At 36.3% G+C, this 1,085,738-nt stretch overlaps 6 protein-coding genes, 1 long non-coding RNA gene and 7 pseudogenes across 11 annotated transcripts; 11 read left to right on the top strand and 3 right to left on the bottom strand.

Annotated features, from left to right (window-relative positions):
• The first annotated feature begins 42,635 nt into the window (after positions 1-42,635).
• On the top strand, positions 42,636-43,695 carry LOC150022132 (mitochondrial import receptor subunit TOM34 pseudogene; annotated as a pseudogene).
• A 120,619-nt stretch (positions 43,696-164,314) lies between these two features.
• KCNH7 (potassium voltage-gated channel subfamily H member 7) lies at positions 164,315-681,078 on the top strand. 3 transcript variants are annotated; one of them, XM_090267686.1, is made up of 17 exons: positions 164,315-164,540; positions 166,178-166,408; positions 502,644-502,799; positions 522,613-523,041; positions 527,340-527,360; positions 527,770-527,793; positions 535,573-535,787; positions 588,324-588,749; positions 600,823-601,222; positions 619,291-619,490; positions 639,825-640,077; positions 642,973-643,178; positions 646,585-646,684; positions 666,596-666,859; positions 671,084-671,252; positions 678,902-679,094; positions 680,727-681,078. In XM_090267686.1, the coding sequence occupies exons 1-17, from the start codon at positions 164,465-164,467 to the stop codon at positions 680,991-680,993; spliced, it is 3,630 nt and encodes a 1,209-aa protein (XP_090123812.1). In that variant the 5' UTR covers positions 164,315-164,464; the 3' UTR covers positions 680,994-681,078. The 3 variants fall into 3 exon arrangements, with proteins under 3 accessions (XP_090123812.1, XP_090123828.1, XP_090123820.1); XM_090267702.1 differs by lacking the exon at positions 527,770-527,793 and having other exon boundaries at positions 666,608-666,859; XM_090267694.1 differs by lacking the exons at positions 527,340-527,360; positions 527,770-527,793.
• On the top strand, positions 255,072-256,198 carry LOC150022131 (glyceraldehyde-3-phosphate dehydrogenase pseudogene; annotated as a pseudogene).
• Positions 335,867-336,656, top strand: LOC150022130 (acrosomal protein SP-10-like; annotated as a pseudogene).
• On the bottom strand, positions 397,823-484,514 carry LOC150022129 (targeting protein for Xklp2 pseudogene; annotated as a pseudogene).
• A 7,994-nt stretch (positions 681,079-689,072) lies between the features above and the next one.
• On the bottom strand, positions 689,073-706,071 carry GCA (grancalcin). Of its 2 annotated transcripts, none has more exons than XM_090280351.1 (8): positions 705,931-706,071; positions 701,883-702,056; positions 698,944-699,013; positions 695,279-695,322; positions 694,841-694,988; positions 691,724-691,837; positions 691,410-691,468; positions 689,073-690,552 (listed from the first exon to the last, which is right to left on the bottom strand). In XM_090280351.1, exons 1-8 carry the CDS (start codon positions 705,955-705,957, stop codon positions 690,526-690,528), a joined length of 663 nt encoding a protein of 220 aa, XP_090136477.1. In that variant the 5' UTR covers positions 705,958-706,071; the 3' UTR covers positions 689,073-690,525. The 2 variants fall into 2 exon arrangements, with proteins under 2 accessions (XP_090136477.1, XP_090136471.1); XM_090280345.1 differs by having other exon boundaries at positions 689,073-690,543; positions 705,931-706,013.
• Positions 706,072-729,199: 23,128 nt separating this feature from the next.
• IFIH1 (interferon induced with helicase C domain 1) lies at positions 729,200-779,958 on the top strand. Its single transcript, XM_090280341.1, has 16 exons — positions 729,200-729,958; positions 735,929-736,097; positions 740,457-740,603; positions 754,324-754,428; positions 759,580-759,800; positions 765,155-765,365; positions 766,231-766,448; positions 767,582-767,698; positions 769,500-769,623; positions 770,146-770,409; positions 770,770-771,026; positions 773,362-773,511; positions 774,999-775,160; positions 778,659-778,849; positions 779,257-779,350; positions 779,449-779,958. Exons 1-16 carry the CDS (start codon positions 729,506-729,508, stop codon positions 779,626-779,628), a joined length of 3,063 nt encoding a protein of 1,020 aa, XP_090136467.1. The 5' UTR covers positions 729,200-729,505; the 3' UTR covers positions 779,629-779,958.
• Positions 779,959-783,575: 3,617 nt separating this feature from the next.
• On the bottom strand, positions 783,576-784,521 carry LOC150022125 (non-selective voltage-gated ion channel VDAC3 pseudogene; annotated as a pseudogene).
• Positions 784,522-791,541: 7,020 nt separating this feature from the next.
• Positions 791,542-793,326, top strand: LOC150022124 (glucose-6-phosphate isomerase pseudogene; annotated as a pseudogene).
• Positions 793,327-802,819: 9,493 nt separating this feature from the next.
• LOC150022123 (uncharacterized) lies at positions 802,820-815,527 on the top strand. Its single transcript, XR_016509197.1, has 3 exons — positions 802,820-802,922; positions 803,251-803,335; positions 815,435-815,527. It is a non-coding gene; the product is annotated as an uncharacterized LOC150022123 (long non-coding RNA).
• A 7,659-nt stretch (positions 815,528-823,186) lies between these two features.
• Positions 823,187-872,943, top strand: FAP (fibroblast activation protein alpha). Its single transcript, XM_090287626.1, has 21 exons — positions 823,187-823,305; positions 823,724-823,796; positions 824,474-824,594; positions 825,464-825,618; positions 827,615-827,718; positions 829,528-829,663; positions 833,402-833,446; positions 839,395-839,499; positions 839,598-839,668; positions 841,722-841,775; positions 843,485-843,609; positions 849,764-849,811; positions 855,061-855,159; positions 855,503-855,572; positions 856,310-856,504; positions 860,984-861,038; positions 868,859-868,958; positions 870,000-870,064; positions 870,537-870,609; positions 870,872-870,945; positions 872,561-872,943. The coding sequence occupies exons 1-21, from the start codon at positions 823,187-823,189 to the stop codon at positions 872,660-872,662; spliced, it is 1,989 nt and encodes a 662-aa protein (XP_090143752.1). The 3' UTR covers positions 872,663-872,943.
• Positions 872,944-895,390: 22,447 nt separating this feature from the next.
• Positions 895,391-904,416, top strand: GCG (glucagon). 2 transcript variants are annotated; one of them, XM_090267655.1, is made up of 6 exons: positions 895,391-895,459; positions 898,367-898,467; positions 899,906-900,067; positions 901,712-901,849; positions 903,147-903,290; positions 903,946-904,416. In XM_090267655.1, exons 2-6 carry the CDS (start codon positions 898,376-898,378, stop codon positions 903,950-903,952), a joined length of 543 nt encoding a protein of 180 aa, XP_090123781.1. In that variant the 5' UTR covers positions 895,391-895,459; positions 898,367-898,375; the 3' UTR covers positions 903,953-904,416. The 2 variants fall into 2 exon arrangements, with proteins under 2 accessions (XP_090123781.1, XP_090123788.1); XM_090267662.1 differs by lacking the exon at positions 903,946-904,416 and having other exon boundaries at positions 903,147-903,294.
• Positions 904,417-909,847: 5,431 nt separating this feature from the next.
• Positions 909,848-910,327, top strand: LOC150022120 (ATP synthase F(0) complex subunit C2, mitochondrial pseudogene; annotated as a pseudogene).
• Positions 910,328-996,435: 86,108 nt separating this feature from the next.
• DPP4 (dipeptidyl peptidase 4) lies at positions 996,436-1,082,060 on the top strand. Its single transcript, XM_090280333.1, has 26 exons — positions 996,436-996,595; positions 997,112-997,199; positions 1,020,101-1,020,196; positions 1,020,621-1,020,712; positions 1,021,967-1,022,047; positions 1,027,187-1,027,239; positions 1,027,354-1,027,426; positions 1,028,241-1,028,361; positions 1,035,857-1,036,017; positions 1,037,451-1,037,554; positions 1,046,814-1,046,949; positions 1,049,104-1,049,148; positions 1,051,243-1,051,350; positions 1,051,602-1,051,669; positions 1,052,602-1,052,655; positions 1,053,009-1,053,130; positions 1,054,890-1,054,937; positions 1,057,195-1,057,293; positions 1,059,491-1,059,560; positions 1,062,009-1,062,203; positions 1,065,044-1,065,098; positions 1,065,682-1,065,781; positions 1,068,479-1,068,543; positions 1,078,434-1,078,506; positions 1,078,770-1,078,843; positions 1,080,993-1,082,060. The coding sequence occupies exons 1-26, from the start codon at positions 996,590-996,592 to the stop codon at positions 1,081,092-1,081,094; spliced, it is 2,289 nt and encodes a 762-aa protein (XP_090136459.1). The 5' UTR covers positions 996,436-996,589; the 3' UTR covers positions 1,081,095-1,082,060.
• The last annotated feature ends 3,678 nt before the right edge of the window (positions 1,082,061-1,085,738 follow it).

Below are 1,085,738 nucleotides of genomic sequence, written 5' to 3'. Positions count from 1 at the left end.
AGTATATAAAAACAAAGAAAGTCAAATAAGTATAAAATTTGGCTTTATAGTCCCATGTTAAAATCTGATTTTTAGACTGTCTCACATCGGGTTTGCCAATTCTAATGCTACTTGGAACAATTTCAGTTACTATATCTAAGACTTCAAAGGAGAAATAATTATTATCAAAATTTTTTATCAGATCCTGTGAAAAATATAATTTTGTTTCTTAAGACGAATAGAATTATTTTACCAGTAAAATAATGCAAACCAGTGAGCATTGTGTGTAGCTACATTTGCTAAACATATAACAAGAATGTGTTTAGGGGATATTCATGAGGAATAATTGGTGTCCGCAGATATTGTTTTTCTGTTCTTTGTCTAAATATTCCTGCAAAATACTCACAAAAAGATCTAACTGTCAGAGAGTAGAGTATGCGGCTATTTTACCTTTACTGGGGAGGCTCAGTTTCAGAAAATTGAGTTTGTTCTCTTGTGATTTCAGGGCAAATTTCTTTTGCTTTCATATATAATTTCAGGAATCAAAGTCAATTTCTCCTTATAGCTATATGTATAAAATTTGTTCAAGCAAAATGAATTAAATAGAAATCCAATTATTTTCAAAGAATGAAATAAAAGTCATCTCAGCCTAAACACTGAATTGTACAACAATACAAAACCTGTGGCCTACCTTTTCTATTATTTAAGCTTGCTCTTTTATTCTTAAGCTTTCCTAGTCTTATAATGCTTGCAAATGAATGGAAAGGCTGCTTCTAGGGGGATTAAAGAGTAATTTTCTTGAAAAATACTTGTACACAAATAAGCACTTCTTTTAAATATAAACATTAAGCATTATGTGCACAATTATGTTTCATTAACCTAAGCTTATACTCTACTAGCTAAATCTGTATTAAGATTTTATTTTTCATTTCAACTTTATTTACCAAGTATGCCAGAGATATCAGGCAATTCAAGTCTAAAACATAGGTTGTCTATAAGAAAATAATTAATGTTAATAAATTGGTCATACACAGAATTTCGTTTGTATTTTTTTCTTTTTTATTTGTATACATATTTTTATACCATTTTTTTTTCCTACAATTCAGTTAAAATACTAACACTAACTCGAAATAGTACTGGCTAAGGACTTTTTAGTATTGACCAATTTAATCAAATAGTTTGACATTATCTCTATATGGCTCCATATAGCATTTCTCTCTGTTAAAATTGAGAATGAGTGCTCATTATTATTTATTTTACATACAATATGTATATGTCTGTGTATATTTCTCTTATTTCTGGATAATATGCTTCCTTCTCTCCTCTCCCCAACCCCCACCCTCAGTCTGTCATTTCAATTTCACAAGTATTTATTTTGCTAGTGACCTTCTTTCTAATTCATCATACTCTTTGGGTAGGTGTCCATCATTTGCCCTTTTGCTAAGTATGAATCTTCTTTCAAATTCCATTTACTGTCAAATATTTCCCCCCAGAATGTCAATCAGGCAGAGCATATTGGACTTCTTGGTTTTCTTTTGCACCTACTGGTTAGAGAAGCAAAGAAAGGAGGCATACATTAGGTAAAGAAAAGAGTGTATATTAAACTATGGACTCTTTGGGGGAAATAGTTATGTCAGGTACTCATTTTTCTTAATATGGATTGTGCTAATTGATGCCTCTGCTAAAGTTTATACAAATTTTAGTAATTTGTATCTTGTTGAATTTGTTATGCAGTATATTAGACACAGAGGATTGTAGTTATGTTTTGGCTCATCTCCTGCTATATATATAAGTGATCTGTTTTGCATTTACAGTAGTTTAACACATATTTTACAAAAAATATTTAAAATACATTTGTTATTTATATAATAGCAATTGCATTAATAAATTAGGCAACAGTAAATTTTGATTGAATATTTCTTAGATATATTACTTATTCCTGCCAAGTCTGTTCCATAATATTTTTTCAATTTTGAGTTGCATTTATATAATATAATTGCATATTTTCATACAAATGCTGCATACAATATAGCGTTGTGTTAGCTGTAGCTTCCTCAGATGTAGGGAGTAAAGTTTATTCAATTCATACTTAATGAACAACCACACGTGCATGTCATTTATTGTACAATATTTGCCAAAGTGCTGCTTGTCTGAGCTAGCAAAATATTCATCATCTTGTTCAAACCTTCTAAATTTTTTGAAACATTTAAGAGTCTATATGTTAGAGGCAATGTCAACAATGGTTCAATTTTTTAAAACTCATCCTACTAGATGTTTGGCATTATGTATACCCTAGATTGCAATTAGATTGCATCTCTTGATTATGGGCCAAATTGATTACATCAGCATTTTTTCTCTACTGTCTTATATTAAATAGGATCTTAATGGCCTGTTCTGAATCAAGAAGACAGAGTAATAGATTAATGGTCACAGGCCTAGGAGTGGCAGCTCTTTTGTTGTACATTTTCCAACATTGGTGTAGACCAAAGCACTATGAATTTACATAATTTGCTCACTCTTCTAAGAATATGAGGCTATGAGCACATAACTGTAATTACAACTTAATTATTCTCACATTGTATAATCATCTTACTAAGGAGAGACTGAAACATCCAGGTAGATAAATAAAGTAGAAGTTCTTAGTGTGTAAGGCCAAGTATCGACTAGCGAATGCAAATCCATTTATATAAATGTAATTATATAATACATATCCTTTACTGTCTGGTTTCTCACTTAGTATACTGTGTTTAAGGTTCATCCATGTTGTAGCATGTATAAACACTACTTCTTATGGCCAAATAATATTTCATCGTATGCATATAACACATTTGCTTATTCACTAATAAACTGATAAACAGTTGGGTTTCTACCTTCTGAGTATTATGAGTAATTATGTTATCATTCATATATAAGTTTTTGTGTGGATTGTATTTTCAATACTCTTGGGTATACACCTAGAAGTGGAATTTCTAGTCATTTGGTAACTCTCTTATCTAACTCTCTGAGGAAATATTAAACTTTCTTCAGAGTCATTTGCACCATTTTTCATTCCCACCATCATTGTATACAGTTCCAATTTCTCTATATCCTTATTTGGACTTGTTATTATCTGTGTTTTTGATTTAAAAATGTATTATATCTTTTTACCTATTAAATTATTTCATTAAAATCTTTACACACATATATTTTGTAATTATTAAAACTTAACATCTGAAACTAATATAATATTGTGTGTCAACTGTAATTTAAAAACCTTTTTTAAAATGTCTACCACAATGTGTTTAAACATGGCTTCTCTTAATGCTTATATTTTTGTGTATTTGAAATAGTCAATATAATAATGCATGGAGCTTATTTTTTAAAATTTTTTGAATTTTTTTCTGTTACATATTTTCTACTTTAATACCTATTTATAATTACACAAAAAGAAAAGAAAAATCTTAAGCATGTGACAAAATATGACCTTTTAAAATTATATTTTATTTATTATGCTATTATTGTTTTCCCAATTTTTCTCCCCCACCTCCACCCATCATTCCCCACTCCCTTAGGCAATCCCCACACCATTTTTCATGTCCATGTATCATATGTATAAGTTCCTTGGTTATTTCATTTCTTATACTGTACTTTACATCCCCATGCGTATTCTGTAACTACCTATTTGTACTTCTTAATTCCCTCACCTCCTCATCCATTTTCCCACACTTGCCTCCCATCTGGCAACCATCAAAACATTATTTGTATCCACAATTCTCTCTCTGTTCTTCTTGTGTACTTAGTTTTTTTTTTAAATATATTCATTTGTTGATAGGTATGTATTTATTGCCATTTTATTATTCATAGTTTTGATCTCTTTCTTAAATAATACTCCTTAACATTTCATATAATAATGGTTTGGTGAAAATCATGTTTTTTAGTTTTTTCTCATTTGAGAAGTTCTTTATCTGTCCTTTGATTCAAAATGGTATCTTTTCTGAGTAGAGCAATCTTAACTGTAGTTCTATTTTTCATGACTTTTGATATTTCTTGCCAATCCTTTCTAGCCTGCAAAGTTTCTTTTGAGAAATCAGCTGACCGTTTTTGAGAACTCCCCTGTAGGTAACTAACTTTTTCTCTTGCTGCTTTTAAGATTCTCTCTTTATCTTTAACCTTTGGCATTTTAATTATAATGTGTATTGGAGGGGGCCTCTTTGCATCCACCCTGTCCCTGCACAGCTTATCCTCCACAGAAGGCAGAGGTTGGTGGTAAGTGGTCACAGCCAGTCCTTGTAGCTGGCTGGCCTGGATAAATCCCTCCCATTGACCTGCCAATAGCAATCAAGGCTCAACTATAAGAGGAGGGTGTACTCAGCCCACATAAGGGATGCACGGAGGCTCTGCCACTGGACTCTACAGGACACTTACTATATTAGGCCACACTACTAAGATAGGGAGTCACAGAAGCTCTACTTAATGCATAGAAGCAAACACAGAGAGGCTGCCAAAATGAGGAGACAAAGAAAGATGGCTAAAATGGAAGAATAGATAAAAACTCCAGAAAAAAAAACTAAACAAAATGGAGATAAGCAATCTACCAGATGCGGAGTTCAAAACACTGGTTATAGGGATGCTCATGGAACTTAGTGAGGATCTCAACAGCATTTTTAAAAATCCAGTCAGAAATGAAGGATACACTAATTGAGATAAAGAATAATTTACAGGGAATGAAGCCAATTTACAGTATATGAAGCCAAAAATCAAATTAATAATTTGGAATATAAGAAAGCAAAAAACAACCAATCAGAAAAACAACAAGAAGAAAAATAAAAAAAACAAGGATGGTGTAAGCAGCCTCTGGACAACTTCAAGTGTTCCAATATTAGCATCATAGGGGTCCAGAAGGAGAAGAGAATGAGCAAGAAATTGGAAATCTATTTGAAAGTATAATAAAAGAAAACTTCCCTAATTTAGTGAAGGAAATAAAATACAAATCCAGGAAGCATAGAGAGTCCCAAACAAGGTGTTTGCATTTTAAATTATCTTTTAAAGATAAATTCTTAGGCATTTGACTGATTAGAAGTATATGAACATTATAAGTGTTCCTTATAGATGTTGCAAGCAGTTTTGAGATTAACAAAGATGAGATTAATGTTCTCCTCATCAGTACACAAGAAGAACATGCATCTTTGGATTCCTCATCAATGCTGAGTAATAAGTTTATTGGAAGGATAAAAGGTAAATTTTTATTACTTTAGAAGTCGAAAGTTCTTTTCAGCATCTACTGGCCATTCGCATTTTCTTTCCTGTGAATCATTTTTCTTATGAACATTTCCTTTTCCCCTATGCTTATTTGTAAATCTGTATTTGTTGTAATCAGTCTGTATGGCCTCTTTGAATATTATATGATATAAACCTTTGGCATATTGATTGAAAACATTCACCTCTGTTTTACTTTTATTTTGTTTATAATGTACATTATAAAGATATATATGAATTTTAATTGAGTAAAGTTTATTAGTCTTTGGATATTTTTTCCATTGATTAAAAACTAGAAAGTCTTTCCACCACCAGAGATCACTTAAATATCCATGAATATTTTATTTTTCACCTCGTTATTTTCTTTTTACACTTGTCTTTACTGCACAAATGTTTTGTTTTGATGTATGTGTACAAATTTGTTCAGAATCCTTAATAACTCTCTATTCACAGGTGAGGAACAGTCTTCTAAAAGTTGACCTGAAACTATGTCATTTTTCTTAGGACTTGCTAACACTAGTAACATCCTGTTGGTTTTAGACCAAGTTTTCAATTTTGGGGTTATCTCTGTAACTCTTGACTGTGAATTTGGTTACTAAAATTTTTCTTTAAAACCTGCCTCCACACCCCTCTTGTGACATATCTTCAATTGCAAATCAACTCTCTGGCCCACAAAAGTTTATTTATTAATTGAACTTATTTTTCTAGATGTCCAATTTACCAAACATTTTCTCATTTGATATGTGGTTGTATGACTCTGTGTGTGTTTGTGTGTGTGTGAGAGAGAGAGAGAGAGAGAGAGCTTGTATAACCTATGTTGTCTTTACTTAAATGCTTTTCAGTTCTTAATCAGTATCACATTTCTGATTATTATAACTTTCTAATGTGTTTTAATTCAGCTAGTGTCTCTATGTCACATATTTTAGAAAGTTATTAGTGACAGTTTATTTTTCTTTAATATTTTGACTTAACTTTTTAATTCTTTCATAATTATCCTTTTGTCTTTATATTTGGGGGAAATTTCTTGAGATTTTAAATTTCTTTAGTAATTTGATATTCTGCAGCATTCACTGTCCAATTATTTATTTATTTATTTATTTATTTATTTATTTATTTATTTAGCAGCAAAGCGAGGCATTTATTCCCAAGTCTGCAGTCATGGGCACTGTCAGCCAGGAGCATGTGCGTGCGAAGTAGGCAAAGAAAACTGGTTTTATTGTCCCTATTATTTTCAATGTTATCTTTTCAATTCTCTTAAAGTTCTTCATAAAGAACTCCCCATTGTTATACTTTTATACTACTTGTAAAATTCAAATAAGCAAAGTATTTTCTGAACTTTATTAAGAACACAAATTATATGTTTATATAGATAACTTTTAGTAAAAATAAATATCTATGTCTTTGAAGAGGTCACCTTCTTTTGAACTAATATCCTTTGAAAGTCCTGATAGGTTTGTTTTGTTTTGTTCTGTCAGTAGAAAGTTTTTAATTGCTCAATATTGGCTGGTCATCAGACAGAATAAGACAAAGGTCAGTGAGGGTCCCTGACTATATGCAGAGAAAAAATATTGAAGTTCTGTTAGTGATTACACAAAGAAAATCAAAAATCAAGTGGTAATTTGAGTATGGATAATTTTCTAAAAATACTTTAATAATGATATTGACTGAGCAAAGAAAAAAATGCCCTACAGAATCGGTTTAATTTCATATATTGAATACTTTGGTGTAAAACATATGATGAATATGACTATTTTGCACTGGTCAGTGGATTTCTAGCTCTAAGATTGCCTTGAATTTTACTATTTTATTAATGTTTCTTTTCTTACTTTTCTGAATAGGACTTAAGGAAAAACACACAAAAGTGCAATTCTGAATTGTTCAGAATAGGCAATCCATAGAGAAAGAAGGTAAAATAGTGGTGGCCATAGGATGGAGAAGTAACATCTTAATAATATGGAATTTTGGGGGGAGGGGCTGATCAAAATGTTTTGAGACTCAGGAGTGTTGAATATTAACAGCATTTTGAATGTACAAAATGTAACAAACTTATACACCTTAAAATGGTTAGTTTTTATGCTATGCGTATTTTAACACACACACACACACACACAAATTATCCTATAATAATAAAGATTTCTTTCTCTTAAGTAACAGCCTTTATTATGCCATATAATAGGATGCTTCTTTCTCTGATGAACAAGAACAAGACAAAAGCACAGTAAAACGCTGAAGCTTGTGCAAGGTGAGGCATTTATGAATAGCATATTGTTCTCATATGAGTAAGGTACCTTGTATTCTAGAGCTATTCACCTCCAGGAAATGCGATACAAATTGTGGAGCAGAAGCACAATACTTTTAAGAAAAGTACCTGACTGAGAAACAGAAGTATAGGAAATGCAGCAGTACCATCTCCCTAGCATATATTTCCTTTTAAATAGAAATACAAACTGGAAGTTACAAAATAGCCACTGGTATGTAGAGTACAGCATAAGGAATATAGTCAGTAATAATGGAAAAACACTGTATGGTGGCAGGTGGGTACTAGACTTATGGGGGGGGTGAGTTTGTAAGGTATATAAATGCCTAACCACTATGATGTAAAGTTGAAACTAATATAATATGAATGTCAACTGTAATTGAAAAATAAAGAAAAAAATAGTTGAGTCTCTGCCTGCTAGTGGAATAGGTTTCTACATTGGCCAGTTTGGAAGAAGTTCTGCTATCAAGGAAGAAATCCCTTCTCCATTGTCCTTCCTGTCCACACAGAGACAGAGCCTTTCTGTATCTACACTGCTTTAGTAGTTCACTTCCTATTGGTGCTAAGTTAGTGGCCTTAGAATTGAATATTCACTGGTTTTTGCCTAGTCAGTAAGTGCATTTCTATCAACAGAGCCCTCTCAAAAACTTAACAGTCTTCTATAATACTTATTTTTGGGGCTAATAACTATAACTTAGATCTTGACTACACTGAACTCCATGTTCTTTCTACATCTAATTATAGTTTAATAGGGTCTGCCTTTAGTCCAGTAAATAATAATGACTTATCAGATTTTATTTTTTTAAATTGTTTTTATTTATTGATTTGAGAGAGAGAGAGGAAGGGAGAGACAGGGAGAGAAATATTGATTTGCTGTTTCCACTTACTTATGCATTTATTGGTTGATTCTTGTATGTGCCCTGACCAGGATCAAACCTGCAACCTTGACACATCTGTACAATTCTCTAGCCAACTGAGCTACCTGGCCAGGGCTCCATTTAAATTTAATGAAGTTTGTCCATTCTGCCTGGTGGAAAATGCCTAATGAGAGAACCCTACTATAGGTGTGGATCTCACTCTCAACAATTATATTTTCTGCAAAATTATTTATTTCCTTATTCTCTGAAGGAAATAGCTTTAGCTCAAGGACACATAAATTGGTCTTATAAACCCTGAGAAGCAACATATAAAGGGACTCAGTCTACTTAGAAGGCTTAATAAAGACAGAAAGCATTTTTCTTCTCCAGGCTGCATTTTCTTCCCTTTCTCCTTTCAGCTCAACCTTCCTTAAGCTAAATTTCTTTCTGTTGTAATCTCCTGCTGAAAGCCACAGGATGAAACCAACACACACATACACATTTTGAATTTTTAAACATATATTTTTCTAATTCTTTATCTCTCTGGTCAGAGGCGTGTTATGCTAGAAATAAAGCAGAAGTGCTGGCAGGGGTGTATGGAGATCGACAATGACTATTGATTAAAACAGTCAGCAATAGCTGCTAGATTCAGGGCTTAATACATGTTTATTGAATTATTTTGCTTGAGTTCATAATTGTTTCTGATATCTGAATATTAAGAGTATTTTATTATTTTAGAAATCTTTATCTGTTTTTTCTCTGATGCTAAATGCCCTTGATTTAGTATGCTCAAGCTGCCATACAAAATACCACAGATCAAGTGGCTTAAAAGCAGAAATGTATCTTCTCACGGTTCTGGGGGGTAGCCATGTTGAGGTGCCAGGAGTGCTGGTTGTGGATGAGAACTCTCTTCCTGACTTGCAGACTGCTGCCTTCTTGCTGTGTCCTCACAAGTTCCTACCTTTGTGCATGAAGGGAAGTAAGCTCTCTGGTGTCTCTTCTTTCCCTTTCTTCTAAGAACATCAATCCTATTGAATTAAGGCCCACCTAATAACTACATTTGACCCTGGCTGGTTTGGCTCAGTGGATTGAGCGTCGGCCTGCGAGCTAAGTGTCGCTGGTTCGATCTTCCAGTCAGGGCACATCAGAGAAGGAAAACTCTGACTCCAAAAAACCTCCGCTGCCTTGCGGCATACCTCTTCAGGGGAAAGGCTAAGGGAGTAAACCCCGACAGAAAATCCGGAGCCGGAGTCCCTAAGGCGGTTTGACGTTGTAGTCAACACCGGCAACTCCTGCGGCGCACCTGAAGCCAAGCTGTATTGACTCCGTCTTTCCCTTGGACCCTTCAGCTGCGAAGAGAAGGGGGGTCTGCTGCATGGGCAACAGCAGACCCTCCATATCACCCTGCCCAGGCTCTGTAGCTTCATCGCAAGATGTCGATTCAACACGGGAGGAGACAGATACCGTGTCACTCCCGAGTCGGACTGCACAGCCATTCTCGGCGGTGCAGATAGACTCTTAAGAAGCTACACCATCGTCTCTCGAGATGGACGGCTGCCGACGACGAATAACTACATTTAACCTTAATTGTCTCCTAAAGGCCCTATTTCCAAATACATTTACAGTGCTTATTAGGGCTTCAACATATGAATTTTTGAGGGATAAAATTTCATCATAACAAGCCCATTTTTTAAAGCAAAAATTTAGCAATAAGTAAGTCTCTTTTAGAACATCTGTTGTTCTCACTGTGAAAAGCACAGTACAACCAATAAGTCAGAGGTAATTCTCACTACTATTGATTAGATGGAAAATCTTCCATGTTGAAGCAAAGAAATTTATTAGATTGAGAAAAATTAATATATAATATATTTAGTGTGAGGACTGGAATAATATGAGCATGTGATTATTGTGCTTGGAAATAAATGTTGAATTGGTAAAAGTATGAGATGTCCAGCCATTGTTAATATAATGAGTGGTTTGTGCAACATCGATGTAACCTGGCCACCAATGAGAGTGGACTGGCATGTGCATGCGTAAACAAGGACAACTTCACTGTACCAGTCAGTGGGGGTGGTAGATGCCATTGAGTAAGCATGTGTACTGTGTGGCTGTCACATTCAAAATGACTGAGTGAGTAGAGCAATGAATTTGTATCAGATTTTGTTTTATACTTGAACATTCCTCCACAGAAACTATTTGAATGATTCAGAAGGCTGCAGCTATGGGCAACTTGTGATTGGCAGCTCCATCACAACAGCGCACTTGCTCATGCATCATATCTCCTGCAGAATTTTTCATGAAACATCAGGTTACCCAGGTGACTCAGCTCCTCTACAGTCCAGATTTGGTGCCCTGCATCTTCTTCCTTTTATAAAACTAAACTCATAATTGAAAGGAAAGAGATTTTAGACTGTTGATGAGATTCAGGAAAATATGATGGGGCAGTTGATGACAGTGAGGAAAGCTGTGTGAGGTCCCAGGGTGCCTACTTTGAAGGGGACTGAGGTGTCATTGTCCTATATACACTGTTTCTTGTATCTTCTCCAATAAGTGCCTCTATTTTTCATATTACATGGCTAAATACCATCTGGAAAGACCTTATATAATATGCAAAGTTGATAATCTGAATAAAAGAGGTCTTAGACGATAGATGAAATCACAAGAGAAATTAGAAAGAAACTGTGAAGATTCTTCATTCTTATAACTATGAAAATGAAGCATTCTGGGTATTATTATATTAATTAGAATGTATTATTAAGTGGGCTAATTATTTCAATTAAGAATGGACCATACTTGCTTCATTACTGATTTCCTCAGTTAGTGGACCCCTTTGTCAAGAAGGTAAGTGATCTGTTACAAGTACCTAATGCATTCTAGGCACTGAGGAGACAGCAGTAAATTAGAAAAACAAGTGAAGTAGAGACAGGTGATGCTGCATTTTGTACCACCTTAGCCTCTAGCAATAGAAGACAGTTCTGCGGCTGACAGTTTTCCTACTCAAGTACATTTACTCTTCAGTCTAAATGTTAGGCTTTCTCCAGAACTCAGGAAATTGTTCATCACTCAAAATGGGCAGCCTAGAAGAACTGGGAACTGAGTATTATCAAGAGAAATTCCCTGAATGGGAAAATTCTGATATATAAATTCTGCTATAATGCTTGTTTAGAAAATATGTACAGTATTTGTTCCAATGCTATAGGAATGATTTAAGCAAAAACCATATTTATGTTGACTTATGCATTATATCTTCCATGTGGAACATTAAGTTAGGGATTGGCAAACTCTGGCTCATTGTCTATTTTTGTAAATAAGATGTTTTATTGGAGCACCACAGATACTCATTTTTTTCACACCTCCTTTCTATGATTGTGCCAGGGGTCTGTGTGTCCCACAAAACATTTATTATTTATCCTGTAAGAAAAAGTATAATTCCTGATGTAAGTAAATAGAGAAAACAGCATGCAGCTGACCACACATGAAAATTTTTTTAAAAATGCACACATGCACACACCTGGAACATCTACTAGTGACCTTAGGACTACATATTTTATGAGCCACCCTCAGTCAGACCTATTGTTACAACTTGCCATCAGATTTTACATAATTCTTCTCCCACAAGTTTGCAATAGCTCATAGACTGGAACCTTCCAGCATTCCCTTCCAAAAGCAAACACCAGGTCTTCTTTAAAGTGCCATATTTATTGTAGATTTTATGTATTTCTAAACCAATGAATATGTGTAAAACCTTGCTACCATTTTTAAGGATTTTATTTTTATGTTTGTATGACAAATGTAGTTTTTGATTAGTATGGTCTTCATTTTTGTTTACAATCCCTGTGGTCCTTATCATATCAGAACTGACTGTACTTTCTACACTCTGTTTCTTAGGAGTTCCCCAGAAGAATAAGCTCTGATTGGCCTTTAGTTACTTCTGCATTAATAGGTGTGTTAGTTGACTTTTCTCTCTTTCCAGTCTCACTTATCCCAATCCCTTCTTTCTGCTTCTTTGAATCACTTTTCACATAAACTGCTGCACTCAAGTCTTTGTCTCAGGCTCTAGTTTGAGGGAGAACAAATTAAGACAACAGGTTCCTGTCCTCATGAACATTTATCCTAATTTGAGAGAGAAACTAATGAGGTAAACAAATGAACAAATGACAAGCAAGCAAGATAAATACAGATTGTGATAAGTTTTATGTAGGGTGATGACAGAGAAAAAAACTGGGGGAAAGCACTTTAGAGGAAATTCAGGAAAGGCCTTTCTAAGGAAATGACATTTGAATTAAGATATAAAAGATGAAAATTAGCCAACTGGGCTAAAAAGGATAATGATATTATAATGAGAAACACTAGAGGCAACTCATTACATGGAAATGTACTGGAGTGGTACATAATGATGTTTTAGCAATAGTTGAGCAGGTGTTGGGCTCTGCAGTGCTCATCATTCCTCCTACTGGTATGGCAACAATTGTACAAGTACATCTTAATTAAGCCACTCCTCTATGGAAGGGACCACAGCCTGGAAAATTGAAGTTCACACGTAAGCATATAACCAATGTACATGGTGGAAACTGCAGCAATTCACTGCCTGAATTTTTCTCCCTGCCCTTTACTCCTGTGAAAGTAGGGCTTTCAGAACAAGACAAAAACCAACAAGTAGGATAAGAGATCAACAACCATGGCATAAAAAATAATATGTGGTACAGATAAAACATCTAAAATGACCCTGGGAATCCTCAAGTCCCCAGTAGTAGGCTTAGGGAATAGTGGTGATAATGGCTTTGATATTGACATTGGCAGTTGTGATAGATAACAGTGATGATCATGTACTATTTGATTATCAACCTTCAGTGCAGAAGAAAAAAATCACCCATTAGGGTTGCCAATTTGAAAGATACACAATGTTTGAAAATTACTGGCTTAAAACTTGTTTTCTTATCAACAAGATGGCAACAGATGGAAGAAAGGATGGGACAAGAAAAATGACATTGCTGAGTATCCACATGCCATCACTCTTTGGCACATTATATTTGTTATCTTTTTCATCTTCACAATAAAAACTAATTCTGGGAAAGTTTCTTTATTTTTCCCAAGTTCTCAGAGCTCATTCAAACCAAAGTGTATCTGCTTCATGCTAACAGAGAAAAAAATAAGTTACTAATATTGGCTGAATAGGCATGAGTAGTTTTACAGAAAAGAACAAATGTAGGAAAAAATTAGTGCTAGCTTTGAGTTACGACTGTATTTAGAAAAGTTTGGAAAGGAGAGAAGATGAGAAAAGCTGCAGTGTGATGTGGGGTCTCCTCACTCATTTGTACTGTATTTAGCAGTCAAATTGTGCTTATCTGTCATCACTTCTACTAAGATCAGCAGTATTAGGCTTGCTGTCAGTAGTTAAACATTTGAGCTGATTTTGAAGAATTGTATGAACACAGTAGGGAAGACAAACTGATATAATTGTTTTGCTAAATGATGATTAACCTCAGTGTAATGACAGGTGTTTGCATTTGTATAATGAGAAAGAGGTCCAGAACCTCAGTTGGAAGATATCCTATACTAAAATTTGAGAAGTGAGAACTGTCAGTTAACCAAGTTCCATACCATAAAGCAGGTGATTTGAATTTTTTAATTTTAAAATAACATTAAGATGCAATGTCATTAAATGTCATTAACTTCCTCTCCTCTCAGGGAGAATACACTTATGGGCCAATGGGAATTACTTAATATGGAAGAGTATGGAACTAAAGGAAAACCCACCACTAGCAGCTGACTCCTCCCTCATCCTCCACTTCTATTTCTTCCCTTTAACATTTTAAAAAATTGTATCTCCATAAATTTCTAATATATAAATTTAGTTTTTCTCATATTTATCTCTATTCTCTTTTTAAAATCCTTCTCTCATTTATATTATACTATAGTCTTTTGCTGTACATTTTGTTCAGTCTTAAAGTTAGCAATTTTCTATGATAACAGTCATTCTTTGTAAATAAATGCTGTTTGAAATTTTTATGTTCTACTTAAAAGATGAAATCCTCTTACTGACAGAATGTCCTGTTGGTCGAATAGGTTCATCAAAACTTTAACAACTTTGGGAAAATTGCTAAATTGCTACATACACACACTGTACTATATTATTTTTCCATAACTTTTTCATCAGTTGAAAAAAGAAGTAATGCTGCTAATCTTTATTTGAGTCATGTACTTACAGAAAATAAGTGACAGTTAAGAAATCATCTCACCATTTTGTTTTCTGATGTCTCCTTACCATTTTATATTTCAAGAAACAGCTAACTTAATCACAAAGGGCCTGCCCTCTCTTGCATATTTCAAAAAAGACTCACTTCCACCTCAACATATACTCAGTAATTCAGATTAGACCCATTTCTGTTCTTCTTCATGACCCCCCCTAAGACTTACTAATAAATTTGTTGTTTACCTGCCTCTATAGCACCATTCTTCAATAATGAACACTCTCACTATTGCAATAGCCTTAATAGAATAATCTCCTTAATTGTCCTGTCCCTTTTGTCTTTCACAGAAGGTTGGAAGAGCCACTTAAATTTATTCTCAAAAAAGTTTTTCATCATACCCATTCTTATTTGTCCATTGGGTAGCCAAACGACTAAGGAAAAGCTTAGCTCATGGCAACTAACTGGTTCTATTCACAAACACTTGGCACTAGCATGGCTATCTAAAATAGAGAAGACCAAGAGTCATACCAAGTGATATGACTTGAGTATCTGAGGATGACCTTCCAATCCAAAGTATGTTATTCCTACATTACTTGTATGCACTCACAAACCTATTAAAACATGCAAAGGTTTTAATTCAGTGCATGGCACATAGTAAATGCTATTAGTATCTTTACCTATTATTTTTAAGCAAGTACTCATAGCTCTTCTATTAAATTAAACTTTCATTTCTCTGGCTTGGAAGGCTTTCCATAGCTGAGATGTTTGCTAGTAAATGCAAATCCTCTTGGAATGGGTGCCATATGAACCTATAATTGGAAAAGCTCTAGATTAATATGAGTTGTAACCACAGATAAGCCAAAGCATTCTTTGTAGTAATTGGTGGCCAAGAAAGGAGAAGGCACAACAATCTATTTATAATTTGGCCTTATACTGCTCACTCAAGGTCATGGCTACATCCTAGAATTTCATGTTAATATTAACAGAATCACAAATTAATACTTTATATTCAGATGTGCACAGAAAATATACCTTGCTTTTTTCTTATAACTTATTTATCCTTGCTTAAAAGCTTCTCACTACCCCATTACATACATATTTATTCCCCTGATTTTTTTTCATATATATATTTTTTCCTATGTGCACCCATTTCAGAAAAAAACTAACTAAATGTAGTTTAGTCTAATAAACTCAATAGGATCTGATATTTTAGTTTCTGTCTCTTTCAGGTTAGAATAAATCTTGAAGATACTTTCCTCTTCCTTGCCACTCTTCTGTTGAAAAGATTTTTGATACAATGAAAGCTAAGGCTTATGTGACATTGTATCTGAGGGAAGTAGGGAATGAAGAGTGGGCCTTTCAGCCACATAGTAATTTGGAATGCTGTGCTATGGCTAGTCTGGGCTACTCTTTGAACTAGTAATTGCTAAGACAAGATTGGTCCCATTCAGCCATTAAAACCATCTTTTCAGTACGATTTGTTCTTGGTCAGAAAGTCTTCGTACAGAGTAGCTCCTTTGTCCTGATAACAGACTCCTGCAGATTCACTATACTTCTCAGTTTCTCTGTGGCTCATCAAGCAAGACAAACAGAATGCCCGGACACCCTATGCTTCATAAAGGGTTTGGGAATCAAAAGCATTTCAAAAGATTTGTCTAGGTACTTTCTCCTGCCTGTGCTATACAATAATCCCATATCATGATAGGTGTGTGACTGTGTTGAGCTACACATAGAGGTCTGTGGCCTTCCCAAGAAAGTATACCACTAACTGGTATACTCCACTCCCCAAGCCATTTCGGGGTGTTCTTCCCACTCCATTTTTTCACATTGTTCCTTTCTCACAGTAAAAGATGGAAAGCAAGAACACACGTGTGAGATTGTTCTCCCTCTCCATGTGTCTGTCTGCTCCTTGTTACTGTATCCTGAGCATAATGGATGAATGCTCTTTATTATTTACTATCCCATTCAAGGCAGAGACCACCTAACATCCCCTCCATATCCCACTTTCTACTAGAACAGTGGATCTTAAGGACTTCGGGAGACCCTGTTGGCTAGGAAAAACAGTCATCTCCATGACAACAAGCAAGAAGAAAAGCCAGAGAGATTCCAATGAACTACACCATATTCTTGGTATTTAACATGACTCTCTGCAGTAGAGGAAACCCCAAAAATAATTGTGATCTAATTCCCCAGGAGGTTAACTGGATGAGGACTCTTCTTTGACCTCCATTGAATTTAATTAGATTTGAAAAAAATAAAGAAATGAGGCTTCTCTTGCAAACCTTAATTTGTGTTCAACTTACAACTGTTCCTCTCCACTTTAAGTTCAGAATTTCTGGTGAATTTGCTTAACATTTGCAAGGGCTAATAATAAGATTTTAGAAATTGATAGTTTTAGTTTAAAATAGATATCTTCCTCCTCTAAGCACAATTTTCATAGATTTAAGTCATGCAGGCTTTGCATAGGCTGAACAGTTATTTATTGCTCTAAAGGAAATCAAAATTTTGCAATTCAGTATACTCAAATATCCTTGAGTTTCCCCATCATCATATGGTATGACAAGTATATCATATTTGCTATACCTATATTTCTAACAGTTGCGGCTTTTAAGAATTTGAGTACTTTAGAAACAAGACCTACTCAACCGACACATTAATTCTTTATGCTGTGCAAAATACCTAAATCAATAAACATTTTAGAAGAATAAAACAATCAATACTACCCAAACTGCAATGAGTAGAATATGTCTTTGTGCTTCATGTGAGTACTGAAGATCTGTGAGGAGACCCATAATTGGATTGATTTAGTTTTTGGCTTTATGATACATCTTGATTGACCATGCTGTATTACCAATGTTCCCCTCTGTAGCAAACCTATGCATTCAGAATCAGAACCCCATTTTCAGTTGTGTGTGTTTAGTGTATAACACCTGAGGTATATCTGGGGTCATCTGCTAATGGATATGAGGAAGTGACTATAAGAACAAAATGTTAAAGGTGATCTGTAGAGTGATAATTTATATGTATAATTTAACAGGGTCATTGTCACAGAGAACTATAGCATTTTACCTAACCATGAAAAAAAGGAAGAATATAAGAACTAATGAGTTCTAATTCCTCAGCAGCATACCCTCCATCAACCTCTATTGAATTCAAGTAAATTAAAATAAATAAGAGAAATTTTCTGTGAACCAAACTCAGAATTCTAATGTAAATATATTGTAACTGGATAAAGGAGTACAGATATATTTCCATTAGGTATTCACCCTCAATATATATTTCACCAAACATTAACATGTGTTTATATTTTTAAAAAAAGATTTATTATCAGTTGTTTGTTTGGGAAGCTAGTCATTCCCACTTTCCCAAGTCAGGGTTTGCTGCAAAAGTGTCCTTTTCAGTTATAATTAGGTGCCGAGCTGCACCTTAGCAGATCAACTGGGTTTCACATGTATTCTTTATCACCTGCTATGAACTTAATTGCCTCCTCTCAAATTTATATGTTGAAGTTTAATTATCCCCAAGGTGACTGTCTTTGGAGATAGGACTTTTAGGAGCTAATTAAGGTTAAATGAGGTCATAAGGGTGGGATCCTAACCCAACACCATTGGTAGTCTTACAATAGGGTGAAGGGAGAGATATTTTTCTCCATGCACATGCTTTATGGAAAAGACATGTGAATACACAGTGAGATGGCAGCTGTCTGCAGGCTGGGAAAGACCTCACCAGAAATCAACCATACTGTCACTTTGTCTGATCTCAGACTTTCAGCCTCCAGAACCATGAGAAAGAAATGTGTTGCTTGAGACTTTCAGTCCATGGTATCTTGTTAAGGCAGGCTGAACTGAGTAATAAAGCACCCTTTTGTAAAACCGTCATGTCCTCTTACTAATCAAGGTCAATTACCCCTGCTAATATGATGATGACTCTTCTTGCCAGGTGGCCCCTAGTCACAAGGAGTACAAAGAGCCCTGGTGGCAGCTGTAGCTTGTAGCTCAATATGTCTCTCACTGTGTACTAAGAGCACACTCTTGTGACATTATGTCCTCTAACCCTAAAGAAACAAGTGTTGCAGGGATAAAAAACATAATTTCCGAAGTTGATGACTTGGAGTGACAGACAGTAAGTCGAGCCATTTCTTTTAGCACCTTTCAGTTCTCAGATCCATGCATTCTTTTTATTGGGAATGCAATGTCATATACAGTTTTCTGATTTATTACATATACTGAGTCCTGAATTTAGAACATATATTGACTCTTGAATGATGATACACTTCCTTGCACATTATTTCTTCCAACCTGGCACTTTAGCATAATGCTCAGTTGGCATCTCTCCATTAAAGGAGACCAGCTGCTTTGGATGTTATAGTATGTGATAAAATCAATGGTTCCCATTTTTGCAAATCCTTTGCTGTAAAATGGGTCCTTTGATTTGACGCTAGAGTGTGTTGAATTTAATACCTAAGGATTGAGCATTTCCTGAAGCCATGGATAATGGTTCTCTCTGAGGTTCTGAAGGTAAGGAACACAAATCCACACCTAGAAGTATTAATCTCTGTGAGGATAAAACACTTGCACCTCTAGGACAGAAGGCACAGTATAGTTAACTTTTCATTAAGTTGCCAATTGGTCTCCTTGAGGAACTGTGTCATGTTAGTGGCAGTGTTGGTGTTTGTTGCTAACATGTTGGATATTCTGGAGAAGCAGTAGCTAGGTTGGCCTTGGCAAGTGGGCCTGTGAGTAACTTCTATCTATGTCAAAAATGGTAACTCTATTCATATGCACCACTTCTGAGGTGACCAATGATGAGAACTGGCTAACTTTGGTTAGGTAATTTTGTCTTTATGGTTGATCACAGAGCCCCTAGCATCTTTAATGCAGTGGTGGGTCTCTGAATTTTTCGGTTTCCAGAGGGCTTCATCCCCACTCTCTCGGTGCATGTGTTTTACTTAGGCTGTACTAACCTCTTCATACTCATCCTGCCTGCTCATTCTGCTGCCATCAAAGAAACAATCACTGTCATGTTCTGCAGAGTATCCAGAAGGTCCAGGTCTCTTAAGACTATCTTATGAAAGAAAACAGAATACTTCATAAAACACTGGGTCAAAAATATAAATGAATATTTTTCCATTCCATGTGAATTTAAATTACTTCTGATCCTATTTTCTAACAGCAGACTTGACACATATGAAAGATGAAAAGAAAAAGGATTGGATAGAGAGAACTTTAGACTGAAGTGCAATGGAAAATTTAGCCTAAGATGATTAGGAATACTCATAAAACATTTCCCTAGAAGAATTTACCATCAGACAGAAATGGCCTGCCTTTAATGATCCCACCATGTCACCCGTTGCTGGCATCTGCCTGGGGGGAAGCATGGCCTTGGTGTGGCTGGTATGGAGGAACAAAGATGCTCTGGAAACTCAGTCAACTATGTTGTCTGCCACCAAATTTTTTGAAGGAATTTCCAAACAGAGCAAACCCATGCTTGCCACAAGCAGAAAAACTGTCTGTTATCACTCATCTCACCATAAAGACCTTGAAATTTAAATTGGTTTTACTTTCACAGCATAAGACAGCCCCTCCAAGGGAAACAGACAAACAAATCAACTACTTCTCATAGGTACTCATTCTGACCTCACCAAATAAATGTTGAACAAATACATGAAGAATGCCACTTTGAAGGCATAGTAAATTATTATTCTTCCCAGGGTGTTTTTAGTCTAACTCTGTGTATATTTATCTCCTCTTACCCCTTTTGGGTCTGTTTCTCCATATCCCATGCTTGCTTTTGTGCTCATGTATCCTAACTATTAGAGTAGATCAAATTTTAAGTAACTGCATGCAGAAATTTGATAATTTTCTTTTTTCAGTTATTAACACATCTTCCAACCATCAGTTATAGGCTTGCATCTGATATCCAACAGTTTTTTAATTTAAAAAAAAAAACTACTTTTTTTAGTATGCAGGCTGACAAAATAACTATCCAACTAGAGATAGGTAGATTTGGCAGAAATAGAACAGTTTTGTGCTTCAAAGCAAGACATGTCACTAAATGATTGGGTGTGCTTTCTCTCCTTAATGTATATGTTTTCCTACATCAAAAATATGTGCAAGCATTTCAATTTTACTCTTGGAAGTTTTATGAAAAATATTACCTTGTAAAAAAACAAGATATATTTGTTCTGTTATTTTTTCAATGTGAATACATTAGATTGAAATGGCCTGTTAGGTACAGAATGCAAATCCTTAAACTTGTGGCAGTGCACCTTGATGGAACAGATTCTATATAGTTGTTTTTTTATTAAGAATTCTTTTTCACTTTGTTTAAATTAGTTCTCATATGTATTGGCTTTAAACTAATCTCAGAATCTATCTATAGGATTCTTTACTGTTTATTGTTCCCTCTCTATATAGTATAGTTTCATCAATCTGTTAAAATCCCAGTTTATCTTTTGCTGTATTTTTTTTTCTTGAGATAAATTTTCTCCTCTTTCTATTAGAGTAAAAAGCATCAAAATAGATACTTCATTTAAAATATTTAGGTAGCAATACATATCAAGTTTTCTTCATTGTTATACATATTGAATTAGTAATTATATAAATACATATATAATATTTATTATTATCTATACACATATGTGTAATATAGTATTTTTAATATACCTTGCTCTGAGTATCTTTTTAATAATTTAAAATATCTTGTTTGGCAGTGAAAGATATACTCTCTTAAGAAAGCACTTTGACTCCTTAAATCTCAAAGTATTATTCAATTTAAATTTGAGTAACATAGCTACAAGCTAATTACTATATTATGTGCTGAATGGAAAGATTTTCCTTATTTAAAACTGAGAACAAATATATCTCTTGAGAAAAATTTTGCCTGTAAATAAAAATCACTTCTTTTTCCATTTAGTTTTCATCCCAGTTCATTCTAGGTTTTCCCTCTACCATTCAATTTGTGACCTTTGTTAAGGCCACAAATGTTTCCCAAGTTTAATAGAAAGGTATCATCTTTTATTTCACTCAATGGACTTAGGTGGTCATAGTTGAATCTTTTGTGAATCATTTTTCTGCCTTGGCTTTCATGGTTTCTAATTTAACTGTTTGTTTCATTTTTCTCTTTTTTTGTTCTTTCTGGCTGCTATAACTAGATCTCCATTTTTGGCTCAAAACACGTTGCAATATTCTGTGAGACCTAATTTGGTCTTTCCTACCTTGCCAAATATAATAGCCAGCTATTGCTACATAACAAACAGGTACAAAAATCTCAGTGACATAAAATATTAAATATTTGTTTCTTACATGTCTGTGGGTTGACTGGAGTTGCTCTGCTGATCTTACTTGGGCTTGTTCATGCATTCATAGTTGGGTAGTTGGATGGACTCAGTAGACTCAGCTGGGCAACTTTGATTCAAACTATAGGTTGTTCAATCAGGCAGGTTGCTCTGCTTTATGTGTCTCATCATTCTAGGCTAGTGGACTGGACAGAGCATGTTCTTCTCATGGATATGGCAGAGGTGACAAGTGGGAAGCCAGAGCATTCAGTGTTTGTAAGGACTAGATTCAGAAGTGCTATGCTATCAATTCCACTAGTATTCCATTAGTCAAAGAAAACTACATAACTGAGGCCAAAGTCAAAAAGTTTTGGGATACACTCTGCCTTAATGCAAGGAAATGAATCATTACATGGCAAAGAATGTAGATGGCAATAGGATGAGGAATTGGAATCATTAATTCAATCCATCACACTGACTGAACTTACTCATCATATCGATCTTCTTCAATTCTGCAAACAGATTACATTTTTTCCTATATCATCAGTATCTTTGCATACAATGTTCTCATTTTCTGGAAGATTCTTTCTTTGGATATTTGCCTAACTGTCCCTTATTCAAGATCATCTCAGAAGTATCTTTTCTGACTATTATGAAACAGATGCAATCTCCTTTCACTTTTTCATCGTACCCTTTGGTTTCTTCACACCAATGTATCATATTCCATATTTTATTTGTTTATTGGAATTTTTTTCATTTAGAATTCAAACTTAATAAAAGCAAAGAGCATATTTCTCTTGTTGAGTATTATTCCTCAGCACCTCTTGAATATGGTGTTTAATCAATTAATATTTGTTAAATGAATAAAATGAAAAAATATGATTGGACTATTTGTTTTTTATTTTAAAACTCTAGAAAAGCAGTACAATCAAAAGTATTATAGCTAGTTTCTTATGCCTTAGAAATTTCTTTGTTGTGGTTGAAAGTGATGAGTGAGAACATTACTGTGATGGTCTAGATGAGGTGGTGGCTTGGAATATACTGGAGAAAGAAAGAAAGAAAGAAAGAAAGAAAGAAAGAAAGAAAGAAAGAAAGAAAGAAAGAAAGAAAGAAAGAAAGAAAGAAAGAAAGATTGATTGATTTTGGAGGAAGGTGGTGAGTTCCATCTTGGAAATTTGGAATTTAAGAGTTTCATAAAATATCGAAGTGGAGATATCTAGTAGGCCATTGGTAATGTAAGCTGGAGGAAGAAATTTGTTAATTGTTAATAGCAATTGTAGCCATTGAAATAGATAGCATTGACTCTAGGAAAAAAGTAAAGAGCAATAATGAAAGATGTCCTAGAACTTTGCCCTAAGTAGTGTCAACATTTAAAGCTTAGCTAGAAATGAAATAAGAAGTGAAAATAATAATGCATAATTAGAAAAGTAAGAAGAATGCTATGCCATCACAAACCACAATGGAGGACAATGTTTTCCAAAAGAGAAAATAGTAAACTAAGTCAATTGGTGTTGAGAGATTAAAGAAGATGTGGAAAGAATAGTATCTATTGGAGATGAACATGTAGAATACTTAGTTTACATTTTCAAAAACTGTCCTGAGGAGCTCTGTAAAAACCAGAATGGTGTAAACTGGACACTAATATAAATATAGTCAGCAGGATAAGTCTTTCCAAGAAGGGGAAATATAAAATTATGATATCTGCCATGTGTCTTATATCACCTCTGAAATATCTTTTTTTCCCCTTTTACTACATAAAGCAGTCAAATATCTATATATGAATAAATAGCCTTGTGTTTAAGTCTTAGCCCCACCAATTACTACTTATTTTATTTAACCTCTAAGCTTCATATAAAAAATGAGAATAATAATACCTAATTAACCAATATTTATGTGTCAATAAAATATTTAATGAGAATATGACTATCATAGATGGGATACTTCATAAAATTTTGTTTTGAAAAGGGCAAACTTTACAAATGCTATAGAAACAAAGCGTACTTTGTCAAACTGAGGGTCTTTTATTTTTAATATTAATTTCTTTTGTCATCTTTAACTTTGGTACTTTGCTTGCATACATTGTTTTGATCTTCTGTGATAGTATTTTATTTTCTCTTTTTTCCCCTTTCTTTATTACTATTTATTCTATCAAGGTTTGAAAACTCTTTTTGCTTAGTCTTCTGACTTTCTGATTTTCTGAACTTCTTTCCCTGGTCCACTCCAGCACCCAATACTTGAAAAAAAAAATCCTTACATCATAGTTACAATTATACAATGATGTACATGACTCAAACTACAATTCTTTCCCTGAAACCAAATCTCTATGGGCAAGTATTTATTTCTATAATTTGTTACTTACCTTTTAGGGGAAATATTAATACTGGAAACTAAACAAAATAATTTAGTAGCTTACTCTTAGATAGTATCATTCTATGCTAGACACAAAAATCTGTGTTAAGTACTGTCATATATAACACTATTTTTCTTATAATAATCCTATGAGGTATGTATAGGTATTATATTCATTTTGTGGATAAGGAAACTAAGGCACAAGAGGTTGAAGAACTTGTTCTATATACACAGTTACTAAATGGGGAAATACTCTGCTGGTCCATAGACTCTTACTGCTATTCCAAAATCCAGAAGTTCCAAAAGCAATACATTTTCGTAACTCATTTTCCTGCAGTAGACATTGACCTTAGCACATGACATAGTGCAGAAACTTCAGATTGTAGTGATACAAAGGGAAAACTTTTATCTGGGCAGAGTCAAGCATGTTTTCAGGCAGCAGGAAAGATGCTCATGGGAAAAAAAAGAAAATATACTATTTTGATACATATTTAACTATATATTTTTCTACTTGTCACTGTGCTAGGTTCTGAGTATACCATAATGAACTGGACATCGTTTCTGGACTTATGGAGCCCCTATTCTGTAGAGGAGAGATCCTTGAGAAACAAGATTTCAGAGGAGGCAGGAAGCGATGGGACCCAAGCAAAGCACAGTCCACTGATGGCAGTATCGGCACCACCTGGGAGCCTGATATAAGTGCAGATTCTCAGGCCCTCCCTCAGGCCAACTGCATCAGCGTCTCTGCTGGGGAGGCCTTGGAACCTGTGTATTAATATGCTCTTTACCTGATTCCTATGTACATGAAAATGAGAATCACTGGTCTAGAGCACAACTAGTGGGATCAGCCTTGTTAAGAAACCAATGGGGAACTCTATTGAAGTTGTGGGCTATGGCGAAATGAGACAAGGTAGATTAATTACACCAGAAGACATCCACTTTTCAATGAAGTGGGAGTAAGGTCACCTGCTGAGTATATGCACAGACTTTTGGTCCCTGGCAGTTATTATATCCCACACTCTGTCCTTACATAATATATTTTCACTGCAGCCAACATCTCCCAATTATAAGCACCTTTGTATCTCCTAGTCTTTCTCATTTATCTGAAGTGTTTTCCTGCTCCTCTAAATTTATTAAGGTTGCCCCTTCCTACATGGCCACCTTGAGTCAGTGCAGCCTTCGCATAGAAGTGCCTTTCTTGCTGCAGTCTGTAGTAGTATGGGTATACTATAGCTTCGGTTCTGGAACTAGGTGGTTGGATTTATATCAGCTCCACAACCTGACATGTGAGTTTGGGGCAGGCTACTTACCTCTTCTGAACTTCAGTTTCTTCAGCATAAACTGGACATGATAATAGTATCACCTTGTAGGTATACTTAGCCCATTATACGCAATCCTTAAATGTTAGCATTTATGGTTTATTGCCTACTCCATATTTGTCCACAACATATGCTACCTATATAGTTATGTTCTATATATTTATGTGTATATGCACAAATGTGTATATATTCACACGCATATATATCAGGTCATATGTATATACATGACTATGGGTCTTTTTACTTGATAGCAAGGGGTAAATCTTGATTGCTGATGTAATACTTCATTTTACACTCTCTGTTCTGAGCCCTGGGCCAGACCATTCCTCTTAATGTATCCTACATAGGATCTCAAAAACTGTGTTTTATGTTATTGCCCTGGTGGGTTCATTATTAACCTCAGAGGAGAACAAATGCTGCGATGAGAACACCGAGCCTAGAGTTTGAACAGTTTTATTTCAGGCATTTTCAAGTCAGCACTACTGGTGTTTTGAGCTGGATAACTGTAGTGGAGGCTGCTCCTGTGTATTGCAAGATGTTAGTAGTATCACTGGCCTCTACATACCAGCTGGCAGTTGTGTCATCCCAGTTGTGAAAATAAAAAAAATGTCTATAGACATTACCAGTTGCTCCTGGAGGACAAAACTGTCCCTAGCTGAGAACCTCTGCTTATCTGTAGACATCTGAGCTCTGTCATGTATGAGCTACATGTAACCTTGGGCAGGTCGCTCCACTAATTTAAGCCTTAGATACCTCATCTGCAAAATGTATATGAGTAGACACTGCAGAGGAGTGTGATAAATATGAAAAGTGATGCTGCATTGCATTGCTTCATGCAGTGCCTCACACAGAATATCAGTAATAAAATTTTTTAATCTAATTTTCAAAAGTCTCTATTGTTTAACCAGGCAGAGAAAGAGGATGAAATGGGATAATTTTCCACTCAATTTGACTCATCTTTGTTGCAAGTTGAAATTAGCACTGCTTTAAGTAACTTTCTTGCACCACCTGTCTTTCTGGCAACCCAGACTTAAAAGGAGACAAGTCAGAAGTGATACAGGAAAAAAAAATGACAACCAAAACACCTAAGTAAGATTCTGTACTTAGAGTGAATTCTTTGTCTTCAGAAAATACAACACATTTCCTGGATGACTTCACAGGGTTCAGATACCTAAACCAAACTTGAGGGACACTATAATTGATATGTGAAAAATAATATTCCTCATTTGTATGAATAGTAGAATATTAAATATTCCCTTTAGAGTTTAGCAGATTAATGAAACCACTCTCCATGTAGAGTAAAATTATTCTTAAGAAATTTTTTTAATTAATTAATTAATGTTTTAACAAGGTTACCTTATTTTATTTTAATTTTATTTTATTTGTCTGTTTTTAGAGAGAGGGGAAAGGAGAAAGAGAGGAAGTGAAACATCACTGTGCGGTTGCCTCTCATGCGCCTCCAACAGGGGACCTGACGTTCAACCTAGTCATGTGCCCTGACTGGGAATCGAACCACGACACTTGGCTTGCAGGCCGACGCTCAATCCACTGAGCCACAGCAGCCAGGGCGCTTAAGAAATTTTTTGATTCAGCAAACTTTATCTTCTTATGGTATTGAAACTATAAATAAAATATTGTAATTAATTAAATTATCGTGAATGCCTTAGCATGTAAAGTCAAAATTAAATATGTCAAAAGACACAGATACAGATATTTTCTCAAAGGATGTGGCAGCTGTTAGACATAATAAAAAACTTGATTGTTCAACAATGTTGCTGCAGAATTAAGTTATTCTGTTTAACTTGAATGTATTTCTCTTCATGGAGTTTTCAAAAATTTGTAAATTTTTGTAAAAGTATAGTTTTATATTTTTCTATCTTAATAAGCAAAACAACTTGATATTTTCCTTAACAATATATGTTCTTGAAATGCTTCAGTTGTTTTCATTCTTATGAAAAATGAGTAATGAATAGGTAGGAAACACTGCATTGAAATATTCAGAAAACTTTTTATTAACATTAAGTTCCAGAGACACACTGTTTTTCTTATATTCATCTGTGTTTGATAGAAGGGAAGCACAAAAATACCTTGATAACTTAGAGTTTATTGTAGCATATTGATTTATCAGAAAGTAAAATTTAAATCACTGGGGTTCTTAGTGCGGTCATATATCTCTGAGCTGATATCAAAATATTTGTCTGCTTAGTTCAGTTAGCCTTAAATTCCCAAGAACTTCTTGTTATAACATAAAATATATCTTTCCATTCTTCCTAACTCCCTTCCTTTCTCCCTTCTTTCCTCTCTACTCCTCTCTCTTTCTCTTCCTCCACCCCATTCTCCTTTTTCCCCTGTACCCTTTTTTCTTTCTCTCTTCCTTTAATTCTTTCCAGATTCAACATATTTTAATTGATTATATAAACCTGTTTCAGATGCTAAATTTGATCACTTTTGATAGAGTGAGTTAGCCACAGATTTACATACCACTAGTAAGTAATTTATGTTCACACTAAAAATAGTATCTTTGACACTACATGTATTATAAACACTAAATATCATGGACACGAAAGGTGTATTTTATAGTTACTAGATATCTAGTCACTATTATCATTCACTTTAGAATTAGACTCAATCATAAACTGACACACAATATAATTTGAAACTATTTTATTTTATTCATTTATTTCCCCCAGCTGCCCTTCTTGACTTCAAAAGAATTAAAAGGAGAGAAAGAAAATAATCTCATTATTGTTTATAAATGAACAATATGTTAATTATGTGCTATGTTGTCATTGTCACCCTGTCCTTACACACACACACACATCACATATTGACAGATACATACAAATAAACACATAATCCTCCACCTCACCCATATACTGGTTTATTATATAAGGATTTGTTAAAATAAGTTATTGCTCAGAAGGAAAGCTTGACTCAGTAAAGGAAAAACAAGTTTTTTGTGACTCAAAAAGAGTTTCCAACCTGTGATTTAATTAATTATTTGCAATTAATGTTCTCTCTGATTCCAACTACTCATTAATTTAATTAATAGTCAACTTATAATTATTTCTCTAATATTGCTCTGGGACAAGAATTTCTTTGACCTTTTGTATGAGAAGCAGAAGGTGAAGTGTTTTGCTTGACTTTCCATTTTTATCTTTAATTAAAAAAAAGACTTGCTCAGATTGTATATCAGAGACAATAAAGAGAGCAAGAATAATCTTATGACCTTGGCCTTTCCTATAACTGTTTCATAATATAAATAAATTCAGGTCCGAAGATGGCGACAGAGTAGGTAACAGTGTTGTCTGCTTGCTCCCATCGCAGAAATGCTTGGAGTACAAACATGGAGACAAGTGAGTGCGGATTTCAGATAGCGCGAGCAGGGAAGGGAGTGTGGGAGCGGAGTGGAAAAGGGCAGAAGGCTCACCCACACTCTCAAGGGGAGTCGCTGGGCCCCCCAGCCCAGCACTGCTGCTGCACTGCACCCCAGAGGGGTAGCTGCAGACCAGCTCATTGGCTGAGATCTGCTTGGAAACTGCCGCTTGCCATAGGCGCTGGGACCTGCGGAGTCCTGGAGGGAGACAATAAGTTTTTCTTGAAACAGCCAGAGGTGTGGGAGGACAGTGAGCAGCCTGGACTATGGGAAGCTATATGAACTGAGTCTAGGTGGGAACTGCCTGGGCTGGCAAATCTGGGCTGGCAACCCTGCGCCCCAGGCACCACTAAACAAAAAGGAGCAAAACTAAGCTGGGGACAGGGGCCCATATGGGAGAGCTGCAGCAGGAACACACACTCAATGGGGACTCCAGGCAGGAAAGCAGTGCTCACAGGCAAACAGTGAGACGCTGCCAGCCAGGGACTGATGCAGCCCTGTGCTGCGGCTTGGAGCACAGAGACTTCTTGGGAGGAGGAGCAAAGACAGGACCCAAGGCCGGGTGGGGAATAGGGACATATGCACTGGCTTGCCAGTAGAACAACGTTGCTAAAGAAGCCTGAGGATTGCTGGAGGTTGCCGCAAGACAAGTAGGGAGAGACCCAACCCAGTGCAGCTCACAGCAGAGAGCTGCAGCAGGCCCACGAGTGAGAGAAAAGCAGCCACAAAAACCAGCCAGATTTCATAGCCAGCCAGCTAGAAAAGATTTGAAACTCATGGAATTTTGACAAGGTGTGGATCCAGAAAAACAAGACTGCGCACAAAGGTTGAACTGAGTAAAAACCCTTTCTTTTTTTTCTTTATTTTCTTCCCCTTTTTTTCCCTCTTCCCTATTGTTTTCTACCCTTTTTTTTTCTCGTCCTTTTAATTTTATTTTATTCTTCCTTTAAAAAAAACTCTTTATTTAATCTGTTTCCTACCTTCTCTCCCTCCTATCCTTCTTCTTTAATTTTTGTTTGTTTATTTGTCTGTTTTGTTTAGCCTCCCTTTCAAACTAAACATATAACATATAACTGCTGTTTAAACCTAATACTATACACTTCCACTTTCTCCCTTTACTCTACATTTTCCCTTCTCTTTTTAAAATTACAATGTAAATATTACTTACTGTCTTGTGTAGTCTTGACCCTACTGGCTACTATTATTATTCTATCATCTTTCCTGTCAAAAAAGTCATCTTTCTTTCATTTAAAACAACTCTTATCTATTTCTCCTATAGTATAATAATCTTAACCTATCTACATTTATATTAATACTGGCTCATTTGCTGGTGATAGTGGGATTCTGGGTGGGGGATATTTTTGAGGATGTGGGTTTCTTGCCTGGGTTGTGTGTTTATGTTTTAACAGCATTTCCACAAAAGAACTCAAGACAAGGTGGGCAGAGTGACCCTCAATCAACTAGCTAGGGAGAAAGATCCAATAAAGAGTAACTGAAATACAACCAGACAGCATAAACAAATGGCATAAAGGGCATCCCAAGAGCGTCAGGCTCAGGAGATCAAAGAGACTGCACCACTGAATCCTCTAGGTCTCCTATACAGAATCTCATACCACAAAGGCAGGAAATCAAAGCGGACCAATCTACTAAACAAAAACAAACAAGAAGACTGCAATATGGGGAGATACAGAAACAACCTCCCAATGAAAGGATAAGAGGAATCCCCAAAAGAGAGATAGATGCAATAGACATAAGCCAACTATCAGACATGGAATTCAAAAGAATGGTGATAAAGAAGCTCTATGTATTTGACAACCTCAAACAAAACAATGACAAACTCCAGGGAAATTACAAGGAACTCCAAGGAAACGACAAAGAATTGCAGAGAAGCTACAAGGAACTTACAGAGAATTACACTGGCATAAAAAAAGAACATAGAAACTATTAATAAGAACCAGGAAGAAATGAAGAATACAATTTCTGAACTGAAGAACTCAGTAGAATCAATCAAAAGCAGGCTAAACAAAGCAGAGGATCGGAACAGTGAGTTAGAGGACAATATAGAAAAAAACTCCCAGACAATACAACAAAATGAAAAGATTTTAAAAGAATGAAGAGGGTTTAAGAGAACTGCAGAAAAACATGAGACTAAACAACATTAGAATCATAGGGATACAAGAAGGAGAAGAGGAGGAGCAAGGGATAGAAAAGCTGATAGGAAAAGTAACGACAGAAAATTTTCCTACCCGATGAGAGAAAAAGTCATGCAAGTCCAGGAAGCACAGAGGGTACCAATGAAGATGAACCCAAAAAGGCCCACTCCAAAGCACATCATAATTAAAATGGCAACATTCAAAGACAAAGTGAGAATCCTAAAGGCAGCAAGAGAAAAAGAGCAAATAACATACAAGGGAGCTTTGATAAGGCTATCAACCAGTTTCTCAATGGAAACAATACAAGCCAGAAGGGAATGGTCAAAAATATTTCAAGCAATGAAAAACAAAGGCCTACATCCAAGAATACTCTACCCAGCAAGGCTCTCATTTAAAACAGAAGGTGAAATAGGAGTTTCTCAGACAAAGGAAGACTAAAAGAATACATCTCCACCAAACCAGCATTGCATGAGATGCTAAAGGGAATGCTTTAAGAAAAAGAAGAAAAAAAGAGAGGGAGAGGAATAGAGGTACAGAAGGAAATGAATAAATACCTGTCAAAAATAAACTTAAATGTAAATGGGTTAAATGCTCCAATTAAAGACATAGGGTAGTGGAATGGATATGAAAACATGACCCACATATGCTGTCTACAAGAAACACACCTAAAACAGAGGATTTACACAGACTGAAAGTGAAGGGATGGAAAAAATACTTCAAGCAAAAAGACATGAAAAAAAAAAGCTGGAGTAGTAATACTTATATCAGACAAAACAGATTTCACAGCAAGGGGCATAAAAAGAGACAAAGAAGGACATTTCATAATACTTAAGAAAACAACTCATCAAGAAGATGTAACTCTGGTAAACATATATGCACCCAATATAGGAGCACCCAAATATATAAGGAAAATACCAGAAGACTACAAGAAGGATATATCAATGGCAACACACTCACAGTATGGAACTTTAACACCCTATTATCAACAATAGACAAATTTTTGAAGCCAAGAAACACCAAGGATATTGAGGTATTGAACAACACACTAAACCAAATGGACTTAACTGATATATATAGAACTTTTCACCCCAAAGAATAAAAATATATATTCTTTTCAAATGCACATGGGATATTATCAAAGACAGACCACATGATAGGACACACAAAAAAAGCCTCAACAAATTCAAAAAATTGAAATTATATCAAGCATCTTTTCTGACCACAATGCCTTGAAACAAGAAATCAACCTCAAGGGAAAAAAATCAAAGCCATCCAAATTCATGGAGAATGAATAACATGGTATTAAATATAAATGGGTTAACAATGGCATCAAGGAAGAAATCAAGAAGTTTCTGGGAACTAATGATAATGAACACAAAACAGCCCAAAACCTATGGGACACAGCAAAAGCAGTCCTAAGAGGGAAGTTCATAGCAGTACAGGCATTATCTAAAAAGGATTGAAGAATCACAAATAAAAAATGTAACCCTAAAGCTACAAGAACTAGAACAACAACAACAAACAAAGCCCAGGGTGAGTAGAAGGAAGAAAATCATCAAGATTAGAGCAGAATTAAATGACATAGAGACCAAACAAACAAGTCAAGAGATCAACAAAAGTAGAAGCTGGTTCTTCAAAAAAAATAAACAAAATCGATAAACCTTTAGCCAGGCTCAACAAGAAAAAAGGGAGAAGTCCCAAATAAACAAAATTAGAAACAAAAGAGGAGAAATTATGATTAATATCACAGAAATACAAAGGATTGTAAGAAATTACTACAAATAGCTGTATGGCAAGAAATTTGACAACCTAGAAGAAATGGACAAATTTCTAGAAATGTATAATCTTCCAAAACTGCATCAAGAAGAAGTAGAAAGCCTGAACAGACCAATAACAAAGAAGGAAATTGAAACAGTAATCAAAACATTTAGGGAAGAACTAACTCCTACCCTTCTCAAACTATTCCAAAAAATCCAAGAAGAGGGGAAAATCCCAAACTCTTTCTATGAAGTCAGTATTATCCTAATTCCAAAACAAGGTCAAGACACAACAAAGAAAGAAAACTACATGCCAATATCATTGATGAACATAGATGCTTAAATCCTCAACAAAATATTGGCAAACAGGATCCAGCAACACATTAAAAAGATCATACACCACTATCAAGTGGGATTCATCCCAGGGATGCAAGGATGGTTTAATTTTCACAAATAAATAAATATAATACACCACCTAAACAAAATGAAAGACAAAAATTGCATGATCATATCAATAGATGCAGAAAAAGCACTTGATAAAGTACAACACCCATTTATGATGAAAACACTCACCAAAATGGAATAAAGGAAGTATACCTTAACATAATTAAGGCTATATATGAGAAACCTGAAGCCAACATCATACTCAATGGACAATAACTGAAAACATTCCCCCTGAAATCAGGAACTAGACAAGGACGCCCACTCTCTCCACTCCTATTCAACATAGTGTTGGAAGTTCTAGCCCCAGCAATTAGACAAGAAGAAGAAATAAAAGTCAGCCATATTGGGAGAGAGGAAGTAAAACTGTCATTATCTGCAGACGACATGATAGTATACATAGAAAACCCTATAGAATCCACTAAAAAACTACTCAACATAACAAGCAAATTTGGCAAAATAGCAGGCTACAAAGTAAATATACAGAAATCTAAGGCATTTCTGTACACCAACAATAAAATATCAGAGATAGAAACTAAAAAATAAATTCCATTTACTATAACAAGAAAAATAAAGTACCTAGAAATAAACTTAACCAAAGAGATAAAAGACCTATACTCAGAAAACTATGTAACGCTGAAGAAAAAAATTAAGGAAGATACAAATAAATGGAAGTAAATACTATGTTCATGAATGGAAAGAATCAACATCATTAAAATGTCCATACTACCCAAAGCAATTTACAGATTCAATGCAATCCCTATTAAAATACCAATGACATATTCACAGACCTAGAACAAATATTTCAAAAATTTATATGGAACCAAAAAAGACCCTGCATAGCCAAAGCAATCTTGAGCGAGAAGAACACAGCAGGAGGAATCACAATACCAGACATCAAACTACATTATAAAGCCACTGTGATCAAAACAGTCTGGTATTGGCATAAAAACAGACCTCTAGATCAATGGAACAGAATAGAGTACCCATAAATAAACGCAGGACTATATGATCAATTAATATTTGACAAAGAGGGAAGGAGCATAAAATGGAATGAGAAGAGCCTCTTCAACAAATGGTGCTGGGAGAACTGGTCAGGGACGAGCAAAATAATAAAACTAGACCACCAACTTACACCACACACCATAAGAAAGTCAAGATGGATCAAAGACTTAAATGTAAGCCATGACACCATAAAAGTCCTAGAGGAAAAGATAGGCAGGAAAATTTCAGATATCCCACGTAGCAATATTTTCATCAATACATCTCCTAAAGCAAGGAAAATAAAGGAAAAAAATAAACAAATGGGACTACATCAGCAAAAGAAAACATTAGCAAGATGAAAAGGAAACCAACCATATGGGAAAACATATTTGCCAATAATACCTCAGACAAGGGATTGATCTCCAAAATATATAAAAAACTTACACATCTCAACACCAAGAAGACAGACAACCCAATTAAAAATTGGGCAAAGGACCTGAACAAACACTTCTCCAAGGAGGACATACCAAAGGTCCATAGACACATGAAAAAATGCTCAACATCACTAACCATCAGAGAGATGCAAATAAAAACCACAATGAGATACCACTTTATACCTATCAGAATGGCCATCATTAACAAATCAACAAACAAGTGCTGGCGAGGATGTGGAGAAACGGGAACCCTACTGAACTGTTGGTGGGAATGCAGACTGGTGCGGCCACTATGGAAAACAGTATGGAATTACCTCAAAAATCTTAAAATGGAACTGCCTTTTGAACCAGAGATTCCACTGCTAGGATTATACCCAAAAAATCCTGAAACCCCAATTCAAAAGTACTTATGCACCCCTATGTTCATAGCAGTGCTGTTTACAAAAGCTAAGTGCTGGAAACAACCTAAGTTCCCATCTGTAGATGAGTGGATTAAAAAACTGGTACATTTACACAGTGGAATACTGTGCAGCAGAAAGAAAGAAGGAACTCCTGCCATTTGCGACAACATGAATGGAACTAGAGAGAATTATGCTTAGTGAAATAAACCAGGCAATGAAAGAAAAATACCATATGATATCACCTAATACAGGAGACTAAGGAACAACACAAATAAATGAACTAAATTGAACAAGGAACAGAATAAGTTATCAGGGGGGAGGGGGAAGGGAGAGAAGGGGGATAAGTAAGGGAAGGGTTTAGTCAAGGAACATGTATAAATGACTCACGGACATGGACAATGGGGTGGGATATGACTGTGGGAGAAGGGGTGGGAGCGGTGGAGGGTAACAATGGGGGAAAAATGGGACAACTGTAAATGAAAATAAGAAAAGTAAAAATAAAAAAATAAATTCAATTTGCTATTATTTAATTAGGATTATTATAATATTTTTTAAGGCCTACTTCAACTATTTCATACACACACCACATTTTGTATATCTTTCCAAGCAACACAGACAGGCAATTTTAATACTATTTTTAAATTTTAAATTATCTGTCTCTCTATCCTCTACATTATCCTATGTCCGCATCTTTTTTCCCCACCATTACTTGCCTCTGGGGGGGTCAGTGTTTCCAGATTATGGTATGTGTGTATATGTATGAGTGTGTATATATTCCTTTTTGTTTATCATGATGTACTGTATCCTAGATTCTTTTTTTGAATAGTGTGCTTTATAAATTATTGTTAATGTTCTCATTAAAGTTCTTTACAAATAGCGCTGGCTGATGTGGCTCAGTGGATTGAGGACAGGCCTGAGAAACAAAGGGTTGCTGGTTCGATTCCCAGTCAGGGCACATGTCTGGATTGTGGGCCAGGTCTCCAGATGGCGGCACATGAGAGACAATCACACATTGATGTTTCTCTCCCTCCCTTTCTCTCTCTATAAAAATAAATAAACAATAAAGAAAAAACATTTTTTTACAAATAGAATGCAGTATCCAAACACATCTTACCTGCCTTAGACAGGCAGATAGGGAGGCTAATTATTTATCTTGGCATTTTTAATCTCCCTCAAGTAAAAATAAAGGAGGTGTGAGTTTAGAAAACACAAAGTGAATATAAAATGCTCACTATTTTAAGACATATGTAAGCAAATTGACTCAATTCAAGAATAGCTATGGAAAGATGCCTGACTTGGGGTGGTGAATACATAATAAAATATAGAAGTGATATAGTGTAAAATTGTACAGCAGAAACCTATATAATTTTATTAAATAATGTCACCCTGGTAAATTTAATAAGAATTAAAGAATAGCTATGAGATTCAAAAATTATTGTGCTGGGAAAGCAGAACAAGCATGATCATGCATAACAACTTTTAAAAAGCTGCTTCATCTACATTAGCTATTGTCTCTTTGTGCTAGACATAAACTTAGATAATTTGAAATGGGAGCCAGAAGCCTCTAACTTGGTCTTAAAAAATGGGAAAAACAAAAGTAACTATAACGAAGGTTAAAATCCTTTTTTCCCTTTTATTTCACTTGGTGGGACTAAATTAGGAGATTTTTATATCTTACTGAACAAATTCTAAATTCAATGGAAAATCACTTAATCTAACTTATTGTGTATATCTAAAAGCAAAGCTGTAACATTTATGAGCTACGTTTTTAAAAATTTATTTTTTTTCTTTTACAGTTGTCTCACTTTTTCCCCAATTGCTGCCCCCCGACAGCCCACCCGTTCTCCCATAGTCAATCCCCACACCATTGTCCTTTTGAAGGAATGGTGGTGGCTGTCTCCAGCTGGACTTTGGTTATAGAAACCATGCATTAGACTTCAGATAAGTGTGTCTGGCATCTAAATTTCTTTGAGTCATATCATTGTGTTAGTAGTGATGTGGGCTCTCAGTTCTTGACTTTGTGCAGGGAAGATTTCACAACACAAATCCAGGTGACTTTGAATGTATTTATTAAAGCTGCAGACAGTGAAACAAAGAAAGGGCTTAATATAGAAGAGACAAGGTCATTATAGCAAGAGAATTGAGGCCAGGCACAACTACCTCATCCCTTTGGAAATGTGCCTTGGTGTGGCTGCCTTGGCCCTTTAAAAGAAAAGTCACAGAGACAGAAAAAGTGAGCCAGGTGGGCTATATGGACTCAGAAAACAATTTATAGAGGCAAAAGAAGAGCCCTTGGAGACAGGTTTGGGGACTTAGTTCAAAATAAACTGCTTCCTTGGTTGCAAGTCTCCTGGGAAACTTTAGAGCTTAGAAGAAAACAAAAGCAAAGATACATGTCTGAGGAAAAGCAGTGTGAAATGTACAGGCATGAGAGAGAGAGAGAGCACTCATCATGAGTCCTTTGCCTTAAGAGTTTTTATCTGTTTTCTAAAGACAGGAATTTTAGGGATCTCAATAGAATATTTGTCAGCTTTCCAGCTATGTTATTTCAAGGTCATGGACTCTACTGATTGGTCAGCACTAAGGTAGGGGGTCATGGGCCATTGCATCTGGTTGTGATGCCAGCCATGATTTTATTGCTTTCCTGGGCCTGGAGCTGAAACACAACTGAGACCTAGATGTTATCTCTAGATTGACCCAAACTCCATCTCTGTGGTCAACAGACTCGAGGTTTTGTTCCTAAGATTATTTGATGCTGATCAGAACTTCATTGTCTTAATGCTTAAGGGCATGGTTGTGCAAGGGAGAAGGAGGCAGGTGAGTCAGGGTGCTGGATGGGGCCAGTTTGAATTAGCAATCTGTTTCCCTATTCCACTTGCCAAGGAATTTTCCTAGCTTATTATCCTGTCTCAATTTCAGAGAAATGTGTGTTCACTGTGATATTAACATGCCAGGGGTTTCTGTACGCATAAGCCTCACTTAATCCTCTCTGCAGCGCTGCCTCCTGAGACTCAACAGTTTGGCTGAACTAAATGGCTGGGTTGGTGAAGAATGGGGTGATCTGTGGGCTTCACTTTAAAACTGATTTCTCTTTTCTATCCTAATGGCTTGGACAGAAAGGGCCCAGAGGTCTGAGAGGGGGGAAACATAAACCATTTCCCTCAGCCCAAACTAAATATAATGGGCAAAAGGGTTTTGGACAGGCGAGATGTGCCTAGCACACCTTCCTCCAAAGAAGCCCTTTTCTTTTTTTTTTTTTCTCCTAATGTGGAACATTGAAAAATTAATCCCTGCCTTTTGTCATCTAGTAGTTATGGATTGAATGATGTCTTTTAACCCTTTTTGCCAAATCTGTTGCCCCCAGAACACAACAAGGACACCAGCCTGCTAAACCAAGCACGCCGTTGTCCGGAGACAGCCAACTGACCCGGAGTCTGCATGATCCTTCCCCATGTGGGAAGGCCACCCTCCCCTCCACACCCCCACTATTATTAAGGATTTCTGGACCCAAGGGTAGGTAGGACGACGACCATGTCCAGCTTGAAGCAGCTAGAGGAGCTTGAGACCTTCGCCCATTGTCCTTTACAAGATTACAAAGGGTCTTAATACCTGAGAGGGAGGGATAGTTATTTTTTACGAACCATGGGTATGGACTTGGGGGGGGGGGATTGCTGGGGGAGGGAGATACTGGGTGGAGGGGAGTAAAGGGGAGAAAATTGGAACTATTGTAACAATATAATCAATAAAGAAAAGCTGGGGGAAAAAAAAAAGAAAAAAAAATATGCCAGGGGTTTTAGTAGTCCTAAGAAGGATTTAGTTTTAGTAATATAGCTGATATTTTAATAAACTGTAATGTCCTTTGAAATGTCTGGAAAACGTGCTGGCTATATATGAAAATATTTATATTTAGCATTTGTTTTTGTTCTTAATGCCATCAATATGAAAGATTTATACTGCTGATCTGCTAAATCTTGCCTAATTTTATTACTGGTTCAAAGTCCTTATGCCCAATGTTTCCAATGGCCAAAATTCAAAACATCAGAGTTTGGAGTAAGGAAAAGTTTATTAATTGAGAAGGCACCAACCAAGAAGATGAGAGATGTAATATTCATATCCATTTTAAGAAAGTATAGAGTACAGACTTATCCTATGTCAAGGGAAGGGAAAATGGCAGGAACTGTTTTTGTAAAAATTCAAGTGTCAAGCAGAATTCCTCTAATTATTAGCATGTCTAAAGCAGGAGCTATTAGCCTGAAGGACATGGGAACAATGCAGACTTGAATAAGGTGGAGTTAGAGAAACCTAGTATTTCACTGTTAAAATCTTTCAGTAAAACATAAATGTCATCAGCATTAGGATTCTTCAGTCCCTCAAGATAGAAATCAAGAGGAAATCCCAGAGAAATTTTCATCATTTTGTATTAAGCTTAGTCTTGAGCACAAGGGAAGCTGGAGGGCTGACTCTGCCTGGCTTGCTTTTTATAAACTGGGCACGAGACAGGCTTGTGCAAAATGAATACATTTATGAAAAAGACAGGCTTGTGAAAGTTTCAGGAATAGAATTTTCCCTCTCAGGGTGGGGTTATTTTCTCCTTTTATTGGGTTACTTGGCAACTGTCTCTGTGCCTGAGCTGTGGGACAAGATGGCAATGTTGCTCATTACTGCCACTCCAAGATCATATAGGGGTCAAACCTTGATCTCTACACATGCAGAGGCACTCCTTAGGAAGTAAGCATTTCAAAAGGATATAAATTCAACTACTTCTGCCTTCTTAGAAGAGAGTAGAAGGGGGGTGACATTCTTGTGGTTTGGCATTCCTTCTGGCCATCTGACATCCTTGGGGTCCTGGGACAGGAGTCCTGGGCCCAGGGTCCTAGGCTCACACTCTTGTGCTATCTCACAAATACACACCCTAAGAGTAATGTTAGGGGACACCCTCATCTGGGAATATCTGGCATTGATAAAGGCTTTTCAAGGTAGTTTTCTAGAAATCTTTATTTTTTGCTCGTACCTGGTTTACTTTTGAATGACTTTAATTCAAGAAAGAAAATGAAAAACTGGCCACCAAAGGTGTCACAATTTACTCTCTAGAAATAAAACTAATATGCTATCTCATTTCAAGGAATATAAAGTAATACTCTTACAGGATGGAAAAGGGGGTCCTCAAAATTCCCCACAGCCTATGGTTTGGGGGACGGGACTCAGTGGAGCAGAGCCATTTTTTCTAAGAGATGCCTTCCCATATCTATGAAGGGTAGCTAGTGTCTTAAATGACGTTGGTCCTTCCAAGGCACCAAAGAGATGGGAAGGGTTTTGACCATAGAATGGAGACAGAAGAGCTTATGGGGCCTATATAAGGTTCTGCTAATGGCCAGAACTGGTTACCATGCCCACTGAGTCACAGGCCTCAGTCAAGGATTTAAAAATAAGGTGGGATCTGCTAAGAAAAGGAGAAAACCATGTGGTTTGGAAGAAGGTAGAGAGAGAAAGCCATGTAGTTTGAAAGGAGGTAAAGGGAGGGCCATGAGGTCTGAAAGAAGGAAGGAGCAGCTCTGCAATTTGTAGGAATGGTCCAGCCATGTGACCTGGGCTAGTGGGCAGCTGGCACACTGCTGCTTTAATTTTGCCGACTTCAGTGAACTCCAGGCCGCCAAGGACTCCACCTTGCAGACCTGGGCTTTTGTATTTTTGAAACTCGGGACATGTGGAAAGGACTCTGTTAAAACTTGGACTTCACCATGATCCAGTGCAACGTGGCACATGTTTTCCTGGAGGCTGATGACATTGTACTCCAGATCCTGAAGGAGAGAGCTAACAGATAAGGAATGGGGAACTTCTAGGCATGCTTTTAGCTTATAGCTTTTTGGGAAGCAAGGGGCATGCTGGGTCCCATGGGAGAACAGGGCTCTGAGCAGGAGTGCTCGTTGTACTCCCCCAGGTTGGAATATTGTAAATAAAGACCTATTTTCCTCAGCCCTAATTGTTGGGTCTTACACTAAGGCCCCACATGAAAGAACCCCCTTTTGCTTTGTAACAGTACTTCTATTCTTGAACCTGAGTACTTCTAAGCCTGACAAGTATGAACAAGGTAATGATGTTTTAGTTGCAGTCTTGAGATAGGCTGTGTGAAGTAAAAGAGAAGTAAGGAAATACTATATTGCAATGAAGCAACTCATTCATTATTTTTGTTTGCTGTTTAGTTCAAATTTAAATATTTTATTTTGGTTAATTAAATTAATGGATTGGTCAAAGAGGATTTTTCCCACCACTGAATCAACTGGTTTCAATTGATGTGATTAATTACATGTGAATGTTAGATATAGTAGTCCTATGTATACATAGACTACCTTATCTTCCTTTTAAGTCTGAATAATTTATTCTTTAAGAATTGATATATCGAGACAGGAAGATGGCAGAGGAGTGAGGGGAGGCTGTGCTTTCTGGCTCCCGAGACCTGTCTGTAGTTTGGACTAATTGCAGACAGAACTTCTCAGTGAGCAGCTGGACATTGGCAGGAGTCGAGCCTTGGCACTGCTGGATTAGAGAAAACCATCTGGGAATGACCTGTTTGGTGAGGATAGTGGAGAAAAAAGGGACAAGACGGGATTTCTGACTGGGGTAGCTCCCCGAGCTGTGGTTGGAAGTACACAAAGGCTTTTTGGAGACCACAGGTTTCCCCAGAGAGGAATCAGGAGGAGAGCACATCTCTGCCCGCTGGCAGAGACAGGACTCGACCAGGTGGCATTGGCGCTGAAAGACAAGAAACAGCATACTGCTGTGCATGTGAGAATGTGATTTTCTTTTATATTTTTCTCTTGTATACCGCAGAGAGGGGAGGAAAGTTTGGGGGTGAAAGTACATTCTTGAGGAGCGCAGGCACAGAAGTGCGCTCGCCCACTCGTCAACCCTCCCGTTGGGTCACACGGGTGTGCATAGGGAAGTACCCTCATTCACTGGCCCAGGTGCGCAGGGCCGCGCGTCTAGGTGACCCTCGGACACACCCCAACAGACATAAGATCAGTGCCTCAATGGGTGCAGGGAGGACCCGCTGGACATGCAAAAGACCGTGCGCAGACACCCCTGGCCAGCTCCAGTGGGCGCCAGGCTGGAGCGCAGACCACTTGCTCAGGCTCTGCTCATGCCCACCCAGGCGGGTGCGGGAACTGCGGACAACTGCGGCTCAGGAACAGTGGGCCACAGTGACTCACAAAGTTCACTTCCACTGTGCACAAGTGTAAGGAACAGGAACCTCTGGCCCTCTTCATTAGACCAGCTGTGGATGCAGAAAAAGAAGACACACAAAGGCTGAACTGAGTAAAAACATTCCTTTTATATATTTTTTAAATTTTTATTTCTATTTTAGTTTTTTATTTGTATTTTATTTTATTTTAATTTTTTAACTTCTTATTTTTAATTTTAAATTTAATTTTAATTTTTACTTTTTTAATAAATTTTTTTCCTTAAAAAACTATATCTTTAGCTCCTCCACCCCCTGCGTCCCCCCACTCCAGGCCTGGTTAGCAGTCGGACCAAGTTCTCCCCACCTCGGCTTTCCACCTGGACTCTATTTCGCAAGACTCGGCTTCCGGAACGAACGTAGCCACCGTTTGCTGGCCAGACACTAGGATGGCTCCCAAACTCTCCGAATCTGTGGAGGGGCTCTGCGCCAGACGGCAACCAGAGCTTTCACAACAGCCAGTTTGGCAAGGCTGGCACGTTCTATAGCCACGCGCTGCAGCTGATGCTGGAGCGAGGTGCTTTGGACCCTAAAGAAGAGTGTTCTCTACTCCAACCGAGCAGCATGCCACCTGAAGGATGGGAACTGCAGGGACTGCATCAAAGATTGCACTTCAGCACCGTCCTTAGTTCCCTTCAGCATAAAGCCCTTTCTGCGGTGAGCATCGGTCTATGAGGCTCTGGAGAAGTACACCCTGGCCTATGTTGACTATAAGACTGTGCTGCAGATTGATGACACCGTGCTGTCAGCCTTGGAAGGTGTCAACGTAATGACCAGAGCGCTCATGGACTCACTCGGGTCCGAGTGGTGCCTGAAGCTGCCCTCTATCCCTGTGGTGCCTGCTTCAGCTCAGAAGAGGTGGGATTCCGAAAATCACAAAGGGAGGAATAAAAACAAATCTAAAGAAACCACAACTGCCAAGAGCAGAGTGCCTTCCTCTGTGGATGTGGAGAGAACCTGAGTTCTGAAGGAAGAAGGCAATGAGCTAGTAAAGAAGGGAAACCATAAGAAAGCTATTGAGAAATACAGTGAAAGCCTCGCGTTTAGCAACCTGGAATCCTCCACGTACAGCAACAGAGTGCTCTGCCATTTGGTCCTGAAACAGTACAAGGAAGCAGTGAAGGACTTGCACAGAAGCCCTCAAGCTGGATGGAAAGAACGTGAAAGCATTTTACAGATGGGTCCAAGCCTACAAGGCTCTCAAGGACTATAAAGCCAGCTTCGCAGACATCAACAGCCTCCTGAAAATCGAGCCCAGGAATGGCCCTGCACAGAAGCTGCAGCAGGAAGTCAACCAGAACTTAAACTAAAACCCCAAAAGGGCAGCAGGAAACCTCTGCCAGACGATCTTCCTCTGTGCCTACTCCTGGGACCCAGCATGCCCCAGTGAGCACTATCCTCTGTCCATCAAAGAGGTAATGGCCTCCCATTCCTTAAGAGGCTTTGTTCAAATGAAGCTTATTGTAGCCGAAAACCAGACCATGTTTTGCTGGAAAGGTCCCCTGCTATGCTGAAGCCCTGTTCTCCATTCTCCCTGCCTTGGACAGTTAGCGGATCCCACAGACAGGTCCCTAGCAAAGCTCTGGGTTCTGTCCCTGCCCCAAGCATGTCCCAGGTTGAAAAAAAAGAAGAAAAGAAAAAGCTGTATCTTTAATTTGTTTCATACAATCTCTCCTTCTCGTCCTTCCTTTTTAATTGTTGTTTGTTTGTTTGTGTGTCTAGTTTAGGCTCCCTTTCACACTAAATAAATAGAATATAACTACTATATAAATCTAATATTATACAACCCCACTTTATTACTATATTCTGGATTCTTCTCTCCTTTTCTTCTATCATTATTAACATACAATATAAATATTACCTACTGTCTTGCATAGTCTCAACTATTATTAATCTATCATCCCCTTTCTCAAAAATCATATTTTTCCTCCTTAAAAACAACTCATCTATTCTTCCTATAGTATAAAATCTCTAATCTCTCAACATTTATATTAATACTGGCTCATTGGCTGACAATAGCGGGATAGATGGTGGGGGATATTTTTGAGGGTGTGAATCTCCTGCCTGGGCTGTGTGTTTATGTTTTTAACAGCATCTCCACAAAAGAACTCAAGACAAAGTGGATAGAATGACTCTCAATCAACTAGCCAGAGGGAAGATCCTACCAAAGAGCATCTGAAATATAACCAGACAGCATAAATAAACGACATAAAGGGTACCCCAAGAACATCAGGCTCAAGAGATCAAAGAGACTGCACCACTGAAAGCCCCAGATCGCCTATAAAGAATCTCATACCACAAAGGTGGGAAATCAAAGCAGGCAGACAAATCCAAAAAACAAAAACAAGAAGAATCCAACATGGTAAGACGCAGAAACAACCTCTCAATGAAAAGAAAAGAGGAATCCCCAGAAAGAAAGGTAGATGGAATAGACATAGCCCAAACGTCAGACACAGAATTTAAAACAATGGTGGTGAAGAAGCTCAATAAACTCAACAACCTCAAAAACAACTATGACAACTTCCAAGGAAGTTACCAACAGTTCCAAAAAAATTACAGGGAACTTGCAGAGAACTACACCAGCATAAGAAAGGACATAGAAACTATTAACAAGAACCAGAAAGAAATGAAGAATACAATCTCTGAATTGAAAAACACAGTAGAATCAATCAAAAGCAGACTGAACAAAGCAGAGGATCAGATCAGTGAGCTAGAGGATAATGTAGAAAAAATTCCCAAACAGTACAGCAAAATGAAAAAAGATTGAAAAAGTACAAAGAAGATGTAAGGGAATTACAGGACAGCACAAGGAAAAACAACATAAGAGTCATTGGAATTAAAGAGGGAGAAGAGGAACAAGGAGTAGAAAAAATGATAGGAGAAATAATGACAAAAAATTTTCCCAACCTGATGAGAGAAAAAGCTATGCAAGTTCAGGAAGCACAGAGAGTTCCAATGAAGAGGAACCAAAAAAAAAAAAAAAAAAAAAGCCCACTCCAAGGCATTTCATAATTAAAATGGCAACATTCAAAGACAAAGAGAGAATCCTGAAAGTAGCAAGAGAAAAACAGCAAATAACATACGAAGGAGCTCTGATAAGGCTATCAACCGATTTCTCAACAGAAACACTACAAGTCAGGAGGGAATGGTCAAAAATATTTCAAGCAATGAAAAACAAAGGCCTACAACCAAGAATATTCTACCCAGCAAGGCTCTCATTCAAAATGGAAGGTGAAATAAGGAGTTTCTCAGACAGAAAAAGACTAAAAGAATACATCTCCAGCAAACCAGCATTGCAAGAGATGCTAAAGGGAATGTTCTAAGAAAAAAGAAGAGAAAAAAAAAGGGGGGGAGAGGAAGAGAGGTACAAAGGAAAATGAATAAATACATGTCAATAATAACCTTAAATGTAAATGGAATAAATGCTCCAATTAAAAGATATAGGGTAACGGAATGGATAAGAAAATAGGACCCACGTATTTGCTGTCTACAAGAAACACACCTCAAAACAAAAGATTTACATAGAATGAAAGTAAAGGGATATAAAAAAGTATTCCAAGCAAACGGACATGAAAAAAAAGCTGGCGTGGCAGTCCTCATATCAGACAAAATGGATTTCAAAGCAAGGGCAATAAAAAGAGACAAAGAAGGATATTTTATAATACTTAAAGAAACAAACCATCAAGAAGATATAACACTGATAAACATATATGCACCCAACATAGGAGTAGCCAAATACATAAAGAAAATACTAGAAGACCACAAGAAGGATATTAACAGCAACACACTCATAGTAGGGGACCTTAACACTCCACTATCAACAATAGACAGATCTTTGAAGCAAAGAAACACCAAGGATATACAGGCATTGAACAACACAGTAAACCACATGGACTTAACTGATATATATATAGAACTTTTCACCCCAAAGAAGCACAATATACATTTTTTTGAATTGCACATTGGACATTTTCAAAGATAGACCACATGATAGGACACAAAACAAGCCTCAACAAATTCAAGAAAATTGAAATCATATCAAACATCTTTTCAGACCACAATGCCTTGAAACTAAAAATCAACCTCAGAGAAAAAAAATCAAAGACATCCAACCTCATGGAGAATGAATAACATGCTATTAAATAATGAATGGGTTAACAATGACATCAAAGAATAAATCAAGAAATTTCTAGAAACTAATGACAATGAACACACAACAGTCCAAAACCTATGGGACACAGCAAAAGCAGTCCTAAGAGGGAAGTTCATAGCAATACAGGCATATCTGAAAAGGATAGAAAAATCTCAAATAAAAAATCTAACCCTAAAGCTACAAGAACTAGAACAACAACAACAAATAAAGCCTAGGGCAAGAAAAAGGAAGGAAATCATCAAGATCAGAGCAGAATTAAATGACATAGAGACTAAACTAACAATTCAAATAATAAAACTAGGAGCTGGTTCTTCAAAAAAATTAAAAAAAAAAATCGACAAGCCTCTAACCAGGATCATCAAGAAAAAAAGAGAGCAGACCCAAATAAACAAAATCAGAAGTGAAAGAGAAGAAATCATGACTGATACCACAGAAATACAAAGGATTGTAAGAAATTACTACAAACAGCTGTATGGCAAGAAATTTCACAACCTAGAAGAAATGGACAAATTTCTAGAAACAGGTAACCTTCCAAAACTGCATCAAGAAGTAGAAAGTCTCAACAGACCAATAACAAAGAAGGAAATTGAAACAGTAATCCAAAATATCCTGGCACACAAAAGCCCTGGACCGGATGGCTTCACAGGCAAATTTTACAAAACATTTAGGGAAGAACTAACTCCTACCCTCCTCAAACTATTCTAAAAAATCCAAGAAGAGATAAAAGTCCCAAACTCTTTCTATGAAGCCAGCATTACCCTAATTCCAAAACCAGGTCAAGACACAACAAAGAAAGAAAACTACAGGCCAATATCATTGATGAACATAGATGCTTAAATCCTCAACAAAATATTTGCAAACAGGATCCAGCAATACATCAAAAAGATCATACACCACGATCAAGTGGGATTCATCCCAGGGATGCAAGGATAGCTTAATATTTGCAAATCAATAAACATAACACACCACCTAAAGAAAATGAAAAACAAAAATCACATGATCATATCAATAGATGCAGAAAAAGCATTTGATAAAGTACAACACCCATTTATGATGAAAACATTCAGCAAAATTGGAATAGAGGGAGCATACCTTAACATAATTAAGGCAATATATGAGAAACCTGAAGCCAACATCATACTCAATGGACAAAAACTGAAAGCATTCTCCCTGAAATCAGGAACAAGACAAGGCTGTCCACTATCTCCACTCCTATTCAACATAGTGTTGGAAGTCCTAGTCACAGCAATCAGACAAGAAAAAGAAATAAAAGGCATCCAAATTGAGAAAGAAGAAGTAAAACTATCATTATTTGCAGATGACATGATAGTATATCTAGAAAACCCTATAAACTCCACTAAAAGACTTCTCGATATGATAAGTGAATTTGGCAAAATAGCAGGGTACAAAATAAATATACAGAAATATAAGGCATTTCTGTACCCCAACAATAAAATATCAGAAACAAAGACAGATAAAAAAATACCATTTACTATAGCAACAAGAAAAATAAAGTACCTGGGAATAAACTTAATCAAAGGGATAAAAGACCTGTACTCTGAAAATGATGAAACACTGCAGAAATAAATTAAGGAAGATACAAATGAATGGAAGTAAATACTATGTTCATGGATAGGAAGAATCAACATCATCAAAATGGGCATACTACTCAAAGCAATTTACAGATTCAATGCAATCTCTATTAAAATACCAATGACATATTTCACAGACCTAGAACAAATACTCCAAAAATTCATATGGAACCAAAAAAGACCTTGAATAGCCAAAGCAATCTTGAGCGAGAAGAACACAGCAGGAGGAATCACAATATCAGACATCAAACAATACTACAAAGCCACTGTGATCAAAACAGTCTGGTACTGACATAAGAACAGACATATAGATCAGTGGAACAGAATAAAGAGTCCAGAAATAAACCCAGGCCTCTATGGTCAACTAATATTTGATAAAGGAGGAAGGAACATAAAATGGAGTGAGAAGAGCCTCTTTAACAAATGGTGCTGGGAGAACTGGACAGGGATGTGCAAAAAATTAAACTAGACCACCAACTTACACCACACACAAGAATAAATTCAAGATGGACCAAAGACTGAAATGTAAGCCGTGACACCATAAATGTCCTAGAGGTAAACATAGGCAGGAACATTTCAGATATCCCACATAACAATATCTTCACGGATACATCTCCTAAGGCAAGAGAAATAAAGGAAAAAATAAACAAATGGGACTACATCAAACTAAAGAGTTTCTGCTCAGCAAAATAAAACATCACCAAGATGAAAAGGAAACCAACCATATGGGAAAACATATTTGCCAATGACTTCATAGACAGAGGACAGATCTCCAAAATATATAAAGAGCTTATATGACTCAACATCAAGAAAACAAACAACCCAATTAAAAAATGGGCAAAGGACCTGAACAAACACTTCTCTGAAGAGGACATACAGAAGGTCCATAGACACATGAAAAAATGCTCAACATCATTAGCCATCAGGGAGATGCAAATAAAAACCACAATGAGATACCATTTTACACCAGTCAGAATGGCCATCATCAACAAATCAACAAACAACAAGTGCTGGCGAGGATGTGGAGAAACGGGAACCCTACTGCACTGTTGGTGGGAATGCAGACTGGTGCAGCCACTATCAAAAACAGTATGGAATTACCTCAAAAAACTAAAAAGGAACTGTCTTTTGAACAAGCAATTCCACTGCTAGGACTATACCCGAAAAATCCTAAAACACTAATTTGAAAGAACTTATGCACTCCTATGTTCATAGCAGCACTGTTTGCAATAGCTAAGTGCTGGAAACAGCCTAAGTGCCCACCTGTAGATGAGTGGATCAAAAAGCTGTGGTACATTTACAAAATGGAATACTATGTAGCAGAGAGAAAGAAGGAACTCCTGCCATTTGCAACAACATGGATGGAACTCGAGAGAATTATGCTTAGTGAAATAAGCCAGGCAAAAAAAGAAAAATACTATATGATATCACCTAATACAGAAAACTAAAGAACAACACAAACAAAAGAACTAAATAGAACAAAGAGTAGAATAGCAGTCAATAGGGGTGAGGGGGGAGGGAGAGAATGGGGATAAGTAAGGGAAGGGTTTAGTCAAGGAATGTGTATTAATGACTCATAGACATGGACAATGGGGAAAAATATGATTGTGGGAGAAGGAGTGGGCTGGGTTGGGGAGAGCAATGGGTGGTAAATGAGACAACTGTAATTGAAAAACCAAAAAATTAAGTTAAATTTAAAAAAAAGAATTGATATATCTATGTAATTATACTTGTTTGTCATATTTTTGATATTTCAGATGGTATTTTGTATTTAAAAGTAAAAGATTTTAATCTAGACACTATTTTTTAAAAAATTTTATTGTTGAATATTTAATCTTCACTTAGAAATTATTTCATGAAAAAGAATGAGTATAATATACTCTACCCTCTGGAGAAATTATCTCAATGCCTCTTCTGTTATTACCTAATCTGGAGTAGAAGAGTTAAATTATTTGCTCAAGATAATAATAAGCCATCAATTTAGTCTGGATTATATCTGAAAATTCTTACTATATATATATATATATACACATATATATATACAAACACACACATACTGTGTCAAGTAGTTAAAATATATTCAATGTCATATTTGAAAAACTTGGTTTTCCATAAATTAAAAACCAAACTCAAAAAAGGCAAGGAATGCCAAACCTGAAATGTAGCCATGACCAAGGATAATTACATTCCTATTATCAAGATAAATTATAATTTACTAGATGGATTTGTTAATTAAAATAAATATTTGTTATCTGTTTATGGAGCATATTTCTATGCATTCAAAGTAGGGGAATAAGAAGAAGGATCAAACCTAGTCTTAACTATTATATAAATTTACCAATAAACTGTAAAATTCTAAAAGTTCATAAATTTTGAAAGTCTAGTATATTATTTATATCTTTAAAGCAATATTTACAGTTGACTTTTTTTTTTTTTTAAATAAAGTGCTCTACAGTTGACTTTTCATCAAATTCTGAATGTTCTCTCTTCTAAGGTCCTGGAGACCTTCAGTGTAATTCTTTTCTGTAAGCAGATATTTTGAGGGTTAAATGCCTGCCTTAAATTATCCAAATCTGCTGCGATGCTATCTTGTATCTGTGCAGAGAGAAAAAGTACCCACTCTGGGCAGTTAGTTAGGAAAAGGCTCTCTCTTTTAGCAGATGTACCCCCATGGGCACATTGCTTGGTGAGCTGGGCACTGGCTGAATTTGAGTCTCCAAACACAACCTCAGCTGGTGCCCTTGTGTGCAGTGTCTGGTATTCATGGTGGTCTTGAGTTTGCCCTGTTCTACGTGATCTATATCTACATTCTCAGTTAAAAAAAAAAATCATCCCCTTCAGTTTAATAATTGTGTCCTTTCATAAGAGACACTTGTTGACCAATGGATTCCTTGCCCTTTAGTTTTAAATTTTTGTAGCCAAGATTCCAGCTTTAAACATCCTTGAACTTATCAAGAAAATAGTAGCCAAAAGACAAAGCTAAAATTACTAAGATATAACTTTGCAAAATGTGGTAAGAGAATAAAAAGGCAGAAATCATTAATAAGAACAAACAACTGAAACTTTTCCATGTTTTAGCTTAAATTCAATTCCATGATGACACTCATGAAATATTTATATTTCAATGTCCCCAAAGTAGTTTAATCTGATCTGCCAAGTCACAGCAATAGCAGAATACTATGTCCCAGTGTCAGGCAATGTGCTGAACTCAGCAGGACTGGTCCAGACTCCATAGTTAAAAATACATGTCCAAAAGGTTTTTGTGGAAAAGCTGTAACTAAGCATCTCCTTCAACACTCATCCATAGAGCTCCCTTAGAAATGTTAAAGAATTTTCTGTTTAGGTCTATGTATTTGTTACTTCTTAATTGATAATGTGAGTAGAACAGCCAATATTTGCAGAATTGCTACACACATATATACATGAGGTATTAACCAATTGTCAACAATTGCAAAGGACTATTTACAATTAAATAGAAAAGTTGTTTCAAAAATCTAAATGTCATTAATACCTAGCAATGAGAAGAGTTTGCTAAAATGATTGCATGATAATATGAATCAATCTTAATTCATTTATCAATTACTCAGAATAACACCATGATAAATAATTATCACCTAAACACGACTGGCTGTACCATTTCCTTTCAAGTGATATTTATGACATCTTATCAGCATACACAACTTAAAAGCTTACACGTGTTTTTCTCATCTGTGTAATCTAATCAAAGGTGCAAAACCTGGATCTATGCCAGTACAAACCTTTCTCTTTACACGATCATAGCCTGCATGGTCCATCTGGAGTTGCTGGTCTGCTTGATGTCACATGACAGATCCTACCAGCATGGAAGATGAAAGGCTGCTCAGGCCACGTGCCTGGGGATGACTGTTTTCTTTGTGATGAACCACAGAGTCACAGCTTGTTAAATAAGCCTGGGATAGTGATAAAAGACAAAGCCATCAGTTTGTAGCAGGCTATGGCCTATCTGCCCATGACAAACCATGCTATCTCTCCTCACACATGCTGACATCTCATAAAGCATTCCCTCAAGTGGTGGCTAGAAATAGTCTCTGAAGACAGCCCCAAAAAAGAAGAATAGCTTGCTGCTTATCTTTGAGCAAATGAATGGAAAAAAACCTGAGTTCTCTTAGTCTCACAGATAAAGGTAGCTTTACACTTAGAACATTTTGTATGGTGAGCCTATTTCACATAATAAAAATCTTGACCACTGACATAAAGATGACTATGAGGTCCCTGTTTTCAAGGACATGCTCACTTTGAAACTTTCTATTATTGTTCCATGAGTACAGAGGCTCACTTTACAAGACTGCTTCTGTTTATTCGGAAGCTATATATCATATAATAATAACAAACAATGGTAAGAGAATAGTAATAAGGGCTATTACCTAGTTCATGCTGACATTGTGCCAGGCATAGTGCTAATTACACAATACACATTTCAACAAATCCTTATCACCTAAATATGGCTTAATGTACCATTTTCTTTCAAGTAATAGTATCATTATACCTATTTAATAAATGAGGAAACTGGGACCCAGAGAAATAATTTGCGCAGGTTACTCAATGGATAAATCAAAGATTAGAATATGAGATTCCTGACTTACCATTTCCACTCTACCTGAATAATAACAAATATGGTGGGACACATTATAAAAGTGGATAAATTTTTAAAATGTGAGGTCTATGGTCTTGTATCTCTATTTTGAGCTCTCTTCAAAATTCAACAATGATTTAGATCAACTCTAGGAGTTGAAGTTGTTAGATTCAGTTATTACAGTATGACAGAGAATGATATTCTCCCACCTGCATGATTATTTACAAAAAGAAAGTGGTTTTTAAACACTCAACAACTCCTTTCCTTTGCATCTTTTTTTCTTTCTCCCATTTTCCTAGTTCCTTTATAGCCTTTTTATCTTTCACTCATCTGATTCATTTATAACTGAGACTACTCATGGTGCTTTTGAAATTTGGTTCCCTTTCTTCCTAATCAGCCATTTCTCTCTCTCTTTCTCTCTCTCTCTCTCTCTCTCTCTCTCTCTCTCTCTCTCTCTCTCTCTCTCTCACACACACACATTCACACACATGCTGGTCTTTCCAAAAAAAATTATTGAGAAGATAATGGGTCAAACACTATTGATATATATGTATATGGCAATATCAATATCAGAACTTTGCAGAGTCCTGGACAACTAGAAGTTACTCAGTTAATGATTATCACATTGAAAGGCTTTTCCTAGCTAATGGTTTTAAAGATCAAAGAAGAGACAGAATCCTTAATGTTAAGAAATAATACTTGACATATACAAATTCTGAATAAGCTTCTCAGTAGCAATAAAAGCATGCTTTGAAAAAAATGACTTTTTCTATTCTACTAAAGTTAAAAAAAAATCCTTTCAACCAAATGATTCTTACTTTTATGAGGGGACTGGCTAACTACATTATAATTTTGGTTTTGATGGCCACTATCGTCGTCGGCAGCCGTCCGTCTCGAGAGACGATGGTGTAGCTTCTTAAGAGTCTATCTGCACCGCTGAGAATGGTTGTGCAGTCCGACTCGGGAGTGACACGGTATCTGTCTCCTCCCGTGTTGAATCGACATCTTGCGATGACGCTGGAGTGTCCTCTCCAGTGAAGCTGAAGCTACAGAGCCTGGGCAGGGTGATATGGAGGGTCTGCTGTTGCCCATGCAGGAGACCCCCCCCTCTCTTCGCAGCTGAAGTGTCCAAGGGAAAGACGGAGTCAATACAGCTTGGCTTCAGGTGCGCCACTATAATTCTAAGTATTTATCATAAGCTTTTAATAGACTTTTCAGACATATTAGGATGCAAAGATTAGTACCAAAACATACCATTTTAATTATAAAGTTTCAAGATGGAATTGAACTTTTAAGTTTAGTTAACTAATTGATTTAACAGATTCTCAACTCTGTATACTTAGATCAACTAAATTATATTTTTATGAGTCATATCTATAAATTATTGATTAAGGTAAGACTTAAGGTGAGAAGGCATCACAGGTCATTCTGATGTGCATTCAGAGTAAGCCAGTAATTTAGTTTAACCACAGAATGGTTCTAGAATATGTTCTGTAACAGCTCTTCCCAAGTCCATACAACCTGCTTCTTTAACTTCTTCAAATGACAGAGCACTGTCAGTGCCCATAATCACTCTCATGAACTGAAAGACATGAAGTTGCTTGCAAAATATTTATGGCCAGAGAATAGCAATTTATCTGATTAGAACACACAAAACAGGGTTCTTAGATCTCAAAATTATTGTATCTTACAAATTTACTTCAAAATTTAAAAAGCACTTATATTTTTAAGCACATTGTCTTTCCTACTGAAAGTTTTGTGTCCTTCATGAGAAAAGTGGGAAAATAAATTGAAAAACAGTTAAGGAGAGGCGAGGGGAAGATTCTCAGGACACAGCAACAGAAAGTGAATGAGAGATTTATCTAGAAAAAATATTTCCTATTATAGTATTATGGAAGTTTGGCCATATTTTTTGCTTAATTTGTAGATGCCAACTTCAAGTCACAGAAGAAAAAAACTAGAAATCAGATCGTATGTCCACGCATGCATGTGTTGTTTTATTACTTAAGCATATTGCCAGGCATGATAGGAGAATACCCAAACTAACTCTCAAGTGATGTTGACTAATATTTATTGAACATTTATTATATGAAAAACACTGCTAGAATACAAGCTTAAAGAAATGCAGTATGGACTGGCCAGCATATGGAGGACCTGAAAAAATTAGGCAGGCTTGTTGGGGTGGATCAGTTACATTTGAAATAGACCAAAAGTAGCCTGTAGATGGAGACAGAGGTAGAAAACCATCATTGTCTGAGGGGAACAGTGAGAGCAATGAATGATGATTCTGAGTCAGATATGAGATTGGCCTCCTGTCACAGAAGAATAAGATTATTAGAAAATACTTGCCCAATTAAGAAAATAAACTTCCTAATGACTTAATAGTATTGAACTAATGATTTGGGCTTCTGTCTTTTCCCAGGGTAAGAACCATATTGCAACCCCCAAATTGGGGCTTAAATAAAGGGTGGGAGGATAATATTGCACATGGAGGGCATGCAAATTTAAACTATTTAGTTAAAGTTTACAGGGACAGGGACCAAGAAGATCAGCACAGACACTGTGTTAAGTATAATCAAGGGTAATTGAGATTAAGGTATTATCTTCCGTTCAACAGACAAATTTATATGATAAGAAACAATAAAATAAAGTTCAAATATAATAGAAGAGGGGTCATGAAATTATAGAAGAAGTGCACAGTGATGAGTTGTTCAGAGAATAATGGTTCTAAGTGTCTCAAAGAGGTACAGATCTCTTCAATTTCAAGGGCTAAGGAAATCTGAAGGATTTGTCACTGGGCAAAAGTAGAAGGTAAAACATCAGGGAAGAAGCAATCTGCCATTAAATGCTTAGAGGCCAGATCTTAAGACAGTTTTATTAAATAATTTATTTGATAAGAGTGGAATTTTTGGCAGGCATAGATAGCTATAGGTATGCAAATACATGCTGAATAATTTGTGGGGTCCTATGGAAGGTTTTTACAGAAGGGAGTTATTTGTGAGCAAAATAGTGTGAGAGATTGAACTTGATTGTTCATGTAGAATGACTTAAAGGAAAGGGAAACTGGAGGGCTGAGGCTCAGTTGGGAAATTATCACAATAGAGCAGACAAAAGGCAGTGAGGATGTGAATTTGATTATGGCAGTGAAATAAAAAGAAAATGTCTGCTGCAGGAGGGATTCTAAAGCAAAGATTGAGACGATGTGGCAACAGCTTCTTACTTACGTTAGTGTTTTTATCATTTAACTGTAATCAGAAGTCTCAAATGAGTTTTTTTGCTGAAACATTAGCTCAGTTGAAATGTGTGACAGTTTACCACATCAAAGTTCACAGAAGTCAAACCTGAAAAACTTTCTTATTTGGACGTAATTATTCAAACACCATCTGGAAACAGCATTTTACTTAGAGTCTGCCTACCAAATTTAGCCAGCCCCCTCAATTAGACCTTTTCATCTGTGGAACTTATCCAAGTCAACAATGTTTCTTGGCCTCTGATGTCCTTTCCAAATCATATCTGACAAGGAGAGAACCCTCTGTACTGAGGATAGAAAATAACATTAAATTCGAAAGCAATATGGGTTCATTATCATTTAAAAGGATTTTGAAAACACAGAGGTTATGAATTTGACCATATAAAAGCTCCATTTAGTTTGTTGGTGCTTTAGGTGATGGAGTACAGAGAGGTCAACCTTGTAAGTTGCAAAACAACAACAACAACAAAAACAAAACAAAAAACTTCAAAAGCACTTTAAACATAAAAATTGAAAAAAACACCATATTACACCTGGCTTTTTCAAATAATATCTTCCCAAGTAAATTCTGTTGCTAGATGATAAGTGAATAATCAAAACCATATTACCTACAATGCATGAACTTTGAAAAGTCTGCCGCTTAAATGTTTCCTAAACATCTAGTTATGTGATGTAGGTATTTAATTGTGTTCTCTTTGCCTTGCATTATTTGAAAAGCCCCAGGTAAACAGGGTGATACAATTCACTCTCTTATTTGTCACAGAACCATGACATCTTTAATTTGAATAAGACTTTGAAATTATAAAACCAACCTCCCACTCAAGATAGAAATACCTTCTCTAATAAGGATATCCTTGACAGAAATTATCACCAGGATGTTTAAATGCTTTGCAAGCATTTTATTCTATAGCTGCTATTACAAAAAAAAAAATCTTTTTTCTATATACTTATCCAAGGCATTTATAAAATCGTTGAAAAAGCAAAGCCAAATACTAACTCTGCGGTACTTGAAATCTATTAGAAATATCACCATTACTTGTATTTTTGTATTTGACCTCATCTAACCATCTTGCTCACAATGATAGAAGAGATTGTAAGATCTGAGTTATTAGATACTTTTGAAGCAAAACATTTCTAAGGAGAAAAGTCCAGGCACTCTATCTAGGTCAATCTCACCTGCCAGAGGAAATCAATTAATAGGGCCTGGCTTGCTCTTTGTGAATCCATGATGCCTCCTAGTCACCACCGCTTTATTTTTCAAGTGCTGAAAAGTGATCTATTTAACAATTTATTTTTGACTTATTCCAGGGAATAATAACAAATTCACCAGAATACATATTTATGGTATAATTTATCGATCCATTCATTTTTGACAAATATTAATTAAGCACTTACCTTGTACCAGGTATGGGTCGATGTTCTAGTGATGTGATGGTGAATGTATTTTCTACATTCTAGGAGCTTATGGTCTAACGGGGAAATACAAAAGAAAATTGACAGTTTAAACACACTGTTATAAGAGATAAGAAAGAAGAAGTAAAAGAACTTCTGACAGCACTTTAGAGAGATATTTGTTGAGGTTAAGTAAGGTTTTAAAGAGAAGTTTAGATCTTAGCTGAGACATAATATGTAGAAGTTAAGTAAAAGCAAGGATAATAAGTGTGGGAATCGGCATTTTTATATATATCCCAATGATAAATTTTCATCTCAGTGAAAGCCACAGTATGTAGAGAACAAAATATAGGGTGAGACTGGGGAAAAGGCAATAGTGAGGCTATAGCAAAAAATAAGACTAAAGAAGACAGTACTAAGAACGACCCTAATATATAGATATATAATAATGTATCTTTGAGTGCCTGTTTAAAAGAGATACTAAGATGTAGCAACCACAAAGTTAGAAGGAAAACCAGGAAAAAGTGGTGACATGAATGCCAAAAAAGAAAGATCATTATTTCAGGCAGGAAGTCAATTATACCAGGTATATTTTAAGAAATCAAGTAAGAAAACTGGGAAGTATTTATTGGATCCAACAAGAAATAGGATTAGGATCTTGGTAATTCTGATGTAAATAATATCAATGCAGTTGGATATGCTAAATCCAAATTGTTATAGATTGAGGAGTGATTGCAAAGAGAAATGGTGGATATAAGTATAGAAAACCTATGGACAACAGTATGGAAATTGACTGTGGGAGTGGGGGTGTGAAATGGGCAGGGGAGGGCAAAGGGGGGAAATTGGGACAACTGTAATAGAATACCAATAAAAATTTTAAGAAAAAGAACCCTATGGATTGCTTCACTGTGGAAGGCAATGAAGATAATTCAGTAGCTAGAAAAAAATCTCTAGGAAGATTTTTTAAAAAAAAGAATGGAGATATAGAGTTAAACAATGTTTAAATCCAGTAGGTATAAAAAAGGAAAAATAATTTATACAACTGATGAGTCTTGAAAGAATAAGGTCAAATGGACAACAGCATCATAAACAAGAGAAAATATACTGTTTTTATTTTAAAGAAAAAGGGGGGAAAAGATGAATGTATATGCAAGAAAGTTTCTAAGTTTGATCATAGCTATGGGAAGCCAAGAAAATGCTTATTGTAGGTTTTTTACTTTTTCTATGGGACCAATAGCTTAGAAGGACACAGATGTTTAAGTCAAAAGTTTAAAAGAGTCAAGAAGGCCTTGAAATGAAGAGGGGTGAGGTTGGAATGGCTTGCTTTGCTGTACATTGGGGATCTAAAGAAGTGTCAAACAATTGAGACATAATAAATATATTACCTGGGACTTCCGGCCAAGATGGAGGCTTAGACGGACACGCTAAGTCTCCCTCTACAACTAGAGAGGAATACAACTACTTCAAAACAAAGGATAACTAGAAATTCCAGAAAATAAAACTACACGGAAGCCCAACATATGAAGTTATAAACCAGCGGTGCCATTTGGGCAGGTAAGAGTTAAAGAGGGCAGTGCTGTTTGCGGTCGCACCTGAGACAGCGGCGGGCGGGCGATGAAAAATCCCGGCAGCAGTCAAGCCCCTGGCAGTGCGCGACCCCAGCGCTGGGGAGAGCGGCCACCGCATCGCCTTGAACAGTGAGGCCCAGGGGGGCGGGAGGACGGATCCCGGTCTCCTAGCTGAATAACTGTGTGAATCCATCTTGGACCCCCGCCCCCAAAGAAAGCACCACAGGGCTGCGAAATAGGTCGCAGACAGGCGCCGGTCGCTGATTTGTGATGCGTACGCAGGCACTGCCCCCTATAGCCAGCCCAAGAAAACAAAACGCATCTGTCAAAATGAGGCAGACAACTATAGAAATACCGGTGACACAACTCACCAGGCAACAGATAGAGAACCTGACAGATGAACAGATAAGAAACCTGTCAGAGGCTCAGTTCTGGGCCATTGTTATCAGGTGGCTTACAGAATTCACAAAAGAGCAGGAAAAAGATAAGAAAGAAGTGAAAAACATTCATAACGAAAGGAACAAAACTGCATACGAGACAGATGGTGAGGAACAAAAATCCAGAGTTCATTTCAACAAACTGGAATATGGAGAAGGAACAAGCAGTCAACCAATGCAGCGAGAGGAAATGGGAAGCAACAATGAGAGGATCAGAAACCTCTGGGACAGCTATAAAAGGCCCAACATAAGAATCATTGGTTTGCCAGAGAGTGAGGAAGATGAACTAGAACTTGAAAAATTGAGTGAAAATATAATAAAGGAGAACTTCCCAGACTTGGGGAAGGGAATAGACCTGCAGGTCCAGGAAGCAAGGAGAGTTCCCAAGAGACTGGACCCAGGGAGAACCACTCCAAGACACATTATAATCAAAATGTCAAAAATTAAAGATAAAGAGAGAATCTTAAAAGCAGCAAGAGAGAAGAAAGGAATTATGTACAAAGGGGTCCCAATTAGACTATCAGCTGACTTCTCAAGGGAGACCCTACAAGCAAGAAGGGACTGGCAAGAAATATTCAAAGTAATGAAAATCCAAAACCTACAACCACGAATACTCTATCCAGCGAAATTGTCATTCAGAATAGAAGGACAGAGAAAGTGTTTCCAGGACAAAATAAAACTGAAAGAGTTCATTAGATCCAAACCACTGTTATATGAGATGTTAAAGGGACTGGTTTAAAAAACAGAAGCTAGGGAGATGAAACAAAGGCAAACTAAACAGGCAATGAGAGTGGAAAAGGAACTGTGGGTACGGGAAGCATATTGGGGGGAGGTCAACAGGGAGGGGGAGTGGGGAGAGGGAGGGAGATGATATAGGAATTGGGGATCATGGTAGGAGGGAATGGAATAGACGGAGAGAGGTTGGGAGGAACTGTATGCACAACTAATGGACATAATCTAAAAGGGGGGGACAACTGGAGGGAGGGGGGCCACCGGGTGGAGGGGAGCAGAGGGAAGGGAAATTGGCACAAATGTAATATTTTAATCAATAAAACACATTAAATCTGAAAATAAATAAATATATTACCTGGCGGAATTGGGGACCAATTTGGGGATGATAACCACAAAGTTATAATTCATACAGGTTTGTGAAATTTATCCATCAACAACTCTAGACAGATTATAGATAGTGTAAAAAATAAGAACTACATGAAAATGTCCAGGAAACATTGGCTAAAGGAAAGTGAGGGTGAAGGTTAAGATCAAAACATTAAGAGACTGGGCAATTGGATGTGTTTTCTTGGGGAGGCACATATCGTTGAGGATAATGGGAAGATTAGAGTGCAAAAAACACAGCCAGGCATTAAAATCTCTAGTGAATGAGGAATATATATACAGTATATATAGAGTAGGGTTGTGTATGACAACAATTAGGAGTGCTGGAGGCTGAAATATTGTCATTTGATATTATTCAACTCAAAAGAGAAATTGTTACAAGGAAATAAAGAAAAAATTGCTCATAATCAGCCCTGGAAATTATGGTAGGAGTAAGCATTAGGATGTGTAAATGTGGGGAAAATAGCAGCCTTCTTCTCATGGGTCTGCTGAAAGGCAGCATTGGATAATTACATTTAACCCTATGTCAAATATTACAGGAGTTGCAACGCCAATCCATGGTACCTCTGTGACTAGGCAAGATGAATAGAAAATAATTTGCAAGGTCTCTATGATGTCCAGGATCTGTGTAGTTGTAATCATTAAACCATTCTAGCTACTGCTTAACTGCCCCTAGCAGGTTTTGTTCTATCCAAGATTAAAGAATGTTCTTGTTTACATAAAGGACAAGTCAGATTAGAAAAGTGTGATACTGAGACATGATTCTTCCTCAGTACTGGTTCCAATATAATAGCATGCTCCATGCCCACTCAACAAGGCTCTGTCAAAACTCAAAATTAACAACCACTTTTTGTGATTGTTTACTATGTGCAGTCAGTTGATATGCATTCACCAGTCCTATGTGGTGTCAATACTCATACTAAAATGTTACAATGAAAGCAAAACTTAGAGAAAGTAGGCAAATCGGTCAAGTTCACAGAGTTAACTGGCTTCAAAACTCTTGCTCTTCGCTGACCATGAACCAATTTTCCTTTGAACCTGGTTCCCCCTGTTCTCTTATTATCTGCCTAGTAACTTCATCCTTTGCTGGCAATTTAGGATTGATTGTCCATTCTGTCCATATTTGAATAATCCCCTTTGATCTTAATGTGCTATATATATAACCTACTTTTCTTTCTATAGATTTTCTTCTCAATTTATTTTTCAGCCTGCTCATTCTTTAACTGTCCACTCAATATCTTCACTCTTATATGTCTCCACATCTGGCTCCTGGCTTTTCCTTTGATTGCCCTAGTTGTAATATCTATCAAGTTCCTTGAACCTTGCTATCAACTATTATACTAGTACTAAGTGTAATAATATGGAGTGGAAATGTATGTTAACCTCACTGCTCTCCAAGGAAGCTAAAAACCTAGCAGAAGGCCAAGTATAATAAATCTTCTCAAAGGCTCTCTGATCTGAAAGTTTGTAAGAAGACAACTGGACTTAAAAAAAAAAAATAGAATGGTAAAATGCACTAATTGTCATTTAAGTATCTTTAAACACTAAAAAATTTATGATTCCATGATCTAAACATAGGACAAATACAATCTTGTTCTGAAAGCTGCTCCAGATATTTGTTAACATATTAAATTCTAATATCTTATACTGTATAACTGGAAATAAAGTGTCTTGGGAATATGGGACCAGAGAATCTATAGCTATTTGAAGTTGATTTATTTTCAAACCTGCAGAGTTTGATAGCCAAGTTATTACAGATGGAATGTATAACAAAATTTTTTTGTACATGAAGTAAACATTTATATGCCCATAGGAAACAAAATATTGCCACACCCCAAAGTGACAACTTAAACTTTTTAATTTTTCTTTCATTCATTTATCTTATACATATTTTTAAGTAATTGCTGTTGGCAAGAATGGTGAGAGAGTGCAAAAGAGTCTCACAATAATGCAACTATAAAGGTGATTTTATTTCACATAAAGGACATTACGTATGAACATGAATAACTACAATTTGTGAAAAATATAAAGACTTTAGGACTATAAACACAAATTTAGCTATAACATTTAATGCCAATGTGGGGATTATAATAACTATTCTCAACTTTTCATATACTGATGAATATAAGGAACTGACAGCAATTCTCCTGAGGTGACAGGCTAGATAGGAAAAGTTAGAGAAAAAAGAATATGTACCAGAATTTCTGGGGTCAAGGCGTGTCTGATTCTTTTGTTTTTTTAGTTTTTTAATTACAGTTGTCTCATTTTTCCCCCATTTCCCTCCCCCACCCAGCCCACCCCTTCTCCCACAATCATATCCCTCCCCGTTGTCCATGTCCATGAGTCATTTATACACATTTTTTGACTAGACCCTTCCCTTACTTATCCCCCTTCACTCCCCACCCCACCCCTATTGATTGCTATTCTACTCTTTGTTCTATCTAGTTCTTTTGTTTGTGTTGTTCTTTAGTTTCCCATATTAGATGATATCATATGGCATTTTTCTTTCTTTGCCTGGCTTATTTCACTAAGCATAATTCTCTCGAGTTCTATCCATGTTGTTGCAAATGGCAGGAGTTCCTTCTTTCTCTCTGCTGCATAGTATTCCATTGTGTAAATGTACCACAGCTTTTTGATCCAGTCATCTACAGATAGGCACTTAGGCTGTTTCCAGCACTTAGCTATTGCAAACAGTGCTGCTATGAACATAGGAGTGCATAAGTTCTTTCAAATTAGTGTTTTAGGATTTTTCGGGTATAGTCCTAGCAGTGGAATTGCTTGTTCAAAAGACAGTTCCTTTTTAATCTTTTGAGGTAATTCCATACTGTTCTCCATAGTGGCTGCACCAGTCTGCATTCCCACCAACAGTGCAGTAGGGTTCCTGTTTCTCCACATCCTCGCCAGCACTTGTTGTTTGTTGATTTGTTGATGATGGCCATTCTGACTGGTGTAAAATGGTATCTCATTGTGGTTTTTATTTGCATCTCCCTGATGGCTAATGATGTTGAGCATTTTTTCATGTGTCTATGGACCTTCTGTATGTCCTCTTCAGAGAAGTGTTTGTTCAGGTCCTTTGCCCATTTTTTAATTGGGTTGTTTGTTCTCTTGATGTTGAGTCATATAAACTCTTTATATATTTTGGAGATCTGTCCTCTGTCTATGAAGTCATTGGCAAATATGTTTTCCCATATGGTTGGTTTCCTTTTCATCTTGGTGATGTTTTATTTTGCTGAGCAGAAACTCTTTAGTTTGATGTAGTCCCATTTGTTTATTTTTTCCTTTATTTCTCTTGCCTTAGGAGATGTATTCGTGAAGATATTATGTGGGATATCTGAAATGTTCCTGCCTATGTTTTCCTCTAGGACTTTTATGGTGTCACGGCTTACATTTAAGTCTTTGATCCATCCTGAGTTTATTCTCATGTGTGGTGTAAGTTGGTGGTCTAGTTTCACTTTTTTGCACATCCCTGTCCAGTTCTCCCAGCATCATTTGTTAAAGAGGCTCTTCTCACTCCATTTTATGTTCCTTCCTCCTTTATCAAATATTAGTTGACCATAGAGGCCTGGGTTTATTTCTGGACTCTCTATTCTGTTCCACTGATCTATATGTCTGTTCTTATGCCAGTACCAGACTCTTTTGATCACAGTGGCTTTGTAGTATTGTTTGATATTTGGTGTTGTGATTCCTCCTGCTGTGTTCTTCTGTCTCAAGATTGTTTTGGCTATTTGGGGTCTTTTTTGGTTCTATATGAATTTTTGGAGTATTTGTTCTAGGTCTGTGAAATATGTCATTGGTATTTTAATAGGGATTGCATTGAATCTGTAAATTGCTTTGGGTAGTATGGCCATTTTGATGATGTTGATTCTTCCCATCCAAGAACATGGTATTTGCTTCCATTTATTTGTATCTTCCTTAATTTCTTTCTTCAATGTTACGTAATTTTCAGAGTACAGGTCTTTTGTCTCTTTAGTTAAGTTTACTCCTAGGTACTTTATTTTTCTCATTGCTATAGTAAATGGTATTTTTTTATCTGTCTTTGTTTCTGATATTTTATTGTTGGTGTACAGAAATGTCTTAGATTTCTGTATATTTATTTTGTACTCTGCTATTTTGCCAAATTCACTTATTATATCGAGAAGTCTTTTAGTTGAGTTTATAGGGTTTTCTAGGTATACTATCATGTCATCTGCATATAATGATAGTTTTACTTCTTCTTTCCCATGATTCCTTTTGAAGCTTCCAGTGGATTAGTTTATAGAACCCACACATACAAGCATAAATGCATATCACTTGAGAATTTCTGGATTATATAAAAACAGGCTATCTTCAGGTACTTTTTTGTTTATGGCTTGGGGAGAGTAGCTTGTGACTGAGAGATTATTGTTAGGTTTTGTAGGTTAACAAAATTTAGAGATTAATGTTATTATTTCTTTACTGAGTTCCCAAACTCAAACTAGAAAATATATTTACTTAAAAATATATATAATGGTTATTTTAATAACAAAATAATTTGTTATTGTTGCAAATATTTTTTAAAATATGGGTTGGATTCTTGGTAGAATATGGGAAATGTCTTGAATTCAGGTTATAAATTTACAATAAGTTTATATAAATATAAACTAAAGAAAAATTAAGAACAGAAAATTAGACCAAACTGGATGAATATTTAAATTTTTATGGGTAGAGAACAGAACCTTTATTAGGATTGTCATGGGTTTAATGAGAGAAAGGTTTGTCTACCACATGTAGGCAGTGGGACTAGATTTATTAGTTCATCTTAACCAAATTGAAGAAGAAGATGCTGCTGAAACACTCAACTTAAGCAGAGGCAGATTTAACAGCAGGCACACCAGGCATGTGCCCTGGGCCTGGACTTCTGAAGAGCCCCACAAAATCCCAAATTTACACTTTTTTCTAATGACACCGAGTTTGGTTTCATTACTACGCTGTATAAAATATGGTTAACATTTATTTTTATTTCCCTTGCCTCTCTCTCTTTTTTTAAGGAGCCCAATGTTTTCTTTTGTGCCCGGGGCCTCAACCGACCTTAATCCACCTCTGCTTAAGAGGAACAGTATCTAAGGAAGATAATGGTGCAGCATGACCTGAAGGAGAGTGAGGTAGGGGAGAGGTTTAGCCTTGGAGTGTCAATTATTTATTTAACAAGAGTCCTGTGTTGTAGAAAGATGTTTATCATTCATTGATAGGCATATTGCAAACACAAGTATATAGAGTTAAATGGCCAAGGATTTTTATAATTTTTATGGCTGTATGTGAGGGTAAAGAAAATGTGCAGAGAGATGAGATTCTCAGTGTCCATCCACCACTACATGACAAGACAAAGCAAAAACACTGTCACCAATACAATAATCAGCTAATAAAACATGATCCTCCCTGCACACATACTTTTCCATCTCTTTTTCTTCCCTCTGTTTTCTTTCTTTTGTTTTAATCATTTGCTTAGTCCAATGCTATCAGTCATATTCACCAGATCCACAAAAATCTATTGAGTTTATGGCATATAGTTTATGACAAAAGACAAGAACAAAAGAAAAGTCAAGTTCAAAAAAATACATATATACATAAAAATAATATGGTAGAAATAAAATTTAGATGATGAATTATAAAATGAAAAATATTAAAATAAGTCAGACAGTGAAAATTAGGAAACCATATGATTCCACTCATGTGTGAGATATAAAACTGCAAGCAACAAATAAACAAGAAACAAGCAAAAGCTTATAGACACAGACAGCAGTATCATGGTTACCAGAGGGAAAAAGGGTTGGGGATAGTAATGGCTAAATGGTGTCAAATATATGGTGACTGAGCAAAACTTAACTCTGGGTGGTAGGCACAGAATGCAATATACAGATGGTAAGTTACAGAATTATACACTTGAAACCTATATAATCTTATTAACCAATGTCACCCAATATAATCAAAAATAAAAATGTTTCAACAAAAAATTAAATTAAAATAAAATGAAAATTCCATTTACAACCCAACCACATTGGGAAATAAATGTGAATCCTATAGATTTTTAGTAAAAGAAAACAAATTTTACTATGGCATGAAAATAAAATTTGAATTCATGGAGGTTATTGGACAAATGTTATTTAATTGAAATTTTCAAAATGTTAATACTATAAACTTTGATCTATAAATTAAATAAATTATTAAATTCCAATAAAAATGTTAGTTGTGGAATTGTTTGATATCTAAATGAAAAATTTTGTCTTCCTATTTTTCCTATTTTAAAAATATTTCTAGTATATTTTTATCTGAAAATTACATTAAGTGATTTTTAGAATTATTTCATCAAATTATAAAGCAAATAATTATTTACTTGTTAGAAAATTATGCAAATGATATAAAATTAAATGCAAAGAAAATAAAATAAAAATGATTAATGAATATTTATAAGGTAAATATGTAACTTTTGTATATAAAATACCAATAAAATACATAACATTGTTTTAATCTTCAGATTGACACTTTAAAACATTACAGTACTCTGTATTAGTGAAGATGTGAGGAAATGGGTATTTTGAATGCAGTGACCTGCCCTCTCCCCCTGTGCATCAGCAATTCAATTTTCAGGAATTTTTCTGAAGAAAATAAAAGTATGAAAAAATAAGACATTTATTTACAAATATATTCTTTGGAATACAATACTTCATAGAGATTAGGTCACCAATCAACATTTTAATTGATTAATGTGACCCAGAGCAAGTTACTTAACTACCCACGTGTCTGTTTCTTCATCTTTGAAAAGGGATGGAAATTCCTATCACTCAAAATTGTTGTGAGAACAACTAAGACAATGCATGTAAAGCACATAGCTTATTCTGCACATGGAAAGTAGTTCTTGATAAGGTTGGTTATAAGAAAGTGATATATAAATACATATTCTATTTTTACATATATGAAGATTAAACATTTCTTTGCATATATGTCTACAGACTATGTCAACAGAATAGTTTTATTTTTCTATTCAAATGTAGCTTTTAAAAATTATAAATTGTTTACTTTTTTCTACTTAAACAGGACTGCTGGAAAAGTAGTTGTTTCAGTACATATATCTTTTGCTGTGTAGTAGGAAATGTCTTAAATGGTAGTTTGAGGAGAAATAAAATATTAAATATTTAATTTTCCGGGTAGCCTTCCAACTATCCCTTCACACACACACAGATGCACATGCACGTGCACACAAACACTAACACATACATTGTGCTTAGAGACCCAGTAATATTTAGTCTTATGATCCACAATTTAAAGTTTACTATTTCATAAGCTCCCACCAACTCATCAAATGTACCCTTGCAATTGCATTTATGTGTAACAAACACATTGAATGCATGCCCTGCCACCACTTTGGAGCAGAAAAATATAGACTATGACTGAAGACTTACTGCCTCAAGAATAGGTGTGTTGTTGTTGACTTTTCTGTTCCATTTCTCAGTGTTCTTGGCAGATCTGTTTGCCTAATATAGCAGGCTGGGACTGTGTGATTGTTTATACACAAACCTCATTTTAGTCTTACAAACTACACTGATACTGAAGTCACATATAGCAGTGACATGTTAATTACACCATTCTCAAGAGTGTCAGAAGTCAGGGTAATGTGGGAGGAGGGCTACTTGAAGGAGAACTCTATTTAAACTTCTAACAACATCCCAAAGTAGGTTGAATATGTCTGTTATCACTACCCAAAGAAGGTATCAATGTCCCTATAAACTCCATGCTTTCAACATCTTTCTGCAGCTTGGTTTATTATAATCTGGAGATGATGCTACCTAGGTACAAGCACTGTATCTCCTTTATATTTGCTTCAAATAAAAAAATAATCTTTTAAGAGAAAATAGAAAAAAAAGTAATTTTTAGTTAACACAAAATGTTCTCAAATCTCTTGCTAGCCAACCTAGACTATTTCATAACACATTCATTAGATTTAAAATTCCTAAAGCTGGGCCCTCAGGCCACCTTATCCTGAATTAATAAATTTTTCCTGATTAATATAGTCTTCTTCAGATTGACATGTAAGCAAGTTGGTGCTCTATTTCTTATGTGGAGATGGAATTTGGGGGATGGGGGTTCCCTTAGCTAGAAAGCCAGACACAGTAGCCAGAAGTTCTTGTCTTGCCTTTCATTGCCCAGGTTACATTGAAAACATTCTTGGCTATTGGAACACCAGAACCTAAGATTCATGACATGACAATATTGGTGAGGAAAGACACAACAGGATATACCAGAATAGTACATTTTTGTAACCCTTGGGTCCTGTGGAGTGGTGAGAAATGAAAGTCATTTTGCATTTTAATGTCATTTCTCCTGAAAGGAGTGCATGCTGTCCCAGCATTAAGCACCAGAATTAGAGGTCTCTTCAGTGATCCCTGGGAGATCATATGCTTCATTTAGAAAGATAAAATAAGACACTGGAATTTTTTTTTAGCATTTCAGATTTGGAAAATGAACTGCCATGCTTTATGTAAGATGTTTCTCCCTGTAATTCTGGGGTCTGTTTACTCAGTAAAGACTAATTAGTGACAGAAAAATGAGCCTGTGAAAAGGGCTGTAGCAAAGCTAAAATTCTCTAAGTTCTAAACTGAGGTTATATAACAACTGAGTAATAAGAAGCAACTTGTTTATAGGACAGACATCCACATTTAAGAATGTGAGGTAGACTGCCCCTTTAATTGCAATAGATGTGGATCTACCTTGAAGATAATCATGATCTACAATGATTAGTTCTCCCCTCTAACATCATTTATGTTGGGATTTGAAACATTTTGCACACATTTTGGACAGCACATGTCTTTGTAATCATTAACATAAATTTTCATATCTTGAATTTAAGAGAGGAAGATCAAGAAATGTGATGGGTAGCAGAAAATGACTGGATAAGATATAAAATAGTTGACTAGTTTGTTTCCTTAGTGAATAATTCACTGATGACTACATTTTTAAGTTATTCAAATAAATAGTAAAATCTAAGTCCTTTATACTACTATTGTTTATATTATTATATCATTTTTATACATGGGTAGCTAATTTAGAAGATCAACTGATCTAGCCTTCTAATATGACATTTGAGGAAATTAAGTGAAATAATTTTCACAACCATATATCCAGAATCAGATCAGGAATGGATTCCATAGATATTCTTCTGCTACAAAAGATGTTCAAGAAGCTAGATCAGGACTTAAGAGCCTTACGTGAAATTTTACTAAATATATAAATACACACACAAGCATGGTAAGCAAAATAATAGTCCCCTGAAGATGTCTCCACCTTTATCTTTGGAACTTTCGAACTCGTGTATATACAAGGTAGGGCAAAAGTAGTTCATGTGGAAAATAATACAGTAATTGTGTACACACAATTGTAAACCTACTTTTGCTTTAATCTGTATCACCTTACATTTTGAAGATCTGATTAAGGTTAAGGACCTTGAGATAGAGAGATCATCATGGATTATTCAATCTAATCATTTGACTCCTTAAAAGTCGGGAGAGGCAAGGAACTGGAGTGTCCTTTAGAGTCTCCAGAAGGAAGTAATTGCTCTTTTGAAACCTTGATTTTAGCTCAATGACACTCAAATCTAACTTCTGATCTACAGAACTGCAGAGTAATAAATTTGTGTTGTTTTAAGCTATTAAGTTTGGTCACATTAGCAATAGATAAATAATTCTATAGATGTACTAAAAAGTACACTAATTGTAGGTATACTGGTCAATAATTTATAACAAACTGCTCACATGTAAAATTACCAATCAGATCAAGAAACAAAATACTATAGTACTACAAAAATCCCCTTCATGCCCCATTTTACACTACCCTGTTAACCAGGGTAACCACTGACCTAACTTCTGACAGCATAGATTAGAAATGCTTGTTTTTGAACTTGAAATGTATAAAATCAGGTTCTATGTATTATGTTTGTCTCCATCTTTCTAAATTGACATTATATTTCTTAGAGTCATACATTATTCTTACTGCTATTGTTTGTTCATTCTCATTGCTTCCTAAAGTTTTATTATATGAACATATTGCAATTGATTTATCACTTTAACTTTTGGGCATTCAATTAATTTTTGGTTTGGATCTGTTACAAATCATACTGGCTTAAGCATTCATGTACTTGTCCTTAGTGAATTTATATCCATATTTCTGTTATGTCTATACCTAGGAATGGAATTGTTGAGTCATGGGGTGTGTGTACACTTAACATAAGTGCATGCTTTCAGTTTTTCAAATTCTCCCACCAGCAATGTATAAGTCCTAGTATGGACATCTCCAATACCAGGGACATGGCCCACAACTCAGGCATGTGCCCTGACTGGGAATTGAATTGCTGATCTTTCAGTTTGCTGGTCAGTGCTCAATCCACCGAGCCATGCCAGCCAGGGCAGTATTTTAGTCTTTTTTATTTTATCTTTTCTGTGTGTAGTGATATTACATTGTGGTTTTAATTAGTATATTCTCATTATTAGGACTGAGTTGACTAATTTTTTTAAATGAATAGATGTGGAATTACTTTTCTGCTTCTATTGAGATGAACATATTATTTTTTCTTAGGATTTTAGTAATGTAGTGAATAACACTGATGAATTTCCAAATGTAAAAATATACACTTGATTTGCTGTAATAAAGTTATTTAATCAGAAAAAAAATTTTAATACAACTGAGTTCCATTTTCTAGTAGTTTATTTAGGATATTTGAGCTAGATTGGTTGAGTAATTAGCTAAAACCTTTCCTTTCTTTTAATATCTTTGTAAATTTTATTTTCAAGGTTATGGTAAGCTCCTGTTTATCTATTTTCTGGAGATTTTGTGTAATATTCGTATTTGGAAGGATTCATAAGTCAATGTATCATGGCTTTAAATTTTTATTGTGGGAAGATTTTTAAAATTTAATTAATTTCTTCAAAAGATTAAAGACTATTTAGATTTTAAATTTCTTCTTCAATCTGTTTGGCAGGTTGGGTTTTCAAAGAATTTTTCCATCTCATTTACACTGTCAAATTTATTAGCTGAAGTTTTACAAATTTAGTAGTTAAATTTTTAATATTTAACATTATACTGATGCCTTCTATTATATTCCTAATACAGGTAATTTGTACTATTTCTTTTTGTTTTAATTGGTTTTGCTATGGCTTTACCAATTTGATTAAAAGTTAAATAAAAATAACATTTCAATGATTTTCTCCCTATTATGATAAATTTATATTTTATTGATTTTTTTTGAATATTATCCTTATTTGTTTCCTTCTTTATTCTTGAGAATTGGTTTGCTGTTCCCTTTTTTTGTGACTTTTTGAGATAAATTCTTAGTTGATTTTTTAGTATTACTACTTTTTTACCATATGCACTTATGTATGTACATTTTCCTTTAAGATCTATCTGGCAACATTTGATATGTCATGTTTTCATTATTATTTAGTTTAAAACATTACAAATTTCCATTATGATTTCTTCTTTAACACATGGGTTACTTAGAATTCCCAAGCATATGGAGATATTATAGTTTTCTTTTGATTTTTCAGTCTACTAGGATGAGAGAAATACTCTAAATGATTTCAGGACTTTTAGAATTTTAAGGATTTTTTACAATGGCTTAACACATGACCAATTTAGTGAATGTTTGCATGTAGTTCAAAAAATGTAAATGATGACATTATTGGGTGCAGTGTTCTGTATATGGTCAATTTTGCTGCTCAGATCTTGTATGCCTGTACTGTTCTTTTTATCAATTATAGAGATGAATTGGTTAATTCTTCCTCTATAATTGTGAAATTTTTATCTGCTTTGATCTCTTATTTTCTACTTTATACAGGTGGGGCAAAATTAGGTTTACAGTTGTTCATATGGAAAATAATACAATTAATAAGTAATAATATATGGATAAATTCTGTGTTTTACATTCTCACAACTCTAACCCTAATTTACCCCACGCTGTATATATTAGATTTGTGTTATTTATTGCATATATAGTGAGAATTGTGATATATTCCTGACTAATTTACCTCTGTGATTTTTAATAGTCTCTCTATTATTAGTAGTGTTTTTTGCCTTATAGACTACATTCTCTATTAGTATGAATACACTGGTGTTCTTTTCATTAGTATTTTTTATGATTTGTCAATTACTCTCATTATTTTCAACATGTCTGTGTGCTTATATTCAAAATGATTTTTTTAGCTGAAGAGTTATTCTTTATTTAAATCTAACAAGCATAGTGTTTTAATCATAATATTTAAAACATTTACCTTTAATATAATTACAGATATAGTTAAATTTAAATCTATCAGTTGTCTCTCTGTTCCTTGTCTCCTTTATTCCTTTGTTTCTTAAGTTTTCTTCTGTATAAGCACAATAATTTTATTATTCCATTTTCTCTATGACCCTGTGAATTATACATTCTTTTATTACTCTTTTAGTGCTTACTGATTAAAAATTTATTCTTGACTTATTACCATCTAATACAAGTTATTAATAACTTTGCTTCACTGTAATGCCAGTGTATTGGAACACTTTACATTCAAGAATCCACATCTTATTTTTGCATTATCGTTGTAATGCATTTAAGTCTATATTTATGTTGTAAATTTCTTGTCATTAAATTATTGTTTTATAGAATCAATATGTATTTACCATTTCCAGTGATTGTTACTCTTTTATGCATTCTGCTTCTCTGACTGGAATTATTTCACTTTGTCTTAAGAACTTTTTTTATATGGTCTAGTGTTTGTTGATAATATGCTCTTAGTTTTTGTTTGCTGAGAACAGTTTAATTTCTTGTTTGTTTTTGAAAATATTATTAATAAGTACAGTATTATGGATTAACAATTATTTTAATACTTTAAACATATCAACCCAGTACTTTCTAACTTCTTTTGTTTCCAATGAGAAGTCATCCGTTAGCCTTATATTTGTTCCTTTGAAAGTGTCTTTTTAATTGTTTGTCCTCTGTCTGACTTTATTCTTGTCTGTGGTGATGTGTGGATTAACTATAATGCTCCAAGTTATTTTTTTAATCTTGCTTGTGGTTTGCTGAGCTTGTTTTACATATATGTTGATGATGTTCATCTTTTTAAAAAAATTCTCAACTCTCATTTCTTTATAAAATTATCTCCCTCTTTTCTTTCATTTACATGTTGTTAGAGTTCTTGACAGAGTTTCTCATATCTGTTATGATTTTTATCTGTTGCTATTATGTGGTCTAAAGATTGGATAGTTCCTACTGACCTGTCTTCAATTTTATTTAAATTTCTGTGAAAACCATCCACTTTTTATTAATTTAAATTATTTTTTTCTACAATATTCATTTTGTTCTTATAGTATATTAAACTTCCTCATGCTACTGTTTTTTCCCATTTATTCTCTAACTTCTTAAATATACTCATCACAGATATATTTATTTTTTATTTTTTAATCCTCACCCTAGGGTTTTTTTTTAATTGATTTCAGAGAGAGATAAGGGAAAGAGAAAATTAGAAAGACATCAATGTGAGAAACACCAATCAATTGCTTCCCATATGCATCCTAAAGAGGGATTGAACCCTCAACCTAGGTATGTGCCCTGACCGGGAATTGAACCCACAACATTTTGGTGCATGGGACAATGTTCCAACCAACTGAGCCACCTGGCCAGGGCTTGTCACAGATATTCTTAAGTCATTGGCTTCTGATCCCAATATCAGGATCTCCTGAAAGTCTGATTCTATTGTCTGTTTATCCTTTTGGTTTATGATCATATGGTCTTATCTCTTGGTATATTCAGCACTTTTTGATATAATAATGAACACTACACATAAAAAAAAAAACTATAAAGGTTCTGATTAGAAATGCCATTTTTTCACCAAAACAGTGCTAGGAAATAAAAGAGAGTAATAATCAATTTAATCACATCAGAAATGGAGTCAGGTCAAAATTACATTTGATTTTGGTCAAGATTCAATCTCTACTTTGTCTTTATTTCTAAGGTATTTCATTAAGGGCTTTTAATTGAGGACCTGGGAAGCATTTTTATTCTTACCTGTGGTAGATTGTTGGAATTTCTACTCTACTTTTAAGAAATTTTCAATTTAGTCTTGTTCTGTGCAACTTTCACATGGAAATTATTTTATGAGGAAGTCTGACCGTATGCTTGACTACCAAAATTCTTACTATTTCTTAATTTCTCAAAAGCTCTTTGCTGGGCCAAGCCTGGATTTTCTACCTCTAGCTGTGTTCAGGATAAGAAAATATCCCCCCAAAGTAAAACTAATGGTAAATTCTCAGTGTCGCTTTACCATTCTCTCAAGTGCTTTTAAAAATTGTTTATTATTCTTTCTTTTAGCATAGAGGCTTCAGCAAAATTTCAGTATTTGGTTAAAAAGGCAGTGAAATTTTCAGCATGGTCCTTTAACCACCCTTTCCATCTATGAATTATTTTATGTATTTATGAGAAAAATTGGCCATGTGTTTGGGGGAATTTAAGTCTCCAGTCCTGGATGACAGCTAAAACCTCTGTTGACTTTTTTGCCTCCATCTCATTATATTTGTTATTATTCTCCCTAAAGGAAATACAGATCTTCAGGAACTAGATTACACTCTAAAATGTAACATGCTGTTAGGGAAAATACAGCTGAAAAGTCTGAGCTCACCTCTAAATATTATTCTGAGTTTTCCTCTAAAGATGTAGTCCCTTTAATCTTCTTTCTATCCACTGATCTCTGATGCTTTAAAAAGAAAAAGATTTTTTTATTATTTATTTGGTTTTCCTAGGTGTTCCCATTGGGAATGTTAGTCTCTTGCAAATTAATTCATCTTACATGAAAGTGAAAATCTCCACAGATAATGTTTCATTTTGATTTGAATGTCAGCAAGGGGACGGGGTCAATATTCTCATTTCCAGAGATTTTACAAGTCCCTATTGTCTAAAATACACAGCCTGATATATTGGAGAGAGTATGTTTGTAACCACTAGACTAAAAGAAACTATAATTGTTTATCTGTCTTCCCAATTCTTACCAACTTTAAAAGGTTCAGTTCAACCAAATGCCTCTGGGACACCTTGCCTGATTGGCAAGAGGTATTTAGTTTCATTAAATTCCTTAACACTACTGTCCTTTGCTTTTATTTTATTAAACAATAAATATTTGTAAAGAGTTCATGTGTTCTAAAATAAAAGAAAATTTCTATTATCTGAAATACTTTAGATATGGGTAGAGAGCTACTCTAATCTCATTCTTATAATTGAAAACTTGTTTTAAAACTTTTATATTTATAGATTGCATGGAAAACACACTAAACTTTTTGAAAGAAGTAGCTTTTAGGCTACTTTGGGCAATATTATTTTATAGGTCTCCCGTTTGTATAGAGCAAGAGCAGAGCTGACATTTTAGACACCTTTTACCATCTATCATGGAGTTACTGTCAGCCATGACCATTATGTTAAGTGCTATGTCAGCACTGAGGTAGTGGGGTGTAAGAGAACACCATTAAGAGGGGCCCATAAGGCCCAAAACCACAAATTAGGCACTTGGATAAGAACTCCACCTGGACACTGCTATGACAGATGGCCACCCATTGTGGGCTACGAGAACTCAGCTCTCCTCTCCCCTAACATTTAAACTTGGCTACACCATGGTCACACTTAGAGTCCTGACAGATTTCCACTTCACTGACACATGCCAACACTGTAGTTACCTAGATTGAGACTGACCTAGGCCTCTTCACCTGTGAATGCCACCAATGACTGGGGCCTCCCACTGGGCACTCACTCTGCTCAATTCTATCCTCTAAGCTCCCCTTCTTTGTGTGTAAACTGCCAGTGCCTCTATTGGCACATAGGGGATATCTCCTTTAATAAATCTGGCATTGTGGAAAGACACAAATGTGTGTGAGTGCTTTCTTCGAAGATGACCCCTTACTCACACCAGTCTTTTCCTATTTTTATAAACTGAAGACATAATGAAAATAAAAGTGTACAAATAAATCAGTTGCCCCTAATAGCAACATCAAATTTATCCCACTTAATATGACTGTTAAGTTGTTCAGTTGAATATTCTGTTTCTGGTTAGACTTAAAATCCCTCAAGCTTCAGAGTTGGATGAAAAACTTGACTATACTACTAATGAGTTTTATGTTCCCATTTTAGGTAACATTATCTCTCTGGGTCCCAAAGGCAATCAGCTAGTGCCTAAAGCATACAATTTAGGTATGCAGTTGTTAATAAATGTTAATAAAATGATAACTCATTTTGAAAAATAGCTTACAGCAGTATTGATGATATTCCAGCAGTGGTATTTGAAAATCCAACCACAATACCTTGATATTAAATTCTGTGTATTCCACAGTGTACATTTATCAATATACTACCACATGATTTATTTATTTGACTCACCTGATGTCCTCCAGCATTGATCTAAAAGCTGTCTTTTAACTCTGTAATGAAAACTCCAGAGTTTAAAATCCTGATCAAATGTCATCACTACATCAAATCAGAAATATAGCCCATGGAATTAAGGCAGGAGAAACTCTTTGGGGTTTGCATCATAAAATCTTGCCAAGAGCTAATATTAGGAACAGGGAGAAAACAATTTGATTTGCCAGGAGACTTGCTGTCATTCTCCACTCAATCAGCATAGAGTGAGTTTATCTTTCAGAACCATGTACTCCAAATATGAAAAAAAAAATTGCTGTTAATATATTGAGTAAAAGAGCGTGTTTAACCAGGATGTACTTGCAAGTGCACTTATGATGAAAAGAAAGAATACTTAAAAATAAATTCCTGTTCAACATGAAGTTAATTTAAAATTGGAAACATCCTTGGGGTAATAGGTTGTTCCATTATCCAATGTTAAATATTTAGAAAAGATTTAGGCTGAATTGGAAGAATAAAATTACCATTTCTAACATGATAGGATCTGAGGCATGAGAGTGACATTTTAATAAACAAATAATAATAATTTCCAAGGAGATGTTTGAGTATTTCTGGTCAAATTCTTCTTGGAGGACATATTATAAGCAAAAGTCAGCATCCTATGAACGCTCTGGCAATATACGGCAGGGCTGGTAATGGTATTGGAGTGCCGTACTTTGCTTTTTAAAGGTAGCAATATACTTAGTTTCTATATCCTTCAACTCAAATAAAAATCTCATCATATGTATTTAATAATTAAAGGTCGCAAATAAAGTCAGTCCTGCTATTTATATTAATTTACATGTCTGCATAACATAAACACTTTTATTAAGCATCTAAAGTATCAAATATAAAAACAAGTAAGATTTCACAGACTAAGAAACAGAATTATTGAGGCTGATAACAGCCTTGGTTTCCATGCCCTCCCCCCCTGCCCCCACCCGCCTGCAGCTGTCTGGGAGTTTCCTGTGGTAGTGGGGTACATCAAGCTGAGCCCCATTTAGCCTTGATCAGCCCATCAGACTCACAGCTGCAAGATAAACAAACTGAAACCAATAGTACCTTTTTTCTTCCTGCTATAAAGCAAGGCCCTTCCCCCTTAGGAGTTCAGAGTCGGAGTCATTTGCAGCACAGCTTTCCCCCAACTTGCTAATTCCCTCAATAAATTTTTTTTTCTGCTCGCTGCATCTTGATGGTTTTCTGAGCGACTCCATTCTTACAGCTGACCCAAGAAAAATCAGAATGTAGATCTAAAAAATATTCACAAAATTGACAGGTTACCTTCTAGCAATGTAACATAAACTCTGTTTAATTAATTCCTAAGATGTTATATTATTTTCATCAAGATTAAAAAATACAGTTTAGGAATCTTAAACTATATTTTATTTATTAATGTTATGTTTGGAATTACAATTCAGGTAACCATATAAATCAGGCTTAAACCAGAGAAGAAGAATCAGTAAGAGACATGATTAAGAGATTTATTCTAAAGAACTTGCTTACAGCATTTTGGGGGCTAGCTACATATGTCTGAAATTTGTAGGGCAGGCCATCAGGAAGAAAAAGCTGGAACTCTCAGGTAGAGTGTGAAGCTACTGTCTACAGAATTCTTCCTTTCAGCTGATTGAATTGTGTCCACCCTAATTATCTAAAGTAATCTTTTTAGTTAAAGTAAACTGTTTATAAATTTCAAACTCATCTACAAAATACTTCTCTGTGACACTTAGTAAGGTGTTGAAAGAATAACAGGGGACTAGCCAAACCAACACATTGAAAAAATGACTGAAGTGATATATGGAAGTTGCAACTTTAAATATTGGTTGATTTCCCCAAATCTCAATAAGTATTAAAGAGTACTCATTTGCAACTCAAATCATTCTCACTTTAGGAAAATTATAGAAATATGGTATATATTATATATCGTATCTTGTCTTTTTTGGGGGGGGGTTTCCATGGGAATCAAATTAACGGAAGCTGAAATCTTTCTAACTATACATTTTTGTTTCAGTTTTTACAGATATAATGTTGCAAAGGAGGTATTTCTGGATAAAGAGTTTCCTATAACACAATGCCATAGAATATACATTTTCACTATTCCACTCCTTAAGAAAATTTAAAAATTAAAAACATAATTTTATAGACACACTAAATATACTTGTCAATAATGGATAGTATTAACATTGATACATTGATTCACTAATAAAATAGAAAATTTATTTTCATAATTCTTAATATTATAGAAATCTTGACCCACAGGAAAATAGAGATTTTGATTATGGAGGAAGATAGACCATTGGATGTTTACAACATTTTAGACTGAGCACATATTTTATTCTTTTCTTTTGGCTTTGTGATTGGCATTGTTTAAAATTATGCAGTTTGTCCTCGCTTACAGCTTAATAAGAAATGTAAATAAAATATATATATTTTGTTTTTAAACAAGTAAAATTTTCATTGTCTTCTAAAATTTTATCAGATTTAACACATGTATAAATTCATATAATCACTACTACAATCAAGATGCATAGTAGTAATGCATAGTAGTTCTATTATTCCCAAAACTCTCTTGGACTACCATTTGTAATCAGACCTCCTCCCCATGATTAATTCCAGGCAACTGGGGATTTTTTTTTAATCCCTATTCATGATGGGGCAAGAGAATGTTTACAGTTGTTTATATGGAAAATAATATAATAATAAAAAAAATAATAGAAGAATAAACTGTGTTTCTTATACCCACAACTGTAAACCTAATTTTGCTCTACCCTGTAGTTTTGTTTTTTTTTTCTCAAAATTTTATGTTAATGAACCTTTTGAAAATGTCTTCTTTCACTCAGCATTGTGCTTCTGACACATATCCATGTTAGTATGTATCAATAGTTTGTTCTTTTATATTACTGAGAGTATTTAATTATGCGGATGTATAACAATTTATTTATCCATTTACCCAAGAAAAGACATTTGGATTGCTTAGAGGTTTCAGCAATTATAAGCAAAGATGCTATAAACACTTGTGTGCATCCAGTTGGTGAACATATGTTCAAATTTTTATATAATAAATACCTAGAAGTTGAATTGCTGTATCATATATTAAGTTATGTTTAACTTCATAAAAACCTACTAAACTATTTTTCAGAGAGATTGTACCATTTTGTGTTCTGATTGGCAGTGCATGAGAATTTCTGTTGCTTCACATCTTTGTTGATCCTTGGTATTTGTTAGGTTTCCCTTTTGTTATTGTTGTTTGTGTTGGCACTTTTATGGCTTTGATATTTCATTGTAGCTTTGATTTGCATTTTCTGAATGGCTAATAATGTTATTTTCATAAGCTTATATGTTCCTTGGTGGGAAAGAATACTTTGCTTATTTTTAAATTCTATTAGTTGTTTTATTGTGCCTGAATTTTGAGAGTTTTTAAATTTATTCTGGACAAAAGTTCTTTGCTGGGCATAGAATGAAAAAAATATATTTTTCTAGTTTTTGACTTGTCTTTTCATTCTTATTAATGGCTTCTTTCCCATGGCAAAAGTGTAATATTAATGATATTCTATTTATCATTTTTTCTTTTATAACTCATGCTCTTGATATGATATCTAAGAAATATTTGCTTTACTCAAAGTCACAAAAATTTTCTTCTGCTTTATTTTTATAAATTTTATTGTTTTATATTTTATAATTAATATTTTGTTTTGAGTAAAATGTTTAATAAGTTGTAATCTTGACTTCTGTTCAACATGGAGGAGTAGACAGACATGCTGCATCTCCCTCCACAACTAAGAAGGAATACAGCTACTGCAAAACTAGAAACAACCAGAAGTCCCAGAAAATCAAACTGCATGGAAGTCCAACAAACAAAGTTATAAAGAAGAAATACTCATCCAGACAGGTAGGAGATGTGGAGCCAGGGCAAAGAGGACCGGTGGGGTGGTGGCAGCAGCAGCAGCAGCAGCAGGCCTGTGGAAAGCACAGTTATACATTTTAAAATGACAGGAGGGACACCTGTGGAGTTCTCTCACCACCAAACCAGACCTTGAAGCTCAGGATCCCAGCACCAGGGAAAATCAAGCCTCATTGCTTCTGACTGTGCAAACCAGTGGGGGTTGGAGCAGAGGCAGAAACTGTCAGTCTCTCAGGAGAGTCCATTTGTTTAAAGGGCCCCCACAGTCCTAGAACATCCGCAGACCCATCCACTCTGAGAATGACAGCCAGGGCAACAGCTAGTGAGGTGCCAGTCTGATAAAGAAGTGAGAGAAGTGCCTGGAAAATGGGTGAGTGCTTAGCAAGCAGCATTGTTCCCTCTCAGACCCCTCCCCTACATACAGTGCCACAATGTGATAAAACTGGTCGCTCTGTACCAACAAATCCCTAAGACTCTGCCCCTTACAACATAACAAGAGTGACAGCTCCACTTAAGACACAGAGGCAAACAAACATGTGAGCCTGTCAAGATGAGGAGACAGAGAAGTATGGCCAAAAAGAGGGAAAGGATCAAGGTTCCAGTGGGAGAACTAAGTGACAAGAGATAGCCAACCCAACAGATGAGGAGATAGCCAACCTAACAGACACAGAATTCCAAACACTGTTGCTAAATATGTTCACAGGCTTGAGTATGGCAAACACATAAGAGAAGTGAAGGCTATGCTAAGTGAAACAAAGGAAAATCCACACAAAACCAATGTTGAAGGGAAGAAAACCAGAAATCAATGATTTGAAATATAAAAAAGAAAAAAAACAGTCAACCAGTACAGAATGAGAAAACAAGAATTGAAAAAAAATGAGGAAAGGCTTGAGAACCTCTCAGACAACTTTAAACCTGCCAACATCCAAATCATAGGGACGCCAGAAGGAGAAGAGGAAGAGCAAAAAATTGAAAACTTATGTGAAAAAATAATGGAGGAAAATTTCCCAAATTTTGCAGAGGAGATAGACATACAAGTCCAGGAAGCATGGAGAGTCCCAGGTCAGCTGGACCCAGAGGGGACCACATAAAGACATATCATGATTAAAATAATAAAGGTGAAAGATAAAGAGAGAATCCTAAAAGCAGCAAGAGAGAAGCAGATAGTTGCCTACAAAGGGGTACCTATAAGACTATCAGCCGATTTCTCAAAAGATACTTTGCAGGCCAGAAGATACTGGGGAGCTGTATTCAATGTGATGAAAAGCAAGGGCCTACAACCAAGATTACTCTATCCAGCAAAGCTATCATTTAGAATGGAAGGGCAGATGAAGTGCTTCCCAAACAAGGTAAAGCTGAAAGAGTTTATCATCACCAAGCCATTATTATATGAAATGTCAAAGGATCTTACTTAAGAAAAAGTTCAAAACTATGAACACTAAAATGACAACAAACTCACAATTATCAACAATGGAATCTAAAAAATAAAAACAAAATCTAAGTAAGAAAACCAGAATAGGAACAGAATTATAATATGGGGATCATTTAGAGGGTTATCAGCTGGGAGGGGGAAGGGGGAGGTGTGGGGAAATGGTTCAGGGATTAAGAAGCACAATTGGTTTGTACAGAATAGATAGGGGAAAGTTAAGAATAATATAGGAAAGGGTGAAGCCAAAGAACTTATATGCACAACCCATGGAGATGAACTAAGGGGGGTGGGATTTCTGGAGGGAAGGGGGGTACTGGGCAGAGGGGAGCAAAGGGGAAAAAATTGGAACTACTGTAACAACATAATCAATAAAATATACTTAAAAAAATAAGATGTAACCTTAGGCTTCATTTTTTTTTAATGTGTAGATGTCAAATTGTTTCAACATTATTTTTTTAACAGATTATATTTGCTCTATTGAATGCCTGTGTGCCTTTGTCAAAATTGATTGGTCATATTTCTTTGTTTCTTTTCTGGAATCTTTATACGCTTTCTCGGATTTATGTATGTCCCTTCCCTATATCTTGATAACTATAGTTTTATTATGAGTCTTAAAGTAGTGTGATTCCTTTGAATTTATTATTTTTTTTCCAAAACTGTTTTCATTATCTAGATACTTTTACATTTTATATACATTTTAGAATCTGTTTATCTCTATCTATAAATTAATATTACTCCAATTTTTAGAGGACTATAAATTAATTTGAGGAGAGTTAACATTTTAAATATATTGAGTTTTCCAGTCTATACCTTATTTATGTCTTCTTTGAATTCTTTAATCAGTATTTTAAAATTTTTAGAATACACATTTTGTTTTTAAAGATTTATATATAAAAACTTTTTGAGTAATTGTAAATATTTTAAAATAATTTTCTAAATCTCTGTTGCTAGAAAATAGAAATATGATGGAATTTTGTATGCTGAGCCCATATGACTCGAGAAGCTTACCTATTAGTTCAAGGTTTTTTGTTTGTTTTCTAAATCTCTTCAGATAGTTCACATAGATAATCATCATCTGCAAATAGAGACAGTTTAATTTTTTTCCAATGAATAGATTTTATTTATTTTTTCCTGTCTTATTACAAAGTCCAGGACATCCAGTAAAATATTGACTGGGAGTATTTAGAGGATACATCATTGACTTATTCCTGATCTTATGGTAAAAGCAGTAAATCTCTCCCTATTAATCCTGATGTTATCTGTGGGTTTTTTGTGTAGATTATCAGTTAAAACATGTCCATTGCTATTTTTAGTTGGCTGTGAGTTTTAACCATGAATAAAGTTTCAATTTTGTCAAAAATTTTTTGCATCATCTACATTTTATTCCCTAATCTTTAATTAATATTTGAACATTAAAGCAGCTTTATGTTCCTAAGAAAACTCCAGTGTATGTGGTGTACATTTTTTTCTCTCTACCACCTTGTAAATGTTCACTTCGTAGCATCCCAGCTTTTCTGCCTGCTGGCTAGAAAACCAGGGTTTTATTTTTTTCCACTCTCTTGCATACTTCCAATGATTGTGACTATCTTTGAGAACAAGAGATGACAGAATGGGGAGAGGAAAACAGCAATAAAAATTCTTTTCACACTATGGTACTACAGCTCCTTTGGAGAGAAATAACGGTTTATGTTTTTTGGTGCTTGTCTAATTATTGATTTCATTGCTGCCCCCACTGCCATGGAAATGCCTGTGGCTGGAACAGGGGGAAGAAAAGATGAAACAAAAATATAAGGAATTTTCTTTACCCTCTCTAACCCTTGGGGTCTTTCTCTCTCACTCACCAGACTAGAAACAGAAGGTTTGGCACTTTTTCTATCTGCACATACTGGGCAAGTTACAGGGTTCAAGTGTCATTTGAGTCCAGCCAGGGAAGCACCAGAATAAAAATGAAATGGGCTCCCTTCAGTTTGTGGTTCTTCAAATTCTGGTTTTCTTCTCCATTCCACCTGTTCCTACTATTTTCAGAGTCCTAAGAGGGCTTCTGTGTTCATTTTATCCAAAGATTTTAGTTACATTTAGTAGGAGAGACAGAGAGAATTACTGTTATTCCATCTACCCAGGACCAGAATTGACACAGGTTTTCTTAGGTAAATATTGTATATAAAATACCCTTTACGACCCTGAATAGAATATATCTACTGTTAATACTTTAATTTAAAATCCATTTTGGTCTTACAAAATTAAATGGTGATTCCTCTTTATAGGCAAACTATACAAATTTTTAACTTCCAAAATTGAATCCTCAGAAATTACAGTAGAAAATAATGCATAACATAGACTTTTAAATAAAGAATCAAACAGAACTTTAGATTATGGGTATAACAAAAATTTAACTACTTTATTATAGTTTAGGAGTTTGCATATAATTGCATTTCTCTGAATTCTCAATAATAAGAAGCACTTATTACTAGAAATGGCTTTATGAGTATGTCATCAGATGTAGCTTATTGTGCAGCCTTGCATTACTATTATCTACTCTTGGTTAGCATAACTTATTCTTAGCAGCATTGGAACTTTTCTATTGTTGTTATCTAAGTGCTTTGTATGTGGTGATGGTGAAAAGAAGCAATATGTTTGGAATGTGAACAAACATGCAGATGTGAGTTTTTCCCCTTGAAAGGAGTTATCTTCATCTGGCACATTTTACCTAAAAATATTAGATGTTTGTTGTGACTATTCTGTTGCCAAACCCTGAGAAAAGAGCAAAAGAAGATAGGTATCTATAAATTTGAGGACCTCTAGGTTCACGAGAATGAGAAACTATCTGAAGTATTATTTGGCATGCCAGTGCCTAAGTTGTCCAGAATCTAAAAAATGCCCAAGAGCAGGATCTCCTGAACTGGGAAGCACAGGGCTGGGTAATGAGTGTGGGATAAAAAAGCCAAGCACCTGGGTACCAGACTTGGTTTTACTCTACAGAAATGTCTTACCTTTTTATTATGTGTTAGAGCTTTCTACCACTTGAATCCCTATTGTCTCATCTGCTCTGCATACCCTGCTTTTGGCCAAAAAGAACTCATATCACTTTCTAGGGATGAGGAACAAAGGCTCAAAGTTGTTAAGCAAGACCTTCTACTCTCTCTAACTCTGTGATTCTTTCCACCTGAATGCCACTAGTCAACCATCATATTAGAAGACTCAGTTTCTTGATCTGAAAAATTAGAGATTTTCACTCAATTTTTTCCTACGGTCTTTTCCACTTTGCTCCAGTCACAGCTACACATTTTAATACATTTTAGATACCTAACAACTTTAATTAGTTATTTTATAAATGACTTCTTAGGAAAATGTATTATTTTCTACAATCCTCAATCTATAAAATAGCCTCATTCTCTTGCTAAAATATCAAGCATTCCTTCTAAACACACTTTAGTACCTAAGTATGTCAGCATATACTGTATATGATGGCAGATAACCTTAGTATAATTAATAGTATCTGATTTCTCATTATGTTTACTAAATCATTTGAGAATTATGATCTTTTTTCCAATCCCTCAATCAAATTCTCTCAATTTAATGTTTCATTAATATAAAGACCCAATAGAAGGGCAAAGGTTATGAATAGACAATTCATTGAAGAGAAAATATAATTAAACAAGATAGATGGTAAATAGTATCACCAATAGCCAAGTAAATGCAAATGTAAATAAGACACAATTTTTCACTTATCACTGTGGAAAAATATTAAATATTAATAACATACCATGATGGTAGGCTATATGAACATGGAAAACCTCAAATACTGCATTACATGAGTTAATATTTATTAAGCCTGTTGTAGAGTGTCTACTGCAAGTGTAAATTGCTTCAAACCTTTTAGAAAGTTATCTAGAAATATCTGTAAACATTAAAAATGCACTTAACCTTTGAGTGAGCAATGTTCCTTCTGGCAAGTATGTTACAGACACAAGACTAGCAGCATTTAAAAATATATGTAGAAGAATATTTATTTCAACAAAAATAATGAAAATAAACTGAATTCATGAGCATGGGAATATTGAATAATTTTATCAGAGTCCCAAGACAACAGATAGGTAATGATATTTCCGGAGAGTTTATTCACAAGGGAGTATTTCTAAAAAGTATGATTAGTATGCAGGGAATCTATAAGAGATATTTCAGGAACACAAATTTAGTAGGAGTGGAGCTGTTGGCCTCCATAGGCCAAAGGAGAGGACTCTATGACCAAGGTTCAGAAGGGGAAAATAGTAGAGGAGACCTCCTTCATAGGAGAAGTGGTCTTCATTGAGAGAAACAGCCAGACTGAGGAGAACTTGCATGAAGTGAGTCCTCATCCTTTTTTCTTTAATTTTTTGCCAGGGCTTTCTATTTTCAACATAATCAGAACCAGAGGGCGAGGGAACCCATGGAGTTTGCCTCACAGAGCGCAGGGTAGAAATGGAAGGAAAGAGGACCTGGGAGGTCCAGCAGAAGATATCTGACACTATATGTCCCATGGACACTATGAAATATTGCACAGCTATAGAAAAGATGTGAACTGATATGAATGATCCATATCATGAATATATGTATCCATATATGAAACATATGTAGCAAACATTGGGAGCGTAAAGTTTTGAATATGATCCAACTTTTAAAACAATAATTATGTGTATATTTATGTATGTGTGAAATGGTATGAACATATGTGTGAAATAGCTTTTTATTTTAGTGCTCCTACAAAGTCCTTTGCAATAATTAAGATGATAAGATGTCATAAAGATTGTGATAGTGTTAAATGCATTTTGTGTGTTTATAGCAGGTAGTCAGTAATATAGATTGACTGGTGGACATGGTTGAAATAAAGATTGTTTATAATTGCATAAAATAAATGTGTAATATGAGTAGACAAAAGTGTGCAGATAAATTAACTACCAGAAAGAGAAAGCGTCAATTTTATGTTTTTCTCAAATCCACATGGCTGGAATTTAAATGGAGCAAAGCTTACTGGGATCTGACCTACTTTTGAGTCAAGGAAACATAATGGTTATTAGTAGGAAACTCTAATGTGAGGCCCTTAGCTCAGCAGCAACTTATCTCAAAGTCAAAAGTTACCCTAAAGTCTGGAACATTTAGTAGATGTTAAACTGGTAAAAAACATGATTTCTCCTGCTCAGTTGGTAATTTGTCTTGTTTATTAAAGGATTTTATATAAACATCTTCTCCCCCATTTTTAGTTACCTGTGCTTATATTTTCCACTTTTAAAATATTTTCAAATGTCATTGACTTTCAAATATTACCTATAGACCTTGTTGTTTTAAAAACACATGCTTGCACAGCTGTTTCATCAACCTTACCTGGGATCATTTTCAAAATTCCAGGGCAAGACAGGAGTCCCACAACCAAATTTCCAGAACACAGACAGTCTCACAGTCTCACTGAGTCAATATGACACACAAACAGCCACATTTGGTCCTTGGGTCTACATGACACCCAATGACTGATGTTCTTGTCCTCTCTCTCCCCTGTCTCTGAAAGACATACGGATGCTCTGACATTATGGGCAAAGAGTCTATTGAAAAGAGTCTTAAGAGAGCCATGTAAGTGTGAACTGTGTAGGAAGAAACATAAGTTGCATTTGGACCTCTTTTCAGTCATGGCTGCACATGTGGAGAGCATTTTTCATCATTAATGTTGACCTCAGATGTGAAAGGCAGCAATTATAGAGCTGCTTTTTAGATGGAAAAAAATCATGTGTGGCAAGAAATTTGTTAAGAGTGTATTAAAATACAACTCTTACATTAGCACGTAGAAGAGCCTTGAGATTAGGACATTTTGTTAGTACTTAAGCAACAGGCTTGTGTACATTAGCCTAAGGAGCAATTCTATTGGTAATTAATTCTCATTACCTAAAATAAATAATCTACCCGGTTGAAATTATACCGTTGACATTGTAAAATTATAACTCTAACAAAATAACTCATTATTATTGAAATCTGAATGTTGTTTGTAATCATAAATTCCATATAGCAAGCTACACAACAGTAATATTGAAAAAGCTAACCTAATAATCACTTACTCTGCCTACATGATTTATCTTGGTAAGTGAGTATCTGAAAGTAGCAGTAAAGATATAGAGGTTCATAAAAATGTCTGGAAGCTTTCACAACAGAAAACACACAGGCGATTATTACTGAAAAACGCATAAAGTTTGAGAATCTTAACACCTTCTGTCTTCTCATACCTCTAACCCCCACTATTTTTGCATATAAAAGACTTCTGTGTTTGTTCAAAGTAAAGCAGAAAGCAAAACACTAGCAAAACATAGCAATAAAAAGTTAAGTGAACAAATAACCCGTAGGGTAAATCAAAGACTATAACTATTTTGTAATATTGCAGAAAGCAGAACACATTGCCACCAAATGATATGGCAAACTTCTTGTAAAATACAGATCAAAAGCAGAATTATAGGTTAATACTGCAGGTAAGGTGCTGGCAGTGTTGTCTTTACCTGAATAAGAATTTTTCAAATGGCTTCAAAGACCTAGTTGCACTCAGGCCATTTTCTTCTTTACTCTGACAGTGTTAATCATAAAGAGACTGTACCAGGCTACAGGGTTAACAGTATAATGTCACAGTATGTTCGCAGATTGGAGCCTACTGAAAATATTGAACTATTGCTAAATTTTTAATAAGCCCATAACTGAACAATGGCCTACAGGTAAAAATGTCAGTTATTGTTTCTGCAGCCTCTCACCACCACTGATTTTTCCTCATTGTTACTTGCCCTCTCCCTGCTCTCCCCCATGCTGTGACACCTAAGGAAAATCTAAAAATTTGCTATCCATTAGGCGGCCTGTGGATTCAGAAGTAGGGGAATATATGAAGAGGCAAGAAAACAAAACAAAACAAAAGATAATGTAGGGGAAGTAGAGTTGCATACTCCAGGACTAGGCTGATCTCCTACTTGGTGACCCATGCCCAAAACTAACTTCATTGTACTAGCCGAAGTTTTCACCCAGCTTCACTCACAAAGGTCAAAAATCAAAGGTCTCTTGTTGAGTTTCAAAAATTAGCAGAAAGTGTTAATATCTGTTGAATCACTGCTAAGTAACAAGCATTTTTATAGACACTTTATTTTCACAATCACCCTGTGAGCTATGATACTATTGATCAAGTTTAAGATATGAGGGAGCAAAAGCTCAGAAAAAGGTCGAGTAACTTTCTGAGACACGAGTGATGAAACCAAAATTCAAAAACAGGTGTCCAGACCCAGAGAGTGTCTCTGCTGCTGCTTCTGCCACTCCCTATTGCCTTCAGCGTTGTTATCAGCACTTCATAGTATATGTGATTTAACTCAGTCCGGTCCAATCATTCATCCAGGGCTCAACAAGATCTTGTTCAGCTCTCTATGAACTACTATGCTATTTCCTGAAAATTTGAAAGATCAGGTGCACTCGAAATTTGAGTTGAGGTGGGGTGGGTCATGTGACTGCATGTTGATTATTCAACACAAGCATAGGTAGGCAGTGCCTGGGGAGGGCTCCTAGGGACTCTGTGGACTGAAAGGAAAGAACTAGATAACAGAAAGTCAAAAGGTACTATTGACTAGTTGTACCTCTCTTTGCAGTATCGCTAGATTTGATAGCTTTTAAATGTGTCAGAATGTCTAGATTAAATTATATTTTCCAGAATACCCTACATGTTTCTGATTAGGGTGGGTAATAAAAAGTATTTTCATGAGAGACTTGGAAAGCAAGGTTGAAGCAGCAGCGGTTTTGTTACGCTCAGGTCAAGGCAGGTGCTCTGGCACATTGTCACTTGTTGTGGCTCACTTACTCCTGCCTCATTTTCCCCTGACCCTCCTTTAGCTTCTCTGACACGTGGGCCACGGGAGTATTTAGCTCCATGGCAAACAGTACCAGCTTTTTCTGCAGAACCCTCACTTCATCAAGGTTGGAGGCAATTCCATTTTGCTCATGCTCACAGGTGCCAGCTTATCTTTGTGCTCGACAGTTTATACACCTCTTCTTTGCCAACTGTCTGTGTCTTGTGCATTTCAAGCCCCAACAGCTGAAACACAGGATGTAGCCTTACTGTGACTGTTCAACCAGCTTCCATATTGTGTGACATTAAATTCTTATATCAGAGCTGTTTCTCTGATTGAACCCTGACTAATATATTAGGAAAGGAGCAATCTAAATGGTTTCCCTCCCTACTTCTAGATCACATGACCTAATTGTATCTAATACTCTTTGAACCTCAAAAATTTATGTGCCTTCAGGGTCACACACATTTTTTTCTTCTTAGTATATGCTATAGACTGAATGTTTGTGTTCCCCTATAATTCTATGTTGAAACCTACCATATTTTTCACACTATAAGATACACCTGACCATAAGACGCACCTAGGTTTAGAGGAGGAAAACAAAAAATATTCTGAATCCAAATGGTGTACTAAAATATTTAATAAAATAGAATAATATTTCAACCATGTAAAATGAACAGCAGTCAACAGCAGTATTAAGAACCATCATCACTGTTATTAACAAATGAGGAGAGACTTTAAGGTTCAAGTACTCTTCAAGTTTTCTGGGAACCCCAGGTCAAGTAATACACATCATGGTCTGTGATGCAATATTTGCTCCATAAGACTCACAAACATTTCCCCCCACTTTGAGGGGGGCGGAGTACATCCTATGGAACGAAAAATATTTTGGTAATTGTCAATGTTATGGTATTAGGAAGTGGAGCCTTTGGAAAGTGGTTAGGTCATGAGGGCTGAGCCCTGATGAGAGATATGTAGTGCCCTTATAAAAGTGACTCCAGAGCATTCCTCTATGCCTTCCACCATGTGAGATCATAGCAAGAAGATGGATGTTTATGAACTAGAGAAGTGTGCCCTCACCAGACACTGAATCTTCCAATACCCTGGTTTTAGACTTCCCAACCTCCTGAACTGTGAGAAATAAATATTTGTTTTTTATTAGACTATGGTATTTCATAATAGTAGCCCAAATAGACTAAGACAGTACATGTGGCCTGTTGCAATTTCATACAGTCCATGTTTTCAACTACTCATTCTAAGTTCCTTAAGCTAACCACTACCACCCTGTATTGGTAGGACAAATATCTCTTCTACATCAGACTTGTGTATCTAGTTGCCTACTGAACAGAGCCACCTAGATGTACTACATAAAGACTAAAATTTATTATTGCTCACTCCACCTTCTGAAAAAACAAATGTAGTAACAAATAGGCAAACACCCATAATTTTTTCCCAGTGTTTTTTTATCCCTTTAACTATTGGAACAACCATTGATCCATTGTTCAAGCTGTAATGCTACTTTTCTTTCATTCATTGCTATTCTCTTACTCTTCACATCTAATCACTCAGTCATAAATTTTCAAAACATCAGATCCATTCACTTCTCTTCATACACACAACCACTATTCCAGCTCTAGCCACCCATATTCCAAGAGATGGCCATTGTTAATGAATGTTTATATTGTAAAACTTATGCAATATATACATCTGTTATATATACATTCTATATTACATGTATTGGTAATATGTACATTATATATATTTATATGAGATCATGTTACACATTCTTTTCTGAAACTTGTTTTTTTACTTAATATTTTGCAACTAGGCTTTTTCACTATTGTCAAGCATTATGTGTTATGGGTGTACTGCTGTTTATTTGCATTATATAAATAATAGAGACACATGGTCAGGAATGCATGTAGAAAGATTTGAAATATGGAAAAAAATGGTCCTTACCCCAAGAGCTCATTTCTATTTTGTTATTGCAATCATTGTTAAAAGTTTATTATATCCATCACACTTAGTTTAATATTACAACTTTAAATCGTGAATGTGTGTGTGTGTGTGTATGTATATATGTATATATACAGAAGGAAAACTCTGACTCCAAAAAACCTCCGCTGCCTTGCGGCATACCTCTTCAGGGGAAAGGCTAAGGGAGTAAACCCCGACAAAAAATCTGGAGCCGGAGTCCCTAAGGCGGTTTGACGTTGTAGTCAACACCGGCAACTCCTGCGGCGCACCTGAAGCCAAGCTGTATTGACTCCGTCTTTCCCTTGGACCCTTCAGCTGCGAAGAGGGGGGGGGGGTCTGCTGCATGGGCAACAGCAGACCCTCCATATCACCCTGCCCAGGCTCTGTAGCTTCAGCTTCACTGGAGAGGACACTCCAGCGTCATCGCAAGATGTCGATTCAACACGGGAGGAGACAGATACCATGTCACTCCCGAGTCGGACTGCACAGCCATTCTCGGTGGTGCAGATAGACTCTTAAGAAGCTACACCATCGTCTCTCGAGACGGACGGCTGCCGACGATGTATGTTTCTATTTGCCAGTATATTATATATAGTTTGCATGGACATAAAAAGCAAAATTCAACTTAGTAAATTTGAAAATCTAATTGATCTTATTAAGCAATTTATGATCAGTGTAGCATACCATCTAGCAACTAGAAGTGTGCTCTGAGGGATGTACAAATGGAAGGTTATTATGGGAAGAAGGATGGTACAAGGAAGCTATTGGAAGAAGAAAAGTAAGGGTTATTTTTTGAGCAGGATTTTTTTTTTTTTTTTCCTGTGGGGGATGGAGAGAATCTATACTGGTGCTTGACCAGAAAATTCTGGGCTGGTTGATTAGGATTACATTTCTGGGAGAGATTGAAACCGCGATTAAGTAAGGTATTAAATTTAGGTTTGCTATCATGATTTTTAGCAAGAGTGATGTCATTTTGGTCCTGTGATTACATATATGTATATGTGTGGGTTTTGTGTGTGTGTATACATATATCTATAAATACATAGGAATATATATCGTCGGCAGCCGTCCGTCTTGAGAGACGATGGTGTAGCTTCTTAAGAGTCTATCGGCACCGCCGAGAATGGCTGTGCAGTCCGACTGGGGAGTGACATGGTATCTGTCTCCTCCCGTGTTGAATCGACATCTTACGATGATGCTGAAGCTACAGAGCCTGGGCGGGGTAATATGGAGGGTCTGCTGTTGCCCATACAGCAGACCCCCCCTCTCTTCGCAGCTGAAGGGTCCAAGGGAAAGACGGAGTCGATACAGCTTGGGTTCAGGTGCGCCGCAGGAGTTGCCGGTGTTGACTACAACGTCAAACCACCTTAGGGACTCTGGCTCCGGATTTTCTGTCGGGGTTTACTCCCTTAGCCTTTCCCCTGAAGAGGTATGCCGCAAGGCAGTGGAGGTTTTTTGGAGTCAGAGTTTTCCTTCTCTGATGTACCCTGACTGGAAGATCGAACCAGCGACACTTAGCTCGCAGGCCGACGCTCAATCCACTGAGCTAAACCAGCCAGGGCATAGGAATATATATATATATATATGTATATATATAAAGATACCAGTGATTCCTAACCAGGGGTAATTCTCCCCAATCTCACACTGGCTTGGGATGTTGCTAAATATCCTATAATGCACATGATAAGTCTTTACAACAAAGAATTATCTAACCCAAAATGTCAATAGTGCCAAGATTGAGAAACTGAAGTATACACATATGTATGTGTGTGAATATATAAAATAACATATCGTCGGCAGCCATCTGTCTCGAGAGACGATGGTGTAGCTTCTTAAGAGTCTATCTGCACCGCCGAGAATGGTTGTGCAGTCCAACTCGGGAGTGACACGGTATCTGTCTCCTCCCGCGTTGAATCGACATCTTGCGATGACGCTGGAGTGTCCTCTCCAGTGAAGCTGAAGCTACAGAGCCTGGGCAGGGTGATATGGAGGGTCTGCTGTTGCCCATGCAGCAGACCCCCCCTCTCTTCGCAGCTGAAGGGTCCAAGGGAAAGACGGAGTCAATACAGCTTGGCTTCAGGTGCGCCGCAGGAGTTGCCGGTGTTGACTACAACGTCGAACCGCCTTAGGGACTCCGGCTCCGGATTTTCTGTCGGGGTTTACTCCCTTAGCCTTTCCCCTGAAGAGGTATGCCGCAAGGCAGCGGAGGTTTTTTGGAGTCAGAGTTTTCCTTCTCTGATGTGCCCTGACTGGAAGATCGAACCAGCGACACTTAGCTCGCAGGCCGACGCTCAATCCACTGAGCCAAACCAGCCAGGTAAAAAATAACATATCTATACATATATATTTTACATGTATACATATATATGTGTGTATCTGTGTATAATCTATGAGAAATTTTCTCAGTTCCTGCATGTCCTCTAATTCTTATTTTCTTTTTGCACTTGACTAAGAATTTGGCTAGAGATAGAACCATAGGCTAAGTATTTAAAAATGCTACTCTGCTATCTTCTATTATTCGTGGTTGCTAATGAAAAGTCTTATGTAAATATGTTTTTATTCTTGATAAGTTTTTTACTCTTCCTTTTCCTTTCTCTTGAATCTTTCAGGATCTATCTAGCTATGGGTTCTTTTGCAATTTTTTTCATTAATTCTATGGGTTCTTTCAACATACATATTTTTCCATTTAGAAAACTTCTTTAATTTAGATTACTTATTTGGTCTTTGGCCATGGTTTTGTTTTTTATTAATGAGAATATCCATCATTTTGTTTTCAAAAATCATATTATAATTTTCAAGAACTTTTAATTGTCTCTGATTTTATTTTAAAGAAAGAAAATGTAACATCATTCTTATGATACTTTTAAAATGCAGTGCTATTTGAAAAATTCTCTGAAGATATTAATTACATACTTTAATTATTTTTCCTTTAATGATTTGTTTTGTAGGCATTATTATTATTGTTGTCACTCATGTTAATTGTCCTCAACTCTCTGCTTAATCTTGATTGCTCATTCATAATTAATTGAATGACTAGGTTGATTAATATAGGCAGGGAGCCTGGAGACCTATGCAATTGCCAAAAGGAGAACTGGACTCTGGAGATGAAGCAGTGTAAGTTATTTCCCTCAAGGGCAGATTGGATGTTCTGTTTTCCTACCTTTTCCATTCTGGCAGTGGGGACTTGGCCAAAGCTCCAGTGTACCTCCCTTGGAGGACCTTAAACCTTCCCCAGACAGATTACAGACTTTCTCTAATTGTGCCACATTCTTGCCCTGAGGGAAAAATCCTTTCCTGTAAGTCATTACATTTTCTTGTGCAAGATAGGAAGGGGTTACTCTCAACCATTTTGCAATCAATTATTTAATGACTTTTTCTGATGATCCCAAGGCCCCCTTCTACTCTTTGAATTTGTTGGCTATTATTTGGCACTCATTCAGGAATCATTTGGAAAAATTGTTCACAAGTGTCTTGGGCCCGTGTTTCCAAGGCCTCTTTGGATATTTGTGCAAGTTACACACTGCACACATATGAAGTGTGACCCCTAGAGTTGTGCAGTGCACAGCATGGAAACTACATTTCTGGTGTTTCATCTGCTCTAGTCTCCCTGCTAGTTCTTTGCTAGCTCCCAAAATGTCTCTGAAGTCTTAATCTCTGTGGTTTTCCAGTGATATCTCATTCTTTTATTTTAAATATTTCAATATGATCTTGAAAAAAACAACAAGTATTATTGAATCAGAAATCACACACTATATTTATTTATATTATTTTGCTTGGCTATTATCTATAATTAGTCTCTTAAATATTATCACTCTAAAACCCATAAATGGAAAGAAATAATCAAGTACCTCAAAAATTAATGCATGAATTTTTATATTTTATTTATGAAAAACTATGACCCAGAATAACACAGAAATCACTGAGAAATTTTTGGAAACCATGACTTTATCAGTCTCTGATACTTTAAACATAGAAACATGTTAAATACATATATATAAGTTATTTTAAAATAAATGATAATATTTATGTTTAGAAGTTTCCTCTGCTTAAAAATCTAAAAATTTTAGGCAAGAAAATAAGTCAAAGCAAAAGCTAGAGTCTAGAAACTTCTAGTTTAAGAAGATAACAAAGATAGAAAGAAAACAATAAAAGACTGACTATTAACTTTCTCTTTCTTCCATATTCCAAGCGATGGAAAACGCTCAATTGTGACTTTTGTTGAATATTTATCAACCAAGGATAAGCAATGTGTTACAGCTTGAGTTTCTTGAGAAGCAGACTCTGGGATGGAGATAAGCCTGAAGGATATTTATTAGAGAGTGTTCTTAAGGTCAACACCTGTGGAAGACAGAGAAAGGAAGCAAGAAACCATAGCTGGAATAGAATTTAGCCCCAACCAAGACTTCAGCCCAGTTCCTGGGGAGCTCCGGAACTCACCTGGTATTTCAGAGATGTCTCAAATTAAGATAAAGGAGCTCGGCCTTTATATCCCATATTGATTAGCCACTGGATGTAAACACAGCTAGAAAGAGCTGTGACTTGACTAAGGTAGCTTCTTTATACTAAGGATAGCTGAAAAAAAGTTGATTGTTGATGGCCATCTTCAGACATTACATGCAACATCCAGGAAAAGAGTAAGTCTTTTATTCTTGAAAGGAGATCAAGCATTACATCATGCATCAACCACAGTCCATCATTTCTACCACTTGCACTCACTTCTTAGTTTCTAGGAGCATCTTTCCTCTCTTGCTGGAAGGGGGTCTTAGAAGAATGAGATTGGTGGAAAACTAACCCCAGCTACTAACCCCAGGTTCCAACAGCATACCAGGAGGTGTTTCTCAAAGCCTATGCATCCCCACTACAAATACGGTGGCCCTGCTCCAGCACCCTACAGGTCTGCATGAGATTCTCCCAGTAGGACTCGCTCTAAAGTCCATATGCTGTCCTTTCCTGCCACTGGTATCTCTAATACCAAAGGGTCTTTTGAGTCATATGACCACAACCCAAGAAACAGAGATGCTTGCACTGAAGCCTGGATTGCCACAGCCCTTTCCTGCTCTGGGGTTCACACATAGTTGCCAGCTTTTTAGGTCACTAAGTATATTCCCAGGAGTGAGATATGCTGCCTCTGGGACTACCAGCACCTGGTTCATTCTTCATGGTAAGAGGCACAGGAAGCAATAATTTCTTTATTTTGGAGAGAATGTCCTAGCATACTGAAAATCTAACATGTTTATTATCCTGGTGGGCCCCTGAGTCATCAGAGGATTTATTGCACAGTCTCTGGAATACATATGGCTTCCCAAGACTGCCATCATGCTAGCCACTCTCACTCACTCAGTCCAGTTAGAATAATGTCACTTATATAATAGTGGATACATCTGATGTTCCATGAAATATTCTGACAGCCTTGATTTCTTCTAACTATGTTATGACAGAGGACAGAGTAACTTCCATAGCCCTAGAGCAAAACTATAAATATATTCTGTTGTCTGTTCCTTTCTTCTGACAATGTTACAAAAGAAAACATTCACTGGATTAAATTAATGACCATTCACCAAGTTCCTGAGGTCATGCTAATCCATGCTAGCAAATATACTACATCTGGCACCACAGCAATAATTAAGGCTACTGTTTTCTTGAGTTTACAATAATCCATTTCATCTTCCAATATTTGCTGGGTTGTCTTCTTTTTGTTTTTGTTTTTTGTTGCTGTTCTAGTGATTTTTTTAAAACAAGGCTGGTATATTAAACAGATATGATGATGACTATCATCCCTCCATCTTTAGAAATTTAAAGCTGATGTTTATTTCTGCTATTTCCCTGCAATGGAACACTATGTTTTATGAATTGTCCTAGCAAGAAATTTATGTAGAGTGGTTTCTAAGATTTCCACTTGGCCTTAAGAATTGCTTTGCCACAGGCCAAGGATCCAATGAATGAGATAGTGCCAAGTAGCAATATAACCATTGTACATTTGGGAATCTTAGAAATGACCATTGGGTGAGTCAGCAAGTCTGGTGGACCCACTGTAAATTATGCATAGGCCAGGACCTCATTTATTATCTATCCTTACGTGATCTCACTATTACGGGGAGGCATGATATATTTTAGGTTTCAGGGTATCATATTATCTCTGACCTGTGTTCAATAGTTCTTGAAATGATTAGGTATTTTGTTTTGTCCTCTTAGAAAAAAACTTAGGAATCATTGCTATGTATAATTGCTATGGCTTTGGAGGTTTCTTTTCAGATCTTTTCCAGTCCATGGATTTAGATCTAAACTCTGACTCTGAAATGGAAACTGGAGAAGACATGGTGACATTTTGTCAATAAATTTGCCCTTACTGTCAGCTTACTGATTTTTCATCATTGCTTTTATAGCTTGAGAATATACTTTTTTGGCTACCTAGCTATTATTCCCCTTGGGATGTTGCATTCTGTTAACTGCTTATAAAACTCTGAAATTGGGTTTCCTTGGTCATCTGATATGAATACAAACTCAGTGTTCATTATGGCAAATGCACCATCTGCCTTCTGATGGTTAAGCATTGCCGCCTAGACTCTCTTGAGTTGAGTACTATCCTCCTCATTGTTGTTAGTGATCTCATCTGGCTTACAGAGGAGAGCAATGGATGAATTGCTCAGTGATGCTGGGGGAAGTCTCACTAGCATAATCATTATTGTCTTGGTAAATGGTATATCCCACTGGCTCTCCCATGGAACAGAATGGCCCAATGGAATTTATAACCATATATAATATATCACCACTAACATGCCATATCTCTGACTCTTTCATCTCTTCTCATAGTATGTGTTATGGCAACTTTGACATTATCATCCCACTATGTAAGTGGCATGTTAGTAATCACCATCTCAGCTGTGTGGTCACATCATTTCCATTTCCTAGGTCCTTGCCAGGGTCATACATCCTATATTTTTGAAGAGTACTACCCACATTTATTTACCCTCCACTTTGGTCCAGCAACCTCAGAATCCAGTCCCAAAGATGCTTTCCCACCTCATGCTGGTACATGTTAGCCTATCAGATGAGCACTCCTAAGCACTTCTGATTTGGCACTGCCTGAATTGAATTGATTTTTGCTCTAATAAACACATAAAATCTTTAACATGCTGCAATTTATCCTTAACACCTCAGTGAATTTATAATCTTACTAGGAAAATAAAAAAGACAAATAAAAAATCTGTAAACTGTAAATGAGTGTGTTATTATGATTCAAATAAATGAACCACTAAGAACTGTTAGGTGGTGTTTTCAAAAGTGAATCACACCTCCACTAGAGTCTGAATCAACAGCAATTTTGGCTAAAGTGCAGAGTCTATGGACCAGCCTACTTCAGGTTTACTGAATTAGAATATCTATAATAGAGCATTTGAATGTGCATTTTACAAATATTGCAAGTGATATTGATGAACAGTTATGTTTGAGAGGATCTTGTGAAAAATGACACCTCAGCAGGGGTTGAAATAATTGTCTGTTGGCAGAATGTAATAAAGACCCAAGGAGCTAGGAGTCTTGAGAAGAATCATAAAAATGAATGGAATTTAAATCAATGAAGAAGGGAGAATGTATTTCTGTATTCTAGAGATGAGTAAATGAGCAAGAAATATTTAAGAGATATTGAATAGATCAGACAGACTATAATAATGTACAAATTGGAGAATAATAGAAAGTTGAGTATGCATCAGATGGTGGAAAGCTTGGAATGCCAGACTTGGAAATTTTAACTTGATTCTAAATCAATAAAGAATATTAACTTATGCCAAGGGAGAATATTGATGGAAGCAAAGTTTTGAGAACATTAACATGGCTGTGGTGCATAGGTCTTCCTGAAATGAAGAGACACTGTAAATAAGATCTCACTTAGAGATAACTGTAATATTGAAGGTATGGTGTCGACAGCCTAGATTAGGGAGTGAAAGTAGAAAAGGTAGATGAGTGTAAGAGAGATTATAGAAAGAATACTTCATGCATGTTTTGATTCACTTTCTTTTCTTATGAAAGCTGACAGTTACTTATTATCCTGAAGTATTCAGAAAAGCTTAAATAAGAAATACTTAACTTTACACGTGGTAATGCATAACATGCGCTTGTTTGTGCTATTAACTGACATGGGACTGAACCTCAGTGAATGCCAGCTTCAATACTGATTATTCATATGTGACACAAATGTGTGCTGTCATGAAAGGGTAATTGATTAGAGTCAGAAGTTCAAGTACTGGCATGGTCGTGCTTTTTGCTAGGTTTTGCTGTTCTATCTAGGGTATACAGAGAGCTATACAAGATGGCTCTAAGGTCCTTTAAATTCTGAAATTCTATGACTTAAAGAAATAATAATTAAATAGATGTTATAATAGATATCCTACATATGAATGTGCATCTTTTACCATAAAAATAGTAGCAAGTTCTTTAGTCTTTTAGATAGAGATAATTTCCTTCTTCCCATACAAAGTTGTTTTATTTTATTTCTCCATTGTGATGTTTGTGGTATACTATGTGGCATTTGAGTTTTAAGGAAAGAATCTCATTTAAACTTTAAAAAGGAACCAAGTTTTACACTGGCCGGTGTGGCTCAGTCAGTTGGCGTATTGTTCTGTAAACCAAATGGCCATGGGTTCAATTCTCTGTCAGGGCACATGGCTAGGTTGTGAACTGGGTCATCAGTTGGGGCACATGCAAGAGGCAAGTGAGTGATGTTTCTCTCTCACATCTATGTTTCTCTCTCTGTTTCTCTTTGGCGGGGTAGGGAGACAGCATGATATGACAAATATTGGAAACAGGCATCTTCCATTTGCCTACATTTGTAGAAATGATTATGGAAATTATTTTTAAAGTTCTGTTTCTAAGAAAAAAGACACAGAAGTATGAAGAAATTTACTGATGAACTTACAGAGTTGAAAAAGTGTGGAATACCCATCTTTGCATGCTGAGTTTAATGACCAAGAAATATGACTGTCAAGTGTCTTTTAAATCCTCTCTGAAGAGACTTATAAACTGTTTTGGGTCAAACTTTTCCCATTGAAAATATTATACTGCACATAAAAGTGTAAGTATTTTTAAACTTGGGAAAAAATACTTTATTTTTGTTTTAAAAGAAATACAATTTGCTTTCCTTAATATAATCTCTCCATCAAAACAAAGAGTATAGATTAGGGAGGATTGTGCCTTATAATTTACCTTTAGGCAAGCATTTCTCATCATCAAGATCATTTTCCTTTACTAATGTTTGTAGGGTGTCTGCACTGAAAAAACAACTTTAAAGTAAACTGGGTTTATTTAGTAGTAGGTATAACTATGAAAAGCTTTGGTGTCAACAAAACTTTATTTAAAAATAATTTATTTTTAAACTAAAAGATACTCTTCTTGGTTTTAAAAAATGAACAGATTAAAATTGTGATTCAGATATTTTCCAGTTTATTATTTTTATGGAAATATTCATTCTGTGAATAATTTGAATAGAACATTTCTTAAGTATATTAAAAAGATTCAATTACCCAAAATGTATTTTATCTTTGTTTTTTTTTATTTTTTTAAAGTATAGTTTATTGATTATATTGTTACAATAGCTCCAATTTTTTCCCCTTTTTCTCCCCTCCGCCCAGCACCCCTCTTCCCCAACAATCCCCTCCCCAAGTCCATGCACATGGGTCGTACATACAAGCTCTCCTGCCTCACCCTTTCATATATTCTTCTTCATCTTTTTTTTAAAATTAATTAATTAGTTAAATATTTTAACAATAAAAAATAACAATCCCTCCCTCTCAGACTTAAGACCCTTTACAATATTATAAAGGACAATGAACGAAGGTCTCGAGCTCCTCTAGCTGCTTCAAGCTGAACATGGTCATCGTCCTACCTACCCTTGGGTCAAGAAATCCTAATGGGGGTGTGGAGGGGATGGTGGCCTTCCCACAAGGGGAAGGATCGTGCAGACTCCAGGTTGGTTGGCTCTCTCTGGACAATGGCATGCTTGGTTTAACAGGCTGGCATCCTTGTTGTATTCTGGGGGCAACAGGGTTAAAGGACATCATTCAATCTGTAACCACTAGATGACAAAAGACAGGTATTAATTTTTCAATGTCCCATATTAGGGAAAATAAGGGCTTCTTTGGAGGAAGGTATGCCAGGTACATCTCACCTGTCCAAAACCCTTTTGCCCATTATACTTAGTTTGGACTGAGGGAAATATTTTAGGTTTCCCCCCTCTCAGGCCTCTGGGGTCTTTCTGTCCAAGCCATTAGGATAGAAAAGAGAAACCAGTTTTAAAGTGAAGCCCACAGACCACCCCATTCTTCACCAACCCAGCCACTTACTTCAGCCAAACCATTGAATCTCAGGAGGCAGCAATGCAGACAGGACTAAGTGAGGCCTATACGTGCAGACAATCACTCAGGTAATGAGATGGTAGGCTTATGCCCTTTGAAAACAGAAAACACATGTTAATTTATGTAACATAACCCACATACAAGTCTCTAAATCTGTAGGACTGTCTTATTGGAAAGACATCCAGTTGCAAGGCATTCGACATTCTTCTTGCCTGTAAATTAAACATCTTTGATAATGCCACAGACATAATTTAACTTTCAAATGAAAGAAACTTTAAAGATGGTTAGCTGCACTACTTTATAGTCTACCACTGGGCATTGTGATCTTCCTTGAATCGTGATTTTTCTCCCTAAGATTACCCTCCTTGTCATTAAAGGGACTGCATTAAGTTCATTTTTAATTTATCCTGTTCATTTGTATAAACACAACAAGAGCAGCAAATGATCACTTATGATCTTTAGTCCTGCTTTGCTGGAACTTATGCAAGGAACATTTAGGGTGACCTTCAGTCTGCCCTTCAGGGCACAGAAGCTGAGCCACATACCTGGCATTCAGCCTTGCCTGTAAACACCTGTCTTTTCCAGGTCCTTCTGGTTTTCCATTGTGACTTAAGGTCCCTTCTAGCCATCTTTCAGGAAAACAACCTTCATTCCTTCCCTGGAAAGATTGCTATGGACCGCTCATCCATCCAAGGTACCAGGCCTTTTATCTCGTGGACTTTTATTACCTTTGAAAGTCAGTCCCAGTTGCTCAGGGCTTTTTGGTAACCACCAGAGCCCAAGCATGTCTCCTTTAGGCATGACATTCCATTCAAAGTCTTAGTTAAAAAAAAAAAAAAAAAAAAAAAACCTCTATTAACAACTGGTCTTATTAGTTTTATGCAAAGAAACTTAGGTCATTACTTACTTCTTTAGAATGCCAAATTCTGGAGGGATCAGATAGGGAGAAAATATATAGTGTGAAGGAAAATCCTTGTCCTTCTAATATTCATTGAACTTGCATTTCCATTCTTTATATTTTTTATTTTTCCCCCCACTAAAAAATTTTCTGTTTGTTTCTCCATTACAGTTGTCTCACTTTTTTCCCCCTCTTGCTTCCCTGCACACTGCCCCCCCTTCTTCCACATTCAGTCTCCACCCAGTTGTCCATGTCCATGGGTCATTTATACATGTTCTTTGACTAGACCCTTCCCCTTCTTACCACTTCTCTCCCTCCCATCTCCCCCTTTGTTACTGTTAGTTTATTCCTTGTTTACATACCTCTGGTTCAATTTTGCTCATTTGTTTGTGTTGTTCATTAGTTTCCTGTTACAGGTGATAGCATAAGGTAATTTTCTTTTGTTGCCTGGCTTGTTTCGCTAAGCATAATTCTTCTAGTTACAATCATGTTGTTGCAAATGGTAGAAGTTCCTTCTTTCCTTCAGTACTTATTCATTGTCATTTCCCCCCTTTGTACTCATGTTCCTCTCTGTCTCTCTATGTTTCTTCATCTTCTTAAAGCAGACCCTTTAGCAACTCTTGCAAGGCTGGTTTGGTGGAGATGTATTCTTTTAGCCTTCTTTTGTCTAGGAAACTCCTTATTTCACCTTCCATTTTGAATGAGAGCCTTGCTGGGTAGAGTATTCTTGGTTGTAGGCCTTTGTTTTTCATTACTTGAAATATATTTTGCCATTCCCTTCTGGCATGTAGAGTTTCTGCTGAGAAATCTGATGATAGCCTTATTGGAGCTCCCTTGTATGTTATTAGTTGTTTCTCTCTTGCTGCTTTTAGGATTCTCTCTTTGTCTTTGAATGTTGCCATTTTAATTATGATGTGTCTTGAAGTGGGCCTGTTGGGGTTCCTCTTCATTGGGACCCTCTGTGCTTCCTGGACTTGCATGATTCTTTCTCTCTTCATGTTAGGGAAGTTTTCTGTCATTAGTTTTTCAAAGCGGTTTTCTATCCCTTGCTCTTCTTCTTCTCCTTCTGGAATTCCTATGATACGGATATTATTACGTTTCATGTTGTCCTGCAGCTGTCTTAGAGCCTCTTCAGTCTTGTTCAGTCTTTTTTCGTTTCGTTGCACTGTCTGTGAGTTTTTGTCTACATTGTCCTCCAGCTCGCTGATCCGATCTTCTGCTTCCTCTAGCCTGTTTTTAATTCCTTCTACTGTGTTCTTCAATTCAGAGATCGTATTCTTCATTTCCTCCTGGCTCTTATTGATAGCTTCCATGTCCTTTTTGATGCTGGTATAATTCTCAGTAACTTCCTTATAGTTCTTCTGGAGTTCACTGTAGTTTTTCTGGAGTTCTTTGTAGTTTCCGCTGAGCTCATTGAGCTTCTCCATAATCCATGTTTTGAATTCCATATCTGATAGTTTGCTCCCCTCTATTTCATTTAGCACTCTTTCTGGGGACTCTACCTTTCCTTTCAATGGGGGGTTGTTTCTCTGTCTCCCCATTTTTGTGACTCCTATTGTTTGTTGGTGCTTCTTAGAATGATCTGCACTTCCTGGACCTGCCCCTGGTGGCGTCAGATCCTGTACCAGGCTGGGCCTAGGCAGCCTGTTGGAGACTTCCGGGGATCTACTGCCTTTGTCTGACTCCTTTAGTTGTTAATCTATTCAATCTGTGATTAGCCGTCAGGCTTAAGGACCGTGGGTGTGGCAGCTTAATTCCTGTAGGCAGGGCCTTTGCTTCCCCTCAGGCTGATGCCACTTGGCCGGGAATGGTCTGCCTGCAGTGTGGGGATGAGTCAGCACTGGGACCCGGCCGGCAGCTTCCCCAGTTCTCCCCTCAAAGCCACCACACCAAACTCTCCCCAAGCATTTCCTGTCCTCTCTGTCTTCCCTCTGCTTGTGCCCAGGGTAAGTGGGGGCAGAATATTTTCATATGTGATCTGCTTAAGAGCTCTTTTTCTCCAGCTGTTTCTCTATGGCTAGCAAGAAACCCTGTGGCTTTTCGTTTTTCTCAGCTGGATACTCTTTTACTTTCCACTCTGTTGCTGTAGGCTGGGAAGCTCAGCTGGGGGTTTAGACCCTGCCCTTCTCAGGGGGAACCCCCGGCTGCTGAGCTGTTTCTCAGTCCCTTCAGCTGCCACCCGTGTGAGCCCAGTCAGCCCTTCCGCGTCTCCGCACTCCCTACAGGTCACGTTGTGATGTAGTGGCCTTTTCTGTCTCTCCGTGGTTATAAGGCTTCTCTCCAGCTGGTGTTTGGTTGGTTATTCCAGATGATTTCTCCAAAATTAAGTTGTAAATCCAGACTAGTTCTGGGAGGAAGTTAGTGTAGCTTCCACTTACTCCTCTGCCATCTTGTTTCTTCTCTTATCTTTGTTTTTAATGTTCACATTTATTAAGTACATATGTACCTGTATATTGAGCCCTATGTGTTGAATCTTGGATTTTGAATTAGCTGCTTGGAATTTATCAAAGAAGTTGATTAGCCCTGATCTTAGATGCCAGTGTATGATATAAGCCCTAACCAGAATAAAAAGTGTGCATATAGCTTTTTTAGTTTATGTATTGTTTTAATAATAAAATGCCATTTACCTTATTTCAAATCAGTTTTAAGGTTCTTAGAATAAATGTTCTTCCTTTTTATGTATTTTTTTCAGACCTTCTTTTCACACTGAAGTGCCTGAATGATATAACTTTATGGTGTAATCAATATGAACTATGAAAAAATATACAGGGTATGTAATTTTGTCATCACGGTTGTCTTTTGAACTCACTCTAATTGGAACAATTGGCAGAGAGGGAGGGGAGGGAAGTTCCTGGTTTGTTACGTAGTCACAGATGGTCATTGTCTGGGAGGCACTATTGGCACAGAGAACTGCAAAGAGACCAGAGAGCCATTTCAGGGGAACCAGGAATAGGAGGCAGGATTTAGGTGAGAAGCCCTTCATTGAAGGTGTCTTGAAGGTATCATAAGGACCTTGTCACTGGGAGACTTAGGTTTTTCAGACATTGAAATTTTTAGATTTCCCAAACTCTTCCCTCTAGACCCACTTTGGACAAATTACTCCCCACTAATATTCTTTTTAAAAGAGCAAGGTAAAATGGTATAAGATAAATTTTAATGACAAGTCAGATAGGCTTTGAATTTAGAAGGCATGTGTCAGAACTAAATATTCTAATTAACCTCATACTTACTAAAAGCAACTCCTAAAAAGGACAGTGAAAGATGTCAGGATTTGTAGAGTGATTTCACACTTTACACCATGCTTGCTTATTTTTCCAGCATTGTTCATTCCAAAAAGAATATTTGACAAGGTAGAGGAAGGGAGCTATCCTTATTCTATATTTTTCATTATTAATTCATGCCAAGAAACCATGGAAAAATGACAGCAAAGAGCAGAAAATATGGGTCAGACATAAATGTATGATGATAAATACATGAACATTAATTATGGCATTCTGAATAGATACTGGGAAAAGATTGCTGAATTATCAACTTGCTTTTGCTGAAGCTGTAGTTTATGTCAGTTTGAGAGCCTGGTTTTATAAATAATGTGCTGCAAATTGAGAGTGTTATACTATTGCGTTTTTATACTATTGTATTGACTTAATTAGAGAAATCAGCCCATTGATAGATAAAATTAATAGAAAAATAAATATGCACAGCCACTTACTACATAACACAGGTTACTTTTATTTTCTTAGATTCCAACCCAGGTGTCTTGACTACACAATGAAAAGCACATTTCTTGAATTGATTTTGTTGAATTTAACTGTTTAATTCAAAAGTTCTCCCAGTTTAGGGAACAAGTGCCATATTACTATGCACAAATTCTACTTAACAAAGGATCTTGAGGCATGACTAGGGGATTATCTTCAAACCTTTAAAAGTGGAACTTGGGTTCCATGTTCTAATGGCTTAAGCAGGCATAACAAAATATATTTCCTGTATGAATACAAAATCTGTTTGGTCCAGCCCCTTGTTTCTGATGAGATATAAGATTCTGTTGCATGTGAGATCTGTAGTCAACAAATTGCTATTCTTAACTAGCTTGAGGATTAACTATGCAGAGTGCTGTCTGGGCAGCCCGTAACTCCTCTGACACCAGCAAATCTCCAAAACTCTGTTAGGCAAGGAAAGGGTGCATTCCTGCAATACACTGCTGGGAAAAAAAGTCCAAATACATGACCAGCTGATGTTAGCCTGGTAGTGATGTATTTTCATAGGAGCACTACATATTTATCTATTACTACCCTTATATCTATGACTTTTTAAATTCCATATTCAAATATTAACCTCATTTAAATGAGTCTAAAGATACAGCAAAGAAACAAAGGTCAGGAGGCCAACTAGTCAAAATACATAACTATCTAAATCTGGTTTGTAAGAAAAGTTTATGCCCTGGCTGGTGTAGTTCAGTGAACTGAACACTGTCCTGTGAACCAAAGGGTCACCGGTTTGATTCCTAGTCAGGGCACATGCCTGGGTTACAGGCCAGGTCCCCAGTTTGGGGGTGCACCAGAAGCAAGCACACATTAATGTTTCTCTCCCTCTCTCCCCAGTCCACATTATCCATTTTGAAGTCTTTTGTTTGTTTTATTAAAGTCCTTCTTTATAGGAATCATGTCTTACATTAACCTATTGCTTAAATTAGTTTCACAATTACCCTATGAGAAGAAGGAAGGCTTAAGTTGGAACTTGGGTATAATTTTGAAGAAGTCAAATTTACCAGCAGGACTTTCCTCCTTTCTATCAGTATTCTTCCTAATTATCTGGAACACACTCCACAGATTCTATTTACTGAATCCTTCAAGATCCTCATGAGCCACCAAATCTAAGTTTAAGCCCTCATAAAATCTTCTTTTATTTCTCTAACCCAAACCCTTGCCTTTTAACTGAGATTCCCATCAGAATAAAATTTCCAAGAGAACAGGAACTTAGTATGTCTTACGTACAGTACGTTTTGTTTTCATTCTGGTGTCTATATCAGTACATTTTTTTGATAAGTAATGTATTCACTGCAACTGATTTGAGTTTGTCATTAGAATGTTATTTAACTCCTTTCTAGCAACATCTCAAATTTGAGGACACATATAAATATAAATAAAGACAACTTAATTTCTTAAGGTGTTAAAAAATTAGTCATGACACTTGTTAAAGAGAGCAAGGAAAGCTTTATTTAAGAAACTATTGCAATGGGTAAAGGGAGACTTGCAGTGGGAGAAAGAGTGGACTCAACTCCAAATACAACAGAGCAAGTTGGAATTTATAGCCAAGTAGCTGGGTGGGGATTGATAGATAGGAAATTATTAAGAGAAACCCTAAAGAGTAACAAGGGATTCTAGCTAAACTGACCTAACACCATTTTTGCTGGCGACAGGCCTGATGATCAGATATCACTGGGGGATGGTAGAAGGTAAGACATCTTATTAGATATTGAAGATGATAAGATAATCGAGGATGAGGGAATTCTAGCTAAAGTGACTTAGCAGGATTAATGCTAAAATTGGACAATGCAGAAATGAACATAGAAGGAAGTTCAAAGGTAGAAGCCTAGGTGAAAAGGAGCAAAAAGGAGCTCAAAGGAGCCTGAGTAGAGTTTGGTAAAGGAGAGAATCGGCCAAAGGTCATTTATGGACAAAAGACAGTTAAGGCAATGCCTGAATTCCACACTGAGAATTAAAGTAGCATTTATATGTGTGCTTGACTTTTTGCCAAACTGTTTCATGTTTTGATGGCATTTATTATCAACAGACTAGAACTTGGGTTTGAGTTTTCATATTTTTACTTATCTAGAACTAACGATACAGAGACATCTGATCAGATCACTGGAGAGAAGCAGAGAGAGATCGTAGGAGGACAGGACTGGGTGAGAATCTGAATGCCTCCAGAGTACATGGAAATAAAAAGAGGGCTGGTTCTCTGGCTCCTGAGCTCTCTGGCTCATGGGCAGGCTCTCTCTGGTCCTCTGGCTCTTCTTGCTCAAGGATGCTTGGGTGGTCATGCTTAGCTGCCTGCATTTCCCAACAGATGGTATTTTGGATAGGAAGGAAGTCTAGGTACAGCCTAGGATCAGACTGGCCTGGCAGAGGGTGGCAGGTTTATTTTTGGGGTGATCTACAGGGGATGAGCTTTGAGGCTGAAGCCTGCCATTTTTCCAAAGTTGTGTGACTTTTGTATCTTAAGTTGTTTTAGTTTATAAGCTAACTTAATAGAAATAAGATAACTAAAAACTAACAAGGGGAATAATAGGAGAACCAAAGTGTTTGAGTTTAGCCTTAACTGATAGGCTTAAGTGACTGCTTTTGAATAAAGACTCCTCTCCTTCAACGCCAAACCTTTGTCTCTGGAATTTTGCCTAGAGGGTGGTGGTGAACAGGAGAACCACAACTTGCTCTTTGGTAACACTATGTATTTATATGCTTCTATTAAGAGACTGACCATCTTACTATTTATTAAGCTTTTCAAATAGCAGGATTAAAACATAAAATATCTACAGAGCCTTTAACAGTTAAAGTATTTCACGCACAACTAAAAGTCCAGAATTTGGTTCTGAGAGGGTCTTCAAGAATTCAGCAGTTTTTGCCTCCTGTTTGTAGTCTATTAAATGCCTAACCCAACCAACATGAATAATTTGGGGTGTAATTTCAAAATATTACTATAATATAACTGTGCCCCTGTATGTGTTTAAATATTGGTAAAATTGGGGGAGGGAAGTTCCTAAACAATAGTTTTACTATTAGTTCTACATGTAAAGTCTCTTTAGTCCTTCCCCTTATACTTTGATTATGTACTAAACATTTATTTCTTCATTGTGTGGTAGATAGTAAGTCTAAGGACTTAAAAATTAGTTCAAAATTAATAGTATCAGCAAAGTGCTTCCTGGTTTTTCTTGCCATTTAATATATGCAAGCTTCAGGAGAGTTGGTGAGCTGTTAAATGTAGGAAAGAGAAGCTGTAGGATGAGGAGGAAAGAATATTAGTTTGTTAGGGTTGCCATAATGAAGGACCACAAACTGGGTCGCTTAAAACAATGGGAGTTGATTCTTTCACAGTGCTAGAAACTAGAAGTCTAAAATGAAGGTGTCAGTAGGTCATGCTCCCTCTGAAACGCTGGCTAGAAGCCTTCCTTGCTTCTTCCTAGGTGGCAGCCACTGATCTTTAGCTTTCCTTAGCCTGCAGCTGCATCACTTTGTCTCTGTATGACATTCATCAATGAGTCTCTGTCCAGATTGTCCCCTCATATAATAACACCAGTCATATCAGATTTGGGCCCATCTTAACTTGATTATGTATATCTGCAAGTGAAGGCACATTCTGAGATACTGGGATTTAGGACTACAACATATCTTATTGAGGTACATCATTCAATCTGTATCAAAGAGTTCAAGATAACAGTAAGATATCAATTTTGGACTACTGGCATGCTTGTAAGGTGGAAGACTGAGACTAAAGGAAGAAGGTGGGTTGGAATGAGAGAACGTTGAATAAATAAACAGTTTATGGGTGGCATTTTCAGCAATATTAATTGTGTTTACTTAAGGAAACCACACAGATTGTCAGTTTCCTGTGGATCACAGTATTTCTTTGAGCAAGAAGAGATGGAAAAAGTATCCAAGCAATAGTAGCCAGAATCTTGGAAGAAAAATGAGGAACATTAGAGGAAAATAAAATTTTAAAAAGGACAGTGATCAATAGTGTTGTTTATTCCACCTAGGAAAAAAAATTATACTCAAAACAGTTTTGTTCTGAATACATAATAGATCACAAATGATATAAATTTTAATGAAAAGAAGAATAAAAATGAAATGATACTTCATATAACCTGAAGCCATATGCAGATATTAAATCAATATTGAGCTGAATAAATTTCTAATCTTATCATCACCATGCTTGTTCCCTTGATTGTTCAATAGAAGGTAGTCAGCATACACATAATGAGGTCAGTTGTGTTTGTGTATGCTTGAGAATGTGTGGGTTGCTGTGTGATAACTCAGAAATAACGTGGCCAAGCCTGGACACAGACAAACTGGGACTCTGCCTCAACTTTCTCTGTGGCCCTGGTCTGCACCAAGTGCTTGCAGATCATGTCAGAATAACAGAGACCAGAGTAATTACATTTGTTAGGTGAGTTGGTCTTGTAATTATAATTGAAGATGCTAACTAGTCTTACAATTACAATCATGTCCTAAAAACTTCTGAGCATTGATTTTTTAATGAATGACATTTGGAAGGCCAAAGTCATAATATATTAAGAACAAAGGGCATTCAGTAATCTTCCCGTCACCCATGCCACTTTACAAATTAAATATGGACATTTTTGCCTATCATCCTAAATGATTAATAAAGAAGATTTTGCAATTCATTGTGTGACTTCTCATTTTTATTGAGGTGGTGGAGTGTGGAGGAATGACCACTGGACTGGAAGTTAGCATTTCTGGGTTACAATTCTGGCCCTGCCAGTAACGTGCTACATAAATACAAGCTGGTCCCTTACCTCCATGAGCCCTAGTTTCCTCATTTATAAAAAAGAGCATGCATTCAAATAAAAAGTCAAGGATACAAACCTATAAGAAGCAAAATTATTTTTATGCTGAGATAAAATCAATTTTCATGGTATTAACGGAAATAATGTTAACCATTATGCTAAGTATGGACCGATTATTCCCAGAGAGATTTGATACACCTTTACACTTACATAAGCTGTTACAGCAATTTTGGGACTACTTCAGTCAGGCAAGAAGTTAAAAGTAATATTTTGCATTGACTTAGTGACTTTTAAACGAGAGAGCTTAAAATCACTTTCAAAATTTAATAGGAAGTTATGACCAGGGAAGCTGATTTTTAAATGGTTTGGCAATAAAGGCATTATATCTTTCTGTCACAGTAAGCAAATTAAAAATATGAAATTTTCAGTTCTGTTTGGGGTAGTATGCGTTTTAAAAAATGCAAAAACCATGCTGTTTAATAGAGTCTCAGCTGTACCAGCTAAAGAGAATTAAAAGTGTCTGAATAGAGAAGGGAATAACAGGCTAGTAAATTTTATAGTATATCCCATCAAGAGCTTGTTTCCACCAAAGCGATCATGGAGTTTTGAACAGTGACAAATACTTAAATCCATGCATTCATTTATACAACCAAAACTATGTATAGAGGTCTTCTCTATGCATTGTGTTGTTTTGGGTCCTGAGGATAAGGAAATGAAGAAGCAGAAAACATCTCTGCCCTCCTAAAGATTACATTCCAGTGAGATAACAATAAATCAGCAAAGAAATGATACAAGATCTTTCAGAGAATGAAATAAGCTTTAAAAGAAATATATTGCACAGGTGTAGCAGAGCGTGACTGCTGATGCAGATGAGATGATTTCATAATGGACGTAACTTTTTGCTGAAACCTACATACTGGCAATAAACCAGTATGATAGGCAAACTAGTGGCAGGTGCCAATGGCCCTTTCTCCACAACCTCTAAATAATGTTACTATACATAGTAAAAGGACTTTGCAGGTGTGATTAAATGTAAGGACTTTGAGATGGGAATATTATCCTGAATATTTGGATGGGCTCAGTTTTATCATATAAATTCTTAAAAACACAAGAGAAAATTTAGGAGGTAGAGAGGGATAGGATTCAAGAGATTTATTGGCTCTGATAGAGAGCTTGGGTTTATTCTAAATGAAATTCAAAATCACCAGAAAGCTTTAAATTAGAGTATGACATGCTATAATTTATTTAAAAATATATATTGGGTTGGCAAAAAACTTTGTGTGGTTTTTCAATAAAATAAAAGACACATTTTTTATTTTCACTAATAACTTTATTGATTTGGATATTTTGAGTATGTTGGTTATCACCTGCATGATAGAATATTGATTGTTTTCAATTAATGTCTTGATATGATCGCTATCAACTTCAAATGGCCTACCCAATCATGGAGCATCCTCCAGAGAGAAATCTCTAACATGAAACCTCATAAACCACTTCTGACACAGCACCTTCTTCATACATGATACAAATCATTTTTGTGTTTTGGCTGTGTTTTTATCTTTCTTGAAATAATAAAGCATAATGTGCTGAAAATGTCACATAGTCCCCTTCCATCTACAATATTTAAATGGCTACACAAAAATTCACCAATTTTGGTGTTTTTCTTAAATGATTGCTTATATGACAGCTGTCACAATGTAATCTAACAGAATTGTTTCAAATGAAGTTAAAGACAAATAAGTGCTATTAGAGCCATCTTACAGAAAAAAGCAAATGAACTTTTTGGCCAATCCAATATATATTAGTCTGGCTGCTATGTGGTAAGTGGATTTTAGGAGGCAAGAGCAGAAATGCCAAAGACCACTAAGAAATAAATCAATATTCTGGGTAAGACAATGGTGAATTGGGAAATGACAATAGATACAGATAACAGAGGAGGATTTAGGATATTTTTGGACATAGGATCAGCAGCATGAGGTAGTGGTTTGGGAAGAAAAAAATTCAAAAATAAATAATGTTTTTATTTTAAAGAGTTGGCTAGTTAGCAGAGCTATTTTTTTAATATGAAGGAAACTGGAGAGGAAAATATAGTCTCCACAGACTATTGATAATAATCAATCACAAAGATAGAATCTGAAACATAAATTGATCAAAAGCAATATGGGAATATTTGATTTCACATTTATTTTTCAGTATAAGTGGGAGTCTCTCCTATCATTTTCTTCAGCATCTTGATGAAATTTTAGAACATTTATTCAAGTGTGAGTTCCACATAACACAACTGAATTCCTTTAGGCATTCCTGAAAATATGGCAGCCAGAGACCATAGGCAGTTCGTATGCTGTGGGTACTACTTACTTCCAGAATCTGTGGAACTTATTTTACTTAGGGATGTGGCATACTAGCAGGTTTCTTTTTCCCTTGAAATTTTAAAATGCTACTATTAGGATGAAACTGAACCAAAAAGACAGATTTTAAAAGTAGTTGTCAACAAAGCTCTATGAGAGAAACTGGAAGTAATAGCTAGAATAATAATTATAATTTATTCAGCTCTTATTAGGCACTGAGCATTACTTTTTATCTGATGTGCATATTACCTTTAAGTCATTTGCTATATTTAACACTGGTCTTCAAGGAGATGAAGTAACTTCAGATCACGGAACTAGCAAGAGTGGTACTGTCATCAAACACAGCTTGTTAGTCTTCATATTTTACATTTTGAACCCCCACAACAAATATTTTTCTTCCCTGGTATCTCCTTTATAACTATATAAAAGTCCAAAATTTTGTGTAACAGATATTTATATATTTACACACAAAAATATACACACACACACACACAAAAAAAAAAACCCTTAATTAGTTATCACTAATGCCCTGATGTTGTAGTTGAGACTTGATTGCTCTTTGGAGGGATTGACCCTCAGGTTGTAAGGACTGACTGGGACTACAGTTGAACATTGCCAGAGTGCAAAAAGCTTTATGTGGTCATAAAATAGTTCAAATAACCTTGAAATTTGAAGGAATGCATTATTTTACTTGTGTTGTCTCTAATCTTTTATCATATAGATACTTGAAAAAATAATCACAACAAAATGAGCTGTGAAGCTATATACTGACCACAAAAACATTAGTATTATTTTAAGGTGGTTTATTTAAATATATGGATGTGGTAAATTTTTCTCCCCTAATTATGATTTTAAAATATGCTTCTATAGCATAGTTATTTTAAAATTCAGTGGAAATTATACATGCACATGTGCACAGTCCTCTAATAATTTCAGAGTGAGCAGAAAAGCCCTGAAGTTTATCCTTGGACTCTGGGTTAAAAATCTACATTAAAGTTAACACAACATGGAAATGAAAGAGCTGCTGTTCACGATATAAAGTTCTCTACGTACATCCTAACAGAAGCCAAGTGCTGTACCATAGAAATTAGGGAGAATAGTTTACCTCTAAAGACATATTTGGTTTTCTATTAGAATAACATATTACTTTTACAAAAGAATTTTGTAAAATTTCTTCAAATAGAAATGGAGGGGGAATTCCAGTTTTTCACCTTGTGCCAGGAAGACCAGTTACTATTAGTCAAACACATTTGTTGCAAGAAAAACACTATTATAATTTGCATTTCCAGTGATTGGAATGTTGATTCATTTGTTATATCTATATCATCAGTTTAGATGTGCTGGGGAATAATTAGTGATCAAAACTAGATAGTTTTCTACCTGTGGAGTCTTGACTGTAGGGATATAGATATTATCAAAGCACATTAAAATAATAATTGGTTTGAAAGAGCATGATGCCGTGAAGAAAACATAAAATGGAAAATTTTTTACCTAATCTAACAAAGTAGAAAAGTCTTCCTTTTAAACAGAAAACTAGTGACTGAGTATAGACATGAAAAAAAAATTCTATAAGTAAAGGAGCGAGGAAACATTTTGCCAAAAGCAAATTCTGAATTTGTGAATGTTCCATGTCTGGGAAAAATATGGAATAAAGTTCTTTCACATATTATTCTTACATCTTTCTATAGATAGAGAAGCAGAAAAGGACAATGAATAAACCACATTTTATTACTGTGTCTGTAGGTTGACTCTTGTTCTTGTTTACTTGGGGAAGTCATGGCTACAATCAGGATATGTTATAAATAGTGTCCTCTTGATTCTCAGAAGTGTCCATGTTTAGACAAGGAATGGTATGGACATATACATCTGTTCTTCTGAGTATCTGGGAATCTCCACAACTTGAATCTTTGATCTTTAAAGCTCTTTTTAGCTATGAGTACTGTTGTGATACTTTTGATAGCCATTAATTTCTGGCCATTTTTCTTTCCTTTTAACTTCAAAAGTAGTCTATTATTTCATACTGTATATCAAATAATTGCTAATATGTTGATTCACAATATTTCTACTGTTGCAAATAGAATTAAACTATACTGTTAGGTTTCTACATGTGTTCATGAATGCATTTATGCATACATCATTGTATGGAAAATCAATTAATTGATATTTCTTATATTATCTGAGCATCATTCTTATATTAATAACCTAGCCCTTAATAATTATTTCAGTGGCATCCTCGGTCTTTTTTTTCTTTTTCTTTTTTTGCCATTTTACACTAAAATGTGAAAAATTACATAAATTATATGGTAACCTTATATGTTTTCTCACTGCCACCTGGTGGCAAAGGTATAGAAAAGGCAGCAAAACAAAGATGGATGACAGACTAGGTGAGTCATTTCCCCTAGCATAAAAATTAGATGTTCTCAGATTTGGCTCTTTCAATAAACTGTACACAGAGCCCCAAGAAACAATAAGAAATGAAATTTTCAATGATTAAACAATGTTTCTTTATTGAAGAAAATATAAAAATAATATGTTAAAAGATCTATTTTAATTATTGAAGAATAAACTTGAAATGTTTTTAAAAGTTATTTTTTAATTTAAAGGATAAACTAAAAAGTTTTTATTTCATGTAGTTTCATTCTTTGTAGAAAAAGAAAATTAATAATCTTAATGTTTGAAAATATGCAGTAATAAGTACTTATTTGATATCAAATAGATAGTCCATTACCTCTCTTTGTGGCTTAAGTCAATTTCAAACTAAATCCCCAAGACTAAAATCACCACTTTTAGCTTTAGTGTCTGGTTTTCATTACTAGCTACTCTGTTTTTATTATTATTTTTTAATAGTCCATTGTTATTATATTTATCCCATTAACATTTATTCCCCTATACCCTCTTCTACCTCCATCAAGCCCACTCCTCCCCAAATCACCAATTGTTGTCTGTGTCCATGAATTCTTTTTCTTTTTTGTTCTGTCTCTACGCCCTTAAATCCCCCCAGAGCTGTCAGCCTGATCTCTATTTAGAGTCTGTCTCTACTTTGCTTGTTAGTTTAGTTTGTTTATTAGATCCCACATATGAGGAAAATCGTATGGTCCTTATCTTCCTCTGACTTGTTTATTTCAATTAGCACAATGTTCTCCAGGTCCATTCATCCTGTTGCAAAGGGTAAAATTTTCTTCTTTTTTACAGTTGAGTAGTATTCCATTGTTTAAACGTACAAAAGTTGTTTTATGCACTCATCTACTGATGGACACTAGGGCTGCTTCCAAATCTTGGTGATTGTAAATAACACTGCAATAAACATAGGGATGCATATTTTCCATTGAATTAGTGTTTTGAGATTCTTTGGGTAAATTTCCAGAAGTGGGATTGCTGGATCATCATGCAGTTCCATTTTTAATTTTTTGAGGTAACTCCATAATGGTTTCCGCAGTGGCTGCACCAATTTGTATCCCCACCAACAATGCACAAGGGTTCCCTTTTCTCCACATCCTAGCCAGTACTTGTTGTTTGTTCATTTATTGATGACAGACATTTCAGAAAGGTGTGCAGTGATGTATTTCATGGAACTAAAACAAATATTCCATAAATTTATATGGAACCACAGAAGACCCCAAATATCAACAACAATCTTGAGAAAGAAGAACAAAGTTGGAGGAATCATGCTACCTAATATCAAACTGTACTATAAGGCCACAGTAATCAAAACAGCATGTTACTGACATAAAAAGACATGTAAATCAATTGAACAGAATAGAGTGGCCAGAAATAAATCCACACCTGTATAGTCAATTAATATTTGATAGAGAAGGCAAAAGCATACAATGAGCTTAAGATAGTTTATTCAATAAATGAGGCTGGGAAAATTGGACAGATACTAGACCACCTTCTTACACCACATGCAAGAATAAACTCAAAATAGATTAAAGATGTAAATGTTAGACTTGAAACCATAAAAATCCCAGAAGAAAAGATAGGCAGTAGATTCTTGGACATTGTTCACAGCAACACTTTTTCTGATATATGTCCTTAGGCAAGGGAAACAAAAGAAAAAATAAACAAATGGGACCACATCAAACTAAAAACTTTTTGCGCAGCAAAGAAAACTATCAACAAAACTAAAAGGCAGCCCACTGACTAGAGAACATATTCTCTGATACATCTGATAAGGGTTTAATATCCTGAATTTATAAAGAACTTATAAAACTCAATACCCAAAAGACAAACAATCTAATTAAAAAATGGGCAAAGGACCTGAATAAACACTTCTCAAAAAAGGACATACAGATGTGGAAAGATGTTCAATGTCACTGATCCTCAGAGAAATGCAAATTAAAACCACAATGAGATATCACCTATTTAAAAAAAAAATTATTTATTTTTAGAGAGAGGTAAGGGAGAGAGAAAGAGAGGGAGAGAAACATCAATGTGTGGTTGCCTCTTGTGCACCGCAAACTACAAACCTGGCCCACAACCCAGGCATGTGCCCTGACTGGGAATCAAAGCAGCAACCCTTTGGGTTCACAGGCCAGTGCTCTATCTGCTGAGCCACACCAGTCAGGGCAAGATATAACCTATTATTATTATTCTTTACATCATAATAAAGCCAGGTGATGACTGTTTTATTTTTTCAGTATCTAGCAATTTTATTATATGCTCTGAAAAAATATGTATTTAAAGAATTAATAATCTCTTGCTGTTCATTTTTTTCTAATTTATTATGCTTTCAGTGAATAAATCTCATGAAATATATGGGTTGACTTTTGTGATCAACTTTTTCTATTTGAGGACTTTTGCAGTTCAGGTTTCTACATTTGTCACAATTGTATGTATATGTCTATGTGATATGTATGTACTATTTGAGTTAATTATATATACTATAATTTATTTTTGTTTTGGAATTCAGTCCACGTGTGTACATACAGGGTGAGGCAAAAGTAGGTTTACAGTTGTGAGTATGCACGTTCATTTTTGTATTATTATTTATTAATTATTGTATTTTCCATATAAACAACTGTAAACCTACTTTTCCCCTGCCCTGTATTTAGTAATGAATTAGTGCTTATATTTTTTCCCAGCTTGATTGAGATATAGTTTACATACAATATTGTGTAAATTTAAGGTGTATAATGTGATGATTTAAAACACAAATTGCAAAATGTTTACCACAATGAGGTTAGTTAAGAGATTTTTAACCTCACACTATTACCATTTCTTTTGTTGTTATGATGAAAATGTTAAAACTCTACTTTCATAACAACTTTCTTTACCAATTTTCTTTAAATGTACTACCTCTGGTTCTCAAAAAAAAATTACTTGCGAGGGAAAGAGGGAGGAAATAAAACTGATTATTCTTATTTCTCCAATAAGGAGATAGGAACATAAATTGATAGTGAAGAATTGTTAAACTAGGAATTCTGGTTCCAACTCCAGAACTGTTTCAATACGTCACAAGAAATGGTGGGGCAATTTCCTTTCTTTTTGAATATCCACTGAAATTTAATATCACTAAGGCAATTTAGCATGCTCCAAAGGACACCTGCAGGGTCAATGAGTAGTCCTTGAGTTTTACAGAGGTGTATGGCATGGTCTCAGCTAAAAAATTAGAATTATAACAGATTTTTTTCCAATTTCATTAAGAGGATTAGAGTCAATTTATGCAAAGCTCTGAGCACAATGCCATGCAGATAGTAGGTGTTACAAATAGCTATTATTAAGAAAACATGAAATTTACAAGCTTCTTGTGGATCATCAGACTAGTACAGAAGACTGGTTCATTAAGATAAACTGAACTGACAATAGATTACCTGATATGTACTGGCAAACATTACTCCTGAATTCCCAAGTTACCCCATCCCCTGTTTGGTGCCTAGCAACAACTTTATCACTGCCATATTAGCACTGATTGGAAAGAATATGTGTTATTAATGTTTGCAAATATAGTTCCCTTATCTAGAACCAAACATAGTTACAGTTAGCTTGGTTCTAGCCAACCAGTACATAAGGGCATCTCTTATTAGTAATACTGTGCAAGAGATGTTTAATAAAACAAGCAAACAAATAAAACTCGGACCTGTATGAAACTCAACATATCCAGCTAATATAGGAAAGAATGAATTATGCAATACAACAAACAAAAGCACAGCTCTATAATTATGTAATCATTCCTGTATATAGTATTTTGTATGCATAGATGTGTGTGTGTTTTAATGAAACAAAGCTAGGTCCTGATCATACAAGTAAAACCAAACAATATAACACATATTCCTTTTAGGCAAGAAAAGCAAGTAAGTTTTGGCTAAGACTCAGGACTATGAAGACACTGCCAGGTGCCAAGAGACTCTAACCAATCAGTATCTAAGAAAAGAATTTTAGAGAGAGAGCAATAAATGTCCTGGAGAGAAAAACAGAAAGTGTCACCTAGTAACCACTTTACAGTAGCAGCTGAGGCCAAAACATTCTCAGGATAACACTGCCGATACAAACAACATAGAAAAGTGACATGTGGAAAAAAAATTATGCTGGGGGCTAATGTTCTTTTAGAAGAAGATATTCAGAGTAAAAAGAGAGTATTTATGTAATAGATATTAGAGAATTTGATTAAGTGAGTAAAATTACTTTTGAAAGTTCACAAAATTATTACTGTCATGAAAATAAACTTCATATTTCTAATTACTGAAATGGGGCCTATTTTAATTAGTTTATTTATAACTGTTATAAACAGATGTAATTGTCATTAAGTAAATATACAATATAAAAATTACAAAACGAAATTTGAAGATATGTAACTATTTTCTTTGTAAAATAAATCAATAAATCATTGACCTTTTTTTTTTTACAAAGTAAGTTCCACTTGTGCATTTAAGTTAAATTTTCAAAAGATGTCTATTTACAAACAATTGTGGATATGGCATATAGTCAAAGGTCTACCATAGTCTCAGGTATGAGAAATATAATAAAATAATACTGAACACTCAGATTGTGGTTTATGTATCACAGAAATTCAAGTGTTGTAATAGATGGTCTACACGTTAGCCAAGGAAATTGACTTACTAAAAAGAGAATCGAATATATCTCCAGGATGATAGCAAAGTGAAAAAAGTGAAAAGATCCAGGCTTTAAGAACCTGAGTCACCAAATGTTGCATTGTTGAACTATGATTCTTCTCTGATTTCACAATACAGAGCCAGGAGTACTCAGTTCTTACTCAAAATTGATCTTCAGAGAAAAATAAACTATCAGAAGATTGAATAGAGATATCTAAGTCTAGTTAAAGTGAACAAAAAACTGTCTGGCTTTAATGAATGGCTGATTTTTTTTAACAAGAAAGCATGTGGGTGTGGGTGTTGGGGAGTATGTGTATTTCTCCAACTACTGTGGTATTCTACTCTGGCTTTACATTATATCACCCAGATCACTTGGGAAGCTTTTTTAAAAAAAGATGTTTGTGCCTCACTGTAAAGTAATTAAACTGAATCTCTGGAGGTGGAACCTGAGCATTTTTAAAAGGTTCTCCAGGTGACAATACGATATAGCTGTGGTAAACAATGACCAAAATCAAGAATAATGAACACCAATTCAGTCTACATGTGCCAGACACCATGTTAGATGATTGACTCACATATTCTCATTAACCCTCACAACAATGCAATGGGGTTAATGTGTTTTTATTCCCATTGTCAAATGAGAAAAATAATGCTATTTAGAGAGGCTAAGTAACTTGCTAAAGTATGAAGTTTGGAAAGAAGAAAAATAAGGATTAACTGATTTTAGAAATTTATAATCTACTTCTGTTATGAAATCTACAAATTCATTCAATTATCATGTTTTGGGTGCCTATTATGAATTAGAATTTGTAGACCGATAAATAGGATATGACCCATCTCCTTGAGGCATTCATACCTAAAATATTCCTAGTTTTTATGCCTAAAATGTAGTTGTGGCCACTGGTATCTCTATGCCTCTTGGGTATGTTTTTTACATCTCTCTCTAGCTGCTCTTCAGATAGGAATTTTACAGCAGCTGCACAAAGGTATTTTAAGCTGGTACATGTGCAGGATTCTTGACTTGGACTTTGTAATTCTAAAGCTGTAAGTTGTTGGCTGGCTAATACTTAATACAAAGTTGATTTTTAATGAATTAAATTGCCCTTCCAAAGAGTTATATTTGGCACTTGTCTCAGTTGAACGTATTTGCTAACATTTATATCCACACTACCTAACACAGTTTCTACCCAGTACGTAATTGATATTAAATAATTTATTTAATTGAAGTAAACCAAATTGAATTAGAACAACACCTCAAGATGCCAATCTGAGTTACTCAAAGATTCATAGGCTTAGGTTTCTATTCCTAGACTTCTGTTAATGGTACTAGACTACTAGATGAGGGCATGCTGATGAGAAAAAGCCTTATTCAGATAAATGAGGAATCTGTTTTGTGTCTTTTGCTGGGATCCATTTATTCATGTGATTTGATCCAAATTTATGTATGTACTGGGTTGGGAAGTTTATAAAAGTGTCATGTACGCTACTGAGTCTTTTATTAAATATTAAACATATATGAATGGAATTAAACATTAAACTTTCCATAAAATTAAAACAAGCCAAGTCATTACTTGGTAGCCAAGGTTTTATACTTTATATATACAATTACAGGAAGACCTTGGACAATGAAAGCTTTTATCTTCAGTATAGAAAAAGTTGTAGTAGACTCTGATGTAAAAATACAAATGTTTCTCTACATAAATGAGTGTTAACTTTGGGGATTTAAATGCTGAATTTTCAGTTCTTTTAAGAGCTATCAATGAGGCAGTCTCTCCAACAACTCAAAAACTGAAAGATAATAATATCTCCTTCATGAGCCAATTGTTTTCCCTAAATTCCAGGTCAGGGAAATGAAACTTAACCTTTTATATTTGCATAGAAATGACTGTTTCAGGGTTTTACATAGAAATGTGTGAGTGAAGGAAGAAACATCAATCCACACTCTTACTTGTGCAGACCTTATTTGAGCAGTTAACATCACCAGTGCAAAGCTGTCAGAACTCTTAGATCCGATAGCAAGGACTGGCCACAAGCCCTAACAAGCAATGAACCAACCAGCATATTCAATTAACCAACCAGCACATTCAATTTTAATTAAGTCCCCATGCCAGGCAAGAAGGCTCTGTAGAAAAGCAGACTTTGTGGGTACCACGTGTTTGTGGAGTTGCTCTCTATCCATGGAACCCTTTAAAATAATTGCAGCTGGTGTGGACATTTAGCTGACTAATTAAAAGAATTTTATCATTTGACTCCTGCCCAACATTTGACATAACAACAAAATGATCTTTGAATTATGTACACCTTTGTGGCTGTTTGTTCTCCTGGGAGGTAAGGCTTTCATCCAGAATTGCTGTCTTTCCTGAATTCAGGCCAGCTCTTCCTCTTTTAGTTTCCTGTCACAAGTAATAAATGGAAAATAAACCATTCCATTCTTCTTGCAAAAACACCAAGGACTCCGAGGTAATGTTTCTATCTCAACTGCAAAGAGGGGGAGGAGGCCAATTCTAGCTGTCGAAAGCAAGCTGGACTCTGTCTTTGCAGGTAATAAGATCTGCCTGACACTCACCATCTGCACCTTCATAGGACCAGTTGCTATCAAATTACATTTCCCATAAAGAAATTAAAGAAAAATCGAATCACACAGCATGTGTAGATCCATCTCCTCTGGTGTTATTTACATTTGCCTTTGCCACAGTGACTATTAGGAGATAGGATACTTGTGACCTGCTCTACTACTAAATTATGGCCTTATGCCAGTAACTCCACCTTCACATATTATGTTAACATTTTCTCAGATATCTCAGGAACAGGGGCCCATAGGTTCAGTGAGCCATTTCTCCTCATTCTGAATACAGAAGAAAAGTGCTAAAAAATAATAAATAAAGTGAAAGGAAGGAAGAAGGAAGTAAGGAAAAACAAAGAAGGAAAGAAAGAGAAAGAAAGAAAGAAAGAAAGAAAGAAAGAAAGAAAGAAAGAAAGAAAGAAAAAGTAAAAAAAAAGATGAACAAAAGAAAAGAAAATACATGCAAGTTAGGAGCCCTGTCACAAATATTTATTTCTCTTCTGAGCCAAAAGGTGCTATGGATAAAGAATGGAACTGGGAAGAAATAAGTTTTCTTAATAGTCCTGAAAAATTCAGAAAATAATTTATTTGTTATAAGGCTGTTGTTTATAGTACAATAAGAAGAGGAGGGAGAGAAAGTGCTTAAATTGGGAAGATGCATAATATCTGGTCAGATTTTTTTTCACTGTCACTGTTCATCTGCTTTACTGATCTTCAACCTCTCCCAGAACATTGTCTCTTTGCCCTAGGTATACTTATATGTTATAATTCCTTCCACCTTAAAAAAAAAAAAAAAAAAAGTTATCATCAGGTCACCTCAAGCCCTTGTTCTGCTATCATATTTTATCTCTCCTTACTGGCATCATTATGGTTTTGAAAACCTCCATTTGCTCACTTCCTGTCAGTATCTCAGTTCACTACTTTTCCCACTTATCTGCAGGATTCCATGAAACTGGAATATCCCTGGTTCATTACACACTTTAGCCATCATGCTCTAGCTCTCTAGCCCCACTAGCATTTTACTACTCCTTTCTTTTCTAAATTCCAGCCATATTTACTGCTTCATTAAAATTAGTTCCTGATTTTCCTTCAAACTCAGTGGTTTCCTCTTCTTACTGCATAAAGTCCATCCTCTTTTCTCATTCCCAATGTTGTGACCTTAATGCAGGACCTTATCAATGTTTATCTATGTTATTTCAAAGTTCTTCTAATCAGTATTCTTCCTCTTGTTTCCTGAACTTCAAATCCATCTTTCTCATTGCTGCCTCTTGTATAGTTTTGTTAACAACACTCATTTCTTCCTCCTTTCTTATTAAAATCCTACAATGGCCATTAGAATAAAATCTAAACTTCTTATTATGTGCTGAATATATCCTGGTGATTGTTCCCTAGCTTCACCTAGCACTCATCTACAGACACAAAGCCATAGCAGAATATTTGAAAGCTACCTGACTGCTTCATTATCCTCATCATAACTTAAATATTTGATTTCCCTTTTTAGTAAGACCCTAATTTCACTTTTAACCTGGCTATCTTTTACCCATATGTCATGACAAATTGCAAATCTTATCTCCCTGGGGAATAAACCTAGACACCATATGCAGACATGACTCCTTTTCATTGCTTTCATAGCACCCTTTGTAGGCCTCTATAGTCACTTATTACACCGCTTTTCAATGGTCTAAATCCTGCCACTGGACTTATCATCTTTTAGTAATGAACTGCATTTTTAATAATATATTTCTAGTATTTAAAACAAGGCCCAATGTTAGTCACGCAATGCTTAGAAGAATGCAAGAAAATAAAAGAGAAAGAAAGGGAAGCAAAGGACAGGAAGAAAGAAAGGAATAAATAAATAAAAAGAAAGACAGGCCTTAGCCAGGTAGTTCAGTTGGTTAGAGTATTGTCCTGACACACCAAGGTTGTGGGTTCAATTCTTGGGTAGGGTACATGCAAGAATTGACAAATGAATTCTAAATGAGTGGAACAACAAATCAATGCTTCCCTCCCTCTTTAAAATACATAAGCATATTTTTTTAAAGGAAGGAGGAAGGAAGGGAGATATGTGTTATTGTACCAGCCCAACATCCATCCACCCATCCTTTTGGTAGTTATTTTCTTAAGAACCACCCTCTCCTATTCTGCATCTATGTGATTCAGGTGGAGTTAATTCCACACTTGGCTTCAAGTGTGAACATATGGATTTTGAAAATATAAGTATTAACTTTGCCTGTGACTTCTAAATGTAGAAGCTTTAAAAATTGAAATATTTAAAAAATAAAAATGATTTGGTGTATGTTTTCCAAAAATATGTCCGATTGGAAGTGAAATTGTATACTCCTTTAATATACATAACAACAAAGCTAAGGTGTCTACTAAATATCCAGCAGGTGTTCTATCCCCGAAGTCTAATCTATGAATGAGCTCATTACCTTCAATGATGCATAAAGTCATTCATCCATACAAATGAGTCCTTGGATGCAAGTTTACATACTGTTTGTAAAAACTTACTTGCTATTTTGCCTAGAACATATTTATGCATATCTTATATAAAACTACTCTTTTGTTGTTCATGGCAGAATAGCTATTTTTGATTTATTATTTCCTTTCAATCAGTCATAAAATCCTTTCTCTAAAATGTTCCAGAAATTTCATATTTCCTTGCCATATCCACAGTTTTGATTTCCACCATCACCTTTTTTAGTCTTCTGTGGAATCAACTCACAGAGAAAAGCAAGGCATACTCCAACTCTTCATACTCTAAAGAGACTATGGCACCTTGACAAAGCCAAAACTATATCCAGTTCACAGATGTATTCTTCAAAGGCTGAATTCTAACAATTTGAGGATGTAACAAAAAAAGGTAAATTTCTAGGTTTTCTTGAAAAATAATTTTCAACAAATCTAAACCCAAGTTCATACATGGTAACTGTTGTGGGGTGAATTTTACCCTCCCCACCTCAAAAAAAAAATACATTGAATTTGTTAGGTATTTAAAAATGCAACCTTCTTTGGAAGTAAAGACTGCTAATGTAATCAAGTTATGATGAGGTAATGCTGGATGATGATAGTAGTTTAATCCAGTGACTGCTATCCCTTTAAGAAGAGGGAAACCTGGACACAGAAACACAGAAACAGAGAGAAGAGCACCATATAAACACACGCAGACACAGGGAGAATGCCATCATGGCAGAGATTGAAGGGATGCCTCTACAAATAAAGAACTCCCAAGATAGCTGACCAAACAGAGGCAAGAAGAGATAGCATGGCCTTGCCAACACCTTTATTTAGAACTTCTAACCTCCAGAACTCTGATACAACAAATTTGTATTGTTTTACGCCACACAGTTTGTGGTACTTTGTTCTGCAGCTCAAGGATCCTAATATAGCAAAACTGGGCTAGAAACAAAGGCTGCCCCTTCAGATGGGGCTTGTAATATTTAGGGCCAGGAGTTAAGGATAGTCCCTGCCACTCACTGTGGTTTCTGGGTCACCAAGGTTAAGTGTCCATTGCCATTTGTCATCTCACACTCAGTTGATTTCGCTTATTCACATTAAACATGTGGTCCCTTTAAGGCTTTCAGTCTGTGCCAGTTTACTAGTTGAATATTAATGCATTCATTTTTATTTCAAGTTGTATGTTTTCTTTAATATAACTCAACAATATCATTTAGTTGCTTTTTCTGCTGCTGTGTTACTGGGTAGATGTTAACATTTTGGATATTAACTTCATCTTGAGAAAAAAGAGAGAAATATCTAATTTCTTCACCTAGATACTAATATTATGTGCTGGATAATTTTTTGTTTCAGTGGTAGACTTGTGCCTTTTAAGAAAATTATTAGAATCTCAAGCCTCTACTCACCAGATGCAGGAAGCACCCCCATGGTTGTGACAACCAAAAATGACTCCAGACTTTGTCAAATATCATGGGGGAATGGGGAGTGGGAGAGGAACAACAAAATCTCCTTCACTGAGAACCATTGTCTTAGGTTATCTTTCCTACTGTCTCACAAAAATAAACACAGTAGCATACTATGATAAATGTTCCGACATAGTGTCTCAGAAAATAATTTACATGGCTTAATGATGCCAGCATACTTTTGTCTTATCACCTTCTATCTGTTACAATTATTTGCTTTCCAGTATCCCTTTGTGTATGCCATCTTAATAACAAGAACACATATTTATTTGGACACACTGCCATGCATTTTCATGAGCATATGTTTGTGATATAGGCTTTCCTATAAGTCAGCTAGGCTATCTGCCTGCAGAGCAGCCTGGCACAAAGGAATAGACAAGAGTCACACATAGTAACTATGCTATTCACTCAGCTTTTATTGAATGCAGGTTCACTCAAAGTAGAACATCAACATGCATTAATATCCTACTCACACTCTAACATTCTAATAGAAATACAATACACACACAGCAGTCAATGGGGGATAACAAACCTGATTCCCAGTGCCTGTCTGCAGGTCTGGGAGACAATACACTGAGCAGAGGAGTTGTCAGCATCTTGCAAGGAAGGATCTCTGGAGTCAGGTGGGCAGCAGGGCAGGTGAAGTCCTCAGTACAGCAGGGCAGAGCCTCCAGCAACTGATGCCAAAAGAGATCAGCAGGGCATGGAGCATCACTCTGGTGTGTGGAGCTTGGCTGTCTCAGTAGTTGTCTGGAACCTGCCTCAGTTCTCCACCCTTCTGGGTCTTTTTTATAAATGCCTTGGCACCCGGATGCCAAGTGTGGAATTTCCCCAGGAGCCTATCCATGGGTGGTACTGCTCTGCAGACATGGCTATTCTGATCACATGTGCAGATATCTTAGGTGTGTCTCCTTGTCAGATGTGTCTGTCTTCTCTGACTTAGGTAGTTTCTCTCTTGAACCAAAGTGTCATGGCTGACTGACAGCCATTTTGGTTGATATGAGTGACTCCACTTTGTTTTATATACTTTATGCTACCTTGGTCAGACCAATGTCATTTTATTAGTCATGCTCTGCACATGCATATATAAAATTTCCTCCCAAGCTGATGGTAGCAAGTGAAAAATACATAAATAGTCATCAAACATGTAGAAATGCCACTAAAAAGGATGATTCTTGTTCAGTTCTTTTTGCTTCCTGCTAACTGGGCTTGAGTATAATGGTTGAAACTCTGGCAGCCATTCTGGGGCTGATAAGTCTGGAATCCTGAAACAGAGAAGTTGTCACATAATTTCAGGACTTCTCCCAGTGTGACTTCAATATAGGAGAGAAAAATCAAATTTTATCTCATTGAAAACCACTCTTATTTCAGGTTTTCTGTGCTATGAAATGCAGTCTACTTCTAGTTAGTACACAGTCCATTCTAATTCTAAGAGTCTTTCATTAAGATTTTTTAATGATAATTTGCACTGTTTTAATATTTACTTACACATAACTCTCTTTAAAGTTCTAAATTTGTCAGTTATATGGCAATAATAATGTATACTTCATTAGAGTGTGTTTCAAATTAGTAATAGTGTTTCAGATCAGAGACATTAAAGCCCCTAATACAATGTCTGTGTGATGAATATGTTACTATAATCATGAGGACAATTATAACCACTGGATTATTATTAGATTTGAAGGTGTCATCATTTACCATTCATATTATCTGAGGAAATTATTGTAATGGTCTTGAAAGCATCTTCTTTGCAAGGGTAGGATACCTGGCTGAGTAAAATTTGCATATTTGACTTAACTATTTTCTTATGAGTCATACTAATTACAACATTGGACACACAAGTTAATGTTTTTTTAAATGTCTCATTTGTCAACAAAATATCATTATTTACTCTAAACCACTAGATCTATAAGTTTTAACATGACACTGTTGATGCCAGATTTCAGATCTAGTCATTTGGAGCTCTCCAGTTGATCAAAATTCACAGCAAAGTCTAAGAACCATTGCTTTATTCTTTAAACAATAGTCAAGACAGGGACTTTCCCTGCTGTTTGCTACCATTGTCTGAAACCAGAATCATGGCACCTGGAAAAGATGAACAAAAATGGTAGCTCCCAAGATTGCCAGGGTGCTAACAATCACAATATTTTCCTTTTGTTTTTTCATCATATTTTTCTCATCTGATATTCTAATCTCTTCATTAATAATTAGCAAGTCTAAAACAGGAGAAGACTTTTTCTATTTAATTTTTTAAACTGTATAAGAACACTCAGACTAACAGTTGAAAAGAGGAGACCATCAGAGTGGCTTAATATCAGAATTGATCCCTCTGGTATTTTTAGCCACAATTGCCTTGACTCCCAACCCACTGTTTTTCTAATCTCTAGCATTGGTCTTTGTAAATTACTGCTTTTGAACCTTGGAAACTACCTTTTAACAAGTTACAAGAAGTAAAACCATACAAAATGAGGGTATGGTATTCTAACTTTTTAAAACCACATGACATTTCTTAGTATTAATTTTTTATGAGAAATTTGTTTATCAAACCATTGCTCTGCCATCTCCTCCCAAACTCAACTTGCTAAAAAAATTGCAGCTTGTAACAAGTAAAAGTCCAAATCTTATGTCTGGAGGTTGGTTTTTAAAAACATAGGGAGCAAAATTATTGCTTGCCCTAAGTGCATACTATGATGTAGAATTTCAAAGCTAACATTGTTTATGCCTAGTTGCTGATGTCAAACAGGTTTTGAAGTGGTTGGGCTTTAATAATAGAATATAGAATTTGAAAATTGAACATAAACATTTTTATTTGAAAAGGTCAAGGTTGGTATTCTTTTGACTTGGTTGCAAATCCATTTTTACCCTTTTTTAGAGAAAACTCTCATAGAAGGTACATTAAGCAATGTTGTTTATAATAGAGAAGTATTCATATTAGCACCCTCACAGTTCAAGAAAGTAGAATATTGTCGACACCTATGTCCTGTCACTTCTCAATCCCAACATTTCTTTCCTGCAAAAAGTAATCACTGTCCTGAATATTATAGTAAATATTTCTTCACTTTTCATACAACTCCTGTGGACATTCTTGTATGTGTGTTTTAGAGCAACAGAGGTTAGTGTGACGAGAAGGTTGACATGTGAAGCTATGGAGATGACTAATAGATGGATAGCTAACAAGAATATTGCTTAATTTATACAAGGATGAATGTCCAGGAGACTGATTAGCTCTGTCACATACCGATAAGAAGTCACAATTCCTTACCCAATTTCTTCACTGGAACTAGTTTGCAAAATCCAAATTCATTCACTGACAGATGGAAAGGCTAGGTCCTCATGATGTGGGGCACAGTAACACCATAGAAAATGTTTAGTGATGATTCTCTGAGTTCTTTTTCAAAGCACTAGATAAAAATTTACTCAGGTTGCTATTCATTGGAAAATGAGGCATGCTCAAACATGTGGAGGGCTTTGGGACACAGGTTAGAAGTTGCCATTGATACTCAGGGGCCTGAAGCATCATAATGCCCTGCTGATTAGGGTACAGATTTATGTAGAAGTAGGTAATAAATATTGTCCTTACCCAAACCCAACTCATAGTCCTGACTGTAGTGCATCTACAGACAGAATCGTATCAGTATAGCAATTACTTCTTTGAGTATGATTGTAAGACACATCACATGTTGACAAAACCATGACATTGTTTACTAATCTTGTGGGGTAAGAACTATTGTAAGTGGGGATTTAAAGTGGAAGATACTAAAACTGCAACACCTTTCTCTGCTAAAATAATAAATAAAAACAATATTCCAGAGAGAATGACAAAAATCAGTGTGAGCTTTAAAGATCTAAAGTATGCAAGGGTAACATTCCCATAATATACTCATTCAATGTACCAGTATGACTCCTAGAGAAAGCAGACAGATCCTTAAATGTGGAAGAGGGTGGCAGAACCACCAGAGAGGAGGCATCATGAGGAGGAATCTGCTTGACTGTAATGACTTTGAAGATACTGACTGAAAAATCATGAGCCAAGGAATGCAGGTGGCCTTGAGAAGCTGGAAAGGCAAAGAAATGGATTCCTCTTTAAATCCTTGCAAAGAAAACTAGTCCTGCCAACACCTTGATTTTAACCTAGTGATTTACTCATTGTCTCATGTAAAATAATTGTGTACTTAAATGTCTTTCTAAATTTTGCTTCTGTTGGTCCTTTGGCCAGGTACTTGACAGTTCTCTCTGTCCAAATTATGCCCTTTCTTCAAACGTAATGCAAGTCCATCCTCCTCCAAAAAAGCCTTTCCTGGTCACTTTAGTCGTTACCAAATTTCTCCTTCTCAATTATCCTGTGATAATATAGTTTATATTGCATACTCTAATGCATTAATATATCTTTGTATTATATACTCTTGATGAATATTTGGTAACATTGTTACCTCAAGCAGGTTTCAAGCTATATCACTGAGTCTCAACCAAAATCAACTGGAACACCCAAAATAAGATAATTTAAGAAGAATTTATTTACTTAGGAACTATTTACTGTGTATAGGCAAGGCATAAGGAACTGTGGAATAACCTGTAGATAGTATCAGTAACTTAATACCATCTCTAGGCAAGAAGACATATGCTCTCTGTATTAGGCACTAGAATGCAGAAGGAGAAACAGAAACTTATAGTCAGCTGCCTTGAGAAAAGCGGAGAGAGCCAGTCAACATTTCAAGGGAACTTATAAGAAAATACATATATTGGTCTCACTTTGGTTGGTGCTCTCATGAAAAAGCTCAATCAGAATCATAAGACAAAAGAGTACTATTAGTGTTGCCCATGTACAATAATTCCAGACTCCCAGGGCAAAGAACAGGGTGGAAAATATTGGAGAATGGATTAGGGGAGGCAAACTGAACAAGGGCTTTAGTATCATTCAAAACATTCATAGGTCCTTGCAGGAAAAAATATATACTTTGCAAGAACTTGTTTTTAAAAAAATTTTATTGCATTTTTTTACATTACCTTTTAGTACCTTTATACCCCTTCCCCCCCAGCAATCAGCACACTGTTGTCCACGTCCATGAGGCCTTTTCCCTTTATGCTCAATCCCTCCACCCCTTAATCTCCCCCACAATGAGCTGTCATCCTGTTCTCCATCTGTGAATCTGTCCCTGTTTTCATTGTTAGTTCAGTTTGTTCATTAGATTCCACACATGAGTGAAATCATGTGGTATTTGTCTTACTCTGTCTGGCTTACTTCACTTAGCATAATGTTCTTCAGGTCCATCCATATTGTTGCAAAGGGTAAACTTTTCTTCGTTTTTATGGCTGAGTAGCATTCCATTGTGTAAATGTCCCATAGCTGTTTTATCCACTTGATGGACACTTGGACTGCTTCCATGTCTTGGTGATTGAAAATAATGCTGCAGTGAACACAGAGGTGCTTATGTTCTTTCAAATTAGTGCTTTGGGATTTTTGGATATATTCCCAAAGTGGTATCACTGGGTCAAAAGAAAGATCCATCTTTTAATTTTTTTTTTTTTTTTTAGGTATCTTTATAATGTTTTCCACAGTGGCTGCACCAATCTGCATTCCCATCAACAATGCAACTTTTCTAAGTTCATTTATCAATTCTAGTAGTTTCTTCGTGGAATCTTTGGGGTTTTCTATGTACAGTATCACGTCATATACAAATAGAGACAGTTTTACTAGTTGCATTCCAATTTGGATATATTTTATTTCTTCTTCTTGTTTGATTGCTGTGGCTAGGACTTCCAGTACTATGTTGAAGAGGAGAGATGAAAGCTGATATCTCGGTCTTGTTTCCCATCTGAGGGGTATATTTGTAGTTTTTGCCCATTGAGTAAGATGCTGGCAGTAGTTTTGTCGTATGTGGCCTTTATTATGTTTAGGTTTGTTCCTCTATTCCCACTTTGCTGAGAATTTTTATTATAAATAAGTTCTGGATTTTATCAGATGCTTTTTCTACATCTACTGATATGATCATGTGGTTTTTATCCTTCATTTTGTTTATGTGGTGAATCACATGTATTGATTGATTTTTGTATGTTGTACCAACCTTGCATTTCCATAATAAATCCCAATTGGTCTTGGTGTATGATCTTTTTGATGCATTGCTGTATTTGGATAGTTAATATTTTGTTAAGGATTTTAGCATCTATGTTCCATCAGCATTATTGGCCTATAATTTTCTTTCTTTGTAGTATCTCTTCTGGTTTTGGAATTCAGGTAATTCTGGCCTTGGACATTGAGTTTAAGAACCTTCCCTCCTCTTGAATTTTATAAAATAATTTAAGAATGAGAGCTGTTATTTCTTCTCACAATATTTGGTAAAATTCCCTGGAGAAGCCATCTGGTCCAGGGCTTTTGTTGGTTGGGAGTTTTTTAATTACTGCCTCAATTTCACTTGTAATATGTCTATTCATATTCTCTGATTCTTCCTGATTTAGTTTTGGAAGATTGTATGTTTCAAATAATTTATCCATTTCATCCAGATTGTCCAGTTTGTTGGCATATAGTTGTTCATAACATTTTATTAAATTTCTTTGTATATCTTGGGAGTCAGTTTTTATTTCTCCTCTTTTTTTTAATTTTTGATTTATTTATTGTTTTTATATTACAGTTGTTCTACTTTTTCCCCAATTGCTCCCCAACCACCACTCAGCCCACCACTTCTCCCACAGTGAATCCCCATCTTGTTTTATTTTTTATTTTATTTATTTGAGTCCTTTCTCTTTTATTCTTGATGAGTTTGGTTAAAGGTTGGTCGATCTTATCATCTTTTATAGAACCACCTCTTGGGGTCATTGATCTTTTGTATCATTTTTTTTAGACTTTATTTCATTTATATCTGCTCTGATCTTTATTATTTCTTTCTTTCCACTTATTGACTTTGTTTGTTGTTCTTTTTCAAGTTCCTTTCTATGTGAAGTTAGATTGTTTGTTGACCTTTTTCTTTTTCTTTTTTATTTTTTTGAGATTGGCCCATAATGCTATGAATTTTCCTCTTAGGATTGCTTTCTCATGACCTATAGAGTCAGACTGTTGTATCCTCATTTTCATTTGTTTCATGGTATCTTTAGATTTCCTCCTCGATCTCATTGTTGACCCAGTCATTGTTTAATAACATGTTATTTAGCTTCCATGTCTTTGCATGTTTTTCAAAGTTTATCCTGTGGTTAAATTCCAGTTTCATAGTATTGTGATCAGAGAAGATGCTTAACATGATTTCAATCTTCTTAAGTCTATTTAAACTTGTTTTGTGTCCTAACACGTGGTATATCCTAGAAAAGGTTTCATGTGCACTTGAAAAATATGTATATTCTGCTGCTTTGGAGTGAAATGTTTTGAAGATATCAATTAAATCTATATGGTCTAGTATGCCATTTAAGGCATTGTCTCCTTGTTGATTTTCTTCCTGGAAAATCTATGCATTCAAGTCAATGAATGTGTATTAGAATCCTAAAATATAACTGCATTTCTGTTGCTCTCTCCTTTTATATCCATCAAAATTTGCTGTACATATTTAGGTGCTCATGTGTTGGGTGGATAAATGTTTATTGTTGGATCGTTCCCTTTGTCATTATGTAGTTTTTTTGTTTGCTTGTTTGTTTGTTAGTTTGTCTGTCTCTTACTATAGCCTTGATTTTAAAGTCTGTTTTGGTGGATATAAGTACTGTTACCCCAGCTTTTTTGTTGTTGTTATTTCCATTTGCATGAAATATATTTTTCCAACCTTTATTTTTAGTTTGTGTGTAGTTTTGATCTCAGGTGGGTCTCTTGGAGGCAGCTTATATGTAGGTCTTGTTTTCTTTTCCATTCAGCTACCTTATTTTTTATTTTTCTTGTTGGAGAATTTAAGCCATTTATGCTTAAGGTGATATGCATGTAGTGCCTTTTCACTGTTAGACTATTTGTCTTTGTTTTTATTTCTTTCTCTTTTTCTTTCTCTTCTTATTAAAGTGAGCTCTTCAACACTTTTTGCAGTATTTGTTTGGTATTAACAAACTCCTTTAGCTTTTTCTTGTCTAGGAAGGGTCTTATTTCTCCTTTGACTTTAAATGATAGCTTTGCTGTGTAAAGTAGCCTTGGTTGTAGGTCCTTGCTTTATCACCTTGAATATTTCATGCTACTCCCTTCTGGCCTGAAGTGTTTCTGGTGAGTAAACAGATGACAATCTAGTTGGTGCTCCCTTGTAGGTAACTACCTGCTTTTCTCTTGTGGTTTTTAGGATTCTCTCCTTGTTTTTAGGTCTTATCATTTTAATTATGATGTGTCTCAGTGTAGGCTTCTTTGAGTTCAACTTGTTTGGGACTCTCTGAGCTTTCTGGACTTGAATGTCTTTTTCTTAATCATATTGGGGAAGTTTTCAGTTATTATTTCTCAAATAGATTCTCAATCCCTTGCTTACTCTCTTCCCCTGGTATTTTCATGATGTGGCTGTTGTTCTGCTCATTGTGTCCAAAATTTTTCTTAAGTTCTTCTCATTTTTTTAAAATTATTTTTTTCTATTTGTTGCTCTGCCTGGGTATTTTCTTCTACATTGTCTTCAAATTCATTTATTCAATCATCTGCTTCATTTAATCTACTGTTTACTCCTTCCAGTGGATTATTTATTTCAGATAGTGCATTCTTTATTTATGACTGGTCATTTTTTTAAGGTTTCTATGTCTTTTTTTTTTATGTTTTTGGGTATCCTTATAATTATTTCTCTAAATGCTCTATCTGATAAATTGCTTGTCTCCATCTCATCTATTTCTTCTTCTAGAGAATTCTCTTGTTCTTTCATTTGGGGTCTGTTCCTTTGTTTTTCTATTTTGGCTGCTTCATTGTATTTTCTGCCTTAGCTGTTAACTAATGAGTCATTAAACTGATAAGTTAAACTAATCATGCTATAATCAGCATCCTGGCTTGAGATTCACAGGGTTGTGTAGAGTAATTCCTGCAAGCAGGGCTCTTGCTTCCCATCAAGTTGATGCCACTTGGAGGGGATTGCTCTGCCTGAGAAAGATGGCACCTGCAGTATTGGGAATTATTGAGCACAGGGATCCTGGTAGCTGTTTCTTTAGTTCTCTCCCAGAGTCATCAACTCCAGACATTCCTCAAGCACTCTTGTCCAGTCTGCCCTCCCTCTGCCAGAGGCCAGGGTAAGTGGCTACAAACAAAATTTTGTGTATTGGCCCTTTAAGAAGCTCTCAGTCTCCAGCCTCCTCTCCCTGGCAGACAGAAACCCTGCTGCTTTCCATAGCTGGATATTATCTGGGTTCCTTTCTGACACTGGTGCTAGAGGCTAGTGAACCCTGCTTGGGGTTTAGATCCCACACTTCTCAGGGGGAACCCTCTGGCTGCTGAAATATCCCTCCAGATCTTCATCTGACACTAATGGGAGCCCAGCAAGATCTCTTGCATTTCTGCACTGCCTACCAGTCACATAGTGCTGAAGCAGCTACTTCTGTCTGTCCATGGTTATAACGCTTCTCTTCAGATAGTGTTCAGTTGGTTATTCAGGGTGCTTTCTCTACAATTTTGTTGTAATTCCAGATTGGTCCTGGGAGGATGTTAATGTAGCTTCCACTTATTCCTCCACTATCTTGGATCTCAGAACTTGTTAACTGTATTTAGTTTAATACAAGAAATAGAAGCTATGTGATGATATTATCTGATTAAGGAAATATTTATTAAATATATACCATGTGATAGGCACTCTTCTTCAAATCTTGAGGACATAGTGGTAAATATAATAGAAAGAGAAAAAACTGCTTCATGGAGATTTCACATGTCTTATACCAAGTGTATATGACAGAGCTGTAAAATACTTTGTTATATGTCAAAGATGTACTCAAAAAGATTTCAAATAGCATAGCCAAAACCTTCATCTAAATACTTTATTGATTTATAAAAGGTCGCCCATGAGGCAACACAGTAGATAAATTTCTTCAAAATAAAATTATATGTAAAAATTTAAAATTTTTAATGTTAAAATTTATAGTAAATTATTTTAAAATTTATTTTCTTGGTATAAATCCTTATTGTGTTTGCTTAATACTAGATGAACATAAGCAGATTTGCTCTGCGGATTAGAGCCCTCAACTCTACAACTCAAGAGAGTGTGATTATACTTTGATACAAATGAATTCCATAGATGCAGAGTGCTTGTACTTAAACTCCAGTAAGCCTCCAGCTTTGTTTAGCCCATGCCCTATCATTTTGATGAAGATCTTTTTGCTGGAAAGATTAGGTATTAACTTCCTCAGTTTTAATGTTCAACATAGTGTCTTTAGGTGGTTCTGTGATAGACCAATGGCTCCCACTAGAGTTGTAAAGTTTTTCAAATGTTAATATCAAAGTTGCATTAATTTAGTTACCATTTCAAAGCATTAATTTTGGATGCTCTTGAGAATATCTGTTAGTGCCTTTTATCAAGTCTGATTAACTCTCCACTTCCCTGTAAATTTCTCTAAGCACTCTGTATCAAGATGTTCAAAGTTGGTAAATATTCATTGATCAAAATGTCCAGCCCTGAACTAGTATAAATGATCCATAGACATGGACAATGGGGTGGGTGTTGACTGTGAGAGAAGGGGTGGGCTGGGGTTGGGGGACAGCAATGGAGAAAAAAGTGGGACAACTATAATAGAAAAACAATAAATAAAAAAATACTAAAGTTAATACGGTACTAAAAAATAAAAATATAATAAAAACAAACAAACAAAAAATATTTGGAATAACAACAAAAAGAAAATATATCCAGCCTTGGTCGGGTGACTCAGTTAGTTCAAGCATCATCCCATATGCCAAAATGTTACAGAACCCCTGGACTGCTCCAATTGAAAACAAACCCACGGGGTCTTTAGTTAGGGGTCCAATTGCCCGCCGCCAAAATTACAACTCTGAATATTATATTTGAGTGGAAAGAAAAATTGTTTATTTAACAGTTACACATATCCTTGTCTCCCCTCTACCAAACCTAACCAGTTTTAGGGGGGGTCAGAAACACCATTTCCCTACTTCCTAGGCACAGTTCAGCTTTACCAGCAGCTGCCAATCACTCAATCTGATTGGCGAGGTCCTTTTTCTGCTGTGGTGCCCTCCAGCTCTCAATGCAGGACCACCTGGATTCTCAGCCTCCTTGCGAACTATCTTCTTTCTGTAAACCGCGTGGATCTCCTCTTCTTCTCCAGAGCACCTCTGCAAACACTCACCAGCGAGGGAGACAGCCCCAGAGCGTGACCCCCCTAAAGTGTTAGCAGCTGCCTATATATCCCTGACTGCGTCCTCTGACGCAGTGGGTGTTGCCAATAGTTCTGACCATTGGCAGAACCCCACGTAGGCTCTGTGTGCTTTCCATACCATCACCTGGTTCAAGACTCCTCCCATCCACCTGAGGCTTTGGATGCATTAAAGCAATTTACATAATGAAAGACACCGGCCATCAGCCTCAGGCATGTGGAGGCATTCTGAAAGCTGCTTCCTTCTCCTCATCCCCCAGCCACAAACTCTGGGGATTTTTGGACTCCCCTGTTTCTGTAACAAAAAGGTCATGGGTTTGATTCCCAGTCAGGACACATACTACGTACCTAGGTTGTAGGTTTGATCCCCTGTCAGATTGTGTACAAGAGGCAATCAATTGATATCTTTCTCTCTCTTTCTCCCTTCCTCTCTCTCTAAATTCAATAAACATACCCTTGAGTGAGGATTGAAAAAAATGTCCAACATTCAGAACTAACAGGCTTTAAAGATTTAGAATAAATCTTTATGAACAAGATCTTAGGCACAGACATTCATTAGCAATTATTTTCAGATAGTCAGCCTAATTATTATTGCACACTAACTAAAAGCACTATTTAGGTACTGTGAGGTAGGGGGGAGATATATTGGGAATAGAAAATGTTCTTAAGAACTTTCTAACATAGTTCTAGAGGAAACATTTGAGGGAAAGAACTTTAACTCAAGGCAAAATGAACTTCTTACATTCCTATATATTGGAATTTTAGAACACATCAACCGTACATAAACAAGAAATGCTTCAAAAGAAATACAAACATTTGAACTGATCCTTGCAGGATGAGGTTTTGTGTGTTTGTTTGCACTTGTCTAAGATAGTATAGAATATAACACTTCAGGAAAATGGCAGAATGAAAAAGCAGGTATTAGGAGATATGGGAGCCTTTGGTCATTCAAATTTTTTGCTCAGATAAATAAATCTGATTTTTTCTATTAGGAATAGACTGTTAGCAAAATTACCAACACCACTTTCTTCCCACTGCATCTGGAGGTATTCATATTACTTGCATTCAGAATAATTATGTTTGGTTCCTTCTTCTTAAAAGAAGATAATAGATTACAAAATCAATGGTTTGAAATAATTTAATGCAATTGATAAAGAACCTGATGAAATATGAAATGGTAGCTACTTAATCAATTATAAAAACCTTCCCTCTCTGTACTCAACAATTTTTTTTTTAATCGTTTAAGGACATTTCCCCATCCTCAGAGCAGAATTTCCCTGTCCTTATTTTGTGTTTTTATAGCCATTTGTATATGTTTTTGAGACAAATAAAATTTTCATAGCTTAATTTCAGAATTTACACCCAATCAATAGAGGTTTGCCTTAAAATATTATCCATCAAACAATAAAAATTACATAACAGGTCACTCTTGTCACTTTTCCTCATGAATACACAAAATTATAAAGCTAACTTTGTTGCTAAATCATAGGAACTACATTAAGTTAAATAATTGGAGTATTTGTTCCTCCATTCATTCAGATGTTTGTAAACTGTAAAAGTGTATTACTGCATTTATTTACATGTAGTAAATATTTTAACACCAATATTTTTTTTAACCCTCACCTAATACAATATGTTGATTGATTTTAGAGATGGGGGAGAGAGAAGGGGAGAGAGAGAGAGAGAGAGAGAAAGGGAGAGAGACATTCATGTGAGAGAGAAATATCAGTCAATTGCCTCCCTTAGGGACCTGACCCAGGGATCAGCAACCTAGGTATGTGCCCTGACCAAGGATTAAACCTGCAAACTTTTGGTGTACTGGTTGATGCTCCAACCAACTGTGCCACCCAGTCAGGGCTCCATTACTTTGTTTTTAATATAGGTTTTCTCAAACACTTCAGAAAATATAAATAATAAATTATTATAAATTTTATTTATATTTTGAAATACACTGATGCACATCAAATGTACTAAGTACCAGAATGTCTCACATGTATAACTTCTGTACATTTAGAAGCTACTCTTCCTCAGGTAATGTAAATGTAGTTATGAGGTAGTTGGGGGTCCTGACTCATTCTACTAAATAAATTATAAAAACAAAGAGTAGAAACAGAGGAAACTATTTGCTAGAACGCATAGTTTTGTAAAAAATATAATTGAAATTAATTCATTTATTCTCTCCCAAAAACTCACTGTAGGGATTTGCAAATGTGTTGTGTGTATATATATATATATATATATATATATATATATACACATATATACATATACATATATATATACATATACATATATATATATATTGAATTTGTATTCACTGCTAAAGTAATGACTTTTAAGCTTATAAGAGGTTAACAACCACATGGATTTATGCAAACTTACAAATAGTCAGAACATTTATTTTAGCAGACATATTATATTCTCCATTTCCCAAGTTATAGTTATGTTTTCTGATTAGAAAATCATGGATGATATACAAATTGCATTCACTTGTAGCATGACCAACAAAGCAGCAAAAATACTGCCCATATTAATTGAATCAACCTGTGGTTGACTCTTGAATGACTAGTTTTGACATTGAGTTTGGTGAGAGTTGTAGGACATCATTATACTACCCTCATATAATAGACAGAATGAGAGAAAGCAAAACTTTGGAAATCATAATTTAGGTAAGAGTAGTTTGTGTGTGTTTGGGAGTCTGTTAATATTATTTGAGCCCTAAGGTAACAAGATTTGTGGAACATTTAAAAGATATAATTTTTTTTCAAATAACTTTCTATTCCATCCCTTAAATTTTTCACTTAGCAATTTTTTTAACTTAAATATTGGAAACCTAAATGCTTCTGAAATATATTGGGTCACTAAACATCTCATAAAAAATGTGTTCGTCAGAGTATTTTCTTTTGGAGATTGTGTGAGGTACAGTATAGAATAAAGGTGTTGTGTATTACCCAAGCATATTTTCTTGGGTTTTTGTACTTAACAGAAAAGAATAAGTTACAGATATCAAACAAATTTATTAAAGACTATAGTCATAGTACATTGTACATTTGAGGGTGGCTATGACGCATAATTCTGCTCAAGAAGTCAGAAGGGATAGTTTGCTATGTGCAATTTATGGAACAATGAAGTTGTTTTTAAATTAAAAAGATAAAGGCTGATTCACTGGTATACTCTTTTCTGCCCTTTTGACCTCTTTTTTTATCTTGCCATAACTCATTTTTTTATGGAATACTGATTAGAACCCTTTTGCAACTATGATGAAACAAACATGAGAAAAATAGTAAAGCATAAGATGGGATAACTCTGTGCTTCTAATGGCACGTGCTTGAGCTATCCAGTCCAGGGCTCCCTAACAAGGACTTTTTATGCATTAGATTAATGGATTTCTAACTGAGTTAGGCACATAGGTATGGAGTTTTCTGCTGTTTGCAGCCAAGTGCAATTCTAACAAATCCACTTTCAATCATACTATGTAGACAACTGCCTCCTCCATCACTTACTCATTTTGTCGCAATGCCAAAGCCAGTGAGATAACCCAAAGTTCTTCAGCAGAATGCCAAAGTCACATTGCTTAATGCTGACACTAATCCTGGAAAGTCTTTGTAAAGGTGAAGGATTCCGGAACCATCATGAATGGTTTTTATGGAAACTTATTCAACATAGAAAATGTCACATAGAAACAAAATGATGCCCATGGCGTTTTTTACATACTATTTAAATAATCATTTAGAGCAAAAAATTCTCATCTGTATAATGTCTTTTCTCTCCTGATTTTATTTTTAGCATGTTTTATAATGTAGTATCTACCAGGATAAGGTAGAAGAAACCTTATTTTGGCTCACTATGGGGCATGAAACAGAACTAAAAAGAATTGGAAAAGAAATTTTTTGACCTGAATTAATTCTTTAGATTATGGTTGAGAGCATAATAAAAAATGACAGTGAAAAATGAGCTGCCAGAAAAATGATCTACTATTATTTGCTACTGTGTGACATTATTCCAGAAGGTAATAATTCAGATAAAAATGGTAAGAAATTAATTTTTCTTAAATATAGTAGGAAGAAAGTATGTGGTAGATGAGCATTATTTCCAATGCTTAGTTCTACCCAGGGATAACAATATTAATGAATAATTTGATGGAACCAGATTTTTGTTATTTTGATGAACTCCCTGTATAAAATATACTAACAGTATCCAGCAAAATGAATTAATTCCAAAGGCTTAAAATTAAATATTATGTGATACAGATTTGTAATTATATATTTTTCCAAAAACAGACAGAATATTCAGACATGACAAATTAGAGAAAGAGAAATGGAAATTTGTTTGAAAAGATTAAATATGTCCACATTGGGTAAAAGCATCTTAAAGAATTTCAAGGACTGGAGTGCTGTAAAACATTGTGAAAATGTGCCTGAATGCTCAGTATGGGTTAGACATACAGTGTTGTTTAAAAAGAAACATTCAAACTAGTTATCAAATTTAGAAATTTAACAGAGTTGAAAGAAAGAGTCTGTTTTAACAGTTAGTAAGGGCATAAAATTCATGTATTAGTTGCATGGCTGGGAAATGAACTGAGCTGAATGCATTTTGTGATCTAAAGCAAATCTCTTGATCTTGATTTCCTTACCTGTAAGACAGCTGAGAAAGACGGCAGTCCCTCTGCCTTTACCTACCTCACTCCAAGGGCAAGTAGTTCCCTACAAAGTCAGTGCATAGAAGGTTAAAAAGGAGAGGGCACTAAAAACAAACATTTATGCACATGCAATTGTATGTGTAAGCCCTAGATTTTGCTGTTATATTTATTGACAACCACTTGAAACTATGATTATCTTTGATTTATATTCAAGCACAGCTATTTAATTACAAATATGTATCTTCATTTAGCAGTTTGAAGGTAGGATTAATTTTCTGTTGCCAAAAAGTATTTTAGTATACTTATGAATCTCCTCATTCTTCTTTATAAGGTTATTAAAATAGGTGCCAGATTGTAGTAAATTATTTCTAGACACCTTTATAGTACCAAGCATATGATGTAACTTTAAATCAACCTGAATGAAACATGTCTTAATTAGAAATAGAATCTTATTGATAATTGAAAATAAGTTAGTTCTTTCATTCACGTGGGGTGGGACTATTGGTAGGAATTTTTGGTGATGCAACTTAAAATGGTCACTAAATATTATTGCAGGGATGGCCATCTTTCAGAAAAGTTATGGTAAGCTCATGATTACCACCATCTTTTCCTTCTTTCTTCTTTCTTTCCTTCCTTCTTTCTCTCCACTATTCCTTCTTTTTTTGCTACTTCTTCTTTCCTTTCACCATCATTTACTTTTCCTTTCTCCCTATTTCTTTCTCTTTGTCTTTGTTTCTACCTCTCTTCCTCCTTTCCTTCCTGTTTTCTTCTTTTCTCCTTCCTATCTCACTTTCCTCTTTCTTATCTGTCCTGACTTAATTTCAGCCATTCATCTTGCTTGCTCCTCTTTTTTCCTTTCATGCATACTGCCTCCCTTCATCCATACGTTTATTATGTATGTTTTTCTTTATTCTTCCTTAAAACAAATATTTGTTGGACACTTAATATGTGCCAGATGGCATGCTCAATATCAAGGTTCCTGAAATAAATAACATATTATCTCCAAGGAGGAAAGATAAATTTCAAACTTAGCAAGATGATATAGAAGACTATGGGAAAAAAAGTATAAGTTAGAAAAATGAGTTTTTTCCACAAAGTTTATTTCTATTCTCACTCCCTACTTTCAGAGATACTTGTAGATACTTAATGTAGCTAATAAACACCACCCCTAACAATGACGCACTGTTACATGTTATCACAACTATTATATTAAGAATAGCTCGCTCTCTCTCTCTCTCTCTCTCTCTCTGGAGATATCAGTTGTTTATTTCAATAGCCCATCATAATATCATAAGAAAATTTATTCTGAAGAGACCTTGGATTAGTCAAGCACCAGAGGTCACCTACCTGGGATTCTCAAACCTTGCACATTGCTAAAAAAAAGCCTGTCTGCACAACTGGGTCTTGGTTCAGCTGCTGGAAATGATATCTGAGTCCTTGGAATAATCTGCCTGAGTGCTTTTTTGTTTGTTTTTTTTTGCCTCAGGCCTTGGACCATGCTGTATCTGTTTGATACCTACGGGAGCGGGAGGAACCTGAGACTAAGTAGCTGAGTCGAGTGACTTAACACTGCATGCCTCTGTGACTGATCTTTAAGAAAAATCTTGGATACTAAGTCTCAGGTGAACTTGCCTGGTTGTTGACACCTCATATGTGGTCACATATTGTTTCTGATAAAATGAAGCCTATCTCCATGTCCACTGGGAGGGGACATTTGTACATTTGCACCTGGTTCTCCTGGAATTCACCCATTACCTCTTCTCTTTGTTGATGTTAATTTGTATCCTTTTACTGTAATAAACTATAAAAATAAGTATAAAAACTTTTAGACTCTTGTGAGTCCTTCTAGTGAGTCATGTAGTCTAAGAAAAGCCTTAAGGACCCTTAACACAACTAGAGATACCTGCCTCCTTCACTTTACTTTCTACAGACCATACCTTGTGTTAGAGTTACGCAATATAGTACCACTGGGAGGAAATGGGTACAGGTGTACACGATCGCTATGTTTTGTTTCTTATGACCACATGTGAATTCTCATGTACAATGATCTTGAAACTTTTTTAAAACAACTCTTTGAACTGTGCCCTTACTAAGAGTACATTTTATTTTGTGATTTAAACCTCAAAAAGTTTTATTTTTTAAATTTCTATATTCTGACACAAATATTCTGGGAAATAGGACAATATGGCCCTAACATCAGTAGGAGCTTAAGACTAAACAAAGTTCTAAATAGCCTTATTACAAGATCCTGGTCCTTGCCCTTCATATATAGCCAGAAGCATTTATGCATTGCCTTGATGCTGGTTTTATTACTAAATTATCTTTTTGTACTTTTCCAGTAGGATTAATGTTTTTCCAAGAGGCTATTCATTCCTTCTCACAAATAGGCTTTTGAATGGCAGCCCCATCATTTTGCCAGAAGAATTGAGACACATTGTAAAACCAGTTAGAAGCTGAAATCCCACTTCAAAACAAAGACATATTTAGTAACCCTAGCAAGTCAATTCAAAACATATTTATTGAGTGCTGATTTAATGCTAATGTTGTATCAGGAATTGCAGAAGTTATCAAATTACTATAAAACAGGATCCATACCTTTATGGGCATTATAGCGGCTCTGCTACTTGCTAGCTATGCAAGCTTGGTTAAGTTTCTTAACCAGTTTGAACTTCTGTATTCTCAACTATTCCATAATGAAAATAAGAGTATTTCTCTTATAAGAATTAGATTAGTTTCAAAGTATTATATAACAATGAAAAGAAGTGCTTTGATGGGTGTCATGGTTTTCAGAAGAGGAGAGAAAAACAATGATTAGAGTAGTCATGTAATTATAAAGATGATGGGACTTAAGTAACCTGTGGAGAAAATAGGTGAGAAACTGTAAAACACTAATAAAAAGGAGGTGATATTTGGCATGGATCGATAAAGTGATAATGGGAGATGAGAAAGGAGAGATGGGTACAATTATGCAGAGCTTTGCCTAATAAATAGAACATATTTTTATCCAAAAGTGATACAAGACTATTAAATATGTCTACTATGGACATAATAAAAGGTTAATGTTTCAAAGAATATAAACGTGATATTAATCAGTTGGATGGTTTACAGCTACAATAGACTGAAAAATAGAAACAATTTAGGAGACTTTTGATGATTCAGAAATGAAGTAACAGAAGTCTGAAATCCTAGGACTTCCATCCAAGATAGAGATCTAGACAGACACGCTGCATCTCCCTCCACAACTAAGAAGAAATACAACTGCCTCAAAACTAGTAACAAACAGGAGTTCCAGAAAATCAAGCTGCATGGAAGTCCAACAAATGGAACTATAGAAAAGAAATATTCATCCAGACAGGTAGGAGGGGCAGAGCCGGGGTGAAGAGGACACAGTGCAGTGGTGGCAGCAGTGGCAGCAGCAGGCCCATGGAAAGCACAGTCACACATTTTAAAGTATGGAGAAACACCTGGGGAGAACTCCCAGCACCAGACCAGAGTGCACAGTTCACGGTCCCAGCACTGGGGAAAAAAAAGCCTCATTGTTTTTCACTGTGCAGACCAGTAGGGGTTGGGGCACAGGAAGAAATTGCTGGTCTTTCAGCAGAGTCTGCTTGTTTAAAGGGCCCCCATGGTCCTAGAATACCCACAGACCCACCTACTCTTGGAACGACAGCCAGGGCAACAACTAGAGAAGCACCAGTCCCATACAGAAGTTGGAGAAGTGCCTGAAAAAGGGTGAATACTGAGCCAGTGGCACTGTTCCCTCTTGGACCCGTCCCCCACCACACAGCACCACAACGTGGTGAAACAGGTTGCCCTCTACTGATGAATACCTAAGAATCCAACCCTTACAACATAACAGGAGCGACAGCTCTATCTAAGACACAGAGGCAAACAAACACAGGAGCCTGTTAGAATGAGGAGACAGAGAAGTATGGCCCAAAAGAGGGAAAGGATCAAAGTTTCAGTGGAAGAACTAAATGATGAGGAGATACCCAACCTAGCAAATGAGGAGATAGCCAACATAAGAGATGAAGAACTCAAAATATTAGTGATAAAGATGCTCACAGGGGAGAATCTAAAATGACAGAGGAGTAAGTGGAAGTTACACTAACATCCTCCCAGGACGAGTCTGGATTTACAACTTAATTTTGGAGAAATGATCTGGAATAACAAACCAAACACTAGCTAGAGAGAAGTCTTATAACCATAGAGAGACAGAAAAGGCCGCTACATCACAACATGACCAGTAGGGAGTGCAGAGATGCGGAAGGGCTGGCTGGGCTCCCATGGGTGGCAGCTGAAGGGACTGAGAAACAGCTCAGCAGCCAGGGATTCCCCATGAGAAAGGCAGGGTCTAAACCCCCAGCTGGGCTTCCCAGCCTACAGCAATAGAGTGGAAAGTAAAATAGTATCCAGCTGTGAAAAGTGAAAAGCCACAGGGTTTCTTGCTAGCCATAGAGAAACAGCTGGAGAAAAAGAGCTCTTAAGCGGATCACATATGAAAATATTTTGGCCCCCACTTACCTTGAGCTTGAGCAGAGGGAAGGCAGAGAGGACTGGATACACTTAGGGAGAGTTTGGTGTGATGGCTTTGAGGGGAGAACTGGGGAAGCAGCCAGCAAGGTCCCAGTGCTGACTCATCCCCAGTGCTGCAGGCAGACCCCCCCCCTCAAGTGGCATCAGCCTGAGGGGAAGCAAAAGCCCTGCCTACAGTAATTAAGTTACCAGACCCATGGTCCTTCAGCCTGATGGCTAATCACAGATTGAATAGATTAACAACTAGAGGAGACAGACAAAGGCAGTAGATCCCTGGAAGTCACCAACAGGCTGCCTAGGCCCAACCTGGTACAGGATCTGACACCACCAGGGGCAGATCCAGGAAGTGTAGATCATTCTAAGAAGCAGCAACAAACAATAGGAATCACAAAAATGGGGAGACAGAGAAACAAACCCCCATCGAAAGGAAAGGTAGAATCCCCAGAAAGAGTGCTAAATGAAATAGAGGGGAGCAAACTATTAGATATGGAATTCAAAACATGGATTATGAAGAAGCTCAATGAGCTCAGCGGAAACTACAAAGAACTCCAGGGAAACTACAAGGAACTCCAGAAAAACTACGAGGAACTTACTGAGAATTACACCAGCATGAAAAAGGACATAGAAGCTATCAATAAGAGCCAGGAGGAAATGAAGAATATGATCTCTGAATTGAAGAACACAATAGAAGGAATTAAAAGCAGGCTAGAGGAAGCAGAAGATTAACAAAGATTGGCATCTGACTGTGTGAGAACTAGAAGCTGATATGGGGATTCCAAAAACTACTGTATCCAAAATTTTGACAAAAGATCTTGGCATGAAATATATTGTAGCAAAATTCATTCCACTGCTTTTGCTACCAGAGCAGAAGGAACATCGTGCTGCAGTTGCTAATGATTTGATTCAAACCAATGAACAAAGCTTCCTCAAGAAGGTCATAACCAGAGATGAATCATGGGTCTGTGGCTATGGTCTGGAAGCGAAGGCCCTGTCATCCCAATGGAAGTACCCTGGTTCTCCACACCTGCAGAAGGCATGGCAAAGTCACAGCAAGGTCAAGACCATGTTACCTGTGTTGTATGATTGGAGAAATGTTGTCCACCATGAGTACACCCCTCTAGGTCAAACAATTAATAAGGAGTACTACCTCAATATTCTTCATTATTTGAAAGATTCAATATGATGAAAAGGGTAGCAGTTATAGGCAACTGATGACTGGCAACATTCTCATGACAACAGATACACTCGTGCATCATATCTCATGCAGAATTTTTTGTGAAATGTCAAATAACTCAGGTGACTAAGCCCCACTATGGCCATGATTTGGTACCCTGCAGCTTCTGGTTTTTCCCAAAGTTAAAATCACCTTTAAAAGTGAAGAAATTTCAGACAATCAATGAGATTCAGGATAATACAATGAAGTAGCTGATGGCAATTGAAAGAACTGTGTGAGATCCCAAGGTGCCTACTCTGAAGAAAGACTGAGGTGTCATTGTCCTATGCACAATGTTTCTTGTATTTTATATCTTCATCAATAAATGTCTCTATTTTTTCATATTACATGGCTGGATACTTTATGGACAGACCTTGCATACACATAAATGAAACTATGTATATGGAAATTTATTTTTCATAAACCTAATAGTAGCTGCACACACACACACACAAAAACTGAATCACATAGCTTAAAGAAGAGAAAACGGAGGAAATAAATATGGACTATCACCAAGAAAAATAATAGACAGAAACATAAAAAGAAAAGGACCAATGGAGGCACAGAATGACCAGAAAACAAAATACAAAATGGCTATAGAATATCCTCATACAAAATTTATTGCCATAAATGTAAATAGACTGAATTCATCAATAAATAAGCACAGAGTAGCAGTTGGATAAAAAAAAAAAAATTTTTTTTTAAAGACACAAAAAACATATGTTGTCCTCAAGAGACACTTCTAAACTGCAAATACGAAGTTAGAATCAAAGTAATAGGATATAAAATGCTTCTCAAAAAAAAATAACATCCAAGGAAAAGCAAGTAGCCATACTTATGTATGAGAAAATAGATTTCGAGATAACAAAGATAACAAGAGACAAAGATGGATATTTTACAATGATAAAGGGGACACTACATCAAGAAGACATAATACTTCTTAATATATATGTAACTAATTAGGGAACACCATAATATATAATGCAACTACTAACAAAACTAAAGGGAGAAACATAATTATAGTTGAGGACCTTAATACTCCACTGACAGTTCTAGATAGATCATCCAAACAGAAAATCAATAAAGAAGTATTGGCCTTAAATGATACATTAGGCCAAATGGACGTAACTGAAATTTATAGAGCATTTCATCTCAGAACATCAGATTGTACATTCTTCTCCAGTGCACATGAGACCATATGAAACAAGCTTCAACAAATTCAAAAAGATTGAAATTACATCAAGCTTATCTCTGACTACAGTGCTTTGAAATTAGAAATCAAGTGCAAAAATACTACAGAGCTACAACAACCACAATATGGTATTGGCAGAAAAACAGACACATAGGCCAATGGAATAGAATTGAGAAGTCAGGAATAAAAGCACATGTATATGAGTAAATAATTTTTGACAAAGGAGCTAAAAACACACAATTGAGTAAAGAAAGCTTTTTAAATAAATGGCGGTGAGAAAACGTGAAAGCCATATATAAAAGAATGAAACTAGATTACAGTTTATCTCCATGTACAAAAATTAATTCAAAATAGATCAAAAACCTAAATATAATATCTGAAACAATAAATTACAAAGAAGAGAACATAGGTACTGAACTTATGGACCTTAAACATAGAGAACATTTTATGAATTTGACCCTAAGATCAAGGGAAGTAAGACAAAATGAAATGAATGAGGTTATATCAAACTATAAAGTTTCCACACAGCAGAAGAAACAGACAGCAAAACAAAAAGCAGCCATCTGAAATGGAGATGATATTTTCAAATGGCTCCAGCAGGAGGTTACTATGTAAAATATATAAAGAACAAATACAACTTAACACCAAACAAGCAGTCAAATTAAAAAATTGGCAGAGGACCTGAACAGACATACAAACAGCCAACAACTGTATGAAAATATGTTCAACTTCTCAAGCTATTAGGTAAACACAAATCAAAACTACAATGGAATGCTACCTCTTATTTGTTAGAATGTCTATTGTCAACAAGACAGGTAACAACAAGTGTTAGAGAGGTTGTGGGAGAAAAGGAACCCTCATTCACTGCTGGTGGGAATGAAAACTGGTACAGACAATGTGGAATTCAGCATGGAGGTTCCTCAAAAAATTAAAAATAGAATTACTATATGACCCAGCAGTCACTCTTCTAGTTATCTATGTGAAAACTTAAAAACATTTATTCACAAAGATATATGCACTCCTATGTTCACTGCAGCATTATTCATGATGGCCAAGACATGGCTGGATAAATATGTGGAACATATATACCATGGAATACTGCTCAGCCATAAGAAAAGATGAAATACTGCTCCTTGCAACGATATGGATGGACCTTGAGAATATCATGCTAAGCAAAACAGGCCAGTAAGAAAAAGCTAAGAATCAAATGATTTTACTCATATGTGGGATATAAAACTGAAGCTCATGAACACAGAAAACAGTATGGTGGTCACCAGAGAGAAGAAGATGGGGGGTAATAAATGAAAAAGAGGACCAAATATATGGTAATGAAAGATGATCTGCCTTGGGTGCTTGGCACACAGTACAATATGCAGAGAAAAAACAAGATGGCAGAAGAGTAAGTGGAAGATACACTAACCTCCTCCCAGAACTAGTCTGGATTTACAACTTAATTTTGGATAAATCATCTGGAATAACAAACCGAACACTAGCTGGAGAGAAGTCTTATAACCACGAAGAGACAGAAAAGGCTGCTACATCACAACGTGACCAGTAGGGAGTGCAGAGATGCAGAAGGGCTGGCTGGGCTCACACAGGTGGCAGCTGAAGGGACTGAGAAACAGCTCAGCACCTGGGGGTTCCCCCTGAGAAGGGCAGGGTCTAAATACCCAGCTGCGCTTCCCAGCCTACAGCAACAGAGTGGAAAGTAAAATAGTATCCAGCTGTGAAAAGTGAAAAGCCACAGGGTTTCTTGCTAGCCATAGAGAAACAGCTGGAGAAAAAGAGCTCTTAAGCGGATCACATATGAAAATATTTTGACTCCCACTTACCTTGAGCTCGAGCAGAGGGAAGGCAGAGAGGACTGGATACACTTGGGGAGAGTTTGGTGTGATGGCTTTGAGGGGAGAACTGGGGAAGCAGCCAGCAAGGTCCCAGTGCTGACTCATCCCCAGTGCTGCAGGCAGACCCCCGCCCCCAAGTGGCATCAGCCTGAGGGGAAGCAAAAGCCCTGCCTACAGTAATTAAGTTACCAGACCCACGGTCCTTCAGCCTGATGGCTAATCACAGATTGAATAGATTAACAACTAGAGGAGACAGACAAAGGCAGTAGATCCCTGGAAGTCTCCAACAGGCTGCCTAGGCCCAGCCTGGTACAGGATCTGACACCACCAGGGGCAGATTCAGGAAGTACAGATCATTCTAAGAAGCAGCAACAAACAATAGGAGTCACAAAAATGGGGAGACAGAGAAACAAACCCCCATCGAAAGGAAAGGTAGAATCCCCAGAAAGAGTGCTAAATGAAATAGAGGGGAGCAAACTATTAGATATGGAATTCAAAACATGGATTATGAAGAAGCTCAATGAGCTCAGCGGAAACTACAAAGAACTCCAGGGAAACTACAAGGAACTCCAGAAAAACTACGAGGAACTTACTGAGAATTACACCAGCATGAAAAAGGACATAGAAGCTATCAATAAGAGCCAGGAGGAAATGAAGAATATGATCTCTGAATTGAAGAACACAATAGAAGGAATTAAAAGCAGGCTAGAGGAAGCAGAAGATCGGGTCAGCAAGCTGGAAGACAATGTAGACAAAAACTCCCAGACAGTGCAACAAAATGAGAAAAGACTGAACAAGACTGAAGAGGCTCTAAGACAGCTGCAGGACAACATGAAACGTAATAATATCCGTATCATAGGAATTCCAGAAGGAGAAGAAGAGCAAGTGATAGAAAACCTCTTTGAAAAACTAATGACAGAAAACTTCCCTAACATGAGGAGAGAAAGAGTCACGCAAGTCCAGGAAGCACAGAGGGTCCCAATGAAGAGGAACCCCAACAGGCCCACTTCAAGACACATCATAATTAAAATGGCAACACTGAAAGACAAAGAGAGAATCCTGAAAACGGCAAGAGAGAAACAATTAATTACATACAAGGGAGCTCCAATAACACTATCATCAGATTTCTCAGCAGAAACACTACAAGCCAGAAGGGAATGGCAAAAAAAATATTCCAAGCAATGAAAAGCAAAGGCCTACAACCAAGAATACTCTACCCAGCAAGGCTCTCATTCAAAATAGAAGGTGAAATAAGGAGTTTCCAAGACAAAAGAAGGCTACAAGAATACATCTCCACCAAACCAGCATTGCAAGAGATGCTAAAGGGTCTGCTTTAAGAAGATGAAGAAACATAGAGAGACAGAGAGGAATATGAGTACAAAGAGGGAAAATGACAATTAATAAGTACTGAAAGAAAGAAGGAACTTCTACCATTTGCAACAACATGGATGGAACTAGAGAGAATTATCCTTAACGAAATAAGCCAGACAACGAAAGAAAAATACCTTATGCTATCACTTATTACAGGAAACTAATGAACAACACAAACAAATGAGCAAAACTGAACCAGAGGTATGTAAACAAGGAATAAACTAACAGTAACAAAGGGGGATATGGGAGGGAGAGAAGGGGGTAAGAAGAGGATGGGTCTAGTCAAAGAACATGTATAAATGACCCATGGACATGGACAACTGGGTGGAGACTGAATGTGGGAGAAGGGAGGGCAGGATGCAGGGAAGCAAGAGGGAAAAAGTGGGACAACTGTAACAAAAAAAGAAACAAAATTTTTTTAGTGGGAGAAAAAATGAAAATATAAAGAATGGAAATGCAAGTTCAGTGAATATTAGAAGGACAAGGATTTTCCTTCACACTGTATATTTTTCTCCCTTTCTGATTCCTCCAGCATTTGGAATTCTAAATAAGTAAGTAATGACATAAGTTTCTTTGTATAGAACTAATAAGGCCAGTTGCTAATAGAGGTTTTCTTGACTAAGACTTTGACTGGAATGTCATGCCTAAAGGAGAAATGCTTGGGCTCTGGTTGTTACCAAAAAGCCCTGAGGAACTGGGATTGACTTTCAAAGCCCACAAGATAAAAGGCCTGGTACCTTGGTTGGATGTGCGGTCCATGGCAATCCTTCCAGGGAAGGAATGAAGGTTGTTTTCCTAAAAGATGGCTAGAAGGAACCTTAAGGCACAATGGAAAACCAGAAGGACTTGGAAAAGACAGGTGTCTACAGGCAAGGCTGAATGCCAGATATGTGGTTCCGCTTCTGTGCCCTGAAGGGCAGACTGAAGGTCACCCTAAATGTTTCTTGCGTAAGTTCCAGTAAAGCAGAACTAAAGATCACAAGTGATCATTTGCTGCTCTTGTTGTGTTTATGCAAATGAACAGGATAAATTAAAAATGAACTTAATGCAGTCCCTTTAATGACAAGGAGGGTAATCTTAGGGAGAAAAATCATGATTCAAGGAAGATCACAATGCCCAGTGGTAGACTATAAAGTAGTGCAGCTAACCATCTTTAAAGTTTCTTTCATTTGAAAGTTAAATTATGTCTGTGGCATTATCAAAGATGTTTAATTTACAGGCAAGAAGAATGTCAAATGCCTTGCAACTGGATGTCTTTCCAATAAGACAGTCCTACAGATTTAGAGACTTGTATGTGGGTTATGTTACATAAATTAACATGTGTTTTCTGTTTTCAAAGGGCATAAGCCTACGATCTCATTACCTGAATGATTGTCTGTACGTATAGGCCTCACTTAATCCTGTCTGCATTGCTGCCTCCTGAGACTCAATGGTTTGGCTGAACTTAGTGGCTGGGTTGGTGAAGAATGGGGTGGTCTGTGGGCTTCACTTTAAAACTGGTTTCTCTTTTCTGTCCTAATGGCTTGGACAGAAAGACCCCAGAGGTCTGAGAGGGGGGAAACCTAAAATATTTCCCACAGCCAAAACTAAGTATAATGGGCAAAAGGGTTTTGGACAGGTGAGATGTACCTGGCACACCTTCCTCCAGAGAAGCCCTTCTTTTCCCTAATTGGGACATTGAAAAATTAATACCTGTCTTTTGTCACCTAGTGGTTATGGATTGAATGATGTCTTTTAACCCTTTTGCCAAATCTGTTGCCTCCAGAATACAACAAAGATGCCAGCTTATTAAATCAAGCATGCCATTATCCAGGGACAGCCAACCGACCTGGAGTTTGCATGATCCTTCCCCATGTGAGAAGGCCATCCCCACCTCTGCACCCCCACTCTTATTAGGGATTTCTGGACCCAAGGGTAGGTAGGGCAATGACCATGTCCAGCTTGAAGCAGCTAGAGGAGCTCAAGACCTTCGCCCATTGTCCTTTATAAGATTATAAAGGGTCTTAAATCTGAAAGGTAGGGATTGTTATTTTTATTGTTAAATTAATTAATTAATTATTTTTTTTTAAAAAGAAGAAGAAGAATATATGAAAGGGTGAGGCAGGAGAGCTTATATGTACAACCCATGGGCATGGACTTGGGGAGGGGGGATTGTTGGGGGAGGGGGAGTGCTGGGCGGGGGGAGCAAAGGGGAAAAAATTGGAACTATTGTAACAATATAATCAATAAAATATACTTATTAAAAAAATAAAAATAAAAAATACAGTATGCAAATCATGTATTGTAGGGATGTACACTTGAAACCTATATGAATCTATTACTCAATGTCACCCCAATAAATTCAATTTAAAAATTTTTGAACTATAATAATAGACATTGATTTCTCCTTTCCTTCTACAAAACGTTTTTATTTAAAAATTTGCAATAACAATTTTAATGAGATATAATTCACATGCCATAAGATTCATTTTTAAGTTTATAAATTAGTGTGTTTTATTAGTATATTCACAGGGTTATTTAACCACCACCACAATCTAATTTTAGTACATTTTTATCACTCTAAAAATATACCTTATACCTATAAGATAGTACCCCCCATTTCTCCTCCCATTTTCTTCTGCAACCACTAATCTATTTCATGACTCTAGGGATTAACCTCCCCTAGAAATAGAATCCTGCAATTTGTGACTTTGTGTATGTGGTTTCTTGCACTCGACATAATAGATGCAATGGCAATCAGGTTGTAACATATGAAAGTATTTCACTCTTCTTTTATGGCCTAATAGTATCCATTGTATGAGTATATCACTCATCTTAGTTATTGATTTTATATAGCAAAACTCATTATAAGTGCATACATACTGAAGGTATTACATTCCGTTGATGAATTAAGTTTCTATCTTTATCAAATTCCTTCACTATCCTTAGTAATAGATCTTGCTCTGAAATTCACTTTACTATTAGTATAGTAATTTTCAGCTTTTAATATAGAGTCTGTATGCTAAATCTGTTTCCATTCTTGGATTTTAAACCTCTTTACATCTTTATATTTAAAGTGTAGTTTTTGTAGACAGCAATAGTTAGTCTTCCTTTCAGGTTGACAAACTCTTCCTTTTAAGTTGGATATTTAGATTAGATTTAATATAATGGTATGGTATACCTGTGTTAAATATATTGCATAGCTATTTTTATCTGATCTATTCTTAATTTATTTTTTCCTCTCTTTTTGCATTAGTTTGGAATATTTGTTATGATTCTATTTATCTCTGCTCTTGGTCAATTAGCTATATATATTTAATATATTTTTAGTGGATGTTCTAGGGTATATATGTGTATATATAGAGAGACTTTAGCTTATTACAGTCTAAGTTCAAATAATATACTGTCTCACAAGTATTATAGAAACTTATAGCAGCATACTTTCATTTCTTCCCTCTTGTCTTTTGTTTGGTTGCTGTAATATTTACTTTGATATTGTTGTAAACCCCACAATTGATTGTTATTAGTTTTACTTTAAATATTCAAGTACTTTTTTTTTTAGTTTAAAAATTGTGGAGAAAGTCTAGTATTTTTCTTACAGATTTACCATTTCTTGTGATTTTTATTACATTGTGTCGATTCAAGTTTGCTTCTGATTTTTCTACTTCTGAAAGTTTTTCTTTAACAGTACTTATCTTACTACATGTCTGCTAGTAATGAATTCTCTTGTTTCTGCTTGTCTGAAAATGATTTTATTTTGCCTTAATTTATTATAGATAATTTTTATTAGATAGCAAATTTATGGTCAGCTTTTTGTTTTATTTTTGTAGTTGCTGGGTTATTTTTTTTTTTTTTTTAAGTTTTGATAGGTGTTGCTACACTATATATTTTAAAATTCTGGTAAAAATTCTCCTTTATATGAAATTTGACATTTTTCCTATAATTTGTTTTTAAGACTTAAAAATATCTCTATCACACATTATCAATTTGATTGCAATGTGTGTCTTGGTGTGTTTTTTTCTATCTTCTTGCTTGTTGAACTTTCTATATCTCTGGGTTGAAACAATTTAAAAACCAGATTTAGAAAATACGTAGTTTTTTTTTTCCAAACAATTTTCTTGTTCTGACTTCTCTCAGCCTGACTGTAATTTTAGTCAGTTGACATTGTCCCAGAGTTAACAAATGCTGTGTATTTCTTAACCCATTTTTTTTTCTCTGTGTTTCGTTTGGAGATCTTTTATTGCTATGTCTTCCATTTCACTGATATTTTGGGTAATGTTCGATTCCGCCTAATTTCATACACTGCATTTTTTCATTTTTAACATTACATTTACATATCTACAGTTTGATTTGGAACTTTGCTATACCCTCCATTTCTGTCTTTATCAGGCTCATGTTTTCCTTTACTCTTTTGGATGTGGTAGTATATTTATAATAATTGTGTAATGTCATTTTTTGCTAATTTAATCATCTGTATCCTTTCTGCTTTTTTGTATTGATTGATTTTTCTCTGACTTTTTTGCATACCTGTAATGTTTCGCTGGCTGTTAGTCATTAATTTTGTGTCTTATGTGATGGATTTTATTGTATTCCTTTATATATAGATGCTTTTGTTCTGGGAAATAGCATGTCATTATAATCCTTTTGAGATTTGCTTCTGAGCTTTGTTGATCCTGCTCTGCTTAAGGTCTAATTTTGCCCCTCTGTTAATGCAATAACTTTCTGAAGTGCCTAAACAATATTCTATGCATTAGAAAAAATTTCACCTTAGGTGGTCTCATAGTAATTATTTCCAGTCCTGTGTAAGCTTTGGTAATTGTTCTATCAAATAATTTTCTTATTTTTCCCCTCTGGTCTTAGGTATTTTCCTCACACACTTGTGCAAAACAGCACTCAAAGACTTGGTTGACACCCATGAAGCTACCTGAACCTCTCTTTTGTGCAGCTCCCTCTTCTCCATGATTCTGCTCCATAAATTCAAGCTGTCTTAATTTCCCTAAACTCCAAACTTTATCTTCTCAATTCAGCCCATGGAGGTCTGTTTTTTTTCCCACTCTGTGCACCTTGGTTTGAAAATTCTATTTAGCTGGGATGCTGGGACAATCATAGAGCTCACCTTGTCTTTGTCTCCCTCACCCCCACCCAAGAAACAGGGTCTTCTACTTTTTCTTGTTCATGTCTGAAAACGGGTGCTTTCCATATTTTGCCAAATTATATAGTTGTTTAAAGTGAGACATTAAATTTTGATTCTATTGCTCCATCATGAACAGATAGAAAAGCTCAAATGACAGCATCAAATTCTTTGCTTAGAAAAAAGATAGTTCCTAGTGTATAGATTTGCTTAAGTATTATAGAATGTCTATAGCAGAATAAATCTGTCCAAAGATATAATGACAATTTTCAAAATAACTGAAGTAAATTTCTTCAAGAAAAGAAGCAATGCAATATAGTGTAATTCTAAGAAGAAGAAAAAAGTTCCATATTGCAAAGGCCAATCAAGTTAATGACTACAAAAAATACTTCATCTGAATAATAAAAAAGAATGCATTTGTCAGCTAAGGAAAAATTTTAAGGTCTACTGATGTAAAAGAAAATGTATACACTATCTTAGTCTTCTAAAAATCTATGAAGTGTACCAGCTGGCTCATTTTTGGACACCTGTGCTAAATTACTTAGAAATTAAGTAAAGAAGTAAGCTTCTAAAACAATCCTACCAATGCACCATATCACATCTTCTTCACCTAGAATATATATGTATTTCTAATTTTAATAGATTTTATAAATGATAAGTAATCAGGTCCTTAGCTATTCTTTATTTCAATCACTGATGAACATATTAACAATACACATATAAAGAGATTATTTTCTGCAGGAAAAGGTGACATGTTATAGGGAAGTATTCAAAAACATATTATTCTTCACAGAAAAAAACATCACTCTTAATTAAGATTCACATGTTATCAAGGAGGTGAGCCAAATATTAACCATTTGGGTAAAAACTGACATAGAATATATTATCACAAAAGTATCTGAAAGCCAGTGAATAATAGCCATTTGGATTAAAACTAACATATAAAGTATGTTGTCAGAAAGCACCTAAATTTTTTGAAGAAATATTAGTTTTATAATGAGACATGCTTATGTTAATACTTTAGTAACAGAAACTGGTATTAGTCCAAATCACTCAGACTAATGAACATGACTATGATTCACCTATTCCATTCTATATCTTACTTTTTATGCCCCAAACACACATGCTACCAGCACAATCTTAATCTAAATTAGTTAGGTCCTGTATATGAATGTTATTATTAATCTACTAACTTTCAAAGTATAGTGCTTAGATTATAGGACAGCTGTTATTTAAATGTTCATGACCAGCCAGAATTTGTGTTAAGCATTTTATATTCATTTTCCTAGTTATTTTTTACACAAACCTGAAAGTTGGGGATAGCTATACTGATATTTTTTAAAAAAGCTATGAACAAGAGAGCTTAACTGTTTTCATTAGTTTCTACAATAAATGTCTATTTCAGGTTAGAACCCAATTTTTTTCTGCCTGTACAGAAATATTGTTGTTGTAATAGATGACCTCAAATTTTCTGCCTCTTCTGATACTCTAGAGCTATATATGATAATACAAGCCAGACCTGGCTAGTGGCTCAGTTCGTTGGAGTGTCATTCCATATACCATATGTTGTGGATCCAATACTCGGTCAGGGCACATACCAAGGTTGCCAATTTGATCCGTGGTCCCGGCATGTACAGAAAGCAACTTATCAATGTCTCTCTCTGTGTCTCTCTCTCTGTCTCTGTCTCTCTCTTTGTCTCTCTCTCTCTGTCTCTCTTTTCTCTCTCAAATGAACAAATATATCTTTGAGTGAGGATAAGAAAAAGGAAATATAAGCTAAAAATTGTCTAACATATAGCTGTAAAATCAGATTCTTCTTAGGTTGAGTGTGACCCAGTTACTAAGATAATACCCAGGATCCCTTTAGAAGGACTCATTAAAATAATCTATTTAATGCTGCATTGTGGTCATTTGATCATTAAACTAATTTTTCAAAATTGAGAAAACTTCACATTCATTAATTGATTTATATTACAAAAAATGTTAAACAAATTGCAATGCTTACTTGATCTCAAAAAGTTTTCATTCCTTTTCAATATAAGAATGCCACTTAAATAGCCCATAACAGTTGCTACTATTTCTTTAAAGATGCAAGCATTAATATGTAATATTTAAATAATTCCTAATGTAGAGTTCTTGAGTAGGCCTCCATTAATTCTGTGAGCTCGTATATAAAATTTTGTGTATATGAAATTTATGGAATACTTACTATGTGGTAGGCATTATTAAATAGTTTTTAAAATACCATAAATTCTAAACTATTAATTTTAAAGTAACAGGTACAATTAAGTAATTTTAGGGATGTACCTGAATCTATTCTGTATCTTCATCATAAGTAGATTGTGTTTAGTAACAAACTAACTATCAAACAAACATTTGATAGATTTCAACAGTTGAACTTCTGTGCTTTATTCAATATTTGGAATTCTAAAAATACCAAAATACTAAAAACATATGATATCTGGCCTCAATACAAAATGTAAAGGTTTCTTTTGTAGAGAAGAAGGGTAATCTTTTAGCCAGCAAGCAGCCATGATGACCATCCTCTGGTTTTATTCTATTATTGGCTAAATATAGATTGATGTACTTGTCTCCACTGTACCAATGTATAATGGATGAACATGATTACTGATGTAATTTAGAAACAGGAAGCCTTTAATCTTCTACTCAGATCAATCAATTACAATACATAGGTTATAGACTGTCCTAGGATCTTACACCAAAACCTAAATAGAACTAAGCTTAGCACTAAATGAGGTTGGTGAAAATGTGAAGTCCACAGAGATTGCTCATATGAACCCAGACAAAGGAACTTTAACCACCATGTAGTTAATTTCCCAGGACAAACAAACAGAGACTACTCGAAAGGTTGTAGAGAAAGAAAGAATATTTCAGGGAGTAAAATGCCACTTTTCCTTTTGAATAAACCACTTTTCTACCCTTTAAGTGAAATTCATGGGTTTTCAAACTCAATAATCTATGAAAGTTAATATCAGACTCACAACTACCCTTTGCATGTCAATAAATCTTGTTATATGGCAGATAAATGTTGTATTTCAAACAGCATTTGAAAATGCCTATTTCTTTAAAAACAATATTCATTCACCCAACTTACACATGATTTGATAAAAACTATATTTCATGTGACTTTGACATAACTTAATGTTGTATTTTTTAGTGAACATGAAAGCTTAATTACAGTTTATACAGTATGTTGTTTGTTCACTTTTCTCTGGAGTCTTGATGAATTTTGGGATTGATGTATTTGAGCTTGGATTTGCTTAAGAAGCAAAATAGAAAAGAAAGATACTTTAGAAATTGGATGAAAATAGCCCTCTGTGTTTCTGTGGGTATCCATTGAAGACAGGTAGTGTTTGTAAATATATCGGGGCCACTTTCTTGATTTTGCAGTTCTATTGTCTCCTGCTATCCTAGTCAGAGAGCAGTTGCTAACCGCAGAGTCAAGAGTCAGCACCATGGATAGCTTCCTTCACATATTTATTACCTGGGAGAACTGTGTTGTTTCACAAGCCCAGCTGCAGCTAGAACAGAATGACAGTATGATGTACTTACGTATACCAAAAAAGGGGAGTAAATAAAGCCATATATTGGAGAAGCGTGTTTTTTTAAAAAAAAATATTCGAGAGAGGGATCTGGACAGGTTTAGGAAAGCTAAAGCTACTATAAGAGCCCGAGGGTTGTCATATATTGCTTATGTTTAAGTAAAGCTAATTAACTGGAAAAGTCAACATTCCCAGGCAATGTCTCACCTACCCCATTCATTTTCATTACTCTTATATCAAAGAGTAAGAATTGATTAAGTGTTTTGGTTTGGGGTTTTTCCCATCGGCTTGTATTTTCTGGAATATAAAATAAAAGCCATTATATTTCTTTCCTCGTTATTTATTACAGTCTACATGATTCACCTTCCTAACATCGTCCTCCTTCTCGGATCTTCTCGGTTCCATCCTTTTTTTTTTTTTTTTTTAACTTCAGATTCGAGGTTGAAACTGGGAAAATACGGATATGACTGAATCAAGGCACCTAAAACCCCAAAACTTTATCATTTAACTACATGGTTTATAGGGGGTTCTGAACCCTTTATCGTCAGTTAGAAACGAGGTTTTTCCGTGTTCTAATTCTGTAGGCTGTAGTGGTGGTAATATCCATTAGGGAAAGGGGCGTGGAGAGGCTGAATATTAGGTTAAAAGAGGGAATAACACAAATGAAGCCAAAAGAAGCAGAAAAACTAGAAAAACAACTTAGAAAACACCCTCTCTTTGTATGGCTTGTTATATTTGATTTGCTAACTTTCCAGAAGAACTATTTGGGCAGAAGTATGTGTACTTATACGAGATTCCCGCGTTGGCGTGCTCTGAAAAGCAAAAAGGAAGCGGACTCGATTCTGCCCATCCTAAACCAGATGATTCCTTAGAAATGGTGGAAGAGAGCAGAATAGCGTGCCTATGTGTTCGGGAGATGAGTGGCATGGGAGGTCACACTAAGACTGGTAACTCTTAGCCCCACCCACCTTTTGTTCTTTCCCCCTAGCGCCCAGCCTCGCCCATTGCAAACTCTCTTTGATTTGTACCAGTTTCACTCACAGTCTTTGGCCTTATCTTTCTTGCCGCCTCCAGCACCTGGAGACACAGTCATCCCCCAACCTTGCACCTCCTTAGGGGTTCAAGCAGTGAAACTGGGCATGCCCAGCGGCAGAGCCAGCAACCTTTAGTCTTTAGGAGTCGCGGTCCAGCACCAGGCAGGGACCGGAGTACCAATTCAGCACCAATTCAGCCGGGAATCAGCGCCCAGCTCCACCCAGCCCGGGAATCCCAGTGCACCTTGAGGCTAAATCTGCACCTTTAAGTGGATCATCCTCAGTCCTCAACCTCCTGAAAGCCACCAGAGTTTAGAGATAGTCCTCAATGAGGAACTGTTTTCCCACCTGTCTTTGAAGCTAAGGGTGTTTTAACTATTACAGCAGCGTGAGGACCTCAGGGATGGAACCCTTGACCGGAGGCCTTAGAGATCACCTTCGCAGAGTAGCTGTTTGTCACTAGAGTTTTGAAGATTTCTTGTCTGGCTTTCGCTAAAGCACGCTTGAGTAATCCAAGCTGTGGCGGCGCCCAAACTCGAGGGATAAAGGAAGCAAGCAAGCAAACAAGCGCGCACTCTCGTGCGCGCCTGTGTGTGTGTGTGTGTGTGTGTGTGTGTGTGTGTGTGTGTGTGTATGCGCGCGTGTGTAAGGAAGAGGGCGGGGATAGAAACGTCAAGCCCTCCCTCCCCCCAGCCTCCTTCTTCTCTTTCTCCACTCCTGCAACAGCCACACAAGTCTTCCATCCCTCCCCTCGGTCATTCGTAGAGCTCTGGGAAACCGCCTGCCAGGTTAAGCCCATTTGCAGTGGGAAATTGGCGCTGTTTGGGGGCAGAGAAACAGATCGATTGCCCTTGTGACTCTCCACCCCCCTCCCCCTACCCCACTGCTCCCTCCTCCTTCCCTCGCCACCTCCCTTCACCCCGCCTCCTTTTCTCTCCCCACCCCCAAACCCTCTCACCCGCGGCAGTCCGGGAGGTGAGGGGAATGGATTGGACTCCGGTGGGGAAAGCGGGTGTCTAGAAGTGGTGCTAATGGGAAGAGATTTCTGGTTTCAAAAGAGGATGCTCTGCCACAAAGAGCAGCTCGCACGCTGGCCTGGGCTCTAGCAGAGGAGCGATCCCGGGAGAAGTCCGGAGCTCGCGGGGAGCGCTCTTCCGAACACCGGGGTCAACATGCCTGTCCGCAGGGGGCATGTGGCACCACAAAACACATTTCTGGGGACGATCATACGGAAATTCGAAGGGCAAAGTAAGTTCATTTGTTCTCTCTCCCTCGCTTTCGGCTTTGATAGTGCACTTGGCGTCCGCCACTGACAAGCGGAGACGGCAACTCCGGGCTCTGGCAAGTAAGAGGCTGTGAAACAGAGCCAGGAGATTCTAATGGCAGCGGGAGTGTTCTCCCTCTTATATTAATTTTGATTTACATTTTAGATTTTGGTCTCCATTATAGGAGGCAACTTGACTCTTCTCTCCCACTGCTACCTTAACTGCCCTAATGTCCTACTCTTCTACTATCTTAACAGGAACGTACTAGTATAACATGGGTTTATATTTTGAGACTGTTTTATTACAGAGTTTTTCAAAGTCAGGAGCAGGGCAGAGAATACTATTGAAACTAGAGAATGTAAATGGTAACAGCGATGGAAATGGCTATGCAAACTATATATCATCTTGGTTAAATAGCAAGGCTTTGTCATGACAGGGATGCTTGCTTGCTGCTAGTTCATAGAAGCTAAACTTTGCATTAAGTCAATGCAAATTTATCTCATGCAGGATAATTTGGAAAAAAGTATTGATTCGTCCTGGTTCCCAGTGTAAATTGTTATTCAAAAGAATATTTTTGTCCCTTTATTATCCCCTTCAATTTCTATCTAGAAATTAAAAATTGAACTACACTAAGTAAATCCCACAAAGATTGAATGCAGAAAAAGTCAACATTCTCATGTGAACTAACTATAAGAAATAACTGTTATATAAATATGTTAATTTTAAATCCTATGTTTGTTCATTGATATATGACATTTAAAAAATCACATTAACATATTTATGTTGTATATTTTGAAGTTATTTTAGCACTGTCTTTAATTACATGAACTTTTGGATAAAATAAACTTGTACATTCTGCTTTATACTCTATCTGGAAATGGTAAATATAATTGGTGATCAAAACTTAGTAAACCCTTTGTATCAAAATACCTGCAACTACACAAAAATTCAAGGTTCTCCCCAAGTAGAAGTGGAAAGGTGTTAACATGATATTTACTGTGTATGTGGATGTGTGTGTAAACATTTTTATCTTCTGGAAACTATATATTATGAAATTTGAACATTTCCATTACTGAACTATTAATTAATGTGGAATACTTTCATTGGTAATAGTTTTATTATTTTTAATACGATGCAATGTAGTATACCTTAGAGAGATAGAGAAAAGCTAAATCTAATAATAATAACTACTTTAAGAAAGTTCTAGTCTAGAGATTAAGATAGAAGTGAGAAATTCGACAGACACAGAATGTTTCACCATTTTGGCTTTGAAAATATTTATCTTACAATTAGATGGTATTCTGGAAATATCGATGGGGCAGCTGATTGAGTGTGCATTAGAACCCCAGGGAGTCAGAGGATTTGAGAACTAGGTTATTTGGGAAATTACATTCTCAAAATTTGAAGAATAGTTCCTTAATACATTTTTGTTAAAACTACTTATGACCAATAATCTCACATTTAGGGTTGTTGTTTTTTTCTCCTTCCTAAAAGTGTGGGCAGTTAGCAATTTGAGAAGTAACTGCATTTCAGATCTCCTGTTATACAACAAATTGTTTCAATGTTTATAAGAAACTTGTCATTGTTTTTAAAAGATATCTTACTATCTTCTTATTACAGATAAAAAATTTATTATTGCAAATGCCAGAGTACAGAACTGTGCCATCATCTACTGCAACGATGGGTTCTGTGAGATGACTGGCTTCTCCAGGCCAGATGTCATGCAAAAGCCATGCACATGTGACTTCCTCCATGGGCCGGAGACCAAGAGGCATGATATTGCCCAAATTGCCCAGGCCTTGCTGGGGTCAGAGGAGAGAAAAGTGGAGGTGACCTACTATCACAAAAATGGTAAAGTTTACCTATTTAAGATTTCTTGTAATTTATTTCATTGAAATGAAATTTTGAGAACTGATTACTGAAAGTTCATGTGCAGAGAAACCCCAGATATTTAGGTGTAGATATATGCTTTGCTTATAGTATTTTAGAATTCAAAAAACATGGATATTCTCATTAGTGGACTAGTAAGAACAATTTCTTCTTTGAGTAAGTATCCTCCATACTTTTCAAAAGTGCAGTAAGTTAATGACACTGAGAACAAAATGCCACAAATATTACTCCCTCCCCTTTCTAAGGAATGATAAAAGGGCCAATAATTTACTGGTTTTATTGCTATACATCTAATGAGAGAAAAATACAGAGTATTATATTGTTGCTTTAACTCAAAATACTTTACAAAGCCAAGTCTGTTGAAAAGTATATCTGAAACTAAAAATATTATGTTTCTTGGCTCTTTAGCATTATTTGATAGGCAAAATCTCTTTTCTCTTTTGCTTCTTTTTAAACAAGATTAAGAATAATATATGAGAACTTCTAAAATTGTTCTAGTAAACCTATGTATATTCAAATAATAAAGGCTGTTCATATGTTCAAGAGTTGTCTTAGAAAACCAAATGGAGAAAGAGAACTATGATACTGTGGAGCTGTTAGTACTTTTTTTTCAGCTTCAGCAAAACTGGCATCCTGAACTTAAGGTCAAACGTCAACTTCAAGGGAACTCCTCCTTTCAGACTTGCTATGGGACCATAAATATGTTAGACCTATAAAAGTTATCAAAAATATACATTTAATGGACATGTATTCATTAAATGTACAATATGTATATAAACCCACATGTAATAAATATTCAGATATACCCACTTTAAAGTATATACATTTCTAAATGTGTACACTTAATTATATTTGACAACTTGGGTGTAAAGATGAATGGATTAAAATGTATATTATAGTTATTTTGTAGATATTGCACTATCATTTACTTCATTTCATTGATAGAAATTAGTGAAGCAAAAGGATATATAGTCAGCTTTCTAGGTAACTTAAGTTTTGAAACTGAATACATGAGTATGTGTTATAGCCTACAGCATAAATTACTTGTCATTGAACAAATTCTAGCAGGGGAAAAGTTTAATTCTTCTTCCCTTTATCTCATAATTAAGTATTTCATGATAGAAAATGTGTAATTCTTAATTACTGGATTTTCCTTAACATCAGTTTGAGTCAGTATGCATAATAAAGTATGATTGGACAAACAGGTTTGTGTAATTTTGGATTAATCTGAAATGAAAGCAATTATATGATTATTAACCTACATAGAGACTGGTTTTAAAGTTCTTCTCACTTTTCTCCCACTTTTCAATAAGTAGTGTTGGCAAACTAGAAATAGCCTAATTCCCCTGTTGTCTTGAAAATACTTCTTAGACTGAGGCTTTACCCAAATGCAACTCATCTTGTGTGTGTGTGTGTGTGTGTGTGTGTGTGTGTGTGTGTGTGTGTGTGTCTGATGTCAACAATTTGACTTCTGGCATAATTTAAATGTCTGACATTTTTTTATCTGAATATTCATCATGATGTTGACATTATATTGCGGTTACTACAGGTCATATTGGCTCACATTTGGTCATTATATTTTCTGGGCTATTTCAGAATTTTTTCAACTTAGAGAAATTAAGTATAAAATTAATCTGGACTGCCAGATTACTTAGATACTAGCTATATTTTTCATATAGTGTTTTCAAATAGAAATGATTCTTTATTAAGTGGAATAGTGATTTTTGAAACCTAGTTTAACTTGAATAATGTGAATGTAAAATAATATCAGAATACTTTAAAAAAAAGAATTTGTCACAAACTTCAATGTAAAAATTTCTGCAGTAAAGATATTGGTATTTGTTTAATACAAATCTTCTTATTTCAGTGATTTCCCTGGTTACACAAATTAATACTTCTCTGTTTTGCACAAAAAAAGTTTATTTGGAAATTTGTTTAGTATATAAATAATCAACCTTTGGTGATGATTTTGATCCTGTTGGCTTTGCTTTCAGGTATGACTCAGTCTGCAAGGACTTGGGTAACTTTAAAGTTAATGACAAATACTGCCTAGTTTGCTTTCATGGATCTGGGAAACATGAGGAGATGGGTCAAGAGTTTTCTTTATTTCCAAAGAAAAAGATAAATTTGAATAACCTTTAGATTGTAAAGACACAACCAGACTTATTGGCTCTGAATGTAATCAACTTGTGTTTTTGCTACTAGTTCATATGCTTTGAATAGACTCTTTGGGGTTTATTGGTTTTATTCACATGGTATCTTCAAAATCAGTCAGAGCTTGTGGAAGTCTTGCCTCTTAAAGACCTGTCAAACATTCCAGATTTATAAAAGCATAAAGGGATAAAATCACCCACACTTTCATTGATTTGTTTCCTGAAGTTTCCTTAATTCTTTATTATTAAGCTCATTTTCTTTTGAGAGGTTCTTGGTGTCTGAAGAGTATGTACAGAAAATGCTTTCTTATTCTTTATTTAGCATTTCATAGGAATATAAATAGTGATGTAGTATGCAAAATGAGCAAATTAACAAAAAGTTAAAATATTCCCTTTCCAGTTTTTTCATTCACTCATATTGGAGTAGCAAAAATATGAGCATGACATTATTTCTGAAAACCTGTTTTTCAAATTGGCCAGAGGGTTTATAAGCAGTTGAAAGCCTGTGATCTATACAATGAGTTCACATTGATGCAGTACATAGTGAGCTGCATGATTACCATTGTGAAGCAACACTTTCTACCATGCTAGATTATGTGATTTCACTCCGTACAGTAGGACTTGATGTTTACCAGAATATAAATTTTTAAAAACCTATGTATTTGTGTTAGGAATATTTGACAGCCCTTCTTTTGAAGATCTGTTTCATAGTTTAAATCATTATTGCATAAATCATTCTTGGCAGCTGTGAAATATTGCTTGAGGTAATAAAGATATAAATCTTTTGACATAAAACTCTAATTATACAAAACTATAATTATGCTGAGGCTTATATAAAAATGGTTAAGTATTTTAGTAGCATAATATATTCATTTTAAAACACTTTTTTAGGAATAGTGTTTGAGAAATGGCAAACAGTTACTAACTAGCTTATAGTTTAGAGAGGAAGCTAATTATTTAAAAAAACAGAAGAAATAATTTAGGCATCCCTTACTTTATTGCTCATCTAGTTTGGTGTGTGTCATGGGTTAGAGCTAGCTAGTTTAAGTGATAAACCACTTCAGCAGTATTTAGATATGTTATTTTTACCTTAAATTATTTCGCAGCTTTAAACATTTGAAAAAATAAAGTAAATTTCTGCAAGAGAAATAAAGGTCTTAACTCAGAAAAACGGGACTTGAAATGCATTATTTTTAAAGAACTGAGCATTCCCATATTTTGTCATTATGCTTTTAGACATAGTACAATGGCAATTTTGTTAACAAATCAGAAATATCCCTATCTTTGTGCTGCTTTTAAAAAACCAAAGGATGAAAAGGGGCTAAGGGAAGTCCTTTTCTGGTCCAGACAGGGACCAGATGCAGACAGAGTGCCCGTTATGATGGAATCAGTACAAAGTTCCAGACCCAGCACTGGATTCAACTAAAGTAAAAAGAGGTGAATCTACCACCTCTAAGAGTTATTTGGAAAGGCCTTAAAGAAAGTGTCGTGTTGCTGTGAGTGAAGGTGAAGATGCATACTGGGGGTCACCTTTCCCTAAGGTCGTGTTTTAGGCACTGGAGGCACAACAGGAGATGCAAAGGAGGATACAAAGTGATGATCTCTGCTGTTAGGATACTTGAATCATAGAATGACTCGTGTTCATTTCTATCTTCTCCCAAAATGTTTTTATGAAATTGTTTTTAAAGAAAAAAATCTATATACAATAAAGTTTTTTTTTTAATCTCCCCCCAAAAAAGTTCTATTTGTAAGGAGAGAAAAAATAATTACGAAGTATTTGGCAACTTCCAATGAAGTTACAACAGCTTGGAGTGTTAAAACCTGGGGTTAACAGTTCAGCTTAACAGTTCAGAGTCAAAAATCAAGACATACCAACCACAGGGGAGAAGAAGGAAGGCACATGTAGACTATGAATGAAGAAACTTTTATATAAATGGAAAACAGAATTAAGGGTTAAATACCACTCTTCCTCTATTATTCCACCCTAATATAAACTTGTTTATACTTCCGGTCTCCTTTTGTCATTTATATGTAATAATAACTTACTAAAGAGACAATGTAGTTTGCTTAAAATGTTAATAGCTCCAAAATAAATCTTATAATAGCTTTACATGTTATATGACATGTAAAATATTCAGCTGTCCTAATTCTGAAATTGTAGTAGAGATACAGATGGTGAATTTTAGAAAAGAATAGGAATATGTTTTGTATGTAAGTAATTGAAACAATTAGAAAGATTTCCAGGGAATATCTTGCCTAGAGTTTGTTCATTTTAACTTTCATTTTATATATTTTCATGTTCCATTTAATAGAATATTACTGTGATACTACTATTAAAATACGTTTCTATTACATACCTAAACTTTATATCTTATAAACATAAGCTATTATATAGAATTTAAATTTGATCAACTGTATTTGTTGATAAAATCGGAATTCTCAAGAATCATTCCTCCTCAAAACTTGACAAGTGTATTTCACTATTGTCCCAAGTGAAAACAAATGTTCTAAGACTGGGTGGGCTGTGTTCATCAGTCCCTTTCACCACTCACCAGCACCATATCTCTAAGCAACGTTGGTGCTAAGAAGCCCTATTGTCTTCCAACTTGAGAAATAACTGCTCAGTTATTTTCATGCCTGAAGGGCTTGAGAACAAGGGTCAGCTTAAGGTTATGTGCATAGGCCTAGATTTATAGGGAAAAACTGGTTTCTCTGGCTTCTATTGGCTTCCAATGTTGTTTTTATTTTTATTTACTTATTTTATTTATCCTATAAATAATCACTAAATCAGTTACTGTCCATTGGCAGCCAAGAGAGTCCTAAGATAAATGAGACAGGGAAGTAATAGTTTGAGCATAAAATGTTAAGACAGAAACACTCATCTGGCCTAAACGTGAGCCCTCAGGGTCATTTTTTAATTTTATTTTCTCTGTCTCTTTCCTAAACCTAACTGATCAGAAATTCTTTTCAGTCTTTATATCTGAAATCTTTTCCAATGCTACCCCAACTTCTTCAGCTCTGCCAAGTATATTAGTTGAAGCTCTGTTAATCCTTATTCTGGAGTACTGAGTATCAAAGTTTCCCTCCCTCTCCAATCCATTTTTCACAATGCCATAAGAGAACTATTTATGAAACAAGAATTACATACCATGATGACTTATTGGAACAAGGCATCAGTGTAAATGAATTTCAGGTATTAAATAATGGGCACAACAATACCATATGGTATATACTCTTATTTTTCCTTATTATATGAGAACACTGAGACTCAGAGAGATTGAATAATTTCCAGGTTACACACAGATCATAAAGTGTTGAAGCCCGAGCCTTTAACAACTTTGCCATATTTGCTGCTCAATGTACTTATGTCTTAGCATGGCTTAACAATCTATCTTAATTCATTAAAACTCTCAGAATAATGTTTTAAATTAGTAGGATATTTGGTGGCATTAAGAGTTTAATTTACTTGGATTTTAAGTAGGGTATGTTTAGAGGAACAAGCTATATTCCTAGCTCAGGCAATAACTACGTGAACTTGACTAAGTTTACCTTTCTGGTGCCTCAATTTTCTTTTCTGATCAGTATTTGGAGAATAATATCCACTTTGTTAGGCTGAGTGAACATGTATACAATAAACTACATAGCATTTTTTCTGGTTGCTATCTCATAAAATATGTCCAAAAAATATCTATTAGTTGATTATCTTTTCAACTCCATTTCTCCTAAAAATCTTATGTTCCAATAATACCTGACTGCTCAGAATTTCTCAAATAAGCCAAGCACTTTTATGTCACCAAGTCTTTGTTTACTCTTCAGAAGTTTTCCTTGATCTATAATAAACAGTACAAAGAGTCTCTGAATAGATTACATTTTCCTCAGCTTCTGACCCTAAAGAACCATTATCTTCCTTCCAAAAACTGATAAAGAGACTTCTGTATGAAGTACTTCCTGATGCCCCCATTGCCTGCTCCAGAACATTAATTAGCTTAGCTCTGTGTCTCTTTAATACTTGGTTGTCAACTCTAGTGTAGCACCTGGAGTGTACTCCATATCATTACATACTATTGTAGTTAATGTCATCTGTTATTTTTTTTTCTCATTCAGAAAAAAAGTACCAAGCTTTTAAATTTTTATATCCAGAACATGTGGAAGAGAATCTGGTATAAAGTATATGCCCAATTAGAACTCACACAAAGAATAAGAAGAGGATGAGAAATGATGTCATAGAGTTCAAAAAACAAGAGACATGTTGAGATCAGGAAAGCCTGAGGAAAGTGAGTTGCAGGAAAAGTGATGTTTCGATTTTTATGACTTTCTTTAGAACACTTCTAAAATGTTAAGAATAATTTCACCCTTAATTTTCATTAATGTATATATTCCTTTGCTTAATAAGCTAAGGCATTAACTTATCTTCATAGCTTATAACTATGCAAACAGCTAGAAAAACATTTAATGAAGAATTAAGGAGCAGTTATTAACCAGAAATTATTAACCAGTTACCTAAGTGTCACTCACTTGCCACCAAATCAGAATGACTCTCACTAGTGTCTCCAATGGTCTCTATGTAATAGCCATACTCAAAGCTTTCATCTGTTCTTTTTTGAATTAATTCATTGCTGTTTGACACTCTCCTTACTACACAAGTTACATAGTATTGACATTCTATATCTAGTACAGGATTTTATCCCTCAGTGTTTTCTTGAAAATTTTTAATTGACAATGAAGCTGGTTTCAGGGTCAATCAATAATGAGAGTGTTGAATCTAAAATTATTATTGTCAAATGAATGTTTTCTTTCTATATACTGTGTTGCTGCATTTAGCAAAAGTATTGCATTACCAAGAGACAATAGAATCAGACAGCAATAGGACATTAATCACCATAAAGTAAATTTGTCCTGTTACTGAACAATTAGGAAGGTCAAATTGCCACTTGTCATAGGTAGGTTATGAGAAAATTGAGTACCAGGCTCCTATTGTTATGATTGAACATTTTCTATCTTCCTCTTCTTCCTTTAATTCACATGAAGTATCTAATTAAGACTATCAAAATACTCTTTCTGTGGACAGCTCAAATCATGTCTGAGGCAACTCGTGTGCCTTTTTCTCATTTAAAGTAGCTTTGCACCTTCACAAATTCTCCTGTTTTGTGACTGTCTCACACTGCCTTTTACTTGGAAAATGGGTAAAACAGGCTTGGCTGGTGCTTAGTGGGTAAGAATTGGAGAGAAAGAGAGAAGACTGTAGGTGCATTTATGCCTTTAGTTGGACGAGTTTGTAAAATGATCTCAAACTAGATTGCGTTAGGTAGGGCTTGGCAAGGTTGCTCTAGCCACACTGCTTTTGTTCACCTGCTTTTTCCTCTGAGTGACCAGTTAGAAGACATGTCACAGCAGGTGGAATCTCGCTATTCTTGGTTTTATTGATTCCTTTCCTGTTTTTTCTTCTTTCCTAAGACTCATCAGGAGTGTTTCTATTTGTTGTTTTTTTGATAGGCTATTAGTTCTTACATGTTGTTTGAAATATTGGTTTTGAAAAATACATAATATCTGAATTGGTTTAAGACAACCAAGAATGGCTGTGGCTTCTCATACTATTGACCTCTATGTTCAAAACACCCTTCTTAATTCTGTTCAGTAAAATCTTTATTAATGACCTATGATGATGGGCATGATGACAAAAATTAAAGTATAAAATTAATGGTGGTTTTATAACCAATTTCTCAAATATCAAGTAAAAAATATATAGGACAAACTAAATAACCTTTTTCTATGTTAAAAAGAAATAAATATTTGTTTATTTTAGAAAGAAACAAATATTGAAGTCACATTCCTAAGGTCTTTGAATGTACTCATTAAAAACACATCAAAGTAAGAAACAGTGTTAGAGATATGCAACATTGTATATTATGTGAATAATTTTTAATCAAGTTCCATTTACTTCTTTTAGCAACATTAAAATTTCTTTTAATGTTGCTAAAAATTTCTACATATACCATTTATTTTCCTTAATAGTGTTAACCAGTTGATCTTTAGCAATACATTAATTTAGGACTTCAATACACATAGGTGTATTAATTGGCATGGTTATATTTGATAGATCATAGCCCTCTACCCAGTTTAGATCTTCTCCCAAATGTTAACTAAGTTAAAATTCTGTGACTGGCTCTTTATATATTACTTTATCAGATTTTTATGACAGCTTTGGGAGTATATATTATCCACTTTACAAATTAAATTGAAGTTCCCAGAAGTTAAGTAAAGTACTAATGATCACAGAGCAAGGTAGAGATAAGGTTTAAAATCTAGACTTGCCTATGCTTACAGACTTTATTGCCCCCAAATTATACACTTTTTAAACCTCATCTTAACCCATCCTATATGTCCTAATTCTAGTTATTAATCATAGATTTACTGATTACCTGATGCATGAAGGTGATTAATTCACACCAAAGGGTAAATGAAGTGAGCTTTATCTAAGGTATTTTGTATTTTAAACAGAACTGTGTCATTCAAAATGAATCTCTACCTTGCACGATATGTGATTTCAGTAGAATGAGTATAGCTAGCATGTGCTTGTAGTCTTTGCAGAATTACTAATGGCATTCTTTTTTACTCTTACAAGTGTCCCCATTTGGGACTGTAAATTATATGGCCAGTTTATAGTTGGGGGGTATTTTTAGTGAAGGGCCTCTCGGTTGCTCTTTGCGTAGTCATTATCCAGGAAGTCCAGAAGAAAATTCATGTAGTAGTGTGATTCAGTAGCAGTTCTATTGTGTTCTTATCCTCTCCTCTTCCCCAAAATTAGCTTTATTTCCTGGGAAAATGATATGAGTTGACCAAATTCACCGCTAGTATTTAAAAGGGAAATCATGAATTCATTGGTGAGATGAGTCTCTGGTTTATTTAAAACACCTGCAATTCTCTCCATCTTGGGCCACGTGTCAGACTCAGCTCTTGCTGCATACCCTGCGATCCATAGCTCTGAGCTCCTCCACTTGGCCGCCATCCTCCGCTTTGCATGGCCTTCTCTGAATCCCTCGGGAGAACTTATTCACATTTCCTAACATTTTCCCTTGTTTTTATTAGAACACTTATGAAATTATCTTGTAATAACTTGTCTCTATGTCTATTTCTTAAAGTCTTTGAAGGGACTTATTAAAGCATTTATATATATAAAAGAGAGGAAATGTAGAGGGTAAAAAATAAATTTAAAAGAATCCAAGAATATACCTGTTTCCCGATGAGAATGTCAGATGGGAGGTTCTAGAGAGTTTCATCCATTCATTCATTTGATTTCCTGTGCCAGTAATTTTGCTATATGTGAGAATTGTAAAATTAACAACTTACATTGTTTATTAATATAATAATTTGATAACTTGCTGTAATTCATTCTTATAATAACTTGTGGCTCTTTCTAAACAGACACAACAACTAATCACTCTTAATCAGTTAGACTAGGAGTGAGGTGATTGTTCAGGGTGTCCCAGAATGATCCTTAATGCCAAAACAGTCAGCTGATTCTGATGGAGCATCCACAGGTCAATAAAATAAATAGTATGTCTACATGTTCTTACAATAATGTATGCAAGTTTGCAATTGCATCCCTCCCTGAAAATCCTTAGCTGAATACACATGATAAAATAGTTATAAAACCTTGTAATTATTCTGATGTCTTTTTCTGCTATATCCACACGCTAAAAACAACCTCATACTTACTACACTGGTTTCTCAATACATTTCATTCTTTTTCCCAAACCCAGAGTCATGGGTTGAGATTGTAAAGTCTGGATGGTATCAGCAGACACTTCATCAGTCACATCCTGATATAGGATTTCACCACCCCCAAAAGGACTTCATATCTTTACTCTCTCTCCTAGTGATTTTAACTCCACTGTCAATAAATTAGAAAATACAAAGAACAAAATTTTTAAAAATCTGTAATCTTAAGCCTAAGAGGTAGTCACTTTTAAAATGATAGCATATATTCTGTCTATAATTTTTATACACAAATACACATACACGCACACTTATATTTTACAATATCAGAATTGCCCTAACTCTATTAAACTGTAGCCTATTTTTCTCTCTGAGAAATTTATCGTGGTTTAATGATTATATAATATTTAACACATAGGAAACCTGAAACTTATTTTAATATTTACCAAGGGTTGCATTAAAGGACATAGATCTTATTATTAAATACTTTGTTTTTTCAACTTCTCACAATTGTGATAACATACAAAGAGCCTGTACACCCATCTTGCACACCTGGACTAATTTATTTTCTTAGTTTATAGCTAGAAGTATAACTGCTGGGTAAAACAATATGTATATCTTAAAAACCTTTGGTACCTGTTGTAAAATAAAAGTCCAAAAGAGAATGCACTAAATTATATATTTACTGTGTACAGTAAAACTTGGCTTTCCTTTTAATTTTTCTTGACCCTATTAAGACAGTCTTTTTGTCTGATTCATGAGTTTAACACAATCTTTACTGAAAACACATATAGGAAACATATGGGGCAATTAATTTTTTTATTTAAAGAAAATAGTGCTTTGAATTGCCAAAACTAGGGAATGATGGGAATCTCTCAAATAGTTGATTGTCTGCACAGGATGCCCCAGCCCGCATCAGGGTCGTTCTTCCAAAAACTGCTCTTTACACCGACATTTTCATTTCAGTAATTTGCTGGTAGTTTTTTAAGCCTCAGATTCAGAAACTAGTACCAATTTTTGACTTCTTAGCAGCATTATGTGAACTATTTCTTCTTTCTATTTAGAATTAGTTGGATCTTGTTATAGTATTTCTTTTTATCTCTGTAGACTATAATGAAAATCCTGATTCATGAAGAGGGTTTTTATTTGGTAGTTTGCATCTGAATATATATGCACTCACATAAATATATTTAAAATTGTATTGTTTTGCTTAGATTCAAAGTGACGGGCTTGAAAGGTAATAAACTCATAATAAATAAACATTCACCTAGGAGACCGTCTAACAAAAATGAAATGTACTTATAAAGAATAAATGGCACCAAATGCTCAAAATTACAGAATAATTTTGAGAAAAGGTGTAAGTGGCAGGAACTCATCATAGTATTAGATAAACCACTAACTGTATCCTAATATAATACTTCTGAAATGACAGCAGGGAAGGATCATTTCTTCCTAGGCTACCTTACTTAACCAAGACATGCAGAACACAAGTAATCTGATATTTCTAGCTGTGATTCAATTCTCCGGTGTTCCCTCCAGGTGTTCTTTATAATGAATGTCACCTAAGCAAGGCTCAGTAGGATTTATGAATTCCCAAATTGCTGTTCTCAGAATCTGTTCCCCAAATGAAGGACTACACAAAAAAATGCCTCTAATGATGTGCAGCCTCAACTGTCCTATTAATCGACTTCTATTCAGTTCTTACTCCAAAACTGCAGAACTTGTTTTTCTGCAGTTCATGTTTCTAGAGAGAGCAGAAAGTATTCTACTGAAATTTCATACCCACCAACATTTATTATTTTAAATATATTCACAACAATGTGATTACAGTGTGAGTTATACAATATTCTGTTTTAATTATTGACTCCCTAGAGGATTCCAATAACTTTGATGAGAAATTTTCTTTTGGAGAATACTTCATTTAAAAGAGTTTTCTTAGTCTCTTTTTATTCATCTAAACTTTTTGAAAATGTGAGTGGCGCTAATTATGTTCTCTAAATCTTTACCAAGTAAGAATTTTATAATATCATTCTTAATTTTTTTTCAATAATAGAAAATAAAGCTAAATGTCTGGTTGAGCTATACAGCTTAGCTACAGAAATGAAAATTAATCTCAAGTGTAGAAGTACAGGCAAGAGTATTTTTATGCAAACTACTTATATGGCATTTGAAAAATTATTAACATTAATTTTTTTAGAAGAGAAGGCTTACACATTTTAATTAGAATACTTGAGGTTTCAGAGCTTGAAAATTAAAGTATAACTTCTTACCTGCATGTTGGAATACATGGAAAAGACTAACAAAACAAATCCCAAGCATTTTATTTTCATTCCGTCAGAAGTGATATGTGCTATCTTCAGTTAAAGACCCCAAGAACCATGGAATAAAAAACCAGAAAACTATTTACAAGTAATGACGTTATAGTATAACCAGTTAGGACCTCCTTGCTATCAATCTAATTGTTGCAGAATTGGAATAACCCCTCTCCATCCCCACACCTAATTTAAGCACAACTAACATGAAACATGAAACCCTGGAAAGGTGTTCTTTCTGTTTATTTTATTTACATTTTAAAATTGGCATTTTGTTAAAGAGTTTAAAGACTGAACTGGTTGAATTATCTCTCTCTGACAATTTATATGTTGTTCTATAACTGAGATGAATTAAATACAAAGTGTGGTTTGAGCACTTTAAATAGTATTGTTAATAACTATCACTTATTGAACACGTAAAATATGCTAGTACTCTTCTAAAATCTCACTTTTCCCAACCTCACACCATCCTATGAAGTAGGTAGTTATTTGACTGTTTTCCACTTTTCACATTGAAAAGATGAAGTCAATAAACTTTCTGCAGGCTCCCCAAGGACAGTAATATAAGCAAAGCTCTGATTTAAGTGTAGCTTGTCTGCTCTGAGAGCCCACGTTGTCAGAACCCTGCTGTACCACCTCGGCACATGTCCTGTGCATGTAGTGACCTTGACACACACAGTGAACATACATGTATAGCCAAGTCCCATCTTGGCAGAAAGCTGTGAATAGATTTTGGATTTTAGGAATTTAAATGTTTTAAATTTGGAGACTTTAAATTCTCTTCTCTTAAATGTAATTAGAGAAACACATGCCTCTGTGTTTTAGAAATAAGTTAAATTCACCTCTGTTTTCCCAGTGCCTTTTTCCATGCTTTGCAAAAAGTAGCTGTTTAAGAAATAGCTTATTTAAATAAATTAATGAATTAAAACATAAAACAAAACTCTGATCTGTCATATATGTCTTCAATAAAGTGGAAATTATCTCTTGCCTATTTTGAAAGATTGAGCACAGCATACTGGCTAAGGTAATGTATTCCAGACTCAGGTTGCCTGGATCTAAATCTAGAACATATTCACTGTGTAATCTTCTGCTAGTTACTCAACTACCCTGTCCTCATCTTCATCAGTAAGATGGAGATTATGATAAAAATTGAATCTATTTTATAGGTTTTACAAAAACTAAATGTGTTTATATTTATGAAAGCTCTTACAACAGCTCCTAGTACCCTGTAAGTGCAATATGTGTTAACAAATAAAACAGTTTGAAAAGAAAAATGTGAAAAGGATTTGGGTTAAAAATACATATTAAGTTGATATGCTCACTGAGTATTGTGCTCAAAAGGTAATTTGGAGCTGCATGTGTTACAATAAAAATGTGTATCAAATTTTGACATCAGTAAGTAAATAGAAAAGAATTCACAGTATGTCTTATAAAATTAAAATGTGAAATCCCAGGGACTTTGTTCTGCAATTACTATCTTAATCAAATTCTGTATAATTTAATTATTTTTTAGACCTATTTTGAACGCTGAAACTTGTTTATGGTATGGTTATCCTAAAAATCTCAGCATTCTGGGCAAATTGGGCTTTACAATTTTTCTCTGCATAGCCATCTTTTTGCTGCACTGCAACCAATTCCAGTAATGTTATCCCCCAAACCAGTGTGTTTTGAAAGCCAAAGTTTTCAAGTCACAATGAGGTATAATCTCAGTCCACCACTCCCCCCACCCAGGATTTTGTGGAATCAAATAAAGTTTATTTAAAGCAAAGAAGTAATATTAATTGAGACTTACTGAGTTGAAGAAAATATGTAGGTATAAATACCCAAATATAGGCACCCTAGCAAAGATGACCGTATAATTTATTATTCAAAGCAGAATTATTTTTAAAGTAAAGGGGGAAGTTAATAATTATACCAGGATAACAGGAAAAAATCCAGGACTGTCTAAACAAATTGGATATATAAACACTCTGAATACAACCTATACCCGGCACTGTGTTTGAGGTTTTGAAAAATGTCTGCCATTCCCTACAGAATTTTCATGGACATTTTTTAGCCTCCTGAAACTGGTGAGTTTGAAAGTGTAGCCGCTCATTCTTGTGATGCCTAAAATGCTTACTCTGTAGACAAAGACAGTATCTTGCTATCTGGAGAAATGAGTCAGAATTCCTCTAAAGAACACTGCACCTGCTGACCTTTTTGAAATAAGACTACAAATTAATCTCTCTATGAGGACCATGTTGAAAGTTCTTAGCAAAGGAATTAACCTTAACTTCTATAAATACCATGTTGAGGGTTAAATTGAAAGTACATTAATTAACCTCTACTGCTTTGTGAACCACAGTAAGTCATGAGAATAGAATGGACTAAAGGTGAAGAGATTGAGTTTATTGTTGAATGCCAAGAGTCCTTTATAACATACCTTTTATACTTAAAGATCCCATAAAAAATATTTGTCTTAAAATCTGTTAATAAATGGTGTGCATGAAGTGTTGTACAGCTATCTTTTCCCAGCTTATGACTATTAGGCCTTAGTCATTTGTGCTCCTCTTCTTGTAATCCTGTGATAAAATTAGCCTTCCTTTGTGTATAAAATTTGTTGTCTAAAGAACATATGTTAAGTAGGAAGAACAACCTCAGAAAAGTTGAGACATGCAGCATTAAAGCAGAAAGTGGCCAACATTCTAATTAAAAATATTTAAATTAATTAATATCTGTAATACAAAATAAACATAATTTCTAATTAGTTTAAATGGAAATTGATTTCTCCAAATTTTAAAAAATGCAATTATTTAAAAAGAAAACTAGTACTTCTGGTCAAGTTGGCAGCACAGGTAAACACAGCTCACCTCCTCACACAATCACAACAAAATTACAGCTAAACTATAGAGCGACCATCATTCAGAACTATCAGAAATCAAGCAGAATGTAAGTCCAGCAACGATGGAATTAAAGAAGAAACTGACTACAGAATTAAAGAAGAAACCACATCAATATTAGAAGGAGGGGTGGAGAGCCAAAATGGGATGGTCCCACGCACACGTGTGGTAAACAAAAATCAGGAGGAATATCTGAGGAGTGAGGGGACCAGCCCATACTAGGTTCTCCAGCCCAGGGTTCCAGTGCCAGGAGGATAACTCCCCCAAACTTTTGGCTGTAAAAACCATCAGGGATTGAGGCTGTGGAAGACAGAAACTGCTGAGTCTTCTCAGGTATTTCCTCTTAAAGCATCCATGCACAGACCTTCCTGGACTCAGTCCCTCTGAGCTCCAGTGCTGGGGAAGTAACTTAAAAGGCATCAAAGACATACAGGGAGGAAATGAACTGTCCAGCATCAGGGTGAGAGCTGGGGAGCAGATTTCTCCCAGACAGAAGTGCAGAGACCATTGCAACTTTTCTGAGCCCTCCCCCAACAAAGCCACAAGGCCAACAGGTGGGGCATATCTGAGACTCCACCAGTCTGACTCACACTGGTTTCCCCACCATGATAATTCCCTGCCTGGCCCCCAACTAACTTTGTGGCCTTCTCAAGCTTCTCTCAGTCCATGCTTCAGATTTTCCTAAATTCTCTCAAACAAGCAGCATCTGGCTTCAGTGAGCCCCATAACTCTTCTAAGTTGCCCCAGGCCTGGCACTAGTAGCAGCCAGCCTTGATTCACAGTTTGGCCTCGCCTTGGCAGCTCCAAGCCCAGCATAAGAAGCAGCCATCTGAAAATCACTTTGTAGCTAATGCTGTGTGACCCCAGACAGAACACAGGCAATGGCTGACATTGGACATGCCAATAGCAATCAAAGCTCATCTATAACAGGAAGGTGTACACAGCCCACTAAGTGGGTACACCTTGAATACCCAGCTTGGGTAATGAGGGAGGCTGTGCCCCTGGACACCCCTTCATGAGGGTGCCAGGAGATAGAGAAAGCAAGAAATTGGAAATCTTTTTGAAAAAAATGACAAAAAACTTTCTTAACTTAGTGAAGAAAAGAGACACTTTAGAAGCACAGAGCCCCAAACAAGATGAACCCACAGAGGCCCACACCAAGACACATCAAAATTAAAATGCTAAAGTTTAAAGACAAAGAAAGAATCTTAAAAGCAGCAGGAAAAAGCAGTTGGTTGTCTACAAGGGAACTCCCATAAGACTTTCAGCTGATTTCTCAAAAGAGACTTTGCAGGTTAGAAGGGACTGACAAGAAATATTCAAGTAGTGAAAAGCAAGGATCTACAACCAAGATTACTTTACCCAGCAAAGCTATCATTTAAAATCAAAGGACAGATAAAGAGTTCCCCAGACAAGAAAAAGCTAAAAGAGTTCATCGCCACTAAGCCAGTATTATATGAAATATTAAAGGGTCTTCCTTAAGAAGAAGAAAACTAAAAATATGAACAATAAAATGGCAACAAATACGTACCTCTCGACAATTGCATCCAAAAAAGAAAATAAACATGTAAAACAGACACAGAATAACAGACACAGAGAACATTCTGATAGTTGCCAGATGTGAGGAGAATCAGGGGGAATGGGTGAAAAAGGTGAAGGGTTTGAGAAGTACAAAATGGTAGTTACAGAATAGTCATGGAGATGTAAAGTACAGCACAGGGAGTAGAGTAGCCAAAGAACACATATGCATGACCCATGGGCATGGACAATGGTGTGGGGATTGCTGGAGGGAGTGTGTGGATGCTGGATAGAGTGGGGCAAAAGAGGAAATCTGGGACAATTGGAATAGCATAAACAATAAAATATAGTTTAAAAAATTTTAATCAAAAGGAGTAAGACATTGTTTTTCAGAGGAAAGTTAAGTGACTGTGGTACTGCTGGGATTCTATATTGCTGGTATTTTTTCAGATCCAAAATAAACATAAAGGAAATCATCTTTATGTGGAAAAAATTGATTTGTAAATAAATGTAGCTTTTCCAGTACTATGATCCAAAAGAGAAAAATAGGGTAAGAAAAATGCCTGAATGAATATTTTGAATAATTTATATATGTGCTGTTTCCCCTCTTAATGAACTAGGATGGAAGAAAAAACACACAGACTTTCAGTCAGCTTTATCTTCAATTTAGAATTAATGAAAAAAGGTTAATCATAGATGAGAGCAGCATGTGAAATTCTTAGCTTAGCAGCCATTTCTTCTTTTCCTCAACCCTACATTCTTCCTCAGTTCCTTATTTCATAGGAACATTGTTCTATCTCAAACAATACATGAGTCAGACATAATAGAAATCATTGGCATCTCAAAAACAAAATTTATTAGTCTTTCAAGTAGCAACAAGATTAGCATTTTTTTTTCTGCAAAATTGAAGGAAAAAATGACCCATATGTCTAACTTTGCTGTTATCACTTTAATTAAAATATTCAGACCTACAGAAGAGTTGCAAAATATTACAATGAACTATCCTATTACCTTAATATAAATTTAACTATTCTTTACAAGTTGCCACATTTGCTTTGTCTCTCTGTCTAGATAATGATGAAACATATTGCTCTTTTCTATCCTTTTACTTATTTTCCTGAGCCATTTGAAAATCATTTGCAAAGACCATACCCTGCAGTCTTAAAACCTGCAGTATTTTATCTCATAATAAAAAAAAACTTTATTTCTATAACTACAGATTATCAAATGCAGAAATATTATATTTATACAGTACTATTATCCAATATACTTTATCTTCAAAGTTGCCAATTGCCCCTGTATTATCCTTTAGCTAATTTGTTTTTAAAAGTTTAGGATTGAAACCAATATCATACATTGCAGTTTATTACCATGGTTTTTAATCTCCTTTAATCTATATCACTTCCTCAGCCTTTCTTATATTTCATGACATTGATATTCTTTAAGGATAAATGTTCATTGTTTCATAGAACATTCAATTTGAATTTGTTTGAAAAATCCTTATAACTTCATCTAATTATAAATTTTTGTTATATATAACGATTAAATTTATAATTCAAAAGAACCTATGCACCCCTATGTTCATGGCAGCGCAATTTACAATAACCAAGTGCTGGAAACAGCCTAAGTGCCTGCTGTAGATGAGTGGATCAAAAAACTGTGGTACATTTACGCAATGAAGTACTGTGAAGCAGAAAGAAAGAACTCCTGCCATTTGTGACAACGTGGATGGAACTAGAGAGAATTATGCTTAGTGAAATAAGCCAGGCAATGAAAGACAAATATGGTATCACCTAATACAAGAAACTAATGAACAAGGCAAACAAACAAGCACAATTGAACCAAAGGCATGTAAACAAGGAGCAGACTAACAGTGACTGGGTAGGGGGAGAGGGAAGTGGGGAAAGAAGGGGAAGAGTCTAGTCAAGGAACTAGTATAAATGACCCATGGACATGGACAACAGAATGGGGATTGACTGTGGGAGAAGGGGAACAATGGAGAAAGAAATGGGACAACTGTAACACTGGGGAAAACAGTTTTCACTGAGTTAGATCTGACACTTGTTTTTGACTAACTTTTGGCATCTGAATCCAAATATGACCTCAGTTTTTCTCTATCACATCAACTTTTTAAGGTATACGTTACCCTCCCTTTGTCCCCAAAATCATACAAAATGTACATGCAAAGGAAAATAAAGAAAAAATTACCTGAGTATACTGTTTATTTAGAGTTGTTTTATTCATATAAAGGTTATATTGTTACTGTAAGTCAAATTGTGTACAAGTAGTAAAGTTCTGCTACCACACATACATATTAAGGTATTTTATCTTTTCAAAGAACAGGCTAAGAAATGCCAAATGAAGTACTTGAAATAGTCTCCTTTGTTTGGCAAAGCTTTAACAGATTGCTTCATGAGACCCAGTTTTATGTGCAGAGGTGGGAATATAATGTTCTTTCTGTCAACAAGTGGCTCATGTAAAATGTTTCGATCACCAGGTTTGAGGTCAGATTTTGGAGGCCAATTTGACTCCACCCAATGCTTCTCATGAGCTCTGCAGTCCCACATACACAGAAGACAGGGATACTTGGTGTATCTGGATTGCTGACCAAGAAGGAAGCAGACCATTTTAAGGTCAACATAGATGATCCAATTGTGCTTGTGATATTGCAACAGATCAATGACTCTCTTTATGTCTTCATATCTTGACAAAAAACTAAGTGAATGGCCAATTGGGACTGCACCAAATTAATTTCCATTTTGGAGGTGGACACCCTTCAAGCTCTGCTTTGAGCTATCAATGAACAGTAGCCATTCAGTTGTATTATAGATTGGAATTCCCAATTCCTCTATTAAATCATGTATATTATGGCAATTCCCAAAGCCACCATCACTTCAAAAGTAGTGCAGAAAAGCATTTTCTCTTGATTGAAAATAGGATACCTTCGCTCCTTTTTCAAGCAAGTTTTTCTCGTGAAGTCTTGATGCTAGGAGTTCTAAAGCCTTTTTGGATAGTCGCAAATCTCATGCCAATACATTCAACTCATGCTGATCAAATCCCTTATGAACTGAGTTATCTTCAATTTCAAAATCTTCATTGCTGCTGTCACTCAGTTCTTCATCATACTCCTGTTTTTCAAAATAGGGATGTTCAATGAAAACTGGCACTGGAATTGCAGCTGAATGAGGCACTGGGTATATATATAGCTGATGGTAGACTAGGATACTCTATTTCACATTTATTTTTCTTGTTACATCCTGATGTTTTCACTGTACAAAAGTAACAGTCACTTGAATGATCTCTGGGCTTTCGCCAAACCATAGGTATACCAAACGGCAGTGTATCACATGTTCCCTTTGTCCACATTTGTAAACTCTTGACACACTGCTTTCACACCTTGTGAGAGGCCCAAGACTTATCTTGATCACCAAGTTTTACTTTAAAATATGCAAAATAGGCTTGCCTAACAAATGTGCTGATGTTTGTCCTGTGACTTGGAATAGTGAAACTGCCACAGATATAACAAAATGAATCAGGGTTGTTTAGGCACTTATGATGAGAAATAGCAGAGGCAGACATGATCTGAAGGAAAGGAAATAAGTATGTTTGCAAATAAAAAAATAAATTCTGCTAATTCCTTGTATACAGACAAGAACTTGGACTACACTTCAGAATATGATTCACTATATAGAGTAGCACACAGCCTCTCACCACACTGTCTCATGTGTAACTGAATAGCCTAGACAAGTATGAACCTGTTGCTGGTCTCCAAGGTCATCTCCTCCCCCTCCCCACTTGAGGGAGGTTTGCTCTCAGCCAATAGGAGAGCACTAGTGTTTTCCTTGATCCAGGCTCAATCCAGTCTATAGTGGTCACATTAAGATAAGCTGTAGAGAAAACACAACGTGATAGAAGAAAACTAACTGCAGTTTTGAAATCAGCATGCCTATTTAAGTCTAAAACAGCTGAAAATTGAACTCAACAGGAATTATGTTAAAAATTGTTCCTCTGTGTGATAGAAAAACAATAAATAAATTAAAAATTTTTAAGTGATAAAATTTCTAGATGTAAATTTTTAAAATTTTTGTAACTTTGAGTGAGCAAAGATATCTAAGAAAGTATACTGAAGGGACTACCCATAGAATTAAAAAATGATGATTTGAACATCATAAAAATTAAAAACTTATATACTTCAACAATTCCATTAAGAACATGAAAATTGACTCAAGCAGAGTAAATATCAGTGCATTTATTTGACTAAGGCAGAAATTTTTAACTTTTTTAATCTTATGGCACATGTAAACTACTAGTTACTAGAATTCTGTGGCATGCCAAATTACATTTTTTTGCTAATCTGACAAAAAATAGGTGTAATTTTGATTCATTCACACCAGATGGCTATTGTTGTGTTGGCTGTTGACATTTTTTTGTTTTATTTTACAATTTAAGGGAAAAGAAATCAGTGTCCCTGATGATATAGTCTGGTGTGACTTGTTATAAAATTTTTGCAGCACACCAGTTGAATAGCTCTGGACTAAGGAATTATATTATATATATGTATATAGAATACTTAATAATATCATATATAACATATATAATATGCAACATAATATTTTATAAATGTGTGTCTGCAGATCAGTAATGAAATGACAAACCAAAATAAAAAAGATGGGCAAAACACTCATATTGATACTTCACAAAATTAAGATACATAATAGCCAATAAACACATGAAAAGGGAAATGTAATTTAAAAAAAAATAAGATGCCATTTAACAGCCACCAGGATAGCTAAAAGACTGACAACACCAAATGTTGATGAGGGTGTGGACTGATATTTTCATACATTACCCATGGGATTACTAAATGGTATAGCACTTTGACAAACTGTTTAGGGTTTTATTATAAAATTAAAATGCACTCACTCTATGGTTCAGAATTCCTCTGCTAGGTCATTATCCAAGAGAAATAAAAATGTGCACAAAGTGATTTGTGTAAAATCTTTACAGCTACATTATTTACAATAGCCCAGATCTGGAAACAACCCAAGTGTTCATCAACTGGTGACTAGATAAATTGTGTTACAGCCATCAATGATATATCAGTCAGTAATAAGCACTAACAAACTGTTGATGTAAAAAGAACAATAACATGAATGATTCTCAAGAAAACATGTTGAGCAAAAAAAGCTAACAGAATACATACTGTGTAATTTAATTTATATAGTTCAAGATTATAAAAAATGAACTAAACTATGGGGATAGAAATCAAAACAGTTGTTGCTTATGAATAGGGGGTGTAGGAATTTTCAGGAAGGGAGTATTGTGGAGGAAGAAACTTTCCTCTGTTCTGAATGTTCTTGTGGCTGGTCTAATAATCAAATAGACAGGAGACCAATTAATAAGAGAAAGTGACCAAATTTAATTACATAAATACATTGAAAACGCTGTGAACATGAGAGAGTCAGAGAGCCTACATACATGAGACAGAAAGGGAAATTGATGTATATAAGACATACTGAGCTATCAATGATATAGTGTACCTTGAGGCTTCAGAAGATAATTGCAGGAAGAACATATATTCAGTAATTATTAGTTTTCCCTGCCATATAGATATGCAAAATGTCATTTCTGATGATAACTTCTGTAATGGGCCAGGCTCCTAATCCAAATTCCTCCTGATAGGCTAGGTATCCCCAACTTAAAACAATTTTCATACCACACAGGCACATCTTGGAGTGGCTCATCCTGAGCCCCTATGGGAACACAGAGGAAATTTTTAGAGTGATGAGTATATCCTATATCTTGATTGGTATGTTGTTTATAGATTCTCTATGTTGATCCAAACTTTAAAAAATTATATACTTGAATTTTCCATTTCACTGTACATAAATTTTCCCTCAATTTAATAAAATCATTATATATTTTAAGAGTAAAATTTTTTCTTTTGATGACCGCACAATTATTATACAGCCTTCAGTAAGACATAAATAAATGCATCAAGGGGAAATACATTCTTTAAATTCTGGACATTTATGTTCATGTATAGGGAATTAGTATTATATTAACTATTCTGCTGATTGGATATTCATCATGGTAGTAAAAATCACAGTCAATAGCTCATTTTTGTTTTTTGTTTTTTTCAAAGTTGAAAGTCATTAATAATATCATGAAATATCAACCAGAATTCATTTTTATGATTTAGGAAATAGGAGTTACATATTTAATTAGCAACTACTTTTGTTTATTTTTCCCAGTTGTCCCTCAGATTATAAAATGTTTTAAAGGAACTAAATCTATTATTTTATTGTATGTCAACCTATTTTGTATTCACTTTCACCTCTTGTAAGAATGCTAGTTTGTAATTTTAAATTCAATATTTTATTCTCCTAAAACTATATTTAAACCAATTGCATTTAATTCTCTTCCACATTAGTAAATGATGTCTCAGTTTTGTTTAAGGACATTATTTTTATTTTTAAATGACAAATAGATCTTCAATAGTCTGTGAGCACTTATGGATAAGGTATCCTCTATTGATTTCTGCTTGTAGTTTTCAAGATTCTATTTTGGGAAAAGGCAGAAATATCCATTTTAATTAAAGTCATTTTTTCTTTGATGCAGATCCAAAGCATTCTACAAAAATAAAACATGGGCCAGTAAAGAAAGGAAACTGGAATTGTAGGAGGAGTTTCTTTAGTAGGGCTAATTTCTAAGTGGGATTTTTAAATCCAGAGAATAAAAGATATGAGGCAATTAATTGTGTAATACAAAAATGCATATGTGCTACTCATGTGATCAGATGAAGCTCTTCTTCACCCACATACTGATACTTAGGATAACAAAGCTTTCTTTGAAGACTGAAAGAATCATGTTTAAGTGTGTAGTTATATTAGGATTAATATGGCTGCATTCAAGAGATGGTAAGAATTTAATTATAAATATGCCTTAAAAGTAATGTTTATTTATGACTACTAGAGCTGAGATAGACATGTTTGAGAAGCAAACTTAACATTTTGTTGACTTTGAGGAGACTGACATGAAGGGCAACCAGTATTTCTCGGTGGCCAACCATTGGTGCCCCTTTTGCTTTCTGGTGTGCATAATCTGTCAGGGCACTCTGACCTGAATTTTGTATCTCTCACTTTCTTTCATTCTTCTTTATGTTTAATAGTTTAAAATCAATTCAAAACCACACCTGAAGCCTAGTGCACATACAATTGTATTACTTAATAAGATTTTCTAATAAAAAATAATGAGAGTCAAATTACATCCTAATTATTTTGTCTATAATCAACCACTAAAGATTATTGGGGGAAATTCATACATCACATATTTTAATATTATCATTCTGATTATGTCTATCAGTTTAAAATCTTTAAACCTTCACTTGTATAAACAGACGCTTCATTATGATAATCCTATTCCTCTAATTATAAACTGGAGCAACATGTTTAAAACAAGTTGGAAGATAAGATATATCGTCTCTTTTAATTGTAGTAAACCTTAGATTATGCTCTATGGTCTTTAAGAAATATTTGGAGAGATTACTTTCTATGAAAAAAATATGATTTTCAGAGTATAAAAGACAAAGGTTCATATTTGCTACTCAGTTATCACAAGAGACCACAAAAAGAAAAGGGAAGAATAACTCAAATATAGGAAAACATAACTGCAGTACAAAGAAAACAAGTAAATGGGCCTGCACTGAAGAGTGACTAGGGTAGGAAAACTGCTTGAAGGCAATGAGCGAAGAGAGAGAGAGCGACTGATAACTTCCTCCCCTCAGAAGAAAACATACCAATAAAATCTCTGACAAGCACAAGTTCAAGAGGGTTATTGGATGCTAGACACCATGAGCCTAGAAGTACTAATTCTTTAGTGTAAAGAATATTTATTTCTTACCTCTGTTTACTGTTTCATTTGGAGCTAAGGCAAGAGCGATGAATAATGGATAACAGGGCACCCTCATTGTTCTCTGTAACAAAGGTAGCAGTGCTGGAATTCATTATATCTTATTGTGTGGGTACCATATATTGACATTTACACCAATGAAAGAACTTCCCCTTTATAGGTAAAAGGACTTTGTTCCAAACACCAAATTTACTTTTCCAAAAGTAGCAGTGAATGCTTGGGTTCTATTTTGCCTTCCACACCTCATCTCTTTGAGAAGTAACTAGATTAAGTCTCATGGAAAATAATGTAATAATGATAATGGCATTTCAACCTTTGAGTCAATTTAAAACAATATTATCTGGAGATGAAATGCTGAAGAACCGCAAAATTTTAAGATGGTGAGGAACTGGGATCACCGATTTTGCTTTCTAGGAAATGCACCAATGGTTACTGGCCCAGGGCAGCCACCTCACAAATGCTAACCAACTAATCTTTCTGCCTACCTGCCTTCCTGCCTTCCCACCTTCTGGTCTCTTTCCTCCCCTTCTTTTGTACTTTATATCTCCTTCCCTCCTTTATTTTAACAACCTTTATTTTACAAATGTAAAAGTTAAGGCCAGGCAACCTGCCCAAGTTTAACTTAACATCAGGACCAGGGCCCATCTTGTAATTTCTAAATCAGGGATGGATTTCCCATTATACAGTGAAAACATTGCCTTCCTGCTCATGCTCTTATAGAAGCAATCTTCTTACAATTATCAATAAATATTTAGTTTCCTTTTCTTGAAGATGAGGAACACTCCACCTGAATTTCAAGTCAGCATTTCTCACTGAGTTTGAGCAATAATGTAACTTCTTATTTCCTCATTGAGAATCTCATTTGCTCCTTTGGTGTTTTTAAACTTTTCATTACACTTTTTTCCTCCCAATATATGACACGGAGTGTATGAATCTAAAAACTGATATAAGCTTCTTGAGCAGGTACAGTGCTATCTGTACTGTATGCTAAAATAATGAAGCCTATTTGCCATAAAAATGATATTGTGATGTTCTAGGAGGGGAGCTCACATCTCACAGAGCATCTACAGGAGAATTTGAAATGAAATGGCATGCAGATCTTTTCGAGTTGGTGAACCTGATTTATTCTGCTTAATGAGCTCTTGCAGGTAGTTTTGGAGAATTTTTGCATGTGTGTTTGTAAGAAATGCTAACATCAGTCAGGGTTATCTCTGTCATGAAGACAACTCATGTTCACTGTGAAGAACAAAAAATTAAATGAGGACAGTACATCTAGTTACAGCTAGACTTTTGGAGTTCATGCATTTTTCTGGGTTGCTTCAGTAATACAATCTTTAGAGATCACAACCTGTTCAAAGCAGCAGCATGCTGCATGCCATGATCACAGTGTTGTTTTGGCTCTCACTTGGGCCTAAGAGGACACTGGGGGTAGAAAAATTAAAGAAACCCCAGTGATGATATTTTCTTTCTGCATGATCTTCCATGATGATTGCACTCTTAATTTGCCCAATTGCAGAAAATAGTGAAAGATTCAATTTTTTAAAACCCCATCTCTTGGTCAGAGTCTGAAAATATACAATTCTATTTGCTGTTATCTTCATCTGGTAATGTCTTTGATACTTAGATATTTTAATTGTATTTAAGTGATGTTTAAGTATTTCTGTCTTAATTTTTAAAAAAGAATAAATAATAGTATTGCGATCATGTTATCTATTTTATTCAGATTTAGTTGTCTGTGATCTGTTTTTACCAAGATCATTTTTTCTTTAACTCCTAAATTGTAATTAATGAAGAAAACTTTTATAATATAAAGTTTAAATATTTTAGTCTTTTTTTCATTCACTGTAGTATTATAGTACAAGGTGTTTGAGAAATCTAAACTTGGGAGGCCATCATTATCAAAGTAGCTTTTCATATAAATCTTATTACTCTATTTCATTAGAAATTGATTAAAACTCAGTATATTTACCACTAAGATGCATATACAGATTTTAAGAAGACAGGATTCAAAGTTGAGAATCATAATAACCATCTGGTCTTTTTTTATTAACTTACATGAGGAGTCAGATAAAATATTAATCCACGTTCAAGACATGGACTTAGACCAAACAGACGACCAGTCAGAAAAGATTATTTCCAAGAAAGGCAGAGAGCCAGATAATGTAGGCTGGAGAAGGTTCTTGGAGGCCCCCAAATAATCCTGTAGTAGCTGAGTCATGTGTGTAGTCTATGGGGTCTAGTGCAGTCAAGGTAGTGTGGGCAGCATTCAAATGATCATTAGTGGCTATTTACCAAAGTATACAGCACTTGTGATTTTATTAACATAAATAGCTATACTGGATATTAATTATCAAATAACAGTATATGTATATATCATATATATAACTTTATACCTTATATATAATTTATTATATAAGTGAATTTTTCTCAGAATGAACAATACAACTAGGATGCTTACTTGGTTTAAGTCTAGAATTAAAAGAAATTATTATTTATTAGGTAAATACATTATCCCTGGCTGGTTTGGCTCAGTGGATTGAGCGTCGGCCTGCGAGCTAAGTGTCGCTGGTTTGATCTTCCAGTCAGGGTACATCAGAGAAGGAAAACTCTGACCCCAAAAAACCTCCGCTGCCTTGCGGCATACCTCTTCAGGGGAAAGGCTAGGGGAGTAAACCCCGACAGAAAATCCGGAGCCGGAGTCCCTAAGGCGGTTTGACATTGTAGTCAACACCGGCAACTCCTGCGGCGCACCTGAAGCCAAGCTGTATTGACTTTGTCTTTCCCTTGGACCCTTCAGCTGCGAAGAGAGGGGGGGTCTGCTGCATGGGCAACAGCAGACCCTCCATATCACCCTGCCCAGGCTCTGTAGCTTCAGTTTCACTTGAGAGGACACTCCAGCGTCATCGCAAGATGCCGACTCAACACGGGAGGAGACAGATACCGGTTATAAGCTCATCCGATTGGCGAAGGAAACGAGCGCCAGGGATCTCCTCTGATGGTGGGAGAGGTCATCGCACCTCACTGGACAGCTACCGTCTCGCCATGGCTCGCCTGCCCCACTGGGTGCGTGGGGATCAGAGAGGCGCCTCTCGAAAAGTGGGCCACAAAACACCCGCACCAGTTAATTCCAAGCAAACAACAAGAAAGAAGCCTCCGGCTCTTCGCCTCGCTAGCTGGAACATCAGGACCATGTGCCCCGGACTTACTGCAGACCTTCCGTGGATCAAGGGTGCCAGGAAAACCGCTGTCATCGATAGGGAACTGGCACGACTACACATCGACATTGCGGCTCTACAGGAGACCCGGTTGGCCGACAACGGAACTATCAGAGAAACCAACTACACCTTCTACTGGCAAGGGAAGTCTCCGGACCAACCAAGACAGCACGGTGTTGGGTTCGCTGTGAAGAACACGCTTGTTAACTCCATAGAGCCACCCACAGGAGGCACAGAGAGATTACTTACCCTCCGATTGTCAACAACTTTCGGCCCAGTCAGCATTCTTAGCGCGTATGCCCCAACCCTCTGCGCCACCACCGAAGAGAAAGAACAGTTCTACCATGCACTGGACGAAGCGTTATCCAAGATTCCCAGAAGTAACGCTCTCTATCTCCTTGGAGACTTCAATGCAAGAGTAGGAGCCGACCACATGGCCTGGCCCACCTGCCTTGGAAACTTTGGGAGAGGAAAGATCAATGAGAATGGTCAGCGACTGCTTGAGCTTTTGTGTCACCACGGCCTGTGCGTGACAAACACATTCTTCAAGTGCAAAGAGATCCACCAGGTGTCATGGAGGCACCCCCGCTCCCGCCATTGGCACCAGCTTGACCTCGTCATCACCAGAAGAACGGATATTGGCAGCACCCTCCTCACCCGCAGCTACCACAGTGCAGACTGCGACACGGACCATGCCCTCGTGGTAAGCAAGGTGCGCATAATGCCGAAGAGGTTGCACCACTCCAAGATGAAGGGTCGCCCACGCATCAACACCAGTTGTGCCAGCAACCCAGTTAAGACCCAGCAATTCATCAACAAGATGGAAGATGCACTCGGCGAGGGAGTGGCGGCAGATGACATTATCGAATCCAATTGGCCACGTCTCCGCGACGCCATATACAACTCCGCCATTATTGCTTACGGGAAGAAAGAGCGGAAGAACGCTGACTGGTACGAGGCTCACTGGGAAGAAATGGAACCCGTGATCGAGGCTAAGAGGAAGGCCCTACTGGCTTACAAGGTCACGCCCACTCCCAGTACACTTCAAGCTCTACGGGCTGCCAGGAACAAAGTCCAGAAGACCGCCCGCCACTGTGCCAACACCTATTGGCTAAACCTGTGCAGAAGCATCCAGGAAGCCGCCGATATAGGCAACACACGAGGAATGTATGAGGGTATCAAGAAGGCAACAGGCCCAATCCCCTCCAAGATCGCCCCCCTTAAGTCCAAGACAGGTGAGGTCATCACTGACCAGGAACAGCAAATGCGGCGGTGGACCGAGCATTACCTCGAGCTGTACGCAACGAAGAACACCGTAACAGACACTGCTCTTAACGCCATCCCAGACCTACCAGTCATGGAGGAGCTAGACACCCCACCTACTGCGGCAGAGCTCGGCAAAGCCATCGACCGCCTCGCTTGCGGGAAAGCACCAGGAAGCGACGGAATCCCTCCAGAAATCCTAAAGAGCGGGAAACCAGTCCTGCTACAGCCGCTCCACCATCTACTCTGTCTCTGCTGGAAGGAGGGTTACATCCCCCAGGATATGAGAGACGCCAACATTATCACCATGTACAAGAACAAAGGAGACCGCAGCGACTGCAACAACTACCGGGGCATCTCTCTCCTCAGCGTCGTCGGCAAAGTATTCGCCCGGGTCGCTCTTGCCCGCCTGCAGACCCTTGCTTCCCGCGTCTACCCAGAGTCCCAGTGTGGCTTCAGAGCTGGCCGCTCAACAGTGGACATGATCTTCTCCCTACGCCAGCTGCAGGAGAAGTGTCACGAGCAGCATAAACCACTCTACCTCGCCTTTATTGACCTCACGAAGGCGTTTGATCTGGTCAGTCGAAGCGGACTCTTCAGCTTGCTACGGAAGATTGGCTGTCCACCACATCTGCTTGCTGTGGTCATGTCCTTTCACGACAACATGCACAGCACGGTGTCCTACAACGGCGCAACCTCTGAGGCCTTCCCAGTCAGCAGCGGAGTAAAGCAGGGCTGCGTCCTCGCGCCTACGCTGTTCGGAATCTTCTTCTCCATGCTCCTCCAATACGCCTTTAAGGACTGCAGCGAGGGTGTCTTCATTCACACCAGATCCGATGGCAAGCTCTACAACCTGGCCCGTCTACGAGCCAAGACCAAAGTCAAAGAGGTGCTCATCCGTGAGATGCTCTTCGCCGACGACGCAGCTTTGACATCACACTCCGAAGAGGGACTCCAACAGCTAGTCACTTGCCTTTCCCACGCATGCAAGGAGTTCGGACTAGCCATCAGCCTGACGAAGACGAATGTTATGGCTCAAGGCACGGGGACTCCCCCATGCATCACCATCGACGGATACACCCTGGAGGTTGTCAACGACTTCACTTACCTCGGGTCCACCATCTCGAGCTCTCTGTCAGTCGACTTGGAGGTCAACCGGAGAATCGCCAGGGCAGCCACAGTTATGGCCAGACTGAACCGGCGAGCATGGAACAATTCCAGCCTCACTGAGAAAACCAGACTGCGCATCTACCAAGCCTGCGTACTCAGCACTCTCCTCTATGGCAGCGAGACGTGGACCACCTACGCAAGGCACGAAAGGAAACTCAACAGCTTCCACATGAGGTGCCTGCGACGCGTCCTGCATGTCACCTGGCAGGATAAGGTCCCCAACACCGAGGTGCTGAAGCGAGCCAATATGAGCAGTTTGCATGCAGTTCTTAGCGAGAGACGCCTCAGGTGGCTCGGCCATGTCAAAAGAATGGATGCAGGCCGTATCCCCAAAGACCTCCTCTACGGCGAGCTAGCAGAAGGCCAGAGGATGACAGGGCGCCCAAAACTGCGGTTCAAAGACATCTGCAAAAAGGACATGACACAATGCTCCATCAATCTCAACACATGGGAAGTTCAAGCAGACGACCGCCTAGCCTGGAGGCTCGCGGTCAGGCAAGGTACATCACGCGCGGAGGCTGCGCGCAACGAGGAGGCGGTCCAGAAAAGATCGAGGCGGAAGCAGCGTCAACAGCAGCAACAACGGCCATCTGCCTTCACCTGTACCAAGTGCGGCAGGGATTGTCACTCCCGAATCGGACTGCACAGCCATTCTCGGCGGTGCAGATAGACTCTCAAGAAGCTACGCCATCGTCTCTCGAGACGGACGGCTGCCGACGACGACGACGACGACGTTAACAGTGGCTGATAGTGGATAGAAAGTAAGTCTCTCCATGCTTTTATAGCTTTTCCCACCAATAGCTGGGAGAGAGTGAGCAATGAACTTAAAGTGCTGATCTAAAAGGGAAAAATGGGACAACTGTAACTGAAAAACCAAAAAATAAAAATTTTAAATAAAAAATAAAATAAAAGTTTAAAACCAAAATAAATAAATAAATAAAAGTGTTAGAAGTTTCACCAAGTTTTAATGAGCCTCATAAATCACCCCTGATGGCAATCTGATACTTTATAGCCCCTCTAGTAAAGTTTTCTTTCCTACTGTTTGGTGACACTGCAAGTGTATATAAAAGTGGAATAATGCACCTGATGAGGAAGAGTTCTGGCAAAGTGGAAATTGCACATTTGGCTTTAATTTTCATCTATGATGGGCCTTCCTTTCTTTGAATTGAAGGATAGCATGTTGCAGTTATTCCTGGGTCTGCTTGGGGCCTGGGGAGAAAGTAAGGTAATGTTAACAATACAGGCTACCATGTTTTCTGACTTATCTTTTCACTTTCAACATTTCCAATCCCCTTTCTCCATTTTCTTTGTCCTGTCTGACTTTGAACCTGCAAAAATATTGCTTAAATTCCAGAGAGAGGCTAGAGAAGAGATCTATTGTATTGTCTTTTCATTGGTTACTATCTGATTTTTATCCACTTCTTTTCATGACAGATTTCTTAGGTTCTTCTTCCTACCTTATCTCTATTTTTCCTTACCTCCCATAAACTAACTCCACTCTACAGGCTGATGTTTCTAAAATGTTTTAACCATGGCCAATCAAAAATTATTTTATATTGTAACTTAGTATATAAACACACATACACACACTCATACACACATATATACATGCACACTGTACTGTATACTCACATAATTGAAACAAGTTTCCTGAAAAGTTATTTATACATACTACATGTAAGTTACTTCCATTTTCCTATTTTGTTTCCTATAAAATATGTAGGTTTTGAGCCCCTAAGTTGACTTCTTTTCATGATCTCACCTACTTCTTGTCCACAGCACATGAAGCATTCCAGCTTCTCTGATTTTTCCCCGCTTTATTCTCTATCCCTCAATTTTCTTCAGAAGAATCCATCTCTGTACTACAAGCACACACTCTCTTTGCTTTTAGGTTCAATTCAGGTATTTCCAGTGTAAGTATTTTCTCATCATTAAGACATCTCTTCCAGCTCCAGCTCTAAAGGCCAACATTTCTAAGTTGTCATTTACAGATGACACATAATCGTAGCTGATTTTGTAATGGTTTTATAACAGGAAATTTTATCTTTCTATCTAGTTCATAAACTCATTAAGAATTGTACTATGTTCTTTACAGCACTTTAACTGGTCAAAACAAAGCTACATGGTTCTTTTTAAATAAATAGAACAATAAGATACTAATTAATTTATTTATGAAATTGATGAATTTATGTGATGGTATGAACAGAACTCAATTTCCAAGGTCTAGGTACAAATCTTAGCTCTACTATTTATGTTATGTGATCTTTGGCAAAATCCTATCTTTCTCTTAATTGTGAAGCAGGACCACTAGAACCTGACTCCGAAAATTGCCAAACGGATGAAATGAGAATGCCTGTCAAACCCCTGGCATTTAGTAGACACCCAATGAATATTTGTTACTAAATATACTGTTTTGGTACATAACCATTTTACTGATTTTCTTTCCTTTTTTTTTTTTTTTTATGGTGGTGGTGGTGTTGGTGGTGGTATTTTACTGCATTTTTGGTTTTTTAATATTTATAATATCAAATATCAAATGTAATCTCTCTAGCATTCTTGTTACACATTTCTGGTTTTGTCAATTACCTACTACACATTTTTTTTCTAAATTTAGTGCTTGAGATAAACAAACAACAAATGGGAAAATTATGTATGCCCTCAGGTTCTGGTCTTTTCTGGTAATACTCAATACATGACTCTGAACTGTTCCGGAGAGCAAAGAGATACAACCAGCTTCTATATTATATTTTCCTTGTGGAAAGCCTGTGTTTCATAGGTTTGCTGCCATCAATTCTGAAGGCTCAATATACCAAATTAAATTAACTTTAAAATGTTTTAGTTGAAAATTAAAAGTTTCTTTAAAAAATAAAACAAAATATTTTGAGCTAATTTCTCATTTTGGGGGGAATGTGGTGTTTTGGCCTTTAACATAACTAGTTGTGTGATCAATTATGAGATGATTTTTTTTTTAATTTGGGAAAGCAAGGTTTTGCATTTTAAGATAAACTAGGACACTAAGTTTTAGAGGCACATATTGCATCAGATTATAGAACTAAATTTAAATTCATTTTCAACTTTCTGTGCTAGAAGATATGCAGATTGAGAGGAAAGTGACACACATAAAATCATGTCTGTTAAGCTTTTTAAATTTAAAAAATAGATTTTTATTCACCAAGTCTCCCGAGAGTGGAACTTGCTGACATAAATTATCTAGCATCAGGTAGATCAGAAAAGTAACAGACATTAAGGCGGAAGATGTGAGATAAATAAACAAATATAAACATAACTTTCTTATTAATATTAGTTTACTTCTACCCTCAAACTAAATTCAGTATAAAACATTTCTTTCCTATTTCATTTGGTTTTTATAATGTGTGGTAAACATGTAACCTCCGATGTGATAAAAAATTTCTGACAGGCTTTCTGCCAAACGCACCTCATAGCTTGATTTCCTTACCCACTTTTTTCCCCATTTAAGAGATATATTCCTAGCATAATACACTCATTCTGTACCAATCTGTTGAAAACGTAACCTTTACTGATTTCCATTTATTCATTTCCATATTCAGAATATGAATATTATAGTATAGGTGTACTGTAGACATTACTAGATTATAGAAGTATATTATTTTAAAAATAGGTGAGAATGCATCATCTATTTAAAATTCTAAAAGCTACCTGGCTGCTGTGGCTCAGTGGATTGAGCATCGGCCTGCGAACCAAGTGTCGCTGGTTCGATTCCCAGTCAGGGCACATAACTAGGTTGCATGTCAGGTCTCCAGTTGAGGGTGCGAGTGAGAGACAACCACACAGTGATGTTTCTCTCTCTCACTTTCTCCTTTCCCCTCACTCGAAAAATAAATAAATAATAAACAAACAAATAAATTTTTTTAAAAAATTCTAAAAGCTGTGATTCTGTATCAATCAAAAGTCATAAAATTTTTATAGAATTAAAGAAGTTAATGTTGTAGTTTCAGATTACCTCTGCTCCTCTCAGTTAATATGTATAATTGGAGAATTATCATTCACTGTTATATTTAGTACCCTAAGGATATCTAAAAATGTTTATATGAAATGAAAGTGTTAGACTTGGTTATCCTTGTGCTAAAAGAAAGACATATGAATGACCCACAGACGTAGACAATGGTGTGGGAATTGAGTGTGGGAGGGGGGGGTGGGATGTGAGGAGGAGAGAAAAAGGGGGGAAAATTGGGACAACTGTAATAGAATAACAATAAAAACGTATTTTAAAAAAGAAAGATACTGTTATAACAATTTAATTCTTATAAGATCCAATGGTCTTATTATGCTCTCCAAAGTATTTCTATCAAAATTTGCCTTCTATATATAAGTCTGACATTTCTTTCTTAGTCAAATGAGCAATAATAGTTATAGGAGTCATAAGTACTGATAAAGCTTTACCTTCAATTATGTAAGTTACATATTGATAAAGGCTTGACCTATTTTCTGAAGAGGCAGAACAAGAACTTCTAAAGTGTCATTCCAATATTTCTTAGTGCTGAAAGTTAAAGTAACAATGTCTTCTAAAAAATCTAGTTCTTAATAAATTCATAACACAAGAAACAAAAAGCTAAAGAATGTCAAAAGACCAGTGACTTAAGCTGATATAAAAACTTAATTCTTTCTTCAAATTGCCTCAAGAAAAGGGTAGAGACAGTTGCCATGTAATGTTTTTCCCTTTGAACTTTCTCTCCTTTATAACATAGGGTTAATAATAATTTAGTTTTATATCACTATATAGTCAGTGTTAACTATCTTTAAGTTAAACCAACTCGCAGTGGATGAATCTCAAAAATGACTATCTAAATCTTGATTCCTATTTGTCTGTATAATTGCATTGTTTGTGGGTTAGAGAAATCTATCAGGAGATTCTGGCTAACCATTTATGTGATTAGCTTCCATCCTCCAAGAACTGAGTTTCACAAACCAAATACTAGACTATAAAAGTTACGACTAAAGCCCTGGCTGCTGTGGCTCAGTGGATTGAGTGTCGGCCTGCAAGCCAAGTGTCGCCGGTTCAATTCCCAGTCAGGGCACATTACTAGGTTGCACATCAGGTCCCCAGTTGGGGGCGCCAGTAAGAGGCAACCACACAGTGATGTTACTCTCCCTTTCTCCTTTCCCCTCTCTCTAAAAATAAAATAAATAAACAAATAATTAATTTAAAAAAGAGAATCCTTTAAAATTTAACCTCATTAATAATTAAATAAAAATTAAAAAAAAAAAAGTTAGAACTAATGTGCAGCTTTTCTCGGGCAGAATCCAGACACCCAATGCCTTTATTTTCACTGCTCAGAAACCTTCTCCCTGTTGTTTTCTTTTGTATAGCTACTTGTCCTTAGGGACTGGAAACTGCAAAGTTACTTCATGAAAAACATAATTAGGAGTCTTCTATTTTATATGTGTGCATGAAAATGAATGCATGTATGTATATCTGTGAATACATATGTCTGGTACATTTCAAAATGAGAGTAAACTAAAGAAATAGAGTATAAGATAATGGGTCACATTTTCAAAATCTGTTAAAATGTGTACTCCATTGTTATATTTCCTCTTGATCTGATATTCATATGGGGATTGACCATTTCTAAATTAACAGAACAGCTCTGGCTGTTGTGGCTCAGTTGGTGGGTGTCACTCTGCAAACCGAAATATTGTGGGTTCAATTCCCCATCAGGGTACATGCCTAGGTTGTATGTTTGGTTTCTTCTTGGGGTGCATGCAGGAGGCAACGGATTGATGTTTTTCTCCCTCTTTCTCCCTCCTCGCTTCCTCTCTGTATGGAATCAGTACAAAAGAAAAAAATAAATTAACAAAACAAATGTTTTTCTTAAATTTTTTATTGTTGACATTATTACAGATTTACCCCACTCCCCCCTTTTGCTCACCTCCACCCAACCTCTCCCACCCCCCTCCGCTGGGCATCACCACACTATTGTCTGTGTCCACGGGCTATGCATATATGTTCTTTAGCTAATACCTTCACCGTATTTTATCCAGTAATACACATTTTTTGAATAGCAAGATTTTAGTTTTAAAAAGTCCAAGCCAACTGTGCATTATAAAGAAAAGGTAAGAGTCTTTTTTATGTCCCTTTGAATCCCAGCTCTACTCTTCAGAGGTTCATGCTTTTTAACCAACTCCTTTTGAATTCCTTCCATACTAAAAACAAGGTAAAGAATATTACTAAAGATCCAGAGCCTCACACAATGCTTGGCACATACTAGACATTCACTGAATATTTTTGAAGAAAAAGAATAAATGTCAAAGGAAAACTAAATAAATAAAGAGATAGTCTTTGTTAAATGGATAGAAAAACTCAACATTATCAAGATTTCAATTCTCTCACATCTGATCTATAGATTTAATGTAATCCCAATCAAAATCCCTGAAAGTTACTTTGTGGTTATTAACAAACTCATCTAAACTTTAATGGAAAGTGAAAAGACCCAGAATAGCTAACACAAAATTGAAGGAGGAACAAGGTTAGAGAACTGACACTGACAACTGATGCTACCTAACTTCATGATTTACTCTAAAGCTAAAGTAATCAAGACAGTGTGGTGCTGGCAAAAGAATAGCCAAAGAGATCAATGGAACAGAATAGAAAACCCAGAAATAGACTCACATAAGTACAGGTAATGGATCTTGGATAAAGAAGCAAAACAATTCAATGGAATAAAGATAGTTTCCTTAACAAATGGTGCTGAAATAACTGGACATCCACCTGCAAAAAGTATATATGAATCTATACATAACTTACACCCTTCACAAAAACTCTCTCAAGTTGAATCATGGATGTAAAGTAAAATAAAAAGAGACTATAAAACTTTTAGACAATATCATAGGAGAAAGTGTGCATGATGTTAGGATTGGAGTTGACATTTTATATAAAACACCAAAGGTGTGACCTAAGAAAGAAAGAATAAGTTGGACTTTATTAACATTAAAAATCTCTGCTTCACCAAAGCTAAGAGAATAAAAAGCCAAGCCACAAACTTGGAGAAAATATCTGCAAAAAAAAAAAAAAAAAAAAATCTCGTAAGGGACTCTAATACAAAATATACAAACACCTCTTAAAACAACTATATGAACATAAACAAAAATATTTAGAAGTTGGCAAAAAACCTTCATAGACAGCTTGCAAAGGAACCTATACAGTGGCAAATAAGGGGAAATGCAAATTAAAACATCAAATGATGTACCACTATTCTGTGCTCTCAGAACGCCCTGCATCTGAAAGAATGACAACACTAACTGCTCGTGAGGATGTGGAGCACCAGGAACTCTCATTTATTGCCGATGGGAAAGCAAAATGCCGCAGCCACTTCAGAAGGCGGTTTGGCAGTTTCTTACAAACTAAACTTGTTCTTACACACAGCACAGCAATCACATGAGCTCTGTGGTATTTGCTGAAAATAATTGAATTTTTTCCACAGAAAAACATTCACATGGATGTTCATATCAGTTTTATTCATAATTCCTAAAAATTGACTATCAACCCATGAAAAGACATGGAGAAACTGTAAATTCACATTACTAAGTAAAACAAGCCAATCTGAGAAGACTGTGCACTGTATGATTCCAACCGTATGACATTCTGGAAAGTCAAAACTATGAAGATAGTAAAAAAGATTAGCAGTTGCCAAGGATGGGGGGGCAGGGGGATGACTAGACAAGGTGCAGAGAATTTTTAGGACAGTGAAAATACTCTGCATGATATTATAATGATGGCTACATCTCATGCAATTGTCCTAACCCATAGACTGTGCAACACCAAGAGTGAATCCTAATGCAGATTATGAAGTAGGGTGATAATAATGTGTCTCTGTAGGTTCATCACTTATAACAAATACACAACTCTGGTGGTGGATGTTCATAAAGGGAGGGGGTTGTCTATGAATGTGTGGGCAGAAGCTCTATAGAAAATCTCTGTACCTTCTACTCAGTTTTGCTGTGAACTTAAAATTCCTCTAATGTTGTTTTTATTTAAATGAATTGAAGAAAAAAATGGATAAATAAATGCAAATAATATAAATAGTAAATAGTTTCAAGGTCCATGGTCTACATACTATTGGAAAATCCCTTTCCCCTCATGTCTTCTATATTTTCAACCTGCAGACTTTAGGTTTCACAGATACAAATAAGCCACAAACCTGTTTTCAGAACCTTCACTTTCTATTAAAATTAAGACTTTCACATAAGTATTTTAGAGGTTTTGTTTTATTTTTTTAAATTTTTTGCATGATAGCATTTAGTATTTATCCATTGCCTTTTTATTAATATAGGTTCTTATTTTCTATTTGTATTTCTATAAAATTATATTTCTATAACTGTACCTTGAATTTCTATGCTATAATTTCTATTTCTAATACTATAGTTCCTTGTTTTAATGATTTCCTATATAATACATTTAAAGACATAGATTATATACTGATCTCTATTACCAGCTAGTTTAGGTAGTACTTTAGTTTGTTTTAGGAGTTAAGCTAGTTACCAATGATCATTTATTCATTCTGTTTTGATCTCATTAAAAAATAGCACTCTCTACTTCCACAGCTTCAATTTCACTGAAACCACAAATTCCATTCAAACATCTAGTATTGTTAGTGATGTGAATGCCTAATGGAATACAAAGTATCATTGTCTATTGAGACAATTTATATTGACTCAGACTACTAAAATTTCTTTCATTGATGACTTTAAGAGAATGCCCTAGAGCACAATGCAATTGTAACACTGAATAGCAGCAGAATTTGAGAACCAGAAGGCCAAATCATTTCTTTTTTTATTAACAGTAATGATGGCTACTGGTGTTGCCTGCTTTCTACCCATGAATTACTGAGATAAGAAGTTTTATAAACAACAGTAACAATTTGTTAGTTACAATTCCAAAGTATTTACTATTTTCTGCTATCACAGAACAGCACATAGTAATAACTCAATATGTTATGAGTTATAAATAGCATTTTATTATCTTCATCCAAAGCCCCCCTTTATACAACATGATGTATGGAGAGAGAAGCCACATTCCTAAAGCTAGTCTAGAATGATTTTAGAAATTTGCATAATTGTTTCAGGTGGTGACATTAGAAAATTTCATGTCTGTGGATTTAGATATTTTCATTCTCAAATCCATAGAAACAGTATAATTGAGGGTGAGGGAGATGAAAACGAAATGAAGTTACTTTGATTTCAAATAATTTTGGAGGAAAATTCTTGGATTTTTTGGCATGTTGACCTACTGGATGTGTCGTTGCCCAGGGGTCCTGTAACTAAGGAATGAAGATGAGGGAATGCAGGGAAAGAGAGCACCAGTGAGGTGAGGTGCAGCTCCAACCTACGTCCACGGTCCAGTCATGTCCATTGTTTTTTTTATTGCTCTAAGTGTTGCTCTGTGAATTATATACCAAAGTAAAAACTGTTCTCTTCAGGTGCTAGGATTCCAGAGGTGGTTCTCTTCTCATAATAAAATATATGCCAAAAATGTTGGTTCCCAGATTTTTGCACATGAAAAACAATGGTCTTTGCAAAGTGCAATTCTGTATTATCTCATGGTTACAGAGTCTTACAGAGTCTATGTGTCAATTTCTTCATCTGTAAAACAGGAATGATAACCTTCTCTGACTGATGAGTTAAATCCAATGTTATTTTATAGTTAAACTATCTCACAGAGTTAGGTCAATAAAAATGCCTTGCTCTAAACATAATAGATTTATAGTGGCAGCTATTCCAGTATTATTTTTAAATTTCTACTCTTTCCTTTAGTGTATTTCAAATATTAGTTTAATTGAAGTAGATTTCTCATTGATGGTAATTGATATAAAATTGAAATACACTTTAAATGATTCAATTACTTCCTCTGAAGAAGTCTGCTGAGAAGTTTAGAGTAATTTTATTTGTAACTAAATTGACTATCTCACTAGTGATGTTTGAAATAGAAAAAAAATATTCATAGTAGAGGTAAAATAGCTTTTAGTTCTCAATAGAGAAATCTTTGGGAAATTAAGAATAATAATACATTAGAATAGTCATTTTTATGGGGTCATTGACTGTGCTCCTTTCAGCTGTGTTTTATTATTTGGACAAAAGGCATTTTCAGTGAGAATGGAGTCCTTCCTCTTCTGACTTGGTGACATCACATCACTGAGTTTTAGTTCTCTTTAAGCTGTCCAGTTCTTCCTCTGCCATGTTCAGCAGAACCTGAGGGCTATTTAAGGCTCAGAAATTCCCTAATAAAATTGTCTTTCCCTAGGCTTTTTTCAGATTGCCTACTAGAAAAAAATGGGTCTATACTGTTGAATATGTAGATATACGCTGTCTTTCATGGTGGCCACTTAACCATGCATAGCTAGCAGGAGCGTGACTATCATAGTAGTATGACTGAGGAACTGAATTTTGTGTTTTAAATTAAATTAAATTAATTAAAATTAAAAACTTGAAGCAGCCTAAATATTTTTTTGTTAAAGCAAACTTTTTTTTTAACTACAGTTTAATTTAAGCCATTGGAAATTTGTCATCTGAATTGATGAATAACAAATTTCAAAGACTTTATGCAAAAACATGTAATATCACATTAAGAATTTTTTTAAATATTTTTTTAAATCTATTTTTAGAGAGATGGGAAGGAAGGGAGAAAGACAAAGCAAGAAACATCAATGTGTGAGAGATACATTGATTGGTCACCTCTCGCATGCCCCCAACTGGGGACGTGGCTTGCAACCCAGGCTTGTGCCCTAACTGGGAATTGAACCAGAGACCTTTCAGTTCGCAGGCCAGCCCTCAATCCACTGAGCCACACCAGCCAGGACCACATTAACAATTTTTGTTATATATTGTCACATGTTACAATGGTGTTTTTTTTAAATATATATATTGGGTTAAATGTGTTGTTAAAATATATTTCATCTTTTTCTTTTTATTCTTTTTTTATGTAGCTACTAGAAAATTTAAAATTACACTGTGGCTTTTATTTTATTTCTGTTGGACAATGAGAGATGACAAGTAAAAATACCCAACTGAGAATTAAATGCAGACTTCAGAGAAGTCAAATCAGGCTTAGAATGTGGCAGAAGGACATAAAAGTTGTTTGCTCTTAAAGATTCTAATTCAGAAGCTGCTATAGAGTTTAGTCTTAGCAACTAGTGTATAAATCTGCTTTTTAGCTGGAGTGCTACAGACAGCTTTACCTAATCTGTAATAGCTTAGCTTTTTCCAATTCACTTGAGTATTGGGAAATATCTGATGCTACTGTGTCTCTCACTGCTTGGGGGGGGGGCAGGGATCTAGAAAGTTATTAACAAAAGTGTAGTTCTCAAAGTAGTTCTGGAACCAACAACGTTAACATTACCTGGCAATCTTATTAACAATGCAGTTTCTCCAGTTCCACCCCAAATCTACTAAAACAGAAAATTTGGGGAGGGGGTCCTGAAATTCCTGACTGAAGTACCCCAGTTGATTCAGATGCACACTAAAGTTTGAAAACCACTGGAATATAATATTCTTGTACTAAATTATAATATCCTTCTTAACTGGTGAATAAAATTCATTAGTAGGCTAGATATCACTAAGTGAACAGGAATTTAGGGAATAGCTAAATACTATACGATCATAATTAAATACTGAGGCTGTCAGGAACTCATTAAAATACCACCATGGCTCCTCCCTCTTCCCACAGTTTCTTATATTAAATCATTAGTTTCAGGAAGACCTTTGGATAGGGATTTTTCCTGGTTTAGTGTTTAATTATTATCAATTGTTTTAAGGGAGTTTACTGCTTAGCATTCTGAAACACTCCTGGATTATTGTGGGAATCTAAGCACTAACCACAGTGCTTTTCCTTTTCATAATGTACCCAGAAGAGTTGCAGAATGGGTAATATGTTAGTTTTAAGGCCTCCCACTGTGCTTCATCTGTTCTGAAGGAAAATGATAGTGTTGCCTTTTGAGAATGTCAGAATGATTATATAACTTTTATGGTGCTAAATTATTTTGGATATGACATCCATGGTAAGAAAAAAAGGGTGTTTCAAGAAATTACTTTAGAACCTTACTGATTGATTTTATTGCAGATTTTGCTTTTGTAAATTAAAAAAATTAATTACTTTATTTAGAGTTCTTAGTCCTGCTGTTAATTTTAGTACCCTCAATATTTAAGTTTAAATGTTTAAGTTAAGAAATGAAAGCTTATCTTTGTGTTTTAAATTCCCAATAATACATTTTGTTTTTATTATTTATTTATGTTCTTCAAGTCTAATAATCTCGTCCAATTGTTTTCTAAAACTTATCTACCTCCTTTGCATTAGGTCCAAATATATCAGAATGAAATTTTTTCTTCTTTTAAAAATACATAACCCTTGTCTCTATTTTCACATACCTAAATGTGGATGTAAAAGATATAAAACATGAATTTTATATTAAAATGTGAGATAAAAAATCAATACATGCATATACTATTCAAGTACATTTTCCATTTCTTACAAGGAGAGAAAAGCCATCAAGAAACCTCTGTTAACTACTATCACCTTGAGACCTGCTTTTCCAAAGAAGGCCCCAACATACAGGACAACATATTTAAATTAGCAAGACAATTCTACAAGGACACAGGATTACTTTTACTAATAATTTACAGTTAGGAGTTCTTCGAAGAGCTTTTTTTTATTTTTTTAAATTGTTTTTCTGTTACAATTGTCCCACTTTTTCCCTTATTGCTACTGCCCACCCAGCCCACCCCTTCTCCCACGGTCCATCCCAACCCCGTTGTCCATGTTCATGCGTTATTTATACACGTTCCTTTGCTAAACCCTTCCCCTACTTTGCCCCTTCCCCCCTCCCCCCTGCTAACTGTTACTCTGTTTCTTATTCAATTTTGTTCATTTATTTGTGTTGTTCATTAGTTTCCTATATTGGAAACTAATTGCCTGGCATATTTCACTAAGCATAATTCTCTCTAGTTCCATCCATGTTGTCATGAATGGCAGGAGTTCCTTCTTTCTCTCTGCTGCATAGTATTCCACTGTGTAAATGTACCACAGTTTTTTGATCCACTCATTTACAGATGGGCACTTAGGCTGTTTCCAGCACTTGGCTATTGTAAACAGTGCTCCTATGAACATAGGGGTGCATAAGTTCTTTTGAATTAGGGTTTCAGGATTCTTCGGGTATAATCCTAGTAGTGGAATCACTAGAGTCTCCAAGGCCTAGCACTTCAGCATGCAACATCCATGTCAACACTGACAATTATTTTGTATTTTATAATAAAAAATACAGGGATAATAAAAGCCATCACAGTTTTTCTCTTTGCTAGCATTAACAACTAATATTCTTTTTCATGTGCATGACCTATGCCTTCTTAAAACATTATATTTTGACTCAATAATGCTCTATTCCGTTATAGGTGTGTAATTAAGAAATAACATCTATTGCCAGTGCAGGTGGGTTAAATGTTTCAAAGGACAGATATTTAATGGGGTGTTTTGAATTACAGCTTGAGGTATCCTGGAGTTAAACTGTTTTAATCAGAAATTTTAAGTTAGATATTATGCATGATAGAAACTAATGAAATAATATTGTTAATACTAGAATGCAATAAAAATTAAAAACTATTAATGCTTTACATAACTTTCAATAAAATGACCTGGGAAAAAGCCCTAGGCAACCTCAGCATTTTTATTTTCTACGATGCTGCACCTGGCCATTTCCCTAAACTGCTTTAAGTTCTTTCACCAGCTGTTTTCCTTCCCTCGCTCTCCCTTCCTTCCCCCTCACTCCCTCCCTCCTTCCTTTCTTTTCCTTCCTTCCTTTCTTTTCCTTCCTTCCTTTCTTTCTTTCTTTCTTTCTTTCTTTCTTTCTTTCTTTCTTTCTTTCTTTCTTTCTTTCTTTCTTTCTTTCTTTCTTCTTCTTTCCTTTATTCCTTCCTTCCTTCCTTCCTTCCTTCCTTCCTTCCTTCCTTCCTTCCTTCCTTCCTTCCTTCCTTCCTTCCTTTCTTCCTTCCTTCCTTCCTTCCTTTCTTTTTTCCATAGAGGGTTCAGTGTATGCCCCCAGGCTCTAGCCACTGTTTGTTACACAGCCTTTTACATTCATAATAAAATCCTTTCCCCCCTTACATTTAGATTAGCACTGGTAGTACAGAAGACACATATATAATCAATGATGCATTGTGCTTTCTAAGGCTTTGATACAAAAACAGGGCACGAAATTTATTTACCAAAAATGAAAATGTCCTCTTATATGACAGCACTTTGTCCAAGTGTCACCTGTGCTTTGCTATGAACCACAAATTGGTTGAAATTTCCCCGGGCATTCTTAGCCCCCAAATATGTAAGTATGCTAGGGTGAAAAAGGGTACTTGAGCATTTATATGCTCCTATATCTGATTTTAAATGAATTTTAATTTTATGAATAAAATACAATTTTTTGTATAGATATATTTTATAAAATAGGAAAGATTACTTATAACTACTTACAATGACACAAGATACACTTCTAAAAATTTAAGATCTGGGTTATAATGATTGATAGTATTAATGTTCACCTAATCTTTAGAAATATTAATTCATTAATTATTACCTATGCTCCATGTTATTCCACATGAAATATATAACTACTTTATGGAAGATGTATGTAATTCAATAATATTATTCAAAAATTAAATGGAAATTTTAAGGAGAAAAAACAGCACAATATATAGGCTATCTAGACTTCACATTTCCTATATTTGAACATTGAATTTGGCACTGAATTTCTTTACAGCTTAAAGAAACTGTAGATAGAATCAGTTAAAAGGGGGAAAACATCTAAGTCCCAGGTGAAGCAAAGCTCTCACTAGTATTTAAAAAAATAAAATATATTTCTTCAATGGGTCTTCACCCAGAGGGTAAACCCTTGTGCACTGTTGGTGGGAATGTGAAACGGTGCAGCTGCTGTGGAAAACAGTATGGAGGTTCCTCAAAAAACTAATAATAGAGCTACATGTGATCCAACAATCCCATTTCTTGGTGTTTATCCAGAAGAATTAAAATCAAAATATCAAAGAGATATTTTTATTCTCATGTTCATTACAGCATTATTCACAATAGCAAAGATGTGAAAAAACCTAAACATCCAACAGCAGACAAATGGATAGAGAAAATATGTTATATGCATATAATGGAACATCATTCAGCCTTTGAAAAGAAGGAAATTCTGCTATATGGGATAACATAGACTAACCCTGAGAAAATTATGCTAAGTGAAATTAGCCATTCACAGAAAGACAAATACTGTATGATTCTACTTATATGAGATATCTAAAACAGTCAGGCTCATAGAAACATGGAGTGGAATGAAGAATGATGGTTGCTGGGGGTTTGGGGGTAGAAATGGGGAGTTGCTATTCAGTGAGTGTAAAGTTGCAGTTATTCATGATAACTGAGTATCAGAGACCTGCTATACAACATTGTGCCTATAGTTAACAATACTGTATCCTACACTTAAATGTTTGAAGAGGGTAGATCTCATTTTAATTGTTCATACTACAATTAAAAATATATATATATCAGTATTAATTTTGAATTCATTCAGAGTTTGTCTATGAGCATTGTACAATAAGTACCAGATCCCAAATGATGTCCTGTTAGATGAAACAGGATGTTTTGTCTCCCACAGCACTTTTACAATTTCTGTATGTGTCTCTCTCCATTATTGAATTGTGAGCTTCTTATGGGTAGAGACCACTTTTTATTCACAGCATAGTGTCTGGCACATGCAGCGCAATAATTGCTATAGCTGTCCAATCAGCATACTTTATGGTATTTTTTCTATTTTTGAATCTTAAATATGATATTGTTTTTAGACACTATTTTACAAATACATTTTGAAAAAAGAATTTATTCATATTGCTTGTTTTTTACGGACATTAAAGATACTGCTAAGAAACCATAGTTAGTACCTGTCCTCAAAAATATTTTTTTGAAATAGGAAATGTGAAATACTGTCATGTGTTTTACATTATGTAATTTAAGCTGGGTAGCGTATGACCATACATCAGTTTATTTTCTGGATTACATAAGGAGTAAACCTCTAAACTTGTTGTCATTAAAAGTAATTGAGCCCACTAAGCTTATCTGTGGCAGATGGGTGAGCATCTCACTGCACAAAGTATTAAAAACCCTGTAGACTCTGGTTCCTTCAATATCTGTGGGAAATTCTTTTTGTCAAACAGTTGACTTGCAGCTGTTATGTGCCAGGCTCTGTCTTGGCACTTTACCACAAATATCATACATTATTACATTAAATCTAAAGATGTTTAGATTGTTATAACCATTTTACAGATAAGGAATCTGAGATTTGGAAATATCAGACAGCTTTCTTAATGTTATGAAGCTGATCAGTGGTAGCTTTGAGATGTAGACCCATGCTCTTTTTAATTTTCATTCATTTTTTATTTTCATTTAAGCAAAACAGAAATGCTATTGGCATAAAACAAACTTGTTCTAGCATTGCAACTTTTCTGTTTGTTTGTTCCTTGGGCCTGTTTGTACTTGTCTTCAGATTTATTTTTTGAGGCAGCATTCTTACTCTGTGCTCCTCTTTGCCCCCCCCTTTTTTTACTCTTCTTTCCTTCACTTCACAGACATAAAATAGCCAGCATCTGTTTGTGATTCTGTTCACAAAGCACATCTTTGACCCTGTGCATAAGTTGTCTGACATATGTCAGTATGACCAGAGGAGCTCTCAGTGTCTTTCACAGTTTCCTTGATGTTCTTCTCATTTTCTAGATTTGGAGTCATAGATTTTCAGGGCTAGTAGTCAGTGAATAGCAAAGTGGGGGGCCTGAGATAGAACTCAAAGAGCTTCTAGGGGCCAGTGGTGGTGGTTGCCTTCAGGAGAGACTTTCACCTACTGCAACCAGAGGAGCTCTATCTGAGTGAGGTGTCCTTTGGAAGATGGGGGGTTTGAAAAAGAGAAATTTAAACCACACTGGTGTAATCTAGATTTCTCACAATTGTCTCTGGCCCCTCCTTCCTACTCTTCTATCTCCATTACCACCAAACTCTTCTGAAATTATAAAGATTTAAACAATTTCATTCCAATTTATCTACTGAATTTCATAATGATAAGAAAGGTTTTAATAAAAAGTAATTGTATCATCTAATTACTAAATCATATAACATTAAATCATTGATAATATGCAAGGCAAACATTAATATGCAACTAATTCATAAATCCTTTTGTATCTATGAAATGAGTTAACTGAGAATATAGATTTTTGTGGTTACTTATTCATTTTAATGCTATTAAAAACTAAAGTATGTTCTTAATTACTGACTAACTGGGTAAAGTATAGTACAATGAATAGCTTAAAAAGAAAAGAAATACATAGTGTAATTTCACTAACTCTGATACATAGATTCAAGGTCATAAATCAGAACTTTTAAAACTATAAAAACTGCAGGATATGAAGAAATAAAATTAATGTGTTTCTATGCATATTAATAAGATCATTTTTCCATGTCAGATTCTTCTAGGAACTAAACTATATTACATTTTGAGGCTAGGCTTTTTTGGAAGGTATTATGTATTAATAATAAGAACACATAAATGGTACAATAAAATTGGTTTGGTAAGCTTAATTAGTAGGATGACTTCAGGCAATTCATTTAAGTAAAACCTCTCTGAGCTCTTTTTTTTTTTTTTCATATGGGCAACAGAAGGCAGTAGAGAGTGGTTTTTCATGTACAAACATCAGGTATATGATGCATCTGAAGTGAGTCCCTGGCACCTAAGTGATCAGATCCATTTATCTTTCCTTCCTGCCTGCCTCCCTTCCTCCCTGCCTCCCCTTTTCTTTCTCTCTTTCTCTTTCTTTCTTTTTATTCTCTTTCCCTCCTCCCTCTCTCTCTCCCTCCCTCCCTTCCTTCTTTCCTCTCTCTCTTTCTCTCCTTGTTTCTTTCTACTAGTTAGCTAGTTATTCATCTATATATATTTAGTTCTTCATTTTACTATAGAATTTCTATTCATTATGAAGACTAATGTTTTTTAAAGATCTGAAATTATTTCTACAGAAATCTAAGATGAGAAACAAGTGAATGTTTTTAGAAAAAAAATATTCAGCTTTAAAAGTTGAACACCTAGATAATCTCAAAATTAGGATACTTCATGTTTGGTACAGTCAGGTGCACTTATGTTAGACAGTAGTTTATATTTAGAATGTTTAAAATGAAAACATAATCTAAAAATACTTTATGTTAAAATAAACAAAATTGAAAGCAATTTTAAAGACATCATACCAATATTTATTCAAACAATCTCTAAAATCATGTTGGATTTTAACATTGATTATTTTTAATACAAGCATGAGGGCTCTGGAGCTGCAATTCCAGGGTTCAAATCCTGGCTCTGTGACTTCTTCCTTGTGTGACCTTGAACAGATCACTTAACTTTGTACCTGTGTCTTTATCTATAGAATGGGGTAGTAGTGCCTACCTGATGGAACTGTAGTAAGGAGGAACTGATATATGTCAATCTAACAGAGCAGTGCCAAGCATAAGTAAATACATCATGAATGTTGGCTCATACTACTAGTTTTAGTAGTGTTTTTTAAAATCATCGAAAGGGAAGTTCATTAAATAATTAGAAAGTTAATAGCCCAGTAAAAGTGATGCAGTCACAACTTGGTGCCCATTCTCTGGGAGTTTTAAATCTGGTCTCAGACTTTCCTGGGAAAGTCATTCTGAAAAACCCAAACAACCCAATAACCAATCAGCAAAAAATTAGAACAAAAAATCCCATTTAGTCCCCAATATCACAAAACAAAATTAAAACAGAACTGCACATACTCCCTGAAATGGGAGGAGTAACAGAAGCCAGAAGAAAATAAATCCAAAATGCAGTAAAAATTATTTTTTAACTCACTCACTTGAATGTTTAAAGCAAATTATATTTAAGTGACTGCAAAAATTTCTTATTAATAGGAAATTATGATCATGAATCAATAAATCAATGAAACATTGAAAAAGGTTTTATGTTATATACCAGTTGGTGGAGATACACTAAAAATCAACAATTAAGCAAGAGTCATAGTGATAAAATAAGAAGTTAATATAAAAGAAAATGTATTAACGTGTTGTTATTTTTAAGACCATCATTAATCTTAAGAATAGGTATTACTAACTGGTATATTTATCATATCATATCAAACCAGCCCTGGCTGGTTTAGCTCAGTGGATTGAGCGTCGGCCTGCGAGCTAAGTGTCGCTGGTTCGATCTTCCAGTCAGGGTACATCAGAGAAGGAAAACTCTGACTCCAAAAAACCTCCGCTGCCTTGCGGCATACCTCTTCAGGGGAAAGGCTAAGGGAGTAAACCCCGACAGAAAATCCGGAGCCGGAGTCCCTAAGGCGGTTTGACGTTGTAGTCAACACCGGCAACTCCTGCGGCGCACCTGAACCCAAGCTGTATCGACTCCGTCTTTCCCTTGGACCCTTCAGCTGCGAAGAGAGGGGGGGTCTGCTGCATGGGCAACAGCAGACCCTCCATATTACCCTGCCCAGGCTCTGTAGCTTCAGCGTCATCGCAAGATGTCGATTCAACACGGGAGGAGACAGATACCATGTCACTCCCGAGTCGGACTGCACAGCCATTCTTGGCGGTGCAGATAGACTCTGAAGAAGCTACACCATCGTCTCTCGAGACGGACGGCTGCCGACGATATTTATCTCCAGTAAATGTGATTCATAAAAGTGAAAAAAAACGGATGTTTCTGGTTTATGCTGTTTCATGACAAGCTAACATTTTTCTTTCTCAAGTGAAATACATGTATAGATGACAACATTTTAGGTAGCTTTCAAAGAATAAAATCAGGATATAGGACAGACTCTTTGTCTGTGTCAGCTGTTACTGGGAGAATGAGAAGAGATCTAGGAGACTATAAAACCCTCCAAAACAACTTCTCCCCTCCCTCACAATCCTCATTCCTTCCCTTGTGGGCTGGTCAACACTGTGGAGATTAACAAGCAGTTAAACAGCATTATACCCCACTGGTCCAGACTTGGCTTTATTGGAAATTAAAAGCTTCTGAACTATTACTGTAGATAACATGGGGAAATTGTGTCAAAGAATTTTTTTTTCTTAAGTAATTACTGAAATTATCCAAAACAATAAGGTAGCTCAAGTACTGCTGCCTTCTGAGATCTTTAGGAAAGGATGGGAATCTAACATCAATGAATATCTGTCTGCTTTTGACACTCATCGCGATTCTGGGAGAAAGGTGATCTGCCTGCTATTTTTGTGGATGAGGACATTGAAGCTCAGAGAATCATTTGCCTAATATAACTAGATTTGAAAAGGGGATCTGGAAGCTTCTGGCTGAAGTTCTTCCCACTACTTGATAAAATTACAAAAATTTTAAAATAAAATTTAGTATAAAACCAATTGACTTGAAGTTAATTCTTCAGTGTTTGTGTCAATGGCTATATAACTGGTGATAGGAGAGTTAACACATCCTTAGTAATGGTTAAATGATAAGTAAAATGTTGGGGTCAGTATTATTATTTCCATGTCTAACTTTACAGAAGTTGAAGGATGAAATGTTAAGTTTTAGTCAATATGCCAGGGTCCACATGTCGCTCTGCCACTTACTGATGCTAAGAATATGAGAAAGTTATTTTGGCCTCTGGAGCCTCCATATTCTGTAAAGCCAGTCCACAGGATAACCAGGATGATTAAATAAAACAATGTAATAGAAGTTTCTAATATACATTAGCTCAATAGATTGTTACTCTAGATCAGTAGTATTGAGTAACTTAAGTATTTTTTTAAAAGAACTTTTAACTTGATGAAGACTTCCATTCTTCTTCCATAGGCAGTTTGGATGTGAAACTCCAAATACTGAATAGCAGAAACAATGCAAATTCATATTAAATAAGAGTCTTTAATAAAAATGAAGGGAATTCCTCACAAGTTTTCAAAGGATATCTACATATCTGCTCTTAGGTATATCAGTTATTTGCTCTCCAAGCTGCAACTATAATGCACTCAGTACATTTAGAAAGGAGGCGCTCTGATGTCTGGAATCCCTGAAGAATAAATCAGACATTCATCTACATTTCAAACTGAAAGGTGCAGGAAGACTCTCTATAATGAAGATATCTTATTTCCAAAGTGGTATTAAAGAAGAGAGACGTTGCTGAGTTTGAATGACAACATCCTTTTTTTTATTCATCATCTTAGCGATGTCACCTTTAAGGCATACATCTAAGAGAATAGGTAAAATAAATTCAAAAGAGATTTATTCAGTCTGGTTTCACATTGTCTTTCTTTCAGAGTGTTTGCTGAGACATCAGACTGGCAATTACATCTCTGTCAACATCTACTCTCATTTTCCAAATTGACAGCATTCAGAAGCAGACGTGTGGATTAGATGTTATTCTTAAACCTCGGATCAGGCTGTGAAATCACATTTTGTCTACTACAGAAAAACCTTCCTGAAGCATCTTAAAACACTGTTGGCCTGAGCCAAACATGTCCTGCAGGGGACTTAAGTTTATGCTGCCGTTTTCCAAAACTTGCCAATATTTGCTTAGTTTACAAAAAGTTGAAGCAAATGGACATTCTGTAAATAGACTGGATCAGGCAAGTTCAGGCACTGCAGCAGAGTCACTAATGAGTGTTATGGGATAAAAAATTTATTATACAAGTTAAACGTTACATAATCATGGAAGTTGCCATTCAAGTGAAGGTCAGAAATGACAGCTGAGTTATCAGAGAAGCACTCAATTTGAGAAACCAAGGACTTCTAATTACCCGGTTAGATTGCCAAGGTGAAGCTTTTGTGGGAGTCTGTAGGCAACTGTTGCCTCTGATATAAGTTACCATCTCTGTGCTTCCACAGTGAAGCACCTGGTGGTGGCCCTGGCCACCATTGGATAACAGTGACAGCAGCCAGGAAGATGCTGGATGCAGAATGGAAGTGATTTAAGACAGACTGGAACATACCAGGTAACCTCTGCACTTGCCTATCGCAGCATTTGATGATAACGCTCACCAAGTCAGAGCTACTGGATTGCTCCACTTTTGCCTTCCATCTCTCACCTATGCTCCCCTTTAGATCAACGATATTTGGCAATCAAACATCAAAGTGGGTTTGGCGGCCAGTTTCCAGTTTAATCAGGTGCACAGCACAAAACACAACATGCTCCGTAGTACATGCTTTGAATGCCCATTCCATTGCTGGCCTTGGAGAGGGTCTTTCAGTCTCCTTTTGAAGATATTTGACTTTACTCTCTTCTCAGAAGAATGTGACAGAAATACTCTCAGAATCATTGCTTTTCTTTACTACTTGGATGTTTACTTCATAAACCTCTCTAGGCTTTCTGTTTGTTTGTGGATTTTTTGTTTTTTGGGTTTTTTTTTTTTTTTTGAATTTTATTATTATTTTTTAAGTGTTGAAACCAAGGTCTTTAAGTTTATCTAAAAGATTTTAAAGATTGGACTCCCCATTACTTCTTTGATCTTATCTTGTAGCCTCCCTGCCTCCCTCAGTGCTAGCCACTCTGGCCCCTCTTGTTTCCTTGAAAATATCACACATGTTCCTTCCTGCCTTAATGCCTGTACATTTGCCATTCCTGGAATGCTTTTCTCCAAAAAATCCACATGACTCATTCCATCACCTCTTTCTGGTCTTTCTCCAAATACCAACTTCTCAGAAAAGCCTTACAGATTTATTTTATTTAAATTGTACTGCTTACTCGCTATTTATCTTTCCTGATTTATTTTTTTTCCATGAGTCTTTTCACTATGTGACAGACTATGTATATTCTATATGTATCTAGCATGTCAGACTTTCTCCTACACTATAATAAAAGCCCCATGAGGGCAGGAATTTTTGTTTTATTTACTACTGTGCCTGGCATATGATGGGCAGACAGGCAAGTCAGTAGTAACCTCACAAATATTTGTTAAATAGGTTCAGTTAAATAATGAGTCACAAAATTGTTTGGTCTCTCCATAAAGATTGTGCAGGAATTTGTGTTATAAATATGAGGAGTAATTTTAAATGCCACATTTCAAAATAACACTAGAAAAAACTAAATTCCAGTTAGTTTTTTTTTTTTTTTTTGACTTTCACCTCACTAATGATGAAACTTGCAATACAAATGAGATTTGTCAAATATATCTGCCTATCTAAATTTCCACTTTTCCAGGATTTTGAAAAAGCCAGTCATGAAAGGAAATTGTCTCAACCATGGTAAGGCATTTTTTCTCCTCTCTAAGCCCTGAATTAGTCACTTTTCTCAGTGAGCCCACCCTGAGGTCTTAAAGGTTTGAGCTGAGAGATTTAAAGGAAGGGCAACTCAAAACCAAGTGTCTAGATTTGCCTGCTGATTTCTTACATTTGACTGTGTAGTCACATCTTTAAGGATCCCATGTTCAAAAGGTACCCAGCCATGTAATATGAAAAATAGAGACATTCACTGAATAAGATAAAAGATACATGAAGCATTGTATATAAGACAATGATGCCTCAGTCTCCTTCAAAGCAGGGATCTTGGGACTTCACATGGTTCTCCCAGTTGCCATCAGCTGCTTCTTCATGTTTTCCTGAATCTCATCAACGGTCTGAAATCTCTTTCCTTTCAAAGGTGGTTTAGGTTTGGGAAAAGCCAGGAGGTGCAGGGTGCCAAGTCTTGGCTGTATGGGGGCTGAGTCACCTGGGTGATTTGATGTTTTACCAAAAAACTCTGCATGAGACATGATGCATGAACAGGTGCATTATCATGATGAAGTTGCCAGTCACCAGTGGCCCCTTCTCAATCATCTCGATGATTTCCGTGTAGGAATGTTCAAGCTTAATGCAAAATTTTATGTAGATTCATTGCTCTACTTGTTTAGTCATTTTGAATGAGATGGATATACAGCACACATGCTCACTCGCTGGTGTCTACCGCCTTCACTGACTAGTACAGTGAAGTCATCATTGCTCACATGTGCACATTTCCAGTCCATTCTCCTTGGCTGCCAGGTTACATAGATGTCAGGATGCAAACAATTCTCATTATATTAACAATGGATGGATTTGTTCTGGACAGAGCCCTTGTATATATATCCTAAAACTCATTTACTTATCACACCATTGCTCAATTTCCTTTTACTATTCCTTTCATTTTCTCCACTTCAATTCAGTTTTTATCTTTTACATTTTCTTCTTCCATGGTTGGTAATTTCTATTCTCCTAGGTCATGAGAGTATGCATAAATAACATTGGAAGTTAATCAATACAGTGATTTAGCTTATAATCATAGGAACTTAATAAATACGAAATTAAAACTAATAAGCAACCCAAATTCAATCTCTTGCTTTATCACTTACTGAAGCCAAACACTTCAGTAAAAATTTTGTGTTTTCTTAAGCCTCATTTGTTTAATAATAGGTAATAACAGATCCTGTCTTTAAGAAGATTGCATGAGTTAATTTTTTGTCGGCAGCCGTCCGTCTCGAGAGACGATGGTGTAGCTTCTTAAGAGTCTATCTGCACCACCGAGAATGGCTGTGCAGTCCGACTCGGGAGTGACATAGTATCTGTCTCCTCCCGTGTTGAATCGACATCTTGCGATGACGCTGAAGCTACAGAGCATGGGCAGGGTAATATGGAGGGTCTGCTGTTGCCCATGCAGCAGACCCCCCCTCTCTTCGCAGCTGAAGGGTCCAAGGGAAAGACGGAGTCGATACAGCTTGGGTTCAGGTGCGCCGCAGGAGTTGCCGGTGTTGACTACAACATCAAACCGCCTTAGGGACTCCGGCTCCAGATTTTCTGTCGGGGTTTACTCCCTTAGCCTTTCCTCTGAAGAGGTATGCCGCAAGGCAGCGGAGGTTTTTTGGAGTCAGAGTTTTCCTTCTCTGATGTACCCTGACTGGAAGATCGAACCAGCAACACTTAGCTCGCAGGCCGACGCTCAATCCACTGAGCTAAACCAGCCAGGGCAAACATGAGTTAATACATGTAAAATATTTAATACAATGACAAAGATAGAGTACATTATATTTATGTTATTATCAATATTATTATTTATAAATGTAAATATATACCTTGTACATAAAACCTTATCTTCTAGGTTCTCAGTTTCCTGAAGTATAAAATGAGGACATTAAACTAGAATATTTCTAATCTGCTTCTCTGCTATACACTTCTGAGTCTATACTATATATCTTATTGTGTAAATGGACATGTTTGAATATATAAATATATTATACAATCTCTATTAACTTATCTCCTAAATTAAACAATAATGTTAATAAAATATATAACATCATTATACCAGTTTATCACAGTCATTATACATGAATAGTAGCTTTTCTAACAGCTATTTTTTTACAAAGGGAATCAAATCATATTGATTCATGGCAGTTTATTTTTAAGATTCTGCGTTTGTAATATTTATAGTTTAATAATTAGTTTAATAATACATTTATATTTTCTGCCCTTGCCCTGCAGATGCAGAGACTGTTTCTAGGTGTTCATGTACAACTATCAATAGAGTAGCACTGGCACAATGCATCATATTCTGTAGTAACAAAATATTAAGTAAAAAAGCCTTAAAAATCTTACAATGGAGAACTTGTGACATAAGCAAGGCACAACCACATAATGAAATATTATGTAGCCCTTAAAAATGCTGATACAGTTCTGTGAGTACATATATTAATATATCACTAAGATATGTTAATGTGGAAATGAAATAAGGCACAGAAAGTTATAAATAAACTATAATTTTTATGGAGGGAATACATGTTTCTACACATATGTCTACATAGTACTACTAATTGTTATTACCTTTAAGAGTGGAAATTAGTTTTCAAGAAACAAGGAAGGGAGAGAGGAAGACTTATTTTTGTTGATCCTTATTAAAATGAATTCATAGTTTAACTTTGTATTTTCTATCTCCTTGGATACTTTTATACTGCAAATACTCTTGATATATTTGTCAACCAAATAGCAGATAATTTTTGTTTAAGCTCATTATTGCAACAAAGGGAAGGAGAAAATAGACATATATCTTGAGGAAATGGAGGCAATTGAGAGTGAAAAGGAAGTGCATTTAAAAAAACACATGAGTACATTGTGAAATCTTTATTTATGGTGCAATTAACTAAGATACAGAAAGGAAGGAAGGAGGACAACAGTGACACTAGTGCAGAAGTTCTCTGAGGACGAGACCTGATGGAAACACGGCTGGTTCCGACAGGTTTCTGCCACCAGGTGGCATCATCAACCCAAGACAGTTTGGATGCTATAGGTCAATATAGGTTACTCTGGGTTAGTGGATTAGAGGGATGTAAAAATGAAATGGCTTTCACATCAAGAAACCAAAAGCAATGTATGAGCAACTATTCAAAAGTTACTATAGCAATTAATACACGTGTGACAACTCAGGTCTTATATTGATAGTGCTTCTTAGGAAAAATGACATTATGTGATGATGTATGTGTATATAACTGTTGCTTAAGGCTTGCTTAAAAAGATATTTTCCTTAATGTTAAAATGCATGTTATGGGCTCTGAAAAAAAAATTTCTCCATAAATTTTGTCAGAAAAATAAAACAAAGTGAGTCTTTTAGTCACACTAAAATTTGAGTTGAATGACTTCGGAAGCTGAACCTTCAGGAAAGGAAAAAAAACATTGGACTTCTCTCCAAGAAGGTATCAGTCAGGCTCATTGACTCAATAATTGACCCATGGATAAATTTTCTATAGTAGGCACATGGGTCATGCATATCTCAGAATATCGTGTTAAGTAGTGATGTCTGATCACATACATATTAATTTGAAATGTTATATTAAAAATATCAGTTTTTGATATTCACAAAAAATGTGAATTGTATCTCTTTATTCTTTATTAATTTTATTGGTTAAATTTTTTAAAGACGTACTTTAGATTATGTTTTAAATGCATATATTTTTACATCTATTTTATGTAGGGAAGAACCTTGTGAAATTATCTACTTAAGAATATTTTCTGATTACCTACCTTGTGCCAAGTTCAGTGCCTGAACTGATAACAGATGATGCAAAAATATATACAGTCACAGTGTATGATTCTGAAAAAGAGTAAAGTATTTGGGATTACACCTGACTGGCATCTTCAACATGTTGCTTGTTGATCTTATAGCACTGATAAATTAATTAGCTTTTCTTTTTTTATTAAATCATTTTTATTATTATATTATTACAATTGTCCCACACCCCCCTTTGCTCTCCATTCATTCCACCCCCACTTCGACAGTCATTTCCCACACCGTTGTCCAAGTCTTTGGGTTATTCATACATGTTCTTTCTCTAGACCCTTTCCCTTCTTTCCATCGTTATTCTCCATTTATTTTAAAAATATGGAGAATTTCCCATGTGCCTACTGTAGCTTAAGGTTCTGAGCAAACAGGAATGAACAAAACATAAAAATCCTTGACCTTAAGGACCTTACATATCAATTTCTTAATCAGATATATAACATAATAGTAACAATATCATTGCAATAAAGATTGAATGCAATGGGGAGGGATATAATTGTGGGAGAAGGGGTGGGCTGGGTGGGGGGGAGCAATGGGGGAAAAATGGGACAGCTGTAACTGAAAAACCAAAAATAGAAAAAAAGAATAAAAATAAAAAAAGAAAAACCAAAAAATAAAATTAAAACAAATAAAAATAAAAATGGGATGCAACTAAAAAAATAAAATAATAATAATAATAAAAAGATTGAATGAAAAAAATAAAAAACAGAGAATTCTGAGATCAGTTGTAAGAAACAAATTGGCTCCCAATAAAGAGCAATTCTCTTTTCCTTTGATTTATGGGTCTTTAGATACTTTTTTTTTCTACAAATCCCCCTTTTGTGGGAAGAGAGGGTCTGTTTTTCCTGACTTTATATTCACAATAGGAACTCAAAGTATATTAAACAGTTTTTTTTTTATTTTTTAAGTATATTGTATTGACTATGTTGTTATAGTAGTTCCTATTTTTCCCCTGTGCTCCCCTCTGCCCAGTACCTCACTTCCCTCCAGTAATCCCACCATCCTTAGTTCATGTCCATGAGTCGTGCATATAAGTTCTTTAGCTCCACCCTTCCCTATATTATTCTTAACATCCCCCGGTCTATTTTGTACCAACCAATTTTGCTTCTTAGTCTCTGTACCATTTCCCCATTTCTCCCCTTCTCCCCTCCCAGCTGATAACCCTCCAAATGATCCACATACCTATGAATCTGTTCCTGGTCTGGTTTGCTTAGTTGGATTTTGTTTTTATTTTTTAGAGTCATTCAGTTGTTAATAGTTGTGAGTTTGTTGCCATTTTAATGTTCATAATTTTGATCTTCTTTTTCTTAAATAAGTCCCTTTGACGTTTCCTATAATAATGGCTTGGTGATGATGAACTCCTTTAGCTTCACACTGTCTGGGAAGCACTTCATCTGCTCTTCCATTCCAAATGACAGCTTTGCTGGATAGAGTAATATTGATTGTAGGTTGCTTTTCAACACCTTGAATACTTCTTGCCAGTCCCTTCCTGCCTGCAAAGTGTCCTCTGAGAAATCAGCTGATAGTCCTATAGGCACTCCTCTGTAGGCAACTCTCTACCTCTCTCTTGCTGCTCCCAGGACTCTGTCTTTATCTTTCACCTTTGGCATCTCAATCATGATGTGTCCTGGTGTGGTCCCCTCTGGGTCCAGCTCGCCCAGGACCCTCCGTGCTTCCTGGACCTGTATGTCCATCTCCTTCACAAAATTTGAGAAGTTTTTCTCATTTTTTTCAATTCTTGCTTCCTCATTCTGCACTGGTTGACTGTTTTTTTCTTCCTTATGTTCAAAATCATTTGTTTGAACCCTGGTTTCCTTCCCTTTTCCATTGGCTTTGTGTGGATTTTCCTTCATTTCACTTAGCATAGCCTTTACTTCTTCCCTTATGCATCTGCCATACTCAAGCGTATCTGTCAAGCCTGTGAGCATCTTTATCACCAGTGTTTTGAATTCTGCATCTGTTAGGTTGTCTATCTCCTCATCTGTTAGGTTGGCTATCTCCTAGCCGCTTGGTTCTCCCACTGAAACCTTGATCCATTCCCCTTTTTGGGCCATACTTCTCTGTCTCCTCATTCTGACAGACTCCTGTGTTTGTTTGCCTCTGCGTCCCAGGTAGAGTTGTCACTCCTGTTACATTGTAAGGGGTGGAGCCTTAGGGATTCATCAGTACAGGGCGACCTGTTTCACCATGTTTTGGCGCTGTATGTGGTGGAGGGGTCCAAGAGAGAATAATGCTGCCTTCCCAGAATTTGCCCCTTTTCCAGGCACTTCTCCCACTTCCGCACCAGACTGGCGCCCCTCTAGCTGCTGCCCTGGCCATCATTCCCAGAGTGGGTGAATCTGCGGACATTCTAGGACTGTGGGGACCCTTTAAACAAGCAGACTCTGCTGAGACCAACAGTTTCTGCTTCCACCCCAACCCCCACTGGTCTGCACAGTCAGAAGCAATGAAGCTTGATTTTCCCCGGTGCTGGGATGGTGATCTTCGAGTTCTGGTGAGGAGCTGGGAATGCTCCCCAGGTGTCCCTCCTGACTTTTCAAAATGTTTGACTGTGCTTTCTGCCGACCTGCTGCTGCCACCACTGCTGTCGCCACTGCTGCTACCACCACACTGCGTCCTCTCCACCCTGGGTCCACCTCCCCTACCTGTCTGGATGAGTATTTCTTCTTTATATGTTTGTTTGCTGGACTTCCTTCCATGGAGTATGATTTTCTGGAACTTCTGGTTGTTTCTAGTTTTGAGGTAGTTGTATTCCTTCTTAGTTGTGGAGGGAGATGCAGCGTGTCTGTCTACGCCTCCATCTTGGCTGGAAGTCCTAGTTATTATTTTCTATTTGGAGAAGCGGTAAGAAATAACACTGGAAATTTAGACAAGAGGCAAAGCTTTTCTCACAGATGAAGGAGTCTAAACCTTGTTCTGCAAACAGTGAGGAACCACTGAAGCATTTTAATACAAGATGTTAGGAGTTCATATTTACACTTTAGAAAAATAACTGTGCCAGCAGTTAAAATCAAGAGAGAGAAGAGGGGAGGAAGGGAAGAAAAAGGGAACCAAACATGTATTATCACCTGTGATTTACCATATAAACAGCTATGTTATTTTAATTTTATATAACTGTTTACTTCAATCTTCACAATAGCAATAATATTACTGTACTCAACTTATAGATGAAATAACCTAGAATCAAAGATGTCAAATATATTACCCAAGGTCAAACAGTTAAAACAGCTTGTATATATACCCTGTTCTGGGTAACTGCAAAACCTGTAGTGTCTCCAACGTTAGTGATCACAGATGAAGGAAGTTTGCAGAATGTAGTTTGGAGGAGTGAGGGTTAGGATAGAAAGAAAGTGGATGTTTTGTGTACATAATTCTCTCATAAAATTGGACCCTAAAAGAGAAGCTATGGTGTGGAAACAAGCTATTTTTTTTTTTACTTGCTGAGTTCAATGTTTTATTAACAATATTTATTTTATTTTATTTATTAATTTATAAAGAGCTTTCAAAAATAAGTAAAATTTGTTATTTTTATTTTATCTTATACTAGAGATTGATAAACTAGTCTGTGGGCCATATTCAGCATACCCTCTGTTTTTCTAAGTAAAATGTTATTAAAATATGACCCATACTTATGTGAGTCTATAGCTCACATTTGCATAATATCTATGGCTGCTTTAGCACTATATTGACAAAGTTAACAGTTACATTAGAAACTGTGTGGCCTACAGAGCCTAACGTATTTCTCTCTCGTTCTTTACAGACAGAAGTTTGCCTACTCATCTGTGGAGGGGGGAATATTTGTTGAAAGTTCTTAGCAAAATTAAATGGATTATGTGGAATGTATAAAATGATATATGCATAAATAAGTTTGATATGGTTGTTCATGCAGGATAAATTTGTAAGTAATGATGCTGCTATTGCAGGAAAGAAATGATGGAAACCTCTCCAAGGTGGAAATAGACAAGAAAGGAGAGATGTGGACTTGGGAACTGATTAAATAAAGGAGTTGTAGGGGAACATCAAAGGCTGATCCAAAGAACCAAGGAGAATGAGTGCAGAAATAGAAAAGTCAAGGAAGGATAATAGTATAGGGAGAGATGGATAAAATTATTTTAGAAATACGTACTATATTAAATGTGGCATAATGGAAAGACCATAGACTTCACATCAAGAAACCTGGTTTTGACTCCCAGCTCTCCTAACTGTACCCATGTGACATTGGTAAAATACACTTTCCCAATCTGCTTTCTTATCTGTAAAATAAGGATAATAATGTCTGCCTTCAAGAGTTTTAGTGAGGTCAAAATGAGATGCCACATAATTAACATGATGCTTGGGATGTACTAAGCAATTGTAGCTATAGTAAGCTATTGTTATCATTGTTCATAAAGTTATTATATTTCAAAATACTATAGAAGTTAGGACAACATTGCAAGTATTACATTGTATTAAAATAGATTACATCTTCCATGGTATCAAAAGTGAAACTTAGCTTGAGTTTGGCTTACTTCTTATTATAATTTCATCATCTTTTTTATACTTCTTTAAGAGAGAGTTAGGCAATTTTTCATGTACATGCCTAAGTAAGAAATCTTATAGCATAACATCAATTTTCTTGGCATTGATGAATAAATTTAAATGATCCATTACCATTACAGAATAATTTATTGTAATTGGTATAATTTTAATGGAATTATAGGATGTGATTAGATTATTCCCTTAGTATTCCAACTTCAACTTTATTTTTATTTTTAATAAATGATTCAACCTCACTATTTCTTTTTCTACAACTATCCCAGGGCATAATAACATTGGCATGGCTACCAACCTAGTCGCCCAAGAATTCCTCCAGACAACCTTTTTCTCTTTGCTGTTCTAATCTTTATTGACCATTCTATATTTTTTACATATTACCCATGAATAAAATATCAAAATAAAAATTAAACAAAACAAAATGATCCATTTTTAATGTAAATGTTAATGAAGAGGTCTTACAAATACATGAGTTGTCACAGTGTACAGTTTAAAGACTTATGCAATACTATACAGCCACAGGCACACACCCTCCCCACAACACAGACATATATAATCAGTCTTGTCTATGAAACTTTCAGGAAGTAAAAACAAATACTCTTTTTTTCTATGTGATTTAAAAGTTAATTGAGAATTAGATAAAAAGGTTAAATAGCTAGGTCAGTTTTGTTACTTATGAAAACTAGGTTTGGCAAGTTTGGCTTAAATGCAAGTAAATAGACCTTATAATACATTAGTTCCCCTAATCCATGGGCGTTATGTTACAAGGCCTTCAGTAGATGCCTGAAACTGTGGATAGTACCAAACACTATATATACCATCCTTTTTTTCCTATACATTCATAGTTATAATAAAGTTGAATTTATAAATTAAGCACAGTAAGAGATTAACAACACCAATGATAAAATAGAACAGTTATAACAATATACTGTAATGAAGTTCTGTGACTATGGTCTCTGTATTTGATAACTGATCTGATAACCGAAATGGCTACTAAGTGACTAACAGGCAGTACTGTAAATGGTGTAAATACCTGGACAAAGAGAGGAATCACGTCCTAGGCGGGATGGAGCATGATGGCGTGAGATTCCATCACGCTGCTCAGAACGGTGCACAATTTAAGACTGATGAATTGTTTATTTCTGACATTTTGCATTTAATGTTTTTTGACTGTTGTTGACCATGGGTAACTAAAACCACAGAAAGCTAAACCACTCTACTTGGTAAATTGAACCTTGAGAGAAGGGTGAAAGTCCAAGAGTGTTAATCTAGCAAAAGTTTATTTACATAGAAACATTAACAGTAGGGAGTAAAGGTCTACCCACAACATCAGGTTATTCTTAGAACTCTTATAAGCAGACATATGACAGTAGAAAAGCAGGAGGCTAAATGTCCCCAGCTCACTCTGAAGCAGAGAAATGCAACAGAGTTTATCCCAATCCATTTTGGTATCATTTCTCTCAACATTTTTTTTCTTTTCTTCCTCTCAAAATCTTAGTTCTTTTAAACCTTTTTAAATTGCGTCTCCTTTGACATGTATCTATCCTCTTATACTGCAAGTATTTTCAGTTGCCCTAAGCTTTGATATTTTACTGCACCATTGGCGTTATTATTTATTTTATTGCTAATCTTCTATCCCTCATGCAAACATGATTTAATTTATAGCATGATTTAACCTTGATGAGTACTGTGTGGCTCACTGAGCATTCACAAGCTTACTGTACATATACATTGCTGTCTTTACTACATTTTGATTTATCTTTTTAAGCAGTTGGCATTGAGTTTAAGCACAGTGCTGAACCCTTTGTTAATTTTTAAATCTTTATTAGTACACATATTGAATTTATATTTAATGATTCGTTTACCTAACTTGTACCAAAAATAATCACTATATAGGCCAAAGTTATAGTCTTTTTTAATTTTAACAAATGAGAATAACCAGTCTTAGAAAAATGATACTTGTGTTTTCAAGTCTCCTTCAGCCTAGTATAATAGTCAGTATGATAATGCAAGTAATATTAACTCAATTTATGTCACTAGTCTACCTTATTTCACATAAAGGACCACATAACATACCTGGTACTGTATACTCTCTAGCATCCTGTTGTGAATTTACTCAGAGCTCGGTATTTTAACTTTGGTTAAAATCTTGGCTCTGCTACTGGCCTTCAGGACATTGGTAAACTGCTTCACTTTACTAAGTCTGTCAGTGTTCATTTTTATAAAATGAGGATGATACAAACCTCATGAGGTTGCTGGAGAATAAAATGAGAGGCTATATTTAGTATTAGTATATGTAAAGTACTTAGCATAGTGCTTAACTTATATAAGATACACTCAACACATATTAGACTACTTAACTTCAATATTTACTCTCCCAGTTTTAATGCCACTAGAAATAGTACTATACTGGCAATACTTATTTAGTGAATAGCAGAATTATCTTAGAGATCCCAGAAACCCCTTGCATAATAAATCATTCAGCCTATATGTATGAGATTTGAAATGGCGAGTGGACACTGGGGTCCAAGTACAAACTCCAACAAAGAGGATAGAATAGGGAGAGAAAAAATAATAGTTGCTGGAGAGTTTATATGGGAAACTACTCATAAAATGTCTGGTCTCATTTCCATACTCTACCCAAGCCAGGAAATTATTTCATGCTCATTGATTTAGTTAAAACTCTTTGAGGAATAAGAAACAACACTACAATTTGCTATATCAAGTAAAATTGAGCGCAACAGTAACAGATACTTTAAGGATATGAGAGTAAATCCATTGTTTTCCAAGATTATGAAATGCAGTACTGTCATACCCCATGGAAAAGGAAATTAAGTCCTAGACTGGGTTACTCTCTCTCTTTCAGAGCCTGCTTGGTCTCAAGTTTCTGTGCTCTTCTTTCTTTTCTCTCTCCCAATCCACCCTCTTCAACACCTCTCTCTCGTTTTCTTTTCTCTCTCTCCTCTTCTTTTTCTCTTCTCTGCCTCTTCCTCTTGCCCCCACCCATTTCTCTCCCCCATCAGCATTTTTCACTTGCACTTGGTTCAAAATGCAGTCTTCAAATAAATATATCCTTTTAGTTCATCACCCAAGAATACTTGTCTAAGTCTGTTACTATTTTAATTACCCTTCTCAGAGAGGAGCTGGTTTGGACCAGATTATCTATATAAACCAATGGCTTGGTCTTCCTAGTTGTGAACTTGAGCAGTTGGGATTGTGCTCATGTGATATCTATATCAAGCTTCTCCTCCAGAACCTGTATGAGCAAGTTCATTGGGAAAGTATCAGTCATTTTCTCAGCACATCACACACAATCTTTAATTCAGCATTTGCTCAATAAATGTCTGCTGACTAACTTAAGGATAACACTAAATTCATAGCTTATTTTAGTAAAAATTTTAACTTTACTAATAGTAAACAGCCAGTATGAGTCAAGTATTCATCATTAGCCAAGTATTTATCATTATGCATATTCCATTTGTTCACTAATAATTCTTGCAACAATCCTATGGGAAATCAGGAACAGAGAAGTTAAATAAGACGTCCAAGGAGCCAAGCCACAGAGCTATTAAAGGGCAGAGCCAAGTCTATGCATACATCCACACTCTGACTTCCATTCTAAGCTGTCTAACCCCCCTGTGCTTATTTTCAGACACATAAAGTAAATCTGTATTAGCTTATGCCACTACTGATATTTTATTACTTTTTAGTAGTAGTTAAAAAATATAAGAGAATGAAGTTCTATAGTAGCAAATTAATAGACACCAAGAAGGTCAGAGTTTCCTGGTATGCCATGTAAATGCATGGGTAAAATATGCAAACTTATTTCCTAAAAACCTGGATTTTTCCCTCCTTTTTCTCTCCTTTGCCTGGTTATAAATTTATCTTTTTCTTTTTCTTTTTCTTTATTCATCTTTTTCCTTGTAATACCATTTTAACCATTTCCATTTAAATGTTCTATATGATGGCTATTCTTGTTGTAAGAGCCATTTCCACTCAGTTCTCAATTTCTATTAAATGGCCTGAAACCAGAAAATTTCAGTGCATCCTGAAAGGATAACATGTGAGTAGAAAGGAAAGCAGGGTAGACAATAAGACGAAAGCATTTGTGCAACAAAGAACAAGTCCCAACTCAAAACATTATGCAAAATACAAAGACAATAAAATGAAATTAAAATTACAATATAGTTCAAATTGAAATTAGACTATTAAAGAAAAAACTAACTGATTTATTTTTAACTAAACTAGTGCATTTTTTTAAATGGTAATACTACTTGATGTAGAGGAGGCATAAAGCAGGAGAGGAGTGTCTTTCTAGTAAATAGTATGATAATATGCATTAAGATATTTAACACATTCATTCATTTCTCTTTCAAAAAAACTATATTCTAAGGAAATTATTCCAAGGAGAGCATAAATTTGTGTATGATGCTGCTTATCATGTTATAATCATAAAAATTAAGCCTGGTGATAATTTAAGTGTTCAGTAATGAGGGAATGTTAAATTAGAGATCATAGATATAAAATATTATACTACTATTAAAATGATGTTTACAGAAATTATTATAATTGTTAAAAGCCATTGAGGTGATGATGCTAAAAATTATTCTAGAGCTATATATAAATGCAGGTACATACACATTCAAAAAGCAGAAGAGATGAAGTCAATACACCAAAATATTTGTAGTAGTTATCTCTGAGTGGTAGAATTATGCCTGTTTTACTCTATATTTTGGCATTTTCCAAATGTTCTACAAGAAGGTTTATATGAGGGCAATGTTCTGCCATTAGGTTTGAGTCTGAAGGAGTCTCTTTATTCCATGTCTTCTCACTACAGATAAGCCCAGAGATGTGCTTGCCAATTCATCCTGGGAAGACACTTGCTCCTGGTATTTGGCCCTAAATCTTAAGGCTCTAAGCTAAAAGAAACCTGAGGCTGCTCACCCTACATGTAAAATAAGAGTTATAAAATAGCAGCAAATACCACTCAATTCTTTGAGTGGGCAGGTGTTTAGGAAAAGACAAACAAAACAAACCTCAACTTTTTTCTTTCTATGTAGAGAAAAACTAGTTCTTCCCTGCTGCATTTCTCTTCCCTGTGTGACTCCCTTCCTTCCACATGGAACACTTCATTTCTGATACCCTGGTCAGCAAATATCTGGAGGTTTTTCTCCACAAGTGATTTTCTGTGACACCAGCTGGGTATTCTACAACTTAATTCTGACACCTTCTACCCAGAGACAGCGTCAGATCCCACAGGTTTTGGGCTTAGTCCCACAAGACTGTCCCCATACCTCTATACACACATTTAAGAAACCAGTCGCAAGCCCAGGTTATCACCTGAACTCTGACCAACAAGCTATAGGTTGGAGGTTCTAATGATCCCCTTCTTGGGTTCAATTAATTTGCTAAAGTGGCTCTCAGAACTCAGGGACACAGTTACATTTACTAATTTTTAAAAAGATATAGCAAAGGATACAGATGAACAGCCAGGTGGAGATACACAGGGCAAGCTCTGGGAAGATATCAAGCACAGGAGCTTCTGACCTTCTGGTGTAGAGGTGTTCATCACCTAAGACTCTGAACCCATCCTACTGGGATTTTAGGAAGGCTTCCTCACACAGACATGATCTGTTATTAACTCCGTTTCCAGCTCTTTTCCCTGCTCTGGAGGGTAAGGGGACAGGATAAAAATTCCAAGCTCCTAGCCATGGCTTGGTCTTGGAGGTGACCAGTCCCCATACAGCAGTTATGTAGGAGTCCACCCAGAGTTGCCTCATTAAAACAAAAGATGCTCTTAGTGCTCTTCTCACTTAGGCATTTCTAAGGGTTTAGGAGCTCTGTGTCAAGGACTGGGACAGAGGCCAATATATATTTTCTGTTATGTCACAGCAGCATAGAGACAAATGTTTCTATCCAACTCATTTCCTCTCCTCTTTTTCTGTTGAGGATAAGAAATCTCTCTATTTTGGATCATTGTTTTGCTGATAATTATAAAAGCAAGTACTAAAATCAGTGCAATATAAGGGAATGAAAAGAGAGGACACAAAAATCAATACTACTTTAAAATAAGCTTAAAGTGAAAATGAATCTAAAGTAAAATAATATTTTAAATAATGATTTGAAATGAGCAAATTAAAAAAGAAGTGCAAGAAGTTTCTCTTCTTTATCTGTAAGGCTGAATATTAATTTTGAAAGATTTTATGGTAAATTCCTGCATTTCCTTTCAAACAGGGAAATTGCTAAACAATGATATAGGATCTATGAAGTTCAATTAAAACAGTAGTTCAAATTATTTTCTTTAATAAAATGACATAGCCAGGAAAAATGCTAGACATATTTATGTTTTGAAAATAAATTATCAAAGCATGTGACAGCAGTGATAATTTTTGCATTTGTATTGTTTAACCAAAGACAGTCCATTGCTTATCATATAATTTCATTTTTATTAAAAATAAGATAGGTAATAATACATTTTTACAGATTTATAAAATACTGATACTCCTTAGAACTGGTTTAAGTATTGTTTTGTGATGACACTGGGTGATTAGCTAAAACCTTGAGTCTAGCTACAAAATAAAGGGTTATTTCATAGGTATAAAAAGATTGATATCTACCTGTTTTTATGTTTGTTTTTGCTAGAGGACCTTTTTATTTATTTTTGTCAGTGTGCTTTTTGCTTTGTTTTACTTGTGAGTCATAAGTTAACACAATTCTTACTCCATCTTTTTCCACTGTCATTTGCGAACTCCTGCCATTCAAGTTGACAACACACAAATTCCAGAAAACATTGTTGATCCTTATAAAGATATATTGGAATTAAGCATTGGGAGTGATAGTTATCTTTATGATTGCAGTATTCAAAGGGCTTTTAGTTTGAAATTCAATGAACTATATTTAGTTTGCCATCTTCTTTGTTACATATAGTTTTTGACCACTGAATATTGTCAGATTAAACTTGCCCTTGTCAGTTACTGATAATGAGACCCAGAGTAAACAGCTAAAGTGAGAACTAAGAGTTTATTTAAGAATCTTCCCTTGATATGAAAATAATTATTTGTTCTGCAAACTTATAAATTTCTGGAAGCTTAGTACTCACTTCTTGTTTGTCTTTACATCTACAATGCCTATTTAATATGTGTATATTGCATACATTGATAAAATCCCAGGGAGACATGTCTATGAATTTTGGTCAGATTTGTTAGCATTAGAATCTCAGAAATTCTCAGTTTAGGATATGGAAAATATATACTTGAAATACATTTTTTTATTTTCATTTTTATCAAGACCTGTTATTTATCTCCTTTCCAGGATTCTCTTCCTCTGATATTGGAGGACAATACCACTTAACTCTTTGAAAGAGTCATTTAAGTTAAGGAACTATAGACATATTTTGTTCTAGGATGAATCCTGATAAGGTAGGAAACTCAACTAAGTATAGCTGTATATACGTATATATATAAAAGGTTACTATAATATTTGAGGTGAACTGATCCAGTTAAGGTGAAACTTGATAACAATGACAACTCGGAAAGAGATAAATTCAGAGCTTCAGGGAGAGAGATTAGATTAGCCATGTGTATGGATCAATTTCTCCTTTTGACCAAAAGAGTAAGAGTCTGATGCTCTTTGCTTCTTTTCTCTGAGTTGTGTGTGCCTCTTTCCTTCCCTGTGGAAGCTTCTTAAAGACAAGGATAGTATCTTTCACTTTGATAAACACTAAATTAATGTTTAATGCATTGAATTTATTGAAGTAAGAGAAAAAAAGGGGAGGCAAAATGCTGATATAAAAGTTAAGGTCATATTTAACTAAAGTCCTAAAGGAGCTCCACTACTGATTGTAAGTGATCAAAATGGGGCTTGAAGATCTTAAGTTTGAAGAAGATTGATGCTTTCCCAGCTATATCTCAGCTGGCTGCTCTGGTACTCACTTACCTTGAACAACACTTGTGGCCAAAGGAAAGTGAGAAAAGGAAGACAGGCTTAATAAATACTCAAAGAGGAGAAACTGTACTATTTTGAATAAATTAGAACCAAAGAAAGGATGAACTGTTAAAAATAGATTATTTTTTATGAATCCAAGGAAGCTATATAACAAATGTTATGGAGAAGTTGGAAATAAGGACTATAATGAGGTAATAAAATGAATACAATGGAAATGATATAGTATGGAGAAGAAGAATAGCCCTTCTAGTCAGAAAATCTAAGTTCAGGTTCAGACTTTCCTCTGGTTACTATGACCTTTGCATTTCTCAGTTTTTTCAAATCTAAAATAAAAGAAATACAGTAGTCCCTCTCTATATTGCAGTTCACTTATCACAGCCTCACTGTATCGCGGGATTTTTAAAAATATTATATTTAATTATTTATCGCGGGATTCTGTTGTTAAAGTTACATAGGTTTAAGAGCGTAGAATATGTTTAAGAACTTAAGTTGTGTTTATAAAAGTGTGGAAAGGTTAATAAGCGATTGGGAAAGGTTAATAAGGGACTGGGATGGTTTACAAGTGTGTGGGAAGGGTTTATAAAGCCTTAGAATATATATAAATACTAAAATAAATGTAAGTTTCCTACTTCGCAGATTTTCACCTATCGCGTGGGGGTCTAGAATGTTATACCTGCGATAAGTGAGGAAATACTGTATTAATATTTTACTTTTAGAGTAACATCATGATGATTGAATGTTGTAATATGTTTTGTTTTTTTAGTGATTGCTCAGATTAAAGAACATGAAACCCATTTACTAACTCAAATAAAATAGGGATTTTTTTAAGTACAGGGAAATTAATAGCTAACCAAGAATAGTTATAGCCTAGCTCATAAACACTTGAAAGTTACCACGGCTCTGTTCTCTTTCTCCCTCTCTAACTGGAATCTCTTGATCTATCATGAACTAATTTCTCTGATTTTTCTGTCATTCTTTGTGATTTTTTTGACCAAGAATAAAAGAAAACCTTATTACAAGGGGATTATACAACAAGGACTTTATTATCTTATAAAATTAGAAGTTTGGAGGCAGAATACATCCAGGGTTGGTAATTCAACAGCTCAATTATGTCATCATAGACTCAGCTTCTTCTTCTCTTTATGCTTCTCTACTTCAGCTTGCAGGCTTATCTTCTTAAGCTTGCCATTTCCAGATCACAAGATACATGCCTCAGTCTCAAGCATAAGCTGTCTTCGAGAAGAAAAGGGTTGTTGTTTCTTGAACAATTCTTTTTAAGAACAAAGACTACTAATTAGTTATATCTCAGCAATAATTGTAGTTGTAAACCACAGAGCATTATACAAAAAAAATTTTAAAATTACTTATGAAATATTCAAATGGAAATACTCTGAAGATACAGAAGTATAAAATCAGAGGAAATTTTAGAAAAACTTGAGTTTAGCTCTAAAACTTACTTTATTGCAAAATTAGAAATTAGTCATGTGAACACCATTTAAATTTATAGACAATTTATTCTTTTAAATACTTTTCATATTAAAATTATAATAGTTGCTATAATGAACACTCAATTGAATAAACAATATTTTTTAAAAATCTCTCACTCAAAGTAATTAGAAATAAACAAAAATAATAATGATGCAAAGCCAAATATAACTGTCAGAGGAGGAACCAACAACATATACTTTAATACGAGGGAGAAAATTGAGTACAGTCTCATAAAGAAATGATATTCGACCTCTACAGGTTGGGATAGGAAGACTACACATGTGAGGGGAACAAAGTACTGGGAAGGCATAGTATGCACTGATTTGCACAAGGAAGTGTTGCTAATACATGAATAATGTTAATGGATCATGAGAAGTTTCATTTTATAAGAGTGATGAAAATAACAATAATTTTTAGACTGGATTTTGATCATGGAATGTCCTGAGAATTGGACTAAGAAGTTTCAACTGTACAGTTGAAAGCCAGAAGCCATCAATTATCTGAAGAAGATAAGCAACATGTGCTTTGGGAAAAGAAGCTTGTTGTTAGTATGTAGAGAACTTGGAGCTCTGGAGACCCTGTAATTGTCTGAGCAAACTAATGATTTCAATCAGAGTAAAGCAGGAATGAAAATGAGAGCTCAATTCTGTGTGATGGCTCCAAGTTGTGAAGATGTAAACTAATTGCCTGGATATATGGAAAATGTAACTAAAAATTTTAAACTTGAGGAACTGGAACAAAGGCAAAGCTTCTACCAGAAATATGATAGAAGATGGAAGAATTTGGAAGATGCAATGACTTCAAATTTATATTTAATGAATTTGAGCTATCAATGGGACCTTAGATGAAAACATTTGGGAAATTCAGGTCTGGAATTTAGAAGAAATTTTGACTAAATTAAGAGGCTTAGATGTCATCAAGTAAAGATCAAAACAATTCATGAGATTTTTAAAAATCTGGTTACTTTCTCTTAGTAGATATTATTGTAATAGAATCATCTTATATTTACAGTTTCTGCAAAAATTTACATGTCTTAACTTAATTGATTCAATCAGAAATATGTCCCAAAGGTATCAGTGTCATTGTTTTGTAGTTTGTGACACTGATGCTCAGAGAGATTAGACAACTTTCTCCTAATTGAGCAGTTAGAAAGCAGAGAAATCTGAATATTTTTACTTGTCTTTGAACTCAAAAAATAACCTTTAGTAATTTATAATGAACTGAAGTTAGTACAAAATCTTTAGACTCTAAAATATCATTGTTAAGTAATTGAAGTAATTTTATATGCAGATGCTATCTAATAGTAATGGACAAAACATTCTATATTTAATTTAAAAAATCTAAACATCTTTACTGTTCTCTAGATTTCTCCAAATTTTGAATCCAAGTTTGTTCATTTAGATTTCATATGGTATCAGGATAAAATGAGTGGGTTGTTGTTAGAATTTTCAGGCAAATATGTAACTAAATTGCCATGAACTGAAGCTAAAGATGTAGACTGTGAATACCAGCAACTGGAAAAGTAAACCAACCAAATATTTCATAGATTTTACTAAAAATACAAAGTTTAAAAGTGCCCCATTAGGCAAATGATGAATACATTTTAATTAAAAAGCAAGAGAATCGCTTTGCTTTCATACTGCATGTTTCCGAATTCCCACAGGGTTAGAAACACAATAGTGCACCGATCTATATTCAATATTAATTTGTTTATAAGAACATATGTGCCTCCTGTTTGTTTATTTACATCTTAACTTGGTGCTTATACAATTTTACTACTCCATCAGCAGATGTCATTTTTAATATTTTGCTTCAATATTATTAACTCCTTGGGTTTCTAATTTATGCCATGTATTTACAGATATATATGCATCGTCGTCGGCGGCAGCCGTCTGTCTCGAGAGACGATGGTGTAGCTTCTTAAGAGTCTATCTGCACCGCCGAGAATGGCTGTGCAGTCCGACTCGGGAGTGACACGGTATCTGTTTCCTCCCATGTTGAATCGACATCTTGCTATGTCGCTGGAGTGTCCTCTCCAGTGAAGCTGAAGCTACAGAGCCTGGGCAGGGTGATATGGAGGGTCTGCTGTTGCCCATGCAGCAGACCCCCCCTCTCTTTGCAGCTGAAGGATCCAAGGGAAAGACGGAGTCAATACAGCTTGGCTTCAGGTGCGCCGCAGGAGTTGCCGGTGTTGACTACAACGTCAAACCGCCTTAGGGACTCCGGCTCCGGATTTTCTGTCGGGGTTTACTCCCTTAGCCTTTCCCCTGAAGAGGTATGCCGCAAGGCAGCGGAGGTTTTTTGGAGTCAGAGTTTTCCTTCTCTGATATATATGCATATATACATACATATAGATATGACATATATTGGTAAGGCATTTGTTTCTTTAAAAAAGAACATTTTCAATGTTACTTACATATATGTTTATATGCATGTATGTATATATGGCATTTGCTCCTAAAAATGAAACCATATTTTTCTGTACTTTTCCATTGGAGATGGCCCTTCTTTACTACAGAAGACCTTAACTGTATGGTTGTAATATCAGTATGTGGCAACAGGGCTGTTAATTTAGCAAATATTATTAGTTTATAAATATTCATTAAATTTGTTTTTAAGCAGCGATTCAACTTTGTAAATGGTTGTAGCCAGCGAAAGCTCTAATTAAAAGAATTAACTAGGACTTGAAAAGGTGAACAGGGATTTGTGAGCATCTGGAGGAGGTACTTTTCTCAACAGGAGAAAAACACCTCCTGTGGAGCTTGCAATATAGTTTGCCTGTATGCCAGGTAGAAAGAGAATGGAAGATTTCAAGTCTAAAGGGCACCAGGGAGTGGAGGTCTGTTGTTCAAGTTAGCAAAAGACATCTTGTAGATCACATCATACCTAGGTCTTTCCTTGGTGAAATTCATCTTTTAAAAGATCCAATTACCAATATTCAAAGTTCACATTTAACCCTAGGATAAAGTTAAACCCAGTTAAATGCAAATAATCTGGCTATGGAAATTGTTTTCCATGGTCAGAGTGGTGCTTTTCTTCTGTTACCTTCATATTATCCCTGCCACCAGAAACTCAAACAAACAAAAAAAAAAGCTGTTTCTATAGCAACCATAGAACTCTGTGGAAAAGCTCTCCCTTTAGCACTAGCTGGTCCCTCCTCTTCAGCCCTCCTTCTGTTCCTTTTGTGCACCAGTGCAGACTGCCTTTGGATGAAAATTATGATTGATCTGACTGCACAGTGGTGGGGCTGGAAGGCAGGCAGAGTGAGCACTACATCTTGCATTTAAACTTTGCAAGAGCTGGAAGACTCACTCTTGGCCAAAGCTACAGAAATTGACACTTACAGGGCATCTGTTGCTTGATTCTCTAACTTTTTTTTTAGTCCTGCTTTAAAAAGTACTATTGACCTCTCTAATTCTTTGCTTAACGAAACAGTGATGTCTCTTTCACCCCTGCTTTTTGGTTCAGTTTTCCTCCCTAAACCACTATATGCATGCCCGTGAGCCAAATGTGATGGCTGAACAGAATCTGTGGACTGCTGTTTCCACAGTAGCTACTGAATTGAATAAAGATAGGGCAGCTTTGACTTCAGAGGTAAATGGATGGTGTTAGATATTCAAGATTGTTGTGCTTCTCCATATGGTAGAAATACAGGCATAGTTTATCAAAATTAAAACTGGCTTCAGAAAACTTGTCTCAGATAATTACAATTCTAGTCATTTCATCTCAATTTTAATGTCCCATGAGGTTTTGTCTTGATTAATCTATCAACAATAATTTGTATTTACTTTTTTGTCTCCCTTGGTAGTCAGCCTTCAATTTACTAATTGCTTGTACTCAAATTAGCTTTGAAATCAATAATTTAGGTACTTAAAATTAATTTTAAGCCAATAATTTAAAACTTGGAAATATTTTGATGTGGATATTATGTGCTAACTATCCTGTTAACATAAATAATGACTGTTCTTAATACAAATCTATTTGTCCCCCATTTCACAAATATTTTATCTTGGCAAGGAAATGTAGGTTACTATCCTACTTTTAAATGTCTGGCATAGCTCTTTCTGAAGGAAGCTTCCTAACTGGAGATAACTGCTAAAATTTCTGATTTGTTTTGGAACTTGGACTTATGAACAAAGAGATGCTAGACAGAGTTAAAAAGTTAGGCAAAGAGACTTCATGTTCTAAACCTTCCTTTTACTAATATCAATGCTTTCATAAATTCACTTTGTTCTATTAAGATTTTTTTGTTTACTTTTACAAACTTGTGTTCCATGTTGAGGTACATGTGTAAAGCATGAGCAACATTGACCACACACACACACACACACACACACACACACACACACACACACTTTTTTCCTTATCTTTACAAACAACTAGTGTTAGGAAAATACTGTGACAGCAACAGTGTAGGGCATATCACTTCCAGCCCCTGTAAAAATGGCCCTCAAGCACATAGCAAAGGACCTACCTATAGTAGAAGCCACACAGAATTGGAGAAGTTAAAATGAATGAAGAATTACAACAGTGAGGTTCAAGATGTGCATGCTCAACAACGACAATCTTAGTCCTCTTTCTTAAACCTGATGTCAAAAAAGCTGATGATTATTTAAGTATTTAGGTAGCTAAGAAGATACATGTGTATGTATTTTTCAGACTTGTACATGTACCAGGATCTAAGTATTATATATTGAAGAAGTTTTGACACGTATTATCTTTTTAAATTAATCTTTATTGTATTTTTCCATTACCATTTTCCCCTTATGCCCCTTCCCCCCAGCAATCACCACACTGTTGCCCATGTCCATGAGTCATTTTCCTTTTTTGTTAATCACTTTGCTCCCTATTCTCCCCACTCCCACAACTGTCATGCTGTTCTCTATCTATGAGTCTCTCCCCATTTTCATTGTCAGTTCAGTTTGTTCATTAGATTCTACAGATGAGTGAAATCTTATGCTATTTGTCTTTCTCTGACTGGCTTATTTCACTTAACATAATGTTCTTCAGGTCCATCCATACTGTCACAAAGGGTAAAATTCTCCTCTTTTTTAATAACCGAGTAGTATTCCATTGTGTAAATGTCCCTTAGTTGTTTTATCCACTCATCTACTGATGGAAACTTGGGCTCAAATTTATATTTTGGTGATTATAAATAACACTGCAATAAACATAGTGGTGCTCATGTTCTTTCAAATTAGTGTTTTGGGTCCTTTCAAACATATTCTCAGAAATGGGATAGCTGAGTAGAAAGGCAGATACATTTTTAATTTTTTTGAGGTATCTCCATACTGCTTTCCACAGTGGCTACACCCATCTGCATTCCCACCAACAGTGCAAAATATTCTCCATATCCTCACCAGCACTTGTTGTTTGTTGATTTATTGATGATGGCCATTCTGACAGGTGAAAGATGTTATCTCATTGTGGTTTGAATTTGCATTTCTCAGATGATTAGTGACATTGAGCATCTTTTCATATGTCTATTGGTCATCTGTATGTCCTCATTGGAGAAGTGTCTATTGAGATCCTTGCCTCATTTTTAAATTGGGTTCTTTGTTTTTTTGGTATTGAGTTTTGTAAGTACTTTATAAATTTTGGATATTAACCCTTATCAGATGGATCAGTGAATAGGTTCTCCCATTCTGTGCATTGTTCTTTTTTTTTGTTGTTGTTGTTGTTGATGATTTCCTTTCTGTGCAATAACTTTTTAGTTTGATGTGGTCCCATTTGTTTATTTTTTCTTTTATTTCCCTTACTTGGAGGGTTATATCCAATAAAATGTTGCTATGAGCAATAGCTGAGATATTGCTGCTTGTATTTTCTTCTGCTGTTTTTATGGTTTCAGGTCTAACACTTAAGACTTTGATCCATTTTAAATTTATTCTTATGTGTGATGTAAGACGGTGGTCTAGTTTCATTTTTCTGCACGTATCTGTCCAATTTTCCCAACACCATTTATTGAATAAATTATCTTTAGCCCATTGTATGTGCTTGCTTCCTCTGTCAAATATTAATTGACTATAAAGTTGTGGGTTAATTTATTGGCTCTCTATTCTGTTCCACTGACCTATGTGTCTGTTTTATGCCAATACCAGGCTAGTTTGATTACTATGGCCTTGTAGTATAGTTTGATATTAGGTAGTGTGGTTTCTCCAATGTTGTTCTCCTTTCTCAGGATTATTGTTACTATTTCAAGCCTTTTGTGCTTCCATATAAATTTTTGAAATATTTTTTCTCATTCTGTGAAATACATAATTGGAATCTTAGTAGGTATTACGTTGAATCTATAGATTGCTTTGGGTAGTATGGACATTTAAATGATATTAATTATTCCTATCCATGAACATAGTATATGCTTCCACTTATTTGTATCTTCTTCCATTTCTTTCTTCAGTGTCTTATGATTTTCCAAGTAGGTACTTCATATCCTTGGTTAGATTTATTCCTAGCTTTTTTTTTTTTTTTTGAAGAAATTGTGAATGGGATTGCTTTCTTGATTGCCCTTTCTGTTTGTTTGTCATTGGCATATAAAAATGCAACTGATATCTGGGTATTGATTTTGTATCTTGCTACTTTGCTAAATTCATTAATCAAACCTAATAGTTTCTTGGTGGAATATTTGGGGCTCTATGTACAGTATCATGCCATCTGCATATAATGACAGTTTTATTTATTTCTTTCCAACTTGGATGCTTTTTAGTTCTTCTTTTCTGATTACTGTGGCCAAAACTCACAGTACTATGTTGAATAAGAGGGGTGAAAGTGGACATCCATGTCTTGTTCCCAATCTTAAGAGAAATGCTTGTAGTTTTTGCCTATTGAGTATGATGCTGGTAGTGGGTTTGTCTTTATTATAGGTATGTTCCCTTTAATCCCACTTTGATGAGAGTTTTTATCATATATGAGTGCTGGATTTTATCAAATGCTTTTTCTGCATCTACATAAAGACATGGAAGCTAAATAACATATTTTAAACAATAAATGGGTCAACAACTAGATCAAGGAAGAATTCAAAAAATACCTTGAAACAAATGAAAATGAGAACACAACAATCCAAAATCTGTGGGACACATGGAAACCAATTCTAAGAGGAAAAATCATAGCATTACAGGCCTATCTCAAAAAAAAGAAAGAAAAGAAAAGAAAAAGCTCAGTAAACAAGCTAAGTTTACACTTAAAGTAACTTGAAAAAGAACAATAAACAAAGCCCAAAGTGAGTAGAAGGAAGGAAATAATAAAGATCAGAGGATAAAGAAATGAAATAGTCAAAAAAATGAAAAAAAATAAATGAATACAAGAGCTGGTTTTATGAAAAGATAAACAAGATCAACCAGACTCATCAAGAAAAAATAAAAGACCCAAATAAATAAAATCAGACATTAAAGTGGAGAAATAACAACTGACACCAAAGAAATACAAAGGATTGTAAGAAGATATTATGAGCAAATATATGGCAACAAACTGGACAGCTTGGACAAAGTGGATAAATTCCTAGAAATAGACAATCTTCCAAAATAAATCAGGAAGAATCAGAGAATCTGAATAGATAGATTACACCTAGTGAAATTGATGCAGTAATCAAAAAACTCTCAACAAACAAAGGCCCTGGACACGATGACTTCACAGATGAATTTTACCAAACATTTCTAGAAGAACTAACACCTCCCCTTCTCAAACTATTTCATAAAATTCAAGAGAAGGTAAGGGTCCCAAACTCATTTTAAAGTTCCATTATCCTTATTCCAAAACTAGATACACTACAAAGAAAGAAAATTATAGGCCAATATCCATAATTAGCATAGACACTAAAATCCTCAACAAAATATCAGCAAACTGAATACAACAATGCATCAGAAATATCATACACCATGATCAAGTAGGATTTATCTTGGGAATGCAAGGTTGGTACAATATTCACAAATTAATAAATGTGATTCACCACATAAAACAAAATGAAAGGTAAAAACCACATGCTCATATCAATATACATTTATTTCTTCTATTCATTTTCCTTGTCCTGCACCTGAGTTCAAGTCTATTTGGGTTTTCTTTCTATTCCTCCACCTTGCCCTCTAATGAGTAAGTTTATTGTTCAGTGTTTGTGTTAGTAGCAGACTGGTATATTTTCTGCTCATCTATATTAATTTTTCTCCTTATATGTTCTTTCTAGTTACATTAAATAAAATAAAGTCAATGTAAATAATCATGTCAACATCGTAATATTTTAATATTTTTGAACTTTTTTAGGTTCTATTTGATGTTTATATGGCCATATATGTCTTTTTTTTTAAATAACAGATTTGAAAAATTATGTTAGCTAACCAAAATATGTTGGTTAGGCTTTCTTTGCTATTTAACATAAATATAGTTTGGATAGAGTAGATTTATATATGATGTTTCATAAGATGTTAAAATGTCACGAATTGGGGAAAATAAATTCAAAGTTGAAACTGCAGCTGCTTAGAAATATTTATGTTTGCATCGAGTAAATGCCTTTAGTTTTTGAAAAATAATTCATAAATTTACTTTTTCAGATATTTATATCCAATCCTACATCATTTATCCTCTGTCTGTTTTGTCCTAGCTATTTTACTTACAGTAATTTGTGAAGGGAATAATCATTTATGCCTGGTCATTATTTAAGTAGAACTATCAGTCTGTTTTGGCCATTGTTTTTTAAATTCTCATTTTGAGTTTCTAGCAATTTCTAATGATACCTTAGAATATCTTGCCAATTTATGCTAGATTTTGTCAACATTATCAACATTTAGATAATTGGAGTAATAAACACAAAATAATGTCTAATTATAAGATAGTATAAAGAAGTTTACATAAAGAAAAATATTTCCTTGGAAAGGATTTCCTTTTTAATATTTATATAAAATATTGCTACCTTGTGTCTTAAATTTTTATGATTGCATTAACCATAAAATCAAAGCGTCACTGGCTCTTTCTTGTAGTTGTTAGTTTTCTTTTATAAAATAAAACTTTTGAAGACATTGTACTAACTCTAGATTTTCTAGTTCCTGATGTACAATTCTCTTACTTGAGATTTACATGAAACCTTACAGAATTTTAAAATAATAGTAATATATTATTAGAAAATATTTACTCATTTCTTATGTGGAAAATAAACACACAAAAAAGGCAAGTGAATAAAAAAAATACTAAAAAAAGACATTTATAAGCACTGTCTATTGGAATAGAATCTTTTCTTCAGATAGAAAAACCTTCCCCACACACACACACTTCACACACACGTGCGCACACACACACACACACCAAACCCTAAGGCAATTCTGTTATGCTTTCCTTGGTTTCTTATATTACTTGTCATATTGTTTACACATCTACTTGATTAAAAACAAACAAGCTAAATTTTATCTTCAGAGACTACTGTAGTAGTTGCCACATAATAGATTCTGAATAAATATATAATGAATGAAGGAACCAATAAACACAAGTAGTGTAAAACAATCGTGCTGCAAATGCTTTTCTTTTAGGTTAATTTTCTACCAGGTGATCAACCTAACTCAGGCAAAATTACCAGCCCTCCATGGTTCTCTGGTTGTTGGTCTATATAAATCCAATTCCCAATACCTCCTTTCTTTCCCCTGTCCAATTCAGTCACATGTTTATTATATGTTGAGGCATCAAGCTCTGACTACCCCATCTTCTACAAATTTACTTTTCTGATGATTTTAAGTATCAGCATATTGATAGAAACCACAGTCTATGGATACTACTTGCAATGAACAAATTATATCTAAAGCATAAAATAAATGTCAAGCAAAATAGCATAATTGATATTAGAATAAGTATAGATGTAAGAAATTTTCTTTAAAATACTGACCAATGAATTGATTTAAAAACTGATTCAGAAATAATATTTTTAGAGTTTATTGTGTATTCATAATTGTGCTTAGTGAACTATGGTTCTTGTCTTCAAGGAGAGTGCATTTTCTTATGAAAGTCAATTTGCATAAGTCAAACAAAGTTTTGGAAGTTTAAAGATATGTGTCAGTTAGAGGGGACCTTGGGGCATGGTCCCTGAACTACACTTCTAAAAGTGGGTATAGATTTGGAGAGAAGAAAGAATCATAGTAGTAGTGATGAATCTTATCATCTCTGTTCTATCCATCATTTAATGAAATGCTTTTAAGATGCTGCAATGAGTCTGTTCTTTTACTGGTCAAATGCCCCTCTTTTCTCTCAGTCAAGTTCATAAACTGCTGCAATAATTTTCTTAAATATGTGGAATACATTGACTGCTTATTCTAGATAAAATTCATGTTAAGAATCCTGCTTCCCATGTTTATATCTTTATAGTTTTCTAAGCATATTAATATTACTTGTAACTTTGTCTCACAACAATTTTATAAGGTAGACAGACCAGGAGTCAGTACACTTTTATATAAAGAATGGGTATGAGCAACAGAGATAATATGACTAAATTCCAGTTCTTAAGTCTCCAGCAAGCTTTCTTCAGATTCCCTTAAAGGATCACTAACTTTAAATAGGATGTCAAAATACAAACACTGAGACATTAAAATAATATCTAAGTGAATTATAGGTACAATACTGCTAGTGTTGAAAGGAGGCATTGCAATTTGTACCAGAGGATGGTTTTAGTCGATTCCTCCTCTGCTGAATAGAAAGAAAGAAGAAACACCTACTTTTTGCAGCATAATGGTTGGAACCAGAGACTATTATGTTAAGTGAACTAAGCCAGTTGGTGAAAGACAAATATCACCTGATCTCATTTATATGAGAAATCTAATGAACAAAATTAATGAGAAAAATAGAAGCAGAGACATGGAAACATGGAACAAACTGACAGCTGCCAGAGGAGAAGCAGAGGGGATTAATGGTGGAAAGAAGGGGAAGGAATCAGTCAAAGAACACTTATGACTGATCCATGGACATAAATTGACTGTGGGAGCAGTGGATTGGCTGGACAGAGGAGGGCAAAAGGGGAAATATTGGGACAACTGTAATAGAAAAACCATAATGAAAGCAAATTAATAATTAAAGTCCCAAAGCCTTAAAAATAAATGAATAAATAAAATCCACTGCCTTTCTCCCTATTCCTCAAGAAGGTATAACCATTCTCTCCATACCTCCTATCCTTTTCCCTGTCCTAGGTTCCCTCCCCCAGATGTCCAGATGTTATAACAAGGACTCATACATACATATGTCATTTTATTATATATTTAAAGAAAATTGTAGAGAAAAAATAAACTGGAAGAGAAAATAGTCTTAGCCATAGAAAGTAACATGTGTAGATGGGACCAGTGAGGGGAGAGAGAGAGATGAAGGCCTGAAGAAGACAAAGATGCAGAAAAAAGGGGCTTCTTGCTGTCCTTGGAAGGCAAAAAGAACAACACTGGATATTGGCTTCTGAAATCCTCTATCTACCCCCTGAGAGGCCAACCTTTACTATGCTTCCTTTCTTAGAGTATCAGCACCTCAACTCAAACTAGCTCAAGGGGGATTGTGGGGCATGGCAGAGTTGAGACTTGGGAGATACTGTCAGACTTAAAAAGTTTGAATATTCAAACTGTTAAAAGAACAGAGGCTATACCATTAATACAGCCACAACTCAGAAGCAACTGGAACCATAGTCTCAAATAGCACCAGAACTCTTGTCTAATTCCTTTGTGATGTGCATCATGTTCTTATACAGGTTTCCTTCCAGTGGTGGGAGAGGATTGCACTGTTAAAGGTGCCAGATTAAGATTAAACTCCCCTGCTTCAAACAGCAGACTATCATTCATTTGCACAGAGACTTTGATAACAACTCTAACCTATAGTTTACTCATCTGTACAGTATGGTGACTGATGATCAAGTTGTAAAACGTTCAAACTGCTTGGAAAAAATGGCTGAACCCAAAAAATATCAACTGTTGTTGCTGTAACAGGTATTTCAACTTTGGGGACTCATTTATCATAGTACTGTTGCTTGAGACAGTTTCTCTTACCTAAGTTCTGGTTTGAATGATATGAAATAGTCACCAATTATTCTACATATGGTCATGTGTTCAGATTGTAAGGATACAGAGACATTGGAACTACAAGGTTGAAGTCAGAAGGGGAAGGACACTCCAGAGGAAGAGATGGAATGGATGCTGAACAGACCAAGCATTAGATGCTTACAGCAGATTATCCACAGTATTTATCCTATGCTTACACTAACTATCCCTTCATAAGCTTAGTTAAGTGGGTCTCTAACCAAACCTTGATATGGATAGTGATATAATTATAGATATAAATGTAGAGAAAGACAAATATGTGCATAAATAGCATAAATGGATTCAATAAGTATTAATTTACCAAAAGATAATTATTTTGTTGACTTTTAGAGAAAAAAAAACTTATTTTCATTGTAATGTATCACAACGATTCTTATATAGAGAAACTTTTGGAAGGCATTCATAAATTTAGAAATCATTGCCAAACAACTACAATGAAATATCTAAATTAAAATGATGTGCTATTATATCTATGTAAATAGTGGACTGTTTATAATTGAGAGAATAATATTCTATACTGATCTTTTTAAGGAAGTTTTATTAGCATGCTTTTCTATAGACATTTTAAGTGTTCCATTCAAGAAGACCAAATTTATACATTTAATAAAGTATGTGTTTAAAAGGGAAATTCTTGTTGAACAGATGCTGCAATGAAATAAATTCAACAAAATAAAATATTGAGGTTGAGCTTATTTGTATACATACCAGACACTTAACATTTCTGATATAATTAGCCTTTAAACACAAGTGATCCACTACTTTTGATTACATTAATAATACTAGTGCATGACTCTGAAGATACCATCTAGGGGAATAATAGAGGGATCATAAATTAATATCACTTAGCTCAAAATCAAAATTTATAGGTTAAAGGTAACCAAATAATTATAGTTTTCCAACCTATGGATCACAGACATTAAGGGGTTTCAAAACTATTTGTTAGCTTCACAAATCCATAGGAGAAATAAGCATTATCTGAAGATTTAATTTAAAAAATGTCTTGAACACGTGTTTTTTCAAATATAAAAGGTTGATAGACATGTTAATTCATTACTGAATAATAATCTGGGCACACTAATTATCTCTTTAATTAATATATATCAAAACAAAATATTTTGTGTGAACCTGAGATTTAAAAAATATGTAAAATTGTCCTTAAACTGGAAAAAGTTTTGAAGCCCCTATGTTAGTCTCACTAAAATGTGTCATATTTTAACATTTTGTTGAAGATAAACATTCCATCTAGCATTGTAAGCTACATTAATTTATCACATTAAGAAATTATGTACTGCATGCCACACAATGTTACCATTGTGCAAATACTAAGATAGTCACCACCTAAACTACTTTATTATCTCCCATTTCCAATAAACACTATATACAGACTTATCATATATTGATTTTTCAGGACTTTGCATCTTTTGAATGTTTTAATAGGTAGAATTCTGAAGCCTAATTTGTAATCTTCATAGAAAAGTAGAAATTAATTAATGGAAGCAAATATTCATTATTACATAGAAGGTAATTACTGATATATTTGCAACATGTTTGTTTCGAGAGTCTCTGGTTTTAAGAGTGCTGAAAGTTTTCCTTCTTCTGCCCTATTTTTTTTCTCACTCCTCCTCTTTCTTTCTTTACCCATTTCCTTCCTTTCTTTATTCTTCCTTTCTTACTTCTTGTCCTTAAACCAGTCTTTCCAACTTATGTGTCCGATACGCCTAAGAGCAATCATTTCAATGCACCTTAGTCTTCTTGGATTGTAGAAGCTCTAGAGTTTCCACAGTCCAAGTAAATGGGTAGAAAAGACTTAAATGGTTACTCTATTACACTGGGGAACAATTTTTAACATTGTTCTTATTGAGTTCAATTTTTCAGCTGTTTTAGATTTAAATAGGCATGCTGATTTCAAAACTGCTGTTAATTTTCTTCTATCATGTCAAAATTTTTCTCTACAGCTTATCTTAATGCTACCATTATAGGCTGGATTGAGCCTGGATCAAGGAAAACGCTAGTGCTCTCCTATTGGCTGAGAGCAAACCTCCCTCAAGTGGGGAGGGATGGGGAATGACCTTGGAGACCAGCAACAGGTTCATACTTGTCTATGCTATTCAATTACACATGAGACATTGTGGTGAGAGGTTGTGTGCCGCTCTGTATAGTGAATCATATTCCAAAATATAATCCAAGTTCTTGTCTGTATACAAGGAGTTAGCAAAATTTATTTTCTTATTTACAGACATACTTATTTCCTTTCCTTCAAATCATGTCTGCCTCTGCTATTTCTTGTCATTAGTGCCTAAACAATGCTGATTCATTTTGTTATATCTGTGGCAGTTTTACCATTCCCAGTCAAAGGACAAACATCAGTGCACTTGCCAGGCAAGTCTATTTTGCATATTTTAAAATAAAACGTGGTGATCAAGATAAGTCTTGGGCCCCTCACAAGGTGTGCAAGCAGTGTGTCAAGAGTTTACAGATGTGGATGAAGAGAACACATGATAAATTGCCATGTGGTATATCTATGGTTTGGCAAAAGCCCAGAGATCATTCAAGTGACTGTTACTTTTGTATAATGGAAATGTCAGGATATAACAAGAAAATAAATGTAAAATAGAGTATCCTAGTCTACCATCAGCTATATACCCAGTGCCTTATTCAGCTGAAATCCCATTGCCAGTTTCATTGAACTACCCTCCTTTGAAAAACAGGAATATGGTGAAGAACTAAGTGACAGCAATGATGAAGATTTTGAAATTGAAGATGACTCAGTTTATAAGGGATTTGATCACCATGAATTGAACGATTTGGCATAAGATTTGGGACTATCCAAAAAGGCTTCAGAACTCCTAGCATCAAGACTTCAGGAGAAAAAGTTGCTTGAAAAAAGAACAAAGGCATCTTACTTTCAATCAAGAGAAAGTGCATTTCTGCAGTACTTTTGAAGTGATGGTGGCTTTGTGTATTGCCATAACATACATGGTTTATTGGAGGAATTGGAAATTCCAGTTTATAACACAATTGAATGGTGATTGTTCATCAATAGCTCAAAGCAGAGTTTGAAGTGTGTCTTCATCCACAATAGCAATTTATTTGGTGCAGTTCCAATCGGCCATTCTGTTTGTTTTTGTGAAGGATATGAAGACATAAAGAGTCATTGATCTGTTGCAATATCACAAGCACAACTGGATCATCTGTGTTGACCTTAAAATGGTCTGCTTCCTTCTTGGTCAGTAATGCAGATACACCAAGTATCCCTGTTTTCTGTGTATGTGGAGCGGCAGAGTTCATGAGAAGCACTGAGTAGAGTCAAATTGGTCACCAAGATCTGACCTCAAACCCGGTGATCCAAACATTCTGCATGAGCCACTTGTTGACAGAACATTATATTCCCACTTCTGCACATAAAACTTGGTCTCAGAAAGCAATTTGTGAAAGCTTTGCCAACTGAAGGAGACTGTTTCAAGTATCTCATTTTGGCATTTCCTAGCCTGTTATTTGAAAAGATAAAGGCCACTGTGCTTGAAAGTCCACAGATTCAGCAGTTCATTAAAGATGAACATTTCAGAAGTGACAGCTCTGCCTAAGACACAGAGGTAAACAAACACATGAGCCTGTCAAGATGAGGAGACATAGAAGTATGGCCCACAGGGGGAACAGATCAAGGTTCCAGTGGGAGAACTAAGCGACAAGGAGGTACCCAACCTAACAAATGAGGAGATAGCCAACCTAACAGATGCAGAGTTCAAAACACTGGTGATTAAGATGCTCACAGGCTTGACAGATATGCTTAAGTATGGCAAATGCATAAGGGAAGAAGTGAAGGTTATGCTAAATAAAACAAAGAAAAATCCACACAAAACCAATGGTGTAGAGAAGGAAACCAGGGTTAAAATAAATGATATGGAACATAAGGAAGAAACAAACAGTCAACCAGTACAGAATGAGGAAAAAAGAATTGAAAAAATTGAGGAGAGGCTTAGGAACTTCTGGGACAACTTAAACGTGACAACATCCAAACCATAGGGGGTGCCAGAAAGAGAAAAGAAAGAGCAAGAAACTGAAAACTTATGTGAGAAAATAATGAAGGAAAACTCCAAAATTTGGTGAAGGACATAGACATACAAGTCCAGGAAGCACAGAGAGTCCCAAAGAAGATAGACCCAAGGAGGACCACACCAAGACACATCATAATTAAAATATAAAATGTTAAAGATAAATAGAAAAACTTAAAAGCAGCAGCAGAAAAGCAGAGCATTACCTACAAAAGGGTGCCTATAAGACTGTCAGCTGATTTCTCAAAAGAAACTTTGCAGGCAAGAAAGGACTGGCAAAAAGTATTCAAGGTGATAAAAAGCAAGGACTTACAACCAAGATTACTCTATCCAGCAAAGCTATCATTGAGAATGGAAGGGCAGATGAAGTGCTTCCCAGATGAGGTAAAGCTAATAAAGCTCATCATCACCAAGCTATTATTATATGAAATGTTAAAAGGACTTACTTAAGAAAAAGAAGATCAAAATTATGAACATTAAAATGACAACAAACTCACAACTATCAACAACTAAATCTAAAAAATAAAAACAAAACCCAACTAAGCAAACCAGAATAGGAACAGAATCATAGGTATGTGGATCATTTGGAGGGTTATCAGCTAAGAGGGGGAAGGAGGAGAAATGGGGAAATGGTGCAGGGGTTAAGAAGCATAATTTGTTGATACAAAATAGACAAGGGGAAGTTAAAAATAATATAGGGAAGGGAGAAGCCAAGAACTTATATTCACAACCCATGGACATGAACTAAGCAGGGGTGGTGGGATTACTGGGCAGAGGAGAGCAAAAGGAAAAAATCGGGACTACTGTAACAACCTAATCAATAAAATATACTTTAAAAAATGAATTGAAAAAAAAAGATGAACATTTCATCGGGACAGTGTCAGAACACCAAAAAAAAAATGTTTGGTTGTCATTCAAAAACTTTATCAAGGATTTTCTTGGAAATACATGAGCACAGAATTACATCGACATTGTCCAGAAACTCTTGGAGTACTTCAAAATGGTATAAGCATAAGTTTTTACCTTACCATGTATGTTTGGTAGCAGAACTTTACTACTTGTACACAATTTGACTTACAGTAACAATATATAGCCTTTATATGAATAAAATAATTCTAAATAAACAGTATATTCAGATAAATTTTTCTTTATTTTCCTTTGTATGTACATTTTGTATGATTTTGGGGACAAAGAGAGGGTATCCTGTACCTTGAAAAGTTGACCTGATAGAGAAAAACTGGAGTCATTTTTGGATTCAGATGCCAAAAGTTAGTCAAAAACAAGTGTCAGATCTAACTCAACAAAAATTGTGGTTCACGAGGGTTCTCTGCTCCTCCAGTTCAACGGACTGCTGCGTTTTCCTGTGCAGTGCCAGCCTGAACCCTGAGACATGATGGTGAAGGTCGGAGTGAACGGATTTGGCCGTATTGGGCGCCTGGTCACCAGGGCTGCTTTTTACTCTGGCAAAGTGGATATTGTCGCCATCAATGACCCCTTCATTGACCTCAACTACATGGTCTACATGTTCCAGTATGATTCTACTCATGGCAAGTTCAAAGGCACAGTCAAGGCTGAGAACGCTTGTTGTCAATGGAAAGTCCATCACCATCTTCCAGGAGCGAGATCCCACCAACATCAAATGGGGTGATGCTGGTGCTGAATATGTTGTGGAGTCCACTGGGGTCTTCACTACCATGGAGAAGGTTGGGGCTCACTTGAAGGGTGGAGCCAAGAGGGTCATCATCTCTGCCCCTTCTGCTGATGCCCCCATGTTTGTGATGGGTGTGAACCAAGACAAGTATGACAACTCCATGAAGATTGTCAGCAATGCCTCCTGCACCACCAACTGCTTGGCCCCCCTGGCCAAGGTCATCCATGACAACTTTGGTATCATGGAGGGGCTCATGACCACAGTCCATGCCATCACTGCCACCCAGAAGACCGTGGATGGCCCCTCTGGGAAGCTGTGGCGTGATGGCCGAGGGGCTGCCCAGAACATCATCCCTGCTTCTACTGGCGCTGCCAAGGCTGTGGGCAAGGTCATCCCTGAGCTGAATGGGAAGCTCACTGGTATGGCTTTCCGTGTCCCCACCCCCAATGTGTCGGTTGTGGATCTGACCTGTCACCTGGAGAAAGCTGCCAAATACGATGACATCAAGAAGGTAGTGAAGCAGGCATCAGAGGGCCCCCTCAAGGGTATCCTGGGCTATACTGAGGACCAGGTTGTCTCCTGCGACTTTAACAGTGACACCCACTCCTCCACCTTTGATGCTGGGGCTGGCATTGCCCTCAATGACCACTTTGTCAAGCTCATTTCCTGGTATGACAATGAATTTGGCTACAGCAACAGGGTGGTGGACCTTATGGTCCACATGGTCACCAAGGAGTAAGAGCCCCCAGGACCACCAGCCCCAGCGACAGGAAGAGAGGCCCTCAGCTGCTGGGGAATCCTTGCCCCAAACTGATCCCCCAACATACTGAGAATCTTCTGACCTCTAGTTGCCATCCTAGACCCCCCTAAAGAGGGGAGGGGCTTAGGGAGCCCTACCTTGTCATGCACCATCAATAAAGTTCACTGTACCCAGCCAAAAAAAAAAAAAAAAAAAATTGTGGTTCACAGTGTTGTGGTCATTATTAAGGATGTACTTTGCCTTACCCTGAGGATATACTTAAAAGTTGTCATTTCTGCTACCAAGTTCTCTTCCTCATTGCAATACTAGGTAATTCCGTCCAGATTCATGCAGCTAGCCTACCTAGGGTATGTGTTACTTCCTCAGAACTGTGAGTGAGGCGAGGTATCATAAATAGAAAAGACAATCCAATTCACTTCCCTGGCTTAGGCAACTTCTCTTTACATCCAGAAGTCCCAAGGCTTTTGTTTGCTTTTGGTTTTTATTGAAAATTCGGTAAATTGACTCACTTTTTAAGTATACAGGATGAATCTATAAGGGGTTCAATAGTAAATCCTTTGGTATAGGAAATAATTTTTTGGTATAGGAAATAATATTTTGGTGTTGAAAGCATTAATACAACTACAGAATATATTTAAAGCAATTAAAATTAAGTCACTACTTACAGCTAGAGTTTCTTTAACATTTTCAGCCTGCTTGTTACATTAAAAAAATTTTTTTTTCATTTTGACTAAACAATATATCCTTCAATAGCTATGTAACCTTGCTTGTTTCCTCTGGACCCTGCCCAATCTTTAATGCCTTCCCAGGAGCTCAGGCTGTCTCCCAATCCAGGGATAAAAGTGCAGTCATGATCACTCTACTGATAAAATGATATAGTTTTATTGCAAGAATTTACATCTCACAAGAATTGAACTGATTTTCTCTAATTTCCCTTATCGCAAGGTGTATGTCCCGTTTTTTCTAAAACAAACTCAAACACCTATTTCTTTATTCAACAAATATCTATTCATCTCTTACTATTTGTAAGCATAATGGGTCTCACAGAAACAATAGAGAAAAGACAGATTATTGTCACTTTTTCCTGGAGTTTATCAGACCAGATCTGCATATAAAATCTTCGGTCTTAGCATTGTACTTGACTCTGGGTTATGTGCTGCACAAGTACAGTGAGCTCATTGAAAATAAGGGCATCTAGGTAGTGCATAATACAAATTCACATGGTTGAGTGCATGAAAACATAATATTCAATAACAGTGTATCTGATAAGTACTAAATAATTGGGGGAACTCTATAACTTGTCAACTGTACCAAGAAATGGGTTCTTTCACTCCTATTTGCTTGTACTAGAAATGCATATCCAAACCCTAGCTGCTGTGGCTCAGTGGATTGAGCATCAGCCTGTGAGCCAAGTGTCACTGGTTCGATTCCCAGTCAGGGCAGATTACTAGTTTGCACGTCAGGTCCCCAGTCGGGGGCACGAGTGAGAGGCAACCACACAGTGATGTTTCTCTCCGTCTCTTTCTCTTTTCCCTTCTCTCTAAAAATAAAATAAACAAACAAATTATTAAAAAAAAAAAAAGAAAGAAAGAAATGCATGTCCTGGTTAGAAATCTAGGGTCCAGTATCATATGTTCCCAAGATACAGTGGAGAAAAAAATCCTTTTATATAATTCTTGGTAGCATGTTTGTGAGCTCTCGGAAAAAAATTATCTCTTCAGTGCAGTTCCTTTATTTAAGAAAATTGGTAACATACACCTTTGTGGTCAAAGCTTCTAGGAATACATATTTTTGGAGGGGGGTTAGGTAACTCTAATTTCAAGGAAACATTATTTTGTTTTCTGTTTCTCACCAGATTTAAATTCTAGCAATAAAGTTATATCATTTCATCAGTAGTCTGATCAAGACTGCACTTTTGAAAAGGGAACGATTTATTAAATAAACTAATTGGGGAACCTGAAGGGTAGTCATTAAAATAAGCTGCCTTTCCAATACATGTTGAGAGAATTGTCTGAGAGACTTTCTTTCAAATGATACTATTTAAATCATGCCTAACATTTGAATCTCTAAACACTGATATTCCCATTTTAATTTTAGCTGGCACCAGAAGGAAATGGTAAAACAGCAGATGATTACCTCAGTAATTTATTCCACATTTTCTAACAGCTTTACAGATCCCAATAAAAAATAATAATCTAAAAATGAAAAATATGCAACTAAAATTAAACATAGAAAAATATTCTTAAACTAAAAGATGTTTTTCCCTCTTCTCTCCCAAATGGTGGAAAGTAATTCCACTGTGAAATGTAAATAGGACTTAATTTTACCACTGGTCTGTATTGACGACTAACTTGGATTTTTTTAAAGAATTGATATAGATTCAATTCTATTAAATTAAAGTTTCTGATTATTTTGCTAAAGGATTAGTTTGTTTGTTTTTGAATTTGTGTTATTTAAGAACAAACCCCACTTTAAAAATACCCAATATATAAATTAACTTGTTCTTTAAAACAAGTCCTTTAAGTGTTTTGCTTTAGATTTAGTTATCAGCTTCAAGAGAAAGTAAGAGAAGTAAAAATTTCCTCTGATGTAACAGAAAGGAGACTGAAGTTGGAAAAGTGTCACTTCAACCATAAGCATTTGTTGAGAGGATTATATGCCAGGATTTGTCCTAGATTCTGTGACAACAGCAAACAAATTGGAACCTTGGTAAATTATTCTATCCCTTCCAGTTGTTTTTATAAGTCAGATTGACCTCTTTAGTTCATACTGTTGAAGTTTTGATTTATTTTGAAAGGAAGATATGTAAAATTTTATCAGCCTCAAAGTCTGAGTAATAAAACAGACATTTCTTTATGTTTATTTTATAAATCACTTTTGATGATTTACCTATGAAAAATCAAAATTGAGTCCACATAATTAGAATAAAGCCTATCCCTTAAAATAAAATGTGAAATGTCGAAATGTTAAAATGTTTGATTATACTAACATCTCAATTTACCTATTTCAGCAACAGTGGAGTAGATATAAATAGGACTACTGCTCTTGTAGTTTGTTGTTGTTGTTGTTAATATTATCATTTAGTTTGACCACATACATGCCAATGATTTTAATTCCCAAAATCTCATTTGGTTATAGCTCATGATTAATATTTAATGTCATAACAAACTCTGGTAAAGATTTTTATAAGTCATTAATAAAATGATAATGTCTGTTTAGGTATGTCTGTAAGTGAATTGAAATTTCTGTCATTACATTATAAGGTAGATATACCATAGTTCCTCCACATGTGTTTTGCGGGAAACCATTATTATGACTTTCTTTACATTCAAATCTACATTCACACAGAATCATGCAAGGATTCTAACTAAACAATTTTGAAAACAAAATGGCATCAAATTACATTCAATAAAGCAGATTGGTAAATTTTGTTTTTATTATGCAATAAATATATATGTACTTATACATCAGCTGTATAGGAAATACCCTCTGTTCAAAAGAAAACATTCTTTTGGAAAAAGTTTTATTTGTTGCAATTTTTCTAGGGAAAAATAATAATAAAGAATGTAAACATAAACAGGAAGAATGTTGTAAAGTAAGAAACCTTATTACTGTTCAGACAGCTATATGGCAGTCATTAGATGTACAGTGGAGTTGTAAATTTCTGGCTTACTGTGGACCTTAGCAGCCAGGCAATTCATGTGCTTATTTTGGGTCAAAATGAAATCCTTACAAAGTGACTTCTATTCTTAGTACTCTTCCAAAGCTGCTTTTTCAAGTTTCTAAAAGTTTGCTAAGTGCTGAATCCAATTGCTTTTTTGTAGCTTTATTTTTTCCTCTGCATTTTATTCATTTGGATTTGAATGAATTACACTCTTGATTTGACTCTTTTGAATATTTCCTTTCAATCTCATCCTTCAGCTGTTCTGTTTACTCTCTTAAATCTCCCAATACCTTAAAAATAAATGTAAAAATACATGTAAATTTCCTAAGAGTCTGTCATTGAACTTACTTTTCTGGTCTCATTATTTCAACAATTACATTCGTTATGTAATTTGTAATTTTATAGACCCAGCCCAGATCTCCTCTCACTTGGGGATCTACATGAGAAAGCTTACTAGCACCTCAGTCTCTCTTCATGTTGAAATAGCCACTAATTATTTTAACCATTTCTCCCAAACCTTTTTCTTGCTCATCCAATAATTTTATTTTTGCTAGAACTCTCTTTTTTTTTATACTTTCTACACTCTGCCCCCTTCTTCTTATGAAATTATTTGCCAAACTTGTTGATTCACTCTTTGCAATGTCTTTCCTTTTCTTTTCCTTTCCTGTTTTCCTTTTCTCTGTTTTACTTCTCTTGTCCAATTAAAACTTCAATCACCTGGTCTATTGTAACACTTTCTGTTCTCTCATCCCTGCTTTCAATTTGCACCTTTTCAAATGCATCCTTTAATATTATGACAATTATTGTGTTGGTTTTGGGTTATACACTCTGAGAAATGAAAGGCTATTTGCAAGAATATTATAGTGGAAATAATAAATATAATTTAATAAATACATAAATTACCAATATTATTTTCTTCTATTAGTGTTTTATCCTGTTGAAAATGCTTTTGTATATTTGATCTATATAAATTATACTCAAGATTAAAAGCAAATAATATTATTTAATGTTCAATCTAAATTGAAATTCATAGGGAAAATACAGATGATTAACTCATAACATGTGTAAGCTATTACTCTTGTAGGGAAAGAAAAAGTAAACTTTTTTTCTACCCTGCTAGGTTCTTGGCTGAGACACTTCCACCACTGTAATAAAAGATATACTAACAGGATGACAACAAACAGAAGTTTAATAACATGCATACCTTTTGTATACATGGGAGATACCCAGGAAAATTGAGTTACTCTAAAATGGCCCATGTCACAGCTTTAAATACCATCTTCAGGTGAAGATAAAAGAAGATGCTAGGCGTGGGGTGAGTAAGTTGTGGGAGGTTATCAGGAAAAGCACAATAAACAAGGGTAAGGTTGTTGTATAGATTTAAGTCCGTGCTTTCTCCATTAATACATTTCTAGAGAGAGAGTTATCTAGCCTCTTCCTAGTACAGAGAGGGAGACACCCTTCCAAAGCTATTACAAAAGGGTAATTTCTACTTATTGCAACTTCTCCCTTGTCTGCAGTTTCTTAAAAATAACCAGCTTTAAAAACCTAACAGTTATGCCAAAGAGGCATATTTTGGGATGGCAAATTCTGCTCCCCTTTACTCTACAAATAGGATTTTACAGCCTGATTATGTACTAAATATGTAAGCTTGTTAAGCTTTTAGAGAGGAAGAGAAAGTAAAAAGAGCAGCTAAACCAGAAGGAGAAACAATTCTTAAACCCAAAGTCATACATCTAGGACATCAACAAAGAAGGGTGAGCAGTTTGTTTCAAAACAACTTTTAAAAAATGGAATAGTCCTATTTAGAGCAATTCACCTAGGATGCCAAGTGAGTGATTGTAGACTTAGGTTTTTTGGTTTCAACAAAACCAATTCTAACTAACATAAATAAGAAAAAATTTACACAAAGGATATTAGAGTTTTGCCAACTCAACCCAAGGTTGAATTCATTTTAATACCATTGTTTAGATAGAATAGAAAAAACAATATTTTTAGTCTCTTTGCCTCTCTACTCATGATTCAGGTTCTAGGGAAGGATTATCTGAATAGCCTGGTTTGAATCATAATTTCTAATCTGTTTTTTAATCCTCACCTGAGGAAATATTTATTGATGAAAGAGGAAGAGAGAGAGGGAGAGGAAGAGAGAAAGAGAAGAAAAAAAGCATCCATCAGTTGCCTTCCACAGGCGCCCTGATTGGGGATCGAACCTGCAAACTTTGGTGTACTGAATGATGATCCAAGTAACTGAGCCACCTGGTCAAGGCTCTAACCTGCTTTTATGAGCATCTGTGAAATTACAAGCACACTTCAAATATAGGAAATAAATATAACAGAAAAATGTGTTGAAGGAAATTGAAATTGTATGTGCACAGTTGCCACGTCAACAAAATATTAGAGGTGTTTGATATGAAACAGAATAAATGTTAAAACATATCCCAACACATTATCCATTCTCATAATGAGCGAAGAAGGAAGAGAGATACAAAGATCAGAACCTAATTATACAAATTTGAAAAATTCAGGGTAAACCTTTATTGGTTAAATGTATGCATATTCTTGATACAGTTAAAAAACTTTAGAAATCAAAGTTGAATGGACTATTATTAGCCACAATTTCTTAATCTTCCATTGTGCCATGTTTCCCTTTGAAATTCTGGTGAAGTCTATGAGCCCAAATTGAAATAATGTTTAAAGAAAAACAACCATAGAAAACTAATGTTACTTAGATGGTTTTAAAATATGAAGTTTGTTATATATAAATATGCTTTTTGATAAGATGTTAAATAAGAATAGCAAAGGCGATGAGTGTAAATAATAGTTTGAGATATTCATCATATCCATAGTTGATATAAAAATATTATATAATTTGATAATGTCATGGCAAAGAAGAATTCCTTTTCTCTACCCTTTTTTAGTTTTCACAGCTTACCTAGTAAGAAAATAATAAAATTAAGACAAGACTAGTTTTTAGGAGAAAAAGCAAATTACTACAAGTGCATGGGAGATAATGATATGAGACTCGGATCATAAAATAAGGCTTAAAGAATGATTGAACCAGGAACCTATCTATAATTTTTAGACAAACAATAAACTTGTGGGTAATTGACAGGACAAAGGAGCATAGGTATTGGAGTACATAGTAAGTGGGTTTAGGCAGTTAATTAGTAACATTAACAAGGATTTGTTGATACAGGCTTCTCAGCTCTGGATACGCTAGTCTAAGGCTACTAATCTGATCACTTGTTAGCTCTTTTATAGTTGGAAGGGCACCTTTTACACGGAGACTTATTTCTTGCATTTATAGGGACTGTAGAGAGCCAGATACCCCCTCATGATCTTGCTACTTCTCAAGTAATTTTAATTCAAAATAATCCACATGCCATTGTGGAATATTTGGGTTGACCTTCCCTGGGCCCCAACAATAACAAAGTTAAAGAAATTTCTAATGCTATTATGGCAAAAATTTTAACCATCTAATTTAATGGAGTCCCAGAATCACAATAAATTCCTGGCCTAGGATAATTTCAAAGTATGATTATGCCTGAACATATTATTTAAGAATTTCTGCTTAGTTATTTTAACCCTAGATTTTCAGTTAAAAGGTAATTTATTTAAATATCAATAAGAAGAAATCACTAAATAAAAATACAGAGGAAATTAAGTGACTTGTTTTTTTAAAGATGCAAAGTATATGGTAGAAAGCAAGCAAATACTTGAAAGAATAAACAAGATGTATTTTCTTTTTGAAAACTCTCTGTATTCTACATGATCCTGGATAGACAGAAACTAGTTGATTAGTCCTTAGCAGAATTTTTTCGTCTTATTTTAGCATTAAAAATGTTATTTTTCACTGTTGAAAATTCAATTGGTTATAAGATTACTTTCCTTTTAATATTTTTGAGGTAATACTTTAATAATGGAGGTAAAATTGACCCTATCTTAGATAAACATTAATCATCAGTTAAATAGAACAATAAGTCTTACTGGTATGTAGGAAAATATAAATTAGGACAAAAAAGAGACAGCAGACGAAAAGCTAATCTGAAATTTAATATAGACAGGAAAAAGTGAATTACTCCTCTAAGTTATTTTGCTTACCTCTTTTATACATCATTCTTCTTGCAGAAAATTAAATGATGATGCACTAGTTTTGTGGAAAGTAGCTTATGTAAAGGGTATCATAAATTTTCATTTCCATTTTAAGTCCTTTTTTTTGAAATCATGAATTCCTTCCTCTTAAGAGAAAGGTTATATATGTTACATAGGATAAGAAAGTCAAGCCATCCGGAAACCAGGAGTGTAAGAGTATTAATCATCAATGAACTCCTCTTCGGAGACTGTATTATGCTTGTCTTGGGGGAAGAATCATCATCTCAGGAAATAACTGGTTGGTGACGATGCTGTTGTCTTGTTTTTTTGCTTGTTTGTTTGTTTGTTTTTAACTTGGCCTACCAGTTGCATATAAGGGAACTAAGTCTTGGAAATTTCAAACAAACAAGCAAAAATAATTCAGTTGTTTTCAATGAAGGTTTAAAAATATGTATTTATCATAGCATAAAAGAAAAGGTATGTGTTTTCAATGAGATTCTTTCAGATTTCACATGTTTTCCATAAAAATATTGGGAGGCATAACTTTTTTCTTTCTTGTTTTCATGTGCAAGAACTTGAGCAAAAATAATTCCAAGATGACACATTATTTTATACACCCCACATAACATAAGTCAAACAAAGTATAAATGCTGATAAAAATTATACAAATCACTGTCCTACAATGTTAAATATATCTGTTAACCTGTCTTTTAACTTTTATAAACTGCTTAATGTACTTATTAAATTGTACCTCTAAATTATCTCTAGGTGTATCAGTTCATTTATTAAGTACAGTCTTAACTTGGAAAATATATCATAACTTATTCTATTATACCAACTTAATGGGTTATATTAATTCTCTGAATTCTATAACCACCTTATTCTAGCATGAAGTTTAATACTAGTAACATTTCATTTTTTAAGCCTAGAATTGCTAAGTTATATACTTTTTTACTAAATAAAGTTTATCGGGTATTTTTTATTTATTTGCTCACATGATATTTTTCTTTTCTTTGTAAGACTAAAAGTTAAATTTAAATACATTTTCTGTGCTCTCTGTATTTCCATCCAGAATACAATGATGCTTGTGTTTGTCTCTTTGTATCCCCTGCCACTGTCACCTTCTTCCTGTGGCACCACTGCCTTGAAGCCAATGCTCCAGAGTGTTCTGTTGACTCCCTGGCTTTGCAAAGCCTGATTTGATGTCATTAATAATTTTAAAGTTTTCACCCTTATCTCCTTTGTGTTAATGGGTTGAATCCAGAGTTGTCATTCCTTTTAATTAATCTGATTAACCTTCCTAAGCTCACAGAAGTCCCCAGGGGAGGTGTCATATTTGAAAGCAAAGAAGCCCCAATTTGAAGGTCTTTTCAGGTCATCAGTATGATAAGATTGAGTTTACTCATTAAAAAGATTTGCTCATTCCTATCACAGCATTTCTTTCTTTCTGCCTTTAAACTTTACTCCACTCTCAGCTGGAGCATCCTATTCTTTTCATTCAATCCTTATTATAATTTTTAAATTCTAATCATTTCTGTGCTATATATTCCTTTAGCACCCACAGAGATCCACTATATTTTGCTTTTGGTATATTTTTTGTGTGTGTCATATTTAGTCTTTCTGTAACTTCCGCTGAATTACACAATTCAAGTGCTTTTGCGATCTAACTTGAGGATTGCCTAACTCCTTCACATCTTTGCTCAACTGTCAGCTTCTTACACAGATTTACTGTTCAAAATTGCTCACATTCTAGAACCCCTTAGTCCATTAAATGTTTTACACATTACTTGTAACATTTTATAACATATATTGTAAATTGTACTTATTATTTTTATATGCTATTGTTTAAAGTCTGCCTTTACCACTAGAAGGTACATCTCACAAGAACTGAGATTTTTGTTGATTTTGTTCACTAATATATCACATAAACCTAGAAGAGTACCTGATACATAATGTATGTTCCAGGAATAGTTGTTGAAAGAATGAATAATACCTATCTTTGACATTGTGTACCATTTCCATGCTCCTTAGTACATAATGCAGTGTGTCTCAAAAGTCCCAATTGGGTAGATATTTAGTACCAAAAAAATAGTAATAATAATAGAAGAGAAAAGAAAATAAAGGAAAAATGATGAAGATTAAATAGATGCCTATTGACTTAATTAAGAATTTATTGCTGCTTTGTTGACGTCATATCTCGTTTGCTCAGTCACAGCTCTGTAATTCGTAGGAGTCTTTTGAAAGTTATTATAAAAAAAAGAGTGTGGCCACTTGTATACTAATTTCAGAGGGTGATTCTACTCTATCTGACAAAATCAAATTTGGGAAGAAAATTACATAATTATGAGAAAGAAAGAATATGTCTGTGTACCTAGCCAGATTAGTTAAGTCATTGAGACTGTTCCATTTACACATCCTCGTGCATGAAGAGTTTACTGTTTTCCTTTGGTTACCAATTCCTTGACAAAGGTATTCAGTATTTCACATACACATAATACGATTGTTCGTTAAGCAGCTTGACTAAGCAGAAAAATGAGTTAAATGAATCTGGGGAAGGACATGAGAACTTAGTATATCTTATCTTAGCAGGACTATTGTTTTAGCTAAAAAATCCAATCTGAATATCACTGGCTAGTATATGGAATTTAAAACTAACCAATGACACTTAGGATTCATTTCACAGAAGCGATAAAGAACTCTATAATATGAGGCATTCTATAACATGGTCTGTATAGTGTTAGCCCATAGGATGCTCCTGAGCATTATGAAATAATGAAGCCACACGGACATTTGCATTTCCTTTGTGCAAGTCCTCACAGACCCAGTTTAGGATCTTTTGAAGACTTTTCAGAAAAATATTTTTTTTAAATCTATATCCAAAGATTATCATTTAAGTTCCACTATTTGTTTTGATATTCAGGCAACCATTACAGCCACAATATCTCTAAACTACTCAAGAGCTGTTGAAAAAGGTAAAGATAAAAAAATGAGTATGAGAATTCATAAGGAAGATAGTCACATGATATAAATTACTTCATCTGTTTTCTGAGCCACATTAGAAGTTCTGTAACTAATTTTTAAGAGTCTAGGTAATGATATAAAACATTACCCCTTTTAAAAACTGAATTATGTGAATAGGGAGTGCATTCGAATATCAAGAGTCCAATTCTACACTAGAAGTTTTAAACATCAAACTACTGGTTAGTTTTGGTAGCTTTCCATTATCCCCACGTGCTTCATTTTCTGACTAGCGTTAAAATTCAGTAAAACTGGTAGAGCAATTTCAATTAGCAAGCCACTACTGTCTTGAACTAGCCTATGGGTAGGCTATTGAGTTCACTTCTGCCTACACATTTGCTGTCACTCCACAAAATCCCAGCTGCTCAACTAACACCCAACTAGAATGTGCAAACAATAGTCTTTAAATACATCAACAAAAAGCAATAAAAACACAAGCACTTTGTTCTCAACATGAAAAGCAGAGACTATGTATTTGCTTTTGAAAACTCCCAGGAATAATACCCAAGAACTAAGATACTGACTTCTTTCTTTGTCAAGGCTAACAGATCAAACATCTTCATTGTTTCTTTTCTTATTTTTAACTCTCATAGCTTTTAAACCCTCAGAATCCAACACTCATTTAGACAAAACTTTTATTTTTATTAAGATTCACAATTTTCTTACTCAATTGTGGTTCACACCAGATGGCATTTCTTGCTACCTTATTTTTTAAACTTTTGTCGTATCACTCCATTCAGCTCCTCCTCTATGCAGCAGGATACTCAGTCAGCTACTCTCTGGAGTTAAATAAAACTGAAAATAAATGCATTGAGAATATTTGTATAGTCAGTTTTTAGTATCTATCCAACAAAATTATTAAGAATTTTTATACTCTTTTTGTTAGTTAGGCTTTATTATCACTTCCCTGTGGGCAGAAAAACCTAAATTTGCAATTATTAATGGTTGATGACTGTATCATTTGGAATTCCATGGTAATCCAAGACAGATGAAGAAGAGAGTCATTTTTTTTTCCATTTCTTTTATTCTGTATTATTTTGAAGAGCTTCATGGATAACCTGAAGTTTTTAATCTTTAAAATGTCTCTTAAATATCCTGTGCTAATCCTCTATAGAATCCCCATATGTAATCTGTAGAAATTATGATGAGCAAACATGTTTTACTAACAGATTAGTCCATTTTTAGCGTGTGGATATATGGTATTTTACTGATTTCTGATTTACATACTTGCTTTACATTTATAGCAAGTTATACTGATGTTTTTGGACCTTGTTGGTTTCATGAAATTGGACTTTTGAGCAAGTCGGGCCTAAATTTCAAGTTTGATTTATTATTTCAGGAAGAAAGCATGTAAAGTTTGGCAGTGTAAGATGAGTTTTGAGTTTAAGTGTTCTGGTTCATTTAAACTTGGATCTCAAAGAAATCCTCAAGGGGTAAGAACCCACAGGAACTGAAGCTGGATTCACTATAAATATTTTCAAGATAAAAATACTTTCTGACCTCTAACTAAGATTCCTTTTTATATACATATTAACATTCATAACATCACTGTCCAAATGAGTCATCTTTTTATAAGCTAAGATGACAAATTATATTTTGAAAACTATAAATTTTACTCTAGTATTATTGAAAATTATTTGGCTGAAATGCAAAGTCACTGCAATTTTTGAAATTTATTAAACCTATTTTCTAGCAATATTGATTTCTATATTTATATGGTAGTTCTAGCTTGAAAACCTGAAAACCGAAATATCAGAGAAAAATAGGTTGAAAGAAAATAATTGTTTTGTACTTATTTTAAAAGATATCCAGGTATGAGAGTTGAAATGCAACCATTTATCTTATAATACAGCAAGCTTATTAGTTTCTTTTTGTAAATTATATGTACAAAAAAATATTAGTCTTTATAAAGTTACATCAGGTTCAAGTACCAGTGTGTTAACTGAGCGGGGATGAAGCAGACTTTGGCCTATAATAAAAAAGCAACAGCACATTAAGTGCTTTTTAATACCTTTTCTATGAAGAAACAGATAAAAACAGAAAGCTTTTTTTGAGAGAGAAAAAAACTAAGAAAAAGACATTTGTAAGGGTGTTTTATTTTCTAGCACCTACTTAGAATAAACATACCTATTATGTAATTGTGCTTCAGTTTTCTTGAATTGTGATTAAACAAAGATACTTTAGAAGTAGAAAATAGTATACTGTTATATATTATTGAATTCTATTCCATTTAATATCCACTTGATATTAACATATTAGAGAATATGTTTGTAGGAAACTGATTTTTCAAAGAATATTCTGTTATCCCAGAATATTTTCTTGTTTAAGGTAAATTTTTATTGAAATTACCTGGTAAGACTATTATTTCCAAAATAAAGAAAATTCTTGATTAGAGGATTTAACCTACATCACTTCCTAGTTATCCCATCTAGTATTCTTGGTCACTCATTCACTCCGAATAATGGGTTCTTTAGTAAAAGCTTTTAGATGGTGATGTTGCTGGAAGAAGTAGGATTCTTCTATGGTATCACAGGAAAAGCATTTCAGGGATGCAGGCATAGGGGAATTTGAGGTATAGTGGCAAAGTTTATTAGAGTGAAAACAAAGGACTGCCCCCAGGTTCACCATGCCTGATGTCTCATGCAGAGCAGGTGGCTCAGCTCTATGTCACTGCAGAAGAAGTCCAGCCTCTGGGGCCACAGGCCTACACTTGTGCCATCAAGCCCATATGGAGGGCCAGCACCCAGAGCTGGTGTGCCATTCGCCCAGCATCCTAAGCTGCAGTAGTCCAGCACAGTGTCTGTTCCCATCCAGCTCAATCGGCACTGTACTTCCACACATGCAGCTGCTGAAGAGACAGAACTCCTCGGGTCTTTGTTAGGCTTTGGTTTTATTTCCTTGGGCTTGTGAGAGTGTAGGCTTGCTTTCGAACAATCCAATTTCTTTCCTGGCTCTTCCTGGGATTATGCTGGTGCCTTCCCCTGCTCAATCCCTTTCCTGGATCTTTAGGAGTTTTGTGCCCTTACCCTATTTTGCCATTTTTCTCTATTTTCCCAGGCTAGACGTTTCCCCTTAATGGTCACCATTTTGGCTCCTGCTTCATATGCTCACAGTTTTGCCTTGTCCTCTGGTTGTTACTGTGCATGTGCTTAGTAGAAGGATCGCCCCCTGCTCCATCTTGGCTTCTACTGTGCATCTGCCCAACAAAGGAATTTCCCCCTTACTATTTATCCCTGCCCCCATTCTTGACCCTTCACCCCCCAGTAATTTAGGTGAACGGGCTCATTTTTTTTCCCCCTAGGGAGATGGAAAAGCTCATCTTTCCTGCCTGCTTGGGGATTAATGTCCTTTGGTGGAAATTTTGGATGTCACCTAAGGTGTCTGAAACTATAGCTTCCTGACTTCATTGATCTTAGCCTGTTTTGCTCCCTTATCTTTTGTTAGTGCCCAACTAGCTACCTACGATAACAGTGACACTTTCATTTTGTCAAAATGCAGTTATAAAAGGTAGGTCAAATACAGTGATTGGGTAGAGATAAGTGAGCTATGTTAAGGTAAATAAAGCTTAACTCAGAATTGGAATTGAATTGACAAATGACTGCCAGATTGCTTCATATTGACAAGACCCTTGCATGGCATGTCTGTCTATAGAGGGTTAGAAGCTCTATTAGTCAAGTTCATATAAATTAAAAGAGTCCTACAAGAATACTTTTTGACTTATTGATTGTTTTTCTATTACAGTTATCCCACTTTTTCCCCCATTGCTCACCCCCCCCATTCTGCCCACCCATTCTCCCATAGTCAAGGAATATTTTCAAATATCAATACTTTAAAGTCTTCCAGGGACAAAGCATCTTTGGGCATTTGGCTACTTTACCTTAATATCAAGCAGCAGATAGATAAAAAACCAATGGGCAGTAGCTCTAACTACTCTTACAAAGGGTTTGGTTACTCATAGAAACCAATCAGGAAAGGTAAGTGGAGTCTAAGTATCAGCAAGATTTCCACACTAGTCTTGTTTCTGTAATCAGAAGTTATTGTGGTAATTATAAGTTCTATAAATTGGAATAAAGCTATATGTGTAAAATTAAAATTGTCAGAAAAGAACTAGTGAAAATGTGATGATTAGAGCTAGGAGGAATTGGGAATACCTGCCTGATGGGAAGCTTGTTTGCCTGAGAAGAACTTAATTACAATGAATAAAAAATAAAAATAAAGTGGGAAAGAAAAAGACTGTAGCTTAATCTTAAAGATTGTATTAAAAGCAGTTATACATCTAAGAGAAACTATTGAAAATTACCACTTGTTTAAAACAATAAAAATGATCTCATGTCCCCTGACAATTTGTATTTTGTGATTACTTATAATGGATTTACTGAGGTACACATTTATGGGTTTCTAATCTTCTGTGATTTGGAATATGAGTAGTCAGATGAGTTTGTTAGGTTTTTATAACCTGATCAATGTATATGTTTGTAAAGATTATTCATTTCCTATTTCTTCATTAATTGCTCTTATCTCCCTAATTATCTCTGCACCATCAACATTTTGGGGAGATGATGAACCCAAGAATTACAGGGTATTTGAAATAGAAAATGAGTTTCCCTTGTGTCTGTAAAATATCTTGAAATAAATCAGAGCTTATATGAATGTGAAGTTCATTATATAATTTTGTGGTAGTAGATCATACTTTCTATCCACTAGTATATATGTGGAGAAATGTTATAAGATGTCATTTATCTTTAGATGCAATTCTTGATAATATATCTAATTCTTGTTCCTTGACTAAAGTTTTGAATGAATATCAGGCACTGGCGTTCTAGAATGGCATAATGTAAATTCTAAGACCCAGTTTATAGTCAATCTTTAATTTTTATTTTTGTTGTAATTGTTGTCAATTTACTCTAAACTGCTGAAATTTTGACCTGTAGTAATGTTCATTAGTTTACAGAGCCACTGCATTAAAACATTTTGTATACTTCTAATTTTTACTATGAGAAATATGATGAATGTGATATTCTAGTTATTGAGCCTGCATTCTGGTTCCAGTTCTTAATCAAGTTTTACTTGTGTTAATAAATTGGTGCTTTGTTATATTCCCATACATCTTTTGCTAACATTCTATATTATATAATATGATTTTGACTTTGAAAGTAACCTCTGGTTTGTTTTCCTTTAAATCTTAGATACATTCATCTCTTTTCTTCTTTTCCTTTCTTTTCTCCTTTTTCCTTTTCATGGGGTTATCACTTAGGAATTACTTTCTTTAGAGCTTTTTCTTATATTATTAATATGTTAATATTTAAAGAGTAAATACACAATATACAAAATTGAAAATGCTAAGGACAGTATACAAAGACTCTCACCTCTGGCCCCTAGCCTCTATCATATGGAGTGATATAGCAGGGGAAAGTGGGAATAAATTATGGAAGTTGGCAGGAGCCATCAGTGAAATTGGAAGCAGCAGCAATTAGTAAGAAAATCACAGAAGAAAAATTTGACCCCAGATATGCTGACACCTAGGGCTTCTTCTGGGCCATCAGAACCAGAACCTGTGGCAGATTACCAAAAGGGAAGAATAACATTTCAGTTCTCCTTCACTTGGATGTGTTACTACTGAGACTTTTCATACTTCTGTACATAATATCCTGACAATAAGCAAAGTCCCATTTCATTGCATGTTCTTGTTTTAGGGGGCTTGTTGGGCACCTTCACTGATAATGCCATTTCTGAAGACATTTTAGCAGAATCAGTATACTGGAAGATTATTTAGAGACACTTTTTTCCAGACAATGACAATGCTAATACTACATGCAATTATAAAATAGAATGATTCTGCTCCTCTTTCAACACATGCAGCTCTCATACACAGAGTTATGTTTTATCCATCAGTTCACCCTGGTGTGTGAGACAGATTAGGATCATATTATGGTTTGGTTTCTCCCTAACAGTGTGATCATGGGCAAACAGCCTATTTTTATGAAACTGTTTTATTCTCTGTAAAATCTGGATGCAATACCTACCTCATAGGGCTTCCATGAGAAACCATTGAGATAATGTATGTGATGCACAGTGCTTTGCAAATTTGCCCAATAAATAGTAGATCTTAGTCCAAACATGCTACTTTGGGCCAGAATACTTTTGTTGCTCTGCAGTCACTTTTGGAACCAGTTTATGAACCATGCACAATTTGTCATTATTCTATGGTCATTCTCTTGGTTGTAGATGAAAATCTACAATATCTACCTTGATTGTAACACCTGACTCACAAGATATTATCTTAAATAACTGAATTATTAGCAGAATGAGTTACAGCTTTGAAGAATAAAGGTTTACCACCCTTGAGGGTATTCAAACCACAAAAAAAAAAAAGAATAAAAGTTGGAGCATACGTCTAATTCTTGTTGCAAGATCCATTCACATATTTCACAAACAGGAGAGGTCTCTTTGCTAAATTTCAGGTGTACAGTTATCAGTGGGAAAGTCTCTTAACCACTGTGTTCTTTTCTGTCATAGCAAGTTAATACCAGTGCACAGTGTGATGAAAGGACTGAGGTCTAAAATGAAAACCTCTATACTGTTTTAATCATATATCTAGTTGATAATTTTTGTACAATGTTATGCCGCTCTCTCTGAAGAAATATTTTTAAAACTTTTCATTCTCAATAGGAAAAAGAATAAAAATTAAAACACTCCATTCTTACCAAGGAGTTAAATATGAAAAGAATGATGCAAAATAGTAGGTAGATATCAAAAGGGATTAAATAGGCAAACTATATTTCTATAATCAATAAATTCAGGTTAACGTTTAACTTCTAACACCAAGAAAAATATTTCTCTATTTATCATCAATAACAAAAGAAGAAGAAAAATTTATGTGATCTATGAAATATAGAAATGAAGTAAGAGGAAACCCACTGTACTACCATTTTATTTATAGAAAGAAGTTAAGAGATAAATTAAACCAACTCCTCCTATCACTCTTTGAGTAACATATTGCTTTGAACCATTTTTAACTCCCCTTGATCTTAACTATTTATACCACTCCTAGTCCTGAATTCTTTTATTCTTTGAAACTGTATCCTTACAACACAAATATCTGAAGATGTGGCTTTTAGGCTCAGAACTTCTGTCATAATTTGGACTTGAAGCCACTTCCTGGTCTTAAAGACATTCGGAGTTCTTCTTATTACAATCATTTTAAGCACTGATTATCCCATCACAAGTGATAAAATAAATGTGAGTATTTTTAAAACAAGCATAAAGATAAATTCAACCATTTTATGAATCCATAAATCTATTCACAGACAACTCAATTGCTTCAAAGAAAATAAAAAATCCTAACTTCAAGAAAGCAAGATTTTTTAACCTGAGGTTAAAAGCCTCTAAGATCTCTCACATTGCTTTATAAAATTTGGAGGATACTTTGTAAAGAGAGCTAGCATATGGAAGTGCCTAAAGAAATGTAAAATGTTTTTTAAAGCTCTAACTAAATGTAAACTCCATTATTTTTGTGGTATGAATTGCTAGCTATCCATGTTTGTTATGAGGTCACAATAGAAATTATGAAAGTTGAGATTTTTCTTATTTAAAACTTAAAACTTGAAACTTAAAAGCTGAACTCAGGCTGTTGACTAACACTGAATTATAGTTAACCATGGCCATATTGATAAAACAGTGGTGGTAGATGAATCGTCGTCGGCAGCCATCCGTCTTGAGAGACAATGGTGTAGCTTCTTAAGAGTCTATCTGCACCGCCGAGAATGGCTGTGCAGTCCAACTTGGGAGTGACACGGTATCTGTCTCCTCCCTTGTTGAATCGACATCTTGCGGTGACGCTGGAGTGTCCTCTCCAGTGAAGCTGAAGCTACAGAGCCTGGGCAGGGTGATATGGAGGGTCTGCTGTTGCCCATGCAGCAGACCCCCCCTCTCTTCGCAGCTGAAGGGTCCAAGGGAAAGACGGAGTCAATACAGCTTGGCTTCAGGTGCGCCGCAGGAGTTGCCGGTGTTGACTACAACATCAAACCGCCTTAGGGACTCCGGCTCCGGATTTTCTGTCGGGGTTTACTCCCTTAGCCTTTTCCCTGAAGAGGTATGCCGCAAGGCAGTGGAGGTTTTTTGGAGTCAGAGTTTTCCTTCTATGATGTGCCCTGACTGGAAGATCGAACCAGCGACACTTAGCTCGCAGGCCGACGCTCAATCCACTGAGCCAAACCAGCCAGGGCTGGTAGATGAATAAATATGTAATATATAACATGGAGCATATTGTATATAATGTTATATAATATAATAATATTAAACATATACAAACCTTAATATATAATAATATAAAATACATAACTATTATAAAATGCTTTTGCTTTTAATTATAATTTTAAATAACATAAAAGTAAAATGTGTTATGTATGTAACAGGTATGTCACTGTGTAATACCAAACAACCCTTAACTGAAACATTGGTTGGTTTTTACCTTGAGAAGACTAAGTAAACTTGTGCTTGGGGTGCATAAGCCATGAGTCAATAATCAAATATTTCTGAAGTATACATCATGTGCAAGGTTTTGAGTTAAGATTTTGAGAGAATTGCTAAGAAACAATAATAAGAAAAAATTTTTATGTCCTTGAGGTGATTTCATGTGTAGCAAACTAGCAAGTCTAGAAAGTTCAGAAAAGTGCCTCATGGATGCTACCTAACCAAAACAACTATAGAATTTCTGATGCCATGGCAGGCCTTGGGAAAATAACAGAAAGAGGAAAGAATTTCAGATGAGGAACTAGAGCAAAGACACGGAGGCAGTAACATTAGAAAGTCTGAGGGGCTATTCAAGATGCCATGACATAAAGCTGGAATTGCGAGACTAAACTTACCATTTTGAGGATTCAAATTTGATCCTTAATGAAGCATCATCAAAGACAATGAGTGAGAGCATGATTGTAATATCTTTTCCTGTATCCCATGCCATTCCTTTAATTGGATACACTCATAAGTCTTACCTGCAGATGAAATTCACTTCCCTCCAGCCAGGGAGGAAGGTCAGCATTCCCACTCTCTCCATCTGGTGCTGATTGAAGTCCAGCTGTGCTACCAACATTGTCTACCTGGTGTGCCTGGGAAGACCCCTGCCTGGGATCCATCTCTTTGGCCTTTTACTCATAAAGCTTGCTAACTCCTATTTGTTTGCTCTGTTAGATGCTTTAAGGTCTCAGGTACTTAATGCTAGGACATAGTTCCAAATCCATTTCTGTAGTTAGTCTTTGCCTCATCTGAGTATTTGACTCCTATGTCCTCCTCATTCCTTTCCCTAGACACATATACACACATACACACGTGCTGTTCAGTTTCTGGCTAGGATCCTGACACAAAGAGTTAGACCTCTTTGAGCAATTAGGACTTGACATTACTCACCCTCCACCTCAGGACTAACATGACAAAACTTGTTGAACCACTTCTGACATATTGGCCCCTTGGAACACTGGCCCATGGACTTCTCATATCCCCTTGTCTAGATTAGTTTTTGTTGTACAATTAATCCTCCTCATATGCAGTGCTGTAATGAACAGGCACTTCTGACACTCAGATCAATCCTCAGCCTTCCTCACCCATGCACTGCCACCCTAAGATGCCATAGCTCAGAAGCTGTGTCTGTTCTCATTAGTTCTGAATGACCATATCTTTAGATATGGCTACCCACTTCAGATTATTGTAATAGAATGGGAAAGGAAGGAATAATTTGGAATCTGAGACTTCAAACCAGACCAAGCTATATGGGAAAATATTAAGGAGGCTCTCCCAATGACCTGGCCTACACAGGACCATGGCCAAGCCTGGATGCCCTCACTGTTGGCCTAGCCTGCAAAGGGAAAATTAGAAAATTAAGGAGGCTCTCCTGATGACTGGGTCTCATATATCACCTGGGGTCCAATAGCTCAGTTCCCCGCAATAATCCAGGATGGTCCTCAGTAATGCAGTTAGGAAAACTTTAAACTAGTAGCTAGATAAAACATGGTGCCTTAGGTAGCAAGGCAAAATTAGACAGTATCCAGGTACATGTGGCTGGCAATCAGGATGTTCAAGAAAACATGAAACTGTCAAGACATGGTAATGAAGCATCTTAAAAGATCTGTGGACATAACTCTCAGAAATGGTGATAGGCATAGGGCAGTCTTTTTGACACCAGGAACCAGTTTTGTGGAAGACAGTTTTTCATGGACAGGGGTGGGGGAAATGGCTTTATAGCCTGCTACCAGATTCAGCTTAATTGTCACTTGCCACTCATTGATAGGGTTTTGATATGTCTGCAAGCAATTGATTTATTATGGTCTCTGTGCAGCCAAACCTCTCTGCTAATGATAATCTGTATTTGCAGCTGCTCCCCAGCACTAACATCACTGCCTCAGCTCCACCTCAGATCGTCAGGCATTAGATTCTCATAAGGAGCACACAACCTAGGTCCCTCACATGCACAGTTCCCAGTCGGGTTAGTACTCCTATGAGAATGTAATGACACTGATGATCTGACAGGAAGTGGAGCTCAGGACATAATGTGAGTGATGGGGAGCAGTTGTAAATACAGAGAAGCTTCCCTCTGCTTGCCTGTTGCTCACCTCCAGCTGTGCAGCCAGTTCCTAACAGGCCACAGACTGGTACCTGGACGTTGGGGATCCCTGGCATAGGGAATGAATCAGCTAGCAGGTAGACCATAGCGATTTAACAAGAACTTGAAGTATGGTTGATAGTCCATGGGACAAGAATTTGGGGAGGGTATAGTGTGAAGGAAAGAGAGTCAATATCAGAGAAGACATACAGAAGAGGATTTGAAAAGAGTACTTAAAAATAGGCATCAGGGCACAAGTGCATTTGGAGAACTGGAACACACAGGGGCCAAGAAGTTCTGAGGCACCCAAAGAAGATGGACATCTGTATTTCAAAAAGGCCTGAGTGCCAGCAAGCATGGGGAACTCAAGGAGATTTGAGCTCCTGCAGAGGTGTGGGTTAGTATCCAAAAGCAGAGGCAGAAGTAGGTCTCTGAGTAGAAATCTAGTGGGGAGGTATTACGGACTGGGAGTTAGGCTGAGCCTCACTAAGACCCAATTAAAATGGTGTTCTGCTTTTACCAAATTTATGTTGCAATGAAGTTCATCATAGATAGGGTGAAAATGTATAGACAACTTGGTTGTCTAAGTCTTAACAAGAGGCAGACAAGATGCATTAAATGTTGCTTTATATTTATTATTTCTTTTATTCTCCTAAGAGTGCACATGAGATGAATGCTATGCTCATTTTACAGTGGATTAGTTTCAATAAGGATAAAAATTGCTTAACAGCCAGGCAGGTACCAAAACACAGGGAAAAGGGGCTCTGAGCTTCTTTTTAAACATTTGTCCAATGTGCTGTGTCAGCACCAACTCAGTTCCAGGGTTTCCTTTAGGATTCTTGTTTCCCAGGAAGAACTGGGTCAGATAAGGAAGCATTCAGCATGAAGCTACAGAGTTCAGACATCTCCTGACTGAAATGGGAAGTCTTCATCAGCAAGTTCTACATAAGCACGATTAAATGAAAACTACCAAGGCTTACTTGTCTCTTGAAAAATGTCAAATTAGGGCACTGATCGTTTTAATGTGTAAGGTCTGTGCTTCTTTGCAATTAAGAACCATGAGCAGGATGACTTTGATGGGGTCATTAAGAGCTCACTCAAAAGGAGTTACACACAGAAGGAGTAGGGCCTTTGCAAATGAGTACTAAAAGCACATTTATGTGTAGATATCTATATAGATACTTACACATATACACACAAACATACCCACAAACACATGACACTAGAACTAACTAATGGCTTAGTGACCTGTCTTTAAATTCAGAATTTTAAAGGGGAATGTATTACAGAAATATTCTATCTCAAGGATGCGGCAGAGCTGTTCTAGTCTTAGAGCTATTTTTAAAAAGCCAAGCAATATTATCCAGCGTTCAACCCTCTTGATTTTACATCAGAAAAGTGCAGTAATGGTGAAGCAAGGAAATAATTTAGATACAGCCAGTAAATTTCCAGAGCGTGTTTGTGATTGACTTTGAGTGTTATTATTCTTGCCCTTGATGTTGCAGTTTCTATCAGTCATTAATATCTTTTTTTTAAATACAATATGTGATTTTGAACACCTCACTTTAAAATGTTACTTCATTAGTCTTCTTTATTTAGTGCATGTTTTCCCCATGAACAGTTCTATGTAATTTAATATATGTAGCCAGATGCTTACATTTTATCTCTCATAGTGAAAATGTAAGTATTCCTTGTGGTCTGCTGCTTGGGCAACAGCAGACCCTCCATATCACCCTGCCCAGGCTCTGTAGCTTCAACTTCACTGGAGAGGACACTCCAGCGTCATCGCAAGATGTCGATTCAACATGGGAGGAGACAGATACCGTGTCACTCCCGAGTCGGACTGCACATCCATTCTCGGCGGTGCAGATAGACTCTTAAGAAGCTACACCATCGTCTCTCGAGACGGACGGCTGCCGACGACGAAGTATTCCTTGTGGCCATGTCTCATTTCCTCATATTTCCTTGGATGATCTCACCTGGCCTTGTTAGTCACAAGGTTGCACTCTCACTTTTCTCACCCATGAGTATGAACAGGGTTGTTCTCTCCAAATCTGTTAGTAACTACTCTTCTTGGAGCTCACAAGCCCTCCCTCACCTACTGCTCTCAGTCCTCACATTGCTCAGAAGCCAACTTATATAGAACAATAAGACAGTCTATAGCCCAACAATGCTTAGGATTGATTACTCTTTTCTCCAGATAAATTTGATGGACCCTAAGAAGACATAACAGTTCAGTCTGAAGTATGTTTTTAGCTCACTTCACCAAACACCAGTCATGTTAAGAATGATATGGGATATTTGCTGTCCACATTTTGGTGGCTTCAGACAAAAAAATTTGTTCTCCAAAACACCCAGTTTTTCCTGCTAGAAACTATAAAGGCAGTTTTTCTCTCAAAAGATTTCAAAATTTCCTCTCCCTGGGTACTCCACATCAAGATATACATCTATAGATAGGCAGATAAGGACTTTATGCTCCACTGGGAAATTGTACACATCATCTTACCATTAAGTAGAAAATCAAATGTTAGGTCTGCAGCTGTTTTTCTGTAAGACTCTTTTTTTCCCTCCAAGCTACAATTTAAGGCATCTTCTTTCAGAACTGTTGTGCTGTTTTGTTTTGTTTTGTTTTGTTTTGTTAGATGTCTGGATCTATGAATATAATTGGATCATGAAAAGGCAATATCTCCCCATCAAAGCTTCTTTAATTGCTGAATCCTCAGAATCAGTATTTTTTTAAAAAAGTGTAATTACCAATTACTTAAGGAAATACAATAAAGATAATAAGACATAAGAAAATAATAGAACTCTTACAAAGTTTTCTTGCACTGGTCCATACCTTGTGCTTCTCTTTAGGAAACCCTAATGCTTACTAGTTTTCTTTAAATTCTGGCAGTGCTTCTTGATGCTTTCTACCTTCCTCTAATTAACCACTACTGTACAACGTAGCTATTTCTCCTTCTGTGATTTTGATTACCTCAGAAATCACAGAAATTCTGTTACTGGAGAACAATATAAAATTTATGATAAATGAACAGTTTAAAAGTCCTATAGCCACAAATGGATCACTTACCTTCTGCATAACCTCAAGTTGAAACTCTAAATCCATGATTCCAATTTTGCCTTATGAAAGCAACTCACTTTGAGCCATTTATTATATAAGATATTATCCCTTAAAAGCCTCTATTTTGATGTAAATCATATCTCAAAGGGACCGCAAAGAAACAAGCATCAAAAACCACAAGTTTTTAGATTTTGTGGGTTCATGTAATGGGCAAAACTTTAAGTTTCTTAAAATAATACAAACACAGAGTAAATGTGCTTGTTTTTGTAGAACTAAAATTAATTTTGATTATTCCACAGAATTACCTACATATTGCATGCAGGATATTTTTTTAATTCTAATTCTAATCAGGATTTTTGGTTAGTGTGGGGTTCCCTCTCTTGAGGCTGTGACAATGGAATCAGGGAGAGAAACCTGGTCATGAGTCCTCATTCCCACCCAGAGTTAGTACTGTTCTTGTTTTTTTTATTTTTATCAGCATTAATTCCAACAGACATCCATCCACTCAAAATAGTCATCCTTTCTACAGTTAAGTCATTGGTCCACACACGTCACTCAGCATCCCCCTTGTCTTGATCTAAAGGCCCTTCAGCGGTTTTCTCTCACTAACTCCAAGCCCTTTTCAAAGAAAGTTCTGTAGGCTATTTAATGAATGGTGGGGTACACTATGATGTCTTGCTTGTCCACACATGCCACAGCCATTCCTTGCTAGTTCATAGCACATGAGACTCACCGCCTGGAGATGGAGGCACAGATTCTTCTGGCTTTACGATCCCCAAAATAATCTGTTGACTTTTAGATTCCCAACACCAGGCTAGAAAACAAAACAAGTATAAGAAACAGACTTTAAAGCCCCTTTTCAAAGACTCACAACAACATCTAAATGTTTTGCTTTGGTTTGTGACTTCTTTCCTATAATACGACCCTCACCTCTCCCTATTTTTAATTGTTAATTTAAGAAAGATTAGTAAAAAAAAATTCATTCCAACTAATCATAAGTTTTTCTGTGACTCTGGCTTATGATATAATCTTTGTGTCTTAAGTTCTTCTGATCTATGGCTTTTGATATTTAAAACCATGATTTTGAACTAGAGAACATTTGCTCTTAAATTACCTATGCCCTGGGTTTTAAGTGTTCAGTTGGGTTCTCAAAACACTCCATTTCTCTTTAAACAATTTTTTGCCTGAGGCAGGAAGTACCTCATGTCTAATTTTCACAAGGGAAAGAGCTTTTATGTTAAAAAATCATGGGGGGAAAAAACAGGGTTTTTTTAAAGTTTCTACCACAATGGGCAGGACAATTGCAGCAATAACAGCAAGTGAGGACTGACACTGTGTTGCCTTAATGTTTCCAGATAAAAATCTTTACACAAAGTCAACGTGTACAGCCATTATGATTTCTCATAGGAGAACATATTTTGTCATAAAAAAAAGCATTAAAAGATCATAATCTAAAAATAAAGGACAGTTTTTTCTTTACGAATGATTTGGAGCACTAAGAAAAAACAGCCAAGTCTGGTTCATGACCACAGTTTCTGAATAGTGGTGGTGGTGTGTATAGAGATCCCTCCACTTTCCTGATTTTGCAGCTTCTAAAAGGGAGTAACAAGCAAATTGTCATATTGCTACATGGCATATCAGTAAGCCATTTTCATTTTCAATTTTCTAGGAATGCCAGTTTCTTGGTATCCCATTTTAGTGTAATTGACATGTCTAGACTATTTACATGGAAAGTAAAGGATTTGTTCTATCACATTTGTGGTGATAGAATTAAATATTCTATAATAAAAGAGAACAATGGTCAATGGTATTTTAAGTTCTTTTTAAATGTGAATTTGTACATGTTCATAAACTATAAAGCAATGGAAATCTTTAAATTCTTTAAAATTAAAAAAATGGCTGGCATCATGTTTGATGCAGTTTTATATTTAATGCACTGTAAAGTTCCTAGTAGAAAGTTATATTAACTGAATGTAAAACTCAAGCTATGGAACAATTAAACAGAAGCTTATAATCATATTAAAAATTCACTCAAATAAATTAAAATAAGTTAATTGAACTTCATTTTTTTCTTTTGTATTTAAAAACTGCACTCTCTTGGGTGTGTGGGGGTGAAGATCTCACATGGTGTGGACTTAGAGCACTAAGACCACATTTGAAGAAGCATTTAGGAGAAGCTATCTTTATATTTTTTTCACCTAGCAGAGTGTATGGCCAAAAATAGATGCTCAATATACTATTAAGTAAATAATATAATATAGATTACGTATCAAAACAGCTGACCCCCATATAATATTTTAATTATTAAAAAACATAGATACTTGTGACCAAAAATACAAGTTTATATTAGTTTACCCTATTTTACTCTTAGTACATTGGAGTTGATTGACCTGAAGGGATTACTGAATTACATAGAAAGAAGAATTTTAGCCACAATTTAGGATGTCAGTTTATCTACCTACCTATCTATCTATCTAATCTATCACCATCTATCTGTCTACCAGTGTTAACCTATTTGTAAAAAGCATAATAAATGTATCAAATACCTGTACAGAGTTCTTTCCTGTATCTCATCATCCTTTTTAAGCCTCACAGTAATCTTCTGAGGTGGATATTAACAATTGTAATTTTACTATTACAAATGTGGACATTACAGTTCAAAGAAGCAAAGTCAATTATTGAGGTGAACACACATTATAATTGGAAATACAAGTCATCAGCTTTTCAATTCTATTTTACTTCCAATATACTTTTCATTCAGTTTAGTTTTACCCACAGTATCCCTAATGTATGATTTTAAACACGTTAATTCTTTAACCAATAACTGTTGTACTGTCAAGCACTACTTATCTATACGAACACATAAACATAAAAGGAGCATATCTTTGGAAGAAAGGTATAAGAGAATAGATGATCTGTATGTAACAGGTTCCTATTGAACTTACTTTGGTTTCCTTTTTTCTGCATAAAAGCTATTGGTTTCAAAGGTCCTGGCTTATTGTTGGCATTCCCTGCTATAACATGCATCACAAGCTGTCACAGAATCAGTCAAATGCCACTTTAACTTTCAATATCAGCACAGGAGAACAGCATGCTACAGAAACAAGAAAATAAAATCTCTATCCTCCTCACACACAGCCCTCTCTATGGCCTTGTACTCGGCCCACTCCTGGACATCTTGCCCTCAGCACCACCTCGGTGGTAAGTAATGATGCCCCCGATTGCAGAGGAGAGTGAGGCTGTCCGGTCACCCTCCTCAGCATCTGTGTAGAGTGTCTGTAGCTGCTTAGCATGAGCTTACTCTGTCATTTAGCAGGGAACGCAAGTGTCTGAATGCTGCCAACTTTATCTGCCAGCTGTCAGCAGTTCAGGCTTCTAAGCCAATAGCTTTCTTTTTATAGTTTTATTTTTGTAATTTGAAATATTTTGAATAGATAAAAAAATAAAAATAATATATCCAACATCTTTATACCCACCACCTAGTGTTACCAAGTTTAGTTTTTGCCACAAATATTTTAGGGTTTTTTTTTAAACTTTTCCAAATTTTATTTCCCAGAGGTAAGCTACCATCCTGAGTTTGATATAGATTATTTCCATAAATATTTGTAAACTTATATTCATAGCTATCCATAAAAATAGTAAGACATTGCTTTATATGTTTTATAAAGTATTACAAAATGTTTTTACTTTCTGCACTGTGCATTTTTTATACACTATTAGGATTATTTATCCATATGGGTACCTGTAGCACAAGTTTATTTTCACTAAGGTATAGAATTCAACAGAGAGAATATACAAGAATTTCTTAATATTTTCTTTATGGAAATTTAGGTTTTCCTTCTCTTTTCTTTCCTTTCTTTTTCTTTTTTCTTTTCCACTTCTTTCTCCTTTAGATCATTATTTCAAGCCAAGTTACAGGAGTGGTTCCTTGTGTACATGTACAAACATTTTATAATGTATATAAATTAGAAATAGTATTGGTGTATTAAAAATATGCACACCTTCAACTTTCCTAAACATTGCCAAATTACTCTCCAAATGACTGCAACAAGTGTACCTTTCTCCCAACAGTGCATGAAACAACACATTGCTTTGTGCCTCAGCAATATTTGATATTGTCAAGAATTTTTAGTTTGTTCAGTGGGATGATCCTCAGTTATATCGCATTAGTCAATTTGAACATCTTTTTGTGTTTATTTGCCATTTAGGTTTTCTCTTTTCTGAGTTGTTTATTCATACCTTTGACCAGTTTGGGAAAATCAATCTCTCATTGATTTCAGGGTCTCTTCTTATACATTCAGAACATAAAGTCTTTAAGAGCTAATATGCAGGGGGGAGGGGAGAAAGAAAAATTAATATTTTTCTTTTTTTGGTCATCTTGTTGTGAAAATCCAAGTGCTTTTATTATTCTAGTACACTGACAGATTATAGCAGGACAGGGATTAAGCCTCAGATGATATCAGATACCATTTGTAAAATTTATGACTATATAAAATTTGTATAAACATATTCTGAATGTATCTTCTGGAGTGCTTGTGATTACCCTATGATTAAGTCTTTTTTAGTTTATAATTATGACTTTTGAAAAGAAATACTGCCTTAAAAATATCCATTATAAAAATGTAAGCAAAGTGGTAATAAATGTTTCTTCTCTAAATCTAAAATATAAATTGGAAAAATGTTAAGGAAGACTTCCATATCAATATGAATTTACTTATACTATATATTAAACTATTGCATTGGGAAGTAATAATCAGTATGAATGTATAGAAGTGAATATTACCAATAACAAATTTGAATTTGCATTATTAAAGATGTAGGTCAATTTTATGTTATCAAAAATATTTGAAACAATCTTCTTCCAATCATTTTGATTACTTGACAATAGAATTGAGAAAACCACAGTTTAGAACAAAATTAGGTTTAGTTTCTTTTTCAAATTGCAGAAATATTCTTCAGCAAGATGTTAGCTAATGAGACCTTAGCTTTTTAGAAAACATTCCAAAAATAAAATACACTTTGAGTAAGTCATGAAAAAAAAAAATTTAAAGCACCATATTTTCCAGGGATATTGCAAGAGATTTAGGAGACGTAATACTTTTCTTTGATGCAGTCAATTGCCATTATATATATTTGACTATATTTATTTTTAATGCTATCTGGTATACACACATGTATAGTAGATTTAGCATTTATGTTAACAGGTCTAGAAAATATGTATTTTTCTCAGCTAGAAAGGTACTAGGCGGTATCTTAAGTTTCGTTGTTACCTATTAGACCAAAGTTGTTGATTTGCTTTATCTCATTTTGCAAAACCATAATTTAAAACAGAATTATTAGAGAACTCCTTATTCCAACTTCTTCAACCAAATTTTTATTAAATACAATGTCTTTCCAGTAAAATTGATAAGAATCTGTTCTTGAAATTGTGTAGACTGGTCCTTATTTACAAATGTAGTCTTCATAATTCTAGCTTCAGAACTAAGGTATTAATGTGTTTTCGTGTTCTATAGTTTTTAAAAGAAGTCCTTCTCCACCCTGGGGTCACAAGATAATCTCCTATGTTATTTTTTTCATATCTATAGTTTTACTTCTTATTCTTGGGTTTTTTAATTTATATGGAATCCCCTCCTTCATATGTAGTGAGCAGGAATTTTGTTTGTTTTCTCCATACAGTGAACAAGTTTTAACAAGACTATTTACAAAACGGTGTTTTCTCCTCATTGATTTGTAAAGATTTCTTATAAATTAAGTCTTATTTATACATGACTCTATCTCTGTTTTATCATTTATCTATTTGTTCATTTATGTGTCATTAACAAACCATTTTTATAACTATGGTTTTGGAGTATTTTTTACAATCTAGTAGAGCAAGTGCCCTCATTGTTCTTTTTCAGTGATGAAACAGCTATTCATGGACTTTTTTTTTCTCTATAAATTTTAAAATATGATTGCCACATCCTTTTAAAAAATCCACCCGGGATTTTAGTTTGAAATTTGGGATTGCATTATATGTATAGATTAATTAAGTTAGAATTTATGTCATTCTTTTATTAGAGATGCCCAAACAAAAGCATGGCATGTTTTTCCATCTTCAAAATGTCTTTTATGTCTTTTAATAGAGGTTTAACATTCTCTCTAAATAGGTTTTGACTCTTCTTGGTTAAACTAGTTTCTACATATGTTAAACAATGCATTAAAACCAATATTGAATGCCCTTTTTTCTTCAATACATATCTCTGGTAAGAGATATATTATTTTTGTTCAATTTAACTTAATCTAGCAATTTTGTTAACCTGGCTTACAAACTCTAATTGTTAATTCTTTTGTGTTTTTTACACAATCATCGCATTTACAAATCCTAGTTTTAATCACCTTTCAATCTTGATACTTCTATTTCTTTTTTATTTTCTTATAACATTGTCTGGGACATCCTGTATATTAAATAGCAGTAAAATTTTGGTATGCATTTTTTTAACTCAAACTAAAAAATTTCTCTTTTAATTTTATTCTGATAAATAAATATTGAACTCTATTAAATCATATTTTGTGTACTATTGGGTTCAGTTGTGTCTTAGAACTAGTAAAAATAAGGTTTAGCCCTGAGTTTTATTAACTCCCTTGTATGATCCTAGATTGTAAGAAAGGAACTATTTGCCATTTCAGTTTTTAATAATTGTTGATCTGTTTAGATTTTGTATTTCTTCTTGTACCATTTTGTGCACTTTAAACATTTTGAAATACGGAACCATTTCTTATGAAATTTGAAGATTATTAGAGTCATATGCTCATAATACTTTGAAAAATTCTTCTAAGTCTGCAATGCTTTCTTGCAGTTCTTTATGACTGTTACTTGTTTGTATCTACTTTTTTTCTCTTTGTCATATTTGCCAGAGTTTTGTCTTATTAATATGTTTTAAGAATAATCATTTGTTTTGCTTTATTTCTTTTTGTTTAAATATGTTGCCCTTTTCTTTATATTGGCCTTTCTTCTTGTTTGGGGGAGGCTTGCTCTTTTGCTTTCTCTACAATTCTTTGATTTGAATATTTAGCTGATTTGAATGTCAATCTGTGTTTTTTCCTGAAAAAGATACTTAAAGCTATATTTAGGTATTGTGTACACTCTCTGCCTACCTCTGTTTTTTATTTATTTGTTTATTTATTTATTTTATTTTTAGAGAGAGGGGAAAGGAGAAAGAGAGGGAGAGAAACATCACTGTGTGGTTTCCTCTCACTTGCGCCCCCAACTGGGGACCTGACGTGCAACCTAGTCATGTGCCCTGACTGGGAATCGAACCAGCGACACTTAGGTCGCAGGCCACCTCTGTTTTTGAAAACAGTGTTTTATGTTTAATGTCATAATTGAAACTTGTCAATTACATTAGTCAAATTTCTTATATTTCTGTTCATTTGCATTTATTATTAAGTTATAGTTGGTGATTTATCTTTTTCTTGCAGTATTTTACTTACTGCATTACATATTTTAATTCTGTACTATATATATATATATATACTTATGATAGTTATAGATTCTGCTCTATTGTTTTTATTTTCTTGTTGTGTCATTCATTTATTGTCCCTTATGTTATTTTGCTTTAAATTCTGTTTTAAATTTTGATTTAAATTTATCTGGTATTGCTATTCCAACTTTATTTTGCTTTATTTTTGCTTGCTTTACCTATTTCTATTCTTTTATTTTAATTTTTTATATCTTAATGTTTTAAGTGTGTCTCTTTTAACTAGCATATTGTTAAATATTTTTAATATCTTAAAATCCCTATATTTTAGATGGTGAGTTAAAATCTATTTACATTTATTTTAATTACTTGTATTTCTGCCATTTTTAAATATATTTAATTTACTTCCTTTTGGTTGCCATATCCCTCTTCTGTTCTCAACAGTTTATGTCAAATTTTTTCAACATGCTCAATGTTAATTGTTTTATATTTGTTCATTAGGTGGTTATACTAAAAACCCATACTGATACTTAGGCTTGTGAATTTTTAATTTATTATTATACATATTCTCCCCTAAAAAACACATAGTTTAATATGTTTTAACATCGCTCTTGTTTCTTCCCTCCATAGCTCCCATTTAGGCAATGTTTATATTGTCTAGAATTAAAGTTTTGGAGATTTATTAATACTTTTGAAATATCATCTTTTCGTTGCTTGTTTCAGAAAATAATAAGCTGTATTTACTTCCTCTATTTTTAATATCCTCCTGCATTTGCTTACTTTCTCATCTGGATATTTATTCCAGGAGAGTTTTAAAAATTAATCTTTATGTAGCAAACTTCCTGAGACTTTTTAACATTAGAATATCTTTATAATGCCCTCTCATTTACATGGCATTTGACTGGATATAAAGTTCATATAGATTTATTTTTTCCTTTGAAACCCTAAAATTATTACTCTATTTTTTTTTTCTTGTATACAGCATTGCTATTTAAAAAACATCTGATTAATCTGATTTCTGGCTTTGTAGTTAATCAGTTCCTTTTTTCTAAGTATTTATAGAATTTGAAATTTTTGTTTTCTCACTTTCATTCATGAAGATATTATTATTTCAATTAAATACACATTCATGAATCTTTTAAGTCAGAGACAGTCCTCTGGTTTTAATTCTTAGAAATTAAATATTATTTAAAAGTCTCTGTTTTTCTTAGCTTTTAAAAAATTCTTCTATTTTCTTATTATCTCTTTCTTCTGTTATATTAGTATCTCAATTTGGTCTTCCAGGTCACTGATTTATTGTTTGCTTCTATATGTTCTGTACTTCTATAGTCTACTGTGCATTTCAACTACTATATTTTTTACTCTTGAAATAATTCTTGGGTATTTGTGATGAATTCTTGTTTCTGCCTCATCATTTCTTTAAACTATTTGAGTAAATTTACTATGCTTATTTTAACGTCTTAGTTTTTTTTTCACAATAACTCTGCTTCATTTAGTAATAAAAATAATCATTTCTTAGTTTATTTTGACCTGTATTTTCATGTTCTTTTGATGGTATCAGCTATTATATTGAGAATGTACTTTGGTGAAAGGTTGAATGCTGGGCTCCAAAGTCATCCTAAAGAAGATTGTTATGGATATATAATATGCATATATATGTATATGTATAAATATAATGGCAAAAATAAAAGACACTGTTAAATATTAGTATTTTTTCTGTAAAGGTTTTAATGTAATCAACTTAAATTTTTCTTAGATTTTAATTATGGATAATTACTTAGTAGAATATAAAATTATTCAGCCATCAATTTTCTTTCACTGGAACATTAAACATTGCTATAATTTTATTTTTTAAAAAGAGAAAATCAAATAATCTTTTGAAGCTTTTTAATTATTTCTCTTTATAAAACTTGAAATTACTTTAATTTGAATAAATGATATTGTGGTTTTGTTTTTTTTTTAATTTTTTTATTTTGGTTTTTCAATTACAGTTGTCCCCTTTTCCCCCAATTTCTCTCCCCCACCCAACCCACCCCCTCTCCCACAATCATATCCCTCCCCGTTGTCCATGTCCATGAGTCTTTCATACAGGCTCTTTAATTAATCCCTTCCCTTACTTATCCCCCTTCTCTCCCTCTCCCCTCCCCCCTATTGACTGCTATTCTGCTCTTTGTTCTATTTAGTTCCTTTGTTTGTGTTGTTCTTTAGTTTCCTGTATTAGGTGATATCATATGGTATTTTTCTTTCTTTGCCTGGCTTATTTCACTAAGCATAATTCTCTCTAGTTCCATCCATGTTGTTGCAAATGGCAGGAGTTCCTTCTTTCTTTCTGCTACATAGTATTCCATTGTGTAAATGTACCACAGTTTTTTGATCCACTCATCTACAGATGGGCACTTAGGTTGTTTCCAGCACTTAGCTATTGTAAACAGTGCTGCAATGAACATAGGGGTGCATAAGTTCTTTTGAATTGGGGTTTCAAGATTCTTCGGGTATAATCCTAGTAGTGGAGTCATTGGTTCAAAAGGCAGTTCCATTTTTAATCTTTTGAGGTAATTCCATACTGTTCTCCATAGTGGCTGCACCAGTCTGCATTCCCACCAACAGTGCAGTAGGGTTCCCGTTTCTCCACATCCTCGCCAGCACTTATTGCTTGTTGATTTGTTGATGATGGCCATTCTGACTGGTGTAAAATGGTATCTCATTGTGGTTTTTATTTGCATCTCCCTGATGGCTAATGATGTTGAGCATTTTTTCCTGTGTCTATGGACCTTCTGTATGTCCTCTTCGGAGAAGTGTTTGTTCAGGTCCCTTGCCCATTTTTTAATTGGGTTGTTTGTTTTCTTGATGTTGAGTCGTATCAGCTCTTTATATATTTTGGAAATCAGTTCCCTGTCTGTGATGTCATTGGCAAATATGTTTTCCCATATGGTTGGTTTCCTTTTCATCTTGCTGATGTTTTCTTTTGCTGAGCAGAAACTCTTCAGTTTGATGTAATCCCATTTATTTATTTTTTCCTTTATTTCTTTTGCTTTAGGAGATGTATCCGTGAAGAGATTGTTACGTGAGATATCTGATATTTTCTTGCCTATGTTTTCCTCTAGGACTTTTATGGTGTCACGGCTTACATTTAAGTCTTTGATCCATCTTGAGTTTATTCTCGTGTGTGGTCTAAGTTGGTGGTCTAGTTTCATTTTTTTGCAGGTCCCTATCCAGTTCTCCCAGCACCATTTGTTAAAGAGGCTCTTCTCACTCCATTTTATGTTCCTTCCTCCTTTATCAAAGATTAGTTGACCATAGAGGCCTGGGTTTATTTCTGGACTCTCTATTCTGTTCCACTGATCTATATGTCTGTTCTTATGCCAGTACCATACTGTTTTGATTACAGTGGCTTTGTAGTATTGTTTGATATCTGGTGTTGTGATTCCTCCTGCTGTGTTCTTCTGTCTCAAGATTGCTTTTGCTATTCGGGGTCTTTTTTGTTTCCATATGAATTTATGGAGTATTTGTTCTAGGTCTGTGAAATATGTCATTGGTATTTTAATAGGGATTGCATTGAATTTGTAAATTGCTTTGGGTAGTATGGCCATTTTGATGATGTTGATTCTTCCCATCCAAGAACATGGTATTTGCTTCCATTTATTTGTTTCTTCCTTAATTTCTTTCTTCAATGTTATGTAATTTTCAGAGTACAGGTCTTTTATCTCTTTGGTTAAGTTTACTCCTAGGTACTTTATTTTTCTTGTTGCTATAGTAAATGGTATTTTCTTTTTTGTCTCTGTCTCTGCTATTTTATTGTTGGTGTACAGAAATGCCTTAGATTTCTGTATATTTATTTTGTACCCTGCGATTTTGCCAAATTCACTTATTATATTGAGTAGTCTTTTAGTGGAGTTTATAGGATTTTCTAGGTATACTATCATGTCATCTGCATATAATGAAAGTTTCACTTCCTCTTTCCCAATTTGGATGCCTTTTATTTCTTTTTCTTGTCTGATTGCTGTGGCTAGGACTTCCAACACTATGTTGAAAAGGAGTGGAGAGAGTGGACAACCTTGTCTAGTTCCTGAGTTCAGGGGGAATGCTTTCAGTTTTTGTCCATTGAGTATGATGTTGGCCTCAGGCTTCTCATATATAGCCTTAATTATGTTAAGATATGCTCCCTTTATTCCCATTTTGCTGAGTGTTTTCATCATAAATGGGTGTTGTACTTTATCAAATGCTTTTTCTGCATCTATTGATATGATCATGTGATTTTTGTCTTTCATTCTGTTTAGGTGATGTATTATATTTATTGATTTGCGAATATTAAACCATCCTTGCATCCCTGGAATGAAGCCCACTTGATCATGATGTATGATCTTTTTGATGTATTGCTAGATCCTGTTTGCCAATATTTTATTTAGGATTTTAGCATCGATGTTCATCAGTGATATTGGCCTGTAGTTTTCTTTCTTTGTTGTGTCTTGACCTGGTTTGGGGATTAGGATAATACTGGCTTCATAGAAAGAGTTTGGGATTTTCCCCTCTTCTTGGATTTTTTGGAACAGTTTGAGGAGGATAGGAGTTAGTTCTTCCCTGAATGTTTTGTAGAATTCGCCCGTGAAGCCATCCGGTCCAGGGCTTTTGTGTGCCGGGAGATTTTGGATTACTGTTTCAATTTCCTTTTTTGTTATTGGTCTGTTGAGACTTTCCACTTCTTCTTGATTCAGTTTTGGAAGGTTGTATGTTTCTAGAAATTTGTCCATTTCTTCTAGATTGTCAAATTTCTTGTCATACAGTTGTCTGAAGTAATTTCTAACTATCATTTGTATTTCTGAGGTATCAGTCGTGATTTCTCCTCTTTCATTTCTGATTTTGTTTATTTGTGTCTTCTCTCTTTTTTTCTTGATTAGACTGGCTAGAGGCTTGTCGATTTTGTTGATTTTTTCGAAGAACCAGCTCCTAGTTTTGTTGATCTTTTGGATTGTTTGTTTAGTCTCTATGTCATTTAGTTCTGCTCTGATCTTGATGATTTCATTCCTTCTTCTTGCCCTAGGCTTTGTTTGTTGTTGTCGTTCTAGTTCTTGTAGCATTGTGGTTAGGTTTTTTATTTGAGATTCTTCTAGCCTTTTCAGATATGCCTGTATTGCTATAAACTTCCCTCTCAGGACTGCTTTTGCTGTGTCCCACAGGTTTTGGGTTGTTGTGTGCTCATTATCATTAGTTTCTAGAAATTTCTTGATTTCTTCTTTGATGTCATTGTTAACCCATTCATTATTTAATAGCATGTTATTCAATCTCCATAAGTTTGGGTGTCTTTGATTTTTTTCTCTGAGGTTGATTTCTAGTTTCAGGGCATTGTGATCTGAAAAGATGCTTGATATGATTTCAATTTTCTTGAATTTGTTGAGGCTTGTTTTGTGACCTATCATATGGTCTATCTTTGAAAATGTCCCATGTGCACTTGAAAAGAATGTATATTTTGCTTCTTTGGGGTGAAAAGTTCTATATATATCAGTTAGATCCATGTGGTTTAGTGTGTTGTTCAATGCCTGTATATCCTTGGTGTTTCTTTGCTTTGATGATCTGTCTATTGTTGATAATGGAGTGTTGAAGTCCCCTACTATGAGTGTGTTGTTTTTGATATCCTTTTTGTGGTCTTCTAGTATTTGCTTTATGTATTTGGGTGCTCCTATGTTGGGTGCATATATGTTTATCAAAGTCATATCTTCTTGATGGATTGTTCCTTTAAGTATTATGAAATGTCCTTCTTTGTCTCTTTTTATTGTCCTTGCTTTGAAATCCATTTTGTCTGATATGAGAACTGCTACCCCGGCTTTTTTTTCCGGTCCGTTTGCTTGGAATATTTTTTTATATCCCTTTACTTTCAGTCTGTGTAAATCTTTTGTTTTGAGGTGTGTTTCTTGTAGACAGCAAATATGTGGGTCCTGTTTTCTTATCCATTCCGTTACCCTATGTCTTTTAATTGGAGCATTTAATCCATTTACATTTAAGGTTATTATTGATGTGTATTTATTCATTTCCCTTTGTACCTCTGTTCCTCTCCTCTCTTGTTTTTTTCTTCTTTTTTTCTTAGAACAGTCCCTTTAGCATCTCTTGCAATGCTGGTTTGGTGGAGATGTATTCTTTCAGTCTTCCTTTGTCTGAGAAACTCCTTATTTCACCTTCTATTTTGAATGAGAGCCTTGCTGGGTAGAGTATTCTTGGTTGTAGGCCTTTGTTTTTCATTGCTTGAAATATTTTTGACCATTCCCTTCTGGCTTGTAATGTTTCTGTTGAGAAATCAGTTGATAGCCTTATCGGAGCTCCCTTGTATATTATTTGCTGCTTTTCTCTTGCTGCTTTTAGGATTCTCTCTTTGTCTTGGAATGTTGCCATTTTAACTATGATGTGCCTTGGAGTGGGTTTTTGGGGGTTCCTCTTGATTGGAACTCTCAGTGCTTCTTGAACTTGCATAGCTTTTCCTCTCATCAGGTTCGGAAAATTTTCTGTCACTATTTCTCCTATCAGATTTTCAATTCCATGTTCCTTTTCTTCTCCCTCTCGTATTCCGATGATCCTTAAATTATTTTTCCTAATGCTATCCTGTAATTCCCTTACATCTTGTTCATATTTTTTCAATCGTTTTTCATTTTGCTGTATTGTCTGGGAGTTTTTCTCTACATTATCTTCTAACTCACTAATCCGATCCTCTGCTTCATTAAGTCTGCTTTTGACTGATTCTACTGTGTTTTTCAGTTCAGAGATTGTATTCTTAAGTTCTTCCTGGTTCCTATTAACAATTTCTATGTCTTTTTTTATGCTGGTGTAGTTCTCTGCCAGTTCCCTGTAATTTTCTTGGAGCTGCTGGTAACTTCCTTGAAGGTTGTCATAGTTGATTTTAAGGATGTCGAGTATATTGAGCTTCTTTACCACCATTGTTTTGAATTCCATGTCTGACATTTGGGCTATGTCTATTTCGTCTATCTCTCTTTCTGAGGATTCCTCTTTTCTTTTCATTGAGGGGTTATTTTTGCGTCTTACCATGTTGGATTCTTTTTGTTTGTTTTTATTTATTTATTTATTTGTTCATTTTGTGGGGGGTAGTCTGCTTTGACTTCCCTCCTTTGTGGTGTAATATTCTTTATCGAAGGTCTGGGAGTTTCAGTGGTGCAGTCTCTTTGATATCCTGAGCCTGATGGTCTTGAGTTACCCTTTATGTCGTTTGTTTATGCTGATCGGTTATATTTCAGATGTTCTTTGATAGGATCTTCCTTCTGGCTACTTGGTTGAGAGTCACTCTATCTGCTTTGTCTTGAGTTCTTTTGTGGATATGCTGTTAAAGACATAAACACACAGCCCAGGCAGGAGACCCACACCCTCAGAAAGTATCCCCCACTCTATCCTGCTATCGTTAGCCAACTAGCCCGTATTAATATAAATGTAAAGAGATTTGAACTTTTATACTATAAGAAGAATAGATAAGAGTTGTTTTGGGGGAGGAAAAATATAATTTTTGATAGAGGGGTTGATAGATTAATAATAGTTGAGACTGTGCAAGCCAGTTAGTAATATTTACATTGTATGTTAATAAAAATAGAAGAAAAGGATAGAAAAATACATAGTATAGTAAGAAAGTGGGATTGTATTGTATTTGGGTTTATATAGTAATTATATTATTTAGAGTGATAGGGGGGCTAAGCTAGACACACAAACGAATAAACCACGATTAAAGAGAAAGGATGAGAAGGAGAGGTTATATGCAACACGTTAGAGATAAAGTTTGTTATTATTGGAAGAGGTGAAGGAAAAACACCCCCCCAAAAAATCCCCAAGAAAATAGAAGAAAGAAAAGAAGAAAGAAAATAAAAAATTTACCACAAAACCCCCCTAAAAAAAACCCCAAAAGGGAAGAAAGAAAGGAACAAAGAAAGAACAGAAAGAATAAAGAAGAAAGAAAGAAAGAAAAAAGAGAGAAAAAAAAATATATATATATACCCCCTAAAAAAACCCCAGGAAAAGAATAAAGAAAGAAGGAAAGAAAAGAAATAATTAAGAAGAAAGAAAGAACAAGGGAGAAAAAATTTGGGAGAAAAAATTTGGAAAAAAAGAATCGATGTTTTTACTCCGTTTTAGCCTTGGTGTGTTGCCTTCTTTTTCTGGGTCCGCAGCTGGTCTAGTGTGGCAGGTCAGAGGTTCTTGTTTTTTGCAGGACTGGTGCGCGCCCGCGGTTGCCGGCATGGCGCGCTCCCTTGCTGCTTGCTGGAGCCAGTTGAGGTGCCCTTGCGCGCAAGCCCCTGCGCTCTCGGGCGGCCCGAGAGTTTGCCCCGCGGTTGGAACCCACTGCTGCCGGGCCGCGGCGGTTCCCCGTTCGCGCCGAGGCATCCCTGCCCGCGCGGGCGGCCCGAGCGCTTTCCCCGGGATTGGCTCCTGCTTTCGCTGGGCCGCGGCGGTTCCCCGTTCGCACCGAGGCATCCCTGCCCGCGCGGGCGGCCCGAGCGCTTTCCCCGGGATTGGCTCCTGCTTTCGCTGGGCCGCGGCGGTTCCCCGTTCGCACCGAGGCATCCCTGCCCGCGCGGGCGGCCCGAGCGCTTTCCCCGGGATTGGCTCCTGCCTTCGCTGGGCCGCGGCGGTTCCGCGTTCGTACTGAGGTGTTTCTGCCCGCGCGGGCGGCCCGAGAGCTTTCCCCGGGATTGGCACCCACTGACCCCTGGCTGAGGTGCTTTTGCACTCACGCGCCACCCGTGCCCTCAGTCCCGCTGAGCCAAGCTCCGGGAGTTGGTCTCTCGCCTCTTAGGGCACGGCCAGGGACACTTGTGCTCAGTGGAATCGAGGTCCGTGGGTCGCCGCCTCCCGCTGTTCCCGTGCTGCAGCTGCCCGCCTTCCCTCACCCGTCCGGGCAGGCACAAACAGAGCCTGCGCTAGTGGTCTGCTTTCCGGCCTGGGGCCCTGCGCCCACGGGAGCTGTCTAGGGGTGTCTGTGCACAGTCCTCTGCGTGTTCAGTGGGCCCTCCCTGTGCCCGTTGGGGCACTGATCTTATGTCCGTTGGGGAGTGTCCGAGGGACGCCTGGACTCACGGCCCCACGCACCTGGGCCAGTGAATGAGAGCACTTCCCTATGTGCGCCCCCGCAACCCAATGGTAGGGTTGAGGAGTGGATGAGCGGGCCTCTGCGCCTGGGCTCCTCCAGAACGGCCTACCACCCCCAAACTTTCCTCCTGTCTCCACCGTCCACTAGAGAAAAATATAAAGGAGAATTATGTTCTCACTTGCCCGGCAGCACGCTGTCTCCTGTCCTTCAGCGCCAATGCCACTTGGTTGAGTCCCGTCTCTACCAGCGGGCAGAGATCCGCTCTCCGCCTGACTCCTCTCTGGGGTAGCCTGTGGTCGCCAAAAATCCTTTGTGTGCTTCCCACCGCAGCTTGGGCAGCCGCCCCAGTCAGGAATCCCGTTTCGTCCCCTTTTTCTCCGCTATCCTCACTAAACAGGTTGTTCCCAGATGGATTTTCTCTAATCCAACAGTGCCTTGGCTCAACTCCCGCCAATGTCCAGCTGCTCACTGAGATGTTCTGTCTGCAATTAGACCAAACTGCAGACGGGTCTCCGGAGCCTAAAACCGCAACCTCTCCTCACTCCTCTGCCATCTTACCTCTGATATTGTGGTTTTTATGGTACCTTTGGATTTAGTGTGAAGTATTTTACTTCTCAGAACATTTGAAGTACAAAATAATTAGATATATTAATTACATGCTATAAAATTTAGCCAGTAAGAAAGAACTACTATGGCAACCGAAACGCTAATCCAAACCATAACAGGGCATGAATCCATTCTATTTTTCCACCCTCCATACCGGGTTGTGAGATACGTAGTACAGAACAGATGAGGCGAGCAAGTCACCTGAGGGAGAGGAAAAATTGCAATGTAACTGGGGAAAGAGTCTCAGTGCCTGTCTCTTTTAGTGTCATCAACAACGTAGATATCAGGATTAGTAGGAAAAGGTGGTGTCTTTTAGGGGGGATTTTGGATGTCTTTCCCCACATGGAGTGGTGTGCTGACACTAGCACAACCAACTCATCAGAGCTACTTTTTAAATTTTTAGAAGTTTTGTGAACCAGTTGTTAAGCACCATAAAAATAATCTTTTAATGCCAGCCATTATTAAAAATTAACTTATAAAATGTACATTTATAAAAATATTCTAAAATCCTCAAAACTAACTATTCCTAATTACTTTACTCCATTTTACAATTACCTATAGCCTTAAAGGGATTTACGTATGTTGTCTAACTGGTGAAAATGCTATATGATGATGTGCTGCTGTGCACTTCTTCCCAATTCCTCATTTTCTGGCATCATGCCATAATTTAAAATAGATCATGTCAGGTTTACACCTCAGAAAGCAGCAAACACTGCAGACTTGACCTGGTTTGTTTTTTTGTTGATTGCCTAAATATGACATAGAGACAGGAAAAATGCTAATAATGCAGATTTTAAATAAAAGTGTGTAGTGTGTGTAACCATTATATTGTAATTAGTGCACAGAAAAAAAAATTGAGAAAATTCTCTTCTAGCATTATCCATTTTGACGAAGTTATTTACATCGAAGATAAGTGAAGTTTCTACAACTGCTGTAGTCGCAGCACTTTCATCTTACTCATCAACTTAAACGAAAATGTCAACCAACATTGGGTCAGAGCTACACTCACTCATCAACTGCAACCATATTTTGATTTGGGTACCAGGTATCGGCAAAATGCAACTAAAGCTTTCTGTAAGAATGTTCTGGCTATACAGAATTTAAAATAGAGTAGTATTTTTTTAATTATTTTAAAATTGTGTACTATACAAATTTTATATCAGTAAAATATAGTCAACTTACGTATGTATACATATGCACACTTTTTTCTGAAAACTGGTAGTTAAAATCCTATAAGCTCACAACTGTCCACATAGATTGTCTCAACTCCAGAAGACTCAATTTATCCATACCATCGATCTTTTTTTTTCCTTTTATTTAAATAAAACATCACAAGCATTTTAAGTACAAGGGAGTACAGAAGGAAGGATTGTAGAGAATTTGTTTCAGTTGATCTCTTGTACTTGACTGAAAGAGAAACCTGCCCACCAATCTTTTTCCCTAGGGCTATATAAAGACTAGCATTTCAGCAAACAGTTGCTGTAGAGATGCAAGAACATCTTTACAAATATGGGCTTCTCAATCAACATGCCTCAAGGTAGCAGTGAAGGCCATACATTTATGACCACTATCTTTATAGTAGTAAGGGAAGGAAAATTCGAATTGACAGGACTTGTGCCTTTATTTTTATCTTGGCCATAACTAACAGTGCCTGATATTTTAAACATATCTACAAATGAACACTGGATTATAAATAAACTTACAGGGAACCATTTAAACCAAGATTGTTAACATAAGAGGAGGGTGTGGTAAGTCTGGGATGGCAAATTCAGGTAGATTTTTTCTATCTTGGGAGTTTTTGTTTGTTTTTTCTTGACCCTGAGGACACTGATTGAAAAGAGTAAGCAAGCAATTAAGGACAGTGAGTTTGTTGAAGTCATGGTTTTGTATTTAGTAACTAGCCCACATATTTCTATTTAAAAACAAGGTTGCAAAATTAGAGATTTTACTCCATCTGTTTAAAACTGGCAGTGTCAAGGTATTTTTTTAAATATTATAAAATACTTCTTGCCAAAATGAGATGAAACCTTTTTTCTAAGAAATTAGAGACATGAGGTCTGTCTAGGCAGTATCCAGCCATGTAATATGAAAAATAGAGACATTTATTGGAGAAGAACAACATACAAGAAACAGTGTACATAGGACAATGATGCCTCAGTCCCCTTCAAAGTACTTACCTTGGGACCTCACACAGTTCTCCCAATCACCATCAGCTGCCCTGTCATATTTTCCTGAATCTCACTGACAGTCTGAAATCTCTTCCCTTTCAAAGATGATTTTAGTTTTGAGAAAAGCCAGAGTCACAGTGCAACAAATCTGTGCTATCATGGGGGCTGAGTCACCTGGGTGATTTGATGTTTCACCAGAAATACTGCATGAGACGTGATCCATGAGCAGGCACCTTGTGTGATGAAGTTGACAATCACCAGTTGTCCATAGCTATGGCCTTCTGAAATCATCTCAATAGTTTCTGCGGAGTACAGTAGTCCCTCGCTATATCACAGTTCACTTATCGCGGCCTCACTGTATCGCAGGATTTTTAAGAATATTATATTTAATTAATTTTTGCAGATTTTTCGCTATATCGTGGGATTTTGCAGTACTGTATACATATGTTGTTAAAGTTACATAGGTTTAAAAGTGTAGAATATGTTTAAGAACATAAGTAGTGTTTGTAAAAGTGTGGGAAAGGTTAATAAGGGACTGGGAACAGTTTATAAGTGTGTGGGAAGAATTTATAAAGCCTTAAAATACATATAAATACTAAAATAAATGTAAGGTTCCTACTTTGCAGATTTTCACCTATCGCGGGGTGGTCTAGAACGTAATACCCGTGATAAGTGAGGGAATACTGTATTGTTCAAACTTTATGCAAAATTTGATGCAGATTCATTGATCTGCTCGTTCAGTCATTTAGAATGCAATGACCACACAGTACACATGCTCACTCAACATTGTCTACTGGCACCACTGACTAGTACAGTTAAATTAATCATTGTTCATGCATGCAAATTCCTGTCCACTCACCTTGGCTGCTAGGTTACATTATTTTCAGGCAAACCATTCTTGTTATATTAACAATTGTTGGACTTTTTCAGGATAGACCTCATGTTTTTTGAATATCAAAAAAGAAAAGAATGCAAGTTATTTCACTTCAGAAGAAATTCTTTAATAAGTACACTTTGATACTGAGCAGTTTGACTTTTCAACTTTTTAGAAGGCAGGTTTAGATTTATAATATTTTCTTCATTAAGAACAAACAAAAAAAGTCTGCAGCTTACATATATGACATGTATGTACTCAAGCCCTGTTACTTTAACAAGTCTCATTTTCCTAAACAGGATGAAGTAAAAATAAATATTAACTTGACAAGATATTTTACAATAAGTTTCTTTGAAATAGCGAGCTGACTAAATGAACTGCTAGGACTGGAAGGAATTGTAGTGATAAGTCTTGCCTTCCCATCAACACAGTAGAAACTGAAACCCAGGTAGTTAAGTATCTTGTCTGAGTATATTACCAATTTGGAACAAGATCTTCTATCTCCTAAGGGCCTTTACTTCAGAGAGAGATATTATGGACCAAGTTCTTTTTTTTTTTCTGTATATTTTGAATATTTGTATTTATTTTAAATTTTTTGGAGAAGAGATTGTTCAGATTAATTATGTTACTAGCAATTAGATTATATAGTAAATTTTAAAAGAATTAGAATGTAATACATATGTTTAACATGAAACCGTGTTAGATTTAATATTTCTTTAATGACTTAGAAAGCACTTTATTAATTCATGATCTAAGACATCATAAATGTAATATTCAAAATTTTAAAGTTGTCATATATAAAATTTGTAGAAAATTATACTGAACTTTACTAAGTGAATGACATTCTCTAGAAATCTTATATACGAGAGAAGCACAAAGGTAAAAGTTAAACAGCAGGGAAAGGAATGAACTAAATATGATATTCAAACTTAAGCCTGGTTCTCAGTCTGCTCTTTAGAAGTGATTATATTTTCTTGGATGTCTTTTTAGGTAATTTTTAAAATTAAGACTCTACGTTCTTAGAGAGTTTTAGGTTCACAGCAAAAAAGAGGTGACAGTATAGAGATTTCTTATATAACTACTTATGGATAGCCTCTCATTATCAATATGCCCCATCAGAGTGGTACATTTGTTATAATTGTAGAACCTACATTGACACATCATAATCACCCCAAATCCAGAGTTTACATTGGGATTCATTCTTGGCGTTGTACATTCTATGAGTTTTGGACTCTGGGGGTAAAAATAATTTTTCTGTCATTTTCTAAGTACTTCTAGCTGGGCTGATAATCACATTAGTAGGAGAAAATATTCAAAGTTTATTATATGAGTGTACTTTTTAGGACATCATAAGAATGGGAGCTGAAATGAATTGGACAATTGAGGCTTATATGCTGTTATGGACAAAGGAGTAAAAAGGGCAGGGTTCTGGGATTTCCCAAGGGAAAAGAAAAGTATTTCACAGGTAGCTGAAAAGAGGAGCAGGACACAAATGGCAAACAAGTTCCTGCCAGGCAGTACGGAAACAACGGGACACAGGAATCTAGCTCGCGGGACCTGACTTGAAATACCCCTATGTAATACTAGAATTAATATACCAAGATTTTCTTCCTGGGGCAGGATTTCCTTTTTTTAATTTATTGTTATTCTATTACAGTTTTCCAAATATTTCCCCTTTTGCCCCCCTCCATCCAGCCCACCCCCAGCTCCCACAGTCAATCCCCACGTCTTTGTCCCTGTCCATAGTTCATTCATGCATATTCTTTGTCTAGTCCCTTCCCCTTCTTTCCACCATTATCCCCCTCCCCACTTCCCTCTGGCCACTGTCAGTCTGTCCCATGTTTCTGTGTCTCTAGTTCTATTTTGCTCATTAGTTTATTTTGTTCATTAGATTCCTCTTATAAGTGAGGTCATATGGTATTTGTCTTTCATCAACTGGCTTATTTCTCTTATCATAATATTCTCCAGTTCCATCCATAATATTGCAAAAGGTAGGAGTTCCTTCTTTCTTTCTGCTGCATAGAATTTCATTATGTAAATGTACCACAGTGTTTTGATCCACTCATTTACTGATGGGCACTTAGGCTGTTTCCAGGGCTTGACTATAGTAAATATCACTGCTATGAACATAGGAGTGAATAAGTTCTTTTGAATTGGTGTTTTGGGATTCTTAGGGTATGTTCCCAGCAGGTGGAATCACTAGGTCAAAAGGCAGTTCCATTTTTAGTTTTATGAGGGAATTCTACACTGTTTGCACAGTGGCTGCACCAGTTTGCATTCCCACCAACAGTGTACTAGGTTTCCCTTTTCTCCACATCTTGCCCGCACATGTTGCTCATTGATTTGTTAAGAATGACCATTCTGACAGGTGTGAAGTCATAGCTCATTGTGATTTTAATTTGCATCTCCCTGATATCTAGTCAGTTGAGCATCTTTTCATATGCCTATGGGCCATCTTTATGTCCTTCTTTGTGAAGTGTCTTTTCAGGTCCTTTGTCCCATTTTTGAATTGGATTGTTTGTCTTCTTGGTGTTGAACCATATGAGTTCTTTATATATTTTGGAAATCTAACCCTTGTCCAATGTATTATCTTTCCATAGTTTGTTCTTTTTTTCATTTTGATGTTTTCTTTACCTGTGCAGAAGCTTTTGTAATTTAATGTAGTCCCATTTGTTTATTTTCCTTTATTTCTCTTGTCCTAGGAAGTTAATTGGCAAAAATATTGCTACGTTGTATATCTGAAATTTTACTGCCTATGTTTTCCTCTAGGACTTTTATGGTATCACAGCTTATATTTAGGTCTTTTATCCATTTTGAGTTTATTCTGGTGTATGCTGTAATTTGGTGGTCTAGTTTCTTTGTCTTTTTCCTTTTCTTTTACTTTGTTTTTTCTTTTTTCTTTTCTTTCTTTCTTTCTTTCTTTTTTTTTTGCATGTACCAGTCCAGTTCTTCAACGCCATTTATTGAAGAAGCTATCTTTACTCCATTGTATGCTCCTACCTGCTTCATCAAATATTATTTGACTACAGACTATAAATATATGGGTTTTTTCTGGGCTCTCTATTCTGTTCCATTGATCTATGTGTCTGTTCTTATGCCAGTACTACACTGTTTTGATTACAGTGGCTTTGTAGTATAGTTTTGTGTCAAGTATTATGATGCCTCCAACTTTATGCTTTTTCAAGATTGCTGAGGCTATTTGTGGTCTTTTTTGGTTCCATACAAATTTTTGGAATATTTGTTCCAGATCAGTGAAATATGCCACTTGCATTTTAATAAGGATTGCGTTGAATCTATAGATTGCTTTGAGTAGTATGGACATTTTAATGATGTTAATTCTTCCAACCCATGAATAGGGTATATGTTTCCATTTATTTGTATATTCCTCAATTTCTTTCTTCAGCTCTCTATAGATTTCTGAGCATAAGTCTTTTACCTCCTTGGTTAAATTTATTCCTAGGTACTTTAGTTTTCTTGTTGCTATATTCAATGGGATATTTTTTCCTAGTTTCTTTTTTTGATAAGGTATTAAATGAAGGAATAGAGAGTTTAGACATGAAGTTGTGTCTTTCCAAAAAAGAAATAAATATCTGTTCACATATTAATAGGGAAAACCTTTAAAAATAGTTAACTTTCTAGCTCTAGCTCTTGCAGTTATTTATCTCTACACCTTATAACAGCTGCTTTATTTTATTTTAGGTTTAGCTGCTTTAAAGCAGAGCTCCCTCTTTTCACAATCTTTATAAAAATAAAATTTGAATAACAGTTTCATTCTTTTTTATAATCATGAAAAGATTACATTTGTTAATAGAAAATGTTTTAAAAGCATAGTCGCACAAATATAAGAAAATAATATATATCATGGCTGTAATCAGAGGGTATTCTTTCCACATGATTAATAAATCATGTAAATATTAGTAAATTGAACCATTTCCAATGATTCAATATTGTAGTAGATTTTTCTCATATTTTATGACTTTATTTTTACACTGAGTTTCTAGTTCATCTTAATTTTATTTTGCTGTGTGGAACATTGGGGACCTAACTGTAAGTTTTCACTCAAAGCTTAAGTATATTCCCCTACTAAATTGTAATGCAATCTCTCTCAAATACTAAATATAAAAAAATTGCTTGTGCATATTTTTGGATTTCCATTCTCTTCCTTTTCACCATCTTTTCCTGAGCCAATATGACATTATTTTAATAATTTTATATTAAAACTAAATATATATAACATACAAAAATAGTATAAACATTAAATATAGTATATGGAATTTAATTATTCATTACTGCTCCTTAACAAAATTTCTGTTGATTCTTATTCTATTATAATTTCAGATAAAGTTGATATTATTTTATGAAGCTAGTAAAAGTATTGGAATTTTTATTTTAATTGTGTTAAATTTATAGGTGAATTTTGGAGATCTGACATTGTTACATTATAATTTTTCTTATCTGGTAATATTCATGTCTCTTTCTGCCTGTGTTTTGTGTGGGGGGGGGTGGTTATTTTACCAAAACTCAAATTTAAAGGCAATTCTTTATTTCTCACCTTTTTTCTTTCCTTTCAACATCATTAGCTGTTAAAGAAATGCAAATTAGAACCACAATGAGTTGTCACTATACCCATATCCAAAAGGCTAATTAAAAATAGAGTAATACTAAGAAATGTTGGCAAGAATTCTGAGAAACTGGATTACTCATACATTACTGGTTTGAATGTAAAATGATATAACCACTCTGAAAAAGTTTTCTAGTTTCTTTTAAAAAACTAAACATGAAACTATCACATGACCTGGTAATTGCATTCCTGGGCATTTTTCTAAAACATTCATGTGATCTTGCATGGAGTTATAAAACCATTTCTAATTTTGTATTAAAAAATGAGTCCATATTAACACTTGATATATATTATTTTCACATAAAAATAACAGGACTTGTGTCAGAAATATTCTATACCTAAGACCACATAAAAAGCTATTATCAATTCTTTGGTGAAAAACAGTGTTCATTCTAAAAAGGTAAATGTGTAGACCTTGTTCAATGTTCTTTGTAGGCTTTCACTTCTTACACAATGCACTTTGCAAAAAGCATTTACCTAAAACAATATTTGAGATAACATTTTATAATATATCACTTTGGAGCATAGAAGATAAAATAGAATAAATTATGAAATTTAAATTTCTATAATCTAAACAGAATTTATTTGAAAAACAGAAAGGTTTGGATAAGATCTGATTTCATAAGATTTAAACTCATTTCTGAATCTTTTAACACATTCTCATTTAAAATCTTTAGGGGAATAATTCCTATAGTATAGGTAAATACAGTAGCCCCTCTCTATATTGCAGTTCACTTATCGCGGCCTCACTGTATTGAGGGATTTTTAAGAATATTATAGTTAATTACTTATCGCAGATTTTTCCATATATCATGGGATTTTGCGATACTGTGTACATATGTTGTTATAGTTACATAGGTTTAAGAGTGTAGAATATGTTTAAGAACATAACTAGTGTTTATAAAAGTGTGGAAAAGGTTAATAAGGGAGTGGGAAAGGTTAATAAGGGACTGGGAATGGTTTATAAGTGTGTGGGAAGAGTTTATAAAGCCTAAAAATGCATACAAATACGAAAATAAATGTAAGGTTCCTACTTCGTGGATTTTCACCTATCACGGGGGAGGTCTAGAATGTAATACCCATGATAAGTGAGGGAATACTGTAAATATACATTTTGCTTTGAAAAATATTTATAAATTTGTTAAATGCAAACAGGGATCTTTTTAAAGAGTGAGTCTTAGATTCTTAAATTACTTCTTTGTATTTCTAGTTAGCCTGCTTGTCTCTTGTATCTTATTAATTTCTGTGTTTCTGTGTATTCAGATTTCAATTAAAGAACTTAAGTTCTGATTCTACTGTGCCAATTATAAACTACATGGCTCTGGGAAATTTAGAAATTTAGATTCTGAAAGAATTCTTCTGAGAAATGCTCACTAATTTTAGAACTTTCTTTACAAATTCTACTCAGAACCTGGCTAAATTTTATTCTTTGTAAAACAGATGAAAATACCTACCCTACTACATCTGTTATGTGTTGCCACAGTAATGTCACTTAATAGGGAGCCACAGATTTAAGTTGTATAGAATTATAAACATTTATTTAGTTCACAAATAAATAAATATCAACTGATCTTGACTGAGTTTACATGTATCTAAGATAAGCTATGCATTGGCAAGGTGATTCTGCTGATCTTGGCAGGGCTTCCTCACATATCTGTGGTTGCCTGACTGTTGACTGATCTAGGATAAACTTGTGTGGCACTATGGATGTCTCTACCCTGCTCTATGTGTGTATATATATATTTAAGACTTTATATTTTTGATAAGTTTTAGGTTCACAGCAAAATTAAGAGGAAGGTACAGAGTTTTTCAGATAACCTTCACCCCAGTTCTAGCCTCCCTCATTACCAGCATCATTACCAGAACAGCAATTTTTTTTTCACCAATGATAAACCTATATTGACACATCATAATCACCCAAAGATCATAGTTTACCTAAGGGTTCACTCTTGGTGGTGTACATTCTATGAATTTGGGCAAATGTACAATTACATGTAACCATTATTATAATGTCATACAGAGTATTTTAACTGACCTAAAAACCTGTGTACTCTGTTTATTCATTCCCCTAATCTCACACACACCCTCATCCCTGGCAATCACTGATATTTTTATTGTCTCCATACTTTTGCTCTTTCTAGAATGTCATATAACTGTAATCATACAGTATGTGGCCCCTTAGATTGTCTTGAAAATAATATGCATTTAAGGTTTCTCTATGTCTGTTCATGGCTTTATAACTCATTTCTTTTTAGTGCTGAATAATATCCCATTGCCTGAAATTGGGCAATCTTGGTTGCTCCCTAAGTTTGCCAATTTAATAAAGCTATTATTAACATCTGTGTTTAATCTTTTTGTGAATATATGTTTTCAGTTCATTTGGGTAAATACCAAGAAGTATGATTGCTGCTGGATCATATGTTAAGAGTAGGTCTTTTTTGTTTTTGTTTTTTGTGTAAGAAACTGCCAACTGTCTTTCAAGGTGAATGCCATTTTGCATTAATACCAGCAATGAGTGGACATTCTTGTTTCTCCATATTCTCACTAGCATTTGCTGTTGTCAGTATTTCATATTTAGGGCATTCTAATAGATGTGTAGTAATATCTCATTGTTATGTTAATTTGCATTTCCTTGATGACATAATATGGAACATCTTTTCATGTACTTATTTGCCAATTGTTTGTCTTTGGTGAGGTGTCTATTAAATCTTTTGGCCCATTTTTTAAACAGGTTATTTTTCTCTTATTGAGTTTTTAAGAGTTCTTTCTATATATTGGATAACAGTCCTTTTCCAGATGTCTTTTGCAAATATTTTCTCTCTGTCTGTGGCTTATCTTTTTATTTTCTTGACATTGCCTTTCACAGAGCAGACATTTTGTATTTTAATAAAGTGTGCCATATCAATTATTTATTTCATGGACAATACTTGTACCTAAAAAGTCATCACCATACTCAAGGTCATCTATGTTTTCGCTTATGTTATTTTCTAAGAATGTTATAGTTTTGCATTATACATTTAGGTCTGTGATTTATTCTGTATTAATTTTTGTGAATGGTGTAAAGTAAGTCTGTGTCTAGATTCATTTTTTTTTTTTTTTTTTTGCCTGTGGTTTTCTTGTTGTTTCATTAACATTTGTTGAAAAGGCTATCATTGTTCCATTGTATTGTCTTTGCTTTTTTGTCAGAGGTTAGTTGACTATATGTATGTGAGTTTATTTCTGAGCTCCTTGTTCTTTTCCATTGATCTATTTGTCTATTCTTTGCCAATACTATACTGTCTTGATTTAGATAGCTCTATGGTAAGTCATGATTTCTAGTAATGTTAGTCCTCAAACTTTTTTCTTCTTCTTCAACATGGTGTTTGTTATTCTGGGTCTTTTGCTTCTTGTATAAACTTTAGAATCAGCTTGTCAATGTCCACAAAATAACTTGCTGGGATTTCGATTGGGATTTTATTTAATCTATAGATCAAGTTTGAAAGGACTGACATCTTGATAATAAGAAATATGTTCCTTCTGCCTAGTAAAGTTCCGTGAACTGTTCTGATAAGTAATTCTTGAAATGTAAAAGCTGGTTTAACCTCTAATACTTTTTAAATGATAATTTATATTTTTCTATCCATGAATGTGACATACGTGTTTTTTTAAATTCTTTAGCAGGCTATCTCCAGTATGTTCTCATGGCAACACTGAGGAAAAAGCCCTGCAGAAACATTCAACTATTTTTCAAGATTCTGCTTGTTTCACAATGGCTAGCATACCTTTGACCAGAGCAAATGACATAGATAAACTCAAAATAAGGTGCAGTGGAATACACTCCAAACTCTTGCTGTAAGGAACTGCAAAGTTGTGGCAATAGGCATGGGTACAGGAAGAGAAGAACTGGTGCCATATATGATAAGTCTACCACAATAATTATTAAAAAGGGTCATTATGAACATGAAATTATTAAAAAATTCTTAGTAAATTACAATATATTTTGCACATTCTCATTATTATTATGATATTTATAATAAAGCTGTCACAACAGACATACCTTTAGAACAAAGGTCAACAAACTTTGGTTCATGGTCTACATTTTGTCCTATGGCTTCTTTTAATACAGGCCATAAACTGAAAAATGGGTTTACATTTTTAAGTAATTGAAATTAAATAACATTTTAAGGATAATATTTTGTGTCATGTCATAATGATATGAAATTCAAATTTCAGTGTCAATAAATTTTATTGGAACATAGCCATGCTCACTAGTTTCCGATTGCTACCTTTACATTACAGTGGCAGAGCTGAGGAGTTGCAACAGGAACCATGTGAGCCATAGCAGCTAAAATATTTACTACCTGACTCTTTACAGTTGTAGAATATTTATATTTTTAAACAGACACTTCTAAAGAAATCCCTCATGATTGTTTGGATTACTCTTCTAAGATCCTTCAGGGAATATTTGAAAGGGTCAGTAGTAAAATTATACAATTTTTGACTAGCAGTACTGATAATGTACTTGTTTTGTTAGTTTAACCCCTACTTTATATTCTTCTCTAACTACCCACTGCTCTTTTGCTTTATTTCGTCTTTCAACATCACCCTAGCTGACTGTCTTTCTGCAGTGCCCTTGCAGCTTAGTTTAAACAGTTAACTGATATGAGTCTCAATGACCAGTTGTTCCCTGCACATTTCATATCAAGTAAAAGTCCAGCTATGGAAGCACCCTGCCAACACTCCCATCTGTCAGAGGCAGCAAGAACTATGACCACCCCCAATCCCAACCCCAGCTGGAAGCTACAGCCTCTGACCTAACACTTTAGGCTCCAAATAGACAAAAACCCTACAAAATAAGTGGATAATTAGTAAAAGGTAGCCTGGTGTAGAACACAGATATTCTGACTCTAAATTCTACAATAGTGCTATATCCTCTTATAGACATGTTTCATTAGATGTTTCATTTATATTTATAGTTTCCATTTCATCCTTATTTAAGAAATTAAATATGTAATTTTTTTAAGTCGTTATACATCAGATTTCAAAGCCTATATTCAGGCATAATGTTATGCTTGTATATACTATTGTTAAAGAACCAGCCAGTGGTATTCTAGAGTAGCTATGGGGTCTGATTGCATGTCATCAAGAAGTGTGACTGTCAAGGCAAGAGTCTGGTGAAAAAGAAGTTTATTTAAAGGTTATACAGATTTAGAACAATGGCAGATCCCTGCCGTTAAGTCCTGCTCTTCTTAAAACACTCCAAAACAAGTAACCTTGCCTCCCTCTGCCAAGCCAGATCAGTTTCAGAATATGCCACTCAGAAGTACCAACCTAGAGAAACACAGAAATCTGCAGCTCAGCATTTCTGGTCACAGTTCAGCTCCAAGCATCTCTCACATGTCTATGTGCTTGGCCAGGCAGTTCCCCACAGCAACGCCAGGTCTGTCACCATCTTCTGTGAAGAAGGGGCACTGGGGATGTTTCCAATGGGCCTCCTGACATCCGTACCTTCAGATTGACTGACAGGCAGACCTACAGGCAGACTTTTAAAGGTTTGACTCAGAACTTCCTGTGTAACTGAGCATCTGGCTCTTTCTATGGTCCATTAGTGTCTGCCACTTTTGCTAGCTTCCCAGTGTCTTTGACCCTCTCTTTGGCTGCCATCTTTAGTCAGGGCAAGAGCTCCCAGCCACACAGAGGCATCCAGGGTGGGCCTCTGGCTGAAGCTCTGCAGTGCCTGTATGAGCTTCCCTATGGCTATGTCACCAGTCCCTCTGTTAAGTCACTCTGCCTGTGCATGTTCTCACAGCCAGGTGCACAATTTGCCTTGGGCAACAGCCTTCCCTGTGTCTACCTTCAGGAATACACAGGCTGTTAATCTGCCTTTGTTATGCAATGTGCCTCCAATGCTGTATTTTTCACTCTGTGGGCATTCCTTCCAACCCCATGCCTTTTTTGAAGGATTGGGGGTTTCCCTTATTTTCAGGGGACCCACACTGTCTGCCCAGTTATAGTATCCTTAATTTTTAACAGTTTTCACTTATCTATATATTTGATATTATGAATAGTCACTAAACTAGAATTAATAATTTTATGTAATTCTGATTTTATTCTCACACTGGATTATAAAGTTTCTTTTTAACTCACCTCTATTTTTTACTTTGAAATTAAGTTATTCTCAGTGCTAAGAAGGTTCTAGGTGTTCAGTGCATCTTGAGATCAAATGTCAATTTTGGCCAGAGTTACCAACCACAATGCATGTCCTCTACCTATTATTAGACATTTTTCTGTCTCGGCAGTTATCTTAGCTCTCTGCCTTTCCAGTCACTCTCCCTCTCTCTCTCTCTCTCTCTCTCTCTCTCTCTCTCTCTCTCTCTCTCTCTCTCTCTCTCTTTCTCTCTCTCTGTCCTTGTCTCTCTGTCTCTCTCAAATGGTGAAACAAGAAATTCTCATCATATTTTTTTCTTGACAGTAAATGCCTCACCTTTGCTACTTTCTCCAACCATAAGAAACTGTCATTCCAACATCTTGAATCAGTCATTTGAGCTCTATACACATCTCTCCTTCCACATACTGAAAAAGAGAAAGATTACATCTGGCAACAATAATATTTAACTTCCATTTCATAATCAAATTCAAGTGATTATTTTTCCTTTGCCTAATAAAGTTCAGTGAACTGCTCTGATAAGTGATTCTTGAAATGTAAAAGCTGGTTAACCTCTAATGCTTTTTAAATGATCATTTATATCTTCCATGTTCAAAACTGATAGCAAACAACTTGGTAGAAGAGCAGTGTTAAAGCATGTGTACCATAAAATACCAATATAGATGTTTTAGAAAGTGTAAAAAAATAACCTATTTTAAAAACATTTGAGAATGATTTGTTCATTTAATCCTTTATCCTCCTTTGTTTGACAGTCACTCTGATAGTTGTCTATTTCAACTTCTTATTATTTTCAACCATTCTTAGTGTAGATGTGTAATTTTATCTCAACCACTCTTCCCTTATGCAGCAAAATGTTCCTTGCCATGAAAAATGAGGGGAGAAAGAAGTGGAGAGGATGCAAAGAAAGACTTACAGAGGCCTTTGCAAGTGCTGCAGAATAGTTTTACTGGGTGGGTGAGAGCTGGGATCTAGAGACTGATAAAGAAGAAAAACACGGCACTTTCCCACCAAGAACACCAGCGTGTGTGCTCAGAAATGCAGAGGAACCAAGGTGTGCAGCACCGAAGCACTTTTCTGTGATTCTCAAAACCTTTTATTCAGGTGACATTAACAATTTTTGTTGTTTTTAATTTTTAAAATGCGAAGGATTTAGTGGCTTAAAATATGATGAGAAAAACCTTAATAGTGTCAAACAAAATATCTTGTACAGGAGGGCAAAACACACTTTGATCAAAGTACTCTGGTTCTATTGTGAAGGTTTGAGGAGAAAATGCAACCTCCTCAATGCATCACAATGAAAAAGGGACAAAGGCAGATGGGAAGAGAGGGTGGGAAAACTGTTCTCTTTTTGTCTTCTCCCTGCTCTTAACCCTTTCATATTTATTGCCTTTAGCTTGTGTTTGTGTGTTTGTTTTGGTCTCTTTCCTTCTCCTTTTGAAAGTAATAGCTATTGTAAACCTGCTTCACTGCAGGATGGGCTTCTGCTGTGTGCTCCCTCTTTCATGGAAACAAAAAACACATTTGGCGTGTAAAGCATTCAGAACTTAGTCTGGCTGTCTGACTTCCAAGTTGAGAGTATATTTTACCCTTTCCAATTTTTGAGTTATGTTAACAGCTGAAGAGAAACACGGGTATTGGCCATTAGAAAAATGTCCTCGGAGGTTACATGGGCACACAATAGTTCCAAAGTCATTCTTTTAATAAAAAGAATATGAACTAAATTCCCTTTGAAACCTATTACTGAAAATGCAGAATTTAGATGGACACAGGCAATATTTTGAGAATTTTGCTGAACAACATACATTGCAAAAGCCTTTTATGCATATAACCTGATCCCCCAAAGGGCCAGAAATTTCTCACACCTATACCGTATCAGAGTGTTGCTGCTCAGATACTATTTTCATAGTACCTTCGTGGTAAAGGCAGAGAGCAATACATTAATGGTGCCAGTAGCAGCCTCGGTGAAAGAGTTCTAAAAGCACAATACCTTTCAAAATATCTGTGGATACAGGAGGCCTAGAGATGACATCTGGAATATTACGTTAGTAATATATTCAACCCGGGGGGGGCATGCACTGATTGAAATAGGCACAGAAATACTGTATTATCTACATTTCCCTTAAAAACTCCTACCCCTTGCCACTTGCTTTTCACATATCATTTCAAAGCCTTTACTGTTATTTTTAGATAAGGAGTTTTCAGCCTTGTGGAAGTGTATCCTAAAAAAGTGTAAGGGTTATTTTTAATATCTTATAAGTACATTTTTGATGTGGTTGTTGAATTAAAGTGACACCTAAGAGGTTCATAACAGGAATCCAAAGCAAACTTGTAAAATGGTCATAGGCAGGCCATACCAGGGCCACATATGTTTCATCCGTAATATTATTTTAGAAGAATTTTAGCCAACCTTTAAAATCTTTCCATTTCACATTAATAATTTCAGGTTTCTAGTTTCTCCTGAAATTTTGGAAGATTCAACTACACTAGGCCAACATTCTCAAAGACAAAACTGGCTGGAGCCAAGTAACAGCAGCTCCTAAAGGGCAGCTCTGGCCAAAGTTTTCCAGAATCTGACACCGATCCACATCCTCATACAGTGTGTGTGTTAAGTTCTTGCACTCCTCGCACTGAACACATGCATGTCACCTGCCTTGAAGGCTTTGAGTGTATGATCTTTGTTCCAACAAAATGCTAAAATTGGAATGTGTCTTTTCTCAAATATTAATGGATAGTAGTGCCAACATGTTTGTATTTGCTGTGTGTATATGTAAACACTGTTTCAAATTAATATGGTGGTTTCCAGAGTCAATTTAGTGTTTCAAGTATATAAAGAATTTATTGGGTTAATTCTTTTTTTTAAATATGTTTTATTGATAATACTGTTACAGTTGTCCCAATTTCCCTTCCCTCTGTTCCCCTCCACCTGGTGGCCCCCCTCCCTCCAGTTGTCCCCCCCTTTTAGTCCATGTCCATTGGTTGTGCATATAGTTCTTCTCGGCCTCTTCCTGTCTATTCCATTCCCTCCTACTATGCTTCTTAATTCCTGTACCATCTCCCTCCCTCTCCCTCTCCCCCCTCCCTGCTGACCTCCCCTCAGTATGTTCCCCATACCTATAGTTCTTTTTCCACTCTCATTGCCTATTTGGTTTGCCTTTGTTTTGATTCCCTAGCGTCTGTTGTTGGTTCTTGTGACACAGTTTTCATTTTAATGTTCATAGTTTTGATCTTCCTTCTCCTAAACCAGTCCCTTTAACAGCTCATATAATAGTGGTTTGGGTCTAATGAACTCTTTCAGTTTTATTTTGTCCTGGAAGCACTTTCTCTGCCCTTCTATTCCGAATGACAGCTTCACTGGATAGAGTATTCATGGCTGTAGGTTTTTGATTTTCATTACTTTGAATATTTCTTGCCAGTCCCTTCTTGCCTGCAGGGTCTCTTTTGAGAAGTCAGCTGATAGTCTAATTGGGACCCCTTTGTACATGATTCTTTTCTTCTCTCTTGCTGCTTTTAAGATTCTCTCTTTATCTTTAACTTTTGCCAATTTGATTATAATGTGTCTTGGAGTGGTACTCCCTGGGTCCAGTTTTTCTGGAACTCTCTGTGCTTTCTGGGCCTGTAAGTCTATTTCCTTCCCCAAGTTTGGGAAGTTTTGCTTTATTATATTTTCACTTAATTTTTCAATTTCTAGTTCTTCTTTTTCGCCCTCTGGCAATCCTATGATCCATATGTTCGATCTCTTATTGCTATCCCAGAGGTTTCTGATCCTCTCCTCACTTTCCTTGTTTTCTGTTTCCTCTCTCCACACTGGTTGACTGTTTGTTCCTTCCCTATGTTCTGGTTTGTTGATTTGATCTCTGGATTTTATTTCCTCACCACTTGTCTCATATGTGTTTTTGTTCTTTTCAGTATGAGTGGCTTTCAATCCTTTCTTCTCTTGTTCCAAATCTTTTGTTAATTCTGTAAGCCACCTAATGATTATAGCTCTGAATTGAGCCTCTGAAAGGTTTCTTATTTGTTCATCTGTCAGGTTCTTCATCTGCTGCCTTATGAGCTGCATCACCAGGATTTCTATAGTTGTCTGCCTCATTTTGACATATTTGTGTTTTGCTTTGCTTCTTGGGCAGGCTATAGGGGACAGAGCCCATGTACTCATCACAACCCAGGGCTGGCCACAATCCGCTGTCATTTTCGCCACACTGTGGCACTTTGTCGTCACTACCCAGTGACTGGTGGTGATCAGCAACCTATTTCGCGGTGCTGTGGTGCTTCGTGTGGGGGCGGGGGTCCAAGATGGATTCCTGCAGTTATTCTCCACTGGGACACTGGGATCCATCCTCCTGCCCTCTAGGCCTCACCGTCCGAGGCAATGGGGGGGCTGCCTTTCCCAGCGTTGGGGTCGGGAGCTGCTGCAGCTCGACTGCAGCCAGGATTGCTCTCCCTGCTGCTGTCCCTGGTGCTACCGCAAACAGCACCGCCTACTTTCGCTCTTCCTTCCTCTCCGACGAGCGCCGCTGGTTTATGACTTCGTATGTTGGGCTTCTGTGTAGTTTTATTTTCTGGAATTTCTAGTTATCTTTTGTTTTGAGGTAGTTGTATTTCTTTCTAGTTGTAGAGGGAGACCGAGTGTGTCGTTCTAAGTCTCCATCTTGGCCAGAAGTCTATTGAGTTAGTTCTGAGCAACAGGTTTTTATCACTCCTCTTGAGTTTTGAAGGTAATTTTTCATGTCAGCCTTATTTTATGGGACTATGAAGCAACGCTATTTTAACATTTGATTATCTCTGTTCCATGACTAGTAAATCTCTATCACTCTTGGAAACTAATGTATTGCTATTCAATTATTTTCTCTTTTTTTTTCATCATTATCTTGTTGATTATCTTCCATGGGTAGAAGAGTGGGTTCCCTTCAAAATCCATTCTCATGTAATCCAGTTTGATCCCTTCAACATACTGTTGAATGACCAAGCTGTATATGTCTATAATTTCAGTAACAATGCACATTCTGGGTATCTGACCTGTATTGGACAGTCTGTGAGGGTACGTATTTTAAGTTCAATACACAGTCAGAGGGAAACTGATCTCTAAGGGTTGGGGCAGACAGAGTTCTGAGGAAGGGCTTGAGAAAAGCAGTAACAGAGGGAGTGATGACTAATAAGCCAGGCAAAGGTATTCAAAATGTATACAGTGAGGAAAACAATTTAGATATAGTGAGCTTAAGGTGTTGAGAGAAGTCTGAACAGATTGGTTGGCTGGAGTAAAGGTTTGCAAGAAAAGGTGGGACAGATGTGGTGGGCCTAAAATTTCAACTTTAGAAGCCGCGCTACTATCACTGATTCGAACCTTGATACTTTCATTTTATGATTCTTCAAATAGTAGCAACAACAACATAAGATTATTTACTGGGTATCTACCATGTACTTCTATACTATGTGTTGAAACTGTATTAGGTATTTCTAAAGAGACAAGGGGGGACCCAAAACAACAGAATTTATTCATAAAAATTGTGTATTTGTTCTTACATTTTAAAACTTCAGTCACCTTTAAAGTACTCTCCATTTGATGCAATACGCTTAAGGAGACATTTTTCTACTGCTCAAAACAGTTTTTGAACTCATCAGTTTTGATGCCTTTTAGTGCTTCTGCTGTTTTTGGTTTCACCTCTTTCACATCGGCAAAACATTTCCCTTTGAGGACTTTTATCATCTGGAGAAAGCAGGGTGAGGTGGTGTGACTAGAGAAGGAGAGGCACCAGGGTCATGCAGTTTTTGGTCAAAAGCTGCTGAACATTTAGTGCGGTATAAGCAGGTGAATTATCATGAAATGGGCAAACATGTTAAAAGAGTTTTCAAAGAATTTTCACTGAAGCTGAACATAGCCTCTCACAACAACATCAGCTGGTACACTGAAATAGATGGGTTCCTAGAACACTCACATAGTGGGGGAAGCCTGCCCTTCAGAAGATAATTCCATTTGGGGGGAGAGGTCCCTCCTCATATACTAATTTTTTCTACCTCATAGTTGTTCCATATGGCATTCTGACCCATAAACTTCTTTCTCTTGTCTTCATCCAAGATGACAGGAAGTGTATATAAGGTGACTGAGAGACTCCTCTATAGGAATCTATACCTGCAATCAAATTCTCATTACTCTTAAAAACTATTCCCCTTTTATCTCTATTTTTACACTCTATTAAAAAGCTATTTCAACCTTTTATCCTCCCATCAGAAGTTCCTAGTTTCTGCCCCTATACCCATCATTCTTAGTAAATCACCTTGGAGAAAATGAGCATTCTTAGCACTTCTAAACATTTCTCTAACACTAACAAGGTCCCCTTTATTCTCACCTATCTCTCCTCCTTTGATCCTGTTTAAAGGGTGAAGTGTTCCCTAGAGAGGAAACTAATTGCTCTATTTATGCCACTAAGCCAGTGTCCTTCAATTCTTTTAGGACTTTGATCCTCAATGGTTTCATTTTTCTTAATTATTTTTCTTTCTTTAGTCTTTACCTCATATTCTTTTGCATACAAATACCTTTTAACCTACCTTAGTTTTAATAAACCAAGACTTTCTCTAAGCTATGATAATAGTGTAGCTACTATCTTAAGACTAATTGTTTTTTCTTAGGGACCTTCATCTTAAGCTAGTCTATGCTTCATTTATTTATTCAACAAAGCTCTTGAGTGCTAAGAAGTATTCCACGCTCTAGTATGCCAATAGTAAACAAAATAAAGGTCCTTGTCCCTGTTGCTCTAGATGGTAGGAAGGAGACAAATAATATATAAGAATATATTATACTATGTTTGAAAATTAATAAGCTAAGTAGAAAAATAACATGGTCAAGGGCAATGGGATATGGGTAAGGAGGTTGTAATTTTACTTTATCTTTTATATTTTATTTTCCACTACAGTTTGCATTCAATACTATTTTGTACTAGTTTCAGGTGTCTAGCATAGAGGTAAGATAATCACATACTTTAAAAAGTGTTCTCCCAGTATTTCCAGTATTCACCTGATACATGCATGGTTATTACAATATTATTGACTATATTTCCTATGCTGTACTTTACATTCCCATGTCTATTTTGCGAGACTGTGATTTTAAACAGGACAATAAAGGAAAGGTGTCACTGAGAAAAAACATTTGAGGAAAGTTCAGATGAAAGTGAAATTTGGGCAGAGAAGAAACCAAGTGCAAAAGCCCATGATGAGTAATACCTGGTTATTCAAAAATCCACAGGGTTTTTGTCTGGCCAGAGCACAGTGAGTGAGGGAGAAATTCATAAGATGACGTCAGATGTGTCAGAGAGTCACTTATCATCTTCTGTATCTCACTCTTTTACGTGTTTTGGATCCTCATTACTTATTTCCTTATGTAAAAGCTATTTATACATGTACCACATCTTCTTTACAGCAGGGCTAGTCTTATTCATCACTGTACCCCTTGCACACCCTACTTTTGTTGTTTTCATATAATAAATGTGCATAATCAGTATTTTTTGGCTTAAGTAGCTTATTATTTTTCAAAGTTTATTTTAAACAGTGATATATGTTATGTAATAACACATAAATTTTATTTTATTGTTGTTCAATTAGAGTTTTCCCAATTTTTCACCCATTGTTCTCCTTTACCCCATCCACACCCCTGCTCCCACAGTCAGTCCCCACCCTGTAGTCCATGTCGATGGCTCCTTTATACTTATTCCTCAACTAAACCCTTCCTCCCCTCTTTCCCCTGATAGCCCCCTCCCCACTCCTTTCTTGTCACTGTCAGTTTGTTCCTTATTTCCATGTCTCTGCTTCTGTTTTGCTCGTTTGTTTGTTCTGTTCATTAGGTTCCACTTATAGGTGAGATCACATGGTATTTGTCTTTTACTGCCTGGCTTATTTCATACTCTCCATTTCCACCCATGCTGTGGTCAAAGGTAGGCATTCTTTCTTTCTTCTATTTAGTACTTCATAGTGTAAACATACCACAGTTTTGTGATCCACTCATTTACTGATGGGAACTTAGGCTGTTTCCAACACTTGGCTCTTGTAAATAATGCTGATATGAACATTGGGGTGCACAAGTTCTTTTTGAATTGGTGATTCATGATTCTTAGGGTATAATTCCAGAAGTGGGGTCACTGCATCAAAAGGCAGTTCCATTTTTAGTTTTGTGAGGAAACCCCATATTGTTTTCCACAGTGGCTGGGCCACTGTGATCAAAACAATCTGGCACTGGCATAAGAACAGACACATAGATCTATGGAATAGAACAGAGAGCCCAGAAATCAACCCAAGGCTCTATGGTCAACTAATATTTGACAAAGAGGGCAGAAATATAAAATGGAGTAAAAATAGCATCTTCAACAAATGGTGTTAGGAGATCCTGACAGGTACAAGCCAAAAAGGAAAAGGAAAAGAAAAGAAACTAGACCACCAGCTCACACTGTGCAACAAAATAAACTCAAGATGGATAAAAGATTTAAATATAAGTTTTGACACCATAAAAGTCCTAGAAGAAAATATAAGCAATAAAGTTTCAGATATCCCACACAGCAATATTTTAGATAATACATCTCTAGGGCAAGGCATATAAAAGAAAGAATATACAAATGTGACTATATCAAGTTAAAAAGCTTCTGCATAGCTTAAAAAAACAGGAAAATTAAAACAGAACCAATCATATGAGAACACATATTTGTTTATGATACCTTGACAAGGGTTTTATCTCAAAAATATATAAAGAACTCATATAACTCAACACCAGGAAGACAAAGAATTCAATTCAAAAATGGGCAAATGACCTTAACAGACACTTCTCCAAGGAGGACATACAGAGGACCCATAGACATATGAAAGGATGCTTGACATCACCAGTCATCAGAGAGATGCAAATTAAAGCCACAATGAGATACCACCTTACTCTGGTCAGAATGGCCATCATTAACAACTCAAAAATCAATTGGTGGCAAGGATGCATTGAAGAGGGAATCTTAGTGCCTTGTTGGTGGGAATGCAGACTGGTGCAGCCACTGTGGAAATAGGTATTTCTTTAATAAAATTACATGAAATAAATTATGACTTTAAGAAGGAAGCATTTTCTTTTAAACATACTTAAAATCATTTTGATTAAATATTTCAAATGATGGTTGGATGCCAGCTACGTAGTTTATGGTGAAGACTATATAATTTATAACCTTCAGTTTTAAGCATAATGATATCCAAATTTGGTCATTATGAACTGGTGTCAAAGTCTTATCCATAAAGGTTAATGATTCTAGTGCTTTTTACCTTGTTGAATTTATGAATTCTGTGCTTGGACTTTTAAATAGAAAGAAGCATCAAATGAGTTCCATAATGTAACCTTAAATTTATAACCAAGACAAAAAACTCTTAGACAAAAGTAGGATCAATTTAAATGTTTTATAGTCACTTGGACTTGGATTCTCTTTCTTTGATTTCCAAGTGCAAGAAGAAATGACTTTCTTTAAATATGAAACTCTCAGAGGAAAAAATATGGACTGTCTAAAGGTGTGTTGGTCTGGTCAAGATGGTGGTATAGGTAAATGCAGTACTCCACAAACACATAAAAATCACAACTAACCTACAAAATAATCATCATTCAGAACTGCCCCAAATCTAGATGAATGGAAACATTACACCTATGGATTCAAAGGAGAAACCACACTGAGATCAATAGTAGGGGTGGAGATGTGGAATGAGCTGGTTCCCCACTCACATATGATGGATAAAAATCAGGAAGGATAGCTTGTCTATAGATGTCCCCCCTCTGAAGGCTGAGGGGTGCCAGCCTCACACCAAGTCCCTAAGCCCAGTGTTCCAGTGCCAGGAAGAGGAGTCTCCATTACTTCTGACTGTAAAAACCAGTGGGGATTTTCCTGGCCAGGTGGCTCTGCTGGTTGAAGTGTCATCCCATACACCAAAATGCTGCAGGTTCAATCTCTGGTCAGGGCTTGGTTTTTAGCTTGGCTCTTTCAGGGCACATCCAAGCCTAGCTCAAGTAGTAGCCATCTACAGATTGCTTTGTAGCTCATGTGGGGTGCCCTGGGCAAGGCACAGGTGGCAGCTGACCTTAGTCTGTATCTCCTGAAAGGCCCCAGAGCCAACATGTACAGTAGACAGCTTCAAGCCACATTAAAACACCACCCAATCACCTCCACAAGTGTCACTGTCAAGGAGTGAACTCAGCAAGCATCAGAGCCCACTGATGTAAGTCCTACTTTGTGAGGTCAGCCCCTGCACAGCTTATTTTCTATGTTGGTTGCCATTATTCTTCCCAGTCAATTGGCCATGTGAGGAGCAGTAAATTACTCCCATTGAGGTGCCAATGGAAATCAAGTCTCAACTACAGCAGGAGGGTATACACAACCCACACAGGTACACATCTGGATTTCCCAGCTCAGGGGGTTGGGGGTGCTGTATCACTGGACCCTACAGGACATCTACTACATAAGGCCATTTTATCAAACTTGGGAGATATAGCAGCACTATCTAGTACATAGAAAAACTGGGAGGCAACCAAAATGAGGAGACAAAGAAATGTATCCCAAAGGAAAGAACACAACAAAACTTCAGAAAGAAAACTAAACAAAATGGAGAAAAGCAAACTACTAGATGCAGAGTCCAAAACAAAGGTTATAAGAATGTTCAATGAAGTTAGTGAGAACTTCAACAAAGAGATAGGAAACAAAAACAGAGATAGAAAACCAAAAAGAACAAGTCAGAAGTAAAGAATACACTAACTGAAATGAAGAATACATTACAGGAAGTCATCACTGGAACAGATAAAGCAGAGGCTCAAATCAAAGATTTGAAAGATAAGGAAGCTGAAAACATCCAATCAGGACAGAAAAAGAAAAAAGAATCCAAAAAATTGAGGATAGTATAAAGAGCCTGTGGGAAAACATCAAGAATACTGCATTTGCATCATGGTGGTATTGAAAGAAGAGAGAGCAAGAAATTGAAAACCTATGTGAAAACATAATGACAGAAATGTTTTATAACCTGGTGAAGAAAAGATACATTCAAGTCCAGGAAGTGCAGAGAATCCCAAACATGATGAACCCAAAGAGGCCCACACCAAGGCACATTACAATTAAAATGCAAAGTATTAAAGACAAAGAGAGAATCTTAAAAGCAGCAAGGGAAAAGCAGTTAGCCACCTACAAGGGATCCCCCATAAGACTGTCAGCTGATTTCTAAACAAACAAACAAAACAAAACAAAACAAAAACCACCTCACAGCCTAGAACGAATTGGCAAGAAATATTCAAAGTGATGAAAAGCAAGGACCTACAACCAAGATTACTCTACTCAGCAAAGCTACTGTTTAGAATTGAAGGATAAACAGCTTCCCAGACAAGAAAAAGCTAAAGGAATTCATCATCACCATGAAACAGTATTATATGGAATGTTAAAGGACCTTCTTCAAGATATGGGGTTGGGGGAAATAAGTGTAAAAGGTAAAGGAATTAAGGAGTACAGATTATTACATGTACTTCCCTCCTATAGGCAGTTACATTTCAGAAGTGGGTGGTGTGATTCCCTTGAAAGTAGGTCAGTTAGAGTGAATAGTTTATGAAGAGTTCTGAAAGCTTTTCAAATAAAAATATGTTACAGAAATACCAGATAGTATATTTGTTGAAGGAGTTTAACCACTCTTGATTATGTAAAATGATAGAATAATTAAGGATAAAATCTTTGTGTAAGTTCTATCTGAGCTCCTGAGTTGACTTAGCCAAATGCCAAGTCAGGTTACCTAACACCTCTGAACTTCAGTCTTCTCTTCTGTAAACTGGGGATATTAAGGGTACCCTATTATAGGGTTTTATGAGGATTGAATAATGCACACTAAGTGCATAGAAGGCATTCCATATATGAGAATCAGTCTTGTCATTATCACCAACATAATCATTACTCATACTATCATCATGATCATCTGTATAATTACTGAAGCCATTTTAAGGAGATTATAGTGTTTCCCTCAGTTTTTCATTTTAAAAAAAAAATCTTTTTTTTTTAATGTTTCTGTAGCTTAAAAGGTAAACTTTAAATATTTTCAAGGTTTACTAGATTAGTTAACACATCCCAACTGCAACAAAGCATGCTAAAGTCCATTAAAGCTCCCAAAGTCCTCCTGTCTTTGGTTAGTGGAGCACAAAAGATTTTACATTTAGCAGAGCACTCTTCTGTAACTCAAAGTGTACCTCTGTGGGCATGCACAGAGAAGTTCAGCTTAAATCTCAGGAACTTCAAAATGTGGAGTCTGACTTTTAAATCAAGTACATTTGTATAGTGTGTTTTCTTTCCACTGCTCTAATTTTATTTCATTATGAATGCTCCAGCCCGAAACACTGGCTGACAGTTGGTTTAGTGTTTTAACTAATTTTAATGCATTTTAAAGGATTTTTTTCAATGTGGTCCCCAAAATTCATTGATAAGAAAAAGAGTCACTGACTTCATCGCTAAATACCAACTTCTTCCTAGATGTTCACGGCAACATTTTTGATAGGCTAATGCTAATTTAAAATCTGAAATTACTCAAGTTTAGTCTTGCTACTTTTTTACAATACAACATCAACTCAAGGATACCAATGGACATTAATTTGTCAAATCTTTGAACACAAGTTTAGCCCATTTTAACAATTTACACTATAACAAATTTACACCGAAGTAGACACAAAAGAGTATTTACAGACATAATTTCCCTTCTAGACATGAGGTGAACAACTTGAGTCCATCTTATTGTCTCAGTGCTCTGAAGAGGGAAATATGATATAATGTTTCAATCTTCCCAAGAAGGAGGAAGATGACTCAAGGTTTAAAACTCTTATATCTTATCTATGTCAGCAATACCCTAGTGATGATAGAGTTGCTATTAATTACACCCTTTAGTTGCTCAAAGTTGCTATTTGCAAAATACTTCAAAAATGTACCACCTTGTACTTTTTTTCACTTAAACAGATAGCTTTAATTTCTAGATAAAGCCGCAGGCATAGAGAACGGGCCCATGGTTCGTACACAACACTATTATGAATGAGTATGCTATAAGAGCTGCACATAAATTATATATATGTATATATAAATTTGGTTGGTAAACTACTTTTAAATAAACTTCCTAATTTCATGAGATGCTTTCTTTAGTTTTTCTCTTGATAATGGTATGATTTAATAATTTCCATATAGTTTTAGTAATAAAAATGAATTTTAATTTATAATATGATTTATCAAAAAATCCATAGTGAAAAACTCTTTGTTTATAAGAGCAAGAATATATTTCCAGAAGCCTACTTGGCCAAACACTTCTCCAGAGAAGAGATGAATAATACTTGAAAATTCCATATGTAAGATGACAGGATCAGCCAACCATTTGTTAGATAAGAAATACATTTAGAAGAAAAGACTGCTGAACAGATAGGAAATTTAACCTAAACTAAACTATATCTCAAAATCTAACTTTGAGACAAGGATATTACCTTTCTTTAAGCATGTATACCAAATCACCAAATTTCAAAATATCATTGCCTATGCTAACTAACCCTTATCAATTAACTGACTGTACTATATTTATTCTTTAGGAATAAGAGTTATTTGGAATCTAAATTTTTTAATTAAAATCTTATATGTCTTCCCTCAAAAAAAAGTACTAAGAATTGGAATTTGCTTATTTTAGGTTTTATCCATCTTAATTTTGTCAAAACACAGATTTCCAAAACTATGAGAAGCTTCTTTGCTATATAAGCTTTTTTCCTCCTAAATATTTTTTCTTATCTCCAACTCCACTTCAAATCAGACTTTGATTGAAAGGGCATTTAAAAAAGACATTTGTGGAGGTTTACGGTATTTTTGTACACTCTCTCTGGCCATAAAGTCATTTTGCATTCAATTACCAAGAGATGCCAAGTAGGGGGTCATGATTTCAGAGACAGCTGGCTAACACTGGAGATCGAAGCAGCAGGGAACCTGGGAAGGGGCAATGAAAGAAATTGTCTCTTCCATTACCTCATGGGGTTGCTTTCCTGTCATATGGAGTTGGAAGAGTTGCCCTATGTGGAAGAGGCTGTGGGTTACTTTTTTTGTCAAGTATTTAAAAATAACAATTCTTCCAAAGGGCAAAGGCTTCTAAAAAGTTGACTCTATAGGACCTGGAACCAAGGCATACAACTCACAAAATACAGGTTATAATTTCTGTACAACAAAATGGTGATTTTTTTTTAGCCAGTTTAAACTTATGGGAGAAAAAATAGTGTCCTATAATATCTTTTCCTGAGACTTCAATGACTTGATGGCTTCTCTAATTGACTGTTTTTAATTGAATATATTAAAGTAAGAATAATGCTTTGTCATTATTTTGCATCTTTCAATTTTCAAATCTATCAACACCCACTTACCTTGGAAACAGGTCCATTTCTCTAGTAGAACTAAAGTACAGGAAATATGTGATTTAGTCAAGGTCAAACATAATTTCAGTATTTAGGGAGAGAGAGCAAGATATCTAAAACTATATTTTTCTGGAAAATAGTATCCTCCCAATATTTTTCAATAAGCTCATATTGAGCTTGCTTGCTAATATTATGCTTTTCATTATAACTTTTTAGAATATATTTGAAGAGAAGTCACAGTATTATTACAAACTATTTTCACATGTATATTTTTCTGTGTTAATAAAGTGCTACCCATTATTCCTTTTTCTATTTCTTTCTGAGAAACTCAATATATATTTTCAACAATTGGCGGTAGATTACTTAATTAAAGCACCTCCTACTGTTTCTGTCATTTTTCTTAAGATCATATTTGGTACCATACAAATGCCAGGAGTCCCAGCAGCAAGATAATAGAGTCACCATTTCAAATCACTTTTTGTTATCCTTCTAGTATTGTGATGACTACGGTGATAGGTAAAGCCCATTTAAAAAGTCAATACTAGTCTTAGGGTAAACTGTGAAGGAGTTAAATTTAATTTTTATGCTTCTTTATATCATTTTTTCAGTTTAAGAATACCTGCACCTTAATCAGATTACTCTCTGTAGATATTATATATAAAGTTTAAACTTACTTGTGTTTAATATAGATGTCATTTGAAATGTTTTTAGTGGAAAAATTTTATATAAAATAATAACAGATATATTTATTCAAATTATTCCCTCCTCTTTCAAATGTCTATCAGTTATGTTCTCTCAAGTATACATGCTTTAAATCCTTGAAGTTTGCATAAGCCTTCTGTAATTTAGGTGTCTCATATGTAAATTAGAGGTAATAATTGTAACCACAACATAGGCTGTTTGGGGGATCAAATGAAATACTGTTTAATGCATGGTGTGTAGTCATATCTACTACCAGCTATTTTTATTATTATTATTTACCTCCAAATACTATACATAAGTACATATCAAAACTGGTCCTTTTTCATATCTATCACATCCAACACTTTAAAAAATTATTTATACCACCCTGATGATGGTCCAGGTCCTTGCTGTTTCTCTGAACTACTGCTGTCTGGGTCTCTTTACACAAGCATTTGCTGAGTTTCTACAATGCCTAATGCAATTTGGGGACCTCAGATTTTTCAAAGAAGAGCCAGATACTGTCTCTTAAGAAACATTTGGCCCTGGCTGCTGTGGCTCAGTGGATTGAGCATTGGCCTGCGAGTTGTGTCGCTGGTTCGATTCCCAGTCAGGGCTCATTACTAGGTTGCACGTCAGGTCCCCAGGTGGGGGCGCGAGTGAGAGGCAACCACACAGTGATGTTTCTCTCCCTCTCTTTCTCCTTTCCCCTCTCTCTAAAAATAAATAAATAAACAAATAAATAAATAAATTTTTTTAAAGAAACATTTGGACTAATTAGGAAGAAAGAAAATAAGAGATTTATAATTAGTATGACTAATGAGGATTTAAAAAAAAAAAAAGACTAACCTGGTAGAAGTGACAGTGTGGAGAGGATACTCCAGATACAAATATCAGCTTGTTCTAAGGACCAGAGTGCTGAGAAAGGGGAATTAGAGGTGCAGTGCTTTGAAAGCGTGAATAATAATTTAACTGAGAATTTGACTTTTTAAATTTAAAATATTGTAACACATGTCCTGAGTTCTTTTTTTTCACATCTACGTAGCACTGTTTGACAGATAATCATGGGATAATTGTTGCAATTATTTTTAGAATATTTTTAAGCAGTTCAAGCAAATGATGAGTGACATTATTTGAGTCACAGTATTTCATTGATTGTGCAAAAGTGATAATACAGTGCATTTAAGGTGGGAACCAGATGTTTCTACCTAATGATGTGTCATTTATATGACAGTAAAAATTGATATCATACAACTTATTTTACTACTGTGGGTAATCTACGCATAATCTAATGTAATAGCTTCTGAATGCAGTACTCTAACAAGAAGCAGGGAGACACCAAATAGAGATCTAGTTTTGTCTGATTTTGAAATAGAATATTGTGCTTATCAGAACCAGGAATAAAGATGATGATGATGATGATAATGATAATGATATAATGAATGTTGTTTATGATTTATGTTGGCTAATATTTCTCACTTCTCTTGCTTTTCTTTAAAACAACTTATTATTTGAAAATAAATAATATTTTATCTCCTTGTAATACCCTTTAGAAATTGAAATTGGTCAAATGATACAATGCTGATGAGCACCAAAATAAGACTTTAATTTGATCTTAAATTTTATGAAGTTAAACTAACCCTTAGACATATTAATTTTGTAGTTATTGGCTTAAAGAGGTGCTTGAGAGTTTATGAGATTATAGTCTTGAAGACAACTTGCCAAAACTACCCATCTCTAGAATAATTTAGCATTATCTGGTTCCTTGTGTCAATATCATCTTTTTTCTGGACACTTTGGTGCTGAAAATAGTAAGTAAATTCATTTTTAAATAGATTAGAATACTATGTAAATGAATTTCAAACAGCATAAATTTTCAGAAATGGTCTGTAAGCAGTTATTGAACATTTATACGATGCAGAATAGACTATAATGAAAAGCATGTACTTATATTTATGTACTTGCTAAATACAATAATTCTCTGGGTAACTCATCAATAATACACTATTAGTGGAATTTTTTATTATGCATGTCTCACAGAAAAAAAAATTCAGATGTCTATATTGGAGGAACTATAGTAAAATCTAAACCACAGGATTCAGAGTGTCCTAATTATTTATATCTGACAATATTCAAAATGACTTTAAAATTTTTCCTAATGACTCCTTTAGAACCATAATATTTTATTAGTTTCCTTAACAACAATTCATTGATTATACTGTATTAGTTCTGAACTGAGCATTTGAGTATGTGAAACACTATTGGTCAAGTTAGTTATGAAACCAATGTCCTGGCATGTAGGGCAAACACAATAATTCCATTTTGAAAGAACAATTCCAAAGCCTTAAAGAGAGCAACCATATTTAACTGTTTTAATAAGCCAAAACTCTGATTTTTAAAGACATCAAAACAGATTTGTTGTATCATGTTCATCCATGGGAAAAAAAAAATCTAACTGAATGAGCAATATTCTTCCAATTTGTTAAGTCTTTGACAGACTCAATAAAGAAACAGATTCTTAAATGTTAAAGAAAAAACTGAGAGCAACAGTTTTTAAACCTCTGACACAATCACTAAGAAACAGATTTTGTGAGCTTCAAAAATTGGAAAGGATCTTTATTTTTTCAAATATGCTGACAGTCATAAAGTAATGAATGGATTTTCAAAAGAAGAGACTCTTTGCAAATATTTGCATTTTTGCTTGTAGAATTTTGGAGTGGTTGTCTAGCAGAACAAGGGATGGCAGTTTTGTCATATTTAATTCATCCATTTTTCCTTTCCCATACACACCAAAAATATGTATGTCAAATGATGACCTGTCCAGCCTAGAAACTTCCCCACTGACAGGAAAGCAGAGAAGCTGGACAACAGGGATCTTTCGCTGACTTTCTACTCATTAGGTTGGTCAACTTGGAGCATGAGCAGGGATTCAGAATAGCATCTAATGGCTCCACAGCAAAACTGCAAATAGATGAAAAGTGTTTTCTTTTGTTTCTTTCTTAATGTGATATCCAAAATCTCTTTTCTCTGTTCTTCCTCTTGACTGGAGCCCCAGTAGATGTTATATCCCATCATGCCTCTGCCCAAAAACACACCACTTCCATAATCATAGCACTTGCTCTAGGGTAGTCAGTCTCAACTTCTGATATATTTTCATATTAATTAGAAACTCTCAAAAACGTTTTTGAAAAGAAAAAAGTATGTAAAGATTTATTGAATTCGAGGTTCTTTCCACCACTCCTGGAATCATACTACAGAGGCAGACATCAATTGAAAAGACTTGTCATAGCTACAAGGTATCAGTCTTAGGCCATAATGTTTGCCTTCCTTTTCCCCTTTCACATAATTTAGAAAAGTTGGCAGTGAACAGCAGTGGGAGGGGAGACACACTCCTAGAGTTGTAGAACTGAATGGCTCTTTCTCTACTGTTCAAAAAAGAAGCCCCTTGTTTTATTCTGAACATCATAAGAGATAAAGCGGTGTTCACCAGGAATAAGACTGTATTTTAAAGTTGTTAGAGGTAATTATTTGTTATTCACTTGTCAGTTAGCCCTTCCTAAGTAAAAAGCAAATAAAAAGAAGATATCAAGTCTCAAGTAGATCACAAATGTAAAAATATCAATGTTTAAAAAGAGATGGAATATGAATTTATTTTATTTTTTGATTTTTCAATTACAGTTGTTCCATTTTCCCCCATTGCTCCAGCCCACCCCTTCTCCCCCAATCATATCCCTCCCCATAGTCCATGTCCATGAGTCATTTATACACGTTCCTTGACTAAACCCTTCCCTTACTTATCACCCTTCCCTCCCTCCCCCCTCTCCCCTATTAACTGCTATTTTGCTCCTTGTCCTATTTAGTTCATTTGTTTATGTTGTTCTTTAGTTTCCTGTATTAGGTGATATCATATGGTATTTTTCTTTCTTTGCCTGGCTTATTTCACTAAGCATAATTCTCTCTAGTTCCATCCATGTTGTCGCAAATAGCAGGAGTTCCATCTTTCTCTCTGCTATATAGTATTCCATTGTGTAAATGTACCACAGTTTTTTGATCCACTCACCTACAGGTGGGCACTTAGGCTATTTCCAGCACTTAGCTATTGTAAACAGTGCTGCAATGAACATAGGGGTGCATAAGTTCTTTTGAATTAGGGTTTTAGAATTTTTCGGATATAATCCTAGCAGTGCACTCGCTGGCTCAAAAGGCAGTTCCATTTTTAGTTTTTTGAGGTAATTTCATACTGTTTTCCATAGTGGCTGCACAAGTCTGCGTTCCCACCAACAATGCAGTAGGGTTCCCATTTCTCCACATCCTCGCCAGCACTTCTTGTTTGTTGATTTGTTGATGATGGCCATTCTGACCAGTGTAAAATGGTATCTCATTGTGGTTTTTATTTGCATCTCTCTGATGGCTAGTGATGTTGAGCATTTTTTTCATGTATCTATGGACCTTCTGTATGTCCTCTTTGGAGAAGTGTTTGTTCAGGTCCTTTGCCCATTTTTAAATTAGGTTGTCTGTTTTCTTGGTGTTGAGTCATATAAACTCTTTATATATTTTGGAGATCAGTCCCCTGTCTGGGATATCATTGGCAAATATGTTTTCCCATATGGTTGGTTTCCTTTTCATCTTGCTGATGTTTTCTTTTGCTGAGCAGAAACTCTTTAGTTTGATGTAGTCCCAACTGTTTATTTTTTCCTTTATTTCTCTTGCCTTAGGAGATGTATCCGTGAAGATATTGTTACATGGGATATCTGAAAGTTTCCTGCCTATGTTTTCCTCTAGGACTTTTATGGTGTCACGGCTTACATTTAAGTCTTTGGTCCATTTTGAGTTTATTCTCGTGTGTGGTCTAAGTTGGTGGTCTAGTTTCATTTTTTTGCATGTCCCTGTCCAGTTCTTCCAGCACAATTTGTTAAAGAGGCTCTTCTCACTCCATTTTATATTCCTTCTTCCTTTATCAAATATTAGTTGACCGTAGATTCCTGGATTTATTTCTGGGCTCTCTGTTCTGTTCCACTGATCTATATGTCAATTCTTATGCCAGTATCAGACTATTTTAATTACAGTGGCTTTGTAGTATTGTTTGATGTCTGGTATTGTGATCCTTCCTGCTGTGTTCTTCTGTCTCAAGATTGCTTTTGCTATTTGGGGTCTTTTTTAGTTCCGTATGAATTTTTGGAGTATTTGCTCTAGATCTGTGAAATATGTTATTGGTACTTTAATAGGAATTGCATTGAATCTGTAAATTGCTTTGGGTAGTATGGCCATTTAGATGATGTTGATTCTTCCCATCCAAGAACATGGTTTTTAATTCCATTTATTTGTTTCTTCCTTAATTTCTTTCTTCAATGTTATGTAATTTTCAGAGTACAGGTCTTTTATCCCTTTGGTTAAGTTTATTCCTAGGTACTTTATTTTTCTTGTTGCTATAGTAAATGGTATTTTCTTTTTTGTCTCTGTCTCTGATATTTTATTGTTGGTGTACAGAAATGCCTTAGATTTCTGTATATTTATTTTGTTGCCTGCTATGTTGTCAAATTCACTTATTATATCGAGTAGTCTTTTAGTGGAGTTTATAGGGTTTTCTAGGTATATTATGTCATCTGCAGATAAAGATAATTTTACTTCTTTCCCTATTTGGGTGACTTTTATTTCTTTTTCTTGTCTGATTGCTGTGGCTATGACTTTCAACACTATGTTGAATAGGAGTGGAGAGAGTGGGCAGCCTTGTCTAGTCCTGATTTCAGGGGGGATGCTTTCAGTTTTTGTCCATTGAGTATGATGTTGGCTTCAGGTTTCTCATATGTAGCCTTAATTATGTTAAGGTATACTCCCTTTATTCCATTTTGGTGAGTGTTTTCATCATAAATGGGTGTTGTACTTTATCAAATGCTTTTTCTGCATCTATTGATATGATCATGCAATTTTTGTCTTTCATTTTGTTTAGGTGATGTATTATATTTATTGATTTATGTATATTAAACCATTCTTGCATCCCTGGGATGAATCCCACTTGATTGTGGTGTATGATCTTTTTGATGTATTGCTGGATCCTGTTTGCCAATGTTTTATTGCGGATTTTAGCATCTATGTTCATCAGTGATATTGGCCTATAGTTTTCTTTCTTTGCTGTGTCTTGACCTGGTTTGGGGATTATGGTAATACTGGCTTCATAGAAAGAGTTTGGGATTTTTCCCTCTTCTTGGACTTTTTGGAATATTTTGAGGAGGGTAGGAGTTAGTTCTTCCCTAAATGTTTTTTTAAAATTCGTCTGTGAAGCCATCTGGTCCAGGGCTTTTGTGTGCCGGGAGGTTTTTGATTACTGTTTCAATTTCCTTCTTTGTTATTGGTCTGTTAAGACTTTCTACTTCTTGGTTCAGTTTTGGAAGGTTATATGTTTCTAAAAATTTGTCCATTTCTTCTAGGTTGTCAAATTTCTTGAAATACAGTTGTTTGTAGTAATTTCTTATAATCCTTTGTATTTCTGTGGTAGCAGTCGTGATTTCTCCTTTTTCGTTTCTGATTTTGTTTATTTGGGTCTTCTCTCTTTTTTTTCTTGATGAGCCTGGCTAAAGGCTTGTTGATTTTGTTTATTTTTTCAAAGAACCAGCTGCTAGTTTCATTGATCTTTTGAATTGTTTGTTTGGTCTCTATGTCATTTAATTCTGCTCTGATCTTGATGATTTCTTTCCTTCTTTATGACCTAGGTTTTGTTTCTTGTTGTTGTTCTAGTTCTTGTAGCTGTAGGGTTAGATTTTTTTATTTGAGATTCTTCTATCCTTTTCAGATATGCCTGTATTGCTATGAAATTCCATCTTAGGACTTCTTTTGCTGTGTCCCATAGGTTTTGGGCTGTTGTGTGTTCATTATCATTAGTTTTCAGAAATTTCTTGATTTCTTCTTTGATGTCACTGTTAACCCATTCATTATTTAATAGCGTGTTATTCATTCTCCACGAGTTTGGGTGTCTTTGATTTTTTTCTCTGAGGTTAATTTTTAGTTTCAAGGCATTGTGGTCTGAAAAGATGCTTGATATGATTTCAATTTTCTTGAATTTGTTGAGGCTTGTTTTGTGTCCTATTATGTGGTCTACCTTTGAAAATGTCCCATGTGCATTTGAAAAGAATGTATATTTTGCTTCTTTGGGGTGGAAAATTCTATATATATATCAGTTAAGTCCATGTGGTTTAGTGTGTTGTTCAATGCCTGTATATCCTTGGTGTTTCTTTGCTTCGAAGATCTGTCTATTGTTGATAGTGGAGTGTTAAAGTCCCCTACTATGAGTGTGTTACTGTTAATATCTTTTTTGTGGTCTTCTAATATTTGCTTTATGTATTTGGGTGCTCCTATGTTGGGTGCATATATGTTTATCAGTGTTATATCTTCTTGTTGGATTGTTCCCCTAAGTATTATGAAATGTCCTTCTTTGTCTCTTTTTATTGCCCTTGTTTTGAAATCCGTTTTGTCTGATATGAGTACTGCTACCCCAGCTTTTTTTTCATGTCTATTTGCTTGGAACACTTTTTTGTATCCATTTACTTTTATTCTGTGTAAATCTTGTGTTTTGAGGTGTGTTTCTTGTAGACAGCAAATATGTGGGTCCTGTTTTCTTATCCATTCCGTTACCCTATGTCTTTTAATTGGAGCATTTAATCCATTTACACTTAAGGTTATTATTGGCATGTATTTATTCATTTCCCTTTGTACCTGTGTTTCTCTCTTCTTTTCTTCTTTTTCTTAAAATATACATTTTAGCATCTCTTGCAATGCTGGTTTGGTGGAGAGGTATTCTTTTAGTCTTCCTTTGTCTGTTAAACTCTTTATTTCACCTTCCATTTTGAATGAGAGCCTTGCTGAGTAGAGCATTCTTGGTTGTAGGCCTTTGTTTTTCATTGCTTGAAATATTTTTGACCATTCTCTTCTGGCTTGTAATGTTTCTACTGAGAAATCAGTTGATAGCCTAATCGGAGCTCCCTTTTATGTTATTTGCTGTTTTTCTCTTGCTGCTTTTAGGATTCTTTCTTTATCTTTGAATGTTGCCATTTTAATTAGCATGTGCCTTGGAGTGGGTTTTTTTGGGTTCCTCTTCATTGGCACTCTCTGTGCTTCCTGAACTTGCATAATGTTTTCTCTCATCAGTTGGGAAAATTTTCTGTCATTATTTATTTCTCCTGTCAGCTTTTCTATTCCTCGTTCCTCTTCTCCTTCTTTAATACCGATGACTCTGATGTTGTTTTTTCTCATGCTATCCTGTAATTCCATTATTCATACTTTTTCAATCTTTTTTCATTTTGTTGTATTGCCTGGGAATTTTTTTCTACATTGTCTTCTAATTCATTGATCTGATCCTCTGCTTCGTTTAGCCTGCTTTTAATTGATTCTACTGTGTTTTTCAGTTCAAAGACTGTATTCTTCATTTCTTCCTGGTTCTTGTTAATAGTTTCTATATCCCTTTTTATGCTGGTATAGTTCTCCATAAGTTCCCTATAATTTTCTTGGAGCTGTTGGTAACTTCCTTGGAGGTTGTTGTATTTATTTTTGAGGTTGTCAAGTATATTGAGCTTCTTCACCATCATTGTTTTGAATTCCGTTTCTGACATTTGGGCTATGTCTATTCTCTCTACCTCTCTTTCTGGGGATTCCTCTTTTCTTTTCATTGAGAGGTTGTTTTTGCATCTTACCATGTTGGATTCTTTTTGTTTGTTTTTGTTTTCTGGGTTTGTCTGCTTTGCCTTCCCACCTTTGTGGTATGAGATTCTTTATAGGAGATCTGGGGGTTTCAGTGGTGCAGTCTCTTTGATCTCCTGAGCCTGGTGTCCTTGGGGTACCCTTTATGTCATTTGTTTATGCTGTCTGGTTATATTTCAGATGCTCTTTGGTGGGATCTTCCCTCTGGCTAGTTGATTGAAAGTCCCTCTGTCCACTTTGTCTTGAGTTCTTTTGTGCAGATGCTGTTAAAAACATAGACAGAAAACAACCAGCCAGCCACACTTCACTGTGAAGAACACTTTTAGAAGAGGGTATATAGCTTTTAAATTTTATTACAGAATATGTGTTATTTTGGTAATAAAAAAAAATAGGACAGAGAGCCTGCACACACCACCTCACATGTGGCAAACACAGCCTGCACTGGCCTGTTTGATGGGCTATTGGAGGACGAAGCTGAGAACCTCAGAGCACAGCCAATTGTTAGTAAACATGGGGTTGATTCTGAGGTTCTAGAATTCCCAGAGCAGTGTCTTGGCACTGGGAGCTTCAGCTCACAGTATTTCTTCACAGCTCTTGGATGCCCTGTATCAGGGTTTTTTCCAAAGTCCATATGAAGTTTCTCGTACTAATGTGTATTTATCTGCTTGGATATGCTGAAGGAGAATCCGTCATCCTATTGGGCTTGCTGCCTCTATGCATCATCAGGCTTCAGTGCAGGAGTTTCAGGTGAGCACTTTTCACTTGCAAAGCCTTCAGGCACAGAAGCTTTATATGCGATGTCCTCAGGCAGGATGGCTGCAAGTGCGTGTCCTTCAGATGAGCACACTTTAGTTGGACACACTTTGGGTGAACACTTTCTGGTAAGCCTGCTTCAGGTGAGCCTGGTGCAGTTAAGCAAGCTGCTGGGAGTGAGCATGCTGCAGGCGAACAACCTCTGGTGATCAGCCTTTGGGAGAAAAGCCTTTAGGTGAACAGCCTTCGGGTGACCAGTCTTCAGGTGAACAGCCTTCCGGTGAAAAGCTTTTGGCGACAAGTCTTTGCATGAAAAGCCTTCGGGTGAACAGGCTTCAGGTGAACAGGCTTCAGGCGAAGAGGCTTCAGCAGAACATAACTGAGGTGAAAAGCAATTGGGTGAGCAATCTTCAGATGGTCCATCAACCAACAGCGCTTCAGGCCCAGCATTAAAATGACTCACATGCCTATACATGAATCACCCAGGAAAATGTCTTTGTGGAGAGGGAGTCTGCTCTGCTCAGAGTTCCCAGCAGTGCATGTTAAAGAAGATCTTTGAAGCTGGAAAACTTCAATTCATGGTCCAGGGGTGTGAGAGTATGTGCCCATCTATGAACCTCTACTCCCATGGAACCAGGATGCACATTATATGCTATTGCAATAAATAGGTCTGCAACAAGCCCTAGAAGCCTTCCTTGCTTCTGGCTCTGACTCAGGCCGCAAAAAAATCATCCATCAACTTCATGGGCTCAATTTATATTGAGTTTCTTTTCCAGTCAATAACTAATGACATGTGCCTCTTCCTGAGTACCAGACAGGAGAGTGAAATATCTTTGCTCTCCTACTCCTGCCATTATCCATACTTCACTGTCCTCTGCTTTCCCTGTTCCCCAAACCCATCCCTCAACATTCTTTTATTTTTCAATAAATTTGCATAGTTAAAAAAAAAAACATAAACACACAGCCCAGGCAGGAAACCCACACCCTCAAAAATATCCCCCACCCTCTATCCTGCTATCGTCAGCAAATGAGCCAGTATTAATATAAATGTAGAGAGGTTAGGGCTTTTATACTATAGGAGGAATTGATAAGAGTTATTTTTAAAGAGGGGTAATATGATTTTTTGAGAGAGAGGATGATAGATTAGTAGTAGTAGCAAGTAGTGTTGAGACTATGCAAGACAATAAGTAATATTTACATTGTATGTTAATAATAATAAAAGAGTGGAAAGAATGTAGAATATAGTAAGAAAGTGGAATTGTATAGTATTAGATTTATATAGTAGTTATATTCTATTTATTTAGTGTGAAAGGGAGGCTAAACAAAACAGACAAACAAAAATTAAAGAGGAAGGATGAGAAGGAGAGATGTTATGAAACAAATTAAAGAGATAATTTTTTTAATTTTTTAAATAAAAGTAAAAATTAAAATTAAAAATAAGAAATTTTAAAAAATTAAAATAAAATAAAATACAAATAAAAAAACTAAAATAGAAATAAAAATTTTTAAATATATATATTCAAAAGGAAAGTTTTTACTCAGTTCAGCCTTTGTGTGTCAACTTCTTTTTCTGGATCCATAGCTGGTCTAATGAGGCGGGCCAGAGGTTTCTGATCTTTGCAGGTTTGGCACCTGTTTGGAGCCACCGGGGAGCTTGTGCACACACTAGCCTCAGGCCTGCTGAGCTGTGATCCAGGAGTTGGTCTCTCACACCTCGGGGCGGGGCCCCAGACTCTTGTCCACAGTGGAAATGAGCGTCTGTGAGTCGCTGCCCGCTGTTCCCGCGCTGCAGCTGCCCGCTGTTCCCACACCCGCCTGGGCAGGCACGGGCAGAGCCCACGCAAGTGGTCTGCGCTCCGGCCTGGTGCCCTCTGGGGCTGGCCAGGGGTGTCTGCACACAGTCTTCTGCGTGCCCAGCAGGCCATCCCTGCGCCTGTTGGGGCACTGATCCTATGTTTGTTGGGGTGTGTCTGAGGGGCACCCAGATGCGTGGCTGGTGAACGGTTTGCGCGCCTGGGCCAGTATATGAGGGCACTTCCCTGTGCACACCCACGCTACCCAGGGTGAGGGTTGGGGAGTGGGCGAGCGCACTTCTGCGCCTGCGCTCCTCAAGAATGTCCTACCACCCCCAACCTTTCCTCCCCTCTCCACAGTATACAGGAGGAAAAAATAAAGGAAAATCACGTTCTCACATGTCTTTCAGCGCCAGATGCCACCTGGTCCTCTCCTGTTTCTGCCAGTGGGCAGAGATCCACTCTCCTCCTGATTCCTCTCTGGGGAAGCCCGTGGTCACTAAAAAGCCTTTGTGTACTTCCAGCTGCAGCTCAGGGTGCTACCCCAGTCAGAAATCCCATCTCATCCCTTTTCTCCGCTACCCTCACCAAACAGGTGGCTCCCAGATTGTTTTCTCTAATCCAGCAGTGCCAAGGCTTGACTTCTGCCAGTGTCCAGCTGCTCACCGAGATGTTCTGTCTGCAATTAGCCCAAACTGCAGACAGGTCTTGGGAGCCTGAAAGCGCAGCCTCCCCTCACTCCTCCGCCATCTTCTCTCTGTATCGGAATATGAAATTTTAAAAATTAATGCATTACTTAGAGATGCAAGCTGTAGATTACTGAATGAATATGTAATATATTTTCACTATATTTTTTGATCAAAATAAATTCATAGGATAGTGAGGACAAGAAGAAGTTTAAAAGTGGGTATGCCTAGCCAAAGAAAATATTGTCTTCGCAGTAACTCTTTCAGAAAAATAATGTTATTCTAGCATAAACCATAAATTTGAGAATATAATACTTAACAGGTAAGGGGTAATAATTATCATTTAGAAGTTATCTGAAATGAACCAAATATTTTAGATGCATTTTCTCATTTAAACTTCATAGCAACCCTATGATATTGGTCTTGTGCTTTCCAGTTCATAGAAGAAGAAATTAAAACACATGAACACATGGAGATAATTTCCCCTCCAACTAAATCCAGGATCTGGGAATAAACTGTTTGAAAGAAACTTAGTGCTCTTTCTAATATTCAATTATTCAAGTTTTGCTCAAATACAATGAATCCTTAGCAATCTTTAATTTTAAACTATCATAAAAAGGAATGGATGTCATATGAAATACAGATCTTTCTTGAGAAAATATTATATATTAATAAGCAGTGCCATGAAAGTAAAAAAAAAAAAAAGGGTAGATTACAGTTACCCTATGAAACAAAAACTTATATTCACTGTCCCAAAGAAAAGAGGAATAATTAAAAGGGAGATTTTGTGTTTACAGATTGTCATGATTTACAATGACCATAAGTGCTAGAGTATATATCTTTCCCAGAAAGAGATATTAATTAAGCAGGATACAATATTTTCTCTCATTGATAGTAGTTTCTGGAATTTTTTTTAAAATCAGTTGAAATAGTTTTATAAAGAGATTCTTTTACCATCTTTTATTTAGTTAGCAATATCGAAAAGACTAGCTAAATTGAAAGAACCAAGACTAAACACTTGATTCTTTCCATTTATTTACCAGTTTTCAAGATAAAATGAATTAGTTTCTATCATATTCCAAAAGCCAAGTAGATTTTTAAACATAGTTATGAGCTTATGAATTTAAGTATGTTTGAAGGGTTTCAAGCAATTTCAAGTATTATTATTATTGAAGCTCAAATAATACCATTTTGGTAGAGGAAGCATCTTTGCTTTGGCTCCTGAGTCCTTCTGACATGACCCTAGCAGTTTCTGCTAGCTTCTTCAATGTCTGATGTGACAAAATTTATCAGGCTCATTGATACTCTCCCTGCCCCAGACCTGGAATCTGCTTTTTCTTGAAAAAGTCCTGGTTTCTCTTCATGGAAAAATATATTTCAAGGTCACAACTAGGGTACAAAAGATGTTCATTACTGGTGCATTTATCATTTTATTTATACTGTTTCAGTATACAGTATAGAAAATGTATCTGTAAAAATAAAATTCTTTGTGAACATATGTACAAACTTTCCATTCATATCAGAACTCTGGCACTTATTATTTATTATTTGATCCCTTCTGTATATTCCACATCAAAAATTCTAGTAATGAAGGACTCAGGGGATGATAGAATTACACTAACCTATAATCACTTATTTAGTTTATATCAATTACACATGTAACAGATTCAGAATAATAGTACTACATGTATATAAACTTTCTAAATGTATATAACTATGAATATAATTCCTACAGTATCTATAAAATGTTTAACACATTATTTTCCCTTCCTTTTTAGACAATATTATATATACATTACTTAAAGATGTGTACTTTGCTCTTGTTTTTATCCTTCACTTTGTCTTAGATCTACAAGCAGCCATCTGCTTAATGGCCACCTCATTCTTTATCTCTTCACCTTCTTTAGTCGTTTGACTTGTTTGAAGAACATTCTTGGCATATTCCTCAAGAATAACTTATTTGAGCAATATTCCTTTATATAAAATTTGTCTTTATGAACTTTTAGGAACAGGTAGGGGTCACCAAGCCCTTGTTTGGTTGTTTTCTTGTAATGATCAAAAAAATATGGTGTCATGCTTTCCAAGAATTTTTGGAGCTATTCCTCTAACCCGCTTTTATATGGACTTTCTCTCTCCTTAAATCTTTCTGTCAATAATATGGTTTTTATTCTTCTCCAAAAGTTTTCCCTTAGAGCAGGACCCTGGGATGTCAGTCCCTTGTGCTCTGAAGACATACCTAGCTTGGGTCTCCTGCACTCACTGACTATTGTACTAGGCAAAACAACACCCAGTTTCAGCTACTGTTCTCAACTGGGTCCACTGTGCTTTCCAGTGAAAAATTCGACATTTTGGGGTTCTCAGGACCATCAGATGCTCCATTATTTCACTCTACTTATTTTCACAAAGATCCAAGTAACCCATAGCCTGTGTCTGGCAGCAGTGTGTCCTCTGAAGCTTGTATTTTGGAGTTCATGGGGCAATCTTGTCACCTAATTTTGTTACGTTTTTCATAGGTTTTTGATTTTGCTATCTTGTTAATTATCTACTTTTGTGTTAGGATTCAGCAACATTTGAAAACTATACTACTATTGCTATCCCCCAAATATCCAGTAACTGATTGTGATTGTCCACTGATACAAATATGTTCCAGTAATAGGAGAAGGGAAAATTAATAGACTTAGATAAATAACACAAGCAATAGAATCACAAGTTTCTTCCTAAGGACAAACATGAAATTTTATTTCAGCAAATTTCATCAGTATCCAAAAACACTGCCAAGTAAAGATATCTAGATTTAGTAAAGATCTCTACTAATTGATAAATAATAACTTTAATAATTACAGTTTTATAACTATAAACTAGCCTGAAGTTGTTGTCTAGACAACCTCTTGGTGGTGAGGTGGGCTTCTATTTCCCAGTCTTCTCTTAATATTTTTCTAATGGCCTGTTGTCCACTCTTGGTAAGCACATTTCTGGAAAGAGCAAGAACTCATAACATATAGCCTCTGATCATGCATGCTTATAGCCAGAAGCTATAACATGAACTTCCTGAGTGAGGGGCTTCAAGAACCATCAGGGTCCAGACTCCTATGTGAGTTTTAAGCAAACACACATACACACACACACACACACACACACACACACACACACACTCACACTCACACTCATACACACCAGCAGCTTTTGTAGTGTTCAATACTGCAAAGACCCATGAATGTCCACTGCCTCTCTGCCACAATGAAATAACCCTATTGGAAAAAAAATAAAAATAAAAATAACCCTATTGAAAGCTGACCTATTAAGGTGGACATGCAACTCTGACTTCTGCATTAGTGTTTCAGTGACTCATTGTAGATATCTTTTGTAATGATATAAGATGCCTTTTCTTCAACAGTAAAAATATGTTCATTAGTTTTCAAGTTCTATGAAGAGTTCTTCATAATACACTATGTAAATTACTGCAAGATAAGTGAATTAAAATGGAGATGATTAATTACAGTTTCTCAAATACATTTTAAGAATGAGAGTACATATCATTAAAATATGTAGATACTTTTTAATAGCTAGGCTTTATACTTGTATAGCACCTTTATCTAAAGGGCTTCAAAGACATAGTCTCATTAATCCTCATAGACTTTTTTATTATTAAATTATGAAATTACTGCACCATTCAAAATTAATGGCAATAGGATATTGTTTCTTCTACCAATAATATCTTAATTGACTCCCTATTATCTATAATCTCCTCTGAGATAACAGCCAGCCTTTTCTTTTTTTAAGTATATTTTATTGATTATATTGTTACAATAGTTCCAATTTTTTTTCCCTTGCTCCCCTCCGCCCAGCACCCTCCTTTCCCCAACATTCCCCCTCCAAGTCCATGCCCATGGGTCATACATACATGCTCTCCTGCCTCACCCTTTCATATATTATTTTTTATATATTCATATATTCTTTTTTAAAAATAATTAATTATTTAAAAAATAAAAAATAACAATCCCTCCCTCTCATACTTAAAACCCTTTGTAATCTTATAAAGGACAATGGACGAAGGTCTCGAGCTCTTCTAGCTGCTTCAAGCTGGACATGGTCATCGTCCTACCTACCCTTGGGTCCAGAAATCCCTAATAAGAGTGGGGGTTTGGAGGGGAGGGTGGCCTTCCCACATGGGGAAGGATCGTGCAGACTTCAGGTCAGTTGGCTCTCCCCAGACAACGGCATGCTTGATTTAACAGGCTGGCATCCTTGTTGTATTCTGGGGGCAACAGATTTGGCAACAGGGTTAAAAGACATCATTCAATCCATAACCACTATATGACAAAAGACAGGTATTAATTTTTCAATGTCCCACAATAGGAAAAAGAAGGGCTTCTTTGGAGGAAGGTGTGCCAGGTACGTCTCACCTGTCCAAAACCCCTTTGCCCATTATACTTAGTTTGGGCTGAGGGAAATATTTTAGGTTTCCCCCCTCTAGGACCTCTGGGCTCTTTCTGTCCAAGCCATTAGGACCGAAAAGAGAAACCAGTTTTAAAGTGAACCCCACAGACCACCCCATTCTTCACCAACCCAGCCACTTAGTTCAGCCAAACTATTGAGTCTCAGGAGGCAGCAATGCAGACAGGATTAAGTGAGGCCTATACGTACAGACAATCACTCAGGCAATGAGAGCATAGGTTTATGCCCTTTGAAAACAGAAAACATTTGTTAATTTATGTAACATAACCCACATACAAGTCTCTAAATCTGTAGGACTGTCTTATTGTAAAGACATCCAGTTGCAAGGCATTTGACATTCTTCTTGCCTGTAAAACATCTTTGATAATACCACATAGTTTAACTTTCAAATGAAAACATTTTAAATGAAAAGAAACTTTAAAGACAGTTAGCTGCACTGCTTTACAGTCTACCACTGAGCATTGTGATTTTCCTTGAATCACAATTTTTCTCCCTAAGATTACCCTCCTTGTCATTAAAGGGACTGCATTAAGTCCATTTTTAATTTATCCTGTTCATTTGCATAAACACAACAAGAGCAGAAAATGGTCACTTACGATCTTTAGTTCTGATTTTCTGGAACTTATGCAAGGAACATTTAGGGTGACCTTCAGTCTGCCCTTCAGGGCACAGAAGCTGAGCCAGATACCTAGCATTCAGCCTTGCCTGTACACTCCTGTTTTTTCCAAGTCCTTCTGGTTTTCCATTGTGCCTTAAGGTACCTTCTAGCCATCTTTCAGGAAAACAACTTTCATTCCTTCCCTGGAAAGATTGCTGTGGACCACACAACAAACAACGGTACCAGGCCTTTTATCTCGTGGGCTTTTATTACCTTTGAAAGTCAATCCCAGTTACTCAGGGCTTTTTGGTAACAACCAGAGCCCAAGCATGTCTCCTTTAGGCATGACGTTCCAGTCAACATCTTGGTCAAAAAAACCTCTATTAACAACTGTCCTTATTAGTTTTATGCAAAGAAATTCATGTCATTACTTACTTGTTTAGAATGCCAAACTCTGGAGAGATCATATAGAAAGAAAAATATACAGTGTGAAGGAAAATCCTTGTCCTTCTAATATTCACTGAACTGGTGTTTCCATTCTTCATATTTTCATTTTTCCCCCACTAAAAATATTTTTGTTTGTTTTTCCATTACAGTTGTCCCACATTTTTCCCTCTCTTGCTTGCCCCCCTTCTCCCACATTCAGTCCCCACTCAGTTGTCCATGTCCGTGGGTTATTTATACATGTTCTTTCACTAGACCCTTCCCCTTCTTACCCCCTTTTCTCCCTGTCATCTCCCCCCTTGTTACTGTTAGTCTACTCCTTGTTTACATACCTCTGGTTCAATTTTGCTCATTTGTTTGTGTTGTTTATTAGTTTCCTGTAATAGGTGATAGCATAAGGTATTTTTCTTTCATTGTCTGGCTTATTTTGCTAAGCATAATTCTCTCTAGTCCCATCCATGTTGTTGCAAATGGTAGAAGTTCCTTCTTTCTTCCAGTACTTGTTCATTGTCATTTTCCCCCTTTGTACTCATGTTCCTCTCTGTCTCTCTCTGTTTCTTCATCTTCTTAAAGCAGACCCTTTAGCATCTCTTGCAATGCTGGTTTGGTGGAGATGTATTCATTTAGCCTTCTTTTGTCTTGGAAACTCCCAATTTCACCTTCCATTTTGAATGAGAGCCTTGCTGGGTAGAGTATTCTTGGTTGTAGGCTTTTGTTTTTTTTTGCTTGGAATATTTTTTGCCATTCCCTTCTGGCTTGTAGTGTTTCTGCTGAGAAACCTGATGATAGCCTTATTGGAGCTCCCTTGTATGTTATTAGTTGTTTCTCTCTTGCTGCTTTCAGGATTCTCTCTTTGTCTTTGAATGTTGCCATTTTAATTATGATGTGTCTTGAAGTAGGCCTGTTGGGGTTCGTCTTCATTGGGACCCTTTATGCTTCCTGGACTTGTGTGACTCTTTCTCTCCTCATGTTAGGGAAGTTTTCTGTCATTAGTTTTTCGAATAGGTTTTCTATTCCTTGCTCTTCTTCTCCTTCTGGAACTCCTATGATATGGATATTATTACGTTTCATGTTGTCCTGCAGCTGTCTTAGAGCCTCTTCAGTCTTGCTCAGTCTTTTTTCATTTTGTTGCACTATCTGGGAGTTTTTGTTTATGGTGTCCTTCAGCTTGCTGATCCGATCTTCTGCTTCCTCTAGCCTGCTTTTAATTTCTTCTACTGTGTTCTTCAATTCAGAGATCATATTCTTCATTTCCTCCTGGCTCTTATTGATAGCTTCCATGTCCTTTTTCATGCTGGTGTAATTCTCAGTAAGTTCCTTGTAGTTTTTCTGGAGTTCCTTGTAGTTTCCGCTGAGCTCATTGAGCTTCTCCATAATCCATGTTTTGAATTCCATATCTGATAGTTTGCTCCCCTCTATTTCATTTAGCACTCTTTCTGGGGATTCTACCTTTCCTTTGGACAGGGGGTTGTTTCTCTGTCTCCCCATTTTTGTGACTCCTATTGTTTGTTGCTGCTTCTTAGAATGATCTGCACTTTCTGGATCTGCCCCTGGTGGCGTCAGATCCTGTACCAGTCTGGGCCTAGGCAGCCTGTTGGAGACTTCCAGGGATCTACTGCCTTTGTCTGTCTTCTTTAGTTGTTAATCTATTCAATCTGTGATTAGCCATCAGGCTTAAGGACCGTGGATGTGGCAACTTAATTCCTGTAGGCAGGGCTTTTGCTTCCCCTCAGGCTGATGCCACTTGGATGGGGTCAATGGTCCGCCTGCAGTGTGGGGATGAATCAGCACTGGGACCCGGTTGGCTGCCTCCCCAGTTCTCCCCTCAAAGCCACCACACCAAACTCTCCCCAATCATCTCTAGTCCTCTCTGCTTTCCCTCCGCTTGAGCCCAGGGTAAGTGGGGGCCAAAATATTTTTGTATGTGATCTGCTTAAGAGTTCTTTTTCTTCAGCTGTTTCTCTCCGACTAGCAAGAAACCCTGTGGCTTTTCCCTTTTCACAGCTGGATACTATTTTACTTTCCACTCTGTTGCTGTAGGCTGTGAAGCTCAGCTGGGGGTTTAGATCCTGCCCTTCTTAGGGGGAACCCCCAGCTGCTGAGCTGTTTCTCAGTCCCTTCCGCTGCCACCCATGTAAGCCCAGCCAGTCCTTTCGCATCTCCACACTCTCTACCAGTCATGTTGTGCTGTAGCAACCTTTTCTGTCTCTCCATGGTTATAAGACTTCTCTCCAGCTAGGGTTCGGTTGGTTATTACAGATGATTTCTCCAAAATTAAGTTGTAAATCCAGACTAGTTCTGGGAGGAGGTTAGTGTAGCTTCCACTTACTCTTCCGCCATCTTGTTTCTCTCCGCCATTTCTTTTTTTACATATTTGTTAACATGAGAAAAGTTTAATAATCATGTTCAGCTTATACTGCCACCTATTTTCAGAAATTTGGAAGTTTTCCTTATTTCTTCCACTTATTAAATCAGAAACATCATCTTTTGTAAGCTTTTATGTGTGTCATATTTTCTCACACAAATGCTCAAGAGCCCACTGCCCCTCCACCAACTTTTTTCCTAAGAGATAAATTGCCAGGACCACATGGGCACCATGCAGCTTTCTACCTCCTGCCCCCAGTGATTTTTCTTAACTATTCTGGTTTGTGATTGGATGGATGTGCTCCCGGTATGACACTCTGCTCATTGAAAATTATCTTTCATTGACCCGACACTGTTTAAACATGGAGGAATTTTACTGTTACCTTACCCATTTTTAATACTTCCAGAATAGATAGCATTCTTCTTATATATGATTAAAACTGATCTGAAGAAACACAAATCTCATGCTACAGTTGAAAGCTGCTAATTTAATCTTACCATATCCTAATGAAAATTTAGTCACTTCCTTTTCCTTGTAACTATTTATTTTTAAGCTAGTTCTAGGAGTTACGGATGAATGTGTGCTGGATGCAATAGTTGTGTGCATGTTTGTGTGTGTGTGTGTGTGTGTGTGTGGTGTCAGTTTATGAAAGAACTTTAAAATGAAGAATGAGATTTAAGCTAAAGGTTTCAGAATGTGTTCTTTATTGAGCAATTTTAACAAGTAAAAGGCTCTTATCAAGTAGTTCATGTAAACTATTTACAGAAACCCTTCCTCCAAAAACATTTTTTCCTACTTATTCACCATACTTGTGTGTGGACTGTTCGACACCCTTGCCTTATGTAGATATTACCTAAATCTGATTATTTACCTTTTTACCAATTAAACAAAATAAATGACCATGTATTTTTTTCAATTACTTATGTAGTTATTTTCTCTAGATGATTTAAATGTTTTCTTTTGAACTCTAGAACTTCTTTGCTTATCAATGTCTACCTCATCCTTTCTTTTGATAGAGTACTTTGTGTGCTATTTATTTTAAGAGCTTATTTTTATTGAATTACATTTATTTTTGATGTGCTTCTCAATTCCCCCATATGGCCTCTAATTCTTGGACACCATTTTTTTTTCTTTTTGATGATTGAAAATAAAGCACACATATGAACTTTTATCAACCCTTACCATCTCACTTCAAACACTGCTTTTGTCCTTTACCATGTTATGCCAACATATACTCTAAAATATCGATAGAGAAGAAATTAAATTATCTAAAGTCTCCCTTATACCTATTGGATTTGTCAGTAGAAAAATGAAGCAGTAAATACTTTGTTCCCTGATGGCACACATTCTTCAAAATTTGGTATACATATTTTCATTAAATTACTCAAACAGTTTGACAATTCAAATGCAAAAGTGTGTGTGTGCATGTGGAAGTGTGTGCACTGTGTATACATGTTAACTGTGCATGTGTGCACTAGATTTTGTTTAGAACAGTCTGATGTAGATTCTAAGGTCCACAATTCATTTGTAATCATGGTCTAACTCTGATTATGAAATTTAATGTTATTCACATCAACATTAATTTCCCTTAGACAATTCCAATGTCATGGTCTAAGTGACATGTAGATGTGAGCTATCAGATATGCAGAACTAAATATAATTGGTCATGTCACGATTTCAATAGATTAGCAAAAGCGTAAATCACAGGAGAAAAAAAAAGTGAGGTTTTTCTTTGAGGCTGTGAAGAGAATATTATCTAATTTTAACTACCTCATGGACATTGGTGTTTAACATCTTTCTTAATGGCCAGAATTGTTTTACACGTTTTCAAATGACTGGAAGGATTATTTAATTAGTTGGTTTAAAGAAAAGAGGTTAGACAATAGCAATATTTGACTTGAAAAAAAATGTGATATTATTTATTTAAAAGGAATTTTATTTATTTATTTATTGTTTTTCTATTACAGTTGTCCCACTATTTCTCCCACTGCTCCCTCCCCATCCAGCCTACCCCTTCTCCCACAGTCAATCCCCACCCCACCCGTTGTCCATGTATATGAGTTATTTTTACTAGTTCCTTTACTAAACCCTTCCCCTACTTACCCTTCCCTCCCCCCCCTACCTTCTGGTCACTGTTAGTCTGTTCCTTGTTTACATGCCTGTGGTTCAATTGCTCATTTGTTTGTGTTGTTCATTAGTTTCCTGTATTAGGTGATATCATATGGTATTTGTTCTTTGTTGCCTGGCTTATTTCACTAAAAGGAGATATTTTTAAAGGCAATTGTCAAATGATGCAAGTACTCTTAGTTTGCTATTCAACTGAAGGTGAATGAGGGAAATGTAGGACCAAGGAACAGTTTTTAGTCTTATTACAATGGAATTCTTAAATAAAACCCACACATATTTGGAAAATGTGACCAACTAATCTGTTGTTTCCACATGTACCTATTACCTAACTAAACATATTACTCCTGAAGTTATTATAGTGCACTGACTTCCATTATAAGCAGTTACATACAAGATACTTATTATTTTCCATATAATTCATTTTTTTAAGAATTTTCTACTATAAAATTGTTTTATAGGAGAAAAAAATTTTTTATAAGAGTTAATGAGAATCATGCATATAAAATCTCAATGGAGACTGACACAGAACTGTTATTCTACCTGCTCGTTCAGTTTTCAGAATACTTTTTCTGGTGAAAGTTCATTCAAACTAAGTTCTCCAAAGGCTAGGAAAAAATCCATTTGCCTAGAGCAGGAACAAACAGCATATAAACTTAAAAAGTAAATAGCAATGATCTAGAAGTAGATTACTAATAATGGTTTGAGAAATAAAAATAATTTAAAAGAAGCCAGAGGAAACCTCCACTTACTTCACCTTCTCTATAAATGTTGGTATATCAACCTGTTTTGTATTCTAGTTAAGATGTATTTTCATCTAATCTCATCTGAGAAAGAGATTTAAAGTTTGTTGTTCTTGTTTTATTTAAAAGTTCATCTCTATTATTCAAGGATGGAAATAGCACAACTCCCTGAAGTCTGTGTCTAGAGAGTCAGCAAATCCTTCTAGATCTCCATTAACCACGAGAAGCAGAAGAAACAATGATTCAAATCGACCTGATAGCCACCTAAATGAAGAGTGTAGGCAACCAACCAGGAAAGTCTAGCAAATGGGTAGTGATGAAAATGAGACAAGCTGTAAGCTTCCTCTATAGAAATAAAAAGTGAACTTCCTTCTGAAAGTTTCCTTTCACTAAATAAAAGTGTGGTTAAAATGCCAGTTATTTGACAAGATAATATTGACCAAATTCTATTATTTAAAGGCAGACACTGCTGTTTTCCTCTTTTCCCTTGTCAGAGTATTTATAAAAAAAAAAAAAAAAAAATCCAGATGATGGATTTTTCATAAAGCCACTCACTGGTTATGAACAAGATAGCAATGCTTATCCTTCTTATACTCCTTATCTTCCTTATTCTCCTCAGATATTTTTATGTAAAAGGCATGTTGAAATGTTTATGCATTTACTACATAAAATAGAAGCTCTAGCAACCATTTAGTTTTAGATTACATGCTGCATGCCACACTCTTTGAAAAATGCATAATGGATAAATAACATTGTTTCCTTTACTTGAGTCAATAAGGCCCTAAAAAGCACAAAATATGCCTGGAAACAATACAGACAGATTTAACTGAACCTTGCATATTGCATTATAGTTCTTGAATTGAATTTACTCATACTAGGCATCATGTTTATCTTTTCAGAAGAAAATATATTTTCAAGATTCCTGTGCTACTGAATAAGAGAAAACAAAAAAAACATAATAATTAAATCTAGTATAATAATTATTGTCTACAGTATTTAGTATCACAAGAATAGAGTATAATAATAAATATTATTTACATAAAATGAATTATGCACCAGATACTGCCTTGGAAAATTTGTGGAGCTTTATTGCATTATTGCTCAGGTGTATGACAACTCTGGCTAGATGGCAGGTGATATACCCATTTTATAGATAAGAAAATTGAGGCTCCAATGTTACACAGCTGATAAGTGACAGAGAAGGAATTCATTCCAGATCATTCTGACTCCATCTCTGGTCTCCTTGCACTATGTAAGCTTAAAAAACCCTGGAAGCTAAGACACCTACACCCATCTGTTAATGACAATGAAGCACATTATGTCATTAAACAGCAATGTAGGCGGCAGAGACAAAAAAAAGATTTGAGGTGAAGAGAGGTTAGTACTTAAAGAGATAACAACTTAGGAGCAGAGAACTACCTAAAAATACCTATACCATGTTTAAAATTTATAACAGCAAAAAGATGAATTGCACTGGATTGCTATAAATCATAATTCCATTGGAAAACTGTGAATTCACTTTAAATGGAGTGTCCTAAATAGAGTTATCTCTCTATTCTTATTTCATGCAGTAAAATAGCTTGGTAGGAACTATAAACCTCCTAGTTGCTTAATGAGTTTTATTTCATTCTCAAAACTTTATTGTTAATCCTACATTATCAATTATCACTATTAAATTTGCTTTTTAATTGTTCCCCTATGCAGTGAAATATGCTTTAATTTAAAATTTCTTATAAAATGCTTGATAAAAGTAACTAAGGATTGTGCACAAAAGTAGTTTTTATTTTTTAGAAAGGCTCCTGGACCAGAGAAACACGGGCTGGTGTTTATTATGCATGAAAAAGCTGAAGTTTAGCCCTGGCTGCTGTGGCTCAGAGGAGTGAGCGTCGGCCTGTGTACCAAGTGTCGCTGGTTCGATTCCCAGTCAGGGCACATGACTAGGTTGCACGTCAGGTCCCCAGTTGGGGGTGCAAGTGAGAGTCAGCCACACAGTGATGTTTCTCTCCCTCTCTTTCTCCTTTCCCCTCTCTCTAAAAATAAACAAACAAACAAACAAGTTATTTTTTAAAAAGCTGAAGTTTAAATTGACATACTCTTTATTTATCCCCATGAGTCAGCTTGGGGATAAAAATGATTTATCCTTACTAGTGTGCAAGTAAATATTTAACAAGCATTTTTGTGAGGAAGAGAGGAGGTTTGATTTGTTGTTTGCCAGTTTGAAGAGTAAATATTCCCAGCATGGCTGATGTCAAGCTAGTTATGTTACATTACTTAATGCAGAATAGTGAAGAATTGTGCAGTAACACACCCTACAAAGTATATCTACCTTATAGATATAAAAGCATAAATAACCTCAAGGGCATATAATAAAACATTATAAAATAATTAGAAAGTGAGACTTTTGTACATATTACCTTTGTTTTTAAGATACTTTATTTAATTGTAAATTTGTATAATTAAATTTTTAATAATAGCTGTGTTTATCCAATGTCTCACAAAAGTCCTGATAATGTAACAATCACTTCTTGGGAGTCATTATTAACCAATATGAGGCAATGTTAGCTGGCCCTAGCAGACCACTGGTACTAAGTACGTAACTTTCTAACTACATAGCATTGCAAAACGTCAAGGTTTTGAAAATGAGAAAATGGGGAATGAAAATAGTACTGTCTGGAAAATGGTCCAAAGCTAATGAATTAGGGTCAGTTTCAAGGCAAAGGTTCTTACCAACCATATTCTTCCTAATGGGCACTTTTATTGTTAAGAAGGGAAAGTCGAACACAACTTTTTGGGTTTCTTCCTTCTCACGATGACCCTGACAAATCTAGACAAGGAACCCTGGAGACAACTAATATCTACAACTACGATAAAAATCACTTTCTTCTGAAAAACAAACAAACAAAAATACTTTTCCAAACTGAATGTGGGCTTTACTGGGGATCAAGAGGAGTCTGATGAATAAAAAACTGTTCATCTCTAATGAAACAGTTGTTGAAACGTCATCAGAGGCTCCTTGTATGCCAGGCTCGCTGGTGGCCCTTGAGTTTGCAATGGCCTAAGCAGGCTTGTCTGAAACTGTTGAGGAGCTAAAAGGCATATGCATGTTTTAAAAAGGGAAAAATATGGCATTATAGAAGAAATTTAAGGAAACAATTCAAAAGAGAAATGTAGAGATGGATCATTTAAGGCATGCAACTTGGTTCATATATTTAGATGAGCTCCTCCCAGAAACTTTCCTAAGGCCTGAACCATTTTCATCTCTTGCAGAGTGAGATTTGCAAAATGTGACTCACATTGTCTCCCTAGGTACCTCTTATAACCAAAGCATGACACACATTTGTAGCATGACTAGTTAAGGTTGGCAATAGTAGCTCTAGCAAAGAAATAGAGTAGCTTATTTGTTCCCTTGACTTCATCTGTCCTTGAGTTTGGCTGGCACAAATGGCATTAATTAGGTCTCTGTCCTCTATCTCCCTGACCAGGGTGCTTAAACTATATATTCACTGGTTAGGGAGGAGAGGTATAAACCTATTACTCTCAGGTGTCCTTGGTTGGGGAAGATAAGGTCCTGCAATTCACTAGCTGGCTCTATTTTGTTCATATTGTTTGGCCTTGTTAAATTTTTCTTGTCTCAGTTTCCCTATTCTATTTGCCCAGGACTTTTCCTAGCTTCTTACTATCCTGTCAGACTTTTATACTAGAGGACTAGATACTTTCCTAATTTGACCTCAGGTCTTTTATTAGAAATGTTTTCATTGTGCCTAAATTTGTGAATTTGGACATACTGGAGTAGTTTACTCAATGTGCTGTCAATGAGCAACATGAGATTGGATTAAGGATGACTATGGGTATGTAAATAAAAAGTAAAATCAAACAGGAAAAATACCTGCAAAAAGTAAGTTGTCAAAATAGCATATTAGAAAAAGTTGCTGGTTGAATGTTTAAGAATCATTATAGGCAAGATTAACAGAAAGATACCAGGCTAAGGATAGAAGAACAAGGTTCAAAAGTGGACTCTGCCTTGTACTATTTAGATTAGTTTGAATGAGCCACCTAATTTTTCTCTCTCTCTTTTTTGAAGATTTTATTTATTTATTTTTAGAGAGTGGTAAATGGAGGGAGAAAGAGAGGGATAGAAACATCAATGTGTTGTTGCCTCTCGTGTGCCCCCAAATGGGAACCTGTGCCCTGACTGGGAATCAAACTGGCAACCCTTTGGTTCACAGACCAGCACTCAATCCATTGAGCCACATGAGCCAGAGCACCATCTAATTTCTCTATCATTGATGCCTTCATCTCAAAAATTAGATCATAGTTGAGGAGTCCAAAGACTATTTTCAGCTCTGAAATACCATTATTCCTAGTGAGGAATTTTTCTAAATGAGGAATTCTGACTTGGATATCTAAAGACATTAAATTATTTCTTAAAATATCTGTACTAAGTAGGGGATTGTATGCTTCATTTGGGTATTGAATGCTAGATGTACATGTGAGAAACTTGATGTTCTGTTTTGCTTCACAGAGGGATGTAAATCTCAACACACTACAATTTAATGTCTCCTTAAATAAATAGACACCATCACATTGTCATACCCTGCAATAGAGAGTTGTGGTTCATTCAGCAGGAAAACAACTTATACATTACACTGGTTCTTACCAATGATACTGAAAGTTTTAACCATGTGCTTCAACATTTCTGTGTCAATATCATCTTCCTATCATGCCTACATTTTTTTATCCATGCCCTTTGGAAGAGGAATGCAAAACAATCTAGGCTTTCTTATATAAGCAACGAATTTAGTGCAAGACACCGTGTCAGAAATCTTTCTTAAGCTGAAATGTATTAATTGACAAGTCATTTATCATCTGAGATTTTTCTGGATGAACAATCAGGAAATTGTGGTTTTCTGTGGTTCTCTCTAAATAGTGATATTGATCATTGCAGATATAAGCAGGCCCTTTAGCACATTATTAAACTTAGTTTTAAGAATTTTGTCTTTTTATTTAAGATTTTAAATTACAAAAAACACAAAGAAGAAGGTAAAATCATACATAACACCACAGCACAGAAATAACCACAGATAACATTTTGTTGAACATTCTTCAACAAATTTTATGTTATAGTATGTGTCTTTAGAATAATAAGTAAATGTTACTTTATCATCCCATAGCTGTTGCCACAATTCCCGAAATACGGATTGACTCAACATGACCATTGGATATTAGACCTAAATATTTTGTTACAAAATTTCTCAAATTCATATAGCCCTTTTCTCACTTGCAGAGCAACTAGACTTATTAATAAGTGAGTTCTTACATTTGACAAGAAGTAGGTAATAACAACAGCAAGGCTTTCTGCTTCTAAAACTGACCCCAAGTAACAGATTTCGATTGTTCTTATACTGTATGTATATCAACAGTCCCATCTTTCTGGATCAATTTTGACCTCTGTCTTTTGGCTTACAGCAGTGGTTCTCGTGCATGACATTGGAGATGAAATGATGCATGCTGAGGAGGGTCCCAAAGCTGATACGATGGTGCTGAAGTCACTGCACAAGAAGGAACTCAGGGCTCTCTTTGGCTTTTACTTTCATGTTGATTTAAAATTTGGGTCCCTCCCTTTGGCAAAATTATTTCTAGAGTTTGTTGATATTAAATACTTCAAAACTTTGTAGTTTACTCAGAAAGCATGACATTTTTTTTTTAAATGTGACTTCCAGTGGGTTCTTCCTTCAGAAAAATGAGAGAGCCATGAGAAAATACAAATTTTATAGGTCTGAAACTGTTCTTTGGACTGCACTTATCAACAAATTAATTCTAATAAATTTAACACTTATTTACATTTGTCTGGTCTCTTCTTGAAATGCTGTCTTATTTGAACTTGACTTGGCCAACAAGGCCCTCATCACCTGTCCTATTTCTACTTTGCAGCCCTACTGTTAGGCACCTGCTCTGTGTCCCTAAGCTTCAGCCACACCCTGGCCTTTCAATTCTTCTTCACTGTCCAAGCCCTCTTGCTTAGGCCCTTTACTAGAATACTCTGAGTGGAGCATTTTACATTTTATCCTCTTTATTCGTGTTTCTTGTGTGTCTTTTTAAAAACCAACAGTATATGTTCATTTTTAGAAATTAAAACTACTCAGAAATAAATAATAAATTGAAAGTTGCCATGATCCTGTACCACAGAGATAACATGTAAGTTTCCAGATATCTTATTTTGAATTTTTAGAAATTGCTTTTAAATATTATTCACAAAAAAATTGATAACACAAGAGAATATATGTGCTATATATCAGCATGGTAACCATTAATCATGATCCATTGCACAACATAGGAACCGTAATGTTAGTAAAACCAAAGTCCTGTGTGCTTTTTGATTATCTCACTCCTCAATTCCCCTTCTTCAGAGTATTATCTCTAATGTTCAATGAAATTTTGGAAAGGATAGGCTAGTATTATAATCATTTAAAAATGAGTACATAAAGGTATAGAAAGTCTTAAAAAAAAAAAACCCCGTAGTCAGTAAGTGAATCAAACCCAAGACTTTCCTACTCTAGAGCTTAGGTTCTTAAATATTGCTCCACTCCATTATCCCTGGACTCCTATATCAGATTTGAGATCCTGATAAATACTCTCATGGCATCTAGAACTTCACTTTCATGGAAGGATCAAGGCTATAATTGCATGATTATTTGTACACCTATTGACACAGTGTCATTGTCCTGCTATTTCATAAGCTCTATGAGGGTAAAACACAAATGTTTCCTATTTATCATTGTAACCTCAGTTAACTGGAACTCAACATATAGCTAGCACATGGATGGGAAAATGGATGGGGGTTTGATTATTAGTATGTTCACTACTTTTAGACATATAGCAAGCAGGTGCCATGGAAAAAAGTAAAAAGACTTGAGTTTCTCTTACATTGTATATAGGTATATACAGCATGTAAACATGAGTCTTTTTGTCCCTCCTTCTAAGTCTTACTCATCACCTAATGAGCACCCTGTCCAGCAACTGTGTCTTCTTTTTCTGTTTTCTCACATTTCCCAGACTGTGGGTTGCTTTATTCATCATGTTCTTCCTGCCTTCTCTTCCTCCTCAAGACTTCCAGACTGTTTTCACTCAAAATGAAAATATTGTTAGATGGCCCACTATGTGATCACCACCCAGTCTCCTGCTTTCCTCTGGGAATAATAGTAGTTCAGTTCTAGTAAGAAAGTGTTTCTTTTTCAGTTTTGATTCTTGAAAGTGAATCAGCATAAATAATGAGACTGCATTATCAAATACCTATAAGCCATTAAAATTGTTCAGTATAAATTAGCTACATATTGCCATTCTTTATCTAGGAAGAAGCAATATTCTTTATTGATTTTGTTTCTGTAGTAGGTTTAAATGTGGCATTTTTTTCTACATCTGAAAATAAAACTTTTATTTTCTATAGTCTTAAACTATATAAGTTTCAAAGATACCACATACTTTAAATGTTCTCAAATAAGTTTTTAAAATGGGTTTTCAAAAGCAAATTAGATCAAATTTAGAAAGATATTTTAAAATATTACAATTGAGAAATATGAGATGCAGACATAAATAAGGCATAATACATTAATTAACACAAAGCTGAATCTTGTCACAGTTTTTACCCTGAAAGAAAGATAATTAAAAACAATACTGTGAAGTATTTTTCATCTGCCTCCTGGGTTACTGAACGGATGAGAAATAAAGATAATGATATAAAGAAAAAGTTGAATGTGAGCCTCATAACATAAAGCAAGAAAATGCATTGTTCAATGATGTTTTTCTGTATCTAACTCTCTAAATTGTGCCTATATTTTAAACTGCTCAGAGTGTTTAAGTAATTAATACATCAGGGATGCATTAATATAGAATGATGGTTTAACTCTAGGATTTTTTCAGCTTTAGTAATCCCCATTCTGAAAGCATAACATGCAAATTATTTAAATTAAAACAACATATCCCATTAATCTACCAATGCACTCTAATATATTAAGCATACATATATCAGCTTATACATGCAAACCTGAAAATATTGCAGTATTACATGAACATTTCTCTAGATGACTGCAGATATGACTATATGATAACAGTTCTTTCTCCTCTGAGACTATGCAAGCAAGACTACTGTTCTGGGAAGCTGCTGTTTGCCCATCTCTTCCTTTCATATATTAAAGGCTTATTATCATCTTGACTAAAAAGACCTACTCTGTATCTGAAAACTTGCACTCCAGGATAGTCTATATGCTGCTGTTGTTTCTAATTTCACACTTGTGACCTGCTATTTCAAATTTTGCCTCGCCCTATATTTATACTTCTTATAGTCCATGTTGAAATATGAAACTCCTGTACTCAAATCTCCTGCAAAGGCAGCCAGTACCTGTTGTATTTATTTCAAACTCTTCAGTTAAATTTCAAGTACATTTATAATAGTTTTCTTCATTCAATCTTAAGGCTCCTGAATTTTCTAACTTTACATTTGTATAAATACCTTACACAAAGCTAATATTACTCCCTTTCCCTAAATATGACCTACTCCAAAAAACTTTGAGTTTCTGGGCTGAGATTAATAGGAAATTAGGCCATTTGACCACAAATACTTGTCTCCATAGTTTGTTAACATTAAGTATTAAAAAGGATTCTTACCCTCCAAGGCTTCAAAGCAAAATTCACAAAGAAAAAGCCTCCAAAATATGTCCATTTAAGTTATTTTTTGACTGTAAGAAACAGGTTTACTCACTGTTTATTAAAAAGGTATAAGATCTATAACAATCAAAATGACTTCTTTAGGTAAAAATATTTTGGAGAGATTAAAATTTTTCTTCATATTATTTGACATTTAAGAAGTTATTTTTTATAATATATATTTGATTTTTTTCTGCTTTTAAAGGTCCTATTTGCACATTAGAAAATTTGAAAAATATAATTACACACAATTCCTCTATCCAGAGATGGTTATTATTATTTTGTTCAGATTTTTCTTTTTATTTCTTTGGTGTGCATAGCTAGAAAGAGGACTGATACATACATCTAATTTGAAGGGCTCCTTGCAAATTTAAACAATTGGTCATTAAAAGAATCCTTTTATCGGGATAATAATTTGATAAGTTGTATAATATATAGTCATTGGGGGGGTGCACCTGAAACTAATATAATATTAGATGTCAACTTTAATTGAAAAATAAAAAATGATTTAAAAAAGGAAAAAAATAAAAAAAATAAAATAATCATTTTGAAAAATTTTTCTTTAAAAAAAAATTCCAGCTAATGCTGTGGAAGCACTGATATAGAAAAAACATCATTTTGTTACTCTCAATTAAATAGCAGATCCAGACAAAGATCATTATTGGCTGAAACCATTAGCTCAATGGTTGTCAAGCCAAGATGCATATTAATGTCATTTACAGAATTCTGAAAAATATCTTGGCCAGACCTCATGACATGACAGATCAGTGATTCACAAAGCCTGTTCACCAATCGGCAGGAGCAACAACTGCAACTTTTTTCTTTCTTTTTTTTTTTTTTTTTTTTTTTTGGATATGTTGTGCAATGATGCAGATGAAGCTTTAATCCTAGGGCTGCCAGCTTCCCAGAGCATTCTAAGACTGTTGGTAAATTTCACACATTGTCATCCATTCCCAATGTGCATGCAGAGTTACCATGAAGAGATTTTTATTGGAAACAGTTCTTCATTGGTGATGAAAATCATCAATATTGAGCTTCATCTCGTTCAGGATATCATTATTTCTTAGCATTGTTTCGAAGTGGAGTTAAAGAATGTAATCATAATGAAAGAAGCTATCATTTATCAGTCTTGTACAACATGCCATAATCTCTTCTGGGGAATTTACACATAGTCTCTAGTCACTTATTTTCACAAAAGGAATTTGTTAGAAAAACAACATATTAGGAAAGCACTTAACCTTTAATTGACCTAGAAAACTGCAATCATCCAGTTAAATGTAATATCATATGTATGTAAGCTTAGGAATATCTATACATATATAGTAATTAATTATATAAAATGCTTTACACTTGTTTAGTACTTGCAAATTTATAAAGCTATTTTATTTATAGTGTCTTGTTTTGGGCTCAAAATGCATGAATGAAAGCCAGTAAAGGGGGGAACAAGAAAACTTGAACAGGCATTTTAGGAAAAGTGTATCTAAATGGCCAATAATTGAAGAAATACCTATCAGACAAGCAAATTAAAACCAAAAAGTGATTCTACTACACACCCAACTGAATGATGAAAATTAAAAGACAGAAAATATCAAATATTGGAGAGAATGTGGAGGAACTAGAACTCCCACAAACTATTGGTGTGACTATAAATTGATCAAACCAGGTTGGAAAATCTGTTTAGCAGGTATACACTAAACTAGGCACATGTGTACCCTGTGACCACGTAATTCTGAACTTGAAACACAAGTTTAAAAAAAAAAATGTAAAAGAATTTTCACAGTAGTATTATTTATAATGATTCTGAATTGGAAACTGTATATATGCTTGTCAAGAGTAGTACAAATAAAAATATTTGTTTACAATGGAATATTGCACAGCAATAAATGAACAAATTACAATTCCATGCGACAACATGGATGGCTCTCACAGATACAATATTGAGTGAAAGAAGCCAGGCACAAGAGAGTATCTAGGGAAAAGATTTGTTGAATGAGTACACCTCTGTTGTACTGGTAATATTTTGTTTCTTAATCTAAGTTGGTAAATGGGTATGTTCAGCTTGTAAAAGTTGATTAAGTCATTCATTTTTAATTTGCTCATTCTTCTGTTTATACATATCAATATAATTTAAAAAACAACCTGAAGTCATTGTCAAAATTAATATTAATTAATGACCAACAAAGAAATATTTTATAGTACATATTCCCAGATAGCTATACTTTTGGCTATATAATTTCTCAAAACTCACAGGAAGCATGTATTGCAATCATTTAGTCATTTATACATATATTTTTACATTCAGTTAACCAAATTGTTTGGCACAATTAAAGAAGAGACTAAAATAATAATTTTGTGGTGTACAGTATTATTTTAGAAAATTTTCTGTTTTAGATAATTTTCTCTATCTTCAAGCAACGGTACCAAAGGATTTGTTTTTTGTTTGTCTGTTTCATAAATGATACCCCTGTAAATTCTCTAACCATGGGTAATTTTTCTCAGGGAAACATCAAACACATGAAACAAGAGAAGTATTCTATCACAAAATGAAGCCTTATGTGGTAGTACTGAACAGGAAACATTTTCATAATGTTACTTTGGAAAACAATTTTTATTTCAAATTTAAAACCAATGACAGTAGTAACTACTGGAACTCTCCAAGGTACTTCCGCTGGCACCATTTCAGTTCTTTTATGATTACTTCCAAAGCTTCAAGGAATGTCAGCTGTGGCAGTTGCACATCTAGAATAGATGTAGAAGTTGGACATGCATTGTTTGCTAGTGACAATTCAATTTTGTCCTTTCTGTTTCATCTCTTCTTTGTTAGACACTGTGTTGCACAAATATGTCAATGGAAGCAGAGGAATTGGAGCATTTGGTATTTTTCTTGTTTGGTTTCTGAAATCTTACATCCCAAATTCTCAGACTTTTAATTATTTCATAAGTGGAAAAGACCATAAAATAGACCCATTTTAATGTAAAATTGCTTTCTGTTTAAGTCTAACCAAGATCTGTGGGTCTCTTCAATGAGATTTCCTACTGGAGTAGTTGGTAGGTTCCATTTCTGTCTTTAAAACCTTTTCTAAGTAGTAATTTATTTCTCTGTAATTGGAACAGAGCATTGCTGATAACTCTTCCTGCCTAAATGGAAGCTAGCCTTTTAGTAGCATCACTACTATAAGATATTAAAATCCATTAAAATGCATCCTCTCCTCTTCACCATTATATCACTGTGTTTATCGTTATTTTTGTTTGCTTTCAAGACACAAGATACCAGTAAACCATACAATGTTATGTTTTGAATATCTTTTAATTTCATATTAGTGGAAGTATATTGCATGTTATATTGTACCTGAATATTTTTTACTAAGTGGTATACCTTTGCATGAATATACTACAATTAATTTATCTCATATTTTTTCATTTAAGAAACACTTTTTTTCTAGTTGTCTTGCTTTTAGAAATAATCAGACTGTTTTAAATATATAAATCAAAATTATTTTTCTAAATTATTGAATAAATTTACACTTCAGGAACCTAAAAGCTTCCTGTAGTCCAAATTCTATCAGTACTTGGCACTCTCTGACTTCTTAATTTTTTGTCAAATTAATAAATATAAAATACTAACTCAAGCTTTAATTTACATCTTATTTATTTCTAGTTATGCTTATTATCTCTTAATATCTTACTCTCTCATATTATGTTATACATATCTTAGTATATCAAGAATCCTGTTCTGTAAAATATCTGTCCATCTTTGCCCATTTTTCAAATTAAGCTATTTATTGTAGACTTACTGATTTGTAGGGGTCTAGTATATATTATGTAACCTAACCTTTTACTAGTTATTTGTTGTAAATATATCTTCCCAATTTGTAGCTTGTATTTTTAATTTCTTTTGTGTTGCCTTTTGGTGCATAGAAGGTCTGTATTATAATGTAATCAGACTGATCAATATTTTCTTTATGATTAATGCATTGAGGGTCTTGATAAATCTATTCTTATTGCAAGTTCATAAGTTTTTTCACAAATTGTCTTTTAAATATTTTATAGTGGCTTTTTTCCCCATGTGATCTTTAATCCCCCTATAATTAATTTTGAGTGTATTTTGAAGTATATATACATATTTTTCCAGTAAAATGATTTTCTCTTTTACAAACTGGTCCACCAAGCTTGTCCTGTTCTCTAAGAACTTTCCAAAATATGAAAATGTTCCTGCAATTTCTGTTTTGCTAAATTGCTTTATTCGTATATTTCTGTTGATACTACATTTTAAAATAAAGACATATAACTTTGTAATGAATATTGATATCTGATGGACAAATTCCTCAGATTTATTATTTCTCATCCATGCCCAAGTCATTCTTAGGCTTTTGCATTTCTATTAAAAATTTGAAATCAATGTTTTAAATTCCACAAATAATACTTGTTAGGATGTTTATTGTATTTAAATGGATTTAGTGGTTCAAGTTAAGTAGAATTAGCAATCTGAGTATATTGACTTTTTCTATCCAAGAACATGGCATGTAACTCCATTAACTCAGTTCTTCTTAAGTATCTTTCATTAAAATTTTAAAATGTTCTTTATAAAAATCCCACACATATCTCATTATGTTTATACCTGAATATGTAATATTTTCTTGTTATTTGTTACTTCCTAACACTTTTTTCTTAAAAAATATTTATATGCAGTTGATTTTATATTATTTGTACCCAACAAATCTGCTAAACTCTTATAAATTTTAAAGATATACCAGTACATTCTCTGGATAATCTTTGTACACAAATAATGCATCTGCAAGTTCTTCCTTTCCACTCCTTTTGTGTTTAGTACATTGCCTTACTCTGAGGATTAGGTTACACTTTTTAATGTATACTAGAAATGGTGAGAGTGGACATTGTTTTCTTGTTCCTAGTGTTAAAGATAAAGTACGCAATATTTCATCATTGCTCTCAAAACATCTTACCAGAATTTTTCAATTTTATTATTACATTATTTTTCAAGAACCTCTGAGTTTCTTATTGCTATGCATTATATATTATATTCTATTTAATAACATCGCACAACTGGATAGGGAAATTTAATGTTAATAAAAATAAATCACAGTGCGACAATATACAGTACTCAGTATGAGTGTTAGCTAATGCCAGTATTTCTATGCTTTTCTCTTCTATTTATTTTATTCACCTCTCTTGTGCTTTCACAAATTATTTGGTCCCTGTATTTATTATTTATTTATTTATTTATTTATTTATTTATTTATTTATTTATTTATTTATTTTATCCTCACCTATGAACATGCTTATTGATCTTAGAAAGAAGGGAAGGGAGGGAGAGAGAAGGAGAGAAACATCCATCAGTTACCTCTCATATGGGCTCTGACTGGGGCCGAACCCAAAATCTAGGCATGTGTGCTGATCGGGAATAAAACCCTCAAACTTTCAGTTTATAGACTAATGCTGCAACCAAATGAGCCATACTGACCAGGGCTTATTATTATTTTTAACAAAAGCATTTAGGATTACTATTTTCTTCTCAGCTAAACTGTACTTTAGCTGTATCACACTCATTTCTTTTTGAACCCTGAGTCATATCTATGAGTTTCTAAAATGTTCAAATATGTGAAAATCTTCAAGTTATCTCTTTATTAGTGATTGTCCAGGGAATCATACTGTGATATTAAAATATGGTGTACATGACCTATATCTTCTGAAATCTGCTGAGACTTACTTTATACTTATTATTTAATCATGTTTTGTAAATATCTCACGTGTGTTTAAAAGAGGTATCTGCAATGTTTAAATCAAGCTTGTTATTTGTGTTGGTCAAATGTTTTCTCTCCTTAGAATTTTTGTCTGCTTGATGTGTTACTACTATGTGTTAAAATCTCCCACAATGATGAATGATCAACTTTTTCTTGTAGTTCTGTCAATCTTTGTTTTATGTTTATTGAGGTATATATGTTAACTGCATAAAATTAATTACATATTATTTCTTTTTAGAGTTTTGTAAATTTATGCTTTGTTTATTGGGCTATATATTCATTACCTATATGTTTATAATTACCTACTGGATAAAAATTCTAAATGTGTATTGATCATTTTTGTAATTTCTTATATATTTAGGTATAGTTTTGTGTAGTAAGTCTTTATTCTTTATGATGATATTACTCTATCAGTTTTCTTTTGGTTGTTTTTATTTGGTTTATCATTTCTATCATTTAGTTTCATTTATACTTTTATTTGTATATCAGTTTGACAATCTTGCCTTTAAGCTTAAATTTATCATTACTGTTGTTATATTTGATATATTTACTTTAGCTTATGCTTCTTTTTATTTCCCACCTTTTTGGATGATTTTTCTCCTTTTTTGTGTTTTTTAATTAGTTGTTTTTTTTTTTTTTAATTTCAATATTTTACTTTAGTTTTCAGACCTAATTATTTACTGGTCATCCAGAATATCTAACACGTATATATAATTTGATGTAGTATATATCAAATCAACATCTCACCTGCCCCCTGGAATAATAGTTTTTATTATTTTACCCTGTGAATTATTGTCTATACAGTCAATATTTATGACTGCATAGTTTTCCTAATAATTCTTTCTTGCACTGTAAGCATTCTTCCTGGGGTCCTTTAATTTTAAAGCACAAGTTTAGACATTATTTTAATGCAGGATTTCTCTATCTCAATACTGTTGACATTTTTGAGCAAAAATCCTTTCTTGGGGGAAGGGGCTGTCCTGTATAATATGCTACAAATGTACCAAATATTCTTGTTAGAAGAGGAGGCACACAGAGTGGAACCGACAATTAACTCAAGGTTGAGAATCACAGCTTTGCAGGTGTCTTTAATATTAAACTCTAACATTTTTTTCTGAAGGATATTTTTATTTTGCCCTTGCTCATGAAAGATCTAATTGTATACTTGTTGGGTTTATAATTCTAGATTGAGGGTTATTTTCTCTCAGCAATTTGAAGATACATTTCATAAATTTTTGGTTTGTATTGCTGCTTTGGAACTATTATTCTTTTGAAGATACTAGTTTTAGCTGCTTAGACTTTGGTGTCTTTTATCTAGTTCATGATGTAAATTTTGGCATGATGCAGACATCTACGTATTGATTTCTTTTTATTTTTCTTACATTAGATTAATTTTAATTTTTCAGTATAAGTAGTCATTCTTCCTATGCTTCTAAAAAAAAAAACAGCTATGATCTCTTCTATCATTACCTATTTATTTTCCTCTGATATCTCCTAACGATTATCCAACAAATATATATTACTTCTCACTCTCTCTTATAATTTTTAATCTCTTTTTGAGACTTTAAATCTCTCTGGTTCACTAGGCTACTTTCTGGTCACAATTTTCATATCCATTTTCTAATTTTTAATCTATTCCCATTGCAAGTTCATAAGTTCTCTTTAGCTACACTTATCTTCTCTCTAACACTATTATGTTTTCACTTTCAAGTATTAAATTTTTAATTTCTATAAGACTGCTCTTTTAAATATATCAGCCATTTTTAAGGTTTCTGGAATTTCAAATGTACTCATGGTGCTGTCTTTCCTTTCTTTTTTTTCCTTCGATATTCTTTTTTTTTTTTATATGCTTTATTATTTATGCTATTACAGTTGTCCCAATTTCTTTTCCCTTTGTTCCCCTCCACCCAGTGACGCCCCTCCCTCTAGCTGCTCCCCCTTAGTCCATGCCCATTGGTTATGCATATAGTTCTTCTCAACATCTTCCTGTCTACTCCACCCCCTCCTACTATGCTTCTTAATTCCTGTACCATCTCCCTCCCTTCCCCTTTTCCACTGACCTCCCCCCAAAATGTTCCCCATACCTATAATTCTCTTCCCACTCTCATTGCCTACTTAGTCTGCCTTCATTTCAATTCCCTAGCTTCTGTTGTTGGTTGTTGTGATACAGTTTTCATTTTAATGTTCATAGTTTTGATCCTCTTTCTCCTAAACAAATCCCTTTAACATTTCACATAACAGTGGTTTGAATTTGTGTTTTTGTTCATTTCAGCAGGACTAGCCTTCATTCCTTCCCTGTCTTGTTTAAGATCTGCTGTTAGGTCTGTACGAACTTTTATAACCAAAGCTCTGAACTGAACCTCAGAAAGATTTCCTATCTGCTGCTTCATTAGATTAGATATTTGCTGTCTGGTCAGCTGCGTCACCAGGATTTCTATCATGATCTGTGCCATCCTGGCCATTTTATGTTTACCTTTGCTTCCTGGGCAGAGTTGTCACACATCCTACGTTATGGGGGGCAGAGCCTCATGCACTCATCACAGCCGGCTGACCCATCTCACCATGCTGTGGTGTTTCCTGCGGGGTGAGGGTCCAAGATGGATTCCTGCCATTCACCCTCCACTGAGAGACCAGGAGCCTCCTCCTCCATCCCCATGCCCTCTGAGCCTCACAGTCCAAGGCAATGGAGGCCTGCCTTCTCCGCCTTTGGAATCAAAAGGTGATGGGTCTGGTCTGCAGCCAAGAATGCTCCCCAGGCGCTTCTCACCTCCCCCTAAATATGGGTGTCTGTGCTTACCGCTGTCCTGCCTCCATCGCTGATGCTGCCGCGGACAGCACAGCTTGAACTCTCCTCCCCGGATTCGCCCGTCCTACCTGTCTGGACGAGCACCACTTCTTTATAACTTCATACGTTGGACTTCCATTTATTTTCTGGAACTTCTGGTTAGTTCTGGTTTTGTGGTAGTTGTATTCTTTCTTAGTTGTGGAGGGAGATGGAGCATGTCAGTCTAAGCCTGCATCTTGGCCAGAAGTCTACTATGTTTGTTTGCTTCCATGTCCCAGGGAGAGCTGTCACTCCTACTACGTTGTAAAGGGTAGAGCCTTAGGGATTCGTCAGTACAGGGAGACCTGTTTTACCATGTTGTGGCACTGTATGCAGAGGAGGGATCTGAGAAGGAACAATGCCACTTACTCAGCACTCACCCCTTTTCCAGGCACTTCTCCCTCTTCCACACCAGACTGGCACCCCTCTAGCTGCTGCCCTGGCTGTCGTTCCCAGAATGGATGGGTATGAGGATGTTCTAGGTCTGTGGGGGCCCTTTAAACAAGTGGACTCTGCTGAGAGACTGGCAGTTTCTGCCTCCATCCCAACCCCCACTGGCTTGCACAGTCAAAAGCAATGAGGCTTGATTTTCCCCGGTGCTGGGACAGTGAGCTGCATGGTCTGGTGAGGAGCTAGGAACGCTCCCCAGGTGTCCCTCCTGACTTTTTAAAATGTGTAACTGTGCTTTCCGCAAGCCTGCTGCTGTTGCCGCCACTGCCACCACCACACATGTCCTCTCTGCCCTGGCTCTGCCCCTCCTACCTGTCTAGATGAGTATTTTTTCTTTATATCTTTGTTTGCTGAACTTCTATGCACTTTGATTTTCTGGAACTTCTGGTTGTTTCTAGTTTTGAGGTAGTTTTATTCCTTCTTAGTTGTGGAGGGAGATGCAGCATGTCTGTCTATGCCTCCATCTTGGCCGGAAGTCTCCTGTCTTTTCTTTTTAAGCAAGATAATTACAGTTCTGTTGTTTTTGTCTGATAATTCTCATACTTAATATATTTGAAAATATAAATCTTCTACCAGTTTTTTTCTTACTGCCTCTCATATAGAATTCATTATCCTTATGTATGTACTGTGCTTTCTTTGTGTGTTCATAGTCAACAGAACTTTATTTGTGAGAACACTATGAGGCACTGGTGAAAGATTTACATTCTATTCCAAAAATAAAAAATAAAAAAAAATAGCTCCTGCTGTGTCCAGCACTGTGGAAAACTACAAACTCTGAATCACTTTCATGTTGTAATTGGCATTTTGCAGTTGACTTAGATCTAACTCTTTCATCAGGAATGGTTTGTGGTTCTGAATTTTTAAGAAAATTCTCTTCTCTGTCTGTGCCCCCACCTAGAGCAAGTTTAAGAATAAAATTCTTTAATGTTGAGTAGAATTTCCTGGTACTTCTTTTGAGTAGGTTTTATAGGAAGTATAGTCCTTTGAGGTTCTGCATTCCACCTTGTCAGATCTTCAAAGTTTGATAAGCCCAAGACTTGATCTCTGATTCCCCACACTCTTAGCAAATGTTAATGCTTATGCCTACTATCAATAAGTATCAGTAGTTGCCCTTAAGGTCACTGTCAGCTTCAGATAATAGTTACCTTCTGGGTTTTTTGTCCTCCTCATGCTCTTTTTACTTTCTTGGCAGCTTAGCAATATAATTAAATATTTTAATAACTTAATAAAGATTTTTAGTTGTTTTAAAGAAAAAAATAGAGGGTTTTCCTGATATATGCAGAAAATGGAAGTCAATTTTTTTTATTTTTAGATAAACATTAGCCTAACAGTGCTGCCTACTTGATTTCTTTAATAAATATGCATTGACCGTGTATTCAATACAACATTTTAATCACTGTGTTAAGCACTAAAGGTATAATGTGACTAGAACAAAATCCATTTTTTAAGTAAATCATTACATTCTAATGGAATTAAAAGTGTAATAAATGCAAAACTCATATATATAAAATATAACTTTGGGCACCAATGATTGCTATGAAGAAAATTAGGTTGGATGATATGAGATAGGATTATTTGGGACAGGATGCCTGCTTTATCTAAGGATTGTACCAATGTCTTGAAAGAATTAAAATATTAACTGAAGCCTGAATGTTGAGAATTATATAGTCATTGAAAAGTGAAGGGTGTTCCAAGCAGAAAGAATAGCAATAACAGAAGTCCTGAGATGCAAATTAGCTTGAGTGTTTGATGTTTGACAAAAGAAAAATGGCCAGTGTGATTAAATGCAAAAGAAGAAATGATTAGAGAGAGATAAGTTCAAAAATGAAAGTACATGATAAATAGTAAATTCAGTAGTCCATGGCAAGGGATTTGGGTAATAAATGGAATATAGACCCATTGGAGGGCTTTATGCATGGGAGTGACATGATCTAATTTGCACTTCTATAAGATCCTCCTGGCTGCTATGTAAAGAGTGGATTGGAGGGTACCAGTACAACTGTAAACTGGTAAGAATATTTTTGTCATCCTTATGAGATCACGGAACAGTTTGCATTAAGGTTGGAGAAAAAATGATCGTTAAAACAGTTAGATTCCGATACATGTGGAAGTACAGATAGTAAATTGAGTATATGAGAAAGACAGATTAAAAGCTGACTCCAAGGATATTATTTACTGGAATATATAGAAAGTTTAGAGTAATGCATTGTAACATAACAGTTATTTTTTAAATGTTTTAAGTTTTAGGTGCCTATTCAATATTCAATTAGATAACATATCTAACTGGGGTACAGTAGCATAGTTAAGAACTAGGGAGAAGTTTAAAATGAAGATAAAATTTCAGCATCATCAAAGTTTTGTAGTGTTTTAAGCCATTGAATTGGATGAGAGCTCCTACAAGGAGAATTAGCATAAAGAAGGGAAGATAATTTAGGACAAAGAGCATTAATAATTCAGCAATTACTGATCTGGAAAAGAAAAAGATAGCATCAATAGCACTGAGGAGAAAACAGATGGAGAGTATACTTTTCAGATAAATGTTCATAAAGTTAAAGTGAGTCAAGTCAATTCAGTTGCATAATTTCTCTAGCAACTTTAGCTCCAGTGGAAAACCAAAAGGTGTGTACAGGTAATTAGATTAAGCAGAGCTGGTGTTTTATTACGTAATTTGACAGCAGTAGAAAGGGGTTAGGTAGTTAGGACCTTTGCAAAGGAAGGGTTATAGTACTGGATCATGGAATCTAGTCTAGATATTGAAGCAATTGCAGGGAGTAGGGTCACAGTTTGGGAGATACATTGTGCTCAAGAATTGTTGGTTGGGTATGCTGGAGAAGAAGGGCTGGAAGGAGAGGGAACGATGGTCAGTGTAAGGGATATTAAGACTCATATATTGAAGGTGATACAGCTATTTGAGTGATGATAAAATCTAGAATATAGTTCTACCAAAAGAGTCTGGTAGCTGAGGTGATTGAGGTGAAAGGGAACATGAAACATGATGAAATTCAATATGAAAGGCAGAGGGCATGGCAGACACTAAAGACCAAAGTTGAGAATAGATCACAGTTTTCAAGAACTAGAGGAACTAAGAGGCTCCATTTGGGATGGACCTTTAAGACAGTAGAAATCTCCAAGAACACTGGAGAAGTCAGGAGCTAGTTGCTGACATCATCAGTAAGTGATACAAATGACCAGGCAGTTAGTAGATGTCAATAGAGGAGGTAAAAAATGGAAGCTTAATGATGTGCTTTAAAGGAGTTGTGGTTTCTGAAGAGGAAAAAGTGGTGACAGGAAGCAGCAGTAAAGAGCATAGAGGACACCACAGCAGCTCCAGATATTAAGGCCCATGAGGTGTGGGAGGAAAGGGGAATAAAAAAAAAAAAAAAAAAAACTGGGTTCTATTTGATCATAGCAGAGAAACAATATCCTCATGAAAAGGTGAGGTTTTACTAGGGGTACATAGGTGAAGGAAACCATAGAAAAGTTCGAAGAGGGAAGGGAGTGTCCCTCGGATGCAATGAGAATTATAAAAGACTCTGTGGAATGGTTTAGGAAATCAGAAGTTGAATGAAAAGAAGGACAGGATTTAGTAAGGAATGTACAGAGCATTTGGAAGATTTGGAAGATGATCATCAATAAGATGTGAGAGGATCTGAGCAGGTTGGGCTTCTAATACTGTTGAAGTTGAACAGAACTGTAAGGCCTAAAAACAGTATTGCTGGAAACTGGAGGACACGATAGTGGTTGAAACCAAGCGCTACCTTACCTTTCTACTTGGCTCGTCTTCATGTATCCTAGTGCACAAGGCAATGGAGGACCTTTGGTGGTTTGTCACTCTAAACTCATTCCAAGCAATAATTTTTTTGAAAGGAGAGGCTTAATGGTATCGTTCTTGATTTTTTTTTTTTAGTCTACCCTAAAATAAAGATAAAACCATCAAAATAAAAAATCTTCTTCTGTGCACCTTTTATAGACCATCCATTTTATATGCATACTGTACTTTGAAGAATACAGATTTCCACATACCCTATCACATTCATGAGTTTTGAGGCAGCAAAATTCATGAGATTAAAACAGAGTAAGGACACCAGTTAAAGTTAAAGAGAAAAGTATGTAAAGAAGTGAAGAAGGCTGCCTGCATTTTACATTTTAATTAAATTGGAATAAAGAAAATTAATCGATGCAATCTAGGTAGCAAAACAAGCAGATCTTGAATTATTGGATAACAACTAGAGGGAGAATTTATAAAAGGTTAACTTAGTAACAACTCAAAAATGAGTTGCTTCCAGATAAAATAGGTTAGATATGGCTTCTTTTTCTAGCTTGCAACAGTTTTGGTGAGATTTGAAATATTTTTATTTCATAATTTTTTAGACAAATATTAGAAAACACACTCCAATTTATCAAATGATGAATTCAGTTTTCCCATAATTTTACTTTATTTAAATCTGGTCAAATATAACTTTTCATCAAAAGACATGAATAATAAATATAGTAATGAGTTATATTTTTAAATTTGTGATTTTATTATTAAAATATAAGTTTAAAAAATCTTAATTATAGATAAAATTCTTTCTAATTTATTTGTATGTAAAGCAAACACTTTATTCTAACTTTGGATTTAGTCACTATAGCTATAATAAAAATGAGAATTTTGTTTGTTTGATTTTTACATTTAGTAGATATTAGGAAATAAAAGAACACCATTATAATTTGGCATGAGTTTTGTGATCTGAGATTTTTTTAAGACTAATTTAATTATGTTCTTACAGAATTTAAAGAAAGAAATGATGAATTTAGGAGTCTGGAATATATATCAAAATTATAAGCAAAGTTCAAAGACTTTTTTTATTTTTTCAGGATGCTTTTCTAGAAAAATAGAATAAAAATACACTTTCAAAGGTAACCATAGGTGATAAATATATATATATATATATATATATATATATATATATATATATATATGATTTGAATGTGGCCTGAAAGAAAGAAGTGGAGAAAAATTAGGAGAAATTGGGCAGATTCTTTATGTTCTGTATATAATGAAGAGTGATATTCAAAAATATCTACCATTTACAAATCAGAACTGGTCACAGCAGGGGCCCTACTGTGACAGCTGCAATCCCTTAATTGCTGGACATCCTTTCAGAAAGGCTGTGTGGGAAGCCAGATCATGCAGGGGAAGAGCATTTAGAGACCTTAAGCTGAGTATTTTCTGGATAACAAATAACTGTTTTCAGTATTTAACAACAGGTATATATAGTCCACTCCATAGTGTCTAGAAATCTCTGTTGTCTGTTGCCACTTAACACCTTTATATAAAAAGGTACTATATACTATATACAGAATCAACCATATTTATAAGAATGTTATATGGATACTATTTACTATATATTGAATAACTAATAATCTTCCCCAAAACCAATTAACTACTGAAGTATATGGTATATCATTTATTTTTCTTTGTGTCTCATTCTTTTTTTCTCCAATTGTCATGACCTAGTGGGGTGAAGTGGGAAAAGCGTGCATTTAGAATTAGACTTCTATTCACATCCCACTTTCACCATATACAAGCTTTATAACTTTTACCAAATTATTTAACTTCCTTATTATTCAACTTTATCTTCCAAGAAATAGGACTTATAAAGTTTAGAGGCAAAGAACAGGAGACATCCAGCACAGTATCTGGTGCATAGCACTTACCCAATAAATGGTAATGACTGCTATTGATTTAAGATTTAGAATGAGATTACTAAAGCAGGTATTTTTTCATCATGGGGTTGGGCCTTAGAGTGTCCAAATATCCCATAAAATGGCAAGTAAAACAGGTTGTCTGTGCATAAACACCCCCCTGAGGAGAGGGTCTATTTGCAAGATTCTTAAAGGGGTGTTTTAAATTTAAAACAGTTAAGAGAAAAAAGTAGTTGAAGAAAAGTTGGCAGAAAGAGGAGAGGAAATAACATGGAAAGAGAAAAGCATAAACAGGAAGTAAGAACAGCAACTAAACAGGAATCATAACATTAAACATTGGAACTGAAGTAGAGAATTTGCAGAGAAAGAGACCATAGCATTGGTATGGTTATAAAGAGAAGGAAGAGTTGGCAGAAACGGATAGAAAAGATTAGACGTAACCAGGAAAGCCAAGGAGAAAACACTGCAGTTTGTAATGGGGTCTGCAGAAAGGATAGTGGTTCTCAGCATTCCTGGAAAACTATTTCAAATTGCTTCTGTTTTATCTTTCCTTTTTACTCAAAACCATTTACACAATTCATTTTTCTGTGTTATGTTTTACATTGATGCTTCTACCCCATTTGGAGACATTTAAGCCATCTCATTACTGTTATATTACCATATTGTCTGATATTACCTATTCTCCATAACTTTAATAAGGGTTTGATGAAGTTTATTCAAAGAGCTCTTCTCTACACTGGTTTAGATTTGCATTTTAATTTCTCTTCTCTCTGACAATCGACCATTTGATTTTCTTGAACGGTTTCAGAGGGGGCAGAAAAGTTAATGATGGCTTTCTAGAAGAGTAAACTAATCAGCTCTCTATGAAAAAGGAAAACAGTGATAATCAAAATTGTTACTTTGAGAGGAAAGTAAATAAGAGAAATTACACTTGAATTTATTGTCATTAAAATCATCAAAAATTGTCATCAAAACAATTTCTAAAAATGTAAATTTGTTCAAAATATGAAATGAAGCTATATGAGGAATCTCAAAATCAATACTAGGGAATATAATTTCTGAAAATGCATATTCAACAAACATCTACTGCAAGTTTACTCTATGCCAAGCACCGGGCTTATAAGAATCATACTTTACTTTAACAATAACTCATTTACTGATTTTACAGATGAAGGTTATGTACGACTTCCCAAGGCTATGCAACCACAAGTCCTAATTACCAAGTGCCTACCATATACTAGTACTTTTCATCTACTGTCTTTATCCTCATTACCACAATGTAAGAGAAGCCTTATTGTTATTTTTCATGTTTACAAATGACCCTAAGGTCAACATAAGTTAAATAATTTGGTTATACAGTAGTCCCTCGCTATATCGCAGTTCACTTATCGCGGCCTCACTGTATCACAGGATTTTTTAAAATATTATATTTAATTATTTATCATGAATTTTTCACTCTATCGCAGGATTTTGTGGTACTGTATACGTATGTTGTTAAAGTTACATAGGTTTAAGAGTGTAGAATAAATGTAAGGGTCCTACTTCGCTGGGGGGTCTGGCACGTAATACCCAGGATAAGTGAGGGAATACTGTATAGGTAGAAAGGAGATATAGAAGTAAAAGGTCTCTTGACCTCAAATTTGGTTCTCTTCTACTTTGTCATATTTATTCATTTACTTATTCTCAGAACAAATATTTGTTGTGTACCTAATGTTTGCCAGGCGTTTTGTTAAACATTGTACATATGATCATGATAAACAAAACATAGTCTTTTTCTAATGGAGTTTACAGAATATTATGGGGAACAGATATAATTTTATTTTTTTAAGATTTTATTTATTTTTTAGAGAAAAGGGAAGGGAGGGAGAAAGAGAGAGGGAAATATGGATGGGTTGACTTTCACACACTCGCAACCGGGACCTGGCCGGAAACCCAGGCATGCACTCTGACCTGAAATTGAACCAGAGATCTTTCGGTTCAAGGGACAACACCCAAACCCTGAGCCACACCACTTAGGGCAAAACATAATCTAAATAAGCCAAAAAACAAGGACTATAAAGAAAAGAGAACAACTTACTGAGAGTAAAGAAAGGAGGTGATTAGAGAGGACCTCTATAGGATGCAACTGTGAACAGAGAAAGTATGTTCTAGCCAGATGGAAGAGCGTATGAGAAGGCTCTGAGGTAGGAAGGAGACTGGATTTATTAACTCCAGTCAATAATGATCAAATATTTTTTTGCATAAAGGATAATGTGTGTTTATTTAATAAAGACATCATATAAATATATTTATTAACAAGTTTAAGAATAGGAGAAAATATATATATACTTTTAAAAATTGGGAGTTTTATACAAGCATTCATTTTTCTAGCAGTGATATGCTGTAGCTGCTTAGCACTTTTAGAGAAGGCTCATACTTTCCAAATTGCCATAGCCCTTCCCAGTATGTTTCCCATTTTCCTTATCTGCAGTCATCTGAATTTTCAACCCTTAACCTTGATTATTAATTATCTCTAATATTCAGTATTCATTTTAAGCTGAATCTAGCCTAACATACCACTGCATTTTTCCCTGTCAATTTTTTCTACCTTCTCTTTTGGTGGGTACCCAATAACAAACAGCCCACATGCTTCACCATGATACACTCTGCTCATGTACTGGTTTTCTGCCACCAATAACAAACAGCCCACATGCTTCACCATGATGCACTCTGCTCATGTACTGGTTTTCTGCCATATCACCAAACATGCCAACCAAAATACAGCATTCCACTAACAATCCTGGGCAATCTCAGAGAAATGAGAAGCAATGTTATTCCTCTGAAAAGAATTCCAAAATTTAGAAGTTCTTTAGTATGATGGCATGCATTTTTCAAGATAGTAAGTAATTCTTAATATTTTTAATATAATGTCTTTGCTATTTATGGTATTGTTCTTTTTAGAATTTTGGGGGGGGAAAGGTATGACTTTAATTATATAATGTATCTAACTGTGAGATGACAGGGTTTCAGTCAAATTTTCACAGGCTCTTCTGTTTAGTTATCACCCATTCATTGAATTTTAGTCAGTGCTTTCTACATGACAGGTATTATGCTAAAAGAGTGACAGAAGAAAATACATGGCCCCTGCTCTTTTGTAGCTGAGAGCCTAGTAGGGGACCCGGCATCACATAAATGAACATTGGCAACACAGATAAGTTCCATGATGGAGAGATTCATGATGCTGTGAGAGTGCCTGACAAGAGCATTTAACATTGTCTGAAAGGTTTGAGAAGGCTTTGCTGAAGAGGTGACATTTGATCCTGGATCTGAGCAATGGATAAGAGTTGACCAAGCAAAGAGGGAGGAATGAGTTCCTTTCATGATAGCAGCATATGCCAAGTCTTCTTATGACTTCTTTTGTACTGAATAGATATCATCTATTGAAACATAAACCTCAAGAATATAACTGAACACCTGGATCCTAAATTATGAAAAAGACCCACTATAGACTTACAAATGAACAGCCAAGTCATAAAACGTCTTTGCTCCACACATATCTTTACACACACACACACACACACAGACACGATTTTTTTTTACCATGCTCTCATAGAAACGATGATGTAGCATTTCTTTTGTCATATAAGACAACTATGCTACATGTTTTACAATTGTGGAGAAATGCATGCAAGATTTAGCCATGTGGAATTCATTAAAGACCTCACAAATTATGACCTCACAGTGTGCCAAGCATGGTGTTTGGCTTTAGAGATTTAAAGATATGTAAGATAATGCCCAATAAATTATCTTATATGGGTAAACATGCAATTAAATAATCCTGTGTCATTAACGTAAGAATATGTTGCTTTGTTATATAATTGTATAGATGAATGTAAACATAGCTGTTTAATTATGCTCTGTTACTGACCCAACCAAGACAGTGCAGAATCCCTTCTAATTTGAAATAAATAACCCCTGAAAATTCTATATTCCTCCCTCTCCCTCTCTCTCTCCCTCTCCCTCCCTTGCCCTTCCCTCTCCCCCCCCCCCCCCCTTTCTCTCATAGTACACCTAGTCAATGGCACAACTGGGAAATTAAGACCCAGGATTTGCTTTCAGGTCCTGCTCTCGTCTCACTGAGTTTTCAGGAGGAAGGTCCTCGGTGCCAGTGCCAAGAACAAGACAACACACCCTGTACTGCTGTGCATAGGCAATGTGACTTATCAGGAGAGTTAATATTTAAATGACTTCAAAACAATAAGTGAATGTTTTTAAAAATCCATTGAAAGCTAAATCGTCCTAGACAGTTGTTACTATAAACCTAAAGGTCAAAATTATTTTCAAGTTATTCTGGCATACTTTTGTTCTCTGACAATTTACCATTTGTGTAGAGTTGAGTTTTTTCTCTAAACAAAAAACCTTGTAACATAATTATTCAGACTTAATCTCTTAAGAAATCTTCTGTATACAAAAAAAGGCTTTGGTGCTGCTTTTTATTTCAAAATCCACTCATGCATAACAAAGAACATGCTCTTCCTCTGAGGAGGTTTTCTCATGAATAGGTTAGGAAAAGAAAACACTCAGGGGGATTTATTTAATAATTGATAGTGGAAATAGTGTCTTAATGAAATTTCCATCTTCCTGAAACATAAACTCGTATTTATTACTTCTTATTATTACCTAACACTGATGTGTGTAGTTACCTGACATAGCCTAGCTGAAACTCCTATCAGCAATATAAATTATCTGTGTTGGAAAAATTTTCAGGTACTAATCTTTCTCTATTAATCACAAATAAAACCACATAAGAAGTGGTGAAGAGAAAATTACCAAGCTAGAAACATGTGTTCTTGGTCAATGCATTATAAATTCAATGAATATTTGTTTTCCAGTTTCAGAGACTGATACTATTAACGGTAATATTTCACTGAAACAGATTATGTATTCTTGTGAGTGTGCTGTGGAGTCATCTAAATTTCAAACCATCACCTTCAAAGTGGTTTAATTTATACTTTTATTTAAAAGTTCAAAAAAAAGTCATTCATAAAATTGTAATATTTGAAAGGGATTCTCAAAAGTTAGGGCTGTTACCATTCCAACATTTTTTATTTTACAAATCTGAAGATACTCAAGCCCAGAAAGAAATGAACTTCGATGCTTCGCGTGCTAGAATTGCCGAATCAGAGACCATAAAAATGAGCAGGGTCCTCAGAAGCCCATCATCTCAACGAAGTAACAACTTCCATGATAGACAAGTGAACTCTTCTGTTATTTGCTAGAAATCTGCCAAGGACAGGCAACTCCAAACTGCTCCTAACTCGTGCATTCCATTTTTGAACAAATGCCATTTGTAACTTATTTATTGGTCCCTATTCTGCCCTCTGAAATCACACTAATTCTTTTCTTTCTTCTGTTACTGTCTTTCAGTTCTGATTGCAGCACCTCTGACCTTTTAAAATCTTCCCTGCCCATTCTTAACATTTTCCCCCAGTCTTCATATGAACTTTCCTTCAGACTTTAAATCTTCTGCTACTTATTTCTCTGAGGATTTTATTCTATCAATTTCCCTTCAAAAATGTGATCTCAATACTAAAAGACTATAATAATCAGATTTTAATATTATTGGACACAATAGAGTTCATTCTGGACACTAAAATTTTTATTATCACAGTTATAAGAATTATATAACAAAATTGTGATGCTATAGGTATATCTTATTTTAGTATTATCTTACCTGTAGCATTTTTTAAAGTTGATTTTAGATACTCTAAAGTCTGATTATTAATGATACTATCCATATTATAAACACATTTTATAAAATTTATTTATTATATTTTTCTGGGGGTTTTAAACATTTGCAATAAGCTTGAAAGGATAATTTTAGAAACAGTAACCAATTAATGACATTAAGGATTGTAGTACTTTAATATAATTGAAATAATTCTATAGCAATGAATAAAGTAGCAATTATGCAATTTACTCAGTCCAGGAAAACAGAGCATTTGTAAGGGCCATATTATTGAAGCTTCCTTCTTAATAAGTAGGTCAGACATTAGCTGCAGGCATTTTGAAGCATGTTAAACATTCATTAACATTATGTGAAAATACTGCTGCTGTAAGGAAACCATACATTTCTAAAGAAGAAGCTAATATTTAATAGCACATTATTTACAAATGATTACTCTTCCATCATTAAGGAATATTTTAATGCTAATAAATAAAATTAATTGAATGCTTACTTTATACCAGTCACTGTGCTAAGTCCTCTTCATGTATTGCCTTTTTTATTTCTTAAAATGTTTTAAATTATATAACACTATTAAACCCATTTATAGATGAGGAAAAATAAAGTTTACAGAAAATAATTTGCTAATGACAATAATTCTAGTTAATGACAAAGATGGGGCCTGAACTAGGTATGTCTGACACTAAAACTCTTAACTACTTTATATAATTCACATATTACTTAATTAAAATAAACTGTCCACTAGTATTTACAAGGCTCAAAAAAGGTTAGTATAACTGGTAAGTGCTGGCTCTTACATGCAAAAATCCTGAACTTCTGACCCCAAGACCAATGACTCTTTTGGTGATGCTGTGGCCAAGTTGAGACCCCAAAGTTCTAAACTATGTATCACATTTAGCTCTATTTGGACTTCATATTTTGGAATTCAGAGAGACTGACTTATAGTTTGGTCTCCATTTCTACTCCCCCCAAACTTAGACCAAAGCTTAGTTTCCCATGGCAATGCTTCTATTGGCAGAGAATAGTGAAAATGTAACCTTGTGATGCAATTGAAAAAGTCCCTTTCACAAATTGTACATTTCCTGGAAGTTCTGTTTCCAACTTAAAAGTTAATGCAAATGATATATCTACATAATACATAATTGTTTTATTTGTATGTGTTTTTTAATCAAATTTCTTAAACAAATTGAAGCCTTGGAAAGAAGCAACATGTGGTTTTTTTGCCCTGGTTAGTGTCATGTAATCATAGGACATGCGTATCTCAGTTTGAGAATAAAAGTGATAAGAACTTCATTCAAAATTTATTAATTCATTCATTTAAAAATACTTATTAAGTACCCACTCAATGCAAAGATGATACACAGACAAGATATGGAGATAAATAACACATACTATCTGTCCAAAAAATTAATAACAGGGGGAATAGCCTAACAAATAATTCTAACATTTACCAACCCTCTATTACTGAATACAATTGCAGTAAGTCTTAGAGTTGTTAATATATTCTTTTTTCTAGCTTTGTTTCAAAAACTTATGTGGGCAATTTCCAGGCAGTGAATAAGTATTGATGCCACAGATGTAAATGCCATTTCTCACTTGCACTCTTACTTAGCTTCTCTCTGGGATTTTGCTTTGAGTGTATCTCCTATAAGCATCTTTATACAAGAGGGTTGATGTCTGAGATAGTAGGTTAAATAAAGCCTTTCTGTCATTACAGAGTTTCATATTTTATTCAATGTGTTCAACTCTAGGCTCCCACATCTCTTAGTTGTGACATTATTTTCCATATTACATCTTTCCATCACAGTTCGTCGTCGGCAGCCGTCCGTCTCGAGAGACGATGGTGTAGCTTCTTAAGAGTCTATCTGCACCGCCGAGAATGGCTGTGCAGTCCGACTCGGGAGTGACACGGTATCTGTCTCCTCCCGTGTTGAATCGACATCTTGCGATGACGCTGGAGTGTCCTCTCCAGTGAAGCTGAAGCTACAGAGCCCGGGCAGGGTGATATGGAGGGTCTGCTGTTGCCCATGCAGCAGACCCCCCCTCTCTTCGCAGCTGAAGGGTCCAAGGGAAAGACGGAGTCAATACAGCTCGGGTTCAGGTGCGCCGCAGGAGTTGCCGGTGTTGACTACAACGTCAAACCGCCTTAGGGACTCCGGCTCCGGATTTTCTGTCGGGGTTTACTCCCTTAGCCTTTCCCCTGAAGAGGTATGCCGCAAGGCAGCGGAGGTTTTTTGGAGTCAGAGTTTTCCTTCTCTGATGTGCCCTGACTGGAAGATCGAACCAGCGACACTTAGCTTGCAGGCCGACGCTCAATCCACTGAGCCAAACCAGCCAGGGGGACCATCATAGTTACAGTTTCTTGATTATTAATAATCCATACTTCTAATGTATCGATATTAAGGAGTCCCACTGTTATATTCAAATAGTTTTACTACTTTTTCAGTGGTTTCATCTATCTTTACCATCCTATCATGAAATATGAAGGTCATTATCTGTTTTTGATTGCTTCTAAAATATTGTTAGCTTTCTTTATGTTAGCATGCTTTATGTTCTCAAAGTTCTTTTAAATGGTTCAGTTATTTCTACACCTTTAAAACTGTTACACTTAGGATTTATATATTCTCAAAAGCTCACAAAAGCATTAAATAACCACTCACAAATACAAATAGTTTAGACAATATTAGGTATTATTATATTAAAATTATATAAAATATAGTAATAACATGTTTCAAATTTCTGGCCTATTTTTAGCAATACTGTATAAATAAATGTCAGAAATGCATGGAGGTTTTATAAACACTCACCGCAGCATGTCACTTACTAATAGCATTTATAAATTAGTAGTTTTCATGCTGAAGTGGTTGCTATATGTTTACTTGTCCATGGACAACAATGACATCTGAAAATCACATCCAGCCAAAACCTGGAAAAACATGACTGGTCATTTCATATGTAGAGAGAAACAAGGCAATTTTAAATAGCTGCTTGATCAAGTTATAAGCAACCTATTAAAGGTACTTATAATAAGACTTTTTTCCCCCAGCTGAAAGAATTTAGGTAGGTTTAATGGAGAAGGTGGCATTTTAACTGGACCTAAAACAGGGGCGAGTAAATCTCCCTATAAAGGATCTTCTTTAAGGCTCTGTAGACCAAGAGGAAAAACCAGGAATTTTATGTAGGCACTCACATGACCATTTAAAATGCAATTTTGAATGCAATGTTCAGGTGTGGACTAGACAAAAAAAGGAAGAAAGAAAAAAAAAGGAAAGAAAGAAGGAGAAGAAAAGACAAGGAAAGAAAGGAAAAGAAAAGAAGTGAAGAGAAAAGAAAAACAGGGGACGGGCCACATTTGGTTGCAGGAAATAGTTTCTTGACCCCTGATTTAAAGTATGCCTGAGGTTTTAAATCATAAATTGGAGGGAAAGAGTGTTCTGGTCTGAGAAAAAGCAAAAGCAAAAGCATAGAGTTGTGTTTTCTTTAAGTGTGAACAGGGAGAGAAGAAAGTAGGAATAAATCGAGAAATATATTAGAAACTAGATCATGGAGGGCTTAACATAATAAACTAAAGTTTAGTGTGTGGGAAAACTGTAAGTTCATAATAGGTAATTTATTAGTAGAATTTATTGAACACTTAGGATGGGTCAATAATATGCTGCTGGAGTTTGATTCCAGATGTTATTTTCTGACCTCTATGATCTCCTCAATATGAACGCATTGATTCAGCACTTGTTTATTCAATGCCTACTACTGGCTAACTGAGAATATGACAATACATATAGCATAGTTCTTGGTCATTACTAGTTTATTGTCTAATATACCATAAACCATGAAAAAGGATATCAAAATGAAGAACTTGTTCATTGCGACAAAAAAATTTAGGAATGAACCATCATAGGTTTATAAACAAAATCATCATACTGTGAAAGCCTCTTATGAAACAAGTTACAGTGTTTTACCGTATACATTATGTATGACTATCCATCCAAAATACACTCAAATTCACACTCACACCAACACACAAATACATACACACTTGTCAGAGTCCCAGTTGAGATGGGAGTTAGATAAGGATACTGGAAATAAGTCGAGAAGTTGCAATTCTATCAGCAGCTTGGGCCAGGACCCACTTAATTAATTCACATGGTACCATGTACCATCAGGTAGACACATAGACTGACATTCTCCATTTTTACTTGGGACCAGGAGCCACTTGACTCTGAGAAGTCACAATTGAAGTCCCTCTGTATTTATTCATGCATGTTTTGCTGTATTCATTAGGTTGACAAAACTAGTCCTTGTCCACCTTGATCACAATGATTACATATCTTTTTATTAAACCCTTAGCGGTTTCATGGTGTTTAGAACCCATTCATTTATGTCTTTTTAGAATTAGATGTGCTCATTAATCCAGAAAAAAGAAATTATTCATGTTTGTTGAGAGAAGATCAAATTCTCTCACTGGGCTCAATGTAAAACTTTCCCTGGAAAACATACCATTCTCTTGGAGTTATCAGAAACTCTTAGTTGTGAGACCTCATTTAGGAAAGAGGACAGGGAACTGGAAGCAATGAATACTGTTGCACATCTAACTATGTTCAATGCATAATGAAAACTTACAAATTGACTTAGGTATTTTGCAAGGAAAGTCACTATTTAGGAGATAAAGTGAGTTTTCTAAAATTTCACCCACCTGAAAAGAGCAATATCCTCTTTAAGTTTCATAGTCATAGGATGATAGACTATAATGAGTATAACACATGCTCATTAAAATTGCCACAGAAAGTTTTTCCCCTGTATCATGGTGAAATTAAAAATAACATGGATTATGGACTTCGGGCCAAGATGGAGGCTTAGACAGACACGCTCGGTCTCCCTCTACAACTAGAAAGGAATACAACTACTTCAAAACAAAAGATAACTAGAAATTCCAGAAAATAAAACTACACGGAAGCCCAACGTACAAAGTTATAAACCAGCAGCGCCCTTTGGGCAGGTAAGAGCGAAAGTGGGTGGTGCTGTTTGCGGTAGCACCAGGAACAGCGGCAGGGAGAGCAGTCTCAGCTGCAGTCTAACCCCGGCAGCTCGCGACCCCAACGCTCAGAAGAGCAACCACCACATTTCCCCGAACAGTGAGGGCCAGAGGGAGGGAGGACAGATCCCGGTCTCCTAGAAGAATAACTGCGGGAATCCATCTTGGACCCCCGCCCCCACACAAAGCACCACAGCGCTGTGAAATAGGTTGCGGGTAGCCACTAGTTGCTGGGCAGTGATGACAAAGGGCCACAGCGTGGCGAGAAAGGTTGCTGGACCACCGCCGGTCACTGGGTTGTGACGACAAAGGACCACAGAGCGGCGAAAAAGGTTGCAGATCGCCGCCGGTCGCTGGGTTGTGACGAGTACACAGGCACTGCCCCCTATAGTCGGCCCAAGAAAGCAAAACACATCTGTCAAAATGAGACAGACAACTATAGAAATCCCAGTGGCGCAGCTCACCAGGCAACAGATGAAGAACCTGACAGATGAACAAATAAGAAACCTGTCAGAGGCTCAGTTCAGGGCCATTGTTATCAGGTGGCTTACAGAATTAACAAAAGATCTGGAAAAAGATGAGAAAGAACTCAAAAACACTCATACTGAAAGGAACAAAACCTCATACGAGACAGATGGTGAGGAAATAAAATCCAGAGTTCAAATCAACAAACCAGAACATAGAGAAGGAACAAACAGTCAACCAGTGCAGAGAGAGGAAATGGGAAGCAAGGATGAGAGAATCAGAAACCTCGGGGACAGCTATAAGAGATTGAATATACGGATCATAGGATTGCCAGAGGGCGAAGAAGAAGAACTAGAAATTGAAAAATTAAGTGAAAATATAATAAAGCAGAACTTCCCAAACTTGGGAAAGGAAATAGACTTACAGGTTCAGGAAGCACAGAGAGTTCCAAAACAACTGGACCCAGGGAGAACCACACCAAGACACATTATAATCAAAATGTCAAAAGTTAAAGATAAAGAGAGAATCTTAAAAGCAGCAAGAGAGAAGAAAAGAATCATGTACAAAGGGGTCCTAATTAGACTATCAGCTGACTTCTCAAGGGAGACCCTGCAGGCAAGAAGGGACTGGCAAGAAATATTCAAAGCAATGAAAATCCAAAACCTACAACCACGAATACTTTATCCAGCGAAGCTGTCATTCAGAATAGAAGGGCAGAGAAAGTGTTTCCAGGACAAAATAAAACTGAAGGAGTTCATTATATTCAAATCACTATTATATGAGATGTTAAAAGGACTGGTTTAGAAAAAGGAGGATCAAAGCTATGAACACTAAAATGAAAACTGCATCACAAGAAACAACAACAGAAGCTAGGGAATTGAAGCAAAGGCAAACTAAATAGGCAATGAGAGTGGAATAAGAACTATAGATATGGGAAACATATTGGAGGGGGAGGTCAGAAGGGAAGGGGAAGGGGGAGAGGGAAGGAGATGGTATAGGAATTAAGAAACATCGTAGGAGGGAATGCAATAGACAGGAAGAGGTTGAGAAGAACCATATGTACAACCAATGGACATGGACTAAAGGGGGGGGACAAGGGGAGGGAGGGGGGCCACTGGGTGGAGGAGAGCAGAGGGAAGCGAAATTGGAACAAATGTAACACTGTAATCAATAAACACATTAAAAAAAATAACATGGATTATAAAAACACATCAGTAAGAACTAACTCAACTAAGTAGCAGTAAGACATAGTTATATCATAGGTATTCTTTTTTAAATAAATCTCAAACATAGATTGGTTTTGCTAAAACAGAGCAGAAAACTTTTAATAATTGTAGAAGCCACAAGTGAAATATGAAGTAAAGTGGTAATAATTTTTATGAATTAATGTATCAACACTTCAAAAATGTCTAGACATAGAGACATTTATTGAAGAAGATGCAAGATACAGAAACATTGTACATAGGACAATGACACCTCACTCCCCTTCAAAGTAGACACCTAGGATCTCACACAGTTCTCCCAATCACCATCAGCTGCCCCATCATATTTGCCTGAATCTCATCAACAGTCTGAAATTTCTTCCCTTTCAAAGGTGATTTTAGTTTTGGGAAAAGCCAGAAGTTGCATGGTGCCAAATCTTGGCTGTAGGGGGTCTGGGTCATCTGGATGATTTGATGTTTTGCAAAAAAACTCTGCATGAGATGTGATGCATAAGCAAGTGCATTGTCATGATGAAACTGCCAATTGCCAGTGGCTCATAGCTGCAGGCTTCTGAATCATCCAAACAGTTATTGCAGAGGAATATTCAAGCTTAACACAAAACTTGATGCAGATTCATTGCTCTACTGCTCAGTCATTTTGAATGCAACAGCCACACAGTACACATGCTCACTTAATAGCATCTACCACCTCCACTGACTAGTACAAAGAAGTCATCATTGTTCACACATGCACATTCCAGTCTGCTCTTCTTGGTTGCCAGGTTACATCAATGTTGCACAAACTGTTCCCATTATATTAGCAATGGCTTGACTTTTCCTGGACAAATCTCATATATTGACTAATTTATGTATATAAGATTATTATTTTTCTAGGGTCAAAAAACCCCAGTCATATAGTTATTCTCCACATTTAGCAATATTTGAGCTTTAATAAAGCAATACATTGAGTATAGTTTGCATTTGCTGTAAGGATGTTTCAAAGTTTTCAGATAAGAAAATTTAAAATAATAAAAGAAGAAATAGGACATTGGAGGAAAGCAATGAGTGTTAGTTCATTCAGAAAAGCAAAAGTCAAGTGTTTCTTCCTTTCTGGTGCATGACCTATCTCTGCAAAAATAAGTAATGTATTCTGAATTATGGCTTTACTTAACAATAACTAAGTAATTATTAAAGGAATGTCTATTATATTTCATTATAGATATATTTATAAATAAGACGCTATATGTGCTTTGGAGAAACCCTACTATTAGTCAAACTTCAAACCATTGAACTGCCTTTTTAGTCATACTCAGGACAAGGTGGCTCAGCTCACCATTTTGGTGAGACAGTTCTGGATATATTGTCATAAAAACCAAAGTAACTTCCTGGCTGATAAAAACACATAGATCCAATGTACAAAGCTATTGGATATTGGTCAGAAATTATTAGTCACTGTTAATTATCTTATTTATGTGGACAACTTTACTAAAAAAAAAAAGAAAAGAAAGAAAAAACACTTTAATACATGAAAAGGATATATGACCACCAATTTTCTCTCATATAAATGACTTCTTACTTGGTAAGGTTTCCTTTGCCAGCACAAAACCATTTGTTGATACTGAGTTAGTTGTTGTAAATAGCACAAATGCTATGCATTTTCTAAAGCCTATTTTCTTATAGTTATCCAAAAAGAGCTTCTGTAAATTCTAGACAGATGAGGTGGGAGAGGGAGATACACACAAGAAAATAATAGTAAAAAAGGTACCAAGTAGAAAGAGAGCACCCTGGTGATGACTTCAAGCCCATAAACTGAGGAACCACACTACTCCCCCACTGAAGAACCATTTAGAACTTTTCTTTATTATGACTCCTAATTCTTTAAGAGTCAAAGTCTCTATTTTTAAAGGTCCAGACAAAACTTATCAAATAACATGCAAATCTACTTTGTTAAATATTTTTCTTTGAATAATTATATCAATTTTATTGTTTTTCATATGTAAATGCAACTGTTGCTGATCCAAAGTCCATGTCCTCTTTGAAAGGCCAGATCTCTCAAAATATCAGTTTAGAGTAAGGAAAGATTTATTGTTGGAGAAGGTGCCAGATGAGAAGATGGGAGCCCTAGTAGTTCTTCCAATCCATCTTAAGAAAGTAGAGTTCAGGCTTCTTTTATGTTAGGGGAAGGGAAAAATGGGAGGGGCTCTTTCTGTAAATACACAAGCCCCCAGTAGCTACAGTAAGAGCTACTAGCTTGAAAGCCATGGGAACAAGGCTTGAACAAGATGGAGTCAGAGAGATCTAGCATTTCACTCTGTTAACTAACTAAGGTGAAAAAAAATGTACTCTGGGACATTCTTATTGCAAACAGGTTCTGATAAATTTTTGAACATGATGTCTAAACCAAAATCAATAGTCTGATGATCATCAGTTAAGGATACTCTGAGCCAGTGGGCTGCCCTTCTTGATACAATAATTTTGGGAGGTAAGCTATTTTAACATTATTCGGAAAAAAAATCACCATGAAAACACAGGGAGGGCAGTTCTTAGAGTCATTAAAATATTTCAAAGGAAAAATTCCATTAGCCCAGGGGTTTCTCTTAGTAATAGCTAGGGCTGTGTACAGTTTCAATTTCAATTGCATACACAATATTTTTCTCATTGCACTCCATAAAGTATTTTTTTAATTATCAAACCATAAGCATTCTTTCATCCGAAACCTCCCCAAATGCCCATAATATGACCACTATTTTTTGCCTTGTATTGTTTCAGCATAACAGTAACAACATATTGAAATCTCTGGTATGTTACATACTGTTTTTCCATTTACTTAGTGCTACTCCAGGCTTTTGGTTATTTACTCTCCATTGTACAAGAATAGCAAGAAAACAATTGCCTGCTGTTGTGTATTTTACGTTAAACCAGTGTTGCTGCAGACCTAAAGCACATCTGTGTCTTCCAACGAACACAGGTAGATGGTGTAGGTGTTTCTGCTGCCATGTCTCTAGGAGCTACCAAAGTGTGACACAAATGAAAGAAGCGTCTGGGAGTGTAAATGAACCTGCCCACATAATTAAAATACTGACAACAATACACTCCTTCAGGAGCCCACATTCATGCTATGCCTTTTCTTAAGAAAACATAGTAAATAGTTAGGTTGGAAATCTTTCAGTTAATTGCATAATTCAAAAATGTATGTTGTATGCCTGCTGTACATAAGACATTTCAAGGGTCATGTGGGATACAGAGACTGATTCAGAAACAAGGCTTAACCATAAGGGCCTTACAATCAATTTGTTTGTTTGTTTGTTTTTTAAAAAGCATATGCAAATGAAAATTAAATAGCATCAAAAGCAAATGAGGTAATAAAGCAAAGGTACTGTATTCTAGCTCAGTGCCTATATAGGGGATAGTCAATACAAATTGGTTGTTATGATTAATATATTAGTTGAGTTGTGCATATAAGTGAGTGCTATTTGAGTCTAGATGGGAGCCATCACTGTGGAGTATTCAGGAAACTTGAACAGGTTTGTTAAGGTAGGGATCAGTAGGGTTTGAGTCAGTGAACTTAATCAAGGCACACCCCCTCCATACTTAATACTTACCTATTGAAACGTATTGAGACTTTAGTTTCATTATAAAGATGTACTCTGCAGGGCCACATTATTGTCCTTCTTGCTTATGAGCAAATAAAAGAAAATGACTGGGCTTCATTGAAACTGAAATGGTTAAAAAATATGTTCAAGGTGTTCCAATTATGAAACTAGTTAGATGGTCCAGACTCTGATATTTTTCTCTGTCATATTTTAAAATTATGCTTTATTATTCTGAAATAATGATTTTAAAAATGAAGTTATAAGAAATAGTACAAAGAGATTCCATGTACCCTTTAATTTCCCCCAGTGGTAACATCTCACAAAACTGCAATATAGCAAACAGGATATTATCACTGATGGAGTCAATATAGAAAACATTTCTGTGACAATTAGGATCTCTGAGGTTGCCCTTAGGGTCACTGCTTCTTCCCTCTCATCACAACACCTTCCTTAACTTCTGACGACCTTTAATCCCATCTCTATTTCTGTAATTTTGTCATTTATAAAATGTTCTATAAATAGAATAATACAGTATGTACCCTTTTGTTTTGTTTTGTTTTGTTTTGTTTTCAACACAGCTAAGTTCCATGGACATTTATCCCTGTTTTGCATGTATCAATAGTTGCTTTTATTGCTGACTAGTATTTTCATGGCACAGATGTATCACAGTTTGTTCAACCATTCATCAGCTGAAGGACATCTGTGTTATTTCTTGGATTTAGCTGTTATAAATAAGACTACTATTAAATTTCACGTACAAGATTTGTGTGAGCATAGTTTTCATTGCTCTGCAATAAATTTCCAGGAACACAATTGCTTTATCACATGGCAGTTCCATGTTTATGTTTTAAGAAACTGCCAGACTGTTTTACAGAGTGACTTTACCAGTTTACATTCTCACCAGCAAGACATGAGTGATTTAGTTCCTCTAAATCCTCATGAGCTTTTGGTTTTATCAGTGTTTCATATTTCAGCCATTTTTGATAGACATGCAGTGATATTTTAACTTACATTTCCCTAATAGTCAGTAAAATTGAACATCTTTTCACATGATTATTTTCCATTAGTATATCCTCTCAAGTGTCTGTTCATACCTTTTGTCTATTTTCTAATTGAGTTGTTTTTTCTACTTTTCATCTTTTTTAGTTATATAGTAGAGACTAATCCTTTGTTGGTTATGTGTTTTGTAAATATTTTCTCCTGCTCTGTAGCTTGCCCTTTTATCAAAGGCTTTTGGTTTTAATAAAGTACAAATTATCAATTTTTCTTTTGATGGGTCATGACTGTGGTGGCAAGTCTCCAAAATCTTTGCCTACTCTAGATTTTAAAGATTTTTCTATTAAAAAAATTGTAGCCTTATATTTTACATTTTAACCTGATACATTTCAAATTGATTTTTGTATGAGGCATGAGGTTCAGGTCAATTATTTTGTTTATTTGGTTGGTTTTTTGCCTATGTATGGGATATCCAGTTACTTCAGCTCCATTTGTTGAAAATACTATCTTTTCTCCACTGAATGCTTCTGCATTTTTGTAAAAAATAAGTAGGGCATATTTGGGTGGATTTGTTTCTGGGTTCCCTGTTCTGTTTCATTGATTTATTTATCTGCACCTCTCCTAATATCACAAAGCTGTCATAACTGTAAAAATGTAATGTCTTAAAATTATATACGCTGATGCTTCCCACTACATTATTTTCAAAACTGTTTTAACTACTCTGCTTCCTTTTTTTTCATATAAGTTTTGAATAATATTGTCAATATTTACTTTAAAAAATCATGCTAAGATTTTGATAGGGATTATTTAAAACTGTATACCAATTTGGGGAGAATTGAATTCATTACAATTGAGTCATTCGATTCATGAACATAGAGATTTCTCCATGTATTTGTAAATTTTTACAAATTTGCACAAATATATAATTATAGTTATAGTTATAAATCTTTGATTTCTTTTATCATAATAGTTTAGTTTCCAGCATACAATTTCTGTACATGCATCTTAGATTTACATTTACACTTAAGTATTTCATTTTGGGGAGTAATTGGAAATGGCATTGTATTTTGAATTTTTGTTCACTGTAAGTATATAAATATAAAATTAATTTTTGTATGTTTATCTTATATTCTGTGACCTTAATGAATTCACTAATAAGTTGAGGAGTTTTTTTTTGGCAGATTCCTTGGGATTTTCTATGTAGACAATCATGTTATCTACTAATAGGGATAGTTTTATTTTTTCTTTTTCCCATCCAGATACCTTTTACTTCCTTTTCTTGCCTTATTAAACTAGCTACAATTTCTAGCATTATGTTAAATAAAAATTGTGTGAGTAAGCAACTTTGCCTCTTCCTGATTTTAGAAGGGAATTATTTGGTCTTTAACACTCTCCAATATTTAAATCTTAGTATTATGACTTTTATTTCTGTTTTTAATGTTTGTTTATTTTCTTTACAGGTAAAGTAGAGGCTATATTTAAAGATCTTGAGATGTAGTGTTTGTATTCATGGGCTTTGAGTTTGCTCAGAACTAAGAGTGATTTAATCCTCTATTCATTCCCAGTAGTGACCTTGGGCAAGCTTCATAACCCTTGTGATCCTTAGTTTATTCAGCTATAAAATGATGCATTGTATTTATTCATTATATAAGTTTAAAACAAATATTTTTAATTTTTTTTTTCTTTTTTATTGAATGTATTAGGGTCACACTGGTTAACAAAGTTAAATAGGTTTCTGGTGCACAATCCCACAGCACATCATCTTTACACTGTATTGAAGTCTCCTTCATAATAAAAGTACTTGTCTGTCTTACAGAGTTATGAGAACTGAATGACATAAGACTCACAAAATACTTAGCACATGGTAAGAATTTCAGTTTTAGCTATTATCACTGTTAACACTAGACTACAGATATCAAATGAAAGACTCTCTTATAATAATGTAGTTAGATCAGCTATTTTTAATGGGCATGAAGACAATAATCTTATCCCCACCCCAAAAAACATTTAGTAATGTCTGGAGACATTTTTGGTTGCCGAAACTGGGGAAGGAAGTTTCTATTGGTGTCTACCAATAGAGATCAAGGATGCTGCTAAACATCCTACAATGCACAGAACATCCCCATAACAAATAATTGTCTTCCCCAAAATGTTAATATAGCTATGGATGAGAAACCTGAATTAGATGGAAAATAGATATACTGTATATGTGGGAATATGTTAAAATAACTTAGAGTTTACTAGGGAATTCCATCTTCTCTTTAATATTGGCCTAATCCCACCTTCTCCAGGATTCCTTCCAAATTGGTCCCGCCAAATTCAGAACTGTCCTTAGTCTGGCACCCTTTAAATAATATATAATTTATACTTCTAGATTGTGATTGGGTTGCCAGTCAGAGAGTGAATATTTACATTCTGAGAATCCATATTCTTTGGGAGTAATTCCATTTTTTTATTACACATTGCTGAGAGTCATTAAATGCATTTAATAAACTCTTTCTTGATTTGGCTTTTTTGGTCCTGAACTCTGGTTACTTTTAAAATTCATGTGTTTTTTTTTTTTTTTTTTTTTTGAAACTCCTCACAATTAATGATGTAACAACTTTCCTGCCAATAATATTCAGTAACAGTGCTAGAAAATTGCTCTTCAAAATGCATTGTGTTTCTCACCTGGGACTGTCAGAAGATAATACAAATATAAGCACCAAGACAGATGACACACTAGGACTTTCTTTTTAAATCTTTAGTTTAACTTACATGTAAACTAACATATTAGTATTTGGGTCTAAGGGGCAATAAATTACAACCATTTCTTCTCCAAAATTAGAGAGGAATGAACACATCAGCTTTCTAACTAGTCAAATGGATTAAAGAATATGGTTTAGATGTTTGGTGGCATGTAACTATCTCATATGTCTCTTCCGCTAATGCAAGATGGTCCAAGGTATAGTTGGCAAAGCACGTAGTTACCTGGTAACCTACAAGGGCAATCAATCCCTCAGAGCACAGGTTCTGCTTAAGAAAACAAGACGACCACCTTACATAAGAGAAGAATTAAGTGTTAAAGAGAAAGGCATTAATGTGATATCTCTCCACACAAAAACATAAGGATGAGGTTCTCCATAACCACTAATGTGGAAAATGACGCTATCAACTGTCAGAGACCAGAACAGAAGGCACAGAGTAAGTGCAATTTAATGTAGGCAAAGTGATAGGGATTGTGAGAAATAAAGATATAAGAATGTCTCAATGTTGAGTTCTTCTGATTGAGGTCCTAATTAATTGCCTACAATGGACAACTCCTGTAAGATTATAGAGTTAAGAATAATGGAGGAGAGTAAGGAGGAAGGCAGCCAGATGGTCCCAGATTAGGCAGAGGAAGTCTTTGGGGAAAGGTGGAAGGTTAAAAGTTGAATTGCAAATGGCACAGACAAGCTTTGTTTGTTACTCAGTAGTATATGTCAGGCTGGTCTAGCAAAGCACAGTGCAAAACTTGGTTGGGCCTTTGGAGAAAAATAAAATGAGTAGGTAATCAAAGAATGTGTAGGCAAATCCAGTGGGATTTTTCTGGTTGCATTCGTTTCAATTGATATACAGTATTGCTAGCATTTGTATGAGGAAAAAAATTACTTAAGAAGCAACTGACCATGGTCAGTTTATTAAAAATTGCACTGTATAATGTGACATACTGAATTTTCATAATCAACCATTTGTTTGGCATTAAAAAACTGAAGCCCTAAATCATCCAGGCCTGGAAACAAGAGAAAACATTTACATAGACAGTGAGAAACCAGCCAGTGCTAATTATGCTAATTTTGCATGGATTAGAAAACATGATGAAAGTCCAGCAATTAGCATGGAGCAGCGATCACATGACATTGGCTCTTGTTGACAGCACTTGGTAATAGCTACAATGAATGTCCTACAAACAGAATGATTCAGGTAAAAGCTGGAAAACATTCAATGAAAAATCTTTCCTCAGAAGAAGATAAATGCTTTATATATATTTAATCAGTTCTTTGTGTCTTTGGCTAAGATTCTGATTTACCCCTTATTTAATAATGCTGATTTTAGGCTCTCTTCAGGGAGTAATGTCACCTCATAAAATATTCTTGTTGCCAAATAGGAAAATGTACTAAATAAATACTACTAAACATCAATTTGGAAAGGAGATATTTTATGCATGGATTTTAAAATATCCGAAGTCAAAGGTACAAAAAGGAAACTCTAATGAAATGAACATGGCTCTTCTAGCAAAGGTGAAGTGAAGTTTTGTTGTACTTTTTAAAGTAAAAACAAAATTATTCTCATTAATCGTGGGTAAAGAGAGAGCCCACATAGGGGGCATATTTGATAGGTTTTTACAGCAGCAAGATGTTTCTGAAAGCTCTTCTGGCTTGTGGATAAAAACTTATGGTGAAGTCAAGCTTCCTCTCAGATTGCAAGAGAACAGAGTTTTCCAACATCATCTCATATGTGAGAAACTTCAAATGCCTAATATAATAAAGACAGACTGTTTTGCTGATAGCTTATACCAGTGGTTATTTTGTAGAAAATGGGGAGAATTTTGGGTCAAGATTTTCTATTTTTCATTAGGTAGCAAGGAAAAAGAAGATGTAAATAGATCACTCTTGACAAAGTTATTATCTAAAAAGAATTAGTAGAAATTGTTATTCAGATTTATGCTGTTAAGGCAGCATTTCTGAGCCTGTGTGGGTGAGTGTAAAATCAGCACTAAGATTTGCAAAATTTTAAGGTCTAAAATAATGATTAAACTTATAATTTTAGGGGAACAGATAATTAAGGTCCCCAGATCAATCTGGAATAGGCAACAATTATACATTTGTGCAAGAAAAGAGACCATAAAAATTACAGCATTTCCTTTTGTACCTATTATTATTATTATTCCCATGAATAATAATTTCATTGTGTTTGTCTCCCACTGTGTTTTGAGAAACTTAAGGAAAGAGATTGTGTCTACCTGTTTTTGTAAACTAAAGCCTAGATGATATCATAGTACCTTGTGTATTTAAATATTAACTGAGGAAATGAAATTATAGAACAACTCCAGAATATGATCTCTGTGTCAGATGTGCTAAATCAACACTGTTCAATAGAGATTTCTGTGGTGGAAGTTTTAAGCACTGCCCATTTTGGTAGCTGCTAGCCACAGAGCTCTTAAGCACTTGAAATATGGCCAGTGCAACTGAGGAACTAAATTATTAATGTTATTTGATTTTAAATAATTTAAATGAAAATTAAGGAGCCACGTGTTGGACAGTGTAGTGCTACATTTTGCAAAAGAGTGAAGGAAATAGAAGGTGTTGGATATGTAATCTGTTATATGTAATCAGTATATGTAATACTACTTGTCTATTATCTGTCCCCATCTCAATTTATCATCTTTCATCAAGAAATCCAAAAGAAAAAAAATCCCATATACAAGTTTAGATAAAATTGACCTGTCTTTTCCTTGTTAACTTGTAGTAACTGAATATCACTTAGCCATCTCCTTACCATTGACTCTGTGTCTACAGCAGAGCACAATGGAAGGCACTAAGCACACGGACCTGTTGGAATCTTGGGACTGTCAAGTACTTCCAGAGTATTCATGGGTGTGTTCCTTAAACCCTTTGAGTCTAGGTTTCCTCATCAATGAAATGAGGATTATGCCATTTGATAGGTTGTTGGAAGGGTTAAAGATATTACCCTTAATCCTTATTGTAATGCCTGACACATAAGAAGTAGTAATAGTAGCTGTTAGCTACTATGATTGTCATTAAGGGTAAGAATGTGCTAAATTCTATGAGAATATTGAAGGTATTGTATAGTCCCTGAAATTTTAGAGAGATTCTGAAAAACTTTCATTTATTCTACATAGATACCAATAATTTTTCTGTCCCTTCTCAATATGTCATTAATCGTACTTCTTGATATAAAGATTATAGGCAACTCTACAAGACCCTGTATGCTTTTGAGTGATTCCTGTCCTACTTATATCTTCACATTCTTAGAATAGGCCCAGGGCACTTATTGCTTAAAAATGATTATTGAATTTAGATGATATAAAATATATTCCTCACTGCTGCTACTAAAGGAAAATGAACAGTATCCTTAAAATGCATAGCCACCAGCAATAGCTACAAATAGAAAATGTAATAGAACAGAAAAATATTTTACTAACTGTAATAATACTTACATCACCCACAACTCCTTCATTGCACACATACACACACACACAAAATAAATAAGTAATCTAGAAGAAATAGCAATAAATGTGAAGGATCCATGGGAAAGAAGTTATCAAATTTATATAAATTATCAAATACATATAAAGAAAATTTGAATTAAAGCAAAGGCATACCTTGTTTCTGGATGGGAAGATTAAATCTTGTAGAGAAGTATAGTACTTTTCAAAATCAATCGTTTGTGGAAAATTTTCAAGTTTTGAAAAATAAAAACAATAAGCTTACCCTATCAACTACTAAAACAAATTATAGAGCTGTAATAAGTAAATCTATATAATATAAATAAAAGAATAGACATATAATAAGTGACATAAAACAGATGAATTCAAAATTCCCTCCAGTAAAATAAGTTTAATATAATAAATCAGTCACATGTGTGGGGGGAAAATTGGTTTAGCATCTCACCTTGTACTGTATACCAGTTACTAAAAAGTATTTTATTATAATAAATTCTAAGTGGATTAATGGACTATATGAAATGACATCAAGAAACAAGAAGAAAATCTTGCTTATCTGTTGTGAGGAAGATATACTGAACGTCAGAGAAGGTAAATCTAGTAGATAACAATATTTGTATGTCTATAGACTCAATTTTTTACCATCATAAACATATAAACAAATTAAATTATAAACCAGAAACTGTGAAAAAAGTTTTATAAGCATAATCAAAGGGAAGTTCATAGAATAGTACAATTAAGAATTCTTCAACTAAAGTTCTTGGTTTAAATGCTGACAGGATCACATATAACTTTTCAACCATAGGCTAATTATCTCACTCTAATTTATTTTCTTTAAAATAAAAATTTGAACTACTATACCTCATAGGGATAACATAACAAATTTTAAATGTGTAAATCTTAGGTGAATGACCTAAAACATAGCAAAATGCTCAATAAATGGTAACTAAAAAATAAGGGGTCAATATTCTTGTTATATTGTTCTACATATTATGAATATTAATATTTTTCTCATAAATGTTTTAAATAATTTTTTAAGGTTGTTACTTTCTATGACTTTTATTTTTCCTATCTTTTGTAAAAAAATATTTTATTTTTATTTAGTCAAATCCACTAGATTTTTTCTTCACAACTCTAGGTTTACAATTTATTTAAGAAGACTACCCCTCCTTTTTAACTTCATTTACATGATTATAAGAATATTCTTCTCTATTTTTATCTAATATTTTGACATTTTGGGATGGGAGTCTTGACAAATTTTAAGACATCAATAACAAAAACAGGCAGGAAAAGACAAACAGATATTTATTCCAGTCCAGGTTATTGGAAGACTTAATATTGTGTGCTGCACAGCATTCCCTGTTATTAACAGCACCGATAAGGGAAAAACAAGGCTTAACAGTAGCAATTCTGCCCACAGCTTGCCAATGGCTCTGTTAGGCTCCCATCAGTTAATGAGGCTTTCCCCTCATAGCAAAGAGCTCTTTAATTCTAAATCCATTTTGTGCAGAAAAGAGGAAGGAATCTGATATACTGATTATTCCTCATGGATACCATGACTTAACTCCTATCTCAGTATTTAACTATCTTTATTTTCTGATTTAAAATAAAATTTAAAAAAACAGGGAACAGGAGAGTGAGAAAAGGGGCAATAAAAAGTACACTGTGCTGATATAAAGACTTTAAATTCTTGTCAGAGTTAAAAACCCATCTTAAAGGTCAACTGGTGGTTCAAAGGAAATAACTATATGGAGTCTGATCAAGACATATATGAGCTGAATCTTGTTATAAGCCTCAATATTGCAGGATAACCATGCTCAGCACAATTAGAGTCCACGTGTGTTAGGTATGCTCTGTCGGGCATGGGTAGGAAAAAGTCTGAAGAAATGGGCTCTGTCCATACGCCCATGACAAGGAAAGAAGGCTCCTGGTTTGATGGAAAAAGCAGCTGTTCCCAGGTGGTGTCTGCAGCTCACAGCTGAGTTTAGCAGTGAAATCAAGTGGAAAACTTGGGCAATAAAGGCACAGTCAGAGGCTGGTCACTTGAGTATTGGGCTTGCCTTGTGCACCGGTTCTTTCCATAGCCTGGCCAGTGCCTTTCTCTGTTGCTCTCCCTCCTGTGGTCTGGCCTCATACAACTGCTGCACTCTCTGGGCTTCTTGAAGCAAGTTGCTTCTTTCTGCTGTTTCAGTTTATCGTCTGGCTGGTGGTTTTAAGTCTGTGTCTTCATAGTACCTTTTTGTCCATTTGCAAGCAGAAGGGCTCAATCTGGGTTGCACTCCTCACCTTCTCGGGAGAGTTAGCTGTGTCAAAATGAGGAAAAGGAAGTGACTTGAACTTGGGCACCTCCCCTTTCTGCAGTTCTTTTATTTTCTTCTTCTGTAACTGATGTTCTTTGTCTTGGAAAATCAACAGAGAAAGGGCATATTCCCACAATTTTTGCCTCTGAGATATGGGGTTTAAAAGGCACCCCATAATGTGACAGAGGTTGTGTTTTTATCGTCATGGCTCTTCTTCCTGGTCATAGGTGGGCATTTGGATTCTCTTCTTTAATGCAAAGATTGGTGACTTGGGGACAGTAATTTGAAGTACTTTCTCTTCAGAAATCCCTGTGACATCTTCCAAGATCTTAGTCAGGCAAGGTCTGGGATGAAATTCAAAGTGTTTATCATCTGATTTACTCTTTTCCTTTTTATCCTTCATTGATTTTATTTTGTTTTATTTTATTTTATTATTGTTTGTGATTTCTTGTTTGACTAATGTTTGTGGAATCTTTTCTCAAGTAGTTTCTTGGGCAAGATGGGCCCATCTTCAAGAATCCCGAGATCAAGTTTCCATGCTCTGGATGTGTTTTGTTGCAGTCTCTCAAGTTCTTCGGCCTTCTGATCTACCTTACCTGTGCAGGTCACAGGCCTTACGCGCTGTGTGATTTGCAGTACAGGAGTCTGTGAGTCTCTGGAAATCTTGTCCACCGCAGATTGAGAGGGTAACAGTAATATCATCCTTCTTGCTTGTCAAGTGACATCTGTTAGGTGTTCGTTTATAAAAGGCTTCAACCTGCTGTGCAAAAGGCATGTATGGTAAAGCTGCTTCATCAAATGCTCTTTTCTTTCCTTGAGACAGCTTGAAAGGCATTACGATGGTGCATCCCTTAGTCAGTCGGACAGGAAATGGAGGGTGCTTTCACAGTCCAGATTTAAAGTTCCCTTCCTTATACGCTTCTTGGTTCTTAGGATGTTGTTTGATTTTTCTCCTCTGTGTGGAAGTGGAATTTAACAAATTTGGTTATTTGGCTCACTGAGTTCTTCACAGGTTGTTCTGCCCCTACAAGAGCAAGTTTCTTAAATTTTTCATTCTTTTTCCAGATCTCCATCACCCCCTGCTGCATTTTCATGTTTTTTTCTGACTCTTGCTCCTCGGTACTTCTTAGAATCTTCTGTCTTACAGGTGGTATATGAGTCAGAATATGTCTGCCCTTGGCTTTCTCTAGAGAAGACACATTCTGTCCAGAAGTATCTTGATGAGCAGTACCATCTCCCTCTTCTTCTGGCTTCTTTTTTATTGTTAGAAAAGTTCATTCTTTGGAGGATAGAATTTCACTTGTGATTACCGTAGTAGCACATCTCTTGGCTTTCATTTTTAGATGGTGTTTTTCTTTCTGTGCCAAGTCCTTTTGAGCAGAGAGTCTAACAGATCTTCTCTGAGGCTGGGATGGAGTACTTCTTGAGGTAGTTCCTTTGACTTCCAGTGAAGAACAAACATTTGAGGGAATAGACTGTTGCACCAGATTTTCTTTTTTCTGACTCTTTAATAATGATTGTCAACTGGTCTCAAAATGTGACAATAGCTTGCTGAGGATATGCCTTTCTCAAAGGAGTTTTGCCCTGAAAAAGTCTTGTCCCATTCTTCCCAATATTCGCCAATTGGCCGTGTCTTCAAACCAAGAGTCTTAGTTTAGGGTATGTTCCTGCTCATTCAAAGATGTAAAATTGATGAAGTCCATGGGAGCATCAGAGAGTAAGAGGCTTTACCTTGTGATGTTGTCCCCACCTGTGGTTTAAGCTATAAGTCCCATCAAAGTTACAATATACTTTCACCTCTATTCTAAAACCTTGAAGTCTAGCAGAACCACCATGGGAGTCCTTTGTTACTGTTGAAAATTTGAACTCAGGCTCTCCAGTCCTAATATTTTGATTTTATATAAATGATCTAACTTTATTTCATTTTAAATAATTAACTGATTGTCACAACACTATATCTTAAGTAGTCTTTTCTTTCCTAAAGGTTTTAAATGACATTTATTCAAGCTATATTAATATTTATATGTATTTTATGGAATCTTTGATGCTGAGATTTTGATTGGAATTGCTTTAAATTTACAGATTAATTTGAGAAAATTTACTTCATAAAAGCTGAGTTTTTAAATTTTGAGGCAATATATTTCTCTAATTATTGAGTTATTTTGAGTATCATACAGTCAATAAACTTGGAATTTTCTTCATATAGTCATCATATATTCCTTTTTCAACTTACTCTCAAGAATTTTTTGGTTGTGTTGTCATTGTTGGTATTACAAATTATATTCTTTTATCATTATATTTTCTAATTCATATTTCTGCTTTATAAAAAAAAAAGCTATTGAGCTTGAGGATCTTACTATCTTGCTGAGTAATTTTGTTATTTCCAATAATTTTCAGTTAATTCACATAAATTTTCCTGTTAGAGCATCTTATCACCCACAAGTCAGAGGGACTTCTGGAAATATTTTGCTGCTGTAAAAGCTATCAAGCACCCCCTCTATGTGAGCTCTCTCTTTAGACACTGTTAGTAAGAGTAAATTTTATTATTTATTTTAAAAAGTACAACAAAAATTCACTTCAGTTTTCCTGGAAGAGTCGTGTCCATTTTAAGAGCTTCTTTTTTGCACCTACTTTGATTTCAGATGTTTTAGAATCCCTGCACAAAAGGTCTTCTTTCCAAATTGATTTTAGTAGTATTTATTTAACACATTTTCCTATTGTATCAGTGATGTAATAAAACATAACCACATGAGAACACTCGCCAGAGTTCTTGAATGAGAATATTTGTCTTATTCATCAGCCCATTTGTCTTATTCAACAGCCCATTGGTGAGACAGGTGAGTCATCCAAAATTTGGAAATCTAGAGGAATATGTTGTAACATCGCTAATTTATCATTCTTTAGTTTTATGCAGTTTGATGCTTTCAATAAAAACTGCAAAGACAATATGCATATGAAACTTCCTTAAGTTGTATAGTCAATAAATCAATCATTCTTTTGATTAACAATTTCTGAATATCCAGTATGTGCAAATCACTACTACACTCTGGGACTGCAAAGGGAGAAAAGATACAGTTTCTGCTCTCAAAGAATTTACTCATAGGAAAACTTAAATATTTTCCATATGACTCCATCTTGGCAATCAAGGCAGTGACAGATGTCATGGCCAGATTGTTCTTGAGTCCAAGCCAACCACTGAGCCACTGCAAGTTTCCTAGCAGTTCCAAGTCAAAGATATTACAATTTTATTATATAGGAAAATGTAAAAAAACTGATAATTTCATATCCTTCAGTTTTTACTTTATTAACAAATATTTAGCTGTCTGTTTAAAATAATTTTATAGACTATGTACTGTGTAGTAGTGCATAGTTTCCTCTTTCTTTTGTCAATATATCAGATCCTTCAATAAGAAATTATAAAATGACTCTTGTATAAATTATCATCAAGGTTAAACTATATAAAATTGCTAATAGTCAACAATTTTAGATTCACAGAAAGAGCAAGGAGAGACAGATTATGGCATGCAGTATCTCTAAAGAAATGGTTCGATAAAATATAAACATTTTAGAAAATCTTAATATAGAAAATTCAGAAATCAGTTTTGTCTTTCACCCCATTGCCAATAAAGAGTGACACTGAAACTAAGAGAGGCACTAAAGCTTCCTTTGACACATAGGTATTTAACTGTAACTATCCTGTGTTAAGAGTAAACTAATTAGACATAATTTGACATCTGCCAGCCTGAAAAGACCTATTTGGTGACATTTACTATTGATTTGCAATAAAAGAATACCAGCATAATTGTGTTAGACTCAAAAAACCATTCTGTTCTGTACATCCAATTGTGATCCAGTGGCCAAAATCTTTTCCCTTTTCTTTTCTGGCTCATATAAGTGGGGCCTGAATATCCTCATGTGACAGGGTGGTACTGACCCACTTTTGATACTGCCTCTTGTGGAGGTTTATATGAATGCGGAGCTGATCACTTTCATTAGCACAGTATAACTCCTATGAGCAGCAGACACAGAAATGTTGTATATTTGATAACTAGCATAGAATGACAGTTAATTTCCTTAGGAGTTTAATTTAAATCTCTCTGCAGTTTCTAAAAGTAAGTGGGAAAATGAATAGAACAGAACGTTCTCATTTTGCAGGAATAGAATAGCAAACCCTATATCAAAAAAGAAATTATACTGAATATTATTTTAAGAGTTTCACATGAGAAGTGGCAAAAGGAAAATACCCTTTAATAGCAATTTTATCTTTTGGTATTTTGGTGACTTCTCTCATAAAAGAAATATTTGTGCTATGCATGTAACTAAGGATACAGAGAATAATACACACTGATTACTTAACAAATGCAACTAAATGAACTACCTCTATTTGGCTAAAATAAAAGTTAATGACTACTTGGTATACTGAACAATGTCTTATAAAAAAAAGATTGCACATGAAATCTGCATCTGGAGAAATTTAACCAACTGATAATATTTAATCTTTTATTTTATCTATATATATAAACACCAATACAGAGTAAGTACTGAATATGTAATTATTAAATTGAAGTCTGTGAATTAAGTCTATGTGGTTTTATCCAGCCACACACTTAACAGTGTGTAATCAGTTGTCAAAACAAATATATTAAAGCATAAGTTATTTTCAGAATCTCTAATGCCTATAAATAGTGGTACAATGCCTCCACTTTGAAAGACACAGTGAAATATGTTCATAAATTCTTAAGTGTGGCAGAGCAAAAGAGCATTCCCAGTTGAGAGGGATGTCTGTTCTCTGGCTCTTCATTAGATACAGAATTGTTGTCAGCGGGAGCACACTGTTAGTGTCCTCCAATGCCAGCCATCACCAGTACATATACTCTGACTTAAACGATGATCTTATCAAGGATTTGAAGCAGAAGAAAAACAAGAAATCACAAAATAAAATCATAAAATTGCTTCTATAGAGGCTACAAGGTTAAAATTTAGCAAATATCTTGAATATCTTGTGGGAGTAACTAAAAAATGTTAAAAAAAAAACAATACACATACAAAAATATGTGTGAAATGGAAGAAAATGGGATAAGATAATTGGTGGAGGTGTATGTATGGCAGAGAAAGAGGTCCAGGTAACTTCTGTTTAGAGTATCCATATGTCCCAATTGACTGGGGGTATTCCCAGTGCATAATATTGAGTCTCAGTATTAGAGATTTCTTCTATATAACTGAACAAAGGAATTACATGACATAGGTTCTGTTACAGGAGAATTATTCTCTGCTTTCTTGCCACCTACAGCAAAGGGAGGCAGGAAAGCCTATGAAAGAATTTCCTATTTGTATACGCATGATTTGACTCTTACTTAGTGAATAGGACACAAATTACGAGGAAGATCCATAAGCCCTAATAATATAATTGACAGAATTTTTAAATGATTTTAATAAATCATGGTGGATAAAGAATCCAAAATTAGATGTGAATTATAAATCTAGAGAACTTGAGAGATGACATTGCCAATAACAGAAATGAAATATTAGTAGAAAAATATTTCAAAGAGAAACCATAAGGCCCACAATCCAAAAGATTTTTTCAGGGTCAAAGGCAAGCAATGGAAGTTGTTTGATCTTAGTTATAATCAACAAGAGTCTAAAGAAATAGAAAATAGACATTTGAAATTATCAGCATATAGGTGGTTTTGCACAAATGTTAAAATTTCTGGACCAAGTTGACATTTAAACATGGAGTCCAACATCTCCACTAACAGTGTCTAACACAGTATCCAATATTTATATTTATATATCTGTACATTTACCTACCTATCTATTTGAGATAATACATAATGATTCAATGCAAAATCGGCTAACTATAAGCAGTGGATCTGGGGACTGACCAAAGTTCTCCCAGTACTTGGACTTGGTGCTCCACTATAATTCATCTGCCCACATATAACAAGTTATGGTAAAATGCCAAAAGCTTAAAGGCTGATAAATACTATATATACTTATGCAAATTATTTATTTCCTTTTAAAAACAGGGTATAAATATGAATAGAAGTTTGATACTAAATAATAGATTTCCAAGATAATGTTGTGAAATAAGATCTCTTAACAACTGTGAAGCATCTTCTAGGATTTGGAGATTAATTTGTAACAGTAAACAAAGTCTTTAGTTGTCAACAAATACCTAAGAGACAAAAATAGTTATTTCCTCAATGATAAGAATATGTATTGGCTTATCTATTTAAATAATCCTTTTCAGGGAAGAACACATTGTCTTTTATTTTGTTTTCAGGCTGTGCAATCACAGCAGAAAACATTAATAAATTAGATTTCATCTGGCACTGACTTCTGAGGGTTTTCTAGAGGGAGACTTGGAAAACAGAATTGGCTTTTTGGAAGAATTGAATATTGTGGAATAAGAGCTAATTCTGTTTGTTGTTCCATTTTAGGGAGAATTATAAAAATATATAATTAATTTCTCTCAAATAACTTTTCAATATTATCCTTGGTCTTTTGTCCTGACTATTCATAGGATATACCCAGTTAAAGAAATATTGATATTTTCTAATCTAGGGCTGCAATTTTTTTTAGGACTTGTAATTTATTTGGAGACTATCTTTAAAAATTGGAGTATATCCTATTTATGAAGATGGATATTTTTCTTAATAACTTTATATTTTCCATGATAAGTAAGTGAATAGCCTAGCACAACTCTTGACACAAAATTATTAATGAAGAAGACATATGAGGTGTACATTCAGCAAAAGTTGGCCAGGATTATAATATCTTTAAAAACAGGATCTTTTTTGACTTTTATCTTTGTATCCCTAAGAGTGCCTAGAAGAGAGATTTCCCCATGCCAAATTTTAGCAAATGTTTGCTGAAAGAACAAATCAGAACATGCATGAATGAATATGTTAATAGGCCTTAACATTGCTCCCTGGTCTATGTCTTTTAATCTAGCTCTTCCACCCTTTTGCATTCCTACTTAATTAATCTATATAATAATGTGACTTAAAATCAAATTGCTGTGCTGAACAATTTTTCATGCCTACCTTAGTACATATAGGAGAGAATCGCAGATATTTATTAAGCAATATCAGTTAGTTTCAGAGAAGATTCAATTGATCCATCAGTCCATTAATATCCACAGTTATGAACTCATAGATTTTTTTATAGATCACTAGTATTGAAAAAATGCAAAAATATTTAAAACCAAATGTGGCAGTTTAGAAAGATTAGAGTTTAAAAAATAAGATAGATTATCTTGTCTTCCCAAAATAAAATTGGATATAGTTTTATTTCCAAAGCAGTACTTTTCTTTCTTTAACGCTTTTTTTATATACATTTAAATTAAAGTCTATGTCAGTTTTTATGTGTGTATATGGGTGTATATGTCCTTTGAAATTATCTTTATGATGTAGATTTTATAAATAGTTTTTTTTTTAATGACATTATAGGATCTGTGTTATAAAATTCAATATTAGAGATGTAGGGGAAGAAAAGGTTTTCTTTGACTCTCTTAAGACCCCTGGCTGGGTCTAAAAATTAGACTGAGAAATATTAACAACAGAAAAGCATAAAAATTTATTTAATATAAGTTTTATGTGACACAAGAAAACAAAGAGGACTTCCGGCCAAGATGAAGGCATAGACAGACACGCTGCATCTACTTCCACAGCTAAGAATGAATACAACTACCTCAAAACTAGAGACAACCAGATGTTCCAGAAAACTGAGCTGCATGGAAGTCCAACAAACAAAGATATAAAGAAGAAATACTCATCCAGAGAGGTAGGAGGGGCAGAGAGGATGCAGTGTGGTGGTGGCAGCTGCAGTGGCAGCAGCAGGCCAGTGGAAAGTGCAGTCAAATATTTTTAAAAGTTGAGAAGGACACCTGGGGAGCACTCCCAGCACCAGACCAGACTGCACAGCTCACGGTTCCAGGGCTGGGGAAAATAAAGCCTCATTTCTTCTAACTGTGAAAACCAGTGCGGGCTGGGGCAGAGACAGAAACTGCCAGTCTCCCAGCAAAGTCTGCTTGTTTAAAGGGCCTCCATGATCCTAAAACATCCACAGACACACCCACTCTGGGAAAGACAGCCAGTGCAACAGCTAGAGAGGTGCCAGTCCCCTATGGAGTAGGAGAAGTGCCTGTAAAAGGGGTGAGTGCTGAGCAAGTGACATTGTTCTCTTTCAGACACCTCCCCCACATATAGCACCACAACGTGGTGAAACGGGTCTCCCTGTACTGACAAATACCTAAGGCTGTGTGCCTTACAACATAACAGGTGTGACCACTCTACCTAAGACACAGAGGCAAACAAACACAGAAGCCTGTCAAGATGAGGAGACAGAGAAGTGTAGCCCAAAAGAGGGAATGGATCAAGGTTCCAGTGGGAAAACTAAGCTACAGGAAGATAGCCAACTTAACAAACAAGGAGAGAGCTAACCTAACAGATGAAGAGTCAAAACACTGGTAATAAAGTTTCTCACAGACTTAACAGATATGCTTAAGTACAGCAGACCCATAAGGGAAGAAGTGAAGGCTATGCTAAATGAAACAAAGGAAAATCCACACAAAACCAATGGTGAAGGGAAAGATGCCAGGGTTCAGATCAATGATTTGGAAACTAAGGAAGAAAAAAACAGTCATCCAGTACAGAATAAGGAAGCAAAAATTGAAAAAAATGAGCAGAGGCTTAGGAACCTCTGGGACAACTTTAAACATGCCAACATCTGAAACATAGGGGTACCGAAAGAGGAAGGGCAAGAAATTGATAGTTTATATGAAAAAATAATGAAGGAAAACTTCCCAAATTTAGTGAAGGAAATAGACATACAAGTCCAGGTAGCACAGAGAGTCCCAAACAAGGTAGACCCAAAGAGGACCACACCAAGACAGCAAGAGAGTTACCTACAAAGGGCTGCCTAAATGAGTGTCAGCTGATTTCTCAAAAGAAATTTTGCAAGCAAGAAGGGACTGTCAAGAAGTATTCAATGTGATGAAAAGCAAGGACCTACAACCAAAATTACTCTATCCAGCAAAGCTATCATTGACAATGGAAGGGCAGATGAAGTGCTTCCCAGACAAGGTAAAACTAAAGAATCTCATCATCACTAAGCCATTATTATATGAAATGTTAAAAAGACTTATTTAAGAAAAAGAAGATCAACACTATGGACATTAAAGTGACAACAAACTCACAACTATCAACAAGTTAATATAAAAAATAAAAACAAAAACAAACTAAGCAAACAACCAGAAAATGAACAGAATCATAAGTACAGGGATCATTTGGAGGGTTGTCAGCTCGAAGTGGGAAGAGGGAGAAATGGGAAAATGGTACAGGGACTAAGAAGCATAATTGGTTGATACAAGATAGACAGGGGAAAGTTAAGAGTAATATGGAAAATGGTGAAGCAAGAGAACTTATATGCATGACCATGGACATGAACTAAGGGGGGTAGGATTGCTGGATGGAGGGGGGGTACTGGGAAGAGGGGAGCAAAGGGAAAAGAAATTGGGACAACTGTAACAACATAATGAAGAATCCTAACTCCAGGTCAGCTTTATATGTATTGTAGGGGACAGCTCCTTGTGGTTTCAGGAATTGTAGCCCAAGTTGTGAGCCAGCGCCCCTCTCCCCCAAGGGATGACTCTAAGTCTCAACAGAAAACTGGAAGGCTAAGAGACAGACAGGACTGAAGGCCACTCAGAGGGTTCCCATGGGAATTGGACTTAACAAATACATATTATGCTTTAGAGCTTGCCTGCTTTTCTTATCTCTTAGTTAGCTATAAACAATGTATAGCTAAAAATGTATGAAGCCTTGCACCTGATTTCAGCATTGCGTCAGGATGTTTAATAGACCCTGACACAGACTGGTCACTGTGTTCTCTGTATTGATATACAGTAACTGTCAACTGTAACCCAAGCATCTAAAAGCTTATTGATGATTCATAAGTCTTGACCTTCTGTGTCCTGAATCCCCTCTCCAATAAAAGGCACGGGAGACAGAAGTTCTGCACTCTTTTCCACTAGAGAGATTAGTCACCTCCCATCCCTCCAGACAAAATACAGTGTCCTGAATAAATATGTTTTTCTACCGTGGTCCTGAAACCACTGCTGGACAGGGAGTTTCTGACCAAGCCCAGTGTTAGAGGCAGAACAGCCTCAATGTATGACTTTATTTTTTATTTTGTCTTAGTTTTTTCCTTCATTCCTCTATCATTGGATTGTGTGGAACCTCTGTTGGAGACCTATTGTTTTGGCTTTCTAAATCCTTAAAGCCAAGAAATTAGTCTCTACTGCACTTCTTTCCAATTCTGGATTTTTCATGCTGTTAACTAAGTCTCAATTGTACTATTCCCCAGCCTTAAACTTCACTTTTCCAGCACTGAACATAAGTAGAAGCTGAGAAACACATTCACAAAAACAGAAAGAACACAACTGTGTATAACCTGAAAGCCACGCTGCTGTAATAGGTGGGGTTACTGACTTTTTCTCTTTACTTTTAAGCAGAAAAGTAAATTGCATCGTAAGAAAAATAGGGTAGTTTTTTAAGTTGAAATAAATTTTCATTGTAATATAAATATACAAATGCTTTTGATCATTTTTACCATGTTAAAAAGAAACCTAGGACATATGTCTAAAGACTTTTATTGACTTTGTGTCACTGGGCTACTTCCTTTTCATTCTGTCACCAACACCAACCTGATAAAGAGAAGGTGAGACTGAGGCTAGATATAATCCTATACAAGGACATAAAGGCCAGGAAAACTGATGGTGTAGGAAGAGTGGTAGGGAATTTAAACATCATAAATTTGCTCAATTTACAGATGAGGGAACCAAGATTCCAGAGGTTAAAAGTGGTGGTTGACCAAAGCCACACAACTAGTTGGACACAACTAGTTGGTGACACATGAGGATAATAATCCAAGCTTCCTAACGTCCATTACTTCTCTCCTACACTAGATCTGATGATACATCATTGTGATTACTTTTTTCACTTAAAAGATTTAGCATTCCCAAGTCTTGTCATCAAGAATCTAGATAAGGAAGTCTATACCATCCACTCCATTTTCAGCCTCCACATGGGTTGGCATATAAGGAACAGGAAGTTTATTTAATATATAGGAATTAGAGTTCAATTGAGTCAAACAAAATTTCACTCTTATATCTCCATGAATCATAAACTGAACTTTGGAAATAGAGATCAGACAAATGTGGAAAATTTTGGATTGCTAGGCCATGCTTATTATAGCCAGTACACAATGAGAATCTTTGACATTTTAAAAGAAACATGTCTGATTTACACTCTAGCAATACTTTGGAATTGAAGGCAGTTTAGAACATCATAGTATTAGATGCTATCTCAGCAGCTTTCCTTGCTCTAATTTAGTAACTTCTGATTTAGTGTGAAATAGGAAATCATTTTGTTAATTACTTGAAAACTAACTTATAAGCAATCTAGGAAGGAAATTTCACTTATTTTTTTGGCCAGTGTGTCTAAAGTATTAGCCATTTGTACATGTGCATTCATAATTATAATTGCATTTATAAACATTTTCCCAGAGCTAACATTTTTGCTGATCACAGTCTTTTAAAAAGAAAAAATACAAAATCAAGAGGACACTTTAATAATCTCTTGTTTTACTACCTTAAGAAAAAAAATGTAAATAATTGCATTAAGAGAGTGCTGTATAAATGATAGATAATTATAATTAAAAGTAACAATTGATAGATAATATTACTTATGTGTGCAAAGTGGTAATATGACTCTTAAGATAGGATTAGGACTTTGCCTTGCTACCTCGCATCTGAGACCCTTAATGAATTTTTTAAGCCTCAGGAGAATCTAACAAGGAATGTGCACCCTGACCACTGAGGCAAATCCTTGATAGTATTAAGTTGTTAATTGAGTGCCTTGAGTAATTCATATTTCATATCTTCTCTTTGATGTAAACAGTCAGCAAAGAGAGACCATTGCCTGTTTATTTACAATTAACATTTTTGTATACAACGTTTGAAGTGCTGAATAAAAAAAATTAAAAGCATATAATAGTTAAGCTTGGAGCCCAAAGTCGGAGGCAGAGCACTTTTCTATGTTTATTAGAATCTCCCCTTAAAATCTCTGATGAATTCCTCCAGGGTGCTGAATAGTGGTGCCTAGAAAATACTTGCTCTGTTTAGGGTAGGACTCAGGACAAGGAGTGTAAGTGACCAGAAGCCACAGGAAATTTACTTATGTTAGCTTGAGATATGAACAACACAATTTGAAGTTCTGTAAACTGAAAAATAAAATTCTTCAAGTATGCTGGAGAATGGCAGATATTACTGCTGACATTTAAACCATATTGCTCTAATTTTTAACTCTCAACTTAAGAAATATTTATATCAATATATCTTTTACTTTAATTATGAGATTTTTTTAAACATGCAAAAAGATATAATTATTATAATGAAGAGACTTGAAATTGCTACTCAACCGAAGAAGTGTGACAACACAAATGGAGTTCAAGTACCCTCTCCAATAGCACTTTCTTCCCTTCCCACCATTGGAAGTAGTAACTATCCTAAATTTGGTGCTTGTCACTCCTGTGCATGTTTTCACAGCTCACTACATTTACGTGTTTTTCTCAAGAAAACATACCATAATTTGCATTATAATGAGCAAAATATACTAAAGCAAAATAGAGATAGACTCAAAGATAGAGAGCAAGCTTACAGCTGTCTGCAGTGGAGGTGTGCTGGAGCAGTGGGGTGTGGGGGATGAGCAGAAAAAGAGAGAAAGAACTCATGAACACAGACAACAGTATGGTGATTGCTACGGGGGAAAGGGTTGGGGGAAGTAGGAGACAGTATGGGGGAAAAATGGTAATGGAAGGAGATTTGACCTGGTATGATGAGCACACAATTCAATGTACAGATGATGTGTTGTGGAATTTTGCACCTGCAACCTGTATAATTTTGTTAAGTGTCACCCCAATAAAGGCAATAAAAAGAAAAAATACTATTAGGCATATCCTGCAAATTACTTTTGCTATTCATTATGACTTTTAAATATTTATCTAGTTTGATACATTTACCTCTAGTTCATTCATTCACAACAATAAATATTATTAGAGGTATGAATAAATTGCACGATTTATTTAGATTTTGGGGGGAGTGGGGGAAGCACTTAGCAATTTGGTTTTTTCTTTTGTTTTATTTATTTTCTTTTGCTATTACAAGCAACACTGCTGTGATTATTCTGATGTATTTCTGCCTATGTATGTGTTTAAGAGTTTTTATAGAGCAGTGCTACTCAACTTATCTACATTCATGCTCTCTCCTCTTACATGTTATTTTAAACCAGTTTTGGGCCTCAGTTTCTTTTGAGCTTCTTGTCTTCATTCTGGAATAATTTAATTCATAGTAACTAAAAATTTTTAGTGTTAGAAATTATTTTTTTAATCACAAAAGTTCTGTTGATAGCAAATCTAAGTATTGTTTTGACTAAAATACATATTCTTTTCCTGAATAAATTTCTATGCAACAGTATTTTCATAGTTCGTGGAATAGTCTTTCTACTGTCTCCTGACTTCAAACGATGCTATTGAGATATTTGCAGTCACTCTAATTATAATCCTTTGGAAAAAAATCAGCCTTTCTTTCAGGCATCTTTAGAAATATTCTTATTATATTTAGTTTTCTGCAGTTTCACTATGACATGATACATCTAGCTAAGGATTCCTTTTTGTTTACTCAATTGAGATTTATTAACCTCACAATCTGAAGATCCATGGTTTTCAATTCTAGAAAGTATCTGTGCCTTTACCTCCTTTCCTTTCTCTCATTATATAGAATCCTTTTATCAGAAGCCCAATGAGACGCACATTAAATGTTCTCATTCAGTTCTTCAAGACCCTTAAATTCTCTGACATGTTTTTCATCTTGTATCTCTGTGATAAATTCTGGGTAACTCTTTCAATACATTATACTTATTTATTAGTTATCCCTTTGGCTGGTGTCTGGAATAACCTGTATTTAAGTCTTCCTTCAGATTTTAAATTTTAACTATTATTTTTAATCATATAAGTGCTTTTTAAAATATGCTTATCTTTCAAAAAGATATTATTTGTTGCATGTTTCAACCTATTTTCTCTAAACATTTTTAATATGTGTGTTTATATATTTAGTAACTAAATTATGTGGTGTTCTTGTGGATCTAATTTTAACTAAGCACTTTACTGATTCTTCCACATGTGTTTTGTGATTGTGGACTTTGAGTTCATGTTTGGGAGGGCTTTATCTCTTAAAATTCTTAGAAGTTTCATCTTCTCCTACCATATGTTCTGGTACAATGCTAACTAATTATAATAATTTTCTATTTGGGGGTCTCTGAGGCCACCTACAGAGTACAGATTTGAACTTTAAAACATGTAAATGTAAGTCAATGATTACAGATTTTCAAGAGGAAATTTTTCCTATTCAATCTCTGCTCAAGATAGACGAGTTTGTTTTTTTAACTCTACCTCCACCAAAGGTCTAATCTTTCATGAATTCTGGCTTTGTGTGGTGCTCCCTGCTTTAAGTTTGCATTGCCATTAATACTTAGTCCTCTTACTCCCCAAGTTTGGAAAACCCTTGCAAAGCAGCTGTGATGTCTATATCAGCTTCCACTCTGAATTTTAGCCTGTTCTTCACTATTGACCCAGGTTATTTCTCTTCCTCTCTTGGAAACTCAGTTCTGAGTCTAAAATGAATATTTTCAATATTTTACCCAAAATTTCTGGTTATTTTATATTCATAGAATTTTCCAAAGTATCTAATATGTCATAACACTGAAAATGGAACTGAAATTTCATCTTTTCTATTAGCCACACTCTAAGTGCTCCTGACTCCAAAGCTCTGTTCTAAATCTCCACTCTTCCTGTAGCAACTTTCTCCATTTCTTAAGTCCTAGGCATAAAGTAAGATGAAAATCAATTTCTGCCTCCTTTATGAAACATCTTTGACAATCTCACCCTGAGGTGAATGTCACAACATGGGATAGGAGTCAGATATCAGTGAAGCAATGTCATTATCTAGATTTCTAGTGTCTCAAAAGAGGAAGTGGGTGCTACTCTTCCTTAGTATGTAGCTGGTACATTGTTGTAAAGTAAAATTTCAGGTTTAATTCACACTGTGTTCAAATGTGTAAGAAAATATAACTCTTTTTGTCTCCAGTTACTACTGTTGTCTTTCGCCATAACCTCAAGTATATCTTAGTCTTAGTACATTTACTTAATGCCAAACCCATCAAATTTTCTTTCAGATCTGCTGCTTAATTAATCCCTTTAAATAATATTCACTCAAAAACAATATCTTTTAATATTTCAAATTTCTTAGACCATTATTCTTTCTCAGTTTCTTTCTAAAATGGCTTCGGAGTATCAAAGAGCAGAGCATGTCTTACACAAACAACCTTGTACCCGAGAGCAAAAGTCAGAGTGTAAAGCTGTGACGTTATCTGGCTACTCATGTCGTGGGACAAGATCTCTTGTTCACTCAATGCATCTCGCCCTGCTAGCACTCCTACATAATGAATAAGGCTTGTGTAACTCAAGATCTTGTCTTTTTTGGCTCTGGTTGGGGGCCTCTGCATCACCGCCACAACCTCTGTTTGTCCCTGTGCCTAGCAGGCCATCTCAATGCCCACAGTGAGCCTGGCAGTGGGACTAGCTCTCAAGTTTCCATTCATGCCAAGGGTGATTGAAGATGACTTAAAAAGTTAAATTTCCAAGCCTTCAGGTTTACTTTTTGTGCTGCACCCTTCATTGATGAATGATAGTGCAGTGTCTTTTTAAGGTCCCCTCAGGAAGCAGGAGGCAATGTCCTCTTTTGTCTCCTTTATCTAACACACCTTCCCATTTGGGCCAATATTGTGTTTTCACTGAACCTAGCTTTCAAACCTGTTGTCTCAGAGAATTGTGTGTGTGTGTGTGTGTGTGTGTGTGTGTGTGTGTGTGTGTGATTTAATATCTTTTATAACAAATTTTAAATCTTACCACATTCCCACTCCTTACTTGGAGGTAATCAAAGTGAAGGTCTAGTACTTAGAATATTAACCCAATTATTATGTCAATACCTTATCAGAGATAACATTAATAAAGATAAAAATAGCTAAATCACCAGTTCTCTGCCTATTCCTCTGTTAAGAAGATTATAACTTGGTTTGAATGATATTGGCAGATTACTGGGACTAGAAAAGTGGAAGTTATTTTAATAAGTTGTGGGACACACATAACTTAATAAAATTAGTGAATTCTTGTTGTCTCCAGAAATACACATATGAAATAATTATCTAACTATTATACTTTTGTTTTCCCTCCCAATGGCAGACTAGCCTTAAGATTTAGTGAACTGGGATGATTTCCCTGTGTACTGGGCTTTGGGATACCAGCACTTCATAGAGGTAATGTTTCCTGAAAATGATGTGGGGAACCAGACCTAAGTGTGAAAATATAACTCATTTAGCTGCTCTCTTTAGGGGAATTCTTTCAGACTATGAGAAAAGGACCCCCCAAAATTCAGAATTTCTGAATAAAAAATTGTGTATTTATTCTTATATGTTTTAACTTCAGTCACCTTCAAAGTACTCTCCATTTGATGAAATACACCTATCAAGACTTTTTTCCACCGCTCAAAACAGTTTTTTAACTTGTCAATTTTTATGCCTTTAGTGCTTTTGCCATTTTTTGTTTCACCTCTTCCACATTGGCAAAATGTTTCATTTTGAGGACTTTTTTCATCCAGGAAAACAAAAAGGTAGCTCAGGGTGAGATTGGGTGAATGGGGAGGGTGTGGCATAGAGGTCATGCCATTTTTGGTCAAAAACTGCTGAACGCTCAGTGTGGTGTGAGCAGATGCGCTCGTAAATCACCCATCATGAAATGGGCAAATGCATTGAAAGAGTCTTCAAAAAAAATTCACTGAAGCCAAATGCAGCCTCTCACAACAATGTCAGCTGGTGCACTGATACAGATGGGTTCCTAGAACTGTCACATAGTGGGGGAAGCCTATACTATAAGAAGCCCACCCTTCAGAAGATAATTCCAGTTTTTTTCGGTCCCCTATTATAACCTCCTGGTATAGTTGTCCCAGGCCCAGACCAGCCCTATAGAACTACAGCACTGTGGTACTCTCACCTAACCCTCCACTCATTGGAATCCTTGACACTCTAGAGTCATCATTAGTATCTGGCTCTCTTTTCCTTTACTTTCTGCCAAGTCTCCCTTCATAGGAAGTAAAATCTGCAAAAAGTTTGCCTTATATTCCCTTATGCACTCTTAGCACTTTCTCCCTTAACTAAATCACTGCCTCTGGGCTAAAATACCAAAAATACCTTCACAGTGAAATCCAAAAAAGAATATCAATGAAAAGGTTAGACTAAGTGATCTCTAAGGGCCTTTCTAGAGAAGAGTTTCATGTCTTCGTGTGAGGACAACAATATAGAGGAAAAATCCAATTCAGTTCTCTAAAAAAATCTTATAAGTATTGAATTCATTATGTGTGAAATGTTAAGTGATGGCAAACTCAAAAAGAAGACACATTTCTAGCCTCAGTAACCCTACAACCTCATTTTAAATATAGAAGACCTACATACAAGAAAAGTTAAATAATATTTGAGAAGTTCATTTAGTTATTCATTCATTTATTTATAAATGATAAAGGAACTGATAGTCTTGTGGGCCTTACCTGCAGATGATGAAGTGAGCAGATAATTTCATAGGGCTTCAATAGAGAAAGTAAAGGATACTTGGGTTTCATGTAGGATGAGTACCCAACTATCTTCCATATGGGAAACTGGAAATGTCTTCTGGGAAGAAGTAATGCCTCGGATGAGATTTGAAGTGTGTGATGTGTGTGTGTGTTGTGTTATGGAGCTGTGATCAAATTGAATAAGAGAAGGACAATAATCTAAGCAAAGGGAGTAATTCCCGTAAAGGTACAAAAGTTAGAGTAAGGACACCTCCTTCTCAAGTCGGGCTACAGAACCTTTAAACAGCAATATAAAACCATGGAGTAATTTACAGTTTAGAAGATACCATAGAAAATAGCAAGTGAATTGCCAGTTATGTGAGATAAATAGAATGCTTAGAACATCAGAGGCTGATTACCGAAATGAACTATGTCAACACATGTGATGAGAGTATAAGTAACTCCTAGTGCAGTTAACTGTATGATCAAAGGAGGAGTCAGAAAAATGCATTAAGTTTTCACAGGACTATAGGTAGTCCCATTTGACTAAAGTTAGAATATAAATAAAAATTCACTAGGCAAAGTTTGTCACCTCCCAATACACCTTCTTTCTACTGCTAAATAAAAAGAAGAATTATCATAGCTCCACAGAGTCCCCTGTTGTGTACGTACTGGGAGGAGGGAGAATAGAAAATTACACTAACTTAGAAAATCAGAGGGAGATGACTTAGTGCAGTATGGCCACATTATACCCAGCTACAGTACACACTCCAAGTGCCCTTGTTGTAGAGCCCAGAGTTTGGAATCATCCTGTGCCTATAATACTAATTTTAACACTACTCAAAATAAACTTTGATTGGAACTAAAGACACATAATTATGCTGGCTGCATGTTTCTCACCAGCTAATCATGCCATCAACCCCTCACCCAGAATCCCTATCTGCTCAGTGCCAAAGCAGGCTCCCACTAGCTGAGTTATTCATTTTTGTGCACTAGATGTACATAAGGTCAACACACAGAAATAAAATTCAATCTTCAAACTATGGCACCCTTGTAAACACCCCAGCCCAAGTACAATCCCAAATACTAAATAGATCTGGGACTGAATGTAATAGGATAAACCTAAGAAATACAGGTATGGAATACTTATTAGGTTTCAAAATAGCTAAAGGAATAAGCCAAATTTTGTAAATTAAGAAATCAGTAACTCAGCAGAGTCTATATTTTCAGAACACTGTAATTATATTCATATATTCAAGCCGGCTGAGTTTGTTAGACTTGGGGATGAGCAAAGTTGTTGTTGTGTCTTATTTTGTTTTGTTTTGTTTTGTGGTAAAATCGAGTACTTCAAAACTTTATATTTTTTTCAAAAATATAAAATGTTAACTATTATATGTTCAGGAAATAATTTGTATAAGCTATATTATGTTTAGAATTTTCACTCAACTTAAATAAGCATATAATAAGGGTATTGAAATATTGTTAATAAAGACAGTAATTTCACGCCACTTACATTATTATTCACTGTCACATATGCATCAGAGAAGGAAAACTCTGACTCCAAAAAACCTCCGCTGCCTTGCGGCATACCTCTTCAGGGGAAAGGCTAAGGGAGTAAACCCCGACAGAAAATCCGGAGCCGGAGTCCCTAAGGCGGTTTGACGTTGTAGTCAACACCGGCAACTCCTGCGGCGCACCTGAACCCAAGCTGTATCGACTCCGTCTTTCCCTTGGACCCTTCAGCTGCGAAGAGAGGGGGGGTCTGCTGCATGGGCAACAGCAGACCCTCTATATTACCCTGCCCAGGCTCTGTAGCTTCAGCGTCATCACAAGATGTCGATTCAACACGGGAGGAGACAGATACCATGTCACTCCCGAGTCGGACTGCACAGCCATTCTCGGCGGTGCAGATAAACTCTTAAGAAGCTACACCATCGTCTCTCGAGACGGACGGCTGCCGATGACGACGACATATGCAAAATAAAAATAAGAAAATAATTCAAAACTTTTTCTCTTTATTCCTAATGTGTTTTCACTCTCAAAATTTAGCAGCTATGCACTTATCCTGCTTTCTCTTAAAATAAAAGCCATTTTTAAATCAATTTTCAAAAACATTTATTTTTTAAATTGTAAAATGATTGTATGGTCATAGGTAAATAACAACATGAAGAAACCAATTTGTAATCGCACCACTTACAAATAATCACTATTCATAGTTTGATATATATTTATTTCTACCCTGACTTTTAATCTATATGTTTATTTCAAAAATCAAAATCCTTATATATACATGTTGTATCAGCCCTTTTCCTGTATCATTTATTCTGAACATTATTCAAACTCAATATGTACTATTGGAAACAATAGTTCATAGTATTATGCTATTCCAAACTCTGTACAATAATTTTTAACCACTCTCTAATTGTTATACAGTCAGGCTATTTTCAGCTCTTTTCCTATTAAAAGTCACATTTTAAAGTACATCTTTGTCTACATCTTTTGTTTAAGGTTTTGATTATTCTAATAATATCGATTTCTAGGAGAATTACTGAATCAGTATATATGAACTTTAAAGTTATCTTACTACATTTCTTCTCAGGAAGCTTTTGTCTTTGTTTTAAATAATTTATTCTCAGGTATATAAAATGCTCAACAGCAGTGTGCATTTATCTTGGTTATCAGAATAGGGAGAAAATGGTCATTTGCTCAAATTTACATTGATAAAATTAATAGTGAAGTGGAACATTTTTTGCCTATGTAACCCATTTGAACTGCTTCTATTAACTGTTCATGTTCTTATATTATCTTTCCATCACCTTCCAATTAATTGGATAGAACATAGGGCTTAAAACATTGAGTTGAAATTTTTTAAAATAGATAACAGTAAATGTCACCTTGTAATTAAATAAAGACAAAAAATAAGCAACTTTTAATTTATTGTCAGTTAACTCATGATTTTAATTAACACAGTCATTTTTTTTTAGCTCAGTTCAGTCTTTGGTTTTCCTTTAAGCATGGCTTTTACTTTTGAATTCCTAAATCAGATTCTCACTGAAGACTTATACAGTGTCTCAGTTTTCTTTCACTTACTTCATGCCCTTTCCTTCAGGCTACATACCCCATGCTCAAACATATTACCTAGTAGCTCCCAAGATGATCTGAAAAAAAAAGAAAATTCTTGGGCTAGCTAAATAAATCTTTAACATTAAAATTTAAAGGTAATAGGAGAGATTTATTTATACACAAAGGGGTTTTCTGCTATGTAGTCAGGCATTGCTTATAAAATCTGTCCTGAACAGAATATTAATCTTTCTAGCACAACTAAAACACACACACACACACACACACACACACACGCACACACATCAACAACAACAACAACAAAAATGCTATATGTGGAATTTACTAAGAAGGTATGCAATATGTCCACTTAATTTACAAAAAGTCTTGGTAAATTTGAGTAAGCTTTATTTATTCTGAATCCTATTTGTGTTTAAACTATAAGTAGAACCCCAGATTTTTTGACTTGTAAAAGTTGTGGAAATTTTATTCTTTAGTTTGCCATGGGTCTATTTTAATACCATGAAAAGCAAGTTATCAAGCTCAATAACAGGAATGGTATAAGCTTTCAAGGGGAAAGGGTCAAAACTGAAATTGAAACTTTAGCAACGAGAATGCCGTCTTACATTTAGATTATTTTTCACCAAGGAAATGACAGTTGTGAAATATACATTAAAGCAAAAATTTTGTGCCCACATCTATCACCTTCTGGGCATATAGAAATCACAATGAAGAAATTATTTCAAGAGTAGAGGTTTTATTTTTCCTACAGATTTAAAAAATAAAGATGCATTTGGTGTTCATTTCCAAAGATTTCTAGTTGTAACTATCTTTTTACTGCTGGCTGCTGTACCATTATAAGTTTGATACCTACTAAAACAAGAATCCTAGACTTCTGATCAAGATGGAGGTGTAGGTAGACATGCTTCACCTCTTCAGTCAACCACAGAAATAATTACAATGAGATCTCAAAACTAAAAACACCCAGACCCATCAGAAAATCAAGCTGTATGGAAGTCTGACAACCAATGATTTAAAGAACCATATTCATTCAGACAGGTAGGAGGGACAGAGCTGAGGAGATGGTCAGAGAGGCAGTGTGGCACTGAGAGGCAACAGTGGTAGAATAGGTAGTCCCATATTCATACGTGGTAGATATAAATTAGGAGGAATACCTTGGGAGGGAGCAATCCCAGACCTAGGCCAGACCATACAGACCAGGGTTCCAGCACCTGGAATATATATCCCCATTACCTCTGGCTGTAAAAACCAGTGGGGGTGGGGCAACCCAAGAAACTTAGATTTTCACCACTTAAAGGGCTAGCATGGACTTAGAAGTATGCAGACCTGCCCACTCTGGGTTTCACCACCAGGGCAGCAGATATAAGGATGCCAGTTGTATATGGGAAGTGGATGAAGTGACTGGAAATAGGAAGAGTGTTGGGAAAACTTCCAGAAGACAAACAACAGCATTGTCTCATCTCCAAGCCCTCTCCCACATAGATCCACAAAGCAGTGAAGTGCATTGCCTCACCCTGGAAATCTCCTAAGGCCCTGCCTCACACAATTTACAGGTGCCTTTTCTACATAGGCCACACTACTAAGACAGGGAGTAGAAGCAGCTCTACCTAATACACAAAAACAGACACATGGAGGCTACCAAATTAAGGAAACAAAGAAATATGGTCCAAATGAAAGACTATAACAAAACCCCAGAAGAAGAACTAAATTAAATGGAGACATTCAACCTATGAGATGCAGAGTTCAAAACACTGGTGATCGGGGTGCTCATAAAACTCACTGAGTATGGCAACAACATAAAGGAAGAACTGAAGGTTACACTAAGTGAAATAAATAAAAATTCACAGGGCATCAAAAGTGAAGGGAAGGAAGCCAGGATTCACATAAATGATTTGGAACATAAAGAAGAAATAAACATTCAACTGGAACGGAAAGAAGAAACAAGAATTTAAAAAAAAGAAAAATGAGGTAGGCTTAGGAACCTCTGGGACAACTTTAAACATACCAACATCCGAAATTATGGATGCCAGAAGGAGGAGAGGAAGAGGAAGAAATTGAAAACTTATCTGAAAAAGTAATGAAAGAAAACTTCCCTAATTTGGGGAAGGAAATAGACATACAAGTCCAGGAAGCACAAAGAGTGCCAAACAAGTTGGACCCAAAGGGGACCACACTAAGACACATCATAATTAAAATGCTAGAAGTTAAAGATAGAGAATCTTAAAACTGCAAGAGAAAAGCAGAGAGCTGCTTACAAAGGAGTTCCCATAAGACTACAGGCTGATTTCTCAAAATAAACTTTGCAGACAAGAAGGGGCTAGCAAGAAGTTTTCAATGTGATAAAAATCAAGGACCTATAACCAACATTACTCTATCCAGCAAAGCTATCATTTAGAATGGAAGGGCAGATAAAGTGCTTCCCAGACAAGGTAAAGCTAAAGATGTTCATCATCACTAAACCATTATTATATGAAATTTAAAGGCACTTATTTAAGAAAAAGAAACAAATCACAACTATCAACAAGTGAATCTAAAAAGCAAACAACTCTAACAGGAACAGAATTAGATATAGAGATCTTTTGGAGGTTATTAGCTGGGAGGGAGAAGGGTGAGAGCTGGGGAAACGGTGAAAGGATTAAGAAGCATTATTGGTAGAAACAAAATAGACAGGAGGATATTAAGAATAGTATAGGAAATGGAGAAGCCAAAGAACTTACATGTGACCCATGGACATGAACTAAGTGGGGGCGGTTATGGGAGAGAAAGGAGGGGGAGGGCAAAGGGGAAAAAATTGGGACAACTGTAATAGCATAACCAATAAAATGCACTTTAAAAATAAATGGGTATTGGTTGACAGATGAATGGATAAACAAAACATAGTATGCACATACAAGGAATCTTGTTCAGCCTTAACAAGGAAAAAAAATCTGACATGCTACAATATGAATGAACCTTAAGGATATTAAGCTAAGTGAAATTAGCTACTCATAAAAAGACAAATACTGTATTATTCTACTTCCATGATGTACTTAGAAAAGTCAAAATTATATAGACAGTAAGTATAATGGTGGTTTCTGGGGGTGGGAGGGAATGGGGAGTTACTGTTTAATGGGTATAGAGTTTCAGTTTTGCAAGATGAAAAGAGTGACAAAGATGGAGGATGGTGATAGCTACACAAAAGTGTGAATGTATTTAACACCACTGAATGTACATTTTAAAATGGTTAAGATGGTAAATTTTATGTTATGTGCATTATACTACAATTAAAAAAATTGGAACAGAAAGAAATGGAAGGGAAAAAAAAGAATTCTAATTAGATTTAAGTTCTTCTCTGAAATGAGTTATCTTGTCATGCCAACAGAACACTGAATTGAAAAGCAAAATTAATCTGCCTTCATAAAGGTGAAATCTAGCCTATTTTGTAGTCTGTGACAGTAATTAATGCTGCTTTGCTTTAATTTTCTTTCCATGCTCAGCCCAAGAAATCTAGTAATAATTAAGGTATATGGAAAATGTGTGTTGAGCTTCATTCATTGTAGCCACGTGGGATGAAGAGAGATTGGCATGTTTACACACTTTCAATCTCTCTCAAAAAAAAAAACCTTCTGATATGCACTTCCTCTCAGCAATTTTCATCCAGTTTCACATAAAATTAAATACTTTTCTATTTTCTAGTGGAAAAAAGAGAATTGGTCAGGAACCTCTGTGGTAGCTTATAAAAACATTGATAATAAGTTGACTAATTTATGAAATAATTTAAAAAGTATTTAAGGTTGTTTTCTCCTATTTACTACTACTTTTGAATACAGAAAGATATAAGCAATATATTTAGCTGTTCACCAGTACTCAGTTCTGATATACTGCTCTCAAAAACCAGCTTTTAATATAACAAATTAGTGAGCAGTTCTTTTTCTGAACATAGATTTTTCTTGCTTCCCAGGTAAAGTGATTATTTTTCTTTTTTTCTAAGGCAACAAAATCTCAACTAATAGCTTGAGAATTTTAAGGAGAAAGGAATAGATATAAAAGATTTAAATAAAATCAAAGTCAGAAAGATTTGAGGTGAGGAAGAGAAATGTTTCCAGAATAACTCCCTTGTTTATGGCTTTAGTCACTGAGTAGCTAGTGGGGCCTTTCATAAAGTTATGAAATATAAAAAGAGGAAGAGATTTGGAAGGAAAAATAAACAGTTCAGCTTTGGTATATTATTTATGAAGTATGTGTGAAACAGGATGTCTGATATGCTGGTGGAAGCTTGAGAGAAAAGTCTGGATTTGGGAATCCTTAACACAGAAAGGATCATTGAATTCAAAGGACTGAGTGAAATCAGCTAAGTAGAATGGCAATAGTCTATAAATCAATATTCATTCTCCCAAAAGAAAGGTATTACATTTTCCTTAATTTTTGGACTAATGCATAACCCATTATTGAACCAAAGAGCAGATTTACTAGAATGTTCATATCTACTCCTTACCGTAATTTTCATTCATCAATCATGATCATGTATAAGCAATGTAAATTTATTTAATCCTTTAAAAAAAAAACAATGAAGTCAACAGCCACAATTAGGGAAAACGTGTGTTTTCTTCCTGAGCAATCAAATTTGGAAAGAAATTCATAGTACAAAATTGAATTTTTTCTAGCTAAATAAGTAAATTCTACCTTTTGAAGGTGTTTGCCCCTTGCATATTTTCATGTACTCATTGGTTGATTCCTGTATGTGCCCTTACCAGGATCGAACCCATAACCCTGACAGCTCAGGGCAAAGTGCCAACCACCTGAGCTATACAACCAGGGCTAAATAAAGATTTTCATCTTTGAAGAATAGAATGAGAACAGGGTACAAGTATATCACACATAGACAGTAGGGATAAAAGTGGTTTAAAGTAGATAGACACTTTCTGAAAGCTGATAGCTGACTTATTCCTTAAATTGCAATCCGCATATTCCAAAAACATAGTGAAGTCAAATTATAATTTGGCATACATTTTATACTGGTAATTTCTATAGTCTGTTTGTATTCTTGAGCCCTAAAACTCAGCAGAAAGGAAAAGTACCAAGACTTTACTCCTCAAAAATCACAGAGTTGATAGCAAACTCAATCTGAAAGGGCTAGACTCTGCCTATCTGTTTCTCAAAATAATTTCTGGGGGTGATAATGGGTTGGATTGCTGGTCCAACCTGGCGAGGCCCTGCTCTGGTTCCCTATTAAACCCTAAGCCATTTCATAGGATCGCTACAAAAAAACAGAACCCCAGTTTCTCCTCCTCACATTTCAGTGTCTTACTTCTGAAAAATTGATTTAACTCCTTTACCTTATGACATTTCATTGGCCTTCTCATATTCTCAACTTTTACCCTCATTACTTAATTCCCCTGTTCTGGCCTCTTCATTCATTCACTGAATAAAAACAATTACTTAATATGACATCAAATGGTAATGAGTTATAAAGAAAAACAATTCAGAGTAATATGATAACTAACAATGGACTATTTTAAACAAAATGGTCAGGAAAGGTCTTTCTGGAAAAGGAAATTTGAGCAGTGACCTGAATAAAGTGAAGGAATGATCCCCATCAATATATGGGCAGAAGGAATATAGCAATGTAAAGTCTTCAGTGGCACCAATGTGCTTGGCATGTTTAGAAATAGGAAAGAGGCTGGATTTAAGTGAGTGAGAAGAAAAGCAGAAAATAAAGTTCAAAAGTTAAGCCAGGTCACTTAGGGTTTTGCATGTCATGTGGAGGACTTGAGATTTAGCACCTTACTCTTATCTGTTAGCTTGGTGACTTTTAAACATTGTTTGGGTTTTCCCACCAGCTACCTTGCTCCAGGTTGGCTTGGATAAATCTGTGAAACAGACTTCCAGTTCAGATGGGCCCTGAAACTCTACGTTTTTTGCCTACTGGCTTATCAAAGTTTAGCTATCATTCATCAGATTCACATTGAAAACTTTCTAGGACTACTACTTATTATCTCTAGTCAACTTCCAGGACCTTGTTCCTTACCCACTTGTAATTAAGTAGTAAAATAAAATAGAAATGCATTTTATTCCAAAATATTATATATTCTCCAACGTGTGCCCTTCCCAACTCTTAGCGCACTATCTTCCTCTGCAAAGACCCTCACATCCACGTGGACACTTCTAGTTTTAGTACTTAACCCAGTCAGACTCGGGAGCACTTAATTTTTTCATATCTGCTTTACAATATTTTGGAATAGAATGCTTTCTAAAAGAAAACTTACTACTAAACTCTTTTTGACATTCTTCTTAAATTGGACATCAATCTGTCTTTCAGAGAGCATGAATTTAAAGATGCTATGGTGTTCATTTATTATAAAAGTTAAAGAGGTGTATGTTGTGGAAAGGTTATTTAGGAAAAATAAATTGTAATCCATGTTTTACAGATGAAAGGGACATCAACACACCCAAGTGTTTACGATATTTAACATAACTTGATATGATAACGTCTTCCAAAATCCTTAAATTTTATCAGCTGTGGCTGAATATGTCCCTTATAGTACAGATAATTGTATGAATTATTACCTGTAAAACCAGACAACTTAGAATGAATTTACTGTTGCCGATCCAAACAAAAAGTTAAAAAGATTAATTATACAGTTTATTAAAGAATGTGACATTTAAATGCAAATTAAATAATGGCGAGATCATTAAAAATCACATTTTCTCTGATTTGGAAGTTAAGCTCGAGAAATGTTAAACACACCAAAAAAAAGAACAAGAAGTTTTTGGGTTTTTTTAATTGGGAAGTCAGAACAGATGCACTATACTCAAATAATGGCTGATGAAAGCAGTTAGAGCTGAAAACCCACAACCTATAAGGGTGAACTGAATGTTTATATTAAATGAAGTGACCTCTGGTCAACTGATATCATTTAATCTATTATCTGCAACCCACTAGCCACTACAGGCCACAAACATTTAATGGATCATACTGAGCACAGGTACTCTTCTCCAACTAGCTGGTGGAACAGAATACCAACGAGGTATTATTCTCTCAGGAATACTAATGTGAACTATATAAGTTACCCTGTCTTTTTCTTCTTTTGATTATGTTTTCACTGAATCTCAGAGCAAAAGAGGACTTCAAAACTCATCTAGTTCAGGGATAATAAATAGCATACACAGTACCTCATCTTTTTTTTTTTCTTTCCCCATGGGAAGCGTCACTACTCCATGGAATATTCTTAACAAATAAAGACTTAAATGTTAGACCTGAAACCATAATAATCCTAGAAGAAAACATAGGCAGTAAAATCTCAGATGTTGCTCTTAGCAATATTTTATCTGATATATCTCCTCAGGCAATAGAAACAAAAGGAAAATAAACAAATGGGACTACATCAAACTAAAAAGATTTTGCCCAGGCAAGGAAACCATTAACAAAAAGAAAAGACAATCTGCTAGATGAGAGAACATGTTCACCAATGATACATCAGATAAGGGGTTAATATCCAAAAATTATAAAGAATTTATAAAATTCAACACCAAAAAAAAAGACATAGAGAAGGCCAATAGTCATATGAAAGATGCTCAACATCACTTATCAGGGAAATACAAACTAAAACAGCAATGAGATTTCAGCTTGTGGATGTGGAGAAAGGAGAACCCTTTTGCACTGTTGATGGGAATGTAGACTGGTGCAGCCACAATGGAAAACAGTGTGGAGATACCTCAAAAAAATTAAAAATGGAACTGACTTACGACCCAGCAATTCCACTTCTGGCAATTTACCTGAAGAAAACCAAAACACTACTTGGGAAGAATATAAGAACATAAGCACCCCTATGTTCATTGAAGCATTATTTACAATAGCCAAAATATGGAAGCGGCCCAAGTGTCCATCAGAAGGTGAGTGGATGAAACAAGTATGGGATAATTATACAATGAAATTCTACTTAATCATAAAAAAGAAGAAAATTTTATCCTTGGGACAGCATGGATGGACCTGGAGAACATTATGCTATGTGAAATAAGTCAAAGAAATAAAAATGCCATATGATCTCACTCATATGTGGAATTCAATGAAAAAACTGAACTAACCAGCAAAATAGAGACAGACTCATAGATAGAAAGCAAGCTGACAGCTATATGGGGCTGGGGGGTGGGGCATTGGGGTATGAAGGAATCAGGCAAAAAGGAAAAAGGACTCAGGGGTATGGAAAACAGTGTGGTTATTGAGTGGAGGAGGGGAGTATAAGGTGGGTGAATGGTAATGAAAAAAATACAATAAAAATAAGTTAAAAAAAAAACAAAAGTATCCACTTCAGAATTCCTAGGAGAGCATTTAAGGCAGTCACTTTCAGTCCATTGGTATTCCAGGTGAAAACGATCTACCACACTGTTTCAGTCCAGATTTCTATTTCACAGTTAAGGAAACCCAGAACTCATCCACAGCTGGATTAGAAATTCAGCCTAAAATATTGAAATGAACCTTTTTTTCTATTGCAAGTAAGTTGATCCATACAAGAAGTAAAAGTTTAATCTCTTTTGCCCCATATTCCAAGTTCCTGAACCAAAACATATACATAGAACTCTTCGGTAATGAGCTGACAATTTGAAAGCCTCACTTCTTTACTATTTATACTCCACACAAAAGTAGCAGAGCATTCAGGGAGTTGTCACTGTAAATGACTCTTTTCATATGGATTAAATAAAATTTTCCTAAATACTGGACAACATGCTGCTTGTCTTGCAATCAAATGAACAGTAAATTTTGCAGAGGCAAAATCTTCCACCCTCAAATTACCTGGTTTATCCATGAAATAATGTCAAATAGCGTGCCATAATTTGTGAAGGGCCCTGAGGGAAAATGCCACCCAAGAGCGATCACCTTCCCGTATCTGCTTGGTGTCATTTAACTCAGTGAGACTTCCATTTATCTTTTTCTTATGAGATCCAGTGTGGAGAATAAAGCAATCACCAGAATTTAAAAATAACACAGTGTAGAACTATTGCCCCTAAGCCCATAATAGGTGATGTTCTGCAGAGACAAATCCTGGGTGCATTTAACATCTCTGTGTGACTGATTGTAAGCTAGAGAAAGTAGTCATTAAATTTGCCAAGTATCTCACATCATCAGGATAGGTGAGCACCTAGGAAGATAGGATTAGAACTAAAAATGACCTTTGACAGTCTGAAAAATGATTACAAATAAAATTGAATTTCCTAGAATCAACTGTGCAGCAGCATAATTGTTAAAGAGACTTTACACTGCTCAAATTCAAAATGGATATGGATGAGTTCTTACCTTGATTTGTAGACTGTCTTTGGTCAACAAAAGCAGTTTGTTGATTAGAAAATGTGATTCTGAATTGTACAATTAAAAGAAGCAGAGTGATATGCACTTCATAAAATGTATAATCAAGTATTTTATTATAGTATGTAATTTTGTTAATGAACTAATGAAAATGTCAATCGATCATTAAGTCATGTTTTTAGATTAATTTGTGAGGTATGTAGATTAAGAAAGTCTTAGAAACTATGGAAAAGAATCAAAGAGCTAGGACGAAAATAATTACAAGGAAAGTAGGAAAAGTTAAGAACTGTTAATAAAAGGATTTAGAAGTGTTGAGTGCCCAAAGTGAAATGAAGAGAAATAGGTCAGTGTCATAAGGGTTTTAGGCCATAAATAAAAAGAAAAGATCTGGAATGTTGTAAATTCTGACTTCATACTGGAAAATTATTTCATAGGGATAGTGTCAACCTAAGCTATTAACTTACAGCTTTTCTTAGATCCAACAGTACAAACCACCTAAGATTCTGTTATCTTGTAAAGGTATAGTATTTATGTAACATTATATTTCTCTCCTTGAAGAAATACTAATTTATGAAAATAGTTTGAGTCACATAATCTTTAATAATTAGTGATTAAAAATTTATTGTTTTAACAATTGAAAAATTATAAAATTCTCTCAAAACTGTTATAAAATATTTAGTATTTTTAGTATTTGATTTGGATCATTACAAAGAATATGTAATAACATTTCTTAGTAATGTTGATATCACAAAATATTTATTGTGGGAAGTAAGAAAAACTGTCGTAATATCTTCTATACTGCCCATGTACTTTTAATGCTAGATAGGACTTTTGATCTAATCTTATTAATTATTTAATTTGATAAATTTAATGTAACAACACCTTTAATAAATTTAAATACTTGAAGTGATGACGACATAATGCTTCTTAAAGTGCAGTAATGTTTCTTTAAAAAAATAACCAAATCACTCAGTAAAAGAGCCTTTAAATTTGTTTACATGCTCATAAAATATATGGTCTATGTGTTGGTTTATAGCTGCTACTGTAATTGTAAAATATAGCAGTTCTTCAATAGCTAAAGTGATTTTTCTGCCACATGTCACACTGAAACAATTTTAGCAGTTTTAAAGACTATTTATGCATTTGGATACCTATAGCTTATATTCACATTTAATAATCTTCATATAAGTTTTTGTATAATTGAAGTCTTTTTTCATTATGTTCTTAATTTGTTATAAAATGTCACTTTTTTTTACAAGATTGTACCTCTGTTGTTATATCCTCAACTTATAAACAAATAAAAACCATATGGTAACTCCCATTAACTACATAGGTGTTCTAAAAGAATTAGTCAAAGTATCTTCAGCACACAGGTAAGTTCTGAACTAACTTGTGAATGTAATATTAGTTTCAGCAGCTGCTTCTTTATCACAATAGAAATGTTGTGATCTGCAGTTTGAGCCATGGGAGTAAGAAGAGAGAGGGAGTAAAAAAAGAGAATGAATATTGGTACAAGGTGAACAAGAAGTCAGAGACTGGCTGGAAAAACCAGGGCTAGGGGTAGAAACCTTCTCTGGAAAGTAGTACACAGACAGAATTCTGAGAATTCACAATTTACATATCATCTTCAATAAATATCAAAAAATGTTCCTGTTTCCAATAGTAGGGAAAAAATGGATCTCCTAAATGTTAGTGTGGATTGGCTTCATTCATTTTCCCTTGTCACCATCTCAATGCCTTCCTGCAAGAAATTTGTTTGGATTAAGGAGGAGTGGGGTATAAAAAAGAGAGAGGGAGAAATTGAGATTGACAAAGACTGAAAGTGGCTAAAGCAGTTCATGAAGCCTGTGCTTCCAGGAGGAGCATATTCACTGGTTATAAACTAGCAGGTCTGTGAGATAAGCTATAATGTTCTTCTGAAAGACAGTGATAAGGATGCACCCTCTCTCACCCCAAATTTTCAAGGTCTTCACCAAATTACAAGTCTAATTTGGAATATGATGAACTACATGTGTGCTATATAACCAAAGAAAACTGCCCCCAGATGAGAAAAAACCTGGTCCCAAAGGATCAGGAAAGACAGGACTCCCTGCTCAAAATGATGCTGCTATGACCACAATGCTTTCTTCATCCTTCATATAGAAGATAAGCCAATCAACTGCAAGTGCCAGATGGGAAAAACAACACTAGAAGGAGCAAAAGCAATATTTGAATTACAGTGTGTAACATCTGAGTACTTGTCTGTGAATAAATTGAATCAACAAATGTATACATTTGTCTGTTTTGAAGTTAACTTGATTCAACTCTCTCTTCTTGGTTATGAGATTGAATCTTTGACAAGCATTATTAGAAACAACGATGTAGAGAAAACATCTTCACTTTTATTTTAGAAATGAGAATTCTGCAAATTGAAAAATGTCAAAAAGGCAAAGCCTTATTATTTCTGGTATTAGCTATCAAGACTAAGATTTGGCCTGGAAGAAGAAAATAAGAGGTGGAAATTCATATTCTCACATATGAGAAATGGCAATTCTTATCTCAGTCCAATCTATTCCAACTTAGACAACAAAAGAACAATATTGAAGATGGCATTTCAGAATTACATATGTTGCCTTTTCTGGAAACATACAAAAAAATCATTACCAATGTTAAATTGTATCACATTTTTCCCTAAGGCTGAACTATGCTAGACTAAGACTAATTACATTACTGTTGGCATTTAGAAATGTTTAAAATCCTTACTCTTTAAGGGAGCCTTCTCTCTCAAAAAACAGGATACTTGTCTATTCTGTCTTCCCACATTATTGTCTCAATCATACAGAGGAGGAAAAGTGAAGCTATTTGGTTGAAGGAAAAAAAAGTTCAAATATATTTTCTATTACTTATGACAAAGGTCAGCAAATTAAGGTCCATTGACCAAATTTAGCCTGCAACCTACTTTTCTGTATGCTCCTATAAGTAAGAATGATTTTCATATTTTGAGGGATTTAAAAAAGAATTATTCAGTGACAGAGACATCATATGGCACCCAAAAACTTAAGATATGTACAATTTGGCTCATTGTGGGGCTATTAATAACATTGTCCCTTTAAATGTTAACAAGTGATTATTAGTAAATTAAATAATTTACATGAAAATTGGAGTGTATATAAACCTAGAAAATATTGTAGAATTCAGACACTCATATTTTATTTATAAAGTACTATGATATGCTTCTGATATGGAATTAGTTGATGAGATGTCAAATATGCATCAATATTTTAATATCAAGAAGAAACTTTTCTATTAGTAAACTTGACCGGCTCAACAGAATATAAATAAATTGACAAAGCAAAGCTTTGCCAATACAGCCCATCAACAGGAGTCATAAAATAAAAAAACATTATTTCTATATGTTTTATAAATATATATTATCGTTATCATAACACAGAAACACAAATAGTGTTAAATTCTCTAGTAAACAGAAAGGCTTGAAGGGTCACTGTAAGGAGAGATTGGAAGCATTAGCTGCAGTCAATTTTTGCAGTTTTCATCACCTAAGTCTTGATACCTGTTCCTGTTGTTAAATTTCTAAGCCTGCCTATTGCCCTCAGTCAAGAGTTCATCTTCCCAAAGCGTTTCAGATTATGTAGGAAGAAGAGTCATGGAGAAGACCTGATAAAACGAGTATGGAATTTTCCATTCTCCTTCACACATGCCTGGCGACCCTATTTACTAGGCTGACTATCTGCCTTAAAGGTGTCTTCCCTACCTCTGATAGTTTCCACCTTTTTCCTAACCAATGTACTTACAGACACATCAGTCTCCTTGTCTTAACATAGCCCTAATGCTGATTGCAGATTTTGGATGAAACCTTTGTCTATCAGGGGAGTAGAAATAGATCAGGAAGCAGCACAACTCTGAACTGAGTAACCTTTTAGCTGTGGGATACTTGAATCACCCCCTAACCTCACACACTATTCTTAACTGCTTCTTTGTCAGTGCTTTGTTAAGTGGAAAAGGAGAAAACTCTCTCTGCCAATCTAACAGATGGAAACAGTAAAAGTGGACTGAAGTCCATTGATTCTGCGTGGAATTTTCATCATTACCTCAACATTCACAAGTCTTTAAACAAATGTTTCATAAGGTTATTAACTGGTACTAGAACTAATAGTTAATCTGTGATAGAAAGAGAAAACTGAGTAGAAAACAAACTGTTAATAATCAGGGTTTACATTTCAAAAATGAAGTAAATATTCTTCACCTATTCAATCATATAAAAAGTTGTTCTAAACACAATTTTAATTTTAATAGTAAAATATATTTTATAGATTTTTGTGTGACAGGTTACATAAAGTTAGCCATTTTTGACACAATGACATGACAAAACCATAAGACCTAAGGCACTTGATAACTCACTAATAGTTGTTCAGCCACTTAGTTGTATCTCTTTGCAGACTGGCTATTTATTTTCATGCCTGCATAGTTCCTACCACCTTTCTGCACTCACGTGTTGCACTTATTGCTCACTTGTTTTACCCAGAAATTCAAGGTTTATTACCTAATTTATGGGAGCCTCTTGTGTATGAGGCATTGTGCTTGATTTTGGGGACCCTAGTTTAATAATGTAGAGTCCCTGCCCTCATGAAACTCAAAATCCATTTACTATTTTCATAGTCATAGTGGCATATTTGCCCTCTTTTTAAAATTTCTTCTTATTATTGAAATTGATCACTAAAGAATATGGTGATTTGAATAATGTTTTATTGTTTACCTTGCTATTATTTATAGATTGTTTTCTGCCTCCTGCTCCACAAAACAATAACATATAGATAAATAGACTTGGTTATCCTTTTATAGTACCTAAGCACATTGGAACTTAACAGAGCTTATTGACAATACTAAGAAAAAATGATATTTTAATAGTACCGGGATTAAAAATACTAGTTTGGGGGTCAGAGGGTACTATAAAAGAACATCGATTCTGCCATTTAATAATAACCACTTACATTTATTGAGTATTTATAATAAGTAAATTATTATGGTTTTCTATTACTAATAGGCAATCTCCCAACTTAATGGCTTAAAGCAACATTTATTTTGTTCACCAATCTATACTTTGGGCAGTGCTCAGCAGGAACAGTTAGTATCCACTTCATTCACTGTGATTTGGTGCCATTCAAAGTCTGGAGTCTAGAATCATCTGAACATTTGCCTGAACTTATATGCCTTAAACTTGATGCTGGTTGTCATCTTGGTCTGTAGCTGGAGTCACTGGATAGAATACCTTCACATGGTATAGGTTTCCTTACAACATAAAGGCTGGGTTGCAAGCATTCCAAGTGAGATTCAGGCCTAAGATATATCAGCTTTTATGACTTGGAATCAGAAGTTGGGCAGCATCAGTAGTGATGCAATCCATTGGCCAATGCATTCACAAGAGTTGCTAAATTTCAAGTGCAGAGGAAATAGAATCCTCTATTTGTTGGAGGTGTGAGAGGTTCTAGAAGAATACATGGACCAGAAATGATTTCAGGCTTTCTTTCAGAAAATACTGTCTGCCACAGTTCTATGTCACATTTCTGTAATATAAAATATACTCTTTCCCACTTGACAAAATCCTCCACAAAGTTTCTTTACATTATGACCTCAGGCACAAACTCCGAATCCAGAATCTCTTTATCTAAATAAAGTCCAGTTCTGAAAGCAGCTCCTTTTCTGCATTCTTTATGCACAGTATTGATTTGCAGAGCTGTGAATTATTATCTGCTTCTCTCCCCCTTACCAATATACAATGGGAGGACAGGCTTTAAAAGGGAGGCTAGGACAGAAGGCCCATTGCAAATCTGAAATCAAGTTTGGCACCAGTTTTTTCTTTGTTAGGACTCAATATTATTCCATGAGAACAAATCTCCATTTCATAAAGAACACTGATGTGCATAGGATAAAGTGAATTACCTAAGTTTGGACACATGTTTAGGTTAGTTACTTCAGTCGCATGTTTAGAACAAACATCTTAACTCTCAGCCCATTTGTTATTATTTCTCTTTAAGGTTCCTTCAGTCTTCAACAAGCTATAATTAACAGTCTGATAACCTGTACTACATCTTTTTCCCGGCTTCTTCTTTCAATTAGTTTAAGAGAAAATTATTGCTATTTGCTTTCTCAACAATATTATTTGATAAGGTTTGAAGTTTCAAATGTATTGCACTAGCCTTACAATTACAAATTCTAGCAATTAGCATAAGACCCCTTATGTGATATTCATTTTACTCTTTTCTGCTGCTTTTATAATTCTCTCAATTCTAGTTTCCCTTCCACATCTTATAATTGTTTGTTCATTCTATAGACATGTGATACCTAAATGCTCCTTAGAACACACATTTCTGATTACTTTTTTTACTTCATGAATAAAGCTCCTGTGATTTCTGGTCAGACACTGAATTTATTTTTCTTTCTGCTTCGTATGAATAGAGCACAGTCAGCCCCTTCTGGTCATTAGTGATATTTGTCCACTCTCTGCTAGGCTCTTTCTCTGTGGTTTCTCTTGTTTTCAGATACAAATTCCTGTCTATTGAATACAGGAAATTGTTGAGGACTAGTTGAGGATTACACTAGTTAAAATGTTTTCTTTTTTGTGCTGAAGATGTGCTATATTTAAACTATTTGCAAATTTTCAATAGCTTTTTTAAAAATGAGACACAGTTTTACATTTTTAAAGATTTTTTTCACCAATTAATGCCTCATGTGAATATTGTAAAATATTTATTTACAGCCTGTGATAGTGAAATAAAAGGTAGTTCATCCCAAACATTTGTTAAGGATTGTAAACACCTGTTCATTTGTGTTCTAAATTTTTCCCTTCCCAGATCAATATCTTTTTATTGTATTTTATTTTTATTTTTAAATCTCATTCTGAGTAATGATAGACCATCACATGTAGCCTGGTGAAAGCTGGACAAGTGGACATTTACTCTCCTGCTTTCAGGTAGCTCATATCAGTGCCTTATTACTCTTCCCATGGCTTATATTTCAGGTTTGCATCATTTCATTTGTTTTATAATTCTTTGTTTTTTGGATAGTTTTTCTTTTCTAACTCAAGATGCATCTCAAAAGATTGACCCCATAGGGGGCTGGGTGAAAAAGATGAAAGGATTAAACAAAAAGACAAAAAGGAAAAAAGATGGACTGAGCCCAAAGTTGGGGAGTTAAAATTACCTAGACAAAATAATTTCTACCTTTTGAAAAGTAACAACCGTTTAAGAGACTGTTCAGGATGCGTTATCTTCATAGAAGAGGCATTTGTTGGAACATATTTATTTTGTTTTCCACTGGTGAGTAGTTTGGGGGGTTTGTTTCTGAGTGGGGGGGGGTACTTTTTAGCAGTGCTACTCCCTCTCTGTCCATAGATAATTTCTTTACCTATTGAGAATACACAAGACACCTTCTTCCCCTCATTTGACAGCTCTGTCTATATTTCACACACTTCTCTCCAACTCTACTTGTTTAAAATATCTTTTCATTCAAATTACTGTTCAAATGAGACCTCTAAGGATTTTCCCCAATGCTCCAAAACATATATAATTTCATCTCTTTTTTTCTGTAGTATTTGCATTTTTAAAAAATTTTATCTCTTTAACTCCATCATTTCTTGCTAGTAAACAAAATAATGCCCCTGTTGTGTGTGTGGGTGTTGACTATCATCCCTTCACTTCATCTAACAAGTGTAAGAATTGAGTAAATGCTTCTTAATCTGACCTAATTTAATAAAATAAAATTTTCTTTCCTTGTTTTTCATTAGAGGATACAGCTTTCTTCTAAAGTATTGACAGCTCTGCTTTTAGGGTTGTTTATATTTTAGTTTGTTTCTTTCTTTCTTTTTTTTTTTTTTTTTTGGAGTAACCAAAGAACTTATATGCATGACCCATGGACATGAACAACGGTTTGGGAATTCCCTGAGGGAGTGAGGGATGCTGGGTGGAGAGGGGCAAAGGGGGGAAATTCAGGACAACTGCAATAGCACAATTAATAAAATATAATTTTTAAAAGCAAACATATGTCCACAAAAAACTAGTACACTAATGCTCATAGAAATATTATAATAGCCATAAAGTAGAAACAAACTAAATGCTATCAATTGACGAATAGATAAATATGATAGATCCATACAATGAAATACTATGCAGTCATAAAAAGGAATAAAGTTTATGCTACAATACGGGTGAACCTTGAAACCATTATGCTAAGTTAAAGAGTTAAGTCACAAAAGACCATATATTTTATAATTCCATTTATTTGAAATGCCCAAAATAGACAAATTCACAGAGACAGAAAGCAGATTAGTGGTTGCCAGGGCTGGATAGGAGAAAATGTAGGGAGAAGGGGACCTGATAGATAATGAGTATTGCAGTTTATTCACAAGTGGGCATATTCTGGAATTAGATAGTGGTGATGATAATACAACCTTTTGAATATACTATGAAACACTGAATTGTATCCTTTAAAAGGGTGAGTTTTATATCAACCATATTTCAATAAAGCTGTTATCTTTTAAGATATTATCAGCGGGACCCACAGCACCTAAGGCATTTTTAGTCACTATGTAGATATAAGAATAAATCCTTTGAGAGAAGGAAGAAAGAATACCCACATTTAGCGGTGTGTCTTTTGAAGTGTGACAATATGTGTCCATTAGCTTTTGCTGAATACAGAGGATGTAAGGTAGAAGAGGGGCAGAGTGGGGACTTCATCTGTTTTGGTAATGTTTTATTTCTTAATGTAGGTGGTGGACACATAAATTTTTATTATTTCTTTATATATTGACAATAAAATGCATTTTATAATAAAAGTTTTTAATTGTATGGGAGCACATTAGGAAACCCTTTCCTTTATGTGTTACCTTTGCAGCAATCAATTTGCATTGCATGTATACTGTGTTATGTGCTGTGTACTGTCTCTGATCAGAGAAGGAAAACTCTGACTCCAAAAAACCTCCGCTGCCTTGCGGCATACCTCTTCAGGGGAAGGGCTAAGGGAGTAAACCCCGACAGAAAATCCGGAGCCGGAGTCCCTAAGGCGGTTTGACGTTGTAGTCAACACCCGCAACTCCTGCGGCGCACCTGAAGCCAAGCTGTATTGACTCTGTCTTTCCCTTGGACCCTTCAGCTGCGAAGAGAGGGGGGGTCTGCTGCATGGGCAACAGCAGACCCTCCATATCACCCTGCCCAGGCTCTGTAGCTTCAGCTTCACTGGAGAGGACACTCCAGCGTCATTGCAAGATGTCGATTCAACACGGGAGGAGACAGATACCGTGTCACTTCCGAGTCGGACTGCACAGCCATTCTCGGCGGTGCAGATAGACTCTTGGGAAGCTACACCATCGTCTCTCGAGACGGACGGCTGCCGACGATAGTTCCTATATTGCTTTTTATGACTTCCACAAAATATATGTAGCTGTATAATTCTGGGGAAGAATTACTTTTGTAAAGGTGAAATTATAAAATAGGAGCAGTTAGAAATGCCAAGAAGTTATTGATCTTTTAAAATAAAAATAATTTTAATTATTAACTAAAATTTATTTTTAATTTTAAAATAATTTATTTTTTAAAATAAAATAAAATAAATAATTGTTGAGCTCTTGTTATGTGTTTATAACAATTCTAAGGTCTACAGAGACACCTTTGAAGAAGGAACATTGCCCTGTTAAAAATCACATTAAAATACAAGAGTACAGACCAAAAATATAAATAAAATAAATACATAATTGCAAATAATGTAATGTAGGTAATAAATTGGGTGCTGTATAAAGAAAGTAACCTTGTTGTGGAAGGGCAATTGGCAGTTCATGAAAGATCTCCCTGAGAAGATGATAGTCTATCTGAACCTTGAAGGTAGAGCTGAAGCCAGCCATTGAAGAGCTGGGAGAATGTGTGCAAAAGAGATGGGCCAACAAATGTCCATGGGCAGGAATTAGGGTGCAGCATGTTCCAGGAACAGAAACTTTATTGTGGGTGAAATACTGAGTGGGGATAGTAGTAGTGAAGATGAATTCAAATGGTAGGCAAAAGAGAATTTGATAATTTGGGTACTATGAAAATAATAAAACTGGACCCTACAGTGTTTGCCTTGATTGCAAGGGACACTAGAGAATACAATCTTCCCTTTATCTTCTTTTGCTGTTTTTCTGGATCTGAGTTCCGGTGATATAGTTCTCTGTCACCTTCCAGTCACAGTTGGAGTAGGCATTGATCCATCAAGGTTGTCATACACTAGAGTCTTTTCTATATTAGAGCTAAAATATAAATCTTAAAGACATTTTCTGTTTATGCCTCCAATTACAGATTTTAAACTATTTGTGCTAGCTCTTTCCTATTCACAGCTATTTCATTTGCCAGAACTCCAGGAGGTGCGGCTCTCCTGCCACTCAGATGCACTAGGATAAATGCCTAGTACAAGATGTCTTCTTTTCCTGCCATGCTGTGGTTGGGAAATTCCAAAATCTCTTTGATTTGGGTGGGACAAAGCTATATTCAAGTCTATTTTCTCATAAAAGTCTCTAAAAGCCAGGTTTTCTACCTTTGCTTTTATGTTCTATAATTCAATATTTTCTCTTCCTTTACTTCCAATGTCCATCCAAATCTACACATATAGTGTTCATCTGGTTTTTGTATTTTTTTTTTCACTTAATGCCTTCTGCATTGAATAAGCTAATCTAGCTTTCCACGTCCCATATGTGGTCTTCTTCTTCATTCATTTCTCAAGGTATCAGTCCTTACCTTAATGTACGACCACAGGAAAAAAGAAAACACTGAATGTTTAATGATTAATAGACGTAACAGCAATAATGGTACTTTTTAAATCATCATTACCTATTACCCAGGGGAACAATTTTTAAAATAATTCTGGTTGAGTTCGATTTTTCAGCTGTTTTAGACTTAAATAGGCATGCTGATTTCAAAACTGCAGTTAGTTTTCTTCTTCCACATCAAGTTTTTCTCTATAGCTTATCTTAATGTGACCACTCTAGGCTGGATTGAGCCTGGATCAAGGAAAACACTAGTGCTCTCCTATTGTCTGAGAGCAAACATCCCTCAAGTGGGAAGGGGTGGGGGATGACCTTGGAGACCAATGACAGATTCATACTTGTCTAGGCTATTCAGTTACACATGAGACAGTGTGGTGAGAGGTTGTGTGCTGCTCTATATAGTGAATCGTATAGAAGTGTAGTCCGAGTTCTTGTCTGTATACAAAGAGTTAGCAGAATTTATTTTTTTATTTACAAACATACTTATTTCCTTTCCTTCAGATCATGTCTGCCTCTGCTATTTCTCATAGTAGGTGCCTAAACAATCCTGATTCATTTTGTTATATCTGTGGCAGTTTCACTATTCCAAGTCAAAGGACAAACATCAGCGCATTTGTCAGGCAAGCCTATTCTGCATATTCTAAAGTAAAACTTGGTGATCAAGATTAAGTCCTGGGCCCCTCACAAGGTGTGCAAGCAGTGTGTTGAGAGTTTACAAATGTGGATGAAGGGAACACATGATAAATTGCCGTTTGGTATACCTATGGTTTGGCGAGAGCCCAGAGATCAGTCAAGTGAGTGCTACTTTTGTATAGTGCAAACGTCAGGATATAACAAGAAAAATAAATGTGAAATAGAATATCCTAGTCTACCATCAGCTATATGCCCAGTGCCTCATTCAGCTGAAATCCCAGTGCCAGTTTTCACTGAACTGCCCTCTTTCGAAAAACAGGAGTATGGTGAAGAACTAAGTGACAGCAAAGATGAAGATTTTGAAACTGAAGATGATTCAGATCATAAGAGATTTGAACAACATGAATTGAATGATTTGGCATGAGATTTGGGACTACCCAAAAAGGCTTCAGAACTTCTAGCATCAATATTGCATGAGAAAAACTTGCTTGAAAAAGGAGCGAAGACATCCTACTTTCAATCAAGAGAAAGTGCATTTCTGCAGTACTTTCGAAGTGATGGTGGCTTTGTGTATTGCCATAGCATACATGGTTTAATGGAGGAATTGGGAATTCCAATCTAGAGTGCAACTGTTCATTGATAGCTCAAAGTGGAGCTTGAAGTGTGTCCTCCTCCACGATGGCAATTTATTTGGTTCAGTCCCAATTGGCCATTCAGTTTGTTTTTGTGAAGAATATGAAGACATAAAGAGAGTCATTGATCTGTTGCAGTATCACAAGCACAATTGGATCATCTGTGTTGACCTTCAAATGGTCTGCTTCCTTCTTGGTCAGCAACATGGATACACCAAGTATCCCTGTTTTCTGTGTATGTGGGACAGCAGAGCTCGTAAGAAGCATTGGGTGGAGTCGACTTGGCCTCCAAGATCTGACCTCAAACCTGGTGATACAAACATTCTACATAAGACGCTTGTTGACAGAAAGAACACTATATTCCCACCTCTGCACATAAAACTGGGTCTCATGAAGCAATTTGTTAAAGCTTCACCAACTGAAGGAGACTGTTTCAAGTATCTCATTTTGGCATTTCTTAGCCTATTGTTTGAAAAGATAAAATACCTTAATATGTATGTTTGGTAGCAGAACTTTACTACTTGTACAATTTGACTTACAGTAACAATATATAGCCTTTATATGAATAAAATAACTCTAAATAAATAGTATATTTAAGTAATTTTTTTCTTCATTTTCCTTTGCATGTACATTTTATATGATTTTGGGGACAAAGGGAGGGTATCCTGTACCTTAAAAAGTTGATGTGATAGAGAAAAACTGGGGTCATTTTTTGATTCAGATGCCAAAAGTTAGTCAAAAGCAAGTGTTAGATCTAACTCAATGAAAATTGTGTTCCCCAGTGTTATCTTTTGTATCAAAAGTCACCCATGTATAAAGTTAGAAAATGTAGTTTATTTTCTGTTAAATCCATGGCTTCAAAACTTATTTTATTAGTAGAATTGTCCCTCAGACAGACTCCTACATGGAACTTCAACCCGCAATATGTAAAACAGATCAGAGGAGAGCTGTTCTGGAAGAGGAAGATGAGACTCCCTTCAGTCTCCTCTGTGTACCCTGCGATAATGCTTCGGGCATTTATCCATATGAAATCTTATTCTCTGAAAAATGCAATTTAAAACCGCAGTGCTAAAGAAATTATTCTGAATTTGTTTCTTTAAAATGTCAGATTTAGCAACTTTCTTGTTCTACTTGTTGTGACTATAATTCACTAATATTGATGATATGTCACACACACACCTCTTAGTTTAGGGTCGTCATGGTAGTGCATACAACGTACTGAGAAGAATATTCTATATTCTGCTTCAAAAGAGAACTTTTACCCTGACTAGCTGGTTGGGTGTTGTCCTGGAAAATTGAAATGTTGCCAGTTTGATTCCCAGTCAGCACACACAGAAGAGGCAACCAATTGATGTTTCTCTCTCACATCAACATTTCTCTCCTTCTCTTTCTCCCTTCCTCCCCATCTTTCTAAAGTAAATAAAAACTTTTTAAAAAAGTGAAGTTTTATTCCGTACACAGTGAGCCAGCTTTCTGGACCCTCCTACCTCCACTCTCCTGATTCACGCAGCTTATGACTCCACTGGAGGTTGTTAGGCCCAGAAAGCTGTAGGGTGCCATGCCACATTGCCACTCTCCACCCAGGTGTCTTGCTGTATTTACTTCTTTAACAACGTTGTGAAATAAACAGGAATGAGCTCTTTAGTACAAGTTGAAATGAATAATTTAGATCATATTTAGGTAGACATATTAACTCTTCAAATTCTCTGTTCATAAAAATGTGATTTGGATGGGGTAGCCTACTAGAAAAAATTCACCAAAGCCTACACCTGGGTCCTGGCATCTAAGCTTTACTCCTGGACTGTAGTAATGCAAGTATAGGACTGCACCTGCCATTGTTCATATGGAGGGAAGGCAAAAATAGGTTAACTAACCATTCATTATCATTATTGGAGAAATTAATCTACAATATACTAAATAATTAATGGATTAAGAAAGTCAACTTTGACTTCAAGAATTTTTTAAATTATTACACATACCTCAATGTGACAAATATCCAATTTTAGTGTCTTTTTTTTTTTTTTTTTGGTAAGAGTATATGGAAAAGACTATAGTCATAGTGATATATGGATTAATAACAACCTAGTGGTTAATAAATCAGTTAACGGTAACAAATTCATAAACATTTAGCTCTCCTCCACATTATCATATCACATAAATATGATAATGAAGCTACCAGGATTTATATCAAACAAAGATTACTTTTGGGGTGAAGATACCGTAAAAGTATATTAGATTTTTTTTTTTTTTTTCAGAAAAGTGACTAAATTCAGATGTGTGCTGCTTCTTAATTTTTTTCCTACTTTTCTTCCAGGTATTATAATGTGAGTAATATTCAGGGGTAACACGTTAGGAATTGAGTCATCCTTACCTTTGAATAGCTTGTGCAGTGCAGGGCCGTGGAAGGAAGAAGGGGTGGTTTGCCAATGGCACCATTGTTGCTATCCAATACTGTGACTGCTTCTCTTGTTTTGGCAGCAATTACAGATGTAAAGCTGTTTCCTGGGAAATGCTCTTTTTGGTTTATGCAGCAGAACTTTTATGCATCTCAGTTGTGCTATCCTCTATTGTTATATATACTGACTCAACATGTATTCTTAGGGTGTGAAAAACATAAAGACTTAGCTAAATGAATTTGGCATCTTTGGGTACAAAAGCAAAGCAAATGAACAGCAACATATATTGTGATAAGAAGCAAATGTTTGAGTACTTGTAGATATAACCAGTCACTACAGTGCAAAAGAGATATGCTTTTAAGTTTGCTATTTATCATCACACATGCCAATGTCTTTTCTGGACCAAAATGGGAATAAAGAAACTATATGAACCAAAATAGACTCACAAGAACACAGAGAATATGGATGACACAGCATATGCATGAGTATAACTAAAAATAAAAGTGTTCTCGCTGCTGCTTCTGTACCTTACATTTTAAAAAAATCTTAATGTTAAAAGGACAAAGGGTTCACAATAAAAATGTTATTTAAAACAATCTCAGCAACATTTCGACAGACTCTGTATTAGTTCTTTTACTGCGAGCTTGTGATTGCTCTAGGAAGTTATTATTAGTGCATGCCATATAGACTGAGGGAAGTAAATACATATTTTAAAGGAAACTTTACTACAGTGTATGCTAAAGGTTTTGTTTAGGTTTAAATTCTTAATGACAGTTTCCCAGAAAAAAAAATATGGACCTTAAAATATCTCCCAACTAAAAAACTGGTGTAGTCAAAGTATTTGATGAAGGCTATGCAAGTTTCCCTAATGGGACTGGCAGATCACTCATAAATATGAAGTAAATAGCATAATAAACAAGCAGATAATTAAATATATAAATCACAGGCAAATAATTATAGCCATACCATGATAGTATTCATGTATATGAATTCATTTAATACTAAACAAAATCTAGTAATATTTAAGCAATAGAATTTGAGATGGAAGGACATGAAGCTATTCCTTCCTTGGGGGAATAAAAATATGTGTATAGTATATGAATCAGAGTTTAAATTAGACACACAGTCTTGATAAAATTTTGGTCATGATAACGATAGAAGTATGCACAAATAAGCATCATGTAGATGAGTTACTTGATGAAGTTGTTACAGATGTTTCATGCTTTTATATTAAAATTGTACTGGTTTTTATTACAGTGAAAATTATTTGTACTAAGAAATTCATATGTGTCAGTCTACTCCTAATGTTAAATTAACTTACAATGTTGTTTTGTATTGATTTCAAAGCCTAGCTTTCTATTTCTAAGGTGGAAATGAAAACAGAAAAGAAACCATTATCATTATATCAGTTAGTGATTTTACTTATTTAGGCATTTTAAACAGTCTCAGTTCTAGTAGCTTGAAGCAAAAACTATTTACTTGCTCATAATTCTGAAATAAGGGCTCAGCTCAGCTGGGCATTTCTTTGGCTGGCTTTTTCTGGCATCACTCACAGGGTTTCAGCCATCAGATCAATTGACTAGGGATGGCATGTAGAAGACAGTTCCATGCCTGCTCCCTAGTAGGTCTCTGGCCTCAGCTGGGATGGCTGGGTGCTCAACCTTTCCCTCCATGTGGTGCCTCATTCCAATCTTCTTCAGAGCACGGTGCTTCAGAGTTTCAAAAGAGCAAAACTGGAGCTATGAAACTTTGGGGGGATCTTATACTAAAATGTGCACAATATCACTTCCTGCTCGTTCAATTAGTCAAAGCAAGTTGCAAAACCTATCCACATTCTAGGGAAGTGAAGTGAAAAGAGACTTCATCCTTTGTTGAGCAGAGCTGAGATATCACATGCAAATAAGTGTGCCAGTAAGGGCAGACGGGATTTATGATCATATTTTGCAATCTACCACAATCACCAAATTAAAAGAGAAGTAATGTTTTGATGTGTTAATAGTAATCCAGTCATGAATACATAGAAAGAAAATCCTGAAAATTTAAAATTTTATTTTAAAAGAAAAGCCTTTATTGTTTTAAAATATACTTTATGTTTTCATAAACTATTGTAAATATTCTGAGATTCTATACAAATCAGTCTATGGCTTTATGAATTCATACATTTGTTGCATTCCTTCATAATACATATCCCTTCTTCCTTTTAAGTGGGTACAGGTTAGACTTGCCAATATGATCAATTCCAACACAAATCTAATTTGCTTAATACTGATTTGACAGTGTTCCTGAAAATTCTTGTTCTAAGTTTGAATTGATTAGGTATCACACAGAAAATTGTGCATTATTTAATCTTTTATCCAGTTCTATCTTTTTATTTAATTACTTATTCAGTTGTTGTTCATTTGTATCAAATAAAGGCTATTATTCCGTTATATACTAGAGGATGTTTAGAAAATTATCAAAAGAATAATTTAAATTTCATTTTCTTCCAAAATATCTGAATTAAAATAAAAATCTATATGTGGTTAAATGTATTCAGGTTTGGGTAAAGTGTGGTTTTTAATATGACATTTTTTAAAGTTATGTTTTATTTTCTTTGGTTAAGCTAAGACAATTACACAACTGTCACTTTATGCAGACATTTGCTGAACATGAGGGAGTAAGGAGATGGTGAGAGTCATAAAGATGAATAAATATCCTGACCAAAAAAATTTAGTCTACCAATAAAGACACACACACACACACGCACGCACAAACGCAAAGAGGTTCAGAAAATAGAAATCAAGAAGTATATTGGCCTCAAAGTGGTTATATGTATGTTTCCACTTTAGTCACTTTTAAATCTCTGGGTTAAGGGGAGCAAGTTGAAAAGGGAAAAGCCCACTTCCAGCAGTTAAATCCCCATCTTCTGAACCACCCCACCCTCTCCACCCAGCACAGGCCAGCCTGCTGGAGGAGCTTCTTCTCTGTTCCTGCCATGCTGTGTTGACTCGAACAGCATTCCTTTTATAAAGCACTTCCATCGACACTCATAATCTCAGCAAACCCTACAGCACTCAGTGAGACAGGTAGAGCCCTTGTTCTACAGATCAAGTAACTGGCAGTGAAGTAGGGAAAGTGACTTGCTCAGAGCTAAACAAAAACTAAAATGAGACAGAATTAGGACAAAACCTAGGCCTTGTGCTCATCCCACCACTTCTTTCTTTCTGTGAGAAGAAATTGTCAGCATAATTGGTTGGTAAAAGTGTAATGTTATAATAGCATTTATTAGTTCACAAGTGCAGCAGAATGCAGTGGCTCTAGGATACAACAGGAGGTGACCTGGAGCTCTAGTGTAGATTCCTCAGCAATAATGTTTCTCCGGAGGTAACGTATGAAAGGCCAAAGGATGGACTCTAGTATGTGGTAGCTTTTCAAGTATCTCCACCCCAGCTTTGGCAGTGCTACTATCTAAGTCACGAGACTAATTCTCACTGATTTGTAACAAGATCCTTTTGGAATTACAAGAGCTAAATCACTTTAGGTGGTCTGAGGTCTACCTTCCTGGTTCTCAAAGGTATTAGATCTTGGTTCATTTCTCAAACTAGGGTCTGAGGCTCTAATAGTCCAAGGATATATTCTTAAGGATAAGTAAATGTTTTACCAGAATTACTTAACCATATTGAAATTTATTATTTTTTTTTTATTTTGGTTTTTCAATTACAGTTGTCCCCTTTTCCCCTAATTTCTCTCCCCCACCCAACCCACCTTGAAATTTATTTTTAATGGAGATGGATTTAATACATATATGTATCCATCCATGTTTGTGTTGTGCAAAAGAGGTTTTACAGAATGTAAAATAAATCATCACACAGCATACTGTAGTAGAGGCCTATAGACCTGTATTCACTGCAAAATTCTAAATGCAATGAGCTCTGAAAGCCAACAAAAGAAGTAATGTAAATGCTTTTGACTCATTTGGTAGCTAACTTGATCTGTACAAACCTGATGCTATTTATAGTTTTTATTTACTGTAGCCTTGTCTGTGAATATATATGTATTCATGTATTATTATGCAAATATATGAATATGTTCAATTTGGAGTACTTTTCTAAAAACTGAAAAACTTTGAATTTTGAAATAGACTTTTGAATTTTGAAAAAGACTTGAATTTTGATTGTCTTGTTGTTTTGTTTGTATTAAACTTATAATTGCATTTTGGCAGTAGGTACATTAAGAATTGTAGATATTTTAAATTAATTCTGAATTGTATGCCTTTATATGTTTTCCATATTTCTATAATAAAAAGCATTTTAGTCAGCACTGGAAGGCACACTAAATATTTTTCCTTTGCTTGTTTAAAAACAGATATATTAATCATAGTTGGTAAACTTCGTTTAACACTGTACTTAGTAATCAGAACAAGAATAAAAAGATAATAGCCTAGAGATACTTTCAACCTTCTTAAGCCTTGTATACTGATGAAATTACCCTAGAGAAAATGTAGCTATAGCCCAAAATATGACTGTGATGTTTTGCTATGTATTAGGACAAACAATTTTTACTACTTGTAACATGCTGGTGGAAGTATATCTAAATTGTTTCATTCATAGAAAGAATGACAAAAAAAAAATCTAGTCTCTTTACAACAGAAAATCTGAATTTTGTTTTTGCTACTAACCATCTGGTCACCTACCTGAAGCTTCTGTAGATTCGGGAAATGAAACTTTCTATCAATATATTGTAACTAATTACCAACAATTTACAGCTATTAGTCCATCAGCCTTGTCTAAACAGCTGGGGTGTTTGAAAACTTCAAAAATACAACCAGAGATGCAATTTTGAAATGTAGCACTTACCACAGAAGTGTCTTTATTTTTTAATGACAGAAATAGGTAATAAATATCTCACTCTTACTAAGCAACCAAAATTGTAACATTTACAATACTACTCAGCCAGGGAAGATTTGTGAGCAAGCAATTGTAGCAAACTCACATTGAATTGTTGCTGGTTCTACTTTCTAGATGCAGTGCCAATAACATCCAAGATAATGATCATAGAACACTCACATTCAGCCACTTTAATCTGAGGAAGAAAATTATGTTTTGAAAAGTTCTGTAGGTGGTGCACGATCACACAGCTAATCAGTGTTAGGCTCAGATCCCCTTGCTTTGAATCTAATTATTTGAACATTTTTGTCATCATTTGAAATGCTATGCTCTAAATATAAGGAGGAAGTGACTTTATCTCCCCAAAGCTTGTAAATCAATTGTCTTAGAGTGCCCAGTCAGTAATGTAGAACAGGAACAAAGAACGTGACTCAGCTAGACACCCTTCAGCAGGGCTGGCTTCCAGTTTCTCACTAAATATTAGATTGCAGAGTAAAGGCCTCGGCCCACAAGTAAAAGGGCAAAACATCTCAACCAAATTGTGAAACAGGCAGCTTCTCTAAGGAGGCTTCTTGCCATCCCTAAAGTGTTTACTTTGTGATTTATCCCTGCTAATTCTTACTAGAGGGTTAAATGCTAAAGTAGCACCCCATAAAAGAGTTTATTATTTTATTAAGGGACTTCAGAAGGCTCTTCTTCAATCCTAAGAAAGAATGGCAAGTTGTTCAGGGCAGCAAATTTCATTTAAACATCCCCCAAAACCAAAACGCATGGGCAGCTAACTCCTTGGGAGGCCAAATGCAGTCTTACATCCTATCCAGCAGAGATCATCTTGAACTTCTAGAATAGCCTTTCCCATAAATCTCACATGGGAAAGGGCAGTATTTGCACCCATGCTTGTCCATCCCTGTCAAAATGGCCTTTCAATTTATCCAGCCCATTTTGCTTTGTAAGTTGGCTTGTACCTAGAGATCTCCCCAGTCCTTCCCTGGACACTGTGCTTAGCAACTCAAATGAGAAGCCTGAGGGTGCAAAAGAGGTTGCCAACTCAGTTGTTTATTCTGACAATAAATACTCAACACTGCTTTTTATTTCTTGGGTTAGGCGGGTCCCTTTTTAGTGAAAACATTTGCAGCATCTCTCTGGATTATCGTAGTTGTTTAAAAATTATAAACCAACCCAAATTTGTAAAAATGAAGATACATGACATTACATTGTAATTTTGCTCCTGGGGTTTGGTATTATATTTTCCCCAATAACTGTAAATATCCCTCAACAAAATAAATGTTAATTTTCAATCAGTCTATTGATATAATGATACCATTATGTAAAATAAAGTTTGCATCTTTGGAAAAAATCTGCATTTAAATGTACTTTAAAAAAACCTAAAAGAGTAGTAATAGAACAATTTTCCATGGGTAGAAAGGACAAGCAGGGACTATGACCTGCAATGCCTCTTCTTATAATAAAGCAGAGAATAAGCTCTCACCTCTGAAAGAATGTGCCCCAAATACCTTTGTAATGAATAGAATGAAACAATTATTCTATTTTTACTAAGCTGTTATAATAGTATTGGTATATTGTTCAGTCATTTATATATTTTATGCAGTTATGGAAGAGCTACCCATTGTTATTTTATTTATTAAAGTCTCTTCCATCACTTACAGATACAAAGTGCAGTTAGCAAAGTAAAGTTGTGCGGTATGCGACACTTGGGGTAGAATTTTTTTTAAAACAGTTTTTTTCAAGTTAGGGTTTATTTTGTCCATTGACTTGTATCTGTCATAAGTAAGAACTGCAACCCTATTATTTGAAATCAAAATGGAAGTTCTCCTGCTTGTAAATCAGGGACATAGCCAGGGATCTGCCAAGTGTCACTTGCCTGAAGCCTGCCACCATGATCCATCACGGTCACTCCACATTCTTCAAAGTTTGGGAAAATTATGCTACCATATATTTTTTTCTCCCTGAGGTTTAATTATAGCAAAACAATATCAATAAACATTTATGACTCTCATTGTGCATAACCAGTATAAAAAAGTCCACCCACTTAAAAAAAAAAATCTCTGTTACTCTCACTTTCCCCTTTCTCTATAAAATTATCACCCAGGCCTGTTGACATCTTGAGATCATTTTTTATAGGAATCTTACAGGTTTATTTTATGTGTTCCTACGTTCCCACAGGGATACTTTGCCTAAATGTGCTCTCTGCTTTCTACCCCAAGTCAAGCATGCTTCTCATCCTCCCTTTTGCTGCTGTGCTTTCAAAAAGTTCCCCAATGCCACCTCTGATAGTAGGATGGTTAGATCTCTTCTCCTAGTGGGTCCTCTTTCTGTTATTCAAGTCATTCATTGCTCTCCCTGGATACATGTTCACAGAGAGGACCTCCTTTCTGTAGCAACACACGAAAGCTCTCGCTGTAATTAAAATTGTTGAGTTGCAGCAAACACAATTAAAGTGCATTGCCTTGCCTTGAATGCAATGCGATGGATTGGGCTGTGCTAGGAGGGACTAGAATGAGATATCTTGGTACTAGATCCCTTCTGTTTATAGCCTCCCTGTTCATACCTTTGTAGTGATCCCAAGGTTCACTTCTTGAGGTGATAGCTCCTTCCATGTTTGGATTTATTTACACTCATTTTTATTAAAAAACTCACTCTTGAAATATTATATCGCATGAAGGATGAAAACTGGGTCTTAATCATTTCTTTGAGGCACTTGGTAATTTTCTTGTCTGAAACTAACTTATATTGTTTCTAAGTAATGGACATGGACAGTGAACCATAAATAATGTAAACAAGTCAGCACTGCCAGGGGACAAGTATTCAGTTATAATTTACAAAGACCTTCCTGGCTTTGTGCCTCTAACACAAACCCGGAAAGGTCACAGAGTTGCATTAGCTGAATACTTGCAAAAGAATAGCCCAGAGTGCATGTGATCTGATTCATAGTCAAGCCTGCTTTGAATGGAAATGGAGAACTACTACACGAAGTGGCAGCAGCTCTTCATGATGGTGTTATTAATTTTTTCATCTACAGAAAGCAGGTTTTACTTTTTCATACAGAATTATTAAAATCATTATCAGTTTATCTCATAAATAAGAAATCACTGTCTTTACATACATTTCTTCTTTTTTCACAGTTTCAGTTGCTAACCATTCTGGAGGAAAAAAAATGTGCTCTGTCTATGATTTAAAATGTGATCTATCTAGGCATTTGTCTTAGATAGGGTTCCTCATTAAATGCCTGCCTCTGTTGCCATTCTGATATATATAGACATGAAGGAAGGCTACACATGTTTATAAGTACCCATCCTGTGAGGGGTGAGCTGAGTTGGGGCAGGTAATCTGCTAACATCCCGGAACTTGCTCCCCAACTGTTTGACTACACCCAGGATGAAAAGCCCTGTGAGTTTCTGTAATGCATCTAATGTGTCAGATGCTAGGGAGACTGAAGCATCTCCAAGCTGCTCACTCAAATTGGAGGAAATAAAATTTTCATGTTGACATAACAGAGGAGCAAAAAGGATATTACCCTCTTAGAAATGTGATTAGTTTTTTTCACACACTTCACAACAACTTTGAAATACTACATCTTCCTCTGCAGGAAGTAAAGTTGAATAAACCCACACTTACACCCACGTTCTCTTTCTAGTTCCCAGGAGGGAGTAAAGAATGGCTGATGCCCACAAAGGAGCCAAGTGACCAGTTGAATGGTTCTTGGGAGTGATGAGCTTCATCCTCAGAAGCAGTGGAGTATCTCTTCTGGCCTCCTTCTCCCTCAGTCAACACAAATAAGAAATGGCTTGGCTCTGCTCGAGAATTTATATGATCTTTAAGGATTCACACAGCCTTCATAAACCTCATAAATGACCCCAGAAAAAAAATAAACCTAGCATATGTTTTTCTTCATGCTATGGCTAGATTTCACTGATAAATAGTATTATTTTATTACCCAGTCAGTCCAAGTATAGGTGTTTCAGTAGACAGGTAAACACAAAATAAAGTCGTTCACCTTGCCATGCATAAGAATCTTATAAAAATGAATGAAAACTTAATTTTTGTTTTTAGTTGACTGAAAATAATAATTTGGTAGGACTGTACTCACAGGAAGTCCATTTGTTTTCCCAATTAGGGCAAAGGATGCCTATCCAAGGGACGTAAGCCTCACTCTCAACACCAGGAATTACTTTTCTCTTTTACATTTGAACTGAATATTTCTTTAAACTTCCGTTGCTGTGCCATGGACAAGATGACCTGATTTCTCTGGGTGCCACCTTCATCCCACAGGAAACCCCTGAAGTAGGCCAAGTACCCCAGTTTCTTCTTTCACTGTCACCTCAGTAAGCTTCAGCCCTGGCTTCCTAAGGTCCAAGGCGTGGCGCCCTACCTTGTTAGCTACACTTGGGCACTGAACTGATCTTGAGACACTGACAAGAGCCCAAACGTGGGGATCAGAAGCCTTGGTTGTATCGGTAACTGGTTTGTCATATATCACACATGTCATTAACCTTTGTGAGTTGGGAATAATAATACCTACTTTACAGAGGCATGATGAGGACTTACTATATATATGGAAACATACCTGAAAGCTTAAAGCACAATAATATAAATATTTAAACATCTTGAAATAACTTACATTAATATCTGGTTCAATAGATACTCATTTGTTAAAAAAAAGTTATTGTTTAATAAGTGTTTTTTTCATCTCTCCCCATTTGCTTTTGCCTCAGCTAGTGTTGAAGGGCCTGGTGCTTTCTTTGTCTTTTTTTTACCCTCGCCCAAGGACATTTTTTCATTACTCTTAGAGAGAAGGGGAGGGGAGAGAGAGACACACACACAAATGTGAAAGAGAAACATTGACTAGTTGCCTCCTTCATGCACCCCGATCGGGGACTGAACCCACAATGCACTGGACGACACTCCAACCAACCAAGCCACACTGGCCAGGGCCCCAGTGCTTTCTAAAAATTTTATACAAGCACACAAACATACTCTTTAGACTTCCAAGGTCAGTATTTTCTCAAGACATTCTGTCAGATAGCATCCATCACATTTTATTTGTAATTACTTGTTTATTGTTTCCCTTACTGGATTTTAAGCTCTACGAGGACAAGACTATATTTATTCTGTTCACCTTTGTTTTAATAGGACCTAGTATTTTGAAAGATCTCACTGACTGAGAAAACTCAATAAATGAATGAACACACATGCATGGCTATAAAGTTCTCTCTCACTTCTTTGATTCATGAAATTCTTCTATCTAGAAACAAATTATTTCAGTTCAAATAATAGGTAATCAATATTCCCAGGGCAGCGGAGCTTGACAACTAAATTTCCTCCTACTGAGATATAAACAATTTTTAAAAGATGCCTTATGAGAATCAGTTCTGAAAGGAAGAGATCAAAAGAGAGAAAGGCCTGAAGGGAGAAAGGGTGAAGACTAGACCCTGAGAGAGAGTAAAAACCATGTTCATTTTCTTGATAATTTTGTGAAAATCTAGCTCGCCCCTTTCAAAAACGTTTCTGTCTTTTGTTCTGGTCTGCTCCCAATGTTGAGTCCAGTCAGTGTTGGTGGATGATCTGAGCCAGCATCAAATAAATCAGTGAAAATAACTAGAGGAGAGAAAATCCAATGAGTGTCATGCTGTAGAGATGCCACAGAAACACCTCCTGTGGAAAAATACCTGAATTACTACAGGCACATTTGACTTGGGTATGTATTGTCAGCATAGAGACTGGTGTCAATATTCCTCGGAACCTAGTGGAAGAATTGTAGATTTGGCTGACTTGGTATCATAGCTCAGTGATTTAGGAGCTTTATGATCTTGGGCAGGTGACTTAATCTTGTTAGGCTCTATTTCTTCAACTATAAAATGGAAATAGCCATGCCTGTCTGGAAAGAATCTGAAACTGATGATATAAATATATAAATCTTAAATTTTCATTTATTTAATGGGGAATTTGCAGAAAATTCTAGAATATAACTGTCTCTTAAGAAAAAGTGTGCCCTATGGAGGAAAAATAAATGAAGTATGGTATATAAATATGCTTTTTTGCAGTTTATAAAATTCCCAAGAAATCTTCCTCATCTGAGTTCATAAAATGCTGTGAGGAAAAGAACAGGTTATATTTTCTCAATTTTATAGGAGTAATAGAGATTAGGTTAAACGCCTTAGGTAAAATTTTAGGGAAACTCACACAAATGGGGAAGGTAGGCTCAGAGCCCAAAGCCCAAAGTTCAAAGCTTTTCACCCGAGACTCACTGTTCTTTCGCCATATGAGCCCACCTTCCAGAGGAGTTTCCAGAGCTGAAAATTTTGAAACCTCTTCACATTCCTCAATATATGACTCCCCCTTCTCTCTTCCTTATCTATGAAATGGAAGATGTTAATATAATTTGATATGGCCTCAAATGAGGGAGAGTGAGGACAGACGCAACAGGAAGTTTATAATAAATTATGGTGGTTGAAAAAGTTTCTATTTCTAATTTCACCAGATCAAATTCAAATTTACCTTTTCTCTCCTGTTTTCATCTCTGGCCTCTTCAAATCCATCTTATCTGTAATACTCTCTGGTCATCATCCTAATCCCTTCTCTCTCTAAAACAGCGGTTCTCAACCTTCAGGTCGTGACCCCTTTAGGGGTTGAACGACCCTTTCACAGGGGTTGCCTAAGACCATCGGCAAACACATATATAATTACATATTGTTTTGTGATTAATCACTATGGTTTAATTATGTTCAATTTGTAACAATGAAAATACATCCTGCATATCAGATATTTACATTACCATTCATAACAGTAGCAAAATTACAGTTATGAAGTAGGAACGAAAGTAATTTTATGGCTGGGGGTCACCACAACATGAGGAACTGTATTAAAGGGTCGCAGCATTAGGAAGGTTGAGAACCACTTATCTAAAAGTTTATGATACACCACTTTTTAAATCTGTAAACACAAACAACAAAAAAATGAAACTAAAATTTTTGTGGTTGTGGATGATTTTTTGAAGGAGGTTGTGGGGTAAGGCACTTTGATGACAAAAAAGATGGACATAAGTAAGAGATTGGAAAAGATTAAGACTAGATAAAAGGAAGGAAGAGTGGCTAATTTCAGTAACTGTTCCAGGTCTTTTTTCATTAATGAATAGGTTTCATTCCAATTAGTTCCCCAACTCCTTAAATCTTGGGAGGTTGACAGTGAAAGACGGTTTATTTCCTTCTTTCTCACTATCCCCATACCCTCAATTTTACAGAATTAGGAAATGAAAGTCAGAAAAGTTACATAATGCATGTGAAGTTGCGAAGAGGTTAAAGGAGCAGCACTTTTCATTGTCTTTTGCCTCAAGAATTCCCAAACCATAACCTCAAATAGTGTTGGAGAAAAAAGTTTACCAAACCACTGTAAGTAAAGTCAGGGAAAATTCCAGGAGAGAATCTGAATTCTTTGCATCAATTAAGAGGGGGGAAAAAAAAAAGACAACAGTTACTTGGTGTGCAGCCATGATTTCTTTTTATGCAAAGAATAGATGTTGCTATTAGAAAAATGCACTTTGGCCAAATTCAGACCTTTTTCAAAACTGATGATTTCAGTTTTAAATCAAATCCAATTTGGTTCTCAAAGTTGTTTACGCATGGCAAAACCCCATTTTCTACAAGTGAGTCAGCTATGTGAAAGATTATGCATAATGCTTCAACCATTGTAAAAAATAATTGTTTAAATTAATTTTACAGTCCTATGGTTAACTGAAAAAGTAAAATATCTCTGTGAGTTAGTTTTGGAATTTTTTAACTGAAGTAGTAATTTGGTATATTTAAGGATGTTTTTAGTATTATTAACTCTTGTGTTTTAACTCATGCAAATATCATCTCCTCAATTCTGAGGGAAAATTTGTACTCTCAGTTAATTCACAAATAAATGCTATTGTTTAAAAAAGGCATAAGAAAGTATTTGGAAATTCCATTGGGATGTAGTCAGGTAGTACAGTTACATGCAGAAGAAAGGGGCACATAATAGCAGCTAGACCTGAAATTTTTATCTAGTCTCTGATCAAGTCAGTCTCTAGTTGTCTGATGTAGCTGCTGGGTGTTGAGAGAAAATCTAGCCCATAATAGAATAAAACATGTCTGTAGGTAAGGGTTGGCCATCTTGGTTATCATTTGGCATGAAGAGATCCATCAGAAGTTAGGAGCGACACTGGATAGGCATCAAAACACTGTGTCAGGAATTCCAGGCAGGTAGGTGAGCAGTGAGTCTCAGACAAATCTGTCTAACAGTCACAGAGCCCCTGGCAATAGATAGAAGCCAACAGACGTCCTCATGGGACGATATCCTAAAGGAACAGAAATCAAAGCAAGCTACAAAGACATACTGAAATTTAGAAAAGAAAGCAAGAGTAGAGTAAATGTGGGAAGGGAAGCGAGGTTGGGAAATAAGGCGGAAAGCCAATTATTCTACTTGATCTTCAAGGTCAGGCGCAAACTAGCAGCAGGTGTGACTTGATCCTATGTCCCTGAATAGAAGGCTTTACAGCTCTAAACCCTCCCACGCACAGAGTCCCAGCTCTGGATCCCGGGCTAAGCCTGCCAAGTGACTTAGCTAGAGAGGAGGGTGCTGGGGCTATATAGAGTCGATGCCTGGTATGAGCACTACACCTTTACCACAATAACTGAAAAAACAAGGAGTAAAGCTTCAAATACTTAACACATCCACTGGAATTTTACATTATATCCAAGCGTAGCTCATACAATATTAACTATTCTCGTCTTCCTCAGTATGTAGCATTCTACCTGAAAACTATTTGATCATGAAATGAAACAACAGTTAACGTTTTGCTTTTGTAAACTCAGCCTGATAATACTATATAGAGGAAAAAACATGGAACTGAGTCTCCCAAAAGTGGGCTTCAGGTCATGGTCCTACTGGAACTGGCCGTGGTAACTCGGCCACCACCCGGCGTTGTTCTCATTATTTGTACACGGGCAGCATGAGCTCACGAATACCTTTCAGTGCCAGCTTTCTATAGTATTTTCATTTCAAAACTTAAAGGGGTAAGCACTGCTAACGTATCCAGGGATTTTTCTTCTAAATAGTTTACATGGCATTCATAACATTGAATGCTTAAATAGGAGAAGAAAAAAAAGTACTTTGCCCTCAATAGCTTCAGAAAGTCATTGCAACCTATTAAGTAAATAAATAACATTTCACATGCACTTATATAACTGTATTAGGAGACTATAGTAAAGGAATACTACAGTTCTATTAAACCAACTCTCTAACAAATATATAATTGATTTTTTTGTTATATTTTTACAAAAAAGAAGAAATTAAGACTTTAAAAAACTATGCTAATGTTAAAAAGAGACCATTGAAAACTTGAAATAATGAGTTGAGACAGGCTCTTTTGTCAATTTGAAAAAAGACAAGTGGAAAGCCACAATATACCACTTAATCTCTCTCAAGTAGTCACATTTGCAGTGTATTAAACATTGATGTTTATTAATATTTAGTGTATGTAGTTTTTAGTATCCAATGAAAAAATATCCATGCCATGGAGATGCAAAACATAACTGTTTTGTAGAGTTACTCAATGGCTAGTCAGTGAATTACATGATTGAAGATAATTCAATACCAATATTTAAGATAAAAGCTAAATTTAAAAAAAAAATTAACTCCCTGAGAGTAAGGAGTTCGTTGATAACTTTAATAAATGAAAAACTATGATCACAAATATGCTTATTCTGCTCTTTTGATAACATTTAATTTATATAACAAATTGTCCTCATGGGCGTTCTTCCCAGTGAATATATGCAGCAATGTACTTGCCTACATATTAAACTATGATACATATGTCTTTACTCTTTCTTTAAAAAGTTGAAACATAAAAACTCCCGGACAATTAAGTATGTAGCAATGTTACTGTAAAACAGTCAAGTGACCTTATTGAACATGATAACATTGAATAATTCTTTCTATGTAGGACCTAGAATAATTTTTCTAATCTTAATTTGAACTTATACAATGTAAACACAAAATAAAAGGTAACGAATGCTTAAACCTCTCTAGTAAACTGAAGAATATAATCATCTTCTCTGCAGACATATCAATACAATAAAAATTTTATACCAATTCTGTCTACATGTAATTAATAAGTAAATTTTTTATAAATCCCTAGACAGAATAATTGTATGTCTTTCTATTTTCTAAGGTATTTCAGCTTAAATCTTTATAGCCAATTTATATATATATAGATTATGTTTTAATTGTGACTTCTTTAAGTTGAAACTTTCCTTCACTCTTATATGTATTCTTCAGAAAATGCATATTTATCTCCTCTTTTTCAAGCACTGGGAGGCTAGATAATGCCAGAATAAGAGGAATGAGCTATTATTCCTACCTTTGAGGTTCTCTTGATCAGTCGTGGCTTGATTTCAGAATTCGTCCATCTCCTATCACTATTTCCCTTTTGGCCTTCCTATATATGATGTAATTTAAGATATTTAAATTAATTTACATAAAGTTGTTTTTCCAACCCCTTCACATTTCTTGAAGAAATTAGTTTTAGGGTTTACTGAAATCAAGTATGAAAATTATTAGGCTATTTTCATGACAATTATTTTTAGTACCCAAAGTTATGGCTTCCTTTAAAATTATAGTTGTATTTATGTATATGGTTATCCATAAAAATTTAAATATCTAGTTGTTTACCAGCAAAATTAGTTTATATGGGACTATCCGAGAATTGCAACAGAGACAGGCACACTATGGCAAAACCATAAACAAGTTCTGAGAACAAAGGAAAGAAACATTCTTGTATAGAGAAAAGGGGGAACTGGTTGGGTCATGGAAGTTTCTCATTGGCTGGGTCTGTTGCTAGGTGAGGAGAAAATCTTTCTCTTGCTGGGGTAGTAAAGCAATCTTCTTCCTGTTGAGGTCTGTTACAGTGCCTACTGGTAATGCATGGAGCTCCCCCACTAGGCCTGACTCCGTTTTCAATGAGGTTTTTATAATTTGTTTTCACAATGCATATGTGCAATATCTGAGAAAAGCTATAAAGACACAGCAAAAAGCCAAAAAATGTATTTTTCTAAAAAAATAAATATCTCATTCTGTTTGAGTTTTATTAACATTTAATGCTATCTAAAATAATTTTCACAAAAGTCTTTAAAAGTTTTATATTCTTTTCACTACCTCTTAGAGTCCTTTTCTTTACACATTTCTTATATACCTTTATATCACCTTTTTCATTTCTCCAGTATATAATAGCTCTAACTTAATTCTTCAACCCATAGACACCTAAAGCATTGACAAAAAGTGCTTATTAAAATGTCACTAGCCTTTGCTTCATTATAACAGTTCTGTTATTTAATCAACTAGAAGTTGAAATTATACAAAGTAACACTTTAAAGGTCTTAAATAACATTGTTTCCTACATGTATTTTTATTCTCTGAATCATTCTTTTCATTTTTTAATTTTAATATTATTTATTGAGATCTTACTGTGTGTTATGCACTATTCTAGCCAGTGAACAGAATAGTCAAAAAATATCCTATAAAGCTTACATTTTAGAGAAGAGAGATCAACAATAGAAATGAGTATGTAAAACTTACATGGTGTGTAACTTATAGCATTTCCCACCATAATGATGTAGATACTTGTTTTTAACTGTGGGGATCTGGGAGATGGAAGGAAGAAGCCTAAAAGTGACTTGCCCTCATGGACAGTACAGACAACTAGTATGTATGATAGTGATAACACCTACAATTCTCACTTTTACTCAATCCATCCTTCAATTTTATGGAGATGCTTGCCTTGCTTAGCTCCACCTAATGGTTTTTGGGCTGAGTTATTCAGAAAAGAAAGAAGGAAAAAGGAGGATTGAAAGAGGTGCCTCATTTGTCCCTAACTTTTTGTAAATTCCAGTTTTATCAGAAATAGGTCACTTTGACAGTAGAGTATAAAGAGTTATTTTGGAGTATCAACTCAAATACAGTGATAATTTTATAACTATCACCTTTCTCCTAAGAAATGGCCATATTTTTCAGTTATCTTGTTTTCTTGTGTGTGCTGTTTATGCCATAAACTTATATAATAATAGTTCTGCCCTTGTTCATTGAAAAATTACACTATGGATGTGTTATTAATAGATGGAATACCCGAATCTGCCCATTTCCATCCAAATGACCAAAGCCTACTCATCTTGTAGGACTAAGCTCCATAAAGCTTATTTGAAAAATTAAATCAATTCTGATAAAGTCTCAGAATTGTTTCACTTTTTCTTTGTGTACCCTTGTTTTCAGTATATAATTCCCTCACAGCTGCTGAACCAAGAATATTATATTTGGTCTTTACAGACTTCACCTCTTTCTGAACCTCGCCTTTGCTCACTGGAATGAAAGTCCCATCATTGACAATTACTACATCTTAATTGTCTTTGCAACTTCAAGCAAATACTACCTGCTCTTTATTAGGTACTTAATTAAATGTTTTCTGATTAAATGAATAATGAATTAATGCTGTTTATATATATGTGGTAAATCGGCAATATCTTATTTTTCCTTCCTTGTACTTAATGATTTTATTCTCAGGACAACTAGTTCAATTTAGGCAGATAATTTGTGGCCACAGGGTAGACCATATGGAACTGAGTCTGAGAGGGAGCCTCATTCTCATGATGTTATAAATAAATGAGCTGAAAATGGCTATGAAGGCTTTATGGAACACCTGCAAGTCCCAAAATATTACACTACCCCTAAATGAAATTGGACTAGGACAGAGTGACCATTCCTGACACAAAAATAGATATAGAAGACTTAAACCCTGGCAAGTGTTGTAACTATTAGGCTAGTGAGCCCCACAAAGTGTGGAGAGGGGAAGCAGAGAAAAGCAAACAACAGAGGCTTCTTTTGAGGAGGAAAGGTCTGGCGCTGGCAGTGGCCTTGTAGGCTGATGTCCTTCAAAGACTCTCAGTCCTCTACTATGAGGTTTAATGTGCAGGGCATGTTAAAATATCTTAAAGCAATAAATAATAAGCTAAATATTTATTAAATATTTAGTGTACTAAGCACTTTATAGCTATTATTGTATTTATCCCCATAAAGCTCTTTATTATCCCTGTGTTTTATAGATGAGGGAGCAGAGGCACAAAAGGCTCAGTAATTTGTCCAAGGTCACACGCTTCAAGATAAAAGAGCTAATATTTGAATCCAAGATGTGAGTACATTCCTAACCGCTATTCTCCCAAACTAAAATATATCAATAAAATTTTTGGATGATGAAATCTTATAAATATACATTCACATCCTTTGTAATTATTTTGAAAGACCAGGGACTGACTCCTGACATACAGTGTCCTAGTATGTGTTTACAATCACAGGAACACATGTGTTTTCCTCTATATAGGATTATCAGGCTGAGTTTATGCTATGGTATCAGAATAACTACAACATCATTCAACAAGCGACTATTAAATGGGACACATTGAGATCTTACATATCAAAATAATGCTGACTTTCTCCTTTCCATCTTCTTTCACCTTTCAGTAAGAAATTGTCATCCTTTGGTACATCTTATCAAGATATTTTTGTATGCTATTAATTTCCCAACATTGTATGAAAAACATTATATATCCAAACCTACTTAAAAACTTATGTTGTCTATAACTTACATAAATGGAGATGTTTCCTAGGTCTAGTTGTTGTTGTATTTTCCTTCAAACAAAACAATTTATTTGCACACATTACTTAAACATGTGATGAGGAGAAAAATATATCTTAAATTATCCTAAGCATCATAGAGAAAAGAACTAAAGCAAAACAACAACAACATACCATGACAACTGAAGGAGGCTGAACATCATTACTCATTCTAGGGGCAATATTCCGATACTGACAGGCATTCTTCCAATCTAGAAGATGGACATATTGAAGACCCTACTTGTTGGTATGAAGTATTAACAATGAGGGCATGATTCTAACCTGAGAACACAAAAACAAATTACTTTGGAGGTTAAGGGGATATGTAATCACTAATTCATTGCTGAGTTGAAAGCCTTCAGAAATAAAAATTGCTCCTGATAACATTTCTAATCCAGTGATTTTCAACCTTTTTTATCTCAAGGCACACATAAACTAATTACTAAAATTCTGTGATACAACAAAAAACTATATGTTTTGCCAATCTGACTCCCAAAATAGGTATAGTTTTGATTCATCCATACCAGACAGCTATTGTTGTGTTGGTTGTTTTCATTTTTTAATTTGACAATCTAAGGGAAAAGAGGTCAGTACCCATGACTAAATAGTCAGGCAATTTTAAAAAATTCTTGCAACACACCAGTGTGTCTTTTGTGGCACACTGGTAAATAATAATGCCTACTCTAATAATGCTAAATTTCTTTTAAACAGTTGAGGTTTGGGGGAGACTAGAAAGTTATTATGAATTTTCCAAGCTCATGAAATATGGAATAAAAAGTCTGATGCAGAAGAAGATATCTTGATCTGGGGATGCTAAAGGTGAACAGAATGTGCATTTAGCCTTTAATGAACCTCAGAAGTAGAATCATGTAATAGTTTTACAGATGCAAAATATTATGTTGTATTTCCTTAATCCTAAACCAATAATCCTTCTCATCCTTAATATCACAAAGAATTAGTGGTCAAGGTCACTCAAAATATTTTGCAATTAATAATAGGAGAAAATTGCCTGTATAAATGTCTCTAAATTTACTGCAAAGGGTCTTCCCAAGGTTTTCCAAGAAAGAAAAGCAGAATAGACCAACTGTATAAGCAATTTTAGAGGTTAGTGAATTATCTTTCACCTCTCTGGAGCAGGGAGATACATGGCCTGCTTAATGCTGGCAAAGCTGAGAAAACTAATTAAGAAGAATTCTGCAAATATTGCATTCTCCTTCAAGGTCTGCAGTAATGTTTTTAACTTGGCCTCAACACCTGTGAAATTTCTGCCTTTTCCCTTAACCTTAGTTATGTCATTCAAACTCTCTGGCTCAATTCCATAAATCAGGTAGAAAAGTACAGGTCCTAACTATGCTACACAAGGATTCTAGAAAGAGATTTTTTTTTTTAAGGAAAAAGTAGAAATGGGGATGGAAAAACAGCATAGAATAAGCAACATATGTGTGGCAATTGTTTTAAAATGAATTGTGTAATATATATGTTTTAAGTTTGGAAATAAAACCATTTTAAATTTTACTAGTTTATTGCTATTACAGAATGAATGCCTAATGAAAACTTTACTCTAGATAAAAAAGTTTTAAGCCTCTTCTAAGAATAGCTGTGTTTGATAGCGAAAATATACTTCTTATATAACCTCACAATAAATCCTTGCTCTGAATACTGAGCATAAGGGAATGTTAAGGGAAAAAGAAAAAAAGGTAGGAATTTATGTTTCTTGTAAGTTAAAAGATTGTTGCATTCAGACACTGTCTACAATCACAAGGAGACAGTGCTATGAAGTCATTTCAATAACTGCAGGATCTCGTTTGCAGACCCCTAATTAATACCTTCATCCAACAGCCAGCATGCTAAACAGTCGTATTTGGAAATTCAAGGACACAACACAAGAGGTTTTTAAATCTTTGCAAAGGCATACTTTTATCTGATAGATGTATGCCATTTCACCCTAGATTTACTGTTAGCTAGGAAAAGCATAATTAATTGCCTTGTGTTCTAAGCCATGCAAATAAAACTATTGCTGAGAATGGTGTATGCTAACATCTGAGCTAAGGACTAATCTCTTTTCCTGAGGTGACTAACACCAAAAATACTTACTCTCTTATCCTTTGCCTTCACTGCCCTAGCCTGGACTCACCCAAAGCCTCTGCTCAGCCAGTTCAGAAGAGTACACAGGACACCCAGTCTCCATATGACATAAGCACAGTGTTCAGAAAGCAGCATATATACATATTGAAGGAGCCAAGCTCACATCCTTACAATTAAAGCCTGTCTCAAAAACCTCTTCAATTATCTCTGAGCAATATTTTAATAAATGTATATAATTATAAATCAATAATAAATTTAATTTTAGATTTGGCAATTTTTTAATATTTCAATGCAAAGGAAAACTTTTCATTTTCACTTAAAAATATAAATTTGTTTTAAAGAAAATAAGATGCTGATTTTTTGCAGCAATAAGGACAGCTACTACTATTACTTCAGAATAAAAGCAAGAGCCACAGCAAAAATATAAAGAAATAAAAATAAAAGAAAGTGCTTAAAGGAAAAAGAAAAGAAGGGAAACATACATATTATACATCATGAATTTTCAGTATAAATTAGATGCATAATTATGGTCTTGCTAGAATATAAATAGAAATTACAGATCTGGAAGAAATCTCCTACTGAGCAAAACGCTTGATGTTATGAAATTCAATAGTAGAAAAATATTTCTAGATTGGAAAAAAATGTTATGCTGAAGCTTGCTGTTTATCCTGGTTCCATATAAGAATTATTCCCTTTTAACAACAGATATTCTTGCAGGGACTAACATACTGGGAAAACATGGTCTCATACTTAGTTATTTCAAGAAGTGTGAATCATGGAATGAGCCATTGCTAAAGAGTCACCTTTTAAAAAGTCTAATTATAGCCTCTTTAATCTTTTGTAACCCTGTAATATTTATAAATCACAAGTATTTGTAGAAATAAAACTATATCTATTTTGAACAAACAGCTCATGAAAGCACATTTGTTCTATTGGGTTTTCCTTCTGTTTCAACATTGGAAGTAAAATAGAGACATTAATACTTGACCCACTGCACTAATTCAAAGACATAACAGTTTAACCCTGAATACTGCAAGTATCCTTTTGCACATGAAGGTTGAACAGTCAGAGCTGGGGCATGACACATTCTCTTCTGTCCTTCTGTCCCCATTTTGATGCTGGTTGCTGACCACCCAGCTACATACTGATTCCCAGCTATTCCCACCTGGTTGAGTGAGCTCTTCCCTTTTGACCTGTGGCCCTCCTCTCCTGAATTCTCCAAGAGGCCAGGGTGGTGTGCTATTTTTGCTACTGTTCTCATGCACAGTTAGAAGTTAGCTACTTACAGTAAAGTGAAAATAGCTTTTCATCTCTAAGACCAGAGGTTCACATTCACAAAACTTTTTGAAACGGCAGAGAAATGCTTCAGAAATGTAAACTTCCAAACACTGGGAAAAGCTTGGTTCTCTGATTCATAAAGTTTTCAGCAATGCAATTTGGCATTTTACTTTTTTGAATTTCAGGATCATGATGTCCTGGTTTTTGCCACATAAGAATGAGTCTCATAGTTAATATCCTCACTACTTTTTGTAGTTTACACCCAAAGAGAATCAACTTTTTCACAGACAAACAATATGGCTACATTTATAAGTCAGAAAATAATGTTTTAGGAAACTATAACAAATGCCCAGAGTGGGTGTCAGTTTCTAAAGACCAACAAAATTCTATTCAGTTTTCTTCAGCTTCAATGCTGGAAGTGTGATATTAAAATTGTATGTTCCAAAACCTATCTAATTCTTTTTCATACTTCACTGGCTGCACTAGTTCAAAGGAATAATACTTTTAACCTTGAATGCTGTGTCTGCATAATTCAGACTCCATCTATTAATTATCATTTGTGACATACTTCAGGCACACACCCACACCCTCTACTTGTCCACTGCCTGCAAAGACACAACTTTAGTTCTCTTATACAGACACATTTTGAATGCTACCCTAACCCCTTCAATACAGATATCATCATCTTTTCATTGATCCCACTTGTTTTCTTGTCCTATTCTATGTTCATACCTAAAGCTTTCATTTTAAAGCAGTTACAACAAATACTGATAATGACAATGACTCAGAAGAACTGATAGGGCAACTTGGAACCACTATTATATTTTATGGGTATCATAGTTGTATAGTGTGAAGTCATAGGAGTGGTAAACTAAGAGAGAATGATTTTTGTTTTTTATATCCTTGCTTTTAAACATACCAAAATACAACAGCTTTACAAATAACAATACTGGTACTAAGATTAATAGTAAATATTTGAGTATTTTATGTAGTTTCTGGCATAATTCAGCACATTTCTTATTAACTCTACTATTACTGATTATAGCTGAATCTGACACTGATTTTTCTCCAAACGATTCATTATGAGTCTTTGCTATAGAGCTCTTTAAATGTGTTTCTGTAATTGAGTTCTTTAGAAATTGTCTTTTACTCTGGTGTCTACTTCCTTAAGGTCTTTGGTTCAGATTCTTTATCTGTTAAATGAGGACCTTAAATCTGATGAATTCTGAAATCCTATGGTTCTCTGTTATCTAAACCATTTGATATCAAAAGACTTTATACCTTTCCCACCTGTAGACCATCCTTTTTTTTTAGATTAGTTTGACTCTTAAGAAAATACTTTGGTTTTGTATTTTAGCTTTATATCAGAACTTCATACACTTGATTCTGGTTCCCTCTCACCTTTCTTTAGTTGACCTAAACATAAAGAAAATGTTCGGGGTTGGGTATGAATTATCTCCAAATGGACATCTGCATGACTTCTTAAATCCTCATTTGCAAATTTCCAACCACAATACTGTTCATTCATTTATTTATTTTAAGCTTTGTACAGACTAATAAAATAACTCACAAAAGTTCATGACATTTATAAAATTGTTTAACAGTTAGAGCTTTAAAGTCATAAGAATTTCAAGCAAGCTTTATTTTTGCAAAACATCAACTTTAAGTAGGACACGTGAAAAGTGGGGCACATTAAATCCTAGGATTTTTCATAACAAATTTTATTTTTAATTTCACTTTCTACATTGCCTTTTGTGATTCATTTTCTCTTTAATTAATGTAATCTGATATGTCTCTTTTTTTTAACTTATTTATTTTTAGAGAGAGGGGAAAGGAGAAAGAGAGGGAGAGATCATTACTGTGTGGTTGCCTCTCACTTACACCCCCAACTGGGGACATGATGTGCAACCTAGTTATGTGCCCTTACTGGGAATCGAACCAGTGACACTTGGCTCGCAGGTAGATGCTCAATCCACTGAGCCACAGCAGCCAGGGCTTGATATGCCTCTTTTTGAGATTTTTGTTTTTGCACTGAAAGAAGACTTTAGTACCATAGCACCACAGTATGTTAATGCCCATTGCTTCACCTGCAACTTGAATGAGAAATTGGGATTATGCTGATTGTCAACTGAAATGGGTTTCACCATAGTTCTGAACAAAGTGGACAGAGAGGTAGAAGCAAAGAGAGAATTAAAGTTTTTTCAAAAACAGCACAGAAGCTAGACAGGTGACTCAGATCAAGTGCACTGCTGTGTTAGTACAGAGACATAGCAGGTCCAACTAAAAGAGTAAAGCCCGGCTTGAACACTCAAGAGAAAACACAACCCCACTTCAGCTGCTCTGGCGCAGAGAGCCCCTGGGGGGCAGCGCACGACGGTGTCCCCGCGACCGCTGCTCCCAGCACAACCCTCACGTGGTTGTGAGCACGCAGAAGGATGAACAACTTAATTTTGAATCCTTTTAATTTAGTTCCAAAATTATTGTGTTTGTATGAGGTAGAGGAACATTTATTGTAAACGTACTTTTTATAAAGTTATCAAAATGGCATCTACATCAATCTAAGTAAAGAAAACTCAAATCAGAGTCATTTTTAAAAGCATTGTGTAACTTTTTATCACTACAAATCAAATTCTGTGTCAATGTACCACAGAAACGATGCCACAGTTAAGGCAATGGCCACTTTTAAGAATTTTTTTTTTCTAGCTTAACACTGTTTTGCCAGGGACTTAATATATCTCTGTGACTTTTAATAAAATTAAACAATAAGATGATTAAAAAACCCATCTGGTTTATGTAACAGGTTGTTACTTACAAGGAGATTGTGAAAACTATATTTTATTTATTAATTTATATTTAATATTTGTTTAATGTTTAAGTTAGATTTGGAGATGTTCCTTTTCTTTCCACCAATACTTTACACTCTCATTATTCTCAAGTTGTTTCTTGAGTAGGTAGCTGTGATATGTCTTACGTTAAGAAAAAAAGGAAAATAGAAAGTTTTTAAATATGGTCTTTTTACAGGAGAAAGTGCCGATTAAAGCACTTAATATTATTCTTTCTGCAATACACATTTTATGAAAATAGCTTAGCATCTTTCACAAGGTGATGTGAAGTTTGAAGGTTGAATTCTAATTCTTTGTGTATAATGAATACACTTTTAGAATGTTGCTTCCCATATATAAAGATAAATTTGCTTATGATTTAAGAGGTCACATCAAAATATCTCTCTGTGCAATGTTACTTCCTATTTTTAAGAAAAATTAGGGAAAAAATGCCATATTCTTTAGATAAAGTGGACTCTTCAAAAAAAAATTTTACCAAATAATCATATACCCACGTACTGACATACCTTCCCCATTCTAATTTACGAACTTAAAATCAAGACATCAAATTAATCTACACAACTTTCCACTACAGAACTTACTATGAATCTGATTAGATGTTAACTATACCTCATTAAGAGCAAGGGCTATACCTGAGTCTTATTTATCTTTAAATACTTTGTTTAGTGCCTGGCACGTAGAAAGCTCCACTAGTCCATTTGTTGAATAAATGAATTAACTATTTTAATTTAACCAAATTGCATGTAACAGCTTACTCTCCATTATTACTGCATTCATATAAAAGGTACTTTTTATTAATTTTCTGAATATGTTTCAATACACATTTAATTTAACAACAAGAATTAAAATTTCGATCATTGCTTGTTCAGTCTGGAGTATGGTGAGATAAGGAATTGCAATGCAAGAGTCTGCTACGTGCTAATATTTGTCTGTATTATGAGTTCACCAACTAATATCGAATGAGCAACTACAGTGTATAAACTTGTGAGATAGGCACTGAGAAACATACATTTTTAAATAGTTCTTTCTTATTTTATTTTATTTTATTTTATTGCCTCCAGGAACTTTCAGGCAAGCAGTGACATGATTCCTATCTTGGACTTTAATAATATTTTTGTAAGAGAATTAAGCACCTTTGATATATTGAGGGTGAGCTTAACCATAGAATATGTCTCAGGCTAATGAAATGTGAGTGTAAATGATATATATTACATTTGAACAAAAGTTTTAAAAGTCATTGTGTTCCAAAGTCATTGCGTTCTCTTTCTGCCATTAGAACAATGTGCATCAAACACAGACAGTTCTTTTAGCCTGGGTCGTGGAAGAAAGAAAGGTCTAGAAGCAGAGACGCAGACGACTCCTAGTTGCCTTAGTCTACATTTGACAGGTACAAAAAAATAAGCCATTTTTGGAGTAGGATACTGACATTTTAGACATTGCTTTGTCCATAGTGTACTGCAGTCTTCCAAAGGTGACTAATGTAAGTACAAATTCAACAATAGCTTCCCAGGTAATTTTAATATCAGAAAGATGTTTTCACCAAGTGGTTTTCTGCCTTAAATTATAGCAATTTTTACCAATTACATTAAAAAATAAAAACTAGGTCTGACTAACTCCATACTTTTTCTGCTGTACCATATAGTTTTTAACATACTAGTGATACTTGCCAAAATAGAAGTATGCAATAAAGTCTATCACTCTATTAGACTTTATTACATTTTCCCATTTAATTTTTCCAACAATTATACAAGAAAGGCCCTCTTATTGTCTTCTCCATTTTCTTTCTTTTTCATGTTGAAATGGTCAAGCAACTTTCCCAAATTACATGACTGTCTTTCCTCTTACCCTCTGACACTACATTCTTGTTTCTTTATCTGCTTTTCAAAGAGAAAGGCCTATAAAGTGACTATAATGCAAAGAGAAGGATCCTGAAGACAGAATACCTGTGTTTTAATCCTTATTACTAATTACATGGCTTTAAGGGTATCACTTAACTTATTTATCCCTCAGCTTCCTGATTCATAAAACATTCGAGGCACACTCAAAACAGGAAATATATGTGAAACATTTTTATAAATTATATGGTACAAAGATGTATGTTACTACAATTATTTAGAAAGGATACTATTTCCTCTATTTATATTAGATTGTCAGAAAAATGGCACCTCCAGTATTATTTATAATAATAATTAACAATGATAAAGAGATCACTTGTGGTAACTGAGTTTATATCCAGGAATTTAGCCCTTCCTTCTCAATGATGTAACTTTTTTACATCAAGTATATCTTGCGAAGACTAAGTGAAGTTTGCTTCTTAATCAACAGCAAAAGGATGTATTTTTTAGAAGACAGTGGCACCGCTATCTCCATTATCTCCCATACCTTGCCACTGTTCCATCAAGAAGGGGAACCCATCTCTCTACTCCTTTGAATATAGGAGGACTGTGACCTCTTTGACAAACACAGCATGAAAGAAATGAACTTCACCATTAATAAGCCTGACAGCTTCCGCTTCCTACCTCTGGCAGAGCTAACAACTGAACACTCATACTTGGAATGCTTCCTTTAGAAACCAAGGTACTGTTCTCTGAAGAGCCTAAGACACATGGACTTCTGACTCCCAGCCGTCAGCCAGCTTTGACTGCCAGTCACGTAAAGTACGCTACCTTGGTTGGACAGTCCAGTCAAGCCTTCGGATGACTACAGCCGCAGCTGACATCCAACTGCAACAACATGAAGGAACCTAAACTAGAAGCACCCTGCTCAGAACTTAACCCCCAGAACCATGAGAGATAATAATAAATTGTCATTTTAAATTAATAATTATCGGGATGGTTTGTTTCATAGTAATGGATAACCAGAACACCTAACTGACCTTCTGCATTACTTGGTCTTTGTTTCTTTCTATGAATCCATTAACATGATTTGACTGAAACCAACATGATTTTTAAACAAAATCCTTTATTAGTCTCATCATATTGATGCTGTATGCTTTAAAAATTTTATATACTAATTTTAAAATGAAGATATTATTTTACATGTTTTGCAGCATACTCTGAAAATTAATTTTTAGGAAAAGAAGGAATTTTCATGCAAATGCTTAAAAAGTCATTGCATTTTTATTCAGTTATGTAAGTGGAGATTTGGGGATCTAATCTGAATTTCTTTTCAAAAGTAATTATTTTGAAGACTGGGTAAGATAGCTTTTCAAGTTTCAGTTTTCTTACATTTTAAATAACATATCATATCAGGTAAATTGCAGCCAGGTGTTTGCAACTGATTTACTCTTTTGTGGGGATCTTTTTTTTTTTTAACTAAATGAAGAATACCTTTCTTCTTTTTCATAATTATAAAAGTAATATGCATTCATTATTGAAAATTCCAGCATAAGCTGTGAACTAAACAGAGGCAAGAGTCCTCTGAATATCACATCCCAAAGACAGTGTTAGAGAACCAGCTGTCTTTAGCAATTTATGTATCTCTCTGCGATTCGGTTTCATCTATAAACTCAAGATAATAATGACTCATAAACTTCCTTTGTAATTATATAAAAGGATATAGTGAAAGTGTATAAAGGAGAGCCTGGAGTATAATAATCATTCTATACTCTAGTTTTAATTAGTAAAAGTTTGATGTCTAATTGTGTTTTCTTCCAGATTCTGTTCTAAGCATACATAATTAAGTGTATACATTTTTTTGCAAAAATTTATGGAATCAATGTTCAGTTTTAAGCTGATTTTTGAACTACTGTGAATATGGTTTCATAACAATACATGTAAATATGCTTATTCCTTTTTACAATCACTTTGTAGTCTAATTATTAGGAATTATATATATATATATATAAATAAATTATCAGGAATTATATATATAAATAGTTTAGTTACTTATTTATTTTTGCAATTTGAGCTAGCATATAAAACACTACAATGAACATCTATTTTTAAAATTATCTTACATTCATTATATAAATAAGAAAACTAGAAAAATAACTATATTAAAATTATAGAAATTTTTACTCTAATAGGTCAGAATAATATATGATCATATGACAAATTATTTATTAACTCTCATTCTAATAGACACCATGAACTGTCTACATTCAGTTAATAACATTGATAAAGCCAATATACAAAGACCACAGAACTAGAAAAACCTAAAACCTGACATTCCCATAATATTACCAGGATTAAGCCTCCTAAATAATCAGTTCAGGATTCTGGGTACCTGCATTAAGATTAAGTTCAACATGTCACAGAGAGGATCTTTATTTTATTATGTCATGTAAAACTAATCAAAGACTAAGTAAATTCCAAATATATGAATATCTGAAGACAGAATTTGGGTAAAGGGTATCAAATTATAGATAATGAGAAATTCAGTGAGACCTGAGGTACACCAGCATACTAACACTGACTTGATGTAAAGGATAAAATAAAATGTCAAAAAGAGCAGGGCTTATTTTTTCAGTGTTAACCCCAAGTAAATTTCACACTGTGGGGACAAACTGTCCCATTAAGCAGCATGTCTAACACTGGCCGTGGCAGAGCCGAGGGATTTGGCTTCATGGGGGAGAGGAAAGGAAGAACTAGGTTCCAATATTCCATTAGCTCCTGACTTCAAACTGCCCTGAAATAAACACAAAATACATGAAAAAATGATCAAGGTTGCTATGAAAACACAGCTCCAAAGTAAGTTTCCTAGCCCTCATTTTTCAACCAAATTGCCACCTCTGAGCCCCTCTCATTTGGCAATTCTGGAGTCACCACTGGCTGCTAGCTCTTTTGGAAACTACTGCACAATCAGTCTTTTACATGGCATCATGTGGGTGCACATATAAAGTGTTTTATTCTCAGCATCATATGACGTCTCTTCTTTATAGAAGTACTATAGACAAAGATACATAAAGTCTGTCCCCTGGGGTAGGCCAAATAACAGCCCTGGAAATAGATGCATGCCCTAAACCACAGAGTCTGTGAATATACTAGTTTACATGGCAAAAGGGACTCTGCAAGTGAGATTGAAGTTCAGCGTCTTGACATGGGGAGATTCTCCTGGATTTTTAATGTGGTCCCAGTGTAGTCACATGAGTCCTCATAAAATGGAGGCAGTAAGGTCACAGTCATTAAAAATGATGTGACCCCAGAAGCAGAGGGAGGGAAGAGGATATGACAGGAACAGGAGTCACAGTCAGAGAAAAATATGAAAACGTAACAGTGCTTCCTTGAAAATGGAGGGATCCCCAGAAGCTGTCAAAGGCAAAGAAAGGGATTTATCCCCAGAGTCTCCACAATGCAGCCCTACTAAACCATTCTGGATTTCTTCCAGAACAGTAAGATAACAAAGTTAAGTTGTGTTAACCTAAGTTCGAAGTATCTTGTGATGAAGAATTCCATAGCTGATTTTATCATAGTAAAGTGGACAACTATGTCAAGTTTGATAAGAAGAGTGTGACTAGCTAGTAACATTTGTTGTACAAATATTCACAATGTGCTATGTTCTGATAAGAACATAAATGCAATTGTATTTTTTACTTCTCTTTATAACCCTCACCCTCACTTGTTTCCTTCAGTGTTCTTGTATAAAAGTTTTTATTCCACTTGTATCCTTCCTATATGGTACTAAGGATACCCTTTCCTTCTTATGCTTTTTTGCAGTATTCATTTTGAATTATCTCTGTCTATGCCAAGGATGAAGTGACTTGTTTACTGAAGCTAGAATCCCTAAGTCACTGACAACCCAATATTCCCTAAACATCATAAAGAAGTACACGTGGGATGTATATGCAAGGCAATCAACATAGTTACTTGGCTCTGACCCAGATATGAATCACAGGACCTGCTATAGAAAGTTTAGTTATTTATTATTTATTCTTTGTGAACAGAGGGGTTATGTGGTTTTACAGAACAGAAACAAAGAAAAAGTGACATAACTTCATTTACTCAATTAGGAATTAACTTACATTAGTAACAGAGTGGAATCCTACAAAATAGACTCTCAAAGTGCAATGCTATAATAACGTGTAGAATCCTCTCAGAAGTGCTAAGGAGATAAAAGGGTAAATAGAGTCCTTTTGAATTGTTTAAAATGTGTTCCTTGACTCCTTAACCTCCTACGAAGAGAAAACATACAGATTTTAAATTGTGTTTTCTAGATGAAGGCAATATTTTTCTCATTTCTGGTTCATGAGAATGAGGTGTATAACATAGTGAACAATCAGGGTCTTCGTTTTACACCTCCTTTGTTACTGCCTTGTCAGGAAGACTTGTGTTTAAAGGATTAATTACCCTTTGTCATATGTTTCCATTGGTTAAAGTGCTCATAACGACTCCTAGAAGAATCATGCAATGTAAAATTCACATTCTGTATCAAGAATTTAGTAATTAAAACCCGAAATTGTAAAATCAGGGGTGAATATAGAAAAACACACATGAAAACTAGAATTGCCAATCTTCCATGTTGAGACTTAAAGGTGATTTTGTTGCTTTGTGTGTTTGTAACAAAACCCCTGGGCTTCTCCGATTGAAACAGAACCCACGAGCTGCTTAGCTAGGGGCCCGATTGCCTGCCAACAGAATTATAACTCTGAATACCAGAGTTTGGTGAAAAGAAAATGAATTGTTTATTGACATATAGTCCTGCCTCCCCCTCCCAGACCTGGCCAGTCTTAGGAAAGTCAGAAACACCGTTTCCCTACTTCCTAGGCACAGTTCAGCTTTACCAGTAGCTGCCAATCACTCAGTTCTGATTGGGGAGGGCCTTTCTGTGCTTGGTGCCCTCCAGCTCTCAAAGCAGGACCGCCTGGATTCTCAGCCTCCTTGTAAACTGCCTTCTTCCTGCAAACCGCATGGATCTCTTCTCCTTCTCCAAGCAGTCTGGCAAGAGCCTCTTCTTAAAGCCGCCTGGAGACCCCTTCTCCAAGCCACATGGAGGGAGCCCACCAGAGCCAGGGAGTGAGGGCATGAGGGCCAGAGAAAGCCTGAGAGAGAGAGCCTCCTAGAGCCAGAGCCAGCCCAAAATATGTCCACAGCTCCTCTCTTCCTCACTGCCTCCTCTCTCTCCCTCCGTCCTCTCATGCAGTGGGTGTTGCAAACAGTTCTGACCATTCACAGAACCCTAGGTAGGCTCTGTCTGCTTCTTCCTTACCAGCCCACAGTCCAAGATCCCTCCCATCTTCCTGAGTTTTGGAAGTAAAGCGGATCTTTGCAACAATGTTTCCAGCCACTAGCTCCAGGCATGCAAGGGCATCCTAAAAGCTGCTTCCTGCTCCCTATCTCCCAGCTGCAAACTCTGGGGTTTGTTTTTGGACTCTCCTGTTTCTGTAACACTATGATTTTAGTTTCAAGGTTTAGAATTTCTCTTTGATATATTAGTAGATACTACCTTGTTCTAATTGTTAGGACTTGGACCTGTTAGGAGACCCAATGAATAGCGCATCTTTTCCTACTTCACAACAGACTTCAAACTAGTGGAAAAAATAAGACAAAAAAATATATGATTTCTGGAACAAAAACTTCACTTTTATTATTCAAAAAAAGAAAAAAAAGTTAGAATGGAGTATATGACTTTTATTTTGAGGAGGTTTAGACTCCCTCATACCAAGTCCCCAAGTAAAGCAGCCTTGTCTACCCAATTAGAGGCATGCAGAGGGGAAAATATGTTGTTTGATTAGGTGTATTCTTAAGAGATTAAAGGCGGAGCTGAGTCAAGCAGGCCTGATATTTTGTTTCAATTTTATCAACCATGTAATCACACCACTTTCCCAAGGGCAAGACTAATCTAACTTCCTGGATAGTAAGAGCATATCCAGAAGGGGGAAGAAGAAGAATTGACTCCCCCCACCCACAACGCCAACAAATGAAATCTCAGATTGTTGCCAGCAATACCTTCTATGTAACAGTTTTATTTTATTTACTTTGAAAATACTTCCTGAACTTTTAACTCTCCAAATAAAGCAATATTTGTGAACTGTACTTCCTAGGAAAGTTTGTCTTCTTGTTCATTTTAGCTGCTCCTTTGAGGACCTTTTCTATCACTCATACATCTCCTGATGTGTAGGGAACAATGATAACTTTTCACATTATCCTGGGAAAAGGATTAGCCATATGTTTTTCCAGACTTTTTCTTTTTAGTGTTCAACACCCTTTTCTGGGCATGTTCATAAATGTTGATCTCAACAGTAGCATGTTGAGCCCATGTCTACAGGGAACAATGAAAATCCTCACTATAGCTCTTTAATGAATTGTAACTGGGCTGAGATCCAACCATCATTTTGCAAATATCACCTAGATTAATTCTGCCTAAAAATGTCTTTCTTGTCTTACTTCCACACTGAAATTTCTGCCATTTCACACATTCTATATAACTCAGTATTCATTCAGTGTATTTCCACAGATCAAACTTTTACTATATGCACAAGCTTCCTGCAGTTTTACTGTTCAGCTCCTGAATTTTTATGAAAATGTCAGACAAGACAAATTTAAGGAGTAGCTTCTGCTGTGTGTTAGTTTCCTATAGCTGCGTGATAATATAAATTAGCAGCTTAAGACAGTGCCCACTCATTGGCTCATGGTTCTGCAGGTCAGAAGTCTGGGTGCTATGCAACTGAGTTCTCAGCTCAGGGTCTTACAAGGCTGAAATCAAGCTATCAACTCAGGACCGCAGTTCTCACTTGTGCTCAAGAATTCTTCAAGCTCACTCATTGATTGCAGAATTCATTTCTGCTGGCTGTCAGTTCAGTACCACATTCAGCTTCTAAGCGCTTCCTCTTTGAGCCAGCAGTCAAAAAAGACTTTTCTTCTTGTGATCAACAAAGTAAAATCTCTGAATTTAAAACTCCCAAGTGTCTCTCTCTGTGTCTCTCTCTGCCTCTGTCTCTGTCTCTGTTTCTCTCTCTCTCTCCCTACCCTTGTTCCTCGTTCTCTTTGCTTTCTTTCTTCTAAGATGCAAGGGTCCTTCTTTTGCCTCTGTAACTTGTTTCCTGAGCCCATCCAACCCAGCTGGCTCACTTTTTGTGATGTTCTAAATAAATTTTTGCTTCAGGGGGTGGACAAAAACTCATAAGTGATAATGTTAGGCTCACCCGAGTAATCTCCCTTTCTTAAAGTCCAATCTGCCATGACATAAACTAATTGTGAAAGTCAAGTTTATCATATTCACTGTGGCTAGCATTATGAAGGTTGTGTACATCAAAGGTAGGAAATTTGAGGGCTCATCTCAGTATTATGCCTTGTAAATACTCTTACCAATTCCCATACCTGATTGTTCCTATGCTATTTTTTTCTTATTTTTGAATCAGCTCCTTTATCTTTGCAAAACACCATCCAAAGCAGAATATCATTCCACTTTAAAACCTTTTAAAATCTCTGATAAATATCTGTCAAATTTTTAAAAGTCTAAAGGAATTTATTTAAATAAACAGGATACTTAGAACCAGACAGACCTGAATAGGAGTCCGGATTCTACTTCTTCATAGCTTTGACCAGTTAGCGATGTACTTATGGAGCCCTTTTAGTCTGTTTCCTTCTGCAAAATGAAGACAATAATACCTACCTCTAGAACACTGTCAGTATTTAATGGGTATGTTAAACTTCTTACCACAATGCTAGGTCAAGAGTGGTCAGCTAACAATTTCACTCTCTTTCTTTGTTTTATTTAACTTTGCTTCTGCTTGATTTTTATTTAAAATAAAAAATCTCCAAGAGGTGAAACAGACCAGATTTTGCCTTACAGAAAAATGTTACCTTTCCACCAACACGTTATTCTTAGCAGGGTTTTATTATCCTACAACCCATTGCCACTGGCAACAGCTTGCCTGGTATGGAAGTACTCTTCTCATATGCTGATCCCTCTCAAATGCTTATTATGAGAATACATTGACCAAAACATTTACCATTAATATAACAAATTACATATTTTGAATGTCAGCACCACAAGTTGAGTACTTTAAATATTAATCACGGGAGTTGGTTTATTTCTATTGTTTTTGTATAATACATTTAATGCATTTTACTTATATTGTGTGGTTCTAGAACTCTTCAATATCTATTAGAGTGATTTTTAGCTCTTTCTTTTTCTCCACTGAGTATACCTTCAATGATCGAATTTGTTCCCCAGTTAATCACTTTTTGTTTTTATGATATCTTCCAATAACTCATTTAACTCAATTGCTTAGAAATTCTTTGCAAGAGTCCTTCAAATTATTTTTGGCTTAATTTTTTAAGCTTGACTTTTGACTCTCACTAAGTTCCCTGATTCTCTTTCACAAAATGTCTTCATTTAAAAAAAAAATTAATTTATTTGTTTTCTTCGTTCAAATGTGTGGTTTTGCTACTTAGTCATACAGGACTTCTGGTCAAGTTATTTTCTTGGAAATACATTGTGGTGCTTTTAAATGACTTCAATGTTCCCCTAGGATATTAGTTATTACTCTGAAAAAGTTTTCAAATATTCTGTCAGTTTTTTTCTGTATTTTTGTTTTCTTTTCGAGCATTCACTCTCCTTCTAATGGATATTTTTCATCTCCCTCACTTTCACTAAACTGTGGAATTCTATCATGCTATTACCAGTTCGTAATTTGCCATTCTTCTGACTACTGCTCAGAACTAAATCTGTTACATTTCATTCCTCTTGACGTTCCAAATGAATTTAATCTTGGAGTGTCATTTATCTTATCCAAATACCTAATGCCCACATTTTGTCTTTATTAAGATTTCTGCCAATCTACATGGGGACAAATGGAGTGCTATATTATTATTATCTGGCCTAATTTTTAAAATTATTTTTGTCTAATATATCCAACTGATTCTCATTATCCTTGTTCTTTTCCCTACATCTCTACTTTTTGACTATGACATGCCTGTATACCAAGTGTTCACTTACTGTCTTTGTCCAATGATATTTTTATCCTGTATGAATTAGTAACCAAAAATTTTTGGAACACACAAATTAGGTAATTTGATAAGAGTTAATAAAAGAATAATTTACAAAAGTGCAAGTAGCAATTGCAAGAAGCAAAAGGAAATGTTGCAGTCCCAGGCTTAGCAGGAGTGGAAATAGCTGGAAGGGGCTAACAGAGAAACTGATGACTACCAGATCCTGAGACAGAGCTATTTGCTGAGGGCTGACAGAATGATGAAATTGAGTAAGGGATTATTCAGGACTCTGCAGCCCAGTAGGGCTGGAGTTTAGGGGGAAAATGCTGCATCACTCTAATACATCCCTACAGTTTCTTGCCAGGTATCCCCACTGACTAAAACAGAAGTGGAAGCCAGAGAATAATAGAGTCCTTTTAGCATCTTCTCTCCATTTTTAGCAGGAACAGAAGGATAGAGAGTGAGCCTGAAAAGACAAACTGAAGAAATCCGGAAGAAATATCAACACTACTTACACCCTTATCTCAACGCCTTTCTAGAGAGGGTGTGGCTTAGGAGAAGCATATGACTTATTTTCCCTCCAGCTAAGTTCTGAAATACCATTCACTGTCTATATATATTGCCAAGCAATCTACATCACTTTGGCTTCTGAAAAGATTTTGGAAATATTTATGCATTCTACAATTAAGATACAACTTGAGGTTACCTCTCTGGGAAGCTTTCCATAAAATCACATGGAGACGCTTTGAAATGCTGATTGTTTTTCATGTGCACCTCTTAGAAGGAGCAGTATTTTAAAGACTATCAGTGAAATATCAGTCTGTTCCTGTAAGTCAAAACTTTTGTACAGGGACTTGTTACTATGGCTTTTCAGTGATGTTAGTAGACCAAACATTGGCTCTTTTCTTGTTCATGTTAGTGTTAATCCTATAAAACATTGCCTATTTTCTTTTCCCCCGGATATTTACAGTAGTGAAAGGAAAAAATCTAGGAAATTAATTATTTTCATCTTAAAACTTAATCTCTTTCTTCTGAAATATAATACCTGCTGGATAAATTTTGCTTGTAGTTTTATAATGTCTGTTTCAAATCTCACCAGTATGTTCAATCTAACACTTTTTCCAGTTGTTTTTTATAATTTGTGGAGTGATAAAATTCTCTATTGCCATGAAAATGTCTCTCTCATTGACTCATCATAATGCCTAAAATTTCCATATGTAGAGAAACTTGGCTGATATAGGACTTTATCTCCAGAAACTCCCTATCAAGTGCGCTTGGATTAACTCAGAGAAGTAACATCACTGAGCAGCCTCAAAGTCATCAGGCAAAGAGTAATTGGCATATAGATGGAGGTTTTAGTCTAACAAGTTAAGACTTAAACCTTAGCTAATGGAATTAAACCCAGCTTTTATACCCAACATATTTTACCCATATGGTCATAGGTAAAAGCAAACAAACCTGGAGTTTATCTGCCAATTTTTTTCAAACACAAAGACCAATATTTATTTTCGTACCTAAAAATTAAACCCCTTGTATCTGTGTCAAAAAGTGTTTAGGCAAGACATTTAGATAAATATTTGGACTGATAAATTTTCATAAGGTATTAGACCCAGGAGAAGTTTAGAACTAAAGGCAAGGTAGAGGCAAGGCCTGAGAAGGCAACTGTATAATTAAAGACAAGTAGGACTAGCAATACAGCATGTGGGTGGGCAGTTAGATGCTCACAAGAAAAATGGGTAAATTACAAGCACATTTTGCCCTCTTTCCTTAACTTAAATGATATCTGGCTTTATCTTTAGGCCAATGACTGGCTATAGAACTTAAAATTATTCTTTGATAATTCCTTTGTGATAATAATAGTTAATATTCTTTTCAATGTGCAAGGCAATATTTTAAGCTTTTTGTAGATATTGTTGGGTCATTTAATCCTCACACTAACTCCCTGAAGTGGGTAACATCATCATCCCTATTCTAAAGATGGGGAAATTAAGTCTCAGAACAGTTAAGTAACTTATTTTGAGATCAAACACTGGAAAGCGGCAAATCCAGGAATTAACCCCTGACAATCTGATTCCAAGTCTTTATGCTTAACAACCTCTCACAGACACAGAAAGCATGTCCTGCCCCTCATATAAACATACATTTCTGTGTGCACAAATTGGATCATCCCCATCTCCCATTTTTCTCTGTGGTCTCAGCATTCAGTTAGACCATAGCAGTCTCTACCGTTGCCTTGAAACATCATTAGGCTAGGACATAAGCCCTAGGTCAAACACAAAAGCAACAATAAATGTGTTTTGGGTGAATTTGAAGTAAAACATCTCTCTCTTGCTGTGCAACTGTATCTGGAAAAATATATCCAGGGCAAGATGTGTCATTGCAAAGCAACCCCTGCCATTCAGCCGTCTGCTGCAGGCTCATGCCTTCAGCGGCTTTTGTGAGCAGGGAACATCTGTAGTAGCCACATGCCCCAGAACCTGGTGTCAAAGCTGGGGAGAGGATGTCTCCCCACTAACAGTGCCCACGGGGGAGCAAAAGCCCTGTCACCACTCATTTCTAGGACATCTTACCTGCTCCTTCTACTAGTCAAAAAATAATAACCTAGGTATTTAAAAACAAAAATGAAAATCCCAAGTTATAACAGTCAAACAAGATAAAAAATTTTGTGAAAAGAAGGGAGAGCTAAGCTACCTATAGAAATACATTTAATTTTATGTTTTCCTGCTTCTACCACTTTTGTCCCAGGCAGAACTATAGAGCCTAATTTTTACCCCATCAAAGTTTGCCTCATTGTAGAGGATTCAAGAGGGGGCTCAGGCCATTTCAATGATTTTATTTTGTTTTAAAATGTGTTTTGTGTGAGTGTGTGTGTGTTGAATGAAGTAGAGGGTATCATTAGGAATTCTGAACATGTGTGCCGAAGTCAAACCCTGGAAGAATATAAAGCTCTGTGTGATGGGGGTCATTTGTATCACCTGTAAGTAAGTAGAAATAAAAGCATCATTATGTTGTGTGAAGACCATGGCATGTGTTCGGTCATTCCGACTGGAATCCTGACTATCCATATGACTTGGGGGAAGTTCATTGTTCTTTCCATGTCTCAGGAATCTCTTCTCTGAAATAAGAATATTTAGTGTTTGTACACCATTATGGGTCTATGAGGATTAAATATGATAAAGCATGTATAGGATGCAACATAATAACAGGCACATAGCAATTGTTCAATAAAAGTTAGCTATTTGTTTTTGTTGTTATAAAAGTCAGAAATACTGGACATGAAAGTAATTAAATTGGTTGTCCCAGAAGAGGCCATATGTCACTCACTTTGCCCTGGAGTTACCAAGTGTCTTCTTTGCTCATAGTTTTTCCTCAACCTGCCATGGCTCCTCTACCAATTTCTATCTATCACAGTCACTGGGGACCAAGATTAAATGATGTTTTCTCATGAAACCTTGTGTATTCCTGAGTAGAATGACTTGTTCTCTTCTCAAACACTCCAGCACATCCTCATGAGTTTTTCTTTTCTTCTTTCTTTCTTTTTTTTTTTTTTAAAGAAAGGTCCCTGTTTTATTCATGATTGTAAGCCCTACAATTTTAGGTCCAGTACCTTATAACACCAGAGTTATCTAACATATTTATGTTAAATTTTATTGATTTAAAATATACTTTACTCATTCTAAGATATACAACAAGCTCACATTATTCATAATTTTTGTTCTGCTCCAAAGTTGTATAGTGGGAGCAAAAACTGTATAATTCCTTTCAGCAATCATGAATACACCATGAATAGAGCATACCACACATATCATCATGGAGAGCCTTATTATCAATGACATCAAACAGTGGCAACAAGTCTCTCTTTAACACAGAAATCCATCTTAAGAATGCAGGTTACCAGCCACCATGATCACAAATGCTAATTGATTGTCCACTGCCCCCACCACCCATGGACAGCTTTTCATAAACCATCTCACTCTGTCGGGGAGAAGTCAAAGGAGTCATTATTAATTCAACAAATATTTGTTTCCTTTATGTGTGGAGGCCTGTGTGCATAGATTGATAATATCTTTCTCACCTCTGGAGAGCTTACAATCTAGTTATAAATGTGCTTTAAATGAAATATTGTCTCTACTCTGTTATTCTGAAAACCTTGGGATGAATTCTGGACGTGGTTTATGAGTAAAAATGAAGTCTCTTGTGTTTACTTTTCTTATCAGGAGGAGAGTAATATCAGTTAAACATAATCAAACAGCTAAAAAATGTCAGATAAACAGAATTTTTAATCTTTATTTTTATCCCAGAAGTTTCTTCTAGTCCTGTTCAAGGACTCCATGATGGAGCCCTGCTATTCTTTAGGTCACAACTAGCTCAACAGTGATACTGGTATCAGCAGACAATTACTTACAAGAAGTGAATTGAGAGATATCTGGAAGGTCTTACCCACACAACAAGATATTCATTCTGAATAGAGCAGTGGCCCCCAAACTTTATGGCACTGGGGACCGGTTTTGTGGAAGGCAATTTTTGTGCACTTTACTTCTATTATTATTACATTGTAATATATAATGAAATAATTATACAACTCACCATAATGCACAATCAGTGGGAATGCTGAGCTTGTTTTCCTGCAACCAGACAGTCCCACCTGGGGGTGATGGGAGACAGTGACACTGAAGTGTGTTGTCTATGTCCAGTCTACTCCGTAATCTCGTTTTGGTTGCTGTCACTGCAGAAAACCCTGCTTCACAAAGATAGGATGTGGGAAATGGAAGCATGCTTTTCAGAGATTTTTGTGGCAATCTCAGGATATCCCGCCTTGACTTGAATCCAGAATGTATGGAGATTTGAAGTTGTCTCAAACATACTTTAAGGCCACTGTCATTTGCAATTGATCTCAAGCAGCTGATTCTCTTCTAGCACAAAGTAGATTCACCTGGCTTATTCACGAATGGGTCGCAGACCCATTTCTTCCCAGTTCAGGGGTCTTCTGTGGTTGGGAAGTAATGCTCGAACTCCTTTGAAAGCTGAGCTAGGTGGTCTTGTACCAGCTGGGAGAAAGAAGGCCCTGGCTCAGTCCCTTTCAAAGTCTCTGCTAATGTTTGAAACATGTCAGAAACCCCAGTGTTCACTCATCGCCCACATAATTCCAGTTTGGCTTTGAATGCAGCCACTTTATCTGCTGACTTGAACACAGTTGTCATTCTCCCCTGAAGTGACAGATTGAGTTCATTGAGCAGGTTGAATATGTTACACAAGTAAGCAGGTTTTGTGACCCATTCTGTGTCACTGAAATATGCTGCCAGTGGTGACTGTTTTTCTAAATGAAGTCTCTGGAATGGCTCTTATAACTCAAAAACTCTGGCTAGTGATCTACCGTTAGAAAGCCATCTCACTTCTGTGTATAAGAGAAGATGTATGTGCTCTGCGTCCATCTCCTCACAGAGCTGAATAAACAGACATGAGTTCAGGGCATATACTTTAATGTAGTTGATAATTTTAATCACATTCTGCAAAACATTGTTAAGTTCAGGTGACATTTTGTGGGTAGCCAGCATTTCTCTATGGATAACACAGTGCGTAGACTCCCTTCAGAAGTGACCTCTTTGACCTGAGTAGTGAAACCAGAAAGCCATCCAGGCATGGCAGCCACTCCATCTGTGCATATACTGACACAAAATGACCAATTCAGTTTTCCCGATATGTAATCAAAGACTTGAATAGTTCTGCAGCTGTGGTGTTGGTTGGCAACAAAAGTGCACATATCTTCATGCACATCCTCCTGAAAAACATACCACAGAAAAGTAAGCACTGTTGCCTTGTTGTCAACATCAGAAGGCTCCTCAACCTGGATTGTGTACCACAGTGACTCATTAATCCTCTGACAATTTTACCTCCATATCCTCTGCTTTTTCATCAATTTGTCTAGTTATTCTGCCAGCCGAAAGAGGAACACATGCCACCTTTGGAACTGCAGTCTCTCCTAAGAGTTCACAGCAAATGTCCTTAGCAGCCGGCAGGATCAACTCTTCACCAACAGTAAAGGGCTTCCTGGCTTTAGCAATGTGGTGAGCCACTAAGAATGATTCTCTCAGTGCAGATACATCTGATGAAGTGGTGGCCTTCAATAATTGCTTCTGTTTTTTGTGTTCACATTTTCTTTTGAAAAATCCTAAAGGCTTGCTTTTTATTGCAGGGTGCTTGGTCTCCATGTGGTGAAACAGTTTTGAAGGTTTCATGACTTCATTGGATAGCTGGTTGCCACATATTATGCAAAGTGGGTTTGGAGAATGTGAATCACTTGTTGTATTGAATCTGTAATTCAAGTAGGACTCTTGGCATTTTATTTTAAATGCAGCCTTCTTTTTGTTGGCAGCCTTAGAGTCTTCTGCTGTCTCATCATTGGGCCTTTCCCCCCTTTTAAAAGAACTCTCCAGCAACATTTATTTTTTACTCATTTTGGTGAGGGTTAGCATGTGGGCTCACCAAAATTGTGATTAAGACAAATGCACAGTGCGGGAAGGAGGCGTAGATGAAAGTGGTAAATAAAATAATGGGCGAGCCATACGCAGACTAAAATAAGTGTCAGGTTCTGACTTAAAGCCTGCCACCAGATGCAGCTTAATAGTCACTTGCCACTCACTGGTAGGGTTTTGCTGTGAGTACAAGCAATTGATTTATTATGGTCTCTGTGCAGCCAAACCTCTCTGATAACGTTAATCTGTATTTGCAGCTGCTCCCCAGCACTAATATCACTGCCTCAGGGCCACCTCAGATCATCAGGCATTAGATTCTCATAAGGAGCACACGACGTACGTAGGTCCCTCACATGTGCAGTTCACAGTAGAGTTAGTGCTCCTATGAGAATCTAATGCCACCACTATTCTGACACGAGGTGGCACTCAGGCAGTAATGTGAGGGCGCAATGGGGAGCAGCTATAAATATATTGCTCATCTGCTGCTCACCTCCTGCTATGCGGCCCAGTTCCTAACAGCCCATGGACCCATATCAGTTTGTGGTCTGGGAGTTAGGGACCCCTGGAATAGAGGACACATTAGAACTCATTTTAGAATTGTTGCTGTTTTTCACTATTCTCCTTTAAAAAATTCTCTTAAGAGTGGTTATCTATTATATCATTATGAGAAATTAACATATCTCATGATCCTCCTTTTTAGTAAGAGAGTTCATAATATTTCATCTTGGAGACCTGGAGAGAGCAGAGTAATATGGAAGAAGCATGGAAACAAAGAAATTAAAGGAAACATTAGATGCAGAAAAGTCAAGTACAAATTTTGCTAGTTTCTCACTTGACTTCCAGACTTGGCTGCAATCCTTCAGGACTGGTAGCTTTCTCCTTCTAAGATGTATTACAGTCCCCTTTGCTGTTTAATAGGCTTTTCTTCTTACTGTTTAATTGAATTTCATTGGTTTCATATTTGTTTGGATATAATTTATATATTTCTTTTTTATTTATAAAATTATAAGAAGTATAAACCTATGAAATTTATACTGAGTTCAACAATTCCACTTTCTGGGGGAATATCATCATTAAAATAATTAAATTCAACAGAAAGGATTTCTGAGAATTTTTTTCCTTTAAGTGAAATAGATACATTACTCAGGTTTGATACAGTGAATTCCTTATGATGGGGACTTAGGTTGTTTTCTGTTACTTTACTAATACAAAAAAAATGTGCCATTAGTCTCCTTTCTGAAATATCTTTGTGTGTTTGAGTAGACTTAAAGGCTTTTTCATTCAAGATCAACAACACTACCTCTTTGGAAGTGGAGGGTGGGAAAGAGGGAGAAGAGTTAGCAAACATGCAAGAAAAATGGCCAACATGTGTTGGTGCAAGGTGACATTGACTTAATTTTTAACACCCGTATCTGACACATGTTGAAACAGGTTTTTGGTTACTGATTTTCTTACTAACTCTGTTGATTAGAGAATTTGAGGTTTCTATCAGAATTGCATTGTGGAAAGAGATTGTTCTGAGAAACATATTAATATTTGGTTTGCATCAAAGAAAAAATGCTGTCTCTCTAAAGAGGCCTTTGTATCCTAAGATTGCCATATTTTTTGTGCTTCTAGGGCAGGCCTCTAATGGTATTTTTTAATCTTCAAAAAGTGTCACCTCAATCCCGGTCTACTAGAAAGAAATGAACTAAAAACTCCCAGGCATTCACTAAGGCAATCAGCTCAGAGAAGAATAACCTTCACTTGGTGCCCAAAATACAAAAAAGGAGTGCAGCTTGCAGTTCCAAGAATGGAAACTGCATGGAGAGACTTGAGAGTTAACTGGTACCTCTAAAAATTCACCAACAATAGGCAAAAATAACAGCTCATATTATTGAGTTTTGCTCCATGGGTCTCTCTTAGATAATAAAGGCTCTGGTAACTTCCCGTAGTAAAAAAATGTCTCAGTTCTAAAATTACAATTCCCAACCTGTTTCAGGCCAGAATGCAATGGGGAGCCAGCTTCAACCTGCTACCATTTACCTTCTTCTCACACTGTGATTGCCAGTTGCTCCCTTCAAGGTAGAAAGTGAGAAGGAATAAAGGTTATGGAGCGGGAAAGTTCTTACCTGGCTGGTCTGTTTGCCCCTTCTAGGTCTTGCAGGTGGTCAGAGCTGATACTGTTTCTCCTGGACACTTGGGTGGGCTTTTTAGAGGCTTTGCTGCCATTCTTCCACTCCTCCCTGAATGCCCCACTGCTATCCCTCCAACTGCAGCAGGCACATTTCAAAGGTCTTGAAATGGACCTTTAAAGTCTCCTCACCAGGTCTGGCCTTGGAAAGTGGCAGCTTCTAAGGCCAGGAAGGAAGGAAACTCACAACAATGAGCCTTTGCTCTCCAGGGCAATGTCTTCCCTAATCAATTCATACCACTCTCCTCTTCACTCCCAGGCTATTTTACAACCTTGATATAAAGGTTCTGTAACTATTGCCTATGTAAATATGGATTTGTGGGGTGTAAGGGAGTCATTTTCACTTTAGTTAACTGACATATTATATTAGAATATCATATCAGTGAAAACTGAGATAGGGAGCATCTCATTCCATATTTTTGTACACAGGTATTAGCTCATTTGGATTCCAAAACAGTTCTATAAAATAGGGATTATACCCATTGTACAGACAGGTAAACTGGGATGTATGTATTAGATTTAGTAAATTACCTGAGGTTTACTCAGCAAGTAAAGGAGAGAAGCAAAATTCAGATTTAGAGTTCATTTGGAGAGCTGTTACTCTCCAACAATAGACTAAACACTATTATCTACAAATACTGTGTACATAGAAAATAAGTTAACACTGAAGTGAGTTGCACTTGGTCAAGGGAACAAAACATAAAATTGCCATGTCTTAAAATAGAGTTAAACTCTTATTGAGTCTTACTAACTTGTAGGACTTTATGCAATAAAAAATTTAGGATAAAATAATTTGAAAAATTAATATATTTATATATTAATATGCTACAATATCTCTCAGCTATATATCCAAAATCGGATCTCCTCTGAGTCTTCAGCTATCTCCTCAGGTTTCTGTACACCTTTTCCATAAAACACCTTAAAAGAATTTTCTATAATTATGTACACTTCTACTCCCATTTACTCCTGAATACACTCCAAATAGTTTCATAGATGTTAATATAGCAAAGTATCTCTTGAAGAGGTTATCTGTGATTCCATAGTCTTTTCTCAGTACTCATGCCTGTCAGCTAGATGTGTGCAGTTGATCATGCTCTCCATTTGCAATACTTCCTTCTCTTAGCCCCCACTACACTACATTCTTGATTTTTCTCCCACCTCCCTCTTCCTCCACAGTTTTCGCCAGTTCTTCTTCATCTTCCTTTCTTTGATGTTGCAATGACTCTGCTCTCAAGCCCCAGGCTTCTCTGTTGATATTCATTCCCTAGATGCCCTCATCCAGTCCCTAATAGCTCTCTGGCTTGGACCAATCTCTGGGCTGAACTATAATGTCTTATATCCAATTGCCGTCTGGACATCTCCACTTGGATATCTAATAAGCAATCTCAAAGTTAACATACCCCCAAAATATAGATTTACCCAACCCCCAAAACCACCTCCTCTTACAATCTTTCCCATTTTATAAATGGCATCTGCATTTCTTCCAGTTCCTCAAGCCCAAAATTTGGACAAGTCTGTAATCCTTCTCATTCTCTCACATGGCATTCAATGTATCTGCAAATTTTATAAACTCTACCTACCTTCACAACAGCTCAAACAGACTCCTACTCACCACCTTTGGTGACACCACCCTACTTCACACCACTCTCATCACTTGTTAGTCCTACTGTTATATTTTCCTGACTGGTCTTTCTGCTTTCATCCTGGTCTTACCTACAAGCTAATCTTCATGTAGAAGTCAGTTTTAAGTCGAATCATGCCAACCTCCACAGAAACCCTCTAAAGTCTTTCTGTCCAAATTCAGAGGAAATTCCCAAATCCATACATTAAGCTTACACACAGCACAGCTCACTCCTTCTCCTTTGACCTCATCCTCTGTCTTCTCCATCCCAACCACAACCACCACACCATACCAATCCCACTGGCTCCCACTCTGCTCCTTGAGCTTACAATCCTGCTTCTACCTAAAGGCCTTTAACTTGCAGGTTTGTCTACCAGGTGGACTCTTTACCCACCAAATCACACAGCTCACTACATCACATCCTTTATGTCCTTGTTTACATGTTATTTGATAGAAGCATTCTCTTACCACTTATTACCTATCACCTTATTTTGCTTTCTCTTTTTTCATTGTAATTCATTTTACTTGATGTAGTAAACACTTATGTGGTTACGAATTACATATCCCCTAGTAGAATATAAGTTCCATAAGTGATTTGGTTTTTTACTGCTTCCCTTCTCATCAGCACCTGAAAACCCAGAACAGTGCTTAACCCAACATTCGGTGTTCAATTAACTGATTTTGGGAGACATAAGGAAGCACTGTAAGTACAAAGACCAAAATAAAACATCTTTAAAGCAGCTCAAAGAGAAGAGTCCTGGCATTTTATTTTTAAATGCAGCTGGGAGTATTTATTAATAAAGAAGTAATTATTCTGATCATTCAGAGTTTGCTTGCTCTCTGAGTACAGTTAAAAATTAACACTGTAGACCCTGGCTGGTGTGGCTCAGTGGATTGAGCATTGGCCTGCGAACCAATTGTCGCTGGTTCGATTTCCAGTCAGGGCACATGACTAGGTTGCACATCAGGTCTCCAGTTGGGCACTCAAGTGATAGGCAACCACACAGTGATGTTTCTCTCCCTTTCTTTCTCCTTTCCCCTCTCTCTAAAAATAAACAAACAAATAAATAAATTATTTTTTAAAAAATTAACACTATAGACATTTTATTAAAATGGTCACTGTTCCTCCTAACCACCCTTTCCCACTCTGAGAAAGTTTTCACTTAGGAAACAACATGGAAATGAACCTCATTCTAACTAATATTAGTATAATTGCATGTCTAATCTAAAAATTATCAGATAATGTTATCATGAATAAACTTGTTAATAAACATTAATTTCATCTGAATACAAAGTTCATTTTAATAGGGACTGAACTTTTTATTTCTAGATTTCTTTAGTTCTCTTATTTATGCATTATTGAATATGACTATTTTTTCTTCATTGCTAGGTTAGTATTGGCTGGATTATGTTTCCATGCCTTTTGCTCCCAATGTTGCATTCAAGAAAAACATTTAGAAACACAATGTAGTGATTTCTTAGGATAATGTTACTTTACAAAGTAGTATCTTAAAAGAATTTAAAATTTGTAGAATTATGCAAGCTAAAATGTTTTTCCCTATAAAGTATATTTAATTCTTCTTCTCTTCATAATTTCATATACTTCTGTTCAATATCTTCTTTCCAGGAGGCTACAAAAGATTGATAGAAACATTAAATCCAAAAGCTAAAAGAAAGAAAAAAAGGTAAATGTGAGTCTTAAGTTGACTTTAGAGAAAAAATATTGCTTAATAGAAACATGCAGGAAACAATGATAGTGGACAGTAAATCCCAGATCAATTATACTTATTAAACCTGCTTTGGAGTCAATACAAATAGATGAACTGTTTTTCTTAATAAAGCACTGTAATTTTATGATTTTAGCACTAGACAATGAAATTACAAGAATTAATATTGAGAGAAATGATTTTCCCCCTATTACTGAAAGCAAAATTACTCTGCTCTATTATAAACCTGTTAGATCTCTATCTTGATATTTTTTATTTATTGACTTCTCAGAAATCCATGCTATATGTTTTCTTATATTATTAGTATTATACCTCAAATGTTGAAAGATTTTTAAACTACTAAGTAACAAATCTGCAAATTCACAATCATATTCTAAATGATCCAGGATATGTTATTTTGTGTTAAAAATCAATATGTATTTTGGTTCATTAGCAAAATACATAATGACTATTTCTAGCATCTCCACAGATTCTCTATTTAACCAATTTGTATTGTGATGCCTGGCCTGAAGCATTTCTAATTTTAGTTCTAATGGAACAGTCTTAAATTGCTTATTTTCTGTTTACTAAAATGATCCTGCTTGTTGCCATGGAAACTGTGACAAGTGTTCTAGCTAACTATTTTATTAAATAAATTAAAGATGGGCTGAATACTCTGAAGGTGCAGTATGTCGTTCTTAAAACACACTTTCCAAGATCATTGAAACAATGGACATATTTGTAGAAAATATGAAATTAACTACATATAAGGTCTTCTACATTTCAAATTTGGGAGACTATCCACATTTCAAAATCTGAATAATAATTAGTACATATGTGTCTCCAACTTACAAAGTCTATGTTTTGAAAAAGAAAGCAATTGGGCTGAACATTGTCTCTGGGAGTTTAGTGACTTCTGTTAGGTTCCTTGACTGCCCCAGAGACCCAGACAAAGGGCCCACCCTCAGTGGAAGTGGTTCAGGGAAGAGATATATAAATGGTGTCCAGGCAGAATACAAGTGGCATTAAACAGGGGCAAGTTTAGAACACACCCAGAGGTATGAACAGTGTTGCAAGAGCCACTGGGGATCTTCCAGGTGCCGTAGGGCCTAGAATCAGCCAGGAACCATTACCACTCTCAGAGAGGCTGCCCTCCAGGACCTGAGGTCAGGGCAAGGTTGGGCGTACTGCCTGTTTCACCCTCCCACCCTTTTATCTCTTGCCAATGCTTCCCATTAGCCAAATCCTCCCAGAACCCAGAGGCAAAAGAGCTAGGGTCATGCAGGCCATAGAATTCAGCTGCTTTGGGGACTTGGGTAAGGCAAGGAAAAGCAGAGGATGGATGGGGAGAGGGTGGCAAGAAACTTCTATTTGTGACAACATGTATGAATCTTGAGAATATCATGCTAAGGGAAATAAGTCAGGAAAAGTCAAGAACTATATGATTCCACTCATCTGGGATGTAAAACTGAAAGCCTCAAGTGAACAAACAAGCCAAACAAAATCTCATAGACACAAACAAGAGTATGATGGTTACCAGAGGAGAAGGGGGTGTAGGGGTGGTAAAGAGTAAAGGGAGCCAAACATATAGTGACAGAAGAAGATTTGACTTTGGGTGGTGAACACAGTGCAAAATAGATATGATGTATTATAAAATTGTACACTTGAAAACTATATAAATATATTAACCAATGTCACCCCAGTAAATTTAATTAATAATGTAAAAAAAATTAAAAACAATTTTTTTTAAGTATATTTTATTGATTATATTGTTACAATAGTTCCAATTTTTTTTCCCCTTTGCTCCCCTCCGCCCAGCACCCCCCTTCCCCAACAATCCCCTCTCCAAGTCCATGCCCATGGGTCATACATACAAGCTCTCCCGCCTCACTCTTTCATATATTCTTCTTCTTCTTTTTTTAAAGTTAATTAATTAATTAGTTAAATATTTTAACAATAAAAAATAACAATTCCTCCCTCTCAGACTTAAGACCCTTTACAATCTTATAAAGGACAATGGATGAAGGTCTCGAGCTCCTCTAGCTGCTTCAAGCTGGACATGGTCGTCGTCCTACCTACCCGTGGGTCAAGAAATCCCTAATAAGAGTGGGGATGTGGAGGGGAGGGTGGCCTTCCCACAAGGGGAAGGATCGTGCAGACTCCAGGTTGGTTGGCTGTCTCTGGACAACGGCATGCTTGGTTTGACAGGCTGGCATCCTTGTTGTATTCTGGGGGCAACAGGGTTAAAGGACATCATTTAATCCGTAACCACTAGATGACAAAAGACAGGTATTAATTTTTCAATGTCCCACATTAGGGAAAAGAAGGGCTTCTTTGGAGGAAGGTGTGCCAGGTACATCTCACCTGTCCAAAACCCTTTTGCCCATTATACTTATTTTGGACTGAGGGAAATATTTTAGGTTTCCCCCATCTCAGGCCTCTGGGCTTTTTCTGTCCAAGCCATTAGGATAGAAAAGAGAAACCAGTTTTAAAGTGAAGCCCACAGACCACCCCGTTCTTCACCAACCCAGCCACTTAGTTCAGCCAAACCATTGAGTCTCAGGAGGCAGCAATGCAGACAGGATTAAGTGAGGCCTATGCATACAGATAATCACTCAGGTAATGAGATTGTAGGCTTATGCCCTTTGAAAACAGAAAACACATGTTAATTTATGTAACATAACCCACATACAAGTCTCTAAATCTGTAGGACTGTCTTATCGGAAGGAAAATCCTTGTCCTTCTAATATTCACTGAACTTGCATTTCTATTCTTTATATTTTTATTCCCCCCCCCACTAAAAAATTTTCTGTTTGTTTGTTTTTCCACTACAGTTGTCTCACTTTTTTTCCCCCTCTTGCTTCCCTGCACCCTGCCCCCTCCCCACAGTCAGTCCCCACCCAGTTGTCCATGTCCATGGGTCATTCATACATGTTCTTTGACTAGACCCTTCCCCTTCTTACCCCTTCTCTCCCTCCCATCTCCCCCTTTGTTACTGTTAGTTTATTCCTTGTTTACATACCTCTGGTTCAATTTTGCTCATTTGTTTGTGTTGTTCATTAGTTTCCTGTAACAGGTGACAGCATAAGGTAATTTTCTTTTGTTGCCTGGCTTATTTCGCTAAGCATAATTCTCTCTAGTTCCAATCATGTTGTTGCAAATGGTAGAAGTTCCTTCTTTCTTTCAGTACTTATTCATTGTCATTTTCCCCCTTTGTACTCGTGTTCCTCTCTGTCTCTCTGTTTCTTCATCTTCTTAAAGCAGACCCTTTAGCATCTCTTGCAATGCTGGTTTGGTGGAGATGTATTCTTTTAGCCTTCTTTTGTCTTGGAAACTCCTTATTTCACCTTCCATTTTGAATGAAAGCCTTGCTGGGTAGAGTATTCTTGGTTGTAGGCCTTTGTTTTTCATTGCTTGGAATATTTTTTGCCATTCCCTTCTGGCTTGTAGTGTTTCTGCTGAGAAATCTGATGATAGCCTTATTGGAGCTCCCTTGTATGTTATTAGTTGTTTCTCTCTTGCTGCTTTTAGGATTCTCTCTTTGTCTTTGAATGTTGGCATTTTAATTATGATGTGTCTTGAAGTGGGCCTGTTGGGGTTCATCTTCATTGGGACCCTCTGTGCTTCCTGGACTTGCGTGACTCTTTCTCTCGTCATGTTAGGAAAGTTTTCTGTCATTAGTTTTTCAAAGAGGTTTTCTATCCCTTGCTCTTCTTCTTCTCCTTCTGGAATTCCTATGATACGGATATTATTACGTTTCATGTTGTCCTGCAGCTGTCTTAGAACCTCTTCAGTCTTGTTCAGTCTTTTTTCATTTTGTTGCATTGTCTGGGAGTTTTTGTGTAGGTTGTCCTCCAGCTCGCTGATCCGATCTTCTGCTTCCTCTAGCCTGCTTTTAATTCCTTCTACTGTGTTCTTCAATTCAGAGATCGTATTTTTCATTTCCTCCTGGCTCTTATTGATAGCTTCTATGTCCTTTTTCATGCTCACGTAATTTTCTGTGAGTTCCTTGTAGTTTTTCTGGAGTTCTTTGAAGTTTCCGCTGAGCTCATTCAGCTTCTCCATAATCCATGTTTTGAATTCCATATCTGATAGTTCGCTCCCCTCTATTTCATTTAGCACTCTTTCTGGGGATTCTACCTTTCCTTTTGATGGGAGGTTGTTTCTCTGTCTCCCCATTTTTTTGACTCCTATTGTTTGTTGGTGCTTCTTGGAATGATCTGCACTTCCTGGATCTGCCTCTGGTGGCGTCAGATCATGTACCAGTCTGGCCCTAGGCAGCCTGTTGGAGACTTCCAGGGATCTACTGCTGTTGTCTGTCTTCTTTGATTGTTAATCTATTCAATCTGTGATTAGCTGTCAGGCTTAAGGACTGTGGGTGTGGCAGCTTAATTCCTGTAGGCAGGGCTTTTGCTTCCCCTCAGGCTGACGCCACTTGGAGGGGAATGGTCTACCCGCAGTACTGGGGATGAGTCAGCACTGGGACCCAGTCAGCTGCTCCTCCAGTTCTCCCCTCAAAGCCACCGTGCCAAATTCTCCCCAAGTGTCTCCAGTCCTCTCTGCCTTCCCTCTGCTTGAGCCCAGGGTAAGTGGTGGCCAAAATATTTTCGTATGTGATCCACTTAAGAGCTCTTTTTCTCCTGCTGTTTCTCTCCGGCTAGCAAGAAAGCCTGTGGCTTTTCGCTTTTCACAGCTGATACTATTTTACTTTCCACTCTGTCGCTGTAGGCTGGGAAGCCCAGCTGGGGGTTTAGACCCTGCCCTTCTCAGGGGGAATCCCCGGCTGCTGAGCTGTTTCTCAGCCCCTTCAGCTGCCACCCGTGGGAGCCCAGCCAGCCCTTCCACGTCTCCGCACTCCCTACCGGTCACGTTGTGATGTAGCGGCCTTTTCTGTCTCTCCGTGGTTATAAGACTTCTCTCCAGCTGGTGTTCGGTTCGTTATTCCAGATGATTTCTCCAAAATTACATTGTAAATCCAGACTAGTTCTAGGAGGAAGTTAGTGTAGCTTCCATTTACTCCTCCGCCATCTTGTTTCCAAAAACAATTTTAAGAAACACTTTTACTTGAATAAGAACTCTTCCTGAAGTTTTTGATTTTAAAAAGGCGATACTTTTAACATAAACAACTGTCTAACCTGTAAGATTTCTACCACCATAACTAAAAAAATATATTATTTAAGACCTGAAGAACATTATGATAAATGAAGTAAGTCAGACAAAGGCAAATAGCATATGCTCTCACCTATATGTGGACTTGAACAAACAATAAAAACAGAAGAAAAAAAAGTTCATAGAGAACAGATGGGTGGTTGCCATAGAAGGGGGTGGGAGGGATGGACAAAGTGGGTGAAGGGGATCAAAAGGTACAAACTTCCAGTTACAAAATAAATAAATAATGGGATGTAATCTACAGCATGGTAACTATATAGTCAATAATAATACTGTATTGCATATTTAACCATTGCTGAGAGAGTTAATCTTAAAAGTCCTCATTACAAGAACTGGTGATAGATGTTAACTAGACAATGGTGATTATTTCACAATGTATAAAGATATTGAATTATTATGTTGTACATCTGAAATTAATGTTATATTTTAATTATACCTCAATAAAAATATTCAGATAATAAAAATATAAAGTACTGCTTTAAGTCTGTACTCAGTTTTAAATGTTTTCTATTCAATGGTGGTAGTTGACTGTAAACTGAGTCATCCATTTTCTCATTTCCAGATGATTCTAATAAAACATATATAATTAACCCTATAATTGTGTTCACAAAAGAATTTCAGATGCAACTTCAGGTCAAGATGGGTGCATAGCTAAACACACCTCACATCCTCACACAGCTACAGAAAGTACAACTAGACCGCAAAACAAATATCACCCAGAGACATCAGAAATTTGAACTGTATGGAAGTCTAACAACCAATAATTTAAAGAAACCACATTCATCCAAATGGGTAGAGGGGCAGAGCTGTGGTGTGGCATAGAGAGCTGACAGAATGGGTGGTCTCATATTCACAAAGGTAGATGGAAATTGGAAGGGATACCTCAGGAGTGAGAGATTCCAGCCTCAAGCCAGACCACACAACCCAGTATTGCAGCACCAGAAAGATAAATACTCATAACTTTTGGCTATAAAAACAAGTGGTAATTGGGGCAGCAGAAAAAAAACTGCCAGATTTTCAGGAGACCCCTCTTAAAGGGCCTGCACAGAGTTAGGACTTACACAGACCCACACCCCTGTGAGACTCAACACCAGGGAAACAGCCAGAAGAGCACAAGTGGCATAGAGGGAGAAAGTGAAGTGACTGGAAATAGGGCAAGCTTTCACACAGGCAAACCTCCAGAAGCCAGGCAGTGAGTGGCATTGTCCCTTCTCTAAACCCCCACCACACACACACACACACACACACACACACACACAAAGCAATGAAATGGGTTGCCTCACAATGGTGATTTGCTAAGGCTCCTCCCCACACAATTTATAAGTGTCTTTTCTACAGTCCGCACTACTAAGAGAGTAAAAGCAGCTCTACGTAATACACAGAAAAAACAAGGGAGGATGCCAAATTGAGGAGACAAAGAAATATGTTCCAAATGAAAGAACAAAACAAAACTCCAGAGAAAGAAAGAAATGAAATGAAGATAACCAAGCTATCATGTGCAGAGTTAAAAACACTGGTGATCAGAATGCTCAAAGACCTCATTAAGTATGGCAATAGCATAAAAAAGACCTGGGCAAAAATGAAGGTTACATTAAGTAAAATAAAGAAAAATCTGCAGGGAACCAACAGTTGAGGGGATGAAGTTGAAAATCAAATCAATTACTTGGAACATGAAAAAGAAAGAAAAAAAATAGAACAGCAAGAAGAAGAAAAATATTCAAAAAATAAACATAGTCTTAAGAGCCTCTGGAACATCTCCAACTGTAACAACATACAAACCCTAGGGATGCCAGAGGAGAAGAGAAGAGCAAGGAATTGAAAACCTATTTGAATAAATAATGAAAGAAAACTTCCCTAATTTGGGGAAGGAAATAGAATATAAATCCAGGAAGCACAGAGTCCCAAATAAGTTGGACTCAAAGAGGACCACACCAAGTCACATCATAATTAAAATGTTAAAGGTTAAACATAAAGAGAGAATCTTAAAAGCAGCAAGAGAAAAGCAAGTAGTTACCTACAAAGGATTCCCAAAAAACTGTGAGCTGATTTCTCAAAAGAAACTTTGCAGGCAAGAAGGGACTGGCAAGAAGTATTTAAAGTGATGAAAAGCAAGGACCTATAACAAAAATGACTCTACCCAGCAAAGCTATCATTTAGAATCGGAGGACAGATGAAGTGCTTCCCAGACAAGGTAAAGCTAAAAGAGTTCATCATCTCCAAGCCATTATTACATGAAATGTAAAGGGACTTATTTAAGAAAAAGAAAATCAAACCTATGAACATTAAAATGGCAACAAATTCACAACTATCAGCAACTGAATCTAAAACAAACTAAGCAAACAACTAGAGCAGGAATAGAATCATAGATATGAAGATCATTCAGAGGGTTATTATCTGGGAGGGGGGAGGGGGAGAATGGGGGAAAATGTGCAGGGATGAAGAAGCATAAATTGGTAGGTACAAAATAGAGGAATGTTAAGAATAATATAAGAAATTGAGAAGTCAAAAAACTTATGTATGACCCATGGGCATGAACTAAGAGAGGGATTGCTAGATGGGATGGGGGTATTAGTCATATGGGGATAAGAGGGGGAAATTGGAACAACTACTAGCATAATCAATAAAATATATTTTTAAAAAGATGTTTTTCTTTTTTTTTTTTTGGTTGAAGGGACCAAATTAACACATTAACATAAACAAATTTTTGTTTTAATTTGCTGATAGATTACAAACCAAATAAAATTATTATAACTTGGGCATTGGAAATTTTGCACAAAAAGGAAATGATTAGTGTAACAAATGTGAGCGAGAGTCAATAATTTATTAGTTTATGTCCAAGAAAGTAAATGAGAAAAAGGAAATAATTTTCTAATGCTAAAATCAAAATAACTCAAAATGAGTTATCTTCATTGTTTATACACATATATTTTATAATGATTCAGATTTAAGCAAAATATATAAGGATACACTAAGATTTTTTTCTAGAAAATTAAAGAATATATCTTTTCCCTATACTAATTATTATAGAGCTAGGAGTGAAAATAAATTATAATTAAAATGTTTTTATTCTATAATGTAATGTCCAAATTTGTGAATACTTTCTGAGAAATTTCATGCATATTTTATGTAAATGTATATGCAATAAAATATGGAGTTAAAAGTCAAAGTATTTTTTCAAGAAGTACAAACTAGTAGTTGCAAAATAGTCACAGGGATGTAAAGTACAGCAGAGGAAATATAGTTAATAGCACTATAAGTGTCCTTGTTGATTATTTGCTTGGAAGATCTATCCTTTGTTGACAATGGGGTGTTAAAATCCCCTACTATGAGTGTGTTGCTGCTAATATCTTTCTTGAAGTCCTCTAATATTTTTCATATATATTTGGGTACTTCTATGTTGGGTACATATATGTTTTACAAGGATTATATCTTCTTGATGAATTATCCCTTAAGTATTATGTAGTGTCCTTTGTTTCTTTTTAGGGTCTTTGTTTTTACATCTATTTTGTCTGATATAAGCCTTGCTACCCCAGCTTTTTCTTTTCTTTTTTTTTCATGTCTGTTTGCTTGGAATATTCTTTTCTTTCTTTTTAGTTTCAGTCTGTGTAAATCTTTTGTTCTGAGGTGGGTCTCTTGTAGACAACATATACATAGGTCATGTTTTCTTATACCATTCAGCTACACTATGTCTTTTGATTGGAGCCTATAATGTGTTTACATTTAAGGTTATTATTGATAGGTATTTATTGCCATATTCCCCCTTTGTACCTGTGTTCCTCTCTTGTTCTCTCTTCTCTCTCTCTCTCTCTCTCTCTCCCTCCTCTCTTTCTTCATTTCTTAAAGCAGTCTCTTTAGCATATCTTGCAATGTTGATTTGGTGGAGATGTAGTCTTTTAACCTTTTTATGTCTGGGAAACTCCTTATTTTGTCTTCCATTTTAAATGAGAGCCTTGCTGGGTAAAATAATCTTGGTTGCAGGCCTTTGCTTTTCCTTATTTGAAATGTTTCTTGCTATTCCCTTCTGGCTTGTAGTGTATCTGCTGAGAAATCAGCTGATAGCCTTATCAGAGCTACCTTGTATGTTACTAGCTATTTCTCCCTTGCTGCATTTAATATTCTTTGTCTTTAAATTTTTCCATTTTAATTATTATGTGTCTTGGAATTGGCTTCCTTGGGTTCATATTGATTGGACTGTGTGCTTCTTGGACTTGCATGACGTTTTCCTCTCGTAAAGTTAGGAAAGTTTTCTGTCATTGCTTTTTCAAATAAGTTTTCTATCCCTTCTCCTCTTCTTCTCCTTCTGGTATTCTTATGATATAGATATTATGTTTTATGTTGTCCTGCAGCTCTTTAATCACTCTTTGTTCTTTTTGAGCTTTTTTGAGTTTTGTTGCTCTGTCTAGGAATTCTTTCTTATCTTGTCTTCAGCTTGCTGATTTGATGCTCTGCTTCATCTAGCTTGTTTTAATTTCTTCTACTGTGTTACTCATTTCCTCCTGGCTCTTATTGATAGTTTCTATGTCCTTTTTCATCCTTGTAGCTTCCCTGGAAATCTTTATAGTTCTCACTGAGCTCATTGAACATCCTTATAACCATTATTGTGAACTCAGTGTCTGATAGTTTGCTTGCCTCTATTTCATTTAGCACTCTTTCTGGGCACTTCTCCTTTCCTTTTGATTTGGGGGTGTTTTTTTGTCTTCCCATTTTAGGTGACTCTTCTTGTATGTTTTTGCCTCTTTTATTGATCTGCTTTGATTCTTGTCTTCATCATGTGACCTCCTGCAGTAGGAGACCTGTGAGAGTCAGTAGTGTAGTCTCCATGATATCCTGAACTTGATGCTCTTGGGATTCCCTTTATGCTATTTATGTAGGCTTTCTGGTTGTAATTTGGTTTTGATTGTTATTAGGCTACGCTTTTTTGGGTCCTTCCCTCCAGCTGGCTGACTGAGAGTCATTCCATGTACCACATCTTGTATGCTGTTGCATGTGCTGCCAGAGCAAAATCAAACATCCCAGGAAATAAACCCACACCTGCAGTAATATTCCCCACATACAAACACTCTTTCAATAGCAAATGAGCCAATATAATAAAGGTATAAAGAGAGTAAGACTGTTATAAAAAGGGAAAAATGAATATGAAATGACTAACTGAAAGAAAACTGATTTTGAGAGGGTAAAGGGAGTAGCAATAAAAATAGTAGGGAGTAGAGACAAGGCGAAGAGAGAAAGAAAGTAAAATTTACACCATAAATTAAAAATGGTGTGAAGAAGGCAGAATGGAGTAAGAGAATGGAAGTGTATAGTGTTAGATTTAAATAGAAATTTAAAAATGTTTATATAGTGAGAGAGAGAAAAACAGGAAAAAAATTGGAGAAAAAGATCCACCATAGCACTATCAACAAATGAGCAAAGATTAATATAGGTGGGGAGGATAATAAGAGAGAGAGAGGGAAGAAAGAAAGAAAGAAAGAAAGAAAGAAAGAAAGAAAGAAAGAAAGAAAGAAAGAAAGAAAGAAAGAAAGAAAGAAAGAAAAGAAAGAAAGAAAGAGAAAGAGAAGCTTAAGAGATGTCTAGGGGAAAGAGAAATGATTTTGAGAGGATAGAGGGAAAGGGAATTCTAAGAGTGAGAAATAAAAACCAAGATAAGACAGGAAAAAAATTAAAATTAAAAATTAAAAAAGGAACAGGAGGAAGTAAAAAATGAAGTAGGAGAGGGGAGCAGTAAAACTTGATATTTGAAATACAATGAAAATGAAAATCTAGAAATAAAAGTGAAGAAATGCAACAACAATCATCATATCCACAGCCAACAAAGATTGATAAAGGTAGAAATAAAATAAGGGTATTTTAACAATGGGAAAAAGAATGTGAGATGACTAATGACAAAAAAATTTGTTTTGAGAGGCTGCATGGGGAGAAACAATAAGAGTGTGGAATGGAAACAAGTTATAGCAAGAGAGAAAATAAAATTTAAAACAAAAATAAGAAGAGGAAAGGGAAGGTAAAATGGAGTAAGGGAAGGGAGGAGCCAAATAGGAGTTTGAAATAAACCATAATATAAAAAACTAGAGACCAAGAAATTAATGTTAAACCTATGCAGGAGAGAGAATAATGCAAATCATGATGAAGACCATGTGGAATTTGTCTCAGTATAATCTAGTGTTTACTACTATTTTATCTTTCTGGATCCACTCCTAGTGATGTTGATGGTTTCCCAGTCTGGGCCTAGGCAGCCTGTTTGAGACTACCAGCAATCCACAGTCTGAGGCTGTCCCCTTCAGTTGTTATCTAGTGAATCTGTAATCAGCATTCAATCTTAAACACCACAGGGTGGGGCAGGGTAATTCTTATAGGTGAGGCTATTGCTTCCCCTCAGGCTGATGCCATTTGGAGGAGAGTGCACTGACTGAACAAGACAGTTCCTGCTGTATGGGGGATGAGTCAGCACAGGGATCCTGGTGGCTGCTCCCTCAGTTCTCTCCCCAAAGCCACCATCCAAGACTCTCCTCAAGCATCTCTAGTCCACTCTGCACCCACTCCTTTGCTGGAACCCAGGGTAGATGGCTGCAAACAAAATTTTGTTCACTGCCCTTTAAGAGGCTCTCTGTGTATCCTGCCATTTCTCTCTGGCAGACAGAAACCCTGCCACTTTTCACAGCTGGATGTTATCTGGGTTCCTTTCCAGCTCTGGTGCTGTAAACTGGGGGACCCAGCTTGGGGTTTAGAATCCCACACTTCTCAGGATGAACCCTTAAGGCACTAAAATTTCCCTCCAGCACTTTAGCTGCTGCCCATGGGAACCCAACCAGCCCTCTCATGTCTTCTCCACACTCTGTACCAGTCATGTTGTGGTGAAGTGGTTTCTTCTGTCTGTCCAAGGTTATGAGTCTTCTTTCCAGCTATTGTTCAGTTGGTTATTCTGGATGATTTCTCTGCAATTTAGTTGTAATTCCAGATTGGTCCTGGGAAGTTAGTGTAGGTTCCACGTACTCCTTCACCATCTTGGATCTCCCATACCTGTTTATTAATTGCAATAAAAGCAAACCATAATGAGAAAAAAATCAAAATATTTTAAGTTAATTTTAATGATTGTTTCATACAGAAAATTCTATAGGGTTTTATTAAAACTTTAATATTACTGATACTTCAAAATGTTGCCATATTTTAAACCTAACACTCATCTTTCATTTTCTTAGGGAGCACTTTCATTTGCAACACTCACATAATTCCAGTGAAAAACCAAGAGGGCGTGGCTATGATGTTCATCATTAATTTTGAATATGTGACAGATGAGGAAAATGCTGCTTCCCCAGAGAGGGTAAATCCAATATTACCAATCAAAACTGTCAATCGTAAGTAAAAGTTAACATGTACATAATATTCTTTATATTCTGTTATTGTAATAATTTTAATATTATTTGTTTGCATATTTCAATTTTAAAAATATATTTCTATTTTAACTAAAATAATTTCCTATGAAAAAGCCACAGGTGATGTTACAGTTTTGTTTCTTACAGAATCAGCCAGCTTCTCTCAGAGCCATTTGACTTGTATAGACCACAGTAAATTCAATCAGTCTCCTACTGATAGACATTTAGTTTGTTTCCAAACTTTGGCCATTCCAAATAATGCCAAAATAAATTGTATATGTATATTTTCATATATGTATATTTATATTCTTGGAAAAAAGTATCTTCAGTGTAGATTCTATAAGTGGGATTCCTGGGTCAAAGTTTAGATGCATATGTAATTTTTATTTATATTACCAAACTACACTCCTTATGGCATGAACCATTTTATACTATCACAAGCAATGCATTAGACCTTCTCCCCAAAGCAATACTAACACAGTGAGTCAGCCTTCTTCATTTCTGTTATACTAGGTTAGTAGTATCTGAATTAGTTTTAGTTTACTTTTCTATTATTATTAGTGAGATTCATTTCTTTTTCTGTCAACAGTCCATTTCCTGTATGCATTTTCAGTTGTTTTTGTTGTTGTTGTTGTTCTTTCAAATTTTAGAATAAGTTGCAAATCACTACTTCAGCAATTTTTTAAAATCTTTTTTCCTGATTTTTGCTATACAAAGGTGTTTTTTGTAATTTGGCTAAATTTATCAACCTTTATTCCTCTGATTCTCAATTTTTGAGTTATATTAGAAAAGCTTTAACCATTTCAAGGCTGTAAGTAAATTCATTTTTAATCTAGAAATTGTATGGTTTTATATTTTAGGATCTCTGGTGCATTTAAGTTTAACTTGGTTTATAGTACAAGGCATAAATTTCATTTATCACTTTATCAATGGCATTTCACCTTTTTATTGATTAGTAAGTCAATTTTTTCTATGGTAATTTGAGATGTCACCGTAATCCCATGTTAAATATCCTGTATACTTTAGTCTGTTTCTCAAATTTATTCTGTTCTGTTGGACTATTTTTCCTTCAGGATCACACATTTTAAAAATATACATTTGATATCTAATATGAAATGCTCTTTTGATATTAATCTCCAGGGGTTTGGAGTTATTTCTTGCCTAACATTTTATATGAATTTTAGAAATAATATATCTAGATAGAGAAAGTACCTTTGGTATTCTTATTTATTCTTATTATATTCACATTATTTTATAAATTAACTTGATTGAAATTAAAACTTATGCTATTGAATCATTCTACATAAAAATGTATATTTTATATACTTTCATTTTAAAGTCTAATTTTGTTGGGGTTTATTGAAGTGTTTTCAAAATTTCCTCATTATTCAGTTACTCAACATTTAATTTTTTGTTGTTGCTTCTTTTATAAATAGAATTTTCTCTTTTATATTTTAAGGCTACTGATTTTTTTAGTAGGTTTATACTATCTTAAATTTCTTAGTTTACAGTGGCTTATACATTGACTCATGAGTTTATGAAGTATACCATGTCAAATAGAGATTGCTTTACATTTTGCTTTATAATTCTTATATATCTAATAGTTTTCTCTCATCTAATTCTACTGGCTATTACCTCCAATGTATCATTTACAAATGTTGTTGGTGAGCATCATGCCTTATTCTAATTTTTGTGTGCATGTCACCAGTGTTCCCAATTAATTGAAATGATGTCATGTGGGCTGAGTTTAATGTCTTTTATAACTTTAAGAAAGTTTCCACTGACTTATATTTATTAAGAATGAGTGTTGAAATTTGTAAATTGCCTTTTGGCATCTTTCAAATAAGTGCACTATTCTCTTTTCTTATTTTTATGGTAAATTTTATTAATGGAGCTTGCTAATATGAAAGTATCCTTTCATCTCTGAAAGAAACCACATTTGGACATGATGTATTTCATTTTGTAATGTGCTGTAGAATTAACGTATCTAAAGCTAATTTAAAATTTCTACAATATCCATTAGGAATTCTGTAATTTTTTATGTGTATGTGCAATTTCATCAGATATTAGGATCAATGTTACAATTCCTTCAAAAAATAATGTGGCATTTCTTCTCCATTTTCTGTGCTACAAAACTACTTAAATAGTTTATATATTATGTAGCTTTAAAAATTAAGTGTGACACCTCTGCACAATGACCTAAGTCTGGTACTTACTTGTGGAGTAGTTTTTTGACAATTATTTTTTTCTCCAGAGACTGTTCTAGTCAAATAACCCAGTTCAACCAGTGCCAGTTTTGCCAGTTTTATTTCTTTGAAGGATTTTAAACATTTATTTTAATAGAATTATGCAAAGTAGTCTTTTTTGATAATTTTAAGATTTCCTTTGTTCCTACTTGATATGTCTCCTACCACTCCAAGGAGACTTTCATATTCCACTTTTTTCTCTTAGTTTCTGCCTGACTCTATTGTAGTGTGCTCTCCTGAGCCAATTCTGCTGAATTTGAGCATTTATTTCCTCACTTATGTGTAAATTAAAGTTTGTAATGTCTCTTTCACTAATTATTCTTTAAGCATAGTTTATGAGCATATTTATTTGACTCCCTGTTGCTCTGTATGATTTTTTAGAGGATCCATGAGGGAGTTGGAATTTAAGTATCTGTCATTGTCTGTGGGAAGCTTAAAACCTTATCACAAAACTTTAATATTTTAAAAAAGAAATTGTTATATTGTATAATATATAAATTGAGGTGTATATATAATTTAAAAACAACAGTCTCAAAAGGCTATGTTGTAAAACTTAGTATACTACTAAATCAAACGTACAGCAGAGGAGAATTTTTTTCAGTATCAGTTACTTCCTTAGGTATTTCTAAATGACAGTAAAATATTCTGTTAAAGGCATATTGGGACAAATATTTTAATGATTTCAATATTCTGAATATTTTACTCTGAACAATCTCACACTTGGGGAAAGTTCTCTATTAAAGTCATTAATTTGTAAGTCTCCTCAGTGACATGTATAGAAACAAAATTGAAGTGTAATTAAAAAGCTATTATGATAATAAAGTTTCATTCTTTAAGTTGATAACTGTTGTGAATTTTTATATTTTTCACTAACAAATTCAATTGTCATTGAATGATTCCTGAGAATACATTTTAAGTAATGTCAACCTGTATTTAGATCATAGATGTCAATAAGATCATTTGTTTGGGGGGATGCCTAGTTTAGTTTCTTCATTGTCTTCACAAAGTCCTCATTTTTTCCATAGAATTATTGTCTTGCATGGTTCATCGAATTGGGTGGAAATGGAAAAGAGAAACTTGTATGAGGACTATGACAGAGAGGGGATATTTTTTAAATAAAGGAAGTACTTGTTTCAAACTGAAATGCAAATGGAGAATCGAAATTTGATTTCTTGAGTGGAGAATAATCTGTACAGTAGGCTCTCAAGATACAATACATAATCTATGCTACTTTATACTGTGATTAAAATAGTATTTCATGTACAAGTGGTAGCAAATTCAGCAGAGATCATTTCTTATATTGTGAACATGAGTGGTTTCCTTACACTGCAACTGTCACTCATACAGGGAATCATTGAAGAGAATACAAATATACAGATAAAATTGCTTCCATAGCCCATTATTTACAACCAGTATGTTGGGTTTAGATTATACCTTCTATCATTACACACTCTAAATTTCCCTTTATTTGGTGTCATTTTTTGATGAGTTGATAGTTAGATCCAGCAGAAAAGTCAGAGACAAATTATGCCTGGTAACCATACAATTTCTACTGATCTTTTGCAAACTCTTGCTGATTTTTTCTTCAAGTATAACTTATTATAACTGTATAAATAATGTTATTGGCTATTTCCAACATTTTTGTTCCTAGGGTGGCCACTCTACAAACAAACAAAAAAAAAGAAATAAAATAAATGTTGAGACATCTTTTTTTTTTTTTGCAGAAACACCTTATCTTCAAAATATTAATGTATTATCTACATGAGGAGTGTGTGTGTGTGTGTGTGTGTGTGTGTCCCCAAGTGATGGGATTTAAGTGAGAGCAATAGGAACAAAACAACCAAGATGTGAATTCATGTAAATTCAAGTGTCTCTCCTGAACTGTAGACAAAATACAGGAAAAAATGTGAAGTGACAATGCAAGAAACACAAATGAAAAAGAAATGTTAATTTAGATTATTAAGTGAAAGTAAAGAAATTAAATACACAATAGAAAATATGGATCATAAAAAGGCACTGTGATAAATGGGGCTGAGTAAATTCTGGAATGAAAAGTCTTGTTATCTAGTTAATGAAGTGGTGGATCATTTTACAGTACACATATTTAGTTTCAGAAACTCTATACAAGAAAGGTAAACAGCTTTCTCTAGGAAAAACTAATATTTCTAAAGTATATTTTATTGATTATGTTGTTACAGTAGTTCTAATTTTTTTCCCTTTTGCTCCCCTCTGCTCAATAACCCCCTTCCCTCCAACAATCCCTCCCCACTTAGTTCATGTCCATGGATCACATATATAAGTTCTTTGGCTTCATCCTTTCCTGTATTATTCTTAACATCCCCTGTCTATTTTGTACCAACCAATTATGCTTCTTAGTCCCTGCACCATTTCCCCATTTCTCCTCCTCCCCACTCCCAGCTGATAACCCTCCAAATGATTCCCATACCTATGATTCTGTTCCTATTCTGGTTTGCTTAGTTGGATTTTGTTTTTATTTTTTAGATTCAGTTGTTGATAGTTGTGAGTTTGTTGTCATTTTAGTGTTCACAGTTTTGATCTTTTTTTTCTTAAGTAAGTCCCTTTGACATTTCATATAATAATGGCTTGGTGATGATGAGCTCCTTTAGCTTCACCTTGTCTGGGAAGCACTTCATCTGCCCTTCCATTCCAAATGATAGCTTTGCTGGATAGAGTAATCCTGGTTGCAGGTTGCTTTTCATCACATTGAATACTGCTTGCCAGTCCTTTTCTGCCTGCAAAGTATCCTCTGAGAATCACCTGATAGTCCTGTCCTATAGGCACCCTCCTGTAGACAACTCTCCGCCTCTCTCTTCCTGCCCCCAGGACTCTATCTTTATCTTTCACCTTTGACATCTCAGTCATGATGCATTCTGGTGTGGTCCCCTCTGGGTCCAGCATGCCCGGGACCCTCCATGCTTCCTGGACCTGTATGTCCATCTCCTTTGCAAAATTTGGGAAGTTATCCTCATTTTTTTCAGTTCTTGCTTCCTCATTCTGCACTAGTTGACTGTTTGTTTCTTCCTTATGTTCCAAATCATTGATTTGAACCCTGGTTTACTTCCCTTCACCATTGGTTTTGTGTGGGTTTTTCTTCATTTCACTTAACATAGCCTTCACTTCTTCTCTTATGCATTTGCCATACTGAAGCATATCTCTCAAGCCTGTGAGCATCTTTATCACCAGTGTTTTGAATTTTGCATCTGTTAGGTTGTCTATCTCCTCATCTGAGAGTTTGGCTATCTCCTCATCACTTAGTTCTCCCATTGGAACCTTGATCTGTTTCCCCTTTGGGGCCATACTTCTCTGTCTCCTCATTCTGACAGACTCCTATGTTTGTTTGCCTCTGCATCCCAGGTAGAGTTGTCACTCCTGTTACATTGTAAGGGGTGGAGCCTTAGGGATTCATCAGTACAGGGCGACCTGTTTCACCACGTTGGGGTGCTGTATGTGGGGAAGGGGTCCGAGAGGGAACAATGCCACCCACTCAGCACTCACCCCTTTTCCAGGCACCTCTCCTACTTCCACACCAGACTGGCACCCCTCTAGCTGCTGCCCTGGCCATCGTTCCTAGAGTGGGTGGGTCTGTGGACATTCCAAGACCGTGGGGGCCCTTTAAACAAGCAGACTCTGCTGAGACTGGCAGTTTCTGCTTCCACCCCAACCCCCACTGGTCTGCACAGTCAGAAGCAATGAGGCTTGATTTTCTCCGGTGCTGAGGCCATGAGCTGCGAGGTCCAGTGAGGAGCTGGGAAGGCTCCCCAGGTGTTCCTCCTGACTTTTTAAAATGTGTGACTGCACTTTCTACTGGCCTGCTGCTGCATCCTCTCCACTCTGGCTCTGCCCCTCCTATCTGTCTGGATGAGTATTTCTTCTTTATATCTTTATTTGCTGGACTTCCATGCAGTTTGCTTTTCTGGAACTTCTGGTTTTTTCTAGTATTGAGGTACTTGTATTCCTTCTTAGTTGTGGAGGGAGATGCAGAGTGTTTTGGAAAGACTAATTTTTAACAAACTTATTATTTGTCAATGGTATAGGACCAGCCACATATAGATGCACACATAGATGACTTATGTACCCTGGAATGAAGCAAGTACAGGAAAGAAATTATTTTGATAGATATACCTAGCAAATTGACAAATACTACACAATTGAGTCAATGAATTGCTATGTAATAAAAATAAGTACAAAATAAAGGATATAATTAAATGTTTTATGTCATTTATATTCCATATAAACTCTGCAATCTAAAAAATGAAAAGATACAGACTAGGAAATAAAATTGTACGTTTTCTACCAACAAGAAGGAGGCCTGATCTAAAGGAAATAATAACCATGGAAAAATGAGTTCTCTTTTGTTTTGTTTTCTTTTGTTTCTATTATATCTGTTGCTATAAAATATTTGCACAAAGTGGAATATAAGCAAATCATGTGCTCTTCTAGCTTACACTATTAATTTCAAAATTAATTCTTGTCAAGTTTAAGAAAAGGTTGTTTTTATTATTTTAAATAAAATAGTTTCTGTTTCATTTTAAATTATTTTAAAATATATTTGAGTTTTATATTTCTTCTCTTTTATAGTAGCAATCTAGAAACGCCAATATAGTTCACACACACACACAAACATACATATATTTTAATTTTTTAGACATTTCTCAAGGGAGATTGAGAAAACCTTTTTTTTTTTTTTTTTTTTTTGTTCATTTATTTTGTTCATTAGATTCCACTCATAAGTGAAATCACACTGTATTTGCCTTTTTCTGACTGGCTTATTTCACTTGGCATAATATTCTCCAGGTCTATCTATGCTGTTGCACAAGGTAAGAGTTCCTTTTTTTTTACAGCTGAGTATTATTCCATTATGTAAATAAACCACAGCTTTTTTATCCATTCATCTACTGATGAGCATTTCAGCTGCTTCCAAATCTTGCCTATTGTAAATAATGCTGCATATTATTTAGGGGTGCACATATTCTTGCCAATATTTATTTTGGGCTTCTTTGGATCTAGTCCCAGAAGTGGAATCACTGGGTCATAAGGAAATTTCACTTTTAATTTTTTGAGGTAACTCCATACTGCTTTCCACAGAAAACCTATTTTAAATAAAAAAATTATTAATTGAACACTATACTTCCAAAGGGAAAATGAATGCATTCTTTGTTTTAACTTCTTCAGCCCTAGTTCATGGCAGGTATCCCCAATGTTTTGCAAATAGTAAGTGCCTAATATATATTTGTAGAATATATAAAGAAATAAATATTACTATTACATTGAGTATGTTTTTCCCTGTTGAATCAGCATTCATCAGATTGTCTAAGTCAGTGATTCTCCAAGTGTGAGACCACCAGCACCAACTGCAACATATTTGAGATACAAGTTCCTGGGTTTTACACCAGAACAACTGATTCAGAAATACAGAAATTCAACAATCCATATTTTAACAAACTCTGTATATCATTCTGATACCCATTAAATTTTGGAAACTACTGTCTAAGTTAAGTAATGTTGATATAAAGCTATAAAGATCAATTTTAAGTGAAACAATGTAAAAACTTAATTAAATAAAGTTAATTTTCATAGTTTCCTATTCTCACAGTAATTTTTAAAAGGGAACTTTGTATTTAATCTTATTAAGGTACTATAATTATCTTTCATTATCATTGGAAGGATTAAAATTATACTCCCCAAATCAAAGCAGAATTTTAATTTAATTTTTACCAGAATCAAAGTTTGAATTACTCTAAGAGCTTTGACTCAAGCTAAGTCTACACACATAAAATACAGCTGGTAATTTAGGTAATTTTCTATCTAATATAAACCATTAAAAATGTATTGATATGCGTTGGACTCTGTATTATGAATAATTGACACATAAAATACATATTTTCCTGAATAGCTGCATTACTCCCTCAAATTTGTATCTCAATTTTCAGACTTCAAGCTAAGGAACTAATATATTTTCTGTATTGCTGGTTTATAAAAGGACATTCAGCTTCCGGCCAAGATGGAGGCTTAGACGGACACGCTAGGTCTCCCTCTACAACTAGAAAGGAATACAACTACTTCAAAACAAAGGATAACTAGAAATTCCAGAAAATAAAACTACACGGAAGCCCAACATATGAAGTTATAAACCAGCGGTGCCATTTGGGCAGGTAAGAGTTAAAGAGGGCAAAGCTGTTTGCAGAGCGGCGGGGCGACGAAAAATCCCGGCGGCAGTCAAGCCCCTGGCAGTGCGCGACCTCAGCGCTGGGGAGAGCAGCCACCGCATCGCCTTGAACAGTGAGGCCCAGGGGGGCGGGAGGACGGATCCCGGTCTCCTAGCTGAATAACTGTGTAAATCCATCTTGGACCCCCGCCCCCAAAGAAAGCACCACAGGGCTGCGAAATAGGTCGCAGACAGGCGCTGGTCGCTGACTTGTGACCGTACACAGGCACTGCCCCCGACAGCTGGCCCAAGAAAACAAAACGCATCTGTCAAAATGTGGCAGACAACTATAGAAATCCCGGTGACACAGCTCACCAGGCAGCAGATAGAGAACCTGACAGATGAACAGATAAGAAACCTGTCAGAGGCTCAGTTCTGGGCCATTGTTATCAGGTGGCTTACAGAATTCACAAAAGAGCAGGAAAAAGATAAGAAAGAAGCGAAAAACTTTCATAACGAAAGGAACAAAACCGCATACGAGACAGATGGTGAGGGAAAAAAATCCAGAGTTCATTTCAACAAACTGGAATATGGAGAAGGAACAAGCAGTCAACCAATGCAGCGAGAGGAAATGGGAAGCAACAATGAGAGGATCAGAAACCTCTGGGACAGCTATAAAAGGCCCAACATAAGAATCATTGGTTTGCCAGAGAATGAGGAAGATGAACTAGAACTTGAAAAATTGAGTGAAAATATAATAAAGGAGAACTTCCCAGACTTGGGGAAGGGAATAGACTTGCAGGTCCAGGAAGCAAGGAGAGTTCCCAAGAGACTGGACGCAGGGAGAACCACTCCAAGACACATTATAATCAAAATGTCAAAAATTAAAGATAAAGAGAGAATCTTAAAAGCAGCAAGAGAGAGGAAAAGAATTATGTACAAAGGGGTCCCAATTAGACTATCAGCTGACTTCTCAAGGGAAACCCTACAGGCAAGAAGGGACTGGCAAGAAATATTCAAAGTAATGAAAATCCAAAACCTACAACCACGAATACTCTATCCAGCGAAATTGTCATTCAGAATAGAAGGACAGAGAAAGTGTTTCCAGGACAAAATAAAACTGAAAGAGTTCATTAGATCCAAACCACTGTTATATGAGATGTTAAAGGGACTGGTTTAAAAAACAGAAGCTAGGGAGATGAAACAAAGGCAAACTAAATAGGCAACAAGAGTGGAAAAGGAACTATGGGTACGGGAAGCATATTGGGGGGAGGTCAACAGGGAGGGGGAATGGGGAAAGGGAGGGAGATGATATAGGAATTGGGGATCAAGGTAGGAGGGAATGGAATAGACGGAGAGAGGTTGGGAGGAACTGTATGCACAACTAATGGACATAATCTAAAAGGGGGGGACAACTGGAGGGAGGGGGGCCACCGGGTGGAGGGGAGCAGAGGGAAGGGAAATTGGCACAAATGTAATATTTTAATCAATAAAACACATTAAATCTGAAAAAAAAAAAAAAAAAAAGGACATTCAGAGTGTTTTTATTATTCTCCATTGGAGCTGAAACTCATTCTTTAATTCAAAGATGTAGAGACTCTCTAGTAATATAGAGTTTCCCTCTCAACAAGCATTATCTAGAAACAATCTATTATTTAGATAAATTTAATTAAAAATTTTACAACACAACTGATGTTTTCTATTATGTGTTTGGAAGTTAACTCTTTTTAAAGATTAAATTTGATATAGAAAAATGAACCATAACGTGGCTGCTAGTGGAAAAGTTTAGTCATAGGTTACAATTAATTTTATATCATCTTTCCCCCTCAGATTTGGGCAAAATTATATTTCTAAAATCAAGAAAATTGCTTGTAGTTGAAAAAAATGCATTATCCCTTCATTAATAATGAATGTTAATGATCACTTAAATCAGCATATCCACACCGGTGTCCCCATGTGTACAGTAGTCCCTCGCTATATCGCAGTTCACTTATTGAGGCCTCGTTAAATGACAAGATTTTAAAAAATATTATATTTAATTATTTCTCGCAGATTTTTCACTATATTGAGGGATTTTGCGGTACTGTATACGTATATTGTTAAAGTTACATAGGTTTAAGAGTGTAGAATAAATGTAAGTTTCCTACTTCTCAGGTGGTTCTGGAACATAATACCCATGATAAGTGAGAGAATACTGTATATCATTTGGAAGATTTTGTTACGTAGCAACCCCAAATCAGACACAGGTCCCTATTCATACAACATTTGGGTAACTGGTATTGTACCATTTGTATTTAGAATATTCCATGAAGAGAGTCCCTGTCAGTATTATAAACTAGCTGGTCACCCTAGATCAGTCAGGGAAACATGTTATTTTCACACAACTTGAATGGACTGTTTAACTTGGCATTTGGAAAATGAAGAAATCAGTTGAAGAGAAACAAAATAACAGTTTGGATAAGTCATGCATTGATTTACTAAGCAGTTATTACATAGAAGCCTAATTAAATAATCTATACATGTATCTCACGATGACTTGGCCAGGTTGGAAACAGTGCCTCTCAGACATCTGTGAACCTGTTCCAGAGGTTCTCTGCTGGTGTAGTTCCTTTGCTCACTCTCACACGCCGCAGCCTTAACTTCCCTGACTTCCCCACACCTGTGCCACTGGGTCAGGACTCACATTGCTTTGAGATTCCACTTTGGTCCTATGCTTACTGCCTTGTTTGTTGTAAGATCTTGCTTTTTCTCTGTTCTTGCCCTAAGAAATGTCCCAGGAGGCTTAGTTCTCCAAGGCATGACTCACTACACTACATCTGCTTCTTTAAAGAGTCCCTGTTTAGCTTCAGGCTTACTAGGTCAGTGTACTCCCTAGTGATCTTGTATTGTCGCTGATACCAGGACCATACTGGCCAAATTGCTCCATTTGTCACCCACAGATCAGGTTAGTTAGCTCAATACTGATTCTCATGGAATGATACTTTTTCCCAGCCTAACTGCTATCTGCTGCCTTCTTGGACAGTTGTCTGGGTTGCTCTGGCAGCCCATGGACAACATTGTATATCTCCTTATATACTTAGGAATAGGAAAGACTCTTTGCCGTGCCAGGTACCTCTATGAAAATTTTCTTCCTAAAAAGAAAAGGCAGATACATCAATTATCTTCCCTGTTTCTCCCATGAAATTTGAAATGGCACTCTTTGACTCAGAAATTAAATCATGTTTCTCTGCACAACCAGAACTCTAGGGCTGGAGAAAAAATTCACAATGATTTTAAAGTTGCTAATATGTGTCAGATTTTTGAATACCCTAATTTTAGAAAGATACACTGATATTTATTTTAAAATCTTTATTTTGTGGGACAATAGCTGCCGGTAGATTTAATTTAGATCATTGGTTTTTTAGAACTGAATCTGGCTGTCCTCCCTTCTGTACTGTGTACAGTGCCACTCAGCCTGATACCTCTGCCAGGGCTGGAACCATGCTGCTGGAATCTCATCTGCTGAGGGCCCCTGGTTCTGCCCCTCACTGAGAATTGTCAAAGGACGGGGACTGCCTTAGCTGAGGTTAGGCCCTTCCTATGGCCCGACTGTAGCCAGTAAGAGCTGATGAAGGGACACAAACCCCAGATATCCTGGCTTCAGTTTGGCATGACTCTGAAGGGCTCTCCAGTTCCAGAGCTCTAGGAGGACCTACTGAAGCTTCAACTGCATTTGCATAAGTTTACTTTCTCTGCCCACTTCTGCCTTCCTACTTTCTTTATAGGCATGTCTTCTGAGAACAACTCTGAAACATTTTGCACAGTTCCAAAGACACCTCTCACCACCCCTAACTCTTTGTAAGAGGAAATATCTCTACCTATGGCCTTTATAACATCCCCCACTTCACCCCCTGCCATACATACACATATGCCCTCTCCTTACCATACTGTATTCTCTAATTTGCATGACTGCTTCAACTTAAGGTTTTCTCTATGTTTAAGTTCATAATTTAACTAAGCTGAAACAAGCAAGAGTAAAATGCTTTATGTTTAACTTGGTTTTAATTATTAGGTAATCTAAGTTCTAAGAGTTTGTAGAAATGATGAGAAATTGAACCAAGGGAATGATTGGGAATTCATGGTTGTGAGGAAATTCAGTGATTAGGAATGTATGGAGGATTTTTCTAAAATATTTGTAGTTTTACAAGAAATATTATTGTCTCTAACAATCCTAGATATATTCGTAACAGAAAAATTGTTTGAAGTCAAATTGACATGATAGTTTTCTGCCAAACTGCCATGGATGAGGACCTGCTCTCAGAGGAGAGAAAGATGGAGACAGAAAGAGAGAGAGTGATAACAGTTCAGACTGATGAAATCTCAATTTGAAAAAGTTTAGCAAAACAATTTTATGAAGTCTCATTACCCTGGGAGAGAGAGTAGAAATTTAATTTTGATCATTATAATTTTTTGAAAATTGTGATTAGCAAAATGATATATGCAAAGTAAATCCAAACTGGATGTAATATTAAGAGTTGGTTAATCCTAAGGAACTCTAGGGGAGGTTAATGGAAGGGTTTGGGTTTAGGAAGGGGGAATTTATTATTCAACTCTGAGATAATAAACAAAATGTGTGCATGCATTTATCTACATTTATTTAGAGGAGAGAGTTATGATTCTCATTAGATTCTCAAGTGGATATTTACGGTCCAAGTAAACATAAAATCTTAGGTAAACTGAAATTACATCATGGAAACTACTGTTTTATTCTAACTTTACCCTGATTTCTTATTTGATTGTGGACCAGGTATTTTACATCCTTCCACGTGTGGTTAAAGTCATAATTCAAGTCGTAATTCAAAGAGAAAGACAAAGGGAATATCAATGCACTTTCTTGGTTGAGAAGTAAAAAGCTCTTAGTTCAATATGACACAAAATACATGAACATACAGCTTCTAAATTTATATTCAGCAGCTTCATAAAAGTGGCATGTCCAGAGAAAGACATTGTCATAGTAATTACTTCTAAGTTCCTATATTTTAGAAACTATATAATATCTTCTTACGTGAAAGTGGTATATTTAAACACAATAATGTTCATTTAAGTAGTCTGTCAATGTTTATACTTATTTGGGGGAATGTTTTAAAAATGCTTTTGAAACACTTATTCAGCCTTTCAGATTCATTGAACATTTTAGTAGGCAGAATAAACTATTTTAGTTACCAAGTTAGAATACAAATATATTAAGAAGTGGAGACTTAACTTACAAGGGTGTTTTTTCAGTGTTAAGGCCCTAACAGGACTATGCTCATTTAGTGTTTTATATTTTATGCCTGAAAGTACTTGCACTAAGCAAAATTCTCAATGTGTATTTTTTCCGGATGAATGACAGTTAGACAACTAAATTTGTAATGCAGTATAACATGATCATATTAACCTAGTGGTGCAGAAAAAACCATCTGTACACCTTATACATGACTAAACTATAGAAACAAACTAAATGCCTTGTGTGATCATTAATTTAAAAAAGGCAGTGAATTGTTTTTGAAAGAAGGCAGTAATGAAAGTGATGAAAAATGAAGAAAAGTAGGCGTTGACCTTCAGTTCATTGTAATAAGCTTGCAAAATTGATTTGTAAATTGCTTTATTATTCAACTTTATGTGCATTAAAAACCAATCAAATTATTCTGATACAGTTTACTGATTTTTAACTTCGTGATTTACTTGACCAAATAAAAGTGGTAGTAGAATTATGTGAGAATGCTTGCAAAACAGCTATTGTGTCATGCTGATATTTAATCCTGTTTGCATAGACCGATTACTCTCCTTTGTATTTTATTAAACAAGAGTTTAATGTGGAACATACTTGGGGTTTGTCTATGCATTGTGTTGCGTCTTTTCCAGAAAGATAAATTCTATTTCAATTATATTTGACATTATCCACTAGCTTACAAGTGAAAGCTTACAATAATAAATTGAACTACTTAATTCTTAGATTTCCTGAACAGGTATTTTACATAAAATTCACTAGATGATGAAGAGTTTGAAAATATTTCTGTGGATGCTCTGGGACCAGAATGGTAGCAATTAATAACCTCTGAAAAAAGATGAAATTTACCATAAGAATTGTACAAATTATATAGGACATGGTATACAGTTCAATACAACTCAATCAATCATTTTTGGTAAATAGGGGTCAATACAATTTCAGGAAGCTAAGATTCCCTAATTAAGTTTACTGATGCAATTAAATATTCTAGTTTTCCTACAGTAAAAATTTATTTACTATGCTCAAGCGTTCTGTCAGAGCTGGGTTTTTGTGAGCAAAACAGACAGGGGCCCTCCTCTTACAAGGCCTATTGTCCACTAAGGGAGATAAATGTTAATAAGAAAATTAACAAGTGTATAACTAGTAAACTGTATTGGAAGTTATAAAGAGTATGATAATCCAGTTCAGAAGGAAGGAAAGGCCTTCCAAGGGAAATAACTCTGGAGCTAAAACTCAAAGGATGTACAACGGAGGAAGGGTAAAAAGTATCAAACACTCGGAAGCCTGGAGGGAAGCACAGGCCAAGGAAGGTGTTATAAAGCCCATGTAACTGACTCCTGGGGGCAGGGGAGGAAAGATAAAGCAGCAGAGGGAAGATAGGGTTGTCTTCATCCGCAAAGCAGGGAATTATTAGGAGCAGTGAAAGATTAAATGATAGTCTACAATATCAAAAGTGCATTTTTTTGAAAAATAAAAAAAATTTAAAGGATGGACACTATGATGCAATGTGGAAAGTGATTAGCATCCTAATGTAACAAATAAGGTGAACCAATAGTAGCTTAGACAAAAGTGAGAGCAGTGGATATGAGAGAAGTGAAAATAATTATTATTAGTGACTATCATTAAAAAGATATTTCAGAGGTGAAATAAACACAATTAGGTAACTGATCAAGTATGGCGATAGAGGGGAGAGAGAACAGTAACTAGTATGACCATCAAGTCTTAGGCTTATAGGACTAGATGGAAAAAAAAAAAAAGCCTGGGATGGGAAAGAAAGATCATGAGATTGGATTTGTTACGAGATTTTGAGGTGTTACTAAGAATTCTAAATGAAGATGTTGTGGAGGGCATTAGATATTCAGGTTTGAAACTAAGAAGAGAGGTCTAGGTCAGAGATATACATTTGAGTCATTGTATTAAACATGGAATTGCAAATATGTGTGTATGAGACCATCCATTAGAAGAATATATTCAAATAAAATGCAGAAAAGATTTCTTTTCTTGTATGTTTTTTTAAGTATATTTTATTGATTATGTTGTTACAGTAGTCCCAATTTTTTTCCCCTTTGATCCCCTCCACCCAGTACCTCCCTTCCCTCCAGCAATCCCACCCCCCTTAGTTCATGTCCATGGGTGGTGCATATAAGTTCTTTGGCTTCACCCTTTTCCATATTATTCTTAACATCCCCCCTGTCTATTTTGTACCAATCAATTATGCTTAGTCCCTGAACAGAGAAGGAAAACTCTGATTCCAAAAAACCTCCGCTGCCTTGCGGCATACCTCTTCAGGGGAAAGGCTAAGGGAGTAAACCCCGACAGAAAATCCGGAACCGGAGTCCCTAAGGCGGTTTGACGTTGTAGTCAACACTGGCAACTCCTGCGGCGCACCTGAAGCCAAGCTGTATTGACTCCGTCTTTCCCTTGGATCCTTCAGCTGCGAAGAGAGGGGGGGTCTGCTGCATGGGCAACAGCAGACCCTCCATATCACCCTGCCCAGGCTCTGTAGCTTCAGCTTCACTGGAGAGGACACTCCAGCATCATCACAAGATGTCGATTCAACACGGGAGGAGACAGATACCGTGTCACTCCCGAGTTGGACTGCACAGCCATTCTCGGCGGTGCAGATAGACTCTTAAGAAGCTACACCATCGTCTCTCGAGACGGACGGCTGCCGATGACGAGTCCCTGAACCATTTCCCCATGTCTCCCCCTTCCCCCTCACAGCTGATAACCCTCCAAATGATCCCCATACCTATGATTCTGTCCCTATTCTAGTTTACTTAGTTGGATTTTGTTTTTATTTTTTAGATTCAGTTGTTGATAGTTGTGAGTTTGTTGTCATTTTAGTGTTCATAGTTTTGACCTTCTTTTTCTTAAATAAGTCCTTTTAACATTTCATATAATAATGGCTTGGTAATGATAAACTCTTTCAGCTTTACCTTGTCTGGGAAGCACTTCATCTGCCCTTCCATTCTCAATGATAGCTTTGCTGGATAGAGTAATCTTGGTTGTAGGTCCCTGCTTTTCATCACATCAAATACTTCTTGCCAGTCATGTCTTGCCTGCAAAGTTTCTTTTGAGAAATCAGCCCACAGTCTTATAGGGACTGCTTTGTAGAGATGACTCTCTGCTTTTCTCTTGCTGCTTTTAGAATTCTCTCTTCATCTTTAACCTTTGGCATTTTAATTATGATATGTCTTGGTGTGGTCATTTTTGGGTCTAGCTTGTTTGGGACTTCCTGTGCTTCCTGGACTTGTATGTCTATTTCCTTTGCCAAATTTGGGAAGTTTTCCTTCATTATCTTTTCACATAAGCTTTCCATTTTTGCTCTTCTTCTTCTCCTTCTGGCACCCCTATGATTCGGATGTTGGTATGTTTAAAATTGTCCCAGAGGTTCCTAAGCCTCTCCTCATTTTAAAAAATTATTGTTTCCTCATTCTGTACTGGTTACTGTTTGTTTCTTCCTTATGTTCCAAATCATTGATTTGAACCCTAGTTTACTTCCCTTCACCATTGGTTTTCTGTTGATTTTCCTTCGTTTCATTTAGCATAACCTTCACTTATTTCTTTATGCAATTGACTTATTTAAACATATCTGTCAAGCCTGTGAGCATCTTTATCACCAGTGTTTTGAACCCTATGTCTATTAGGTTGGCTAACTCCTCATCTGTTAGGTTGGCTATCTCCTCAATGCTTAGTTCTCCCACTGGAATCTAGATTCATTCACTCTTTTGGGCCATAGTTCTCTGTCTCCTCATCTTGACAGGCTCCTGTGTTTGCTTGCCTTTGTGTCTTAGATAGAGCTGTTGCCCCTGTTACGTTGTAAGGGGTGGAACCTTAGGTATTCATCAGTACAGGGCTACCCATTTTACCATGTTGCAGTGCTGTATGTGGGGGAGGGGTCAAAGAGGGAACAATGGCGTTTGCTCAGCACTTGCCCCTTTTCCAGGCACTTCTCTCATTTCCTGTATGGGACTGGCGCCTTTCTAGTTGTTGCTCTGGTCATTGTCCCCAGAGTGGATGGGTCTGTAGATGTTCCAGGACCATGAGGGCCCTTTAAACATGTGGACTCTACTAAGACACCAACAGTTTCTTCCTCTGCCCCAGCTCTCACTGGTTTTCACAATGAGAAGCAATGAGGCTTTATTTTCCCTGGCACTGGGTCTGTGAGCTGTGCGGTCTGGTGTGGTGCTGGGAGCGCTCCCCAGGTGCCCCTACTTATAAAACTGTGTGACTGCCCTTTCCACCAGCCTGCTGCTGCTGCTGCTGCAGCTGCCACCACCACACTGCATCCTTGCCACCCCAGCTCTGCTTCTGCTACCTGTCTGAGTATTTCTTCTTTATATCTTTCTTTGTTGGACTTCCATGCAGCTTGATTTTCTGGAACTTCTGGTTGTCTCTAGTTTTGAGGTAGTTGTACTCCTCCTTAGTTGTTCTTGCATGTTTTAAGACCATTTTCAATGCATTGAAGAAAATTTCAGAGTAAATACATTAAAGATAATGGTGTCCATGACACTTAAAGGATATAAGTTGGTAAAACAAAGATCTCAAATGACTAACTAGAAAGGTGACATGTCATTATAAAGCCATGGGTGAAGTGGACCTATACCACTGTGCTAGCAATAAAAGCTGGAAACAACATTTTCCTGTAAACAGTTTTTTGAATAGCTTCAAATCATACAATATTATTTCTCTTCCTTAAATTTTTTTAAGGAGTAGATGTTTTATCTTATTGGTTTTTTTTTTTTTTTAATTTATAAGAGAATGAATGGGTGATGTAACAAACAATAGAGATATACAAAGAAGAATGCAATACATTATACTTCCCCTACTTCCAAACCCACTTAACCAATCAACATTAAAAGTTTGGAGTATGTTCCTCCAGGTTCTTCTTTATTGCTGTAGAACTCACATGGACAAATATAGGCTTTTATTATTTTTAATGAAATAGTATTATCATAAACATATAAGCTGGAACTGCATTTCCACTTAACACTATATTTGAACAACCTTCTAATCAAAAAATATAAATAGTGTTGCTTTTTAAGGAATATTATAAGATTTCAAAGTATAGTAATGCCATAAATTATTCAACCATTCTTTACCTAATGGGTATTCAGATAAATTGAATTGCTGTGTTAAATGAAAAGTGTATTTTTTTTCATTTTAATAGACATTGTAAAATGACTCTCCAAATAATCTATAGCAATTTGCAATCCCCAGCAGAGTGTCTCTCCAGCATTCTTTGCCAACACTGGATGTCATGCTTTTTAATTTAATTTATTGCTAAATTGAAGAGTAAAAAATTATATAGTCATTTGAATGTGCATTTTTACTACCAGTGAGTTGGTGTGTTTATTAACTCATATTTTAATTTTATAACCTACCTTTTAATGTTTATATTTAATTACCTCTTCTAAGCATTATCCTCTCTGCGATAAGTATATTACATTTCTTGTCATCTCCTCAAATTTGAGAACAAAAATATCAGAGAAAAGAAATTTCTGTCTTTACCATACATCTCATTCTGAAGCCCAACGTTTTGCAAGAATTCCCAATGGAATGAAGAACATATCATATACAGCTGGCCCCACTTCTTCCATCCACACTTAACTCATACTATTAGCCAATAGAAATCCTCTAGACATGTCAGGCCAACTCCTTACCCCCACCACACTCCCTCCCCTCTTACTTGCAGTACAGTAGCCCCCAACACACACCTATACATACACTATAACATTTTCTGTGTTTGTCCTTTTTACACATGGTGTCCCATCCCTTCATTTTCTTTCTAAACTGTGCTATACCCTTCAAATGTCCTAAAAGAATGGATGTACAGTGGATATGTTTTTAATTTATTAAAACAGAAAAACTCGTGTCATTCAAATAATGCTTTTATGTCACTGGAGAATAACTATTGAAAACATGGTAAATATTAGTTTTTACTACTTTCTTACACTTATATGATAATTTTTATTTCCCTCAGAGATGTTCTTTCTCATGCCAGCTGTAAATTCAGTATTGATTAATAACTCTTTTTACATGTCATTGAAATATGAGTCAAATGTCTACTTGTTGGTTTTAAGGGATATATCTTTTGTGTTGTAGTAATGTTCTTTTCTATCTTTACTTTAGGGAAACTTTTTGGGATTAAGTTCCCTAGGCTGAGAGTTCTCACCTACAGAAAGCAGTCCTTACCACAAGAAGACCCTGATGTGGTAGTAATCGATTCATCTAAACACAGTGATGACTCGGTAGCCATGAAGCACTTTAAGTCTCCTACAAAAGAAAGTTGCAGCCCCTCTGAAGCAGATGATACAAAAGCCTTGATACAACCCAGCAAATGTTCCCCCTTGGTGAATATATCTGGACCTCTTGACCATTCCTCTCCCAAAAGGCAATGGGACCGACTCTACCCTGACATGCTTCAGTCAAGCTCCCAGCTGACTCACTCCAGATCGAAGGAAAGCATTTGTAGCATACGGAGGGCTTCTTCGGTTCATGATATAGAAGGTTTCGGTGTCTCTCCCAAGATCATGTTTAGAGACCGACATGCCAGTGAAGGTATGTTTGAAGTTTTTTTCAATACAAAAACATAAATTAATGGGTAATGAACAGGGATTTTCATATTGTTTTTAATTTTGACATTAATCCATAGGCCTCAGAGCAGTAATTTTTAACCTTTTTCATTGCATGGCACACATAAACTAATAGCTAAAATTCTGCAGCACACCAAAATACATTATATTTTTGGCCAACCTGACAAAATAATTTTGATTCATTCACATAAGATGGCTATTGTTACGTTGCTGTTGTCATTTTTTTAGTTGGAAATCTAAGGGAAAAGAGGTTAGCACCTCTGACTAATCAGATATTGCAGGTTTTAAAAATTCTTACAGCACACTGGTTGAAAATCGCTGCCTTAGAGAAAGAAATGTAGGTAAAAGCGATTACAAAAAAAAAAAAATGAGTCCTAGATTCAGAGTTGTTACTGATTTCCTCTTTGAACCCCAATGGTTTCTTCTGGCCTCTTTTTCTGTGTTTCTGCAATAATATGATAACCATTACCTGACTGCTTTATAGAATGTTAATGAATTAAAGCATAATATAAAATATGCTTAGGTCATGACACTATCATCTCAAACGTAATTAATTTTTATATATTTAGCAAGCAGTCAAGCCCTGGGCAGAAACAGAGGCATGCCATCACGGGACTATTTCACTGACCAACTCTTTCCAAAGGAAGGGATGCATGAAATGTTACATAATGAGTGATCAGAAAGCTTTAAATTGATTATGGGCAAGGAGGGAATAGGTAGGGAAAAGGGGAAAAGTTTAGGGAACAAAAGAAAAAAAACACTGAAACTCTTGATCTCAAAACCAACTTGAAAAGCAAAATCAGAATTCACTTATTTCTCCCTGATTCCTCCTCTTTTGCATTCTTATATTAGATAGTAGTGAAAATGTGGCCTTATAAAAAGCCATGACCAAAGCTATGCATTGTTAACACAGTAATAAATACATAGTTGTTGCGTATTTACTATATGAGAGGTAATGTAACTGCTTGATACACATTAATTCTCATAACAATCTTACAAGTGAGGAACTATTATTAAGTGTCATTTCATAGATAAGGAAACTAAGACATAGATATGCTAAATAAATAACTGATTCAAGGTTATAGAGTGTTAGAGATGGCCTTTAAGCACAGAGTTCACAATCAACTCATCTTTTCTTCCCTCACTCCTTCTCCATAAAACCTTTCTGCAGAAAGGGTCTCTTGAGTCACTGAACTATTCCCAGGGGGTCCAGGATTCAGAGTGCCTGTGGCTTAGACACATCAGTTTCCTGAATTCTGTAGATTTGGGTTCCTGAGAGACTCACTGGGCTTCCTATGAGTGTCCAACATCACTCACGCTGCTGGTTTTTAAAACAAATCTGTTTCTGCAACTCCTGAGTGAAGGGTACTAAGTACTTGGCCAGGTTTAATTTTTTAAGCTTTATTTCCAACCTCTGCAAGGCTCCATCCCCTCTTGTACATTGTATTTTAGTCCTACAAAAGCTAATTGCCTTTTTCCAAAAATGTATCATGCATTTTCTTGGCCTCAATACTTTGGTATGCCAGGAATACTCTTCCCAATTCTGTCCCACAGCCATAAGGATACACTTCACTTCTCAAACGAGAGGAATTAAATTATTTTACAACAGAACATGCAAAGCAGTGTTACATATATCACATCACGTAATGCAGTCTATGTTATTCTGCATTATACATCTGTGTCACTCCTGCTAGATATGCAAGCAGGTAATTATGTTGTTATGAGCTCCTCCAGCACAGAAGTACTGGCATAGTTAGCTCTGCAGCCTTCGTATCCAGAACAATTGCCTCTGTTATGACAGGAATTCAATGAATGTTGGTTAAAATTGAGAGGACCATGCTTGTGAAATATGTTTCAAAGGCCCACACATCAGAAAATTAGTTACCTGCTCCATAATGCTTTAAAATTTAAACCAAAATCTTAGGATTGAATCATGTGGAGGTCTACATTTAAAGGGCACAGTGAAGTAGGGAAGGCAGAAGAGGTGAAAGCAAATGAATTGGCAGGAAAAAAATTCAAAGAGAAAAATCAATATCACTGAAACATTAGGAAGAGTTTTCTTTGAGATAGGCCTGAGAAACTCTATATGGTCAAAGAGCAATTAGCACATCCATTTTAATCTGTAGCCCAAAGAATGTCAAAAGGAGAAAGGAAAATAAAATCAAGGACAATTTTGAAACAGGATAATTACCTAAGGCCCTATAGTAATTGCACGCTCGATATCTTCTGTCCAAATGAAAGCTCTGAAATTTGATCTTTGCACAATAAACCTATGGCTGAAAAGCAGTAAAATCAACATAGTAATTTAAATGACCGACATACATTATAGTTAGTCAATCCAATTAGTGTAGTTATTTTTAGGAATTATAATGACTCTTCAGAGATTGGCCTTATTGCCTAAAACCTGAGTTACAATATAACAACATTCAGAAACAGTGAATTTGAATATTAAATTAGATATAATCAGTGCATTTTACAGACACAAATTTAGCCTGTGATTTGACAGTGGTGCTGAGAAGGTTAGATCAGATTTCATGATTTAACTTTATTGTTTTCAATTTTGTGTGATCCCCATTTAGTGTACAGTTACTAACACAATTATGAGAAAGGATGATTTAACATTTTTTGAATTTCTTAGTATGAATTCCATACATGGACATGAGTTGTTGAGATCATCTGCAATTTTCTTTCCCCATCCAGGTTATGTTCCTGTCCAAAAGTGTATCACTTTCTTGCAGATGCTGCAGTTACTGTCTGATAAATTCAGAGGACAATTTTGTACTTCAGCTTTAGAATAATTTTAGCTAAAAAATCACTGATTAGCACAGAAGACTACACTTCTTAAGGCTATCTGATATATTTTAGAAACTAAGCCACTGATCAGGGAAGATGAAAAACTTTGAAAACTGATTTTAGTTTTATGAATTCATATAACTGGTTAATGGGTTAAACCCCACATGCACCAGGTTTTGAATTTAATTATTGTCTCCTCTTTCAAGAAGAAAGATTTTCTCCTATATTGGCTATCTTTATAGAACTTTAAATAATTTGCAAATATTTTACATTATCTTTTCATTTTATCTATGTTATCATGTTCCTTAGAACTGTGATGAGGACCAGAATATTTTACCTAATCCACCATGGACCAGTACATTTATAAATACAATAAAAATACACTACTAGAAAGATGCAACTGAAAAATAGACATACAAAATATAAACCCCCATTGTTTTATTATTAGATTGAAAGATGTAAAATTCTTCTGTCAGACTGCTACAGGACTCTAAATGTGAACTCTAACATCTATACTTACACTGTCTTGGAGGAATAACAAGCACATCTAGCTAGAACTAGCACCATGGACCCCATGCGCTGCCTTAGAAGTCAAAGCAGCATTAACTATATAATGTAACTATTGGTCAGTTATTTTGAAATTTGCAAAATTTTATGTGCAATTTTCAGGTTTGGTGAGTTGAATTATAATTTTTTAACTCTTGAAAGCACTTTTTACTTTACTAATGATTTTTGGACTTAGCTTCTGGTGAGGACAATTAATTCTATTTAGTCAAGTTCTCTTCTACTGTCTCAATTTGCTTTTAATGGTCCCTCAAAGTGGGCATAGAGTTGCCTTCTAAAGTCATAGTTTTATTTGTGCATCTCTGTCTAAGCCTAAGGCAATGTCTACACGAGCAGTTCCATATACCACACTGTTGAAATTGCTTCAACTGTAAACTTTGAAATAATTATAAATATATCCTGATATTTTAAATATGCATAGTATTAGCAGAGGCGTCCACAAAAGTTGAACTTTTTTTTCAAATCTTGGATATATTTGAATGGTTTTGGCATGACTTCATCTATTTTTAAGCTTGTTTGTTTCCAAACTAGTAATGCATATTTTGTTAGTAGAAAATGTATAACAAAGAGTCAGATTGCTAATCTCAAAATAAATCTGAAAACACTTTGTTCTGAAATTTGAAAACAGCTCATTTTAATATAAACAAATTTTCTAAATATTTTAGGTATTATACTAAGTACAAATTTTAGCATGAATGCTTATGACAGCAGATATTATTTCTAGCATATGTATTTTACTTGGTTGAATAGTACAAAGTGTTGTTAATTTCAAAGATAAAGTTTCAAGCATTACATTCTGCTCTCTCTGTTTCTATAGAGATTATCTACAGAGATAACTCAATGTATGTAACATAATTTTAGTTGTTTTATATTTCTCTCTTTTTTCACCCTATGTGCTCAAAACAGACAATGGTCGCAATGTCAAAGGTAAAGTACAAACTCAAATTTTGATGCTCAAAGTGCCCCTTTACTTGGCATGTTAACTTGCCTGCTGTATACCCTGTTCAATGCAACATCATGCTGCCCTCGGCTAGTCCAGGTGCCCTGTGGAGTCCTCATGGCTTGACTTGGCTGGAGACATTGTTACTTTCTCAGTCATGTTATGAAGGTTTTCCTGCAAAAAGTATAAACCTAGGTGGGCAATGAACATTTTCTAAATATTTAGATCATTTGGAAAGATACAAATATCAAGCTAAATATATAATAGTGTGAAAGAGGCACATAAGCCTATTTTAGCAAAAAAAAAATGTTTTTGAGTTCAAGATTAAGTAAAATAAGCAAAGTGCTACATGACAGCATCACTTCATTTGTTCCTCTTTTGTTTCCTTAAAACTAGTTTCACGTTCCTGGATGGCAGGGGGTATGGTTTTAAGCTTACTGTAGTAGTAAACTGTACATGCATGATAGTCATTTTCTATTTCTCTATATTACATTTCAATCATGTTTAATTGTGTCTTATATTAGTCTGAAATCACTGGCATGACCTACAGCTACTGTAGGATGTTTAACTGAGCAATACCTCTGGATAAATCTGGATTTGGCTACAAATTTGAAATTCATTTCTGTTTTTCTATTAGATCATAGTGGATACAAGGAATCGCAAAATATAATAATCATATGTTCTCATAAATGGAAAACTTGCGGGGTTTAGTCTTTCAACATAGGCCATGCATGCTGCTGTAGGTATGCATGTGATGACAATGACTCATTCTGTGCATGTGTATTGCATGGACATGTGTCCACCAGTAACTATCATTATGTAGAATTCTCTGTTTTGACCTCTTTCCTATGTCACTGCTACTCCAATTACTGTGAAGTTTTGAATATTGATTTCTTAATTGCTTCTTTAATTAATCCAGAGATGGTGACTGTTATGAATTAATACCTCTAAAAACTAAAGATGTTTTCTGGTCAGCAGCCCAGAGTACTTTGAAAATAAGGGACATTGTGGCAACTTCCATTCCAGTTTTACTTTTAAACAATTCAAAAAGGGTCTATGTAGGTGAATTCCAATAACAGAATGGGATTTCATGTACATGATTATTCTACAATATCTTTGGCCTGAGATTTCTAAAAGGAAGCAAGTTAGTGTCAGCTGCAGGTACTGATTTCTCAAGAAACATACTGTTAAGAAATATTATAGAATACAAACTGCTCTAACCAACTTGCTCCTGGGCATGTGACAGGCTTTAGCTTTAACAATTAATAATAAATTATTAGACATTCATTTTCTGGTGATCTTTTAATTGTGGTAGGAAATGAATCTAATTTTATCTCAATAAATAGAAAATTGAGCTAACTTATCTTCCAGACTAATATTTTACATAGTCATAATTCAAAATACAGCAATTTTATTTTCTTCTCATAAACTAATCTACTTAATCTCTAACCTTTTTTCCCCAACCTTCCACCTTTAAATAGCAATAGTCTTTGAATAAAAATGAATCATAAAAGTCAGAATTTAGAATTAGGAAACTAAATCATTGTAGACAGTTTTGTATGTTAATATTTATGAAGTTAAAGTCCTAAATTAGATAAAACATGTGCAAATTTAATAAAAATGTAAGGTACCTGTACTCTCCAAAGTCTTCATTATTTGTTCAGACTCTGATTTTGATAACTATTTAAAAATATTTAAGTGTTTGGCTTCTTAAGATTTCCATAGAGCAATTAATATACTAATTAGATTTAGGACAATATATTAATTATGCTTTTTAATTCTGAAGGGCTTGTTTCTAAACCACATTTAAATACAAACTTTTTTTTAATCAAACACAAATTTTTATACTTTTTTATGTATAAATGCATATTTTTTCAATATTAAACTTAACCAAAAATGATTTTTTTATACCAAAATAAAATAAATAATTTAGGAATGCCTTTTGAAGGTTTTCAAGATCATATGGTTTATTCCCCTCAGGCAAGGGTATTGTCTAATCCCTTGCACAGGTGGTAGAGGCTCATCTTTATCTCCAACGGAGCCCATTCTTTAACTTTCTTGGGAAATCTATTTTACTGCCTGTTACAAAAAGAGCTAACCTAAATCCTTCTTGCTAAATGTAATTTATTCCCCATCATCTATCCTGAGCTGGACAGAGATACTAAGCTGGCTACTTCTAATCTTGATGTAATATCATAGTACAAAAACAGCAAATTGATACTCAATCTTTTCCTCTAAATGGAATAATTTCCATTTAACCTTCTTTCTTGGGATCAATTTTCTTTCCCTTTAATAAATTCCCATAGCAATTTGAATCTTTAAAAAAAGACTTCAGAGATCAAAAGTTGTAACTCATTATCAAAGAGTGAAAAAGTTAATTCAAATAAATTACATATGCTTTTTATTTTTGTATATATTCAATAATTTCTCCCATAAACAGTTTTTACATCAAACTTAGTGGTTCTTTGCCTATTCTGCTTTCCAAGTCATCAATAAAAATTAACCCCTTACCCTACATAGTAAGTCATTAATATAATTTTAAACCTTTATTGATTCTACCTCCTTCACCCCACGCATGCCCACTGACAGTGTTATGTTCGGTTTCTAACTTGTCTAAGAATCTCGCATATGAGTCAAAAACAAAACTGTCAGATTTATTATAGCTTTTACCTTCTCTGTAGCCACAAAAACTCTCAGACTCACAAAAGAAATCAACTAATTTGATAAAACTATTTCTCATAAGCTACATTGGCCATTACTGAATATTTGTAATTTCATATATTGATTTGCAAGTGGATTTTTCAATGGTGAGTTTTCTTCTGTAAATTGTATGCCATTCACAGACACAGACAGTACAGACGTAGACTACAAATAATTGTATAATTTCTTTCTCATTAGTGTTAAACTGGTAGTCCTTATGCTTATTGACAGTATTCTTTTACAAAATTCAATTACTAAACACTGTGCTTGCATTTGCTTTAATGTTGTTACTTAGGTGATTTATGTTATATTAAATTTTAGCAAACTAAACTCAGTGTCCTAAGAAAAATTGCATAAACACCTGATGATTTTAAAGCAACCTTATGCTCTGGCTGGTGTGGCTCACTGGACTGAGCCCAGCCTGAGAACCAAAGGGTCACCGGTTTGACTCCCAGTCAGGGCACACGCCTGAGTTGCAAGCCAGGTCCCGAGTTGGGGGCATGAGAGAGGCAACCACGCATTGATGTTCTTCTCTCATTCTTTCTCCCTCCCTTCCTTTCTCTAAAAACAAATAAATAAAATCTTTAAAAATAAAAGAAAAGTAAAGTAAAAACAACTTTATCTTTTTTATTTTCTTCTATCTCATTTGGCCCTTAAGAACAGTGATCTTTAAAAAAAAATTACTTAAAAAAGTATCAGATGTCTTTAGCTATATTTCCAACACCACCTAAAAGATAATATATTCTCCTTTAGTATCTTGTAATTCGTGACAAATTTAAATAGCCTTCTCATAAAAATTTTAAATATCTTTAATCTAAAATTCTTTCTAGTTGTTGCTTTAACCTCTAGCTTGATATCTAAATACAGAGTATTTCTTTGTAGCTGAAACCTGGCCTAATTTATATTTAATCAGACACTTGTGATATATTAGGTTTAGTCTTCTTGGTCACATGCTTTTCATTTCCTACAATATTGAAAAATTTAATCTGGTCATCCATTTTGCAAACGTCTCTCTGAAAAACATCAAGTCCTCCTATATATTTTTGAGTTTCACATTTCTTTCTACTGAATTTATTATTTCCCTTTATTTCTGCCCATTTATTTTATTTAAATTAATTTAAATTTGTTTTCAGGTTATTCTCCTTTCTTTCATTAGAATCCTAAACACCGTCTGTTCATGATCACTCCCAGGGAGGCTGCTTTTCACTTTTAGGTTCTCAACCAAGGCCTCTCTGAATATAGATTTAGAAGGTAGGAAACCCTGTATTCTGGTTTCTAGTCCTTGATTCTTATTTTGTTTTGGCCTCGCATTCTGTATGTTTTAATCTACAATTGTTTAAAAAAATGGTTAATACCTATTTTAATTAACATGTTAAAATTTTTTATTAAAAATTTGTATAGGTTTTAGAGGAACCAAACCCAACATTAATCATCTTGAATACTCTAATAGACTTCTGCATATAAACATCTGTTTCAAAATCAGTAACAAAGAGCATAACGATCTCTGTTATACAGAATAAAATAAATTGTAAAAGTCTTACTTAAGGAGCATGCATGAATTATTCTAAGTATATTTTAATTTTTGCTGAATTTTTTAAATGTGTAGATTTAAAAAGTAAGCTAGATTAAATTTCTAAGACTAAGAGCTTTAAAAAAAAAACAACAGAATAGAGTAACAGTTTAGAAAGATTTTTCACCACTAAATAAGAGAAGCTAAAATACAGGCTGCAATGAATTTTTAATATTCTGAGGCCAAATCTTAGCCCTTCAGACCTTATGTCCTTTTGTGGCAACACATACTTTTTATACTCATTTTACTATCTTGAAGCTACATTCAGAGATAATTTAACTTATTTCTAAAAGAACTATAATACAAAAGAGATAAAAGGAAAAATTATAATAAAATGATATTTCTCTCAATATGTTAATGTTTAAATGTAATTACATTAGAAGACATAATGCAATAATTAGACATAAGAAAAAAATTGGCTTTCAGTGCATTAAAGACCTGATGAAACAGTGTATATAAGTACTAAATAAAATGATAGAGCAGGAGTATGTGCTGAAAACAAAATAAAAATCACTATTAATATAAATAGTAACATATTGAACTTACTTATATAAAAATTTTAAAAGTAGGATTCCAAAATTGAATTATGAATAATATACCAAGATAAACTGAGGAGAAAATGAGGAAGTATAATACTTTCACAAATGAGCTGGCTCTTGCTTTCAAGTATAATATTAAAATGATTCCCTATGTGGTAACATGCAACTGTAATAAATTGCAGAGAAGAAATCCCACTAAATGTCAGGACACATATTCATCCTCCAGATCATATTCTTTCAGAAGCAATAGGAACTAGAAGATGGATTGGAAGAAGAAATGGCAATCGAGACATTCTGGAGAAGTTGTGGCAATCTCTAGGAAATTATTAGGGTGATATTTCAAACCAACATACAATCCCAATACAAATTACTTCAAATGTTTAGTTTTTACTACATAGATTTCTATTTATTGTATCTTAAGTAATTTTACATATATAAGAGAACAAAAATATGAAATACTTTTCAAGTAATTTTATTAATGATTTTTGTGTGATTCCTATAATCTCTGCAAATTTAATATTCAGCTCCAACACTGTTAAAACAAGATTCAAATTTCTTTGCTTACATATTTTTGCATGTGACAGCTACAAACACAGACTATAACTTAAAGTCTGAAATTTTGTATTAGAAACTCAAATGCCATACATAAGTAGTGTGGTTCCAAGTTCTATTGTTTTCCAAAATGGTGAACAACTTCTGGTAAAGTTCCAAATAAAACAATGCAAAAACTTTCCCTTTACATGGTAGTTGTAGATCTGAAAATTTCCATATATATTAAAAGCATGCTGAAAGTACAGTGTATTCTATATGTGAAACAAGTTCAAGGTTCAGATCATTATAAACAGGCTTTTTACTTACATGAATGCCAACTAGGCTATGGGGCAATTCTTCACGGTGAGAGAAGAGCCAGTTCTCATTATTTTGACAATTAAAAATGCCTCACAAATGCCCCATTTTTCATCTTAGGGCACACATAAAATAATTACTAAAATTCTACATTTTTTGCCAATCTGACAACAAATTGGTATAATTTTGATTCATTCACACCAGATGGCTATTGTTGTGTTGGCTGTAGTCTTCTTCTTCTTTTTTTTTTTAAATTTGACAATCAAGGGAAGAGAGGTCAGTACCCCTGACTAAGTAGTCAGGTATTACATGTTTTTAAAATTCTTGCATCACACCTGATGAAAATTGCTGCCCTAGAGTGAAGTACTGTCATAGTTGAGACCACTTGGTTATCTGTGTAGCCAATTCAGTGGAGTTTATTGGACAATAAAAATATATTTAACAGTGTCTTTCTGCTGTAATATCATGGGTAATCCATATTCTTACCCAGTTTTTTAAAACAAATTTGTAGATAACCTGCTACAGAAATCCAACATATAGAAAAATGATAGAGGAAGGAAATTGAAAATTGAGCTAAAGGGTTTTAAAGACAATTTAACTTTATACCTGAGCTCAACCTTCCATACGTAATCTCTTATCAGTATCCCTATGTACAGTAAAACTACCTAAGGAGTGAAAAGATGACGTTAGAACTGGGAAGAAGACAATATCAATAAATCTGAAGTTCCAGAACATTTTACAATGTTCAATATTAACATATAGGCCTGGAAACATCATAGGATACATGTTCCAATAACAAGTTAGTGGCATGTGATGGAGAGTCTTTGACCTGAAGAGTGGGGTTTCTGTCCAAGTCCTACATGCAGGCTAGAACAAGTTTGTGCCACTTTTGGCTCTTGCTTCTCTCCTTGTAATATAAATAGAAAAGAGAATGAAATTCTACATGTAAATGAGAACATACTGGGTGATAAATGTTCAGAGCACTCAATGACATTTTTCATCAAGATGGATTTGGCCATCATAACAGAAAAAAATCAGGAAACGAACAGAAATGCTCCTCAAGAAACACAGTGTTTGCTACCTTGATAAAAATTCTCTTTAAAGCACTTCAAACTTTTATAATAATAAAATATAACTTTAATAAACAAATACAGTGTGATTTTTTTCTTCAAGGTAACTATGAACTAAGTGATAGGTATTTTTTCTTAGAACTATATATTGACCTGAGTTAATTGGTGGTTGTGGTCCAAAACGCACAAACTATGAATATAATTTTCAACTGTTGATACCTCACTTGGTGCATAAAGTACATTTTGATCCCTAAACTGTGTTAGTTTCATTAAGAACCAGGAAAAAATTAGGCAAAATGTATTAACTAACAAGTTCATTCATGCAATTTTTAAATGTTTTAAGCACTATCTAAAGCAAAAAGATAATGGCTGTATAATATTTGTGGGCTGTATAATATATATTTTTAAAATTCCTCCTGGTGCTAATTTTTAAGAGCTACATAATATTACTCATTGTAAAAGAAACTCTGAAGCATTCCTAAATCTTCATAAGCAACAGACAGTAGGTTTATCCTGAAAGATGTAGCTGGTCAGTGTACTTTTATCATCAACAATGGCTCAGGAGTCCTGGCATCTTGCCAAATTATCTTCCTGGGAAAATAATTTGAGATGTGACTAGGGTTGATCAAAGGGCACAAACATCCAGCTATAAGATGAACAAGTTCTTGGGATCTAATGTATAGCATGGTTTAAAAATAAATAAATAACAAGGTACTACCAACTCCAGGTGTGTCCTATTACATAGCTATGGTTGCTTCAGTTGTAAATTGTTTGCCAATGCATTCTTCTGGTAATGCTTTTTATTTTTCATTTTTTCCTCTAAAAATAGTGGTCAGTCAAATTTAAAAGAAGGAAAAAATTTAAAATCCCACACTGTATTCTAGAGTTTTCAATAGAGTACACACACACATACACACAAAAGACATTTGTCCCTTTCAGACTTATCTGAAATTCCTTCACCTGGGCTTAACTGTTCTGGAAGCTCTGCATAAACATCTCATAGAAGTAACAAAAACATATGAAAACCCCAGCTGGCTTGTCACAGAAAGAACAATAGAAATTGAAACAGAGTGCACAGCCCATTCAGAAATTTCATGGCGACCATGATTTTAACCGTAGGCAAGTCCTTCCTTGAATAATCCCTGGATTATAAAAGGAAATTCTTGAAAAACTTTTAGGGTAAAATTTAGCCAATGATAGAGAATGGAGTTTTTTTCTTTTATTTCAGCCTTTAATGAATGAAGCTGAATAATAGCTAAAGCATTCATCTCTACTCTGGGTGCACTCCTAGAACCCCATCTTATTCTCAGATGCTCACGTGCCATTCCATGTGGCAGAGAATGACCGTAAACCCTCTCACACCTGAATCAGGGTCACATTAGTCATGGATCACTAACAGGTCATTCAGAACTATTTTTTTTCTTTTTCTATTTCCCCTGATACTGCTTTTACAAATACTTTCCAATTTTTTTAGGGCCTTTTAATCATATCAAGTCAAGCCTCCTGGGATCCACATCAGATTCCAACCTCAACAAATACAGCACCATTAACAAGATTCCACAGCTCACTCTGAATTTTTCAGATGTCAAAACTGAAAAAAAGAATTCATCCCCTCCTTCTTCAGACAAAACCATTATTGCACCCAAGGTTAAAGATCGAACACACAATGTGACAGAGAAAGTTACCCAGGTAGGACATGATTTTACTACCAATTTCAACTGTTTCTAAGGTTCTTCTCTGCACCATAAAACATTCTTTCTCCTATGAATGACCATCAAGAAAGGTAAGCCATTTATTTGCATTCTAATTTATCTTGAGATGTTGGATGACCCTCACAAATAAATAAAACTATAAATTATGATTTTGTTTACTGTAAGACTGAACAAAACTGTGTTATATTGGTATCGTTGTTCCTTCTGTTGTAGAGGTGGTTAACCTGCTATTCATCATGTTTGGACATTTCTTGTTTTGCTGCCAGCTCTTGCATTATTAAAGCATTTTTTAAAATTATAATGGATGTGTCTATTGAAGCTTTAGGTGACTAATTGGTATTTATTCTTAACTATGGCCTCCTTTTTTGCACTTACTCTACTAAGTACAGTCAGTTAAGTCAGATGACTTGGGCGAAAGAGCTGACAGAAATGATGAATAGTCACAGTAAACCAATATTTTTCCCAGTAGCAATATTTTATTGTTTTCAAAAAAATATTGCATGTAGAACTGGGATTAAAAGGTACTGTCTAGCATGAGTCGTGCTTAAAGATCAGAGAAAAATGATTTGTACTTATTATATCAAAATATCAACCTAAGCAGTACCTAGCTTTTGCTTACCATGCAGTTACATTGTTGGAAATTCATGACTCTAAAATTTGTGTCAAGTAAACAGGTTTCTTATTTTCCTTATAAATTACTAAATAAATTTGCTTAGCAAACCTTTTCATAAACCATCACAATATAAAGGTAATTTATAAAGGTAAACTGACCCAAATGTATTTACTAAGCACTGAAGATTTGTAATTAATAAAGTTATTGTATAATTATAATCAATGAAAACAACACTATAGTAATTTGTAAATAACCTCTTTATGTGAGCTGATAGCTATGTAAAGACCATGAGTCAGTTGTAAATAGACCTGAGCAGTCTTTTTTAAATTATACATGCCATACTCTGATATATAGTTTAATTATTATGTAGTAATTAGGCCTTCTACCCTTGACATCTTGTTCTTCTTAGTACACTGAACTTAGCAATGGTAAATGAAGAGTCTGCTGTATTTACACTGGTTTTTTTAGGTATATTTTATTGATGATGTTGTTACAGTAGTCCCAACTTTTTTCCCTTTGCTCTCCTCTGCCTGGTACCCCCCTTCCCTCCAGCAATCCCACTCCACTTAGTTCATGTCCTTGGGTCATGCATATAAGTTCTTTGGCTTCACTCTTTCCTATATTATTCTTAACTTACCCCTGTCTATTTTGTACCAACCAATTATGCTTCTTAATCCCTGCACCATTGCCCCCTTTCTCCCCCATCCCCCTCCCAGCTGATAACCCTCCAAATGATTCCCATACCTATGATTCTGTTCCTATTCTGGTTTGCTTAGTTGGATTTTGTTTTTATTTTTTAGATTCAGTTGTTGATAGTTGTGAGTTTGTTGTCATTTTAGTGTTTATAGTTTTGATCTTCTTTGTCTTAAGTAAGTCCCTTTGGCATTTCATATAATAATAGCGTGGTGATAATGAACTCCTTTAGCTTTACCTTGTCTGGGAAGCGCTGTGTCTGCCCTTCCATTCCAAATGATAGGTTTGCTGGATAGAGTAATCTTGGTTGTAGGTCCTTGCTTTTTGGCAGTGTTTTTTGATAGCTTCAAAATTTATTTTCAATTGCCTTTACCATAAAAATTCTTTTATTTATAGACAGTAACCATTATATGGATATGTAGAAGTTAAGAGATTTCAGAAACTGCACCGAAGACTGGTCACAAATATTAGGATCAGGGCTCGGGCAGTAGCATAAGTGAGTAAAGAGTCAGGGCAGCACAATGGGAGAAGGGACTGTAGGGAATTTAAATGCAGAGCCCTGGAAAGATGTGGTCATACAGGAATGCTTGCCAATGTTTTCAAATCTTCCAGTGTAAAAAGATACTGGAAACACAGACTCTATGATAAACTCCTAATTTCTAGAAGTTGACAAACTAATCCAAAATGCATTTTAGTCCAAACAAAACACAGTGTGAGGTCTGTGGTCAGCCAAGTGTGATCTTTGCAAAGCTTTAATGCATGTGGTTCACCACAGGGCCCACCCTGTCCTGCCACATTTGCCAGGTCCCTGTGCCAGGAGAGTAAAGCCCGGGTGAATCAGAGGAGGCACCTACCTGCTCTGGGCTCTTTCTAAGCCTGATGAGAGAAAAAACATTTATATAAGCAGCCATAATTAAATCATGTTAATAAAAAATATAGGAACACAGGTTAGGGAAAAAGTAGTAATAGTTTAATGAGGGAATTTTCAGAAAGAAAAAAAGAGATAGAATAGGACATTTAAACTAGATCTACAAGCTTATTTATCAAACTGGGTAGTAAATGATGTCTAAGAGCATAACTTGGAGTCACATACATTTGTGTTTTAATTCTGGCTCAGTCATTCTTTGTATGCCATGGAGTCCAGTGTCATTTATTATGTAACATTGAGGCAAGTTTTAATGATTGTAAAAGTTATTTCTCAGTGTTGATTTAAGAATTAAATAGAATAATGTGTGGAAAGTGTCCAGCAGGGGAGAAGAGAAGAGAAGAGGGAAGGGGAAGAAGGAGGAGAGGGATGGGGAGGGAAGAAGAGAAAGAAGGGAAGGGAAGGGAAGGAGAGGAAGAAAGGGGAAGCTGGTGAAGTGAACAAGGAAGGGGGTTAGACTCCCAGGTAGAAAAAACAGCAAGGACAGACTTCTAGAGGCACAAAAGTCCATGGGTCTTATGGAAACAAGTAGTTTCCTGGGCAAGAGGGAGACTAGGCCAGGAGCTTGTCACAGGTGGAGGAGCTGATGAAACTTTCCCCTCTAGATGGTTCTTTACTACCTTTTTCATATAAGTTCCTTGGGGTCTGAGTAAAAGGCAATAGCTGCCATCAGAAGCATTCCTTTAATGTCTCATACGTTCTCTTTAAATCACTGTGACTTTTGTATTTAGCTTCATAATATTACAATATTTCTTTTAACATTGAAAAAATGTTTTAAGCTATTTACTACTGAGGGAATCAGAGATTGATTGAAATATCTAATAGTTTCCCTGAAGCTTCTGAAAATATTCCACCCAAATCGGGGAATGTCCCTCTCCACAATTTCCAAAGTACCCCATTTGGATAAGTATGATGCAGACAAAAAAGCTTTTTAAGTTTAATCTTCCAAGCTAAAGATAAAGTGATAGAAAGGAGATTCAGGAGACACACACAACATGTAAGTGGGTGGCTGTGCTTCTGGCCATAAAAAAATGAGGCACTGGAAAAAGAATGAGACAGGCAACTAGAAAGAAGAGATCAGTAGGAACGATTTATTTTAGTGCACCCTTTAGCTCTTAGTAACAAACCTTCCAATTTCCCACAGGTCATACCAAACAAGATAGAGATCAAACATTGAGAAATTGAGAAATTCCTCCTGCAGACATAGCCTCTGGAAATTTTATTTAAGCACTGAAAGGAGGGTGGTCCTATAACTATTTTCTCATTTGGTGTCTGTGAAGGTTCCTGATCATGGCTCTCTCTGGAATTCCCGTATTCACAACATGTAACATCTTTTGTCTCCTAGTCATTAAAAATAACTTGTAATAACTGGAAGTTTTATTATTCCCTTTGCTAGGCCTGTGTGGAAATTCTCCTTGTCTAGATCTCCACAACACATTTGCTATAAGCAGCCAGGAGTATTTTCTATATCTAATGTTCTTATTTGTTTTACTCCCTTAGTACATTTGTGGTAACCCTTTCTTCAAACCTTATCAGGATTCTGTTCATAGATCTTCCAACAGTGAGTTTTAAATGCTCCTCTGAACACAAACAATAGAGCAAACATCAAAAAAATAAAAAGACATACATGAAAGGAACATTGATTTCTGTTCATGTTATGCTCTCTCCCCTTTTGAATCCCATCTCTATTATACATTGGCTAATTGCTAATTAGCCAATTTGTCACTTGCCTCCCTAGCTAGAGTGAGCTTCTTCAGAGTAGAGACCATGTTCTCATTCAGTCACTCATCCATGCATTTGTGCATTCATCTATTTGTTTATTCACTCAGCAAGCATGTATTGACAGCCAGTATGTACAGTGCTAGGTTCTGGGAATTCACATTAAAAGGCAAATTCTCTACCTTTGAGAAGCGAGTGAGACAGACAAATAGAATACAGAGGCATTACAATGCACTGTGAAGTACTATATTATAGGTATACTCAGAGAACAGAGAGTGCTGGGAGAGGAAACATTGACTACATTGGGAGTTTGGGGTAGTGCTTGGGGAATATAAACTCTTAGTTGAATTTTGAAGCTTGAATTTCCAAGGTTAGGAATTAGAATCTGGAGTGAGGCATCCTTGGGAACTGTGGGTATCGATGAATGAGTGAAGCATCGAGTATTTGTATCTATAGTACATAGCATGATATACAACACTTAAGAAGAATCCTAAAAGATTCAGAAATAGACCACTGAATGTATTGGAGAGAATTAAGCAAGACTAAATCTGTGGGTCGAAATCCCTAAATCAAGTGTCTGCCTTCTAGAGTCTCCCCTCAGACAAGATTTTTATTCTTTCTGTTGTTTTAGGCCCAGAAACCATTTATTATTGGCTGTTTTTACAGGGCAAACTTGTGGGCTCTATCAGCTTTTTCTGTCATAGTCCATCTGACCTTCTCTATTCATTAGAAAAAATGGAAAATAACTCTCAAAAGGTGCAGAATTTTACATTTTAACTACAATCCAACTGGTACAGACTGATGTGTGTAAGGTCTACCACAGGGAGGCAAGACTTCGGTTGGCCAGTTTTTACCAAATTCATTGGAGTCTTGGAGAGAAAACCATTTCCTATTTACCCCACCAGAATACTCCCCTGCAGAGCTTGCAGCTGCAGTATTTACCCCAAGATAACTAACCTTTTCCCCAAAGTTTGCCACAAAATATCTTGCTTTTATTATTATTTTTGCAACGTTCTAATATATCCATAGTCTTCGGAAACAAATGACATCATCGTGTTTATAGCATTCTGTTTTTAGTACTGGTATTTCCATTTACATTTTTTCTAAACAGGAAATGGATTAAGTAAAAAATAAAAGGAGGAGGGATAGTTTGTTGGGTTACATAATCTAAACGTATGTGTAGGGACAGATGTGCTTTGGAGCATGGCTGCATTCTCAGTTTGAACAGCTAATGACATTCTTCCCCTCAGCAATGCTTTCTTCTGTAATGACTTCACTATGCATCTGATGGAAACAAAGTCCTCTCTCCTGTCTCAGTGTTCACAGCTGGTGATCTGCTAAAAGGGCCTTTTGTCCTCTAGCGTCCATATCATTCCTGAGAAAGTGGACTCTGATTGGCCAACTTGAGTCCTGTGCAAGAAGTGTAGTGCCTTGACTGATGACCACACCAGAAAAATTCACTGGGGAAGGAGAGCCACTGAGAAAGAATAACAAAAAGCAGTGGCCCATTGCAAAGATGAAGACAGGAATTCAGACTAACAGCATCTCTCTCTGTGTCTGTGTCTGTGTCTGTGTCTGTCTCTCTGTGTATGTGTGGTGTGTCTCTCTCTCCCTCTGCCTCTCTCTCTCTCTCTCTCTCTCTCTCTCTCTCTCTCTCTCTCTCTCTCTCTCTCTCTCTCACACACACACACACACACACATACATACACACACACTGAATACACACTAGGTGCTGAGGAGGCACTAGGGACACAGTATAAAACCTAGTACCAATAATCAAGGGGTTTTAAATGACTTGGAAAAACACTATGCAACAGTCCATAATAATAGCCTTTACAAATGCTAATGTAATAAATGCTAGAAAATCATTATTATGAAACTAAAAGTAATTTGAGGGATTTTGTTTTTTTTTAAGACTCTGTACTGGTCAAATTATGAACAAATAGTTCTGTCATTTACTACTTTATTACTTAAGAGAAATGCCTGGTAAATTTAATAGAAACCCATGTCAGGGTCATATGAAGGAGCTTAAAAGAACACGAGATTTTAATCCGGAGAAGAGATGATGGGAAAGAGATTTACTACTAGTCCATGAGGATAGTTTTCCTATAGCTTCACTAAGGAGAATACTTAAGAAAATTAGTTTGGGCAATAATCACAAAGAGAAGTTATAAGAAAAGAAATCCTGAATGTATAAAATGCCATAGAATCTTGAACTCTATATAGAACTTTAAAGCCAAAATAGATTCCCATTATTGTGGAATCATTTAAGTATATTATTGTCATAAAAATAGAATGATGATAGATTTAATAATAGCTGACATTGATCGAGCATTTAGTATGTGCCAGGCTCTATGCTAAGTGGTTTGATAGATTATCAATTTGAATCCACATAGCAGTTCTATGAGTCAGTACTATTATTATCATCTCCATTTCATAGAGAGGGAATCAAGCTTGGGGAGAAGAAGCAAGTGGCCCCGGTCACATTGTTAACGATGGAATAGGCTCCAAACAGGTCATCTGATTCCAAACATGAAGTTCTTAATCTCTAAAAAACACCCTTTCTATAATTCAATTTCGTTTCCCTTTTTTTTCTAATCAGAAATTAGCATGGCATGTGGACATATCTGTAACATTTGGATATATGGTAAAATGGTATAATCTGAAAGTTTAGTAGTAACTAATTAGGAAAGTGAGTCTACAGATGAAAAGGAAGAGAATGTGCTAGGTTTTCTCTAAAACTCCTCAAACTGTCCAAAAAGCTAAATAAATCGTTAACAGGAAGTTTCATTTTGGCATTATCTCTTGTTTAAGGTTATATCCCATTTTTATTATGCTGATTTTAGATTAGGATGCAGTGATTTTGATTTTTGTTGGTGGCATGCCACTCAGTTGCAAGAAAGGTAAAATTACACTGATTACTAACATAAAGAAGAGTTTAAAGATTAAACTCCTATTTTCTACTGAACTTTGTCCATTGTAAATATGCTCATTATCACTTCATGAAATTCAATGACTCTCAGTGAAACAGGGTACAGTTATTCCCCACAGTCCACGATTTAGGGGATGAGAGAAGGACATAATACAGCATTTAAGGTACTTTGCATATCTATGGCAAGCTGATAGCTAGATAATGCTGTGCTGCTACCAGGGTAACAGGGCAGATGATAGGGCTTAAGATATTTCTCATAACAATGACTTAATGGTGCTCAGGGCCAGCATTTAAAATTAGGGGAGCCATGAAAGAAGCCCCATGCTGTTTGAAAGGTTGTAGAGGGCCCCTCAGTTTGCCATGAGGTCTGGTGTGAAAGAAGGTGCCATTCGGTTTTGGATAAAGAGCTGGAGTAAGAAGAAAGAGCATGCTGGAAAGGAGAAGCATAGGAAGGTGCCATGATGGAGGTGTGCCGTGATGGAATAACATGAAAAAGGAGTATGTTAGAGGAACATGAGGAAGGTGCCATGATGAAAGAGCATGTTGTGGCAGCCATGTGGGAAGCAGCAAGCAGCTATGTGCAGACTGTAGTCAGGATTTGGCCATGTGGCCTGGGCTAGTGGGAAAGCAGGCACGCTGCTGCTTTGATCTTTCCTGCTCCAGCTGACCTCAAAGCCACCGAGGACTCTTCCTTCCAGACCTGGACTCTATCTGGACTCTTGGAACTCAGGACATATGGAGAGGACACTATCTTAGGACTTGTGCCTTTCCTGGACTTCGCTATGATCCAGTATAACACAGCACATATTTTCCTGGACTGTTATATGGAGGCTGAAGATAACATACACCAGATCCGGAAGGAGAGAGCTGACAGATAAGGAATGGGGAACTATTGGGCTTGGTTTTGGTTTGTAGCCTTTTGGGGAGCAAGGGAAGTATTGGGTGTTGTGGGAGAACAGGGCTCCATGCTGAAGGGCTCCCAGGCCCCCAACATTGGAATATTGTAAATACCTGCTTTTCTCAACACTAATTATTGGATCATGCACCAAGGCTAAATGTGAACAAGCCCTGTGTTGCTTAGTAACATCAATTTATATTAATATTGACAGAACTCCAAAACAATGTTTATAATTTGATACTTCTTCAGAAATAAGAGATTAATTTATAATGGAGAGACAGCATTGATTTGATTTTATTATCTAATAAATAAAATTATTATGTTTGCAATTTTTGTGTTTCAGTTATACTTCAAGAAGCTTAAAAATATATATTTATTGTTTTTACCGTACCACTCCCACACTGCTGTCCCCGGCCCCAGCTTGGTCCAGCACTTTTTTGTGTGTCAGGTGACGTCCAGTTTCTTGATCCCATGGAAAAAATTCCAGGTAAAAGCCAGAGTTAGTTCATTAAAGCTTGAGGTAGTTAGGCTCAGGAAGGGGCCCTGGGAACAGGATCAAGGAGAAGCCTGGATGAGCTGCAACCGCCCATTTCTCCCATATGCAAGTCTCACTGGGGCCCTTAAAGCTTAGGATAGAAGAAGCAAAATACACGCCTGAAGAAAGGGAAGCATGGGTGTGCTCAAAGAAGATAGGGCATGCTGGTGTCCTTTGTCCTGAGGGTTTTATCTATTTTCTATAGGCAGGAATTTTAGGGAAGGATTGCAAAAGAAAATTTATTAGATCTCCAAGTGTGTCATTTAGTATGCTGATGTATCAAAATGAGAGTATAGTTGGCTCAGGGGTCATTCTCTGCTTAGCTTTATCTTTACTTTGGATTAGTCTGGCTCTAAGTGTGTTGTTGTTGCTGTTATTTATCTCTTGATTAAGGTTATTTAGACCACCTGCTCTTAGGTATCTTTGGTTAGGGAGGACAGAGTCTAGTGATATATCAGCAGGCTGTTAATTGCTCAGCCCTTCACACCATTTGTTCAATCATTTGTCTTAGTTTCCTCATTCCACTCGCCAGTGAATTTTTCTAGTTTCTTACTAACCTACCTCATTATCTCAGGCTTAAGAGCACAAAATTTCTTAATTCTTCTGTAGTTTCAAATTGAATGAACTTCATCATAAACTTCCTTCAACGGCAGTGTTAAAACATATCTTCCAGATAGAGCTACAAATCAAAAGTGGTTTTATATAGAGCAATACTTTTCAACAATAATATCATTATAATGCTGACCTAATTCAGATTCTGATACCAGCTGGATGCCCTACACCTCAATGCTGATGTTATTTACCTGGTTATAGTATCAGATGGCATGGGTTAAAGGTTCAGGCCCCCACTTCAGACACCCATTGCAAGTCCAGGTTGTCACTTGTGCTTGGAGGTCGTCGTGACCTCAGCCTTGGGTTTAATTAATTTTCTAGAACAACTCACAGAACTCGGGAAACCTGATTACTAACAAGATTGTTGATTTATTATGAAGGATATTAAAGGATAGGAATCAACAGCCAGATGAGGATGTATTTAGGATGAGGTCCAAAATGAAGGAGCTTCTGTCCCCATGTTGTTTGGGGTTTTTATGGAGGCTTCATTACATAGGTAGATTGATTAACTCATTGGCCCACTGAGAATTTAACCTCCAGTCTCTCTACCCACCCTGGATGTAAAAAGGTGGAACTGAAAATGCCAGCCTCTAATATCTTAGTTGTTTCCTCTGATGACTAGCAATTATCCTTCTGTGATTTAGGGGCTTTTCAAAGGTCGCTCATTTACATAACAAAAGACACTTTACCTCTTCCAAAGGCTTAAGTGCTCTGTTCCTCTTTTGAGAATAAGGGACTTAGACCAAATATAAGTTTCTTACAATAAATCACAACTTCACAGTCATGAATTTAAAGTTTCACTTAATTTAAAAGTTTATTTTTCAACAGTTATTTTTTATAAAATCTCATGGATTCTCACTCTTGAAATTATAAAAAAAAAAAAAAATTCACAATACTTCTCCAGGATGATTTAAATGTTTTTCTAAACATTTTTTGCCTAACCTAAATATCAAGCAAACCTCAATAAAACCATAAAGATCATCCTAAACTGCCAAAAATAGTAATAATCACAAAATTCCAAATTAAATTTGAAATGTAGTACAAGTTCAAAATTGCCTCTGAACACTTCCAATTTAATATGACATTAGTTTTATATCCATTTTCTTATTACTGTTTATAGAATACCATCACACTTGGTTTAGCAAAACATAAATCCCCATCCAATGTTTTCCCCATATTCTGGATTTGGTCTATGTCCATTTATACAAATTGAAATGAGAAACAATATATATGGGTGACACAAATATGAGAAAAGCACATTTATCAGGATAATTATGGATTTAATATTTGTGAGTGCTTGCTAAATATAAGTCAAGTGTTGTCAGTGTAAGAAACACCCAAACCTGTAAGGAATTTTTATAAAAGTTTATTTGAGCCAAACTGACATGACGTATGTCAGAATGCAAGATCTCAAATGCTCCAGAGAATAATAGTTTTGCAGTTTATTTTATACATTTTAAATTAAGGAGGGAATGTAGGGAAGACCACATGAAGGTGGGAGGGAGCAATTTGGGGGTGGAGTTACAGGATAGTTAAGACTGTGTGGTCTCTTGGTGGGTCCCAAAGAGGGCATTTCAGAGGCGTGCTAACACAGGGGCCCAGAAACAATAAACAGGAGTTCCGGAAGAAGATCAACCTTTTACTAAAGAAGTTATCTGCCTGGTGCATAACTATCCATAGTGACCTGTCCAGTTAAGGATTTATGATCAGGTCACTCTGTTCTATTAGCTTACTTCTCATAAAACCCCTTTTTCACCCATGTCCAGTGGTGATACAAAAATCTTTAAGTCAAGGTTCTTGCCTTCAGGTGCCTTTGAATTAATACAAAGCTTTGATCCTAATATCCTTTTTCTCTAGAAAAGAAATATATTCTATAATTTTCTCAATAATAAAGATTAGCCAAAAAGTAACTATAGACATTTAAGTAGCAATTGATTAATGCAAAAATATTGTATGCTATATGGGCTCTTTCAGGAAAAAGTCCAGCCATTGTTAATAATATAAGGAGAAAGGTTTGCGTGACACCAATGTAACCTGACAGCTAAGGAGAGTGGACTGGAATGCACCTGCGCAAACAGCGACAGCCTCACTGTCCTAATCAGTGGAGGCAATAGATGCTATTGAGTGAGCATGTGTACTCTGTGGCCATCACATTCAAAATGACTGAGCAGATAGAGCAATGAGTCTGCACCAAATTTTGCATTAAGCTTTTGAGGACAGTGCAATAAGTGCTGTCCAAGTAAAAATGTGGCACAAACACTTCAAAGATGGTCAAGAATCCATTGAAAGTGACCATGCTCTGGAAGGCCAACAACAAGCAGAACACCTAAGAACATTGAATGTGTACAGACTGCAATCAACGAAGTTGGGCCACTGACAGTACGAGAACTAGAAACTGATCTGGGAATTCCAAAAAATTCTGTGTCTGAGATTTTGACGCAGGATTTCGTCATGAAATGTGTCATGGCAAAATTCATTCTGTGGCTTCTGCTATCAGAGCAGAAGGAACATCATGCTGCATTTGGAAGAACTATAAGGTCCTAAGATGCCTACTTTGAAGGGGACTAAGGCTTCATTGTCCTGTGTACAATGTTTCTTATATCTTTTATCTTCTTCAATAAATGTCTCTATTTTTCATATTACATGCTGGATACTTTCTGGACAGCCCTTGTATACATATTAAATATAAAATAAGGATGTTCATTATTTTGAAAAGGGAAGTATGTGATTTTAAAAAACAAGGAGTTACTTTTATAACGTTTTACTAAATATTATATGCATATCAAAACTCATCTGTTGACATATATTCTAAATTAAAATAAAATTTTATTTCAATTTAAGTCACCTTAATTAGCTCACAAGTCATACTTATTCATGCTCTAAATGAAAGTATCCATATGAAATCCCAATTGCCACTAACTCACAGCCATAGCTTGTAAGGAAATCATGTATGTATAATCACTTTTAATAGTTTAATAGTTTCATACATTCATCACACATTTTTTAATGAAGGGAGAAAAATAGTGCCTCCCTTAAAAGTTCTGTCAGTCAAAGAAACAAGTTTAAAATAGATGCTTTAAGTAAAAATGTAAAACATGAGTGGTCAGAAGAGACAGGTAAAAATAATTTAGTTTTGCTACATAGAAATTGTCTGGTTGCTATGGCAATAGGAAAACAGGAAGATTGCATATATGTGTTACCAAGATGATTCAGTTTTGATCCCCTCAGTTAGTGTGAGCCTCGGGTTAAAGTCATACCCAGGAACAGAAAGAACACACTTCTTTGCTCATTTGCACTCATGTCCTAGGGGCTGGGACAACCAGAGTTCAAGGTGGGTTGCCTAATAAAAGTGGACAGCAACAGTAAATTTTCCTTGATTCACAGGATGAGAATTAGGCAAAAGATTTTTTAATCAGATATGGAAATCCAGAGCACACACGGCATTTTTACATAACCAAGCAGCCCAAGGTCTTGTAATGTTAAGTGACTGTGAACTATTCCTTGAGATAGGAAATGAGTTCAATGATGGAATATTATTTAAAAGGAAACCCAAATAAGGAAGTAAAAAAAAAGGTCCCATGGGTTATATGGCTGGTTTAACCGTGGGTGATATATTTTTCCCTCTAGCTCTACTTCTCTGCCTTATGTGAACCACATTTAAAATGAAAAATATGTAATTCAATATTAAACCCTCTAAAACTCAATTGCTTTTAAAAAATTCATTTAAAAGCAGTTAATCTTCATAGAATTTTAAAATTCAAAGAAACTTTAGATATCATCCTCCCTACATTTTTTCCTGATCAATGGATTCTCTCCCCCCTGCCCACCTTCCATCCCCTGGAAATTCAGTAAGTTTCAATGGATCCTGAAGATTTTGAATTTTTAATAGTATCCATTCCATTTGCAACTTCTGTTTCCACATTATTAAGATCAGGCAAATTTGAGAAGCATGGATGTGGTCCAGTTCTTTTATTCTGCACTTAAAAGAAGCTGGAAAGAGAACCCAGTAGAGACCTAGGTTTCCTGTTTCTTCTATTGTTATTGTACATTTTATATTGTTATTGTACATTTTATGCTTTTCCGTAGATTTCTTAATGAGTTAATTGGTTCAGTTACATATTAATTACAATATTTTTGTTAAACAGAGACATGTTAATTTTTATTTATGCAAATCATATTGGATAACAGTCTTACTTTCATGAGGGAGTTACCAGCACATTGCATTAAAGAAACAATCTTCCTCAAAGAAGCAATCTCCACTAGGAGAGTGTTGAGGCTGGAGTGCTGTGAAGCATCTTCTTCAAGACAATGGTCTTGTAAATGTTTCCTAGAAGAAAAATTTTCTATGTCGAATAATACCCACTTCTTCCCTGAAACTAATGGCAAATTAGCACATTAAAAGTTCTGAGAAGTACTAAATTAAATAAATATATAAAGCTTTGTTATACCAAATATTTCTCAAACATTTTTTGATGACAAAACCTGTCTTTGTCTGTTATCCTGAGAATTTATATTTGAAGGTATATTCTTTAGGAAATATAGGTCTAAACAATGTTTTTTTTTACAGATGATTGTGAGTACCAAATATACAACTCAAACATGAGAAATTTTAAAATTTTTAAAAGAAAGAAGTCTGGAATAGGCATGAGGTATGAGTGGTGAGAAGGGGTGGTACCTAATAGTTTAGAAGCTCAAAACTTTAACCTTCTTCCCTTTTAGGTTCTGCGGATGGTCTAGTAGTGAAAATGATATAACACAGATTAACAGGAGAAAAACAAATTTTGTGTATAGGAGCCCCCAAAACATGAGACCCAAAGACAGTTCAAGTAATTCAGGCTTGTATGCCATCCTGAGCTAAGGAGAATTGGTAGGTATCTGAGGTTTTAAAGGGGAAAAGGACCATTTACAGGAAGATGAGGAGTAAATGTTTGTAAACAAATGTTTGCCTTGCTATGCAGATAAGCCCTTCTGATAAAAACTTATCTTTGGTGTTAACTCTCTCCTGGTACAGGTCCTCTATTTAAAATTGTTTAGGCAATGAAGAAGAAGGTAACCCGCTCTTCCTGAGTTTGTTAGATCCCGATTGCCTTCAGCTCCAAATAAGCCACATGAAAAGTGGTATATTTTGGAGTCATATATTCTGCTTTCCCTCAATAGGAGTACAATACACTTCTCCTCATTGTTTTAAAGAAGCTGACTTAGGTTTCTTTTTTAACCATGTACCAAATATAGAACTCAGCTTAGAAGCTGGAGAAAATACCATCTGCATTTCCTTTTCTCTTTGAAATACCATCTATATCTCCTTTTATGCTTTAAATATATCTGTCACAAGTACACCTATATTTTGAAGCCTACTCCTTTAGAATCACGTGGGTAGGAAGGAGAAAAATGTGGGATGTCGTCGTCGTCGTCGGCAGCCGTCCGTCTCGAGAGACGATGGTGTAGCTTCTTAAGAGTCTATCTGCACCGCCGAGAATGGCTGTGCAGTCCGACTCGGGAGTGACACGGTATCTGTCTCCTCCCGTGTAAGGTTATGGAAAAGAGAATTAAAAGGTGTCTAAATCTCTCTTCTGAGAGTACCATAGTTAAAGCTGCACTTTTGTTGTATTTTGGTGGCCAAAGAGTTGAGCATAGAGAAGAACTCTCTTTTTCTGCTCCCTGTCCCAATGTCCTGAGATTGGTGGTACAAGGATGTACCAGCAGTGATGGGGACAGAGGAGGTGGTATGTGGTGTGAAGCAAACCAGGTTACATAAACATGTTATTTTTCATAATTCTTGGCTCTTCTATTTCCTGTTGGCCTCTCGGTGTTCCTTTTCAGATGTGGCAGAAAATATGAAAAAATGGTGCCTGCTGATCTTTCTCATATTTGAAGTGAAGAGTCAAGCTGACAAATCTCCATACCATTATTAGGAGGACAGTCTTAACTTTCAGGTCATGGAGACAACACTGGGTGAGATGGAGTGAAGCCAAAAGGAATAAAAAGAGTGTAACTGAGAGAAATATTCTAGTGTACTTTTTTGGTTGACTGGCAGCTGTCAGTTGAGCTGTGCAATTCTGTTTAAGTTATAAGCTGTCATTTGTAAATTATGCTCATAGCTATATCCATTATTCATCACTTGGTATTGGAAAATAGTGACTTCAGTCCCCTAAATTTTACTCGGTACCTGCAGGTACCTGAATTACTTCCAAAACTGACTCCTTATTTATTTTCTCCTATTGTTAGATCCTACCAGCACACTTAGTGTTTCCAGTAAAGAAACACATCTCTTTTCCCTGTCATATATTTTCTTTCACAGAAATAAATGAATAAATCCTATGAAGAGAATGCTTTAATTCTAGTAAATAAACAACTGCAAGCATGAAATTTCAGCATAAAGTTAACTGAAAAAAAAAAGTATTTTCCAAAGAACAAGTATTGCTGTGTATCCTACACAAGCTATTACTTGAAACGAGTAAAAACTAAAGCATTAGCCTCCTGGATATTAAAAAGAGAGAGATCACCATATTTTTACATTTTAGAATTATTTTATATCACTTATATAATAAATTTAAATAACCCCTCAGCTTAGACTTCTGATTAGTCATGCTATGATTTTGAATATGTTGCTTACACAAATTTTCTCAAATTTTCCTACATTTGAAGCCAAATGACTCCTTTAGAATCACTAAGTGAAGAGGAAAAGACAATCGGTGCACAGGAAACTTGAAGGAGTCTTGCCTTGAAGGCAATTGTTTCATCCTGAATCTTCAAGCCCTCTCCCCAATTTTCTAGTTCAAGGAAAAGAACAAAAACATATTTTTTTAAAGTTCTTATTTCATACCCATGCAATGATCTTCTCTGGCCTCTCTAACTGCCAAGAAGAGAAGGATTATGCATTGTGTAGCTAGCTAGATTAGGGTTCATCCTGACAGTTGTGGTCTCTCTGGTTTCTTCGCTACTATTGCTATGGAAATAAAAAGCAATTTAAAGAATGCCATAGAGATACTCACGTGTTATTTCGGAGAAAATCTTCTTTACAAAATATGATAATGTCTGTTAAGACAGTCCAATAGTTTTGAAACTGTGTCCTTAAAGATACCAATGAGCAGGATGGGCTTATTGTGCCCAAGGGGATAGAGCATTGGGATCCCCACACTCCCCTCAGATAGAGTCAGACCAGCTTCATTCTAAGTGGTTTTATGCATTGGCTTTCTCTTAAGGTTCTGTGTGTGTATGTGTGTGTGTGTGTGTGTGTGTGTAGCATGTTTTGACAAACCAGAAAGAGGCATTCCAAGTAAACTTCAGTTCTATTTATTCTGTGCTTTCCTTAATGAAATCTGCTTGGACTTCTTCATTGATTTTGGTCATGAGGTCCTTATTTTTATAGATAATTTTCAGATAAGTAAATTTTCCAGAGTTCCATAAATTGTTAACTGCGTGTGTACAACTAGAACTCTCATTTCTGAACTTGGAGTCTGGGGCTCTTTCCACTTTGCACTCACTTGAGAGCAGGGCCAGTTAAATTCCTCTATCGCCAGAAGTAAGTTTTCATGACTAGTTAGAACCAAATTATTAAATAGGCTACTTTTTAAAAGATGAATGTTCTACTATCTGCCTCAGGAATAGGACAGAAAATTAACTTTGTGGAAAAGCAGACAGTTTTTCTTAACACAGTCACTAAAATTTAGGCTATTTATCATTTGTTTGAGAATATTCTCGGAAAAAAGAATCCCATGCTACTTTTATGCCAGTAGGTTTAAATGTAGAATTGATATTAATTGTCAAGGAGAGACACAATATACAAGAACAAAGCAACAATGAAAAATAAAATTCCTAAATGTTTTCAAAATTAGTAATTCCACATTGTAGAATCTCTTTTAATTGTATGTAAAACTGAAATCCATATCAAAGACCATATAGCCAAATACAAAAATACATGCCTCATGAGTGAGAGAAATATCTGAAACTTGACTTGATCAGCATGGCCCTTGTCCATGATATTTGAAGAGGTTATTTTATAAAAGTTTCTACTGTAGGCTTTAAGGTGAGACTCTTTAATATATTTTTTATGTATTTAAAACATGTGCATCTGTTTCCCACCCATATCAATTGTGGGGAGGGGGGGTATAAGGGGATTAAATGATAATGGAAAAAAATACAAAAAAAATTAAATCAAAAAAGTTTTCTTAATTCTAAGAATGAAATTTGAGAACCTATTAAAATCAGAAATATGGTTTGTTATTTATTCTGCATTCTATATTTATTTACATAGCTTTTGAAGAGTAATTCCTTAATAATAGGAATCCTTCCCCATCAACAACCCTTGAGGAAAAACCCAGAACACAATTACCGGTGCTAACAGGGCCAGAATTTTTGGTTACAACATGTGAAAATTAACTGTTAATAACTGGGATATGATTATATTCAGTTGGCATTTGACATTCACTTTGTATTCCAGAAAACTTTAAGAATAGACTTTGAAGTTTATAAGGAAACATTTATTTTCGGTGTAATTATCCAACAGAGAAGAAAAAATTCTTGATTAATCTATAAAGGTTAGGGGACCCTGCTCCTACAACATTTTCAATTTCCCCAGCTTATAGTTGTAGAAGGCAATAGACATCAATAATATCATTCTCTTCTCTTGCTTTGGCCTAATTTTTAACCAGACGAACTGCCACACCCTGATTCTGGTTCAACCATTGAGCTCCTTGTAGCTAATTAAAAGTATTGGCATTGTTTGAAAACAGTTATTCCCAACACTGCCTTCGAAAGAAATCTTTGTTATTTTAATGCACTAATTCTTTTCTTGCTCCATCACCCATGAACTCACTTTTTAAAAATTTATTTATTGTTTTTCTATTACAGTTGTCCCACTTTTCCCTCATTGCTCCCCCCCATTCCACCCACCCCTTCTCCCACATTCAATCCCCACCCCATTGTCCATGTCCATGGGTCACTTATACTAGTTCCTTAGCTAGACCCTTCCTCTACTTACCCCCATCTCTCCCTCCACTCTCTCCCCTGGTTACTGCTAGTCTGCTCCTTGTTTATATGCCTCTGGTTCAATTTTGCTCATTTGTTTGTGTTTTTCATTAGTTTCCTGTATTAGGTGAGATCATATGGTATTTGTCTTTCATTGCCTGGCTTATTTCTCTAGTTCCACCCATGTAGTCAGTCGCAAATGGTAGCAGTTACTTCTTTCTTTCTGCTGCGTAGTATTCCATTGTGTAAATGTACTATAGTTTTTTGATCCACTCATCTTCAGATGGGCCTGTGGACTGTTTCCAGCACTTGGCTATTGTAAATAGTGCTGCTATGAACATAGGAGTGCATAGGTTCTTTTAACTTGGTATTTTGGGATTCTTTGGGTATAATTCTGGCAATGGAATCGCTGGATCAAAAGGAAGTTCCATTTTTAGTTTCTTAGAGGAAATTCCAAACTGTTTTCCACAATGGCTGCACCAGTCTGCATTCCCACCAGTGGTGCACTAGAGTTCCCTTTTCTCCGCATCCTCTCCAGCACTTGTTTGTTGATTTGTTGATGATGGCCATTCTGACTGGTGTGAGGTGGTATCTCATTGTGGTTTTTATTTGCATCTCTCTGATGGCTAGTGATGTTGACTATTCTTTCATATGCCTATGAAACCTCTGTATGTCCTCTTTGGTGAAGTGTTTGTTCAGGTCCTTTGCCCATTTTTTAATTGGGTTTTTTGTCTTCTTCTTGTTGAGTCATATAACTTCTTTATGTATTTTGGAAATCAGTCTCTTGCCTGAGGTATCATTGGCAAATATGTTTTCCCAATCGTTGGTTACCTTTTCACCTGCTGATGTTTTCTTTTGCTGAACAGAAACTCTTTAGTTTGATATAGTCCCATTTGTTTATTCTTTCTTTTATTTCTCTTGCCTTAGGAGATATATCAGTGAAAATGTTGCTACGTGGGATATCTGAAATTTTCTTGCCTATGTTTTCCTCTAGGAGTTTTATGGTGTCATGTCTTATATTTAAGTCTTTGATCCATCTTGAGTTTATTTTTGTGTGTGATGTAAGTTGGTTGTCTAGATTCTTTTTTTTTTTTGCATGTCCCTGTCAAGTTCTCCTAGCACCATTTGTTGAAGAGGCTCCTTTTCACTACATTTTATGTTTCTTCCCCCTTTGTCAAATATTAGTTGGCCATACAGACCTGACTTTATTTCTGGGCTCTCTATTCTGTTTCTTTGATCTATATGTCTGTTCTTATGCCATTACAAGACTGTTTTGATTATGGCGACTTTGTAGTATAGTTTGATATCAGGTATTGTGATTCCTTCTACTCTGTTCTTCTTCCTCAAGATTGCTGTGACTATTTGGGGTCTTTTTTTGTTCCATATAATTTTTTGAAGTATTTGTTCTAGGTCTGTGAAATATGTCATTGGAATTTTAATAGGGATTGTGTTGAATCTATAAATTGCCTTGGGTAGTATGAACATTTTAATGATGTTGATTCTTCCCATCCATGAACATGGTATATGTTTCCATTTATTTGTATCTTCCTTAATTTCTTTCTTCAGTGTTCTGTAGTTTTCTGAGTATAGGTCTTTTACCTCCTTGGTTAAGTTTATTCCTAGGTACTTTATTTTTCTTATTGCTATAGTGAATGGGATTTTTTTTTCTAGTTTCTACCTCTGATAATTTATTGCTGGTGTACAGAGATGCCTTCAATATCTGAATATTGACTTTGTACCCTCTTATTTTGCCAAATTCACTTATTAGGCCAATTAGTTTTTTCATGGAGTCTATAAGGTTTTCTATGTATACTATCATGTCATCTGCAAATAATGACAATTTTACTTCCTCTTTTCCTTCTTGCGTGCCTTTTACTTCCTTTTCTTGTCTGATTGCTGTGGCTAGAACTTCCAACACTGTGTTGAATAGGAGTGGAGAGAGTGGACATCCTTGTTTTTTTCCTGATTTCAGGGGAAATGCTTTCAGTTCTTGCCCATTGAGTATAATGTTGGCTTTAGGTTTCTCACATATAACCTTTATTATGTTGAGGTATGCTCCTTCTATTCCTATTTTTCTGAGTTTTTTCATCATAAATACGTGTAGTACTTTATCAAATGTTTTTTCAGCATCTATGAATATGATCTTGTGATTTGTGCCTTTCATTTTGTTTATGTGGTGTATTACGGTTATTGATTTGCAAATTTTAAACCGTCCTTGCATCCTTGGGATGAAACCCACTTGATCATGGTGTGTGATCTTTCTAATGCATTGCTGGATCCTGTTTGCCAATATTTTGTTGAAGATTTTAACATCACTGTTCATCAGTGATATTGACCTGTAGTTTTCTTTCTTTGCTGTGCCTTGACTTGGTTTTGGAATTAGGATAATACAGTAGTCCCTCTCTGTATCACGGTTCACTTATCACAGCCTCACTGTATCGTAGGACTTTTAAAAATATTATATTAAATTATTTATCATAGATTTTTTGCTATATCATGAGATTTTGTGGTACTGTATACATATGTTGTTAAAGTTACGTAGGTTTAAGAGTGTAGAATATGCTTAAGAACATAAGTAGTGTTTATAAAAGTGTGGGAAAGGTTAATAAGGGAGTGGGAAAGGTAATAAGTGACTGGGAATGCTTTATAAGTATGTGGGAAGGGTTTATAAAGCCTTAATATATATATATATATATATATATATATATATATATATATATATATATAAATACTAAAATAAATGTAAGGTTCCTACTTTGTGGATTTTCACCTATGGGGGGGAGTCTAGAACATAATACTCATGATAAGTGAGAGAATACTGTCACTCTTCAGATACTGTACTGGCTGAGGGCCTACATGCAGAATAGGCAAAGTCATGAATATCAACTTATTGCCAAGTGGCTGTTTGGTCTTTTCAAGGGATAGTGTCATATTAAGGGTCAATATTGGTTTATGTTGCTGCAAATTGGATATTCTACAATAGCAGTAGCTAGATTGACCTTGGTAAGTGGGGGTTTATGCATTTAACATAAGTATCTTCAGAAATCTATCTACATATCTCTTCCCCAAACTTCTTTATGCCCAGTCTTTCAATATTTTTTACTTCAAGAGACTGATCAACCAAACCATTCACTATGACTCATGAGTTCATATACGTTCTTACTTTCAGACACTTCTTCCTTCACAAAGAAGTTGTGGAGTTTATAACCAATACTTTGCAGCACATGGGAATTATCATGGCCTTTAATATATTTGCCTTTTCTTGTTTATCTGGTCTGATTGGTGTGGTGTCATCCATATGGTAGATTGATGTCATATTATGTAGAGAATCCACATGGTCCAAATCCTTTAGTACTATAATATGCAGATGGCCGGACAGTGAATACAGCCCTGGAGGAAGACTGCAAAGAATACTGTTGTCCATCCTACATGAATGCCAATGTTTTCTGGTCTTCCTTTTTCATTCCTATTAGAAGGAATAGAAAACGTTGGCATTCTTATTTAAAAGAATGGAAAAGTGTGCATTTGCCAGATCCATGGCCTCATAAAATGTAAACGAGTCCATATTAACCTTCTCTAGAAAATACCTTTATTTGGCACAGCAGCTACAATTTAGGCTATTACTTGGTTAAGTTTGTTTAGTCCACTATCATCCTCCATAATTCATCTGATTTGGTTAGGGGCCAGACTGCTGAGATAAGAGGAAGTATAATGGGACTACTATCTGTCCCTGAATTCCTTAAGTCTTTGAGATAACACTGTCTGCCATTATTCCCTGTGATATACTATTATTTTTTGTTTACTACTTTGGCCAAGTGACAGTATCAGTGGTTTCCACTGTCATGCTACAGTGTAACAGCTCCTACTTAACAAATCAAGGAATGAATGTAGGGTTTCATCCCACTACTAAATATCTATATTTCAATATATTTATTTGGAGACTAAGACCTGCAGAACCAGTGGATCCACTCTAACCAGACCTGGGTCCCAACCTTCTCTTCCTGACCCCTATGTATCCTCATTTTAAGAGAAGGATAATGATAATATTTTGAGTTCTATGTATCATTGTCAACTCAAGCAATGTCTGGAGATGTAGAGTCACCTTAATTCAATAAATTCTGCATCTAAAACTTGCTAATATCAGGAAAAGAATTGTAATTTTTAAAAAATGAAACAGCTGTACTTAACCTCCTAATCATCTAAACTTGTTTGATCTTGATTATCTCCTTCCTTCTGCTTGCTCTGGGCTTTATTTGTTGTTGTTCCTCTCCTTGTAGCTGTAGGGTTAGATTTTTTATTTGAGATTTTAAAATTCTTTTTAGGTAAGCCTGTATTGCTATGAACTCTCCTCTCAGGACTGCTTTTGCTGTGTTCCATAGGTTTTGAGCTGTTGTGTGTTCATTATCATTTGTTTCCAGAAACTTTTTGATTTCTTCCTTGATGTCATTGTTAACCCATTTGTTATTTAATGTCCTGTTATTCATTCTTCATGAGTTTAAATGTCTTTGAGTTTTTTCCTCGAGGTTGATTTCCAGTTTCAACCATTGTGATCTGAGAACATGCTTGATATAACTTCAATTTTCTTGAATTTGTTGAAGCTTGTTTTGCATCCTACCATGTGGTCTATCTTTTAAAATGTTACATGTGCATTTGAAAAGAATATATATTTTACTTCTTTAGGGTAAAAAGTTCTATCTGTATCAACTAAGTCAATTTGATTTGGAGTGTTGTTCAATGCCTCAATATCCTTGTTGTTTCTTTGCTTCAAAGATCTGTCCATTGTTGACAATGGGGAGTTAAAGTTCTCTACTATGAGTGTGTTGCTGTCCATATCCTCTTGTAGTCTTCCAAGATTTTCCTTATATATTTGGGTGCTCCTATGTTGGGTGCATATATCTTTACCAGAGTTATATCTTCTTGATGGATTGTTCCCTTAAGTATTATTGAATGTCCTTCTTTATCTCTTTTTATGGCCTTTGTTGTGAAATATATTTTGTCTGATGTAAGTACTTCTATCCTAGCTTTTTTTCATGTCCATTTGCTTGAAATACTTCTTCCATACCTTTACTTTCATTCTGTGTAGATCTTTTGTTCTAAGGTAAGTCTCCTGTCTACAGCATATATATGGGCCATATTTTTGTATCCATTCTGTTACCCTATGTCTTTTGATTGGAGCATATAATCCATTTACAATTAAGGGTATTACTGACAGTTATTTATTCAGTGTGACTTTTTCCTTTTTTACCTGTGTTCCTCTACCTTTCTCTTCTTCTTCTTAAGACATTCCCTTTAGCATCTCCTGCAATGCTGGTTTGGTGAAGATGTATTCTTTTAGTCTTCCTTTGTCTGGGAAACTCCTTATTTTACCTCCATTTTGAAAGAGAGCCTTGCTGAGTTATGTAGTCTTGGTTTTAGGCCTTTTTTTTTCATTGCTTGAAATATTTTTTGCCATTCCCTTCTGGCTTATGGTGTCTCTGTTGAGAAATCAGCTGATAGCCTTATCAGAGCTCCCTTGTATGTTATTTGCTGTTTTACTCTTGCTGCCTTTAGGATTCTCTATTTGTCTTTGAATGTTGCCATCCTAATTATGATTTGCCTTGGAGTGGGCCTCCTTGAGTTCATCTTCAGTGGGACCCTCTGTGCTTCCTGAACTTGTGAGACTTTTTCTCTCTTCATGTTTGAGAAGTTTTCTGTCATTACTTTTTCAATCAGGTTTTCTGTCTCTTGCTCCCCTTCTTCTCCTTCTGGTAGCCCTATGATATGATTATTGTTATGTTTCGTATTGTTCTGCAGCTGTCTTAAACCCTCTTCTTTCTTTTTCAGTCTTTTTTCATTTTGTTGCACTTTCTGGGAATTTTTTTCTACGTTGTCCTCTAGCTCACTGATCTTATCCTCTGCTTCATTTAGCCTACTTTTGATTGATTCTACTGTGTTCTTAAGTTCAGAAACTGTATTCTTCATTTCTTCCTGGCTCTTATTGATAGTTTCTATGTCCTTTTTCATGCTGGTGTAGTTCTCAATAAGTTCCTTGTACCTTCCCTGGAGTTCTTTGTAGTTCCCCTGGAGTTGGTTGTGGTTTTCTCTGAGTTTGTTGAGTTTATTGAGCTTCCTCATTACCATTGTTTTGAATTCCATGTCTGATAGTTTGCTTGTCTCTATTTCATCTATCCCTCCTTCTGAGAATTCCTCCTTCCCTCCTTGGGCGGTGTTGTTTCTTTATCTCCCCATTTTAGTTGGCTCTTTTTGTTTGTTTCTGCTTCTTAGATTGATATGCTTTTATTTCCTGCCTTTGTAGTGTGACTTTCTGTGGTAGGAATCCTGTGGGATTCAGTGGTGCAGGCTCCTTGATCTCCTGAACTTGATGCTCTTGGGATGCCCTTTATGCCTTTTGTTTGGACTCTGGTAGTATTGTGGTTTTGGTTGTTGTGTTGCTCTTTGGTTGGTCCTTCCTTCCAATTAGGTGACTGAGAATCATTCCACCCACCTCGTCTTATAGACAGTTGTTGAGCTGCCTCCGGCTGATGCCACTTGGAGGAGAGTGGTCTGGTTAGGAGATTTCTCCCATAGCACTGTGAATGCATCTGCACTGGGATCTGGTCCACTACTCCCTCAGCTCTTTCTCCAAAACCAGCACCCAAAACTTTTTCAAAGCACCTGTAGTTCACTTCACCCTCCTTGACTACAGCCCAGTTCATGCAGGATGAGTGCACTCCCTCGCGCAGGCTGGAGACGTGCCAAGGCGGGCGGGCGGGCTGGGGGCGCTTCCAGGGTGCACTTGGCCCAGGGTGGGGCCTGAATGTATTCCTGTGCCTGTGCTCCTGCTCATGTGCTCCTCAAGAGTCTCACCCTGCCCCTAACCTTTTCTCTCTGATCCCCCCAAAACAATTGCACACACACACACACACACACACACACAAATATGCTGTTCCCAGCCTCTGAGAGCCAGATGCCACCTGGCCAACTCCTGGCTCTCCCAGTGGGCACAGCCTCAGTCTTCACCTCTAACTCCTCTCAGAGGAAACCTAGGGCCATTGAAAAACTTTGTGCACTTCTATCTGTTGCCAAGGGAACCAAGCCAGCCAGAACTTGTGTCTCTCCCATGTCTCCTCTGTGATCCACATCAGACAGGAAGCTCCGAGGTGGCCTCCTCCTCCACCAGCAGTGCTAAGGTTGAACTCCTGCCAGGATCCAGATATTAACTGAGTTGCTATGTCCAAATTTAGCTGAAACTACAGACAGGTCTTGGGAGCAAGTAAGCACAGCCTCCCCTCACTCATTAACCATCTTCTCAAGGCTCTTTTTTAACAGCTGCTATATACCAGTGAACTCACTTTAATACACCCTTCAAATCAATCTTTCTCATATTCCTGGAAAACAAATACACACATGCATGCACTGCAGAACACATTTGAGTATTCTTCTTCTCGATGCCTTCTTACATGAGGAGTGTTTTCCCCTTCCAACCTTGAGCATTGCTTGCAGTAATCTTTATACTTACAATAGTGCCTGCCATCCTCTTCTATATTTATCAAATTCTACCTATTTCTGAATTCCATACCATCCCAACATGGTAAATTTGTCAGACTTTCCAGCTTGCATTGACCTCTTCAATTTTTAAACTCTAAGACACCTGGTCTGTTATCCATACAACTAAACAATACATACAACATAGATAATATATATTTCTGTGGATGTGTGCATGTATAAATTTTTCAACTTCCTAACTATGCCTTGAGAAATAAGATTATAATATATTTGAAAAAATACTCCAAAGAAATTAGCACAGTGCTCACTCATCAGACTATAATCAGGTTAAATAAAATTTTATGTAATACATTCTTGGTACTCACAAAAGAAGATTCTAACTACTGATAATACTTCTTTGGTAAGAAGGAATAAGGACCTCATGGATGCATTCATTCAACGCTTTAAAGTTCTTTATAAGTGCCAGGTGGGTCCAGTAAGACACTTGAAAATTAAGTCTACTTTCCCTTTCATATTTATATTCTATCCTTGTATTCTCTTTTTTACCAATAAGGAAAAAGGCAAGTAATAATGGGGAGACATTGTGCTGGATAGAGTAATTTGGAAAGGACCAGCCTAGGCTGAACTGGAAGAGGTTGAAACTCTCATACTGTTGTGGCTACACAGGTGAGACTGAACACTCTGAGGCAGTGTATAGAGCAAGCAAAAGGGGTTTTATTGCCGGCGGCTGGACCGAGACTAGCATCTCAAAAGTAGGCACTGACCACAAATGGAGTTGGGATAGGGTTTTATAAGGGCTCTATTTCTTCTTTGGTAGGTAGCAGCCTTGGGAAGCAGGGGCTGGGCAGTGCCACAGGAGTGTCTGGCAGTTCACAGGGGCCATAAGGTTATCTCTGGCTGCAGCTGCAGGCTCTTAGTCACAGTCGAATTGTTTGTAAACCAATTATCTCTGCAAAAAGGCTAGACATCCTGTAAGACATAATTTTACAAAAGTTATAAACAAGTCACAATGATATAGAAGGGGAAGTAGGGGCTATGGGAAGGAGCTGGGCCGGGGTCTCTCAGCTTGTAAATCACCGAGCGGCTGTAACAATACTATTAATTTCTAAATGGAGTTAAGGGGAGAGGGAGAGAAGGGGGATAAGTAAGGGAAGGGATTAGTCAAAGAACCCATATAAAAGACTCATGGACATGGACAACGGGGAGGGATATGACTGCGGGAGAGGGGGTGGGTTGGGTGGGGGAGCGAAATTAGGGGAAAAGGGGACAACTGTAATTGAAAAACCAAAATTTAAAAAAAAAAAAAAAGGAGAATGTCACCTGGATTCAAAGTCCAGGCCTCATCACTTAATGCTGGCAATATTCTTGGCTATATTGCTTGATTTGGCTTTGTCTTGGACCCTGATTAGGATCTGAGTAGGGATAATATCTTCTTTGTTGTAGGCTCTCACTAAATGTTTAGTGTCAGGTCTGAGGCAAAACAACAAATGATTCTCTCATTCTACAGGTATGTATGGAGTAACAATTCTGAATAGGACACAGTGTTAGAAAGTCTGGTTGCAATGATAACACATCCTGCCATCTACTTTAACAGACAAAGATAGAAAGATGAAGAGAACCCATACAAAAGTGTGATAAAAGTCACACAATGAAGTAAGGGGTGATCACTGAGCAGAGGCAGGGCATCTAACCTAGTCTGGAGGAGTTGGAGGAGACAATATCTACACTGAAACATGAAGGAAGGGAAAAAGTAGAAGATGTTAGCCAGGTAGAGACATGGGCAGGAAGGGCACAAGGCACACACAAATATTAGCACAGAGATTTTCAAGTCTAATGAATAGGGAGGCAACATTCCAGAGGCTGCTGGGGAAGGATATCCAGTAGAGTATTTAAATGTTTTCAAGTAAATTGTAACCTGAGTCTGTTTAAAAATAAATCCCCTCCATCGTTCTCATTGTAATAAAAATCCATATTCTCTGAATCTTACTAATTTAATTATTTAATAAAAATCTTCATGAAAAGCTGGGAGTTTTGTTCTCCTTGGGGTATGTTTTCATTGTGATGGAAAAACTCATGAACTCAAATGCATCTTTTATTGATGAAAACATGGTGGCAGGAGGTGAAGGAATAACAGGTGAAAGAAAACATATTTTTAAGAAGCAGGCCTTTTTATTCTCAATTTTCTGCCACTTAACCTTCCTCAGGTGCCATCCAACCCCACTACCATAATCATTACCCTGTCTTCCCCTTCAGAGGGGTTAGGGGCTCTGTAAAATAGACTTCTCCTGAAGAAGGTGCATTAGGAGTGATTCTAAATGCATTTATGAATGTGGTGGACTTCCTGTGTTTACTGTAGATTGAAACATTTACAATGTAGTAAAACTTACAGGAAATAAGAAAAATGTATCCATCAGAGGTGTCTATTTAAAATAATAGCATTTCCATAAACCTGAATTTTTCAAAAACAGAATTCTTAGATTAACAAATCAGAACTTCATTTTTTTGTAGTTTAATGTAATGGCTGCCTTTAACTAGAGATTTTCTTTCCTCTTGTAAGGTCTTGAAATAGCTCATTAAACCCTTGAGAGACTATGTTCTCCTTGGCAAAATCATTCTTCACAGAATATCAGGTTACAGTTGTCATACCGTCAAATAAAATCCAAGATGACATTTTCATGAAGTAGAAATTACAATAAATTCCATCCCTCTGTCTTGAAGATCAGCCTGAACTTATTTCTATTCTAAGAAAGACAAGAAGTCAGGAATTAATGGAACTTTTTAAAAAATTCATTAGTAAGAATTCTATCAAGACCTCTCCAAAGGCATCCCCAGGCAGGTAAAAATATTTTTCTTTAGCTCTTAAGATCTGATTCCTGTCTATACTTCAGTCATCATACAAATAGGAACAAACTTCATAACACATGCAGAGTTTCTTAATGTCGTATCTTGAGTTTAATTTCCCTGCATGTGTCCTTAGAAGAAATCATTTATTGTGTACCTATAACACATAAGACACTTCCTACCTGCTATGAACAAGCAGGTACAATGAGACGTTTTCTAGGGAATCTAGGTAGGGACACTATTTACAATATATAATGTAACTTGAAAATATCCTACAGAGCTGTGTATAAAGGACCAGACAATATTTGCATTTAGCACTCAGGTAAAGGTCTATCTGCATGCCCAGGAGAATATTCATGGGAATGAGAGGGCTTGTTCTGAGCCTTGAATGATGTACTTGGAATAGTGGAAATGGTGCTGAGGCCCAGCAGAGTAACTGAGAAGAGCAACGCTGCTGTTCCCATAAAAGTTGTCATTGTGACTTCATGCTTCTTTCTCCATACAATTATATCTTCAGTCCTTCTGAGTCTCCTCAGATGAATGCCCCTTGAGAGCTTAATCTTATGAGTAAACATATAAATTTCATTCGTAACCTATAAATATTGAACAAAGAGCAAAATATGGATAAGTACCTGATTTATACTTAAATTGTGAAAGCTAATTGCTCATTTAGTTGAATTCTGAGTTGTGCTTTGAGTAATGGTCATTAGCTCTCTTTAATAAATAAATATGCTTTGTTGGAATCTTTAAGAATATATGAAGTTCATAAGCCTTTTGTTTTCACCAGAAATCCAAACTCTGATAGCCCTGTAACATAAAATAAAACCTTGATTGATGAGTAAGGGTGTTCTTTAGCTAACAAATAATGACCATTAGTTTTAAAAGATAAATAATGTATATTCCATTTATCAATAAATATAAGATATAAATTCAATATATTGAATAAAATTTTATATAATTTAAAAGAGGACTTTTGGAGTCTCATATTCCCCATTCCTGTTAGAGTAAGGTCACATTTTCCAATAATTAGGTAAGTTATTTCCACTTACCTAAATTTAGAATAGAGTATCTCTTTCCTCCTTGGTGATATCTGTAAAGAGATTTGAAGTTTTCAAAATAATAATTCCCCACATGTTTTATTTGCATGAGTTCTGCTTCTTTCTCAAAAGCACCAGGAAAACCCAGGAAGCTACAATGATCAATGGCCTGTTCTAGAGTTTAACCTGTTCTATAAAATGTGCTCCATTTCAGAGCATAGAATAAACTCGCAAGTAGGTCAGAAGCTTAAACTGCCCAAGGGCCTACCTTACACCAAAGGCAAGCAAGTTTGAAATTAAATAAGCACCATAACTCATGATTCAGTGGCTACATATTGGACTAGAACATGGGGAACTACAATATGTAATAAAACCTTAAAAATCTAATTGATTTAGACTTAGCAATTTTGAATTTGGATGAACCAGATGATGACCCATTCAAAAGGGTTTGTGCATTCTCTAAAGTAGCTTTGTGAGGTGAAGGGGCAAATGAAATAAGAAAGTATGTAGCCTTTGAGAGCAGAAACCAACAAAAGAAGTTCAAGGATTACTTTAGAAGAATCACAGAATGAATGCACTAATTACAAATAATTCTTATTGAACTTAAATTTTTTATAACAAACAAGTAAATTAAATCTACAAGATGTGCAACACTGAGATAATATCTGATGCTCTGTGACCTTAAGCAGGTTGCTTGTTGGCAATCTGATGGCTGGTATTTATCTTTAATAGTCTATAAAATACAATAATCCACTTGAAAAAACCACTGAACTTCTCAAAGCTGTGAAGCACAACTAAGTGGGAAGACATGGGGCATAAATGGGAGATGAAGATAGCTTCTTAAAGGAGAAGCCTGGATTACTAAGTCTAAGGAAATACTGGGAGACTCAAGGCTTTTATTCCAGATGTGTGAGCCCTACCTGTCTCTAGTCCACCTCAATGTGCCATCAGCATATCTAATCCACTTCAGTTTAAATACCTTTTCCTCAAGAATGCCTTCCTAAACTACCTTCACCTAGTTTTACGTTCTCATAGTGCCATCCTTTTATTTATTACACATACACAATTGTAATTAAATCTTTATTTGTGTAGTTAGTTATTTGTGTTATGCCTGCCTTCTTCCTCTTGTATGTAAGCTCAGAGACAGGACAGTGTCTTTTTTTTTTGTTTGTTTGTTTCCCATTGTTTTCCTCGTGTCTGATACATTGTAGGTGCTCAGTAAGTATCAGATGGATGAATGGATGGATGGATGGATATCTACTTTTCCTAGGAAGAGTAGGCCAATGATTGAGGAGGCAAGGTGAAACCAAAACAAGCAATTCAAAAGAGAATCCTTGCCCACCTGTGTGCCTGTGAGCCAATACAAACTGACATTGGGCTTTGCAGTGGGGAGAGATTGGCTATTATACTATGAATGGCACCACTCAGAATGAGACACTAGTGCTCAAAAGCTTGGATTCCTCAATGGTTTATAAATAAGTTTAACAAAGCAAAAATTCTGAGCAGTCATGACTAGGAGTTGGGGGTTGTGCTGACCTGTCCCTTCTTATGCAAGATTTCACATTCTGATTTATTTATCTCCTAGTGGCATTCTGTCCAGGTCTATGTGATAATGGCCAGATAGTATCAAACAGAAAGAGAGATTTGTAAGACATCCTGGGATTGTGAATCAGTGATGTTATCTTAAGAGCAAAATGAAAAGAACAGGCCTATCCAGTTCATGCTGAACCAGCTTAATGCTTCTCTTATCTTAAGTAGAGTCTACCTTCTGAAACTTGCTCTACAGGAAGGCCTACAGGCTCCAGAACATGACTACATTATGGTGCAACTATGACTCTTAAGAAGAACTAATTTAATACTTTTAACTGAAGGATAAATTTTAGTATACCTAGTCTGCTATGCTTTGCTGTTGGTTTCAGAGCCAGATTTCTACCAAGCCGCCTCCTAAATCTATTGTGGTATTTGGCTTTTAAGAGCTAACAATATTTCATCCAGTTAAATAAAAAGACTAAAAATAAGGATGCATTAGAACAAAATATTTTGTTATAGAGCTTGTGATATTTTTGCTTCATATGTTCAGCAGTATTATTTCCTGTGAAGACAGAAATGACAGACTGCTTTTTTAAGGCCTGCCAACTGCATTAAAAAAAAAAAAAAAAAAAAAAAAACAGGAAAACTACCTCTGTTTAAATTTTTACCTTCACTAAAGCCTACAGGGAAGACCCGTTGACTTTTTGTTCAAGTCTGCTTGTCAAGGAAGATAGAACTGGAAATGGAAAAAGAGCCAAAGAAATGCGAATGAGGCTGGAGAGGCTGCCATGCACCTTTGTGCTCTACAGACCCTCTGTCTTGCCTTGGCCTCTTGCTCACCCCTCGCCTTTACTGTCAAAAGGCACTTTAAGCTCTGCACACTCATGATGCCTGCAGGGCCTTAGTCTCCTGCTGTGTGAGTCCAAAGTAGGTGGTAAGAGCTCCCAACCCCAAGAAATGTCAGCAGGAAAATCTGCAAAATGTCAGGAATGATCATAAGGCCTTAAACTTTCAAGATTCTGCCTTTAATTGTTACCAAGGCCCAGGGAAGAATCTTAGACTTTTCTTTCACTCTTCTTTCCCTTTTCATTGCAGTTAGAAAATTTATCTTTAAAAATAGTTTTAATAGCTGCTAGTCAATGACAAGGTTTATGTGGCTAGCCTAAACCTTAGCTGTCCTACTCCCTGCCTCCCAGGCAAATGAAACATAAAAGGTGCTCAGGGGCAAGTCTTCTGCTCTGGGCCAATGCACATTTTTATTGGTGTAATAAAATCTTGTATTGCAAAGGTGGGACTTAATCATATGCATAATCTCTCTTAACATCTGAGAAGCTATGTTTCTAAGAGAGGTCACAACAGGATCAAATTTTTTGAAGCTTCACATTTGCAAATAGTCTCTAGAAAAGTATTCTGTCCTCAACTCTTAAGGAAATAATACATGGTGTTATCTGCCACTACCATTTACTATAGGTAGTGGGGAGTGTTAACCTCTGTTCCTTGTATATCTCAAGACTACTTAAAGATGTTTTAAAATGCATTAATAAAATGTACTATTAAATCTATAGTCTTAAAACTACAGAGCAAATGATATATAGCTTAGCAGAATAGAAGCAATTTAAAGCGAACTGGTAAGAAAACCCTTCATTAGTTTAAGATTCATAACTTTCATTTTAAATATATATAACATTAAAGATAAAAAAGCTGCTAAAAATATCATCTAGTTTCAGCATCTGTCTTCATAACAAGGTAAATGATAGTTTCAAGATAATGCGTTTTTCCAAATTACTGAATTTGTTCAGGTGCTCTGAGGTGCTCTTATCTGAGAGCCATCTAGGCAAATATTAATATTTAGATACAGCCTCTGGTAATATAATGAATATGTCCTGGAAGATTACCACTAGAAGTTTGGTCTGTGTATAAAATTCCAGTGTAATTTTGACCAGAAAGTTTAAGAACATTATTTCAGCAGGTTACACTGAGAACGCTACGGATTGATAGATTGAATTTCATTAATGGGCACCAGACTCCTTTAATGAGATGCCAAGCTCCAGGGGCTTCATCCAAGTTCTAAGTGTTCCGGACAAGACTTGCCAGTTGGCTTACCAAGGGCCCCGAGTGCACCTACCAAAGGGTCTTCTCCAGTTGCAGTTTTCTGGGCTAATGTATTCTAGGCTGAATTATCTCACCCAGTGAATGCCACCCTGGGAATTTCAGTGTTCATACAAACTAACAAACGTTCACCAGACAGGCACCAGCAAGGCCCAGCTGGCTCTTTGTCCCCTATGGGAAATTTTCTCAGTCAGAGCCTGGTGATTGTTCAGTGCAGCTGCTGCCGTTTCAGGGGTGCCAGCTCATCTGAGCCAACTGTATGCACACAGCCCATGACTCATGAGGCTGAGCAAGTGCACATCAGGGGTGGGTAGGGGCCTTCAGGGACTCCATTTCAAATTTGCCCTCTCTTTTGTCAACTAGTTGGGAAGAATACATAATGAAAGGCAGTTATTTAAAGGTTATAAATATCCTATATAGTTGTGAGATTCAGCTATAGGCATGCCTCATAATCTCCTCTGTGTCGAAAAGCATTTCTGTGTATCTCAACAGTCCCCTACTTGGCTGTACTGTACTGTATGTATTACAATAGCCACTACAGTGTAACACATGTGCTTTCTTCTATATATCCATATATGGGATAAAGCACTGGCTTAATCCAGAGTGAGGGGCCATCTGGGTGGAAGCTGGGAATGCAAGTCCCATTATCTGGACTTATGCCACATTAACTGGGATGAGGGTTCACTATTAAATCTTCCAAATATACTAAAATTACCAAAAATATATTCCATGACAAAACTAGACAATAACAAATTATTTCAAGACAATTTGCATTCATCAGGGCTTTCCTGTCAATTAGGGGTAGTGATATTCGCCTGGAAAAATCCTCCTACACAGTATTCTGTACACAAAATGTCATCATTAAACAGTGTCAACCTGCCACATATATGCCAAGCATCTCCAGGGGCTTGTGGTATGTATAATGGTTAGGGTAACAGTTCTTGACATATTAGTTTTCTGTTGCTGAGTAATAAATTACTCTAAATCTTAGTGACTATAGATGGCAAGCATTTGTTATTTCACAATTTCTATGGGTCAGAAATCAAGGAGAAACTTAGCTAGGTGGTTTCTGCTCAAGGTCCTTCTCAAAGCTTGCCATCCTCTCAAGGCTAGAGTAGGAGGGATTAGCTTCCCGGCTCACTCAGGAGCCTGGTGACTGTCTTCCAAAGATACTCATCTGAGCTCACTCACATGGGCCTCTGCATGAGGCTGTCTCACACCATGGCAGCTGGGTTCCTCCAGAGCAGCAGTCCAGGGGAGACACAGAAGGTACATGAGAAACTAAAGCCATAGTCTCTGCATAACCTAATACTGAGGGTGACTTTCCATCACATCTGCCATACTCAGTCCATTAGAGACAAGTCAATAAACCCATTATACACTCAGGGGTAATGGATTACATAGCAATACTAAATTCCAGGGGGCAGCAATCATTGGGGCTATAATGCAGGCAGCCTACCACATTGATGGATTATCTTTATTCAAGCCTCAGCATGTTCTGTGAAATTATAACAACCACTTCTGATTAGTCTCAGAGCCTGATTTTGTCTCCTCCAATCAAACAACAACCCCTGCTATGGCAAATGGTCTTTAAAAACTAAAAATTGGATCATTTTTTTTAACAACTGATATCTGTCCTCAGGAGAATGTCTCACCTTCTTATTCTGACACATAGACCCTTTATATATAGTGCATAAAGGCAATATTAAATAACCTTTAAGGTCATGGGCTTTAAAGACAGGCTGCCTGGGTTCTAATCCTGGTTCCACAATTTATCAGTTTTATGCTTTTGGGCAAGCTTATTAACCCCACAAAACTTTAATTTCCTCATTGGAGCTTTAAATAATAATAATACTTACTTTATAGGAAAATTGTGTAATTAAATAAGGTAATCCTTGTGCAGCTCTTGGCACACTGTCTGGCACATAGTGGGACCTCCATAAGGAGCGACTATTATTTTAACTTCCTCAATTTACCTGGAGCCACTTCACAACATATAGTGCAACTATACCAACCTATAGTGTGAAGGCAATTTTGACATTTTGCAAGACTGTTCCCTTTGACTGAACGGTCTTTCCCATTCTCCTTTATTTGAAGAACTTATGTTTATGCTTAAATAAATACTCAATTCAGAGAGTTCAGTTCTCCTCCAGGAAATCTTCATATGCATACACACAGACAAACACAATTCTGGGTCAGGAGGCCCTTCCTACGCTCCCTTAGCTCACATGCCTAACTCTGTCATACTTGTCATGCTGCATTGTCATTGTCTGTCTAGGGCTCTATGACCCTATTAAAATGTGAGCTCCTCAAGAGAAAGAATGCCTGGCACATAGTAGGGCCCTAATACATGTGGGTGAATGATTTAATGAATGAATTTGAGAGACTTCTGACACAGTCTCTTTCCTTCTGCATTTCTTGATACCACTTCTCACCCCCACTTAACATCCCTTCACCTCCAGGTCCTGATTACACAAGATTATTTCAAGTATGTCTTTGAAGAGACTGCCGCCCGCCCAAACAAGAGTTGTTTAGATCAAAGAACATGCCTTTCTTCACTTGCAGTTCTTAGGATAAAAATCAATATTTCTTTCACTGACTTCCATTATTTGGGATTTTGGAGTCCACAACTTTGTAACAACCATAGGCTTTACAAGCCAGACCTCTCAGCCAGGCATTCAAAACCCCATGCAGCCTGCTCCCCATAGACCTCTTCATCCACACCGTCTCCACACATCCTCATTCCTGTGCCCACTCGCAAAGACATACACACAGAGAAAAACATACATACCAAACACACACACAAGCATACATGAACAGACAAATACACACATCACAGACACACAAATATATACATGGGAGACTAACTGCTTTGGATTCCCTCTAGATGCTTGTTAAAATGCAGATTCCTGAGGCTCCTCTAGACACAAGGGTTAAGGGCAGCAATCAGCCTTTGACAAGCTTCCTAATAGTTCTTATATGTAAAAAAGCTAAAGACCTTCTCCCACTGAATGATCTTGATGAGCATGTCTGCACACCCTACTAGTGTTATGGACTCTTCCTGAAAAGCATCTCATTTCAACTGAAAAAAATAAAAAATTCCCATTAACCGTTAACACTTACTCAAATAGCACCCTTGTCAAGTGTCCCCAGATGGCCACTTAGTACTTGATGGATTCTGCTTGTAAATTATTAGTTTGCATGTTCATTCTCCAGGTCAATTCAAGAGCAACTGAGTGCAGAGACCACCTCAGGCAGCACTATTGTTACTGAATCAAATAGTCATTGTTCAGTCAATGTTTCTTGAAAATTTTGTTATTACATTAAAATAAGCTTTTGCCCTTATGTGTGTTATATTGTGTGAGTCTATAAGACTTGAGTTTGTCAATATAAAATAAAATAGCATAACAGTATTTAACCATCACGTGACACCTTAACTTTTCAAATACATTATAAAATGACTATCTTGTCCAAGATATAAAATAGGACAGCTAAATTAAATCATTCTGCCAAGATATTTTGTTGATAATCTTGCATAATTTGGAATAGCTAGCTGCAAAGTAGGTAGTGTATGTGCTTATTTCGGTTGTCTTGGTTTAATAGCACTATATTCCTTAGTATAAAGGCATAAGGCCAGATTGTGCTGGTACATATTATTAATATTTTGGTGTGCCAATTATTTTAATGTTTTAAAATTGCTGCTGAATTTTTCTTCTCTAATTTAAAGTTGGAGTGTATCAGGTAGCTAGTAATCAGACTCCTCCAGTGAAGATAAACAGTTGCCAAGATTTATAACCAAATACATTTAAATTGAGCCACTGCTGAGCACCACTGCCAGGGTAGATACCCCAAGATGTAGAGGACAGAGAGGGTAAGCATCAAAACACCTGAGCAGCTGACAAAAGGGGCTCCTAGCACATAAACGTACAAGTTCACCAGCCGATCGAGCATGGTGGATTACATTTAGATTTCAGTTGACATATTAATTTCACAGCCTTTGGCAAAACAATCACTTCCAGATTCTCTGTTACTTAAACTTCTTCTGCTGACTAAACTCTTCCCTAAAGACAGGCAATTTACATAGCTTTCCAGCCCTCAGTCAGTGTGAGATGTTTTAGGCTGCATTCAAAAAAATATCTTGTGAATTCCCAGAACAAAGACTTTCACTGACATAGGAAAGTTCTAACATCCATCCTAAAGTAAAATAGAATTATTTGGAAATGTCACACTGCTCATGATAATCCCCCTCTTTCCTTCAAGAGCAGACATAAGCAAAGATTGATAACATAATGCATCTCATCATTTGTAAGTGATTATTTCTCCCTTTAAAATCATTCTCTATTACTCTGATTGACCTTTCATATATTAGAATCACCTCTCCTCACAACAAGTTATTCATAACGTTAGTGTCTAGTTAAATTTTTTTTTCAAAATTTACTGTTATTAATTAATTTTGAGTATTTTACCTAAGTGGAAATCACTTAAAGCTTCAGATTGAAGGAGGAACCATAACTAGTTACCAGTAAAGTAATATATTTTAATATGGCAGCCTGACTGCCACTTGCTTTACTAGAGAACTAATCTTTCTAATCTACAACATGTATAGTGAGCTACAGAAATGTGTTTTTGATATCTTCTGAGTTTTGTTCATGATACCATATTGTCAGACAAGAGTTCCCTAGCAATTTTACATGTAGTGTTTCTCTCTTGCTATTTACAGACACTAGCCAACATATCAACATTGATTTTATATATATATATATATATATATACATATATACATATATATAATGTGTGTATATATAGACATATTTTGTTTATACACTTTTGCATCACAGTTATAAGCTTAACCTCTAACCATTGAACTTATAGTAACAAGGATGTAGATGCATTCAATCAAACAAAGAGAGATAAGACAGCACACTAATGAGATGTTAAGTTTGATTTGTGTGCAAGGCTATGTTAATTCTGATTACCTTTAGAGGTGTGGCTCAAAGAAAACGATTATAAAAAAAGTCTTAAAGGCGAATTGAAAAGCAGTTAAATAGTGGACAGTCTATCATCTTGGAAAACAGGTGCCTCCTCTAGATGCATAGCTACATAAAAATACATAGAGAAAAAGATAAAAATGGGATAAAGAAATCCATGATTGCATGCAGGATGCATATTTAACTGATACTTAGTGAACTTTTGATAAATGTATAATATTCATATGCACAGTTAACTATGGTCAGGTCCTACCTATACTCTTAAAGATAATACAGTACATATTATTACTCAGCATGACTCATTGAATCGTTCTTGCACAGAATAATATCCCTGTGTCCAAAATGATTGATCTGAGGCAGCTTTCACTCTAGTACAGTTGGATTAAATACAAACACACATGGACAGAAACTTCAGTACTCCGTGGACTGCCACTATGAAGAACTGCACTGCCATGGCAACTGTCTATCAAATGATACATCTTTATGCTTTAAAAATTAAATTTATGCATTGGAAACTTTTCCTCAACAGAGCTTGGTTTTAGTATCATCAACACAGTAACCACCTTTGACTAGTAGATTAATTTACAGTACAAAAAGTAGAGTAACAATTAGAAACTTAGAATATGTTAAGGCTGGAATGGGATCCTGAAGGTAGTTTAACTCAACCCATGTATTTTATAATTGAGGTAATTACTATGACAATATTTCTAAACCCTAGTCTGCAGAGCAGTACTTGTTGATAACACAGTTTGAACTGTCTACACCAAAGTGAGAAAGATGAAACAATATGATAAGATTTCATAAAATTGAACTTATTTAAAATAACTGCTTTTTATTTTAAGCATTCATCTTTTCTGACTTTTTATATTAACATACTTTTATAAACTGATGGTGGTAGAGAAAGATAGCTGCTTTTCCTAACATTCTTAATTGATTAAATAAAAATGTGGTCAATCCTGTGAAATACTCTATTTCTTTTTAGTTCACCCAGCTATGAAATCCAAGAGTTATGAGACCACTGATTTAGGTGTCAATATAAAATGAATTTTAATTTCATATATTCTATATTTGAAAGACTTACAATGTATTGATAAGGTAAAATTTGAAAGAAAGGTTATTTATGAAATGAGTTATGTTAAAGGACATTCCTCCTGCTTACCATATAAAGTTGTATAAAACGTCTGAAAGGAAATAATACACATCTTTTGCTATTTATATTTGTCTCTGACAAGAAAGTAAATGTAACAGTTTTGAGCTGGATTTGAAAAAACTGGCATATTTTATCTATCAATAAGATGTAATAGCTGCAAAAATAAAGAAATCAAGAGAATTGAAGTGTGGACATAATCATATTACACATTTATTTGGCTAGAGGTTATCATCAGGAGGCACAAACTGGTTTGATTGTCATTTGTTCTGTATCACTTGCACAGAATTTTTTAAAGCATGATCAGATTCATGCCTCCCCAGGGGAACATGGATAAAAGTAAAAAATCTTAGGAGTATTTTTTTTCCAGAAAAATGTCAAAGTAAAAAATTTCTAATGATATAAAAAATATAATAGCCAAAATGGAATTCAGGACAATTTAGAATCATGAACAATTACCTCCTAGACAGTTATCCCTGCCAGGTGAGAAACAAAAATAGGACACTAATGATTCTCTGGCACAAAATTGATGCTTCTACATCAAGTCCTCTAAATAAGTAAGAATGTCATATTTATTTATTTTCATTGATTTCAGACATTTCATATGCCCATTGCTTTAAAGTTACTAAGAAAGTGAAAGGTGATTTTCTTGAATGACCTACGCAAGATTCTTCTGCATGACTAAGACTGCAATTGAAAGGTGGTTATCAAGGAAGCTTATTTCAGTGACATTTCTAGCCCTTGTTTAGGTATAACTCTTTTTTGACTGTGATGAAATCAGTGTGAGATTTAATTGCAAGATTTACCATGACTTATAGTAGAATATATGGTTTGTTTTCTCTCTTGAAAAAAGCAAATAATATATTGTAATTAAAATCAATTTGTGCAGGTTTATTCAGTAATTCTTTGACTGTGGAATGCTCTTTTTTTTTTCCCCTTTGGTTTTTTTTATATTATTTGAACATGGTGGAGGCAATTAGATTTTTAGTAATCAGGTTACCCGTGCCATACTTAAGAGTTATTTCTAAGTCTTACTTAGCAAGGCATTTTAAGAGTACCTTTTGAATTTTTTAAAAAGAAAAAAACAATATAATTTGTCACATAATCAACCTCCTCCTTTTTATTTATTTTGACTACTTGGATCACAAGTTAGTTATCCAATGGAAAATATGTATTGAGTACTTACTGTGTGGGCAGCAATGAACATGGGGTGGTTTTAAGTTCAAAAATAAAGCAAACATGGTTAAAGCCATCAGCCAGTTTAGAATCTAGTAAACAACCCTATAACCTAATTTATAATTTGGCATCTGTTAAACCTTTTCATTTTGGACGGATGGGAGGGAAGGAGAAAAATAAGGAAAAATAGATGATTTAACATCTGAGTCTGTAGAAAGCATCTTGTTTTACTTCTTATGGTGGTACTGAGTTGACCTGTAGAATTCTGTCATTTTTCTACTCATTGCTCTTCTGGGTCCCTAATGAAGCTTGTCAGACCTCCAAAAAGAACAAGTCCTGGAAGCAAATGATGGTCTTCCAAGGACTTTTTACTAAAGTAAATTACTTAAATGGATTCCTGCAATTAGGATCAGGTTTTACATACTATTAACTTATCCTTAATCATAAGACATGGCCACACAAAGTGAGACTCATCAACTTCAAATTTGGTAGGAGTATCACGCATTTGTTAATGCTACTTAAGTAATGGAATGTGCTCAATCCCCCACAGGGAGACATTTCTCATTTGGAAATTTAGCAGAAAGGAGAAACTGTACTTGAAGCCAAGTTACTTAAAAGCAAAGCACAGGCCAGAGTATTAGCAGATCACTCACCATGGAAATATTGGAAGAAAATTCTATCTATAATGGAGAAACAGTTCACCTGTGCTTTAGTCAGTGAAGATGCCATCCTTGACTTTACTGTAACTTTGAGCATGTTTCCTACTAGTGACATCCTCATTACTTTATGCTTCATGTTCTCTCTAAACATCTCTTATTCTTATTCTTTTGCCTCTCTCTCTCTCTCAATTATAAATGTGTTTTTGGTCCTAAGGGATTCAGAGAACCATAGAAGTTTATGCTCTAAGTCAAGGTTTTTACCTACTTACAGGTCATAAGTGACTGAGAATCCATAAAGGACATGAACATATATTCCCTGAGAAATAAACACAGCACGCATCTTAAATTCTTTCAGATAATTTTAAGGAGATAATAAAAGCCCATCCATATATCCCAGGATAATACACTATGGTAGATAATTCTATGTTTGCTCACACATATATATACACATGCATTTACATTTTTCCTTCATCCTGGAATTTTCATGGAGAGTGTTGTCAATTTCTGTCATTAAAATACATAAATCCTTGATCTGTAGACAATGCAAATATTTAAAAATCACACTGATTTAGTGTAATTGAGCAAACAATTTGTGTTAGATAAGAAAAATAATAAAATCGCAGAATCACAGATATCATACTGATTTTGTTATATATATTATTTCTACCAGGTTCTTGGAAAGTATCAGATTTTTAAATGAACAGGAACTCCATAAATACTTACTGAATTCATTTTAAAGAAATGCCATTTCATTACCTGCAGAAAAATAGAGAAATTCATGCATTCTCAGAAAATGCTCAAAAGTAATTTTCTCCAACCACCCATCAGATGTGCAGTTATTTCTTATGGTAGCCATTCCAACCAGGTTAACTAAGTGTCCCCTAGTTCCAGGACACATGCTTTTATTAGGAAATACCTAATTTTTTGCTTCAACTGGGTCTTTTCAAAGTGCTTGAGAGCTTTTAAGAAATGGATGATTCCCTAAATCACCACTTTACAAATGGCCCACAAGCCAACATAGCACAGCTGAGATATTCATAATTAAAGGAAAACTTTTATCTTACCAGCAAAACCAAGGGCCTTACCCATCTGTCTTCTGCTGTCTTTTCTTTGCATAACTGACTTAATTCAAGGGTGACATCAGGGAACTGGGTTAAGTAAATAATTATAATTGACATTCAGTGTTATTTATAACTTAATTTTGAGTAGTTCAAGTTAAATGTTCCTAAAATTATAGTAGCAATATTCAGTTATTGGGCGTTTAGGGTGAGACAGGGATTATCTACCTATGAGGCAGATATTGCTGTCCTCATTTTGCTGCTAAGGAATATGATGTTCAGGGAGATTTTTTAAATGGTCATGGTAGAGCTAGGATATATAATAGGGTCATTTTAGTCCAGAGTCAGCAATATTTGACAGATTATGCTTTTCTAATTAGTGGAAATTAACTTTATTTTTATTTTAGCACTCATTATGGCAATCTAACACTTATAATTTGCTCATCATATGTTCTACATGTGTCCATCTCAATAAGTAGTACTTAGGCTCTTAACAAGAAGTTATTCTACCAAATTCTCTTTATTCACTATTTTGCCTTAAGTAACTGGAATTTTATTAGAAGCATTTTGATAACTATAAAAATGTTCACACAGACCCTTATAAAATAAGTTCTTTTTCTGGAAACAGTATGTATAGTAAGAAAACATAGGCTTTATCCCCATAATGAAATGAATTGAATACCAGCATGCTGCTATAGATAAGAACATGGGCCCTAGAGAACCAGAGAGCTCTGGGAAAACCTAACTTACATTTTCAGATGTGGACTAAACAATAGCACTGTCTTAGCTTCCTGGGCTGCCATACCAATGACTACAAATGGAGTGGCTTAAACCTGCAAAAGTTTATTCTCTCATTATTCTGAAGGCTAAAAGCGTAAAACCAAGCTATTAGCAGGTGTATGTTCTCTGAAGGCTCTAGAGTAAAGTCTGTTTCCCGCCTTTCTCTTAATATCTGTGTTGCTGGCAGTTTTGGTGTTCCTTGGCTCAGAGACATATCACTGCAACCTCTGCCTCCATTGTCCCACAGTATGTTTTCTGTGCACCTGTCTCTGTGCCTCTTTTCCTCTTTGCAAGGGGCCCACTGCAGGGCAGTATGACCTCATCTTCACTTGATCAAATCTGCAAAGATTCTACTTCCAAATAAGGCAGCATTCACAGGAACTAGGGATTAGAACTAGAGCATATCTTTTGGGGGAGCTACAATTCAACCACACAGCAAGCACTTACATCAAAAAAACAGTAACATTTAAATGGGATAATGCCCATCAAGCTTTCAGTAAATAATAGGCATTCAATAAAGTTTGAGAATCTTATGGTTCATCATAGTATAGTTGTCTCTGAGACCTAAGGTAAATTACTTACCCTCTCTGAGTCAGGTTCCTTGTCAATGAAAATATAGATAATAATGCTTATCTCAAAGAACTGTTGAGAGAATTGAGTGTCAGAATTTAATACTGGACCTAGTTAACATAAAAGAGACTCCATATTAACTATCCTCGCTCTCCAAGACAAAGTATTGATGAGCTGATCAGGCACTCTCTCGTAAGTCACAGTGTCATCCCACCTACAATACTTCAAGGAATAAATGAGCAAGGGCCAAAATAGACTGCCAGAGGACATGGAGGAAGGCAGCTTAGCTCCTTTTCCAGGTGTCAGTGGTGGCAGCAGTGGCCTAAGGGAAGTGTTGGAGAGAACACATCATCCCCCAAAGGAGCATCCCTCCTGTCACGCTTAGCTTTGACAGTAGTGATTCTGGGGACACCTGAGCAAAAGAGCCTGCCTGAGTTAAGTGAGCATGACCACATCTGTTCTTTTGTGATTCTTTCCCCTTATTTATACCACCCTTGAAAAAATCACCAAACTGATAGGTGAGCTGGTCCCTGTGATTTTGCCAAATGAAGATGTGGCTCTATTGGTCTTTTACATATTGACACAATGCCACTGTTAACCTAGTTACATGATTTTATTAAACTAAACCTCAAGGGAGAAAAAGAAAGAGATGAGATAAGCTACGGACTTGACATTTCTCTTTTGCCTTTTTGAGGTCTTTGTCTTATCAAAGATCCCAACTATTGGGATAATGCTAACTGCTAGAACTAATAAACTTCTTTATTACCATGGCTTATACTAATAGTGTATTTCATGCTCAAGCAATAGCAGAAGCTGGTATTACTGTGAAATAATTTTTCTCCTCTTGGTAATTCAGTGAGCCAGTTTTCCAATATCTGGAGGCTCCACCATCCCACAAGATTTAAGGACCTGAAGCCTTGGAAGCATATGACTTTATGTAGTATAAGGAAAAAAAGGAGGCAGGGAAAGACACACTTGCTTCTTGAAGGCTTCAGCCAAGAAGTGCTATTCTTCAGACATGTGGCCATATCTAGATGCAAATGGGACTAGGAAATGTAGGTTTTTTGGCTTGGCAGACACATTCTAGCAACAACTCTACTCTGTGGAAGGGAGAATGACAAATTTTGGTGCACAGCAGCTGCCTCTCTCATAATCCCTTCTCTAATGATTTTTCTATCTTGCCACCTCCATTGTCTCTTTTCCTTTAAGCCACAAGCATGCTTATTCAACAACTATTTTGGGTGCTTACTGTATATATATTTCTCAGGAATACTGTCTTGCCTTCCACATTTTAGTTATTGCCAGTGGAGTCCCTCTGTCTTTGCACTCTTTTGCCAAGTGAATCCACTTTTCAGAACTTCAGCCACTGCCTCTGCGGGATCAACTCTTAAGCTCCAACACCCCACGAAGATCAATCCCAGGCTTTGTCTGCTGGGCACTGCCCTCTAGTGGCACCTGACACATCTCTCTATGATACTTTAAGTTGTATAAAGGGTTTGTAACCAAACCCTTTATTTCCCTCTCCCATCTCGAAGCCTGTTCTGTCGTCCGTGCTTTTGAAAAACCTTGTGAAAGGCTTACTTATGAACCAGTGTACTTTACTCCTATTCCTAAATTCGATTTTTTTTCTTACATTAAATCAATTTTAAAACAAAGATCTAAAAATGGAGAGAAAAGTGCATGTGTACAGTTTCCATGAGAAAGGAAAGAAGAAAAAGACTCAAGCGAGCAAACATTAGGCCAGAGAGCATCTGGTATCAGAAACGAGGCAGTGCCAGAAGCTCAGCTCCGCACAGGAGTCAGGGCCAGAACCGAGGCATCTATCCAGCTGGCCACTGGTGTAAAAGTTAAGAGTTTAATCCTTCAATATGTGTATATTTGAGTAATTTCTGAATGCTATAAATGTATAAGTGTTTACCTAATTATCTAACTTATTTCTCTTATACTGAGTCACACATATTTTAAGAAGCTAATATTTTATATTTTGTACAAAACACTAAACCTGACATTTAGCTGAACCTAGTTGACTCTGATACTGACAAAATCATACAATCATCCCGACTCAATTCAACATGCATGCACACACACACACACACACACACATGTGCACACACTTATAAATGACTAAATATCTGTACTTTAAGACTTAGAAAATTATTTCAATACAGAATACTGCAGTGATTCTACAACCTAATTTTAATATCTTATTTATAAAAAAAAACTTCCTATGTGACACCTTTGATTTATGGTGTGCATCTTTTTCATCTTATAATTTTAACACCTGGGTAATCATCAGTGGGGCTGCCTGTTTCCATAATTACTCAGGTTTTGCTGTATTTCTTAAATCATCTGCAGAAAAGCCAGGGAAATTTAAATCTTAACAGATGCTATATGTTCTATCTGATGCATTTTGTAACTGACTGCTCTTCCCAATAGTTAAAAATACAACTAGCCTATTAGTTAGCTGCAAAGTGTCGAGTAAAGGGTAGATAAGAGATGAGCAGAGCATTCACTACAAACACCTCAGTGTGGCTTCAACAGCTGCCAAAAGTACTGTATAATCTTTTGGAAAACTTAATCATTCCCTACAGCAGTTAATCTTGGTGTTTGCACAAAATTTTCACAGCAGATCTTCATTGAATAAATAGTGCTGTTTCCTATAAAGATTTTGGTTTTATGTAACATTTAACAGTTACTTAGAGTTAAACAAATAACACTGTGCTGGCAACAAGAAAAACTCTATTTGGTAAAGAAAACAATATTTTAGACTGTGTTAAACTGTACATAATTAGTGGTTTCAGGAAAGAGAAAATCAAAATGTCTTTCTAGAGACCATGGAGTCTCCCATTTTTATACCTTGAGGTTTTAAACCCCTCTTTTTCTCTCTTAAAAGAAGAGCCTTATCATAGTTTAATTAATCATGTTTTATCCTTTTAAAGTATGTTGTTTCTCAAATGTGTGGGAGAAGTTGGCTCTCTTAAGGAAAGTTAATAGACTGTGCAGCAGCCTTTTTCTTTTTAATCATGGACCCCTTAGAGTCCTATTCACATTTTTAAAACAAATACTTACCTAATATTTTATTTCTAACAGTAGCTCCAAAGCCTTTTATGATTAATTTTACCCTACTTGAGAAATATGATTTCTACATTTACCTTATTTCCAAAGAAATAAGAAATAACACTATAAAATATGTATGCATTTAGGCCATTAAAATGGAAATAGAACTATTAAAACAATATAAAGAGAAATATAAATAATTGTACTAAAATTCTAAACTCATACTTCTCTGCAAGAAAGCAAAAAGAAATTAAAATTAATGAAATAACTCTTTCATTGTCATTTTTTAAAACAAAAGAAAGATGAAAGCTTTGATTCCTCAAGAGAAATAAAATTTTTAGAAATAAATTATAAAAAGAATATATAATGAAGATGTTTACAAAAATAACATACAACATAAATATTCCATTCAGTGGTAGTTTTATGAGGAAAAATGACAATTGTTTTGAGCCATTATGTTTTGGCTTAGTTTGTTACAAGTAATAGATAACAAACAATTACTGAATATTATCAATGTCCAGTCAGTGCTCAGCTTTCTCCAACTGGTTCATAAGTGTTTTGGTTTAATAAAATTACCTGATGTAAATATTTATCAGATACTTTTGTAGAAATTACCTTATGTGATACATTAGTTCCATACAGATAGGTGATTTGGGCAAAAATTACTGTCCCCATCATTTACATGAAAAGAAACTGAAGTCCAGAGAAATTAAGTGAGTTACTATAAAAACTGTATCAAGAATTCAGACTGAGGTCTACGGATTTAAAGTCTAAAGCTCTTTCCCTAAATCCAAACTTGGTTGAAACTTCAGATATTTATATTACTATGATTAGCTCCAATAAGACCCATTATTGGAACTGTAAATAAATAAATGTTTCTCTACTCCTCATCCTTATTCCCTGAGAGGCATTTATTTCTCAAATGTATCTCCCCTCTTCCTCTCTGACACCTGGTCTCTAGCACAGGCTTTCCTGGCCTCTCTTGCATTTTTCTTTCTTAGTACCAAAGCCCTAATTGGTCTTTAAGCCTCTGGTCTGCCACTCTTTCGTTTCTCCTCCATTCCACTGCCAGCTACATTTATCTAAAACTAAACGTGGCCACCTTGCCTTCTTTGTCTAGTAATCTTTAACAATTCTCAAACTGATATTCATGGAAAGGAATGTTCTCAAAGGGTCATAAGTTCTCCTGGAAAATCTTAAAAATTCTTATATCTTAGTGAAAAGTTAAAACAATATAATGATCTTCTGAATCAATAAGATAATCACTTAATACCAGGGTAGTGCCATCTGACCTGACTTCAGTGCCTAGCACTGCTTTTGGATTTACCATGAGATATCATGATGCTGAAGTATGCTCTATAAATAAAAGTTTTTGAAGTCATTTGGCTGGTAAAATTCATGAAAGAATTGAATGAATATATAAAAATGGCATAGCATGGAGAAATCAAAAAAATTTGTACCATAACTTTTAGTACCATACCAATTACTACAAATACATTTTCAAAACATGCTCCATTGTCGTATATACCAAATTTCAGTGGTTTGGTGTCAATAGATATATTGGAATATAGCAAATGAACTACCTTCCTGAACCTAGTTCCAGAAATAATTTGGTTAAATAATTACTTAATGTGGAATTCAACAATGCTCCAAAGCAAAACTAAACTTCAAGTAAACAAGAATTTTAGTATCAAGTTATACTATACAAACTGGCTTGTAAACCTAGTAGGAATAAAACTTGAATCAAAAATTAGATTAGATTATCCCAAATTATTAATAAAATTTTTCAAGTTCGTGTTACTATTGTATTTTGATAACATACCTTTGCAAAAAGGCATTAGGGTTAGAATTGAGAAAAATATTTTATCTATTAGATCAAACCGCATATAACACAGTTCAATTAGGTATGTCAAATATCAAATTACTGATGATAGTTCACAAATACTTTTGTAATTTATTTGTTTATATTTTTGTCATTGTGTTAGTTTTCTAGGGTGCCATAACAAAATATCACAATTCTGAGGACTGGGAGTTCAAAACCAAAGTTCTTTCTAGAGGTTCTGAGGAAAAATCTGTCTCAGGCTTACCTTCTAGGTTCTGGAGGCTGCCGCCAGTCCTTGGTGGTCCTTGGCTTGCAGCTCTATATCTGCCTCTATTGTCACATGGAAGTCTTCCTGTATGTCTTTGTGTCTCTGCACCCAAATTTCCCTCCTTGTGTAAAGACACCAATTATTTTATCAAGGCCACTGCCATGCACTATGACTTCATTTTTACTTTATTGCATCTGCAAAGACAGTATTTTCCAATGAGGTCCCATTCACAGGTACTAGAGATTAGGACTTCAACATATCTTGGGGGTATACAATTCAATCCACAACAGTCATATTAAGAGGTATAAGCATAAGAAGTTTTAACCTAATTTTATTTTTGTACATATTTACCTAATATTATAAATTAAAATATTATGAATCATCACTGTGGTTCTGAAATAAGTATCTTAGCCTTAAAAGGAGTCTAAGAGGAAAAGTGGGACAATTGTAATAGAAAAGCAATAAAATGAGCAATGGAAAAAACAACTTAAATAAACCAATAAATAAATAAACTGTACCTACTTAAAATATTTTTTAATTGATTCAGTAAACCCTGGATTTCTGAAAATAAAATAATTAAATTAAATTAAAAAGGAGCCTATACTTCATTCAAGTGTGAAAAACCCTCACCTAAAGGAGAAGATCTGAGATGCTTACCATGTCACATTAGGTCTTCTATTAATTTGTCACTGTCCCTATTCACTGCCCTTCTCCACCACTATTTACCTTGCACTTTATCCATTGGCATTACGGAATAGCTTAGAATTCCTCAACACACAAACACACAACACATTATTTCATGCCTTCCTATCTTTGTTCATTCTGTTACCCCTGCATGTAATATTCTTTCCTTTCCCATTTGTGTATATGTGCAGTGGAAAGAATTCCATCCACAGTTTTTACTCCTCAGGGGAAGCTCCAAGGTGCTCTATATAGTCTAACTTCTTCTGCTAAAACAGGTATTAGATTGCCCCGTGTGGGAGGCTGGTCTCAGAAGCAGGTCACTGAAGCAGGAAGCAAGTTCAGGCAAATATTCGTGCCTTTAAAAATGACATTTTTTTTGTTCTTTTTGAATAACCACATTTCTTTTTTTATGAGAGAAATTTGTGAATTTAGCAATTTGGGATGATCTCAACAGCTCAAAAATTTTAGTCATGTCTTGCCAGAGTACACTGTGGGAATAGAGGAATCTAATGACAGAAGAAACTGGAATGATAGAATGAGTCCATATTTTAGATGACTTTGAAAGCCAAAATAAGGTTTTGGATTTTACTTTCTGCATCCCTGATTTTTGAGAAAGGGGCATTACATAATGACATCAAAAGAGATGATCCCTTCTTTCCAGATAAAAATATCAGACACTGGTCTTCTTACTAACACAACAGAATCAGAGTTCTATTAGTCTGCACTTATCAATTGACAGATTATTTTAACATTATGTATTCCTATTGGGATTTTGTAAGTCAGATATCATTAGAAGTATAGATCTTGGATTCTAGGGATTTTTAGTGTTTCATAAGTAATGAAGTCATTTTATTTTCCAGATTTGTCTAAGTTATAAATAATTCTTGTCACTTCTCATAATAGCTTAAATGAAAGCCCTGTTTCCTTCATTTACTGATAGTTACAAATGTACTCTGAATGAAAAAAAATATGGTTAGGTTCTTTATCATTTTTTTCAAAGCTAATTAAATCATTTTAGCTATTATATAAGAAGAGCTTTACCTATTTTAACTGAACTCTTTTGGTTATATTTAAAAGTCATGCTATACCTTATTTGAGGTTGTTATTTAACTTCTCAGTCTTAAAAAATAGGAATAATAGCCCTGGCTGCTGTGGCTCAGTGGATTGAGTGTTGGCCTGTGAGCCCAGTGTCGCTGGTTCAATTCCCAGTCAGGGTACATGACTAGGTTGCATGTCAGGTCCCCAATTGGGGGCACGAGTGAGAGGCAACCACACAGAGATGTTTCTCTCCCTCTCTTTCTCCTTTCCCTTCTCTCTAAAAATAAAAACAAGTAAACAAACAAATAAATAAATTATTTTTAAAAAATAGGAATAATAACATTATATGTGGAGGGAAAACATATTAAGTGTAACAATAAAAATAAAATTGGAACTTGCCTAAAATAGTTTATTATTATAAGTAAAACCTACATGGGTAGAATTACCAAGAACACAGAGATCACTCTTTGACTAATTAATGGGGTTTCCTGAGAGCCATGTTGCAAAGCTGATAATGTATTATCTGCACTTAGAAGAATCTATTCTAAGAAAATTTACTTAGTGAAATTAACTTTGAAATAGGGCCATTGCATATATTTGGGATATTCATAATATAAAATTATAACCACTACTCCCTTTTAAAATGCCTCTCTGTGACATTTGTATAGCCATCAAAATTTTAAATGCCTTAAAAGCCATGTATTAAGGCTAATTACATTTACTGGAAAGCTAGATAATTTATTTGTTTTGACATTGGTTCTTGAAACTTGGTTTAAAATCACAAACTAATGGACTTTTCTCCTGGGTATGGTCATAATTCAAGTTTAACTCACTTCTTTCTTTTTTCAGATAAACTAAGACTCTAAAAGATGAACTACTTTAGTCTACTCAGTGTCTTATTAAACAGAATAAATCTTAAGAATTTAAGTACTCTGCATACTTCCAGGTTACTCTTCTGAGCATCTCCTTGTGTTACCAAGCAAAGGGGGGCTCATTCATGTGGTACCTTGGTCTAAGACCCAACAATTACTGTAGAGAAAAGCAGGTGTTTATTCACAATATTCCAACCTGGGGGTGCTCTGAGCACTTCTGTTTAGAGCCCTGTTTTCCCACAAGACCTAGCACTCCCCTAGTTCCCCAAAACCAAGCCAAATAGTTCCCCATTCCTTATCTGCCAGCTCTCTCATTCAGAATCTGGGGTACATTGTCTTCAGCCTCCCTATCGTAGTCCAGAAAAGCATGTGCCATGTTACACTGGATCATGATGAAGTCCAGTAAAGGCACTGGTCCTAAGAAAGTGTCCTCTCCATATGTCCCAAGTTCCAAGAGTCCAGATAGAGGCTGTGTCTGCAAGGCAGAGTCCTTGGTGGCTTTGGTGTCTGCTGGAGCAGGCACAATCAAAACTGCAGCGTGCCTACTTTCTTGCTAGCCCATGCCACATGGCCCGATCTTAACTGCCAACTGCATAGCTACTTGTCACATGGCTGCTCCAACCTGCTGCTTCAACATGCTTCTTTAACATGTTTCTTTCATTGTGCTTCTTCTCATGGCAGATGGAAGCCCTTCTTCATCCTTTCAAACAGCATAGTCTCCTCCTTAAGGCTTTCTCCTTCCCTAGAACTCTCTCTCTCCTTGTCATTGATGTACAAAGTCTTTTAAACAGTATTATCCTCCCTCCTACAGGCCTTAGCTACTAGCCTGCCATAGATATGCAAAGTACCTTAAAAGCTGTACTATCTCCTTCCCCCAACCCCAAAACCATGAGCTGTGGAGAATTTGGGGATGGCCTCCCCACCCTCTACCCCCATTACACTTGCACTATTTTCTCTTCACAATTCTCTAAAAATTGGTGGAGGAGTTCAGGCAAAAGTATATTTGTCCCTGAATATAAATATGATCATGGATCCAAATAGACTGTTTCTATTCATTACAGCCAATCTTGAAAACTGAATTACTCATGTGTCAAACTGATTTCATGATTTTCTAAGAACAACTATGCATTTTTATTTCTGACTAATAGTATGTTCCAAAGGAACTAGTAACCATTAGTTGATATCTTAGTGACAATATTTATTATTTTTCAGTGAAAATCATATTTATCAAAAACACCCATGAGGTTTTCTGAAGTTAAATATACTAGTGGGGGCTTATATGGGTTGCTTCAAATACATTTGTTTTTTATACATATTTCACAATTATAAATTTAATTACATGGATCCCTTCTAATAGACTTTGTTGTATAATTACCTTAGTATGTGTATAGTTTTATAAATTAAATAATGGCTTATATATATATATACACACATATATATATGTGTGTGTGTGTGTATATATATATATATACTGTATGCTTTTCTTTCCTGTATTCAGGTACTCTCTTTAGGAGCTGACGTCCTCCCAGAATATAAACTGCAGACACCACGCATGAACAAGTTTACAATATTGCACTACAGTCCTTTCAAGGCCGTCTGGGACTGGCTTATTCTCCTCTTGGTCATATACACTGCTATATTCACTCCCTACTCTGCAGCCTTCCTCCTCAATGACAGAGAAGAACAGAAAAGACGAGAATGTGGCTATTCTTGCAGCCCTTTGAATGTGGTAGACTTGATTGTGGATATTATGTTTATCATAGATATTCTAATAAACTTCAGAACAACATATGTAAATCAGAATGAGGAAGTGGTAAGTGATCCCGCCAAAATAGCAATACACTACTTCAAAGGCTGGTTCCTGATTGACATGGTTGCAGCAATTCCTTTTGACTTGCTGATTTTTGGATCTGGTTCTGATGAGGTAAGAGCTGCTAACGAATCTTATTTTCTTAAAGAATGCAATTATAATTTGGAATCTATTTCTGCAAAAAAAATGGTTGCTTTACAGATTTCTTATATATCAAAATGAAATTTATTTTTAAATGAAAATACTATAAAGTGAAATGGAATCATTTTCCATTGCAAATAATTCACAATTTTCTTTAATTTTTGCTAAGTGTTACTAATGTTCACTTTTTCTCTAACCAAACATTAAACTTTAAAACAATGTTTCATGGCACATAGCACATTCTCAGGATGTAGAATCACTACATATTAATTCATGAGTATAAAGCTGTCAGAGAATAATATGTTTCTTTCTTCACTCAAAATTGTGGTTTGAGGCAACAGGGACTTACTTGTTTTATATTCAAATTATGTGCAAGAGTCATCTTCTGAAACGTCTTGTTCAAAATCTTTCTCTTTAATAATATCTAAGTTGAAAAATACTTTCTATGTTCTCAGTACCTTAGAAAGCTGGAAACTTTAAGGAAATCTGGCAGCCTTTTCTGTATACAGAGTTCATAGCTTTAGTCAGATTCTCAAAAGGTTCTTTGATCCAAGAAAGGTTAGGTACTCCTTCAGTTCCCTCCATTTTATTGCCACTAATTTTTATTGCAAATAAGTTTCCTAGATTATATAATGTAAAGATTTACAGACGCTGTGAAAGTTAGTTCTAAGGGAGTAAGTTAACCTCAAGTTGTGGAGTTTTAAAAATTCAGTGTAAAATTCAGAGTAAATCAAATATCAAAAATACCTTCTGCGGATGGTGACTTCCTGACCAATTAATTCTTCAGGACAGGAGAATCCCCCCCTGTCAAGGGAAACCTGTATGTTTAGAAGTAAACTCTCTCCTGCAGAATATGCCCATCAACCTTTGGGTCAATAGGGAGAAGGTCAATAGAACAATACATTCTTCCTGGACTCTACAAACCTTAGACAAAGTCTCAAGCCTGAGCCTCATCATCTATAGGATGATAATATAACTTTCCTCTCCAAATTTTTCTTTAAATTTGAGACTCTAGTGAGATAATATGTATGATACTCTTAGCAAAACACTAAAAGAAAAAGCAGCTGCTGTTAAACTAGTTTAATTTTTAATGTTGGATACTCCTAACTTTTAAACTAAGAGGAGGCAAGAAAGTAAAATATTTCTTCATCTTTATTTATCTTTATGAGTTTCTTACAGTGGGTGATCCATGTTATTACACCAAATAAGTTCTTATTCATAAAAATAGAGTAAAACCATACTGTTTCAAATTTTAAAACATATACACCAACAAAAAAATTGAATTTCAGTTTATTAAAATCAGCAAATAGGAGTGTTAGGGGAAGTTAGTTTACTGATGACATTTAAACAATAACAAGCAAATCAGTGAGTACCTGGATATGCTGATTACAGCCATTAAGGTAGAATTTCTAAGATGCAATACTCAGTTTAACTTCAGTTGTTATATTACTTGAAAATAATAAAATTCATTTAAAATCTGTAATTCAGAAAACCGCTATATCAGACAAGCCTTCTAGTGAGCTGAAACAAGAAAAAATTGTGTTATTTACATATGATGAAATGACCTTGGGCAAAAATGGTGTCCAATCACCTTCCTCGTGTGGTGTAAGGAAAAGGTGCAGTTTGCCTCAGAGAAGACAGAGCCAGTTCTCTACTTCTATGTGGTTTCACGGACTTTCTCCTATTACCAAAGTGCCCCCACTCTTTGAAGATGTGATATGGTATGGGAAGGATTCTGCCACTGCAGTTGGGCAAACATGGGTTTGAGTCTTCTCTCTGCCCCTCACCTGCTTTACACTGGCAACATATTTAACTCATTCATGACCTTACTTCTTTTCTGTAAAATGGTAATGGGTAATGTCTTCTGATTTTAAAAAATAAAGCAACAAAATATGAAGAGGCTACTACAATACCAAATACATAATAATTTTTTGTTTGCCAAAGGTTTCTTCTCTTTTCTTTAGTATCCCTTCAGATTAAAGTCCCTGTTTCTTAATGAAGTTTTTCTTTCAAATCTTATATGTTACCACATTAATCCATAAATACTTTCATTACTCATTTATTCAACAAATATAACATGTGCTGCTTAACGATGGGGACCTTCTGAGAAATGCGTGGTGAGGCTGCTTTGTCGTTGCATGAGCATGAGAGCGCTCACACACACAAACCCAGAAGGCATACCCTACTGCACACCTAGGATGCGCGGTGTAGCCTCCTGCTCCTGGGCTACGAATCTGCACAGCATGTTACTGCACAAAACCACATGAAATTAAATAAAGTGCAAAAGAAAAATGATGTAATCAAGAGACACAGCAAATGCAAGATGTATGAAGCTGCTGCCAGGGTAACATGGTATTCTGTTTTACAGCAAACTACTTTTAAATAAATACTAAATTACACTCTAAAATAATAACAAAAAGCATGGTATAGTAAATACACAAACCAGTAACAACACAGTCATTTATTATCAACTATTATGTGCTGTATGTAATTAGATGTGCTATTATAGTACTGGCAGCACAGTAAGTTTGTTTATACCAACATCACCACAAACATGTGAGTAATAAAATGTGCTATGGCATTACCGTGGTTATGCATCACTACATGGCAAGAACGTTTCAGCTCCATTATAATATTACGGGACCACTATCGTGTACGTGGTCCTTGTTGACTGACACCTTGTTATGCAATGTATGACTGAATTTATTCACTGTCTGATATCTTACAAAAGTTATAGATTAGCAAGTTGCAGCTAGAAATTCTAAAGAAATGGGAGACAAAAAGGGATTATTTTGAGGACAGTTATTGGGTTGCAAAGCACAGGAGTGCAGGGTACATGGTAAGGAGAAGTGTATTGGCACCAAGGATAGCAAGTGGCAAGTGGGACTGGCAAGGGCATAAAGGAATCAGATATTGGGCTGTGTTAGCTGTGAAGGGTTAACAGCAAGATCAATGATGGGCTGGACCACTTTATACATTTTTCAGGAGGAACAATAAAGACATTTTTACATACAAACTATATTTTATATATAGTTTATGTATATTATATGTACATATAATTATAGTTATGTATATTATATGTACACACATATATATAATCAGGCTTTTCAGTACATAATAATGTTTCAGAATAAAAGTTTTTTTAAGTGTGTAATATGTCATGTAAAGAGGATATTAAAGATAGTCAGTATTCATTTTTTTGTTTCTGGCCAAAAGAATGCTTCCAGAGAACAGAGATCTTATATTTAAATGTACCAACTTAGGAACTTTCATCATATGAATATGTGAAAAATAACTCTTGGATTTTGGACCCAAAATTAAATAAGCAATCCTCAAATCATTAAGCGAGAAGTCACTCTCATGAGAGACCATCTAGTCCAATGCTTTTTAAATGGAGTTTCAGGGAGGTGCCTGAAAGTCTCAGAGACTCACAAAGTTTGCCAGCAAAACAGGCAGATAAGACTCAGAGTCATCCATCTCCACTACAAAAAGAGTAGCTTGATTTTATCTATTCTACTAAGACTCATGTAAATTTTCTACAAATTTTAACAAGAATTGACTTCATTCATTTTGCCATTTTCAGAAAGAGTCACCATACCCCCTTCCACACAGAGATGCATTCATGCTATAAGCATCTATCATGAACCGACTATGTGCCAGTGTGCTAGAGGCTGGGTTTACAGAAAAGAGTGAGACAAGAACCCCACTGGTGGGGAGTTTGCAGTCTAGAATGGGAGAGCAGCAGATGAACAGTCTAAGTCCTACCTGATAAATGCTTTAATAATGCCATGTACAAGAGCACATGGGAGCATGGAAAGGGGAGTTCCTGATTACCAGTGGAGGTTTTCGAAGTAGAAAGAGTAGAATGATCATGCTAGTTAGAGGGCATGCCTGCTAGAGGCATGGAGCTATAATGTATTGGTCCCCAACTCTATCAGACCCAATATAATAAATACTTTATAATTTGCTCTTTTAATATTGTGAAATAAAAGTCATAGATAATATAACACTTAATACACGATTTCACAAATATAATATATAATTTCTACCCTTAATATAAAGGAGAAATAAAAGAAATGATTACAATAAAATGCCTAGTTGATATATAAATGCTTCAGGCATGTCTATATTAAATGATATAATAAAGTTATGATATAAAGTTATAATAAAGTTATAATAAAGCATATGATAATATGCTTAGACCTAATTATAATGGAGTCCATATTTGAATAATAATTCTAATATTAAACTAAATCTTTTCATTTTAACATAAGGATTGAATATATATGAATATGGTTATATATGTATATATGTGTATATATACAGATAGATATATATACACATTTTAATATTTATACACACCTAGAAACACTGTGACTGTGATAACTACAAATGCAGACTTCTATAGTCATTCTATATACCACACAGTACAAAAACACCACAAAACATGTCGTCATTGAGGGTATGATTTTATGAAACATTAAACGACTCTTAGTGAAGTCCAAACTAAACAAGTTAATCATCTCTCAATTTCCATGGTAGCTAAAGTCCTGAAAAAATTAATGAATATTAAAATGTATAAAACTGGATTTATTTCTACATGTAAAACCCAGCTTCCAGGATCAGTAACTACAAATTTATTTTTAGCCTATACAAATGACTATGGGACATTGAAAGTTATATAAAACACTCCAAAGTTTGTTGTTGTTGGAGACTGCTTTAGGCGTTATAGGACATCTGCCTATCTCACTCCACTAGGAAGTAAAGAAAAACTCATGAAACCACATGTAGAGCATTTCAAGCAAAAGAAAACACTAGTGAAAATGGCCCCATCAGGGAACAGCCTTGGCATGTAAGAAGATCAGAAGGAAGGTCAGTGGCAGCCAGGCGGAACCATAGTGAGAGGTGGGATGCCAAGATGTGAGGGTACTGATACAAATCACATGCAGTCTTAGAATCTGGTGTTTCTTTTGGCTGCAATGGAACCTTTAGGATTGGAATGACCTAATCCAATGGATATTTTGAAAAACCCATGGCTGATGTCTGCAGACAATTTAGTCAGAATAGGAACAGGAGAACAACTTCAGAGGTCTTGCTATAATGTAGGAGGGACAAATGACAACGGCTTGGACTACATGGTGGCAATAGAGGTGAACAGGAGTGGATACATTTGGAATATATTAGAGGATATTTTGTTGATGGATTAAATATCGTTGGAGGATTAAATATCGTTGGAGGATTAAGAGAAAAAGCAGAATTAATTATCACTCAAAGATTTTATTGTTTCTTCTTGTTTGAATCATTTTGGGGGGCAGGAAGGAGACTCAAGCAACTTTTATAAATTGTCACATGTTTATCCAAATGGGATAAATCTTGGAAGAAGGAGGTGTTTTATAGGGGAGAAATTCCATCAGGGCCATATTAAGTTTGAAATGCTTGTTAGTCATCCCAGTACAGATGACAGGTAGGCAACTGGGGCACCACATGAGCAGGCAGAAAGATAAGTCAGCATAAGAAGAAGAAATGAGATTTATTAAATTATAAATTAGATATAATCATGACAAAATTTTGTCTGGATCAGAGCTTCTACAGCAGGACCATGTCCCAGTTGCTATGTGAATCTTATGAAATCTTGGAGATTCATATCTGGTAGGTCTGAAGTAAAGCCTTGAAACCTGCATTTTTTAAGGGTTCAGGAGTGATTCTACTGCCAGATATACACAATCCAGTGACCTATCTGGGACACAGGGGAAATCCATGAGAGACCTTTGGTGTGTTTACAGAACATGTCGACAGAATAGATACATAAATAAACAAGTTAAAGTCGTTTTCAACTAAATGAAAGGACAGAAATTATTTTTTAATTGCTTAATTTTAACTGAATTATTAAAATGTTTCAATGCATCACAACATCATGAAAGACCTTAGAAATATAATTTCATCAATGTCAATTAAACATTAATGTCTTACTTCCAATTTTTCTAAATTGTGAACTATTGTTACATTTAGTTTTATTTACATTCAACTCAAGAGAAGGAAAACTATTCATATTTAGGATTTGTATTGTTTAATTTATAGAACGTTAGCGTTGCTAAGGGTAGCTCAGTATATATACTTTATTTTTACTAAAATGAATATATGAGCAGAATTGCTCATTTTTTTAATCTAATCATATTAATTTTTTAGCTTAAGTAAATACAGATTACCTACTAATAACTAGAGAATATTCTATGATGTTTTAAAAAAACACATAGAAAATGAATACTGGCAATAACTGGACCTGGCTCGGTCATTGATATCTTCCTGATGTTAGTGTCATCCAGATAGACCACAGAAAACTTTCTTTGTTTCTTAATTTTTGCATCATCAAACACTGTGCCATCCATAGGAAATTACTTCCATATTATTGATGCAAAGGAATAATATAATTGGACCAGTCTCCAGAAAGTCAACTTTTTATTATCTGCCTCAGATTTTCCCATATTTTGTTTATCTGTGGCAAATCTCATTTTCAGAAATACTAACAGAACCTAGAGCATTCTGTTTAGTTAAATGCTTTATTAACCTCTTCCACCCCTGAAAATTAGTATTTTGATTAATTACTTGCTTTGTTGACCTCTCTTCTTTCACCCTTGTTATTGTTCATGAATCCCGAATGCAGGCAAGACCTTTGAAACCTAAATAAATAGAGTGTTCTCTGAGGGAAAGTTATAATAAAAAAGAGGAGTTTCTGTTCATTTAGATATTTGCTTCATTACTCTGATAGATAAAGGGATACAAAGAAAAACTTAGCAGGTATCTGAATAGAAACTCTGATCATCTTGTCAGCATTCTCTCTGAACCTGATCTCTGCAATAGTTGTCATTAGTTTGTTGAAAGTGAATTTCTAAGACATTAGACATACTCACCACATTCAAAGTTAAATAACAAAGCACACTTTGAAGACTTGATTGCAAATATGTGTCTACACTTAAAGTGTCTCTCTTTAGCTAGTTCTTGGGGGTTGAGGCAGAAGTTTCCATTGGCTTGTATTTGAGATCATTGGCCATGACTCCAAATATCTGTGGCATGACAAGTGAGAGACATAGGATTCCCAATGAAATAATTTTTGAACTAAGACAATATGAGAATAGTTCATCTAAAATTTTTTATTTTGCATTAAGTTGATCATCTAGCCCTTATTTATATGTGATTTATTGACTAAAAATTGCTAGAGATGGCATATAGTACACTTTTGGTTATTATGTATTTCACAGAACAAGTCAAATTCTCATTTAAAACATATAACATCCATGATAGTTTATTTACTGTAACATTTTAATAGTACTATTTAGAATCATTTGATAACCAGTTTTCTATGTTACTGTAACTAAAGAAAGAGAAAGTGAATTCAAAATGCAGAAAAGTAGAATGTTAATTATATAACAAAAATTTTAAAAAATGTCTCAACAGTAAAGGTTGTTCAATATTGGAGTGAGTTTCCCAGGGGGATTGTAAATTCATCTTCTCTTTAAAAGCCACAGTTAGTGGGCAATTTGTGAGGTTTTGTATGAATAAATAAAGGATAAATTAGGTGATACCCTCAATGTTTTTTACACACTCAAAATGTAGCTTTTTAATTGTGATAGTGAATGTGTCCTTATAAATATTGAAATAGTGTGACTGAGGCTGAACAACAGGATAGAAACTAGCTTCAAAATTATTAAATTGTACTGGTAACTCATTAAATGGTGTTTACAGGTAACAGAGCTTAAAGGTAATTGAAATAAAATATAAAACAAAACATGTGTATAGTTATTAAATTGATCACTCAGTGTTTTCATTTCCCTTCTTGTACCCAAATATTTCTTGACAAACAAGACAAAATAATGAAGTATAAAGTTTCAGTGACAATTCACTTTATCAACCCTGTAAATAAAACTAAAGATCACATACTTATATTTCCTCATTTGTAAAAGAATAATTCTACCCACTAACCATAGGCAAAGGTTTTAGAGAGTAAACCTCTAAAATAAAGTATTTTAAATAAAAAGTTTTGAAAATGCTTACTAAAAATAAAGTTGAATTGTTTTTCCAAATTATTTTGAAAAATTCTTGAGCATAAGATTTTCTCTTACTGATAAGGCTTTCTCAGTTTAACTGTAGCCACATTTATTTTTGAGTAGAGAGTTGTTTAATACCGATAAGAAATCACCTATCTTCAGTCCTTGAAATGAATTCCACTTACATTAAGAGAGAATATTGCCAGATCTATTGTAAAATGTCTACTGAAAGCAAATCACATAATCTTCTTGAGTCTGGGTCTAGAACCTAACACACTTGCAAGGATGTAATTATTCACAGTATGCATTTAAAAAATAAAATTTAGTTAAGGAAGTCACACTTAATAAAGATAACTAACTTCTACCTCAATATAATAAAGGTTCTGGGACTATAATAAACTATGGATGTGGATACTTTTTTTTAATTGAAATTGTGTTATATTTATCAGCCACCCCAAAATTTAAATAAGTGAATTTTCATGGGAAGAGTCTACATTTAAAAAAGAATCTGCAAGAGTGAATTAAAAATAAAAGCCTTAAATGAGTAGATTTTTTTTACTATGGCATTTATGCAAAAAGAATCTGAAATATCATTCAGTCACAGTAACAGTAAAGGAGCTGAGTTCTGAAACTGCATGGAGACTTTATCTGTTAGCATTCATTAAGTCCCCTTTGCTATAGTTCATAGGCAGGGCTTCAATCCCATGCAAAATGGCTCTCCACATTCTGTATATTATTTATTATCATGATGTCTTTGTATTTCATAATAACACTTACCTCTAGTGAGCTTTAATGCTTTTTGAATGTTTATCAAAAGTAACAATAAAAACAGTATTTTTCTAATACCAGTGAAAAGCTCAAGAACTAATATATAAGAGAAAGTCTATCTACTACTTTTGAAATTATTGTAACTGGTTTAAAGATATTTTTATTTCCATTTTTAAAAACTGAAAAAACGCACAAAAATAGACTCCCATAATGTGTCTGGATAGTACATAAAATTATATATGCTATGAGATAACCATATATTCCAAAAACACTTTACTCAGCCAAATTCTAATGTCAACACAATTATAAGATAGTTGTTGGTCCTATTTTTCACTTGCAGATAATACAAATATAGTCCATTGAACTAAACAATGGAGATCAATAGTCTCCAACAAATCAGCAAGAGGAGGTTGATCATTCTTTAGACTACTGTATTGTCTCTGAGATTTTGGTGTAATCGCTTCTTTTTCTGTTGCCAACCTGGGACAAAACACCTTTAATCTTTAAATAGATCTGTAAACAAGAAAAAGAAAGGAGTTATTGCAATCCTGTGTTATCTACAAGATGTGCTGTACGCAACTGTAGTTAAGAAAGAAGGACCAGGTGTATGAACTCATCTTGATAACAATAGAAATAAGGCCAAGTCATTTGTCACATTGTCAAACTAACAGGTAGTTATGCTTGGGTATATGGCTTTGACTCTTGAAGTCAATTTTCACTTATGCTTATGAGATTGGGTTGAGACTTAATTATGTACCATAATTCTAAAGCTTTTTTGTCCAGAAAACATGTCTCTTTTATGTTATTGTATGTTATATTTATTTTTCTGCTTAGAGGACTTACTGTCATCTAGCTTTTATCTCATTTTAATATAACTCTAGAAGAGACATTAGAGGTTTCTTTGGGAAGAGGGCAAAAAAGAGGTGGGTGGCATGCCAGCAGGTTTTATTCCTTTTTTTTTTAAGATCATTTTTATTCTACCACCTTTGCAGCTGATAGAGTTGTTAGTGCTTATTATCACAATACTATATAAAACAGCTCACTTCTTTTGAAGCATCTCACTTCATTAACCACATACTTAGAGAATATTCATTATATTCCATTAATTTTAGGATTCAGAAAGAATTTGCTATAAGGACAAGAAGTTTTAAATAATAATCTTCAGATATTTCTAATTTCTCAATACAAAGAAATAAAAAACTAAGTTAAGATAAAAATAAACATGCAAACTTAAGCTGTGAAGTATAGAAATAGTGACGCACTGAACCAGGGTGATTCCTGTTATCAGAGTCTGAGCAGTCAGTGCATCTGGATGAAGTTCTTGTTTTTAAAATTCCTGTCATTTCCTCTGGAAGCTGCAAGGCCAAGGAGGATAAACCTCAATTTGGGATCCAGATATCTAAGTTATGCATTTTGAAAATGTGTAAGCTCTATCAACCCATTTTACAATATAAAGTTTCTGTTACATATGGGGGAAAATGTATGGGGTGTTCAAATAAAAACATGAGGAGCTGCCATTTGTTGAACATTATCTACGATCCTGTAAGGTAGGAATTGTTATGCCCATTTACATTGCAAATTGATCCTCAGAAATTAAATAAGTAACTTGACCTAGTTGACACACTGGTATGGAAACAAAATTCAAACGTAAGTTTGTCTGTTCCACATTGCTAGCAAATAACTGCTAATCTAAAACACTGATAATACAAATAGTAGAAAGTTGACTTTTCTCCCAGGAAACTGCTTAATACTAATTTAAACTCTCCATTTATTCAAACTTAAAAGAAATATACTTTTACATTTGTGAAGGACCAAAAAAATCTGTTTCCTTTATTGCACCCTGAAAAGTAAGAACCCAGCATTAAAAACAGGGAAGATTTATCTCTCCACACATTCCAAAATGAGCTAAGACTGGAGTTGAGGTGTGATAAGCACATCTCAACTACACAAGCTTGTCTCAGCTCATGAGGGTTTCAAACTAACTGAACTAAAGAGCTCAAGGCAAACTGAGAATTCTCCCCGTCCCCTGTAACCACTATGACCCAGGGGGAGAAAATGCAATACTTATTACAGTGTTTTAATAAAAATGTTTTCCTTGATATTTAGTGCCTTTTTCCACCAAGGTAATGTGGATAGATATAGGGTGATAGTTATGTCAAGAGCTATTTCTTTAATTTAAAATATGTGTTCTTAACTCAGTTGGATGCACTTTGCAAAATAAACACCAACAATGAACAGATAAAATGACTCAATCATTGTTTGGTAAACACCATGTAGCTATGGAATAATTATATGCCCTGTGAAATATGTAGTACTTATAGCTGACATTATTTAGGAAACCCGAGAAATGAACTTGTAATTTGTGCTTATCAGATTTCAAGTTCAAACAACCAGTTAAGTATCCTGTTATTATGTAGAAGTGTCCTATCATTAGATACCTGGTCAATAATAATCATGTAAGTAGTTACATATATCACAACACAAGCAAAATACATATCATTGGGAGAGCAAAAAACAATAAATTTAACACATTTCAGAAAGAAATAATGCATTTAAATAAAGTGTCCAATTCATGCTTGTGATCATCCAATAAGTTTCCTAGTTATTCACCTGACTGGCTCCTTCTCATTATGTAGAACTTTTTCAATTCTAAGGTCAGGTCCAGCAAGGCCTTCCTTTCTAAACTAAACCCCATCCCAACCCATGCTCTGAAACATCTATTATATCACTCTTTTATTATCATCATGACAGTTATTGCTGAAATTATCTTATTGTTTATTTTAAAAATATTTATCTTCTCAATAGACAGTGAACTTATTTGTCTTCATTAGTGAAGTTACTTTGTCTACCAAATAACTGTGTCTATTAGAGAAGTCACCAACTATGTTTGTTCAACACTCTTATTCCAGTGCGTGGCACTTGCTACACTAGTAACACACTGGAATGTTTGTTAGTGAATGAATGATTTACCCCTGATGGGCAAAGCACTTAGAGCATAAAACAAGATAGACAAATTCTTTGTCCTATGGGTCTTCATGACAAGATACTGAATTAATGTAATGCAGATTTTCAGAGTATTTTCACAAGTGGGTAAGGATTTTAACATAACTTAATTCAAATATACAGTTATGCTCAATGCTACCACATTGTTCTAACCAGTTTCTGCCTACTGAGCACAGGAACATGCGTTGAGTTGTTTACCAACTGTTTCTAACCATGTGTGTTTACTTCCACAGACAACAACATTAATTGGTCTGTTGAAGACAGCTCGACTCCTTCGTCTCGTGCGAGTGGCTCGGAAACTTGATCGGTATTCAGAATATGGCGCTGCTGTTCTAATGCTCCTAATGTGCATATTTGCCCTGATAGCTCACTGGCTGGCTTGCATTTGGTATGCGATTGGGAATGTAGAAAGGCCCTACCTGACTGACAAAATCGGATGGTTGGATTCCTTAGGACAACAAATTGGAAAACGTTACAATGACAGTGACTCAAGTTCTGGGCCATCCATTAAAGACAAATACGTGACAGCACTTTATTTTACCTTCAGCAGTTTAACCAGTGTAGGATTCGGGAATGTGTCACCTAACACCAATTCGGAAAAAATCTTTTCAATTTGTGTCATGTTGATTGGCTGTAAGTAGATTTCTCTTTTATCTATTAGGATAAAATAATATTACAAAATTGATATCGCTAGAACATTTAGAGTAGGCAAAGAAAAATTTATAGAAAATTGAAGAAATAATGGGATTACATATTTGGGTACCATAGTCAATCAAATATGATTCTCTCTGTGAAGGGGAGACACCAAAGGTTTTCAGGACTTCAGGAAAGCAAGAACATAGAACTGGAGTGACATGGGTCTTGGGATTCGGGAATTGAGACTTGCAGTTCACCTGTACTACTCTAAAAATGTGTCCATAATTTATTGCCAGTGGTTATTTTCTATTTCCAGCTGAGGCCAGATTAGAATGGAAAAGATTAGCCTACATTATATTACTAGATATACTAGGTAGATAGGAATATAAATATCAGCACCACTAATCATAATGGAAGTTAATCTTATATATATCACTGTCATTGACTATAAGTTCCTTTCCCTGTGACATTATGTCAGGCCTTAAGTGATTGACCTTTACCTTGTAATTGAGTAATGTCATGAGCATCATTTATAAGGAAATTCTTTAGAATAAGAAAAAATGTGTATTAAACTAAATATGTTTTAATGTTAATACTTTTTTAAAATCACACTGTGGAACCACTAGAGACAACCCTGCTGATAGCAGGCAACAATTGGCAAAGCATGATGGATTTATAAAGCTTAAAAATAGCATCATCCTTAGGTTATGTATAAATTTTTAAAATAGATCCAGAGGGTTGACTTTTAAATGTTAATATATTGACTAAAAAAAGTATTTAAATAAGCTTTATTTAAGACACTTAAATAGACTCACTAGTTTACTGTCCACTTTATTTAAAATTTCCTTTTAATATATATGTCTTGGCGTTTTTATTTTAGTGATATATGAATAGGCAAAATTATTATGTTTAAATAACGCTTAAGATATTCTTAAATTCAGGCTTGACCTTGGATATAAACACATAAGTGACATTGCACCCAGAAGGAAAGGGAAGTGGGGTCTACTGACAAAAATAGAAAAATTTATTCCAGAGAGACTGAAACTCTCAGAGCAAACAGTCCCAGAAGTTGTGATTATGACTGTCAGTAAATACTTCTACTGATTATGAGCTTTAGTGGCATAGGTAGCAAAGAAAAGAAAAGAAAAACAAATATTTTTTATTATTATTTAAACACCTATATAGAAATATATATATATATATATATATATATATATATATATATATATATATATATATACGTCCTGGCTGGTTTGGCTCAGTGGATTGAGCGTCGGCCTGCGAGCTAAGTGTCACTGGTTCGATCTTCCAGTCAGGGCACATCAGAGAAGGAAAACTCTGACTCCAAAAAACCTCCGCTGCCTTGCGGCATACCTCTTCAGGGGAAAGGCTAAGGGAGTAAACCCCAACAGAAAATCCGGAGCCGGAGTCCCTAAGGCGGTTTGACGTTGTAGTCAACACCGGCAACTCCTGCGGCGCACCTGAAGCCAAGCTGTATTGACTCCGTCTTTCCCTTGGACCCTTCAGCTGCGAAGAGAGGGGGGGTCTGCTGCATGGGCAACAGCAGACCCTCCATATCACCCTGCCTAGACTCTGTAGCTTCAGCTTCACTGGAGAGGACACTCCAGCGTCATTGCAAGATGTCGATTCAACACGGGAGGAGACAGATGCCGTGTCACTCCCGAGTCGGACTGCACAGCCATTCTCGGCGGTGCAGATAGACTCTTAAGAAGCTACACCATCGTCTCTCGAGACGGACGGCTGCCGATATGATACGATATATATACACTGTTTTTAAAGAAAAAAAAAACCCTGCATCTTGAAATTTAGAATTTATAAGAAATAATTTTTTAAATGTCCAGATTTAACCTGTTCATCATTTAGAAATCCTTACCACTTATGAGAATTAAATGAGGTACATAGTAGTGTTTAGCATGTGAATCATTTTAAAGAAAACTGAGCTTTTTACTTGCTCTACACCTAATCTCTAATTCCTAAATCAGGAGATTATTGGAAGTTTTCATTTTCTTCTTTTTTCTTTCTTTCTTTACTTTTTTCTTTAATGTGACACTAAGCTATTTCTATTGATTTTTTAGGAATGTTTCTCCTGCAAATGAATTTCTTATTCCATTGCCATTTTGACATTTTTCTTATTTTAAGAAAAGAAAAAACATTCTAGTTAATTGTGTAGAGTAAGAGATATTCAATTTCTACATTACATTCTTATTTGAATAACAAACTTAGTTTTACAAATCTTAATCAAAATGAGATTATTTAAAGCTTAATGTCACACAAGAATGTCATGAGTAAAAAAAAAATAGATACAATTAAGACTTAACACTTAACAATAATAAGAATGCCATTGATATTTGCTTAGACATTCAATGTATATGGTTGTAGCTATGCATAGATCTTACTGTATTAGCCAATTATTTGGTTTTATTTAGATTATATTTCTACAATAAGCACATAGTCCTCAGATCTATGAGTGACCTGATTTAAAGCTAAAAATAAAATACAATATCCAACTGGATAATGTAAAGTACTGTATATGTACTCATCCTAATTATAGTCTATATGGTCTAGTTTATATCAGATTGAACTCTCTCATCCTCTCTAAGCTTCATTAAATATAATCTTCTTTTTAAAGGAAAAGCTTAAAGCCAAGTTATAGAAAACAAAACAATCAACTATCTCTATTACTAAAAACTAAACATTAGAAGCTATTATCTAACTAAATGCAAACAACTCAAATATTTATAGATACACTTTTTAAAGCTTCTATCTGTGAGGAAAGTTGCATTATATTTGTGAATGTATATAGAGAACAGTGACTAGAAAGTGTGCAAAATCCAAAATGAAAATAAAGAAAAATTTAAGCAGCTATTAAAAAGTGTAAATGTAAGTTATGCTCACATAACTTGTATTCTAATACATAAATTTATTTTTATTCAAATATTATAAATATAAAAGACAATTATAAAAACACATAAACCAGTAAACAAAGGGAAGTGTATTTTATCTATGACCTACTTGACAAACATCTTGGGAGAATCTTTTGTTTTCATAGCATTTAAAAAAATGTTACTGGGTTTCTTCTTCTAGCCTTGATGAAATAACTAGAACCTTACCATACCCCTATATATTTTTTTTAAATAACATAAAACTAAACAAAATATACAAGTCAACTGTTTTTAGACACTGAAAATCAAATAATAGGGGATTTGATCCCTGAGAGAAGGAAAACAAACAAGATGGGCCTCATATTATCCTCAGCTTTATTCCTGGAGGCACTTTCTGCACCACAGTGAAAGGGCAAGCAATCTAACCAAAGACAGTGGTCTCACTGAGCTAAAGACAGAATTTCAGAGGTAATGGTGGCAGAGGTGCTGTTATTGGGAAGACAACCAGACAATAAGCAGCTATGGCAACAACAACAACAACAAAAAACCTCCAGAAACCTGTGGATGTATCCTTTTGAATTAACTGATAAAAACTAAGTCACAAATGCTGAGGTAAGATTCTTCAAGTCCTAACAAATAAATTACAGAAGTACTATAAGATGAGCAGCTTCCACCAGCACAGTGGAAAGCCTTCACTGAACACTGGTATTCAATTGAAATCTCAGAAAAATATTGTTATAGTACTAGGGCTTGGCTAATCCTAATAAAGCCTAAATGACAAGCCTCAAAAAGAGCAAGTCGAACTATAATTTAACAGCCTGCAAGAACAACATCCAACATTTCTAAAGGAAGACAAAGAATATAAAGAAATGAACAATGTTAAATTTGTAATGCCCATAATCCATTAAAAGATGAATAGATATGCTAAGAAACAAGAAATGTAACCCATAAGCAGGAGAAAAAAAACTGTAACCCACGGCTGGAGTTCACAGAGATGATGGAGATAATACCAAGCATGTAAACAAATGTGTATGTGGATTTCCAGAAAATGGAGGAGGGCAGCAGAAAAAAATGTTAAGAAATTCCTGAAATCTTTCCAAATTTGATAAAAACTATAAACCATAAATTTAAGAAGTTCAGTGAATTCCAAAAAGGTAAAGCACACATGCACAGGCAGGCACGCACACATGAACAGTCACACACACATCAAAATGTATCATAATCAAAATACTGAAAACTAACGATAAAGAGGGAAAAAATATTTAAAACAATGAGGGGGAAAATAAAGACATATAATGTACAGAGAAAAAACCATCAGGATGATAGCAGACTTCTTATTAGAAACAAAGCAAGTCAAAAGACTGCATAGCCTGGAGCAGTGATGCCACAGCTTTCTTCCTAGAGGCGCTTTCTGTTCCATGGTGAAAAGATGAGTAATCTAACTTGTCCTTGAGAGATGCCTGGGTCTCTCCCCTTGAAGTTGCAATAATATGCACAGCTATAACTCAACAAAGGATTCTCTACACAATAAACAAAGTGCATTGAAATATCTAAAGGTGGGCAAGTGGGAGTGAAAGAGAGAGACAAGAAAGGAGAAGGACTTAGACAAGCCACAGAAGAAGCTCTGCAGCCAGGAGCTCAGGGTGGGGCTTAGCTGAGAGAAGGGAGGAATCCGGCTGTGGCTCATACTCTCTTCAACTCAGATGAGTTCAGAGATGTGGAGAGTATTCCAGCAGGAAGGAGCAATATGAACTGTAGCTAAGCCCAGAGACCTGGACAAGGACACAGCATGGGGGTGCAGCCTGACTATCAGGCAGTCACCATTCAAGACAGAGGCACAGAGCCGCACAGCCTTGTTGCCCTGTAACCTCCCAAAGCTTGCTCCTTTCGCACTTGGTGTTGGGTTGTGGAGCACATTACCTGCAAACCATAGAAATGGTACAGAAGCACTGCTTACCTTGAGCAAGGGGTACACTCTGTGACCCATATGGGGACCTGGGTGCAGGGGGGACCATATGGAAATGCAACATCACCATTACAGGGAGGGCAAAGCAACAAAGTAGCTGTCAGCTTCCCCCAGCCCACCCCATGCCCACACATCAAGGCTAAACTGACAGCAGCATCTGGCTGAGGAGGACAGCATTGCGATGTCACAGAGCTAAAAATAAAACAAAACAAAAACAAAAAATAACTTGCAATTCAGCAAGAAAAGCGCCGCCTGCTAGAGAAGTACCACTCGTATATAAATGCTTAGACAGAGAAGGAATCCATCAAATACCATGAATAATCAAGGCAGTGATGTGAGGCAGCTCAGAAAGAAAACAAAAAATCTCCAGGAAACAAAGACAGGGAAATATGATATAAATGGCAGAGAATTCAAGATTGCAGTTCTGACAATACTCAGTGAGATGCTAGAAAATACAGACAGGCAATTTAATGAGCTCAGAAAACAGATCAGTGAACAAAACAAGTACTTTACCAAAGAGATTTAAGTGTTTAAAAAAAACCAAACCAAAATTCTGGAGATCAGAAATTCAATAAAAGAGATCAAGAATGAACTAGTGACTTTTGGCCAAGATAGAGGCATGGGTAGACACACTGTGTCTCCCTCCACAATTAAGAAGGAATACAACTACCTCAACCTGGAGACAACCAGAAGTTCCAGAAAACTGAGCTGCATGCAAGTCCAACAAACAAAGATATAAGGAAGAAATACTCATCCAGATAGGTAGGAGGGATGGAATTAGGGTGGAGCCAGGGCAAAGAGGATGCAGTGTGGTGGTGACAACAGTGGTGGCAGTGGCAGGCCAGTGGAAAGTGCAATCACACATTTTATAAAGTAGGGAGGGACACCTGGGGAGTGCTCCCAGAAACAGACCAGACTGCTCAGCTCACGGTTCAAGTGCCAGGGAAAATAAAGCCTCATTGTTTCTGACTGTGAAAACCAGTGGAGGTTGGGGCACAGGAATAAACTGCCAGGCTCTCAGCAGAGTCCACTTGTTTAAAGGGCCCCCATGGTCCTAGAATATCCATAGACCCACCCACTCGGGGAACCATAACCTGGGCAACAGCTAGAGTGGAATCAGTCCCATATGGGAAGTAAGAGAAGTGCCTGGAAAAGGGGCAAGTGTAGAGCAAGTGGCATTGTTCCCTCTCAGACCCTTCCCTCACATACCACGCCACAACATGGGGAAACAGGTCATTCTGTACTGATGAATACCTAAGGGTCCACCCCTTATAACATAACAGGTGCAACAGCTCTAAGACAGAGGCAAGCAAACATGGGAGCCTGTCAAGATTAGGAGACAGAGAAGTATGGCCCAAAATATAGAATGGATCAAGGTTCCGGTGATAGAACTAAGTGACAAGGAGATTGCCAACCTAACAGTGAGGAGACAGCCAACCTAACAGATGCAGAGTTCAAAACACTGGTGATAAAGATGCTTATAGGCTTGACAGATATTCTTAAGTACAGCAAATTCATAAGGGAAGAAGTAAAGGCTATGCTAAGTGAAATGAAGGAAATTCCACACAAAACCAATGGTGAATGGAAGGAAACTTGAGTTCAAATCAATGATTTGGAACATGAGGAAGAAACAAATGGACAACCAGTATAGAATGAGGAAACAAGAATTGAAAAAAAAAAAGGAGGGGCTTAGAAACCTCTGGGACATCTTTAAATATGTCAACATCTGAATCATAGGGGTGCCAGAAGGAGAAGAGGAAAAGCAAGAAATTGAAAGCTTACATAAAAAAATAATGAAGGAAAACTTCCCAAATTTGGAGAAGGAAATAGACATAGAAGTCCAGGAAGCACAGAGAGTCCCAAACAAGCTAGACCCAAGGAGAACCACACCAAGACACATTATAATTAAAATGCCAAATGTTCAAGGTAAAGAGAGAATCTTAAAAGCAGCAAGAGAGAAGCAGAAAGTTACCTACAAAGAGGTGCCTATAAGACTGTCAGCTGATTTCTCAAAAGAAGCTTTGCAGGCAAGAAGAGACTGGCAAGAAATATGCAAAGTGATGAAAAGCAAGGACCTACAACTAAGATTGTTCTCTTCAGCAAAGCTATCATTTAGAATGGAAGGGCAGATAAAGTGCTTCCCAGACAAGGTAAAGCTAAAGGAGTTCATCATCACCAAGCACTTATTATAGGAAATGTTAAAGGGACTTATTTAAGAGAAGATCAAAACTATGAACATTAAAATGACAACAAACTCAGAACTATCAACAACAAAATCTAAAAAATTAAAAAAAACAAGCAAGCCAGAATAGGTATGGGGATCATTTGGAGGGTTATCAGCTGGGAGGGGAAAGGGGGAGAAATGGTGCAGGGATTAAGAAGCATAATTGTTTGGTACAAAATAGACAGGGGGGTGTTAAGAATAACATAGGAAAGGGTGAAACCAAAGAACTTATCCCCACCACTCATGGACATGAACTAAGAGGGGTGTGGGATTATTGGAAGGAAGGGGCATACTGGGTGGAGGGGAACAAAAGGGGAAAAATGGGACAACTGTAATAGCATAATCAGTAAAATATACTAAAAAGTATTTTTAAAAAAAGGAAAAAAAAAAAGAAAAACAAATGAACTAACAAGGGTAGGACATTAGAGCTGACCAGATGGAAAAAAGATTAGTGTTATTGAAGATAGAAATATAGAAATGACAGAGGGACACAAAGAGAGACTTAAGCATAAAAACAGTGAAAGAACTCTATGAGAACTGACTATCAGAAAGAGTAATATAAGAATAATAGGAACACCAGAAGTAGGAAAGAGGGAGAAGGGAATGGAGAACCTATTCAAAGAGTTGATGAGAACTTCCCAAACCTAGGGGAAAGCTAGATTCTCAAATCTAAGAACCAAACAGAACACCTAGTTACCTCAATCCAAAGAAGTTTTCTCCAAGACACATTGTGTTAAAACTGTCAAAAAATAATGTCAAAGAAAGAATCCTCAAGGAAAAGAAGAAAGTAACCTATAAAGGAAAGTCTATTAATTTCTCAGCAGAAATTCTAAAAGCTGGATGAGAGTAGAACCAAATATTCAAACTACTGAAGGGGAGAAATTATCAGCCAAGAGTAATATATCCACAAAGTTATCTTTTAAATATGAAGAAGATATAAAGACTTTTCCAAACATAAAGAAGCTGAGGAAATTTATCACCGGAAGACCTCCATTGCAGGAAATACTCAAGAGGATTATTCTACCTGAAACAAAGAACAAAATGTCACAAAACTATGAGTAGGATAACCATAAAACTGACAGCATAAAAAGGTATAATATGTGACAACAGAAACATAAAAGAGATAGGAGTAAAGGTCTGAATTAGCAGAGGAGGATGGCAATCAGATGCATTCAAAAGAATAAGGATGACTGTATATATGAAAATTTCTTTTTCATAAACCTAATGATAAACACACACACATACAAAAAAAAAATCTGAAACTGAGATACATTGCTTAAAAATAAAAAGAAAGAGAGGAAAGAAGTGTGAAATACTGCCAAACAAAAGCAACAGACAGAAACACAAAGGAAAAGAACCAATGGAGACACAGAGCTACCAGAAAACAAAAGATAAAATGGTTATGGCAAATCCTCATACATCAATAATTATCCTAAATGTAAATGCATTGACTTTACCAGTAAAAAAAGCACAGAGTAGCAGATTGGATCAAAATAAGTAGTTAAAAAACAACAACAACAACAACCATATGCTGCCTTCAGGAGACACATCTAAGCTGCAAAGACAAAGTTAAACTCAAAAGTGAAAGGGTGGAAATTGATTTCCAAAGCAAATAACATCCACAGAAAAACAGGTGTAGCCATATGTATATCTGAGAAAGTAGACTTTAAGATAACAAAGGAAACAAAAGACAAAGATGGACATTTTAAAATAATAAAAAGGATACCAGATCAAGAATACATGACACTTCTTAATATATATCAGGGAGCAAAGAAATATATAAGGCAACTACTAACAGAACTAAAGGGAGAACTGACAAAAACCCAATCATAGGTGGAACCTTAATACTCTATTGACAGCTCTAGGTAAATTATCCAAACATAACATCAATAAAGAAATATGGGCCTTAAATGACACATTAAATAAAATAGACAAAATTAACATTTACAGAGCTTTTCATCTCAGAACTTCAGATTATACATTCTTCTCCAAATCACATGGAACATTCTCAAGCATAGACCATATGTTGGGTCACAAAACTAGCCTCAAAAAATTCAAGAAGATTGAAATTATACAAAGCATATTCTTTGACCACAATACTTTGAAATTAGAAATCAACTGTTCAAACGGAAGTAAAGAAACCTACAAATATGTGGAGATTAAACAACATATTACTAAAAATGACTGGGTCAAAGAAGACATAATAGATGACATCAAAAGATATATAGAGACAAATGAGAATGATGATACAACATATCAAAACTCTGGAATGCTGCTAAAGCAGTAATAAGTAGGAGGTTAATATCATTACAGCCTTCTAAAGAAAAAAGAGAAATCCCAAGTAAGCAATCTAATATTACATTACATCATAAAAAACTAGGGAAAAAATGACAAAAGCAACCCAAGGTCAGCAGAAAAAAGGAAATAATAAAAATTAGAGCAGAATTGAATGAAGTAGAGAACAAAAAGATTATATAAAAATTAATACAAAGAGGAGCTGTTTCTTTGAAAAGATTAATAAAATTGGAAAACCCTTGGCTAGATTCACTAAGGATTTGAGAAAAACTTATATAAACAAAACTAGAAATTAAAGAGGGAAAGTAACCACAGACATCACAGATATACAAAGAATCATGCTACAGTTCTATGAAAAATTATGTTACAATTTCAACAACCTAGAAGAAATGGATAAGTTTCTAGAAATATACCACCTTCTCAGGCTGAATAATGAACAATTGGAAACTATAATAGGCCTATAAACAGTGAAGAAATTGAAACAAGCATCAAAACCTTCCAAAAACTAAAAGCCCAAGAACAGGTGGCTTCACTAGTGAATGATAACAAATATTCAAAAAAGATTTGATACCTATACTTCACAAACCATTACAAAAAATTGCAGAAACAATACTCTGACACATTTCATGAGGCCATCATAACCCTGACACTAAAACTTGGCAAGGATAACACACAAAAAAGAAAACTACAGAACAATATCTCTGATGAATGCAGATGTAAAAAATTCTAAAAAAAAATACTAGCAAATTAAATACAACAATACATTAAGTGGAGTTTACTCCAAGGGTATAGGGGTGATTCAACATATGCAAATTAATCAGTATCATATACCTTATAAATGTAAGAAAGGGTAAACATCATGTGATCTTATCAATAGATGCAGAAAAGAATTTGATAAGATATATATTTATGATTAAATACTCAATAAAATGGGTATAGAAGGAAAATACTGTACCTCAACATAATAAAAGCCATATATGACAAACCCTCAGCCAACATCATACTCAAGGGTGAAAAACTAAAAACTTTTCCTCTAAAATCAAAAACAAGACAGTGATGCCCACTCTCACCAATTTTATTTAACATAATTCTGGAAGTCCTAGCCAGAGCAATCAGGCAAGAAAAAGAAATAAAAGGCATCCAAATGGGGAAGGAAGGAGTAAAAGTGTCACATTTTGCATGTGATATGATTCTTTATATAAAAACCCTAAAAACTCCACCAAAACTATTAGAAATAATAAACAAATACAGTTAAGTTGCAGGATACAAAATTAATGTACAAAAATACACTGATTTCCTATATACTAACAATGAAACTTCAGAAAACAATGGAAAAAACAATTTCTTTTGCAATTGCAATCAAAAGAATAGAATACCTAAGAATAAGCTTAACAAAGAATGTGAAGGAGCTATATACTGAAAACTACAAAACATTATTAATAGAGATTGAAAAAGACACAATGAAATGGAAAGATATTTTATGTTCATAGATTGCAAGAATCAACATTGTTAAAATGGCCACATTACCCAAAGCAATATACAGATTTAATGCAATCCCCACTGAAATCCCAATGTTATTTAAAAAAATAGAGCAAAAAATCATCAGATTTGTATATAACCATAAAAAGCCCTAAATAGCCAAAGCAATTCTAAGGAAAAAGAACAATGCTGGAGGGATGACACTACCTGAGTTCAAAATACACTACACAGCTACAATGATCAAAAACATCATGGTATTGGCAGGAAAAAAAACAGACACACAGACCAATGGAAGAGAATTGATAGCCCAAGAATAAAACAACATGATATGGGCAAGTAATTTTTGAAAAGGGATTAAAGAACACTCAATAAAGAAAAGAAAGCCTCCAATAAATGGTGCTGGTAAATTGGAAAGTCACATGCAAAAGAATGGAATTATACTGTGGTTTGTCCCCATGTACTATAATTAATTCAAAATGAATCAAAGACATAACTATATGATCTGAATTAATGAATCACTTAGAAGAAGACATAGGTACTGAACTTATGAACCTTTGTCACAGAGAACATTTTGTGAATTTGAATCCAAAGGCAAGAGAAGTAAAAGCAAAAATAAATAAATGGAACTATATTGAACTAAAAAGCTTGTGCACAGCAGAAGAACCTGCCAACAAAACAGAAAGGCAAGCAACTGAATGGGAGGTGATATTAGCAAACAGTAGCTCCAAGGAGGGGTTAGTATCCAAAATATATAAAGCACGTATACAACTCAACAACAAACAAACAATCCGATCTAAAAAAATGGATGGAGGACCTGAACAGACATCCCTCTCAGTAAGACATAAAAATAGCCAAAAGATGCATAAAAAGATGTTTAAAGTTACTAGCTATTAGAGAGATGCAAATCAAAACTACAAGGAGATATCACCTCACACCTGTTAGAATGGCTATTATCAACAAGACAGGTAATGATAAGCTTTGTGGAAGTAGTGGAGTAAAAGGAATGCTCATTCACTCCTGGTAGGAATGTAAACTGCTACAGCCATTGTGGAAAAAACCATATGACCCAGCAATCCATCTCTGATTACCTACCTGAAAAACTAAAAAACATTGATTCACAAAAATAGGTGCACTCCTATGTTTATTGCAGCATTGTGCACAGTGATTGCATAACTAGGAATTGGACAAAGAAGATATGGTACATATACACAAGAGGGGACCCAAAAAACAGAATTTATTTATAAAAAATTGTGCACTTATTCATAAATGTTTAAACTTCAGTCACCTTCAAAGAAAGTACTCTCCATTTGATGCAATACACCTATTGAGATGTTTTGCCACTGCTCAAAATAGTTTATGAACTCATGCTATTTTTAGTGCTTCTGCCATTTTTTTTCTTTCACCTCTTTCACATCAGCAAAACATTTCCCTCTGAGGACTTTTTTCATCAGGGAAAACAAAAAATGTCACTCAGGGTGAGATCAGGTGATTCGGGAGGATGGGACACAGGGTTCATGCTGGCTTTGGTCAAAAACTGATGAACACTCAGTGTGGTGTGGGCAGGTACATTTGTAAATGGGCAAACATTGAGTCTTCAAAAAAAAACATTCACTGAAGTCAATCGTAGCTTCTCACAACAACATCAGCTGATACACTGATACAACATTAGCTAGAACACTCACTTAGTGGAAGAAGCCTATACTACAAAAGGCCCACCCTCCAGAAGAGAATTCTAGTTGTTTTTGGTTCTTCCTTCATATTATTGAATACTACTCAGCAATAAAAAGATGAAATACTGCCATTTGTGGCAACATGAATAGACCTTGAGAATATTATCCTAAACAAAATATCAGTCATGAAAAGCTAAGAACCATATGACTTCACTCATATGTGGAATGTAAAGTTGAAACTCATAGATACAACAGTATGGTGATTACCAAAGATTAAAGTGTAAAGGGATAGTATAGGGAAAAGGAGGCAACGTATATGGTGATGGAAGATGGTTTTACTTTGGGTGTTGGGCTTACAATGTGATGTATCACAAAATGTACTCTTGAACCCTATGTGACCTTATTAACCAATGTCACCCCAATAAATGTATCAAAATAAAGACAATGGAATTAAACTTTAAAGTGCTTAGTATAAAGCAAAATCTGTTAACATGGAAACTTCTGTTCATTTAAACTCTCCTTCAAAAATGATCAACAAAACCTGACATAATTCTTTATGAGCAGACTATAAGAAATTATAAAATTCTTTAAGTGAAAGGAAAATAATACCAGATGAAAATTTAGATCTATAAAAAGGAATGAAGAACACTTGAAATGTTAAATATATGGGTAAATGTAGAAGATATTTTCCAATTTTTAAATGTCTTCAAAATAATTATTTATATCAAAAACAATGACACTGACTATGTAGGTTTTATAACATGGGTAAAACTAGAAATATGACAATGATAGCACAAAAATGGGAAAGGGACCTGAAAGCATATTATTAAAAATTTCTATATTACACCTGAAATTGATTACATTACTTAAGATACTGATTAAGTTAAAACTGCATACTGTAAACCCTAAAACACAGCTAATGAGCCAATAGGGGAAACAAAATGGAATAATAAAAAATAGTAAATCTAAAAGAGAGCAAAAAAATTTTTTAAGAGGATTATAGAAAACAGCAAGATGCTAGATTTAAATCCAATATGCTCATAATGCCATTAAACATAAGTAATCTAAACTGTCATTGAACTGAAGAAATTGTTAGACTTTTTTTAAGAGACACAATCATATGCTGTTTAAAGAGAACACAAAATAGAAAGACATAGGTAAAAGAAAAGGATTTTAAAATATATACATGCAAATACTAATCATGACAAAAATCTAAGGAACTATATTGATTTCAAAGTAGACTTCAGGACAAGGACTGTTACCAAAGATAAAGTAAGCACTGCAATCTTAAATATATATGCCCCCAGTTACAGAACTCTACATTAAATCAAACAAAAACTGACAAAATCTAAAGTAGAAAACACAATTTTGCAAGACAAATTTAGTGCTTGTTAGCAATTACAACACTCTTCTCTCATTATTTAATGAAATAAGTAGACAGAAGATCAGTAAACATATAAAAGACTTGAATAATACTATCAATTATCTTGACATATTGACAATTACAGAATTCCAGCAGAATACACATTCTTTTCTAGTGTACATAGAACATTGTTCAGGACAGACCCTATGCTGAATTATAAAACAAGTTATCAAGACAGATCATATTCTGGACCCAAAAATAAATTTTGATACATTTAAAAGCATTAAATTGTAGAGAGTATTTCTTTGAACACAAGAGAAATTAGAGAAAAAAATAGTAAAAAATAGTTTAAGAACAAAAAATGATAAATATTTGGAATATCCCCAAATACTTGGAAATAGAGTAACACACTCCAAATAACCTATGAGTCATAGAAAAATCATATGTAAATTCAAAAATAGTTTGAACTGAACTAAAACAAAAATAAAACATATCACAATTTGTAAGAGGTAGCTAAAACGGTGATCAACATGAAATCTATAGCTTTAAATGTTTTTATTAGAGAGAGAAAGTTCTAAAATCAAAAATATTTTTCTATCTTAAAATGCTAGTAAAAGACAAATTAAACCTAATATTAATGCTAGGAAAGAAACAAGGGCAAAAAATACTAAAATATGAAACATACAAACAACAGAGAAAATTAATGGAAGTAAATTCTGGCTCTTTGAAAGATCGACATAATTGATAAACCACCAGATAGAATGATGAAAAAGAAGTCATAAGTTATTAATATCTTGCATGATAGAAAAGATATTACTACACATCCTAAAGACATTAGAATACTAAAATAATATCATGACTTACTTTATAATTAGAAATATAATAGTTTTGATAAAATGGACAAATAATTTGAATAATACAAATTATTCAAACTGAAACAAAAATAATTCTGAGCTATAAAATGAAAATAGACAAATTTGAAATTAGTAACTTCAACATTTTCAAAGGACATTGTTAAGGAACAAGCAAGTAATAGACTAAAAAATATTCTCATTTCTTAGATATAAAAACAGACTTGCGTTCAAAATATATAAAGAATTCTTACAACTCTTAATATAAGAAGGCAACTCAATTTAAAAATGAACAAAAGATTTATACAAACATTTCACAAACAAAGATAGATGAGTGGCAAATACATACCTGAAACAATATTATTATTTGTCAGAGAAATGCAAATTAAAACCCTAATGAGGTATTATACTTCCATTACAATGGTTCAAATGAAAGCCTGGTAATACAAAATGTTGGAAAGATGGTAGAACCACTGATATTCTCATATATTACTGGCCAGGGTGTAGCATAACAATTTTGGAAAATAATTTAGCAGTTTCCTATAAAGTTAAAAATACCATACAACCCAGGAATTCCACTTTTAGATATTTAAAAGGGAAATGAAAATATATGTCCAAAGATTTGTATACAAATATTCATGGCAGTTTTATTCTTAATAGCCAAAACTTAGAAACTATGAGATTTCTAGCCACAGAAGAGAGAAATTGTGATATATCCATACAATGGGAATCGACTCATTGATTTTTTTAAAAAAGGAAGAAATTACTAATACACACAACAAAATGAAACTCAAAAACATAATGTTAAGCAAAATTAACATGCAAATTTTTATTCTATTTATATGAAATTTCAGGAAATGGAAATTAAACTTTAATGACATAAAGGGCCCCAGTGATTGGCTAGGGTCTGAAATGAGTAGGCAGCCAACCCAAAAGGCAAAGAAAATATTTTGGGGTAATGGAAATAATTTACATAACAACTGTGTTTGCATTTGTCAAAACTAACTGAACTATACACTTAAAAGAGATTAATTTTATTATATGTAAACGACATCAATAAAAGTTTTTAAGTTTTTAATTTTTTTAAGTTTGTAGAAATGCAAGTGTATTTGTTCATTCAGCATGTTTCAGCTAATACCTGGTTGCCAACAAAATTCATTAGTCTAGTTAGCATATCAGTTTTGGGGTGTAGTATGCTGGAGAAATTTTTCAGATAAGCATTTTTTTACTACAATATCTAAACCTAAGGTAAATCATTTTGATGAAATAATAACTCCCTATTAAGAAAAACTAAATAGAAAAGCGAGTTAGGAAAAAATGCCTATAAATGGTACTCCACCATGCTTTGGACTCATGTTCTATGCCAGATGATAGGCATTAACTAAATATGTACAGAATATAGTCATTTTGTGCTTCTCTCTTGCTGACAGTCTTTAGCTCTATTTGCTTTCTTAAAAAATCGAAAAAATATGCCTTTATTATAATTTAAACAGTCATCAGCATAGAATTTCTTAAGAGAATACAGGCCATTCATGTATTCAACTATGTACCTATAATCTAGATTTTACCATCTTGTCAGTAAGTGGAAATAACTATTTATGACCCAAACTATGTTTTGGTTCATTTTATAGCATAAAACTACAGTATTTATTAAATATGAAATGAGTGTTTTCCCTGACTCTTCAAGTAATTATGTGGTTTGTGTGAAATAACTAGCATTGATTATGTGCCCTCTGATTAAATCAAGTGAATTTAATCTGCACTATGTCCTCAGCATATGATAGGTACTTTTGAGACATAACAGTATGCATAAATGTTTCCAACACTATAGTTAGGAAGAATAAAATGTATTTTTCTCATGAACATCCTTGGATCACAAGAATCAGTTTCAGGCAAGTATTGCTAACTCCCTTCTTAATCAGCTTTTCATTTACTAAAGTTAGGCTCATGTCTTCTTTCCTGTGGAAGATACAGCCTAGACAGTTTGTCTACCTTACTGAGATACACTGTCTTTCACACATCCCAGTCCAGACTCACTACAGATGGCCCCAACTTTTATCCTTTGAAATAGGTAAAACCGAAGGCCCACCTTTTCCTCTGGGACATTCTCTTAGTAGGGGCACCTGTGGTAAGCGAGGGCCATGTGAACCAAGAGACAAAGAGAAGTTGGAAAAGAAAGCAAATGACCTTGAGAAGATAGGTCACCTTGAACTTAGACAAAATCTACTTTTAAAATGATTACACGGTTTATAGATATAATGTTTTTGTAAAATGTGTTGGGGCAAAAATGTGTTGGTTGAATACAATTGAACCACACACTTCAAACATTATTTTTTTCCCACCTGCTTGGTGTATTGCAGTTCTAGGGCTGTAAACATATATTACCTTCTTGCTAATGTTCTGACACACCTCCAAAGATAAAGGGAGAGACCATGTATCATGATGTGATTTTATAGAGAGAGTATAGCACTTTTTAGGATTATCTGTAACTAAATGCAAATATAATAAGAGAAAGAAGATGGCTTAAAAACCTTATGTTAAATTACAGAGATTTAGCCCAGGAAGTACTGAAAAGGGTATTCCATCAATATACTGAGTATATAGAAAGAGTTGTATAGAAGTTTCTTTCTTTTCCTGGATGAAATAACAAAGATGTAGTTTATTTTTCCCTACAAAAATAAAATAATATTCTCATATTCTAAGCTAGAGATATATTTTTCATACAAAAATACTGTAAAATGAATTTTAACATGTTAAAAATCATATACAAATACCCTTAGGAAAGTGTGAATTCTTTAAAACAATTTTTCATTCCTTAGTAAATTCAGAGTATTCAAAATAAACATAAGATTTATGGTAGATTTTTAAAATATTTTAAAGTTATGTTTGAGGCTGAGAGGCAGAGATGTTGCAATTTAAAAATTAACATTTTAACTCCAGTCCCAGAAAACATATCTATGGTAACCCTATGACATGCCTTCTTATTACATTACAAACAAAATATTTATTCTAAATGCATTTTATCTCCAATCAGCACTCCAGGTTACAAGTTGATATTATAAACAATCTTAATTTTTACTTTAATTTAGAATCCATGGTGAATTTGGATAATTTTCCCCTCCATATTTATCATCAAAATTATAAAATATACAATTGTATTGGCTTAACTTTTCTTCTTATCCTCAATGTGCCAATGGTAAATCGTCATACCTGGATTGAGATAATAAAAAAGTCAACATACTTGAGATTCTGACAAGGTATAAATATGCCCAAGTGCAATCTTCTCCCATAACTTTGTTTTTTATCCAATCTAGCACTAATGTATGCAAGCATTTTTGGAAATGTATCTGCAATTATCCAAAGACTATACTCGGGAACTGCCAGATACCACATGCAGATGCTGCGAGTAAAAGAGTTCATTCGCTTTCACCAAATTCCCAACCCTCTGAGGCAACGACTTGAAGAATATTTCCAACATGCATGGACTTACACCAATGGCATTGACATGAACATGGTATGTATTTCTGTTCCAAAAAGGAAGTACCATAGGCATTTTAGCTGCAGCCAAAATGGAAAAGCCAGTCTCACCAGCTTTGAACCCCTTGCTTCTGTTTTCCTCTCTCCAATATTTATTTTCTCCCCTGGAGATAGTCTCTCATTCTCAATTCATGGCATTGCATGATGCTATATTCTAGTTATACTGTGTGGCAAAGGCATTATAACATGATGCAAACTGATATAACTGTGTGCAGTAGAGTTCCCACTTCTGGTTAGAGAAAGCATTGCTAAGCTGGAGCTTCGGCCTTCACCACATGGCCTAGCTGCCAGCACCCACCAAAAATAGTTGGACCCATTTGCATTAAGATTTGGCATGTAACAGTAATAATTATGATGCTCCAAACAGAGACAAGCTTAACACTCTTAAAAAAAAAAAAACATTTTGAGAATTTGTAGAAGAGGTTAGGGAGATTAAGTATGTCATGAACACTATGATAGAAAGTTTCATGTTTATGGAATGGAAATTTTTTCTGTGTTTTAAAAGATTAACTTTGTGCCCTTTTACATCTATTTTAATGTATCTTTCCTTTCAAAGGAGAAATGTGGATTCCTTCATAACTTTTAATCATATTCAACAACAAGAATCACTTTTATAATTATTTTTTCCTCTAACAATGCTCAAAATCAACACAATTAATAGTAACATGACTGTGGTCTATATAGCTCTTTTTATTATTAGAAAAAATGCATACATTTCTTTGACCTTGATGTTTGGCTTATCGAAACTGATTGCTTAAGATAAATCATATAACAAAATTAATTCTATGGCATACCATAGATCTGTTTAAAATAAGATTAAAAATATGGTGCCTTCCCATACAGCTACTCCTTCACTGGGCAAGGACCTGTTTCTAAGAATATTCAGAAAATAAAACCCTTCACATATAATGACATCAACAGTATAATACACAAATTTTGCATAAGTGAACCTGTAAAATTTAGATTGATATTTTTCATTTGACTAGTAATATTCTACAAAAAGCAAAGATTCAAAATTAGCAGTCCAGGTGTAGAGATCGTTGCAAATATTGCACAATCTGAAAAACCTATTTATACATGGATAAGGTTGTCTTAGTGTGTGTGATTTATCTGGCTGAAAAGTAAGGAGATGGCATGATAAAAATCTTAATTTAAAGAGCTACTCAGCACATTTTATACAAAATCATAAACAGACTTCATTAATTATTTCGAAGTATCCCACAGTTCCTTGTGAAAATGCATTTGATAAATTGATCTCACAAGGATAACACTTTAATCTCATAAGAAAACACCTATAAATTGATCACTTTTATATGTTACTGTTTAGCAAAGATATCATCATTCAGAAACTATCAGGGATTCTCTAATGCTGGGTTGACTGAAGCAGTGTCAAGAATTTTTGATCAACACACGTATCACTCAATTTTGTTGTTTTATACTGCAAGATTACTTCAATAACAGTAATAAAACAACTATTTATTGTATCTCCTCTCTCCATATAACTCTAGTTTTGTGACCATATTTTGTGATAAAGTCTATTTTGTGGCAACTATTTACCTTTCATTGTTTGACTCTATTACCTATAAATATGGTTTATATACCACTTGCCTATTTACAATGTACTTATGAAAGATTTATCTCTTTCCTGTCTGCTTCACACCTTAACACATGGAATCACAACACCCACCGGTAAGAACAGGAGGTATTTATATCCAATTTAATTCTCGTGTAAATTGTGGAGAACACCCTTGTTATCTGTCAGGTTTAGAGCTTGTTAAATGATTTCCAATGTTAGTGCTGATCTTTTTTGCATGATGTAGCAGAGGAAATACAAAGCAAGAAATTGGAAAAGATTACCTGGAAGAGGCCAAGTACAAAATAGGAATCCTTAATTTTAACAATGACTTGACCTCTTATTATATATATATATGTATATATATATATATCTTTACAGTTTCCCTCAACTCACACAAAGTCACTTTTCTGCCCCTTGCTCCACTCTGGTAAAGGTTATGGGTATACGGTTTGCATTAGATAATTGTCATAAAGAAAATGTCATTCTTTTTCATCATCTTCTATTTTCATAATGTAGGTACTTTTCTTCCCTCTCATCTGCATGCCTGTATTACATGATCCTGACGTGTGTGAGCTCTAAACCATGTGCCACTGAATCGTGCATGTGGTTTTGAGAGCTTGACTTTGCACGAAATTTTTGTTTGTACAGTGTCTACATTCCTCATCTTGTGACTGCAAAGTGAGTAAAAAATCAAAGTGCAAGGTAACTCAAACTCAGCAAATAGAAGATGCTTGCTAATGAAGCACAATGCGCAAAACAGAGTTGATTAGAGAAAAGCAACTGTACCCTTAGATTATTGAGAGGTAAAAAAAGAGAGAGAGAGAGAAATCTAAATGAATATTTTTACCTCCAAAATCACACTGTTAAAATTTCTGTGTCTTGTCAGTTAATTGTTTACCAAACTGTAATTTAATAATAATGTAAAGTGATTTTAATTTATGTATTATGATGCATAAAAGTACATCTAACTGCTGTATTTTACATCAGCATTCCATCTTATTTCATTTAAGTATAATCTTAAATATAATTTCTCATGAAGCATTTCAGGTTATTTTGCTCTTCAGCCATGCCCAAATGAGGTACAAGATATCCAGTCACACGGTGTTAATTGACCTAAAATTATTTTTCATAATCAAAAACATTTGATTCCTTGATAGATCACAAAACATAAGAAATAAGTGACCTAAACTGTGCAGTCATATTCTTTATTTCTTGCATCTTTTGTTCTTTGTTTGTGAAACAGCTATTGCCAGAAAGTTCCAGAACCAAAACCATTCTGAGCTCCCTTTCAGTTGAACCAAAGAGTTCAGATTGCAAAAATAAAGGGGTCAGGGTAATGAAACTTGTGAAAACAAGGTGTTCTTTTGCACCTGATGTCAAGCTTAGGAATAGTAAAAACTATCCCAAAAATGTCTTTAGATAAATTCTGGAAAATCATTTTCCCTCTACCTCACAGAAATTTGACTAATTAAGAAGGAGATACTTTCTCAGGATAGGATGAAAGGCATCTCAAGGAATTCCCCAAAATCAATGCTGTCTTTTAACCCAATCTGAAACTTTCTGACATTACCCAACATAGATTTTAGTGACAACACTGCCAAGAGCTGAAAATCACCTTACAAGTCAGAGTAGTAGCAAGTTTCCTCATATCACACACAAGAGCTTGGCACAATTGAGGAAGGGACCCAAATACCATGGTCTATACATCACTCTAGATGGAGAGAAATAACCAATTACTACAAAAGTTATTCCATCATTTAAAATTACAATGGCATGAAAGAAAGCCTTTGTGAACATTTAATGACAAATTTTATTTCATACCTAACCTAAAAATACTCCCACAATATGCCACTAATCTTGGACAAGTCACTTAACCTCTCTGCAATTTCATTAAACTTATAATTTTCAAATATTTGTAAAGCACCAGGACTCAAATATGCTAAATTTGTAAAAGTTATTATGGGAGATTTTTCTGCTTAAGGATAGAGATTCTAACCTATCTGCTGCCCACTCTCTCACTCCCCTGTAGTGGAACTTTTAGTCTCCCTATGGAACATCTGCTTCATATTATTCAGAAACCACTGGACTAAATATGTGGCAGAATTGTTGATGGCAGAGAACCAAAGAGGACCATTTCAGGTAAAAACAAGGACAGGAAAAGAAGCACATATGTGGGAGAATACAATGCAGAATTAAGGCAGGTACCCCCAAAACAACTTTGTTTAATTTATTTTATGAAAAAAGGAGAGCAATTGAGTTAGGTTTTGTTTTTGTGTTTGGGTTTTTGTTTTTGTTTGGCCTTGGCATTGATGGAGACAATTCTGAGCATCAGATGTAGAAAAGAGTTGGAATAAGAACCTAGGAAGAGGGATAAATTCTTCAGTGTGGCAGATAGGCAAGGGTTCTGAGAGGCAGGCTGGAAGGAAAAGAGAAATAGTGAAGGCTTTGGCTTGAGGACTAAAGTAGAAAACTCCATGTCCCTTCCACTACATGGCCCAGTCTTCTTGGTCTAGCAGAGATTAATTCCTCAGAAAGGAAGAGGTGTAAGATAAGGACAGAGTTGAAGAAAGGAGAATATTTGGGGATATCAATCAAGGGTTGACCTAATAGGTTAAAAATGCTTAGAACTATAGTGAGACACTGAGTGACGGGCCTGACAAACAAAGCCAATCAAAATGGAAAATAAAATAATAAAGAACTGTATATTGTTTAATAGAAATTCTTACTTCTTGGGCCTGGTATGGTTTCTTAAGAGCATTTTAATGAAAATTTTATTTCCTTTCCTTCCATGACTCTTTTCCAGATCCTCTGTTATTTGTCAGTGTAGCCTCTGCTAACTCTTAACTACTGACCTTAACTAATTACTACTTACTACAACTACTACTTAATACCTACTACTAACACAATATCTGCTTCACACTTTACTACTTGAAAAACTTGGTTGATCTTATTTCCTATACTTATTTAAATAACTTCATATGTGCCAGGCTTTCACATTCTCTCACAAACTGTTTTGATAGAACATAGTGAAATGTAAGGACAAGCTTTTTCAGTTATGTTCAGTTTAGCAACTCAGGTAAAAATCAATCCTTATGACGTTAAACCCCATCAAAAATATAAAGCAAGATTTACAAAATGGCACTGCTTATTTTCACCACATTGCTTTAAATTCCATGTTATCTTTTTCTAATGATTCTTTGATATACTGAATTTGATAAATACAGTCAACAAAAAACTGCCTGATTAGTCATAAAGCTATAAATAAAATGATTAAAAATATGGTGCCCTCATATCTGACTAGCCCATCGCTGGGCAAGGACTCTTTTTCTAAGAATTCTTCAGAAAATAAAACCACTCACTTCTAAAGATATCAACAACGTAATACAATTTTTGCATATGTAAGCCTGTATAATTTAATTGATATTTTTTGTTTGATCAGTAATATTCTAACAAAAAAGCATAGGTTCAACAGTAGACATCATGTTGCAGAAAGCATTGCAAATGTTGCCTAAGTTAAAAGACACATGCCCATTCTCTACATTGAGGTCCAAATGGCCACACAGGTAAATCCATACATTTAGAAAGGGGACATGGAGACTAGCAAAAGCCTGCATTTAAATGATAATGACCCTCAAGACTGGTGACATCTTTTAATTTCCCATAAAAAATACCTAGTTACCATTTAGGAATTAAATTAAAATAATAGTCACCAACAATGCACTTTAAAAGATGTTTCATCTCCATACTGATTTGTTGATAGGAACTGTCTGGCTCTGCAGAAATTGGATAGGTAATAAAATTTTGCACTGGCAAGATATCCACTATTAACACATATACTTGCCTACTCTAGCCAGTACCTGAACAACAGGTGCTTTAAAAAGGGCAAGGCACATGTGGTTTCCATTTTTCACCAAGACTATTTAGCCTAAAGTCTCAAAAATACCACAGAGAACAAGCAATACCATATGGAGCCCTCTGACATGAACAATATCAAGCATAAGACAGGCATCTGGTATTTTCAGGTCACATGTGGATATGTGCTCAGTCGTGTTTGACAAATGATGATGGTCACCTCATCAGGGTCTCCAGCCATTAACAAGAAGGACCTATTTACAGCCGGCACCATGCTGCTTCCTTGTAAAGTGAGTTCCACAACAGTGGGATCTGATCTTTAGTGGTTCCTGAACCAAGAGAAGTAATGACAGCATGGCCTGGGGCTTTAAATAAGAAAAACAGTCATTTCAGAAACACCATGCTGAGGCAATAAACACACTTCTGTGCTTCAGTTTCTCCATTTATTAATGTTACTCTTGCAGTAGTAGGACAGTGGAAATGATGTCTCAAATTGTTTTTTAACTCTTTAAAATAATGATACTATTTGATCAGGAATCTAGAGTGCAATTTCTTGTGCTGAAGAGCATGATGTGTTTCCAAACACCGTCGTTGGAGTGATAGGAGCACAGGAGTAATTCAAACTCAATTCAGTTTAAGATCATTTTATATTCAACACAGGCTTAGCCAATAATAAAAATGTAGAGAGAGATATCAAAGTTCAGTTTTACAATATTCCTTGGAAATATGACTTTGAGTTCATTTAAATTCTAATATTAGAGGAACTAAGCATTTTGCAAACTTTAATGGAGTCAAATCACCCACAATTTCTCCAAAAAACAAAAAGGTCCATTTTTTTTTTTTTGTGGAAGAATTGTCTGAGACATTCCCAATGTCCTGGGAATTTATATTTAAAATGAATATGTAAATGTTCTACCCAATATGACAGGTTTTTTAAGTCATCTTTAAGAATGAAAATTAGCACAATAGTTTCTTTAACTTTATTAATCATATAGCTTTGGCAGAAGTACTCAAGAAAGTTATATGTTTATTTGTTTTTCTTGGTGTAGACATATTGTGCTCCGTGGGGATGAGTGTGGATGCAAAAAATATATAGTCATTGACTCTTTCATTACCAGATATTCCTAAAGAATCTCTTTTCGTTTGCATCATTGGCTCCTAGTGGTCAGGTGCACAAAACGCAGCAGCATTTTACACCTAGTTTAGAAACTATAGGATAAGAATCTATCTTGTTTAGGGTCCAGCACTTGAGATTGTGCATGTTAATACTCCAGAGATTTGCTAAATTATTTACGTGTATACTTAGTTCATCTTTGCCACTCTCCTGGTAATCTTTTTAGATCAGAATAGTCTACAACATACACCAAACTGAAACATAGCCAGTAGATACCACTAGATTGTCCAAATAATTTTGAATGGTAATAGCTGATTTCAATGAAAATAGCTTCACTATTAAGACTAATACTTTTACATATTATTGCTTTTTTTAATTAAATCTTATTTGGTCATAGATTTTTTAATACTTTGTTTTTATTGACTAGTAAATTATTTTAAATGTTGCATTTATTTTATAATGATTTTGTCTACCATTATATGCTCTTTAAATGTTAGAAAGCATCTTCAAACCACATGGTCCCAGTGGTTTTACATCAAGTAGCATGACTCCTCCAACTTTATTCTTCTTTCTCAAGATTACTGTGGCTATACAGGGTCTCTTGGGGTTTCATACAAATTTTTAGATTGTTTGTTCTAGTTCTGTGAAATATACCATTTATATTTTGATAGGAATTGCATTACATCTATAGCTTGCTTTGGGTACTATGGACATTTTAACAATGTTAATTCTTCCTATCCATGAGCATGGTCTATGCTTCCATTTATTTGTATATTTTTCTTTTTTAAAAAATTATATTTTACTGATTATGCTGTTAGAGTTGCCCGAATCTTTCACCCTTTGCTCCCCTCCACCCAGCACCCCACACTCTCTCAAACAATCCCCACAGCTCTGTTCATGCTCATGGGTCATGCATATAAGTTCTTTGGCTTCTCCATTTCCTATACAGTACCTTATATCCCCATTACTATTCTGTACCTACCAGTTTGTGCTTCAATACGTATACCTTTTCACCTATTACCCCAATCCCCCCTCCCATTTGATTGCCATCAAACTGTTCTCCAGATCTATGATTCTGTTTCTGTTCTGCTTGTTTGCTTAGTTTGTATTTTTAGCTCCAAGTGTTGATAGATATTTATTTATTGCCATTTTATTGTTCATAGTTTTGATCTTTTTCTTAAATAAGTCCCTTTAATATCTCATATAATTATTTGGTGATAATGAACTCCTTTAGCTTTTCTTGTCTGGGAAGCTCTTTATCTGCCCTCCAATTTTAAAGGATAGTTTTTCTGGGCAATTTTGGTTGAAGGTCCTTGCTTTTCATCATTGAATATTCCTTGCCAATTCCTTCTAGCCTACAAAGTTTTTTTTTTTTTTTGATAAATCAGCTGACTTTCTCATCAGAACTCCCTCGTAGATGACTACTTGTTTTTCTCTTGCTGCTTTTAAGATTTTCTCTTTACCCTTAACCGTTGACATTTTGACTCTGATGTATCTTGCTATAGGCCTCTTTGTGTCCATCTTGTTTGGGACTCTGGGTGCCTCCTGGACTTGTATGTCTATTCCCTCACCAAATTAGGGAAGTTTTCTTTTACTATTTTTTCATATAGATTTAGAATGTCTTGATCTTTCTCTTCTCTTATGATGTAAATGTTGGTATGCTTAAAGTTGTCCCAGAGACTCCTTATACTATCCTTGTTTTTTTTTATTCTTTTTTCATCTTGCTGTTCTGGTTGGCTGTTTTTTATCCTCCTTATGTTCCAAATTGTTGATTTGATTCTCAGCTTCATCCACTCTACTATTGGTTTCCTATAACTTGTTCTTTATTTCAATTAGTTTCCCCATCATTTCTGACTAGATCTTTTTTATGCTATTGAGGTCCTCACTAAGTTCCTTGAGCATCCTTATAACCACTGTTTTGAACTCTGTCTTTGAAATATTGCTTATCTCCATTTTGTTTAGTTCTTTTTCTGGAGTTCTGTTCTTTTATTTGGGCCATGTCTCTTTGTCTCCTTATTTTGGCACCCATTCTGTGTTTGTTTCTATGTATTACATAGAGCTGTTATTACCCTCTTTCTTTGTAATGTGGCCTAACATAGTAGGTGTTCCGTGGGGTCCATGGCACAGCCTTTCCTATTACCCAAGCTGGGTACTCAAGGTGCACCCTTCATGTGAGCTAAATACACCCTCCTCTTGGAGTTAAGTTTTGATTGCTGATGGCAGGTCAATGGGGGGAATTTATCCAGGGCAGCTAGCTGCAAGGCCTGGCTGTGACCACTGACCACCAACCTCTGCCCTCTGTGGAGGATCAGCTGGGCTTACTTCAGCAGGGCTCTGGTGCTCCACTGTGTTCTGTCTGGGGCCACTTGGCACAAGCTATATAGCGATCAGCAGCTAGCCTTTTCCTGGTGATGGGCTTGGAAGTGCCCTAGCAAACCCAGGCTGTGAAACAGGCCAGCTGCTGCTAGTGTGAGGGTGTGTGGCCACTTAGTAAGTTGCAGGCATTTGCTGAAGCCAGCTGCCTCTTGTTTGAGAGGATTTAGGAAGATCAAAAACATATGCCAAGACAAGTCATTTGTATGGAATAGCCATGGTTAACTGCTTCAGTGGGCAGATAAGTTGGGTGGAGTGGAGTTTCAGGGAATCAACAGGGCAGGGAAAACCATGTGAGTCAGGTTGACAGAGTCTCAGATATGGTGCCCACCATGCTCTGTGGCTCTGTGTGGTCAGGGCTCAGGCAGGAACAATGGCCTCTGCCAGCTGTTCTGTCTTGAAGAAAGCTGCCCCCCAACTTTTGCTCTGATGCTAGATACTTCAGTTTCTCCCTGTATACCAATGTTGTCTTTAAGCTGCTGCCCTGGTGCTGTAGCTCAGGAGAAAGGGGTCTAAGTAAGTCCACGTGTGGACCCTTTAAGAAGAACTGCCTGGGTGTCTAGAAGTTTCTTCTACCAATTCAATCTCCACTGGTTTATATAGCCTTATGGGGACTTATCTTCTAGCACTGGAACCTTGGGCTGGGGATCCTGGTGTGAGACTAGGGTCCCTCACTCCCAAGATATCCCTCCTTATTTTTATCCACCACACATGGATGTAGAACTACCCATCCTTCAAGTCTGGATGGACATGATTTCTTCTCTAATTCTGTGGTTGCAGGACTACCATTCAACTCTATTTCTGTAGTTCTAAGTGATAGTTGTTCTATACTTTAGTTGTAATTTTGATGAGGTTGTGCGAAATGAGCCATGTTAACCTAAGCCACCATCTTGGAGATCTAGCACTTATATCATTCTTTATTATTTTAAATGGGGAGAAATTTCACACTATGGCAGTAGCATCCTAGCTTCCATAGCTAGTCGATTGTGGCACTAAGATTCAAACCTCTGGCTGCAATCCGCTTCAGGTTTCAGGAAGTTTGAAATGAGCAGGGCAAGTATAATGGGCCAGATACAGAAGATCACCAGGATGAAAAGTCTCAGGTGCCTAGCAACAGTCAAAACTGGGGAAATGAGAATTTTCACCCATGGCTAACCTTTCCCCCCACTAGCAAACTGACTGCTCCTATTTGTATCCTTTTCAATTTTTTCTTGTGTCATAATTTTTTGAGTATAAATCTTATACCTCTTCAGGTAAATTTATTCCTATGTGTATTTTTTTTAATGTAATTGTAAGTGGAATTGTTTTCTTTGTTTTGGCCCTGGTGGTTTTAATAGTATATCTTTAATCACCATTACAAATCTAGTATGGTAATTATTTATTGTTTTTCATTCTTAGTAAATATTGGCAATTTCTATTTTGTCAAGAATTCATTCATTTAATCTAGGCTTCCCTCCATCAATCCCACCCCCCTTAGTTCATGTCCATGGGTCGTGCATATAAGTTCTTTGGCTTCACCCTTTCCTGTATTATTCTTAACATCTCCCTATCTATTTTGTACCAACCAATTATGCTTTTTAGTCCCTGCACCATTTCCCCATTTCTCCCCCTCTCATCTCCCAGCTCATAACCCTCCAAATAATCCCAATAACTATGATTCTGTTCCTATTCTGGTTTGCTTTCTTGGATTTTGTTTTTATTTTTTAGATTCAGTTGTTGATAGTTGTGAGTTTGTTGTCATTTTAGTGTTCATAGTTTAGATCTTCTTTTTCTTAAGTCCCTTTGACATTTCATATAATAATGGCTTGGTGATGATGAACTCCTTTAGCTTTACCTTGTCTGGGAAGCACTTCATCTGCACTTCCATTCCAAATGATAGCTTTGCTGGATAGAGTAATCCTGGTTACAGGTTGCCTCATCACATTAAATACTGCTTGCCAGTCCCTTCCTACCTGCAAACTGTCCTCTGAGAAATCAGCTGATAGTCCTATAGGCACCCACCTGTAGGCAACTCTCCACCCCTCTCTTGCTGCCCCCAGGACTCTGTCTTTATCTTTCACCTTTGGCATCTCAATTGTGATGCGTCCTGGTGTGGTCCCCTCTGGGTCCAGCTTGCCCAGGACCCTCCATGCTTTCCAGACCTGTATGTCCATCTCCTTCACAAAATTTGGGAAGTTCTCCTCATTTTTTTCAATTCTTGCTTCCTCATTCTCCACTGGTTGACTGTTATTTTCTTCCTTATGTTCCAAATCATTGATCTGAACCCCGGTTTCCTTTCCTTCACCATTAGTTTTGTGTGGATTTTCATTTGTTTCACTTAACATAGCCGTCACTTCTCATATGCATTTGCCATACTCGAGCATATCTGTCAAGCCTGTGAACATCTTTATCAACAGTGTTTTGAATTCTGCATGTTAGGTTGTCTATCTCCTCATCTGTTAGGTTGGCTATCTCCTCATCGCTTAGTTCTCCCACTGGAACCTTGATCTGTTTCCCCTACTGGGCCATAATTTTCTGTCTCCTCATTCTGACAAGCTCCTGTGTTTGTTTGCCTCCACATCCCAGGTAGAGTTGTTGCTCCTGTTAGGTTGTGAGGGGTGGAGCCTTAGGGATTTACCTGTACAGGGAGACCTGTTTTACCATGTTGTGGCGCTGTATGTGGGGGAGGAATCCAAGAGGGAACAATGCCACCTGCCCAGCACTCACCCCTTTTCCAGGCACCTCTCCCACTTCCGCACCAGATTGGCGGCCCTCTAGCTGCTGCCCTGGTTGTTGTTCCCAGAGTGGGTGGGTCTGCGGACATTCTAGGACCGTGGGGGCCCTTTAAACAAGCAGATTGCTGAGACCGGCAGTTTCTGCTTCCACCCCAATCCCCACTGGTCTGCACAGTCAGAAGCAATGAGGCTTGATTTTCCCCAGTGCTGGGACCATGGGCTTCAAGTTCTGGTGAGGAGCTGGGAACACTCCCCAGGTATCCCTCCTAACATTTTCAAATGTGTGACTGTGCTTTCTGCCGACCTGCCGCTGTCGCCACTGCTGCTACCACTGCTGCCACCACCACACCATGTCCTCTCAGCCCCAGCTCTGCCCCTTCTACCTGTCTGGATGAGTATTTCTTCTTTATAATTTTGTTTGCTGGACTTCCATGCAGTTTGATTTTCTGGAACTTCTGGTTGTTTCTGGTTTTGAAGTAGTTGTATTCCTTCTTAGTATTCCTTCTTAGTTGTGGAGGGAGACACAGCGTGTCTGTCTATGCCTCCATCTTGCCTGGAAGTCTGTGGCTGCATTTTTTAAAGTGACTGACCTTTATAAGGGTTTTTCCAAAGCACGTAGCTCTATTTTCATGGTGGGAAAGGGGGAAGATCTGCTGTCTTTCTTTACCCATATTTTATTTTTTATGCATAATACAATTGAATTATATAATTCCACTAATAAATACAGCTGTCATAAGTAGGTTTCAAAACATACATGGCTGTTTTACAACTTAATTGGTAGAAGTAGAAATGTGAAGGGATACAACAATGCCTGGAACAGGGTGCTGGATAACAAGAATTAATACACTTTAGAGAAGAGAAATCTGACAGATAAATAAAACTATTTTGAAAGCCTTTGCTATTTTTCAAAAAGTTGTATAATCGCTGGCATAGACATCACATTCTCTAGAAAACAATTGCACTGTTGTCTAGCCCTAATCTTTTAAAGGAACAAATAATCTTAACTGGTACAAAATGAAAATGGCATGTATGCTACATTTTTATTCTTTGTTACTTAGTGGTAAAACCAGTAAATAAAATGAATGGGAAACATTTTGCATCTCCCTATACTAGGAGCAACTTTAGAAATACAATCTGATGGGCAGCTGTGGCAAGTCACAATAGATGAAAGAATCCTGGACTAAGGTTGGAGTCTTAGTTCTTCCACAAATAAAACTCTTTTATTAATTTATATTTCAGCTATTACATATGAAAAATGGGCTAGTATATATTATTTATATAAAGTTAATAAATAAAGCAAAATATTTTATTCTAAAATATTATACATGAGCAATGTTTCAGGAACATAAAAGTATATTCAGGTTTAAGATGGTATATCAAGTGCAAGGTGGTACTTAAGTCACTCTTTTCATTATCTTGCAGATGGCACCTCCCTGTTTCTGATTCCCTACTTTGTGAGCAAACTCAAGTCATCTACAATTAGCCTATTTAGGAAGAAGCATTTGCAAATCATTCAATCGACCCCAGTACAGTATACTTTTTTCATCCCTTCTCTTAATTCCTGTCTCAAGCTATTAGAGGGTTGAGAGTAAAGTCCTGAAATTGTTTCTGAGGAGGCAGATCCCTCCTGTTACCTTTAGAAATCCTGGTGGTTTTCAAGATTTCCCTGGAGACCTTATTTCAGAAACTATGATGCACCTTTTAAGTTGGGTTTTTGCTGAATTAAAAGAAGGGCTCCAGAGGCTGGGTAATGGTGTGTATGTAAAAGCAGTAAGTCCCCTCTGCATACATGTCATCACCCACATTCCAACTCATCCTTGGCCCTGACTTAATTGGGGTCAGGTTAAAGTTCATGTCCTTCTGAAAACAAAGAAACATTTCACAGTGATGCTGTTAACTGGGGCAGGAGCAGTGGGAGAGGGAAGAGGAAGATACAGGAAGGAGGACTCTGTTTCATTGTTTCAAAACATTTACTTGTACCAATACTGGTCTAGAATTTATGATGTTGTTTTCCATGTTTATATCTGACAAGTTTTACTTCTGCTTATCTGTTCCTTTTCTCTAAATTATGTAACCATATATAAATCATTGCAAAGTTACATGTAAATGACTAGTTAATTTTCTAAAGGCGTAAAAAAATCCTGTCATGGATTCCATCATAGTCTTTGTTACCAACAATTTGACCAGATATGATGACCTTATACAAATTTTTTTTTCATCAATCACATAAAGGTAAAATAAGAAAGTAAATGGCAAAACAATTTGAACTTTAGACTAGGGTTATGTATATTTGCATTTCCAAAACTACTAAAAGAATCCACCTCTCATGATCAGTAGTTAAATATGAAGTATTAAACATGTAATGACTAAGGAAATATGAAAAAATGTATGTTTCCTATTCCTTAATGATAAACCGTAACCATAGAAATAATATGATCTCGGTGACCTCAAAATTATAGAGTCCATTAAGAAAGGACATTATGTTATAAAAACAACAAAAAGCAAAATTTTGTATCTTATAACCGCTAAAGATTTATCAAATGCTAAATGCCCACATAACAAACAATGATTCTATCAGAATTAGAAAGTGCTATAAAATAGTAAAGCTGTAGACTTAATAATTTACATGAAGAGATTGAAGTTTTAATATATTACTTCCATAATCTATTTGATAATCATGCTTAAAGTTTAGTGCTTCATAGGGAGTATTAATTTTGTTTTGATTAATTCTTATTTGTCAAGATTTAACTGTATTTAATGACCCAGAGAATTTTTCCAGAAAATTTCCTAATGTTAGCTATCATAGTTATCAAAATTGTCCATATGATTTACGTGCTCTTTAGCAGAACCATTAGCCACGCTCAGACTGTCTTTCTTAATGCGCCTTTTCAGCCTGCCTTCGGGATTCAGCCTGCCTTTGGGAATGCCTCCATGTACAGCTACCTATGTAAAACAAATCAGAAGCCATTCATTACAACATAGATCAACTGCCCAATACTATTGGATTGGGGGTATCTATTAGGTATCTAAAAGAATACATTATGATTCTTTTTGAAAGCAAATACAATAGTTTAAAACACTATGGAGGGGGTTTAGGGAGATACTGATTAAAACCTCAATTATTGCCTCTCTTCCAACAGACCTTAGAAAATGTAAGCACCATAGAGAGTGCTTTGTAATCCAGACAAAGAAACAGGAAACATTGAAGCCTGTGTTTTAAATTTGAGGCAGGGATAATAAAGTTTATTGTCAATATACAGGGTTTGACAAAATTAGGTTTACAATTGTTCATATGAAGAATAATACTAATAAATTATAATACAAGAATAAGCTCTGTGTTTTGTGTACTCACAACTGTGAACCTACTTTTGCCCCACACTGTATTGTAAATCTTCAACTACTTTTGGAAATTCTCATCTATCAGTTGCCAGATAAAATTTGAATAAGGAAACACATTTCTCTACTTCAGCCTTTGCCTTTCTTTAATCACATGGAGGCGGGGCCAGGAGCATGGAGACTGATCCTATAGGAACAAAAGAAAGCCCTAAACTGCTGGCTGAGAAGAAAATCATGGGTTTGAGACTGTCAGTCACCTTTCTTGCTCACAAGATATATAGTTACTGTGAAAAAAACAAAATCATATTGAAAGTTGAATATAAAAGAACTATTCCAAGAGAAAATTTTAATATAAAGCAAGCCCCACCTTAAAGGGTGATATAATAGTGTCACATTAAGAAAGAGAAAAACCTGTATTAATTATGATAGGTTTCTACTCAGACTCCACTGACTGAAGCCTAGAACGCATCTCTCTAATTATAACCTATCACAGATCTGGGCCAAACTTCTTTTTCAATTAAGGCCCATTACATAATATAGATGGTATAATTTTTTTATTAGTATAAATATATATTTAAATTTAAAGATTTATTTATTTAAAAGTTAATAAGACTAATGTCATTTTGAAGAGCACACATTTATCAAATCAGAAGTTACAAGGATCACAGCCTCAGCATCCATTCGCTTCTAAAATTTATATTCACTGCTCAGTTTAGAGAAAATTTGAATTCACGTACTACATAACTGCAAATATTAACAATATTGTAACATTTATCCCATTAGATGCATGTCCACATATGTACATTTGAGGGAAGTTTAACATACAGTCAAATACTTTTGAATTAATGTGTGATCATGTTTGCTAGATGCTTGCTATGAAATAGTTTTTTCCATTTTTTGCTTTCTGTGTGATTTCTGCAAATAGCTTTATTTTTACTTAATAATGTTATCATGCCTTGTAGTTGTTGGCTAGTTCTTGTTTCAATGTTCTTAAACTTTGGGTTCTAAGCTTTGGAGTTAGCAATCACAGAAAGCATTTCATATTCACTTGGAATAATAAATGTCTCATTTATTTGAGAGTCCTAAGTGTTTTATCTACATAAATTCGAGTAAAGAGAAATTAATTTTACATTTACAAAATATTCAAGTTACCTATATTATAATAAAGACATGGGATTTTTAATCAACCTTGAAAAATTTTCTGAAACTTCAGGAACATTTAAAAATCTGCCCACATAACAGTCAATAGTAGAAAAGTGAAATTGGAGGTTTTCACTCACCTTAAATTACCTGTTACCTTGAGGGTTCATTTAAACCAACACTAGTATTATAAGCATTCATTACAAATACCCGAATCTGACATGAAAAAGAAAGTGTGGGAACTTCTGATTAAACCTATAATTTTTTAAAAATCTGACATTTAGAGAAAGGCTTGAGGGCAGGTAAATTTCCAGAGCATGTTTTATTTACTGTTGTGCTGTCATGCCTAGCATAGTGCCTGGTGTATAGGCAGGTAATAAATATTTGCTAAAAACAATGAAGACTATTTTTCCAAGTGCAAGCCATGAAGCTGATTCTGGGTGGTGCTCCAGCTCCATGGCCTTCCAACTCTGACTCGGTCAATAAGACAATGGACCTAGATGCACTGTTAAAGGTGCTTTGTTCCCTCAGAGTTTCAGAACACGACAAACAAGGTTATATAGACAGGAGTAGAAATGATTATAACTGTGACTAAAGAAGCTCGTGTCCTGGTTTGTACTTGGCAAGGCTACTCTTTGCAGCCAGATCTGCTTGGCATGGTAAAATGCCAATATTTGAGTGCTTCTTGAGGAAGTTCCAAATCAGGGAATTTAGCAGAGGAACTAAATCTTACCAAAAAAAAAGTACAGCGAGTAGGAAGGAAGAAAGGCCACACAGCTGGGACCAACAGAATGGGGTGCCTCAGATAAATATTTACTTAAACTTTCCTCTTTTTTACCCATTCTTTTTCTGTGTTCTTTTACCTCTATTTCACTGTAGCCCCTTCTCTTTTAACACTCCTTTCAAAAGCACCTTTACTTAGGCATAACCCAGCTTCCAAAGCTGCTAACTTATTTGGGCAAATAAGAGATTTAGTTACAGAATACTAACTTCTACTGAATTTTACATGAGTGGTCTATGTAATTAATTTAAGAAAATCTGGTAAGGGTTAATACCACAGGAGAATTATTTAATCTAAATGAGTCCATCACGCCAAAATCTGTGAATCTTTCCCCTGTGCAAACAAAGGTTTCTCCATGGAATTCTGTGGTATCTGCAGCTTGAGGTTATTCTTTCCAATGGGTGTCACTTCTAATAGAATGACCATTAGGAGATGGCAATATTTACCAAGGACACTTGAGAAGGGAGTGATGCTGAAATACTTTCCTGAACTCATTTTAAATATTTGTGAGTGACTCTGAGAATACTGGAATTCCAAGACTATACTTGTAAATTGATTTTAGTAACTGCTTACTTTCAGAAAGATTGTAATACAACTCACAGTGAAAACCTAAGTGCAAGTCAGCAAAACATTTAACACCAGTCAGAAACAGGGAACAAACGTTAGGGAGATGGAAGGAAAAAGAATTCTAAAACTCTGTTGAGGCGATGGGGCACAAAATGTTTAAACTCTGTTGAGGTAATGAAACACGAAACTTAGCAGGAAATTTCTTATTCACCAGAGAACAAAGAAAATAACACAGTGGGTGTTGTATCAGTTTTGAGCTCAAGAGAACATACCAGTTCTTCAGGAACAATAAATATTTGTGCCAGGAAGGGAGGGGGTAAGGGGAGGAGAGAGGGAGGAAGGGTCAGAAGTGGACTGTCTATTGAACATTTATAATGCATGCGATGATTTACATACATTATTGCATTTAATTGTGAGCACGACCTTGTCAAGTAGGTATTATTAATTGTTTTTACAGTAGGAGAAACTGAATCTCAAGAAAAATAAATTGACTTGACCAAATAGCAAGTGATAAAACTTAGAACTTCAGCTCATGCCTGATTCTATAGCTCATAAAACACACTCAGAGAAATAAATCTCCTCTACCTCTATCGCATCTGCATCTTCCAAATCAAAGCATGCATATGCACATGCACACACACACATGCACAATTTTTCCTTCCATATACAACCTATTCTCAGATGGTATAACTGAGAAATTTCATGAGAATGCCAGCTATAGCCACTATAAGCTCAGTATTCTCATTCTGGCTACTACAATGGTAGCAATATCTCCCCTATATGTATGAAATATAATATGCCTTTTGTTATTTATCATAACCTAATATTAAGAGAAAAAATAAGCATGTCTAATTTGTTACTTGGTGACTGCTCTTTACATTTTTATCTGTATGGGGACGTCTGAGAGTTATGCTGAGACCACAACATTGGACTTCAGTGAGGAAAAGTTAATTATAAGCAGAAAGGGTTTTATTCCTACTATAACACTTCCAAATTAAGTGGCCCCATTTTAGAAAACTGTCCAAACCTAGCTTAACTCCAGTCTAGCATCACTTGCCAAGAAATCCAATGTGATAGTTTCAACAGGTAGAAAATATCAGTGACCTAGAGGGTTGGTTCACCGAGAGGAGCAGGGCTGCTGGATCCCAATAAAAAGTCAGAAACAGACTAGGCAAGCAAGCTATGTTTGGAAGAAGTCTTCAGTCCAAGTAGAAAATCTGTCAGGGGTCCAGTCACATAGAGAAGCCTGAAAGCTACAGTTAAGAAAGAGATTTAGATGAGTCCCCAGGAGCTCAGATAGAGGAAGGCTCGTTCCTTTGGGGACCGAGCCAGGTAACACAGAAACTTCAGCAAAAAGTCGGAGTTCCTACAGCCGTGCGGAGCTGGGTAAGCAGTGTCTGGTAGTTGGTATGCTATTGGTAACTTATGACAAATTTCAATATTGCAAAGGCCCTTATTCTCTGGCAAAGGAACACAGATGGATGAAGTGACTTGCACAAGCATGAACCTGTGGCGAATTTATGACCAAAACTCATATTCTGTGGGTTTTCTTCTGAAGCACCCTGAACCCATTTCTCTGGGTGGCTCTGCAATGCAGGGACAAGATTGGAAATACCGGTTGCTGTGTTTCAGATCTCTTGTCGAGCCTTTTGTATCATAACCACAATCTGTCTGACCACCTGCGTCACACAGTGGCCCTACCGAACCAGGATCCCCATGGCTACTTTAGTATTTAAAGTAATAATAATTGTAAGTTAACTCAAATATAATCTATTTTGAAGTGCCTCTTTGGGTCACATGTATTTAATAATCTATACAAATAATTCACGATTACTTTTAGCTATATTGGACAACAATAGCAAAGTTGACCCAAAAAGGTAGGAAATCTTTAAAATGCATTATTAGGCACTATAAAATGCCCCCTCTCTCTTACCCTCCAAAATATATTTGAAGGGATATATTTTTCTGATAAAGTCAACATGAGAATTAAAATCTGTATATGATACTCAAAATAGCTAAACACAGAGATGCAAGAGTTGAGTGTCTTTTCCCACTGAATACTCGGAATTCTACAAAACAACAGAAAATTTTATTCATTTTAAATTGAGGAGCACTTTTCACAAGCTATTATTTAATCTTTTCTTCAAGTTTTAAATTAGTCACTGAGTAGGCTGTCAAAATAGTAGCACTATTAGAAGCTTTATATATGCATTGGAAATTGTGCCACAATTTCCAATTCTGAAAACTAACCTACACTTCTAAAGTATGTTTGCTGGTCTCCTTCTCTTTTTCTATTCTGTATGCTTATCACAATATTTGGTATTAATAATATGCATATGAAAAAATATTTCAAGTACTGTTAATTAATAGCGCTCTCTAGTATATGACATTTACAAATACAGTGGCTATTTCAGGATCATTGTTTTTACTAGTTATAACTAAGACACATATACCAGAGATAGCAATCCAAATTGATTTGAGATTCCTTCAAAAAGTTGTCTTTCTAATTGTACTGCCTTTCATTAATTATTTCTTATTAATTGTCACATTGTATTATATCTGTGCACAGTATGATATTAAATAACATAATGTAGAGAATGAGAAGCAGTGTGAAATGTTGTAGGCATTACATTTTAATGAGACAGCATTTGTGTGGAATCTGAATGCCTGAAATTAATTTAGAGAATGAGTATTTGAGTTAAAATTCTAGCATGTTTAATAAACCAAGTATTCATTCAGGGAGGCAAGGTAGACGTATTGTAAGAACTTCTGTGTGACAATTAGCCACACCTATGGATCTGCGAGCAAGGACGTACCCTGTGTGCTGTAGTATGAAACTCTGTGCTTTTTACCCTCAGGTCCTCAAGGGTTTCCCAGAATGTTTACAAGCTGACATTTGTCTACATCTCAACCAGACTTTGCTGCAAAACTGTAAAGCCTTTCGGGGGGCAAGTAAAGGTTGCCTTAGAGCTTTGGCAATGAAGTTCAAGACCACCCACGCACCTCCAGGAGACACTCTGGTTCACTGTGGGGATGTCCTCACTGCACTTTATTTCTTATCCAGAGGCTCCATTGAAATCCTCAAGGATGACATTGTGGTAGCTATTCTCGGTGAGTGTTTTAGAGCTGGATGGTGACAAATACAGTTATAAGCTGGTACAATAAGAAGTTTAAAATGATGGAGAACAAGGAGCGACTTCTTTATTTAGGAGTATAATTTGAGACTGATGGGTAATTTTAAAGCTTTCTTTAAACTCAATTCAGATCAAATTAACCCCTCAGAAAATATGTTTTCTTAACTCACATTTTCTCTGATGTGGAAATAGTTCCATGATGCTCTTTTGTCCTTGGCAGCTCCTTAAACAGTTGAGGCCTAATATATGAAAGTAGTCAGTATTTTCCTTTTCATCTGAGAAGAGTTTGGATTCATGCTTTATACCTTAATACCTTCAATAAGATGTACATATTGTATACTGGCTGGCACGTGCCAATGCCCTGACTTGAATTGGGTTTATGTTTTGATGAATTTCATCTGTTTGCCATGCACTTTTATCAGCTGTGCACCATCAAACAGAATTATCTGAGTCATTGTCTAGGTAATATAGAGCTATGAACTTGTGGTAAGGATATTATAATTAGAAATAAACTGGCCTAGGTGCAAAAAAGAATCATCTGTTCAATCTGTAAGATTTCTTTGGAATATTAAGAGAAAAGGGGAAAACAAGGTTGCAAATAAAAAGGTCGGTTCTCCTACCCTACCCCTGAGCCAGTAGGTATAAACCTCAGACTGCCCATAGAAACACCCATCCACATCCCTCAGTGTTTGCAATTATTTGCACTTTTTTTCTTGTGAATTAAATGTAGGTCAGTCTAGATAACAAGCATATAAATCAATGATTTTCTTTCACTCTACTCTTGATGCTAAAATCCAAAAAGACAAGAATGTTGTCTGTTCTATTCTTTGTAGAACCAGAGTATGAATGGCATTGCATAGGACCCAATGCATGAATGGAGCTGTTTGAGTGATTTCTCTAAATTTTGATAATTTTATCATAAAAACAGCTTTAAAAATGTTTTTTTCAAAATTGAAAAGGTGCACAATTTGGTTTACAATAAAAAATTAGGCAAGAATAAAAACATTCTAAATCACTTAGCAACTACATAATAAAGTTGGATTTTCACCAGATTTGGCCTTTGACAGTTTGCTCTGGGATATTGCAGGGAATGAACATGCTTCATTGCATCCCTAATCTTTAAATCAGCCAGAGTTAGTTTCTACAGGAAAGTAACAAGCTTTCTTGCTTTAGAAAATAGTAATTTTAGAGTATAGTTAAGGTGTACATGTTGACAGGCTTATTCTTTGCTCACTTACAGTCATGTAAGCTAATTAGAAGGCAAAGCCTAGGAAGAATTTAGTTCAGGGATTTTCTTTGATAATATCTATACTGAAATATCAAAACTGTAAAGAATTTAAAGAGATTCTCTTTTTTTTCTCTATTTTATTTAAAATCACAACTGAAATCTTCACAAATTATGGTATTCTATTTTTAAATGCAAGCATGTATTTAAAGTTAATATATTTGTTCTAATATTCATTTTTATTATAAAGGTATGGTATCTGATTTCTCCCCTAAAAATTCACATTTAAGATAAGAACAATACAGCATTTTTTTTTATTAGTTAAAACTTTATTGTTTACAAGTCTTTGATAGTTTCCATGGTTGGGTATATATGAACTTGTCTAAAAAAATAAAATTAACAGATCCAAGGAGGTGGGTTTTATTTTTCCAAATGTGAAAAGAAGCTTCAGGATATATGTAAAAAAGTACTATTTTATACTGCCATTGAGGATCTTTAAAAGTTATAAAATCAGTCATCTATTGGTAGTTTAAATTAAGTACATATTTCACAGGTACAATTTTTAAGTGTCTTGACATTCAGAGACAGAAAAATCTAAGTGGCCATGACATTCAGGGAAAATATTGGGGAAAAATTAAATGTAAGAGATGTGAAAAGATTTTGACTGGAGCCAGAATGCATGGGATTTAATCATGGGTTCTCTCTCCTCCAACTAAGGGGACCTTGACTTAATCAGTTTAACTCTTTAATCCTCTTTCCATATTAGTAAAAATTAGATAATAATTAGTAACTTCTTCATGAGGTGATTTGGGGTATTAAATGAAATAGTTCACCTAGCATTTGACAGAGTGCTGGCACCTACTTATCTCTCAATGAGCATTTGTTTGTTGTTGTTGTTATTGTCGTTATCATCCTCACCATTCAACAAGGCCTGGAAAAGCAGGTGGCGTGTTGCCAGGCAGAAGGGATGGGGAAGACCCAGCAGGATCCAGACACCAAAATAACTCCAGGCTTGGCAAGAATGCTAGGACACACTTTTAGATTCGAGGCCATGCGGTAAAAAAGCATCACTACATATGTCGAGAAAATATAACTAGATTCATTAAACAATTGGACAAATTCATTAAAGGCAAACCCAAAAGTGGTTACTAAAGGAAACAGGGTATGTTCAAATTGTACCCCTAGCCCTCTAAGTGGTGAAAGTGTTGCACCATGACCCCATGCTCAGCATTTGCTGCAGAGACCATCCTGAGGTAGAAAGTACATGAATCTGACTCACCACAGCCTTTCTCTTATTTCTGATTGACAAAATTAGACCACACCTACTATAAGGCAAAAAGCTTTTTTAGCAGTGTGGGGCATAGCCGACTAAAGCCATGTTTGCTGCATTCTAGTTGGTTGGCCAAAAAAAAAAAAATCAAAACTAAAAACAATAGGGATTATATTGGGACCAGTGCACTGAGAGGCAAATTCCACTCAAAAATCAAACATGACTGAGGTATTCTGCTCCCTGACAGTCCGCTGGCCGTGGGTTTTACATTTGAAATCTGTAGTTCAGAGATTAGTCAGTGTTCTCATCTCCTCTTAGGAAAAACAAAACATTACATTCAGATTTCTTTAGTTCCTTTTCTTTTTCCTTGATTTAAGGAAAAAACGATATATTTGGAGAAATGGTTCATCTTTATGCCAAACCTGGAAAGTCTAATGCGGATGTAAGAGCTCTCACGTACTGCGACTTGCATAAGATCCAGAGAGAAGACCTGTTAGAGGTTTTGGATATGTATCCCGAGTTTTCTGATCACTTTCTCACAAACCTGGAGCTGACTTTCAACTTAAGGCATGAGAGTGCAAAGGTATATGTTACCTGTTCGCTAATTTCTTATACTTTTGACATTTTATTTTATTCTTGGATTGCCCAAACATCTCTGAAAGGTCAAGCAACATATTGTAACAAAACTTTACCAATTCTGAATATCTGGAAGAAAAAGCCAACTTAATATTGAAATTTGGAAACTAATTCAGTCTAATTTCTTTGAAATATATTACATAGCTTTAAGTAGAGCAATTAAGTTTGACCTTTTAAGAACTCCTAGGTGACATACTTGATTTTAAATAGCCTTGGTTTATATTGAGTATGCCAACTAGTTGTAAGAAATTAATGATTCTACACTACTGAAAATCCTCTAAACAAGTTTATCTTATACAGAGGTGAAAACATTCTCTCAACTATTCTTTACATATACATTGGTTAGCAATGTATTTTTAATAATAATAAAAGAATTAAACTTACTCCAGTTTAGATCTATATTCAATATAATTTCCAAATCTCAGGTAAAAATTAATCAGGCTTATACCTGAGTCAAAATTAGTGCTACAGAACAAATAGTATATGGTATAATAAAAATATTTTAAATAATCTTACATACAATTTAACATAGAATGAGTTTTGATAGTACAGCCCTTATGTTCCTCATTCTCCTCCACTATGAAAATATATCCTTATAATCTACCACTATGTTAAGAATACAAAATTTATGTTGCAGTCCACTATTTATTACTAGATTATTTCTTCATCCTCTTCCCCCCCCCCAAATTCTATAATCCTAACTCCAATTCTAAATACTTTTTAAATGTTAGGTTATCAATTGCTGGACTTTTGAAACTTGTCCATGTATTTTAATGCTCACCAAATACTCTCTGGAAAAACAGATGTTCAAGTCAATAGTTAGGTAAAATGTGGTAGATTTAATTCTTCCTAGAGTTACAGTCATTCCCAGGTACTGTGAGTGACTTAAAGATAAAAATAAACTTAAAAAAAATTACTGTAATTACAGTTTATATTCAGTATTATTTATATTAGTTTTTAGGTGTACAGTATAATGATTAAATAATTATACGATTTATAGAGTGATCCTTCCGCTAATTCTAGTACCCGCCTGACATCATATACAGTTATTGCAATATTACTGACTATAATTGCTATGCTGTACTTTACATCTCTGTGACTATTTCATATTTTTTAATCCCTTCACTATTTTCACTGGAGAACCCAACCCACCTCTTATTTATCAACTCTCAGTTTGTTCTCTATATCTATGAGTCTGTTTCTGTTTGTTCTGTTTATTTTGTTCTTCACATTCCATATATAAGTGAAACCATATGGATTTATCGTTCTCTGACTCACTTATTTCACTAGCATAATACTTTCTAAGTCTATCCATGTTATTGCAAATAGTAAGAATTTATTCTTTTTTATGGCTGAGTAATATTCCATTGTGTATACGTACCACCTCTTCTTTATCCATTTGTATGTTGATGGGCACTTGAGTTGCTTCCATATCTTGACTCTACAGTGAACATAGGGGTGCATATATCTTTTTGAACCAATGTTTTGGATTTCTTCAAATATATATCCTGAAGTATAATTGCTTGGTCATAAGATATTTCTATTTTTAGTTTTTTGAGGAACCTCCATACTGCTTTCCATGGTGGTTGCACCAATTTGCAATCTCACCAAAAGTGCATGAGGTTCCATTTTATTTACATCCTCATCAACATTGTTGTTTATTGATTTATTGATGATAGCCATCCTGAAAAATGTGAAGTAATGTCTTATTGTGGTTTTAATTTGCATTTCTCTGATAATTTGTGACATTGAGCATCTCTTCATATGTCTATTGGCCATCTGTAGGTCCTCTTTGAAGAAGTGTCTTTTCAGGTCCTCAGCTCATTTTTAACTGTATTGCTTGTTTATCTGAAGTTGAGTTGTATGAGTTTTTTATAAATATTGAATATTAACCCCTTATAGAATGTATCATTAACAAATATATCTTCCCATTCAGTATTTTGCCCTTTCATTTTGTTGTTGATTTCCTTTGTTGTGCAGAAATTTTTTAGTTTGACTTTTAAGGTCACTGAAGTACGTAAAGCACCACCTCAGCTCAGCTAATTATTTTCAAAACTCTGAAAAGTTAAAAAATATTTAGGTGGTAAGATGTTCAAATTATCAATAACATGTTTTTAATAATGGTTTTACTTCAGCACTTTAACAAATCCCAGTTTAATGTTACCAAATGCATTCTGATTTTGTCTTGAAAACAACAAACATCTACCACAGGTAACTTCTTTACATAAAAAGTTTAGGCAACAACCAAATAAAGAAAGCAAGAGCTTCCACTTGTTTTATATATTTGGGAGCTTCCCTTTTTATTTACAAAACTGGTCTTTTACAGAGTGAGAAAAAGGGGGTGAAGAAGGAGAAATTGGAAGAAAAATAAAGGGTTTAAAGCAAAAGGTCTATTGAGTTCAACATTATATTGTTATAAACTTCATTTTATTTTTTGTGTTTTTATTTAATGTACTGGGGTAACACTCGTTAATAAGATTATATAGGTTTCAGGTGTACAATTTTATAATAATACATCATCTGTATATTATGTTGTGTGTTCATCATCCCAAGTCAAGTCTCCTTCCATCATTATTTATTCCCCTTTTACCCTCTTCTACTTCCCCCACCTCCTGTTCCCTCTGATAATCACCATTTTGTTGTCTATATCTATGAGTTTGTTTTCGTTTTTGTTTGTTTGCTTACTTTACATTTTTATATCCAGCTTCCCAACACCCCTCCCCACTGACAGCAGTCAGTCTGTTCTCTGTATCTATGAGTCTGTTTCTGTTTTGTTTATTAGTATATTTTGTTCATTAGATTCCACATATAAGTGAAATCATATCGTACTTGTCTTTTTTCTGACTGGCTTATTTCACTTAGCATAAAAGGTAAGATTTCCTTTCTTTCTGCCACTGAGAAGTATTCCATTGTGTAAATGCACCACCTTCCAATCTTCACCAGGTAATTTAAACATCTTGGCTAATTATTATTAGTCCACATTTTTTCTCTGAAGTAATACATATTCTGCAAAGTTTTTAACTTTTTTATTTTATTTTAACTTTATCAAGTTACATAAAATACATTCCACTTGAAGGAACGTGTTGTCTCTAAATGTTGTCAACATCATTCTCAAATATTTCTGATGAATAACTTCTACAGCTATAATTTCCCATCAGATAGTGAAACTATTACAATTATTCTATCAATACATTTTATAATTTAGAGACAATCAGTAAGCAAAATATCTTAGCTGTTTGCCTGCAATCTAATAATTAAGTCTCAAGTTGTTGAAATCATAAAGAGTTTACTGATAATGCATTATGTGCATATTGAATAATCTTCCATTTTATCTTTATGTTTTATTAACAAAGGCGGACCTCCTACTACGATCACAGTCCATGAATGACTCTGAAGGAGACAACTGTAAACTCCGAAGAAGGAAATTGTCATTTGAGAGTGAAGGAGAGACAGGTAATTCATTCTATTTATAAAGTTGAAATGTAGAGTGTGTGGTTATTAGCTCTTCTTACGTAATTGCCCATTATACTTCTGATTTCAAAGGGAAACTTTGTTCAGGTTTTAGAAAGACAAATCCTTTGCTTCTTTCAGTAGCTAATGATATGGTTTCTGATTGACAGCTTTCACTGATGTCATTCAACAGAGCTCTCTGATATCTACAAGGACACCACAGATAGAGAAATAGAATAGATTGGTTTTGTTTTTAAAGAAGCTAATTAATAACAATGGGATAACTATGCCTCAGAGTTCCAAGCCAAGTGTTCTGGAGGGAAGACTCTCCTTGCAGGCCAAGGGCTCATTTCTCTTACATGCATGCATAACATGCATGAGGATGGTATTTGCTTGTTCTATTTATCCTCACATTCTCTGAGACACTTGCCGCTCCTTGTCCTTTCTAGGTTTTTCTGTCCTTTAAGATATTCTTTATGTTTTATGCAAATAGTATACAACAAATATCCATTTAACAGTTCACATTTTTTAAGAGCTACTCAATTTTTGAGAAACAGTTTGTGTAAAACAGGCCATGCCCTCTGTAGGAAGAGAGCTGATACATCCTCTACCATTTCAAATATAGATAGTAGGTCCTGTAACCAGATTAAGCACACCTCAGTGGGAACCCAAATGAAGGTACATCTAATTGTGCTTGGCCAGATGGCAGAAAGTTTTCCTTAAGAAGCATCCACACTTGCCCCATGCTGATCCAACAAACACTCTAGTCTTCACCTTATTTACCCTCTCAGCAAAATCACTGTAAACCAATTCTCTTATTATATATTCTGCTCTTGGCATCGCTGATACTGTATTCTTCTTATTTTCCTCCTACTCTCACTAATTCCCTGAATATGATTGCAGGATTATTATTTTCTAAACTAGTCCATTAGTTATTAGTTTCTTGAGGCATGGTCCTAGGACCTCTTGTTATTCTATATCATACTCTCATCCTGTGTGACCTTCTTTATGCCTACAGTTTTATTATATTCTTATATAGGAAATGTACATAATTACTTCTCTTTTTTAAAATTTATTTTTATTGTTTTTCTATTACAGTTGTCCCATTTTTCCCCCATTGCCTCCCCCCACCCAGCCCACCTCTTCTCCCACAGTCATTCCCCACCCTGTTGTCCAAGTCCATGGGTTATTTATACTAGTTCCTTTACTAAACTCTTCCCTTACTTACCCCCCTTCACCCCTTCCCTCCCTCTCCCCTGATAACTTTTACTCTGTTCCTTGTTCAGTTGTTCATTTGTTTGTATTGTTCATTAGTCTCCTATATCTGGTAACATCATATGGTATTTTTCTTTGATTACCTGGCTTATTTCACTAATATAATTCTCTCTAGTTCCATCCATGTTGTCGCAAATGTCAGGAGTTCCTTCTTTATTTCTGCTCTATAGTATTCCATTGTGTAAATGTACCATAGTTTTTTAATCCACTCATGTACAGATGGGCTCTTAGGCTGTTTCCAGCACTTGGCTATTATAAACAGTGCTGCTATGAACATATAGGTACATACGTTCTTTTGAATTGGAGTTTCAGGATTCTTCGGGTATAATCCTAGCAGTGGAGTTGCTGGTTAAAATGCAGTTCCACTTTTAGTTTTCTGAGGAAATTCCACACTGTTTTCCATAGTGGCTGCACCAGTCTGCATTCCCACCAATAGTGCACTAGGGTTCCTGTTTCTCCACATCCTCATCAACAGTTGTTTGTTGATTTGTTGACAATGGCCATTCTGACTGTTATAAAGTGGTATCTCAGTGTGGTTTTTATTTGCATCTTTCTGATGGCTAGTGATGCTGAGTATCCTTTCATATGCCTATGAACCCTCTGTATATCCTCCTAGGAGAAGTGTTTTTTCAGGTCCTTTGCCCATTTTTTAATTGGGCTGTCTGTCTTCTTGGTGTTGAGATATGTAAGTTCTTTATATATTTTGGAAATCAATCCCTTGTCTGAAGTATCATTAGCAAATACATTTTCCCATATGGTTGGTTCCCTTTTCATCTTGCTGATGTTTTCTTTTGCTGAGCAAAAAAACTCTTTAGTTTGATGTAGTCCCATTTGTTTATTTTTTCCTTTATTTCCCTTGCCTTAGGAGATATATCAGTGAAAATATTGCTATGTGGGATATCTGAAATTTTCCTGCCTATGTTTTCCTCTGAGAATTTTGTGGTGTCATGGCTTACATTTAAGTCTTTGATCCATTTTGAGTTTATTCTTGTGTGTGGTGTAAGTTGGTGGTCTAGTTTCATTTTTTGCATATCCCTGTCCAGTTCTCCCAGCACCATTTGTTGAAGAGGCTCTTCTCACTCCATTTTATGTTCTTTCCCCCTTTGTTGAATGTTAGTTGACCATATAGACAAGGGTTTATTTCTGGCCTCTCTATTCTGTTCCATTGATCTATATGTCTGTTCTTATGACAGTACCAGACTGTTTTGATTACAGTGACTTTGTAGTATAGTTTGATGTCAGGTATTGTGATTTCTTCTATTGTGTTCTTCTGTCTCAAGATTCCTTTTGCTATTCGGGGTCTTTTTTGGTTCCATATAAATTTTTGAAGTATTTGTTCTAGGTCTGTGAAATATGTCACTGGTATTTTAATGGGGATGACGCTGAATCTGTAAATTGCTTTGGGTAGTATGGACATTTTAATGATGTTGATTCTTCCCATTCATGAACATGGTATATTCTTCATTTATTTGTGTCTTCCTTAATTTCTTTCTTCAGTGTTACATAGTTTTCCGAGTACAGGTCTTTTATTTCTTTGGTTAAGGTTATTATTATGTACTTTATTTTTCTTATTCCTATAGTAAATGGGATTTTTTTCTATCTCTGATATTTTATTGCTGGCGTACAAAAATGCCTTCAATTTGGATGTGTTTTATTTCTTTTTCTTGTCTGATTGCTGTGGCTAGAACTTCCAGCACTATGTTGAATAAGAGTGAAGAGAGTGGACATCCTTGTCTTCTTCCTGATCTCAGGGGGAATGCTTTCAGTTTTTGTCCATTGAGTATGATGTTGGCTTCAGGTTTCTCATATATGGCCTTTAATATATTGATGTATGCTCCCTCTATTCCCACTTTGCTGAGTGTTTTCATCATAAATGGGTATTGTACTTTATCAAATACTTTTTCACCATCTATTGATATGATCATGTGGTTTTTGTTTTTCATTTTGCTTATGTGGTGTATTATGTTTATTGATTTGTGAATATTAAACCATCCTTGCATCCCTGGGATGGATCCCACTTAATTATGGTGTATGATCTTTTAATGTGTTGCTGGATCCTGTTTGCCAATAGTTTGTTGAAGAATTTAGCATCTATGTTCATCAGCGACATTGGCCAGTAGTTTTCTTTCTTTGTTGTGTCTTGACCTGGTTTTGGAATTAGAGTAATACTGGCTTCATAGAAAGAGTTTGTGAGGCTTCCCTGTTCTTGGATTTTTGGAATAGTTTCAGAAGGGTAGGAGTTAGTTCTTCCCTAAATGTTTTGTAAAATTCACCTGTGAAGCCACCCAGTCCAGGGTTTTTGTGTATCAGGAGTTTTTTGATAGCTGTTTCAATTTCAGTCTTTGTTATCAACTCTTCAGGCTTTCTACTTCTTGATACAGTTTTGGAAGATTATATGTTTCTAGAAATTTGTCCATTTCATCTAGGTTGTCAAGTTTCTTGCCATACAGTTGTTTGTAGTAATTTCTTACAATCCTTGGTATTTCTGTGATATTGGTTGTGACTCCTCCTCTTTCATTTCTGATTTTGTTCATTTGAGTCCTCTCTCTTTTTTTCTTGATGAGCCTGGCGAAAGGTTTTTAAATTTTGTTTATCTTTTCAAAAACCAGCTCTGGTTTCATTGATCTTTTGAATTGTTTATTTAGTCTCTATGTCATTTAATTCTACTCTGATCTTGATGATTTCCTTCCTCCTACTTGCTCTGGGCTTTATTTGTTGTTGTTCAGATTCTTGTAGCTGCAGGGTTAGATTTTTTATTTGATATTCTTCTCTCCTTTTCAGGTATGCCTGTATTGCTATGAAATTTCCTCTCAGGACTGCTTTTGCTGGGTCCCATAGGTTTTGGGCTATTGTGTGTTCATTGTCATTAATTTTCAAAACTTCTTGATTTTTTTCTTAATGTCTTTGTTAACCCATTCATTATTTAATATCATATTATTCATTCTCCATGAGTTTGAATGTCTTTGCGTTTTTTCTTTGAGGTTGATTTCTTGTTTCAAGGCATTGTGATCTGAGAAGATGCTTGATATAATTTCTATTTTCTTGAATTTGTTGAGGCTTGTTTTGTGTCCTACCATGTGGTCTATCTTTGAGAATGTTCCATGTACACTTACTTGAAAAGAATGTATATTTTGCTTCTTTGGGGTGAAAAGTTCTATATATATCAGTTAAGTCCATTTTATCTAGAACGTTGTTCAATGCCTCAATATCCTTGTTGTTTCTTTCTTTCAAGATCTGTCCATTGTTGATAATGCAGTGTTAAAGTCCCCTACTATGAGTGTGTTGCTGTTGATAGCCTTCTTGTAGTCTTCTAGTATTTTCCTTATATATTTGGGTGCTCCTATGTTGGGTGCATATGTGTTTACCAGGGTTATATCTTCTTGATGGATTGTTCCCTTAAGTATTATGAAATGTTCTTCTTTGTCTGTTTTTATGACCTTTGCTGTGAAATCTGTTTTGTCTGATATAAGTATTACTACCCCAGCTTTTTTTCATGTCCATTTGATTGGAATACTTTTTTCTATCCCTTCACTTTCAGTCTTTATAAATCTTTGTTTTGAGGTATGTCTCTTGTAGACAGTATATATGTGGGTCATGTTTTTGTACCCATTCCGCTACCCTTTGTCTTTTGATTGGAGCATTTAATCCATTTACATTTAACGTTATTTATTCATTTCCCTTTTTACCTGTGTTTCTCTCTCTGTCTCTCTCTTTTTCTTAAAGCATTCCCTTTAGCATGTCTTGCAATGCTGGTTTGGTGAAGATGTATTCTTTTACTCTTCCTTTGTCTGGGGAACTCCTTATTTCACCTTCCATTTTGAAAGAGAGCTTTGCTGGGTAGAGTAGTCTTGGTTAGGCCTGTGTTTTTCATTGCTTGAAATATTTTTTGTCACTCCCTTCTGACTTGTAGTGTTTCTGTTGGGAAATCGGTTGATAGCCTTATTGGAGCTCCCTTATATGTTATTTGCTGTTTTCCGCTTGCTGCCTTTAGGATTCTCTCTTTGTCCTTGAATGTTGTTATTTTAATTATGATGTGCCTTAGAGTGGGCCTTTTTGGATTCATCTTCATTGGGACCCTCTGTGCTTCCTGGACTTGCATGACTTTTTCTCTTACCAAGTTAGGAAAATTTTCTTTCATTACTTTTTCAATCAGGTTTTATATCCCATGCTCTTCTTCTTCTCCTTCTTGTATCCCTATGATATAGATATTGTTTTATTTTATGTTGTCATGCAGTTCTCTTAAACCCTCTTCGTTCTTTTTAAATCTTTTTCATTTTGTTGTATTGTCTGGGAATTTTTTTCTATGTTGTTCTGTAGCTCATTGATCTGATCCTCTGCTTCATTTAGCCTGCTTTTGATTGCTTCTACTGTGTTTTTCATTTCAGAAATTGTTTTCTTCATTTTTTCCTGGTTCTTATTGATAGTTTCTATGTCCTTTTTTATGTTGGTGTAGTTCTCGGTAAGTTCCTTGTAGCTTCCCTGGAGTTCATTGTAGTCTTCTCTGAGTTAGTCAATTTCATCAAGATTCCTTATGACCATTCTTTTGAATTCCATGTCTGATAGTTTGCTTACCTCTGTTTCATCTAACACTCTTTCTGGGGATTCCTTTTTTCCTTTCATTGGGAGGTTGTTTCTGTGTCTCCCCATTTTGGATACCTCTTCTTGTTTGTTTTTGTTTCTTAGATTTGTCTGCTCTGATTTTCCACCTTCATGGTATGAGATTCTGTATAGGACACCTGGGGAATTCAGTAGTGCAAACTCTTTGATCTCCTGAGCTTGATGCTCTTGGGATGCCTTTTATGCCATTTGTTTAAGCTGTCTGGTTATATTTCAGTTATTCTTTGATGGAAACTTCCCTCTAGCTAGGTGATTGAGAGTCACTCTGCCCACCATGTCTTGAGTTATTTTGTGGAGATGCTGTTAAAACATAAACACACAACCCAAGCAAGAAACCCACAACCTCCAAAATATCCCCTACCCACAATCACACTATCCACAGCAAATCAGTCAATGTTAATATAGATGTAAAGAGGTTAAGACTATTATACTAAAGGAAAAATAGAGAAGAGTTAGCTAACTAAAAGAAAGATGATTTTTGAGAGGGAAGATGGTAGAATGGTAATAGTAGCAAGTAGGGTCGAGGCTATGCAAGACAGTAAGTAATATAGTGCAAGAGGGAGGATAAACAAAACAGGCAAACAAAAAAATTAAAGAAGAAGAATAAGAGGGAGAGAAGGTAGGAAACAGATTAAAGAAAGAGCTTTTCCCCAGTACAATCTTTGGGCTCTGTCTTCTTTTTCTGGATCTGCCCCTGGTCAAAATTCCATGGGTTTCAAATCTTGTTTTCTGTCTGGCTCTCTGTAAGGAGATCTAGCTGGATTCTGGGGCTGCTATTCTTTCACTCATGGGCGTGCCACAGCTCTCTGCTGTGAGCCACACTGAGTTGGGTCCCCCACACTGGTCCTTTAGCAATCCTCAGGCTTGTCTAGCAGCACTACTCTGCTGACGAGCCAGTGCACATGCCCATAGTCCCTATCCAGCCTTGGGTCCTGTCTCCACTCCTCCTCCAAAAAAGTCTCTGTTTTCTCCAAGCTGCAGCACCAGCCCACAGCCCTGTCTGGCAGAGTCTTGGTGCACACATGCATGTACAGAGTTGCCTGCCTGGGGTCCCTACCAAGTCTGAGGTTCTGCCACAGAGCTTCTCCGTATGGACCCCTCTCCACGGCTCAATTCTGCATTTTTGTTTGGTGGAGCCTTGGTGTGTGCATGCATGTAGGCACAGTGTTGCCTGCCTAGGATCCCCACTAAGTCTGGGGTTTTGCTGCAGCTTTCCCATGTGGGCCCCTCTCTGAGGCTCAGTTCTGTGTTTTTGTTTGGTGGAGCCTTGATGCAAGTGCCCCCAGGTGCCGGGTTGCCAGCCCAGGAGGTCCCCACCAAGACTCAATTCACACAGTTTCTCACAGTCCATGCTGTTCTCTGTCTTCTCACACCTCTGGCTGTTTCAACCAAACTTCCGCTGACTCCCTCCAGGACTTTGCTGGTCAGGGCAGCTATGGCAGGGGGAAGTTTCCAAGCAGATCCCAGTTAATGAGCTGGTCAGCAGCTACCCCTTTCAGCTGCAGTGCGGCAGAGGCACCAGGCTGAGATGCCCAGTGACTCTGCTGGAAGAGTACAGGCCAAGTTTCTGCTCTCTTTCACACCACTCCCACACTCCCGTCCCTGTTCATGCTATCTGAAATCATCACTCACTCACTACCCCTCCATGTTTGTACTCCAACTCCTTCTGTGATGGGAGCAAGCAGACAACACTGCTTTTACTCCACTGCCATCTTTTCCCCCTCCTTCGTAATTACTTCTTGATCACAGATCATCTAAGCTTTGTCTCATATATCTAACTGTCTATTAAACCATCAATTTGAAATCTCAAAAGCAACTTAAAGACTTCCTAAACTGAATTTGTGATGTCTCCCTGGAAGCCTGTATCTCCATACGTTGCTAGGTTTCTAAAACGCATCATCTTCCAATCAATTGCACAAGCCAGATATCTATGTAGGCTCTACCCTCCTCTCAACCTCTGCATCAACTCAGGCAAAAGTTTTATTAATGTTACCTCCAATACATCTCCATTTAGTCATCAAACTAGGTCCTTTTTGGTTTACTTCTTTCCAACTTCATAGCTACAACTCTGAGCCAAAATATCATAATCTGTTACCTGGAATACTGAAATAGCATCACAACTCATCTTGGCTCTCTCTTCTCTATTCTCCAAGCTGGACAACTAGTAAATTTTTTGCTTAAGCCGGTTATGTTTATGTCACCCACATATTTAAAGTGCTTAAGGGCTTCCCGTGTCCTAAAATCTTAATAAGGTGGTCTACAGCTACCTCTTCAGTTTTATCTAATACCACCCTTTCTATTACTACTTAAACTGGCCTTCCACAATCAACTTCCCTCTTTTTCAGCATTTCAGTTGTATTCTGTTTATTTGCCTCATTATTTCATAGATCTTTTCTGCCTCTAGATCGTAAGCCCCATGAAGGTGGTAAACATTTAGTCACTTTTCAGTGCTTGCCACATCTCAAGTGTTCAACAAATTTGTTGAAACAATTAATGAATTAAAAAATAAAATTTAAGCATTTTTCTTTTGATCTTTCTCCTCTTGCCTTCTTAATCCAAATTCTTCCTTAGCCTTGTTCTTTCTGAATTCTCTCTCCTTAAGGGAGCTCATCAACTAGCTTCAACTGGCTCTGTATTTCAAGTGAACTAAACTGTCCTCTCATCCATGTATATTGTTTCTGTGTTTTTGCTTATATTATCCATACAGAGAGATCTGATCAGATCACTGGAGAGGAGTAAGGGGGTTGCCTGAGGAAATTGCAAACAGTCTAAGGTGGGATTGTCTGAGAAGCTAAATGCCTCTGGAGCATCTAGAATTATGGGCTGAAAGATTAAAAATAAAAAGAGGGCGGAGATTTTGGATTTTGTGTCCTTATTTTCACTCGTTGCAAGGTATCTCTTGATTTCATTCTTGATCTCATTTTCACCTATTCATTGTTTAACAACATGTTGTTTGGTTTTCATGTCTGTGTGTTTTTCAGTGTTTTTCTTGTGACTGATTTCTAGTTTCATAGCACTGTGGTCAAAGATGCTTGATATGACTTCAATCTTCTTAAATTTTTTGAGACTTGTTTTGTGTCCTAACATGTGATCTATTCTAGAAAACATCCCATGTGCACTTTAAAAATATGTTTATTCTGCTGGTTTGGGTAAAATGCTCCGAAGATACCAATTAACTCCATTTCATCAAGTGTGTCACTTAAGGCCACTGTCACCTTGTTGATTTTCTGTCTGGAAGATCTATCCATTGAAGTCAATGGGCTGTTAAAATCCCCAACTATGATGGTATTTCTGTCAATCTCTCCCTTTATGTCCATCAAGATTTGCTTTACATATTTACGTGCTCCTATGTTGGGTGCGTAAATGGTTACTAGAGTAATATCCTACTGTTGGATTGTTCCCTTTATCATTATATAGTGTCCTTCTTTGTCTCTTACTATACCCTTGGTCTTAAAGTTTACTTTTTCAGATATAAATACTGCTCTTCCAGCTTTTTTTTTCTTTTAATTTGCCTGCAATATCTTTACCCAACCCTTTACTTTTAGTCTGTGTGTGTCTTTTGATCTGAGATTGGTCTCTTGGAGGCAGCATATATATATGGGTCTTGTTTTCTTATACATTCAGCTACCCTATGTCTTTTGGTTGGAGCATTTACTCCATTTACATTTAAGGTGATTATTGATAGATACATAATAAGTAACATTTTATTGTTACACTATATTCCACTGTTTTTTTTTTCTTTTTCTTCCTCTTTTTCTAAAAGCAAACTTTTAAAAAATATTTTATTGATTATACTGTTACAGTTGTCCCAATTTCTTTTTCTTCTGCTCCCCTCCATCCAGTGACACCCCCCCTTCCAGTTGTCCCCCAATCTTAGTCCATGCCCATTGGTTGTGCATATAGTTCTTCTCAACATCTTCCTATCTACTTCATTCCCTCCTACTATGTTTCTTAATTCCTGCACCATCTCCCTCCTTTTCCCCCTTCCCCCTCCCTGCTGACCTCCCCCAATATTTCCCCATACCTATAATACTTTTTCCACTGTCGTTGCCTACTTAGTTTTCCCTTGTTTCAATTCCCTAGCTTCTGTTGTTGGTTGTTGTGATACAGTTTTCGTTTTAATGTTCATAGTTTTGATCCTCCTTCTTCTAAACAAGGCTCTTTAACATCTCATATAACAGTGGTTTGAATCTGATGAACTTCTTCAGTTTTATTTTGTCATGGAAGCACTTTCTCTGCCCTTCTATTCTGAATGACAGCTTCGCTGGATAGAGTAATCATGGCTGTAGGTTTTTGCTTCTAATTACTTTGAATATTTCTTGCCAGTCCTTCTTGCCTGCAGAGTCTCCTCTGAGAAATCATCTGACAGTCTTATTTTGTACCTAATTTTCTTCTTCTCTCTTGCCGCTTTTAAGATTCTCTCTTTATCTTTAATTTTTGACATTTTGATTATAATGTGTCTTGGCATGGTTCTCCCTGGGTCCAGTTTATTTGGAACTCTCTGTGCTTCCTGGACCTGTAATTCTATTCCTTCCCCAAGTTAGGGAAGTTCTGCTTCATTATTTTTTTCACATAATTTTTCAATTTCTAGTTCTTTTTCTTCACCTTCTAGCAAACCTATAATTTGGATGTTGGCTCACTTATAGCTGCCCCAGAGGCTTCTGAGCCTCTCCCCATTTTCCTCACTTTTTGTTTTCTCTTTCTGAGCTGGATGACTGTTTGTTCCTTCCTTATGTTCCAATTTGTTGATTTGATCGTTGGTATTCCTTCCCTCACCACATGTTTTGTATGTGTTTTTGTTCATTTCAGCAGGACTAGCCTTCATTCCTTCCCAGTCTTGATTTAGATCTGCTGTTAGTTCTGTAAGCTGTCTTATAACTATTGCTCTGAACTGAGCCTCAGAAAGATTATCTATCTGCTCGTCTGATAAATCATGTATCTGCTGTCTGGTCAGCTGCGTGATTGGGATCTCTATCATGATCCCTGCCATCCTGACAGTTTGCGTTTACAGTATCCTTGTTTCCTGGGTGTGGCTGTCACACCTCCTACGCTACAGGGAATGGAGCCCCGTGCACTCGTCACTAGTGGGCGACCCTTCTCACCACACTGTGGCACTTTGTGTGGGGGTGGGGGTCCAAGATGGATTCCTGCCGTACACTCTCCACTGAGAGGCCAGGAGCCTCCTCCTCCAACCCCACGCCCTCCAGCCCTCACAGTCTGAGGCAAAGGGGGTCTGCCTTCCCTGGTGTTGGAATCATGAGCTGACAGGTCTGGTCTGCAGCCAGGAGTGCTCCCAGGTGCTTCTCGCCTCACCTGGCAGCACAGCTTGACCTTTCCACCCTGGCTTCTCCCTTCCTACCTGTCTGGACAAGCACCATTTGTTTATAACTTCATACATTGGACTTCCCTGTAGCTTTATTTTCTGGAACTTCTGGTTATTTCTGGTTTTGTGGTAGTTGTAGTCCTTAGTTGTGGATGGAGACGGAGCATGTCAGTCTAGGCCTCCATCTTGTCTGGAAGTCTGAAAGCAAGCTTTTTAACATTTGTTGCAGCACTGCTTTAGTGTTAACAAAGAACTTTAGCATTTTCTTGTTTAGGAAGCTCCTTATTACTCCTTTGATTTTAAATGATAGCTTTGCTAAGTAAAACCCCTGGTTTCAGGTCCTTGCTTTTCATCATCTTGACTATTTCATGCCATTCCCTTGTGGCCTGAAATGTTTCTATTGAGAAATCAGATGACACTCTAATTGGTGCTCCTTTGTATGTAACTATCTGCTTTTCTCTTGCAGCTTTTAGGATTCTCTCCTTGTCTTTAATCCTTGTCATCTTAATTATGATGTGTCTCAGTGTAAGCCTCCTTAGGTATAACTTGTTTGGAACTCTCTGAGCTTTCTGGATTCCTTTTCCCTTCACCAGATTAGGGACATTGTCAGTCATTATTTATTCAAATAAGTTCTCAATCCCTTGCTCACTCTCTTCTCCTTTGGTATTCCCATGATGGGGATGTTGTTATGCTTCATGCTGTCCAAAATGTTTCCTAAGCTCTCCTCAGTTTTCAAAAATTTTTGTTGCTCTGCCTGTGTTTTTTCTACCTTGTCTTCTAAATCACTGCTTCATCTAACCTGTTTATTCCTTCCTTCCAGAGTATTATTTATTTCAGATATTGCATTCTTTATTTCTAACTGGTCCTTTTTTATGGTTTCTATGTCTTTTTTCGTGCTGTTCAATATCCTCACAATCATTCCTCTATCTGATAAATTGCTTGCCTCCATTTCATATAGCTCTTCTTCTTGAGAAGTCTCTTCTTCTTTCATTTGGGGTCCATTTCTTTGTCTCCCCATTTTAGCTGCTTCTTTGTGTTTGTTTCTATGTATTAAGTAGATATGCAAAGATTATGGGGTAAGCCTTTGTCAGGTGCTGCTTGTGACTGGCCCTGATCAACCTATGTGGAGCTATCAACTATCCACAGAATGTGGCTCCATCTGCTAAGCCTGTTTGTGTGCAGAAAGAACCAGGCTGTGTGCCAAGGCTGGCTTTTATCAGCACCAGGCACTGGAAGGGTCAGCTGAAGTCTCCTAGAGTTCCAGGAGATCCATCTTTGTTGTTAAAATAATCAATAATATACCCTTAAGTTATAATCAGCAGTCAGGCTTAAGGCCCATGGGGTGGGACAGGGTTATTCCTGTGGGTTGGGGCTATTGCTTCCCCTCAGGCTGATGTCACTTGGAGGGGAGTGTACTGCCAGGGAAAGATGGCTTCTCCAGTATGGGGAGTGACTCAGCATAGGGATCCTGGTGGCTATTCATTCAGTTTTCCCCAGAGTCACCAACTCCAGACTTTCCTTAAGTGTCTCTAGTCCACTTTGCCCTCTCTTTGCCAGAACCCAGGTTAAGAGGTTGCAGACAAAATTTTGTGCACTGGCCCTTTAGGAGGCTCTCTGAGTCTCCAGCTGTCCATCCCTGGCAGGCAGAAACTCTGCTGCTTTTCACAGCTGAATGTTATCTGGGTTCCTTTCCTGCTCTGGTGCTGTAGGCTGGGGAGCTCAGCTTGGGGGTAGACACCACACTTTCCAGACTGCTGGAATATCCCTCAGGAACTTCAGTTGCCATCTGTGGCACTCCCAGCCAGTCTCATTGTGGTGAAGTGAGTGCTTTCTTCTGTCAGTCCATGGTTATAAGGCTTCTCTCCAGCTAGTGTTCAGTTGGTTACTCAGGACAATTTCTCTACAACTTAGTTGTTATTCCAGATTAGTCCTGGGAGGAGGTTAATGTAGCTTCCACTTACTTCTCCATGATCTTGAATGTCAGTAACTTTTTCTGTAATGAGAAAGATTACTATCAATTTGTTCTTCCATAGACTTAATCTAAATTCCTTATCCTGAAGCTTATCTCTTATTTGATCTTGCTGGAAATAAAAAACAGCTTGACAGTGTTGTCTATATAACAATGTCTGCCAAACAGTTGAAGATTTATCAAAAGTCCTTTTAATCTTGTTTCGTTTCCTCATTCTCAAGCTAAATTATCTTATGTTTTTATCTGCTGCTAAGTTCCTGAGAGCATCTTACAAGTTATATTGTGCTCATGCAACTAGACATTTCTATTGATTCTGAACCAACCCCCCCCCCCAAATACAGACTTAATCTGTAAGACCATTTTATGTAAAGTGTATATGGTAAGGTACCCTGGCTGGTTTGGCTCAGTGGATTGAGCGTCGGCCTGCGAGCTAAGTGTCGCTGGTTCGATCTTCCAGTCAGGGCACATCAGAGAAGGAAAACTCTGACCCCAAAAAACCTCTGCTGCCTTGCGGCATACCTCTTCAGGGGAAAGGCTAAGGGAGTAAACCCCGACAGAAAATCCGGAGCCGGAGTCCCTAAGGCGGTTTGACGTTGTAGTCAACACCGGCAACTCCTGCGGCGCACCTGAAGCCAAGCTGTATTGACTCCGTCTTTCCCTTGGACCCTTCAGCTGTGAAGAGAGGGGGGTCTGCTGCATGGGCAACAGCAGACCCTCCATATCACCCTGCCCAGGCTCTGTAGCTTCAGCTCCACTGGAGAGGACACTCCAGCGTCATCGCAAGATGTCGATTCAACACAGGAGGAGACAGATACCGTGTCACTCCCGAGTCGGACTGCACAGCCATTCTCGGCGGTGCAGATAGACTCTTAAGAAGCTACACCATTGTCTCTCGAGACGGACGGCTGCCGATGTACGATATGGTAAGGGATTTACCTGCCTCCCTGCAGTTCTTCGATGTTTCCTGGTGTTTCAGTGAGTAAACATGATTTGGTTAATATGAAAACATAATTAACTCCAGTTGTGTAGAGCCTGACAGTCTATTCCAGTCTTCAGGATTTCATGCTGCTATAAAGAAGTATAGAAGTTGCTTTCAAGGTGGCCACCCATTCTCTATTTCTTTTCAATATTTAGGAGAAAAACATACATATATAAGAATAAAAAAATAGAGAACATTCAGAAAATAAATAATGTTAAATGAAATAGGGCTGCATAAACTGAAAGCTACCCATGAAAGACATTGATTTTTTCTCAACAAGAGAAAGCTGTCAGTTCAGTTCTAAATTTGAAAACATCTTGTATTTTTCTGAAGGTGTCTTCTATTTAGTTTTCACTTCTCTCTCCTTAAAATCCTGTCATGGAGGTGCCCAGGAGCTTCCTAATTTGATTATGGTCATTGTCCAAGGAGGTGCTATAATTTTTGAGATGGAAGTAAAATGGTATTGTTACAGAAGGTGAAGAATAAAAATAAATCTTCAATGACCTATTTAGTGGCCACAAGCATTGATAACATGGTTAGGCAGAAGTAAATGAGATATAGCCATTTGGAACATGTTGAAAATAGTCTCTAAGCAGTCTTCAAAGTTAGATCTGATTGTATGTACTCCAGTGTGTCAATATGATCCATTGGGTTATGGAAATATTTCTTTTAAAATGTTATGTTGTTTATATTTTATAATATATTAATATATTAATACAATAGAAGTACAGAGTGTGGCAAAAGTAGGTTTACAGTTGTTCATATGGAAAATAAATGCAATAATTATTAATAATATAGGAATAAGCTATGTTTTGTGTACTCACAACTGTAAACCCACTTTGTCCCACTTTGGCACATGAGATATAAATACACACACACATATATTTTTTACCAATAGTGCTTTTGTGACCAAATATATGGAATATTCTTCTCAATTCTTTCCAGGGGCAGAAAATTCAGTATCAAAGTAGTTACTAATGACTGATTTAGGGAGTCAATAACCTTTTGGCAGAGAATAAGTCAGTGAGAACTTCAATGTAACAGGTCTGAAAAACGGGGTGGAATACTGTTAAAGATGTGCCTTTGCTAATCAAAGGGGTGGAAATTAAAGTGACCAGAATGTTCATCATCCTCTTTCCACTGTACTTGATGGTGCCCCACATTCCCTTGAAAACAGGAACCTATTTTAAGACATGTTATGCATCATAAGAGAAGGGAGGAAAGCCTGTAGTTTACTCATTTTCCTACCCATATAGTTTTTATTAAAGTGGGCACTTCTATGTATTTCAACTGAAAAAATTGCAATGTTCCATAAAATGAGAGTGGAAATGTCTTGAGTTCATCACACATTGCATTTCAAAGAATAAAAATAAATTTTATCTCTTTGTGATATTGGATTAGTGATTGCACATGGTCATCCAAAAGTCAGTAAGCTTTAAAAGTATTTCTCCAAGATAAAATAACTTTTATGAAAGTTATTGAAGTAAGAAATAAGTATATACATTGTTAAACTTATTTTTAGAGAGCAGGCATAGTCTAATTAAAATTTTATTAAATTAAATCTTTAAGTATATTGGTATTATACTTTGGCATCTCTTTGGAATATATTCTCCAGTAACAAATAGTAATTAGCTTTTGTTATCTATTTCAGCAATATATAAATGTATCTTTACTTCAATTTTTAAGGTAGTTTTGAAATTTTTTATCTTGTATTTGTGTAGAAAAATAGTCTTCTTTCAACATTTTTGAAAGTAGGGAGTAACTAAGGTACTCTCAATCAAATGAAGAAAATACTTTAGACTTCAATTTTCCATTGAAATGAATTTTTAAAATGCATTTAGCTGGAAAATTCTCAGCTGATTTCAAAATTGTTACCAGTAGAAAATCTAAGCTTCTGATGCTGAGAGAGCACACATTCAATGTCTCTCTTTGACCAAAAGTTGAGTCATCCTGTTGGTTCTGACAAATAAAAATGGTGATTAATCTGAGAGAAATACTCCATAAAAGATCGACCATGAGTGTTTCTTCTAAAATTGATTGAGATGGAAGAATTTTACATTATCAATCTTAGAATAGATAGCTCAACCACTCCATCAAGACACTCCTATTCTGTGCTCTTCAATTCATTCTGAACCCAGAGAGACACCCACAAAGCCAATCACAAAATGCTTTAGAATTGTGTCCTATGAGAAAGATGAAGAAGAGGGGCTGGCAGCCTGCAGAAACAAAGAATTTTTTAAATAAAGGTTTTCAGTCATCTAAATCAGAAAGCAACTTCAAGGCTTAACTGAACAGGCAAAATTTTTTCTTTGTGAAATAATGGTAACAAGTGATTATACACTCTCACTTCTAGCAAAGAGGAAGATGTTAAACTCTTTCAGTTTACTGTCCTTGGAATAATATTTCTACATAGAATAAATAAAAATAGCATTAAGATAAAATAGTACCTAATACTATTTAATACTCATCAAATAACCCACTTTAGAAAAAGGCAGAAATGAAACAAGCCATCAAAATCTAGAGGTACCTGAAAGCTAATTATAATGCATTTCAGCCCAATTTCATGTATTCCATCATCCAACCTCCAGGCTAAGCTTGAGAAGTTTCTATTTTTAATCCACAAATAGATTGTCATTTCAACTTTCATTGTAAATGATAGGCTATGAAGCTGTTATATATTAGTAGGGATTAGAAAAATGTCATTGCAGTCACACTGCATCAACGAAACTGATCATGTGGCCTAGGTTCTGCTAGGCAGCTGGCTTATGGTCATGTCCAGTGAACGTGGGAATAAAGGTAGAATAATTCTCCTTACATATCAAAATAATTCAAGGATATCAAACATTTCCTTCTTCTTTCATGACCCTGCTTTTACATGGAATTTTTGCTAAAGAATTTAGATACCAAGTACATAAAGTAATTTCCTCCATTTTCATATAGAACTTAATAATAATCTCTCATTCACCATATTTTCCAAATACTTGTACTGAGTTGAAATCAGCAAATTATAATTCAAGTTAGTAGTATATGTCAACTGATGAATTCATCCCTAAGCATCCAAAATTAGACCATAAATTAATAAACAAAGATGAGGTTCGTGTAGTAGGTGGGACAGGACATTTTACTGGTAACTTGTGAGGATTTAAAAATCTACAGAAAACTTCCAAGACCTCTAAAATCAGAGACAAAGCAGTTTAATAAGTTCTACTGCAACTATTTATGTTAGCATTTCCATACTTAGATTAGAACCAAATGAACTGATGGTCATTTCAGTGTACATTTGATTCTGCTAGAAAAGATGCTGTGAAAGTAAAAGAAAAGCTGATTTCAATCCCACTGGTGGCCAGACTGCACAAAGGTTCACTTAGTAGCAGGAAACAAATGCAATTCACTGAGCAGGTATGAGGATAAGTTAGAAAAGGGAAGAATGGCCATCATTAACAAATCAACAAACAAGTGCTGGCGAGGATGTGGAGAAATGGGAACCATACTGCACTGCTGGTGGGAATGCAGACTGCTGCAACCACTGTGGAAAAGAGTGTGGAATTACCTCAACAAACTAAAAATGGAACTGTCTTTTGATCCAGTGATTCCACTGCTAAGATTATGCCCGAAGAGTCCTGAAACACAAATTCAAAAGAACTTATGCATCCCAATGTTCATAGCAGGACTTTTTACAATAGCCAAGTGGTATACTCTGGTTTCTCTTCAGATCATATAAATCTTTCACCTTTTACAATAGCCAAGTGCTGGAAACAGCCTAAGTGCCCATCAGTGGATGAATGGATCAAAAAACTGTGGTACATTTACAGAATGGAATATTACACAGCAGGAAGAAAGAAGGTACTCCTACCATTTACAACAGCATGGATGGAACTGGAGGGTATCATGCTAAATGAAATAAGCCAGGTGGTGAAAAACAAATACCACACGATCTCACCTAATACAGGAACCTAATGAACAAAACAAACAAATGAGAAAAATAGAACCAGGGGCATGGAAACAAGGAACAAACTGACACTGACCAGAGGGGAGGTGGGAGGGGGATAAGACGGGAAAGAAGGGTAAGAGGAACTAGTATAAATGACCCACGGACATAGACAACAGGGTGGGTAGAGAAATGGGGGGGGTGAGACAATTGTGTTAGAACAATAATAAAAAACATATTCAGAAAAAAAAAGGGAAGCTTTTCTTTTAAAAACAAATATTTACTAGAATAAAATTGGAAACTATTATTTTTTGAGGAATGAAGTGCTATGTTCATCAAGTGGGGATGGTTAATCAAATTTTCAGGAGGGGAAAAGTTAAAAATCAAAGAAAACCAGAGAAGAAATGACAAGAACGAAGTTTAGAGGCTTAAGGAGGCCTGTGTCAATGATACTGGAGAGAAGAGGGTTTGTGTAGGAAGACCTGCTCTAAATATTTACAACCAGTTAAGTTGGTGATTGAGTTAGAGAAACGTAAGTGACCCTCAGTAATGAGTGATGTCTACAGTGCTTGAGAGCGAAAAGGTCTGGGGTCTCAGCCATGGTGGTATCCCCAAGCAGGTGTGAACTCTTCAGGAAAATAAATTGAGGAATTGGCTTTTGCTATATTTAACTCTAATTGACAGAACATTAACTCCTTAATAACAATATTACATGTGGCTTATTTTTAAACTCTATCCATTTTTACCTCTGGTTGCTTTCTGGCTTCTCATATTTTAAATTATAATTTTTTAAATAAAGAAAAATTACCTGTTTTATTTCTATGCCATATGGGAATTTTAAAAAACAGTTGGAAGTTTCTCTGGAGTGGCCTTAAATCAGTTTATTTGGCCTTCTATAAATGACAAAGTAAGCACAAATGGGCAGAGAGTAGATGGGGACACTGTCTCAGCTGTTTCTCTAGAAAATGATATACCTTCTGCAGTATGTTGGTTAGCTATTAGCAGTAACCAGATGGAAAATTATACTGTCTCCCCAGGAGACTAATAGAAACAGTTTCTGGGATTTGTCTCTTTGAGTTTTTCTTGCTGAAATATGTTCTAGCACAACCTTGAGAGCTGAAATTACCCTGACATTTCTGCATAAAACCGCCTAATGCACAACTGGCTTTAATGTAATTAGGTAAACCTACCTTAATTACTGTATTTAGCTTTATATTCTTAGCAATATGCTACAGAAGCAAACTGCCTGGAATGTTAAGACCATTACACGCTTTGAATTACAGTTAGAATTCAGCCTGCCAGCCTTTAGCCTGGAAGGCTTCCAGTCTTGACCTTTGCAATGTGTGAAGGGCTGTCACAGATGCTGGGGTGTGAAAGTCTGAAACAAACAAGTGCATTGTGGTGATATTTTAGAATCAGGGCATATTTCCCCTCCCTTCTTCATTTTTTTAAAGAGATAATGCAACAGATTTTAAGAATACAAGTGACTGTTGTGCAGGCATAAGGTTGTAAGTTATTCTACAGGTTTTATTTCCCTGAAATATAAATATTACTACTATCCCAGATAATATTTTAATTTTAAAATGAATCATGTATTTTATTAAAATGATCTCATGCACTTTGAATTAAATGGAAAAAAATTATCTTTAAGTAGCTACATGTCCACAGGAAAAAAGAGAAAGACAACTTTTCTGTTGGTTTTATAGAAAATTCTGTTTATTCAAAGAACCTCACTGTTAAAAAGGTAGTTTGTGTATAAGTAGTGTAATATGTATAGAGTGTCACATTTAATCATCTTCTATAAAATAACTTTCCTTTGACAGACTTTGGCAAAGGAAATAGTACTAATGACCCTGAAGATTCTTTAGATATCATAAGAAATTATCAGAGTTCCAAGAAACACATTGACGAGAAAAAAAGCAGATCTTCATCTTTCATCTCCTCCATTGACGATGAACAGAAGCCTCTCTTCTCGGGAGCAGTGGATTCCCCTCCAGGAACAGGAAAAGCACCTGGGCTCAATTTTGGAGAAATAGTGCCCACCTCAGGAAGAATTCACATAGATAAAAGAAGTCACTCTTGCAAAGGTAATTAGGTTTCTCAGGAATCAGGATGTCTTTCTTTGCTGCTCATCATAAAATGCTGACTTTTCAGAAATAAAGAACCATAGTGACATATGTTAATCTGATCTTTTGTGATTTCATGAAATATTTACAGAGTTCAAATCTCAGATCATCTACAAAGTGTTTGCACCATTCTGGAATAACTAGTAGTTATTTCCAAGCAATAAAAACATAAGAGGGCTTTTTTATGGCCAGTCAGACTTAATGTAATGACATGGGGAAACCTGTTGTTTTATAACATGAAAGGCTAATGCAATAACACTACAACAAATACAAAAAAACGCTGTTTACTAGGAATGATGAGAAAATGAGGGAAAATTTCCCTAAATAAAGTACACTATTGATCCAACTCATTTTAATATGTTTATTTACATTTCCACCAAAAGTAATACCCAAATATATGGGTTTTGCTGTAGAAAATATGCATAAGATGGGTAATCATGAATGTGAATTTGATGCTAAAAGATCCAAAATTCAGGAAAACTTGAGAACTATCACTTGGAAGAACAATTAACTTAGTATACTAGGAGCTATATCTACAGATCTTGTTAGATTTATTTATTAAGTGAGTGCAAGAATAGGTGTGCCTCAGATTACTTGGGTTCCAGTCACAAATCTGTCATTTGCTCCCTTTATGAGCTAAGATAAGTGACTGACAGACCCAGTAAGAATCAATTTGTATATCTTTAAAGTAGGAATAATATTTTCTAACTAAATAATCAATTATGATTGTTAACAAGATAACATGCATAAATTATCTTTTTTGAAATAAAATCCCCAATTTGGTTTAGTATTTTCTCACAGGTTTAATTTTTATAACTCTTCAATCATTGAATATATCCCTGGATATGTAAAACTGTAGAAGACATAGCAAAAAGTCAAAGGAATACAACAAAAGTGAAATAAAAATAGCATGTTCTCAGCCTGACAGGACAGCAAAGTTATGGGACAGAGTAAATAAATATTACCTGTCATTGTCACCATTATGTGAATTGACTATATCTGACAACAAACATTTTATTGAGTCTAAGGTGTTTAGGTGTTACATTGTTCCCCAGTTACTTTCCCTATCTTATCAAATCAGCTTTTACCATGATCCCACATTGAAATAAGCTAAGAATATAAGCAAATGTTCTCTGGACTATCTAAAATCTTGATGAAGTGAGTGAAAATAGTACCTCATTTATCACAGTGGAAGAATGGAATATTAGATGTGATTACCAAATGTCCTGTTTTAGTTATTTATGAAAATGAATCTGGGAAGTGTTAAAAATAGAGAAAGGTTGTATCATGGAAATCAAAAGTTCTGAAGAGTTTGCTGAACCATCTCTACTATCCCCAAAAGTCAGCATAAAGTGGGCCTGATTTTTTAAAAGTACAGTAGTCCCTCTCTATATCGCGGTTCACTTATCACGGCCTCACTGTATCGCAGGATTTTAAAAATATTATATTTAATTTTTTTTGTTTGTTTTAGTCTGTAGCTTTATTTTCAATTTTTGAACAAAGCTCTGATCCTGAAATTATCTTAAGAATGAAATTATTCCTGAATGTCATATGTTCCTAGGGGTACTTTCAGAATTCTTTCCCATTACATAGTACTGTTTAGGATTCTAGCATAACCAGTTGCTGCTCAGAGAGGTCATGTGGTTTTCTAAAATTCCTATCACAGTTTCTATAATCAAAATATCTGATTAGAAAAATATCTCTTGTAATGTCACTGAGAGGCTTCAAAAATAAATACTAAGAGAGAAATTTAAGAATAGGCACATTTCAGTTTTAAAAATTCAGAGAGAGTAAATACTAAATGCAGAAATCTAACCAGGAGTTAATTGATTGCCACTTGATATTTGACATTGTTATTTTGTTTGTTTGTTTTTTAATTTTATTTTTTGGTTTTTCAATTACAGTTGTTCCATTTTTTCCCCCATTTCTCCCCCCCACCCAGCCCACCCCCTCTCCCACAATCATATCCCTCCCTGTTGTCCATGTCCATGAGTCATTTATACACGTTCCTTGACTAGACCCTTCCCTTACTTAACCCCCTTCTCTCCCTCCCCCCTCCCCCCTATTGACTGTTATTCTGCTCCTTGTCCTATTTATTCCTTTGTTTATGTTGTTCCTTAGTCTCCTGTATTAGGTGATATCATATGGTATTTTTCTTTCTTTGCCTGGCTTACTTCACTAAGCATAATTCTCTCTAGTTCCATCCATGTTGTTGCAAATGGCAGGAGTTCCTTCTTTCTCTCTGCTGCATAGTATTCCATTGTGTAAATGTACCACAGTTTTTTGATCCACTCATCTACAGATGGGCACTTAGGCTGCTTCCAGCACTTAAGCTATTGTAAACAGTGCTGCTATGAACATAGGGATGCATAAGTTCTTTTGAATTAGAGTTTTGGGATTTTTCGGGTATAATCCTAGCAGTGGAATTGCTGGTTCAAAATGCAGTTCCATTTTTAGTTTTTTGAGGTAATTCCATACTGTTTTCCATAGTGGCTGCACCAGTCTGCATTCCCATATATTTAATTATTTATCGCGGATTTTTTGCTATATCACGGGATTTTGCGGTACTGTATAGTAAATACTAAAATAAATGTAAGGTTCTACTTCACAGATTTTCACCTATCACAGGGGATCCAGAACATAATACCCATGATAAGTGAGGGATCACTGTACTTGCTGTAGTTTTTCACTTGATTTTGAGCCTCAGGTGACAAGTTATTGAAGATCTAATCTGGGGATTTTATTTAACTTCATAACGCCTCTTTCTGACACTGAATTCTCATGCCCTTTATGTTTTTCTTTGCCAGTTATTTTTAATTAGTTATTCTACATGCACAATAAAATAGTATTATGACAAATAATTTTAATATCTACAAATTTTTAATTTTTAAAAATTTATAATGAATTTATAATATAATCCCACTCAAATAATCAATACTTTGAAAATGCATAGTTAAATATGCATGTCAATTGAATAAACATAATTGATATCATACAATATCAGTGTGACACACAATTATCCTGGTTAATTAATATAGTTAACAAATGAAGAATTATTAAAACTTCATTCACTGCAAATTTCATCCCCTAATGATTATTTAAGATGAAGTACTATGGAATGTTTGAGAATTTGAATAACATTTATGGTGCAGTTGTAACAGCTGTAGTTTGAATTACTATATCCCTACAAATTTTAGTATTATTTTAGTAGGAAATTTCCTTTTCTCACATTCCTGACATTTGTCAGGCTGAAACCAACAGCAGAGCATTTCTAGGCAAAACTAAAAAGAAAAAATTAAAAATTAAACAGACTCTGGTCCTACTTAGATTGAAGTCAAAGTTGACTCTAGGAAAATTGTGTACCCAGAGAAAAGTGAAAGTTTACTTTCAGTTCATCCATTTCCAGGAATGTGTCCTGCAACTATAGCAACATTTTCCAAGGCAACTGAGTGCAGATTCTTTTTGAGCTATATTTAGAAAGTGTCTACAAGGATGTTCATTTCGATTAAGGCTTTAACCAGGATTTCCCCTTTAAACTCCTTTTCTTAAATATTGCTATTAATACAAGCTAATTACTTATATCCACGTTTTAATAGAAGAATAAATTATAATCAAGAAAGTCTCTATCTGAGTTTGCATTTTATTCATTTCTTCTAAGGGACCATAATCAGTTTTTTTCTTGAGCACTGAAGAAAATATAATCTTATATAATTTATTGTATGTGATTCAGCGTTGTTCTTTATCAATTTACTATATATGATTTGAGAGAGAGAAAGCTGTTAAGCATAGACAGAAATTCTGTACATTTTCTTGGCACCAAACTTCTGAGCATAATATGTAATCTCATCCATCAGTTCTTATTATCCTTTGTAAAAAAATTCCTACATTAGCCAGCTAGCAGACAGTTAGAGACAAACACTGGCATCACTAAATCATTAATGATTTTTTTTTTTTTAAGATTTTATTTATTTGTTCTTAGAGAGAGGGGAAGAAAGTTGCAGGTTCAGTCTCCAATCAGGGCGTGTGCTAGAGGCAATCCAGTCGACGTTTCTCTCTCACACGGATGTTCCCCTACCTCTCTTTCTCCCTCCCTTTCCCTTTCCTGTTTGTATGGCAAATGTCTCTGTGTTACTGATGCAAACAGGCACCCAAAGAAGTTGACATCCATCTTACTGTCTCCCACAGATATCTCTGACCCAAGAATCTGGGAAAAAAAAAATACCCAGACTTGGGCTAATGAATCTAATCCCTCAGCACCTCAACAAACAGCCTGGGGGATCTCTGAAACCGAAAGTGAGCTCACGTATGGAGAAGTGGAGCAAAGATTGGATTTACTTCAAGAACAGCTTAACAGGTATAAGTAATGGCAGGACAAAGAGGACAGAAACCAAGCTCTTAGCTGGATTTAGCTTTACTCCTTGCAAACAGCAAACTCCTCATGCCATAATCTCATATTTTCCTTCTACACTTACTGATTTAAAATAAGACTAGAAGTTGACAAACACCCATCCTCTTTTGTTCCTTCATTTATGCTTTTTCTTGTTTTTTTGTAACTTAGTTATGTGTTATGACTTTTTTAAAAGTTCGACAAAATTATTTAAACATTTATTCCGTCAACTTCTTAAAACTGTGATTGAATTGAAAATCCCATATTTCTCATTTTTCTTCCAACTTTGATCTCTATATGTTTTTAAAGGTTTTATTTATTTATTTTTAGAGAGCAGGGAAGGGAGGGAGAAAAAGGGGGGAAGAAACATTGATTTGTGGTTGCCTGTCACACACCCACGACTGGGGACCTGGCTGACATCCCAAGCATGTGCCCTGACTGGGAATCAAACCGGTGACCCTGTGATTCATAGGCTGAGACTCAAGCACTCAAGCACTCAATCCACCAAGCCACACCAGCCAGGACTAATCTATATTTTCTTTAATGAGGACTTAATTTTGGTTTTAAGAGGGTGGAACTCTTTAAGTCTGAGAGGGTTTGTTAACATTAAAATGGTCAGTAAGACTCAGAAAAAAATTGCATGGATGAGTATGATATAGTTGCTTTAGTTGTAGTTCATCTGGGACTTAACACTAATTAAAAGGTAGCCTCCAGGCACACTGTACACCACCAAGCAAGGTATTCCAGTGGTCACAGATGAAAAACAGCATGAATCAAACCATAATGCTCAAATTACAGGATTTACTAAATCAACTTAAAACACACAAGGAGAGATGAGAGAGCCAGATGTGGTAATTAACATTTCTGTGAAGTGCAGCATGGTAAAAGGATCAAACTACCTGAGTCCTGATTTACCCAAAGTTCACATCTGCCACATCAGCCTTTCCTGCTGCTGGTGTGGTTACCAGAACTGAGGTTTGCACTGAGGGGTGTATAGACTAAATACATACATACATACATACATACATACATACACACATACATAAAATCCCCTGTGCCAATGGCACATACTTGCTCTATCACAGAGATGTAAGGCCAAGTGCCTCACATGTAACTAGCCTGTTGAACAATAATGTGTTTAGTGGCCTTTCTTAGGTAAAGCATGTGTTAAGCCAGAATGAACCTATATTGCACATCACCAATGGGGTGGTCAAATTTAGGGATAAGAGTGTCCACCCAGAGGTGACATGAAAACAATTTGTTCTTTCTACCACTTTCTATGTATCAGCTACACTCTGATTTGTTGTATCATATTTGTATTCTATTTTTGGCATGTTTTACAGGTGTAAGACTGCATGAATCCTCTGAGTTTTGCCTATACCATATGTGTTTCTTGTTTACTTACTATTTACTTAATATTTCTTATGTGTTTTATCCATCTTATTTGTTGTTTTTATTACTTTAAAAAATTTTTATGTTAGAATTGAAGTTTCAAACAATAAAGAAAACACATTAAATGTGTGTGCATACACATATACATTACCATAAAATTTAATTGTATTTAAAATCATCTGGTGCTGAGGTCCATATCTCATTCCCAAGTATCAAATTCAAGTTTTGGAAATTGAAACATAACAGAAAATTAAAACATCATTTATAATATTTAGAGTCAGTAATTCCTAATTAAAGTATAAGAACCTGTTATGGCAATTACTATTGGTTAGAAAAACATATTTCCTTACTTAATACATTTGCTTTTTTCTCCTTCTGCTATAATATGCCAAGTCACTTTGATATATTATCCATAACATATATAAAACTATGTACTATACAACACATAAGAATTGATATGTGTGGCCTGAGTCTGAACTTTGATTCTTGTGACTGAAAGAAGATAATTGCCCATTTCTTTACTGCCAAGACATAAACATGTATTCAATTTGTTTAGTAAATTAAAAAGTGGGAGAGTGAATGATGAATGACAGGGAAAGCAGTGAGTTCTTTAGCACAATACTTGCACAGTACTTATAGGTGGTTAGCCCAGATTGAAGTCATAAAACTCTGCTACTTAACTATGCACAGGATGCCTGGGTCAACTCATTTAAATTTCTCCAGCTTCAGTTTCTTTCTTTGACGCATATTTATCTGCAATGCCATTGTAAAAATAAAGATGATACATGTGGAAACTATATCTTACACAAAATAAAAAGTGTTGTATTTGCAGTTAGGTAAAATTTGATTAGCAATGAACTTCACTTCTATTATTGCTGTTTGTCTAGTTTATTCTCCTACTTTGTGTATATCCCTGTATTTCCTGATTTGGACCTTTCTTCAGAACTAAAATTGATATTTTGGGTTACCCTAATTGCCTTGTTATGTGTATCAGTCATTGTAATTAGCATGAGTCAAATATTACTAGAAACATTTGTTTTTCAATATATCTCAGGGCTGGAATTATAAAATTTTAAGGCTACATACATCTGGGACTCTTTGGTTTGCAATTGCCATTAGTAATTATAATTGTTATTATTTTATTACGGTGACTTTATTATTATTACTATTACTATTATTATTATTAGAAACTTTCCCACAGTCAATGTTTTGACATGTTCCCACCATCTGTATGTCCTTAGACATATTTCTTTTCCTTTGGCTTTATATTTATGATATTTTCACAAATACTTTATTGCCATACCAGCCTCTTTTGAAATATAAAATATAAAATCCAAAATATTACATCTCTACTGCATGGTCATCTCCAACAACCTTTTTCCTTCAATTTACTCGAGAAGGCAAAAAAAATTTTGAAGAGGGCAGCCCAATTCGGTCCTTAACTTTGTGGGGTGAGAATCCTGAGAAACTTTCTAAAATTGGATCTACCCGCTTAGCTTCAGCATTCTGTTCAAATATAGAACTGTGAACTTCTACCCCATTTGTCTTACCCAAATACACATATTAAGTACACAATGCAACAAAAGCAAATATTAATGCTCTATCCTGAATCATCCTTGCTGCTGCCACTGCTTCTCTGCTTTAATGGCCAATTAAACTATATTTGGGGTAAAGGTTCACATAAGAAACATTCTCATACATTTATATAATGTGCCTACAGATGACGTATTTGGGAAAATCACTAACACTTAATCCTAAAACAGTGCTTCTCACACTTTAATGTGCACTTAAAGCACCTGGGGATCTTGTTAAAATGCACATTCTAAGTCAGTAGGTCTAGAGTCGGCAGAGATTCCACATTCAAACAAACTTCAGCTTTGACCACGCTTTGAATAGGGAGGTGCTAGAGAATGTATATGCTTTTAGTAATGATTCTATCGCTTGCAAAACACTCAGAGCTATTTATCTGGGTGCCTTCACTATGGCACTGAGCACTGACCTCACCTAGTGTTATGGTATTTTCATGCACTTCCTTCATTTTTTCACACTAGGTGGTTAGTTCAGTCAGCATCCAATATCAGAGTCCATATTTATTGATCATCATGTCCTCACTTCACCTTCCTACCTAACACAGTGCCTGGTACATTGTGAGTCTTCAACTAAGCGAATGAAAACATTCATTTTATACAGTAGTGTAGCTATGCTGATGTTGGGAAAAGAAAAATAGTTTTCTCTCTACCTTTTGAGTTTTTGGCTGAGACCCCTTAATAAAAGACAAATTAACAAGGGAGAAACAAACATGTATACCTCGTGTATACACAGGAAATACGCAAGGAAAAATGAGTAACTTCTGAGGTAGCTTAGAATTCAGCATTAAATACCATCTCAATAGAGCAAGGGGAAGGGAGACGTAGGCCTCTTAGAGAGAATGAATGATTTTTAAGAAAGATGAACAGGTTCTTAGAAAAATAGATGGGAGGTCTGATACTTTGTAACAAAGTTTGCTTGGGTGTGGAATTTCCAGTCTCCTCTCCTGTGACAAGAGTCAATCGCCTCTGGTAGACAAAACTCCCAGGGAGGGACTTTATGACAACTGAGTTCATTTGGGGAAATCTGCCTTTAGGCTGATAAGGGGAGTTGACAGAAAGCTTCTCCCTGCATGTACTGTTTTTCAAGTGCCCACAGCTCAAAATAATCAGTGTGCTAAAGTGGCATATTTTGGGGTGGCATATTCTGGTATCCTTCAGTGACCAAAAAAAGTTTTAAAACTGGGTTGTTCTTTTCTGTTTTAAAAGCCAAGCTGGACTTTAAAAAAAATTCTTTGCTATTTCTCCTGAGTAAAGCAGATTACTTAGTCTCAGTAGAAGAATCCATTCCAGTGAAGCCAGTAGACCCTAGTCATAAAACATGAAAATATAATCTATGCCTAGTAAAGAAATTCTTCACTACAGTTCACTTTTGTTGAATGTCTTAGTTCAGGCTGTTATAACAAAAATACCATAGAATGGTAGCTTATGAACAACAAATATTTATTTCTAACAGTTCTGGAAGCTGAGAAGCCCAAGATCAAGGTGCCAGAAGATTTGGTATCTTGTGAGATCTAGTTTCCTGGTTCATAGATGCCTATCTTCACACTGAGTCCTCACAAGGTAGAAAAAGGAAGACAGCTCTCTGGGGTCTCGTTTTATCAGGGCACTAATCTCATTCATGAGGATTCTAGCCTCACAACCTAATCACCTGCCAAAGGCCCTACATCTTAATACCATCTCATTGGGGGTTAGAGCTTGACCATATGAATTGGGGGTGGGGGGAGGCATCAACATTTAATCAGTGCATTGAACTACCCAAAATATCAGATAAACAGTTAATAAAACAAAACCAAGTGTATGAAATCACTGCAGGGAGACTACCATCTTGACAGAGCCTACGTGGTATCTCAGAAGGGGAAGTAGGAAGTAAGATATTTATAGGATTTTGGAGTCTTGGCCTTTCAAGGTAGGGAACTGATTGGATATGGGCAAAGTTCATGATATAATAGATCAGAATTGATGGACACAATGAGGTAAGAATTTTAAAGCAAGTCTAGATAAATAAAATTTGTTTGATAAATACATTTGAAGGTGAAGTGAGTCCCACTCATGACAGCATGTCAAATAGTAAAACCCCACCTTCCAATAAATTTTACCTCATAGAGTCTATTCAAATACATAGACTCCATGATATAGAGATATTGTTTCTCTATATCACTGTTGTTTGACAAAGGTTTCTTAGGATTCAGAAACATTACCATGATTCTTGACTGTCTATTGGGGCTTGAATCTGCTTGTTGATGAAGTTTTTATAGCATGCTCTGTCCCCAAATCCTTTTAAATTCAATGTAATAAATATATGCAAGCCACTCACTAAATATTAAATGCTGTTAGCGATTAGATGCATTTTTACAGAAATATTTAAAGGGAAAACTGAATGTAGAATTTTTTTTGAGGTCTCAGAGGAGAGAGAAATTAATTCTGAATGGGTCGAATAAGGGAAGGTTTTTGGTTGCAAATTTAATTTGAGCTGGACCTGGAGGAGTGAAAAAAAAGGATGTACAACAATAAAATAACTAGTCTGCTCAATTTAGTTGACACCATAAAAAAAATTAGATCAATCTTATGGGTAACAAGTAGAGAAATAAACTAGTTGATAACTCAATTTTTCTTTTTTCAATGTGTGATTTTGGCATTTACAAGGCCAAATTTATAGCTATTGGTTTAGAAGACAATAAGCTCTATAGCTATACATACCAAATATATAAAACTGGTAAGAATAATGTTTCTCAGATGAAAGATTTGTAGTGTCAGTTAATATTAAAAGTTAAAAAGAAAAAAACTTTTCTTATGTTTTCCAGGTTTATTCTGTTCTCTTTCAAATCACAGGCTAAGTTCTCTTCCATAAATATGGAATGTATAAAATTGAGCAAAATTAATTTTGTGATTTTTAACATTTTTTGCTAAGATTTAGCTTTTATTTGCATTTTTCATTCAGGGACAAAATAATAAGCACAAGTCAGTAAAGAGTTAAAATAAGTGTTATCTAAAGAGGCATATGGTCCAAATTTTCTCTTCTTATATCCACAAAATTCCCTCATTTTTACTGCTGTTAACAAATGCATTAATTTAACTTAAAATGAAAATAAAATTAGCTACTTGTGAGTTTTGGGTGAAAAAATAATCAGATTGGTATTTGGCACACGAGATGGATAATAGAAGCCCGTGATTTTTTACGTTGGTTTGTTTCTTAAAAATCAGAGGCCCTGAACTGTAGATGGGAAAGAAATTTAACATTTAACAGTACTTAAGATTACAGAAAGACTATAATGAATAACATACAATTCTTGTTGTGAATAGGAGATAGGCAAAGTAAAATAAAGGTAATATAAATTTGAAACACACAAGAAATTATTCAGTTGAAACTATGAAAGAAATGTGCTAACCAAATCTCTTTTTTTATAGAGTTACCGTTCACAAGAAACTGAGCAGAGCCTGAGTTAAAAGAAAAGACAATCATTGATTAAAAATAGATTCTCAGTGTTTTACATTTTGAAATCAATAAAACGGAATTGTAAAAATGTAACACAATGTGCATGTAAAAATTAGTTTATTCTGTGTAGCTGTCTTTCTATTACTAGCTTATTAAATAAGCAGGAAAGCAATGATATTTATCAGAACCTTTAGAGACACAGAAAGTTAGCATCAGTCAGGAGAGAATCTCCATGCTCCCTCTCCTGTTCTTCTTCTTTAAAGCAGGGCTGTAATTCTGTTTGCTGCTGGTCATTTTGTTTGGGTGGCAAAATTACGCTCAGCGACTGATTTTGTCTTTGCCAGCAATTTATTTAACAGAGGTTTGCTCTGGGAATTATAGTTTCACAAGCCAATAGCATACAGGATAATATCTCTTAATATGCCAAATAAAGACATACTCCAAAACAATGATAGATTAATTATATTATTGTTCCAGGTGAGGGGAAGAAGGAGTGAAAGGCATAAAGTCCAAATTTAGATGAGGTACTTTATTTATAGGAGCAGGCACTTGGGAGAGGCCCTTGGCCAGCCAAGAGCTGGTATCCAGCTACCAGCACAAAGATGAAAGGCCCTTTTGCTGGAGCACATTGCTAGGGAACAAAGGCCCCAGTGTTGACGGACATTCCAGGCTTCTCTGAGAGTTTTCCCTCCAGGGACCGCTGTCTGGCTTTGCGCCACTTCCTATGCGCAGTGCCTCATGGAGGCAGGAACACACGTCCCTTCTCTTTCTGAACCTACTGCACTGTTTAGCTCCACTGCTGACCACAGCAGGAGCAAGTGTCTCAAACTCTTCAAGAGCTGTTTGGGTCAGCAAGGTGTCAGCTTGCCCATACCAAACTCTGGGACTATCCTCACAAAGTCTCAGTATTTATAGTTTAAATGTACCTGGGCCATCATGGCTTCTCCACATGTTCTTATCAGTGACAACACAGGAGACGATGACTTCCTGACACAATGTACTTCATTCTTATAGCAAAACAACTTCACTTCTACAACTTTGTCATAAACAGGTAGATTAAAACAACTTCACTTACGTCATAAACAAATGAATTTAAAATCGTATTAAACCAATACGCTATAGTTGTACAGGAATTTTCTCAAATTCTTTACAATGATGAACTACTTTGGGACTGTCTTTCCCCATTTCTGTCTGTCCTGCAGACTTGAATCCCAAATGACTGCTGATGTCCAAACCATCCTACAGTTGTTGCAGAAACAAACCACTGTGGTCCCCCCAGCCTACAGTATGGTCACTGCAGGAGCAGAATATCAGAGACCCATCAGCCAGCTGATGAGAACCAGTCAGCCAGGAGCATCCATCAAGACGGATCGAAGTTTCAGTCCTTCCTCACAAGTGAGTGTAGATAGTGTACAACCAGGGGTGTTTCTCAGAGTGTGTTTTAGGGACCACCTGAATCGGAGTCACCTAGGGTGCTGTGGAAAATGCAGATCCTCATCCCACTCTGTTAGTATTTCTGTGAGTCGGCCTGTAATCTGCATTTTACACAAGCTCCCTCCTGGTTCTTATGCTCATTTTAAATTTGAGAACAATGGACCTAGAAGAATTATCTTAAAACACTTTCTTTTTTTAAAGAAAAAGCTTTTTTCAAGAATTAGTCTCCATGAGCTTATATCTGGCAGAGAGCGTTGAAAGCTAAGGAGTAGGCCTGGGTCTGAAAAGCTCTTCAGAGGAAAATCTGTAATTTGCTCTAGAGACTAGATGCCGTCTTGGACAGTGTCTCAGGAAGGAAGGGGAGGAGAAAAGAGTGGGCTACAGAAGACCTGAAGTTCAAGAGCAGTCAGATTAGTAATCTTAGATATCTCTGCCCCACCCACCACCAGAGACCTCTAAAGTTTTTTTTTTACCTGGAGGAATAAAATGTCCTTTATTTTGCCTCTGAAGCCCTCCAAATGGACCCTTCTGAGTTATGTTAATATGAAAAGCCTAACTCCTTTGAAATTCTAGTGTGGGAATCATTCTTATTTACACATTGTGGTCAAATTGCACCTAAGAATGATGATTTAAATAAGGATTTACAAAACAATCATACAAAACTTTTTTTAAAGTTTGGTAATTTAGTGCAAAATATTCAGGGAAATGAAATGTCGACATAAGAAACATCCAAACCTATAGAGAATTTTTAGGAGTTCATTTGAGCCAAATTGATGACATATGCCAGGGAGCAAGATTTCAAAAGCTCTGGAGAATAACAGTTATGCACTCTCATTTATACATTTGCAGAAGGAAAATTATGCAATCTTTCTAAAATATGGATGTAGACATTAATTTATCTCTAGTTTTGAATGGCTAGAAAACATGCAAAACCATGCACTTGATTTTCTGTTTTCAGTGGATTTAGTAACATTTTCTAAGTAGGGATGGGTGATTTTTTTTTTTTAATAGTTCATTTTTTGTTGTATTTTTCCACTGCCACTTTCTCCCCTATACCTTCAAACACCCCCACTTCTCTGCCCCCAGTCACCACACTGTTGTCCAAGTCCATGAGGTTTTTGTTGTGTTCTTTGTTTTGGGTTTTTTTTTTTGTTGTTGTTGTTGTTTTTTGTTGGATCCCTCCCCACCCCCACCCAGAGCTGTCACCCTGCTATCTGTGAGTCTGTCACTATTTTGCTTGTTAGTTCAGTTTGGAGGGTTTTCTTCCTTTTTCTTTTTTCTCCTAACAAATCCACGTTTTCTATCCCAGTTTTGTCTTGAATTTTGAAGTAAAATTCATCTGAAAAACTCAGTGTAAAATAATGTAAAAAAAGAAAATTTCAAAGTAAAACTAAAGATCTTGTAATGATCGTTCAAGATTACCTAACACCCAATATCTAATGTATTGGCCCATCTTTGGGAATGGAAAGATTGGTTAATACCACTATCAAAAACAGATTTATGGGGAAATAAAAAATATTTAGATTTCATGCGTTTAATTTTAGAAATCTGTCCACTAAATTATAAAAACACTCTTTCCTTTCTTTCTATCAGTGTCCTGAATTTCTAGACCTTGAAAAATATAAACTTAATTCCAAAGAATCGCTCTCAAGTGGCATGCATCTGAACACAGCTTCGGAGGACAACTTGTCTTCGCTTTTAAAACAAGAGAGTGACCTCCATTTAGAGCTTCACTCACGGCAAAGAAAAACTTACCTCCCTCCAATCAGACACCCTTCTTTGACAGATTCATCCCCAAGCACTGTAGCACACTTGGGTCTTCATAGGCATGTTTCCGATCCTGGTCTTCCGGGGAAATAATCATTTTGTACTATTTATTCCACATACAATGTAAGTGCTTTTAATGGCTGTTTTCCTTTTTGTATTTAAATCCTCTCTACTTGACTCAGGGGCTCAAAGGTACCATTATATGCAAAAGTACTGTATAGTTTCCTAAATTGAGGCTTGTAAGGCAAAACTGAGCAGTTAGAATGTAAATAGACATATGAACTCCTTTGTTCCAAATGTTAAAACTGCCAGCATCTCAAGGCACCTTTATTTTTATTTTTAAAATCATGTGCATGTTAGGCAACTCCAATTTCTCTTGCATGGAGATTCTTATTTACTGCTTTTACTAAATCAGTACTTTGTTATGAAAATGCCTTCAATTAGAAACCAAGGGATAAAATTGTCCATGGATGCAACTCAGATGATCCTCAACTCAAGGAAACTCAAGGAGTAAAAAGGGAACTTAGTCACTTTGGGGAACACACGCTGTTCTGTATCAGGATGTTCGTAAGTACATTCATTGCATCATACTGAGAGAAAAAAAATGCAGTTCTATAGTTATAAATCCCTGGCAATATACTTAGCCATCTCCAAATACACGCTTATTGGCAAGCATTAAGGAGGACAAAAGGGCCTTTCTATTTCAAATTCTGCCACTAACTGCCTTTATAAACTACCTAAAACACTTTCTACTGGCACATTTCCTTGAAGGATCAGGAACAACGTTCTCCAATTTTTTTCTTTTGGGGAAGTGGGGAGGGAGAATGACTGAAGAGCGACTGACAAAAACCGATACCCCCAGCTTTCTTCTGATTTATATTTTAGGCCAATCTTGAATTTGATCAAAAGAGAGAGAGCACATAGTTTTCCAAAAACTGCAATTTTTGTGGATTTGCATGGCAAAAGTAGCTATTATTAAGGATATGTTGTTCTATGGCTTTCTAATCCTGTGGAAAAACAATGTGCATTTACTTGCCTATAAAGGAAATTCACACACAGAGTAAAATTTTACTTTCATTGGCTTCTTCACACACATTTGCCAATCAAAGATTAAATGAAAATTGATTACATGTGTTTTGGGCTGAATACATATACACCCCCAAATATTGGAACATACAATGAAATAAATTTTAATATCTTCAACTGTTAGATTTTCTTTGGGAGAGAGAAGCCTACGCCATTCATAAAATCAAGGTACAGAAAAAACTAATTTAAGATTCTGGTTAGTCAAGTTAAGATGCTTTATTTTTCATTTCACTTAAGCATAATTTTAAACATTATGGGCTGAAACATTATATGTATTTCTTCTAAACAAAAATTTTAAAATTCGTTTAAGTTTTCTTAGTCCTTTACTAATTATTACACTAATATATGTTTAAACAAACATTATACCTGTGCACATTATTAGACTAATTTCTATCTCCCTGGATAGAAATATAATCTGAGGGATAGAAATATAATCTACTGATTTACCTTTAACATTTATACTAATATATTAGTGTAAAATACAATTTAAATTTACAAAAACTGTTGCACTCTTGAAAATTAAAGTGACCTTAAAATTCTCCCCATATATTTTTAAATGATCACATAAATTGAAAATCTGTGTGAGAAGCAATCTGTAGGCATGGGCATGTTAATCCCTGCTTAATTTTTGAAACACCAAAATGTGATGAAGTATAGATATCAAGATCACCAGTCCGTTCTATACAAGGGCAGTAATTTTAATCAGCTTCCCAATCCGTTTGGTGTTACGCAGATAGAAATTTGGGGACTAACTGATGCTTTTTATATCCCCATTTAATGAGTATTTGGGGTTGTTTAGCAGGAGAGAGAGAGAAGACTAACTGATTCAGAAGATGATTTAGGAATTTTATTTCCATATTTAGGCACATTTTTTGCAGCTGCTACAAATTTCATAAGGATTGCCAGCTTAAACTCTAGGGAAATTCGGAGTAAATTTACCAGACACTGCTCATTTGTAGGGAGAGAGGATTTGGCAGGTGAGGAATTTAGATCTGATTGTTTGATTAGTGAATGCTTCAGCTGCAACATTTGGTATGACATGCATAAACTCCAGCTTTCCACATAAAGCTGCTCTACTTCTTTATAAAAACTAAGCATAAAGGAATGGGAAGATGGGGAACAATGTGCTAGCATCCAACTTGTTTAAATTACAGCATGACACACCCCTTTATTTTTTAAATCCTTTACATAAATTTGCTTGATATTAAAGTCTAAATCAAGAGTCAGGATTAGGAGCATTACTTCCCACAGGATATTGGCTTAAAAAGAGCCTGAATATCAAGAAGCGATTACTCAGGCATAAACATCAGAAGATCCAATGGTTAAATGACGTACAGGTGACCAAAACAATTACCTTAATTTACAAAGTTCATCCCTTTGTCCCAGCCAAAGATCTAATATCTAAAATCACTGTCACTTTCCCCATGGGTTGTAGCAAAAACAGTCCGACTCCTCCCTCCATCTGAGTTCTTGCTGAAAGCCAGGTTTAACTCCTGCAACCAATAATAAAAGGCAGTAATGCAGCTGCTCTCCCTTTATGATTAAAAGCACTCCTGTAACACCTTTTGCTTTCCACCAAAAAATGTTACCTATTTCCAGGCCCAAATAAAATGCCATCTGAAATCTAAAGTTTATTTGGGTTAGATATTTCATACTGTTATTAATTTAACTCTCTGCGCAGTTAAAACTTAGACTTATAATTTTACCCTCTAGGGGAGTCCCATGCTCTAATTAGTTAAGAAGAAAACCAAGAATGAGCAATGTTGAAGCAATGGTTTTCCAGGGTTTTAGCATTACGAATCATTCATTCCACAAACTTAGGGAGGCAGGGGCACATTTGGGACTGCATAGTTTCTCAAGAGGTCATCACAGCTGACCTTTCCAATTCTCCTAGTCAGGAGATGCAGAAACCAAGTCAGGGGAGAGTGGCATTTGTTGTCAGGTTTAATATGCATCTATAGAGGTTGCTTACAAGATCCTTTTGGAGGTTGATCTCCAGCAATGGCTCCAAAATGCCTTAAAAGAACAATGTCCTTATCCAAATGTTAGTTTAAGACCCCATTATATATTCTCTAAGAATAAAATTTATCACCTTATCAGCATATCTAAAATAATTATTTCCTCCGAATCCTTTCCATGGTAAGAAAAAAAATTGGTAGATCTAGTTGCTGAAAATGAATTGCTATACGTTTAATCTATATTCCTTTTACTTCCTGTTTTTATTGTTTTTAAACTGAAAATAATCACAACTGTTAGTATTTAAACTATATATATTTTTCCATGCTGACATTACATTGTTTGACTGTACAAGAAAACTCCACACCATTCCATTATCCTTATTTAGGAGTAAAATTTGAGGATCAGTAATCTTATAATTTACTTCTCAGTTTCATCAAAATGCCCCCATAATTACAAGTTTTTAACTGCCAAGACATTTTTTCCCAAACATTAAATGATAAACATACTGAGAAATCCCTCATTTTTATCCCATAGGTACCTACTGATTTTAACTAAAGGCACATTACCTCTTTTTAGCTAAAATATGCATTCTACAATTTTGATAGAAAAATGTGTAACAGAATGTTTGCCAGTTAAATAGATTTTAAAAAATAATCTATGATCACTTGAAAATATCAGTTGTCTGATATAAAGAAGCTTACTTGCATTGGTTAAGTAGTAAGTACCTTGAAATGCTTTATAGGTAATGAAACACTCTACCAAAACACATACTATTTCCTAGTCTTTATGCACATAATGTAGCATGAAATCATGACGCTTTTGAAATACTTTGTGCAGAAATATTTATTTTTCAGTAGATATTTTCTTCAAAGATTGGTATGTGGTATTGACAGTGTAACCTACTTGCACAATAGTTTTGCAATAACCTTCTACAAATAACTGTAAATATAAAAAATGTAAATTTCATGTAAAAATGATTGCACATTTTGGTAGCTGAAAGTGTACAAGTTGTACTGAAAATATAGCATATATACATAATTTAAGAACAAAGCATATAATTTCTCATCTATTTATACATGAAAATTCAAGAATTTGTAAAAGAAATTATTTTGGGGAAAAAGAAAGTAAATCTCAATAGCTAGGTAGCGGTACTTTCATTAAAGAAGCCAACTATTTCCAACATTTTCCTAGGCACAGTACTAGATAAGGCATGGTGGTGCTGATGTATTTCATGAAATCACATCATTGTAACAGTGCATCCAGTTTCACGGAGTTCCACTAGGACACTAGTGAACTGCACTGAGTGATAAAAGCATTACATCGAAAATTAAAGAAACAAAAAAAATTGCTATTACTGCCAATCAAGAATACAAGTCATTTACTAAAACATTTGATCATTTAAAATTTGATGGCTAAAGAAGCTTAAACTTACGTTTGAAACAAAATTGTTACAGTGTATGCTTGATTGATTTTTCATCAAGAATGCACCCAAATAACATTATTCTCATTTGCCTAAGTTTCATACATTCTTAATTTGCCCCCTAGCATCATTAATCTGTCATATAAGAAAAAAATCAAACTTCAAGAAAATCTTTTAAAGAAAATCTGTTGGTCCTGATGTGGAAATTTACTAAGTTAAAGACTGTTTAGTGGTTTAGATTCCTGATCATTCATTTTTAAGACTTAAAAATCCAAGAGAATATTTCCCTACTTGATAAATGAAAAACTAAACCAAATACAGATTAGCAGAGTATTCTATTGTTATCCATAGTGAAGCTGATTAGAAAATGAGACTCAACGTATGAAAAAATTTAACATTTAAGAACTTGAAATCTCATAATATAAATTTGGGAGTACTGTAATTTATATAGCTTTGGGAAATGAAATATGCATCCAAAAGTTCAGTTAATTCTAAAGTTATTTTTAAGTGGCCTGTAGTTTTCAAAAGAATATGGGTCTTTAGTTAGTCTCTAGAACAATTATACTAGTACTGCTCAGGTTATCCTTTGAAATTTCAGTAATCATAGCAAGATAAAATATGATTAAATACAGCCAACTAAAATGCAAATGACTGCATGTATCTGTAAAGTATATATATTTTTATGTTAAAGAAAAAAGGTTGGACACACCCACACACACGTTATCAGAAGGTACCAGTTCTTGGCATAGCTTTAAATGATGACCTAGCTGAAATCTTTATTTCCTGTAATCTTTCCAAATTGCCACCATCTCTGATGTTGCAAGTGGTGCACCTTAAAACGACAGGTAGTACATAGGCAAGGACCTCCTCAATCCCTAACTCTATGCACATCATAGTTATGTATGAGTGCTGCCAAGGTCTACTTACTATGTATTCAGACATAAAGCACATCTCAGTTTTGAATGCTCACAAATATACAAAGCCGCATATTTCCAAGCTACTTGGGTAAAAGGAATGTAGAGTAATATAAGGCTCTTCTTTCATTTGCCAGTAAAATACCTTTTTTAGAAACAAGTAGAAAAAAAAGACACGGCAAGAAATAGTCAAAAGCACAAGATTTCCAAGTATTCGAGTAACGAGTCAATAGTCAGAGAGAAATATTTAAAATTTCCCAGTTTTGTTGAAAATTTTGTGCTCAGTATTCTAAATTACTGGACATTTTAATATAGGTACATTATGGTATTATGACCTTATTCTAGATCACAAATATTTTAACAGTATTCATTTAAAATCCTTTCTACATTCATCACTGTAAAAGTTCAAAATGGATTTTTTTCTGCATCACTTAATATTATGAAGTCTAGACATACTCTTAGATACCTTAGTATTGTACATTTCAAAGTGCTTAATTTACTACGTATGTGACTGAATTAAGAGCAAAAGAATTGTGACCTTTTAATACAAAATTAAAACAAAACATCATGGTTGAATTATAAAGTTTAAGAAAAAAGAAATAATATGCTAACCTGAAGTGTTAGGTTTTACTTACTAGATTTTTCACAAATCTATTCATATTAATTTCTCAGAAAACTGCTACAAATAAGAAAAAACATCATCTATAAAGTTGTCAGACATAAAAAAGGAAAAGCACATTCCTGACAAAATTTTGTCCAGTTTAGTAACGCCACAAGATTACAAGCAACCTTGATGTGTATATTTTAAAGAAAAAAAATCACTAATTGATGTCTTTGTTTTTCTTTTAATTCCACAGGTTTTAAACATTAATAAATTCTTTCTTCCAGTGTAAATGTCTTTTCCAAAAACAAACATAGCTTGACATTTTTATTACTTTTTGTTTCCGAATGCATGCTTAAATAGATCAAATGACCACAGTCCTTAAGATTACAATTAAAGCGGACCAAATTAACATTCTAATAGTATTGATTTCCCCTTAATGTAATTTAAAATGTGTAAACTGGCACTGGAAATAGAAGTGGAATACTTGACATTTCATTATTTGGCGGTTTTTTAGGTGTAAGTGTTGCTGCACTGTTATTTTAACTGAAGCATCTCATGTATGTAACAGATTTTGTATGATACAAAACTTTACAGCAAGCTGTTTGAATGTTTATTAAAAAAATTCTCAAAATGACATGGAAACATGTTTACTGTATAAATAAAAGCACTTAGACTTTACGACTGTACATTATTCAATTTACATCATAAGAAAACCAGGCATGAATTAACCAGTACAAACTACCATACTAACACATTAATACTCCAGTCATGTTCATCATAAAACTACTTAATTTTTACTTCAGTGATGTCAATTTACATCAATTATTTTAAAACATCAAAAGCCTATATTGCATTTCAGTATAAAAATCCTAGTAAAGTATGCCCTATGACTAACGTTTTTATAAGTTTATCTATGTAATGAAAGTGCAAAAGAATTGTCTAACAATAATGTAAGATTGGCTGGCATATTATTTTTGCTAGTAAAAGGGGTCCTGTGTTCAAAAAAGTTTGAAATAAACTGGGTCAAATAAAATTAACGTGATTTTATGTATCTTGGGCTTTATCAAGCTCTGTGAAGGGGGTAACAATTTCCAATGTCTAACCATGGAAACTCATTCTCACAGACCTCCTGTGACCAAGTCACAGGATCACCTTTAGAAAAGGATTAGAGCAGTGATTTTCAACTGTTGTGCCCCCAGAATTTTTAAAACATGTACTACTTGCCTATTTAGTAAGGGGCACTAACCTCTTTTCCCTTAGATTGTCAAGTAAAAAAATGACAACAGCCAAAATAACAATAGCTGTCCAGTGGGAATGAATCACAATTATACCTATTTTTTTGCCAGGCCCGTGCCACAGAATTTTATTAGTTTGTGTATCATGAGATGAAAAAGGTTGAAAATTGCTGTTAAGAGGACTGTGTAGAGTTCTAATACAAAGTAATATTATGTGCCCTTTTTAAAGTTTTACCTCAAAGAAGAGCCTCCTGGTAAGGAAATTACAAGCGACCTCAGAACAGTACAGTAGCTTGAGCACCTGTCAGCTGGATGTTGAGGTTCTAGGCTGCCGAGTCACATTGTCGTCCTTATTCAATGTGAATGACATACAGTATGCTTACATTAGCTTTTTCCTACAACACTTCTATTTAAAATTCTTTATTTCTTATGTTTCAATTAATTCCCTCTCACATTGTCAATTATCAAGAAAAAAAATTAACAGCCAGAGGGCCAAATTATATGGATTTATACATATTTTTATAAAACTGACCAAGTGAATTTGACAGCTAATTATATAAAATTATCAATATCAAATGACTATAATTATGTCTTTCCCAGGATTTTTTAAGTTTATTTAAAATTATATAAGTTCACAGAATGGTTTTTTTCAAGACACTACTAATCACTCATCTTCAAGAAGCAGTTTTATAAAAACTATAGATTTGGTCACCAGCCGGACTAAAATTATGTCAGTTTATACAGTAGTGCCCCTACATCCATGGTTTCAGTTACCTGAGGTCAGCTGTGGTCTGAAAGTATAAATATCGAAAGTTCCAGAAATATTTCAGAAGTTTTAAATCGCACAGTTCTGATTAATGTGAAGAAATCTTGAGATGCCCCAGCCCATTCCTCTCAGGATGTGAATCATCTCCTTGGCCAGCATATCCATGCTGCATGTGCGGTACAACAAGATATTTTGAGAAACAGAGACCATGTTCATGTAACTTTTAATACAGTATATGGATCCTGTTATTAATCTTTCTGTGTTTAATTTACAAATTAAACTTTATTGTAGGTGTGTGTGTAGAGGAAAAAAAATAGTATATAGAGTTAGATACTATTTATAGTTTTAGGCATCACTGAGGATCTTGAAATGTATCCATCCAGACCAGGGGGGACTACTGTATTTACCTTTAAGCTGGAGAAGACCTTCAGTTCATGTGTAAGAAAAATATGTTTTATTAAATCTTCATTAAGAAGGATTTAAGGTTTTGCCAGAAAAAGGGCTGGATTAATTATAATAGCTTATACCAGGGAATTTAAATGCTAAAAACCTGGTGACCCAACTTTGCACTCTGAAGAGAAATACCACTCAGAAATGTTGCTGTGGTGTCTACCATGTTCCGCACCCCACAGATGCCAAAAACCTTACTGGTTTCTTAATGCCAAAACCACCAGCTAATGTTGTCAATAAAGTCAAACTTATAATTTATGAACATTTAAACAAAGTGGTATATCACATGATTTTTTTAACTTTATGAACAGTTGGCATTATATATAAACAACAATTTAGTTTAACAGGACAAATGTAAATGTTGACATTTCATTAAAAATGTGTCACTTCCAGAAAAATCTAGATTTAGAAAAAGATGGCATTTTAGGTAACCTATGTCTTCAGTAACAAATTAAAGTGCAGAGAGAAAACTTGTTTATTAAGAACTTTGTTTAGAAGGCAACAAAACATATTAAAAAATACAATGTAAAGAATAAAAAAGGAAAAATCATGCCTCCTAGTCTTATTTCACTATTATTATATGATCCACCTAAGACAATTTAAAATACAAATTATGAACTACAATTTTCTGCTTCACAGTTAAAGATCTATGAGTTTCTGCTCTCTGATAATGTGATTAAGAACAAACCCTATTATTAATATGGCACAAAATCCAGGATTGCCCTTCTAGCTTACCTTCAAATACCAACAAAATTTGAAAGTAAAATTTGTAACCTTCAGGTAAGTATAAATTAGTTTCATCTAGGCTTTCATCATTTGGCTTCTTATATAATCTATGTTATAAATACATTCCTCCAAGTTTATGTTATTAAAATTAAGGCTAAGAGATATTTATATAAAATAATCATATAGTAATAACTGATGACATTATATAGATATCCATAGTGATAACTTTTCTAAAAGCAGAAACATCCCAAATACAAAAACATCTCTTTTATTGTTTTGAATAGTGTGCTAAAATAAAAACACATTATTAACTATCTATCTATATATTTATAGTATAAATGGAAGAGATTTAACAAGTAAAAACATGGAAAAGCCCCACCAAAAGCTTTAATTCAAAGTAGTCCAGTTTATTTCTTCCAAGCAGAAACATTCACAGTATTTCTTCAGCTTTCAAATTCTAGGCATTCAAATTGTCATAGTGCCCTGCAAAAACTAATAATATATAAGCAAAATCATCAGCTGTAAACAATAAAATGCTGTTTTTTATTATATTCCATAAAAGCATTTTCACAAGATGAGAAAGTTTGATTTTCCAAGGCTTAAAATTCAACCAGTATACACTAGGGCAATGTTGACCCTGTAACTTCCACATAAAAACAAAACAAAACAACAATGCTAAAACATTGAAACACTTGTGAAATAAAATTTTCCTATAGTATCAATTTTAGAAAAAAGTGGATTCAGGTTAATAGCAGCCATTTGAAATAAGAAATTAACAGCTTTATAATCTATCATAGGTGAAAATTTCCTCTCTCTATTAGAACTAAGAAAGATCACTACAAGTAAACTACTCTTCATAAAAATAATGGTAGTTTTGCCCTTGAAAATGATTTGGAAGTTAAACTGTCAGAAACCTGTCATAGCCCTGACCGGTGTGGCTCAGTTGGTTGGGTACCGTCCAGCAAAGCAAAAGGTGGCTGGTTTGAGTCCCTGTCAGGGCACATATGTAGGTTACAGGTTTAGTCCCCATTGGGGCATGTATGAGAGGCAACCAACTGATGTTTTTCTTTCTCCCTCCCTTCCCTGTCTCTAAAAATAAATAATATTAAAAATTAAAAAAAAAAAAAAACTCATAAAATTTCAAAGTAGTTTTTATGTTTAATACTGTCAGTATTTGTACCAATATTGAATCTTATATTTATATTCAGCTAAAAAATACAGAAAATGAACATGGCCTATGAAATATATTACTCCCACTATTAGTACCAGGGATCACTTAACAGTTTTTGGTAACTGTGAACACTTCTGGAACACAGTGTAACTATCAAAAGTTCACACAAGATACTCACATCTTCATATATGAAATTCACAATCCCTTGTTGCAAGTGGTCTCTTCTCCTAAAGAAATCTTTGAACAAACAAATTATTTTTTTATTATAATTGAAAATCTAGTTTCAAATACAGTGTCCCCAGGTACTAAAAAATGAATAAATTCACACTCAATAAGAAAACCTCCAAAACTGAGCTATAACAATTTTCACTATTTATATTCCAAAAAATTTAAAGCCTTCACACTCTGATTAGATTTATTAGTGAATAAAGGGGAAAAGACATACAATATTATAAACTTGCTATACTTAAGAAAAATAGCTACAATCAATACCTGTCAATGCTCGAAGTTTCACACAGCAAGCAACATAATCATCAAAGAATATCCTTCCATTCTTGCTATAACGTTTAACAATAGCAGTTAATGTTTGAGGACTCAACCTATAACCTAGTAAAAAGGGAATGATAAATCAATACTTCTAAACTAAACACCATAAAAGACCACAACAAACATTGCATTCTTGTTAAGTCCTAAAATATTTTAACTTCCAAAACTTATTCCATAAAAAAAATGTTAAAAACAAAACACAATGTTAGAAACAAAACACATTCATATTAAATTGATTAAAGCAACTATTAATTACTAATAGTGGTACATAAACATCATAACTCTAACTTATAAGGTCAAAGTTAAAAAAATAATTGTTTTTAAAAATATACTTTGATTTTGAAATAATGTCTAGGGTATTTCATATGTTTTAATGCTTCAGTATTTCAGTTCTATAACTTTATTTTATTTTTTTACCCTCCAGGTATGTTTTTGTCTTTTTATTTTTTATTAAGATATAGCTGACATACAACTTTATATTTCTGGTGTACAACATAATGATTTGATATTTGTATGTATTTTAAAATAATCACCAAAGTAAGTCTAGTTAACATCTGTCAGCACACGTAGTACAAATGTGAAATATAACTTTCATCATTTGGCTTCTTATATAATCTATCTTATAAGTACATTGTGTTTTCTTGTTATAAGAACTTTTAAGATCTACTTTCTCAACAACTTTCAAATATATAATATAGTATTAACTATGCTCACCATGTTGTGCATTACATCCCTATGACTTACTTATTTTATAATTGGAAATCTGTACCTTTTGACCCTCTCCACCAATCAATTCTGTAAATTGCATGGTTCTTCAAAGACTATCAAAGCAAATATTATCAATGATCTTTGCTATCATTCAAATCTTGTATTTCCATTGAATATTTTACTTAAAGTGTCTTTTATAACCAGAGAAAATTTGAGGATCAACATGGTTATTCAGAAGAAGAAGAAATAGAAAAATGTTATTCCCTTATGCCCCGTAACCCTTCTTTGGTTCTTTGTTATCTAGGCCTATGGTCTCCAAGTTTTTGATTCTGTACTCTTAGTAAAACTTTTTGGATCATTCATTCTACTATATGTGCATTAATTTAGTTTTAAATTCTATACATGTATCACTGTTTGATTATTTAATTTTAAAATATATCTAAAACTAATATTTAAAAATGAAATAAAAATTAGAAATATAAATTAATATTTTCTGCATCCCTATAGATGGTCTTATGTATTTAATGATATTTGTGCACTTTATTGTGGAGAGTGAAGGCCCAGAGCATTGTCTTTATTATTACTGAGTTAGGAGATTTGGACAAAAGACACTAATCCATTAAAAGGGGAAAAAATTAAAATAATGCAATTGGAGAAAATTCTATGTGTAGTCATAATAAAATGTAATGCAGAAAAATTTCTAAAAGTAAAAGGAAAGGTATAAATTGATAGAAGCAGCAAGTAAAACATGCAAACTAATGTAGTTATGTACAAATCCATTTTGAGCTATTAGGGAGTTATGATCTCGATGTGACACTAATAAAATTCTTATGATTTCCCACAGCATTCTTGGCAAAATAATTTAAATATTTAAAAATATATATGAAGATCTTAAATCTGAATAATCCAGAATATCTCTTTGCTATGTTCAACTGTCAATGTGAACTCTTTAGTGGTTTTCTTTTTTGCAAAAGGTTTTTTTAAACATTATGAATTAAGGAAAAAGTTTAATCCAGTAGTAATTAAGGCTCCATAATTGAACTATACATGTCTATACAGCCAGGATTGATGCTAAAATGACCATTTATTAAATTAAAATGTATATTTATAAAACAAAACAAATTACTAGTTTTGACTTCTTTAAATTGGAATTTGAGATAAAAATTTGCATTAGACTCAGAGTTTAAGTTTCAAAAGTTAATTTTCTTTCAAATGTATTTTATTGAGAAATGAGTATAAATAAAATCACAAAGGTAAACACAATTAAAAAAACTACTTAGAGCCCTGGCTGCTGGAGCTCAGTGGATTGAACGTCAGCCTGCAAACTGTCACTGGTTTGATTCCCAGTCAGGGTACATGACTAGGTTGCACATCAGGTCCACAGTTAGGGGTGAGTGAGAGGCAACCACACAGTGATGTTTCTCTCCCTCTCTTTCTCCTTTCCCCTCTCTCTAAAATAAATAAATAAATAAATAAAATTGTTTTTAAAAAAATGTGTTAAGCCCTGGCTGCTGTGGCTCAGTGGGTTGAGTGATGGCCTGTGAACTGAAAGGTCACCGACTGGATCCCTGGTTGAGGCACAGGCCTGTGTTGCAGGCTGGGCCCCCAGATAGGGGCTTGTGGGATGCAACCAATGGATGTTTCTCTCTCACATGGATGTTTCTATTCTCTCTTTCCCACTCCCTTCCCCTCTCTAAAAATAAAAAATAAAAAAATAAAAATTAAAAAATTAAAAAATATTGTTAACTGTAAGCAAGTTAAACACCATTGTACATTATCCCTTTCCAAAAGAAAATAGACTTAGAACCTTAGCTTATCAGAGATTAATAAACTAAAATTAAATTATTTTAAAATAGTCTAAAATGCATACTTCCCATTTGGAGGTATTTTGATGTCTGTGTGTTCAAAACTACATAAGAAAAATAAAAACAAAAACAAAAAAGACGTTTTTTATTGTTGAAAAAGCTAGGTTATAATATAGAGATCTCTGATTGGGATAAGCCTTTGCTGTCAAATTGGAAGTCTTAGCAAGCTACAAAAGAATAAAATATAAATGGTAAGTAAGTACTAAAAATTAGAGGAATACATTTAAATACACTCAGAGAAAATGCATGTTATTTTATTATTCAGAATGCATGAAAATTCATCTCTTTAAAAATAATGGATAAAATTATTTTTTGTTAAAGATCTTTACTCAGAATTTACCTACAACTTTGAAATCAAACTAAGCAATAGCTGGTAAAATAATATATATATATATCCCTTTATTACTCAGCAAATTCAAATAATTAAGATTCATCTGATCAAAGAACAAAGATAATTTGAATGGATGCTAAAGAATTTTAATATTCTTACCCATAGCAGCAATGGCTTGATTCAATTCATAATGCTCTACTGTGCCACTTTGGTCTTGATCAATAGTTATGAAGTTTTGTTTCCAGGCATTCAAAGCTGTCCAAAGTTCTTTGAATTCACTAAATCCCATTTTTCCTGTGTAATCTCTCTGAGAGTTTTATTAACAAAAATAAATTTTGATACCAAAGAGAATTTACCAAACCCAAAATGCCAAATCATTGACCAAAAAAAAGGGATGCTTTTGCAAGAGTTAGCCAAATCAGCATTTGAATAAATTTCTATGTAAAATTGGAAAAGGCTGGTATTCAAACAGAATCTTACAAGTATTTTTAAACTCTAGTTTACTGTGGTCATCAATAACCAAGAATTTCCTTAATATGCAAAAAGCAATTACTCAATAGTATATTTCAAGTATTCTCTATTTTTATTCAAGGATACATCCAACATGGCAATCATAATTCTGCAGGTTTCCAAACTGAAGGCTATAAAACATATTCATTATCTGAATTAGAGTCTCCCCAATTTTATCTATGTAAGATTATGACAACTACTATTGTCCAATTAAAACATTCGAAATTGCCAAAAATACACAATCACTCCAGTGAGCAAACTTTAACGGTTAGCCATCCATAATAAACTAACATAATTATTATAATAATAACAATAATAATAAAAGTTACTACTACCTTCCAACTATACACATTTAGGAAGGGGATTTGGGTAATTAAATAAGCAATTATAAAGCAACTGAAAATTGCTGGAGAGGAGGAGGGCTTTAGTCTTCTTAACACAAATGACAAAAGGGCTATAAGAAGAAGTTTGACATATACTAAGATCACCAAACTTGAAGGAGTTAGCAATTTGGTTAGAGTTTGGGGCATATGTGAGGGAGTGGCATATGATGATATCAGAAAGACAGATGAGGGCCAGATCATGAACGTCTTGAATGCCACCCTAAAGATTTAGACGGTGGAAGTAACTGAAGTATAAAAAGGAGCTGAGGGACAATTCTAAATCACCATTAGTTTACGATGACTAGACTGCGAAATGAAGTGGAAACGGATGTAGGCAAATCATTTGGTAGTACTATCGCAACTGACCAAGTAAGAGAAGGTAAGCTTCTGAACTGAAACAATTTTTTTTCTTGGGGGTAGGGAGGAGGTAAAGAAAGGAAGAAGAAATAAATAAAACTACCTTAAAGTCAGGGATTATTAGAAATATTAACCTTTTTGTAATTATAGAACTATAACAGGATTCACTAAGTAGAATTTCTCGAATACTTATCATAATTATATTCTAGTAGTATATAATTTATCTCAAGACTAATTATAGCCCTCATAAAGGAGACACTATATCAGCACAATCTTATAAAATTATAGTACCTAGTAGCTCACTAAGATACATAAAAATGCTTAAAATTAGTTGGTTTAGTTTATGCTATTTGATGTATTTGACATTATATAAAGAAATAAATTATTTCAGCTAATTTTAGAGCCATTAAGAAAAAAATATAAAACATTCCACAAGTTAAAATAGCTGATTTTCTTAAATGTTTAATTCGGTGTCACTGTTAGAATAGGTGCTTATAGACAATTTCAACTCTCAATGAGCATTTACTATGAGCCAGGTAGTGTTTCATGATTTCACATAAACATGCCAAATGCATTATAATCCTAATTTTATAATTAAAGAAATTTAGGCCCAGAAAGATAAAAGTTACCAAGTTCACAGAGCTAATAAGTGGAAGAGTCAGGACTGGAACCCTGCATTCCTTCACACAAAAACTACAGGAGCAGGGATGGGGAAAGGGTGTGTGGCAAAGGTTACATAAGAAATCTCTGGAGTGCTATCCATTACTTGTCAAGCAGAAGATACCTGTTTGCTCTAAAGATAACACAGCACACATTCATTAAGTAGGAGAATCTGAATAGATGAGAATAGTAAAAATTGAGTCATCAAATAAGCATATCTTTAATCTCAAAATAAGATCAAGTATACATGATTAAATATTTTGACAAATAAGAGTGAGAATTTTCAGTAAAGTTTATGGCATTTCCCTCTCTCCCTATACCCCATTAGAATAGAAAGTATATTAATTTTTAAGTCATATATTTTTAGAGAAAAAGAGAGTAAGAAAAAAAACAAAGCAAGAAAATTTTGCGAGATGAAAAACATAGTTGGACATGAGTTAACTAATGTAGATCTGAGGAAGTGTTTTCCTGAACTTGCAATAAGAAAAGCCAAGAAGCAGCCTAGTTATCCTGGAAAAAACCCCAAGTTTAAGAATTGGCAATACTTCTGTAAATAGGTGTGAAGGTAAGATTAAAACAGAAGGAGTGGCTGAACGTCTAACTTAAGAAGAATTTAGAGCTCCAAATCCCCTCCTGGCCCCAGCTCTGTGGAGGGCTACTCCCTCTGCTCCTACCCCAGCAGAAGTCTGGGGTTTTATTCCCCGGAGAAGTCTGCGGACTGCAGGATTCCAGAAGAGGGTTGTCTACTAAAAACAAGGCAATGAAATGACAATTTACAGAAAACTGAGAGCCCTGATGAATCCTGCCCCCTTCTTTCCAGACAGAAAGATTAGCTGGACAACCAGCCCAAAACAAAATCCCTAAAGATACTAACAGTGTTGCCCAACAAACGGTCCAGCTTAACCATCAGACACGGAAGTCAACAATCAATAACTAACCATGACCTCAGAGCTTCTAACTAGCATTTTAGTTGACTGTGACCATCCAAGGATCACTGAGACCTGAGAAAAGACATCTGATATGAAAGACAATCTAACACACAAACTGGAAAAAAAATTGTTGGAAACAAAAGTTATGTAAAAAGAAACTTTAATAGTGTCAGACAGATAAGGAAAGACAACACATCCATGAAAAAAAGAAAAAGCTTTTGTATCTTAAGAACATGATAGCAGATAAGGCTCAATAGAAGGTTTAGAAAATAAAGATAAGGAAATGTCTCTCTAAATGAAGAAAAACAAGAAATAGGAGAGAAAAGATAAGATCCATTCCAAATAACAGGCATTCCAGAAAGAGAAACTGGAGAAAACATCATTGAAGAAAATTTCCCAGAACTAAAGCAAATGAGTTCCCAGAATAGGGGTGCTCACAGTGTTCCCCACACAACATAACTAGGCACATCCCTGTGAACTACCAGAGAAGGACCAAAGATTTCACAGGCCTCAAGAGAGGAAAGACAAATGACATACAGAGCAACAATGGAGGCTAGAAACAATGGGGCAATATCTTCAAGATTTTAAGTGAAAATAATTTATAACTTATAGAGTTTTACACCTGGCCAATCACTTAATTCTGAGGAAAGCATGAAAGCATTGTCGGATGAACGCTCAAAAAATTTACCTCCCATGTAACTCTTTTATTAAGAAGCTAATTAATGTTATACTTTATAGAACTTAAAAAGATGACAAGAGATGAAATAAAGGGGAGATGCACAGAAAGGAAAGACAGCTCCTGAATAATGGTGATGGGATGCCGGTATGATAGCTCTGCAGAGAGAAAAGCCCAACACAAAGCTCAAGGATGATGATTAATATCAGGAAAATAAAGTGATGTGAAACAAAAAATTAATCATATCTATCATAAGATACAAGAAGAGAATTTAGATAGTAACAATAAAGCAAATACTGATTATTGATCTAATGTAAATTACCATATAGCGTACTGAATGAATGGGAGGATGTGAAGGGTTCCTGTGTGGAGTGTGGGGACAAAGGTGAGTTTAAGGTTGAGAGTTAAATCCTCATGTTCCATAGCAGGATTACAATTGATAATAATCAAAACTGAAAATCAATAAAGATTAAAAAGCAGGCTATTTTGAGATCTGGAGACAAATTTCAAAATAATGAGCTGAAAAAGTTGAAAGTTTTCCTTTATGAGTGGGTAACATTGGGAGATAGGAATGAACAATGAACAGTTAGTTATTTTAATAACACACTTTGCAGAATTATTTGACTCTTTAAACTATGTGCATGTATATCTATGATAAAAAAAACTTTAAGTATTTTAAGTATGGGGACAAAACATTAGAAAATGAATTTCCATTTCAATTTCAACAGTGGGAAAAAAAGATCTCACGAGAATAAGTTCCACTAATTCCAGACTGTGTCAAACATTTCTGAAGTTCTTCTGCATCCACTTCACCATCCTGTTAAAAATAATTATACCTTGATTTAATGTACAGTTGTATAAAAACACTAATTGTCTATTGTAGGCCAATTAATAAATGTTATCTTCCAAATATTACTCGACTATCAATTACAAAATAATTTATAATTATTGACAGCAAAGGCATATTAAAGAACACATGAAATAGGATTGTTTTCACAATCAAATTATATTATATTAATTTATCAAGCATTTCAAATATAATTTATTTTATCCACTTCCGGAAAACAGCATAATCATTCTGTACTATAATAGCTCAAAGCATGTATCTTGTGACAAACACTGTACCTTTACTTAAAATTCTTAGAAAAATGCCTAAAATATCTCCAGAGAAGTCTCAAAAACTTTCCTTTCATGCCTATTTTAGTGGGAGATTATTTCTAAAGGATATTGAAGGAGAAAATAACTTTTCCCTCCACCAATACTACACCCAGCAAAATTTTAGAGTTCCTTACATTTTGTTAGTATACTTCTAATTATTGCTCAAACATTCTTGGTTTGAACATATGGGAAATAAGTTTTTAATGCAAATAAGAAACCCCAATGGAAGTGAAACAGGTTGAATAGTCTCATGTTTCAGTACCTCATCTTATTTTCTACAAAAACAAAAAACAGGAGAATAATTTACTTGGAAACCTCAAATATTCAATACACTGTCACAAATGCAAAACAACAGCTCTGAGAAAGGATCAAGAAGACAAATTTAAAATGTGTACTTTGTAAGAGATCCAAGAAACAACAAAAAAAAACTTTTACAAACTACTCCTAAGAAGTATTATAAATACTTATATTCTTATCTTTAGCATGAAGTTCCTCATAAGAAAAATTCCAATGGGTCTAAAGGAATTAATACTGGGAAGCACTTTTCAATGAACCATCCATGTAGTAGTCACTGCACAGAGTATCTAAGTGCTCCTTTCTCTGCCATGCATGTTTTTGTGATTTTGCTTACAAAGTTTAAATTCTGTAGTTAGAAAATAATACTTAAAAATAATTTGCCGTATTTTTAGACAGTGGGCACAATCTCAGTGGGAACAATCAAAATACATGAAAAATCGAATGTTCAAAAAGACAGCCCACAAAAATCAGCAATTTTAGAACAAATTCATACAAGATGAAATTAATTTTATACAGCAATCATCAAATCACATCTGTTAAGAAAATGCAAAGAAAGAACTGAACAAGTACCTTCCATTTAGAAATAAAAAGTTCATTAAAAAAAAATTTATTGAGTAACCTACTATGAATAAGCACTGTTAAAAGGACTAGGTATCAAACATTATCAAAAGCAAATTTCTCACATTCATAGTTCACATATTAGTAGTGGAAGAGAAACAACAAAGCAGAAACTACTTTTGACAGTATTAAGTACTAAGGTAAAAATACAGCACAGTAAAGGTGATAAGGAATGTGTGAATGGGCCCTGTGGAGGAGGCAATGCTATTTTATATAGATGGTTAAGGAAAGCCTCACTGATAAAGTGAATTTTGAGAAAGATCTGAACAAAGAAATAAGCTCTGCAGGTATCGCAGAAAGAGTGTTTTAGATCTGAGCTGTCCAAACAGTAGCCACTAGCCATATGTTTCACTGGATACTTACATAGGGCTAGTATGAACTGAGATAGATTTCAAAGATTTAGTAACAAAAACAAAAACAAAAAAACAAGGAACATACCTTGTTAAGAAGTTCTACATTGATAACACTGATATGTTAGTATCTTTTGATATATTGGGTTAAATAAAATATATTATTAAAATTAATTTCACCTATTTCTTTCTACTTTTTAAAATGTACTACTCAGGCTTTAAAACTCCATGTGTGGCTTACATTTGTGGCTTGTATTATATTTATTATGGACAGTGATGCTGCAGGCAAAGAAAACAAGTATAAACATCAGAGGATGTTCCTGGTGTTGCTATAATCCTTCCCCTCTATCATGCATTTCCTACCTGCCTGTCTCTCTTACTGGTCAGAGAGAGTCTAAGTCAGTATCTGCGTTCCATTCACCTTTGCATTGCCAAGTCCTAGCACCGTATCTAGTACAAAGGAGGGTAGTTGTTTTGGCAAAGACAATTATTGTTTCTTGGTTAAACTATAGTTATTTCTGACAGTTTGTGGCCAAGTTTATTTACTATTCAAAAGGTTAAAATATCAGAATTCCTCATTCAAATGTGGATTAAATTTAAAAATCTAAAATCTAACATATGAATAAAACTTGATTTTACATGTGCTTTTTACAGAATGTTCAGTCAGAAAAACAACAGCTTTACTAAAATAGTAAATAGTTTAGAAGTCAAATAAAAGTCTCTAAGTATATATGTCCAGTTCCTATGTTTTTAAGTTGTAATTTTATAAAGTGGATTTAGTATATAGTCAGTTTTGGATAATATTTATTCTCATATTATGCATTATACCATAAAAATGGTATAATGTAACAGGATTACACTTAGCAGCAAACAATTTTAAAAAACGCTATTAGAGGAGGTTAAACAAACAAGGGTCTGTTGTTTTATAGAAGTCTGGGGCTAGGTAGAACATCACTGTATGGCAACTTAATGATGCCACCAATCTGTACATGTAGGTCTCTTTGCAAATCCTCTCTGGCTCAATCTCCCATACCACTCTGTTTCCACTTTTAGTTAAATGAACTATGTGTCATGCATCATGCTAACACACTTCTTAAAATGACTACCCTCATCTCTGATCTCAGGAAGAAAATGAGTCTGGATAAGTTTAAAATACAAATTTGACATACACTTAAAATAATACACTAAGTAAGAGTGAGCATTTCTTTCAAACAGTAATCATTTTCAAAAACTGGTATTTGTACAATGTATTTAGCATCTTACCTCCCCAGCAACAGCAGTAAAGTACGTCCACATGGGGTCTTCCCCTGGGAAATAACTGTGTGAATAAGGTGGGTATCCGTAGTATCCACCAGGGGGCACATATGGCCCTGTTCCTGGCACTGGCTGTCCTATTGGCATCTGCATTCCAGGCATCTGACCACTAAAATTTCCAAACTAGAAGAGTGAAAAGGAGAAAGCTGTTATTACAAATGTTACCTATTATCCACTAAAGTTGGTTTAAAAGAAAATATTTATGCATAGTCCATTGAAATGCAGAAATGGAGTTACTGAAAGCTTCCAAATTTATTTTCAAGGAAGCTGTTAGCTAGATACTAGATGTTCTGCATTAGGACTTAATTCCTTTCATTAACACATCACCCAGCATTAAAAGAACTGTGAATGATAAAAAGAAATCTCTAGCCACTAAGAACTTAATCTAATAGATGAACATGAGGCACAATTTTAAAAGTGTTCACTATGATCATCATTGAAATAAACAAAAAGTAAAAAAATCTAAGATGATTTCACCTACAGGAAAACTGACAAGTAGTATAACTCAAGATACCTACTTAGAAGAACACACGGTACAATACAATGAAACTGAATAAATCAAGGGAAACTGCACAGGGCCAAAACACCCTCTCCATTGGAAAAAAAACAAAACAAAACATTTTTTAAAAAGCAAGACAGCAATGAATAGATCAATAAGTGATAATTCCAATCATGTTCCTTTTCAAAACTAATAAGAATAACAGCAATACCAATAATAATAGAATGCAGCTAATATTTATTGAGAGCTTTTTAAATCCCATGTACTCCAGGTACTTTCCATCTATTATATGATTTGACTTTCCAACAACTCCATGAGGTATTAAAAATACTATGTCTTTTTTTGCAGCTGAGTACCTGAAACTTCAGGAACTTTCCTGAATTGGTTAAGGTCAAATAATGAGGGAGAAGTAGAGCATGATTCAAAAACACAGTCTGACCTCGGAGGCCACCTACTGTTTGTTTCCTGATATAGCTCCGGTTTCTCTCTTTTCACTTTGGAACTTGGTATAGATTTTTAATATTCTATAAAGATATTTAACTCAGTATCTTTATGAGTCTGAAGGTGAAAGAAGTATCAAGATTGTTCTTTATTCCATTTTGAACAAAAATATTTTTCACATATTCCTCTTTTATACAGTGTTGTGTTTTAAACTTTTTTTAGTTACAGTTGACTTTTAGTATTATGTTAGTTTTAGGTGTACCGCACACTGGTTAGGTATTTATGTAACTTACGAAGTGATTTCCCCGTTAATCACAGTACTCTCCAGACACTGAGGTTATTATAATATTATTGAGTACATTCCCCGGTGCTGTACTTTACATTCCTGGGGACTATCATGCAATTGCTAATTTGTACTTCGCCTGCATTCATTAAGTATCAGCAGAGATTGCCAGAAGGCAAAAAGAGAAAAGAATTTAAGATAAGGGGAGAAAAAGACAAGAGATAAGAGGCCTTTTGTAGTACTTTGAAAAGCCCTAGCAGGTGGGATGTGCTAAGAGCAAAAGTATGAGGAAGTACTGGAGCTCCAGGAAATGTCCTCAAGAATCTAGGTCAAAACCTAGATTCTGAACCAATGAAGTACAAGAAAGAAAACAGTAAACATTAAGATAACACTACAGATTAAATACCAAAATAAAATAAAATAAAATAAAAATTAATTAGCTGTGATTGTTTAAAAGTTGCTCATTTGAAGAGACAGTCATCAAAGGACAGACCAAGATGAGGAACTAAAAAAAGGAGAGTATATAACCACAAATAGAATTTAAATTAAAAAATATATATCATCTACTACTATGAATATCTTTTTACCAATATATTTGAAAATGTAGATGAAATAGATCTTCTAAAATTATATAAATTCGAAATATTGACTCAAGGGGGAAAAAAGTCCTATTTATCATAATGTCAAGCTAGGAAAACTTGGTCAAACTTAATAAAGAATCAAAATGTTGCAAAAAATATTATTTTTAAATCACTTTACTGATAGAAGGAACCTTCCTGGCCAATATCTGAGGACAAGTCTAAATCCAGAGATAAAAGGATCAGCAAAACTCCCACAGCTTTTGCTCAGAGGGAATATGGCAATAACCAACATGTAGGCATTGATTCCAAGGCCTCCAAGGACTTGTAGGGCAACCAATTCTTAGTGCATATCCAAGAATTTAGGGTTTATTAAAGACTCTCGCCAACTTAAGCTTCACGTAAGGAAGAAAAACTGAAAAAAATTTTTATTAGCAAAGAGGCTGAACTAAATATATGAATATTAGTGAAAAGCTAATGTTGAGAGGTGATGCCAAAAGATTGCGGACCTTCTACTATGGCATCTCCATTTGTTCCTCGAAGGTTAAACACATATTTTTTTCCTAAATCAAAGTAAGGGAAGCAGTATTACACAAAGCATCTGGCCTTATGAATAACCTTCCCAAGAAGCAGCATTAACTGGTAGTGGTGGTAAGAGTAACGACGATTGCAAATTCTTTGCCATCTCTCCCATGCAAAGCCAGACTTTCTCCATTCCCTTGAATCCGAGCTGGATCTGTTTTACCTGATAGAATACAGCAGAAATTGCACCATGTATTTCCAGGCTTAAGACATTGAGGCCGTTTCTGTTTCTCTTAAAACAAAGCTAGCATGAAGAAGCCCATGAGGAGAACTGGAACTCTTAGCAATTATGGAAGGCTAATCCATAAAAATAGTTTTAAGTTGTCTTCTTGATAGTGCCAAATGAGTCAAAACTGATTATTATATTGTCACAGTTATTATCTGGTAATATGACTGAAGAAAAGCTTGGACTTAAAAGTGTTAGCAATGTCATTTTCACGTTGTTTTGCACATTTAAAAATTTTTAATATTATCTTTGATTTCTAGCTTATTCCTAGAAATTTTCAAACTACTGGTCTCTTTTGGGAGGGTTACTTCCGTTAAATTGGATTATAAGACCTGTAACCCCAGAGAAACACTGTACATATAAATTGTAATAAATCACAGCAGGCTGAAAGGAAGCTAACTGAGAGGCCATTGTGTAGAACTCCACCTCATTCCTCAGGATACTCCCTGTAACTTATATCAGTGTGAAAAATTTTTAAAGTCCCATGGGTTTACACTACCATGACTGATTTTTGAAGAAGGCTTTATCTTCCTCAGGCCCCTTAAACTGTCTTACTAAGTTTAAGGACAGATGAAAGGTACATATAGTAAAGTAGAAGGGACCAGGAGAAAATAGGGCAAGTGTTAAGTCTTATATTAAATATTAGTAAAGCTCAATTTCTCTTCCTAGGTAAAAACACGTACAATTTAAATTGTAAATACACTGTATATTATTTTCTACTCAGACCCCAGTGGGTCATCCCTCCTGTCCATTTTGTTAACACAAAGTGTGCTCATCCACTTAGGACATCATTGACATAAATACTGAAGGTTGGGTTCCCTTCTTAAAAGAAAACGCTAGACACCAGGATACTACAATTATAATTTCCAACTCTCAAAGGTGATACAAAATAAAGTTATGTAAGAAAAGAGTAATCGCCCCGAACCATAGAAAGTCTAGAAGACCAGATTACACTTAGCAGACTAGTAAAGATTAGAAGGCATTTAGCACATCTTAATTTACTCATAAGCAATATGAGTACGTTAAACAAGAAGTAGTCAAAAAAGTCAGAAAGAGGATGTCCAGCAAAATTGAGAGGCATATGGCGGGGTCGGGGGGCGCACAACAAAAGATGACTGGAACAAGAAAAGGGTGCTTTCCGCCCCCCCTCCCCCCCGCTGTTCCAGTGACTAAATTCCTAAAATCACTTCACAACTTAACTAACAAAGGCACGCCTCGGAGTCTAGAACGCTCAGCCTGGCCGGCTTCCAGCTCCGCGCGGACTGCCGGTGCCACCAAGTACCAGAGACAAAACTCAGGCGCTGCAGGCGGACCCGGTACGTTGGCACCGCCACCAGGGGCGCTACACCCCGCGGGAGCGATGCCGCGGTGAGGCGGCCAGGACTCACCCCTCCTCCGTAACCTGGGAAGGCCATGACGAGTGGAGCAAGCGTCACGCGTCCGCGTCCGGCCTGCTGGGTGATAAGCGTAGGTGCAGATACAGGTGCAGGTGAGACTGAAAGACGCGCCTGCGGAGCAGATTTCTTCACCGAGACCGCCCCCTGATGGAGTCCAGCCCCGCCCTACTCGGTTCCGATTGGCTGAGTCCCGGCCTCGGGGGCACATACTATCGGAGCCCGCCCCTTTCTGGAGGCTAGCCCCACCCATCTCGTCTCTGATTGGCTTCACGCACCCAGCTTTTTCCTGCTCATCGCCAATTGGCTCGCTCAGTTCTCGCGCTCTCCCCTCATTAAACCGCGAGGAAGACGGCAGCGGTAACTCCCACCCTCTCTGGAAAAGTTCTCCAGACCTAAGTTTCTTTTCTTTTTAGGAACCCTGTGTCGGGCATGACTTTTTTTTTAAGGTACTCCCCCACTTTTTAAAGCTGGGCTTCCAAATATACATCTATGAATTTCAAAACTTGCAGAGTTACATTTATTTCTGAATAGCGTTGATGTCACTACCAAAATTTTGAAACTTTACGTCTGCCCGAAAGGGAGTGCTTCTGAGCTAAACCAACTTGATGTCAGATTTTACCTAAAGGTTCTCCGTAGTTTGTTTGGTAAATAAACAGTAACTAGAGTTGCCAGATCTAGGGGGAAAAAATACAAAATGTCCAGTTAAATTTAACTTTCAAATAAAGAATTTTTATAAATATGTCTCAAATATTGCATGAAACATGCACTTTATGCTAAAAAAAATTATATCCTGATAATATACAGGACATCCTGTATATTATCCTGTATATTATCTGGCAACCCTACCAATGACTTAATTTGGGGGCTATTTAATTATATCCACTGAGAGGAACAGCTTGGTTTTTATGACTCAGCCAAAAAGCCAAATGCTCAATTATCTGATTTATTAAATACTAGTAATTGACAGTTCTCTTCTCTGGAACAAAAGTGGATTTTGTAGCTCCAGCTTTAAAAGGACAAGACACACAGTACAGGACAGCTGTAGCTTTAGCTTAAGAAACAAGTAAACAGATACTATTTTGAGTTATTTCTGAATACGACACTTACTAAAAAGTACCTTAAAAATAAGAATATGGGGGGAAATTGTTAATTATTAGCAGAGGAACTAACCCTCGCAAAGCTGAGTAACTACTGCTCAGCTACACTACAGAGGAGGAACATGTTGAACCTTGTGAAACCTACTTTTATCAGGAAGAGGCAGAGAAAGGTATAAGCCACTCTTGAGAAAGTGTCAGTTCTTCTAACACAAACAATACTTTAGCCAGTAAGATTAAATTGTTGGCATAAATAAGTATAAAGGGGGATGGTAAAACTTGATAAGAAGAACATATGACTCATTAAAGTATCAAATGATAAAGCAGTACAAGGCAAAACAAATTGTTACAAAGGTTTATTCTAATTGGTTCAAGGACTCCAAAAGCATCAAGGGTTTGACATTTAGAATGTCAGTCTAAATCTCTGGACAGAATTTTTCTGCATCTTCTTTTCATCGTAATAACCTTACTGATGCATTGTACTTGGGTATGTTGCAAGTCAAGTCTCCATGGCTCGCTTGCATTTTTGACACATTATAGTTTTCAAGACAGTATTTTCTTCAAGGGCAGAGATTTTTGCTGCAGGATAACAAAGAACATCTCTCCCTCCAAGTTAAAAGTTTGGGGAGGTTTGCTAGCAGGACTTTCCCATGCTTGAAATTCCTCCACTCTATTATAGACCCACTGCTTGTGCAGCACTGACCTAGGGGCTCCATTTTGCCTTGTGGAACTTGAGAGCAAGAGGAATCTGAATCTGTTGTGCTGTGAGTAAGAAAGTCCGAATGATGGGGGACTCAAATGTTGAAAAATTTTAGTTTCAGGTAACAGCTAATAAGTTTAGTAATCAATGTATGTAAAAAAAAAAAAAAAAAAAGAGCTGTCGTTTCAGGAACTGGAAGTATGACCCACCTTAATTCCAAGAGACCATAAGCAGTTCCACCTCTGTGCCTCAGGAGGACTGCAAGCAATCAAGACAGTATCTGAGCCATTGTACTCCAGGGTGACCACACCCAAGACACAAAGACCACAGCCCAGAACACAGATGAAAGAATGCTGCAGCTATTAGCCAATTATCCCATTAACCTTTTCCCTGAATTCCAAACCCCTTACCTACTCTTCTTATAAAAAGGGCCCTTTTATACTAGAATTTAAGACAGTCTGTTAGGGTATAAACCTGCTGTCTTCTCAGATCTCCGACCATCTGAATAAAGCTCCCATAAAGATTCAATCCCTGTCTCTGCTTATTGAGTCTGGTAGATGACATGCAGCATGGACCCCAGCTTTTCTGGTTTCACTTCGTCTCTAACAGAGGAATCTCGTGGCTTTTGTCAACTTTTAGGAAACTGGCAGTCTACTTGTTAGATTGCAAGTAGAATATAATATCAGATCCTTCATAGTTTTTGGCAATGTATCTCTTTCTTCGAGAAAGAGCTACTCAGAAAAGTTCCTATTGGAGGGTAGCAGAATATACCAACCCCAAATATGCCACTTTCACGTAGATTTTTTTTTAATTGAAGGCAATTGAGAAGAAATAAGAAAAGCTCTCTGCCCTCTATTTGCCTAAAAGCATGACATAAATTTACAAGTGTCCCTTTCCATACTCTTAGACAACATTAGAAATCGAGACAGCAGGGACTTATTTTACCTCCCATACACTGCCATATAAGATACAGAGAAGACTTTCAAAACTATAGTTTGAAGTATTTCTCTAACTAAACCTAGTATTTCAAATTATAAATGTCTAGCATAGGAATTTAAAACTTCAAATGAATGTATAGTTTTTATAAAATAGTAGTGAAAATTTGCCTTCATGATTCAGTAAGTATTGCATGACCAATATCATTTTATGAAAATGTAGTGTATAAAAACAATTTTAAATTATACAGTTTTCTTTTCAGAAAATACTCCATTATTATATAAAAATAACTATAGAATGAACACTATGTAACAGAAACTGTGTGTTGTGAGGTGCTATTCCTCAAAACAACTCTATTCTGTATAACTATTATTATCCCCACTGTATAAATGCAAAAAGTAAGGTCAAGATTTGTATATCACTTGCCCATAGTCACAGAGTTAACAGCAAAACTGAGAGTAGAGCCCAAAAAGTTTGGTTACAGAAGGCCATCTCTTAAACAACACATTTCCACTTCCATCACTAACCCACCACAGTAATTCAAAATGCAATTAAAATCATTTACACTGTAAGAGGAAAGTGTTTAAAGATTAGAAAAATGGTACACCAATAGCTAGAGAAATAGACATAAAAATGCATGGTTTTGACTACTATTAGCCAATGTAATTATTTCTCTTACACAGGATACATGCTTTCTGGTCACTACGAAATTTTCGTGATTATATCTACCTATGGCATTTCTTCCAATTCTTAGTGGTCTTTGGCCTAGTCAGAAGTTTAGATATTCAACTAACCAGTACATTTATCAGTACAATACAAATACCCTGGCTGGTTTGGCTCAGTGGATTGAGCGTCGGCCTGCGAGCTAAGTGTCGCTGGTTCGATCTTCCAGTCAGGGCACATCAGAGAAGGAAAACTCTGACTCCAAAAAACCTCCGCTGCCTTGCGGCATACCTCTTCAGGGGAAAGGCTAAGGGAGTAAACCCCGACAGAAAATCCGGAGCCGGAGTCCCTAAGGCGGTTTGACATTGTAGTCAACACCGGCAACTCCTGCGGCGCACCTGAAGCCAAGCTGTATTGACTCCGTCTTTCCCTTGGATCCTTCAGCTGCGAAGAGAGGGGGGGTCTGCTGCATGGGCAACAGCAGACCCTCCATATCACCCTGCCCAGGCTCTGTAGCTTCAGCTTCACTGGAGAGGACACTCCAGCGTCATCGCAAGATGTCGATTCAACACGGGAGGAGACAGATACCGTGTCACTCCCGAGTCGGACTGCACAACCATTCTCGGTGGTGCAGATAGACTCTTAAGAAGCTACACCATCGTCTCTCGAGACAGACGGCTGCCGACGACGACGACAAATACTGATGTAACTACAGTCCCCTTTCCTATTTATTGCCACTCTTTATATGAATTTTATCTCTCTTCCTCTCTTTGCAAGTGGGGAAACAGGGACATGAGAGACAAGAGAAAAAATTACTGCTCCCCAGAAAATGTCAATTTCAGAGCCAGAGACTAGTTACTTCACAAAAATCATTTATGTGCTGAATACTTGAACAAGATATAACATAACCAGCTAATGAAAAACAACATTAATAAAGCTTATTTTATATCACTAAGAAATTTGACTTAGCTCAATGGATTTATTTATTCAACAAATATCTATTGAACATCTACAATGCAGCACTAGTTTAGTGAGGAAAAGAAAATCTATCAGTGGGCTTAGGGGGATGTCCTTGCCCTAGTGGTGTTACAGAGTGGGGGTGTCCAAAAATCCCCAGAGCCTGCGGGTTGGGGAGTGGGGAAAAGGAAACAGCCTTTAAAATTCCTTCACGTGCCTGTGGCTAGTGGCTAGTGTCTTTGGTATGCAAATGGCTTTGGTTCTTCCAAGACCCCAGCCAGATGGGAGGGGTTTTGGACCATGGGATGGGATGGAAAAAGCACACAGAGCCTGTGTAAGGTTCTGTGAATGGTCAAAACTAGTTACCATGCCCACTGCGTCACAGGACGCAGTCAGGGATTTAAAAATAAGTGTCAGGCATTTTTTAGAAGAACACCATGCTGCTTAGAGAAGGAGGAACACCTATGCAGTTTTGGAAAGGAAAGGGACAACTCATGCAGCTTACAAGGAGGCTGGGAACTCCACATGGCTCTCCATTAAAAGCTGGCAGGCACCACAACACAGGCAAAACCTCCCCAATCAGGATCGAATGATTAGCAGCTACTGGTAAAGCTGAACTGTGTCTAGAAAGTAGGGAAACAGTATCTCTAACTTTTCTAAAACTAGCCTGGTTTGGTAAGGGAAGGCAGAACTATGTGTTTGTGGGTGTTTTAAAGAAAATAAGACTTAATGGCAGAAATCCGCAAATAATCTAAATATATATAACCACTAAATAAACAATTCTTTTTCTTTTCACTGGACTCTGGTATTAAGAGTTATGCTTCTGGCGGCGGGCAATCGGCCCCCTAATAACTAAACAGCCCATGGGTTCTGTTACAGTGGAGCTTATATTCTAGCAGAAAAAAAACAGACAATAATAAATAAACATAATGAATAAGGAAGTTATATAATATGTTATGAGATGATAAATGCTATAGAACAAAAGGAAATTGAAAGCAGGGCTAGGGTTAGAGAAGTGATGGAATAAGTTGCAGTACTAAAAGCATGCTCAAAGTAGCATCGTTAAGAAGGTCAGGTTTGAACAAAGATTTAAAGGATGTGAATGATGTAGACATATATTTATTACACTGGTGGGAAGAACATTCTTGGCAGAACTAGAGTTACGGTCCTGAGGCAGAAGGTTGCTGACCTGTTTAAAGAACAGCAATAAGGTCTGTGTGGTAAGTATGGATTGAGCCAGAGGAAAAGTCATAAGAGTAGTTACAGAGCAGCAGCTTTGGGGTAGATCACGTAGGGCCTTTATGGGCCATTGTAAGGACTTACCATTGTACTCTGGGTAAGATAAGAAGATACTTAACTGTTGGAGCCTTAGTGTGACAAGACATAACTTATTTTTAAAGTATCACTCTGTTCTGTTAACAACAGACTGAAGGGGTTAGTGTAGAAGCAAGGACATCTCTTAGCAGTCTGTTGGTAATTTAGAAATGATTGTGACTTGACCAAGGTGCAGCAATTGAGACGGTGAGAAGTGTTAAGGTTATTTTCTATTTCTACGGTAGATCCTCAGGGTTTACTGATGTTTTGTTTTGGATTTACCCTTTAATGAAAAGGTGACAAAGATTCTCTCGTTGACCAAACATCAGCCAGGTTCTTCTGAGCTCTCTTCTTGACTAGGCCTTAATTCTAGCCTATAATGAGTTGAACAAACACTAACATAGTTTCTGACAGCTCAAGGCTGCGTTCCCAGGGTGACCCTAGATTCCTTAAAATGCCTAACTGACAAAACTCGAGGGTTCCAAATACCAATACCTGAAAATAGAATCCCCGTCTCCCAGCTTTTATGATGGAGGGTAGGAGCCTAACTTCAATAAGCACCAGTTAGGATACCCTAATGAATTTCACATGACTAAGCCCCTCTTCCAGCATTTTGTAATTGTCACTTCCCTCACTCCACAGAAGCCCCATTTGCCCCATCTCTATTCCCACTTCTCCCTTTAAAACTCCTAGTCTCCGCTGCACAAATCAAAATTGAGTTCAAATTACACTGGACTCTTTTTCCCATTAGTATTATGACTATTTTCCTATTCTTATGGCTGAAACTCATCCTCATCACTTTAACTAGGGTCTTTGTTTATCTTTGTCAATGGTAGAGAATGGAGTAAGAGCTGTTTGGGATGGCCAAATCAAAAATCAATATTGGATGTGTTAGATCTGAGATGCCTATGAGACTAAGTGACAATGTCAGGTAGGCTGTTGATCTAAGAGGCTGGCTAGAGTGAACAGTTTAGCTAGTGAGGGTGCCTATCTAGCACCTGGATCTTAATAAGCCTTGTTATTCTTCACTTTATACATATGCAACTGTGGAGAAGCAGCAAAGAGCTTAGTGAGAAGTGGTCCTCCAAAATGGCTCTAAAATGAAAGTTAATTGCTAATGCTGGTAATGAATGTGATAGTGGCCATTAGTTCCTTTTTGATATCACTGTTCATAAAAAGTAATGAATAATAAAAGTAATTTTATGTCCTAGTGAGTTAATTGTATTTGCAAAAGAGTTCTGGCAAACTTTAAATCTATGTAGTTTGAGGAACTATATACAGTGTCTTAGCCAGTTTGCTGCCATAACAACATACTGTAGACAGGGTGGCTTGAACTACAGGAATTTATTTCTCACAGTTTTGGAGACTGAAAGTCCAAGATCAAGCTTTCAGCAAGGTCAGTATCTGGAAAGAACTCTCCCCTTGTGCTGCAAATGAACACCTTCTCCCTGTGTCCACAGATAGCTTTTCCTGGGCACATGTGGGTGGAGAGAGACAGGACTCAAATGTTCTTATAAAGGGCACTAATCCTATTATGAGGATGATATCTTCCTAACCTCATCTAACCCTAATTACACTCAATGACCTTATCTCCAAATAAATTTTAAGGGCACAGTTCAGTCTATGGCACAGACAATCTGAAAGATGAGGAGGAGGGCATACTTAATCATAACACCCAGTTGTATTTTCACCTTGGATCAACCCTAGTAATTTATTTTTATTTATTTCATGCTAAAATGTATTCACATAATTTCATGTCATAGTTTTAATTGATTTGCATGTACTAATTATCATACTTTCTCGAGAAATTATTTCTTGTGCTTTTAATATGGAATAATACAGGCTTTATATGTGTTATTTGCATAAAAATATTACAGTCTCAAACAAAGCCATCCAATCATAGCTTTATTGGAAGTCTAAAACTATTTCTTTCAGCAACTGCCTGAGGGTTACTGTCTAGTAGTAAGGACAGAGAGAAATAATAAGCTTTCCAAATAAGACAAAAATAAATATTATTTACAATTTATGAGACCAGCCACTTGACAAATTGACCTTATTCAGATAAGCTTTCAACAACACAGTTGTCCCTTTCTAATTCTGGTCATATTGAGTACTCTTTTGGCAGAAACACAAACTCTAAAGCAATTTAATAAACAGTAATGCGTACATGAAAAATGTCAAAAGGTATTTTCAGAAAGGTGAACAATGGTAGTTTCTGAATATGTACATCCTCACTTGGATGGTTAAGCCCTATTAAGCAATTTGAATTCAATGCAAACTTCTTTAGGGATGTTATATATAATGTTGATCAAAATATGTGTACACAGCTAATGCTCAATAAAAGGAGCACAGAGTGATTAATATCCTTAAGAAATTAATGTTACTTTGGGCATATTGAAAAAACACCTATCTTCAAATTTAAATCCAACCTTTATGCTTGTGAATATCAATTAAGCTCCATGTTCATATCATGGAATCATAAACAAATGAAACCACCTTTCTACAATGATATAAATGAAATAATGTTGAATAAATACTTTTTTCTTTGTTTTTTGCTGGTGCTTATCCCTTTACTTAGTAACTTGATTATGTAAAATGTGGGTTGAGAGTAGTCCTTACAAAGAGTAAAAATACTTTAGTCAAAAAGATAAAAGTGGCTCAGTTCTTAAATAGATTTTGAACTGGCTAAAAGCTGAGGTTATCCCATTTCCACATTAATTCTAGATGTTTTGTGTATGCATGAAGATAAGATTGCCCCTCAAACCTATCAATGTCAAACTGTTGGTGGGAATAAAACTTAGTAATAAGAATGAAAAAAGAAAAAACCCTATAATCTATTTAAGTAGCACATGATGCTTTTCACAGCTATTTTTCAGATTATCACATTTGATTTTCATAACAATCTTGTGAAATAAGTAACGTCAATTGCATTTTTAGAGGAAACAAAGAGTAATAAGTTGCATTGTGGAAGCAGACACAGATCAAAACAGAAACAAAATGTTTTTTTAAAACAAAACATGGGACTTCCGGCCAAGATGGAGGCCTAGACAGACACACTGCATCTCCCTCCACAACCAAGAAGGAATACAATTACTTCAAAACTAGAGACAACCAGAAGTTCAGAAAATCAAGCTGCAGGGATGTCCAACAAACAAAGATATAAAGAAGAAATACTCATCCAGACAGGTAGGAGGGGCGGAGCCAGGGTAGAGATGATGCGGTGTGGTGGCAGCAGCAGTGGTGGCAGCGGCAGGCTGGTGGAAGATGCAGTCATATGTTTTTTTTAAAAAGGGAGGAACACCTGGGGCGTACTCCCAGCACCAGACCGGACCCAGTGCTGGATGAAATAAAGCCTCATTGCTTCTTACTGAGCAAACCAGTGGGGGTTGGGGCGGAGGAAGAAACTGCTGGTGTCTCAGCAGAGTCTGCCTGTTTAAAAGGCCTCCATGGTCCTAAAACTTCCACAGACGCATTCACTCTGGGAAAAATGGCCAGGGCAACAGCTAGAGAGGTGCCAGTCCCATACGGAAGTGGGAGAAGTGCCTGGAAAAGGAGCAAGTGCTGAACGAGCAGCATTTTTCCCTCTCAGACCCTCCCCCACATACAGCATCACAACGTGGTGAAACAGGTCGTCCCATACTGACAAATATCTAAGGCTCCACCCCTTACAACGTAACAGGTGCAACAGGTCTACCTAAGACACAGAGGCAAACAAACACAGGAGTCTGTCAAGATGAGGAGACAGAGAAGTATGACTCAAAAGAGGGAAGAGATCAAGGTTCCAATGGGAGAACTAAGTGATGAGGAAATAGCCAACCTAACAGACATGGAGTTCAAAACATTCATGATGAAGATGCTCACAGGCTTGACAAATATGCTTAAGTATGGCAAATGCATAAGGGAGGAAGTGAAGGCTATGCTAAATGAAATGAAGGAAAATCCACAGAAAACCTATGGTGAAGGGAAGAAAACCAGGGTTCAAATCAATGATTTGGAACATAAGGGAGAAAAAAACAGTTAACCAGTACAGAATGAGGAAACAAGAATTTTTTAAAAATGAGGAGAGATTTAGGAACCTCTGGGAAAACTTTAAATGTGCCAACATCTGAATCATAGGGGAGCCCGAAGGAGAAGAGGAAGAGCAAGAAATTGAAAGCTTATGTGAAAAACTCATGAAGGAAAACGCCCCAAATTTGGTGAAGGAAATAGACATAGAAGTCCAGGAAGCACAGAGAGTCCCAAACAAGCTAGACCCAAGGAAGACCGCATCAAAACACATCAAAATTAAAATGCCAAAGGTTCAAGATAAAGAGAAAATCTTAAGAGCAGCAAAAGAAAAGCAGAGAGTTACCTATAAAGGGGTGCCTATAAGACTGTCAGCTGATTTCTCAAAAGAAACTTTGCAGGCTAGAAGAGGCTGGCAAGAAATATTCAATGCAACGAAAAGCAGGGACCTACAACCAAGATTACTCTATCCAGGGCAGATGAAATGCTTCTCAAACAAGGTAAAGCTAAAGGAGTTCATCATCACCAAGCCATTATTTTATGAAATGTCAAAGGGAATTACTTAAGAAAAAGAAGGCCAAAACTATGAACATTAAAATGACAACAAACTCACAACTATCAACAATAGAACCTTAAAGAAAAAAACAAACAAACAAAAAACAAATAAGCTAACAACCAGAATAGAAACAGAATCATAGGTATGGGGATCATTTGGAGGGTTATCAGCTGGGAGGGGAAAGGGGGAGAAATGGGGGAAATGGTGCAGGGACTAAGAAGCATAATCGGTTGGTACAAAATAGACAGGGGGATGTTAAGAATAATGTAGGAAAGGGTGAAGCCAAAGTATTTACATGCACGACCCATGGACATGAACTAAGGGGTTTGGGGTTGCTGGAGGAAGGGGGGTACTGGGCAGAGGGAGCAAAGGGAAAAAAATTTGGGACTACTGTAACAACATAATCAATGAAACATACTTAAAAAAACAAAAACAAAAAACAAAACATGACCTGATTAATTTTTATGTTTGAAAAATGACAACTCACAATGCTCCTGTAGTTTGAATGATTGAATCAATGCTTAGAATTTTTTGAGTTGCTTACAATCTAATGCAGAAGCATGTTATTGCTTGAGTTATCCCAAATTAGAAATTGAAGTAAAAAATTTTTTTTTAAAGTTTGGTATCTCCTTGTAAGGTCCCTAGAATTGGAATTATGACATACACTTTGCTGACACGCATGAGTACCTGTAATCAGTGACATTGCCAGGAACAGCCTGTTTGGGTGTAGCGAGCCCAATTCATGCACCATTCAAGATGTGCTCTATTTAACCTACTTTGGACATTTGTCTTGCTTTCTGACTTTTAGACATAAAACCCAATTGCTGTCAAATCCACAAAAAAATGCAGATGGCACATCCAAACACATTAACTGAGGAATTGCTATAAAGTAACTATTTACAAAGGTATTGGCATAAAGGGCACCAATAAGGGATGATAGCATCTCAGTGCAAGCAACAGTGAGTGAGGATCAATTACCATCCTTAGGCTGAGGGGACAAGGCAAGGAAGCAGTTCTTGAAATCCAGAGAGAACTGCTATATGGAGAGGGCCACCTGACATATGATCTTTAATAGATGGATGCCGAATGAACTAAACAGAAGGGAGCTGAGAGAGCAAGTGTTATAACCTCACTCTTATTCCTGCCTCTCATCTTCTGCTAGTGCTTCTTTTGGCTGCTCCCAATCAGAAGCCAATCAGAGGAAAAGAAAGTTTATGGATATAATCCATAAAGGTCAACCTCCCAGTGAACAGTTCAATGTAGAGGAGAGTGGAGTGTAAATCTTCAAGGCTAGTGAAAAATATCAAATGCAGTGAAGAAAAAGAAGTTGCACAGCTTAGACACAATGCCGCCAAAATTTAACAACTCAACTAGAGAGTCAACCTACGTGATTTTTCTGTAAGGCAAAAATTATACTGAATGGTGAATCTTTCTTTAATTAAATCCAAATACTTGACTGAGCAACTAGGTTATGCAAATGAAAGAATGAGAGAGAACCTAGTTTTTTATTCAAGCACCATAATTCCAATACTGACTTGAGCCACCCATTACAAGAGGTACCATGGCAACCAACCCAGGAAAAAGGGATGGGATAGTGGGAGAAGGAAGGATGAAACCTAGTAATAGAATCTTTAGGACACTGTTTGCTCACAAATTGCAAGAGAGGTAATTAATGATGTTAGAAAACATAACTAAATGAAGAGAAAGTACCAAAAAGTGCTGGGTGGTGCCATAGCAAATACCTGGTTATGTGGGTAAACAAATATTGAAATTCCTGTGTAAAATATCTTACTGTACACTATTTTAAATAAATGTGCACATAAAGTAAAAACTGTTTAGAAGGGAACAAAACTTATTTCTATTGGAAAAATATGTGCCTAAAATATAGCTTTTACAGTACAAATTTGAAAAGTAAATGATTATGATCCTAACCTTGAAAGGATTAATGAAGCAAAACATGTATCTTCTAGCTTACGATCCTATCATAGTTTTTCAATAATGAAAAACAATCAGCTGATATTTATGTCACTTTTGATATTTCTTCCTTATTGATATTTGGGAAACATTCATATAGAAAACTATCTACCCAGCCAACTATATCATGCAGATGGTAAAATAATACCAATATCAGAGTTTGGAAAATTTCTATTTACTAACTCTACTGATTTTATTCATTCACATACACTCTCTATTTCAAATAATTGGTGTATTAACTATATTTTCTTTTTCTCTGTTCTTGATGATCTGGCATCAGGGGCCTGGCTGACTGGAATAAGACTGCCCCTTCCAGGATCAGTCAATTCTTAGAGCACAAACAAATCACCAGGCAGTGTGCTCTGCACAGATAAACTATCCTATCTAGAGTCCACGCTCTGTGAATGAACACCTCTCTATGGCTCTTACACTTCAAAAAGCAATATTCCAGTGCACTAATCTCCTCGGGGCCAAATACCAGGCTATTAGAGACAGCCTCTCTGCCCCAGAGCCTGCTGAAATTATTCAAAGCAGCCAATTCTGACCCTCTATACTTTGCTTTTCCCATGGCAACTAAAATCAAGTCTCCCACCCATGCTTTCCCCTTGATTCTTCTGCCTCCTGACTGACTCTGGTGCTTCCCCATGTGGCTCTGCATGACGTGTTGTCCCCTCGTCTTTGACACTGTAACAAACTGTTTTTTCAATGGCGATTGATCTAGTGTCCTCATCGTACTAGAATAAGAATAAAACCTACATTTTAAAATGGTTGGTTCTAGTCATTATTGTCTATGCTAACTCAAAGGAACTATGCAAAAAAATATTATATTTCAGAGACTGATAACTGACTCCAACTTAGTCCATGTGTTGGCTGGGTAACATTGGGCAACATAGTGCAACTTCTCTGAATCTTGGATCTTCCTTTGCAAAACGGGGCTATTCCTTACTAGAAAATCAATTAGTCCTCTACGTTTTTCTTGACTTTTATAAAATATAATACTTTAAGTTTATACTAAATTGTAGCCATGGTTTTCTCTTCCCATTAGGAAATAAATTACCTCCTCTTTCTGTTACCTGTCAAAAAATTTATAGTTGTACGTAATTACAATTTTATCTACTTGAAACCAGCCCAACCAGCTTGACATAGTTAAGATTTGATAGTGAAAACTCCACAAGGTGGCGGCAGAGGCAACACCATTGCCAGCAGGTCACAGTACAGAGGAGCCTGAGGAAGAAAGCAAGGCTTCCCCAGTTTGTTCCCTTCTGAGAAGAGAGTGAATACAGAGGAATGTCTAGGACCTAGCCAGGACTGCTTTGTGTCCGCGGGCTCCTCAGAGGAGGCACTGTGTCATTAAGGTTTCAGGGAATATAATGAGCCATAGACAGTGATTGTCCCCCACTCCTGCCCCAAGGATCTGGGTTAGCTTTTAGAATTCTTTTTGTGAGGAAGCTCAGGTGTTCTCTATAGTTTAATGTGGTGTTCCACAAATATCATTTGTTAATATTATTCTTAATTCTGGATTAACAACATACAGCACATGTATGCATACATAAGCAGCCTATTCCTGAAATATAAATTCTGAAATGTATAAAAACAGATTTTCATTCAGTCCATGCTTATAGCCTTATTTAAATTCATCTATTTATTAAAATCATATCCTTCACCTTATAGTATTTTAAAGTAGATCATTTCTAGTATTAATTTTATACTTTAAAAAATATTCCTGATAGTCAAGTATGTCCCTCTTGATGTTTTTACTGCATTTTAGGAATAAAGAATCAATGAAATGACGATCTGTGCTAAATGAGTCCTAAAATTTTTTACCAGTTCTACGGTTCGGGAAGACCTATGCAAGCTCTCCTAGAGTTGTTAAATCTAAATACCCTTAACACAAATATGCATACAGTACAACAAGTACAACACAGGAATGAGCTTGTTATTTAATAATAGGCTTTGCTGCCCAAATATCCCGCTCATCTCTACCACAGGTCAGCTCTCACAGCTCTCTCCTTGGCAAGTTAACATGATCTTGCTACGGACCACTCTTCCTTAGAGATCTCTTCCTCACAGCTGAGCCCATCTCAGCTCACTCTCTGATGAACAAATGTGGAATGCGTGTATGCATGCATACACATATATTTACATAAGAAAGTATTGGGAAGAAATACATTTGAAATATTAAAAATGCCTATCTCTGGGTGATGAGATTATAAGTAATTCATAAATCTTCTTCAATAGTATATGATATCATCCCTGAAATTTCTACAGTAAACATAATCTATTTTTTAAATAAATAATATATTTTACTAAAATATTCAATTCAAGAACGTGGCTGGACAAGATGTCTGACAATCGTCGTCGTCGGCAGCCGTCCGTCTCGAGAGACGATGGCGTAGCTTCCTGAGAGTCTATCTGCACCGCCGAGAATGGCTGTGCAGTCCGACTCGGGAGTGACAATCCCTGCCGCACTTGTTACAGGTGAAGGCAGATGGCTGTTGTTGCTGCTGTTGACGCTGCTTCCGCCTCGATCTTTTCTGGACCGCCTCCTCGTTGCGCACAGCCTCTGCGCGTGACGTACCTTGCCTGACCGCGAGCCTCCAGGCTAGGCGGTCGTCTGCTTGAACTTCCCATGTGTTGAGATTGATGGAGCATTGTGTCATATCCTTTTTGCAGATGTCTCTGAACCGCAGTTTTGGGCGCCCTGTCCTCCTCTGGCCTTCTGCTAGCTCGCCGTAGAGGAGGTCTTTGGGAATACGGCCTGCATCCATTCTTTTGACATGGCCAAGCCACCTGAGGTGTCTCTCACTAAGAACTGCATGCAAACTGCTCATGTTGGCTCGCTTCAGCACCTCGGTGTTGGGGACCTTATCCTGCCAGGCGACATGCAGGACGCGTCGCAGGCACCTCATGTGGAAGCTGTTGAGTTTCCTTTCGTGCCTTGCGTAGGTGGTCCACGTCTCGCTGCCATAGAGGAGAGTGCTGAGTACGCAGGCTTGGTAGATGCGCAGTCTGGTTTTCTCAGTGAGGCTGGAATTGTTCCACGCTCGCCGGTTCAGTTTGGCCATAACTGTGGCTGCCCTGGCGATTCTCCGGTTGACCTCCAAGTCGACTGACAGAGAGCTCGAGATGGTGGACCCGAGGTAAGTGAAATCGTTGACAACCTCCAGGGTGTATCCGTCGATGGTGATGCATGGGGGAGTCCCCGTGCCTTGAGCCATAACGTTCGTCTTCGTCAGGCTGATGGCTATTCCGAACTCCTTGCATGCGTGGGAAAGGCAAGTGACTAACTGCTGGAGTCCCTCTTCGGAGTGTGATGTCAAGGCTGCGTCGTCAGCGAAGAGCATCTCACGGATGAGCACCTCTTTGACTTTGGTCTTGGCTCGTAGACGGGCCAGGTTGTAGAGCTTGCCATCGGATCTGGTGTGAATGAAGACACCCTCGCTGCAGTCCTTAAAGGCATATTGGAGGAGCATGGAGAAGAAGATTCTGAACAGCGTAGGCGCGAGGACGCAGCCCTGCTTTACTCCGCTGCTGACTGGGAAGGCCTCAGAGGTTGCGCCGTTGTAGGACACCGTGCTGTGCATGTTGTTGTGAAAGGACATGACCACAGCAAGCAGATGTGGTGGACAGCCAATCTTCCGTAGCAAGCTGAAGAGTCCGCTTCGACTGACCAGATCAAACGCCTTCGTGAGGTCGATAAAGGCGAGGTAGAGTGGTTTATGCTGCTCGTGACACTTCTCCTGCAGCTGGCGTAGGGAGAAGATCATGTCCACTGTTGATTGGCCAGCTCTGAAGCCACACTGGGACTCTGGGTAGACGCGAGAAGCAAGGGTCTGCAGGTGGGCAAGAGCGACCCGGGCGAATACTTTGCCGACGACGCTGAGGAGAGAGATGCCCCGGTAGTTGTTGCAGTCGCTGCGGTCTCCTTTGTTCTTGTACATGGTGATAATGTTGGCGTCTCTCATATCCTGGGGGATGTAACCCTCCTTCCAGCAGAGACAGAGTAGATGGTGGAGTGGCTGTAGCAGGACTGGTTTCCCGCTCTTTAGGATTTCTGGAGGGATTCCGTCGCTTCCTGGTGCTTTCCCGCAAGCGAGGCGGTCGATGGCTTTGCCGAGCTCTGCCCCAGTAGGTGGGGTGTCTAGCTCCTCCATGACTGGTAGGTCTGGGATGGCGTTAAGAGCAGTGTCTGTTACGGTGTTCCTCGTTGCGTACAGCTCGAGGTAGTGCTCGGTCCACCGCCGCATTTGCTGTTCCTGGTCAGTGATGACCTCACCTGTCTTGGACTTAAGGGGGGCGATCTTGGAGGGGATTGGGCCTGTTGCCTTCTTGATACCCTCATACATTCCTCGTGCATTGCCTATATCGGCGGCTTCCTGGATGCTTCTGCACAGGTTTAGCCAATAGGTGTTGGCACAGTGGCGGGTGGTCTTCTGGACTTTGTTCCTGGCAGCCCGTAGAGCTTGAAGTGTACTGGGAGTGGGCGTGGCCTTGTAAGCCAGTAGGGCCTTCCTCTTAGCCTCGATCACGGGTTCCATTTCTTCCCAGTGAGCCTCGTACCAGTCAGCGTTCTTCTGCTCTTTCTTCCCGTAAGCAATAATGGCGGAGTTGTATATGGTGTCGCGGAGACGTGACCAATTGGATTCGATAATGTCATCTGCCGCCATTCCCTCGCCGAGTGCATCTTCCATCCTGTTGATGAATTGCTGGGTCTTAACTGGGTTGCTGGCACAACTGGTGTTGATGCGTGGGCGACCCTTCATCTTGGAGTGGTGCAACCTCTTCGACGTTATGCGCACCTTGCTTACCACGAGGGCATGGTCCGTGTCGCAGTCTGCACTGTGGTAGCTGTGGGTGAGGAGGGTGCTGCCAATATCCGTTCTTCTGGTGATGACGAGGTCAAGCTGGTGCCAGTGGCGGGAGCGGGGGTGCCTCCATGACACCTGGTGGATCTCTTTGCACTTGAAGAATGTGTTTGTCACGCACAGGCCGTGGTGACACGAAAGCTCAAGCAGTCGCTGACCATTCTCATTGATCTTTCCTCTCCCAAAGTTTCCGAGGCAGGTGGGCCAGGCCATGTGGTCGGCTCCTACTCTTGCGTTAAGTCTCCAAGGAGATAAAGAGCGTTACTTCTGGGGATCTTGGATAACGCTTCATCCAGTGCATGGTAGAACTGTTCTTTCTCTTCGGTGGTGGTGCAGAGGGTTGGGGCGTACGCACTAAGAATGCTGACTGGGCCGAAAGTTGTTGACAATCGGAGGGTAAGTAATCTCCCTGTGCCTCCTGTGGGTGGCTCTATGGAGTTAACAAGCGTGTTCTTCACAGCGAACCCAACACCGTGCTGTCTTGGTTGGTCCGGAGACTTCCCTTGCCAGTAGAAGGTGTAGTTGGTTTCTCTGATAGTTCCGTTGTCGGCCAACCGGGTCTCCTGTAGAGCCGCAATGTCAATGTTTAGTCGTGCCAGTTCCCTGTTGATGACGGCGGTTTTCCTGGCATCATTGATCCACGGAAGGTCTGCAGTAAGTCCGGGACACATGGTCCTGATGTTCCAGCTAGCGAGGCGAAGAGCTGGAGGCTTCTTTCTTGTTTTTTGCTTGGAATTTGTCTGACAATAGGGTATAAAATATATTCAGGATCCATGTATAATGACATTTGTTGTAAAGAAATAATAATATTAGTGATGTGGCATGTTCTAGTACTTCCAAGATTTAAATGTTGAATTGCTCATCTCTTTTTAGAGTTCTCTGGCCTTTCACATACATATCTCCCTTCTCTATTCTTACTAACCTAGCTCTTCAAATTCACTATAATCTCTACCCTTTGAGAGACTCTCTAGAACTATGATCTTAAGTGATTTGTTCTTGAGCCTTATCAGTAAAAATATTTGAAGATGAACCTTAATAAATATATATCTATTTATTTAGAAAGTATTTACATGTATAACTATAATAACATCATAAAATACAAATAAAATTAAAGCAATCAGATGAGGATTAAAGAACATTTTTAAATGTAATTGATATAATTTAGTGCAGTAATAATAACAAATATTTTTAATTGACAATATTTTAATATTTAAAAAAACTCTTAGTTGAAGCATTTGTGATTCAGCAATTCCAAAGTTCAGTTCAATTTATCCCAATATTTGATTTCAATAACTCATCTACAACACTCCTACTCCTACTTCAAAGCTTTGGTAGTTATAATATTTCATAGGTGAAATTAAAATGTGTAATTAATTCTATGTGGTGAGTACTAAGAATTAGAACAATCACCATTCAATTGGAATTGACACAGGTTGAGAGAACTAATTCCAAAGTGTCTACCAGCTGCTGTCAACGATGATATCAATGAAAAGGCAATGGCACTCTTAACTGCATTTGAATGTAGTTTGCACTTAAGCATTTATTTTAAAATAAAGTAAAAGCACAGCTAGTCAATGCTTTTGTGGTAAAGGTACTGTTTTCACAAAAATATGTGCAAGTAACTTTTTGAAAAGACTTAAGTTGTGGAGGAAGCATTTGGAAAAATTTCCACTTATACTGGATTAAAAAAAAAAAATTTGGCCAAAACTGTTTGTTATGTAGAAAAGCTTTTATATGTGCACACTTGAAACCAGAACTTTACAACTGAATCGATGGAAGTAATTAAATAAATGTGTGTCAAAATCTAGTAAGCCTTGTCAGAATTTCTTTTTCTATTTTGGGCCTACTTTAAGACATAAAGCTATGATAGTAACTTTTAATAAACTTTTTTGTTAAATCATCATATCAACTTCTGTTTCTTGCAAAAAAAGATACTGTCTAGAAACTCAATTACATGGCTAGTTATTATATAGTGTTTATGTACATAACTAATTTCCACTATAAAATGCATATTCCTTAAGGGATAGTACCATCTCTTCTTTATTGTTTGTATAAGAATGCTGGCAGTCATTTATAGAGCAGATATAACATTCCAGATCTGGTGCTAAGTGCTTTACAATCTATCCTTTTAACAACCTATGACAGGGTACTGGTATCATTCTCATTCTACAATTGAGAAGTGTAAGGTGATTTCTCAAGATCACAAAGCAATTAATAGGTAATGCTGAGATGTGAATCATTACATCCTGAACTCAAAGTCCTTTAACCACAACTTTATTTTGCTAGGCTAAGGGCATCTAAGTTGAAATTACACAGAGTAGGTTCTTTATTGACACAACTAGTAAACAAATGAAGGAAAAGAATAATAATTCAAGAAGGATTTCCTCATTAAAGTAAATTAATTGTCATTTTTTTTGGAAAAGGCATTACTAGCATGTGTAGCCATTAAGTTGTAGCTTTGGTTTGTCAAAAAAAGGTGGCAGCTATGATTATTACTACTTCTTAATCATAGAAAACTCAAAAAGTTGTATAACAGTGGGACTCTGTTATGCAGTATATTCCTGACTTATTAGTTAAAGAACAAAATGCTAAAAGATGGCTTTTAAAACTGATGGAAACTGAAATATGTCTTTTGAGTTTAAAAAGGATAGACACTACTTCAAAGGAGAAAGGAAAATGAAACTTAGATATAGAAAACAAGGAGAAGGATGAAAATGAAAGCTATTAGAAGAAACTTGGCAGAGGAAAACACCTATTTAAACAAAAAAGCAGAAAATAAAGTAAATCAAGATGAAAAAATACAGATAAAAAAATATACATTTTGAGAGACTGGTTTGGCTTTGTTTTTCCTCAACCTCCTTCCTCCAGAAGGGGTGCTATCAAGATTATGTTAGAGTCCTAAAAAGAGGTTCCTTTCTGTTTTCCCTCAGAAACTCCCACCTATGCTTAGTCCTCATCACTCTATCCTTATCCAGCAGGGTTACTCACATTTGCGAGTAAATATGAATTGTCTTTGATGGATATTATATGATACTAATGGTGAGAATTTGGAGAGGGCATCTCTTCGGAAAGTCAGCCAGTGAAACTATTTGTTCATTATTATCTAGAATCTTACCAAAATCAAGAACAAGACAAGAGTGCCTATTCTCACCACTCCTATTCAACATAGTTCTGGAAGTCCTAGCCAGAGAGCAATCATGCAAGATAAAATATATATATATCAACCCTGGCTGGTTTGGCTCAGTGGATTGAGCGTCGGCCTGCGAGCTAAGTGTCGCTGGTTCGATCTTCCAGTCAGGGCACATCAGAGAAGGAAAACTCTGACTCCAAAAAACCTCCGCTGCCTTGCGGCATACCTCTTCAGGGGAAAGGCTAAGGGAGTAAACCCCGACAGAAAATCCGGAGCCGGAGTCCCTAAGGCGGTTTGACGTTGTAGTCAACACCGGCAACTCCTGCGGCGCACCTGAAGCCAAGCTGTATTGACTCCGTCTTTCCCTTGGACCCTTCAGCTGCGAAGAGAGGGGGGGTCTGCTGCATGGGCAACAGCAGACCCTCCATATCACCCTGCCCAGGCTCTGTAGCTTCAGCTTCACTGGAGAGGACACTCCAGCGTCATTGCAAGATGTCGATTCAACACGGGAGGAGACAGATACCGTGTCACTCCCGAGTCGGACTGCACAACCATTCTCGGCGGTGCAGATAGACTCTTAAGAAGCTACACCATCGTCTCTCGAGACAGACGGCTGCCGACGATATATATCTCAGAATTTGAAAGAAAGAAGTAAAATCTCTATTTGCAGATGACATGATTTTATATGTAGAAAATCCTAAAGATTCCACCAAAAATGTTAGATATGATCAACAAAGTCAATAGTTTCAGGATACAAAATCAATATACAAAAGTCAATACTTTCTACACTCTAACAACCAATTATTTGAAAGAGGAATAAAGAAAATAATCCCATTAACGAAAGCCTCAAAAACAATAAAATACTTAGAAGCAGGTTTTACCATAGTCCTCATACCATTTATCTTCACCTGGTTCACTACATATTTTCTAATTATTTTTTAATATCTGTCTTCCCACTCCCATTAGAAGGTGAGTTCCAAAAAAAGTAGAGACTTTGTTCACTTTTATTAACTGCACTTTGATTAGTGCTGGTCATACAGTAAATAATATTTTTTACAACAATTGAATGAATAAATGATATAATCTGAATACAAACACTGAAACTTCTGCTTTTGACCCCCTCTCAGCAGGACAGCAATTTCAGGGTGTTAAAAAGCTCACATTATTTCTCTATTTAGTCAGCAATCCCTCTTATTCCTCAGTGTTTGAAACTAAAGAACAAAAAGCGGTTATGAGAGGACAGAAATTTTTTTGTTTTTCGATTAATATACGGAATAAAACCTGCCTGCACATAGTGGGGGGGGGGTGACACTTTCTTGTAATAGCCCCAGAAGATATCTTTGTATAATAAATAACTGAAATTAACAATTTGAATACTGGTGTGGAAACATCTAATCTGATTCTCTTCTACATAGGTAAAAGGCCAATTCCTAACATCAAGTAAAGATATAGTAGTGCTTTATGAAGAAACAGAAAAAGATAGTATTTATGAATGAGGCTCACCTAGAAGGCTGAGGCTTCATGTCACTTGAGCAGCTTTCACTGTGTGTTTAAGATTTGGCCCTCAGCTAGAGCCAAAGAAAATAAAATTCCCAATCAGGGGTGATATCATCAAGGTCCTACTATTTATATTGCACTGGTTACTGTGTAAGGACGTCCTTTCTTCAAGTAGCATACACTCTCTTAAGGAAGACAAAGGCTGAGCTATAATATATAGAAAATATATTTGCTATAAAGCATTCAGTTGGTTATTTTGTATGCCTCTGGTAAACACAAAGACTCTATTTCCCTTATCCAGTCCAAAGCATGACCAAGTTTCCCTGGCATATCCAAATGCTACTGAATGTGCTTACTAACAAATTACTTTTCCTAAATATATCTTTTTGATAGCCTAAATGACCCCTCCATTCTCCATATAATTCTGGACCAGGAGGTTCTCATGAAGTACGTCTACTACCGCCCACAGTTACCCAAGGCAGCAGAATGCCTGAGGAGCAACCTGAGGACTCATGTTTATATTGCTTCTCTACTAAAATGAAGCTGCCATTTTTCAGTGTGGTGTCTTTTTTTTCCCTCATGACATAGACAAATGTTGATGTTTACTACAAGTTGGTACATTAGTTGCTAATTAAGTTCCTAGCTGCTACAGCCAAAACTTGCTGTATTGAATCCAAGAAAAGAATGGCAACTATGTCAAAATAAGTTGTTGGGGATTTTGTTTTGTTTTATTAAAGGAAAGTTGTATAGTAAAGAATATGGGGAATTTACATGCTGGGAGATAGAAAACCTTCAATCTTGGCTTCTTCCTCCGAAACTGAGTTGGTGGTTCAAGTACCCCTGGGTCCGTCACCATGCCCTGGTCAAAGCCAAACAAATACTCCAATCTACAAATGACTCACTAAAGTTAACTTTATTATGACTTACTCTTTTTCATCTCCACCCAGAAATTCCCCAATGAAAGCTTTAGTTCCTGGGGACCCACAGGAGGTCAGGTTTATATCTAGAAAGGGTGAATTGGTCACTTCATACTGGGGTTGTGGGGTTCCACCTCTCTGGAAACGTATCTTCTTAGCTTCATGGCTCCACCTGTACCTTGCAATCTTTCTCCTCTGGCGGGGCCAGAATCTGCCTGCATTCCCCAGCCAAGGCGAACTCCTTCCTAGTAGGCATCAGTTTCTCTTCACTTCTGGGCTGGAAAGTCCCGAATCACGCGCGTTCATGCCTTCCATGTTTTAGCTGACAGGGGGTGATGCAAGACGGCTGTGGGAAAGAAGTCTGCTTTATGAGGCAGAACCCTGCAAGGAAGAGAAAATACCCGCAGGTGGTGCATTGCGGGAGCGTGGTTGCCTATTCAGAGGCGGGGGTGAGGGTGGGGGTTCGCTTTCCTTCCCTATGCCCCACAGTGCCCATGGCCAAAGGACTTCCCTTGCCAGAACCGACCAAAGGGCGGCTCCTCGCGGACCTAGCAGCCACACCCTGCCCTGCCGCTTACGTTTGGAAACTCCTAAAGAGGAGAATCGAAACAGAAACCGAATTGCCTGACGGAAAGCTGGACTCAAAAGCTCCTGCCCGAGTGCGCAGCGCCAGTTGCCTGGTTTCCACCCGGCGAACTGCAGAGGCAGCTGGGCCGCGCCGTCCGCCCGCAGCTGCGTCCCGCGCGGGGCACTCCCCGCCCACCTGCCCACCTGCCCACCTGCCGGGCGCGACCTCACCGCCGCGGCTGTCTGGCGGCCCTGTGGCCAACCCCTTTGCTCTGCAGACCCTGCTACTCCAAGGCAAACGGACAGAGGTACCCACATAGCACCTGTTGAGCAGAGAACAGCAACCTGTCCCTCTACTTGGGAGAACCTGTTCCTTTTCTGAGAAGGAAAGATGTCGAATGGGTATTCCACAGACAAGAGTTTCCAGTATCTCATCTCGTGTTTCCGGGCCAGAGTGAAAATGTACATCCAAGTGGAGCCCGTACTGGACTACCTGACCTTTCTGCCTGCAGAGGTCAAAGAGCAGATTCAGAAGATGGACGCCACCCAGGGGAACATTTGCGCAGCTGAACTGCTCCTGAGCACCTTGGAGAGGGGGAACTGGCCCCCGGGCTGGACTAGGGAATTTGTGGAGGCCCTCCAGAGAGCAGGCAACCCTTTAGCTGCCCGCTACATGAACCCTGAGCTCACAGACTTGCCCTCTCCATCCTTTGAGAGCGATCATGATGAGTGTCTCCAGCTACTGCACCTCCTTCAGCCCACTCTGGTGGACAAGCTGCTGGTTAGAGATGTCTTGGATGAATGTCTGGAAGTGGAACTGCTGACCATCGAAGACAGAAGTCGGGTAGGTGTCAGTACAAGTGGAGTTGAGCTTTTCGGCAGATTTTACAACTCAGGGCTAGTTATTTTATTTGCCCCAACCCAGATGTTCTTTGACGTCTTTGGGGAAATCTGGCATCCTCCTTTCTTGAGAAGAGAATATCTAGGCACTTATAAATAATTTTGAAAATTTAAATACAAAAGGGCTATTCTAATTCTTTCATTGAAATAAGCTAAAGAGTTAATTTTAGAATAATGTGTGCTAATAGGTCACATTTATTGAACACTTACTGTGTGCAATTAGTATATTTTGCAAAGTGTATTATCACAGAACATGCTCAGAATGAGGCATATAATGTTATTAACTGTTTTACAAAGGAGAAAATTAAGGCAGGTTAAAAACTTGCCCAAGACAGCAGCAAATCTAGTGATTAAGGGCCTGATGGTGAGAAATTTTGTCTTTTTAAATATACTTCCATAGAACAGGGATTAGCAAAACATGACCCATAGGCTAAATCCATATTGCTACTATTTTTTTTTTTTGCCAGGCCCAAAAGTTAAGACTGGTTTTCAGATTTTTAAACTTTCAGTGTTTATAAAGAAAGTTTTATTAGAACACAGCCATGCCCATTCATTCAATATTATGACTGCTTTTGCACTTCAGGTTAGCTCACAAAACCTAAATATTTATTATCCAGGCTTTAGAGAAAATATTTGTCAATCTCTTGCCTATATTATACATTATGCCATTTAGTCTTGGTCTAAATGGGGAAATCACATATAGTACACACATATTTTTTCTCTAAAGTTTCAACATTCTCTGAGAATTAAGATTTGAAGATATTTCATTGAAAAATGTGTCTCTAAGTTATGGTTTTTCATACTAGTGGAGTAGTAGATATTTTAGCTGGCATTTTGACAGGGTGAATTTTGCAAGTGATTTACACTTAATGCAATGTTTTATTGTTCATTGTTTTTCAATGAGCAAGGATGCACTACTTAGTATAGAAATGGTGACCTATTTGAATCTGACTTATTCAGGGTAATAGGTCAAAAGTCTTATTTTGAAAGAGAAATTGGGAAATAAACCCATGACTAAAAGTCAACGGCTTTGTTTAACATGCTATGAGTTTGATGTTTTCTTTCATTCTTTCTCTCTTTTTTGACTTATTAATTGTTGGTCCCTCATTGCAAAGTTTTGGGCCTTTGACTCATATCAGCTTATCATGTGACTTAGTCTTTAGTGACTAAAGCTTACCCTCTTTTGTAGATTTGACAGCTATGGGGCTTGTCCAAAAATGTAAGCACGCATCCAATTTTGATGACTGGTTTTCCCAACAAGTAAATTACTTTACACTGTTGTCGGTAACGTTTATGTAGTCTTGTGTATTGAGAACCAGCTAGAACGCATTATAGTAGTCCAGCTGGATATGACAAATGTGTACATCACTGTGGCAGAATCTTAATTTGGAAGACAGTATGCAGCCTTCAAGCCAGCTGGAGACAGAAGATGGCATTTTCAGTCACAGTAGCTGTTAGGAAGTCCAGAAGCAACAGAGTCCAGTAACACCACAAAGCTGTTTGTGTTTGGTGGGTACATGTCCTGATTGCCAGCAAAGCAGCACTTCTCCTTATTTACTCTAAATACTTCTGCCTATCAGCATCACTTTTGTCTTGCCTGGATTGAATTTCCTCCAGCTAGATTTTATCCAAGTTCTTGATTCTGGCAAGCTAGAGGCAGCTAGCGGTAATGCAAGGGAGTAAAGGGGCATTTGTGTACTGGTAGCAGTTAAGGCCAAAGCACCCAAACTCTCCCTCAGATTCATCTCTCAAAGGAGGCACTGAAAGCTGGAGGGGCTATGTATTTGAGGCTCTTTAAGGAGGAATAGTGTCTCTGTGAGATTCTGGAATGATTTTGGTACACATCATTTTAGGTGTATCATCAGAATCAAAAGTAAACCATGGTGAATGATGGGAAGGACATTCTATGTTTAGAAGAATCTATTGGTATGGAGGTCATTGGTGAATGTTTATCTTCAATGGAAAAGTACAGTGGTAAGAGCATGGGAATGAGGAATGGAAAGACTTGGACTCAATATCTTTGTTTCTCACCATCACTGTTACTGTGGGCCAAGTTTTTAAAGTTCCCTAACCTAAGTTTACCCATGAGAATTAACATAATAATACTTTCTTCTCCCACAAAATTTTGGTAAACACAAAATCATGTTTATGAAAAAGCTCTATACATAGTAAAGAGCTATTTTGCTATGAGGCTGATGACTATTACTATCATTCATTTGGTTATATCTCCTTGTTAATTTAGGTTTCAGGGATTTAGGTAAGTTGAGCTGTGCTTTTTAAAGTCCCTGGATCAAACTGAGTTGAAGAAGAAACTTGATCTTTCACTTTTAAGCTCCCAGAACCTAACCAAGACTAAGTATAGAGTTGGTACTTAGTAAATATTGATTGATTAATATTTAAGTGATTAGTTAAATTTATTTCCAAAGAATTGTCCAGAATAAGTGATAAAAACATGTGACGTAAAGAATCGTGTCAGGCATTGGGGACTGGATGGATGATAGACACAAGAGTTCAAAATTTGTTTTGGATAGCTTAAAGTAGCTTTTAACTAAGGAGTCAGGACTTCTGAAAAAATCATATTTTATTTGAATTCTTTTCTTGTTTTCCAGTGACATTTTTTACTTAGTCTGTTACATCAGCCCTTTTCCCCATATATCACAGCTTCTGAAAATGATCTTAGATTTAATTTCGTGTTTGGTGATTACCCAAAGAAATGTATGTAATTGTTCTATTTGTTAATTTATTTGGCTGAAATTTGTTGAATGATACAAAGGTGCCATGATATTGAAAAGATTGGAGAATTACACAGATATTGTTTGCACTTTCGTGAAACTTTGTAATAGTGTTGATGAGTGTTCATTCTTCTAATAAATAAATGTATTACCCACAAATTCATATTTATCTTATGTTCCTTAAATTATCTAACAATATATTCATAGATATTTTAAATTATGAGTAATTTCATATTCAGAGAAAAATTTCAGTGTGGAATGAACATGAATGGGAATCATTAAATATTCTGTTGCAGCCTCAAGTCTTATTGTGAATACTGGCAACTCAGCAATAAGTACAAGAGTCACTTTATGGATCATTACAATAGAATGATCACTAACTGTAAGGAGTGCCCTTGTATGAATCTGCTTCTGTTTTAGAGTGCTTATTGAACATCTTGGCCCATTCATTGACTTAGACACCCATGAGCCCTGGAAAAGAAGTGATTACATAAACATTTCATAATGTCTTAACATCAGTTTGAGCAGTTGAAGAGAGGTGCATATTTCTGCCCTGGCCATTTCAATGCATAAGCATTTATAGTCCTGGAAAACCCCATGTAACTTTTATTTGCACAGGAGAACCAGAGATAATACGACCAATCCAGCTGAAAATCTAGTCCAGTTCTCCCTACATGAAATTGAGTACCCTGGTCATTCCCCACCAGCTCATTCTATTACTGAATTAGGATAAGTAAGAATATTATTAGCAGGAAAAATATTAATAAGAAACTAGCTATGTTAATGTGACAATGTATAATCACTTCATAATACATTAGCTTTTTTAGGAACTAGTTCTTAAAAATTTTTTGTTTTTACTGTGAGTTTTACTTCCTGATTTACTGGTACTGAGAGTTGAACTCTGTTGTATTTTAAAAAATCATTATATTTAAATATAAAGGTTATTATGAGAGATAGAAAACATTTTTATCAAACTGTACAATTGTATTGGCAAACCAGTGCCTATTAGGAATATCATTGGTTTCTCCATTCATTTCTGTTGGAAAGATAAAACATAGATCAAAGAATTTAGAATATAAAAGCATTGAAATGTATTATCCACAAATTCATATTTTATATTCCTTAAATTAGCTAACAATATATTCATAGACATTTTAAATTATGGGTAATTTCATATTCAGAGAAAAGTTCGGTGTGGGATGAACATGAATGGGAATCATTAAATATTCTGTTGCAGCCTTAAGTCTAAATAGTTACCTCCCAAGAATTTCAGCAATAAAGTTTGTGAATTGGAGTCTAGTATCTCTACTGTGTTTTAGAAGAGCAGATTAAGTTTTAAAAAATTATATGGTTGCTTCAAAAGTATATTGATGTATTTTCTGGCACCCAAATTGATGAAGCTGACAAAATTGCACAGGTGTTATACATAGTTCCACATCCAAATAATAAAAATACTTATAGGAAATAAAGGCATAAGGATCCTTAAATGCCTGAACTCAGTAAGGACAAAGCAAGTTTGATAAATGTAATTTTATAACAAAAATTAACTGTTTAATAGTTAAAGAAAATTTAGTGAATATAGTATGCTTAGGTTTTAATAAAAGTATTTATTACAGTGCCTCACTTGTTCTTTTTAGAGAAATTCTTTCTGATTAAATTAGCAGATAATAATAAGGTCATTACAAACATCACTGAAGACAAAGAATTTTTATTAGATTAATGAAGTTAAAAATAAAGGTAAGAAATGAGCAACATTTTGTTTACAAAATGCTACAGGGGAGATGAACTGGAATCACCTAAAATTTATTAAGTTCAATTGAGTAGTTATTTTAACCCTTCTTGCCAGAAAATGAACTTAAAATTAGGGACAACTATTGGTATGGGAAGGCAGCATTGAAGCCAATTGCCTGCGATTAACTTCTGCCTCTGCAATTTACTAGGTCTGTGTCCTTGGGGACGTAATTAGACTTCTCTACCCCTTGGATTTTTGATCTGTAAAATGAGTTAATAATGCTACCTTCTTCAGAGTTGCTAGGTTAATATATCCAAAGCCTTTATAATAGCATCATTAACTATCAGTTAATAAGACTAAAATATCCTTTGGACAGAAACCATGCTGTACACTTATGTACTAAATAGTGTTCACTGGTGAAGTGTTTGTAAAGGTAGATGTTTTCCCTAGTCATCCATAAAAATAGCTAACATTAAGTTTGTGCCAGACATTGTTTGAAAAAGGCAAATTCCTGACTTTAAAAGCTTATGGCATATATTTATAGGGACTAGGAAACACATAAATTTTTCAGGAAAAACTAATTTAGCTAAAGAGTAGATCCCAGACATCAGTATTTATTAGCACTGATTCTAGCATGCAGCAAGGGTGGAGAATGCTTGAAATTTTTTTTTTTTTTCTGTTGCTTCACTTTACATACAGAAACTGAGGCCCAGAGAGATCAAGTAGCTTACCTAATGACACAGCAAGTGGGTGATGTCCTATCTAATTGTTTTCTGCTCTAAATATGGCTTGTAGTAGTCTTTTCTCCAAATGTTAGGTACTGTATTCAGAGTCAGGGAGATGCACTGTGATAATGATTGCACAAATGATCCGCATTGAGAAAGACTTGCTTCGATTAATCTGAAAGGGAAATTAAATGAAGCCTAAGGATTGTAATGAATGGATGTAGAAATAATTCTGCTTGCTACTTTAAAAATTGAAAAATACAGAATTAAATTTTTCTCATAATACTAAATAAATGCCATTTAAGAAAATATTATAGTAGTCATAAATATTTCTAATATTAAATAGGCAAGAATATAAATCTGTGATAGCAATTACTTCATAATGGTCATAGTGAAGAAATAGGAGTTGGATTAGAAATGTTTGACTTCCCATTTGCAGACTCCATGAGTTAAAAGGAAAAATCAGGCCCTAAATATAGAAAAACATATTGATGCAAGTAGACATAGAACAGCTAGATATTAAGGGCCCTTTCTTTTGCACCCCTTATTCAGAAAGACTCAGATAAAAACATTTATTGCTACAAGTGGCCCTGCTGTTTTCTCTTATGTTTGAAATACTGTAAGTCTTTATTTATAATTATGCTTAATGCTCAATTTCTTTTTTTGAAAGCTAGTTCCTTTCTAAATTAATTCAGAGCTTGAATTCTACTTTTCTCTTAAAACAGATAACTGCTGCAGAAACTAATGGAAATGAAGCAGGAGTGAGGGAACTGCTGAGAAGGATTGTGAAGAAAGAAAACTGGTTTTCCACTTTTGTGACCGTTCTGAGGCAAACAGAAAATGAAGCCCTCGCCCAGGGGTTAACAGGCCCCGGTGCCTCCGAACTCAGTGCAGGTATTTCTGATCCTACGAAGGAAGAGTTTGCACATTTTCCCTGGTAATTGAGAGTTTAATGAAGCTTGCAGACACTATGATATTTAGGATCAAAATCTCAAACTGGAAAGGATTTTATCCTCTTTACAAATGAGAAAACTGCTGCTTAGGAAAGGACTAGCTTACAGAAAACCACAAAACTTAGCAAAATGGACAAGAACATTGGCAGCTGACTCCTAGTCCAACACTCTTTCCACTACCCTTATTTTAGAAACAAGATGATTACCTGATATTTTTGTCAAGATTTTTTAACATTGAACAGACACAAATAAATGGGAAGAGAATGTTTTAATGGTTATTACAACGCTGCTGCACAGTCTCCTGGATATTTATGTTCATTTGAAAGGAATTCATTAAATAGTTGATAAAAGGTCTGTAATAGCCAACATATTACAATATTACTTCATGTGAGTTATTAAAACTTTTAAATTATAATAACGTAAGTATAGCCATATATTTTTAAAGCGAATTTAAACTGCCATCTTATCCCTTGCTGGATTGCTTAGTTGGTTAGAGCATTGTCCCTGTACACCAACATTGCAGGTTCGATTTCAAGTCAGGGCACATATAAGAGACAACCAATGAGTGCGTCAGTGAGAGGAACAACAAACTGATGTCTCTCTCTCTCTCTCCCACCCTTCTTCTCTCTCTCTCAACTCAATAAATACACTGCCATCTTATTTTCCTTTTCAGAATATGTAGCCTATGTTTTCAAAAATATCATGGTAAGAAAAATGGAAAGTTAACTGGTAATAACCGATTTAAATGAATTAGAATTATTTCAAGCTCACCTGTATTCATTCAGTCATTCATCCATTTAACATTTCATGAATGCCAAAGATACGCCAGACACTATTGTAGGTGCTGGGGATATGGACTTCAAGTAGACACACAACACCCCCCTCCCCGTTTAATGAAATGAGATACCCAATAAACTATTTTTCTGAGTTACCTATGCAAAACTAAAAAGATAATTGCTAATTATTAACAGCATATTATGTGTTTATATTATATTAATTAGCTTAATTTTGCCCAGTGGTTTGAAATACACACACAGATATACATATACATAATGATGTGTTTGTGTGTGTGTGTGTGTGTGTAGAGAGAGGGGGGGGAGAGAGAGAAATATTTTTGCTACACTGTGTTAAAAAACTCTAAAAATATTTGGACAAGGTCTTTTATCTTCACCCCAAAGCAAATGCTTTACAATGTAATATGTTTGTGCCCCCGACAAAGTGAAAATCTCAAGAGACCTTGCAGATATCCCTTCTTTCTTGAATTATTCAAGGATTAAGGCGGGGGGGGGGGTACACTTGCTCAGTCAAACTTGTCCAGTCCAGCTTTCAAAAGCCAAGCAGTAACTCCATGATCTGTCTATGAGCAGGTTCCAGGGTTTCTACTGTCGTTGCTTCTGTTCCACAGCCAAGCTTAGCTATATCGAAAGTCCTTTCAGCTGGAAGCATCTTTACTTTGTGTCAGTTCTCTGGAAGGGCTTCAGTAGCAACATCAGATAATGATTTTTTTACACTTAAACATTATGGCCCAGCCATTGTTTCCACAGCATAGCTCTGAGGTCAGTTTGCTAAGACTGAAGGTACTTCCAGCTGGAGCTGCATACAGTGACGGGGCCACATTTCTCCTACACACATCAGAGATGAGCTGGCCCCCCGTCTAGACCATCTCTTCCATAATGAATCCCTTTCTAGACCCCATGGGAACACTTCCATTTGTGGCAAACATTTGAGAACTTGAACTTCAAAAGGAAGTGACTACTGTTTGTTTTTTCCCCCCTGGGAAATTTTGGCCTCAGTGTATTAAAGGATATTAGCTTTTCAGATTACAAAAGACCTTCTCATATCCACCTCTCCAAGTTGAGGATATGTATCCATTTTATGCTTGTGTACGGTGGCATAATTGTTTAGGAAGAGGTCTAGAAGATGTGCTGTAAAGTGTCTTCTAGATTCTCCTGACAGACAACGTGTCTGGCAGTATTTCTTGCTTAGATATTTTTAAGTTCTACTTTACAAGTTGCCTTATTAGAAGTTTAATGTAATTTTTCAAATTGTAATTCTTTGAATAACAATCTGTAAAGAGTATGTATAGCAAATCTCATGTAATACCTGTGTTATAATACATCTCATCATATACACCTAGCATTCACATACCTTTCTCGTTACTGTCTTTATATGCTCTAAATCTGTATCATGATTAAGCGTTTATGCCTCTTTCAGAATGGCTTAGGTGCTAGTTTACTCATATTCTCTCAGCCCATGCACATATCCTGGCTGGCCAAGGCCAAGTATTTTATAGAAGTGGCAAGTCCTTGTGAAAAGAAAAATAGTGGAACCAATTCTCCATTACCCTCCAACCCTCCCTAGGCCCATGGCCGGGTCCTTTCACAGCTGGGGCTTCTCCCTCTTTTGACCGAAGTGGGTGATGATGGATGTTGACTCAAGCATGTGGGCTCTCACAAGAGCAGGGAGCAGTATAGAAATGGATCTCTGAGCTCCCTTTGGAGGGCAGATAGCAAATGCCAGTCTATGTCTGGGGCTCAGCATTCTTCTACTTCCACCAACTCATTCCAAATAAATAGGACTTAGTTTTTTATATCCTCAGGAAACCAAATCAGTGAAGTCAGGGATTTAAATATTGTTTGCTGGACAGTACATCTTATCATGAGAATCTAAGCATTTTTCTAGCATGTCTTGATGACCAGAAAGTTAGCTATGACTATTCTTGTGGTGAGGAGCTGCTATGGACTAAATTGTGTCACCCCAAAATTCACATGCTAAAGTTCTAACTCCCAATGAGACTGCATCACTGTATCTAGATATAGTGTCTTTAGGAATTAATGTTAACTGAGGTCAGAAGAGTGGGCCATAATTCAGTAGGACTGGGCCTTATAAGAAGAAGAAGAGATATTCTCTCTCTCTCTCTCTCTCTCTCTCTCTCTCTCTCTCTCTCTCTCTCTCCCCAATCTCTCTCTCTCTCCCTCTCTCCCTCTCTCCCTCTCTCCCTCTCTCCCCACCATGTGAGGGGTCATAGTCAGACAGTGACCTTCTGCAACCTAAAGAAAGAGCTCTCATCAGACACCAACCCTGCTAGCACATTGGTCTTGGACTTCCAATGTCCAGAAATGTAAGAAAATAAAATTCTGTTGCTCAAGCCACTCAATCCATGGAATTTGGTTATAATGGCCCAAGCTGACAGATATGGGAAAATAGGTTCTGAGTTCTTATGCTTATTGAATCCTTGCTCCTTCACTTCCCTGGATGTGTGACGTTGGCCCGGTACTTGCCCCTCTGTGCCTCAATTTACTTTTCTGTGAAATAGGAATGATAATATCACTCATTTATTAAGGTTATTTTGAGGATTAAATAATTTAACATATGTAATGTAAAGTGCTTATAAGGTAAGCTCAAAACAAGTTCACTATTATGATTATAAAGTCCAAACACATTTAATATGTAGCTACAAACATTATCAAGTTGTCTGGCCAAAGACAAAGTCCAAAGTCAAAACAGTTTTTTTAAAGAAATTCTTCATGCATAAGACTCATTTTCCTTTATTTTATAAGAGCCTAATCCAAATGATACTTTAATTTTTTTTTCTTTATGTTATCAGTCTTCTCTGAGAGATTGCAGCTTCCAAAGGATAGAAACTCTTCTTTTTCTTTGTAACCACATAGTCCTTTAAGAAAACATTCAATATATGTTTGTTGAAGGAAGAAAGGCTGGATGGAAGAACTAAAGGGAAGGAGAAAGGAAGGATATAGAATATTTCATTTTTTAAAAATCTCCAGAAATGCAGAGTACATGCATTTAGGCTGACATTAAAGCATATGTACATCTCATGTAAAACACACAGCGAGGGAACAAAATGGCAAGAGCACAAGCTAAAGAAAAACTACCACCAAATTTGCATTTTCATTAATTCAGACTTCAGTTGACTTTGCATCACTGAATAAGTGGCGTACTTCCTAAAGGTGATGGTCAGATAGGAACAAAAAACATGTTCTAAACCTTTCAGGGTGTCAAAGTATTGAAGTACATTTGGGCAAATCTCTACAGCTCCCCCCCCCCCCCCCACACACAACTTAGTTTTCAGAGTAACAATAACAGGTATTTATAGTGTATGAAAGCTTGCATTGCAATATAATGTATATTCTGTTTAGAATTCAAGGAATTGAAGTATATTCAGGTAAATCTCTATTAAGAACCCCCAATTTCATTTTCGAAATGACAATAATGGTTTTATGTATACTGTACAAAAACTTGCATTGTATTATTTTTCACATTCTAATATTTTTATTTATAGAAAGTGAGAATTCATCACAAGAAGATTGTCTTGAAGTTAAAGAGCCACTTCTTTTAGACTCAGATCCACCAAGTCCAGAGAAACAGGACTGGAACTTGGAGAATAATTCAGTGGAATCATCTTTTGTGGATTCTTCTGTAGCTTCAGGTACTTGGAACACTTATATACTTTACAGACGGTAATAACTACTTCCCCAAAAATCAGTCAGTGTATTGATGATATCAAGATCTGTTACGCAGAGGGAGAATATTTGGGCTTTGGGGTTTTGTGAGCATCTTTATGAAAATAATTTTTTTAGAAGAGATTACATTAAAATATCACCTGGCTGGTTTAGCTCAGTGGATTGAGCGTCGACCTGCGAGCTAAGTGTCGCTGGTTCGATCTTCCAGTCAGGGTACATCAGAGAAGGAAAACTCTGACTCCAAAAAACCTCCGCTGCCTTGCAGCATACCTCTTCAGGGGAAAGGCTAAGGGAGTAAACCCCGACAGAAAATCCGGAGCCGGAGTCCCTAAGGCGGTTCGACGTTGTAGTCAACACCGGCAACTCCTGCGGCGCACCTGAAGCCAAGCTGTATTGACTCCGTCTTTCCCTTGGATCCTTCAGCTGCGAAGAGAGGGGGGGTCTGCTGCATGGGCAACAGCTGGCCCTCCATATCACCCTGCCCAGGCTCTGTAGCTTCAGTGTCATCGCAAGATGTCGATTCAACACGGGAGGAGACAGATACCATGTCACTCCCGAGTCGGACTGCACAGCCATTCTCGGCCGTGCAGATAGACTCTTAAGAAGCTACACCATCGTCTCTCGAGACGGACGGCTGCCGACGACGACGACATTAAAATAATTCCTCTTGGTGGCTAAAAATGTTTTCAAAACTAATGCAATATTAGTATGTTATGAATATGAGCACATTTGGTTCTAATTTTACTTTATAAGACATCTGTGGTCCTTGCAATGTGGTAAATATCATAAACATGCTCTCTATTCCATGGTCTTCAAAGTACTTTCAAATATGGTATAAACATGTGCCACATAAGGATGTTTGAATCAATGGTGACCACACCTAGGACAGTGTCCAACAATGTCATAATGAAGCTGAAAAATTCCCCAAACCTAGTGACCCTGTAGCTGTTGTAAGGTGGTAGCACAATTCATTGCTCACGTTTGTGGTGCTGCTCTTATAAGCAAAGAACTGCCAGTTGTTTAAAAGTATAGCACATACAGTTCTTTACAGTACATAACAGTTGTTAATAAATTACTACGTCACTGGTTTATGTATTTACTGTACTAGGCTTTTTATCCCTATTTTAAAGTGCCCTCTAAAAGTTTGCTATAAAGCAGTGTGTCGTGTTACCCTGGCAGCAGCCTCAAACATCTTGTGTTTACTGAATCTCTTGATTGCATCATTCTCTCTTGCGCTCGATTTAATCTTGTGTTGTTTTGTGCAATAACTTGCTGTGAAGGCTGGTAGCCTGGGAGCAAAGGCTACACCACACAGCCTAGGTGTGTAGTAAGCTATACCACCAGGTAGGTGTGCGTATGTGCACTCTGCAATGTTCGCACAACCACCAAATCGCCTAACGACATTTCTCAGAACATATCCCAGTTCTTAAGCAGCTTGTTTCATTCAGATCTCTGATAAATAAATAAGGCTATTATATTTTCCCCTGTTTTACAGACTGAAGTGTCTCAGAGACATTCGGCTGGATTTTAGGGACTAAAACCAAGGCTGTAGAAAGGAAGATGACCAGGGGCTAAACTGGTGTTGGCTTGAATTGCAGTAACTACTTGGTGTGAAAACTGGGCACCATGTTCAGCTTTTTGCTATGAAATAGCCCTGGAAGGCTCAGACTGATTTAATTATGTTCCTCTCCCTAATTTGCTCAAGATAGTCTCATTCTCCCCTCTTCTATCTCCCCAACAGGGCCACATTCTTCTTTCTCAAGAAATACTTCGAGTCTGTAGTGTGCTGATAAATGTTTAACAAGTAGCTCCCTGGGGAAAAGAAAAAAGCCTTGACTGGCAGCGTATGTCGCTCTCCGTGGTATAAATGCTCCCACTAAGGCTGATTTCCAGCCTTCAACATACTGTCTGTCCCTGAGCAGACCACTGTGTAGCATTTTCATCATCTCGTATATAGCCTCACCATCATAGATGATACAGTAAAATGATCATGAAATGATGGGTTTTAAGCATTCATTACCTTTTTTTTTAATAGCATTTATTTAATTGCATCAATAAGTTTATATAATTTAATTTTTTAAATGACTGTGCTAAACAACTGGCTCACAAAATTCCTGAAAATTTAACAATTGGCTTTTGTGAGTTGGTATAAGCTGACTCCAGCATACACTATAAAGTAGACTATTTTTGATTCAGAAAAGTAATGTGGCTGCATTACAGCAAGTCTGAAACATAGAAACACACAAAGCAAAAGTCACTCAACACCCACAGTATAGATACATTACTCTTAACTATCGACTGTGTATCCTTCCTGTCTGTTTACACGCCTGGATGTCTATATGTAATGACATTTGTCCTGTGTTCATTAGATGATCTTCTACAGAATGGCTTCCAAAAACTGAATAATAGTTTCATATGCTGGATGCATTATAATTGATTATCTAATTGATGAACATTTAAGATGTTTCCAAATTTCTAAATCATGAATAATTCTACTATAACTCTTTGTATTTACATCCCAGTTTAACTCTGATACACATATTACATAATTGATATTTCTGAATCAAATGATTTCTACAATTTTAAGACATTTTATAATTAATGTCAAAATTCACTCCAGGATCTAGTATCAATTTACATGTCCTCCAACAATACAGAGAGTACCTAATGCTGTGAAGCCTCACCTATCAATGCAAGAGTGGGTAATATTTTAAAACTTTTCCAGTTGGTTATTTTATTATTTCAATTTGAATCTTTTGATCCCTAATGGAAAACATTTTTTACAATTTTATCATTTTTGTTGTTGTTTTTGTAAATTACCTATCTTTTTCTATTAGGTTCTTTATAATCTTCTTTCCGGTTTACATGAACTATCTATAGCAATCCTTTGTCATGAATATACCAACATTTTTTATAGGTTGTTTGCTATTTAGGATTGTTTATGCTGTTTGTTTTTTCATGCAGTGCTTCTGAAGCTTTAATGTGCATATAAGTCAGCTGGAGGAGCGGGGTCTTGTTGAAATGCAGATTTTGACTCAGTAGGACCTGTGTGGAGTCTCACATGTTCCCAGGCTGCTCCTGCCAGTCCTGGACTATAAGTTAAATAGCAATGTTTAATGTGTAGAATAGAAAAGCTTTTAAACCTGACTTCTAGAAGATCTTTCTTGTTTCATTTGAATAGCTGTGCTTTCCTTTGGAAATCATGACTCTGTAGGAATGCCAAAATCCATAATCTAACTTTGGCGTATTCACCTTTTAATACATGTCTTTGGTAGGCTACATGCCACCTCTGTGGGTTACTGGCTATGTTCTAAATTCACACTGGAAATAACTGAAGACAAGATAAAGACTTGGAAATGATCCTGCATCTCAAATAAGGGTTCTTCATCAAAGGTTGCCTAATGCACCTCATCAGATTGTACTTTATGTACAGAGGAATCTGAGTCTCAAAGTGGACAAAGTTAAAAGCAAATCTCCTTTGAATTTCTGTTTTCTTACTATTTAATATAAAACTTAAAGCTCCATCTTGTGAAAAAAAAAAATCTGGATCTTAATAACAGCCACTGGGAACAGAAAGTGTTTTTCCTTCCTCCACTCCAGCCCTGGGTGTTCTCCTTTCCTCTCTTCCCTTTACTTATTTCATTTAACAAATATTTATCATGTCCCAGGAGTGTAAATCCAGGGGAGTGAGGGACAGAAATGGCTTCTTCCCCCATGGTGATTTCAACTGATGACTGTGTCAGCCAAACAGTAGTCCCTGTATTAGCGGCATAGTAAGTGCTGTGCAATAGTTTTATAGTTGGTACTATGAAAGAAAAGCACAGACTATTAGAATATATAACAGTCTGAGAACATGTAAGAGAGTTCAGTAAGATGTACAGTAATCTGAGGGCTCCATTGCATACACAGACTTGAACTACCTTCTAGCCTGGAACAACTTTGTGATGTAGATTTGGGAGCAGATTAGTTCAATCCATTCTGGCCCCTTCCAGGGCAGTACCTAAGAGTAACTTATTTGTGAAAATGCAGTCTGTGCTTAGGGGGTAGACACTCTTGCTGTGGGTTAGTCCAAGTGTCTGTTCATTTTCTTGTTGTTCTTCAGAACTAAAAGTACTGATATAAATAACTTGTAAAATATCATTAATCCAAAGAAGTTATTGGAGTTATTTTGTTTACCTTTTTTTGTTGCAAAATTTACTGTGGGAGGATTTTGCCTACATTGGCTTTTTTAACAGAATTAACAATCAAAATAAAAGTGAAAGTATTCCTTGGTCTCTAATATGCATTTGCATAATTTTGTTTTGTGTATCTATTGATACCAATAATGCATAATCTTTATTTTGAATTCTAATATATTGTGTTAAGATTTCAAATAGTTACCAAAATGGCATTGAAAGAAACTTTTACTTAGAGTGCACATAATCTGTACATAGGAATTTTCATATGCAGAGACAAAAAAATTGACTTGAATTACTTCCAATTTCAAATGAAGATTTCTGTATTTTTTATTTCTGAACCAGTTTCTAAATATTTTATCCATTGCATACAAATATTAATTATAATTTTAATGCAAAGATTCTTCATATATTGTTTTTAGCTACTTTTACTCCTTAATACACTTAATGGGTGAGACAGACTGCCATTAATAACAGTGGTCTACCCTGAAATCAACTGTAATCATATCTCTCCTTTATGCTAGCAGTGATATATCAGAATTTCCTAGAGGATAGATTGGAGAGTAATTTCATAATGTCTCCTCATTGGGGCTGGCATTTCTTCTGCTTTTCTCCTTCTAGCTGCTTCCCATAAAAAAAAGGGGGGGCGTGGATTAGTTAAGAAATACCAAAAGTTTTTTGTTTGGTTTTGTTTTGCCTTTTTTCTAAGTTAACACAATAATTTCTAAGGGATATTTCAATAGTTCTCAGACTATTAGGATTTTAATGCTGGGTTTATAGTCCTGCTTTCTTAAACAAGAAAATATTGGAAAACTTGGGTGTTTCTGTAGGCCACACTTCCCTATAAAACAACGGAAGGGCACAAAACCTACATTCGTTTTATTTTATTAAACTATTTTACTTATAGCAAGTAAATAATTATATGAATTTTTAAAATTCCATAAATGTACAATAAAACTGATTGTACAGTCAGTTTTAGTTGACTGCTACTGTTGATTTGTCACAAGTGAGTAGTTATTTTACATAAACCTTTTCATTATACTATTTTAGGAAATAATGCTCTAAAATAAAATAAATGTAAATTAGATGAGCTACACAACTAAATGTATTGTATTTGGAATAAAATGACTTTGATACAGAGTTCTGGAGAATTTCCCCCAAACTTCTTTTATCGTCCTATTTTAGATCTTGCTGTTGTCAAACTAGAAAATGCAAATACCTCAGAATGGCCAGCAGAGGGCGCTTTTACATTTGTAAAGAGAATGTAATTTCACTGTTCAGTATAATGTGACGGAGTAAGTAGAACGTGCCATGTGTGAATATACAGTGCGCATGCCTATGAATGCATGTGTATATTTTGATTTATATATTCGTTCACGTGAAGATTTTAAAATTCCACCCCAGCTAATGAGCTTACCAACCTGCTTGTTTTCAGACTTTAATACCTTCTTTTTCACATTTCCCCATATGTTCCACTCCTTAGGTTTATCCGGTGACATTATGCTTTGGAATATATTGTGGATATATTTTGCATAGATCATGTTATGTGGGAGGGGTTTAAAAATTGACCTTTATAAAACAGGCTCCTTCTCCCTGGCCCAATCTGTTACAGCACTTTTGTTGTTGTTGTTTTGTTTTGCCTTTTTATAGAGCAAAGTCCAATCTTAGATTTGCTCTATACTATTTTCTGTTAAAATGCCACAAAATTTATCCTTTCACTTGAGAACCAGACTAATTTTTTTATAGCACTAACCTCTAGAAATTTAGAAATTTTTAGAATTTCTAGAAATATATACCACATAGCAGTTGAGATCTTAATGGGAAAGATAATTGATACAAAGGGTACAATAACATTGCATCAGAAGCTTTATACTACTACAGGATTGGTTTGAATTAAGATAGTTCTCCTTTACTTCTATATTTTTCTAATTTTAGTTACATTAATCATTGCACTGTTGAGGCAATCCAAATGGCCGGTACGAATTTGAGCTGAGGGGGAGAGAGAGAGAGATGCTGCTGCTGCTGCTGCTGCTGACTGATATTGATGTTTTTAGAGAATGCAGTACAATAGGTTTGTATTTTATTTGAAACCTACCAGGAACCAGCTAAGTCTGTGACGTGACTTAGAATTGCTTAATAGCTCTAGGAGGGTTGCCATTCTTATCTCTGGAATGAGGACATAGATATTTTGATGGAAAGACATCTCTCTAGTGTGCAGTTAATAATGGCTGTGAACCTAAGGGTTTTCTAAAGCAAATGTTAACAAAGATGATGATTCTAATTGTACCTTGATTATTAGACCTTATCTTCTCTATTTGGGTGTGTGAATGAGAACTAAGAACTGGAGCAGTGGAAATAAAGGAGTGAATCAGTTAAGAACCAAGCACTGAGGTACTGGCCTCACTCCTCAAAGTGTTCATAATCCAGTTAAAAAATTACATGCCTCCAAAGAGAAATATTAATCTATCGCCAAAGAGAAAGTATTAAAGGGCGAGGAAGGAAGACTTGTGCAAAAATAGGAAGACAGAGAAAGCTTGCCAGAGAAGGAAAATGAAACATTCCAGCCGAGCCTTGAAGGTCCTGTGTTGGATTTGTGAACAGAAGTGGCAGCAGCACTTCAGGTTGCACAAGCGTCATGAGCAGAAGTGCAGGTATAGCAACGTTCAAAATATGTTCAGGGTGGGAGGTGTGGGTAATGGGGGAGGCTATGCATGTTTGGGAGCAGAGAATAGATTCATTAATACAGTTATATAATATAACATTATTATATACAATAAACATTAAAACCCAGCTATAATAAATACAGCAAAATTCTATAACAAAACGTGTGCAGGAGAACAGTTAGATTAGAGGGGCGCATCTGTGGACAGATAAGACTGCTAAGATCACTGAGAATTCACAGCTTTCTCTAACTGTGATGTTTACAAATGCTTTTTAAGGCAAAAATAATACTCTTTTCTTTTTCTCTTTTATTGAATGCATTGGGCTGACATTGGTTAATACATTTCAGGTGTAAAATTCTATAACACACCATCTGTATATTGTATTGTGTGTTCACCACCTCAAGTCAAGCCTCCTTCCATCACCATTTATCCCCCCATACTCTCTTCTCCCCCTACCTGCCCCATTCCCTTTCCTTCTGGTAATCACCATACTGTTGTCTGTGTCTGTGAGTTTTCTTTTTCTTTGCTTAATCCCTTCACCTATTTTACCCAGCCTCCCAGGCTCTCTCCCCTCTGACAGCTGTCAGTCTGTTCTCTGTGTCTATGAGTTTGTTTCTATTTTGTTTGTTCATTTATTTTGTTCATTAGGTTCCACATATAAGTAAAATCACATGGTACTTGTCTTTCTCTAACTGGCTTATTTCACTCAGCATAATGCCCTCCAGGTCCATCCATGCTGTTACAAAGGGTAAGATTTCCCCGTTTTTTTACTGCTGAGTAGTATTCCATTGTGTAAATGTCCCACAGCTTTAAAAAATTCTTTTAAAACTGTTTTGTTCATCCTTTGAATAATTATAAAATACTACCGTAATGCATATGTGATAATCTCAGGCAATGTTTGCAGAAAAGCCCTTAATTAGCAGATGGTGTCCTCTGGGTGCTGCAGTTGGCTGCCACCAGCTTTCAGGACAGGGCTCCCTAACTCCACACAGTGGCATCGCAGTGGCAGTGTGAAATCAGCTGCAGTGGTCATATTTACACTGTGGAAATTGGCACTTCGTAATTGTGGCTTTCCCCCACCAAGAGGCTGATTTTGAACTTCTACCAGAACACCATTACATGTATCTCTTCACTTATTTCCCTCATGTCTGCTCCTGTTTGCTTAACTTGCACAGCTCTTCCCGAAGGGTGCCAGTCAGCTAAAGACATTTCCAGTTCATCTGCTTCTATCCTGCCACCTCTAAAGCTTGTTATTGCTGAGGCTTTCCATGTGGTCATCTGACTGTCACTCATAACTGATTTTGCTCTAGGACTTTTTGCCTCTGGTACTGACCAGCAGTGAATGAATGGGTTGTTCTAGTGGGTATGGTTAGCCCCACAGCTCTGTCCTTTAATAACCGTCTTTCTATTTGAGATCCAACTCTAAAGGCCAAAGGGCATAGAGATACAATTTCAACCAACATCCCTATACACAATTCAAATTTAATTCTGACTGAAACATTTCAGCAGTATAAATTCTCTACACAGGAACAAGGAGCTTCATGAATAGCCATGTGGGCCTGTGGCTCTAGGAGAGTTTCTCTCTCTCTCTCTCTCTCTCTCTCTCTCTCTCTCTCTCTCTCTCTCTCTCCCTCTCTCTCTCTCTCTCTCTCTCTCTCTCTGTCTTTCTCTGGGAAACTCATTTCCTAGAAGCTTGGATCCAGGAGAGAATATGCAAGGTGGGTGGAGGTGGCTTCTCTCCATTCTGTGGGAACACATGTTCCCTGGCATGGAGAGCAAAATCTGACAGACCAAAATGTGAGCATGTGTGTGTGTGTGCGCATGCACAGATCCATATACATGGAGCTGAAAATAAAAGTCATCTATTTCCTCTCAAAAAAGATTAAGTTACTTCAAAAGAAAAGGAAGTATTATTAGGAGTAAGAAAGTTAAGTACACTTAAGAAACCCGTGCCGTCTTTGTGTGCGTGACCACACATGCACAGGTGCTGGAGGTTTTAGGGGTAGTCTTGGACCATCCAGGTTGCAGGGATGATGCAGCTGGAGGGAAGGTAGGAATGGCTAAAGAGGTGAAGCTCCAGTGCACCACAAGGTCAGAACTACTAGAGCAAACATTAAGTTACCGTGACAAGTGGAATTGGACTATTTGCAGACCCTGTCAGCACTGCCTCTCGGGAGAACGGGACCTGCGGGTGCCCTTCTTTCTCAGTAGACACAGGGTCCCTTGCACTTCTTCCTGCTGAGATGATGCAAAGCCATGTTCCAGCAGAAGAAATGCACGGCAGCCTGTGGCCAGAGGTGAGAAAGGAGAAATAGGCTCTGGACTAGGAAGTGCATCAAGCCTGAAAATAGGAGGGACATTACCTGGCAAGAATGGAAGTAAGAACTAATTTGTATCATACCTAATGAAGCTTAGGATTTATGTTGGGGGGGGGGGGCGGGCAATGGAATTTATCAACTAATTGTTATAATAGTATTTTCCAGCAGGGGGCAGACTTTACATTGAAATAGATCTAAAAAGGCCTTCAACCAAGAGGTTTTCATTGGAATTTTTTAAAACTTCAATATTTTTGGTTTCTGAATAGTTTAAAAATATTTTAAAGTATTTAAGGCACAGAGGATGTTAAATATGAAATTTCTCAAATTCCAGTTAATATTTCTGTCTTATTAATAAAATGTTCAAGTTGTGGTTGCAAAATGAGACAGTTTTTTCCCCCCATGGCTTATGGAAAGGTCTTAGACACTGTCGTAAGGAAAGCCGTTCTTTTTGTGTGTGTTGTTTACAAAACTATTAGAGAAAAGCCTGTCTCTTAACGGGATGAGCGTCATTTTCCTTCATTTCAATAGAGTTTGATATAAATAACTTATTTTCTTTAACAGAAATAACCAGCGTTTTCTGACCTGTTTCATAACTAGCTTTGATCTTTTTCATAGAGGAAATAACACCTATATAAAAGTTAACTAGATGTATTATGTAATCAAACTCCAATATTCAAAGCCTCTTTAAGCTGCAACTTCATGAGAATCTAAGATTTGTTTCTCTTCATGATTCATTTCCTTGAGCTAACAGAATCATTCTCACAATACATGCAAAAGTAGAAACTACTATCTATATTAAAAAAATTTTAAAGGTTAAATCACTTGTTAGCAGTGGCAGCGCGGAGATCTGGAGACAACTCTGTCTGACTCCACAGCACATGCTCCTGTCACGGGAGCCAGTCTCCAGTTGACTCCGTTTTATCTGATCTACTTTTAAATCATAGACACGTGACTTTATTCATTAGGACATAAGTTCAGGTTGACATACTGTAAAAAGTATAAAGAATGAAACAAGATATTCCTATATAGTCAATTGCAGGAATTTTTGGCTTATAAACTCATTAGGTCAGTTTACTTTTGGCATCACATAAACACTTTCTCAATCTGGCTTTTTGGTGTGTGTGTGTGTGTGTGTGTGTGTTTAACATGGTTTTTAAAAAGGAATGCAGGAAGAAAATCTCTAGGAAAGACATTCTCAGTGTTATTGGGAAATACAATATAACATGTTTTGTTTTATTAAAATTATTATCTATAGTACTGATATTTCTATGAAATAAAAAATATATCAAATGCATAAGAATTTGCTGTCTAGGACACAAAATTATTTTTGTTTTGAGAAATTAGAAACTTATACATTCTTAAAATGACAAACAAATAGGCCCCTATACCTTCACTTTCACTCTCATAATGATTTCTATCAGAAATTATTGCAATTAATTTTGTCAACAGGCTAGAGGTATTCTTTTATTTGTGTGGAGAAAAAAGTTTCAATGTAAGTGTGGATCTTTAAAATCAACAAAAGTCTGTGGGTGAAATCAGAAGTATTAGCAAAATAAAACAATCTCTCTAACAATTTTTCTTGCTAAAACAACCTGTTTCAAATTGATAGAAAATCTGACTATACAATAAAAATGTGTAGATGCTTTTTAAAAAGTTTATTTTCCTTAGAAGTGTGGATAAGTGTGGACACAAGATTGTTTGCTTGTTTGCAGAGCTCCACACAGATCATCGGTCATGCACAATGTTGGTAAAAGGCTCTGGAATATTGAACATAGATTCAGAAAATGGGGACTTCCAGCTCTGCCCTATTCTAGCTGTGTGATCTGGATAAATGATTTAACCTCTCTGACCTGTCGTTTCTTACCTATAAAACTGAGGTGATAATGGGTATCTACCACATAGGCTGTAAGAGTTTAAAATGTAATTTACATTACATCAGTGAAAGCACAGAGCTCAGTGACACATTGCAGATTTATTTGTTAGATGAAAATCATCCAAATAATGAACTTAATTAATAATACCCTATTTTTGGTAGCAACTTTCTTTAATACTCCCTAATTATTTGGGTACATTGCATTAAATAGGTTCCCCAAATTGTATGTATGTTAGAACAAAGCTTGGGAAAAATCTTGTCTTTACACTTACACAGAACAGATTTAAGATTATGGTTTAACTGCTAGTGATTACAAAATGAAATGGAAATCAAATATGATTTCCATTTGGATTACACTTAGTTGGAAACTTAAAGATACAGTGTTTGATTTTAGATAATATTTGTAAGTATTTCTCTGTATTTATGCTATTGTTTTCACTTCTCAGTAGCACATTTAATACAACAAATGAAAACCATATCAAGATTTAATTTTTTGCCTCAAAAACCTGGGTCTCTATTTCTAAGATCGAGAATTATCCTTGCAATGACATTTCCCCCATTTCGTTTTTCACCTTGCCTTTTTCTTATAAGTCATATTCTCTTTTCATCAGTACATCTGCCCAAAACACTCTTTTACTTGACAGTTCTATCCCACACTCGCCTCTGAGCTTGTAACAAGGCATACCTCTGGGAATTACAAAGTGCCACATTTAAAATCTCTCAGTGAGATGTACAGGTTTTCCCGTGTGATCATAAGGGACTCTTCATATCTGAGTTTTAGAGCTAATCTATGACAACTGATAAGCACAGTATTTTCACATTAGTATATTTATGTTGTGCTAATGTATTTAAACAGTATGTCTGTCTATTGAGAATTTTTCTACAAATTTCTTATTAGCTTTCTTTTAACTTTCAAGAATGATATCTCACATTTTGATTGCCCCTGGCTGTGATTCCATGTTTTCTAAGCTAAATAGGCGTATCCAAGTTTCCAGGGCGAGGTCCCAGTTGTCACAGATGCTCAATGGAATACTAGTCAGCAATAAAAAGGAACAAATTACTGCCATAAACAACTACGTAGATGCATCTCAAATTGCCTGTGCTGAGATTAAAAAGCCAAACATTAAGGCTATGTATTGCATAAATCTACTTATATGCTATTCTGGAAAAGACAAAAATAAAGGGACAAAGTCAGTGACTGCCAGGGAGTAGCAGGAGGGTGAGGGGACTCTACAGATGATGGAAAAATCTTCATTGTTATGTTGGTGACAAAGCTATATACATTTATCAAACTCATCAAACTATACACCTAAAAAGAGTCATTTACAGTGTGTAAATTATACCTCAAAACACCTGACTTTAAAATATAACTGGCTACAGAGAGATAATGTACCTGTAGTTTTAGGGAATTGTATGCTGTCTCTTTCCAGAGAAGTTTTAGTTATAACATACTGTGTGTCTGTTTTTCACACATTTGTGTTTCCAGCCTAAATGTGACACCCAGACTAGTTTTCATTGGCTAAAGGCTACTTTAATATAATTTATTTAGTGCATTTGGCAGCTTTAGCATGAAATAATAGTTATCTGACAAATAGAACTAGTATGAAATGTTATTAGTTGTAAGAAGAGCATTATTAAATAAAACTCTTGCCCTAGAAATACACCAAGTACTTGAATTTTATTTCATTTTCCAACCACCAGTAATTAAGCTAAAGGGCTAAGAGCTGATCTTACCTAATATTATTGAATGATTGTCCGATATTCTGAGGTGAATTGTACTAGCCTCCTTTTAAATATGAGGACATTAGGCACATAGCAACTGCAATAGCCAGTTGCACAGATCCGTCCTGCTCCAGAGCCAACATTTGTAACCATCTTCTGTTTATTGTTACCAGTTTGTCGATCCTTGAGGAATAGATTGCAAAAATCCTTGGAAGTAAACTTTGAGGGAAGTCCTCCCTTGAGGGAAAGATTTTCAAAAGGAATTGATAATGACTACTAAAAACAAAATTGGATTAACAAGGAAAAGGTGTGTCCTTACCATTCACATTAACTGTAACCCTTTGATAGAAGCTTAGTTTAATTATAGTAAAGAAAACATTTCTTTACAGCCTCACATAAGCGCTAGAACAACTGCAGTGCCAGCTTTTAATGATATTCTTCCTGAGCAAATTTTTAATATTTTAAAATTCTTTTTGTTACTGTACTGTTGTTTTAATAACTAACCAGTAAATACATGTGTTTTATTAATTTTTACTTTGTTCATTAACTATCATTTTATGTGAAAATAGTAGTTTCTTTATAACGTTTTTTAACTGACATAGTCAAGCCTAGATCTTTTTTTTTTTTGGACAAAATTTACATGAGGGGGGATGACAAAAGTCATAATCCTTACAAATTTGCATTGGCTCTTATATTAGATGTATGGTACTTTAAGTAGGTTTATGTATTTGATTCACTACCCGACAGCTTCTCATTCATAGTGGAATTTGTAAATGTAGCTTGCCAGAAACTCTTACCTTTTATTCATAATTATGTGGGTGTGCCTTCCCAACTTGTGTTGAACTGTATGTACTGTGTGCTGTAGAGGTGTGCAGTTAAAATATGTTTATCCTCAGAAATATTTTTAAAATATTTTAAAATGTTTTCCTTTGCAGAATCAGACACAAGTTTGGCAGAAGGAAGTGTCAACTGCTTAGATGAAAGTCTTGGACATAACAGCAACATGGGCAGTGATTCAGGCACCATGGGAAGTGATTCAGGTACTGCCTAACTGTTGTGTAAACCTTAAAAAGTGTGAAATACGACGCCATATAGTGGAAAACATGGGGGCTGTTCATACTCTCCCCAATGCAGTTATGCAATTAAAGCAATTCTTTTCTACAGTTGAAGTAGTTTTGGAACTTTGCCATTCACTTTCTTTAAAAGTACAACTTACAGAAGTCTTAGAATCGAGCTCTCTAATTTTGATCCAGTACATATCTTTTTGGTCTGGCATACGACACATTCCATAAAATCATGTTATCTGGTTTATTTATGAAATCTGTTTCAATTAATTTGACTATTTTAAATTCTGTATATAATTTGGCACATTTATTTCCAAACTCTAATTTTTTTAATTAAAATACATTTTAAATGAAAACTTTAAGTCCCTCTTTAAATGAAGAACTAGAAATTACACATAGAGTTAAAGAGTTCCAAAATATCTTGCATAGGAATCAAGTTTGCAAAATATTTTTGTCACTAAATGAGAACTTTACTGGGTGTTTCCAAAATTGGTCTCCATATTAGTTAAATATCCCACCAGCAATAAATGAGAATACCTCACCACACCTGAGCAATACTTCCTGATCAGATTTCCTAACTTTTGTCAGGTCTGATCAATTTCAAATCTCTTCTTTTTGTTCTTTTAATGTGTATTTACATTATTATTATTGATCTAAAATGTTAACATCTTTTAAAAATGGGTGATGGGTTCTTGGATGTCTGTCTCACACCTTTTTATACTTGTCAATGTTTGAAATATATCATAATTAAAATTAGTAATTTACAAACAAAAAGTCTTTGCAATGTGGCCCACTAAGAAGCAGTAGAAAACCGGCAAATTAAGAAACAAATTACTTAAATCTTAATTTGTTTTGTAATTGAGTTGTAGTAAACACTTAGAAAATATTCTACGAAGAATTACAGGAATTTAGATCTGCAATAGGGTTAAAGGGTCAAAATAATCCACATACGGATATTCAACTGCCCTAAAACCTTTTCAAATTGGAGTTTATAAACTCTTCCATTTACATGTCCTTTCTCTAAATAACACTTCTGAAGCCCTTGTTAACAAATTGATTTGAGGACCCAATTCACCAAATGTCAGTCATAACATTAACTTTAACTAAGAAGGGTTAATTCGTTTTCTGTTTAATTCAGTCAGTGTTTATTAAGTTCTTGCCATGTGCTTATTTCTGTGGATTATATTTATTTTTTTCTATGCTTGTTATACAGTTATTTAATTTAATTATAAATGTTTAATTAAATGCTATTGATTCTAGAATTCAAAATATGCTGTAGCTAATGTGTAACATTTTGTGGGTAGCTTTAAGCTTCTGGACCTCTTCCTAATTTTTGTTTGTCAGTGTAAGGGCTTTTCAACAATATTCATTCATTCAGTAAATATTTAACAGCTGTCCTCGGTATGCAGGACATTTTATCTAGTTTGAGATGCTAGCAAATGTAACTGTTTACTAATTTTCAGTCCTCAGTGTGGCATAAAAGACGTGATAAATCTAAATGCAACCTACTTTCAAAAAGCAAATACATTTTCAAAGGCAAATACATGTGAAGGCAAACACATTTTCAAAGGGTATGCACTGACGTTTTAGATGGGGTCAGTGCTTAGGAAAAAGAATTGCTTTGCATAGTGGGTAGTAGAATTCTGAAATTATAAAATTATGAAATTCCTTTCCATTAGGTACATGATATAGGATGAAATAGAAATAAATTTTTTTAAAAAGGTTTAGATGAGTTGCTAATTGGTAAACACATATTATTGAATCACTGAAAAGCATTACAGTGTTTGGGATTATATTTTAACCTTTGAGGTTGACATCAAAGGGATGTCATTTCACATGTCCTTTGTCCACCTTCAGAGGTTACATAATGAACCATAAGGGTCATGGACATGACCCAATACCATATGTGATGTTCCTTTGTGAGGTATTATGCCATAGTAAAAGATAATTAGAGATGCTTTCAAAGTTTGAATATTATAATTATACTATAGAAGGCCTCTTATTTTTCTGTTTCTCATTTTCAGAGAGATATACCGCATAACACAAAGTAGCAAAAAATTTTGGAATACACATTGGCCTGATTTGTAGAAAGTGTTTTCTTACTATTCCGAGGTAATTAATACCTATTAATATTGGTCCAGCTGGAATGGCATAATTTTTGTGGTTAGATTCTATAGGTAAAGGAGGACTTTTTCAGTTCCAAACACGTGCAGTGACAGACCTTTTCTCTCCAATAATAACTCGGCTGTCAAAATCAGTGTGAGAATGAAATTTGCCACCTGGTGTAGTTCCAATAGAGTGTTATTATTTGAGCCCTACTTGATTTCATTTTCTGACCATTTATATGGTATAGTATCATCTTAAGATCTTTAATCAATATTTATTGCAGAGTAAGGGCACAAGGTTATTCAAAGCCTGCACATATTTAAAACACCATTTTCATTATTGCATTTAACTGATTTTGCTTTTCAAAGAGAGCCAAGAAGAAACAAACAATAAACAAACACAACCCAAACATTTCTTTTTTTATAAAGGAAATTGGCTGCTGGCTCATTGACACCAGTCCAGTTCTCTCCTTCTGGTGACAGAAAAGAGAAAATTCTCTTTTCATTGCTTATGTGGATAAATTCTTCCATTCCTATGTCAGAGGATGTGATAAGGCAAGAATCAGGCTGAATATTTAGCACTCACCCAGCTCTTTTTCTTTGGATGCTATTCTCACAATGAATCCAACTCTAATTTTTTCTGTATTCACTCTTTTAAACTTGGGGACACCCATCAAGTTTCTTAGATTTGATTCAAAAATATGAAAGATTATCACACTTTCTAATAGCCAGATATTTTTAGTGGCAGCAATATAGTGTCTTAGACTCTGAAGTCCTGAGAATAAGGACTGTACTCTTGAGAACACATGGATATAATAGGCACTCAGTAAATAGTTAATGAAGTACCAAAAAATGAATTAATGGTACATGATTAGTTAAGTAGCAGTGAAATGTCATGACTTTGATTCCAGACTTAAATTTGAAGATGGTAGCCCTTTCAACAGTCAAAGCCTTCTCAAAGTTAGTACATTATTAATATGTGTAAGTGATATTGATGTTCTACACATTTGACTTAGTTTTAGATTCCTGGGAAAGACACTTTGGAAATGTCTCTAAGTTTCTCTTGAAAAACATGAAAACAAAAGGAGAAAAGAATGTTTTTTAAAAAGTACATTCAGCTATCATGAGGAAAGCAGATTATTATTATTATTATTTAAATCTATGCAAAAATATACCTAGAGTTAAATAAAATAAAGAGAATTTGTTAATATATTTTAACAAACTTTCTATATCAAAGAGTAATTTACCAAAGTAAATTTCTGGATATTGGTGTTAAACACAATTTAAAATACATCTTCCTTTACAAATATTGTGACTCATTTAGAAAAGCCATGTGATAAATACTTGTAATGTAGATGGAATATTAAGATTTTGATAATCTATAACAGCCACTTAAGAGAAGTAATGATATTCTTAAGTAAATTTGAAACTTCCATAAATATAATAGAGGATGAATCACTATAACTGATGTAGAGTTCAAAACAAGCATGGAAAGAAAACTCGTAAATGTATATTTTTAAATGTTGGTGATCTTGAATGCATTTTTTTCTGAAAATCATATTAAATGAATCAGCAGCTGATCCAATGATAACTTAAATGTATTGCATCTGTGTTTACTCATCCGTACAGAAGGCAAATTTCCTGCCAGGTTACTAGATGACTCTTCCTAAGTGGTATTTGGTGTGAATTTTCCTACCTGTTCAGATGGTACTATTACAACAAGTTAAAACGTAGTTAAATAGAATCATCCCTTTGCTGAAATGGAACCATCAGCAACTTTTTTGAAGTTAATGGGATTATGTTAGCTTAGTTTTATTGCAATCCTTGATAAGAGAAAGGACACTTACTTCATGGGTAATGAAATACTGATAAGTGCTATCATTTCATTTTTTCTTATGATTACATAAAGCATAAGTTAGGCTTTTAAATTGATATAATATTTATTTTACTGCATTCCACATGATAAGTAATACATTTTTATATCTTTTTCCCCTGGCTAATATAGATAAATATGGTCACCTCTTAGCAAAAGATATTTAAACCAAGATGTGCAATAATGATTTTAAAGAAATGTTTATAAAATTAATGTATGTTAGTACTTACTTTTCCATATATTAAATTTAGAAATATATGTTAATTGGAAGTATTTTTAATTGTGCTTTGAGTTTCAGGAAAATATGAATATGTGGAGACACAGATATAATGAAGTGATAAAGATCACAATTTAAAATAAATGGCAAAATTAGTCACAATTCAGTTTAACAAAATTTTTGTTGTTGTTATTCAATGAAAACCTACAAATTAAAAACTGGTATAGGAGGAGTTTTTCCCTTTCTCCATAAATATCGCTTCTATTTAATCTGGTTGGTTCAAATGCTAAAAACGTTTTGGGTTTGTGTGAGTGTGTGCCATTTTTAGATATTTGAGATAGATAAATAGATAAATGGATGGGTGGATCAGTGTGCATGCTCTTGGTGTTTTATTGTTAGAGAAAGTTTTTCAAATGAAAGAGAGTAGCCTCAGCTATAGAATCTTTTTTTGCAATAAGAAGTAGGGGAGAATACGGAACAAGGGGGCCTGACTGATGGTTCCTGCTTACCCAGTTCCTCTTGATTTGTAGGTGAAAGGGCTAAGAGAAACATGTAGGACATTATGGCCCAACAAAGAAATGGAAAGTCTGATGCATAAGAACTCTAACTGCCAGTCTTGCACCTTTCTGCTCTTTCCCCTTGGCTTGGCCTATTCTGTGAAAAGATGCCCACGTGTTGCCCATCCCAGTCCTCAGCCCACCCCCTAGGCCTCTTCCATGACTGAGTGCCTGGGTTTTATCCTGAAAATACAAACTTGGCTGACACCATTTGGTGCAGAAAATAAAAAATGAATTGATTTGGCCCATACATAAAAAGCAATTTAAACACACAGACCCATGTTCAGGGTGAGCATTTCTTAGCCTTGGTCATTTTATTGCTCTTTCCCTTACTTATTTTTTTTCTCTTATTTTTTTCCTTTTAACTTCATTTAGATGAAGAGAAAGAGGCAGAAAGAGCATCCCCTGAGCCAGAACTGAATCTCAGACCTTACCAAATGGAAGTTGCCCAACCAGCCTTGGAGGGAAAGAATATTATAATATGTCTCCCTACAGGGAGTGGGAAAACCAGAGTGGCCGTTTACATTGCCAAGGATCATTTGGACAAGAAGAAAAAAGCATCCAAACCAGGAAAAGTTATAGTTCTTGTCAATAAGGTATTCAAACGGCACATAATATATCACAGTGTATTTTCATTTTATTATTTTGAAGCACTTGTATAGTGACATTTGTAAGAATAGATCACACAGATTTAGTTCAATTAGGAAAAATGTCAAAAGAATTTATTTTATCTTAAATCTTTGCTTTTCAAGTTATATGTATTAGTTATTATCCTTTAAAATGGAAGTTTCCTATAGAACAAAATTAAATCAAATAGCTGCAACTTATGTATAAAGAGTATATTTACCCACATATTCTTTAAAGTTGACTGGTACTAATTTAAGTTATTATTGCACATGAACATAAATGATCTCCAAATATCACTAGACTCAAGGATCAAATATTGTCTTTTAGAGTCTCTTTAATCATTGGCTCTTAGTAAAAGGTGACAAGTACTCTTTAACCAGAATGTATATAATTTTTTAATAGAAAGATAAAATTAAATTAATATTTGGCTGATTTATATCAAGTTGAATGGATAGTTTTCAAAGACTTTATATATATAAAATATACATATCATTAAATGCAACTGAGGTGTTCTTCAACAATTCATGTTGGGGCATTTGAAAGCCATCTTCATAAACAGGTATAAGTCACCTTCATTTTAAGCAAAGTCTAGTTATTTGAACTTTATCCAGATAAATGAGTTTCTTAATTTATAAATTTAAAAATTGTGAATGTTGATCTTTAACATTTTATGGAGTAGAATTGAGTATATTTTTCCATGAGCAGAAAGCCCTTTTTCTCCATTACTTATGGTAACTAAATTCTCAGTTATTGCTTTACAAAAAATGTAGCAATACACTATGCAACTTTCCTGTATCTTTCGTATTTCTAATATGATAAAAGTTTTTAGTTGCAACCTGCTTTTCTCTTGTAATCCTCACCTGAGGACGTGTTTATTGATTTTTTAAAGAGAGGAAGGGAGAGCGAGTGTGAGAGAGAGAAACATCAATGTGAGAGAGAAACATCAATTAATTACCTCCTGCATGCTCCCTGACCAGGGATTGAACACATATCCTAGGTATGTGCCCTTACTGGGGATCAGACCTGCAACCTTTTGGTTATGGGATGATGCTTCAACCAACTGAGCCATCCAGCCAGGGTGCTACCTGTTTTTCTGTACTAAAGAAACATATTCAGAATCCATGATCTGAATTACTTCCATCATGTAATTACCAATGTATTTTTGTATATGTATATGTGCTAAGCCTAAAGATTTTTCTTTTATATTTGTATGCACATTATCAGAACAATTTTCTTTCTTTTGAGGTAATGGTGATACATTGAAATTTTCATATAGATTTTCACATATTCCTTTTATTAAGGATATCTTTTGGACTACAATAAATTTAGATGTTTGACCTTGAACAAATGACTAACTTTTCTCACTTTAGTTTTCTCACCTATGAAAGGAATAAAATAAGATAGTTGTTCAGAAGTTTAAATTAGATGATCTAGCTAAAGCCTAGGAGTAACTCAGTGAATATTAGTTCTTTCTTTCACTCCTTGCTCTTCACCTTCATAATTAATGGAATGAAACTTTGTATCCTTTGACCAGTGAGCAGGGTAATAAGTGTCAGGTCCAGAAAACAAAACACAACAAAGTTAACTGGATTCCAAACCACTAAAGCTGATGTTTTTAATACCACTTTAACTCTGCCATTCCCTTAAAGTAAGTCTCATTTACCCCCTCAAAGAGCTCTTCTAGTTACACCGCCTTCTCCAAAGCTTGTAGCCTCAAAATCTAGGAGTTATTTTTTATTCATCTGTTTCCTTAACTTCCCTTATCAGGTCAGTGTCATAGACTATTAGAGTTGAAGGAGGCCTTCAAGATCCAGCTTTCATCCATTGCCAAGTGGTTCTCTCATGTCTGCTGAGTAACTTCTCGTGTCGAGGATGTCTCCCTCTAACAAGACAGCTCGATCTATTCTTTGAACAGCTGACACTGTTAGAAAAATCTTACATGTATTCATCAAAATCTGTTTTTCTGGAATCTAATCTCATTGGTTAGAGTTCTTTCATCTATGATGATAAAGAGTAAGTCAAGTTATAATTCTCTTGTTGTATTACAGCCCTCCACATAGAGAAAGCAGAAGCATCATGCAGCATCTGTTATTTTTATTTTTGGTCCGTGGGATATACATCCCCCCCAGCTCCTTTCACTGTTCTTCATATAACATGGTTTTCAGACTGTCCATCATCCTGAGTGTTCATACCTTCCCAGACATTTATCTCAGACCCTCTTAAAATATAGAGTTCAGTGTTGAACAAAATGCTATAGAGATAGTTTTGCAGTGCAGGGTTTAGGAGAGATGAGATGTGACACTTAGTCCATGACTGGGTTTTCCTTGTCACCCACAGACTCATCTGCTGCTTGCTATAACCTAAAAAGCCTAAAAACCTGAAAAATCTGTTAAACTAGACCTCTTAAGTTATGGTTTGTGCAGTTAATTTTTGAGCCTAAACACAATTATCTCAGTTTATTTTTTCATATCATTATGTTGATTGATCATTTCAGGTCTTGTGTTTTTGTATGCATCTAATGCACCTTCCTTTTTGTAGTAATGACTTGTCCTCTCAGTGCTAAGTTCTTGTCATAAATCTTTCACTCCACTGGGTCTAACTGATTCTTATGAGTTCAAATTTGCAGCCATGTTAAAATGTTAAATTAGCCTCATTATTTTTCATATCAATTGCATTGTTTTGTATAGATAGTTAAAAGCATGAATTTAATGCCTGATCTGCTTCCACACTGTTTTTCTCTAAGAATTACCAGAAATCCCTCCATTGGTTCTTTGATCTATGTCATAATTTTTTACTTTATTATACCAATTCTTTGAATTTTCAAGTAATTTCAGTTTTAATTCTTTCTGATTGAGTCAGAAATCTCTGGCCCAGTAAGTTAGCCTAACCTGGATTCTGTGTTTGGCCCAAGAACAAGGGATTATAACCCTTGATCTAGAAAGGAAAATTCCTACTCCCTAATACCACTTACTTTCATCTCCCTTTCTTCATCCTTTCCAACGTTATTGCCTTCAAATGCAGGGAGAAATGAAAACACCACCTGTGTTTCCAGACTTTCTATTTCCTATCTAGGGCTTCAACATCATGAGAGATAAATCCCAGGTTCCTTCAGATGCTATGATGCAGCCCCATATGATTCAGCAGAAGTGGGTAGCAGTTGGGTTTGATTAGTCTTGGCAGGCACTCTGTCACATCTCAGGAAAAGGCTCCAAAAGGACCACACACCTCCCAATTAGCCATGTCAGGCTTGCATCTGGCTTTCTCTGTGTCCTTCAATAGGATGTCAGTGCCACCCAGTGTGAATATTAGGATTTTCAACACCTGCTACCTTCTGTGACAATTTCTGCTTGTTCTGGAGATGAGAAGATGCTTCTTCTTTGACCCACCCTTTATAGACAGAAACTCATGTCCCTATGTCACTTCATGGTATAAAAATTCTTAAATCACTCAGTAGAATTAGGGTATTTAAAGGCAAATGAAATGCAGATCCTGCCCCTGAGAAATCTATAGTCTAAGAAATTTAAAAAATGTGTATTAATAATATAATAATACTGTATTGTATACACATTCACATTAGCTGATTAAAACCACACAGCTTCTCTTTGAAGTAACCATAATTATCCCCTCTTTTCCATCAGAAAACTGAGGCTCTGAGGTTTTAATTATCCTGGCAGGGATCATCCCCAATAATCAACAGAACTGAGACTTAACCCTTTCCTTCTGAAGTCAACTGGTCTCTTTCCACCATACTCACTGCTAAAGTTAAAAGGATGGGTGAAATATCAGGAAAGTTTTTCTGAGTGCCAGCAATATGTCAGCCTCCATTTTATTTAATTTTTCACAAGGACCTCACCACAAGTTAACATTAATCTCACTTTATTAATGTGGAAATTGAGATGATTAAGTAACTTGTTCAAGGTCACACAATAAGCAAGTAGATGCAGTAGCTGTTGTCAGAGCTTTCTTTCCTCTGGCTCACACTCTCTTTCTGCTAAATGTAATTCCCATTCTCTTCCTTCTTAGATTACCACCTCTGTCTTGCATAAGAAGAATGAAAAAAAATACAGTTGACCCTTGAAGAACATGAGGCTGAAGTGTATGGGTCCACTTATACACAGATGATGTTTTTTTCAATAAATACTGTAAATGCATTTCTCTTTCTTATGATTTTCTTAATAACATTTTCTTTTTTTCTTTTCTTTAGCTTAGTTTGTTGTAAGAATACAGCCACTCCTCAGACACAGGAACAGGTGTAGGGTTGACTCTGGAGGTTGTAGTCTTTTACGAGTGAGACCATCGTCTAGCTGCCTGCTCACAAAGATGAGCCTCTGCTGGCCAGGCCAGGGATGCCTTCTTTATCCTGGCCCTGGCCCTCACATTATCCATGTATCACTGGGGTCCACCTCTGTGTTCATGGTTTTGCAGGTCAGGGTCTTCAGAAGATTTGCATCTTGACATGTTAGTGAATGAGAAGATACTGTAAATTGCCAAGCAGGTCAAGCCACCTCAACAGCAACATTTAGACAATGTCAGTTGTCTCTGAAAACATTTTACCATTTTTGGCAAATCTATTTGTTGTTTTGTTCTTCCTCAGCCACCAAACCTATTCCAGCAGTCCATTCCTCATTTTATATCCACACTCCTAGGCAATGCCTTTACCTTCGCACTTTTTGCTCACTGCTCCCTCCAGTTCTTTAGGCATGTTGCCTCTGCCTTATCCGAAAACAAACAACAGTAATAAATAACCCGAAGTGTTCACAAGGGTCCTGTGAACTGTAGTACTAAATGTAAAATATTCTTCTTGGTGATCATAGCCCTTTTTATCCTGGCCCTTCTCTACCAATTCAAAATTTATTTCTTATTCCACCTCAGTTTTAATTCATTTCTTCACTGACCCATGGTTTACAAGATTAAAACTTTTTAAGAACCTTCTTTGGAGCAGTCAGTTGTTTCTTCCTCTTTCCTGTCACTTGAATGTGGTTCCACAGGAGAATTATTACATGGTGTTGTATTAATTTGTTTTATTTTTAGTCTTGGTCTGTGTGCTCATCTAGACTGAGTTCCTAAAAGTTATCAACCATTCTTAAACATCATGTGTCCCAGTCACAATGTCTACACCTAGTGGGCTTTCAATAAGTGCTTATTGACAAATTAATGGAATGATGAATAGAATGTTATGCCTAATTAACTGATAATTAAAAACCTTTGTTAATGCTTGACACATAGTACACCTTTGATCAATATTCCTTTTGTTTTGACAATGCTTTCTTTCTTTCTTCTTTTTTTTAAGTTTCTTATTTTTTACTTTTTGTATTTTTTAAAGGTACCATTAGTTGAACAGCTCTTCTGCAAAGAGTTTCAACCATTTTTGAAGAAATGGTATTCCGTTACAGGATTAAGTGGTGATAGCCAATTGAAAATATCATTTCCAGAAGTTGTTAAATCCCATGATGTTATTATCAGTACAGCTCAAATCCTTGAAAACTCCCTTTTAAACTCAGAAAAAGGAGAAGATGATGGTGTCCAGTTGTCAGGTTGGTTGAAGTACACATTTTTGAAAAAAGAAAGAATTAATATTAATATTAATACTAATAGAGTCTGTATTAAATAATTTTAAACATGCTGATTAAAAAGATTAACTTTGGTTTATATTATTCTTTATTGTTTAAGTTTTCATTAAAATCCTTTCACTTCCTTGGGGAAACAAACAAAAAATTTGAAAAGTTTTTAATTAGATAACTGTTATGCATAAGAATATTATTATTACACCAAACAATAACTGGACTTTCCATTTACTTCTTAATTATAGGTACTGACAGGTTCTTTTTATAGGCTATGTATTCTGTAAGATCTGCATTCTTGTCAATAGAACAAATATACAATCTTTTCTATTTTGTGAGGAATTGGAAGAGAAGATAGGAGAGAGGAGTGGAAATAAGAACAAATAATTATAATAATTAAATGAAATGTTAAAAGATGACAAAATCCCCTTCTTTAAATAACGTAACTTTTGTTTGATATAATAAAATGTAAAATTTACCCACTTCAAATTAAAAATTAGATTAACAATAAAAAGTGTAATCCCGAGAATTCTGGACAATAATCTGGGTCTGAATTTCATCCCAATAACACTCTTTAGGATTCTAAAACTAATCTAGTAAATAAGCATAATATCTAACAGGGAGAGTTTCATGATTAATATACATAAACTCTTGAATGCACAGGTGGCTAGAATAGTCTTAGAAAATGAAAAAGGGCAGTCAGTGTCAGTATTTTGCCCAAGAAAATACATCCCAATGGCAGCTCAATTTACTCTCTTAAAGGTACTTTTTTTTTTTTTTTTTTTTTAACTGTACCTTGCTATTATGGACAAATGAACCAAATGAATTTTCTTTTAAGATTTTTCCCTCATCATCATTGATGAATGCCATCACACCAAAAAAGAAGCAGTCTACAATAACATCATGAGACGTTATTTGATACAGAAGTTGAAAAACAAGAGACTTGAGAAAGAGAACAAAATAGTGATTCCCCTCCCTCAGATACTGGGACTAACAGCTTCACCAGGTGTTGGAAGAGCCACCAAGCAAGACAAAGCTGATGAACACATTTTAAAAGTAAGTCGTTAATTTTGTGTATAAAAGGAAATCAAAGCTAAAATACATGTCAGTACTTCTTGGGCTATTTAAGTAAGGTCAGGTTCAAGTGCCATTGAGTATGTGAAAGAAGGTTTTGCAGTATCATCAGTGAGGTGAAATCTATTTGCTTTAAAGTAAGTATATTCAATTTTCTACAAGACACTAATATACCATAATAAACAACTATGACAGAACATAGCATAGAAATTATAGAAAATTGATATAATTAATGAAAACTGGGAGCAAATTAAATATCTTCTTTTAAATATGTACTCCTATTATAAAACTTAATGATCTGTTTGATGTTGAATATACATAAAACTATGAACATTTCTAATTTCCATACTTACTCAGTTACTTCTGTCTTTGTGTGTGTGTGATACTCAGATTCTGGATAATTCAAATTAAATGGGAAAATGGGATATGCGAATCTGTAATTAAAAATGTATTACTCGTCAGCTGCCCCCAAATGATAACAACACATAAAGTACTGTTGTTGACTCAAGTGTTAAATGAATTTAGACTAAGCCAAGAAGTGTGTTGGCATCAAGGCAATTGCATTTGTATTTTAAGTCCCTGATTTTAAATTTAATTCAGTAAAAATCATGTAGAGTAGACAAAGGTACAATTATTGGGTCCAAAATATAATTTATTACTGGGATTAAGGACAAATTCTAATCCTGGCTCATGGGCCTCGGCTACTCTTAGCTTCACACTGTCCTCTTTATGTGCAGAAGAGAATGGTAAATGATCCATGGATGTCAAGAGGAACTCTGAAATGCCATATGTAATATGGTTTTCCCATAAACATCCTCCACTGATCTCTGCAAGTTGCTATACTCTTTCTATGTCAGTTTTTCCAGCTAGAAAATAGAATGTAAGTAAAAAAAATAAATGCACTTTTCTGGACTTATTCACCAACTTGATTTAGAAGCTCCCTTTTACTCTCGCAGGACAAATTGGTTTTTGGTTATTAATCAGATCCACAGTAAAGCAATACTATAATGTTATATTTAGCAAGCAGTGCCACCTGTTTCTTACATAAAAAATGACATTAAATCAATTGAAAGGGAAAACTAATTGTTTAAATATTGAAAATGTCTCTTTTCCAGATATGTGCCAATCTTGACGCATTTACTATTAAAACTGTGAAAGAAAACATCAGTCAACTTAAAGACCAAATAAAGGAGCCATGCAAAAAGTTTGTAATTGCAGACGACACCAGAGAAGTATGTGCTTAAAATGCTATGCTTATTTGATTGCTGGGAACATACTTAATTGAAAGATTCAAAGATTGTTTTATATTGGCCATCTGAATAGTATTATTTTAAGTCTTTAGCAAAAAGTTACAGTTTTATACTTTTTTATTGATGTTAGGCCATAAAACAGTGTGAATTCTCCTTTCCATCCTTCTTTTAGTTTTCTAGTTTATATGAAGAGTGGGTCAGTAATTTATTGACTACATATGAGCCAATGGGGGGGGGGGTGAGGGTAGGAAAGGTTACCTAACTAAATTACAGTGACTATACTATAATTTGTTTTATCCTATTTCTTTTTTTCCCCCTTTCTTTCTTTCTTCTTCTTTTTTTTTTTTTTTTTTTTTTTTACTTTTTTGGTGAATTCCAGGATTGGTTTTCTGACATTCCACAGTACCATTTGGTTGCTATGACATTACAGTTGGCAAAGATAATGCAAATCCTGTGTAATTTTCATAGTTCTTAGGAAAGCACTGATGTGGTAAAGAAGCGAAATGCCTATTTTAATGGTGTTTTCTAAATGACTATTTTCACTAATAATAAACACCAACTGATAATCAGTTTGGAATTCATGACCAGTACTTATGTCAATACTTAGTTTTGTAAAATTTACTAAGCATGATAAGTTTTAGCTATATGTATTTGATAATAAGTGTAATCATTGAAAATCTACCTCATAACAATGTTAGGATTAAATGAGGTGAAATATACATAATAAATAATATTGTGCTTAAAATGTAGTAAGCACAACCAATGTTAGTGATCATCAGTTCTGATTTATGTTTCTTGTTTTGTTTTGTTCTTTAAATTCTGGAAGAGTACTTGTCTACTCCAGCTGAACTAGCACATTTGGTATATTTTATTTTCCCTCACTTTTTATTACTTACTCAGTTTTATTTGATAAGTTTAAATGCATGTTTTTATTTATAATCATTAATAAAACAGCATTCCTAGGATTTTTAAATTTATTTAAATTATTTTATTTTTTGCAGGGAAGTAGGCTGAGGTTAAATTGCTGAATGTGACTCAGCATACATATTTTTGAAAATCTGTTGTCTTACTCTTTAGCTTTTAGTAATCTTTTTATTGAAGTATAACACACAGAAAAGTACAAATTTTAAGTGTATAATATAGATTGCTGACTTTTCATGAACAGAATACACACGTGTAATCAAAATCCAGACCAGACACAGAACATTGTCAGCACCCCAGAAACTCCTTATTCCCCTTTCTAGTCACCATACACCAAGGATAACTGCTATTCTGACTTCTAACACCAAAGATGGATTTTGACTGATTTTGAGCTTTATATGAATGAAATCATACAGTATATACTTTTTTATGCCTAGCTTTTTTTCAAAACTCTCTAACTTTTAGTTTTGGTATAATGCTGAAACCAGTTATTCAAAGAGGAATGTTTCTTAAATTAGACCAGAGGCTTTCAAAAGAACTGTGGCATTACTTTAATATGTTTTCTAAAATTAGTATTAGCATCCAAGGTTACCATGCATTCATTTTTCTTTTGGAAAATTTTTAAATTGGAAATTTCAGACGTGGTATATGCTGTTGCTGTGGCTGTGTCTTGAGGATAGAGAGTTTTAAAAGAAAAAAATGATTTAAAAAATGTACAAACAGGTAATCAGAAATTAAGTTATTACTTTGCCTAGACAAAAATTCTGAATAAAATTTATTATTACATGGAAATTATTTTCACAAAAATAATGTTATTTCAACAATATAAATATGTAAGAATAAGTGTATAACTTATTTTTAGGATCCATTTAAAGACAAAATTCTGGAAATAATGACAAAGATTCAAACTTTTTGCCAAGTGAATCCAATGCCAGATTTTGGAACTCAACCCTATGAACAATGGGCCATCAATATGGAAAAAAAAGGTAATTGGTGTTTTGATCGAACACTTAGTTTATCTCATGCTTATGCCAAGATTTCAAATGACTATATCATATATTCCCAAGCAAACTGAAAGCAAATGGAATTTCTGTGTTCTAAGTAGGACAAGGGTAAACATGTTCTAATTCCTTATCTAAAGAAAGAGGCACCAATTCATTTATTTTCTCTTTATCTTCAGTCTTCACTTGTTGTGTATTTAAAATATTAAGATAAATATTAACAGCTCTGTCTCCAATTGCAAACTCAAGTAATGTTTTCATGCCATTTCTCTAACTCAGCATGGATCAAGCGTTCTTGCTGATGCAGAACTCCAGCGTAGGACTAGCAGTTAGAAAACTTGCCCCTTTTAGAGCTCATGGCACATTTTGAGTCTTGCTTGCTCACTTCAGAAACAAGATGAAATCTATTCTACAGTCAGTATTGTAAACATATTCGAGTCCACAGCACAGTATTAAGGATGTATGTTTGGATCATTATTTCACAGTACATAATGTATTCTTTCATAGCTGCAAGAGAAGGAAATCGCAAAGACCGCCTTTGTGCAGAACATTTGAGGAAGTACAATGAGGCCCTGCAAATTAATGACACAATCCGAATGATTGACGCGTATAATCACCTTGAAACTTTCTATAATGAAGAAAAAGAAAAGAAGTTTGCAGTCCTAGATGACAGTGATAACAGTGGTGATGATGGTGATGAAGACAAGAATGATGAAAAGAAACCTTTGAAACTGGATGGGACAGATGAATTTCTCATGAATTTATTTATTGGTAAGAGTCAATGTGACATTTATTGCATGGTCTCATGCATTTACTTCTTTGGTGTGAACTGTTGCTTTATATGAGCTCTCCAGAAAGCCTTCTTAAAATAATATTTCATCTTGAAAGAAGAAATCCCACTCACATCTAACTGATGTGACCACATTAGCCATGAATCGTATGAGCACAATCAATCATTTGGTCACCTGGATTTTAGTCAAGATAACTGAAATAAATTTATTTATTAAATAGCTTATTAGATATAGATAGAAGATTAACTGTAGTTGAACTACATCTCAGTGTATCATCACATAAAATCTTCCACTGTAGTTATTCATATACTTTACTAATTTAAACGAATTATTTTTAAAGCTAACAAGGGTATGTTAAAAAAACTGGCTGAAGACCCAGAATATGAAAATGAAAAGCTGACCAAATTACGAAATACCATAATGGAGCAATATACAAGGACTGCAGAAGCAAGAGGAATAATTTTCACAAAAACACGGCAGAGTGCCTATGCCCTTTCTCAGTGGGTTATTGAAAATGAAAAATTTGCAGAAGTGGGAGTCAAAGCCCACCATCTGATTGGAGCTGGACACAGCAGTGAGTTCAAGCCCATGACACAGGTATAAACACTTTTGGGGGGGGGGGATTGCTATGCTTATGCTGTTACTACTCTTCACAAATTAGTTGTAGTCTTTATTTCATCAGTTCTCTCACCACGCCACAAAGTAATTTTGAGGAGTGAAGCACTTGTTCTTAAAGTAAAATGTGAGTTTACTAGCAGTCTAATCTGTGGTATTTGAGAGGATAAGCACTGTCCTAGGAGTCATTTTTTTCACATACTTGAAGGAACTTTCTAAAGTGAGTTTCCTTTGCAAAAATGATTGACATTTAAACTTTGTAACTAAACACAAAAATGGTTACAATATAATTATCAAGTGGAAAATTCCAATGTCCTCAAAACTATGTGCATTATAATTAGAACTGTGTAAAACCTGTTTGCATAGGATGAGATCCATAAGAGACTTAGAAAAATGAAGACATTTGATGTGTTAGAGATTTGGGATTATATGAGAGATTTTCATCATTTTTTTGTTTTGTTTTGTTATGTTTTTTGTTTTCGTTTCATTATTTCACTTATCATGTCCACAGTAAAAAACACTTAAGAGAGAAAAAAGGCACTTGTAGACCCTACGAGCATGTGGTTTGTTAGAGTAAAATGTTCATCTGAAGTCGTATTGATCCTCAGTCTTGCTGGACAAGAGGACACTTCAGTTCTGATATAGTCATCACCATTTAGTCCAATGGAGCAAATTAAATTTGTTTTAGTGTTGGCTGCAAAAAAATAATTCTGCAATTGTCCGCTATAACTCTCCATATGCTCTTCTATGTGTACTCATGTTAAAATTGCCTCTCCAATTTATGCCAGTGAAAGCATTGTTTTTCATGGGCCAGGGGTTTGCCTCCTCTTCGGAATGAGAGCTAGTTTCCCTTTTTGTCCTATGTTCCAGGAATCTCACAGGAAAAATTATAGTCTCACAGCCTCTGTGTTAATCCTTACAAGTAATACATCTCTATTCTTTTAGTTTTGGTCCTGTTTTTCAGTTTCTACTAGATTATTTTTCGTGTTACAACTTTGATTGTGTATGACCTCAGTTCTTCTTCGAAAAAAAGCTGAGGTACGAATGGAAAGTATGTCCTCAAGCTACTTTTTCTAATTATTCTTTTTAAACCTGGGGACTGCATGCCAATGTAGAACACATCCCCTCCTTACTCCTCACATCCTCACCTTGTAAACTGAATCAGACTTACTGGGAAAGGAGTTGCCTAATTCTTGATGTGTCTGAAATTGTTATTATTAAAGTTACTCCTTTGAATTAAGGCACAGACACCTTCTGCTAAAATCCAAGGACATGTAAGTTTTTATCAGCAGACATGAGTGCAAGAGGGATAAATTATCAGAGAAGGCTGGAGAGGGGGTTTTCTGCAGGGTTCCTCAGCAGTTAGCAGGCAAATAAAGGCACATGCCGCCTCTGAGAAGAAAGGAAGGGGATGGGAGAACACACCGTCCATCTGACATGTTTATTTTTGTTAAGGTATGAGGGCAAAAGATAGTGTGAATGCACAGCAAGTGCCAACTGGACCGACAGCTCTGATGAGAGTGATGCTGAAGATAAAACTATGCTGTTGGTATGAGACTAGGTGTGTGCTTAGTCATTCCTCTAATGCAAGGGCCAGAGAGCAAGTTTAATTTCTTTACTTATATTAACTTTTGGAATTTAGATTTTGTGCATTGAAATATAATTGTTTTAATTATATTTTCATAACTTATTCTTTCATTTTTATATGTGTCACCCCTTGGAGCAGATAACACATTACCTCTTTCAAAACGGATAAGGCACAGGGCCCACGCTGTCCTCCAGGCTTAGCTCCCCTCCTGCAGGCAGCCAACGGTTTCAGGTTTTCATGTGTCCTTCAAGGAATAGCCCATACGTTTCATGCTTGAGTGACTCTTAAAGTGACCAAATGTATAGTCTGTATTTCTCAGTGACTCACAACTGAACAATTTGCAGACGTGTCACTGCTACTGTTCTTTGAATATTAAAGATTCTGAAGTTATGTAGTGAAAAGCAAAGCCCATTTAAGTTTCTCATCTCTTCCTTTCTTTCCCTCAAGTTGCCCATCCATTTATTCCCTTGGCGTCAATGATGGTCTCCCCAGCTCCAGACTGGAAGATGGAAATATTTTTGTTATTGTGTGATAATCCCAGATTGGAAATCAAATGTTGTCTCAGCATCATGTCTTTGTTCAATGACAAAAACAGATGGCATGAAATCCGTGTATGATCTAATCATTTAAGTTACACTGACCAGTTGCAATTTTTTATTTATTCTCCTAATTACACTATTTTAGTGTGTTTAGCATCACAAAATTTAATATATTAAAATGTTTCTACAGAATGAACAAAAAGAAGTCATTCGTAAATTTCGCACAGGAAAAATAAATCTGCTTATCGCTACCACAGTGGCAGAAGAAGGTTTGGATATTAAAGAATGCAACATGATTATTCGTTATGGTCTCTTCACTAATGAGATAGCCATGGTCCAGGTACAATCAAATACCTCTAATCCATTAATTTTTAAATACTGTGTTCTTATTTTAATTGTTTTATTTTAGTAAAATAGCATACATAGTTTTTAAAATGTAGCTGTTTTTCTATGAAAAGAGAAATTACTTTATAATGTATACAAATACTAAATCATTATGTTGCATACCTAAAAAGTAATATATGTTCATTATACCTCAATGAAACAAAGAATTAGAAACCTTGAAGAGCCATGCAATACTGCCTTTTGTATTCTTATTTAATTCATATTACACCAGATACCTGTAGTATTTTTAAACAACTCTTTCTTGGTTGTTATTTCTGTGTCCTAAGGCTTTTTAAGAACATGACACTGGCCCCATCTGTAAGAGTCAAAATAGACGTCCTCATTCCCAGGATGTCAGTGAGCCCCCAGCTGGACCAGAAATCTAAAGCACAGCGTCCCACAATGTCTGACAAAGTAACACACCAAACCTCAGGGACCCCTACTCTTCCTGCACTTTCCTAAACCCTTATTCTTGCGACTTCTGTGTGCTTGAAACTTTTCATAATAAAATAGTGATGGGTGGGAGACAGACACATCTATCTGTCTGTCTATCTATCTATAGATAGATATGTAAAAAAGAAAAAATAGTAAGATGCCCCAGTTTTCATTCAATTTTTTAAAATCTTTTATCCACCCTATGTTACCAATATAATTGTTACCTTTTGTTGAGTAAACATAAGAGTTGTGCTTAACATTCGTCCCATAAAATTATAAAAAGGGCTTTTTTTATATGTTCAATTGCATTCTTGAATGGAAGGCGAGCCATGGGAGACCAAGACAATCAACTCCAAGTTAGGAAGTAATTTTACTTCGGGAGTTGATTTATTAGTTGTTTGTTACTCAGAGTGCATTTTTCATGAGGATAATATTATAGTTGATAGGTTCCTGGGCCAGGTCGCACAATTTTCTGTTACTCAAAATGAAACTAAATGTCACTTTATAAAGAAAATGATAGAAGTTTATCACCATATTGAGCATGTTTTAAAGGAAGGTGTGCTCAGAATCCAATGGAGGATGCCAGGAACAGAGCTGCACACTCCACAGCCCCAGTATCACAGTCAGAGATGCCCTTTCCCCCGCTCACCCCCTCCTACCAGGCGTGGAGGAGCAGGGCTTCCCAGTCCAATCACTGGTGATGGCTGCAGGGTCTGAAAGAGGGCCTTGCAGAACAGAAAGGCTGGACAGGATGGTGTTGTGTTATCGAGGCTTTTTAGGGCTGTGTGGGGACCTAACCATCATCATTCAAGAACATTGTTTCTATATTTAAGTGAATTTTGAGTTTCAAATAGCAGATTTATAAAGAATGGATGATGACTAACTTTACTGAGAATAAAGAGAGCATTTGAGGCCAGGACACTGAGCATTCCGGGACAAAAACAGGAGAGGTCATAACAAGTGAGAGCCCTTCATTTACATATTTACGGAATTTCTTTCTGTTCTCAGGCCCGTGGTCGAGCCAGAGCGGATGAGAGCACCTATGTCCTGGTTGCCCACATGGGCTCAGGAGTTGTTGAACGTGAGAGAGTCAATGATTTCCGATTGAAAATGATGTATAAAGCTATAGACCGTGTTCAGAACATGAAACCAGAGGAGTATGCTCATAAGGTATTGTTCTAGGCCCTCTGTGAACATGTGGTTGCCAGACAGAAGTAAGTTCCAATTTGATGAGCTATGCTTAGTCCGGATTCACATACAAAGAATCCAGATCCATATTGGGCTGAAATGATCAGGGAGTCCTTCCAGTGGAACCAGCCATGAACTTTGATAATATAAATTTAAGCTGCCCTTGATCCGGAAAGACTAGTGTAACTTACCCATTCATCCCAACCTGGCAATTTTGGTTTGGTCCAATCTCGTTGTACAGGCACATTTTGTTCCATTCCAGAAATATTTATGCAATGCTTCCTGTATGCCAGGGAACATTCTAGACACAGAGAACAGATAGGCAAACAACAAAGATAGACCCCTGCATCATGAAGCCTGTATTCTAGTGTATACAGTGAGATTTGAGGATTTGAAAAGGAGAAGAACTAAACAGAAACAAAGTGATAAATATATGATTTAGAGATAAATGCTAGGGAATTAGAATAGAATGATGTGGAAAAAGTCACTAGATGGGTACTTCAGACCGAATAGTTGGAAAAGGCCTTCAGAGGGAGTGGCACTAGGCTAGGTCTGAATAAAAAGAAAATACATCTTATGTCATCTAGCTGCATCTCAGTTTACTAACATGGTTATTTGAGTGGTGAGAAGAATGCAGAGTAGAAAGAATTTCTCCAATATTTCAGGAAATCCCCCATACCACTGAATTAAAGACTGTAAGTACTATAATAGCAAACAATCCATTTAGAAGAAAATTCACACCCTTGCATATGGGTGTGAATGTTAGTTTCTTAACATTGGAATTGGATCTACCCTAAATAGAGTTTCACAAAAGGGATGCTTTCAAGTTGGTGTGCATTGCTATAACCAACTCCAAGGTTTCCTGGCCAGGTTTCTATACAAACTTATATTTTAAAACCCTTTTAAATATAAGGAAAACTAAACATGTTGTAGTGTCAAATCAAACATTTGTGGCCAAATAATCCCACTGGAAGGTATTCCCTTACATTTAATGTCTCAAATGAGTGAAATCAAGTGGATATTTTCAAAATTTGATGTTTCAACACTAGTTGTATTGGGGAAACTCTAGAAGAACCTCTGGAGTTTGAGTCAAATTTTTCCAGATAATCTCTGGAACAAGATACAGTCCTGTTAGGGGCCCCAGAATGGACTACCTTTTTAGGTCTCATTTGACAAAGTAATGTGCCTCCTAAAACTACTGCAGGTGGACAGACTCAGAGCAGGGATAGCAATAATGTGAGGAACACACCAGCTACTTCTCTGTTCAGAGCCCCCAGCGCTACTGCCAGGAGGCCACAGTGCTCCATTCTTCTGACTTGAGAATCCTTCTCCTTTCCTCAGTGTTGGGTAACTAGACAAATGGCGAGAGCTGACACATAGGTGAGGTCTGTTTCCCATGTCTTATACAGAGTTTACATGTAACTGACAGCTTCTAAAAATGGAGATCTTAAACTTTTTTCCTGGCATTGACCAGGCAACTTTTGCTACCTTATTACATTTTATTTGGACTTTGATTATAGCTGTGCCTGCTGTATATTTATTATAATTTCTTCTCATTTTTTTGAGTGCCTGTCTAATTAGTTTATATGCTTTACTATTTTAGAGCGTGTCTTTTAGTTTCTGGTGTCCTGGTTACATACCCACACACAGACCTTAGTTTTAGTTTTAGTTTTTCCAATCTACTCATAGGTGTGTCTTAATTGCCTACGTGTGTGTGATCCTTGGCCACATCATCTTTTAATAAGCTCACTAAACCATAAATAACTTGCAAGAACAGCCTAATTAAACTTTTAGGGAACAGAATACTTCAATTTATAATTATAATATATTATAATTTTCATAGGAAATTAGTCTGTGTACTTGTCTGATTAAACTATTCTATAGCCCATAGGTTTGCTTGCAAGGCTGTTTTTCTCTTTTCTGTGCTAAATATGGCCACCCTGAATCAAGGCCTAAAACAGAGACAAGAGCCAAGAAGATGGGCATTCAGCTTTGTTCATCAGCACTGAAAACTTCCCCTAGGTCTTAAAGAAAACAATAGTTTCCTCCACAATTGAGTATAAATTGGTCATTTAGAAAAGGTTCTGTTTGGAGGTAAATTATTTAAGAACCAGGTTTTTCTACTGTGAAGTTGTGTAGGTATGAGAACTGAGTAGCCCCTACTTCGAATTTTGTGTTTTTCATAAACTAGAGTGTTTCTGTGATAAAATAAGTTTTGCATCTAGTCAAAGAACCTAGAATACACAGAGTAAGGGCCTATTCTCTTACATAAAGAATATGGGCAATCTAGAGTCATATGATAGTTCCATGATATCACTAGGACCCTAGTCCTCTCCCCTTCCCTCCCCTTCCCTTCCCTCCTCTTTCTTTCCCTTCCCTTGCCTTCCCTTCCCTCCCCTTCCCTCCCCGCTTCCCTTCCCTCCCCCCTCCCCTTCCCTTCCCTGCCCTTCCCTTCCCTTCCCTCCCCGCTTCCCTTCCCTCCCCCCTCCCCGCTTCCCTTCCCTTCCCTGCCCTTCCCTTCCCTTCTCTTCCCTTCCTTTCCCTGCCTTTCCCTTCCCTTCCCTCCCCCTCCCCTTTCCTTCCCCCCTCCTCTTCCCTTCCCCCCTCCTCTCTCCTCACCTCTCCTCCCCTCCTCTCCCCCCCTTTCTCCCCTCCCTTCTCTCTTTCACTCTCCCTCTTTTCTGCCCTTTTAGTATTTGGCTTCCACTCCCAAGGTAAAAGATAGCTTTTAGAATTTTAGCTGCCACATGCTCCTTCTAAGGAGGAAGAAGGAAGAACTGATGGAAAAGGCAAGAGTACAGATGTCAACTATTTGATACATAAGGATCCTTTTTGGAAATATCACTTAACATTTTCTCATGTCTCATTGACCACTGGCTTGGAAATACGGTCATTTAGTTAGCATATTTTCACCCAGCATAAAACTATACAATAGTTCAGTTCCTAGGAAGAATGGATACTAGGTGGGAAACTAGTAGTTTCTGTCACAAACATGAAAAGAGGAGATTTTGCTTAAGGAGATTTGCTTAGAAAATAAAGGGTCTGGGAATTATAACATGTGAGGCACAATGAAAGAAACTGGGAGTCTTACCATAGACAAGAGAAGACTGTAATGTAATAACAGTGCTTACTTCTTTAAAGAGATTCAGATGAGAGAAAGTTTAGATTTATTTTATGAGACAATCAAAACTAATGAGGTAGCTGAAAGGGGGAGTTTTGTTTTTGTTGTTGAACATGGCTAAGGACTTCCTCCCAAGATACCGTTTTAAAAATAAAATGGGCTGTTTTTTGAGGGTTCCACATTTTCATCATTACATGAAGGTTTCTATGCTAAATCCTTTGTGGGCCATTGCCTCAATATTTTTATTTCTAGACTATAGGCCAAGGATATATTTTCATACCTATCTAAGGTCTCTGAATTCAAGGATACTTCAGTGAAATAATGAAAAAAAACATAGAATTTTTTTTTTCTTCCTGCAGATTTTGGAATTACAGATGCAAAGTATAATGGAAAAGAAAATGAAAACCAAGAGAAGTACTGCAAAGCATTACAAGGAAAACCCATCATTAATAAATTTCCACTGCAAAAACTGCAGTGTGCTTGCCTGCTCTGGAGACAATATCCATGTAATTGAGAAAATGCACCATGTCAATATGACACCAGAATTCAAGTAAGTCCAGAAAAACTCAATTTAAGAAAATAGTACAAATTAAATGTATTATTTTTGGGAACACTTTCTCTTTAAACATCCCCAAATTATATCTCTATTTCAAATGTTAATTTTCCAGATATACTGTTACTGGGGAGGCAGGGAGAAATGTAAGGCTCAAAGCCATTTTGATCTAATACATATAAGCGTGTGTAAGTTCATATTTGTTCTCAAATTTTTGGACAACTTAAATTATAATAATTAACAGACTTAAAGAAGCCACTAAAGGCAACATGCCTCTTGAGAGGTGGGTGTGGAAGGGGCATCTGCCTGAGGATGAATATCAATTTGAACAACAGGCACCCATAGGCTGCATATTGGTCATGTGTGAATTCTCAGGGATCTTTCTTATTCCTTGATAATTTTAGGGAACTCTACATTGTGATAGAAAACAAAGCACTGAAAAAGAAGTTTGCAGACTATCAAACAAATGGTGAGATTATCTGCAAAACATGTGGCCAGGTGAGTCAATTGCCTTAGGCTTTTTTCTTATTTTGGTCAGAAGGAATTCTTACTTTATGTGCATTTAATTTTTCCTTTTGCTCTCTTTTGTTTTCCAGGCTTGGGGGACGATGATGGTGCATAGAGGCTTAGATTTGCCGTGTCTCAAAATAAGGAATTTTGTAGTGAATTTCAAAAATAATTCAACAAAAAAGCAATACAAAAAATGGGTAGAATTACCTATCACATTTCCTGATCTCGACTATTCAGAATATTGTTTGTTTAGTGACGAAGATTGACATTTGGTTCAAGAATCTTTTAAAATTTTGTCTACACTTAATATGATTTTGATTAATGTTTTTATTATACTAAAGAACTGATGTGAGAATTAATAAAATAATTGCTTTACTCTGAGATGAGCTGCATAGAGGAAAACAGTCTATCATGCTTTCAATTATTCATCTTGTTTATGGATGGGGTTAAGAAGATCTACCAATAATACTCATGAGTGTGGAGCAGTGAAACACTGTGGGAAAAATGCTGGTGTATAAATGAGGGTCTAAGGCACCAATATCAGTCCTGTCACTATTTTCAAAATAAAATTAAGTAAATCAGGTTCTCTTTTTGAACCAGTCTCCTTATTGGTGAAATGGTTATAATATTACGTCTTTGCTTTTATTAGTTTTCTATTATTACATAACAAATTACCACAAACTTAGTGGCTTATAACAATGCCCATTTATTATTGCACACGTGCAGGTCAGAGGTCTGGGCACGGTATTCTGCTCAGGGTCTCAGAGGCTGAAATCAGGTGTCAGCCAGATGATGTCCTCATCTGGATGCACTTGGGAAGAATCACTTCCAAGCTTTTTCAGATTGTTGGCTGTTGTTTCCTTGCAGCTGTAGAGTGGAATTCCTGTTGCCTTACCAGCTGTCCGCTGGGATCAGCCTGGGCTTCAAGGGCCTCCCTCGCCACATGGCCCTTTCACAGCATAGCTATTGCTTCTTCAAGGCCAGCAGGAGACTCTCTCTCCCTCGAGTCTGAGATGAAGTTGTAACTGTAATCACAAGGCTGACTATCTCATCCCATTCCCAGGGCCTGCCCACACTCAAAGTGAGGGGATTTTTCCAGGGCATATATGGGAGTAGGCAGAAATCTTGGAGGCCATCTTAGAATTCTGCTTCCCACAGCACTTGCCCAATTTTTCTTAATAAGTGACATAGAAATACATATGAAATCACTTTGAAATACATGAAACACCATGAAAGGCAAGATACAATTAAGAAGCGGCACCAGGTGGCTTAAGCCTTACTTCCTTAGCTTTTCCTCTATGAACATACCACTGTGCTCAAAAATGACCTAACAACAGGAATGGTGGTTAAACCCAGACCAGTTATCAATACCTACAAGATCACCTGTGTCATTGGAGATGTCCAGGGTTCATATAGGATTTAGTAAGGAGCAGATGCTGGATGTTATTAGGGAATAAAGAAAAAATGTCTGCCTTTACCAACCCCCAGCACAGACAGAGGAGTAAACTGTTGGTGGCTGTGACATTTTCACTGTTTCTGAACTAAGTGATCGTTTGGAGATGGGTGCAGGGCCCAACACTTTAGAACGTTCTCCTCACAAACAAGCAGCTCCTCCTGGCATAGACACACATGATTGGGGCAAAGTCACAGCTGATCGTTTAAGGCCATGCTTACTCCATCTCACAGGCGTTCTGCTTCAAGGAGACAGTTAGCTCCTGTGACTAAGGAGAAACAAAGTGTTGGAGGGGCAAAAAGAAAATTCTTCTGTGATTTTGATAGTTAAAATTCAATCTAACAGTAGTTTTGAATGTTGATAAGACTTAAGCAAGGGTGAATATTAACCAACCAGAGCTCTTAGGAATGCAAGAGGGCAAAAGAAGATTGTTGTTTCTTTAAATACTTTTAAAACTCTAGCTGACTTCACTTAAAGTATTGCTCTCTTACAAAACATTTTGGAAACTCTGCAAGAAACCAAATGCATAAAATAGCTAAATGTACTACTGTAACATATGTAGACTGTTTTTAAGGTGTCAACAAATATCAGGTCTTTCATCTGTGTTTTCCAGTCATTTTTTAAATAAAGAAGTGTTACTTCTACTTCAAAGTTTTAAACTATATTTTTCAAATAGTATAAAAGTTAATACGTGATGGTAACTGAAACTCGAACTATGGTGCATGTACTTCATTCAAAAACCATTGTGATAATTGTAGCATTTGTTTTATTGTTACTGAACAACTTAATACTCACAATATGTTATGGTCATTTTACAGAATATGCTCATGGCATGTAGACATCAACCTGGAGTTGGAATTCCCGAGTTTTAGGCTCCATCAAACTTTTTAGTTGGGTGACAGTGAGCAAAGGGCCTCTGTTTCCTCTCCTGGAAAATGAGAGTGGATTAAATGATTCCAAAAGTCTCTCGCATCTCTATCATTCTCATAGTCCATGCTTCTGGCTCCCTGGCTGCTTCCTTCTTAAGACCTTGTCTAACACTTGCTGAGGCTAAAGGTAGCTCATATTTGCTAAAGGGTATTGCAGTGGTCTCACAGAACAGATACACTGACTGGGGTCAGGTGTCTCAAAGCAGGTTTGAAAGACCTGAAAGTCAGGAAATTTTAGAACAACATGCATTTTAAGCCAACCTTGTGGCTAAGAAAAGTAAAAATTTATACCAGAAGTTTGAGATCATTTCAAACCACATGAAATTAAGATACAGTAACTTCTAATTTATATACATATATATATATATAAATTCAAGATATATATATATATATAGAATATATTGAAACATTACAAAATGAATAAGAAACTGTTTTCCAAAGGATGCTTAGTGCATGTCTTAAACAATTGCTGAAAGTGAGAATTCTATAAAAGAGAATATTTTTCTCTCTGTAATTTAATAATCCCTACATTACAGTGTCATGCTTTACGGAAAAGGACGCTTCTGGTATTATTTTCAGTTCAGTTAAACATAAAGCCAAAGAGGATTTGGAGTTTCTCATCATTGTTGCTTTGAAGGTGTGAGAGGCTTGCACACACTTATGTGCTGATGGGAAAGAGAGTGAGAAATATTAGCAATATTCAACCTTCAAGTAAACTTCTTATTGGGTATTATTGATATTTTCTACCAAATGCTTTTGCTAGCCTTTTCTGGCACTTCGATCTTTTCTCAAATGTGGGCCTTTGCACATGGTTAGAAGCCCTTCCTCACCACCTCTTCAGCAGTTGTCCTATGTTCCAGAGACAAAACCCACGTGTCACTTCCCAATATCTAGCATAGTTTTCAAAACTAGAATGGAGAGAACAAACGGGGGAAGTAATGCTCACTCGCCCTGAGCATGATAAAGTGCTCATTTCCAAAATCTGGTAAACAGTTGCATGAATCAGAGCAATAAAAAAAACAAGGAAATTATTTTCTTTCATTCTAAGAGTTATGAAGTTAATTTGGAACAACTATAAGCTTTTGTTTCTTCATTTTGTGAAATTCTCCTTAATTAGTCATACTAGCGATGATAATTTTGTAACTTTGTTTTTGTGGGGAGAGAATGAAATGAGACAAACTTGTGTTTGGGTCCTCACTGGCTTTGTGATTGGGACAAATCAATTAATCTCTCTGAGACTGTAGGGAGCTAATACCAACCTTGAGAGACTGTCATGCAAATTTGAGTAAGGCATTGAACATACCCAGCAGTTGGCACTCAGTAGGAATTAATGTATGGAATATAGTTGTAAGAGTGGTCAGAAACGCAGCAGCAGTTTAGTACAGCTGTAAGTATAACATAACAGTAGGAAACTTTAGATCTACATTTGATAATAAGTATTAGAGCCCCCACGTGCAATGTTTAACCTAGATGGCTTACCCCAAGGAGTAAATAGTAGCTATAATAAAATATGAACACTATGAATATGTATTCTGTGCAGCTAGAGGAAGGATTTAATGTCCAGTAATTTTTGTCTAACATAAGTGGTGGCTTCCTTTTATTTGTTTCTAAACCTGTAAACTTTCTTCCTCTCAGAGCATAGGTTATAAAATATGAAATACATATGGAAAGCATTGCAGATGTCTTTACAATTTTTAGATATTTTCCCCACAATATTACCAAGTCTCTTTTTACATGAAATTAATCATTCTATAAGAGTTTCACTTAAAGATGAAATTGGACAGTGGTGAGACCTATTAGTTTTTATTTTTATTTTTTTTTTCTCTTCATCTCCAGGGAGAAATCCGATGCTTTATTCAAAACCTCATTAAGCTTCTAGTTCAAATCCCAACCCAACCTTGTGACCTCCTGCATTGAAGTTCTTTCCATCGATTAAAGCTGATAGGGTCAGTTTGACTCCTGGTCGAAGAGTCTGAGTATAACCCAGTCCAATCAGGCTGGCATTATTTACTTTAGCAGAGAGAGAAGTCCTACAATCCAACTTGTATTTAGCAGCGATGCCAAAACGGGTGTTGTTACTGCCAGCTGTCCAAGCAAGGTTTATTGATGTTTCAAGCTTCTCATTAACCTTCTGGTAGATAGACCCTCCAAATTCAGTGCCATCATTCACATGAGTGTGCAGCTGGAAGTCGGCAGCCTTGTAACCTAGGGCGAAATTATTCTGTGACAGTTTGGATTTGGTGGTGTCAAAACTCATCTGATAGCCAGCAAGCCAACCTTCAAAGGCTAACACAGCCCAGCCATAGATGGTTGGGCCAGAAAAATCTATATCAACATTACTGCCAAGACTGAAACAATCCCGTTTGTAGGAGGCCTTCAATTTCCCACTCTTCTTTCCTGTGTTCGGTACAAATATGGTATCAAGAGTAAGTTTCAACCCTTCGGCCAACTTATTCTCCCAAGAGATTTCTGTTCCAAGAGTATTGTCTGTGTTCCATTTTTGGGTGAAGGTAAGTCCATAGTTACAGACCTTATATTTGATCTCTAGGTTGCCTGAAGCTTTCCCTGTATCAGTATAAGCATGACCAGAAGTAGAAAATTCCACTCCACTACATGACTTGGTCCTCAGGTCTATTTTGACCATGCCAAACCCATATCCTTTGTTGAAGACATCCTTGGCAGCCTTTCCTAGGTCACAGTAAGTTGGTGCGTTACACATAGCTCCACCCAGAGAGCAGGTACTCCGCTAGGGCAATGCTGAAGGTCTTCTTCCACCAACCCCTATTAGTTTTTAGATGCAAACTAAAGGCCAGATCCTATGCAGGGTAACGGGGAAGAGGAAGAGGTTGCTTACAGGAAGCAGCATTTAACCATGCAGTTGTTAGAATACATTTAGGCCATTATTTAAATTTAAATTTCATAAATCTGATGCAGTATATTATTTTTACATAATAATTTTTAAAATGGACAATTAATTTGACCCTTATGAAAGAAATGTAAACATTTGTTTCAATTATATATATGCATATATATAATAAACCAAGAATGAACATTTTTTTTCAACTTAAATATCTCCTTCAAGACCTGTCTTCTTTTTTTTAAAGTTTTTATTTATTTATTTTTAGAGAGAAGGGAAGGGAAAGAGAGAAACATCAATGTGTGGTTGCCTCTCATACACCCACAACTGGGACCTGGCCTGCAACCCAGGCATGTGTCCTGACTGGGAATCAAACCGGCAACCCTTTGGTTCGTAGACCAACACTCAATCCACTGAGTCACAGCAGCCAGAGTTCAAAACCTGTCTTCTGCTGTCTTTTATGAAAGCTTGTCTTCTATTAGCTGCACAAAGGATGAATGGACTGCTGAATAGTTATTTCTTTCATTTTGAATCTCTTAGTTCATGAAAATTACCATAATTTATCAAGCTGTAATAATTTGTATAATACTAAAATGACCAAAACACTGATTTAGTGTTAACTTGGACACGGTTGCCCACCAGAGATTAACATCAATTCATTATCACACTAAGGTCTTTGCTACTAAATTAATTTATTTCATAGCATTTGATCTAGGTACAAAATCTCATGACTTGACTTTGTTAATTCATGCTAAATAACCTCTTGATTTCAAAATTTCAACTTATAACTTTCAAAGGATTTATTTCATTAGACAAGTGAATTCCAAGTTTTGCTCTAAAACATTGTTTTGTTTTTTTTTCGTGTTTAGTCTAAATATTTTTTTTTCTTTTGAGAGCCATCCACAGGGATGGAAGATAGAAGATTGAATTGGATTGTGGAGTGTCCAAGAAATCTCAAAGTCCTTTTTGTGGTAATCCCATCTTGGGCATGGAGATGTTGAGGTTGGGGAGTGTAGAGATAAGAAAAAAGGAGAACACCTGACAATCCATAAAATAAAACAGAATCTTACCATCAAATATTGTTATGATGACCTATCAGGAAAGAAAAAGTCATTTTATGTTTAGAATAAAATATTTTTTTTGTTTAAAGTGTATAATAAGTTTGAGATAATTTTGTAAGTAGCATTTGATTTTAAAATATTACTAAACTCTATTTACCTAAGTAATTATGAAATAGTCAAACCAGTATTAATAAAATTCAACTCCTCCATAAGGGTTTGAGAAGGAAACAGACTAATGAAGGAGGCTGCCAACTTCTGACAGAGGAACAGTCACGGGCAAAGGTCAAGGCTTCTCTGAATGGACCTAGAGGTGGAAGGAAGACTGTGAGATGCCTGTTCTCCGATCATATCCAGTCTTTCCAAAGACACCTTGAGACCCAGTCCTATTTTTTTTCCCAACATTCTCCTGGGCAAAGAGCTAAGCAACTGGCCCAGCCAAGTCATCTTCTGGCCCAAGTAAGACCATTAGTTCATAGCTACTGAGGAAAAGAATGTCAGACCAGCATAATTTGCTCTGGAACGGTGTGGCAGGTAGAGAGATGGATAGTTGGAGCCATGTGCACCTTTGTTTACAATATCTAATTATTAGTACACTTTAAAAAAATGTTTTTAATATGCTTTCTAATGGGTGCTCAATTCGACTGAACTAAGTGATCGAGCTAAGAAAAGCTGACCTGTACCAACCGAGCCTGGTAAAGACGCTTCAACAAAGAGTGAATTTTTGGAGAAGATGAAATGGATATAATAAAAATAGATGATCTTTAAATGGACAGTGTAAAAAAAGGAAAGAGCTGGGGGAAAAATTTAAAAGAAGATTCAAAGTTTCAAGCCTCTTTATAGGGCAAGGAGTAAGAGACACTGGGAGAAATTCAAGACTCAAGCGGAAGTGAAGACGGTGTAACTATTGAAAGAAAATGCAGGGGAAAAGGGAAGAGAATGAGATCAAGAGCACAGGAAAAGGTTCACACTGGATAGAAGGAGAGCTGCTGCTTCTGAAGCAGGAGAAAACAAATATGAATAAAAAAGATAAGGTACAGCTGAGTGTAAATTACAGAAGTCAGAGGCTGGTGGAATATATTCTCCTGGTATCAATCGCTAGGCTAACTGCTGAGCTGAGCTTTGGAGGTATAAGAAAATAAAGATTTTTAAATATGGTTTGTGGAAGGAAAAATTACTTATTAGAAATTGATCAGGAGATTGCCATGCAGTATAAGGACTGGCTGAATTGGAAATAATAAATGTAGAACCAATGATTTAATACAGCAATTTTCAGCCTTTTTCATCCCATGGGACACGTAACCTAATTACTAAAATTCTGCGGCACACCAAAAAATATATATATTTTGCTGATCTGACAGAAAAATAGGTATAATTTTGATTCATTCACACCAGACAGCTATTGTTGTGTTGGCTGTTGTCATTTTTTATTTGACAGTCTAAGGGAAAACAGGTCAGTGTCCCTGACTAAATAGTCAGGAATTGCATATTTTGAAAATATTTGTGGCACACCAGTTGAAAATTACTGATTTAATAAATATGTGCAAGACATGAGACTAAGTTCTGTTACACTTATTCTTTGGAATGTGAAAGAAAAAAATCTGAATGTTTAAAAATTTGTTGGACTCAAAAAGCTTTGAAATGTTCTGGTCCAGTAACTCAAATGAAGCTGGTGCTTCTTGTGGCTTCTTTCAGCAAGGGGCTGTATCTAGAAGAAACCCAACATCAACATCCAAGTAAATTAAAATATAATTCAAATATCTATTTCTGACATGCAAAAAAAGCCCGAATGTAAATTGCATGTTATACAATATTTTCAAGTCTTTTTAAACTGTTTTTCTCAGAGATGTTCTTCACCACCTCTTATTCATTATGCAGGAGAAATACTTCACCGCTTCTTTTTCTCTCTTCAAAATCCTTAAAATTATCTCCCCCAAGTCATCCTGTGTTACTTTTAATCATTTCTACTCCTTCCCCTAGTCTTTTTCTTTTATAATGTAAATCAGTATGATCTCACTGTGATCATTTCTTTTCCTCACTGTTTCTTTTCTTTGACTTGATGGATACCTGAAGGATTAGTCCCTGGAGTATCAGAAAGTAACAGTGCCAGTTGTCAAATTATTGCCTCCCGTCTCTAAATTCACTCTTTTTATGTGCTCCCTAAGCATGCATCTGGGCCCTTTAAATATTTTTGCTTACCCAGATGGCATGACATTAAACGTTTTCTGTAGACGGTGCTAGAAAAACTTCAGGAAAAAAAGGGTTTTGCGTCTTGGTTCTGCGTGCTTGCTCACAAGTTTCTGCAGTGTTGGTGATTTCTCAGCTTCTGGTCCTGCAGTACATGTGGCTTTCTTCAGCAGACAGTTCCTGCAGTGTCGGTGGTTTCTCCAGCTTCTGGCTTGCAGTACACATGGCTTTCTCCAGCACCAAGGCCTTGCACGGCAGGCAGCAGTACTCAGTGCCCAGCAACTGCATCTTCTCGGGCAGTTTTATGTGGAGGGCTTCCAGGAAGACAGCTCCCCATGAACAGCTTTCTTTGGCACCCAAAGGGCATATTTCCAGCAAGCTCTAAAAGGCAGACAACCCGCAAGTTCTGGTGGCATCATGGCAACTTCTTTGCTTTCAGTAACCTATGATTGCCTTGTCCCATATGGTCTGCACCTTGGCCTTGAGTGCTCTATCTCAGCCACAAGGGAAGTGGCTGCTTCGTATGCTGGCTGTCTCTATATTATTTAAAGTTCCTTTTACTTCTTATTTGCTAACCCTCTATTAATGTAATCCCTTAATATTTAATAATTACTTAAATTTTACCTGCTCAAATTACTCTACAGTTTCTCCAACCAGAATGAACCCAGATTCATACAATATATCTGAAGAAGTTGAGAATTAGTTCATAAAAGGGTATAGTTTTCAAATATCCAATTACTCTTATATGTAAATATTGTATTTCACACAGGAAATGACTCAAATGGATCTGACCAGTTCTCTAACCAGGTAATTTAGAAACAGGACAGAGTGTACTTTATAACTAGATAGTGTAATTTCCAAACAACTAATTTTTTAATACCAGTAACAGAACCAAACATCCTTAACTTACACGAAATATTATATCATGAATTGCTTAGAGGATTAAATGAGAAAATATGTGTATCTCAGCGGAAATAAAATCACTTAAAACTGGGAGACTTCCTCTCAGAGAGAGAAAGAGAATGACCTTTATTTTAGAATCCCACTAACAGATATGTTTAGTTTTGAAGATGAGACCTTCTTAGGGGTTCCTGGGTACTTAATCAAAAATATAGCTAAATTGTTTTGCATAAGAAAAAACAGTTAGAAAGAGCTAGAGGGAAAGGGAGAAAATGTTGAAGAGGGGGGGAATCCCAGGAGAAGGCAGGAGGCTGCAGCCCAAGTAGAAATTACGCATGGAAATTCCACCATCGTTGTCCCAGAACAGCAGTAAATCTGCTACTTACACACTTGAGTTGGTTGCTATTTGGCTGCAGGCATTGGGGCCGTCTGGCAGGGCAACATGGAAATGATGAGCACACAGGGAAAGAGGATACAGAAGATTCCAGATAATAAATGGTAAATACATTGTACAGTAACTGACACAAAGAAAGCATTCAAAAAATATTAATTTCTTGTTTTTGATTTGAGGTATAACATACAATTTCTGACTCTGGGGAATTAAGAAATTCATTGCAATTTCAATGATTAGAGGCACAACATTATCAGAAAAAAATATAAATGTACAACAATTATGTGGTATATATTATAGGTATTGTAGAGTTCAGAAAGTCAGGGATCAATTGAGAAAAGTTTCTGAGTCAGGGTGAGTAAGGAATTATATAATGCCTTGAGAATATAAGATGTTCAATTCTTATTTCTTTCAAATAATTAAAAAAGTGAAGAAGAGTACCAAGTGCACTCTAAAGGGAAGTAATGAGGAAGAAGGAGAAAAAAACATATTTAGCATATTTATTGCAATGTCATACTGAGTCCGAGCTTGACTGGGTAACCACAAATGAAATCATTTTAATTTTTCGAGCAGTGGAGTGACATATTTTGGAAAGATGACCTATAAGGAGTTAGCAGGCTAAGTCATATTAATGAGAGAAAAATCTGAAGGAAAAAGATCAAAGAAAGAGATGGTTGCAGTCATTCAGGCCAAGGTGACAGAAATCTGGACTTGGTTCTTGGCAGTGAGAATGGAAGAAATGAGTGGTTCTGGGTGACGTCGAAATACAATCATGATCTGGGAAAAGATGGCTGGCATCAAATCGATGGCAGTAAACAAAATAAATAAAAAAGTACAGAACAGTTGGTGATAGAAACAAAGATCAGAAATTTCTTTACATTAACTCATTTTGCTCTCAATATGACTCACTTCCGCTTGCTCCTCATCTAGTGCAACATGTGGTCATATTCTTGGTGCATGAAGTAACAACAATTTTATTGCATTCAAGTATTTGTTCACTTAGCTCCAGCTGTTTCCTAGTCCACCCACACTGATCATGGGGCTGTGGTGGATACAATTTCCTTGTCCTGGGAAAAAGGTTTAACATCAGTCATAATCTCCTGATTTTTGAATAAAGCAAACCCTTTGTTTCCCAAAGGCTCTGGTTCCCAATAAGAATAGCATAACGAATCTTGTCTGTTTCCTACCAATGGGGGCAAACTGGCTGTATGACCTAGGTGCTATCTTGGTCTTTCAAGAACTCAAGTAAGGTGCTTTTGGGTTACCCTTCTAGTAAGGCCAGGGAAGCAAGTTTCTGAGAATGTAATAAGAAGGTTTCTGCACTCCCTATTCTGTGGTCCTTTCCAGTGCTGCTCTGTCTCAGGCTGTGGCCTGACATAATGATACCTTTGTCAGACTTTAAGATTATTCTGGACCAGCTCTGCCCAGTAAAACTATAGTGATATACATAACTATTTGCAATTTGCCAATAGCTACATTAAAAAAGTTAAAACAGATGAGATTAATTTTAATGACTTATTTAACTCAATATAATAAAAAATATACTGATAAGTTATCAATTAAAATTATTAATATTTTACATTATTTTTTCATAAGTGTTCAAAATTTGGTATGTATTTTAGCTTTCTAGCACACCTCAATTTGAACATGCCAAATTCCAGGTGCTCAGCAGACACGTTTCGCTAGTGGCCACTGGAATGAACAGTGCAATCCTAAACATTCTATTTTTTTAAGAAAGACACATAAAATTCAGCTTAAACATGAAATTCCATTTTTTTTGCAAGTTATTACCTAACTTTGAACTCTCCTATTTTTTCTTAATTTTCTGAAGTCTTATCTTCCTGATTGTGTATATCTGATAAAACAATTTCTTGAGAATATATAATGGACACCATGATTCTCTGTCCAGATCCCCCCTCAGCCCGAAACATCCACCCACCCATCCTGGGCCCGAGAGTATTGCTGCTGATGGCTCACAGCTGCCCCTTTCTCTGGGCATTACCCTAGGTGGTGGGGAACTGCCACCCCTAGTGTTATCCACTCTTGAGATTGACCTGAAGCCAAATGATTGATGAAGTGACACAGATATGTCCCCTTTACTCCATTTAGGACAACTCTGAAGGGTCATCTCAGCTCCTGAGGCCCTGTAGGGTAAACTGAGACCTCTTTTGCAATTCTCCTGTGAGTGAGCATCTCCCTCTGCTCCATCCTGCCTTCTTGAGAACTACTCCCCACTTCTTTCATCCTTTTTCACAAGCTCCCCTGTGACAGGTCATTAGTAGGAGCCTGAAGGAGGAGGCAGCCTGGAAAGGAGAACCTGCTGCCCCAGAGTTTGTCAGAGGAAAAACCCAAACCCCCAGCTGCCCCGTGGTCCAAGCAGCCCACAAGCTTTTCGGTACCCACAATGTCCCATACAACTTTTCGATCACATCAGCTTAGCTTTGCCATTCAAATTGATTGTTCACACCAGGCCACTCACCATGGGCGGGCCAAATCACTTGTTCATAAAAATAGTCCCGGGCCTGCTGCGCACCTCCCGCCCTCCTTCCTCCTCCCTCCTCGGCCAACATCCCAGCCTATGCAGTCTGCTATCCTCACCTTGGCTGCGCTCACTAGGAACCTGCAATTTCGTAAGCTGCAGGGATGAAACTGTGAGGATGGCTCTGACCTCAACTCACACGCCTTTTTGAAGAAAACAAGGAATGCTTGAGCCACCTTAGATTGACACTCATCACAAACCACGGGCTTTCCTGGTAGATTACTCGAAGAACCTTGTGACAGAGGGTGTGATGCAGGTGCTGGTGGGCCAGGCCAAGCAGAGGTATGGAGACCCCCTGGCACAGTGGTTAGGTCACCTGCATGCTCAGTGGTGAGGTCAACAGTGCTGCACGTGGCCCTGTAGAACTGGTCAAACACACCAGTGAATGGTAAGGATGTGATGCCAGAGGTCAAGAGAGTCCTGGAGAGGATGAAATCTTTCTGCCAGCAGTCTGAAGCAGTGACTGGAAGAGTTACTCAGGCAAGCTTATCAGAGGTGTCATTAACATGGGCATCAGCAGCTCCAACCTGGGCCTTTCATGGTGAGTGAAACCCACAAGCCTACTCTTCAAGAGGTCCCAGGGTCTAGGACCCCCATTGCCAAAACGCTGTCCTCCCTGATCCCTGAATCTTCCCTGTTCATCACTGCCTCCCAGACCTTTACCCAGGAGACCATCATGAATGTAGAGACAATGAAAAAATGGCTTTTTCTGTAGGCCAGGGATCCTCCTGCGGTTGTGAAGCACTTTGTTGCCCTAGATACCAACATGACCAAAGTGAACAAGTTTGGAATTGACCCTAAAAACATGTTCAAGCTCTGACACTGTATAAGAGGACACTACCCACTGTGGTCAGCCATTGGACTCTCACATTGCTCTGCACAGTTTGACAGCTTTGAGCAGCTACTCTCAAGGCCTCACTGGATGGACCAGAACTTCTGCATGGCACTCCTGGAGAAGAACATCACTGTCTTGCTGGCTTTCCTTGGTATCCGATACATCGGTGGCACTAGGTGTGAGGCACACAACATGCTACCCTATGACCGGTACCTGCACCGCTTTGCTGCATACTTCCAGCAGGGTGACATGGAGTCCAAGTCTGGTACTCATGTGGACCACCAGATGGGCCCCACTGTGTTGGGGAGCCAGGGCCTAAAGGCTAGCATGCCTTCTACCAGCTCATGCACGAAGGCACCAAGGTGATACACTGTGACTTGCTTATCCAGGTCCAGTATCATCACTGCTAAAGAGAAGGTCTGCATCACAAGATCCTTCTGGCCAACTTCTTGGCCCAGATTAGGGCCTTGATAAGAAGGAAGTCAACAGAGGAGGCTCGGAAGGAGTCCCAGGTTGTGGGCAGTAGTCCAGAGAACTTGGAGAAGCTACTGTCGCACAAGGTTGTTGAAGAAAATCATCCACCCAACTCTACTGTGTTCACCATTATCACTCCATTTATTCTCAGAAGATTGATTGCCATGGATGAGCTCAAGATCTTTGCTCAGGCCATCAGCTGGAACATCAACAGCTTTGATCAGTGGGGAGTGGAGCTGGGAAAGCAGCTGGCTCTGAAAATTGAACCTGAACTTGAGAGCAGTAGTCCACTGACCTCTCAGGATTATTCCACCAATGGGCTGATCAAGTTCATCAAGTAGGATTGTGAAATGAATAAGCTCATATTGGGCTGAAAAAACAAAACAAAACAGAACAAAAGACACATAATTCTTGCACATGAACCCAAAAAGAATTTCTTCTAGATCTTTAGTATTCCTAGAATTTAATCAAATAATTGCTCTTCTAGTTAATTGTGATGTACTGAAATTATTATTTTTACACAGTATATTTTAAATTACAATTTGCTAGAAAAATTATCAGAGTGGCACACAGCATTGATTATATTATGCATTCATTGAAATTTCACTAATTAAAATGTCAAGAGGAAGTAGATGTGGAGTTCAACTAATTCTCACTTTACTCATCCATAATCAGATACTTCTTGTAAATAGCTGGTAATCTTCCCACAGTTCTTAGGAAAAACTAACTAAATAGCTATAGTCAAGTCTCCTATTACTAATTCTCTATGGTATAATGAACAAAACTACAATCCATGTTGAAAGACACCCTGAAGCAGTTAGCACAAGGATTAAGTTACCATTGTTAGATAACAATAGTTAATACAATATTTAATTGTTTAATAATAATAAGCTTGGCCCTTTCATGGTCATATCTGGAGATGCTCTCTGTGAGTGTTAATCTAATTTGAGCCTGTAGTAAATAGGTGAGTTCCATAACCTCTATTTCCTTACTTTCTGCCATCACTAATCCATTTATTTAGATAACAATATTTATGAAGCACCTATTTTTTGGCAAACATTGCTCCTATATCCTTGGGACATAAGAGTGAAATAAGCCAAAAATGGAGCTACATGTGGGGCAAAGAGGGAATAAACAGTAAAAATTGTGTGTGTGTGTGTGTGTGTGTGTGTGTGTGTGTAAATATTAAGAGACCTTGAGAAGTGGTAAAATCTGTAGAAAAAAAGAAAAAGAAACTAAGAAAAGTTGGAGGTTGAAGGTGCTCAATTTTAAATGAATGAGCCAGCCTCATTGAAAAGGTGACATTTGAGCAAGGGCTTGAGCCCATGTTGTAAAGTCTTTCCTATTTTCTGACCCATAAATCTTACTTTGCTATCATTATCTTTCCTGGTGTTGTATACTAGACACATAAGAAAAGTAGTTATGTATAGGCTTAAGACTACATAGATGTTAGGCCACTGTCAGTTGATTCTTTTTATGATAGCATATCATTTATCTTTTGAAAACCTAAGAAGCCCATCTTCATGGTGTAACATGAAACATGTTACCAAAAATTGTCTCTCTTCCTCTCGCAGTTTCTTTACTGTTTTTTAATCTACTTCTTAAAGAAACTACATAATTTTGCCAGTAGTCAGTCAAACTGTCTGAACTCACCACCATTAAGATATTCATTAAGTTATAGTATTATTAGCCACTCTTTTAAAATTCAAATTTGCCATGGGAATATGACTCAAGAAAAAAACATTCACATTTATGAAGAGAAAAGGCTGTGACATAGACAACAAATTTCAGGCTTATAGTAGTAGACCAGGTGTCAAATGTGGGGTTGGGGCAGGAGAATTAAACAGTAAACAGATAGACCAGAAAAAGATTATAAGGTCTTAAACTTGTCCCCATACATAAGAATATTGTGGGATGCCCCCCCCAAAAAAACCCCAGAATCTTTTGGGGGGCAGTCCCCTTATAATACAGGCTTCCCCCACTGGGTGGGTGTTCTAGGAACCCATCTGTATCACTGTACCAACTGGCATTGTTGTGAGAAGCTGTGTCTGGCTTCAGTGAATTTTTTTGAAGACCCTTTCAATGCGTTTGCCCATTTAGTGATGGGTGATTTACCAGCGTTCCTGATTACACAATGCTGATGTTCAGTTTTTAGTAAAAAAATGGCATGACTCCCATGTCCCCCTCCCTATTCACCAACAAAGAAATATGCTTTCATATAACTTTCTTGACCGCCTGACCCTCTAATCTACTTTTTATATTTTCTCATGGGGAAACCACGTTTTGACCTTTAATGGAATTGCATATGAGGTTAGAGTATGGTGGGAGTGTAGTGGTCTGCTTCAGCAGGAAGGAGTATTTTATCACTAAAATTCTTTAGAATTTCTAAACATGCTGATAATGAAAAGCAGATTGATGTTAGTGGCTTTTATTATGTTTTATAAATGTGCTAAAGACCATATATATTTTTTAAATTATTGATTATGCTGTTATAGTTGTCCAAATTTCTTTTACCTTTGTTCCTCTCAACCCGGTGACATCTCTCCCTCCAGTTGTCCCCCCATCCCTAGTCCATGCCCATTGGTTGTGCATATAGTTCTTCTCAACATCTTCCTATCTACTCTACTCCCTCCTACTATGCTTCTTGATTCCTACACCACCTCCCTCCCTTTCTCCCTTCCCTCTCCCTGCTGACCTCCCCCCATAATGTTCCCCATACCTATAGTTCTTTTTCCACTCTCATTGCCTACTTACTTTGCCTTTGTTTCAATTCCCTAGCTTCTGTTGTTGGTTGTTGCAATAGTTTTCATTTTAATGTTCATAGTTTTGATCCTCTTCCCCCTAAACAAATCCCTTTAACATTTCAAATAACAGTGGTTTGGATCTGATGAACTCCTTCAGTTTTACTTTGTCCTGGAAGCACTTTCTCTGCCCTTCTATTCTGAATGACAGCTTCACTGGATAGAGTAATCGTGGATGTAGGTTTTTGCTTTTCATTACTTTGAATATTTCTTGCCAGTCCCTTCTTGCCTGCAGAGTTTCTTTTGAGAAATCAGTTGATAATCTTATTGGGACCCTTTTGTACATAATTCTCTTCTCTCTTGCTGCTTTTAAGATTCTCTCTTTATCTTTAATTTTTGACATTTTGATTATAATGTGTCTTGGTGTGGTTCTCCCTGGGTCCAGTTTTTTTGGTACTCTCTGTGCTTCCTGGACATGTAAGTCTATTTCCTTCCCCAAGTTAGGGAAGTTCTGCTTCATTATTTTTTCACATAATTTTTCCATTTCTAGTTCTTCTTCGCCCTCTGGCAATCTTATAATCTGAATGTTCGATCTCTTATAGCTGTCCCAGAGGTTTCTGATCCTCTCCTCACTTTCCTTACTTTTTTGTTTCCTCTTTCTGCACTGGTTGACTGTTTGTTCCTTCCCTATGTTCTGGTTTGTTGATTTGATCTCTGGATTGTGTTTCCTCACCACTTGTCTCGTATGTGTTTTTGTTCATTTCAGTATGAGTGGCTTTCATTCCTTCCCTGTCTTGTTCCAAATCTTTTGTTAATTCTGTAAGCTACCTTATAACTATAGCTGTGAATTGAGCCTCTGAAAAGTTTCCTATTTGTTCATCTTTCAGGTTCCTCATGTGCTGCCTGGTGCGCTGTGTCACTGGGATTTCAATTGTTGTCTGCTTCATTCTGACAGATTTGTGTTTTGCTTTGCTTCCTGGGAAGGTTGTAGGGGGCGGAGCCCTGTGTACTCGTCACTACCCAGAGATTGGTGGCTATCCGCAACCTTTTTCACTGCGCTGTGGCACTTGTGTGAGGGCGGGGGTCCAAGATGGATTCCTGCCATTATTCTCTGCTGGGAGACTGGACTCCGTCCTCCTGCCCTCTGGGCCTCTCCGTCCAAGGCAATGGGGGGGCTGCCTTTCCCAGCATTGGGGTCACGAGCTGCTAGGACTTGGCTGCAGCCAGGATTGCTCCCCCTGCCGCTCTCCCCGCTGCTACCACAAACAGCCCCGCCCGACCTTTCTGTTCCGGTTTTGATTTCGCCCCTCCTACGTGTCTGACGAGCACCGCTGGTTTATAACTTCATACATTGGGCTTCTGTGTAGTTTTATTTTCTGGAATTTCTGGTTATTTTTTGTTTTGAGGTAGTTGTATTCCTTTCTAGTTGAGAGGGAGACAGAGCGTGTCAGTCTAAGCCTCCATCTTGGCCGGAAGTCTGTCTAAACTTTTTATTTTTATTTAAAGAAATTTTAGACATTGAAGTAAAATTGACAAGTAAAACTGTAAGATATCTAAAGTATAAATTGTGGTGATTTGTGAGTCTTTCTCTCCACCTAGTTCATTTGTTGATGGACATTTAGGACAGATCGGTAGTTACAAAATAGTTTCCATATCTTGGTTATGGTAAATGATGTGGCAATGAGTGCGGGTATTTGTTTGATATCTATTTTTCATTTCCTTTAGATATGTATCTAGGAGTGGGATTGCTTAATTCGAGCTTATTTAAAGGTTGGTATCCTCAGAATTATCTCCATGGTCATTTTTTCTATTTTCCCTGTGTGTCTCTTTTTTTCCCCTAGTTGTTCTTCTTAGTATCTTTATTTTTTCTTTCATGTTTTAAGGCTTTGACTCTTCTTTTTAAAAACTTTCTGCTAATCTGGGGGTTTTGTAACAGATATAAGAATGAGACAAGAATTGGAGAGACCCTAATATGCAGGTAGGGCTTATTGACTGAAGGGCTTTATTTAAGGATAAGAAGTCAGCAAGACTTCAAGTTGAAAAACTGGATTTACTCTGGTGCACTGACTCTCAGCTCCTCTTCTGGTACTCTCCAGTAATAGTTTACTATCTCTTAAAATTAAGTCTTCTATTTTTTGTTTGAAATAAATGGCTAGCTGAAGATTGTTCTGCATCCAGAGGTGACGCATTCATATAAAATTGTCCAACTAGTCCCCTATTTTCCAGCCCCATTTCTCTTTCCTACTATCAGCGGTAAATATAATCTCAATTCTGAATTGTTCCATGCAAGTCCCTTCTTAGGTGTGTGCCGGGCAATTGTTATTTCTGTCTGCTTTATCCACTGATGATACTGTCTCCATTCTCTCTATTGTTCTCTGTCTTATCCTTTCTCTCTATTTACAATAAGCATAATGGAGTTTCAGAAAGCAAAGCAATTGACATATAAGTTTAGTCTACCATCTTGAACTGGAAATCTCTCCAACTCTTTTATAAAGAGATTGGAATGTGATTCAGGGTACTTTCTCCACCATCCCATCAAGTATTGTCATAATTTGTCAGACATCCAAAATGACAGTCTAGCTACTCCTTCACTTCTTTGCTCTACCTCAGTAACTCATTTCTTGGATCCACACCTTTGGCCTTGCACTGAAATCTGAAACTGATAACTGCTATTTTCTGGTATCAACCTTTTTCACTTTCCACCCTCTCACTCATTACTGTCATAACACATGGTTTTGGCTCCTCAAGATATCTAGTAGCCCATCTAATTTCTTCCTTTTGTTTCACCTCTTCCTAGATCCAGCCTCAAGTACACATCCCATCACTCTACCTATATATATCCTCTTGTCAGACCCCCCAAAACACAGATTAATCAAATTACGCTATAGAATCTGACTGCCTGGGTTTATGTGCCATCTCTACTAGCCATATAGCTTATGAGCACATGGTCATGAAGATAATAATAGTATGATATTCTGAGGAGAAAGTGAGACAGCATTTCAAGTGCTTAGAAAAATGTGAGGCTCAATAAAAGTGTTCAATAAACATTAGCTAGTAGTAATAATATTTTCTAATCTAAAAATACTAGTAAAATAGCACTGTGCTTTAATGAATTATATCAAAATATCCCACAGTCATTTTATACTGTTTAATCTGTCTTCCTACTGATTAACCACTTCTGAGGAGATATGATATTTGCATTTTTAAATTACATTGAGACACTCAAAGAAATGTTATTTCTCTAATGTTTCTTCTCTGATCCATCTTTGATATTTAACTCTCTGCACCTCCAAAGACAAGTTGCCCTAATTATTATAAGATAATGAACCAACGGCATCTGATTGTAATACTTATTTAGGTGGCAGGTGCCAGTTACAAACTGGAGAGCATGTTGTTTCATATTCTCACTTACGGAACAATTGTAGTTCTAGAAAATAGACCAGATTCAGTAAGTACTTTAAACTGTATCTTTTTTCATTGATGCTGTGTTATGCCATTTCTCCCAAGTCTGTTATGACTATATGATAGTTGTTATGTGCTTTGAAGACCTCAGGACTCTTCTCAGCTTGAATCTCAAAATCTCTTTGATGATGGGTACTCTGATGAATACCTTAGTTTAAACAAGTTTCCAGAGGAAGATCTTTAAAATGCAAACATGCTGTAACTACTGCTCTAATTACTAGACTCCGATTCTAACAAAACTCTAATAAATTAATATTTTGGACACCATTCCCCTAGAATGGGACTTTTGAGACATGCATAACAATATCCTCTGAAGATGTAAGGGTTGTGCATGTTCTGGTTCTTAAGGTTCTACCATCACACCCTTAAGGTGTCTCAATAGAAAATCATTGAGATGTCAACTAATTTTTTTTTTTTAATTACCAATTACTTTGAAATTAGTCACAGGAAGTATCACAAAGAAACAATGTAATATAGCAACACTGGCTCCTGTTGCAATCTTGGGCAAGTTACCTAAATTTTCCTAGGCTCCATTTCTTAATCAGCATAGTGAGTTTTTGTACGACTCAAATGAAATAATGTATTAAAGTACTTCATGTATTCAATAAAGAGAAAATGTTTATTGAATCTGAGGAATTGAAAGAGTAGGCATGGCCTTTGTAGGAGCAAACTCTTATTTTAAAGGGTATAAAATCAAGGCTATGTTGGCTCCACTCCTGCCCTCATATCCCTTACTTATTACTTGTCCTTACATAATGTCTTAGCTTTTGACAAATATCCCTCTTTTCTTTATCTCCCTATCCCCAAATAAAAGACAACATCTTTATTTATGTTTGCAGCATGGTCTTATCTTAACACTTTAGAATGGTGATTTTTTGGCAGACCTACAATGGCCATTACTAAATAGTTCTAGAAACCTCTCTTAGAGTGTTAAGAAAGTATGTTCTAGTTAACTTACCCAGAGTGTAGTCATATTCCAAATTGAGCCTCGTACAGTTTGGAAAAAACGCATATGAGCATCTACTATCCTAATTCTTGCTCTTAATTTTTACAGGCTGAAGTCATACTTTCCATTTTTGTAGCATTCCAATGGGTACACAGTTGCTTTCTGAGAAAACTTCCAGTCTTGACAAAAATTAGACCTCAGTTAAGGATTACAGATATGTGCTGTGTGTACTTTCTGTCCCTCTTTCTAGGTCCATGCAGAAATCAACAATCAGTCAGGACACCCTTTCCTGCTTATCACAAACCAAGCTCAAGCTCATTCTCAGCAAGAGTTCCAGGAAGGGGAAAAAAATTATGTAAGAACTTATCTCCCACACTTGTTCTAGACTATAAACTCACTGAGGGCACAGACTGAGACTTTATTATATTTTTTCCCAACAAAAATGTTGATTAGATGTTGACCATGTAAAATAAGAATAGTAGCGTTTTCCTTATTTTTAAAAAGTGTTAGCATTTTCATTTTGACTCTAAAAGGAGAAAAAGGCAGTAAAGACATTCTAATATAAAAGAATCCAAATTTTTGCAGGAGTCCCTGTTTGGAGAAAAATTGGAGCACTTACAACTTATCTCAAAAGGATGGAGATGTGTAGCTCTGTCAGAAGCAGTATGTAGTTAATCCATAAAATCAAATGGAAAAACTCTTTGCATCTTTATTTCCCTAGTCAGTTTCATTTTTCTTAAAACAGTTCATAAGACTAAGTTGCAGTTTGAATCACCCAAACTTCAAAATAAAAACCCAATCCAAACCAAATAAACATGTTTTAGATTCATAATTTCAACTTCAAGTTGTTCCTCTTAAAGCACCCCGGTTTCTTCATGGAACCTGTTCAATGAGTCTTCTGTGGATGTCCACACTTGCCTGCAATGCTGTGTGGTACACAGATGAGTCACATGTCAGTGCACTTTTTTATTGCTAAAGCAAATAGTATCCATTTTAATTACACCTTAATCATTTATTACAGTCAGTTTTTCTTCAGGGCATACAGTCTTGGAAAAAACCTACCAAGAAGTGCTTGTGGCCTGTGGGGCTTTGGCAGGCTGGGATAGAACTTCCGAGAACATGCTGTGTGAATTTTCCAAAGAAGGCAGTCAATCTGAGAGGTCTCACATGAGAACAGTTCTTTTGGAACCTGGCTAATGGATTTTGTCTTAGATTTGAGAATCTTACAATCACCTGGAGATGCCTACAAGTGTATAGCATAACCTGGCTATTTCTTTTAATGATTGCTTCCGTTTGTAAAGAGCTGGCCCCATCAACTACAAAGAAGGGGGGCCTCATCTAGAAGCAGGGTGGCTACATTTCTCTGCCAGTAAGTGCTTACTGACTCATTTTCCTCAACAGAATTCTCATAAGGCTAGAATTCAGGGAGGGCTGTCTGGAGAATGTCTGAGAGGAAGTTCATAAGCCTCCATCCTGCCGTTTGTTGGAGAAAGCCTGACATGATAGCCAGACCAGTTGACAAAAGCAAACAGCAACAGATTTCAGTAATGTTTTCTCATTATCTTCCATGAAAATTTCATGAAAGGTCACCCTGAAGTTTGTTTTAGGCTGAGAACATTATACACTTCCTAAGAAGGAAACTATTAGTGGGAAAACTAAAGACACAGTAGTTCAAAGACTGTGTTTATGTGGCACCACAGACTCTATCCATGTGAATTGCATTGAATCAGCCAGAATACTCCAAGAAACATTTGTACATATATTTTCAACTCAGTCACCCATTTTACTGATATGTCAAGTTGACCAATTGCTTTGAAACTATGTGGATTTCACCAAAATGAAATTGTACATGAGACTTCCTTCTCTTTTCAAGTGTTTTTGTATTTATTTTAAAGGTTTTATAATTATGAAATGTTCTCCTCTCTCAGAAAATGTCCTAAAATGGAAGCAAAAATATCACTTCTGCAAAGCCATTTCTATTCTTCCAAAGGTCTGCTGGTAAATTATTCTGGCTGATCTTTCCATCTTTATGGCCTGTGCATACACACCTAACCCATACTAAATTTCACCAGATGGCATTTTATTTCTTTAAAGGAAAGCAGTCGTGGGTTTAGACAGTTGAATTTTTAAACTTCTGTATTTACTGAAAGTGCATATGGTGCTACATGGACAAAGAAATTGTGCTGAAAGAAAAACATTTCTGTCTGCAGTACCTCACAATCTCTCAGAGGAAGAAAATGCAGCTCCATGGTATATTTCTCACAAAATCTTATGTGGCTTTAATTTTCTTCCTCTCTTCAAAATTAGAATATGTGTACTGTACATACCTGGAAGTTTTTATTATTTTTAAATTCTTCTTTTGGTTGCAAATAGAAAATTATACGAAACCCAATAAATTGCCAAAGTCAACAGTGAGAGATTTGTAGAAGAAAATGAAACATAAAACTAAACTTGTTTAAAAAAAATAAGTTAAAAACCTCTGTATGTCAATGTAAGCAGATGTTGGTGTAGAATTTACAAGGATGAGAAGGCTGTAAAACCTCCCTTGAGCCACTTACAGTTCATTTCAAGGCCAAGAACGCCCCCTAAATCTGTTTCTAATTTTGCAGAAATCTTTTGAAATTTGGCACGGTATTGAAAAGTCCGTGGAAAGAAAAAAACCTCATCCTAGCTTCAGCTTCCAACTCCGAAGACAGACTTGCTTCCTTTCAACGGTTTTCACAGATCCAGTGACCCACACTCTGAAGTCAGAATTAGCTAACTTTCAAAAACATCTGGAAAAATGAAGGTTAGTATATGCAAACTCAGGTGTTGCTAAAGAATGAGAGCTGGCAGAATTGAGTGTGATCAAAGTTTTATGTTGTTTAGAAGGTGAGGATTTGTAAATAAGTATGTACTTCCTGGGGTGGGTTGGGATTGGGATATTGTTCTAAATATACTGTAGAAACATTGTCCTTGTGAAGCTGGAAAAATTCCAGCAATCATAGCCAGACCAGTGGAAGACAATGAAAAGTTTTGTGGGGAAGGAGATATAAGATTTAGCTATAAACAAAATCCTGCCTTTTCTACTACTCAGCAGAAACTGTGTATATCTAATTATTTTTTATTTTATGTAGATATGGTTAAAAATTGTATTTGGAATTGCCACCTCTGCTGTGCTTGCTTTATTGGTGATGTGCATTGTCTTACGTCCTTCAAGAGGTAAGAATTTTTCTCTAATTTGCTCTGTCGGCCTTGGAAAACTCACTAACACACGGTCACTTGTGATTGATTGTTCCCTAAGTTCTTTTTTTCCAAAGTAAGTGTGTTATTTCTAAGAAGACTTATCAGCTCACAGATATGTTCTTCTGTAGCCAGAAAAAATGAGGAATTTAAGGCATAAGTAGAAAGAGATTTCCAGTATTATTTCAGCAATAGAAAAACCTAACCACTATTCTGTATCATCCCCACACATTCCCACATGTATGCTAAATTACAAGCTTTGACAGGCCTTCTAAGTCAATATTTTTAACATTGCTTTTCATTATTGGATTGCCTCATGAAAACTAAAGATGAGTATGAATGGAAAACTTAAAACAGCATCTATGGGCTTTTTTGTTTGTTTTTTTATTAAGAGTCCAAAAATTTAGAAAGGCAGTCTAGAATAATGTTCTTGAGGATAGCTGTATAGAAAAACTGAAATTGTTATTCTAGATGCAGTAGCAATGAATAATTATGTTAGAATACTAAATATTATTAAGTGAGCATTATGTTTAGTGGTAGATCAATTCTTTTTAAAGAGGTTTAGGTTAACATTAATCCCCCTTTGCTGAAAGTTGGAAGATAATATGACTGATAGTGGGGCAGTTTACATATAAATTAAGACTTTGTCTATAAATTATTCAGCAACATTAAAGGAATAGCCTTTTGTGAATTTATTATGAAGGGAAACTCAAGTTCTAAAACAGAAAAAAATACAATAATAATAGGTCTTGTGACTTGGGGGTCGAGGGAAAGGGAAAAGGTACATACCAAAATTATTAAAAATTTATAATAGCTAAGGTGGGAAATACTTTTGGTTAAAAATTAACTGTCAATAAAGGAAAATCAACGACAACATTTCAGCTAACAGATTTGTGAGTCCTAAATAATCCATTGCTTCAAAAAATTGAAACATAGAAAATATTTTGAAAAATTTAAAACGCTGATGGGATTTGCACAAAATTAAACAAGAAAAGGTTAATCAATAAGATGAAAACAATGTGCTTAAATCTTAAGTGTTATTCTTCAGTCCATTTCCCACTCTCTGTTAGCACACAATTATTCTCAGGTTGTTGAGATGTACTGTATGCACTTAACTATTTCCCTCATATAGCGAGTGTCAGAAGACAGATTAGGTCCCATTGACCTGTTGAATGTGAATCCATTCAAAATTAGCTCCTTATTTTAAAAGAAACTCCCCAGTCCTTGAAATTGACCCTTTGCTCCCTCAGAAATAAATAGCCTGAGGACAAAAGTGTATGGACTAAATTGTGAACCTGCTTCCATCTCCCCAGGCAAGGATGGCTTGCCTTCGTACTTTGGAATTTGAGCCATAATTTCTAATAAGAAATATACTATAGTTATACATTTATAAATAATATATAAGTATTCACACACATAGATATTTGTGTAATCATATATAACCCCCATTCTTACCTTCTCTCCAAGTTTAGACATGTATAATGTGCACCTAAATGTAGGTTATAAAAGTATATATATTATGAAAATGTTATGTCATTTAAAACCTAATTTTTCATTTCAACCAATGGGATAATTCTCAGAGCAAAGCAATTGCCTGATTGAGTGAAGTAATTAAACTAAACTTTAGGAGAAATTTTATTTCTCATTCAGAAACAAAAAAAAATTATTGAAAAGCTGAGAAATTTTATATATATATATGTGTGTGTGTATATATATATATATATGTATATATATATATATATATAGCCTGTACTCTAAATTGGCTGAAAAGCTTCTTAATACGTGACTTAAGTGATTTGTATAAGCAATTTTCTGCTCCCCTACTGTCCTGAGCAGGACCAGGGTTGAACCCCTCTTCCCACCAGTCAGTGGTTTAGGCAGCCTTGATGTTAAGTCGGTCCTCTGACTCCCCTCCTTCTTCCCTCATCCCACTCCTCAACTATCCTTAATCTCGAGGTCCAGGCTCAGTTCTCACTCTCACAACTGCCCAGTCCTTGGTGAGAAAAAGATCTAAAGTGGAAAAGGGAAGGAGGAGGAGGAAGAGAGAATTCAAAGCCAGGGAAGCTTCTAGTTGACCTTCTCAAGCTTCCTCAGAAATTCTGTTACCTCACATTGTCCTTAGATGCCCTTGTGTTCTTAGCCCAGGATTATGTGCTAGTATAAGAATAGTCTTCTTTGAAGAAACTTAAAGACCCACTTCAGAAACATCCATTTGTTTATATATTGAGGAATTAAGTCCCACTGACTACTGCCTATCATTGTGCCAGTTGTTGGGGGAACAAAGGTGTAGCCGTCTAGATTTCCCTATGAAATTCAGGGTGAGAATCCAGAGTGGATGCATGGCCTTCACACGAATGGGAGACTGGAATTTCTGTTGTTCCCCACCAGGTCTAAGTGAAAGAAGAAACTATAGGGGCTTTTCCATGGAGAAAGGGGGTCCCAGGAACACCCGCTTCAGGATTCAAAGTGCTGTGGAGAATGTAGGCCAAATTTTAAGAACAAATGGAAGAATGTAGTGGTGAAATGAGAAAGAGCCATTTAGATCACTCACATAGTAATGAAAATAAGGGGTAACTTTTTTTTTAAACTTTCAAAATTTTCCATTTTTATTTTCACCAAAGTAAAATACATATGGGTCTCTTCCCTTTAGTCCCAAGCTATCCCCTTTGACCTTAGTCTGCTCCCCTTCAATTCCTTTCTTTCCTATTCTTCCTCTGTTCCCTTTCTCTCATCTTCCCAAACATCTTGCCCCTCTTCCTGTGTGAAGATGCAACCAGGTCAAGAGTGGGCACCGAGCCCCACACCTGGCCCTCAATTTTGTCAGCCCCAAAGAGAAACACACAGGCCCAGTTTCAAGAGATTTGCAGAGGTGACAGTAACAGAAACAAATAAACAGAAAACTACAACTGAAAAGTGACAGAGGCTACAGAATGTTCAAAGTAAACTCTATAAGGTCTTGCTTCATGATTTACAGTTTCTGAATTCCTGGACCTGCCTTTGTAAAATTCATTTGTGAAAAAATATGTAGGAATTATCTGATCTCTCCTTGAATTTATATTGAGTGTAGAGTTTTTCAGATGATGATGAGCAAATAATAAATGTCAGCTATTATTTTTCTATGATTTCTAACATGCAATAGCTACTTAATAAGTGATAGCTGGAATTTTGCTGGGTTCTTCATCCTCACACACATATACACGCAAAGATGACAACATGGCTCTTCTGTATAATATATTTCAATTTTAACAATGTTCTTACTTCTGAGAGTGGGAGGTGGTCTTTATCCTTGAGTATCATCCTTATTTCTGTTCCCCACCTCCCTGGATCAAAAACAGCAAAAATTGTTTCAGAAACATTTGTGTCAAGGCACTCATAGGAGACATAGGCAGTTCTGAGACAAAAGCAAATGAGAATAAAGGAAGAGAAAATATAAAGGGAATTGGGGGAGGGGTGGAATGGAGAATAAAGTTGAGTGAACGAAAAAGAGAGGGGGCTACGCGGCATGGAAATCAAACTCTGTCCTAGACACTGCCCCCAGGACTGCTCAGTGAAAGGAAGGCCACTTCGTCTAGTCTCGGGTCTCCCTGAAGTCCTCTGTATACCTTTGAACACGTTTTTTTTTTTTACTATTGTTGTTCGGGGCCTTCTGTGTTTTACATAACTTTCTATTAGCTGCCAACTTTTAATAATCATAAGATTTCATATAAAAATTTAGTTTTTTAGCATCTCTTTCAATATTAGATCGGCAGCATGGGGCTTATGGTGTTAGCTGGGAAGCAGTGGTCTTCAGACAGAAAATGCTTTCTCCAGTTTGTCACAGAGCCGCAACTTTCTATTTTATTGTGTACATGGCACCATATTCATTTACAATACCTGCCTGACTTTTACAAACATTGGACTTTTAGCCCTTGGATTGATGGGATTAAAAATAACTGTCTACTGGATATGGAAAAAGGTGAGATTAGTGCCCTACAGGCATCCATTATCCAAGGTGCCCAGTCCATTTTGGCTCCTGGACACTTTGCTTATTTGTCCAACAATTACTTATGAAGTATCTACCAAATATCAGCCACTGGTCTCGGACATGACTGACAGTCTCTACTATTAAGAAAGAACAGTTTGGTAATAAAGAAGTAAGCAAATTAATAGAATATTTCAAATTCTTAAAAGTGCTCTCAAGAACAACTGGAGTGAGGGTTGTGTTAGATATCTGAGGGCTACCATTACAAAATACCACAGACTGGAACGCTTAAACCACAGAAATTTTTTTCTCAGCGTTCTGGAGGCTAGAAGTCTGGGATCAAGGTGTAGACAGGTTTGGTTTCACCAAAGTCTTTCCTTCTTGGCTTGTAGATGGCTGCCTTCTTCCTGTGTCCTCACACGGCCTTTTCCTCTGTGCATGTGCACTCCTGGTGTCTCTTCCTCTTTTTATAAAAACATCAGTTGTACTGGATTAGGGCTCCACCATTGTGGTTATGGAAACTTAATTACTTCTTTAAAGGATCTATGTCCAAATACAGTCACGCCGAGGGTGAGAGCTTCAATCTATGAATTTTGTGGGGATACAACTCAGTTCATAAGATGGGTGTTTAATGAAGGCTTCCCTGAAATGATATTTGAGCTGAGAAGGACAGGGAGGCCACACACTGTGGGGTAAATCTTCACTGCAAAGGGAAAGTGAGTCACAAAGGCCTAGAAGCAAGGAAGTGCTTCGGAAGTTCAAGAAACAAAAGGGGACTGAGAGCTGTTAGGCCAAAATTATATAAACAAATTAACACAGAAAAATACGCATATACATATGTATTTATAATTATAGATATATACAGGGTGGGGAAAATGTAGGTTTACAGCTTTCATATGGAAAATAATGTAATAATTAATAAATAATAATACAAGAGTAAACTCTGTTCAGTGTACTCACAGCTGTAAACTTACTTTTGCCCCAACCTGTGTATAAATTATGGTGATTATTAACTCAGCTAAGTAATGCGTTATATGGTTCATTTCAGGAGATACATGAAATTACAAATGATTTAGATAGAAAATAATATTTTTAAGAAGAAATATCATGGGCCAAGATGGAGGCTTAGACGGACACGCTAGGTCTCCCTCTACAACTAGAGAGGAATACAACTACTTCAAAACAAAGGATAACTAGAAATTCCAGAAAATAAAACTACACGGAAGTCCAACATATGAAGTTATAAACCAGCGATGCCATTTGGGCAGGTAAGAGTTAAAGAGGGCAGTGCTGTTTGCGGTCGCACTCGGAGCGGCGGGCGGCGAGGAATCCCGGCTACGCAAGCCCCTGGCGGTGCGTGACTCCGGCGCTGGGGAGAGCGGCCGCCGCATCGCCTTGAACAGTGAGGCCCAGGGGGGCGGGAGGACGGATCCCGGTCTCCTAGCTGAATAACTGTGTGAATCCATCTTGGACCCCCGCCCCCAAAGAAAGCACCACAGGGCTGCGAAATAGGTCGCGGACAGGCAGGCGCCGGTCGCTGATTTGTGACGCCAAACGGTGCCGGTCGCTGGGTCATTACAAGTACACAGGCACTGCCCCGGACAGCCGGCCCAAGAAAACAAAACGCATCTGTCAAAATGAGGCAGACAACTATAGAAATCCCGGTGGCACAACTCACCAGACAGCAGATAGAGAACCTGACAGATGAACAGATAAGAAACCTGTCAGAGGCTCAGTTCTGGGCCATTGTTATCAGGTGGCTTACAGAATTCACAAAAGAGCAGGAAAAAGATAAGAAAGAAGCGAAAAAATTTCATAACGAAAGGAACAAAACCGCATACGAGATAGAAGGTGAGAAAAAATCCAGAGTTCATTTCAACAAACTGGAATATGGAGAAGGAACAAGCAGTCAACCAATGCAGCGAGAGGAAATGGGAAGCAACAATGAGAGGATCAGAAACCTCTGGGACAGCTATAAAAGGCCCAACATAAGAATCATTGGTTTGCCAGAGAATGAGGAAGATGAACTAGAACTTGAAAAATTGAGTGAAAATATAATAAAGGAGAACTTCCCAGACTTGGGGAAGGGAATAGACTTGCAGGTCCAGGAAGCAAGGAGAGTTCCCAAGAGACTGGACCCAGGGAGAACCACTCCAAGACACATTATAATCAAAATGTCAAAAATTAAAGATAAAGAGAGAATCTTAAAAGCAGCAAGAGAGAAGAAAAGAATTATGTACAAAGGGGTCCCAATTAGACTATCAGCTGACTTCTCAAGGGAGACCCTACAGGCAAGAAGGGACTGGCAAGAAATATTCAAAGTAATGAAAATCCAAAACCTACAACCACGAATACTCTATCCAGCGAAATTGTCATTCAGAATAGAAGGACAGAGAAAGTGTTTCCAGGACAAAATAAAACTGAAAGAGTTCATTAGAAAAAAAAAAAAAGAAGAAGAAATATCATTTAGAATGTCTGTATTTTAGGCAGAAATTCATTGTTTGTTATTAGTATTATTGTTACTATTACTACTTCTATAACTTCAAAAACCATTTTTTACAAAATAAAAGGAGATGTGAATATGTTCTTAAGGCTTGAGATTTTCCCAGTATCAACATTTAGAACTGTGAAATAGATTCCCCCAAACATTTTAAGACTTTTAAGCTTATTTATTCACTGTTCTTTTGGAGGAAATATGGGGAAGTCTAAAGGGTTTACAAAGTTCATGAACATAAAAGAGCTTTTGAGTTGAGGATAAATAAATCAGATTATGTTTCTCTAATTTGCACTTGGATTTTAAAATCACAGAAGATAAATATTGGCAAACTTTCATTGAGTTTTGCCAAATTATAAATAATTTAGAAAATGATCTAAATCTTTGGATGATTTCCATAATGCAGAGGAGCTTACCTGTCTTTGATTTCCAAAGCAAATTGTGTTACAACTTACAGAAGACTATCTAGCCATAGATACACCTTAAGAAAAAAGATGTTCAAAAGCTCAAATCAGGGATGTGGAGTTAGAGCTCAAAGCTCTTAAGAAACAAAGCCAGTCACACAGAACTTTAAAATATAGTGATAACTAAAACAGTAGGCACAAATTGAAATGATTTTTTTCATAAGATAATCAAATACCAATTAGCCTTTTTAAAAATGTATTTCCCCTTTTAAGTAGAGCAAAGAGCTTATTGTTCATTTTTGTAACCTGGTGAACTAACAAAAATATGAAACATAAATAGAAAGCATAATTTTTAACCTTTACTTATATTAATAATTACTAAAATAGGATTTTTTGGTGTCCAGGTGAAATTTTTCATACAAATTATGATTTTATACTTGGTAGAAAAACTGATGTGATAGGACTCTTTAAAAGAACAGAATAAAAGACTATATGTCAAAAATCAAAAACTTAGATGAAACAGGTAAATTCCTGGATATATACAAGCTAGCATGAAAATGAGAACAAGGGGACCTGTCACATATGTGTGCACACTTTAACAAACCATATTTTCTTATGTAGTTTGTGATACACATTAGAGCTAACATCAGATGCCTCTGCTCTGACACTTATTCCCAATTTTTCAGGATTAGAAAATTAAATGGCAGAAATAGAAACAATCTTAATAAAGAATAAGCACAAAGTTTTAAGAAAGAATTAGAATAGTGAATCATTTCATTACTTGTGAATCATTTCTGTGAATTATAATTTCTTGGATTCATAACTGAAATAATTTTCAGCTTTGCTTTAATTAGTTGAAATGCAAATAATTAAAGTATAATTAATTAGAGTGTTTAAGTGGAGTATGAAGAACTGTGCTAAAGATGGGCCAAATTAACTATAAGGACACTATCAGTAATTAAGTGTTAATCAAGTAAGCATCAGTTATGTATAGAAAAGAGATGTTTTCAGAATTTATTTATACTTCTGCTCAAATATTTAGAGCTTAAAAATTATACATGTCAAAATTAAACTGAAGACAGTATAAAAGATTATATTTCTAAAACATTATTTGGAAGGTGGCATGAAAATCCATTTATTCATTCAACAATTGTTAGTGGAATCTCTTTCAGGTGATTAGAACTTGTTTGATGTGATTGATGTTGTGGCGATACAGTTTATACTGATTTACACACACACTCACATACATTTGAGGCACTAGAAAACAAGACCTTCAATGCTTTCCCTGCAATCTTGCTTAAATCTAATTCAGGAAATATTCAGTCTCCTTGCCCTTTCTTCATTCTCCATGGATCAGCAGAGGGAATGCCCTTAAAGAAGAATCCAATTGGACATAACCTCACAAGATAGTAAGCAAGAGGATTGAATAGGTGTATAAGTATTACAGTGACCATTAACATTCCTTGAAGGCCAGGCAGTCTATGTCCATGAGGTATGGATTGCTAGGCAGACTATGCCCGCCACCTACCAGGAGTTTGTATGCAAAGGGTGATTCCAATGACAGGCACAGGAGTACAATGATATGCAACTCACAGAGTACATTAAGTAAAATGACTAAATTTGGATTCTTTGCAGAAGAATCCCCTGGGGGGAATGGTAAAAATGAAAACTACCAGGGCCTCATCCACAGAGATGCTGAATCATTCAGTTTGAGGTACAGACTAGGAATCTGTTTTTCAAACAAGTCTTTTAAGTGATTTCAAAGACTAAATTTTGTTACATTTTTAAATAAGAACATGTCCAGGTAGAAGAGTATATACATGAAATTTACAACATGGACAAGAGATATAGAGCAAGGAAAGGTATACCTTTGGGGGGAAATTAGTGAAAACAAGTTAACATAAATCTGTCACATTGATTTATTTTTTCATTCAACAAATATTAATCATGCTCCCACTATACAAGGTCTGCCTGGAAAAAGTCCAACCATTGTTAATACAACCAGAAGGGTTTGTGCAACATTAAGGTAACCTGGCAGCCAAGGAGAGTAGACTGGAATATGCATGTGTGAACAAAGACAACTTCACTATACTAGTGAGTGGGAGCAGTAGACTCCAATGAGTAAGCATGTGGACTGTGTGGCTGTCAAAATCAAAATGACTGAGCAAGTAGAGCAATGAATCTGCACCAAATTTTGCATTAAGCTTGAACATTAGGAAGGCAGCAGCTATGAGCAACTGGTGATTGGCAGCTTCAAGACCACTGGCCTGCTCATGTATCACGTCTCATGCAGAGATTTTGGTGAAACATCAAATCACCCAGGTGACTCAGCCCCTCTACAGCCCAGATTTGGTGCCCTGTGACTTCTGGCTTTTTCCAAAACTAAAATCACCTTTGAGAGGGAAGAGATTTCAGACCATCGATGATATTCAGGAAAATATGATGGGGCAGCTAATGGATATTGGGAGAACCGTGTGAGGTTTTAAGATGAATGGGACAGAGGTGTCATTGTCTTATGTACAATGTTTCTTTTATCTTGTGTCTTCTTCAGTAAATGTCTCTATGTGTCATAGCGCATGCCTGGATACTTGCTGAACAGACCTGGGCATATAATAGTGAGAAAATGAAACAGACTCTATTCTCATAGATGAAGTCCTGTGCCTTACATAATTCATGTAAATATAGAAACAAAAGTGTTTATATTCAGTAAGTTGAGCTAAGTGCTGATATAGCAAGAAGCCAATAGCATTTTCACAGACCCCATAGAAGGTCATTTCTACTGATAATAGGAGTCAGTACTGATAGCATAGTGAAACATTATTATGTTTATATCTTTCTAAATATACAAAGAACCAGAGCTTTGATTACAAATTCAAAGTAAACTTTATGATTTGTAACTCTGAATATGTGACGTAATGCAACATCTCAGAGCAGACACATTACTTCATTGCATTTATGAACATGTGGTCATTTTCAGCAGAAAGGGAAAAATGACTAACTTAAATTCTTCCTATTTGATTTGGTATCATCTGGAACCCAGCCTGGTTCTAGCATAATCACACTTTCTGATCCTTGCCTGACCAGATGTGAGGTTAGGAGTACTCACCTACCCCAAGTCTGTGCTTGAACCCTATTTCTGTATAAATATAGCTGGCACTCTGGATATATTTTCTGTACATCTACTTATTACTTTTTGGATGCTGGTGGAGCTTAATATCATCATGGTAATTAGTAGTACAATTAATACATGATTAAAATTGCTATACAGATCATTGAGTCAAACCATAACATATGTTAAATTCTCTATATAGATTATTGGCATTTATAGCTATTATGAACACATTTAAAATAAATTACTAACTAGTAAGTAATATGAAATATATGCTCTTGCAACTTTCCTGTATAATCTAAATTAATGTTATCAAAGAATAATAACTAATCCTTGAAATATTTTTGAAAAATATGATAAGAATCAGCATAATTATTAATGATATGAAAAGGAAAATGAGCAGGAGTAGGTATTTAAAAGTAACTTTAAATTTTTTATAAATTTTACTTACGATTATAATGGTAATATTTCAGTTATAAAGCTGAAGGATAACCAAAATGTTCTAAGTACAACTGATGTTTTATATTAGAATAAAAGTAAATATTAATTATATACACTAACAGTCTAATCTGAAACTGCTTTTTTCCCAGACTATGATTTTAATAGATATTCAAAAAACAAAATCTATTTATTAAATGCCTATTATGAGGTAGGCACTAGGGTTGTGATAATGAGTAAAACTAGACATATATAGTCTCCAGCTTTATGGTGACTGTTTCAAGAATACAGAGGGAGGTAGAGAAACATTAATAAAATAATCACTCAAATACATAAATAGTTACAAATATAAATGCTCTTAACATTTGTAACATGGCCGACAATAATGTATAACAAGTGAGCCAGACCTAAACCGGTACATCAGAAAGGGCTTCCCGTAGAGCCCTTATATCGAGGACTAAATGCTGACTGAAGTTATGAGAAGAAGAGAGGGGTCAGAAAGAAATGCTGAAGCTCTGGAGAAAGAAAGAAGTATTTGAAGAGCAGAAATCCCAGCATGTTTGGAGCCTAGAAAATAATGGAAGGATGGCAAGAAGGGGCTGAAGGGATAAGCCATCCACACCAGAATATTTTTGGCCTTTATCCTAAGAGTCATGGAGCTGTGGAAAAATTTAGCAGGAAGATAAAATTCTCACCTTCAACAATTTCATATTTACATGGGCAAATACCAGACTTATAAAACCTATTCAAGGTATAGGATATTTTTCTAAGTTTTGGTTCTGTAAGTGATGGCCTGGAGAAGGGGTACAGAGGGAGGGACAGAGAAGGACAATGCGGACATGAAGGAGATTGGAAGTTGGTTGCCACATTATCCATTTGTCATATCTGACTGTTAGGACTCAGAGAATAGTCATGTTTGAAAAACGCAATTGTTTTGGAGGATTTAAAATAGGTGAAATTTGCTTATGATTATAAGCTACATTAGGTTAGCTTCCATATGGAAAACCTCTACTCTTGGAATGTCTAAGATTATTTGTGCAAGTTATGTGGTTTTATTTTCTTCTGGTCCACTTTCTGTTTACAACTATCGATAGTCAGGATAAGTAATTACTGTTGTTCATTAATGCCTCTTTTCAGATGTCTGAAAGTAAGGATTCCAGCTGATCTCATCTGACCAGCTGGGATGCTCAAATACATCATTGTTAAGTCAGTAGAAATTCAAGAAAGCTATATGTGAGGAAATTCATTAAGGTGCTGAAGAGGCTAGGTTTTTAGTCAAACTCATATGGTCTTCAATCCCAGCTTTGCAAAACTTAGAGTTGCTGGGAACCCCATTTCATGTTTCTTCTTAAAACCTTGTGATAGTTATTCACTGACTAAAGAATAACGTCCCTGCTGCTAAGAATTGTCCTCCTCCACACCTTCAGACTCCTCAACATTTTCCCACCAGTTTTTCCTTCCAGGCAATCTGACCACCTGTCTAAGCTTCCATTACCCTGTCTACAAAAAAAGGAGATAATACTTACAATAGCTATTAAGACAGGAATCAAACAAGTGTTTGGCAAATGGCAGATTTTTTTCATTATATGAGAATAGGTGAGAGAGGGGTTTAGAAATTATTTGCGTTATTGATCTTCTTTTTAATAACAACATGTCTCCTCTTCCCCCAAAGATCATAACTCTGAAGAAAATACAACAAGAGCACTCACCTTGAAAGATATTTTAAATGGCACATTTTCTTATAAAACATATTTTCCAAGCTGGATTTCAGGTAGGTGAAGTATTGTTTTACTTTTTTATTTTTAATGTATGTTTCTGTTTTTTGCTTTTAGTGCCAACGCATCTCTATGGTAACAGAAGCTGAATCTGTTGAAATGGGGAAAAAAAGAGCAATTATTTAGATAAGTCAAGTAGGCAGCAAAGCACCTTGGATAGAACCATGTAGACCAGATTTCCCCCCAGATAATTAGGCCAATAGGAGTTTAACAGAGAGTAAAAGTTGAGAATTGTTAGAAAAATCTGAGCATACGGTATAGCTTTTCAGAATGGAAGATAGTATTGATACCTATTTAGGAGAGATCATGGAAATGTTACCAAAAGAGAAATCAATTATTAATCTGAGTACTCACAGAAATGGACAAACCCTAAAAATCCTTTAAGGGCCATAAAATTGATATTTACATGTTGTTTTGTAAAATGTGATGTTTTCAAATAAGTCTAATCAAACAAATAGTAAAGTCAACTAAATTACTTATGACATTGTAGTTTGTCTAAAGGGCCATTAAACAAAACTAAATATTTCCATTTTTCTCTTTAGAAAATAAAATGTACATAAAATAGGGTTTAAACTAAATCAAACACAACCCAAATGAAATGTATTTTTATTGCAGGAGAAACTGACCATTTACAACTGGTTTATCTTCTTTGTAATATGGATAAAATCCAATTTTATTTCTAAGCACCCTGAACTGGTTAAAACAGGGCTGCTGCTAATAAATAAGGCATATTTGTGGGAAGTAGAAAAAAGTATTTTTTTATTTCTTCCACTATCAACTTATTATTTTAAATCTGACAAAGTAATATGTACTAGACAAAGAGGAAAAGCAAATTAAGTCTGTGAAATAAAAGACGTTTCTCTTTGTAAATGTATTTCTTATTACAGGAGATTATTTCAAGTTTTGTTTTCCTTCTTGTTTAAAGGACAAGAATATCTCCATCAATCTACAGATAATAATATAGTATTTTATAATATTGAAACAGGAGAATCATATACCATTTTGAGTAATACCACCATGGTATGTATTCAACATCATCTCCTCCTTAAAAAGCTGTACCAGCTCTTCACTAACCAAGAAAGAGGCCAAATTCTTAGCAACTGACCTGGACCCAACCTGCCTTCTCAGCTTCATTCCCACTGAAGTTCTCCTTTTCTTATCTCTTCTAGTCACACTAGACTGCCCTTCCCTCCTTTAAATCACCTACTAACATCTTTCCTCCTCTGTGCAAATACTATGGTATGAAATAAAAGTTAAAAACTCAATCCTCATAGTCAGGCAAACTGGGGTTCAAATCCTGGCCCTGTCACTTGCTAGATATGGAAACTTAGGTTAAGTTTCCACTAACCTCACCACAGTTCAATTTCTTCTGTAAATTAGGAATAATAATACCTGTTTGGGTTAGTATAAGAATTAAATGAAGCAAAATTTAAAAGTACTTGGGACAATGTCTGACATAGAATAATAAATGCTAAATAAATGATAGCTATGTTACATAGGCACATGTTACTCAGTCCTCCTGAACTCCAAATCCTCATTCTTCCTCTCCCCTCAAGGGTCCACTCTTTTAATGCCAAGCTCAGGTGACATTCTCCTCTTCTGTGCAAGCAATTACACTCGACTGGATTCAATCACCTCTTCCTTAATGCTCTTGTAATGTTATGTTTATATCTCTTTTATGGAACTAATTTGTAATATGTTACTTATTTTCAAATTTAACATGATAAGCTTCTTAAAATCAAAAAGTACATCTTTATTATATCCTCCTCCCATAGTGTTTAGTAAATTTCTTTGTATACAGTAGGTACTACATGAACATTTTATAATTGCATTGAAGATATATGTATGCAGGATATATCAAAGATATGATATTCTGTTAGTATTACAAATTAACATGATTTTGTTATTTTTCTGCATTCTAATCAATTATTTTCATAATTTCAGAAAAGTGTGAATGCTTCAAATTATGGCTTATCACCTGATCGGCAATTTGCTTATCTAGAAAGTGATTATTCAAAGGTATTGATTTAATTTGGGTATATCTGATTAAGTCTTTTAATCCACAGTTTGGTTTATATAACTGTAAGAGAAAGCAGAAGTCTACTTTTACCTCTAAATATTCAAGAAGTTAATGTGGGCTCTAGATGAGCTCCAAAGGATAACTAAAATATATATAAATAATTTAGTTTACTTCTCTGATTGTCTTCCAGTAATAGAAACTGTATTCCTCTAGGGAAAAATACTTTGTGTGTACTAATATTCATCAGAAATGGGTGAATTATCCTTGTATTTCTAAAACTATTTGACATTATAAATCATTAGTTAATTCCCACATTTTAACCTCATAAAAGTTTACTATTATTTAAAATGGAAAAATCAAAATGTAACACATTTAACTCAGTTGCTCAAGCAAAATAATATGCAGTCAGTGGTTTAAATCTCTATCTTCAAAAGTCTAGTGCAGGAGAATTCCACCAAACCAGACCATTTTCCCTTACTTAATTTTCCTTTCCTGACTGAATTTGTAAGGTAAGTTAATAATCTTATGTTTTTCTATTTATACATCTTCAAAATGATATTTATTTTTAAAAAAAGGCAACAGAATTTACTATTGAATTAAACATCTTATAATTACTTTTAGATCATGAACCTTTAGTTTCAACTGTCACTTTTCATATCCTACTTGAGATGAAAACTCCCATAATATTCAGAATGAAAAGTCAATCTTGCCACTCCCTCTGTTCAGTCAACTGATTAGTTTCCAAAGGACAAGTTCTTGGTACCAGAAATCTCCAGAAAGAGGACAATTTTTAGGATAGAATATGTAAAGAAAATTTTGTTATGTTAAGAAATGTATTTGAATACGGTTTTTATGGAGTGATGGTTGAATCACTGATGAGTTCTGGAACTTGGACAAACAGTACAAAAGTACACGTAAAACTCCTTAAATAAAGACTAATTAAGAGTTGAAATATACCTTCCTAGTCTCCTGTGAAAATAGTCCTTTCATAATTCTGAGCCTTAAATTGAATGATCTATGATTATGCATTCTCAATATAAGCTTTTAAAAATTAAAATTTGTCTTTGCCTCTTTTCTTTCTGACAGCTTTGGAGATACTCTTACACAGCAACATATTACATCTATGACCTTAGGAATGGGTAAAACTTCATGTCTGTTTAAGTATACTACTTAAATATAATATATAGACTTTCTCATTTCAAATTCTGATTTGAGGTTAAGGCTACATTATCCTGTTACTGATCTTAGTTTCTTACTTCTTTACAATATATGTGCAACCATAAATTAAGAACTTCAGGAAAGTATACCTACGCAATATTCATCTCTTTTTGTAAGCTAATATTTTGCATTTTTATACACAATATAGCCCCTCCCCCTGGGTTTAAATACCAAATTACAAATATACCATTTATGGAAATAAAGATATGTAGTAAAAGTACAACATGTGCATGGGAATGACATGCAGTCTTTAGGTGGGTGGCTACTTAACTGGAAGGAAGCAGGAGAGGGGGAGACAGCATTAGTTTTACCTGAACATAGACTCTGTTAGTTGATTTTAAATTAATTGTTCTTAAAATTGCAGAATATTAATTCTCAAATGTAGATGGTAGATAAGGTCTTATGTATTATATTATTTTCTCTCTTTACCTATATGTTTAAATATTAAAATATTTATAATTTCAAAGAGCAAAAATAAATTAGTAAGTAATAGATGGAGGACTGAGAAAAATAGTTCTTGGCAGAAGGAATATTATATAAAACACAAAGGGAATGAAGAACATGGAGTGTTCAAGAAACTCAAAGTAGGTCAGTTGAGATGAAATTGGAGGAGGGCGTGCTGACTACTGGGAGGTGATGTAAGGTTGGGAGGGAGTTGAGGCCAAGAAACATGGGTCAACTAATAATGAGGAAACTATTAACAGGAGTTTAGATTTCATTCTGATGACAATAGGGAATCACTGAAGAGTTTTAAATGGGAAATGACAGGATCAGATTTGCACTTTAGAAAAACGGATAATGAATTGGTTTAGTTACTCATCTTAATGTGATATCCTATTTGGGTTATTTAAAAGGGAAAAGTATATGTCTTGAAGAGGTATTGAAAATCTATGGTTTATTCCTCCTTTTGTTTAGCAAGAGCACAAAAATTCAAAAAAATCTACTTTTTAAAAATGTTTAGAAGAGCATAACTTTAAAAAAAATATTGTATTTTTTCTATTCCCATTTAGCCCCCTCTTACCCCCACCCTTAAAGTCATCCTCTGTTGTCATTGTTCATGAATCCTTTTTCCTTTTTGTTTGATTTCTCCACCCCCTAACTGCCCCCCCCATAGCTGTCCTCCTGCTCTCTATGAGTCTGTCTTTATTTCCCTTGTTAGTTCAGTTTGTTTTTTTAGATTCCACATATGAGAGAAATCATATGGCATATGTACATGTCTGACTGGCTTATTTCACTAAGCACAATGTTCTCCAGGTCCATTCATGCTGTTGAAAAGGGTAAACTTTTCTTCTTCTTTATCTCTGAGTAGTATTCCATTGTGTAAATGTTCCATAGATGTTTTATCCAAAGAGTATAACCCTTTTCTTCCCTGGCTGGTTTAGCTCAGTGGATTGAGCGTCGGCCTGCGAGCTAAGTGTCGCTGGTTCGATCTTCCAGTCAGGGTACATCAGAGAAGGAAAACTCTGACTCCAAAAAACCTCCGCTGCCTTGCGGCATACCTCTTCAGGGGAAAGGCTAAGGGAGTAAACCCCGACAGAAAATCCGGAGCCGGAGTCCCTAAGGCGGTTTGACGCTGTAGTCAACACCGGCAACTCCTGCGGCGCACCTGAACCCAAGCTGTATCGACTCCGTCTTTCCCTTGGACCCTTCAGCTGCGAAGAGAGGGGGGGTCTGCTGCATGGGCAACAGCAGACCCTCCATATTACCCTGCCCAGGCTCTGTAGCTTCAGCGTCATCGCAAGATGTCGATTCAACACGGGAGGAGACAGATACCATGTCACTCCCGAGTCGGACTGCACAGTCATTCTCGGAGGTGCAGATAGACTCTTGAGAAGCTACACCATCGTCTCTCGAGACGGACGGCTGCCGACGACGATAACCCTTATCTCCTTAAACTGTCAAATTAAGAAATAGGAACTGGTACATAAAGTAGAATATAAATTTATCTAATACACTCTTAGTCTTTCTCCTCTGATCCACTTTGTCACCAAATTCAAGAGCTATTTATTGAACATCTGCTATGTGAAAACCATATACAGGAGGATACAAATGAGCTCAATATGCTAACTGTACTCTCACAAAACATTTAAACAAGTGAAGTGAATCTACTCTTTCAATGCAATTAATAAATTGTACTGAATTAAGTAATGCATTAATTATTTAATTAATAATTATTAATTAATTAATTAATTATTAATTATTGGATTGAGCGTCGGCCTGCGAGCTAAGTGTCGCTGGTTCGATCTTCCAGTCAGGGCACATCAGAGAAGGAAAACTCTGACTCCAAAAAACCTCCGCTGCCTTGCGGCATACCTCTTCAGGGGAAAGGCTAAGGGAGTAAACCCCGACAGAAAATCCGGAACCGGAGTCCCTAAGGCGGTTTGACGTTGTAGTCAACACCGGCAACTCCTGCGGCGCACCTGAAGCCAAGCTGTATTGACTCCGTCTTTCCCTTGGACCCTTCAGCTGCGAAGAGAGGGGGGGTCTGCTGCATGGGCAACAGCAGACCCTCCATATCACCCTGCCCAGGCTCTGTAGCTTCAGCTTCACTGGAGAGGACACTCCAGCATCATCGTAAGATGTCGATTCAACACGGGAGGAGACAGATACCGTGTCACTCCCGAGTCGGACTGCACAACCATTCTCGGCGGTGCAGATAGACTCTTAAGAAGCTACACCATCGTCTCTCGAGACGGACGGCTGCCTACCGACCGAATTATTTTCATATTTTTCTTCTAATCACTTTGAAATTTTCCAAGTTTTACTTATGTTGAAGTTCATCAAATTAAACAGAATTCCAAAATAATATGACAATATTAATATTTTAATCATGGTTTACATAAGCTTTAAGGCCTAGAATCATTTAAAGTGTTTAGCTTTTGTGCAGTGAATTTAATCAAACCACTTTTCTTGGAGTTTTTTCTTTCTTCACAACTATTAATTTGCCAGGTTGTGTTTTTTTTTTTTTTTGGTCAGGTTAATATGTAACAATTTAGAAAGTAAGGGATGACAAATTTGTTGAGATTCAAGGCAAAATTGAATGCTACCAACTCCACGTTTTCTATGTGCCCTGGAAGAGTCTATAAAAATCTACCACAGAGAAAATGAAGATGGCTCCGGTTTCAAGCAAGGGAAGGAATACTGAGGAGATAACAGCCTTTAAAAGCAGCCTCCTCCACTTTCTCTCATACTGTTATTTATTTAGAAAACACAGAAGATGGCAGCTGTGGTGACTTGCCAGTCATGAAGAGACTGTGTGCTAAGATTTTCTGCTTGGCGCTCTCTATGTGACTGCATAGATGATTCCAGAGCATATGGCAGTGTAAGGCAATGTTACAATGTCAAAGGTAACATGAACACTGGCTTGAGACAGAATTGTAAACCAAGTGAAGAATGTTTCCTCTTTGGGTCATTCCTTTGCCTGTGCCCTCATATGTCTTTCAATATGTTCTGGACTTTCCAGAGGCCCAGTGCTCATGAACTGCTCTCTGGTAGTCAGGGTTCCCATTGCAGTACCAATGGTCTTCTTTCTCCAGGGCACTACCATTTCTCTAGTCAAAACTAGTGTGTCCAGTGTCATGTTCCCTCATTGTTCACTAGGCCTCATGCTGTATGACCTGATACATTAAATCAAGGTAATGTATGTTACAAGCCCTCACAGTTTCCAAACTTTAAAAGAATTAGAAAAGCAGACTCATAGATGGAGAACAGATGACAGCTAGTCAGGGGGAGGTTAGAAAGTGCAGGGATTGAGCAAAGAGGAAAAAGGACTCATGAACATGGACAATGGTGTGGTGATTGCTGGGGGGAGGGTGGCATAGGGGGATTAAATGGTAATGGAAGAAAATACAATAAAAATTAAGAAAAAAGAAATGTTAGATCCAGGTTGGAGAAATAGTTTTGAAGAGGAAGCCAAGGAGTCTTTCTTCAGGCTTCTTACATTATACCTTGGAGGCAGGGTTTTTTTTTTTTGTTTTTTTTTTTTTGAGAAATTTTATGAGATTATTTGAACCAAACTGACAACATATGCCAGGGAACAAGATTTCACATGTTCCCCAGGTAGGTCTTGTTTTGCATCTCCACAGAAGCACACTTAACGAAACTATTAATAAAATCTTCAAGAAGATAAAAATTAAAACTTAAGCAGGGCATCCTATGACTCTTTAATACATAAAATCTGAACACATTCTTGCTGAAGAACAACAAAGTGCAGATCAACAACTGAGTATTTGCAAGATGACTTTAAGGACCAAAGTCCATGGGTGTAGGACTTTGCAAGCTTAAGGCATACTGCTCAGTATACAATCTGTTTTTCAGTTTAGCTTGAGATCAGATGTTCCTTTCCGTTTCTGATTGCAAGTCAGATCCCTGGGGAGATTGTCAAATGGCATCTTATTTTCAAAAATTCGAAATGCATATGCATTCACAGAGCTGGGGTTGTGAATGGGAATGTGCAAGAGTACATATTGAACTTCAACACCATTATAGAACTTCAGAGCTGGAAAGCCCGTCGGCAACCATCTTAGCTGGGTGTGTACAAATGGGGGTTAAAGACTTGGGTTTGATTTGAGGGTCTGCCAAGAACAAACAATGTGATTTTTATAAGTCACATCATTTCTCTAATCTCACATTTATTTTCTACAAAATGAGGGAGTTTCTTTAGATACTTTCTAGAGATTCAGTCTATAAATCTTGAATCCATTCTAAAGGTCAGAAAATGGAGACCCAGAGAAGTTAAATGACTTCTCAGTAACAAGTAAAAAACTGCAACTACTACCCCATTTCTCCAAGTTTCAAGTGGCCACATTCTTTTCATTAGATTTGAAGAAGCAGAGAGCATGAGCCTTCATTTTTATCATTTGCTTATTTCTTCTGTTTATACAGAAAATTTTTTTACCTTAAATAGCAAGATTTATATATTTTCCTTTCTGTCTCTCTTTCCTTCTAGAGGTTTTGTAAGAAGAAATGAGCTTCCTCGTCCAATTCAGTATATTTGCTGGTCTCCTGTTGGGAATAAATTAGTAAGTGTTTCAACTATAAGGTGTTTAATTGTTTAAATAAAAGAGGAGCCATTTGATGTTGGCCTTTCTTAAATTTCCTTGCCTAAAAGAAAAAAATACATTTATTACTATTTTTTAGTGGTTAAAAACAAAAAGAGTTTTGATAAATTGAAACCCATATGAGAATTCCGCAAAATCTCAAGCTCATGGATAGACTTCTTTAAATATCGCAGTCAGAAACTTTATCCTCATACTCAGCCAGAATGCGTTGTGCCAGAAAGCTCAGGAAAAATATGGTTTTCACAAGTTTCCCAGACTAGCTTCAGACAACATGAAATTTTGTCCAAGCTCTTATTTAAGGACTCTAAATAAAGATGAGATCTGGCTAGCTATTAATATTCAAAGATTTATTTTACTTTCTCTTAATATACATAATTACTTACTTGGGTAATAAAACCACTAATAAAATAGTAGACTTTATTCTTTATTTAATATAGTCTTTAAAAATCACAACTGATGATAATGTGGGTTGGTTGGATTTTTTGACCTATTAAAATTATATTTTAGTTGTGAGTCTTTTTGCATCTGGATTGCTATGCTTTTAAAAGGTATTAGATGAATAATGAACACAAATACACAGATGTAATTGTATTTCTTACGGAATTTTCCCTTATTAACTTGCTTACCACCACTTCTAGGCATATGTGTATCAAAACAATATCTATTTGAAACAAAGACCAGAAGACCCACCATTTCAAATAACATATAATGGAAAAGAAAATAAAATATTTAATGGAATCCCAGACTGGGTTTATGAAGGTAAGCTGTAATCTTTTTCTATTGCTGCTGTTTTAAGCTTTTAATTGAAAATAATTGCAGACATTGAGTAACATTTAGAAGAGTGGTATGTTACTGAGGTGAATGATGGCAGTTCTGAAGCTGTTACCCATTTTATGAACAGGACGTGCATGTTCTGAAAAACAAAATCTTATCAGACTAGTAAGGTTGATTTTTATAAGCATTATAAAGTGGCAGTAATAATTTGTATTCCAAGAAGTTTATGGTCCTTAGATGCTGTTAGTTCATTTTCTCAGGTTTGTTTTTTTCTTGGGAAATAAATATTTTTTTTCCAAAACTAAACAACTATCTATTTTATTTTGCAGGAAAATATTTATAGTTTTTTATACCTTTGTGACTTTTGTCCTGAACTTAACCAGACTTTAAAAACTCTTCTAGTCCTTGCCTTTATTTAAAAAAATATATAACTCATCTGTTTTATAAAAAATAATACTCCCAGGAGAGGAAGTCAATGTTCAATGTTTATGTTACTCTGTAGTATAATTACAGTTTCCTGGTTTTGACTATTTTAGGTAACAGTAAGAAACAGAAACTTCCACAAGGAAAAATTAATTCCTGTTAATGTTTATTTTATACTATAAAAATTATATTTTTGATTAATGTCAAGTCCTAAGAATACTAATTGTTGTTTGAAAAAAGGCTTAAGGTTAAACTATTCCTTTAAACTCAGATTATTTATCTTTTAATAACCAAGTATGACATATGTCACATCTACCTTAAGTAAATTATTTTAAGCAATAAATGGATATGTACAATATATTTTGAAGTATTTACAATGATTTTAAGAGTAAGCTGTACTTGTAATTAATATTCTAGTATTTACTTTTCAGAGGAAATGCTTGCTACAAAATACGCTCTCTGGTGGTCTCCTAATGGAAAATTTTTGGCATATGCAGAGTTTAATGATACAGAGATACCAGTTATTGCCTATTCTTATTATGGTGATGAGCAATATCCTAGAACAATAAATATTCCATACCCAAAGGTATGTTGAATACTTTTAGCAGATGCTTCTATTTCCCTGGTGTCAAAATGAGCAACCAATACCATGAATAGAGGTGGGATCAACAAGTTGGGAGAGCTTATCCTTGTGCATTGTAAAGCAAACATTGTACTGTGCTCTATTATTTATGTGGACATCTGTTGCTTTGGACATCTGGTTGTGCTGGATGAAGTAGTCCTTGCTAAATCCGACTGCAGAATCTTTGAAAAACATATGGTCTAGATCATGGAGGAAAAACAAGCTTAACTTAAATTTAATTTTTTTATATTTATGCTCCAAATTCAGGGTAAAGTTCTGTTTTGCAGTTCCTTCTTGAATTCTCATGTAAATGCAAACCAGAATGGGAAATACAAATGTTGAACTTGATGTTTCAGTCAGTGAATTATAATCTTTTCTGGACATACAAGATAGCTTAAGTTGGTGAGTCTTGAGTGAATTGAACAGGGTGTGAGTTCCACGTTTTTTCCATAAACATTCCGGAACTCTCAGTGTACACACTTTTTAATTATTCCCACGTTGCAGAAGAGAGACCGAGATGTGCAGTTGGAGACTGGCCAGGGCACAGTGGAGAGCATCATATCCTAACTTAATCTAGACAAGAAATCTGAAAGGGGATCAAATAATAAATTCTGCTCTTCCACACAGAGTGAAAGTGATTTTAGAATGTAGTTCAATGTCCTTTTGTTCCCATTGTTTTTTACTTGCCAGGGGAACACTGTCATGGGTGGATCCAGTGGGTGCTTATGTGACAAAGATGAGATGGATGGGCATACACACAAGTGGATTCCGAAGTGAGCCCAAGTGGCCATAGTGACAGAAACAGAAATTACAGAGGTCTAACATTTATGTTTAAAGTGATTTGAAAAATATCAAAGGATAGGAGATGAGTGTTTAGGTAGGAGACCACTCAAGAGCTATATATAAAGTCTGAAAGCTGGAGATATTTGGAAGTGAGAAATGCGATGCTTGAAATCCAAGGTATAAAAGGACTTGGATCTTTAGAAGGGTGGAAGGGAGCAAGAAGAGATGAAGAAACCCAGAACTGAGGAGTAACTGACATTGACAGAGAAGTTGGGACCCAGATTCTCATGTTTCATTGATGACTGAAGTTGCTGAATCATCTGACTTTGGACTGAGAGGTGAGACTTCTTGAAAGAAGGAAGAAGTCCCAACTAAGCCTTGAGTGAAAAAGAAGGTCAGAGGAAAGCTTGGACAATTCATTAGATAAATCCAACAACACCAAGTCATTTAAAACTACTTACCTAAACTGTGGATTCAGTTATTTAACAATTTCAAGATTCCCTTTTTCTGTGGTAAAACAACTGAGACGCTATAAAAAGCTGTTTGAGCATAAACTATACTGTCATATAAATTCAGTGTGAATAATAGCGCAGAAAGTACAAAACAAGAAAAGTATAAAATTCATAGACCTTTATTTGAAGGTGAAATTTTCCTAATTTTGGAGGGCTGATAACAATAGTAATATAACCAGCTAGGAGACTGAGTGTTTGATGATTGTCTGGACCAAATTATAGGGTAAAAGCAAAATGCATCTTTCATTATTTATTTTTAAACTCTCCTCCCAACTCCAATTCACTTCTGCATTCACCCCAGCACATGGACAAATAATAATGATATTAAAAATAATAATAATAGGAAATATATTTTACAATTCAGAAAAAAAAACATTGATTACAGAACTGCATTCTCATGTCCAAACTATTTTTTTCTGTGAATCAAAAGTCCCTCATTAATCACTTAAAATATGTATTTTTACTCTGGTTGACATAATATTTGTAATTGCCCTGCAAGTAAAATTGAAATGAAATGCCTCATTGTATTACAATTAGAATGTTTTCAACAGTAATATACTTAACATTTTTAGCTTATAAAAATATGCCTGAATTTCTTAGGTGTCTTTAAAATGTTGGTGATAATTAGACTTTTATGGAGTTATTTATCTCCATTTTCTTGCCAGGCTGGAGCTAAGAATCCTGTTGTTCGGACATTTACTATTGATACGACTTACCCTGAGCATGTAGGTCCCGTAGAAGTGCCAGTTCCAGCAATGATAGCCTCAAGGTATATTTATCTCAGATGCTTTCCAGAGACTAAATTTAATACAAATTTCTTAATTGTGTTCATACTTCTTTCTAGTGAATTAGTGATGAGTATATATACTATAAGCAAAAATAAATAAAATTAACATGCCAAGCTAAATACAAGCAAAAGTAAAAATCACAAGTAAGTTTCTTAAATTTGTTTTAAAATCTTAACACTTTTTAGATATATAAAAATGACCACAGTGAGCAACCTAAGTGATACTTACCTCAGATGTATGATTGTCAACTTAGAACCAATACACAGATAGTAAAACTTATATATGTCTTGTACCTGGCTTCTTTCAAGTCTGGCCACTTTCTTTTCAACCCAGGGTTTGTAGGCTATGCCTATCACATGTGCATGGCAAACAAGAGAAGACCAACCAACCCTCTCTGAATCTTTACCCTTCTTAGTAGGATGCAGTCTATTTGTAATTACTGGTTGTAGAATTAACTACTTGGGGATAGGAGACAGGACATGAAGCATCCTCACTTCCCCAGCATGGTACTCCGTGTAGATTTTGTCTGATCAGTCCTGATTACAACCATGTCCAACCTTACATCAGTTCTCTGTGATCATTCTCGTTGATGTGAATAAAAGGAAGGGGGTCCCCAAGCCTGCCTGGTGGGCCTCCTTACCACTTCCTAAATCCTAACCGACTAAGGCATGGCTTCTCTCCTCCTTTCTCATGAAGACAAGTTAACTGTATGACGTGACCAAAAACGTCACTAATCTGGAAAAGGGCCTCATCATAGGCTTTTGCTGGGTCTTGCTAAGGTGAATCTACTCTTGGATAACCAAAAATGTCTTTAATTTTTTGAATTATTCATTATTCTCCAACCTAACCTAATTGATGAAAAATTGACTAGATACATCTCTGTGTGTGTGTGTGTGTGTGAGAGAGAGAGAGAGAAAGAGAGAGAGACAGAGAAAGGGAGAGAGACAGAGAGAGAGAGAGAGAGAGGGAGAGAGAGAGAGAGAGAGAGAGAGAGAGAGAGAGAGAGAGAGAGAGAGAGAGAGAGAGAGAGAAATTCTCCTTAGGCTGCAAAGGGAATGATATAAAGAACATCATGTCAAGGCAAGAGGCTTGTTTGACCATTAAGTGGTATAACTAGTAGGAGATAAAACCAGAATATGAGCTAGAGACTCCTACAAGCTCTGTGATTTACATCAGTGTCCAAAATTCTGCAATTTATTTACATTGATGTGCTTTTATCTGCAAGTTTGTCCTCAGAGCCAAGTAATCATCACTGTCGTTTGCTGACATCCACTGTGTGCCAAGCACTATTGAGTTACTTGGTGTCCATCTCTCTGATTATTATACTAACTCAAGTTTCAGCCCTTGACTGTGGTCAACTCAGCTTCTAACACACATCTGCATAGAGAGAGGGATGACCTTTTACCACACTTGGCTCTCTCTCAACTAGTTAAAAAGTGAAAAATTGAGTTTACCTATATAAAATAGATAATTCAATGCTTTTTCTCCTGTCCATTGACCAGTTGCTTTGACTTTGTGCCTTAAATTATTTTCTAAAATATCCAAATCCAAAATGGGGAGGAAACTCAAATATAAAATAATTCCATTAGATGAATGAACTCTCTAATAGGTATTCTTTAAATATCAGCAGATATATTTAAACTTACTCTTTAGAGAGAAAAAAATGTTGCTTTCCTTATCTATGGAATAAATATTTAATAATAATAAAATATGTCCTTTAGCAGATTAGGAGAGTATTTGACTGTGATATTGGTTTATGGTTGTGACTTTCTGTTTTGATTTATTTGCAGTGATTATTATTTCACTTGGCTCACATGGGTTACTGATGAACGAATATGTTTGCAGTGGCTAAAAAGAATTCAGAATGTTTCAGTCTTGTCTATATGTGATTTCAGGGAAGACTGGCAGACATGGGATTGTCCAAAGGTAGGTCGTATTAAAACCACAGAGGTGTCTTTTTGAAGATAAAAGTTCAAGAGTGGGGACTTACGTATATCTAACATTTATATTACATTGCTAGAATTACTGCATTCAACTCCTAATTTACAAAAAAAAAAACAGACCAAACAAAACCAGACCAAACCAAACACCCTCTGTTTACAAGTTCATTTTTTTAATTAAATAAATAAGATACTTTTTACTTCCTTGAATGACTTTAGTATTGATTTTTGAATAGAGAACAAAAGTAAATCAAATAAGGTTACTTTGGAAAAATCAGGTATCTGATTTTTAATTAGGATGGAAATTCATCCTTCTGAGATTACAAAATTAACAGTCCAAAAATGTGAAATAATGAAGAAGAGATAAGCTCAGTCTATAAGGCAAATAGATATGTTCTATTCAAAAGAACCAGATAATATGCAAATGGTGTCACATTCTATTCATTGACAAAATTGAAAAGTAAAAATTCTAAAATAGATATTATCAAAAGAAAGCCAAATATTTCCATTTTAAAATCAAAAATAGATAACTGAAAATATGAATAAAATATTAGATCAAATTATCTTGCAATCCTATCTTAGGAAAGTCCTCCATACTATGCTGATATCAGGGAGAAAAAAAAACTTGAAAACTAAGCACAGATTTATTGTTGAGTTTTAATTGTTTCTATTGCGCAAATCCAAACATAATCCTTTGAATTAATGAGTCAGAAAAGTACTTTACCAGTCTAAATGCTTTAAAATAAGCTTGTTCATAAGCATTCACATCAGAGACTAAGAAATACAAAAATGTTTTCTTTAAATAGGAAATTTGATGGGAACATTTCATGAGACTTCTAATTATAAAGAAATGTTTAATTAAACCAAATGTAGGATAAACCTATTTTATAAAGTAAGAAAAAAAAGCACAAAGCAATCAAACTAAATCACTGAGTTCTTTCTAGAAATTAGGACATTATGTTTTGCAAGGAAAAAATCATGTGAATCTGTTCGGAAATATATCAGGACTATAATAGTCAAGCTAAAAATATATATATTTTTAAATCACTACTGTGTCTGTAACAAGCTTGACTAATTTTTGATGAAATATGCTAGAAGTTTATTTTTATCATATTTATATTTTGATATACAAAGCAGAAAGATGTTGGTCTTAATGCAGTATCATAGCCAAATAAAAAAGAGAGAATAAACTTGATTGTGTTAGTTAATTAGAAACCATTGGTCTGATTAGTTAGCCTTCACATTTTTATTGAACCTGGGTGTTCAAAATTATTGTTTTAATTTTTTTTAGTTTAAAACTATAAAATTAATATATCATTTTTAGCTCTTAAAGCTAAGCATTTAAAAACTGTGATTGCTTTGGAATTTGAAATTCTAATTTATCAAAACCTGTGATAACTCGAATCCAAACTGATAGAACATATTGATGCTCATTCAATAAGATGTGGAACTTCCTGGAATATAAACTTTAGTTTTTGGTCAAAAACAGTAATTACATTTAGAATACCAGGTTTGAATAACCTTAGGATCTCAAAACAATGCCTTTTTCAAAATAATCTGATAAATACATGGAATACATTTTTAGGTTTAAGAACAACAGAGTATTGAACTCTCCAGCAACCAGAATCATGATTGATGTGTGTGTGTGTGTGTGTGTGTGTGTGTGTGTGTGCTTAAAACAAATAACATTTAAGATTAACTGACCTGGAAACATTTTACTCATGTTTGAAGTCATAACCAAAACAAAGAAGCAAAGGAAACTAGCAATAATTACTTATAGTTATATTAATGAGATTTATTATGACATTTATAAATTAGGGAAGAACCGTCTTTCATATTATTCTTTCTTCTCTTAAAAGGGGATTAAAATTAATTTTATCTTTATAGCTAAAAGTAATGAATGAAAATGTTTCACTATTTTTTCAAGTCTTGTTCTCTCTGAGGCACTGGCCTACCCCTACGGGAGAAAATTTAAACTAAAATATGTTTTTTTAATTATATTTTATTGATTATGCTATTACATTTGTCCCAATTTCCCCTCTTTGTCCCCCTCCATTCAATGCCCCCCACTCCCTTAGGGAATCCCCACACCATTGTCCATGTTCATGGGTCATGTGTATAGGTTCTTTGGCTACTCCATTTCCTATACTGTACTTTACATCCCCACAGCTATTCTGTAACTACCTATTTGTACTTCTTAATTATGATGGTACTTACCTCATGGTTCTCTTTCTACTTCACTGACTGTTCTTTTCCTTTCCAGCTCTCCTTCTGACTTCTCTAGAAATCTTTTTATTCACCAAGTTAATATATTTGCAAGGTGGGCTAACTGCTATGCAACAATAACAACACAATTCCAATCATTGAATGGATAAATAGAGTAGAAATTTTTTGCACATTTCTGTACAGATCTAACAGTATGAGGGGAAGGGGGATGGCAAGCTCTGCTCTACATAGTCATTAAGGAACTCAAGTTAATGGCATTTCTGCTCCCTTCATCCAGTGACTTCTAAAGCTAGTCCAATGTTATTCAAACCTGACTATCAGCATCCATCTGGGGGATGGGAAGAAAGAATACAGGATTATATATGGAAGGTTTTTATAAATTAGGTCTAGAAGTAGCATAAGTCACTTTTGCTCTCACACCATTGGTTAAAACTTATCACATGACCACATCCAACAGGTAGGGGGCTTGCAAAATGTGGCCTTGGTATAGTCCTAGCAAAGAAGAAGAAATAGTTGTTAATTATCTTACAATATTTATTACAACTCTCTACTTACTCTCTTGAAGTAGTTTTTATTTATACCAGAGATTTCAGTTACCACTTGCCTGTCAAGTTCATTCTGAAGATTTTAACCTTTAAATATCTCTGGTTATGTCTTCTCTGCTCCATCCTCACTAACACACCTAGATTTGGGTCTTTGTCATGTTTTTCCAAATAGTGCAATAGCCTTCCAACCAATCTCTCTTCTTCCTTCTATTTTACCCACTTCTAATCTATTTTCTGTATAATGTTCACAATTATGTTTTCTAAACCAAAGGATTTATCTACAGGAGAAATTTAAACTTCTTAGGGTGACACAAAAGTTTCTCAGAAATCTTGCGGATCCCTCTGGGTCCTCCCTCATCTTCTCTTTCCCCTGTAACCCTTCACTCAGCATACTGAACCACCTGTAGATTGCTAAGCTAGCCTGGTCTCTACGCTGTTCATTCTACCTAGAATGTCTTTCTCTAATTATTTGTCTAGAAAAGCCTGTCATTTTTAAGGCCTATTAAATATTTATTCAATAAATTATTGATCATATTATGTTAAAATATACACCAAAATAAGATTCAGTGCAAATTTTAAGATTCCTACCTACTTCATAAGACTGAGAAAAGAAAAAATTAACCTAAACTCCACTGTAAAATGCCTTTTTACCTACATGACACCAAGTGCTTGAGTTGTGCTAGACCTTCACTGATACTGTGATAATTCCAGTCACTATGGCATAGAAAGTTTAACCAGACTATTAAAGGTTTGCAATAAAATCTAGCCTTTAGATTATATGTGTAATGTTGTATAAGATTTTGAATACAATCATCTTAAATTCAAATGTGATGTTAACTGGGTAGCAATACTACATGCTGATGAAGCAGCTTAGTTGGTTTAAATGTCCAGATTATATTTAGGAACAACTATCTTCCTAATACTATGCTCATTGTGATCTTTTTTTCTTTTAGACCCAGGAGCATATAGAAGAAAGCAGAACTGGATGGGCTGGTGGAGTATGACTTTGCTATCTTTTCTTTATATTTTAATGAAACTTGAAAGATTCTCAGCTATTGAAGAACTATTTGAAATGTATTCAAATTGATACTAGTTGTTTTCATAAAAAAAAAAATCAAGGTAAAAAACACAAAGGTAGTGATCCCTTTAGCAATTTTGTGTTAGACAATTTTAATGTCTATATATTTAGAATTTCTCATGTTCCAACCTTAACTTTTTCAACTGACTCTCTGCTATTCATAATTATTCCTTCTTAAGTATAACAAAAACCATATTTTTAAGGGGACATTATTCCTGATCGGCCTTAAAACAATCTTAATAATCATTAACCATTTGAACTCAAGAAAAATAAATATATTGGGTATCCTTGGTAATTTAGAGACAATCTACTTCCTACTAAATTTTATTATAAACTGCAATAAATAAATAAGTTTATATATATAAATATATAATAGATGCATACATTCATTCTAGTTTTAAGCAAAGTGGTAGCAAATAGAAAAACGTGTGTTTTTGTATGGTTTATAATCACTTATGTCTGGATTTTTGGAGATAGGTTTATTCAGTTATTTATGGAGATTTTCAGTGTAAACAATTATGTTTTAGGAAAATATCGATTGTATTTACATCCTTATAGAATATGCAAAATAAGACACATGTGAATGTTGTGTGGTTGCTGTCACTTAACACAAACGTATGACTGACGTCAACCAGCATTTGGGTTTAAGAAGAAAGTCTATTTCCCTGCGATTTGGACACATTCGAAGAAAAAAGAAACTCTTATAACTTGGTTTAACATATTACTCCATAATACAAGGACAATAAAGAATTTAAAAGTAAATTCTAAGATGATAATTCTTGTAAAAATTCAGAGTTAAAATGAGTAGGGAGAAGATAAATTATAAAGTAAAAGTCTTCAAATATTAAAAATTCTATTGTACACTTTTCTGGACACTGTGATTTTAGCTTGCATATGTTTACTCAGTCTTCGCTGCTATTTATTAGTGAAAGAATTATATGTAATACATGTAAGGTTTATTCTAAAGTGACAAAGTAACAAGGACAAGAATAAGTTAGAAAAATATGGGTAAGTTCTACTTGAATTTATTCTTTTTCACTGTACTGAGCAACACAGGAAAAACCAGGAGTATTCAGTGAAAGAACAGGATTTTCTAAATTTTTTGGATTCTTGGTCAATCAGAAGCTCAGCTTCCAGAAATGTAATTCTTAGATCAGTGCTTGAAAAATGGAGGAAAGGGGAAAGTTAATCTATGAATTCACTCCCATTGTAAAGATTTCCAGTAAAGAATGAGGGGGACAAAGAAGACTTGAAACTTCCTTTAATTGTGTTTTCCATTATGATAATATAAGTTTACTATTAAAGTAAAATGAATGATATGATTTTACAAATAAATAAGCGATGACACTAACAACCTTCTCAAAGATATGACTTTAGGAATTCATACATATTTATTCTGAAAATTCTACCAGCATTCAAAACATTCTGATACATTTTAGAGTACATCTTTTGACATCTATTTATAAGCATCTTGAGGTCAACAACTGCATCCTATCAATTTTTACAATCTGTATGGCAACAACCTTTTCTTAAATTCTCACCTGAGGGTACCTTTATTGATTTTAGAGAGAGAGGAAGGGGTTGTGGGGAAGGGAGGAAGAAGAGGGGGAGAGAGAAAGAGAGAGAGAGAGGAGACATCAGTCAATCCCTTGCCTGCCATCTGTGTCACAGACCAGGGATCAAATCCACAACCTATGTATGTGCCCTGACTGGAAATTAAACCCACCACTTTTTCATGTATGGATGATGCTCCAACCAACTGAGCCACCTGGCCAGGCATCTCCAACCTTTGGATCTCAGAAAACATTAGCTGGATGAATGGGTGAATTAATAAATAAATTGCCATCTAAAGCTGTAGAACTCTGTTTTAAATACCTTTGAGGGAAGATGAAGTCCTTACATTGACTCAAAAATCATGCCAAAATAAGTCTAGCGAATAAATAAATTATTTATCTGCAATATATGATTTTGTGCTGGATCACTTTATTATCTGTAGCTTTAGAATTCTATTGAGAAACATTATTTTTTTTATTTACTAATTTCAATCTCTTAAAACTTATTCAATAGTCAGTAAACTTTCTAAGTAGCAGAAGAGGATTGTCAAAAGAAATTTGCAATGATAGTTTCTAAGTTAAGTCCACACACTCCCAAGGCAACTGCTTTGTGGAGTTCACTCATTAGATTTTGTATGTTCAGACATGTCTTTTGAAAAAGTCAGGGCACAACTTTGTACAGTCATAATGCATTTGTCATAGTATGCAGTATAGCTTCCTTTGACTGACAATCAAACTAGTGACTTAGTAAAATTACCCAGAAATATGTCTCTGACATTTGTCCAAGTAATATTTATGAGGAGTGTGGACAAAGTGTATAGGCTAGTCATGTTAGTATAAATTTAAAGAGCAATATTAGAGCAGTTCTTCCTTTAGAATTTGTCAAGGAGATTTAAACTGAAAAAGACCTTTAGAGATTACTTATGAATTAGAAAAGTGAGATTAAAGAACTTCCTAGAAGTAATGGACCTATTCATTTGCAGGCACAAAACTAGCAAGTTGCTTGAGAATTTGACCTATCACTTTCTCTCCTCCAGCATGAGAGTCAGTGTCCTAACCTGGAGAAAACAGACTAACTCTTTCAGTATTTGATCAGAAAAACAACTACAACAAATTCCCTTTAAATAAATCTCTTTTTGCTCTGTACAGGACAGATGAGGTGGAGGATTTAATCAAAGAATATGGTATTTCATTGCTCAATTTTGGAGACAAACACTACAAGCATAATGCTTAGACTGCAAAGCCACATTTAAGTTATTTCAAAATAATTAAGCAATATACTACACCTCTTTTAGGCTGTTGGCAAAATCCCTCGGTTTGGAAAACTAAATTTTCTACTTGATGCTTGAAAGTCTTTGCTTTACTAAATGTGGACTCAGTTTAGGCATCAGCCTTAGGTAAGCAGGACCTCAGGTCATTTGCCAACTATGGCAAAAAATTATCTGGTGGTAAATAATCTTACCTTCCAAGTAAAATGTTTTAAATGGCTTTGCACATAGGGATGAGTAATTTATCAAAAAATCTAACCATAATAAAGTGACCTGTGAAGAAGCCTGGTTAAAACTGAGAACCACCTTGTTATGTGTGATTATCCAGGGTCCAGGTGCGGCTTGTTGCCAGAAGCACTTAGGTGAGAATGCATTATGACCTAGCTCTGGCAACGTGAGTGAGGACATATTTCACACTCTCTTTACCTCACCCAAGTTACCTGTTCATCTAAAGTAGCTGTTTTTGATGTGTGCAGTAAAGAGGGAAAAGATAAAAGTCTCTGCTTAGCAAAAATATCCTTCCTGTTTTCCTGATTCTAATATTTTGAAACATAGCACTCTACCCTGCTATGTTTTTATTTTCAATGAAAATGAAATTTTAAGTTTTAATTGAGAACAAAATCTTTTTTCAAGTTTCTCTACTAACTGCAGATGTGAAGAGAATTTTTTTTTTTATTCTGACACCTTAAAATATTTTGTGACCTCAGCTCATTTTTAGCAGTAAATACAACATAGGGCCAGTTTTTTTACTTTTACCCTGAGGAGGGAGGAAGAGGCGTTGAAAAGCGGTTACTACGAAGTAAGTATATATCATCATTTGCAAAGAAGGCGTAACTTATTCGAAAATAAAAGATTGGTTTTTGCCAGACATACGTTAATGAAAGTCTATCTACAAAACTGCAAATCAGAATTTCCTATTCCTGGGATCTTGACTGTCAATTTCACTTAGAAGCATTAATCTCAATACACAAAATCTTACCAAGAAGGCTGGTCTTATTAATGAAACTAATTAGGAGATCATGAAAGGAAATAGTACTTTCTCATTATTCCATTTTTCATTTTGATAAAGATTTATTGATTCTATACCAAAGTAATAAGACTTAGGTCACTGTATCAGTTTTTTGGAGCTGCTGTAACAAAGTACCACAAACTCGGTGGCTTGAAAAACAGAAATTCATTCCCTCCCCATTCTGGAAATTAGAAGTCCAAAGTCAAGGTGTTGGAGCTGGACTCCCTCTGAAAGTTCCAGGAAGGAATCCTTCCTTGACTCTTCCAGCTTCTGGCAGCTGCTGGAAACCCGTGGACTTGCTGATCTTGAAGCTAAATCACTCCAATCCCTGCTTTCATCTCTGTGTGGCCTGTATCTCTTCGGGTTCTCTTCTTAAGAGAACACCAGTCGTTGGGATTAAGGCTTACCTTATTTCAATGTGATCACGTCTTGATTTTTACCTTAATTACATCTGTAAAGACCCTATTTTTAAACAGCGCTTACTGTCTTAGTTGGTTTGGGCTGTTTTAACAAAGTACCATAGACTAGTGGCTTCTAAACAACAGAAATGTATTTCTCAGAGTGCAGGAGGCTGGAAGTCTGAGATCAGGGTCCAGCATAGTCAGGTTTTGGGGCAAGCTCTCTTTGGCTGCAGAGTGCCAACTTCTTGTATCTTCATGCAGCAGAGAGCAGAGCAAAGAAAACACACTTTCTGATGATTCTTATAAGGGTGCTAATCTCACTCATGGGGGCTCCAACCTTATGACTTCATCTAACCCTAATTACCTCCTAATAGTATCTTATTAGGGAGGGTAAGGTTTCACCATATGAATTTGGGGGAAACACAAACCTTCAGTCCATAATAGTCACCTCTAGGTTCTGGATGAAAATTTTAGGGAACGCTGGTCAAAACACTGCAGATACCACATCAAGTGAATTGCATTTTAAAATCATACAATCATAATCACCAATTTTATCAGAAAGCATCAAGTATCAGATCACACATGGGGCCATCACTCAAGGGGCAAACATAAACTTTCCTGTTCTCTTCTTTCTCAAAAGGGAATATCAGACAGGGTGTCAGCAGGAGAGATGTTTTTAGCTAAAAGATACTGGTAGCCTTGTGGTTGTTGCTTAGTCAGTTTTACAGGAGCTGAACACCTTGGCTCACTGCCATGTGCAAGCGCTCAGCGAGAGAGAGCTGGTTTTGGATTATCTATGGGAATATTGACTCAGTGATACAGAATAGCTCCTTCCTCACGTAGGCCTTTCACCGCTTTCCTGTCCTTTCAAAACTTGATGAATCTATATTTTTAATGGGATAAATTACCAGCTAAAATTGGATGTGAGGACATCAGCAGGATTTTAGTTATCTGTACCATTGAGGATGTTGAAGTGTGGCTGGCTGGGCTTTACGCCACACACACAGGAGCTGAGTGTCAGACACTCCTCAGGCCAATAAGGGGTTCCCAGCAGGGTCCCTGGGAAAAAGTCAGGGTGCTAATGAGCTCAAGGGGTAAACCACTCCCCTGGCTTGTCCCAGGTAACATTTCTCTCTCCAGGCCAGAAGTTTCTCCCTCCCATTAAAACTGTGGCTAGCAGGCATGATATTTTAATTTTTAAAATGTCTTCATTGAATCATTGGTATTAGGTACTTGGCATCAGACAAATCAAGAATTAAAAGAAGCATCATCCTTGATAAGAGTCACATTTTGGTCAAATACCACATTTTGAAGATTGACTTGATTAAATGTCAACATTCATGTGTGAATTTTTAAAACTCTATTTCAAAGTACATAATCTCAGAACATAGAAATTCAATCAACTTAAACATTTCAAACCCAGGGGCATGAAGTAGCAATGAAACAGTAGTTGAAAAGTGTAATTGCCTGTTAGAATCACTAGAAAAGCTGCCTATCTAAAAGAATGCAATTTCAGATGTGATTTCCAAAAGGTAGGGGACGGAAGGCATTCTGATTCCCATATATGTTGTTTTTAAACAATCTATAGTTTTAGTCTGGTTTGTCTTTTGAACATAACCTCTGTTTTTTTCTTTCAGTTCTTTGTTTCAGCACCAGTTTTCAGCTATGATGCCACTTCATACTACAAAATATTTAGTGACAAAGATGGCTACAAACATATTCACTATATCAAAGACAATGTGGTATGTTCCTTCCAAGATTTATCTCCTCAAAGATCATTCACTTGAGATTGCTCAAATAACACTCAGCTTCACACAACATAATGTTTGTCTTTTTATAGGAAAACGCTATTCAAATTACAAGTGGCAAGTGGGAGGCCATAAATATATTCAGAGTAACACGGGATTCACTGTAAGTGTTACATGAGGCATGTTGAACCAATCAGAGTTTAATTAAATGATGGACGTACAAATGATCCTGCACCACCACTTTGAGTTAAGAGCATCTTTGTTGCTTACTCTATAGTTTAGTTCAGACAGCTATGGTATTTTTGAAGACAGCATTCTTTAAAAACTTGTCAACAATTTTCTTTTGGAAAGAATATATAGTAGGTGGTCATTAAAGTAGAGATGAGTATCTCGGTTTTACAGGTATAAAACCTATACTCAGAAACTTAACTTGGCCTATGCCATGAAGTTAGTGTCAGAACTAGGATTCAGACTTAGAACACATCAAATCTAATGTTCTTATTGTTAACCTGAACATAGGACTTCCTTTCAGTTCTTTCCTTTTCAGTCCAGTCTGAATACAGTCTAAATAAACCACCTTAAAACAATCCTTTTTAGTCATATTTCTCTGAACAAGGATGTATAGTTCCTTGCCCTGACTCCTAGTAAAGTCCAAATCCGGGGAACTCTCTTATAATCTTCCTGCCGTTATTTGCAATCCTAACAGCAAGAGGGGGATCATGAGTTCAGGCTCACTGGCTAAACCCTGTCAGGAACTATTACCAGTCCATGAAATTCTTTGAACAGTCAGCAAAGGAATTTGGACATTATATGGAGCAGCCATTAAAATCACCAGTATAAGAGTAGAGAGAAGATAAAAACAGATGAGAGATTTCAGAGAAAATATGTTTAGGAGGTAGGGGAAAACTGAAGGCAGGAAGACCCGGCTAAAGTCATAATCTAGGCCTGAAGTGACAGAGACCTGAACTGTCACAGTGGCAGTGAAATATGGACTCTGGGGGAAAAACTATGCTGACCTTTTTTTTTTTTTTCATCGTTGGCACTTGTCATGGTGCTTGACACAGAGCTAGAGTTCAGTACATATTTGTAAATGAATGAGAGGAAAAGTAGATAGTACAGACAGATGGAGGCTGAAGAGGACTGGTGAGTTAGTGGCTGTGAGGGAGAAGGGAAAGAAACGAGGGACATGGATTCTGTTGTGTCAGAATTGAAGACAATTGTGAAACCATTGACGTAGGAAAACTACAGGGCCTGCTAGGGAAAGACACTGAGTTGTTTATTTACAAAGAATTTGCGATGGGGTGGCAAGGGCAAGTGATGATTGGAGTCATGTGAAGTTAGCAAAGACAGGTAGAAGGATGTTGGCTTAGAAGATAAATTTAATATCAGGAGTGAGTTGTATTCTGTTGCCTTTTCCTTTTATTTGGGAATAGTGAGAATCTTATGACAGTGAGGACCCAGAAGTACTGAGCATTAAACATTGTTAACCAAACCTTGGTTATTCCAAACTTTTCATATCCTATCATGTCCCCCTCCCCAAAAAAGAGATAGTCACTTTGTAATATTCAAATGAACTTGCAGAAGAGTAAAGATCATGCTGCTAAATTGGATTTCCCACCTCATGGCTATATTAAGACAGGTTAGAACTGGGACCCAGGTACTTAAATAACAAGTATGGTCTCTTGTGACCTGTTTGGCATCTGGGTAAATTAACATGCTCCTTTTTATGGAATCCCAGTGTGGTTGAGTTTCCTGATATATAGCAAACTTATCTATTGTCAGGGATCTGCAAAATAAATTCTAAATGTGTTTAGAATCATAGACAAAATGAAATAATATAGCATAAAGAAACAGTAAATTCTTAATCATGGAAAAAAATGAGTGATATTAATCAAATAGTTTTTTTGTGACTATAGCTAATGAATAAGAATATAATATACCTGTAATAAAATAGAGTAGTCTGCATAATTTAATCTTCTATGATTTGAAAGTTAGAGTAAGCACACAAAATTCAGTTATTAAAAGTAGTGATTTATGTATCTAAGTACCAATTAATACTTTATTATTAGTTTATAAATTCAGAGTTCATTTACAATTTATACATAGAGTAGTGTAGGCAAACATTTGACTGTACTGTTTAATACATTAGGGTTAGTACTAACTTATCACCATTTAGTTATTGATACTTATTTAATAATTTCAGAATATGTTTTCAGGTTTTATTCTAGCAATGAATTTGAAGGTTACCCTGGAAGAAGAAATATCTACAGGTAATTAATGTCAATTCACTTTAGTATTTTTATATATTGATATTTGAATTAAAATATGTCATAATCCTTGGGATATATAGAATATATGTAAAAAGCCTAAAATGTAATAGGAATAATTTATGGATTAAGACAAAACGTTCAACAAATGCTGTACACTACATCAGTATAAAATTGTATACCCCCAAGATATTAGCTAACTCAAATATTTATTTTCAAAAAGAAAAACCAAGAAATTTTAATGCAGATATAACATGATGCTAAATAATTTAACTAAATTTACAGATACTTGAAGACATTTATTTACTTACACACATTTATTAAGTACTTACTATATTCGTTCCCATAATGTGTGATTTCTTTTAACATCATTTACTTTGGCATTAGCCTGTTACGACTGGAAGGATTTCATCTCTGTTCCTAAATTAATGTTTAAGTTAGACCAGTAATCTCCTTGGTGATTGGAATAGTGCCCTCAACAGCCCCTTCTGGATGTGGAAATAAAAACAATAGTTACTGTAGGCTGGTAGTCTACTATTTGCCAGGTACCTTTTTATCTGCTTTACATATTAATTTTATTTAATTCCCCCAACAACTCTATGAGGCAAGTGATGTTGCTGGAACCAGGATTTGTACCTGGGCTTGCTGTCCTTGACCCTTACTGTTAACAGCCTACCTAATATTTCCAAGAGTGCACCATGAACATGAATATTATGAACATGAATATTACCTGTAACTGAAGAAATAAGACATTTTCACTCTGCTACATTCCTTGGTTTCTCCTTGGGTCATGGCTCCTTATCTGTTGGGGGTAATCCCTCCATGAGGCTAGCAATGTCTCTGGCCACCTTCTACCCAAGCCAAGGTCAGGGGCAGCGGAAGAAGAAAAGTAAGGTCAGGGGCAGCGGCAGAAGGCAGGCAAGGTCAGGGGCAGTGGCAGAAGGAATGCTGCAGAGGCCACAGGTAATCTTACCATCTATACTGTGTTTCTGACCCTGCCACCATTCGGGCATAGTACCACCTAATCTGCCCCAAATAAGGTTCTAATTCTGATATGATCTGGGAGTCTGCATGTTAAAGCCAATCACCACATTCAGGAGCCATGCAGAGGGCTCTGCTGAGAAGAGAGTGTGACCAACATGGTAGATACAAGTTGACCTGTGCAGAAATGTGCAGAGGGAACATCCCCAGGAAGAACTTCCATTTTGGGTGGAATGAAAGTCATATAAACTGTGGTTTCTTGTTTCCAATTTGCTTATTAGTAATTTCTCCTTCTAGTTATAAGATAAGAACAGGGATCCATTTCTTGCTGAGACTATCAGATTCTCCTTGAATGTTTTGGTGGTGGGAATACAAAAACAGAGGTGGGAAGATGAGGAACTATACATTCCCAACCACTGCGTAAAGTGTAAGAGCTGATTGGCTATGAGAAGTGATTACTTCGTACCCATTTGAGGGGATAGGTATTTCTCTCACCCCAGGAAAATTCCAGAAGACTCCTCCCTCAAGTCTTGTGCCTATTCAGGCAAAAATTGAAAATCAGGATACATCAAAATACTGAGATTCCTCCTTTACTTTAAATGATATTGGCACCAGAAAAAAAAGAGTGGGTTTGATGTCACTATGTAAATTAGTCATTTTATAGGGAGTGGTACATTTTGATAAATACAATCTCAAAATTTGAACTTATTTTTATTTTTATTTTTCTCTAGAATTAGCATTGGAAGCTATCCTCCAAGCAAGAAGTGTATTACTTGCCATCTAAGGCAAGAAAGGTGCCAATATTACACAGCAAGTTTCAGTGAATACTCCAAGTACTATGCACTCGTCTGCTATGGTAGGTAAAGGACTTAACACAAGCCTTACAACTTCACTGCCACTGTCTCATCCTCATCCTAGTCACCACTATCTGATCAATCCTTAGCTACAGATTATTAAGCACTTGCTGTAATGTGAGGATCTTATCTGCATAGGTATCTATGTTATCTCATCTAATGCTTATGGGACAAAATAACAGGACAATAGGGAGGCATTACTATCACCTTTCTTGCAGCTGACAAAGCAAAGTAACTTGTAAAATGTCCTCACTGCAGATGAGAATTAGAACCAGGATGGGAGCAAGGGTCTGTTGACTGTAAATCCCAAACTCTTACCCACCACAATGCTATAGCACCGTGAAGTTGTATGCAAACACCATCTACCAGCTATCACAGCAGGATCTGAATAATATGGTAAGAGCAAGCATTCTCTGACAAAATGGTTGCTGGAGAAATATCAGACTTTTGCCTGGAGAAACAGCAAACTCTTACAGTCAGTCGGGGGAAGGAACAATGGTCTAGAAACCTGAGTCTTCCCTTGGAGGCCAGTAATTCTTTAAAATGTAGTTTCAATGGGGAACTTTTGTCACTTAGTATGTCTTTTCTAAATTTGGGAAATATAATAAGTATTCATTTAAATATTTTAATAATCATAGGTAATAAATTATATATCTCTAGTTTGCTTAGGCCATGTGAGTAATTTCCATCCAAATCATTTTATTTTATGCATAAAATTTTATGTATATCTTGAACATGGGGCAAGCAGTAAAATAGGATAAGGTAGGTGATGAGTAGATTGAAGAGCTGTGATGGGGTCTTGGGGATTTAGAAAACAGACCTGGGAAATATCTACTCCTTGATTATCTGTCCTGTTCTCCAGTTAATTCCTGTGTTTCATTGGTGGGGGACAGAAAATAGAGGCAGTCATTACAAAATGCCTGCCACTCTCCTATTTCTGTTTTCAACTCCCAATGTGGGGGTTGGGGGGGTGTGGCTCAGAGAACGAATGGAATCTTTGACTGATTGAGATCCCTGAGTAGTTGCCAAGGACTCTGAGGTGCCCTTTCCTTCCCAGAAGGAAGGCCACTCTGCCCTCCTACTTCCCTCATCAGCTCCAGAACCTGGATCTCAGTTCAACTGATTACATGGAAATGAATAAGCATTTTAACCCAAATGCTCCCTCGAGAAGTCAGTTAGATAATACACTTTCATACAATGTTTGGTCAATGGCATCTTTAAAGAGTCGAGAGATTATTGTCTGTGACCATATGTGTGATTATGGCATTTACGGGTAAACATTAAATGTCCTCTCAAGTTATATGCAGCATTTTTCAATCCAAGCTATGTACTTATGCAACATAGCCCTGGCTGGTTTGGCTCAGTGGATTGAGCGTCGGCCTGCGAGCTAAGTGTCGCTGGTTCGATCTTCCAGTCAGGGCACATCAGAGAAGGAAAACTCTGATTCCAAAAAACCTCCGCTGCCTTGCGGCATACCTCTTCAGGGGAAAGGCTAAGGGAGTAAACCCTGACAGAAAATCCGGAGCCGGAGTCCCTAAGGCGGTTTGATGTTGTAGTCAACACCGGCAACTCCTGCGGCGCACCTGAAGCCAAGCTGTATTGACTCCGTCTTTCCCTTGGATCCTTCAGCTGCGAAGAGAGGGGGGGTCTGCTGCATGGGCAACAGCAGACCCTCCATATCACTCTGTCCAGGCTCTGTAGCTTCAACTCCACTGGAGAGGACACTCCAGTGTCATCGTAAGATGTCGATTCAACACGGGAGGAGACAGATACCGTGTCACTCCCGAGTCGGACTGCACAACCATTCTCGGCAGTGCAGATAGACTCTTAAGAAGCTACACCATCGTCTCTCGAGACGGATGGCTGCCGACGATGACTTATGCAACATATATTGAAAGCTTACATGCCAGGGATGTGGTATCATTGAACTAACTGTACTGAGTCATCTATCTTTCTTCTCCTGAAGGCAGAACCTGCTTTCTTTTCATCTTTATAATCACAAGGTCAAGAAGAATAGCTAATGTATAATAGACATTGAATGCTTGCTGAGTGAACATAAGTGCTAGAAAAATCAAAGCATTGCTGCCTTTTGCAAAGTCTACAAAAAAACTCACTCTTATGCTGATATATTTACTGATAAAGACATTAATGGTATATATACTTACATATATGAGGTCTGTCTGGAAGGTATCCAGCCATGTAATATGAAAAATAAAGACACTTTTTGAAGAACATACAAGATACAAGAAACATTTTACATAAGACAATGATGGCCCAGTCATCTTCATAGTAGGCACCTTGGGACCTCACATAGTTTTCCCAATCACATCAGCTGCCCCATTGTATTTTCCTGACTCTCACTGACGGTCTGAAATCTCTTCTCTTTCAAAGGTGATTTTTGTTTTGGGAAAAGCCAGAAGTCTCAGGGCACCAAATATGGGCTGTAGGGGACTAAGTCACCTGGGTGATTTGATGTTTCACCAAAAAAACTCTGAACTAGAGGTGATGCACGAGTGGGCACATTGTCATGATGAAGCTGTCAATTACCAGTTGCCTATAACTGCAGCCTTCTGAATCATCCAAATAGTTTTCTACAGAAGATGCAGATTTGTTGCTCTACTAGCTCAGTCATTTTGAATGTGACAGCCACACAGCACACATGCTCACTCAATGATGCCCACTGCCCCCACTGACTAGTACAGTGAAGTTGTCATTGTTCACACATGTGCATTCCAGTCTACTCTTCTTGGCTGCAAGGTTACATCAATTTTGCACAAACTGTTTTTGTTATATTAATAATGGCAGAACTTTTTCCAGAGAGGCCTCACATACATTTATACCTGTACACATTCTACATGTGTACAATTCTTTAACCCTTTTGGAAGCACTGCAGCATTTTTTATATCACTTTGCCTTAATATTTATTTAAGCCTGAGTGCCCACTAAAGAGATAAGGAAGCCAAGACTAAGCTCTAATCAAAAGTTGGTGGAAGAGTCCTTTCTAGAACTTGAATTGCCTGACTTTTCCACACTCACTCTTGCTTGGCAGTATGGTAATTTCCCATTTAGCAAAAAATATACTGTGTGGGAAGCAGCACATCGTCTGGTGTTTTTGAAGCTCCAGTAAAATGAGTCACTGCACCATCATAAGAAAAACCTTGAAATCTTTCCCTTTAGGATTAAGAGTAAAGCCTCATTATGTAACTCTCCAAGAGAAATGGTGAGTAAATCCCAGATAATAGGATTAAAATAGGTGAAATCTCATGTGATCCTGATGGAACAAAAGCAATGCAAAGGAGGAATTCTAGACAATTGATGCTTATGCCTCTAGGATTACACCCTCAGGTCATTGGTGTCAAGGGCAGTCCGTCCCTAGTGTGTCTTGTAGTTTGGGCAAAAAAAGATGTGCTGGTTGTCACTTCTGGAACTGCATATCCATGAAAATTCCATAGGGCGGATGCTGATTGACTGTAGTCAAGAAATCCAGATTCATGTCTCATTTCCTTACATCGTGACCAAAAATATAATGTGTGCTTGTTCCTTTTAATAACTTTGAAGAAAAGCAGAACAAAATAAAAACCTCTGAAATTAAATTCTATAAAATTCTGAAACTCCACAAAATAAAATAACTGTTGTATTTGGAGGGATCCTAATAAATAACAGCCCTTTTCCTTACTCCCATGTTAGACCGAAGTGTCAGGAAGTAATTCAAAGTATTAGCTTTATTACCTGTAAAGGTTAGTTGGGAAAGGTGACCAAGGTGTGCAGCTTCCTGATATCACACCCCAGAATTACAGTTACTCCCATAAATATGAACACAACTGGATGGCATTGGCCTCTCCTGGGGCTCTGGCACTTTCCTACTTTAAGGACTGAGTAACAGATCAAAAGCATGTTTGGCAGCAGAAAGATGCCAAGAACAGGGAAGAATAAGGTGTTGCTTATACCCTGGTCTTCTCAAATCTCGCCAAACAGATCATTTCGCTCTGCTTGTTTGGGACCAAGCTAGCTTCTGTAGAAGGACAAATGTACCTCTACTCCAAGCCTTCATGTTTATTTCTTTTAACCCCCTGACTATCTGAGCAAATTTATCCTTTAAAGGTCTATTTTAGGGTATTATTTTATTCTGCAGTTCAAGTAAGTGACAGTGCTTAAAAATTTGTAGATCTTGTTAAAATAGCCAGTTTCTACACAGAGAGCTTGAATTGAATCCCATGTTAGAATATATGGTGGACACTGGTGTGCCACTCAGAGCTCTGGACTTCAGGACTGAATCACTCATTTCTCCAGCTGCTGAGAGAGCTGGTGGTTGACAGCTCACAGCCCAGCGCCCCTCCTCACCCCCTGGGGATAGCTCTCCACCCAGGCTGCAACCGATGACTGCTCCATTATGTGGTATAAAAGCCAACCCCATTGACCCCATTGGAGACAACTCTGCAGGCCATCCAGTTCCGGAGCACTCCTTGGGGCTGGCTGAGGTCTCCACTGTGGCTGCACTAAAGTCCACCTTCCCTTGCCGCCCCAACTTTCCTCCCCTCTCCCACAGGTGTGTATTCTAATACCACCCCCGATAAACTTCTGGCCCACAAAACACTTTCTGGGTCTGTTTTCTAGGGAGTGGGACCTTCCACGGCACATTTGAACAGGCAACATATTCTGTACATTTCTTTCTTCATGTATTAATTACAGTATTCCCTCACTTATCGCAGGTATTATGTTCTAGACACACACACACACACACCGCCACAAAGTAGGAACCTTACATTTATTCTACACTCTTAAACCTACATAACTTTAACAACATACATATACAGTATCGCAAAATCCCACAATATAGCGAAAAGTCCACGATAAATAATTAAATATAATATTTTTAAAAATCCCGTGATACAGTGAGGCCACAATAAGTGAACCGTGATATAGAGAGGGATTACTGTACTTCAAAAAACAATGCTGGATTCTATGCACCAAAATAAACTGAACCAAGAAGACAGATTGAAAATACAATCTGGGTACTGGTGATGGTCACTTGATAATAAAGAAACAGCTAAAATTGGTCCATATAGCAATTTCCAGTGACCATATATCACTGCCACTTCTGGGGTTTATCTGTGTAATTAGATCCTAACTATTCAATATCACTCTTGGAAAAGTGCAAAGGCAACTCTTCTCTCACATCTGCTCTTTGACTGAGCTCGGATCTCACAAGTTGTTTAAACATATCTTAAAAGTTGATGTTCACTTCTTTATGGGGAAAAATAGATGCAGAATTAAAAGATGTATTGGGTTGGCCAAAAAGCCCATTTAGTTTTTCTGTAAAATAAAAAATACATTTTTCATTTTCACCACTAACTTTATTGATTTGGATATTTTGAGTATGTCAGCTATCTCCTGCTATTGGCTTCTAGTGGGTAGAGGCCGGGGTGCTGCTAAGCATCTTCTAGTACATAAGGCAGCCCCACAGAAAAGAATTATATGGCCAAAATGCCAATAGTACCAAGAAACTGTGCAAACCATGTTTGACATATTTTATCAGTCACAACACCTTCTCCATACACTGCACAAATCTTCTTTTGCATTTCAGCTGTGTTTTTACCTTTCTTTTTTTTTATTTTATTTTTCATTTTTATTTTTAGAGAGAGGGGAAAGGAGAAAGAGAGGGAGAAAAACATCACTGTGTGGTTGCCTCTCACTCACACCCCCAACTGGGGACCTGACGTGCAGCCTAGTAATGTGCCCTGACTGGGAATCGAACCAGGACACTTGGCTCGCAGGCCGACGCTCAATCCACTGAGCCAGAGCAGCCAGGGTGTTTTTACCTTTCTTGAACTAACAAAGCATAATACACTGAAAATGTTACATATCTTCTTCCATTTTCAATCTTAAAATCGCTGCACAAAAATACACCAATTTTTATTTACTTCTATAATGCACACTGATATAACAGTTGTCATAATACAATCTAACAAAATTGTTTCGAATGAAGTTAGTGACAACTAAGCACTACTGGAGCCATCATGCAGAAAAAAACAAATGAAGTATTTGGCTAACCCAATAATGAGCTTGTTCTTAATCACAAATACTGCTAGCAGTTCTTGTAGAAAACTGAGCATTATTTTAAAACTAAGCCATGTTTTGCTCTCCCTTTGTGCACAGGCCCAGGCCTCCCCATTTCTACCCTTCATGATGGTCGCACCGATCAAGGTACGCTCTCTTGCCTGCTGTTGTCCTGTCTATAGAAACCCTGAAGTCTCAGACACTACACGAGAGGAAGGAAGAGTTTCTTCACACCAGCAGGAGAAAGAAATCCTGTTACCACATAGCTTATTATTACACAGAGTTGGATATTCTTTGAGTCAAAGCAGATCATATGAAATTTAATAATTATTTGCAATAAGAACCCGGCATAACACAGATGAGTTATATCAGAGGGGTTAATTCTATCTGCACTAATCAGCTTTATAAAAAGCACAGAAGCTTAGAACTGGAAGAAAACTTAGGATATTTAGTACAACCCACCCCCTTTTTTGTAAGATCTCAAACTGGAGATAAATTCCAGATATAAACTCCAGTTCAAAGCAGAGGGTGATGTCAGGCTAGCTTTTTTGTTTTAACAGCTACATCACACTGTTGCCACGTATGAAAGCCCTGCATTTGGAGGTTCTATTTTCATCTTCTACTGAGATATTCCTCATCCATCCCATATTTGTAATATTTGTTCAAAATAGTTCACAGATCAATGATAACCCTTTTTGTTCTCAATAGAGTTATCTAAGTGTATAACTGGCCTGAAACCCTTCCCGAGGCTCTCCATTATTTTTTGATGTACTATTAAGCAATGTTATAAAGTTGAAGTTGGTGGTGACTATAGCAACAATGAGGGACTTCAGCACAATCTTGGTGATAAGTCAGGTGACAGCTTTAGAATTAGTTTGGCAGCCAGTTCAATGGCTCAAAGATAAGTGAAAATAAAGTAATGAGGGAAACAGAGTCTACTCAGTAGCTCTGGACAGAATAGACATTGTAATAATAAGATTGTGAATTTAGTTTCATTTTGAAGTCTTTTCTTTTCTTTTTTTACTTTGGGTCTAATAATAAAATACTTTTAAGAATAACAGATTGTATTTCTTAGTTTGGCTCATCTCAATCTTCAGAACTTAAAGCAGTTGTACTTTCAAATCTGTAACTTCTTGTTTTAACGGAAATCACCATAAATGTATAATTCTCATTTTTCCATGACTGTAAAATGAAGGTCAGCTTCCCTCTTCCCAGACATCAATTTCTGTAGGGCTTACAAAACTTTATTACCTTACCTAATATTTGCAAATATATAAAATATGTATTTATATGTTTTCTAGCTCACAAAATAGAATACACATTTTTAGAGCACAGTTCTACAAACTTGTCTAATGATGAAATTCTCTAGAGGTGTTTATTATTAATGTTCTGATGCTCTTCCCTGTAATTTCAACTAAATAGACCCTAGATTAGGGTGATTAGGTTAGGTAATTTGGATTTTTGATAAATTCCTAGACAAAGCTTAGTTTCATTTTACAGAAGATTCTGTGTCTTCTTTTTATTTGTAGTTTTTTCCATCCATTTTCCATTGCATTTGGTGCCAGAAGTCTTTATTCAATTTTTATTAAGTACCTCTCACAGTAAATCACACACTGTGCTGGATAATGGATCCTTAAAGTGAACTGATACTGGGTCAGATATGGTCTCTGTCTGCATGGAGAATATATATCAATGGGGAATGCAAGGCTGTGAGTAGACAGTTACAACACAATGGTGTAGAGTTACCAAGATGGGGGAACTAGAGATCACAGAAAGCACATGAACAGGAAGCTCATCTGGATTTAGGGTTAGGAAAAGTTTCTTAATGATAGCTACATCAGACTGGTGACTCATAAATAATGAAGGAGGGACTGATTCTGCTTGGATATCTGACTTTGCAGTGGAATGACATTGATGCTTTTTATGGAAATGGGCCAGTGGACAGAACATTTTGGGGGAGATGACAAATTTTGTTTTGAAATTTGAGTTTGAAGTATTGATGGGATATCCAAGTGGAGCTGTCCTGAATAATGTTGGATCTGGATGTTGGGGGATTGTTTTGGACTGAAGATGAGGATCAAGAAGTCATTCGTTGTATGGACATTAATGACAGCAGAGTGGGAGAAAATGAGGGTGGGCAAGGGTAGTGGAGAGTGAGCCTAGACTAAAACTGTGTGGAACACCAACATGAGAGATGGAAAGAGGAAAAAATGAATCTGTAAAGGAGACCAAGAGGGAACAAAATAAGGAGGACAATCTTGAGCGTATGTTGTCATGAAGAGCAGGACAAAAGAGGATCCAGGTCAAATGCTACAGAGAGTGAGGCAAGGCCTGCTTTAAACCCATGAATTTAGCAGGAGAGAGATTAGCATTAGCTTTATCAGAGTCATTCCAATGAAACAATGGAAGTGGAAGCCAGAATGAAGTAAATTTAGGCCTGTGTAGGTGATTAAAAAAAAAAAAAAAGACAGTATTTTCAATAGGTCTGGCTGACATGAAAGAGAAAGGATTGATAGAGGTTTAATTTTGTTTTTCAAAGATAATCAGCATTTGAGTATAGTTAAATGCCGATGGAAGGAATTAGACCCAAAAGGCAGAAGACATAAGGAGGGAAATTGGAAAAATATGCAGTTCAGAGACAGGTGAGATGATTAATCTCTGGCATTGCGAAGAGAAAGAATGAAGAATTATGTATGCCATTGGATGAAAGTTTGAAGACATTACCGAAAACAGTACAACAGCCTCATTTTCTTTGCAAAGTGAATAAGGCCATTTCAAAACAACAGAGAGTACTTGAACCAGATGCTACAGAAACTCAGAAGAGTTGGCACTTGACACTGAGGGCCTGGTTGAGGATTAGTTGCTTCAGGCACAGCAGGTGCTCATTAAAATTACCCAACTGAGGGAATGACCTCATTTATCAGCTTTTTTACAAATTTTTCACATAATTTAATTAATGGGAAAATATGGTATTTCATATGATTTAGACAGAAATCTAATGCATGATCCTTCATGCCTACCATTTAACTTCATCATAATAAAACGTCTACAAATATACAGAGAAGACATACTACACGTCAGGACTAGGTACTAAGGATGCTGGGTGCTGAGTATATAATGAGTGAAACAAGGTAAAAGGTGTAGCCTGGACTGTGGCCCTTCTTTGCCAGATTATAGGCTTTTAATGCAAAGCCACACAGAGAAACCCAATTGCCACCCCTCCTCTCCTCACAGCCCTATGAAATTCCATTTTGCTCCGGGGGGGTGAAAAATTACCCACTTATCACTTATAAAAATGCAACCCTAGACTGCAGAAACATTAGCAAACTTTTCAATTAAATTTGGCATCTCAATAAATTATGAATCAGAAAAGTTCATAAACTAGGAACAGAATGGAGAAGAAATCAAAGTTTAAAGCAACCTGGAAACATCTGTTTATTGTCTCCAACTAACAGTACCTATTGGAAAAATTATAACAATAGTAATAAATGAATATATAATGCAGCCACATTGTGTGCTTGCTTCACACAGGATTTGTTATCCGTGAAAGCTTGGCATATAAAACCCAGACAAGGAGAATGAAGAGCAGGCTTCATTGTACTCAAAATTGTGTCTATGCCTTTTACCTATTGATTGGATGGCTTTTAAGTTTTAAGATGACAAAAGTATTGCTTTCCTCATAGATTAGCCAAAGTTAAAACATTTATGTATCTTATATAGCTTATGAGTGGGGACCCCCCAAAAAACCCAGAATTATCTTGTAAAGCCTTGTAATACAGGATTTCCCCGCTAGATGAGTGTTCTAGGAACCCATCTGTATCAGTGTACCAGCTGGGGCTGTTGTTAGAGGCTGTGTTTGGCTTCAGTGAATTTTTTTTGAAAGAGTCTTTCAATGCATTTGCCTATTTCATGACGGGTGATTTATGAGTGCACCTGCCCACGCCCCACTGAGTGTTCAGCAGTTTTTGACCAAAAACAGCATGACCCCCATGTCCCACCCCTACCCCCTATTCACCCAATCTCACCCCAAGCGACTCTTTTGTTTACGTGGATGAAAAAAAGTACTCAAAGGGAAATGTTTTGCTGATGTGGAAGAGGTGAAACAGAAAACAGCAGGAGCCCTAAAAGGCATCAAAATCGATGAGTTCAAAAACTGTTTTGAGCAGTGGAAAAAACATCTCAATAGGTGCATTGCATCAAATGGAGACTGAAGGTCACTGAAGTTTAAACATCCAAGAATAAATACACAATTTTTAATAAATAAATTCAGAATTATTTTGGATCCTCCCTTGAATACCAAAAACATCTATAATTGTTCTAAGATTAAATATAACATGTTGGAGTAAAATGCCATGAATACAGGAAAACTGAGAGTTCTAACGGAAGTGGTTTGGCAAACATAGTGTAGTTCTAAGTCCTCTCCAGTTCCCCATCTTCAAGGATTATTTTTTTTAAAAGGTAAAAAAATAAGTCCACATAATATCTTTTATAGGAACTTCTATATTTCAGAAATCATTCAGATCCTGTTTTAAAAAATAAAGCTACAAATTCTATATATTATATGAAAGTCTAACTTTACTCTAGAAGATCCCTGGTGTCAATCCCAGTTCAAAATAAAAGCTTACAAAATGCCCTCTGTTGCTGGAAACTCAATCTACAGCATCAGAAGATGAATGGATTTCTTCAATTTTAAAGATTAAAGTGTGAAACATAACTAAGATCAAATATAAACAGCTGTTTTTTAGAGCATCTTTTAAGATGAAAGACAAAAAGAGATCATAGTGTGTATATAGTTGTTTTACTAAGATATATAACTATAATGAGAGAATTTGAAGAAATAGGATGCACAGTAATTCAATACAAAGAAAAGGAAGAATATCTCATCTTAATCAAGTACAGAAGGAAAGGTTTAATAAAGAAATAGATATTTTAAAAATACGGAAATGTATTTGAATTTACACAGTAAAAATTTTAAAACAACTTTTGTAACTACTTAAATAATTATTTTTAATTTGAGGTTTCAGAAATATAGATTTTACTCATACTACATATTTTTTTTAGTGAATGGTAAAATAAATTTCACTTATTCAGGTCATAACTTCACATTAAAAAAGAAAAGTTGGAGATGGGAAAATATGGTTTAATAAACATTCCTGGTTCTGTGACTGTGCTCAAAGTGTGTTTTGATCCTGGAAGAATCAGTTTGGGAGATAATGATTGTTGTCCTTCATAAATTCACACCTGCTTTAAAGGCTGGATTAAAAATAAACTCCTTAAGCAATCCTTGTGTAGGTTAAGTTTCATCCATATTAACCCCTAAGGAACTTTTAGAAAGGAATTTTCTTATGAAAATGCTACTCATAAAAAATGAACATTTTATTTATTTACTTTTTAAGAAATTAAAATCCTGGAAGAAAACAAGGAATTGGAAAATGCTTTGAAAAATATCCAGCTGCCTAAAGAAGAAATAAATAAATTTGAAATCAATGAAATTAGTAAGATCTTTTAAAAACTTCTCATTTATGGATATGAAGTTGAACAGTTATCTTGTATTTTTTAAAAAATGATAAGATAAATTTTATAGTCTGAATCTTACAATATTGCCATATCTAATTGTAATTTTAGAATGTGTATTTCTACAAAAACAATAATTCAAGATTTCTAGTAATTCAAATATTAGACAAAAATATGTAAAAAATCAATTTAAAATGTGTTTGATTCTTAACAGTTTACTAGTGATAAATTAATTTTATGTTATTAATGTTATTAAAGAAAATAAATAAATAATGCTATGAGTGTAGTGGAATAAAGATTTTTCTCCTTTTTTTTTTCCCTAAGCTTTATGGTACAAGATGATGCTTCCTCCTCAATTTGACAGATCAAAGAAGTATCCCTTGCTAATTCAAGTGTATGTAATATATTTTTTTTGGTGTAAAAAGTATGTACTGAAAATATGTTGGATTAAATACACATTTATGAGATAGAATGAACCACTCTTCTTAGGAACATTTCCTATTGATGCTGTTTTTATATATTCACCCACTAATAAGGGTAAATAAAATATGGCTATTTAAATAGATTGAGGAAGTTTTGAGATTTTAAATGGACTTGCTTGCATTTGCTGTGTTGAATTTCTTTTGTATGGCAAATTGCCGAATGTGTCAGAATACCTTTGAGATAAATTGCAGCCAAAAAAAATATTGTAAACCATCTTAGCATTTTATGTAATTGAGTTTGAAATGAAATAAGGGAATGGAATACATTTAGTGGAATCACACCCAAAATCAGTGCTGACCTACACACAATTTGCTTAAAACACCATGCATTTTTTTAGTATATCTTATGTCTGCTTTTAGCAAGTGGCAGGTGGCAGAAATGACGAAAAACCCACACATATTCCTTGAAATGCCAACCCTAGATGTATCCGTTTTGGGGAAGAGGCAAGGCTGTGTCCCAAAACAACTTCCTTGTAGCGAACCTCTGGGAAAAGCCTGGTCCTGTCTTGATTTTGAGCCAGTTCTAATGCCACTATTATTGAAATTTTATCATACACATGTACTAGGAAATATGAAAGGCAGTTCTCGGCCATGATGGGAAGTCGAGTTTTACCAAAGAATCAGAGATTCTATCTTTTCTTTTCTTTAGGTATGGTGGTCCCTGCAGTCAGAGTGTACGGTCTGTATTTGCTATTAGTTGGATATCTTATCTCGCAAGTAAGGAAGGGATAGTCATTGCCTTGGTGGATGGTCGAGGAACAGCTTTCCAAGGTGACAAACACCTGTATGCAGTGTATCGAAAGCTGGGTGTTTATGAAGTTGAGGACCAGATCACAGCTGTCAGGTGAGCACCTGTCATTCAAACAGAAATTGACATGCAACAAAAGAAGTTATGGACTTAATTCTTTTTGTCTATTTTTATACTTTCTATTTTCCAACTTCATCTGAAGCTATCACTAATTTTAAAGGAGTATTTTTGCCCAATATGAGAAAAAATTATTCATGGAAGAGAGCTTATAAATATGTAGAAAAATGATTTATAGTGATAAGAGACAAATACTCTCTTTCAATGTTTGTCTTTTTTATAGCCTTTCATTTATTAACATGGCTCCCAATTAGCAGAAAATTTGTTTAACTCTAGGGGTTGTCTGTAGAAAACCACACAGCTGAATTTGCTCAAGCATTGTGGATTCTAGCTCCTAAGTTTAGGAATAGGTCAAGATTTCATCAGCACTGTATACTTATAGATGTTAAGAATTATTTGTAACCAAACTAGCTGTGAAGCTCAGTTGTGTTAGCATGGAAGTGTTTCCTAATTTTCATTTGATGAAAGTTTATTTTACATTGTAGAAATTATATTATGAAAATATTTAGAGAAAAAACAGGTTCAGAATCTGAGTTTTACTTCCCAACTACATTCTCAACCACAATTTATGGCTTAATCATCTTTTCCTAAAAAATTTTTTAAAAGTTATAGTTGCCAATATTGTTGCTTATTTGAAAACACTGTTCAGGACTTTTTTCTGGATATTTCTCTATAGTTGTTGGTTTTCTGTTATTATGGTATAAGTGGATGAAGTTAGAGAATAGCAGCTCATAAATGTAAAATCTAACAGGCTGATTGCACTCTTACTCATGTATGTATATGCATGACAACCGAAGGTCACTCTTTCACACCAAATAGCAATTTAGAAAATTCATTAGTACATTTCTTTTATCATCTTAATGTTATTAATAGTTATTGAATTTATTCAGTGTATACAACACAGATTGTATTTAACATCTAGGAGCCAGGCCCAGACAACACTTTTCTGTGTTCTGTCTGTAATCAAAGCAGAAAAGTTTAGACTCACAAGTAGTTATTTTTAAATAGAAAAGTAATCATAACCCATATGTTTTCATTTTTTTCTTCCATTCTGTGAACAGTAATACACATAAAAATGGATTAAAAACAGACTATTTGAGTAAAACTTTACAAATCAATAAGTAGATTATCAAATAACATTACACAATTTGTAGGCATCATTCATGCCTAACTTGTAGGACATTTCATCTTTTTTACTAATCTGTATTTTTGACCTTTCCACTATTAACTCTGGGAGAGTCTTCTGCCTGACTGAGAGAAGTGGAAGAGACAGTTCAAAAAAGAACTCCCCAGGGAGATTAATTTCTCATATAAAGACTGTGGTGTGCCTTAACAGGAATATTAACACAATTTTCAGCATTACAGAGTTAATACTCTAAAGAATTTTTTGGCACAACAGGTAAGTCTATTTGTATTTAAACCATGCAATAAACACCGGAGACATGTAAATCCTGGGACTACATCAAAAGACAGAGATGTAAATTGTGCCTCATTTATAATTCAGTTAGATATTTTCCAAAATTAATAGAGTTAAAAAGTGGTTTGTTTTGTCATTGGTTAAAGAACAATCTCACAAGCATCATCATTTTATCACCACTACCTAGCAATAACAACAAAAGATGGCATTATATTTTTGCCCATTTATTTGCCACCAAAAGTACAGCATTCAAATTTAAGAATAGCTTAAAAAAAAAAAAAGATAGCTTCTTAATCTGTTCCTTGGATAGAATGAAAATTTAAACCTGAAGCCCATTCTACAAACCTTAACAAAAATTGTTTCTGATATTCAACATATATCACAGAAAGCCACAAATTCTTCTGATTTTAACAATAACTTAAATGTATTCAGCATTTAGAATTAAAGATGGACCAGAGACGTTAATTGACTACCTTTATTTTCAATGTGCCATTTTTAGGATGGAACCTAAAAAAGGTCTCCTGCTATAGATCAGGCATATGTTCACTCATGTACTCAGCCTTTCAACAAGATCGAATACTAATGCATGCTTTTGCAATACACTTTGTATAAAATTGTGCAGTTTACGATCTCTATTTTTGATGTACTTACAATCTTTGTAAAGTGGAAACTGCCCACACTCTAAAGGGGCAGCACTGCTTTTGAATAAAACTTTCCGTAAACATCCTAGTGAACAAGGGGCAGTGGAGCCGCCCACGCAAGGGACGTATGCAGCAGTGGAGATGCCAGTTGGGGCTGGCCTTGGCTTTGCAAAAGTGAAAGGAAAGGCTTGAAACCCAATGCTTTGAGAAAACACAAGCTAAAAGGGATAGATTTATAATGATAATCCTGGAAATAACTCAACCACATGTCTCCCCCAAAAGTGTTTTAAGAATCCGACACCAAATGTCTGACCTGGGGAACTGGGATTGCAATCTTCCTGTGGTAGCCCTTAAGTTACATCTCTGCCCCCCCCAAAATGAAATTTGTCCCTGTGAATCTCTTATAAAATTCAGTCTGGATAAATTTTTTACATACTAAAATAAAATCATGTATACGTGTCTGGAAACAACAGTAAATACTAGTTGGGGTCAATAAATTGATTCAAACAAAGGAAAACATGAAAAAAATGAAAAAGAAACCATTATATGATAAATATATATCATACTGTTATACACGTTACCAAAAAGGACATTTCCAAAATAGAATAACAACTAGAATTGCAAGTTGACCTTTGGTCTAGGGCCATTTTTATGAGAGAAAAGTTGTAAAGTTCAGTCCAGCATCCTAAATTAGAAAAACATGCTTTTTCATTTGTTACTAACATTTTGTTGATTTAACTACATTATCAGCAGTATTTCTGATAAACCTCCTGGAAGCTCTTGAAAATTTGGAGGTAAATTTTATAGAGCCTTGTTAGTCTCAATGTGCCCAGATTATCTAGGTAACCTTTAACCTACTCCTGCCACATTAAGTGTTAATGTTTCATGTCGATGTTAACTATTGCACTATCATTTCCTATAAATGTCATCATTTCAGAATAAACCTAGGAAGGGAGCTGTTAAGAATTTCCTGTTCCCATGTATGACTTGTTATTTGCTTTTACCCTAGACGCAAGCAATATGATTGCTAGCTTCTGGGAGATCATAAAAGTCACATTTGGTTTTATGGCCCAGAACTGTCTTAAAGCATTAGTGTCGGGTTTACTTTTTTAACGAAGGAAGTGAACCTTTCCTTCTTTCATTTGGCTTTCGAAGTTTGTGGAAGAATTGCCAAAATTAACTGCCCATTTTCTCTGCTTTACTATGAATGGATCCACACAGGTAGCAACTTTCAATTTGCTAATGCATTTCTTCCCTGTTCACTCTTCAATGTCCCTCAAAATCAGTGTTGGGTAAGCTGTGACTGATGGGGCTTCTTCCATCTGTTTGTCCCGGGCATTTGCCCAACTCTGCATTGGAGAAGCACATGTCGAATCAATGCAATGATCAAAATGGTCACTGTAAAGAAATGCAGTATTTCAACTAATGAAAATCACTCCATCCGGCTTTAAGAGAAGAAGCAGAAAGCATTAACATAGCTAAAGAGAACAAAACAATTGTGTTTTTCTGGGGCCATGTGTGTTATTTTGACTCTTTCCCTCCTTCCCCTGAGTGTTGCATCCTGGCCTCTACAATGGCTTATACAGTTGTTTTCTCCTCCCACTGCTTCTGTTTCTCTGAGAGTTTCTTGAATTTTTATTAGACCATTCCCAGAATAAATCACAATTGCTCTCAAGCACTATTCCTCAAGGGAGCATGAAATAAATTGGCTTAAAACAGTTTTTTTGTAGCAATTTTGCAAAGTTACATTTTGAGCACTTCCCATGACTTTTAAAGGTTGCCCTTCAGCATGCCCCTTGTTCCAAAGGAGAGATTTATTTTCAAAACATTTTTCAAATGGAGGCTCTCCTTTGATGGAGCTCCATTGAATCATGTTCATATCCTAAAATATACATATCATTGTTCATACTGTGGTAAAGTGAGGGTGCCCAACTCCGTGATGCGGAAGAGATAGATGTTTTTCCATGGATGGATGTGATCAAAGATGAGATGGTGCTTAATATCTAAGTAAACAAGGTAATGAGAAATTAATAAAATTTAAAATAGCAACAACAGAAAATTCTTCTTCTAAAGCAAGGGATTGAAAAATATGGTCCTAGTCATGGTGCTATTACTTCTTGTGTTACTGTGAGCCACCCACACAATTAGGAAACAAGAACTTTCAGCCCTGAAAAGTACCACTTGATAGATGTACAGCAGGGTCCAGAGGATCTTTTTATCCTTTTCAGAAACATGATAATATTATTTTAATTATTTGTAAATGCAGCCTGATTATGCGTGTGTTTAAACAAAGAAAATGTAGCATTTCTATTAAATTTTTGGATTAAATATGCTTGTGTAATGAAGTAAATGTCATGTGTACACACTTAAAATTCTAAAAATTTGTTTCTTTTACTTTAGAAAATTCATAGAAATGGGTTTCATTGATGAAAAAAGAATAGCCATATGGGGCTGGGTGAGTTGTTTTATAAGTTTTATGCCTGTTATTCAGTTCAGCAATCATCATTTTCTAAATTGTTCGCTTATAAGGTTTCTCATGAAATGTTAATGTTGCTACATAATTTAATCTGTCAATGAAAACAGTTGATTTTAATAATCTGGGCTTCAAAGTGATGGCTATAAGTATTTGTTTCCTTTTCTCAATCATTTAGTTTCTTCTTTATCTGGCAAATTAACTCATAATTGACATTTTTACTTAATATTTTAGTATTAGATTATAGTATACTGAACCAAACCATATTCATCAGAGGTTTAATTCCCTTTGTTATTTTAATGTTAATATATATTTTTTATTTTATATTTCATCATTTTATTTTATGAAAAGCTAAGCTAAAGTTTGAAATTTCAGAAATTTTAAGAATATAAATTCCCTAGTGTCTCTCCTATGTCAGTTGTATCTTGTTTGATTTGGGGGCAGAGGGATAATCAATATTTTTTTTAACCAGGCCTAGTGTTAATTTGTGCTAATTAGATAGAGGGGTTTTATTTAGTTTCCTAGTTATAGGTCATGAAGAACAGTACAGGTCTTTAAAATACACGTTAAAAGGAAGTAGCAACAGTCATCAGTCATGGACAATGAAGTCACTGAAAAGTTTAGAGAAATATTGGAAAGGATTTAGATTTGCCCCCTATAAATTATGATAATTACCCTTCAAGAAAGATTTCCTGCTTCACTTTTTGGTCTGAATTTGTACATTTGCAAGTCAATTTGCAGCCATTTGTGCTGGGTTGTTTTTCTTGGCTGTTTTCTGTGAGCGGCCTGCACAAGATGGAAGGCATGAAACCCAATACTGAAGGGAATCTGCAGAATTTGGCTCAAGTCTCAGCTCAGTGACCAGGTGAAGAGCTATTACGAATTTGTAGAAAGTTGTTACTTCAGGTCATTTGTTCTTTCTTAAAACTATCAAATGTTAAGTTTCTAAACAGACTGGTAGGATTTAAAGGGTGGAAATAAATATTTTGTAGTGAACTATTTCAGATAAGACCTTTCCTACCATCCATTTTCATGAAGTTTCCTAAAGTAAATCCTTGAAAGATTCAAATTTCAAGCTGAACACTTACATATAATCATTAACATTTCTCTTAGAATTTTATTTTGGTTTTATTGTAGGCTTTGAAATACCCATAAAGTAGAACTTTTCATTTCATTTCTGGAAAACTCTATGTATTAGTTTGGTAGAGAACTATCTATGTGGGATGATTTAAGGAACCCACTCATCACCCAAGAATACCTCCTCCTCAGTCTGAAATTCTTCAATAAGATGTTCTCACCATGTCTGTACTAATGCTTCTGGAGGAGATAGTATACTAGGCCCACTTTATGACTTCCTTTCCAGCATGGCAGTGGTGGTGGGGTGAGCCCTGAGAGCATGTGTGGGAGAAGAAATGAGTGAACTGCTAACAGAAACAACACTTGAGGAGCCCTCTAATCAGCAGGAGGACTTGGGAGGTCCTGAAGGAAAAAGACCTTAATACTATACTGTTTTTATCAGTTCTTTGAGTTTAAGACCCATATATATTGATTAATCCATCCATATTATCATTGACTCATTTATTCTTTCTTCCATGGGCAAAAATTTTAGTGGCTTTCAACTAGGTCTCCTATTAGGTTCTTTAGTGGATGAAAAGATGAGCAAGTTGTCTCTCGGGACCTCTATTAGAGAAAATAGACAGCAAAAAAGAATTGCTCAGGAAATGTTCCAAGTGTTAAAAGAGATATAACTTGGGAAAAGAGTGGTTAATTCTGGCTGTGAGAGCTAAGGGGAGATTAAAAAATGAGGTAGCATCTGAGATTGATGACTGGAAATGAGGTAAGGGGCATTCCAGGCAGAGTGGAGACAACATTGCCTAGGTCTTAAGATTAACAAAGAGTATGGTGAATGGGGGGACCCTGAGTTAGTCAGAATGTCTGAAATTTCAGGAATATGAGACGTATAATGAAGGTGTAGGTAAGTCAGGGTAGGTAGGTAGGTAGCCAGATAACAGGAGTCTTTTTAGACCACATAAAGGAGAATGAGCTTTATCCACAGCTCTGTGATATGTTTCTCTCCTCATTTTTCTATGTTCTGCGGTCACTATACACCATTCATTCTTTAAGTGTTTTTGTTTCTCTGGGTCTGATCTTCACTCTCATTGTTCACTTTCTTGGGGAACCCCACATGATTTCAAAGATAATGAGACTGCCACTAGCCTGCATCTCCCTTCTGAGCTCCACCTTTCCAATACTTACTGATCACCTCTTCCCAATGTCTTACAGGGGCCTCAAGCTTAACTTGCCCAAGCTAAACTTATCATAGCCTACTTTAAAACAAGTCCTCATCTTTATTAAGGACCTCACCACACACCTAGTCACACAAGTTATTAAGTTCAGAGCTATTTTCACCTTTACCTGCTCCCTGGCTCCAAACATTCTGTTGGTTAGTAAATTCTGTCAATTCTATCTTCAAACATTGAAATTTCTTCTTGCTGATATTTCCATAGTTCAAGTTTCTTCATATGTTATTTAGATCAGAGCTTCTCAAATTTGGGCTTTTGTGAACGCCACCTGGAGAACTTGTTAAAACAGTTTCCAGGGACCAACTACCCAAGATTGTGAGTCAGTACTCCAGGTAGAACACTAGAATTTGCATTTTTAAGAAGATCCCAGGTAAGGCTGATTCTTTGGTCCATGGGCCATAGATTGTATGGTACCAGTTTAACTATTCCAGTTGCCTCCCAACTAGCCGTGGTGCTTTGGCCTCACAAGCTCCAATATTTCTGATGAAGTTACTGTTACAAAACACAATTCTAACCAAGTTGCTTTCCTGCTTAAATATTTTGTAGGGCTACACATTGACATCAGTCTAGTGCCCAAACATATTTCCTTGCATGCAAGGGCCTTGGCACACTGGCTGCAACCTAGTTATCTAGTCTCATCTTTCTCCATTCTCCCCATACCTGTTGAATAACTTGACTTATGTCTGTGCTTTCTGTTCCAGTGATTTTGTAAATCCTATTGCCTACACCTGTGATGTCCATTCTCTTTTTCCATTTCCCACCTATTTCTCACTCCACAATGGAAATTGTTACTTGCTCTTTAAGACCCAGCTCAGATATGACTTTTTTGTGCTCAAATAGCTCTTTATACTGCTCTTATAGAATTACAATGTTTAATCTTCTCTGTCTGTTGGTTTTTCCCACAGAATGTCAGCTCATCAAAGGAATGGACTTTGCCTTTTTTTTTAGCTTAGTTTCTCAAATGTTTAGCACAATACTTGGCCATATCATACAACTATGCTGTTGTTGAACCTGAATTTAACCCTATAAGCTAATGTTACCCCCAAATGCATTGTATTATTGCCAAGACATATTTCAAGAAAAGATTCTCTGGTCTAATAATTTCATAATCAAAAATTCTATGTAATAGTGTATATAGGCTCTGTGAAGGAGTATTAAAGAATCCTGTTATATTTTGTTTAATACCGTATTACCAAAAAGTATTTGATTCCGGGATACCTCTTTGAGAAATGCGCTAGAACTCAGTAGGAAGTGGGATTGGCCTTAGAAAGATACTCTTGACTGCAAAGTAAAAGATGATCTGAGGCGTGGGGATAGAGTGAGTCAAGGAATAAGGAGGCAAGTAATAGTGGCAAAAATACCAAGGGCCTGAATTTAGGCAATGAAGTAGGTGCTGGGAAGAGGTCATAGCTCTGAGTGTTCTTTTATAGTATATAAGCAGGGACCAATAGGAAATTGGAGAGGGCAAAAAGAAGACATTGATAATGACCATGTGGGTTATTTATCTGTTATTGTATTCCATGTTTGGGAAGGAAATCTCTGACTCCATGAAGTGTTAGGCATATTAGTGGTCTAAGAAATACACTATAGCTAACCACACAACATTTTTTTAACTTAATTGGTCAATAAGCTGCAAATCCTACATTTTCCTGCATTACCCAGATTAAGAAGAGGAGAAGAGGAATTTTTATCTTGTCCTTTCATTTTTTTCTGGTTTGCACAAACCAAAGTCCCATCGCCCTGTGTTTAGCTGCTTATTAGATATTCACTATACCTCCAGTACAATGCCTAAGAAGTGTCTGTTGTGATAGTGGTTTTAACTGGGTCTTTTTGTTCCTTGAAGGACGTTTGGCAGTGTATGGAAAGATTTTTGGTTGTTACAATTGGGGTGGTATTACTGGCATCTATTGAAGAGAGTCCAGAGAGGCTGTTAAATATCCCACAATACACAGGACAGACACCACAAAAAAAGAACTCTCCAGCCCAAAGTGTCAGCAGCACTGAGGCTGTAAAACCCTAGTTTATGCGAAGAAAAATTGAAGCAATTTTTTTGTGACAATTGAAGAGAAGCAGGGGTTTTGCCTAAATTATTAGAATAACAACCACATTTATAGGCTTTGCTTTGTTAATATAGGCCTAGCCAGGTGGTGTTGAATAAGCATTAGTTCATGATTTAATCTTAGTTCCTTTCTCTTCCAGTGACTAATTATAAGCAATTTGAATAGCTATGTGTGATCAACAATGTAAAAGTAGGACAAATGCACCTCTAATGAGACTGTATTAGAGTCTAAACTTAAAGGTCCCCAAAGCATTTGCTCTAGTGCATCGATATAGATGAAATAGAATGGGTTATAGAGTCAGGTGTCCTGGGATTGAGTCTCACCTCTGCTGCTTACTGTCTGTGTAACTACTCTAAGTTTACTCTGAGCCTCAGTTTTCCTATCATGAAATTTAAAGGTAATTTCCTCACCAACTCACCGTGAGGGCTAGATGAGTTAATAGAAAAGTCATATATTAAACAAATAATCATTTTATTAACTGTGTTTCAGGTCATATTCCCAGTGCTGGTGATACATTCATTAACAATATAGAAAAATATTTCTACATTTTTGGACTTGGGAATGGTTAGGAGAGAGACAATAAGCAAGATAAATAAGTAAAATGTTTAAGATGCTAAGCGCTATGGAGAAAAATAAACCAAGGGCATGGTGTGCAGGGTGGGTAGGTTTTTAGATTAGAAGGACAGGTGAGCCTTTTCTTTTCTCTACTTTTCTTTTTTTTTCTTTCTTTCTTCTTCTTCTTATTATGATTTTGAGTTCAGATTTGAAATGGAGAGGAATTAGGTCATGTTGATTTCTAGGGCAAGAGCTTTCTGGGCAGAGGGTGATATCATTTGCCAAAGACCTGGAGCCAGATCATGCTTAGAGAGTTCAAAGAACATCAGGATGGCCAGAGAGCAAGGGGGAGAGTGAGGTGGGAGAAGGGAAATAGATTGTGTAGACCACAGAGACCTTTGTGATAACCGTGGCCATACAAACATTAGCTCATTATTATTGCCTGTAGGTAAAATGTTCCAATGTGCTTTATAGCTCACATAAAAATATTCCATAAACCCCTCAAAATTCTGTGCCCTTCTAAAAATGTTTTTAAAGATATCCTTCATTTAAGCAAAATGGCAAGGCGTCTAAGTGCAAAGGACAAAATTCTAGAATTCTCATGGCCAATCTGCTCCGTGGGTTCTTTTCTGGCGGCAGCCGCCCACTCTGCCTTGGAGCCCCACCCAAGGGAGAGCAGAGAAAAGTTAACTCGGGTGCTTTTTTTCCTCTTCATTCCTACAATAGGAATAGTTTTGCTAGGCTGCCTGAGAATTTAAACTACACTTTCTTTTGTTGTGCTGCTGCTGGTATAGTTTTGTATTCATCGTGAAAACATGAAAATTTTATTTAGATACAGTACTATTATCTAATCACTGAGTAGATACAGATTAAGAACTTCTAAGATTTTGAACAGAAATATTCAAAACTTCTTTACTCTTCGCAAATGCTTTCAATTTTCAATCTCAATCCATGTTATTTTCTGTTCTGGGCATAGGAGAGGAGAAGCAGGACCTAGTATTGTTATCTGCAGTGAACACACTTTTCCTATAAAACCACAAGCATGGATTTTTCTAAATGACTCAGGCTTTCTCTATTCTTGTTTGAACCTAAAATTAAGAAGAAAGGAAAGATCTTTTGTTTTACTAATAGATGCTGTTAATCTACTCATCGAAACAAATTATTTTGGTATTATAGGTGAACGTTTGAACCTGAGGGCAAATTTTCACTTACCAAACAAGATTTTTAAAAAATTCAAAGCAAAAAAAAGAAAAAAATAGCATCCTTTAACATATTTTTTCTGATTTTTTTTTATTAAATTTATTGGACGACATTGGTTAATAAGATTATATAAGTTTCAAGTGTACGATTCTATAAAATCATTTTGAAGCCCAAATGTTCTTCTGTTTCTAAAATATTTTGTTCCTCTATTAAAACATGATTTAGTTTTTGTCCATATATATAAAAAGAGCCTATGGTACAATCAGAACTGCCTCTTTTATTCTGTGTTTTGGACTCAAGGGTCCTCAGTAAAACTCCCCAGAATTGGAAACATAAAGCTGGAAACTAGTTAGAGAATTCTTTCTTTAACTGTTGAATTCAGCAAAATTGTTTAGCTTATTTCCCCATTTCATTTATGTTATGGATTAAGATTAGACCTCTGCCACTGACCTGCAGACGTTGTCACGTTTATCTGTCTGTTTTTCTCTCTTGCTTTATAGAGCTCTCCCTCTCCCTCTTTCACCCTCTCTAAAGACTGACTTTCCTGTAGTAAAAGGTGATATGATATTTTCTGACCTGAGGAAAATGATTTCCAGAAATTTGTGGTAATAATATTTTGAAAACAAGGTACATCTTTAGTGGGAGAGTCATATTGTCCTCTTATGACTTGTAGGGATGTCCCAGCGTTGGGGCAAAAGTAAACAGTAAGACTCACTTCCTAATCTAGCACACACATTTGGGGGTGGGGTGGGGTGAGAGGTTCATGTCCCAGAACAGTGTTTGCTCTGTGTTTCCAGGAGAGGAGACTCTCTCAGCATGTGTATGTAAGTTAGGTGTGCCTTCCAGGGAGAGATGCAGGCTTATTGTGATGCTCTGGTTTTTTCTTCATTTTTTTTAGAAAAAGATTCCAATTTCCAAGTGACATGGGCAGACATCTCTTCCGTTTCTAGGGTCACATTTCTGAATTGCCTATCGATTACTGGAGGAAGAAAAGTGATGAAAGCTAAATCTGCTCTTGACTCTGAAATTTGTAGCCCCTGTGTATTTCTTCATATTCCTATTAAATTTGTGGGAGGGTATGTAGAATGTTTAAGAACACCAATGGCTTTTCTTTTTTTGAGCCGCCTGCCAGAAATCCTTAAAACAGAATATGTAACATGACATTATACAAAAACCCTGGCCATGTCTTAAACTATCTACAAGGTTCTTATGTCCTTCCCTTGCTGTTCTGTTATGAAAATAAGGAAATACACAGATACAAATTCTGCCTCACAGGACTTCTGCAAATTATGGGAAGTAGCTTGCATTTACATTCTGGAAATAATCTTTTTTGGTGCACTTCTTTCAAGTAAAATTCTGTTTTTTGCTGTAGCAAGGCCTTGGTTGGAAAAATATAGAAGAAAAAAAAGAGAAATTTTTACAGAGAAATTACAATTATATCCATGTCTTAAACTGTTCCTACCATGTTCTGATCAGCACACCAAGTATTTATAACTTTATAAGGATGGAATTACTGTTATGCCTGGTGGAGCTTGCTGCCAAGGGGGTAAGGTAGACATTTAACCTGCCCTATGCATGTTCCTCAGCTCCCATCAGCACTTACTGTGAGTAAAGTTGCTATAAAAATACAGGGGAGAGTTTATGAAAGTTAAGGTGGGACTAACTCATAATAATGTCTCAACAGTCCTACGGTGGTTATGTTTCATCACTGGCCCTTGCATCCGGAACTGGTCTTTTCAAATGTGGGATAGCGGTAGCTCCAGTCTCCAGCTGGGAATATTATGGTATGAAAACATTTCATAAATGTTGCTGCAAAAACGTTCAACACATAATTACTGTATATTTGAGGTTGCTAAGAAAACAAATCATGCAGTAAAATTCACCCCAGCACCACTAGGGGAAATACAATGTATAAACAAGGTTGTTTTTATGATTCATTATAATCATGTAACAATCAAAGACATTTTAGAGTGGGGAAGAACTTTTCCAAAATCCAATATATCTAATTCTCTCCAGAAACCTTGTTCCTTCTGGGGAAACAACCCTTTAAAATCAGAGCTAGGTGTGTTTCTGTGGGTTCACAGTAGCAGCAGAGCTGGACTTTAAGCACATCCTGTATAAAGTCAGATGAAGGCCAAGTAATTCACTTCCACACCACGACTTTGCAGCTTCCAGCTCCATTGCTCCAGAAATCACAGCTATAAATATCTGTTCAAGAAGTACACTTCCCCTGGTTGCCTGTATTTATTCTTAATAGCAATGGAGGATGATTATTTGGAATTAACTCTAATAATTGCATGAAAATTGCTTTCATCGTATCTTTTTCTCTGGGTTGGGGTGGAAATGAGACAATTCTGACTTGTAGGGAATCTTTATTCAGAAAAAAACGGCATATGTGTGTAGGGGGAGGATGATTTGGGAGACACGTTTGCATCCCAGATTAATGAAGACACTAAGAGAAGTAATACAAGTGGCTGCATTTGTGATTTCTTTCAAAATATAATGAAGTCATTCCATGGGGTTGTTCCTGTCTTTACATGCCCTCAACTGACCTGCCTTAGGTAGAAATGAAAAGCTAAAATTCAGCCCTTTCTAATGACGGACACTTCTGTTTGCATCACCTCCTCCTCCATGACTTCTCTAGCCCTAGGGAGGCTAATTGCAGAGCAGATCTTGGGTGGAGCAGCACAGTAGAGGGGAGCAAGGGTCTTCCTCAGCAGCTGCGCTCGGGAGAACCAAGGAGCAGTTATCAGAGCAGGGGGTCTTACTGGTTAATGAAATGATACATATCATAAGCGAACAACCGATTCTTATATATTTTGTAGCATCTATCTACACGGAGCGATTCATGGGTCTCCCAACAAAGGATGATAATCTTGAGCACTATAAAGTAAGAATTTTTTTGTTTTATTTGGGTCATTCATTTATTTCAAATGTGCAAAATAATTTTAAAGCTGCCATTCAGAGTTTACACTTTTGCTGGGTCCCCAAGCAAATAGGATGATCTTTTGTTAGCTGCAAAACACATCACTAGAAAGAAATTTACTCCTTTTGGATTTTATTCTTTCTTTCCCCTTCCTTCTCCCCGCCCCCAACCCCTACACAGCTTGAGCAGGCATCATTTATGCCTAAGGTCTCACTCGTATGTAACATATGACACATAAACTTTCAGTTTTTCAAACCAAGAATCAGATGGAAGTAATGCAAATGATGAAGAAAATGTGTTGCTCTGACTCTTAAATATTTATCAACCAAAGCAATACATAATTTCAGTATTGGTGCTAAGTCCATTGCACAATGATTTAGCTAGTTTTCTATTAGAACTTGCAGCAACTAAAATGTTAATTTTTCCTCTTTTCCAGAATTCAACTGTGATGGCAAGAGCAGAATATTTCAGAAATGTAGACTATCTTCTCATCCACGGAACAGCAGATGGTGAGGTTTAAGCAAGACTCTTACACATAAAAATACTGAGCCAGCATCACTTTGTTTAAGAAACATTAAGCCTCCTCCTATGCCTGTGCTCAGGGTCAGTACCTAAGAGTCAGGGACATTTCCATAAACGGGTGTGATTACGCACTGCTGACAATGTCAACGGCATGACTAGATAATTGTTGGTGCTCATTTCCAGGCAGTATATTGTCACTCTGTGCTTTCTGGTATTTAACAGCGCTTTAACTCTCTCTCTTTGTTGCAGATAATGTGCACTTTCAAAACTCAGCACAGATTGCTAAAGCTCTGGTTAATGCACAAGTGGATTTCCGGGCAATGGTACATCACTTCATTTTACTCATGTTCACGCCCTTAGACCCCTAAGGGAAAGGGAGGAAGTTTATTTTTTATTTCTTTTTCTTACTAAAACCTGACAAAGAGGCTGAAGGGTAGAGTAGGCATAACATTAGCAGATGTATCTTGATCTTTCATTAACTCTTTGAAAAAACACCAGGCAAGTCATGGCCCCTCTCATGATCCCAGTTGAACCATATATAAAATAAATACATCCATAAGATCAGATGATCTTCTAGCTCACATGCCCAATAGTTCTGCAATTCTATGTGTTGAGTCTCTGCAAAAACCTGGGAGTCCCAAAGTAGCTAGAAGATTCTGTTTATTCCATAAGAAGCAATCACAGAAAGTTATCAGAGACCCCGGAGGCTCTCTGAAGTCAGGCGGCTCCACTCGGAGTTAAACCATTTTTTCTTCAGTTGGTATGTCCTCAGCTCCTGGAACATGCTTGGCCCACCGCAGGAGCTCCCATTTTTACTAAGGGAATGAGTGAATGGGCCAGCTGTAAAATCCAGGTTGCACAAGGAATGGGAAACAGAAACAGAAGAAAATAAGGCAAAAGTCAAGGCAAGAGAAACAATCTCTAATACCTATCTTTTCACCTCTTCAGGAAGCTTAAATTCTTCCTCACTTGCTTATATTGAACAACAATCCAGAAAAGGAAACCCCCATCTTTTGAAATGTGGTTTTTTAAAATAATGTACAAAAAGTGAAGTGAGATTTTTTTCTGGTCTTTTTTTTTTTTTTTAAGATTTTATTTACTTTAGACAGAGAAGAGGGGAGGGGAAAAGAGAGGGAGAAAAACATTAATGTGCGGTTGCCTCTCATACTCCACCAATTGAGGACATGGTCTGCAACCCAAGCATCTGCCCTGACTGGGAATCGAACCAGCGACCCTTTGGTTCGCAGTCCAGCACTGAGCCACACCAGCCAGGGCTGGTCTTTTAAAAAAAAATTTATTGTGACCCTCCCCCAAGTAAATTCAGCTTATAAGTCTATAACTTTACATCATGACCATTAGCCAGTGAAAACTATAATCTTACCAGCATTCCTCCAACAGTAAAATTTAATCTATGATACCATATTTCTGTTAGTTTAATGATACTATTTTTAACTCCTATAAAGGATGTTATTGGTTATATGTGTTGTGGATTTTCTGCAACAGAAAGGAATTAGAGTCAGAAACTAAAAACCTTATGGAATGTTTGAGCTAGAAGGAACCTTAGGGAAAATCAAACCCAACCCCCTTACTTAACAAATGAGGAAACCAAGTTCCAGAGGAGCAAAGTAGCAGACCCAGCACATGAGCTCTGGAACCCCTGTCTGCATGCTGGTCTCCCAGGGCACTGGCTGTTGGGAAAACTTAGCCACCGAGATCTAGAAAGTAATTTAAAGTATATGAAACAGTAGTGAAGGTTAATAAGAGCTCTTTAAATCTTCCTATGCCAAATGTTTACATTTGTTTATTTGAGTGTTCTTTGGTAGAATTTCAACTGTAATATTAGAAAAGTTAATCAGGTGCTCAGAGCACCTGAAAGTCAGAGCTAAGTGCATGGTTTGACTGCAGAAATAAAGCAGGTTGCTTCCTTTTGTGTTTCAGTGGTACTCTGACCAGAACCATGGCATAACGGGCCTGTCCACGAAGCACTTATACACCCACATGACCCACTTCCTAAAGCAATGTTTTTCTCTGTCAGACTAAAAGCGATGTCGATACAAGCCCATTTCACATTCTGAACACTTCAGATAAATGCCTCAGACTGTTTGCTTGGTTTACTCTTTATGTTGTTAAATTTTGTTATAAACAAATGAATGGTGTTCGAATGGCTGGCAAAAAATTAGGAGGACTCAGAAGTTCATTGGAAATATTGTTTACACTTTTTGTTACTCTGTGAAAGAAGAGAAAATGGAGCCCTCCCTGCCTTTTCTTTTGGACACAGCATTTTATCATCGATTTGAAGGAAAAAATAAAGTCAGAAGTTAAAGTGCTATTACTTTGTCTGTGTTCATTGGTTTCAGATTCCAGTTGTTACACAAAAAGTAGTAGTTCTGCTAGACAAGGACATGAATAATATTAGGGTGGTTGGTCATGAAGGAGAATTTAGGAGCTGTTTGAGGTGCATTTTGTAGAAGTTTGTACTCCATGTTATCCCTATAAGAAATGTTTATTAAATTTCTCCCAGAAGATTTCTTCAACATTGCCAAAAGCATTTTGTAAGGACAAAGTCAGAATTTTGAATTAAGGCTCCTCTCAAGAAATGCTTCAAAATTGAAAATGTTCCTATTTTGTATCCCTTTATTGCATTAGTAATAGTAACTGCCTTCAGATCTCTACACCACACCAAACTAAATAAAACAAAAAATTAAAATGGACATCAATAGCTGGAAAGGAAAAGTGTTCCATCTCTGAAATTTTTCTGGGGTTTTAGTTCTACATTATAGAATTTATTTTGAAAAAGAAAAAAAGCCATAATGACTAAAATCATAAAGACAATGCTCTGCCAGTAACTGTCCTTGTTCATTAGAATGTTATGGGCAGCTTGCCATCTCTGTGGTACCACAGAATTAAAAAGAGCCACACTAGGTCACCAGGAGCCATTTCTGAAATGAATGTTGGGAGTATTCCTGAAGCCACAGCCTAGGGGACTTTTCACTGACGCCTTTCCCAGCACTGATTGCCCTGGATGACTTCTCCCCATCACTAGCTTGATTCTCCCAGCTGCAGGCAGAAGACCCTCACGCCTTCTCTCATGCTCCATACCTGGAAGAACCAATCCAGGTGTGGGACATTATAGCAGGAAGGGGCCATGGAGGTCACAGAACACAGATTTCAGATTTCTCCATTCAACACCCTTTCCACCACTGTCCTCTGAACTCATTCCTCCCACTGAGGCCATAGAGTCCCACCTTCGCCCTCAGGATGGAGTAATTTGTAGTGGCCAGGGAGCCTGGGCAACCCTCACAGGTTCAGGATCGGCGGAGCCTCTCTCCTCTGCAGCAACTGCTGATGCCCTGAGGGTGAGGTAGAAGCCTATGCCTTCCCTTTCTGTTCTGCGTGGAGCAGCGTCTGAAGCAAACCCAGATTTCCTCATAATTTTCTCATCATTCACTCCCTTCAGCCAGGGAGAGGAGAAAAGCCAACAGTCATTTCCCACTCCATCAAGGGAGACAACCGAACAATAAAAAGTAATAGAAAACCTTGTTACTCCCACTTATTTTCTGTTATTGTGGAGCCTGAAAACCTGGCACTTAATATCACCAGACAGTATGTGGTCTCCAGCCTCTGGCCTTTGTACCCACTGTCACAGAGGCAACTTCTAAAAGACAAATCCAGTTGTGTCATTGCCCCATGTGGAAACCTCCAGCTACTGTCCATGGTCTACAAAACAATATTGTAGCTACCAGATGTAGAGCTTTGCCATTGTCACAAAACATGCTATCGCATGGCGCCATCCACAGGGGATCTTCACAGACCATATCCTGGAATACAGCCCATGATAGAAGCTCACCAGTTAATTGGTCAATGAGTGAATGCCTCTGTGCTCATGGAAGACTCAGGTTTTTTGCGTTACTGTTGACAAAGCCTTCCCTGACCCCTTGAGGCAGAAGCATCCAGATGCTCCTCAGGATTGTTGGCATGTGTTTATGTGTTTATTCATTTATTCAACAAATGTTTATTGAGTTTGTCTGAATACCAGGACTTTGTCTGCAGGACTTTGAGGATACAATGGAGAGAGCAAGGCAGCAACTTGAGAAGCAGGTTTTTTTTTTTAATGTTCACATGTTGTAGGGCTTTATTAGATTTTCTTTTTCTTGGAATATAAAGGGTACATAAACTACAAAGGGGAACGATTTTAGTAGAAAGTACCAAACTAAAAGGGATAATTAAAAAAAATCTTACCTCTTATACTTGTAGGAAGCAAATTGTAATAACTACCATTTATCATATTTTATTCTTGCACATGAAACTTAGGGAAAAGGGTTTCCTAACACCCTAATTAATGCACAATTATCCTTCATATATTACAAACTTGAAATTTTCCTTCATTATTCAACAAATGGAATTGCAAAATACTCCTTTAGGTACCCCCATTCCCCCAAAAAAGACAAGTATATTAAATAGGATGCCTGCCTATAGGCAGGAGCTTAAAGTCTTATAAAGGTGAGAAATGAATGTAATTACAATGCAAGTTCAAATACAATCAGTACTCTAGGGGTGGAATTCTAGTATGTGTAAGACGAAAGCCATAAAAAATTATACCATCTCAAAATAATTCCATGTCTTAGTCTCACACACTGACATTAAAACCTTTTTTTAAAGGTTTCAAAATTCTAGGTGACCATCTACTAATTCTTAGAAGCTGCAAGAAAATGGGTACTCTGTGAGATTTAACACAAATGAAGGAACTTTACTGAGGTATTAACTTTTTAAAAATCCACCCCAAAATATAAAATGTACAATTTATTTCTTCAATAATATTTTTTTCTGAATATGTATGCTGTGCATGGCAATACTCTGCACACTGCAGAGGTTACAGAGATGACTTATGTGACAGCTTCTCCATTTCTGGACTGTTTCAGTAAAGGCAACTTAACGAATCTGATTTTCCCAACATTTGAGCATTTTTCAGAAACTGACAGATCTTTATGCAAATGTTGTTGCCAAGCTGTTTGTAATGGTGAAATTATACTTTGACAGTAACTCTTTAAAATATATTAAACCCAGCTAAGGTTTTTTTGGAAATGTTGCCAATTAAGTGACTTTAATGAGCTTCTTGATGGTAATGTAATTAAAATTCAGATGTTCTAATTGTAAAAAAAAAAAAAAAATACAGTTCTGGGAAAGTTAACAGTAAAATAAGCAAATGTAAAATGAATTAGAGCTAATTTAAATAATGATTATGTGGCCTTCTGAGAAGATTTTACCAAAACAATGCTTTCAAATATGGTGTTTGTAAAGAAGAAAGAAGGCCCCTACCAGATAATTGAAATTTAATCCAACAGAGCAGATACTTTGAATTTATCCAATAAAACAGATGAAAAAGTTCTGAACACCGTAAATCATTCTCAGCTTGTGAAAGGCTAAATGCTAAAACTCTTCCTTGGTATTATGGTCAGGTACCTTGGCAATTGGAGGTGGAATAATTTCTAATTTAGAGAGAAATAAGTGCCTGAATCTTACCAAGCTATTAAAATTTTCTGGCCTCTAGCAAAAGTCTCTAATGACCACCTGCAGGTCTAACATGCAGTTCTACATGCTAGTCATAAACACTTCCTTTTATGACAAACAGGTAATGCCTTTGGTAAGTTAGAACAATATGATTTCATTCTATTGGGCTCTGATTAATACTCCATTATTTACTTTACTTAAAAATTGCTTTGACAGTATCTGTTTTCACCAGAATTCATTGGTACAGCATTTCACCCTTCACTCTGTGGATTTAGAGAGTCTGTTTCCTGTGACTGAGAGAGAGCGTTAATTAAGCCTAAGGTCATGCCACATGGTTTAAAACTCATTTTCCTTCTTTCATAATTACAGTTAATTGACAAGCAAAGACAGGAGCATCTTTGATCTTTGCTAGCCATTAATTATTGGGGGCAGGAATTTTTCTCATTGTTACAGAAGGTGAATTTTTTTGTGGTAAATGATATAAACTTTACAATTATATAAAAAGTATTTGTTTAAAAAGCTATGATTCATTCACACATCTTCAGTTTGTTATTAAAACATCCTTTTAGATATTTATGCACATAATAGATATTTTCAATATGTAATAAAAGTTGCTTATATCACACTGGAACTAAACTAAATTTCCAGATTTAAGAGATCATAAAAAGCAACAATGCTTTATACAAGTACCTTATATATCCTAACAGGAAACAATGCATCTCTCTTGTTTTTTTGTTTGTTTTCAGAAGATTAATGCTTTGCAATATTGCAAATTGTTCCCTTTCAAATTAAATTCAAGATAGTTTTTATGTCAATTCTTTTAAATATAATATGTTCCTTATAGCTCATTTTAGAGGTAATGGATGTTACAGTCAAGGGCACAACACTAACATTGGACCCTAGCTCAGTAACGTGCTAGTTGTGTGACTGCTCAGTTTCCAAAAATTCTCTCTCAGTTTCCTTATCTGTGAAATGGGGGGTAATAATAGTTCCTACCCCATAGGGCTGGGTGGAGTTTGAAATTATTTGTTATTTGTAGAGCTGACAGTGTTTGGCATATAATAAGTGTTTTGTGAGAGTTTGCTAGATATATAAAATAAACCACTTTTTAGCTAGCATTTTAAAGATATTATTAGTCTGATTCAGAAGCCAATAGTTTCTTTACTGTATCAGTGAATTTAGTGTGTCAGCATCAGCAATCACTTATAAGTTAATCATTATTTTTTTCTGAAATGATGTGGCCTTTTAGGAATAGCCAATATAGAAGTCATGAATGTCCAAGGAAGCTCATGAATTTTGGTACTTTACCTTGAGTGAGTTGTTCATCCTTGTATCTCAGCACCTGTCCAAGGAATAAAATATTTGATGGTTGTGATGGGCACAGCTTTGGAGATGACAGACTGCCAGGGAAATGTGTATTCGAAGGACATGGACAGTCCAACACACCAGCTTTAGGCACAACCTACAAAGCATCACATGGGCCTTTTGCTCTGGCCATGTCTCCACCATCTCCCACAGCCAGCCAAACTGATCTCCTTTTCATGTGTGCATGCGCATGTGTGTGTGTGTAGACCAAGCTTATTTCTGTTTCAGGGCCTGGAATGTGGTTTTCTCAAATTTTCTTTTGGCTGTGTCCTTGTCATCTAAGTCTTTGTTCATGTGTCACCACCTTAGAGAGGACTTCTCTGCTCACTGTATTCTACCACACACACCCAGAGATGTCCAACCATGTTATCTACATATGTTTCCTTTTTTAAAAGTATATTTTATTGATTATGTTGTTATAGTATTGCAATTTTTTCCCTTTTGCTCTCCTCTGCCCAGTAGCCTCCTTCCCTCCAGCAATCCCACCCCCCTTAGTTCATGTCCATGGGTCATGCATATAAGTTCTTTGGCTTCACCCTTGCCTATGTTATTCTTAACTTTCCCCTGTCTAATTTGTACCAACCAACTGTGCTTCTTAATCCCTGCACCATTTCCCCATTTCTCCCCCTTTCCCTCCGAGCTGATAACCCTCCAAATGACCCCCTTACCTATGATTCTGTTCCTATTCTGGTTTGCTTAGTTAAATTTAGTTTTTATTTTTCAAATTCAGTTGTTGATAGTTGTGAGTTTGTTGTCATTTTCTTAAAAATATGTTTTATTGATTATGCTGTTACAGTTGTCCCAATTTCCATTCCCTTTGCTCCCCTCCACCTGGTGGCCCCCTCCCTCCAGTTGCCCCCCCCTTTTAGCCCATGTCCATTGGTTGTGCATATAGTTCTTCTCAACTTCTTCCTGTCTACTCCATTCTCTCTTACTATGCTTCTTAATTCCTGTACCATCTCCCTCCCTTTCCCTCTTCCCCCTCCATGCTGACCTCCCCCCAATATGTTCCCCATAACTATTGTTCTTTTTCCACTCTCATTGCCTATTTAGTTTGCCTTTGTTTTGATTCCCTAGCTTCTGTTATTGGTTCTTGTGATGCAGTTTTTATTTTAATGTTCATAGTTTTGATCCTCCTTCTTCTAAACCAGTTCCTTTAACATCTCATATAATAGTGGTTTGGATCTAATGAACTCCTTTAGTTTTACTTTGTCCTGGAAGCACTTTCTCTGCCCTTCTATTCTGAATGACAATTTCGCTGGATAGAGTATTCATGGCTGTAGGCTTTTGATTTTCATTACTTTGAATATTTCTTGCCAGTCCCTTCTTGCCTGCAGGATCTCCTTTGAGAAATCAGCTGACAGTCTAATTGGGACCCCTTTGTACATAATTTTTTTCTTTTCTCTTGCTGCTTTTAAGATTTTTTCTTTATCTTTAATTTTTGACAATTTGATTATAATGTGTCTTGGAGTAGTTCTCCCTGGGTCCAGTTTTTCTGGTACTCTCTGTGCTTCCTGGACCTAGGTCTATTTCCTTCCCCAAGTTCGGGAAGTTCTGCTTCATTATTTTTTCACATAATTTTTCCATTTCTAGTTCTTCTTCTTTGCCCTCTGGCAGTCCTATAATCCGAATGTTCATTCTCTTATAGCTGTCCGAGAGGTTTCTGAGCCTCTCCTCACTTTCTTTACTTTTTGTTCCCTCTTTCTGCACTGGTTGACTGTTTGTTCCTTCCCTATGTTCCAGTTTGTTGATTTGATCTCTGTATTTTATTTCCTCCTCACTTGTCTCATAAGTGTTTTCATTCGTTTCAGTATGGGTAGCTTTCTTTCTTTCCCTGTCTTATTCCAAAGCTGTTGTTAATTCTGTAAGCTACCTTATAACTATAGCTCTAACCTGAGCCTCAAAAAGGTTTTTTATTTGTTTGTCTGTCAGGTCTTGCGTCTGCTGCCTGGTGAGCTGTGTCACCGGGATTTCAATCGTTGTCTGCTTCATTCTAACAGATCTGTGTTTAGCTTTGCTTCCTGGGCAGGCTGTAGGGGGTGGAGCCCAGTGCACTCATCAATGCCCGACAACCAGCGGCGATCAGTGACCTTTTTCTCCACGCTGTGGCACTTTGTGTGGGGGCGGGGGTCCAAGATGGATTCCTGCCGTTATTCTCTGTTGAGAGACCAGGATCTGTCCCCCCGCCCTCTGGGCCTCACCATCCAAGGCTATGCAGGGGCTCCCCTTCTCAGTGTTGGAATTGCGAGCTGCGGGGTCTCGACTGCAGCCTGGATTGCTCCGCTGGTGCTTCTCCCAGTCCCACCGCTATGCCCGCCAGAACCGCGTTTTCTCGCCCCTCCTACCCGTCCGGACAAGCACTACTGGTTTATAACTTCATACATTGGGCTTCCATGTAGTTTTATTTTCTGGTATTTCTGGTTATCTTTTGTTTTGAGGTAGTTGTATTCCTTTTTAGTTGTAGAGGGAAACCAAGCATGTCAGTCTAAGCCTCCATCTTCGCCGGAAGTCTGTTGTCATTTTAATGTTCAGAGTTTTGATCTTTTTTTCCTTAAGTTAGTCCCTTTGACATTTCATATAATAATAGTTTGGTGATGATGAGTTCCTTTAGCTTTACCTTGTCTGGGAAGCACTTTATCTGCCCTTCCATTCTAAATGATAGTTTTGCTTGTTGGAGTAATCTTGGTTGTAGGTCCTTGCTTTTCATCACCTTGAATACTTCTTGCCAGTTCTTTCTTGCCTGCAAAGTTTCTTTTGAGAAATAAACTGAAAATCTTATAGGCACCCGTTTGTTGGTAACTCTCTGCTTTTCTCTTGCTGCTTTTAAGATTCTCTCTTTATCTTTAACCTTTTGCATTTTAATTGTGATGTGTCTTGGTGTGGTCATTTTGGAGTCTAGCTTGATTGGGATTCTCTGTGCTTCCTGGACTTCTATGTCTATTTCCTTCACCAAATTTTGAGATTTTTCCTTCATTATTTTCTCACATAAGTTTTCAATTTCTTGCTCTTTCTCTTCTCCTTCTGGCACCCCTATGGTTCAATGTTTGCACATTTAAAGTTGTCCCAGAGGTTCCTAAGCCTCTCCTCATTTTTTTCAATTCTTGTTTCCCCATTCTGTACTGGTTGACTGTTTTTTTCTTCCTTATGTTCCAAATCATTGATTTGAAACCCAGTTTCCTTCCCTTCACCACTGGTTTTGTGTGGATTTTCCTTCATTTCATTTAGCATAGCCTTCAATTCTTCCTTTATACATTTGCCAATTCTTAAGGATATCTGTCAAGTCTGTGAGCATCTTTATCACCAGTGTTTTGAATACTTCATCTGTTAAGTTGGCTATCACTTTGTTTGTTAAGTTGGCTATCTCCTTGAAGTTTAGTTCTCCCACTGGAACCTTGATCCGTTCCCCCTTTTGGACCATACTTTTCTGTCTCCTCAACTTGAGGCTCCTGTGTTTGTTTGCATCTGTGTCTTAAGTAGGGCTGTTGCACCTGTTATGTTATAAGGGGTGGAGCCTTAGTTATTTGTCAGTATGGGGTGACCTGTTTCACCACGTTGTGGCACTATATGTGGGGGAGGGGTATGAGAGGGAACAATGCTGCTTGCTCAGCACTCGCCCTTTTTCTAGGCACTTCTCCCAATTCCCTATGGGACTGGCATCTCTCTAGCTGTTTCCCTGGCAATTGTTCCCAGAATGGGTGGGTCTGCAGATGTTCTAGGACCATGGGGGCCCTTTAAGCAAGCAGACTCTGCTGAGAGACCAGCAGTTTCTTCCACTACCCTAACCCCCACTGGTTTGCACAGTCAGACGCAATGAGGCTTGGTTTTCCCTGGTGCTGGGACCATGAGCTGTGCAGTCTGGTCAGGAGCTGGGAATGCTCCCCAGGTGTCCCTCCCAACTTTTTAAAACGTGTGACTGTGCTTTCTGCTGGCTTGCCACTGCCACTGCTGCCACCACACCGCGTCCTCTCCACCCCAGTTCTGCCCCTCTTCCCTGTCTGGATGAGTATTTCTTCTTTATATCTTTGTTTGCTGGACTTCCATGCAGTTTGATTTTCTGGAACTTGTGGTTATTTCTAATTTTGATGTAGTTGTATTCTTTCCTAGTTGTGGAGGGAGATGCAGCATGTCTGTCTAGGCCTCCATCTTGGCCAGAAGTCTAGTTGTGTTTTCTTGAAAGCACTTATGAGCATCAGAAATTATTTTACTTACATAATTGCTTCTTTGTTACCTATTTCCTCCATTCAAATATAAGCAGTGACCCTCTCTGTTTTTACAAATCTGTGCAACCAGGGCCTAGACAGCCCTTGAGTAAGGTAGGAGGAGCTTGATAAATATCTGCTAAATATGTCCCCATCTCCTATGGATGTGGGGGACCCATGAGACTAGAATCCTTATGTGTAATCTCACAGTGGAAATAGATCTTAGCCATTCTGGAAATTAGTATGTGATAGAAACTTACTTTTTACCCTTCAAAGCAAAGAGAAAGAAACATCCCTGAGCAGCTGGTGACTCACAATCAGGAGAATGGGGTTAGGAAGGACATGAATCTTAGTCAGAAATCTAAAAGAGGTTGGTCTTTGAAACCAAAATGATTTGGTTAGGAAATGACAACGCAGCTCCCTGTACTGCCCTGCTTCCAATTCTTGCTGCCTCTAGGTGAATTAGAACACCGCAGACTGAGAAACAATGGCTAAAATGTTCAGACTAGAAAAAGCCAGATAAACCTCTGGAATGCTACTGATCACTCTAGAAGCTTTTATTTAAAAAACAAAACAAAACAGTAGTTTTTGAAATATATTTTAATAAATATATTTCAAGTACTAATTATTCCTTTCACACTAGAAAACAGTGATACCTGTGCCTTACACTGTTTATATCTTCAAATCAGATAGGTCATAAATTCAAACCCTGAAAGTTTCATTAGTTGGTTCTTTTAAAATTCAGATTATTAACTTGGAGTCATAAAAAAAAAAAAAAAGCCACTAAGGATGTGTGTGTGGGGGGGGGGTGCGCGCACGCGCGTGTGTGTAAGAATATATATTTATTCTTAAAATAATTGTCATCACCATCTTCCTTAATGGGAATGATCTTATGTGAATTAATTAAAGGTTGAGAATCTTGTATTGGAAAATGTAACAGATGCTTTGGAGTACAGTTCCCAAGCTCAGACAGCTGCTGAGGCCAGCCAGGCAATCAGAATGACTGAGGAAAAGCAAGGAGGTGTCAACACAGTCTCTCATAACCTAAAGGTGGGACACTGGCAAGCTGGCAAGCACGCTAAAGAGACAACCACTGGTTCAAACTGTTGCCATGTGGGAACATGAGCCTATTGTTTCCTGGCATGATTTTTGTCAAGAGAAGTCAGAAAACTGAATTTTAAAATGCAAATTCTCAATTTTGAATCCTAGATAGTTAATATATGAGTAAATAAACTCATCTGTGTGCCAGTTTTGAACAACGGGTATCAATTTCTATTTCAGGTATCAGTTACATACCAAGTACTCCATATACATTGTTTCATTTAATTACCCAAACTCTGTAAATTAGAAATTAAAATATGTGCATTTCTGATTAGGAAAATGAGGTAAAAATTATGAAACTCACCTAAGATTCCATAGCTCAGGTGTGTCACACAATGGCCTTCCTACCACTTCCATGCCTCCATGTATGTGAAGGGCCTTTTCAGATGGCTTTGTCACAATTACTGTCCTTAATCAAAAGTGCAATATAGAGTATTAACAAACAACCCTAGTAACAGTCCCTTATCAGTCATTGTTAGAAATTAAGTACAGTTAATAAAGTAGCTATTAAGTAATCGTTTAAATAAACATTTCTAAGTTGGCCTTGAAAATGGAGTTTTGTGCCTCCCTCAATAACTTGATGACTTCTCCTGGATTTGCATCTTGTTTCTGGCCCCAGCAAAATATTGTGCATGTACAGGAAAGTTATCCAATATGTTAATCCAATTCGTGACTGGCCTCAAAATAACGTTAGCTTTCCAATCTTCCTGTCACCTTTTCTCCACTCACCAGCATTTTTTCTTAATGTCTTCTCTCTGATGTTACCCCTGCTCTGTGCCTTCCCACACCTGTTTTCCTGCCAACTCCTACACCATGGCCATGGAACTACAGAAGGAGGCAGAGTGGGGGGAAGCTCTGAAGCTATCACATGAGAATGGTCCCCAAATTGGCATCGGGTGCATCTTGCCAACAGTACTCAGGCTGCCAAAGCAGAGGCTCCAGAAATAAAGAACAATGAAACTGTAAGCCTGAGGTTTCATTCCTCCAGATTAGGTTTTTACAAAAACAAAAAGTAAAATCCTATAACTTCATATAAAAGAAGTATTTTGTACCTCTTCCCTGTTTTTAGTTAGTGGCTGTCAATGTATGCTGTAAAAAGAAAAAAAACAGTGCGCCTCTAGGTCACCAATGTACTTTCAACATAATATCTGGAGTAATTTTATTTACTTTTTCAAGTTACAGTATCAGGAACCATAAAATATTGTTTCCATAATCTTCTTTGGTGAAAAGCTATGCCCAGTGAAGTCTGCTATAGGAAACACTCCTATCAGTTTGTTGACATAGACTTAGAGTCTTTTGCATGCTATTTCCTGTTAATAACTATTGGAAATTTATCATTATCAAAGTGTTAAAAATTTGTGATAAACCCTGTAAATAGCCACTCAATATTCAGTCACATGACCCTTGAATCATATTTCCTAGAAAATAAGTAGTCATGGAAACAATGCAATTAAGATGAGTAATTTATAAAAATGTATATTTTTATTAGAATTTCATTTATTTTAAACAATAATTTCATGTATGTTATATCCATGGTTTATATGTGTATATATATTTATTTTTAACTTTAGGGTGCCAGTGTCTAGAATACATAAGGAACTCTCACAATTCAACTGCACAATTTAAAAATGGACAAAGGACTTAAATGAACATTTCTCCAAAAAAGATGTACAAGTGGCCAACAAACACATGAAAAAAGTCTCAGTAGCCTTAGTCAATAGGGAAATGCACATTAAAACCACACTGAAGTACCCATTTACATCTATGAAGATGGCTCCTTTAAAAGAATGGATACAGAGAACAGACTGACAGCTGTCAGAGGGGTGAGGGCTGAGAGCTGGGTGGGAAGGGTGAAGGAATTAAGCAAAGAAAAAAAAAAAGAAAGAAAGACTCATGGACACAGACAACAAACAGTACAGTGATTGCCAAAGGAAAGAGGAGTGAGGGGAAGTAGAAGCAGATAAAGGAGGGATAAATGGTGATGGAAGGAGACTTGACTTGGGGTGGTGAACACACAATATAACACACAGATGATGTATTATAGAATTGTACACCTGAAACCTATATAATTTTATTAACAAATGTCACCCCCAGTAAATTTTTAAGGGAAAAAGATCTAGAGCAGCCAGCCTACAAGTTAATTTCAAATACATGAACAAGCCCCAGCAAAATCATCACTATTGTCCAGCTGACCCACAGACTGAGGGAATAATAAATCCTTGTTGTTTTAAGCTGAACCCCTCCTCCCCCTCCAAAAAAAAATAAAAGTAAAAATAAGAAAAGAAGTGTTGTCAAGGATGTGGATAAATTGGAATCCTCATACATTTCTGCTAGGAACATCAGTTGGTTCAGCTGCTGTAGAAAACAGTGTAGGAGCTCCTCAAAAAAGTTAAACATAGAATTATCATATAACCCAACAATTCCACCTCTGGATACATACTCAAAAGAATAGAAAACAAGTTTTTAATCAAATGCTTGTACAGGCATCTTCATAACAGCACTGTTCATAATAGTCAAGGGGTGGAAACCATCCAAAGGTCCAGAAAAAGATAAATGGATAAACAAATTGCCGTATACCCATGCAATGAGCTGTTATTCAGCCATAAAGAGGAATGAAGTACTGATAAATGCTACGGTGCATATGAACCTTGAAAAACATGCTAACTGAAAGGAACCAGAGGCAAAATGCTATTGTATGACCCTACGTGAAATGTCCAGAATAGGTAAATCCATAGAACTAGAAGGCAGATTGGTGGTAGCTAGAGGATGTAGGAGGGGGAAATGAAGAGAAAGAATTTAATGGGTAGGGAGTTTTACTTTGAGTGAAAGAAATGTTTTGATGCTAGATAGGAGTGGAGGTTGCACAACATTGTGATTGTACTCAATGTCACTGAATTGTTAATTTAAATAGGTTTTTTATTTTGTTATATAAATTTCATCTCAATAATTTGTTTTAAATCTGTTTTTAAATACTTCATCTGTAATAATTTTTAGTATAAGTAATCTGTATTACTTATAAATAAATAACTATGGCATTATTTCTAGAATCAGTGGACTCAAGCTTTCGGTGTAAGAAAATAGTATATTCCAGCAACTTAAGTTCTTGGGTGTTTTATAAATATTTATTCTCACTCATTCTCATGTCCAGTAAAATAAATACTTTCATTCTTAAAGAAAACATTAAAATTTGGTATACTTATTTTAACCAGTTGTTTACTCCATCGCTCCTCTGGACATAAGAGAAAAAAATCCATAGAATTAGCACAGATCCACACCTTACAGCTCGTGAGCATTCAAAACACTTTGACCTTTTAAATATCAGAAATTTCCTTGTCTCACAAATACTGTTCTTCCAACTTCCTGCTCAACTGCACTCACCACAGTGGCTCTTCCAAAGTAATTTTTCAAATACCCAACCTCAGGCTGCCTCCTTTTTTTGTTCTTCCCAGTCTGTCTTCTCATGGATCTAGAGAAAACAATAAAAATGGGCCCTCCTTTACAAGACCTATCCTGCTCTTTTGCCCTGCTATGAATTCTATGCTCTTTTAATGTTCCCAGCTTCACCAGCAGAGAGTGAAACCACAGCTGTTTGAAAAGGTGAAAAGTCAATTGTGTGACATATTTAAAACTCATGGATCTGAGTCTTTAAAAATAGAGTCTCCACCATCACTTCAGAAGGCAGTTTGGCAGTCCCTCAAAAGTTAGAGTTACATAACCCAGCAATTATACTTCTAGAATTATTTCTTTTTTTATTTAAGTGTAGTTAGTCAACAATATTATATTAGTTATACTAGTTTCAGGTGTACAATATAGTGATTTAACAGTTCTTTACCTTACTATATGATTATCCCACTAATTCTAGTAATCACCTGTTATCATGCAAACTTATCACAGTATTATTGACTATACTTCCCTTCACCCTTTTCATCCATCTTCCCATGCCCATCTCCTCAGGCAACCACCCCTCTGGTCTCTATTTCTCTGAATCTATTTTATTGTTTTATTTGTTCATTTGCTTTGTGTTTTTAGATTCCAAATATAAATGAAATCATATGGTATTTGTCTTTCTTTCTCCGTCTGACCTACTTTACTCAGCTTAATACCTTCTGGGTCCAACCACATTGTTGCAAATTGAAAGAGTTCATTCTTTTTTGTTGCTTTAGAATTCTTCTAGAATTCTTCTTTGCTTACAATAATTAAAAACATAGTCCAGGCCAAAACTTTTACTCAAATATTTATAGCATTATCTATAAATAGCCACAAAGTGGAAACAACCCAAATGTCCATAAACAGATGAATAGTTCAACAAAATATGGTATATACATACAATGGAATATTATGCAATCTACCAAAAACCATGAATCATTGTTAAAAGAGAGTGAAAAAGATAAAATGAAATGTAAAGTTACGTACATGCTCATGGATCGGAAGAATCAACATAGTTAAAATAACTATGTTACCCAAAGCAATATACATATTTAATGCAATCCAAACAAAATCTCAATGTTAGTTTTTTAAAGAAATAGAACTAAAAATTATCAGATTTGTAAGAAACCACAAAAGACCCAAAACAGCCAAAGCAATTCTGAGAAAAAATAACAAAGCCAGAGGTATCATACTACCTGACTCCAAATTATACTACAGAGCTACAATAATCAGAATAGCATAGTATTGGCAGAAAAAACACACACACAGATCAATGGAACAGAACTGAGAGCCCAGAAGTAAAACCACATGTATATGGGCAAATAATTTTTCACATAGAAGCCAAAAACATACAATGGAGAAAAGAAATCTTCAATAAATGGTGCTGAGAAAATTGAAAATGCATACATAGAAGAATGAAACTAGATTACAGTTTGTCCCCATGTACAAAAATTGATTTAAAATAGATCAAATACTTAAACATAAGGTCTGAAATAATAAATTACATAGAAGAAAACATAAGTACTAAACTTATAAACGTTGCTCTTAGAGAACATTTTATGAATTTGATTCCAAAGGCAAGAGAAGTAAAAGAAAAAAAATGAATGGAACTATATCAAACTAAAAATCTTCTGTACAGCAAAAGAAACTGCCTATAAAACAAAAAGAAAAGCAACCAAATGGGAGGTAATATAGGAAATAGTATCTCCAACAAGGGGTTAATACCCAAAATATATAAAGAACTCATATAACTCAACACCAAACACATAATCCAATTGAAAAATGGGCAGAGGACCTGAACAGATGGCTCTCCCAAGAAGACATTGAAATGGCCAACAGATAAATAAAACGATATTTGACTTCACTAGCTATTAGAGGAGAGTTAACTTATGACCCAGCATTCCCTCTTCTGGGGATCTACTCAAAAAACTAAAAAACATTTATTTGCAAAGATATATGCACCCCTGTGTTCATTGCAGCATTATTCATGGTGGCCAAGACATGGAGACAACCAAAGTGTCCTTTGATAGAGGATTAGATAAACAAGACATTGTACATATACACAACAGAATACTACTCAGCCATAAGATAAAATACTGTCATTTGCAACAACATGGATGGACTATGAGTATATTATACTAAGTGAAATAAGCCAGTCAAAAAAGCTAAGAACCATATGATTTCCTTTTTGTGTGGGATATACGTATGTGGGATATAAAACTGAAACTCATAGACACAAGCAACAGTATGGTGGTTACCAGAGGGAAGGGGGTGAGAGAGGGTAAAGGGAACAGGGAGCCAAATATATAGTGACAGAAGATGATATGACTATAGGTGGTGAGAACACAATGAAATATACAGATCTTTATCATAGAAATGTGCACTTAAAACCTACATGATCTGTTAACCAATGTGACCCCAATAAATTTAATTTTAAAAAAGAAATGCAGTACTGACTTAAGCTACGACATCAATGAACCTTGAAAATGCTATACTAAGTAAGAGAAGTCGGGTGCAAAAGGCTACATACATATTGAGTGAGCCATTTATATGAGATGTACAGATGAGACAAACAGAGAGAGAGAAAGCAGATTAGTGGTCACAAAGGACTACAAAAGGGACAATAGGTAATGACTGTTAATGGGTACAGGATTTCTTTGGGGGGGATAATGAAAAATTTCTGGAAGTAGAATGATGAGGGGTATACAACATTGTGAATACACTAAAAAACCGCTGAATCCTATATTTTAAAAATAAAAACTAAACCCTAAAATATCTGGGATTACCAATTATTTAATCTTTAAATGTTTTGTTACCTTAACCATCTGGCATCTATGAATGAATTCAAACAGCAGTCAAGGCAGATTCCAAGGTTAGAAGATGTTGCCTGGATTACCCTACTACTTTGCAGAGCCTTGCAGCAGAAAGCCAAAACAGTCTGGACTCAGATATAGATGTGGCTTTAAGCAAGTTTGTTACCTGTTCTAAAGCCTCATCTCATTAGTCGTAAAATTGAGGCAGAAATATTTCACTTACTGTGTATTCTGAAGATTAGACAATAATATACTCAGAGATTTTTACCTTTAGTACACATTAAGTAAATGGTAACTATTTGTATTCTTAGAGGACTTATTCCTAATCCCTGACATGAAAATAATCCTGATTTAAACAGTAGAAATATATTCCATTACATTCAAATTATTATTAATTCTGTATCTGTTGCTTATAATCAAGTCTGTATATGAATTCCAGGTAAAAAAATGAAAGTAATCACCTACTCAGATAGTTGGTACTATGTGATAACCACATATGAATGGGTATTATACTTTCATTCAGATGTTTCATTAGATGGAGCCCTGAAATTATAATTTATATTCGATTGTTTTCATCTATGTCAACTGTCCTAAATGATACAGTTATGTAGGGCAAGTATCCATAAAAATACTAGATAAATATCGGTGCTTAATAAATCAAACCAAATTTTAAGATATTTATTGAATCATCTCTTTTGCTTGCAGTATGCCTAATGTTGAGAGGAAGAAGTGCAAAAAAAAAAAGTGTAAGTGCCATGCTTTTTGAGTTCCAGAGTTTAGCTCAGTGGTCATGGAGAAGGCTGCTGTTGATTATGGATCAGAGTTAGGAGAAAGAAAGGAAATTTTATCTTCTTCCAGCATTAGAAAAGGCCCACAGTAAATATTATGTTGTGATCTATGAAAAGAAAAAAAAATTTATTAAAACAAAAGTGGAAAATCAGCCTTTTTTTTTTTTTTTTGAGAATAAAGATATAATTGAAAATTTCAAATCCCTTGACATTTTACATCTGCTCTTTACTTTGTTTTTCTCCTTAATACCACTATTTTTTTTTTAATTTTGGTTTTTCAATTACAGTTGTCCCCTTTTCCCCTAATTTCTCTCCCCCACCCAACCCACCCCCTCTCCCGCAATCATATCCCTCCCCGTTGTCCATGTCCATGAGTCTTTTATACAGGCTCTTTAATTAAACCCTTCCCTTACTTATCCCCCTTCTCTCCCTCTCCCCTCCCCGCTATTGACTGCTATTCTGCTCTTTGTTCTATTTAGTTCCTTTGTTTGTGTTGTTCTTTAGTTTCCTGTATTAGGTGATATCATATGGTATTTTTCTTTCTTTGCCTGGCTTGAAAATCAGCCTTTAATTGCTCTGACAAAGTGGCAACAAAGAAATGATTTACTGTTTAGCAGAAGTCAGGATTAGAACACAGTACTGATGACTTTCTGACTGTAGAACTATTTGAGTGCAGAAATAAATTATTTTGGTAATTTATTACAAAATGAAATTGAAGAAATTAATTCTGTATGTTTGAAAAATAAAATAACCAAAAAATTAATTATACAAAAGTTTTTAAATTTTTACTTAAAATAATAGACTATAGGCCTTTATAGATTATCCTCTACTCTATGCTCATATCATTTCAATATTACCAAAAAACTGGGCATATCTTTACAAAACATCTGATAAAATGTGAGGTGGCAACACTGAACCAATTTCAGGCAAGGGGCAAATGTCATTACAAGGCATAATGAATAAGAAAAAGTGTTTATAACTCCATTTTGCATTTTCTGCACTTTTTTAGTATACAGATTTCAAATTTTAAATTTTCTAATGGCTGAAGTTACTTCCTTTTATAAAAGCCTTTGAAATTTTTTCATTTTTTAATTGGTTCACAATAGACTCTTAGAAGCTTGAAGAAGTCTTTCCAGATGAGCAAGAGGTTGGATAAATGTAATGACATATGGTTTGTTTTTTATAGCTACAATATGGAAAAAATAGAAGCATAACACATGTATTCAATGATATATATGTATTTATACATATAAATATATATTCTAGTTACAAATTATGAGATAAGATTATTTTGTACAAATGTGATTTTGTTTTCTTTCTTTTTCTTGTTCCCTTTATGAATAAAAATAACAACTGAAACTTAGAACAATTTTAAACATCTCATTATACCCAGGATCTAACAAAAGATAAAATCAACACATGCAAAGCCATGATGCTACACAGTCTCCTGCTCAGACCTGCAAGTTCTCTACAAGGTCTCAGAGCCTCAAGACAGGAAGAGTGTCCACTGAGCTTATTACCAGATCCTCCCCCCACACCCATTCAAGTTATCATTAATAAACTTAGCAATTAATGTATGTAAAAAGCTATTATTGTTCCAGAAACTGGAGGTATGACCCACACAGACTCCAGGAGACCCATAAGCAACTCGAACTTTGTGCCCCAGGAGGACTGCAAGCGTCGAGACCATATCTGAGCCATTGTGCTCCAAGGAGAGAAGTTCCTGCAACCCAGGACACAAATAAGAATCACAGAGAGAAGATCACAACTGTGAACACTAAAATGGCCACAAATTCACAACTACCAACAATTGAATCTAAGAAATGAACTAAGTAAACACCTAGAACAGGAACAGAATCATATGTATGGGGATCATTTGGAGGGTTATCAGCTGGGAGGAGGGGGAGAATGAGGGAAATGGTGCAGGGATTAAGAAACATAATTGATACTATCACTCCTTTTAAAATAATTTTTTTGGTTGTTTTAAATAGATACCTAACTGGTCAAAAAATGGAGACCGCCTCACAAGTATATAATGAGGAGTATTCTTTGCTCCCTGTTCCATCTACCCCACTGCCTAAAACTACAGGAAAACACTTTCATTAGTTTCTTGGTCATTCTTTCAATTTTTAAGGGCAATTAAAAGTAAATAAACATGTTTGTCCTCTTTCATCTTCTCCCACAAAAGGTAGTCTACTTCATATGCATAATGCACCTCCCTATTTTCAGCTAACAACATATCCTGGAGTCTTTCCATATTGGTGAATAAAGAGCTTCCTCATTCTTTTTCTAAACACTGCTCTATTGATGGCCCCGGGGATGGGTTCCAAACACTTACCACTATACACAATGCCACGATGAAGAACCCGCACCTCCATCACTAGATATATATATGAATGATAAATTTTCAGAATGGTGCATTAGCCTTAGAAGGCCAAGGGTTATAAGTAGTTGTACTTTGATAATGTCAAATTGTGCCTCCGATCATTTGTGACATGTTGCACTCCCATCAGCAATGCGTGAGTCCTTCCTGTCCATATTCTTGCCACCAAAATGCACTGTGTACATGGGTCTTTGCCATTCGCAAACAATTCAACTGAAGTATCCTGAACAGCTAAGAAAAACACACATGCAATAACCCCACATGCCACGATTTTGTGAGGTGAGGTACTAAGCAGGATGGGGGGGGGGTGCCAAGTACAAAATAAAATAGCAAAGCCCCTGTTCAAAACGTATTAAAATTTCCAGTGATAAAAGTACAGCCTTAAGCCAACCATGGAGCCCTTCTAAGCATGCAATGATAGAGGTAATAAGCCCATAGATGTTGTCCCTTGTCCTAAGCATCATAATGAAAGCAAAAAAAAAATTTGAATAAGTACCTTATTTTATCTAAAATGATGTAAATTTTTGCACTCTACTCCATATAGAAATTGTATTTTGTATTCCTTATATCAGACTTAATTGATCTTTCAGGAAGGCATAGCCCAGCTGTGTGACAATACCCGCTGGCAACCACCAGACCCCCTCCCCCACATGCAGCCCGATGGGAGATCTCCAGATGATCTCTCTCAGAACTTCCCTGCTTCCAGACAACATTTTTAACACTAGTCTTCTAAATACAGGGCTACCACTATCCTTGCCTCTCATCTAAATAAGCAATTGCTATGATAGGAATTAAAACTCAGTGGAGGCTGGTGTTGGGACAGTCTTTAGAAGAAGAGCTATAAGTTTAAAACACTCGATGTTCATTAATGACCTGGATTTGCCCCTCCTAGGGAGGAGAGCAGTGCCCCATACACAGTGAGGATCTTGATGTTTCTGCATTCTCTGAAGGCTCATCATGATGGTGTCAGGGACCCCCTAGAATGAGTGTGTTGGTGGGCTGGAGATGAAAGAACTTGGGATTGTCATTTCTGAAATAACAGAAAACAAGTGGAGTGGAGGGAAAGAAACAAGCTTTAGTGAGATATTGGAAGAGGACATTTACTGAAATGCCAGATGCTGCATTAGGGCTTTATATATTTATATCTTATATATCTTTACATTATCTACAGAGCTGCCTTCTTAGGACTGCTCCACACACAGGCAGCACCTGAACAGGGAAGAGAGACAGAGACGGAGAGGCAAAGAAGCATCTACCCATATAGGCAAAGGGGAAAAAAAAAAGAACTAAATGCCAAAAATAATAATAATAATAAAGTACAGCTAATATACTCATGAGGACTGAGGCAGGAGAAAGAACTATTTGATGATATATATTAAACTAATTCACACTTTCAAGACATTACTACATTTATAAGAGTTCATCCAGGTGGCCCCAAGCTACTGTTGCCTGCTCTTTCACCACCCCCTGCTGGTAGTGTCAAAAAGCAGTCCTGAGGTGAAAACTGCTGCAAGCACCGGGCAAGAGGAGGTGAAGAAATGAGGTAGATATTTTATGCATCTGTGCTTCACAAACCTTAATATGCATATGAGTTGCCTAAGAATCTTGCTAAAATATAGAATCTTAGTAAGTCTGGGCTTGGGCCCAAGAGTGTACATTTCTAAAAGGTGATTCTGGCCCATAGACCATGTTTTGAATAACAATGCCTTCTAATCAAAAATCGCCAGCACAAAACCCCCTTCTGAAGGTTTTCCAATTTCATGTAGAATTTATCTCTATGGCATTTAAGTAGTTCTCTACTCAACATTGGGTCCAATCCACAGTTGAAGAGTTTAAATTCATTGGGAATGCTTCTCCAGTTGTATCAATGATTTACTTCTCTACAAGCCAACAGCTTCATCATGCTATTTTTTAAATTTATTTTTTAACAAGGTTACTTTATTTTATTTTATTTTATTTATCTGTTTTTAGAGAGAGGGGAAAATAGAAAGAGAGGGAGAGAAACATTAATGTGCGGTTGCCTCTCACGTGCCCCCAACTGGGGACCTGGTGTGCAACTTAGTCATGTGCCCTGACTGGGAATCAAACCAGTGACACTTGGTTCACAAGCCAACGCCTTCATCATGCTTTTGATGGTATTAGAAGATTGGAATCTAGTTAGAAAATGTTGCAATGATTTTGTCATATAGAATCAGTTTTTTATTTTAGAAGAGTCATTTAACCAACCCTCTCATTTTACAAATCCAGAAGCAGAGGCACAAAGAGATGTGTGACTGGATCACAGTCACACAATGTGGTAACAGCAGCCAGACTAAAATAGTTACATACTGTCTGTCCAGATCACTTCCTATTTTTCCCTTTGTCTAAAGTAATCAGGCTTATATCTGCTCAATCCTACAGATCATTGAAGTGACAGATGACAAAACTCAGGAAATACGTATGACAGTACACAGAGTATCTTGTCCTTTTAGAAATCAGTGCCCAGCTCTCTTATCAATAGACTTAGCCTTAAATATCCATTAGAAGGAAAAAAAATACTAAACCCTGTCTTGGATGTTTAATCATCATTTTGCTTTTATCCTTTCTTCCTGACTCCAGTTTATTTTAACAGGACATATTAGGTTCTGACATTCTTTAAAATCCCCCACTTAAAAATGCAAATTAATTCCATACAGTGGGGGTTGGGAGGATTACTAAGCAGGTTTTAAGTGAATGATTTATTATTTGGGGAGATAAAAGGATTAATTGATTATTATATTCAGATACATTTATCATAACTAGCAAAACAGAAAGACTTGTAAGACCCTCAAATGAGGTCATTCTCAAAGTACTGTTAGCTATTAACTAAATAATTTCACATCTTCAACATCAAAATTCACTTTAGAGTATTTAAGCGAATTTCATGCTTGATTGAGAGTGAAAGGTAAATTTCTGAACTGTCTTTTCCATCTCCCCCCAAAAAAGCAAGAGAGTAGATAAAGTTTTCTGACCTCTGAGGTCCCACACAATGTAAGCAGAGAATGAGATGAGCAAAGTGAGTGGGCGAGTGAAATCGCTTGTAACAAAAGCCCATTATTTACAGATGAGAAATTTATATTGTCAGCATAATATCTGTGAGGCTAACCAGCGGTGGAGAGTGTATAAAAGCAGTGAGCTTTGGTGCAGAAGTCCAGAGTGCAGAACAGCTCATCCACTGTTCCAAAGGGGGCTCTCTCTCTCTCCACCTGCTGTGTTCCACACCACAACGTCAGAAGGTAAGATGAATGTTGAGTGAATGTGAGACTGTATATTCTGTTTTTTGGTACAGTGAAGTGTTTTAAGGGGACAAAGTATTATGAATTAAGGTGTTATTCTTTCATCTTATACTTTATTACTAATAGTATAAAGGGCAGAATTGGAATGAAAAGTGACATAAAATGTGTTAGTCTATATGGCAACACAGTGAAGCCACAAAATGAGTTGGAAAAATAATTCAATGGGAAGATGTAAAGTAAAACTAAAAACAAAGATTCAGATCAATGTACTTGTTACAAGATTTAATTGTCATGCGGACTGTATTTTAAAAATAAAGGGTAACATTAAAAATATATTATCCTTGGATTTGATAAATGCGTATATTACTTTGAACAGAAGGCGCCTTTTAAATTCAGCAGAAATGTGTCCATTAGAGAGGCTATAATAGCATTGCTCCTTACCAATGAAAACTTATAGTTTTCCAAAAGAGCAGAATCGACATCATTTTTCAAATATTCAAACTTCTGATAAGTCTATCAAAAAATCAAAGTTCATGAAATCAGCGCTTTGTAACTAAGATGTAGCATATTTGGTGCAGTGAACAAATATCGATTATTGGGAATTCTTTGGCTGAAGTTGAATAAAACCACGATTAATGATTATCTACTGTATTGAGAACTAACAGTGATAAATAAAATAGCTGAAATGTCCACATTCTGAAATGAAACTTTAACATATATCTTCAGAAACAAAATCAGATGTTCTAAACCACATATCTAAGTTTTTGAGGACAGAACGATTTTACAAACATCTTTGATGAAGTAAATGTTAAGTGGTGTGTTCTTCCACACATACCAAGAACCTATGAAAGGAAATGAGCTGACCAATTTAAAAAATATTTATTTGGCCTACAACAATGAAGCATTTAGGGATATTATATAATGTCACCTTACCTAGGTCTAAGATTAATCTTTCTAAAAGATTTCCTACTCAGGGAATACTATTCTTATCACATTTTTCCCTTTAAATTTGAATGGAAATGTGTGATTTTTGCATAACTGCAGATTTTCTTCTTATCCTACCTAAATTTGGGATGGGCTTGGAAATGCTCTTATTGAATAAGATTTTGAAACTAAAATAACACACACTTGCTTTCTCGGTAGTGGTATTCATATAATTAAAGTATTCTTAATTTTTTTTCACAATTTTTTAGACTTCTACAAATGGATAAGTGAAACTTTAAAAATCAGTTTCTCATTCAGTAGAACTCACTTTCCTACCTGTAGAGGACTTTGAACATTCACTTCTGTATGGCTGTTTCCTCTTCCATCAGCTCCCGCGGCAGCAGGACACCACGTGCTTTAAATTTGCTTCCGCAGAATATAATAGAAGATTTTGTAAAAAACTTTAGGGAATTTACATAGAAAAAATTATTTAGAACTAAATTAACTTTGCCACAGTGGTGTAATTCTTAAAGAGAAATATTTGCTTTAATTTTTTGAATTCCTGAAAGAGCGAACTTATAATTGAGAAGTATAATCAGAAGAGACTACTTACTTATATGGCAAAATTTCCCAAGTTTGCCAACTAGATAAACTGAAGAATAGCAAAATGCCAAATCAGTAATTTAATGTTGATGAATGAAGAAGGGCAAATATGTAAGTCCTATTGTGTTACTTTGTCTAACTGGCACTTAATCTAAAGAGACTTAGTACTTCAAAGAAAAAAATACCACGGTTGGTATTGCGGTTTCCATACTTTAGTGCCAAATATAGATAGTAAATATGGATAGGATGTTAAGGAAAAGATTGATAGTTTAAAATGATAATATTTGTAAAATTGTTACTTCAAACCAAATGCCATTTGCTAAATATACTCATTCAAATTATTTCCAGATAAACATAATCAAAGTTGGATTGAAATCCCCAGTTCTCAAAGGAAACATGGTTGGACTTGAGTAACAGAGAAAAGCATGACAAATGCTGGACCTAAAGTTTCTGTTTAGAAAATAGAGGAGCTTGCCCTGTGGGGACATTCTGCCCCAAATTCATGATAGTTCTTACCCCATCTTCTCTGCATCGTCACATCCTGGGCATCTGCTGTGATCCAGGTCTAGTGTCACAAGCAGTGAATGACATGTCCTGGACTAAGTCCAATTATAAAACAACTTAGGGACTCCCAAGGCTTCGGAAACAAGCATTAATTTTCATTATGGCAATGGTCTCTGAGTTTCTTAGTTGTGATTGTTCAAGTTGCCAGAAGCATTAGTTCTTGTTTCAAATTGCTTGTCTTTAAAATGATTTTTTTCCTTTAATTTAGAACAGGTCAAAGCACTCTAAAATACCTCAAATCTGTTGGCCGCTTTATAATTACAAACTCTAGACCAAGTTACACTATTTAAAATATAAATGAATAATACATCTGAACCGACAGCTGGTATGCCAAGTTGTAGCCTGAGGCTGCTTTAAGATGGTTGAAATGCAGTATAATGTAAATGCTTGGAAGTGAAGGACTATTAATTGAAAGCCAGACTGATAGAGAAGAGGGGGTGGCATTATGGATAAGGTGGCTTTCAGACTAACCATATGTAGCATATCATCTAAAGTAGATATTTTAAATGTTTATCATGGACATTTTTTAATTCCAAGTCTAGAAATGAGCCTTCCAATTATTAACAGAAGTGTCCTAAATTAATGAAAAAGCTTGATAGTGGTACACATCTTTTGTATTTGTTTTTCAGCCTAAAAAATCTGGGGGAAAATATAATCTACTATTTGAAATTAAGCTGGAATGTACTCAGACTAAAATTGATGACTAGCATTTTATTTTTATTTATAATATTCATTTTGTCAAACTCTAATTTAGCCTGACATGTTTAAATATGTTTGCCTGTCTCTGTCTCCCCACATCTCCCTGTGTTCCAACAGGCAGCAAAAATGAAAAGCATTTACTTTGTGGCTGGATTGTTTGTGATGCTGGTACAAGGCAGCTGGCAGCGTTCCCTTCAGGACACAGAGGAGAAATCCAGGTGTTAAATCTTTACACTTGAACTAACATAGCACTATGGTTATATTATATCCTGTGATTAGTGAACAAGTTTCAGTAATTTAGAATAAATGCTCTGCATAATTTTCAAAAGTTTAAAATATCATTGTGATAGAGTTGTTTCTGGAGTATAGATCAAATTATGTTGTTTCACAACCAGAGAAGTAGGCAATGTTGAAAAATGTGTTACATGGGAAATTATAGCTTGTTGAAATCTTCAGCTGATCCTATCTATCCATTCATTACTCACACACTGCATAGTAGATTATTTTAATTATTCACACCAACTTTTTCTTTTTTATTCCTTTTTAAAAATAACACTGTTTCTTGTTAATTGTGAAAGTCATACATGTTCATGATAAAAAGTATGCAAAAAATGTTATGTATTAATATATACTGTACATAAATATACTTCGGATCATTATACAGTTTCAGATTATGCCTTTTATCTTAGCATTGTATTGTTAGCTCTTTCTTATATCATTAGAAATATCTATTAAATGTATGATATTTAATGGCTGCATACTATTTCATCTCATAAATAAACAGTATTTATTTAGCTATTCCTCCTAAATTTTCCCACACAGAATGCAGCAAACAATATTTCTCTCTAAATATTTTTTACTATTTTTCTGAGGCTAGATGTATAGTAGTAAAGTTACTGTGTCAAAGGATTTGAATGAGTAAATTTTTCATATCTTGCCAACTTGCTTTCTAGAAAAGTCATACACATGCATACTCCCATCAGTATTATAGAAATACTCCTCTCACAATATCCTCTCCTGTATTTAATTTTTTGCAATTTGACAGATAAAAGTGTTATATCAATTCTATTTCTGAGAATTAATCATGTTGAATATTTCTCCATATTTGTCATGCCAGTCAACTATTGATTACCAACATGTGGATTATCCACTATACAGTTTAAAATTTGCAAGTGAACTTTTTGTCTTTCTTTGAATTTTTAGTTGTCTTTCTCTTTCACTATTAGCTATCATGTAACCAAGTAATCAAGCTACTTATTCATATTAAAACCTGCAAAACAAAATTGGGAACATAAATCAGCTGCCCAAATGATTTGAAATACTTTACTCTTAAAATAATCAAGTCATTGCTCTCTTTTGTCATTATTAGCAAAATCATAGTAGATTAACTAGTTGAAAAAAGATTTATTTAATCTTATTTCAGTAAAGAAGAAACCAATTAAAAAATCTGTTACTAAGATTCAGAATCAGAGTGTATTCAACTAGAATAAAATTCTGAAATTCCCACAGCAAACAAGGTCTCTCTGATACCAACTGAAATATTCAAGGCACCAGCCTTTCGCTTTCATGTGGTCTTGTGTTTTGTAAAGAAGATGCTCCTCTAGTGAGTCTACTCTTGAGGAGAGGTTTAGTTGCACCAATCATTGTTCTTCACAGCTCATTCCCAGCTCCCCAGAGAGACCCATTCAATGATCCGGATCAGATGAATGAAGACAAGCGCCATTCCCAAGGCACATTCACCAGTGACTACAGCAAGTATCTGGACTCCAGGCGTGCCCAGGATTTCGTGCAGTGGTTGATGAACACCAAGAGAAACAAGTAAGAGTCTAAATCTAGTCCAAAATTTGCACACAAATGTAGTGTTTAAATATGTCTAAAATTTCTCTCTACTTTCTTACATTATCATGCTCATCAAACAGTGCCCATAAGCTTTTCCAATTTTGATGATTTTCAAAGTTCATGATACTATCTCTACCAAATGACATACCCACCCTCTAATGAAACATAGACTTTCGATTATTTTCCCAGCTGTGGTTTTATTGTTAATATTTACTCTCTTTCCCATTTTCTATTAAAATTGAAAACTGCTTTTTGTAGACTTGCAAGGTTGGGAACCTAATTTCTGACCAAAAGATAAGAGTAATTTCAACATTCCCTTGTAGGGTTCAAACTCATGACTGTGATCACATTCAAAGTAACCCCTAGCCAAGTTAATCATGATAAGGAATGGAAACAGATGCAGCCTTTTTCTTGTAGAATACAATCCAAGATACACATTTAAAATTATAGCCTAGCTACACCGCATAAAGAGAGAAGAAAGCAAATAAGAACACAAGCCTATCATAAGGCATACATTTTAATGTTGGATTTTCATTCACAGTGTTGGGTTTTATGATGCATGTAGGCTACTGAAGGAAATCATCCACAAGGGTTTCACAGAGATGGTGGAATTTCACAATTTCTTTGGAAGGTGGCCCACGGGAGAAGGGAGTTATGCATTCAAAGTAGCTGAGGGAATCTAAAATTCAGGAAAGGGGCATAGATTTGTCTGGATAGAATGGAAAAGGGAAAAAGAGAATGAAAGAGAGAGAATGAATATGAGTCCGCAGGAAGAGTTGGAGAGACAGGGCGGTTGACCAAAAGTTCTTAAAGTGAGGGGCATGACAGGAGAGATGGTGGTCATGGTCAGAGCAGAAACAAGGCGACGTCCCTGTTAGGGACTATAGACATGGCCACTGGTGACATACGAGAAATCATAGATTTGAAAAAAATGAAAACAGCTATCCTCATTTCTAGAAAGATAATGCCACAATTTGGTAAACTAATGTAAAATAATTCTCCCTCTCAGGCAATTTCTGTTGTGTGCTTAAGATGAAACCTCCTAGGGATAATAGACATAGCAGAAACTAAGGGAAGTTGGCCAACCACCTACACAGAACACTACACACACTTGAGGGTGATATGGGGTCTTCATCTTAGCTTTCCTCATTGCTATCCTGTCTCACGTTTCTTTTCATCCATCATCATGTAGTCATTTTGATGATATTTTGAGATGGTTCTTCACTTTCCCTTGACTCAGTCACCAATCTCTGGCCCCATATGTATGACTAACAAACAGCTGCCTTGTTTCCAAGCAGCATAACCCATTGGGAGTCCACATGCACTCAGACTGAAGTAAATGCAGCATCAGTAATCAATGGCACAGATAAGCAGAGGAAGTAAAAATGGGTGTCCTGAGTGGAGCAGGGGAGCATTAGCTCTTCTTGATTGTTATTATCCCTCTCCCATCGAACTTCAATTCAGATACTTTCTGTAGTCTCGAGACAAGTCCCCTAGATACCCTCATTTTCCAGCTCTCTCTAAGCTCCTTGTCCATACAATCCTCACCCCAAAGCTGCCACTGCTATAGAGCCATATTGCTAAAGAGACAGATTTTCAATCTAACTTTAGCATTTCTTTCAGGAATAACATTGCTAAACGTCATGATGAATTTGAGAGACATGCTGAAGGGACCTTTACCAGTGATGTAAGTTCTTACTTGGAAGGCCAAGCTGCCAAGGAATTCATTGCTTGGTTGGTGAAAGGCCGAGGAAGGCGAGAGTAAGTCTGTACACTCTTAATTAACTTTTTTTTTTTTTTTTTTTTTTTTTTTTTTTGCGTGATGCTGAAAACTTAGACTACAGTTATCTATATACAGATTTCAATTATGGAAGAAATTACTGTAGTCTCTGTTTTATCTGTAGTAATAAGTATTAATAATAGAGTCAAACAGGTGACATTTTTATCCCATGTTAGAGTCATGTTATAAAATTAGACTATTAATTTGTTAATCCAAGGCACTTTTGAGATTAGAGTGCTTTTGAGAACTACACCAAGACAATAAGCTTAAACCAGAACTGTCCTAGGAAAACTAAGGATAAGGAAGAAAGAAATAATGCTGAAAACTTAGCTTGACTTAAATATTTACAAAGAGGATCAACATATATTTATGTGTATGTATTTAGGTAAAAAACTGATGATGACTGGAAGGAACTAAACTTAAGATGTTTAATGAAATCTCAACCAAAATGGAGATGTGTGCCAACATCCATATATTTAACAACATATCCAATTTTTGTGGGACTGTCATATAAATAACAATTACATTATCATAGTTGAAAATGAGGCTAAGACCTGTACATACCTCCTTGAATCTTATCACAATGAAACATACTCCTGAACCATCTCATTTTCTCCTGACCATTTTGAATTTTGAGAAACAGAAAATTCACATGTAACTTGAGTTTTTAGTGAGATTCGAAACAAGCTTACTAAGACTTAAAAAAATCTTAAGACACGAGAGAACTGGAATTGTCACTATTTTATTTAAACATTAATAATTCAATTTAAAAAATTAATAGTAAAATACTCCTTTACACTTGAGGATATTTTATAATGTTTTAAAGGGATACAAAAAATTCTGCTAATTAAACCAATCAAAGAGAAAAACCTGACATAGACTAAGGTTTAATCCCTTAATACTGCACTTTGTGAGGCTATTTTGATAATTACCAGGTTTATAGCATATCATATATTTTTCTGAATTATTAACAAGTTAAAGCCCCAATAATAACTTCTGTGTTGTCAGCACACTAACATCTATGAAGCAGCTGGAATATTGATAAAAGCATGAAGTTAGGTTTCACATCCCAGCTCTGCCCTTGATTACCCACAGAATTTCCATTTTGACATGCACCAGTTCATACAAGTTTCTATGAAGCTTTTCATAGTAGGCTCTCTGTAAATGGAAACTTAACAGTTTTCTCAATGACCCTTCCATGTTACTAGTCATAGACCATCAGTAATCATTTATTTAAAGCATTTAACTGAATACTGATTTTATCCCCTTTATTCTCAGTTTCCCAGAAGAAGTCACCATTGTTGAAGAACTCCGCCGCAGGCACGCTGATGGCTCTTTCTCTGATGAGATGAACACAGTTCTTGATAATCTTGCCACAAGGGACTTTATAAACTGGTTGATTCAGACCAAAATTACTGACAGGTGATTGCATTTTAGTTCATTCTGAAAACCATCAAAACTTTCATAAATATTATTATGTATACTGCTACAGGTTGTTTCCCATATGGGGAAGAGAGTCTTGGTATATAACTAAATTATGAATCATTTAAGACTACATTATTATAATTGTTTTAAATCAGTACACTTTTATTCATTCACCCATTTATTCCAAAAACATTTTTTGAGTGTAAGCAACAGGGCATTAGGAACGCAGATAAGAATAAAACATTGAGAAGTTTCGTTCTACAGCATTCACACATTACTATCATATTACAAGTTTCTATGTATGTTGTAATTTTATCACAAAATAAAATACCAGTATATTTTGTATTATATACTTAATGTAGTAAGCGTATCAATGAAAAACCTAAATGCCAAAATTAACCACTTATCTTCATAGGCTGTAATTGTTTTTTACAATTATTTATACCTTTATATTTCTTGTGAGGGAAACTTTAGGGTAAATCATCCTTGAATGCAAATATTTGAAGAGTTCAAAAGACTAAAAGATTTGTAAGATAAAAAACTAATAAGCAAATTTTATCAAAATAAATGTTTAAAGTATTTCCTGGATAATTTAATTATGTCATCAGAGTATTATAGCTTTTATATCACATCTTCTGCTTTTTATCTTTAGGAAGTAAGTGTGCCACTTCAAGATCATCTTCACAACATCACCTGCCAGCCACATGGGATGTTTGAAATTTTAAGTTCTGTAAATTTAAAAGGTGTATTCTGAAGTCATATTGCTTTGCATGCCAGTGAATAGATTAGCTTTTAATGTTATATTGCCAAAAGATTATAAGTGGAATAAACCATTGTCAAAATATTTCTAAAATATCAGCTTAGAAATATCAGCTTTTATTTTCTTTTTATTTTGAATGAAGTACCCTAACCTGCTTAAAGTTAGCAATGAAATCATTTTTCTATGATATAATTTGTACATATAAATTATTTCAATCACAAAATATCTGTATTAGAATAAGGGTAAGGCTGGTAGCCACAGTGGTGAAACTGGAAAGAGAATTTTCTCCTTGAAACTTTTGTCATAAAAATGCTTAGCTTTCAATATATCCAAGAGACTTCAATAAAATATTCAAGCTTCTTTCCCATTGTCTGTTTTCTCTCTTCTTCATGCCCCCACTTCTTCCAGACACCTCTTCCTGAGCTGGTAGCCCACAACCCAAATCTACCCAGGCATCACTTCATCTTGTGAATGGCTTCATGTTAACATTTGGAGCCAACATTGAAAGCTCATGGTATTTAATATGTATGTATTGATTTCTGGCTTCTCTTGAAAGATTAGAACTTCAGGCAATAATAGATCCACCAAACAAATCTCTTCTGGAGCTGAATATCAGCTGCCTCCTTTGGAAGAGTCACATGCTCTTCGACTCACTCTTGTGCCCCCTACTCACACACACACACACACAAACGCTACACACATACATGTGCTCACAAACCCACACCCATGTAATGTACACATGTAGGCACTTACCCCTAGCCCACTTGCTGGCACCTGCTGGAATTTAAGTGTCTGTCGTGCCCTGTACCCTCATCTCCCCATCCTGCAATATCCAGTATCTTGTGCCAGTCTGGTGTTGATTGCCACTCCAGAGACTTTGTTTTTTTAAATATATATACAGCACTGCCAGCTCTCTTTCTCTCTTTTTTTTTATTGAAATATAATAAGTGTATAATGTTGTATAAAGTTAAGTTGTACAATGACCCGATTTGGTACATTTATTTATTGCAATATAATTACTACCTTAGTTTTAGATATTCTATCAAATTACACAATTATTATTTATTTGGGGAAATGAAAACATTTAAGATCTAGTCTTTTAGCAGATTTTAAGTATTAATACAGTATTGTGGATTATAATGACTATGCTGTGCATTAGATTGCCAGAATTTACTCATCTTCTAGTTGCAAGTTTGTACCCTTTGACAAGATCTCCACAATTTCCCCACCCCTAGGCCCTGGTACCCACCCTTCTACTCTCTGTTTCTATGAGTTTGGATTTTTTAGATTTCACATATAGGTGATTATATACTTGTTATTCTCTGTTTGGCTTATTTCACTAAACATAATATATTCAAAGTTCATTCACGTTGTTGGCAAATGGCAGAATTTCTTTCTATCTCATGGTTGACAGAGCAAATAGAAAAGTCAGTAATATCCCACAATCTCAATTAACAAAATAAACTTAACATTTAAGTACACAGATTAATTGTGCTGGACCAAAAGTCTTCTATAAACTTTAAAGATTGAAATTATTCAGAGTACACTCTCTGACCACAGTGGAATTAAGCTAGAAATCAAAACAAAAGATACCTCACAAATTCACAGTTGCTTGAAACTAGGCAATTATTTCTATATAATCCATTGGTCAAAGAAAAAATCATAAAGAAAATTTAAAAATACTTTTGAATTCAATAATGAAGATATAATAAATACAAGCTGGAAATAAAACTAAAGCAGTGTTTAAGGGTAAAGGATAGCTTTAAATACATTTGTTAGAAAAAATAAATTAGAAAATCCATAGCTTAGATTTTACCTCAAAGAAAATTGAAAAATAAACAAAAACCCAGCAACTTTCAAAAAATAAATAAAAGAAAATTTTAAAAATAAGAGAAAATAGTAAAATGCAGAAAAATTGGTAATAAAATTAAGAAAGCCAAAAGTTGGTTCTTTGGCTAGATTAATAAAATGAATAAGTCCCTAGCAAAACTAGGCAAATCACCAATATCTATAATAAAATAGGACAACTCTAAAAACCTTACAGACAAAAATAAATAAGTATATGCCTGATAAATTTGACAATTAGATGAAATGGACAGATTTCTTTAAAACTATTACTAAAATAGACACAAGTAATAGGAAAAATTTAATAGTCCTCTGTGTAGTACAAAAGTTGGATGTGTTATTTCAAAATTTTTTTCAGAAAGAACTTCAGGCCCAGATGGCGTCACAGGTGAATTCTTCTAAACATTTAAGGAAGAAAAAACAGCAATATTACATAAACCCTTCAAAATGAAGGAAAAATAAGAAATATTTCCCAGCTCATTTTATGAGACCAGGATAACATTGATATAAGAATCTTACAAAGATTTTACAGAAAATGAAAATAGAAGACCAATCCTGATTCATGAACAGAGGTCAAATCTAGCAAAATATAAGAAAAACTATTACAGTATAAACAAAGTGCATCCTAAGAATTTCAGGTGGTTTATCATTCTTAAAAAAATCAATGTAACTCACAACCCTAACAGGAATAAACAATAGAAATTCTTATACTCATCTCAATAAATGTTGCGAACATCTGATGAAATTCAAAACCTATTAACATCTTGTTAAACTCTCAGAAGGAAATAATAAAGTTAAAATCTTTAACTACTTTAGGTAAAAATAAATAAATAAATAAATAAATTTTATGTACTATTTATTATAGGAATAATAAATCAAAATTATGATTCTATGAAAAGTAATAAAGGAGAACAACCTTAGCCAACCTAAAAAAAGAATAAAAGAAAATAATATATAAAATAAAATGAATTGGAAAACAAGCTTTGAAACAAATGAAATTAAAAGAAATTTGAGACTATTGAAAGTGCTGAACAAAAGTATTAAAAAATTTAGCAGATATGGATAAAATTTTAAAATATATTTTATTGATTATTCTATTATAGTTGTCCTAATTTTACCCCTTTGCCCCCCTCCACCCAGTATCTCTTATTCCCTCTCATAACCCACCCCCTTTAGTTCATGTCCATGGGCTATGGAAATAAACTCTTTGACTTCTCCATTTCCTATATTGCTCTTAATATCCCCCTGCCTACTCTGTACCTACCAATTTGTACTTTTTAATCTCTGCCCCTTTTCCATTGTTCTCCCCCTTCTCCCCCCAGCTGAAAACCCTCCAAATGATCTTCATATCTATAATTCTATTTCTGAAATGCTAGTTTGCTTTTTAGATTCAATTGTTGATAGTTGTGGATTTATTGCTTTTTTTTTTTTTTTTGGTTTTTCAATTACATTTATTGCTATTTTAACGTTCATAGTTTTCTTCCTCTTCTTTTTCAATAAGTCCCTTTAACATTTCATGTAATAATGGCTTAGTGATGATGAACTCCTTTAGCTTTACCTTGTCTGGGAAGCACTTTATCTGCCCTTCCATTCTAAATGATAGCTTTACCAGATAGAGTAATCTTGGTTGTAGATCCTTGCTTTTCATCACTTTGAATACTTCTTGTCAGACCCTTCTCGCCTGAAAAATTTCTTTTGTGAAATCAGCTGACAGTCTTATTGGAACTCCTTTGTAGGTAACTATCTGCTTCTCTCTTGCTCCTTTTAAGATTCTCTCTTTATATTTAACTTTTGGCATTTTAATTATGATATGTCTTGGTATGGTCTTCTTTGGGTCCATCTTGTTTGGGACTCTCTTTGCTTCCTGAACTTGTATGTCTATTTCCTTTACCAAATTAAGAAAGTTTTCTTTCATTACTTTTTCAAATAAGTTTTCAATTTCTTGCTTTTTCTCTTCTCTTTCTGGCACCCTTATGATTCAAATGTTGGAAAGCTTAATATTGTCCCAGAGGTTTCTTAACCTATCTTTATTATTTTGGATTCTTTTTTTCTCTTGCTGTCCCGATTAAATGTTTTTTTCTTCCTTATTTTTCAAATCATCGATCTGATTCTCGGCTTCATCCACTCCACTGTTGGTTCTCTGTAAATTTTTCTGTATTTCACTTAGTGTAAACTTCACTTCTTCCTGGGTCTTTTTCGTGCTGTTGAAGTACCCAATGAATTCCTTGAGCATCCTAAAAAACAGTGTTTTGAACTATGCATCTGATAGATTGCTCATCTCCATTTTGTTTCGTCCTTTCTCTAAAGGTTTGTTCTGTTCTTTCATTTGGGCCATATTTCTTTGTCTCCTCATTTTGGCTGCCTCCCTGTGTTTGTATCTGTGTATAAGGCAGAGCTACCTTGACTCCTTATCTTAGTAGCATGGTCTATTGTAGATAATCACACTGGTAAGTTGGATGGGGAGGAACCTTAGGTAATTGCCAGGACGAGGTCACCCATATGAACTAGGTTGATGGAGTCTCCAATATGGAGTCGCTTCCCTGTGGCTGTGTGTGGGAGAGGGCTCAGAAAGGTAACAAGACCGCTGCCTAGTGTCTAGAGTTTTGACTGGGAGGAAGTTGTCCCTCAGCACTTGCCTTGATGTGAGACACTTCAATTTCTCCCTGTATGCAACTGGTGCCCTTCCAGCTGCTGCCCCAGTGCTGAAGCCCAGAGGGAGTGAGTCTGCATAAGTCCTAAGTCAGTTGCAGGCCCTTTAAGAGGGGACTCCTGAGAATCCTGCAGTTTCTTCCACCGGCCCAACCCCCACTGGTTTTTACAGCCAGAAGTTATGGGGACATATCTTCCTGGCACTGGAACCCTGGGCTGTGTGGTCTGGTGTTGGGTTGGGATCCCTCGCTCCCAAGGTGTTCCTCCTGATTTTTATCTAACACACATGGGTGTGGGAACACCTGTTCCACCTCTCTATGCCTCTCTGTACATCTCTGCATCTCCACCCCTGCTACCTGTCTGGATGAATGTGACTTCCTTAATTCCTCAGTCGTTGGACTTCCATACAGCTTGATTTTCTGACAATTCTGGGTATAGTTCTATAGTTCAGTTGTAATTTTTGCTCTGGTTGTGCGAGGAGGTGAGCCATGTTTACCTACACTTCCATCTTGCCTGGAAGTCTGGATAAAACTTTTTAATGTAATTTTAAACATTTTTTTAAAGATTAAATAAACTGATTTTTATAGAAGAAATATTCAAAAGTATCAAAGAATTATCTCATTAAAAAAGTACCAGATACAGATGGTTTCACATGGAACTTCTATCAAACTTTTAAAGAGTAGGTAATTAGCATGCTTCATAAATTATTCCAGAGGTTAGGGGAAAAAGCCAAGAATGGCCTAATTCTTTAACAGAGTGAGTATAACATTAAAACCTAAACTTGATAAAGACAGAAGCAAAAAAAGTTATGGACTAATTTTACTTATGAATATTAATTTTGAAATCCTAAAATTTAATCAGCAAGTAGAATTCATAGAGTATTAAAAATATTAATACACTATGACCAAATGCAATTTATTCCAAAATTGTCAAGCATGTTTCAATATTAGGAAGTCTACTGATGTAATTATATCATATTAATAAATCTAAAAAAATGTATTATTATTATCTCCACACACACTATATAGGCCTTAGACAAACATCTACACCTATTCCTCATACAAAAATTCAATAAAATGGTATTAATAAATTATACACTTATATCAAATTTTCAAAATTAGCTGACTAAATGGTGGCAAAGATGTGCAACTGGAAGTCTCATACATTCCTGGTGGTAATATAAAATGAGACAACTATTTATGAAAACTATTTGACAGTTTATTAAAAAGTTAAACATACGCCTACATCTATATGTGTTGACCAAAAGAAACAGATTATTATAAACAATGCAAGTCCCTTATATCTTCTCTGCACTCGGAGCCGCTCTCCTGCCACAGCCCCTCATCCCCTGTAAATGTACACCTGCGCCAAATTTGTCCCCACTCCCACCTTGGTCAGGAACACCTCTCAGCTGCTGAGCGGGTCACTGTCTGCAGTGGTGATGAAACGAACAGAGACACTGACAGCTGGGATCCTCAGCAGTTTGGCAGCCCCATGTCCTCTGACCTCACTTATTTCTAGCCGCAGATTCCAAACCAGTGCCATTTCAGGGGACATCTATACAGCAGCCAAGTTCATTGGGGCTGGGGCTGCCACAGTGGGGGTGGCAGGCTCTGGGGCTGGGGTTGGGACTGTATTTGGAAGCCTCGTCATTGGTTATGCCAGGAACCCTACTCTGAAGCAACAGCTGTTCTCCTGTGCCGTTCTGGGTTTTGCCTTCTCAGAGGCCGCTGGGATCTTTTGCCTGGTGGTGGTTTTTCTCATCTTTTTCGCCACGTGAAGAAGTCTTCCCACCTCCCATAGTTCCTTCTTCCATGTCTTGTCTGTCCTGTATGTTCCTTTTCCTGTGCCTCCCCAGGCAGCCTGGGGAAAGTGGTTGGTTTAGGGATTGACAGAGAAAAGACAAATAAATACTGTATTAATTTTCTTTAATGATGTAAGTACCCATTTATCTATCCATAGATACAGGTTGAATGAATCAAGTTATGCTGAAAAATGGGAACTACATAACAATTAAAAATATTTGAATTTGTATATATGTGTATATGATTTGAACAATGGTGTTCATAAGGGCTTTTATTACAGACAAAAAGTTGTAAATGACATGAATGTCCATCAACAGAAAAATGGACAGAAAAACTAGCATATTCATATAATTAAATATTATACAATAAAAATATAAATTATTAATACATGTAACAAGGATAAATCTCACAAACAATATGTTGCATGAACGAAGCCATGTACAAAATAGACCATAGTACATCATTCTAATTATATGAAGTTTAAGAAGCCACATACAAAATAGAACATAGTACATGATTATTTTTATATTAAGTTTAAGAACTGTATGAACTAAGCAATGGTGGTAGAATAGCTTAGTAGTTGCTTCGGGGGGTAGGGGAAATGTGGAATTTGAGTAGAAATAAGCAAAAGAGACCTTTCTGGAATGATGGATATGTTTTACATCTAGATTGAGTTATGGGTTACATGGGTGTATACATTTATCAAAAGTCAGTAAAATGTATATTTAAGATCTGTGAATTTCACTGTATATAAAATTATACCTTAAGAAATAAATCTAAACATGAAAAATCTATATGAACAAAGCACTATAAAATTATACTGAAATCTTATTTCTTATTCAAAATCTTGACAATACATTCTGTTGACAAAGATGCAGTTACATAGAGTCTTCCAAACACTTCATATCAGCATGCAAGATGTTATTACCACTTAAAAAGGGGAATTTGACAGTGTACTGAAACTATTTACACATTTTCCATTTGATCCAAAAGCTCTAGTTCTAGAAATTCACCCTGAAGATTCACACTCAAAAATGAAAATCTACAATGTTATTCTTTGCAGATATTGATTGTTCATTACAAAAAAATCAGAAACAATCTATATACTGATCCGTAAGATACTGATTGAATGAAATACACATCCACAAAATCAGAATCTCTATAGCTATTAAAAAAAAAGAATGTTTATAAAGATAGGTACATTTTAAGTAGTATTATTAGTGTAATAATTCTGAAACTGTTAGCAATTAGGTCCTCACTACATGAGCAGACAGAAACAATATGGAATAAGAAAGGTGAGTAAGTGCTATGTGGAGTTGAACTGAAGGTATTAGTATGTGTACGTCTACATGAATACATGCGTGCTTATCTTTATATACATATATGTGAATTATCTATGTATGTATATATAATTATATATGTGTCTGTAAATCGTATCGTATCGGCAGCCGTCCGTCTCGAGAGACGATGGTGTAGCTTCTTAAGAGTCTATCTGCACCGCTGAGAATGGTTGTGCAGTCCGACTCGGGAGTGACACGGTATCTGTCTCCTCCCGTGTTGAATCGACATCTTGCGATGGCGCTGGAGTGTCCTCTCCAGTGGAGCTGAAGCTACAGAGCCTGGGCAGGGTGATATGGAGGGTCTGCTGTTGCCCATGCAGCAGACCCCCCCTCTCTTCGCAGCTGAAGGATCCAAGGGAAAGACGGAGTCAATACAGCTTGGCTTCAGGTGCGCCGCAGGAGTTGCCGGTGTTGATCACAACATCAAACCGCCTTAGGGACTCCGGCTCCGGATTTTCTGTCGGGGTTTACTCCCTTAGCCTTTCCCCTGAAGAGGTATGCCGCAAGGCAGCGGAGGTTTTTTGGAGTCAGAGTTTTCCTTCTCTGATGTGCCCTGACTGGAAGATCGAACCAGCGACATTTAGCTCGCAGGCCGACGCTCAATCCACTGAGCCAAACCAGCCAGGACATGTCTGTAAATATATGTCTATAAACATTTATAATATATATAATACACATATATTATATATGACAAATATATATGGAGAGAGAATTTAAGCTAAACTACTCCATAATATTGCTGCATCAGCATCTACTTCATGTGGCTAAGGAGCTTGTAGCAGTCTCAAACTGTCACTAACCTCTCCTTGGAGCACATGGCCTAGGTAACAGCTTCAGAGTCATAACTAAATATGACTCTAACAACCCTTGTTATAAGCATTCTCCATGCCTTCCAGAGCCTTCCCTTTGTGCACTCCTTAGATAAGACAAGACCCCCATGGGACTTACCAAAAAACCACTCTTTTGACTTGAGTTGACCAGTCCAGCCTTAGCCCAGAAACCCAAAAGCATGCACCCTCAGGCCCTAATAAAAGCATATGTCCCAGGTCATCTCTCTCTCTCTCTCTCTCTCTCTCTCTCTCTCTCTCTCTCTCTCTCTCTCCATGCTGTCTTGACTTCAGGGTGCTGTGTAATAAACTTCTCTTATTTCACTTTCTCTTATAGGTTTATTTGTTTGTTTGAACCTTGGTTCACCATCCCACACCACTGAGCTTTACATAACAAATGTTAATTTAACAAACTTACAACACACACACAAATGGTATTTGAATTACCATTTTCCACCCAAAATATCAAGAGCCCCTTGGAGGAATGCTTGATTCCCTGAGGTATGCAAGGTACAAGGTTAGCTTAGACACCTTGTGCTGGAAAATAAGGGAAAATGCTCAATGAACACGGGAGAGAGATATGAATATGACAAAAGTATACCAGGGGATGCACCTTGAACATGAGGCATAATGAGTATTCATTGCACTGTTCTTTCAACTGTTTTGTAGGTTTAAATTTTTTCTATGTAAAAGGCATTTTTAAATATTCATTATCATCAAAAATTGCTGGGATATCAACTCATTACTTCAAAAAAGATAAATATAGGAAAAGAAGCAAGCACTTGTTACACTTTTTCTGCACAAGTTGTTCTTCAGAATAACTAAATAGTTGGTCAAATATTTTTAGTAAATTCCAGTTAAATAATAAAAAAAGAAGTATATAATTAGGGGGAAAAAATCACCATTTGGCAGTCTTTAGTAAAAATAAGATCCAGAAAACAATCACCATCGAAAGATACTGAAAGCATTAGGCACAAATATGATGAGGGACTATGAAACGCATGGGTCAGGCTGACTGACATCTGAATTCAGGAATCATGATGTGAGACAGTAGAAAAAATCACCCTGAACTAGTGTTGACTAAAGATTGAGCCTGAATCTATAAAACCTCTTAATCTAAATATCAGCTAGTAAAAATATATGGAGGAAACTGTGCGCCAAGTGCAAAATATGAAACATTTTATAGGACATGTTATTCAGTTTCTCTATCAGATACTTTTTTTTTTTTTTTAAGGAAAGAAATCTGTTACAGATGTGGTAAAGACAGCAATCAAGGCCATTGTGGACCTCATTTGGATGCTGATTCAAACCATGGAAAGACATTTTGATAAAATTGGAAAATTTTGAAAATAATTTGAGTGTTAATATTAAAAACTGTTAATTTTGGAGGGTAAACTAATGGTTATATATTACATCAAAATTATATATATATAATTTAGATGGGCATATTGAGCACTTAGGGGTGAAATTATATTTACTTACATTACTCTAGCATCCCTCTCAAAGGAAGGCAGAATAGATAAAATATCATTGGCAAAGTGTTGATAACTATTGAGGTTGGGTGTTAGGCATATGGGAATTTATTATGCTATTCTCTCTACCATTTTTTGTATTTGAAAATTTCCATAATAAAAAGAAGAAGAAAGATAACAGTGGTTTGGCCAAGAATGTAGAAGTGGATCTGAGATCATTTGGCAGATCTGAAATGTAATCTGGAAGAACAGAGCTAATTGGATGTGGGAGATGGGCAGTAACATGTTAGTAAATGTTTAACAACTTGTTCTCTGGGGGCAGGAGTAGAAAATCCTAATTTGTAGTTATCACCAATATTCATAGTATGAGTGCTCCCACCATGGTTGATCTCACTGAACATGGATTTGGAAAGAAATGTGCACTCTTGCCTCTCCCCAGGATATGAACCCACACCATCATTCCACAGGCTGAGAGGAAGTTATGAATACAGGCTCACTCCTAAAGTTTTATATTCAACAACTGGGTGGTGTAGCTGAGATATTATGTTAGGTGAATGAGAACCATGTAATTTGGAGTAAAAGAATACGAATTTCAGAATAGTGAGTTACCTCTGGCTGGGAGTCAGGAGGAGAAGCAGGACTGAACACAATACTTCAATTGTTATGGTATTTGGGATTTTATATGTTAAGGTTGTATAGGGGTGAGTATATGGGTGTTCATATAATTACTTTGTATATGTTTTTGACTTTCTTAAGTGGATTATAATATATTATAGATGAAATGTAGATAGAGAGGATGAGAAGGAAAAGCTGTTGTGTTCCAACTTCCCAATAAAATACCCATGAAGGCAAAATAGTGAGAATAATGACTCATCACCCTCATCATCATCCATTATTTTGTAGTCATAGCTGGTGATTCTGGTTACATTTCTATAAACTGAGCTCCTCTCATCACCATGGCAACTCCCATTGCATAATATACAAATGTTTACATAGGCTGTATTTCACCCACTCATATTCACTTGAATCATAATATCCTAGGAGATGGGGTGGGTGTTTAGAAGCACACTAGTCCATATGAATTTTAGAGCAGTCACTGTGACCCTTACGTTTAAGCTCCACTCTACTAATTTCATTTTCTCTTTCAATTTTAATTCTTCCTTTGGCCATATTATGCTCTGGCTATGTTTTGTTTTAGTCACAGATGTCTAGGTTTCCTCCACCGGACCACTCCCCTCTCTTTTTTCTTTTTCTTTCTTTTTGTTTTTGTTTGTTTGTTTGTTTGTTTTAACCTGGAATGGACTATTAACATCATTAAAAAAAACTAACTAAATATTAGAGAGAAGTGACAATTTGGAGAGTATTTCAGTAATTCAGTTGAAGAATGACAGAGACTTAAGTTAAAACAGTGTGAGAGACCAGAAAGGAATAGGTAAACATAACGTTAAGGAGGCAGCCTGAGTGGAAGACAGCGGTATAGAAGTCACATTCTAGAGGTCTGATTTGGTATCTAGATGGTGTCATTCACTGAAGAAGACTACATTAATCTTCCTCAACATCATTGATAGGTCCCATGTCTTTAAGCAAAACCACATACAATAAAGCTAATTTTACTACCGGCTAATCGATGCACACAGGAGTTAAGTTCCTATGTCATCTCATCGATGTTATAACAAAATAATGTTGAATGAAACAACAATATTCAAGGACTTGCTGAAGTAAATATTGGATGAGGAAGAGATTTTAGAGTCCAGAGGGGAAACAGTAGGTTTAGTTTGGGACACAGAAAAGATATCCAGTTGGCTTCTACATTCACCCCTGCCCAAGAACCCACTAAAACTTGTCCTACAAAAGAATGTTGGGAATCAACTTATAGTGGGTTGAGATAACACAAGAAAATGAACGGTACAGATAACAACTGTAAACCAGACCATTGTGGTCTTTGCGGTAAAGTTTTTCCCAAAAGAAGTGTCCTTATACATAAGAAGGACATAAGAGCAGTATGGTTGGAAGAGGGGCAGGACTCGATGCTGTATTTGAAAAATGTATTATATAAAATATAATTGTTCAGATGGAAAGTAGGGAGGGAGAGGACTGATTGGTAGAATCCAGGGTTCTGTTGTTGGGTGATTTCATAGGTGTCAGTTGATTCATTCAGAGAAGATGACTGGAGAACCAACTTGCATCTCCTTCCAGCCTGAGCAGACCCCGTGAAAAACAGAGCTGGGAAATGTGAGTATTCAGAGGGAAACTGCACTCTTCTCTTTCAGACAGAAAACTGAGGGAAGGAAGAGGTTGCAGAGGGAAAAAATAACACCAGTCTTGCTTAACATGTCTAATTATGTAGGTAACAAAAAACAATTAAAACATAATACAGTTTCAGAAAACTTCATAGGCAGAACACAAGTTTGAGTTAAAAATCATAATTTTGCTGGATACTAATTCAAAAGTTTTACTATTTAGAGATGATATTTCCCCAGGCAAATTATAGGCTCCTGCCAAGACAGAGAGTTTTTGCTGTTCCCCCAACATTTCTGAGTTATCTCTCTCACTTTTCCAACAATTACAATTTCATTCTTGGTGTTTGAAATAATTTCCATCTCACATCTGAAACAAAGACATGACATTTCTAGGAAACTAGCTTCCCCCTCCCCCAAGAAACATACATTTATAGTGACACATCTTCCTTGAAAATTCATGTGCTTCAGATTCTTAACATCATACCCCAGCTAGACAAATTGAGCATAGAGCAGCAACAGATCAATGGGGAAAAGCAGAGAGAAGATGGGCTATAACATCAGGCTGACCGGGGCTTGAGCATCACCTCTCTCAGTGACTGGTCACGCTGCTCCACTGCTGCACCCCGGCAAAATGGGAATAATGGTTCCTACCTCCTGGTTTTGTTGTGATGCTTAAGTAAGACAGCCCATGCCAAGCTCACGGTGCAGTACCTGACACACACACACAAAACCCTGTAATTATATAAAATATTTTAAAATATTTTAAAACAATTGATAAGGAGTTAAGGTTATCAGTAGTCTCATGAAAGCCCACTAGCTTTGTTGTGAATTTGGATGATGGGAGTATAAATACTAAGCAACCTTCGTGAATCCAAAAATGATCTATTCAATAAAATCATGAAGTCCAAAACAAGTGCAGATGTTTTCAGGAATCAAGCTGTGCTCATTTCTTATTGCTGCTATAACAAATGACCATAACCTTATTGTTTGAAACAACACACTTTTATCACCTTACAGTTCTGCAGGTCAGAAACTCGAAATGGGTTTCAATAGGCTGAAATCAAGATGTCAGCGGGGCCACACTCCCTCCAGGGACTGTGGGGAAAAATCCGTTCCCTTGCCTTTTCCAACTTCTTACAGACCCTGCATTCCTTGGTTCGGGACCTCTCACTCTGTGTTCAAAGTGTATGTCACCAATCTCTGCTCTCCTCATAATATTTCTTTTCTCTCAGACCCGAGTCCTCCTACCTGTCTCTTTTCAGGACACAGTGATTACTTGAGTAAGCCCGGATAATCCAGGATAATGTCCTCATCTCAAGATCTGTAAATTAATCACATCTGCAGAGTCTTTTTTTCTAGGTAAATTAACATAACCACAAATCCAGTTGTGGACGCGTTGGGGGACTTTATCTTACTTCAAAACCCAAGACAAGTTACACAGATATGACATGTAGAAAGTAGCAGTTTGACAGTGAAAGGCTTAAGATTTATTGTGGAGCATAATTTAGGCCAGAAATAAAAAAAAAAAAAAGAAATGCTGTAATGTAAACAGCAAATATGATATTGGGATAAAATAAGAAGAAATTGTTGCCATTCTCATACAGCTGATTAGAACTTGAGCAGAAATGCCATTACCAGCTTTATATAGTGAGCTATGGAATAGACTCTAAGAAGCAAAAATTAAAATTATGAAGGGGATAAAATAAGTTCTAAAAAATAAAGGAATTATAACTATGTTGTTTGGGAAGAGGAATAGCATAAATCTTAATGATTAATTGCAACAGTATGGAGTGTGGGCCAGAGATAATTAGATAATTAGCAGAAAAGGTTGCTCATATCACCATATTCACAGAGAGCTGGACAGAGGGGCAGGGGAAGGAATGGGCCAAACTGCAGCGAAAAGCTAGGCTTTTAAAAAAGGAAGCTCTTGACCATGAAGATCAGACTACCAAGGGAAGCTGTGTAATCTCCATCCTTAAAGAGCTTTAAAAATAGTATAAACAGCCATCTGCACAAGATGATTTATGCATTGACCTTCAGGAGGCGGGCCCGGATCATCTCGTGAAGTCCTTTCCAAGTGTGGGATTCTATGATTTAATCAGTATGTGATTTTTTTTTTCTCAGCTCCACATTTTGTGAGATAACCAGCAGATGGAAGCCACGAATTCCCCAACATCATACCAAAATCATGGTTCCTCACACTGGTAGGGCCCAGTCAAGCTTGCCAAATTGGCATCAGTTGTAAAAATCACTGAAGGACCACCTCAAACATTTATTTATCTCCTTGTGAGTATCTGGACCATCCATGTCCACAAAATACAGATAATCTTTACATCGATTCATGTGCAGTTAGCTTTGATTTAGCATAAGGGGAAGTTATATATGTTAGAATTATTTGTCTGATTTTGAAATCTGAGGCAGCAGCTCTCAAAAACATTATTAGAGATTTCCAGGTCCTTGTCTAAGCAGAAATGAGGTTGATTGGATATTTTGCTCTGAAAAGATTCGCAGCTCACTTGTGACTTAGTGCTTCCCACTTAGGTAACAAATACGGCTCTCTGTATGTATATATTTGTTCATTGAACAAATATTCAAGTGCCAACTATATCCTAGATTATGCACAAAGCATTGGCATGCACTAGTAAAGCTGACTGTCCTTTCCTCACGGATCTTAGGGTCTCCAGAGAGAGACAAACAAATAAACAGAGTGATAAAAGCTATAATGGGGTCAGAGACATCCGGCTAACGTAGGTGGAACAACCAACCCAGCTTGAGGGAACCTAAGAGCATTTCTGGAGCAAGTGAGGCCTAGGCTGAGGTTTGAAGATGAATGGGAACTCCTGGGGGGAAGAGGGTGTGGCAAGAGTATTTCCGGGAGAAAAAACAGCCTGGCCCGGAGGCTGGGTAGGATGCTGTGGTATGGCAAGTGAGGTCCTTGCGTATGGCTTCAGCAGGGAAGGTGGAGAAAGAGGGTGAAGGGTGCCTGAGGGGAAGGAGAGAGAAGGGGAAGTCAGCAATGAGACTGAGACCACGAGATGCTTCATAGGCTGTGCTAAACAGTTTGGACTTGATATGAAGGTAATGAGCAGCCATTAAAAGATATAAATCAGTTTTGTCCTTTGAAAAAATATATTAGTACACTTGAATTTGAGGGAAAAAAATATTTACATTTGCTTCAGCAAACGGAAAAATTTATCAGAAGGATATTGGGAATAGAAAGAGTCCAAGGAGAAACTAACTGAATGTCCAAGCTTAGCAAGGGGCCAAGATACTTGTCGGGAGCAGCAGAGCCAGGGATGGGAGCATCATTGCGCTTCATTCATGGGCTTCATCCCTTTCGCTTGCTCTTTCTGTCTCTCCGGTTCCGTTAGTGCTCACCAAAATCTCCTGAGGTTTTAGCTAATCCAGATATAGACTGACCCAATTTTTTCAGTCCTAAATCCAAAATGCCAATAGGGGGACTTGAAAGCCCAGCATTAGTCTAGCAGCTCATCCCTACACTGAAGAGGAGCAGCGGTGCCTGACAACAGGGCGTGCGGGCTGCGGCCACTGAGGTGGGAAGGAGGGCTTGTTTCCGGAAATGGAAGGGCTTCTTTGCAGATTCACCCATGTGTCCTGGCAGCCACTGGACTGGATTGATAGAAAGCCAATGTGGAGATGATTGCATATGTGCAGCTTTCATCTGGGGTCAATGAAAAGAGTCAAAGTCTTCATTGAACCCAGGAACAATGAAGCCACTCTGGCCACAAGCCCAGGGAATGCTCTGGACCTCTTCAGGCTCCATAACCCTGAGAGCAGTTCCTGGGAACGTGTTTTTATTCTAAACTGTAACTACTGACAGAATCTACTCTCACATACGAATTTTAAGTCAGTATTCTTTTACTCAAATTGTTCTTTTTATTTTATCGCATTACTTAAAAAATGTGTGACAGGTTGGCATGTTTGTTTATGTGAATGTAATTTTTTACATTGTTGCTTAAGATCACTATATAGACTACCATTTATAATGTTCTCTGAAGCAGTAAAATTACATTATCAGTATTAACAAAAGCTTTCTTAAAATAGTGCTGGAGTGTGAGGTATAAGTCTTTTTATTAATGAATAATTTACCTCCCTGGAGTCTCCTGTTTTAAATTTCTGCTAACACTGTCAATGCTGCATTAAGCAATATGTATGCAGTTATCTTTTTCACCACTAGATGGCACCATGCACCTTTCGTTCTGATTTTATCTCAAACTAGCGTTCTAGCAGTGGGATTTGCTTTTTTTGTTTGTTTTTATTTTTCCAAAGAGTTAATGGTATTTTTGCACCATTTATTGAATAGTCTTCAGTGTCGTTACTTATTTGTAATACTTCCTTTAATTGTATACTAAATTTCTATATATGAGGCACTATGTTTTCACGCAATTCTGTTATTTTATCTTTCAATCAAAAATCATGCTGTTTCAATTACCTTATTTTTATAACACATTTTAATATTTGCTATAACCACCGTTACCCTTCAGTTATGTCTTCAGTTTTAAAATATTTCTTATCCATTAATTTATTCACATGACGTAGGACTCATTTAATCATTTTTAAAAATCCACTGGCACTTTCATTGAAATTACCAATAAATATAACAATATATTTATAAGTTGATTCAGGAAGATATTAAATCTTTGCAATATTTATTTCCCTTGTTTAAATAAATGCTTTTGAACCAGTTATATAGACAAGAACATATGTAGAGTTCTTGGCATGTGCATGTGGATGCATGTACATATGTATAGAATAAATGAGTATATAGAGAGGGATGCATTAAAATATTCTTTATAAAAAATGGGGAGAAAAACTCATGTCCAACTGTAGCAGACTGGCTAAATAAATTGAATAATCTCAATGGAACATTTATTCCACTACAAATAATGATTTCAAATGATTGTCAAATTAGAAGTAAAAGTTTATATGTAACATGATAACAACTTTGTTTAAAAACTAGAGACAGAAGAAAATAAATAATATACTTACTCATCTCAGGGGGGTAGAATTATATCTAATTCATGTTTTCTTAACATTTTTAGGATTTTCTGTTTTTTTTCTACGGTGAACATGTGTTGCATACATAATTAGAAGAAATGAACTTCTAAACCTTTAAAACAAATGGGCTTTATGGAGATTACAAAGATATAACATTTTCATTTTTTAAGTTGCTGTTCTATTACAGTTTCCCAATTTTCTCCTGTTGTTCTCCCCTGTCCCACCCCCCTCCCAAAGTCAGTCCCCACCCTGTTGTCCATGCCTATGAGTCATTTGTACTTGTTCCTTGACTAGACCCTTCCCCTTCTTTCTACCCTTATCCCATTTCCCCCTCCCCTCGGGTCGCTGCTGTCAGTCTGTTCCTTATTTCTCTGCCTCTGGTTTTATTTTGCTTGTTTGTTTGTTTTGTTCATTGGGGTCCTCTTATAGGTGAGATCTTACGGTATTTGTCTTTCGGCGCCTGGCTTATTTCACTTAGCATAATATTCTCCAGTTCCATCTACGCTGTCACGAAAGGTAGGAGTTCATTCTTTCTTTCAGCTACGTAGCATTCCACTGTGTAAATGTACCAGTTTTTTTGATCCACTCATTTACTGACAGGCACTTAGGGTGTTTCTAGCAACTGGCTATTGTAAATAATGCTGTTGTGAACATAGGGGTGCAGAGGTTCTTTTGAAGTGGTGTTTCAGGACTCTTTGGATATAATTCTAGCAGTGGAATCGCTGCATCACAAAGCAGAATCATTTTTAGTTTTCTAAGGGAGTTCCATACTGTTTTCCACAGTGGCTACACCAGTCTGCATTCCCACCAACAGTGCACTAGGGTTTCCTTTTCTCCTCATCCTCGCCAGCACTTGTTGTTTGTTGATTTGTTAATGACACCCATTCTGACCGGTGTGAGGTGATATCTCATTGTGGTTTTTATTTACATCTCTCTGATGGGTAGTGATGTTGAGCATACTTTCATATGTCTATGGACCATCTGTATGTCTTCCTTGTAGATGTGGCTGTTCAGGTCCTTTGCTCATTTTTAATTGGATTGTTTGTTTCCTGGTGTTGAGTTGTATAAGTTCTTTCTTTATGTATTTTGGAGATCAAACCCTTGTCCAAGGTAACATTGGCAAATATGTTTTCCCATATGGTTGGTTCCCTTTTCATTTTGTTGTTTTCTTTAGCTAAGCAGAAACTTTTTAATTTCATGTAGTCCCATTTGTCTATTCTTTCCTTTATAGCCCTAGTCCTAGGAAGTATATCAGCAAAAATATTGCAGCCTGGGATATCTGCAATTTTACTACCTATGTTTTCCTCTAGGACCTTTATGATGTCACAGCTTATGTTTAAGTCTTTTAACCAGTTTGAGTTTATTCTGGTGTATGGTGTAAGTTGATGGTCTAATTTCATTTTTTGCATGTACTTGTCCAATTCTCCCAGCACCATTTGTTGAAGAGGTGTTTTTTACTACATGCTCCTGCCCCCTTTGTCAAATATTAATTGACCATAGAGGGTTTATTTCTGTTCCATTGATCTATGTATCTATTCTGATGCCAGTACCAGACTGTCTTGAATACAGTGACCTTGTAATATAGTTTAATATCAGGTATTGTGATTCCTCCTACAGGTAACCCCCGTATAAAATGGTTGTTAGGTTTCTAACAAAGTTTGTGTTATGCAAATTCATGTTACATGAAACAAAGAACTAGTACAAAAAGGTTCCAAAATTTTAAAAACATACTATTATATTTTTATAATTAAGAGAAATATCTTTATTAAAGCAATTTTCATCAAAAGTATTACATATTAATATGAATTAATAATGATTTCTTCATCATCACTACTAAGCTCCATTAACTGAATGCATTTTCTTTTTGACAGGATAGCCTCATCCTCTGAACTTTCTTCAGCATTATCTTCATTTCTATGCTTTTTGCAAAAAAATCTGTTATTTTAAATTGCTTGTTTTTAGCTGAGAGATCTTTATAAATTTTGTTATATAATGCTAAACACTTTTGAAGTTCTCTCTTAAACTTTATGCTCTTTTCAGTACAAGGATCTTCATTTAAGAAATATGACTCTAACTGTTTGACTAAGTCTAGGCCTTTCTTTATGCTTTTTATAGTAAACTGTTTAACTTCATTTTCATCAGTGTTCTCGTCCCCTAACTTATCTTTGCCCATTCCAGAGGTCATTTCCACCAAAATTACTTCATCAGTCTCTTCTTCTTCCAGCAATTCTTGGATATCTTCTACAGTCATATCATGTTAGAGTGAAACCATGTTATAGAAGTACCATGTTATATGAGGGGGGTTCCCCAATTTTCTAACCGTGTTAGAGCAAAACCTTGTTACAGAAGTACCATGCTATATGGAGGATACCTGTACTTCGTTCTTCTTTCTCAAGATTGCTGAGGCTATTCAGGGTCATTTTTAGTTCCGTATAAATTTTGGAAATATTTATTCTAAATCTGTGAAACATGTCATTGGTATTTTAATAAGGATTCTGTTGAATCTATAGATTGCTTTGGGTAGTATGAACATTTTAATGATGTTAATTCTTCCGATCCATGAACACAGTATATGCTTTCATGTATTTGTATCCTCTTTAATTTCTTTCTTCAGTGTTCTCTAGTTTTCCAAGTACAGGACTTTTACCTTCTTGGTTAAGTTTATTTCTAGGTATTTTATTTTTCTTGTTGCTATAGTAAATGGGATTTTTCCCCTAGTTTCTCTTTCTGATATTTCATTATTGGTATACAAAAATGCCTTTTCTTTCTGGATATTGACTTTGTATTCCACTATTTTGACAAATTCACTTATTAGATTGAGTAGTTTTTTGGTGGAGCCTATAGGGTTTTCTATGTACACTATCATGCATCGGCAGATAATGAAAGTTTTACTTCCTCCTTTCTAATTTGAATGCTTTTTATTTCTTTTTCTTATCTGATCACTGTGGCTAGAACTTCAAATACTATGTTGAATAAAAGTGGTGAAAGCAGAACCCTTGTCTTGTTCTTGATCTCAGGGGAAATACTTTCAGTTCTTGCCCATTGAGTATGATGTTGGCTGCAGGTTTCTTGTATATGGCCTATATTATTTTGAAATATGCTCCTTCTATTCCCACTTTGCTGAGCGTTTTGATCATAAATGGGTGCTATAGTTTATCAAATGTTTTTCAGCATCTATTAATATGATCATGTGATTTTTGTCTTTCTTTTTTTATGTGGTGTATTACATTTACTGATTTGCAAATATTATACCATCCTTGCATCCCTGGGATAATGCCACTTAATCACAGTGTGTGATGTTTTTTTAATGCATTGCTGGATCTGGTTTGCTAATATTTTGTTGAAGATTTTAGCATCTATGTTCATCAGCGATATGGGCCTGTAGTTTTCTTTCTTTGTTTTGTCTTTACCTGGTTTTAGAATTAGGGTAATATTAGTCTTGTAAAAAGAGTTTGGGAATCTTCCTTCTTCTTGAAATTTTTGGAATAGTTTGAGAAGGATTAAGAGTTAGCTCTTCCCTAAATGTTTGGTAAAATTTGCCTGTGAAGCCGTCTGATCCAGGACTTTTGTGTGCTGGGAGTTTTTTTATTACTGTTTCAACTTCACTAGTTGTTATTGGTCTATTCAGGCTTTTTGCTTCTTCCTGATTCAGTTTTGGAAGAATGTGCTTTTAGAAATTTGTTCATTTTACCCAGGTTGTCAAATTTCTTGGCATATCGTTGTTTGGAGTATTTTCTTGCAAATCTTTGTATTTCTGTGGTATCAGTTGTAATTTCTCCTCTTCTGTTTCTGATTTTATTTATTTGGGTCCAAGCTCTTTTTTTCTTGAGTCTGGTAAAAGGCTTGTCAATTTTGTTTATCTTTTCAAAGAACCAACTCCTGGATTTATTGATCCTTTAAATTGTTCTTTTAGTCTCTATGACATTTAATTCTGCTCTGATCTTGATTGTTTCCCTCTTTCTATCTGTTCTGGGCTTTGTTTGTTGTTGCTCCTCTAGTTCTTGTAGATGTAGGTTTAGGCTGTTTATTTGAAATTCTTCTATCCTTTTTAGAAGACCTCTGTATTGTTATGAACCTCCCTCTTAAGACCGCCTTCACTGTGTCCCATAGATTCTGGGTTGTTTGGTATTCATTTTCATTTGTTTCCAGGGACTTTTTGATTTCTTCCTTGATTTCATTGTTAATGCATTCTTTACTCAATGGCAAGTTATTCAGTCTCTTTGAATGTTTTTGAGTTTTTTTCCTTGAGGTTGGTTTCTCTTTTCAAGCCATTGTGATCTGAAAAGATGCTTGATATCATTTCTATTTCTTGAATTTGTTTTATGTACTACCATGTGGTCTGTCTTTGAAAATGTTCTATGTGTATTTGAAAAGAATGTATATTTTGCTTCTTTAGGGCAAAAGGTTCTGTACATATCAATTAAGTCCATTTGATCTAGACTGTTCTTCAATGTCACAATATCCTTGTTGATTCTTTGCTTGGAAGATGTGTCTGTTGTTGACAATGGGGTGTTAAAATCCCATAATATGAGTGTGTTGCTGTCAATAGCTTTCTTGAAGTCCTCCAAGATTTTTCTTATATATGTGGGTGCTCCTATGTTGGGTTCATATATGTTTACAAGGGTTATATCTTCTTGATGGATTATTTCCTTAAGTATTGTGTAGTGTCTTTCTTTGTCTCTTTTTATGGCCTTTGTTTTGCAAGTTCTTTTGTCACATATAAGTATTGTTAGCCTAGTTTTTTTTTTTTTTAATGCTCATTTTCTTGAGGTTTTTTTTTTCCATTCCTTCACTTTTAACCTGTATAGATATTTAGTTCTGAGGCAGGCCTTTTATAGACAACATATATGTGGGCCATGTTTAGTTATCCATTCAGCTACCCTATGTCTTTTGACAAGAGCATTTAATCCACTTACATTTAAGGTTATTATTGAGAGGTACTTATTCACTGTCATTTTCCCTTTGTTCATCTCTCTCTCTCACACACACAAACACACACACTCTCTTTTTCTTCATCTTCTTAAAGCAGCCCCTTTAGCATCTCTTGCAATGCTGGTTTAATGGAGATGTATTCTTTTAGCCTTTTGGGGGGGGGGCAGGTGTGGGAACCTCCTTATTTTGACTTCCATTTTAAGTGAGAGCCTTGTTGGGTAAAGTAGTCTTGGTTGTAAGCCTTTACCTTTTATTACTTGGAAAATTTCTTGCCGTCCTCTTATGGCTTATAATGTTTCTGTTGAGTAATCAGCTGATAGTCTTATCAGAGCTCCCTTGTATGTTACTAGCTGTTTCTCCCTTGCTGCATTTAAGATTCTCTCTTTGTCTTTAAGTTTTGCCACTTTAATTATGATGCATCTTGGAGTGATCCTCTGTGCTTCCTGGATTTGCGTGACCTTTTCTATCATCAAGTTAAGGAATTTTTCTGTCATTAGTTTTTCAAACAGGTTTTCTATCCCTTGCTCCTTTTCTTCTCCTTCTGGTATCCCTATGATATAAATATTATTATGTTTCATGTTGTCTTGCAGCTCTTTTAAATTTTATTCATTCTCTTTGAGTCTTTTTTCATTTTGTTGTTCTGTCTGGGAATTTTTTCCTACCTTGTCCTCCAGCTCACTAATTTGATTCTCTGTTCCATCTAGCCTGTTTTTAATTCCTTCTACTATGTTCTTAATTTCAGATATTGTATTCTTCATTTCCTCCTGGCTCTTATTGATAGTCTCTGTGTCCTTTTAATGCTAGTGTAGTTCACAGTAAGTTTCTTGTAGCTTTCCTGTAGTTCTTTGTAAGTCTCGCTGAGTTCATTGAACATTTTTATAACCATTGTTTTGAACTTTGTGTCTGATAGTTCTCTTGCCTCTATTTCATTTAGCACTCTTTCTGAGGGTTCTTCCTTTCCTTTTGATTAGATAACTCTTCTTGTTTGTTTCTGCTTCTTAGGTAAACCTGCTTTGACTCCCTATCTTCATTGTGTGATTTTCTCTCATAGGAGACCTGTGGGATTCAGTGGTGCAGTCTTCTTGATTTCTTGAATTTGCTGCTCTTCGGATTCTCTTTATGACATTTATGTGGGCTGTATAGTTGTAATTGAGATTTGGTTGTTGCTGGGTCATTACTTGGTGGGTCTTTCTCTTCAGATGGCTGACTGAGAGTCACTGCACCCACCACATCTTGTATGCTGTTGTACATGTGCTGGCAGAACAAAACCAAACAGCCCAGGAAAGAAAACCACATCCACAAAAAGTCCACTCCACACAATCACACTATCAACAACAAATGAGCCAATATTAATAAAGGTGTAAAGAGATTAAGACTAGTTTAAGAAAAGAAAAATGAATATGAGATGACTAACTGAAAGAAAAGTGATTTTGAGAGGGCAGAGGGAAGAACTATAATAAGAGTAGGGAATAGAGACAAGGTGAAGAGAAAGTAAAATTTTGATTATAAATAAAAATGGGAGGTAAAAAGGAGAATAAAGTAAAGGAAAGGAAGTGTATAGTATTAGGTTTAAACAGAAAATTTTATATATATGTATGTGTATGTATACACACGTGCGCGTGTGTGCGCGCACACACACACACACACACACACACACACATATATATATATATATATATATATATATATATATATATATATATGTATGTATGAGAGAGAGAGAGAAACAAACAAAAAGGAACCAAATTGGAGAAAAAGGTCCACCATAGCACTATCAACAACAAATGAGCAAAGATTATTATAGGTAAGAAGGGTAAAAAGAGGGAAAAAAATAAAGAAGGAAAACCTTAAGAGATGTCTAGAGGAAAGAGAAGTGATTTTGAGAGGATAGAGGAAAAAGGAATGCTAAGATTGAGGAATGAAAACCAGGCTAAGACAGGGAAGAATTAAAATTTAAAATGAAAAGAGAAAGGTCAGGAGGAAGGCAGAATGGGATAGGAGAGGAAAATGGTAAAATTTGAGATTTGAAATGCAAAAGTAGTGAAGATATAAAAACAAAATTGAAGAAATGCAACCATAACCAATGAGCAAAGATTGATAAAGGGGTAGAGAGAATAAGGATATTTTAAGAACAGGAAAAAGAATGTGAGATGAGTAATGACAAGAAAAATGATTTTCAGAGTCTGGCAGGGAGAAATAGTAAGAATGCAGAATGGAAACAAGCTGTAGCAGAGAGAAAATAAAATTTAAAACAAAAATAATAAGAAGAAATTAGAAGGTAAAATGGAGTAAGAGAGGGGAGGAGCCATATATAAAGCTTGAAATAAACTATAATATAAAAACTAGTGGCCTAATAGGCACAAACTTGAAGTACAAAAATGACTGTTAAAAAGCTATGCAGGAGAGAAAATTATGCCAATCATGAAAAAGACTACGATGGAATTCATGTCAGTAGAATTTAATGTTTATCACTGTTTTCTCTTTCTGGATCTGACCCTGGTGATGTCAGATGGTGTCCCAGTCTGGCCCTAGGCAGCCTGTTCAAGACTACCACCTAGGGTGGGGCAGAGTAATTCTTGTGGACAGGGCTGTTTCCCCTCAAGCTGATGTCACTTGGAGGGTAATGTTCTGTCTGAGCAAGATGGCTCCTGCAGTATAGGAGATGGTTCAGCACAGGTATGCTTGTGGCTTCTTCCTCCGTTCTTTCCCCAAAGCCACCACCCCAGACTCTCCTCAAATATCTTTAGTCCACTCTGACCCTTTTTGCTAGAGCCCAAGGTAAGTGACTGCAAACAAAATTTTATGTGTTTTGGTCCTTTAAGAGACTCTCTGTGTCTCCAGCTGTCTCTCCATGGCAGACAGAAACCCCTCCACTTTTCACAGCTGGATGTTATCTGGGTTCCTTTCCAGCTCTGATGCTGTAAACTGGGAAGCCAGTTTGGGGTTTAGGCCCCACTCTTCTCAGGCAGGACCCCATGGCTGCTGAAATTTCCCTCCAGCACTTCAGCTACCACCTGTGGTAGCCCAGCCAGCCCTCTCATGCTCCTCCACACTTTGTATCAGTCAAGTTGTGATGAAGTTGTTTCTTCCATCTGTCCTTGGTTATAAGGCTTTACTCCAACTATTGTTCAGTTGGTTATTCTGGATGATTTTTCTATAATTTAGTTGTAATTCCAGATTGGTCTTGGGAGAAAATTAGTGTAGCTTCCACTTACTCCTCCACCATCTTGGATCCTCAAAGATATACCATTTTTTAAATATGTAGACATATATATCTATATCAAAATTTGCCTAAACAAAAACTCTCAGTATTACTCAAAATAAAGAAGCCTCCCATGAGAATGTCCTTATGATACTTTTTCTACATACTTTTCCTGCTATTGTCTCAAAGAGATGATACTACATATCTCAAATTGTAGGTCGCAGTCTCCAAAATGTTTATTATTATAGTACTGTTTACTTCAATTTCTTTTGCACATGTCTAATTTCTCAACCTTTCCCTAAAAACAAGTCCTCATCTTCCAGTAAGTAATAAAAGTAAGTGAGTCTCAAACTTTCTGGCTTCAGGGTCCCTTTACCCTATTAAAAATTAATGAGTACCCCAAAGAGCTTTTATTTATTTATATTGTATCTCTGAATATTTAGGATGTTTAAACTTAAAACAGAAATTTCTAGATATATATTTAGTTCATTTAAAATAAAAGAAGAAGAAGGTTGATCAAGATAGCAACTTAAGAGGCTCTAAACTCATCTTCTCCCATAGGCTCACGGAATGTACAGCTACACACAAAGCAACTATCTCTGAAAGAAATACAGAAGCTAGCCAAGTAACTCCTATACATTGTGTGAATAATAAAATTCCTACATCAAAATTGGTAGGAAAGACTGAGATACACTCTCATCATAAACCCCCTCCCTGGCTCAGAACATACAATCAGGAGGCTACTCCCCAGTCCCAGCTTCTCCCTGAGGAGTAAAGGGTTTGAACCCCACATATGGTGCCCCAACTTTTAAGACTTTGACCTGGAAGCCCCAAGCACCTAACTCTGAAAGCCAATGAGGCTTGCTTCTAGGAGAGCCTCAAGACTACAACAAGCCAACAAACAAACAAAAACAAAAAACCACTCATCTCCCAATTTTTCCCTAAAGGGCATCCATCAGCAAACATTGAAAGCTGCTGCCCAAGGGTCAGGTTTCTAATATAACATGCATTCAGGGTCTGGCTACTGCAGTCCTTCCTAGAACTTATCCACTCTCACTGATTACTTTTATTCAACACAGCACTGGAAGTCTTAGCCAGAGCAATTATGTAAGAAAAATAAATAAAAGTCATTGCCAAGGAAAAAGTAAAATTATCTTTATTTGCAGATGACATGGTGTTATATATACAAATTACCGAAGACTCAAAAAACTATTAGAGCTGATAAATTCAGTAAAATTTCAGGATACAAAATCAATAAGGAGTTGGATTTCTATACACTAACAACAAACTACCAGAAAAAGAAATTAATAAAATAATCCTATATACAATAATATAAAAAGAATAAGTTGGTAAAAAGTAAATTTAACCAAGGAAGTGAAAGATTTATACACTGAAAATAAAAAATATTCATGAAAAAAATTAAGGAAAATGCAAACAAATGGAAAAGTATTCTGTGTTCATAGATCAGAAGAATTGAATTTTTTTTGTGTCCATACTAACCAAAACAATCTACAGAGTCAATGTAATCCCTGTAAAAATGACAATGACATTTTTCACAGAAATAGAAAAATTCCTAAAATTTGTATAAAACCATAAAAGACCTCAAATAGCTAAAGCAATCTTTAGAAAGAAGAACAAGCCTGGAGGCACCATGCTTTCTGATTTCAAACTATTATTTTGAAAGCTATGACAATCAGAACATTATGTATTGTCAGAAAAACAGACACATAGATCAATGGAATGGAACAGAATGCCCAGAAATAAACCTATGCATATATGGTCAATTAATTTTTAGAAAGGAACCAAAAATATATAACAGAGGAAAGATAGGCTCTTCAATAAATGGTGTTGGGAAAACTAGATGGTCACAAATAGAAGAGTGAAACTGGACCCCTATCTTGCACTATACACAAAGCTCAACTCAAAATGGCTAAAAGGCTTCAATGTATGACCTGAAGTCACAAAACTTCTAAAAGAAAACACAGGAAGTAAGCTCCTTATCATCAGTCTTGGCAATGACTTTTTGGATTTGACACCAAAAAGAAAAACAACAAAAGCTAAAATAAACAAGTGAGACTACATTCAACTAAAAAGTTTCTGCTCAGCAAAAGAAATCATCAACAAAATGAAAAAGCAACCCATAGAATGGAAGAAAATATTTGTAAACAACATATCTAATAAAAGGTTAATATCCAAAATATACTAGAAACTCATACAACTCAACAGCAAAAAAACAAACAAACAAGTAACTCAATTTTAAAATGGGCAAAGGGCTTAAATATTTTTGCAAGAAAAGACTTGCAAATAGTCACCAGGTACACGAAGAGATGCTCAACCTCATTAATCATCAGGGAAATGCCCATCAAAATCACAATGAGATAGCACCTTATACTTGTTAGGTTAGCTATTATTAAAAGAAAAGAGATAAATGTTGGCAAGGATGTAAAGAAAAGGGAACTCTTTTACACTGTTGGTGAGAATATAAACTGGTACAGCCATTATAGAAAACACTATGGAGGCTCCCCAAAAAAATTATAAATAGAACAACCATATGATCCACAAATCCTACTCTGGGTATATATATCCAAAGTAAACAAAACCATAGCTTGAAAAGATATCCGTACTTCCACATTCACTGAAGCATTAGTCACAATAGCCAAGATATAGACACAACCTAAGTGTCTGTAAAAGGATAAATGGATCAAGAAAATGTGGTATATATATTATAATATTATTCAACCTTTAAAATGAAGGAATTCCTGTCATTTGTGACGACATGTATGAATTTTGAGGGCATTATGCCAAGTGAAATAAGCCAGACACAGAAAGACAAATATACTGAATGTTGTCACTTTAATGTGAAATTTTAAAAATTACAAAAAGGTCAAACCCTTAGAAACAGAGTAATTGAAAGGTGGTGGGGCATGAACAAATCGGGAGAGGTTGGTAAAAGAGTACAAAGTTTCATTTATAAGATGACTAAGATCTGAGGACTTAATGTGTAACATGATGACTATAGTTGATTACATCATATTGTATAATTGAAATTCGCTAAGAGAATAGAACTTAAATATTCTCAGCAAAAACAAGACAAAACAGTAAACATGTAAGGTTATGGAGGTGTTAATTAACTCTGTGAGGGAATCCTTTCACAATGTATACATATATCAAATCATCACATTGTAGACTTACAATTTTATTTGTCAGTTATACCTCAATAATGCTGGGAAAAAAGATTTTGGCAGAGACTTCAGCCTCATCTGGGTTCTACATGGGAAGAATATGCTTCCAAGTGGACTCAGGCCATTGGCAAACTCAGTTTCCTGCTGTTTTAAGACTGAGAGATTTGTTTCTTGCTTTCTGCGGATTGGAGGCCACCCTCCACTTCTTGAGGCCATGTTGGGGCTTCTTATCATGGTCATTTGCTTCCTCAAAGCCAGCACAGAAAGAGCAATCAGCTCCAGCAAAATGGCATTTGTATGTAAGAGAGCCATATATTCACATATATCCTATGCCATTTGGTATATTGTCTGGTGTCTTCATATGTGTTTGTGGAAGGGGCTGGCTGTAGGATACTTCAGGTGATTTATTTGGTAGAGTGAGGAAAAGTCTTACTGAGAAAGGGATATTTTAGCTGAGACTTCAAATGATAAGAAACAAGCTGTGAAAAGATGGTGGATGGAGGTGAGGAACATTCTGGGAAGAAGGAACAGAAAGTAGGAAATGTAGCTATACCCACATACAGAAAATATTATACCCTTATAACATTGTGTTTTATTTGTTTCTGTTTCTGATTTCTCCATTATCCAGTAAACTATACAAATTATCTCAGACTCTTTTTCAGTATCTATTATATTGTTGACACTCAGTAACTTTGTTTAATAAATTGATGGTCTTTGAAATAAAGAAGAAAAGAAAAGAATAAGCCCACTACAAATTAACATAACAATTTTATGGGAAAAAAAGCTATTTTCCAAAACAGAAAACATTATTGTTGTTGCTTTTTTTTTTTTTAATGGCAGTTTTACATTTTTAAAACCCTCTTTAGTTTCTAGCTTAATAGAAGACATCTGGATTCTCAAGTCTATGTCTGCACTTAATCTGTTGTGCTGTCATACAACACGTAGCCCCTGGAAAAGCTCCACTGTGCCTTCATAAGACAAAAAGCAAAAGCTGCAAATGACATCTTAGTATTATTATGCAAATAGTTATTACATGAAAAATGTCCTGGGGAACTCCAGGGGATGCCAGACCACACTTGGAGATTAATTACTTGGCTGGATTAAACTAACTGAAGTATCATTATTCCAAATCCTTTCCTCTCTCTTTGCTTTCTAATATTCATCTATTTAACAGAAACTAAAAAATAATGATGGTAAGTATAGAACACTAGTATAAAACAATGGTTCCTCAGTGTCTACTTGCCTATATTGAAGAGCGAGGAGAACATTTTAAGCCAGACCTGTATGTCGTTCTAGAGGTGACTGGATTTGTTGAAGTCATCTACACTCCTGCCCCACCACTACCCTCACTTCTACTTAGTTATTCCTTGTTATTCTTTGAAGCTTGTATAAGATCCACTCTTTCTAATTCTACTCCTCTCATACTTCTTGGTCAGTTCAATATCCATGTGGAAGATGCTCCCCATGTCTGTCTTCTCAGATCCTTTTCCTCCTCTCTTCCAATGATCTTGTCCTTCCCTTGACCTTGGCCACTCACTCCCATGGAAATAACCTTGGACTTAACTGCAAACTCTTGATTAACTCAATTTTAAACAGCCTACTTTTGGGGCAGTAATTACTTATTTATACCCATCTCACTTCCTATACCCCACTTTCAACGATCCCTCAACTATACAAATACCTTCAACCTATTGATTCTAACACATTTTCACTGGTTCTCCTTGTGTCCTCACTTACTTATTCCATTATCCAGTTTAAATTTCATGGTCACTTATCACTTCCTCAAATTTGTCCCCAACTTCTTTGCCCTGCTCTTGTTTCATCAAACTCTCTTGGATAAAGCCCAATGTTGGTTAAATTGAACATTCTAGATACATGATCACTTACATTATGAGGGTGATTAACACTGTCCATAAATTGTATTGTACTTTCTTAGATCATTTACACTTTTATTCTCCAAAGTGGCTGTATCTCACCTTTTTCTTTCCTCAAATCCAATACCTCCTTCACCCTCATTCTCAGAGGATGACTTTGCCTCCTATGTAACTAAGAAAACTAAAGCAATCAGAAGAGTCTCTTCATATCTACCCACCCACTTACATGTGTACATATGCCAGTTTCTTTCTTGCACTATGGTTGATCCATCCATGTTCCTAAAGGCCAGTTCTTCCAGTGGTGCAATAGATCCTATCCCCTCTAACCTACTCAAGCTATTGCTCCAGAAATTTTTTCTGTCTCTCTTGCCTCATCAATTTATTCTTTTCTACTGGGTCTTTCTATTTTCACTGATTAAAAACCTTCTTCATCTTGTTTCTCTCTCTGGCTATTGTCCATTTTTCTCATTTCCCTTAACAACAACACTCCTTGAAAGAGCTGTCTATACTTGTATCTGATTTAGCTCCTTCTGCTCCCTGTTGAACCTTCTCTAATCAAGGTTCTGTTACCACTATTTGTTCCTCAAATTTGTTCCTATCAAGCTCACCAATAAGTTCCATGTTGCTAAGGCCAATAATTCATTCTCAGCCCTCATCTTCTTTCATTGTCAGTATTTGACATGGTTGTTCACTCTTTCCTTCTTACAATACTTTTTACCTGACTTCCAGAACACTTTTCTCTCCTGGTTTTCATCTGGAGGACTGCTATGAGGGCATAAGGGAGAAAAGTGGTGATTAAGCAGAATTTATACAGGTCTCTACGGTCATTAAGAAATTGGGTTACAGAGAACCGTCAAACAGAAAAGGCTTGGGAGGCTCATCTAAGACTGAAAGAAAGAAATTGATATTTACATGATGAAATAGGAGGATACTGACCCTAGAGAGATGGTCCAGGTAGGCAGTTGAATATTGTCATTCAGAATATCAGGTCTTGAGTATCAGGGATTCAGGTGAAGGGCAAAGGGATGCAGTAGTGACAGGTAAGGGTAAAGATAAACTAATAGTACTGGCAATCCCAACTTCATTTTGGTAACCAGATTGTTCCACTAATAACATCATTCACATATTTACTCCTAACTTGTTCAAATTGCTTTCATGTATATTGTTTCTTCACAATACTCCTGAGCAACACAGCTTTTTAATCCCAGTTACATGGATGAAGAAATTGAGGCTTGTAGATGTTAAAACAATTGTATGAAATTACACTGAGCATTATTAACAGAACTGAGACTAAAATCCAGGTCCAAAATAACCAAGAAGCAGCAACCAAGACTCTAACACGGGCAGCAGAGTCAGAAGCTTCAGATGGCTTGGTCCAGAAATGCCAGGAAGTCAACATCATATCTGGAGACTAGGTGACAGGCAGGGGTGGGTGAAGGATTGGGTGGAAATAAATAGCAGTACTGACAAGTCAGCAGGAAGGGGCATTTCCTGGGTGGCAGAATTCAAATAGAAGCAGATGAACTGAGCTGAGCGCAGGTTGAAGGAGCAGGTGGGTGGGTTCACCTGACTGAGGGGGTGGGGCAGGTGTGGAGGAAGCTGCGTCATTTCTGACAATCAGCCCAGAAAATAAATACTTGGCATTTTAGTGGGATGGCCATTTGATCTGATTGGGGGCTAAGCGAGGGATGGGACAGGTGGACACCTGTTCCAAATTGAAATAGAAACATCATTTTTAAGCCCTTTGGAACATTTTCACACTAGTGGGCTTAGACACTAAATTATAAAGTTGTTGAGTGAAATAATATAGCTTATCTTGCTTTTTCTCCTCAATAACTTTGCAAAACATGTAATACTATCATCACTATGCAGGGACAGTCCTGAGTGATACAGCGACTCATCGTGCGCAATACTCGTCCACTGTCACACACATCTGATGCTGCATTCATTCATTTGTTTATTTACTCATGTGTTCATGCATTTAATCTACAAAGCCAAACTCATGGTTAATACATTTGAAGAGCACCCAGTCCAAGGGGACACAGACAGGTAACTCAAACACTGCATTACAGAATTAAGTTGTCCAACAGAGGTAAAGTATTGTGAAGTCAGGTAGGGCATGTGGAGGGGTTGATTTTTAACTGAATCCTGGAGTAGAGATAATGTAATGACATTGTTTCAATACATATTGTCTAACTCAGCACTTCTCAAAATTTGCTTGAAGGAACACTAATGTTTGGCTTAATATCAATAAATATTCCATGGATAATAAAATATTTCAATTAGCTGCAGCTGCTCTGTGGTTTGACCTGGCACTTTATTCACTGTAAATTATTTATGTTGGCCCACTGTTTCATCAATGAGCCTGCTGCGCTTGATCATTCAGAATCAGTCTGACATGATCTGGCTCGTTTATGCAATCAGACCCCACAGGTGGCCTGACAGCTGAACACTCTGACCTGGCAACACTGAGGCACAAGACCCCAGAGCAGAGGGGACAACTGTTAAACATTACATCACACCACAATACTCAGCCTTCGTGTGGCTGATACAGTGAGTGGTGGCTTTTTTCCCCAAACATATATCCTTTTATAAATTTTATTTTTAATTATAGTTGACATACAATATTAGTTTAAGATATACAACATAGAGAGTAGTCAACATTTATATAACTTAAAAAGTGGGGACCACAATAAATCTAGTGACCATCTGGCGCCATATTTAATTATTACAATATTATTGACTATTTCCTATATGTACATTACATCCAGGTGGCTTTCCTGAATTGCTTAAAGAGAAGTTGGACATTCTCTCTATGAATTCAGTTGGTGTAATAAAAAAAAATTTATTTTAAAAGCACACTAGAAGTGATAATAAGCTGGATTGTTCAATATTTAAAGAACTCAACTTATCAAAGAGACTTTTGAAGTTTAATAAGGCAAAATAGTCTCTGCTCCAAGGTGAGACCAAGTAACACAAACCTCCAAAAGCCACTCAGCACCCACATTTCCCGAAGGCACAGAGACTAGAACCAGCAGGTTGTTTGTTTAAAGTGGGTAATCTAAACAGAGTAATGTTGAAAGCTGAAGTCAAAATTGGGTTAGTTAGGAAATTTTACAGTGAGAAGGAGCCTCTCCAGGTATCTCCAACTGTACCCAGCAAGTAGCCTGACTTCAATAACAACCTTGAGATGAGCACATCCCTCTGTGCATTAGATATCTGGCAGCAACCTAAGTGAGCCCACCTTTTTCAGAGCGTTTCATGTTGTTTTTATATATGTCTCAAATGGGTGCTTGTAATTTCTACTAAAATTTCCCCTCAGGATAAAATCTGTAGTCATGAGAATACTCTGTAGGAGTTCTAAGATTTGTTTATTCTTGCCACATCTTTAAGTGTTTTAAGCAAGATCACACAAGTCCAGGGTGGCAGGACCCATCTCAGAGCCCATTTTTGTAATAGCTAAAGGGGCTTTTAGATGCAATAGCATAGGATGCTCTTTATTTTATTAACATTTATTTATTAATTTATTTATTTTTCAATTACAGTTTACATTTAATATTATTTTGTATTAGTTTCAGGTGTACAACATACTGGTTAGACAATCATATACGTTACACAGCATTCCCCTTGATATTTCCAGTACCCACCTGGCACCATACATGGCTGTTACCGTATTATTGACTAAGGGTGCTCCTTATTTTAGTTGATACTTCATGCTTGCACATCGCCTCCTGGACACCATGCAGCTTGACTACATTGGTGCCAAGGCTCCTTCGTGCCACAGTCAGAACAAAAGATAACAAGATTTGTCGAGCATTTGTTCACAAAACAAAACCTCTTCGCAAAAGTTATTTCTTATTACAGCATAAAAGCAGGACTTTCTGATTCTGAAAGTACAAAAATTCTGATTGCCACACGTACAGATTTAGTCCCACAGCACCTGGCTCAGGACACATCAGGATCACACTTCTGTCCCTCAGCCAAAGTCCCAGTTCTTTTCCACAAGTTCTGGGAAAGCTAATGTCCTTCCTTACTCTGCAGAACTTCACATGGAGTGTATTCTGTACTTTGGTTACAGAGGGAGGGGAGGAGTGGGAGAAAAGAGGAACAGAGAAAACACTGCTTTGCTTTTCATGTGAGGGCTGTAATTGTTTCTTCCTTGGAGAAAGCACGAATTGCACGAGAGTGTCTTGTTCCTCCTCTTTCTATATCTAGCCTCCTCCACCCTTGTTTTCTTGGCTCTTCTTCTAAAATCCGTCTTTTGCCACAGGAGGGTAAAGAATAGAGTTGAGCAAAGAAAGTTTGAAAGCAGTTCTAGTTCCTTTCTTCTTATTTCAAGTCCCAGAAACCATGTAAAATTATAATTTCCCCCATATTTAACATGACTCTCTAAGCACCTGCCATAGCAGCACTGGTTCTGTGACACTTCCACTGTCACACCTCACCTGTCCTCCCTGTACTCTGGTGGGCACATGAGCAAGGGCGTGACACCATTTCCACAACCTTGTGTACACTTGATTCTTTTATTTTTATTTTTATTTTGGAGTTTCAAAGTAAAACCAAGCTGTACTTACTAAAAATCAAGTTTTCCTAACAAAATAACAAGTAACAAATGACTTTGTTATTGAAAGGAAATTTTCCAATTAACCATTTACAACATTTGGCTTTGCTCTGTTTCAAATACCAGATCAATCCTTACTGATTCAGTCCAGTGATAAATGAAATGGTGAAAACAAGAAACAACAAGATAAAAAGGGACTTGTTTTATTAGTATCCTAATTATAAGGAAATTTCACAATTATACACACACATGTCTGTGTGTTTGCATGCAAGTGATCTGGTATGTTTATTTACTCATTCACAAATTTTTATAATAGCCTCCAATCTACCAAGTATGCCAACCCATACTAGATGCTAAAGATACAGAAGTTAATATAGTAGTGTTTTGATTATCTATTGCTATATAACAAGCTACCCCAAAACTTAATACCCTAATATCATCATTTATTCTGATGTCCCACAGTTTGGTGGGTTGACTGGGCTCAGCCATGCAGTTCTGACATAATTACAATCAGATAGTGGTTGGTCTGGACACCCAAGTTGGCTCATTTGCTCACACCTGTGATGGCTGGAACAGCTGAGGTTGACTGGACATATCTATCTCTCTATATCTCTGTCACTCTATCCCTCTCTCAGTCTTCTTTGTTTCTCTCACCTTGTGGCCTCTACAGAAAGCCAAGTTGGGTCTCCTTACTGCCAGGCAGCCCTAGGTAGTCAGACTTAAGAATTCCTCCAGTACACAAAGAGACTAAGGCAGATGTTACAGGCTTCTTATGACCTAGCCCCAGAAGTCATTCGGCCTCACATCCACTGAATTTTATTGGTTACACAGGACAAGCCCAGATTCACTGTGGGGGAGGACTATCCAAGACCATGAGTGTTGGGAAGTGTGATGTTGTGGGTTGGGGGGTGGGAGGCTATCTTTAGAGACTGGCCAAGATAACCTCGAGAGGCTTATTATAGTTAAATAAACACTGGAACAGGAGTTGTAGTCCTGACTACTAATTTCGGCTTTGCCATGTGGTTGTTAAAGTCATTTCACTTTTAAAAACAAACAATAAACTTAAGAGAAATCCTGAATGGATTGGATTTTTAGTGGTGTATACAACTAAGTATTATGTAGCAATTAAAAAATATTTTGGATGGAAAGTGCTCAAGTTAAATTGAAAGCAGAATGCATAAACAGTGTGTTTGTAGAATATTATCAATTTTGCTTAAAACACACATATATGCACACACACACATATATACATATAAATCCATAGAAACAAGACTAAAAGAGTACGATGAACATGGTTAAGATGGTTATAGTATGAATGTTTTTTTCCTTCCTTATACTTTTCCAAATTTCCTATAATGAACACGTATTTTTATGACAAAAATTGTATTATAATATATTTATAATTGACATCCTAAGAGAAAAGGAATGTAAACAGTTCATCTGTATACTTATTGGTGAAACTTGGGCTTTCCAAGACTACCATGAGAGAATGACAAATTAGCATAGATTCCTAATATGACACTTGGCAGAAATGAAAATAAAGACTTCAAGGTGGCTAAAGGTGAGGTTCATAGGACTCCAACATTAACAATCATATATAAGAGGAGCGAAGAGACAGCATATTTTCTAAATTCTCTTATGGGAAGAAACCACATCTTCACATTGGAAAGCGTCAAAGGTCCCTTGGCTTTGTTCTAAAACATCGAGGTTCTCAAGAGAGAAATGCTTTTGTCCACAATTCTTTTATGATACCATTTGACCTAGTTCTAAAAGACTTTGTCCCAAGTTTACAAAAAGGAGTACAAGAGTAAAAGAAGGTAAAAGAGTAAATATAATTAAATATATATTTTCATTGTATACAAGAATAAAAGATCAGGGCCACTTATTGGGGGATCTAATAAATTAGAATGGTGATGGGGGAAGTCCTTTCCTTTCTCACAGATGGTTATATAGATGGAAACAGAAAGGCATTTCAGTGAGAGGAGCCCATGGTTAATACCCAGAAATAAGAACTTAGTGACCAGATAAGAGATAAGCCATGGCTAATGTGGCTCAGCATCAAATTATTTCACAGGCAGTGAAATATAGTCCAGAAACCAAGATTTTATTTCAAAATAGCTCAAGTTCTTTATTTCTTAAGAACTGTTAAAAATACTGAAATACATAGTTTACAATACTACCTTAAAATTATTTTTCTCTTCTACATGGGACACCTGTTAGTCATTCATCCCAATATTCATTTTTCTTTCTTTTCTTAGAAGTAGAACTCCTGATTTTTCTGGATGTCTGAAATAAAATAAAACATTTCCCAAGTGTGGCCATGTGACTAAGTTCTGGGCAATGAGTTTAGATAGCAGTGTTGGGTGCAACGCGTGGGAAATTTTCTTAAAGGGTGTTGGCAGGCCTTCTTTGTTTCTTCCTCCTTAGTGCTGGCAAAAATTTACTTTTAGCCAAATCATCTATAACACCTACTTAGGACCGTGAGAGAGCATGCTAAAGATGGAACAAAAAAAGGATCCTGAGTCCTTGATAGTCATGGAACATGCATAATAGTGATGAAATACCTATGGGTTTTGACTAAGGAACAATCTCCTGTTTTACATAGGCTACCATAATTCAGAGGTTTTCCTTTGCTTGCAGACAAGTGTAATCTTAATAGATTCACAGGCTTATCCCATACATTCTGCATTTCTATATCCTCCTTTAATAAAATCCCCTAGAAAAACTCCTCCCTACTTGTAGTCTCTAGGACCCCAGCCCCAAGAGGCTTTCTTTCAATTCCCAAGGGAAAAATATCTCACTGCTCTTATCACTCCACCCTCTTTCCTTGGGACCCTGAGACACAGCTGCCTGTCCTCATTCTCAAATTCCACAATGCATATTCCAGACTGGTGGGCAATGGCAGAGCCTCTTGGAAAGGCCCAAAGGGAAGAAACCAAGTATTCACAACCATATTTATGAGGAAAGGGACAGGGGTCAAAAGCTATAGGAAGACTCCTATGTTAATAATTTTTGCTATATCACACAACTTTTTGGAAGTAAGACAATTAAGGTAAAATTTCAATGTTGACTAATACATTTTTCACATGTGCAAATAGCTTTATGGAAAATGCATACTTTTTCTTATGTTTATTTTCTCTATTGAATGAGAAATTAGAGAGGGGAAAATTCCACAGCTTTCTGAGGCAATATTTGAGACAGAGCAATCCTGGGGCAACATTTTAATTCTTTAACTCTCACACTTATGTGGAAAGCATTTAAATGAATTACTTCATTTTATCTCCTAAGCAATCCTGAAGGGTAAAAGGCTGTGCTCAAACTCTATGCACACAAGAAAGTTGAGGATCAGAGATCAAAGATGGCGGAGGAGTAAGTGGAAGCTACACTAACCTCCTCACAGGACCAGTCTGGATTTACAACTTAATTTTGGAGAAGTCATCTGGAATAACCAACCAAACACTAGCTGGAGAGGAGTCTTATAACCACGGAGAGACATAAAAGGCTGCTATATCACAACATGACCGGTAGGAAGTGTGGAGACGTGGAAGGGCTGGCTGGGTTCCCACGGGTGGCAGCTGAAGGGACTGAGAAACAGCTCAGCAGCCAGTGGTTCCCTCTGAGAAGGGCAGGGTCTAAACCCCCAGCTGAGCTTCCCAGCCTACAGCAACAGAGTGGAAAGTAAAATACTATCCAGCTGAGAAAAGTGAAAAGCCACAGGGTTTCATGCTAGCTAGAGAGAAACAGCGGGAGGAAAGGAGCTCTTAAGTGGATCACATACAAAAATATTTTGGCCCCCACTTACCCTGGGCTCAAGCAGAGGGAAAGCAGAGAAGACTGGAGACACTTGAGGAGAGTTTGGCGCGGTGGCTTTGAGGGGAGAACTGGGGGAGCAGCCGACTGGGTCCCAGTGCTAACTCATCCCCAGTACTGCAGGCAGACCATTCCCCTCCAAGTGGCATCAGCCTGAGGGGAAGCAAAAGCCCTGCCTACAGGAATTAAACTGCCACACCAACCGTCCTTAAGCCTGACAGCTAATCACAGATTGAATAGATTAACAACTAAAGAAGACAGACAAAGGCAGTAGATCCCTGGAAGTCTCCAACAGGCTGCTTAGGGCCAGACTGGTACATGATCTGATACCACCAGGGACAGATACAGGAAGTGCAGATCATTCTAAGAAGCACCAACAAACAATAGGTGTCACAAAAATGGAGAGACAGAGAAACAACCCCTCATCGAAAGGAAAGATAGAATCCTCAGAAAGAGTGCTAAATGAAACAGAGGGGAGCAAACAATCAGATATGGAATTCAAACCATGGATTATGCAGAAGCTCAATGAGCTCAGCAGAAACTACAGGGAACTCCAGAAAAACTACAAGGAACTTACTGAGAATTACACCATCATGAAAAAGGACATAGAAGCTATCAATAAGAGCCAGGAGGAAATGAAGAATACGATCTCTGAATTGAAGAACACAGTAGAAGGAATTAAAAGCAAGCTTGAGGAAGCAGAAGATCAGATCAGCGAGCTGGAAGACAACGTAGACAAAAACTCCCAGACAATGCAACAAAATGAAAAGAGACTGAACAAGACTGAAGAGGCTCTAAGACAGCTGCAGGACAACATGAAACGTAATAATATCCATATTATAGGAGTTCCAGAAGGAGAAGAAGAAGAGCAAGGGATAGAAAACCTCTTTGAAAAACTAATGACAGAAAACTTCCCTAACATGAGGAGAGAAAGAGTCACGCAAGTCCAGGATGCACAGAGGGTCCCAATGAAGAGGAACCCCAACAGGCCCACTTCAAGACATATCATAATTAAAATGGCAACATTCAAAGACAAAGAGAGAATCCTAAAAGCAGCAAGAGAGAAACAACTAATAACATACAAGGGAGCTCCAATAAGGCTATCATCAGATTTCTCAGCAGAAACACTACAAGCCAGAAGGGAATGGCAAAAATTATTCCAATCAATGAAAAACAAAGGCCTACAGCCAAGAATACTCTGCCCAGCAAGGCTCTCATTCAAAATAGAAGGTGAAATAAGGAGTTTCCAAGACAAAAGAAGGCTAAAAGAATACATCTCCACCAAACCAGCATTGCAAGAGATGCTAAAGGGTCTGCTTTAAGAAGATGAAGAAACAAAGAGAGACAAAGAGGAACACGAGGACAAAGGGGGGAAATGACAATGAATAAGTACTTATCAGTCATAACCTTAAGTATAAATGGATTAAATGTTCCAATCAAAAGACATAGTGTAGCTGAATGAACTATGTAGCAGAAAGAAAGAAGGAACTTCTACCATTTGCAATAACATGGATGAAACTAGAGAGAATTATGCTTAGCGAAATAAGCCAGGCAATAAAAGAAAAATACTGTATGCTGTCACCTATTACAGGAAACTAATGAACAATACAAACAAATGAGCAAAATTGAACCAGAGGTATGTAAACAAGGAGTAGACTAACAGTAACAAGGGGGGAGGTGGGAAGGAGAGAAGGGGGTTAGAAGGGGAAGGGTCTAGTCAAAGAACATGTATAAATGACCAATGGACATGGACAACTGAGTGGGGACTGAATGTAGGAAAAGGAAGGGACAGGGTGCAGGGAAGCAAGAAAGGGAAAAAAGTGGGACAACTGTAATGGAAAAACGAACAAAAATATTTTTAGTGGGGGAAAAATAAAAATATGAAGAATAAAAATGCCAGTTCAGTGAATGTTAGAAGGACAAGGATTTTCCTTCAAACTGTATATTTTTCTCCCTATCTGATCCCTCCAGAGTTTGGCATTCTAAACAAGTAAGTAATGACATAAGTTTCTTCACATAAAACTAATAAGACCAGTTGTTAATAGAGGTTTTTTTGACCAAGATGTTGACTGGAACATCATGCCTAAAGGAGACATGCTTGGGCTCTGGTTGTTACCAAAGAGCCCTGAGGAACTGGGATTGACTTTCTAAGGTAATAAAAGTCCATGAGATAAAAGGCCTGGTACCGTGGTTGGTTGTGTGGTCCACAGCAATCTCTCCAGGAAAGGAATGAAGGTTGTTTTCCTGAAAGATGGCTAGAAGGGACCTTAAGGCACAATGGAAAACCAGAAGGACTTGGAAAAAACAGGTGTGTATAGGCAAGGCTGAATGCCAGGTATGTGGCTCAGCTTCTGTGCCCTGAAGGGCAGACTGAAGGTCACCCTAAATGTTCCTTGTGTAAGTTCCAGCAAAGCAGAACTAAAGATCATAAGTGATCATTTTCTGCTCTTGTTGTGTTTATACAAATGAACAGGATAAATTAAACATGGACTTAATGCAGTTCCTTTAATGACAAGGAGGCTAATCTTAGGGAGAAAAATCGTTATTCAAAGAAAATCACAATGATCAGTAGCAGACTATAAAGTAGTGCAGATAACCATCTTTAAAGTTTCTTTTCATTTAAAATATGTTTTCATTTGAAAGTTAAACTATGTTTGTGATATCATCAAAGATGTTTAATTTACAGGCAAGAAGAATGTCAAATGCCTTGCAACTGGATGTCTTTACAATAAGACAGTCTTACAGATTTAGAGACTTGTTTGTGGGTTATGTTAAATAAATTAACATGTGTTTTCTGTTTTCAAAGGGCATAAGCCTATGATCTCATTACCTGAGTGACTGTCTGTATGTATAGGCCTCACTTAATCCTGTCTGCAGTGCTGCCTCCTGAGACTCATTGGTTTGGCTGAACTAAGTGGCTGGGTTGGTGAAGTATGGGGTGGTCTGTGGGCTTCACTTTACAAAACCGGCTTCTCTTTTTTACCCTAATGGCTTGGACAGAAAGGGCCCAGAGGTATGAGAGGGGGGAAACCTAAAATATTTCCCTTAGCCCAAACTAAGTATAATGGGCAAAAGGGTTTTGGACAGGTGAGATGTGCCTGACACACCTTCCTCCAAAGAAGCCCTTTTTTTCCCTAATGTGGGACATTGAAAAAGTAATCCCTGCTTTCTGTTATCTAGTGGTTATGGATTGAATGATGTCTTTTAACCCTGTTGCCAAATCTGTTGCCCACAGAATACAACAAGGATGCCAGCCTGTTAAACCAAGCACACCGTTGTCTGGGGACAGCCAACTGACCTGGAGTCTGCACGATCCTTTCCCATGTATGAAGGACACTCTCCCCTCCACACCCCCTACTCTTATTAGGGATTTCTGGACCCAAGGGTAGGTAAGACGATGGTCATGTCCAGCTCGAAGCAGCTAGAGGAGCTCGAGACCTTCGCCCATTGTTCTTTATAAGATTATAAAGGGTCTTAAGTCTGAGAGGGAGGGATTGTCATTTTTTATTGTTAAAATAATTAATTAATCATTTATTCATTTAAAAAAGAAGAAGAAGAATATATGAAAGGGTTAAGCAGGAGAGCTTGTATGTATGACCCATGGGCATGGACTTGGGGGGGGGATTGCTGGGGGAGGGGTGGTGCTGGGTGGAGGGGAGCAAAGGGGAAAAAGTTGGAACTATTGTAACAATATAATCAATAAAATATACTTAAAAAAGAAAGAAAGAAAGAATGTTGAGGATCAGAGAGGTGAAATGCCTTGCTCAAGTTCATATAATATGACAAGCTATATTATTTTTCCCAAATATTGGCTGCCCCACACCATGCTAGGATTAAACCTTGCCACAAATTTGACGTCAGGCTTGGTCTTGGGCTAATGAAATGTGAATAGAAGACCAGCTGCCAATTCCAAACATGAGCTTTGAGTGATTTTTCTACTTCCTTTACCCTGGCATAGACCTGCATATCCTGTGAAGAAGCTGGGTCAGTGATAAAATACATAGAGTTTAGCCGCAGCCAGTCCACAGTAGATATGTAAGCTGAACAAGAAATAACCCTGTGTTTATTTGAGGGTAATTTATTCATGTCATATAATTTAGTCTAAGGTGACTGATGCACAGTCAATGACTGGAAAGCCTGGGACTAAAAAGTCATCCATTCAATGCAGCATTTACTTAGTAGCCCCACATTCCAGCAGGACCCAAAGAGCTGAGAGAGTCAGAGGCAACTGTCCTCTTCCGACCTCATCCTCCCTCTCACATGGTGGGAAGTTCTCCAATCTCCCTGGACCTGGCCACCTATTATGCCAGGCTAGCATTAATATTTTCCCAAACAGCCTGTCTTCAGGCCATTCCAGCTGCAACTCAACTCACAGCACTTCTCTGACTGGCCTGCAAAGTTCCTGAGGAGTAGCCTACTGCAGGCCTTAGCTGGACAGTGGTTGCTCCGCCCACTAATAACCTCTTACTTTCATTGTCACCAAACTCCAGCTTCTGACTCCACAGGTGACCCAGAGGACTAGGAGAGTTTCCCCAGAGTCTTTCCTTCTTCTTTTCTGCCCTGTTCCAACCAGGACAGGACAGAGGAGGGGAAGGGAAACTTTGAAAGTAGGTACGTTGCTCTAGTTCTAAGACAGAAGGCTTTCAGTAGTCCTCAAGGAACAGGCTAATCAGAGCTAAGCTGAATTAAAGAAGGGAGATCAACAGATGTCTTGTCAAGAACTAACCAGGACAGCATCCATCACAAAGAAAGCTCATATGTAGGCCAGAGTCATACCAGGACATCAGTAGTGACTGCCATGGCTGCCAAGGAAAAATTCAGTTCTCCATATTTCATGGCAAAATTAATAATCAGCTTGGGAGCTAAGGCACAGAGACTTGGGGGTCCCAGAAATCTTATTGGGTGGGGCAGAACTTGGTCATTCTCTCCAGGCTGGGGAGGCCTGAGAAAGCAGTTTACAGTTTATTTACATAATACACTGGTTGTATTGGTCATAGCAGGTACTTTCTTGCCAAAAGTATCTTTCCACCACCACCAAGTACTTGAGCTCTTTATGATGACAGAGTTTTCCTGCATGAGTTTTACCATATTTTATTTTCAAAGCAGCATTGTTACTTGATATAGAGAAGAGTAGAGATGTTTTTAACACCTGCAAGGAAACAAAACTGTACCAGTTACAGTGTTTTTAATGAAAGTGACTTACTTTTGGCTTGTTTTCAGAGCCATGATGATTTTAGTGACCCTTCTAAAGGTTTTTTTTTTTTTTTTTTTTTTTTTTTTAATTTCATTGCCTATAAAGCTTATTATCAAATTTTTCAGAGTAAACTGGTGGAAGAAATAACTTTACCACAGGGCAGGTAATGTGAAGAGATGTAGAAACAGTGAGGAAATATTTCTTATGCATTTTGAGGACAAGGATACCTTCTCCATAAAAGTATCTGTAAACTCACTAAACATCTGTTCACCTAAGCAAGGCCACAATTTAGCTATTTGCCCAGGACTACATCTAAAGGGGATGAGGCCTGAAAGAAAATGAGGAGGAATAGAAATTTGGACAGGGTATCACCCAAAGAGTCAAAGGGGGAACTATTGGATACAGTTTGACTGTACGACAGGTTTGACTTTCAGTGCAGAAGTGATACTGAGATCAGTTAGGACTATGTTTTACTTTCTTTAGAATAAATTGTATCTTATAAATGGATCTATTTCTGTTTATGTATTCTGGTAAAATCCTGTGTGTGTTTGTGTGCATATGCCTGGGTGTGTCTGTGTGTGCCTGTGTGCATGTGTGTGTGTGTTTGTGTGTGTATGTGTGTGTGTGTTTGCCAAAAGCTAAAAGGAAAGGGGATTTTCTGCACTTCGGGGAAGTTAGCTGCAGAGTTCTGTTTCAGCAGCTATTCCAACTCAACATACAGGGAAGAAACTCAAGAGGAAGGATGGGGACAGCTCTTATAACTGATTCTATGCCCTTTCCTCTCCCCACAGATTCCTTTTAATAGCTGTTAAAGCCTTCTTTTTCACTCTTTTATGTGGTGTCTATATTTTAACACAATTTCCCCAGGTATCCTCATGGCCACGCCCTCACCTCCCTTGGGTCTTGCCCAAATGTCCCCACTTCAGTGAGTCTTCTCTGATCACTCTGCTTAAAACTGTAGCCCTTCCCTCTTCAATTCAACGTTTCCTATTGCCCCTTTCCACTTATTTTCTCCATGACACAATTTTATTCTTTAAAGTGTAGTCTTTAATACACACAAAAGAATCTACATAAAATATATGTAAATTATAAATCATACTAATAAAATAAACATCTGTAGAGTTCACTGCAAATTAAGAATTAAAACATTTTAAACACCCTGTCCTCTTTTTCATCCCTGATATGTGCACCAGGAGAATGGTCATAGTAGTACACATAATTAAACATAAAAAAAAAAAAACACACAAATTCCCATCAAACAAAAAATACATAAATTATGATATATTCATCCCATAGAATACTTATCAGTAGAAATAGATAAACTACAGCTACATACAACTGAGCATAAATAAATCTTAGAAATATAATAAGTTAAATAATTAAGTTCCAGAAGACCAACTAGAATATATCATTTATATAAAGCTCTAAAGAAAACAAAATAATGTTATTAACACGGGTCTTAGTAAATGTTAACACTGTGAGACATATTCATCATCTTTATCTTATTTATTATTCAGCTATGACTTTCCCAACTCAACATATATGTAAAATAATGTCTTCTAAATTCACTCTAATATTAAAAACTCTTAGTCCCCAAAATACAAAACTATATTTAGCCTTCCCAGTTAGCAAGTAGGAGTCAATCTTAACACTGTGTTTCCGTCCACCGTATAAAACTGGTCACTTAATTAGGTAACTTTGCTTCTTGAATCTGTCCCCAGGCTTCATCTAGCCTCCCATCTACCACTTCCTTAGATCAGATCTTCAACCTTGAATTCTGGACATTTAATAGTTTCCGAATTCACTTCCCTGTTTCAGTCTATTCATGGAATATCTTTCTGTGACTTTTCCAGAAGAGTGATTTTAAAAAGTTTTCTTTTTATAAACTTCAAATCAACTTAGTATGATTTATTAGACAGTCTGAACTTGGTAGGAGTATAAACCTAAAACAGTTTTTTTTTCTCCAATTCCCACAGTCATTTGTTCTAGGAGAAACCCTTCTTTCCAGATACCTTCAGATTAGTTCCAGTCCAGTCCATTTTAATCCAATTGGAACTTCATTCTCACAGAGTTCTCTTCCCCTCTTCCAGCTCCTGCTGCTTGACCCATGGCTTGAAACCATAGGTGTGGTGCTCATCTTTCTTTAATGGTTTCACTTCTCAGGCAAAAATGAGGGGGAGGAGGGGAATAGGAGTTATGGGAAGAGACAACTGAGTCCTACTGAAAAGATGCTGTTGTGGTTCTCTCTTGTCTACACTGGTTATTTATTTGTTCCTTAGATGTGGCAGGAGCCTGGATGCTGCCTCTTTTGAGCCACAGTGCAAGTTTGCTTCAGGGCATGCTATGTTCTTGTATAGTTCTGGGTATACAGGAGATCTGATCCTGCTTAACTTATTCCAGTCCTTATGGAGCCAGTTTATATTGGCCAACTGTTAAATTTTCAGAAATTATGTGAGTTGGTTGTTAATCCATTGATAGCTTGAAATCAGCATGGTAGGAGAATTCATGCTACACAAATTAGCAAAAAGCACAAATCAGTTTTTTTTTTTTTTTTGGCAAGCCAGAAGGTCCACAACTTTCAGTTCTCCCTAGTGATCTACCCTGAATGGAGCCTCTTGCGGCTGCAACTTCTTCACCCCAGGCCTTTTGAGTGGGGTACTGACAAAATGGTTGAGCAGACTACAAAGTGTTCAAGTGACCCAGAGGATAATCATACACCCTTGCTGCACCAAAGGATATGAATGCTGACAACTGCCTTGCTGGCTCTTCTCTCTGCCCTGTCATCTCTCCAAATCTCTGATATTTGTGTTCAAATTAAGATGGTAGCAGTTTAACAATCAACTGCCTAAACTGGCATACAGCTCTGGAAAGACTGACTTCCCTTTCTAGGGTGTCCTCAAAGTCTGGAAGTAATTTTCCTGGAATCTCCTTTCTATTCAGGTCTCTACGCCCAAGGTCTGGTTTTCGGGTGGCAGTTCTCACACTTTTTGATCTCAGAACTCCTTTCCCTCTTAAAAAATATTGAGGACACCCAAAGAGCTTTTGTTTATGTGATTATGTCTATTGAATGAAAGAAATCTTGAAAACACATAAATAGGCTCACACCTTCTATTAACCATAAGAAGGATAACATCATCTCATCTCCTGTAGCCTAAGGAAATATCCATGAAAAAGGCAAATAAAGTCCTAGTATAATTTTTAATGTTTTGGTCTCATTGACCAAAGGACTCAGAGCACTTTAGAGTTCCCATCAGTTGTTGGACAATAATTCTTCACGAGGCTCTTGTGTTTCTGCATAATCCATAGCATAGGCACCAACCACCCTTGATCACTATGTTTTCAAGACTGTTTCTATTGTGAAGAACACCCTTGGAAAAAGCGAAAGTGTCTCCCTCCAGAGAAAAGAGCAGGTTTGTTTAATGTCAATTATAATAAAGATAATGTCTCTCTCTGGGGAAAAGTTCATTATAAAACATTATGATGCTGTCCTGGCTGGTGTGGCTCAGTTGGTTGGAGCATTGTCCTGTACATCAAAATGTGTCAGGTTCAATCCCTGGTCAAGGCATGTACCTAGATTGCAGGTTCGATCTCTGGTTGGGGTGAGTATGGAAGGCAACCAATTTATGTTTCTCACATCAATGTTTCTCTCTCTCTCTCTCTCTCTCTCTCTCTCTCTCTCTCTCTCTCTCTCTCTCTCTCTCTCTCTCGTGCTTTTTCTTTTTTTCTTCCCTTCCTCTCTCTCTACAAGAGGTGACCAAAAAAATAAAAAAAAGGAATTATCTTCTGGAGGGTGAGCCCCTTGTAGTAGAGGCTTCCCCCGCTGGGTGAGTGATCTAGGAACCCATCTGTATTGGTACCAGTTGGCGTTGTTGTGAGAAGCTGCCTTCAGTTTCAGCGAGATATTTTTAAAGACTGAATGCATTCACCCATTTCATGATGGATGATTTATAAGCGCACCTGGCCACGCTTCGCTGAGTGTTCAGCAGTTTTTGACCAAAAACAGCATGACCCATATGTCCCACCTCCCCTATTCACCCAATCTCATCCCAAGCAACTTACTTTGTTTCCCTGGATGAAAAAAATCCCCAAAGGAAAGCATTCTGCAAATGTGGAAGAGGTGAAACAAAAAAACAGCAAAAGCACTAAAAGGCATCAAAACTGATGAGTTCAAAAACTGTTTTGAGCAGAGAAAAACAATGTCTCGATAGGTGTTTTGCATCAAATGGAGAGTACTTTGAAGGTGACCGAAGTTTAAACATATACATATGTTTAAATACACAATTTTTAATAAATAAATTCTGTTTTTTGGAGTCCCCCCTAGTAAAATCAATATACATATGTTTCAAAAAAAATTTTTTAAATCATTATAATGCCAATTATAAAGGATTCTATTTTTTCTCCTATAACACAGTCCACTGCGTGTGCAAATGTTACCTGACACATTTCATGCTGCCATATGGGAATTGAGGTTTGGTGAACTCAGTGCAAAGTTGGTGATACTTTTTCTATCACTGTGGTTGTGAATAATAAACTGTTCTTAATCTCTGACCCAAGGATCTCATGTCTTCTGCCAGCATATATAAAACTGTGGCAGGCTAACCTAGAAGCCTGAAATAAGATAAATCTCAAATCCTTTCAAGTTCTTGTCATCCACATTTTGAGAACCATGATCCTCAAGGTTTCTCAATATTTCATAAACTCATAAAGCCAATATAGTGGTAGGTACATCATAGATGAGCTCTAGAAGTTTGGGGCATTGCTACAAAATTTATTACATTTTCTTCATATCGTGCCATTGTATAGTGATAAAAATACAACACAGTGCCTGAGGGAGGATGTGAAATATTGAATTTCCATAAGATGTCCAAATACCTTTTCAAAATTTTAAGAAACTCAATCTTGCTTCCTTCAACATAATTTTTACATGAGGTTTTTAAAATGAAGTAGTTACATGCTCTTTTTAAACAAGACTTTACACATAATAACTATTATAATTATATATTTCTATAAATATCATTAACATATTTATGCTTTAAAAATAAATCACTTTATTGTGAAAGAACATGGTGTTTTGTGGGACTGGAAAGTAAACCACATTCTATACAAAAGTCTTTGAAAGTCACTGGCCCTGCCACAATCTTCACCTTTACTGTTTGATGTAGCAATGACAATTATGTTCTTCTGTATGTGTCACTGAGAACTAGGATTTGCATAATACCATTTAGGCTCATTTGCATGCTTTTTAAAAAGTAAAACTTATTGAAGTACAATATACATACTGAGGAGCACACAAATTCTAAATGTTTAATTAATTTTCACCATGAGAATACATCCATGTTGCTGGAAGCCAGATCAAAAAACCGTCAGAGTCTTCCTTGTGCCTTCTCTTAGTCGCTGCCTCTTTTAGTAGGAAAGTCATTATCCTGACTTGTAACCTCATAAAGTAGTTATGCTTGAATAGTGTTTTTAAAAAAGCTTTACTGATATATAATTCACATACTACACAATTTATCCATTTAAATATATAATCAATGGTTTTTAATATATTGACACACTGTGCAACCATAACCACAATCTAATTTTAGAACATCTTCATCAACCCAAAGAGAAGTTCCATGCTAATTAGCAGTCACCTTTTATTCTTCCTCACTCTTTCCCAGCTCTGAGTAAAACTTTTAAACAATTATCTCTGCACGTTCTTGGAGTTTGACATCAGCAAAAACTTCATTCACTTAAGTAGATGACAAGAAATTTAAAAATCATTTATTTGAAACTAATCGAATATTTTCAACAGGTAAAATTCTAAGCAATTGAAAAGGCATTTTTCTTAAGAAATCCAATATTAATATTTTCCATGGAAATTTAAATGAAATTTCAAACTTTCTTGTTTTGTATTAATTATCTATGGCTGGGTAACAGATTTGCCAAAATTTATTATTTCACATAGTGTGTTTGAATCAGGAATTTGGGGATGGCATAGATGGGCATTTCTACCTCAGGTCTCTTAGGAGATTATAGTCAAGTTTTCAGCAAAGGGAGAGATCTGCTTCCATAGCTTGTAATGTAGGCTGAAAAACGACCCCTCAAAGATATCCGTGTTCTAGTCCCCAGAATCTGAATATGTTACCTTACATGGAGAAAAGGACTTTGCGGATGAGACTAAATTAAGAATCCTGAGATGGAGAGATTATCCTGGATTACCCATGTGGGCCCAATGTGATCACAGGGGTCCATGGAAGAGAGAGGCCAGAGGATGAGTGTGAGTAGTAGAAAACATGAAGACAGAAGTAAGCGGCTGGAGTGATGCAAGGAAGGACTCCAAGAAGTGCAGGCCGCCTCAAGAAGCTAAAAAAGGCAAGGACACGGATTTTCCTCCATGAACCTTTAGAAGGAACCAGTCCTGCCAACGCCTTGACTTTTGCCCAGTGAAACGGATTTTGAAATTCTGACCTTGGTAACTGTAGGATAATACATTTATATTGTTTTAAGCCACTACATTTGGGGCAATTTTTCACAGTAGCAATAAAAAACAACTACAGCCGGAAAGCCAGTTCTGGCTATTGTTCAGGAGACATCAGTTTCTTGCCACACGGACATCAGCAGAGAACTTCTTAAATGGTTCCTCAGTGGCTGGCAGCTGGTTTCCCTCAAAGCAGAGCAAATGATTCAAGAGAGAACAAGGTAGAAGCCACAATGTCTTTCATAGCCTCACCTTGAATATCACACTCCATTATGTCTGTGATAGCCTGCTGGTTACACAAGAGAGTCCTATACAAGATGAAAGGGGACTATGTAGGGGCATGAATTTGAAGAAACAGGATCATTAGGGTCCATCTTGGAGGCTGGATAGCACACATAAGTATTCTAAATGATAGTGGAGCTCTAGGTTTACAGAACACATTTATGCCTTGTCTAATTTCCATGCCACTAAAGAGCACATCATCCAGAAATGGACAGAGATTGGGGCCTTGAGATCACAGAATACCCAGCCTGGCTTCTCTGATACCTTCTCTTTTCCCCCAGTGCTGAAAAAGGTTCCTTGGGCACCTGCCACCTGAATTCACCCAGCAGTTCCATGGGCCCTGTCAATAGTCTGGATTTCTGAAAGCACAGCCTGAAACAAAGTCTTGCATGGACTTACTTCCCAAAGAGCCTGAGACAGAGGATTGCATGCAGGTAGTTTATTCTGGAAGTAAGTCCAGGCTAGGGCCTGGGAGAGTGAAGTATAAAGGAGGAAAAAACAGTAAAAGGATGTGTTTACAAACTGGTCACCATTATGGGTAACTGGTGTTCAGTCCCACAAGACCTTCTGGGGAAACTTTTGAAATGCATCTCAGGATAATGCTAGGTAATGAACAGAGCAAACACCTTCCATCAGTTCCCACTTTCTTAGTTGAAGATTGCTCCGTGGGCATTTCTTTGTTCCACACCTCCAGGCTGTGCATGCATAAGTGACAACTGGATTCTCACAGGAACCCGAGGTTATGGCCCTGGGTCAGTAAGCCAGAGGCACACTGAAGAGTCTCAAGGAAGGTACTGCCAGGTTGCCCCTGTGGGAAGCTGGTAAGTCTGTATGGAAACCTCTTACCATGACAGTGGCAGGTGAACTGAGAGGATTTGGAGTGATCCACAAGTGATGTTCCATGCTGGCACTCTGTCAAAACTGAGTAGTCTGCCACTGGCTGCTGAAATAGACAGGTGGGTGTCCAGATGGCAGAGTGCCACCTTCTCGATGTTGAGCTTACATTTTAGTGGCAGGGTAACAAGTGCTATATGTTTCTTGGGGACTCCTCTGTCTTCTATGGAAAAGGAGAAAGCAATGTCTTTTGACCATTTTTTAAATCTTCTGAAATGGAAGATACCACCCATTTGTTTTCAGATTTGGAACTTAATTGCCAATTTTAGAGCCTAAGGGTGGAAAACCCCAGCTATTATTTTCTTCATAAGTGTTTTCTGGATCATCCAGATAACCACCACAAAAGCAAAAACATGCTTTTTAGTGTGCCACATCTGTGTTTGTGTTAACTAACATTAATTATTATAGGCCACAGTGGTTTTAAAAAGTAGCTGACAACTCTTTGACATATCTCTCATCAAAACATGAAGCCCATGTGCCCTTCCCCTGATCCTGGGTATACTCGTGGCTCACTGTAACTAATTGAATACAGTGGAAATGGCCTTTCGTGACTCCTGAACTAGGTCAGGAAATATGAGGCAAGTTCTACGTTGTGAGCTGGGACACCTAAGGGCTCTGAGCTGCCATATAAGCAGCCTGACTACCCTGAGAGTCCCCTCCTGGGAGAAGTCTGAAGCTGCCTGGAAAGGCATGTGTTGAAACTGTAGTTTACCACCCCAGCCAAGGTCCCAGACAACAGTCAGTATCAATTACCAAATGAAGATGTGGGTTTACCTCCAGCCATTGAGTTTTTTCAGCTGAGCCCCAGATATCCTGGAGAAGAGACAAGCCATTCCCACTGTGCTCAGTCTGAATTCCTGACTCACAGAATCCATAAGCATAAAATGGTTGTTTAAACAGCTAGGTTTTGCGGGAGACTTAATATATTAAATGAAAGTCAAATGACTTCACAGCATGTTGTATAGATAAAAAATTCACAATAGTTTGAGCAGCAGAAAGAAGTGAAAGAATTGAATCATCACAAAACACAAGGTATTATAGTTCTTTTATGGTTAATGAAATTCATTCTTTTCATAAATTTATTTCAGCAAAACATAATTCTTCACATTAAATTAATGTTAATTTAAATTTTATAATTCATGTGGATTTTAATTTATTATGTAAATTAATTTGGGTTCTTCAGTTGTATAAAAATTATAAGCAAAAGGAATTTATATGCAACTAGTTACAGCTGACATCTACAGAATGCATGTTATATAGTATATATTATAATACAAATAATTTTTAAAAATAATTTTAAAAATAATATTAAAAAATGTTTTTTCTTCTACATCTCCCATCCCTACCCCCTTTCCCTCTGGTATCACCATCCTCTTATCTGTGTCTATAAATTTTGGGGGTCTTTTTGCTTAATCCTTTCAATTTTTTCACTCAGTCCCCCTGCCTCTCCCGTCTGACAGCTATTAGTCTGTTCTCTGTATCTGTGAATCTGTTTCTGTTTTGCTTGTTAGTTCATTTTGTTCATTAGATTCCACGTATGAGTGAAATCATAGGTACCTGTCTTTCTCTGACTGGCTTATTTCACTTAGCATATACTTTCCAGCTCCATCCATGCTGTCGCAAAGGGCAGTAGTACTCCATTGTGTAAATGTGCCACAGCTTTTTTATCCATTTATCTACTGATGGGCACTTGGGCTAGTTTCATATCTTGGCTACATCACTAACCCTGTAATAAGCATAGGAATGCATATATCCTTTCAAATTAGTGTTTTGGGTTTTTTCAGATATATATCCAGAAGTGAAATCACTGGGCCATAAATAAGGTCCATTTTTAATTTTTGAGGAACATTGATACTGCTTTTAATAATGGCTGCACCAGTCTGCATTCCCACCAACAGTACACGAGGGTTCACTTTTCTCCACATCCTCGCCAGCACATGTTTGTTGATTTGTTGATGATGGCCATTCTGACTCGTGTGAGATGCTATCTCATTGTGGTTTTAGTTTGCATTTCTCTGATGATTAGTGATGATGAGCATCTTTTCATATGTCTATTGGCCATCTACATGTCCTCTTTGGGAAAAGTGTCTATTTAGGTTCTTTGTCCATTTCTTAATTGGGTTGTTTGTCTTCCTGGTGTTGAGTTTTAAAAGCACTTCTATAAATTTTGGATATTAACCCCTTATCAGATGTGAATATGTTCTCCCATTTAGTGGATTCTTTTCACTTTGTTGATGGTTTTCTTTGATGTGCAAAAAGTTTTTATTTGAGATAGTCTACTTGTTTATTTTGTTTGTTTGTTTCCCTTACCCAAGGAGATGTATCAGAAAAATATATTGCTCCAAGAAATGTCCAGACTGCCTAGTCTTTCCTTCTAGGATTTTTAGGGTTTGGGGTCTAACATTTAAGACTTTAATTCATTTTGAGTTTATTCTTATGTGTGGTGTAAGAAGGTGGTCTAGTTTCTTTCTTTCTTTCTTTCTTCCTTCCTTTTTTTTTTTCATTTCTCTGTCCAATTTTTCCAACACCATTTATTGCACAGACTGTCTTTAGCCCATTGTATGCCTTGTCTTCTTTGCCAAATATTAATTGACCATAAAAACATGGGTCTATTTCTGAGCTTCTATTCCATTCCATTGATCAATATGTCTGTTTTTATGAAAATACCATGCTTTTTTTATTTTTTTTTATTTTTTTATTTATTTTTTTTTTTAATTTTGGTTTTTCAATTACAGTTGTCCCCTTTTCCCCCAATTTCTCTCCCCCACCCAGCCCACCCCCTCTCCCGCAATCATATCCCTCCCCGCTGTCCATGTCCATGAGTCCTTCATACAGGCTCTTTAATTAAACCCTTCCCTTACTTATCCCCCTTCTCTCCCTCTCCCCTCCCCCCTATTGACTGCTACTCTGCTTTTTGTTCTATTTAGTTCCTTTGTCTGTGTTGTTCTTTAGTTTCCTGTATTAGGTGATATCATATGGTATTTTTCTTTCTTTGCCTGGCTTATTTCACTAAGCATAATTCTCTCTAGTTCCATCCATGTTGTTGCAAATGGTAGGAGTTCCTTCTTTCTTTCTGCTACATAGTATTCCATTGTGTAAATGTACCACAGTTTTTTGATCCACTCATCTACAGATGGGCACTTAGGTTGTTTCCAGCACTTAGCTATTGTAAACAGTGCTGCTATGAACATAGGGGTGCATAAGTTCTTTTGAATTGGTGTTTCAAGATTCTTCGGGTATAATCCTAGTAGTGGAGTCGCTGGTTCAAAAGGCAGTTCCATTTTTAATCTTTTGAGGTAATTCCATACTGTTCTCCATAGTGGTTGCACCAGTCTGCATTCCCACCAACAGTGCAGTAGGGTTCCCGTTTCTCCACATCCTCGCCAGCACTTGTTGCTTGTTGATTTGTTGATGATGGCCATTCTGACTGGTGTAAGGTGGTATCTCATTGTGGTTTTTATTTGCATCTCCCTGATGGCTAATGATGTTGAGCATTTTTTCATGTGTCTATGGACCTTCTGTATGTCCTCTTCGGAGAAGTGTTTGTTCAGGTCCCTTGCCCATTTTTTAATTGGGTTGTTTGTTTTCTTGATGTTGAGTCGTATCAGCTCTTTATATATTTTGGATATCAGTCCCCTGTCTGTGATGTCATTGGCAAATATGTTTTCCCATATGGTTGGTTTCCTTTTCAATTTGCTGTTGTTTTCTTTTGCTGAGCAGAAACTCTTCAGTTTGATGTAATCCCATTTATTTATTTTTTCCTTTATTTCTCTTGCTTTAGGAGATGTGTCCGTGAAGAGATTGTTACGTGAGATATCTGATATTTTCTTGCCTATGTTTTCCTCTAGGACTTTTATGGTGTCACGGCTTACATTTAAGTCTTTGATCCATCTTGAGTTTATTCTCGTGTGTGGTGTAAGTTGGTGGTCTAGTTTCATTTTTTTGCAGGTCCCTATCCAGTTCTCCCAGCACCATTTGTTAAAGAGGCTCTTCTCACTCCATTTTATGTTCCTTCCTCCTTTATCAAAGATTAGTTGACCATAGAGGCCTGGGTTTATTTCTGGACTCTCTATTCTGTTCCACTGATCTATATGTCTGTTCTTATGCCAGTACCATACTGTTTTGATTACAGTGGCTTTGTAGTATTGTTTGATATCTGGTGTTGTGATTCCTCCTGCTGTGTTCTTCTGTCTCAAGATTGCTTTTGCTATTCGGGGTCTTTTTTGGTTCCATATGAATTTATGGAGTATTTGTTCTAGGTCTGTGAAATATGTCATTGGTATTTTAATAGGGATTGCATTGAATTTGTAAATTGCTTTGGGTAGTATGGCCATTTTGATGATGTTGATTCTTCCCATCCAAGAACATGGTATTTGCTTCCATTTATTTGTTTCTTCCTTAATTTCTTTCTTCAATGTTATGTAATTTTCAGAGTACAGGTCTTTTATCTCTTTGGTTAAGTTTACTCCTAGGTACTTTATTTTTCTTGTTGCTATAGTAAATGGTATTTTCTTTTTTGTCTCTGTCTCTGCTATTTTATTGTTGGTGTACAGAAATGCCTTGGATTTCTGTATATTTATTTTGTACCCTGCGATTTTGCCAAATTCACTTATTATATTGAGTAGTCTTTTAGTGGAGTTTATAGGATTTTCTAGGTATACTATCATATCATCTGCATATAATGAAAGTTTCACTTCCTCTTTCCCAATTTGGATTCCTTTTATTTCTTTTTCTTGTCTGATTGCTGTGGCTAGGACTTCCAACACTATGTTGAAAAGGAGTGGAGAGAGTGGACAACCTTGTCTCGTTCCTGAGTTCAGGGGGAATGCTTTCAGTTTTTGTCCATTGAGTATGATGTTGGCCTCAGGCTTCTCATATATAGCCTTAATTATGTTAAGATATGCTCCCTTTATTCCCATTTTGCTGAGTGTTTTCATCATAAATGGGTGTTGAACTTTATCAAATGCTTTTTCTGCATCTATTGATATGATCATGTGATTTTTGTCTTTCATTCTGTTTAGGTGATGTATTATATTTATTGATTTGCGAATATTAAACCATCCTTGCATCCCTGGAATGAAGCCCACTTGATCATGATGTATGATCTTTTTGATGTGTTGCTGGATCCTGTTTGCCAATATTTTATTGAGGATTTTAGCATCGATGTTCATCAGTGATATTGGCCTGTAGTTTTCTTTCTTTGTTGTGTCTTGACCTGGTTTGGGGATTAGGATAATACTGGCTTCATAGAAAGAGTTTGGGATTTTCCCTTCTTCTTGGATTTTTTGGAACAGTTTGAGGAGGATAGGAGTTAGTTCTTCCCTGAATGTTTTGTAGAATTCGCCTGTGAAGCCATCCGGTCCAGGGCTTTTGTGTGCAGGGAGATTTTGGATTACTGTTTCAATTTCCTTCTTTGTTATTGGTCTGTTGAGACTTTCCACTTCTTCTTGATTCAGTTTTGGAAGGTTGTATGTTTCTAGAAATTTGTCCATTTCTTCTAGATTGTCAAATTTCTTGTCATACAGTTGTCTGAAGTAATTTCTAACTATCATTTGTATTTCTGAGGTATCAGTCGTGATTTCTCCTCTTTCATTTCTGATTTTGTTTATTTGTGTCTTCTCTCTTTTTTTCTTGATTAGACTGGCTAGAGGCTTGTCGATTTTGTTGATTTTTTCGAAGAACCAGCTCCTAGTTTCGTTGATCTTTTGGATTGTTTGTTTAGTCTCTATGTCATTTAGTTCTGCTCTGATCTTGATGATTTCATTCCTTCTTCTTGCCCTAGGCTTTGTTTGTTGTTGTTGTTCTAGTTCTTGTAGCATTGTGGTTAGGTTTTTTATTTGAGATTCTTCTAGCCTTTTCAGATATGCCTGTATTGCTATAAACTTCCCTCTCAGGACTGCTTTTGCTGTGTCCCACAGGTTTTGGGTTGTTGTGTGCTCATTATCATTAGTTTCTAGAAATTTCTTGATTGCTTCTTTGATGTCATTGTTAACCCATTCATTATTTAATAGCATGTTATTCAATCTCCATGAGTTTGGGTGTCTTTGATTTTTTCCTCTGAGGTTGATTTCTAGTTTCAAGGCATTGTGATCTGAAAAGATGCTTGATATGATTTCAATTTTCTTGAATTTGTTGAGGCTTGTTTTGTGACCTATCATGTGGTCTATCTTTGAAAATGTCCCATGTGCACTTGAAAAGAATGTATATTTTGCTTCTTTGGGGTGAAAAGTTCTATATATATCAGTTAGATCCATGTGGTTTAGTGTGTTGTTCAATGCCTGTATATCCTTGGTGTTTCTTTGCTTTGATGATCTGTCTATTGTTGATAATGGAGTGTTGAAGTCCCCTACTATGAGTGTGTTGTTGTTGATATCCTTTTTGTGGTCTTCTAGTATTTGCTTTATGTATTTGGGTGCTCCTATGTTGGGTGCATATATGTTTATCAAAGTCATATCTTCTTGATGGATTGTTCCTTTAAGTATTATGAAATGTCCTTCTTTGTCTCTTTTTATTGTCCTTGCTTTGAAATCCATTTTGTCTGATATGAGAACTGCTACCCCGGCTTTTTTTTCCGGTCCGTTTGCTTGGAATATTTTTTTATATCCCTTTACTTTCAGTCTGTGTAAATCTTTTGTTTTGAGGTGTGTTTCTTGTAGACAGCAAATATGTGGGTCCTGTTTTCTTATCCATTCCGTTACCCTATGTCTTTTAATTGGAGCATTTAATCCATTTACATTTAAGGTTATTATTGACGTGTATTTATTCATTTCCCTTTGTACCTCTGTTCCTCTCCTCTCTTGTTTTTTCCTAGAACAGTCCCTTTAGCATCTCTTGCAATGCTGGTTTGGTGGAGATGTATTCTTTCAGTCTTCCTTTGTCTGAGAAACTCCTTATTTCACCTTCTATTTTGAATGAGAGCCTTGCTGGGTAGAGTATTCTTGGTTGTAGGCCTTTGTTTTTCATTGCTTGAAATATTTTTGACCATTCCCTTCTGGCTTGTAATGTTTCTGTTGAGAAATCAGTTGATAGCCTTATCGGAGCTCCCTTGTATGTTATTTGCTGCTTTTCTCTTGCTGCTTTTAGGATTCTCTCTTTGTCTTGGAATGTTGCCATTTTAACTATGATGTGCCTTGGAGTGGGTTTTTGGGGGTTCCTCTTGATTGGAACTCTCAGTGCTTCTTGGACTTGCATAGCTTTTCCTCTCATCAGGTTCGGAAAATTTTCTGTCACTATTTCTCCTATCAGATTTTCAATTCCATGTTCCTTTTCTTCTTCCTCTCGTATTCCGATGATCCTTAAATTATTTTTCCTAATGCTATCCTGTAATTCCCTTACATCTTGTTCATATTTTTTCAATCGTTTTTCATTTTGCTGTATTGTCTGGGAGTTTTTCTCTACATTATCTTCTAACTCACTAATCCGATCTTCTGCTTCGTTTAGTCTGCTTTTGACTGATTCTACTGTGTTTTTCAGTTCAGAGATTGTATTCTTAAGTTCTTCCTGGTTCTTGTTAACGATTTCTATGTCTTTTTTTATGCTGGTGTAGTTCTCTGCCAGTTCCCTGTAATTTTCTTGGAGCTGCTGGTAACTTCCTTGAAGGTTGTCATAGTTGATTTTAAGGATGTCGAGTATATTGAGCTTCTTTACCACCATTGTTTTGAATTCCATGTCTGACATTTGGGCTATGTCTATTTCGTCTATCTCTCTTTCTGAGGATTCCTCTTTTCTTTTCATTGAGGGGTTATTTTTGCGTCTTACCATGTTGGATTCTTTTTGTTTTTATTTATTTATTTATTTATTTATCTATTTATTTATTGGGGGGGTAGTCTGCTTTGACTTCCCTCCTTTGTGGTGTAATATTCTTTATCGAAGGTCTGGGAGTTTCAGTGGTGCAGTCTCTTTGATATCCTGAGCCTGATGGTCTTAAGTTACCCTTTATGTCGTTTGTTTATGCTGTTCGGTTATATTTCAGATGTTCTTTGATAGGATCTTCCTTCTGGCTACTTGGTTGAGAGTCACTCTATCTGCTTTGTCTTGAGTTCTTTTGTGGATATGCTGTTAAAGACATAAACACACAGCCCAGGCAGGAGACCCACACCCTCAGAAAGTATCCCCCACTCTATCCTGCTATCGTTAGCCAACTAGCCCGTATTAATATAAATGTAAAGAGATTTGAGCTTTTATACTATAAGAAGAATAGATACGAGTTGTTTTTGGGGAGGAAAAATATAATTTTTGATAGAGGGGTTGATAGATTAATAATAGTTGAGACTGTGCAAGCCAGTTAGTAATATTTACATTGTATGTTAAGAAAAATAGAAGAAAAGGATAGAAAAATACTTAGTATAGTAAGAAAGTGGGATTGTATTGTATTTGGGTTTATATAGTAATTATATTGTATTATTTAAAGTAATAGGGGGGCTAAGCTAGACACACAAACGAATAAACCACTATTAAAGAGAAAGGCTGAGAAGGAGAGGTTATATGCAACACGTTAGAGATAAAGTTTGTTATTATTGGAAGAGGTGGAGGAAAAACACTCCCCCAAAAAATCCCCAAGAAAATAGGAGAAAGAAAAGAAGAAAGAGAGAAAGAGAAGAAAATAAAAAATTTACCACAACCCCCCCCAAAAAACCCCAAAAGGTTAGCAAGAAAGGAACAAAGAAAGATAGAAAAGAAAGAATACAGAAGAAAGAAAAAAGAGAGAGAAAAAAAAATTGAACCAAAAAAAAAATATATATATATATATATATATACCCCCCAAAAACCCCCCAAAAAAAACCCCAGGAAAAGAATAAAGAAAGAAGGAAAGAAAAGAAATTATTAAGAAGAAAGAAAGAACAAGGGAGAAAAAATTTGGGAGAAAAAATTTGGAGAAAAAAAAAACGATGTTTTTACTCCGTTTTAGCCTTGGTGTGTTGCCTTCTTTTTCTGGGTCCGCAGCTGGTCTAGTGTGGCAGGTCAGAGGTTCTTGTTCTTTTGCCGGACTGGTGTGCGCACCCGGTTGCCGCTATGGTGCGCGCCCGCGATTGCCGGCGCGGCGCGCTACCTTGCTGCCCGCTGTAGCCAGTTGAGGTGCCCTTGCGCGTAAGCCCCTGCGCGCTCTGACGGCCCGAGAGTTTGCCCCCCGGTTGGAGCCCACTGCTGCCGGGCCGCGGTGGTTCCCCGTTCGTGCCAAGGTGTCTCTGTCCGCGCGGGCGGCCCGAGCGCTTTCCCCGGGATTGGCTCCTTCTTTCGCTGGGGCGCGGCAGTTCCCCGTTCGCGCCGAGGTGACCCTGCCCGCGCGGACGGCCCGAGCGCTTTCCCCGGGATTGGCTCCTTCTTTCGCTGGGGCGCGGCAGTTCCCCGTTCGCGCCGAGGTGACCCTGCCCGCGCGGACGGCCCGAGCGCTTTCCCCGGGATTGGCTCCTTCTTTCGCTGGGGCGCGGCAGTTCCCCGTTCGCGCCGAGGTGACCCTGCCCGCGCGGACGGCCCGAGCGCTTTCCCCGGGATTGGCTCCTTCTTTCGCTGGGCCGCGGCGGTTCCCCGTTTGCGCCAAGGTGACCCTGCCCGCACAGGCGGCCAGAGAGCTCCCACTGACCCCGGGCTGAGGTGCTTTCACGCTCGCACGCTGCCCCGTGCCCTCAGTGCCGCTGAGCCGAGCTCCGGGAGTTGGTCTCTCGCCTCTTAGGGCAGGGCCAGGGACACTTGCGCTCAGTGGAATCGAGCGTCCGTGGGTCGCCGCCTCTCGCTGTTCCCGTGCTGCAGCCGCCCGCCTTCCCTCACCCGTCTGGGCGGGCACAAACAGAGCCTGCGCTAGTGGTCTGCTTTCCGGCCTGGGGCCCTGCGCCCACGGGAGCTGTCTAGGGGTGTCTGTGCACAGTCCTCTGCGTGTTCAGTGGGCCCTCCCTGTGCCCGTTGGGGCACTGATCTTATGTCCGTTGGGGAATGTCCGAGGGACGCCTGGACTCACGGCCCCGCGCACCTGGGCCAGTGAATGAGAGCACTTCCCTATGTGCGCCCCCGCGACCCAATGGTAGGGTTGAGGAGTGGATTAGCGCGCCCCTGCGCCTGGGCTCCTCCAGAACGGCCTACCACACCCAAACTTTCCTCCCGTCTCCACCATCCACTAGAGAAAAATATAAAGGAGAATTATGTTCTCACTTGCCCGGTAGCACGCTGTCTCCTGTCCTTCAGCGCCAATGCCACTTGGTCGAGTCCCGTCTCTGCCAGCGGGCAGAGATCCGCTCTCCGCCTGACTCCTCTCTGGGGTAGCCTGTGGTCGCCAAAAATCCTTTGTGTGCTTCCCGCCACAGCTCGGGCAGCCGCCCCAGTCAGGAATCCCGTTTCGTCCCCTTTTTCTCCGCTATCCTCACTAAACAGGTTGTTCCCAGGTGGATTTTCTCTAATCCAGCAGTGCCTTGGCTCAACTCCCGCCAATGTCCAGCTGCTCACTGAGATGTTCTGTCTGCAATTAGACCAAACTGTAGACGGGTCTCCGGAGCCTAAAACCGCAACCTCTCCTCACTCCTCCGCCATCTTACCTCCCATGCTTTTTTTATTACTGTGTGGTCTTGCAGGATAGTTTGATATCAGGTAGCTGATTCTTCTAACTTTGTTCTTCTTTCTCAAGATTGTTGTGGCTATTTGGGGCCTTTTGTGGTTCCATTAAAATTTTTGGAATATTTATTCTAGTTCTGTGAAATACACCATTGGTATTTTGATGGAAATTGTGTTGAACCTAGATTGTTTTGTGTAGTATGGACATTTTAATGATGTTAATTCTTCTTATCCATGAAAATGATATTTGTTTCCACTTATTTGTATCTTCTTCAATTTCTTTCATCAGTATCTTATCATTTTCTGAGTGCAGGTCTTCACTTTTAGTTAAATTTATTCCTAAGTATTTTTGATGTAATTTTAATTGGAATTGTTTTCTTAGTTTCCCTTTCTGATAGTTCATTGTTGGTGTATAAAAAATTCAACTAGCTTCTAAATATTTATTTTTGTATCCTGCTGCTTTACTGGATACAAAATAAATATTTATTTAAGTAGCTGAAAAAGTTCTTAAAAATATTTCCTCCCAAAGAATGCATGAAATAATTAGATTTGGGGGACTTCTTTGTACTATTATCAGTTACCTTCTACTTTAAAATCCACCAAAATACCTTATTGCTTATTGTCTATGGATTGAGTCTAAACATCTCTATAGGAAACACAAGGCCCTTCACAACCTACCCCCAACTCCATCTTGGTTCTTTCCCTCCCTTCATCCATTTGTCCTGTGTTCCAGCCACCCCGAACTTCTCCCTCTCTCCTCAGGAACTCCTACTCCTCTTTCAAGACCCAGCTCAAATGCCACTTACTCTGGAAAGTCTTTCTAGATTCCCCACAGGATTTCTTCTTCTGTATTAATCAGGTCTTGCCAGGAAACAAACAACACATCCACATGAGTAACTTGTGGATTTTTCCTGAAATGAGCTATGACTGGTCAAGAGATACAGGCAGCCCACTGTGAAAGGAGCCAGGAGATCTGATACTTCACCTCATACTTATGCTTTCCTCTGATCTGTTGAAAGGGTCCCCACTGGCAGACCCCAACCAGAAGCCAAAGGGCAAAGGAACCCATTGATTCAGTCCACGCAGATCAGCCTCCTCAGGGAAAAGAGCAAGGTAGAGAAAAATAGAGAATGGCTATGGGGGTTGGAGGAAGAGAAGATATCCAGGCTTTTTATTTAGAGTTCAATGACATTTTATTGCTATGACCTCTTTTTATGAGTGCTCTCCCACTGGGTTCTGACCCTGCCATCATTATGTCCAAATTCTCTGCACTTGGCAAAAGTTTTGAACCACAGTAGTTCCTTAATAAGTGTTTATTGAATTAATAAATTAATAAGGGAATGACAAAGATGTAAATACCAAGAAAATAAACTGGCATTCTTGAATGTTTCTTGATTTTTATTTTTTAAATTTATCTCCACAGTTGTTTTATTTATAGCTTTTGAATCTGATCCATTTTTTTCTGTAATAAGTTCTTGTAATTTTTTTTTCCTAAGAAGAGCAGCCATTTGAATTATATTTTTGTTTGTTTGAATCTTTTTACTGAGATTTTAGGTGTTTAGGCCAGTTAGAATTATATCTTATTTTAAAGATCATTTTAGCCTGTTTTATTTTTGTGTATAGAATTGTGGGAACATTTAATTTATAAAATAGGATACATTTATGGCACATGGTTCAAAATTTGCCTTTCAGTTTTGTGCTGATTTTCTAAATTTCTTTACACTATTTGTATGGATCTTGTCAATCAAATTTTATTATGTATATGCGATTAATAGATAAATATTACTCATAAGCCTTCCAGTTTCCTTGAATGGTTTTTAGTATTCTATGACACTTTTTCGTAATTAGATTTAAATACCCAATTCCTCAAAATTTGCCATACAGAAAGCTGTCAATCAAGGAATTGGCAGGCTCTATGAACTGCATGATGAAATTTTGTCACTACTCTCTGATGCCTTCAAGACCAGCTTTTGAGAGCCGATTCTTCATTTCACATGTCTTAGAACTCACTCACACTTCTTATGCTTGGAAATGTAAAACATGAAGTGACAACCTAATCCACAGCTAATAAGTTAGCGGCTATAAAAATGAACATCCACGTTAACTTGCCAAGCATGGAGAACGAAGGTGTTACACTGTACTTGTGTATATATGTCTGCCAGGGCAATAGGACATATGCCTTTGGAGATGCTTCTAAGTTATGCAGAGAAGCCGACAATAATTCTTGAACTTTGCTGTCAAGATCCAGTTTCATTTAAGAGCCAAACCAATAGTATCAAAACACTTGGCCATGATCAGCCACAATCCAGCAGGCAAAGAAAACATGTAAAACTAGCACTTGGGTTGTAATTTTTTTTTTTTTAAATAAGGCTATCTCAACATATTCTGTTGTGTTCTAGTTTAAGGTATAGACTTTTGCTGCACATCTCTTACTGCACAAGCAAGTAAAATGAATAATTACAATTACTTAGATAAATTTTTGATTAATATTTATATTATTACCAAGTATAAAAATACAATTATATTATATTTTTAAGTATACATTCAAAATTCAAAATTTTGAGTTAATTCAGTTGTAGTGATTAATATTTAAGTTAGTGCACTATAAAATTTAATTTGAACTTATTCTGTAAATTGATTGTGTCCATTGAAATCTAATTTTAAATTTATTTATTCTATACAGTAAGATAAGCTATTTGACATACAACACTTTAAACAATGTGATTTTTTTTAATTGTGTGAGCTTGTCAAAATAGAGGCAGACTCATAGATAGAAAGCAGGCTGACAGCTATTGTGGGGTGAGGTTAGGGGGTGGAGGGATTGAGCAAAAATGAAAAAGGACTCATGGACATGGACCTGGACAACAGTGTGGTGCTTGCAGAGGGTGGGGGACATAGTTGGTTAAGTGGTAATGGAAAAATACAATAATTTTCTTTTATTTGTGTGAGCCTATGATCACATACATGAGGGAGAAGTATCTTGAGTCCACTGGAAAGGTGAACAGAGATTCATGTTAAGTGGAAATGAAGCTGCATGTTGGGAGAGGAAGAAGCCAACATTTTCAAGTGCCTATTATAATACATGTTCAATGTAGTTCATTTTAGCACTTAAAAGAACTCCATGAAATAGGCATTTTTTATTCCTATATTGATTCATATGTTAGGTCTCAGGAAGGTTGGATAAGTTACTTAAATTCACAAGGCTGGTAAATTATGAAACTGAGATAGAAATTCATATCAAATTTAAAAATGTATTCTTTGTATTATCTCGTATAGTTTTTCAATGCACAGAAACTGAAACAGACTCTATAAGCTCTTCAAAGATAAGATAGCTGCCCAAAGCATCATTGCATCTCAGTATGCCTGTCTCTCTGTCTGTATTCATTTATTTATTCATTCATTCAATCATTTAGTCATTCATTTATTGATTCAACAAACATACACTCAGTGTCTACTCTGAGCCAGTCACTAATCTGGGCCCTGAGAGTATAGTGGTGAACAAGACAAACAAGGAGTCCTGCCCTGGAGCAGCTTACAGAATATAGAGGGTCTCAGGAAAGCAAAAAAGCAATGGTAATATAATTTGGTCACTACTACAGAAAGAGGGTAGAGGTCTCAGGAAATTTGGATTTTCAGGGTCTGGGAAGATTACTTGGATTAAGCAGCATCTAAGCAGAGACTTCACAAAACAGGGGTTATCCAGGTACAAGAAACAGAGGATGCTGCTTGAGAAAAAAGGTACTGAACAAGAAAAAGCTTGGAATAGAAAACAGAGCACCCTGGGAATGCGGTAGGAATGATAAAGAAGGGAGGAGGTGCTCCACAGAATTTATAGACATGTTCAAAGGATTGGAAACCATAGGACCACAGTTGCATTTGAGGACAATCTCTCTCAGCAGAGTGTAGAACTGATGGAGGGGTAGGGGACAAGCAAGGCAAGGACTCTGTGGTTAGGAGGCTACTAAGAGCAGTAGTGGAGGCCTGTCTGCACTCTGAAGAAGTTCTCGGGCTGGGAGCTGGGAAGGCCAAGTCTCGGGACTGGATGAGAGGTAGAGAGAGCACAATGTGGGCTGTCCATACTTCTGTTGTGTCTCAGGAATACTGAGAGGAAATCACTGGAACAACTAATACAGGTCAAATCCTGTCATGCAAAACTCCATTGGAGCCCTGGCTGGTGTGGTTCAGTTGGTTGGAGCATCAGCCTGTAGACTGAAAGGTTTCTGGTTCATTTCCCAGTCAGGGTACATACCTGGGTTGCAATGTTTCTCTCTTAAATCAATATTTCTATCTCTCTTTCCTTCCCTCCTCCCCTCCCCCTCTCCTTTCCTCTCTCTCTAAAGCAATGAAAAAAATGCCCTTGGATGAAGATTAAAAACACAAAATTTCCATAGAAAACAATTATAAATGAACAGACTCCATTATGAAAATGAAGACTTCTCATGAGAAGTATAATTTTACCTTTAAAAATCTTAAACTGGGGTATCCAGAGGAAAAATCACTAATAATGAAGTACTCAAGCATTTAAAAGTATCTATCTTTGAAGGGGTCAGGGGTCTTAAATTAACTTCTTATAATTGGTAGTAGAGAAGCCATTCTTTCATCTCTAGTCAAGATTTTGCACTGTTTTGCTTTACAAAGAAAAAGATTTACTCCGTTATAAGCAAGCCTGTTAGGTTTCTCACTGTGTTCACCTGGGACCACACTCCATTGTTAAGACTATTAGATGCAGACAAACTGAAAAAAAACCTTAGCTCTTTTGCATGATTCAGATTTGTGAGTTATTAGTATTACTGAAACCAAAATACAAAGGGCTGGGGGAGTTATGTTTAGAAATTAGTAAAAACTTTTTCAACTCATAAATATTTCATATATTTTTTGGAATTTTCATATAACAATTAAAGTTATTATTGGCAGTTTTTATTAATTAATTTTAATTTATTTTATGTTAGCACTCTTTTTTCATGTGTAGAGTATTAAAAAATTTGAAACATTATTTATTAAAATACATAGTTTTCAGTGAGATAAAGATTTCTTAAACTTTCCCAACACTAGTGTCCTATGACAACACAATAAAGATGTTTCATAATATGTTATTGACTTTAGTGCTTACAGTAAATTAATATCTTTTTATAATTATAAGGTTATTATTTAATTACTGGGTACAAAACATAATTGCATCTTCTTTCATTAATTATTAACCTATTATAGTATGGAACATGGTATTACATTCCTATTTTGTAGCTGTATTCAAAACAGTTGTTGAATTTATCTTCTTAAGTGTTCTATGTTACTATTTCAACATCAATTTTATATTGACATAGAAGAGAATTTGTTGCTTTATGGATAAACATAAGACATTAGGTTGCACTATATTTAAAAAATTGTTATACTATAGGTAAAAAATGCTCAAGGGTCAGTGATTTTGCATGGTTCAAATATAAGCTTTGCATACATGTTTCTTACCCCTTTTCATTATCAGGAGGCATTAGCAAATGGTCACCCAATCATAAATGACTGCCTTAAAGAAAATAACATTTTTATAGCATATATCCCATTTACCACTTGTAAAAGGAGTTCACGATTCATAAAAATTAACTTCCAATAAGGATGATTGGGTAGATAGAGATCCAGAAATCTAATTCTATGTATGTTTAAGTTAAGTTTATTATTTTCACTAAAATAATAAAGACTTGTTTGTCTTACAGTATATTCTGTGTTTGAATAAGATTTCAAAGGTAATTGTGAAGAATAAATGATCTACTTATTAATCAATGTCTTTCAACACAATAAGGAAGAAAAAGTTACTGAAATTGTCCACCAGCAATGCCTTCAATAAAGTATAAGAGAAACAGAGGCTCTTCATGGGAAAACAGGAAGACTGTGGACTTCAGTCAAAGAAACTGGTTTGTCCAGGCAGTTTTATTTCACTCACTTCAAAAGTGAGGATGCCTTGGTCACTTTTGTCTCAAAGCAGCTGTAAGGTCAGCAAGACCTCAGGGGTAAAGATGCAGGCACATTGCACCCTTAGCCTCTGAGATCCAGGAAGGAGAGTAGACCTGCCAGGTGGAGGTCTCCATAGGACTGAGGGTTGCCATATTTTGCTACTCTGGGTAACATACCAGGTGTTACAAAAAAAAGCATTGGGTAGGAAGAAACACTTGACATGTACACCTCTTATGAATTATATTTATGAAACTGTACATGTGTTTAGCAATACAAGTAACTTAAATTTCTGGATTTGCTTTATCCATATGTGCCCTCTACTAAATGTTTTACTTATTTTGTACACCTCTTTAATCCTTACAGTACTGCTTGCAAAGTGCTATTCAAAAAGGTCAATGACAGACTGTGGGAGTGAGGGGGGGGCAGAGTAGAGAAACGGGAAAAATTGGGACAACGGTAATAGAACAAAAGCAAAAATAAAAAATGAAGAAGAAGAAAAGACGACGAGGCAAAGCCTGTGTAAGCCATTTGTACTCGCTCCCTCTCCTATACCAACTTATGTCTCAAGTGGTAGCTACCAAATAAGCTGGAGATTGGAGCATGATAATTTTTTTGTTTGTTGCATGACCGTGGAAGTCTGACCTGCCTTCCCACACCCCATCCCACCTAAAGTTTTCAAAATTTCTAGAAAATTTTGACATACGTTTTAAAAATCTATTGGGGTATTAAATCTACTGAAAAGAAAAATTCAAAATACACCTACTACCTAGGAAATACCGTCACTGTTTATACAGCCCTTTGCCCTCTGCCCGGGTCACGTGGAACTTGAGTACATCCTTTTAGATTGTTTTGCTGAAGCTCAGGCTATCTTTTCCCTGATCTCAGCCCCTCAAACAGCTGTCTGCACCTATTGCACATTCCTCTTCTCCATGAGGGCTGTGAACATCTGTCCAACATCTTTCAAACTGGAGCCTGTTCATTCCTGGCTTTTTAGGGCTCAGGAACATTGACCCACAGCCTTTTCTTTTCCAAACTTGATTTCAACTCTTTTTAGCCTTGTAGATTTTATTTTTTCAACATTTTATTCATTTTCGGTGTTTCTGTTTTTTCTCCCATTTCTCCATGTTGTGTAATATTCCTTTGATTATCTCTTTCTAAGGGACTCAAAGAACCTGATGACTCAGCCCTGCACTCACAGAACCATATGAGGCAGGAGGCTCTCCTCCCTACTTCTCTGAGGTACAAATATAATAGTTTGGCTCCAGGGCAGCTCTGTTTTTCCAGCTGTCAAACAGCAGCTGGGCCAATTTTTTTCTACACACTGAAAATGGACATGCAGCGAATTGCGTTATGGTGTGGTAGGGTGGGAGCAAGGTCTCAGAAAAAAGCAGAGTCAAAACGGAATCTTAGAATTCAGCATGGCTATGAATATATGCAGAGAGACAGCTTAACAATATTATTATATGCCAGTTGCCAGGCTAGCTGCTGGGAATAAACAAAATAAAACCCAGTCCCTGGCCTTCAGAAGGAAGAGACACAAACTAATTAGCATTTACTCATGCTCTGTGAAAGCACAGAGACAAAGCACCTCACCCTTCGTTGGACTGGACAAGTGGTAGGCAAAGCTTCTTAGAGGAGATGGCACTGGGGTCCGGATGGGTGATTAGGATTTAGCCAGGTGAAAACCCAGGGGACTAGAATACCAGGCAGAGGGAACATTGTGCTTAACATTCTGAAGGAAAGGAAAGGACAGCAATTCTTAGAAATGCAAGTAGCTTAGTGTATGTGTGGAAAGTTGGGGAGGAGAAGTGAAAAGGAAAGTGAAGCAGAGACCAGACCACGTGAAGGAGTGGGCTTTATTCCGCAGCAGGGGAAGCCACTAGTTTTAAACAGGAAAGTAACAGAGGCTGCACTGGAGTGAAATTACAAGATAAGAGCCCAGCCAGGGGAGGCTAGTGCAATGATCTGAACTGGAAGAGACGGAGGCCTGAACAAAGGTGAAGCTTAGAGGGATGTGGAGAAATAAAAGAGATATTAAAGAGGTCATTGTGTGGAGTAAGTAGACACCAGGGAGGACTTCTGGATTTCCGGTGTGGACAAACTGGCAGGTTATTCTCCTCGCTGAGATGGGACATGAAGAAAAAGGATCATACTTGAGCTGTGTGTGGGGAGGGTGGTGTGAGTGGGGTTATTGCCAGCAATAATTAATGATTAACTTACTCTTAGCTAAATTGCCTTTGATAGGCCTCTGAGCTATCCAGGCCAACACATCCAGGTGGCTCAGAACCCAACAAAGAAATCCTGACTAAAGCGATATGTAGAGAAATCATCAGCAGAAAGATAAAGTTGAAAGCTTCAAGGAGCTGAGATTACCCAATTATTATGTCATTAAATCCCCACAATTCTGTGAAGTAGGTTAAAAGAAAAGACCCAAGGGCATATAATAATTGGATGACAGACTCAGGCTTGTCTGACTTTAAAATCTTTGCCTTTTTCTCTTCTCCATGCTGCCTTCCAGGTGGTAAAATGAGTGCTTAGAAGATGAATTTGTTTCTGTGTTACAGCTCTGGTGAGTTCATGCCCGTCCAACACTGCTGTAGTTTCTGGAAGTACAAGTATTAATAAAACATGACTGCCATATTCAAAGCAGTGTAAGAGAGACAGGAAGTAAACCATCATTTTGATATGATATGGTAAGAACAGTGACAGAGGTATGTGCAGGGTGTATCTGGCACAACTTTTAAGAATGAGAAAGAGCCCTGTCCTCAAAAGTCCAGATAAAATGCATATGTCGATTGTGTGAGCCTCCAATCAAGCCTGTTCATCTGAATAGGAGCTTGAGAGTAGGGACAGTGGTGGAGAGCTGGAGCCTTTGCTTGAGGCAACTGGTTTGAAGGGGATACTTGGCATAGAAAAGACAATGAAGAAGATCACAAGACCTGGGAAGAAAACAGAAGTGAGGGCACTTATGGGAAGGAGCCAAGAGGACCTCCACACTAAAACATCAGATCCATATCCCAGTGCATTCATGTAGCCTCTGGGAATTCTAATCTCCTCCCTCAGTCTCCCCTAAAAATTGCTCTTTGTGGGGCCAGTAAAGCTTAATCATCTCTGAGGTTTGGTTTTGGGTTTTGCTAGCAAGCTTGGGTGGATTAGCAATTGTTAACTTGTTTGTAAATATTCTTATCCCAGTGATGAGCCTGACTTGTTCACCAAGATATTCCCAGTACACTATCTGCAAAGTAGCATCTTCATATTAGCCTTTATTGAATCAAAGCCAAATATAAATAATCAACTAGTTACATTAAAAAAAAATTTTAATTCTTTAAAATATATACCAGGTTTTACATAATAGATTTAGCATGTTGAAATTTTTTTAGTCATTTATTAGCAGAAGCTGTAGCTCGGAGCTCTGATTGTGGAGCCTGATTTTTTTCTCAATATTTATAGCCATCATCTAGTTTCTACCACAAGACTTTGACTGGTCTTTTCATTGTTACTCATAGCCACATGACCTGATTTAAAATCAATCTTCGGTGATTGAGAAGGACTTCCGGCCAAGATGGAGGCTTAGACGGACACGCTAGGTCTCCCTCTACAACTAGAAAGGAATACAACTACTTCAAAACAAAGGATAACTAGAAATTCCAGAAAATAAAACTACACGGAAACCCAACATATGAAGTTATAAACCAGCGGTGCCATTTGGGCAGGTAAGAGTTAAAGAGGACAGCGCTGTTTGCGGTCGCACCTGGGACAGCGGCGGCCAAAAATCCCGGCGGCAGTCAAGCCCCTGGCAGTGCGCGACCCCAGCGATGGGGAGAGCGGCCACTGCATCGCCTTGAACGGTGAGGCCCAGGGGGGCGGGAGGACGGATCCCGGTCTCCTAGCTGAATAACTGTGTGAATCCATCTTGGACCCCCGCCCCCAAAGAAAGCACCACAGGGCTGCGAAATAGGTCGCGGACAAGCAGGCGCCGGTCGCTAATTTGTGACGTGTACACAGGCACTGCCCCCGACAGCCAGCCCAAGAAAACAAAACGCATCTGTCAAAATGAGGCAGACAACTATAGAAATCCCGGTGACACAACTCACCAGGCAACAGATAGAGAACCTGACAGATGAACAGATAAGAAACCTGTCAGAGGCTCAGTTCTGGGCCATTGTTATCAGGTGGCTTACAGAATTCACAAAAGAGCAGGAAAAAGATAAGAAAGAAGCGAAAAACATTCATAACGAAAGGAACAAAACCACATACGAGACAGATGGTGAGGAAAAAAAATCCAGAGTTCATTTCAACAAACTGGAATATGGAGAAGGAACAAGCAGTCAACCAATGCAGCGAGAGGAAATGGGAAGCAACAATGAGAGGATCAGAAACCTCTGGGACAGCTATAAAAGGCCCAACATAAGAATCATTGGTTTGCCAGAGAGTGAGGAAGATGAACTAGAACTTGAAAAATTGAGTGAAAATATAATAAAGGAGAACTTCCCAGACTTGGGGAAGGGAATAGACCTGCAGGTCCAGGAAGCAAGGAGAGTTCCCAAGAGACTGGACCCAGGGAGAACCACTCCAAGACACATTATAATCAAAATGTCAAAAATTAAAGATAAAGAGAGAATCTTAAAAGCAGCAAGAGAGAAGAAAAGAATTATGTACAAAGGGGTCCCAATTAGACTATCAGCTGACTTCTCAAGGGAGACCCTACAAGCAAGAAGGGACTGGCAAGAAATATTCAAAGTAATGAAAATCCAAAACCTACAACCACGAATACTCTATCCAGCGAAATTGTCATTCAGAATAGAAGGACAGAGAAAGTGTTTCCAGGACAAAATAAAACTGAAAGAGTTCATTAGATCCAAACCACTGTTATATGAGATGTTAAAGGGACTGGTTTAAAAAACAGAAGCTAGGGAGATGAAACAAAGGCAAACTAAACAGGCAACGAGAGTGGAAAAGGAACTGTGGGTACGGGCAGCATATTGGGGGGAGGTCAACAGGGAGGGGGAGTGGGGAGAGGGAGGGAGATGATATAGGAATTGGGGATCATGGTAGGAGGGAATGGAATAGACGGAGAGAGGTTGGGAGGAACTGTATGCACAACTAATGGACATAATCTAAAAGGGGGGGACAACTGGAGGGAGGGGGGCCACCGGGTGGAGGGGAGCAGAGGGAAGGGAAATTGGCACAAATGTAATATTTTAATCAATAAAACACATTAAAAAAAATCAATCTTCTAATCAAATTCACAATCCATCATTCAGTTTCTTCTGATGCCTTTTTCAGTTTATCTGCCAACATATTAATGCTAATACACTGGTGAGTGTGGCATAGTCTTACTATAAAGAGACAAAAAAATCTAATGAAATTCTCTGAAGTAGTCACTTGAGCACTGAGCCTTTTTCTGGGCCCCATAGAAGTCCAAGTTAATGTGTAAAAACTTGATAAACTCAATAATAGTGTCTTCATATGTATAAAACTCCCATTGAATGACAACCTGCCTGTGATTCCAAACATCTCTGAGTATTATTGTAGTCAAATGGCTGATGAATGTGAACACATCATGTAAATTATTAAAATAGTATGGCAGATAAAAGAAGATAAATAATGTTATAACAGCCTTTGGCTGGGAAAGAAAGAAGGAAAGAAAGAAAGAAAGAAAGAAAGAGAGAAAGAGAGAAAGAAAGAAAGAAAGAAAGAAAGAAAGAAAGAAAGAAAGAAAGAAAGAAAGAAAGAAAGAAAGAAAAAGAAAGAAAGAAAGAAAGAAAGGAGAAACCAATGAATGAGCCATGTTTACTGCTGAAACACCAGAATGGAGAAATCAGAGAATTACCTCTGATGTCTTTTTAAACATATCAGTTCTTCCATGGCTGCATCCTCACTTCTTATACAGTAGTCCCTCTCTATATCACGGTTCACTTATCACCGCCTCACTGTATCACTGGATTTTTAAAAATATTATATTTAATTATTTATCGTGGATTTTTCTCTATATGCAGGATTTTGCGGTACTGTATATGTATGTTGTTAAAGTTATGTAAGTTCAAGAGTGTAGAATATGTTTAAGAATGTAAGTAGTGTTTATAAAAGTGTGGAAAAAGTTAATAAGGGAGTGGGAAAGGTTAATAAGGGACTGGGAATGGTTTATAAGTGTGTGGGAAGGGTTTTTAAAGCCTTAAATATATATATAAATACTAAAATAAATATAAGGTTCCTACTTCATGGATTTTCACCTATCGCAGGGGGGTCTAGAACATAATACCCGCGGTAAGGGAGGGAACACTGTATAGAAGTAAACAAGGGCCATCTAAATGAGAACAAAAGCAAAGACAGTTTTTTCAGAGTTTAATATAACAAGGGTATCAGTCAGCATAACCTAGAATTTAGACCCAAAGAAAGGGAAGAGAGTGGGAGTGCTTCATAGTAAAAATAAGGCAGGCTTCAAGTATGCTCTGAGTGGAAATTATTGGTCTGAAAGAAGCAGGAGGCAGGCTAACTCTAACTGGAGCATCTTATGAGACTGGATTGGGAAGCATATTAACTTTTTTCTGGTTTACCCTGAACTGGAAGCAAGGGCAAAAAATAGAAAAGCTGGCTGTCATTGACCAAGTCAATGGTGGATGACTTTGAGGACTTATCATAACTTATGGCCCAACATTGGATTTTTTTTTTTTAACTCTTCATTTATTCATTTATTTATTGTTTCATTTACCAAATACACTTTGAATACCTGTCATGTAAAAAGAATTGTGTTAGGCTCTGGGAGTATAATAATGAGCAAAATTATTATGTTTCTTGTCTTAAAACCAACATTGGATTTTTGCAGCTTGAGTTTTAAAGCTGCTTACAAGGCATAACTTTGCCCTTTTGGGCTCCAAAACTACCCGAAGAGCAAGCATTCCCCTAGTGCTGATTGTACTGTTTGATAGATCATATGAGCAACACCCTCTGTACTGGAACTGGTCTAAAAAAAGCCTGAACCAAAACTAGGATGCTGATAAATGTTTAACCATATGTTATCCATTGTTCTTACCATTAAACGTTAAATTGCCCCCTCCAATCAGAAAATAATGATGTAAGTTTCTAACCTTATTTCCCTAGCAAATGTTTTCCTATTAAAAACCTTGTTCTCACCCTACGCCCTCCCTCCAACTTGGAACTTCTCTTTGATTCAATTGCTACATCCTTTGATTTGCAAATCATATATGAATTAAATGTTCTTTTAATTTATTTAAAAAATATTTTGAACAACTTGGTCAATTTGCTGTGACAGGCTGCTGTAAAGGTAGTGAGAATCTAATTGTCATATATGGTCTGGCCATTGTCTGTTTGCATATTCAATCTCTCAGCATTGAGATTTCAGGGGTTAGCTTTTGCAGAGTGAACACACTGTGCCTGTCATATGCTGGAACCAGTGCTCTAAATGAGTGATGATATTCTGCTGATCCTGAGTAATTGCCACATTTGTGTTGACAATCCTCAGTGCGGGCAAATATTACTCTTCTTATGTATAAAGCACAGATATAGAGAACAGTATATAGTACATAAACAGACATACAGTATATCTGTGGTATTAAACTTTCATTAGAGATTAGTATGATAAAAGTCTAAAATATAAGTGGGACAGTGGAGGAGATTACAGAATAAAGGAAAAAAGTGTTGAGAAATATGCTATAGACTCTGTATAATTGTAACAGTGGAAAATTGTAATGAGGAATTGTAACCCACCCCACCATTCTTTTGACATTGTTTTGTAAGTGACAGCTCTGACTAATATGTAGCTTGTAGCTGAACTGCATGTTTGTATAAGAATCCTAGGAACTAACTTCAAAAGATACAGACTCCGACCTTCAGGCATCTCAGCTCTGGGAGATTTGCTGACCTACATGAAGTCAAGATGGTGTGAAGCCACTATGATGCACACCAGACTATCACTTGGCTTTTCAGAGTGGACTGTGCTCATTTGTACATAGAGAACTTTTCAACCCTCTCCCTTGATGTCTTTGTTCTGTTCCCCTCTCCCTCCTTATAAAAACTTCTGCCTCCACTGAGATGTGGAGATGAACTCTGAGATACGAGTCCCCCATCTTTCCAGGAAATAGGCTTGGAGCTCTGAGTTCGCATTTTCTAGATGGTCAGCGTCTGAATTACCCACTTTTCTTTACATCAGCACCTGCCTTTCAAGTATTGGCTTTCATAGTGGCAGATAGCCAAATGGCAGGCATCCATTCAGTCACAGTTTTGGGCAACCTCTGATGGGACAACATGGACTCCGGTAAGGCCCAGAGGGCCCAGGCTGGAGTCCCAGCTGCTTGTGGCAAGGTGACCCCAAGGCAGGGATTGCAGGGATTTCCCAGCAGCTACCAAGAGTTATATATCTTAGGGACTGTCTCTACTCTCCCTTTCAAGACATCAGCCATCATTAAATATTTTGCCGGTAAAAAGAAAACAGGTCTCTTGGAAGTCAGTGGACTTCAATTTGGGGAGTTGACAAACTCCAAACTGGGTAAGTCCCTGCTATGCATGACCAGGAGCCTCTGTTTCACCACTTGGAGTCTTTGAACTGTTTGGGATTCTGTAGAAATCAATAGGCACTACTCAGGGAGAAGAAAAATCCCAGTTCCCCAATGTGGAAATTGGTTGGAATACTCGTTTAGTTTTGGTTTGGGTATTGTTTGCTTTTCTTGTTGCATATTGCTTTTTAATTGTCTGTTAGTTTTGTTTATCTATTCCTCCACAGGAAGGAAGGACATTTGGAGAAGGAAACCTCAAGAAGGAAAATGGAAACAAAATAAATAAATAAGAAAGAAAAGAAAAAGCATATAGATAGATGGTAAAGCGAAGTGATAATTTGAATGACAAATGAAAAAGTCTGTTTCTGTTTGAGAGCTCTCGTCTGTTTCTCTCATCTGTCTGTTTTTGTTACACTTGCTTTGCTTGCCTTCTTATCTTTAGGGGACTTGATTTAATCTTTGCTGTTTTGTATACACTGGGAATCCTCTGACTCCACTGTTTGGGCTTCATACCATTTGGACCTTGTCAGGGTCATTTGTGGTACTGGTTGCTGCAAAATAAGATTCTAAGGCTGATCCCAGTCCCTCCTTTTAAAGGACTTAGTTTGAGAGTACTTGTCTGTTAAAACTTTGTCTTTTGCTTTAGATTTTGTTTTCGTTTCTGTTCGGAAAGAAATGGCTCTCCCAGTCTTGATCTCCAATTGTTTCACCAAAAGTCTGATAAATGGGATAAAATCTCTAATGTGTAAGCTTTCATGTTGTTATATCATAAGGATTCTACTCAGAAAGGATTTAAATTGATAGTTCAAAGAGGAGGAAAGATTTCACTCCCCTCCCAGACTGTAAATCTCAGAAAGAAGAAAAAAAATGAGAAAATGAGTTTTAAACACTCTAAATCCCTTGTATTCCTGGAAACAAGCCTTAGCCTGATATCTCCCCAGCATCCTAAAAAGTCGTGAAGGACACCAGATAATGAAACAGCTCATGTTCGAGCACACTAAAGGAATTCAGTAATCACCAAGAATCCAAAGGGATGGTTTAAGTTAAATTGATGTCTTGTAAAGTTATTAATATAACATATATTTATTTTTTCCTGGGTTTATGAAAAATTTCATGTTATCACTATTATGTCTCTTAAAAATTGGTAAGTGCATTTGCCAATGGGGAAAAAAAATCCTATTTCTGTAAGTCATAAAATATGTTCATAAATATGCTCATCTAAAGAATGCTAATTACTTTTAGTTGTCACTAAAAATTGAAAATTCAGTTGGGAAAGAATATATGGTTTTGGTAATAAAAGGCATAAATTATGACAATACATTTTGAAGGAAATAGAATTGAAAATGGATGTTCTAAAGTTGGTTATTTCTGGATGAGTTAAAAGGGCAAATTAAAAGAAACTAGGGAAGTTTCAGAAAGATTGTCTAAGTTGAAGATGATTGTGTAAGTTGCAGAAGGTCTGTGTAAGTCACAAAGACTCTATCCAAGTTGAGGAAAGGTTGTGTAGTGGGAAGAAGCAAAAAAAGAAGAAATTGAGGAAGGGAAAAAAGGTGAAACAAGAATAAAGGAAAGGGACATACAGAAAGGAAGGACATTTGGAGACGGAAACTCAAGAAGGGAAATGGAAATGGAAAAATAAAGAAATAATAAAGAAAACGAAAGGCATATAGATAGATGGTAAGCAAAGTGATAATATGAATGACAAGTGATAAAGTCAAAAACTCCCTTTGATTTTCCAATACTGTTCCAACAGAAACCCCAGGTACCATTGACAGTGGGGGAAAATTAATTGTTTTCTCAGTCTGATGTACTTTTGTTTGTAATTCGGAGTGTCAATTGCATTATAATAAGATTATAACCTGTGATTTAAAGTTTTTTTGTTATCATTTAGAGGCAGGCATTGTTTTACTCTGATGCATCTGCAAAATGTTACATCTTCAGAAAGATCTATGGCCAGGACTCTTATTCCAAAATATAAGTTTCTGAGAATAAATTTTCACAATATACCTTTGAAATAGATTGGGATTTGTGGGCTATGGGGAATGACTGGATTTGTAAAGATGCTAGTGGGTAGTTGGGATAAACAAGAATTGATTTGTGGGGCTGAATGAACTGAGGGTGATTATTGTTCTTATGACTTTGTTCAAAATACTGTTGACCTAAAAAAAAAACACTTGTTGATTTTCGTAGAGCAATTTGGTAAATTGTAATAATATGAAGGATTCATATATTTCTCTCCATCTGATCCCTCCAGAATTTGTAAACTCTTATTTTCATGGCAATATGTTTATTTGCATGAATCTACCAGGAATCTGATTTTTTCCAGTTTCCAATTGTGGATTTATTAGACAAGTCTTTGACTGAAATGTCATGTCTGAGAAAAGCAGGCCTACACTCTAGATCAGTGGTTCTCAACCTTCCTAACGCTGTGACCCTTTAATATAGTTCCTCATGTTGTGGTGACCCCCAACCATGAAATTATTTTTGTTGCTACTTCATAACTGTAATTTTGCTACTGTTATGAATCATAATGTAAATATCTGGTATGCAGGATATATTTTCATTGTTACAAACTGAACATAATTAAAGCATAGTGATTAATCACAAAAACAATATGTAATTATATATGTGTTTTCTGATGGTCTTAAGCGACCTCTGTGAAAGGGTTGTTCGACCCTCAAAGGGGTTGTGACCCACAGGTTGAGAACCGCTGCTCTAGATGTTAACAAAACTCTTTAAGGAATAAAGGTTGACTTTGAAGCCAATAAAAGCTCCTTAGAGAAATGGCTGGTACCTTGCTCACTGACATGGTTCATGGCAGCCTTTCTAGGTAAGGAGAGAAGGTTGCTTTCCTGGAAGATGACAAGAAAGAACCTCAAGACATTTGGGATACCTTGAGGACTTGGGGAACTCAGCCATATTTGCAGGTATTGCAGGCAAAGCCTGATGGCAACTATGTGGTTTGGCTTATCCACCTGTGCGGGGCTAAAGTTAAACCTAGAAATTCCTTGTAACATTCCAGCAAAGAGGATTTTAAAAAGCCTATATAATTAATTGATATTACTGTTGTGTTTATACAAATAATCAGGACAACTTGAAACTGGATTTACTGCAATAAATAAATTGGTCTTGATTTGGCTCTTTTATAAAAATTAGAGTAATTTTAGAAGGAGAAAAACTGTGTTTCAATAGAATCTATAACATGTAATTGTGGAAATAAAACTAATTCAATTAATTATAAAATTTTATTTTTCACCTATGAACTAGACTGTATCCTGAATTTCTCTAGTTTTCTCAAATGTTTAGGTTACAAACATCTAATTTCCATAGAAATAGAAGAAAAATTGACAATGGGGATTTATAACAGTGGAAAATTGTAACAGGGAATTTTAACCCACCCCACCATTCTTTTGACATTTTTTCTGTAAGAGCTGACTCTGACTAATATGTGGCTTGTAGATAAACTGCATATTTGTATATAAAAATCCTAAGAACTAACGTCAAAAGATACAGACTCTAACCTTTAAGCAGTTGAACTCTGGGAGATTTGCTGACCTTCAAGTGTGGACCCAGGATAGAGTAAAGCCAGGATGACTAAACCAGGATGATGCATACTGGATCATCACTTGTCTTATTGGAATGGACTGTGCTAGTCTGCACACAAAGAAGTTTTCAACCCCCTTCTTTGATCTTTTTGTTCTGTTCCTCTCTCCCTTCTTATAAAAACCTCTGCCTCCACTGAGAGGTGGAGATGTGCTTTAAGATATGAATCTCCCACCATCCCAGGGAGATGGGCTTTGAGACATAAGTCCTCCATCTTCCAAATAGCTGGCATCTGAATAAATCATTTTCCTTTACATCAGCACCTGCCTCTTGAGTACTGGCTTTCACAGTAGCAGGCAGCTGGACCTTTGTTCAGTCAGATAACTACTTTGACCTAAAACTAAGCTGTTGAGTTGAATAATATCTGACCATCCCTCTTGGATTGCATTTGCCTTTTAGTGTCTAGAGCTTAAAACTTCTTTCACTCTTGGCAGATAACTCAGTTGGTTAGAGTGTTGCTTCTCTCTCTCTCTCTCTCTTTCTCTCTCTCTCTCTCTCAAATAAATAAGTAAAACTTTTTAAAAATTCTTCTCAGTTGGTTTAGTTTCTTTTGAAGTACTACAGCTACTATCCCTTCTTCTCTCAAAGCATGAAGAATATCATCATAATACCCATAGCAAAATCTCTTATATCACCAAGAAGATCCAATTTCCCATATAGTCATTCTTTCACATTCTATCTCTCTTTTATGAAGAGAAACTCAAGCAGCAGAAACCAGAAGCTAGATCAAAAAGTATACAATGAGAGAGGTTAGGTTGTATTCCACCATCTTGCCAAGAACAAGGAGAGTCCAAAGGAATAATTTTAAATTGTATGTTTACCCACTAAAATAAACTTTGAATTACTCTGGACTAAAAAAATAAATGACTATACACTTAAAAATGGTCATGATGTCAAATTTTGTTAATATTTAATCACAATTTTTACAAAGAAATAACGACACTTTTCACTCTCATTCAATATCAAGCATGAAGTATTTCCTTCTTATTTTTGTTACTCATAAAATATCACACAACAAAATCAGGAGACCTTCCTATATATGAGTTTTCAATTATGTGATCTAGCACTCAAAAGAGAGTAGGTGGTTCCTTCCATGGCAAATTAGATCTCTCCTTTCAGTTTAGCCATGCTCTACTGGTCTTTGCTATTCCTTTTCTCTACATTATAGCAACAACTTCCCAGCCGTGTCACTCAAACACTAATCCCAGGCTCATGCTCATACACAACCACCATCACATCTGCCACATGTTTAAAGCTTGGAAAACGCTAAGAAGGGGATGTCGTCATAGTTACACTTTGTGAGAATCTGGCTCTAAGGATCTTAAACACATTTTCTCATAATGTCATACAGTTATTTCTTAAGTCAAGGGCTAATATAAGCAAATTCTTTAAATTAAAAAAAAAAAAGAGAGAGAGAGAGAATTTCCAGAGGACATCAACAAAAGAAGAGCAAAAGTCTCCTCCTGTAGCTGGTGTCTGGTCTAACATGAAACAAAAGTCCTTTCTTAAGCACTGAATGTTCAAAGAACCCCTTATTTGTTATTATTGATAATTGGGGCAAGTTAAATACCCCAAACCACAGTTGGGAAACAGTTTTTATAATGCTATATGTTAACAATTATAAGTAGACATGATTTAAATTTTTTTACGACAAGAGAGGGACCTGCCCATTTAATTTTGTAGCATCGAGATTATTGACTCTTTTCTCATCTCTAGTTCTTCCCCTTCTCATCTATCCAGCATGTGCTGTTACCTGATTTTTACATCTAAAGTTTATGCCCGATTGGATTCCTTTCCCTGGAAAAAAAAAAAACTTTCAGTGATTCCTTAGAGCACTAAATATTGAATTTCAGACTAAAAAATATGTTCATGGCTGACATGTATTTCTCAAAACTCTCTAGAATACTCTATGTCTTGGTGAAACTAAACTAACAGATATTCCCTAAAGCTCCTCTGGCTTTCTCATTCAGCCTTTTTGTGTAATTATACCTTTGGCCTGAAATTTCTTCTTTCCATATACCTAAATCCACTGGATTTTTCAGCTAGCTAGCTAGCTAGCTATAATCTACATTTCTCTTGGTAGAAATAAATTTTGTTGTAAATTGGTTCTACCTAAAGGGCAAGCAGAAGTATCTTCTAAACTATACTTAGTAGGGAAAGCAGAAAGTTGAACAGACACAGATGGGATCAATGTTAAAGGAAAGAGTGAGTTTTTATCTGGATTCCAAAGAATGTGAGATTTAAGGTTTGGCCTTGGGTCAGCGGAAAGTCATTTCCACAGACAAGGCAGAGCTCCCTGATCAGGTGAAGGGCAAATGTCCACTGAGAATAAACAAACAAACAAACCAGCTTTACTTTATCTTCTGGAGCTGAGGTCAAGGAGTAAATTTCCACTTCCTCAACACTCCTTTGCCCCTTATGTCCCACTTTTTCCAGGCCTCTGGTTACAGTCCCCAAGAACACAGAGAAAGGTCTGATGTTACTTTTTCTTCATTTATCATTTCGTTTTCTTTATTCAGCCCACACTTGCTGACTATTGATGTGTTCCAGGCACAGTGTTAGCCACTATAGAGAGAAAGATGGAAAGAAAGATAAAAGAATAACTGGAGCATTTCCAATCTTTATGAAGGGAGAGTTTAACAAATAATATGCACTATAATGGTGTTGGGTTGCTTAACTGGTTATTTTTTATTCGGCTCTCCCATACATTTGTCACCCTTCTGTTCCCTGTCCAGCAATTTAGGAGACTGTTCCCTGCAGATAGCATCCTCTATTCAGATAAGATTAAGATTAATAAGGCTGTCTTGCCCTCTGCCTTTAGTTGAATTCAGTCAAGAAGAGGCACCAGCAAGGTGTGGACAAAAAATGGGGCCACATTCTAAACCTGACAAGCTCAGGGGAGGCCTGCATGGTAGCATTACAAACTCAGAGATCTAAAGTAACCACATAGGATGGTCTGAAATCAGAACTTCCTAACTAAAAACAAATCCTAGGCGGGTATCGTCCTTCACAAAGGTCAATCTTTAATTGAGCCTATCGTCTTTTTGCATCTAAAATAGCATATCGTTGCAATATCAAAGTAATCTTCTTTTTTCTAGACCCCTCAAAGCACAACCAAGGCACCAGAGCAGAGCCCACAAATCCCCTCATTGTTATTAATATCATGTTAATTGTTACCTGTTAGCTCCCACCTATGTAAAAGAAGTGTCTATCATTTTACATTTTATTCAGTCCCAGAGATTTCCTCACTTTGTTTTCTCCTGCTCCCCTAATCTACCACCAGTGAATATTGTCTAAGCTCTTTATGCTTTACTCTTTGATTCTGCTTATAAAAAAGTGGTAAAACTGACATTTTCCAGAGCATAATCTCAATCCCTTGAGATTTTGCTCCGTGGCAATTGTTGTCAATTTGATTCAAGTAAACTTAAAAATTCTTACAGGTTTGAATGTTTCTTACATTGACGAAGGCATTGAAGACAAAGAAGAGAAAGAGGTCCCCGTATTTATTCCTTCTGCTTTTTATCTGCTTTGTGCTTTATGCTTTTGGCTTTATCCCTCCAGGTCAACAGCTTGCTCTAGGGGACCCCACTTCCAAGCCACAGGCTGTTAATAGGGGCTCTTAACCACAAATAGCTGCAGGGATTACTCTGGTAATAAGAGTATTTGATCTGCCAAAGTGGTGGTTCATTTATCATGGGGTACTTAAGAAGGAAGTAGATGCCTGGCATTCTAAACTATGGTTTGCTTTAAACAACCAGAAAAATTCTAATGTCTGATGCAGAAATCTCTCTTAAGTTATCATAATATAAATTCATGGTCTCATCAAATTTCCAGACTGAAATCAGTTCATACAGCCAGAATGCCTTGTCTGTAACAGAGACCAGAGCTGCTGGAAGATGGAGCCTGCAGTGCTGCCACAGTACATACCGTACGTCCTCTTCCAAGTCTCCTCAGCAGCACATGTGACACACAGCTAAGTTTGACAATATCTTGTGAAGTGGAATGAGTCGTGACCTCCTGTGAGTTATTAAATACTAGCCTTAGATTTATATTGATGCTTATGGAGTTAAAATACCACTATTGTCCAGTGGTAAATTGGCTTCCTATTGCTGCTATAACAAATCATGACAAACTCAATGGCTTCAAACAACACAAATTTATTTTCTTAAAGTTCTGATGGTCAGGAGTCTGAAATGGATCCAACTGGACTTAAGACCAGGCATCATTAAGCTGCATTCCTTCTAGGGGCCCTGGGGAAGAATTCATTTCCTTGCTTTTTCCAGCTTCTAGAGTCTGTCTGCATTCCTTGGCTCATTTCTCTCCTGACCTATGGAGAGAGATTATGGCAAGAAAGACCAAGTGGAAGCCCCAGCACTATCCCTCCACAACTATATGGTGAACTCAAAGCAATACTACATTCCTGGGCGAGGGCAGAGATTAGTTATCACTATCTAAAAATCTGAAAAATGCAGGAGTGCTGGTTTCCCATCCCACACTAAATTAACTTGCCTGTTCAGTTTCTGCAAAGTAAAATGGATTGTGGAAAATGTTTATAGATCAACCTCAGCTGTCATTTCAGGTATGATAACTTTACTGGGTCAAATAATACAGTCCTAGTGTCTGGGGCTAGTAACTGATGAGCACTTTTTTCCCCTTGAGTTTAATTAATAAAGACCAACTAAAAAATTTCCCTTTACCTAGATGGGGCAATAGTTTATTTTACCATCTTACTTCAGCATAAGCCAACTCTCTTGCTCTCTGTTATAACATAGTCTACTGAAAACTTGACCATCTTGATATCCCATAGAACATCACATTAGTCCATTACATTGGTGAAATTATGCTAATTGGTTCTGGCATACAGTAGGTATCTAGTTCCTTAGCTACTTTAGTAAGATAAATGTGGCCACACTGTAGACGATAAAACTCATGAAGATTTCGAAAGTTTAAGGCATCCAGTGGTCTAAAGCATGTCAGGATATGCTCTCTCAAATAAAATTAAGTTACTGTATGTCCACGACAAAGGGGGACAATGTTTGCCAGAACTCTTTGAATTTTGGAGATACCGTACACCACAAATGGATGTGCTTCTCCAACTGATTTGCTCAGTAAACTATGGAATGGAGTCTGCAGCAAGAGAGAGCTCCCTAGGTCTAAGCTATAGTGCAAGCTGCCTTGACACTGGGATTTTAATGACCTAGCAGATACAATAGTTGCACAACAGCGGCAATCAGAGATACTATGTAGAGCCTTGAGCAAGCCCCAGAAGAAGAATCACAGAGAATATGCTTAAGGTTTTTAGAACAAAGCCATGCCATCTTTTTAACTCATTAGTTACCTATTGATGTACAATAAAATACCCCCAAACTTTGGGGGCTCATCTTGGAAAATGGCTACAACAACCAATAACTATTCACTGATGAATATTAGCTTCTCTTTCTTTTTATTTTTTTAAGTATATTTTATTGATTTGCTGTTACAGTTGTCCCAATTTTTCCCCCTTTGCCCCTCTTCATGCGATATCACCCTTACTTTAATCAACCCCTACCCCCTTACTCCATGTCCATGGGTGGTGCATGTAAGATTTTTGGCTTCACCCTTTCTCATACTATTCTTAACATCCCCTGTCTATTTTGTTCCTATCAAATATGTTTCTTAATCCCTGCACCTTTCCCCCTTTCTCCTCCTTCCCCCTTCCAGCTGACAACCCTCCAAATGATCCCCATACCTATGATTCTGTTCCTGTTCTGGTTGTTTGCTTAGTTTGTCTTTGTTTTTATTTTTTAAATTCAGTTGTTGATAATTGTGAGTTTATTGTCATTTTGTAACAGAACCCCTGGGTTGCTCTGATTGAAACAGAACCCACAGGCTGTTTAGTTAGGGGCCCGATTGCCTGCCGCCAGAATTATAACTATCCATACCAGAGTTTGGTGAAAAGAGAAAGAATTGTTTATTTGCACATAGTTCTGCCTCCCCCTCCTAGACCTGGCCAGTCTTAGAAAAGTCAGAAACACCATTTCCCTACTTCCTAGACACAGTTCAGCTTTACCAGTAGCTGCCAATCACTCAATTCTGATTGGGGAGATCCTTTCTGTGCTGTGGTGCCCTCCAGCTCTCAATGCAGAACTGCCTTGATTCTCAGCCTCCTTGTAAACTGCCTTCTTCCTGTAAACCGCATGGATCTCCTCTTCTTCTCAAAACCACATGGTGAGAGCTTCTTCTTTAAGCATCCTGGAGACCCTTTCTCCTCCAAGCCACATGGAGGGAGCCCACGAGAGCCAGGGCTAGAGCCCCAGAGAGCCAGAGAGTGAGCCCCAGAGCCCCAGCTCAAAATGTCTGCAGCTGCTTATCTCTCCCTCACTGCGTTCTCTCCCACAGTGGGTGTTGCAAACAGTTCTGACCATTCACAGAACCCTACATAGGCTCTGTAGGCTTCTTCCGTACCAGCCCACAGTCCAAGATCCCTCCAATCTTCCTGAGACTTGGAAGTAAAACAGATCTTGTGCAACAATGTTTCCAGCCACTAGCCCCAGGCATGCAAAGGCATCCTGAAAGCTGCTTCCTTTTTCCTATTTCCTAGCCACAAACTCTGGGGTTTGTTTTTGGACTCCCCTGTTTCTGTAACAATTTTACTGTTCATAGTTTTGATCTTCTTTTTCTTAAGTAAGTGCCTTTACATTTTCATATAACAATGGATTGGTGATGATGAACTTCTTTAGCTCTACCTTGTCTGGGAAGCACTTTATCTGCTCTTCCATTCTAAATGCTAGCTTTGCTGGATAGAGAATCTTGATTGTAGGTCCTTGCTTTTCATCATATAGAATACTCCTTGCCAGTTCCTTCTTGCCTGCAAAGTGTCTTTTGAGAAATCAGCTGAGAGTCTTATAGATGCCCCTTGGTAAGTAACTCTCTGTTTTTCTTTTGTTTCTTTTAAGATTCTATTTTTATCTTTAACCTTTGTCATTTTGATTATGATATGTCTTGGTGTGGTCTTCTTTGGGTCCATCATGTTTGAGTTTTTTGTGTTTCCTGGACTTGTATATTTATTTCCTTTGCCAAACTAGGAAAGTTTTCCTTCATTTTTTTCTGAGAATACAGAGTAAATAACTTTTCCATTTCTAGCTCTTCCTCTTCTCCTCTGGCTCTCCTATGATTCAGATGTCGGTATGTTTAAAGTTGTCTCAGAGGTTCCTACGCCTCTCCTCATTTTTTTCAATTCTTGTTTCTTCTTTCTGTTCTGGGTAAATGTTTATTTCTTCCTTTTGTTCCAAATCATTTGTTTGAATCCTGGCTTCCTTCCCATCACTGTTGGTTCCATATATATATATATATAATTTCACTTTGTATAACCTTCACTCCTTCCTTAATTTTGTGGCTGTACTCAGTCATTTCTCTGAGCATCCTAACAACCAGTGTTTTGAACTATGCCTCTCATAGGTTGGCTATCTCCCTTTCATTTAGTTCTTTTTCTGGGATTTTGTTCTGTTATTTCATTTGGGCCATAGTTCTTTGCCTCCTCAATTTGGCAGCCTCCCTGTGTTTGTTTCTATGTATTAGGTAGAGCTGCTTTGATTCCATGTCTTGGTAGTATGGCCTAATGTAGTAAGTTTCCTGTAGGGTCTAGTGACACAGTCTACCCTATCACTGCATCTGGGTACTTGAGGTGTGCTGCACCCTTTGTGTGGGTCAAGTACACTCTCTTCTTGTAGTTTAGCTTTGGTTGCTATTGGCAGATCGATGGGAGGGATTTACCCAGGCCAGTTAGCTGCAAGGACTGTCTATGACCACTGACAACCAACCTCCACCTTCAGTGAAGGATCAGCTGTGCAGGGGCAGGGTGGTGGTGTTCTGACATGGTCCACTGGGTGCACTGGCCCTGGGCTTTCCTAGGTGGTACAGGCCAAGGTCAGCCCCCACCTGTGTTTTGCCTGGGGCACCCTGCCTAAGCTATAAAGCAATCTGAGATGATTGTTACTTGTGCTGGGCTTGGCAATTTGCAGGCAAAGCCAAGCTGTGAATCCAGGCTATCTGCTGGTAGTACTGGACCTGGATCTCACTGATGCCAGTTCTCACTTGTTTGATAGGATTTAGGAAGTAGTGAAGCATGAGCCAAGACCAGCCATTCATATGGGAAAGCAGCTTGGGTGGGCCTATAAGGTGGGTAGGGCAGAGTCTCTGGGGATCCACAGGGCAGATTAAACAGTATTAGCTAGGTTGATTGAGTCTCAGATATGGTACCAGTTTGTGGGCTCTGAGCTGGGGGTGGGGTGGGGTGGGGCTCAGTAAAGGGGCAATGACCTCTGCTTGCATTGATGTCAGACACTTCAGTTTCTTCCTCTATACCACTGGTGTCTTTCAAGCTGCTACCCTGGTGCTGGAGTTCAGAGGGAGTAAATTTGAGTTTGTGCATGGGCTCTTTAAGAAAAACTGCTTTGGGTTCCAGCAATTTCTTCCACTGACTCAGTCCCCACTGGTTTTTGCAGCCAGAAGTTGTGGGGACTTATCTTCCTGGCACTGAAACCTTGGGCTTGGGGGCCTGGTGTTGGGTTGGGATTTTTTGCTCCTGAGATATCCCTCCCAAATTTTTATCCACCACACATGGGTGAGAAACCAGCCTGTTCTGTGTCTGTGCTTCTCCTACCCATCTTGATGGATGTGGTTTCTTTAATTCCATAGCTGTCACACTTCCATTCAACTCAATTTCTGATGATTCTGGCTGATGGTTGTTCTATATTTTAGTTTTAATTTTGATGTGGTTGTGTAAAGAGGAAAGATGTATCTGCCTGTGCTGCCATCTTGACTAGATCCTCCTTTCTTTTTATTTTTGTGTGCTTCTTTTTCCTCTGCCTTGCCCATGCCTCCAGTGCCTCTTCCTCAGTATTAATTGTTTTATGTTTTAAATTTTTTATTGAAGCATAGTTGTACAATATTATATCAGTTTCAGTTATACAACATAATGATTCAACATTTATACACCTGGTGATTTGATCACCACATTAAGTTTATTACAATATTATTGACTATATTCCCTGTGCTGTACATTACATCTCCATGGCTTATTTATTTTATAACTGGAAGTTTATTCACCTTCACCTTTTATCACCCTTCCCCAACCCCCTCAGCTCCTCTCTACAAGATCTTGGTAGGGACTGAAAGCATGATCATGGAACCCCAATTATAACCATTTTCTGGGGCTACTGTAACAAAGTACCACCAACTGGGTGGCTCAAACAACAGAAATTTATTATCTCCCAGTCTGGAGACTGGGAGTCCAGAATCAAGGGGCTGACAAGGTTGGTTCCTTCTGAGGCCTGTGAGGGAAGAATATGTCCTAAGCATCTCTCTTTGGCTTGTTGATGACTTCCTTCTCCCTGTGTCTCTTCACACATCATCTTCTCTCTTTCTGTACCTGTGTCCAAATTTCCCCTTTTTACAAAGACACTGGTCATATTGGATTAGATAGACCCCACCTTAATAACTTCTTTTTAACCTTATTATTTCTGCAAAAACCTAATCTTTAAAGGTAAGTTTCTAAAATACTGAGGATTAGGATTCCAACTTATCTTTTCTGGAGGGGATACTATTCAACCCGTAACACCAAGTAACTACATACAAGTGATTGTTACCTGATCCATCAAATGATAGTTGGGCATATTCAGCAGCGTCCCACTCATAAGTGAAAATGTTATCTATATGATATAGGAGAATAGCCCAAGTGTTCCAGAGGCACAAGAAGTTAACACAAGCCCTGATGGATATGGTTCAGTTGGCTGGGCATTGACCCACAGAGCAAAAGGTTGCCAGTTTGATTCCTTGATAGGGCATATGGCTGAGTTGGGGCATGTATGAGAGACAATCAAACGATGTTTCTCTCTCACATCAATGTTTCTCTCCTTCTCTTTCTTCCTCCCTTCCCCCACCTCTAAAAAAATTTAAATAAATAAAAAATATATTTTTTAAAGTCTGTATGAGTATAGAATTTGGACTTTGTGCTATTCTCTTCAATTGTTTCAGTGTTTCTCTCAACACACACCCATAGTTTCAGGAAGAGGGCTGTATAACCAAGCAACAAAAGAGGGAAAAAAGTGGGCCTTATGCAAAATAAGTTGGTACCAGTCATCGAATGGATGGCTGCTACATCACAGCCCCTCTCAGTGATGCCCAGAAATACAGAAAGAGAAATCTTCTTAACAGACAGAACTTTGAGTAGTACATGTGTTTTTCCATTTTGCATGGAGAGATGATCTAACATAAGATTATACTGACACATAAGTAAGTCGTGGCTAATGTGTTGGCCAGCTGTTTCCTAAAGACTAAAAAACAAACAAACAGGATTGAAAGAGGGGTGGAAAAAGAGGGGTGGCAAAGAGGGGTGAAGAAGGTATGTGAAAGAATTTTTTTGAAGGGAACCCCAAGTCTACGGATGTCCCCAACCTCTCCTCTGCCTCCCCAGAGCTTGCTGGATGTACAGTGGTGTAGGCATGGAGGTGAAGTAAGCATAGCTTCAGATGTATGGATGTCCCTCCCCAAAGCTAATGTGACCTGCAGCTTCCTTCCTCCATTGTTGAGTGTACAAGCTGGTGAGAACAGAGGCCAACACTGAGTCCCCAATGTGGCACTGGTCCCTGGAGTCCTTGTTAGACAGCCTCTTGTGACAGCTCCAGCAACACTCCTGACTCACGTTGGCCAGCAGTTGGAAGAGAGAGGGGGAGACTGATTTGAAGGAGACTTGTAAAGGCAGAATTGGTGAGGAATTGGTGGTCATGTGAATGTAGAGAATAGAGAAGAAAACCTGAAGTGACTAAAGTTTTCAGTTTTTGTGAGCGGTAAATGAGGATACTTTTAATGGAGACAGAGGTGATCAAAGAAGGGTGGGTAGAGGGTGATAGAGAAGGTAGAGTGTTGTTTGAGCCTCCCAAGGTGGGTGTGGGTAGGTATATGCACTTATCATAAGCAACTAATGGTCAAGAGGGGAAAAGGTCCCTGAGTGCAAAAGCAAAGTCTGGAATGGAGATGAAGACTGGAAATGTGAATCTTCATAATTATGTTTTAATGTTCTATAGGACTTCGCATTTTTAATATTTTACCCCTAACTGTGGACAGAGAGGCTTTACTTTTCAGCTGCACTGAAGAGTAGTATTTATCCTCAAGAGAGGAAGTAAGCGAAGAGGAGCCCTAAAGGCAAATACGTACCTGTATGTTTTATACTGAAAGTGCCAAGTGCACGGTCCTCGTTTGTCTTGTTCCACTTCTCTACTTTGCCTTCTAAATGAGAGTTTGGTACTTGTAGCCACTCAAGTACTAGTAGAATGAATGGAATAAATGGGAGAATGTGGAGATGAATGGATGAGTGGAAAAACCGACAGGGCATAATGGGGAGCAGGGGAAGGTCAAGCCACACCCGTTTTCTCTTCCAAATCTTCTTTGCAAGACTGAACTATGAGAGGCCATGTATAGCAGTGGTTAAGAACATGGCTCTGAATTCATGCTCCACGACATCCTAGCTGCGGGAAGTGGCCAAGTGACTTAACCTCTTTGTGCCTAGGCTTCCTTCCTGTAAAATAAACACAGTAAATTTTTAGAGTAACGCCTGGGGTGGGGGAAGGGCAGCAAATTCCACACAAGTGTTAGTATTATTATTGTTGGCATCTGAATGAGAAGGTAAGCCTGCAGGACAAGCTGGAAATTCCCTGTTGAGGGTGAATTCAGATACTTAGTCTCTAGGTTTCATTCACATGTGAACAATCACCTTTTCTTTTTCTTTGCCTTCTAGAAGCTTTAAACACCCTACCACTCCCCAACATACCATTCACTGGCAAGAGACAGAGACCTGGATTTTAGTCCCAGCTGCCAGCAGTGAGAGCTGTGTGAGTTTGCGGAGCCCTCTCTGGACCCGGCTCCTTTGCCTGCCCACCCGACGTTACAGGAGCCGAGCTCTAAGGCTCCTTTTTCATAAAACAGACCACGATCCCAGCGGCGGTGGCCTCGGACTCCACATCGGATGCTGGGCGCCAGCTTAGCTCCCCGATCTGGGGTCTCACAACAGCTCCCGCGAGTTCCCGGAGTCCTGCACCCTGCGCGCTCTGGCTGCCGCCCCGCGCCCCGCGCCCCGCACAGCCAGGGGAGGTGTCTCTCGGGCGCCCCCCGGCAGGGATGCCAGTGTCCGGGGCCGGTGCGCCTTCTCTCGCAGCCTGCCCCGCGGTCCTTTATACGTGGTGGGTCGAACTGCCGCTAATGTTTAACTCGGGGCCGAAACTTGGGAGCGGCAGAGCTGAACGCTCATCTGGGCGGCTAGCCTGACTTGCCCGCCCGCCCCGCGCCGGACGCTCAGTTCCGACGAGACGCCAAAGATGAAGGTGAGTGAGGAGCGCGCCTCCTGCTTCCCCAGCCCCAGGGCCGAGCTGTAGGTGCCTCTTCACCAAACTCTCCCCAAATTGTCCCCCAAACCCCTCGAAACTGAACCAGGGTCTGTCATTAGGCGGAAGTTCCAGGACCACCCTCTGACAGGTGAAGCGAGGTCCCAGAGCTCTCGCTTGGCTCTTGGACCTGCGAGGTTTCTGCTAGATCCAGGAACGGAGGCTGGGACGACCCGGAGAACCTCCCATAGAACGCACGCTGGAACCCTCGCTTGGCTTCTGACGTGCAGGCGTAGAGAAGCAAAAGAAGCGCTCGGAAGCCAGAAGTTCAAGGGCCACCGCTCTTATTCCCTTTGACTGGCTCCCTCCCAACCCCCGCAATCCACCGTGCCCCTCTTCCAATGCGCGCCCACAGGCAAATTCCGCTGCCACGGGTGCAGCCCAGGCCCCGACCCTCTTACCCAGACTGGGGCCAGAGGGCTTCCTCTAATTAGGCATTATCTAACCGGCTTGCAGACACAATGGAAGGTGCTCCTGGGACTGCTGGGGATTGCTGCGCTCGTCACCGTCATCACCGTGCCCGCGGTCCTGCTGAGCAAAAGCAGTAAGTTTGAAATACTTGAAAGAAATATGCCCATTGAAGACCTAGATCTGGTTCTGTTTTACCACACTGAGGAGAACGAGGGGTTCTGCTGGGGGCTGAGACCGGTGCGACAGGTTGTAGCTGAGGCTTCCCAGGCGTTGCTACTGCTTTTAGGGCAGCAGCTAGATTCACTTCGCAGGGTCCCCAGTGCTGAGGCTGTGAGAGCCTCGCAGCCGCCACGTTTTAGTTATAACCAATAGATACTTCCTGAATTTAGGGGGAAGCCTTAGGATGTTTTTGCATTAAATTTAAATTACATTTTTAAAGTGCTTATGGTTGTGATCTTCAAAGGAAAAGAGGCGGTGTTTATAAAGATCCGGAATGTCCTGGGGGCTTGGGAGAAATAAGAAAGTGAACCCCAAAATGTCGCAGTTTTGAGAAAAGACAGTAGGGCCTCCAGGTCATTTCTCTTCAGGAATGATGGAAATCCATCAGAGTTGGGAGGCAGGAAATAAGTTATTTAACTAAATAAACTTAATTTAACTAAATAAATAGTTAAATAACTATTTCACAACTTATAGAAGGTATAAAAGTAAGTATTGCAAAGTTAAATCATAAAGCTGGTGTACATACTACATGATAATATTCAGAGGGGGGCTGGAATTAGTGATGTTTGGTGGATTCTTTCATTTAAAGCCTCCTTCACTTATTATAGCTTGGCCAGCTGTTCCAGTTTAGCCCTAGCTCTTCACATAAAACATCCTATAATGGAATACACACTATTGGATACTAACAAGTGAGAATTGGGTCTCCTCTGGCCCGACTCTCCTCTTAAATATTTACTTTCATTTCAGTGTTACACATTCTAAGCCTCTGACTGAAGCATCTACTCTAAATGGTGTAGTCAACCAGGAAATGAGTAGATAGTACTTATAGATGAAAGGTGTCTTGTCTAGATTTCAAGATGACAGTTCAGAATCAGTTTCTAGAGCTATCAAAAACCATGTTTGCCTGGCAATTTCAGGGTCAGGGCAAAGGTGCCAAAGGTTAAATGTCCTAGGGTATTGACCTATTGAGAATGACTTTAGTTACTTAAAGCAATGGTTACTAACATTTTAGACTGTTAAATGGCAGGTGTCAGTCCACTTACATTTGATGCTTTGTTGTGAGTTGTTGAAATATAACTCTTTTCATAAAGTGATACTTTGTATATTTAAATAACCACACATACAAAGCCAAAAGATGGGCCATCCATATACTGTGCTAGTTGCTGCAAAGACAAAGGTTAAATCTTATAAATATAAAGATCTTTGACCTCAAGAAGTTTATAGCAGTTTAGTGGGAAACAGATATGCAAGCAAATCAAAATAGGTAACAAGAGTAGCTGTTTTTCTCCAAAACATCAATGAGGCACTGGAAGGATGAGTAAAAACTGTAATTATCAGAACTTTCCTTAAAGGATAGAACACTGCGCTCTGATAGGCCACTGAACTGGGCAGTGAAATGGCCTAGGGGTGTGGGTCACACAGCTACTTTCATGGGGCTTGGTCACATAAACTACATGTTTTTGTTTGTTTGTTTATTTTTAATTCTTGCCTAAGGAAACATTTTAGGTTTTTTTTTTTTTTTTTTAAGAGAGAGAGAGTTAGGAAAGGAGTGGGGTGGTGGTGGAGGCATCCATCTGAAAGAGGAACATAGATTGGTTGCTGCCTGTACACATCCTGACCTGAAGCCAAACCTGCAATTTATGTATATGCCCTGACCAGGAATTGAACCCATGACCTTTTGGTGCATGAGACAGCACTCCAACCAATCAAGCAACACTGGCCAGTGATACATGAGTTTTGTTTTGTTGAGTGACTCATGAAGCCTGGGGAGAGGCTGTCTTATATTTCCCTCAAAGAGCACTTAGTCTTTTCTCCAAATGAAACTTGAACAAATATTTCAAAAGGATCCTCTCTGATGAGGACTTCGCGAGAGATTCATGCATCTCCACCTATGATTGTAACTCCATAAGGTAATTTAGAGAAGCTTGAGCAAATTTACTTGCGGTTAGAAGAATTACTTCTGGGAAATTGTGGGAAAGATGCTCACAAGAGGCTCCTTTTATGGGGAGGCTCAAATTATTAATATTAAGTTGTGGAGGTAAAGTTTCCCAGAAAAAAGTATTTGACTGCCTTGAGTGTCAACACAGAGACACGAATCACATTGTTTAATCTGGGATTATAAAAGGACTCAGCAAGAGGGGATGGTGGGCAGCAGGAAAAGGAGTACGAATTTGACCTGTAGGTGATGGAGAACTATGGGAGAATTCTGGGCACACCTGAACCATTGGGCATGACAGTAGGAAGGTGGGTTAAGTGGAGCAAGACTGGAAGGAAAGATTGAGAAGTGTCCCAGGAGACAGATAGTGCACACCAGAATATGGGAACTATATAGAACTACTCAGAAAAGTGAATGATTAGACTTTGGTCACTGGGAACATAGTAAGTAAGGGGAGTGTGGCTAAGGATGCCTCTTGGGCAACTGGGTGGAGATGTGGTTTCATTGTGTGCTTTATTTACACTACCACTTAAGTAATTTTTTCCTCTTATTTCTTAATTGGCATGTACAGTATGTATATTTGAGAAGAAAAAGGAAATCATCTTGTTTCAACTCCTGCCTTATCACAACATTTTCACTAAATAAGCCTTGCCATTCCTGGGCTGTGCCACTGTAAGGGGCAGCATTCTTTACAAACAATCCAGAGTTATTACCAAAGACATGTCCTTTATATAATCAACTTAGGTTTAAAATCAAACAAATACTTGGAAGTAAGAGATGAGAGAGGAAATATAAATGGAAAGGAAAAGGAAAAGAAAAGGATGAGGGGGGGAAGAAAATGAAAGCAAAATAAATTAATAAGTGAGCAAACAAATAGAAAAGGATGAAAGAAAAATTTTGGTAGAAAAAACCAAAATGCTTGGTGTGTGGAAAGCAAAGAAATAAACATCCAAAAGTAAGTAGGAAGAAATGAGCAAACCCAAGTTTATCCCCTGAGAGGTCGGTTAAGAGAAGGCTAAATGTTTCCATGTGAAAGGATGACTTCAGCAGAACTAGACACACCCAGAACGTGGGAGGGGAATGAGAGGGAGGGAGATACCACTTAATACTACTGTCACTTTTTATTTTTTAGGATAAAAACTCCTTTATGTCAGGAATTATGCATTGAACTAAGCAAAATGAAAAGTTCACCTCCTTATTTATATATAATAAAGGATTGTATCTTCTTTTAAATTCCTCAAATATTCTACTAAAAAGTATATTACATATGTAAACATTCAGTTTCCCAGAGAATCAGCTGTAAAAGATATAAAAATACTTGATTCATTATGGAATTATAGAAATCCTATGATGGCTTAGTGGCAGTAGAACCAGTATTTGTGATGTCTTTAGTTCCCTCTTTAAATTATGTTATAAGCTGAGTTTTTAAAATATCTCTCAAATGGTTTTCTTATTGCATTTTTTTTTTACTTGTCAATGGTTTTATTATAGGCTAGAAACATATTTGTTCTTTCTTTTGCACCTGCTTTAGCAGTAACTTTCCTCAATACCTTTTTTTCAGTGCATAGGAAATTTGACTGCTCATTCAACCATCAGTAATAAAAGAAAAGCCAAGTGTGAGGGAGACAGGAATAATCAGAGAAAGAAAAGAAAACATCTATGAAGTTTGCCTGAGGAAGTCCAGGATCTATTCCAGGCTTAAAAGCACAGAAATAAGCCTGAATGAAAGCTTTGTATATTTCAGGGACAATTTCTAAACAGTGAGCTCTGTAAAAGCTTGCATTCAGTCCAGCTAGCTCAGTTAACTATTGTCAACCTTTGTCAAGTGCTCGTGAGGTCAGTGGGTTGGTCTTTTTCAGGTCAGCTATTTTGGCTTTTGGTTCCCTAGCCGTAATATGTGCCTTAGATTTTTTCTCTCTTAGATATCTTGCCTCTCAACACAAAAGGGATCAGAGAGAAAAAGGGAAGACTGTTTGCCCAACTGAATGGTTAGAGAAAGACAACGTAAAGGGACTGACTAGAGCCGGATCTGTATACTTGAAATTTTATGACTTAACAAAGTGCTGAGGCCTACAGAGAATGGGACTGTAAATGCATGCAGGACCACTTTACATGTGGAAAAGAAGGTATGCAAAGATGTAATAACAGCCAACATTGTTCATTCTGTGCCAGGTATGGGGCTGAGGGTTTCCAATATACTTCTCCTTTGATTCTTATGACAAACTTTTGGAAAAGTACTATTATCATCTCCATTTTTACACCCAATTTTCAGAAACTCTGAGAGGGTGCTTTAGTTATTTATTACTGCATAATGAATTACCCCCAAACTTAAAACAACACACATTATTGTTATGTCGCAGTTTCTGTGAGTCAGGAATTTGGCTGTGGCTTAGCTAGGTGGCTCTGGTTCAAGGTTTCTCATGAGGTGGCAGTCAAGGTGTCATCTGAAAGCTTGACCAGGGCTAGAATGTCCACTTCCAACTCTCTCTTATTGTTGTTAGCTAGAGGTCCCACCACATGGGCCTCTTGATGGGGTACCAGCACAGTTGGCTTTCCTTACAATGAAGGATCCAGGAGGGCAGCCAAGTAGGAAGCTGCAGCGCCTTTTATGACCTAGTCTCAGAAGTGTGACCGATGATATGTAACATCACTTTTGTTGTGTTCTGTTGGTCACACAAAGTCACCCTGACACAGCGTGATAGGGCATTAAACAAGGGCATGAATAATAGCAGTGGAGATCACTGGGGGCCCTCTTGGCGGCTGACTACCAAAAATGTTAAGGAACTTGCTCTAAGTTCTACAGAGTCAGGATGAGGCAATGTGATTCTAGAGCTGGTGTTCTTTAACTCAAATTATCATTAGCTCATGATCAAATTTAAAATTAATGAGCCCATATTAGCATAAATGTTACAACTTCCCATTCATAGACCTATCTTATAACTTCATGACTGCTAACCCATGGATGCTAAGTGTTCTGAGGAAAAGCACCTGCTATTGTGCCTCCTTTCCTATATAAAGCTGTAGACAGGCAACACCTTCCAGCCCGGGACTGACATCCCACACTTTTGACTGATCATATTTAGTGTTTTTAGTAGGTAGGTCCAGATTTACTACTTGCTTTGTTTTCAATGCATGTTATATTATTTTATTTGATCTTCATGGAACAGCCCATGTGAGAGAGAGGTATTGATATCTTAACTTTTTACACTGAAGAAATAAAAGTTTAGGGCTTTGTGAGTAAGTACTAGAACTTGGGAATCCAAGCCTTTTGACATCTGGCCTTTCCTGAGTCTGCTGGTTCTCATAAATAATTGTTTTTAAAAAATGCTTTGGTGAGAGTTTTTCTAAGTTAATGATAAATCACTGTTTTATGGCTTGATGCTAACCCTTTTATTATCATAAATGAGTATCTTGCAAATACTTTTACCTTTAGTTTTCACAGCTCCATTGTGACTTCCAATAGAGGGTGTGTCTCTCAACCTGAGAGTAAACTGAAACTGGAACTTCTGAGTTAGCTGTTTCATTTTTGCTAAGTACTGTATTTGAAGTTTTATATTGTACTTTAAAATTACAACTTCCTAGGAAGTTTTATAAACTTAATGATAAACTTTAGTTAAAAGTACACATTTATATGCACACTTTTTTTCAATATTTTGTTCACTAGGGGGTCAGTAGACCCACAAGCTTAAGTCACATAATTCAGCATCTAAGGCCCAAGAAGCAAAAATACAACAATTTAAGGCAGAGCCAAAACCAACAGGGACTTTATTCCTGGTACCCTGCAGGCCGTGGGGCTCAAGATGTATAATGGAAGAAGAGGGGGTCTGAGGAGTGAGCATCAGGTAGATACTACCACCCATCCCTTCCCTGACCTTACACTGGGTCCCCCAAAACTGGCTGGGTGGCTCCTGTCACCTTAATATCATCTTGGTAGGGCTGAAAGCTCCTCTTCTTGTTTTCTTCAGTTATTTAAAACCCCACCTGCTCAAGTGCGAGTCCATGAGTTTAATGGATGGTTTCTATTTCCCTGTGGTTTTTCTTTATTCTTTTATTTCATTTAAAACCTCCTCAGGGCTAAGACCCTGTAGTGGCCAGATGCGTATTTGTTAACCCCTCAAATGCACTGTTTCCTGCACAGCAGATGTTGTTGCAGGGACAGGAATCTGTTCCCATACAGTAGATATGAGGAGCCGCTACCATGGACCTTTACAATCCATGGGGCAGGTAGGCAGTAGGCAAGCACATGCGTAGCGTCAGAGAGTAATGTATGCTTGGACAAAAAATGTGCTAGAGAGGACAGAGGGACACAGGAAGGTGTTTTTTTTATTTCGAAGCTTGAGCGTGGCAGGATCTTATCTCCATTTTTATAATATGTCTCTTACTCCTGTGTAGATAATGGTAGGGGGTGGGGTGGAAAGGTCACTTGTCCAGGTAAGAGATGGCAGATCAGAGCAGGTAGTAGCATTGGAGATGTTTTTTAAAAAAGGCAGGATGTATTTTGGAGGTAAGTCATAATGTATGAAGAATGAGGAAGAGTAGAGACAGGGATGACCCCTTGAACGGCTTGCTGGATCATCAAAGTGGAGAATTCTCTCTTGCTCTCATGACTGTATGCTTCTGACAAGAGCTAATCTGCAGGGGTTCCTCTGACCTGACTCCCTCTGCCTCTGGAATCTGCTTCCCCTTTCCCCTGCAGAGCTCAGAAAGGCCTTCTGAATCATGCACCCAGCACACACATGTCTAAGGAGGTCATTCTCCAAGTTAGCACATATTTATTGAGCATTTTCTGTGTGCCAGGCACTTTGCCGGTTGCTAGAGGTATAAAAGTGATAGATAAGGCTTTTGCCCCCAAATAATTCACAATTTTAAAGGAAATTGTGAAACTTTTGTCATTGACTATGATAAAAAGTGCTAAATGTCTTTCTAGTAAATGATCAAAGCACTATGGAAGCATTAGAAAGCAAATGATAAATGCTACCCAGAGAAGTCTGCACAGAGAACAACCAAGCATGAAGAGTTAATCATTTCTGGCCTGAACACATGCCTTCCTGTCCTGAAGCCGTCAGACCAGTGCCCAGACGTGCAGTTCACTCAACGTGTATTGCTCAGCGATTCACGGCCCCTTGATTCTCTGTGAGGAGTGTATCAGAATGCATTTGGCCACAAGTAACAGAAAACTTGACCAAAGTTTGCTTAACATTTGTAGTTTTCTTATTGTGTTGTTATTCACCTCTTATGTAATTGGACATGCAGAATGAAGGCAGTTAACATGGGGATCCAGCAACATTCTCAAAGACCCAGGCTTGTTCCGTCTTTCAGCTCTGAGTTTCATTCTCAGACTATTGTTGGCTTTTGTTCTCAAGCTTGGCTGCTGCAGCAACACATCATTTGCTCACACTGCTATTTCACACAGCAGAAGGGGACACTGTTCCTCATTCATGATCTATTTTGTCAGGGAGAAAAGCCATTTCCAGAAGTCCTTCAGCTCAAGGCAGACTTTTCCTCATGTCTTATTGGCCAGATTTGTCACTTGTCCACTTTGAAACTGATCATTGGCGAAGGGAATTAATTACCAAGCTTTAGGCTAGATTAATCAAGACTCATCTTCCCGAGATGAGGAAGAAACTCCATCCTTAGCACATGGAAGAGGAAGGTGGAAGAGGAAGGTTAATTACCTAAGTTAAATTGGGAATTCTAAAAGGAAGAATTGGGGGTAGTCTATTGCTCTTTTTTCATTATATTAAAAAGATTTAGTTTGCTAACAAAAGAAAACAGATGTCAAACCAGCTCCTGTCTACAAAGAAGCTGAGCATATAACTCTGTCCTTCCCCTCCTCTCATTTTCTTTCCTACCCACTTGAATTTATTGCAGAACGGAGGGTTTAGATTCTGTCTTTTTAATTCTGAGGGCATTTTGCCAGCACTTGCTTTTTCTTGACATTCAAAGTGATAAAGCATAGGGAAAGACTGGACTTTAGAACATTTAAGATATAAATATGAGACAATAGAGTGGGTCAGGAACACCTGAGGGAAATCACTCAATTTTCTCATAAAAAGCACATATATCAACCAGTGTGGAAAGAGGAAACAGAAAGCAAGGAAAGTGAGGAGAGGATCAGAAACCTCTGGGATAGCTATAAGAGATTGAACATACGGATTATAGGATTGCCAGAGGGTGAAGAAGAAGAACTAGAAATTGAAAAATTAAGTGAAAATATAATAAAGCAGAACTTTCTGAACTTGGGGAAGGAAATAGACTTACAGGTCCAGGAAGCACAGAGAGTTCCAGAAAAACTGGATCCAGGGAGAACCACTTCAAGACACATTATAATCAAATTGTCAAAAATTAAAGATAAAGAGAGAATCTTAAAAGCAGCAAAAAAGAAGAAAAGAATCATGTACAAAGGGGTCCCAATTAGACTGTCAGCTGACTTCTCAAGGGAGACTCTGCAGGCAAGAAGGGACTGGCAAGAAATATTCAAAGTAATGAAAATCCAAAGCCTACAGCCACGAATACTCTATCCAGCAAAACTGTCATTCAGAATAGAAGGGCAGAGAAAGTGCTTCCAGGACAAAGTAAAACTGAAGGAGTTCATTAGATCCAAATCACTATTATATGAGATGTTAAAGGAACTGGTTTAGAAAAAGGAGGATCAAAACTATGAACATTAAAATGAAAACTGCATCACAAGAACCAACAACAGAAGCTAGGGAACTGAAACAAAAGCAAACTAAATAGGCAAGGAGAGTGGAAAAATAGCTATAGGTATGGGGAACATATTGGGGGGAAGTCAGCAGGGAGGGGTAAGGGGGTAAGGGAGGGAGATAGTACAGGAATTAAGAAGCATAGTAGGAGGGAATGGAGTAGACAGGAAGAGGTTGAGAAGAACTATATGCACAACCAATGGGCATGGACTAAGGGTGTGGACAACTGGAGGGAGGGGGAATCACTGGGTGGAGAGGAGCAGAGGGAAGGAAAATTGGGACAACTGTAACAGTATAATCAATAAAACGTATTTTAAAAAATACTTATAAACTGCCATTTTATCCAATTCATAATGGGAAAATGTGGCACAAACAGTCAACATAAAATAAAGTGGACAAAGTTTTAAAATACCTGGTAAAAACTAGATCTGCAAAAGTTGACCCAGGAATGTAGGACTTGAAATAATTCGTGGCCATAAAACAAAAAAAAGGAAATAAATAAAAACAAACAACATAACCTCACAGTGTCTAGAAGCTACCATCTGTTGAATCTGACATGGACAAAAATAATCTAATTGATGATTCAAATCTTTGTTGTAATATTTCCAAGCAGGAAAAAATTAACTTCATGAAAAAATGATTCATTAAAATGAAAATGGCTTGACTGTACTGAAAATAAAATCCATAACCCAACATCAAGTGGCCCCTTGGGACCGACTGGCAATGCTCCCGTATTTCCCACTTGCTCACTGCCCACTCTCCTGACAGACTCTCCCGTGTCTCCTCTTCCTACAGCTCCAGCCCTGCTCCCCATGCTCTTTCTCAGTTGACAACCTTGCTTGCTATTTTCATGAGAAAATGAAAGCCATCAGAAGAGAACTTCCTCAATTCCCTCCAGCCTGTATGCACTTGTGCACTCACCTGCACTACCTCTCCCAGGGCAATGGGTGAACTCTCCCAGCCCCTGCCCAAGGCCAGCCTTCCGTTGTGTGCACTGACCCAATCCCCTTTAACTTCCTCAAGGCATGTCTCCAGCTATTTCCGTTGCCTGCTGCATTGCTATTTTTCCTCTCTCTCTCTATAAACATGCTGCAATCTCTCACACCCTAGAAGGAAGGAAGGAAGGAAGGACCTTCCCCTTCAGATCCCAAATACCTGCCAGTCTCCCAGTCCTTTTCCCTGCTCTCCTTGCCACAAAAATCCTCAAAGACTTTTCTACTGTCACTATCTACAGTGTCTCTTGGTTCCCTCCTAACCCCCCTGGATCAAGGTTTATCTTCACCCAGTCACAGAACAGCTCTGTTCTCCTCAAGGTCCCTAACCCCTGTGTTACTAAATGCAGAGCTCAGTTTTCCTCTGAGTCTCTCACGCCTGGTCCGTTATTATCCTCCCTCTCCACGTCCCTCCTGGGTTCCCCTCTCTCCTAGTTACCTTCCACCTTCCTACATGCTCCCTTTCATTCTCCTTAGGAGTTCCTCCTTGTGTCTGACTTCTAACCTTGAACCACTCTTCAGGGCTCCGTCCTGGAACTTCCCTCTTTCCACTAGGTGATCTGAATTCACCCCATGGCCTTAAACATCATCTGTAACTGGACAATACCCATATTTTTACCTCCAGACCAGGCTCCTTTCCTGAAGTCTATGTGTGTATATGCAACTACTACGTGGACAACTCCATCTGGATATTTTTGGCATCTCAAGAATCATCTTTCAAAAGTGTTTATCCCCTCAAGTCTATTCATCCCTTAGCACATCTTGTCTCAGCAAATAGCAATTCCATTTTTCCAGTTGCTGAAGCCAAAATCCTTGCAGTTTCTCCATAACTCCTCTCTTTCGTTCACACTTACTATCCAATTGGTCATCAAATTCTATCACTTCTCCCTTCATATTCTTTCAGAATTTGACTGTATCTCACCACCTCCACTGCTGCCACCTTAGTCCAAGACACCAGCACCTTACATCTGAATTATTGTAAAAATCTCCCTATTTCTTTTCTTACCTCCCTGTAGTATATTTTCAACACAATAAACAAGGTGATTGTTGCAGACAGAATTTTAAATGACTCCTCAAATTTTCTCCCTTTCACCCTTGTACCAATTTCTGCCTAATCTCTGAGATTGTGAATATGATGGATTTATTTCTGGTAATCAGATTATGTTCTAGAGTACATTCCACTTCAAGAAAGGGAGAGTACCTGGTCGTACCTGACCTAACCATGAGTCCTTTAAAAGCAGGGTTTCTCTGGCTGCTCACAGGAGGGGTAGTCAGAGATTTGAGGCACAAAAAAAGAGTTAATGTGTCACTCCTGGCTTGGAAGATGGAGGGGACCATATGGCAAGGAATATGGGTGGCCTGCAGGCGGTGAGAACAGACCCTGGCTGGCAGCCAGCAAAGAAACAGGGCTCTCAGTTCTACAACCATGTGGAACTGAATCTTGCTAACAACCTGCATGAACCTGGAAGCAGCTTTTCCCCCCGAGCTTCCAGGTGAGAACTCAGCCCAGCCAACACCTTGATTTCAGCCCTTCGACCCTGAGCAGACGAACCCAGCCATGCCAAACTGGACCTTGGACCTATAGTACTCTGAGCTAATATGTTTCTGTTGTGTTAAGTCACTACATTTGTTATGCAGCAGTAGAAAACTAATACAGTGATCGCTTTTAAACACAAGTCAGATTCCGCTCTTCTCTACCCAGAACCATTTGATGGCTTCCCATCTCTCTCAGAACAAACACAAGAGTCCTCACAATGACCAATGAGGCCCACAGGGTTTGAGCTCCACTGCATCTCTGAGTTCCTCTCCTACCCTCTGCCATTTGCTCGCTCATCCCGCCTCCAGGGGGTTGTACTTGCTGTTCTTTCTGTCAGGAACCCTCTTCCCCAGGGCTGTCCATTGCTTACTCGCTTACCTTCTTTAGGTCTTTGCTAAAATACCACTTTATTGATGGGACCTTCCCTCACCATACTGTTGAATACAGCAGTGTCCCCATACCTGACACTCCTTTTCCCCTTCCCTCCTTTATTTCACCACCAAACATGTACACTGTTTACTCACTATTTGTTCCTGTGTCTCTCCTGTTAGAATGTAAGCTTTCTGAGGGCAGGGGTTTTTCATGTTCTACACATTTTTGTATCTAGTGCCTCCAACCTTGAAGAGCATGGTGAGTACTTTTACTAGTTTCCTAGGGCAGCCAGAACAAATTGCCACAAACTGGGTAGCTTAAAACAAGAAAAACTTATTCTCTCACAGTTATGGAGGCAAGAAGTTTAAAATCAAGGTGTCAAAAGGGTCGTGCTTCCTCTGAGCACTCCAGGGACTAATCCTTCCTTACCTCTTCTTAGCTTCTGGTTGTTAGTGCCAATCCTTGGTGTTCCTTGGCTTGTAGCTGTATGGCTCCACATTCTGCTTTCATCTTCATATGGCCTTCCTTCTTCTGTGTATCCACATGGTCTTATCTTCCAAGTCAGCTAAAGTATGTCTTCACATGCCTTTTTGTAAGAATACCAGTCACTGGATTAAGGGCCCACCCTAATTCAGTATGACCTCATCTTAACTAATGACATCTGCAAATCCTTATTTCCAAATAAATTCATGTTTTAAGACTCTAGCTGGACATGATTTGGGATGGGGTTGAGGGGAGACATTCTTCAACCCAATAGAGCCTGATAAGTATTTGGTGAATTAAAGTCATTATCTGCCCTGGCCGGTATGGCTCAGTGAATTGAACGTTGGTTTGCAAATCAAAGGGTCACTGGTTCAATTCCCAGTCAGGGCACATGACTGGGTTGCAGGCCAGGTCCCCAATTGGGAGTGCTCAAGAAGCAACCACACATCAGTGTTTCTCTCCCTTTCTTTCTCCTTCCCTCTCTCTAAAAATAAATACATAAAATCTTTTTTTTAAGGCATTATGTTAGTGCTTATATGAAAAATATTTATTTTTAAAAATATTTATTGATGAAAAATTTTAATTTTGCTTTAATTCTGATTAAAATACTTATATGACATTAAAAAAATGTAAGGTCGAGTCATCCAGTACTAGATCATGTGTACCTCCTTTCTCTAGAGGACAGTCCTAGCAGCTGTTTGTAAAGATAAAATAAATTCATCCTTCCAGATTAAGTATAGTCTAGTTAAGATAAGACTGTTTAGATTAAATATTTAAATAATGATATAAAATTGTTTGTTTAATTGGCAAAACCTATGGTACAGAAAATAAGCATTAAAGATGACAAGGAGGGATAAATGGTATACATAGAAAGGGGTTGATTAAGACTCACCCCGTGGGACCATGAGAAAATAAAAAGCACAGATGTGAAGTGTTTATCTGAGAAGAGATGGCGTGAGGAAGTGGCATGATCAGATAAATTTTTTTTTTTTAAGATGGACACACCATGTATACTTAAAGACAAGGGGTAAGTAAGCAGTGAAAAGAAATTAAAGATGCTGAGGAGGAAAAGAAGAAAACAAAGTCCCTAAGAAATCAAGAAGACCGAGATCTGAGGCACAGGCCAGGCCCACTTGTCCCTGTGAGAGCCAAGAAGAAGATCCAAGAGTGAGGAAGGGACGGACAGGAGCTCTGTGGTGGTGTTTGCCACAAAGGAGTAGTCGCTGAATCTTTGCCTTGGACAGCATCCTGCTCTTGAAAATGTGTACTGCAGGGCCTGAGTGGTTCAGGGCTGTGTTATGTTTTAAATCTTGGAAACATGAAAAAAAAAAGAAGAAAAGAACTGGTTATAAAGACTTCATGAGTACTTTTTAGGCCTTAAAAAAAAAAAGATGATGGGATTTACTGGATGTACTAGGGAAAAAAGATCGAGGGTGGTACAACGTCCTTTCCAGGAAGTCACGGAGTTGCCATCCTTAAAACAACCAGAGAGGATACTGTAGGGTTTTCAGAAAGAATTGGTGTCCCTTTGACTTAGGGGCACTAGAGCAAATTATGTTCTAATGTAACCTACCAAATGACCCACATCCAAATGTTACTACCAACCTGCCTGTTGACATTAGTTTCAAACTTCAAATCCAAACACTTCCACAAAGTCTAATTCATCTATACCAATTCACAGAAACTGCCAACACAGCATTGACCATGTGTAGTCACTTTTCCAGGTACTTAGGTAGTTTACAAGAATGGTTATAACCACAAGCTTTGGGGCCATGTTGCCTAGTTCAGATGTGGCTTGGCACTCACTAGTCATGGGATTTGAGTCCGGTTACTGTCCATGCTATCTGCACCTCAACTTCCTCACCTGTAAAATGGGGATGAGAATAAGTTATTAAGTGCACAGTGCCTAGAACAGCCCAGCACACTGGAAGAACTCTATAAACATTTTTAATTATTATTTTTTATGTATTTTCACCTTTTTATTTATTAACAGTCCCAGAGGCAGATATTGTAATAACATTGGTCTCATACTCTTGAAAGTTTTTCCTGGAGAATTTGAGAAAGGGCAATTTCTGTCTCAGTTTTGTTTTCCAATGATCATTTTTCCTTGAATCATGGAAGACACACACTTGGCACAGAGAGCAGCATTGTTTATTATGCCTATAAATCTCTCTGGAAAGTTCTTAAATGATTCAATATTAGAGCTTTCAAGTTCCTCAGGTGCTGATGTTCTCGAATCACTTTTCTTCCTAACACAAACTAGCCACTCTTAGTTGTACTGTAATACCTCCTATTGATGTCTTACCACAACTACTTTTGAATAGTGTCCAGGAGAAACCAGAGCTTTGCTAAAATAGCTGCATGTGTCACAGGCTCATGAGTCATTTATCCATACAGTTCAGAAGGTCCCATCTTTCAGCTCTTTCTTGTTATACTGGCTTTATGTCAGTCGACACAGTAGGACATAAAAAGCGATGTAAATATTTTTGGCTAGTATTATACTGGTCTTGTTTATTCCAAAAAGAGTTCTAACAAGGGAAGAAGGAGTGCCTATAATCAGAAAAAAACAACAACAACAAAAAACAATTTCCATTTCATAAAAGAACACAGCAGACCTGGCATCCTGTTTAGTGCCAGCTTCCTGTGTATGCTGACTCTCCCAACTCTGCAGGGATGAAGGCAGAATGAATCTAGCAGTGTAAACTAGTGGTGGTGTTGGGGGTTGGGGGGGAGTTGCAATAATTAGTCCAGGGAAGAAAGACTGTTTTAAATAGAGACCTGAGGAAGGCAAGGGTGTAGCAAGCCTTGGGCATATCTGAGGAAAAGAACATTACAGGCAGAGAGTACAGCAAGGTCAAAGTCTCTGAGGCAGGAATAGGTCCAGTGTATCTGTGGAACAGGAGGAGCCCACTGTGGATGGAGTAGAGTGGAAAGAGGAGGAGGAGAGGGTGAGGCTAGCGTCATAGCATACAACCCTCCTCCCCATTAAATTCTTTCCTTTTTTCCAAACTGTTGCTATTCTGAGAAATGCGCATCCTGACATTTGGTTGGCTTTTCAGATTAGACCTCTGAAAATACATTAATAACATCCTTAGCAAAAATTTGGTCATCTGCCACTCTGGTCTTAGAGTAAATTCTAAATAGTATGCAGTCCCACATTCTACATGCCCCAGCTGTAGAAAAATGCCATGGCAATGCATTATTCAGAGGCCACTTGATGTATCTTGATGTTTCTCTTATTGAGAAGGCATGTCTGATTATTGTGATTATATGCTAATACCTCTTGTGTGTGGTAATCAGAAAAACATCACTCTTCACAAATGCTCTTAAGTCCACCAACTCCAACATTTTCCCTCCATACAACTGACTCCCACTATGGATATTAGACATGTCAATATAGATGGTATTAGACATGTCAAAGGGAGAAAACAATGTTCATGAGCACTTCGCAAATGATTAGATTGTACTTATTCCGGATATTTTCTCAATGTGATGTTCTTATTAGGATCACTTGGGATATGAGCATGGTGAAACTAAATGGCTATTATTTCAGTGTAGTGAAATTTCTAGCTACAGCACCACTGCTATATACTCTATGGGAGAGACTCTTCTAGTCTTCTTTGTATCCTGAATGCCTAGTACATAGTGTGATATATCTGGAGGGTTTCCTGAATTTTAAGTCCTGACCCCAGCACTTTACATATGCTGTCTCATTTAATCATGGAAAATCCCTATTGGCTAGATAAGGTGATTATTCTCACTTTATAGACTTAAAAAGTGAAGTCCTGAAAGACTCAGTAATTTTCCCAAGGCTTCAGGGGGAGCATTAGACCCAGGCTCAAATCCAAACTCTGATTTCAAAGTTACTAAGGACCCAATCCCTGACTGGTATTTATTGAAACAACATGAATGGGTGGTAGCTTGCACAGCCTGCTGGATAACACAGCCTATGAGGGACCTTCTAGTCACTTTCCTCTTCTGCCTTCTTGATTTTTTTTTTCTCTGTCCCTACATCAAGGCTGCTATTTTGCTAGATCAGATTCTAAAGTAACACTCATTTTATTTCCCTAGCATCAATATCAAATATTAACTGATCACTTTATGGAAAACAGGAACTTTATAACCAGATATCTTTTTCTCGTGTTTAACAACTTGATGAGTTTATGAGCTATAAAGAGCACATTTTATCTTAGTTGCATTTTATTAGCCATTTATTTACTAAAACAGTTTATCTTTGTAATGTGGAAATATTATATATCATAGCTGAATACAAACAAAAAAGTTTACTATTAATGAGTATAAATATATTTAAGATATGCCATAGTCCCATAGGAACATTGGATCAAAGCAAGAACAGTCCATGGGCCTACACTACTCTATACTTGGATCTTACCATTGTGGTATTACTTGTACTCAGAAATGATTTTGATCCCATAGCAAGGATTCATTAAGATACACACATTCTGATAAAAAAAAAAAAAAAAAAAAAAAGATACACACATTTTGCCTTGTCTAGGTAGCTCAGTTGGTTAGGGCATTGTCCTGATATGCCAAGGTTGTGGTTCCATCTACAAGAAACAACCAATGAATGCATTAATACGTGGAACAACAAATAGATGTTCCTCTCTCTCTCTCTCTCTGTTCCTAAAATCAGTAATACATTTTTTAAAATGAAAAAGGTACCACAGACTTCAACAAGAATTCATTCTTAGGTTTAGCCATTTAAAAGTTGACTGATAAAAATGGCATTTTAATATGGTTCAACCCAGTAGTTGCTCTCATCAAAGAAGTAAAGCATAAAATTGCTACCTTTTTTTATTTTTAAATTGAAGAAGACATGAATCTAAGAGTTTCTATATATGCTGATGGGTAACATATGATTAACTGCTCTACTTGGCTAGCACAGTGCTTTGAACTGATAAGTTAAATGAACGACATGTCCCAGGCCCACCAGGAAAACCACACAAGCAGCCAAAGAACTTCATCTGTTGCCACAGCAGTACCCTGTGAGTGAGCAAGCAGACAAGAAGGAGAGACATGAGCATGTCCTCTAAGTGTTTGACAGAATAGGTTGTAACTTGGCAGCAAACTATGAACTTGCTAAAGGTCAAAACCTGGACTTGGCACTCACATCTCACAGAACTCACTTAGCTAGATGTTTCAAAAGTGTCTTCCAATGTGCTGCTTATCAAATAGCAAGGCAAAAAACAAGGAACATTTGTTGCTCTGCTTGCTCCAATTTAGCAGTGTTGTTCTGGGCTGGGTAGCCAGGATATGGAAGCTGACTTACAGGGTTGTAAAGGATCTGAGTGAACCTAACACAAAACAAGGGTGGCCTGGGCCTCGCATGTGTGTCCTTGATCATAACAAGAGTGTGGCAACAATGTTGATATCTGGAACATCAGCAGGTGTGTCAAAATCATGCTGGGTCCATTATGAAAAGAAAGGAGGCAGCATGGTACAGAGGATGGGTTTAGAAAAGCGATGATGTAATGCAGAAATGAGCCCAGCAGTGTCTGAGGAGGGTGGGTAAGTGCTCAGTGAGAGATGCACTGTAAATGTGAAGAGCAGCATTTTGGACAGCAGGTGACATCACAGGGAATTTATCTCAATTAATTTAATATTCCAAATGTAATTCTATTATTCTGGAAAACCTGGGTAAATACACTGTATGTGGTCCATTAGAGATACTCAATTCATTCTCTTCTTTTTTATTTTTAAAGATTTTATTTATTTATTTTTAGAGAGAGGGGAAGGAAGGGAGACAGAGGGGGAGAGAAACATTGTTGTGTGAGAGATTGGTTGCCTCTCACATTCCCCCAACTAGGGACCTGGCCTGCAACTTAGGCATGTGCCCTGACTTGGAATCTAACTGGCAACCCTATGGGTCACAGGCCAGGGCTAAATACACTGAGCCACACTGAGCCACACCATTCTCTTCTTACAAAGTCCAGAGTCAATGACAGATGTTCTGTGGTGATATATCTATTTTTTATGTCTTACTTCAGGCTGCTATAACAAATCACCATAGTCTGGATGACTTAAACAGAAAACAATTATTTCTCACAGCTCTGGAGGTAGGGAGGTCTAAGGCACTGGCAAATTTCATATCTGGTGTCTAGTGAGGGCCTGTTTCCTGTGCCTCACATGGTGGAGTCACTTTCCTAAGAGCATTAATTCCATTCATGAGGGCTCTACCCTCATGATCTAATCACCTCCCAAAGGCCCCGTCCTAATACCATCACATTGGGGTTAAGATTTCAACATATGAATTTGGGGGGGAACAAACATTCACCCCATTGCAATATACAATATATGTATGTGTGCAAAAACTGAACTAGACTCTATCTACTGGTCTACCTAGACATTTACAGGTCTATGTAGATAATATTAGGACTGTGAATGTCTATAACCATTTATATTTTGATTTGTACTAATTCAGAGATACGTTTTATGTATATTTAAGACTAATATCTCTTAATGGCAGAATATTTGAGGTCTGTCCAGAAGGTATTCAGCCATGTAATATGAAAAATAGAGACATTTATTGAAGAAGATAAAAGATATAAGAAACATTGTACATAAGACAATGACACCTCAGTCCCCTTCAAAGTAGACACCTTGGAACCTCGCACACTTCTCTCAGTCACCATCAGCTGCCGTTGTATTTTCCTGAATCTCATCGATGGTCTGACATCTTTTCTCTTTCAAAGATGATTTTTAGTTTTGGGAAAAGGCAGAAGTCACGGGGCACCAAATCTGGACCATAAAGGGGCTGAGTCACTTGGGTGACTTGATGTTTTGCCAAAAAACTCTGCCCAAGATGTGCTGCATGAGCAGGTGCGTTGTCTTGATGAAGCTGCCAGTCACCAGTTGCCCATAGCTGTGGCCTTCTGAATCATCTGAATAGTTTCCGTGGAGGAATATTCAAACTTAATGCAAAATTTGATGTAGATTTCTTGCTCTACTAGCTCAGTCATTTTGAATGTGATGGCCACACAGCACACATGCTGCCTCAATGGCATCTACTGCCCCCACTGACTAGTATAATGAAGTCATCATTGTTCACATATGCACATTCCAGTCCACTCTCCTTGGCTGCCAGGTTACATTGATGTTGCACAAACCATTCTTGTTATACTAACAATGGTTGGACTTTTCCCAGACATATCTCATATATCCTCGACAGTATTCCAATAGTACTCACTTTAGTTATTAGATGTATGAAAAGATGATTGGATGACAATTGATGGCATTTAGTAAACAAATCTAAATTTGCAGTTTTGTAATCCAATATGAGTTTCAAATACCATTTTCTGTGGCACAAGCTTTTCTCTTGTTTGAATGGGGACAAATCCAAGGGCTGGTTTTACTCATTCTCTGTATTTCTGCTCACAAACATGAATATTTTACAACCTTCAGAGGTGAAATGAAGGCCTGATTTTTTTTAAAAAAACCTCTATTAATTAACCAACTAAGCTTAAATAAACCAATGAAGTAATAGAGTGAAGTGTAGCAATTTTATTTATTTGTAATTAAAGGAATTATAGGCAGAATCAAGACTGTGTGATAAGATTCAAAGAGATAAAATCTTAAAAACGTATTTTGGAAGGGATTTCCTGTAAGAATAACCTTTCCATAGGCTATAAAAAATTAACAAGAGAAGGTACTGCTGGCTTCACAATTAGAGTAAGAACTGCAGTTGTGGAAATTTATGATGGTGGCTGATTTTGTGAGAGTGTGTTTTAATGCATGTAGAAGAATTAGAAGATTTAGAAAAAGATTTTAAGCTATTCATCATCAGTGAAGGATCTAGGACTGAAGAAAATGAGTCTTATCATCTTGAATATGCTTGTTGGAAAATACCTTGTGTCAATCAACAAAAAGTAAAAAACTTTGTGTGTTTGTGCCTATTTACTATGGCATGGAACTGTGCTAGGTGCTAAGGTTGGTGAAAAAACAGAACAAAACAAGGCCCTGCATGGCCTAGCTGTGTAGACGACACAAGTAGCCAGGTAGGCGTCAAAAAATAGTAAGCAACACATGTCATTGTTACAAGAGCCAAATGAGTGGGGGCAAAAATCAGAGAAGGCTGAATTGAAGTCTTTATGAAAGAGGTGGGAGTGGGAGGGTGGAAGATTGTGACAGCCAAGGGAGCAGGTGAGGACATTATAGGGAAGTGAATTAGGACAAAGAACAGAGGCAGGAAAGCCTTAGAAGGTCTACTGGGTCCAGTTGGCAAATCAGTGTGACTAGGTAAGTATTACATAGTGGAGACCATGAATATCAGGCTGAGGAGTTTGAATCTTCCTGTAGGCAATGGGGAATCACTGAAAGCTTTTGAGGCAGAGCTCACCAGGATGAAAGTGGCATTTCAGAAAAATCATTCTACTGCTGGTGCAGTGGAGGGATTAGATTGGAGAGAAATTGATGGCAGAGACCCCTGGAAAAAAATATTTCACAGGAAGAATCAAGAGGATTGTTTGGATGGAGTTAATGGCAAAAGAGAGGGAGACATCAAAAATGATTTTCAGAGTTTGAATTTAGGTCACCAGTAAAATAATATAAAACCACACAAATTCCCTAGGGAAAACTAGTTTTGGAGGGAAGGTAGGTATAGTATCAAGAGACAAGTCAACAAAGAAGGCCCAACACAGCACAGAAAATGTGTTTGGAGCATGGTAATAAGTACAGAATTTGTCATTTATTTAAATGAAAAATATACCTTAAACTCAGGAAGCTACATTCTCTGGAGTTCCCTGGAGGAATAAGAGAGAGAGAGAAGAGCAGAAAGCTGAAGGCTGAGTATCAAAACTTTCTGTCTTAGAGGTCAATGGAGAAAAATATTGCACGACTCAAAGTAGGTGATGGAAAAATAATGGTTGGTGAGTTAGGAGAGCTGAGGTGTCACAGAATCAAGGGGAAGTTTTAATGAAAACTTCCACCAAGTTAAGGAAAAGTGACAATAGAAACAAAGATCCCTGAATTAGGTAATCAGCATATCTTAAAGGTCTGTGCATTGTGAGAGCACTTGAAAGAGGAACTCAGGGGCTCAAAAAAGGCCATGTTGCCTTTGTAGCTATTGACTGGGAATGTGCCTGGTCAAATTGGTATGACATATGCTGTAATTGTAAAATACATACAAGATTTCAAAGATTTAGTATGAAAAAAAGAAAGAAAAAAAAAAAAGAAATGCAGCCATAGCAGCTCCACCTATTACATAGAAACAAACACAAGGAGGCTGCCAAAATGAGGAGACAAAGAAACATGGTCCAAATGAAAGGACAGATCAAAACTCCAAAAAATGAACTTAAAAAAATAGGTAAGCAGTCTATCAGGTGCAGAGTTCAAAACACTGGTTATAAGGATGCTCACGGAACTTAATGAGGACCTCAACAGCATAAGAAATATCCAGTCAGAACAACAAGAGGAAAATTAGAATCCCCCAAAATGAGGATGGTGTAAGGAGCCTCTGGGACAACTTCAAGTGTTCCAACATTCACATCATAGGGGTGTCAGAAGGAGAAGAGAAAGCAAGAAATTGGAAATCTATTTGAAAAAATAATGAAAGCGAACTTCTCTAATTTGGTGAAAGAAATAGACATGTAAGTTCAGGAAGTACAAAGAGCCCCCCCCCCCCCCAAATAGATGCAAAGAGGCCCTCTCTAAAACACATAATAAATAAAATGCTAAAGGTTAAATATAAAGAGGGGGTCTTAAAAGCACCAAGAGAAAAGCAGTTAGTTATCTACAGGGGAATTCCCATAAGAATGTCAGCTGATTTCCCAAAATAAACTTTGCAGGCTAGAAATATTCAAAGTCATGCAAAGCAGGGACCTACAGCCAAGATTGCTCTATCCAGCAGAGATACCATTTAGGATCGAAGGGCAAATAAAGTTTCCCAGACAAGGAAAAACTAAAGCAGTTAATCATCACCAAATCATTATTATATGAAATGTTAAAGGGACTTATTTAAGAAAAAGAACATCAAAACTATGAACAATAAAATGGCAATAAATGCATATCTGTCAACAATGGAATCTAAAAAACAAAGCAAATGAGAAGAACAGAGACAGAATCATGGATATGGAGAGTGTTTTGATGGTTGCCAGATTGGAGGGAGGTGTGAGGGAATAGGTGAAGAGGTGAGGGGATTATGAACTACAAATAGGTAGTTACAGAATAGCCATGGGGATGTAAAGTACAGTATAGGGAATGGAGTAGCCAAGGAATCTATATGCATGATCCATGGCCATGAACAGTAGTGTGGGGATTGCCTGAGGCAGTAGGGGATGCTGAGTGGAGGGGGACTAAGAGGGAAAAATCAGGGCAACTGTTATAGTATAATCAATAAAATATAATTGAAAAAAAGAATTTTAAATATCTCAGTAATAACATTTAAATATTGATTACACATTGAAAGGATGAGAGTTTGGTATATTGGACTAAATAAAACATGCTATTAAAATTAATTTCATCTTAAAAATTTTTTAATGTTGCTAACTAGAAAATGTACTTACATTATTTTTCCATTGGCCGTTGCTGATCCAGACCTTCATTATTAAGGTCACTAATATAGCACTAATATATGGTGAAGCACACACACTTACATGTGCTTTAATGGTTAAATGCATTTTTACTCCATCCACACAGTTCAAAATCTTTCAAAATGTGCTCTGCATTTTGTGAATATACTTCTGTATCTTGTAACCATTGTAGATTTGTTTATCTTACACAAAACTTAGGTTATTTCATCTTACTGAACATTTGGCTCTTTTTTTCAATACACAGGTGATGCTACAACTGATAGTCGCAGAACCTACACTCTAGCTGATTATTTAAAAAATACTTTTAGAGTGAAATCCTACAATTTGCGATGGGTTTCAGGTAAGAATTTTTGGGGGGAGGAAGGAGGCAGATTTTTACACTTATATTCATTCTATTTGGCTGAGAGTCCCTTTTATGGCACTGAGAAGATATCCTCGTTTTGTTGAAACCTTACAGGAGAGAATCTTTTTCTTCCTAAGGAAATTAATCTAGAAAGAAATATTATTTCTTTGATTAAGCTATAAGTATTATTTCTTTGATTATGTACTATAAAAAGTTAAATGTGAATTGAAACCTTGACAATAATAGCAAAGTGAATGCACACTAGTGTAATATTCATCATTTAATGTTTTGTTTTTCAAACTTAAAATGTTTATTTAGTGCTTGTGCACACCTAAATCTTAAACTTTTACTGCATAATTTTTAGCTTATGAAGATTTTAATAGCAACTTGAAATACTGACTTGGCCATTTTCTCTCTTTAGATCATGAATATCTCTACAAACAAGAAAATAATGTCTTGCTATTCAATGCTGAATATGGAAACAGCTCCATTTTGTTGGAGAACAGTACATTTGTATGTTTACTCCCATAATTAATTCATACTTTAAGGAAATTCTGGGAACTTTTTTCATAACCTTTTAATTCCTGAGTACTATCATTTCATGATGTTGGATTCTCTCTACAGCATATGACAGTGGATCTTTCCCTCCTTCTCAGAATGTTCCCTGCCTTGGCTACTTTTTAGTCACCTTTGACAGTTCTTCCTCCCCTGCTCATACTCCTAAATATAAGTGTCCTCCGGGCTCTTTCCGCATTCGTGAGACTCCCTCCTCATTTTGCATGCTCTCCTTCAGTAAATTTCATGAGCTTCCACAGCCTGCCTCTGCCCTCTCTTTCTGGCCTTGATTCTTCAGTACATACTTTTTCTTAACACTAACCTCTGCTCGAGCTCCAAACTTTTATTTCTAATAGTTTGTTTGCTTCTGCACTTGAATGGTAGTGGACATTTCAAACTCAGTAGCCCATACTTAACTAGTTATTTCCCCTTCACTCTCCTAGCAAACTAAAAGTATTCTATTCCTTTTCTTTAGTTCCTGATTTTGGTAAATACTGCTTTCCTCTAGGTCACAATCTCCTGAATTCTTCTGTCCTTCCTTATATTTAGCTAATCAGCAAACCCTCTGCGATTTCAAATGTCTCTCAGATTTCCATTTCTACTGTAGAGTCTCAGTTCAAGGCTTTGTTTCATCACGTATTAGTGAGTATTCTAATTTGTGTACCTGTCTCCGTACTGCAGATCAGACCACTGCATTGTCCATGTCCAGGGCTGACACAGCCCCTCCCATTTCATCCCACTCACTGTGTCACCAGAGCATCTCTGTAAAAAGCAGATAAGATTTTATCACATCTATATGCAAAAATCGTTCTTGTTTCACTTCTTATATTTAAGTCTCAATTATTTTTCTAATTTTATGTCTTCTCAGCTTATACTGTATTCAGGTGGCACCTAACCTTTAGACAGTCCTTAAATATGCATACCCTTTTTTCTCATGCTGTTCCCTCTACTGAGAAAGTTCTCTGTTCCTAATGCCAACCCTCATAGCTGTCTTTCCCGGGTTAAAATTAATCCTTCCCTCACCGGTTCTCTAACCCCAATCACCACCCACCTTACATCATGGTCACTTGTATGGGGGATGTGCCATTTCTCCTAGACTGGGAGCACCCAAGGCATAGCCACAAGTCTTGAATTATACCCTCTACATAGTAAGTGCTTAATAATGGCAGTTAAATGGGATTAATTGTTCTTTTCTTTCTATTTGATTGACAGGATACATTTGGACATACTATAAATGATTATTCAGTATCTCCTGATGGGAAGTTTGTTCTCTTAGAATACAACTATGTGAAGGTAAAGGAAATGTTTTCTTATCATGACATTTAAAGAGTTCTCTGACTGTGTTATTTAATAACTGATTTGAAGGATATGAATAACTAAGATTGATACCTACTAATATAACAGGCATTAAAAACTCATTGATTCAGCATCAAAAAGAGAAATGGCCATTCTCATTCATAAAAGGTAAGTCCAACAAATGTTTTAAAAGAAATGTATTTGAGTGTTTTCAAATACTAAAAAGTATAAGTAGTATTATAATATAGACACGAAAAATAATAAACTATAACTTATCATTTAAAGGTAAATTTAAATTTTTAAAAATGATTTTATTTATTTATTTTTAGAGAGAAGGAAAGGAAAGGAGAAAGAGAGGGAGAGAAACATCACTGTGCAAGTGAAACATAGACTGGTTGGCATTCACCACCCCAAACTGAGGTCCTGGCCCACAACCCAGGCATTGAACCTTGACTGGGAGTCAAACCAGCAACCCTTCACTTTGCAGGCTGGCGCTCAATCCAATAGCCACACCAGCCAAGGGCTACATGTTTGACTTGTACATACAGTAATATAACCCTTTATTTTCTTTGTCTCGTCTTTACATGTAGTAAAGCTCTCAGTAAGTATTTGCTTAAAAAAAAAATTAAACTCCTCACCCTTCAGAAGAGACTCTGCAGGGAGACTCAGCCCACCTCCCAGCGTTCAGGCCCCACCATATGCAAACCGCATGCAAGGGGGAGCTTCAGCCGTGCAAGAACACTCAGCTTCCTCCCGTCACCCAGCCCAACACCAAATTCTCACACATTCAGGAAAGGTTACAGTTTCATCACACATCCTCTTCAGGTTTAGGATGGCTGCAAATCACCAGTGATTTTAACTACAGCTTCTTGGTTTTTCATGGATTCGACAACAGTTATCGAATAGAGGAAGTTTTGAGACGTTTAAGAAAAATTAAAAACCTGTAGAAATATTCTGCATTGAAAGAATATACAGAGCTGGGGATCCAGCTTTTTCCTAGAATAAATGAGAAATACTAGTATAAATACCTTATCTCACACACTAATGTACTCAGGCCAAGCAAACCATCCCGTATTCCATTTCCCATTTTGGGACAGTTACTCCCAATTATATTTACCCTGGATTCACTGTACTGGGCTTCATTTCCTGGACATGAAGACTAAATAATCATGTCTTCTAAACTTATCAACTATGAGGAAATCAGAATCCTATGCCAACTTTAGCACATCTGTTCCCAATTAATGGATTATTGTTTGTTTAATTCAGTGGTTCTTAATGCTGTCTATGGATTAAAATCATTCGAGTTTGAAGAAATTTTCAGTGTCCAAGTCCAATCCTCAGATCAATAAACAGAAGTCTAGAGTGAAACCAGCATCACTATTATTTTTATCAATCTGTAGATTATTCTATTTGGCAACGAGTATTGAGAACCATTGAATAACGGGTGTCCATGTTAAAGACTAGCATGTAAAGACAGTGATGTTAAGATAGAAATGGAATAGTAAATGCCAGCTCAATTTACTCTTTAGCCAAGTTCAGCAAGTGTCATTTGATATATGAATGGATATATTTTCCTGGACCTTAACTAGACGACCATCATTGGTAATTTATATTTGTTGTGGCACTGGAGTGTACATGTGCATTTAACTGCTTTTGCTGTTTTTACTCTGTTCCTTCCTCCTGCCATCCACACTTCCCAGGCAGTATCCAAAGAGCTCCTTTTCAAACCTAAATTAAAGTATGTCATGCCTGTGCTTAAACCTTCATGATCATTGGCTTCAAATCACCTTCAGAATAAACCTCAGACTCTTAACACAGCATCCTCATAAGCCTGGGTGAATGGACCCCATTCTGCTCCTCTTCACCACTCTCTCTGCAATCACCATGGTTGGCCAATGCTTCTCACCCCTGTGTGCCCCTTAGAATGACCTGAGAAGGTTTTTGAAAATACAGATGCATGCAGCCTACCCAATATCAATGAACCCAGTATAGCCATGGGTGGGCACAGGCATGGGCAGATTTAAGGGCTCCCAATGTGACCCAATGATCCAAAATTAAGAACTTTACAGTATACGACTTTTTAATTTTAATCTAGTATTCCTTTCATTTCTATCTAAAGGTGAAAGCACAAGCCATTGTGCTTTCTTCTGGAAACTTCTTCCCCCAGTCATCATCTGGCTTTTTCTTTTTAGTAATTCAGGTCCAGGCTTGTTTGAGTCACTTTATCTAACATTACCCTCTGTCACTCTGTTCCTACACTCTCTTTATAAGTTTATGGCAAAGCACTAAATTATAAGATTATTGAAATATAGAACTGTGTCTCCTATTTTACTCCCCAGGGTATCCAAGAGAATTTTCTGTGCTGCATAAATTTGTTGATTAATCAATGTTCAAGAAACCTATCCAGAACAACAACAAAAAGAAGTCTAATCTTATTCCCTTTCCTTGGCGGTCTGCTATGCAGTTTTCTTTACAGTTTACTCCATAGCTTCCCCATGACTGAGTTAGTGCTTCCAGAAAGATCAATTATTATTTCTAAGGTATTTTAAAGGAGTGATTACTTTTAAGTGGCTACCAAAACTTGAGTGGATACATAAATAAATAAGTACCATTCAGCCTGGTATGGATGTTTTCCTAGCATCTTGACACCTTGCCTAATGCTCTAGAGGTAGAAATAATAGCATGCTCTATCACACGTTGACAGTTCCAGGAGCTCTGCTCAGCACTTCACATGCATTCTCATGAACCTGAGATTATTGTTGTCATTATTGACAGTTTCCTAAACTGAAGTTTAGGAAGAAACTTATCTGCCATTACACCTTAGAGACTTCTTTTAGTCCATTTGGGCTGCCATAACAGAATACCACAGGCTAAGTGCTTTTAACCACAGAGATTTATTTCTCACAGTCTGGAGGCTAAAAAGTCAAAAATCAAGGTGCTAGCAGATCCAGTGTTTGATGAGGTCTTGTTTCCTGGATCGTAGTTGGCCATCTTATCTCTGTGTCCTCACATAGTAGATAGGGGCAAAGAATTTTTCTGGCGTTTCTTTTATAAGGGAACTAATCCCATTCTTAAGGGCTCCACCATAACCTAGTCGCCTCCCAAAGGCCCCACCTGCAAATATCATTACATTGATCCCATTCTTAAGGGATCCACCATAACCTAGTCACCTCCCAAAGGCCCCACCTCCAAATATCATTACATTGCAGGTTAGGATTTCAGCATCTGATTTAGGGGTGGAGGCACGAACATTCAGTCTACAGCAAGACTTGAACCCAGCCTAGAAGACAACAAAGCTGTGCTCTTCAACATGATCTTTCCTATCTTTGTGTTTCAACTGTTCTCTGCTGTGATGCTTTGTTTATCTCTTTGCTGTGTGCAAGTCTTCTTCCACCAAAACTCAGCCCAAGAATCTCCTTTTTCCCTCCCCAGTACCTAACTTATGATTCCTGCCTATCCCCACCCACCTCCATCATCTCTCTATGATTCTTCTCTTGTATTTACTTGTCCATTTCCTCCATTTGACTACAAGCTCCTGAAGGAGAAGAAGCCTGTCTTAGCTAATAATGCCTCATGGAGGATAGTTGACAATGTTTATATCCTAATTAGATTAATGAGTCTATTTCAGAAGATGAAGTGAATATATCCTGAAATGATCTCAAACCTTAAATTTTTCAGAGTTGTAAGCTTGTACCACGCGTTTTGGCTTTAGCAAGTATTATACTCCCAGGTTTCTCAGAAACAAGCATAGGGTGTGTCAAAATAATCCAGGATTTAAAAAGAAATGTAGAACTTGTAAAAGGCAGGGACTTAATAAATATTTGTTGACATAAAAGGTTGAGGGAGTGATAAATGATAAGAGGGAAATATAATATTTTTCAAGGTTAAGAACCCTGGCATGCATCTCAGCTCTGCTATTACACAGCTGAGTCTTTGGGTTACTTTATTTCATCTATTTCATTCCTATATGTAAAATCTGACTTTTATTTTAGCTGGATTTCTTCCTTGAATACATACTATGTCGCTTGCACTAGACCAAGTTCTAGGTATTTAAAGGTGCATTAGACACAATTTTCTTCCTCTAGAAGTATGGAAGGGAAGACAGACATATAGATAAGCAATTTTTTACAATTTACCTTTGCATTCATATATAAATAAATTTTCATAAGTACACATCTGTAATCATATATATATTTCTTATCTTCAGTCTTTCTTTTTTTGCTTCAGATTTTTAATCTTTTTGTCTCATTTTTAATAACTTGTTTTTCAAGGAATTTTCCCTTTTTCTTTCTTTTAAAATTTATTAGCAAAAAAAAAAAAAAGGTCGTGATAGGGTCTTATGATCTTTTAATGTCTATAGTATGTTGTGGTACATTATTTTTTATTTCTGATATTAGTCATTCATGCCTTTTTTTCCCTCTAACATTTACTATGTTAGCAATTTTTTCATTCTTTTAAAGAAGCAATATTTGGCTTTGTTGAATTATCTCTATTGTGTTTTTTCTATTTGATTACAGCTTTTACCTTTATTCTTTTCTTCTGACTTCTTTGGTTTCGGTTTGCTTTTCATTTTTGAGCTTCTTGAGATGGTTGTTTAGAATATTGACGGTATATGTATTTCAATTTTAATATATATTGCTAGGAGCTTTCAAAATATCTGTACTACTTTATATTTTCATGATCAATGAGAAAAGTAAACATTTCTCCACATTATCACCAGCAATAGAATTATAGATATTTCAAAGAGTTTGCTAGTAAGGTGGTTGAAAAATGAAAATTTGCATTCTTCTTAAACAGGTGAACCTAACATACTATGGTTAGTGCTAGGAATAAGGTTTGCACAGAAAGCAGCACTTTACCCTGCTGTGGGCCTGGGAAGGCTCTTTGGCAGAGGTGATGCCAAAGTTAGCTAATAGATAAAGTCCAGAAGAGTTTGTAATAGATAGTCTCTAAGGTTTTTATTTTTCCTAATTCCAAAATTCTAAGGATCTAGATAGGGAATATATAAGAAAAGATGAAATTTAAGAATTGTACAATTCTATATTAAGATACTTTGTCTCTCATCTTGAGCTCCTATAGCAAGTGACAAAACTATCAATAATCACAGAAGCCTGAAATGTCTGTTTTCTTTTATAGAAATGGAGGTATTCCTACACTGCTTCATATGACATTTATGACTTAAATAAAAGGTCAGTGACTTCATCATAAAACATATTACACTTTTCTAGTATAATAATTTAAAAGCAAAAAGACACATGGTGATTTATTCATTTAGTAGTTGTTTCCTTTTATCTTTTTTCCAGGCAGCTGATTACAGAAGAGAGAATTCCAAATGACACACAGTTGATCGCATGGTCACCAGAGGGTCATAAATTGGTTAGTGAGTCTCTTTCATTGTCAGAAAAATAATGGCTCAAATCTTTTACAAGCAGAAGCTACTTATCTTGATAGAGAGCAGATACTTAGAAAATCAAAGTTTCACTATCAAATACAGTGTTATTGCCTAAAATAACATTTTACTAATCTAACATAGTAAATACAATTCCTGAAAGTCTCTGAACTACCATTAGGAAATTGTTTATTTAATGGGAAAGTGTTCATTAAGTCTTAAATTATAATTTCAGTTGTACTTGGGGTTTTTTGTTTTTTTTTTAAATAAGTAAACCTGTTTTCTTCTAGTTCTATGACCCTCTCTGTGTCACTATAGTTTTATTTCATGATCTATACCAAAGAGAATGTCAAAGTCTAAAAGAATCTAAAGAGGAAGATGGGATGTTTATCTCTAGTTGAACTTCTCCCTCTCAGCATGCAATGCACTCCCTCAGTCACCTCCCCCAAGAAGAAATGCCAAGCACACATCATTCTGTAGAATTGGTCAGTCTTCCAGGTGTTCTTATTTACTCTAGCATCCAGATAGTGGTGGTTGTGAGTCTCTTCTTTTAATATATTAATAGTGTTTTTTCTTAGGATTAATTGGGGTTATAGTTCGTATGCTGGTAATTTAAGAATATTACAGGGAGGGAGTAAATGACTCTTCATTTTGCTTAAATTGAACAACCTAAGGTAATCATTACACTTGCACACCAATATTGTTTTAGGTTGAAATAATTGATAAATGTTTTCTTGAACTTCAGGGTAAAATATATCATATCATGTTATTACATATCAATATTATTTTCAATCTTCCTAGGCATATGTTTGGAACAATGATATTTATATTAAAAATGAACCAAATTCATCAAGTCAGAGGATCACACAGAATGGGAGAGAAGATGTAATAAATAATGGAATAACTGACTGGGTTTATGAAGGTAGAGACTTTAAAACGTTTTTAAATCAGAATATATGTAAAATTTTTTAAATAGTCAAACATTTCCTTAAAACACGAGAAATTCAAGGGCATTATTGCATCTTTTAAAATGTTATCAAATTGTTTTTAGCACTCACAGCAGCGGGCACCTCCCAGAAGAAGAATTTCTTAGCAGTAGCTCTGCTGCCTCTGTCCTCATTGTGTCTCAATGCTCCCATTGTTTTCACTCTGCTACAAAGGGCCTTTCTGTGTAGGTAGCTTTTCTGTTTTTCCAGGGCATAAAAGCCAGCAGATTAACATCAGATGTTTCTCTAACCAGGCCTACCTAACCCAGAAGCTACTAAAGAAAGCTAAGTACTCCCACAACATTCCTAAAGATGACAAAATGCTGTTTGGAAGCTGGGGAGTAGTGGGGAAGGAAATGCCTGTTTTGTAGAAGATGTGGTTCATTAGATCTTGGAAAAATTATAATTTCCTCATTTTAAAGAGTAAAAAAAGAAAAAAGAATTAGAAAGTCTTAAGAAAAAAATAGATCAAAGTACAGCATTAAAATGATGAAGGAATTATTTTTTTTTAGGATAAAGAGTTTTAGAAAATATTATAAAAACACTTTAGAGACTTAGAAAATATTAGGGAAACATTTTCATGTCTAGAGTTGCCAAAGTAAAGGGCATTTTGAGACTGTTCCAAACTGTTCACAGAGTTGCCTCATGCTTATTAAAGACTCCTCCTTATTTCATCCTAGTATGTCTTCTTCATAGTTAAAAAAAGTTTTTCTTCATAACCTAGTTTTGGTTGTCTCCCAGTTTAAGTCGAGTTTAATTAAATGAATAACATTATTTATGAAACAAATTACTTTAAAAGAAAGATGAATTCCCATGGCTCAGAAGTAAATGTTTGATTAAGTTATAATGAAATTTACTGGAACTAGTCACTTAGAAATTGAAAAATATCTTCCACACTTGATGGAGATCACAACACAGCCTTCAGGATCCCCAATGTGAAGACAGTAAAGGCTCTTCCCAAAGTTGTGACCTGACCCTTCCTCAGGAACTGCTGGGTGGAAAATAAGGACACCCCTACCACTAAATGAGGTCTATTCTAAGGTAGAAAATAGCTGGAGGAATCATATTTTGCCTGTTCATAACTAACCCATTCACAATCAGAAGAATGGCTTCACAGTTCCAATGTGGGCCTGTCTCTAAAAATGGGACTTTGGTCCCTATAGGGAAGTTCCTACAGTTGGTTTTGTAAATTTACAGATGATGCATACTTAGAAAAGAACATACCTGTTTCTTCATATATCAGATCTGCCCTATCCACTGCAGGCATGAAGAGGAGATGGGATTAAAAGAGAGTATATTTGGAGAGTCTGTAGGTACATAAGGAAGAGAACAAACAAAGCTGCAAGATCCAGACAGTCCATAGGCCACACTATGAAGGGACACTCCCAGAGGAGCCTCTGCTCCCGAATTTGTGCCCTCCACCTCACCCAGTGTCCCCAAATAGCTTTTTCTCTTTACATCTTCATTTTCACTTTGTCTTATTTCATGATGTTCTAATTATTACTTTAGTTAATGTGTATTTTTTAATGATAATACTTAATGTTTTAGTATAAAGTTAATTATATGATATTCACTCCTGAGTATGAATGGAATTATCCTAACTCAGGGCTGAAAATGAGAGTTTTGGTGAGAACAAGTATGAGAAGGGATAGAGAAGGAAATAATTTTGGAAGATGAAATACTCCTTGCCCCTCTGAAGTAGTAGTGTTGACATTGGGAGTGCGGGTAATTCAGTGTAATTCACAATGAATGCCAACCACCCATGAGGTGCTGTGTCAGGTGCTAGGGACACAGAGACAAATGCTACTCAACTGCTTGCTGCTCTCAGAGAACTCAGACCAGAGAGGGAGACAAAAATGCCAACAAATAATTGTCAGGGAGCAGGTTAAGTGTTCTCTTTGGAGGAGGACACTAAGTCCAGGGTACATAAGGAAGGTCACAGTGGTGGGATGAGAGATATCACAGATCGGTTCAGAGTATGGGGAAAGGGGTTGCTATAGACCCCCGTGCTCAGCTAGCTTTGTTTCAGGAAGGGTTGGAAAGCTTTACTTTCCTTTGTTTCCTATTCTCCCTCCCCCACCCATGCCCTCTTCATTCTCAGGACTTTCAGTTTGATCAGAATAGTTTTTATAGTTAAATAATTTTTTATTTTTCAATTATAGTTGACATACAATATTATGTTTCAGGTATACAACCCAGTGATTATACATTATATAACTTACTAAGTGATCGTCCCAATAAATCTCTCAACCATCTGACACTAAACATAGTTACCACAGTATTTTTGACCATATTCTCTATGCTGTACTTTACATCCCCATGACTACTCTGTAACCACCAATTTGGACTTCTTAGTCCCATCACCTTTTTCAGCCATTCCCCAGCCACTCTACCATTTGGCAACATCAAAATGTTCTCTGTATCTATGAGTCTGTTTCTTTTCTGCTTGTTTGTTTTTTAGATTCAATTTTTTTATAGATATGTATTTATTGCTATTTTATTATTTTTGATCTATTTTTTTTATTATTCCTCTTAAAGAAGACACTTTAACATTCATATAATACTGGTTTGGTGGTGATAAACTCCTTTAGCTTTTTCTTGTCTAGGAAGCTCTTTTTATCTCTTTCAATTCTTTTTTTTTTTTTTTTTCCCCAGAGACTTTCTAGAGTAATTTAAAAAAAAATAGTTTTCAGGTGTACAACTCTATAATACACCATCTGTATATTGTACATTTTGTTTACTACCCCAAGTCAAGCCTCCTTCCATCACCATTTATCCCCTCCTTACCCTCTTCTACCTCCCCCACCTCCCTTTCCCTCTGAAAATTATCATACTGTTGTCTGTGTCTGTCTTTTTTCCTTTGCTTGATCTCTTCGCCTTTTTCACCAAGCTCTATAACCTCCCTCCCTTCTGACAGCTGACAGTCTGTTGTCTCTCTCTATGAGTCTCTATTTTCTTTGTTAGTTTATTTTGTTTGTTAGATTCCACAGATAAGTGAAACCTTATGGTATTTGTCTTTCTCTGACTGGCTTATTTTATTTAGCATAATATCTCCAGGTCCATCTATGCTGTCACAAAAAGGTAAGATTTTCATCTTATTTACAGCTGAGTAGTATTCCATTGTGTAAGTGTACCACAGCTTTTATTATCCACTCATCTACTGATGGGCACTGGAGCTTCTTCCAAATCTTGGCTATTGTAAATAACACTGCAATGAACATAGGGGTACATTTGTTCTTTTGAATCAGTGTTTTGTGTTTCTTCAAATAAATTCCCAGAAGTGAAATCGCAGGGTCATAAGGCAGTTCCATTTTTTATTTTTTTGAGGAAACTCCATACTGTTTTTCACAGAACCAATCTGCATTCCCTCCAACAGCACAGAACAGTAACCTTTTCTCCATATCCTCACCTTCATTTGTTGTTTGCTGTCCTTTGAATTCTAAATGATAACTTTGTTGGGTAGAGTAGTCTTGGTTGTAGGTCACTGCTTTTCATCACTTTGAATATTTTTTGCCAGTCCCTTCTTGCATGCAAAATTTGTGTTGAGTAATCAGTTGAGAGTCTAATGGGAGCTCCCTTGTAGGCAATTTACTGCTTTTCTCTTGCTGCTTTTAAATTGTCCTTAACCTTAGGCATTTTAATTATGATGTGTCTTGGTGTAGGCCTCTTTGGGTTCATCTTTTTGGGACTCTCCTTGCTTCCTGGACTTGCATGTCTTATTTTCTTCACCGAGCTTAAGGAAGGTTACTGTCATTACTTTTTCACATAGGTTTTCAATTTCTTGCTCTCTTTCTCTTCTCGTGATACCCCCATGATGCAAATATTAATACACTTGAAGTTTTCCCAGAGGTTCCTATACTACCTTCACCTTGGGGAAGGTTTCTTTTCTCTTTTTGCTGTTCTGATTGGGTGTTTTATGCTTCCTTATCTTCAAAATCTCTGATTTTATCTTCTGCTTCATCTACTCCATTGTTGATTCCCTGTAATGTATTCTTCATTTCAGTTAATGTATTCTTCATTTCTGACTCTTTTTATATGCTTTCTAGCTTTTTTTTCAATGTTTCCTATCTCTACATTGACGTTCTCACTAAGTTCATCTACTCTTCCCTAAGTTCATTGAGCATCCTTATAAACATTGTTTTGAAGTCTGCATCTAGTAGATTTCTCATCTCCATTTTATTTAGTTCTTTTTCTGGGTTTTGTTCTGTTCTTTCATTTGGGCCATGTTTCTTTGTCTCCTCATTTGGCAGCCTCCCTGTATTTGTTTCTATGTATGAAGTAGAGATGCTATGTCTCCCAGGCTTTGTGGATTGCCCTTGTGTAGTAGGTGTCCTGTAGGGTCCAGTGGCACAGCCTCCATGATCACTCAAGCTAGTCTTGCCAAGTGCACACCCATGTGGGCTGTGTACACCCACCTGTTTTAGTTGAGACTTGATTGTTGTTGGCATGTCAATGGGAGAGATTTACTCCTAGGCTGATCAGCTGCAAGGACTGGCTGCACCCACTGTGGAGAACCAGCCATGCCAGGCCCCACCTCATGGAGCAAGACTTACTGCAGCAGGGCTCTATGCCCACCAAGCCTGCCCCTGGAGTGTGTCATTTGTTGAGGTTTTGGGTGTTGCCTGGATGTAGTCTAAAGCTGTCCACCTGAAGCACTGGCTCTCAGGCCTCCTCAAAGGTACAGAACAAGGTCAGTCTCCACCTGTGTTCTGGCTGGGGCATGAGCTACAAAGTGATTTGCAGATGGCTTCTACCTGTGCTGGGCTTGGAAGTGCCCAGGAGAGGCCAAGCTGCAAACCAAGGCTAGCTGCTGCTAGTGCTAGACTGGGGCTACTTAATGAGAGGTACAGGGTATACCTAGACCAGATGTTGCTTATTTGAGAGACTTTAAGAAAGTCTGAAGCATGAGCCAAGACAGTCCATTCATATGGAAAAGCTACTGGAAGTGGCTTAGATGGGTCTATAAGTTGGGTGGGGAGGGGCCTCAGAAAATCACCAGGTCAAGTGAACAGTGTTGGCCAGATTATGGAGATTCAGATATGGTGTCCACCTACCAGTTCTGTTGGGAGAGGTCTAAGGAAAAGGAACAATGGACTCTGCCTGCAGTTCTGTCTGGAAGAAAGCTGCCTCCCCAGCTCTTATCCTGGTGCCAGATGATTAAGTTCTTCCCCATATGTCCCTGGCACCTTTCAAGCTGCTGCCGCAGTGTTTGAGCTTAGAGTGAGTGAGTCCAAGTAAGTCCATGTTCAGACCCTTTAAGAAGAACTGCCTGAGACTCCAGAATCTCTCTCTCTCGCTGAGCCACAATCCCTGCTGGTTTTTACAGCCAAAAGTTACAGGGACTTCTCTTCATGGAACTGGAACCCTAGGCTTAGGCACCTGGTGTGGGGCTGGGACCTCTTGATCATCAGGGGGCACCTTCACAGCTGAGATAGCCCTCCTGATTTTTATCTGTCATATGTGGGTGTGGGACCAACACTCCTACCAATCTCAATGTGGCCTCTTCTTTATATACTTAGTTGTAGGACTTCTGTTCAGCTGGATTTCATGTGGTTCTAGTTGATGGTTGTTCTGTAGCTTAATTGTAATCTTGATGTGGTTGTGGGAGATGTGAGTACCACATTTACCTACACCTCCATCTTGAGAAGCCCTCAACCAGAAGTAATTTTATAATAATAGTTTTAATGCATCATTAATATGGGAAAATATGTTCTGTATTCTAAATAACCACCAATTCAAAACATAGAGCACTCCCTGCTACTTGAATTTACAAGAAGTTTAAAAAACCATAACCTTGCTGTAATTATATTAATTTTATGTAATGGCATCTTGATCTTAGACTAGAACCAATGGGTAGAAGCCACAAGGAGTGAGACATCAATTGAATATATGAGGAAGTTCTCAGTGGGAAACCTCCTTGACTGAAAAATCACACAAGGCCTGCATCCTAATTCACTCAATCCCTCTCAGCCTTTGCTGCCTTCTCTGTAAAATGGGCTGTGACTAGACTTACCAAGGGTTCTTTCTGAATACTAAATTAGATAAGTTTTTTGTAAATTCTACATTGTTACATAAATGTAAGTCAATGATACAGGTATGAAGCAGTCAAAGGGGGAGCAGGCTGCTTTGCCAAGAGAAGGGTTTCTGTTACTAGAGTTGCTGAAAGAGGCAGGAACGGAGAGCATGGAGATGAAAAGCATGGACTCACACCAAACAAGTTTGGATTTAGTCTTGATTCTATCAACCATTGCCTGTGTGATCCTGAGCAAATTGTTTATTCTCTTTAAGCCTAACTGCCTCACTTTGCTCATCTGCACAGTGAGTCCTCATGAGGATTAGCTGAGATAATAGGTATTCATTGCTTATCAATGTCTGGTGCATTCATTAAATGCTAGCTGCTCATCACTATGATTTTATTTTATTATTGTTATTAATACTGTAACTACTACTACTCTTATTATTATTATTATTGAAAACAAGATTTTGTAAAAAATTTGTAAGGAAGCCTCAAGTATTAGAAAAGTGATTGGGATAAATGATTTTCTAATTCTAAGATTCAGGTTTCTATGCTTTTGTTTTTACCTTTATACTCACAGCAGAACATAAGATTTGTGGATTAAATCTGCATGAAGGATTAGGAGTTTCCATCTAGTCTACTTGAATCCTCCATTCCCAGTTGATAAAAGACGTTCTGGCATTTTAAGAGCCAGAGGTTGGAAGTGCCATGAATAGACTTCATTATAAACATAGAAAGGAACTATGTTTGCCAGAGATTGAGAACAAGTCCAACAGTGTTCTGGAAATTAAGACCTTTATCTTCCTTTGCATCCCTCTTTGACCATCTTTTCTTACCCATAAACTTACACACCAGAACAGGATGTTACTTCAAGGAAGTCTTCAGTTTCTAGGCTAGGCAAAGGAGATATTTCTCTGTAGGGGTCTATGGATCTTCTTGCCATTCTAAAGCCATCCTCCCACGTTTTGTAAACTCTGGGTACCATATTGGTTTAAAAGCATGGAGCCACACACCACCTACACAGTTGGGAAGTATGCTGGCAGGTTGACTCTTTGAAAATTACAAAGGAGAATCAGCCCCTTGTGTGAAATTTACTTTTAGTATGTTTTGCAGCATAAATTTAGAAGATTATAAGATAAAGAAAAACATGTAGAGTGTGTATTAAATATTGTGTGCTAAAGTATTCTAAAACAGTCTAACGGGTTACTTATTTTTATAATCTAGATCTGTCCTTGAAGATTTTATTTTTATTCATTTGTATTACTCTGATTTTGGAAGCCCAGCAAATGCGAAGTGGTTCATTAGTTGAACTCTACTGTAATTACTAAAGCTAATGAGAAAAAATATTTTGAATGCCAAAGCCAATTTATAAGCTACTTCTTGTAACAGAACAATTTATGTCTTTTTCTTTTCAGAGGAAATCTTCAATACCCACTCCGCTCTGTGGTGGTCTCCAAACGGCACTTTTTTAGCATATGCCCAATTTAATGACACCCAAGTCCCAAATATTGAATTCTCCATCTACTTGGATGAGTCACTGCAGTACCCAAAGACTGTGCAGATCCCATATCCAAAGGTCTGTGCTCCTATTCGTGTAGTGGTTCTGTGATTTGATAGGAAGGGAATGGTTTCATTTAATCCTTTCCTGCTAATGAAAATATTGTCAGTCTCTCTTCAACAGCTTGCTGTGATTACTCTTGCTGAAGTCAACAGCATCTGGCAATTTTAAAGTATTTTTATTATCCTAGGAAAGAGTGTGATTTAAGGTTTTGTAATTTCTCCAAAAACTTTGAGGAATGACAAGCCGAAAAAGATGGGGAAAATGCTTTTGAAAGAGGTAGGGGGACTGAAATGTTTGAATGAAGGAAAAGAGAGGCTCTAATTGAATCACAAGCTCATCTCATTAGTAGAAATTGGAATGTGCCCTAGATGAAGTTGAAAAACTTGATTATATATCAGGTTGTATTACTAATTAACAGATACATGACTAGTTTTAGTGGTTCTATTATAGATCTGGCACTAGTGTTAATTTCACACATCCTACATTTGGAATAATAGTGTCATGTCTTGGTTTTCAAGGCTGTTCTCCCCCTCCGGATGCATGTTTATAAAAATTGAAAGCTTTCTTAAGCAGTGTAAGCTGAGGAAGATGGGGATTTAGGAGGGAACCATGGTTCTTCACTAGGATCATATTAATAATGGCCACCATATTGTCCAAAGGAAAATCTAATAGTAAAGTGTTTCTTTTGCTATCAGCAATTTGGAAAAGGGGATTTTTATCTTTACCAACTCACTCAATTTGTTTTATGAAGAGCTGCCATTTTAGGAAGACAGAAGAAGTTAAAAAAAAAATCAGACACTAAATATGGAGATGTATTTTCAGTGAAATGTTATTTCTTGATGAGTGAAACTGGCAAAAAACAAACAAACCATAAAATGTTCTTACTAAGAATATATTATTTCTAACTAATTTGTCAGTCGAAGATCTATGTGTATATAAAAAGGTTTTATAGATTTCTGTCATAGTATTTATTTCAAAGCTCCAGCATGGTGAACCTGAATTTAGAGTGAAAATGATGGCGTCCTAATTAGCATTATTGGCTCTCGACTCAGGGAAACTAATTTTCCTGGTGGATCATGTCTTTGGCTGAACCTAAGGAATTCTTCATAGTGGTCAGCCAGCAGTCTTCTTATCTTCTGGGGTCAGGCTATATTTGCAAAATATCCAAAATGATTTTAAGAAATTTATCCCTGTTTGCATAAAGTATACATAAACTATGAATATTTATTATTTGAATATTTATTATTTAAATATTCTGGGCCTATGTGTTTCTGAAAGGTTGCATTTCATGACCCTCCCTTATGTTCATTTTATCTATTTTAAATTGTCTGGATATATTTGATTGTTATAATTTTATGGCTGTGATGCAGACATTCTGTACAGTTTTAAACATGTGCAATGATGTTATATTTTCTGTCAATATCAATTCCATGATTGTTTTTTCCTAGGCAGGAGCTGTGAATCCAACTGTAAAGTTATTCGTGGTAAATACCAACAATCTCACCAACCCAGTTTCTGTACAAATCACTGCTCCTGCTTCTGTGTTAATAGGGTAAGACTCTTGACCCAAATGCATGGGTAGTTGCATAGCTCCCAGGTGGACCATTTTAAAAAGTGAATAGTAGAATCAATGGTATCCTCCCAAGGTGTCACTCAGGCTGACACTCATTCATTCTTTCAGTCAACCACTCTTAGTTGAGCACACTCATGTCTGTGTGCTGAGCAGGTTCAGTGACAGGGTTACACAGTGAATAGAGAAGCCAGAATCCCTAGTGTCATGGAACCTACACTCAAGGTGAGGAGGTGGAGAAGAACCAGGGAAACAAAAAAAAGATATGTATAAAATATCAGGTGGTGACCACTGTTATGAAGACGACCAAAGCAAGGCAAGGGTGATGCTGATGATGATGGAGGAGGGGAAGAATGTCAGGGAAGGTCTCTCTGATGAGATGACCAGTGAGCATTGATGTAAAAAAAGGAGGGGGGGGGCTCACCACATTATTCAGGCAGAGGAAGAGCAAATAAATGTAAAGACACTGCAGAAAATATTCTTAGTGCAGTAAAGGAACTGCAAAGAGGACTGGGTGACTGGAGCCACCTGAGTGACAAGGAGAGTGATGGGAGCAAGGTCACATCACACAGGCTTACCAGGTTCTCTTAAGAACTAGAGGCCTGACCAGGTAGCTCAGTTGGTTAGAGCATCATCCCAATATGTCAAGGTTGCAGGTTCAATCCCCTTCAGGGCATATACAAGAAGCAACCAATGAATGCATAAATAAGTGTAGCAACAAATTGATGTTTGTCTCTTTCTCTCTCTAAAAATCAATAAATATTATTTTTTTTTAAAAAAGAACTAGAAAAATTCAGGGGAACTGTGAATTAAATTTAAAGAGACTTATGATGCTGATGTGCCTCAGGAAGTCAGTTGCTTAAATGATCTTTGGTGGTTTGACATTCTGCCACTGGGTACCCTCAGCCCCTTGTTATTCTCCTGTAAAGATAACCACCTCATTGCATGCAATTTAGACCTTTCACATTGCTCCTTATTTATTTATTTTATTTATATTGGTTTTGTTGTTGTTTTTAAGTAAGAACTGGCATATATTGAGCGCTCAACACAGGGCATTGTCACATGCTTCATTATACTAATCTTTAAAGTAACACTCTTTTCCCAACAACTATTATTATATGCCTGTTTTACAGATAAGAAAATGAGGCCTAGAGGCTAATAAAATGACCAATTAGGATTCTGCATGCAAACCTATTTTCCTGATTTGGGAAAAAAGAGCATGTAAGCACTCCACTAGGTGCCTCCTGTGTGAATTCAGCTGGTGCCCTCAGATCCCTGAAGTTGTCAGCAGGGCAATATGGAAGTGCCCCCTTTCTCAGAGTTGCACTTACCGCATCAGGCATGCTGTAGGCTTTGCTCTGTGGTCATTATTTCATCGACTTCTTTAGAAATATTTACATTAACCTGCTTATTCTAGGGGGAGACCAGTTATCAGTAATTAATATTTTTTCCCTGAGTTTCTCCAAGGGTATAAAAATTTACCCAGGAGCTCTAAAATCTGCTGTTTGGTCCCATCCAACCATCTCTTCAGTCAACATTGATTGAGCACTCTATGTTTACACACAGAAATGTCCTCAGAACGTGCTTTTGCCCTTCTAAGACTTATGATTGGGTAGAGGATATAAAACATTCCAATATATAACTCTAAGAACAAATGTGACAGAAGTATAAACAAAAGGCTGGAGGCACTGGGATGGAGGGAGGTGGATTTTTCATGACCCCCGGAATCAAAGAAAGCATCCTGGAGAATGTGCAGATTGAACAGGGTAGATCGCAGCAGGGCATGGTGGGTAGAAAGAGCAATGAAGTAGCGAGTAACCTGCATGGGCAACTACAGGGCCTTCCAAGAAAAGAGCAGCAGGGGCCGCTGTCACCTCTTGGTCTGTAACTAAAATCTGTCTGAGGGGAGCATGAAACATGAGCACCTGCTCTGAAAAATATTAGATCTAGAAGAAGCTTTACACCTCACCAGTGGTTGGCAAACTTTTTAAAGACCCAGAAAACTTTGTTCGAGTGAGAGAGCACACAGAAGTGCAGTGTCAGAAAACAAATGGGATGCTGCTGTGTAGGTTGCAAGCCCAGTGCTCATCCTCTCTCCTTCCCCCAGGAGTCTCAGGAGATTAGACAGAACCTGAAGGGCCTCCAGAACACCACTGTGAGACACAGGTGAGAGTACTGAGGTTCAGAGAAGGAAACTTATTTGCTCAAGGTCACACAGCAAGTTAGGGTGGGAACTGGTACAACAGAGAGGTCAGTAAGTACCTGCCAAGCCAGAATAATAGAATAATCGAGTTAAAATATATTGAGGGCTTCCTATGGTCTAGGACTGTGCTTGGTGCCTGCTCATATCTTTTATTCCCCACATACGCCCTATGGTGTCATTTTCATGGCCATTGCACAGATGAAGGCATGGAGTCCTCCCCACTAAGAAATCACTTTCCAAGGAGCAAGAATGAATTGCTGAGCTCAGGAAACTTGAGTAGGTCTGAGAACTTATTTTTTGCGTATGTGGTTCTTTGTAGTTGTTCTATGTAGTTTTTCATGCCACACTCATAGTGAGGGCTGCCTCACTCAATGGGAACATTTGTGTGGAACAAAACAATTGTTTTTTTGGAAATGCCACAGGATATGTTGTATAGGAAGTTGCAAGTCCAGCTCTGGTTTCTGTTAATACCAGTAAGGACCCACTTTACTAACACCAAGCTTGAAATCTTTGTGGGAAATGTTCTAACATATGGTGGTGCTCCATTTTCTGGCCTCACGCAAAGATCCGGCAAGGCCCAATTAATCCAGGCAAGTTGTGCCTCTTAGTAAACTGTCCAGCATTCTATGCCATGTTCCCTGTAATTCGCTAGTTCCTGGATTGTAAAGCCCTGCCAGGATCAGCACAATTCTTTCCTCCCCTGCCCTTGCACCCAACACTGATATTCCTGTTAAGCCATGACCTTTCATCCTAGAGCTTCCAGCAGGTGAAATCCTACAGGAGAATAGGCTGGTTTGCAGTTTGTTAGGAATGGGCCCCTCTTATTACAGGTGAGAAGGGCATCCAGGTCCCTACCAGCAGTGCTCTGAATCAGGGTGAGCCTCTCTGTGGCCCTCTCTGATTTAAAGTTCAAGTGGATTGGATTTGTTAACCTGTTCTTTTGTATTGACCACTAATGCTGGGAACTTGAGAGCTCAAAATATTTGGAAGAAAACAACACATAGTGTAAAATCATCAGCCTGTTAAATGCTTTATTTAGAGCAGTGCTTCACATTGCTGAGTTGAAATAAGATGAGTTCTACAGGTAGGAGTCTGTGCCTAGCAGGGTGCCTAAGACATAGCAAATACCCAGCCGATATTTATAGAATAAATGGGTAAAGTTAATGCATGGATGGATGGATGGATGGATGAGGTATATCTGCACATGTGACTTTGCATGTGTGAAATAGGAACTTATATAACTAGCACCAAAGATGGCCTTCATAATGACCTTGCATAGCAATTCCTCTTTTCTGTCTCCTCCCAGGCATTTGCAAATTCTGTGGCCTAAAGCCGGAGGACTGGGGAGGGAGAGGTCTACTGAGGTGGCCCAACCTGACTTCTGCTTAATGGCTTAATGGCTTAATGACACTGGGGACCCATCACACCCAGTTCATGACCTACCCCACCTCATTCTCTGCTCCTGAGGGACATGATAGATAAAGACTTATTATGTGTCCTCTGAACAGTCAGTGACCCTATAAAGTAGGGACAACAGGGTCTGGGATTGTCACATAGGAGTTAAAAGAACTGGACTGAAGTGCCCTGGAAGCTAGTGACACTGACGAGAAAGGAGGCAGATTAGGAGCTCAGATCTGCTCCGTCTCACCCCACCCATCCCTCTTCTCAGCGATCTGTCAGCGGCCCCGGGAGGGTTGGCATCCCCGTCAGAGCAGAGGGTGGCACGGAGCCCACGGGCAGCGCTGGCAGGACGCCCACTTCCCTGGGTGATTCGCTGAATTAATCATTGCACCGTCTGCACTTGCTCTTAGTAGCAGTTTTCTCTCCAATATTCTTTCCAGTTAGTAATGTGTACCTTATTTTAGGCACCTTTAATGCATCACACAAGAAAATTATACAAATTAGGGGCATTAAGGTCACTCAACACACATTTATAAAGGCCTACCATTTACAAGGCAATGATCACTTTCCCAAGGAATTCCCTGTATTATGACTTTCCAAAGCAAGTCTCTCCCAGTGCATTTAAATATGATTTGCTTTATCAGATTGAGTTATTCAGTTTGCACTCACTTTCTAGGAATAAATAGATTTCCTAGAGTGGTGAATTTTATCCTGAAATGAAGCAAGAGGGTGAAGCTAGCAATGTGTACCAGAGGGCTGCTTAGAGGTTCTACAGAGGGAGTGACTGGGAGCAGAAAATCTGAAGCCAGCTGCTTCATTTGAATCCTGGCTCCAACACTTCCCAGTGCGTGACCTTGGGCAAGTTACTTCACCTCTCTACGCTGCCATTTCCTTGTCTGCGAAACATGGACTCTGCTGTTCCTAGCACGTGCAGTGGTCATGGGCTTTATGTTGAGTACTTAGAACAGGTCCTGGCACAATGTAGATTCCACAAGGGTGTGACCTATTATTATGTCCAGAAATTACTCCACTGCTTTACTATTAAAACCAACATTATTCCCCCTGCACTGATCCCATTCCAGAGGTCAGAAGAGCTGGTTGAAGCTCTGTGTCAGTCACTGTCTCCAGAGGAGGCCAGGTTGCCTGCGGTCCTTCTTCTATGCCTCCCACATCCGTTACATAACCGGTCTGCTCAATTGTTGCCTCTCTGTTTTTGCAGAATAAAATCAGCATTTAGTGCAGAGTATAGCTGATAATCCTGCTTGTTGGGATTTTCTGGTTTTAAAAGGGGACTTACACCTTTCGGTCAAAAGGACAAGTGAACCATTAGTTTCCTTATATCTTTCTTATGACTCACGGACATCTGGCCCTGTCATGATCTCAGCTCAGGGGTGGGATATGTGCATTCTCTCACGTACTTCTCACAAAAGAATTCTCTAGGAGTCTGCTCTTTTTGTCTGCATTTTCTAGAAAGAGAATTTCTAGACTCATGATATCTGGCCCTGTCATGATCTTAGCTCAGGGGTTGGGATAGGCACCCTCATTCTGTCTCCTCCTAATTCCAAGTCCTAAAGAGAAACTGTGATTGAAGAGAAGTGTGTGCATGTTAGAATTCAGAGGCTACTGTGTGCGCTGCTGGTGAACTGTCATGCTGGGCACTCACAGGGTACAGAGTTCAAATTGGACGGAGGGAGGGACAAAGGTAATGGTGGATATGGGTTCATTACCTTTGATCTAGAAATGGGCAGGGAAGATGCCAGACACATGTGAGTTTCCTGGCAGACTTCCCAAATTCCGTTACTCAATGTTTTCAAATGGGGAAATGTTCCTTTTCTATGTCTGATTCCTGAACCCAAGAGCATAATTTATGGCTGTTAGTAGATGAAGTGCTTAGTACCAAGTGACCCACTAATCATGTGTAGAAGTTTTCTTCCCCCTTCCTCTGTCCCTTCCCCCGCCAGGCTGTAACTGAACGCAGGTCCAGCTGCCTGTCGCTTCAAAAGCCAATACTCAAGAGGCAGGTGCTGATGTAAAGGAAAGTGGTTTATTTGCAGATGCCAGTAACCTGGAAGATGGGGGACTCACATCTCAAAGCCCATCTTCTGGGAATATGGAAACTCATGTCTCAAAGCCCATCTCCCGGGAAGATGGGAGGCTCACATCACAAAGCCCATCTCCACATCTCAGTGGAGGCAGAGGTTTTTATAAGGAGGGAGAGGGGAACAGAACTAAACGATTAAGGGTGGGGGGTTGCAAAGTTCTCAGCACGGTCTGTTCCCATAAGGACAGTGATGGTCCATTGTGCATAATACTGGTTTAGTCATCCTGCCTCCACAGTATTTAAGGTCAGAAAATCACCCAGAGCTGGGATGCCTGAAGATGAGAGTCTGCATTTTTGAAGTTAGTTCCTGGGGTTCTTATACAAACATGCTATTTATCTACAAGCTACATATGAGTCAGAGCTACAGAGCTTTGACATCACACTCCGAAGAGGGACTCCAGCAGCTAGTCACTTGCCTTTCCCACGCATGCAAGGAGTTCGGACTAGCCATCAGCCTGACGAAGACGAATGTTATGGCTCAAGGCACGGGGACTCCCCCATGCATCACCATCGACGGGTACACCCTGGAGGTTGTCAACGACTTCACTTACCTCGGGTCCACCATCTCGAGCTCTCTGTCAGTCGACTTGGAGGTCAACCGGAGAATCGCCAGGGCAGCCACAGTTATGGCCAGACTGAACCGGCGAGCGTGGAACAATTCCAGCCTCACTGAGAAAACCAGACTGCGCATCTACCAAGCCTGCGTACTCAGCACTCTCCTCTATGGCAGCGAGACGTGGACCACCTACGCAAGGCACGAAAGGAAACTCAACAGCTTCCACATGAGGTGCCTGCGACGCGTCCTGCATGTCGCCTGGCAGGATAAGGTCCCCAACACCGAGGTGCTGAAGCGAGCCAATATGAGCAGTTTGCATGCAGTTCTTAGCGAGAGACGCCTCAGGTGGCTCGGCCATGTCAAAAGAATGGATGCAGGCCGTATCCCCAAAGACCTCCTCTACGGCGAGCTAGCAGAAGGCAAGAGGATGACAGGGCGCCCAAAACTGCGGTTCAAAGACATCTGCAAAAAGGACATGACACAATGCTCCATCAATCTCAACACATGGGAAGTTCAAGCAGACGACCGCCTAGCCTGGAGGCTCGTGGTCAGGCAAGGTACCTCACGCGCAGAGGCTGCGCGCAACGAGGAGGCGGTCCAGAAAAGATCGAGGCGGAAGCAGCGTCAACAGCAGCAACAACGGCCATCTGCCTTCACCTGTACCAAGTGCGGCAGGGATTGTCACTCCCGAGTCGGACTGCACAGCCATTCTCGGCGGTGCAGATAGACTCTCAAGAAGCTACGCTATCATCTCTCGAGACGGACGGCTGCCGACGACATATGAGTCAGGTGAGGTGGGTTACAGTTTTCCACTGCTATACTTCCCACTGTTATGAGGCCACCTTAGGAAAGGGGAAGGCATTGTCTGGAGCCCGACATCTCACGATAAGCACCATAAGACGGGTGAGAGTGGCACGGATGGAGGGGGTTTCCTAGAAACCATCGTGGACAGGGCATATTTTTAGTAAGACCTAAAGGAGTTAGAGCATGGCAGTCGTTTCAGACTGGGGACAGGTGGAACAAAGCGGGCAGCTGGGAAACCTCAGGGTGTTCATGGAATACCAGCCAGCTGTACAGACAAGATAGTGAATATGGGCTCTTCATAAGCGACGGAAAGAACTGTAGTGGAAGGCAGTCCCCGGGTGAAGGGGGCTGGCCTTCTTTCAATGTTTGCCACCTATAAGGGACAGCCTAAAGGCCCTTGTACTCCTGGGTATGTGAACATTACTGTGTTCCTGCTGTAAAAGGGGACAGTGACGTGGTGAAGGATTTAAACTGCTTTATCCAGCACCTGGTCCATCCTAAATGCTCAGTAAGTAGTTGGAGTTTGATTTAGTGTCTGTGACGAGAACGGAAACAGGACGTCGTCTGTGAATTCTAAGGACAGAGCTATTTAGGCCACAAAGCCACAAAGAACAATAGGATTTTTTTCCCCCTTTCTTCAGAACTTCATTGCACTGAACTTTAGTGACTGCTTGTTCTGTGTAGGTGTTCTGCCAGGCCCGGGGTTATCCTATGAACGGATAGCCGGGCCTTGTCTCAGACAGCAGCTGACAAAGTGACAAGAGGAGGGATGAGGAAGCCTGTGAAGGAAAGAGCAAAGGAAGGTTTCAGAGCATTTGTGGGGGGAGAGTACAGCCACAGGGATAGACTGGGAGAGGGAAGAAGAGATTCCTTGGGAACCATTCTGACAAAAGGACATGGGCTGTGATCAGACAGTGGAAAGGAGGGATTCAAGAATAGCTGTACAAAATCACAGTGGGAGGTGGGGTGAGCAAACCAAATAAAATATCCAGAGCAGAGAGTGTTAAGGAGGCTATCAGAAAAGTAAATTATGAATTTCATGCATCTCACTACAAATCAAAATGTGTTCCAAAAATGTTTAAGAGTATGTGTGGGGAGAGGATGCACTGCTAGAGATATCTCTATTTGTATACATTTACTTTAAAATGCCAAAGGGTGTCTTAATTTCTTCACATCATTCATGTTTTGACTCTTGCGACATTTTATGGAATAGAATTACTTGATTTCCAAAGTTTGTAAACAAGTGAGTTAATTTTTTCCCCTTTGAAAATGCAATTGAGAAAAAGGTCAGCTCTAGTTTCACCCAAATAAGAAGAATTTCCTAGAGAAGCACCCAAATTACCAAAACATTCTTGAAACTCAATCAGCATCACTGGCCTCATGGTAATGTTCCCACAAGACAGAGAAGAGATGGGGAAATGCCACCCTTGACTCCCGGGACCCACCAAAGGCCAGGTTGAGGACTTGAAACATTGTGAGTCAGGGTGTGAGTCATGTATGCTAAACCACCATATGATGTTAGCTGCCTTTTTTCCTGTCAGATTTATTTTAATTTCCATTTAAAATTAAATTATACTTTGAGCTTTAAGAAAAGGTATACTATTATGGTGTTAACATAACCTGTAGAAAGGTTTTATAAAAATTAATTTGAGCCAAACAGAGAGTACCCCTGGAAGCAAACCCCAACAGGCAGAAAATGCTTTGGAAATCAGCAGTTTGCATCTTCAGTTATTCATTTGGAATTAAGGAGGGCACATATGGAGGACTACATTAAGGTGGGAGAGAGCAAGGCAAGATTGTGGTTGGGTTACAGGATGGTTAATGAGATTATGTGCTCTCTTGAGGGTGGTTTTTCTTTTGAGGGGTCTGAAAAGAGACATTTCTAAGGCACACTAAAACAATGGACAGGGCCTCCTTATGGCAAAGATAAGCCTTTTACTAAAGAAGTTAGATGCCTGGGGCTTGACTATGCACCAGGACCTGCCCAGTGAGGTTTTTATGATCAGATCACCCTGAGGGGTTACTTTCCATAGAACCCCTTTCTTGTACAATGGTATTAAATGCTTTCAACAACCATTTAAAATTGTATTACTGTTAAGATTCATTTCATTGAGTAAAATATCTATTTGTACCGAGATTTGGAAATATTCTGTCCTTCCTCCTTCCCTCCTTCCAGGGACCACTATTTGTGTGACGTGACATGGGTAACCAAAGAAAGGATTTCTTTGCAGTGGCTCCGGAGGACTCAGAACTACTCAATAATAGATATCTGTGACTATGATGAATCCACTGAAAGATGGAATTGCTCAGTGGTAAGGTTGAATGGGATGTTCTGCTTCTAAAGTCACATGTCATCCTCAGGGGGCTGTGTGAAACCAGGGAAAAAGGGCATGTTTGGGAGTCAGGAGATGAAGTTTGAATTTCTATTCTTTCCAACTCTTTGTCTGACCCTGAGGCAGTGAGTCAGTCCTGACTGACTTTCAGCCAGTCTGATATACGGTGGTGCTTCTCTCTCACCCTCACTCACTGGTTACACCATTTTAGTTATGGACGCTGTCACTTGGAGAGGGTGGTGATTGGAAACCCAGAAGATAGAATGTGATGTCAGAATTCAAAAGTCCAGGAGGACCAGGCTCTGGGAGACCAATGAAGTGTGTTTCAACAGAGAAAACACAGAAAATGGGGAATAACAGGCTGAGTATATATGAGACTAAACAAATATCAAGAGGCTACAAATCTATACTATACCATGACTATTTTTAAGCAGTAAATAGCTTAGGAATACAAATAGGTAGCTACCAGTCTGAGAGGGTTGAAACACTGAAGCAGATGCAAGTTTGATCCAACCACGAGGTGCTGGAGTGAGCGTGGGGTAGGGGTACAACCAGAAGGCTGGAAGGTTCAGCCAGGCTGGTGGGTCAGAGCTAAAGCTCCCTTGGGAGCCAGGCCCCTCAGGAGGAGTAATGCCTAGTGGAAGTTTGCTAAAGAAGTCAGGGACTTCTCTACCAACTGCTTTTCTGGTAATGGACCCTGTACAGCTCCCCTTGTTGTTTCCATCCTGGTTGGGCACAGGACAGATTCTTACATCAGAAAGTTTGGGCATCTGTATCTTGATTTATTCATTCCTTTCTTTATGCAACAAGCATTGAATATCTATTATGTTCCAAGATCTGTGCTAAGCACTGGATATTGAAGGAAGAAGGAATGAAGGAAGGAAGGAAGGAAGGAAGGAAGGAAGGAAGGAAGGAAAGAAGGAAGGAAGGAAGGAAGGAGAATAAAAAAGGAAAAGTAGACAGCATACCTTTCCTCCAAATTTTATGTTCTATTAAGGAATGCCATTATAAAAATCAGTAATAATAGTTACTATTTCTTGAACACTCAAGGTAGCCACACACTGTGGAGACTGGGGCTAAGTAAGATTAGGGAGGTTGCTCAGGTCACATGGCAGCCAGAATACAAACTGTAAAACCTAAGTTCTTTGCTTTCTGCCAATTAAACCATGCTAATACCAGGGTATTGTGCCCTAAAAGAATAAACAAGGTACAAGGAAAGTAGAGCAAAGGAATATAATCAACTTGACTGAGGGCAGATTCAGTGGGATGAGGGATGGAGCCTTCTGGAATAAGTTGTCATGTGCTAGGCAGATGAGGGCATAAAGGCCCTATGAGCAGAGGCTGTGCAGTGTGAATAGCTTGGAGCAAGCAGGGTCTGGAGGTACATAGGACTAGGCCTTGAAGAGAAGGACAATGGTGAGAACTGAAGTTACAGATCCAGACTAAGGCTTAGGTGCCATTCTGAGGAGTTTGGACATATCTTGTAAGGCATGGGGAGCTATTTCATGGTTTTAATGAGGAGATGATCATAATGAGAAAGAGCTATCTGTTGCCAAGTGTGGTAGGCTGGTGTTGAGCAGAGTGGAGAGGTGACTGAAAGGAGAGATGAGCAGCAGAGTTTCCAACCAGAAGATCAGGGCAGTGTACCAAGCAAAGCCTGAGGCCATGAACTAGGGCAGTAGTGGTGCACAAGGACAAGAGAAATCAAAGAACTAGGTAACAGAAGCTGAGGATGGGTAACTGTCCCCTCAGAAAAGCAGGAGTCTGAAATGATTTCCAGGTCTCTGACTTGGGTGAACTGGCCACCAACCAGGAGAAGAATGAAGGAGTAAAAACAAGCTGGTTGAGGTGGAGGAAAGATAATGAGATTATTCCCAGTTCCGTATATGTTGAATTAAAATGCCAGTAGAGCTTCCAAGACAGCAGGTGGGTATAGACCCAGGACAGAGCTCTAGGTAAGAGTGATAAATGATGTAATTATATTAAAAATGCTAACATAGATATAAACATATGAATGGAGGCAGTTCTTAATAATTTAAATGCAATTTTATTTCTAGTACCACAAATTATGACTAAAGAATTAAATTCATATCTCACTTCTCTTTAAAATGCTTTGTCTTTTTTCCTCGCTAGGCACGACAACATATTGAAATGAGTACTACTGGCTGGGTTGGAAGAGTAAGTGTTTAAGAGTTATGGGTTTTTCTGTAGTATGGATCAGATACTCAAAGCTATTATATGTAGATATACCAAACGAGGGCTCTATGTTACTTGTTAATAATAGAGATATTTGTTGACCTGTTTCTCAAAATATTTAAATGCTCCCTGCAGAGCTATCTTTTTATAGAGAATATATAACATACTGAGTTGGAAAAAGTAAGGGGGCTGTTGGAAAATCGATGAAGAGCGCACACTTGATCTCAGCCAAAAGGCCGAGAAGTGATAATGAGGAGCAGACAAAACAAAAAACTCTAGGCAAATTGTAGCTCGTGGTATGTAAAAAGCAACCATTGCTGAAAGGCGGCCAAGATACTGAATGTGCTTATTGACCTCATATTTGAAGTTATGTACTTCAGAGGCAAAAACATGATTTGCATTTATAGTCTGCACAAATGCGGAAGAAGATGAGACTACTGCACATCCAGCAGAAATTCAGTGGCATACACATCATCCCCCATGCAGCTCTCTTTGGAGGAAATCATACTCATGTGGGCTCACACTTTGATAGTCCCCAGATGCAGAGCTTAATCCAAGAAAGCACGGTGACCCTAAGAGACTCCTCGAACTTCTCACTCCCGTCGCGCTCCAGCTTGGGTAGAATCATCGACCAGGGAGGGCGCTGTGGGCCATGAAGTGAAGCAAGTCGCGGAAGGAACTCCAGCCATCGTGGCACTTCAAGTGAAAGATGAAGACGGAATCTCACCTAATTTTTGTGACCAGTTCTGTGAAGTCCCCTTTAAGCGAGAAGCAAAGTGACCCAAAACATGTCAAGATTTCACGTCACTGCGTGTTGATGTGATGCCCCCTGGTTCAGACACGTGGCCCCTTCCAGCTGGGCAGGTAGCTCCGACAGCATTCACACGTCCTTTTTCTTCAGGCATTGATTGGGCAGAGGAAAGAGGTTTGCCAACATGAAAAGTGGTTTCCTCCATGGCAAGAGACATGCTACACTTCCTCACGACTCTCTGAAAAAAATATGTTTTTTCCTCTCTGTATTTAACCAGACAGATGCCACTTTTCACACATTTCTCCTAGGCACAACTCCATCCAGGGGAAACAGGGAAATGTATTAAAAAGATAAGGCTGTGAACACAGGTCTAGAGAGGGGAATGTGTTTCAGAGCTCTGTAATGAGAACACCAAGTGTACTGCACGCCTCAGCTTGCTCCATAAATGAATTCACTTTGAATCACTAAATAGAACAGGGAAGCATTTTTCTTCATTCCCAAAACGGGAGCTGATGAGAGGGGAAACATCGAGAGAGAAGTGAACCAACAATTAGAAAAGACCATCTCCTACCTGCTCTCAAATGCAGTAAGGAAATCGAAATTGTAAAGTGACATATTCTTTTCAGGCTGGGGGAGATACTCTCCTGCTTAAACTACATTATGTTCTGAGAACTATCTTTATTGAACTGTAAAAAAATGGAAATTCTGTTCTATATTTTCATACAACTACTTTTTTGTAAACTGTTGTCATATTTAGCAAAATGAAAAGGCTTACAATAAAATGATAACTATATGAAAGTTTCTGTACTGAAAGATAAGACACATTTCTCATGGTATCGAGTCCAGAAATGGTTAAAGACTTTCTAAGTCTGACTTTCAAAAAAAAAAAAAACCTCAAATTACAAACCACCTCCAACCTGAAAGAGTCAAAAATAATATTAGTCTGTTTCAGAAAACACACTTGTGACATGGAGGAAATTTATTTCTTGAAGCTAGAAGGCTAATGCTAATTTTCGCTCATGTAGTGTCAGAAGTCAGTTATCCTCCAAAGAGAGATGTCCAAGGATAACTGTAGCCACTGCTATGTATTGAGTGTTCTATGTAAGACTCTTTAGGTGCATTCTCTCATATACTCCTCACAATAGAATTATCTAGGAGTTGGAACTTTTTGTCTTCACTTTCTAGAAAGAATTTTTTTTCAAGACACTCCATTTGGCAAGTAAATGAAACATGGGTTTTAAGCATAGGTGTTGTAATTTCTAAAACTAAAGTTGGTACTGAGATGAGACTAATGTGCTTTAACATTTTTTTCTAATATTTTCTAGTTTAAGCCTGCAGAACCCCATTTTACCTCTGATGGAAATAACTTCTACAAGATCATCAGCAATAATGAGGGCTACAAACATATTTGTCTTTTCCAAATAGATAAGCAAGTAAGTATTCTTACACAATTCCTTTCAGGTTGACCTTCCTTTTTTTGAAACTGACTTTGATAAAAATCAATGAATGTGTACAAATAATCAGCCTATTTCAAATTTCTAGGTGGTATCAGTAAACTGGATGGGGTGGGGAGACTCAAGAAAAAGGCTGAGATTATCTGAATTCCTGATATAAACAATTTAATCCTCTTCATAACTTTCATTAAGGAAAGTCTAATCAACCTTTTTTTTTTAAATCCCATCAGAATTGCACATTTATTACAAAAGGAGCCTGGGAAGTCATCAGTATAGACGCTCTTACCAGTGATTACCTGTGAGTTTTCTAGGATGTAAATGTATTTGTCATAATCATGCCCTCTTTGCTGAGAAATAGGGAAAAAATCTCATACAAATAGAGTAGTCTGTTTGGAATGTGTTCAGTACTTTTTTTCTTTTTAACATATGGAAGCCTTAATGATTTTCACATATGCCTAGCAGATTTGATACCCTGCCACCAAGCAGCTCTACCTCTTGCTCTTACCTGCTTTACATTGGAAGAGCTGTAGCCTCTTTTTCTTAACCATCTTGGAACACTGAACTAGCACTCAGGGGCATTTTGTTAAGTTTCAACTGGCACTGAATGTTTGGAAGGCTTGAAGAGGCTATTTTATCCGTCCACGTCTCGGCCTTCCTCGGGAAAACGGAAAGCTATGCAGAGGCTGTCAACTTGCAGGAGCTGATGAAAAAGGGAGTGTTAATTTTCATTAGAATCTCAGGCATGTTTATCATGCCTTACTGGGCTCACCGCGGAAGAACGCGCCCACTGCCCAAAGCAGTCTTTAAAGGTTCTCTTTAGAAGTGGCTCCACGGCTCTCAGGAAGGTGGGGCAGCTGCCATCTCGTAGTTTGCATTACAAATCAGAAAATGGGGAAAACAGTATAAGTAGAAGGGGTCACAACTTCAAGTTAGTGGTTCAGTTGAATTTTTCCAAAGAAAGACTTCTTTTGAGATTTTACTTGCCACTTTAGTTAAGGGAGCAATCCCTGCATTGAGATATTTTAGTCTGATAAAAAGAATCTCTTATTTAGAAATGATGGGGGAAAATGGCTTCTAGAGCAAGAGAACAGGGAAGAATAGTAAAAGAAGGGCAAGCACTAATGCACGCACACTTGTATGAGCACTAATACTTGGTGTTGAGTTAAATGGAGTGTACTTGACTTTTCTTAAAAACACGATTAATATATACTTCACTTATTTTCTTCCCAGATACTACATTAGTAATGAATATAATGGAATGCCAGGAGGAAGAAATCTTTATAAGTAAGATATTAACAAGTTGCCTTGAATCTTTTAAGCTGGTGAACAATTTCTTGACTTCTGGGGGGGTGGGGGGGAGCTTGTCCTGACATAAGTTAAACTAAATTTGTTCCTAAATGCCTTTATTCCTTTGTAAGTCAATCTGCATGTCAACAAAAGAGAATGACTTCATTAGATGTTTTGTGATATTTCCAAACAATGGGAGGTATAAAGTTATTATTAATGTATATTTTTCACTTTTAAAAGTTTTTGAGGGTTGTTTTGGCAGTCTGACCTCTTGGAATATGGCATTATTCAATTTCTTTCTTTTATTTATCCTTTAATCAAACACTTAATTTCCACCATTGGTTTTACAGAATCCAACTCAATGACTACACAAAGGTGACGTGTCTTAGTTGTAAGCTGAACCAAGAAAGGTGTCAGTATTATTCTGTATCATTTAGTAAAGAGGCGAAGTACTATCAGCTGAGATGTTCCGGTAAGTTTGAGCTGACTCCAGGGAAGTAGAGCAGCAGGGAGCACCCATAATGTCTATCTGAAGTAGCTCCCTCCATCCCTCCCCTTCCACTCCTCTTCCACTCTGCAGCCGATGGTCCCTCCTGTCTCCAGACAACCTTCTTACCCCTCACCTGGCTCAGCATCTCCATCCCTGATGTCTCTCTTTCTGTGTCCACTTTAGGAAATGTTCTTTCTGTCCTGCTCAGTTCTCTCCTTTTGAATCTGAAGAGTTCTTGAAATCATATAAATCCTCTTCTCATCCCTCATGTCTGAATGGTGAGTTCATCACCTTTCCTTCCTTTTCTAACCAAGAGGCTTGCTGTAGACCTAAAACAACCACATGCCAGGGCTCATGTATAACAGAGGCACTTCATCCTTATATATGCACATATAGAGGATTTTTAAATTATCACTTTATGCACTTGCCCCTTTAAATGAGAAAATGTATGTGGATAGTGTCTGTTACCCAACTTCCTCATTGCTCTGTCTTCTGTTTCTATTGCTATTAATTGTTTTCTTTATTTTAAATAAAGAAACCTGAACAAAGAGAGCCCATGTAACTTCCACAGGCCACCCAGCTAATAAAGGTAGAATTTAAACAAAGGCCTCTGCTCCAGAGCTCTCTATTAAACACTATGCTAAATTACTCCTCAAAATGACAGAAAGAATCCAGATTCTCTGAAAAGAACTGTTTTTCACCAAAAAAGAGGTCTTCAGACCACTTATCTGAATCTTTCTTTACTAGGATATTTTCTTGACTCATGTTTTTGTTAAAAGTTCTTTGACTGTTTTCAGTCACCATTTCTTGGGGAGGTGTTTTTAATAAGCACTGTGCTAAAAGTTTTACATTCATGATCTTGTTTGATCCTTAAGAAAACTTTATAATGTAGGTAATGTCATCTTCATTTTATATGAGGAGATCTAAGCATAAGTATGTTGTCCATAACACACAGCAGGTAAGCCAGGATTCAAACCCAGGTCTGTATAATGCCTTCACTGTGGTTCTGATTAGGTAAAAATTAATATTATCCAAATGCATAAAATTAAATAGCTCAGAAAATAGATTTTCTATACATTACCTTCTTCGCTGCAGCTACTACAGTTGGGATAAACAGTGAAGATATGGGAGGGTGAGAAAAACACTTTTGCATGCCAGGAAGGAATCGCTTATCCAAGTCAGGCACTCTGCAGATGTGCTGCCAGGCTCTAGGGCTCTGCTTTGTGGGGGCAGCAGGAGAGAAATCCGCCCCTCCCTTAGGTGAGGCTGGCTTCAGAGCTACGCCTTAGTGGGGAGTTGGGAGGTTCAAAGGGGGGCAGGCCCTGAGAGCTGGTGTGGTCCTCCCCAGATTATGGATTTAGAGCAGGGAAGCATAGCAGCTCTCCTGGGGACCATGGCTTAGTGCACAAATGAGGAAACTGGGCACAGGAATGATAACGTGCCCAAGGCACCAGCAGGTCCAGAAGTTCATTTCTTGCTTCATTCTCCAGAGCCCTGTACCTTTCTGGTAATATTTCTCATGCTCACACTCAAATTGCACTTATTTTAAGGAAGGAAAAGCAGCTAACACTTATCAAGCCCCTTATCCGTTATGATATTTATTCTATCAAAGTTAAATGATATCAAAATTCTATCAAAGTTAAATAGTAATAAATGCTATTTTTTTTAATATGCTATCTTCTTTTTTTTTTTTTTTAAAGAGTACTAGGCTAAATTGTATTTTTCCTGATTATGTTAACAGGCCCTGGTCTCCCCCTCTATACTCTGCATAGCAGCAGCAATGATACAGGTATTTATTTTATTTTATTTCATTTTTTTTTCATTTGTTTTTTAGGAAAGTGTAACATCTACTTAGGGTAGTAGGATTTTCTTTGGCTTTTGAAGGTCTTAATAATGACATTGAACAAAAGGTTTATAACCTGAAGCATGTATAGTCCCATCAGTGATTTGCCCACTTGTTTTTTTAAATATATTTTATTGATTATGCTATTACAGTTGTCACAATTTTCCCCCTTTAAACCCCTCTTCCCAATTTCCTCCTTCCCTCCAGCAATCCCCCTGCTAGTTCATGTCCATATAAGTTGTGCATATAAGTTCTTTAGCTTCTCCATTTCCTATATTACTCTTAACATCCCACTGTCTATTTTTGTTCCTACAAATTATGCGTTTAATCCCTGTACTTTTTCCCCATTCTCTCCTTTCCCCCTCCCAGATGATAACCCTCCAAAATATCTCCATATCTATGATTCTGTTCCTGTTCTGGTTCTTTGCTTAGTTTTTTTTGTTTTTGTTTTGTTTTGTTTTGATTTCTTAGATTCAGTTGTTGATAGTTGTGAATTTGTTGCCTTTTTAATGTTCATGGTTTTCATCTTCTTCTTTTTCTTACATAAGTCTCTTTAACATTTCCTGTAATAATGGCTTGGTGGTAATGAACTCCTTTAGCTTTACCTTGTCTGGGAAGCACTTTATCTGCCCTTCCATTCTAAATAATAGCTTTTCTGGATAGAGCAATCTGGATTGTAAGTTCTTGCTTTTCATCCCTTTTAAATACTTCTTGTCAAGTCCTTCTTGCCTGCAAAGTTTCTTTTGAGAAATCAGCTGACAGTCTTATGGGAACTCCTTTGTGGGTAACTAACCACTTTTATCTTGCTGCTTTTAAGATTCTCTCTTTATCTTTAAGCTTTGGCATTTTGATTATGATGTGTCTCGGTGTGGTCCTCTTTGAGTCCAACTTATTTGGGGCTCTCTGTGCTTCTTGAATTTGTATGTCCATTTTCTTCGCCAAATTAAGGAAATTTTCTTCCATTATTTTTTCAAGTAAATTTTCAACTTCTTGCTCTTCCTCTTCTCCTTCTGGCATTTCTATAATTCAGATGTTGGCATGTCTGGAGATGTCCCAGAGGTTTCTAAGCCTATCCTAATTTTTTTTGAATTCTTGTTTCTTCTTTCTGTTCCAAGTGGATGTTTATCTCTTCCTTATGCTCCAAATAGTTGATGTAAATCCAGGCCTCCTTCCCTTCTCTATTGGTTTCTTATGGATTATTCTTTATTTCACTTAGTGTAATCTTCATTTCTTCCTTTATTTTTCTGCCATACTCTAGGAGTTCTCTGAGCATTCTGATAACCAGTGTTTTGAACTCTGCATCTGATAGGTTGACTATCTCCAATTCGCTTAGTTTTTTTCTAAGGTTTTTTCTATTCTTTCATTTGGGCCAAATTTCTTTGCCTCCTCAATTTGGCAGCTTCCTTGTGTTTGTTTCTGTTTATTAGGTAGAGCTGCTTTTACTCCCTGTCTTAATAGCATGGCCTATGTACAAAATGCACCTGTAAATTGTGTGAGGCAGAGCCTTAGGTAATTGCCAAGGTGAAACAACCCACTTTAACACTTGTGGCTGTGTGGTGAGGGCTCATAGAGGGGATAATGCTGCTGCCTGGCCTCTGGCGGTTCACCTGGCACTCACCCCATTTCCAGTCAATTCACCCTCTTCCTGTGTGTGACTAGCACCCTTGTAGCTGCTGCCCTGTTGGTGAATCCCAGAGTGGGTGGGTTTGCATATGTTCTAAGATCATGCTGGCCCTTTAAGGGGTGAAAATCCAGCAGTTTCTACCCACCCCAACCCCCACCGGTTTTTACAGCTAGAGTTAACTGGGTCTGTCTTCCCGGTGCTAGAACCCTGAGCTATGAGGTCTAGCCTGGGGCTGTGATTGATCACTCCCAAGTTATCCCTCCTGTCCATTCCATCACCACCACTGCCACCATCACCCTTCCATGCCACACTGCCTCTCCACCCCTCCTACCTGTCTTGAGGAATGTGTCTTCTTTAAGTCCTTGGTTGTTGGACTTACATACAATTTGATTTTCTGATGGTTCTGGCTGTTATTTGAGATTTAGTTGTAATCCTTTCTATGGCTGTGTGAGAAGGTGAAGCATGTCTACCTATGCCTCCATCTTGACCAGATGTCCAGCCCACTTGTTTGTTATTGCTTTGCATAACCCACATTCTTCACATTGTAATGAATTACGGCTATCCCAAATATTTGTTTAGAATTGAGAGTTCTGGAAGACAATTCAGCTTTGGGCAAAATGCTGAAGGATGTCCAGATGCCAACAAAAAAACTGAGCTTTATTACTTTGAATGGAACAAGTAAGTTAATCTCTTGTAACAGACTTTTTCATGAAAAACCAGTAAAAATTAAACTAAATACAATAACTTGATTTGAAAATATGTATTTCAGAGTGTATATAAATCAAATTTAAGGTTATTTTCCTATGAAATGTTTTGTCACAAGAACCCCTAGTTTTACATTCTTTTGTCTTAAAATACAGCATTATTCATAGTAACTTCGTTTTACTATTAAGTCTAAATTGTGAATTTAACTTAACAATATCCTAACGTACTTTACCTTAACGCAAAGAGATAAAAAAATATCTAAGATGGTTGTATAACAAAAATTAAGGTTGGCTATAAAATGTTGGAACTTCAGTCTCAGGAGAGAAATCTTGAATTTTTCCTAACCCCTATATCTCAAGGGTTACCCTAGTTCTTGGCCTGGTTGTTTGATCATGGATTATATTCAGGGACCCCCAAGAAAAATCTATTTCTTTGAGTAGGAAATCTTATAATTTGTTCATTTTTATTTGCTTCTTTATTTTTTTCTAAGGGCTGACAACTCATGAAGGAGGGGGAAATCCATCAGTATTTATTTTAGTTTTTTTTTTAAATATAAGATAGTGATAGAAAAGATTCAACTCATCTAATTTTAAATGGCAGGAAAAGCACTGGAACATGTTGGGTACTTCTGAAGAACAACCTAGAACAGTGCTGTTCAAACTGAGTATACCAATATGTCACTGTCACCTCTACCTTGTTAACATGCACTTTCTGGTCAAGGTGGGCCCAGGATTCTGAATTTGTAATAAATTTCCAAGTACTATCAGAGCAGCTGCCCCTTGTATCAGGCTTAACTGGCAAGGGCTTAGCATTCTGGAGAGCTAACTGGACTGCCAGGTGCAGAAGGCACTGATTACTGAAATGTGACAATTTATTTCAGTTGGTAAACAGTGGGGAGCTCCAGAAGGGTTTAGGGTCAAGGAAACCACAAGATTGGATGAATAATGTGATAGAGAGTGAAGATGGGGCCGCCAGAGCGGAGGGTCCAGATGGAACATGATTATACCATTCAGACTCCAGCAAAGGCAGGGCCTGGGAAGCCTGAGAGGAGGGGCCAAGGGAGGTAGGACTGGGGAATAGAAACGGCCTCCCAAAGAACAAACTGTACATCTTTAAGAAGCTGGAACTAAAACACTTCCGATCAACTCGTGCTAATTCAAACAAAAGAGAGGTCAAATGATGGGTTTGGCATATTCATTACAAACATTATGATCAACTGATAGTTTAAAATGTAATAGAGACTAAACTTTTTGTTCTTATAAGCACATTAAATCAAAAGTCATAAGTAAAATTAGTACAAATTGAAGAAAATCTAGATAAAGATTTGATTCCTACCTCTTTCTTTACTCATCAATTAACATAATTGTAACAACAAAAAAAAAAAAAAACAAAGATAAATGTAAGAGAGAAGTAGCTCTAGAGCAAGGAACGTTTTCCCTACAGGTTAAATCTACTGAAGCTATTAATCTTATTAAAATATGGAACAACTATCACTTTTTTCTCTTTTAGATTTATTAGTATAGCTCATTATCTTGAATTTGGGAGCAAAGGAAACCAGTTTATTATTTGGGGACAAATTTTATTAAACTGATGTTAAATCAAGCACAGAAAATTAAGCAGATCTGCAAAAGATCATATAAAACATACACAGCAGTTTGCTCTATGTAAACCTGATTTCATGCTGAAACACACAGCTGAAAATGGGAATTCAGCTTTGCAGTCTGGTACGGCAATTAGAATTACAAAAATGTCGTTAAAATAGAGTTGGGGCCAACTAAGTATCCTAAGCATCTTCAAGGAAATTCAGGAAAAGGAAAACATTTTGGAGGCAAACTTAGAATATAACCCATAAACAAACTAGATAAGTAGATCAGATACCAGAGAATAGAATAATAAAAACAAAATATTAGTAATTCTAAATTCATTTTTATCTTGCAAGGCACTACATTGGGACAACTTTATTGTTTTAATTTGAACTAGTATTTTAACTTGAAAGAGAATGGTTTTATTTCTTAAAAACATGCTAAATGCAAGCAGTTCATTTTCTTTTTCTATTCAAATTTAAAAATTTTTTAAACTCTAGACATGATTTATCACTAACAGATAAGGAACCAAAATTATGTGCTAATCATTGTTCTTAATTCACTAATTAATCTTTCTGTTTATTTAGAATTTTGGTATCAGATGATCTTGCCTCATAATTTTGATAAATCCAAGAAATATCCTCTACTAATAGATGTGTAAGTATTCAAGAGGAGGGAACTAGCAATTTAGAAGTTAATTATCATACTTTTTTTCTTTTTGCCCAGTGTTGCTTACTAAAAATAAAGTGAAACACATGCTTTCTTTCTTGCTGAATCATTGTGCAGCAATTTTATTATTTCTCCCAACTATTTTGCAATCACAGACCCAAACATGTATTTTCTACCTTATTTCTAATTGAGAAGGGAGATACTCCTTTTTCATCATAATAGCATATGGATTTTGTTTTGATATGTTTCCCTGAACTCCAAGGGAATTCCAAAGGAATTCTCAAGTCCCCATTTTTCCCCTTTCATTATGGACATTTTAATGAGCAAGATGACTATTAACAACCTTTACAGTTTCCTTACCCCCAAATTTGGCCAAGACATTTCCGTGATTGCCTTTGTTTCAATAGGACATCAGGTTTCTTTTTCTTTAGTTCCTGAAATACCACTGCCTGGTATTTTCCATTCCTCTTTTTGGTGAAGAGAACATATGTGGTATAGGAAAGTATTCATTATAATCCAAACTTCTTCAAATCTTAGAAAAAGTTCTGAAATCACAAGTCTTTGAGCAGTGACTGTGAACTCATGTAAATTCTAAATATGGCAGCTTTGTAAACTATCTTTGATAATTATTAGGAATACATTTAACCTTCTAAAATTGCGCAGACTTCACCTGCAATGCCACAATTCCAGTCTTTCTGTCCTAGCTTGACTCATTTCTTTTATTAAAAACAAAGCAAAACAACAAGTGTATTGGGTACCTGCTGCATGCCAGGTAATTTTCCTTCTTTTGTTCACACTGCAGACTAGTGGGAAGTTCTGTTGGGCCCATTGTCTAAAAGAGAAAACTGAAGCTCAAACTCGGGAACATTACTTCTCTGTTTTTGCCAGCAAAAAAGAAAAAGGAAAAAAGAAAAGGAAAGGAAAGGAAAAAGAAGAAGGGTACACATATTAGCATCAAACACAACCTTTTTTCATTGTATTTACAGTTTTGTGTAAACAAAACATAAAATCTCAAAGAAAGAGATATTTTAAACTTCCAGATGTGCTATTTGATTTTCATTAAGCCTGGTTTTGACTATAGTGACACTAATTTGCTTTAGGCTTTAGCCTCAAGTCTAAAAAAGGATCCTTTAGAAAAGAGTGATATTTTGTCTTCTTTACCCAATAAATAATGATTAGGATCTCCATTAAGAAAGTTTTTAAAAATTGGTAAATTCAGTGCCCATTTCTTTTCAATGATTTTCCTCTTCACATCCTTAGATAGCTAAATCCTTGTTTTCTATTTTTAAAAACAATGTTGTTTAATGTTAGTATGTATTAGGTAATGATACATACCTGCTACTAAGGGAAGCTATTACTTTACCAAATAAAATATCATTGAAAGGACCAAAGCATTTCACATGTTAAAAAATGTGGACATGCCCAAGAAATGCATGACTCTGTCCTTCTTTTTAAAGATAGAATGTTACAATATTTATTTTATAAAGTAATACAATAATTTGTGTAAAAGTGAAGTTCTTTTGACTGCCATCTCTAAAGCAAAAGAGAAAAATATTAGTAAAGACAAGCAAGCAGGACTTGTCCAAATCTATGGAAGGACCATGAACAGCCAAGTAGAAGGCATGGGCTTGGGGCGGGAAGAGTTATTGGAGAAGATCTGGGTCTAGGAGCCCTATAGATGGTGCAAAGGTGACGTATTTAAGTGAAAAGCAACGAGCGAATGATAGGGAGCTTCTCTCTTCATTAACAAAGGAAAATGAGAAGGCTTGTGAGAGATTTTGCGTATGGTTGTGTGTGGAGTAAGTTGTAGCTTGTGAAGATTGCAGATACAAGGGAGTTCAACTTACTGATAAATAGAAGGCCAAACAACATACCCAATTTCCAATAGAGTCTATTCTTTTCTCCTTTGAAGTTTTAAACAATCATGTTCATTCATACTTTGGTCCATTCCACAGTGATTTGGGGAGCTGTTGTGTGCAACATGGTGTTGAGTAGTGGAGGAAATGCAATGCATATCCTATAGCAAAGTCCTTAAGGAAGTGCCAACCCAGGAAATACACTTGTACTCTAGGAATGTTTGTAAGCTGAGATGGAACAATATTTTCAAAGCCTCATTTACTGGCATCCTCCCAACTATTAGAGAATTTATTTCTTTGATTTCCAAGTTATATATGACTTAAAAATGCCGGTCAGAGAAGTCTGTTTGATAACAGTCTTCAAAAATGAAACCTATGGGCAACTTCGAAGGAAACACACAGCCATTATAGTCATGTTGCCAAGGTTAAGAGGACCTGTTGTGGACATTTCGGTGGCCGGCATGACTTCAGGCTCATGATTAGGAAAGACGCTCACATCTTGTCCACAAGGAATAGACATGCAAGTACTCCTTATTCAATTCAGGAAAACCACACAGGCTAAAAACATATTTTTCCACAGGTATGCAGGCCCCTGTAGTCAAAAAGCAGATGCCACCTTCAAACTCAACTGGGCTACTTACCTTGCAAGCACAGAAAACATTATAGTAGCTAGCTTTGATGGCAGAGGAAGTGGTTACCAAGGAGATAAGATCATGCATGCAATCAACAGAAGACTGGGAACACTTGAAGTTGAAGATCAAATTGAAGCAGCCAGGTGAGTGACTAGGAGATAAATTCAAAGCTCATCTGATACCCCCTGCCCCAATTTATATTTTAAATTCATAAAGTATAAATAATTTAAAATGACCTGGCATAAATTTGTAATTTTTCATCCTTGGCATAGATTTTTTGTGAAGATAACCATGTTTAGATAAAAATGCATGTCATTACAGATTTATATAAAGTCATAAAAAAGATATTTCCTAAATCCCTGCCTGTATGTGACTCTAGAAAGGAAATTGACTTATGTGCTACTACCTTCCAGGAACAGAGAGTTGAAATTCACCACACACATGGACAAACTTAGGGATAAACATCTAATGAAGCAAGCAAACCATCCCTACAGGCAGGGATAAGCTGAGGAGTTCAGTGTTCCTTTTCACTGGAGTAGCGTGAAGGCTGTGAAGTCCTAGAAGTGACTCTTACAGCCAGCTGGATGAGGGTTACTCCATGTCTAATACAGGAGAAACTGGAGCACAACCCCCATTATTTACAGTTATAAAGGCTTCATAAAGTATGAATCACATTTACTTCTTGTCTGGTTGTGGGACTATAGATAAATGTGATCTGACTTAAGACAGATTTTAATTGCGAATGATGGTTACTCCTTAATGTACATGTAACACGGAAAATGTTTCAGCTGCATTGTCATCGAAACTGCACAGCAAACCTGGGAGGTGGATGTTGGTATTCCATGATTCACCTCCATGGGAGGTTTCTAGGTTAGGTAATTTGCCAAATTCAGTCAGGATTTGAATCCAGGTTCAACTTCCACTCTTACATTCAATTGTATTCAACGGGTAAATGTGAAATGTAATCTGTGAGTTTCTGTAACCAAGTTCATGGATGTCTGCAGAAGCATAATAAGTAGGTGATTTAAAATGATATTGTGAAATCATAACCCAGGAAATGCATAAAAATCATGATTAAATGGGTGGAGGAAGAGGCCTTTAAGAAAAGGAACAATTAAAGAGATGTCGATTTATTGATTATCCCTGAGTCTCTTAATCATACACTAATGCTAACAATTAAGTATTCTCCTTAAAACCAAAAAAAATGAGAATTTAGATTACAGAGAGAACAAATTCATTGGTGGAGTGGCTTATTTGGTTGAAGCATCATTGATACACCAAAAGATTACAGGTTCAATTACCAGTTGATCAGGGTTTGATTCTTGAGGCAACTGATCGATGTTTCTCTCTCACAAAAATGTTTTTCTCTCTCTCTCTCTAAAATCAATAAACATATCCTTGGATGAGGATTTTTTTAAAAAGAGTGAAACTACAATATTTTTTAAAGTAAATCTTTATTTGTCCAGATTGTTCCTATGGAGAGAGAGGGCATAGTTTCTAGACCTCTCTAGTCTGACTGACACAAGCCCTAAAACTACAGAATTGAGTATCTACAATATACAGCTCTAGTTCTAAAAAGTAATGAAATGTAGTGTGTTTATACAATGGAATAGTTTTTCAGCAACCAAAAAGAACTATACACAACCACGTAGGTGAATCTCACACACAGACTGTGGAATGAAAGAAACCAGGCACAAAAGAGTACATTCTGCATGACACCATTTATATAAAGTCAAAACCATGGCACAGATTTAGGTGAAATTTTTACGGACTCAAATAAAAGAAAAACGTTTCATTTTTTTCCCTTTTGCAATGGAGAAGTGACGCAGAGACTTCGGGGTGATAGTAATGTGCTATATCTTTGTTCAAGGATATGCTCACTTTGTAAAGATGAATCAATTTGTACATTCATGACTTGGTGCACATTTTTGTACATATCTATTCTAAGTTTTAAAAGTTTACATGAAGAAGATGATGAGTTGAAAGATATATTTACAAAGTTTAAATAATATTGCTCAACTAATATTGCTTAATTCAGGGCAGCCTAAGACATACATCATCAATTGAAAACACAGATTCTCCTAGTCAAGGAACTAGTATAAGTGACTCATGGACATGCACAACAGGGTGGGGATTGACTGTGGGAGAAGGGGTGGGAGGGGGAACAATGGGGGGGAAAGTGGGCCAACTAATAGAAAACCAAAAAATAAGAAAAAGAAAACAGATTCTCAAAGTCACGTACAGGTCGAAGCAAGGGTGTCCCACGTCCCTCAATACTACAAAGTGAAGTATCCCATTTGCTAGATTTTTTTAAAGTAAATAAATTATCTTTTGCTATAAGGCTAAGATTAACATTTTTAGCATAAAACATTTTTCTTCTTCCTTTACCTGGATTCCAATCCTGATCACAATTGTGTAGCAAAAAGACTTCTTAATCTATCAGCAAAAAAAGTCTTTCTGATTTGTGGTGCCAAGCTAACTAATCAACACCCAACAATAGAATGGATTTATTTAGAGAATGGTTTTTAAGTTCTCAGGTAGGGGGGATCTCACATACATTTTTAAGCCCTACCCAGATGTTCTCCGTGCCCCTATATGTCTCCATGACAGGCATCCTCTCTCAAACTGAAAAAACATCTGGAGAGATTTAAATTCAATTATGTAAAGAAAAATGCATCTGGGCTTCAAATTTTTATATAAAGCTGTGAAAAAAACTGCCAGGATTTGTTTTGTGTGAATCATACGTGTGTGTATGCACACACACACACAATTTTATGGACTCCAACAAAAGTAAACCTTGTTCATCTGTCTCTGAAGTTAAAAATGATAGACATTTGTGTCAGGTGTTTATTTGATTGCTGGTAGTAATATATCTTAGTTTCTAATAGAATGAAACAGAGAACAGATGTCACATTTGTGCATTTATCTTAGTTTTCTATACACAGCGTAATACTAATTCGTAGACCTCTTCCATGTATTTTAGAAAATTTTCAGAAATGGGATTTGTGGACGAAAAACGAATTGCAATTTGGGGCTGGGTGAGTAGTTGCTTGGCTGATGGCTCTATACTCATTTCCTAGTGAATCCCACCCAGGGCAAGATAATATTATATCTGTCGTATGTAAATATTTTAAGATGAAAATCCTGTCTATTATTTTAATCTCAGAAGGTCCAAATAAAATGCCTTAGATCTGTAGACAATGAGTTCCTCCTAGCCAGGCTTACACCTTTGTTTGTTATGATGTGGGAATGAGGTGAGGATGAAAAGAAAGAGGGAGAGAGGGAGGGAAATAGAAAGGGCGGGGGGGGGGGAGACTTTTCTCATGAGTCAGAGTCAGTAAAGACTCAGTGTTTATTGTTTTTATTTTTTTCTTTAATTGTACTACCCAACAACTTTTCAATGCTTTTTCCCTCACACCTACTAAGTAAAGGGGCGAGGGCTCTGAAAATGTAGTCTTTAGATACTGTCCAATTAAGGCCAATTTAAGCCTCTTGTGCCATGCTTTCTATCTCTAAAGAGGCACAGTATATAAAGATGTGAGAAATGTGGAAACTGCAATTCGCTTACCATATGTTCTTAATTCCTTTACCTCCATAAAAATAACTGTTTCCATTCCTTAGTCATATGGAGGGTATGTAACCTCAATGGTCCTGGGAGCAGGAAGTGGCGTGTTCAAGTGTGGAATAGCCGTGGCCCCTGTGTCAGCATGGGAGTTCTATGGTATGTAATTGCTATCAGGTACAAAGAGATACTGAGTGTTGACCTTGAAATTCCAATGACAAAACCATTGCTTTTTAGGTTCAGTGTTTTTACAGTGAATAAGCTGATTTATCTTGCTCCTACTTCGTGGATATCTTTAATAAAACAATCTCATTCTGCTGTCGTGAAAAGCTGGATGGCATTATATGTTATCTACACATTTAGTTATCAACAAATTCTGTTGTCCAGAATTCTTACCGACAAGTCTCTTAAACAAACTCTGTTTTCCAAATTCCCAAACATCCCCAATGCTACATTTCTGCAGATAAACCTTTCCTTGTCTTTATTCTAACTTGAGTGTTGGGCTTAAAAGAAGCATGAATCTCTTCCTCTCCTGGTACAGATCAAATGTAAGTAAGGCTTCAGGCAGAAAGAGGAGAGAGTAGGGACAGGAATTCCTGGAAGGTTCGTTTTTTTTCCATTGTCTCTAAGTAAGTGAAAGCCACTCTAGACTATCATCTTCATTGTTGAGAAAATATCATTCTATTAGGCATCATATACATCTATGACTATAATTCCCAAGGGGGAGTGAGTGAGTATTACAACAGTAGGTAGGGAAGAAGAGTAAGAGGTGGTAAGGAAATGAAATTTTTTTGGCAGCTTTTCTAACTCCATCTCAAGTCCTTTATGTAGTGTAAGGGTAGAATCATTGATAATGACTATCACTAAATATTTTATGTCATAGCATATGGTGGTACCAATCTTGTGGAAAATGCTTTTTAAAAGCCTCAAATCAAGAGAAGCCAATGTAAAAAAAAAAAGCATTGCTATTTTTTTGTTAAAAAAAAATAGAAGAACATAGGATTTGATCCTCACACAATGGATTTTTTTTTTCATGTAACACTTTTTTGTTTGATATTAGTAATCATTCTATTTATTGGATGACTTGTTTTGGGAGACCTCTGGTGGTTAATAAAATAATAGAAATAATCTTTGTGAGTTTAGAACTATTTAATGATAAGGAGAGAGCTTCATTAAATATGGATGGACCAACCTAACACATACAAACTTTCTAGAATTCTTATATATGTGTAGATTTGAACAATTTTACATAACATATTTCAAGACATTTCTAAAAGTTTGCAACTGCATTATACAATTGTAAAAGTGTCACACCTTCTTGCACTTATGAATTTGGTTAGCTTAAGAAGAAGGGGTTATTATGTTCTAGGACAAGAAAAATTAAAGTCTGTGGTTGTTTAAGGAAACATTTGTTTTCTTTAAAGGACACCCCCCTACATCAAATATACAACTTGTTATTCATATTTACGTATCAAAAGATATAAGTGTTTTATGAAGATCTTAAAAGTATCCTTTAAAATATTATATTTTCTATTTTAGTGTCCCATTGGTATGTAAAATTACATATAGTCTGTATTCCTTGTAATCAAAATAATAAAATATTGCTCTTACCAATTTTGGAGGAAAATATTTAGACTTCCAGAAATGGCTTGTAAAAAGAAGAATGTGGAACAATTAACTCTCATTATCAATGTAGTTTTTAATCTATGATGCTAGTCATATAAAAAAGGTAAGAATGTTGCTTAAGGTTGTGGCTTTGATGATACATTCATTTAAAGAATTAATGAAATCAGTATTAAAATACCTGTCCAATTATAGTGAAATTCAAGCCTTTAACATATATAGCATAATGGCAACATTTTACTCTTATGTTTATTTATTTACTGTAATCTAATCATTTAAAGGGGCATCTTTCAAAACAGTTATTTCAGATTTTTTAAGTTATATTGGAATTCAGCCACAGTTTATTTTCTCCCTGATATTTTAAGATATATATATATATATGCATATTACACATATAATATACATTATATATATACATATCATATATGATAGATATGATATATAATTTAATTTTGTAATAGAGCAAAAATATGCTTAATAACTCAAAATAACCAAACCAATAATGCATGTTTTTCTGCCATATATATAGATAAAAGAGCTTATGTCATTTCATCAGAAAGTTTTTAATGTAATCTGTTTTACAATACTCAATCACTACTACATCAAAATTGATGCCGCTCCATAAAATGAGAGAAAATTAATGTTTAACTTGCATTATGATGGAGTAGCTGAGCTGATATGGGGTTATAGAGCAAATAAGTAACTGAATCCTTTTTTTATCATAGGGAATTTCGACCTGCCAAAAAATATGATTTAAGTAAGAAACTAGTAATCGAATATTATTAGAGATTTCCAAAATGTAATTGCATATTCTAAATTAGGACACAAAATGTGTCAGGACCAAAACATTCAAGACAATTGAAGTGACTTCCTAATTAAGATTCTTTGAGAAGATCAGAGTAAAGATTCCTGACCTCCTAACACTTCTCATTTAACTTTCCTGAACGTGGATTATTGATTGGGTTTTAGATCATCTAGTTTGATCTCTCTCTGCCCTTAACATGAGGGCTACGTGGGGATGAGCTGGGACAGAGTGTGGAAGGGCAGGAGTCTGAGCAGGTGTCTGGTTGCATGAACAAGCCAAATAAAAATGATCTGGAGGAGATACTTCTAAGGTTAACATTATAAACCTATGTAAAGTTAAGGCATACCAAAGTACATAAAGTGACCCAATAGAAGGAAGAAAAAATTTTATTGTACGAGTTAACTTTTTTTTCCTTTTCTCTATCATAGACTCTGTATACACAGAACGTTACATGGGTCTCCCAACTTCAGGAGACAACCTTGACCATTACAAGGTAAGAGATGAGAAACCATTTTATAACCTATTTATAAGTGGTTTATGAACAATTTAAATTGTATCTATCCTATAAAACATATACATGTTCTTATTTCCAACAAAATTCTTGTAGAAAAAATAACACAGGTGGTTTAAAGATACTCCAGTAGCTTCCCCTACTATATTCTGCATAATTACAGTCTTTATCGTATGCTATATAGGTCACAATATGCATTCATTTGGAAATACAAAGCAACACCAGATAATTACTTTAATTATAAAATTTTCAGTTTAGAAAACATGTCAAATTCAGCATATTTTTTAGAGCCCAGAAGACTCTAAACCTTTAGCTATCTATTAAAATTTTCATGGTATTTCATAATTAAGATGTATGTATAAGCCTGTAATTTTCTTACTCATAGTAAAAAATGTACAGTTTTTTTTTTTTCACACAAGATTTGAGTAATGCAAGTGAGGAGAAGGTACAGTTGGGTGATACCCTGAAAAGCCCTCAAACCCCAATTATTCAATAGCATCCAACAGGCTGGTTGGCTGATGGGAGAGCTCAGTGGGCAGGTTGCTCTGCAGATGGGCTGTAGCATTTGAAATATGATCTGGGCGCCACTATGACTGGCAACCCCATGTGCTAGTGTGGATGCTGCCGCAAAGCCAGAGCCACAGTGATGTGGATTGAAGTGCTAGTCTAAGCAGTAAGGACCCTTCTAGCAATTTGGCCCATCCAAAAGATTCCTAATTCTGTCATGTTAGTCAAAAACCCTGAAACTTCAAATGACAAGGCAAATCATTTGTTGTTTACGTTCTCCAAAGGAAATTCAAACCTCTTCCCAGGACAGTTAATTAAAAAGAAACAAAAAACAAGAGTAATTTAAGAGAACAATTTATCTGGGCCACAAGTCTCATGATATGGGCTTCATATTGATACATTTCTCTGAACATTATTTGTAACATTTTGAAGATGTTTTTACTATGGATTTTAAAGCCATTTGGTCAAAAGAATAAAATTCAAAAATTCTAGTTTTGCAATGTAAGTAAAGACAGCATAGTTCTACCCCCTTTATTTAACAAGTCTGGTGGGGGAGGGGGAGGGAGAATTGTACTTCTGTGTTTGTGCTTGTGCGTGTTTTTCAGTCAAGAAGGAAAAGTAACAACTGTAAAATGAGATGCACAAATCACCTTCCACTACAAAGCAGTCCTGTAATCAGGCTGTCCTCATTTCAGCTAGTTGTCCCACATAATACTTTGGACTCAATTCTTCCGGCTCTTTCTCCTGCACTTCCAGTAAGCTGCTTCAGATACCCTTTCCTTTCTTCATAACCACATTATTCCTGTCACGTGACTATCTCTCCTTTCGCAATAACCCAATTGCTCTCCCCTTAGCTGTCTTTCTAGACTCCAGTCTATACCCCACAGAGTGATGAGATTAACCCCCACCCCAACACCTGAGTGGACCATTCCTGTGTACTCAGTTTTCACCAGCTGTTCATCACCCTTCTGCAATGCCCCAGTTTACCTGGACTGTTTGGTGTTCTCTGAATATTTGTGGGCTTTTCCTTTTTGTGCCTTTGTCCTATTTTCCCTCTGCCTGGAATGACATTTCCTTTCCATCATCTATTAGGAGACCTGTACTGCTCTCCCAGAGAAGTGGCACCCCCTTTTGAATGCCATGACATTTTCCTCAGATCTCTCTAATCCTCCATTGATCTCTCTTGGACTCCCATTTCCCCTCTGCAGCATTATTAGCTGTTCAAGGTTTTACTCAAAATTGTATTCTTTTGATTACCCAGTATGAAGTATAAACCTTAAAACTCTTCATGATTTAATTTTAAAACTCTTTGAAGGGAAACGTGGCTATAAAAATATGTCTCCACCACTTCTCTCATTTTACAGATAGAATTTTCTTGTCAATGACCCGACCACGATGCTTATATTTGATAACCATCTCTCCTCTAGTGCACCGTATTTGCTGAGTAGCCGAAGGACTTCTTTAGATGGCCTGATGTACTAAAAAAACTCTTGAAACATTGAAGGCACACTGCCCAAGACCCTAACCCTGGCTCTAGAAGCTGGTGGATAAAGAATTCACTTGAAACTCCCTTGTTGAAAAGTCTTTGAACCTAGAAGCACAGGGTCAAATCCAAACCCTGACATCAAAGGAAGCCTACTTCCCCCGATGAACATCTGCCAGCACAGTGTTTCCTCTTCAGCCAGCCCTCCCCTTATAGGATAATTAGTTTTAATCTGCCATTTCATCTGTTTTTTAGACCTTCCCATAAGCTCCACATTCTCACAATGATCCCCCTCTTCCTCAACCAATCCCACTGCGGTGGCCACTTTCATTTCTCCTCTTAGGTGTTCCACTGGGCGAGGTAGTCATGTAAACAGAAGTCACTTCCTACTGCCAATGGCAACACACGTATATTGGGTGCACAAAGTTACTCTCTTGATTCACTGCACAGATGGCACCCGAGGACTGTTTAATCCTTCCACCGCCAGGAGTCGGGTTTTCTTGGCACAAAATCCATTGCTGGCAATGGGCACTTTAAAACTGCCAGTACCAGGGAGCTAAAGGTTCCCAATGTGTTACTCAGAGGGGTTATTTGGGTGGGCAATGGTTAAGGTGGGCAGCAGAAAGTAAGGCAAATGCTTTCACAGAATTCTTTCCTCCCCAGTATATACTACCTCTGAATGTGGAGAACTGAATCTTAGTGCCTATATTTGGTGCACAGCAGGCTTTAGAATAAAGCTGCCCTCCTTTGTTTTTTAAATGAGCCTGTGCTTTTGTCTCTGGCAAGAATATATTCAAAAATTCTATTTTCCTCCAAGGCCCCAGCTGCCCCTCTGGACCCCATCTTTTTCTTTTTTTACTTCTTTTTTCCAGGTGGTTTATATTCTCTGTCTCTCTCTGTCTCTCTCTTGTCTTTCTCTCTCTGTCTCTTTCTCTCTCTCCTTCCCTCCCTCTCTTTCTCCCCCTCCCTCCCTCCCCCCATCTTCTTTGAAAAGACAAAGAAGATAATTTCTTAGAGGCTTTCACCCCCCTGTGCACTTTCTGGGTCAGAAGGACATATTTTGAAAATGATTCCCATTTACTCTGGCCAGTTGACTCTCTTCAGCGAATCCAGGATAGAAACTCCCAAAGTGATTGCAACAAGCAAGGTGCTGATCTTTGTTCACATTTTCACTTAAGGAATCATCAGCGCAGTAGCCAGCATTATAGAGCCTTTGGAAGAGAACACAATTTTTAATAAAACAAAGGAAAAAAGGATTCATTATTAGGTCATTGATGACCCATATTTGGAAGCATTTAGAGAAACCCACATCAGCAAGAGAAGCACATTTTGGGAAATAAAGGTTCTGCTTACCATTTAGGGAAGGGCCTTGGTGGAACCACTTATAGTTTCCAGTGGTACAGCTGGGGACGCCGTGTGCAGCTGTTCAGCTCGAGCACTGCTGAAAGCCAGTCCGTGCTGCTTTCACCACAGAGACCACATCAAGCCAGAGACAGTACCCCTTCCTATCCCTACAAAAGCTGTCATATAGATTAGGGGACCCTGGAACTAAGGCTTGGACCCAATGCAGTGGCGAAAGCGGTAACTCCATAAGACTCTTTTTGTAGATAAACCACCCACCACTGCTAAGAGGCAAGGCAGGCCCACTTTTAAAGGATACCAGAAACCCAAAGAAGAAGAAAAATGTTCATCTCCTTAAAACTCCAGAGAGATAGTTCCAGAAGCTCTAAGTCGGCAGCCAAAATGTAGAGGTGACAAACACAGCTAATAGGCAGTGTTGCTCTGTGCACACATTTTTTTCTGCAGTGAGTCTCGGTCCACAGCAGACAAAAGTGGTGACAGACTTGAGCAAAGGAATCAGCTAGTGAGACACCCCTCACCCCCAATAGCAATAATAAGCAATTAGCAACGGTGGCCACACCTTGCAGAGTGGGTCGCTGACCTTGCTACATAGTCTCTCATATGCTCAATCACAGACCTTGTAGTCACATCTATAAAAATATTACCATGTGGTAGACTTTCATTCACCCATTTAAGGTGCTTATGGTTCCAGTTGTTCAGATATCACCCTGTTGATGAGATAAAATGTGCCCACAAAAATTTTGAAGATAAATAAAAATAAAAGAGAGTAGGTAATAAAGCATGAACTTAAATAAGACTAACTTCCTAATAGGTATGAAAAAGAAGAGTGACTTCCGAATTGTGACTGTGGAACCCCAGGAATTCTGTGCCTTCCGGGCATGTAGGGAGGTGAAGTGAAGTGGCCAAGAAGTTAGGGTCTCACCTTCCCTCCACTCCTCTCAACCAGGGGGATCCAGTTTCATTTATTTCATTTATGTATTACGTGCTCACTTTTGTGACCAAACACTATGCTAAGCTCTTCCCGTGAACTGTTACGTTTAATTCTCCCTCAAGTTCTCTAGTTACCTCGATTTCACTGACACAGAAATTGAGGCACAAAAGTGTTATGTAACATGGGCTACTGAGAGGTAGGGAAGGGAGAGGGCATTCACCTGAAGCCAATCTAGAAAGATTTAGGGAGATGGAGAGGAATCGCATAGGTGCTCTCCATGGACCACAAACAGGTATGAAGCTATGTAGCACAGTAGAGGCATGAGTAGCAGACAGAGCTGGTTTTCTGGGAATCTGTGGAGCAGGTCCAATGACCTGAGGGATAACAGCAAAGAAAGGCTCTGGGAAGATCAGGCCAAATGGGGGCCAATAAGGTGGGATATAGGACTTGGGGGGGGTAGATTTATAAATACACATTAGAGGAGAGTATAAGATCAAGGGCAAGCAAAATGAGGCCCAAGGCTTGAGCCTTGTTGCCAGGAGAAGAGGGCAGCCTGGAACACACAGAAGGGACTGATTTAACTTGTAGAGGAGATTTATTTTGCATTTTGCTCAAAATTTGATAGGCTTTTGGCAAGTGTATGAAACAGTCATAGATTTGGCAGTCTTCTGCTAGCAGATTTGAAATGTTCAATCCTTAAGAACTGCTGCATCGTTAGGTTATGCAAAACAGGGTGCAATTTTGTAAATATGCCATCTTGTACTGATTTGACATTTGTTCTATTATCCCAGAATATGCCAAAGGGAGAGAGACCTTCAGATTTAAGCCAAACCTTAACTTGTTTGTTGAGTGCTGATAAAATGTTGACTGCTGTGTGATCTTTAAAGAAGCCAGTGTTGCTCGCTGAGGCCTGAGGTAGAGCCCCCTGTTGGGCTGATGGGAGCTCTCTCTTTGGCATCTCACGGGGACAGTTGTTTGATAGATGTAAACAAGTAAAACATCTGATATAGTGGGTTGAATTAATTTCTCTTAAATATTTTCGGTGGCCTCTGTTTTCTGTGGCATTAGTGGTACTTCCCAAAATAGCATCATTTAACATTATTTATAAGGCTTTGGTTTCAAGTGGGAGAGTACATAGAGAAGTCGGAACACCCGAGGTGATGTGTCACTGAGGTACTGGGCTTTCCTTTTGACCAGTGGCTGTTTGCTCTTTCTATGAGGTCCTGGAAATGGCAGTGAGTTGTCTGACTCTGATATGAATGGGCTTGGGAATTAGCCCTTTACTGAAAATCTAGTGGCAGCACTTACTAGCAGCATAAGCTTGGGAAGGCTGTGTAAGCTCTCTGAACCTCAGTTTCTTCATCTGGATAATGGGGATAATCAGACCTACCCCACAGGGTTATTGCAAGGATTAAATGAGATACCTGTGCCTGCCATGAAGTAAGCTTTCAAAACATGGCAGCCGCCCCCACTGTCCTCAGGAAGCAGGTTTTGTCCTTATGGTTCCTGGATGGCACAAGGGGTAACTTAAAAATTGTTAGACCTTCTGTTTCTCACAGTACTTCTTATCAGCTCTCTCTTTTATTTCAAAAATACAAAGATTTATTTGCTGGAAGGTAACTGAGGAACCAGCATGATCCAACGAACAGCTACAGATGGTTCTTCATGGGGCTTGAAGGAAAAGCTCCTCGCAGAGATGCTGTGGAGTCGGCACTGCCACTGGACCAACCCTTCCCACTTTGCTTTGCCAGACTGTTGCTGGCAGCGGGGCTCTCCGGAAGCTTTTAGCCTCAGAAGGGTGCCAACTGCACCACCATTGCATCTTCGCCCATTTATCACTCTTAGTTTCCTTTTTAGTAGTTGGTGATAGACTGTTCGGCTTCTAACTTAGTCATCCATTTCCTTTTTTATTTCTGTTTCCATCAACAGGCACATGGGGATTATCCTCTTCGGGTGGGTTAAAATGCCACCATTAAATTGTTTCTAATTATTAATCATACCTTAATTGCATGCATTTCTCTCCCTGGCTTTGGGTGTGGACTTTCACAGGGTAAAAGTGCACCATACAGTGGACCGTCAAGAGTCTTTTTTGATTGAGAAACCAGAACACTCAGTCTGGTAGGGAATGAGGCAAGGTGATACAGCCGCATCGTTTGGGGGCGGGGGCGGGGGGTGGGGGGCGGTGTTCTCCGCAGCCTGAGCGCCTTAAAGCGGCATGTGCCTCAGGCTGCCGGTCTCCCTACACAGAGAGGTCGCACTTGAGGCTTCTCCCGGTGAGCAGAGGAAGTGTGCTCTGGCAATGGCACTCTTTTCTTGCAGTTGCACGGGAAGCTTTTGTTTGATTTTTCTTTTGCTGCATTAAAGTATTTGTCTTTCTTTCTTTGTAGTGTAATATTGTTAATGTAAAACAATTTGCATCATGACACTTTTATCACAGTTTTCATCTTTTTCTCAGTATGTTGCATTTCTCACCATGTCTAGTTCATCACAGCTACAGTGTGTACATCACAACATTTATCTTAGGCTCAGGGTTTTACTTGTTTATAAAAATTGTCTTCTTTCAGCCTGTATTCACTCCATTTAAGAAAAAAAAAAGGCAGCCAGAAACTGTTTTGGTCCAAACTCCAGTAGTTATCACATTCCTTGCTAACTGTCCTGTGTATTTATATGTCTCCTAACCATTACTCTATGTTTCAGTGACAATTCTCAGTTTTATGGCTCAGGGAGGTTATAGGAGCCACTTTTGATGTTCAAGTTGCCAAGCAAGGGAGGACTGTGAGGCTTTTGGGGGTGACGTGAGGGGACCCCCAAGTATATTTGAGTCCGGTCCCGGTGTTAAAATCGGCTGTCTCCTGCAAGCAAACAGCTCTGTTCAATGTGGAGAGAAAGAAGGTAGAGGACACAGCAATGCCATCAGCACAGGCTGGGAAGAGGGCTAGCAGAAAGGATCACCCAGAGGACTCTAAAGTGCACCAGGGCCTGGGCTCAGATTATTGATGTTCACTGTCGGGGTTCAAGCCCCAGCCTCTCCTGTCTCCAGCTTAGAATCCTACACTGTCCTTTAGGGAAGTTGATTCTGACCCTTTTCCTCTCTGAAGGACAGAAAATTGCTTAGGCTTCTGTTGCTACATTAGGCTCTGCCTCATGGGCACAGTCAGAAAACATGCCTCGCAGATCTCGCGGGGCTGTGCAGACCGAGCTCTCTCCCAATTAATTCTATCTGAGAAAGCTGAGCGTGGGAGCTAAAGAGTACCTGTTGTATCTGTGTACTACAAATTCCAGGACAGTTAATTAACTATTTATTTCCCACTGCTCCATTGCTGGAAAACCAGATCACGAGCAGCATAGGAGGCAGAAAGGGTTCTGCCATCAGACTTTGTGTCCAGCTCTGTCGCTCCCCACAGATGAAGCCTGGTGCGAGTCACGTACTTCAGAATCTCGTCGTCTCCACATAGAAAGCAGGATCTCATGAGAATGTTATGAGGATTAAACAGAGCAGTGCTTTTATAAATCAGTTATGGTGCTTAGCACAGTGACTGATGAGTAAACAGTAAGCGTTGGCTACTATTATTAATGGCATAGTGTATGTGTTGAAAGTGGGCAAAACATATCTCAGTACATTTTAGAATAAGAATATTTTATTCCACCCACCCCAACTGTTCCCACTTGCCTCTGTGAAACTAGGACAAAATATACTGAATAGTATAGTATAGGTGCTTACATTTTTTTCATTTATTCATTTGATTACTGTTCAATACTGTGTTAGGTGCTAAGAATAGAGTGATGAACAACAGAGAGAAATCTTTTTTTCTTGTGGATCTTATTGTTTAGTGGATCTTATTGTTTAGTGGATCTTATTGTTTAGTGGGGTATATCACAAATAAATACTGATGGACTAGATGAAAAAAAGAATGAACAGATGGAAGAATGAATGGGGTAATGTTGGGATGAGTGGATGGATAGATAGATGGATGGACTCATACATGGATGGATTTATCTAAGATTTCTTACCAGGTAAAACAATTAAAAATGAAGTAAAATAAAATTGTTACTTTTCATGAGTCTTAGGTGCTTATTCCTAGGGTCAGAAAGGGATCAGAAATATAATATGGTCAGGACAAGTGGGAACCAGACTGGTCAGGAGTGGGAAGGCATCTATTCTAAGGTTTTCAGGACAACATGACCTTGGGAGCATCAGTCAGCTGAAACATGTTGGGTAACTGTCCTGAAAGCTGTAGACAGAATGTCTTTTCTCCAGGAATGCTGTGTCACAGCATTCTCACATCAGCCTCAGCAATTTAACCTAAAAAGGGGCTGGGGGGAGCCCTGTCTCTTCATTCCTATTTTTGTAAGGGAGTCAGAGGAGTTGTTCTCATTCCCATTTTATGGAAAAGGAGGCTCAGAGCCCTGCCTATCTCCAGGTGCCCAGCTCACTAATACAGAACCTGAGCAAGCACCTTGACCTTGGCCCCATCCAGCTTCCTGCCACACAATCAGGGTTCCCATTAAAAAAATATTAAGCTGGTGCTGTTGTTAGTTACAAAGACATCTGTAAAATACAAACCTGGGCTCTCCCAAAGTTGACTTTGATTCACCAAGACTCTGGCAGATTGTAAACCTGTAGTGAAGGCTCTGGCTTTTCCCCTCCCAGCCCATAACAAGACAATGGACGCACACTCCAGCTCGTGCCCTCCCGAAGGCACTCAAATATCTATGTGACATTTTTACCTTCCTCCCAATTTTGTAAACATCCCCGAATTAAGATCAGATGACCAGTTCCATGTTTTCAAAGACTTTTTCATCCAAGACCCCACCCTCATTTTTGGAACCCTACCTGAGGCCACAAAGCAGCCTTCAAAAAGCTGACCTTCCAATATTTGCTCTTATTTCCTATCTGATTTGGGAACAACTTGATCCAATCACAAGATTTCCCCCAATACAGCATGAAGCAGACAACAACCCACTGATTTCCAAAGGCCGTTCCTTGGTCTTTTTCACCCATTTCCCCTCCTGTATATTACATTGGCCTAGATTTTAAACATCTGCTCCAAATGAGGTACACTTGCTTCTCATTCAGAGCCTAGCAATGTGGATCAAAGTTCATGTGACATATTGCAGAGTATGTTTAGTTGCAAATGCTATGTACAGGCTCTTTGAAATGTAGCATGTATGGCACCATGTGACACATGGTTGCCATGGCAATACACTTTTTGGCTGAACTACAGCATAAGCCCATGGAACATACATTGCTAATATAAGACTCTGCCCTGTGCTAATGCATAGGTAGGACACAGCCCATCTAGGATCTGGAACTCAAGGGGTTTTGCCTGCTGCCTGGAAAGCAGGTACCCTCTTCCTACATGTGCAAGGAAGATGTGGCATCCTTCCTTTCCAGTCCTGTCTCCCAGGCACAGGGCATGCTATGCATTCTGCCATGCATGTAGACAGCATTTGCTTGAATATCGGTTTGCTATATTTTGTATCAAAGGGGGCCCCAGCTGAAAACATTTTATTTTGTAAACTGAAGTGAAAAATCAGTTTATGGCAGATCTTTTTTTGAATAATGACATTCTTTTTTCCCAATTCCAGCATTCAACAGTCATGAGCAGAGCTGAAAATTTTAAACAAGTTGAGTACCTCCTTATTCATGGAACAGCAGATGGTGAGTTTCAGTTAATTAGACTTTTTAGTATCACAGACAGGTTTGCAATTTCACTACTGACAAAACAAAAGCATGAGGGGCAAGACTGTTACATCTACTTCAATAAAACAGTGTTGCTTTCCACAACTCACTTGTCTTGGGCTAAATGGGATGCTGAGTCCTGGAACTTCAAACAGCCCCTTTCTTCTGATGCCTTTCCCACCCTTCTATATCAGAAAACTGGAGCTGCTATTAGTGACTTTGTTTCCTTTCTCTCCCTGCAGATAACGTTCATTTTCAGCAGGCAGCACAGATCTCCAAAGCCTTAGTGGATGCTGGAGTGGATTTCCAGGCAATGGTATAGCAAAACTTGGTACAGGGGGAGGGAACTTGCCGTGGGTTCTGGTTTCTCCACTTTGGGTTACTGTGTCTCACAGAGGTCCCGGGAGACAGGGACGGAATTAAAAGGGTTTTTATGTTTCCAATGAGAAGACGGAGAAGTGATATCCCTGAGCCATAGACAGAGTAATGTTCAGTGATATTAGAGAGGTGGGAGCTGAGAAGCACAATATTGCATATCCCGTGAGTGTCAGACACTGCTCTCCTATTCATGGGATTGTTCAGTCAATCTATTTTGATTCAGAAGTAATTACCTACTCAGTAAATGTGTGGCAGAGTAATTCTGATGTGACACCAGCATGATAATAGCCCAATTCAAATATGAAAATCCATTTCTATCTAGTATGTATTACTAGCCAATCTAACAGCAGTGGGATATTATTAATCAGCAGGCTTGGGGTTTTGTAATCACCATATTATCTTCTGTTGACCAACCACAGGCAATAAACAATTAGGCTTGTTTTATAAAGCCGGAAATGGCTAGAGCAGCTGTTGCCTAGACAGAAGGAGGCTTCTAGGTATTCAGTGAAATTTATTTTCTGCACCAGACATTTTCTGATTAAGAAGAAAAAGTATATATACACATACATATGTGTGTATATATGTATATGTATGTGTGTTGCCCTAAATGTTTTTGGGTAAAATGCTTTTTTGTCTGTATTAGACAGAAAAGGCTGCTTTTCCTCACTCTCTTCAAACATACACACACAGCTCTGCTCAGTTCAGACAGTGTTCACTCTATAGGAGTGAGACAGTCACTTAATACCCAAAACACCTGCTAAGTATTCTTAGGGTCAGATTCATAGAAGAGGTTGAGTTGTTTGTTTTTGTTTTTGTTTTTTTTTACTATACAAAGAAAAGACATACTTTAATTAAGCAATTTTTAAAAGTGAATTTATGCCTCCAGAATATATGTTTGACTGGCAATGACATTCCAGTTGCTTCATGTGGCATGAATTGATAACATCTTGCCTCGGGTCATCAACTCTTTATACATAAATGTCACACATATAGATTTTAAAAAACCTCTGATGAAAAATCTTAAGTATTTGCAAATTGTACATTTGACTTTTGACTTCACTTATGTTAAACATATAATGAAAGAGATTTTTTGAGTTACTTACTGACATACATTAGGAAAAATTGCTTTTAAAAAACTCACTTATTTTTTATTTATTGATTTTAGAGGTGGAAGATAGAGAGAGTGAGAGAGAAAGAGAAAGAGAGGAACATCAATTTATTGTTCCACTTATTTATTCATTTGCTGGTCCATTCCTCTCTGTGCCCAGACACAGAAAATGCTCTAAGCACCTGAGCTACCTGGCCAGGGCCCAAACTTATTTACTTTCTCTCTCTCTCTCTCTCTCTCTCTCTCTCTCTCTCTCTCTCTCTCTCTCTCTCTCTTTCTTTCTCTTTCTTTCTTTTTTTCTTTTTCTTTCTTCCTTCCTTCCTTCCTTCCTTCCTTCCTTCCTTTCTAGATTTTATTCCTTTATTTTTAGGGAGAGGACAAGGGAGGGAGAAAGAGAGGGAGAAAAACATTGATGTGAGAGAGAAACACCAATCAGTTGCCTTTTGTATGTGACCCAAATGGGAACCAAACCCACAACCCAAGCATGTGCCCTGACCCAGAAATGAACCGGTGACCTTTCGCTTTGGGGGATGATGCCCAACTAACTGAGCCACACCAGTCACGGACAAAACTCATTTATTTTAATGCAGGAGAAATTGACACTTGATGATGCTTATTTAAAACTAATGAGTTTGATGGGATAAACATCCCTCTTGTGCTTGATATGGTTCTAAGTGTCCTTTGATTCAAATTTGAAAGTGGATCTGGATATTTTTATTAGGATGTATATATCCTTAAAGCACTGTGCAGTAAAGCAAAATTCACAGTGATTTCTCTCAATACTTTCTCCTGTAGGACTGAACAATATGCCCTGGAAAAGCTCTCAGAGAAATGAGACACCCTCTTGGATTATATATCAGTTCATATACTGATTCAGGAATTAAAACATCCTGTTTTATTCTATGTATGCTCACTTGAATTATTTGGGGGAGAAAGACAACTTACTTTCTAGTTCTGACCTTTTCCTTTCTTTCTCCAGTGGTATACTGATGAAGACCATGGAATCAATACCAACGCGGCACACCAACATATATATACCCACATGACCCATTTTATAAAACAGTGCTTCTCTTTACCTTAGCACCCTGAAACAGCATGCCATTCAAAGCTTATTAAAAGTCATTTTGTTTTAATTATCTTAAAACCACACTGTCAAGATGATCTTTAAGAAAGATACTCAAATCAAGAAATTTAAGGCTAACTTTGTTCCCAAATTTCATATCTAGAACCCTAAGTGGAGACTGCTGTCTTTGCAACAGGCTATTACCTTACAGAAATGTGAATTATTCAGTTTGGTTTTGTTTATCATTTAAAATCATTTCCACATCCGTTGCTGAAACAACTATGAATTGTTTTTATGGGAGCTTTGCATAGGTTTCCTGGGCAGCATTTTTTTTTTTTTTCCAGCTGGACTAGTCCAGATCTTCCTCTTTTCTTTAAAGAAATGGCAGGATGTGGGCAGTGACGTCACTGAAGCAGGGGTGAGAAAAGGCCGGTAGGGAGGGAAGCCAGCCGGTCATGGCTGGGAACCCAAGTCCAAACTGCTGACGTGACCGGGCTACTGTGAGCTCCTCTCAGACAAGAGCTGTTCACAGCCAGAGTGACACAGTTTTTCTGAGAAAGCCTATTCAAACTCTCAGGAAATCATATATGCAAAGCACTGACTTCTGAGTAAAACCACAGCAGTTGAACAGACTCCAAAGAAATGAGAGGGAAACGGCCATCAGTGCGGGGCCCCCAGGTGCCAGTTCTGGCTGTAGGTGCTACACAAACACAGCAGGGGCGATGACAAAGCATTGTAAGCCTGCTTTACAAAACGCCGCTGCTTCCTCCTGACAGAGGCCACTTGGACATGCGATGTGAACTCCGGCTTGCCCTGTTAAAAAATGAAAATACCTATATCATAAATCCTAAACTGACGGGGTCCTTGTATCCATTTTTCTTATTTCTTTGGGCATCTTAATTAAAAGAATATTTTTACTTCCTTGGACTTGTTTTTAAAAATTAAAAATAAACTATAAAGTTCTGTATTATTATTCCCATTCTACATACTATAGAATTGCTCCTGGTCTTTTTAATAAATGCACCTTCATTTTTTCAGAGGTAATGAGTTTTGTGTCTTGAATGAGACCTAAATCACTGTGGCATGTGGATGTATTTATCCAGAAAGTCTCTTTTATTTTGCTTGTTATCCCAGATAGCCTTGTAAACATGGAGAGTTCAGTTCTTATCAAAAATAGATACAAAGAACTGTGTTAAATTAAGCAGTTCATAGGATTTTTATCATATATATATATATACAAGTTCTGTTATAATATGTTTATCTATATGTATAGTTTTTGAAAACATCGACTTAAAATAATTTGGGTTATTTATGTAATAATTTATCATTTTATTTCAGATAATTATGATGAGGCTAATATTGTAAGAACAGATATCAATAATATTGACAATATCATCTTGGTAGCTCTGATGGTTCACTAGAATTAAAAAGAGTCAAGTCAATCATGTAAGGTTTTGGCTATTTTTGGATCATATAACTATATTAATGGAAGCATAGATTTCAGATGCTGACTTTAGCCTAGCAAAGTAATGCCTAGATAACTGAGGAAACATGACTTTTGCTCAATTATTTGCAAAATGGCCTCATTTTTTAAAGAATTGAGTTTATAAATTTAAATTTAGCTTCAGACCATTTGCTGGGAAACGTTATTTCACAGAGAGTGAGCTATATTATAAATATCTTAAAATGGAAGAAATGGAAAAAAATCTGTTAATTTAATATTAAACTGGTGAGTCATGCACAGGAATGGACAGAGGATTGTGAAATTAAGCTTCAACTATATTTTCAGAGCATGCCATTGAGTAGTTTTACTTCAAGTCTCAAATCCCACACATCCACTGGAATTATAAACTGACATTCAAACCTATAGGTCTCTTGTTATAATTTTATTTCTTGATAGAACTCAATCATAGTGAGTAGCTGTACCGATTTTTGCAGAGTTCTATATCCAGAACAGTAGTCATAGAGCATATGTTCACATCATAAAGCAAATTAAATAGAAATTCTCCTTTTGTCTTAACTGAAATAATATATTGTACAATATCACATTAATAACTTATTTAATATTTGATAATGTGTAATGTCTGACTTGATTGTATAAGTGATGTACAATATCAAAAGTATGAATTCATTGTTCTTTTAGTGTCTAAAGGTGCTAAATGTTTTCTCTGGAGCCCAGAGGTAATAAAAAACCCCAGCATATATTTTTTGCATAATTAAGATTGTAAACGGTAATAATGAGACTGAAGTTAAAGTGGACTTCATTTGACCTAGGAGAAGTTTTACTCTCCAATAAGAGTTTTAAATTAGCATTTTGGAAAAGGAAGTTAAAGAAATTGACAACTTAGAAATAAATTTACTCTGCAGGCAAGTTTGAAACACCAGAAACTAATGATGCCATAAGATGATCAGACTTGCCTGCCATAGACAGCTTTGGTAGGCATGTGGATGCTAAGATTCCTTTCATAAACAACCTGTTGGAGTGCACCAGCACCCAGGAGTGCGTACACCAGAGGAAGGCAGAACTCTTCACATGTTTTCTATGGATATAGAGTTTGTCTTCTAAGTTTTGATAAAGTTTTTCAGAAAATCACTTAAAAATTATTTTTGAACATATTTTTGTTGGAAGCTTTGCTAAAAATGATTACATACCTCCATGCTTATTAAAAATAGCAAGCATAGAATATAATTCAATGTATCATCAATGACTCAAGGTCATCACCATAAAGATCAATGAACACATCAGGCTGTATGTCATTCTAGGTGTTCCCTTTCTTATTCACAGGTGGTCAATGAGGCTACCAGTTCCACCACTTGGCATTTGCTGATTTGCTATAAGTTGATGTGAGAATTCCAATTTATAAATCTACTAGATTTGTACAGTATTTAAGATTTAATAATCTCTATATGAAAAACATACTAAAACAGAAGCATGCCTTTTTTCAGAGTGTAAAGTAAGATAGTATTTTCATCAGTTTGTGACAGTTCTTTTAGCAGTGTCTGAGGACATTTTTACGTATAATCTGAATGGCCTGGAGTGTGTCTTCAAGATTTCTGAGGGATACAAGTAATTGAGAATGAGAGATGAACATAAATAATAAAGCATAACGTCATGATCCATAAGGAAATCTCAGAGGATGGTATTAGTAAGACCAATGTCATGCTCAGGAGAAATTCATCATCTTTATGCATGTCACCTTTCTATGATAATACTGATATTTAAACTCAAGAATTTGAATTAATAAAAATAACAATAATTTTCTTACAGTTAAATGGAGAAGAAAATCTTTTCTGGTATTAAAGACTTCAAACTTCAACAAACTCAATCGAAGTTCTTATTCTATATAATATTTCATCTGAACAATCATCCCAAAATTTTCGGATATTTAAAACAGGTGTATAATGAGAAGTGTGACTCATCAAAAAACCAAAACGTTAACTATTTCATTAAGTTTCACCTACCCAAAGTCATGATATCTATGACTCGAGAGTAAGGGGAAAAAAAGGGATTTCATTGAGTAGGTTTGGTTTCCAATGTTAATCACAGCTATATGAGTGACAAAGAAAATGTAATATAACTGAGAAGAAATGTTACACATCTTAACCCAAGTCTGGTTGCATGAGCTAGAATTCAGCGCCTTGTTAAGTGAGGAAGGTCCCCACACCTTGCCTCCTGCTGGAGATACAGGATACTGCAGCTGAGGTTACAGGGACAGGTTAGAATCTCAGAGCCACCACTTAGTGAGAAACATTTTAAAGACCGTCACTTAACCTTTTTGAACCCCAGTTTCTGAATTTGAAAGTAAAAAAATACCTACTTCACAGAATTTTGCATTTATGTGAATATTTTACACACACACATGCACACCCACACCCACACCCACACACACACACACGGTCTGTTGAGAAGATATCCAGCCATGTAATATGAAAAATAGAGACATTTATTCAAGAAAATACAAGATGCAAGAAACACTACATAGGACAATGATACCTCAGTCTCCTTCAAAGTAGGCACCTTGGGACTTCACACGGTTCTCCCAATCGCCATTAGCTGCCTTGTAGTATTTTCCTGAATGTCATCAATGATCCGAAATCTCCTCCCTTTCAAAGATCATTTTAGTTTTTGGAAAAGCCAGAAGTCACAGTGTGCCAAATCTTGGTTATTAGGGGGCTGAGTCACCTGGGCGATTTGATGTTTTGCCAGAAAATGCTGCATGAGACAGGATGCATGAGTGGGTGCGTTGTCATGATGAAGTGGCCAGTCACCAACTGCTAATCACCAGCAGCCTTCTGAATTATCTGAATACTTTCCACAGAGCAATGGTCAAGATTAACACAAAATTTGATGCAGATTCGTTGGTCTACTCGCTCATTTTGAATGTGACAGCCACACAGTACACATGCTCACTTAACAGCGTCTACTACCCCCACTGACTAGTACAGTGAAGTTGTCATTGTTCACACATGTACATTCCAGTCCACTCCCTTTGGCTGCTAGGTTACATCGATGTCATGCAAACCATTCTCATTATATTAACAATGGCTGGACTTTTTCAGACAGGCCTCATCATATATATAATATATACTGTGTTTAGCATTATATCTTATGCCTGGCACCTTCCTTTCCCCTCCCCTCACCCAGTGTGATGACTCCATAGA

Source organism: Furipterus horrens, unplaced genomic scaffold, assembly GCF_987537825.1.
Source record: "Furipterus horrens unplaced genomic scaffold, mFurHor1.1.pri manual_scaffold_1, whole genome shotgun sequence".
NCBI lineage: Eukaryota > Metazoa > Chordata > Mammalia > Chiroptera > Furipteridae > Furipterus > Furipterus horrens.
The sequence above is the reverse complement of the archived record's forward strand: the minus strand, read 5'-3'. Positions and strand labels throughout refer to the sequence as shown.

Bases quoted from the DNA above. Each gene is read 5' to 3' on its own strand.
- KCNH7 (XM_090267686.1), top strand. From the start codon at position 164,465: ATGCCTGTCCGCAGGGGGCATGTGGCACCACAAAACACATTTCTGGGG. The intron at 588,750-600,822 runs GTAAGAGCTGCT...TTACTTCCACAG, and splicing joins TTGGATCTGGTTCTGATGAG to ACAACAACATTAATTGGTCT. The intron at 619,491-639,824 runs GTATGTATTTCT...TTTTACCCTCAG, and splicing joins ATGGCATTGACATGAACATG to GTCCTCAAGGGTTTCCCAGA.
- GCA (XM_090280351.1), bottom strand. From the start codon at position 705,957: ATGGCCTTCCCAGGTTACGGAGGAGGG. The intron at 691,838-694,840 runs GTAAGAATATTA...CCTTTTTACTAG, and splicing joins TCAAGCCATTGCTGCTATGG to GTTATAGGTTGAGTCCTCAA. The intron at 690,553-691,409 runs GTGAGTATCTTG...ATATATTATTAG, and splicing joins TGAATTTCATATATGAAGAT to TTTTTGCAGGGCACTATGAC.
- IFIH1 (XM_090280341.1), top strand. From the start codon at position 729,506: ATGTCGAATGGGTATTCCACAGACAAGAGTTTCCAGTATCTCATCTCG. The intron at 775,161-778,658 runs GTATTGTTCTAG...TTCTTCCTGCAG, and splicing joins CAGAGGAGTATGCTCATAAG to ATTTTGGAATTACAGATGCA. The intron at 779,351-779,448 runs GTGAGTCAATTG...TTTGTTTTCCAG, and splicing joins TCTGCAAAACATGTGGCCAG to GCTTGGGGGACGATGATGGT.
- FAP (XM_090287626.1), top strand. From the start codon at position 823,187: ATGCATATGCATTCACAGAGCTGGGGTTGTGAATGGGAATGTGCAAGA. The intron at 849,812-855,060 runs GTACGCTCTCTT...TTACTTTTTAAG, and splicing joins TGATGGTCGCACCGATCAAG to AAATTAAAATCCTGGAAGAA. The intron at 856,505-860,983 runs GTGAGCACCTGT...CTTTTACTTTAG, and splicing joins GACCAGATCACAGCTGTCAG to AAAATTCATAGAAATGGGTT.
- GCG (XM_090267655.1), top strand. From the start codon at position 898,376: ATGAAAAGCATTTACTTTGTGGCTGGATTGTTTGTGATGCTGGTACAA. The intron at 898,468-899,905 runs GTGTTAAATCTT...TGTTCTTCACAG, and splicing joins GACACAGAGGAGAAATCCAG to CTCATTCCCAGCTCCCCAGA. The intron at 900,068-901,711 runs GTAAGAGTCTAA...CATTTCTTTCAG, and splicing joins ATGAACACCAAGAGAAACAA to GAATAACATTGCTAAACGTC.
- DPP4 (XM_090280333.1), top strand. The intron at 1,020,197-1,020,620 runs GTAAGAATTTTT...TTCTCTCTTTAG, and splicing joins CAATTTGCGATGGGTTTCAG to ATCATGAATATCTCTACAAA. The intron at 1,059,561-1,062,008 runs GTAAGTATTCAA...ATTTTTCCACAG, and splicing joins TATCCTCTACTAATAGATGT to GTATGCAGGCCCCTGTAGTC.